This window comes from Notechis scutatus, chromosome 1 (genome assembly GCF_049901735.1).
Source record: "Notechis scutatus isolate UNSWTSFEM ecotype Mainland chromosome 1, rNotScu1.2, whole genome shotgun sequence".
Classification (NCBI taxonomy): Eukaryota; Metazoa; Chordata; class Lepidosauria; order Squamata; family Elapidae; genus Notechis; species Notechis scutatus.
The window spans coordinates 29,002,855-30,042,576 of NC_142009.1; the positions used below are offsets into that span (position 1 = coordinate 29,002,855).

The window sequence follows — 1,039,722 nt, forward strand, 5'->3', positions numbered from 1 at the left end:
CTGGGTTGTAAATTGTTTATACTCTAACCCAGTATTTCTCAAGTGTGGCAATTTTTAAGATGTGTGGACTTCAACTCACAGAATTCCCCACCCAGCTGGTGCACACATATTGAAGCTTCCAAGCCTGAGAAATGTAGCAGTAATAGTCCAAGCATATATCAATGTTGCAAGGTTGTTGTAACCTAACACCCTAATCCCATCCCCAACTCTCATACTGCAGTATCCAAAATCAAGGCTGTGTTTTGCACAAATACTTTCAAAAACGTTTTTAGAAAAGGCTTCACACAAAATATTACTTGAGTTTGATACAAGCCCGAAATCTGTAATTATTGTCTACTTATTTTGAAGAGAGGGAGGAACATCTTAACTACGGTAAATTGGGGGGAGGGGAACGACGACGACGGACTTCTAGACCACGGGTCTCCAACCCTGGCAATTTTAGAAGGCTGAGGAATTCTGGGAGTTGAAGTCCACAAGTCGTAAAGTTGCCAAGATTGGAGAGCCCTGTTCTACAGCGACTTTCCTGATACCAACACCACCATTTTCTACCTAGGCAAATGAGCAAAGCCGCTCCTCCTCTCCCTTTCTCTCTCTCTCTCTCTCTCTGTGCTATTGGCTCTTCCTTGGTTAGACCCGCCCCGGAAGCTGGTATTTGAAAATGCAAGCAAGGTTTCCTGAGACCGGGAGGGGGGAGAGAGGAGGGTTTATATTGGATTTTACAAGCTCGAAGGTGGGAGAAAAGGGGTTGGACGGACCTAGTGAGTGTTGGGAGAGGGGTTTCCCCCCCCCAAGAGAAAACCCGAAAGAGGCTGAGAAGCAGATCGGATGGATAAGAAGACCAGCTGCCTCTCCTTGTCATCCCCCGTAGCCCCAGCTCGTAAGAAGGGACCAATTTTCCTTCCTCTGCGCGTCTGAAAGTGGAAAAGGGGACCTTTGCAATACCTGGTGACTGGTGGGTTTTGTCGTCTCTCTGAACCTGCCCTCCCTCTGGCTTCATTAAACACCCGTGGAGAGATAAATTTACAGGGAAAGCTTAGCTGAAAATCTGCAAGGAGTTTATCGGGATATCGATCACAAGCGGGTCGACCTCTTTTATCATGGTCTTATCAGAGGGATGCGGTTGGAAGACGAGAAAGGGTCGGAGGGGTGGGCTAGGGGCCACGCCAAGTGAAGCCTAAGTCCAGGCAGATGGCAGGGAACAAAATCTGCAGCTCAGGAAGTAAGTTTGTAATATAATTCTTAGCTGGGACCTTTTCCCCTTAAAGCTTAGAGTGATTCTGGGCTGGTGGCTTAGCTTTCACTACTACTAGTTTGATGGCTGCAATCTTTTGTAGATAAAATCGACCTAGTTTCCATGATGCATGAGGTTATGGCCAGGCTAAATTATTATAACCTATACCTTGAGATTGTTCAGACAGCAGTTGAAACAGGATGCAGGATGTGTGTGAGTGAATGTACGAGGAAGGGAGATGTGGAGAGAGAGAAATGAAGCATTTCAATCATGTTATGCATATTCTTTGCCAGTACCATTAATTGCATATTTATTTCCAGATTCCATTTAGTGTTGAACTTTAGTCATTAAAACCTCACATGGTTTAACTTGAAATAATTCCTTTCCTCATATTAAGTTTTGTGGATTCCGAGCTTGGCTTCAGAATCCCTGCTTTCCTACTCACCCCAAAAAACGTTGTTCCTGATGAACATTGGGCTTTGAGAGTTGAGACATTCAGCAGTTTGTTCTTTTTGTTTGTTTGTTTTTATTTAAAAACAAAAAACCCCCCATTGCTTTGTTTGCTTCTGCTGCAAGGAATTTATCATCATTCACTCATTTTTCAAACTACATCTCTATTTGTATTATCCTAATGTTCTTTATTTTTTTCCAGAAATTATACTACTACACCAATATTTGCAGGTGGGATTATTGTAGCATTAAATATTAGTAAATTTAAAAATGCAAGTAATTTTCGTTCTGCATTTAGTTATCATTGTGGCAGATGTTGCCACAATGATAATTAAATTTCTGATATCTAAATTTCTGATAGAGTCATAAATGTTAAATGTTACAATGTTTGAATTTACTTCAGTGCATTTTAGAGAATATGAGATATCTGTATATTTGCTCAATAATCTCTATCGAGGTCTTGCAAAGCAAGTAAAAATCCTTATTCCCTTATTGGAAAGAGCAGGGAAGGTATAATTAATAACAAACAATTATTTCAAAAATAGACATACACACTTTAATGTATACATAATTTGTATGTAATTAGATCAAAATGGACTGTAAAGAAAATTACTGTGGAAAGAAGTGAGATGTTGTTTACGTGCTGTTAACAATTGGGGTCTTAATTTTTTGTATAACTATAGTTCTGTTTTGCACAAAACATATAAGGGATAGTATTGTTTGCCCTTCCACTTATACTCAGACATTGAGGATGGACATCTCTAGTTACAGCTCTATACACAAATACTTTTTTTGCACAGATCAGGACTCTATTTTTGGAGCACTTCAGTTCTCACAGTTTACCATGCTTTTTGTACTGATGAAAGGGATAAGGAAGCATGCGATAATTGTATGCAGTAATTAGAGGCTTCTGTTTCTTAAAGTCATCTGGACACTAGTCCTAGATCTAACCTGTTTGGGAATACATCCCCTTTAATTAAATATTTGGCAGGTGCATTTGTACAACATAATAAGCTTGGGTAGAATTAATCTCTTAGATATTTTTTTGTAGTTTACCATAGCAAGCAAACCCTGCTGTTAAGATATACAGGTAGTCCTTGACTTATAACCAGTTAGTAACTGTTTAAAGTTACAATGGCACTGAAAAAAGGGACTTATGACCACTTCTCATACTCATAACTGTTGCACTATTCCAGGGCTATTTGATCACCATTGGAACCTTCCCAGCCATCTTTTGACAAGCAAGTCAATGGGGGAAACTGGATTTGTTTAATAGCTGTGGCAGAAAAGGTCAGTGATTAGTTTTTCTAGAGCAGGGGTCCCCAAACTTGGCAACTTTAAGACTTGTAGCTGGCTGGAGAATTCTGGGAATTGAAGTCCACAAGTCTTAAAGTTGCCAAGTTTGGGGACCCCTGCTCTAGAAGAAGCTGGAAAAATTCAAACAAATTTCAATACAGTAACATTACTTTTATGTATAAATTCATTGTATATTATTTATCTGTTTTATCATAAAAAGCAACATACAAAACATTGTAAAAGAAACAGGAAAGAATAAGGATTGTAAAATTACTTAACTAAGATAAATACGTATAGCTGGGAATTTTGGCAACTTCTGTTAATCCATCACATTACATGTGGCATAATTTGTTGATTATCTTTCAGAAGAGAAAACCATATTTTGTGTGTTACTTGTTGTAGTTTTGATTTATCATGGTAAGATCTGTCATAGGAGATTTTACTCAATTTTATTTTACAAAAGAGCCACTCCAACAATGGAAGAATGTGGACATAAGTAATTATATGGATAATAGTAGGAGAGAGAGAAGACAGAGCCTGAAACCATCAAGGATTGTAAACTCACCTTTATTTCAAGTGATAATCTATGACAATTGTTTTGCTGTTAGATCATTTGTATTGAAATTCTATAAGAATTCCTGCTCTACTTTATTCCCACCTTACAAACAAAAAGACTGAATTTTAATGAATTTGTGGTTTTTTTCTTACATTTGAAAAACTTAGGTGATAATGTTTATTATAGAGAGGTGGAAAGAGATGTTTGGGCCACTAAGTCCAACAACTTTGAAAATCAGGGTTTTGATAACCAAACCTGACATCAAAAGGAAGCATGAAAGAGCTTTCTGTTGCACAAATTTGTGGAATTGGATATCACTTTTGTAGGGTGAGTCTAGCCATAAGAGGACATTTTCATTGACTAAAGTAAGGAAAGTTCCTTATCTGTCTTCTTGAGTCAACTGCATGCAAGGTTGCCATGAACAATGTGTAACTAGTTTCCAACAAAAAGCCTCAATAAATTTAATATATACATTCAAGTAATTCAGTCCTGATGTTCCTCTAGCATGTGCTAATGGGGCTACTAAACAGAATTGGATCTTTAAAAAAATTTAGGCACTTTCAGCTTTTTTTGCTTTATCTTGAAAGGATTCATTCCTACTACTGGAAAAGAAAACTTCTAACAAGACGAAGCTCCAACTAACATGGAAAGGAGACTTCTGTGTGCTATAACCAAGGAGGTGGATAAAACAGTGGATGTCTGCTTCTTGGGTAATGAGGAATGCCCTTTTCTGTATCTTAAGTTTCATTGTGCTCAGCTAGGGCTTCTTCCTTCAGAGAGCAGAGAGATTGATGTATGCTTACAGCATCCACACTCTTTGATCGCTAAATGGAAATGGGTAGACAAAATAATTTTCCCAAGTTTTAATGAGTGCGTCAACTCTGAAAGGAGTCTGGCTAAAGCCATCTTGGAGGCTCTGGGGTTGCCACACACTGGTGGGAGGGAGAAAATAGATGGGCTTTTGTAGCCAAAACAATCAAGTTTTCCTGTGGGAACCAATGACATTCACACAGGGGGCTGGCCAGAGGAGGAGACAGTAACCAAGCAACTGCCTGCACTTGGATTGGACAACATGATCAGTGACTGGGGGGGAGAAAGGAAAGCTTTTACTTTTAATTAGGCGCAAGCCACAGGGAAAACTCAAAGTCGGCTTTCACCAGTTTGTGCCAATATAAATCATTCTTTGAGGAACTTTGCCTGCCTTAGAGTTTTCCTTTCTATGGGTGCATTACTGGAACATTACTTGACATTGTATTATTTGGTCTTTTAAAAGCAGACTACCAAGGCCACCCACATGATCTAAATTTACAACATACATTTAAATTCTTTTCGAACTTATTTTATTTAGGTCTTTGGGATATGAAAAAAAGGAAGGAAAAGTGAAAGGCCTGATTGCAGTGAAAGGAAGGAGACGAAAAAACCCAGATATCCAACATAGCTTTACTGAACACAATTATTTTTGAAACATATTTGGGCTCAATAAATATATTTTCTTATGTATCTGGGGATTCTTTTACCTCCTTCACAATTGCTTAAATCTTTATCCTAGAATGCTTGATAACATTGGGGGGGTGGGCTTTTAAGCAGTCATGGTTTTTCATAATGACTAGAGGCAACAGTGTTGGAAAGCATATCATTGTTGTTTTTCCCTTTTATCTTATATACTATACTCGGGTAAATTTCAGGCTATGGAAGAGAGAGGAAAAGTATGCTCAAAATTTTGGATTCCTAATCTGATGTATGCATGAGACAGTTAAATGCCTTCTGAAATGTGCTTTTTTCCCCCCACTTAATTTCATCCACACATACATATAGAAAATAATTTTGAAGTTGCATATTTTCTATTTGGGGGAACAAATTGGGTGTTTTTTTCATTACTCCAACAGGCCAGGAGGATTTAATCAGAATCAGCAAGGAAAGACATATACCAGAAGATTCAAAACCAATGGAATTATATGGCAAGTCAGCCTGTAAAGGAAAAGATTGTGGCTTCCAGAACTGGGAGTGGTCAAAGACCTTAGCAAGCCAAGAAAGAACAAAAAATGCCCCAGGAGAGAAACCAAATAAAGCCATTCCCTGCAGAGAAGGGAGCCCAGTTCCTTGTGGAACTGGTGTCCAGTTGAGAATTGACACTGGTAAGGACTATGGGTATATTTTATGAGCTTTGGTCATTTTTTATCATCTTAACACTAAGCCACATCTTATTTTCATTATGGTTTGTTGAATAAGTTACTGTGTACTTACGTACTTACGCAATTTCTGGGCTGCTTCAGTTGCAACTGGCTTCACAAAGCATAGTTCCATTTCAGTAAACTGATGATAAAATACAGTAATCAAATATAACCATAGTAATTCCAATTATATCATGCTTAGAAACAGCATTCCTAGAAAACAGATCAAGAATTATTATTGAGGGAGGAGGGGAATCTCATTTCTCAAGTCAGTCTTATGCAATTTCTTGGCTGGCCTAGTCTTAATAACTTTGTTAAATTGCAAGAGGGTTGGTGCTGGGCTCATCATAGCAGGAATGTTCATCCATAGCAGTGGGGCAGCAGGAGAAAAGGCTTGGCTTTGTGCTTGATGGTTGCTCTCTTTGGAGTAGGGATTCCAAGAGAATCTTCCCATCTAGGTTTGACTGGTACTGCTGGGAGAAGCCTGTCCCAAAGGTATTCAGGCTCCAGGCCATATACAACTTCCAAGGTGCCCATTGGTACTATTACATTCAATTATCTGGATTTACTTTCAGACAAAATGGGGAAAAAAGTATAGCACAACATAAAAAACCAACAACATGGACGTAAAAGCTACTGCCTACACTTGCTAAAATAATACAAATCAAAACACTGAAATTCAATGAGATCCCTAGTTTGTGACATTTTGGTGAAGTTACCAGACGTGGGATGCAATACTTCAGACCACCACAAATGATACCAAAGTTAGAAGTCTGTTTGCTACCATCTACAGTCATCTGGATTCTTGAAGCACCAAATTGTTAGCCTTAATTTTTGATGCTTTTAGGAGAGCTAATGGAGCACGATACCTCACATGATTGATAATTTGCAAGCCCACGCTCGAGATCCGAATGCTGCTGTGTGATGGGGTGAGCTCCCGTGATTTGCTCCAGTTCTTGCTGACCCAGCAGTTCAAAAGTATGCAAATACAAGTAGATAAATAGGTACTATTTTGGTGGGCTCATTAATGGGACCAGGCAACAGTGATGTCACTGGCTATTCCTTTTAACCCAGAAGCACCTCAGCGCTTCCGATACAACAATGACAATGAGGAGAGCTGCTCGAGCCCAACAAAATTTAACTTGGCCAGTGGAAAGGACGATTAGATATGTTGTAACACAATAGAGGTCAATTGATCCAGTTAGCTAATGCTCAATAAAATTCATCCTCAAACCAGTTATGCATAGAATTAAAGCTAACTTGACACAGTGAGTTGTGGGCATGCCTAAATCTAGACATTCTGTTTTGATTACTAGAGAAAATCCCCTCTGAGATTCTTTCACTATACCTCCTCCTTTAGACACAAATTTGATCACACTATTATACTATTTGGGTCTGCATTCTTCTTTTCCCAAGCTAATTCCCATTACAGCTATAGTGGTGAAGCTTCTACTGCTGCTTTCTTTTCAAAAGGGGTGGAATTAGTGATACAATAAAGCTTACCAGTATTTGACTGACCCATAAGACTTATAAGATATCAGGTATTTCATGAAAAAAGTGGGGTAGAGAGTAAGTTTTCCTAAAATAGCAGTTGACCCAATTAAAGCAGCAGTGTGCTGTCAAAATAATTGCTAATGAGATGTAGAGTACTGAGATTCTAGCTGATTATTAAGCATGTTGCAGAAAAGAGCCATTAAGATTATATTTGTCGCTGTAAGTCAAAATCCTAATGGAAAGAGATATAAACCCTGTAACAGATTACTTAGGAAGGACCTAGAGGAATAATTAACTGTTGGGGGGAAAAGTTGACCCCAAGAAACTAACTAGGTATATAACCTAATGTCTGGTGGTCCTACTTAGAAATGTTGTTGTATTTCTGTTTTTATTCCCGTAGATAATGGATGGAAGAGTGAAAATGATGGGAAACAATTGGAAAGAGTCAAATCTGAGGAACTGAAAGAAAATTTTTGGAATCAAAGTAGACCAACGGGAGAAGAAGGAAGTTTTGTGGAGAAAAGAGGTGATAAATCTATTACTTCTCAAGTTAGAAGTTTCAGTGAAACCCCAGTTCAGCCTAGCAGCCAAACAGATAAGAGATGTAACAATTGTCTGAATATTCACCAGTTAATCCACGCAGAGGGGAAGTCAAATAAAAACTTCAAATTTGGGAAGAGCGTGAATTGGAACCAAAACCTGGCTGATGGCCAAGCATTTCTGGAAGACAAGAAGTTCTATAAATGTTCGGAGTGTGGGAAGGGCTTCAGTTGCAGCTCAAGCCTCCCTGCGCATCAGAGAATTCACAGAGGGGAGAAGCCGTACAAATGCTTAGAGTGTGGGAAGAGCTTCAATTCAAGCACAAGCCTTTCTTCCCATCAAAGGACACACACCGGGGAGAGACCCTTCAGCTGCTTGGATTGTGGCCTGAGCTTCCGGGACCATTCAGGCCTTATCAAACATAAGCGAATTCACACTGGGGAAAAACCCTACCATTGCTCAGACTGTGGCTTGAGCGTTAGCACTCAGTCAAGCTTGGTTAGACATCAGAGAGTCCATACAGGAGAGAAACCGTATCGGTGCACGGAATGCGGGAAATACTTCGGTCAGAGCACGGACCTTACTTCGCATAGAAGAACCCACACTGGGGAGAAACCCTATAAATGCTTAGAGTGTGGGAAAAGCTTCAGCCGAAGCACAAGCCTGACTTTGCATCAGAGAATCCACACTGGGGAGAGGCCATACAGCTGCTTAGACTGCAACAAGAGCTTCTCTGATCAGTCAAGCTTTATTAAGCACGAGAGAAGCCACACAGGAGAGAAGCCATACAAATGCCTGGAGTGTGGGAAGAACTTCAGTCGGAGCACAAGCCTTTCTTCCCATCAAAGGACACACACCGGAGAGAGACCTTTCAGCTGCTTGGATTGTGGCCTGAGCTTCCGGGACCATTCAAGCCTTGTGAAACATAAGCGAATTCACACTGGGGAAAAGACGTACAGCTGCTCAGACTGTGGCCTGAGTTTTACCACTCAGTCCAGCTTGGTTAGGCATCACAGAATCCATACAGGAGAGAAACCATATCCTTGCTTGGAGTGCGGGAAGTACTTTGGACAGAGCACAGATCTTGTTTCGCATAGAAGGATTCACACAGGGGAGAAGCCCTATAAATGCTTAGAGTGTGGGAAGAGCTTCAGTCGAAACACAAGCCTAACTTTACATCAGAGAATACACACCCGGGAGAGACAATAGAGATTGCAGTAGGAAAAGCTTTTGTTTTGTCAAGCAGAAAACCTATGTAGAGAAGAAGTCATATTTATATGTGCAGAAAGATCTTCAGAGAACAAGCATTACTTCAAAGTATTAACTTGGACTTTTCACCAACCTATGTAGTCTTCATTTACTTAATTGTATTTTTGAAGGTAGCCATCTGAAAGTTATTTTGTTGATACTGGTCATTCAAATATAGATTAGAAATAGATTGGTGATTCTAAGGCATTGTTTAAATTGAAAAGTATGAGTAATCAAATTTTACATTGCTTGCAAAGAACGTTCTTTTTGAACAAAAAGTAGACAGAGTATATACCTGTAAGAAATTTTTGAACATTTCCAGAGCAGCCATCTAAATTTAATAAAATAATTGTGTAGCATAAAACAAACAATGCTGTTTCCCTGGCAGTGCCAGTCATAGTTTTTACAAGAAGAGAATGGAATTAGTCTGATAACCTACAGAAAGGAGAGCAGCATCCAAATGCAATTGCAAGGGAGGGGAAAGCTTTAATATATTAAAGCTTTAAAGGTCTGTAATTGATTACTGGGAATTTTTAATACATTCCTGGAGATAAGCTACGGTACATAATGGGACTTAACCTCTGAGTAGGTTTGCATAGAATTGTGCTGTAAGCCAATAAAAGGTCAAAGTGGAAATGCAGATGATTGAAATTGGACTGAATATGTTTGACAAGGTCTGTTCTAAGTTGGGGCAAGGGCAGAAGGGAAAAAGAAACACCAGCAATTAACCAAAGGATAAGCAAGTAAAATGCAAAAGGGAGCTTCTGAGATAAAGGAGATCTTGAGGAAAAAAGTTGGTACTTTAAATTGCCTACTGCATACTTATTTAGGTCAGTAAATATAGATAGTCCTTAATCAGCAATCACAGTTGAGACCAGCAACTCAGTCACTAAATAAAGTGGTCACTAAATGAGATGACTGCTAATGATCTTACATCAGCTTTCCTTTGCTTTACAGACCTGTGAAGATCATAAACTTGAGGACTGGTCTCAAAATTACTTTTTCATCACTGTCATAACTGAACAGTTACTAAATGAGAACTGCCTCCGATGTCAAAATATGCAATAGCTGTAAAGGGAAAGTCATAAATTCCATAAAAGATGTAAAGTACAGGCATTAGCAGAGTGAAAGGTTAGATTCCTTGTTGAATAATATTGCTGAAATTGTGTGACTTCTTAAGATGAAACAGAGCAGTTAGGAAACTGAGCATGTTTCTTATGAGATTGTTTCATTCTGGATTATTTATTTAATGTAACTTAAATCATTGATTTAAAAAATTGAATCACCAAGAGATTAAAATCCTACTGTTACACTTTACATCTCTTTCTTAATTAACTCTTTTTGTATATTTTTTAAGTTGGGTTTCAAAACTGATCACTAAAACAAATTAATTTGACCACTCTTTTACTGTTTCTAAATAATATACTTTATGTAATGTTTTAAGGTATCTTGATGTGTATTGATTTAGGAAAATAGTGCAGCTAGGAACTATATATTAGGAACATCCACTCGGTCACCTATTTTCTTCTGTTTTGCTTGATCCAGCTTGACTACCATAGAAGCATAAAGGTAGCAAACTGACTTTGGTCTAAGAAACTAATACTCAATCTAGAACTTTCAAGATGTAATGAGGTTGCACAAAACCATGTTCTTGGAATAAAAAAATGGGGGGGGGGGAATCATGGGGGGACAAATTTGCCTGAATTGTTAAAAGTACTCTGGTTGGTTAACATGAACAGGTGGGCAGCTTATTCCTGTCTTGCTTAGGTCTTTAACTATGATTAGCTTATTTATACTCCAGATAGGTGACTAACTCTAGCAATGAATCTCTTTCCCACAATTCTGTCCAATGTTTGGGCAGCCCAAGCAGTCAGCTATCCAACTGCCAGCCCAGAGGTGTTTCATCTCCTGCCATCTCCATGTCTTTGGAGCCATTATTTCATTGCAGTTAAAAATGGGGTAGAAAAATCTATTCATGCCACACCTAACTATACTGCACCCAACTACTTCAGTTCATTAAAAAAGACACACACACACCCTATGTGTGCCAAGTGCTTGAGGTGTTCTATTAAACAATATTTTTTAACTCATTGTATGCTGGCATTCTTGAAGTTTGGGGCAGAAAGATTTAAGATCACTCAACTTAGTGGTTTAACTAGAGTAATAAAAAGGAACATCCTGTCGTAGAAATTTTAGATGGACCAAAACTACTTAACTATTGTTGAAAGAGAAAATGATGTTTTCTAGTTTTCAAGCTTCCCCATTAACAATATCTCCCTGCTATGGAGCTGCTTGGCACAAATAACCTTAGAGGCTGTTCTTTGCACTTTCAGGTTGTCTAAATTTTCCACTGCTGTTAACACTTATTGTACCCTTCATTTAATTGCAACTGAATTAGAGATGCTATATGTTAAACTATGTTTGTAGCAAATAGTTATATAGCCAGTTATACTTACTAGCCTGCCCAACACTTGAGAACTGGCTATATTTATCTGATGATCCACCAGTTTCTGCTCTAATACACTACTAATCTTGATAGCTATTGAGAAGGTCCCTTGGGTTGAAATACACTGCTCAAAAAAATAAAGGGAACACAAAAATAAGACATCCTAGATCTGAATGAATGAAATATTCTTATTAAATACTTTGTTCATTACATAGTTGAATGTGCTGACAACAAAATCACACAAAAATTATCAATGGAAATGAAATTTAGCAACCCGAGGTCTGGATTTGGAGTTACCCTCAAAATTAAAGTGGAAAAAAACACTACAGGCTGATCCAAATTTGATGTAATGTCCTTAAAACAAGTCAAAATGAGACTCAGTAATGTGTGATTTCCCTACAATGCCTGGGCATGCTCCTGATGAGGTGGCAGGTGGTCTCCTGAGGGATCTCCTCCCACACCTGGACTAAAGCATCCCCCAATTCCTGGACAGTCTGTGGTGCAATGTGGCGTTGGTGGATGGAGCGAGACATGGTGTCCCAGATGTGCTCAATTAGATTCAGGTCTGGGGAACGGGCGGGCCAGTCTATTCGTCTTGCAGGAACTGCTGACACACTCCAGCCATATGAGGTCTAGCATTGTCTTGCATTAGGAGGAACCCAGGGCCAACCGCACTAACATATGGCCTCACAAGGGGCCTGAGGATCTCATCTCGGCATCTAATGGCAGTCAGGCTACATCTGGCGAGCACATGGAGGGCTGTGTGGCCCCCTAAAGAAATGCCACTCCACATCATTACTGACCCACTGCCAAACCGATCATGCTGGAGGATGTTGCAGGCAGCAGAACATTCTCCACAGCGTCTCCAGACCCTGTCATGTCTGTCACATGTGCTCAGTGTGAACCTGGTTTCATCTGTGAAGAGCACAGGGCGCCAGTGGTGAATTTGCCAATATTGGTGTTCTCTGGCAAATGCCAAATGTTTTGCAGTGTTGGGCTGTAAGCACAACCCCCACCTGTGGACTTCGGGCCCTCACACCACCCTCATGGAGTCTGTTTCTGATTGTTTGAGCAGCCACATACACATTTGTGGCCCGCTGGAGGTCATTTTGCAGGGCTTTGGCAGTGCTCCTCCCGTCCCTCCTTGCACAAAGGCGGAGGTAGCAGTCCTGATGCTGGGTTGTTGCCCTCCTACGGCCTCCACGTCTCCTGATGTACTGGCCTGTCTCCTGGTAGCGCCTCCATGCTCTGGACACTACGCTGACAGACACAGCAAAGCTTCTTGCAACAGCTCGCATTGATGTGCCATCCTGGAAGAGCTGCCCTACCTGAGCCACTTGTGTGGGTTGTAGACTCCATCTCATGCTACCACTAGAGTGAAAGCACCGCCAGCATTCAAAAGTGACCAAACCATCAGCCAGAAAGCATAGGAACTGAGAAGTGGTCTGTGGTCACCACCTGCAGAACCACTCCTTTATTGGGGATGTCTTGCTAACTGCCTATGCTTTCCACCTGTTGTCTATTCCATTTGCACAACAGCATGTGAAATTGATTGTCAATCAGTGTTGCTACCTAAGTGGACAGTTCAATTTCACAGAAGTGTGATTGACTTGGAGTTACACTGTGTAAAGTGTTCCCTTTATTTTTTTGAGCAGTGTATATGCAGATCTATCTGCTTTAAGAGGAATGATATGAAGCTTTGGGGCACCAATTCCTTATTCGAATGACCTTTGTTCCTACACTAGAACAAATGCATTTTGAGACACTCTTATCTTCTGCCCTTATTCAAGTGTACTTGTGTACTAATCATGAAATTTCTAGCTTGAAAAATGCCAGGAGGAGGAAAGTGTCACTCATTAGGAGTTATCTCAGTTGCAGAGACAGATATTATCCCTCAGCTTTTGAGCAGTGTTAAATTATAATGAAGTAGAATTTAGTTGGATTATCAGTAAGAACTTTGTAACAGGAAAAGCTGTTCAGCAGTTGATTTTCTTAAATAGTAGACTCTCAAGAAGTACCTCTGGCCAGACAACTCAGCTCTACATGATTAGTCCAGTCTGGTGTCTGGCTATTGGAGTAATAGTTGTACCAGTAGCCTGGTTTAATTTAAAAGTCCACTTTCTATGCCCGCTACACATACTGACTAGTTGGGACTATGAGTCAATCAATAGTCTTCTGGAAAAGTAAGTGAAGGAATCATCTTTATGCAGGCCTATGCACCCTCCCTCCCTCCCGAGAAGGAGCAAAAAATACAGAAACCGACATCTACCAGGCCATATCCTTTTATTATAAAATATATTTCATATTGCTGTTGTAAAAATTACATTTCACATTTTTTGTTTACAATAAAAAATAATACTTGGAAGACAATCAAAAGAAAAGCTCCAATTAGATAGCAATTCACGATACAACAGATTCCCCCTCCCTTTAGGCTTGATAGCATATCACCATCGAAAGAGCAGCGGTTTGCAGATTACAAGAACTATCCAGCCATTTCTACCTTCATTCCTTTTTTTTTTTTTTTCCAAAAATCTCTCATGCTTAAGAAATTCAAAAAGCCAGGCTCACCAATCTCAAGCTCAGAAAACCAACTGAGTAATGGCTTTAAGGTGTTCTTAACAACTGAGGTTTTAACAGGCTTATTTTTGATCTTCTAAGAAGGCTAGTTCTGGGGCTTCCTCTTCACTTTGTGTTGCTCTATGTAACAGCAGAGTGATAAGACCCAAACAGTTTTCCTTGTTCTCTACCCTGCACTGGAGTTAATGTGTGCATTCAGTTTTAGGGGAGAATTCTATCTGTGCCTAGAATTGCATGTTGATCCCAGAGGATGAGCTGGCAAACTGTCTCTACATGCCTAACAAGGCATGGCACTCACGCACATCTGCACTCAATTCACACACACACACACACACACACACACACAGTTGTGCAATCATATAGCCCTTTTATTTGGAAATCAATTCCACTTCTATTTGAAAGCAAAGACTTTTTTAAAAAAATTTGGACACATGAAATTAATTGGAATTTGGAGTTCTACATCTAAACCTCACTGAGGTGTTTTGGTTTCCATCATCCCCACTCTTCATGCTGGTTAGTAATTATGGGAGCTGGAGTCTGACCCAGCAGGTGGACACTGGGTTGGTGGTATTTCCAGTATGCTGATTTTGTTGCGTAGCATTGGTGGCTTTTATTTGAAATAACCAAATCAAGGGTTCACAGTGCATAGCATGAATAGAAAATAGGCCCTGGTTAGCGCTAATAAAATGGTTATATATGCGTGCACAAGTCACAATTTCCCCCCTTCCCCTCAAAAAAAAAAATATTATGCAGCCCACAATGGTATTTGCAGATCTTAGATTTTAGAGTTAATTTTTGAAAAATGGGTATAAGATTTAGAAATCAATCCTGTAATCCAGCGTTTTTCAACCTCAGCATCTTTAAGCTGTGGAGACCTCAACTCCCAGCATGCATAAAGTCCTCATAGCTTAAATTTGCTGAAGTTGAGAAACACTGTTGTAATCCAAAGTAACTAAAATCAAAATGGAAGAATTAAAGCTGTACCACTTGTTAATTCAGACAAGAGGACCACAGAATGATTACTTTCTTAAAGCTAAAATCCTCTGGCATCAGAAATACACTAATGTTCTTAATTCAGTAATAAAAACAAACCTTAGTGGCCTCATTTTAGGAAGCCGCACTCAGTAGGATCCTGATGCGCCCTATTGACCCAGGTAGTGAGTTATGCTCCTAAGAGGACAGGGAGTGTGTCCACTCACTACCCATAGGTTTCGTGCAAATCCAATGGAAAAACTAGCCTTGTTTCAAGTAATCAGAAAGACTGGACTTGACAAGAATGGGGAAAAGGAGCCAGCTTAAATAATCAGAAACTTTTTTTTCCTTTTGCTATTTTCAAAGCCAGGAGAAAAGCCTCAGTTGCATTTGTGAAATGGCAAGCATTTTTTTAAATTTTTCAGAAAAGAATAAAAAGTAGTGGCTTGGATACAGGTAGGGATTCTCTTTCATTCTCTCTTTGGCTTACTGCAAGAAAGCAAAGGTTGGGAAACAGACAATCCTATGAGCAGAAGAGGCAGAAATGAACTTAAGACAGAGCACCTCAGTTTCTTAGATACACAAAGTAGACTAGTGACATATACAGGCTGCCCTTGCAAAATGGCTGCCACCAAGAAACAAAGTTCTTCGCATCTTGTTCCTTATTTCCTCAAAGCCTCCCCCACCTACCAATACAATCCTATGAAGGGAAAACAGGATGGTCTCCACTGCAAATACAACATTTACAACACTATTATTTAGGAAGCAGTATTTCCTAAAATTGCTTCCTTCCAACTTTCCCTTCCTGTGGGGAGGTTATATTTGGGGTGAAGGAGGGAAGAGAATTATATTCCAAAGTTTCTTGGTTTAAAAAAAACAAAAACAGAAATACAGAAAAAAAATATCAAATCATTGACATACATTGTCCAGTCCAATTGTACCGCATAGCTCACAAAATAAAAAGAAGGGGAAAAAACATATCCTATTTAAACAATACTGGTTAACAAATATATTCCCATGGAAGGCTAGCTTTTCTTTTCACTCTCCAAAATTAAGTGCTATAATTTTATTTTATTTTTTGGGGGGTGGGGGAATGAGACATTTGATAAAGGCTGGCTTTTTGTTCAAAAAAAAGGACAGCACTGACTGCATGCTTTGGTGATGGTTATGCTCCTAACCTCACCAGCAAATGGCACATATTCCTTTGACACCATAGTAAAAGGAGTAATACTTTGATTCCAAGAATCTGTCATAGCATAACAGGGATATCCTATATTCCAGAACAGCGTTTCTCAACCTTGACCATTTTCAAGATTTCAACTTCCAAAATTCCCCAGCCACCAATGCTGGCCAAGGAATTCTGAGAGTTGGAAGTTCACACATCTGAAAGTAGCCAAGGATGAGAAACATTGTTCCAGAGGCTTCAGTGTTTCATTTATTCTTTTATAGGGCCTTTTCTCCCCACAACTTTTTAATCACATTCTAACAACAGCTATCCCCCCAAACTGCTTTTTGTAAGCATAAGACCCAGACTTTTGCCACCAAAGAAACTGATCTTTAAATCGCAATCTGAAGATACTCATTGGTTACTCTCTTCTGATTCAACAAGAAATTGAGAGGTGCCCTTCCTAAATCAGAAAAGAAGCAATTTTACTCTGATACAAGGATCCATCCATACCAGGATGGCTGAAGCAGAAGGAGCAGTTAAAAATGTTGGGATTTTCAAACTTTAATGTTACTTTGGGAGACTGGACAAGGCCAGTTCTCAAAATTTGATTTTCAATTATTAAATTGGAGCCTTACTTGTCTTGGAATTTGAGAAGAAATGGCTTTGAAATTCACAGGTTCCCACTGAGATTTGGAGATCATCAACCTGCAACCTGGCTTTGCATCTTATCACTTTGGTCTACAAGACATGCCACCTGGAGAGTTACTAAGACTAGCTTGAAGGAAGGCAGCTGCAGAAAAGCAGCCAAAATCCCTTTTAAAAAACATTTTGAGCCTCTGATAGCCATAGAGCAGCAGTGTCAAACCCGTGGGCCAGATGCATCACACGCTGGTCATGCCCACATCCGGTTTAGCGAAGAGGACAAAAAGTCACGATACGTCACGTGACAACACCATTAAGACGATGCAAGTTTGACACCAATTCTCTTTGCCATAGAGAATCAGAGCAATGCAGTGCTGTCATTAAAGTGAGCAATTTCAAAGTCCTTGGACATTTATGTATTTTTAATATATATTTTTTATTAAGAGGGTTTATCGGAATCAACTCCATCAGACCTCCCAAATGTTTTATGTTTTATAGTTTAGTCAGTAAAGAAAAAGCAATTGCTCTGCCCCAAACCTCCAAACATGAATGGCTCTAGCTTGGAAGTTGCAGATGATGTACTTTCACGGGAGAAATCCAGAGATTCTGGATTTGGGGACAGAAAGAAGCGGCGAAAAGTTTTTTTTTTTAAAAAAAATCTGGCTGATTTGTGAGAAAGTTCTGAGCCAATGGCATCAATAATCTAATTTGAGCAACATCAGTCACAGATCAAAAGAAGTATCCATCTTCTTGGATGGTTAAATCAGACCATTCATCCACTTGCTAAATCATGACTCCTGGCTGCTTTGCTTAGCAGAGACCATTGCTCAAACAACTGAACCAAGATGGCTGGTCCACAGCAACAGTTCTGTTGACTTAGCTGTAATTGGAAACAGTCTGGTAAGATCAAGGCTCTCCCATTCTGTGACAGGTGGAAGCCTAAGGTTTTGCCACTAATCCCAGTAAAATCATTTTGGTAATGGGTATCTTGGTAATGGGTCGTCCTTGATGAGGTCAAGTTGTAGTTTTTAAAGGGCCAGGTTTGTCTATGAGGACCAAGGACTTCTGTTTAGCAACCTCTGCTTTTATTGAAGGGAGGGTATCAACCCCTTTCAATGTTTCCCAATAACTCATTGAACCAGAGCTGCAGAACTGAGAGAAATGTATCTCAAATGGGGAGGGAAAGACTTGAGGTTTCTCCCAAAGCTAAAATTATTTTATCGAGGATTTTTTCCCAAATTTCCATTAGTATTTTGGCATGAAGCATGATTTTCAAAGCCAAGCTCGTTTTCTAAGTTCCAAGACATTTTCACTGAAATCAGACTATTGTGACCCAAGCAATGCATTTTAAGTAAAAATCCTACATTTTATTATAAACCTGAAGCTTCAATAGTAATACCTCTTATCTGAACTTCAATATTCCCAAATTCCCTATTCAGAATTTGCACTATAAAAATCTGAGTTCAATTTTAATTTTCAAAATATTAATTTGCAATTTGAACCAATTAATTTGTAACTAATTACAAAATCAGTTAAGCATCTATCAGATGTCCAGGCTAGAAAAATAAAATCTGACAGACTGTGAATTATACAAGATTACAAAAAAAAAAGAGCAATCAACAAGCACCAAAAATATACATAATTCCTTTTCAAACTCTTCCACCCATCCCTTAAAGTACCCTCAAAGAAAGATAAAAGGGCTCACATTTTTATATAAGGAAATTATAATTCTCCAGGACATATAGTTCGGTTACTATTTTACAGAAAGAGGTTTATCTCTTTAGTTTATGGCTCATGATTATCAAAACGCTTTGGGGAAGGGGAGAAAAGAGGCAGAGAAACAACTTCAAAACAATGTAAATACCTACGAATATACCTCATTTTCCATTTCCATTATCATTACTATTGGTGTTGCCATTTTACATCTGCAAAATGTAAACAAACCAAGCCACATGCCTTCTGAAATGGAAGAACACATTTCCCCATCAGCAAAACTGATGGCTCTTTGATAGCATGACAATGACTTCCATGGTGAAGCTAGCCATCCAATTTAATTAGGCTTGCCACTGAAGCAGCATTGCACCACCTATGATCATGCATTTTTGAGTTTGCCAACTTTGAATGTAAACTTCCACACATTTCCACCACATCATCTGCAGCCCTGAGAACCCCCACCCTCCTGCATGGCAGGGCTGAAAAATTCAGATCCGTTTTAATTGATTTGGGAAATTTAAGAAGAGAAATGTATAGCTTAGGCCAACAGATGCCAAGGCACCCGTAACTCTCCTTTAAAAAACGCCACTGCCTCAAAAGTTCAGCCTTGCCTCTTATGTTGATGGCACATGGCTAACCACCATCCATTGCAACATCCGTCTAACACTTGGTTTATTGGACTGTATTCCCCCATCCCACTGAGATCCACCTGGCCTACCTTCATGCCACCAGATACCACAGAGAGAGAGAGAGAGAGAGAGAGAGGGAGGGAGGGAGGGAGGAAGAGAAGGAGTGAGACAGACAATATTTGCAAGGGAGTCTGTCATATGAATCTTAACATATACATGTTAATCACAGAAAATTGAAAGGAATAATTGTACAGCTTGGCTAACATACTTTGTGTATACACAGTTCCTTGTGTAAATGATACAACCAACACTAAGTGTGAAGGCAAAACAAGTATATTGGGAGAGCAGTCAACCATTTCCAATTCCACTGTCTCTCACTGTAGTTTAAACCAAACTCGGTTATAACAAGAATAGTTAGATAGAAATCTGGTGGGGGGATAGATTATTACAATTTTTCAGGTTTTTGAGGCCAATGGATCATGAAGAAAATAAAAGTTTATAATGATGGAATTATTGGTTATTATTTCAATCCACACACACACCCCAAAAAATGGAAAATGCTCATTCCCCCCCCCCCAGATGACTCAAGTATCTTTGAAAATTGTATTCATTAAATCCCAATCAATTCTAAGACAATGTTGGCTTGTCTTCAAGTGCTATTTCCAGCATATCTCTGTGTCCCTCCCAATTTCCAATTTCTTTCTTTTCTAACTACATCCTGAGAGACTGGGACTATAGATTGTGGATCTAGGATCACTCAGTGGCCAGAAAGATGGGATGGAAATGATGAATGGGGCGGCAGGGCAAAATAAATGGGCATTCCCCAAAAACTGAACATGGACCAGCATGCCCTACAAAACAGCTCGGGCTTTCTCATATGCAAATCTTGGAATGCTGCTTCACTTGGTGTTCAAAGGTTTAGACTGCTGGCACAAGGTGGGATGAACCTGAAGAGGAAGGAAGAACATAATCATGGGTTTTTATGCGCTTTGCTCATTACCTGTAGGCTCCTACGATAATTAGAAGAGAAATGAAACTGTCCAAACACATTACCATTCATTGGAAACTCAACTAATAATTAAACATCTAATTCTTCTCTGGAAGATAGGCCTGATTTGGGGAGCCAATTAATAAAGACAGAAGAATGCACAGTTGTTAAGGGGGGGGGGGGGAGATCCCAGCTGTATCACTAAAAATGTGATATGCACAAGACAAATTCATATTCCAGAAAACATTCCCACTGTTGGGAAAACCAACACTGATCCAGATTCTTACTTAAAAATACAGTGTAAAGAACTTTAATTTACTGCCACATAGTATATAGAGTGACAGTGGGGAGGTTGTGAAGTTCCTATGGTATCCAAGTAATAAAAGTTGCATTATGGATGCTCAAAATACATCTTAAACCGCCAGTTACGTCAGTGAAGAGTTCTAAGACTCTTACAGAATGCATTTGTTTTGGGGTTTACAATTGCTAAAAAAATCCAGATTATTTTTACGTTCCTTCCACTTCAGGGTGATTTGGAATTTGCGGGTTATTATTTCCCAACAGCAACTAAAGAAAACAAAATAAAAAGCAGTGCTCATTAAGGATGCAAATGGCTAATTCCTGTGCAGGCATCCGAGGATTAACAGGGAAATAACAGTGTCCATTAGTAGAGCAACTGTCCTCATCTGCTAATAGTAGTTCCCTTCCTGTCCTCCTTTTGCACTCTCTAAATGGTTACGTGACTTCAGGGGAGGTGAAACAGTTGCTTCTCTCCTCCATATTGCAGTCATTGATCCAACCACAACAGCCAACCTCACCCTATACTGAGGAACAGATCAAAGTTCTTTGGTCCCTGGACCCACCTAGAAACAAGTCTGTAAGATAGATCAAGCAATCAGCTTTTTTTTTTCCCTTTGTCCTCCTTATTTACAGAATAGAAAGGGAGGCTGTGTTATTTGTCATTTTAAAAAAAAGAAAAAAATGTGTAGAAAAAGCTTTCCCACAAAACACTGAACATTAGAAAACCTGGCAGACGTAGACTATACAGAGCTTGGGATAAACACGTGGCTCGCGAGATTTCTGCCAAAGCACCAGGAATTGCTTCCAAGACAACAGAGCCCTGGATGTGGCCAAAATACAGAGATCTGGCTATTTGCTCTTGGGTAGCTGCAAGAGAGAAAGCCCTCTGAGACTTCCCACCAGAAAGGGGTGTGAATGCAGATACATCCTTCTCAGTCCAAAAATCTCTGGCATGCTTTTTTCCACCGGCAGGCTGTGCACCACTGGTCTCGGTGCTCAATGCCATAAACTTTGCGGCACTTCTTGGCTTCGCCACGGACTTTCCTAAAGAAAACAAAAGAAAGAAAACCATTGAATATACTTACAATAGCTACTGAGCAATTAAGACTCTCTCATCTGATACAAACCCTGGGGCTGAACCTAGGGCCTTCCAGTCTTGAGGGCTAGTTATTGTGGTTTGCTGGCAGCTTGTGCAGACGGCAGTGGAATCAGACACTGGCGAAGAACGGGGACCAGTCCAGGAGTCTGGAGAGGACTTGGACAAGAGTCTTGTGTCCGATGCAGAGATGGGGCCAGGACCATCTGAGAGTGGGGTACTGACTCTGGAGCCTCCGGAGTCCGGCAGCAAATAGGCCGAGGAACAAGGGGAGCCTGTTCCCAGTGCACATGTGTGCAGAGCTGCTAGAAGGCGAGAGCAGCTGAAACAAAAGGGGCGACTTGGGAGTAAGGCTGGGAGGTGATTGCCCCTCCCATAAGGTATAAAGGACAGGCCAAGATGACAAAACCTTTGCAGGAAGCAAAGTCATTCATTCGGTTCAGATTCATTCTTGAAGCTCTTTTGTACTTTGGTTAGTTTCCTTTCTAATTCAGTTGACACTTCTGTTCTTGGCAGCACTTCACAGGAAAGACAGGTGGGTGCTTATCTCGAGGGACTATTTGAGATTCATTACCAGCTGGGAAGGAAAATAATTCCCAGTGTTGCAATAACACAAAACTTGTTTTTAAAATAAGTGTGTGCGTAATTACGGTCTCGAAAGCCTTGGTCAGAACACTAGTGTTCTGTTCCACCCACAAAAAGGCTCTTGTTAATTAGCCAAGAACTTGCAATTGCAGCCTATTCTTGTGTACGGCAAATTCATATACAGGCAGTCCTTGCTTACCAACCATTCGTTTGGTGACTGTTCATAATTAAAACGCTGCTGAAAAAGGAGATTTATGACTAGTCTTCAAAGCTATCACCATCATGTCATGTGAGCATGATTCGGGAGCATTTACAATGGTCACAGCATTCTACAATCACAAGATTGGTATCTGCAACCTTCACAGTCAGCTTCCAAAAAGCAAAGTCAATGGAGAAGCTGGCAGAAAGTTGTTAAATCATACACAAGATGTTGCACTTAACAATCCCAGGTGATTCGCTTTCACAACTGCAGTTGGAACTGACGTTGTAAGTTAGCATAATCCCAGAGTCCCACTTTACAGCTACAACTGCTTAATTACAAAGGTGCCAGTCCCAATTGCAGTCAGTGAGTGAAAATTACTTATACTAAGCTAAGGCTCACACAATCCTGGCTCAGACTCAACTGCCCCGAGCGCACATTATCCACTCGTTCTTCCTAAAATTAGTAAAAACAAACAAACAATAGATTGTGCTGTACAAATCAAACTTATTTGCCATCAATTTCAGCAGCACAATCGAAATGTTGTTTGAAGGCTGGAAAACAGAGGTTGCCTCTACTGTAACTAGGGCTGATGAAACACAGTGTTGGATTGGATTCAAAAATTTCATTGTTGTTTATGGTTTAGTGCCATGTATGAATCTAGACATTTTGCCTAAAAATGACCAAACATACAAATCTGCCTTATGCTCAATCAGGCCACTGATCTTAAAAAAAAACCCTGCAGCCCATGCTTGTCTACTTCTTCCGGCAGAAGATGGCCAAATTTTCAGGCAGAATGCTCTTTCCTCTGAGCCCAAACCAGCAGCACATGTTCAAAATTCTAAAGGACAATTTCTTTCTGAGCGCATCTGACACCCGCTATTTCCCTGCCCTGCTTGAAAGTAGCTCCGTCCGTGTCTTCTCCGGGTCTTACCTGGTGCCACTGGGTGCTCTTGGGGGGGATGCAACAATCAACTGGGATTTCAGCACTGGAGGCGGGGGTGGCTGTTCACTGAAACTCAAAGACCGGCTTCGAACCTGCAAGAAAAACGCCTTTTGATTTATTTGGGTTTTATTATTCTGCCTTAAATGATTATGGGTGGGTGCTTTAAAAGACTTTGAAAGGATTTTCTACTCAGGTGAAAATTGTAAACTTGCTTAGATACTAGGAGGGCATTTTCTTCTTTTAAAATATCAAAATAAAAATATCAATTTCCAGATAACTGGTGCCCTGCCAGATTACAGAAACTTTATCTAGTTCAATGTTTCTTTTTTTCAAGGTAATACTTCTGGGAAGAACACAAGCTGCTATTATTTTTGAGGTATGCTGCTTCTCAATACAGATATTCTCTTTAATTCTCATTTTCTCTTCTCCTGGCCACAATCTCTAAAATGCCTTCTCCAATAAAGCCAACCACAAATGTGACGTTTCTATATCTATATAAGAAGAAAGCAATCAGTCTGGAGAGTGAAAAAGGGATATTTTTACATTGATTTTCATCTGAAATGTGTCTTTACTACACAGGGGCTAGGAGTGGGGCAGATGTGTAGAGAAGAAATAAGAAGTGGTATTTTATTGGAAAGATCCCTTCTCCCATTTTTTCCTTTCCCAATTCAGCACCCTTCAGAATTGTAGGATTCAGAGAATTTGAAAACTGAACTTCTGGCTAACACTTTCCAAACTTCACGAGGCTGCTATAACTTGACAAAAATTTGATTAGATCTCCTTTTTCATCTTCCGAACATTTGCAGCTGAACCCCCTAATTACAATTTTATGAATGCTGCATCATACTTTTAACTGATAGATTCTCCCTGTCTTGTTGACTTTTTTATTTCTCAGTTCAACTCAAATCAAAGTTCAAAGTTTTGGAAACTAAAAACCCCTGTCTAGCAACTTGGTGTCGGGATTCTGGCAGTTACCCCAATTAAATCATGAGTTGTCACTTGGATTGGATGTTCTGGAAACATTTGTTTACAAATGCCTTATTTTGGGAGAGAGGGGACTATTTTTTTTCAGGCTGACAGGCAATTGAACTTTTCTGTTTGCTCATACAGAAAAAAGAAAATCTATTTTTAATTTGTGGTAGCAAATTTCGTAAGATAGTCATGCATAAAGGGATCTTTAAAAACCACAGCTTTCTCAGAACATGCCACCCACCAAGTACGTGTAATATATTTTTGAAACGATCTTCCGAACTAATCCAGATTCTCTCCTTCAGTATAACCAGGCAACTTTCTAGATTCTAGAGCCTGGGTGTCAAACTCGATCACGTCACATGACATATCATCACTTTTTTTGCCTTTGCGGAGCTGAGGTGGGCATTGCCTGTATGTGACACATCTGACCCACGGGCTGCCAGTTTGACAGGCCTGTTGTGGAGTCATTTGACATGAGATAGGGGCAAATAAATTTAATAATAAATAAGTAGGCAAGTAAATAAACCTTGTGTCCTGTTGGGTTGTCATTTCAAACATGTTTCCTTATCAGAACATGATGGTGAAGGGCAGTCAAAAAAACAATGGGAGAAGTAGTATCACCTGACCTCTTGTTGAATTCCCCATTGAGATTCCTTGTGGGAATCTGATAGGGAGAACTGTAAATCTTCCTTCTTTCCTTGTCTTCCCCTGGTCTCTTTTTCCAGGAGGCAAGTTTGCTGCTGGGTGGGGGAGGGAGCAAGGGATTGCAAGACTGGCTGGGAAACTGTTACAGAATGTTGAAAATTGATGATCATGTGACTGCAATAGCCCAGCAGCCAGTAGAACTGATGCAGCCCTAAAACTATCTCAAATGTCAGTCCATCAGAAGTTATGGGTCCCAGATTTTGAATGCATATTTTTAAGCTAATCCATTTGAGGTTCCTTGGTTCAAAAATTATTGCCCTGCAACATATATCACTTTACCCAGTTAAAGTTCATTATGAGAGTTTTAGTGTATAAAGTTGTCAGACTCACCGGTGAGAGAGTAGGGATGGTTGAGGTTGCAGCAGCCCAGCTAATGCTGGTGAATATGTGCGGGGATACAGGAATCTGAATAGATGGCAGAGCCTAAGTAGAGAAAAACGTCTGTCTTAAGAAATGAAAAGCATTTTCACGTTCACTTTCTGTGAATTTTCTCAACACTTGAAAACATAGTGTTGGAAAAAGGACATAGGAAGTCTTTTAGACAACCCCCTACTCAAGTGCAGGAATCCTCAACCATCTCAACAAAACGCTGTCCAATGTTTAACAGAATAACAGAGTTGGAAGGGACTTTTAAGGTCTTCTAGCCCAACCCTCTGTTTAGGCAGGAAACCCTATACCATATTTCAGACAAATGATTGTCCAATCTTTTCTTAAAAACCTCCAGTGTTGGAGCACCCACAAGTTCTGGAGGCAAGTTGTTCCACTGGTTAATAGTTCTAAGAATCAGGAAGAGTCTCCTTAGTTCTAGGTTGCTTCTCTCCTTGATTAGTTTCCATCCATTGCTTCTTGTCCTACCTACAGGTTCTTTGGGTTTATTTTTATTTATTTAAAAATAAATTTTAAATTTATTTTTGGATTTATTTAAAAACTTTCAAAGATAGTGCAATCACGACCCTACGATTCATGCTTAATAGTCTCATGGATAGGAAACTACTCAATATTTCGAAGCTGAATCTCTCTTTCTCTATAGAGCTTCCACTGGTTCTTGCCTTGCCCTCAGGCACTTTGGAAAATATATCCATATCCTCTTCCCATGATAGGCCTTCACTTATGAAAAATCTGCTAGTATGTCTCCCCCCCTTAGCCTCCTTTTTTTTAGACTCACCATACCCAATCCCTTTACTATTCTTTACAGGATGAACACATTAACTGTGACAGAAGAGTGAAAGATGCATTATTCTTTCACTCTCTAACACATTGCCCCAAAGTATAAGTGAACAGAGAAAGAATATGAATGCTTAGAAAGGTAATTGCATTTACCTTATTCTTTATTTGAAACTCGAATCATCCACCTTGCTACCACTACTCTCAGAACTGCAACCCTGTCATTTAACTACCCAAACATAACTGAGGGGCTGTTTATTTATTAGGGTGAACAATTCCACCGAAGAATTCCAAACACCTTCAGGAGGAATACAGAGTCTTAACACTGGGGCGCAGGTGGGCACTGACTTACCTGGTATGCATGGTCAGCCTGGATGTGCCAGAAAGAACTGGGGGCCGACTGGCTGAGGGCACTGCTGGCCAGATGAGGCTCCAAGGGGGTTGCCTGATCCAGAATGAGAGCCTCTGGCTGAGAGGCAGCCTGTTGGATGACAATAGGAGAGGAACCTGCAGTGGGATTGGGAGCAACAACTGAAGATTCCGGAAGTGCCTCCTCCTTCACTTGCATCTCAGTGTAGTAGAAATCCTCTTCCCGTTTTCTCTGGTCAGAGTTGGCACCATCTCTGCAGGCATTGAAGGAGATATGGAATAAATAAGGTAACTCCCAAGTAAAGTTTTCCAGTGTTTTGTTACAAAAGCTGAAACAATCTAGAGCAGGGATGTTAAATTCACAAACCATGGGCCGGATGTGTCACGCACTGGCCACACCCACCCCTGGTTTAGCTAAAAGGGGGGGTGGGGTGGAGAAATTACAATAGGTCACGTGATGTCAACATGACACCTGCGAGATTGACACTCCTGATCTAGGGGTTTTGTCCCTGAATATGAAAGTAGAGGTATATGTTATCTGGAGAATTTTCTTATCCACAACCCCAACATAGACAAGTTAATACCATCTCTAGCATCTCTCTCATCAGCTCTGCTAATTCTCCTTTACCCACTGAGATGGACACACATTTTCTGGCAAATTCTGAAATTCTTCTACATTTGTCAGCAGAACCAAGAACCGTTTTATGGAATCCCAGTAGATCCTTTCTTTCAGGGTAACATTCTGCTCATAGACTAGCAAAGGGAAGAACCCAGAACTAAGTCTATCTGCTGTAACAGGCACAACAAGATGGGAGTAATTTTTCAGGTACACTTGATCCCTTTCTGGTGCAAAGACTTTTGGAGCAGAACAATTTTCTGGTGAGTGAAAACCTTCCCTGTGGACTGCAACATTTTCATCTAACTCCATTAAGAATTTAACATCCGAGCTGCTTTGGTATTATGCACTATTAAAATAATTCAGCTGCTAGAAGAACAAAGTCAACGAGGAAAAAGTTAGCCGAGGAAGGAAAACTCAACAGAACTAAAGCAAAAGAAGATATTTAAAAAGATGGAAAAAGTATAACCAATTCTCCCCACAAGAGGGCCACACAACCACACAGCAAATATCAAACAAGGTTCAGTCATTTCTAGCCAGGTAACCAGGACTGCATTCAAGCCAGAGAAAATAGTTGGCAATGCTCAAAACCAGACTAAATTATATTCTCTAACTCACAAAAAAAAAAAAAAGACCAGGCCAACTTGAAATAAATGACTGCCTACCAAAATAAGAGCTCTCTTCCAGAAATTTCCAATAAATACAACCCCATCATGTCAGAGAAGATGATTCAAAAACTGAGATAGATTATCGAGAGAACTTGAGCTAAGTTCAATGTTCAATATCATTTTAGCTTTAATTCACTTTTTTCACTTCAGTTTTAACTCAACTGAAAAGTTGGCATTTTAAAATCTCACTGACGATCATAAGGAGTGGATGAACACATCATATTTTGTTTAGAATTGTGTCCAACAGCCCCACACAAAAAGAAAGAACTGAGCATACTAACACCCATTCTGGGGAACTACAGGAGATACTATGAAGATCCTGCAACCATTAGCCGTGTGGTAAATGAGTGCTTTGTGACTAACTGTGCACACCAGAGCAAACATTTTGTAAGTATCTCTACCTTCTTTCAAATGTGCCCAACCTCAAATCAGTAACTATCTCTGATCTGGGCCTTTTCAAATAAAGTGAACTTTATATCCGGAGCCTGAACTTGACTCAGTAAGTTACTCATCGTATCATCTTTGCAGCCTCATAAAGGAAAAGTGCATTATAACGGGATGACTGGAAAACACCAATAAACTCATGGGGTAGCTACCACTGGAATAAAAATGGGGACCCCAGCCACCTTTTACATGGTCAGCTGGGACAAGGATCATCGTCTGCAGTCCACCAAAATTCATGGAAGAAGCCCATCAAAAGTTCAGATTTAGCATCAAACTGTCCCCACTCCAGTTACTGTTTTGAAATATAATTATATCAACTGGTGATCCTTTCCAATATAACTGTGCAAATGTGACTTAACTGCAATTTAAGGCCTTACCCCAGATGCTGCGTCTTCACGTGCCTCTTAATTCCAACAATGGAGCGAAGGACTTTGCCACAGTTGGGCCACAAGCATTTGTACATCACTTTCACTGAATTCTAGAACAAAAACAACTCTAAGTTAATTCATGGCCATATATAAGTTGTGCAAAACTTAACCTCTCAGGATTCTTAACTACTGGTGACAGCACCATTTCCCTTGATTCTGTTGAAGTTAACAATTATCAGAAAGTCTAAAAGGTGGCTGAGTTTTGTATCAACTTTCTAAAATAAGAAATCAAAGCGACATGAAAAGTAAGTCCTATTCACATCAAAATCAATTCTACAAAATCAAAATCAATTCCACAAAATCAAAAATTCCACTGTTAGCCAGAGTTGTCCCAGGTTCAGGTCCACCTCAGGCATGGAAATTACTTGTCTCTCAGGCCCACCTAATCATAGGATATTGTTTAGGTGAAAAACTGATAGGGAGAGGGATAAACATAAGATCTTGAGGGAAAGCCAGCATATAAAGTCCTAACAAATAATTAAACAGGAATTAATGGAGTGAATAGAAACAGTAATGATGTAGCTCTGATAGTAAAAATACGAATTCCGGAAGCTTGTATAGGTATTTTTCTTTCTTGATCGGATAGGGAGAAATCTATATTTAGACCTGCAGCTTCTATGGAACAATTCCTTCCCTGTCTTATGGTCATATTATGTACCTTCCTTTTCCTTGGAGCAGGCTCTTCAAAGACAAAGGGATCCGAGTCTGTTTCAAAGCCATCATCAGCCCGAGGAGAACTGAAGGCCTCGTTTGAGTACTTGGGGCTGGCCTCTGAGTGTGGGGGAGAAGGGGTGGAGATGCCACTCCAGTGCCCGCTTGTGGTACTGCTCCCACCATCTGACATGTCACCGCTCTCTTTCCAGGCATCACAGGTTGCTTGGGATGCTGAAGACAGGACGAGAGGATAAACAGGTGAATCACGGTTTTACTGAGCTCTTGAGCAGTTAAGTTTAGCACTTTCATCTCTTTTACATAGAGAAGGGTGGGAAACCACGACCCTTTTATGACTTCTGAACTCCTAGAATTTCTGAGCCAAGGGCCATGGTTCCCCATCCCTGACAAAGGCACAGATGGAGGAAAGTGGTACCGAACAGAACAGAATAGAATATATGGAATGGAATGGAATAGAACGGAACAGAATAGAACAGAATAACAGAGTTGGAAGGGACCTTGGAGGTCTTCTAGTCCAACTCCCTGCCTAGGCAGGAAACCCTATACCACTGCAGAGAAATGGTTATCCAACATCTTCTTAAAAACTTTCAGTATTGGAGCATTCACAACTTCTGGAGGCAAGTTGTTCCACTGATTAATTGTTCTAACTGTCAGGAAATTTCTCCTTAGTTCTAAGTTGCTTCTCTTTTGATTAGCTTAGCAATGGATACTGCTTCTTGTCCTGCCCTCAGGTGCTTTGGAGAATAGCTTGACTCCCTCTTCTTTGTGGCAGCCCCTGAGATATTGGAACACTGCTATCATGTCTTCCCTAGTCCTCCTTTTCATTAAAGTAGACATACCCAATTCCTGCAACCATTCTAGAAGAGGCAGGCCAGTTTAGATTACATTATTCTTAAAGTAGGCAGGAAATCAGCATAATTAATAATAATTCCTTGCCTCCCAAGAGCTTGCCAATCGAAGCACAATGCGGCAAGAAAATTTGTGTTTCCATACAGTACTCTGCTTTTTACTGTTAGCATTTGAAGTTTTAAAACAAACACAAAAATATTCATATTGCAAATTTTGCTAAGAACAGGAAATGTGAGAAACTGAAAAAAGTCACCTAAACTTGCTTCCCTGTAATTTACTAACAGGGAACAGGGGAGCCGAAAGAACCTAACAGATTATTAATAGCTTTGTCTTAGTGTTTCGTTTATAGCGGCCCTATTCTATAAAATAGAATGCGAATGGGATTTTGTACAAAATATATATAATTCTGAATAATCTACCTTTTTTAATGTTAGGAAAAACTTGGTTAAAAAAGCAGTAAAACTGATTATCAAGGGAGGTGATAATCTCCGTTTCTTTAGAGGCAATCATCCAGAAACTGGACAAATGACTGCCAAGGATGCTTTAGATTTTTGCGCTGAGCAGAGAGAGGGTTGGATTAAGTTGCTGAAATGATCCCTTCCAGGTGGGTTTAAACCAGGGGTCTCCAACCTTGGCAACTTTAAGACTTATGGACTTCAACTCCCAGAATTCCTCAGCCAGCTTTGCGTAATAACTTGCTAGACTAGGCTAAAGCAGGGCTGCTTAGTTTGTTGTTCAAAGTGTTAAAACCTAGCCATTAATTTAAATGTTGTGTGAAACTAGAATGTTACATTTTGCCACAATACTGTGACACATTATATTATCCTTAGATTCTTTAAAAATTGGTCCATCTTCCCCTTTATATCAAATGTAATGGTGCCTTTTCTGGTGTTCTTTCAAAAAAATATCATTCTATTGATGCTGAATATCTTGTTACAACTCTTTTTCTGAGGCATTTTATGAACTGATTAAATCTCAGCTGAGATTTACTGATCACATTTTCACAATGCAGCCAGGAAAATTAGCCAGAAAGGAATACAAACTCACAATGGATCCATACCAGAAGTAACACTATGTTAAGTGTAAATCATACAGAGATAATGAACCAAGAATTAGAGACTTTAAACTTCAGGGCGGAGGAAAGAAATTACATAGTAGAATTGCTCTTTACAGAACAAAAACTGAGGAGTTCTAGACAAATAGATTCCATCTTAGAAGCAGACATCCAGCTCCAAAGCCTAACTTGGTTCTTATACGCACATTTAAGAATCCAAAAACAGCCTGGCACAAATTTTGATTAGTGCAACTTGAATGGAATACCTGTACTGAACTTATCTCTTTATCCAAAAATGCAATATAATTGTGTCTAAGAAGTAAAAAAGCTTGACTCCAAATTACTTTATGGGCATGGCCCTACAGTTTCCATGGCCACAAAACAAAAGTGGACTGCCACTTTCAGGATGTTGTGTGGATTTTCCAACCTAGCCTACATCCCTGGCGTTCCCTGACAGCCTCCCTTTAAAGTACTAACCAGGCCCAACCCTGCTTAGTTTCCAACTCAGAGTAAGTTTACAAAATTCTGCCACCTACTGAGACTACAAATCCTATAAACATTTTCTGAGACAAAATCCTGCTGAATTCAATAAAGATGAATTCATATTTTCATATATAACATTTCTCTGTAAAATTGGAATTGGGAAGGGAATGACAGGAAAAGCCACAGGATATTCCACCTCTTCTCAGTTTCAGAAGCCTTTTCACACCTTCACTGCCAGTCCAGCATCCAGACATACAGGCCTGGCTGCCCTAGTTTTGACTGTGAAGCACCTGCATTTCCCACACTGGAATGCTCCTATTTTTAAACAGACACACAGAGGGTCCAAAGAGGCTTACGGGAAGTGCCTCCATATAAAGACACCGGCTCCTCTTGGTGCCTATTACTCCCGTAATAGGTCTGAGCATCCAACTGGAAACGGCAGCCAGGGGTTGGATTACACAACTCACTCCCTCCACTGGGACTGCAGACACCCATTCCTAATCCAGACAGCTGTTTTTCTAGCAATTCTCCAGTGGCTGGGTGTGCTGGAGGGATTATAGGTAAGGTTTTACTGCTTGCCACAAACAGCCAGTCTCAAGGGATTCTACTTACAACAGGCTTCTCACAGACTGTTTTGCAAAAAAAATAAAATAAAGATCTTCATGATCTTCTTCCTAGTTTGTAATTATAGCTTGAGTAAATATGAGATGGCAAAAACACTGAATTTGGCTCAAACTTAGTAGGCAAAAGGATATTTAAAGAGATTTGGTGGTCTGAAAGAGAGGTGGGCAGTACCCTTTTCCCACCTACCAGTTTATCCTCACAATCCCATTCCTATGTTTGGGGACCCCCTGCCAAGATAGGTGGTAGCGTTCAAAAACCTAAGTATTTAAACTTATTAGTATTTTGGTAGAGAAGGATCAGGAAGTATTATGACAGTATTATAGGCTGGGTATTCAAACAAATCAAACTAGAAGGCATATTCAGCAACTCACAATTCAAATCAGCCACAAAATTAACTCATCTCCCTGAATACCACCACAATTTATCTAAGAATATCAGCCAATCAGTACTGATTTCTTCCCTCTGACATGCAACACGCTGAGCTTACAGCCCCCTCTTCTGGATTCTAGTCCCATAAATTCAGAAATTGATAAAAATTAAAAGAGAAAGAGGGACAAAAGTTTAAAGAATTTGGGGGGGAGGGCGGGATTCAAGAATCTATATACACATCCAACAGAGGCTATGAACTGGCCTCTCTACCTGTGGGCGTTCTTCTGGTGATTTGTGAAGCTACACAACTAGGTGCAAACAGCAGCCTACCTATGGGAACTACACAGTGGTATTTTTTTTATTACTGGTTCTGTGGGCGTGGCTCGGTGGGCATGGCAGGGGAAAGATACTGTAAAATCTCCAGTCAGAAGTGGTATTTGCCAGTTCTTTGAACTACTCAAAATTTCCGCTACTGATTCTCCAGAACTGGTCAGAACCTGCTAAATACCACCTCTGGAACTACATCTTCCTCATTTCATAATGGCATATCAATACTCTGGTATATTTTCTCTACATATCCCACAAGTGTTGTGCTGGTTTTCATACATCATAGCACAATTAAATCCTTATCTTTAGGCTTTGAAACATGAACCAAGAGGTAAGGGATATGGCAAATGGAAACAGCCATTCAAGAAAATAGAAGAATCATAGAGTTGAAAGAGACCACACGGACCATCTTTTCAAACTAAGCAACTTTAAGGTATGTGGGTGGGCTTCAACTCCCAGAATTGCCCAGCCGGAAGGTCTGAAGAATCCTAACCTTCAATGTGCACAAAAATCAATTAAACTGGGAGGCAGCTATCCAACATCTTAAAATTCTCTAGAGATGGAGAAACGACCACCTCCACCTTTTGAGCTATTTTCCTGTTGTATAGATTTTACCATCAAGTGTTTCCTTATATTTAACTGAAATCTGAATAGCTACAACTAATATACATTATTTCCCAGGTTTCTTCTGCAGCCATGGAGAAACATTCATGGCCATCTCCCTTTTAAGTATCTGAACTTGATTATTATGCCTCCCCTAAGTCTTCTTTTCTTCAGATTGAACATCTCAAGTTTGTTCAGTCTGTTCTCACAGAACATGTTCTCAAATCAGCATTCTCCTATAGTGGAAGGAAGAGAAAGATAATAAATAATAATAATAATAATGATCCCTTTCTTATTTTCTTAGGAGCCAAGGAAGAAGAGCATTTCAATATGTTTTGCAGCAGAGAATGGTGAGCATCAAGGAGATGTCAGAAGCAAGGTATTCTCCTTATGTGCTAGAACTCAGGAACATGGGACAGTCTCTGGGGAAACTTGCTCATGCATACTTCATCAAAAGGAACAAGAACTGCAAAAGTGCCCTATAGACCATCTTTCCTTATCCCTACTCTGCAACTTTTAAACAGTTCACCAGACAATATTAACAAATTCACTTCATGTCAGGATATTTTGGGGCAGATCTTCAAGAGTTCGGAAACGTGTGAAATGCTAAGTACATAAGAGAGCCAGAATGTCAGGCAAAAAGGGTTTAGTAAAATCATGGTAAAGAGAGAAGAGCTGGGAAGGAAAATCTGGTAGAACCTTAGAAGGTATCAAAAGGGGACTTGGTTAACTATGATGAGCACTTCATTCTTAAACCTCACAGCTGGAATAAATATTTGGATCTGAACTGGGTACGGCCTACTTTTGAGAAAAGCTTAACTGGGTATGGCCTACTTTTGAGAAAAGCTTGTCCAGGACATAAGAAAGAGATATGTGAGCCGTTTAACACGAAGAAAGCTAGAAAGAAATGAGTGCTTTAGAAACACTGATTTGAGGCAGATAGCCAAGAATCCCAAAAGACTAAAGAAGTAGAACAGAAAAGTTGGATCTCCCTGAAAGCTGAATTGAACAGTCTGCGTGTTGGCCAAGGCACTTATTTATGCCATTTTCTGTTTTTCACAACTTCCAAAATTGAGTTACAAAGTGGCCAAACAATTAAAAATCAACAAGTATGAATAACACTTACCCCAAAAAAGGCTCTTCAACAGAATTAAAATACTTCCAATTAAAATACAGAAGCTTTCTTAACAACTTTTTTTAAAAAAACAAAGGAACTCAATTCTCTGACATTAGCATCATCACAGACAGAATTCTCCCCTGCAATCATTGTTACAGGGTGGAAATTTCATATCTATAATTAATGGACATTTTCTTAATCAGACTCATTTGCATTATTTTTTTAAAATAAGCTGAAAACTGCTCTGTGCACATTAGCCTAATATTCCAGCTCCAGATTGCCCACATTATTGCCTCAAAAAAAGAAAAGCTAAGATATTTTTGTGGATAACCTAAATTCTCAGGTGTATTCAGGAAAAAGCAAATACTGAAACATCAGTGTTCCAAATAATAACTCCCAGCTTGGCATTCTCCAAATGTGCTGGGACTGTCATATCCAGAATCACCAGCCAGCATGGCAGAATCCTGGAATTTGCATTCCAACAACAACAGGAAAACATCCATTTGGACTGATACAATTAAGCCACTGTGGCCCCAGAGTGTTTGCACTGCATGCGCTATGCACTAAAACAGGTGTTGTTGGTTTTTTGGCACAGAATGCCAAATGGCCATAAAAAGAGGCCCTTTGCCATCAAACTTACCTGAGATGCTGGCATCATTGTTAGGAGGACTCTGTACCACAGGGCTACAGGATAAGCTGGTTAACACCATTGCTGCCATCATCTCATCCATCTCTACTGCAGCATCTGGTTTCCTGCAATGAGAGAAGGAGGGGGAAGGATAAGATGGTTCCTCCAAAAAGAATCAACAGACCAACTATCCTAGCAAAGACATTGCTCACCGGACAATTCCATCTCAAGTGCTTCATGCCTTTTGCATTTGTTTTCTTGCAAGACTTCCTTCCTCCGGCACAAGTTAATTGTTAAAAAGCAACCAGTAAAGCATTTTGATCAAAGTCTCAACTTTTAACAAGCCATTAACAACCACAAATTCAAATGAATCCAGGTGTTTTCTTCTGGATCAGCACAAGATTTGTACTCAGGAAAGCGCTCCTGTCTCTTCCAGCTCCAGGATGAAGATTTCTAAAGGGAGTTTTTAACAAGAACAACTCCACCCCTTCCCTGCTGGTCATAGTTAGTAGGAAGTTAGTAGGAAAAGCTTCCACTGTCAATTTTAAAAACAAGCAGACCAGTAAAGTATTGGGGATTTCTTATTTATTAGGAGCCTGTTATAATTTTGGAGGGGCTGGGCCTCAAGGAAAGTGTGCAGGTAGAAGAGTTCTCTACCCACTGGGGTGAAAAATAAATTGTAGTAGTTTCCTAAAACACCAGAAAGCTGAAACATATCAAAGCAGCCTTTTACCTTCAGTACTAGATACATTAATGGGCAGCATCTACCAGGGAAGCAACATTTTCTCTTCTCTTACCACTTTTCTTAACAACTAAATGTAATATGATTGTTTCGATTGAACAGTAGCAGGTTAAGCTTTTAGATCAATTCTGTTGGCATTATTGCCTCATTTTTTTTGTTCTTAATTCATTTTGCAGCATTTAGGATTTATTTGTTTACTTAATTACAGTTTTTATAGGCTGCCCCAGCCTCTACGGATACAGGGCAGCAGCAAATGACGTTCTAAAATACAATCATTACAAACAAATTATAACAACAACAATAGTACCACTTATAATGGCTGCTCAGACATAACATAATGGCCAAAAGCCCTGTGCAAAACATAATACAACTTAAACTTGCTTTTATAAAGCAAAGAGGAATGAAGCTCTCTATCCTTCCAGGAGTAGCTCGTTTCATAAAGAGGGGCCACTACCAAGAAGGTCTATCATATAGCCCACACCTTAGGTACCCTGCATGGAAAAAGGACTCAATTTAGATCAGGGTCTCCAACCTTGGTAACTTTAAGACTTGTGGACTTCAACTCCCAGAGTTCCTCAGCCAGCTCTGAGCAGAGCTGGCTGAGGAACTCTGGGAGTTGAAGTCCACAAGTCTTAAAGTTACCAAGGTTGGAGACCCCTGATTTAGATGACCCTACCAAAGAGGCAAATTCTAGGTTGGCAAGACACTGCTGGTTATAGCTCAATATTGACAAGTAGAGGGCTTTAAAAGTAATGGCCAGCACTTTGAATTGGGCCCTAAAGCTTACTAATAACCAGTATAACAACTTCAAAATAGGAAAGATCCTTACCCTGGTGGAATGATCTTGACAACAATCATGCTGTTGTAATTTGCACCCCAGTCCAGCTACTGGGTTATCTCCAAACATGCTTCATGGAGCATGTTTACATTAGCCTAATGGGTGGATCATGGTATGAACTACTATCACCAAGGCATCTTTGTCAAGATATGTTATTTTAGTTTGTGGCTGCAAATTATTTACTCGTTTGTTTAAATTATTATAAATACTTCCATCTACCACCCTTCAGCTGAAACGGTTCATAGAGTAGCTTATGTAAGGATCAAGTGCAAACAAAGCTGTATTTGCCTTTGTGTTTTCAACCTAATAAAATGAAAGGGAAAGAGAACAGCAGGGGGGAAAACTGCTTTCCGCATTTTGTTTCAGCCACGGGAAAAAATTTCTAAGTTATTACGGAACTGTTGTGCAATATTGCATAACTACAGCCAAATGGGCATTCCAAACCACCCACCTTTTTGGTACATCAATATTCCTAGAGACCGATCTCAAACCAGATGTCACAGCAATGTCTGCTGCAGAGGTGCAATGCTCCATTACCACAGGAACTGGACTATAGTCCATTGTTGTAGGGGTTCCATGGTCCATCTCCAGTTTGGGGAGAGGTGACATCCCAACTTCAGCCAGTCTCACTTCCTCAGCTTTCCTGGTGACATAAAACCCTTTTTCCGGGAGCAACACCTTTACTTCATGACTGACCGGGTCATGGTACTCCACCAGCCCAGCACTCTCTTGCCCGTTGTAAAAGACATATACCTGTAGGGAGAAAAAGCCACTATTAGTCATAATGGTCATTCTGGTCTCCAAATGAGTTAACCTGTTTTCCATTTTTCCTAACATAAACAAACCAAACCAAAACCAAACCTACCAATAACTATAAGCCAAGTATTCAAATGGCACTCTATGTTCAGAGGCACTCTATGTTGTGGCCGGTTGGCCAGCAGCCCCTCCAGCAGCCGAATCAGAGGAGGCGCCCGCGTGGGAGTCAGAGTCAGCATCAGAGCAACCTGGGTGGTGAGGAAGAGGGAATGGAGCTGGCAAAGAGAGAGACAGAGGTGGAGCCTAGGCCATCCGTCAGCCCTCAGATGGAGAGTAAACAGTCCCCAGGTCTGGAGGTGGCTGATGAGGAACAGGAGGAACAGCTGGGTCCAGTGCCTAACGCGCAGGTGCACAGAAGGCAGAGGAGAGGAGAGCAGTGGAAATCCATGGGCCGACCTTTGGGATGGAAGAGCCACCTCTGCTAGCGAGGCTCCATCCTAGCTCTGGGGATAAAAGGCAGGGGACAGAGATGAATAGATGTAGCAGACAACTATTCATCTTCCGGTTGGACTGACTTGTTAGCCTGCATTGAGAGAGAAACTTTTTGCCGGGGCTGCTGGCGCTCCTAATAAAGGAATCTTTTGAGTTAACTTGTGTTTGGAGTGCTGGATCAGAACAGCAATGAACAGGGGTAGCTATGGTGCTCAAGCTTGTAAAGCAGGGATCCCCAACCCCCTGTCCATGGATTGGTACTGGGCATGCCAGAAACTGGGCCACGTAAACAAGTGAAGCCCCATCTGCTGGATGTAGGCAGCACACAAACCACGCCTCCTCCGGTCCGTGGAAAAACCTCTCTCTTACAGAACTGATCCCTGATGCCCAAAAGGTTGGAGGCCGCTGTTATAAGGCAACTGGATGACCATCATTAAAGAGAAGATACTAACCAAATGTCATTTTGAAACAAATTCAGAGTGTCAATGCCTTATAATGGAAGGGCTTCAAAAATGCATTTCCAGAGCCCCAAATAACAGGAAAGGCGCAGCTTTCTTTCACTGAGATATGTGCTCTGCAGCCAAAGTCATATCTACATGACCAGCATGTGATGTATTTTGCACTCTGGTTCAACTTCTAAGCGAAAAGGACACACTGTGATTATCAGCTGACTTTCCATCAGGCTTTGTCAAATCTCTCAAAAGAGTGTCAGAACGGGTGAATAAGCAAAAACTCATGAAAACCCTCCAACCATTCCTTTGCTCATACAAAAGCACATGCAATCTAGTAAGATAGCGCAGGTCATCTGGTTAGGAAAGGAGAGCCAGAAAGGGAATGACTAGCCCATGCTTGGGTAGTCCATGGAAAGATGGTCTCCGCAAAGGTCTTTCCCCTTTGCTGCTTAACTTCCTAAAGTCTATTTTTGTATGTAATTTTATCCAGGCTAAGAGGGGCACTCTTTGAGTTATTCCTGGGGGTGTTATTTATAGAGGGATCCTAATTGGGGAAGCTGTAGTGACCCCGCTGTTCTGAAAAAGTGGAGTGACAGGATCTCTTAATGCTTCATGAAAGATATATGCATTAAGTCACAGGTGTGTGGTTGCCTCATGCAGCTCAGTACAGGGTCCAGTAGGACTCTTGACATCTCCCTAGAATCACTACTATGCCTCTGCTTCTTTTTGCTTGGGTGTCTGTGTGTGCAGGAAGGGAGGGAGTTTGCCCAGATACTTCCTACTTTGGGGTGAGCAACTATGGCAACTTTATAAACTGTGTACTTCAACTCCTAGAATTTCGGAGCCAGCCTAGGAATTTTGGGGAATTGAAGTCCACAGATTGTAAAGTTGCCATAGTTGCCCAACCCTGTCCTAATTCCTTTTAGAGTTAGGCATCCATTGAGATGAGAGGATGGAGACCACTGTATGTATGCAGGTTAAAACGCTGAAGTTAGATCTAATGCAATGAAAATGTATTCATGATTAGGTTAATGTTCATCCTCCATCCACTTTCAAAATCTATTATAGGGCTCCTTGTGGTGCAATGGTTAAGTGCAATACTTCATTTTTTTTATTTATTTGGTTTGTCAATTGCTTACAAGATAATAAGTGTAAGTAAAAACATAGTTACGAATACATGGATACATATAAGAAAAATAAAAAAATAAAAAAAATAAAAGCAAACTCTGCCCACAGCCTAGAGTTCGATCCTGACATCCATGACTCAGCATTCCATCCTTGAGGTCAGTAAAATGAGGACCCGGATTGTTGTGAGCAATATGCAAATAATGCCGACATTGTAAACCACCCAGACAGTGTTGTAATACACTATGGGGCAGTATAGCAATAGCAATAGCACTTAGAATACCACTCCACAGTTTTCTCTGAACAGTTTACAAAGTCAGCATATTGTCCCTAACCATCTGGGTCCTCATTTTATCTACCTGGGAAGGATGGAAGTCTGAGTCAACTTTGAGCCGGTCAAGATCTAACTCCAGGTTATGCCTGCAATATTGCATTCTAACCAATGCGCCACCAGGATTCCTGATATAGAAGTCTAAATGATATTGCTATTGCTAAAAGGTAAAGCAGGACAATCCATCACAATAGATCCTTGAGGTGGGTAAGGGGAGAGACTAAGGCGGTGCGATGAACAAAATCCCACCAAACTGAAAAACTTGGGACAGGAATTCTGACAGATGGGAAGATCTGAATTCACACAATATATCAAGCCATAGTTTGAATGCACACTAAATGGGATTAGATAAATGCACTACCCCAAAATCAAACACACCATATTATGGCTTAGTGTGATGGGTGAGCCAAGGTGAGAGCACAAAGGACTGGCTTTCAGATCAAGACTTCCTGAATTTAAATCCCAACTCTTCCAACTGGGCCAGTCTAGAGTTATTAAGTCTCCCTCATGGGAGAAACACAGTGGAGGTCAAGGTAAAGTGGAAGAAAAACCATGATTCCAAGCCTCTGAAGGGGAAGGGAACCTCTGAGCCACAGTGGCGCAGTGGTTAGAGTGCAGTACTGCAGGCTACTTCTGCTGACTGCCAGTTGCCAGAAGTTGAGCAGATAGAGACTCACGGGCTCAAGGTTGACTCAGCCTTCCATCCTTCCGAGATGGGTAAAATGAGGACCCAGATTGTTGGGGGCAATCTGTAAACGGCTTAGAGATGGCTGTAAATCACTGTGAAGCGGTATGTAAGTCTAAGTGCTATCTATGCAGGTAGCTCTTAACTAACCCGTTCATTTAGCATTCAAAGTTACAATGGCACTGAAAAAAAAGTTGATTTATGACCAATCCTTACACTTACTGTACAACCGTCGCAGAATCCCCGCAGTATAACGTGATCAAAATTTGGGGCTCTTGGCAAACTGGCATCTATTAACAATGGTTGCAGCATCCCAAAGTCATGTGATCACCATTTGCAACCTTCCCAGTTGGCTTCAAGTTACAGGTATTCCTTCACTTACGACCACAATTGAGCCCCAAGTTTCCATTGCTAAACGAGACATTTGTTAAGTGAATTTTGCCCCCTTTTATGACCTTTCTTGCCACATTGGTTAAGTGAATCACTGCAGTTCTTAAAAGTTAGTAACATGGTTGTTTAGCAAATCTGGCTTCCGCCTTGGCTTTGCTTGTCAGGTTATAAAAGGGGATCACGTGACCCCCAGGACATGGCAACCGTCATAAATACATGCTAGTGGCCAAGTGGCCAAATTTTGATTATGGGACCATGGGGATAGTGCTGCAATGGTTGTGTGAAAACCGGCCATATGTCACTTTTTTCAGCACTGCTGTTAACTTTGAACAGTCAGAAATGAAATGTTGTTAAGTCGAGGATTACCTGTATGTCAATGGTGGAAGCTGGAGTCGCTTAATGATGGCATGATAACCTTAACAGCAATGAAATACTTCGTTATTAAGTAACTCGTTTAACGATCGTGGCAAAAAAAGGGTTGTAAAATTGGGCCCAACTCACTTAACAAGAGCCTTGCTTAGCAATGGAAATTCTGGTTCCATTCTTGTGGTCGTAAGTTAAGAACTAGTTATAATGTGATCAACAGATAAGGGAGAACACCAGGTACCCGTTGTAAGCAACCTCCATCTACAAGGCTGCTATAGAACATCACCCACCTGCAGAAGGAGTGGGAACAACTCCAGTGGTAGAACTCCCAAAGGGAGGTCTGTTCATATTTCAGCCAAAGTTTGCTGGTTGGTTGAACTGTTTGCTTTGCTTAGCCTTGGGTGACATGCAGCTGGGACCTTGCAGAATCTACCCACGCAATCCTGAAAGCTGTTGTGGCACCTTCTGAATCAGGCCATATATATCCCAAAGCCTTAGAACCCCACCCACCCACCCAGAGCCCCTCCAAATTGTCTCCAACTTTATTTTTAATATGACAGAGTAACCAATAATGTATTTAGTTTAATTTGATTTAATTGATGATATACTCAGCTAAATTAGTGTAAGTAATACATTCAAAATATGTAATAAATATACTGTACATTAATTTATGCATCTTATACCTGCCTCCTTCTGGAAGGCAGTTCCTAGCAAGCCAACTATTAAATACAATCCCCAAAACGGTGTGCCCCTGCTCCAAATAGCAACCCACCTAAGCAAAACAATGCTTGCATTTACAAGCTGAGGGGAAGGCCTATTTTCATTTGGTCAGCTTTTGAGGATATAGTTTTGTTTCATAAAGCTCCCAAATACTTTTAGGCACTGACCATGCTGAGTCTGTGGATGAGTGATTTTGAATGCATTCTTTTTATAGTCCACTAACTCCAGCAAAAGACTTGGAACCAGAATTATTTTTATAGAAATTCACAATAGGATTACTTCACATTTCCTCTTATTCCGCAATGCCACCCAACGTTTCTCTCTGTATCGTCATCCCCTAATGCCACTTTCACACTTTTTTAACCCAACCTTCCCCAAGCTGGATCTTCCAGAAAGGCTGGGCTTGGTGCCCATCACTGCCAGTCGGTATTTTCCATTTGGAAAGCAACCTGTCCTTGATATTTAACAAAGAAAACAGGAAATTAGCCCCAAGGAAAAGAAAGAACATGCCACATTTTAAGTAATCCCTCCTTTTCCCCCCCAAATATCACGAGCATCACTTTGCATAATAGCAAAGGAGAGAATACAAAATAACTGGTATGAAATCAAGCTCTTAAATCTATGGAAGTTTGTTGGAAATTCTACCATATGCAGCTAAATCTGCAACTTTAGAGTACATTAAATCCCCAAGTGACACATGACACTAAAACTTATCCTTTATCTTTTGGGATTTCGAATGAATAAAGCATTGGAACAATAGCCTGTTCCACTTGATTCATTTACAAAACTGTAAAATCGCTGTCCATTATTTCTACAAGTATCATATCAGATCTATAAATGGGTATCAATCGGGAAGAGGGTCTCTCATCTGTTGTTGCACCCATTCTTTGAAATAAAGAACACATTGTTAGTCACTAGCCAAAAATATCACCTCCAATTCACCTCCATGCTTGAGCATTCGTAATAGTGCAAATGGGAACTATACGTTGCCATTGTTACATTATTTTATATGGTTTAGGGAGGTATTTTATTTTTTAAATATAATTATAATATAATAAATATTATAATATAATAATATAATATAATATAATAAATATAATATAATAATATAATATAATATAATATAATATAATATAATATAATATAATATAATATAATATAATATAATATAATATAATATAATAATATAATATAATATAATATAATATAATATAATATAATATAATATAATATAATATAATATAATATAATATAATAAATATAATAATATAATATAAAATATAAATATAAATATAAATATAATATACAACACAACACAATATGGGGGGGGGAGGGAGAGGGAGAAGGAGGGAGGGAGCGGTCACTCCACTGCCTTTGCATTTAAGGCAGGATTAGAACTCACAGTCTTCCAGATTCTAGTCTGATGCTTTTAACTACCTATAATACACTGGCTGTGAGCAGGTAACATAGGAAGACTAGAAATAAAGACTAACTCAACTTTGGACATCATTGGCTTAGGACAGATGTGATTTACTTCCTTCCAATAGCTCTACCTGTAATTCACATTACCTCAGCCAGTATGGTCAAAGTGATGTGATGGGGGTGAGCCATTTACACAGCACCGAGACAGGACAGGCATCTTATAGCAGTTCAAATAAACTGTAAAGCCTGACATGAAAAGTTTGTTGGTATAGAAATAAAATAGTTTCCTTCCTCTCAAAAATCCTGTTGTTTTTTTTAATATTTGCAGATACGTCTGTAAATATTAGCTCAACAAAAGTCTATAACAACCACCGATTTGTTGTATGGTTATTGCCCTTGAAACCAGTTCATTAACTTCAGCTCCTGAAGAATTTGGCTACTAGAATTTCAGTTGTAAAACTCTGAGATGATTTCTCCAACCTAGCGAATTATGGGAGTTGTAGTCTAAACATATCTAGAGGATACCAAGGTAGGAAAAACTGATATACCACAAGGTTTAAGCCAGGAATTAAATTGCTTTCCTATTTAATTTCTAGGTCCAAGTTAATGTATAGAAACCAAAATATGTCAAACAGCAAGCCTTTCATTATTCGATCCATTGGTTAAGACTTTCTCCAAGTACCATCAGCCTAAGGAACACTTTACACATTATAAATGACACAGAATTATCCACGATGGCACCCTAACTCTGAAATGTGTCTCAAGGGTGACGCAATTGGTGTCTGTCTGTCTGTCTATATCTTGCTGACTAACTATATGCTTGTTATGCAATGTATTGCTTGTTATTACAGCATTATGTTTCTTTTTAATACCAGCATTTTTGAGATGAAAGGTGGTTTATAGTCATCACCACCAAATTCAGTACCTTTTGGCCAGGTTGCAGCAATAGCCAATGTTGGTTCTGACTGCCAGAAGCTTCAACGTGTTCCTTGAAGCGGCCCTCTTCATATGAAAGGGTGTTCTGATGTGAAGATGCTCTGGTGTGTTCCAGCTGCAGGGGATGAACCTGAGTTGTCATCAGCATCCCATCCCCCAGTAAAGGGGGTGCAGAAATGCGGGCGCCCAAAAGGGACCGCTTCCCCAGCCTCCTGGATAGCACACTCGCCATCACGGACACACTGCAATCAGTAAAGAAGGAAAGGACATTAATTATAATTATCACTGGAAGGATGGGCAATCGATAGCATGAATTATAGTGCAGCCTACAAATTGAGTCTCAAACATCTCTATCCCAGCGCTGGCCAAGGGTCACACTTTATTTAAAGTAGGGGAAGTACAGAGGTCACAGCCTGGCAGGGCAATATTGCAAAATGGGAAGGATCATATATATTTGGTGAGGCCAGGATGTTTGGATTTTTCTTTAGATTTGGGGGTATTGGGGGCATTCATGGAAAGCCTCGTTAGTATGTAAACTCTTTTTTTTTTTTTTTTGCATTTCCGTCACCGGAATGGCTAAAACCACATCTCTTGATGTTCAACAACAGCAGCCACAGCAGGTGCGTGGAGCTACACAGTAAAGGGCTTGGAGACCACAGTTTGCCAGTTTGGCTTCACACTTCTCAAGCACAACACTGAAGGCATCCTAAGGAAGCAGAGCCTTTATAAGGAAATCCAGACTCACAAGTACTCCACACATATACATTTTTATTTTATGGTTCCTAGAGGCCAACTTCAGGCAGCAGAAGCTCTGAGAAAATGCAGGCAAAGCCTGAAGTACCTGAGGGGCCCAGAAAAAGTGGCCACAACATTCCTGCAAAATGTAGCTTTGTACTTCAAATGAATATACCAGCCAACATTCGCCTAAGATAGTCCAAATGAATGTGGGGCTATACATCCTTCACAGCACTGAGGCCAGGCGTTTTCAGTAGGTCTGCAGTTTGCTTTGGAAAAGTCTGCAGCCCTATCACTATATAACCAAACAGGAGTCCTCAGCCATGTCAGACTGAGGAAACTATTTGGCCTGGAATCAAGCAAGGAATAGATATTACCCCGAGAAAGTTCTGCTCTCTAATTGCATCCACACATGGGTTCAAGCCAGGAATGTATTTTCAGTTAAAACAGGTTTTGTTTGCAGTTAAAGTAGTGAGGAGGAAGAGAAGAAAGTTCCCTTGTGTAGACCATGCAGCACTGAGCTTTTGCAATGAAAGAATCGAGAAAGAAAGAGATTTCTGTGTTTTGCATCAATTAGGGAGTGCTTTGTGTCAAAAGACAGTTTAGGAACAGAGTAGACAAGCAAAACCAATACCCACGCATGTCCCATGGGACAGTACTGACAGGAAGCTCTAGCCCCAAAGCTCAGGAATGGCTTTTTCAGAACTCAGCAAGCCACTGCTGTGTAAACAGAAAGTTGCACTCAGAATTCAGCCTGTTGAAAAAGAAAAGTTTATGTACAACCCACCATTAGTCACAGATAATCTATAGCAGAAGAGCAAATGTGAGGTTCCTGGGCTGTGCGTGGCCCCTAAAAACTCTGGGAAAGGATTCCAGAGATCTGCTTTAATCTAATTAAGATGACAGAAGATGGAAATTATTAAGTACCTAGCAGGAGTCATCCTATTAACCAGGTTTAATTGTAAGGAGATGTAAAGGAACTCAAATTCAGTTTTATTCTCCCTCTTCCCATTTCTTTTTGAACTGATCTTCCTCAAAAGGGAAAACATGGGACCTTAGCCTGGAAAAAAGCTTTGGGGGTCCCGATTATAAGACGTCTGGAATTCATCTGAATCCAGAACTCACTCTTGGAAATTACAACAAGGCAATGACTTCAGGACAGGTGTGAAATGCCTGGCTCACACACATCACAATGATTCCCTAAAAATCTGAGCTTAAAGGAGTGATAACATTGTAGTTTGTTCTTAATGTGCATGTGCAATTTCCAAGCTGGCCTGAACCACAGCATTTAATCAAGCCGAGAAAGAAGAGACAAAGAGCAATATGCAGACAGCAAGGCAGGTAGATTTTCAGCTAGATAGTCTGTCTTCTTTTAAATTCTTCCCCACTCTGACAGCACTTTGGCAAACTGAAATTCCAAGAATTATTTCTGTCAAACTAGCATGTTACATTATATTTTAGATATTAATAACCTGAGAAAATCCAAGTTGTAACCACCAGATCATTGCCCCAAGGCAGCCTACAAATTAAACAAAAATGGTACAGTACAAAAATCATGCAAGCAAGGATCAATGACAGAGACCTTCCCCCCGCCCCCCACAAGTTTCCTATTCTGGCCCATTAACATTATACTTTGGCATGCTCTAAGAGAGAGAGATTAGAGAGAGAGGGAGAGAGAGGAGAGGGGGGGGGGGGGAGGAGGGAGGGAGGGAGGGAGGAGAGGTTGCTTGTGATTCTGGGGTCATCAGGTTCTGTACCCAGTAAGCCAGCTGCTCCCTCCTGAGTTTAACTGAAATCTGAGCTCTATGTTTTAATTGGTATATACAGGCTTCATTCAGACCATCTCACTTAACTCTCTTTCGTATTTGGACTAGAACTGCCTTTTCCCGAATTGGACCCTCAGATATTCTGAGATTAAAACTCCAGGAATTTGTAGTCAGCTGGTTGGAACACATCTGAAAGGGCTAACTGAGGGAATTCAGCATAGGGTTTTAATGACAATCTGGATATGACGTACAGGTAGCCTTTGATTTATCACTGTCCATTACAGTCATAAGTCATAATGGGCAGAAAAGCGGGTAACCTATGTTGAACAACCTAATTTTATGGCCTTTTTTGCAGTGGTCATTAAGTGAGTCACCATGGTTGTTAAATGAATCCATGCTTGTTAAGCAAACCATTTGCTCACTATGGGATGTTTTTGAAAAGAAAGAAAAAAAGTGCTTGGTTTTAGCAAAAATGTCATAAATTACAGTCATATGAATAGGGGGCAGCTACCGGACCTTCAGAAATGAGTTGTAATACTTTTTGAAGAGTTATTATAGCTATGAACAGTCACTAAGCAACCAGTCGTAAATCGAGAATTACCTGTACTAGTTTTTCTAATTGAGAGAGCAAGCTGCCCTACAAAAGGCAGGTTGGTTAACGCAACAAAAAGGAACATTGCAAATTATTCAGCTGAAAGTATCTATTAGATATATATATAGAATACTTTATTGGCCAAGTGTGATTGGACACACAAGGAATTTGTCTTTTGTGCATATGTTCTCAGTGTACATAAAGGAAAAAATACATTCATCAAGAATCATAAGATACAACACTTAGTGATAGTCATAGGTTACTAATAAACAATCAAATCATACTAGGAAACAAACAAAACAATATAAATTGTAAAGATACAAGCAATACAAGCAACACAGTTATAGTCATAAGTGAGGAGAGATAGGTACTAGGAAGTGTTATTATAATGTAGTAGTAGAGGAATAATTGTAATACAGTCTTAGTAAATAAGTTGACAGTGTTGTGGGAATTAGTTGTTTAGCAGAGTGATGGCATTCGGGAGGAAAACTGTCCTTGTGACTAGTTGTTCTGGTGTGCAGTGCCCTATAGCGTCATTTTGAGGGTAGAAGTTGAAACAATTTATGCCCAGGATGTGAGGGGTCTGTAGATATTTTCATAGCCCTCTTTTTGACTAGTGCAGTTTACAGGTCCTCAACGGAAGGCAGGTTGGTAGCAATTGTTTTTTCTGCAGTTCTAATTATCCATTGAATTCTGTATCTGTCTTATTTGGTTACAGAGCCAAACCAGACCATTATCGAGGTGCAGATGATAGGCTCAATAATTCCTCTGTAGAATTGAATCAGCAGCTCTTTGGGCAGTTTCAGCTTTCTGAGTTGGAGCAGAAACAACATTCTTTGTTGTGCTTTTTTTGATGACATTTTTTATATTAGATGTCCATTTTAAGTCTTGAGATATGATAGAACCTAGAAACTTGAAGGTCTCTACTGTTGATACTGTGTTGTCTAGTATTGTAAGAGGTGGTTGTATAGGAGGGTTTCTCCTAAAATCTACGGCCATTTCTACAGTTTTGAGTGTATTTAGTTCAAGATTGTTCCGGTTGCACCACAAGGCTAGTTGTTCAACCTCCCGTCTGTATGCAGATTCACTGTTGTCTCGAATGAGACCAATCACTGTTGTATCATCTGCAAACTTGCAATCTGCAAACTAGCTCTGAGTAAGTTCTATTTATTGATTTCATCTGTGCAATGAGGTTGCTTCAATTCTGCCTGGTAGATGTACTGCCTTCATTATAGTATTGCTCTGACAAGTTAAGAACCGGGTGAAATCACAGGCTTGAATGCTTTAGAAGTAGTTACAACAACTATACCTTTAAAGGCTGCTTATCATAATACAATAGTTGTTAGCCTCTGACTGAGATTCATATCCTTGTGATTTAGCAAGATGGTTTGGAATAATAGTTATATTTTTATCTTCTTCAGAACTAGAAAAACAAGTTAGAATTTCTCTCCTGGATATACTACCTATTTACATGTGGGGAAGGGAGTAAAAAAATTTCTTTAAAAAGCCTCTTTAAGGATTTGACATTTGAGGAGTTGTAGTCATGTTCATCTCCTTGTTTTGATGCTTGAGTAGGCTCTCCTGAACAGTAAATGGAAAAAAATGGGAAGCAGGTTAAGAAAAAAGGGGGCTTGGCCAAGCTTTCTTCTTGGTTCCTGTTCCATTCCTCACTTCCAGATTCAACCCTCTCAGCACACAACGTATTTTTTTTCTGGCAAACCTACCTGCAAGATATGGATCACTGGATGGGGAAATGGATAAGATTAGCTATTCCATACCAGGAAGGCCTCAACCCACTCTGTTCCATACATAGTTACAGCAAGGCTGATCCCACAAGATAGGATGGTTGCCATCTAATTCTTCTGAAACCAAGTTCGGCGAACTTCAACATCCCAAATTAATGATACCAATTTACACTCCTCTACAAAATTATATTAGCTAGCAATGCAGGCTGAGATCTAAAACATCTGGAGAGCATCCTTTAACAGTACAGATTACCTAAAACTATGAATCTTATTTTTAAGTAAATTTTCAAAATTGGGTCACATTTTTAATCTATTTTTCCCCTTTAACTACACTGTAATCCTTTGCATTGGGGTGGAGTCAGGGTGACTAAATGGAGCTGAGAGCTTATTGGCTGGATGCCCTTCCTGACACCTACATGAAGTTCGCAGCAGCAATTACTCACTGCGCCCAGAAAGAGAAATATCTGCCACTACCTAGGATCGAACTCACAGCCTCCTAATTGTGAAGTGAGAGTTCCACTTCTACACCACCATGTCACCCACAATTTTTAATCTAATAGTTCCTTCCAAATTAAAATCCCAAACTGCAAAATCTACATCATTCTTCTAGAAATGTAAAATCAAAAAACTGACATTTAAGAGCTTTCCAGAAGTTGTAAATAAATGCTTTCTTTTCTTTTTAAATCATCTTATCCAATGGATACATTTCTGGGTAACTGCCTAAAGAAACAGGGGTAGTTTTGAAAACCAAATATCTGTATTTAAGTATTTAAAAGGTTTATATCAATGTATATTATTTTACCCCCATTTCGTGTTTTGGCAATGGGGGTCATCTAAGTTGTGTACAACATCAGAATCGCTCACTTGCAGCTGAGAAATTTTTCTATTATCTGCTAAATTTGAGGAAACATCAAGGTGTTGGCATAAATGTAAAGTGAGCTTTATGGTCAGTTTCAAAAAACAGTGAAAAATAAAGAAAAAATATAAAAAGTACTAGCCCATCCATGTGTACCACCTCTCCACCCACTTTGCATACCTTCAAACCACCAAAACTAACCCCTCAGTCAACCAAAACCTGACCTATCTCCGGATCACAGCAGTTTTAAGGATGAAAAACTTTGAAGGAAGCTATATTCGACTTCAATATAAAATATTACTATAGTATGCATCAGTCGTAATAAACAAAAATCTTGAAGAACGATATGCAACTTTTTTAGGCCAAGGGCCATATTTCATCTTTGAGAAACATGATAGAAACAGCACTCCAAAACTAAGATAGGGCTAGGACAAACATTTAACTTTGATTTAATTTGATTTGCCTTTCAAATGAACCACATTTAAAGTGATTACTCCCCTTATATTTCACAATTTTCCTTTTGGTTACATTACACAAAGTTCTCAGGGTTATCTGAAGTTTCAGGTCAAGAACAGGTAGACTGCAACTTATGACCACAATTGAGCCCAACATTTCTGATGTTAAGTGAGACATTTGGTTAAGTGAATTTTGCCCCATTTTCTGACCTTTCTTGCCTCAGTCATTAAGTGAAGATGGTAAATTAGTAACCCAGTTAAGTGAATTTGGCTTCCCTCTTCCCTCACTTGTCAGAAGGCTGCAAAAGGTGATCACATGACCTTGGAATACAGCAATGGTCATAAAAATGAATCAACTGTCAAGCACCTGAATTTTGGTCACATGATTATAGGGATGCTGCAAAGATCATAACTGTCAAAAACAGTCCTAAATCACTTTTCTCAGTGCTACTTTAACTTGAACAGTCACTAAATGAACTGTTGTAGGTCGAGGACTACCTGTATCCTTATGTGGTCTTTTAAGAGAATGGATTTCACTTTAATATAAAGCAGCTAAATCTGGTATAGCACATCAATAAGAGGAACAATTGAATAATGTAAAGGTAGATCATATAGATAGATAGATAGATAGATAGATAGATAGATAGATAGATAGATAGATAGATAGATAGATAGATAGATCGATCTTTGGTTATTCGGGTTTTCTCCCGCGTAAGATTGGAAGTATCTAGGCAACGTTTCAATGAAGTCTCATTCATCATCTTCAGGCTTGTGTCTTCAGCTCTGTGCTTCTCAGAGTGATGTGAGCTTGCAGCTGCTTCTTCCTTTTAACTGCTACTGGGGGTGTGACTTGATTGGGTGGGGGCTTGGCTGTGTTCTGATTGGGTGGGGGTGTGTTCTCATTGGTTGGGGGTTTGGCTGTGTTCTGATTGGTTGGGGGGTTGGCCGTGTTCTGATTGGCTGGAGGTGTGTTCTGTTCAGGTGGGGGCTTGGTTGTGCTCAGGTTAGTCTTAGTTGCTGGGGGATTTGAGCTGGTGAGCTGTGATCTTGCTGTTTGGCTTCGAGTTCGTGGTCATGCTGCATCTTCATGGTGGATTTTGGTTGGGGTTTCTTTTTGGATTAGGTGGGTATCTAAAGAAGATTACCCACCTAATCCAAAAAGAAACCCCAACCAAAATCCAAGACAGAGAACAAGAGAACAGCAAAGCCCTCCTCCCATATATAAAAGGCACTACAGACAAAATCAGCAAGATCCTCCAAAAACACAACATTAAAACAGCATTCTGCACAAACAGAAAAATATCCACCATCCTAAGAAACCCTAAAGACAAAATTGTGTTAGAAAACCAAGGAGTATACGAAATCCCTTGCACCGCCTGCCCCACCACATACATTGGACAAACTAACAGAAGAATAAGTGCACACATTGAAGAACATAAGAACTCAATCAAAAAAGAAGAACCGACCTCTTCCCTGGTCCAACACCTCAAAGCCACAGGACATGAGATTGACTTTAAAAATACTAGAACTATCGCCAAAACCGAACACTTCAACAACAGAATAATCAGAGAAGCCATAGAGATAGAAAAACGCCCACACAGCATGAACAAAAGAGATGACACCTCCCGCCTACCAGCCATTTGGAAACCCGCCCTCATGAGCAGACGAGTACCTAACATGAAGAATGACACCAGACCCACACCCACGAGGGCCACACAAGATGCCACCACCACACTTCCACGTAAACACAGACCAAGACTCCCAACCAATCAGGATGAAGAAAAAACCATTCTGGCACAGCAGTAGGCTAGCCCCAAATTTAAAACTGAAACGGCTGTGAAAGTCTGACTCACAGACGAACATAATACAGAAGCCTGATGATGGCAGATGAGATTCTATCCAAATTTATCTGGATATAAGCCCTAGTATATATATAAATAATTCTATTTCTAAACCTCCCAGCTTTCCCAGAAATGGGCTCTGTAACGCAGGTCCTAATCATGGAACCCAGATGGTAGAAATGGAGAGAGGGGAAATGAGGCTGAAAGCAACCACCCAATAAATCATTCGCTGAGATTGGTTGATGTATTTTTGCAGCTGAACAGCAATGCGGCAGCCTCTAAAGCAGGGGTGTCAAACTCAAGGCCCGTGGGCCAAATCGGGCCTGTGGGGTGTTTAGATCTGGCCCGCGGAGCCACCCTGGAAACAGTGAGGGACTGGCCCGCAGTGCCTCAGCCAGCGAAAATGGAGCTTGGGAAGGCCACTCCATTTTCGCTGGCTGATGGTTACAGGAGGCCGTCACAACCAGAAATAGAGCTTGGGAGCCCGTTTTTGCGGCAAAGCACTCGGGCCACCACAGGCGCTCCCAAACATGAGTGACATCAAGCTGGCCACGCCTCCCCCACCCACCCCCCAAAGTCAAACACAACCCTGATGCAGCCCTCAATGAAATTGAGTTTGACACCCCTGCTAGAAAGCAAACTTGTGCAGCGAAGTTGCAAGACCATCCTATCCAAATTTATCTGGATATAAGCCCTGGTATATATTCCTTAGGACTTTCTGCCACCTCAGCCTCTTAGTTATATTTGTACAGATTACAAGCACAGTTCAACACACAATTACGATAAGGATTGATAGAAGCTTAACCCTCCCAACAAACGAAGTCATTCTCTCTGGCTTTTAAAGGGCAACAGTTCCCACTGCCTCAGCTTTGTGTTGGGGAGAAGCAGGCAGCACCCAAGGGTTAAAAGTGAGATTCTCCAAGAAGGAAAAAGCAGGTATTAAGAGCCGTTTTTAGAAGGAAAGTCTAAAACCTGCAAATTTAAATCAGATACCCTCAGGATATTCCCGCAAGGAGAAGTCTGTTAAGGAGGAGTGGCAGTCTTGCCTGGAACAGGTGTGAATGAGTCTATAATGGAGAGCTGGAGAAGGCACAATCAGAAGAGAAAGAGGAAAGTATACATACCCTCTCCTTGTGAAGGCTCTGGTGGCATTATTCTTCACACTTATAATATCTCCCCAGCAACAATTTATCTGTCATTGTTCAGGCACATTTATACAATGGTTTGGCAGGAGCCCCTTATACAAGGGACCTTTTATTTCCCACGTTCAAGTGACAAAATTGATGACATGGTAGGAGGGCTTTGTTCCCACCTCCCCTTGCTGAGTGAACCAGATTTCAAAACTATTCCAAGAGAAGAAAACTTTACAATGTCACACTGAACCCAACACAACCTGCTTCAACCGCAAGAGGGTAAAACCTGCAGGAACTGGGTGCTAGAGCTGATCCTTTTCACACAAAAGCAATAGATCAGCATCTCCAGTTCAGGCTGGCAAAGAGCAGCCACAAACCATAAAGCCTCACTGCATAATACAGACAAAGCTAAAATAGATTCACCAGCCTTTTGCTTTTCCCATCACATCCAGGTGCAGAGATAACTTTGAACAAAACATTGAGGCTGAGTTCACTAGGGTTACTGCATCTGGGCTGCAGAAACCCAGAAAACCAGTAGAGGGCAGCAAAGAATGGCATTTTTCTTCATCTTTTTGCTATCATCTTGCAGTTGCCCAGATTTTCAAAGTCCAGACTTGATAGCTATGGAGTTCACACAATATGGTATATCCAAATTAAGAAAAAAACAGATTACTATATTTTAAAAAAATACTATTTAGCTGTGCTAATAATGAGATTACATAGCTCATACAATATGATTAAAATAACAACTGGCTTTCTGCAATATAGTGACCCACAACCTGCAGTATCATGGAATGGATAAACCAGTTAGCAAGTTCTATCAGCAAGTCTACTGCTCAAATTCTGCAGCTCGCTCGATCTCAAACGAATGCAGATCACACACACATACCAACATGCATGCACACCTGGTAGTTCATTAATGCAAAGGACAAATTTCATCCCCAAAATCAAGACAGGTAGTCTGGGGGTGGGCAGGAAAGAGTTAGAAATTTTTTTCTGTGTAGACTCTGCTAGTCCTCTTAAAAAAAGGAACTGCCAAAATCTTCTAGGACAGCCCGGGGAGTACCAATTGGCAGAAAGGGGGTGCTGTTTCCAATCAGATTCACAAATGTTATGGGCAGCATCTGGCTAGTCCGAGGATGAGCAGCGTGTTGCACTGGGACCACATGGAAATTTCATAATTCATTGCAAGCATACAGGTCAGACCTCTGGAAAGAGCAACCCATCCAATGTTATTGCCTGACAAACAAAAAGGCAAAAGAGAAAGGAGAGGAGGCGAGACACTGATGCCAAAGAGAGAGGGAAAAATGGGGGTGTCGAAAACCTACTTCTGGGTCTGGCCCTGCCCATTGCTTGCTTAAGTCCCAATCCACATTGCTGCATAATTTCTTGTAGATCACTGCCAAAGGAATTCACTCTTAACAATAACAACAGTAACAATAATGGCTGCCAAACTACACCCTTGTCTCTCAGATTTAATGCCAGATATCAAAATCAAAATACCATTAGGAGGGGCACAGTGGCTACATATGCAAGAGATGTATGCACAACAGAAACTGTTCTTGCAACTTTCTCTGAGCTGCATCATATTTTAATTCCCTCTTATAGAAATGATCTCGCTGTGTACTGACAACTAACAGATCAAAGAGAAAGCTTGCCTTTTTTCTGACAGACTGAACATCACACCAGCAGGAGTTATTCCTGGAAGCAAACTACCGTATACCAATCTTTTCCCCCCAGAATGCCTTATAAATGCTGGGAAATGGCCTTGAGGGATTTTTCTTGAAAAGATCGCCATAAGGTTGGAAGTGGACAGACTGAAAAGACGAGAAGATTCTCCAACTGGGAAAATGTCCCTGGTTGAATTTGAAAGTGTTTTCTGCTTCAACACACATGGCGGTACCAAGCTAACATTAGCTGCCCACAAAAAGTGCTAAGTAGAATCAAACCTTCTTGATACTGGGATAGGAGGCCACCAGGAAATCCCAAGGCTATGGCTAGACAGAGAAGTGGAAAAAACATCAGAAAAGTAGGCAGTAGCAAAGCACTACCATAAGATTGCCAAGAAAATGGCAAGGAGCTCCCAGAAGTTAAAGTCAATTCAAAAATGGCTTTACATTTGCTTCAACCTACTCATCTCAAGAGGTTCCTCCAGCCTTTGGTATATAGCTTTGCAAGGTATACCTATAAGTGAGGGTTTTGGCCTTCAAAAATGTTCTTCCATTAGCACTTTACATCACCCAATGTTCAAAGTGGGAAGCCAGTTTAAGCTAGTGGTCATCAGGCTAGAAAACGGGGGGGTTGTGAGTTCCAGTCCTGCCTTAGGCCGTAAACCAGATGAGCAACTTTGACCAGTCACTCATTTTCAGTCCTAGGAAGCAGGAAAGGGCAAACAAACCCTTTTTGAAATCTTGCCAAGAAAACTGCAGGGATTTGTCCAGGCAGTGGCCAAGATTGACTTGAAGGTACACACACACACACAGAAAATGTTCAAAGTTGGTTCCCCCCCCCCCACCTGAGAATCTGGGACCCTGCCATTTGAAATGCACAAAAAGACTTTTCCTGTCTGTAAAGTTTCTGGTCCATAAATAATTTGCTAACTCCATTATATAGCTTGCTTAGGGCAATCTTGGTGACTCCGAAGAAATAAGAAGCCATTTTGGGGGGAGGGGGAAGGAACTTCTGTGTGGCCTCCCAAAAAAGATCTCTGATCACTGGCTAATCACAAACTTAGTCACCAACACGTATACCAAGAGATATCAGGAGAAAATGGCAGGAGACCAGAAATCACCACACCACTGCATAGTGAAAAGTAATCAAGTACATGCTACCAGCCACCAAACAGGTGTTAGTTAACTCACAGGGCAAACCTTCTACAATATGTTGAAGAAGTTCAGGATTACATCTCCCAGATTGCACAGCCAAGGATTCTGGCATATTGTGAGGTAAATGGTGTGACTTGGAGAAGGCCATAAGCTTCTAAGCAGAAGATCTGAGATATGCTCCAAGTTGCAAGCATAAAGAAGGGGTGTGGCACAATTTGGGGGTGGGGAAAACACAATAAGTACCAGTTAGGTCCACAAGGGGAGTGAAAACCTGCACGGTAACAAAGTGGGATAGGAGAAAGGCCAATGGCATGCAGCTGCCTTCACTTGGGGCAATCTCTCCTTCCCATCTCATCCCACCCTGTTCTTTTTCAAGGCCAGAGCAGGGCCCAGACAAGCTCGCTCATGCCGAAGATTCCCCATTAAGAGATGCCGCTTCATCTTTCTCTTCCACCCCACATATAAAAGAGATTCAAAGAAAGCAGCATCTGCTGAAATGCAGCACACTGGCTATGTTCACAAAACATCCTTACCTGGGTTGCTGTATTAAACATTTCTTGCATGGTGACCTGAGCTGTAAATTAATCAAGCTGGCTGGATTCACACAACACGCAAATCCAACAAGTTCACCCCATATATTGTGCAAAGGCAAACACTTCCACTTGGCCTTCCGTTGACCAAGTGCGAGTTATGACACAGCTAGCAGAGTTCCAAGATGATTGTTAGGCAGGAAATCTTTAGAATATGATCTTTTGGTTCTACTATTTGTCCAAACTAAGGTTCAATCTCCTAAAAAGTCCTCCTAAAATGTCCTCATGCAAATATCTAAATCTTTCCTAAAACCAAGACACAGGAATTCAGGTCTGGGGAACCAGAAAGCTGGCAAGCAAAGAGCTATTTATTTAATTGCTTACCGGAGCATTTTAAGTGCACATTACAACTCCACACCATTAGAAAGAAGAGAGAGCCCTGAGCTGCAATCTCAATGAGATTTACTTCTGAGCGAACACATTCAAACCTTGCACAGCATTGTGGAAGAGAGGGTGCATGACAAATGGGACCCAAGCTGTGGAAGGCACTGCCCAGAAGCCGAAGCCTTGCCTAGCTATGCAAAAGCTAACAGCTGCACAAGTATATTTATGTTGGGAGTCTGTGAGAAAGAAAAACGACAGTGAAGGGAGACAGCTGCAGAGACCTACAGGAAAAAAAAAAGTAGTTGCTTTGCGCTGGACTGCTCTGGTTTTCTCAACTGTTGTAGTATCTTCTCCCTTTAGCGGTTCTGGACAGAGAGAGTCAAGGGGTTACCAGCCACTCAATCCACAAGGGGAAAGGCTAAGCAGCGCCCCAAGTCTCGCCTTCCAGGACGTCCCGCTAGTGCAAAGTCGGAAAGCGCCCTGAAGTTTGACCGGCAAAACTCAACACCACTTTTCCGCGAGACGGGCAGCCATATCAAAATTGATTTTTTTTTTAAAGAGACTTAAAATGTAGAATCTGGGGCTGGACTGCGAGGCGTGGTCTTAATGCAAACGTGACATGGCCGCAAGAAGAGGGGGAGTGGCACTTTTCCTCCCGGGGCAGAGCCCCTCTGCGCCTAGAGTGGGCGTGCCACGGGCAACCCAGGAGCGGGGCGGGCGCAGCGGCTAAGAAGGCAGAAGGGGGGCGGTTTGGCTGGCTGTGGGGAAAGGGGCTAAAGCAGGACTCAGGATCCAGGAAGGAGGGCGGGACGACGAGGACCCTGCAGAGGAAGGGAGAAGCGGGTGTTGCCTTGGTCTGCCCCCCCCCCCAATCCTGACAAGACCGAAGGAAAAGCGCCCACTAAAGGGAGGCGTGGCAAACACGCGTTGATCAAAACACAGGGCAGCTCGCACAAGGAAGAGCTGGCTACCGGGACGAAGTAAATCGCGGAAAATTAGGAACAGGAGTAAATGGACTGCGGGTTTTTAATAAAGGCGCGTTGGAGAGGAGGTTAAGGAGAAAAAGCTAACCAAAGTCGACCTCCCTGTCCTCTCGCCTTGTCCAAAGGGGAGGAAATGCGAGGAGACTTCAGCAACCACGTCGGGGGGGTGGGGTGGGGGGAACCGCACAGCGAAAACCACTTGCCACGGTGCAAAAAGCAGGCATAAAACAGTCCGGTTCTGCAAAAGACAAGAGTAAATCTAAAGGGCAGGTAAAAGTGTTAAGAGCGGTTGTCCGCGACATTGGGTCAGGAAGCTGCGCGCAAGAGCTCACCCTTTTCCTGCTAGGAAGCAATTCCTAAACCGGGGTGGAGAAGAGGAATCAAGCGAGACCCACCAAGTTTGCTTCGAGTTTGCAGAGGAAGCGGGTAGAAGACGAACCGCCCGCAAACCGTGCGGCACCCGAGAATTGCACGGCCCGTGGCAGGTTGCGCGCGCACACACCCACTCCGCTTGCACTGGCAAGTCCCCGCTGCCTGGGCTTTTCGGGCCTCTTTCCAAGCGGCTGCAGCGCCCCCCCGATTCCCTCGCGCGCGCAAGGGGTGGGAGTGGGTGGGGGTGTGCGTGTGCGCCCTCCCCGCCGCCACCCGCGGCGCTTCTCCGCTTACCTCCAGACGCCGCTTGCCAGCTCCGCTCCCTCCTTCCTTTCCGAAGCTTGTTTTGAAATTCACCTTCCCCTTCCAGCTCCCTCCCTCCCTTTCTCTCCTCCCCTCCAGTCCCCTCCCCTCCTCTGTCCCCGGCACAAGCTGCCTCACGTACGCGGCTGCAAGCAGCCCCCGGCCTGGAGTCCCGGCTCGGAAGGGAGGTACTCGCTTTGCGGTGGCGGCGGCGGCGGCATAGCACCACGTCGAGGAAACGCGCAAAACCAGAACGCAACCAACGCGAGCCGCACTGAGGAGCAGGCTTTTTGGGGGGGGGCGGGCGGGGAGGGGGAGGAGGAGAAGCGCTTTGGCAATTCTACACACATCCGCCAACCCGCGTGGCCACAAAATAGCAGGCGCCAGCTGACTGGGCAGACAGCATCCACGGGGCAAGTGCCACCAGTCGGGTATGGAAACCTCGAGGCGTGTGGCGAACCGCCGCTGTAGACAAAATGCTAGCTCAGGTGAATTTCTGGTTCCTCGCACGCTCGAGGAAGGTTTTGTTACTACTGTAGCTTCGAGGATCGGGTGATACTGTACTGGGCACACGCTAAAAAGGACACTGGCGTCGGGCTTTTGCTTAACAACACTTTGGCAACTAGGAAGGCCAGAAGTCCCCTACGTATGTCAGATTTCAAGCCCCATCATTCCCAGCTGGTGGGGGTTTAGCTTAAAAAAATGCATTCGTTCAGAAAGACTTGATGGATATTTGACAGTTATGCTGCCTCCTATGCAAACGCCTTGCAAAGTAGCTTATAAAATATAAAATAATAGGTACAAATACAAACTATATTCATTTCAAAGGTGAGATCAAAGTAAAACAAAAGCAAAGGAGACCATTTCATGAACTATTGGTGCAGGATGAAAAGATACATTTCAACACCTAAAAATTAATATACCCAAATTCTGAAGATATAGGCATACAGAACAGAAATTAAAAAAACATGGAAGTGAACACAAAGTGTGTAGAGGGGGAGCAAAGCAGGTTGCAGAGACTAGCACTATCATACAAAGGGGACACACAGAAAGCTGTGTCACTTGTCCAATTAATTGACCAAAGTGTTGATAAATTAAATTACTAGCATATATAGAATTACTTCATTAAGCAAATAAAACCCACTTCTTAGCATTGATTTGGAGCCATGTTCACTGCAGAGGAAATCAGTTTTATTTTTAAAAAAAGTTTGCCATTTTTCACCACTGAATTTGCCACTACTGCAGTTATCCTTCTTAACACACATATTAACAAGTTGTTTGCCCCAGGGGTTTGCAATCATTTGTTTGAAGAGACACACCTACACTGCAAATAGAAGATGGAGTGTAGCTCAAGACTCAAGGAAGCAATGAAAGAGCCTAGAAAACTTTGAAGAAGAAAAAAGGTGCTGCCAAGCTAAAACGTGATACCTTTGACACCTTATATTTATCAGTTTAATGTTGGAGAGCTCCTTCCTTGGTCTTCTAAGAAACATCCCGTATTCTTAACTGCAGGGCAAAAACGGAGCCATTTTTCATTTGCATTTAAAAATAAGCTTATTTGAATTTTTTTAAAAAGACTGAACCGGATCAGGCAACCAGATAACCTTTTCAAGGGCTGTTTTGTATATCATAGTTGTGTTTATCAATTCAGTTTTACCAAGATAGACTTAAACTTAGGTTCCTTGAAATGGACATTTTAAAAAAAAGTTGGAACACTAACTTGGATTAACTAGTACAATTATTTGGGGGAAAGTAAGCACCAATATTGAAGACATGTTTTGCAGATACTAGCTTCCAGTTAAAGCAGCCTTGAAATCTTCCTTGAGATCCAAAAAAGTTGGAGAATTCTCACAATTCCACTCTTTCGGGCAGGTATAACATGGCTCACTGAAGTTAGAACTAATGCTCCTTTCCTGTGTCGTATGGTTTACTGAAAGTCCAGTTCTGTTGATTTTACCCTCCCAGTGCAGAAGAGCAACCAAATTTGAGTTGCCAAAGTGCAGCCATTTTGCCACTGAATTTCAAACAAAGTCTCAAAACACGGGTAAAACATACGGTAAATGGGCTATATATGAGCTGGTCTGTAGCATTTTACACTTATAAAATAGTTCTCACCATTAAGAAGTCTTAGTTTTTCCTAGATTGATGTAGCTGCTTTATGCCATCTGACAAACTATTACTATCAGCTTGGACCCTCAACTATTTTCCAGAGAAAAATCTTCTATAAATGTTACTGTCTGATTTTTCTTTCCACTGGAGATATTAAGATTTGAATGTGGTTCTAAATGCCAAAAAGGGTCTATGTCTAAACTAGGGGCCCTCCCATTTTTTTAAAGCATGTGCCAATTGTAAGTGAAAGTCTCTGACAGCTATATATTCTACCTAATGTTACGTGATACATTATTCAGACATTATCCAGCATGATCCACAAGAAGCAAGATATTTCACAAATACAAAAATGAGAACTGGGTGTATCTATTCAATTAAATTGAGGAGTGAAGGATAAACTATTGGAAAGCTGCAGTGAGCAGATCATAAAGTGAGTAGAGGCTTATCTGCAACTTTGGTGGAGCAGAAATTCTCTTTTTTTCCCAGCTGAGGAGGAAAGAATGGTTTGTCTTCCAAAGCATGCCAGGCCTATTTTAGAATTTTAGATTAACTGTCCTGTGGTGTTTTTTCCCCCACCACAAATGGTGTTGCTGGGTTTGGGGGACATTGTGCTGTTGAAATCCACAGATACAGACAGACACAGCTTTGACACCTGCAAAAAATGTGGTTTGGGGATTGAATGTGTTCTCGTTTGACTTGAAGTAACCCCTTTCCACCATCCATTTGCTATCTAAAGCAGTCTTTCCCAACCTGGAACCCTCCACATGTATTGGAATTGCAATTCCTAAATTTTTAGAAACTGGAAGCTCTTGGAATTCCAGTCCAACCTATCTGGAGGATTCGGAAAGGCTGCTATGAGGCTTTCTGTCTACACAGTTGAGGCTGTCAATAAATATAAATCAGTACAAATGCATATAAAGGAATTTCCCCCCAGATTTTATGGAAAAACTTCTGTAATTGCACACTATGATTCCTTTGAGGAGATGAGCTACAAAAGTGTTTTTAGTGAGTTAAAAGTCTCAAAGACCAAACATACCTGTTTGCAAAATAAAGGGAAAAAAGACATTTTCATTAGCCAATCTTGGTGAAACAAGGAGTTCACTTTCTACTTAAGACCACAGTAGAAGCAAAATATATGCAAGCATTAATGTACAAACATCCAGAAAAGTAATACACAAATGATTATGTAGCTGTAGTTTGCTTCCTCTGGGAAACAGCTAAAACTGCCTCTTGCCTACTGAATGTTAGGCTACACAACCATCTTCCTCTGCCAGCATGGCCAATACACACGCTGTCTGCAGAGGTTGGTGGTCGAATGCACCTGCAGCTGCGCCCTTAGAAAAGGCGGAGATTCTGCTTTTCTTCATGGGGAAAGAGCTTAATTTAGGCAAACAGTAATTGGAAGGGAAGGAGGACGGAGGAAAAGTGGTTGAATATGTCAGCCAGCTATAAAAATGCGCAAAAATATGAAGTAAACCCGGGAAGCTTTTTCTTAAAACATTAGAAGTCGAGAATGTGTATTGAGGCAGATCACGGAGATTGTCAAAACCAAAACTGCACTTTTTTACTTGAAGCCTAAGCAGTTTGGGGGGCTTCTCCGTCGTCAGACGAAGCAATGGCCGCTGGCTCCTAAGAGGAATCCAAAAGGACTGGATCATTTCCAGGCAGATGAAGTAACTACTGTAAATTTAATAATGGATCCTGCATGTGCAGAAGCAATATATCTGCCAATAGTCGCTTTGGCCGATTAAGCACAAAACCAGCGACAATAAGTCGCCGCCTTCCAGCCGCTTAAAAGCTCCCTCCGAGAGCCACTTTTGCACGCGTTGTTTGGAACTATATTGGACCTTTGCTCCGAGCCAGCCCCCATTTCGGTTGTCCTTTCGCAAGATCTACCACCTTTTTGCAGCGAACACCCAACGAGCTTGCCTGAATTTATTTACCAGTCCCGCCAGTGCACGGTGGACTTTGGCAGGGCCTGCGCAGCTCCGTCGCTGCACCCATCACCTCACCTTGCAGACGGCTCCTCCCGGGGCGGGCGGCAGGGGGAGCGGACGGGGAGGCCTGGCCGCCTCTCCCCCGCGCGCGCGACTCCACGTGCTCCCGACGCCAGGCTTTGCTTTTCGCCTCCTTCTTCCTCCTTGCCGGCCGGGTTAGAACAGCTCGGAAAGATCTGTTGTAAACAAGCTGCCCTCACGGTCCAACCCCTCGGCGCGCATTGGCTGCGCGGCTCTATTTAAATACACGCCCCCAGTCGGAGCCCTGCAAGAAATAAACAGCGAAGCCAAGCCGCTTCAGCTCTCCTGCTAGCGCCTCGCCGTCCTCCCCCGCTTTCACCCACTCCTTTTCGTCCAGCTCTGCTTTTTAAGCTCTTTTTCAACTCCTTGCTGCGATTGCGAAGCTCGGTAGAAGATAGCAGGGTTTTGTAAATTTTACCTTTCCAGCCCATAAGGGGATTCTTCTTGTCCTTGAGTGAGACAGATTATTATTAACGTTATTCGTCGCCTTCATGTAAAACCCAAAAAGTCCTCTTTGGAGGAAATGCTATTGTCGTGAAATAACCGTTCACAAAACTGACCTGTAGCAGCATTAGCGCATTATGGCTGTGGTGTAGCTCAACGACAAGGAAAGGATACAACAGCGAGCCTACCATTACTAAATGCATCCGTGGGCACCTGCTTTTGGCCTATCTTCCAGCAACCTTTCTTTCAGGACTGTAAAGATGGCTGAGATTCAAATAAAGATGCCCCATGGTAGCCTTTCCAACTTCGTAGATCATTCATCCCATCATCCTTAGGTACTACGAATGATCTACAAAGTTAAATGATTATGTAATACTAAGTACTGTTGTAGCCTCGGGCTTTACCAGCTAGAGTTTAGTACATAAGTTAACTACTAATCCTCATGTAAAACATAAACCCATAATATCTTTCTGATATTAATACAAGAAACTGACTGTAAGCTCAGCCAGAATCTAGTGTTGCTGTAAGCTGATTAATACACTGGCCTTAACCTTTGGTTCTGTCTTGGGATTGTGGTATAAATTCTTCAGGAATAATAAAGCAGAGTGATGGATTCTTTTAATACTGATCAATATTAGCACCAAATGCTATATAATATGTATGTTACATATTAAGGGTAGCAATGAGGCATGTTGCTGGCACATGAGTGCATTAGGCCCAGAGAACTGGTGGTATTAATTTACTCTGTATTTTTCAAAGACAGATCTCAAAGGCAGTCATATAAACAATAGAAATGACTCGTTCAAGTATTTGCTGGAGAGGTTCAATTAATATTACTAATTATTTATTGTGTTGGTAGCTACTTTTACCTCTGTGCCATTTCTCCTTAGGCTGATTTCAAATCTTGGAGGTTAAATATAGGAAGAAAAAAACTTAATAGGGGAGAGACAGAAGAGAATGGGTCAATCCAGAAAAGAGTTATAAGTCTGCTTCCATTCGTGGATACCTATTGGTGCTAACAAGCATTTCTTCCCAGGTCAGAAATTGGCTTCAATGAAGGGAATGCTCACTGCAGTGGAGCATGGAAGGAAAGGGTTAATTTACCCACTCACGCCAATGAGGGTGCTCCTTCCTAGAGAATGCTATTTATTAAAATTAGGAATACATGCTTAATTGGATGTGTAATATAGCGTTGATATGCGATCCCTATTCTGCTGAATTCAAACTCTAGTTAGTTCATTAGTGCTGAATGCATTCACAAGGCCAGGAATAGGACTATACTATACAAATACTGGATTGATGGACTCTTTCTCCAATTCCTCATGTGGCAATGGCAACAGCCTAGATTTTGGAATATGATCTCCTGGATTGGCTGAAGAAGCTCCAGATTAGCTTGATTTACACATGTGCATGCATGCATGCACACGTATGCGCATGCGCATGCACACACGGACAGATCCCTGCTATTTTCCCCACCCAGTGGCTTCTCTGTCAGCTTGGACCGTGTCCAAGTCTTCTGTGCACAGTGCCAGTGCAAGCACACACACAACATCTTTCGCTTTCCTTCGGCCTGCCTGCTCACAAGTGCCATGCAGTTTTATACATGCAGGAGGAAAAAGTACTGCGTTTCTCCCATTGCCTCTGGCTGCGCAGGAGGAGGAGTGGACACACAACAGAATGGTGAGAGAGGCAGAAGCACACGCCAGCTTGCCCCTGTATGGTACTTCTCTGAAATGCTTCCTGAATTGCAGAGAACGTCTTTTCTTTGCATTAACTCAGGGCATGTACCTGATGCCAGGGCACAATATACCTGATTGTGCCACACTTTAATGAACATAAAAATAATCACATGCCTTCAGGCTTGCCTTTATGGAAGTTTACAAGTTAAAAACAAACCAGATACAATTAAGTGTATCAAAACGATGTCTCTGAAAATTCTAGGAATCTGCACACCAAATTTCTTGTTGCAATCTAAAACTGACATATTGTACAACATGAGACAAGGCAAAAGTACATTACATGTTCTTGGTGGTTGGAGCTAATCTTCCCTCTAACCATAAAGTTTTTGGGTTGGCCCCAGTTGTATAGTTCCCAATAAATTAACAGCATCCAAAGTTTCCAGAAAACTGACTATAAAACAACTGTGCTATAGTTGTTTTAGTAGGATTTCGCTCTAAAAAAATCCAGTTATATTTAATTTCTGTTATGAACTGGGCTGTTGGGTTGGTTGCTTTGTATATTAATATTATTTTAAGTCTACAACTATGCAAAATTAAAATACATTTTCTGCTATAAATTTGGAATTCTAACACATTCTCCTTTATGTCCTCCTGCAGAAAGCCTTTAATATTCTCTCTCTTTCTCACACACACACCTATTTCAATTGCCTCTCAGATTGTTTTGTATAGTGGGTGTTAATATTTTCAGAATTGTGTTCCTATTGCTTTATTTACTCAAATCTACATTTTTTTAAACATCAGTTGTAGCCAGCATACATTTTTGGCTGAATTTCTGTTCATTGTACTCATTTCATGTTCAGAAGGAAGTTTCTTTCTAATAGCCTGACTCTGCATATTAACTTGATGTTATCTTTTTCAATGTGCAATTCTGAGCTTCTCTTGTTGATTTGATTAACTGCCAAGTGTTGGTTGCGATGATTAAACTTGCCTATTGGAAAGTTAGTATAAAACATGCTTATTTTCCTAAGATTCTGGACGGATTCACACAACACATAACATTTGCTAGTCCAGCCTCATCTCCAGAGATCTTAAATCCTGGGTCCACCTCAATTAGCAATAAGTCCTTTTATTCACAGGAAGACAGTTAAGCCCACATGAGTATACATAAAATGAGAAAATCCCTGAAAAGGGTACTAACAATATATAATAAATTGCAGTTATTAAAGACTGTTGTCTAACAGGTATGTCTGCTGATTAAATGATTCACAGGTACAATATCCATATACCCTAGTGACTATTCTACGCAAGACAATTCTGCTGGTGACTGTGGGAAGGGGCAAAGTTTGTGAGAATCCCAATGCATAATGCATGAAAACATGACACATAATGCAACACCTTTCTCACCGCAACTCACACAGAGCTAAAATGTGGTTTCTTTCCATAGGAAACACTGAGGAACATGCTGGAGAGAAAGGAAGAGGAACAAATGGGGATGGGCAACACAAGGCAAAGATTTTGACCTTGAATATTCCTGTGTTCAAGGCAAAATTCATGTAAGGAAAAGAAGTACAATTGCACAGTCTTTCCATTTATATCCCAAAACTCCAGTTAACTATGTTCCTTTGATCTCCCCCACTGAATATTTAAGAAAAAACTCAAGTGGCAAGTGCACCAATGTCAATGTATCTTGTCTGAAGAAATGCATTATTTTCAAAAATTATTTTGTCCAGCATAATTCATGAGGAATTCCTGTATGAAAAATAAATGCTAGTGGGAAACCCTCCCTTAACTATTGATCTAAAGCAGGATGTGTGTTGGTTCAAAAATCTAGGATATGGATATGGCTCTAAAAATAGCTACCAATGAGTTATCTTAATTGTGATTAATTTCAAATAAATTCTGCAGAAAATTCTCTTTGATACTATTGTAAGGGCATATGTGACACCATGGGCCTATATCAATGCAGGATATTGGGGCAACTGGGCAAGATGTTTTCTACTGCTCGTCCATGATTTTTCTTCCACTTCCCAGTCTCTAACCATAGGGTATCCTGGTGGCCTTTCATAGACGTATGTTTATCTGTCACGCTAGCATCCAACTCAACAGAGTTTAGCTTCCAAGGGCAAGCAAAGTTGGACAGGCGCTGCCACATGGAGGACATTTAAATTAAATTTTATTTCCTTTTCATTCTGGTCCTGCCCACTTCTTTCTCCCAAATGTAATTACTTTTTAGCACACATCAGTCAAAGGCCAAATATAACCCTCAGTAAAGGAAGCTGCACACTGCTGACATAAGCAAAATACTTTTGCTGGGAGAAGAGCAATAAACTTGCTCCACTGCTGCATAATGGGGTGTGGAGTGTGTGTGGAGAGGGTTGGCTTCTCCTGAATGTGCTATCCTGTGCTTTGGAAAGACTTTCAGGCTTTTGTAGATGCAATGGGGAGAGTGTGACGTAAACATCCCACTGTGCAGAGCTTAATTCATGCAACGCTGGAGGCTGCTCATTAGTGCTTGTTTTATCAACAGCAACATACAGGCACTTTTGTAATTTCAAATCCCAGCAATTTTTTTTAATGGTACCTGAGCTGGTGATATCATGATCAGCAATGTGCTACTGCTTTGTACTACTGGAATCCCAATATATGTATATTGAAATACCTTTTGAAAAGTAATATTTTTTCCAAAACAGTCTTTTTAGAATTCTGGGAATCATAGGAATATTTTAAAAAAGGACTGGCTTATGTGAGCTTCTTCACTTATTTAACAGTAGATGTACCTTTAAGGCCATGTGTATCATTCTTCATGCACTCAAATCTCTTGGCTAGTACTATATGAATCATCCAGAGAATATGTGGTTGGTTGAACATCTGTACACCAGTGTAGATCCTGGAAAATCTTTAGCCACTCAAAGAAATTCTGCTGTATGGCTACTTGATGATGCATGACAGTCAAGAAACCCAGTTTTGGGTCACTTCCACCATTTCTGTCCCCCAGTTCCCTCATGTTTCATGAAGCTTGATGTGCTTCATCTTTACCGCTGCAGCCTTTAGAACACCAAAGTGAAGCTCTTCTTCCATCTGACCTGTAAAGATAGCAACTTTCTCAATTTGAAGCTTGACACATCTATGTAGCTTTCATGCCAACAATGCAAAAGTGGTGTGCTGCTGCCTTCTCCCTGGATGTTGGGAATTCCTGGTGGTTTCCCATCTAGATTCAACATTTTATAAATAAGTCAGTGTGAATATATCTAATATACCTTCTTCCTCCAATCTTCTCCACATTTTTAAAATTTAAGCAACACAACATTGCTTAGATTTTCAAGATCAACTGAGGTTGACCAGATATTACCATTGGTATAAAAATAACTGACCAATAGGAGAGGGTATCACCTCTTCCCCCCCCCCCAATCAATTGGATTTACTTACTTACCTACCTACCTACCTATCAAATGTAGAAACTGCCCATCTCCCTCAGGACGAAACTCATCCCATCCTTTGTTGATTCTGGAGCAACAAACATTTTTTCACTTCCTACACAAAATAAATGGCTGGCTACTACCCAAAAACATACTGGCTACATGTATTTGGCCATTTGCAAAATAAACCCCAAAGCAGAAGAATAGCTATAAAAAGAGAGGTGCAAAGTCACCCATCTACCCTTCCTCTTCCACTTAAAAGTCCATTGCTAATTGTGACAATGATAGAACAAAGGCCATAACTTTATGGCATTTAAAATAATTCCTACTTTCCAACATTAGCAAGCAGTACTTTCCAACAGATAACATGAATAGGACGCTAAAGGTGGTTGACGGAGCTGTGAGGGAGAGCCCTGGCATAGCAAAAGCCCTTCACACACAAAAAGGGGGGGTTGCAAGTGTGTGTATGTGCATTCATGCAGCACAAGACAGTTTAAAAAAACCCAACACTTCAACCAGAGCCTAGGGATACTTTGTGGGAGGAACACAAGTTTCCTCTGCTCTCTTCAATCAGCTGACTGCTGTTCTGACAAAATACCAAAAGGATCTACTAACAGAAAAACTCAAGTAAAACACTGTTTTAAAGTACAATGGAATGAGCAGGATTGGGTATATTTACTTCCCTCTACTTGTATATAAAAAAGCAAAACTGAAGAGGGATGAAGCCATCAAACCCCCTCCCTTCTTTCGCGGATCTGATGAACACACAAGGAGTGTTCATCAGATCCTTGAAAGCACTTGCTGAGAGACAACTTCGGTCCATGGTGAAACAGACCACATACACTCTCTAATTAGAGGTTCTCCAATGAAAATGGAAAGATATTTCAAAGATTATAGTTATGCTAAAAAAGTTGAGCACAGGCGATAGATTAAGAATATTTAGGACTGGTATAGAAATCCTGTATGAAGTTGCCAACTTTGTAGCTCCAACCAGTAGTACACTCTGGCTTTATTATGTGCTACAATATTTATCCCATAGATCTCAATGTCTCAGAAGTTACCGAGAAAGAGCAAGCTCTACAGGTTGCTATGATTGGGAGTGACCATATAAGTATCCTTGTGTTTTGTTGCTCAGGGCAATTTTCTTAACCTCAACCATTGTAGAAATCCTCAGCTGGATTTGGGACACTGATATGAGAATCTCCCCAGAGTATTCAGGAATCTTTCAGAATCTGCAAATGTCAAGGAGCAACTCCCACTCCACAATAAGTTTGATTATGTGGGATAAAATTTCACTATATATTGGCCTGGCCATGACAATGAGCAAACATCACTTTCACTTCCATGGTAACCAGACTATCCCTTTCATGTCCCAAGACAAAGACTAAAACAAAACTATGATTTACTCTAAATGTTGGATAATGTTAAATTAAATATTAATGTTAAATATTATTATTAGCTTGCCCACCCATAACAGCTTCAACATGAATATTAAAATTTTTGAAGAGCAATCATCCTGACATTCTCCAATGCCACCCTAGAAATCACCTTAGGTGACAAAGTTGCAAAGCAGGAAGGTGGCCATGCAGCAATCTCCAAAACTTATTTATTGGCACAAACCCTGGTAAAGGCCCTCAAAGCTTGCATCATTCTGGAGTTTCATCTAAGTAGGATAATAAAAGCAAACAAACTGGGCCCTTGGAAAAAAACTGACCTTCCATTTTGTGATGAATCATCAATAGGGGGATGAGGGTCAAAATGTTGCTGACCAGCCAAATGAGGATAAAGGAGAAATAGACTACAAGAAAATAGAACATGATAAAAAGACAAACAGACATAGGAGAAAATTAAATCCAGAGATATCAAAGAGCTTATGTTTCTTTGTTAAATACAAACCTTTGTGCCAAAATGGAGGAGCTGAAAAGTAAAAAAAATACAGAATAACAAATATCTTGTGAAACAGAACCAAGATAATCATGTAAATGCAAATTTATTAAATAGAACAGGGGAAGGAATACATAAGCAGGTTATGTGTGCAATGTTATAGAAAGTAAAATTTCAATGAAGCCAGAAACCTCAAAGAGTTCTTCCCCATAATGGCTGTGGATGAAAATGCAAGGATGTAAAATTGATTTTGCCCTGGGGCGTGCTATTTTTCTCTGCAAGAGGAGATGCAAAATACAATCAGGAAAACAGAGAAAATATTAAAGTAAGGATACATTATTAACTGAACCAACTAGAGATGACCTCAAACTAATCCTAAAAATGCAAGGTTTCTCTGAACTAATTGGAAACTGTAAACACAATGGCTTCAGATTTATATGTAACCAGAAAATTGCCAAGGCAAATCAATTGGGCACTAAAAGAAAGGAAACTTCTAAATAACAGATTGGTAAAATGGAAGTTGAAACAGAAACCTGAGGGGTCAATTCTCTATTGTTCAGGGTTATTCAAAGCTAGAAATAGAACAGGGGAAGGAATACATAAGCAGGTTATGTGTGATTGTTATAAAAAGCATAATTTCAACGAAGTCAGAAACCTCAAAAAGTTTATACACACACACACACTGCAAGAAACATCCCATCAAACCCAAGAGGTCACCAGCAGTTAAGAAAATGTGAAATGAACTGTTAGATCAGAGGTCTCCAACCTTGGCAACTTTAAGACTTGTGGGCTTCAATTCCCAGAATTCTCCAGCCTCTGGGAGTTGAAGTCCATTAGTCTTAAAGTTGCCAAGGTTGGAGACCTCTGTGTTAGATAAGTAAGGTTTCTTTCAGAAAGTTTCCAAATAAGGAAAAAATGTAAACTTGCACAAATATGCCAAACTTCAAAATGAAAATCTAATTGGAAGGCAATCCAAAGCTACCTTGAAGAGCTCTCATCAAACACAACTAAATTCACTTCCGAGTACACATATAGACAATTATTACTGTCTGCTGTCAAGCCTCGACTGGTCTTCCCTGAGTGCGGCCTAAGTTTTCCTAGGCTCGGGTCGCATTACCGGCTGGAAAATCAGAGGCTAGATTACTTAGCATATTCGGGGGGGGGAAAAAGATCAGGTTCTGGGAGATAAACCGCAACAGCATTTATTATGACAGCTTTTATGTTTTAATCAACTAATGGGAGGAAGAGGAAGCACGTGCATCAGCCACAAGGTTAAGGCTTGTTTGTTTTGCATGCATTCAAGAGGCAGCTGACAGCAACCGCGGGACGGGCGGGAGAGCATCTGCGCCTGAAGTTTCCCCTCCCGCTTGAAAAAAAAAAAGCATCGCTGCGGCCACGCAACAAAAGCGCTTCCAATTGAGAAATCGGAGGGATCGCTCCATTCCGCTTCCCCTCGCCGCCCCACGTGACTCGGGCAAAAGCGCTTAACCTCCTCCTCCTCCTCCTCCGCTTCGGCTTACAGGCAGGGCGGAAAGTGACTACGTGCCACTCCCCACGTGGAAACAGCCCCCCTCCTCCCCCCCGCGACAGAACAGCCAGAGCTGCAGGTTGGGGCTTATGTCAAGGGCGGTGGCCCAACGAGGGAAGAGCGACGTCCAATCAGAGATCCCAGCGACCGGGGCGCCTATCCAATCGCAACGCTTGAAGGGGGGAGTTGGGATGCAAGCTTGACCAATCCGAAACCAAACCGGGAAGAGTTGGCGGTGGAGGCCAAGAGACGAGGATGGGAAGGAGGAGATCCAAGGGAGGGCGGGGGGAGAGAGAGAGCCAATCGCGAAAGAAGAGCCGCTGGCAAAGAAGCTGAGAGGAGCCCAACCTTATCACTAAGGGCGGGAGCACGTTCAGTGGCTAAAATAGCATCCAGCTGCAAAAGCGCGCGCTCGGGCTGCTAAGGCAATAGGAAAGGCACCTCCCTCGCCCTCCCGCTGTGAAGAGGCGGGGCTTGCTATTTTCGCCGATGGGCGGGGGAGCGTCCCTTTCCCCCCCCCTCCCCCGCTCGAGAGAGGCGGTCGGTCGGGATTCCACCTCTCCTCCTTCCCCCCACCTCGCTCGCGCACGCCCAGTCATAAAAAAAACCCCAGCCGTGAGGAGCTTCTACTGCCGTTGGGTACACATTTATCATGTTTGACAGCCGAGTTTGTAGGCTTGTTTACTTCGAAGCGATCTGGAGGCCTAATCTTCCATTTCCAGCCGTGCGCACGTGTAAAGCTTTGTCCCAGAGAAAAAGCCAGACTAGAAACCTTCAGACGAACCCTTCAGTATTTGGGACATGTTGTGGGGTCATGTAGTGTCGTCGTCCGCGGGACAGAGAAGAAAATACAAGTCTAAACAAAACAAAACCAATGGCAGACCTTTTAAGATGGTGCGTGGTTAAAAGAGTAGCTGGTTGTGCCCGAAAGAGCCCCAAATCCCACATCTTTTCGAGGAAACAGGACGCTTTTCGGTGCCGAGCAATGCATTTCTGAGGGCAGTTGTAGCCCTTACTGAATGGCCACCCCGAAGCACCCTTATCCCTGCTGTCCGGAATACTGGAAATTCTTCGACATCCGAAGGGGGCCGACTGTACCCCGGTATCATTTGGCAGGCTCTGCATGCTGATGGTGGGGCCCAGGCAAAAGACCCAGGTTGGGAAGGAACTGAAGCCATTGGTGAGTGGGGTCACCTCCGCAAACACTTAACTTGCCTTTCCCATTTCCCACTCTCTCTTCAGTGGCTTGCTTTTCTACCATGTGAAGTCCCAGAACTTCGGGTTTCGCTCTCCTAGGTAAGGAATGAACAGAAGACCATAATAGGATCCACAAGGCTCCTATTTTTTTTTGCTGCCACAAAGTCTGTGACTGGAAGTCGCTATTACAAGCCAGCTTCCCCCCACCACCACCACTGGGGAGATTGCTGTTTATAACAACGCATCCATCTTTTTTTTTTTGTTTGCTTGTTTGTTTGGTGTTGCCAGGGATGCTGGAAATAACTGGTCTTCCCCCTTCCTCATGGTTCGTCTACCTTTGACTGTGTGCATGTGCCCTTGCAACGTTTTTTTAAGCCGGCTCCCCAAACTGCCTTCATCTCATTCCCAGCCTATGAATACTGTAAGACAAGCTTAAGCCGTTATTAGCTGTAGTGGTGTTAGTTTTTTTTTTCCTCTTGCAGAATGTGCAAGGGCAGCCTCAAAAATATGTAACGCTTTTAGGCTCCCACCCCTCCCTTTTACTAATAAAGTCAGATGACTGGGAGCAGCATTGAAAGAGGCATAGCAATAGGGATAGAAAATGTTATGTTAGTATTCTAATGCTTTTTGCCAACTTAGTTTGAAGGAGAAATGGGTAGCACTTTTAAGTCAACAATGGGTAAATAGGACCTCCAGGCTATGATTTGCACAGCCCCTTTCCACTGTATTTGCATTTCCAACCATTAGCCAATTAAATACAGTGCATCACTACACCAAGACAATTGTCTATCCCCACACTAAAGGCAGAGTGAGTTCCACCAAGGATTGCTAATAAGAAATAGCTCAATGACTGGTAGAGGGCAATTAATCCAGATACTAAAATATTTGGTATATTGTAGAGTTGAACCTGGAGGTCATCTAATCCAATTATAATTATTATAATAATATGACTTCAGCAACAGAGTGGTCAATGTCTGGAATACTCTACCTGTCTCTCTGTTTTTTCCCCCAAACCCCAAAAACTTTAACTTTAGACTGTCTACTATTGACCTCACCCCTTTCCTAAGAGGTCTGTAGGGGGCGTGCATAAGCGCACCAACGTGCCTACTGTCCCTGTCCTATTGTTTCTCTTATTTTTCTTATATGTACCCATTTCATGTATTCATAACTACTTATACCTATTATCTTGTAAGCGATTGACAAATCAAATCAAATAAATAAATAAAAAATTCCCTGCCCAGTACAGGAATCCTCATCATCCCAGAAAAATGATTGTCCACACCTTTCAACATTCTGGAGTGAAGAATTGAACTAAAGCCTGTGATGATGAACTGATGTTTAAAAAAGAAACACAGAGAACAGAGAGATGATTGAAAAAGTTTATATTCCAGAAACCTCACAAGGGGCAATTGATCTAATATCTTCTATTGGAACTATTTTTGTTGCTTTTTGCCATGTAATGTCTACCTTTTTTTTCTTAGTAGTGTTTTCCCACAGGTGCAGAGTTCAAGTGTTGATCCATTGGTTGCAACAGAAATTGACCAATTGGCTTGTTGAGGCAGAGATTGATTGGCTCAAAGTTACACAGCTGGCTTTCATACCTAAGGCAGGACCAGAACTCTATAGTTTCTAACCTGGTGCCTTAATCACTAGACCAAACTTGCTCTACTGTAATGTGTACTTGTATACTTCAAAAATCCCCAACATATATGTTAATCAAGTGGAGGTCTCACCCTGCCATCCTAACCAAGATGTTTACCACTGAAAATCCCAGAAACGAAACCTGACATTGTCTGCATATAATGGGTGTGCACTGTTAAAAGCTATGGACCCTCCCAACTCATTTTGTAACTTCCAAAGCAAAAGCAGTTTGTGGCTACCTTTGGGCTAAGGATCAGCACATTCTGTAGGTCAGTGGCCAATTTTCCTTCGCGCTTTTCACCAAGGGGGAAAAAAAAGGATCTTTTGCCAAAATTCTGTGCTTTTCTAACAAAATGAGCACATGCAACACAGCTGAGACTTGTATTTAACCAGTTATAAAATATTGAATTCTGCCACTAAGCAAAGTATTACTAAAATCAGATTTTTGATATCTATAAATCACCTAGCAAATAAAGATTTTAATAATTACAGTTTCAATTACTGGAAATCCCTCTCCATTAGTTTTTAAGCTGCTTTACTGTTATTTCATTGGGGCTCCTTTATTATTAAGAAATTTATGTTTGACCTGAGAATTGTTTACCAAAATAAAGAAAAATCAACAAAACACAAATATTAACACATGTAAATTGCTCAGAAAGGAAATAAAAAACATATAAAATGGATTTAAAAAAACAGCAGAAACAATAGCTCTTATTGGTCTATTGTTTCTTCTATTTTTTTAAAATCTAGTGTAAAGATTTTTTACTTACGATACTTGGCATACTGCATAGTCTTAACTAATATGGAAGGCCGTTATCTCTCATTATTGGGATTCTTATTTAACAAGCATATACTGAATAGATGGAATGAATTATTTGGTTGTAGTTTAATACTTTACATTAAAATACTTAATTCGTGTTAACTGGTCTTGTGCATGTTATCACATTTGTCTAATCTGCATTCTTCTATATAAAGTGTAAAAGGTTTAGAGAGGATGTGGCCACTGCTAGTTACATAACCACAGTTAACAATGCTCTGCAAAACACCCTGAGGCATCCTATTCTACAGCAAGATGGAAAGCCCTCTGTATTTCATTCAAAAAAGCCAACATGCAACTTCATACAGGATAAGTGTCTATTGGACAAATGAAATTTTCTGGTATTTGATTTTTAACTATTTGACCACTGTTTTGCACTCTGCAAAGCAGATGTCTATATGTTGTGAATGCTAGTAGCTATTCTCTTAATTTCCTGCTATAAGAAGTGAATGGGTATGAAATTCGGAATGTTCCATTCAAAATTGTTTTTATTATTTTAAAAACTTAACTTCCATGTAAGTGTAGTTCCATTAAAGTCTATACATTGTAGATTAATTCAAACAGTTTTGTAGCATTTTAAAATTTATTGAAAAGATTTAACATGGCTCTCCCATGGGAAACTAACCCTCTGAAATACAGAGTTAGTTCAAAACATACTCTGAATACTATAGTAGTGGCTAATCATGATAAGGCTGTACCAACCAAGATACTTTTCATTGTAAGATCATCTTAGGGCTACCAAATCTGTGCTGTAAAAATCCATATGACTACTTGATGGCCAAAATTAATATTTTCTGTTATTTGATCCTGTCAGTATTTTGCAGCCTGGTAGCCTTAGAGTTCTTGTAGTATACTAAACTGATATTAAGAATATGCAATTGGTGTGTTCATATGCTGTCCCCATATATTATGACCTAATGTGATAGACCAGTTCATACAACAGTCTAAAATAAGGGCTGGATTCCCCCAATGTATCTCCACCTACCCAATTCTAATAAGGCATCAACAAATGTGTTGCACAAATCTATTAAGCAAGTTCTATTGCAAGTCAGTTGATAAATTACATAGTTCTCTACATATCTATTAACTGAGAAGGGTTTAAGTCCAAGGTGCTTTTGTAAAGCAAGTTAGACTGCAGAAAAATCAGAATACAGCACAGATCTAGTAACCCTATGTATATCAGTAACAGGAAATGGAGGAGACCTATTAGAAGTTCAGATAAAATAACACTGTTTTATTGAGTACTTTAGAAGTAGGCATGTTAAAAAACCTGGGAATATGTTGGAGGTGCTTTTTGAAAAGGCTTCCATCTGAAGCATGGATATTGACAAAACAAAAACTGCATTTACCAAAAAGCAAACTGCTAAGATTGCTCTCATCACCATATTCTTATCACCCTAACTTAGTTATGTTGTTTTTCAAGGCAACTGGGCACTCTGCCAAAGCAATGGCAATATTTGCCTGATACACTGAATCCTAAACTAGCTAACTTGGGTAATTTGTCCATAGTTATCTATTATGCAACCCAGACTACTTGGGCTGAATAAATCATATTCAGATTAGCAAAGTATAAGCATATTAGTCTAACCATATAACAGCATCAAGACAATTTTCACTGATCTGGAAAACTAAGCAGAAACACTCCTGGTTAGTATTTGGATGGAGACTGTCTAGGATGTTCAGAATAGTATAGGATAGATTGGGAAGTCTAAAACATTCCAGAAAATGATCATAGCATTTGATGTTGCAGAAAAAAAAACAAGAACATAGCCATGTAAGTCATCAAGCTCAACTTAAAAGGTAAAGTTTATAAGGCATGTAAGAAAAGCCATTCAGTTACAACCATGCACTATTTTCTCATTCTAAGATTGCCTATGAGGCCAGTATTTGGACTTTGCAACTTATCAGCCTCCCCTCAAAATGTCAATCTAATTCTTTTAAAACCTGGATAAGTTAGGAAGTTTATCAGAAGCCAATCAGATGGTCATAGGTACATTACCTACTCCATTATTAGAGTAGATGGTTGCGGTCCTTGGAATTATGTCCACCAAATATCAAGGCTTGATAAATGCTTGCCAAACACAAGCACCTCTCTCAGGTTGTATGCCTTCGGACACCTAAGTGTAATAACAGGCTCGGTACATTCTGGTTTATGCTTTATAGTCTAAGTACATCCTGGTTTGTGCTATATAGCCTTGAGCAAGGCACTGTTCTGGATTTTGCCTGAAGCAGAAACTACCTGTGTTTACTCCATGTGGTATTTCTTTTGTGCTTTTTGCTATTTTGCTCTTGATGTGCATCTTTACACTTATGCAAGTTCTCAGAGACTTTCTAGTATATTAACTACATTTGCATGAGATTTCATTACATGTGATTCATCTAGTGGAACAAATTTCAAAGAAATTAGACCAAAGTATAGGATACACATCAGCCTTTAGAAAAGAGTAAAATATAAATGCTTACATGAATATCCCACTAAGTCACTAGCTCACTGAATAATTTTCTAAGGAGAGTTTGGATTGCCTTTTTTATTCACTGAAAGCCATTACTTTTCTTTAAAAAGTTTTATCATAGTCCTGAGAACTTTCACCACCACCACCACATTGGTTAAAGAAAGGAACAGAAATTAAACCCACACATGCTTTTTTTCCCCTGCAGCTGCCAAATATTTTCTGAGCCAGAGAGATCCAGTCTCAGCAGGCTGGATATATAAACGTGATGAGGGAGGGGATCTGTGTTGTTTGGCTTGGCGCTCTCTGCTGTAAAGACACCCACATGCAAGCCAAAAGGGGGCTGAACTTTTTCTTTCCTTAAAGAGACAACATCAGGAAAGCTGGAAAAGGGTTCCCTAAACATCGCTGGTTTTTTAGATGATGTCAGTTAGTGGAAGATTTACATTTCATTGCATCTCAAACTTCTTCCCAGCTTTGCTTCCAAATATTGGCTCTGTTGTGATTGTCAGCTAGATAATTTTAATTTCTTGAAAGCATCAGTACTGTATTTTAACAATTTAAAGGCTTCATTTAATCCCACAATTTAGTGGCACGTTAGTTGGCCTTGTCAAATTCAAGATATCTGATATGCAAGATACGTTTTCTTTACAGGCCAATATTTACCAGTAACATTAGGTTCTATGAGAAAGCAGGAAAAAGCTTAGTGAGATAAGCACTCCAGTGTTTCCATATCCTTTGACATTTGGCTAGAGAAAATAGGAGTCCAGCACTTAATATCAAATTCTGAGTTTTTCATATCACATTGAATCAAACAAGACCTAAATATTTTTTAGAACTCTGGCAATACTTTAAAAATCCCAGCAAATCCCAGTGTGTGTTTTAAATAGATATCCCTGAGAAACTAATTCTGAGATTACCGTATATGGTTTATGAATTACATTTTATGTATTAATCAAGATACGTTTTATTTTTATTCTACACCTAGATAGTTCAAGACAGTTTGTAATAATGAACTTTATAAAAAAAATACCTTGTGAAGTGGGCTACAGTTAGAGATAGCAACTGACCTGAAGTTTCAAGGGAACTTCAGGACTAAATCAGAATTTGACTACCAGTAACTTCAGATCAATAAACTATTGCTTTGAAATAGGTTTCAGAAACCATAACTAAACAATCATAGTATCTCCATAAATAGATTCACATTAGATTATGTTCATATGACACATTTAAACTGATTACTGAATAAAACACATTTCTTGAATTGTGCAGTACATTGAACTATAATCAAATAAGCTAGGTATGCACAACACACTTAGCTAAAAACAAAAAAAACCTTATCAAGGTAAACACTAAGCAAGTTTAGTATATGGTGCGTGAAAGCATATACTAAATCTTTAACTGTGCAAGTTAGCCATTAGAGCTTCTGAATTTCTCTGGAGCGGAAATGATATGTTTAAGATTGGCACTTTGGCAGTGCTTTATTTTATTATTGTTGTTATTATAATTCATCGCACAATCAGCCAGATGTTCACACTGGATTTGGCATTTTTAATCCATCTATCGAGTTCTTTCCAAAGACCTGGGATAGGCAGATGTGGATGCTTGATGGTGTTTAAAGATAATGTCATGGGGTGTAAGCTGTTCTCAGAAAAGCTGTCTTTTGCAATTGACTGATGGGGATTTGGTCAATGCCAATGGTGCTCAGGTAGTACTTCATTTGTTTTGGGATTGCACCTAAGTCATCTATACTATTGGTGCTACTTTGCATTCTTTTGTCACAGTCCTTCTATTTCTATTTGCAGGTCTTGTGTTTTGTTATGTTCTCCAATCCTTTCTCTTCTATTCTGCTATCTCCAGGTATTGCCATATCCACTATCCAGATTTTTTTTAATCTTTCTTACTGACAATTGTTAAGTCTGGTATGTTATGTGGCAGGTGCCTGTTTAAATGCTTATTCATTTTCTATTACTTTCTCTACTCTATAGTCCTATCAGCTCATCTTCTTGTGCTTATTGTTATTTTTAGCTGAGGCTACCAGATCTGGGTGAGAAACTGCAAGTGCTAGCTCTGAACAAACAGGCAACCTTAATTTGTTCCAGCCATCTGGTGGCTCTCTGGATGTTTACAACATAGATCTGTTGGGCTATGCATAAGCCACAACTAGTCACATTTCTTTCTCTCTCTTTCTCTTTCACATATTACACAATTTTTGAATATGGAAAAAAATCTAAAGTGTTAATTTTATTAACAATAATGGTACATCTAAGTAAACCGTAAAACTACTAAAATGCAGCATAGAGCACAATAATCTAAAAAAAAGCAAGTGCACAGTCATATTCTAATGAAAATCTGTATCAATATGTAAGTGTATTTCAGTATTCACAGCAACCCTTTTCAAACCTTTTTATAACCAATGATGCTTTAATTAAAATATTCAAACATATCTAAAATTTGAGCATTGCAGCTTAATATTCAATATAAGCTATCTTTTTGTAGATATTATTGCATATATAATGCATAGATTTTGATGAGATCCCCATCTTGGATATATAGAACAAAAATTTGAACAAAAGTTCAGTCTAGTACCCAGTGTCTTTATTCACACTGCTAAACATCCCTAGAACATTTATGCAATGTTTTAAACTTCCTGAGTTGGGAACTACTTTCAATTAAATTTTCCAGTAGTTCTGTTATTGCATATATTTATGTTCAAAGACATCAACAATATATTTAAATTTTTGACCTACCTTTAATTTCAATCTATTCCATTCTGACTTAGCATCTGTTCCAGTGAGGATGCAGAATGTACTCTATCTCAGGGGTCCCCAACCCCTGGTCCGTGGACTAGCACTGAGCTGTGGCATGCCAGAAACCAGGTCGTGCAAAAAAGAGAAGCCCCATCTGTTGAGACTCTAAAAAAATGCAGAGAAGAGCAACCAGGATGATTAGGGGACTGGAGACTAAAACTTATGAAGAACGGTTACAGGGACTGGGCATGGCTAGTCTAGTGAAGAGAAGGACCAGGGGAGACACAACAGCATTGTTCCAATATTTGAGGGGCTGCCACGGAGAGGAAGGAGTCAAGCTATTTTCCAAAGCACCTGAAGGCTAGACAAGGAATAATGAATGGAAACTGATCAAAGAGAGATTCAACCTAGAAATAAGGAGAAATTTTCTGATAGTGAGAACAACCAAATGGAACAGCTTGCCTTCAGAAATTGTGGGAGCTTCATCAATGGAGGCTTTCAAGAAGAGATTGGACTGCCATTTATCAGAAATGGTGTAGGTTTCCTGCTTGGGCGGAGGGTTGGACTAGATGATCTACAAGATCCCTTCCAACTCTGTAAGTCTGCGGGATGCAGGCAACATGCGAACCACACCCCTTCTGGTCCTTGGAAAATCCTTTCCCCACGGAACCATCCCTGGTGCCCAAAAGGTTGGGGGCTGCTGCTCTATCTGCTTCCTTTATCATCCACAACCTTAAGATACCTGCTGAAGTACTCCACACTAAAACAACTATATTTTTAAACTTTAAAACCCAGGATCTAAGGGCACACAATGCAACCACCTTGCATAAGCAAAGCTGGTTTAGTCTGGATGGGAATTAAGATTTTTATCCCACCTTTATTACTTTTATAAGTAACTCAAAGTGGCAAATATACATAATGTCCTCTTCATGTTTTCTCCACTACAATAAAACTTTGAGGCAGGTTGGGCTAAAAAGTGACTGGCCCAAAGTCATACCACTTTTAGCCCCAGAATGGAAAAAAAACAGATATTGGATAGCTGCTTTTATTTATAAATTCTTCATTAGCATTTCTCTGGAAACTTTTAAAGAATTTAGCAATTTAGAAAAAGGCAGAAATCAATAAAAAAAAAACATCTCAATGTCTCCAATACTGATATGTTTTAAGAAGAGCCAAGGATTGCAGCGCCAATCATCTAATAATCAAACAATATACTGTAGTTATCTGGGAAAGCTTGTAGGACAGAATCAACCATGTCCTTTTAAAAATATTACACCAGTGGTTACAGTCTCTGGGACCTACATTCCCCAGCATGGTTACTGTATTATTTCCTAGGTATTTTAGTTTTCTAAAAATTGTTCTGGTTTTAAAAGCGCCTTGTTTGGTGCTTTAAAGCAAAAACAGGCGACATAAAACAGGACTTGCAAAGCTTGTCTCTCTATATGATCCATTTTTAAAATGTCTTTCCTTCAAGTGGTCTCTTGGCCTTGATTTTCTTCAGTTTGTGAATGCCAGAGAAAGTAAATGTAGTATACAGATTTCTTGTGTTATATGGAGACTGTAGTAGAGCACTTTAGTCTTCCTTCTCCCTACATCTTCAGGCCAAGCAACATTGGCTGATTGGTGCAGATCGAATGCTAAAATCTGTTCCAGTTTTAGATCAGGGCTGGCAAGGCAAGGGTGGACTTGTTAACTCCTCCTGCCCGCCCCGCCCCCACTCCCTTCATTTTCCTCTGTAGCTCTCCCAGCTTGAGCAATCTTGGTCAGATCTCCCCTCCCTTCCAGTTTCCTGGCTCCCTCCCAAATCTTCTCTTGCGGTTCTTGCTCGGGGACATTTGTTTGCCACATGCTAAATTGATCTCTCTCCAGAGGCAAAATTAACCCACAGCCACTGACACAATTTTGCAAATGCGTGCGCGTATACACACACAGGCAATATGTCTTCGATTTCAGAAACACAACAATCTCGGGTGTTGGATGAAGTCCTTTCCCAACAACCCAGGAACCTCATGCATTCCTTTCTTTCCAACGCTAGCAACAGAGAGAAAAAAGGAACTGCTTCTCAATTCCTCATTGGTTCAGAAGGAAAAGCAATTGGTGAAGCCCTCCCGGAGGCTCTGGAAGCAGAGCATTCCCTCTGGCTCTTTTTCCTGGAATGCTACACTACCAGTCAAGCTATCTCTTTCTGCTTCTAGCCCGCCCTGGAACAGTCTCTGCACAACAGTTGTGAAAGGAAAGAAGCTCAATGGCTGCAAGGGAAGGCTTTTAACAATACTTAAAAGTTTACACTACAGAATACCACAACTTAAAGACCTAGCTTAAGATAGATGGGGTACTCTGGTGCAGATATCCAAGGGAAAGGCGTTGCATTTATGAATTGTGCATGATGTGTGTGTGTGCCTTTAAAATTGCAGTTTACAGAGGAACCAATTGTGTGGGGGGAATGTGCCCCACCCCAAACTTTGGCTGCTGAGCATGAAATTGTTCAGTACTACATTGCCACATGAGGATTCCTTTGCAGACGGCTACAGGGTTCTGGATATTTTTTATTAACTTTAAAAATTTTTAGGCAAAGGCTCTTATTTTTTTCTCTAAGGGCTGCAGTAGATGTGATCATACTGAGGAATAAACCCCAGAATATTGGGCCAAAATGTTGACATTCTACTATGTTGAAAGTTCAAAGTAATAAAGAAATCACATCACCGACAGTTGACAGCTTTGGATATGAATATTGCAAAATGGGAGAGGAAGGAGACAGGAATTCCTCTTTCCCAACTTAAAATACTCTATGTACACCAATTCACAAGTGCAAAAATATGTATTTTGGGTTGTTTTTACAGCACTGTAAGCTGATCTAGAATTTTGCACAAGTAAAAACCTATTTTAGGAACTGATGACTTAAACATGCAAGATTATTAAAAAATGCACGTGCCAAATTACAGTATTCAGAATTCTCTCTCTAGTCAGGAACTTGAAGCTACCAGAAGATACCTCACATAATTGATTGTTATAATTATTAAAATGCTTAAGATTTAAATGGAACTTGTGGCCCCCACCAATGTCACCAATGTAATCCTGCAGGATGTCCTTCCTGTTTTGAAGCACAGACAATATCTCTCCGTCTCAGAAAGGCTGATGTTAAGGAAGAAGAAGAGGAGAGAGTACAGTACAGTATCTTGCAGCCAGTTGCCGTGTTCAAATGTTTCAGACTCTGTGTCTAGGCATCTGACTCAGAGCCGATTTCAGGACTTATCCTGTAATGTGTATGGAAGGGCAGAAGTCTCGTATTACATCACTGTCAACGACCTTCCTTTGCCACTTATCGCATAAGCTCCTACATAAACAGGTCAATTAAACCAACTGAAAAGTGTCATGAAGCTGGCTGTGGCAATGGCATCCAAAGCATTTTATGCTGATTCAGAGTAACAACATCCCCTTGTGACTAAGAGGAAGAAACACAACGGATTATAAATTTGTACGTGTGTGTAAGCGAGTAAGTGCCAAGCAGAGAATGCAAGATAGGGAGAATTGCTGTAACTGTTGCAGATGTTGGGACATCCCATCAGGGTTAGCAGGGGCAACAGAACTGAATCATAGCAGGATAAAGGGTAAATCTGGGAAATGTATTGCTGGCTTGCTGACTGTCTTATTATGTCACTTTTACAAGTCAGGGACGTGCATTTTGACTGATCAGCACTCAGGATTAGGCCACCATTCAGCAGATTCATTGAATATGGGGAAATGGAATGGGGATTATCTCTTTGTTATAGTAGAGGTGGAATTTTTACATAAAAGAATGGTAGGAGTTGCAGTCAAACATGATAATAATAAAAAGAAGGTTGCCTTTGTTGTTCAAAAAGTAGCTTTTTGGCCAATTGTTTTGCATAAATGTCTGGAGCATTTTCACTTAAATACCATTTATAATCTGCCTTCCAAGTAAATTATATCTTTTTAAAACCCTTAAAATGCAAAAGCAGATCTCCCAATAAAAACAGAAGAATCACAAACAAAATAAGATAGGTTAAAAAGTGATACTTATTAAAATATATTGAAGTATATATGCATTTGAATATCACTAACATTAGCTAAGGTATAGAAAATTGTAAATGTTAGTAATTGCTATAATGATATACTTTGTTTCTTTTTTGTGTCATGTTTTTACTTCATTAAATACTTTTTATTTAATTAGTTTTATTAGTTTTGGTAAGTTATTATTTATTATTAGTTTTGGTAAGTATTTGTATTACAATAATCTATGAGTTTTGGTTTGTTTGCTTTTTCCAGTTATTTTTTTAAAAAGCAATAAAAAATAGAAGTTTCTGATTGTTCATGCTTTCTAAGACAAGCAACCATTTTGACAGAGTATCCACACATTCCAAATATCCTCACTGGCTGAAAGGGAAACTATATCTAGCTTGAAGGGTGTCCCTTTGAGTTATTGAATAAGAGATAAGGTAAAGGTAGAGGTTTCCTTATCCAGTTGTCTCTAGGACATGGTGCTCATCTCTGTTTTTTGGCCAAGGGAGCCAGTGTTATCCAAAGAGATTTTCCATGGTCATGTGGTCAGCATGGGTGTACGCCAAAGGTGCAAGAAACGCTATTACCTTCCCACCAAAGTGGTACCTATTAGTCTACTTGCATTTGCATGCTTTCGAACTGCTAAGTGGGCAGAAGCTGGGGCAAAAGCGGGATCTGATCCCATTTCATGGCTCTCAGGTCACAAACCTGGGCTGTCAGCTTTCCAGCCGAGCCATTGCGTTTCCTATGAATAAGAAATAAGACATATTTTAAAAACATGAAACATCATTGGTATGAGAAGCCAATTTGATCCTTGAAAAATAATAGAGTAATTACATGCCAATTATGGGGTGGTGGAAGTGATCTAAAACTGACTCTTGATTTGTAATTTTGCTTTTTTGTAACTGCTAACTCTAGATTTCGAATGAATTATTCGCTACTCTCTTGATATGACAGATTTTCTTTTGGAAGTGGAGAAATGGATCCTATAAGAGAAAAAAAGCAGGATATCCAGTAATAGCGTAATGAAGGGAAGTTGGTCCATCCCATACATCACATTTCCAATTTTAATTTTGACATAAGTATCTTATGCAGTCTTTCTAGAAACAGGAATAAGTCAAAGGGGGTAGCTCCTATTTTATCTATTCATTTTGTAAAAACAAGTCCTACACCTGTTTTTAAGTGCTGTTACCTAAACCAATGGCCATAGCAATAACTGAAATATATGCTGTCTGAAGTTCATGGTACATTTTTCATTCAAAGGAAAATTAAGTTTGTGTGTGTGTGTGTGTGTGTGTGTGTGTTTGCTTAATGGGGAAAAATTGCTGTCCAATGAAAAAAGCAGGTAATTAGGATCGTGGTAAACTGCTTTGGCAGCAGTGTGCTTATCCCAAAAACAAAAGGAAAACATGAAGGCAGGAATTTGTTATCTCATTTAATGATTTTGTTTAAATTGTTGTTGTTTTTCAGAGTTTTCAATTTTTTAAAGAAAAAAAAAATCCTGGCAATATAAGAAGTTCGTAAATATTATGTGTATGCATAGTTGCCCGGAATTCAGAATCAGAAACCGGATCAAGTGTAGCCCTATATTTGTTTCAGTGTGGCACTATATGGATAGCTTTTTGTTTTGCTCCCAGCCATGCATAAATGGTTTTGTTGTCCTAGTCGTACAATTGTTTTTTCTTCCATGTAATCATGTCTGATTCTTAGAAACTGCCTGGATAAGTCCCTGCAATTTTCTTGGCAAGGTTTTTCAGAAGTGGTTTGCCATTGCCTTCTTCATAGGGCTGAGAGACAATGACCTGCCCAAGGCCATCCAGCTGGCTTTATGCCTAAGGCAGGAGTAGAACTTGTGGCCTCCTAGTTTCCAGCCTGAAACCTTTAACCACCACACCAATCTGGCGCTCAGTCTTACAATAGATTCAATCAAACTTAGATACTCAAAGAACTATTTCTTTATCATTATTTAATTATATTTACAGAACATACACCAAAGGAAAATAGCTGTTGTGGCCTGTTGGCCACCGGTCCCTCCAGCAGCCGAATCAGAGGAGGATGAGGAAGAGGCGTGGGAGTCAAGGTCAGCATTAGGGCAATCTGGGAGCTGGGGAAGAGGGAATGGTGCTGGGAGAGAGAGAGAGAGACAGAGAGACAGAGGTGGAGCCTGGGCCATCCGTCAGCCCCCAGATGGAGAGTCAACAGCCCCCAGGTCTGAAGCAGGGGTGGGATTCTACCAGTTTGCACCTATTCTCTAGAACTGGTTGTTAACATTCTAAGCAGTTTGGAGAACCAGGTGTTAGAAGAAATTACTGGACTAATCCTGTAAGGAAGGCAGGAAGGAAACATTCTGGTGTTGCTTACAGAAACTGCCTCTCCATTAACCCTTATTACATTCTTGGCAGGACTAGATTTCCTGTCTCTGGAACTTCTCTGGAGTTTTTTCCACTCCTTTGCTGGTACTTTCCTTGTGTGGAGTGACCATTCAAAGTTACAATGGGACTGAAAAAAGTGACTTATGACCATTTTTCACACTTATGACTGTTGCAGCATCCCCACAGTCATGAGAGGCCAGGGGAGGAGATGCGTGCCTCGATGTGAGTGATGTTGAGTTGACCACACCCAGCCAGTCACGTGACCACCAAGCCACTCCCACCAACTAAGCCACACCCACAGAACCGGTTGTTTGAATCCCACCTCTGGTCTGAAGGTGGTTGATGAAGAAGAGGAGGAACATCTGGGTCCTGTGCCTGACGTTGTGGTTAGCCGGCATCAGATGAGGGGCCAGGACCATTAGGGAGTGCACTGCTGCCTTCAGAGATTGTGGGGGCTGACAGCAGTGATGAGGAGGTTCCCGAGGAGCCTGTGCTAAGTGCGCATGCGCAGAGGATTGCTTGGAGGAAAGAGCAGTTTCAACAGCACAGGCTACTCGGGAGTAAGGCTGAAAGGTAATAGCCCTTCCTTCAAGAAGATAAAAGCCAGCTGTGAAACTAACCTTCTTTGCAGAAGGCAAAGACGTTTTGAACTCAGCCTCGTGGACATTACAGTTGGTATTTGAAGACTCTTGTAAACTATTATCTGTTGTTTTTTGGCAGACTTGAAAAAAAACTTGCCGGAACTTCCGGTTTGTCGGCCGCGGCGGCAGGGATTTGCGGCTGCGCGATCCCTGCCGCGCTAGCTGTTTATTGGGGCTCCGACCCAGACGGGTGGGAGCTAGGCTGCCCTGCAGGGGCAGCTGAAGGTAGGGGATCCGGAGAAGGGTTTGGGGGTGTTGCAGACTCCCTCCTGGCCGGCAGAACTCCCTTTTCCCAGGACGGTGCAGCGGCGGTCTGTAATGGCCGCCACAAAGAAGCTGGCAGCCGGGTAAGAATGCGCAGGAGGAAGTGGAGAAAGTGATTGAGAGGAGAAAGTTTTCTTGGCTCCTAGGACTCTAAGACATATTTAATAAAATTCCTGAAAAGTATGACTTTCTGAATAATACCTGCCAGAAGAGGAAAAAGCGGCTGTTTGAAGGTGCTGAAAGGATAGCTTCCCTCTTTTCCTACGGAATAAATAACTGGATATTAAGAAACCTATTTCTTTTAGGTGAAAATTGGTTTTAAGCGATGAGTGGGAAGAGAGAGGATTAAAAAGAAAATATTTGTATGCTAAGACTTTGTTGGAGCAGATGCCTTAAGGATTTGAAGACAAGAATATATTGCAATAAGATTTTAAACAGATTTGGACTTTCTTTCTCTTGGATTGATATTACCCCAGAAGGAGAAAGTGAGAACTCTGCCTTGGTTTGGACTGACTGATAACTTTGGGACTGTTTTATTTTTTTTATTTTCTTTTGAATATTCTGGTTGTTGTAAGAAGAAAGAAGGGGAAAAGAAAAGAAAAGATTTATAATGGCTCTTTCTGTTGAGGAACTAAGAAAAGAATATGAACAAGCAAAAAAAAATGGTAAAGATGGTGTGGAAGAAGCTTTCCTTTTCTTAGAAATGGCGCTTACTAATTATCAACAAACATTACAACAGATGAAGACAGCAGAGGAACAAGAAAGAAAGGAAGGAGCCATTTTAATGAATCTCAGAATTTGATCCAGAAAGAAGGAAGAGAAAGAAAAGAAAAGAAGAGAAAGAAGAAAACTAAAGGACTTAAGGACTTAAGATCTAAAAAACATTTAAGAAAGGGAAAAATAAGGTGCAAAACCAATATGATGATAGTAAACAAAAAGGGAAAAGGAATCGACAGAGAGGGAAGCTGGTAAGGCAGAGGCTAGAAGAAGGGGGGTAGAAAGGTTTGTTGGGAGAAGAAAGAAAGGGAAAAGGTGGAGAAAAGCTACAATGTTTTGAAATTAAATGAAAAAAAGAAATTTTTATGGATAATGGATAAAGTATAATTTTTTTAAAAAAAAAAGATTTTGCAAGGTACATAAGATGAGATGGTAGTATTGTAATGATTTAAGAGTTGATAAGAGATTAAAATGTTAAAATGTTTAAAAATGATTGGCTTTAAAACTTAATAATAGGGGAGGTTTAGAATATTGTTTTAATTAAAGAGTTTAATAAGACTATGGTATTGATGTTATTATAAAATTTTTATTATAGTATCTTTTTTTAATATTTGGATTTATTGTCTAATTATGTACTTAATTATGTTGGATGTATTAGTTAGATAGAATGTACCAAGCAAAATCGGATTGGGTATTAGATATTATTTTAAAGATTAATTTGATTAACTTAGGGGGGAGATAGAAAGGCATCATACTCTGATTAATGATTTCAGGAGAAACTTATTTTCTTTTTTTTTATAAGGAATGAGACAAAGGGATGATAAAAATGGACAAAAGATATAAATATAATGATTCAAACTAAGATGATTAATTAAGATAGAAGTAAGAAGTGTGAAATATGTGGGAAGTTAATATAGAAGGCTTAGAATGGTAAATAAAATAAGTAATGATATGTAAGATGAGCATGAATATAATTGAAGTCCATGAAGAGAGAGACACCTGGGTCCAAGTTACTTTCCAAAAGATTTTTTTTATGTTTTGTGTGTTGTGTGTATATGTCTTTTTGGGGGAGAATTAGTTAAAACTTGTAGAAATATAGAATGAGAATAATGGTAAATAAGTCAGAAAGAAACAGATGAAATAATAATAATGATATTGAATAAGAGTAAAGAGAAGTAAAGAGAAATTGAATAAGAGGTTTTGGTATGTTGTATGGAAATGGTTTAAAATAGAATTATAATTTATCTGACTTGTTAAATTGACAATGAAAAAAGGTTTAAACATGTAATGAATAATGATAATTTGTGTGTTTTAAAAATTAATAAAACTTGTTTTAAAAAAAAAAGAAAAAAAACTTGCCAAGGCTCTTTCTTGTCGGAGCTAATTAGTTGGAAGCAGCCTTTTATCTGTGAAGAAACAGTATTCTTAGCTTAAACATAAAAACGGTTATGCTGCTGCCTTTGTCTTGTGTTTGTTCTCTTGGAACCAGGTTTGGGTCAGAACAGACGTGCGGCTGTGCAGAAGGCAGAGAAGAGGAGAGCAGTGGAAAGTGGTGGGCCAATCCTTGGCCACCGCTGCTAGCAAGGCCCCACCCTCGCTCTGGAGATAAAAGGCAGGGGGCGGAGATGAATAGGTGTGGCAGACGACTATTCATCTTCTGGCCGGATGGACTGCAAGAGAAACTTTTTGCCGAGGCTGCTGGCATTCCTAATAAAGAAATCTTTTGAGTTCACGTCAGAGGGTTTGTCATGTTTGGGGAGCTGGGTCAGAACAATAGCCTTTTACAGCCCAAGTTCAGAAAAGGATTTGAAATCTTTGCCTTCGTTCACAAGCTTGAAACGTTGATGGGATCAAGTTAAAGTGAATAGACCCCCACCTCCTCTCTGTGTACAAATTAGGATAATATCCAACATGGCTTAACAAACTTGTAAATAGGAATCTTTTCTTTTTTAAAAAAATCTTGCCCATAATATGAAATTGTATGCTAGCATCAAGTAGGGTTGCACAAATTTGCATCCAAGAGCTGTATGTAGCAAGCTGTTCGGACAAACTTCTTCCCCACCATTTCCAAAGAAATACAAATTACATGCTGGTTAATGGTATAGAGATGTGGTGGTGGAGGGGGGGGCAATTGCTTCATGAGATGTTTTTCTGATGATTAACTTTCTTTGCAGCGCAGAGATAGGTAGCTAGAGGTTTTTAGCTTGAGCTACAGCACAAAAGATTAAATATTCAAAGTTTATTACAGAAAAAAGGAAAATAAACAATGCCCCCTGCTTTTAATTTTAAATATCCATTCAGTTCTAGGAGAATCAGTTGGAAAAAAATTATAAAAGAAGCTGCCATTTGTCCTCTACAAAGAGGATTTCTCTAACCCAAGTAAAGAGAGATGAGTTTTATTATCATCAGCATCCCCACTTCCACCGCTACCATCTTTATTTATTTATTTATTTAAGAAAATTTATATGGCCACCCAACTCGGTCTCAGTGACTCTTCAAAGATAACCACAAATTAATTTTAAAGAGGGAAAATATAGATTTCCAGGAATCTGCCATAGTACTCCGCCTTGGTTAGACACAACTTGAAATATCAGGCCAACAGTTCAAAATGATCTGGGAGAAATTGAATCAAATTCAGGAGAACAGCTACTGAGCTATCCAGGTGCCCAAGGAAGGGCACATACTTGCTCCATGAACTGCATCGGACAGTGGGTACCAGTTTGCTTCCTGGTTCAATTCAAGGTGTTGGTCAAAGCCCAACATGTCATAGAGCCAGGTTACCTACAGAAACAGATTCACCCCCATCTCATCAGCTTATCTCACTTTATCAGGCTGGTGAGGTCTAGGAAGAGAGCCTTCTCTACTACTGTCTGTACCTTCCTACTGGTAGAGATGAGGAAAGCCCCCAGTCTCTGGATCTTCTGCACAGTGGTCAAATCTTGGCTTTGTGGCCTTGCGTGGGGGATGCAGTGGACCATGAATCAGAGGGACTGGCCAATCCTATGAGAGCCCCCTTGCCTTGTAATAACCAACGTTAAATGGCTATCTTAGGATTTGAAACCTTTCAATGCTTAATTGTCATGAATCTATCATTTTAAAGTTGCTAATCCTAATTTAATTTTAATTTTAATGTTATTTTTATATGTTGTTTATTTATTGATTATATTACATTGTACACCACCCTGGGCCCCTCTTTGAGGGAGATAGGCAGTTGAGAAATATAAAACATGGATGATGAATGAAAGTGAATAATCAGGATGCCAAACCGAATTAGGACTCATTAAAGGATCTGTGTATGTTTAACTACAAAAATGACAGGAAAAATATGATAATCTTTAACTATCTGAAGGACTATCACAGAGGGGAAGGAATAGCAGCTTATATAAACAGGAAAACAAGCACTTTAAAAAAGGATTTGAAACTGGCTTAAAAACTTTAAAGTCTAAGCCTAAATTCTAGACTTAGAAAGATTAAAGTAAATCTTATTGATTGGAATTAAATTGTAGTTCTTCCTTAGCATCATAGGTACCCATTCTTAGCCATAGAAGCATCAAGATTATGATGTTACATGCAAGTATTTAAGAGGTGGAGTGCACATCACCAAGTCACCTTTCGGCATATGACTTCCTTGGCCACCTGTGGCCACCTATATGTAGCATAGTTAGACTTCACTCATCTGTGCTGGCTGAGGAATTCTGGGAGTTGAAATCCACAAGTTTTAAAGTTGCCAAGGTTGGACACTTCTGGACTAGAGGATGAAGGAACTATTGAATGCCAATAGAAATCCAAACTTATGTTTAAAATCTAGTTCTCATCTCGTTTTAAATAAAACTGGTACAGACAAAAAAAAAGATATCTCAACCCTTCAAATTTGTGAACTTATATGGATTCTGCAGGGTTTCGGATGAGTCTATTCAGTTTTATCTTATGATGCTGGGGGAAATGAACTAAGGAACTTTATAAGCAGAGCAGAAGTTAAAATATGGTGTATTGTAGATAACATACTTATGCACAAACTAGTTTGCAAGCCAGCGTTGCTGGAAAGCTCTCTCGAGTTGAAGCCCAGCATCAAAATTATATATTTTTACATTGTTGATCACATCACCCTATCGGCTTCTCTGCTTTCGTTTTCCACCCTCTTCCTTCTTTGTTTATCTCAAAAAACAGTAACAAGATGACCTCTTGTTCTAAAATTGCCCATGAAAGCTGCTCTTTCAAAACAAAGAATCTTGTCTTGGAGAGAAAAACCACATGTACTCATGTGCACACACATACAGAGTCCTGCATTCTGAGAAGGGCGGGGAAAGCCCCACTTATTCTTGGATTTTTCTGGGAACTGTAGACCCAACATATCTCTAAGGCAGCAGATTAAGGCATCCTTGTGTCTGTATGGCAGGGCTACAGCATTTTCAGTCCTTGCAATAACACAACTCGGGTTGCCCAACTTATGGTTTTATTCAATACCTTTATCAGGTATTTCTTCATTTACAACTCAATGGTTGATAAAAGTTTGGAATTTAAACCCCATTCAGGGTTTCCATTGCCAAAACCTTTGGCATGCAGCTGGCAAGAAGTACAAAATACAGATTCTGCTCAGAGTAAGTACAGGTCTGTTTGTGCCAGATTAAATTTTTCAAAAGGCCACATATAGTTTTGTACAAAACTATGCATTTTAACATGAATTATGATGGATTATAATTCATGTCCAAAGAATATTGTAGGTACCTCCCTGCCTTCCAGGTTTGATATACAAGCATCACAAAATTGGAAGGGGGCATTGAGGTTGTCAAGCCCAGCTTTCTGCTGGAATACAAATTTAAGCTTTTCCCATAAACAGTTTTTTTTTTAACCTGATGCTTCGTTTATTAACATTTTTCTTGGTCACTTGTTCTACTATCAAACTATTGTATTATTTATATTTGGAAGTTCTTCTAACATTATATTGGAAGCCACCTACTGGCAATCATGAATCCATTATTCTTGGATGATCAAGAATCAGTCTCAGCCTTTTTCTGCGTGACAGCCCTTCAGATGCCTGCAGAGGTTTTTTGTTTGCAAACAACAGTGCATTGGGTAGCCTGTAATATTTCAAGTGAAATAAATAGACATCCTATTCCACTTCTCTTTCCTTCCAATGTCTTCCTAGAAGACTTAATTTCTAACATCTTTATTACCTTCTTTATCTTTTCTCTGCGTTGTGTTAGTTGATCTGAATCATTCTTAAAGTATAATGTCTAGAAATGTACATAATTGTTTTTTGAGCAAACAGAGTGATTACTTCCCAGTATGGAAATGATACTGTGATGATACAACTTAAGATTCCATATGACGTTTTATGCGAATTCATCAACTCGTATTCATCAACTCCAAATCCAAGATATTTCACATATGTACTTGGCCAAGCCAAAAACCCCTCACTTTGTATTATTACATTATTTTCTCTATTACACTTAATGCTATTACTTTCAGCCATTTCTAAATCATTAATTATCATTATTTTTCTGGTCACCTAGATGTACAATTGTTACGTCATTCAACACATACTTAATTAGCATGCTGAACAGAGAAACATACTTCGTCAAATCTTTGGCTAAAATTGAGATTTAGTATGTCCACATCATTACTATAATTTACTAAGGAAGATGCAAGATGAATCTGACAAGGTTTATTCCTAAGAAATTAATGCTGATTTCTGCTAGTCATCATATTGCACTTCTTTCAAGGTCTCTGATTACTTTATAATGTGGACTGGGGAGTCAATATCTTTGTGAAAATAGGGATATTTGATTCCTTCCATTTAACTGTCACTTCACCAGTTCTCTAGATTTCCTAACAATAACACTCGGAGGTTTTTAGTAGACCATCAGCAAGTGGCTTCAGCTACTCCAGGATGTTGTTTTAAACTTACAGTATTTCCCAATTATATTTCTCTTAACCTCAAGCCACAATCCTGCCTCCTCGGTCAACTGCCTGAATTGGAGAGAAGACTCAGCCAAAGGAGGATATGAATATTTGTGTTTTTTTGTGTGTGCACCTCATGAGCATTTTGCTGGGTTTTTCTTTTCATTTATTTTGAACATACCTGGATAAGCCGTTTTGTTAGAGTTAGAAATATAAATAATAAACCTTAAAGTTATAAATGTCATAAATGTGGAACTGGTCATAACTCATTTTTTCCTGTGCTGTTGTAACTTTGAATAGTCATTAAATGAATGGTTGTAAGTCAAAGACTACCTGTAAGAGTGCATATGATTGCAGCTTGTCAACAGTCTCTTGTCACATTCTGCCCATTTTCATGCTTGAGTTGAGGAGACTGTAAATGGGGAGCCCACATATACTTCGACGCTCTTGTATGTGTTTTGCTGTCTCAGTTCCCCACATAACTGCTCATGTTATCATATCTGCATAATGTTTTCATGGGCAAAGCTCTTAAACAAACTTGACTGTGTTTTCTCAACCTGTGCCAAGTCTGTATGGAGCAAAAAAGCTAAAGCAGATAATGAGAGCAAATGGTTGGCCAAGGACTATAGCAATGCTAGGAAAGACAGATATTCCCGATACAGCATGTCTCATCCAAGCAAGGGGGAAAGGTCTTGTTGGGAAGACAAACTTGGAGGTATAGCAATGATCCTAAACCACCTTTCTCATGTTTATGACTTCAGTCCTATCTATAACTGCAATTCAGCATACCCAGGAGGAACATATTGAGAAAGACATTGTAAGAGGGGGGAAATTGCCAAGGAGTTTAATATTTTAAATTAAATCTCCCTTTCTGTATTCCTGAACATGCTGACAGGGGAATTCTGGGAATTGGAGTCCACATGTCTTAAAGTGGCCAAGTTTAAGAAACATTAGTTTATTATTGCCTCACTTCAAATTTCATTGGTTTTCCCATCCCCTTTCCTGAGGTGCTGTTTATATATTTAAAAAGTTATCCATCAGACAATGAGCCTGCACTTGCCATCAAAGATGGAAGCACAGCAAATATTGTTTTACAAAGCATACATATGTATACAAAACTACCACCAATATCTAATATGAGTAATTGAATGTGATCCATCTCCTTAGATCCAGCAAATTAAATACAGAGGGCTTGAAGGTAAAAGCCATAGGCAGTGACAAGAAATGCAGAGGCCCTCTGTAGGAACCGGCCATTGCTGAATATCATCTCCTTTTCCTATTTCATTATTCAGCAACTTGCTGGCCAATCTTAATTGCAGGGTAGTAGGATTCTTCCAAAGTTTGTATTATGTTGCAAATGTATGAATGAAAGAGGACTCAAATTAATGTCAAGTTATTTTTATATGTATTTGTAATTCCCACCCTAGAAATAAAAATGCCTAGCTGACAGGGTAAAATGTAATAATAAAATGATTAACAGAAGCAAGTCTAAACCTGCTGCAAAAGATTGCTCATATATGACATGCTTCTGTTGAGAAGGTGTGACTACCAGTCAATTAGTCCCGCTCTTCTCCAGACTCTTCTTCACTTGCATTTTCTTTTGTTCTTTTTTTCTCTCCAGATTTCTCTGCCAAGGGAGCATGCTCAGTGCTCATTGTCTTCAGGTGATCAGGAGACAAGTTACAATTCACGGAGAGTAGCCCTGCAAAGTTGGGAATTCCTCTCAGCAGCTTTTAATGGATCCTTCTTTATCTCTGAAGCATACAACCCACTTAGCACTCAGTAGCTGAATCCATTACTAAAGAAGCATTGACAATAATATTGGCAATTGGCAGCAAATAAAAAGCAGCCAAACAACCTGTGGGGGGCGGGGGGTTAAGAATTCTTAAATTGATTGGTGTAATGGTGCTTCCTATAACAATATTTGATTGTTATAGCTTAGTAGCAAAGAGAGCAATACATTATGGCTAGCAGAGTATGTGGGTGGTCCCCACCCAGAAAAATGTCTCCAGTCAACAGCTACAGCATGCTTACCCAACTCACCTGTAGTGCAGAAAGGTGGCCAATGATGACTGATATGCATAAAGTTCAGTTTTTGATATGTGCTGCTCAAAAGCTGGCAAGCCAGAAAAAACATAACAGGAAATCTCTCTAGAAGTCAGGTCTATCATGCCTCATTCACTTTCCAGTGTCTGTTTAAAAAACAAGAAATACAATCCTTGCAGAATTATCTGTCTCCTGCAAATGTTGATCTTAGAAAGATGAGATTACATCTGTATATTGCGTATACATTTCAAAGAATGAAATATTAAATAATTATCACAAGGACTGGATGACAGGTGAAGTAACATTTGAGGAGACAATTAGAGACAATTAGAGATATCAGTCAATCTTGATAACTGAGACGATTGATACCCTATATCAAAGGTGTCAAACTCAAGTCCCGGGAGCCAGATCTGGCTGGCCAGGTGCTCAAATCTGGCACATGAAGCTACCCTGAAAACAGTGAGGTACTGGCCCATGGTGCCTCTGCCAGCAAAAATGGAGCCCTCCCATGTCCATTTTTGCTGGCAGAAGGTTTCAGGAGGCCATTGCAGCCAAAAATGGAGCTCTGAAGCACATTTGAGTGCTCGGGCTGCCACAGGTGCCCCCAACACAAGTGATGTTGAGCTGGCCACACACACCCTGCCCCCCCCCCCAGGTCAAACACAACCCTGGTGCGGCCATCAATGAAATCGAGTTTGATACCCCTGCCTTATATCATAAAATGGATTGATCTGTAAGCACTCAGAAACAATTCAATGATAAGTTTGTCAAGAACAAGACTGTCAAACTAATTTTATTTCATTTTTTAAAAATAAATTTTATTAATTATACAATTAAAACAAACCAACTACACACACACAAATGAAAGAAAAGAAAAGAAGGCAAAGAAAATAGAAAGAAAAAATAGAAAACAATTAAAAACATTCTCATCTTCAACAGTTTGTAAGATCTCTCTTTTTTTTTAATAACCCTTAATTTATATATATATACACACCTAATCTTTACATATATCTGTATATCGCTGCTATGGGTTTATCCTATCCTCTTTTGCCTTATAATGTGAAATCTATCTTTGGTCAATCCATTTGTACCAGCAGTTCCAGCTATTGTAGTATATTGAGGTGTCTTTATTTTTTAGTGCCAGAGTTAGTTTGTCCATTTCTGCACAACTTGAGATTTTTTGAATGATCATTTCCTCTGATGGAACCTGAGGCTGCTTCCAACATTGGGCAAAGGCTAATCTGGCCGCTGTCAGAATGTGTATTATTATATATTTCAATTTTTTTGATATTTGTTTGTCAAAGATCCCTAACAAAAAGGACTCTGGTTTGTATTCAATCTGCTCTTTTGTCATTTCTTCCAGCCAAATTTTAATTTTCTTCCAGTATTTTTGAGCTTCTGTACAGGACCACCACATATGGAAAAAAGTTCCTTCTTTTTTTTTGCATTTCCAGCAATTCGGACTCATATTGGGGTGCATCTTCGCTAACCTCGAAGGGGGAATGTGCCATCTATAAAACATTTTATAGGCATTTTCTTTATATGCTACCGATTTTGTAATCTTATTGTTTCTACTCCAGACCTTTTCCCATTCTGTTAAGGTGATGCTACGTCCTACATTCCTACTCCAGGCAATCATGTTCCCTTTTACAATTTCTTCTTCTAGTTCGAAATGTTATTTCATTTTTAAGTAAGTTCTTTAATAGTGGAAATTCTGTGGATATAATATATCTTGACTAACAAAGCATTTAATAAAATAAAAAGTTTAACACATTCTGATTTGCAACCTATTTAATTATAAGGAAGATAGTAATGTCTATTAAATGGAACCATAACTAGCAGGAAAAAACATTTAAAGAATACTTATTGTGTTATTCATCAAACTGGAGTAAGGTAAAGTATGATGCCATAGGATTGTGATCTGGGACTGGTACTCTTCAACATTTCTTCATGGACATTACAATATATAATTACAACAGTGTTACAAAAGTGGGCTGAAAATAGAGATAAATACAAAGTTCTTCATTTAAAAAAGAAATCAAGGTATAGGAAACCTGGCTCGATGAGAGTATCTGTATAAAGGTGATTAGATTTGTAGTGATTCACAGACTGAATGGCAGCTGGCAAATGAATGGGTTGCCAAAGAACCAAACACAATTTCAGGCTGATTGATGGAAACAGAGTTTATTCTACTATCTTTAGTGCTATTCCCAGTGCTGAAGCTGTGGCCCAATGATCTTTTCTGCAACCTTTCTTATTGGAATAGAAAGAAGTGGTGAGCTTTACTGGATCTGACTTATACTTTTTTCTTGTAAGCAATTGTCAAATAAATAAATAAATAAAATAATAAATCTGTTTAAGCAGTGGTTGGAACACTAATTTACAAGGGTGTTTAATCTGGAGTAAACTGAGAAGGATATTGGGTTTCATGACTTCAATGGATCTGTTCAGATAGAAGTAATATAAGAGACATAACATCATTTTTCTGCTCCATGGACTGTGGGGGTAGGATGGGTGGGTGGGATTGGATTTGCAATTTGCAGGACTTTTGTGGCTTATTGAGGGGTCTCTAATACTTCCCAAATAGTGAAGCACTGAGAAGATGTTCTACTGCATCTTTGAATACTTCCCAATCTCTTTCTTACCCAAAGTACCAAATTCTCCTGCATGTGCACATCAAAGGAAAATGGACTAATTACTTGATCTGGGGTGTGTGTGCTGGTTTTTTCCCCTCAGCTTTGAATCTAAGCAGAGCCAGGTCTGGTTAGCACACAGAAGTGAGACTATCAGGGGATACTAAGCAGGGGTGGGATTCAAATTTCTTAACAACCAGTTCTATGGGCGTGGCCTAATTTGTCAGTGTGGCTTGGTGGTCACGCGACTGATTGGGCGTGGCTTGTATGTAAATATTGTAAGTATTTACGTAAATATTTATCTTATTAAAAAAGAGCAACTTTTACCCAAAAGCAGGCAAAGCAGGCAGGCAGATGGAGTTGCTCACAGAATCACAGATTCACTTAAAGATCTACCTTTCTGCAATTTGCTACCTGAGTCTGCACTGAAAAATAGAAGTGTCAGTCCTAAGGAAGGTTCAGCTCTACTTTTAGATTAGCTAGAAAGCAAGAAATCCAATGATTTCCTTCTTTCTAGCTAATCTAAATCTCCTGGCACAGCAGAACAACTGATGGTCGGGATAAAGAAAAAAAGCAACTTAGCAAGCAAGTTTGATGGTGCGCATGTCAGGTAAGGAGTGAGGGGGAGGGGCCAGCCAGGGGCATAATTTGCTGGTTCTCCGAACTGGGCAGAATCATAACAACCAGATCTATAGGACCAGTCCGAATCCCACCTCTGATGTTAAGGCTTTAGGCTAAAATGGGAAGTTGAAAAACAGCCTGAAAAAGGGCAATTAAAAACAAACTACTTTCCATATTGTTTCCAAGAAAACTGCATGGACAAGCCCATGAAAACAACAGTTATTGAACACAACTGGAAGGAGTCATTTCCTTGTTCAGTCAAGACAGAATTGTGACTCAGAAGCCTAAAATGCAAACAGTTGGCAAAGATCTTACAGGTCTACGTGAGTAAACTCATCCAATCTTACCTTACTGTCAAATCAGCAGACTTCAAGAGTGCCATGTGAAATAAATATATGATTCTACCCATTAGAAGCATTAGAGATTAAGCCCAAAGTTTTGCAGAGTGACAAAGATTGCCTGGATAGGAGTATTTGTCCCATGGTCATTGCCGGCACATGGGGAGGGGATAGGATTTTCTGCACCCTTCCCTAAACCTGAAAAGCCTGTTTTAACCAGAGAAAAACAGTGTGTATGTGTGTGTGTGGGAGGGGGGGAATCCCAACCTTTAGGGGGGAGGTGATGAGGCTGCCCTCCCGTCTCATTTTCAGTTCTTCTTCCACACCAGGCTTTCCGTTCTCAATGCCAGCCAGCCCCCAACCAGCCAGCAACATCGGGGTTATCCCAGAGCCCTAATTCTAAACGCTCTCCCTTTGTTCTAGCCCAGGGCTGGCCAGTACATTAACATAGTGTTCTTTTGTTGCTTTAGATTAAGACAGATAGCAGCCAGTATTCAGAAGTGTTGGGAGGGAGAGGGGAATTAGGGCAGAAGACAATATCCTCTTTGATCTCAGAGTGATGGGACAAGGGTAACAGCACAAATTGAAAGCAGTTAGTTTTTCTACACACAGCGCATCTAGCAACTGAAAGGGTAACGGAGAATCTTTTTTACTCTTTTTTTCAAAGTAATTTTTTCCCCGAATTCTAAGTACCCAAATATTATAGACTTAGATAATAATGACATAATAATGGCCTTTTTTTTTTCACTCTCCTATAAAACGGGGGAGAGGTATGGGTAATGTAAAACAGTGTTGCCCAACCTGATCAACTTTGAGATGTATGGACTTAAATCCCCAGAACTTTATCATTGTTACTGGCCAACTACAACCATCGTAGCATTTGTTAAAATTATAGGAACCCCTCTTGTGTCTTGAGGATTTCTAGCATGAGAGGATTCCTTATGATTTCCTGCAGATCTCTAGCCTAACGGTGCATAAAGAAGTAAGCCTCTCTCTACAATTCTTAAGAATGGCCATGCTGGCTGAGGAATTCTGGGAGTTGAAGTCCACACATTTTGAAGCTGCCCAAGTTGATAAACAGTGATTTAACATCTCTGGATTCCTTCTTCCAAACAAGCTCAGGAAAAGATCCTCTTCACCTTCCTAGTTTGGCAAGTTGGAGACAGCTTAAACCTTGTACTCCAGCTTTGGCCCTTCAGCACAGCTCTAGGAAATAGAAAGGATGGTGATTTCAATCTTCCTACCCCATGCTTAGAAATACTGAACTTAAAAATCATGAAACACAAAAGATAACTGTATGATCACATGGTCTTGCACAAGTGAAAAAGACATTCCCTTCTAAAATCAAGAAAGCGAAAGACAGATTTCATTAACAATAGGGAAAATAATCACACAGCATTAGCTAAACTAATTACTGATTACCTCTTTGATTAAGCTCTTGGATTTTAGCACATGTACATTCCTGAGGAGACATCAGGGCATCCTGCTTGTATATCTCTAGATAGACCCAGATAACAGATAATCAGAGTTGGAAGGGACCTTGTAGGTCATATAGTCCAACCCCCTGCCCAAACAGGAGACCCTACACCATTGGATAGGAGTCCAATCTCTTCTTGAAAGTCTCAAGTGATGGCGCTCCCACAACTTCCGAGGGCAAGCTGTTCCATTGGTTGATTGTTCTCACTGTCAGAAAGTTTCTCCTTATTTCCAGGTTAAATCTCTCCTTGTTCAGTTTCCATCCATTATTCCTTGTCTGGCCTTCAGGTGCTTTAGAAAATAGCTTGATCCCTTCCCCTCTGTGGCAGACCCCCAAATATTAGAAGACTGCTATCATGTCTCCCCTGGTTCTTCTCTTCACTAGACTAGCCATACCCAGTTCCTGTAACCGTTCTTCATATGTTTTAGTCTCCAGCCCCCTAATCATCCTGGTTGCTCTTCTCTGTACTTTTTCTAGAGTCTCAACATCTTTTTATAGTGTGGTGACCAAAACTGGATGCAGTACTCCAGGTCTTACTAAGGCTTTATAGAGTGGTATTACTACCTCACTTGATCTTGATTGTATCCCTCTGTTAATGCAACAGGATTGCATTAGCTTTTTTGGCTGCTGGTGCACATTGCTGGCTCATATTTAGCTGGTCCTCCACTAAGACTCCAAGATCCCTCACACAGTTACTGCTATTAAGCCTGGTTTCATCCAGTCTATATGTGTACTTTTGGTTTTTCTTGTCTAAGTGTAGGACTTTACTTTTCTCTACATTGAATTTCATTTTGTTAGATATGGCCCAGTGTTCTAGTCTGTCAAGATCCATCTGGATCTTGAGCCTATCTTCTTGAATGTTAGCTATTCCTGCCAGCTTAGTATCATCTGCAAATTTGGTAAGTTCCCCTTCTATTCCCTCATCTATGTCATTAATAAACCCTCCCTGTTCCTTCTTCCTTCTGAATATTTATCCACAGTTACATAAAACCATAGTATTATATAAAGAGGAGGATGTAAGGCAACCCTTTTGGGGAGAGTAATTGTTGCATTGCCTTATCAAAGTCAATGCACTTGTCTGTCTTGCCCTGGGTCTAGCCAACAAAATAGACATTATTTTGGGACTAACCACCTTTCTTATGACCTTTGGAGGAATTACAAATACACAATCTAGTTTTCATCAGTTCTGCTTTTCTATAAATGGAATTACATGTGATGCATTGTTTCAGGAAAACTAAGCAAGTAGCCAATTTGTCATGCTTTAGGAGACATAGTAATTGTGCCACAGCAATACAAAGAGCAAAATTCTTCGCTTTTATAGCCATGAGATGCTGAGTTATCTTCAGTGATCTCTTTTCTACTGAAAGTATTTATTTTAACCACGCATGAATCTAACCAACCATCTTCTAGTTAGCTATCAACAAAATGAAATTCAATGGTGAAAAAAATAAGGTTCTACATTTAGGCAAGAAAAACAAAATGCACAGGTACAGTGTATGTGGTACTTTGCTCAATAGTAGTAACTGTGAGAGAGATCTTGGAGTCCTAGTGGACAACCATTTAAATATGAGCCAGCAGTGTGCTGCAGCTGCCAAAAAGCCAACACAGTTCGAGGCTGCATAAACAGAGGGATAGAATCAAGATCACGTGAAGTTTTAATACCACTTTATAATGCCTTGGGAAGGCCATACTGCATCCAGTTTTGGTCGCCATGATATAAAAAAGATGTTGAGACTCTAGAAAGAGTGCAGAGAAGAGCAACGAAGATGATTAAGGGGCTGGGGGCTAAAACATATAAAGAACGGTTGCTGGAATTGGATATGTCTAGTTTGATGAAGAGAAGGACTAGGGGAGACATGATAGTAGTTTCCAATACTTCAGGGGCTAAAACATTATACAAAAGTACCAGTATGGATTTCAACAATGGAGGCAATGATTCACCCAAACAATTTGGAGCTTACCAAAATGATTAAATACAAAGACTTATTAGACCCACAAGGAAATTTGAAACCGAGGCTGGATCTTCAAGAGCAAGGACATAAAATTGATCAATGGGTTTACCTTCAGATTCAAAGCAGATATAAACAAGACAAAAAAGAATTCGGAATTAATAACAAACTGCAACAGTTAGATAAAATTTTATTAGGATCAAATAAAAAAAACATAACAAAATTTTATAACTACTTATTAGAAACAGAACTAGAAGAAGAAATCGTAAAAGGAAATATGATTGCTTGGAGTAAGAACGTAGGGCGCAGCATCACATTAGCGGAATGGGAGAAAGTTTGGGGCAGAAACAATAAGATTACCAAATCGGCAGCATACAAGGAAAATCTTTATAAAATGTTTTATAGATGGCATCTCCCCCTTCGAGGTTAGCGAAGATGCACCCCAACACTGAGTCCGCATTGCTGGAAGTGTAGGAAAAAAGAAGGAACCTTTTTCCATATGTGGTGGTCTTGTGCAGAAACCCAAAAGTATTGGAAGAAAATCAAAACTTGGTTGGAAGAAATCACCAAAGAGCAGATCGAATACAAACCAGAGTCCTTCCTACTAGGGATTTTTGATAAGCAAATTTCCCAAAAAACCAAATACATAACAATACACATTTTAACAGCGGCCAGATTAGCCTTCGCTCAACACTGGAAACAACATCAAATTCCATCAGAAGAAATGATTATTGAAAAAATCTCAAAATGCGCAGAAATGGATAAATTGACTTTGGCGCTAAAAAAAAAGACACTTCACTATACTATGATAGCTGGAATTGTTGGTATAATTGGATTGACCAAAGATAAATAATATATTATAAGGCATAAAAGAAAAGTATCAATACATAATAACGAGGTAACGATATAAGTTAAAAACAGGTGTGGTTATATGACACAAGTTAAGGTGATGAAAACAAAAGAAGATCTTGCAAACTGTTAAAATAAGAATACTTTTAATCCTGTAACCTCTTTCTTTCTTTCTTTTCTCAAAATTCTTTCCCTCTCTTCCTCTTCTTTCTTCTTTCTTTTTTTCTTTCTTTCTTTTGCTTATTTGTGTATGTATTGTGACTGGTTTTAATTGTAAAAATTAATAAACTATATTTAAAAAACAAAAACAAAGTATCTGAGGGCAGGACAAGAAGCAATGGGTGGAAACTAATCAAGGAGAGAAACAACCTAGAACTAAGGAAAAATTTCCTGACAGTTAGAACAATTAATCAGTGGAACAACTTGCCTCTAGAAATTGTAATGCTCCAACACTGGATGTTTTTAAAAAGATGTTGGATAATCATTTGTCTGAAGTGGTGTAGGGTTTCCTGCCTAAGCAGGGGGTTGGACTAGAAGACCTCCAAGGTCCCTTCCAACTCTGTTATTCTATCCTATTCTGTTCTGTTCTAGTTCTATTCAGCTGAAAGAAAGATTAAATTCTTCATTGGAAACAGCTCATAATTCTCTTCCCTTTTAATTTCCCAATTCTCATTGAAATCATTTTTTCTCTGCAGCGTACCACTACAGATTTCAGGTACTAGTCCCAAAGATTAATTTCAACTGAGAAACATTCAAGTAAAGTGCAGTGTTTTATTTATTTGTAAGATTTATGTAGCTCATCAGTATGATTGGCTCAAAATGGCAAACGGTGTTTCTGAGCAACAGTAACGGTTTACCAGCACAAATATCAATAAAAGAGTACGTAAAATGTCAGTGTTCCTATAAAAATGACCCACATTCATTGCCAGTGCCAATGTATTCCCAAAAGCATTCCGAGGTAGCCTTTTCTCTCAAATAATAGAAGACTAGCATGTTGAATGAGAAGGGTTTTCCCTGAGAAGTTTTATTCGAAAGGAATAAAGCCACGATGACAAAAATTTCATGGTTCAATTAATTACATAAGCCCCCACCTATAATCTGAAGTGGTACAGTTCAGAGTCAGGTCACCAGGACATCAATGAGAATTAGGCCTGGAGCAGCTGATCGCTGACACCTGTTGTGAGAGTACACCAGTACACAAAGCTCAGGAGATTAGTCATATTAAAAACATTAATTCCCAAATACATAGACGACAAAGATGAATATTTGGCTGGCTGCTATTTAATTTCCACATTATGAATTAGTCATGATATTCAAAGAATTACAATATATGTCTAAGTACTGAGGGAAAAGGAGAAGGGGAAGGGGGGGGAGATAAAAAGGCATCTAGTCTCTTGAAGATGTCGAAATCAGGCTGCTCTCGTTTTCCAGATACATTTGTGCAACTTGCTCTGGAGACTACAATAGGTTCCACCCCTCTGCTAGGTGGAATCACATTGTCAATTTAGTGTGAGAAGATCAGAGAACGAGGCATAGCTTGCTGTGGTTGAGAAAGCATGGTGTTTGTTCTCTTCCACTCCCCAAAATATCAAAGTCTTCAATAAAAGCTACAGGGTGGTATGACTTTCCAAATGGACCTTTAACATTTGTGGAAACTGCATCTTCTAGAGACGTTAATATCTAGGCATTTCATAATATGGGTTGCCATTAAAGTTTCCTGTTTCGACTCCAGAATCTCTTTGGATATCCAGCTCTGGAAGAAGAAGAGGAAGCAGGGAAAGAACAAATTTGGAAAGACTTTCATTTTACTTCAATATAGTGGTTTCACTTTTAGAACTGGCAGCACTTCTTTGCAAGACTATTTCTACTATTAATTGAAATCTGAAAATTGAATTTCAGTGCATTGAAGTATTTTCCTGCATTTGGGACACTCTTCAGTAACTTCATGGTTTGATTGCAGCAATTCAGTAATCATGGGGCTGCCCCTGAGGACCACTTGGAAGCTTCATCTGGTCTAGAAAGAGGTAGTGCAGGCAGTGTTGGGTTTGTTTTGGTATGCTCATGTGACATCCCTGCTTTGTGAGCTGCTCTGGTAGCCCATATGCCTTTGAGTCCAAGGCAATCCAAGGTGGTAGTCATGACCTATAAACCCCTACATGGCACAATGCTTGGTTACTTGAGGGACTGGCTGTCTCACCAGGCATTGGCCTGGCTGGTTTGATTCAATAAGATTGATACGCTTTGGGTTCATTTGATCAATTAAATTAATGCCATCTATCAGGACATTGGAAGCATGCTTTCCTGATATAAACACCTGCACTCTAGAATGAGACTCCCCAGGAAATCAATGCGGCTCCATTATGTTGGAATTCCAGAAAGCTTTAAAGACTTAGTTCTTCTGCCATGCCTTGAGCTGAGGTAGTTGAGGGGGTGACCTTTGGAGATGTTTCTTTGTGTAGGCCCTGGTGTTTTTGCCATCCTGTTTTTTCTTTTCTTTTTTTTTAAACTGTATTTCTGTGTCTTTATTGTAAGCAAGTCAAAGTTAGCCACCCAGAAGTTAGGCAATGCCTGAATTGAACTGAACTTTATTAAAGCTCAAGGCACAATCTAGATTTTTACAAATATTGAGATTTAAATTACTTTTAAGAGTACTTGCCGTAGTTCTATCCTATTGTTCTAATTCATAGGACTACTTAAAATATAACTCAGCCTGTCTTCACTACAAATGCTTTACAGAATAAATCTGTTCAACCAGATCATCTCGACTTTGAACAAAACTGGCAGTAAGATCAGCCTCATAGACAGTCTTACCTGAAGAGCAGCTGACCATTCCCCAACTTTCCTTGCAGTTCTCAAACTATAGGATCTGGGTCACCTTCTTTAGTTAAAGAGGCCTAGCCAATATCCTGCTCTAATCAAAAGCACCACCACCAGGAACATGCTGGAGTGCTGTGGTATGCAGAGAAACCAGTGAAGAACCAGTTCTTTAGAACCATAGTGCTTGAACCCTTGTGCACATATAGCTTCCTTTCTTTTGTAACTATCAATATGGATGTCTATGGAGATTCTCAGTCATCCAGGACATGGTTGTCCCAAAGGTGCTTTTTCAAGAGGCAACTGGACTTTTTTTTTTCTTTGAAGATGTTTTGCTTCTCATCCAAGCTTGGGAAGAAGCACCTTTGGGACTATCAGTATGGATAGAAAGACTAAGGAGATGGGTTGGAAACCAGCATGTAATGCCAGGGACCATGTTTGGGTTTGCACTGGACTGAAGCCACTTTGTGGAGGTGAGCAGGGAGCATGCTGGAGAGCTATTGAAAGAGTGGCCTGAGGTCTAAAGCTGATCATGGCTTGGTTTCCCTGCCAGCTGAATATGTGGTGAGCTACAGTTGGGAAGATCAGGCAAGGTTCAGTCATCAACTGGCAATATGTGGCTGGTTACTCCAGGATTACCAGCTTTGTGAAGTGCGTGTCTATCTGAGACTTAAGAGGGCTTTCTATTGTCTCATTGGTCAGGACATTTGACCAGGGTAGTTGATTTAACTCTTTGGATGCTTTTGTCCAGTGTGGAGGACAGCGAAGAGGTCCCTGAAAAGGAGCTGGAGACTTCCGGTGACATGGCAGTATTGCCAGGCTGCATGGAGACATCTGTGGGCCTATTTTATCCATCTTGAAACCATACTGGTGCTGGAAAGTTGCTCTCTGTGCTTCGGTTTGACACTTGCCTGTTGGTTTTGCCCTTGGGACTCAGGTACTGGAATCTTTGCAACACTGCCATTTTTTTAAAAGAAAATTGTTTAATTGTGGGGGCTGCTTTTCACCCATAAAGCTTTTCATGGCATAGGCCTGATTGTTTAAGCAACCAATTATCTCCAGTTGTTTCTGATCATCCAACGAGACTGGGCAAAGTGGATGTTTTTCAGGTCCATTAAAGTAATTAAGCAGTGTGCCTTCCCTGTGCGGGAGGTATATTTTGTCTTTGGAACACTTATGAATTCCTTGGTCTGGTGATATCCCCGCCCCCCAATAATAATTGGGAATTGTGTGGCCTTTAAACTGTATGAATAAACAAACAACGATCAAGCTACTGATGCTGGTATTCAAGTCCATTTTAATTTTATTAGCTGCCTTGAATCCTTTGTCAATGCAAAAAGTGAAGATAAGTTATTTAAAAAAATAGATTAAATACATATTTAAAACACATGCAATAGATTTTGTAGAACTTGAATATCACAATTTGACAGAATGCAAAACGTCCCCTATTATTTGTATAATGCAGTTTCTCATTTGAGTGAGCAACATAATTACCCAAAGGTGTACTGTAGTTAATTGAATGTATGTTCCAAGACTCAGAAATGATTTTTTCCCTCTTCCCTCTTTAGAGTTGTGGGAATTGAATTGTGGCAGAGTGTAGGACAATTCTGAACATACATATTCAAACAGGAGAGCTACAACTGAGAAGTGATGTAAAATCCCACATTAAAAACCCTGGTTTACAGTTACTTAAAACTACTTTTCCCAATCCTAGTCTTTTTGGGTGTTCTGTATGCCAGTGCCATCATCTGGGTTATGTTTACAGATTATGGAAGGTTTGGGATTATAAAACCTGTAATTCCCAGTGTATTCTCCAAGAAAGGACCCAGATTTTGGGAAGTGCAGTATCATAAGAGTCTTGGGAACCTCGACATCCTTCACAGCATCCTCCCTTGTGGAAATGATAGAGGGTTGTAGTCACAGAAAGTACCAAGCTGCTAAAAAACCTGAAATTGACTGCTTCCCATCTTGGATGTATAGATCACTCTTGCTTTCTATGAAGCTGTAAGTTCCACCCGCTACTGATAACAATCCTGCTACTGTTTCTTTAATTGCAAGATGAAAGACAGGTGAGTCAAGAACATAGTCAGTTATGCACGTAATTGTTCAGTCCTTGTCAGCTTTCTTCTAAAACACACTTTCCACATCCATCAAATTAGGGGTTGAAATGAGTTCAGGGGTATTATCATATGATGAACATCATCTACGCACCACAAAAATAAACTGGTTTTAGCCCCTTTTCCCAGGGAAATCAGAATTTTGTTTTAGATTTATAGCCAGTTTTATTATACAGAATTTAAGTTTATTAATTTTACTTCTCATTGTTTTGTTCTGGCATGCCTCCAATGATGTCACTACTTCCCACAAGTTGTTCGATATTGTTGCCATTGTAGTTATGCACAACAGTTTTGGCCAACATAGCATAGTACTCAATTTCTGACTTTCTCAAAGCAGGACAGTAATTGATTAGGATAACTAACTTGGCTTTGCCCTGCCAAATCATTTTCAGAGTTTGTTTATATCCAAGTACATATTTACCACTTTTTGTAACCAGCTGAAATCTTTGAGTTTTTCAAATCTAAAGACCTCTATCTTTTTGGTGACCACCATCTTGCTGGCTCACATTGGCCCTCCCATTGCCAGAAGAGAACTTCCAAGTTGGCCAGGCAATGAAAAAAGGCCCAGGGAAGTCAAAATTGATGTCAGAAGGGGAAAAATATGTTTGCTACAGAAGTGGAAGAAAAGGGTAGAACTTTCCAGTACCAGGATTTTTGGGAAGATAGAAAATCGTAACAGTTTGAACTATTTTTTTTAAAGCTTAACATTTCAGCCAACTCTTCAGTAGCACCTATATACCTCAGAGATTTATGAACACCATATAAATGTACATAATTGACTTTTCTGCATTATGAATAGTTGCCCATTTAGATTAGAACATACAGTACACTTTCCAGTTTAGAAAGAGTTGCACCTACAAGCCCCCATCCTGCATCTCACCATCGATGTTCAGGCTTTCATAGATGTGCTCAAAACATTTTTCTGGAATGGGTGGCGGTTCTTCCTCTTCTTGTTCCTTAGACTCATCACAATTTTCAGGTTGCACTGGCTGTGATGCCTTGGGTCGCTTACACACTCGAGCATACATGGCACTTAGTCTCCTTGAATCAGACTCAAGCTGAGCCTGAGGGGCCTCTTTCTCAGGTGCCATTTCCTGCAACTGGCCATGTGACTCCTGGCATGGTTGAGCTGGGGACAACTGCACAGGCATGTTGTTGGATCCTTCAACTTCAGAATCTTTCCCAACAAGTACCACAGGCTCTGCTCCAACTCCATGGGTTGTGGAACAGATCGAATTATCACTGGACACCATCTGACAGCCTGTCCTTTCTTCCAGCCAATCCTTGCTATATAGTTCCTGTTCTTTAATACCAATGCGTTCGTAAATTAGGTTGTCTAGGTTCTGAGTTGATGGTAACATTTTAGATAGGTAGGCCTCTTTGGGAGTCACTGGGAGTTTCCTGAACTGCAGTGGGCTTGGGGATGGTACGCTGGAACCTGGCGCTTGTGGACTCAAGTTTCTGTGTTGTTTCATGTTCAGTTTCTCCATCGTTTGTTGGCTTGAGTTAACTTCCTGTGTATATTTTGGAGAGTCTGCATTTGCTTGCTGAAGCTCTGAAGAAAATCCATTTGATTGCTCCTGTGTTTGGTGACTAGGCAAAGTGTTACCTGTACAGAAAAATATTACTTTAATTATACATTGCTTGAGATGCTTTTACAAAAGATGGGTTAAGCAATTTAATACACGTTAGAAGTGCACTGTCCTCTGTCCCAGAGGATTGATCTCTCCTGCAACAAACCCAGTCAGCAGACATGGCTCTGATAAACACATTCAAGAGACCAGATCAAATTAATAAAATCTTGTTAGGCCATCCAGTAGGATAAGTTCCAGAAGACCTGCTGCCATGAACGAGAAAAGCTTCAGGATATGGCACAGGCAAAGTAAAAAGAAGGAGCAGTAAAGTGAATGAGAACCGACTTCTTACTACAAAGTGTCAGCAAGCTGTAATTTCTAAGAGAATCTGTCAAAAGATTGACTAATCCCCGAGTATAAGACTTAGATTTTTTAGGCTTAAAGTCAGTTGGGATGGATTTATATGGATTCTGCTAAAGAACCAGATAGAGAAGAGGAATGAGGATAGATATAGATTATGTTGATAGGCTGATAATACATGAGAAAAGGATGGAATGCTTAGGAAGAAGGAAGTTATAAGGAAAAGTTTGAGGTTGGCACAAAGAGCTTGAAATTGACCAGGATGGAAATTATATTATTACAACCTTGCCTATCAATGTCACCAGAGGAGTAAGACAGGAGAAGAGGCAACACGATCAATGGTGAGAGACAGATATAGAAATAGCCACCAACTCTGGTTTTATTTTTATTTTAAATCTTGTTTACATTCTTATCATACTGTTTTATGTAATTATTTTTGGATTATTTAAATGTATTTTACATGTTTATTTTAAGATAGAAATTACCAGCAATTTATGGAGATTACAACATCAAAACAAATAAATAAACAATCTTCAAATCGATACCAGTCTTCCTCTTTCTATGTCATTTAGATATTTAGCTACTATCAGGATCAGATATAGACATTTTGACTTTCTGTTTAGGCACCTATAAATACCTAGCAATGCATAGGGAGCAGAGGTGATATTCAGCAGGTTCTGACCAGTTCTGGAGAACCGGTAGCGGAAATTTTGAGTAGTTCGGAGAACCGGCAAATGCCATCTCTGACTGGAGATTTTGCAGTATCCTTCCCTGCCACGCCCACCGAGCCAAGCCCACAGAACCGGTAGTAAAAAAAAAAATTTTTTAATCCCACCACTGATAGGGAGTATGTACTATGGCCCTTAGGGGAAAAAGCATTGAAGCAGGAGAGCTGTTGTGATGAGCATCATCCAGGAAACTGAGGCACAGAACAAACCTGTAGAAAGGAACCTCAGATCAAGAGAGGAACAATTAATGTATTAATGTAAAGTATCATATACCTTTTCTCCCATTGAGAAGAGCAACGGTATGATGAGGAGCCAAACTCTGTTTTAAGGGGCTTTTGATGGGGGAATTAAAATCCAGTGAGGCAAGCCACATGACTTGAGAGGGGCCTTGTCTACATTTTGCTTCTGTGCCAGTTAACACAGGCTTCAGGAGGCATGCAAAAGAATTAGCACAGGGCAGAATCTGGGCACCTTTTGTAGGTTGTCAATTCTCCCTGCACCACAGCGGCCAAGCACATTGGGCTGAATGCCAACACTTGTAATGAGTTTGTTCCTTTTTGTAAAGTACTTAAGTGAAAGAGCAGGTTTCAACACTGTCTGCAGAAGCTGTCAAGAGACTTGCTGAGCAGGTTTCCTCTCCTAAAGATAAAATAACTAAGAGCATTTGTATCTAGCAGGCTGGCCTTGAACCAGTAAGACTTTAAAGGCTTCTTCCTGTATTCCTCCCTTCCCCCCACCCCCAAGCTTACAGCAGCTGGCCTGGGGTGGAGGGTGCGGGGTGGAGTAGGGAAATAGTGAAAGGGGAAAGCTTTACCCTCTGATCCAGTCCAGCAGCTCCGATAAAAATCAGAATTTGACATTTCCTTAAGTCAACACAACATTTGAGAAGATTCTACCATGCTTCACTTTTGCTGGAACAGTATCTTGATGTTTTCTATCTTTGATAGTAATATTGTCCTCTGTTTTTTTACATGTGAAACAGTGAAAACTTAAAAGCATAGCAAAACTCTTCTACTGTCATTCTGTCTCTAGCTACTTAACACTTAGATTTCACTCGCACACACCCAGTACATCAAAGGCGGCAAGCATTTCTCTATATTTTGCTCCACAAACGTCAAATATGTCCTTCTTCCCAAAGTGGTACAACTATTATGGGAGGCGAAACAGGATAACTCAGTAGCTAGTTGCATTTCACATAAAAAATCTTAAACAGTAAGATACAAAAAAAAAAAAAATTCATATGCTTATTTGTATTAGAAATCACAGGTGGCTTTAAAAAATGGTTAAAGAATTTTGTAGCACCTGGGTTTCTAATGAAAAGTGTCCTAAAAAAACAGATACTGTGGCAAAAGGTCATGTCAGAAATCATGTCTTCATACAGCATCTGAGACTTTACAAAATGCTGTTTTATTTTTTAATAATAACACAAATATATTAAACGTATACGTTGCTCAGTGTTATCATTTTATTAAAGTTTTATGAAAGAACATTAAAAACTAATAATACAAACTAATATAAAGAAAGAAAAAAGAGAAAATCAAAGAGAAAATTAAAAGTGCAAGAAAGAAAAAAATAAAAGCAAAATAGAAAAAAAAAAAAGACACTGTGGCTTCTGATCTTCCCTAAAGCAATTAATTATAAGTAAAATTATAAATTTACTTCCTTCTATAAAGTTACATGTCTCTCTTCTTTCTATAATCTATCCTATCTAATCATAAAAACCATACATCACAAGTTATTTTTTTTTGTTTTACTGTAAGAGGTTTCCAGTCAGCAATAAATGTGGATATTGTCTTTTTTTCTAATTAAATAAATCAATTTGGCCATCTCGGTGAATTCCATCTTCACCAACCATTCCTCCATTATAGGTATTTGTAAATCTTTCCCCCTTTGTGCACACAATAATCTTGCAGCTGTTATCAGATATGAAAACAAAATTCCATGGCTTTTTCCAATCGTTTGCCCATCAATCCCAATTGTATCAATTATATGTTAATCTGTAAAATCATCTGAATGTATGCATTTGAATCCAGAATTTTTTAGGGTTTTTTTTTTACACATCCACCAACCATGGTATAATGTCCCTTCTTCTTGTTTGCATTTCCAACATGTATTTGAAATGCCTTTATATGAACTTGGAATTTCTAGAGTGTATATAGGCCAACTCTCAATGACTCTGGGAGGCAATATCAAAGAAATTATAATAAAACCATTAAAGCATTAAAAAAATAAGGATAAAAGATGGCAAACGTGATGAAGGATGGGATCTCATTTTCTTACACTGAATGCCTCAGTGAAGAGCCAGTCTTGTAAACAAATAGCCAGGTGGGGGCCATCTTGAGAGGGGGCTCAATCCAGAAAGATTGGGGTGGGGGTGTTTAACACTTCCATGTTCCAGATTCACATCACACCTCCAGTCCACACAGCACAAATGTAATATTAGTAATGTCCAACAATTTCCTCATAACAGGTCTGTCTTTTATTCATTTTCAGCGCCAGGAGGCTTCTAGATGTCTATGTGACACTTTGGATGGATTTGGTAAACAGACTAAGAAAATATTTAACATTGGTATTTATAGGTTTATTAATCAGGATACCTCACCCTCCTATACAAACACCTTGTCTTAAAATAAGACTTGAAAAGTCCATTCAAACTTTATAATTGAATGTCTTTTGTTGTTAGCTCTAGTTGGTAGACCAGACCAGGTAATCAACTCTACCCTTAAAGCTAAGCTACTTTTCTTGAGATTGGCTATAACAAAATTTTGCGGGTCTGGCTGGCTTTACTTCCTTCTCCTTCTTATACTCCAGTGAATCAAGGAGGCATGTAACTTGTTGCTCTGGGCTTTTAAAAAAAAACATTTCAATCCCTTTTGCCTAGGTAATGGTTCTTGCACATTTCTATCAAGATCATCTTTCTTACTTTCTACTTTTTTTTTTCTTCATTTTGTTTTCTTTGTATATATGGATTCTTCTCTCTCCTCCAAATCCGATTTCTTACTTGGCTGGAAAAGATTTGTATTCTCTGGGCTTCTTTCCACGGACAAATATAGGACACCATGCAAACAAACCAAAGCCAAAAGTCTTTTTCCCACTTGTGTTTTGTGTTTATTTCTAAAATATATAATGGTATTAGCTGAACAAACTAGGCAGGCATTTCAATATGGAGTTTCTGATAGTTTCTTAACTGTCTCTCACCTTTCTTGATTCACGTGGGTCTGTCTAACACTACTTTGATATGCTTATTTCATTTGGCAGCTTCAATACCTTCGCTTCTCAAGCCTGCTTTTTAGCCTACAGAGGAGGAAGAAAAAAATAACTCTTTCCTGGGCTCCTTGTAATTCCTGCCCCTTAGTCGAGCTTTCCTCATTTCACTCCCATTTTCCTACTCCAAGTATTGCAGTCTCTCTAATCAGCCAGCTCCTTCTGTAGATCTTCCCTTTTGAACCTTCAATCAATCAGAATAGAGCTGGAAGGGATCTTGGAAATATTCTAGTTTGTCTTGCTTTCTGATGCTTTGGAAAATAAGTAGACCCCCTCTTCTTTGTGGCAGCCCCTCAAATTTTGAAATACTGCTGTCATGTCACCCCAGTGCTTCTTTTCTCTAGACCAGGGGTCCTCAACCACCGGGCTGCTGGACCGGTCCCGTCCGTGGAGCACTCTGTACCGGGCCGCAAAGAAAAAAAAATGGCGGCTTTCTTCGCCTTCGGTGAATGCTGCTGGGATCGGGATCAAGGACACAAATGAAAGAAGGGGAGGGAGGAAGCAACTCGAAGCCTGTCCTGCTCTCTGGCTCAGCAGCTTCGGGTTTCATCCCGCCTCGTTCCTCTCTCAGTCGCTCTCTCGCTGCTCCACCAGCCCAGGAAGAAACTGCTTCAAAGAAGCCGGGGGTGGCTTTTCCTGTCGCCGCAGCTCCTCCGAGCGCCCGTTTACCCCCACCCCGCCCGCCCCCGCACGCTTCAATTCAGTGCTCCGTTCTGCCTGCCTGCCTGTCTGGTTGTTTGGGAGAAACTTCGGCTGAGAATAATAACTATTCGCCTCTTTTATCAGCCGAAGGTGCTCCAACGAAGGCAGGCAGGCAGGCAGAACGGAGGGAGACACCTGAGGGATGGGGCTGAGGGAGGCAGGGCCGAGGCACTCCTGAACTTGGTGGTTTGCTGGCAGACGCTTTTATTACCCGACTAGGTAACAACATCAGATGTTACCTAGTCAGGTAATGAAACGTCTGCAAGCAAAACCACCAAACTCGGATTCCCCCGGTCCTTGAAAAAGTGTTTGTGCTTGAAACTGGTCCCTGGTACAAAAAGGTTGGGGACCACTGCTTTAATCTGTTTTTTCGGCATCATAACTAGCCAGGATTTGTATGGTTTAGACCAGGGGTCCCCAACCACCGGGCCGCGGACCGTACCGGGCCGTGGAGCACTCTCTACCGGGCCGCAAAGAATTTTTTAAAAAATTCTGATTGGAAGAGTGAATGCTGCTGGGATCGGGGATGCTGCTGGGATCGGGATCAAGGACACAAATGAAAGAAGGGGAGGGAGGAAGCAACCGAAGCCTGTCCTTCTCTCTGGGTCAGCTCTCTCAAGTCGCTCTCGCTCCTCCACCAGCCCAGGAAGAAACTGCTTCAAAGAAGGGGGGGGGCTTTTCCTGTCACCGCAGCGCCTCCGGCGCCCGTTTCCCCCACCCCACCCTGTCCGCCCGCCCGCAAGCGCTGCGTGCGGGTTCAACCAGTGCCCGTTCTGCCTGCCTGCCTGCCTGCCTCGTTAATGGTTGAATCGGAACAGCTTCGGCTGAGTAAAAGAGGCGAATAGTTATTATTCTCAGCCGAAGCTGCTCCCAAACAACCAGAAACAAAGGCAGGCAGGCAGGCAGGCAGAACGGGACACTGTGGATTGAAGCGCGCGCGGGGTGGGAGTGGGGGTGAAACGGGCGCTTCGGAATAGCTGCGGCGACAGGAAACCCCGCTTCTTTGAAGCAGTTTCTTCCTGGGCTGGTGGAGCAGCGAGAGAGCGAAGCCTCCTTCTCTTCTCTCCCCCACCCGGTCCTTGCAAAATTTTCTGCTTGAAACCGGTCCCTGGTACAAAAAGGTTGGGGACCACTGGTTTAGACAACAGACAAATGCTAGAATTCTCTTCCAATCAGAGCATCTTATTCTATCACAATGTCATACTGTATAATGCTGGTTTGTTTTTGCACTTTTTAAAACTTGTATACCACTTAGAATTGGCTATTTGAATAGTTTTTTTAAAAAAGTTAATTGCCAAGACAAAAACAAGTTTATGTATATACATAAACTTTCCTAATTTAGCAGGGGGCCAAATCCCATCTCTTAACTTTCACCACTGAAATGAATAACAGCTACACAAATTCTATTGGTAATGATGGTCTGTCCCTCACCTTTCACCTTTAGGACTTGTGCCTCATCATTTACTTAATAATATACTCTGTGCACAAATGATAAAATTTGGGAGAGCAAGGCTGTTAAAATCTAGAACTACTTGCTGCGCAGCAGAATGAGAATTCACTAGCCCTAGAATTCACAAACCATCTTAATAAGTTTAAAGAGAGGAACACAAAAGAAATAGATTCCCACCATCTGATTGACCCAGCCTATTATTAAGAATATAAACAGGAGACGGATTTCCATGACGGAAGGAAGGCAGAGAGGCCAAGAGCCTCAGAGGCTTCCTTGAAGGCCAAGAAGTAGTTGTGCCAACTGGCCAACATCTTCTTCTTCTCCCCTCTTGACTGCTCACTAAATCTCCCTTTCTCCTGACTGTGAAACATTTCTGAAGGAAAATCTCTGCTGCAAATCTGCTTGAATGCTGCAAGAACCGAAACCTATACATTGTATTGCTTAGGTTCAATACTGAGGTTCACTTGGTCCTTTGGCTAAGCACTCTGATAATGTACACACTCTAGCAGTGGCCCCCAACCTTTGTGGGACAGTTCTGTGGAGAGAGGTTTTTTTTACAGACCGGAGGGGGCATTATTTAGTGTGCTGCCTGCATTCCACAGATGGGGTTTCGCATGGCCTGGTTTCTGGCATGCCGCAGCGTGGTGCTGGTGCACATACTGGGGGTTGGAGTATACTGGTCTGCACTATAGTATTGGTAGATACAGGTGCAAATCCCACCTTTCTTCTGAGTGAGTTTGAACTAATCCCTCTCTTCCAGCAAGCTTCAAAATAAAGAGACCCACTCCTCTTCTAGATCTTAAAAGAAGATGGAAGTAAACAAAATGTAATCATTCAAAATGATGTTTATGTCCATGTATACAGGATTAAGCATGACCTGATTTTTATAAATGAATTATGCAAACAGCTACAAGACATGGGAAATGCTCACATATTGCTGTAGGCTACAGTGTGTTTTAACCATAGTTTTTCACCACGTTACAATTTGTTGAGTTTCTCTTTTTTTAGTACTTTCAGATTAATCTTGATTCCTGGAAACTGCCTGGCCAAGTCCCTGCAGTTTTCTTGGCAGAGGTTTTTGGAAGTGGCTTGCAGATGCCTCCTTCCTGGGGCTGAGAGCTATCAACTCACAAAGGTCAACCCAGCTGGCTTCAAGCCTAAGGTGAGACTAGAACACATGGCCTTCCGCTTTCTATCCTGGCGCTTTAACCCCTACACCAAACCGGCTCTCATATATACTGCTAAACCATAAAACCACTTGATAATCCACAGTGGCTGGATTCACAAAATCTGTAAAACCAAAATCAACAATAGAAGCCACCCAGAGTTGCCCAAACAATAAGATGGGGGGAGGGGGGAATTCAGGGGTGTGATTCAACCCATGTAACAACCGGTTCGGTGAGTGCGCGCATCACACACGTGCATGCGCAGAGCCTTTGCTACTGACCTTCCCCAGCAATCCCTGTGTGTTAAACAGCTGATGCACGGCAATCTGCTGTGCCCCGCAAATTCAGCTGAGCTTGAAAAACAGGATATAAAACACAGCCTAGAGCCCAAGCAGGCAGATGGGCCCAATAGCTGATTGTCGGAGCAAACTGAACTGGTTCGCTCCCAGCTGATCCTCGGAGCTACCAGTTCACCTGAACCAGGTCGAACCAGTAGAATCCCACCCCTGGGGGATTTAAATTTAATAAATAAACAATAAACAATACACACTGGCCTAATGCCCTTTGTGCTCTTTCTCCGTTGCATCTCTGTCACCTCAATCCCTTGTTCTATGAAAGTTGAAGCACACTGTCCAGTCTTCTCCTTTACTGCCCATGCCTAATAAAGTTATCTTTGAACATTTTTCCCATGCTGTTTGTTATTTTATCAATCTTTCTTCCCCATCATCGTCTTTCCTCCAAAGGTTTAATCTGCCAAAATAAAGCACAAATCTGTGTATGTCAGGAACTGTTAGGATTCAAACCGGAAACTTCTGAATCTGTAACTTCCCTATGCCGCGAAGGGTTAGAGCTTAAGGGAAGGGTAATGCACTATTAAATCTCGTCAGCTCCCAGCCAGCCCTCAACTCTTCTCCAGTTTGGCCTGTGGATTTTCTGGACAGGCCAGACTCCCTAAAGGGCTTCCAGCATGAATTAGCTTTTGCTGAGCAACAAAATCTTTCCAAGCGGGTTTGTTTCTGGGTGTCCTTTCTTCTTGGTTTGACCTCAGCTCTGACCCCTGCCTTGCTCTTGGGTGCCAGTTTTTGAATCTCCCTCAGTTCCCTTCCTCGATCTGTTCCTTGACTTTGACTTCCTGCCTTCTTTCTGGAACAGTCCCCACAATGCAGCTCCATCTAGCCCTTCCATATGAATCCGGCCTCTCCCGTTTTTAGGATCACAAGTATCAGCCTGTCTTCTTTCCTCTCTTTCTGCCTATTTGCGCTCCAACTGGTATCCTTTATATTTCTTTATGGCAATTTCTTTTTTTCTTTTTTTCATTTTCCTGCGGCAAGTGGGATGTTTGGTTTTCCTTGCACTCCCTCCTCTTCAGTTAAAAGGGGTGAGCTGCGCATTGTGCCAAGTCTTCATTCCTGCTCTGCAGCCAGGGCGGGGAAGTCATGTCAATACACAACACCTGGTCCAAGCCAGGACCATTTGCCCTAAATTTGTTGCCATTTTAACTCTCCCAATAACTTGGTGTCTTCTCAACCAAGTTGCAAAGAAAACCGCAATGACTCATCAGACTTGGCAGAGCTTTGTGCCTTGGGTGTCCAAATCCACACAAGCGTGTGCGCACACAGACACGCACGCACACACCGACTGGTAGAGTCCACCCCACATCTGAAATCCCACAAATGACACACTACAGTTTCAGGCTTTGGAGCCACCCTGTCTCCGACTTCTCTCCCATTGCCTGCTCTGCTCACAGGCAGAACAAGGAATTGGGGACTTCAGCCCTGCTGCAAAGTAGCTGTCCATGCTTGCAGTTTAAGGCTGGGAATTGAGCTGGCTGCAAATCATGTCTCACAGGCCTTGTGCTGTTTAGCCAACAGCAATTTGGTGTTAAGTTACGCTGGACATGTAGAAGTCTCTGGGGAAACAGTAGCAAAGAAAGAAACATGCATAGCCCTGGAGTAGAACATTAACTCTTTCTATCCAGAAACAAAAGAAAAGAAGGAAAAGAAAGAGAAGGGAGGGAGGGAGGGAGGGAGGGAGGGAGGGAGGAAGGAAGGAAGGAAGGAAGGAAGGAAGGAAGGAAGGAAGGAAGGGACTTTGTATATTCCACAATATTTGAACTGGAAGATTAATCTAATTTCAAAACGAGTGATGGATTTTGATTCTTTACTGCACCTAAGATGGCAAACTAATATTAGAGTTCATAAGAGATTGTGGGGCAAACAGTTCTGACTTCCAGCATAGGGAAGCAGCTGGAGAAATGGGTTGGGTTAGGCTGCTTTTGAAAGGCACAGTTTTAAACTCTACAGGATGAGGAAATAACATATTTTACATTGTAAAACTTTGCTTTTTAAAATTGCTTTCAGTTCCCCTGTGGGACAACAATCTTTCCTGGAAAAGGAAAATCATCCGCAATTCTCTGGCTGATAATTGAGTTTAGTTAGTTAGACTCCCTTAACCTATTCTACTCATAGAGATAACGTTGTGGGAGATATCCAAGCATTCTGCCTTGAACTTTTAGAGAAGGTGAATGGAAATGAAATAAATAAAATAATAGATAAGCAGAGCAAGGCAGATGCATAGACAGAATAATTAGGATTTATTTATTTTATTTATTTAATTTATTTATTTGATTTGCCAATTGTTTACAAGATAATAAGTATAAGTGTATACATAGTTGTGAATACATGAAATGGGTACATATAAGAAAAATAAAAGAATAAGAGAAACAATAGGACAGGGACGGTAGGCACGATGGTGCGCTTATGCACGCCCTACAGACCTCTTAGGAAAGGGGTGAGGTCAATAGTAGACAGTCTAAGGTTAAAGTTTTTGGGGTTTGGGAAGAGACTACAGAGTCGGGTAGAGTATTCCAGACATTGACCACTCTATTGCTGAAGTCGTATTTCCTGCAATCAAGTTTGGTGCGGTTTACTTTGAGTTTGTATCTATTGTGTGCTCTTGTGTTGTTATGGTTGAAGCTGAAGTATTCATTGACAGGTAGGACATTGCAATGTATGATTTTATATACCATGCTTAAGTCAGACCGAAGACGGCGTAATTCAAGGTTTTCTAGTTTTAGAATTTCAAGTCTGGTGGCATAAGGTATTCTACAACGAGTAGAAGAGTGGAGAACTCTTCTTGTGAAATATTTCTGGACTTTCTCAATTGTGCTAATATCAGATACGTAATGAGGGTTCCAGACTGATGAATTGTATTCGAGTATTGGTCTAGCAAATGTTTTGTATGCTCTGGTTAGTAGTGTGATATTACCAGAGAAAAACTACGTAGGATTAGGTTAACAACTCTTAATGCCTTTTTTGGCTATGTAGTTGCAGTGGGCTCTAGCACTTAGATCATTAGAGGTGAGTATTCCAAGGTCCTTTACAGAGCTTGGGTCATCAACAAGATCTTGACTATTCAGCTTGTATTTTATTTTCTGATTTTTTTGCCAATATGTAAGACAGAGCATTTATTTGTTGAGATTTGAAGTTGCCATTTGTTTGACCATTCAGATACATAGTCAAGATCTTTTTGTAGGGTAGCAGTATTGTCTGTGGTATTGAACAGCTTTACATCATCAGCGAAGAGAACGCAATTGCTCTTAATATGATCACAGAGGTCGTTTATGTAGAGTATGAAGAGAGTTGGTCCTAGAACACTGCCCTGGGGGACACCACTATTGACAGGTACTGGATTTGATAGGACGCTCCCGATTTTGACCATTTGTTGTCTGTTTGACAGGAATGCTTCTATCCAGTTATTCAGTTGTCCAGAGATACCATAGGATTTTATTTTTAGGAGTAGTTTGTCTTGTACCACTGAATCAAAGGCTTTACAGAAGTCTATGTAGATTGCGTCTATTGCTTTGCCCTGGTCGAGTTGTGTCGTCCATATGTTTTTGCAGTGTAAGAGTTGCAGATTACAGGATAGTTTTTTTTCTGAAACCAAATTGTTTATTGGAGAGTAGGTTGTTTGTCTCTAAGTGGAGGATGATGGATTGGTTAATAATTGATTCCATGACTTTACAGGTGACGCAGCATAAGGAGATTGGCCTGTAATTTTCAACTAGGCTTGGGTCTCCCTTTTTGAAGATGGGGATGACTGGCTTGTGACCATAGGTTAGGCAAGGAGCTGGTCCTGAAAGATTTTTCAAAGATTATGCTTAGAGGTTTGGCTATGGCAGTGGATAGCTTTCTTAAGAAGTAGGCACATATTCCATCCGGTCCAATAGATAGAGATGGTTTTAGATTGCGTAGTGATTTTTCGACATTGTCTTCTGTGAAATCGATATGTATTAGATCATTGTTGTTATCTGTGGTACGGCTAGGAAATACTGGGCATGATCCATTGCTGTTTACAAATACTGAGCCGAAGAATGTGTTAAAGATGTTGGCTTTAATGGTGTCGTCGTTGCAGTCTTTACCATCAAGTCCTATCAAGGGAGGGATGGACCTTGAGTCTTTTAGTTTGTTGTTTACAAAATTGTAAAAGCACGGGTGGAATTGGTGCTTAGAAGGTTTTCCTCTTGTTTAATGTGATAATTGGTGCATTCAGTCTTTATCTGGTGGCATAAATTTTTGTATTGGTTTTTGAAATTGGCAACGTGACCAGATTTGTTTTTCCGCCAGAGTGATCTCTTTTTGGATTGAAGTTTCCTTATTGATATGGGTAATCTGCTTTTTTGTTTTGTTTTGGGAGTTGTTGTTGGAACATATAGTTTGATGACTCTTTTGACTTCAAGTAAAAATATGTTGTAATGGTCTTCAACGGTATTGCATCCAGTGAATAGAGATTGCCAATCAAGGGATGAGAGATCGTTGGATGTTATTAAACTGCAGTAAATGAACATTCAACTGCCAGTTTCACGCATATGTGTTAAAGGAGGTTTACCTCAGGATAAGCAGGAGTTTCTCCCAAGTGATGCATAGGGTTAGGTTGTATTTTTCTCCTTTACCTGAGAAAGGGGCACTACTTAATTTCTCTACTTCTGGCCCACACAACGTTCAAATACAGAACTTCAGGATACTGAGCCAGAGTTATAACCACACAGCTCAGATCTAATCAGAGGGTTAGAGACATAAATCAGTTCCCAAATTCCAACTGATTAGAAAGGCTCACCAAAAGAGTAAACCTTCTCCTTCCTCCTTGATGCAGAGTCGTCGCAGCCGAAAATGGAGCTCAGGAGGGCTCCGCACAGTCGTCCCCCCCCCCCCGAGCTCTGTTTTCACTGGCAGAGGCACCGCAGGCTGCTCCTTTGCTGTTTCCAGGGAGGTCTCGTGGGCCAAATCTAAGCACCCCGCAGGCCAGATCTGGCCCCGGGCCTTGAGTTTGACACCCCTGTGTGAGAGTGTCAGGTTTTTTTTTTTCTATAAAGGACTGCAGCTCTCGGGATCCGTTCTGCCAAGAGTCAGGAAACAAAGCTGGCTAATGGTGGCAGTAGGGATTTAAGAGGTGGCCTCTCCTTTAGTGCACTGCTGAAATACCAAACAGGGGAAGTGGGGGGAGAGGGAGGATAGTGCCATGCCATGTGGTCAAGGCCCCAAGGTGTTAAGAAGAATGCTTGGCAGACAATCACATTTAAGTTCACATCCAGATCATCCCTATGCCCAGTATAAGGACACAGTTTTAAAAAAAAATTACCTTATTTATTCATTTAAATAACTCACCCGTCTCACAGCAGCTCTGGGAAGCTTATAATCAAAAGTTAAAAAGTGCTTTAAAACCCCATTGAAATGAGGATAAAAAGATTAAAAGTTAAATTCTGTGGCTGGTGGGATCTAAAATAAACCCTTTCTGCTAGAATGAGGTTAGTTCCGTAGGGGTAAGGAGGTTCCTCGGGCACTCTGGACCCATGCCATAAAGGGCTTTAAAGATGATGAGCATAAGTCCTTGACTTATGGTCACAATTCAGCCCAAAATTTCTGTTGCTAAACAAGACAGTTGTTAAGTTGGTTTCCCCATTGACTTTGCTTATCAGAAGGTTGCAAAAGGCGACCAGGAGACCCCCAGGACACTGCGATCATTACAAACACATGCTAGTTGCAAAAGGGTCCAAATTTTGATCTCGTGATGGTGGGGGTCCTGTAACATAGTCATAAAGTGAAAAATAGTCATAAGTCACTTTTTTCCGTGCGGCTGTAACTTCGGACAGTTGCTAAACAAATGGTTGTAAGCAGGGGTGGGCTTCAAAAATTTTTGCAACTGGTTCTTTGCCAGTTGCTGGGTGGACATGGCCATGGTGGGTGTGACCTAGTCTGCCTCCTGCACCACAGCGGGGGGTTTCCCTCCTCCCCAGGCTCCGGAGGCTTTCCTCGAGTCTCTGGGAGGGCGAAAATGGCCTCCCCAGGCTCCGGAGGCTGGAAACAGGTCAGTTTCCAGACTTCTGGAGCTTCCAGGCGGCCTGTTTTTACCCTCCCCGACATGGGCCCTGCAAAATGGGCTGTGTGGGGACTCCTGGGAGGGGCGGGGCGGGGTGGGCGGGGCCAGCTGGGATCAGATTTGCCAGTTCACCAAACTGGCCATAAAATTAACAACCAGTTCACCTGAACTGGGGAGAACTGGTAGCAGCCCACCCCTGGTTGTAAGTTGTGGACTATCTGTATCATGAATGGGACCCAGAAGCAAACTTGACAACAGTGAAGTTCATGTAACAGTGGTGTCACATGTGCCACCCAAGGGCCTCTAGAACTGTCCGTCTTCCTTCCTTTGTACAAGTTGTAGCTTCCAAATACTTTTCAAGGGTAGTCCCATGTAGAGCGCACTGCAGAAATCCAACCAGGGCATGAGTGACTGTGCACAGACCTCACAATCCAGAAAAGTATGCAACTGGTTCACAACATGAAGTTGTGCAAAGGCTCCTCTAGTCACAACTGCCACCTGCTTTTCAATAACAAGATTAAAATAACCTGTTGGGTACTTTTATTTTTTGCTATTGTTTTTATTGACTGCTTTTACTGTTCTTCCATTGCATTTTGTCTTGTAATCCTTTACGTTTCTCCACTATACTGAAAAAGAATGCTATACAATATTGTTTGCGGATAGGACAGAAACAAAAGCAGGAATGTTGCATCGAAGTATCTCTAAGCTGTGAATTATTTATTCTTATTGAAAAACCCGTCCAATCAAAGCAGACCACTGTTCAAGTTAGCAGTATAATTTATATGCCGTATTCATTCAGTGGGTACTGCAGAATTTATTTCCAGAGGTTCAGAAGGCTGCAGTCTTGGTCAATGCTATAAACATAGCATTGTAAAACCTGAGCTGTAAAGTTAAGCGTTTCATATAGCAGCAAGGATACAGAAAAGTTAATCTAAAATAGTTCAGATCTATTTACTTACATAGGTCACCTATTTCGTGGCTCCGGTTTAGCTTTCTTTCTTTTGAATTAATTTGATTTTTTTCCCCCTTGCAAGCTTTAACAGGAGATGCCTTCATTTTTAGATCATACCAATGACTAGCCTGGAGATGTGAGTGTGCTTTCAAATGTGTTTGCCTTTAATTTCCATTAAAAATATGAACACACACACACAAACACACACACACACACCTTGTTTATGTAGGAGTTTTGCTTCAAGCAACAATGGTGGAAGAAAGCTCCTAAAGATCATACTTTCTTATTTTCCCAAAGTTGGCAAGCATACAAACTGAACACCCAGTTCAGATCTGGAAGGGAAGGATATATATCTCTGTGGAGCATTGCCTTAAAGGCATAAGGCTATTCGCGGATGAAAAGCTATTGTTTCAGCAGGAAAGTGAATTTCCCCTTTCACTGCTGGCCTGCACTGCTGGCTAAAGGCAAGGAGGGAAAACAATTCTTTCTCACGCTCCTGTGGAAAGTGAAATGTCATACAAGTCCAATGCAACCAACATTTATTTTAGAAGCCAGTAAAAAAAATCACTTTGGGGAAGCATCACCCAAACCCTCTGGGTCACCAATTATTCTTGGTGGTCTTTCAGAAACCTTTTCTCCACAGATCTCTTAAATTGCTCTCTGCTCATCCTTGAGCTAAAAGAAACTAGAGCAGCCTAAAATCTACTCTCTCCGCTGCCTATCTTTATCTTCCTCTAAAGTTCTGACTTATTGCCAGATAACAGTGTCTTGGGTGTGCCAGAGCATGTTGAGTGCAGCTGTTGGTTAAAATGTGGTTTTGCTTCCCTCCCCTTTTCCTAATATCACTATCACCAGCCAGAAGGAAACATCACAACAGTGCTGTGATTAGTGGATGGTTTGGCAAATGGGTAGATCCCTCGGTTTTGCCAGCTATCATACTCTAATAGAGCTACATGCATTGGATAGTTGACATATGTAGTGTCAGGGCTGTTTGTAAAGCAAGAATGGTTTTGATGTTTAATATACAGCTTCTTCAGCCTATCGGCTGCTGGGTGGGTTTGTTTTAACATGGATTCAGTGGATTTTCAAAAGACCACTAAACCAATACTCCTTCCTCACTAGTTGACCTCCTTTACCACACAAATCCAGTACTAACTAGGTTTGTAGGTCATTGGGTATATTGCATGATAAAACAGGAGAAACTGCTTTTCCTTGTTATAGCTGACCAATCAGCTGTTTTGCTCCCAAAGGAAGCCATCCAAAAGCCTGTGTATGTGTGGGAAGATGCTATCTGGTAAAGCAGTCTTGTCAATGCAACCCTTCCACGCTATATATTAGCTGCCCAGCTCTTCTGAGGAGCTTTAAGTAGGAAGCACCTGGTAGCTCTCCCCTGTTCTATCTCCCTCCAGAAGAAAAAGGATCTAAAGCAGAGGTCTCCAACCTTGTCAACTTTAAGACTTGTGGACTTCAACTCCCAGAATTCTCCAGCCAGCATAGCTGGCTGGAGAATTCTGGGAGTTGAAGTCCACAAGTCTTAAAGTTGACGAGGTTGGAGACCTCTGAAAAGGACAGCAGCCTAGGCTCGAGGGGAGGAAGCATATGAAATACCAGCCTCAATGACAAATAGGTGATGGGCCATCCTGCCTTCTCTGGGCCATCCCTAGAAGACAAACAGGAAGCATAACACATTGCCCTCACCCTTAAACTGCCACTGGTTGCTGCTGACTTCAACTTCAACCACAACAATACAAGAGCACACAACAGTTACAAACTCAATGTAAATTGCAGAAAGTACGACTTCAGCAACAGAATGGTCAATGCCTGGAATGCACAACCTGACTCTGTTGTTACATCCTCGAACCCCCACTCCTTTAACCTCAAACTATCCACTATTGACCTCACCCCATTCCTAAGAGGTCTGTAAGGGGCTTGCATAAGCACACAATCGTGCCAACTGTCTCTGTCCTATTGTCCCCATTTATTTGTACCTATTTCCTATATTCTTACTCGTGTTTATACTTATACTTATTATCTTGTAAGCGATTGACAAATCAAATATAAAAATCAAATAGAAAATAAAAACAATATGTTAGTTCCAGTACAGCTAACTACAAAGAGGCTATCTCAAGCTTGAGCTAAGGCATTGTGGCAGAAAAAAGATGTTGCCAGAAGATGTTTGTATGATGCTAAGAAACAAAGAGAGAAAGGCCCTTAGGGAGATTAAATGGAGGAGTCTGAAACTCTGCCAAAGCACTAGGCAGTTCCTTATACAGAGATAATTCAGACTGCTAATCTTCAAGTGTTTTAGTTTTCAACTCCTTAGCCTTTGCATGACCGAGTCCACAGCAGTACATACTTATCCTGATCTTGCTTCCTATTACTATATAGAATAATTGCATCCCAATGGCTTTGGGTTGGTTGGGGGGAGGGGAGAAGGGAAGAGAGCAAAGAGATTCCGAGAAGAGGCCATTTGGATTTAAATTCTAGCAGATCTCCCTCCAAAAACCAGTCACACAGTGCAGCAGGATTCAAGATGTGTGAGCCAACTCAGTAAAAGTCATAGTTAGAAACCAAAGGGGTCAGTAGACTTTTATTCAGGTGGCCAAAAAACTGCCTCTTGTTGAGAAGTCTACAGTCTCTTCCTGCCCACTCTGGACCCTCTACTTCCAGAGCTCATGGGGAAGAAGCCCTAATTGCAACAGCACAACAAAACCCAACACAAACTTTAATCCATCTTACTGTTTTGTAGTTTATAAACATTATAAAGAGATTATACATGATCACCAATAGAAAGGGCAAATGCTTGCTAAACGACAGGAAGACATAATCAATCTTGATCCTCTGTCAAGGCTCAGGCACATTCCAATTGTCAGCTGTCTTGCAGTTGCAAATAAAGGGTTTGCCTATTCCTGAGTCCTGGGGCATACAGTGAAGCCAAAGCCATCTCAGTAGCAGAAATACTGTATGCTAAACAGGAGAAAAGTCTTCTGAAAGGGTACGGTTGTGGGGCACATGGAAACTGCACAGAAGCTACCCAACCAATTAAGAGAAGATTCATGTGAACCCCCATTATAGGAGATGTCCATCAAAGTTCAGATGGCCCAATTTTTTTCAGAAAATTACTCTCCTGGCTATTCTGAAGAATCACACGTTCTCTACTAAAATGAATGTTGATCTGTACAACTAGTTTAATGTTACATTCTTTGCATTGCCATGGACCAAAATATTCTACAGGGGCTCCCAGCTTCTTTCGTAGTCAAGTATGCCTATAACTCAGTAAGGAGCATAGTACAGATGGTCCTCATTTAACAACTACTCATTCAGCAACCATTTCAAACTTGTGGCTGTGTTGAATGAGTGGTAGTTACATTGGGTCTTCAAAGTTCTGACTCTGGCAGCACTCCACAATCGCATGATTGTGATGCAAGCACTCTGCAGCCAGCTCAGAATTCTGATTGTTGCAGCTCCAGTCATAATTTGCCTTTCACAAGCAAAGTCAGTGGGGAAGCCAGCAGAAAGCTGCAATCATATGAGGACCTCATGTAACAACCCCGCCCCATCCTTGCTCAATGTTGGTAACTGGGAAATGCAGAAACAGCTGTTGCTAAGTAACATGGGTTTGCTTAGTGACAATGTTCCCAGTCTTAATTGCCATCAGAACCCAAGTACTACCTGTATGCAACAACTTCATAGAGATTTCTAAAATTATTACCAAAATGCCCTCCATCACAATAAAGGTGAGGTTTATGTACAGCTAGATAGCAGAGCCAAGCATTTTTTTCTTGCTCTAGTCATTGCAAAATATTCCCACCTGTAGCTCAATCCTATGCATGCTGTTGCAATCTTTGATTTGTTATTGTAATCCACACTTCCTTAAGACAAGCCCACGTTCATTTAGTTCCTGCCTTTTTCATTTGCATTAACAACTTCATGGATTCAGGCTGAAAAGGAGTAACTGTTTCCAAACACACAGGAATTTTAATTTAATACTCCTTAGTCTAGCCTAGAGAAGGAAGACACTCATTTTTATCAGAAATAAATCTTGGAAATTTGCAACATTGTGCTTTCCTTATATGAGTGAATGACGTCTACTCATATAAGGGGAAAAGTTCACTCAGGGGAAGTTCAAGTTACTGTCTGTTTACAGATACAGATAATCAGAGTTGGAAGGGACCTTGTGGGTCATCTAGTCCAACCCCCCGCCCAAGCGGGAGACCCTACACCATTTCTGACAAATGGCAGTCCAATCTCTTCTTGAAAGTCTCAACTGAGACTTTCCAGTGACCAACTCCAATGAAGCTCACATTCCTGGCACTGTATTTTGAAGAAGGCTTAATATAGAGAAAAATAAAACTCCTGAGAAAATTGAGATACTTATTTACCCGTTGGGAAGAGAAAGGAAGCAGGAAAAAATGTGGATAGCTCTGATGTTTGAATCATAACAACAATTTGGGAGAGAAGTTGAAAGTCAATGAGATTCCTTGTGCAATGTGTTTTGCAAAAAGAGTACTTATTTACACACACAGCCTATTTTAAGTATCCAAAGCACTTCATGTCCAGCCACCTTACCTTTGTGTAAACTTTGATCTGAAAGAGACTCCCTCTCTGGAGACAACCCATCTTCCAATTTTGTCTGCATAAGAAACCAAACAGATTAATGAGTCAAGGTATAGATTCCCAAATAAGAGGACATTGACAAGTAACAGCTGGCTAAACAAGAGGCTTAACAAGGCCATATATGCAAAACATTTCTTTTTTTAAAAAGAAATAAATAAATCCCAAGAGGTTTGTTGAGTAGCTCTGCAAGAAACAGTCAAAACAGCCTTCTTGTGATTACTTTTGGACTGCTACACGAGCGAAACATTCTTAAGTTCTAATCACAGTTCACCCTTTTTTGACAGCAGTATCAAGAGAACTTGGAAACCAACTCCTTTGCTGCTAACACTTGCAAGAATGTAAAAGGAGATAAAAATGATAATATTTAGAAGTTTAGACAATGAGGAAGTGGTCAACTGCTGGTTAAGAGAACACCATTCTAGAACAATTATTCAGTAAAAAATAGTAGGGACAGAATTCTAATTTGGAAGCATTTTTGAGCCCGGGATAGACCAGCTTAGAATTCTTCTGGGCAACATCGTTCAGGACAAGCCAATGAACCAAACAACAATTCCCATTAATGCTGCATATTCACACATCTATTTTTTTACCACTGTGCTGCCTATATTTGGTGATGTTTAAGTGGCAATGTAATATCAGAAGATTAAAATGGGGAATTTCATTGTCCTTATAAAACTGAAATGAATATTTTGCTGTTTTATTCCAGAGTCACATGCTGATAAGCTAGTTGGCTAGTGGCGCATATCCTATGATATCTTTTAAAAAGTCCTTCTTCCTGTGCTCTGATGTAGGAGGATGGTTATATTGTTGAGTTTCTGTTGCCATCTAGAGGCTACTAATAGTTCCAACATGCTTTTCTGAAGACGAGAGTGATTTTTAGAAGAGTCTCCATTGGTTATTACTTGGCCAATGAGAGGGCCAGCCTGGAAGCACAGCCATGTTACCTTAGAGAGCTTACTAGTCTTAGCAACACCCTCTGAGATCTTCTTGGCTCATGTATTTCACTGGATATACCGAAACACGTAGAGAAAGAAATATTTCTCTTCGTTTAACATGTTGCAAATACAGGACTGCACAGATTGCAGGTTTGTAGTAAAGAATAACAGGGAATGCTCTCCATAAAGCCTGAATTTACTATTAAGAATACAGAATAATAGAGTTGGAAGGGACCTTGAGGGTCTTAAAGTCCAAACCCTGTGCCATTTCAGAGAAGGGGCTGTCCAATTTCTTCTTAAAAGCCTCAAATGATGGAGCACTCGCAACTTCTGAAGGCAAGAAGTATCAGGACTTTGATCAAAGGAACAACTGAACAGTTTCACTATATATGGCCATATGCTACAAAGGGAAGATCAGCTTACAAAATTAAGGAAAGAATCTATGTATACCGTAACACTCAAATATCTACAGGTATATATGTGATTGGTCTTGAGAGACCTGGAAATAAAATTTCCATCAAAAAATCTCTCCAGATGTTTTTATCTTTTGGATTTACAAAAATGGTCACTTAAAAAAAGAGCCTTTTTGATGGTCTATCCTTTCCCCAAAGATATTTTCTACCTATACATATATATATTAGCTGCTGAATATATATATATTATTCAGCAGAACTAAATATATATGTATCTAAAATACTGTATATATCTGCAGAACTGGTTCATCCAACTCTTGTTTTTGAGATTTTATTCTGCAAAGAATTTTTGTTATGATTCTATTCATTCCACTTATAGATATATAAGAAATGCATTGGGAAATGTATTCTGTAACTTTGAGGCTGCAACCAGCAAGACCCTGTTTCTTTGTACAACTGATACAACTTTATTGCAACACACAGGAAACAGCTCCCAATCTGTAAAATAAATATAACAATTAAAGGCTTTGATCAAAAAGCAAGAACAACTGTCATCATTTTACAAGTGTAAATACTCCATCTCACACTGGTTAGAAGTAATTGGTTGATTTGTTCAATCAAGTTTTAATACCAGTGTTAGAAACACTCACCAGTTCGATTAGTTCAGACATACTTAAGTCCTTCTTCCTGGTTCTGATAGACAAGCGATGCTTTTTCCTGAATAAAAACACAAAAGTTTCATTATGAAGGGATTGCATTCATTAATAACAGAGAAAATATATTTCATACCTTAGCATAAGAAGCTGTAATATACAAGTCAGAGCATTGTTCCAATTTATTTCTTGAGCAAACAGTGAATCTTTGATTTACTTAACTTTAAACTTACAATTTGAGGCAGGAATATTTTACAGTTCAACAAATGTTTAAGGATAAATCGGCGAAATATTGGAAATGTCATCAGATACCTGGATCATATTACCATATGTCTTGGACATGTGCAGAAGCTAAAAAATATTGGACTAAAATACACACATGGTTGGAAAAAATGGTAAAACAGCATATAGACTTAAAACCAGAGATATTTTTATTGGTGATTTTATCTGAAGATTATAGTAAAGAAATAACATATCTGATTATTAATGTTTTAACTGCAGCTAGAATTGTATTTGCTCAAAATTGGAAAAATGAGAAAATTCCAATGGAGGAGGAGGTGATTAAGAAAATAATGGAATGTGCAGAAATGAGTAGACTAACATTAGCAATTAGAGAACAAGAAGAAAAGGAGTATTATAAGATTTGGGATTCATTATATAAATGGCTAGATAGAAGAGTAAGAAATTGAAATAGATTATAATAGTAATGATATATTATAATTATTTTTGAATAAGTTATGAGTATATTATGAATATAATTTAGTAAAAATTGAGATTTGCTTTTAAAGATAGCCTGGAAATAAAATTTAATTTTTCATGGACTGTACGATAATGAGATAATATGAGATGAAATGTTGATTAGAATCTAATACGAATGTAAAGTTAAGAGGAAAGGATTACAGATATTGTGCACATGATATATATACCAAACCAACACACTGTATAACTGAAAGATGGTTTTATTTGTTGTTTTATATGTTATAAAAATTTTAAAAAAATTCAACCCCCCCCCCCCAAATGATTCGGGAACTGAAGTACAAACTTTCTCCATGCAAAGAGTCTCCCCTACTGCTGCATTTTTGTCTTACTAAGAATATCCAGCAACTGAGTAAGGGGCTACTTACTGTACAAGCTTAGTCAATTGCATGATGCCCACAAAAAGAGTTCTGGAAAGTATGCCAACAATGCTTAGCAAAATCAAGTGGCAGATACTTCATCTCTGTGGCAATTCACTAAGGCAGGGATGTCAAACTCATGTCATCACGGCGGGGTCACGTGATGTATCGAGACCTTCCCCCCCTTCAGTTAACTGGGCATGAGCGTGGCCAGCACGTGACACATCCGGTCCGTGGGCCAGGAGTTTCACAGCCCTGGACTAAATTATCTTCACTGTATGCACATGAATGTTCAGGTTACTCTTGAGGCGGTCATGTTAAGACTTATAAAAGTTACATTGTCTGGAGCAGAACTTACAATCTAGTGGTTTCTACATGTGCAGATTCCACAGTTGCTACTCAGCCTGGCCCATTAACCCAACACATCCAAAGGGAACAAAAGACTGTACTAAGATCTATTTTATCATAGATAAAATCTATAGACAACATCTTTTAACAATATTTTATACCACCATCCATTTTGTCTTTAAGGTCACACGCTATTACCAATGTAGAATGTGGCCCAAAGAAGTGTGCTTCTTATTGGGCTAAACCCAGGGGTGGGATTCAACCGGTGTAGCTACCAGTTTGGTGAGAGTGCAATTTGCACGCGCATGTACAGCTTTTCAAAAAAACCTATCAGCTGTGCTGCCCAGACAGCTGACAAGCGCTGTGCATGGATGTGCAGCGTTTGAAAATCCTGTTCTTTCCTGCTTTTTCAACCTCAGCTGTGCTGCGCAAAGCAGCTGAGGTTGAAAAAGCAGGAAATAGAGGACAGCCAAGAGCCCAGGCGGGCGGGCAGGCGGCCCAAACAGGCAAGCAAAAGGTCGTAACAGCGAACCGGTTTGCTGTTCTTCAGAACTGGGCTGAACCAGTAGCATGCCAACCCTGGCTAAACCCCACTTTTTTATGGGATACACATAAGAATGCCCAAACTCTGTATAATAATTTTATTGGGGAAGGTGATACAGTTCCTATCTCCACATCACCTGATTGAACAAGAAGATTCTAATTACAGGACTATCAGAAAACATGGTCCAAAATGCAGTGTCTTGAGGATAGAGCCATCCAGCAGTGGTTCCATATTTGTTTTAGCTAATAATTAAGGACATTTTTTTTAATTCAGACCATTATTGAAATAATAATGCAACAAAATATTTTTAATGCAACATTTGTCACATTATAGTATAATTGCCAATTGACATGTGTTTTTGCTTTTTGCTTTTTCTGGATGTTTCAATTGATTTGCTATTACACAAATCTTATTGCTTGGAATTCAATTCCCGGGTTCTTTTTAGAGAAATGGTACAATATTATTAATAAGATATACAAATAATTGTTACAAGACAGTGTCCTCTACTTTATAATTTGGGGTAAGCAGAAGATACGGAACTAATTATCTGACTGAGTCAAAATTCATTTCACTCATGATATGAATATCTGAATGGGACAAATGAGTGATTATGGATGTCTGGTAGAAACTTTTTAAAAAAGCAAGTTAAGAAGCAAATAATCTACCCATTATCTCAGTAATGTACATCCTGCCTCCCAACTTCAGCAACAGAGTGCTCAGTGTCTGGAATACTCTACCTGACTCTGTGGTTTCTTCCCCAAACCCCAAAAACTTTAACCTTAGACTGTCTACTATTGACCTCTTTCCTAAGAGGTCTGCAGGGGGCGTGCATAAGTGCACCAATGTGCCTACCGTCCCTGTCCTATTGTGTTTTTTTATTTTTTTATTTTTCTTATATGTATCCATGTATTCATAACTATGTTTTTACTTACACCTATTATCTTGTAAGCAATTGACAAAAATAAAAATAAATAAATAAATAAATAAATAAATAGTCTCTTTCTCCCTCCTCCACCCATGACATCCCAATATAGATCAGGCAGACAGACAGTTGCATACTTTTTAAAGGGAAAACAGAGAAGCAGCAGAAGGATCATGAGTACGATGGGAGCAACAGATCCTAAACTTCCAATGAGTTGGGAAGATGGGAGTTTGAAGAATGGTGTGAGCTCCATGTTCTCTGTCAGATGAGCATCCATAAATCCACAGAGGGAAGGGAAACTGAAAGAAAGAAATAAAACAATAAAATATGCAAAAGGATTTGTATGGGAGTATACAATAACAAATGAAATGCATAGAAATCCACTAGAAGGACCTGTATACTGCAGGAGTCAAAAGAGGGCTGTGAAAATATTTACAGACCCCCACATCCTGGACATAAACTGTTTCAACTCCTTCCTCAAAATGACACTATAGAGCACTGCACACCAGAACAACTAGACACAAGGACAGTTTTTCCTATTCCATTCCATTCCATTCTAGTCCAGTCCATTCCAGTCCAGTCTAGTCTAGTCTAGCCTAGTCTTATTTCTATTTCTACTCTATTCTATTCTATTGCAGAACTTATTCTCAAAGTAAGGATCACGCAGCTGAGAGAGGAACGAGAGCGGGAGGAACTGACCGCTGCTGAGCCAGAGAGCAGGACAGACTTGGCTTGCTTCCTCCCTCCCCTTCTTTCATTTGTGTCCTTGATCCCGATCCCAGCAGCATTCACCGAAGGCGAAGAAAGCCATTTTTTTATTTTTTTTTTCTTTGCGGCCCGGTACAGAGTGCTCCACGGACCGGTGCACCGGTCCGCGGCCCGGTGGTTGAGGACCCCTGCTATAGAGCACTGCACACCAGAACAACTAGACACAAGGATTCCATTCCATTCCAGTCCAGTCCAGTCCAGTCCAGTCCAGTCCAGTCTAGTCTAGTCTAGTCTAGTCTTATTTCTATTTCTACTCTATTCTATTCTATTGCAGAATTTATTCTCAAAGTAAGGATCACAAATTAAGACCTTCCCCATTGCAGTTTTCAGGGGGCCCATGTCTCCATGGTAGAAGTCATCTATTCTCTCAACACTGTTCAACTATTTACAAAGTCTGCACTATTATTACTATTAACCTTCTCATCACTCTTTATAGCCCATCCCTTCCCACTTGTGACTGTATGACTGTAACTTTGTTGCTTGTATCCTTACGATCTATACTGACTGTTTCCTAGTATGATTTGATTGCTTATTGTACCCTATGACTATTACTAAGTGTTGCACCTTATGATTCTTGACTCTTGACGAATATATCTTTTCTGTTATGTACACTGAAAGCATTTGCACCAAGATAAATTCCTTGTGTGTCCAATCACACTTGGCCAATAAAAAGAATTCTATTATATTTGCACACAGAAAGTTATGATTCAGCTCCTGGCACCTGCACGAAAAAGGACCTGATAACAGCCACTGCTACAGACAAGCCCAAGAGATTTCTGCCGATCAGGGTAGACACTCCTGGGCTCAACAGAGGGAAAAAAATTGAGATAGATGTACAGGTAGACCAGGGATGGGATTCAACCGGCATTACTATTGGTTCAGTAATTACGTTTTGTGCTAGCTGCGCGCGTGTGTAATATACAATAAGCTTTGCTGCCCAGACAGCTGATAAGCACTGTGCACAGATGCTCAGCATTTCAAAAACCACTTTTTTAGTGCTTTTTCAACCTCAGCTGTGCCACGCAAAGCAGCTGAGGTTGAAAAAGCAGGAAATAAAGGTCAGGTAACAGCCCAGGCGGGCAGGTGGGCCAAACAGCAGCAAACACAGAACTGGTTCTGTGTCTGCTGCTCTTCAGAGCTACCGGTTCTATAGAGCCGGGCAGAACCAGTAGCATCCCATCCCTGAGGTAGACCTTGACTTACGACCACAATGGAGCCCAACGTTTCTGTTGCTAAGTGAGACATTTATTAAGCAAATCTTGCCCCATTTTACAAGCTTTCTTGCCACAGTTGTTAAGGGAATAAATGCAGCTGTTAAGCGAGTAGCACGGATGTTAAGTAAATCTGGCTTCCCCACTGACTTGGCTTGTCAGAAGGTTGCAAAAGATGATCACATGGCCTCGGGACACTGCAACAGTCATGAATCATTTGCCAAGCATTTGAATTTTGATCATGTGACCCTGAGGATGTTGCAGCATTTGTAAGTGTGAAGAACAGTCATAGCTCATTTTTACAGTGTTGCTGTAGCTTTGAATGGTCACTAAATGAACTGTTGTAAGTCGAGGACTACTTGTAAAGCATCTTTCTCCAATTCAGTTCTAATATAAAAAGTTCTGATGGGCTCCATTCGTCCTTTTACCCATTGATAATTTATTTTCTCTGTATCCCCTATTCATTTATTTTCTACCCTAGGTTTAAAAGCAGTATTTACTCTTTTCTATGATATTGGGCCACGGTGGCATAGTGGTTAGAGTGCAGTACTGCAGGCTACTTCTGCTGACTGCCGGCTGCCTGCAATTTGGCAGATCAAATCTCACCAGGCTCAAGGTTGACTCAGCTTTTCATCTTCCGAGATGGGTAAAATGAGGACCAGTGGTGGTATTCAGGGGGTTTGCCCCAATTCGGGCGAACCAGTAGCAATGATTTGGCATGGGTCACTGAACCAGTAATGACTTCTGGCTGGCCACGCCCAGTCGCCACTCGCTCGCTTGCCCCACTCACTCGATGCTCGCTCACTCCACCCGCTCGATGCTCGCCCCGCCCAGGCATTCCTCACCTCCTATGCAGCACACTGGGTCCTCGTGGCTTGCCCTTCTAACCTGCCTTGTGTCTTCCCACATGGTGCCTACGCCCCAATTGAGCAGCCCTGATCTGCCTGCTTACAGGCAAGCCTGCGAGTTGCACTAGCTCCCCCTACTGTCCCCGGAACTTGCTGGGGACTCCCACCATCCCTGGAGCTTGCTACCCTCCCCCACTGACCCTGGAGCTTGCCAAGGCCCCCCCCCCCACTGTCCCCGGGCTCGACTGGCTGGCTTCCCTGCTGGTGTGGCTCCATCCCGGGTGGTGGCACTGGCTGCGGCCTAACTAGCTCCCCCCGTACCATCCCCAGGCTGACCTGGCTGGCTAAGACACCACACAGCACGCTCCCAGATCTCCCTACCACATGGCGGCCACGGTGCAGCTCTTGGGGAGGGCAGGTGGACGTTCTGGGGCTGCTTCCCGGAGCAGTGCTGCCACCGCTGCTGCTCGCTTTCTTCCGTTCGTCCCCAAGGAGAAGGAAGGAAGCACCACATGTGCAGCCCTGGGACAACTGCCCTCCCCGCCCTCCCACCACTGCTCGCTTTCTTCCTTTCGTCCCCTGGGAGAAGGAAGAAAGCAAGCTGCGGCGGAGGTGCTCCAACTGGGAGGGCTGGCGGATGTCCCGGGGTTGCCTCTTGAAGCAGCGCTACTGCTGCCACCGCCACTCACTTTCTTCCTTTCATCCCCTGGGAGAAGGAAGAAAGTGAGCAGTGGCAGAGGTGCTCCGATCAGAGGTGCTCTTGGAGCAGTGCCACCGTTGCCACCGCTCACTTTCTTCCTTCTCCTGCCACCCGCTGCTCTGGAGCTTGTCCCAGACCAGGTGTGTGTGTGTGTGTGTGTGTGTGTGTGTGTGTTTGTGTGTGTGTGTGTGTGTGAGAGAGAGAGAGAGAGAGAGAGAGAGAGAGAGAGAAGAAAAAAGAAAGAAAGAAAGAAAGAAAGAAAGAAAGAAAGAAAGAAAGAAAGAGGAAGGGAGAGAAAAAAGAAAGCATGAAAGGAAGAGGAAGGGAGAGAAAGAAAGAAAGCATGAAAGGAAGAGGAAGGGAGAGAAAGAAAGACAAAGAAAAAGAAATAGGAAGGGAGAGAGAGTGTGTGTGTGTGTGAGGGAGAGAGACAAGAAAGAAAGAAAGAAAGAAAGAAAGAAAGAAAGAAAGAAAGAAAGAAAGAAAGAAAGAAAGAAAGAAAGAAAGAAAGAAAGAAAGAAAAAAAGGGAGAGAGAGAGAAAAAAACCCTCTGTGCTATTATTTTTAATTGTTCCATTATTTATCATATATTAATATTTTACACTTTCCTTGCACCTAGAATGACAGTCTTTCTTTTGCACAGGTCTACCACATATTTTTCAGGGATTTACATGCATTCAGTGTCTATAGTCCACAGCATAAATAAATGTGTGTTTAACAAAGTTGAAAGGGACCTTGCAGGTCTTCTAGTCCAACCCCCAGCTCAGGCAAGGAAACTGAGGATGCCAAACTCTGAGTAGAGGTCCTGGGAAAGGTGTCAGAATAACAGAATAACACTGAGAAGGGACCTTGGGGGGAACCATATGCCATTTCAGAGAAATGGCTGTCCAGTCTTTTCTTTAAAAACTTCCAGTGATTGAGCACCCAGAACTTCTGGAGACAGGCAGTTCCACTGGTTAATTGTTCTCACTGTCAGGAAGTTTCTCCTTAGTTTTAGGTTGCTTCTCTCTTTGTTCAGTTTCCCTGCATTGCTTGTTTGCCTTCTGGTGCTGTGAAAAATACATTGCCCCCCTTCTTTTCTGGCAGCCCCTCAAAAGCCTGTTGCCATTTCCTCCTTTCAGTGGTCCATGAAAGTACATAGTACATAGTATGGAGGTAATAAAGTCAAAAAAAGGTGAACAACATTTTTATAGAACTATAGATATGTTGAAGCCGGGTGTGACAAGGAGTATCTGGGAGGGGAGAATAACATTGACATGAATAACATTGAGTTGGCTACACCCACCCAGTCACATGACCATCAAGCCATGTCCACAGAACCGGTAGTAAAAAAAATTTGAATCCCACCACTGATGAGGACCCAAATTTATTTTTCTATGTTGACTCTGTAAACTGCTTAGAGAGGGCTGTAAAGCACTGTAAAGCAGTATATAAGTCTAAATGCTATTACTATTATTCTAGCTGTGATTTGAATGAATGCTGGTAGCTACTGTTATTTAACATAGTCAGGAATTAGTGATGGGATCCTACAGTTCCACACCTGAGATCAGGATGAAAAAGGCCCAGGAGACAATGCTAGGAGATGATCTTTGAGTCCCATCACTGGTCTGTTAAAAATAATGGCATAGTCTCCCAAGAAAAGATTAAACACTCCATTAGCTAGCTGTCTGTTCATTTTAATTTTAAAATGACAATTAAGAAAATTAGCACTGGAGGTATAATAGAAACAAGGTGGCACAGATGTAACATATTAGGGTAAGCAGCATTCCTGGGGGACTGGCATTGCTTTAAAAAGCTCTTTAAAAAAAGGGAGGGGGGAAGGCACAGTTTGTCCAAATTTTCCATGGCAGAATGCAGTACAATACTGAGACCACCAAGAAGAAGCTGCTGGAGTCACCCTAATGGCATGTGTTGTAAATGACAAACAGGATAATCCAGTTTGGGTGAGCCAGAGGGAGCAATGCAGGAATCCCAGCAGGACAGACTTGATTTAACTGTCCCTCCCAGTTATGGCTTGAGCAAGCTGAGAAGAAAGGAAAGTGCAAGGAAGAGAAGGAACTTTTTATTGGCATCCGGTGTAAATTAATCAGTCAATTAGATTTATAGATGGCTATAGCTCAGTGGAAAAACAAATACTTTACAAGAGAATGGCTCATATTCTACCCTGTTTATCTCTAAGTAAAGTTAGAAAGCTGCTAATAATCAGTGTTGAAAATCTGGAATCAAATGATCCAGTAGAATGACTTGATCCAATGCAGCTTTCTATGCCATAGCACCTTTTAGAAAAGTAGGTATCCTCTGTGTAATTAATAGAAGAGTTAACACTAAAAAAAAGATCCCTTCTGTTGCAGAAAACAATTTTGTTTTATTCCCTGACATACTTGCATCCAAGAGTGACAGCAGTTGTTGGCTAATCTCTTTCTCTGCAATATGGGATGGGGGAAAAATCATATTTCCATTCAGAAAGATGACAAGGTGGATCAAAAGAACAGCAAAATGTAATGCAAATAAGATGGAATTGAAAATCCCAGGAGTGAACCTGGGTACTGAGATGTCAAATCTGCAGCACCCTGCATGCTCTCAAAATCTCTTTCCTATTTCACAAACAAACACAAGGTCAGTAAGAGGAAGCGGAATCAGGTATATGAAGCTAAAGGCTGCTAGAAGTGAGGATTGCAAGGATGGAAGGGGCTTTAGAAGTCATCTAGTCCAACCCCTGCTTGTGCAAGATTCCACTGGTGTATTTCTCATAGATTATCATCTGGTCTTTGAATACTTTTAGTGAGTGAGAATTCATACTTCACGTGACAGCGTATTCCCCTGATTTACCGTTCATGCACTCAATTCCTCCAGATATTTTGCCTGAGCCCCCTTCCTTATAATTTTAACAGAATGGCTTTACTGCCTTATGGAGCAATAAAGAATACAAGTAGTCCTTGTTTTGTGACCGCCTTGTTATTTAGCAACCATTCACGGTTATGACAGAGTTAAAAACTAACTTTGTGATCAATACTTGCATTTAAGACTTTAGCAGGTCTATAAAGCAAAGGAAAGCTGAAAAGAGATTATAACCACAGTTTTGGTTTACTTAGTGAGTGCTTTCCTTAATGACTGAATTGTTGATCTCAGTTGTGGTTGCTAAAGGAAATTCAATAACTATCAACCAATCTTTGACCTTCCCTTTTTGGTGAAGATTGTTGAGAAGGCAGTTGGCCTGCAACTGATTATTTAGATTAGTTTCAGACTAGGATTTAATACTGGGACAGCTTTGGTCATGCTTGCCAATGACCTGTGGCAGAGCCAGGATGATGGTGGAGCATCTATTCTTGTCCTTCTTGATCTCTGAGCAGCTTTCTATACTGCCATCTACAGTATCCTTCTCATCTAGCTCCATGGGTTGGGAATTGGGAACAACCACCCAAAGACCTGGGATAAGCAGGTCTTGTTGTTTTGACAGTGGCCAGGAATCGTCAGACTATATCCAACATTTGTTTAAAAACCTTCAGTGAGGGAGTGCACCTGTGAATCCAGGAGACCAGCTGTTCCATTGCTTAATAATTCTCATAGTCAGGAAGTTCTTTATTTTGAATTTGGATCAGTCTCTGTAAAGTTTCTACTCATTAGTTCTTGTCCTACTTTTGGGCACTATGGAGGATAAATCTACACCCTCTTGCCTATGTTGGTCCTTCAAGTATTGGCAGTCTCCTGTGATGTCTTCACTTAATCTTCTCTATTTTAACTTTTGCTCATAGGATTTAGCCTTCAGACCCCTCATTATCTTCTCTGCAATCTTTCCAGTTTCTCAGCATCCTTGTATTATGGCTATTGATGCAGCCCAAGATTACACTGCTCTTTTGGCAGCTGCAACATGTCCGCTCATACTTAATCTAGAGTCTGCCAGGACACCCTGGATCTTTCTCAGAAATATTACTGTTGATCAGGTACTATCATCCACCATTTTATTTATTTATTTATTCCATTTTATCAAAAAGGAGAATGTAGTCAAGTTTATCAAATGCCCTACTGAAATCTAGGTGCGGTATGTTCACAATATTCCCTTGATCTACTGAATGTAAAGGTTCCTTGAAAGGGCTGTTACTTAGTTAAGAAAAAAAGATAGCACAACCTATTTTTAATACACGCTGGTTCACCTTTTACCCTTTAAGGGGCTGCAAACCTGTTGCATGTTGATCTTTACTAAGATCTTCCCATGCATTGTTATTGAGGTGATTTCTCAGTCCCCGTTTTCTTCTTCTAAAAGATTGGCGAGACCTTTATCTTCTAACTACTTCTATAGTAAGGTTTGGCACTTTCACATGGCACAGAGAGATGGCATCTTCCCTAAATAGGTTTAGATCAGGGGTGTCAAACTCAAGGCCCATGGCCCACATCTGGCCCACAATGTGGTCGAATCCAGCCCATGGGGCCATCCTGGAAAATGTAAGGTGCTAGACCACATTCCTTCGGCCTGGTCTACCCAATGCGAAGAAGAAACATGCCAGCAGTTTGGGGAGTGGTGTCAAAGCTGGCCACGCCCGGCCAGCCAGCCATGCCCCATGAGCAGTGTCAAGCTGGTCACACCCATCCACCTGCCCCCCCCACCCCCAACCACAGCCCTGACGTGGCCCTCAGTGAAATTGAGTTTGACACCTTTAGTTTAGAGGGAAAGACCAATTATTTATGCAAGATAAATCTGGCAGTTTTATTTTATTTAGTAATTAAATTTGAATGCTGCCCAATTCCCCATGACTCTGGATGGCTCATAACTGAAAGAAATAGGAGATGGTGAGACTGACAACCAACTGGAGAAGAACGAAGCAAACAGTCTTTACTCTCCTTTGCCAAAAGCCCCTGTGAAGAACTAAGACTTTAAGGCACATTAAACAACAGCAGAGAAGGATGATTCAGATCTTGAAGGAAACCTCGTTCTAGAGCAGGGGTGTCCAACCTTGGCAACTTTAAGACTTGTGGACTTCAACTCCCAGAATTCCTCAGCCAGCTTTGCTCTAGAGGGCAGGGGCTGCTATAGGAAAAGGTGTTGACAGATGTATGAAAAAAAAATACAATGGAAGACAGGAAGTCCTTCAAGAAACAAGTCCTTTTATCTTCTATATATTTATACTTGCCCAATTTTTTTACTGACCAGAGGGCATATGCATTCAGTTTCAATAGCCTCTCATTTCCTGGTTTTGTCAATGTTGAACCAATCTAAGACTTAGCCCTTAAACCAAACATACCTATGCTCACTGAACTGTTGTTTCTGGAAAACAAATTTAGTCATACACAATTGGCAGGTTTACTCTTTGATGAATTTGCTTTCTTGAAAATCAACTTACACGATGAATCTTAATAGTATAGTTTTTTAATAGTAATCATAAAATTATTTTAAGATGCACAGTAAATGTTTTAGAGGTACACTTTAAATGGATAAGAAATGCAGTCAAATATGTATTCTAATTAGAATTTAAAAAATAATAAATGGCTATTGGGTTTAAGATGGATAACCAAAAGACACAAACTAGCAAGTCAATCATTTAAAATATTCAGAAGATTTCTTTTGAGTTATAATTTTAAAAAGTGGAATTTAATCAGTTTCCTTCCTAGAACCTCAGTTTATGCTGAAAGGTACAGTTTACAAATGTAGAGTGCCATATTATTTTGACTTGCTAGACAGAAAAATCCATTGATAGAGCTGTGGTGCCATAGTGGTTAGAATGCAGTATTGCAGGTTATTTCTGCTGACTGCCAGGAGTTCAATACTGACCGGCACAAGGTTGACTCAGCCTTCCATCCTTCCAAGGTCAGTAAAATGAAGACCCTGATTGTTGGGTCTGTAAAACCGTTTAAAAAGTGCTGTAACGCACTGTGAAGTGGTATATAAGTCTAAGTGCGATTGCTATTACTAGATCAAATACAACTTATTCTATTGTAAGAAAACAGAAAGTAAGAATTACCTATGAACAAGCCCATCCTTGGCACCAGGCTTTATTTCTAAGAAAAGTGCACTGAATTGAACCTTATTGCAACTATTGAGTTGTATATCCCTATTCTTGCTTTCAGAAGAACAACATTTAAATACTTTATTCCCCTTTCTGAGTAATGTTCAGATTATAACATCAATCCCCTTTCCCCGTTTTTCCTGCCAGTAATTCATCCAACAGTCTACAAATGTCATTTGCTAACTTTATCACTATGTAAGCATCCTCTGGCTCTCTCACATAAAATATCTTTATCATATAAATGTAAATGAAAAAAATGTGATAGTATGCCTCATCACATAATTAGGCAGACGTTCAACAAGAAGTCTATCCCTCTAAGCAATTGAACTTGCTACTGGTATTATCCAGATAGGAACTCTGCTAAAAAGTCCCTGAAACGTGGACACGGTCTTACTAGAAACCCAATTAAGTTAGAACTCCAACATTGGGGGGGAGAGGAATCCCCATCATTCATACATTCATCTTTCCTTCTACCTCCCAACTGAACACCAAAATGGAACCATGAATACAGAAAGGGAGGGACCTTAAGACGCTTATGAAATTCCCCAGCTTTGCAGAAAGATAAACCAACTAACCAGTGAAATCTACTTTACAGAAGCTCATGGAGGGATGCTAGAAGAGACAGAAGAAGCAGGAAACAATGATGACCAGCTTGGCTTATGCTTTCAAGGCCTCTTTATTGAGGAAGCTGTCTAGGGTCTGCTTTTGATATTTTCCCATGAAAGAACTTGATATAATTTTACATCACCCTAAAACTCAAACGAAGGCTGAGCCAAAGTGCTAGCTTTTTAGGTTCTGGGTTAAATATTTTAACATTAAATTTTCTAGATTCTTAACTTACATGAGTCTACAAGGCAATGTAAAATTGGCTCTTTTTAAAAATTGGCTCTATTCTAATATACTTCAATAGCAATGTTATATTAATATTTTCAAGGAAAATATCCCTCCCTTCCTACATATCGAAAACATGTAAGGCAGACATGAAAGCACATGAGCAAGGCCATCTATTCTAGGATATACAGTGACCCTTAGATGAATTGGTGAATTTTAAAAGAATTGCAGAATGGATATTCAGAAAAATACTCCAATAGTTTAGATAACTCTTAAAACAGAAATGGAGAAGTTATTGTCTCAGTATTCCACCCCTTAGGTGGGAATGATACAATCCTCTTAATTTCTGGAAGAACAGATGAGCCAACAGTTGAACAATAGTGTAAGAAATGTCAGCCTTTCCTAACTCATCCCCAAGATGGGACTAAGTTTTTTCCATTGACATTCCTTTTCCAGAATTGCATGGGACTTCTCTCGTTTCCCACATCACTGTCAATCTTGAAGGAGTTCAATAATCTTGTGGCTAAAACATTAGTTTAGCAGAATGCCAGTCACGGACGGGCTTCCAAAATTTTAGCAAACAGTTCTCTATCTGGTTGCTAGGTGGGCGTGGCCTAGTCCCCGTCCTGCACCATGGTGGGGGATGTTTTCGCCCTCCCCGGGCTCTGGAGGCTTTCCTCCAGCCTCCGGGAGGCCCATTTTCACCCTCTCCGAGCCTCCATGTGGGCGCTGCACTTACCTGGGATCCAAAATGGGCCCCATGGAGACTCCTGGGAGGGACGGGGTGGGGAGGGCCAGCCAGCCATTGCAACTACCGGTTCACCGAACCAGATGTAAAATTAACATCCAATTCACCTGAACTGGTGTGAATCAGTAGTAGCCAGTGCTGCTATATGTATTGCTCGCAACTTCCTCAAATGGTTTGATGACCTGAGCCAGGGGTGAAAATGGAGCCAAGAAAGCCACTCACTACACTCATTGCTGTGTTCCATGCTAACCTAGTTTGGACAATAGCAGAACCTAGTCCTATTCCTAAATCACAGTAAATACAGGCTATGGGGCCTGTATATCAACACCTCTTACTCCCAACCTAACAATTGGAGGAAAGCACATGAAGTAGCTGTTTGAAAGAACTCTTCAAAGATTCCCTAGGCAGCATGGGAATTCTGGGAATATCTGGCCCCTATGTATTTGGGATAAGAAAAGTTGAGTTACAGAATAGTTAATATAGATTAAACCTGCAGGAAAGTAAGAAACCCAGGCTGTTATCCATTGCTCTACACCAGCAAGTAATTTTGGGATTTGTAAATCAGTGCACTACATTTACACTTCTTTATTAGCTCAACCCATGGAGCTTTCATCAGTTGTGACAGTTTTCTAAGATCCAGACACATTCTCCACAAGTTTTTGGCTAAGAAAATCATGGGACAAAGAAACCCATCTGTAAAGTGAAGAGGAAAGTATATTTTATGACCCTTCCATATTGTGATTTTTCTAAGGCATGAAAAATCACTCCTCCTCCAAAACATATTAGCTAGATTTTTAAAAAATAAAAGTTTAACTTACTACAACTTGGTATCATACGCTGGCAGATTGGAAAATTGGTGGAAAAACACTACCAGTTGACTAATAGCAATTGGCCAAGATAGTTAATGTTTTGTTCTCAAGAAATTATTAATGCATAAAAAATTAAACCATGATTACTCCAAGTATGCACAATCTGAAATGTAAACCAACCACACAGGCCAGGTTCATACAAACACTAGCTAAAATCTGATTAGTTGGCTGGGTTGTGAACAGCGTATCTCATGAACCTATTATGCCATATTTTTACACCCTTGCAGCACATTTTCTAATATCTATTAAGTATATCTGTGGAAGGCTATCACCTACCTCTACCCACAATTGATACCTGCAAGAAACAGAATGTTGGACTTTGTGGACTCCTCATCTGATCCGACAATAGAATAAAAGATAAAATATACACTGCTCAAAAAAAATAAAGGGAACACTTTACACAATGTAACTCCAAGTCAATCACACTTCTGTGAAATCAAATTGTCCACTTAGGTAGCAACACTGATTGACAATCAATTTCACATGCTGTTGTGCAAATGGAATAGACAACAGGTGGAAAGCATAGGCAGTTAGCAAGACATCCTCAATAAAGGAGTGGTTCTGCAGGTGGTGACCACAGACCACTTCTCAGTTCCTATGCTTTCTGGCTGATGGTTTGGTTACTTTTGAATGCTGGCGGTGCTTTCATTCTAGTGGTAGCATGAGACAGAGTCTACAACCCACACAAGTGGTTCAGGTAGGGCAGCTCATCCAGGATGGCACATCAATACGAGCTGTGGCAAGAAGGTTTGCTGTGTCTGTCAGCGTAGTGTACAGAGCATGGAGGCGCTACCAGGACACAGGCCAGTACATCAGGAGGCATGGAGGAGGCCGTAGGAGGGCAACAACCCAGCATCAGGACCACTACCTCCGCCTTTGTGCAAGGAGGGACAGGAGGAGCACTGCCAGAGCCCTGCAAAATGACCTCCAGCGGGCCACAAATGTGCATGTGGCTGCTCAAATGGTCAGAAACAGATTCTATGAGGGCCTGACGTCCACAGGTGGGGGTTGTGCTTAGAGCCCAACACCGTGCAGGATGTTTGGCATTTGCCAGAGAAGACCAAGATTGGCAAATTTGCCACTGGCGCACTGTGCTCTTCACAGATGAAAGCAGGTTCACACTGAGCACATGTGACAGACGTGACAGGGTCTGGAGACACCGTGGAGAATGTTCTGCTGCCTGCAACATCCTCCAGCATGACCGGTTTGGCAGTGGGTCAGTAATGGTGTGGGGTGGCATTTCTTTAGGGGGCCACACAGCCCTCCATGTGCTCGCCAGATGTAGCCTGACTGCCATTAGGTCCCGAGATGAGATCCTCAGACCCCTTGTGAGACCATATGCTGGTGCGGTTGGCCCTGGGTTCCTCCTAATGGAAGACAATGCTAGACCTCATGTGGCTGGAGTGTGTCAGCAATTCCTGCAAGACTAAGGCATTGATGCTATGGACTGGCCCGCCCGTTCCCCAGACCTGAATCCAATTGAGCACATCTGGGACATCATGTCTCGCTCCATCCACCAATGCCACATTGTACCACAGACTGTCCAGGAGTTGGAGGATGCTTTAGTCCAGGTGTGGGAGGAGATCCCTCAGGAGACCATCCGCCACCTCATCAGGAGCATGCCCAGGCATTGTAGGGAGGTCATACAGGCATGTGGAGGCCACATATACCACTGAGCCTCATTTTGACTTGATTTAAGGACATTACATCAAAGTTGGATCAACCTGTAGTGTTTTTTTCCACTTTAATTTTGAATGTAACTCCAAATCCAGACCTCCACGGGTTGCTAAATTTGATTTCCATTGATAATTTTTGTGTGATTTTGCTGTCAGCACATTCAACTATGTAATGAACAATGTGTTTAATAAGAATATCTCATTCATTCAGATCTAGGATGTCTTATTTTCGTGTTCCCTTTATTTTTTTGAGCAGTGTATTTATTGCCAAATATCAAGAATGCCTCTGACTTATAATTCACCAGAAACTGGGCAACTCAGGGATGGGAGTGGAGGTATGTTATAGTTGCTAACATACCTATTGTAAATGAAATAACAAACAGGAGAACGGAGGGCAAAGCAGGTTAGTTTAAACAAATACTTATTTCCTGCTTGTCCCACATCTTCATCTCCTCCTTAAACTATGATTGAGATAGGCTTAAGTCATTCTTTGCTGTAGTGTTTTTCTCTTTATTCCAAGTAATGCTTAAGGGTCATCTCAAAGTACACTAAGTTGGTTGAGTTTTACCACTGATTCCCTTGGAGAGAAATCAAGTCACAGGTAGAAAAAGAGGTAGGGCAGATGTCAACAAGGATAACAAAATTTGTTCTACTTTGGTTTTCTGTAGACTCAAAATAAGTGAATTTAAACAGAGTAGTTTTAAAAGCCCCACGGTTATTTCAGCAATTACTGCTTCTTCGAGGGCAGAACTGGAATATTTTTCAAGCTAAAATATTTTTCAAACTACCTCCTTAACTTTTGTTTCCAGTGAGGACTCTTAACATTTTGCCAGTGTTGAAAATTGCTTAAATGGTCAAATCCACAAGTGGAAGCGAGAAACTGTGTTCGCTTCAGGCAACAATGCCTCCTGAGCTCACTGGAGATCATCCTCGTCCAGGCAGATCTTGTAGGATGGATGGTCTTCCCCAAGCTAACACTTTTTGATTCCCTACAACTCTCAGCTTGGACAGCTGCTAGACCATGACGGAGCTTTCTCCAACGCAGCAGTTCCCCAAGTTAGTAACCTTACAACCTTCAGCGGGTTCGGAAGCTTACCGAGATACCTAGAGGGCACCCCGTTAGGGAAAGCTGACTTCGGAGAGGCCAGGGCTGTTAATGCTGATTCATTCATCTCCCCGAAAGCTGCAGGTGGCGGAGGAAATGGCAACACTCACCACGAGGGAGGAGGCGATGGATCCTCCGGGCTCCCCGAGCGTCTCGTTTTGCTAGCGAGGAAAAAGTTCTTCCTTCCGAGGACCGGGTCTGAAATTTGCTTCCTACAGCAATCAGGGAGATGGCTATGGTAGGCGGCGGGCAACAGGCTCACTCTTCTCAGGCAGGGTGGCAGTTACTTCCTGGTTACTTAGTCTTCTACCTCAGAAAAATTCCGAGGATCCACCTGTCCGTCTTCAGACAGGTATGAAAGAGCAACGGTTAAAAGTTTCCGGCCCGGCACTGTAGGCCGCTCTCGTGGGAAGAGCGCGGGGAGAGGGAGAGGCTCCTTAAGCGCTCCTGAGACCTTAAAGTCCCAGCTATTCGGGCCAGCAGCCGAGTTAAAGGCATTGGGGCCGCCGGCGAATCTCGCGCCTTTGACGGAGTCACCGGTGGCGCCGGCGAGCCCTCGCCTTGGCCTTTAACAGCCCTCCGAGCGGGCAGATTTGGGGCTGAGGTGCTGCGCTTTGCATTGCCATTTAACTTTTCCGCCCTGATTTTTCACGAGGTTCAGCCCTGTTGATTGTGAAGGCGTGAGAACGGCAATCTTAGTTTCATTTCCAGCCTGTGACTCAGCTAAAGTTCAAACAATGTTTTCTCTCCTGCCGTCGAATCACCCCTGGAATTCAGCCACAGAGGGGGGTGGGAAGCAAGTTATTTGCCTAGGGAGTTTCCTGTTAATTACATTAATTAATTACATTAATTTTAATTTATTGAAATGCCCAGCTGACGTTTGTTCATCAGGTGAAGTCAGATGAATAGAATAGAATAGAATAGAATAGAATAGAATAGAATAGAATAGAATACTTTATTGGCCAAGTGTGATTGGACACACAAGGAATTTGTCTTGGTGTAAATACTCAATATACATAAAGAAAAGGTACATTCGTTAAGAATCAAGAATCATAAGGTACAACACCTAATAATCATAGGGTACAATCAACAATCAAATCATACTAGGAAACAGTCAATATAAATCGTAAGGATACAAGCAATAGTTACAATCCTACAATCACAAGTGGGAGGAGATGGATGATAAGGAGTGATGAGAAGATTAATAGTAATAGTAGTGTACACTTTGTAAATAGTTGAACAGTGTTGAGGGAAGGGGAGAACTACATTTAAAGCAATAAATATTATTGGGCTGTGTTTAAATCTGTCCAGTAGTAGTGTATATGTATTTTCTCTCCCACAGTCACTTTTCCCCCCCCTTTTGGACAAGGCTTCTATATTAACGTTAGTTTTTGGGTTTGCCAAAAATCAATCTTGGAAAACTCACCATTATTTTGTGTCAAAAGACAGGAGAAATATCAGGCAGAAATGTAATATCTGTCTGTAAATAGAAAAGTTGGCACCCATCATTATTTCACAAATAACAAAAAGAAAAGAAAATAGTGATTTTGATGCTTTTACACTACACACACACACACACACACACACACACGTAAAAAACAATCAAAGGAAGAGGCAGGGATAGCAGATAGAAGAAAATGGAACATAGAGTAAAAAAGTGTTCCTTCTTTTGTAATTAATGTCTATAAAATACAGTGCTTTAGTTCTTATTGAAAATGATTTAAATAATTCAGGAAAATTGGAATTTTTACAGCACTTATTTTTTCCCCACCAATAAGACTTAAGTGTATTGGAGCAAATAAAGTTGGTAATGTTGTGAAATAAAAATGAACAATTTTTTGGGGAAAAAAAACCCAGCAGATCTCTAAACTGATGCTGTATCTGTTTCCAATTATGTATGTTACCCATATTTCTTGAAGAAAGGGAAGAATACAAAATTTTATTTATATTTTTATTTATTATTATGTTTGTAGCAGTCCTAATATAGAAAGTACATGTGGTTCATGGGATACATAGAAGTTATTAAAATATTTGTGATTAGTTTGAAATTATAAACATATGACATATAATAAATATCCCTAAGCAGTTCCTCTGGCTTCCACTCGCCTCACATCCTCAAAATAGGAGCTTTCCCAGGAAAATCAATGTGGTTGGGCAGATTCTACTGGGAAACTGAAGTCCTGAAGGTAATTTTTGGCAAGGCCTGAAGAATTTGATTTGTTAAGACCAGCACTACTTAGCAGCTTACTCATAACAACAGCCAAAGTTTATTGTATTTCTATACTACTACAATTATACAAAGATTTGTGGAGTAATATAATTAAGTAAAATGGTAATAACGCCATAACACCATTTTAAGTGAAATGGTAACAACACCATTTTTAATACCGTTCATATTCAAACTTTTTTTGTGCATGCTTTTGAATCAGTGTTGACTCCTGGCAACAGCATGTCCCTGCAGTTTATTAGCAAGATTTCTGAAATGATTTGCCATTGTCTGTTTCCTAGGGCTAAGAAAGAATGACTGGCTTGAGATCATCAAGCTGGCTTCATGCCTAAGGTTGGACTAGAAATCACAGTCTAACCTGGTGCCTTAACCACTGTACCAAACTGGCTCTCTATTCAAACTTTATATATTTATAGTTTTATAGATTCAGCAGTTCAATGAATCAGTGGAAATCAAATGGTTATATGATTTAAGTATAATACAAAATTTCATATTAATGAGTTATAAAATTAATAGATAAGAAACATCATACAAGCATGGGGAAACTATGGTCCTGTAGATAAGGAGTTTCCAACCTTGACAACTTTAAGCCTGGCAGACTTCAACTCCTAGAATTCCCCAGCCAGCAAAGCAAATCCTGGGAGTTGAAGTCCTCCAGGCTTAAAGTTGCCCAGGTTGAAGACCCCTGCTTTAGATAATGCTGAACTATCCCTTTCAGCATTCATCAATGGCAGGCTGCAGAGAACTTTGATTCAAGAACATCTGGAGAGTCATAGATTCCCCACCCCTATTGTTGGATAAACATGTATCAAGCACATTTCGTTTGTTTTTTGCATTACGTAATATTTACAGTTGCCAATGCAAATTATAACTAAACAAACAGTAAATAGTTTCATGTACTTTGTAAAAAGGCAAAAGGGATAAGAACTATCATTCGTTTAACTTTATTTATTAGATTAATGTGTAGTCACCACACCCATGATACTATGAGCCAAGGAATAAGGAATAAGAAATACCTAGGTGCATCCTGGAATAACTGAATGCTTGGCAAGAGAGAAGAGCAGAGTTTCTTTCCTTTTGAGACTTTTCTACCAAAAGTTGGCCCTTCTGACCAACCGCTATCAATCTTCCTTGCAACAAAACATCATTCTGACATGTGGCAATACTGTGAATAATTTCCTGAGGTGTTGCTGGTCCTCATCAGCAGCAGCCCACAGTAAAGCTTAAACAAAGGGGTTTAAATCAAAATTAAGTGAAGGTCTGAAATCATAACAACTAGCTAGGTACCTTGGGCAACTTATGGTTACAGATACCACAAAAGTTTTACACATGTGCAGTTTGATACCTTATCTTTGACATTTAACATTTAAGAGCTTGCCAGATACGGCTTTTGCTAGGATGGGAAAGGAAGTCCAACGTTCCATATATCTCCCATATCTGAGTCACAAAATACTGGGATGACCACAGAAAGCGGCAAAGAGATATGGAACTAATAGTTACTTGGATTTCTGTAACCCTGATATGGTAACCCAGACCCACCAGTAGGAAGAATAAAATTAGGTGGAATAAAGATCTTTTAAAGTCACTAATTTTCTGTTCCTTTATGGCCTTACCCCAGGGATGTCAAACTCAAGGCCCGGGGGCCAGATCCAGAGCTTAGATCTGGCCCGGGGGGCCACCCTGAAAACAGCAAAGGACCATCCCACGATGCCTCTGCTAGCGAAAACAGAACTCAGGATGGCCATGTGCATCCCTCCCCAGGCCCCGTTTTCGGCCACAACGGCTTTCTGCAGCCCTTTGCCAAACAGAGCTGTGTTTTAGCTGCCAGAGGGCTGCAAGAGGCCATCGCAGCCAAAAACAGGGCCTGTGGGGGCCCATGCAGCCCATCCAAGCTCCATTTTTGCTGGCAGAGAGCTGCAGGAGCCCATTGCAACTGAGCCTGTTTTCATTGGCAGAGTGCTCGGCCCACCACAGGCACACTCAACACAGTTGATGTCAAGCTGGTCACCCCCATCCCCCCAAGGTCAAACACAACCCTGATATGGCCCTCAATGAAATCAAGTTTGACACCCCTGGAGCACTAGTATATATCAAGCATCGTCCTGCCAAAACTGAATCTATCCATCCAGCCCAGTCATTTAGAGGTCTATTGAGATTCACCCCAGTTGAAGATACAGGTTTTTTTTTTAGGGAGCCATGGAAATTACAGTATCTTGGAGAACCCATCTGAAAGACACCAAGGCAACAAAACAGGTGCAAAAGAGAGGAGAGAAAATATTAAAAAGAGACTTAGATTGGTTCCTCCCAATTTCCTGGGATAAAAGAGGAAAAAGGGAGAGACTGGCAGATTTTCAAGATTTTGTATTGAGCTTGCTTCAATAACATATTCTCCTCCTCCTGTGGAACTTGTTACCTGATCTAATCTATTTCATGCAGCTGACAGGTGTAATAAACAGGACTTTCCTGTTGGGGTGGCTCCAGTTTATCAAATATTATCCCACTGGAAGACTATACTTCCCACAAGGTGGCCCCTACTTGATTTGTAAGCAAGTGGAAACTGATTGCAGGCACCATTACAACCTACAACTGGATATTTTAAGAATAGACAATTTAGTGGTGTTGATTATTTTCTAAAAATACATATTGATAAAGGAGAATATTTGTAGCTCAGGGTTGAAATGAGGGGTCCTTGGAGCTCTCTAAACCAGGGGTCCCCAACCACCGGTCCGCGGACCGGTACCAGTCCAGCGGAACAAGTCCTACCGGGCCGCTGGCTTGCTGGGCGCCGCCATCTTTTTGATGAAAAAGTGCTTCCGGTGAGCTTTTCCGGGTAGAAAGCTCACCGAAGCACGTTTCATCAAAAAGATGGCGGCGCAGCGCTCGTGAGCTTTTCCGGGTAGAAAGCCATTTCTACCTGGAAAAGCTCACCGAGCTAGCGCCGCCATCTTTTTGATGAAAAGTGCTTCCGGTGAGGTCACGGAAGCACTTTTTCATCAAAAAGATGGCGGCACCCAGCTGATGCCGGTGCCGGGCCAGCGCCCAGCTGATGCCGGTACTGGGCCGCGGCGTAAAAGGTTGGGGATCACTGCTCTAAACCAAGCTGTGAGAGCACAGGGGCCCCTCTGATTTCTGTTCATTGTTTAAAGTCCCTTAGGATTGACACAGAACAATTTTGTTAAATAAGAGGTATGTGAAACAGTTTTTCATAAATAAAAGCTTGTGTGGGTGAGAAAGACTGATACAAATACACACAGAATGCAAACTTCAGGCTAATTCATCTAGTTCTCTAGCTGTATGGTCAGAAATTCATAGTTGAATCAAAATGAAAGTGTACCTTTCCAACCCTCATTTTGAGATGCCCCTCAGTATACACTAGAAAAACATAAGATGCCATGTTATCCCATTGCACAAGTAGAAAACAATGCTTTCACTCTTTAATCATACATTATCCTGTAGCTTTGCTACTATTTTCCCAAATCAGTTATGTAGCCAAAACTTCAAGATCCATAGTAATAGAAAGGAATAATTATTTTAAATATTACATAAATTAAACCTCAATGTGTTGAAAAACAAAAACAGTTCCTTTGGTTGAGATAACTCTGTCAGGAGGGGAAAAGGGGAGTTTATTAAATTGGGCTTCTATTCCTTATTTTCACAAAATTACTGAAAATGCAACCTTCTGTTTCATATTAATAACATTATAGGATAGGATGAAATAATTTTTATGTCAGCTGGTCACACAGTGGTGATTAAATCATTACTGTTTAGAAGTGGTTGTTAGGGTTTTGGAATTAACCCCTAGCAGAGTATTGCAGCAGTAGTCAAACCAGGAAGCCAAAGGAGAGCGGAAGGGCCCCAGAGTATACACACACTGAACACAAACACTGTTTATAGTTTAAATAGTTTTTAATCCAGTAAGAGTTTAAGCATTGTCATTCAGTCCATTAAGTCATTCACAGTATTTCCATCCAGTAAGACTCACTAGTATAGTCCAAGTTAAGAGTCCTTGCAATATCTTTATCAGCCGATAAAGATATCTTCTCCTCCTCGGTTTCACTTTCCAGAGAAACAAACGCTGGATATTCAGCAAACAGTAGCAAACAATAACAGTTCAGTCACAGGCACTCACAGTCAGTAATCACAGTTAGTCGCAGTATCACACAGTAACAGTAGCACACAGTTACAGCCAGCCAGACAGTAAGCTTTCCAGCTTCTAATGCTTCCTTATATTGTAACTTCTAACCGCACCCTTAATCAGCTAATTGCCTGCTGCATTGTGCTTAAAGTGATAAGCACTTAAACCATGATATCTAAGTTTTATATATTTATTCACCCAAACCATATTTGGTATCAATGTTATACCTAACATACTCCCCTTTTGGGTGAAATAAATATATAATTCCTTTACAATCTTATCCCATATTTTTCACAACTCTCCTGGTGCTTACTGGCACCTTGGGCTTTAGTAAAATTATCAGCTAAATTGTCCTCCGACATACAGTACTCTAGCTGAATCATCTTACTTCTTACAGATTGTCTCACGTTTAGGTATCTTAGATCTGTATGCTTGCTCCTTGTTTTTACTCCAATATTTGTGGCCATTTGAATTGCTGCCTGATTATCTTCATGTATAATTATAGGATAATCTACAGTTATACCTATATCAATTAACATTTGTTTATACATTATTAATTCTGTACATAACAATGATAAACAGGAGAATTCTGCCTCCATAGTAGACAAACTTATATGCTGTTGTCTTATTGACTTCCAGCCTATTAATGTATTACCCAGCATTATGGCTGTTCCTGAAGTCGACTTTCTAGTGTCTCTTTCTGATGCAAAGCTAGCATCTGCATAAGCACTCAAAATTAAATCATCCTTTGGTTCTAAATACAATGAATAATTCATTGTCTTTTTAAGATATCTTAATATCCTCTTAGCTGCATTCCAGTGTCTTTCACATGGTGCAGAATTGAATCTAGCCAACTGATTCACGCAGTACGATATATCTGGTCTAGACCAATTACTAATATAACTCAAACTACCAATTAAAGATTGATAAATCACCTTATCAAACTCAGGGCTTTGTACATCAGTGTTGCTAAACTCCTGACTCATTGGAGTCTTAGCTGGCTTACAAAGCTCCATCTTGTAATCTTTTAGCAATTTGCTTATCTTATCTTCCTGAGATATCTTAAAACCTTTCCTTGTTTTCTTTATATTCAAACCGAGATACTTCTTTATCTCCCTAATTGCTTGATCTTTATTCTCTTTCCTAATGATGCTATTATTTTATTTGCTTCATCATTAGTTTCAGTTATCAATGCAATGTCATCTGTAAATAGTAATAATAATGATACTTTCCCATTTGTCTCCCTCTTAAACAGACATGGATCGGCTAAACCAGCTTTAAATCCTATATTGTCTAGTTCCTTTACAATATACTGGTTCCATTCATAGCCTGATTGTTTAAGACCATAGAGACTTTTCTTTAACAACCAACAATCATTATTATCCTTATTTTCACTTTTAATACCAACAGGTTTTTTCATATAAATAATATGTTTTAATGGGGCGTGCAAGTAAGCAGTTTCCACATCTAAATGGTTAACTATATAGTTTTTACTAGCTGCCCACACTAAAGCTGCTCTCAAGGTTGCTGCCTTAAGACTAGGTGCAAACACCTCATCGTAGTCATTAGCATTCTGCCTAAAACCTTGGGCTACTAACCTTGCCTTATGGATTAAATTACCATCTTTATCTATTTTTACCTTAAATATCCATTTGCAGCCAATGGATTTCTTTCCTGCAGGTAATTTGGCATTTTCATACACCTTCATATCTCTTAATGAATTCAGTTCCTTATTCATTGCTGCATACCATCTTTCTTTTTCCTTATTAGGATACTTTTTAATTTCTTCAACAGAATTAGGAACTTGATTAATCTGGCACACTGTGTTAGCCTGGTACCTATCAGGCGGTCTAGATACACGTGTAGTTCTTCTGGGAATTACAGGGCTTACAGGAGGACTTTGTTGAACTACTACCTGTTCATCTTCCTCATCCTGTTCAGCTATTGAATCTGTTTCTTCCTTTATGGGCACTATTTCATCCTGTATTTGTCTCTTTACTTTATTTTTAAAGTTACAGGGATAACTAATGGGATTTCTATAGGATTCAATAATTACATCTTTATTGGCATCCTGTTCTAATTTCTCCCATCCTTCATGTTCTAGAAATTGGGCACTAGCACTACATAACACTTTAGATGTGCCTTTCTCCCAAAATCTATATGCCCTATGGTTTGCCTGATAACCAACGAAGAAAAATCTTTTAGCTCTATGTTCCCTTTTTTCTGAGTTGTGCAGGAATATGCACCCATGCTGGTGCACCAAATGTGTGCAGGTAACTTAGATCAGGTTTCCTGCCATGCCATCTGGTGAATGGAATTTCACCTGTTGTTGTATTAACAACGTTGTTCAATATGTTATTAGCACACATTGTAGCCTCCCCCACAAAGAATCAGGTAACCCAGAATCATTTAACATTGTTCTAACCATTGCCTGTAGTGTTTGGCCTCTTCTTTCAATAAAAGCATTATGTTCTGGCCTGTATGGAGCAGACTTCTTATGCTCTATTCCAGCTATCTTAAGTCTGTTCTGGAATTTGTTATTAATAAATTCCGTGCCATTATCTGTCACCAGGGTTATCAGTTGTCGTTTAGACTTTCTTTCAGCAAACCTAAGCCAATTGAAAAAATGTTGATATGTTTCAGTTTTGCTTTTCATTAAATAGCAAAACCCATATCTAGAATAATGGTCCATAATGCTCAGTATATATCTAGCACCCCCATACTGGGTTTCTTTGGACCTATTATGTCTGCAAATACTACTTCTAAAGGTTCTTTTGTTTTGAAACCATTTAGCCTATTTGCAGGCAATACTTTGCTCTTATCTTCACAGCAAACATTACAACGCAAATATTTATCACAATGTTTTAACCTTATTCCTTCAGATAACTCAACTGTACGTTTTAGCATTTTAAAATTTACATGCCCCAAACGCCTATGCAATAAATGGATACATTCATCATGAGGCTTTATATTATTAAATACAGTTTGAGCCTCCCCTTTCTTACTATTATCTAATACATATAATGTTCCATTTAAAGCTGCAGTTACCCTTTTGTTATCTTTTTCAATTATGCAATTATTATCTTTAAAAGTAATTACATAACCTAATTTATCTAATACCCTTACTGAAAGCAAATTAAACTTTAGTTGCGGTACATACAACATTTTTATATCCTGGTTTATGTACGGACAACGTGCAAAACCTTGACCTTTCGCTTTCAGGTTCCAGCCGTTGGCAAGAGATATATGTTGAGAACTTGTAGACATTTTTATAAATTTTGTCTTATCTCTTGTGATGCAGTGGGATGCGCCACTGTCAACCACCCATAAATTATTCTTCACATCAGAGTTGCTAAACGTGGCTAGTTCAAATGCTTTCTTTGGCTTTTTACATTCTGGCTTTTTCTCTTTTTGCAGAATCTTGCCAAATGTCCTCTGCCTCCACAATTAAAACACTTTTTAATTGTGTATGCTGTTGAAGATAAATTCTCTTCTTCCAGGTGCTTTACTTTGCTTTGCTGGTTTCTTTCAAGCTTTGAAGATAATTTCTCTTCTTTCTTATCTTCTCTCAGCTCGTCACGCTCACGCCTTCTTCTGGCTTCTTCTAGTAGCCTGCCTGTAATCTCGGCTAATGAGAGGCTTTCTTTTGGCAATACTTCCAACGAAGTCACATAGTCATCATAGCTTTGATCTAATGAAGATAATATTATATAGACTTGTTGCAGTTCATTAAATATAAGCTCTTTTTCTTGTAAATCTTGAAAAATGCTCTTCATACAGTTTAAATGAACTAACATATCTCCATTCCTCTGAAGATGCGTTCGAAAAAGCTTACGTGTAAGATTTATATGTGCTCCTACACTGTCCCGAACATAAATCTTCCTGAGGTTCTCCCAGCAGTTTGCAGCATTTTCTTCTCCACGAATATGGACAAGCTGCTGATCACAGAGAGTCAGTCCTATGATGCATAAAGCCTGCTCATTCTTCAGTTTAAAGTCTTGTAACTTTTCGTTATCATCATCATTAGCAGGATCCCAGCTACTCACATCTGGTGGGTTAGCTATAATGTCCCACAATCCTTCTCTGCGTAGAAGTAAACTACATTTCATTGACCATGAAACATAGTTTGTTCCATCCAGCCTGGATATCATGGACAGTTGTGACAAATTTACTTGTGCCATTGCTCTTCAGATATTTTGACTATTTTAAACTAATTAAAACAGTTTGTTTTTACAGTAATGTGCAACTCACACCAACTCTCTCTGCTTTATCCTGGTTAGTTAGACTATGCTCCTGGGCCCATAACCAATGTTAGGGTTTTGGAATTAACCCCTAGCAGAGTATTGCAGCAGTAGTCAAACCAGGAAGCCAAAGGAGAGCGGAAGGGCCCCAGAGTATACACACACTGAACACAAACACTGTTTATAGTTTAAATAGTTTTTAATCCAGTAAGAGTTTAAGCATTGTCATTCAGTCCATTAAGTCATTCACAGTATTTCCATCCAGTAAGACTCACTAGTATAGTCCAAGTTAAGAGTCCTTGCAATATCTTTATCAGCCGATAAAGATATCTTCTCCTCCTCCGGTTTCACTTTCCAGAGAAACAAACGCTGGATATTCAGCAAACAGTAGCAAACAATAACAGTTCAGTCACAGGCACTCACAGTCAGTAATCACAGTTAGTCGCAGTATCACACAGTAACAGTAGCACACAGTTACAGCCAGCCAGACAGTAAGCTTTCCAGCTTCTAATGCTTCCTTATATTGTAACTTCTAACCGCACCCTTAATCAGCTAATTGCCTGCTGCATTGTGCTTAAAGTGATAAGCACTTAAACCATGATATCTAAGTTTTATATATTTATTCACCCAAACCATATTTGGTATCAATGTTATACCTAACAGTGGTGTAGAATTCCAGAGACGCATCCTACATCCATTAAAAATGTGTAGAAAATTCCTCTGTAGGCCTGTCACTTGTTTTCAAAATGACACATCTAGAAGCTTCATTATCCAGTTATCAATGCCACCTAAAAACTAGGATTTGTAAGTGTATAATATTAGTAACTTAGCAACAATGTCAGTTTATTAAATCATACTGCACACATCCTATTCAGGGCCCCAGAATTCCTTTTGGGAATGATCGGATGATGCCAAAAGTAGATACAAGTTAGCCAATATCATGCAAAGTAGCAGCAACTTATTTCTATGCCTTATTTCTGCAATTTAAGAGGCCCCCAAAGTAGGCGTAACTATTCTTTTCTCTTTTCTAGTCCAGATTGGATTAGAAAAGACTGCATATAGAATTCTCCATCAAGAAATGTACAACCATGTTCACATTTCATATGCTGAATGGCCTGATGACAATGACTTACCAAGAGAATTATAATGACTTACTAAGGTTTGAATTTTGCTTGTTAGCCAAATGAAATCATGAACCTCATGTATGCTAGGTGAAAAAGGTAAAGAATTCTTAGAAAACAGACGAGAAATAAAGCTACCAACTGGATCTATTCAAGCCTATAATGCAGACTTTTGACCAGGTTCATCTTTTGTGCCAATTACCCTAATTTCTGAAACTGGTAGCTCATGCATTATCACTTTTGGCAAGATGGGCAAGCATCTAAGTTTAATTAAATAAATAGAAAAATTGCTGCAATTAATCATTTCAAAATATTTGGAAGTTTCAGTTGGTCCAGAATAAGGTGACATGGGCAGTTCTGGGCTTTTCACACTGTGCTAATATAATACCACTGCTTTGCAGGCTCCATCAGTGAGCTTCCTAGTACAATTCAAGATTCTACCAGTAGTTATCACCTGTAAAGCCTTCCCAGCAGAATCGGAAGATATTTGCTGGACCATCTCTCTTCATTTGTTTCTGCCTATATCAGCAGAATCAACAAGCTGGGTATGTTCCTGGTTTCTTCCATTAAGCAATATTATTTGGGTGGAAATCAGGAGTTGTGTCTTCTCTGTTGTGCTGCTTGCTCCAAGGCAGAGGTCTCCAAACTTGGCAACTTTAAGACTTGTGGACTTCAACTCCCAAAATTCATCAGCCAGCATAGCATAGTATAACTGGCTGAGGAATTTTGGGACTTGAAGTCCACAAGTCTTAAAGTTGCCAAATTTGGAGACCCCTGCTCCAAGGGATAGCATCAACTGGAAATCCAGATAGCCCCGCTCCTGTTGGTCTTTCATGAAGCACCAAAGACCCGATTCTTCCTTTAGGCATTTGGGCTAAGGTATGAAATGAAGCATACAAATAAAACAGTGACAGGCAAAAAGCAGGGTGCCTTGATATGAGCAATGTGATACAGATTTACAGGGAGAATTATTATTTCTATTGCCCTGCCTAAACAAGTTTAAGGTGGTTTATATTACAAGATAACCATGTTAACTTTTAAAATAGACTAAACAGATTAAAACTCATAGTGATGAAAAGCCATTAAAATTATTAAAAATACAGGCAGAAAGGATGAGTCCTTTAAAAAATTTTTAAGAAATCCTAAAATCTGCAAGGAATACACATTTCACTGAGAAGGCCCAGCCCAATGGTGGTGACACCGAAATATGATTTCTCCTTCCAGGTTAATAAACAATTGGAATCATGCAAAGAAAGGCTTTGTCTTAAATAACCAATGCTTAAAATATTTAGGATTTTAAGAGGGATAATCAGTAGCACTTCATTTTTTATCCAGAAATCTATAGGCAGCTAGAACAGTTATTTAAGAATCTGGCACATTTTGAAATAACTGAAATGTCCAAACTATATATTACATCAGTTTTATATAGAGCAGATTGCAATACTTCTCCATTCTCAAAATTACTAGCTGATGTACCCTTGTTTTAGGACATTGTTCAGAAAATGAATAGAGCTCTCAGGTTAATTGCAGCTCAGCTCCTGGGCATCCTCCAGATAACCATACCCTGCCCCATGATAAGCATCTCTTTCTATCTTAATTTATTATCCTGATCCAACCCATTATTGCCCATAGATAGGCATTTTGAGACAGATTGGAGTAATCTGAGAACAATGATGTGGAAAAACAAATTTGGGAACTGGTAGCATTTTGATAGTCACCAATACCAAATCTCTTGATGACCGCAAGCAGAGATGACATAGAGATGCTAAAAAGCATTGATGACTTAATGGAAGGTCTGACTGGTTCCATATAGAAGCTTGCTGCATATTCAAGTTCATCAGGAGGCCATGTGAAAAGATAAACTCCTGAACACAAACAGCAATTTAAAAAGCTAAGTAATTAAGTAACAAGAGCTGAAATGGTTAAAACATCAGTCTAGAAACCCAAAGACTGTGAGTTCTAGTCCTGCCTTGAGTACCAAGCCAACTAGGTGGCTTTCAGCCGTACGAATGAGGCAATACTACTGATGAAAAACCATGCCAACAAAACTGCAGAGATTTGTCCAGGCAGCCTCCAAGAATTGGACATGATTGAATGAAATTTAAAAAAAAACATGTTTGATTGAATGGTTAAGGTATAAAACTAGGAATGGGGAAACTTGAGTTGTAGATCTACCTTAGGAACAGAAGCCATATAGCTTGTCTTCAAGCCAGTCTGGAGGAAAAGCCATCCAGTGGTCAACATGACTTCTATTCCTTTGCTAGAAAAGAGGTATTGGACCACACCCTGTTTCCAATGATAAAAGGAAGATGCTGAGTGAGTATGAGATACAAGTGGGTTCTTGTGTAGAAAATCAGGGAGGAAGAATTTATTGTGGAGGGATAAAGTGTGGCTTAGCAGGTGATTGATGGTGAAGGAGGAGTGGGTGTGGATTCCAGGAAATCAACAGCAGAAGAACTGGAAGTAGCAGCAAAGCCTAGTACCCTCTCCACTCCAGCAGGGATGCTAACATCCCACAGCTATTCCAGGCATCTTCATTCTGCCTTCCCCCAACACAACCTGAAAGACTGCGTAAAGCCAACATTTTGCAGCAGTTCAGAATAGCAACTGACAGCACAGAAGCCAACTAATTTCAGGGTGGCTAAAGTCTTTGTTATAGCTTAAATAACTATATAACTATACCAGTCAAGAATACATTAAAACTTTACAGTCAGATCAGAGGTGGTATTCAGGAGGTTCTGACCAATTCTGGAGAACCGGTAGCAGACATTTTGAGTAGTTCGGAGAACCAGCAAATACCACCTCTGGCTGGCCCTGCCCCCATCTATTCTCTGCCTCCCGAGACCCAGTTGATTGGTTGGCTCTTCTTTTGTTGCCTTGCACAGGAGCTGGAAAGCAGGCTAGTGGGGGTGGGGAGGGAATGGGATTTTTCACTATCCTTCCCCTGCCACGTCTACCAAGCCATGCCCACAGAACTGGTAGTAAAAAATTTTGAATCCCACCACTGAATCAGATACAGTTTCCAGGACTAAGATTAACATGGAAGTAATTCAAAGATCTAACTACCCAGGAAAACTTTGCTAGATATTAGTTTACCAATGAAATATAAGCAAGTAAAATAACCCAATGGGCTCTGTACTGAATTTGTATGGTAGTGTACAGAATTTGTACTGAATTTTACTGAACTTGACATAACTCAACTTAAGTTCCCACAGTTCTTTCATATCACCTGGGACTATTTTGAAGCAAACTGAAGTTAATTGACTAGAAACAATCATGTCTATTACCTTGCAGCAGACAATTGAACTCCAAGGGTGAAAGGCTGGAGGTATGAAACCTCCTTGTTCAGAAGCCCTGTGGAAATTCACATCTTGCCCGATCCCTCCTACTTTGGGGATAGTCCTTGGTCATTTCTGCTGCTAACATCTATCTCCCAGGGGAATTTCAACTAGCATCCTCCCCTTCACCCTGGTATGTGATAGGACTGCTTTTCCAGCAATAAAGTAGTAAACATGGAAAATTTCTATAGTGCTCTTGGTTACATTACATAGAAATCTGAATCTAAAGAATTTCAGTCCTCATTGGGAGATAAATTGATCTCACAAGAAATAAAAGCATACTTTATTTTTTAAAAAGATGAAAAATTGGAACACAAAACAACTTAAAAGAGCATCCAATGTTCTGTGCAGAAAAAAACATAGTACTGTTTTGCTACAAATGAGTGCTTTGCAGTAAAATATTTGCAGAGTTTCTTCAGAACTTCAAAATTATTATGGATCACAATATTTTAGAGAAAAAAAACCCTATCTTTTCAGATATACCTGCAATACCATATCTGAAAGAATGAATTTACATGCAATTGCTTTATACTGTGCAAAAATAATATTAAACTTAGAACAACACACGAAACATAAATCAACCTGATAATAGCACAAATTCCTGGGTAGAATGTTTCTATTTCTTCAGAAAGAATAGACTCTTGAAACAGGTCTTACATACACTTCAATTATTTGGGTGTTTCTTCCTTCAGTACATTAATTTGGATGCTACTGGAAAAATGGACAAACCCTATTCGTTACTAACCTCTTCCCATGATTTCCCCTGAAGTCTACTTTTTTAGTTTTAAGAGTAACAAACTTTTTTGACTTTCAGCAGAGGGAAGAACTGGGTTAATTTGACCATAAGCAAGAGTATCTCTCCCTTCTGGGAATGCCTAAGCCTGTCTGGCCTAAATAGGCCTAAATGAACCTGTTTTTAAGAGACATCCAACAAGATAGATAGATAGAAGAAAAGATGAAGGAGATATGCCTATTACAGGTAGTCCTTATTATCACAATTGAGATAGAATTTCTGTGGCTAAGCAAGGTAGCTGTTAAGTGAATTGTGCCCAATTTTTTTTTCCCTACTGTTGTTAAGCAGATCACTGAAATGATGTGAATCACATGGTTGTTAAATGAACTGGCTTTCCTCGTTGACTTTGTCAGAAGCTTGCTGGGAAGGCCACAAATGAGGATCACATGACCTTGTAAATACGTGCCAGTTGGCAAGTGTCCAAATTTTGATCATGAGGCTCAGGGAATGCTACAACAGTCATGTGTGTGTGTTGACCGTCACAAATCACCTTTTTTGCAGTGCCATTGTAATTTCAAACAGTTGCTAAACAAATGGTTGTAAGTCAAGGACTACCTGAAACAGGTCTGCACTGTTGAACCCTACAATCTGCTGAAGCATCCTTACCCCTAACAACAAAAAAGGACCAGATTTAGCTGTGTTATCATACCTTATGCAGCTATGTCTTAACCCAAACCTCAAAGGCTGTTTACACACATGGATCCATTCCTTCAGCTGCTTTTTCCTTTGCTTTCTTCCTCCCAACTTTTTTCATCTCCACAAGGGAAGAAACTAAAGAAGGGCTGGGAGGGGGGAAACTGCTTGTTTTAATCTGTAGACTGCAAGATTCAATGATTGCATTATGTAATATCAGTATGTACACTGCTCCAAAAAATAAAGGGAACACTTAAACAACACAATGTAACTCCAAGTCAATCACACTTCTGTGAAATCAAACTGTCCACTTAGGTAGCAACACTGATTGACAATCAATTTCACATGCTGTTGTGCAAATGGAATAGACAACAGGTGGAAAGCAGAGGCAGTTAGCAAGACATCCCCAATAAAGGAGTGGTTCTGCAGGTGGTGACCACAGACCACTTCTCAGTTCCTATGCTTTCTGGCTGATGGTTTGGTCACTTTTGAATGCTGGTGGTGCTTTCACTCTAGTGGTAGCATGAGACGGAGTCTACAACCCACACAAGTGGCTCAGGTAGTGCAGCTCATCCAGGATGGCACATCAATGCGAGCTGTAGCAAGAAGCTTTGCTGTGTCTGTCAGTGTAGTGTCCAGAGCATGGAGGCACTACCAGGAGACAGGCCAGTACATCAGGAGACGTGGAGGAGGCCATAGGAGGGCAACAACCCAGCATCAGGACCGCTACCTCCGCCTTTGTGCAAGGAGGGACAGGAGAAGCACTGCCAGAGCCCTGCAAAATGACCTCCAGCGGGCCACAAATGTGCATGTGGCTGCTCAAACGGTCAGAAACAGACTCCATGAGGGTGGTATGAGGGCCCGATGTCCACAGGTGGGGGTTGTGCTTACAGCCCAACACTGTGCAGGACGTTTGGCATTTGCCAGAGAAGACCAAGATTGGCAAATTTGCCACTGGCGCACTGTGCTCTTCACAGATGAAAGCAGGTTCACACTGAGCACATGTGACAGACATGTAAGGGTCTGGAGACACTGTGGAGAACGTTCTGCTGCCTGCAACATCCTCCAGCATGACCGGTTTGGCAGTGGGTCAGTAATGGTGTGGGGTGGCATTTCTTTAGGGGGCCGCACAGCCCTCCATGTGCTCCCCAGATGTAGCCTGACTGCCATTAGGTCCCAAGATGAGATCCTCAGACCCCTTGTGAGACCATATGCTGGTGCGGTTGGCCCTGAGTTCCTCCTAATGCAAGACAAAGCTAGACCTCATGTGGCTGGAGTGTGTCAGCAGTTCCTGCAAGACGAAGGCATTGATGCTATGGACTGGCCCGCCCGTTCCCCAGACCTGAATCCAATTGAGCATATCTGGGACATCATGTCTCGCTCCATCTACCAACGCCACATTGCACCACAGACTGTCCAGGAGTTGGGGGATGCTTTAGTCCAGGTGTGGGAGGAGATCCCTCAGGAGACCATCCGCCACCTCATCAGGAACATGCCCAGGCATTGTAGGGAGGTCATACAGGCACGTGGAGGCCACATACACCACTGAGCCTCATTTTGACTTGTTTTAAGGACATTACATCAAAGTTGGATCAGCCTGTAGTGTTTTTTTCCACTTTAATTTTGAGTGTACCTCCAAATCCAGACCTCCACAGGTTGCTAAATTTGATTTCCATTGATAATTTTTGTGTGATTTTGTTGTCAGCACATTCACCTGTGTAATGAACAAAGTATTTAATAAGAATATTTCATTCATTCAGATCTAGGATGTCTTATTTTTGTGTTCCCTTTATTTTATTTTTGAGCAGTGTATTTACATGCTGCCTCCTATGCCTCCAAGCAATTTTTGTGGAGTCAAAATAAGAATGAAGGATCAAATGCAAAAAAAAAGCAGCAGCACAGAAGTTTGATTTGCGAAAGCATCAGGCACAGGTTAGAGTAAAACCAACTCAGTTAACATTGCAGCCTCTCTAAGGAGGAAGAAGAGACTTGTAGTTTCTCTTTATGGAATAGACCTTAGGAGAAGCCTTCCATTTTTCAGCCCAGTGACAGAAGTTCATTTTCATAGAGGCCAGTTTGGGGATTTCTCATGAAAGGAAGGGAGGGAAGGGGCTGGAGTGAAATGCTGACTGTTGTCTCCAAAGTGCATCTGCAACAGATTTGCTCAATTCCATTCAGAGTTGAAGGGGGAGGAAATAGTTCCAGATGTTCTGATGAGCTGCAGAGCCAAGAGCAGCAGGAGGAAAGAGTCAGCCTCCCTACCTACTCTTCCTTGTCATTTGCCAAGTAAAGCACCTACTCTAACTTTCCCCAACCTAATGCCCTCCAGATGTGTTCAGCTTGCACACATATGTATTACATGCATCATGCTGGTGGGTAGATTTTGAGAATTATAATCCCAGAACATCTGGAGACATCAGCTTGGGGAAGACAGATGTACTTTATTCTATGCACTGTGCATAAGAATTCATGATTGATAAGTAGTTCAACCTGCTTAAATTTGTGTTGCTTCAAAGGAGCATCCAAGATCTTCAGGGTATTTAGCAGATCATCATCAATTGAGTCAACAATGTAATGTAAAGGGCAAATGCAATTTCAGTTTGTATCAACTGTTTCCAAATCACAGAACACAAAGGTTTTATTTTATTTTGTATTAGTCAGATGCCCCTTCTCTATTATGCTCACTTCCGGATACCAGATTTTGAGACGAAGTCAAATAAACTGGAACCAATTCAAAGAAAAGGAAGAAGATTGGTTAGGAGATTGGAAATTAAGCCCCATAGAGGCACAGAAGGAACTAAGAGCATTTTAGCCTTGAGGGAATGGGAAGAATGTAATGTCACTCTTCAAACACCTGAAAATATGCCACACAGAACACGATGTCTGTTCTTTATTATCCTAGAAAGCAGGGTCTGGAATCATGGATTTAGGTTAAAAGAATAGAAACTTTGGTTGAATACTGTTATGCAATAAGAGTAGTTTGACATAAGAACAGGTGTGGAGGTCCTGTCTCCAAATACGTTTGAGCAGAGGTTAGAAAACTATCCATGGAGTGTGCTTTAATCTTGTTTCCTGTGCTTAGCATGGCACAGGGTTGACTTCAATGGCCCAAACTGCTTCTCTCTAATCTGTTTCCATCACTGTTCATGATTTGAATAATTGAGGTGGGGGAGGAATTTACCACTATGATGCCAAATTTTATCCAGGGCTTTCAGCCCTTGAAAGCACATGGCTGAAAGCTACTGAATAATAAAATGTAAAATCTGTCATTTGTTGGCTAGCCTTTATAGCAAGCTTTGTTGGAGAGAAGCTGAAAATGAAATTGAATAAATGCAAGAAAGTCTCATTGTGAATATGTATTCACATATTTCAGTTTGCTTAACCAACATTTATTGAATAAAAAAATCTAAACCACTCAATGGCTGAGTCTGCAAAATCAAACAGATCTCACAAAGTTGTAGGGCCATATGATTCATAGCTACTGTGTTCAGTGGGACCTACTTTCATACAATTCTTTATCTAAAGTGTCAATTAACCAAAGCCAGTTTTCTGACATTTTTCACCACTCTCTCAAATGTTTTCTTTAAATATTTTGTCTTGAAAATTTTATTCATCCATCCATTATATACTGATTATCAATTAAGTGGATCCCAAAGAAACATATGAGGTAAGACTCTTAACTAATGTTATTAGTTTTAATATTTTCTCTACACTAATCTAATTTTAATTAATGTTGTGATTTAAAATTGTTTAATCTAGCCAGTTATCTTTTGATATTCTACATTTTTATTACCGTACTTTTATTACCTTAACTTTCAGATCTGTCTTTTATGGCATTGTATTTATATATTATTCGTATTTATTTTATGAATAATAAATACATTTACTTTGGTTTTACAGTGATTTGTTTAGTCATGTTTTACAGATAAGATTGTGCTTATTGGATTGGTTGCATATTTTGTTACTTGCAGTTTTTTTTCTTAGTCTATGACAATCACTGAATGATTTATGTGGGTAAAATTATATATCAATTCATCCCAATTACAATTTAAATCAAATCATTCAATTATAAAATATATAACCTAAGTGTACAATATTACTGCAGGTTAAAGTCATTTTCAATACAGATCAGTGAACATTTTGAAAAGGAAATTTTATAGCTCTATGAAAACTGTGACTGAGAAATGTAGGCAGGTGTTTGTTTTATAGAGAAATGCATGGCAACATTAGACTGTTTATTGACTCAGATGTGAATGAGCCACATATTCACAAATACCATCCCATTCCTGCTCCATTTTAAAAGTATTCAATTCTATCTAATTTGAAGAATTAAAATTACCACCTTTAGTATAAGCCTCCATCTTTAGCAGAAAGTGATTCTTCACCAAGCACAACTTTCACAGAGTTCTTTTTAGCAAAATTTATTGAGATAAACACGTTATAGTTGGAACAATGGTAGCAGCTAAACCAAGAGTCTTCAAACTTGGCAAGTTTAAGACTTTATGGACTTCAACTCCCAGAATTCCCGAGCTAACATGACTGGAGGAGGAATTCTGTGAGTTGAAGTCCACAAGTCTTAAAACTGTCAAGTTTGAAGACCCCTGAGCTAAACTGTTTTCAATTTAGGACCAAAATCTGAATGCACAATAGAGCAGAAATGTTCTAACATCCTTCTAGGGTGATATAATGGAATGTCTGAGTAACCTTGGGGAATGAAGGGAAGAGATTCTGCCTAGGAAATGATCAGTCAGAATAGGCAGGAGCCCCAGCACCTTAACCAGCAAAACCTGCCCTGATAAATCGAGTTGTTACAAGGGGGCAGGAGGAAGTTTGTACTCTCAGATTTTCAAGATTCAATCAATATAGTCTTGCAATAAAGTAGAATTAGTTCATCCAGTCGTGTATCCTGTCTGGAAACACCTTCTAAGGCTGACAATCAGCATGGAGGTGGGTCCCTTCAGTGATAACAGGGAAGTTTGCAGGTGGTAACAGTAGAAGTGTTTTCTTTTATAATCTTTCCAATTATGTGGTTCTATGGCTACCTGATGTTTTGATATATGTAGCCAAATATACACTCATGAAGAAAGATTGCAAACTGGAATATTTATGTGAAAAAGTAAAGAGTTAAATTCTGAAGTTTACCTCAGAACACTGCCAACTATCTACCACAAGCCACAGCAGTGCCAAAAGATTACACAGGCATGGTAATGTCATCCCACTGTTATTATATACTTGTATCCTGTGATCTGATGCAAGTTGCCATATTTTTGTGATGATATTATTATCCATATTTTACCACTTGCCTCCTCCCCTTTCTTCTCTGTCCAAACACCCAGCACTGGAGTTTAATATCTCTGAAATTTAAAAATGGGGGAACAGGGAGCATGAATCATCACCTGCTACGCAGTAGGGAAAATACAAGATTCAGACTAGTGCCCAATTAAACAATTTCTGAGCTGCCTCAGACAAAATGTATTGACTGGATTCATACATTGCACTAATTTTTAAATTATACTTTATTGAGTAATTGAGGTTCTATTACCCTTAAGTAATAAATAATCATTTACAAACTATAAAGATAAGGTTTCTCAACACACTAAGCCAAAATCAAACTTCTGCCTTGTACTTCATGTGAACTTTGTCACTGGACAGTTTCAAATGGCCCTATTCAAATGGCCCACCTTGAGTCACTGTCCCACCAAAGGATTGCCACCCTGGAGCAATATAAAATCATTCAGTATGTTATACACAGTTGAAATCCTACACAAATTACAGCTACACTTCCCCTCAATCCACATTTTCAAAAATTGTGAGAATCTTTAGTCATATGCACCATTGTAATACAACAACTGTCATTGGCCTCTGAGGGTTCTTGGGAAGTAATCAGAAATTTAGCACTAAAACCCTGTGAATTTTTTTAAAAATTTTAATATATGCAAAACAATATCCATTATCTGTGTTGCTAGTTTTGCAGCTGCCCTCCCTTCATAGGTTTAAGTAAGGGTATTAATTACACTTGGCTGGAAATCTCTCAGAGTTGTCAGGACTTGACTTCTTTATTTCTTCAGCCTTCCATTGGGCCAACTGAGCAAAGAAATCATTCCTCTCAGCCCTCTTTCCTTTTATGTTTTGCAGATTACTAAGTGGTCTTTTCCTGCACTGCTCTGGATACGTCAGCAGTTTTCAAAAGCTTGCTAGTCCAATATGGCTCATCTTCTACCTCCACTCCAAATCATAACTCACTTTTCTCTTCCTGTCAACAAATAAGCCCCTTTTTATTTCCCCTTCCCAGTGAGAAAGCCTGTGCTTTCTCAGTCTGTGCTTATTAAAAGTATGTCTGAGTTGTCTTGTGATAGGATAGAGAACAATATTCAGCTACTGCATTTTATAATAATGATAATGATAATTGCAATAGTGAGGATTGTGTAATAGAGTTAGGCTGCCTAAATAACTAGTTGTTAATTCCTCCTATACTAAAAACCTTGATGATGCTGCAAAAATGATAGGACACCATAACATTAGTTTTGTACCCAGCTTTTTCCAGTGCTTTTACCAACATTTTGCTGCAGCAATAAATTAGGAGATGGTAAGAGAGGAAGAACACATCCTCAACAAAATGTAGGCTGCAGGATTATAACTTACTGATGACATATTTCCATTCCCTGGAATAACCAAAATCCCCTCACTCCATATAAAAGGGGAACAAGTAATAACCCAGCCACACACAAATACTGGCACTTTTCCTTCCCAGTCCTCCCTTCTACAGAGAAGGGGGAAATTAACATAATTAATTTCACCCTGATAAGTCACAAATCATCATTCCCTTAAACTATCTGCTAAGTCAACTGAAGTTCAAGAGCTCAGGGAAAAGCTAGAGTTCCTCCACAGATGGGAAAAGTATTGCAAGATTTCACTGTTTTTTTTTTAATTGCTCTATGTATGTATAAGGGGGAAAGTTGTTACACTGCAGTAGAGCAAGAAATAATTTGACTCAGCTGCTGAACTTATCCAGTTTTTGTGACCAAGGAGGCCCAGAGCTATTTCTGAATCAGTTGTCTAGCTCATTTTTTTAAACAAACTTTATTAATTTTACAATTAAAATAAACAAACAACACATACACAAATGGAGAAAAGAAGAAGCAAAACAGAGTTGAGAAATAAAAGAGAGAAGAGAGAAAAAGAAAAAGAAGTAGAAGTAAAGATAAATCAAAAAGGGTCATTATTTCTATCCTTATTTTATGCCATATTTACAAGTAATCCTTAATGCGAATATATAATTACCACTACAATTATAGCTTATCCTCTTTTACAATGTTATGTAGCCCATCTTTGATCTAACCATTCATACCAGCAGTTCCAGCTCTCATAATACATTGATGTTTCTTTATCTTTTAATGCTAGGGTTAATTTATCCATTTTTGCACAATTTAGTATTTTTTGAATAATCATTTCCTCTGATGGAGTATGAGGTTGTTTCCAACATTGTGCAAAGGCCAATCTAGCTTCCGTCAATATATGTAATATTATATACTTCACTTTTTTTGGAAATTGTTTATTAAGGATCCCTAATAGGAAGAACTCTGGTTTGAATTCAATCTGTTCTGTCATCGTTTCCTCCAGCCATGTTTTAATTCTCTGCCAATATCTTTGTGCTTCTGTATAGGACCACCACATGTGGAAGTATGTTCCTTCCTTTTTTTTTGCATTTCCAGCAGTTCGGACTCATAGTGGGGTACATCTTTGATAATCTCGAGGGGGGGAGGTGCCACCTATAAAACATTTTATAAGCATTTTCTTTGTACAATGCCGATTTTGTGATTTTATTATTTCTATTCCAGACCCTCTCCCATTCTATTAAAGTAATACTATGTTCTATGTTCCTACTCCAGGCTCTCATATTTCCTTTAACTATTTCTTCCTCTAATTCTGTCTCTAATAGATAATTATAAAATTATCTGGGCCTAAAATAATTTTGTCCAATTGCTGAGGTTTATTATAAATTCCGAATTCTTTCTTATCCTGGCGATATCTGTTTTGAACTTGAAGATATGCCCAACGGTTAATTTGTAGTCCCTGAACTTGGAGGTCCTGCCATGATTTCAAATTTCCTTGCAGATCCAATAAATCCTTATATTTAATCATCTTGGTAATATCCAAATTATTAGGTTGTATCATCGCCTCCATAGTTGAGATCCAGATCGGGATCTTTGAATAATATTTTTTCCTTACTTTTTTCCAATTGGTCAGGAGGGCATCTCTAATTAGGTGTCCATGAAAGTATTTCTGACTGGTTTTCCCTATATCTTATAAAAAAGGCATGCCATCCCCTCTGTAAGTCATGACCTCCTAGGACTAATATTCTCTTATTAGTTAAGTTCACCCATTCTTTCAACCATACTAAGGAGGCTGCACTGTGGTACAGTTCCCAGTTTGGAAGTGCCATCCCTCCCCTGCTCTTCATATCCTGCATTGCCTTTAAATTTATTCTAGTTTTTTTCCCTTGCCAGATAAATTTGGAAATTATCCTTTTGAGTTCCACAAAGTATTTTTTATGAATTTTGATCGGTATTGTCTGAAATATATTGGATTTTGGAAGAATAGTCATTTTAATGGCAGCAATCCTACCCTATAAGAAAGTTGTAGCTTACCCCATATTTCTAAATCTTTCTTTACCTGTTGCATTAGTTTATCATAATTGTTTTCCTTTAACATCTTACAATGTGCTGTCAACCATATTCCTAAATATTTAATTTACTTTATCACTTGAATTCCCATCTCCTTTTCTAATTCTAATTTCTGTTGTCTAGCTCATTTTTATGGGACATTACTGACTGGTGTGAAAGTATTGGCTATAATTAGATATTCCCAACAGGGACTTGAAAGATACAATATGATTGTGGTTTACATAATTTCTAGTATTGGTGCATGTAGGTAGGGAATTCTGGGAATTGCAGTCTTGATGCATTTTTGTGGTCCTACTTGAGTAGGCTAGTTTATGGCATTGGTAGATCAGACTTTAAAGTAACACATACTGTATACAAAGAAGGGATACATCTGGACATCCTTGACTTCCCCCAACTAAGTTATTTTTTTTCCATCTGGATATCCAGCCTCAGAAAAAGCAAATTTCCATGCATTTTTCACATTTAGAATTCTCTAAAGAGCATCTATAATAGCAGACTGAAATAAGTTAATAACAAATTTAATAAAGAATGATCCATTATGCAAATGCTGGCTGCAGGCAGCATTAATGACACCCAGGCATAGCCAAAGTAGAGAAACTCAGAGGAGCCAGAACAAATTCAATGCTCCTCCTCAAAATTCTTGATTATTTCCATATCTCAAGCTCTGAGTAACGCATACAATCAGCACATTTTTAAACAACCAAAGCTTAGAAGGATGATGAAGTTGGCTATGTATATACTTGCAGTGAGGCAATACTATATTTTACTGTATATAGTAAGGAATATGTAGGACATGCAGTAGTCTAACTCTCATAAAGACTTGATATCAACTTTCCCCAGTCTAAGACTTTCATTCTTAATGGGCATATTTGGAGGATGAAGCATGTATGAATAAAAATCTAAAACTGAAGCCAAATGTATTCTGCCTAGCAACATTTCTGCTTAATTAGACTAGCACTAAACAACAATGTAAGCAAAAGTGACCAAAGGACAACAGCTTGAATGCAAGCAGGTTAAAAAAATACAGTGGGTTCAAGATCTGTCAATCTTGTGGTACAATAATACATGACAAAAGATTGGGACAACTGTAAACTCACACCCATCCCTAAACAGGAAAAGTACCGATTTTGTTTCTTTTAGATAATATCATATCAAATCACATGGAACTCGAAGTGCTACATTTTAATATAGTTATTGTTTATTTTATGTATCAAAATAAAATATTATTTTTTCCTGATATTGCCTAAAAGAAAAACAAACAAACAGATAGTGCATGTCCGTTCTATAATTATCAAAATAATATGATAGCTGATCTTTGTTTACAAAAAGATTCTTTAGAATATAATTTTGACTGTGCCTTGTTCGAGTAGGGAATTAATCTTTATAATATTGAGAGACCAACATTTTCTGTTTACAAGAAGTAGCTTCATATACAGAAGGCCTCTAACTCAGGATCAAGCAAATATTTCACGTGAGTGAGTATGTATGTATGTATGTATGTATGTATGTATGTATGTATGTATGTCTCTGACTCCCATGCCTGGAAACACCATCATGTCTTTAGGGATTTGCAAAAGATCAACAGAATTGAGGCTAATCAGATCTCCAGATAGTTTCAGTACAGTCATTTTACTACAGATTATGAAAAGTTTCATTATATTTTATAGGATGTAATTCTAAATCAGGTGGTACAATTTCTACTTTGAATTCCAACATAATAATGAGGAGTCTGTTATGAACTAACTAAAACCATTTAATAAAACTTATTAACATTATGTTAAGCAGGCTTGAAATCCTGCACTTTGGATTGGCCCTTGGATAGCGAACTGGGATTGGTCCTCATGGAGCAACCTGATTGGCTATTAGTTTAACATCTTTCATTGGGCAAAAGTTAAGCATGTGGACACAGGTCATTGGTTAACAGGTCAGTAGCTAGCTCTATAAAAGGGCTACTGCTGCCCAAGGGTTTTGCTCTCTATTTCTGATCCTTAATAAAGAGTTGAAGTTCACTAAGTCACTGACTCGTCTCAATTACTTGCACCCATGCACAGAACTTAACACTGGCGACGAGGATGGGATGCAAGAGACGATAGAGCTGACTGAACACTAAAGAGCGCCAAACAGAGCACGTGGCTGAGCACGCACCAACGACGGCAACATGGCCAGCGGTGCTATACCACCCGCTCCATTTGACCCGGCAAACGAAGACTGGGACTCATATATGGATCGGTTCCAGATGTTTCTGGAGACCAATAACTTAAAGGACGCGACAACTGGCAAGAAACGAGCAATATTCCTGACCCATTGCGGGCCAGCCGTATTTAAAATGGCGAAATCACTTGCAAAACCGGCTGAAGTGAAATCAATGGACTGGGACGCCGTCGCTCCTCTCCTAAAGGCCCACTATGCACCCGCAGTGCCCACACTTGTCCGAAGACATGAATTTTACCAGAGGGACCAACGGAAAAGCGAAAGTCTCGCAGACTACATCGCTGACCTCCGGAATTTGGGAGGCCTCTGTGGGTTTTCCAACCTCGAAGAAGCTTTGCGAGACCGCATAGTTCTGGGATTAGATGACCAGACGGTGCAAAGCAAGATCATGGCCAAAGGGGACATCGATCTTGCCGATGCCATCGCAGACGCTACTGCAGCAGAAGCAACCAGGAAGTCGGCCGCTCGAATGCGCCGCACCAACGCACCGCTCCGTCAACTCGCGAATGACACCTCACCTCGCCCCGAGAGGCACTCAACAATGGCGCATCATGAAGACCTGGAATCCCCATCAGAAAGTGATGAAGAGGTCAACCGACTCCGGTCCGAACGAGACCAACAAAACCAACGATTCCCGCGACAATGCGCGGGTTGTGGGGCAAATCACCCACGATCCGATTGCAAATTCCTCGACGCACTCTGCCGTTCCTGTGGAAAAAGAGGCCACATTGCAAAGGTCTGCAGAAGCAAGCGAGGGTCCAGTCCCAAGCGCAGGGAGAATAACTGCAGCCAGTCTTCGGGATTCGCACCCACGAATCGGAACCACCCGAACCACCAATGGAACAACCACTCCTACAGAAATAAAGCACCTGCCTCTTCAACGAGACGGGAAGAGGCACACCAAACCATTACCATCGGCCACGCTATATCCTTAGACGCAAGGAAGATCCGAGTGAAGGTCGCCATCGAGAACCAACCTTGCGTGATGGAAGTCGACTCGGGGTCGTCCCTCTCAATGGTTTCCTGGAAAACCTTCAAGCAACTAATCCCGGCCATCCGTCGACAGGACCTCAGCCCCCAAAGGATCATCCTCAAGGATTACCAGGGCAACAGAATCCCGGTCGTCGGTTCCAGCCAAGTCCAAGTCTCCTTCAAGAACCGTATCGCATCACTACCACTGACTGTCGTCGATCGGGATCGGCCTAGCTTATTAGGCCTTCAATGGTTCGCCTCGCTCGGGATCGTGGTAGCCGGCGTCCACCGAGCTGAGAGCAACGACTGGGAGGAGTCTCTCGTCCAAGAATTCCAGGACGTTTTTTCAGACGGACTAGGCAAGTACAAGGGGACCCCAATATTGTTTAACCTCAACCCTGAAGTAGCTCCCATCCGCCTTAAGCCTCGTCGGGTGCCTTTTGCACTAAAACCAAAGATCGACGAGCAACTCGATAAATTAATAGCCCAGGGCGTTTTAGAACCAACCGACCACGCCCGTTGGGAAACCCCAATTGTAACACCCATTAAACCAGATGGATCGTTAAGAATTTGTGGGGATTATCGGGCCACTTTGAACCACGCACTTCAGCAAAGTGCTTACCCAGTACCGGTGGTTCAACACCTTCTCCACTCCCTGGGTGGTGGGAAGATATTCGCTAAATTGGATTTGGCACAAGCGTACCAACAGTTGCCCGTTGATGCGGAAACTGCGGAAGCACAAACTATCGTTACGCATAGAGGCGCTTTTAAATGCAATAGACTCCAATTCGGAGTGAGCGTAGCTCCGGGAATTTTTCAAAGTTTAATGGAGAGACTCTTACGAGGCATAAAAGGGGTCGTACCATATTTTGATGATGTGTTAATCGCCGCCCCTAATAGAGACATCTTAGAAAAGCGTCTCAGAATGGTTCTAAAGAAATTTCAAGACGCCGGCCTGAAGGTTAAAAAAAATAAATGTCAACTGTGTACCGAGAGGGTGGAGTTCCTGGAATACCTTCTCGATAGTCAAGGAATCCACCCCACTGATAACAAGCTAAAAGCGATTAAAAACGCCCCAACGCCCAAGAATAGAACAGACCTCCAAGCCTTTCTGGGGCTTATTAACTTCTACAACATTTTCTTGCCCCAGAAGGTGACTGTAGCGGAGCCCTTACACAGACTTCTTGATAAAAGAGCTACCTGGGTCTGGGGACGTCGAGAGGAACGCGCCTTCCAACAAGTGAAAGACTTGCTAACCTCCGATGCTGTTTTGATGCAGTACAACGAGACTTTACCTTTAACTATTACTTGCGACGCTTCACCGTTTGGAGTGGGAGCAATCTTAAGCCATGTACTTCCAAACGGAAACAAAGCACCTATTGCATTTTTCTCACGAACATTATCAAAGGCCGAAAGGAACTATAGCCAACTCGATAAGGAGGCCCTTGCTGTTGTGTCTGCTGTGAAATGCTTTCACGAGTACGTGTATGGACGAGCATTTACGATAGTTACAGATCACAAACCATTGCTTGGTATTATAGCGGGAGACAAGCCAACCCCCTATATATTATCGCCAAGAATGACTAGATGGTCTGAGTTCCTAGCTGCCTACAATTACGTGTTGCAACATTGCCCAGGGAAAGCCATTCCCCACGCTGATGCGTTGAGTAGTTCTCCACTTCCGGAAGCCGTCGACAACCCAGCTCCAACCCTCACGACGCTCCAAATCGAAACGCTGCACTCGCCGCCGCTAACAGCGAGAGACATCGCGATTGAGACAAAACGGGATCCTGTCCTGGCATGAGTCCTCAGCTGGGTCGAACGAGGATGGCCAGCCGACCAAATCCACGTCGATTTGGCACCATTCAAGAATCGGCAGACAGAGCTTTTCTCCCAGAGAGGTTGCATTCTCTGGGGGGATAGAGTAGTCGTCCCAGAGAGGCTACAACAGACTGTTTTAAAAGTATTACACGAGGGACATCCGGGCATCGTGCGCATGAAGGCGCTCGCACGAAGCTACGCATGGTGGCTGGGCATTGATAAACAGATTGCAGCCTGGGTAACCACGTGCCAGAAGTGCCAAGACGTTAGCAACGCCCCACCTAAAGCGACGCCAACCGAGTGGGAAACCCCTCGAGGTCCGTGGTCCCGTATCCACGTTGATTTTGCGGGACCCACCAAAGGACACACGTTTTTATTAACAGTTGACGCCTATTCAAACTGGCTAGAAATCCAAAAGATGAAGACAACCACAACAGAGTCAGTCATTAATAAACTGAATAAATTATTCGCAACACATGGGTTACCAGACGTTTTAGTTTCTGATAACGGGCCCCAGTTCACGGCCCTAGCTTTTGAACAGTATCTAGCGGACCGGGGCATCCACCACGCGCTCACCTCGCCAGCGCACCCTGCGGCTAACGGAAGGGCGGAGCGAATGGTACTGTTCGTCAAGAAAACCCTACATAAAATGGACTATGGGGACATCGACGACAAGCTCAACCGAATACTCCTGCTCCAACACATCACCCCACACAGCATCACGAATAAGACGCCTGCCGAACTGCTAATGGGGCGGAGACTTCACTCTCACCTCAACCGCCTCCATCCCTCTTATTCACCAGAAAAACCCTGTGGATCCAGCGGGAAGTGCCGCGAATTCAAGGTAGGCGACTTGGTGTTTGCTAAAAACTTTTCAGGCGACCCATTATGGGTCCCTGCAACTATTACCCAACCCACCGGCCCCAGATCCTACCACCTACAGACTAATGACGGGAGACTTTGGAAACGCCACATAGATCAACTTCGATCTAGAATGGCACCCACCTCCCGTGACTTCCATAATTCACAAACTAAGGGGGGAGGAGATATCGAGGAGGCCGAAAACGGGCTAGATGATGACATAATCACGGGGACCCAGCAACCTAACCGAAGAAACGCGCAACCTGACGAAGAATCAGGAAGCAGGGTGATATCTTCGCCCAGAAATAACACGAGGGAGGCAAGCCCACGGGACCCGGAAGCAAGCCTAGGAGACTGGGATAACAACAACGAGAGCCGCGCCGAGTCCTCCCGCGCAGAAACGGAACTAGCCGCACCAGAAACCCTTGATAGCGTTCCACCGGAATCGGACTGCAGACAAAAACCGGTGGAACTGCGAAAATCAAACAGGCAGGTGAAACGACCTGCATATCTACGCGAAGATGTTACCGCACCCCTCAAACGGAACCTAGGGGGGAGGGGTGTTATGAACTAACCAAAACCATTTAATAAAACTTATTAACATTATGTTAAGCAGGCTTGAAATCCTGCACTTTGGATTGGCCCTTGGATAGCGAACTGGGATTGGTCCTCACGGAGCAACCTGATTGGCTATTAGTTTAACATCTTTCATTGGGCAAAAGTTAAGCATGTGGACACAGGTCATTGGTTAACAGGTCAGTAGCTAGCTCTATAAAAGGGCTACTGCTGCTCAAGGGTTTTGCTCTCTATTTCTGATCCTTAATAAAGAGTTGAAGTTCACTAAGTCACTGACTCGTCTCAATTACTTGCACCCATGCACAGAACTTAACAGTCTATTTAGAAGTAGGAAAAGATGTCAAGCATAGAGAGTAAGGAAGATAGCCTTGATGGAAATATGCGGGAACCATAAACTAGCCAAAATATTTTTTTAAAATAGGATATTCAGAAATGGTTCAGAGCAGAGGTGGTATTCAGCAGGTTCTGACCAGTTCTGGAGAACCAGTAGTGGAAATTTTGATTAGTTCGGAGAACTGGCAAATAACATCTCTGACTGGAGATTTTACAGAATTCTTCCCCTGCCACGCCCACCAAGCCATGCCCACAGAACCGGTAGTAAAAAAATTTGAATCCCACCACTGGTTCAAAGGCCTCCCTAATTCACAAAACAAAGAGGAGGTGCACCACAATGGTACTTACAAGGTTCTGTTATTATAGCAATCTCAATAAAAGCAATTTCAGCCTTGTTGTCTGGTCTGGCCTACCTAGAGAGGCTGATATCAAGTGTAGTAGCAGAGACAGCCACTGCTCATTATACTGTGTTGTGAAATTAAGGAGTTTTCATCATGTCTTCTGATTGCTAGTTGGTGTTAATGGATGCATTCTGCTAGTCCTCTGCCATGCACTGAATGTTGTAGATCAGGGGTCCCCAACCACCGGGCCGCGGACCGGTCCCGGTCCATGGAGCACTCTGTACCGGGCCGCAAAGGAAAAAAAAATAAAAAAATGGCGGCTTTCTTCGCCTTCGGTGAATGCTGCTGGGATCGGGGATCAAGGACACAAATGAGAGAAGGGGAGGGAGGAAGCAACTGAAGCCTGTCCTGGTCTCTGGCTCAGTGGCTTCGGCTTCCTCCCGCCTCATTCCTCTCTCAGTCGCTCTCTCGCTCCTCCACCAGCCCAGGAAGAAACTGCTTCAAAGAAGCCGGGGGGGTGGGCTTTTCCTGTCGGTGCAGCTCCTCCGAAGCGCCCGTTTCACCCCCACCCCGCCGCCAATCAATCCAGGTTCAATCCAGTGCTCCGTTCTGCCTGCCTGCCTGCCTTCGTTTCTGCTAGTTTCGGAGCAGCTTCGGCTGAGAATAATAACTATTCGCCTCTTTTTCTCAGCGAAGCTGCTCCGAAACTACCAGAAACCAAGGCAGGCAGGCAGGCAGGCAGGCAGAACGGGCACTGGATTGAACCACGGGCGGCGGAGCGGGGCGGGCGGGGTGAACGGGCGCTTCGGAGGATCCGAAACCACCAGAAACGAAGGCAGGCAGGCAGAACGGAGCACTGGATTGAACCGCGGGCGGCAGGGCGGGGCGGGGCGGGGTGAACGGGCGCTCGGAGAACTGCGCTCGAAACCACCAGAACGAAGGCAGGCAGGCAGAACGGAGGATTGAACCGTGGGCGGCGGGGTGGGGGTGAACGGGCGCTTTGGGGAAGCTGCGCCAACAGGAAAAGCCACCCTGCCGGCTTCTTTGAAGCAGTTTCTTCCTGAGCTGGTGGAGGAGTGAGAGAGCGACTGAGAGAGGAACGAGGCAGACACCTGAGGGATGAGGCTGAGGGAGGGAGGGAGACACCTGAGGGATGGGGCTGATGAAGGCAGGGCCGAGAGGCGAGGCTTCTCAGCCGTCCTGCAGGGACTATCTGTTGCTCAGGGTTGCAATGAGGAGGCATTGGCGTTCCCTGAACTTGGTGGTTTGCTGGCAGACGTTTTATTACCCGACTAGGTAACAACATCAGATGTTACCTAGTCAGATAATGAACGTCTGCAAGCAAACCACCAAACTCGACTCCCCAAACTCCCCCGGTCCTTGAAAAAGTGTTTCTGAGTGAAACTGGTCCCTGGCACAAAAAGGTTGGGGACCACTGTTGTAGATGACTCCCAATTTTTCTTCTGAGGCTGCTGGGTCTTTTGGGTAACTTAAAATGTTTTGGAGGGCTTTAGTTGATTGTGTGCTATGATGATGCCATGGGGTAATAATAGTCTGTTGGTGGTTTCTGAGATGTTTTTGATGTATGGCACTGTTATCCTTTTCACAGATTATGTTGTTGTGTTATATTGAGTTGAGTGGCCAGGCACTTTTTTATTAAGTTATGTGAATATCCATTTTGTTGGAAAACGTTGTATAGATCTGTTTCCTTTTTCTGATGTTCAAGTTGCTGCAGTATGTTTGTGTTCATCTAAATAATATTCTTAAACAGCTTCTCCTGTGGGACCTGGGGTTGTTATTTAGGTAGTAGAGTATTTGGTTGGTTTATGAGAGTCTTGCGTTTCTAATTTGCTATCGCTGCCTCTGCTGATAAGGATACCCAGGAAGAGGGTTTTTTTTCCCTTTCCTAGTGAGTTTTATTCCTCTGAAGATGTTGTTGATGGTTTCTCTAGTTGGTCCTTTTTATTATGAAAAATGTGTCATCTACATACCGGATCTATACTTTGGATTATATGCATGGGAGTGCTATGATAATCCATCTAGCAGACAGATTGCTGCAATAGTCATGAGATAGTCAAGAAATGAACCATCTGTTTTGATATCTTGGCACTGAGGATTTGTTCTTACAAACTTTAATTAAATGAAATTTACAAATTCTGGTTTATAGATGAAGGACTTTAAAGAAAGTTTTATCAATGTAACTACTGAGGAGACTCCCAGCTAGCAGGTCTGAGAGCAGAAGTTAAATACAGCAAACCCTATCTTGTTTGTGTTCAGTTTGAGATGGTGGGGGGAAATAAAATTATGAACAAGAAAGAAACAACATTGGCCGAACTAAAACCAGGCAAAGATATTTAAGCCCAGCTATTTTTGAAAATTTAAGTTTTAAGAGAGGAAAGAATTTAAATGTTCCCTGTAGTATAATTTGTAGGGCTGACGGTCCAAAATCCAATACTTTTGTGGAATTGCTGAGCCAGTCCTATCAAAAGTAGGCAATCCAAGAGTCATGTAAAGTTATGGTTGTAGAGATGCATCAATCCAGAAGTTAATGAGGTTATATATGATCCAATAAATTTGCTAGCTGGTCTCCTTTGCCTACTGATCAGCAACCCTGATACCTGATAATACTTCTTTAAACATTCTCTTTAACATTTCTTTCAAATGAATTTTCTTTCATTAATGCATCAAATGTTTTTGCTACTTTCATTTGTATTTTTAATCTCGAAAAGTACTAAAATAATATGGAAGAAAAAAAAGGAGCCTAAGAAGTTTACCCTTCTTCCCATTTCTAACAATGTGCATTGCTAATTGGATTTGAAGGTTCATTTTACACAGCCAAATGTCTTCAGGAGACAACAAAATGTTTCAATGAGGTAGAGAAGCTTCTTCAAGATGCTTACTTGCCAGAGAATCCTTTTCATGAGCCCCCAGGAGAGTGAGATGGATAGGGAAGTATGTGATGTGAGTTGCTTTATCCTCTGGAAGGAGATGTTCTTGTTTAATGCAGCACAGCAGGGGGGGGAAAGAAGACATCAGAACCCAAGATCTTCCTCTCAAAGAACAATTCAGACCATATCCCTTCCCCCAAACTGATCTATTTTCCTTCCTTGTATCTCCAAAAAATAAAATTAGTAAAAGCTCCCAGAATAATTTACAAACTGAAAAACTTTCTCAATTTTGTTTTACATTGTGTCATTTTTAAAATAGCACACACATACACACAAGTATTTGATTTGCAGGTGCTAATTGTGTGATCTAGCAAATATGTGGCATCTTCACTCTGCCAGACTTATAATTCCCTGTAGAAGTATCACTCCATCTGGACAATTAAAAACAGCAAAAGAAATAATCCTGCATATTATACCAGTGGGTCTAACCAATCCGACTTTCTGGCAATTAGAGACAAATAAGAAACCCACAAGCAGGATAAATGGGCAATTTTAAAATTCAGTAGACATTAATATACTACTTTACATTGCATTTGGCTTAATTATGGAAACCCAAAATACACTCATGCACCAATTTGGCTTATATTAAAAAGGGTTTTTAAAAAAGGAAGTGTCATATTGAAGAATATGAAAAGATTTGGACTTTCCCAGAAGTATCTTTTCCACTGTGTGGGGAAAAATACTGTATAGAACAGGTAGGCCTTTACAAAAAAAAGCAACCAAGATCTTCTTCCCATGTTCTCATGGCTACTATCTTCAGGTGAATTGAAAGCTCCCAAACCAGCAATGCACCCTAGAGGGCACCCTTGCCTTATAGAATCTTGTCCTGCCCATCTGAAGGTTTAGTGCAGAGGTCTCCAAACTTGGCAACTTTAAGACTTGTGGACTTCAATTCCCAGAAGAATTCTGGAAGTTGAAGACCAAAAATCTTAAAGTTGCCACGTTTGGAGACCCCTGATTTAGTGTTCTGATAGTGCAGGCTACCAATTAGAGGCTCTTATTATTACTTTTCTCACTGCTGAATTATATAGAGTTTCTCACATAGCCTTGAGTTAGCAGAAAACTATCAGCATGAAATTTGTATTTGCATTGGCCATTTCCTATCCTGCTTTTTTAGCCGCGTTCTGATTCATTGCCAAATGATGCTGTCCTGATTTTGCATGTTTGGCATGTGACAGGCAAAGCATGTAGTTTATTTCTCTGGCTTTGCTGTTCTCTTTCTCTGGCCCATCACTGGATGGCAAGAAAGACATCCACTAAACATGATGCTTCCTCTGGAATGGAATGGATCTGGCTAGAGGATTAGGTCTATCCTGTCTCTAGGCACCTTCCTGTGCAACTTGTCTTCTTCCATCCCATTCTGTGGATATCTGAGATGATTTCTTTGCCCATGGTGTCAGGATTCCGGCAGTTGCCCTAATTAAATCACGCCACCAGATGGTCGGGCCCCACTTGTCCAGCCAGGAAACATTTCTATGTTTTCTAGATTTGCCAGATGGTTTGTTTGGAAAGCAATGAGGGGATTGCTTCCTCATTTCATTGTTACACTACTTTAGCCTTTTAGATTATAGGCTAAAGACATCATTTCACTGCCCACACCACTTCACTGGATACACAATTTCAAGCTCCAACAAGTTGTTGTTGTTAGTTGCGAAGTCGTGTCCGACCCATTGCGACCCCATGGACAATGTTCCTCCAGGCCTTCCTGTCCTCTGCCATCCCTCAGAGTCCATTTAAGCTCATGCCAATTGCTTCAGTGACTCCATCCGGCCACCTCATTCTCTGTCGTCCCCTTCTTCTTTTGCCCTCAATCTTTCCCAGCATTAGGCTCTTCTCCCGTGAGTCCTTCCTTCTCTTTAGGTGGCCAAAGTATTCGAGTTTCATCTTCAGGACCTGGCCTTCTAAAGAGCAGTCAGGGTTGATCTCCTCCAAGACTGACCGGTTTGATTGCCTTGCAGTCCAAGGGACTCACAGCAGTCTTCTCCAGTACCATAGTTCAAAGACCTCAATTGTTTGGCACTCAACCTTTCTTATGGTCCAACTTTCACAGCCATACATTGCAACTGGGAAAACCATATCCTTGACTCTATGCACTTTCATTGGCAGGGTGATGTCTCTGCTTTTTAGTATGCTGTGTAGATTTGCCTAGCTTTCCTCCCCATGAGCGTCTTTTAATTTCTTGGCTGCAGTCCCCATCTGCAGTGCTCTTGGAGCTCCAACAAGTAGTTTTCCGTATATTTTACATGCCACTCTTCAGGGAGACAACCATAAAATGACAGTAAATGAGGCTTAACAGGGACTGGAGTAAAGGAGAGAACATGCCCACATTAGCGTAAGCTGCCCCCTGATCTCATCCATTATATGTCACCTGACTTCACATCTGATGAATAGCAAAGTGGGATCATTTAACCTATTTTATACCTGTCCTTGGATTCTATTAGTTCAGGGGTGTCAAACTCACGTCACGTTGGCGTCACGTGACGTATCAGGACTTTTTTCTCCTTTGCTTAACCAGGCATGGGCGTGGCCAGTGCATGACACATACAGCCCACGGGCTGGAAATTTGACAGCCCTGTATTAGTTGAAGAAAAAAGAATAGTAAAAGTATTTACTATAGTAGTATTTTACTATAATAGTAAAAGTTCTTTAACCCAAGTTTGGTTACTTAGGTCATTTCATTCATGAGCTGAGGACACAATTTTTAGAGTTGTGGTGGGGTAAATAGTTGCCACATCATATTTGTACTGAAGTTAAAGAAAGCAGGAAAAGACATCTTACATACCGATCTGCTGAACATTTAGACTTGGATCTGTTTTGCCTTTTTGTAAAGGAGGCACAAGGCTAGTTTTATTCTTTTATTGTTACTTTCCTTGAAAGCCCATTGGACAAAAATTAGAATAATAAAAAACAAGCATTAAAAATTGATCTCAAGAACTGTTTTCTATTTCAGTGTAAGCCAGTCTACAGCTTAATCTCTTGCTTGCTTTTTTCATTATGTCTTCTTCAGTTAGGCCAGGGGTCTTCAAACTTGACAACTTTAAGACTTGTGGACATCAACTCCCAGAATTCCTCCTCCAGTCATGTTAGCTCAGGAATTCTGGGAGTTGAAGTCCACAAGTCTTAAACTTGCCAAGTTTGAAGACCCTTGGGTTAGGCTATTATCATCATTTACCTTCTCTATTTTCTTCATTTAAAACAAGATGATTCCTGAAAAGTTCTGGATTCCAACGCTCAGCTTCAACTGTCAGATTCTGCTGGTCACCAAGAATACATACATATCTTAGACTAATATATTGACTAGAATAATGTACCTAGAAATGAGTACAGATACCATGGCGTTGTTTTAATCATAACTCATTTAGATACATATATTTATTGTCAAATGTAGTTCTGCCTCCCTTGGCAGGCCAACTCATTGCAATTTTCAGAGCAACAATAAATAGCATTAGATAGCACCAGTTAAAGGAATACAAGCATAAATAATATCAGGGAAAGTATACATAAAATCCAAACCAGCCATCATACATTATGAGGGCTCATATAAAAACTAGGTTTCATTTAAGACTAGAAAGTGCAAGTGAGGTCTGCATCCTTGACCTCAACAGGAGGCCGCTTGCAAAGAGTTTTCTTAAACTACAATTAGTGATGCATTTTTCATATTTTTATGGGGCTAATACAAGACAATATATGACTCCTGTATTACAAAAGCTTCATGTTTTTATTGCAGAGATTGAGTTCAAATATCCTACATTACCTTGTACCAGAGTATCTGAAATATACATATTTTTTCATATGGTCTTGCATATGTTTGGGGGAGGCCATTCTTGCTATCCTACTAATACAGGCCATTTGTTTGACAAGAACTTGAGAGAAACCTTCTGGGTTTCCAAAAGGAAAGCTTTTCAGTTCTTCTTCTGATGACTTTTTGACCACATTTTGTTGAATAAGCTACAATTGACTAAGGTCATACATTGTATTAACCATAAACAGGCAGTAAAAATTAAATAAACTATGTCTCAGAGCACTGTGTGAACTTAGTTAAAATGATACTAAGAACATCTCTCTGGTTTGATCTTGTGATAGGAAAGACCCTTTTTCAAAATATTCAGATCTGAACTTAAATTTCAGCTTGGATTGGCTTCATTGATTATATTAGATAAGATCTGCATTTTGTACTTCTAACCACATCCACAGATGGGGCATTTAAGACAAAGTAACCAGAAGCAGGCAGGGAATAGGGAGAAGGGCTGTTAGCAAAATAGAGTGGAGGGGGGGAGAATGTGCTGTGTTATTGAAAGTACCTCCAAAACTTAAACCGCCTGCCCTTCAGGTACGCAACTTTCACAGGATCTATGGGGAAGGAGGTGTTTTTAATTTCTCTGAAAGTGTTATCTTGGATACCTTCCAGGGCCTAATCAATCACCAATGTCTTAGAGTTGGGAGAGTCCAAGTAGTTAGAACAGGTTTTTCAAATGAAGGTTTTTTTCAAAGACAAATAACCTATTTTGGAAGGAGACGAAAGGAACATGCAGAATTTACTGCCTGGGGATGATTGTGGAGAGAGAAAAAGGACGGGGGTGAAAAAATGGTAAAATTCCAGGAATGGCTTCTAGTCAAAATTTTGCTTTCTTATTATTTATTTTTTCTACTCAAATCTAATATTCCCCTGAAATGAAATATTGGCAACATTTCACACATAATGTCTTCCATTGTGTAACTCTGTTCCAGCATTCAGTGATGTGATTCACACATTGTAGGAAGCCATAGTTGCTTAACAATGGTTTATTAAATAAGACACAAGTGGCTGGGATCACACATTAAACTATAAATCATTGTTTAGAACAGTGGTTCGCATAACCCTTTCTTCACCAGGGACCCCCTTTAACTACCTTTTGTTGCCACAGATCACCAAAACTTAACTCAAGATTTAAATCATAACATTTCTTTAAGCCTTTGCAGACCCCCTGTGATGACATAATGCCTCCCTGGGGTCCCCACAGATTGAGAACCAATGGCTTAGAAATAATGTTTAGGCACATATAACATTGAGATGTAGTTTGTTCAATGAACCCAATTAGTGTTTAGTTTGGAATTCCAAGAGAGAGAGGAGGGAGGGAGAGGGAGGGAAAGAGAGAGGGTGGAAGGGGGAGAGGGAGGGAGGGAGGGAGGGAGAGACAGGCATGCACACACTTATACACACATACTTACACACACAAAATCTTGTGGTCAAATGGCTGTTTTCCTTATTTTAAAGTGGTGAGTGGAAACACAGATGTGCCAAAATGAAGAACCATAGTCATAAATCAAAATGGCTCAAAACATAATGATCTTATAGCCAGAAAGTTTTATGTTAAAGTTTAGTGTTCCTAAAAGGTCATTTTAATATTTTCACAACAGCATTAATGCTAGCTGTTGGAAAATACCGTGTTTCTCATATAATAAGGCTGGGTCTTATTTTTTTTTGAGCCCCGAAAAAATGGCTAGGCCGTCTTTTCGGGGGTGACTTAATTCCCCCCCCCTTGCATCTTCGGGCGGGCGGCGATGGCTTGGATGTTAACCTCCGGGGTTGGTGGGGCACTTTGTATCGGGGTCAACGCAGGCAGCACCATATCCGAGTGTGCAACAAAAGTACTTCCTAACAGCAAGCCCCCCCCACACCATTCCCCCCCATTTCGCATGTTTTAATATAGGCCTTAATTTGGGGGGAGGGGCTTAATTTTATTTCATGCCTATAAAACATGCTGGGACTTCCTATTGAGGGAGGCCATATTGTTGGAGAAACAGGGTAGTTCTTTCTTTAGTCTTACGTAGACAGAAGCTTCAATCCAAAAAGAAGTCACTTCGGCGGAAAAACAAATCTGGTCACGTTGCCAACTTCAAAAGCCGATACAAAAATTTATGCCACTATAAAAACTGAATGCACCAATTATCACATTAAACAAGAATAAAACCTACGCACAAAATTCCACCTGTGCTTTCTACAATTTTGTAAACAACAAACTAAAAGACTCAAGGTCCATTCCACCCCTGAATGGACCTAATGGTAAAGACTGCAATGACGACACTATTAAAGCCAACCTCGTTAACACATTCTTTGGCTCAGTATTTGTAAACAGCAATGGATCATGCCCAGTATTTCCTAGTCAAACCACAGACAGCTACAATGATCTAATACACATCGATTTTACAGAACACAATGTTGAAAAAGCACTACGCAATCCAAAACCATCTCTATCTATTGGACTGGATGGAATATGTGCCTACTTCTTTAAAAAGCTATCCACTGCCATAGCCGAACCTCTAAGCATAATCATTGAAAAATCTTTCAGGACCAGCTCCTTGCCAAAACTATGGTCACAAGCCACGGTCATCCCCATCTTCAAAAAGGGAGACTCCAGCCTAGTTGAAAATTACAGACCAATCTCTTTATGCTGCGTCACTTGTCATGGAATCAATTATTAACCAATCCATTATCCTCCACTTGGAGACAAACAACCTACTCTCTAATAAACAATTTGGTTTCAGGAAAAAACTATCATGTAATCTGCAACTCTTACACTGCAAAAACATATGGACTACACAACTCGATCAGGGCAAAGCAATAGACGCAATCTACATAGACTTCTGTAAAGCCTTTGATTCAGTGGTACACGACAAACTACTACTAAAACTAAAATCTTATGATATCTCTGGACATCTACATAACTGGATAGAAGCATTCCTGTCAAACAGACAACAAATGGTCAAAATTGGGAGCGTCCTATCAAATTCTGTACCTGTCAACAGTGGTGTCCCCCAAGGCAGTGTTTTAGGACCAATTCTCTTCATACTCTACATAAATGACCTCTGTGATCATATCAAGAGCAACTGCGTTCTCTTCGCTGGTGATGTAAAGCTATTCAACACCACAGACAATACTGCTACCCTTCAAAAAGACCTCAACTATGTATCAGAATGGTCAAACAAATGGCAACTTCAAATCTCAACAAATAAATGCTCTGTCCTACATATTGGCAAAAAAAATCAGAAAATAAAATACAGGCTGAATAGTCAAGACCTTGTTGATGATCCAAACTCTGTCAAGGATCTTGGAGTACTCATCTCTAATGATCTAAGTGCTAGAGCCCACTGTAACTTCATCGCCAAAAAGATGTTAAGAGTTGTTAACCTAATCCTACGTAGCTTTTTTTCTGGTAATATTACACTAATAACTAGAGCATACAAAACATTTGCTAGACCAATACTCGAATACAGCTCATCAGTCTGGAACCCACATTACATATCTGATATTAACACAGTTGAGAAAGTCCAGAAATATTTCACAAGAAGAGTTCTCCACTCCTCTACTCGTTGCAGAATGCCTTATGCCACCAGACTTGAAATTCTAGACCCAGAAAACCTAGAACTACACTGCCTTCAGTACGATCTAAGTATAGTATATAAAATCATACATTGCAATGTCCTACCTGTCAATGAATACTTCAGCTTCAGTCATAACAATACAAGAGCACACAATAGATACAAACTCAAGGTTAATCGCACCAAACTTGTTTGCAGGAAATACAACTTTAGCAACAGAGTGGTCAATGTCTGGAATACTCTACCTGATTCTGTGGTTTCTTCCCCAAAGCCCAAAAACTTTAACCTTAGACTGTCTACTATTGACCTCACCTCTTTCCTAAGAGGTCTGTAGGGGGCATGCATAAGTGCACCAAAGTGCCTACCATCCCTGTCCTATTGTTTCTTTTATTTTTATTTTTCTTATATGTATCCATGTATTCATAACTATATTTTTACTTATACCTATTATCTTGTAAGCAATTGACAAAAATAAACAAAAATAAAAAATAAAAATAAACAATGACCACAGCAAAGATTGAAAGTAATTAACTGCCATGAAGAAGAAATGTCACATTTCCTGATAGCAGCTTGATGCTTTTGATTTATGCAACTCATTTATCTTTACCAAAAATAATGTCAAACTCTTGCTGCAAAAGTTTGAGGCCTCCTGTGAATTGCGAAAAAATATAATGTACGGAAAATTTGCTTTCAGATCACACCTACAAAAAGAGACTGGATAACTGAATTTGTTACAGATCTGAAATTAAAGAAGAGTCTTGTGGCTTTGGTATGTTGACCAAAACTTTGATGTTTCAAACGTAAGAAAGAAGAAACTGCAGGAGCAGTTAGAGATTATCCCCCCAACCTTTTGGAAGTACTACTGATCTATACGGAGCAGCATAATTCTCTCACAACTGAAAGTTATGAGACATAGCAGGAATAATACTTTGGATTTGGCCATCAGCTATGATATAAAAAATTATGGGAAGGAAGGAGACTAGCAGTATCACCAGCTGCATGGCTTTGGCCTTAAAAACAGAAGTAGGAGCAAACAAAAAACCCTGGAAGCAGCGCATGGTGAATGGAAACAATGAATGTCTCTAGAAAGAATGCAGAGAAGAGCAACCAGGATGATTAGGGGACTGGAGACTAAAACATATGAAGAACAGTTACAGGAACTGGGCATGACTAGTCTAGTGAAGAGAAAGACCAGGGGAGTCATGATAGCAGTGTTCCAATATTTGAGGGGCTGCCGCAGAGAGGAAAGGATCAAGCTATTTTCCAAGGCACCTGAAGGCCAGACAAGGAATAATGGATGGAATCTGAACAAGGAGAGATTTAACCTGGAAATAAGGAGAAATTTTCTGACAGCGAGGACAATCAACCAATGGAACAGCTTGCCTCCAGAGATTCATCACTGGATGCTTTCAAGAATAGACTGGACTGCCATCTGTCAGAAATGGTGTAGGGTCTCCTGCTTGGGTGGTGGGGGGTTGGACTAGATGACCTACAAGGTCCCTCCCAACTCTGTTATTCAATCCTATTCTAAATAGTAAGACAATATGTTAAGAGTATCAATAGTATTAACTCTGGGCCTAAAACATCTGAAGAGTTACTAATAGGGTTGATTTAATTAAGTCAACAGAAAATTATCACAAAAATACACAAAGCCTGCCACTGTTAAGCAAATACAAAGATATCTTTTCACAGAATTAGGTGTATCCCAGCTCATATCACTATTAGTAAAGGTACACGGACAATAATACTTGCCAATAGAATTATATCAGTAGCACTGAATACAAAACTGAAAGCAAACCTGGTCAGAGGATCAATATGTGAGATGGGTGGCCACATAAAACTGTGAAAAAGAAAGAAGAGGGGGAAAAAAGAAATGAAGTGAAGGAAGTTTCAGAATTTGCCTATATTCTAAACCAGGGGTCTCCAACCTTGGCAACTTTAAGACTTGTGGACTTCAACTCCAAAGCTGGCTGAGGAACTCTGGGAGTTGAAGTCCACAAGTCTTAAAGTTGCCAAGGTTGAGACCCTGTTCTAAACAATTTCAAAAATGCATTCAAAGAGAACCTTAACAATTCCTGACATGAGTGGAACTCTATGGAGAACCAACAGGCATGAAGATATTTGTGGGATCCTTGGTGCTCTCTGAGCTTGGTTGTTTTCTTGAAGATGTTTCATTACCAAATGATGATGTTACCTAGTTTGGTAATGAAACATCTGAGAGAAAACAACCAAGGACCTCACAGTTCAACCCTGAGCTACAAATATTCTCTTCTATCAGTACAAAGATATTACTTAAATGTTTCAGCTTGGTATGAACACTAGAACTAGATGAAGACGGATTACATTTGAAACACTAACTGGTCAATATAGTTTTAAACACATGGATTGTGTTCTGCACCTTTTTATTTCACCATGCAACATCTGATGAAGATATTTCAGGAACCATGGAGCACTACAGAAGAAGAATGTGATCATATGGTAATTGCAGATAGACCAACACTGATATCCCCAAAAGGGAATTGTGGGAAAGTTCATTCCCAACTTGGCTGTCTACTCTACAACACAAATCTGAGGACAAGGATGTCATCCGACAGTAGAACACTAACCGATATGACACGGATGTAAATTACATAAGAATTCTCTAAGTACAACACTTGTTTTGAAATGTTATGATACTTCGAAAAGCATCCACTAAAGCTTTCAAGGACAACCTGGTGTTCTCTTTTGTTCCAGGAATATGATGGGTCATGGCTGCCTGTTGCATATGTATCATATTCACTGACCCTTACAAATGTACGCTGAAGTGAGAACTAATTAACACTCCCCCTAAGATATAATAATTGTTCCATTTCAATAATATGGCTTTTACTTCAATTTTAATCAGACAAAGCATACCTCACAAACCAAATGGTGAATATCAACGAGTATTGAGATTCAGAAATTCATATGAACAGCATAGAACAAAGACATCCAGTGAGCCATCAAGTGTGGCAACAAATTGCAAAGACCACTAAAGAAGATGAAATTCTTAGGACGGTTTGTGAGGTAATCCTAGGACATGCAAAGGATTATATAATGTATGTGCTCTTGATACCTCTTTTCTGGGCTTTCAAAATATAAAGATGTGCTTCTCCAAGGATACAGCATCATGAAACCTTCATTATGACAAGTCACAATTTTAGCCTGCATGAAGGTCACACAGGAATTAAGAAGTCCAAAAGGCAAACCAGAATCAATCTGCACTGACTTACCATAAACTCCAACACTGAAATGTGGATTGTTCACTGTTCTCAGATATACTGTAATATAAATCAGATTTTCTCAGATATACTGTAATCAGCCCAAGCATTGACCTGTTCACTCTACATAATAAATACTGTGATAATGGATTACTTTTCAAGTTATCCAGAAATTACTTAACTAGAAAACTTATTATTGCAAAAGAATATTAAGTACATTGAAACTATGATTATTGGACATAGCATACCACAAACGGTGACACATATAATGGTTCACAATTTGTTGGCATTACATTTAAAAGTTTAGCCACAGCACATAGGTTTGAACATGTAACTTCAATTTCCAAATGTGATAGATTTGCAGAATGTTGTATAAGGATTGTCAGAACTTTCTTGAAAAAAGCTGGAGATGCTAAAAAAAGATCTTTGTATTCTAGGAACTATAGGGCATTTCCTTTGTAATGTTCTTAACTAAGCTTTTGTTTAGGAGAAATAATGATATATACACTACTCAAAAAAATAAAGAGAACACAAAAATAAGACATCCTAGATCTAAATGAATGAAATATTCTTATTAAATATTTTGTTCATTACATAATTGAATGTGCTGAAAACAAAGTCACACAAAAATTATCAATGGAAATCAAATTTAGCAACCCATGGAGGTCTGGATTTGGAGTTACACTCAAAATTAAAGTGGAAAAAAACACTACAGGCTGATCCAACTTTGATGTAATGTCCTTAAAACAAGTCAAAATGAGGCTCAGTAGTGTGTGTGGCCTCCACGTGCCTGTATGACCTCCTTACAACGCCTGGGCATGCTCCTGATGAGGTGGCGGATGGTCTCCTGAGGGATTTCCTCCCACATCTGGACTAAAGCATCCCCCAACTCCTGGACAGTCTGTGGTTCAACGTGGCGTTGGTGAATGGAGCGAGACATGATGTCCCAGATGTGCTCAATTGGATTCAGGTCTGGGGAACGGGCAGGCCAGTCCATAGCATCAATGCCTTCGTCTTGCAGGAACTGCTGACACACTCCAGCCACATGAGGTCTAGCATTGTCTTGCATTAGGAGGAACTCAGGGCCAACCGCACCAGCATATGGTCTCACAAGGGGTCTGAGGATCTCATCTCGGGACCTAATGGCAGACAGGCTACCTCTGGTGAGCACATGGAGGGCTGTGCGGCCCCCTAAAGAAATGCCACCCCACACCATTACTGACCCACTGCCAAACCGGTCATGCTGGAGGATGTTGCAGGCAGCAGAACATTCTCCACGGCGTCTCCAGATCCTGTCATGTCTGTCACATGTGCTCAGTGTGAACCTGCTTTCATCTGTGAAGAGCACAGGGCGCCAATGGCGAATTTGCCAATCTTGGTCTTCTCTGGCAAATACCAAACGTCCTGCACGGTGTTGGGCTGTAAGCACAACCCCCACCTGTGGACGTCGGGCCCTCATACCACCCTCGTGGAGTCTGTTTCTGACCGTTTGAGCAGCCACATGCACATTTGTGGCCCGCTGGAGGTCATTTTGCAGGGCTCTGGCAGTGCTCCTCTGGTCCCTTTTTGCACAAAGGCAGATGTAGTGATCCTGATGCTGGGTTGTTGCCCTCCTACAGCTTCCTCCATGTCTCCTGATGTACTGGCCTGTCTCCTGGTAGCGCCTCCATGCTCTGAACACTATGCTGACAGACACAGCAAAGCTTCTTGCCACAGCTCGCATTGATGTGCCATCCTGGATGAGCTGCACTACCTGAGCCACTTGTGTGGCTTGTAGACTCCGTCTCATGCTACCACTAGCGTGAAAGCACCGCCAGCATTCAAAAGTGACCAAACCATCAGCCAGAAAGCATAGGAACTGAGAAGTGGTCTGTGGTCACCACCTGCAGAACCACTCCTTTATTGAGGATGTCTTGCTAACTGCCTATGCTTTCCACCTGTTGTCTATTCCATTTGCACAACAGCATGTGAAATTGATTGTCAATCAGTGTTGCTACCTAAGTGGACAGTTTGATTTCACAGAAGTGTGATTGACTTGGAGTTACATTGTGTTGTTTAAGTGTTCCCTTTATTTTTTTGAGCAATGTATTTCCATGGTAGATCCATGAAAATCCTATGAGAATATTGTGGTATTGAGAGAAAGATTCAATCCTTGCCACAATGATAAATTGGTATCTTTTTGTTCATTCTTTCATCTGGTCCGATGAACTATGGACTAAGCCAAAGTGATACCACAAAGCTTGCCACAATCCTACTGAAACGAAACAGAATCAGAAGTTTCTTTAATGACACTGAATCTACTTTTTTTATAGAGAGATACAAAACAGTTTAAAGTATTACCAATAGAAAACTTAGAACAATCAATACTAACTGAGAGTGCCAAAGGATATCTGAATGCTACAATATGCAGATATCACATGCAGATATGCAAGGTGCCAAAATGATAGGGTTATATTTAGCAAGATAGGTGTGTGATGAAATTGGTATTTACCCAAGTTACAGGGAGTAATATGTTCCTTGCAATATGTTAATTTCTTTTTCGTTCCAAGTCAGAATTGAGTGCAAACAAATTTTAAGAAGTACACTTGATGTAATGGAATGCGTGGATGACTTGTCCTTGGGGAACGAGGAGCAGAGATGCTGTATATTTAAGAAACAATCAGACAAAAGAGGCAGGAGCCCCCAGTAGCTTAGCTGTCAGAGAAATAAACTTTGGAAGGATCCACCATAATTGATCAGCCAGTTGAAAGTGATGGCGGGAAGTTTATACTTTCAGACTTGCAAGATTCTGTTAATGTACCCCTATAATAAAGTAAAATTAATCAATCTAGTCATATGTCCAGTCAGTGATCTGGCAGGACAATTGGTTCATCTCTGTTATCACTACCTCTTACTGAGTTTCCAGATATTTACAGCCCAAACCAGTCTTTGATTATACTAGTATATAAATATGATAAATAAATCTGGGAACTCTGTCCAAACTATTCTAATCTTGGTTATTGTCTCTTGTGGAAAAGACAGTTCACTCTGTGGGATAAATAATTATAGAAGCTGAATTTGCACAATCCAATTAACCAGTTTACTGAATTAACACATTGTGAGTAGTTGTACAAAACCCTTGAACCATAAGCCTACAAACAGTTTGGATTTGCACAAGACAATTAACGATGAAAAAGTGTAACTAAGGTTAAATTTAATCAAACATTGTATGTTGTGCAGGTACAGCCAACACATTTATAACTGATCCAGTTACATGTGCCATGTGAACCCAATCTTTGACTGGACTCACACATTGTGAGATGTCATTGTTATTTATTGCATAAAACATAATTAACTAAATTCACAGAATACAATAATCCAAAATCAAGTCACATTACTGCTTAACAGTGGGAAACATCTAAGATACAACCATTATGTAGAATAAAAGCTATCAGGGTGCATTCTGAAGTTAAGCAACATTCAGATTGTGACACTGAAAGTTTTCCTGTATATTAATAAGTGTTTCAACATATACTATCAACATACACTGAACAATACTATTCCTATGCAATGCAGTGATTGTTGTGCTAGAACTGAAGACACTCAAGTTCATTTCCGCTCTCATGTTTGGGAATTCACTGGGATGACTTTGGGCTATTTTCTCTCAGTCCTACTTATTTCACAAATTTGTTTGGGGGATAAAGATTCCTTCAGCTCTATGGAGCAACAACATAAAGCAAAACAGGATATAAATCTAACTACACATAGTCCTTGTTTAGCAACTACAATTGGGGCTTGGTCACTAAGTTGCTAAAAGAAACACCACATCCAGTGGAGGTATGCTATTGGTTCGGCCAAAACCAGTAGTAAAAAATAGCTTCCCACGATCAGCAGAGAGGAGGGAAAAAAGAAAACCCGCCCGTGATCCGCCCCTGCCCTTTTCTCTTCTTTACCCTCTCAGCTGATTAACACTGCAGGCCTCAGCTGGTGTGAGGAAAGCTGTTAGGTGTGCAGGCATTATTATGTGTGTGTCCCTGCATGCACGGTCATTGAACCGGTAGTGGAACAGGTAGGATCCCACTGCTGATCACATCAATTTTATCTTCTCTATTAAACTTTCTTTGTTGCAGGTGAGTTGCAAAGCATGCAAATGATGATCCTGTGACCAAGAGGCACTTTGTTTATCACAAATGTGCCCTGGTTGTAAAACACCCAAATGACAATTATGTGACCATGGCAGGGGTGGGATTCAATTTTTTAAATAACTGGTTCTGTGGGCGTGGCTTAGGTGGTAGGCGTGGCTTGGTGGTAATGTGACTGGCTGGGCGTGGCCAACTCAGCGTCACTCACATATAAGCACGCATCTCCTCGCCTGGCCTCTCGTGACTGTGGAGATGCTGCAACAGTTGTAAGTGTGAAAAATGTTTATAAGTCACTTTTTTTCAGTGCCATTGTAACTTTGAATGGTCACTCCACACAAGCAAAGTACCAGCAAAGGAGGGGGAAAAACTCCAGAGAAGTTCTTGAGACAGGAAGTCTAGTCCTGCCAAGAATGTAATAAGAGTTAATGGAGAGGCAGTTTCTGTAAGCAACACCAGAATGTTTTCTTCCTGCCTTCCTTACAGGATTAGGCCAGTAATTTCTTCTAACAACGGGTCTCCGAACTGCTTAGAATGTTAACAACCTGTTCACTAGAACGGGTAGAACAGGTAGAATCCCACCCATGGACCATGGTAATAAATGCGAGGATTGGTCACAAAGATTTTCTTCTACTCCATCATAACTTTGAACAGTTGCTTAACAAGTGAATAAGCAGGGACTACTTATAATTCACACCAGCTCAGTAGTTATGCCATGAATATGACACCTTACAGTATTATGAGCAGGATCTTAGGATCTCCGCCCAAGGGGCTTTTATCTGAAACCTGGCAGTTGGAAGAGAATAGGAGAAGGGGAGAGGTTTGAAGAGGATCAAAGAAGCCCAACACAGCTGTCCTTAGGACACTGTAGCAGTTTTGGACTGGATCTCTAAAAGGTATCTTGGAGCCTGCAGCACCACAAGGACTTTTATGGGAAGAGAATATAAAAGGAAAAACCTCAAAGGGTGGCAATGACTCTGCAATCCAAACCCTACCCTTTTACATGTGGGCAGTTTCATTTGCACAAGCATAGCTCCTGCACAAGCATAGCACCAATTACCACACTTTAAAGCAACAGCATATGATTGCAGGGGGAAATGTAGCAGCCCTGCCTCCTAATTAACTATATTTAGCTTTCACTTCAGCTTTGAAAGTAAAAGCCGAGTTTGGTTCACATGTCATGCTAAGCCACAATTTGGTTAACCATGGCTTGTTGACAAGCCACAATTGGCTGGGTTCTCCTAGTACATTGTGGACTAAAATACCATTTACAAACCTTAATGGCAGCATTCATAGCTTGTTTTATACCATAAACAAACCACATTATAGCTTATGGCAATCTCTGAACTTTGCAAAAGGCTGCACTTGCACGATGCTCTATGGATAAAGGATAAAGAAGTCTTTACTTCTCCATCTGCAGCCAGCTTGTTAACCACCAATGGAAATTCGTCATGTTATTTCAAACCCCCAACAGCCATCACTGTGGCTTTGCAGAAGAGGAATATGAAAACCAGGCTTGCTATGGGTTTCAAAGGCTGGTTTCCACAAATTGGCAAAAGACCACTAGCGTGATTTTGGACATCATGAATCTTAGGCAAGGCCCTAGTTCTGATTATCTAAACTCCATGTAACTCATATTACTCAACATGCTTGCAGGCGGGAGTAAGGGTGAGATGCAGGGTAAAAGGCAATGTCTTTGTTGGAAAAGAATGATTTTGAGGAGTAATATCAGAATTGGGACAAGAGTTTTAGGGCAGAATTTCAAATCTAAACTGAAGCTGAAATGCAAACTGAAAGAAGTGGGGAAATTATATATATATATTTGTCTGTCATGGAATTTACATGGGCACACAAATCTCTTTTTTCCATCAAGAGAAAAATATTCAGAAAGGCAGGCTTGGATCCCTGTTTCCATTACTTTAACCTGCTGTGAACAGGAACGCTCTACCTAAAACATTTTGCTGCACTTCCAGGTAGTTCTTGTTACTGTTTTATTTGTGTGTTTTCAAAGGCAGTTTGGTATTCAGCATTTTGCACATAGCAGGATGTTTGCTAGCAACTGAGTATCATACTCTAAGAACAGAAACCAAAACACCACTCAAGAAATGGTCAGTGATTTTAACTGTGCATCTGAGGAATATTTTCCTCTGTATTAACTGGGTATGCAATGCTGTTTATAGAATCAGAATTTAATTTATGATATAGGTAGTGAAAATCAGATTCAGGGATTGCACCATTATTCAAATATTTGTCAAAGAAATGTGCCTCCCAAAATTTCAAGTTTTTTTGTGGAAAAAAAAATGCAATGGAATTATTTGAATAATGCATTGGAATTCACTAGAAATACTCCGAGTCCAGGCAAAACTTTGCTTTACATTTGCCCTAGGATCCCATGTTATTTTCCCAGAGACCGGAAGTGATAAGCTAAGAATTAGCATAGATTTCAGTGCTATACTAAATGACACCTGTGCTGTTTAAATAAGCCTGGTTATAGATCAATATTAATTACTAGTATCTATCATAGCATGGCTTATTGCCGTGACTGAATTCAGGTACAATAATCATCATTATATAGTTTAATGTTAACTTACTATGTTTTGTGAATCCACCTATTGTGATTTGTAGCCATGGCTTAAGCCTTAATACAATGTGAACACAACCAACAGTAGTCAACAAGCTATGGCTAAAACAGCATAATGTAAAAATCTAGCCAATGTATGAATGAATCCCACTTTACTTGGTCATATTATTCCTTCTCTCCTAGAATGTGCCGTCAGTTAATATCATAAACCACAAGGGCTTAAGATACCAACCTCTGAAACAGGAGAACAAGAACAGCTGGACACTTTCCTCCCTGCAAATTAATTAAATGAGCCGGGCACAAAAGAAGTCTGGATCATGCCCTTTAATAATTCCATTGGAGAGAAAATTTCAGCAGATGCTGCTTGTCATAGCAAGCTTCACCTGCTGAAATTCCCTCTTCTACCCCATTATTAAAGGTGGAAGAACCCAACCCTCTTTTGCATCTGGCCATTATAGCTGAATTGCTTCCATCTGAAATTCAAGAAATGCAGAAAAATGTCTATGATTGGATATTTTACACTCATCCAACAGTTTTGCCTTTGTTGGACCTGGAGTAGAAATGGTTATGTTAGCAAGAAAAATGACCCACTGTCTTGGCCTCTTCCATTGCTTCCAAAGATGTTTGTTCTCCCAGAGGAGGGTAGACATGGTTGGAGAAAAATGTTCTTCAGCTACAGAAAAGATTCTTCTTTGATGTGGTTAGATTCACATCATTTGCGCATAGCTGATGAACTGAATGGCTGATATTGTTAACTTTCTGAAGCAAAAGATTGTGTATGACACAGATGGATTTGAAGAGCAAATCTGAATGCTTGGATTAGAGATATGTTTGGCTCAAAATTTAAGCTTAGGAAAGTTGGTCCAGCAATAAATGAGTTTATAGTCTGTATACAAGCAGACTTAGTAAATGATAGCATATATCATGCTGATCCGTGACTTGAGTAAGTACCAAGTCTTCATAGTAAACTAAAGTTTATAAATTGCAAATAAACTACATTATGGTTTAGCATAACATATAATTCATGTGTACATATTACATGAGGCAAAGGCACACTTAACAATGGTTTAGTGAATAAAGTTTGCTGTCATTATACAACATGTTAAATCAAAAACAGTAGTTTAGTAACGCAATAGCTGATGCATCTGACCCAACAGTGCTTTTACTTAACTGATTCTGAAATGCAGAAAACATACAAAAATACCCTAAGCCAAGAAACAGAATCATCTTGATTGCAAAAATCATCATCTACTCAATGTCTTCTGTTGGTGAAGAAAAATCTCTTTGCTCTGCATTCTTTATACCAAAGAAATAAATGCTAATCTTCCCACTCTATCCATACTTTTTGGTAAATATATTTCTGCTCATTTATCCAATGGTTTGTAATCAGTTTTGAGAGAGTGCTGTGATAAGTTATGAGAGGGAAAATCAATCACAAAGCACAGTAATCTTTAAAGACTTTTCACTGTTGCATTTAAGGTTCCTGTGGATTATTAAGATAAAACTCTAGAATGTCACCACATTTGCAGCTACCCCAATAAATGTGGCTGGTGGGGTGTTAGACTTGGCTCATACTGGCTTGTGAAACCCAATCATTAAGTTTTCTGAAATTTTGACTAAGAGCAATTCTGAGCTACTGCAGAATGGCTACCTTCATTTGAGGTATCCATAGCACTGAGGCTTTCCTGGCTTCATATATTGCACTAAGCTTTAAAATAAGAGAGAGTAACCTCTGAGTCAAATGCAGCACCCTCCTCGCCAATCTATTTTTGCATTCCAAAATTTTCCAGGTTGCATTAAATTTGGCAGCAAAATTTCATGTGGGAGAGGCATCAGATAAAAATGAATGTGAACTCCCTGAAAGTTGCCAACTTCCTCTTTGATCCACAAAGAGGAAATCAAACAATGCATTATGAGTTAGTGCAATGTTTCACTTGTAGAATATTCTTTATACAGGGCAAGCGAGTAACTGAATGTAGAATTGCAGTAGGTCTCTCAACTTGTTTCCCCAAAGCAAAGTGAGAAGAGAGCCAATTTGGTGCAATGATGAAGGCATCAAGCTAGAAATTAGGAGACTATAAGTTAGGCATGAAGCCAGCTGGGTGACTAGTCACTGTGGCTCAGCACTAGGAAGCAGACAATGGCAAGCCACTTTCAAAATCTTGCCAAGAAAACTGCAGGGACTTTTTCAGGCAGGAGTCACCAGAAGTGAACACTGACTCAAAGGCACCAAAACAACAGAGTAGTAGAATCAGGTTTAAGAGAGTGAAGCTACAAAACATGACTGCCTACTTTAGTCTGTCCTCACTCCTCCACCGAACACTTACTTTGGACCAATGGGACATTTGGGCAGGTAGATTCCAGCTTTGTATTTGTCAATGGGTACATCAGGCCAATGAGGTTTCTTACTGGTAGTTGTGCAGTCAAGTCATTGGATGCTTCTGCTTTATCTTATCCTATAGATAGATCAAGTGGTTTTAGGGTATGCAGATCTACCTATGAGCTCCATGATGACCCAAAGAGCCATCCTTCTAAGTAGCATTTTACTGGTGGAGTTTCTTTCGCCCAGTATTTCTTCTAAATATGTATTTAACTTTTAGTTCAACTTCTGTGGATTTCCATTTTGAAAACATCATTTAATAGCATGTTGTGCAGAAATCCCCCTGTGGTGTTAATCTAAGAATGTGTGTAAGCCTCCACTCCAATTCTGATATGGTATTCCCCCTCCCCTTGAGAAAAAAAATCTTTAAACTATCCTTGAGATGACACCGAAAGAAAGTTCTGCATTGGTTTTACACAACCGCTACTGTCAAAGTCAAAAAGACCCTCAGTGGGCATGGAGTCAACTTTGAGCAAGTTTGGGTTTCTTTTTGCTTTCAAGACAGATGCCTGCTAAGCATGTTACATTCTCACATGAGCTGATTGTCTTTAAAAAGTGGGAGAAGGGATGGGGGAGAAAGAAATTTCTTCTGTATTTTAAACTTGGCCTGCAGCATCATGCCTTTAATTGAGACAAAAATAATTAAGAAGACAAATGCCATACTGCCATTCTGTACAAGTTCTATCATTTTCAATTCAGTCTGTTGCCAAAATAAAAGACAAGATCTGAATCGACATCTGTGTGGTTCATCTGTTGCTCAAATTTCTCTATTCTTGTGAGAGTAAAGGCTGTGTATCGGGGGAGGGGAAGCATGGATTAGGAAGACTGAGCTTGTTTTAATGTAGCCATTTATTTGTAATTATGTCATTATTACCTTCGTATAGGCAAATGCAAATGTTGTGACTTAATAGAAAGGGGCTCAGTTTGGACCTTCATCTTTTCTGCAAAGCTCATAGAGAGCCCGAACCACAACACTCCTCCTGCATTGATGTCATCAGTCCTTGGCCGTTGGATTCTTGTGATGTTGCATTAAAACCTGGGCAACACCCACACAACACAATTAGCAAAAATAAATCATCCCACTAAATCTCAACATTTCAGTAATATCTAAAAGCTGCAACAATTAACCCATTTTCCCAGTTTACACTGAAAATGCACTGATCAATAAACTAAGCAAACTGGGTTTGCACATGTACAGTAAACCACATATGCACAAAAATCATTAATATGAATACATTTAGAATATTATATGAGCAATGCTTTTTTATATCTTTACCTGATGGCTAAGCGGATTGCCTTCCCTCTACAAATTTGCATAGATTTAGAAAAACAATACAGAACTCAGGCAATCAATTTTTACTTCGCTAATTGATATTCTTCATAAAAAGCCAACTTAGCTAGTATGCTACTTTGATTTTTCCCTCCCATAAAGTGAGGGGGAGAGCATACTTAACTGTAAACTGTTTCAATTAATACAGTATTTTCCACTATTTTTTTGTTTGATCCCTTCTCCATAATTTTTGCAACCTTAGATTATAGATTAACAAACTAAGGATGATATCACACAGATTTAGAGTGCTCAAAACTGCCTGCATCCTTTTCATTTGTAATTGAAGTAAGGAAATTTCTCTTAAGTGATGAAAAGTCATTGCATATGCAAACACAGCAGAGTTCATATTCAAGAGTTTGTCCTATGGTTTCCTTTGAATTAGGTTACAGGGGGAAAAGGGGGAGGCAGCTCAGAATAATATTTCACTGCTGATCCCAGATAATGATGAGGTTACGTAACTCATGAGAACAGACTTTACATTCAAACAGCTGCCTGTTGCTTCTGAAAGCACAAGGGGACGCTGCCTAGATTTTTTTTTTTAAAAGGTCTTTCCTTCCTGTTGCCAAACCGCTAAGGTTGCTTAATTCAGGGGTCTCCAACCTTGAGCAACTTTAAGACTTGTGGAGAAGAAGAAGAATAGCAAGAATGTTCAAGAACAAATCGGAAAAATGTTGGAAATGTCATCAGACACCTGACTCATATTACCATATGTGGTGGACTTGTGCAGATGCTAAAAAATATTGGACTAAAATCCACACGTGGTTGGAAAAAATGACAAAAAAGCATATAGATTTAAAACCAGAGATATTTTTATTGGGAATTTTACCTGAAATATATAGTAAAGAATTGAAATATCTGATTGTAAATGTATTAACAGCGGCTAGGATTGTATTTGCTAAAAATTGGAAAAATGAGAAAATACCATCACAGGAGGAAATCATTAGGAAGATATTGGAATGTGCTGAAATGAATAGATTGACATTTGAAATCAGAGAACAAGATGATAAACAATTTTATAAAATCTGGGATCTATTCTATCAATGGTTAGAAAATAAAACATGGCAATGAAATATGTAGATTCTTAGAAAATAATAAATATATAAAGATGTATTCTTTTCTTATTACATCTACAAAATGATTGTAGGATAAATTTGAGATGATAATATAAACTGTCACAAAACAATTTAAGTAAATTATGATTATTTCGTAAAACATGAATGAATAAAAGTCTAGTCAAATGATTGATTAACAGTGATATTAAGGTATTTAATACTTGATTGAAAATATAAGAATATATACAATGTAATTGTAATTGAAGACTATGAAATGGAAGCACAAAACAATTTGTAAACCAACCGGCACACTGTATGTATATATATGGAAGATAGCCATCTGATTGTAAATTGATGTTTTTATGTTTTGTTTGTCTATGTTCGTCTTAAAAACCAATTAAAAAAAAAAGACTTGTGGACTTCAACTCCCAGAGTTCCTCAGCCAGCTGGCTGAGGAACTCTGGGAGTTGAAGTCCACAAGTCTTAAAGTTGCTCAAGGTTGGAGACCCCTGGCTTAATTCACATACTTTCTGAACTGGGGAGCAACTCAGCAACTATATTAGTCAAGAATTTGTTTAAAGCAAACAGGTCCCTTTTTGGAAATCATGCAATTCTTTCAAGTCTGCACCGCCCAAATACACGAATGATAAAAGTAGTAGTCAGCTTAAAGCCATTAATTGGCTTTAATAGAATCATTAATTAATGTTGGCTGATATAAACATGAAATGTAAAATTAGTGCCTCAGTTTTGGGGGTTTTTTTCCCTTTTGAAAAATGTCACAACTCTGCATGCTTTCCATCCCATGATCCTATGACTTGCATCCACCCTTCCAGCTCCTAATATGCTAGGCTAAAAATTCAAAATGGCTAACCCCCAAATGGATGGCTTATGTTTCAGTGAGTCACATGATCTCAGAAAATTAATGAATTGGCTAGACCAGGGATGTCAAACTCGGTTTCATTGAGGGCAGCATCAGGGTTGTGTTTGACCTCAGGGGGCTGGGGTGGGCATGGCCATCTGTGACGGCCTCCTGCAGCCCTCTGCCAACAAAAACAGAGCTGCATGGGGCTCCGTGCGACCCCCTGAGTTCCATTTTTGCTGGCAGAGAGCTGCAGGAAGCCATTGTGACCAAAAATGGGGCCTGGGAGGGCTCCGTGCGACCCTCCCGAGGTCCATTTTTGCTGGAAGAGGCACCAAGGGCCGGTCTGTCACTATTTCCAGGATGGCCCTGTGGGCCAGATTTAAGTACCCTGTGGGCTGGATCTGGTCCGCGGGCCTTGAGTTTGACAGTCTTGGGCTAGACAATTGTTACATTTGAGGACAAGCCTTTCATCCAGCCTGAAATAGAGAAGAGGACTCTCCTCCTCCTGCTAGATCATATTACTATGATGTCATGGTCAAAACAAGCAAAAACAAACAAACAAACAAGTAGGAGGTTGTGGATATTGCTGCTTTAAAAAAAGCAGCAAGGCAATGGGGAAATGCTTGGTTTAATTTTTGATTTGCACCAGTGAGTGAAATTGTTATGTGTCTGCTTTTGCATTGAATCAGCTTTTACACTTCTTCTTTGCAATAATCTGCTCAGAAGGGGCATTCTGCCCAGCAGCCCAAGACAAAATGGCCATTGAAGGCAAAGAGCGGTGATTGGGGGGTCACAGCCAATTGAAACAGAGGTATTTGCCAAGGATGAAATGAAGTACAGCTGGCAAATTGCACTGCCTGGCTTGTGCTGGTGGAGGAAAAACAGTACTTTCGGTGCACAGCAAGAAAATGCAGGTAACTGTTGGCTTCCTGGCAGGCTAGAAGAGAGATGAGAATGACATCATTCATTCCTGATCTCCCAAAACAGTAGCTGGTTCATTCTCACACTAATGTAAGAATGTATGGCTCAATACAACTCCTTGAAAATTCTCTGTACAGCACCTGACTTAATGGGGGAAATACTATTTAAAATCAAGGATGACTGATACCTTGTGAGCTGAGGAGATAATGAAGGCAATACGACATTGGCAATAAAGAATAAAGAACTACCAGAGCATATTTGTACCATAAATAAATGAGGTCCAAATATATTGGGCCTCTATTACTATAATTCTCAACCAACCGGGAGAAGGAGAAAGTTCAGATATATTTTTGTTAGGGGAAATTCCTGATCATAATGGAAATATGATTAATATAGCTATTAGAAGTTGTAGTAAAAGAATGCTGAAAAAGCTCTTCTTTCCTAGAGTTTGCCAAGGAAAATGAAATATTGTATACTGTGTCTCTGAACCACCAGCAGAATCCCTTAGGTGTTCCAGGAACATAACTACTAATTGATCTTGCAGCTTGTAGCTGATGCTGTCCAAATGTGACCTTCAAAATTATAAAAGCTATATCTAATTCCGGTAACGGTTTCAAGATTTAACACAAATATTTATAGCAACCCATATATGTTATGAGTATTGCAGACAAAGTTAAGTGTCTTTAAATCCTGCTGATTTTGATTGGAAAGATGTAAATACTTGATTCTTCCACTGAATTCAGTAGCACTTAAATCAGTCACATCAAAAAGAAGTATCACGCCCAATTTTCATACACTGCCTCTAATTGGTACTGTAGACTTCATGGCAATATTTGCTATAAGTGGTTTGCCATTCCACTCTTTTTCTGGGGCTGAAAGAGAGTGACTAGCCCAAGTTCACCCAGCTGGCTTTGTGCCTAAAGTGGGACTAGAACTTAACAGTCTCCCAGTTTCTAGCCTGATGTCTTAACCACTGTAGAAAATTAGCGCCCACCCCTCTCCTAGAAGAATGAAATATTTTAGGAAATATTAAAAAGACAGAATATTATATTTCCATAGAGACATATGCTCTTGGAGACAGAAAACAATCTCCCCACCTTCCTTTAATAGCCTACTACAGATGCCAGCACTTAAGAGATAAAAGAGATAGATAGCTCTATTCATAGACAAATACTCTCACTCAAGATCCAACAAAGGTAAGATTAGCCCTCAGCCACAATAGGAATTGCCCAGTGCCCCTTCATTGCACCACCGTCCAAACTTCAACCAAACTTAGCTCAGACAAACTCCTAGTATTTGCACATGGTCCCATGGGAGTCCCGCAACAGCAAATAGAATACATGTTCTTGCGCAGGAACAGGAAGTTCAAGTACAAAGCCCAAGAGAAAGTATAAATACCCCCCCACTCTCAACTCCATGTGGTCAGCTGCACCAGAACCATGCTTGGTGGTTCTGCTTCCTCATTAAACGATCTTTCCAATCAGCCTCCATGTTTCCAGTATCTTTCTCACAGCTTGGAATTGAACCCGATGGATATTTCTTCCAACACCACTATATCAAACTGGCTCAGTCTGAACATAAGCACAAACATGCACATAATCTGTTCATTATCTGGTTCACAGTGAGCCCAAGGCCCTAACTTTGCTGTTATAACGGAACTGTTTTGTCTCTTTGTATTATTGATATAAAAGAAAAAGATATAGCCACAGGCTGACTGTGGAGCAGATAATGAACGGATTATGTGCACGTTCCAAATAAAGCTAAATTGGAAGTAGAAAGCCAACCACTTTCCATGATATGATCACCATTTTTCAAGGAGAACATCAGGAATTGCTTTGAGATCTTGGACCTTATTCATTAGGGAGCCAGAGGGATTGTGAAAGAAATTAAAGAAGCTGCTAAGGATGAATGTCAAATAGAGGCTGCCAAAGATCAAGAAACAGAAGAAAGCAAACTGGATGTCGGAACAAATGGTAGAAATTGCCAAGAATAGGAGACAAGCTAATGCCAAGAAAGTCAAAGATCTCAGGAAGGAACTTAACAAAGAATTTCAGAGAGCTGTTAGAAAACACTAGAAACAACTTTACAACATCTGTAAAGACATTGGATGGAAACAGATACAGGAAACAAAGAAAGTATTTGAAAAGATCTCTGAACTCAGAAGGAGGTTTCAACCTCAAATTGGTATGCTGAAGGACATCAGATGCAAAGAAGATCAAATAGTGGGAAGAAGTACAGGTGAAACTCGAAAAATTAGAATATCATGCAAAAGTTCATTTATTTCAGTAATGCAACTTAAAAGGTGAAACTAATATATGAGATAGACTCATTACATGCAAAGCAAGATAGTTCAAGCCGTGATTTGTCATAATTGAGATGATTATGGCTTACAGTTCATGAAAACCCCAAATCCACAATCTCAGAAAATTAGAATATTACATGCAATCAATAAAACAAGGATTGTACATAGAACAATATCGGACCTCTGAAAAGTATAAGCATGCATATGTACTCAGTACCTGGTTTGGGCCCCTTTTGCAGCAATGCGGCATGGCATGGAAGCTATCAGCCTGTGGCACTGCTGAGGTGTTATGGAAGACCAGGATGCTTCAATAGCGGCCTTCAGCTCTTCTGCATTGCTCGGTCCCATGTCTCTCATCTTTCTCTGGGCAATGCCCCATAGATTCTCTATGGAGTTCAGGTCAGGCGAGTGTGTTGGCCGATCAAGCACAGTAATCCCACGGTCATTGAACCAGGTTTTGGTGCTTTTGGCAGTGTGGGCAAGTGCCAAGTCCTGCTGGAAACTGAAGTCAGCATCCCCATAAAGCTCATCTGTGGAAGGAAGCATAAAGTGCTCCAAAATCTCCTGGTAGATGGCTGCGTTGACTCTGGACTTAATGAAGCACAGCGGACCAACACCAGCAGATGACATGGCTCCCCAAATCAACACAGACAGTGGAAACTTCACACTGGACTTCAAGCATCTTGCAGTGTGTGCCTCTCCATTCTTCCTCCAGACTCTGGGTCCTTGGTTTCCAAATGAGATGCAAAAGTTGTTCTCATCAGAAAAGAGAACTTTGGACCACTGAGCAACAGACCAGCTGTTTTTCTTTAGCCCAGGTAAGACGCTTCTGATGTTGTTTGTTGTTCAGGAGCGGCTTGACAAGAGGAATATGACATTTGAAGCCCATGTCCAGGATCCGTCTGTGTGTGGTGGACCTTGATGCAATGACTCCAGCCTCAGTCCACTCCTTGTGAAAGTCCTCAACACTTTTGAATGGCCTTTTCCTGACAATCCTCTCCAGGCTGTGTTCATCCCTGCTGCTTGTGCACCTTTTTCTTCCACACTTTCCCCTTCCACATAACTTTCTATTAATGTGCTTTGATACAGCACTTTGGGAACATCCAACTTCTTTTGAGGCTTTCCCTCCTTATGGAGGATGTCAATGATGGTTTTCTGCACAACTGTCAGGTCAGCAGTCTTTCCCATGATTGTGATTCCTACTGAACCAAACTGAGAGACCATTTAAAGGCTCGGGAACCCTTTGCAGGTGTTATGGCTTAATTAGCTGATTAGAGTGGGATATTTTGAGCCTAGAATATTGAACCTTTTCACAATGTTCTAATTTTCTGAGATTGTGGATTTGGGGTTTTCATGAGCTATAAGCCTTAATCATCTCAATTATGACACATCACGGCTTGAACTCTTGCTTTGCATGTAATGAGTCTATCTCATATATTAGGTTCACCTTTTAAGTTGCGTTACTGAAATAAATGAACTTTTGCATGATATTCTAATTTTTTGAGTTTCACCTGTATATTGAAATTCTGTACAGTGGAGATGTCAATATGCAAGATAGCTTAGAAAATTTTCCCTACTACAAGTACTCTAATACTCAGAGATGAAGTTAGGTCAGCACTTCAGTCATCACCATGTCAGAAAACCTACTGGGATTCACAGAAAATAGATAAATAAATAAATAACAGAAGAAGAACCATTAAAGGTTCAAACCAAACTATGCCATCACATGTAAAAAAAGAAACAAATTGGATTAAATCAGTGTCCATTTCAATACCAAAGAATGAAGACTTTCAAATTATGTGCAAATTATGGTATAGCACCCATAATTTCATATGCTAAAAATAATGCAAATGATAATGCAACAGACTACAAATGTATGTTAAAAAAAAGCAATGCCGATATTCAAACTGACTTTGGAAAAAGCAAGCAAAATACACTATTTCTCATTAATGCAATAATAATAGGGAAAGTCAAGGAATATCCCAAAGAAGTCAGTGTATGCTTTATTGATTATAGAAAGATTTCTTATTGTATTGACCATATTAACCTGTTGTGACTGAAAGGATTGATCCTGCTGTGAGTTTTGACTATGATGACTCTGAGGATGAAAGGCTGGAGCCTGCTGAGAATTTGGAGTCTGAATTATTAGAAGACACAGATGTGAGCCAGGGGGATGAGAGGTTATCACACAGACACTTTTCGCCTGAACCCTCGACCTCATTCATGCCAGCAATGGATCCACAAAATGAGTCAGAAGAGTTGAGCGAGGAAGCTGAAAGATCGTGGCTTGATGCCAGAACCAGAAGGAGGCTGAAACGTCAAGCTGTGAGGAGGCATCAAGCCAGACGTTGATTTAGGGAGATTGACACGCCCATCTAGGTGGTTTACGGCAGTGATCCCCAACCTTTCTTATGCCGCCCGGTATCCCCAACCTTTTTATGGCGTGGCCCGGTACGGCATTAGCTGGCGCCGCCATCTTTTTGATGAAAAAGTGCTTCCGGTGAGCTTTCTACCGGAAAAGCTCACCGGAAGCACTTTTCATCAAAAAGATGGCGGCGCCCAGCAAACCAGCGGCCCGGTAGGACTTGTTCCATGGACCGGTACCGGTCCGCGGACCGGTGGTTGGGGACCCCTGGTTTACGGAGGCAAACTCAGTTAGAAGGAGGAGGGCGAGTCAGTAATTAGCACGTTGCCTCAAGGAGCATAAAAGGACACAGCTGTGTGGGGAAGATTGTCAGGAACAAAGTGTCGGATTGCGTGAAGAGGTTTTCAGCAGAGGCTCTGAGGTTCGAGAATTTATGCCAGGACTGTTTTGCTGAACAGAGCGTGTATTATTGCTGTGGAATATAAATTATGACAGCCGTTATCTTGTAAGACTCCTTTCTGTTGGATTTAAGTTTTGGAATGGCTGCTTTTGGTTTTGTGTTGTTTGAACTCTGAAGGGGGAGCCATAACATTAACCTATGGAAAATGTTTAAGAAAATGAGAATTCCAGAATACCTCTTTGTTCTTCTGCAAAATCTATACAGATGTCAGGAAGCCACACTCTGGAGAGAACAAAAGAAACTGGCTCCAGGTAAAAAAAAGAAGTGAGACAAAATTGTACACATTCCCCTTATTTTTTCCGCCTAACTTCTAATGCATGTTGAAAGAGGCTGCATTAAAAGAAGATGAATATGGGGACTTCCGGTTTGAGCTTCTTCGGTGACAGACCGAAACCTCGTCTTTGCGAGGCTTCGATTCGTGCTCGCCACTGGAGCGCCCTGAGCCGGCTGGTTTTGGGGCCAAGCCACCCCGTAGAGGTGGTGAAGAGTGGGGAGACTGCCTGCAGGGTTCAGGAGGGCCACATCTCTCCTCCCCAGCTGGCCATTACTCCCTTTCCCGAAGGCGGTTGTAGTGGTGGTCAGAAATGGCCACCACAAAGAAGAACTCGACCGGAAAAGAATGTGCAGGAGGAAGATAAGAAGAGAAAGTTTTGGTTGACCGGGTCAAACAGCAAAAGCAACAAATAAGGTACCCTGGAATTGAAACTATTAAAAAAAAACCAATAACATTGTTCCCTAAGATTTTTAAGCTGCGAAGGAGAGAGTAAAGGGAAAAGATTTGGGTTTTTTTTCTCCTTTTCCTATACTGACAGCTAAGAGACTTAAGCAAGAAATTGGAAAAAAATCCACTTTGACATTAATAGGCATTTAATGCTGAAAATAAAAAGTCAAAGGGATAATAAAGATTTCTGGATAATCAAAAGTTTTTGAAAACAGGAGAGAAAAAGAATAAAAGGGCAGGATCTGGAAGGGAAGAGACTGCCTGGAATTAAAAAGAACTTACAGCAAAATCTCAACGAAACTTCCAAAAGATACATTCTAACTGAAATATCGCAACAAAAACCCCAGGAAGAGAAAGTGGAAAAAGAAATAAGAAGATATAACTCGGGACTATTTGGATTACTTGATGATTTCTGGATTTTTGGTTATTGTATTTGAATGACTAAAATCAATCAGGTGGTTGTTTAAAACTGTTTAAAATGGCTCCACTTTTAGAAGAACTGAAAATGGAACTTAAAAAGTACAAAGAAGATGCACAAGAAGGGAGAGGTTCTTTTGGCTTCGTATTTCAGTTTTTAGAAATGGAGATTTGGAATTGTGAGAAACAACAAGAAATGCCTGCAGAACAAGAAGATTGCAACAAAGAAGAAGCCATCTTTAATGAACAAGTAATCTTAGGTGGGGGGGCGGGAAGGAAAGGGGGGAAAGAGAATGGAAAGTTTAAGATTGGGAAAAACAACTCCCAAAAAAATAGAGTGAAAAATAAGTATAAAATCAGAAAGCAACAGAAGAGGGAAATGCAGAAGAGAGAATTAGAAGTAGAGAGACAAGGGGGTTAAAAGGGGAGGGAGAAGATGAGAGGGAAGAAAGAAAGGAAAAGAAGTTATAAAGGACAGAAACAAAATATAGAGAAACAGGGCCTATTTAGAGATAATGGGTGAAAATTTAATGGAAAAAGGGGATTCTGCAAAGGTACATAAGATAGTATTGTTATATTAGAAACAGAAATAATTTTAGAAAATATGAAACAATGTATGATTAAAATGTTTGATAAAATAGCTATCATAATTCAGTGGAATGCTTGTCAATAAATAAATGTAACAAAATGAATATTTAATGATTTACAAAACATAAGTGAAGAGAAATAAGGGAAAAATTAATTATGGAGATTATATGTGTCTTTAAGGAAGTATGATATTTAATTGAAAAGAAGTGTTAAAGATGTTCAGATTTTAATGATTATTAATGATAGAACTGAATTGGAATGGAATGAGGGTTTATAATTACATATATTTATAATCCTTTAAAAAAAAAAGAATATAGTGTGTATTATAAGAATGTACCAAGCAGAATTCGATTGGAAGTTATGTATTAACCTTAAGGTATATATTGAAGTTTAAATAAGAGTTGAATGGATGTAATTAAAAGATATAAAGGTGTCATACTCCAATTAGAAACTACAGGAGAAATTGAAATTGAAACAGAACAGACAAAAGTATAAATATAATGATTTGAATTGAGATGAGATAATCAAAATAAAATTGAGAAAATTAAAAGAGGGGAAAAACTATATAGAAAATGTAGGATAATATATGGAATAGAACACAAAAAGGAGCATGAAATTGAGTTTTGTGTCTGTATATAGAAGTTCAACCCGGGACCATGCTATTTTCAAAAAAGATGTTTTACTTGTATTTTGTGTGTGAAAACCCAAATAAAACTTTATTTAAAAAAAGAAGAAGAAGATGAATATGGTTTTAAAACTGGAGGGAGAAATATCAATGACTACAGACCAGTTGCTCTTACATCTGTAGTTATGAAAATCTTTGAAAGGCTTGTGCTGTCCCACCTGAAAACAATCATGGATCCGCTGTTAGATCCCATGCAGTTTGCATACTGAGCAAATAGATTGACAGATGATGCTGTTAATATGGTTCTGCATTACATCCTTCAAAACCTTGAATCCCCAAATACCTACGCAAGGGTTCTTTTGGTAGACTTCAGTTCAGCATTCAATACCATCATTCCAGACATTCTTTTAACTAAATTAAACCAACTAGCAGTACCTGAACACACTTGTAAGTGGAATCATAAGCTTCCTAACAGACAGGAAGCAGCAGTTGAAGCTAGGCAGAATCACATCAATCACAGAATCACTGTACAATTAGCACAGGCCCCTCCCAAGGCTGTGTACTTTCTCCAATGACTGCATCTCAAACGATCCATCTGTTAAAATACTGAAGTTTGCTGATGATACAACAGTGATTGGTCTCATTCGAGACAACGACGAATCCGCATACAGACAGGAGGTTGTACAACTTACCTCATGGTGTAACTGGAACAATCTGGAACTGAACACACTCAAAACCGTAGAAATGGTGGTAGTCTTTAAAAGAAACTCTCCCATTCTACCACCTCTTACAATACTAGGCAACACAGTATCAACAGTAGAGACCTTCAAATTTCTAGGTTCTATTATATCACATGACCTAAAATGGACTACCTAACATAAAAAATGTCATCAAAAAAGCACAACAAAGAATGTTCTTTCTGCGCCAACTCAGAAAGCTCAAACTGCCCAAGGAGCTGCTGATCCAGTTCTACAAAGGAATTATTGATTCTATCATCTGCACCTCTATAACTATCTGGTTTGGTTCTGCAACCCAACAGGACAGACACAGATTTCAGAGAATAATTAGGACTGCAGAAAAAACAATTACTATCAACCTCCCTTCCATTGAGGAGCTGTATACTGCATGAGTCAAAAAGAGGGCTGTGAAAATATTTACAGACCCCTCACATCCCACACATAAACTGTTTCAACTCCTTCCTTCAAAATGATGCTTTTGAGCACTGCACACTAGAACAACTAGACACAAGAACAGTTTTCCCCCGAAAGCCATCACTCTGCTAAACAAAGAATTCCCTCAATACTGTCCAAGTATTTACAAAGTCTGCATTACTATTACTATTAATCTTCTCATCACTCCTTATCACCCATCCCCTCCCACTTGTGACTGTATGACTGTAACTTTGTTGCTTGTATCCTTACAATCTATATTGACTGTTTCCTAGTATGATTTGATTGCTTATTGTACCCTATGACTATTAAGTGTTGTACCTTATGATTCTTGACTCTTGACGAATGTATCTTTTCTTTTATGTATACTGAGAACATTTGCACCAAGTCAAATTCCTTGTGTGTCCAATCACACTTGGCCAATAAAGAATTCTATTCTATCAAGAACTTGTATTATGCATTATGCTGATGACATTGAAATTTCTATCAATGGAAGTCAAAGACGCCAGTATAAAATGGAAATAGTATTTAATTAAAATAAACCAAATTAATGAAACTGGTACAACAATCAGCCTTAGAACTAACAATAAAGATACTGAAATAGTAGATAGCTTCAGTCTTTTAGGATCGACTATCAAGCATAAAGAAATTGGTAGTTTAGAAATATGCCACAAACTAATACTTGGTAGAATAGCAATTAAAGCCTTGGAAAAATATTCAGATACCATGTTCAAAGATCAGAACTATGCAGGCAATACCATAGTTCTTCCTGCATGGAAGCAAAAGTTAGATTCTGACGAAACAGGACAGAAAGAATATTAATGACTTTGAACTTTGGTACTGACGCATTCTGAGAATGCCCTAGGTAGCCAAGAAAACACAGAAATGAAACACATAACAAATCTGTCCAGATACAAATGATCAGGCTCAAATTACACATTATGCAAACTTCTCTCACAAGAAGTTCATAATGCTGGAAAAACTGAACAAAAACAGAAAAAGATGATAACTACCAGCAAAATGAATGGATTTTTCAATATCCTTAAGCAGGATTGGAAAATTGCTTGGTGACCACAGCCCATATATTATTTATTTATTTAAGCTCCTGGAGGGCCTGGTGTTATATGTAACTTTTGTAATATATTGATTTGCCTTCTTTTTATTGAATTGTTTTTAACCTAATTTTATGAGGTTGGGATATATGCCACTCAGTCATTTGGAAGTGAAGCAGGCTATAAGACATCATTTTGGGGGGTGGGCCAGGGAATGACCCTATATGTTTCTTTGTTTTATTGTTCTTTACTTTTTACACTGAAAGCTGCCCAGAGTTTTTTGGAATTTTCTGGTCCCTAAATTTAATTAATTAAATAAATAAACCATTGGACAGAGTGGGTTGAAATTTTCAATCCATTTTGAAGTGTTCTGGACTGATATAACGGAAAATAAATTAGTAAAGCCTACCAGAAAGACAAATGGGTGTAGTCATTCAGATACCATGTTAAAAACGGGATTGTGAGTTCTAGTGCTGCCTTGGGCACAAAGCCAGCTAGGTGATCTTAAGCTAGTCACATATTCTCAGCCCTACGAATGGGAAACCACTTCAGTGAGTTCTAGTCCCACCTTAGGCATGAAACTCTCTCTCTAAGCCCATGAGGTCAACCTCAGGCAATAAGCTGGTTGACCAATACTTGTAGCAATCAATGGATCAATATTCGATTGATGCAAAAATTCATTTGTGGGGAAATGCTGGGAAGGAAAAGAAACGTGTGGGTTTAATTCAATTGTGATCTGCTCTATCCTGGGTTGCTATGATATGGAAATCTAACCATTAGCCTTTCTCAGCCAAAGGACCAGATGGGGTCTTTGAATGGTATACTGAGTACTACGTTCAAAATAGTGAGCCTGATTTAAAAACAAAGTTATTTTAACTTTATATATTTTTAAAATTAATTAAAAGTGATTATTCTCTACTTCTGCATTTCATCATTTTTTTTCCTTCTATCACATTAAAACATTTGGAAATTTTGGATGCTGTACTCAGAATCTGGAGGCTCCAATTTATTTAATTCTTCACTAAGCCATAATGCAACTTGTCAAGAAGTTAAGATGGCAGTTGTAGCTGCGTGATCAAAGCCATATACAATACAGAACAACAGAGTTGTTATTCATAACCACTTTTTCCATGTGTTGCAACATATGGAAAAAAAGGGGTAGGCTTTGATCATGCAGGCACATTTGCCACCTTGCTTTTTTTTTTAACCTCCTCCTGCAGACCCTCGTGTAGCTTAATTAACTTTAGCATGATGTGTGAGTACCAGAGGTGGTATTCAGCACGTTCTGACCAGTTCTGGAGAACCAGTAGTGGAAATTTTGATTAGTTTGGAGAACTGGCAAATACCACCTCTGACTGGCCCTGCCCCCATCTATTCTCTACCTCCTGAGTCCCAGCTAATTGGCTGAGTCATCTTTTGTTGCCCTGCACAGGAGAACAGAGCTGGAAAGCAGGTTAGCGGGGTGGGGAGGGAATGGGATTTTGCAGTAACCTTCCCCCAGGAGTGGGAGGGAATGGAGATTTTACAGTATCCTTCCCCTGCCATGCCCACCAAGCCACACCACACCCACCAAGCCACACCACGCCCATAGAACCAGTAGTAAAAAAAATGTGAATCCCACCACTGGTGAGCACCACTAATTGGGTATTATTCAATAAACCATGATTAAGGCACACCTAAATGTGAAGTAAAAAAATCCAGGCACAGTATAAAAACTGCTCAGAATATTATAAGAGGCGTTTCGTACACAAGTATTTAGGATTTAGAAATGTTCAGTTTTAAAACATGTAAATGAATTGGATTTTATAGAATATGGTGGCATTAAAAAGTAAGTATAATAAGGAGTTTTATGCTATTTCAAAGCTTCAGAGAAACTTGGAGAAAATGAGAATTTGCAGAGGAGCTGGAAACTGTGTTAGCCTGTTGCACCAGAAAGAGTGCACACTCCACAAATCACATTAAACCATAATGTGGTTTGGGTTCTATGAACCCAACTATTGTGGTTTGGAAACCAGGATTTAGAGTTGAGCTTTTGCATGACCTTAATTAAAATATGTTCGTCTGTATAATGCTGGAAGATTATTTGCTGCTTTTGAGGGTGAGGGTGGGCTACCAAATGCCATTACTTCCATTTTAATGTCTTTGCTTGTTTTAAAGTCTGCCTTTCCTAATATTTTGCCAAGCTCCATCGAGGAAGAAGTGAGTGGGAGAAGTGAGTGTTGCCAAGAGATAAGGAAGAGTTCCCAAAACTCCAGCTGTGTATGGAAATAGTTTGGATTATGATTTTTTTCCTTTTTCCTTTTCTTTTACAGAGGCCACCTGTGTGTATTTAACCCTGCTAGCTAGCAAGTAAAGATCTTCTATCCTGGCACAAGGACAGTTAAAGGAGAAAGCTTGCCTGTTTTATTTTGGTACATCCGATTGCTAGTAATGGGTTGGGAGTAGTTCCTGGAAAAACATATAGTGCTTATATATAGTGCTTATAAACATATAACATATGTTATATATGTTATATGTTATAACATATAGTGTTTACATATAGTGCTTATAAAAAACATATATTGCTTAAAAGAAAATATATCTTTTCTGCTTGGAGTTTTGTTGCTTTAGTTCAGGGGTGGGGAACCATGGCCCTTTTATGACTTGTGGACTTCAACTCCCAGGATCCCTGAGCCAGCCATGCCAGAGGTGGTATTCAGCGGGTTCTGACCAGTTCTGGAGAACCAGTAGCGGAAATTTTGAGTAGTTTGGAGAATTGGCTAGCCCCACCCCCATCTATTGGCTGCCTCCCGAGTCCCAGCTGATTGAGTTCCAGCTGATTGGTTGGGTCTTCTTTTGTTGCCCTGCACAGGAGAACGGTGCTGGAAAGCAGGTTAGTGGGGTGGGGAGGGAATGGAGATTTTGCAGTATCCTTCCCCCGCCACACCCACCAATCCACGCCCACAGGACCTGTAGTAAAAAAATTTGAATCCCACCTCTGAGCCATGCCAATTCTGGGAGTTGAAGCCCACAAGTCACAAAAGTGCCACGGTTTCCCATCCCTGCTTTAGTTCCTGGGCAGAGAAGTTCCTTCATCCCAAGTCATGGAAAGTTCCCCCTTTTGACATTGCTCTGGCTTGTAGCAATTTTCAGAATGCTGGACATAATTCTTTCCTTCATCTAGTATTACTCTAATTTTCTTTAAAACTGCAGATGTCTGGATTTGGCCCCCGGATTTGCTCTAGATCAGTGTTTCTGAACCTTGGGAACTTTAAGACGTGAGAACTTTAATCTCCAGAGTTCCCCAGCCAGCATAATTCTGGGAATTGTAATCCACAGTTGCTAAGGGTGAAAAATCCTGCTCTGGGTGAAGCAGGTGCTTTAAGAACCACCCATCCAATTTCTATTTCTGTAGTTGAATGTTCAGAACAGCTTTACCGATTACATTTCTGCCTCTCTTGCGACTGTTAAAGAGGCAAGAATCAGGGGAGTGCGTGCTGTCCTAAAGTGATGTGGAAATACAGCTGATGCCATGGATACATAATGTACCTTTGACAGCATCTTTCTCTGTTTCTAAAGCAGATGCTAACTGGCAATTTCAGGCTTTGTCTACCAGCAGGTGAACAGCCTGAGCAGCCAACACTAGCCTTTTAATAAATAATTCCTAATGCTCTTCTTCCTGGGGGAATGTTTCATCTTATTTATTGTTTAACAGTACCTGTAACCCACCCTGGCCCCAAAGGACTGTGGTACACAGAATGCTTTATTGCAATGGTCAATAATTCCAGTAGCAAAGTACGTTGCTCTTGCAGAGAACTCTCACCCCAAATATAGGTAGTCCTTGACCTGCAACCATTCATTTAGTGATTATTTAAAGCGAGTGATTATTACAATAGCACTGATAAAAGTGACCAATGACTGGTTCTTGTATTAATGAGGGTATCCTTACAATCATATAATCAAAATTCAGGTGCTTGGCAACTTAGCAATAGCACTTAGACTTATATATCACGTCGCAGTGCTTTACAGGCCTCTCCAAGCGGTTTACAGAGTCAGCACATTGCCCCCAACAATCTGGGTCCTCATTTTAGTGACCTCAGAAGGATTGAAGGCTGAGTCAACCAATCTATCCCAAGATCCTGTGATTCCCAGCCAGCTTCCAAGAAGCAAAGTCAATGGGGAAAACTGATTCACTTAATGACCACACAATTCACTTAAAAACTGCAGTGATTCATTTAACAACCTTTACAAAGGTTGTTAAAGCATAAAGCCCACAGCATTGTTAAGGACCCCTTCCATCCAGTCCACAATCTGTTTACTCTTCTTCCATCTGGGAGGAGGTTCAGGTGCCTGCAGTCTAATACCAGCAGGCTAGGGAACACCTTTTACCACACAGCAGTTTCCTTGCTGAACTCCTCAGTTCGTTTGTCCCCACACATATGCTGATGCTTTCCTTGATAATATATGATGTATTTTGTATAATTCTCTGTGCATTTGTACTTATATTCAATGTGTCCATAAACATTTTGTAGTTGTATATGTTCATATATGTGCAGTCACACTTATCCTTGTGTGCTCGTGTACATACATTTTGTTGTCTTTTCCATTGACATATTCATAGATGCCTTGCATATTTGCATACATATATTTATATTTTACTGTTGTTTTGCACTTCTGGTTGGATGCTAACTGCATTTCGTTGCCTGTATCCATGGCAATGACAATAAAGTTGAATCTAATCTAATCTAATCTTTAAAAAAAAGTTGTAATTTAGGTGCCTCTCAACAACTCCCTTACTTAGCAATGGAAATTCTGATCCAAATTGTCGATATAAGCTGAAGACGATCTGTTTCTTGGGCCTTTCTGCCAATCATCTAGATTTCATTGTAGCAGTCCTTTGTGGCAGTAGTATCGTCTTGTATACTGGGCAAATCTTTTTTCTGTGATCAATATCTCCTCTCTCCAAGATTTGATTGTTCCCAAGTGACCGTGCAGAGTCCCTAAAATGGTTAGCTTGAGTCCATGCCAGTTTTCATTTTGTTTCCTAAGAACCAACATTCAAATGGTGCTTCAGGACTACTTCTTTCTTCCTTAAGATTCATCCTTGAAATATAGAAATCGGGAAGATTATTTTCTGGAAAGCACAGTTTGTTTTTCATCAGCCTCTGTTTTTTTTAGTTGTGGGATTTGATAACTCTGATCAGAAGGAACAATTTTTGGTATGGTTTTTGCTCAAATTAGATCAATATTAAATGAATGTCTGCATGTAAAGTGCAGGGAGTGTTTTATTCTAAAAAATGCAAGTAGAATTTATGATAAGGAAAGCTACTTAGAGGTACTACAAATAGAAATATCATAGAAGAGGAAATTTAAGTGTTGTTTTTCTTGTTGTATGTCTGAGAAAAATGGTTCATCTGAATCTGTTGTTTCCTTTGGAAGCAAACAACCCATTAATGACAATGGGGGATCCCTCACAAACCAAATACCAGCTCTAGAAGGAGATGGTAATGCCTCTGGTGTTAAAAAGCACTTGTATATCTATCAACTCTGTTAGACCTCATCAGAGCCATATAGAGCAGCTAGCCAAACTAAGAAAGCTATCTTGCTCCTTCTGCCTTTCCTATTTATTTTAAATATCTTATTATTATTATGACTGTTTAGCATTCTATTTAAAAAAAAAAGATTGGATCTCCAGGTAAAGTTGCTGTCATACAGAAATAACTTATCATTTAGTTTGTTAGCCTGACTATAGAGAAATTGAATGGAACCCATGTAAGAAGCTTATGAACATTTTGAGTGATAAATTTCCCAATGACAGCTATAAAATTTTTATTAATTGAATAAGTTAATTATAATTCACTTTTATATAATAAATCAATTGTAATGTAATTTAATCAATTCAATATTTTTTCTTTCTCCAGCTTTGGTTGTGAATATGCAAACACTAAGGTGCAGGAATACTATGCAATTTGTATATGCATGCATTTTAATTAGCTCTATAAACATAACTCCAATTGTATATAGTTCATAACGTTCTCCAATCAGGTTCCCACTGGGACAAGGTGATCTCAAGAGCATATCTGTCATTAAGGGATGCCACTATTTTTGTTCCTCTTAATATTAAATTTTCATCCACTTTGTGGCCTGAACTTTGCTTTGGCTTTTGGATAAGGTGGTTCTTTTATCATCCTATGAAATATAGGAAGTTGACTTATGCTGGATCAACCATTGATCCATCCTCTTTTTTTAAAAAATAAAGTTTTATTTGGGTTTTCACACATACAAAATACAAGTAAAACATCTTTTTTTGAAAATAGCATGGTCCCGGGTTGAACTTCTTTATACAGAAGTTATACCATCGTACCATTGATCCATCCTCTTTGATTGACTACTAGTAGATTTCTGGATCTTGGGCGGAGATATTTTTAGTATCTCTGTGTAAAACTTCTTAAATTAGAAATGCCAAGGACTGAATCTCTGACTTTCAACATTCTAAGTATGCACTGAAATATGAGTTTTCTCATGTTATGACAGTGTCCTCAACACCATGCCAATTAGCAATAGGTGAATCTTCAAGAAGGAAAAATAAGCCTAGACTGCTCTTTAACCATTAACAAAAAGGTGGAAGATGGCAGGCTGTATTTTTCACAACATGGTGGGAAGTTCTATAACCTGCTAGTGCTTACAGCTAAAGCTACCATTAGGAATCCAGGAACAGAGCTAGCCCAGTGTTTCTTAACGCTGGCAACTTTAAGATGGATGAACGACAACTCTCTGAATTCCTCAGCCAGGTGAGGAATTCTGGGAGTTGAAGTCCATCCCTCATAAACTTGGCAGGCAACTGGGCTAGAGAAAAATTTGGCAACTTTATTTACAAGGCAAATTACTCTGAGTCTTGGGGTAGTTATTTTGGGTAAATTGAAGAAGATATTATTACTAAACATAAGATATATCTGTAGATACTAATTCATTCTGTTAAGATACACTCACCTTACATGTGAGAAGACCATAAGAAGCTGGGTCATTATTCTGAAGATTTCCAAGAGGAATCTATAAAAGGATATATTTGATATCCCTGTTGATCTCAAAATTAATTGGTTTCATGAACATAGTCTCTAACTGGGGAGATACAGTATTATTATTTATTCATTATATATTACCTACAATATATTTTTGTCACAGAGGGCAGTCAAGGGCAGTCACACAACAAGCTAAACCAAAACTAAACCAAATTAATAGCTAGATTCATGCACTGTTAAATTCTAATGTAGGTTATTTGATTCTTAAGTAGCATATTGTATGGACTTAGCAAATCATATATTTGATTAAATAAATCTCTGGCTAAGCAAATACACTACAGATTAGATTTTAAGTAGGATAGCAATGAAGATCTTGGGTGGGTATTCAGATGCTGTGATTATACCCAAAAGATCAGAATCATGCATGCAACTGATACTCTATAGAAGCAAATGTTGGATTTTGAAGAAGCAGACAACAAGTATTGATGATTTTGAACTCTGGTGTTGGAAAAGATTCCTGACAATATGCTGGATAGCCAAGAAATCAAACAAATGCATCATAGAAAAAAATCAGAGTTCTCTTTCAAGGCACAAGTGATGTCGCAAATAATATTTTGAACACTTGAACACATGTGAAGACCTAAATTCCTTGCAATGTATATAATGCTAGGAAAGGCGGAAAACAAAGGGTATGGTAATTATAAAGGTGATGGATGAACTGTTGGAAGATCCGAAGGGTCAGGATGGGGCATCTTGTAGAAGGTCTATTTATGTGGTTACTAAGAGTTGACACTGACTTAATGGTACATCAAATTATTAAACAAGCTATCACCTATGGCACTTCCATATGAAGGTTCTTCATCCGACTGAAAGAAACTACATGTTCCTATAATAACAGTAGGGTTGAAAAGCTAAGGTATAATGTTTCTAGTTTGGCTGCCATGTAATTAAAATGGCAGCAAAGCTAATTTGATGTCTATGTGTGTGTGTGACTCTGAGGCTCCTTTTTTCCTTTTAAAAGAAACTCTTGCCTTATCCTTCGGGTCCTGTAATCTTGAAGGGCTTTGTAGTTCTACTTCCTTAGCCCCAACAAAAAGGAGCAAGTGTGAAATCGACAAGTTTTCCAGAGTTTTCTCCTCCTTTTTTGGCATTGGACTGACTGAGAGTAAAACAGTGTCATGATTTCCCTCCATTTTAAATATTAAATAGAAATCATTGGGAGATTTGTTTCTCACCATGGAACTCTAGAAGAGGAATAGATGGTACAGCTACTCACCATGGATTAGACCCTGCAGGAATGATAGACAAACATTGCCTATACTTGTTGGAAATAAAAAGGATGGAATATGAAGAGGAATAGTGGAGCTAGATTATTTAATTATCCACTCATGATTTTAACAAAACACAGACAAAACCCCACAAATCTTCTGAATTAAATAAGTAAGCCAGCAGCCAATGGCCACTATATATATTTCGTTGAAAATGGGGGACGCTCACAGTAATAAATACTGTTTTAAGTCTATTCCTTCCCTCCTGGCACCATTTTTTAAATGAAAACAATTTCCCCAGGAGGTTAATCAGAGTTTGAAGAAATTGTGGAGGAGCAAAAATAATTTATTTCCTTTATTTTAAGTGCTGCAACTTAATAATTAAATAAGTATGAGAATTCCAAATATATGCAAATACCTTGCTTTAAATCACGCTGTTTCTGAACTCAATTATCTTGCATAAATCTGTTTGCAGAATCAAAACCTTGCAAACATATTTATTTGTTCATTTAATTTAGATACCATCATAATATTTTATGTTCTGTGTGAATTGCTGTCCTTGCTGATCCCCAAACTGTCACTTTTATTTACTGGATTTTTTCCCTATGAATGTAATATTTATATTATGTTGTTTGGGGATATGGATAATTTTTTGTGGATGTTTTATTATGTTGTATCTTTGCTGTAAGCTTGCATGAGCCTGGAAATATTTGGCAGCATAAAAATTCAATAAATCATCATTATTCTAATTACACTAAGATAGAGAGTAAGACCTTGGACTCAATGGGATTTGCATACCAAGGACAGGCTTCCATGTAGTATTCTTAAAATCTGTATTTTGTTCTTCAAGAATGGATGTTCTTGACTCTTTCCCAGCAAAGGTTTGTCTGGAATAATAAGAGGAAGAGAGTTGGTGGATTAAAAAAAGTTTTTTTAAAAAAAATCTGCTAAATTGAATTCTTGGCTTTTCACAAGTCTTCTAGACTTTCATTAATAAACCTTTTTTATATGATAATTAATGGTAAAAGCATTTTTACTTTCTTTGCATAAGCACAAATGACAGGTGAGTAGTAGGATAGCTAGTCAGTTTCAGGTCATCAGCTTAATAGATTCATTAAGCTGATCCCTCTTCAGACAATCATATATGCTACTTTAGTTGTGAACTGTCTATGTATCATTACTCTTATCATCATCACTACTATTCAATTGTGGAATGGCGTACCTTGATTTCAGAAAAAAACATTAATTTCCCAAGAGACTCTATTTTAAAAATGACAAAATATAAATGATTTTAGATATATCTGTATGACCTAGTAGGAAAAAAAATGACAAAATTTGTCACTGGACTATGCTACTTTTAGAAGGATGAAGACAGGTTGTATAGAACAAATGGCTCTTCAACATACTAGAGCAGGGGTGTCAAACTCAATTTCTTTGAGGGCCACATCAGGGTTGTGTTTGACCTTGGGGGCTGGGTGGGCGTGGCCAGGATGGGCATGGCCAGCTCAACATCACTCATGTTGGGAGCACCTGAGGTGGCCCAAGCACTCTGTCAGTGAAAACAGAGATCGGGAGGCTGCAATGACCTCCTGCAATCCTCTGCCAGTGAAAACAGAGTTCAGAAGGGCCTCCATTTTCTCTGGTGGAGGGTTTCAGGAGGCCATTGCAGCCTCCCGAACTCTGTTTTTGCTGGCAGAGGCACCGCAGGCCAGTTCTTTGCTGTTTCCAGGGCAGCCCCACAAGCCTCCGTGGGCTGGATCTGGACCATGGGCCTTGAGTTTGACACCCCTGTGCTAGAGGAAATCTCTTAGGGTCTGTTTTGGTCCTGCATTGTTCACCATAAATGACTTGGATGAGAGGTTAGAAAATATGATTATAAAGTTATAGACAACACAAAGTTAGAGGAATAATAGCAGCTTAGAAAACAATTCAGGAGGATCTTGACAGGTTGAATAGGCAGAAACCACCAAGATGAACTTCAGCAGGAACATATGCCAAACCCTGCATGCGGATTTGAAACAACCAATGACATGAACATAGGGGGACTGTATGGGCAGGAGAAAATCTGTGTCTCACCAAATTACAAAGTGATCATAAGTCAATAGTATGCTGCTGCAGAAATCCCAGATATAATTCTTGCGTGCAGCAAAAAAATACAGGATAGAATAGAATAGAATTCTTTATTGGACAAGTGTGATTGGATACACAAGGAATTTGTCTTGGTGCAAATGCTCTCAGTGTACATAAAAGAAAAGATACATTCATCAAGAATAATAAGGTACAACACTTAATAGTAGTCATAGGGTACAATAAGCAATCAAATCATACTAGGAAACAGTCAATATAAATCATAAGGATACAAGAGATAAAGTTACAGTCATACAGTCACAAGTGGGAGGAGATGGATGATAAGGAATGATGAGAAGATTAATAGTAATAGTAGTACAGATTAAAAGAAATCAAGTGATCTCCAAAGTCTAAAGACTGCAACAATGAAGCCGTTAAGGCCAATCTCTTCAATACATTCTTCAGTTCAGTCTTTGTAAACAGCAATGGTTCATGCCCCACGTTTCCTACCCTGTTTCTCCAACAATACGGCCTCCCCCAATAGAAAGTCCCAGCATGTTTTATAGGCATGAAATGAAATTAAGCCCCTCCCCCCAAATTAAGGCCTATGGGGGGGGTGCCTGCCGGCCGCGTCGGCCCCCAGGGGAACAAGGGGGGGGGGGGGGGGGCCCCCCGGGGGGGGGGGGGGGGGGGGGGGGGGGGGGAGGCCTATAGTAGGCAAAAAACCCGGCCTTACTTTTTAGAAACGGGTACAACTAATGTAATGACCTACTACATATTGACTTTACAGAAGATGACGTAGAAAAGGCACTACGTAACCTAAAACCATCCCTATCTATTGGCCTTGATAGATTATGTGCATACTTCTTAAAAAAGCTCTCCTCTGCCATAGCAGAACCCCTAGGCATTATATATGAGATATCATTCAGAACCAGCTCCTTATCAAATCTATGGTCCTTAGCTACAGTCATCCCTATCTTCAAAAAAGGTGACCCCAGCCTGGTTGAAAACTACAGACCAATCTCACTGTGTTGTGTCATGTGCAAAGTCATGAAATCAATCATTAACCAATTCATCACCCTCCACTTAGAGTCAAACAACCTACTCTCCAAAAATCAATTTGGTTTCAGGAAAAAATTGTCCTGCAACCTTCAACTCCAACACTGCAAAAACATATGGACTACTCTACTTGACCAGGGTAAAGCTTATAGACACAATTTACATAGACTTCTGCAAAGCCTTTGATTCAGTGGTACATGACAAACTACTGTTAAAACTAAACTCTTTTGGCATTTCCAGATCCCTTCATAAATGGATTACTGTGTTCCTGTCAAACAGGCAACAAATAGTAAAAAGTGAGGAGAAGTTATATAGAAAATTGAAAATGTTAATAAGATATGAAATGGTATGTAAAATGAATACGAATTTGAATTTGTGTCTGTACCAAGAGTTATAACCTGGGACTAAGCAACTTTCAGAAAAGAGATTTTTTATGCTTTTATGTTTTGTGTTTTTGTGTATCTATGTTTTGTATGTCTTTAAAAATTAATAAAATTTGGTTTAAAAAACAAACAAAACTAAACTCTTTTGGCATTTCCAGATCCCTTCATAAATGGATTACTGTGTTCCTGTCAAACAGGCAACAAATAGTAAAAATAGGGAGCGCTGTATCAAAACCTGCTCCAGTTAACAGCAGTGTCCCCCAAGGCAGCGTTCTAGGACCCACACTCTTTATACTCTATATAAATGATCTTTGAGATCACCTTATAAGCAACTGCGTCCTCTTTGAGGATGACATAAAACTATTCAACACCACCAACAATGCTACTGTCCTTCAAAGCGACCTTGATTATGTGTCTGAATGGTCAAACAATTGGCAACTTCAAATCTTGACCAACAAATGCTCTGTCCTACACATTGGTAAAAAAAATCAGTACACCAAATACAAACTACGCGGATATGACTTTGTTGATGATCCTCACTCTGTCAAGGACCTTGAGGTTCTCATATCAAATGACCTAAGCGCCAGAGCTCACTTTAACAGCATTGTCAAAAAAGCATTAAGAGTTGTAAATCTAATTTTATGAAGCTTCTCCTCCGGAAATATTGAATTGCTAACTAGAGTATACAAAACTTTTGCTAGACCAATACTCGAATACAACTCTTCAGTCTGGAATTCGCACTGTATATTGGACATTAATACAATCGAGCGAGTTCAGAAGTATTTCACTAGAAGAGTACTACACTCCTCTGCTAGCAACAGAACACCCTATATCACCAGGCTTGAGATTTTGGGCTTGGACAACCTTGAACTACGCCACCTACAGTTAGACTTAAGCGTAGCACACAAAATTATCTGTTACAATGTCCTACCAGTCAGTGACTACTTCAGCTTCAACCACAACAATACAAGAGCACACAACAGATACAAACTCAATGTAAACCGCTTCAAACTCGATTGCAGAAAGTACAACTTCAACAACAGAATGGTCAATGCCTGGAATGCACTACCTGACTCTGTTGTTACATCCTCAAACCCCCACTCCTTTAACCTCAAACTATCCACTATTGACCTTACCCCATTCCTAAGAGGTTTTGTAAGGAGCGTGCATAAGTGCACCATCGTGCCTACTGTCCCTGTCCTATTGTTCCCATTTATTCATACCTATTTCCTGTACTCTTACTCATGTTTATACTTATACCTATTATCTTGTAAGTGATTGACGAATTAAATAAATAAATAAAATAAATATTTGTTCTAGAAATATTTAAAACAGAAATAATATACTGAAAAATCTATAAATATTTACATGCACATCTGATTTTCTGGATGTTTGTCAGTCTTGATAAGAGGCAAAGCAAATAATTATGAAATGAATAGTTACAAATGTCTAGGACAGCAGTGTTGTTGATATTAGATTCCATAGTATGGACTAAGTGCCTTGCATTTAATGTTACTTTCACAAGTTTCAGTGAAGCCTTTGCGTCTGTTTTTTGCTCTCATTTGAGTTTGTATTTCTACCATCTTTGTTCTATTTTATGTTGTTTCCCTGTTTTAAATGTTAACAATCTGTAAACTATCCAGTCGCTGGGAGTTGGGCAACGTATACATTTAAAAAATAAGAATACACTTGATATATATGCAATATTTCCCCTTTGATTAATATTGCTTTGATTCAGAAAGGGTATGTCTTGTTATAATAGCTACTTGGAATTCTTGGCCTTTAAAAATCACTTATTGAATTTATATACTTCTGTTTATATTAGTCCTCAAGGTATTTTATGTATTTATATGCATATGAGGCACACAAGTTAACCATCTTGAACTTCTAGTATGTTATATACATGTATGATCATCTTATGGTGGACTATGTTTGGTGCAATTTTAGGTTTTCAGTGACTGATACTGTGACTTTGAACATCCATTGTGGACAAGTAAGTCACCTCTAGGGTGATTTACTTTTTTGCCAACTGATGGCTTAAGTGGCAAATGCCATGTAAGAGAAATATCATCAATTGGGACTGAACTAGAGTTTCAGACTTCTAAAAAAATTAATCCAAGTTGGACACAAAATCTTTTTGCAATTCTCTTGCAAATTTGTGGCAAGATAAATTATATGGATAATTTGATTGGATTTCTTCAAAAAATTCTCAAGATCACAACTTTCCTTTAGCAATACTAACTTTATAAACAATGCTCCTTTGCAAAGTTTTCTTTTGAAATTTTATGCAGACTAAGGAGTGAGGAATTAAAGGCAGGATTCACCCTTTGGCAGCTTTCAACTAAATAGGTGCAAGAAGACCACATTTATCCATAAGAGTTTCTCCTAAGTTCTCTTCTGCTTTGAAAATATTTCTGAAGAATTTATTTTGTTTAATTTAATGACAATGGAGAGAACAAATGGAGAATTTTCTATGGCCTCTATTAGAAATATCATTCAACAAAATGGTTGACTTATCAAGATTTCAAAGGGAGGGGAATAAATTTAATATTTTCCTTTCCTCATATGGTCTGCAGATGATTAGGTGTCACACATGCCAATCAAAGGATGGCAACACTGGACATCTCTTTCCAGGTTATATTCAAACAATAGGAACGAACTGATAGAAAAACCTTGAGAGATGTAGGTGGAAAGACAGGTCTGAGGGAGGCTTGGGCATGAAGTATTGAGGTACTCTCTGTCTTGAAAATAGGGTTAGGAATTATTTTAATTTCAGGCTGTGCTAATATTAATAAGCTACAGGTACTTTGTAGCAATAAGTACCTGCTTAAAACCTATTTTTAATTGTCATATAGCAAAACTCAGTGTGTTCCTTAGTTTCTAGGAAGAAAATAGACTTTCTGCTTGCCATTCACTATCATGGGCCACCTAGTTCAGAAAGTAATCACTTACTTCAGCCTGTCAAAAATGTTCTCATTTGTGTTTTCCTTTTTTCCATCCTAAGCCCTTCTAAATGGATGATCCACAGTGCTTTATTTCAATTTAGTGACAACCCAACTCCAATTGGCTAGACAATCTGATATGCCCCCTTCCTCCTTATTGGCTGGTTGTTGTCCTGAATGGCCATTTCAACTTGGGCTACCTTGTTATTATGGTTTCTGGTCTTTGGTGGCTGCATTTTTAATAAACTTGTGGTTGATTCAACAATGTTAATTAAGCCAATGAGCTTTCTTTGCCTTATGCTTTTGATTGTCTTTAGAAACTTATTCCTGCCCACAGTACTCTGAGTCTCCTTTCTCTTTCTTCCCTTCAATCTTGCTACATAGACTTGGAATGAAGTTATAAAATTTAACTAAATGATACTTTGCTTCTATGAAGCTGAACCTTCAGTTTTTCCCTTGCTATAACATTCATATGAACCTGTAGTGGAATCTAGAAACAAAGGAACAAAATGTTCCTGTCCTTTGATTTCAGTAGCATCAGAGGAGGAGGAGGAGGAGGAGGAGGAGGAGGAGAAGGAAAAGAAGAAGAAGAAGAAGAAGAAGAAGAAGAAGAAGAAGAAGAAGAAGAAGAAGAAGAAGAAGGAGGAGGAGGAGGAGGAGGAGGAGGAGGAGGAGGAGGAGGAGGAGGAGGAGGAGGAGGAGGAGGAGGAGGAGAAGGAGAAGAAGAAAAAGAAGAAGAAGAAGAAGAAGAAGAAGAAGAAGAAGAAGAAGAAGAAGAAGAAGAAGAAGAAGAAGAAGAAGAAGAAGAAGAAGAAGAAGAAGAGAGAAAAGAGGGGGACTTTGCAATAAAGGAGTACCAGACGAATAACCAATCTGGTGCTGGGGTGACTATAGTGCCAATCAACACAAATTCAACCTTGTTGCCAAAGTGGGCACCATTTACTCAGCTTTAGGCTCAGGAGACAAGCAGCTTAGGATGTAGAGCTGAACTGTACCGAATTAATCAAATTTCTGTGCTGTCTCGTATCTCCCCATATTCCTGCCATTTCAGTTACTTTAGTGACTATTTAAATCAAAAAAGTGATCTGTGGTGACAGCAGAACAAAAAGATAAGAAAAAAGTTCCCACAACACAGGATATATCAGTGGCCCTGAAGATGTAATTTTCTCTAAGCAGAAATTCTGAAATCATTTGTTATCAGAGGAGGATTGTGTCCAATTTAAATAGTGCCTTCAAGAGAATGATATTCCTCATTGGGAAGGTAAGGATTAAACTCCAGGCTTCCTCTAATGAGTCCAGGTCAAAGGACAAAAACATTGGGGTTGCATTCCAAAAACTATTGGGTATATACAGAATTGGCACAAATTTGATCTAACTGCATGTTCATTTAAATTTAATATGACTCACCAATTAGGGAGATACTTTAAAATATTAATTGCATTTTTGTCACATTCAACAGTTTGATAAATTTTGGTTAGTCTCCAAGGTTGAATTCAAGCTTTATATCCTGTTTAAAAACGTGTATTTACCTACTAAGCTTCTATGTGGCTTAGTAAAGTGGAACATATAATCTGTATTCTACTGATACAGTATACAGTCACCTTGTAAGAAAATAAAGGAACTACTCAGATCCAAAAGGTTTGCTGAACGAGCCGAAACTTGATGGCTTTACAAAAAGCCCAATAGGCTGAGGCATTTCATCGGCCGCTGTTGCTAACTGGAGCCAGATAATAGATATAAGGCCATTCCCAGATAAACCCGTGGTAGCATTAAGCTGCTGTTTCACTAAGCACATTGGCGAGTAATGCTGGGCTACGTTACAGCCAGACTGCTCCTCTGCTTCATGTATAAATGGTACAAACCTTTGCACATTTCGTAAAAAATTAACTTCAGCGAGGCGTTATTCTTTCAAAGACTCCTGGTAACATACAACATGCATTTAACGTATGGGACTTACTTCTAAATAAACACGTGCACAATTATTCGTCTTGGTTTTACTTGCACGGTCTGCTATTTTTCACTTTTTGAAGAACGGCACTGTCAATGCATTCCTTGTCTTAAGGCTGCCAGGTCTCCCGCGGACCCCAACCGCAGCTATTTCAAGAGCAGCAACAGCTTTTCGTGAAGAAATTAGACAGGTGAAGGAATACCCCCGCCCCCGTCAGTTTTGGCGAAACATTTCATCTGTTCAATCTTACTGGAGAGGCCATTTTATTTTGCAATTTAAACATGGAAAGTGCTTAAGAACACGCAAAAGCACTCGCTAAAAAGGCTGTAGCCAGCTTTGCTCCTCGGGGACGGGTTTTTTTTTGGGGGGGATGCGTGGGGGAGACAAATCGGTAGCCCAACAGATCACAACTTGGAGGGGACCGGGTTGGGGCAGACTGGCAGATGGATGAAGGCTGGAGCGCGGTCTGGAAGGCGCACACATGCCCCGTGTACGCCTATGCTGCAAGTGCGGTGCGGCGGCTCAACGCCCGCAGCAGGGCCACCTAGGGAGGCGAGCGCTCCGCTGAGGGGGAGTGGAAGAGGTTAGGGGGCGGCAGCGCCGCTCTTTCGGCCTCCCCTCCGGCTCTAGCTCTGCTTTCCCTCCGGCCACCGCTCACAGCTCTCCCCAGCTGCCACCATCCCCAAGATGGCGGCGGCGCGCGGCTAAGACGAGGAAGGGGCAAAAATCGTGGCGGCCTCCATTTCTCCCACTCCCCTTTTCTCTCTCCGCACCCCCGCCGCGGCGGCGCTTACTCGGCCGCTGGGTCCCGCCTCCCGCTCCTCCCCGTCCCCACCCGAGCCAGCCAGCCAGAGCCGAGGAGGAGCAGCCGGAGGAGCCACCGGAGAGGGACAGTTGCAGCCAGGGGGCCCCGGGTGCCCAGGAGCCCACAGCGGGAGCCGGGGCCCCAGCAGCAGCGTCAGTGCCACCAGCCCTGCAGGAGCTGGGCTTCGAACGCCTCGGCCAGCCGCTTCTCCTCCTCCTTTTTCACGCCGCCCCCAGCGGCCTTGGCCCGGCCTGAGGGAGACGGCGAAGAAGCAGGCAGGCAGGCAGGCAGGCCGGCCGGCGGTGGTCCGGGGCAAAGGCGGCTGTCAACGCGTCCGCCCGCTCCACGGAGCCGACAGCAGGAGAGCCGCCGGGGCAGCTGTCAGGGAGAAAGAAGGTGGGGTTCCAAGCTGGGGTTGCTCTCTTATTTGGGGGAGGGGGCTGTCGAGGAAGGGCGGGGCGCAGAGGCATGCAGAGCGTCTGCAAAACGGGGCGAAGGCGAAGAAGTGCGATTTGGGCGGGAGGAAGAGCGAGGGGGGAACGGGGGATGCAAAGAAGGGGGCGCGGTGCAGGTGATCTCGGGAAAAGGTGGGGTGTAAAAGCGCTGTTCGGGCTGCGAAGAGCTGCAGACCCCCCCAAGTGTGACTCGGGGAGGGGAGGGGTTTGGGGTTTGGGGAGGGGGCAAGGAAGGGGGCGTGGCGCCGAAGTGGCTAGGGGCTGGTGGCAAAGAGAATTATATAATTGTGCGTATGAAGGGCGAGGGGGCAGCAACGAGAGCCGAGAGGAGACGAGGGTGGAAGGGAAGGGGGAGGAGGCAAGCAGGAGGAGGGGGTCCGGGAAGTAATGTGGATTTAAGGAATAGAAGTGGGATCTTAGCGTGGTAAGTTAAGTGGTGCTTGGAGTCCAGTCTGTGACAAGGAGCCACTGTTGTACCTGCCGAAAAAGCGATCTGGCTGAAGATCTGAGGGCAAAGAGCAATTTGGATAGTAGCAAAGGGTTGCTTGGTAAGCAAAGAAGGGTTCCTTTTATTTATGGTTGGATACTGTTGGGATAATTTACTGGTTTAAAAAATTCCACTCTACCAACGAACCCTTCTTCCAAGATACTGCCTGTATAATGAAAATGTGAAATATACATCTTCTACCCCTCTGTTTCCCCGCCTACCACAGAAAAGGTTAGGAAGCTTTCACATTTTCCATGCTTGTTGGTCCCTAAGATTATCACTGTAGGGTGCACTTGCTGGAAAGATCCCCTAAGGGCTAGAAACCTCAGTGCAGGTTGGAAGCAAAATACCTTGAATATATGGAGAAGGCAATGGATACTTTCCTATGTAGGATACTTGTGCGGGAGGAAGTCACTTTGGCAAATGAGGTGTGAAGTTCAGAAAGAGTCTGGGGTGAGCATCAAACTCTTTTGAGATTTGGTGTATAACAAGCTTTCTTTTTGTATGGTGGGTTAAAGAAGAATAGGAAGCAGTGCTGAAAGTAACTTATCCCCACTATAAATTAGCAGTGGCGGTGGGACCATCTGGCCTTGAAACAGGAAGGTTTTACTTTCCTACTGGCAAATTATGGAGAGGAACGTCAATTGTAGTGAGTAGAGTTTTTCATTGCCTTTCCTTTTGGGTGACCCTGACACTCCTTGATAGCAGAGGTGGTTGCTTGGAGAAGTCATTTGCCTGTCTGTCCAGTAAATGTTACAGGCAGGTAGAGCCACAGATTTATAAGAATTATATGCTGAACTAGTGGATTCAATCAATTTAACTATAAATCTGTATGCGGAGTGATGCTGCTTTCAATTTGTATCCTTTCAAATTCCATTCCACTGCTTTTTTGAATAAGCGATAGAGACTGATTTTCCTGACAACGGCTTTCATTCCCCCCCCCCCACTGCAGTACATGTCAGGCTGTTTAGCAGTCAACCTATTTGTGCATTTCTTGTTTTAATAAAATGCAAATGCTAGCAGTTGCTATCAAGTTTAATAGAATAATAATAAAGTTGCATCCTTGTTGTTCTTTGTCTGATTTGATACTCCATTATGACTGTCCTGCTTTGATTGGAGTGGGGGGTTGGCATACTTCACAAAGAAAATTGGAATGATGATCATTATATAGTCACAGGGAAATTTAGTCCAAAGCAGTGTGTCTCAACCTAAACAATTTTAATGTGTATGAAGTTTGTTGTCTGGGGAATTCTGGGAGTTGAAGTCCACATATCTTAAAAGTTGCTGAGTTGAGAAACACTGCTTTAGATTAAAGTTCTCGGTCATTTTTAGACTATCATTGTGGGGAACAAAAGTGCTTGTTTCTTTTAAGAGGAAAAATTGATGTTGCCCATTGTTATCTTCTAAAATTATGTTTGTTAATTATTGGGGCTTAATGATTGGTTTACATGTTCCCATTCCAGAGGGCTTTGGGGAAAGCAAGTAATAAAATTCAACTATTTTGCTTGATAGAAATTAAAATGGTAAAGAGGTATCAAATAGCTTTGTAGTAATTTGGGTTTGAGATTTTTGAGGGCAAGGGAATTTATGCATAAAGATTTTTGGATGATGGGAGACATCTGATAGTTTTAATGTGACTATCTGGAGATCATGCTCTACTTCTGATGACTAACTGGTTTGGTTTCATGTAAAAAAAAAATTTCCCCCAAATGTTCGACCTTTTCCAACTTTTGGGCTATCAAACGAACTTATTGAATATATTTATAGTTCATTGTGTTATACCTGAAGCACGATATTACTAGCTCGTGTTACACTTATATTCCTGAGTTACTTGTTTGTATATATAATCTAGTTTCCCAGTGTATGACCATAATCTTTTATCTGGGTTACCTGACAGTTTTTAAGCTCATATCTTAAAAAGAGTAAAAATCAAAGGAAATTGAACTATTCAAACATTCCGTTTAACATAGAAATTGTGATTGAAAGGTGACTTCCTTCCACTGTAGGTTGGAGGAAATGAATCTTGCTGTGTGAAATTCTTATAACAGAACTTTCTCATCATTCTCCCCATTACTGGATATTTAGATGATTTTACTAAATTCATGCTGTAAAACAGGAAAGTGTTCTCTGAAGTAAAGTGTGATGAGTTAACAAAATATACTAATACTTGATTTCAGCCATGGAATAGGACATGCCAATTTTTAGAGCCTTTATATGGGCCATGCTCTGCTATTCTATTGCTTACTGTATTTTCTTTAGAAGAGGGGGCTATAAAATATATATGTAGGAAAAAGAAGATTATATTGGATTGGATATTGAATTGGAATATCTAGGCCAGTGTTTCTCAACCTAGGCAACTTTTAAGATGTGTGGACAATTCCCAGAATTCCCCAGCCAGCATGATCTAAATTTATACTATCTTAAATTCCTTTGGTTCTGCAACCTATTTTTCAGTTCAAATTACTGTCTTCTAGCCTAACATGGTCAACATTACAACTCTGTTTACAATTTTTTAAATTAATTAAAATTCATAGATCCTAACAGCTGAAGTAAGAAATACAGAAAAGACAAATGGAGATAGGCTTAGCATGAACACAACTAATTTGATTTCAGTGAACTGAGACTAGCTGAGACTAGTAGTTTGTTCGTTTTTAAAATAGCATGTATCAAACCATCTATTGTGGATTAATGTGTATAAACAATGCCTCTAATGTGTATAAACAGTGCCTCTATGGCATAAATCATATTAGCATGATTTATGAACCTAGTCTGTAGGTGAGTTCAAACAAAAAGATAGGGAAAGGAAAATGAGAGTTGTGTGTAGATTCCTATTGAGATGTATATATCATTTTAAATGACTCAATCTTAAAACTTACATTTAAAGATTTGATCTTCAAATACCTCAAAAGTGATTGAAGTAGCTTGGTTTGAATGTAGAACAGTTTTGAACATAATAAATGTTGTACACTATGACCTGCAAACTTTATAACTGGCTCCTGGATTCATAACTGGATTCATAGATCTTGCTAAATCACACTACAGTTTGGTTAGTCTAAGCTCAGGTTTATTGACTGTGATTTAAATCAATCCAGCTTAGTCAACTGTTTGTCTTTGAAAAATAGATGGCTTAGCATGAATTGTCCCCATATATCATCAGCTGATAATATCAGAAGCTATTCAATTTGACTCTGAAAATGGATCTGGAATATGCACGTTCTGGGGTTGGAGATAGCATGGGAAAGGCAAATACTTCAGTCAGATATAGACTAAAAGAAAATAAAGCACTGGCAAGATTGAGCAGAGGGTAAGTGGGCTGGATGATATACTGTGGTTGAATTAATAAATGGTGATGGCAGCCACGGCAAAGGAAGATTGGGAAAAATAAAGTGGAATGGACCCTTTATGATAGTGGCTGGTAAATAAAAGGAAGATGGAGAGAGGGTTGGATGGATGGGCCCTGGCTAAGGAAAGGAAGTTGGAAAACAGGGCAGTGTGGACTGATGGCAGCCAAGTGGAAAGTTCAGAGAGAGGTTGATGGATAGACTGGAAGACTTTGCACACTGGAAACCAAAGTAGGTCAAAGCAGATGCAAGGGGAAGGAGAATGCTGAATGCAGATGGGCTGGCCAAGAGAAGGAAGAGAGGGTATCATAGGGCATGCCAGCCTTGCCTTACTTGCCAGTAAGAAGATTTTTTTCTCTCTCTCATAAAACCCAGGACAACCAAAGTGATCCAGGTTTTGATTTGGTTGGATTTTGTCCCATCGAGATGTCTATTAATATTTCACAAATTTTTGTTCCATGCACAGAGCAAACTTATGTTTTCCATTTCATGAGTGCTTTTAATACCAACTGTATTTTGGGCACGTTAAACTTTTTGCATGCTTGAAAAAATATTATTAAAAGTGACATCCATAACAAAAATAACTTGAGACTACAAATGGAGTTTACAAATTGTTATTTAAACTAGTTGTTAACTGAGTTCTGTAGAAATTTGATCAGATGCAACATCTTCCTTGCCTACAATTCAAAGCAATTTGGATATAAAATTTGGGATATAATTTTATTAATTATTTTATTTTTAGATAATTAAGTACCTCTGTAGTAATTAAGAAATAGAAATGTCCAAATGTATTTTCTGGATTTTTTTTTAACATAGTTGCATGATTATTTATAAATACATTGTAGCAATTGGTTTGCCTAATTTTTGAGATAATGGAAATTGTGTCTCTTTTTTATAACCCTTCTCATGCTTGAGTAAGTTTCATCAACCAGTTTCAAGAATGATGTCAGTAAGTTTCAGTAATATTTTGGTGGAGATGTGTAGGATTATTATATATTTTTTTCTCTTCATCATATCTCTTTGTTTTGTTGCACCTCAAGAGCTATAAAACCCTGCTTACTTGTTTCCAGAACTGTAATCTGAATAAAGTTTCAATAGGGCTTTTATGTTAAAAGAATTCTGGGTAAGAATGCAGTTTTGAGGTGAAACTAGTTAACATTTCCATTAACCAAGAGTGACCTGTGCATTATCAGGCTGCCAGTCTTTTTAGCTCTGCTTCAGTGCAAAACAAAAATAAATGTTCTTGCTTTGTTAGATTTAGAACTAAATGCTGTTTTTACCATTTCAGAAAGTTGCAGTAGAGATGTCTTGAATTGCAGGCCAAACTATTTTGTAAGATTGGCTTTACAGTACTTCAGGAGTGACATCTTTGTAAAGCTTGGTAATTTGAAGATCATGCTTGTATGAATGTGTTTGAAGTGAAGTGGATTGTTTTTGATAAAACGTGAAAGAATGCATTAAAGTGCTCTCATTTTGATATAGGAGCCACATCAAACATTGATGCAACTTCCTGTTCAGAAAACACTTGCATGTAAAGAAAAGAAAGTGGTGTATGGTTTGCATGACGGTATAGATAGTGTTACTTTCGTAGAGTGGTTAGAATGGAAATTTATCTTTGCACTTAGTGAAAGTACAGCTTTCTTCTATTTCCAGAAAAAAAAATGGCTTTAAAACTTGTCAGGAAATTGTCCAGATGTCTCTTATTATATGAAATAATAATAATGAAATTGAAGCTTCTTCTTCTTTATACATAAGAAAAGCAAGATTGGAAGGGGGGGAATCCCATAAAAATGACAAAACTCAATCATTACATTTCAGAATACATACTTTGTATACTTTACTATATGTAAGGATATTTTTTTTCCTTCTTTGAGGCTGGATTGGACAAGAATACCAGCTGGAGTTCTCTTCACAGTTCTACTGAGTCACAATTCTTTTCTCATAATAATCCCTTTCCATTTTCCTTCAAAAGTTTTCCACAGAGGGTAGATGGTGATCAAAGCCCCGCCCCTTTGTATATGCATGCAATTCAAATGCATATACAAAAAAGTTGGCGCTTATATTGCATGCCATGAAAACTGTTACATCTGTTTTGAGCCCTTTCCTTCTCAATAAATACCACTGTATCCTTCCCAATTGTAAATTAGCATTTCATGACACTGAGTCCTTAGAAGTCTGTTTTGGGTTCCTCAGTAATTTTCTAAATCTTTTAAAAGCAACAAAAAAATGGATAATTGGTCTTGGATACATAAAGTCTGCCATTTGTTTTAGAATTTAACAAGGAATGCTTACATCTACATAATTTTAGCCCTTATTACAATGGAGGAATATTTTGATTTAAACTAATTTGCCTTGGCTCAATGTTTGATTGGGTTTTATGACTTATTTATGAACTTAAACCAAATCTTGTGTTTTGTCCTACCATAGGATATTAGGGCCAGTTTGGGGTAGTGGTTAAGGCATTAGCGTGGAAGCCAGGAATCTGAGTTCTAGTTCTGTTTAGGCATGAAGCTTGCTGGTTATCTTGGGCTAGTCACTGTCTCTCAGCCCTAGGAAAGACGAATGGCAAACCACTTCTGAAAAACCTTGCCAAGAAAACTGCAGGACTTATACAGACAATCTTCGAGAATTAGGCAGAAAAAAAATCCTAGTAATATAAACAGTTTGATTTCTGTACATGCTGCCTTGTAATACCCACGTATATAGGCACCATTCTAGTAGTTGGAAGGTTGTGTTAGCAATGCAGAAATCATGGATCACTCTCTCAAGTCCTATATGCAACAGGAATTCTCTAGCTAATAGCTAAATAAGTAAATTTAAAACACAATGCAAAATAGTAATGATTAAAAAAGACAAATTTGAAATTATAACCATTGTGTTCTAATACTTAGGGGAAGGGAATCCCTGTTTAATGTAATTTTATAGTTTAATTTAGGGTTGGTAGTCCAGTGATTACTAATCCTTTGAATTATCATTACAGAGAATCCAAATATCACTTGTACATAGCAGAGAATGCTGAGAAAAATGGTCAAGCTCTTCTTTCTAATCTAATAAATTGAGAATGTATCAAACAATATAGCTCACACTTTTTCTTATCTCCTTATCATGAAGTTCCTTTGAAAAATATAAATGATTTTGCAATACTCATTGATGTTTATTGTTTATAATAGTTAATTGAAGCAGCTTATTTAAGGATACCAGTGAGCCATGTGCATGATGCTCATACATTTCTTGAATCCTGAATCATCATAATGTGCTGCTTTTAGTGATGAATTTTTGTCCCTCTGTCCAGCTGTAAAGGAAGCTTAATCCATGGCTGCCTGGAAGCTAGAATAGGTTCTTAGCTTCTTTGGATCTGGATTGATTTAAATTAGCCTTGGGACTTGAAGTGAGATTTTTTTTGCAGAGAATTCTGGACAAGATACAATTTTTTCATCTTCTCCCCTCCATTATTACATTAAATGCACTCTTATGACTACTTGGAAATAAATCCTACCTAGTACAGTTGGGCCTATTATGATATATAGATGTATTTAAACTCAATAAAATTGACCAGACTCTATGAGATTTTTAAAATTCATATTTGTTATTTATTTATTTTTCCCTATTTTACTTTCTGTTTATTGTATACTTTAGGCAGGTGATGGAATACAACAGCTCTTGGGATTATAGATTTTTGTTCCAAGTATCAGAATCAATTATCTCCAAAAGTTAGATATTAATTTAAAAGGCCTTTTTCTGATTTTTTAAGAAATCTGTTTGTCAGTCAGTAGCAGTCTTATGAGAGAACTGCCTCTCTCTGGATGCTTTCCAGGAATGCAGAATGACAGCTATTACCCTGCTAATCGTAAAATCTGAGGGGGAACACAAACAGATTATCTTCTTACTACTGAGGAAAGTGGTGTAGTACTGTTGTAAGGGAGTGACATACTTTCACAAATGAAGAAAAACTCAGATCTTTGCTCTTTCAAACCTGGGACTGTTATGCTTCTGAATTTCAGATTAGGTCTTTCTGAGCTAACTTCAGAATCTGATGAACATTTGATTCATGTAACGTAAGTGTTAGCAAACTGGAGGTATAATATCTGGAGATATTAAGAACATTTTCCAGTCAGGATGATACTTCAAAGATAGCTGACTACTACTACTTCATATTGTAGAAAGAATAAAGAATCATTATTTTGATTTGTTTATTCTTTATACAACATGAAGGAGTCAGCCATGTTTGAAGATACATATTAGCAGAAAACACGTAGACATGCTGAGTATGTTTTACTTCATTGGTATCAGTTTGGTCTAGGAAAGCATAAACAGAAGTAGACTCCTTTACTTATAGAAGTGTTCTTTCATCCAAAATATACATAGGATCTCTTGAGTTCAACGAGCTATTGTTTTAATGTGTTGTACTTCCCCAATAGAATACAAGGTTTACTACAAATACATATACATTCATTTTCAGAATTATGATTCAGAATCATAATGTAATTATAAGAATTAGTGTGAGTGTACAGTAGTAGTCTTAAATAACATAGAACTGGTAGCATATAAATGTTATAACCTGTCCCAAACTCTCATATCTGCCATTTAATTCAGCTTTTAATGTCAAAGACATTGAAGTGTGGATATGAACACTACTCTGTAGAGAAATCTTCCTTTAATAATAATGAGATTTTGATTATATCCTGAAATTGAACAAACACCAAAAAATAGATGTTTTGGAAGAGACACACAACCATGGAACAGAAGAAGCTCTTAGTTTTTTGCACCTATGTAAACTTGTTAATACTTGTTGAACAGGCTCAACAACTACAAAGGTCAGATGCCAATGCTCAATGCATGTTTTTTATATTCATATTCTATATTCCATTCCCTTGCTTTCTGTCACAGATTGAAATGATGCCTTTAAAACTTTTCAGATTTGGAATTCATTTTTAATCCTAAACTAAATGATATTCCCATTTTTAATTTATCTCAACATATTTAAACATGGTCTCGCTTTTTGAAGTTTCCTTTTTCTTTATCAACAATCTGAGTGTTGTGTTGCCTGGCATGAATTAAAAACCAATAGCTTGGGTGTGATGCTTAGACAAAGTGAGTTTCTTTGCCTTTCTAATGAAAACATTACCAAGGCTGCATATTTTATAAAACCTTTTCAACCTTTCACTTTAGTGCTAAATAAACTTCTTGTGTTCATAGGCAGAATGATAAGGACAAGGTAGCTTTATTTAATTTTCCATACTTAGATCATTTGCCAAAGATTAATTTTATAGAAGTTCTACATATCCAGGTAGTAGGTAAGACGTGATTGATTTTCTGAAGAATGTGCAAAAATGTTTAAATGTATCAATTAAGATTCTTCTTTCTGATTGTGCATTAAAAAGACAAATATTGTTTTTGTATGGAGAGCTGGACATAGGAACCTCATCTAGAATATATGGAGGCCGTGTATTTTAGGATCGGTGAAAAAAGTCTGGTCAAGGCAGAAACTAGGCATTTTGAGAATAACATCCCCTTTTTTTCTTACCAATTTTATTAGTTGATTCATTCCCCCATGTTTTCATTTCATTCTTGTTCTTCTAAAAGTATCATTTAAATTGGGTACAAAGCTGTAGACCAGCTAATAATTGGGTACAAAGCTGTAGACCAGTGTTTCTTAGAATTGTCAATTGAAGATATGTGGACTTCAATTCCTAGAATTTTCCAGCCAGTATATGGGCATTGAAGTCAATACATTTTCAAGTTGCCAAGATTGAGAATCAGTGTTGTAGATGTACAAAATGCTTTTGTGCGGGTGGGGTGGGGTGGTAGGGAGCATAGATTGATGCCCTGCAGAAGATTCTCTTAGTTTCAACAGGAACCAAATTCACATTCATCTGGTTTAACAGTCTCTTAGAGCTAATTAATTTCTTTATTTGATCTCCTTTCTTGCCTGCCCTAATTTTCTCAGCAGCAAGTACTTGCCATTATTAAACTGAGGTTATGCTTTACCTATGATACTCTATAGTGTCAGATTGTTCTTCAAAATTTATGTGAAGTCTCCAAGGGACAAACTTTAGCCTAATCTTTTCTTACATTCATTTTATATGCATCTAGGTTGATGCATTTTGCTGGGTTTTCTCTTGAAGTAATGTATTAAATGAAATTATTTAGTTTTTATGGTAATAGTATATTAACTTATCTAATAGATGTTGGCTGACTGCCAAATATATATTGGTATCCATTTGATAACATTTAGTAAATTCTGTTTTATACCTTGAAATGTATCTCCTGAACTGAACTAATTTTTGTACTTAATCTAATAAATTTACATGGTTAAAATCTGTATAACATGATCTTAGGTTCTTCCACAACTGATTATTTTTTAACTTTGCTATTGCCATGGTTAGATCGGTAGTGGTAAGCTGAGATCTTTTGTTCTCAATGAGTGATATTTATAATTCTCAATGAGTGATATTTATAATTCTGCTTTTTTTATATTTCTTTCATATATATATATATATACATAATATTATGTACATTTTGTTTGCATGCTTGTTCTTTCTGGACAGAATGCAATATTAAATATATTGTGTACAATTTAAATATAGAATAAAATCTCTGTGTATAAATATAAATATATGTTATATATCAAGTTCACAGTTCAAAAGTCTCTATAATTTCAGATACTTTCATTGTATGATAATCCTTTATTTATTATTTATTATTCATTCAGTACACATATTCCAGTTTTCAATTTTTCTACTCTGTGGTATGTTAATTTTCATTTCAAGAGCTAATTTAACAGATAAAATTATCAGAAAAATCATGGACATTGATATTTTTGAGCATCTTACAGATTGTTAAAAATGACATACTCTATTCTAAAATATATTTAATGTTCTTGTGAAAAAATATACTTTTTTGTTCCTGATAAACTCACCAACACTTTCAAAACTTTCATTCACTATGTTTATGAAATTTCTAAAATTTGACAATCTGTTTTAAGAAATCATTATGATGGAGCACAAAATCCCAAGCCAGGTTTTCTTTTAAAGTATATTGTATTTTTAATATGACAGAAGGAAAATTATTAAATACATGGGAAATAATCATAGTGTGTTAAGTTTATGTAATGTTAATTCATTTGTTATCCATTTTTTTAAAGTGTAGCCTCTTGTGCACCCTGATTTATTAGTAGTAACACAACCACTTACCATTGCAATTATATGCTTTCAATTTAAAGAGTCTTTGGAGAAAATAAGAATGAGCCATGAAACGAATCAAACAGAAAAAAAGCCACTATTCCTAAAGTGTGTTGTAAAATAAATGATTTAGAATTTTAGTTCAGCGAAAGCAAATTTAACAGTAGAGAATGGATCTGTAGCATGAGAAGAATGTTTGAATTTGTTCATAGAAGAGAGTATTTTCAAACAGTAGCTATTTGTAAGGTGACCAACAATCCTTCTTTAGGGACGACAGTCTTCCTTTTGTAAGTTCTGTCCTCTCTCGAAAAGTGTCCTCCTACACGTCCTCCTTTTTGATATTTGAAGACTAATCTGTAAATCTCCGTATTTGATCGATTCCGATCCGTTGTGTGTGATGTGATGTATTTGTATTTGACATGACGATTCGTCAAGGCTCGGTACAGTGTGGCGAGACGCAATTATGAGACGCATGCGCCCCACACAGGAGAATTGTTTTGAGAGAGAGTGCCACGCGCAAGAGTGTGCCATGCACAAGAGTGCACCATGCACAAGTGACTTTGTTTTTTTTCTTCAATTTATTTGTGTCCTCCTTTTCATTGTAAAAAAGTTGGTCACCTTACTATTTGTGTACTGTAGTTGTATGGAAAATTCTGTATCATACGCTATAACTGAATTGTATTATAAATCTTGAGATAAAATTAATATCTAAACCTTGAAAACATAATGAAATGATTATTAACTAGGAGAATGCTGGGATTTCTGGTAATCTAGGAAAAGAACAAGATGTCCACTTCAGATTTTGACTGAACAGACTTCAAGTCTGTCTAACTTCAGCATGAATATGTCCTGCTAACTATTATTCTGTGTCATGTCCACATGATAATTCCTTGTATCTCATCTCCAGGTCTTAGTTGAGCCAGTTTAAAGCATCACTTATGACTTCCCTTTCTAAAGTAATATTTTCCCTTTTCTGAAATGCCTTTTGTCATAATTATGATTTGATATAATTAACTGATGATATGATTAAGGGTATAAATCAGGTTTGGGATCAAACTAGTTCCTATTTGCGACTTTTGGCTCTTTTCCTTCAGTTGCTGGACCCTACCATTTTGACTTTGGTAGAAAAATAGAAGATGCTTTTGAAAGAGGCCTTAGTTTGAAGAACAGAGCTAAGATTTTCTTAAGAGAGCGCCGGACCTATACTACACAAAAGGTTGATTTAAAACCTGGGGAAAAGCACAATGTTCTGCTAGCTACTTCTGCTAACAAGAAGTTTAGTTGCCTGTATTTTTACCAGATTTTTTTTGTTTTTTTGTATATGTTTTATTTACAGTTTTTCTTTAACAACCAACATTTTTTTGTGGACAGTGCAATGACTGGGTTGACATATTTTTCACATAGTACAGTAATAATACAATTACATATACAGAATTGGTCCCCAACCATTAGAACTTCAAATCCATGTCATAAGTCCCCTTTTTCAGGTCCAGCATAACTTCAAACTATCACTAAATGGATGGTCATAAGTTGAGGAGTGCCTATATTAAGTACTCACTCCTACTTCATCTTGCATTGTACTCTTCATCAGCAACCAGCGATATTTTTGGACATGGGGGGGGTGGGTCCTTGGTGTTCTCTGAGTTTCCTTTTTTTTGCAGATGTTTGATTACCCTAACTAGGTAACAACATCTGTGCGAGTAAGGAGTGCTGTTTGCTGTCAGTTTATATTCTGGTATGTCTTTCCTGTCTGTGTGGGAGTGGGATGGTCTTAGAGGTTCTTTGGTTGGGCTGTTTACTGATGGCTCTTTGGTAGTTTCTTGATTGTTGGTCTGAGGTTAACCTTGGAGTTAATCTATGCTGATCTGAGTGCTGATTACTGGTGAGAGGTTCTGGAGTCTTTTCCTCTTTTGGGCTGGTTGATTGCCTCTTTTCCTGTCAATGTCTATGTGTCTGTTGATGGCTGATTTGTCAGAGTACCAAAGAATCTTTAAGACTGCCCCCACCCACACAAATAGGCAAGACACCAGAATATAAACTGACAGCATCCTTACTAGCAGTGATGATGTTACCTAGTTAGGGGTAATCAAACATCTGCAAAAAAAAAAAAAGCAAACTCAGAGAGCACCAAGGACCCCTCATTTTATCCCTGAGCTATAAATATTCTCTTTTTTGGACATGAGTTTAGTGTTCTTTCAGAACCATTTCAACCCATACTTGAGCTGCTATTGGATTTCTTGTTAGTTGGATAACTTGACAGGTCGTGAAATATACCATTCAAAGCATCCTCTCTTATTTTCCCAATCCTGCTCCACCTCACAGTAGGGGAATTGATCACTGGTTGTTTTCTTGGGGCATTCATCAACCACTTTGTCCCACATTAAAGAATAAGGAAAACCAGCCTTATTACTGTGGCAAAATTGAATGCAGGAAAAGGTAGATTACCTTTCATTATTCTGTTTTCTCAAGGATTGATACATTTAAAATGGCCATGTTTATTTTATGTATTTATTAAACTTCTATGCCACCCATCTCGCTGAGGTGACTCATGTTGTTGTGTCCAAGATCTCTTTTTCTGCATTTTAATCATATCGCTTTAAAAATAGAATCTTGAATTGATGGATGCACTATTTATTATATTTGCTTGGGTTTTTTTAAGGTTGACTTATTAATGGGGTTAAGTATTATTAGGAATTTTATTTTTTAGCACTAACTGCTCACTGGTTGTTGATCTTTTTATGTAATTTTTCAGAGGTTGTTGTATTGACAAATAAAGAAATGTTTTCTAGAAACAATGATATGGTCTGGCAAAATAACATTTAACTGGAAATTTATTTTGGAAATTGTAGTGACAAGTTATGCATGAAAATATTTTACTTTGATTAGCATTTTAATGTGCCTTTTACAGTTTTTTTATCGGAGTTCATAAAAGTTCTGTTAATTTGATCTTTGATTTTAAGCTTGCAAAATAGTGAGTTTACTCATTCATCTGATAACAATGCTTCCCATCAAATTTTAAAAGCTATTTTTTACTAATATATTCTCCCCCAAGCCATTTGTACTTTATCCTCACTTATAGTCTTTCCAAGAGTATCTGGTAAATTAGCAAATTGCTTAATTCCAGTTCTTTATCTCATGGTTTAGTTTATGCATGCTTTAAATCAGTGGTGGGGAACTATGGCCCCTTTATGACTTGTAGACTTCAACTCCCAGAATTCCTGAGCCAATTCTGGGAGTTGAAGTCTACAAATCATAAAAGGGCCACTCCTGCTTTAAATAGTCAAAGATGAAGAAATTAACTAAGACTATTCGGATCCCCAATTGGTTGGAAGGTAGGTAGTAGGAAGAAAGGTAATATTGCAGTATTAAATGAATGTTTCCTGGTAAAATCACGCATGATTAATTTTTTACGCTGAAGATGAAATCTCAAGTAAGCATTATTGTTTAAATTGCATGTCTTGTTAAATTTCTACTATTGTAATTGGATTCCAGTGATATATGATGAACATTGATCAATTTGTCTCATTTTTCTGCATGATGATTAGCAATTGTTGTAATGTTAAAGGAGGAAATGAACCTTGGGACAGGAATATAGTCAAGATATTTTATCAATTTCCAATGTGATCTCACATTAGGTACAAATGGAGGAAAGGCAGGCTGAAAAACTTTCACTAGTCTGTTGACATCACATTAAACAGCCACTTAATATTTGGCCTTAGTTAGTTATATAACAGTTTATAAATGTTTATTCAGTAGTCATACATATTAATTTCTGGGACATATTAACATAACATACTGCTCTTTAATTCTGATTTTGTTTAATTTCTCCTTTGAATAATGAATATTAAAAGCATGCTAGATTAAATTTATGTATTTGTTATTTTTAAAAAGATTGCAAGAAAGAACAGTTAAGAGATTTCCAGTAACTGAATGACCTTGCTTTCTTAAGTCTGCTGTCATTCTGTGGTGGGGAGCTTGGTTGTTCAATTATGTTTTAGTGGTGGTGGTTTCAAATCCAGCTACTCTAAATATTTTCTCAAATATGAATTTTAATAGAAGGTAAAAATCTATCAATGGGAAGAATCTGAGGATATGCTAAAGCATTTATAGTCATATGACTGTTTCAATTTCTGCTTCAAATTCTTGGGCAGCCAGTTTCATGATGTGGTTAAGACACCAGATGAGAAACTGGGAGACTGTGAGTTCTAGCCCCATCTTAAGCACAAAGCAGTTAGGTGACTTGGGCCTGTATTCTCAGCCTTAGGATTGACAAAACGATTCCTGTAATTGTGGCCATGAAAACTGCACAAAATAGTCCAGGCAATTGCCAGGAGTCAACACTGACTTGAAGGTGTGCACACACATGCATACATACACACATAATCTATATATGGAGCTGATTAAAACTAAGATGAAATTGGGTGCAGCTAAGAGGAAAAGACATGCAGTGGGGTAAAGAACATTCCACTCCATATAGCTATGTCTTTTCCTATTAGCTGCACCCAATTTCATCTTAACTTTAAGAGATTCTAATAACTCTATAGTCCAGTGTTTCTCAACCCAAGCAATTTTAAGATGGGTGGATTTCTGGATGGGGACTTCTGGATGTTGAAGTCCACGTCATTGTAGTTGTTCTTTTAAAGTTGTAGCAACGTTTCAGCAGAATCTCATCTGCCATCATCAGGCTTCTGTATAGTGTTCATCTGTGAGTCAGACTTTTACAGTGGTTTCAGATTTAAATTTGGGGAAGCCTATTGCTGTGCCAGAATGGTTTTTTCTTCATCCTGATTGGTTGGGAGTCTTGGTCTGTGTTTATTGGTCTTGGAGTTTGCTGTGTTCTGATTGATTGGTGTTTCTAATATCTTCTATTATAATATAATATAATATAATTAATAATATAATAATATAATATAATATAATATAATATAATATAATATAATATAATATAATAATAATATAATAATAATATAATATAATAATAATAATATAATATAATTAATATAATAATATAATAATATAATAATAAATAATATAATATAATATAATATAATATAATATAATATAATATAATATAATATATATAATATAATATAATATAATATAATAATAATATAATATAATATAATATAATAATATAATATAATATAATATAATATAATATAATATAATATAATAATATAATAATATAATATAATATAATATAATATAATATAATATAATATAATATAATATAATAATATAATATAATATAATATAATAATATAATATAATATAATATAATATAATATATATAATATAATAATATAAATATAATATAATAATATAATAATAATATAATATAATATAATAATAATATAATATAATATAATAATATAATATAATATAATATAATATAATATAATATAATATAATATAATATAATATAATATAATATAATATAATATAATATAATATAATATAATATAATATAATATAATATATATATATAGATATTAGAAACACCAACCAAGATAGAACAGCAGAACACAGCAAACTCCAAGACCAATAAACACAGACCAAGACTCCCAACCAATCAGGATGAAGAAAAACCATTCTGGCACAGCAATAGGCTGCCCCAAATTTAAATCTGAAACCACTGTAAAAGTCTGACTCACAGATGAACACTATACAGAAGCCTGATGATGGCAGATGAGATTCTGCTGAAACGTTGCTACAACTTTAAAAGAACAACTACAATGACGTGGGAAAATACCCGAACAAAGCTGAATGCCATATATATAAAATTTTATATATATATATATAAAATATAAATTATATAATAATATAAACCTGAATTATTCTTACTAATTATTTACAAGTGTTTATCAGGGAAAAGGACTACATTTACCCTCATTTGATAAAATGTGTAGTGTTCCCTTCATAGGCTCAAGGCAAAAAAAGGTAGACGGAAAATCTATTGGATAACTTATTTAGTGATCTGTAATAAAGAGTGTTTCCAACATAGAGTGGTTTAACCATAGCCACAACAAAAAGGCTAATTTTTCTAAATTAGGAATAGGAATGAAGAAGAGTTAAATTGGGGTAGTGAATACAAAGCTAATATGGATTGCAGCATATGGATTGAGCAGAGGTAGATCATCTTCTAATTTTGTTTGAATCGGTGTCTTTTTTTTTTACACCTAATCCCAGGCAGTGGACCTTGGGGATTCTAAATAGATTGCACAATCTTCAATTTAGCACATGGTTTTTATAGACTTAAACTCTATTATAAGCTTTATAAGCTTCCTACATTGCTGGATAATTCAGAGCTTGAGATTCAAGTGAAGAATCTAATACACTAGCATTATATCCACTGCAAGTGAGAGATTGAAGCCTAAACCTAATCAATCAAAATATAGGAAATACCCTTATCTTGGGGAACATCCTTCTAAGGAATTAAATAGCCTCTGTTAAGATCGTCATTACTAGTGGGTTAAGAGGAAAGCATAGCCCTAATAGAAACTAGCTTAATATTTATCTCACTCTGTTTGAATTTAAAGAAAATTAAACAACAAGAACTGCTTTGTTGCATTTTTGCTAGTTCTGGAGATCAGCTGATCAGCTGGGACTCGGGAGGCAGAGAATAGATGGGGCAGGGCCAGTCAGAGATGGTATTCCAAACTACTTAAAACTTCTGCTACCGGTTCTCCAGAACTGGTCAGAACCTGCTGAATACCACCTCTGATTAAAAGGTGTTAACATGTAATAAATTCACATTGCTTTTGAACTCTCTCCTGGTTCTTGGCTTCTTGTGCCTGACATTGGAGGACATTGAACCAGTCAGTCATTCTCAGCCCTAGGAAGGAGGCAGTGACAATCCATTTCTGGAAAAACGTTGCCAAGAAAATTGCAGGTGCTTGCCGAAGTAGACTCCAAGAATGGGACACAATTGAATGGAAAGGGGAAGAAAGATCTAAGGGAAGATTGCAGTTATTGGTGAGAACTTTGAGAGAATTGTATGGCTTAGTCATTCAAATGGTAGGCAAAACTACCCAATATTTCCACACATCCCTAAATCTATGCTTTTATTATCAAAATTATGTTCTGTCCATCTTGTGGTTCAAGGCAACTCTGAGCAGCTCACATAGTAAGATTAAATACCAAACATCCAAACAATTATAAATATGAAAACAGATTAAAGCTAAACAACGTTCACTAATTCGGCAAGTGTAAGGGGTTTTTGCTCCAATATTCAGAAGAAGCAAAACTAATCACAGTAACAGCAAACAAATTTTGTATTGTTTTCTAAGAGATTAAAAAAATCAAGGGGAAATACTACTTAATCTCCAAAAGAAAAGGTGTGAAAAGCCTGGAGAAATTGAATCCCAGGTACTGTACTGCTGAGTCATGATAACAAATGGAATGCAGTGTTGAAATGACACCCTGAGCATTTCTCACCTTGTATCTTAAAGGTTGAGGGAGTTTTAGCAAGCTATCTAGAATGATTACCTGCAGTTTTGTATTTAAAAAGCAGCTAGTTTGTTTTGATAGGGGCTGGAATAAGTAGCTATTTTGCAAGAAATTAGGCATAAAGAAAACATTTGAATCTCGTTGATGCAAGTAAATGATGCAGAAGTGGTGATAGGGCATATATGGGTCAAATTAAAAATGTTTAATAAGGAACGAAACTTGTACATGGTAGCACATATTTCAAATTATATACAGAGGTGCATTTTCATCAAATACATTCTCATATGCAGTGCATAATTAGTTGCTACTCTTGTCTTTCTGGTGTCTTTACTATTTCCCGTCCTTGGAGACTTATTATATAAAGCTGGGGTATTTGTAAAAGAAAGCAAATAAAGACCTTAAATGGATTTGAGAGGAGTGTGGTAGCTAATAACTGCTGATAAGGCCATTTTCTATCATAATGTAAATACTGTGCAGAGTGTGTAATTAGTTTATATTACAGTAATTCTTTGTAGACTCACAGATATATTTACAAGCTATAAGTAGAATTTCACATGCCACTCACACAGTGCTCACTAATAATTGTTTTATACTTGGTCTCTGAAAATGGAGCCTACAGGAAACAGTTAAACCAACATCTAGCTAGAAGGCAGGTCTTAATATTTTTTCCTGTTTAATGGAGGAATCCCCTTTGTTTTGTTCTTATCTCTGCTTCGAACCAGAATCTTTCCCCTCATATCAAATTTTAGGGTTCAGAATAGGAAAAGCAATCAGAGATACCAACAGCAAAGCAGCATATGATTGAATATAACCTCAGCAACTGTACACTAGCTAAATGGTGGGCCACTCTTGAGGCTGAGGTGATATCGTGGCAGAACCAGAGGTGGTATTCAGCAGGTTCTGACCAGTTCTGGAGAACCAGTAATGGAAATTTTGAGTAGTTCGGAGAACCGGCAAATACCACCTCTGACTGGCCCCGCCCCCATCTATTCTCTGCCTCCTGAGTCCCAGCTGATCAGCTGGGTCTTCTTTTGTTGCCCTGCACAGGAGAACGGAGCTGGAAAGCAGGTTAGTGGGGTGGGGAGGGAATGGGGATTTTACAGTATCCTTCACCTGAAGTGGGGTGGGAATGGAGATTTTACAATATCCTTTCCCTGCCACCCCCACCATGCCCACCAAGCCAAGCCACGCCCACAGAACCGGTAGTAAAAAAAATTGAATCTACCAGTGGGCAGAACGCTAGAGAGTCAGAGAAGCAGCCATCAAGCTGGAGCCAGGAATGGCTGAGCAGTCCACGGGTTCCACAGCCGATAGGGAGGCTGCTTGGAATCCATATCGCTATGCTCCATTTGCAACTGAAACAACCTTCTGTGGTTGACCTTGGGGGGCTGGCTAGGTGTGGACAACTGGGTGGGTGTGGCCAGCTTTTTGCCACTCACTGGGCATGGCTGACTGGGTAGGTGTAACTGACTAGATGGGCATGGCCAGCTTGAGGTCACTCCCCAAACTGCATTTTTCCTCTTAGTACTGGGTAGATTGGGCCGATGCCATGCTGCTCTGATGTTTCCTCTTCTCATTGGGTAGACTGGTCCGAAGTGATGCAGGTTGGTCCCTTACATTTTCCACAATGGCCCCACGGGTCGGATGTGGCCCATGGGCCTTGTGTTTGACACCCCTGGTCTAGAACAACTATGGCAGATGGTAATCCGGAGACTTCTTGAAATAGTTACCACCTACTGCAAATTGCAAGGCCTCTGGGGAAAGAATTTGGATGGTACCAACTGTGGTGTCCCTGTAGCAGTCAAGCTAATCTTGACTTGGCCATCAGCAGGAACTGCAAAAAAACAATATAATTTTGATACTGGAAAAAGTGTTGCAGTAGTACCCAGTAATCTTGGCTACTCTAAATCAGTTCCCCTTCTATTCCATTAGCAAAACAGCAGCAGGGGAACTGAAGAACATCAGATCTAGCAGTATGTTGGAGAAGAGGAGATGGATTCTGAGAGAAACAGGAGAGATACGCACTAGCCTATTTGGACCTAATATAGTACCTCAAGGACTAGAGGAGGAGCATGCCTCCCTCAGGTCTTCTCTGCTCGTGTGAAACATGGGAATCCCAGCAAGCCTTCTTTCCACAGTCTTGTGAGCAGTGAAGCTTCAAACCCAAAATATCTATAATCTTGAACCAATCCCTAGAGCACAAAAGCTCTTTCATGTCTGATAGGAATAGAAGGAATCAGTTGCCCTAACTTCCAGAAGCCCATCAAGTAAATGGTAGTCTTCTCCATCATTTGACTATCCAAACTATTGTTTGTACACTAAAAAAGACTTGGAGAAGAGGGAGAGACACGAGAGGTAGTGAAAAGGCTCGGGAAGAAGGGGGACATCCATCTTGGTAGCATCAGAGGCAGAGGGGCTGAAAGAATGAGAGAAAGGCCACTATCTCATTCTCAGATTCTTCACTTACTAAGTGTGAAGCTGAACCCCAGGCATGCTCTAGCCCAATGTATTGCGAGGTTTTGCTTAAGTAGAGGTAGTCTTTGACTTAAAACAGTTCAATTAATGACTGTTCAAAGTTACAACAGCATTGAAAAAAGGGGCTTATGACCATTTTTCACACTTCCGACCATTGCAGCATCCCCATGGTCATGTGATCAAAGTTCAGACACCTGGCAACTGACTCATAGTTATGACTGTTGCAATGTCCCAGGATCATGTGATCACCTTTTGCGACTTTCTGACAAGCAAAGTCAATGGGGAAGCCAGATTCATTTAACAACCATGTTGCTAACTTAACAACTGCAATGATTCACTTAACTGTGGCAAAGGTCATAAAATGGGGCAAATTCACATAGCAACAGAAATGGGCTAAGTTGTGGTTTTAAGTTGAGGACTACCTGTAATCGCTTCAGGTTGCAGCATAGATTTTAGCATGCCCTTTTCAAATTTCTTCACAGAGATAAGGAGCTGGTGGAGCTAGCCAAACCCACAGAACCCTCTTACGTTAGTGAACAGGATGTTATCTCTTATTCAAGAAGAACAGGAAGTGGCTGCATATGCCTAATATTGATAAAAGTAGCAGCTCTGATTTATAAATCAGTAAGGCCAAGAGAGAAAGGAGAGCTGGAGAGGCAGTTGTAAATCTAATAAACATAGAACGGACATTATCTTCCAAGTAAGATGGTGAAGCAGCTACTCTGGGAATCAGGGATATAGCTTGCTTCTACGTTATCTTCATACAGTATTCACATGGGATCTTTTACAGAAACCCCCCCTCCCCAAAGAAATCAAATGCCTAAGATAAAGTATCACTGAACTAGTTGTAGCAGCAGAGTTCATAGCAGTTATATTTATGGAGTGCTTAACATTTTCGAATCAAATCCACGGCAGGCACAGGGTACTACTACTTGGGCAGTGGGAGATAGCAATAGCACTTAGCACTTAAACTTTTATATACTACTTTACAGTTCTCTCTAAGTGGTTTACAGACTCAGCATATTTCCCCCAACAATCTGGGTCCTCATTTTACCGACCTTGAAAGGATGGAAAGCTGAATCAACCTTGAGCCTGGTGAGATTCGAACTGCCAAACTTCAGATAGCTGGCAGTCAGCAGAAATAGCCTGCAGTACTGCATTCTAACCACTGCGCTACCGCAGTTGATAGGCCACTAATCAAGAATGATCTCACAGCAAAGTAATTCTTGGGGAAGAACCTATTTGGGAAATCAACTCAGTCTTAGTAGGACGCAAGGATGAAAAAAGTATATCCTCGTCCTGACCCCTGAAGAAGGAATGTAAAAACCTATCTTGGTTCTTTTGTTCTGGAGTCTGCATCCTAACTTTTTTTTGGCCTCTCAAATTGATGTCACTACCACAAGGATAGAATGATATTTGCAAAACTTTTGCTCCACATGAAACACACACATGAAGAAAGATGGGTGTTGGAGATGGTTTGGTGGAAATTTGCTCTAGAATTCGTAGGGACACTTCACTAAAACATCCAGGGGAAGCTACTCACAGTTTTCTTCATAAAGCCATTGATAAGCAGTTTGTCTGTATAAGCATAAATATGAACTACTTTCCTGAACAGTGGTGGGATTCAATTTTTTTTACTACCGGTTCTGTGAGCATGGCTTGGTGGGCGTGGCTTGGCTTGGCTTGATGGGCATGGCTTGGTGGGGGTGGCAGGGGAAGGATACTGTAAAATCTCCATTCCCTCCTCACTCCTGGGGGAAAGTTACTGCAAATCCCCATTCCCTCCCCACCCAGTAACCTGCTTTCCAGCTCCGTTCTCCTGTGCAGGGCAACAAAAGAAGACCCAGCCGATCAGCTGGGACTCGGGAGGCAGAGAATAGATGGGGGCGGGGCCAGTCAGAGGTGGTATTTGTCAGTTCTCTGAACTACTCAAAATTTCCGCTACTGGTTCTCCAGAACTGGTCAGAACCTGCTGAATGTCACCTCTGGTCCTGAACTGTCCCACAAAGGCTGTCATTACTTTGTAAGCACTTTGCGTCCTCAGACTGTCTGCAAAGGGGTGCCTTGCCTCTCACTTTCTTGGAAATTACCCTTTAAAAATATACTTCTGTTGTTTTAATAGGTCTGTACATCAACAAAACTGTTTTGAAGGAAGAAATTGTAGTTGAGCATGTCTTTCCCATTCTACTAATATTGTTGTACCTAGATAAGAATGAAAGTATTTGGTAATCTGTTGGAATCTACATAATTCCTATTCCATCAGAAAGTGAATAATAGGCAAGTCAATTATATAGGCATGCAATGTGGTGATATGCCATTTAAATAGAAGCAACAGGGATTTTCCAAAATAATACTTATTTGTCTTCCATAGAACTTAGGTAGAGCCCTTTACTTAGCAACACTCAACAATGTCCTAGTCCCAAAGGATGTAATTCTGCTCTTCTGCTACTTAATCATTAGATATCCTTTTGTACATAACATACTCACCTTAAAGGTGATATTGGCTTTGGGGGGGAAAACTCAACAAAAAGCATTTGAGTCTAGCTGAGTCTTATATTATGAAAACTTAATTTTTTTTAAAAAAGAGCAAAATTGGTTAATAGTTACTAGGACATCAGAAAAGTACAGTATTCATACAAAAATGGCGCCTTTTCAGTTTTGACTACTGTGGAGTTCCCTCATGGGAAGTACAGATAGTTCTTGATCTCGAATTCCCTTTTGTGACCATCTGACCAGCGAAGTCATTGGGAAGCCAGATTCACTGAAGAACTGTGTTACTGATTTAAAAGTGCAGTGATTCACCATGACAGGAAAGGTCATAAAATGGGGGCAGAACTCACTTAAAAGCTGTCTTTCTCAACTGCCTTGCTTAGCAACACAAATTTTGGCCTCCATGGTGGTCATAAGGACTACCTGCATATGGTTAATAAATGATATTTGTTTTTTGGTTTAGTGTATTGCGTTTGTAGCTTTATTTTATTTTATACATTAATGATTTATAAGCTGCCCAATGCAAGGAGAGGTGCGGTTAAAATAAATAGGCCAGCTTCTTAAGAAAATCTCAGTCGGAGGTTGCTCCCCAATCTCACTGGGCAAGCAAATGAGAAATGATAATTTTTTTGGCTTTGGTCCTACTTTGAGAATCATTAATCTGGTTTGAACTTCCAATGCAGCTTTTCACTGCAGAGAAATCCCTCCAGGCACTCTTGGTTTGAGCAGATTGCTTTTTCTGCCAGAAAGTCAGGTGATCCGCTGTTGGTGGTGTCATTTATAGATGCATATTGAGGTTAAATTTCAATCTTTATTGCTGTGGTAGACAAATGTGCTATGTAACCTGAGTCAATAGTCCCTTCAAAGCAAAGCTGAACCAGTTGGGGCTCTTTGCAAGAAACTGCACAAAGGTGTGTGCAGTTCCATGCCTTTGGAATGTAGAAATTACACTTTCCTTTGCCATGGCCATTTAGGTATAAGAGTATTACTTGCCTGGGTACAGATTCTTTATTAGTATGCTTAAAATCAGGAAAGGCACATATTTAAGGGTGAGTGAGGGATTGAAAATGGATCCCATAACTTTCTTGAAAGAACCCGTTGGATTCAGGAATGTGCTGATCAATCTTCATTTGGTTATTGAAAGTTATGATCGTGTTTTACAGGATAATGTAAGCTTGTTGCATGCAGTGCGGTATGTACAGTTGGACACCAGCACAAATGCCCTGGAGTAGAGGGCATGTCCACTGAGTAGTGCCCCTTTCTTCTGTGTAAGTAAAGGATAGGCATGTGCTATCATTGGCAGAGGGCAGAATGCTGCCATTCACAGTCCGTCTTTCACAGTCCTGGCTTAACCGTTTAATTTTATTTTATTTTTTGTCTTTCTTTATAGTTATCTCTTCTACATCTGTTTTTTTTTTCCTGGCTTCTTCAGGTTTTATCTGGTCCTCTTCTCCGTTACTGTTCTTCCCCATTAGGCAGAGAGCCACCAATCAACACCGGTGTTCTAGCTTTTACATGCTGCCATTGCTGTCCTGTAAATGCAAAGGAGAACTGAGTGAGTCAGCAGGTGGCAAAGAAGGAGAACACTTATGGACTTAGTGGAGACTGTTAATGATAACCTCTTGTTGGCATATCAGGTGCTTGACTATGTCAGTCACTGATAATGGCCTTGCCTGGCATAAGGGCTGATATTTTGCAAACTAATAAAGAGGTAGCATGCTTTTCCTATTGATACTTAGGCATTTTTCAAGAGACAAGCAGAAAAATGCACTACTGAATGATAAACAGCAGGGAACTAAACCTGTTGCACTATCCTCATGAGATTGTTTGCCTGAAGTCAGGAATGACCATTTTGTAGAAGCAGATGGGGAATCTACTCACACTACTGAAACAACTTACTTCAAGACAGAAACTATTGTTTGCTAGGTAGAAGCACCGTGCTCTCTGTTCTTCTCCCCCTCCGCGCTGTTATTTTTATTTTGAAATTTGATAGCGTGTCATTCTGTTGCAATAGAACTTTTGAAAGAGATGGATAGAATTTAATATGCTAATTACTGTTAATGTATTGGGAATCTCTCCTTTCCTTTGTGCCTCTCAAATCAGCTCAGGAAGATTTTGAGATGCACAAGAGGTTAAACCCAAGTTTTGTCTGTGGAAATGGTTTCTTCGGATGGAAACATTCCATTCTGTCTCCCATTAGTAATATGATTCTTCATTTTTAAGGTCACATGTTGCAAAAATAATCACATTTGTTCTCAAGTGGAGGATGATAATGATGACCATTGAGAGTTTGGGGTGGGGGAACTCTTCCAACCCATTTTGATATATGCTTTAAGCTATTTATATGTTTTAAGCCAGATAATGTCACCAAGACACTATTCTCAATAGCAATAGCACTCAATAGCATTTAGACTTATTTATCACTTCACAGTGCTTTACACTCCTCTCTAAGTGGTTTACAGGGTCAGCATAATGCCCCCAACAATCTGGGTCCTCATTTTACTGACCTTGGAAGAATGGAAGGCTTGAAACTTGAGCCTGGTGAGACTCGAACTGCTGGCAGCTAGCAGTCAGCAGAATTAGTTTGCAATAATGCATTCTAACCACTGTGCCACCACATACCTCTTGATTCAGTTAGATGTCAGTTGAATTGCTGGCATAAAAGCAAACAAGGAAAAACCAAAAGAGAATGGATAAAATTATGCAGAGAGTGATGTGCATTTTAACTTTTGCCATAAATAAATATACGTAGAGTACCAAAAGCAGTTTTTTTTCTTACATTCATAATATTAGATTTATGATAAATAAAGGAGTATATTGTATGCAGTGGTGGGATTCAAATTTTTTTACTACCGGTTCTGTGGACGTGGCTTGGTGGGCGTGGCAGGGGAAGGATACTGTAAAATCTCCAGTCAGAGGTGGAATTGGCCAATTCTCCGAACTATTCAAAATTTCCACTACCAGTTCTCTAGAACTGGTCAAAACCTGCTGAATACCACCTCTGATTGTACGGCTTATGGTTAACTTACGGCAAGATAAGATGAAGACGGCATAGCATACTTAGTTTGAAGACTTGTGTTTTAAAGCTGATTTATTCCTAGCTGCTGTGAAATGCAGGATTTTTTTTCTCCTTCATGTGCTCTGTGTTAGCTTCTTGAGACATTTGATTGGTCATTGTGGGCTAAAACGGGTCCTTAATCTATTGGTAGGATAGGTGGCTACTATTAGAGTAGCTGACTTAGAAGCCTAACTATGTTACAAGTACAGGGTCATAATGACTTTGACTTTTTTCCTAAACCAATATGATAGATGAACTCTTTGTATATATTGAGGCAATCCAGAGACTCCATGCCAATGGCTGCAAATGGGAATATCTACTTAGATCAATATAGCTGGTCGAAGTGACCTGTTTATTATAACATTCTGTCCTTGTAGTCATATCAGATCTTGAAATCCTTAGGAGAAAGAGAACTACAGCCTTTTCCTGCAGACACAGGTATTTAGGAAATTAAATATTCTGACCTTTCTTCTTAAAGCGGTTCTTGTGTCCATTTTGATTTTTTTTCTGGAATAAAACAGACATGTTGTACTCTTATCAGGCTATGGATCAATACCATTTGCTGTAGAGAATTGGAGTCATAGACAAAAATTGTTTGTGCATTTGGGTTAGCTATGTAATTGTTTGTCACGGCAGTGCGGTATTTAATAAAGTGAAGAGAGAGACTGTCCACTTTAACTAGTTAAAAGGTTAACCATAAGAAGCAGCTGTGATTTAATATTCCTTATTGAGAATATTACTAAGTTTCTGTTCACTGTATGGTCTTTTAAAATCCTGTGAAAATAACACATGCTTTAGGTTTTTCTTCCCCAAGAGAAAAAAAATCTTTGGGTGGGCATCTTTTTTCATGCTGGTATGCGCATCTGTTTATATCTTTCTTGCCTCTGGCTCCCGTCTCATGATTCTACTCTTTTCTCATATCTCCTTTATCTCTGACCTCCCCCACAATAGGAAAAATAATGCATCTGCACTAAAAAAAATTGCCTAAGGAATTCATTTATCTTCTCTTGCAGTGCTCTGGAAGTAAAGGACAACAGCAGTAGAGTCTTAGTGCCTTAAAACTATTACTTTACTTTGATTCTTGAGGTCATTTCCAGTGCTGAGATAAACTGAAATGCTAAAGGAAGTTGTATGACTACTTTATAAATAAAATTAATTAATTTATGAGGGTTAAGTTTGGTGAGAAATGAATGTAGATTAAAATTAAAGTATTACATAGTGGCACATTTCAAGTAAAACTGATAGAAACTTGCAAGATAGAACTTTACAACATGATCATTTGAATTGGAAAAACAGTAAAACAAAAAAAAAATATTACTTGAATGGAAAGGATGGATTTGCTTGGTTTGCCTCCTTTATAAAATCTGGCTCTTACTTTTGAGATTGCCATATTGATTTTTTTTTTTTGTTCCAGATTTTTTGGATCAATTTTTACTTTTATTGTAATGTGTTTATAATAGCAAAAAATGACTTTGCTCCCAATCTGTCCAGGCAGAATGGTAACAACTTCTAATAACAATTTTACTGTACATGCAAAATTTGATTCTGAACCCACATTCAGGAATCTGAATAGGGTAGACCTGATACCCACCATTTAGAAGGATGCAAATCTAGTACTTAGTTCTGAAACTAAGGGATGATACTAAAAGTACATTGAACTGCCTAATAAACTTACTAATGGCCTTTTGTTTTTGTTGGTTTAGAATTCATTAACTTTTAAGAATTTAAGAATGATGTCAGCCAGGATACAGCTTGATTTATCTGTCATCAGCAGGGTAGATTACATTGTGCTGGGGAAAATTTCTACATTTATAGAGATCCCTGCTGACTTTCATTTATGAGTTACTGGAAAAATGAAGTTTAGAAATGCCCAGAAAGCATTTGATTACATTTGTGGTATAGAAAAATGTACTTTTGTGGGAATTATTTTTGCCTTGGTTTATACCATTTTGTGTTCTTAGGTAGACTTGGCAAAGTTGAATTGTTTCGATACTTAGAAAGCAATGATGGCTTCGGGTTAGACCTAGAGAGTTAAACATAGCCATTCCCTATGAAATCTCTTTCATTGTCCTGGAACCAATCACAGATTAAACCCAATCTATCTTGCAGAGTTGTTTGGGGGGAAATAAAGGAGTACTATGTACAGCTAAGAAATAAGTAAAAATATATTTAGAATTTTGATATTATTCACATTTTATTTATATTAAACTAGTAATGTGTTCGAGCTACAGTACTATTTCATTTTTAATTAATTAAAATGTATGTTGCTACAAATTAGGCTAGGAGAGATATTGTTGGTAAGTGTCAAATACATATAATAAAGACCTGCCAAGCAAACAGCAACAAGTTGGCGGACAATCATAGCTACATAGCTATACAATCTTTTAGGATACACATTTAGAATTTCGAGAAAGAGTCATGATCACAATCATACAAAGGCTATTTATAACAGAGTTCCTCCTTGTAGTCAACCCCAGGTTTCTACATATCTTGTTTCAAGCTTTCCCAAAAGCCAGAGAGCAATAATGTGAATAGTTTTGGACTGTTTTGTGCTTTTGGATCGATAAAATATCCCTTTCTTATTTTCCTTTGTTTTCCTGATGTAGTGAGGAATGCTAGATTCCACCATCCATTGTTACCATATTGCTCATTTTGGAGCCTCAGCATTTCATTCTGAAGTGTTCATAGCCACTTGACAGTAATGTTAATTTTTAAAAAGATGAATCCATCAAGTATTGTTGCAGAAGGAAATATGCATTCACAAAAGTGCTGAGAGGAATCATATTACTCATCATGAATATAGGTGGGCAATTAGGAAGTAATTTAATTCACCTCATTCAGGATTTATATTTTATTTTTTGTTATGTGGATGTCCAAGACATCATTTGATTGCACAGATACCCCATTGTGAACTGAAGCAGCTTTACACTCAAAGCTTTCTCCTTGAGCTCATTTATTTATATCAATGAGCTAATCAGTTAGGATCTAGAGTAGTTTTACAAAGTTTTTGATTTTTTTAGCTCACATATCCCTTCATTTTTATGTGAACATTCCATTAGAAGGCCTGCTTCTGTTTTTGAATTCACTTTGAGCTACAATACAGTACTGGGAGTACATTGTAGGTTTGTCAGGCTCATTAAGGGAAAATGGTGTTCGAGTCTATGCTGTTATTATAATTGGGATGGCTTCTAATGATGCCAGAAAAGGAAAGTAATTATGGTATTAAAGCCTATTTATAATAACTGAAGCCAACCAACCACTCCATCCATCAAAAAGTATTTTCCCAGGTTTTTTTGGATCTATATAACACTGGCCTGAATGTTTTTGAGGTGAATATTGCTGAGACATTAAAATGCACATGGAACTACAGCATGATGCGTGCCAGATGGTTCTCTGGAAATCGACATCTGGGAGAACTGGCACTACAGGTAGAGATCAAAGCGAGAAGCAGTTTTTAAGTGGGGAAAGAAACATTTGAGCATGTGGCACAGTTGAGGCAAAAAACTAGAGGCAAGAAGCACTGGATATCAATTAATCCTTGCTTGCCTGAACAGAAATGTTTAAGATAGATACAGGCAAACCTTTTTGCATGCTTTGTTTTTGGAGAACAAAGCATAAATTGGATAGAGTGATGGCACATAGTGGACAGAGCCAGCATGTTATGGATTTTGCTCTCAGTTGGGGATGGTTTTCCTTTTAAAATAATCTTGAGAAGCCTATTTTGAAGCTTATATTACTGTTTTCATTTGCTTCAAAACAACAGGAAACCAGACCAGTGATTTTTGGTAATTGTAATTGGAAGATAGTCTGGGAACTTAAGAAAAGAGTGCTGGAGGCTTTAGCACTGAGGTTTCAGGTTTGGGCAAACAACGCTTATCTCTGACATGACTTGAAGTGGTTTAATGTTGGCCAGCCATAACCAGGAAGAGTTGTAATTTTGAGAACAGGTCATAATCACTTTTTCCAAGGCTGTTGTAACTTTGAACTGTCAATAAATAAATGGTGGTAACTTAAGCAGTGGTGGGTTGCTACAACTGGTTCGGTGATCACGCACTTTGTGCACGTTTACATCAAAGGCACTTGCGTGCAGTGCTGAAAATGGACCATTTAGAAGCTCAGCTGCTTACTTTCCAAGTCAGCAATGATAAGTAGAACAGTGGTGGTGGGGAATCAGCTGTGCTACGCAATTGAGATGAGCTACAAAGCAGGAAATAAAGGACGGGTGGGTGGGTGGGGCCAATTGATCGTCAGAACTACAGATTCGCCTGAACCAGTCCGAACCAGCAGCATCCCACCACTGATCTTAAGGACTACTTGTATGTTTGTATCATGTTGTATTATTATTGATGTTGTTCTAATTATTGATTGGGAACTGCCCAGAGTTTGACATAAGATGAGTGGCTATATTATTTATTTATTTATTTTCTTTGGTTTGTCAATTGCTTACAAGATAATAGGTATAAGTAAAAACATAATTATGAATACATGGATACATATAAGAAAATTAAAAGAAACAATAGCACAGGTTCGGTAGGCACGTTGGTGCGCTTATGCATGCCCCCTACAGACCTCTTAGGAAAGGGGTGAGTAGACAGTAGACAGTAGACAATAGTAGACAGTCTAAAGTTAAAGTTTTTGGGGTTTGGTGAAGCAACCACAGAGTCAGGTAGAGTATTCCAGACATTGACTACTCTGTTGCTGAAGTTGTATTTCCTGCAATCAAGTTTGGTGCGATTAACCTTGAGTTTGTATCTGTTGTTTGCTCTTGTGTTGTTATGGTTGAAGCTGAAGTATTAATTGATAGGTAGGACATTGCAATGTATGATTTTTATATACTATACTTAGATCGGACCAAAGGCGGCATAGTTCTAGGTGTTCTAGGTCTAGAATTTCAAGTCTGGTGGCATAAGGTATTCTGCAATGAGTAGAGGAGTGGAGAACTCTTCTTGTGAAATATTTCTGGACTTTCTCAACTGTGTTAATATCAGATATGTAATGTGGGTTCCAGACTGATGAGCTGTATTCGAGTATAGGTCTAGCAAATGTTTTGTATGCTCTGGTTAGTAGTGTAATATTATCAGAGAAAAAGCTACGTAATATTAGGTTAACAACTCTTAATGCCTTTTTGGCTATGTAGTTACAGTGGGCTCTAGCACTTAGATCATTAGCGATGAGTACTCCAAGATCCTTGACAGAGTTTGGATCATCAACAAGGTCTTGACTATTCAGCCTGTATTTTATTTTCTGATTTTTTTTGCCAATATGTAAGACAGAGCATTTATTTCTTGAGATTTGAAGTTGCCATTTGTTTGACCATTCTGATACATAGTTGAGGTCTTTTTGAAGGGTAGCTGTATTGTCTGTGGTGTTGAATAATTTTACATCATTAGCGAAGAGAACGCAGTTGCTCTTAATATGATCACAGAGGTCATTTATGTAGAGTATGAAGAGAGTTGGTCCTAAAACACTGCCTTGGGGGTCGAAACTGTTGACAGGTACAAAATTTGATAGGACGTTCCCAATTTTGACCATTTGTTGTCTGTTTGACAGGAATGCTTCTATCCAGTTATGCAGGTGTCCAGAGATACCGTAAGATTTTAGTTTTAGGAGTAGTTTGTCGTGTACCACTGAATCAAAGGCTTTACAAAAGTCTATGTAGATTGCATCTATTGCTTTGCCCTGATCGAGTTGTGTAGTCCATATGTTTTTGCAGTGTAAGAGTTGCAGATTACATGATAGTTTTTTCCTGAAACCAAATTGTTTATTAGAGAGTAGGCTGTTTGTTTCTAAGTGGAGGATGATGGATTGGTTAATAATTGATTCCATGACTTTACAGGTGACGCAGCATAAAAAGATTGGTCTGTAATTTTCAACTAGGCTGGGGTTTCCCTTTTTGAAGATGGGGATGATGGTGGCTTGTGACCATAGTTTTGGCAAGGAGCTGGTCCTGAAAGATTTTTCAAAGATTATGTTTAGAGGTTCGGCTATGGCAGTGGATAGCTTTTTTAAGAAGTAGGCACATATTCCGTTCAGTCCAATAGATAGAGATGGTTTTAGATTGTGCAATGCTTTTTCAACAATGTGTTCTGTAAAATTGATATGTATTAGATCATTGTAGTTGTCTGTGGTTCGACTAGGAAATACTGGGCATGATCCATTGCTGTTTACAAATACTGAGCCAAATAATGTGTTAAAGAGGTTGGCTTTATTAGTGTTGTCATTGCAGTCTTTACCATTAGGTCCTTTCAGGGGTGGGATGGACCTTGAATCTTTTAGTTTGTTATTTACAAAATTGTAGAAAGCGCGGGTGGAATTGGTGTGTAGAAAGTTTTCCTCTTGTTTAATGTGATAATTGATGCATTCAGTCTTTATCTGGTGGCATAAATTTTTGTATCGGCTTTTGAGGTTGGCAACGTGACCAGATTTGTTTTTCCGCCAAAGTGATCTCTTTTTGGATTGAAGCTTCCTTATTGTTATGGGTAATCTGTTTTTTCTGGTTTTTGGAGTTTTTATTGGTACATATAGTTTGATGACTCTTTTGACTTCAAGTAAAAATATGTTGTAATGGTCTTCCAGTGAATAGAAATTGCCAATCAAGGGATGAGAGATCGTTGTCTATAAGATCACAGTTGCCTTTTTTGAAATTATAATTGGGGATCACATCATTGTGTTGATTTTTGTGTGGACGTATGTTGAGACAAAAGTCAATCATGCTGTGGTCACTGTTGGAAAAGGGTTCTTTAATTTGTATTCCATAAATTGAATTCAAACTATTGCAGAAGATGAGATCGAGGCAGTTGTTAAGTCTAGTATTGTTGGTTACTAGTTGTTCCAGTCCCTAGTTTGTTACAGCATTGTAGAAGGTTGCATGCATGGGTTCATTTTTACATTCGTTTAGGGTCCAGTTAATGTGAGGTATATTGAAGTCACCAAGAAAGATAAAAGTGTGTGGGCAGGATGTTGCCCATGTTAGTAGTGAATTTAGCTTGTTTACATGTTCGATGTCATAATCAGGGGCTCTGTAACATAGTAAGAATCGAAATTTGATATTTAAGGACAGTTCACAGACGATGGTCTCAGGAAGAGCAAGCTCTTGGGTAACTTGGATGTTTTTTAGATGTAAGGACTTTTTATAGAAGATAGCAACACCACCTCCTCTATGGATTTCACGATCTGATCGGTAAACATGATAGTCTCTTACTGTGGTAATAGAGTCAGGGAGAGATGCATTGAGCCATGTTTCACAGACAAATATGATGTCGAATTTAGCCATATTTAGTAAGAGGAGAAATTCAGGTATTTTATTCACAAGGCTTCTTGCATTGAGTAGCTTGCATTTAAGGCCAGTTGTAGTTGGAATTGAGGTAGTTAGGGGCGTGCGTGCCTAGTTTTGAGTGATGGTGGGTTGGATGAGGTAGGGTTGGATATGGAGTTGTGGGTTGTGTGACTTACTTTTGATACAATCAGTGCGATAGTCAATGTAGAGATCCTTCTCTCCATTGTCTAGATGTCTTTTAAGTTCCTTGCGGAGTTCACGGGAGTGGATTCTTTGCAGTATGGATAAGTCTGGTCTTGAGCGAAGTTTTTTGTGGTTGGGATTGGTTTTTGCAGTGGCATTTATTGTATGAATGAATATGCGTTTGCTGGACTCATTTTTGCAAACGACTCTACAAAATTTTGGGGCCACCGAGCCATCATTGTATTTGGACTCAGGGCCATCTCTGGTTATTTCATTGATATCTTCAGGAGAGATGTTTGTTGTATTTGAGTTGCTTATGATATTACGAACTTTGGTGATGTCATCTGATTCATTGGTGTCTTCAAGACCAAATAAGATGGCATTTGGACATTTCTGATCACGTTCAATGGTGTGTCTGATGAGTAAGGAGATATAATTTGTGGAATTATTTGATGGGATAGTAATTATTTGTGGTTGTGGTTTGGTGGTTATTTTTGGTTGTAGTTGTGATTATAATTGAGGTAATAGTTGTGGTAGTGGTTGTTGGGTTGGGATTTGATTTTGAGCTGATAGGTAGTCGCTTATCAGTGCTGTATATTGTTTTTCAAGAGAAATTAAGGTTTCTTGTATAATTGTTTCAAAACGTGTTGCTAAGCGTTTTTCTATTGAGTGCATGAGTGATTCTATGCTATCAACTCTGTCAGGCAGGGTACTTGGTTTGTTTAGCTTAGGAAAAGATGATGGACATAGACAAGGGAAAGTATCTGATGCTTTTAGGAGATCATTTGAATTGTTTTAAATAAACATTATATAAATAAACTTCTATAAAAATCTGATGTATTTTCTATGCTTATTAATTGATTGTACCCCAGCGTCCTTATAATACTTTACGACTGTAATAAATATTTGATTTGAAATCTTCTTGCTTTTGAAAATAGGTGGCTTAAATAACTTTTCTATATACCTAAGATTAGAGAGAAGTGAGTGCAGGAAGATTTTTCAGAGTTTAGTCTTTGTTAAGAATATGGTTCTAGCAAGATGTATGTGGTATGTGGTCCTCAGCTGAAGTAGGGGATTGGATTAAAAGACCCTCCAAGCCTGTTATTCTGTGCTCTAAATCTCTCTTAATCCACGTTATACAATAGTTTAAAATGCATTTTGCAGGCTCGCCTGTCTGATTTGAGCTGTAATATAGTTTAAAGTTCTTTGCCATAGAGCACTGTATAAAGCTCTAACTAATGGTGTCACAACGTTTGCTTCTCTGTACTATAATCTCTGTTTACAGATCACATGAAATGCTCTTTGCAAGGTAGGTTCAGCATACAGTGTTAAGGAAACATGGACATGAAATAGCCTAGCAAGTAGAGCAGTGTTCTTTAAACTTTTAAAAGAAGCTGACTGCTTGTTGAGAAATGGCCCAGTTTTAAGCTATTTCTTAGCTTGTTTTAGAACCACACACTGTTAAATGAAGGAATTTGTCGAGAGCTGCATTTTGCTGGAGTTTTTTTTAAGTTGGCTTTCTCAATTTAGCTTCACTATTGAAAAGGTGGGGGTTGGGAGGAAATAAGTAGTTTAAAATAGTAACTTTCTCATGTGTTTGATATCACTAATTTGTTAGCATATTTTTAAAAGTGTATTAAGAGGCTGAAACAATAAGCATTTTGTTTTGGTTTTATTTTAGCTGTTCTTGTTTCTCTCCTATGATCTACTTTCTGTACTTTATTTGACTGCTTGTGCTGACTCCTGCATGCTAGAGCTTTCTTTGAGGTGACAGCATTTCAAATATGAATTCTACATTTTCCATAAAAGTAAATGTTCAATGGTTCCTAATGTTTGGTCTCTCTGCCTTTTTTTTACAGGGCCGCAAATCTGCATAGCAGTAATTTACTGCACGAAATTAAATCAAGGCTAACTGCAGTGATTGGTCTTCAGAAATTTAAAACTTTAATAGCTGATTCAATTAGAATGCCATCAGGTAAGTACATCAAGCCTTTGGTACTTACACAAAAAGAATTGCACATGTTCGTTCCATGCTTCTGAATTTAAAAGCATTTACTGTCCAAATGTGGTACGTCATTCTGCTGTGCATAATAGCATTTATGAAATAGCTATTGCCTTTTATATTGGAAGCTGAATATGAATGTGGCTTTGTGTTACCTGCTCAGTACTTTGAATTTGCCAGTGACCTTGAGCCTAGACAAAGCACATGGTTTTTGAACAAGTTTTAAAAACTGATTTTCTTCTAAAATAGCACAGGGCAATAGCACTTAGACTTATAGTGCTTTACAGCCATCTCTTTATAGTGCTTTACCCTCTCTAAGCAGTTTACAGAGTCAGCATATTGCTCCCAACAATTTGGGTCCTCATTTGAGGATGGAAGGCTGAGTCAACTTTGAGCCTGGTGGGATTTGAACTGCCAAATTGTAGGCAGCAGCAGAAGTAGCTTGCAGTACTGCACTCTAACCACTGCACCATAGAGGCTCCTGTTATCCTGATGTTTCCTATGCTTTGCTTACCTTCATACTTCATTAGAAAAAAAAACAACTATTGGACTTTTTCCATTAAGAGATCAATATTTGACTATTAAGATACATGCATATTTTACAGCCTATCTCTGTGTTTGCAATATAATTTTTTCAGCAATGTATAGTGCTGCTAAGAAAATGGAGTGAAGATGGATACCACTTTTGAACTTCGTGCTTGAAGGGGAAAAGAATAAAACTTTGATTTTAAGTTTTACCAATTAGAACTGATAGATCTTTATAGAAATGGCTTGTTCATATTATTATGAAAAAGCAAAAAGTTGTGATTTGATGCTAATGCCTTATTTTACTGCAACAGAGAGAGTTTGAAGTCAATGCTTCTTTTTCTTTTCTTATCCTTCCTCTCTTCTCTTCCTCCTCTTCCTCCCCACTGCTTTTCTATTTACTTTTGTATTTTGTATTTTTATAACTCAATTTAAAAAACTGTTTTAAAAAAAAGAAAATGCAGTGAAGATGGAATGTTTTATATTGTAACAATGGGAGTGCATGACTCTAAATACATCCTATACATCAGGGGTCCCCAACCACCGGGCCGCGGACCGGTACCGGGCCGTGGAGCACTCTTTACCGGGCCGCAAAGAAATTTTTTTTTAAAAAAATGGCGGCTTTCTTCGCCTGGTGAATGCTGCTGGGATCGGGGATCAAGGACACAAATGAAAGAAGGGGAGGGAGGAAGCAACCGAAGCCTGTCCTGCTCTCTGGCTCAGCTCTCTCAGTCGCTTTCTCGCTCCTCCACCAGCCCAGGAAGAAACTGCTTCAAAGAAGCCGGGGTGGGGTGGTGGCTTTTCCTGTCGCCGCAGCTTCCCGAGCGCCCGTTTCACCCCACCCCGCCCGCCCGCCCGCTCGCGGTTCAATCCACAGTGCTCCGTTCTGCCTGCCTGCCTGCCTGGTTGTTTGGGAGCAGCTTCGGCTGAGAATAATAACTATTCGCCTCTTTTTATCAGCCGAAGCTGCTCCGAAACGAAGAAGGCAGGCAGGCAGGCAGGTAGAACGGAGCACTGTGGATTGAACCGCGAGCGGGCGGGCGGCGGGGGGGGGTGAAACGGGTGCTTCGGGAAGCTGTGGCGACAGGAAAAGCCACCCACCCCACCCCGGCTTCTTTGAAGCAGTTTCTTCCTGGGCTGCTGTAGGAGCGATAGAGTGACTGAGAGAGGAACGAGGCAGACACCTGAGGGAGGGAGGGAGGCAGACACCTGAGGGATGGGGCTGAGGGAGGCAGGGCCGAGGCGCTCCCTGAACTTGGTGGTTTGCTGGCAGACGTTTTATTACCCGACTAGGTAACAACATCAGATGTTACCTAGTCAGGTAATGAAACGTCTGCAAGCAAACTACCAAACTCGGATTCTCTCCCCGGTCCTTGAAAAATGTTTCTGCTTGAAACCGGTACCTGGTACAAAAAAGGTTGGGGACCACTGCTATACATAATATAAATTACATAATGCAAGCATCAGGATGAAGAAAAAACCATTCTGGCACAGCAGTAGGCTAGCCCCAAATTTAAAACTGAAACAACTGTAAAAGTCTGACTCACAGACGAACACAATACAGAAGCCTGATGATGGCAGATGAGATTCTGTCAAAACGTTGCTACAATTTTAAAAGCACAACTATAATGACGTGGGAAAATACCCGAACAAAGCTGAATACCATACATGTAAGTACCCGCGAAAACCTAAGAAAACATATCTATCTATCTATCTATCTATCTATCTATCTACACAGTATATTGCTGACATGCAAAGAACTGGACTTTTGTTTTACACAGAGGCCTTATATTATATTTGTAGAGGAGACCTTGAGTGCTGGGCAAATATTGATCTAAGTTCTATAATGAAAAGAGACGGGGCAACGGTGGATAACTAAATACTTTTTGGACCATCTATTGTTTCCAAGTATTAATGTAGGACCTGCATCTTCTCAAAATTTTAACATTCAATTGTATCTTTTAAATAGTTTTATAGCTGTTGAGAATCTGAATAGTGTATGTGCATATATCATTGTAGTAAAAATTTCAACAGAATTAGCTAACCATAGAAAGGCTCATTTGTGTGGGTTGGCTTGCTATCACCATGCTTTCACAATGCACAACTTCCACTAGCTCCTTTTTTTCTTTGCAGGTGGGTTTATGCATACATTGTTGGCTGGACTTGCTGTGTATCATTTATAAAGCTAATAGAATCAGAATTACTCTAAGACTGCTGACAATAATGGTGAAGTGATCATTTAAACAAGTTACCAACGCCTGTTATGCCTTTGCCAACTCTTTGAAATAGTGCAGTTTCATATGCGAGGAATAAAGATTTCTCTCTCTCTGGGCCCACTGAGAATATATCTGCTGAACAAAACTCCACATTGGTAACAGGAAGGGCATCTGGCCATTAAAACACTCTGCTAGCGCCATTCAGTTTCCCAGACTCTATTCTGCAAGGGATTATGGGGTTGTGAAATGAATATGATGATATGTGAGGAATAAAGATAAAAACCAAGAACAGTACATTGCACAGATCAAATGGTCAGAGTGACCTTATCCAGCTCGTGATTAGATGGATTTGTGTTCCATCTTAAGGAACAGAATCACACTCTGATAATGCTCCTACATTCTCTATTTTGGTGAGTAATTTAAATAATCGCTATGGCTAGGAGTACTACTACTATGGTCATTTTTAGAAGTGGTTAGTTCGGTCACTGTGATTCATATTTTGGTTTATGATTCAGGGTTCTCTATTAGTCTGTTCATGGGACTGGTCTAGAAGCTGAATGGGGGGGGGGACGAGAGAGGGTACTTATGGGCTCTAGTCACTTCTGTTTTGGAAGCCCTCTTTAGTGTATTTTTCATGGATAGAATTTTTTTTTCAGATTGCAACATGAAATGTATAATACTAAACGTCACTTGGCTAGTGGGCAGCCATAAAAATTGAATAAATAAGATACATTGGTCAAAGATCACTATGACCAATTACTAATATGCACAATTTTCTTTATAATAAATAATTCATATTGCATCAGATGAATATATTTAGATACTGTATTATCAGCCCACAGATTAAAGAAAGTTTTAATCCAAGAACATACATGGTCCTACTTTATGCAAATAAAAACATAGATGTGACTTTGCTATTTTCTATATGCACCTAATTCACTATTGGGTTACCCCCAAAAGAGCACTTTGAAATATATTTGCCTCCCAGAAACTTGAAGTCCTCAGTGGACTCTGCTGAAGCTTGTTGAATAGAGATGGTTATTTATGATGGTGTCTGTCCTATAGAATATCTACTATGTCATATGTGAGGCTTCAATTTTGATGTGCTTTAGGTGTTTTTTTTAAACTTTTCATTTACCCATATATGTGTTTTTGTGTGATATCAATAAATATATGTATGGATTTCTTTTATTCTGTCTTTATTCTGTTTTCATCTAATGCTTTTCTTAATTACTGTAACTACTGCAGATTCCTCCCCCCCCCCCAAAAAAAAAAAGAAATAGTATGTAAGTATTCTTAATAAGTTAGAAGGAAAAAAAGTAATTGGATCAAAAAGATCTGAATATAGTCCAAAGACTAATATCCTTTTCTGGACACCACTGTCCTTTGCCAGAGGAAAGTAACAAGGGGATATAACCTGTTGATTCATCCAGAATTCTCAACAGTTTTTGATAGCAATATCCTTTTGAAGAGATTGTGTGAGTGTGGGGTACGGTAGTACTGTGTTGCGCTGATTCTGCTGCTATCTCAGATTATCTCCAGGAAGTACTGAGAATTTTTGCCCAACCTCGTGACATTTGTGTTATGGGATCCTTTGGTGTTTATTTCTTGTCCCCATGCTCTTTAATATTTGTATGAAATTATTGACTGGCACTTACCATTTTGATCAGAATCATGTAAAGCATGGAAATTCTCAGCTATTATTTCACATAAACTCAGGATTTTTTAAAAACTTACATCTTGAAGGCATTTTTTACTCATGGCAACTGCCTGGACAAGTTCATACAGTTTTTCATGGAAAGATTTTTGGAAGTAACTTGCCATGGTCTTTTTCCAGGGGCTGAGAGAGTGACTAGCCCCTAAGTCCTCCAGTTGTTTTCATGCCTAAGGAAAAAGTAGAACTAGTCTTTTGGTTTCTAGCCTGCTGCCTTAAACCATTAATTAAAACTGGCTCTCTTTAGTCAATAATATAATTGCTACTGTAGTGAGTGGAACTGGGCATTATGATTCATGTGATAACAGCTGCTCACTTTCATTGGCTCCCATTTCCCTTGAACATCTATTTTGTATAGGAGATTTTAATCTATTAAGCAACTTATAGTAAAGTAATGCCTATTGTATGTTTACATTTGGGTCTTAAAATCACCTTTTGAAGTGGTGCTCTGAATGTGTTCTTGCATGTGATAATATGTTCTATTAATACTTATGTACAGTTGGGTTTTCTAAGTAGTAGTTTCCTACCTTGGAATGATTAACTCCAAGACACCTGACTGACATCAGCTTTTTTATCCTTTTAACACAGGACAAAGCCTCCCTCTCTCTCATATAGATCTATTCACTTTATTTGGCGTTTTAATTTTCTGTATTTCTCTTTTTCTCTCTCTGCCATTTTAGTCGCTGCTGTTTTAATATCCTGGTTAAATTAACTGTATATATTTTTAGTTCAAGTAACTTTTGCATGGCACTGAGACTAATAAATAAAATTAAAAGTTCTAAAAACAGTGAAGGCATTTCCTAAATTGTTTGGAAAATATTTTTTTTTTTTAAAATGCAATTATTTATTTATTTGTTTATCAGATTTAGGTATCACCCACCTCAGTCTCAGAATGACTCTGTTGGCTATGAGTGGGAATGTTTTATTTTTCAAACAAGTTGTAAGAGCTGGATTTTAGAACAGATTAATAATGCTTTCCTAGCTGTTGGAAACTTGAGATCACAAACTTTCATAAGGCCTCTGTTGTAGGATTGGAGAACTGGGCTCAAAGTGAGCAGTCTTAGTTTTGTATGTAGCAATGAGGAATGTGTTCGTGAATGAGTTGCATTGCTCAACACTATATTATCCAATGCAACTCTGTGGTTGTTTGTTATACATGTACACCTTTGTCCCATAACAGTCACAAGAGCAATAGGTGTTATTATGGTTTTCATGCTTGGGAAATGTGAGTCTGTATTACACTGTATTAAACATGCATCTCATTTTGAAGCTTAAAGTAATATACATTTGTTGAGTTAATAGTACTAAATGCCATATTTAATTAATTGATTTTCAACTTGGAGAAGACTGAGGGATACTGCAATATTTTCATACACACACACACTTCATCAAAAGAATTAAATAGAACATAAAAACCCACAAACTAATAAGAAGAAAAAAGAAGAAAAGCCAAAAGTGCAGAAGAAAAAAAACACAAAGAAATAGAAGCTTCCAATTTCTTTTGTAGTGAATTCATATATAATTGCAAAGTTATCTCTTATGATATGATTACAATAAAAAGCTCACTTTTTTATTAGTCATTTTTTCTTATTATCAACACCACAAATTGGAGTTTCCAACGGAGAATGTGAGTTTCTGATGGGGAATTAGGAACGTCTGTGGAGAATTTTGGTGGAATAATGGTATCTGAAAAGTAGCTGAGAACAGGAATGGGGGGCAAATTCTGGCTGTTGCAATATCCCAAAATCAAAGGGAAATTATGAGATTAATTATGTCTATTTCAGATGGTGGTTCATTCTGGTTTGGCTGCAGAAACCACAAAGTTTTTGTAGTTGGCTCAGGAGTCAAACTTCCAGGAGTTTGAAGGGAGATTTCATCTGTGGCAAAGATAAAATGCCTTGTGATGAGTTAAATCATCTTCTAGATTACAAAGAAAACTCCAAGAAAAATATTTTGTCTTAGAATTTCAAGAACAATTTGAAAAAAAAGTTTAAAATGCAAGAAAGTTTAAAATAGACAAAGAAACAGTCTTTTTTCTTTTTACTTTTATCCCTTTAAAAAGGGTTTAATTTCAATTTTGCTTGGATTTAATTTTTCACTAAGCTAGTTGAAGAGGCCAGTCCAGCATGGGAAAGTTTGTTGGAATCTGCATAACAAAAGAGATGACAAAGAACCAGACTGAGATTGTGAAATGTAGTTCCTATGGAGATGTGATGCTTGCTGTGATTGACATTATTAGGATCTATTAAAATGTAACTGTCAGAAACAAAAATACAGTAAGAGAGGTGGGTTGTCTTTTTATTTTATCTGCTTGTGACATTTCTACTTTTGGATTAAAAATTAGAAAAATGGTAAGAGGGGGCAGGAGAGCAACTAGTGGAAAAAATGTTACACAAGATAGACTTCAGAATTTTTTGGACCAGATGGGAAACAAATTTGATCAGATGGAAAATAAAATGGAAACTTTTGAAAAAAAGGACGGTTGAAAGATTGGAAATAAGAAGATGTCAAAAAGATTGCAAGTTCTGTGAAGCAAATTTCTGGAGAGATGAAACAAAATTATGGTAGAATGGAAATTTTAGAGGATAACAATAAAGGTTCAAGGCAGAAAGTTGGAAAGAGAATTGGATAATCTGGCTTTAATGGAATTAAGGGAGAAAGAACTCTGAAATGAAGAATTGTTCTAGAGGTTGCAGATGAAAATAATCGAGAGTGCCTATTAAAGTTTTGGCAAATGTTTTGGATATAGAGGAAAATATGGAAGCTGAAATTGATAAGCTTTCTAGAATAAATTCCAGATTTGCCAGAATGAGGAGTGCCTCTAGGGATATTTTGATGCATTTTATTAGAAAGCAGATGACATTAAGTTGTACAGCAAAATTTTAATACCCCAAGATTGAAAATGGAAAATTCAGATATAATTGTTCTGAAAGAGATTCCTATTGGAATTCTCTGTAAATGAAAAGAATATCTCTTCCTGGCTGAAAAAAAAATTCCCAGTCTGATAGGATAAATTGGAAGGGGTGATTTTTAGTTTTAAACAGCAAAAATTAAGCTGAATTTAAACTGAATTCAGGAACTTGAAAAAAGTTTTCATAGGATGGACATACGCAAGTGTTTTATATTTTTACTATTATTTCTACATGGAACTTAATTCTTGTTAAAACTTTATGGGCACAGTTTAAAAGTTATTGAAGTGTTAGCCACCCAAAGTTGTTTGCTGCAATGGGCAGTTATAGAAATCAATCAATCAATCAATCAATCAAATAAATAAATAAATAAATAAAATTATTATCTTGGCAGGTAAATAGCTTTGGTTTTACAGAAGAACAATCTTTCATAAATTAATATTTTTAATTATTTAAATTTTAAATTGTGTAATTTAATTGTATAAAGTATAATTGTTGTTATCAAGGAATTCTAATATTTTGGGGAGGGTGTTTCTTGCTAAATCAATCTGGGATGACCTCTTTAGCAGGTTTTTATTCGGAATTTATGGACTAAAAATGGAACTTCTTTATAGCAGTTACAAACAAACTTATAATCCCTCCTCCCTCTTAGATTATGTTACATGGTTCCTTCTTTGCATGTTCAACCCCTTTTAATTAGCAAATTCATAAATCACCAATTCACCTTTTTCCATTTTCAGCAAAAAGTCTGAAAATTTATTATGATTGTGAAAGTTGCTCAAGTCTTTGCTTATTGTTAGTGCAGCACTTGGGCAAAGAAATTATCTCTCAAAACTAACATTTTCCACACTTTTCTCTGGACTCTGTTAATCAATGTGCTTAACTGCAAGTGAGTTTGAATCATATGAAACTGAAATTGTATATATGTATTACGTTTAATTAAATTTCTATCCCATCACCATTAAAAGCAATTCCGTAAACATGTTTGACCATGTGTATGTATGACAGAGAGACAGAGACATCTAAATCCATTAAACCTTTTGTTTAAAGTTTTGTGCTCCATATATTAGATATTACCTGAGTTTTCAGGAAAAGTCCAGGAGAAAGAGAAACTTGTGCTTGAATATGGGGAAGAGGGTGAGAACAAAGTACTACTTCTACTTAGTACGCATAATTATGAATAGAACTTTGATCTTGAAAAATGTCACAACTAATTTCCACTTTCTCATAAACAATATTGCTTGCAGATCTCTATCATGAATAATGTTGTTTGTTTCTCCAATTTCATTTGAATGCTGTCTACAGTATTCAGCTCTTTAATATGTTTTCTTTACATTTCTTGTTCAGTCACAAACAGTTTTTTTTTTAAGTGCATTTAATAGTCTTGAGATCAATTAAATGTTCAGGATATACAGTTTTCTCTAAAACACAACAATTTTCTCTATACTAAACTATTTAAAATGTTGTGTGCTAGGATGAAAAGGGATAATGAATGACTTTTCCACACTAGAGAACTGTAAAAGACATGTTTTGGTTTACTTATTTTTCAATAATGTGTTATTAAATTAATTTTATAAAATGAATGCATGATAAAAAAAAATATTAGCACAAAGATCAGCTCTTCCCCACTTCTGCAATCTTTACTGCACTTTTGTGACTAATAGTTTGGGATTGGAGGAAGAGATAGGGAAAACATTTTTAAAGGACCACCAAAGAAGCAAGCAAAATTAAATATGTCTCAGATTTTTGCAAAGAATTCCAAGACATACATATAAACATTTAAGGCATCATTTATTATTTTGCAATATTTTCTATAGGACCAATCTTGTGCAATTTAGACACTTAAATTTTGGCTCTGTTTTCTGTCTTTTACTTGGGAAAGTACCTGGCTGGTGAACAGCTGCAAGAAACAACAGGTGTGCCATATAGTCTAAATTAGGGAAATGAAGTACAGCTGTTAAATCATTTTAATGTAAGTAACCTGTACTGGCTGTATTTTCACACAAATTGAGAATGAACAGTTTGCTGGTACTTAATAACTGTCTGTTGTGTTATCTGTCTGGCCCAAAGATTTGATTGTCTAACATATAGTTTTTAGTCCATGGACTATTTTATCATCATATGTGATTCAGGAACTCTGCTATGTTCTTCCTTTAACAAAAGAGAGTCAGAAGCCATGATTCTTGGCTTTGAACTATAGCTATAGCTAATTCAGAATAAAACAAGTCAGAAGTTTCTGATTTTCATGTAACAAAAAGTGAACTGCAAATGGAGTCATCCAAGTGTGATAGCTGCAGATTCTGATAGAAGCAGTGAGGTATGAATAATATCTGGTATCTTATTCTTCTTGTATAAAGCAGCAAGCTGAAGAATTTATTATTGCATGTAAATTCTACTTTGTTTAATCATGTTTAATAGGCATGCTTTTTTACAACTTGCATAAATTGGTGTCTATTTCATAAAGAATTGAGAAATATGATCTGTTCTTTTGTCCATGCTCTGAAACATACCCAACATGCATTTTCATTGCAATAATCTGTTTTCATTACAAACTGGTGCTTTTATTTTGATACCCCCGTTAGCCCTAAACATCATAGCTGATGGCAAGGGATTATAGAAGTTGTTTTCTGAAGAATAAAGTTGCCCTCTGTAGTTTAATTTATTCCCAAGTTCCCAATTACCTATACATTCTTGAAAGAATAATGTTATTTTAGTGTATTTTAGAACTCTGAATTTGCAAAGATAGAGAAGTATGGTATGTATATTCCAATCTAGGTTTGTCAGCTCCCATATCACTGAGAATAAATGAATGAATGAATGAATGAATGAATGAATGAATGAATGAATAAATGTATGTATGTATGTATGTATGTATGTATGTATGTATGTATGTATGTATGTATGTCTCAGGTAAACCAGGAGAGCATAGGAACTTCTTCAGGTTTGTGAGATAATCTTCACCAGTTGGGCTTTCTATTAAAAGCATGTTATTGGCCATAACAAAGCAGCTATTTTGAAAATAGTTAATTCTCTATGTTAGCCATTTTGTAAAAATATCCAGAAGATCATTTCAAAATTCCAAATGTGCTACTCCACATTTTTGGAAATACTGGCCATATTATTAAGATACCTGTATTCTGAAATTCCTCATAATAGTACTGAATTGAAATTAGCTACAGAACTTCTTTATTTAGAAGAAATACTGTATTGCTTTTGGTGGAATGAGAAAGGGCAAAAATGTGGTAATCTTGGTTTTAAGATTTGTTGAATTTCACCACAGGGACTGTTACCTGAAGTAGAAAGTTTGTTGTTCCCTTTTCAGTATGGTACAGTTCACAACCTGAATGCCTCATCTTTTACTACACATTACAAGTTACAGAATGTGGTCCAAGAAAACCATTATGTACTGAATTCATTACATTTGTGGATAGAGAAAAGGAAATGTAAACTCGAGAAATAAAAGCAGAGTAGTACTACTGGAATACAAAGGTAGTTTTGAGCATAAGCTTGCTCCAGTGAGGCATGGCAAACTATAACAAAGGCAGTCTTCTTAAATATCAATAGCTTATACTTTTCTTTGTCTATGAAAAGTTTCTAGTTAGCTATATGAAATGATATTTGCCTCTTATAGTTAAGAGACATTTAGTTAAGATATGTTTGGGACCTTGTTCAAAGCTTAGTTCTGCCCCAGATTGTACCAGGGCACAGTGCTAAAGCTTGTTTTAGGAATTGTGGTGGACATTTGTATGTATGTTCATTTATGACTCTCTAGAATAAAGATCTGGGAGTAAATTTGTGTTGGGATTACTAGGACTACCGTAAATAAGTCACTCATTATTCTTCAAATGTTTCTGGGCCTCCCCGGGACTGGGAGGTGAGGACTTGTATAAACCTTTTCCGCATTAACATTTAAGTCTTAGTTGTTTAATCAAAGGACCTATGCAGATTCATTTTTTTAATTAATACTCAAACATAAAAGAGTAGAGGTGATGTGGGTAACAACACATTGGGTTCAATTAAAAAGTATAAGTGCTTTTGGCTGTTTCCCATAAAAGAGTCAGTATTTTTGTGCTGCCTTTGCTGTCATGTAAACAGACCTCCCAGCTGAAGCTGGAAATGGGACACACAGCAGCATAGCTGTCAGGATGCCACATCTATGCAGAAAGAAGAGCACAGAATTAGGGCGCTGCAGCAGCCTGTTCTTATCATCACAAAGGAAATTCTTTTTCTTCCTTAGAGAGGAAGAATTTGAGCACATGCAAATAGAGGGAAGAGGGCTGTTTAGAAAAGAAGAAATGTTGGAATGACTTCTCGATTTTTCAGAGTACATTTACAGATATAACCATTCATTTAGTGACTGTTAGAAGTTACAAGTTAGCTACAACTGATCCTTGCACTTACAACAATTGTAGCATCCCCATAGTAGCATGATTAAAAATTCAGGTACTTGGCAACTGGTATGTATTTATGACAATTGCAGGATCCCATGATCATGTGATTACCATTTGCAATCTTTCTAGCTGGCTTCTGACAAGTAAACCAATACAGGTAGCTGGATTCACTTAACAATTGCATGACTCACTTAACTAGAGATGGCTGCAACACCTGAAATTTCTTGTTGAAGGAAATGCAGAGTTAATCCATAGTCCCCAAGCGAGATCCTGTGAGAAATTCAGTTCAATTCAATTCATTACAGTCAAAGATCAGTACAAATCAGTACCGATAATAAATAAAATTTATGACAGAGTTAAAGTATATTTGTAAAGTAATCTAACTAGCATCTAATATGCATCTAATATATGAAATCCAGGATGTAGCCTATATTGAATTATAAACACTAAAATATATTAAATATGGTATCTAAAACTACAATAAAGTAAAACTATTAATGTCACTGAAGTGGTAATATCTAAAATTTTAATTAATTATAGATACAAGAAACGCATGTGGGAACCTTGTGAGAAGTAATCAGAAAACCAAGCAAGATATTTTATTCAACAGCACTGAAAAGGGAGTGACTTTTGTGGCATTGTGTTTTATGTTTTTAGAACAATTTGGAATTTTTTGTTTTGCTTGTTGGGTGATTTTAATTTTTTCTCACTGAGCTGCCACCTTCTCCTGTGGCACACAATATTTTTGGGAAGGTTCTTTTGCTTTGAAACAAGAGAATAGCTATTTGGTTGCTAATAGTTACATAGATCTATGAGTAGGTGCCAGTCACAGAAAGCTGTCATCTTAAAGCAAGTTATAGAAAGAGAGCTTTAGTGGGTAACTTTATCATAAAAAGCTGTAAAGAAAGCCAAGCTTTCTTTAAGAGAGAACCTAGTAAATGAAATTTCAGGTGGTAAGATAGGTGACTTAAGCAACAGCTAAGATGGCCAGTTTTGCTCCTGTTTCTAAAAGTAAATAATCTAATAATCTACATAAGCAATTGCAATAAACAACCAGTGGTAGAAAGCTAGTAGCTATATAAGTGCTCTCTGCTATATTGCAATGAATCTCTGCTGGACAGAAATCACTGGTTCTTATTAGAAAAACTGAGGTAGTTGGTGGTGGGTGAGAACTTTAGGAACATGGCAGAAGAGCCTGATCCAAGGGTAACAATTCTTCTAGTCTCAAGGAAAAAAGAATTATGTATTCTGAGGAAAGAGGACTATTTTCCTCTAAAAGAATAAATGTCTTTGTGAAATTAACAGATCCTTTTCCAGCAATGTACCTGAAAATCAGGAATGTTCAGGCATGAGAGGTTTAGGTTGTTAGGTTTATGGCAGGTATATGAATTTCCTGCAAATTGCTTGTTGTGTTGCCTGTTGTGAGCATGAACGAGTGTCTAGATCAGTGGCCCCCAACCTTTTGGGCACCAAGGACTGGTACATAGAGAAAGATTTTTCTGCTGACCAGAGGGGGTGTAGTTTTGCATGCTGCCTGCATCCCACAGATGGGGCTTTGCTTGTTTGCACGGCCCAGTTGCTGGCATGCCATGGACCGGTACCGAACTACAGACCAGGGATTGGGGATTATCCTGGTGTAGATAAGTGCAGTTAATACTTGTGCATATGGATATAAGGGGCTTTGGGAGATAAACTTGTTGGCTCTGCATATCAGATTGAGGAAGTTGTAAGGCAGTTTCTCCAGAGTAATTTTTTCTTAAAATACCTGCTTTAGAAAGCAAAAATGCAAGCATTAGTTCTGCCCCCAGCTACTGAAAGTATAGTGTGACTTGATGAGTACAGTAAAAATGGAAATACAATTGTCATTTTAGATCAGATTATATTATTCAGCATCCTGTCTCCAGTAGTGGCAATGAGATGTTTCTGGGAAGTTTCCTAGCTAAACATTATGAAAGATAGAGCTGTATTGTCTTTGAGTGTGAAACTTCTGTTTTTAGCTCTATGAAACGATAGAAGCTACTCTTACTACTCTTATTGTCACTAATTTGGATACTTAAGTCCGTGAAGTTGAGTTTATTCTTGCTTATGTTTATATGTTTCCTCCTCTTTTTAATCAGATCTGAAAACACTTCCATGCAGTCTTACATTCTGAGAAGCTCCTTTGGGTGAAGGGACTGTTTCAGAACAGATAAAGAGAAGCAGCTCTTCAGAATGTCTTTAAAATGTGCCATGTTGTCCACCCTTTTTTTCTCTTCTCTCAAGACAAGAGTGAGCTCAGTTGGCACAAGCTTTTGCTTGTTATGAATAAGAGGCAATTATGATGAAGCAAGTTTGCTTTAGACTTCAAACACCAGGGAGTTAATTTGCTGTAGCCTGATTGAAAACACAAATAAAACATTTGTAAATGCTTGCCCTGGGATAGAGAAAATCCAGCCGGCATGCAGGATGCTTTTTAAATATGCAGATGTTCAGGCACAGTTCCCTTCTGCTTCAGGTATTTGATTATGCTAAATCAATGTGTCAGCTGTCTTTAGAACTACCGTTTAATAGTTCACACACTCGACTGGTAGTCATCAGTGCTGGTGGACACCCACCTCGATAGGGCTGCCATATGCTGAGATCTTGCATCTATTTTGTTCCATAAATTGTTCCAGAGGGTTGAGATGGACAATAGAAATGACCAAAACAGATAATGGGCCTAGAAAGATATGTACATGCAACCTCCCCCCAACAAGTAATGTGAAATAGTTACAGGCATAGAAACCTATGTTGAAACCTATTTCTCCTTCCATTTTCTAGAGGATTGTGCACATTAGATTTACACAGCTCCTGTTTCCCTGGCTAGATACTGAGACAGCTAGAAGGATAATACAGAACCCTAACCACTAGCCAAGGAGGGATGAAATATCAAAATCCAGGGCAATGCTGGTGGCCAAGCTGAAGATAACTGAAATCATTGGATTTTCCTCCAAGGAAAACTAAAAGTCCATGAAGAAATCACTGCACACCATTTTGCTTGCCTTCTCCAGCTGAAACCATGGAGACTACCTTCAAATGTTATGTCACATTTTTTCTGAAGGACTTTAATATGAATAAGTTAAGAGAAGAGGTTATCTTTAAAAACATTTTCTCCATGTTCTTATATTCTCCTGCCTGATGTAGCCCTGCCATTCTGATATTTGCACTGTAACACAGATGGCTGAATCCCACGATCTCATGCATAAAAAATGGGTTTGACACCTTTAGGCTTTCTACGCAACTTGTTTAAAAAACAAACCAGTAAGTTGACGCTAGTTGTTGGAGAATCCTCTTTGTGGCGTTTTCTTGAGACATTTCCTTGTGAAAGTCTGGCAGGAGCTCAGAACTGTTGACCTAGTAAGCCTGCAGAGAGCTTTGCAGGGATGGTAGCATGCTTCACAAAGTCACAGCAGGGCTGCAAGTAAATGAAATTCATTTTCCTACAGTTCCTTAATCTGCTGGGAGGGAGGCTTAAAACAACAAGTTACTTGTTATACAGGGTCAATAGGCATGGTAGACTCTTCCTCAAATGTAAAAAAAACCACTAGATGGAACATCAACCTTTCCCCTTCATTTTAGAACAATTCAACCTAACTTTTTTTTTATGGGACGATGCAGGTAATGGTTGAATACTTTTCTTATAGCCTTTTAATTTGGTTCAAAAAGTTTGCTGCCTTATACAATTAACATTGACATATTTTACAAAAGCAATTTCAATTAAAGAAGCTAGCTTGGTAAGATGCTGAAAAATCTTAATGCTGCTCATGCTTGGTTTGCTTTATTGTTTGGTCAGAGGAACACTTCAGCTTAATGGTATTAAAATATCCAAGATGGAAGTGTTTTAATAGTCTTATAAAGTGGGTCGTAGAAGGAATTGTATTTATTCTGCCTTGTCAAGGAAGGCTGAAAGTGATACAAATGTTTGCCAGCAGATAGTCCTAAAAGCTTTTAACAGCTTTAAAGTAATTGAATGTATAAAAGTCTTTATCATGTGAGAAGCTCACCAAATTTTAACCTCCCCCCCCCCAATGCCTTTCTGTATTCCTTATTTGAAAACCAGCAATTTAAACAGGATGTCTACTCCCATCTCTTTCCATTGTATTTGGGGACAGTATGATCACACATTGATAATTCACATTTTCATTTAATGAAGAAAGCAGTTTGTGCAGAAATAAATTCTAAGATGTTACAATAGTACCTCGATACTCAACCTTAATTGGTTCTGGGAGGCGCAATGAGTACCAAAAATGATAAGTACTCAGTAAATTTTCCCCATAAGGAATAGTATGGTGAGCCACAAGGCAGCTGACACCAACCAATTCTAGCTTGTGGGCTGAGTACCAAACAAACTATGAGTACCAGGACAAAATGTTAATGTCAAAATGCATTTGAGTACCAAATCTGACGAGTTTCAAAGTGGTTGAGCACCAAGGTACCAGTGTATTTGAACAATTCTTCCAATGTACAGCAGTACTTACTTCACTTGTTACCGCACAATTGTTTAATGTCACATTACTGCTAGTTTGATGTCACATTACATACAATATTTTTATAGTCCATATGAATTCACAGTGATCTGCAGAGGCACACTCTTTCTGCTGGCTTGATGTATATTTTTTCATGTGGGTTTTTGTTGAAAAGAGCCTTAAATACTGGCAATAACAGGCAGTCCTCAATTAACATCTGTAACGGAGCCTAGAATTTCTGTCCTATGTTATTACAATTGTAAATTGAGGGACCCACCTAACTGATCCAATTTTATGACTTTTTTTGCCATGGTCATTAGGTGAACACAGCAGTTGTTAAGGAAACCTGTTGTCTGCAATGAGTGTTTTTTGCTAGAAGCCAGAAGTAAAAGTTAGTTTCCAGCAAAAGAAAAACTGTCGTAAATTTCTGTCCCATGACCTCGAGGAACTGCAAATGGCTGTAAATGCATACTGGTTGCCTCTCACTCAAAATGTGATTATATGACTGTGGGGAGGGATGGCCACCCAAACTATACATACCATTTTGGGTGTCTGTCAGAACTTCAAACCGTTGCTAACCAACCAGTTATAAGTTGAGCATAATCTGTTCTTAGATACTTCCTAAGTATCTAAGAAAATTTCCTTGCTGGTATGATCTATCTACTGCATAGCAAAGGATGGCAACATCTGAGGAACTGTTGTTGTCTTTAAAAGTTTTTAGACTCTTCTAAGATTGTATAGCTATTTGTTCAATATAGAGTATGCATGGGGAGCACTCCATATGTGCACTCCATATGTGCACTTCAAACGTTGCTAACCTACATCTCTCTGCATCTCTTCCTTTGCTACTGTGAAGCACCAAATTTGCAGGAACTCAAACCTCTGGTGATGGGAGTTATCGTAGACTCTGCAGGGAGTGGCTGAGGGTCAAGGGTTCCCCCCTTCCCAAATTGTAATATTAGAACTCTTAAACTGATAAAATAAATTATGCAATTCCATCCATCCCCTTTTAATATGGCCTGTGATTTCGTTGTGGTTAGGGACATGCAAAAACTAAATATACTAGTTCTTTTTTGTAATTCAACATTAAACTATATATATTACAGGGATTTTCACATGTAGCTTGCACAGGCAGAGCAAGAAAGCAAAGACAGGAACACGTTTTGACAGCATTTCCACTTTGCCTGAACAAGCCCAATCAGGTTAAAAAATCTTTGTCTCCCCCCCCCCCCCAACTGCTCATAGCTCCGTAGGGGCTCATAATCCACAGTTTGAGAACCCCTCGGATCAGGTAAGTCCTGTAGCTCAAAGATAAATGAGTAACTTGTTTGCTATCCTGTGATTAAGCAGGATGATGGAACGATGCCCTATAAAGGACTGCTAGTGCAATACTTGTGGCTGGAGATTAAAGATGTGGATATGTTTATGTTGAAAATTTCATTCTACATTTGCAAGAATTTGGTTGGTGTGGTTCAATCTCCACCATTTTAGCTTTCTTTGGAAGCAGCAAGGGCAGCTTGACTGGCCCAGTTTATGGATATGTTGAAAGATTATTTACTGCTTGAAAACTCATCTAGGGATTATTATGGTATTGTTCCATGGGAATGTTGAATTTCCACAAGCTGTTGTGGAATATGAGAAGGAAGTCACTTTATAGGTTTTCTGTGGGCATCTGAATGACCAATATGGGATTTGGGTTAGATTCTTATGTTAGTGATACTGAGTGAGTGAGATTTCATTTAGCAATCTATGCTGTCATTTGGATGTGCTTTTTGGAGTAGGGGGTGGAGTGGGCTTCAGACTTTGATTTTGTGTTGATTTCCTTAACTGTCAGCAAAACGTTTGAAGATAATATTTGTATGTAGGGAAAATCTCTTGAACATAGTTGGCTAGAGAAAGGACACCTCCAGGCAAAGTTTTAAGATGAACACGAACACTGGGACATGCTATGAGATATAATTAACCTGATATATTGCATCTGTTTAAATCTATTTAAAAAAAATCCCTTTGGATTGCTTCATGTTTTGTTTTTAACTCTTTAAGGTATGCTTTATATAGACACTCTTCTTCAGCTAATTTCAACTAAGCTGAAATTTATTTTTGAATATGGCACAGCCATTTAAAATTCTTTATTGCATGCTAATCTGAAATGTATAATCAAGTATAATCAATTGATTGTCTTGTAAAAATGAAGATGCTGCCTCTTCTTCTACCTTTTGAAGAAAGGTATAATTCTCAAACATAGGAAATAGTATGGACTGAAACAATTGAATTGTCTTATTACTGGTGAAATAAAATTTCCAAAATCAGTGAAGAGATCTCTTAATTTCTGCTTCATTTAAAATCCTTTTTTTTTTTTAAATTTGGAGATGTTATGAATAAAAGGATAGGCAGGGACTAGGGTACCATATTGATGAGTTATGCAAATAATTCGCTATATTATACAGTAGAAACTTCAATGGTGTTGGCCTAGGCCAGAAAAGCTAGTTTTAAGTTATGGCTTGCCATGAGTGGAACCTGTTGAAGTTTCTCAGATTTTGAAATATCAGGATGGATCATATGATAAGAATATCAGTTAATCAGAAAAAAAAAAAAGAATAAGCATACAAAACTGGCTTTTGTTGGGCTTCTTCAATAACCATCAACTTGCCATTTTAAAACACTTTTCTTCTATAAGATCTCCCTATGAAAACTCCCTCTTGCTATTTCATGGGTAGAGCTAATAGAACAATAATGAACAACGGAGAAAAGTCTTGCTTTATAATATGTATTAGAAGTTCTAGAAAACCTATTGGAATATCTTAAATTGTAGCAAATGTTGAAAGGTACATGGTCCAAATAATGGAGAAAATTAGCAGCAGCTATATCAGCTGATCTTGATTTCATAATTTATTTAATGTATAGAGTCCTATTAGGAACCTCAAAACTTTTTCTCCCTTGATCTCTATTCCAGATGCTGTCTGGTTTTTCTCCAGCCTATACACCCATATTAATTGCTTTTGGAACACAAGAGTATTAAATTTTAAGAAATAAAATGATGATTTAATGCATGATGCATTAATTTGTTGGCAAAGATTCTACTCATAGCTTAAGTTCCATTGTAAGCATTTTATATTTTTCCCCAATTTCCCTTTGGAGTAAGTTTTGGTGGTGGTGGTTTTTCTTGCCTCTCCAGCTACACATTTAATTATACGGTATACTTGAATGTAGAGTTTCTGTGCTTATGCTTTGGTTAATGTAGGTTCAGGGAATTATGTAATAATATAATTGATCTGGTATATTTAATGATTAACATAGTATTCTATATAATATTATACTCAATAAGCCTAGCTTGTATTCTTGGCTTATCTAATTTGATCTATTTCAAATATGTTCTATGTTAAGATGCTTAATTGAACAGAATAAAACTTCGTACAAATCTTTTTTCATTTCTTAGCTCTAATTATTTCTCATGTGAATACAATGCCAGCTATATACCCTTTAAAAATTCACCAAAGTAGAATAGACCTTTTGTAAAAAAAAAGAAAAGAAAGAAAAGCTAATTGCTGTCATTTCTTTTCCTTATTTGTTTCACCAAAGTTTTGTAGCTCTCCCTCTTTAAAATTTCCTTTCTCCTAATATTATGTCAACAATCTGAGATTCACTGAGTGCATAAAATTGTTACCCTACTTTGTAGTTAATCTGAATAAAGTCCAATAAGATTAAAAATGATGTTTCTTGAATAGGTATAATCTTCAGGACCCTTTAAAGTAGTTGACAAAATATTTGGCACACCCAAGTAATTTTGAGGGTTTTTTCATTGAATGCAGATGAAATACTATATGTGTTCAGAAATTCTACACTCAGAAAGAAGCTTAATTTACTTCGTTGATAGCAGTTGGTAACCAACATTAAAATAAGAATTCTGCTTTTTCACCCCATCCCTATTTAATTCTGAAGACTTTTAATTTAATTTATTTTCTAGTTTTTCCTCTTCCAATTCTACTTTCAGTTGTGAGCTTTTCCTGGAAGGGCTGTAGATTAATGCTATAACATGTACTTGCCTACAGAAAATTTTGGGTTCAATCCCTGACACCTACAGGGGTCCTGGAGATTTATGGCCAGTGAATATAAGCAGGACTGAACAAGATGAACCAATTCTGTGACACAATATAAAACAATTTCCTTTAAAAATGTTGGCTTTCATTCAAAGCCCCCTGGGAATTTCAGCTATTTTTACTTGGAATCTGATCTACTTGTTTATCTGAACCCATGGGTAATCTTAATCTCCTTCTGAACATTCAGATAAATGAAATTAATTTATAATAGACAGTAAATTCTTGATTACAGTAATTATGTCAGCTAACATGAAAGATTACTAATAGGAGATTATACCAAACTATGGAGGCAACTGTCATTTATTTAATGTATTTGGATACCACCAACCATAGGGCAGGGCTTGTATGATTACTGTTGCCTCAGTAATCTGCAGTTGTCTGCAGTTATCTTCTTATCACTCAATACTTCCTGCTCTCAAGTAACAAAAAGTAGGAAGAATACAAAAAATTGGAACTAGGATAAATTTATTCAAGATGCATGGTTATAGATAAAGACAATAATTCCAATAAAATATGCTATCAATCCCAGCTACTGATTGTAGATTTCAAATTCCTGATTCTTTTTCTAACCTTATAGAAATACGGAGTTACTAATTCGAGGCTGTGAACCATGATTTGCATAAACAATCAACCTGAAAAAGACCATATACAAGCCCACCATGCAAAAAAGAAAGAAATTTAACATAGATTTCAAGTTTGTAATGAAAAAGAAAAATATTTTAACTCTTGATGTACAGATTATTAAAATGAATTCTGGGATGAGTGAGGAGATGGAGGAATGAACAAAATAATTGCAAGCCAATAATGTGAGTTTCAGTTTAAATTCAAATGCCATTATTAAGAAGGGAAGATACTGCATCTTCTAAGTGACATAAAATGATGATAAATTAATGTTTAGATGAACTGGATAATTGTCAAAATACACAACAAAGATGGGTTTATAAAGTGATACTTCCATGTGTAAAGTTCTGTGATATTAAGCTGGTAATAAAGAGGCTTCTTTCTTCAGGATTTTAGCAAATTATCATGTTTGATGTTATTGTTGGCTGCAGAGTTTTTTTAATGTTTGTTTTTTATCAGAAGTTACAGATTTTGACAGAGAGCGACAGTGACATCTGCTCTATGCTGTAGGGATTTGTGATATAAAATATCTAATCGTAACAGAGGCAGGAAAAGAACATGCTTCTGAACAATGGTTTATCATATTTGTAGGACAAAATGCAGCTGCTCAAAACCTTACAGACTGAATTTCAACACTGTACATGCCTGTTCCGCCCCCCCCCCCCAACCTCTCTCACACATACACTTTTTCTCTCTTTCTTTTTGCCTTTCACTTAACACAGCCATAGTTTGGTTAGTTTGTCTTTGTAGCCCGTAGATGTTAAAATGTTGCTGTTCACCTATGGGACTTTGAGATCCTTTGTATAATTCCTTGGTGCAATACAATTGTAGATATCAACATGAATTATATTGCTCAGATGTTCTATTATTATTATTATTTTCAAAAACACCCTGTACTAATAACATATGTTGTGGAAAACTGAATTTGTTTCAGGAAATCTGGTCTTAGGTTTCACATCTGCCAAAGACTTGTTGCATAGCCTTGAAATAGCCATGGATTTAGAGTTCACCAGATGGCTTTGAAAAAAAGAAGAAATAATTGTGGCTCGTTGCATTTATCTGTGGTGAGGTCAAATTCTACAAGATTTTACAGTGCTATAAAGATGGTTATTGTATTAAAATATGTATTTTATTGTAATGTTATTAGAAAATTTCTAATAACTTACAGTAAGTTCACTTTGCTTGAATTTTACCATTTTTAGCGCACAAAACAGCATTAATATGCCTCTTAAAATCCTCCCACAAGTTTTCATCTCTGCTGAATCACTTAAACCTGTGTCTAGAAGCAGCGGCTTGTAATGACCTTAAGGAAACAAAGACCTTGGCACCATTGATAACACCTAGCAGTGTTATCAATTAGAAAAGGCAGATAATGGAAACATCTTAAGGCAAATGCATAGGCTTTGGGAAGCAAAACAGGTGGATGGCCTGTAGGATGCATTACTAGAGGTTAATTATCTTTTGAATGACAGTTACTGTTATAATCAGATGTGGCTGGGCCTTTAGTGGAAATTTTCCAGTTAACCTTGCCAATTATTATTTTTTAAACAAAATTGATCTCTACCGAATAAGAAAGAAGGCCCTCCTTTTTCTAGAGAGTCTAAATGCTATGTCCCAATCCAAGATTTCTTCTTGCCTCGGCAGCACATATCTCCTGACTAGTCATGTTTCCCACAGGCAGTTTGAGAACTTTCTGTTAGATGTGTGTCCAAATGAGCCAGGAGGCCTTTGGCAATAAATCCGGATTGGGGGAGAGCAGCCCGTATGTAAAGTTAATATTATGAAGGAAGCATTTCTTCTGTCAATGTAGAACAGATTATGCAGATCAAGGTTTGCCATTGGAGTGCTACCAGCTAAAGATGCTTTTAGTGTGGCAGGGGGCCTTAGTGCCTCTTTTTGAAACATTGAACTGTGGTGGAGCCTGGGGCTGAATTGCAAGAGGAAGGGGCTCTCTTTCCCAAGAAGTTGAGAGACAAAATCAGCATAGAGTCCTTAGTCTGCAGGGAGAGACCAGAAGAAGTCCTCTGTAAGCCTTCAGAGGATTTATCAGATAGTTACTCAGAGAGTGCTTTAGTTTGGCAATATTCCTGTCCATGGGCAAACAGGAGTAAATAAACTACTCTAATTATTGTGTTGTAATTCATTGTGTTGTTCTTCATTCCTTGAGCCCAACATGAACCTTTTGACTATTGTTTGGAACCCCTCTATACCAGTGTGACGTGAAGTTGCTACCCCTTGATATGGGATTCATCATGTGTTGTGTCTCATTATTAATGGAGATGTCACTAACTCTACAGAACAACCCCCAAAACATAGACAAAAGGGAGTTTGTCATCTTGGCCAAAGTTACATTTGAATCGAACTGAAGATAAATTAAAGCATTGGGAATTTGATCCATTGTATAACTAATATGGTCTGCAGCTATGTCCAATTTTATATTGATGCACTTAATAAAATTAGCATATCAAATCTCACAAATGTTGTGGATGGCTGGATGCCAGTTTGACATATTTTATTTACTCTACTGTCCAAAGCAAAATATTTCAAATACTGCATAAATGGATAGACATAATAAGTAATCTGAATACAAAGAATAAGGGTTTTAAAATATTTTTATGCTTTTAAAAATTACTGTTACATCCCAAGTTGGATGTTAACTTTGAATTCTGTATAAGTAGAAATATAAAAGGGAGAAGATTAATAGGTTATGTATAATTCTCATGAGTTAAATCATTTCAAAAGCAAATCTCATCAAATATGGAATGTGTATGTTATTATAAAGACAGATAAAATGCATTTCTTCTAGAAGCTGCTTTGTGAAAAATATGAACCACCGTTATACCAGCCTTACAACTAGCTAGAATTGAAGTATGAATAGCCATGGAATTAATTCTGACTTCCTGCTTTTTGCTTGCACTTATGTTCATGTTAGTGTTTATAACCTTAGTGTTTATTCTAAAAAGAGACAAAAATATTTATCTCCAACTCTTTTATCTAGGGGGGAAAAACTTCTAAATATTACCCAGTCCATTGCTTTGAATCCTTGGAGAGTCATTCCCTTTCAACAGTCAGTTCCTTATATATGCATAGGAGGTCTTTATATAAGTATACAGATGGATTAGATTAAAAATCATTTAATTTACATTTCTGATTTTTACAGGACTACAGGAAAACCACAAGTTTGACCTAGCTCTACAGTCTGTCTCTTAAAGCAGATTTTTATAAAGTCAGAACAAGAATGATGGAATTCTATAGCAGGAGATTCATGTCCTTACCAACACTTGCTGAATTATTGTCTTTGAAGACTACTTGGAAATAGGAATTGGATCCAAGATATAGGTGCCTGCATGCTGGCAGCTCCACAACCCATGGCACAACACACTAATTTTATAGGCCCTATACTAGTTGCTACCTATATTTTCAGACATAATTCAAATTGCTGATTTGAATATATAAAGCTATTTATAGCTTGATAAGTAAGTACCAGTCAAGCTCTGAGGAAATCAGGAGATTCGGGTAGTTTAAATGAGTATAAAGATTTATTACAAGCTTAAGCTCTCTATAAGAATCTGACCAACTAATGGTCAAGAGAAATGAGTGGGAGATAAAAATGGTATTCAAGGTGTGCTGGATTTAGACCTCTTGCAGGCACACAGTGACCTGTGATTTATGATGCATTTGACTCCTCCCTCAGGCTCAGCCTAGTCATTTCCTACAGCAGGGGTCCCCAGCGGTCCGCGGACCGCACCGTCCGCGGAACAAGTCTTACCGGGCGCTGGTTGCTGGGCGCCGCCATCTTTTTGGTAAAAAGTGCTTCCGGTGAGCTTTTCGGGTAGAAAGCTCACGGAAGCACTTTTCATCAAAAAGATGGCGGCGCCAGCGCCCGGTGAGCTTTTCCGGGTAGAAAGCCATTTCGTCAAAAAAGATGGCGGCGCCCAGTTGATGCCGGTGCCGGGCCGCGGCGCCAGCTGATGCCGGTGCCGGGCGCGGCGTCAAAAGGTTGGGGATCACTGTCCTACAGTACCTTCAGGACCATCATCTCTAACAAGATTTTACATATCCAAAGTATTTCTCTTGGGCCAATCTACAATCATTCCTCATTTTAGATAAGAGGGGGGACTAAACTCTGGAGATGTTTCTCTATGTTTGCTCTTGCTCTGTGAAATGCCCTCTACCTATATATGTTTTTGGCTCCATTGGTAATAGTTTGAGTCTTCCAGAGAGTAGTTAAAATTAACCAGATTCTATGGTATAGAGCCATGTTGGCACGGTGATCAGAATGAAGTATTGCAGGCTAATTCTGCTGACTGCCAGCAGTTTGATTGCCACCGGCTCAAGGTTGACTCAGCCTTCCATCCTTCTGAGGTTCATAAAATGACCCAGATTGTTGGGGGCAATATGCTGACTCTGTAAACCTCTTAGAGAGGACTGTAAAGCACTGTGAAGTGTTATATGTCTAAGTGCTATTGCTATTGCTAATCCTGAATTTTGGAATGTTAATGTGAAGTGTTAGCTAATTTTAATTACCTGATTAATTTCTTATTTTTTGTACCCAAACAATATACTTACATCTTATAATAATACCGTAAAAAGAATGACCCTTTGAGAGCTGTATGCAAGAATAATAAAGTTGACAATAAAGTTATTCAAAGTCTAATATTTAAAAACAAAACAAAAACTTATGTAGAAATAAAAAGAACAGCGGGCCATAAAGGAATTCAAGATATGGTGTCAAAAACTTACAGTGGTCAGGTTTTACTTTAGTGGATCACATTGGTTGAAGCCAGAGATGGTATTCAGCAGGTTCTGACCAGTTCTGGGGAACCGGTAGTGGAAATTTTGAGTAGTTCGGAGAACCAGCAAATACCACCTCTGACTGGCCTCATCCCCCTCTATTCTCTGCCTCTCGAGTTCCAGCTGATCAGCTAGGTCTTCTTTTGTTGCCCTGCACAGGAGAATGGAGCTGGAAAGCAGGTTAGTGGGGTGGGGAGGAAATGGGATTTTGCAGTAACCTTCCCCTGCCACACCCACCAAGACACACCCACCAAGCCTCGCCATGCCCACCAAGCCATGCCCACAGAACCGGTAGTAAAAAAAATTTGAATCCCACTACTGGTTGAAGCTACCTTGAAATTACACACTTACTTAAAAACCTTGATTGTACACTAGATTGAAGCCAATGCAAACAGTTGATTACTGTCTGACAAAATAAGCATTCAGAGTCGTCTTGACTTACAACATTCATTTAGTATCCATTCAAAGTTATAGCAGGATTGAAAAAAGCGACTTACGACCATTTTTCACACTTATGACCACTGTAACATCGCTGGGGTCATATGATCAAAATCTAGATGCTTGACTACTGGCCTGTATTTATGACAGTTACAGTATTCTGGGGTCTTGTGATCACCTTTTGAGAATTTCTAACAAGTAGAGTCAAATGGGGAAGCCAGATTCACTAAACAGCCATGTTACTAACTTAACAACGGCAGTTATTCACTTAACAACTGTCATAAAATTGGGCAAAACTCACTAAACAACTGTCTTAACAATGGAAATTTTGGGCACATTTACGGTTGTAGGTCAAGGATCACCAGTTTAAATCCAGTCCCACTTTGTCCTGTCTTTTCCATGGATTAAACAACAACAGCTTTGTGTTCCTCACTCTCCATATGAGGCAAAAGTTGGTTACTTAAATATTCAATAATACTTGCCCTTGGAAAATCTAATTCCAATGTGCATTTCACAAAAGCTCAAAATAAGCTGACATTAGTGAAAGACACTAAGAAAAATAAAAATGTCTTCTTTGGATGTATTGAAAATACACGAAAAGAAAAGAATCGGTATACCAACTGCTCAGTGAAGACACTGATGGATGTGAAGAACAAGAGAAAATTTCTTCAGCTATCTTCAAAATAGAAGTATGATGAATGAAACAGCACACCAGCTGCTTAATGCATATGGCAAAATGCTAGTAAGAAAAGGATAGAACTATTATTTGGCATCCTATCTTTCATATCAAATAGGCATTCCGAAGAACTAGGCTATTGAAAGATTTAGTTCAGTATTTCTCAATCCTGGCAGCTGCCACATCTGTGGATATCAACTCCAGAATACTCATTACTGGCTAGGGAATTCTGAAAATCGAAATCTACATACAAGGGGGGGTGGGGTACCCAGGAAAGTCTGGCTAAACCTTTTTGGTTTTGGGTTTGATTTTTTTAGAGATCCTGGAAATGGGCAAAGTATCCACTGATGGGATAATTGCCTAATATATTAGAAGATGTTCATGTTGCTATTTGTCTCAGTTCTCTTTGCCAAATGTATTTACTGCTTTTCTATCTTTTGCCAGAAATGGGGACAAGCCTACCATTTTTAAAGGGAGTCTTCTTGATCTGAATGACATATCTAACCCTGCTTGTTAAGAATTTGGGTGGGTGTCCGCCTGCTCTTTGCGATGCCTTTCTGATTTGCAGTATACAATGTAAAATGCTATTATTGTACTTTTCAGTAATCTCCTGAGTGCTTGCCCTTCTTAATTTACCATTCCAATTTTCTTTTCATCTGTTCCCTAATCTTCTGAAGTTTGCTCATCTAAAGTCAAATGTGTCTATTTTGCTTTCTCAGCAAGTGTCCATTTAAATGCACATTGATCATTGAGGGGGTCCTTGGTGCTCTCTGAGCTTGGTTGTTTTCTTGCAGTTGTTTCATTACCTAATCTAGGTAACATCATTGGTGCTAATAAGGAACACTAATAAGGAACACATTCCCAAATGATGCTTCATTTCAACCCTGAGCTATAAACATTCTCCTTTATCAATACTGAGCATTGTTTTTAATCAATTCAATAATTTTTAGCAAAATCAAAAATAAAGGTACATTTTAGGATTGTGTTCAGAATTCTACTCCCCTCAGTTCCTTGAGTAGCTGTTACATGGCACAATCAAGCTTTAAAAAGTTGTGGGTTGTTTTTTTTCCATCAAGTACAGAGTGTGCATTTTCCCAATTATTTGAGAATAAGTGAAACTGCATGTTACTATTTCTATCTCGTTTTCAGATGCTTCTGGAAAACAGTAATTTGCCATCTGTAGTTTGGGGATTGAGTATAATAGCATTGTCCCTAGTTCTAACTTGCTTGTGGGATTGTTATAGATGCCCACAGTGATTTGCTCAGTGTGTTAGTTCTGTGATTAAATTGGCATGTCGTCCTAATCAAACTGGAGAATGGTCTTGTCAATTGGAATGTAACAAGATTCAGCCTTCGGCTTTGTACTCATCAATATTTTTATTAATGGCTTGGGTGAGGAAGTGGAGGAAATACTGATCTGTAGTTGGTGCAAAATTGGATGAGAATACTAGTAGTGATAAATAAAATTCAGAAACAGCCTGGTAGGTTAGAAGGAATGGACTGAAAACAACTGAATGTAGTTGAATTAAATAAATAGATTTAACAGAGACAAAGTTATCCAGTTAGAAAGCACAAATCAAGTGCACTGATATATGTTGAAGTACCGTATTTGCCGGCGTATAAGACGACTGGGCGTATAAGACGACCCCCAACATTTCCACTCAAAATATAGAGTTTGTTATATACTTGCCGTATAAGACGACCCCCCACTTGGAGGCGGTGCCAGCGGAGTCCGGCCTCTTAGGAAGTACTTTTGTTGCATGCCCAGATATGGTGCTGCCTGCGTTGGTGGGGCACTTCATATCGGGAGACCTTCCACCGTTGCTTTCCCTTCTCCCTTGCTGCCGCCCGTCTTCCCTTTGCTTTCAAAGGTAAAGCGAATTATTTTATTTATTTCCCCTGCCCGAGAGGGCAGCCCAACCCAACGTGGGGAAGCTAATTTCCCGGGGCCTCTTCCGGGGTCCTCCTTTCGTGCGGAGGGCTGCGGGGAAGGCGCTCGCCCGAGAGGATCTCTCCCTCTCTCTCCCGCAAGGTCAACATCTGCGCTGCAGAGGAGAGGGCTGCAGCCGGTTCCTCCTGCTTGCTGAGTGGTGGGAAGCCGCGGCCCGCCCGTGCGAGATTTGGCAACGAGGGGCAGGAGGAGGCACGCACACACCCGCGGCTCACTTTCCCAGCTCTGCCCAACCCTTATGGCTCTGGCGCGGCCCTGGCGGGCAGCGAGCACCTCCCGCTGGACCCTCCGCTCATCCTGCCAGGGCCGCGCCAGAGCCATAAGGGTTGGGCAGAGCTGGGAAAGTGAGCCGCGGTGTGTGCGTGCCTCCTCCTGCCCCTCGCAAATCTGCACGGGAGGGCTGCGCGCTTCCCCACCACTCAGCAAGCAGGAGGAACCGCTGCAGCCCTCTCTCTGCAGCGTAGATGTTGACCTTGCGGGAGAGAGAGGGAGAGATCCTCAAGTCGTCTTATACGCCGGCAAATACGGTATTCCTGGCATGGAAACAATACTTGGGGAAAAAACATTGGAATTACAACTGATTACAAACTGAATGTGTGCACCACATAACGTGGCTGTAAAAAAAAAGGCAGAAGCAGTTTCAATTTCATCAACAGAAATATGGTTTTCAAATCATGGGAAGTAATCGCTCTGAATGTGTTGGATTGATCAGATCACAGGTCAAATCTTTTGTCAGTTCTGGGTACTGCATTTTAAGATGTATCCATACAAACTGGAATAGGTAGAGAAGTTTAAATACATGTCAGAAGTAGACTGAGGTGTTGTTATGTTTATCACAGAGAGAAAGAGCCTGAGATATGTTAGAATGGTTGAAATACCCAAAGGATGGTTGATAGAAGAATGCCAGGATCTTTATCCTCTCAGAAAAAAGGACACATAGTAGATAAGCAAACTCCTTTCCAATACAGTTCCTCAACCACTGATACAGTGGTGGGATTCAATTTTTTTTACTACTGGGCGTGGCTTGGTGGCATGGCTTGGTGGGAGTGGCAGAGGAAGGATACTGCAAAATCTCCATTCCCACCACACTCCAGGGGAAGGATACTGTAAAATTTTCATTCCCTCCCTACTCGTAGGGGAAGGTTATTGCCGGTTCTCTGAACTACTCAAAATTTTTGCTATCGGTTTTCCAGAACTGGTTAGAACCTGCTGAATACCACCTCTACACTGATAGTGAGATGTACTTCCTTATCTTAAAGATGGTATAGGAAACTCATAGCCTTTAGGAGTCATTCTGTGTAACACATATATGAACTCTGTGTCTGTGCAGAGGGTTTCTTTAGAATGTTCCAGAGCTGAGACACCAGGAGGAATCCTCACCCCTCTCATCCCCTACTTTGTCTGTCTTTAGACAGATTCTCTTGCTATTTTCTTTCTAACATCACCATCACATCTTCTTGGGGAACATTATTTTATTTGCTGAGAAATATTTGTATTTGTTGTTTTCTTTAGCAGTTGGTATTGTTGGATTAATTGTAGCATCAACAAATACATTTTCTTTAAACCCCTTTCTGGAAGCATTTTGTTCTGCTGGGATGAGGGTTAAAAACTCTTTTTTGCAGGGAGTGGATTTAACAGGGTCTAGAGTTCATCTTCAGAACATTACCAAACAAAACTAGAATAATTAATTCTGTCTCAGGATATGTTGTATAATAGGCCCTTTGTAGATCTTTCACTACAATCTCTCTCTTTTAGGGGACCTGCTTGCAGGACTCAATATTATTGTCAGACTAAAGTTAGAAGTCTTGCAGATAGAGATTCAAAGTCACAAATACAAAAACTGTTGGATATCTTTAGGCAGCATTTTCAGTTCTCCACCTGCAAGTGGGCCTCCTTCAAATACTGTCTTTCCATTGCTATTAAAGTAAACTTTAGATTGTTGATTCTCGTCATTTATGCAATAGATTTTTTTTTCCCTTTGCCCTCTTACTTTCTTGTCTAGAATCCATATTCCTCAATACTCTGGCAAGTGGTTGTATTTTTTCTCACCAAATGGGCCAAATCCTCTTCTTGTTGAGGTGCATGTAGGATTCTACTCTTTGTTCTTTCTAATACTAAAAAATGAGATGTACTTCAGATTTTGTCTGAATTTTTGAAAGTTTACTACATTCTATGTTAATTCTGCAGGGTTATTTATCCTACACCTCCTTACAAATTTATAATGCTTGATCTCCTTGTCACATATATCCATGTCAGTATTTAATAGAATCATACTGATTTTATTTTATTTTTTTAATAAAATGCTTGTTTTTAGCTTCACACCATCAAGGCTCTTCATAAACATGTGACCATTGTAGCATTTTTATATTTCAGAGTGTGATGATTTTCTCTGTTCAGATAGATGGGTTTTGATGATCCCCACTAGATGTTGAATACTTCCACATTAGACATATGCTCCATTTTTTATCGGAGGGTTTATCAGCAACTCCAGAAGGAAGTCCTATGCTTCCCCTTTCCAAATTTTCCTTTATTGCAATAACTCTGTTGCTTTTACCAAGAGAAATATGTTATACTCACCTGATTACTATGCTCCATAAACAAGATATAATATAAAGATTATTGAATATTTTATCTGTAGCCAATTGGTCATGCCCTATGACAGATTTCACTTATGAGTTCTATCGCGCTGTTTTATTAAGATATTCTGTTCCTCATAGTTTTATTGGAATCATATCTTTCCACTTATTTCTTCTAAAAAGATTAAGTGGTGAAGATCTGTAAAATTTCAATAAGATTCCAGTGGCCGCAATAAATTTCTTAATTCTTTTTAATTCTGAAATCTGGTATTCTCACAATTTCAGACATTGCTTCCATCAAAGCTATAAAATTGTTAAGGGGGTTTCAAAGATTGGCTTAAATACTTTTTTACATACTAAACAGTAAGCAGTGTTCTCCCAGATATTCATGGCTGAGACTTTTGAGTCTTGATCACTTTTTGCTGAGGCTTATTTTTAAATGACAGCAAAAAAGGTTGTCTTTTGGTACCCCTGTGTGTGGGGTATTCTTCTTTAATATAAATCAGCAGTTTTGCTTGATATCCTTCAAATGTAAGCCCTTGAATGAAATGACTAATGCACTTCTGCGTGGCCTGTGAAATAACATATGCTATATTTTAAAGGAATACCAACACCTGTTTTTAAACAGGCATTTTCAATAATAAAGGAAATGGCAGAGCCTGTTCCAGGGAAAGACATTGGATAACTTCCTTCTTGATTTTACCTTTCTGGAATTTCAAGATTCTTGAATAATTACAGGATAGTACAATAAAGAAACACGAGGAGGGAAGACATAGTGAGGAGAAGAGAGTGAGGAAAAGAAATCCAAGAATGAAAACAGTATATGTCAAATTACAATTATCAAGAGATTGGACAATTAAAAACAGTGAACATTATATACAATATAGAATAATGCAAGGATAAAATATTTAAACAAAGAAACAGATCAATGTTTGCTAAAATGTTTTGTAATACATAGATATTTCAATGATATACAACAATTTGCAATACAATAAGCACAGATCAAAATATTTAGAAATTATTTAATGCCAAAAAAGTTAAATGTGACTTTAATGCACACTAATGAATCCTTTGGGTAGTTTGTTATATTAGTTTTTTGGCAGTCAAAAACTGGTAAATCTCCAGCTCTTCATTAAAATATCTATGATTCATATATATGGATTCTTTCTCTTCAAGATCTTGGTTGTAATCTTATACCCTCAGGATAAATCCATGAATTTGGAAGACTTCCAAATCTGAGGCCCAGAAAGAGAAATAAAAGGATAATCACACTTGACACTTGATTTTAGCTAGAGTAGCCCTTAGGAAAAATACTTGAATGTCATACTATAAACCTTATTTTTAAATTATATTCACCCTTTGGATTGCCAACTATTGGGTTTTCTTTACTAAATATCTGCATTTTCTTGATAGGAAAATATATCCATCACCTTTTCTTTATCTCATATGTGATAAAAGGAAAATTATTAAAATAGTTTCTGCTGGGGGTATCAGAAGTCACTTTACAAAGGAGATGAGAAGCAATAATAATAATAATAAATTATCGAACAGCAGATTAATTCTACAACACATTCTGTGACTATAACTCTTCAGTTTGTGATGGCTTCGTTGTCCTTTAGTGTTGTGTATCAGCTGGTTTAATTCCTGAATTTTAGATCAACTTTGAGCAATTCCAAGGATTTAAGTTAATGCTTTGGATCAGATACTGAAGCTCTGCTCCACTATTACACACATAGGCTTGCCTCAATCCCAGCAATTTTTGTCTGGTACAGTACAGTACAATAAAATTTATCTTCCTCATGGGGAGCAGATGGATCTCTTGTGTTAGAACAGTGTGATCTTTCAAGACCTCTAGAATGGTAGCTGACTACTTTTCCATATTTGAATCATATAAATCAAATAATCTTATTATTTACTACAATTGTGCTTCTTCAAGGGCTATTCAGTAACTTCAGAGCACCCACTAATTGTGTTACACGCAGCCCTTAGAACTAGGGAAAATGGTGGGAACTGTCTGCTATGAAGGAAGACATGGTTCTTCCCCAAAACATAGATTTTTCAAAGGTGCAGAGTCACAGTTAGGTAAGTACAAGTAGTCCTTGTTTAGTAACTGCTCCATTTAGTGACTGTTCACTGTTATGATAGAGATAAAAAAGTAGCTTCATGACCAATCCTCACGTTGACAACTTTCTCAGGTCTGTATAGCAGGGGTGTCAAACTCGCGGCATCATGTTGTCGTCACGTGACGTATTGCAACTTTTCCCTCTTCGCTAAACCATGGATGAGTGTGGCCAGAGTGTGATGGATCCAGCCCATGGGCCATGACTGTGACACCCCTCCTGTAAAGTAAAGTAAAGCTAAAGAAAGATCATAAGCATAGTTGGAGTTTCACGTAGCGTAGTGACTGAATTGTTGTCTCAATTGTGACTTTGTTGTGGCTAAAAAAAGACTACCTATAACCAATTCTTAACTGCTATCTTTTCCATCTTGGAGTACTTATGTATAGTAATGTATTTGGGTGCAAGAATCTCTCTCACATACATACATTTTTGGTGTTTATAAATATATTTGTGTATCTAATGAAGATTTAGATCTGCATAATATAGGTAGTCCTTGACCTACAACAGTTCCTTTAGTGAGTGTTCAAAGTTACAACAACACTGAAAAAAGTGACTTATGAACGTTTTTCACACTTATGACCATTGCAGCATCCCCATGGTCACATGATCAAAATTCAGGCACTTGGCAATTGATTCCTATTTATGACAGCTGCAGTGTCCTGAGAACATGGGATCCCCTTTCGTGAAGTTCTGACAAGCAAAAGTCGATGGCGAAGCCCAATTCACATAATCAGGTTGCTAACTGAACAGCTGCAATGATTCACTTAACTGTGACAAGAAATATAATAAAATGGGACAAAATTCACTTAACAAATGTCTCACTTAGCAACATAAATTTGAGCTCCGTTGTGGTCGCACGTTGAGGACTACCTGTATATTAATCTTGCCAATTTTTAGAATACTACACCATTCTGGAAGGCATTTACGTTATTTTATTCAGTTTTGTCGCTGAGGCTCTCTTAGATTTGCAGTCTTCTGGAGACTCACAAAAAGCAAACTTAAATTGGGGATGGGGTGGTGGAGAAGCATTAAAACTTTTGGATGAAGTAATACTGGCAGCTTTTAAAGGGCATGGCTAAATTCACAGGCAATGCTTCATGTATTGGCTTTGAAAATTCCAACACTTTTTAGTCTTTATGGCATTTTAAGATAGATCTCAATAACACACATAAATGCTCCTGAATTGGAACAAAATGTTATCTCTTGCAATAGCTAGCACTTGGATTGGAGCTAGGTCTCTTAGTTTTGTAAAAAAAAAAAAAAAGACAGCAATTGGCATGCATACAGAACAGTGCAGAGCAGCTTTCTAGCAGAAGCTTCCAGAGTTAACTAAGAGATTATGCATACATGTGATTGGCTGTTCTTCCTGGTTGCTAAGGAACGCTCTGCACTTTACTGTTTAACACTTAACTTGCAGTCTTTGTGTGATCTCCTAGCATTGCTGTTTTCCCAACATGATGTTCATACCTGGAGGCAGAAGGTATGTCTTCCCAGTGGTTCTTGGTGCTGCTCTTCTGCTTTGCAGCCACATAGCATCATATGTTCTTCACATGTGCTTACCAGATTTTATGGTATTCTGGATGATTCACATAAAAATATACAAAATACTGCTTTGTGAGTCTGGCTAAAATTTTAATGAGATCATCTTAATCCATGGAAGTGCTTTGTTCCTTAGCTTATCACTTATATTTCAGCAATAGCACATATATAAAACGATGCATTGGTTCATGTACCAAATTTATTTTCAGAGAACTGAGGCTTGCAAATTTAGGGGAAAGATATTGACAAAAATGCCAAGAGTAAATGCAACAGGCATAGGTAACATTTTAACCACTATCAACTGTGTGATAACCAAAAAAACCCTACTCCATTTGAAGTCTATAAGGATACATCTTCATTTAACTTCCTTATTGTTTATTTCATTAGAATTAATGAAATGAATAGTAAGGATGTTGGATAAACAGGTCACTTTATATTGGTTGAAATCCCTATATTTCATTATTCAAAAGATAAAATTTGTGTTCCAGTTTTTAATGTGCAAAAACAAATATTTATTTCCTGAGTGAGAAATAAAAGGGTTTTTACATTCAGCATCAGAACTGTACAGTTACATTTGTTTATTTTCTATTCTCCAATATCCTTTCATCGCATATCTGAGGTTCATGGGAAGTAACAATATTAGTATAAAACAGAGAAACATAAAATACTTATTTTTCATGAAATTTACTGAAAGGACAGCGTGAACGCATGCAGCTTGAAGCTGGATTGTGGGGTGATAACATAACAGACAACCCCTCCAATGTCAGTAAATGCATCAGTTCCAAAACATTTTGTCAATATGTATTTGGAGCAGTCACTATTATCTAACCACAAACCACAAGTAAAGTTTGTATTTGCTGACTGAGAAAATCTTCTAGATTGCTCTTCTGCTTCCAACTGTCGATGAAGCGAAACATCAAAGCTAGAGAGGCAGAGACATCCTGCTTTTGGGGACCCAAAACAGGGACAAAGTGGGGTACTTTATCATGTTCATTGGGCACTGGCTATTACCGGGTGAAAGTATGTATTCCCATAATGAATGAATTGGGAACATATGTGCTTATTTTACTTAGTGCTATATGGATATGCTGTAGATGCAGTTTTTATTTATGGTATAACAATGAAACTCATGTTTGAGTTTTAGGGTGTTGGACTAATTGGGAAACTTGCTTTCTTTTCTTCTTCCAGAATTTACTTGATGCTGTTCTCACCCAGAAGAGGACAGTTTACTGACAACTGCCCATTGAAGATCAGTGCACGCGTGTATTGAAATTCTAAGATTGCTTTGTACAGTTTATATGCTTTACTGAAGAATCTCATTTTTTGTTTCTCCATGAATTATCGGTCACCTCTGGAACAGTAGGAGGTAAGTTGCTTTCTTCCAGTTATTTCTTTTCTTGCTTTTTCTCCTCTCCACATCTTAGTTTTTAAATAAGAATAGATTAATGCTGTAATAGATGGCTCTTGCATGAATTCTGTCTGTGTCATTTTGCTTAAAGCAGGAATTCCTCTTCTTTTCTTTAGTTTATTTTCAGAATTGCATTATCCTGAAGTTGTTATTACCAAATCGGTCTTTCCAATGCATTGCAACAAAGATTCTGCTAGATATGGTGGATGTAGTAAAGAGTTAAGGGGACTTGCTTGCTAAGTAAACTGTACATGACCGAACAGGAAAAGAAGCTGATGAAATTAAGGTTAAAAATGAGAAGACAACCCAATTTTTAAACATAATCTATTCTACTGGACTGATTTAACGTTATTTGAATTCTGGAATTCACAGCTTCCACAATGCATGTGTAATCTGGGAACAGATTTAGGCAGGTAGTTGAAAAACTGATATCTTTCTTTTGTCCACTCCTGAAACTTGAGCTAGATCTTTGAAGGTGGTGGTACATAACTACACTTTACTAATTTCAGAAGAGCTAAGCAGAGTGCAAATTAATTGGGAAATTAAAGAAAAAGATCCTGGAAGAAGGCAATGGCAATCCACTGCCATATTTTTGCCAAGAAATAACACGGACCTGTCTGTATAATCAGAGATGTCAAACTTGCAGTAAAGGAAGATTTTACCTTTTTTCAAGTACTGTAAGACCAATCTGCATGACCTGATTGTCCCAACATGATTGCAGGTCACTAATATTTCTTGAGGTTAAAGATATACTACATCAGGGGTCTCCAACCTTGGAAACTTTAAGCTTGGCAGACTTCAACTCCCAGAATTCTGGAAGTTGAAGTCCGCCAGGCTTAAAGTTACCAAGGTTGAAGATCCCTTCACTACATAATCCTTTACTAGCCACCAAGAAGGCAAACTCTCCAGACTTTTTCTGTTACACATCCAAAGTAATGTTTTCCAGTTTGTGCCAGCAAAAGCGATACTGTCTGGTTTATCTGCTGTACTGCATTTTATTGAAGGCAGATGCATCAATTCCAGGTGGCTATTATGTGCTCTGGCGGAGATGCCCCCCTTCCCGATGGACAAGAGGTGTTACCCTCCATGTCCATTTTGTTCTTGACTGCTGAGTTTCTGAAGCAAGAATAATGTTACCCATTCAGTTATGTCTGATTCTTGGTGATTCAGCAGGCCAGGTCTTTCCACATCTTCCTATCTTGCACTACTTCTTTGAGTTTCTCTGTGCTCTGACTGATGTCAACTTTGATGGTGTCCAATCACTGGGTTTTTTGACAGGCTTGTTTCCTTTTACTGCCAACTGTCCCAAACATAATTGCTTTCTCCAGTGAATTCCCTCATGACACGGCCAAAGTAACTGAGTCCAGGGCTATATAATACCCTATATTAGAGATATGGAAAGAATAAATAGGGAAAATGTCTATGAAGATTCTCAGTCATCCAGGTCATAGTTGCAAAAAATAAATAAATCCAAGAGTAGTAGGGAGATTACTTATTAATTAATAGGGAGATTGTATTCTTTGGCAGAAATTACCCTTGTAATGCATAATGTAATATAATTTTGCTAAAATTTGCTACTAAATTATCAGTATGCCCTATCAGCCTTTCATAGAGTGATGAAGACTGATTTTAGCCAGGCTTTAGCAGAAAGAATTGTTATGCCCAGATTTGCTTATGCATATATCTATGATTGTGGTAGATTATTTAGATTTCATATTAGGTTTAGTTTGATTTTGTCTATTTTTGGTTTTTATTTATTTGTGCTGCATTGAGTAATAAATTGTGAGTTGGGCAGTCTTATACATTTCTTCGACAAATAAATAAACTGTATAAGAAGGGAGATGCTGTTTTTTAAAATGTGCATGCCATAAATAGAAAAGCCACTCTGAGACTGAAAGCTTATGTGTTTGGTTTTGGAAAAGAAAAAGGTGGTACAAACTTTAATTCTGTTTTATTTTTTAGCTGAACTCCGAAAACAATTTTTTAAAAAATTGTATTTAGTTCAGACAAGCTAAGTTCAAAGTATGGTTTATTAATTAGCTATAGGTATACTTCATACCAATTTCAGAATTTGCATATGACGGGAAGTTGATATTTTCAGTTTTTCCCCCTCATGTACATAATGACTGGTTTTCTTACTGCTGAAGAACATGTTGCTATAGTATGCGGATATGAGTGAGTAAAATTCTTTGTTTCTTAAGATCAATTGTTATCAGTTATCTCTCATCAGGATATAAAATGCGTCAAAAGTAGCAGTGCCCTTGTATGTTGCCATCAGTAGTCCTGGGTTAGACAGTAATATGAGGTGGGGGAAAAGTGATGACATCTCACCCTTTCTTGGTAATCTCAATCTTTCCTCTACCTCTCCTTCTTTATTTTTATTTTTTTATTGTTTTCCAGTATTTATTTATTTTTCTTACCCTAATGCTCTCTTGATGTTTTCTTTCCTTTTTCTTTCCTTTTCCTTTGCTTTCTCCTGCCTTTTCCTTTTAGTTTTATTTGAACAGATATTTAAACATCTCACCAAGAAAAAGGAGGGACAAAAAAATGAATTAAAAAGAAGTTTTTAGGTCAGTAAAATTGAACAAAGTAATCTTAGATCAGTACTGCATAAAAATGTTATCTTATATCAATTTAACTATTATAAAAATAATCATAAAAATAATCAACAAAGACAACCAATGTCATAATCAGTAAAAAAAAAAAAAAAGGATTGCCATCCAGAAATGATACCGCTAAATGATTATCTTTGAAGAAGGGTAACATAAATGGGAAATTCTTGGTGACCAAACATTGCTGCTTTCTGTTGACATCTCCACAAAACATTAGGAACAGATACAACAAATCTAAAGTTTAGCCACATCATGTTTGAGTAAAAGATAAAAAGTTTAACTTGTTATGGTTTTCAAATATTTTGGTCTCATTTTAAAATATTATTGAGGATCCCAAAGAGCTTTGGTTTATGTGGGCTATGTCTACATTATTTATTGTGTTAGAAATCAAATCTGAGATTTTAAAAAATATGTATTTATTTGACTTTGCAGACATCCTGAAAAGGTCTTGGGGATCTCCAGACCACACTTTGAGAAACAGTGGTATAGATAACTGTAATCAAAGTGGTATTCATTGCAAAATGTTAACAGATTTACAATGAAAAGTATATAAGCACAGGAAATTGTGGTAACTTGCTGCACAATTTATTCAAGAAGCATATAACTTAATAAACAATGGAATCCTCAGAGCTTCCTATGTCCAAAATCCAATATTTTCAGATTTTCTAGAAGACCACAATGGTTGGTCAAAAGTTGTGTGAATAAATTACATGTTTAAAACTTTCTTCTGAAGCAGAAATATTTCTGACTCAAAATATTCTGATGCTGAGATCTAGAAGAGTACATGGAAACTAGTTGTAGCCATGAAATAGTAATACTGCACTGTTTCTGTAATAGCCATTAGCAAACATGCAAATTTTATGATGAAAGAGAAAACGGTCAAACAGGGAAAAGTGAGCTAAAACAGGTAGTCCTCAACTTGCAACAGTTCATTTAGTGACTGTTTAAAGTAACAACAGCAAAAAACTGACTTAGGACTGTTTTTCGCACTTATGATTGTTGCAGCATCCCCATTGTCACCTGAGCAAAATTCAGATGCTTGGCAACTGACCCATATTTATGATTATTACAATGTCCCAGGGTCAGGTGATCCCCTTTTGTGACCTGACAAGCAAAGCCAATGGTGAAGCCAGATTCACTTAACAACCATGTTACTAACTTAGCAACTACAGTGATTTACTTAACAACTGTGGCAAGAAAAATTCTAAAATGAGGCAAAACTCATGTAAAAAATGTTTCACATAACAACAGAAATGTTGGACTCAACTGTGGTCATAAGTCAAGGACTAACTGTGCTGACCATACTATAATGGGATTCAGGGAAAGAGTCTCAGGAGAAAGCAGGTGTTGATGAGAGAAACACAATATGAACATCAGGTTGAATATCAGGTAAATATCAGTTGAAGCTAAAGAGTCATTGGTTAAACTCATGGCCCGTGGGCTGACTAGTTTAGCAAAGGGAAAAAAGTTGTGACATGTCATGTGACCTTGCTGTGAGGACACGAATTTGACACCCCTGGGTTAAAGGGTTTATATTAAGGTGACCAACTTTTTTACAATGAAAAGGAGGACACAGATAAATTGAAGAAAAAAAACCAAAGCCACTTGCGTGAGGCGCACTCTTGCATGTGGCGCACTCTTGCACACAGCGCACACTTGCACTCTTGCGTGCAGCACGCTCTCTCAAAACAATTCTCCTGTGTGGAGCGCATGCGTCTCATAATCACGTCTCGCCAACGAGTCATGTCAAATACAAATACGTTACATCACCCACAACGGATCGGATCGGTATCAATAAAATACGGAGATTTACAGATTGGTCTTCAAATATCAGAAAGGAGGACATGTAGGAGGGCACTTTTCAAGAGAGGACAGAACTTACAAAAGGAGGATTGTCCTATCTAAAGGAGGACAGTTGGTCACCTTATTTATATAATTATTCTATAGGCATAATTGGGAAGCAGTACTTGAAATAAAGTGTTCTAAAGAAGACAATGCTTTAGATATTTTTACTCTTCAATCTATTTGTGCTTAATATCATTGCTATGTTATTAAGTTGTTTTGGACTTTAGAGGCCTTTCCTCAGTCAGATGCCAGTGTGTGCGACAGACCAATCCTATAACATAATGGTCATGCAATCTGCAGTGCTCACCCCAGCATTTTTGTTTCATTTTTATTGTTTTACAGTATATTCATTTTGTTTTGTTAAATATCTTAACAGATGTTTGAAAGCATAACCAAGAAAAGAAAGAAAGAAAATAGAAAGAGAAAAAAATGAGAAACAAGGGAATGAAAAAGAAATAGAAAAGATATGTATAATTTGTATAAAACTGAATGAGAATTTTCAAAGTAACAGTGGATTAGACTGAATAATTTATGTCAATTTAGCACTTTAAAGTTATTATTGAAATCAAACTATTATTCAGTCATTAACACTGGCAACCAGTATGATAGGAGCAACAAATTAGAGTTTCAGTGTATTCTGGAAAACCTTAACCTTATCCTAAATCAGACAAGAAATAAAATTATAAATCCATATGTTAAGAAAAAAAGCCAAATTTAAACATGATGCAAGTCCATGTGCAGAGTTACACTCCATAAATGGTCTCCAAGTTAAATTATATTCAAGTTAAAAGTATATTATTTGTGCTGGGTTGTTTTATATACATACTGTGAACTGCCCTGTAATAATACATGTTATGAAAAGCAGGCTGAAAATCTAAACAGTGATTTAAAATACCAAGTTAAATTGAAAGCAAATCTGGCTTCAGTGAGGATTTTGTGAGGATTTTGTGTGAGGATTTTCCCACATGTTTCACAGAAGAACAGATATAGTACATTTTAAATTATAATGTCTAAAAAGCACTCAAATGTTCCTAAGATGTTGTCCAAGATCTGATCAAACACAGCATTCAGAAATATAAGGGCATAGGGGCAGAATATATGGGAGGAAACATTGAAATTTTCTCAGATGTACTTTGATCTGTCTGGATGTGTACAGAATTTTTAAATCGGGGTGAAGAAATATGGCCCCTTTAATGAGCTGTGGACTTCAACTCCTGAGCCAGCTGGTTCCCCATCCCTATTCTAAAGGAAGGATAGCATGCATTCTCTTCAGTCATAACTTGGCAGCTTAAATGTATAGAAAAGTTGTAGGTAAAAGGCATGTTATAATACCGTGATGGCAAATCTATGGCACGTGTGCCACAAATGGCACGCAGAGCCATTTGTACTGGCACATGAGCTGCAGGTAAACTAACCTCACTGTGCATGCCTGCACCTCACAGCTGATTCTTTTTCGGTTGGTTTGAGGCCTTTTTCGGCCTCCCAGAGGCTTGGAAAAAGCCTCTGCAAAGCTTTTCAGGACAAATTATAGGCCCATTTCATCACTTCCTGTAATACCAGAAGTGACGAAACGGGCCTATAATTCGGCTTGAAGAGCCTTGCAGAGGCTTTTTCCAAGCCTCTGGGAGGCCGAAAAAGGCATCAAACCCGCCAAAAAATCAGCTGTGAGGCACAATGCAGGTAAGGGGGTGGCCGGGAGGGGGGGATGGCGTGCGCGTGTGCAGGGGAGTGGGGGTGCACATTGCATTCTGGGTGCTGGCGTGCAAGTGTGTGCGCACGCTAGCGCGTGCAATTTTTAGCACAGGAGCTCAAAAAGGTTATCCACCACTATTATAATATATGGTATGATATTGTTTAAAAATATTAGGAGGCATAATTAAAAATGTACAGATAATCCTTGACTTGCAACAGTTCATTTAGTGACTATTTGAAGTTACAATGGCACTCAAAAAAGTGGCTTATAATCATTTTTCACACTTATCACCATGACAGCATCCCCACGGTCATGTGATCAAAATTTAGATGCTTGGCAACTGACTCATATTTATGACAGTTGCAGTGTCCTAGTATCGTGTGATCACCTTTTGCAACCTTCTGACATCAAAGTCAATGGGGAAGCCAGATTCACTTAACAACTGTGTTACTAACTTAACAACTGCAGCAATATGTGGCAAGAAAGGATATAAAATGGGAGAAAACTCACTTAACAAATGTTTCACTTAGCAACAGAAATTTTGGGCTCAATTGTGGTTGTAAGTTGAGGATTACCTGTACATCATTTTTGAAACCAACTGGAGCTCACTCACAATATAATTTCATATTAGATTTTCCATCCCTTGTGTGTTTATGTAACATTTATAAGGATGGAGATGATTGCTTGGCTTAGATCATGGTATATATGGAAAGGTCTACAAAATCAGGTGGAAAGATAATAGGTTTAGATTATCTGATATAGTGACATAGTATATTACCAGGATCATAATTCAGCAAAAGAGAGTGCGCTTATAAACCAGTGAATTGTGTTGTTAGATGGATAAATTACATAGATTTTTGTTGAGAGATTTTACCTTTTGACATTTGGAAGGATTACAATGACCCTACAGTGAATTTTATCTAGATGCAAAACTCAATTCTAATTATCCTAATATTGTGAAAGAGGATTTTGTTTTGCAATGTCATCTATGAGAGAATATAAAGAAAAATATTTAATGGTAACTCTTGCTTTAAAATATTTAACTGCAGATGTTTTTTTCTGTGTTCTAGAAGCATTGAACAAAAAATTGAAAAGCACCCAATAATATTTTATCTAGCAATCTTTTTAACTGAGTAATTTATCTTAAATGTTCTGGACATACATCCAAGTTTTTGGCACAGACTTTAAAAAGATCATTGGTAAACAAACCATTTCATCAGAAATGATGGGGCATTCAGTGAATCTAGTGTTTTGTATTTTAGAGTCATAAATTAATCTTACAAGAGAAGCAAAAAAAGAAGCTTTGTGCATTAATGTTAAATGAAGAGATAGTTTAATTTATGGTTTTAAGTGTATGAATTTTAGAAAGAACAATTATTCTTAAGTTGTTGGTCTGAACTTGCTCTGCATGAATTGTGAGTATGTTTAAAGGAACCAGGTATAGTGATACATTTGTATCACAACTGAACTTTTTTCAAAGTTCAGGGGTATTTTTTGTAGTTGAGAAGTTGTCAAAATTACGTCAAGTTTTGTACAGAATCCATGGGTTATGATTTGTCCAGCAATCACACAAGCAATAAGATTGCAAAGATTGGACCCATTTTTATATGAAAGTGTCTAATGGTTAAAAGGGATTTCAAAATATTATGATTTCTCAGTGGGGAGAAGTTTGTTGGGACTATTTATATGTGCCATCCTACTTAGACAGTTCAGGACAAGTAACCACATGTTTTCAAAAATACACGGCTGGATCTTAGTCTTTTGGGGGCTGAGCCATTTCAAACTTTACTATTCAAATTTGAACGAGGAGCAGTGTTTGGAACAACATGGAAGAGTATTCAAAATCCATGAGCAAATGTCATAATTTATATTCTAATCATCTTGCACCATGATTGAAAACTGATCCAGCTTGTTAGTCTCCTCTTTAAAAAAAGGATATGACAAATGAGTGTCATCCGTTGCATTCCCCTCACCCATAGAAATGTTTAATGATTTGTTTCCCTTCCCCTTAAACCTAGGAAAGTTTGATTGCCACCAGACTGTTATAGCACACAGCTTAGAGAAGTTCTTGTCCAGCTGTTTCTTAGTAGCCTTAATGTTTAGGACATGGTTTTAATTCACTGAATGGTTTGTGGGACTTTTACACAGATTTTCCCAAGGATTGCTTCCTATGGATTAGGAGCAAAGTATGGGAAACTGAATAAGAGAAGAATGTTTTCCCCCCCAAGTCTCTTGTACTAAAACTGCAATATTTTAACATTTTGAAACAACACTTCTACAGGAGAATCCTTCACCAGTTTGAAAGTAGCTGCAGATGTCTCCAGACATGGTTTATAATAGGCAGATTATCAGAAATCTGGTTTAGCTGCTAGGAGATATTAGAATTTGCTGGAGGAAGGAATAATCTGTTTTTCCATTTCTGGGATTGCTTAAATTTGGAGCTGATGGATATCAGGACAATCTTATTAACTAAGTTGAGCTATTCAGTTTTCACAATCCTGGTAAAAGCCCCTTTTAATTTTCCCCAATGATAAAAGAAAACTTCATTAACACACATGATATTAAAACACTAGCTAGTATAACATATACTGTAACACCTTCCTCCTCCCATTCTTGACTTTCCCTGCTTTAATAAGCATCGTGCACTGAACTTTTTTGCCTGGCTGCAGCTGGCTGCTAAGTTTCACTTCATGCCACCATTATTTCTTTCAGAGGGAATTTAAATGCAGGAGGAATGACATCTCCATAGCCAGTCAGCTTTCCACCCATTCCAATAATTTAGCTTTTTCAATAGAAAAAAAAAGCCAAACATATTCAGCATCTGTTGAAAACATGAGAAGAGGGATGAAAGCATTCCCTCCCACTCCATCTTTCTGTTTTGAGCAGATTAGTGTTTGTTTTTTTGAGGAAAAAAAAAACCCATGAACTGGCTTGGCTCATTTAGACAGGGCACCAACTGAATGACAATTTCTGCTTTTTGTGTTGGTTGACTGAGGGAAATCTCTGATTGGCTCATGATATTGTGTGCTCTCAGCTTTCAACATTGGCAGGATGGAAGGCAATTTGCAAAGCTAAATTCAAATAATTTTGGAGCCACTGAAAAGTGGAAGGCGTCCTTATAAAAGCACTGTTAGTTGTATTGAAAAGAATACTTCAGTTGTATTGAAAAGCATACTATCCATATTTTGTTTTGATCACAGAGACATAACAGTTGAAATGTCTAATTTGTGACATATTCAAGACTCCACATTAATAATAATATATTTTAATTGGTTTCCCCAACCTTGCTTGGACGTACTCCATAAAGAGGAGATACTATATCTCTTGATAACTGGTTCCAACTGCTGAATTACTCTGGTAAAACACTTTATTTTATATGCTGCCAAAATGCCTTCCAAAACTTAAAACTGTATCTTTCACCTTGTCCTTTGGAATGATAAAAGCAGGTCTTGAGCATTGTTGCTGCATACACAGAAAGCAGGTGGAGCTTCAATCTACCCATTGTAGCTGCCATTTTGACTTCCTTTGCCCCACCCCGGTCCATATGTGTTGGAAACTTACACAGTTTACTGAAGCAGCAAGATTGTTGGCACTGGGGAAAAATATTCTTAGCAACCCACTTGAAATAGATGTGTTCATAGTCTTGTTTGCCAAAATTTTGTGCAATTAATGAAAGCTGATACCTTTGACTGGAGTGCAGGAATTTGAGTTGTGAGCTACTTTTCATGAATGGGTGAATAAAGTGTTTTTTTCTTTCAGATTGAAATTCAGCCAGTCTGAATTGAGCAAGGCTGCCACAAAATATTATATGCATAATGTATCCTTTCACCTGCAATTCCTTCCTCCCAGGATTTCTGATTTGCTATTCAAACACATGGCATTTCCTTCAAAAATACTTACTTTTGCAGGAATGAAACTGATATAATAACAGAAAAACAAGGAAGATATTTTTAAATTGACTGTTTCACACTTTAAAATATTTAGCAATAATATGAATTAAAATGTAATATCAGTAGATCAGAATCTTAGAATCCCTTTGCAATAAGAAAAATGAAATTAAAATTCTTGAATTGATGGTTTTTCTTTTATTCCCTTTTGTTTTGTCATCTTATGTTAAAGAGATACTTTACAGCATTAAAAGAAAATATAAGTTTGTATCATGGTTTTAGTTTTACCACATACCTGTGTCAATGTGTTTTTTAGATGTTATAAATACATTTTAATATCAAAGGAACTATTCCTTCAAAGGGAATTGTTGCCTTTTATAATTCACATCAGAACCTCAACAAAGGGTGGAAACATTCTTGTTAAAAAAAATGGCTTGCTCAGGGCAATTTGGCTTACTTTTGAGGAAACTGAGAGGGTTTTGAGGCTGAGTAAGCAAATAATGAAATATATGAACATGCCACTAGCTAATTAGTGAATTTTAATAGATTAATATCATGCAGATAGTTTACTGGTATGTCTTTGCAGTACAGCTATTAATGAATTCCAAAGACAAGCCACGTATCTTCAAATCTTAAAACAATATTGTGCCTTTACTTTCTTTGAATATGGCAGAAATATATTTAGAAGGGTTTTTCAAATATATTTAGAAGGGTTTTTCTTTTTTATATAAAAAAGGAAAAGTTTTTCACATAAATATGCCACGTGAGCTCCCCTACCCTCCATAAAACATTGTTTCATAATTGCATTGAACAACAAAATAAAATGTACGGAGCAAACACTGCCTTTTCTGCCACAGGCAATGTCTAAGGAATGTCTAAATATGTCAGGGTCTCAATATTACCTAAAAATTGAGAAACAAGCTGGTGATCAGTGCCTTTTGCCCCTAGGTTTATACGTTGAGAAAGATCTCTTCCCTGTTTCCACAACATTGTTCTCTCAGGCTGGTAGGCAGGAAGAAACCTGGTAATGTTTCTGTTCATTTGCATGCAGACTCATAAAGTCCTTGATCATTAGCACCTTTGTATATTTGAGTCCTTTTGTAGCAAGGTAAAATAATATAAAAAGGGAGTGGAAGGTCCTCAACTTAACAACAGTTTGTTTAGTGACCATTCAATGTTATAGTGGCACTAAAAAGTGACTTATGACTGTTTTTCACACATACGACTTTTGCAGCATCTCCATGATCATGTGATCAAAACTGGTAACTTGGCAACTGACTCATATTATAGTGTCCAGGGGCCATGTGATCACATTTTGTGACATTCTGACAAGCAAAGTCAATGGGGAAGCCAGATTCACTTTATAACCATGCTACTGACTTTACAACTGCAATGATTCATTCAATAACTTGGGCAAGAAAGGTCATAAAACAGTTAACAACTGTCTCGCTTAGCAACAGAAATTTTGGGCTCAATTGTTATAAATCACAGACTATCTGTAGTTTTAATTAAATGTATTCGTTGCAGAAAGAGAAACCCTGTTGCCCTGAAAATAAGACCTATCCCAAAAATAAGGCCTAACATTTTTATGCATGTGCCTAATATAAGCCCTATCCCCAAAATAAGCCCTACTTAAGTGCCTGTGCAGCCAGCTGGCCGCCCATTCCGGCTGGTTGCTCGCAGTGCTGCTGACACAAGGTGAGGCAGGTGGGTGAGCTGCCGCACATGCCCTGCACCGGCTTAAGTGAGGGACCCTGCAACCAGGCCATCCATGTCCGGAAAACTGCCTCATGGCTGTAGCACCGGCATGTCACTCAGCCTCCTCTGTTGCAGTCATGAGCAGGCATCCATGCGGGGTTCTGCTGGACAGGTGTCGGGGCATGGGTGGCCTTGCTGCAGGGACTCTGAGGTAAGCTGATACAGGGCAGATGGGGCAGCTCCACCACCCTGCCTTGTGGCAGCAGCAGCACTAACAAGTCATGTAGCCTTCTGCCCCACCACGAACAAGCAGAAGAATTGGGCCTCCATACATGGGAAAAAAATAAGACACCCCCTGAAAAGTAAGTCCTAATGCTTATTTCAGAGCCCAGAAGAAAAAAAAGACTGGCCTTATTTTCAGGGAATAATGTTAGGGTGTTATAAAAAGCATTTTTTTCTGCTCAAGTATGAAGTATAGAGGCTTTGTTGAAGTAACCAGAACATAATCCTGTTTGAAAATGATTTCTAAAGTATTGTTTATCAAACGTTTTTCTGTTAGTTCAGATAGATGAGAAATTTTGTTGTGATCTTGCTTTGGATGTATATTTTTGTTTCCTGTCATGCTCTGTGGTAAAATCTATGAGTTATTATTTTGATGTCCTGTGTACAATATATGCATTGAAATTATAATGTATGAATTGCAAAATGTATGATACGGTGTTGGTACCACATGCCATTTATAAACAGTGCCCACTTGACCTGCTTTCTTCCTAATGTGCTTGTTCAAGCAGATACTACACAGCTGTAGATTAGGGATTAAATTGCACCTGGGCCATAATAGAATCCAGTTCCTTTTTATCAGGTTACTTCAGAGGCAGAATGATGATATGATTTCTTGCAAGAAACTGGAGCATATCATAAGTGACAAACTTTTACTGAACCAAGATAAACACTTTTGTAAATGTGACTGCTTCTCCAAAGGAAATATAGAGCTAAATTAATAGAATTGAGTATTAATTACTTTACTAAGTGGTTCACTGGACAAATACTTCTAATCTGAATTCATATAGGCTGAATTTTGGAAACAATTGAGCCTTGGATTGCCCTTTTGGGTGCTTAATTAAATATTAGTTTTACCTGGTGTAGGGCAGTTTGATCTTTCCACACAGACAATCATGAGTTTAGAGTGTCACATTTTCTTTTATTTACAAGTAGAATATTTAGTAACTCTTGGTTTATTTGAATAGCATGCATGATAATAACTGAAAGTTTTAAAAAATATAGTTCATCCTATATAAGAACTCGAAGTATATACCAGCACCATTCTGCAATGCTTCTGAAGACTTTATATATGAGGTCATTTTAGATGCCACTTTAGATAATATTGGAGCCAATATAGATTTGTTATACTGAAATTAATTTCTCTTGGTATCGTCATTACCAATCATTGCTGGTAATTATCTTGTTATATTAGCATACATATTTATCCCATATCTAATTTATAACAGAGATTGTATGAACGCATTTGAAATGACTTTTATCGTTCTTATAAAATCATGTATTCCAGCTTGGTCTTTCTGAATAAATTTAACTTCTGTTGAACAATATTTTGCCTCAACCTGAATTATTTTGTATCTTAGCATTCATCTTGTTTTGCTAAATCCTTTAATCACATTGTGCTTAAGAAACCAGAAGTAGAGATGGCGGAGAGGTGGAATTTTACCTAGATTAACATGTATAAAGACTGTCTGCTAAATGCTTCACAATATCTGACTGCTATTCAGGGAGAAGTTCTAGAATGAAAGCAATCCTAAATTGAGATTGAAATTCAGATGAAAAATAGGAACTAAAGAAAATGAATAATAATAAAAACAAGCATTTTGAATCATTCACATAATCTCTGGATTACAATAAATCTGATAAAAAGAAGTATGTATGGAAACAGAATATATTATTTAGCATACAGATCTGTATTTTGTTTGGAACTCTAGAGGTTCCCCCCCCCCCTCTGTTTGTTTATTTAATTGAAGGGTGGGAAACTGCATGAGGTAATTGCTGGTTCTAGCATTACTTGAATTTGAGAACCTTGTCTAATTTTGCATGTTGTATACTCCATCTATTGGCACATTCTTGTGTTTAATCCTCTGAACTATTTTAATTTTTTGTTTCTGCCAGTTCTCTCCCCTCTTTTATTTACCTTTTTAAAAGCAAACGTGACATAATTTTTAATTTTATATATGTGTGCATATCAAGTGTTTGCTTTCTGGATTTCTGTTTTGCTGTTAATTAACTTACATAAAATAGCTCTGTGACAGTCACATATATACATAAGTCTTAGACCATTGATTTTTAGCTGAAGTTAGAACATCCAAGAGAGATGTACCTAGTCTTAAGACTAGTGGCAGTAGCATGTTAGAGAATTTTTTTTAATCCTCTGTTAATATTGTTAATTCCCCTTAAAGTCATTCAATTTACCACTAGTTTGTGCTAGTGAATTCTATAGGTCAGTTCTATATCATGTAGAACATATTTTCATTGTCTTACCTAAATCTCTTCATATTCAAATGTACTGGATGACTTTTTGGTTCTAATGTTATAAAAAGGGGATTTTCCCGATGTCTCCCTTGACAGTACCAATGTAAAACTCTGCCCAGGATCCGCTTTTCTGAACCCTTTGAAGATACAGTGGCCAACATTGTGTATTCCGAATATACACTGAGATGAAATGTTTAAGGTATTCAACTGGGTCCAGACCCAGATTCAAGTCCACACTCAGACTTGATGCTCACTGAATACCTTTACTTATTAGTCATTAAACCCAGTCTATCTCACAATGCTGTTGTGGGATAATATGTAATGAACCATCAACGTACAGTGCATTGAGTTCCAAAGTTCCAATAAAAATTGCAGTCTTTTCCTAAGTTTCTCAACATGGAATTTACCGTTTTCACAGCAGCCATAGGCTGACTTTTAATTGAGCTATTTATCATAACTTCAAAATTCCTTTCCTATCAGTTCAGGCTCTCTTGAGTCCTTATCATGAGCTATGATTTTGTTGCATAGGTAGGTGTCCTCTTGTAAATGAGGATTGAAAATAGGTCTGATTTTAAAATCTTAAGGCCATTTTAAAATAACTGTAAGACTAGAATTTTGTATTGATCTTTGGAGACATTATATTACTGCACCAGGTCCCAAGGTTCATTTTTTATGTGGGAAATCTCATGGAAACCAAATTGTGTTTTTTAAATTCTCTGAATCATAAAGGCTTGTTGTTAATTATATTTCTGCATTTTTTCTTAAATTTGTTTTGTCTCAGATTGCCTTGCAAATATGATATGTGGTGTTATTACATATATGGATATCCAAATCATACTCAAAATCTGAACATTTATGAATCAAATAATTTAAATTATCATAATCATCATATTCTATTGGTGATTTGTATTTTACTTCTGATGTTTTAGATTTGTATTGTGGAGTCTTGTAAGATGATTTGACTGGTACTGAACAGGCGAAAAGGATGTAAAAAAAATAAAGAGAAATGAAAATACAAGACAACAAAATAAAATATAGCTAATGCAGTATTAAGATTTGTAACGGATCTGGTTAACTATGTTGTATGAATACAACCACTACTTAGCTAAAGGGGCAGTATTATTTATTTGTTTAGCAGCAAAAATGTATAATCCATTATGGAAAATTTTCTGGAGGGGAGGAAAGACCCTGACTGATAGATTCTTCCAGCTTACCTAAAATGGGTTTTTAATCCTGAGCTCCAGTTCACCTAGAACTTTTCTATGAACGTATTCTTACATGTTGTTGCAGGTCCCACTAAGGCTCTTACTAATTTTAAACACTGTTCAGTATTATCTGCCATTCCAAAAGTGGTATTCAGCAGGTTCTGACCAGTTCTGGAGAACCGGTAGAGGAAATGTTGAGTAGTTCAGAGAACTGGCAAATACTACTTCTGACTGGAGATTTTACAGTATCCTTCCCCTGCCACGCCCACCAAGCCACGGCCACAGAACCGGTAGTAAAAAAAATTGAATCCCACCACTGTGCCATTCTGTCTAAATTTATTATGCAGTACATCTCATAACATCGAGTTTTAGGCTACATATCTTTAAATAAAACATTTTATGTGATAGTGTGTAATCTTGTTAAGATAAAATTGCAGAATTGGTTTTAATTTGGTGTTCCCTTTGGTTCAGTAGAATGTAATCCAGAGGATTTTTTTTTCACTTGATTGGACCAAAAGAAGGCAGCCACAGCTTCTTAAGTTTGAAAGATTGGAGCAATGGAGGGCTCTGAAATCAATTAGCTATTTGGAATGATATAAATATTGTTATGCTGCCATTTAGAGAAACTGGAAACAGACTAAGAATTAGTTTGCATCTCAAGTTTATAGATCAGTAAATCTGAGGATGCTCTAGAGACCGGACCATAATGAAAGCTGCAATGATTTGGGGTTCAAGATGGGCTTCTTGTGCTATATGTTTTGTTTTATTTCTCTGTTAGATTTAAATTTAGTTAGCCTATTTCTGCTAATACCTCTGGATCTACTTGGTTGAATTATTTGGTTCTGTATAACATGTTACTTTTGTGGCTTCTTCTGTTATTGTTCTATTGGAGAAAGGGGCTGGGAAAGAGAGGACATAACAAAGCAGTGTTATCTCTCCTCAACACATAAATCATGTCATTCGTTTCTATTCTTTTCTCTAGGTCTAGGACATTCTTCAGTTACTAACATGAAAAACCAGCCCCCTCCCTCTTCGAAAGCCTTTTTATTTCAAAATTCAGGTTACAGTTCCAGAAAACCTTTGTGGTGCAATTCGAAGAGCTCACTTGCAGAAAAATGTAGGTAGCTTTATCTAATAGCAAAAGACATAAATTTGTTCCTGAACAGAGGAATGCGGACTCCTCTCAGGATTCTGCAGGGACTGCCTGCTTAACAAATATGGTGCCAATTTATCTTTCCCTACTTATTTTCATTAAGAAACATAATAAAGCGTTCTCTTATTGAGAGACAAATTACTTTTAAGATCCAGCTGTAGGAATTAAGATTGAATGGCAGAGAATCATGCTATGAGATTTTGATAATGTTTTGTTTCCATAGTTATTAGCATTATCTACTTAATATAGTTATTTAGTTAAGAGCCTGCAACTTTGCTCTTAGTGGTTGGAGTGGTGTTTTGAAAGTGTCCCTGGCAGGTAGAAAGGATGAAGAAATACTAGTTTCTGTCAGTATTTTTCCCAGTCTGAAACCTTTTCTGTTCTGCTTTTTCACTTATTTGCATAAAAAAAGGGTGGATTTCACATAACATGCATTTTCCCCTAATACAATGCATTTTAAGTATGATTTTCAATTTCAGCATTTTTGTTGCATACTTTTCACATTTGTGTACACATCTTATAGTTGGCAAACTGCCTTATAATATTTGGTGAATTGTGATTACTGAAGAATAGCTACCTTTTGTTTTGGAATTTGATTTATATATGAGCAGTGGGGGCACAGTGGTTAGAGTGCGGTACTGCAGGCTACTTCTGCTGACTGCTGGCTGCCTGCGATTTGGCAGTTCGAATCTCACCAAGCTCAAGGTTGACTCATCCTTCCATCCTTCCAAAGTGGGTAAGATGAGGACCCAGATTGTTGGGGGAAATATGCTGACTCTGTAAACTGCTTAGAGAGGGCTGTAAAGCACTGTAAAGCAGTATATAAGTCTAAGTGCTATTGCTAAGTCTAAGTGCTAGTTCTATTGTTATTTAATATGATTAGATATTTGTGATACCTTGTATACTAAATAACCATGTCTACCTTCCTGATAATTCCTGTACTTAAGGCAATAATCTTATTTTTGGTAGTGCTTTTAAATCAGGATAAGAAACTTAATTTTTCACTGATACTGTATTAGTGATACTCTGTTATTTGTCTTGTCTCCAAGTATTAGTACAGTGTTGTTCTGTTCAAGTGCATCAAGCATTATAGGAAGTTTGGTGAGTGATCTCTGTTACGTTAGGTTGAGCGGGCAAGTGGAAAAGGAAGACATGGTTTGAATATCTTTTAACTTATGAAGATTCAGAGATCAAGTATTATTTTTCTCCTGTTCTGTGAACTTACCAAATTAATTCCAGACTATGGAAGATTTTGTCCCTCTTCTGAGAATCAAAAGAGAGTAAGCAGATCTTTGATTTGGGTCCATGTGCACATGGGTCCATGTGTACCTTGACTCTTAATTAAAGACACTGGTTATGAATACACACATAGCAGTTTTGCTATGGATTTTGATACATTACTTTGACTGGCTTGACCCTGGTTAGAGCTAGCAGCACATATGGTACACAGGCCACAAATCTTCAGGTTTGGAAATCTTTGAAACTAAACCTGTAGGATGATGAAAAATCTATTTGCTTTACTGCATTAGTAAATGTTTTTCTTGTTCTTATGAACTACTAAAGATGTAAACTAGTTGTGAGCTATGAACCTCTTACTTCAAGCTGGATGCTTCAACATGTGTGGCTTCTCTCGCAATACAATGTTACCCCTTAGTGCACTTCCTTTGTGGTTGTCTACTTAAATCTCACTTAGTTTTTTGTAACTTCTTGTTATAATATATCTTTGAATTAAAATAAGATGTTTTTTTTTTAAAAAAGAATAGTACTGGGTTTGAATGGGTGGGTGGAGAAAAAGTAGTTGCAGTGGTCTTAAATCATGTTTTGGAATAGAGTTCGGCCATCATCCACATCTTAACATTGAGCTCTATTGTGTTTGGATAGGCTATTCAGGTCATTTCTTCAATGTTTAAATATATTGGAAGTCAGAGATGTGGATGATGAAATGGATTGTATCCTCCCTCTTTTGTTCAGTTACTATCATGCATTAGATCAATGAACTGTGAGCTAATTATGCTTGAGTTGATTCCACATTCTTGCTGCAATATTTTCAAACCTTTTTAAACAGATCACTGCTTAGGGGGAACCTAAGGCAAAGGACCATTCCAACTGGAGAGGTCTTTAAAAGCATGGAATGATTTGATGGCCATGTCCAGACATCACACTTTCTGTTGCTTACATGGTTATGACTTCATCCAGCTGTATATGCTGGCTTTTTCCTACATTCCTTCCACTAATAGCTAGTTTTAAGTTTATTTCATGAATCAGATTTCTTCTTCAAAGAGCTAAGAAGACAAACAACCTAAAGAACTTATAAAAAAAAATTCTTTAAGTTAGCAGGAATTGTTGCTGTGCATTTGTGTTTGGATGAATCTACAACTTAATATAATCTAAAGTCTGTTGGTTATCTGAAAGAACACAATATTTCTTTGCTGCTTACATCTCATGAATACATTCCGTAGGAGAGACAATCTGTGTGTTTCTCTTCTTGTAAACATCATCGTAGTACTGTATAAAGTCTGCTTCATTCAGATAACAGATAGATAAAAATGTAGATAAGATGTAGATTAAAAACCTACATTTGTTTTCTGAAATTAAGGCATACTGAAAGATGCAAAACAAATAGTGAAAGTTACATTTTTAAAGTTATGTAAGGAAATTTGCTTCACAGGAACCTGAAATGGAAAGAGAGACTTGTGGATAATTGTTAACTTTGTTCTCAGGTATTAACAGCTAGATAAACTAGGAGAGGATACATATATACAACTTTATGTTGGGATAGTTGGTGAATGTAAATCATTAAAACGTAATAACCCCCACCCCACTCCAGCCACAAAATACTATACCAGAATACTGTTTTACTAATATAACTAGTAATATGGCATGGAATTATTGACCATACATCTCTTGTAATGGCTAAAGAGCATTTTCACTGATTATTTGAAGAACATGGCTGCATCTAAGGAAACCTATTTATGCGAATGGTACAATAGAAGCCATAAAAGACTGTGGCCTGAGAAACTGCAAGTTCTTGATTGTATAGATGAGTTATGTCAGAATAGCAATCACTGCATAGTAACCTCTAAATATTAAGTATATAAGTTTTACTTATCCTACATTTCACTGAAGAGTTACTTGCTTTCTAAAGACCTATCTGAATGTATCTATTATTATTTACTGGCTTGTTTTTCTTTTTCTCTTGTAATGAGATTAGCAAAATCATTTTTATAAATCACCTTGTTATCTCTGGAAAAATTATGTGCATATTTATGAATGAAGTACTGTGTTAAAGTAACTTAATACTGCAGATTTTGAGCATGCCTGGAAATCTAAATGAATGTAACATTGTATAAACTCTCCTTTGTCAAGATCATATCTCAACTATCATAAGGAAGTTGTCTTTATAAGGAAGCTTTGGCACCAATTATTGGGGTTGTCTTTGTACAGTTTTCCTAAATTAGATTTTGAAACAGAAGTCACATTCCATGATTCTTGCATGAATCAATGTCCCAGATAGTCAAAAATATATATTTCCAAACTTTGTCTTTGCTAGCAATATTTGAAATGAAAAAGAATGTTTGGAATGGAAGAGGGATAATTTGAACTGATTTTTAAGAGCTAACAATACCATGATATCCTTTAACAAAATGGATAAGAATGTATTCTAATTTGGGCCAGAACATTACTCTAAAAAACTATGAAATTCAACACAAAACATTTCTGCTCCTTTTTCTTACTCAATAAATATTAATTTGCCAAACTTCAGTTGCATTACCTCCAGTAATAGGATAATTTAAACTAGTGTAAGCAACATGATAGTCTCCAGATGTTTTAGAGTATTTGTGTTTGTTAATCCTAGCCAGCATAACCAATGGTAAACAATTACTGTATAGGAACAGCAATGCTAGGCATCCAGGAAAACATAAACTAAAAATAACCTTTAATAAAGTTTATACCAATATTTTTCCAAAATGGCAAAGAGAGATGGTTTCCATGACTTCTCTGGCCAGTTCATGGTCATGGTTTCAATAAGCTCCATTGGTCAGTGGATCTCTCATAAATAAATGAATAGTTTATACACTAAAATATTTATTCAGATCTTTACCATATAACTTCAATGTGTTCCTCTACATCAGGGGTCTTCAAACTTGACAGCTTTAAGATTTGTGGACTTCAACTCTCAGAATTCCTCCTCCAGTCATGTTAGCTCAGAAATTCTGGGAATTGAAGTCCACAAGTCTTAAACTTGCCAAGTTTGAAGACCTTTGCTTCATGTGACAGCTAACTAAATATGGGTATTATATTTACCTCTTCTCCAGGCTAAGCATGTTTATCTTCTACTAGATCCAGCTTGGTGTTGTCTATTTTGAAAGTGACTTTCCACAGCTTTCATGTTCTCTACTGAGGAGACTCAGTTTCACTGATCACAAGATAGAAAAATGTAGGTTAACATAGAAAACTGTGGATTAGACAGCTTCACCACCAGATGGATTCTGGTTAACTGATCAATCAATTAACTGGTTGACCATCTGTACTCAATGTGTAGTCCTTAATGAAATTGCATTACACAGAGGCGTCATGGATCTGCTCCTGAACCCCTCCCCAGATGCAAGTTCAGAGGAGGAGGGTGAATTTGAGTCTGCAGAGGAAATTATGGAGCTGAGTATTGGTCAGAATCGGGGCTTGGAGATTGCTAGCCTGATGGAGCACCCTCAGCTGGGTCAACTGGATGAGCAACAGGCCGAGACTGAGAGAGGTGAGCCACAGCTGCAGCAACTTGTTCAGGAGTTTCCAGGTGAGAACTGGGAGCAGATGCCACCTATTAGCAATGAGGAGTAGGTGGAGTCCATACCTCCTCCTGATCCAAGGACACATAGGGCAGGGAGGAGACAGGCAGAATGCTGGTCAGCTAGACTACTCATGAGGAGACAACTTTACCTCTCATGAAGGGCTGTACAGCATTGCCTATTTAACTCCACCCTGAGGACCTGAGTATTGCTAGAGCAGCATTCCCAGTTCTGTGTCTTGTGTATCCTGGACTGTTTGACTCCTGGACTGCTTTTTGTGTGCCCATTGGACTCAGTTATCCTGTGACTCTTGCTGAATCTGAGTTTGGAATCCAGACCTGGGCAACAGCAGTGCTTTCTGAGAACCTGTTTGGGGGTTGGGGTTGAATAAACATCCATAGAAATCTTGCCATACATGGATGTGGGGAGGAACGGGACAGCACAGGAGGGAATTATGCTGTGAGGTACCTCAAGGCTCCGTCTTTTTGGCCCAATACTCTTCAATATCTTCATCAATTATTTAGATAAGGGGACAAGGGGAACTTGCCTAATTTATAGATGACACCAAGCTGGCAGGAATAGTCAATGCTCCAGAAGATAGGCTCAAGATAAAAGAAAGGTCTTGACAGACTTGAACATTGGACCCTATCTAACAAAATGAAATTTAATAGTGTGAAAAGATTCTACATTTAGGCAAGAAAAACCAAACACACAGGTATAGAATTGGTGGTACCTGACACAATAATAGTAATTGTGAGCAGGATCTTGGAGTTCTAGTGCAGGGGTCTCCAACCTTGGCCACTTTAAGCCTGGCAGACTTCAATTCGCAGAAGCCAGCTGTTCAAGTCTTCCAGGCTTAAAGTGGCCAAGGTTAGAAACCCTTGTTGTAGAGGACAATCACCTAAATATGAGCAGCAGTGTACTGCAATGCCATAAAGCCAACACAGAGGGATAGAATCAAGATCATGTGAAGTGTTAATACCACTTTATAATGCATGGATAAGACCACAATTGGAAAATTGCATCCAGTTTTGGGTCACTATGATATAGAAAAGTGCAGAGAAGAACAAAGGTGATTAGAGGATTGGAGGCTAAAACATAGGAAGAACAGGTGCAGGAAATGTGTATGTCTAGTTTAATGAAAAGAAGGACTAAGGGTGACATATAGCAATGTTCTGATATCTCAGGGGCTGCCACAAAGAAAAGGGAGTCAACCTATTCTCCAAAGCATCTGAAGGCAGGACAATAAGCAATGGGTGTGGAAACTTAATCAAGGAGAGAAGCAACCTACAACTAAGGAGAAATTTCCTGACAGAACAATTAATCAATGGAACCATTTGCCTCCAGAAGTTATGGGAGCTCTGTCACTGGAAGTTTTAAAGAAGAAATTGGACAACTATTAGAATGAAATGAACAGGAGGTTGGACTATATGACTTCCAAAATCCCTTCTGGTATTCTGGGATTATTATTCTGGTATTCTGATTAAGTGGGAGATGCCTGAGACACTACATGAGACAATTTATGCTTTGCTGCCTGCAATTACATCTCACTTGGCTTTTTCGGGTCCTAGGTATGGGAAGATAATTTGTGCAAATTTTTTAATCAGCAAAATGTTATGTTTTAAAATATCTAGTGCTGTCCATTTTTTTCCTGACTGTTCGTCTTATAAAGGATACTGGACAGCATCTTGCCAAACTGATGTAGTTGCGGGCACAACTATATTCTGCCAAACTGATCAGGTAAAACATTCCCAAGCATTATTTCCAGCAGCAACAGTAGTGCCAAACCAGAAATGAAGTGTCTCTAAGAGGAGAGACTAATTAATGTGCAGCTTGCACTTTGAAATGAAAATGGTCCCAGCTTTTATTCATTTAAAAAATGCATAAGTAATTTTTAAATTTATTTCCTTCAAAGGTCAATAATAAGGGGGAGAACAATGTATATTGTGTAAAAAAAAATATCCTGTTATTCTTGAGGCAATGCAATTGACAATTAATGTGCATAGAGTCTCCATTTTTTAGCATATTATATACAGTTTCTTAAAATCTGTAATACTCAGCACTTGGAAATACTACCTTGTCAAAGAAACAGTTTTCTAGTGCACAGTAGTGCATGGGTATTCCATATAAATGCTTTATTTTTTGTTAACCTACCAGAAGCCTAATGCTTTTACCTCTAGGGAAAGTTTCTAAAAATTCCTCTTAGGGAAACACGTGTCCTGTGCGTTTTAAAAGAGGTTTCTCTGAGCTAAAAGCTTTCAGTTCCCTTTTTCTTTTTCTTTTCACTGTCTCCTCCTGCTTCTTTGGAGACAAGCAGCTTGCCTAGAGGGTGTGGCAGAGAAAGAACTCTCTCTGGGATTTGCTGAAATCATGTGGTATCTTCTCTTCTCCAAGACATTGCTGCAGAATGTTGCTTGATAAGATAGAGACTTTATGTGCTTCAGAAATCTCTACTGTTTGCTCTTTATATTTATATCTTTATTTTCTTCATGTGGATCAGAGAGACAAGTTGCAAAGGCAGGAGTAACCAGAGTAAGGTAGGCCTGGGCAAAAGGACATTTAAATGGGTAGCAAACATTGAGTGGCTGTCTTGAATGAGTCCAGAATGCAGAGAGGCTGCATCTCAAATGCTGAGTCTTGCTTCCTGTTTGTTGAGTCCATTGTTGGTCTCTTACCTTGTTTTAATCATTAACATAAACTGTTGTATCCAGAACATTTTGGTAGCACTAAATAGTTATAAAGTATTGAACAGAAAGCAAAATATTTAAATACCATATCATGTTTCTCAAAAAAAAAGAAAAGGTAATAAGGAATCAGTTTAAAGGAATACACATGTTTCACAAATAAGCTAAAATGCATGCAGACTCATTATATTGATGCCATATATGCTGGAGTTTTGAATGACAAGTGTGAATTAAAATAACAACAAAAGGGAAAAAATTCTATATTTTCTAAATGGTGCTGTGCCTATCTTTTTTATATGGCAATGTAGTAGGACTTGGAAAAATTCTCAGCTGTCTCTGTGAGTTGTTATTGCTGCCTAGTTACCACTTATCTTAGGAACCTATTCTTTATTAGAGCTAAAACTTTTTGCTTTCAAGACGGTTTTTTAATCATAACTTATTTTAGCTCCACTAAATGAGGTGTCTTAGGATATGACAAAGATACTTTGGAAATCAGAAACTGTGGGATAATATAAATCACATATTCTTTATGTGATGCCACTCAAATTGCGTAATAGGAAAGATACAAAGTTTTCCTTCTTTGAGACAATGTCTCTTGGAAAAAATAAACAATTCCAGGATGTTTCAAGCATGATCTTTACTGAATCTTTATCTTGGAGATTCACTGATTGCTCCATGTCTCCACTGAAGTGTGAATACCACTCACCAGAGACTGCGTGATTTCTTTTGATAACATGCTCCGCTATTAAGAATAAGACTTCAGGCTTATCTATGTGAACTAAGATATGATTACCTTGGCTAATCTTATTTTCTGGGTTTTCATGGTGGAGTGAAATATAATCCAATCATGTGTTCTAGCCTAAAGTGTGGTTGACTCATTTATGTTTCAGATTGTAGTTTGAACATAACCATTTTTTTAGACTCTCTAATTGCTCCTTTACTTCTAGTAGTAATTTATTACATAGCTATAACACAACTGAAGTATTCTGAGTGCTTTGCATACGATTATGGGATAAATCTGGATGAGCTCAGAAGAGCTAAAATGCTGTTGAAGAATTAACCTGTAGCTTTTGTGTTAATTCTTCCAAAAATAGAATACTCTCTTCCATATAAATGCTATAGTCTGAGCAATAATTACTCGAAAGCAGTTGGGTATTTAAGAGAACAATCCTGTTTTAATTTCATATTATAATTTAAGGACTATTCTTAATTATTAAGTAGTGGTCTCTAATCTGATAAAATAGTGGTAAATAATAGGAAGTTTTTCTGTTATAACTTGTGGAATAGAAAGATTTATCTACAGTATAGAAATTCCATAGAGGACTTTTTCAACCATGATTTAGTACCTTCGTGTTCCTCACTAATCAGAGGGTGAAGCAGAGGAAATATTTTGGAATGGTTTTACAGATTTAGATATTTTCTCCCCCCCCCCCCCCCAAAAAAAAAGAGTTTCTTATCTCTAGCGTTAACATTTATAAGGCTCATTTATGAAATAGTCTTTGCAGTTTTTGTTTCATGCATAAAGTCTAGTCAGGTTTTTTGGTAGCCGTAAAATAATCACATGCTCATAATTGTCAGAAATATTTTCTTCATAAAGGACAGATGGGAGAAAATGCAAAGATAGGCTGCACCGGTTTCCTGCTTAGTCACCATTTTTCTGTATTTTGTTCTGTTTTAAAAGATTCACATTGTGGAAGTGTTATATGACTGTGACCTACAACCAGCTATCTTTGACAGGAGACCAGGCCTTGACTCTACATATATTTAATATGAGGAAGGGTTGTTGTTGTGGGGAAAATAGGAGGAGGAAAGAGTATCATATATGTTTGCCATCTTGAGTTACTTATAAAAATAACAAGGCAGAGTAAAATCCCAATAAATAAATACTGAGAACAGGGTTTCTGAAGAATAGTGGAAATTGGCAGGAGAGTTGTGGAGGAATTTGTGTTCATGGACAATCTAGATCAGATAGACTTTGCTCAGGAAATTCTTGGCGGAATAAGTTCTTTTTTTGATGAAGATATGGAACAGATGCATGGCTCCTCTTATTTAATCAGGTGATCACTGTGAAAAAAATGGAGGAAAGTGTCATGGACTGTGTTGGTGTACAGGCTTCACTCAGAGGTGGTGAGTTAGTGAGGTAGAGTTTGGTTATAGACAGGAAGAAGAAGAGAGGAGAGAAACTAGGCTGGCTTTGAGATTCTCCAAGCAATGATGGGAGACCCAAGGTGGATGGCTGCCTCTGTGAAAGGAATTTTTTTGAGCAGTGTTATCTTTACCCGCGGGACTCCTGAATGGTGATAGGCATTCATGGGAGTCTCTTTTGTTGTTCCTGCGTGGTTTATTCACTCACGGGAATCGAACCGCCGAGCTGCCAAACTCAGTTGTGCGCAAGCCCAGCGTCTTACCAGGTGAATCCACCAGACTGTCAATTATTTGGAAGCCTGCAGTCACAAACAAAAAAATCTCCACACCACAAGCCAGGCAAACACCTGGGCACAAACAGATCCCCCCTATACCTCCAGTTCAAACACACCCCAACCAGGCACCCAGATGAAACCTAGCTTCCTAACAAATGATAGCCATCCATTTACTCGGAGCCAAGCTGCACTAAAAGCCTCCAATACAGGAACACAATGTTGCCAGCCAACCAAGACAAAAAAAGCCACAAAACAGACAGAAGATATTAGAAACACCAATCAAGCAGAACACAGCAAACTCCAAGACCAATAAACACAGACCAAGACTCCCAACCAGTCAGGATGAAGAAAAAACCATTCTGGCACAGCAGTAGACTAGCCCCAAATTTAAAACTGAAACAACTGTAAAAGTCTGTCTCACAGACGAACACAATACAGAAGCCTGATGATGGCAGATGAGATTCTGCCGAAACGTTGCTACAACTTTAAAAGCACAACTATAATGACGTGGGAAAATACCCGAACAAAGCTGAATAACATACATACATACATACATACATACATACATACATACATACATGTAGATTTTCACAGGTACAGGTCTTGGCTTGTTCGGGTCTTTTCCCATGTAAGATTGAGAGCATCTTGGCAACGTTTCGACGAGATCCCACTCGCCATCTTCAGGCTGGTGCTTTAGGCTTCCTGCTTGTGCGAGCAAAGCGTGATCGGAGCTGCCAACCCCAAAGACAAGATCCAGCTAGAAAACCAAGGAGTTTATGAAATACCATGCAACAATTGCCCAGCCACATACATTGGACAAACCAACAGGAGAATAAATGCACACATCACAGAACACAAGAACGCAGTCAGAAAAGAAGAAAATACTTCCTCCCTTTTCCAGCACCTTAAAGCCACAGGACATGAAATTAATTTTGAGGGAACCAAATTAATCTCCAATACAGAATATTTCAACAAGAGAATAATCAGGGAAGCCATCGAAATAGAGAAACACCCCCATAACATGAATAAAACGGACGATACCACCAGCCTACTAGACATCTGGAAACTAGCCCTTATCAACAAATGAGTCCCAGCCACGAAAACCAACACCGGACCCAAAACAACATATGACGCCACCACCAATCTTCCTCACCAGACTCAAACCCAAACCCACCCGATAGACGAAAGGCAACCCCCGTCCAGAAACCAGACCACAGCTGCATCACCAGCTGCCACACACCCCGACCCCCAAACCAAGCAAACTGACACATGCCATGAACACATAGCCAGGCCTCAAACTCAGAGCCAAACCAAAACCCAGAACGTCACATCACAGCCACCCGCTCAGGATATCACATCATGGAACCCAGGAGGTTACACCACAAAGCCTCAGGATGTTACAACACAGCCAACAACCCAGGAAATTACAGCACAAGACCCAGGATGTCACAACAATAGAACTCAGAAGGTCATCACACAGCCCATGACCCAGGTCATTACAACCCAGGAGATTACAGCACAAGACCCAGGATGTCAAAACAATAGAACTCAGAAGAACACAGCCCATTACCCAGGTTGTTACAACACAGGAGGCTGATAGACATACAGCCAATATCTCAGCCACACACGTTCTTACAAAAAAGCCAGCCAATCTGCAAACCTCAACTCCATCAACCAATCAAGAAATGACAACACAGCCAACCTTCCCACCAGTATTTATAGAGAGATGGCAGCTCTGATCACACTTTGCTCACACAAGCATGAAGCCAAAAGCACCAGCCTGAAGATGGCAAGTGGGACCTCGTCGAAACATTGCCAAGATACTCTCAATCTTACTTGGGAAAAGACCCGAACACACCAAGACCTGCATCTATCTCTATCTCTATCTCTATCTATCTCTATCTCTATATATCTATATATCTATATATCTATATATCTATATATCTATATCTATCTATCCATACATACACACACACACACATCTACATATATATATATACACACATATATAAATGCTTATTTAATTATAACAAAATCATAAATGCTTAATCATAACTGTGGGACAGAGTGAAGGGAAAGGAGGGGCCTCTCTCATCCTTTGGTGGGGGGAAAGAGGGAGGATTTAAGAAGCCACATGGTGCCTGGAGGCTGGGAAGATCTGGATGGGGAGGAACCAGCTCCCCCTCAAACGGAAGAAAAGCAGAGCCATCTCATATCTCCCCCAAGTCAGAGGAAACCTCTCTCTCCTTTGCCAGGTGTGGCTGCCTGGAGTTACTTGGGGGAGGGAAGGAGGGCTGGGCTGGAATCGCCGATGGGCTCCTAATAACCAGGCAACACCCACCCTTCAGCCTCCACATGAGAAAAGGAGTCCCCGAGGCTAAGCTCTAGGTTTCTCCTTTCACTTCCAAGCAGAGAAGGATCCCTCCCTGTGTGGAGGCTGAAGGGGGGGTGTCGAGTCCAGAAAAGCTGGAGCTCTCGCCTTCACAAACAGGCTGGTTATTAGGAGCCGGTCTTCCTCAGCGCTCTTTTGGTCTGGGCATTTGGTCTCTCCCGCCCACCCCATGCCAAAGGAAAGCCAGCCGGGCTTCTCCTTCCCTCTACCCTTCCCCCCACTCAATCTTACTTCGGGACAGAGGAGAGTGTATTGGAAACGTGTGTTGGCTTTTCCAACACGCCTTTCTCCAGCGCTCACTTGCAATTCTTCACGTTCCTCCAGGCTTGGGTTGCTGAGGGGGAAGAGCAGCCCTGACATCTCTGCTGCCTCCCCCCCCCCCAGGAAAAGAAAGCAAGCAGAAACAGCTCTCACTGGGGCGAAAGAGCGGAGATCGGAAGGCACAGGCAACAGAAAGCAGTGCTTTTCAAAGGCAGCAGTTTCCATCTTCTCTGTGCCTTCCTCGATCTTAGCTTTCGCCCCATCAAGAGCTATGTTTCTGTTTGCTTTTCCTGTGCTTTCCCTGGGCAGTGATGGCTTGGGCTGTGGGGGGGGCAGCAGAGCAGAGCACCAAGAGGGACAAGAAAACTGACCCCAACGCCCCATTCTGGACCTCTGAACTGGATGGTGAGTGCAGACTTGCCCAGTCCACCCCCTCCCACCACCACCAGCCAGTACTTTTCTTGCCCTGGGCCGTCCCTACAGCCTGTGGCCACCGAGGAAGAGCCCAGGCCAGGAAAGGCAAACTGGAAGGTGCGGGAGTGCCGTGCAATTACAAGTAGTGCGGTGTTCCTGCACCTTCCGGCCATCTCCATTGCCTCTTCAGCCCGCCTGTGCCACCAGCCCCCTCTTGCTGCAATAGCACCATTACTTCATCCTGCCCAGTGAGGGCTGTGCTGCTTTTTGCAGGTTTGCGCTTGGCCAAAGGGTGGGAGCCAGCAGGTGGGCAGTCTTTGGGGGGACATTTCTCTTCAGCCCACCAAAATTTTCTCATGGCCCACCAGTGGGCCGTGGCCCACCAATTGGCGACCACTGTGTTAGAACATCCTACTTTTCTGCTTCCATGGATATTAAACTGCACCTTCATAAAAGCTAACTGCAAGCATCCCATCTTGAAGACCACCATGTTAGAAAAATTGGCACTGAATTTATTAGATGTTGTGGCACTTAAAATGCCAGAATTTGGGGAGGCCACAGAGAGGTTGGGTAGGGGAAACAAAAGGCTGTAAAATTTCCTGCCTGTTACTTTTTTTCTCCATGCCTCAACTCCTCCAATCACCAAATTAACACACAATGTTGGAACAGTTCTTTCAAATTCTGTGCTGTTCCTTGTCCCTCTAATTCATCTGTACTTCATCACTAAGTCTTTCCAGAAACAGGTCAGTCAGAACAAGATCATCCACCTCACATCTCTGGCATGCAACTGGAAACCATCTATGTATCCACAAGCCCTGTGAATTCCTTGCACATCTTAAGAATCTCTTAGTTTGCTGTTCCTCCCCTGGCCAGTTGTAGTTCTCAAACAGTGTAAATCTTTGTGTGAATTTCTAGTAACCACTCTAAAATGAATAATTTCCCTCAATGGAGGGCACATGCTACTTGACTGTTCCTTTTATTAGCAAATGGAACAAAAGCTATCTTGAATATTGATTGGGAAGCAAGTTGTGGAGCTACTCATTGAAACAAGCTTTTCACTAGTTGCTATATTAGCTGCATCATTGCATTGTGCAGACTTGTTATTTATGTTCATTTCTTGTTGATTTTGTAACAAAGCCATACAACTTGTTCAGCAGATATCAGGACACCCCAAATATTTATCACCAGCATCAAAACAAAGTTTGATACCTCTCTGATGAGAGCATAGTTGTTGAGGTAATTCCCTGTTAGGAGAATGAGTGCACACAGGGAGATGTAGTGAGAGTGGTGAAGAATAACACACAAACAGCACACAGATACACTGTACAGTAAATGTAGGTTTTTACTTCCCATAAACGTTTAAGCACAGTCCAAGATAAGCAGTCCAAGTCATTCACAGGTAAAGCAGTCAGTTTTCAGTTCAGGGATAATCCAAATATCAAAGTCCAGTATCAAAAAACAGTTCAGTAACAGACTTACATCAACGATCAGTAACAGTCATTAGAAGGAACGGCAAAACTCTCCAACAGAAAGAATAGAGACTCAAACACACACTGAGACGACTTCTGAGACTAAACAACCCAGGTTTCTGGCTCCATCTTATGGCCATTTGAGGAACCACACAGTTACAGTTTTTAGGATTCTCTTAAAGATAACAGTATTAAAATGTCTATCCTAGTTTATATATTTCCAACCCAAATAACTGTTAGGGTGACTTACATTCCTAACAATAGTGAGGCTTTTAAAATTGATGTAAGCGCTTTGAGATAGGCGATGTCATGAGGGTAGATCCCATAGGATTTCCGGGAATGTTACTTTATTGTATAGAATATATGAGTGGAATCTTGAAAATATGTCCAAGTTTCTTGTCGTTTCACCTTACGTTAAACAAAATTAATTTTGGGTTTTTCTTAGTTTCTTTCTCTTACTACCTATTTCTGGATTGTGTAATCTCTTGTCTAAGTTCCCTGTTTAATACTCATTCCTCCCTTTCCCTTCAAATATTCTCTCATACCTCCAAAAGGTCATGTCCAATTTTCTTTCACCTTCTGAGTCATCTGGAAGAGTCAGGTGTAGGTGGCTTTATAGTACAGTGGTACTATGTATACCTGAAGGAACAGCTATGGTTGGGACTGGTAGGAGGGGAGAGAACTAATCCTAAATCCCTTACTTGGGGTCATCATCAAGATTGATGCTGTTTCTCATCCTATTCAACTTCTACACAAAACCTTTGGGCAAGATCATCATTTGGCCTGCAATGAAGTTTCATTCGTATGCTGATGATGCCAAACTGTACATCCCTACCTCTGGCCAAATAAGCCATGCTGTCAAAGTGCTGTCCAGATATCTGGATGGGGAGAAACTGGTTTGAACTCAATCCTAACAAAACAAAGTGGTTTGGGGTTTAAATGTCTGCCAGTGAGATGATGCTATTAAATCTGAATGAAGTTGCACTTTTTTGGGTAAAGCTGGTTCACAGTTTGGGGGGCCTCTTGATTTACAGGTCCTGTTCAGAGAACAGGTGATAGCTAGAGCTTAGCAGAACATAGCATCATTTTGTGTGCTAATTGCAATCTTTCCTGGAATGACAGACCTTATGTGCTGCTACCTATTCATCTCTCAATTGCGTTATACACTTGAAGAACATGCAGAAGCTACAGATGGCTCAGAATACAGCACTTGGGGTAACACCACAAGCCATCCATATAACAACACTATTCCAAGAGTTGTACAGACTGTTCAGTGGGCTTCTGGATACAATTAAAGGTTTCCATTATTACCTTTAAAGCCTCTCATGGCTTAAGATCTGGGTATTTGTGGGACCATTTTCTTGTAGTAATAGCTGCTCCCCACAAGGTCCAACTGTGTAAGCTGATTATGTGTCCTGTCAGAGATGCTTATTGACTGCAATGAAAGTGAGATCGTAAGTCTGCCATAGTTATGTGATGTCTCAGTGATTTAATGATGGATGGATGGATGGAAACAGACAGACAGATAACATGGTAGAAATAATTATGAAAACCCTTTAAAATAAAACTAATAATGCTCTAACTTATTTGTGTCCAGATTTGGAAGAACATGTCCTGGTTGCAACATTTTAAGGATGCTGTAGAACTAGAAAAAAAAAGCAACTGAAGGCAAATAAGGTGCTAGAATATTTTCAGTATCAGTATATGTTAAAGCATCTGGACACAGGTTTGAAGTTTAGCATATGCGTGATTAAGTGAAGAATTGGTACAGAGGATGATAAAGTGGTACATGATGAAAAGAAAGTTGATTGCGAAGAATTCTTCATCATCCCTCCTAATCTTGAAACTTAGATCAAGCATTATAAATTCATAACTTCAGGAAATATGAAGGGTCCACTTCCTTGGACAATATCTAATTTATCAAATTCTTGACACAAAATGTGGTATTGTCAATAAGTCAATAAGTTTAGGTAGCTTTAAAAGAGAGATAAATCTGTTGAACTGTTAGTTATGATGACTTTTAGGAAAGCTCCACATTCATAGGAAAAACACTTAGAATATTAGTTTTATGGCAGGATGCAACATTACAAAAAGACTATTTGCACCATTATTGTTCTCATGAGGTGTCTGCTGGCATATACTGGCCACTGTGAGAAACAGGGTCTTAATAAGGAAGCATTTTTCAGGAAGTTGCTGAATTAATAAGGATCAAAGTTCTGTGGTTGCTAGGAATCAAAATGACTCAATGGCATGTAATCAAAGTTCATTCCAATAATCTGAATCTTAATTTCTTTATAATTGTTATTACTGTTTCAGTCTGCCAAATACTGTACAGTATTTTAATTTCAGAATATGTTTGAGCAAAGATACATGTCTGCATATTTACATTGTGCTTTGCTTTCTGAATTATTTATATATCTAAGTCACTTGTAAAACAAGTTCCTTTGGACATTGTGGGAGGAAAGCTATGTCAGTTTATGGCAACAAAAGCTCAGAAAGAGTCTGATAGCATCTTTTCAAACAAATATATTTTATTAAAAGGCATAGCCTTTTTAAAAAGTTTTTATTGTTTACAACAAACATACAAACGAAACATAAAAAACATAAAACCATCTTTCAATTATATACATACAGTGTGTCACTTGGTTACAATCTTTTGTGCTATCCTTTTTTTTTTTATCATTATTCACAAGTTGTATAAATTCTCACCTTATCAATCTAACATGTGCTTATGTAATATCAATTAATCATTCATTTGAGTAAACTATTTTTCCATCATTCTATACAAGATATTCTAAATTTCATTATGATTTAATCTTATACATTCATCCAATGGTTATATACAGTATTTTATATTGTATTCTAATCAATCTATTAACTTTTTGTTGTAGAGCTTCCTAATCTATTTCTTTACCATGTCTTTTTATCTAACCATTGATAAAATAAATCCCATATCATATAAAATTGTTTGTCTTCTTGTTCTCTGATTTCAAATGTCAATTTACTCATTTCGGCACAGTCCATTATTTTCTTAATAATTTCCTCCTGCATAGGTATTTTTTCATTTTTCCAATTCTTAGCAAATACAATTCTAGCCACTGTTAAAACATTTACAATCAAATATTTCAATTCTTTATTGTATATTTCCGGTATAATTCCCAAAAAATATATCCCAGGTTTAAAGTCTTTGTGTTGTTTTATCATTTTTTCCAACCACGTGTGGATTATAGTCCAGTATCTTTTTGCATCCGAGCATGCCCACCACATATGGTAATATGAACCAGGTGTCTGATGACATTTCCAACATTTATCCGATTTATTCTTGAACATTCTCACAATTCTCGTCGAGGGTAAGTGCCACCTGTAAAACATCTTATACAAATTTTCTTCATATGCAGTTGACATTGTCATTTTATAATTTTGAGACCACAATTTTTGCCATTTATCTAAGTCAATCCCATATCCAAAAATTTTTCCCCAAGCAATCATCGTTTCTCTAACTTGTTCTTCCTCTAATTTAAACTCCAGCAAATGTCCATAGAGTTTTTTAATTATTTTTTCATCAGTACCTATCAAAATTTTATCTAAGTCAGTCAACTTATCATAGATACCTTCTGTTTTAATGTCTTTATCAAATCTAGATTGTATTTGCAAATATGAAAACCAATTCATTTTTACACTTTGTTCTTCCAACGCTTGCATAGATTTAAGTTCACCCTTTTCATTCAATAACTCACCATATCTAACTGTTTGTTCCTTTTTATATATAATTGGATAAGAAAAAGCTTCCATAGTAGATAACCATAGTGGAATTTTTAGATAATATTGCTTTTTTATCTTCTCCCAGTTTAAAAACAATGCTTCTTTAATATGTCTTCTAAAATACCCCTGTGTTTTAGTTCCCTTATACCAGAGGAAGGCATGCCACCCTAACAGTAAGTCATGTCCTTCTAAATTCAAAAGTCTAGTACTCCTTAGTATTATCCACTCCTTTACCCACATCAAACTCGTTGCCTGGTAGTATAATTCCCAATTGAGCAAAGCGAATCCTCCTCTTATTCTTGCATCTTGTAACAGTTTAAGTTTTATTCTCGTTTTCTTCCCCTGCCAAATGTATTTTAGCACTATTTCATTTAGATCTTCAAAAAATTCTTTTCCTAATCTAATTGGAATTGTCTGGAATAAATATAAGATTCTAGGCAATACATTCATCTTAATTGTAGATATTCTCCCTATCAATGATAATTGTAAATTTTCCCATTTTATCAAATCTGTCACAATCTGTTGTTTGAGTTTAAGATAATTGTCCTCCTTGAGTGTGCTACATCTTGCTGTTATGTGTATCCCTAAATACTTAACCTTATTTGTGACCTGGATCCCCCAAACTTCCTCCAATTCTTTCTTTCGTCTTGCTAGTATGTTCTTTGTTAAGATGCTTTCATGAGCTTCAGCTCAGTTGATCAGGTGCATCTGATAAATGAGCCAGTTTCCAAAAGCTTGAGGTATCAGACTCCTGATTTTCAGAAATTTTAGCTATTAAAATAGAAACAATGCCGTAATAACATACAAAGTTTAGAGGCACTTCAGTTGTACTTCAAAACAACCTGAATCAAACAATGTCCACTTGGTATTGCTTGGCCCTGCATTTCCTCATTAAAGTGTTGAGAGAATTTCTTGGATGAACACCTGCCAAGTTTCATTATTCTAAAACTACAATCCAATGTTTTTCAGATGGATATTGGTAGATTTCAAAGATGCTTTTATGGAATGATTTGTTTATAGCAAGTTAGAATAGCACTTCTGGTATGTGTACAAATATAGATGCAAAGAGAGAATGAATAAATGGATTTAATTCATTGTTTCCAATAATTGTGACTTTTCACCTATTGTGTATGTTTAGTCAGTGTTCTCCTGGTTTAGCTTCCTTAACTAAAACAGCAACCAAAGGCCAGGACATTGGTCTCTTGAGCCAACTGTCTTCTTTAGTTGCATAGACATAAGTCTGCTAAAGGTTAGTAGGCAGGATATTCTTTCTTTTCAAGAACAGTATGGATTCTCTGTCATCTGCAGTTAAAGAAAAGTAAAACATATCTTCTTGTCACTTTGGCTTCCAGGTACTTCTTGAGCAGTGTACTTCTGGCTGACCTCATGCATGTTGGCTTTGAATAGCTGGAGTGAACTTGCAAGTCCAATATCAATTACTACAGTTAGTTCTCCATAATGGGGCCTTATATGAACTTTCCCTCAAACCCCCAAAATTGTGAATTGGTACATATTATAATGTAGCTAAAGAACAAATATAAATATTCTGGTTTTGATTATAGCTTTTATTCCTAGTGTATTAGTTGTCAAAATGTGTAAGGAAACTTTCTTTTTTTTTCATTGGGCTATGAAAAAAATTCAACTTCTAGAAATTCTAGTGGTTGCTAGGAATTGAGAGTGACTTGATGGCATATTATCATCATCATCATCATGTACCATCATCAATCAGTCTAAAATATGAACCGAAAAGTTCATATTCCATGTTTTTTCTGAATGTTGATAACTCACTTCAGACTCTTGATTTCTATTCTGTAGGTATAATGTCTTGCAGGAAATGATGGTAAAATCAGTTTGGTGAACTTTTGGTTTCATTTGTGGTCTCTCTAATATATAGAACATACAGGTAGTCCTTGACTTACAACCACAATTGAGCCCAACATTTCTGTTGCTAAGTGAAACATTTGTTAAGTGAGTTTTGCCCAGTGGTGCGATTCAACCAGTGTAACAACCGGTTCGGTGACCGTGCGTGCTCTACATTTAAAAAAGCCCATTTTCAACTCAATCACTTACCTTCGCCTGCATCCCCGGTGAATAAAACAGCTGATGTGCGGCAAATTGCTCTGCAGCACAAAATCAGCTGTGCTAAAAAACCAGGAAATAAAGCATAGGAAAGAGCAGGGGCAGGTGGGCAAGGCCAAATTCTCACTGGAACTACTGGTTTGCCCAAACCAGTCTGAACTGGTAGAATCCCGTCCTTGGTTTTGCTTCATTTTATGACCTTTCTTGCCACATTTGGTAAGAAAGAATCACTTTTGCTACAGAATCACTGCAGTTATTAAATTAGGAACACTGTTAAGCAAATCCACATTAACTTCCACATTGACTTTGCTTGTCATATGGTAGCAAAAGGGGATCACATGACCATTGCAACTGTTGTAGGTATGAATCAGTTGCCAAGTGTCTGAGTTTTTGATCATGTGACCATGGGGGTGCTGCAATGTCCTAAGTGTGAAAAATGGTGATAAGTCACTTTTTTCAGTGCCATTGTAACTTTGAATGGTCACTAAATTATACCAAATACAAACTAGACAATCATATTTTAATACAAATGAATTCCATTCGGCTGGAATAGGGCTTGAGTCAGGAGGCTGCTTGGTCTGGCGCCTGATGAAAAGGTTTTTTTTTTCATTCTTGTTTTTACTGGTTGCTGTGAGCTGCCTAAGATCATTAAATGAGATAGGCAACCATATAAGTTATTTAAATAAATTGCTTTACTATGTTAAGAGAATCTGGAAAATTGTCTTAATTTATAAATCATGGCTAAGTTGGCATTTTGTACAAATGTAACCTTTCTCTCTTTCTTCAAATAATCCCCCCCTTCAGATTTTCTCACACAGCATGAAAGGTTGTTGACCATTGTGTAGGTGTTCTTATGCTATATTTGTTAGGAAGTAGATACAGTCTCTGTGGAAAGATACTGAAAAGATGAAAGGAACAGTACCTGGCAATTCATTTAATCTCAAACAGAATTACATTAAAAGTCAGCTGTAATGACCATTATTTTGTGTGTTCTATTTTTCCCTTTGGTGTTTCTTTATTCCTTTATTTTAGATCCCCAAGTAGCTTAAGCTTTTGAAACCTAGGGCTCATCACACTGATAGCAGTATATTAGCTATGGGTAATGGTCCACCAAAACCTTGATCGTGTTCTGTTTGACTGCTGGAATGGGCCAAGTTGTCACAGCCAACTCACCACGGCCAACTCACCACAGGACAACTCACTATGAGACAATTTAACAATTCTATTTAATTATTTAAAACAAAAAATATTTTAATTTTTGCCATTCACATTTCATTCTGCCCCCCGTTTGCATATTTTCTTTAATGATTCTATTCTGTCATTTCTTTGATATTAGTGTAACTCTTGTCCTGCAGCGAGTTAGCCACAGCTAATTGTCATAGACCCTTGACTGCCACCCATGGACTTCAGAAAGTGAAAGACTCCTGGCAGCACCAATATATGTCTGGCAAACTATATTTAGCAAAACAGATCACAAGTAGAGACAATGGCGATCTTTAGCAATATAACTAAAAAGTGATCTGTTCTGAAAATGTTATTTCCTGCCCTATCATTTTATTTCTTATGTGAAATTTCTGAAACACACACTTATTCTCAATGATTTTTTTAGAGGCAGAAATAGAAATGGGTACAATTCTGTTTCTAGCTTTCATTTAATTATTACAGCTTTTTTAAAAAATGCAATAAATTTCATATTTGTTTTTAATAAGAACTGGCTTTATTTTGTCCTTTTTTCTTGTTTTTTTTTCAATTGGGATAGCAACATGATAGCTCTTGATGGTTGATGCTCCCAGAATCTTGTCTAGCTGAAGCATTGTCAATTTTATAAACAGAAGCATTTGAAATGAAAATGCCAGCAAAGGTTTATTCTGATGTGTATCCTTTTTCTTTTATCTTAATAGCTAACAATCTATTTTCCCCTTTATTTTCAATTACTTGTAATGTTGGGTCTTAAATCTGTAGAAGAGAAGCAAAAGCTACAAGCATGTATGCCCATTGAATGAGTGTTTGACAGATGTTAGTGAAGCAAAATGACTTTTTAGTTGTGACTTTTGCAGTTCTAATTGCAGTAGTGGAATGGACAGTTTATCATAGAGTTTGAACTTGAATATAAATAAACATCCCATGCAGTCAAGAGCTGATAGAGGAAGGCTTCCGGTGGTGTCTTCCTCGCTGACGGACAGGAAACCGTGATTGTGCATGGCTTCGATCCATGCTTTCCTGTCGGAGGGCCCCGATCATCTGCTTTTGGGGACAGAACCACCCTGTAGGGGTGGTGAAGAAGGGAGAGACTGCCAGCTGGGTCAAGAGGAGCCGCATCTCTCCTCCTTCGCTAGGCATACTCCCCTCCGAAGATGTCTGTAGAGGTGGTCAAATATGGCCACCCTGAAGAGGAAGAGCTAACCGGGACAAAGATTGTGCAGGAGCAGTGAAGAAGAGGACAGCATGAAAATCAGGCTAATCAGGTGCAACATTTAAACATAAAGGTACCCTGGAATTAAAATTTTAAGAAATTTTTAAGACAGATAATGACAGCGGTGACCAGAGAAAGTGAGAATTTATTTTTTTTGACAGCTGAAAGTGGCTTTGAACTTTGAAAGAAGGAAGCCAGAAGTAGATACCTGTTTAAACTGGATAAATATATGTTTTTGGCACTAAATAGACACAACTAAAGCTGAACTTGAACGTGCCAACCCCCCCCCCCCGTAATTGATATTTGGACTTATTGAATTTTTTAATTTTAAAAGCCCTAAATAGAGAAGAAAAAGTGGGGGGGGGGAAGGGTGGAATTTGGATATAACAGAGAGTGCCACCTAGTGGTAAAAGAAAATTTTTGTGACTCTTTAAAAAACAGCCTGGCTCTTTTAAAAGTTGAATTTGATACTAAGTAAGTGAAACTTTGTTACAACAAAATAAAAACCCTGGAAAAGTGGAAAGTGGAACTACAGAACATTAAAACAAAAGAAAGAAACAGGAAGAAATGACTTTGGGATTGTTTGGTGATCTTGGCATAAACCTAAATTTATAGATATTGGACTATCTGATGAATCTGGGAAAAACCTAAAGAGGAAGTAATAAAAGCTGATTGTTGGAAATAAATTTTAAGACATTGGTTGAATTAAATTACTGGACAACTGTGGACTTAGTGTGTGTGTGTGTGTGTGTGTGTATACAATACAGAAGCCTGATGATGGCAGATGAGATTCTGCCGAAACATCGCTACAACTTTAAAATCACAACTATAATGACGTGGGAAAATACCTGAACAAAGCTGAATACCATACACATACACACACACACGCACGCACGCACACACATATATATTATTTAGGTTTCTTCGGGTATTTTCCCACATCTTAATATTTGTGCTTTTATTATAGCGACTTTTTGGCAGAATCTCATCTGCCATCCTCAGGCTTCTGTATTGGGTTCTTTTTAATCTTGTGTGTCAGGCTTGGCAGCCATTTTTTGTTTGAATTTGCTGCTGGCTTTCTGCTTTATTTGAATGGTTTTTTCCTCATCTTGATTGGCTGGGAGTCTAGGTCTGTTTTTATTGATCTTCGAGTTGCTGTGTTCTTGATTGGTTGGCAACATTGTGTTTTGTGCATTGAGGTTTCTTAGTGCAGCTTAGTTGTGAATGGCCAATAATTATTAGGAAGCTAGGTTTTATTTGGGTAGCTGGCTGGGGTGTGTTTGGGCTGGAGGTATTAGTGGGGGCTTGTTTGTGTCCAGGTGCTTGCCTGGATTGTGATATAGAGATTTTTTTGTTTGTGAGTGCAGGCTTCCAGATTATAGTCTGGTGGAGTCATCTCTTCTATTTATACTATTAGGTCTTTTATCAATTTCTGTGGCTTCTCTGATGATTCTGTGGCCGGGGTTTTCTATAATGTTACATGAAAGAGGTGAGTCGTGCTGCTCTGCCTTACAATGCTTAGAAATGGCCATTTTAGAGTACGAACAAAGAACAGGAGTGCCAGAAGAGGAAGAGCTGATTAAAGAAGAAGCCATCTTTAAAGAACAATTGGAGCAACAAATATTAAAGCAAAGGGGGAAAAGAATGGGAATTAACACCTGGAGATTTGAGGAGGCAATTAAAAAGGGCAATGTTTTGAAAGCCAAACAAAGTAAAAGGAAACAGCAGAAAAGGGAATTACAGAAGGAAGCTTTAAAGAGGGAGGGGGATAAAAACTGGAGTAAGAAAAGGAGGGAAAAATGAAGGAAAAAAGAAGTAATAAGAAAAAGAACCAGGAAATAAAGAAACATGGAAATTGAACAAAAATGAAAAGAAATTGTCTATTTAAAAGACACAGAGATAATGGTTAGATAAGAGTTAAGAAAGGGGATTCTGCAAGGTGATGTGTAGTATAAATGAATTTGAAGTAATAGAAAATTAGAAAGTAGGAAAATATAGATTTCTAAAATGAAAAGATTGGAACTGATACTTTCTTGTTATTAGAATATTTGTTCTTTGTTAAACTATAGAGATAAATGGAATAAATGTGAAAAAGAGAAACTGATAAATTTATTAACTATGTTTAATGAATTCAAGAATATAGTTGAAATGAGTTATGAGGATTGCTGTAATGAGATTAATATGTTTTTATGATTAATTGAATAGATTATTATTTTTTTGAAATTATAAATGATTTGATGTAATTGAAGGGGAACGTGCCATGCGGAATCTGACTTAAAAGGTATATGTGGTATGTAGTTGCTAGGAGATTATTGTTATTAATCTTTAAGGTGATAATTAAAAAAATAATTGGGAATTAAAGAGGAGTTAATCAAATGCTATATAAGGTATAGGGGTGATACACTCTAATTGATAATTGTGGGGGAAACTTTTTCTTTTTGAAATTGTGATGGAGTTTTTGAAATGATGAAATAAGAATATGCGATGAAATTACAAACCTGACAGATAAAAATATAAAGCACAATGAATATGAAGATATGAGAATTATTTAAAGTTAAAAGAAATAGTTTAAGAAATGAATAGAAAATACAGTATATCAAATAAGTTTGAGAAAAGTACTTGAGAAAATTAATAGAAAATATGTATGTAATATGTATGTAATGTAAGTAATGATAGGATATGAAACTAAATGTGAAAGATGAATATGTAATTAAGGTCATGTTTGTATGGAAATGTGACAACCTGGAATCATGCTGTTCACTAAAAAAAAGATGTTTTTGAAATGTGAAAAAATAAAAAACTTTTTACAAAAGAAAAGATCTGATAGAAGTGGTGGTTGCCCTATATCAGGGGTTTCAAACTCAAGGCCTGGGGCCCAGGTCTGGACCACAGGGTGCTTAGATTTGGCCCATTGGGCTGCCCTGGAAATTGTGAAGGACCAGCCCATGGTGCCTCTGCCATTGAAAATGGAGCTCACGAGGGCTGCATGAGGCCCTCCCGAGCTCTGTTTTCGTTGGCAGAGGGCTGCACGTGGCCTCTCTGAGCTCCGTTTTGGCTGTTGCAGCTGAAAACGGAGTTCAGGAGCCCATTTTTGCTGGCAGAGTGCTCAGGCTACCACAGGCGCCCAACACAAGTGATGTCATGCTGACCACGCCCACCCTGGCCACACCCACCCTAACCCCCTGAGGTAAAAGACAACCCTGATGTGGCCCTCAATGAAATTGTGTTTGACACCCCTGCCCTATATCATATGGACATAGCATGATTTATGACCGGTACTTATACTTACAACTGTCACACAGTCACCCATGGACACATGATCACAATTTAATCACTTGGCATATATTTACAATGGAGTCATGTGATTGCCATTTGCAATCTTCCCAGCCAGCTTCTGACATGCGAAATCAATGGGAGAAACTGGATTTGCTTAACAACTTATGATTCACTTAAGAAGTGTGGCAGAACAGATCATAACGACTGATTTAACTGCCTTGCTTAGCAATAGAAATTCTAGTCCCAATTGTGGTTGTAAATTAAGAACTACTTGTAACCAAAATGAAGCAGACTTAGCTGCCATAGAGGTGGAGAATGGGAAGGAGTAGATCAGTGTGTTAAAAAACGTTGATACTAGGATTGGCACATTCTCCTTCCCCCCCTTAAATTTTCCGCATCTTTTTACCACCCACTGTGTTTGATACAGCCCATTGCCTCCTTGCCAGACTCTTAATCAGTGAGAGGTAATAACCACATAGATAAGCATGTGCTATTTTCCAGTGCCAATTATTAGATCAGCAGATGTTGGGGGGAGTATTTATTAGAGCATGTCATGTTAGTAATCCCAAGGTGTAATTAGACTTGCAGATTTCTCCTGCTTCCACACTGCTGATAACATGGTCCAGATGCTTAGACAGAATATGTGTTTATGATGGTAGTTGGCATATTAGACATTTTGCACAGTCATCCTTATCTGCATTGATCAGAAGAAGATAATCAAAAGGTTTGGACTTTATATTATTTGCATAGGAATAAATATTGGCATATATAAAATTGATATTCTACAATTTACTGTTTAAAAATTCTTTTTAATAATCAGTTGGCACTGACCTTTCATCCCTTATTTGTTTTCTCTTAAAAGTGCTACTTTAATTGCCGTTTACTTAAATGTAATTAAGTTAGTTGGAAATTGCATCCTGCAGTCACTTTTGCATTTCAATACTTGTATTAAAGCAAGCATTTGCATGTTAGATTATATTGCTATTGAAAAGGTTATGATTATTTAATCTCTGGCATTTTTCTGAGTATACTATAATCTTTAATTTTATTGTTGTGGTCTTGTATAGTTGGGTAATTAATAAATACTTAACGGATTTCTATAACTTATCCATCACTCTTGCTCCAGCGAGTTAAGTGAGATTATGTATTTTCTGTGGGGTGGATTTGTTTACTTCTAGGAGAATTGTCATATATGCTCAATCCATTCCCCCACTTCCTGTTTTCTCAATTGTTTGAGAAACCCTTGAGAAAATACTATTCCACGAGTGATTAGAGGAGCAAATATTTATATGAAATATAATTAAATTAGATTACACAAAGAATCAATATCCAGAATAGGATTCCTGGGCTTTTGGAATCCTCTGGCACCTACTTCTCTTCCAAGTGAGGATTCTGTTAAGGCCTGTTAAGAAAGGAAGCATTGCTGAACACCTGAAACTGTTGTGTGTAATCTTACAAGACTGTTTTAGGAGAAGTTAAGAGAGAACTTCTCCTCTCCCTCATGTGAATACTCAAAGCAACATTATTGCAAAATATCTATCTTTTTCCCCTTAATTTTGCATAGACTCTCAAAATAGACAATAATTGTAGTTCCTGGCATGCCATTTTCACCCCTCCCCCAATTATCATTAATGACTATGGACAAGATACTAATGCTATTTTGGGGTGTGTGTGGAGACTTGTATTTAAGGAGCAAGGATTATTGTGTTTTTTAAAATTGTGTATAAAATTGAGGGGGAAAATTATTTAGGAGTAGTGAACCAAATCTGATGAACTTCATGAATATTTAGATTTGGAGCTTTCTTCCAATTCAAAGATTGCGCTCTACTAATTGAGGCTCGTAGACATGGTATCCAATTGGCACTAAGAGAATTTTATACTTTTCTTCTCTAATCTGTGGTCAGATAAGATTTCATCACAGCATAAAAGAAAATAACTATGTACTTCAAAGGCCATTTATAGAATCAGAAGTTTCAAGTTTCTATGATGGGAATAGTAAGGTGCATTCAGAAAAGTGAGGTTGTAGGCCTTTATTTTACTTTTTTCTGCCTTTTTATTAAAAAGCAATCCTGTAGTCTCAACTGATTGGACTGACACAACAGTATTATCATACTGTAAGCCAGCTCCTAGTCACTTCAGGACCATGTATTTAGAATAGGGATGTCAAACTCGCAGCATGGATGCATTACACGCTGGCCATGTCCATGCCCAGTTTAGCAAAGGGGAAAAAAAGTCCTGATAGGTCACGCGACGCTGTGATGCCCTGAGTTTGACACCCCTGATTTAGAGAGATGACCTTTTGTTAGAATTTGCTGTCCGTATTGACATTGCATATTTATTTGTTTGAAATATTGACCACAACTATTTCATAGTAGGACTATTAATGGCATAAAGTCAAGAACTTCTACAGTTGTATTACATACTGATAGCAATAACATTGCAAAATTTGGTGGTGCTGGAAAATGTGCCAGCTCAAGCAGGTAGGATCAGGTGGTAGATGTTAATATACAGATTTTAGGTTCCTAGGGTGAATTAGTATATTTTGTTAAATATTTATAAGCAAAAGCAATTAGGAACTTTGTTTCAAATTAGTCAAGAATATTTTGGGTCAAGTTTACTGGCAAACAAGTGAAGTGTTGAAAGTACGACTTGAATAGCATCACTTAAGATAGAAGAGTTGGAGACGGAGGAGGAATTAAGAGTTTAAAGTCAGTATTTTGTAATAATGTCTTTCATTAAAGAGTGGGAACATTGACAAGTCAACATATTGAAGCTCCTGTGTTTTTTTCTTGAAAGAGAAAAGATGCCATATGCAGCCTGTTATACCTCTAATTATCAGGCAAGATGATTGCCAATTAGCAGCTGAAATAAAATACTTTTAAAGTATACTTTTAAAACAGTTTTTCCAAAATTGTTGTTCCTTAACCATTTAGAAGGAACATTTAACATGTAATCATTTCACAGTTTCTAATCTCATTAAATTTTGCATCTACTTTATGAAACTGGTTGTGGCAAGTCTCACTTTACAGATGGAGAATTGAGGTTAAGTGATAATGATTTGCTTAAGGCCACTTAGTTAGTATAGATTTTAATTGTGGATAGCTCATCCATGGCCAGTATTCTCTTCGTTGCATTCCACTGGCCCCCATTTTCTCAACTTCTACTAAGAAATTTTGCATAGCAATACATTTTGACTGTCAACAGCTCTTCAAGATGTTGAGCAAGGATGTTTCCCAGATCAACAAGTTTAGATCTTTTTAATTAGAAATCTTGGGGATTGAATTAGGCATTTTTCTTTTTGATGAATGTGTATGCCTTTGCTACTGAAGTAGGAGCTTTTTTTTTTTTCATTTCTGGCTCCAATCAAATTTAGATTGGTGAAGGTGAATGTGCTCCTGATTTTTGAATGTAGAAAACACCAAGAATCTCCACATTTCAGGAATACCACGTCCATAGACATCTTTCTTGTCTCCTGATTACCAGCCTGGAAAACCAGTTCGTTGCAAAGCTAGTATTTGATATTTTCATTTCCAAAAATGGTTCTGTGTAGGTATTCTCAGAAAATAAAAATACTGATCATTTGTAGCCTAATTATTTATTTTTGAAATATGGTCACTTGTCCAGAAGAAAGGCAGATATAAGCTGGCTAATGGATAGCATTCTAATTGGTTAAAAGGGGTCTCTGGGATACACCACTGGCTTTGCCTATTGGCAAATGGACCCTTTATGGCTGGCCATATATATGTGGCAGTCATTTTGTGACTGTTCATTTTCGCTACCCAAAGTAATTGACCTTCATATTGAAAATTGAATAAACAATTGTTTGTGGAGGAACTATAAATATCCTGTTTTTTGAGGTTTTGTTCCATACAATCTCCGTAGTTAGATTTTTCCTCATTCTTTATTGTAAGCAATTACATATTTGCACTCTCTTTGAAATTATGAAAAAAGTGATCCAGCCTTCCCCAGTCTCATTCTACCCTCTACCCCCAATTTATTAGATTACAAAAACATTGCATAGCTGAAGGACATCATTTGGGGAAAAAACTGGGAAAAACATTCCATACAATCTCCATAGTTAGATAGACCTTATTGCCTTGAAAGTGAATTACTGTGGCTTCCAGAAGAACTTTTCAAGCTATAGTATTGAATGATGTTAGGGACCTTCTGCTTGCAAAAATGTCTGCAGAGTAACTTAAGGGACAACTCTCTTGCAGCTCTTGAGGCTGAACTATTGTCTATTCAATCTGATAAGGTATATGATATATTTTAGCTTTCCAGTTAGAATAATGGGGCGGCTCAGGTACTTGAGGAAAAAAATCTCAATCTGGTAAAATCCTCCAGGGGTCATCAGATGGTGCAACTGTTGCATTACCAGTTGGTTAGGCTGCAATTTGTGTTTTGATAATTAGTCTCTAGGAGGGCAGTTCTTAACTTTTTCATGTGAAGGTGAGTGGAAAGAAAGTAAGGAATTAAAGTGTTTTAGCTATGGAGGAAAAACAGTTGCATTTTGATGGGAAAGCTTCAAAACCCAGAACTGTGCAGCAACACATTTTTCCCCCGAAAGCTTTGCCAACAGTTCCAGTTTAGAAGATGCAAACTGCTAATCTGTGTAATTTAGTACATGATAATATAAGTACTGCAAATGTAAAATAATACAATTTGCATTTAAGAAGGGAGCATATTCAACACCTTTTAGTGAGAATTTAACAAACTTTTAACAAGAAGCAGCTTTCCAATTTTCATAAGCCTGGGACTGACTCAGGAATGTAAGAGTCTTGAAATAAAGCACACAATTTTAATAGAAGGAACACTACTAGATAAGGAAGTGATTCTGGCACAATTCACACTGCACTTGAAACTCCTGTGCAAGAGAGCTAGCTCATTCACAGGTCCATTTCGCTCTCATACTACTGTTACTGGTGTCAGTAATACATTGCATAAGGCAGCTGTAAATTCTATCTTTGTCACTGACTAGCAGAAAATCAGGTAAATGTTCTGTAGACTCATGTGAACACTGCCTTTGAAAAATGATAATCAAATGATAATTGTTGAATACTGCTGCTGCCACCAACAACAAAGATCTTTGTAATAGCCTGGCAAAAGAGTTTGATGTCTTGGTCACCATGATAGATTGCCAAATATGTTTCTAGTTTACTAGCAATAACAGTCCCCAGTTAGGGAGATGAGCGATATATACATTTAATTAATAAATCTTGTTGGAGTAGACTGAAGTTTATTTAGATTGGGAATGCATAACACTAAATCAGCTAAATATCTAACAGCTGGACTTGAGCAACTAAGTACCTGAAATGTGCTTAGTTCTAACCTTGGATAGGATGTGTTTTTTTCTGCCTTTGTGTGCCCTGTGATTCCAACCCACTTGGTTAGTTTAAAGTTCAGACTGTTGTGTAAATCCAGAGTATGAGTAAATTCAATAACCAAGTTAGGTGTATTATATAAATGCAAGTGTGGCATTCTCTTTGTAACATGAGCCAGAAGCAATCTTTTTAGTTCTTAGAGTACATGAGTGATGATGTAAATGTGAATTGCAACTATATAATAGCTTAAATATAAATCTTTTATTAATATTGGGGGCAACTAATTGGAGAGCTATCTGTAGTATTAGAAAAGCATCCCATTCCATTTTCTCTACTTTTAAAATTAAAATGAAGAGAGGAAGTCTAATGAAGAATAAAGAAGTACAATTAGCTTCTCTGTATGTGCTAAGAAAACATATTTTGAAGTATTTATCAGTGGAAATGATAAAAGTGCCTTCAGAGCAGTGGTGGGATTCTACCAGTTCGCACCTATTCTCTAGAACCGGTTGTTAACATTCTAAGCAGTTCGGAGACCCAGTTGTTAGAAGAAATTAATGGTCTAATCCTGTAAGGAAGGCAGGAAGAAAACATTCTGGTGTTGCTTACAGAAACTGCCTCTCCATTAACTCTTATTACATTCTTGGCAGGACTAGACTTCCTGTCTCAAGAACTTCTCTGGAGTTTTTCCCCCTCCTTTGCTAGTACTTTGCTTGTGTGGAGTGACAATTCAATGTTAAAATGGCACTAAAAAAAGTGACTTATGACCCTTTTTCACACTTACGACTGTTGCAGCATCCCCACAGTCATGAGAGGCCAGGCGAGGAGATGTATGCCTCGATGTGAGTGATATTGAGTTGGCCACATCCAGCCAATAACAAGACCACCAAGCCATGTCCACCCAGTCACATGACCACCAAGCCACGCCCACCACCTAAGCCACGCCCACAGAACCGGTTGTTAAAAAATTTGACTCCCACCCCCTCTTCAGAGCCTGGGAAGGGTCTTTTTTATTTAGTCATAGTTGCTGTATACAGCAAGTCAAATACCAACATGCATGTTTTCCTTCAGTGAATGACCTGTTGCAATCACAAATTCATCCTGAGATGGGAGGTTGTAAGAATTGCAGCAGGAAGCAGTGGTTTTAAGAAGTAACAAGGGAGGAGGAACGTTGAGAAGTTTAGGTGCTCAAAGTTGGTGTCTCAATCTCTTCTTGGGCAATGCAACAGACTGGGAACTGGTTTTTTCTGCAGCAGAATGAAAGATGCTAAGTTGAAGCAGCTAGTCAGTGGAGAGGAGCAGGCAGCAGTGATCTGCAGCTATACTATAGCAGTATATACCTTTTAAAATGGCTGTCATACCCAGGATAATAGTTTTGATATTTCACTTCTAAGTGTTGAAAGAATTTTAAAAAGGCTTCAGAGAGCTAAAACTTCCCATTTATGCATGCATCTCTTGTTCTGTTGTTGCCTCTGGTTAAACAGGTATTGCAGTTTTTGAAGCTGTCCAAAAACTAGTAGAACCTGTTTATCAGCAGTCATTTTTAAACAGAGGTCCTTTATTCAGAAAGTCTTTGAATGCACTTATAACTCATTCAAAAGGCACATTAGGAAGAAAAAAAAAAAAGAATAAGGATGGCCAACCTATCATCCTCACACTGTTTCTGCTACCCCATCTCCTTTTTTCTAACTTGGTGATCCCCAAATCATGCTGCTGAAATTTAGTGGCCAAATGTTGAAATTCACAAACATGAGTTTTCTTTTTTCTATCCAGAATAAGAAATAAATTAGATAAGTCAAGTTTGATACATCAATTTTACTTTATACACTCAAGCACAAAAAACAACAACATAAAAGTCAACCCCACATCCTCCATTGGGTCATTTTGTATTAAGAGCATATCCCTGCAAACCTCAGAAGCAGTCTATGAATCTATCCTCCCATATCCCCAGACTCAAAAGACTTTATCTATTCCTGATATAAAGCGGGGGAATCACTTCAATTTATATGCCATTTCCTAGTGCACCAGAAAAGTAGTGAGACAGGCTTGGAAATGGAGATGGAAGAGTTGTAGTGGGAGAATAAAACCAGGGTCGGAGTAGCTTTGCTATAAAAATCTGAACAACCACTAGATGGCAGAAAAAGGAATACCCTCAAATTTATGTGTGTGTGTCCTCTAGTGCAGGGGTCCCCAACCACCGGTCTGCGGACCGGTACCGGTCCGTGGAACAAGTCCTACCGAGCCGCTGGTTTGCTGGGCGCCGCCATCTTTTTGATGAAAAAGTGCTTCCGGTGAGCTTTTCCGGGTAGAAAGCTCACCAGAAGCACTTTTCATCAAAAAGATGGCGGCTGCAGCGCTTCGTGAGCTTTTCCGGGTAGAAAGCCATTTCTACCGGAAAGTTCACCGAGCTTACTGGCGCCGCCATCTTTTTGATGAAAAGTGCTTCCGTGAGGTCACCGGAAGCACTTTTTCATCAAAAAAAGATGGTGGCGCCCAGCTAATGCCGTACCGGGCGCGCCATAAAAAGGTTGGGGATACCGGGCCGTGGCATAAGAAAGGTTGGGGATCACTGCTCTAGTGGCCATATGGATTTATATAAACTGGATAAGGCTAAATAAAGTTGGCTTCTCAGTGCATGGTAAGCCTAAATAATACACCGGAAATCTGACATAGGAACACAGGTGATCAGATTATAGTAGATTGGTGATAAAATGGTTTTATGCACTAATACCAACCTGCCTTCAATCGAGGACCTGTATACTACACGAGTCAAAAAGAGGGCTGTGAAAATATTTACAGACCCTTCACATCCCGGACATAAACTGTTTCAACTCCTACCCTCAAAATGGCGCTTTAGAGCACTGTACACCAGAACAACTAGACATAAGAATAGTTTTTTCTCGAATGCCATCACTCTACTAAACAAATAATTCCCTCAACACTGTCCAACTATTTACAAAGTCTGCATTACTATTACTATTAATCTTCTCATCCCTCCTTATCACCATCCCCTCCCACTTGTGACTGTATGACTGTAACTTTGTTGCTTGTATCCTTACGATTTATATTAACTGTTTCCTAGTAGGATTTGATTGCTTATTGTACCCTATGACTATTATTAAGTGTTGTATCTTATGATTCTTGACGGATGTATATTTTCTTTTATGTATACTGAGAGCATTTGCACCAAGACAAATTCCTTGTGTGTCCAATCACACTTGGCCAATAAAAGAATTCTAATTCTAATATTATTTTGGTAATTAATACATTTTGAAGTAAAAAGATCAAAATAAATTCTGAAGTCACATTTCTTCTCAGATCTAAATATTTTCTTATATTAAAAAATGGGGTGCAGGAATTTTTCACCAACTAGTATGGAATGGCCAAGTTGTTAACACCAACTTTTGAACAACAGTCCAGGATATATGCATGTATTTAATATTACATGTCTCTACATAAGATTCCATATGATAGTGCTGAATCAGGCTTAATAATGAGATTAATAGTAATTTTTTGTTAACTTGAAGATATTTCATTTAAATCCATATTATGTGGTTTTCCTGTATTTGCAAAATTAAATCTTCTGTGATTTCAGAAAAGCTACACATAACTGACATCAGCCATCTTGATATGTGAAAAATCCAGAAGTTGTTGCTCCTACTTCATATCTTTGTTTGCTAGGCACATTCTTTTTGCTGTTACATACTATAGTCAGGTCAGGATAAAGAATTAGTAACAACATTTGGTAGCTCCATGTGTTTGCATTAGTAAAGCCAATCCCCTGAGTATATTAATGTTGATGGATGATGCAATTTGATCTAAATCTGTATAGCTAGGTAGAAGACTAGAAAAAGTCTTGTTTATCAGAAATGATGATGTAACTTTTTTTTTCTGTGCAATTCAATATTAGTGATGCAACAATATCATCTCTGCACTGATAGGCAATGGGAGAATCATAACTACCAGTCATCTTCTACTCTAAAATTTATTACGAAAGGTAATATTTACTTGATTTATATTGTGTCTCTCCATCAAAAAAATCAATTCAGGTTGATAACAACATAATGTTAAAAATACATAAATATAATAGCCCAGTTGGAACATGATTTATAGTAACCAAATACTAAAACAATTCTTTAAAAATAATGTTTGCGAAAGTTGGTTCAAAAGAAAATGTGTATCAGAGAATTTGGGTTCTTAAGAGTGCATACTAAGAAAAAGATATGCTTAAAGCTGTTTAACTGAAAAAATAAATATAGAGTTCCATGTCTTGTAAAAAAAATGTGACACTGAAAGTAGATTCCACCCACCCCCCCCAAAAAAAAAGTTCAAAAGAATCTTGGTAGGCTTCAACAGTGGACCCTATCCAACAAAATGCTGTTCACTGGGGAGGTAGGAAAAACCAGATGCTTGGGTACATGCTTGGTAGCTGGTTTGGCAGTCTTACCTGTGAGAAAGATCTGGGTGTCCTGGTAAATCATTTGTCAAGCATGAACCAATAGTATGCCATCAATGCCAAAAGTTCATCAATGAAGGTTTTTAAAGAAGACATTGGACAACCATTTGTCTGAAATGGTATAGGGTTTCCTGCCTGAGCAAGGGATTGGATTCCAAGATCCCTTCCAATTCTGTTATTCTTCAATCTTGGATGACATCAACAGCTGTATAATGTCAAGATTATGGGAAGTGATAGTTTTAGTCTGTGCTCTGCTGGCCAGATCACCCTAGAATACCATCTCCTGTTTTGGTCACCATAATACAAGAAGAATGCTGGGAAGTTTATCAAAGATGATGAACTGAGAGACTAAACCCTTTGAAGAATAGTTATGGATATGGGACATGTTTCGTCTAAAGAAGAGAGAGCTAAAGGAAGACATAAAATCATAGGGCTGGAAGAGACTTGTAGCTGTCTTCCAAGGGTCTTCTTGAAGGGAAGGAGAAGAATTATTGGATGGAAGCTTTACCTTGAGAAATCTAAACTGAAAATAAGGAGGAATGTTCTGACCATGAAAATAATTGAGTGATGGAATAGCTTGCTTCTTGGGAATTGTGGGTGTTCTATCACTGGAGGCTTTTTAAGGTTAGATACTTCTTTGTATAATTATATGTAAATTGGAGGTTGGAATAATATATATGAGGTTGCTGTGTCCACATCCAAACTAAGGACTATTTTACAAAAAAATGTTTTTTTTAATAGTGCAGCTTTTAGCCAAGTTCCATTTCTCAGCTAGTCACTGTATGACTTACAGCAGTGTGCACATTTGTGCTATTTAATTAGTTCATAGATTTCTGATATGTACAAAACAGAACTATAATTGATTCTGTGTTTAACCCTAGACTTGCCTCCCCAAAGTTATTGCATAAGAATGCATAACTACATTCAAATAATTCTTTGGCATGGTCAAAGCCAGCTGCTCAGCCTGTCACTCTGGCACAAAGAAAGTAACAATTTATCAATTACTGAATGTTGCTGAAAATAGTTTAGCCCTGCTCTAGGCTGCCTGTTGCAAATATCAATGGTATCTTAAGAAAATCCCACACAAAAAGAAAAAAATTACTTAAAGATGAGAGTGAGCATAAAGGGCATTTTTATAGAGAAATGAGAAGCTGCTTTTTCTTGTGGCAGATCATTTGACCATTTGGTTTGTTTATTCTGTGTTGCAGCAACTTTTCAAAGTCTCCGAATAAGAGAGGACACTTTAAAAAAAAATGATGGTTCTTACTTTTTAGCTTTGAGATACTAAGGAACTATTTCTGGCAAAGCAGTTGCTCTTTCTGCTAGTGTGTAGCACAAAAAGTGAGATGAGGAATTCTTCATCTGATCACTGATAGAAAGAAAACAATCCAATCTACCATTCCTTAGGATGCAGTCTGCTTTTATAGCAGGAATGAACAAATTGATGCTCTTGGATGTCCTGAATTACCAATTTTATTCATTCAAACCAGCATAATAAGTATTGGAGTATAAGAGCATTAGTCCAAATCTCCTAGATGGTTCTGGATTATTTAAGGTAGCTAGCTTTTTAAGTTTTGCTTTTGAATGCCACTTTGTCATGGTAATGCAACTTTCCTGTAGAAACTTGAAACTCTTTTCTTCATCAATGCACAATAATTTACATCAATGCCATGTATCACTTTAATCTACATCAATGCCATATATCACTTTATTAAGAAATTTGACAAATAAAAATAAAATAAAAGCAAAGTATTTGCTTGCAGCTATGCTGTGAGCTGGAATTGGATAAACTAAATATTTGTATAGTCATCACCACTTCTTCATTTGTCAATGTGTGGGTTTTAAATTTTAACATTTTGTGGATTACTCAGTTTTAAACAGTATCTCATTGTTGTTATATTGTTGAAAGAAGCAACTACTTATTTTGATCTCCACATTTGTATTAAAAGATCCAGATATAAGCTTTTAATTATACCATTGCCTGACCACCATAAACCAGACATCAGATCAAAATCATGCCACCTGAATGTTTAGAGTATAAACTGTGGTATATTGCCAAGTATCAGTATCTTAGTAAACTGCCAGTCACATGCCAAGTTAAGCATAAAAAGTCTCTTCCGTGTTCCAAAAACAAAATACCAAGTTAATAGGTGGAATGTTAACACTGCCATTTTCTATGATATTTTTCTGGCTTCTAACCACAGCCTGATTTTTTTTCAGATGTTATGAACCGAAAACTGATTGGCATTAAGACTTTAATTAGACTAAACAATTATAGACTTCCAGACCTTTAGCACAGACAAAGATAGGGCCTTTCTCATAGTAAGTACCAAAATTATAGAATTTCTTCTTAGGAAATGTGTGCTTTTAAGTGTTCCTTAAATTTTATTGTAATTTTTAACTTAGGAAAGCCGATGAACTGCATTATATTCATTAGGATTGTGGAAATTATTTGTACATTATGGTGGTCTCTCATGAATGAAGACACTGAGGCAGTCGTCTTGAAGCCAGATCGGGATGAGAGCCCAGGGCAAGCTCTGACACCCTCTTTTATTAGAAGCAATCTTTGTTAACGTTCGCAATTTTTTGTTAGTGTGTTGTTACAAACTCATTACATCACACAAAATACCATATGAGAATACAAAGCTGTAAAGTTTAAGTTTGCTACAATTCTGGGTAAGAAGTGGCAACATTTCGACCTTGTCCTCGCCTCGTGTTACAAACAACTACCAGAAGGCCCGTTGTCCTTGCACGCGCGAGGAAACAGATAGCAATTCCCACATCTCCTCTGTTTTTCTTTTTTTTAAAAGACAGGGAGTGTTTTAGTTCCAACAGCACCCTTTGTTAGGCACATAGGAAAGAGTGCTGTGTATGCTGATGTTATCCATGGCGTTCGTGACTTCTTCGACCATCACAAACATCTTGTCCTCGTCTGGGTCATCACAGGTTGGCTCTCCCATTTCTTCTTCGGATGGCAGTGGTTAGTTATTTGTTGATTCTAGAGAGCCATTACCTGTGCAGTGGCTTTTTTCTCAGCCAAAAGGGATAAACTGTTAGAAATAGTGCGTACAAAGATAGGTAATACACAAGGCAATATAATACATCCTGCAGCAATCATACCAATAAGCGCTACAATAGCTTGCAAACCAGGTAATTTTGGGAACCAGGATCCAAACATGTCTCTAAAATCAAGACCATTCCATGTTTGTACAGGTACATGTGCAATCTTGATCATTCTATCAGTGATTTGTTGAATAACTTTTCCACTATCATCTATTTCAATACAACAATTACTAAGGTTAAATTTTCCACACACTCCTCCTTCTTTGGCAAGGAGATAATCTAACGCCAAACGATTTTGCATGATATATGTTCTAGACAATGCACTTTCTTTAGCTAATGTTTTCAAAGCAAGAGCAGTTTCATTGGTTATAATTTCTAATACAGTTTGCAACCTTATAATTCTATTGAGCATATATATGTGGGGGTATGGTACCCTCTTGTTTCAGGTAAATGAGTGTACAAGCAAATAGGATTACATTTGTCAGTGGTACATGAAGTAGAGCTTGATTTAACAGTGATATTAATATTTTGAGGGCCTCTTACTTGAGCAGAGTCAATAGGTGGGGTGTATCAGTAGTTGTAAACAGTGGTGGCCCCCACATTAGTCCCGGACACCTTTTGGAAGAGATATTTCTTTTCCTGTAGATAAGATCTTTGCCAGCTGTGTGAGCCGCAGGTGACTCCTGCAGTGTCGTTAGGACCTTGGCCTTTGTTGATGGCAAAACAAGCATCAAAACACACAGAAGTGTTGGTAACCCCCCGAGTGACATTATGGGTAATATACCCATTTTTTGCTTGACTGGTAGAGAACATTGAGGCAAGGTCAGAGCTGGATCCTCCTTTGTAGGCATAGACATACAGTGAGGCGGTGATGGGCCCCACAGCCTTTGGTTCGTAGCATTGGATACCTTGTTTGGTGTAGCATCGTGCGTATTGAGTGTTGTTATGCAGACAAGGGGAGATTGTCGTGGAGTTGCACTCAGGCTTCAAAGTATGATAGATCAGGGTGGACTGGGTCTTTGTTCCGCTGCGAGTAGTTTTGATGCAGGCATCGCAGGAGGATGGGATGGCTGTTGTATTGGCAGGAACGATGTGGAAACCCAGGAAGCAAATGATGAATGCAGTGGGCAGCTTCATGATGCTGATGTAGGCAAGGCTGGTTTGGGTAGAAAAGGCCTTACGTGTCGTCCAGGGACCCAGATGGTGTTGTTGTTGTCAGCGTACCCTCGTCCCCAGGTTATAAGTTCAGCAGGACCTTTCCACTGAGGATCTGGCATGATGCTGATGAAAATATACCGTTGGTCTGGGTTCAAGATGAGGCGAGGAAGCGAAATGACGTGATGCTGCTGTGCATGGGGGGGATCCGGACTCATTGAGGAAGTTAAGAGTAAACAAGCAAACATTCAATGCATTCTGGAGTCCTGGCAACCCTGTGATATTTTTAAATTTGAATTTAAACTGTCTGGCCAAGGCTTTTTTATTTTGATGAAAATAACTATGACTGTCCCAGGGTGTTTGTTGTGAAAGAATCATGCAAGAGATGGCGCTGTCTGCGGTTGCAGCTGCAGCTGCCGCATCAGCCATATCATTGCCTTCCTGGAGAATTCCTGGGAAGGGTTGGTGGCTGCAAATGTGTGCTACAAAGAGCGGGTGCTGGTGCTGTGCAACAAGGTGTTGCAATGTAACAAAAAGAGAGAGAAGATTTTTAGAGACAGAGACTGAAGTGAAGGATAGGCAGTAGTTGAAAGCATTTTGTGTGTATGGAGTTAGTACTTCGATGAAATCAATCTGTGTTCTCTGGAAAGGCCAGCCCATCAGGGGTCGCCCTCCCATTTCTTTTTTCCTTGCTACTTTCTTGTTTACTTTCAAACATACTTTGCATTCACAGAAACCACCTTCACCCCTTCTCAGTTTCCCAACTCATCTTTCTCTTTTTCCTCAGGTTTCCAATCCTAACAACTCACATTTCTGCGCAGACCATGAAGGAAGGAGGGAGCCCTTTTATGACCTCCCCTGCTCCTATCATGACTGCAAATCCTGATTTCCTCTTTCCTTCTTCAACCCTGCTTGACCCATCCACCTACTTGCAACAAACAATCATGGTCCTCAGTTCCCACGATTCTGCAAGCCTTTAGATAGTCCGAGAGGGAAGCCCCCCCTCGGGCAGATAGAGGCTGCAGAATCCTCTTGCAATCCTCATTTGCATTTTCAACAACCAGTTTTAACAGACTAAGAGATTTTTTAGGAGTGTTGAGGAAGATGTATCCATTCTAAGATAAGGAGGTTGCTAGTGTGCTGAGACTTTTGGGTTAATACAGCAGTAGGTAAGGAGGGGTGTATTGAGCAAGATTAAGGAAATAGGAGCATTGTTGTGACATCGGTTGACCCACCTTTTCTGCATAATGTGCTATATGTCCTGGGTGATTTTTAATTGATGATCTGTAATGGTAATTTTATCCCCTGGAGTGGTTCCTCCCTTTAATGCATCAAACAGGGGGTTGAGCATGTGTGTAGTAATCCCAAAATAGGGACGGGTCCAATTAATAGCCCCTAAATATTGTTGTAATTGTACGAGGGATGTCTACACAATGGCATCACGTGTGGATGGACTGAAACTTGTATATCAAAATTTAAAAAAAGAAAAGCAAGAAGGGAAAGGTGTCCTAGGCACTCTTTTCCAATATTTTACAAGGAGAAGCAAGGGAGAAAGGAAGAGATGAGAGGCCTTAAGCAAAAGTTCTCCAGAGACAATAGACAAATTCCACTGAAAAAGGGATTTCAGAAAGGCACACAAGACCGCACTTCTACACCTGCATCCAGAAATAACCATAGAAAACTGGAAACAACATGCAATTCAAAATGTGACAAAACACTCAGTATAATCTAGTGAAACCTTTGCCAAGAAAAGGAGAGTACTGTAATGAAACAATGATTTAAGACATGGGATGTGGGGGGGGGGGGGACAATCCCGGAAAGCATAAGTGTTTCCACAAAGGCATGATATCTAACCGAAAGGGGTAAAATGTTTAAGACATAAATGATTGTCAACATCAATGATTAGACTATGTTATCCCAGCGAAACCTTTTGTGAAATGAAAGATCTGAAGTAGGAGAAGGGGGAACACTGCAATGAAATAATGATCAATAATATGTGATGTGGTTTAACTGAAAAGCAATGTACCAAATGTTCAAGACACAAATGAACATCAACACTAATGAATAACAATACTGCACAATTTCAGAATGCACCAGATAGAATCCCAGTGCAAATTATGTGTTCTATATTAAGTATTACAAATATAGGGGAAAGAGTTAAAGGCATCACACTCCATTCAATGCACAGGAGAAGTTTTTCTTCAAAGAAGAAAGATAAATGGATAGCTGGAAATAGAACAAAGAATAACAAACTATGATTCGAATTGAGAGGAGATAAACAAAATAAAACCGAGAAAATTCAAAAGAGAGGAGAAGCTATGTAGAAAATTGAAAATGCCAATAAGATGCCAATGGTATGCAAAATGCCAATGGTATGAAAAATGCCAATGGTATGCAAAATGAACACGAATCTGAATCTGTGTCTGTACCAAGAGTTTTGACCTGGGACTAAGCAACTTTCAGAAAAGAGATTTTTATGCTTTTATGTTTTGTGTTTCTGTGTATCCATGTTCTGCATGTCTTTAAAAATTAACAAAGTTTGTTAAAAAAAGAGAGAGGCTGAGAGTTTTGAGGAAGGATAGAGCAGATCGGGAACCACAGAGATTCCTTTGAGAAGGGCATGAGGGTGAGATTGTAAGAGCAGTTTTATCGGAGAAGAAGGAGGCAGAAGGAGGAAGCTGTGTGCTGACAGAGATGGGGAAAGGATATGAACACATCTTCTGCCATTGATAATTCATACACAGTGGATGGTATATGGGCAGCCTTGGGAGAGGGGCTAGCTGCCGGCCCTCTACTGTCGAGCATCTCTGCTGGCGGAGGGCTTTGCTGCCCCCCCGCCGGGGCTCGACATTGTGATTTAAAATGACCAGGCTTCCCACAATTGTAACAATTACCAGATGGTTTATTACCTCTGGTGATAGCTGCAGCCATCATTTCGGAAGTGTCTAAAGAGGCTTTACTGAGGGTTTTTCAAGAGAGCCCCTCTTTTAAAAGGAAAAAATTTCGTTTGGTTGATTCTCTTAGTTCCTCAATGTGCAATTTCTGGTCCTGAGAGAATCCTCCACCCATACTCACGAGGGATCCACGGCGATCGCCTGCGATCGAATCAGGGATGAGGTATACCAAGGCTATGCCAGCCGATGAGTATGGATGGTCCAAAGACGTACCACCTCGCAGATGATCACGTCGGGGTCACCAGTTATGGTGGTCTCTCATGAATGAAGACACTGAGGCAGTCGTCTTGAAGCCAGATCGGGATGAGAGCCCAGGGCAAGCTCTGACACCCTCTTTTATTAGAAGCAATCTTTGTTAACGTTTGCAATTTTTTGTTAGTGTGTTGTTACAAACTCATTACATCACACAAAATACCATATGAGAATACAAAGCTGTAAAGTTTAAGTTTGCTACAATTCTGGGTAAGAAGTGGCAACATTTCGACCTTGTCCCTCGCCTCGTGTTACAAACAACTACCAGAAGGCCCGTTGTCCTTGCACGCGCGCGAGGAAACAGATAGCAATTCCCACAGTACATCATTGTGAGATACATTTTTTTTCCTAAAAGGGCTGCTTTATCTGTATAATGAAAGACTTAACATATTTACAGTAGATAAACCAGGAAAAAAATCTACCCCAATCACCAGAACTGGGCTTTTGAGATATGCTCAGAGTTGTGAGTATATACTTTTTACTTCTGCAAGTTTTCAGGGCACAAAACTACAGATTGAATCTTTAGTACTTTTTATCATGTGAGTAGTTTTTGTAGCTGTAAGAAATACCATTGTGAATAGATATAACAGAGAAGCTAATAATAATTTGGTGGCAGTTAAGGAGCAACATCCATTCTTTGTGCACACTCTAAATGTCTTCTGAGAATGCTTAATAAATAAATAACACGATTTGAACCACTTTTCTTGCTATATTGTGTTACATTTTTTATCTCCTGCCTCCCTTTCTGCTTCCTTTTCCACTTGTGGTCTTGAAGTTGAGTTGTTCCAGTTCACAATTTTCTGTGCAAGGAGTGTTGTTAGTATTATTTTCGAGGTCAGAGCATTTTGTAGCACAATCCTTTACAAGAGTGATCCTAAAGCACAGAGGTCTCCAAACTTGGCAACTTTAAGATATGTGGACTTCAACTCCCAGAATTCCTCAGCCAGCATAGCATGTCATAAAGTTGCCAAGTTTGGGGATCCCTGCTAAAGCAGTTCCCTTTCTCTATGTAATGGTTTATGCTTAACATATAATGTCTCAGTCCTAGTAAAAAAAAAAAAAATCCCTGAGCTCAAAGAAATGTTTATGTGTCATTTTATGTCTTGGGTCCTTCTCTCTTCAAACTCTGTTTTGTACAATTTTCAATTTGTTTAACCCTTGATGTTTATCTGCTCCCTGTGACTTCTGGCTCCCCTGGGCTTAAAGCTAGCTATTTCTTACTTTGAGGAGGCAGGAGCTACCTCTGGAGGAGAGAGGAGAGGAATAAGCTATTATCAGAATTGAAACCTCTCAAATCAGAGGGAAGCATACAAGTGTTTCATTACTGTGTGAGCAAGTTTCCTTTGGGAATAAACACAAAGCTTCCCTTCGTGTTATCATGGTCAAGCCCTTGCAGAAGTACATCCTCCCCCATTGCCTCTTAGAATGCAAAGGTTTAACTATTAATAACCATGAATTAGTTTCACTGTTAGCAGCTGTGTCCCTGGTGGTTTCCCTGTCTCTGCTCGCACTCCTACTGCAGAACGAACGCATTCCCTTTGCATTTCTGAAAATGTTAAGACTATCATCATTGGGATCACAACACCTGACACACAGATCTAACAGCCTCTCAATTATCTGGTGAAGTCAGCTTGCTTAGGTCTCAGCTTTCAATAGCCGCAAAATATACTTTAACAATCTGAAGTGTGTTGTGCATGCCAGTTCTCCTTGGTTTTTTTTCCCACTTTGCTTTTCTGCTAAGTGGTTTTGTCAAGTAGGGTGTTAATGGCTGAGCTGTATCATCCTTAGACACCTGGAAGCATCTGGTTTATTCTACTCTTAGTTTTTTCCCCCCCCCAGTCTGTTTAGAGCAGTGTTTTTCAAACTTAGAAACTTTTAAGATATGTGGATTTCAACTCCCAGAATTCTCTCAAGAAACTGAGTTACAGAATCTTCTACCCATATTGAAACAGTGCTTTACCATTATGTTGTCATGCTGGGCTACTTCTAACCTCTTCTCAAGAGGAAACCTCACAATGTGTTCCATTGCTGGCTTATTACTACAAGTAGAATATTTATCCTAAGCTTATGTCCCATTGGATGTGTTGGTGTTTAAAGTTCAACCAATCTCTTTGTTAGCTTTGTTGCAACAGATAGATATGGCTATTCCTCTGAAAGGTTTTTAATCCTAATGTTTGAGGGCAAATTCCATGCTTTTGGGTAAAACTTCTGATTAGCCCTATGATTTAAAGCTCCTAAGCTACACATGCTGATAGTGGTAACTTTACAAGCTAAGAATCTGAATCCAAATTCTTTTCTTGTTCTGGGCAGCCACCTAGAAGATGTGCTGAGTCAGCTTCAGTAGTTTTCCTTGTGGAAGTAGAAATAAATACATCTTAGGAGATAGAAAACATATTCTTTTATTACTATTGAAATCCCAGAAGCTAAAGTATCTTTTCTAAACAGTGGGAAGGATTATACCAACAGTTCTCATCCTCCCATCTATCATTGAGAGACAATCAGGTTGCGGGGAGGAAGAGCCCCATAATGTTGTACTTCAAAGCACTTGAATTCCTTGTTTGAATAAATAACTATTAAACTCCTGAGTGATAAGGTACTACTCCTAATGGGAACATTAGGGTACTAAAGCCACTCTGACTACCTTAGTGTGGATTCTATAAGCTCCTTTCCCTTTTATTGATTTATTACATAATTTATAATCCATCTGCATTCACAGGACCCAGGGTGGAAAACGGTATATCCCTGTGTCTTTGTTCCTGGTTAAACTAAAAGCTGGTCACATGACCTCTACAATGTATGACATAGATGTTGGCAACTGTCATAGAAGGTTAAATAATATGAAACAATTTAGGTGAATGTGGATATATGGTGTTTGTGAAAGAGTAAGTAGGCTTGTATATTGCAGTTTTTAAAAATGCAAAGATAACCCTATCAAAATTGTGATATAGTTGATTTTATTGTAAAAGTCTTTCCAAGTGTACTGATTTACCTTTTCTTATTTAATTTAATGAAAATAACATGATGGATTTTCGTTGGCATAGCAACTGGTGACTTCTACAGTCAAGAAGAGTTGTTACTCCATTCTAGTTTATCTTTCTTAATGACACTCCAATCTGATGGCATAATGGCAATTGACAGCCTTCATTTATAGAAATGTTCATTTTAATATTCTGATTCACAGCTCCAGCAACTTTTATATTACAACTATATAGCTATGTATATATATATGAGAATGAGTTATGATGGTCTCTGACCAAATTAAAATGTTTTTTTTAATAAAGATACCCCTTTGTTGGGAAAGGATAAATGTCTTATTAAATTATGTTCTATAAACATACAATATATATCCATTATTGTCTGTATTGCTAAATTACCAAATTACTATGTGTCTGGACCTCCTCAGAGCCTTCATAGGTGGCAGGTCATAGTGGAGGTTTGCTAGGGGTTATCAAAGCTAGATTTGTGGAGGAGACCATTCTTCCAGGGCCAAATTTATAGTTATTTGCCATCCAACATCTCTTCTTTGAGATAGGCAGCCATATAAATTGAATGAACCAAATGAATGGATGAATGAATGAATTCCACCACAAATAAGCCAAAGATTTTTTTTTTTTAATGTTCTGTCTGCCAGCAAGGAATAGCAGCCAGTTAGAGCCAGTTAAAGCAGGGGTTGAAGTTGAAGTCCACAAGCCTTAAAGTTGCCAAGTTTGAATTAAAGGCAGGGAAATATGTCAGACCATTGGTAGCAGAGGATATTGGACCACAAGATCTCGTTTTCCCCATTATTAAAGTGATGATTTGAAAAATGATTGCTGTGGGTTATATTTGAGCACTAAGTTGCCAAATGTCTATTTTTGTTGCTATTCCAAACATTGATATAAAGAATTCTAAACATTAATATGGTGGTCATGAGCTGGGACTGTATGCACCACTAATATAAATTAGTTCTTTTCTTCCCCTCATTTAAACCAAGTAGTTATGAAAACATAGAGCCTGTAATAATGGCTCAATGAACCATTAACTGTTTTTAGAAATGTACATGTCTCCTATTTTTCTGAACATAGGACTGTTTCAAGGGTTTTAAAATGTGATTGATGCATGAGTTGGCAATAGTACACTTCTGTTATATGTGTGGCTGAAGGGTATACTAAAACCGAATTCAGAAAAATAAATTTGAGGAAATGAGATATCTTTTATTCTATGTACAGGTTTGAAAGAGACTCACTTGCTCTTGCTAATTTACTAGAAAACCAAGATTCACTTGAGATGATAAAGCACAGATAAAAGTTAGTGTTACAGTTGTTATTGTTACTTTGCCTAAATTTTTCTTCTCCTGAACATGGAAAAAGGCAATCAGCTGGCAGAACATTGCTGTGCCATTGCCCAATCACTGCATTTCCTGCCAATAAGAGTTAGATTCATACTGTCATGTAATTACTGTCTTTGAACAAGAAGAACTAGGAACCTGGTGTATTCTTCCATGAATGGATTAGTTAAGATGGTCCACTCCAAATGTTTTATTTATTAATATCATACTGTATAGAACAGACTTATTTTTTAAGATTGAATCCAGGAGGAATGGGCAAAGTCAAATCCTGAATGTTTTCACTTGGACAATTGATTGTAAGAAATACTTCCTATTTTGTTCCACTCCTATGTTAACCACTGTTTGAAGCTGCTTTGACCAACTGTTTCTGCTCTTTTCTGCCTAAGTGTGACTTGCTCAAAAATAGCTGTTCTGCTTTAATTACTTTTGAGTTTATTTCAGCTGTCATATCTGTTCCCTTCCTCTGATGTCTCAGAAACTACATTTCTTCTGATCCTCAAACTCTTCTTGTGTCACTGGACTATTGCTTACATACAGACAATATTTTCTTAAAAAGGGTGGGATCTAGTATCTGGCCTTGTTCTGGAGCACAGGTGTCAAACTGAAGGCCCGGGGGATGGATGCAGCCTGCGGGGTGCGTAGATTTGGCCCGTAAGATTGCCCTGGAAACAGTGAAGGACCGGCCCACAGGGCCTCTGCCAGGGAAAACAGGTTCCCAAGCTCCATTTTTGGCTGCGACGGCTTCCTGCAATCCTCTGCCACTGAAAACAGAGCTTGGGAACCCGTTTTCACTGGCATAATGCTCGGGCCCCCACAGGCACCCCCAACATGAGTGATGTCATGCCCATCCCAGCCACGCCCACCCCGGTCCACGAGGTAGAACACAACCCTGATGTGGCCCTCAATGAAATCAAGTTCGACATCCCTGTTCTAGAGGTAGGGATTCAAAGATTGAAGTTTAGTCATTAGCATTTAGTAGGAGAAATAAACTGATTTCCCCTGCTGATTAATAGTCTCATTTTTTTTCACTACTATGAGCATCCTGAAATGCTAAATGAAAAATATTTCCCTTTTAGTAAATACCTGGTATAGTGAATTGTGTGAGTTATGTGCAATTATAGTTAACAATAAGTTTTAGGCTTAAGTATCTTGGCTTAAAATGCATGCTTGAACATGTGGCCTTGAAAATATAGTCTCTCATCCTAATAAAAACATTGGCTTTCATCATATAAGAACAATAAGGCATTCTGGCCTTTTCAGATTAGCAATATTGCAAACATGTGTGCCGATGTACTCTGCTTATGTGATAAGGTTTTAGGGCTAGCAGTACTTAATGAACCTAGAATTCAGGAGATCACTAAAGATTAATAATACTTTTGTGGTACAAGGCTTCTCTCTCTCTCTCTCTCTCTCTCTCTCTCTCTCTCTCTCTCACACACACACACACACACAGACACACAGACAGACAGACACACACACAAGCCTGCTGAGCATAGCTTATAGTGTTATCCCTCCAGTAGATTCCTGTATCCCATCATGTTGCTAGGAAACCAACACTGCTCTAAAATTGCTTGCAAAGAGCAAAGTCAGTTGTTTGCCACCTTCTTCTGTTTCAGCATAGACCGACCCAGACCAACTGGCTGCCTTTGACCCAATGAGGCTTTTATTTTTTCTATATAGATAACTCTGGATAACATCTGGTCAAATCCTACCTTTTATATGGTGACTAAAAAGAGTTAAGTGTTTGTATTAAACCTTAAGAAAATTGCCTTTGAGCCAATTAACTACTTTCACAGAAATATTTGCTGTTAAATATGAAAACTGTCATCGTTTCTCATATCCATAGTAAAGATTCTGTGGAGAATATAAGTGCTGCTTCCCATTTTCTGTATAAGCAGTTCTTCTACAGATTGGACAAGCACATAGATTAGAATAATGTGCAAGCAAACACTCTGAAATACCATGGATATTACACACACACACACACACACACACAAAATTTGCTATTTAGGATTGAAAGTCTGTTTACTTCCAAAGGAGAAATGATATGGAATTGGTCTTCCCTGTTATTCAGAACCAGTTGAGATCAGTTAAGATTTATATGCTACTCCAAAAATAAGAGGAACTTTCTGGCTGGGAAATAAGAATTTTAAAATCCTTTTAGACACATCTTTGGAAGCTCTTTTCACAAAACTTTCCTTGATTATTTGCTTTTTGCTAAAAAAAAACAAACACAGAAATTTTGGACAAAGCAGGAGGATGAAAGAGGATGAAAATTAAATGTTTCTCCCTGTACCATTTTTGAGTTTGACCATTTTCAAAGCTGCTACATGCTATTTGACCTTGTAAGAAAACTATAATTAAAGATGGGACAATATCATGGGGTTAATCACTGTATCTCTAACACAATCATGTTTACTTTCCTGTGCAGTTGCTCTAATCCAGTTTGTAGCCATTTTGAATGAAACCAAAAGGTTCAGTTACAAATCTCTCACATCATATTCTGTTCAATCTTATAGCTGAAATCTTTTGGGATTTGATAGGCCACTAAGAGAAATTGTCACTATTATTACTATCATCTTTGAAAGAAAAGGAAGCTACAGTTGCTATGGAGTTAAATTAACCTGCATCTAGCGTTAGATATTAAAAAGTGTGCCTATGGTGACTTACGTATTTGAATTTTAAGCACCTTGGAAGTTTGAGGTGGTTTGATCCCTGCTTTAAATCTGATCTCTGCTTTAAATCTGAATGCCTATGAAAACAATGTAAGCTCCACTCTTCCTTTCAGTAGACCAGCTAGATATCAGCACCTACATGACTTAAGCAGGTTCAGATCTGCTCAGCAGTTACATAGGGGACCATGAGGAGATACCAGGACTCTTGCTAGACTGGGAAGTTAAAAAATAAAACAATTCAGAAGAAGGCAGTGGCAAACAATTTCTATATTGTTGACAAGAAAATTGTCTGGTTATGTTTTTAAAGTCATTAGAGGTTGACTCAACCCAAAGGAATTTTTATATTTCTTTATTATTGAAGAAACATGATATAATGATTAAACGATAAGTCTAAGACATCCTGATTCAAAAGTCTAATCTCAATTATAAGGGTGCAGAGGGCAACTTTGGACCAGTCATTGCCATTATTGTTCAGTCTAATGAATTCCTCAGAATAATTGTGGGGAAAAGTTGAAGAAAAGGAGTGCCATGCACAATCCTTTCAGGGCCTGGAAGAGAAGCTGGATATGAATGTAACAAATAAACAAAAATAATGCACCACAGACAATGGAACTTCTAAAATTATGTTCGTAAAAAATAGTACAGTTTTAAAGCTGCTTATTCAGCAATAAATTATACTGAGTTTACTAAAATTTACTCAGCTAAGTTTATTTTGGATTGAAATCTTAATCCTTATATATCATTTGATTATTAAGTAGCCACTTCAGAAGATTCTGAAGATAATCCTGGATTTAAGAGGATTTTGGATGATGAATTTACTTCAAAGGCATGTTTCTTTGAAAAAAAAGGAGTTATATTAGTTTGATGGTCCACGTTTCCTGTTTGCATAGACATAACTAGTTTCAGCTCATTTAAGAGGAATCTGGATTAAATGCAAAATTCATACTATAAATGATTTCAGATACATAACATAACATGTAATGCTTCCAATCAAAATACATTGTACAGTTACATCTTTTTGCCCCCAATAATTTTTGAAGGAATAATGGAAGACATGACAGGATTCCGGTAAAAATTCACAAACAAAGGTTTTTGCATTATAAAGGCCTATATGCCTGATGTCTTAGAAAATTTGTGCCTTTGGAAAGACAATATTTTCCATCCTGAGAGAAGCATCTATGAACTTTAGCCCTTTAACTTAATTCCCTTTTCTAGATTCTGAACTGAATGGTAAGACAGACAACAGTTTCCATCTATTTCTATCATCAAAACTGTACTATTATTTTTAATATTTTTATTTCAGATCTTAACAGAATAACACAGTTGGAATGGATCTTGGAGGTCTTCTAGTCCAACCTTCTGCTCAAGCAGACAACCCTATACTATTTTAGACAAATGGCTATCCAATCTCTTCTTAAAACTTCCAGTGTTGGATCACCCACAATTTTTTGGAGGAAAATTGTTCTGCAGGTTTATTGTTCTCACTGTCAGTAAATTTTTCCTTAATTCTGGTTTGCTCCGCTCCTTGTGCCTTCAGGTGCTTTCGAAAATAGGTTGACCCTCCCCTTGTGGCAGCCCCTTAAATATTGGAACACTGCTATCATATCATCCTTAGTCCTTCTTTTCAAAAATATCTCAATGCAGTTTACATAAAATATAATTTGAAAATTCTATGTATACAAACATAGTGACACACTGGGTACAGTAAAAAGAAATAGACTGTCCCTTTGGAGATCAACAATTTCAAACTGAGTTGTATCACCATTAAGGAGCATTTTGAGTAGAAGAGTGGTAATATATCAACTATAACTTTAGACACTATGCCTTTGTAGCCAGAAAGATTTTTCTCATAAATGGGATAATCTTTTGGACCGCAATGAATCCCCCTAGCCCGGATTGATGTTATGCTGAAAAACAAACCAGGTTAACTTCATCCCACTTGACTTAATCACTCAGTTTTCAATAATAAATGCGAGGTTCTAATCTATTTTTTCCACTATTCTAACAATTTATATTAGTGAATGCCTCGTGCATGATTCCCTTTACACATTGCTGTGGGGAAAAGAGCCTGATGAGGTGAGAGAGACAAGCTATTTGATAGACAAAAAATAGAAATTGAAGATGAGGTGTAAATGAGAATGAAGATAAGCAAAAATTTAAAAAAAGTATTGGGACAGGGGTGCTATATACTGGTGAAACTCGAAAAATTAGAATATCGTGCAAAAGTTCATTTATTTCAGTAATGCAACTTAAAAGGTGAAACTAATATATGAGATAGAATCATTACATGCAAAGCAAGATAGTTCAAGCCGTGATGTGTCATAATTGATATGATTATGGCTTACAGCTCATGAAAACCCCAAATACACAATCTCAGAAAATTAGAATATTGTGAAAAGGTTCAATATTCTAGGCTCAAAGTATCCCACTCTAATCAGCTAATTAAGCCATAACACCTTGGGCCTTTAAATGGTCTCTCAGTCTGGTTCAGTAGGAAGCACAATCATGGGAAAGACTGCTGAACTGACAGTTGTACAGAAAACCATCACTGACACACACCATAAGGAGGGAAAGCCTCAAAAGGTAATTGCAAAGGAAGTTGGATGTTCCCAAAGTGCTGTATCAAAGCACATTAATAGAAAGTAATGTGGAAGGGAAAAGTATGGAAGAAAAAGGTGCACAAGCAGCAGGGATGACTGCAGCCTGGAGAGGATTGTCAGAAAAAGGCCATTCAAAAGTGTTCACAAGGAGTGGACTGAGTCTGGAGTCAGTGCATCAAGAGCCACCACACACAGATGGATCGTGGACATGGCCTTCAAATGTCATATTCCTCTTGTCAAGCCGCTCCTGAACAACAAACAACGTCAGAAGCATCTTACCTGGGCTAAAGAAAAACAGAGCTGGTCTGTTGCTCAGTGGTCCAAAGTCCTCTTTTCTGATGAGAGCAACTTTTGCATCTCATTTGGAAACCAAGGACCCAGAGTCTGGAGGAAGAATGGAGAGGCACACACTGCAAGATGCTTGAAGATCCAGTGTGACGTTTCCACAGTCTGTGTTGATTTGGGGAGCCATGTCATCTGCTGGTGTTGGTCCACTATGCTTCATTAAGTCCAGGGTCAGTGCAGCCGTTGACCAGGAGATTTTGGAGCACTTCATGCTTCCTTCCGCAGACGAGCTTTATGGGGATGCTGACTTCATTTTCCAGCAGGACTTGGCACCTGCCCACACTGTCAAAAGCACCAAAACCTGGTTCAATGACCGTGGGATTACTGTGCTTGATTGGGCAGCAAACTCGCCTGATCTGAACCCCATAGAGAATCTATGGGGCATTGCCAAGAGAAGGATGAGAGACATGAGCCCGAACAATGCAGAAGAGCTGAAGGCCACTATTGAAGCATCCTGATACCTCCCGCCTACCAGCCATTTGGAAACCCATTGGAAACTATTGAAGCAACCTGGTCTTCCATAACACCTCAGCAGTGCCACAGGCTGATAGCTTCCATGCCACGCCACATTGAGGCAGTAATTGCTGCAAAAGGGGCCCAAACCAGGTACTGAGTACATATGCATGCTTATACTTTTCAGAGGTCCGATATTGTTCTATGTACAATCCTTGTTTTATTGATTGCACGTAATATTCTAATTTTCTGTGATTGTGGATTTGGGTTTTTCATGAACTGTAAGCCATCATCATCACAATTATGACACATCACGGCTTGAATTATCTTGCTTTGCACGTAATGAGTCTATCTCATATATAAGTTTCACCTTTTAAGTTGCATTACTGAAATAAATGAACTTTTGCACGATATTCTAATTTTTTGAGTTTCACCTGTAGATATGGAAGGGATTATTGGTGAAAGAGTAGCTAGTTCTATAGAATGGAGATGGTAAAGCAAAGGAATATTATAAAGAAAAGAAAGCACATTTTGAAATGAAAACTTTTCAACAGAAACATGTAAATTTTGTATTTATTTAGTTATTTATTTTAACATATATTGCCTCCCATCTTATACTAAAATTCCAGGCAATTCCCAATCAAGCTTAATGGGGAAAATGGCCCTTGTGATATATTCATTCTGAAAGTACAAAAATGGCCCACAAAGTATTGTGACTTCTAAACAACCCAGTAGCTATTTTGAAGCTCTGCCTGTTTCTGAGTTGTGCATTCTATTCTCAGGATTACTAGTTAATATGCTATTGGTAAAATATTTTATGCTTGTTCCAATGCTCAGTGGTTTTACAACAAAGTTCAGATCTAAAACTTATTTTACTTACAAAGCAAAAAAATAGTTTTGTTATCTGAATGCTGAGAGTGTCATTGTTTTTGTAAGCATGACATAGATTGTGGGTTTATCCATAACCCTTTTAACAAAAATTATATTTCTATTAATTTATTTGCCTAGGAATAAATTAACATAGATTCTGTGGTGATTTCTAAATTCCAGTCCACTTTTAATATTTCTGTGGTACTTCTTATCTGACCTTGCTGTAGGATTAACTATTCATACACTGTCCTTTTCCACTGTATTGTATAAATATAAAGATTGATGACCGTTATGTTATTATGAAAAGATGGCTCTATTTAAGGGTGTCATAAGTAGATTTAACATAATAGTATCCCCACAGTAGGATGTTCCTCAGAGCCTCAGTGATGTGCTTTCTTCCCTCCTTGATGTGGGAAGAAAGCACATTACTGCTTCAGACACTGCTGCACCCACAGCATTGCTGATCACACACAAGAGTTGCAGTTTTTAAGGGCTGTTGTGAACAAGAAAAACTTTTGCTGGAAAATGGAAAAATTTAGGAAAACTGAAAATGCTTGGTGGGAGATAGCATTGATAGTTACTGGTAGGACTAGTAATCTTTTTGATTACTTGGAAAAGTAAGATTTCTTCCTTGAGATTGTTGAGAAAACAGTATTGTAGCAGGTATATAATCTTTTCCAGACTCATGAACATCAACAACTCTTTTGGTGAGATTTGCAGAGATCTCTTTTGACCAAGGGGTGGTTCACTTCCAAAAATTTGTGTTGTGAAGAACATGCTTTAATGGTGGAAAACAATGTGTATGTATTTTAAAGGAAGGCCCCCTCAAATTCATACCTGATTGTCCTCTCATTGATTAAAACATCTGACTCAACTTAAAGCTTTAAGAAAGCTGATTATCCAAGAGCTATAGTTTTTTTCCAACCAAAACTGTGAATGTTAGTTGATTATGTTCAATAAAGACATAGCAGTACAGTGTAATATGGTTATTTCTTTAACTTCAATCTCTTTGAAGGACTTCAAAGAGGTTCAGATCATAAGATAAGTCACAATAATGCAAAAGTATGGATAGTTCTAAAGGATCATAAACTTTTTCTCATCACTATATTATGCTATTTCTACACAGTTAATGGGCATCAGTACATCTTGTGGCATAAATAGTGAATTATTAAGGATTGGAAAACTCCCACTTCAGATGAAAGGTACTGTTGAAATGGTACCAAAGATATAATTCTTATTTCTTATTTCTTTCTACAACATAATATATTTCTGTTTCAGTTGCGAAAAGCAATCTTTATCTGGATTTTTGTAAGTGCAAGAATAAAATCTGGTTTTCATTAGACATGTAGACATGTAACTAGGGAATAATTGAATTCTTGAAAACAAAGCCAGTCTTACATGGTATTCTGGCCTTCCAAAGATCGTGAAAGTTTAAGAGATCATGTTCTATATATGAATATATTTAAGTTAAATTTAAGTAACTGACTACATTTCCTCCTAAAAGTTTCTTGTGAAAACATGCCTCTTGTTCCCTTCTGCCAATGAGGTCTTTTTTCTTCTATGACACAATTAGCAATCGTACGTCCTAACTGATTTTCTCCTCATTTAAAGGTAAAGGTTTCCCTGTCCAGTCGTATCCTATTCTAGGGCCTGGTGCTCACCTCCATTTCTGAAGATATTTTCTGTGGTCATGTGGCCAGCATGGCTATATACTAAAGGTGCATGGAATGCTGTTACCTTTCCACTAAAGTAATAACATTTTCATGCTTCTGAACTGCTAGGTTGGCAGGAGCTGAAGCAGAAACAGTGCTTGGGGTCTTGAACTTGAGCTGTCAGCTTTCTAGCTGAAAGCCATCACTTTCTCCCCCTCCCCTCCCCCCATTTAAATATAACTGGTACTAATTTGCCAACAAGAAATATCATCTTACATATATAATACAGGGCCGGTATTTGAGACCAAAGAAGATAGCAGATGCAAAAAGATGTCCTGGGAAACGCCCACAATTCACCAGCTCCTCTGTTGCAGGTCCCAGAGTAGCTGGGGCCAAACATGTTTGCATGTGTGAGGGTAGGAGTAAAGTCTGTATTTAAGCTTAAGACATCAATTTAAACTTTAAAGCTCCCTAATGTCTCCCCCCCTACAAATATTTGGCCTTGGAACTACCCATTTTTGCAATCTTCAGTATGCCACACAAAGCTTGGTGCAGTCCTTGAGTCGACAAGAGTTGTGCACCCTTTTTCTTAGACTGCCTGACAAAAGAGAAACATTTCACAAAACTAAGATGATTGTTTGGTTATCTATTATTTTGGCCAGTTGAGGAAGAATAACTGCCAGGTTATCTCATCAACCTTTCAACAGCAGTTATGGGCCTGTATCTGCTGTTTTTAAAATTGGAGGTCCATTTCCTGCCATGTTTCAAGCTGTCAGCATATCACAGAATTCAAGAATGTTTTGTGGGAATTCACCTTGTACATTGTCACCCAGTTCAGGCCAAGATAGGAAAAGTTGGGAATCCTTTCTATTATCCTAAATAACAGTAAGCTACAAGTCATATCATTTGTTCTTTAACCTCTTAAAACTTTGGTGTTCACTTTTTGTTTTTTTGTTCATAGTATCCTTATTTTGTTATTCCCTTCTTTCAAATCTTAAAAAAATATATGGAACTAACAGATTCTTTGGAAGAGTATCTTAACTTAAATTATCTCTTAGCTGGCATGATTAAGGAAATGCAAGAGTTCTCATTCAGGGGCAGTATTTCATTTTGAAAAAAATAAACAAGGAGAAACACAAGAGTATATAAAATTATGCATAATTTAGAGGACATCAACAGGAAGTGTCTTTCTTCCTCATTGGAACTCAGATTTTTTCAGGGAAGCTGAACGATAAAAGATTCAGATAGATAAACAGACATTTTGACATGTATGTAACTAAATGATGGGATGTTCTTTCAGAAAATATACCGATTATCTCTGACCTGAAGTAGCTTTAATAGGTGTTAATTTATGGCAGATAAAGTTATTAAACAGTATACCTCTAAATATTATTCATCATTGAAGGATTTTGTTGCTGTGGATGCTTTGCTTGTGGTTTTCTACTTGGACACCATGGGAGCAGCATGCTGGCCCTTGGTCTGATCTAGAAATCCCCTTCCGTGTGTGTGTATGTGTGTGTTTGTGTGATCTTGTTGATGTCAAGGCAGTTTTGCCATCTGGGTGACAATTAAGTATAGTTACCTAAGCTGTTACATTTAGATAGGAATAACAAGTGAGATGAGTTGTGAAGAGGGAGCTCAAATCCAAGGTACCATCTTCATTGTTTTCTCTTGTCACTTAATTGAACCCTAAGGTCTTCTTTGCTCTGTGGGAAGGAAGATACTTTCATCACTAGCTTATAATTATTTCTGTTGTGAAACCCCACATGAGGCATTAAAATTAAAATAATAAGGGCAGTGAGATATTGATCCCTCAGCAGGGAAGTGGTTGGCAGAAGGCAGGCTGCTGGAGGGCTTTGTTTGTGAAGTACTGTCTGTAGAGGCACCAGGGCTCTCCATGCTAATGAGAATAATCATCCTTATTGCTGTGTAGCTGCAGAATTATGCTTAGCAAAGGTTGAAAAAGCATGTAATTGAGTCAAGCAACAAATGTAGTTGAGTGAAGGAAGGAAAGCAACATCTGCAAAACTAGAATAACTCCCTTAAGGATTTTGCCAATTCCATAAGATTGGAAATGCACCAGCAATAGTTGTTCCTCGTTAGTAAAAAAAATAATGGCTAATACCTTTTGGCAGAATAAAAATGGTAACTGAAATTCTAAGAATGTTCCTTAAAAACGTTATTCTGGATTGAACCAAAGGCTGTCTACTCCAGTGTGGTGTTTCACATTGTGGCCAGTTGGACGTTTTTAAGATAGTGAGAGGCAGTCACCTTCTTGTTAGTATTATGGGTATGCTTCTCTTCTCTCTCTCAATTCCTGTAACTATGATAAATTCTAATATTCCCTTTTGTACAGATAAAGAACTGTTATTTTGGCCTGTATTATTGATATCTTATTCAAATAAGAAGGGCACATAGAACAAGCTTCTTGGTACTGATTATGGAAGACATTGTACAGGTAGTCCTCGACTTGCAATCACAGTTGAGCCCAACATTTCTGTTGCTAAGTGAGACAATTGTTAAGTGAGTTTTGCCCCATTTTTACGACCTTTCTTGCCGCAGTTGTTAAATGAATCACTGTTGGCATGAACTTTTTCAAAACCAAGGGAAGGTATAATACCAAGGAGCAGAAAAAAGAGTTAGAGCAATATTAATGTGAAATAATCTATACGTGGTTCATTTTAGAATTAGAATTAATTACCATAGAATTAGAATTCTTTATTGGCCAAGTCTGATTAGACACACAAGGAATTTGTCTCGGGTGCATAAGCTCTCAGTGTACATAACAACAATAGTGATAGATCATTATCATAGTCATTGTAAAAATACATTCATCATAAAACGTTAGATACAACACTTAGTGGTAGTCATGGATACTAAAATAAACAATCAACATAAATCATATTCTGATACTAAGTAAACAATATAAATCATAAGATACAAGCAACAAAGTTATAGTCATAAGAAAATAAGGAGATAGGTAATAGGGAAGATGAGAATAATGATGGTAATACTGCCTTTCTAGATAATTTTAATAGATTTTTAATTTGCTTCTGCGAGTTTAGAAGTTATGTAAAGCTTGTCCCTTCAGTACATCTTTCACCATTTAAGCAAGCATACGGATTGTTTTATTGTTTGATTTTTTTTTATACTTTGGGAAAATAAGAACTTTTGGTGCATCATTAAGATTCTTCAAAGAATGACGAATGTGGGCAACAGAAACTCTTCATTCCCAATTAAAAAGATTGATTAATCAGGGCGATTATTTCTAAAGGAATCAAGGATGATGCAATAAAGCTCAATCTTGCTTTCCCACCAGGCAAGCCCTTGTTAACTTAGACCTTCAATTGCTGAGTGTTTTGGCATATAATGTTAAATTGGTATAATATACAGCTGTATTTTAATATCTGTAGTTCTAAGATCATATTTGCAGTATATAGAATGAATCTCTTAGATAGAATGTATGTAATCCACACACATAGTATGAACGTATTTTAAAGGTATTTCATATATAGAAAAAATATTTTGGATAGCTGCTTTCCATATACTATTTGTTAGACAAAGATAAAGAAGAGCTGGCAGCTGTTCGTTTGTGCATTTGCCAATATAGATCAAAGTGGTTAAGTTTAAGACTTCAGGATATAAAAGCAGCCTTACTGGATTAAATCTGTTGTCCGTTAAAGGAAGTCTCTTCACAGAGTATGAAGGCAATAACCTTCATAGCAATAGATATTCAGAGTCCTTTGGTTTTTTTAAAAAATAATATTTATTATTGAAGTTTTAAAATATAAAAATAAAAAACTAGTACAAATTAAGAAAAAAATATACAAAACTAAAAATGAAAAGAGATGAAAAAAGTGGAGAAAGGGAGAAAAATATTAAACACACACACACACACACACATATGACTCCCCTTCATCAAGATAAGTCAAACAATTTCAGTAATGTATCATTTCTAACATTTCATCCAAAAACCTCTTCATAACTTCATAACTAAGTAAATCCATTTTATTTCCTTTACATGGTAACTTACCATTTTCTCTAAAAATACAAAAAAAATACAAAACTTCCATCTTATCTTTATAGCCTAATCATTCAAACTAATAAAAAATGCCATTAAGAAATAATAATAATTAAATTTTTAATCTTTAATCCCTTCAAATAATGTCCCTGAGCTGAAGAAGCTTCTTGGATGAAAAGCGAAACATCTTCAAAGAAAAAACCAGAAAGTCCATTTGTCTCTTGAAAAAAAGCACCTTTGGGATAAACTAAATATGCTTTCCATCTCCACAGCTGATTCCTAGCTGAAATAAAAACCAGATGCTATGATCAATTTTTCATTTTTCAGAGGCCTGCAAGGGAGATGGATGTAAAAATGAAAGTGATGATTGATTTACCTTGATTCTCTTTGGGGAGAGACATATTATAGCCTGACCACTAGAGTTTGAGTTGTCCTTGTGGAGTTTATGTATAAGGTACATTCATTGATGCAATGTCCTTCCCTTTTGAATAGCCAGTTGTAGCTTTAGTAAACATCCCAGCAGCGCAAGTAGTATGCAAAGAATATTTTATTGACTGGTGGGGTAAGAGGACAATATGTAATTTTGTGCAGTGTTTTGACAACTGCTCTTAAAAAGCAGTCAATACTACATTAAAAATAATGCAAAGTGCAGAAGAGGGGGGAAATGGTTAAAGAAAACTCAAAAATATGTGTTCATATCTGTAGAATGTTTGGGTAAAATTATGAGGTATATCAGTGAGAAAGATTATTCCATAATAAATTGGTATGATACAGTGTGAAATGGGAATTTTAAATTGATTCTCCAAATAACCATTGGTGGGTGCTGGTCTGCCTTTTTTAGGTTTATGAAAGACACCTTGTGAATCTTTTGGCATGCAATGAAGGAAAAAGTTCTTAAAAGAAATAAAAATGTGTCTGATCTAATACTATGAATAGCCATGATTATACCATTACTAAATACTATAGTTATATTCTTATCATGTGGGCATGGTTTGTTGATGCAGGGAATTAAAGTTCCTTTTTCCTGCTGCAATTTTATTTTATAACCGACATATCAAGAAAGAAAAATATGATTGTGCTGTTTAATAAGATATATTTCATTTATTCAGAATGTATGAAATTGAAGAGAATTATCCAGTAAATAGAGTCCTGTAGCAGATTATATATTAAATGAAAGGAAGAGAAAGAAGCTCAGAAGTAATGGAGAAGTGAGATTTCATTGCATTCTTCAAATGGAATTCAGCTTTTAAGCCATTCCTCTTGCTTTACTTGTTAAAGAGATGGCTAAGATTGTTACAATATCTGTTTATTGCTTTTTCAATAGATAAGAGATAGGAATGTTCTGAGATGGAATGAGATTATTGCCATATATCTCATGTTATATATGAATTTGTCTATCCACATTTATAATTATCTTCAGAATATCCCCTTATATCTCTGGAGAGAAGCATCTGGTGGGTCTTGTTCCCAGATCTGCTTCATCAAAAGTTATGTATGCAAACAGTTTCATTTATAGTTTGAAAGATAACACATATCCAGCAAATGTTTAGGTCAGACTTCAGAATGAGTTTTGCTCAACATGCTAAGATAATTTTGAACAGTAGCCTTTGGCCATTAATTGCTATTTAGATACAAGGTTTTGAAAAGTAGATTTACTGTTTTGGTAAGTCAGTTCTTCCTTCATGTTATTTATTTGTTTGAAATGAAAGGACTAAAATGTTTGATGCTCCAGAAGCATTGAAGTACATTAGTAAACTACAGTTGATCAAGTTTGTATTTTTTCTAAGGATAGATAGGCATTTGAGAGAAAGTAACAGTTTGAATATTATATTTTTCTATAATTTGCATAACTTGAAACACACTATTGGCTACTTCTTTATACCTGATTAAATGCTGAGCAACATTGCTAACTATAATAGTTAGCAATAATAGTTTCAAACTGTTTATATATTACATATTACAGGAGACATAGGTGAGAGGAAAGATTGTTGTTCCTTTTGGGACTCTCATCTGACTGTTTTTTCATCCCAGGTTGATCAAATGTAAACAGCAGTGTTGTTAACTCTGGTGACTGTTGTTCTCAGCCCAACGAAAAATATAGCAACTTTGTGAATAACCCAAGCTCTTAAGGGACTATGGTCCCCCATGGATGGAAATGCAGGTTTTTTTCTAAGCAAATGCTTTCTCTTCACCACTAATCTTTAATTGCTTAAGATTGCATTTCCTGTAGTTGCTCTTTGATTTGAATAAAAATAGAAGAACTTGTATAGAAGCCTACAGAATAAGTTATATAGCCCAAAAGGAAAACAAAAGAATGCAAAGAAAAATAATACTTCAAAAAAAGAGGCCAGACAAAGCCCAGAGAAGTTGCAATGCAAACTTGATAGATACATACTTAAATTGGCCTTTGACTTACGGGACCAACTATCGTAATCATGTTTTTCCCCCTTCCTTCCTTTTCCTGACTTTTCATAACTTTGTGGTTGTAAACTGACATTGCTATGGGAGCCTTTTACTTGAGAAGTAGAACAAAATTGCTTTCGTATTAGAAGTCTCACGTTGAAGGTAGCATGACAACTTTGGGGGGGGAAAGGGTCTCGTATTTATTTATTTATTTGAATCTATTAGCTGCCTGACTCCAATTGACTCTGGTCAGTGAGCAAAAATAGGAGGAAAAAAAATCATATAAACCATCAAATTAGATGGATGGCACAGCACAGCACAGCCTAAAATCTTATACAAAGCAAAATCAAACAAAACAAAATAGAGGAGCAAAACTGTTGCTACTCAAAGCAGCATAATTAGCCCATGTTTAGGGACTAAGTTTTCCCTTTTGCAATGGAGCAGTGGTGTTTAGAACAGTTTTGTCGTATTCCTACAACTCACTTCATTTCATATTTTATGTCCATAGCTCTGCTGTTTTTGTCTGTGATACTGGACTCTCTTGAATGCTTTCTGAAACTGAAGCTCAAATACTTTAGCCCAGAGGTGGTATTCAGCAGGTTTAGACCAGTTCTGGAGAACAAGTAGTGGAAATTTTGAGTAGTTCGGAGAACCTGCAAATACACCTCTGACTGGCCCCGCCCCCATCTATTCTCTGCCTCCCGAGTCCCAGCTGATCGGCTGGGTTTTCTTTGGTTGCCCTGCACAGGAGAACGGAGCTGGAAAGCAGGTTAGTGTGATGAGGAGGGAATGGAGATTTTGCAGTAACATTCCCCCAGGAGTGGGGAGGGAATGGGGATTTTGCAGTATCCTTCTACTGCCACACCCACCAAGCCACGCCCACAGAACCAGTAGTAAACATTTTTGAATCCCACCATTGCTTTAGCCACCTAATTAGAAGAGAGGACTCATTGCAGAAACCCTGATGTTGGGAAAGATTGAAGGCAAATGGAGGAGGAGACAGCAGAGATGGTTAGATAGTGTCGTTGACACAATGAACATAAATTTGGGCAAACTCTGAGAGACAACAGAGGAAAGAGAAGCCTGATATGCTACAGTCTATGGGGTCACAAAGAGTTAGACTTAGCAACAACTTGAATGTTTTAGAGGAAAAAAATTGAGGAAGTGCTATGTTGTTGTTGCAAAGTTGTGTCCAACCCATTGCGACCCCATGGACAATGTTCCTCCAGGCCTTTCTGTCCTCTACCATCTTCTGAAGTCCATTTAAGCTTATGCCTACTGCTTCAGTGACTCCATCCAGCCACCTCATACGTACGTACATACGTACGTATATATGTATGTATGTGCTAGTGTATTACAAAGTCTGAAAAGATAGAATTAGTAGATTGTTTGGGGAGGTGGGGGCTGCAGTTCAGGAATAGAAAGAACATCAGATTTGCAGGTGCAAGGTACTAGCAAATTTAGTAAATAATGGGTTAGAGCTAAAGAGACCACATGGACAATGGTTGGTATTCAGGCAGGAAGAAACTGGAACAGATCAGTGGAATGATAGCATAAATATGTAAGACTCTCTAACCAGTGGTGGGATTCAAATTTTTTTACTACCGGTTCTGTGGGTGTGGCTTGGTGGGCATGGCAGGGGAAGGATACTGTAAAATCTCCATTCCCTCCCCACCCCACTAACCTGCTTTCCAGCTCTGTTCTCCTGTGCAGAGCAACCAAAGAAGTCTCAGCCGATCAGCTGGAATTTGGGAGGCAGAGAATAGATGAGGGCAGAGCCAATCAGAGGTGGTATTTGCCGGTTCTCCAAACTACTCAAAATTTCCGCTACCGGTTCTCCAGAACTGGTCAGAACCTGCTGACTGCCACCTCTGTCTTGAACCATCTACAAATGAAATTAATAGATGTGGGAAGATTACTGCATTAATTGTCCCCCTGACCATAATGAAAAGTTAGCTATCCAACCTCCTTGATTGGTAGTGTCTGAGACTGAAGATCTCGATAGCAGTCTAGGTCAATCCAGAGCTCTGCCTACTGAAATCTACCATAGTAAATGGCTGAGCGCCACAGAATAAGAAAGAAAAAGTTCATCTTTTAATATGATCTCACCTACTTTCCACTTCCCAAACCACATTATAGATCAAATTCCAGTTATTGCGTGATATTTAAAATTCTCTCTGAATGCTGGAATACAATTCTTCTACCAAAGACATTTCTGCAGAAACATGCAAATGAGATAAAAGACAAGTACAATTTCTTTGATAGGTTAGGGAAGTGGGCTGAAAATAGCAGTGAAACCTAATAAAGACAGTGCTAAGTTCTTCATATAGAAAATAAAACAAATGCATAGATACAGTGATTTATAGGTATGTGACTTGTAAATAGTACTTGTTCCAAAGAGCTTAGAATAGTAGTTGATTACCAATTAAGTACAAATCAATAATGCGAATTGCCCACAAAAGACTTTATTGGCTAAAGTATAATTTCCAACTTAAGACTTTTATTTTCATCCAGCTAACTGCATCAAGAAGATGCTTCATTGTTTTTTTGTATCAAGTCGCCATGATGCTGCTGTTATTTCATCTCCAGCTCATTACAAGGACACTGTAAATTCAAATTTAGCTGTTCCAGTTTAGAATTGAAGTTTGTCCTCTTCTCATACAACACGTTTTGCTGTAGAAAGGATATAAAATGCATCCAGAATTATACTAGTGATGATGTGGTCAGAAACTGGACTCTGCCCTGCTCCTATTGGCTATCTGAGGCTGCTGCAGGCATCAGTCGGATTGATGTCAGCTCTCCTAAAGGTGCTTTTTTCAGGAGGCAATTGGACTTTCTTGTTTTTCTTTGAAGACGTTTCCCATCTCATGCAAGAAGCTTCTTCAGCTCTGACTGGGTGGTGGGGAATGGACGGATTTATTTTCCTTTCAGACAGCTGGTCATTTGCATTCCTTTAGAGTAGGTGTCTCCAACCTTGGCCACTTTAAGCCTGGAGGACTTCAACTCCCAGAATTCCCCAGCCAGCAAAGGGGAATTCTGGGAGTTGAAGTCCTCCAAGCTTAAAGTGGCCAAGGTGGGAGACACCTGCTTTAGAGAGTTGTTGAGGCTACTTGGAGATTTGTCTGTGTCCTCAAGGTCACCCGAGTAATACAAATGGGTGTGGAGACTTTTTGGAATCGCTGAAAGGGTTCCTGTAGTCTGCAGTTTTTCTGGAAATCCATTCATATTCCTGCACCATTCGAGGGTTTTCATCCCAAAGTGCATAGGTAAATGTCTATGGAGATTCTCAGTCATCCAGGGCATGGTTGTCCCAAAGGTGCTTAGAAGACGTTTCACTTCTCATCCGAGAATATTCTTCAACTCTGAAGACAGTAAGCTCTCATATGTAAACCAGATAGGAAACATGACCAAATGATCTAATGTTACTTGGGCAGGGGGTTGGACTAGATGACCTACAAGACCCCTTCCAACTCTGTTAATCTAATCTAATCTATTTCACTGTAAAGCTACATTAATAGAATCTTTCGAGTCAAAAGGTATACATGTTCCATAGGCATTTCTAACTACCTGATAAATTAGGGCGGGTCCTTCCTAAATTTCTTCCTTTGATTATTAAATCCCTGGGGGCTTCCCCCTTTTTTTTGTCTGATTGTTTCCTAGACAGCATTCCTTCTACTTGTCTCTCAAGGTCATTCTCACATACCATTACACTGTTGAGGAGATGTGGTGATTCACAACACTGTACAGCTAACATGCAAATACAGGCAGATTCAAGAATTCATGGCTTGGGACCAGGTTATTTGAAGAACCACTTTTCTCTGATTATATCTGCCTACCCCATCAAATTTAGCAGAAGAAATGTGCTATGGGTGCTATCAGCCAGGGCACTACTCTTGGTAAGTCCCAAGAAGTGTGTCAAATCAGTTCTGTTATATTAGACTGATGGCTTATAAACTAACTCTGTACAACATTATTTAATTATAGCTGACCTTAATATACCGCAGAAACCCCTACTGCTACAAAATGTTGCAATGAAGTCCTACTTGGGATTTGCTATATGGAGGACGTAACATAAATGTTATTTAATCCAATGTAATTGAAGTGGTGTCTCGGTTGTGTCCTCCATATGCTGAACCCCACGTAGGATATCCATTTCAATATTTTGCAACAATGGAAGTTTCTCAGGTATATTAAAGTTTCTCAGGTATATTAAAGTTTCTCAGGTATATTAAAGTTTCTCAGGTATATTAAAGTCAGCAATGCTAACAGTTATCATATATAAAATTCACCTTGTCTAAAAAGCACAACTGCATTGATGTTTTATTTGAGAACTTCCTAGAATAATTTCACTGGTCACTATTTAGTGGACTTAGTGGACTTTTTCCCCCTCATTCAACGGGGTTTCTTTTACGTTTTAGAAATCAATCTGGCCTTGCATGTTGGTTTCAGCTATGAGCACCCATAGCTAAAGTTTACAAAGAAGACATAATACTAGTCTAGTGCAGTGGTGGTATGCTACTGGTTCGGCTGAGCAGGTAATAAAAATCACTACCATAAAAAAAGCCTCGGATCAGCTGAGAGGACAAAAGACTGAAAAGCGCATGGGAGGGTGGGAGGGTCACTCCTAGCTTTTCATTTCTTCATCCTCTCAGCTGATTGGCTTGTTAGGTGCATGTGCATTAAGGGGTTATGCGCATATGCGCATGCGCAATCACCAAACCTGTAGTGACTAAGGTAGGATCCCACTACTGGTCTAGTGCAATCCTCTAGTAGTTGGCATTAATACCGCTTCTGAACCTGAAGGTTTCCAGTTAGCTGTCATTGTTAAATTATCACATCAGGTTAGTTATTATTATTAAAATTTAGAACTGAACATGTAAGGACAAATTGTAATCCATGGTGGCAAAAAAATAAATAAATCAGGAATACAGTAGCACTTTTTCTGATTAACAAGTTTTATTTTTATTTTATTTTATTTAAAAAGCTTTCATGTGCTGCTGCTCACTTTACGAGATGCATGGAGTAGCTAGACTGATTAAAATTGGGGTGAAGTGGAGAGGAAAAAGTTAGTTATGCCAACCCAGAGTGAACATGAGACAGATAACCTTATCAATTAACAATTATAAGGTGTTAAAAATCCACTGACAGTATTTATGAGTTTTTTCCTACTGCTCTGCTCCAGTTAGACTAATATCTATTACCTCATTTAAGCCCCTAAGTAAGTTACACTTTATGTAAAATGCTATGTTTGTAGAATTTATGTAGACCTATATTGTAAAGTTATTTGGATGCTAAAAATAGAGTGGAGTCACTGTATTGAAGTGGAATGTGAGTGACCAGCAGTGTCCTTTGTCTCTATCAGTGTTTCTCAACTTTAAGATGTGGATTTCAACTCCCAGGAATTCCCTAGCTAGAGTTAATGATAGAATTCTGGCTAGATAATTCTCAGTTGAAGCCCACACATCTTAAAGCCCAGCTCCCAAGAAACACTGGCCTATAGGAACTCTACTGTTAATCCAATTCCAAGAATCATTTACTGTGATATTTATGGTTCTATTTGCACTTCTCATCTCTGCCCTGCTCAAACAAATTTCTTAAAAACTATTTGCAACATGTAAAAAAAAAAACTCAATAGAACTGTGAGATTTAAAGTAAAGCAGCAAGTCAAGCAACTTGGTATGGGTGGCAGCCTTTCATGCAAATTCTCAGTAATTTGCATAAGCCATGCACAGGTGCCATGGTTTTGTTTTGTTGGTTGGTTGGTTGGTTGGTAACCCACCTTTACTATTTTTACAAATAATTCAAGGAGGAGAGTATACCCAATGCACACCCCTCCTCCTATTTTCTCACAACAACAACTCTCTGTGAGGTGAATTGGGCTGAGAGAGTGTGACTGGCCAAAAGTCATCCAGCTGACTTTCATGGCTAAGGCGGGACTTGAACTCATGGTCTCCTATTTCTAGCCTGATGCCTTAACCACTAGAACAAACTAGCTCCCTCTGGTACTTGTAAATAGACCATGCAGTGTGGAAACTGCTAAGTGGTTGTGTAATGAACTCATACAAAAATGTGGATGGCTCCTGTAAGTAATTCTGGATCCATCTTTCATCAGAGTATTTTGGATTTTCTTTTGGGTGCTCGGAAACACTGTGTAAGCACTAAATGGATTTGCTTTGCTCATCTCTCTAGTTCTCCTGTGTTTATACATCTACTTTCAGGCACGGAAGTGCATTCGCTATCTGCTTACTGCTAGTGCTTGGCTTCTGAGTATTGTTTTCCAGGAGGTGTATCTGCTGCATTCCCTTGTGCTTGGCTAGAGTCTGCCAGGTGGCACCAGGGATCCCAGGAGCGCTGCTGAATTTGAATGGCTCTGGCGGCGTGTGTTTAGTTTAATTACCCAGTCAGCTGGTGTGGGAATCGAAAAGCAGCTCGGCTCTGGTGCTGAATCTTTTGCCTGTCGCAACAGCGTGCAGCACAGAGTACACACACCCCAATGTATTCCAAACAGCCCAGAGCACATGGAGCTGGGGGTGGGGGAGAGAGGCTTGCAAAGGAAGCATGTTAGTCATCAGGTTGTTGCTGCATAATTCAGGAACACATTTGTCTTGAACTGGAGATTAGCCAGGTAAGGCTGTTTTTTTTTGCACAGAGAGGCATTGAAGCTGTATATAGTATGTTGTTGCTTATGCTTTCTCCTGCATATTGCAGCTTTGAGTGTTGGTCTTTCGGCAGCCAGTCATGTCCTATTTCTAGGAGCCTTTCATTAAGTGGAAAAGAAAAAGGGTCCTTTGCTGCCCGTTATCTCTGTCGATGCAATTATGTAAATCAAAGCTAATGTTTTGTTTGACTTTTACATAGATTAAATTTATGCAGGGCAGGAGGCTCAACTACCTTCAGCACTTGAACTTAAATTCAGTATAGCTTGAACTTTGCTAACTACTTGTTCCTTCAGTGTTTTGTCATGCCTGTCCCCTTCTCGTTTACCCCTCCTCTTGCAGATACTGGATATTTTGTATACAGTAATGCTGGATAGGATTTGGATAATGTTGTTAAGTAGGGACTTGTGTATTTCAGCAGTGACCTTGAAAACGGGTGTGCGTAGGCTTGTTCATACTTGGCAGTGGTCATCTCAGTGGGTAGCAGAATAGGTGTACTTTTTTGATGAAAGGCGGAGAATCTCTCTGAAGGGAAAGGGAAGACGAGCTGTTGCAGGAAAAATACGCTCATTGCTTAATAGTCACTAATCATTGACAAGCAGCAAAAGCAGCAAAAGGCAAAAGTTTAATTATTTCAGCTTTCCTCCTAGCAAGCAATCATATATACAAAAGGAAAGGAAAAATCTTTCCTCTGGGGGAAATTGATTTGCTGCTGATTTATCATCAAGATTTCAATGTTTCTTGTGTAAAAATCGGGAGACTTCCTGATCTGATTTAACTCTTCAGAAATTCCATGGGCAAATTTTGAAAGCCCAGAAAAAAGAACGGGGAAAGAAGAGAAAAAGAAGACAACAGGAATGAGAATAATTATTTCAGTGGATTTCAACAGCTCCCAGCATATGTTATCAATAATGTTATATATGGCTCAAGATGGCATCGTATGGCTTACAAACATTGTGAACAAGTCTGTTATAGCTGATGTTACACTATTTGCATTATGCTACTCTGACAGAGGGCCACATATCGGAAAAACAGAATAAACGCAAGTATCTGTAGATAAGTTGCTATGCAGCATGTAAAGAGAGTGGATGCCTGGATATAGCTGCCTTATCTTAATAATCTCTTTCAAATTTTGAACCATGAGATTACCTGCAGTCTGATATCATGCATTAATATGGGTGTTAAATGTAGCATTTAGCTTGTGTGGAAAGGAATTTATTTTTGTATTAAATTTGTGTTGTTATGATGTAGAATGTAGTTCTTGGTGGGTATGTCCAGTTGAATAGATATTACATGATTTGTTAATTGTGAAATGTGCAGTAAGTTAATGTAATCAGTACGTTGTTTGATTATCTTAACATTTATAATCGTATTTAGTCCTCTGCTTTTTTTGTATGTGGTATAGCTATCTGGTACAATCACCTTGTTGCTGATCCCACATAAGTGATGGAATTGGGGGTGGGAGACATATTTTCTTTTTGAAGAAGTTACATCATTGTGCGTATTCCAGAATGGGCAATGTCTTTCTTATTTGAGCAGATGTTTTGGGGGTAAATACAGCAATATCTGGACTTACACTCTTTGCAGCTTTTGCATATACCGGTAGCTTAAACTTTTAAGTTGTGTATGGGTTGTTGAATAAAATTGAATATATCCACTCTTGGTGTAAGCGGTGGGGAGGACCCCAAAGGCACACAGCAATTCTGGGTGGAAGAACAAATGTGTGTTTAAGTGGAAAGCACAGATGTTAGCACTAAGATTTGCTGGGGAAGGAGAGATAATTTAATGACTCTTAAAGGTATTGAATTTCCTGGTATGTCTCTTTCTAACCCAGAACAGTCTATTCTTAGCATCACCTCTCCCAAGAGGAATTATTTTTAACTAAAGAAAACAGATTTTAAAGAAAGTTCTTCTTTTTTTCCAAATCTATGCAAATCGTCACCCTATTAAATTACTATGTTCGTAGATAAATGGAAAATGGACATGAAGTTAAAAAGAAAGAAGGAGTGAATCTATGCCTGCAATCTGTCAAGTTCTGAAATGAAGTTCTGCTCCATTTCCCCCCTTACCTTCAGAGATTGAAACTCTCAAAGCTGCAAAATAGGGCTTTTTAGCTCTGGCACTTGTTAACATTATAAAGACATTTTGTTCGGTTATTTCATTTTCCTCTCTTATGAAACTTCTTTCTCCACAAAAAGTGCTTGACTTAGTTCCCTAGCCATCTGAAACTGTTTTGTTTTTTTGCTTATTTTTTTAAAGCCTTTCAAAATAACAATAAGTTTGATTGTTTCGAGAAAGATGGGGTTGATTATAGTTAGGTAGCTCTTTTTTATTACTCTGATTTGAAACCCACATATTTTGCAAATAAATGAAAAATAACCTAAAATAAAACTTGCAAAGAAAATAGAGAACTTTCGATAAAATAGAAATGTACCCAGAGATGCCCCAGTCTCTTCCAATTCAGGTCTGTATTTCAAATGGAATCAATTGGATGTCTGGTTATCCCAGGGAATTGGTTTGTTTAAATTAAATTTTCTCTACAATCCCAGGCAGTGTGCTTATTTCTGTGACTAGCATCCAGTTGCTGAAGTAGATGCAATAGTATTTGGAGTTATGACAAAGAGGGAAATTGAGAATAATAAGTATACAAGTCTATAAGTAAATAAAATATATGCAGTGCAGCTTCCTTTTCAAACATGTTTTCTATACATTGCAAATTTGACTGATTGATTTTTTTTTCTCATGATGCCACCCTAAATGTGTTGCTAAATAAGACCATATCTTTTAGGTCTGTGATTTGCTAAAGCATATGCTTTCTGATGAGGTTGTTCAATTATTTTTTAATGTTGTCAAATAGATCCTAAATTTCATCCCTTGGAAATCTCCTAAAAATGAGGCATTCTGATATCAAATGGAAACTTACATGAACATACTACTTGTATGATTTGAGTGTATTTGTAAGTGGGATTTTTGTTATTAACCTAGCAGATGTATTTGAACAAGATTGATTCCTTTCATTTTGTTGTGGCATGGTTGGGTGGTTAAATTTGTTTATGATTTAGTATGAAAACTCTAGAGACACAATATCAAAGTTAAATGCTTTGTGTGAACCTGTTCTGATGCCTTGGGATTCAAGAGTGGTTTGTTTGAAACAAGTCTGAATTTCATAACAGCAGACTCTTAACATATGGAAGATTAGGAGTGTGTTTGCCTGTAATGATCAACCATTATGTCCATTTGCTCTCCCTAAGTGTTTGAGAACTGTCAGCATCACTTGGTTCTAGAGGTTTTCTCCTCCTGGAACAGGAATGTGCAAAATATATCCCTTTATTTCAGTAGATTTTCTGCTTTGCTTTCATCCCCTTCATCTCAGATATCTGTGGCTAGTCAGCATATTGTCCCGTATATCCTCTTTTCTGTATGACTTTTCAGTTTATAGGCGCCTCTTCTCATCTCACCTCCTGTCCACCTATCCCAGCGAAACCCTTCTTCAGCTAATCCTACTTTATAGCGGCGTTGGGAGGAAAATGTTCCCCGGCAACCCAGTTTTGTATTTGTGTTGGAGCATATGGCAAATGCCTGTGCAGTTTTGCACCTTTTGATGCCTTGTTTTTGATGCATAAACCCAAAGGGTTCTTGCAAAGGAAAGAGTAGCAAATTTAGATTAGCAAGAATATGTCTATACGTCATTTTGGAAAGCATCAAGCAAAACTGATTCTTTTGTCTCTTGTCTTACCCTGTACATTCCTGTGTGGAGTTTTGGTTACCCTTTGCAGTTGCGTATAACTAATTGAGAAATAGAAATACAAGCACTTTTGAGGGTCATGCAATTCTAAGACAACTGTACTCAAATATCCATTTGAGAATTCGACCTCCCCCTTCCCATGTATAGGAACTTGAGTATTCAGCTGAGGATTAATACTTCCCCCCTGATGGAAATTAAAATAGAATCAAATATAAGAAGGGTTCCAATAAATACCTTTACCTGCACAATTTGCAAATCCATACTGGAGACTGTTGGATTGCTATAAAATTACGCATCTGCACAACTGTTCCAGACTTCTAGATAGCAAGAAAACGTTAATCTTTTCCTTTCTATATAATGTTGGATGAATGAAAAAGTTGCATAGCTATCAAACGTATCAGCTGAGATACTGATTGGAAAATCTTACCAATCTAGAATTTGCTTTCCCACCCCATAAAACTAGAATTATTAACATAACATCCATTATTAATAGATGTTTTATTAAATACATTAAAATAAGTAATTTAAGATTATACCATTAATATAAAAACATTGTTATGAGAAAGCTGCAAAACATGAAATCATTTGATTGCAATCTTGTCTTTGGTTTGAATTGTTCTGCGTCCTTCAACAAATTGCTGTTGTCTCAAATTCATGTCCAACCAGGATTAATTATACTAGCCTGATTGGTCTTTGTATGGATTATTGGGTATATGGGAAATGAACAATTTAAAGTGCTCCTGTAAATGTAGGTATTACTATTTAATTTACTGAAGCCCATTTTTATATGTGCTGCTGCTATAATGCATAGGGAATGTATTATGACTACTTTTGTAGAATCTAGAAATGGTAGCAGATGTCACCTTGAGACATGAGTTTATAATTTGGAAACAGAACACAGTGTACTGTAGGCTAACATGTAGCATTTGGGTGGGAAACACTTGGTAATATATCGTGGTTCTTGAGACTTTCGCTTTCAGTCGAACAGGAAAGCACTATTATTTAACAGAAAGAAGTAAAAAGCTTGAATTTGTCATTTTAGTGTAAGCACCGAAATACAAACTCAGCCCGTCATTAATAGGCATGTCCAATAGCTTTTTAAAAATCTTTAGAATTAATATCAGTAATATCACCACAAGTTAAAAGAGCAGGTGTAGTTGGTAGAGATAGATAGATAGATAGATAGATAGATAGATAGATAGATAGATACCGTGTTTCTCCAACAATACGGCCTCCACCAATAGGAAGCTCCACCATGTTTTATTGGCAGCAGGTGAAATTAAGCCCCGCCCCCTAAATTAAGGCCTATTAAAAGCATGTGTTTCCCCGCCATTTCTCACATTGTTCATTAGAACTACACGAGGTGAAGAGAAATGGGGGGAAAGGGCAGGGGTGGGGGGGCAGAAAACTTGCCTTTAGGAGTGCCCTGCAGGTAGCCTAGGCTAGAATACCCTGATAGCTGATAGAAGCTCCCTTGAAGGCGAGGGGACAGGGGCAGCCACGCCTCGCCCGAAGCAGCTGGGGACTGTGTCCTTTAGGGAGCTTTCGATGGGCAGATAGAAGCGGCCTGGCGGCGAGGGGAGTGTGTGTGCGCGCTCGCCCCAAGCCTCTTCTACCGGCCGATCGAAGTGGCTGTTGAATGCGCTTGGGAAGCTTCCCTCGCGGAAAAGTCTGCCTTAAAGGCGAGGGGACAGGGGCAGCCGCGCCTCGCCCGAAGCAGCTGGGGACTGTGTCCTTTAGGGAGCTTTCGATGGGCAGATAGAAGCGGCCTGGCGGCGAGGGGAGTGTGTGTGCGCGCTCGCCCCAAGCCTCTTCTACCGGCCGATCGAAGTGGCTGTTGAATGCGCTTGGGAAGCTTCCCTCGCGGAAAAGAGTCTGCTTTAAAGGCGAGTAGACAGGGGCAGCCGCGCCTCGCCCGAAGCAGCTGGGGACTGTGTCCTTTAGGGAGCTTTCGATGGGCAGATAGAAGCGGCCTCACGGAGAGATACGCGCACATGGGCCGCTCTAGGTGGGGGAGGAAATTAAGTCACCCCCAAAAAGACGTCCTAGCCGTTTTTTTAGGGGTCAAAAAAAAAAAAGGCCCGGCCTTATTATGTGAGAAACATGGTAGATAGATAGATAGATAGATAGATAGATAGATAGATAGATAGATAGATAGATAGATAGATAGATAGATAATCTTGATTAATTATCATCTTAATTATTCAGTTAGAAATAAAAATAGTGCTTTTTGTTCTAAATCAAAGTGTTCTACCATAAAAATAATGAGTAGAACTAGAAAAATCCCTTGTTGCCTAGAAACTTTCTAAAGTCTCCCATATCTTTTCCAGTCCTGCTGCTGAGGTCTTTCTGATTAGAGGTTTAACCTGGCATGATCTTCGTGCAAAACAGCGACTCAGTCTAGAACTCTTGGGTTCAACAGTGTGCTATAGATATGTAATATAAATGATCTCCTGGTGTTGAAGAAAGTGCTACCTGGTGTTAGTGGCTATAGGCCTTTGGAATTTAATATAACATTTAATATAAAAAAAGAACAACAGTAAAGAAGACTTATGACATGTGTCTTTATGCAGCCCACCAGCTCAAAAAAAAAAAAAAAAACCATTAGCAGATGTACATGCAGAATGAGTTGCTAACATTGAATGGATGCACAGGTCTTCTTTCTCTTTTTTCTACTAGTTTTAATGAACCACTTCACATATGGATAAAGTCTGTTAATTTAGTACCATCTTTCATATATATATATATATATGTTGACTGAATATACCAGTATGAAAAGTGTATGTTTTTGATCTGTAATATATAGATTGTAGAGCATTCCTGAGTAGCATTCCTGAGTAGCATTGAGAAGAAATTGAAAGACAGCTTGGTGTAGAGGTTAAGGTGAGGGTGTGGAAACTGGGAATACTGTAAATTCTAGGCCTATCCTGGCATGAATGCCGACTGGGTGACTTTGGCCAGTCACCGTGTCTTTGCCCAACCTATCTCACAGCCCAACCTATTTCCACCAGTTGTGGTGGAAATAGGAGGGAGGAGTCTTATCTGAGCTGCTTTTAGTTGCTGGAAGGCATACCTGAAAATTCTCAAATTTGAATAACAACCAAATGATCCACCCTTTAATCCAGTCTTCCAGATTTGTTGAATTGCAATCCCACAGCCAGCATAGATAGTGATGAAATATGTAATCTAATACATGTGTAGGATCCCAAGTTGGGAAAGAGTGTCTTAGAATATTATAGTTTTGAGAAATACATACACACATAGATAATTACATAGTCATCATTCTTTTTATTTTTGAAGTAAATAAGATCATATAAAGCAATGGTCGCCAACCGGTGGGCTGCGGCCCACTGGTGGTCTGCAAGAAAATTTTGGTGGTAAGCAGAGAAATGTCACCCCCAGAGCACCCCCCAAAAGCAATTAAGTCAGGCTGCGCCGCCCACATGGCCCGCGGAAACCCTCCCCACCCACTCACTCCTTACCTGGCAAACTTGCCTGCTAAGTTGCTATTTTTCCTTTTTTTCCCCCTACCATCAGCTGTTCTGCTGTGCCGGGAGATTTAGATTAGCTAGAAATCAGGAAACCATTGGATTTCTTGCTTTCTAGCTAATCTTTAGATCTCAGAGCCGAACCTTCCTTAGGACTGAAGCTTCTATTATTTAGTGCAGACTCAGGTGGCCGATGGCAGAAAGATAGATCTGTGATTGAATCTGTGATTCTGTGAGCAACTCAATCTGCCTGCCTGCTTTGCCTGATTTTGGATAAAAGTTGCTCTTTTTTAAATAAAAAATTCAATATTTACATAAATATTTATAATATTTACATACAAGCCATACCCAGCCAGTCATATGACCACCAAGCTAAACCCACACATTAGGGGTTTAATTTGGACACAGAACTGGTTGGTAAGAAATTTGAATCCCACACCTGCCTCTGTGTGTTTGTGTGTGTGTGTGTGTGAGAGAGAGAGAGAGAGAGAGGGAAAGGGAGGGAGAGAGAGAGGTTAGATCAGATCTCTTTCTCTCTCTCTCACTAACATCAGCAAGACACCATCAGTCAAAATTCTTATTAGTGGTCCCCAGGATTTGGTGGTCACTGAGGCCAAAAGGTTGGCGACCCCTGATATAAAGCAACGAAAAGCAGTATGAAAGAATAAAGTAATGAAATATAAAACATGAGGATGGATGGATGGATGGATGGATGGATGGATGGATGGATGGATGGATGGAAGGAAGGAAGGAAGGAAGGAAGGAAGGAAGGAAGGAAGGAAGGAAGGAAGGAAGGAAGGAAGGAAGGAAGGAAGGAAAGACTCAAACATATTTTTCAAAATCTCTATCATCAGAAGATAAAGCTTTTGTACCACATTTATTTTACACAGAAAAAGCATCTGTTTTAGAGAACTAAACAGAGACTGGTTTTATGAATGTATATTGTTTAGTCATCCTCCCACTAACATTGAAACTCTGGTTTCCTACTGATCAGTAAGTGAATGATGGGAATGTTGCTTTCTTGAGATTTTTGGGCCTATCTATTGGCCAAATTCAATTCGAAATTTTAAAAATTCATGTAAGGAAGCTAAGATATGTTTTCTCCATATTTCTCCCTAATGCCTTTAGCATTGATGCCCCAGAGACCCTCTAGATAGCTGGGTATACAATGTGGGATGCACCTGTCTATTTACTTACTTTTTAGTAGATATTTTTGTATTTTCTATATTTTGGAGTTATGTTAATTTGGTTACTTGATAATGTTTATTAAAAAGAAAAGAAAAATCTAATACCAATATAGGTATTTTACTATATACAAATCTTGGAAATCTGTTTAGGCAAAAAAAAATGGCTTGCTGGAATCTGCCTCATTGCAAATGTATACTTATGGAATAATGTTTGAAGGAGTTCTGCCAAACATACATGATACGGAATATGATTTCCAGGCCAGGAATGATAGACAGAGCAAACTCTCTGTTTAAAAACTGGTCTTTCCAAAAACGGTTGTTCCACTCTGGATCTATGAGGTGGTATCAGTAAATAAGACCTGGATCTATGAGGTGGTATCAGTAAATAACAATCCTGAACAAATGGTACATGAAACTTAGCTTAATTTGTATTCCACTCACCCAAGTTCTTAGTTTCCAAAGTATCTCCATTTGCCACTAATCTGTGGGTTTCACAGAGACTATTTGCACTTTACCAATTTCTTTTAAAGCTAGGTACATATGAAATTGGGATAATTGCCGCAAGTTAAGAACAATCAATTCCACTGCTGAGCTTTCTTGGGTTCTGTAACTACAGGAGCTCAAGCAAACTCTCATTCAATTCAGCTAAGTACAGATAATTCTCTTTCCTCCACCCATCCAAGCTGCCACAGTGTGTGAGTGATAGACTATCACAACATTGCTTAGGCTTGAAATAATAGATCCCAAGTTCTTTAAAAGGGCTTTCAGCAGAGCCTCCTAGGCAGTGCTTGAAATCATGAAAACTACATATACTCTAAGGAATTGCTAAATGGTGTCAACGAAAGAAATGGATTTTTCTGCTCATTACAGGATACATACAGAAAGTTTTGAAGCAGCAAGCAAGTCTTACCAGTTTTCTCCCAGAAGAGGAGATCCCATGACTGACATGGAAGTGAAATGACAGCTGCCCCTCATGAACTTGCACTTTGGTACTCTTATTTGCTTCAAGACTTATCCTAAAGCAGATGTATAATTTATTTACAGTTCTGAATTAGCAAATAGCCACAAAAGTGTGAGTGGAAATCATAGTGAACTGACTTGTACTTCCTGAGCATGTAATCTATTTAATTTTCTGTTACTCAGATTCTTTTTGTAGTCCTTCAGTTCCCATCTGCCGTGTTCTAAGAACCTAACAAAATAAAACACCTGAAGCTTGGTGATTATACAATCTATTTATACGTTCTGGTAAATAGCAATCTTCCCTATCTCAAAACATTGCAGAGTTAAGGAGAGGCAACTGCTAGACCACCTCTGGATTATGTGCAACCCTGTAGCAACCCTGAAGCCTCCAAGATGGCCCCAGCCAGGTTTACTTCAGGGTTGACACCTAGTTGCTATTGGCTGCATATGATTTTTGTACCTTTATACTGTGAGTCACTCATAGCTTTGTGTTCACCCCACTCCACACACCTGCCTCTTTCCTTTTGAGAGCTAACATCTAACTTTTGATGCATTGATATATTCTATTAATGCAGTGGACACCATGGGTGCATTTTTTTCTAGATATTTCATTTACATGATTAAGGAAAAGGGAAGGGAGAGAGCAGCACTAGTTATCCCTACATTTCTTATTAAAATTTAATAACTACTCTGATGATGCAATGTAATATCCAAAAAGTAATCCAAGGGAAAACGGCAGTGCTTGCCAGTAGTTGCCATGGTTACATTCAGTTCTTACCAGAAGAGAAACAAGTGTGAATTCTTCTTTCAGATAGTGTGCTGCATCACTTATCCAAATAACTTGGAGCACATTAAAAACATATTTGGATAATCAAAAGTTGATATCATTAAGGGCTTGGGTCAATTTACATTGGAATGAAAATGTCATGATGATAATAGTAATGATGTAATGAACTGGCATAGAGTTATAGTTTTAAATAGCCAGAGGGTTGTGTCAAAGAAGGGCATATTGCATGGGGCTGACACATACAATCATATGATCAAACATGATGACATCATGTATGATGGCACAAATACCAAGACCAAGATTCTTGCATCACATGTTGATGTGCAAATAAGTCATGGCATTTTTGTGTTGCTGTTAACCAAGGTTTGTTATTGACACTACTGTAACCAAAGTTTAATTAGACAATTTTCTTTCTCTTGAGAACATTTGGAAATCAGAGTCCAAGGAATGCTGCAGTTTGCTTCCCAAGCAGCTGCTATGAAGTAGGTGGTAGATACTGGGACTTCTTTCTCACATGCTGTATTGTTTATGGTTGTATCTTCTGGCCCCATGTTTCTGTTCCAACTAGCCATTGGAATATGTAGCAGGTATAATCAGATCTCCCATGGCAGATTCTAGATTTTTTTTTAAAGAAACAAAGTGATGGATTAGACAGGCTGTTATTAGCAATTGAATTCTACCATCCTTGGCTTTGATTTCCAAGCCTAAAATCAAGAACTGATAAATTTTTAGAGGAACAAAAACCTTGAAATATCTCTCAAAAAGCAAGACAGACTGAAATAAGTTGTTATTTCTAAAGTATTGGTAGCAGTTGCACTTTGGCCTTTTATGCCACAGCATGTAGTCATAAAATACGTAAAATACCTGGCAGAGAATTTAAAAGAAGCAGCAACAAGTTCTTTTGAAGACTGTCAGAATATATGTTCTCCATTGCGTGCTTTGAAATAGAATAATGTTCTCCCTGCTTGATATTATCCAATAAGGCAAATGCAGAGAGCTATGGAAAAGAAGCAGAAATCGGTGAAATTGTGCATGTGTCTTTTATAATGCATTTAGAATAGAGAAAAAGCAGAGAAATAGAAAGAAAGCATGGGATAGTCTATTAAAGACAAGAGGAGAAACGAAAAGTTTTACCAGATTAATATGGGGAAACTATTTTGAACCCAGGGGGTCAAGTTGGCTTGAAACAAGAATACCTTATGCAGGCCATCAGCAGCTGGGGTTACCCACTGTGGGCATGTAGCTCCTGACATGCTTTCCTAATGCCACACAAGCTGTTCATTCATTCAGGTGCTCTCTCTTTCACACAGATAAATATATGCTTCCTTGCTGAAAATGCCTGCGGAACTATATAATGCCTCTTTTATGGCTAGTAGAGACATTTTTTTTAAGCTTAATCTGCTAATGCTGATCATATTTGCATCTGATTTTTCAAGGATTCAATAGAATTCAGTAAATAAGCGGTTAACCTTTCCCCTCCTGTGCAGCTAGGCATCTGGAAGTAAATGTTCCCTGTGCTGAAACCACAAGTATTCCTAATACAGACAACTTTGGACCTGTATATGTCCTGTGGAACAGAGGTTTCCTTTAACATAAATGGTGTACGATGAGGCCTTCTGCAAATCCTATCAGTTTCTTTAGGGATTGACAGTAGCAAAATCAGCCTCCTTGCTGCTGAGGATCAAACTATTTCTTCCATAGGTTCATCTCTACAAGGCTGACCATTGTATCTGTATTTGCATGTTGGTCTTAGAAAAGGAGTTTATTTGGCATTGCTAATTTTTTTTTATGTTGATTCCTGATAAAAGGATTAAAATCAGTTAAGTGGTACACTATTTAAATATTACAAACCTAACCTTGACTTGCCTCTTTGAAAGGGACTCTTCCTTACCTACCAATCCGTTCTGCAACAGTGTTATTGTATCTTTTCACCTTGTTATTAGATTATCATCTTCCCAGCATTTTTATAGGCATGTGATCAAAGGAACATAAGGGTAAAGTTGCTCTGACTGCTTGTGTAAAACAATAAGTGGAACAATTCAAGGAGAGCAGCAGAGGCTTACAACTGAATACACAAATGAGAATTGAGTATACCATGGGGTCTGATTCACTTGGAGAAAGGCACTTTGATATGATCTGAAATTACAGCTGGAAAACATAAACAGCAATGCTAAACATCTGCAAAGCATTGTCAAAGCAGTTTTTCATGGGTTTCTACACTGGTCAAGCCCCAAGAGTGTGTAATGCCATTGTGTTTGTAATTCTAACATGAGTCACATAGCCATCAAGGACCCGGCTCTCTCAAAACTGAGTTTGCAGTATAATTTGCCTTATTGCTTTGATGATGCTGAGCTGGAGTAATGAATAGAATTGAGTAGTAAATTTTGGGCCACAAAGAGACATTTATCAGAGGCAAATTTTGCAATATATCTATAAATCTTGGTGTTCTGTTTTGAGAGTACACTGCTTTGGTTTATGACGTGTGCATTGAATTCCATTTTATCTCTCTCTGGCAAAAGCTTCCTAGTCTACTTTGGTCATATCATTTAAAAATGCTATTTATTTAATTTCAGAAAATTCAATTAGCTTCATCAGATATAAGCATCTTTTCCCAAGAGTATAGAAATGACATGCAAGGATAAGTTACCTTGGAAGCAACTATATAGCTGTACAGGCATTTCCAGAAGGGGGAGTTTCATCATTGCTGCTCTGCTGGCTTTGGAGGTTGGAATAGACTCTGCTACACCATTGGCCCTCTCTTGCCTTCCCTAACTTCTTGTTGGTCTATGTTGAGTTCACATTCATTATTAAATCTTAAGGGGAAGAAAGTGTGCATAGAACGTGAGGGCGGGGAAAAGAATTGAAGCTAAGGTGACCTGGTTCCTCAGATAAAGTACTGAATTTTTTTCATCAACTCATAAAAATTTAAGGCCATTAAAAATGAATTAAATAACTTGGGATATCCACCTACTTTTATAAAGGCTTTATTATAGATTTAATTATATTAAGTAAAGTATATTAAAAACATTGTAAAGTGTTTTATATATACAGTAGAGCTATTTTTTAACCAGGATATTTATCTGATTTTATCTCTATGCATTATAGTTAATACCATCTTGCAAATCACTTGTGCAACTTTTCGATATATGTATTTCCTCTTTCTACACAATTGTATATCAGTACAACTTTTGTAATACAAGGGGTAGTAGAGATGTGCAAAACATTTTGAATTGGAACCATTTCAAATTTTAAACAACCAATTTCTAGATTAAAATGCCCCTTTTGTATGCAAAACATTCTGGCAGTGCTTTATGCTTAGCAACACCTCAACTGAAACAGTACCAAAAATAGTCAAAAGTAGCCCATTTCAAGCTTGAAACAGGGTTTTTCAGATTCAAAGCAGTGTGTTTTGAACTTGAGAAAGTTTAAATCTGAAACATCTTGCACACATAAGATAGTATATGTAATTGTGAAACATTCTCTGTATACTTATATAGAGAATACTTATCACTTTTGCAGATGTCAGAAAAATCGGGTAAGGTAATTAATATTCTAAAGACTGAAAGAACCTTAAAAGGAAACATCAGCCAGGCTAAAGTAGCTAGACAAAATAATTTCTTTACTTAGGAAAAAGAAATAAAATGCATATGTGTAAAACAAAGGGAAATGTTCTTAGAACGGTAATTGAACATAAACTGAATATTGACTTATCAGTATTTTATGACTGCCACAAAAAACAAGTGCAGTTGTAGGTTATACCAAATGAAGCGCAATTGCCTAACCATCTGAATAGTTTCACTTTATCCTGGCTTGATTAGGACCTCCCCCCAACCCAAGTACTATGTCCTGCTCTATGCTACCACATGTTAAACAGAGTTTATTAAAAATGAAATGGACAGAAGGATTGGAAGCTAAGTCATATGAAAACAGTTTGAAGGAGGCAGGTGAACTCTTGAACTCTAACTATATGAAATGAAATCAGTCAGAAGATGCCGAAGACTTGCTCTCCAGATGAGCTGTTCAGAGCATCCATTGTTTGGGGGGGATGATGCTTCTGTCACTCGTTTGATAGGCTGGGCTTTAATTGAGAGGACGCTCCTCCTCCTCCACGGGACTCCTCCCTAGCGTCCCCAGTTTTTGCTCAGCCTTCGTGGATATAGGCAGCTTAATTTCCTTTCCCTTGGCCAGAATAGCAAAGGCTTCAAAAGGAGTCAACAAAAAGGTTTGCTTTTAAACTCTAAACAACTCCTTTAAGGCTTTTAGTTTCAATGAGTCAAGCAGCTCCCTACGATATATAACTCGAGCCAAGGGAGCTCACCATAGCTTCAGATAATGATCTCTCGCCCCCAGGACGATAGGAGGTGATAACACCTCAGCTGCATGGCTAACAACTCACGATCTTTTCAAGCTGAGCCACTATGACCGCCGCCGCCGCTATGATCGCTGCCGCCCGCGCCTGATGGGAGAGGCTCTATTTTAAAAGGGTCCGAGGCTTTTTTCTCTCCCCTGGGAACACCGTCTGGGGTGGGGGCATCAGCGCCCATCTGCCCCACCGCGCCTTTTTATTCAAGGGGAAAGTCTGCAGTATCGACTCCCCACAAGGTGTGAAAGTGCTGCTGAGCTGATTTAACTCATTACGCGCCTAAAGAGATAACGGCTGGTGCCATTGCAGACTCACTAACCATGCGGTAGTGATCTGCATTTTATTTCTGGAACTGTGAGAGGCTTTTCTTTCCCCAAGAAGGGGTCTCCTTCCTGGAACCCGAGAGAAATCATCCTAATACATATGTGTGTGTATGTATGTATGTATGTATGTATGTATGTATAGATAGATAGATAGATAGATAGATAGATAGATAGATAGATAGATAGATAGATAGATAGATATTCAGATATAATTATTCTATTTTGGACCCTTATTCATTAAGGAGGAAACTGTTGGCTTATGCCCTCACAGAATTAAACAGCAGCACCACAGCGAGCACCAAGGCCTGTGTCCACCTGTGCAGGAAGCTGTCGCAGGCCTACATCTTATTTCAACAATTCCTCCTTTCTAGGCCTATGAGGTGTTCCTAATTTGGCTAATTTGGAAATAATAATATTAATAACAAAATAATAATAACGATAATAATAATAGAAACAAGAATAAGAATTCAGTATTCTTACATAAGATTATACAAAACTGGGGAACATTGTTTTAGGGTTCCCTGACCATTGCTGGTTCAGGCCCCTGGGCGTGCCAACCGCCCAACATTTCAGCCTCATTAACAGTAAAATTTAATAAGCGGTCACAATGGCAAGCGGCAGTAGCTCAAGAGCCATGTCAAATTCTCAAAACAAATTGGAGCATTCTAAGTGTATCTCCTAAGCAGCAGAAAAAGATGCTAACAAGCGCCATAAGGTACTAGAAAAACACATGAAGAAGTTCATGTGGGAGGATGAAGAAAATTCTCAAACCTCATCTCCTCCAGGCCTACTTTGGCTCCAATCCCCCTCTGCAACCACCCCTGAATCTGTCTGTGTAATCCAGATGCAGCACAGCTGCACAAGATCAGGTAGCCCATCTAGATCAGTACAAGTGACTCGAAGTGACTCTGTGACACATTGCTCCAACAGCGGCCAGATATTGTCAAGATGATGACTTACCGGAAAATATCCCCACAAAGATGTGACTGTGAATGGAATTAGCAATACGCCAATTTATCTCTGCGGAGGTGCAGCATACTGCTCTGAACAACAGAGCGCTCCTTCTGACTGGAATTCCCTATAACTCCGGTCACTAAGCAGGACAGAGCATCCTTACCCTCAGGTATCTCTCCACAGGAGATTCTGTAGTTTCAGATATACTCCCGCAAGGTATTTAGAAGAAGCAAGAGCTATTGATCGGGTGGAGGCAGAGGACTCTGAGTTCTCCTGCTCAAATTCTCAAATTCTAGTTAGATTCGCATCGGCTCACATTAAAAGGTGATGGTTGATGCTACATCTTGACGACTAAAACAATGCCAACATCATTTTGTTTATAAGAATTCCATGGCATTATCTGTTGAGAAGCCACTTCCCCTCACAAGGATCTCCGTGAGGGTCCAGGGGACATTTATGCCGATTACGGACCTCTTTCTGAGGTTGACTATTGGGCTTCCTTTTTCAGTTGGCAGCCCTCACAGAATTCTAGCAGCGCAGTAACAGCGAGCACCAAGGCCTGTGTCCGTCTGGGCAGGAAGCTGTTGAGCGCCAGTGATTGCAGGATCACCCAATTGCAATACAGGTCCTGAAAGGTGTTCTCTATTTGGCCTCACAATTTGATTCCATATTCAGTCATCTAATTATGAGTTTGGTAACAGCACAACAATTTATGTTAGTAGCTGTGCACAGATATAACAAAAATATCAATAATAACAATATTAATGATATCAATATTATTATGAATAATAACATAATAACAAATTGAATTTACCAAAAAACGGGAAGGGGGAGCAAATATCAAGAGGATTCCCTGCCTCTGTTTATATCAGTCCTCTGAACCAGTCAACAGTCCATTAATATCTCATACACATATAGATACATAGATATAGATATCTCACCTTGTGGGCTTTAGGTCAGAATCTTCAAGGGCAACCAAAAATACCCCCAGAGGACAATAAACCAACTCAAAGTAGATAAAAACGTCCTAGAGAGACCTCTAAGGCAACAAAGGATGCCAAGAGACACCAAAATGTGTTAGATGAGCATATCTTAAATTTAAAAAAAAAAATGCATGAGGGAGGTTGAACAGAAGTCTCAGTCCTCTTCCCCAGCCAGGCTGGTCCCAGTTCCAGAGTGCTCGCTTCAGCAGCACATATACCAAAATTGGAATGATACAGAGAAGATTAGCATGGCCCCTGCGCAAGGATGACACGCAATTTGTGAAGTGTTCCATATTTCACCTTGCCTCCATCCCTGGATCTCTCAACGCCATCCAGGAGAGCCTCAGAGAGACCGGTTCAACCCAGGCCTTCAGCAGCGCTACTTGCCTGACAGACAGTTGTGGGACCACACCAGAATTCCTCCTCCCAGAGGATATCCCTGACAAATTGAAGGCCTGGAGGGACATGGCAACTTGAAGAGGCATCGCAGCCGGGGCACAGTAGAAGTTGATGGCTAGGCAGCCTCCACAATCTGACCTCGATTCTCACTCGATTAAGTTACTATGCAGAATAGACCTTCATTACCAGCAGGTACCTCCTTCAGGGGAGTATTATATAATCCAGTTACACATTCACAGGATGCACAGGATGAGGGAGAACTAGAGACCAGATGGAACAGGTTGAGGAAGGGTCTACTCACAACAGTGACCAAATTCTGTCAGAGGCGGATCCCCTAAAAAGGGGGGGCATGTCAAACATTGAAGGCATTAAGCCAGATCACCGACCTTCAGGTCTGTTTCGCCCTCAGACTTTTTTCAAGTCTCTGTTGTTTCAAAAAAAAAAAAAAAATCCTACTTCCTGCCTTGATATTCCATTTCCCCTCGGCCCAACAATCGTTACTATAAGGGGGGGGTGTCAGATGATTTAATCTTCTCCCAACCAATAATGTAAGAGGAAGTCATAACTGTCCCATAGAGGTTCTTGGACCTCGTCCAGAAACAAGGGGTCTCTTCAGTGGCGTATACCCCTCTTACAGGATATGATAGCAAATTTTTAATTTGGTTTTCTCATTCTGCTAAATTTCTCATCACCACAATAGTAGATAAAACAATAATGGCAATTATCATCCTCCTCTGCAATTCCAACGGAAGCAGAAGAGGCTCTCAAGTCAAAGGATATACAGGGTGGAGTTGTCCCCATGTAGGGCATGTTGATCTGATGTGAGGGCCATAAGAGCGGAGACGGCCTCATCCCCCTTTTTTTTACTAGATCGTCTCTCAGGTTGCTCCGCCATCTGAGGGAGATTATCTCAAATTCCAATATCAGGGCACACAAGGATGCCGCAAAACTCTATTAAATTATCTGCTCAAGCCAGGGCATTTCAGGTTACTCCTCGCCTACTGCTATGGCTCAGACATTGGCAAGCAGATATCACACAACTAATGGAAGCTTGCTTCCTCCCCAATATAGGGAGATAATTTGGTTGGTGGTGCCCCAACCTATCTCTGATAGAGACTACAAGCAGAAAATAAGTTCCTCTCTTTTCATAGACCCCAAAATAGTCCTTCCCAGCTTTTTGGAGGGTTCCTTTGTTCCCTCTACCAGGGACTTTTTCTCTCCAGACTCCAGGGACCATCTGGACGCATGAATCACCAACAGTCAGATAGTTTCCGATCTGGAGATAGATACTGAAGGGGAGGGCAGAGCAAAAGAATCTCTTGAGGAACATGAAATAGAGGTCCCCGAGGCACAACATAGGCCTCACGACTGTGCCCCTATTGGTGGAAGGCTCAAGCCTTTCACGGACAGATGGGATGCCTCTACCTCTGTTTCCTGGGTTAGAGGTATCAGAAGATTAGGCCTGGCTATAGAATTTCCATCCTCTCCCCGGAACCTTTGCATTACTTGCCTTCTCTCTGGGGATCCCGTTAAAGGGAGCATGATGGAAACAGCTATTGTTCATTTATTGGAGATCCAGGCAACCAACCTGTGGCACCAGATCAGCAGGGGCAATTTTAGTTTTAAAATGACTTAATTGATCCATAGTTCATAGGAGGCTTAAGATGAGTATACTGAACTCCATACTTCTGAGCTTCAGAAGGGTCGATTTTCTACCCTCCATTGACTTAATGGAGGCCCATCTCCACATTCCAATTAGATCCTCATATAGCAAAACTCTTAGTTTTTGTTATAATACTCAATGTTTTGAATACATTGCGCTGTCCTTTGGGTTGTCATCTGCCCAAGGTTCTTACGAAGGTTCTGATGGCTCTGGCTGTTCATCTCAGGGGAACACCTGTTAGATGGCAGTGTTATTTATATGACATTTCATTATTATCTTGTTCATATAAACAGGCAAAGGGGAGGCCTTAGCATCGGTCATCACTAGGAGAGACTTGCAGTCCATCTCTCATCACCCACGCATATGCCATTTTCTTGCACAGGGCTACAATCTTACAGCCTCCTGTAGTGCATTGATATCACATGTGGGACCTCAACAAGGTCCTTACCGCACTCAAGAAAACTCCCTTTGAGCCCGTGTAGACCATGCGTCTCCATTCCTAACGTACAAGGTGGTTCTCTTGGTTGCCATTACATCAGCCAGTTACATCTTGGATCTAGTAGTCTTGTCAGTTAGACAGGAGCTCTGTATTTTTCACACAGACAAAGTGGTCCTTAGTCCAGATCCATCTTTCACCCATAGATAATTTTGGGTTTCCACAGACCATAGGAACTGATACTCCCGTACATTTGTCTGAAACCGACATAAAATCTGGCATGACAATGCCACAATCTAGATGTAAGGCGAGCTTTCTGCATATATTTCAACTGCACGATGTGTGTTAGGAAACCAAGGTTCTCTTCATTTCTTTTCAACCACCCACCATTGGGTGCAAGACCCCTTCCTCAATGACCAGTTAGTGGCTGAGAGCACAATTCCCAAGTCCTATGAGACGCAATCTCTTCCTGTACCCAGGGGCATCACTGCTCATTCGACCTGGAGCGCTGTGATGTTGACAACATGGGCCACAAGTGCCAATAGAGAAAATTTACAAGGTGACAACATGGGCCTCACCATCGCCTTTTATTTAGAAACTATTAGAATGATGCCTTCGCCTCTACAGAGGCTGCCTTTGACAGGAAAGTGTTACAAAGGGTCCATAGGGACCAAGAAAAGGGGAATCCGAACCAGACGGAAGCCCTCCCGTAGGACACGCCAAGCTTTGGTATGTCCCAAACAATGGATGCTCTGAACAGCTCATCTGGAGAAGGGGCGTTGGTACTTACCTGACAGGCCCTTTTTCTGTGAGCTGTGAAGAGCATCCATCCCCACCCTTATTTGTCTGGTGGGATGCTATTCTGGCCAAGTATTAGAAAGGGTGAAGAAGAAATATTTCATCACTTCGACTTCGCCAAAACTGGGGACGCTAGGGAGGAGTCCCATGGAGGAGGAGGAGCGTCCTCTCAATTAAAGCCCAGCCTATCAAACGAGCGACAGAAGCATCATCCCCCCCAAACAATGGATGCTTTTCACAGCTCACAGAGAAAGGGCGTGTCAGGTAAGTACCAACGCCCCTTCTCAGTCTACCAAGAGATAATGAAATACTCTTCACTCAAACAAGTGGGAATCTCTCTCTCTCTCTCTTTCTCTGTCTCTCTCTCATTATCTATTTCTATTCATCTGTCCATCTATCTTATATAATGATTTTGGCAGCATACATAATAAAATAAAATAAAATACATAAACATGAAATACATAAACACCATTAAAACCACAATTTAAAAAGAAAAATAAAGTAAACTAAATGGCAGCTAGCATGCAGAAAATGTACCAAAAATAATAATCAACCTATAGGCTCCTTTCTACTATGGGGTCACCCAGATCATTGACAAAATCATGTTTTGATGGCCTTCTGGAAGGCCAACAGCTGCCAGCCTTACCCTACGAGGGGGTGGGATGGGTAGGAAGGGGCAGAGATGTTCCACAGTGCTAGGACTACACTAGAAAAAGTTTTTCTCCTAGGAAATAAAATAAAAGAAATAAAAAAATAAAATTTGGGAGGTGATAGGATCCACAACTTGGCTATTCTCTCAGACGTGGTATGATGGGGAGATGTTACTGGGAAGAGGCAGCCCCTCAAATGACTTAATCTCATGCCGCGCATGGCTTTAAAGATCAAAACCAGGGTATTTAATTGAACCCAGAAGCAAAGTATCAACCAGTGCAACTCACAAAGCAAAAGTATAACACATGGAGTTCTTGAAGCATACATAATTGTCCACATTGTCACATTTTATAGGAGCTGAATCTTCTGGATGCTCTTCAAGGGCAGCTGTGTGTAGATCCTGTTACAGTAGTCTGTCCATGAAGTGACTGTGAATAGAAGCTCCCAGTCAAAAAAAATAGGTGCAATTGGCAGACAACATGAAGCTGTGCAAAGGCCCTTCTCACCATGACTTCTATCTGCTCTTTGATCAGGAGTTGTCCAAAAGAAGTTCCAAAGTGCACACTGGGTCTGCTTGGAGTAGTGCAATTACATCCAAGACCAGACATGGTAAATCCCCGTATAGAGAAGGCCCCCAAAGTCTTACTAAGGAATATTTGAAGCCTGTTGTTCCCCATCCAGACTCCCATAATCTCCAGGTACTTAGAAAGGATATCAGCAACATCACTTAACTCACCAGGGGCAGAGTTACACAACTGGAAATCATTAGCATACTGATGGTATCTCACCCTACAGTAACAGATGATCTCACCCAGCAGCTTCATGTAGATATTAAACATGAGTGGAGAAAGCTATCCACTGATGGTGCCTTCACTTAGATTACTGTAATGAGGATCTAAATGGTCTTTTCCAACTCTTGAATTTTGTTATTCTGTTACATTTTAATGGGGGCCATGCTACTCCTTAATGTGCAAAGGAAAGATGTTTTGAGTAAGTTCTGGCAACAGAATATATCATGGGTTTGTTGATTACAACCGAGGTATCAATTAACCAAGCTTGTATGAGCCAATATTTCTGCATCCAAGTTATAGCAAGCCCAAATTGTACTTACAATACTCCGACAAGCCTGAAAGCACAATGTTAATTTTACCCTTGCCTTCCTTGTCAAAACATTATAGATCAATTGGGGGGGGTGGGGGGGTTGTCTATTCTTTCTATTGAACTCATTAGTCTAAAATATGATTGGGTTCTGTTAAATAATTGGGATTATATTTAATCCATTAATGCTTTTTCTTTGAATGAAAAATGTAAAAACATCTGATTATTTCAAATTGTGAGCTCTGTGGGTTCTCTTCCACATCAGGGTCTGCGCAATTGCTCTTATTGTTGTTCTCCCCATGTCTGGCTTGCAGGTCCGAGATGTTTGCAGGAATAATGATTGCCTTAACTTTGGGAAGTAATATTACTGTGCTTATACGAAAGCCATAGATTAGATGAAATGGGTTTGAATCAATTTCATACAAATCAATTTCAGATTCAAGTTGCTTCCACTGGTGAGAAGAGAAGCTGCAGCTATTAAACCGTGAAGGAGACTACCATTTGCAAAATCAGTTGGGGGGGGGAAGCGAGGAATTTCTCTAGTGACAACAAATGTGGGTTTTTCATACTCTTCCTGTTTCTAAATAGTGTCACTTTTGTAGGCACAATTATAGCAAGGAAATAATTTTGTATGATGCAGAAGGGAAAGGAACATATTTGAATGTGATGATTTCATAACAACTATTACAAAAGACCTCTTAATAGATAAAGAGGCTCATATTAGTGGGTAACATTGGGCACTTCGAAAGTAAATCTGAAGTACTGCTGAGGTATGTTTTTTTTTGCAAGCTCTAGGATTAAAGTAGAAGTTCTTGCTAGAATACATTTACTGTGTTGTGCAGGAATTACAGTATTCCCCCTGTTTACTCATTACTAAACCTTGTCCAACAAAGAATTTTTCCAAGAAAAAATACATAACTACGAAGTTGCTGTTACTGATTTATTTCCATGAAGATGTCTGTGCAGCCCTTTCTCATGTAACTATGTAACATCATCCTCACAACAAAAAAGCCGGAAAACCAATTCAGTGATTAATTGCAGTTTTCTTAACTGCAATCAATAGAAAGCAATAAGAAATGATAACTTCTGAAGAGACCCCTTGTCATTAGGCAGAATGATCTGGAATTATGTTGGCCCATCCCTCCATGGAATGAATTATGTCTAAAATTCTACAAAGTCCTGTTCATTACAGAAATTCTAATTAAAGTGCTGTTCAGTATTATGTATGTTCACCACATTGAGTTACTTTTAAAGTAATAAAGACAGAATAAACATATAATGAGTAAAATTAATGAATGAATGTTTATCCCAAGATGTTTTGCTTCTTGAGGTACCACAACATCACATGTCGTCTCCCTCATTCCACACTTCTTCAGTCAGCATGCATAGGGCAGCCAACTTGTTTGAGCATTTGAGATAAAAAAAACTTACAAATGTAAGTCTTCTTTCCTAACAGTAAAAAATGCAATAAAGTAAATACTAAACAAATGGCTAGTTTCTATCACAGAAATCCGCTTTTCAGAAACAGAGGAATGTATTTTTTTTGTTGAAAACAGATCTATTGGTAATGTAAGATGGTGTTAAATGAGAGTCTCTTATAATGCTTCAGGAGGTCATAACTGCAAAGTGCTTTTATTCAGTATTAATTGCAGGGATTGCTAGTGGGCGTATGGTTTTTTTCTTCTCTCTTTTTCATGCTCCATAAATGTTACAATGACAGTTTGTGTTTGTTTATTGGACATGGCTTCTATTTGCAATCCAGAATAGCCTAAATGTGCAAATATGTTAATCTGATTTTAAGGGTAGCGTCCTCAGGATACGTATTGCTAGATTCTACTTTTTACACAGAAAGTCTTTTTGGCTTTGGTCCCTTTATTGACATGTCCTTTATTGTCTACAGTTTTCTAGAAACAATTACCTTTTCTTGTAAAAAGCCAAACCAGAATCCAGTGGGATTTAAAGTGTTTCTTTCCTGATGATTCTTAACTCCATTTTATTGATGTTAATTATATGGGGGACCATTAAGTGTTTACACCTCATCATGTTCTCTTTCTGGAGATTCTATGAGCACTGTGTTATCAAACTTCCCAGAAGACTGCCTTTAACAGTGTGCAACAGCCGTAGCAGAGGCAAGGCTGGCAATTGAGTGACAAAATTATACCTGTTGCATGTATATATTATACAATCTGGAAAATATCTCAGTTTAGCCATCTGCTTACAATTAGATAAGATAGTGAATGGTCAGTGTAAGACAAAAGCTTTATTGGAAAACATAAACATAAATTATGTGTAAATAGTTTCACTCAACACTGTGTCCACCATTATCAATTAATTGCTACTTCTTTTATTGGTCCTTAGCAGTGGTGGGATTCAAAGATTTTTACCATTGGTTCGGTGTGCGTAGCTTGGTGGGTGCGCTTTGCATGTATGCACACACTTTGCATGCGCATGCATGCCAAACATGCACTTTGCGCAGGCACAGAGGCATTCCAACTCACCTCCTGCAAGCCTGCACTCTCCCAGTCACTTCAGCAGCTGCTGCGCGGCAATTGCTGTGCCACGCAAAGCAGCTGCACTTCAAAGGCAGGGAATAAAGGTGAGTATGAGAGCCCGGGAGGGCGGTTGGGCCCAACAGCAGAGCGGCAGAGAGAACCGGTTCGGTCTCTGCTGCTCATCAGCACTACCGGCTTGGCAGAACCAGACCGAACCAGTAGAATACCACCACTGGCCCTTAGATTCTGAGCAATATTGGCTTGAGAGGGAAAATTGGCAAAGAAAAGCAGAAAGAAAACGGCTGCCACCTCAGCATGGGACTCAGACTCAAAATCTAAAGTTCATGAAACTGTACCTCGGATTAAAACAAAAATGGGAAGCCTGGTGACTATAGGAAAACATCTGTGTGGTTTTCTTGGATACAGTATAGATTGGCCATTGTTTTCTTCTGCTTTTCAATTCCTCAGTCCAGCATACAACTCTGATTATTTCCTGGTACTTTCTTATCCAAGTAATAACAAGGCACAACTCTACCTCAATTTTTTAGACCAGACAAGATTGACTACATACTGCAATCTCTTCAGGAGCGTTTTAGAGCATAATCTTAATAATAGATATGTAATGGCACAGGAAATCGGAAGACCCTTGCAAAAATGGAGACGTGTCAATGGCTGGAGAAACTTTGACCAAAATAATCTACCATGCCTCTTTATCCTTGTTTGCTCATATTTTCGTTTGTCTCTTTCTGCTTTCTCAATTGCTGTTATGGATTGTAAACATCTTGGGGGCAAGGGCTTTTCTTTTACTCACCTTTCTTAAAGGCTTCTGTTCCTCCTGTACACATCCTCCAGCTTTTGGTCCTGAGAGCGTAGAAACCAAAGCCAGCCAGACATCATGAGCTTGGCAGTGTTTTCTGGTGTCTTGAACATACAGCTGAGGCATCACTCGAATGCTGTGAAAGGCAGGGTTGTCATCTGCATGTGCTGGCTTCAACTGATGACTTACTGACTTGCTGCAGGCCTGCCATCTCTTGCCTACCTCTTTTCTGTGAGTTAAAAAGTTGATTTTAAAAAACAAAACGCTCTAGCGTAAAGAAAATGTGCAGTCGGAGCGTTATAACTGTTAATGCTGAAGTTCTGAGCTGGAGTTAGGACATTTGTTCTCTGAACTCAATTCCTTCTCACACTACAATATTTTAGTTGTCATCTCTCTTTAGTTGTTTTTCAGATGTGCAGATACTTTTAATAACATTATGTAAAACAGTCATAGTTTTAAAGTAATGAATCTTTGTTATGGGACTTGCTGGGCAGACAGACATCTTCTATCTAGGGGAATATATGGGACTCAGTGTTTTAGCATGAAATTTCTGAATTGACAGTATATTACTTATGGGCATTATGCAGAAATGACTTGTAGTTCCTTTATATTCTTGGTGCATTCCCTTCTTTTAGATTTTTTTCAGTGGCCTAGTGTTTGTAAGTGTGGATTTAGGAGAGTGCATATACATAACCTTCATGTCTGAGAACCAGTTCCATGTTTTGTGCCATCAGAAGTGAAACAAATTGGTAAAGGACTACAATAATTTCAGTATGATGCTTTAGTTATGGATATCCATCTGAAGAAGCCTTAGGTAGCTCAAAATTGTTTGGAAAGCAGTAAAAAAAATCTGATAATCTAAAATGGTTTGGAATGAATAGGTATAGTGCTTGCGTTGGATGTGTATTGTAATCATACAGAACTCAAAACCTTCCACTTAGTTGGTCACATATAAGTTATTTTTCTTGTGTTTTGATAGTTGATTATTTAAGGACACAAGATATATTGAATTATATTCCAGCATCCTGGTTTCAACACTGGCTAATCACTTGCCTTACAAGTAAAATATGAAGATGCTAACCTAGACTTTGTTCTTCACTGATTTTCTGGATTATGTTTTTTTATGAACAATCCATCTAATTATTATAGTTAGTAGTTGATAATCCCACTTTGTATTTTACAATCTTAAGAATAAACTGGATCTTGTTCCTACAAATGCAATGTGTCAGTTGTAATTATTTGATTGTGAATTCTTTTCACTTAAATACGTAAATAAATTCCATTCCACTCGTATCTAAGGATTATTCTAGAATGAAAATTATGATCTCCTCTTGTTTTAAAATTAATTTTTGAATCAGGTGCTCATGTTCATCCAGAAACACCAGACCCAACAATGCAAAATATGTAGCTCAGGGTATTTTTTTTTCTGGAGAGATTAGTAGCAAATTATATTTGTTAGTAAAGTAGATTATATACCACTTGGGCATGAAAGATAAAGAGTGTTTTCCTGGAGAACAAATTATTATACAAAATAGATGATCACCATTCATCGGTAATTGAAATATGTAAAACCTGAGTGCATCCTGCCAAACTGCTTAAACAGGGTTTGTCTGTCAGCAGCAGCAGCTTGGCAGCTAGTAATATTCATAGTTCTCACTCCCTATAGCAACCTCCCCCAAGTGGATCTTAAGTGCTTGGTAACTGCCAGTCAATTAAGCCTCCAGGGCTTCAGCGAGATAAGACTCCTCTGGAAAGAAAGAGGGTGAGGGAAGGTTTAAGGTTCTTATCTGGGGTGCCTTTTGGCGGGTTTCTCTAGTTGACAGCTGTCAAACACAATCTGCTCTTCAGAAAATCTTGCAAACCATTTGAGGTTGTTTTACCCCATGGCAGTAAGACGCCAAATTCTTTGGTTAAACTAATTAATTGTTTGTTTGTTGTTATTTAAATCTTTTAGAAATTCAATTTGTTGTCTGTAATGATGAAATTAAAGATTTCTTATTGCTATTAGAAATTCTACCATGGAATATGCTATTCCAAATTTGTAACGTAGTAAGAAATGTTTAGATTCCTTTCTATGCAAACCATAAAAAATGTCCAAAAAATGGTTTAAGGAAAGAAGGTAATAAATCCTCATTTGCTTTAGGAGGCAGATAATAAATCCAATATGTTTTGGTGCTAATACAATAGTGGACAATTCAAATGAGATTCCTTTGCCCCACTGCTGATTAAATACTACAGGTAAGTCCTCATTGAGGAACCACAGCTGGGACCAGCAACTTGGTTATTAAGTGAAGTGGTTGCTAGGGGAAACAACAACTGTGCTGATCTTATTTCAGATTTCCTTTGCTTTACAGGTTTGTGAAGGTTGTAAATGCAAGGTATGGTCACAAAATTACTTTTGCATCACCATCATAACTGTGATCATAAAATGAGGCAATCACTTAAAGAGGTCTACCTGTATTTCAATCAATTGATCTTATTCTAATACTATTATATTACCTTATTCTAATACTATTAGAATAAGACCTCAGTGGATTTCATAGTAAGACCAGCCATAACACAGCAACCAATAGCTCTTTCAAGGAAGAAAAAGGAGTTTTATGTAGAGTATACAGAGGTTTTAACAGATTGGGGCTTTGTACTACAAATACAGAGATGTTCATAACTGACATTTCATTAGATGAAACATAATTCATATTGCCTTTTGGAGCAAAAAAGGCAATATGAATTATCCAGCTACACAATTATAATTGGCCTCTTCCATATTTATTCAAATTTTTTGAACTCCATTTGGATGACTGATTTGGCAGATTGCCATCAATATATATATATATATATATATATATATATATATATATATATATATATATATATATATATATATATATATATATATATATAGCCTTCAGCTTTGTTCGGGTATTTTCCCACGTCATAGTAGTGGTGCTTTTAAAGTTGTAGCAACGTTTCAGCAGAATCTCATCTGCCATCATCAGGCTTCTGTATTGTGTCAGTCTGTGAGTCAGACTTTTACAGTGGTTTCAGATTTAAATTTGGGGCAGCCTATTGCTGTGCCAGAATGGTTTTTTCTTCATCCTGATTGGTTGGGAGTCTTGGTCTGTGTTTATTGGTCTCGGAGTTTGCTGTGTTCTGCTTGATTGGTGTCTCTAATATCTTCTGTCTGTTTTTTGGCTCTTTTTGTATCTTCTGAGATAGCACAGAGCTGAAGACACCAGCCTAAAGATGATGAATGAGACTTCATCGAAACGTTGCCTAGATACTTCCAATCTTACGCGGGAGAAAACCTGAATAACCAAACCATACAAATACCCGCGAGAACCTCAGAAAATATATATATGTATATGTATATGTATATGTATATGTATATGTATATGTATATTAAGTTTTCGTGGGTACTTATATGAATGGTATTCAGCTTTGTTCGGGTATTTTCCCACGTCATTATAGTTATGCTTTTAAAGTTGTAGCAACGTTTCGGCAGAATCTCATCTGCCATCATCAGGCTTCTGTATTGTGTGTGTGTGTGTGTGTGTGTGTGTGTGTGTGTAATTGTGTAACTATACGGCCTCCCAAAAATACACAAAGAAGGCATACCTCTCAGACCCATAGTCAGCTCCAGAGGAGCACCACTACAAAACCTAGCTAAACACCTAGCAAAAGAGCTACAGCCCCATGCTGAAACAGCAGCTTCTCATGTACAAAACTCATACCACTTCTTGGAAATGATCAAAGATCTACACGTGGAGCAAGAAGATCTGCTTGTAAGTTTTGACGTGGTTTCACTATTCACTCAAGTCCCGATAAAAGAGACCCTTGAAATCATCAAAAATAAATACCAACCAGCTAAACACCTCATGGAACTAACAGAACACTGCTTAACCAACACATATTTCATATACAAAGGACAAAGATACAAACAAATAGAAGGAGCCCCCATGGGATCACCACTGTCACCTGTCATTGCAAACCTGTTCATGGAAGAATTCGAATCCAGAGCCCTGGCCAATGCCATCCTCAAACCCAAACTATGGTTAAGATACATCGATGACACATTCGTGATTTGGCCCCATGGACAAGAAAACCTAAACAATTTCCTAACACACCTAAACAGCGCACACCCCAAAATCAAGTTCACCATGGAAACAGAAACAAACAAACAACTACCATTCCTAGATGTACTAATCTACAAAAAAACAGATGGCACACTAGGACACACCATATACCAGAAGAAAACACACACCAACCGCTACCTCAATGCCCAATCCCACCACCACCCAGCACAGATAAACTCCGTGGCTAAAACACTAATTACTAGAACCAAACGCCTGGCAGACAAGACACACATTAAGACTGAACTATGCACCCTGACTAAAATATTGACAGCCAACGGCTTCCACAAAAGCAAAATCACCAACTTGATCCACAAAAACACACTGAGACATAATAGAGACCCAGAAGATGAACAGACCCATGGAACAGCTGTCCTGCCTTACATAAGAGGCACTACAGACAAAATTAGTAAGATACTATACAGACACCACATCAAGACTGCCTTCAAAACAGACAGAAAAATAGCAGCCATCCTCAGAAACCCCAAAGACAAAATTGACCTGGAAAACCAAGGCATATACGAAGTCCCCTGTGCATCATGCCCGGCCACATACATTGGACAGACCAATAGAAGAATAAGCACCCGCCTGGATGAACACAAAAAATGCAGTCAAAAAGCTGGAACACACTTCCTCACTAGTCCAACACATGGAAGCCACAGGTCATAGAATCAACTTCAATGGCACCAAAACCCTAGCCACTATAGAAAATCCCAGCCACAGAATCATCAGAGAAGCCATAGAGATTGAAAAAAGACCAGAAAGCATGAACAGAAGAGATGATTCCACCAGGCTGTCAATCATTTGGAAGCCTGCACTCACAAACAAAAAAATCTCCACACCACAAGCCAGGCAAACACCTGGGCACAAACAGATCCCCCCTGATACCTCCAGCTCAAACACACCCCAACCAGGCACCCAGATGAAACCCAGCTTCCTAACTAATGATAGCCGTCCATTTACCCGAAGCCAAGCTGCACTAAAGGCCTCCAATAAAGTAACACAATGTTGCCAGCCAATCAAGATACAAAAAGAGCCAAAAAAACAGACAGAAGTTATTAGAAGCAGAACACAGCAAACTCCAAGACCAATAAACACAGACCAAGACTCTCAACCAATCAGGATGAAGAAAAAAAAAAAAACCATTCTGGCACAGCAATAGGCTGCCCCAAATTTAAATCTGAAACCACTGTAAAAGTCTAACTCACAGACGAACACAATACAAAAGCCTGATGATGGCAGATGAGATTCTGCTGAAACGTTGCTACAACTTTAAAAGCACCACTACTATGACGTGGGAAAATACCCGAACAAAGCTGAAGGCCATACATACACACACACACACACACACACACACACACACAGGTCCTTGGGAAAAACTTGATAGATGGACAAAAATGCCAAATCTAGTCTAAACACTGGTCAAACAACCATAATAAAATATTATCTTTATGGCTGTAATTAATTATGGGAAGGCTTGAATATAATTGCTCTGTAAAAGTATGAGAACTCTAGCCATGTTCTTCAGTAAGTACAACTTAAATACATGTTGGGGGCAGTTTATACAACATGCATGTTTATAGACTCTTTTCCCTAGATACTGTGCTATATAATAATAAAGCTAGTAGTTCTGTTTGTCATATCCATAATTCTCTGCCCGCAGAACTATAAACTCAGAGCTCCCTAAAGAATTGTAGAAACTTGTTTTTATGATAATCAGGAGCTAACAGGCCAGAACAAGGAAATTATTTGAGAAGTGCCAGTCAAGAGTCAGTATCAGGTTTTGTGGAAGACAAGACTATGTTATGCTGTTAGAATAAATTGCTGGAGATGAACAGGTGAGATGAAAACACCAGCAGACTTTGGTACGGAGGCATGCATTTTTGGCCATGCATTTTTGGCCGGTGCAATGACAGAGATGGATCTCTGGATTCTTGCTGTTTCCACAGTGGGCCCCCAGGCAAAGTTGTGCTTATTTTCTTTGGCTGTTAATGGGTGGGTGGAGCTGGCTTGACATGGACTGTTGACATTTTCCTTCAAATGAGAAGTCAAAGATAGAAAATTTCACTTACAAAATCAAATCACAGTCATGCAATTTCTGGCTCATCCTTTACTTCATGATTCATTATTTCCTCTCTGCATCAACAGGTGGTTTCACTATTTTGTAATCTGCAAAAGTTAAAAAAAAAATAGAGAAGTCCCAAGTTTGCAGGATAGCAAGGAGAGAAATGCTTCAAATGTCAATGTGCTCTTGACCACTTCTTATTGGGATTTTGCCTGCATTTGCTCAGATGGGAAGCATTTGGATGACAGCTGTCAGAACAATAAATAACAACTGTTGAGAAAAGAACTTAAGCATCTGTTGTTTTCGTAGCAGCTCCTTAATTTGACTTCTCACTTCCTATAGATTCTACCCGTGGTTTTTTGTTTTGTTTTTTTCTGATTTCTTGCTGATCGTTTCTGTGCAACTGGTTGTAGTTTCAAGGTTCTCAGAGAGAAACACTTGAGAAAAGATTGTTGGCTGTCAATTCTATCATTTCAACAATTAAAGCAGATTTGTGATAGTAGTGAATATCTGTAGCTGGGGTGTAGGATGAGGGTGGAGGTTTATTCTCTTGTGGATTGGTTTCTGAATATTTCTTTATCAGGCTAGGTAACATCTTCAGCGGAATTTAGATATCAGTATTGGTGTTCTAAAGGAGATTTCCCTGACTGAAGCACTTATGTATAATTCATTTCTTCAAAACTGCCTTCAAACAATTATGGCTGCCCCACAGATAGGAATAAGAAGGAGCAGACAAACCCTCAAAAAAGGATTATTCCCTTTCCATTCATTTGACTGTGTTAGAGGAAAGCAACCTGGAGTACATGGAGAAAGAAAGCCTTAGTCATATCACTTTAATTGGTTTACTTATGGCTCCTGAACAGGATTGTAAAAACACGTGATTTTAATGAGGTATGCTGAGCCTACAATCATACCTTTGTCCCATTTTAGGGTTCATTATTCAAAATATCCCACCATTCTTCTATTGCCTTTCACAATTCCATAACTTCTCTTGGATCTGCCTGTCCAGAGGCAGCCCTGTAAAGTGGCTTAGAGTTGAGTAGATCCCAGGTTTTCCGTATTCATATGCCAATTCTTCTACTGGGTATTCTGGATCTCCTTTGCCAGAAAAAATATTATCTCAGCCAATAGGGCAAAAAAAGCATTTCAGGATTCTTTGTTGTTCATTTCTTTCCCGTCCCCCAAGCATAAATAATTAGCTGGTTGTTCTCTCCCATTTTATTCATGTTTCCAGTTGGCAAGGCAAAATCCTAGATCATAGAAATGGAGTGTGGAACAAGGACAGTGCAGTTTGTTAGTATGCAAAATTGCAAATATCCACTTACCTGACCTCTACCATTCATGCAGTAAGACTCACCTTTAGAGTCAGGCAATTCATTTAGAGCCCTTGGGGTCAATTCATTTTTCCAGCTGAGCCATCAGAGTTATTTTTAGGATACTTTAAATTATTTTTGGTTGTCAGCTTTGGCAAAGGCTGTTGCAAAAATAAACTGGGTTTATATTATATTTTTTTTAAAAACAAATACCTGACTGTATTTAATGAATGGGCTAAATAAAACCAGAGATTTCAGCTAAACCTGCAATTTTATCCATAGCCCCGTTTATTTTATTAGACATTTTGTCAAGGTCACTACCTTCGTGTCCTCTCTTTGAATGGGACTCAAAGAAGACATATTTATTTTTTCCATGCCTCAGCTTGAAAAAAACTTTTTGAAAAATACCCACTTTTTTAATGATGTTTCAAGATTTTTGTGAATTATTGTTCAATCCTGCTTTAAAGTCAAAGGGTTTCACATTGGCATAATGATTGCTGTTGCAAATTGAAGTTTGTTTTGTTTTGTTGAAGCAGAATCAGGACTGCATATAAAGTAGCAGTTTAAGCAATTGGAGGCCTTTGAAGCAAGTGGATGGAAAATCAGGGCAGGTTTATAATATAAAGCATATAGTTCTTGTACCTAGAGCTGATGAGTTTTGCAGTTTGGGGTTTTTGAAAGAGCCAACACTTTCCCCAATGGCTGATTATGTTTCTTCTGGCATCATATGAATCTTCAGATATGCCAGGAAGGAGGAATAAAATTAGATCTGTAATCATTAGTTCCAGACCAGTAGTTCTTGATTGTCAGCCTCATAAATTTGGACAGCTGACTATTGTTTCCATTGCAATTGGCAGAAGGGTGTGGTTTCTATTGATTTGTGATGCTAATATTGCTAAAACAATCTCTGGCTCTCAACAAATGCTTCCATCTTAATAACAGAGATTCAGATCTTAGCAAAAGGCTTGAAGAATCATTTTGAATTAGTTAAGTGATTTAAATATTGTGTATTTAATTATTCTACTTACTCATTTTGATAGTATCAATCTGTCCTGGGAATCCAATGGACTTTTTAAAAAAAATCCAAGCTGCAAATAAGTATACAGTTGATTACTGACTTAGACCAGTTTAATATAAAATTGATTTTACTTCAATGTCTTCAAAATATTGATGTAAACATTCTGATTAGATTGAATATTTTTAGCATCACATTTGTTTATTTATTAGTAGTCCTGAAGGAGAAATCAGAAGAAACATTCATTTAAAATGCTTAGATGAAATATTGATCTTATAGTAAATATGTAAAGGAATAAAATGCACTAGAATCGTTTTGGTTTTTTTTAACACACATTGTGGGGTCCTTGGTGCTCTTTGAGCTTGATGGTTTTCTTGCCGATGTTTCATTACCAAACTAGGTAACATCACCAGTTTAACCCTGAGTTACAAATATTCTTTATCATCAATATCAAAACACATTGCATATATAAAATCACCTCTATAACATTGCATGTTGAGAACATTAAGTCTTTTGTAAAGATGAAGTACTTTTGACATACCATAGTTTCTCCAATATGGCAAATTTTATTTGCAAACAATGACTAATAATTTAAAAAATTCCTTCCCAGATAGCATCTCACTGCAAATCTTTCTTATCAGGATTGCTTTATAGGTAATCCTCAACTTATAACCACAATTGGAAGCAGAATTCCTGTTGCTAAGCAATATGGTTGTAACATGAGATGTCACGTGACCACAGCAATGTAATGACTACAAACCCAGCACTCCTGGTTGATGTTGTAATTCCAGATATGTGGGTCAAATAAGTGGAGGCAGTCCCAGGCAAGGAGCGCAGGGTGAAGGATGCTCTGTGAGGCCCAACACAGGCCTGCATGCAAGTTCGAAGGAGGGAGTGCAGTGCGTCTGGTCATAGGGGTATTGTGGAAAGAATATGCTGTGGCTCAGGAGCTTCTTTACACAGCACAGCTCTGGGGCTGCAAGAAGCTCCTAAGCCGCAGTGCCGTGTGAAGCCATAGCTGTCTCAGTTGTTTCAGCCTGGCCCAGTAGCTTGGCATAAAACCACTTCATCGTGGAAGGGGCCAAATGGCCTGCACTGTGCCACCCAAGGTGATCTTTATCATTTTTCTCCCACGCTACTGTATGTGAGGCAGCTGCTGGTCATGTCAGGCTTATTCCCACTTGCATCATTCATGCCCCAAATTGTGCGCCCTGTTCTCACAATGCTTTGGAAAAGTCTTTTGAAGCATCACAAGAACGTGTCTGCCATTCTCCAAGTAGCATCACAAGAACAGGGTATCTGCCATTCTCCAGATAGCACGCCTGTTCTTGCAAGATCTGGGGAAGACCTCAGAAGCTTTCCAAGGGCTTTTTCAGAGCAACACATGGAAGAAAAGGGACGCGTTTCTTAGGGAATGAATGGTGCACACAATTTAGAGAAAGTAGCAAGCAGCCTCAGCAAGATGGTCTGGTGTGGCCAGCAGCTGCCTCATATACTGTAGTGTTAGTCTGGGTATGCCTCATCAACTGTGACAGGAAAACAGGAAAGGTCAGTTGTGCATGTTAGGGCTTGTGGAGCATAGGGCATCAGGGGCAACTAGGGCTTTGCCCAGTGGTGCTGGAGCGGCTGGCTGTGGTGTTGGATTTGAGCTGGCATTTTTCATGGGCAGGAGCAGCACTGGGGGCTTGGGGTGGGGGTAGGGGCAGCTGGCTGAGACTTCTGAAGGGACCTCTACTTCAGCTTCAGCCCCAGTTCTGTCACCACCCAGTGCCACTATGCAAACCAGTCAAAAGGGCATAGATATAGGAGTTGAAGCATTCCTGTGGTCATCAGTGCAAGTAGTTCCAAATTTTGGTCATGTGACCCCAGAAACGTTACACCAGCTATATGTTTAGGTATGGGCCATGTCTCTTCATTCAGCATTATCATAACTAATAAGTCAAAGACTAGCTGTAGAGATAAGAAGAACAAATTGGCATTTCATTAGATTCTTTGGTATGTAACATCTATTTAAATTCTCAAATACTAAATAAAACCTGAAATCCATTAAATGGTGAAAAAGCTGGTGTGTAATCCCATGCAAAGTTTCTTGGGAGTAAGATTAAGAATAGCATTGACTTCTAGGTAGGTAGTACATAAAGTTGTGCTATGAAGTACTATTACTAATAAGTCGTACTGTTTCCTAGCCCTGTTAGGACTGAAGCTATTTTGTATGCCCAGATGAAACGAATAGTGCTGATAGCTAGCAAAGTAAAACAAAGCAAACACTATCCTGTGGAATTGATTTAAAATTGATTGAATGTTTGGATATGTTTTTATGAAAGAAAAGGGAAGCTGCTAGGTAATCTTCCCCCTCTTTTAATAGGTCACCTGAGCCTTGCTTCTTGAGGTAAACCATTCCCTGTTTCCCATCACTTTCCACCTGTTTCATTTCTTGATGATGTTCTTTGTTTCTTTCTCAGGTGAGAACTGACTCAATATGAGTGGCCTTGGGAACAATTCTACAGACCCAGGAAACCTGGATTCTCAAAAGAGGAAGGGGTCACCATGTGACACTCTGATCCAGAGGTAAGTACAATTTTAGGGAATTTTCTTCTAGGATGGAGGAGGGCTTTCTTGTTTTTTGTTTTGCTTTCTGGCACTGTTTTTCTGCACAAGCAGATGGGAACAGATTTCATCCCCTCAGATAAGTTCACACATCCCACCGGTGTTTGGCTGTTTGTTTGTGAGTATCTACTGTGGAAGATGGAACACAACTCTCCATCTGTTCCTCTTCTCTCTTGGGGAGCAACTGGTGATTTGTGACTGAAGCTGTTTTTACTTATTGATTGACTTGGGTTTGTAGCACACTTCACACTTTATGGTCATTAATATTTCTCTTGTTTCAAAATCTAAAATCCAAGAAAATTTAAAATGAAACTAGATTGCATCTTCAAATTATATGAATATCTAAAAGCATCTAAAAGGGCATTGGCCATCTTCCTAAATATTGTAATTTTTTAAAAAAGAACTAGAAAATGATAATTTATCTTTTTCTCATAAATTGATAAAACCTGGCTTCTCGGATTTTAGCTAGAACGCTAATAATTTATCAGTTCATTTGTTGGAAAAGTCAGTTTAAAATCCCCTTGTTAACTGAATACCAAGTTTTCTTTTAAAATGTAATTTTTGAGTATTTTAAAAACTAACAGGAAATTACGATCAGATCAGATATACTGGACTTTTTGAAACTCTTCCCCATTTGAATTTCTTAACATGGTATACAGTTCCAATAATTCTCTGTTTGCAGATTAATGTGCCTGATAATTCAGCTTTGTTCTGCCTGGTGTTTTTTTTTAATAAAGTTTTATTTGGGTTTTCACACATACAAAATACAAGTAAAACATCTTTTTTGAAAATAGCATGGTCCCAGGTTGAACTTCTTTATACAGACACAAAACTCAATTTCATGCTCCTTTTTGTGTTCTATTCCATATCTTATACTATTCTACATTTTCTATATAGTTTTTCCCCTCTTTTAATTTTCTCAATTTTATTTTGATTATCTCATCTCAATTCAAATCATTATATTTATACTTTTGTCTGTTCTGTTTCAATTTCATATTATCTTTTTTCATTAAGCAAGTTTTCTCCTATAGTTACTAATTGGAGTATGACACCTTTATATCTTTTAATTACATCCATTCAACTCTTATTTAAACTTCAATATATACCTTAAGTTTATGACCTTCAATATAATACATAATACATAACTTCCAATCAAATTCTGCTTGGCATATTCTTATAATACACACTATATTATTTAAAAAAAAGAAAGAAAGATTGTAAATAGATGTAATTATAAACCCTCATTCCATTCCAATTCAGTTCTATCATTAATAATCATTAAAATCTTAACATCTTTAACATTTCTTTTCAATTAAATATCATACTTCCTTAAAGACACGTATAATCTCCATAATTAATTTTCCCTTATTTCTCTTCACATATGTTTTGTAAATCATTAAATATTCATTTTGTTAAATTTATTTATTGACAAGCATTCCAGTGAATTACAATAGCTGTTTTATCAAACATTTTAATCATACATTGTTGCATATTTTCTAAAATTATTTCTATTTCTGATATAACAATACTATCTTATGTACCTTTGCAGAATCCCTTTTTCCATTAAATTTTCACTCATTATCTCTAAATAGGCCCTGTTTCTCTATATTTTGCTTCTGTCCTTTATAACTTCTTTTCCTTTCTTTCTTCCCTCTCATCTTCTCCCTCCCCTTTTTACCCCCTTGTCTCTCTAGTTTTAATTCTCTCTTCTGCATTTCCCTCTTCTGTTGCTTTCTGATTTTATGCTTATTTTTCACTCTATTTTTTTTTTTGGGGGGGGGGGTTTGTTTTTCCCAATCTTAAACTTTCCATTCTCTTTCCCCCCTTTCCTTTTTTCCCCCCACCTAAGATTACTTGTTCATTAAAGATGGCTTCTTCTTTGTTGCAATTTTCTTGTTCTGCAGGCATTTCTTGTTGTTTCTCATAGTTCCAAATCTCCATTTCTAGGAACTGAAATATGAAGCCAAAAGAACCTCTCCCTTCTTGTGCATCTTCTTTGTACTTTTTAAGTTCCATTTTCAGTTCTTCTAAAAGTAGAGCCATTTTAAACAGTTTTAAACAACCACCCGATTGATTTTAGTCATTCAAATACAATAACCAAAAATCCAGAGATCATCAAGTAATCCAGATAGTCCCGAGTTATATCTTCTTATTTCTTTTTCGACTTTCTCTTCCTGGGGTTTTTGTTGCGATGTTTCAGTTAAAATGTATCTTTTGGAAGTCTTGTTGAGATTTTGCTGTAAATTCCTTTTAATTCCAAGCAGTCTCCTCCCTTCCAGATCCTGCCCTTTTATTCTTTTTCTCTCCTTTCCTGTTTTCAAACGCTTTTGATTATCCAGAAATCTTTATTATCCCTTTGACTTTTTATTTTCAGCATTAAATGCCTATTAATGTCAAAGTGGATTTTTTTCCAATTTCTTGCTTAAGTCTTTTAGCTGTCAGTATAGGAAAAGGAGAAAAAAAAACCAAATCTTTTCCCTTTTCTCTCTCCTTCGCAGCTTAAATCTGCCTGGTTTTTTTTCAGTATTTTACTCAGAAATGGTACAAGATACTGTATTTTTCTTCCATGCCAGCCCCATTTTGCACCAACTGTATTTCCAGAATATTTCATTTTTCATTATAGTTCTCTCATGAAAAAGTTGTTCTTCTTGTTGAAGAATTGTGGAGAAAGTAGTTTTGGAAACAATTGTGATAGCTGGCAACTGTAAATACAAACAAGTTTAAATATGTTGTGGCAAAGTCCTATTTATGCCAAAAAAATATTCCATGGAATATCACATTTATTTCTTTATTGCATTTATATCCTGATTTTTCTTTAGGAACACAAGTCAGTGTACATTAATATCTCCCTTTTGTCTGCATAACAACAGCCCTTGTGAGATAGATTGGATTGGTAGGGCGAATGGTTCAAAGTCACTCAATGAGTTTCCCTGGCTGCTGGTGGAATATGTTACACCATACTAGACCAAAAATCCTTAAAGAAAAAAAAAAACAAGTTACACGTGCTAACATCAAATTTTCTCCTTCCATGTAGATATTCAGATCGTGGCTTTTGAGAGGGCTATCCTTGCCAGTTTGTTCCATTCTCATGTCAGGTTCCATTTCTTTTTACATGACTAGAGGTTTGGTTGGATTTGATTTGATTTTGAGCTGTGTAAAGGCTAAGGAAAAATAATTCCATATATCTGTATTCACATACCTCCTATCTCTTCTGTTTGGTTGTTCATCTCTTTCCATAGTTCAGAAACTCCTTCCAATAGGAGCCCAGTTCTGAGGTCAAGCAAGTCATAGGTCCATTTGCTTAGTTAATTTATGTTCCATCCTCCAACATAAATTTTACATTGCAAAATAGCTAAGCTGGAGGAAAGAGTTATTATTAATATGCTAAACAAATACCCACTGCAGTATTCCACTTAGATTAATAATAAAATCAATACTGCTGTCAGATGTAGATGCTAATACTGGTTGTATTTAAAAGTCTGGCAGAACAAAAACAATTTTTATCCCTTGCCAAAATTGTAGGAATGAAGGTTGCAATTGGACCTTCTTTTAATATTGAACATTTCTGTAGCATTCTCAGGAGTGTCTATTCTGCTGAAAGTATGGATAATGGATAGCAAAGTGCATGTGAATTATACCAGCAAGCTATTACAATTCAGGACAGGTTATGAGGAAAATATCTTCTCCAGTTTGTCAACAAGCAAGATGGGGGAACTGTTTGCTGTTGTACCACAATTAGGGAACTATGCAACTATCCAAGTTTACAGACATCGATGTAAAAGGACCAAAAGCATGGAAGAAGAAAACTAGCTTATTAACAATTCCTACATATGGTAATTGTCACAGTGAGTCAGTATAGTGGCTTCTAATGGAGAGACAACCAGAGCCAAGTTGATCCCAGCCAAGCCAGTGCAAAACATATCTTTTTTTACTTTACTGCCTCATCCCTTTTTCATTTGGAACTCAGTGGAAGTTAGTTTATCATTTCTTCAAAACATTTTTCATCTTAATGCTGAAATAGTTTCCACAATGCTTTCTAGGAGAACAGTGAGAAACAAATCTATATGTGCCCATAGGAATAATGTGTAAATAATATACAAGGAGAATGCAGTGTAGAATGCAGTCTGGATGCATTTGGTAAATTTTTAATGAGGAACAAAAAGAAGGAAGAAGGAAAAAAACTTTACATTTATTACTTAAAAACAAAGTATTGCAGCATTTGAGAGACTAATATATTTATTACAGCACAATTCTGTCAATTAGTAGGCAGAATTTATATATATATCAAATATTATATAAAGCATCTGTTGCTTTTTTGATAATTGTAAGCATATGGGCTTTTTGTAGTTCTTCATATTATCATGCAATGATATACTTTTCATTATATTGTAAAATGCTGTGAGACATTCCAAATTCAATGGTACAGTATAAATGAAATTATGCAGAAATAATTGAATACATACATAAAATTGGTGCAGTGCATGATGTAGCATGTGTGACAATTCTGTGAAACAAAATAACAATTAACAGGCATACCAATTAAGTGGCAGTCCAGCCACACTAACCCTGACAAGTTAATTAATAACTATAGTGAATAGAAAACAGTTATTTGTAATCAAATTTAAATGGATACTGTCAGATTCTTGATTGATCATTCTAGTTCAACAGTTTCTTATCTCAACTATAGTCTTTCTTTGCAATTTTTCCAGGAGTGAATGCAGGATTCCTTTTGAAGTCCAAGGTTTCTTCCACTTGGTTCTAGATTTTGCTCTTTGTGCTATTAGATTTGTGCCTGCTGATTCTGTTGTACAAAAACTACTCTATAATGGAATTATTAGCAGAGTATGTATTAGGTTTGGAAGATGAGCAAATGACTCCGTCTCCTTCACTGGAAAAGAATTAAGAGTTTTAGAAATGCCTGGTGTAAATCCTTAAGTTGTGACTCCCAGCGGCTGTAGAAACTGCAGGCAATGGATTATACAGTATGTCCTGAGTGGATATTAGACATTAAACAGATTCAGCAACTTAAATTATATCCTCTGATATTCTCCAAGCAATAAAGTAATAATGCAGATCTCTAGTGTCCAATTAGTGAATTTTAACTGACCTTCCTTACTGATGCTAATACCAGTCTTTTATCTAGGTCTCTTTTTCCCTTCATCTCAACCCAAGACCCCAGACAGGCAGATAGATAGACAGAACCTCAGAATTATTTTTTTAAGCAGTATATCCCAGTCCCAATCATATTTTGATTTTGTGTTTGAAGACAATGTTGGGACAAACTACTTTAAGCCCAATTTTGCTCAGCCACTTTCCAAGTAAGAGTCTTAACTGGTTGAGCCCTGACTTCATTTAAATTAGCATCCCCAATACTACGTCGTAGAATGGGCAAAAGTTAATCCTTAGTTAACAAATATATTTTCCTATTTTGCTTTCTTCTCAGCACACCTTCTAAGATGGCTCCTGCTGTTCTGTTTGCATTATCATATAAAGGAGAGTGCTCTCTTCAATAAACTTTTTTTACTCACTTGCATATTCATGCCAGTTCAGTTCATTAAAGCCCTTAATTAATTTGTATGATTAATTGGCAGAGGTTTTTAACAGTTTGTCAGAACTAATTTCAGCTTGCTGCCATACCATTTTCTTCTGTGCTGGAGTCTATAACTTTAATTGTTACTGATGGTGGTAGCTGACTGAAACTATTCCTATAGGCATTTTTGTAAAAGCAATTCCTTTATTTTCCCATCAGTTGCAGCTTATATTACCATAGCAACAATGGCAATGAGTTGTTAATTAAATATTTTAATGAATTCACATATATTGGTTTACTGGTTTCCTACCCACCCCACTTTCCTTAATTTCACCTGAAAAAAAATGTCCAGAAGGCCCAAAGTAATATTTCTCATTTCTTCCACAACCTATGCACCTTTACCTTTTCCAGATTTATTTATTTACACACACACATACATACACTTTAAAGCTTATATGTGCTAGTATTTAGCAGAATTTTTCAGCAGAGTATGGGAAAGAAAGATATTCTTGTAAGTGCACTATTTAAAAATATGCTTTCAACTGCTTATCTGGGTCATCCATGGTCTTCAAAGAACAGCATGAAAAAAAGAAAGAAAAGATTATTGAACTAGTAGAAAAGCAGGAGTCAAAGAGTGGAGAGAATGCTCTTAGTATTGTTTGGTTTCTGTTTCTGGGAATAAATGAGGTTTTAATTCTGGAAAAATGCACCTTAGAAAGAATAATTACATTTATCAATATCAGTGGCTATGGCATGGACTAGTAGGATCAAGCACAACATTCTAGGAACCACATAGCTCTAACAAATAATGGAGACACTAATTGAAAGGAATGGGAGATAGGCTCTGTTTTCCTAGCTGTGAAGGTATTACAATTGGAACATTGCAAAAATGGGAATCTGGCCAATAACATAAATTTTGGGAAAGGACTTGTTAAGCAGCTTACAATTGTTCATTATTAAAAAAAAATAAGTAGGAGAAAAAAAACATTGCAAACTGTAGAATTGGCTTTTTGCAACTAGATAAGAGTTAGTTGTTCTTCCTTTGCATGATTTCATGATATGTTGGCCACATCTTATGAAGTGATTGCTATTGCAAGGAGATTATCTTCCTCAATTTATTTTTGTCTTTTAGTTTATTAACTCTGTTTGTTGGCATGCTGCCCTCACATTTTATCCCCAGTAGGAACTTACCAACTGTTTTTGCCCTCATTGGACTCCTTTTAATTCAATAAGTTGGTTTTTTTCCTGCCTTAAGGACAGAATGGACACCTCAGATACGTTATGTGTAAAAAGGAAAGAATTAGGAAAAATACATATACTATTCCAGGGTAAGGAAAGTATAGAAAGAGAGTAAGAACTTGCAAGCAAAATAAATTAAAGGAAAAGTGTGACTTACAGTAAAAGGAAAGAAAAGGAAATATGTCTCAACCTAGTTTTAAATCAAGAGTAGCTACTGTACCTGTCCTTATCTTTCTTCCCTTCTTTAGTTCTACCATATTCATGCTGCATAGATTTCATTTTCTGTTTCTCTTTAAGTTTCTCTTTTTGAGGTTCTATCAACTCCATCCTACCATGACCTTTTCTGTTTTTCCCTTCCTATGTCAGCAGTTAATAAAATAGTGTTCCTTCATGTATTTCTTTGTATGAGAAATCTTTGATATTTCTGAGAAAGCAATTTCAAGAGCTGACCTAAGAAATACCACTGATAGTTAATCACAAAAATACCATATGTCATAAAAGTTAATGCATTACAAATATTTGGTAAAATAATACAAATGATGAGAAATTGAAAATATATAGGTAGTCCTCAAATAATGATGGACCAGAATTGCTATTATTAAGAGATATGGTCATAAATTGTGTTTGTCACATGTTCACATCACATAATAACTGTAATTCTGCAGTTCCATCATTAACTTTGGACCCCTGGATCATTAAGTGAGGATGTCACATGATTACGACCTGATGACTTCCCCATTGATTTTGCTTGATGGCACACACGAATAACAACATGAACATTACAAAAAATAAAAGAGAACTTCTAAAAAACAACTTGTGGTGCCTTAAAACAACATTTGTCAATATATTAACAATTATCTTTGCTGGGCTCTGTTCTCACACTAATCGAGGGCTTGGTGGAAAAGCCACCTGTTAGAAGCCTTCTGGACCTGGCACAGTTGGCAAATATTTTTAGGGAGAAGTGACCCCACAAATAGCCTGACTCTGCCATTCAGGTCTTAAAAGGTGATAACTATCATGTAGAATCACATCTGGAAGCCAGTGTTCTGGTGCAGAAGTGGTGACATAAGGAAAAATGGGACACTTGAAACTGTGCACACTGCTGCATTCTGGACCAGTTGTAATTTCTGAATGCTCTTCAAGGGGAGCCCCTCGCACAGCATGTTGTTGTCATCCAAATAGGAAGTGACTATGATGAGTGACAGTCATCAAAACCTCCTAATCCAGCAATAGGTGCAGTTGGCACATGAGATGCTTCTGGGCAAAGCCCACCCCCAACCAAATAGGGGTCATAAGTTCAGGACAACTCTTGAATTGCACACCAGCTCTCTTTGGAAAGTGCTACTCCCTCAAAAATTAAAGATGATGCCTCTCCATATTGTGGGGCGGGAAACTAAAAACGCAAAGCTATTCTGTCTTTCTAGGGTTGAGTCAAAGCTGGATTCCCCCTCAACCAGATCCCCACATCTTCCGGGCCAGAGGTAAAAATGAACTATAGCAATAAGGATCCTGTCTACTTTCTCAGGAATAACCTATTTAGACTTTCTCTAGATAACTGAGTTCAGACAAGTCTTAGGCACTTCTATAGGATTTGCACATCTGGAGTCCAAGTTCAAGCCAAGACAAGTGGATCTATCAAATGAGGCCACCAGCTGGTTTTCTGCAGATGCATTAAGAATGAAGAAATGAGCTCACTTCACCACTCTTATCACTACAAGATAAGCCCTAATAAATGCTCTTACCTCTGCATAGACAGCTTCACTTTTCATCTTGTGTCATCTGTCTCCTCGATGGTCCCTTCTTTCACATCCATACTTGTTTTAATGTTGAAAGAGACTTATATTTCAGTGAGTTTATGGGTGCTTAGGATGGCTCCCAAATATTCAAGGAACTCAAATATTTGGTTTGATTTATTATTGGTCCGGCTTTTGATTTCTTTTTTGAATAAACCATACCTGGTTTTGATTGTGTAGAATTTAGTAACTATGAATTGATTTTCTCTAACAGCAATGAGAAACGACGCAGGGAGCAAGAGAACAAATACTTAGAAGAGCTGGCAGAGCTGCTTTCAGCCAATATTGGAGAGATTGACAGCCTGAGTGTTAAACCAGACAAATGCAAGATTCTAAAAAAAACGGTTGATCAGATTCAGCAGATGAAAAGACTCGAACAAGGTAGATCTGCAAAATATGTTTTCTTTTTTGTTGTTCATTCCTTGTGTTCTTGAATTTATAATACAATGATATATAAACTATGTACCAGGATCTTCTTGAGGAAGTGCAGGAGAACTTGAAGAATGTTCACAAAAGTAGAATAGAATCCTATCAGTCATCCACTGCTTAAAGCCCAATTGATCAAATATCAAGTTTTTTCTTCTTCTTGGTTTACACTGGATGAAATGGGAAAACAAGATCTTCACTGTTCCACAGTGACAACCTGATTTTTAATAAGGGATTTCAGGTAAACTCCCGCTGTGTTCTGATAATAACATTCACTGTATGCACATGGTAACGAAGGAGCAAAAGTTGTTTTTTAAAGCTACTGCAGGGTTAATAACCCATCCCAAAGATAATAACACACAATTGCAAAGAGTAACAGCATCCCTAACCCTTACAGATGGTAGAGCAAATTTTGGATGTACACTAAGGGTGGTAGAAAGCAAAACAAATTCAATACATTTGAGGGGCCTTGAGCCATAGAACCAAAAGACAAGTTGCATATTATGTGCAACTCCATCTAGTGAAGGATGTACTGTGCATTTTTAGCAAACAGCTTTGGGAAGGATTGAAATGTAGCAGAAGACCTGGCTGGATAGAGATGGATACTTAATGTCTTCATTGTTCCTTTTCCCTCATGATTTTCTCTTTATAACATCGTAATTCTGGATCTTAATGTGGAATCATTTAGGATATATGGATTTGGAACAAGAAATTGACAAGCAGAGAAACATTATGCACCTTCATTATATTTCCTCCTGTTCTGATATTCGTAATACTTTCTCAAAGCTATTTACAAAACCAATCCCCAGTGCATTTATGAAGCAGATTTCCCCATATCACTCACTTGATATTTATTTCTCGCCTGGGATGCCAGTGCATATGAACAGTTTTCCTCATTGAACTAAAACGTACCATTTCAAAGAAAAGTCAGTATTATCCCCCCACCCCCCAAATGTATCTTATAAAGCCCGTGTGTATGTGATTGCTGGGGACATTTCCGGGGAGAATTAATACATTGGAGTCAACGCTCGACAATTTCTCCAGTGCTGGTCCTCTACCTTCCCAGCTGTTTGAGAGGTAGAGACCATTTGTAACAGGAGCCTGTGTGCACAGCAAGAGTACCGTTCAATTTTGCTGTCTTGTCACTTCCTACTCATACTTCCTCTATCCTTGCAGTCACTTTATTTTTGTTTGCCAAGCTAAAAAACATAGTTGTAGTTCTATTAAGAATATAAGAGCAGCTGATTAACAGGCATTACAAGCTTCAGACTGAAAAATCCTTGGTCATAACCATTAAATTTTGCTTCATCAGATCTGTTTATCACAAAAAGAGGCACAATAATTTCATATGCAAATACATTCTTAAGAATCACTAGCTAAGGAATTCCAGTAATGTTACAGGACCAGTTCTTATGCCATTGGCATAAGATTCATTTGAGTACTCAGGATAAAGAATGCAGATTTCTGTTTATATTGCAAACAGACTTCTGAAAAGAAGGTTTTGAGATACCTATTTTAATGTGATGTGCTGTCTGAGAAACTACAAAAACATTTTGTTTGGTAGAGACTTCAATTTTAGTTTTAGGATTGAAATTACAAAATTATACATGTTTCTATAATGCTTGCAATTGGATGACAGAATAATCTTTTAGGGGAAGGAAATTGGGGTAGGAGGCAGATATGGCTATTTGAGGATATGTTATGGCTTCAGAGAGCTGCTAACCATGTCAGGCAACATTATACAATACAAGTATACTTGATGTCTTCAGTTGATGGTTGGATATGTCTAATATAATATAATGGAGGTTTCTTGTATAGGAAAGAATATGCCTGAATTACATTTAATTCAAGTCTGGATGATGAAAATTACTGTGTGAGCTTCCAACTATAACATTTCTACAGTGCTATAATTAATTTTTTTCATTGAATTTTAAAATGAACAATTCCCTTATTTAATTTTACTTCAATTTCATTCAAAGTAACTTAAAAAAAAAAAAAGAATCGTGAGAATTACTTAAAGCTATCTCTTTAGGGCAGGAGGTAGGATAGCAACACATACCTGACAATGTATCACTTGCCTCATATCTGATATCTGGACACAAGTGCATAATGATATCATGTGTATATCATAATTCTGGCCTTGCTGCAAGACCCCTGGTGGCGCAGTGGTGAGAATGCAATATTGCAGGCTAATTCTGCCCACAGTCAGGAGTTTGATCCTGACGGGCTGAAGGTTGACTCAGTCTTCCATCCTTCCGAGGTCAGCAAAATGAGGACCCAGATTTGGTGAGTGGGGCAATATGCTAATGTTGTAAACGGCCCAGAGAGTGCTCTAAAGCACTATGGAGCAATATAAAAATCTAAGTGTTGTTGCTATTATTATTGCTATTGTATGGTGGGTACTTGGCCCAAAGTATCCCTTTATGCAGTCTTTTTGCTTTTATTCATTTTAAAACTATCTGCTTAAATATGTATGTGCATGCATGCATGCATGCATGTATGTATGTGTATACAAGTATGTGACTTCAGTGGATTTCCATTTGACCTATCACTTACTTGAAAGAAAGAGTGACAATTAATGGCACAGTCAGAAATGCTAGATGTAAATAAATACTCACTACTTTCTGGAAGTCTAATCATTTGTGGGAGAAACAACATCTCTCCATTATCTGAAAATTCAGTATTGTAACTTTTCTGGAAAAAAATGCTGAGATAATCAGACAAGTAATTAGAACCATATACTACAGTATACAGTAGAACCCAAATCTTATACTACAAAATCCATCCACTGAGTCATTCCAAAGTAAAATATCGTTGGGCATAATTATGCATTGCTACAATGCTACTTTAGGAGAACAGAAGCCAATAATAGATTGGGGGGGGGAGGGTAGAAATATCTAGATTTTCAGTTTGAATTTCTGTGCTCATACAATTCAAGAGAGAGATTCTCTCACTTCTCCCACTGTAGCTAAATTGCTAGCAGCTGGGAGCATGAGAAATAGGGGCCCTGCCAAGGTCTATTCTGGAATCCCTTCATGCTTAGATGAGAGAAAGAGGCACTCCATGTTTCTCTCTTAAATTGAATGCTTGCTTTGTAGCATTGGTAGCTAATTTGAAAGACAAAACATAGGGCGCATAGTCTGTCAACTTGCCAAGGAGAAAAGACTCTGCTTTTCATCCCAGGGAAGTTTTCTTTACATCCAGAATGTAAAGGGGGAATGAAAGGGAGGTTCTAACATTCTTGCCAAGGATACTTGAGATCTCTGCAGTCCATGTAGCCCATAATAAGCATGTTCACATGTTAATGTTTTCTCATGTTTACACCTTTCATTTAAGCCTCTTAGGAGACAGTTTACACAGTGTGTTTATTTTGTGGCAAACAATAATGCATGCCTCTCAGTAGGAACAGAAAATGAAATGGCTGCTCTCCCTGTTAGCGATCATATTATTCTTGCTACAAGTTAAATATAAATACAGAAAGCTGTTCTTGATGATACTTGTGAAAGTGTATTGAGATTGCAATCAGCTGGATTTATCACCTTCTGTTTCAGAAAGTTAGCTTTTTCAAAAAATATGTATGAAAAATATAACATTTTCCACTTGATATCTAATTTTGGAAGGGCATTATTTCAATGTTAACATTTTAAAATTAAATTGTTGTTAGGTGCCAAGGGAAAGTAAAATATGAGATCTTGGATATCTAATTCCATTTGGAGTAGACAATTTTGAATGTGATAAGGCAATTGTCTGATTCTAAATAGGCAGCCTTATATCTCTGGGAAAAATATATATAATTCCAAATCACAAGAGATTTCAAATCTGTTGCTATAAGGAAATTATTTATTCCAAGCTTCAGAAACTTCAGTGTATGCAATCCTTTAAAAATATTATCTCAAAATATCTCAAAGTTTCTTATGGTTTAGCAAAGTGATTTTGTCTTTGTCCCTGTAATTCTCAGCTGTGCTCATGCAGGTTGATAGTAAGGCTAAGTTAATGGAACATTCTGGACAGGACTGAAGGAAGGACTTTTACAGCTGCTTGAATTTTTCAAAACTATTCAGACAGACCACCCCGCATGGCAGAGGATAGCTTTAAAAAGGCACAGGAATTCCTGTGAATCCAGTCCAAATTCTTCTCCTCAAATTCATGATTCTGGTTTTTAAAAGTAAATGATAATTCCACATGTATTTAATTGTAAATTGATACTTTTGCCTGTGCCTTTTGGTGAGTGTTAGAAAAAAAAGATTTCTGGAGAAATGTAAGTAAGGTTAGACTATACAGTATGACGAGAAGTTAGTGCCATTGTCCTCTGTGGTTTTATGACACTTTTAGGAAAGTTATTGCAGAACCCAGATGCTATATACTTTACCAGTGTTTCTCAACCTTAGCAACCTGAGGATGTATGGAGTTCAACTCCCAGAATTCTCCAACCAGCCGGCTAGGTGGGGAATTCTGGGAGTTAAAGTCCACACATGTTCAAGTTGCCAAGGTTGAGAAGCACTGCTATACACTGTTGAAGAGAAAGGGATTTTTTGGAAACATGCATTCAGTGATGTTCATGCATACTACAGTTGGAAATTGAAGGGATTTTTCAAGGAGGTAAGTGCTTAAGAATTTCTGGCTTATGGGCACTTTCAGCAGTCATTGGTCTCCTTGGCATAGCATAGCGTGGCTGAACATTAACTAGGCCAATTGCTACTTCAGTGTGTGTTTCCTTGAGCTTTGCACTCTTTTGGCAGCTTATCTGCTTCTGCTGACTGTGTTGTTTGGGGAAAGGAGGGAGGAACCTCATCACATTTACACTACATTTATTTCTAACCTTTTGGGTATGAGATGATGGCTGAAAAATGGCTAAGACCATCTGTATCCATCAAAAAAAGTGCTATCTAAACTTTCAACATTTGGGATTGAGTGTTAATCATGTTGGTGTCTTTGCTCCAAAACATTTTCTATTATCCCCAACAAAGAATCTATGAATGCTGGTTTGTCCATTTGATTTCTGTTCCTGATTGTTAGTGATCTCTACCCCTGTTCACTCTACAAATACAATGTGTGACTATATTTTGAACTAGAATGCATAAAATTAAGTACTTTTAGATAGTAGATTCCATTGTTAATCCCACAACTGACTTGTGTGCCCTTTCCTAAGAATGAACAAAGTCTTTCTCTTAAAGTTCTAGAGTGAGGAAGGTTAAATGATACTGTCGGTTAATGGAGCGGAAGGTTGCTAAACAGGATGGGAACTGAACTCTCTGTTTAAGAGTATCCACCTTTCAGCACCAAGTTTTGAGGTCAAGTAAATGGAGAGACTGCTTTAAAGTCTTCTGATGGAAACAGGATGCTAGACTAGATAGATTTTTGGCTTAAATGCCACAAGGCTGTTATTCTCACTGAACCCTGATTCTGCTGCAGATGTAGGAGAAATCTGAGCTCAGCACTCTATAGCTGCTGTCTTCTGCTAGAAGAATTGTTTATTCAATAGGGAGCATAAGGGCACAATGATAAAAGGTAAGCAGTTGTGGGTGGGGAGTGGCTGAGAAGCAGAAAACAGGATCCACAACTAAAGTAATTATAGGAGACCCTGCTTAAGACCTACCCTTTCTTTTTCTATGTTGGTTTCCACATTAGGAAAAACTAGAATCTTGTAACGTTAAAAAAAAGCCTTAGAAACAAGCAGCTGTGATATTGCCATGGATATACAAATGCGACATTACATTCAGGTATAATAGTGAATGTCAGAGCATGTTGAAAAGTGGTTGGTGTTGCTAGGGAAAGTTTTCTGAAAAAGCCTAATGAATTATAATGTCCTCTACTCATTTGTAAAACTGTTAGATACCAATTACCTTGCTTCATAGCTTGGGATTGAGGTATTTTAGTGCCCCTTCTACATTGATGATAGTGCAAAGGAAATTCGTTTGCTGGTACTGGGCATCTTGGCCCCCAAAACAAACTACTGATAATACATAAGAGATTCTAAAGCTGAACTGGTGCTATTAAATCAATCTGTAGTTGATCCTCACTTTCTCCCTTACTTCTTTTTCTCCTTTCTATGTATATTTTATTGAAAATTGGTAGAATGATTTCCTGACATTTTGAGAGAAGTAACATAAAAGACCGGAAATTGATTTAATATAATTTAAGAAATTGACCAACCCCAACTCTGTCCCAAAACAAAGGAAATCACCCAAAAAAGCCTAACCCAATTCACTTTGCATTATCACCCAACTGCAGCTCCCAAGTAACTCCTCAAAATATTAAGTACAGCCCTAAGATATCAATATGCTGTCCATCTCTGTCCCAGATGCTGTGACAAAGTGAAGAGAGGAAGTTTTAAATCTCAGAACATCAGATAAATACCCTTTAAATTCCATAATCAGGATTCTTGGTGGCCGAGAGTACACTAATTGGCACTGTCTAAAGGAAAGCTAAGGTATGAAACAGCAGGTGGAAGCTACAGTGAATGGAAACAATCAACAGTTAAGCCTCTTTTTGCCAAGTGTTTCGTCAGGGGCAGTTCCTCCCGAGGAAGCCATGCTTATAGAGCAGTCCAGGCCTGCTCCTCTGCCTCTGCTTTGCATGCTAGGGTGCTGTTATTTAAAAGTATCAAGCAAATTCTTTTAGAATGGTTTCCCAGGACTGGAGCCCTTCCAAGGCCAGTAATGTACAGTTGGCAGGACATGGAGTTTGCGGCTGTGGCAGCAGTCTGAAGTTCATTTGCCAAGACAGCTATAAACATGGCAAAGGAAGGAGTAAGACAGTTAATTTTTCAGCACTCCACCTTCCCACAAAAGTTTCATGATGGTTTTTAGACCAGCGCTGCCCTGTGAATGGTGCTTTTCAAGACCTTGGTGCCTAGAGACTACAAAAAGAAAAAGAAAAAAAAGAAAGAAAGAAAAGCTTTCTTGATAAAGTCACAAGTTTGTTGTTTTGCAAATGAATGAAATAGATGGATGAAATGCCTGTATATAATTGAAATTTTATTTATTTTGATTTATATAATGGCCCATCTTAAATGCATTACTTTGGGCAGCCTAACAACAATTATAAAACAATATAAAAGCAGAATGCAATATCAAAACATATTAAAACGTATTTTAAAAACTACAACACAATCTGCAAGTATTAAAAACAGTGAATAACAATCCACAACTGGCTTTACTAAGATAATAACAAATTTCTTCTAATTAATTTGTATGGAACTTTTCAATATGTAGTATTTTTGTGGAGTGGTTTGCCAAGATGTTCAAAGCAATGAACACACTTTTTCAAAGTAATAGCAAATGTATGGATTTGAAATTGGAAGTATGTAAAAATAAAAAAGAATTGTCCATATTTAATCCATAAACATTTTAGCTTATGATGAGAACATGACAGAAAGGAAGTAAAGATATACATACAGTCCACACAATTATAAATAAAACTTCTGTGAGGTATGGTAGTGGCCTCATAATCCGATGTCCAGTTCAGCTATCCAGGCGATTGCCTCTGGCGTTGCTTCATGCAGATCTCTAGGGAACCAGAGAAGGCAAATCCAGGGCAATCTAATCTTAACCTAAACCTACAAACATATAGCAAGTCTTTGTTGTCAGTCCATACCTCTGAGACTCTAGTATACCAATTTACTACATGGAGGTTCTTTTAGTCACTGTAGATAGTCATTGATGAACCTTGTGTGAATGGCTGAGACTAAAATCCATTCACTAGCCATCCCAACAAATTGTGTTGACCTTTTGTTTGCTATTTCCATTTTACAGATGAAGAATTAAAGACATGATAACCATTTGATCATGGGGTCATTCCCAACTCAGATTTGAACCTGTCCTTATAGACAGCAACTAATTTAAACTTGAAGTGCTCCTCCAGGGCATGCCATGTGTACTTGCTCAGTCTACCAAAGTTGTCGTCTGAGCTACATAAAACAGCTCTAGACAGGTGCAAGGCCATATAATTTGTGGGAGGTTTTCCAGTGAGAATTACAACACAGGTGCCTTTTCAAATCACAATCCCTCTGTGGGAGCCTCTCTTTTTTGTGGCATCATCCCATTAAGCAGCTGGAACATTTTTAAAAGCCCACATTGACAAACGTACACACTCCTTCTCAGCAGAGGCATTGGTTTCACAGAACAAATCTACTAATCAGACTTTATGAAACATGGAACTATACCTTGTAGTGGAGAAAGGCTTGTACATTCCAGTAATGCCATGAACTATATATGCGTACAATTGGGGGTCTACATTTCCAGAAAGGTCACCCGTGAAGTCAGGTCATAGACAAGGGATCAGACTAAATACACTAGAAACATGCTATAGTATTCTGCTAAAAACCCAAAATGATTACAGTATTCACAATCAAGACAGTGTCAACATGATCCTGGAATATGAGTCTTCCCAGAGCAAAAGGTATCCAAGAAGCTACTGAAGAAGATTGTAGGGAAGTATGAGTAGCACTAGTGTTTATAATGTAGGTGGATCAAGCCCGAAGGATATACAACTGGTGATATGGCCAGAGGCAAAAGGAACGTTTGGTAATGCAAAGAATATATACACCATTGGAATGTTGAATGTCAAACCATGAATCAAAACCAATTTGATGTTGTGAAAACAGAAATGTCAAGGCTGAATATTGACATTCTGAGAAAAAGAAATGAATTGGAACTGGTTACTTCTCATCGGAGTAGAAGCAGACAAGAAACCATCACTATTAACAAAATATTGTCAAAGACAGTGCTCAGATTCAACCCCCCACCCCAATGATAACCGTTTAAATTCAATGCAAGCCAATCACTATTATAGTGATATATCTCTATGTCCTAACCAAAGATACAGAGGAAGTAGAAGTTGATTTAAAATAATTTAAAGCATCCTGTTGATGCAGCATAAAAAAAATCATACTAAATATAGAAGAACTAAAGTGCTAAAGTTGGAACCAAAATGTCGTTTGGAATAAAGGCAAAATTTGGTCTCTGCGCATAACGCACAGATCAAAGCAGGAGACAGACTATCAGAGTTCAGCCAAGAAAATTCAATAATTATACAACCACTTTTCCCCAACTACCTAAAAGCTGAACAACATTGAAATCAAGTTGATTATATATTTTCAAGCAAAGATGAAAAACTTTGCTCCATGAAGAGAAACAAGACCTGATTCCTATTGTGGGCACAGATCATGGGCTCCTTCTTGCAAAATTACAACTTAAACGAAAGAAAACAAAATAAGCAGAAGAACAAGATATAACCTCACCAGTATTCCATAAGTTCATCCAGTGGTTCATGAAACATTAGCAGCAGTTTAAAATCTTCCTATTGGGTGGGTGGGGAGGGGGTATTGTTGGAGAAACATGGTATGTGTGTCAAAACAAACAGTTGATGAATTAATCATATAATTCTGTTGTAGACCTTGAGGAAGAATGATCTGTAGGAGATATAAACCAATTTTGTATTAAAGATGGCATTAATTCACTGACCCATTTATTCTATGGGAGATTTTTTGCATTATCTCCTAAAATGCATAAAACCACATATTATCGCTTACAATTTATTCTCTCTTCTGTTCATGGAATCGTGAGCTGGAAGGACCTAATGATATAGATTAATTTACATCCTTCTAATTAAAGTAAGCCACAGTGTTTAAAATTACATTTCTGGGATTATTGACAAAGTTTAAGTCAATCAGATTTAAACAGTAAACACATCCCAAGGGTAAATTTTCAGGAAAGTTTGTGAAATGTTCAAATATCTGAACCCCACTGAGCTACCTGCCATAAAAGATGGGAAGACACAAACTGCCTAAATGTTTGCACACTTAATAGCTAAATATATTTATTTTCTAGTTTTCAAAGCCTAACATGGCTCTGAAAATATTCATAAGATGCTTCTTATTTGATTCCAATTATAATCCAGATCAAAGTTTTTAGATGAAGATTGTTCTCAATTTCAAAATTATGGTAATTCTCCCTCGAGCCGCTCGGAGCATCCAGAGACTGGGATGTGCTTCTGAGTCCTCTTCTTGCAGGCTGAGCTTTAGATGAGGAAACGCTCCGCCCCTCACGTGGTATCGCGCAGCGTCTCCCCAGTCTTTTGCTCAGCCTCGAAGAGTCAGGCTGTGTTTTCAGAGAGCTCCTTGGCTGATCGTACATTTCTTGCCTATTTCTTGCCTATTCCAACTTCGTCTTCATAAGGTTTGCCTTTCCTTCCTCCTCCTGCGCAAAGGGTCTGGACTTAAGGGAAAAATTTCCCGTCCCTGGGGCGAGCTGTGGGCTCGCAGCGCGATAGCGCGACCCCCCACCCTTATCAGATCGCGTCGCTGCCTCCGCGTTGCCTCGTGGCACGCATTTCTTTTATTGCTGGATTCCCCCCACCCTAAACGCCGATCGGGAGGGTCATCGCCCCTAGGGCCCTAGGAGCTGAGCTGACCAGCAAGCCCTCCTTTTCCGTCCCGGGCGTCCCGAAGGTTCAGCTTGCGGCCGCCATTTTGGCTCCGCATCGTGGTCGGGCGCCATTTTTAAATACTTTAGCTGCGGTGAATTGGAGCTCCAGGCCTTGGGTTAAAGCCTAGCTGCCCATCTCTTCCACCTGGCCCGCTCCTTTATTACTTGTTGGCCTCCCGCAGCCCGTTTCGGGGCGGTTGCAGCCCCCTCCGGTTTTATTTTTCTTGTCTGGAGGCCTGCTGCCAGAGGCCCTCTCTTCAACTCTAGGCCTCAGGCGTTTATTTGACTGATTGGCCTGTACTGAGATACAGTTCTCCCTGTTACGGTTACTGTTTCTATAGATTTCAAAAAAAAAAACAAAAAAAACACCAAGAGTTCAATTCCTGACAGAGGGTTTTAATCCCATTGAAAAATCTGTGGCTACAATGCATATTATCCTTGATTTGCAGCAGCTTGTTTAGTGACTGTTCAAAGTTACAATGACATTAAAAAAATAATAATAATAATAATAATAATAATAATAATAATAATAATAATAATAATAATAATAATAATAATAATAATAATAATATATATGATATTTTTAAAACCAGGGGCTGTTTAGCTCCTGAAGCTAATGTATTGCATATTGTCACCTAATGTGAAATACAAATACAAAAAAAAAAAAAAAAAAATTCTTTTTGTACACCAATATTTCTCATAGATATATAGAGGTATACGTAGAACCTGTATATTCACCTGGTATAAAACATAAAAATAAATAAAGGGAGAAGAAAAATTACAAATTAGAGTATATATATTTCTGTTATCTCCGTACATAACAAATTCCAAAAGGGGAGCGGGCCAGCTTCATCGTCACCCGGCCTCATCCAGGCCTGATCTGGGCGAGCCAACCGCCCTTGCTAGTATTTATTATCTAACATGGCAGGCGACAATCCCTCTAAACGTCCTTCCTTGAAGGCTAAGGCAAAGTCCCACTACTTGCGCAGGCAGGACAAGGAACCTAAGGGCTCTAGACAGGACAAGGAACCTTCCAAGGCCTCCCAACGTGACGCCTCAAGGCGCCACAAAGCGTTGGAAAAAGAGTCTGACAGGCGTTCAGGGAGTCCCGCCCGGAGCCGTCATTACTTCCTCCTCCAACCACTTTTACACCCACTGCTGCTGGTCTGCGCCAGGGCGAACCCTCTACCTCCGAGGTTCCGCCTCACATCAGGGCTTGGATGGAATCAGCCATCCGCCAGAGCATTGCAGAGGGACTACAACACATGACCAGATCAGTCTTCTCTCCATGAGCCTCCGAGCACGACTCTTTATCCATCAGATCCCTTCCACAACCGGTCCCCCGGTTGATCAGGTACTCTCTCAGAGGGACAGCCCTCCTCCGGTTGGGGCCCAGGTGGAGGAGGAAGGGGACTTTGGGGATTTCAGGGAAGAGGAAGAGGACTCCCAGATGGGATCCTCCCGCTACAGTGAAACCCTCTTAGAGGCTGACATCATGAAGGGGAGATGTCGGAGGGCGAGGGCACTTCCCCGACCAACCCTCTTTTGGGGGCTGTTCAAGCCGCACATGTTCAAGTCCCTCCTCCTTAAGGCCAAGTATGTCTCTGGCCTTCTTCCCCAGTCCCCTGCAAACCTTCCCCCCGTCCCAGAGGGCCCGGAGGACTCCATTTCACCCAACCAGTGGTGGAAGCTGAGGTCATCCCTTCCCTTCCATCTTCGTGGATCCGGTGGCGAAGCAACTCACCTCCACAGGGACCCCTCCTACACCCTCTAGCCAAGACAAGAGATTCCTTAATCTCGATTCGGCACTATCTAGCCTTCTGAACATTCCGGAACTTGATGACCCCATTGTGGGTCTGGTTTTCTCCTCTACCCCTTGTGAGGCCCTAGAGGCCTTGAAACCTGATGACATGCGGGCGGAGTTGGTGCTGCGCAGGGCCCACCTATATGACGCCTGGGCCATTAAATCAGCTATGGCCGCTCCTTTTTCACAAGGTCCTCTATCCGCTGGCTACGTCAGCTCAAGGAACACGTCCCGCTTCCAATCTCAGAGCACACCAGGACATAGCGAAGTTAGTGGCTGCAGCCGAGTTCTCGGCTGGCGCCACTTCCCAGTCGGTAAAATTCTCTTCCAGGGCCATCACATCGCACATCACGGCTCGCCGCATGCTGGCTCAAACACTGGCAGACGGACGTAAAGAATAAGGTCAAGCTGGCCACTGCTCCCACTAAGGGAGATAAACTGTTTGGCCCAGCTTGGAACCACTGTTGGTCGAGGACCGCAGTAAGAGAAAGTATCTACCCCCTTCCCGCCCAGATACCCTAGACCCCCTTCCTTCCGATCCCAGGACCGCTCGGTCCCGGGCGACAGGACCAGACGCGGTGGCAGCTACAAGAGACCCTTTCGGGGATCGGGAGGAAGGCCCTACCGCAGAAGGTGGAGCTTCTTCCTCCCTCCCCATTGGCGGCCGCCTCAGCCACTTCGCTGCCCAATGGGACATATCCACATCCGATGCATGGGTTAGGGACACAATCAGGTTTGGTCTCGCCCTGGGTTCAGGTCCGCCCCCTGATTACTTCATCCCATCCCCCTCCTCAAGGGATCCCTCCAAACGTGCACCAATGGATGCAGCCATCCATCATCTTCTTGACATCCAGGCCATGCAACCTGTCCCTCCGAATCAGAGAGAAAAGGGCTTTTACTCCCATCTCTTTGGGGTGCCCAAGCACTCTGGGGGTTGGAGAGTCATCCTGGACTTGAAACGGCTCAACCGTCACCTTATCCAGCGTAGGTTCGATATGCACTCCTTGCAATCTATTCTTTTAGGCTCCAGGCGGGGAGACTGGTTATCTTCCATAGATCTTTCGGAGGCATTCCTCCATATTCCAATCAGGGCCCTCCCATTCAAATTCCCCAGGTTCTGTCATAATAGCCTTCACTATCAATACGTGGCCCTACCCTTTGGACTGGCATTGGCCCCCCGGACCTTCACCAAGGTCCCGGCGGCCCTGGCGGCTCATCTCAGGAGCGTTCCCGTCCGCCTCCACTGCTACTTGGGCGTTATCCTTATTCTCTCCCGTCCAAATCCCAGGCAGTCAGGGATACCAGGGTCACCCTCTCGCCTTATGGGCACACGGGTTTCTAGTCAATTGGCAAAGAGCCAACTTACCCCTTCCACCCGAATCAACCTCTTGGGTGCCATAATTTATTCCGTTTCTCAAAGAGTTTTCCTCTCTCCGGAGAGGTTCCTTAGCATTCAAGCCCTGGTCAAACAGAGCAGCCGTTCAAGGAGGGTGGCCTTGCTGGACTTCTCTGAATTGTTGGGCAAAATGGTGTCACCCATCTCTATTATTCCCTGGGCCCGTCTACACAGTAGATCCCTCCAGTGGCTCCTGCTCCCGTTCCAATGATCCGGAAGAAGCAACTCGAAGGCCAGAATCAGGGTCCCTCCAGGGGTCCTCTCGTTTCTTCTCTGGTGGACCAATCCCGCCATCAACAGAGGCCACCTCTTCGCGGAACCTCAATGACTCTCCGTCACTACGGACGCAAGCCTGTCCGGTTGAGGCGCTCATCTCGACTCGCTCTCGGCACAGGGCAAATGGTCGCCGACCGAGCAGAGGTGCAGTATCAATTGGCTAGAGCTTCTCGCTGTCCATCTGGCCCTGTGCAGTTTTTCCTCAGATCCGCAAACATCACGTTCGTTCTCACGGACAACGTCACGGCCAAGGCCCATATCAACAGGCAAGGGGGCACCCAGTCCATCCAGCTAATGAGGAAGCCGGCGCCTTTGCCGCTGGACAGAATCCAACCTCCTATCTCTAAAAGCCGAACACATCTCCGGAGTAGACAATACTCAGGCGGACTGGCTGAGCAGGGCCACGGTGGTCCAGGCAGAATGGCGTCTCCATCCATCCCTATTCGAGGAAGCGTCCAGAATATTCGGCCTTCCGGTGGTGGACCCTTCGCCTCTCCGTCCAACACTCAGCTTCCACGGTTCTTCTCCCGGTATCCGTCTCACCGGTCGGAGAATCACAATGCCATGCTTGCCCATGGCCCCTAGGGCTCCTATATGCCTCCCCTCCGCTCCCGTTAGTTCCCAGAGTAATACAGAAACTCATTCAGGAGAGGGCAGACCTTTCTCCTGGTGGCTCCCTATTGGCACAGGCGTCCGTGGTTTGCGGACCTCCGCTTTTATCGTAACGCCCCATGGAGGATCCCCCGGATTGGGTCTCCCTCTCTCAGGGGCCCTTCTGCATCCGGAGCCTCATGGCTCCAGTTAGCCGTCTGGAGGTTGAGCGGATCCGCCTGACTAGTGAGAAGCCCTCAGTCAAGTCATCGACACTATTTTGGCCAGGCGACCTTCCACTACACGATTTATGATGCCACTTGGAAGGGGTTCTGCAAGTGGTGTAGCGGGTCTCAGATTGATCCCCTCTCTCTGTGGCTCAGATCCTAGAATTCTTCAGGAAGGCCTTCGCAAGGGCTCGCACCTAACACCCTGAGACTACAATTTTCTGCCCTCTCGACCGTGGTCTCCTGTGATAACTACGGTTCCCTTTCTCATCACCCCGAATTAGATCTTTCCTTAGGGCGCCACCAACCTGTGCCCTCCCACTGTTCACAGGTTCCCCACATGGGACCTCATCAAGGTCCTCGTTTATCTTACTCGTTCCCCGTTCGAGTCTTTGAGGGATTCATCCCTTCAGTTTCTCACCTTTATGGTAGTTTTTTCTAGTAGCTATTACTTCTGCTCGTCGAGTTTCGGAATTAGCAGCTCTGTCAGTCAGGAGCGATCTATGCGTGTTCCATGCAGACCGAGTGGTCCTTCGTCCCGGCCCCACCTTCCTACCAAAAGTCAACTCTCCCTTCCATAGGTCACAGGATCTGGTTCTACCAAACTTTTGCCCTAGGCCCTCCAGGGCAGGGGGTCCTCTGGCACTCCTAGATGTTAGAAGGGCCTTGCGTATATATATTAAGCGCACTCAATCCATGAGAAAGTCGGAATCCCTCTTCCTATCCTTTCAACCCAGGTCACTGGGGCTTAGGGTTTCTCCTTCAACCATCAGTCGCTGCATCAGGGCCACCATTGCGAGGTACTACCTTTCCCATTCCCTGCCCGCTCCGGGTGGAATAACCGCCCATTCCACCAGAAGTGCAGCCACCTCGGCGGCCTGGGCCACGCAAGCCCCCATCGCTGACATTTGTCGGGCAGCCACCTGGACCTCTCCGTCCCCGTTTATCAGACATTATAAAATAGATACGTACGCCTCAGCGGAGGCCTCTTTTGGCCGACGGGTCTTACAGAGGATCATCAGTGATCCGGAGGGGCCTTCGGGCCAGACGGAGTCCCACCCGTAGGACAGCCCAGCTTTGGTATGTCCCAGTCTCTGGATGCTCCGAGCGGCTCGAGGAGAATGGGCGTTGGTTCTTACCTGATACGCCCCTTCTCGGCGAGCCGCGAGGAGCATCCAGCCCCACCCTAATTTCTCCGTCTGGTGGGGACTCTTGCTTCAGCCAAGGAGCCAATAGTAGATTAGAAAGAATTAATAACCTCTCTTCTCGTTATCGCAAAAAACTGGGGAGACGCTGCGCGATACCACGTGAGGGGCGGAGCGTTTCCTCATCTAAAGCTCAGCCTGCAAGAAGAGGACTCAGAAGCACATCCCAGTCTCTGGATGCTCCTCGCGGCTCGCCGAGAAGGGGCGTATCAGGTAAGAACCAACGCCCATTTCCTTCTTTGCTTTTCTCCAATTCTTCTTTCCTCCTCTGTCTGCCAGTGTCTGCTGGAGATTGAAGTACTAGAGTCATATTGCTTGCAGGAACCTTACTTTGCATTTGTGAGGTTGCTTTACTTAGTTTTCCCCAATTTACCCTTTGTTTTTAAAAAGAGAATGTCTACAAAAACTATAATGTACATACACTTAAACATTCTGCTTGGTTAAAATTTCTTTCAGCTGAGAACCATTAGGGTAATGGTTAAAGTGCTGGCCTAGAAACCAGGAGTCTGAGTTCTTAGCTCAACCTGCCTTACAGGATAATCATTGTGGGGAAAATAGGAGGCAGGAGGATTAGGTATGTTTGTTACCTTGAGGTATATACAAAAAAAGGGCAAGGTAAAATATAATAATAGTAATAAAACAATTGAATGAAGAGTTTCAAGTTATTGCTATCTGTTTCTGTATTGTATTCTAGTTCAGATTGTGCGAAGTTCCAACAAACTATTGTATTTAACAAATTGCAGAATTTCAAATCCTGCAGGAAAACAGGGGAAACAGAAGAAGTTGTGGGGGTGGGATGCCCATAGTCCCCCTGCATATCCCTGCACACTTGCTTACAGTATAATATTGTATTGGCTAGATTTTCTACAGGAAGATATCATTTATTTATTTATTTATTATTTTTTTATTTGTGAATTGCTTTCAAGATAATAGATATAAGTAAAAACATAGTTATGAATACATGGATACATATAAGAAAAATAAAATATATATAAAAGAAACAATAGGACAGGGACGGTAGGCACGTTGGTGCACTTATGCACGCCCCCTACAGACCTCTTAGGAAAGGGGTGAGGTCAATAGTAGATAGTCTAAGATTAAAGTTTTTGGGTTTGGGGGAAAAAACCACAGAGTCAGGTAGAGTATTCCAGACATTGACCATTCTGTCGCTGAAGTCGTATTTCCTGCAATCAAGTTTGGTGCGATTAACCTTGAGTTTGTATCTATTGTTTGCTCTGGTGTTGTTATGGTTGAAGCTGAAGTATTCATTGACAGATAGGACATTGCAATGTATGATTTTATATACTATACTTAGATCGGACCGAAGGCGGTGTAGTTCTAGGTTTTCTAGGTCTAGAATTTTGAGTCTGGTGGCATAAGGTATTCTGCAACGAGTAGAGGAATGGAGAACTCTTCTTGTGAAATATTTCTAGACTTTCTCAACTGTGCTAATATCAGATACGTAATGTGGGTTCCAGACTGATGAGCTGTATTCGAGTATTGGTCTAGCAAATGTTTTGTATGCTCCAGTTAGTCGTGTGATATTACCAGAGAAAAAGCTACGTAAGATTAGGTTAACAACTCTTAATGCCTTTTTAGCTATGTAGTTACAGTGGGTTTCTAGCATTTATATCATTAGAGATGAGTATTCCAAGGTCCTTGACAGAGTTTGGATCATCAACAAGGTCTTGACTATTCAGCCTGTATTTTATTTTCTGTTTTTTGTTTTTTTTGCCAATATGTAGTACAGAGCATTTATTTGTTGAGATTTGAAGTTGCCATTTGTTTGACCATTCTGATACATAGTCAAGGTCTTTTTGAAGGGTAGTAGTATTGTCTGTGGTGTTGAATAGCTTTACATCATCAGCGAAGAGAATGCAGTTGCTCTTGATATGATCACAGAGGTCATTTATGTAGAGTATGAAAAGAGTTGGTCCTAGAACACTGCCTTGGGGGACACCACTATTGACAGGTACAGAATTTGATAGGACGCTCCCAATTTTGACCATTTGTTGTCTGTTTGACAGGAATGCTTCTATCCAGTAATGCAGGTGTCCAGAGATACCATAAGATTTTAGTTTTAGTAGTAGTTTGTCATGTACCACTGAATCAAAGGCTTTACAGAAGTCTACGTAGATTGTGTCTATTGCTTTGCCCTGGTTGAGTTGTGTAGTCCATATGTTTTTGCAGCATAAGAGTTGCAGATTACATGATAGTTTTTTCCTAAAACCACATTGTTTATTGGAGAGTAGGTTGTTTGTCTCTAAGTGAAGGATGATGGATTAGTTAATAATTGATTCCATGACTTTATAGGTGACGCAGCATAAGGAGATTGGTCTGTAATTTTCAACTAGGCTGGGGTCTCCCTTTTTGAAGATGGGGATGACCGTGGCTTTTGACCATAGTTTTGGCAAGGAGCTGGTCCTGAAAGATTTTTCAAAGATTATGCTTAGAGGTTCAGCTATGGCAGTGGGTAGCTTTTTTAAGAAGTAGGCACATATTCCGTCCGGTCCAATAGATAGAGATGGTTTTAGATTGTGCAATGCTTTTTCAACAATGTCTTCTGTAAAATCGATATGTATTAGATCATTGTAGTTGTCTGTGGTTCGACTAGGAAATACTGGGCATGATCCATTGCTATTTACAAATACTGAGCCAAAGAATGTGTTAAAGAGGTTGGCTTTAATAGTGTTGTCATTGCAGTCTTTACCATTAGGTCCTTTCAGGGGTGGGATGGACCTTGAGTCTTTTAGTTTGTTGTTTATAAAATCGTAGAAAGTGCGGGTGGAATTGGTGCGTAGGAGGTTTTCTTCTTGTTTAATGTGATAATTGGTGCATTCAGTTTTTATCTGGTGGCATAAATTTTTGTATTGGCTTTTGAAGTTGGCAACATGACCAGATTTGTTTTTCCACCAAAGTGATTTCTTTTTGGGATTGAAGCTTCCTTATTGTTTTGGGTAATTTGTTTTTTCTGGTTTTGGGAGTTGTTAATGGTACATAAAGTTTGATGACTCTTTTGATTTCAAGTAAAAATATGTTGTAATGGTCTTCTACAGTATTGCATCCAGAGAATAGAAATTGCCAATCAAGGGATGACAGATTGTTGTTCATAAGATCAGAGTTGCCTTTTTTGAAGTTATAATTGGGGATTCCCTTGTTGTGATGATTTTTGTGTGGACGTATGTTGAGACAAAAGTCAATCATGTTGTGGTCAATGTTGTGGTCTTAAAAATAAGTCCTAAAATGAAATTGCCAAGGAGAATGTGTATTTCTAAGGCAAAAAGTGGTGACTGTGGAAAGCATTAAGAACCATTTGGCCATCATCCTTGTACAAATGGCTGTCTCTGCATTTGAGATGGATTTGGGAACCATAGCATGTAAACCTATTCCATTTCTGACACTGAAAACAAAAGAGACATGTTTTAGCAGAAACCAACTTATTATTAAATTGTGAAGAAAACTACATTCCAAAGTTGGATGCATCTGTAATCTGATTAAAATGCTATATGCAATACTGGTAAATTCCTCTCAGATGAGGACATTGTTGAGAACTGGGCCATGATAATACAGTATCTTAACTGTAAGAAAAGACAGCAATATTGTGGTTCTTTTGTACAATTGAATAAAAAATAGGACCTGGTGGATGGAAGTAATCATGGTTCATTAAATGTATGAGTATAGCAATTGGGATTTCTTCTCATTCTTGTTTCATATAGCTCTTATTTCCCTATTGATTCATGATACATGGTAGAATTGCTAAAAAAGAGTTTGGTGAGACAATACTTATATAATTTCCATAGTCACTTGGCTTAAAAGAAAGATTAGACATAGGCCTCTTTTATCACGAGAGGTTCACGTTTGCAAAGTTGCTTTACTTGCAACATCATCATGTTTTGTATAAGAATAGGAATAAAAATAAGAATAAGAACATCCAACTGGCTAGTTTTAGAAATGAAATACTAACACAACTTTCCCCACCTGATTCTCTCCAAATGTGTTGGTTTACAATTCTAATTATAACAGTATTTGTAATCCAACACATCTAGAATGTACTAGGTTTTCAAAGGTCATTTGTCAATTATAACTTGTGGCTCTTTCTCCAGCATGCTAGTTCATAAGTTTTTCAATAATAACAATGCAATTTATCTCATTATTTAATACCTAGAATTATATTTGTGTTAAAATTTAAGGCTCTTATCACCAGTGTTCTTTATCATTCAAACTGCGCAAACATTTTCCTGACCATCTCTTAAAGAAAATCATAATCATTGTGCATAAATTTGATTGTTAGACTTCTGACCTCAAGTTGGAAGAAACTTCAAAAATAATTTATTACAGCCCCCAGCCAGAAATTCTCTATTACTGCTATCTTAATAGAACACTGTCCCAGTTTCTGCTTACAAATGAAGACCTACTGCTTTCAAGACAGCCTATTTCACTGTTGAGCAGCTCATTCGGTCAATTTTTCCTAATTTTAAATGAAATAAATGATTTGAAATAAATGTTCATTCTAACATTTAGTAGCACAAAAGACTATGTCATACCTAAAATTAGATGGTGATCTCACCAAAGCTTGATTGTCAGCCTAAAGCTGATCTCATCAGTTTAGCCATATTGAATTTTAAAGGAGTTCCACTCTATCCTTTTAGTCTAAGGGAGATCAAAAATTGTACAAATCAATGCACTCTTTAAAAAGTACTCAGCAGTTTCATGTTCTGGATAAAACCAATAAGGGAAATCTCATCATATTGTTTTTCACCCCTCTTTAAAAGTGTCCAGAAATTGGCAAGATTTCAAGCACTGGAGGTAACAGGAAGGGGAATATTTAAAGAAGTTACCAGTATAGACTTACAACTCGAAGAATGGTTTGGAAATGAATAGATACTCAAACTGGATGCTTTATCATGTTATTAGTTTTAGATCATCCAGTTAAATGGATGGCTAGTGAATTTTAGCAGTTGTGTTCTAGAGACAATGAAATGTATCTTGAAGGGACCAGATTTGGAATTTAAGAATGCTTCGAGAAACTTTCCTTGTTGATTGCAGTGAGATGAATTCATAGGAGCCACAGGCAGCCACAGAAATTGAGCAAATAAAATAAAATAAAACAGAATTAAGAAATGTGGGATTTGGAGGAGAAAACATTCTCCCTGACATCTCCCAACGTGCAATCAGATGCTCAGTGTTGAAATTTAGGGATAAACCTGTGTGGCAAAGCATGAGCTAAGAGATATAAGCTTGTTGGAATTATTATGGAATCCAGAGAGACCATGTGGGATTATAGAACATCTTGATGGACTAGTTTGCATTCTTTTAAAAAGGTGTTTTGTGTATGGCAATTGTTGTATGAGTACATTTTAGGCCAGTGACACAATTTCATATGTGTCACTGGCGTAAAAAGGCTATCTATCCTTTCAATATGTACTGAGAAATCAAGTAGTGCAATGACATGAAGCAGGCATCACCAAGTAGAGGCTACTCTCAAGAACAAGTTCGACTGATCCTTCAGAACCCTGGACAGGTCCCATGGGAAAGTGGGGTTACTCTGGGCTGAGGATTGATTGGGCCCCTTTTGGGCTTCAGTTTCAGGTCTGTCAGATTCAGAAGATCATTTAGTACAGGGGTGTCAAACTCACATCACCACGTGACATATCACGACTTTTCTCCCTTCGCTAAACCGGGCATGGGTGTGGCCAGTGCATGATGCATCCGGCCTGTTGCCCACAAGTTTGACAGCCCTGGTTTAGTGGTTGAAGTTCTGTGTAATAGGATCCAGAACCAACGCCTCTCTGGGTTTCAGTTTTTTCTTCTGAGTCCCCTTATCTCTTCTTTATTTCTCTCTTTGGATTTATGCTTGGTCATTACAGGAAACCAGATCATGGCAGTAGCAGGAATATTTCTTACTGGCTTTAACTGCTTTTCTCTTTCAGTCACCCACATTGATGAAGAAAAGGTATTGTCTACATGAATTACTTTCGTTTGGTCACATAGGTTCTTTGCCCCCACACTGGTGCTTGCTAAGATGTTGCTGAATGTCCTAACTTATGAACTCACTGGCCACCCACCTGGAGCCCACTGATTATATCAGAGGCTTTTCCAACATGCTTCTGCACTGTAAGTCCCCTTTTAAATGAGCTGTAAAAAATTTTCTCTGGGTCATGAATTCCAGTGAGCTGACAAATTCTTCCACCTCTTTATTTCAATACAGTAGAGCCGGCTTGCTGCTCTCATCTATAAAACTAGTCTCCCTGTCTCCACCTTTGAATTTGGGTTCTATCATGAATTGGTTTCAGATACAGACTCCATTCATTGCCATAAAATGCTTCTTTGCAACAACACTGGCACTTTTCTCTGCATGTGTTTATTTTATATAGCTCTTCCTCGTATAAAGCAAGTCAATACAATTTTAATACCTCTGCTGACAGTTTCAGTCTAGTTGACAGTTAAATATAGAACAAGCCAAAGGGGAGACTATAAATGAACAACGTAAATACCTCTCTCTTTTTCCCCTTCCAGGCTGGTGCAGTTTTTGCAGATTTATGATTAGATTATGCTAGTATATAATCCACTTGTGAGCACAAAATATGGCATTCCAGAGCTATTCTTATTCAGACAAAGTTTCTGATCTTTATAAGTTTATTGAAAAGAATCAAAGCAGCTGAGCAATGCTTTTGTGTAATTCATTTCAATGCAGCGCTTCCCTATAAGATAAACTGATAGAATATTATTCTATTAAATAGGGGGCCTTGACGTATTAGTGACTTTATTGCTAAATTATATTTAAACCAGGATTTTTTCAACTTTCAGTCATTCCTACCCTGGATTATCATATGCCAGATCTTTCAAGAAAGCCTTTAGCAACCATCTGGGCTGGTTCCTGCTTGGGAAATGGTTCAGTATTATCTCCAGGAGATATGTAGAAATTCTCTTAATGCATTATTTGACTGAGAAGTTCTCACGTGGAGAAGAAGAATGGGACCATGCTGTTAGGTTTGCCCCTAGTTAGTTCTGTTATTTGCTCTTGATTTTGGACATAAGAAGAAGCACTCTGTTTTCTTCTTCCACCTTTGATCTCTGTTACCATGTTTTCTTGTTCATAGTTATATATGAATTTGCATATGAATATGTATCACAATGAACAGGTTAGAGTGGTATTTTTGTGACAGGCACACTTCAACAAATCTTCAACTGAGTAAATTACAAAAATAAGAAATAGAAGTGGATTTATAAGATAAGAAATAGACTAAATACTGTAGTATTTATTCTATTTCTTATCTTATAAATCCACTTCTCTTTCTCATTTTTGTAATTTACTCAGTTGGTAAAGAACATAGTAGCAAGAATCCTATTGGCTCAGGCTGAAAGCTCATTTAATCCTACAATCAACCTCTCAGAATGTCCCTACAGGTATATTTAAAAGGCTTGTGTACTTGAAGTGGTAGCCCTCTTCCACTGTTGTTCTGTAACAAATGGTAATTAAGACCTGTCTTTGAATGTGGAAGTCGAGGGATGGATACAGCCATCAATATTAGGAGGCTTTCAGAGATTAATCAGAGGAGAGCTCTGCTACAAATAATATCTTATGGTTACAAATAGAATGAATAAATAAGTGGAATACTGAAGTCAATAGAAGTTAATAAGAGTTCTATACTTTGTTTGCTATAAACCGTATGCCCAGGTTTGTTGGGAATCTTACACTTTCACAATTGGAGAAACTAAATATTGCTTAGTGATTATTTGAAATTTTGAAATTAAAACCATTGGCTTATAAAAATATAATTTTAAAGTGAAGAATCTTCTTAGATTCTTAACTACTGTAAGGAAAATTTATACATACACACATACACACATACTCAAACATATTAATTGTTTTAATTCTTCTATATCAGATTATACAGAGAAAGATCATAGGTATTATGGCCAATAGAGTGAAAATACAGTAATCAGAAATGTCATTGATTTAACTTTGGAAACCCGTTGAATTGCATGTTTATATGACTTGAGTGTTCTCTTATCAGAGCCAGAAACCATAATGAAAGAACAGATAGCATTTGAAGCGATTGAGCTTTGAAATAAAACCAGCTACTCTTTGGCTAACACCCACTATGTTAATTTGAATGCAGTAGACTGGCTGGATCAAAATTTGATCTTTCAAGTTCATGTCTTTTAGAGGCCTTAAGTTGAAGGGATAAAGCGATCATTATAAAGGGAAAAGCCTAATTTACTCGAGCCATGTTATGACACTCTAATCATATCTGACCAGTCAATGGAAGAAGGATCAAAGGACATGAACATGAAAGCATTTGTTTTTGACTCTGACATTTCAAACTAATGCTGCCTCTCAGTTAGCCTTCTGCATAATATCTTGTGATTTATTGTTATGCCTCTCAAGATTAGGGCAATTGTATATGCCGTTGTATGCAATTGTATATGCCTTTTTCAGGACTGGGTTTTGATGAAGTGGAGAACTATCCAACTAGAGAAAAATGACATCAAAAAAGTGGGAATTCAGTTAGAACCACATTTCTTTAGAAGTAATATATCAGTAGGCAATCAGTGCACTCCAGATTACATTTGGTCAATGCGACATAACTTTTTCTGTAACCGTTCATATAACCAGCCCTTTTAGCTTCATAAGAGTCTAGTACAGTATGAACAGTTGTCTGATTTCTAAATATAATAATAACATAATATATAAAAGCAACTGTATCTAGCTATTCTCTTACAAAATATTTTGCTAAGGATTCCACTTAAGCTCTACAAGTGCTGTTCTGAGATACACAAAACACTGGACTCTGGGCTTCCAGTTTAATGAGGAAAGTATAAGGTGGGGGAATGTGAATCCTTGGATCTATCATAGAATCATTAATCTTTGGTTTTGTCAGTAAAACAACGTTAGACCCTAAGTGTGGTATAGATTCTTGTTGTTATCTCTCCAATTTGAGGAATGTGTTGCATAAGATACGGTTCTTTCCATCTCATACAGTGTAAATAATCCTACAGATTCGATTGAGGGTATATTTTGTGCCTCTTATAGCTTAAGAATATCTGCTCGGGATAGGCTTTGCTTCTGTAGCTGCACCTAACCTATGGAATATCTTGCTTCAGGGAATTAATTTGATCTTGAGCCTTTGTAAATAGTTTCCTTCCACTAGAAGTTGTTCCTACTCCTCATACATTGGTTTAGAACAGGGGTAGTCAATATTTTTATACCTACTGCCCACTTTTGTATCTCTGTTAGTAGTAAAATTTTCTAACCACCCACCGGTTCCACAGTAATGGTGATTTATCAAGTAGGGGACAAAACCCTGCCGCCCACCATGAAAGCTGGAACACCCACTAGTGGCTGATAGGGACCAGGTTGACTACCACTGGTCTAGAAGGTCTCCTAACTCTCAGGAATACAAAGGGGCCCCAGAAAGGATAAAAATATGCAAAAATGTGACTACCTCCTTATCCCTGTGAGAAATCAAATCTTTAAGCATAATATGTTTTCAGTATTTTATAGCCAATGTCAAGCAATTAATGCAATCAATTCAAGCAATGTCTTCATAGAGAAGAGCCAGAGCCTCTGTGACAGAGTACAGTCTTTACATCTAAGGATCAGCTTTCTTAGCCCCTCTTGTTGACAAGGACTAGAAGTAACATGGAGAAAATGCTTCATGCCTCTGCTACTCGGGAACATGCCATAGCCCTGACTAATGACTGTTCCTCAAAACAGCTCTAACATTGTATAAAAATCATACAAATAAATACAACCAGAATATATTTGGCTGAAGAAAACACAGCTAGTTGAATGAGAACAAAAAGTATTAGTGAAGAGAAGGACCAGGGGAGACATGATAGCAGTGTTCCAATATTTGAGGGGCTGCCACGGGGTGGGTGGGGGGGTGTCAAGCTATTTTCTAAAGCACCTGTAGGCCAGATAAGGAATAATGGATGGAAACTGAACAAGGAGAGATTCAACCTGGAAATAAGGAGAAACTTTCTCACAGTGAGAACAATCAACCAATGGAACAGCTTGCCTTCAGAAGTGGGAGCTTTATCACTGGAAGCTTTCAAGAAAAGACTGGACTGCCATCTGTCAAAAATGGTGTAAGGTCTCCTGCTTGGGCGAGGGTTGGACTAGATGACCTACAAGGTCCCTTCAACTCTGTTCATCTGTATCTACTCAGAAATTAAAGATCATAAAATCATTTATTCAAAAATGCCATGGTAGATGGCTGGGTTTTATAAGATTGTTGTTCATAAGATCAGAGTTGCCTTTTTGAAGTTATAATTGGGGATTCCTTGTTGTGATGATTTTTGTGTGACGTATGTTGAGACAAAGTCAATCATGTTGTGGTCAATGTTGTGGTCTTAAAAATAAGTCCTAAAATGAAATTGCCAAGGAGAATGTGTATTTCTAAGGCAAAAAGTGGTGACTGTGGAAAGCATTAAGAACCATTTGGCCATCATCCTTGTACAAATGGCTGTCTCTGCATTTGAGATGGATTTGGGAACCATAGCATGTAAACCTATTCCATTTCTGACACTGAAAACAAAAGAGACATGTTTTAGCAGAAACCAACTTATTATTAAATTGTGAAGAAAACTACATTCCAAAGTTGGATGCATCTGTAATCTGATTAAAATGCTATATGCAATACTGGTAAATTCCTCTCAGATGAGGACATTGTTGAGAACTGGGCCATGATAATACAGTATCTTAACTGTAAGAAAAGACAGCAATATTGTGGTTCTTTGTACAATTGAATAAAAAATAGGACCTGGTGGATGGAAGTAATCATGGTTCATTAAATGTATGAGTATAGCAATTGGGATTTCTTCTCATTCTTGTTTCATATAGCTCTTATTTCCCTATTGATTCATGATACATGGTAGAATTGCTAAAAAGAGTTTGGTGAGACAATACTTATATAATTTCCATAGTCACTTGGCTTAAAAGAAAGATTAGACATAGGCCTCTTTTATCACGAGAGGTTCACGTTTGCAAAGTTGCTTTACTTGCAACATCATCATGTTTTGTATAAGAATAGGAATAAAAATAAGAATAAGAACATCCAACTGGCTAGTTTTAGAAATGAAATACTAACACAACTTTCCCCACCTGATTCTCTCCAAATGTGTTGGTTTACAATTCTAATTATAACAGTATTTGTAATCCAACACATCTAGAATGTACTAGGTTTTCAAAGGTCATTTGTCAATTATAACTTGTGGCTCTTTCTCCAGCATGCTAGTTCATAAGTTTTTCAATAATAACAATGCAATTTATCTCATTATTTAATACCTAGAATTATATTTGTGTTAAAATTTAAGGCTCTTATCACCAGTGTTCTTTATCATTCAAACTGCGCAAACATTTTCCTGACCATCTCTTAAAGAAAATCATAATCATTGTGCATAAATTTGATTGTTAGACTTCTGACCTCAAGTTGGAAGAAACTTCAAAAATAATTTATTACAGCCCCCAGCCAGAAATTCTCTATTACTGCTATCTTAATAGAACACTGTCCCAGTTTCTGCTTACAAATGAAGACCTACTGCTTTCAAGACAGCCTATTTCACTGTTGAGCAGCTCATTCGGTCAATTTTTCCTAATTTTAAATGAAATAAATGATTTGAAATAAATGTTCATTCTAACATTTAGTAGCACAAAAGACTATGTCATACCTAAAATTAGATGGTGATCTCACCAAAGCTTGATTGTCAGCCTAAAGCTGATCTCATCAGTTTAGCCATATTGAATTTTAAAGGAGTTCCACTCTATCCTTTTAGTCTAAGGGAGATCAAAAATTGTACAAATCAATGCACTCTTTAAAAAGTACTCAGCAGTTTCATGTTCTGGATAAAACCAATAAGGGAAATCTCATCATATTGTTTTTCACCCCTCTTTAAAAGTGTCCAGAAATTGGCAAGATTTCAAGCACTGGAGGTAACAGGAAGGGGAATATTTAAAGAAGTTACCAGTATAGACTTACAACTCGAAGAATGGTTTGGAAATGAATAGATACTCAAACTGGATGCTTTATCATGTTATTAGTTTTAGATCATCCAGTTAAATGGATGGCTAGTGAATTTTAGCAGTTGTGTTCTAGAGACAATGAAATGTATCTTGAAGGGACCAGATTTGGAATTTAAGAATGCTTCGAGAAACTTTCCTTGTTGATTGCAGTGAGATGAATTCATAGGAGCCACAGGCAGCCACAGAAATTGAGCAAATAAAATAAAATAAAACAGAATTAAGAAATGTGGGATTTGGAGGAGAAAACATTCTCCCTGACATCTCCCAACGTGCAATCAGATGCTCAGTGTTGAAATTTAGGGATAAACCTGTGTGGCAAAGCATGAGCTAAGAGATATAAGCTTGTTGGAATTATTATGGAATCCAGAGAGACCATGTGGGATTATAGAACATCTTGATGGACTAGTTTGCATTCTTTTAAAAGGTGTTTTGTGTATGGCAATTGTTGTATGAGCACATTTTAGGCCAGTGACACAATTTCATATGTGTCACTGGCGTAAAAAGGCTATCTATCCTTTCAATATGTACTGAGAAATCAAGTAGTGCAATGACATGAAGCAGGCATCACCAAGTAGAGGCTACTCTCAAGAACAAGTTCGACTGATCCTTCAGAACCCTGGACAGGTCCCATGGGAAAGTGGGGTTACTCTGGGCTGAGGATTGATTGGGCCCTTTTGGGCTTCAGTTTCAGGTCTGTCAGATTCAGAAGATCATTTAGTACAGGGGTGTCAAACTCACATCACCACGTGACATATCACGACTTTTCTCCCTTCGCTAAACCGGGCATGGGTGTGGCCAGTGCATGATGCATCCGGCCTGTTGCCCACAAGTTTGACAGCCCTGGTTTAGTGGTTGAAGTTCTGTGTAATAGGATCCAGAACCAACGCCTCTCTGGGTTTCAGTTTTTTCTTCTGAGTCCCCTTATCTCTTCTTTATTTCTCTCTTTGGATTTATGCTTGGTCATTACAGGAAACCAGATCATGGCAGTAGCAGGAATATTTCTTACTGGCTTTAACTGCTTTTCTCTTTCAGTCACCCACATTGATGAAGAAAAGGTATTGTCTACATGAATTACTTTCGTTTGGTCACATAGGTTCTTTGCCCCCACACTGGTGCTTGCTAAGATGTTGCTGAATGTCCTAACTTATGAACTCACTGGCCACCCACCTGGAGCCCACTGATTATATCAGAGGCTTTTCCAACATGCTTCTGCACTGTAAGTCCCCTTTTAAATGAGCTGTAAAAAATTTTCTCTGGGTCATGAATTCCAGTGAGCTGACAAATTCTTCCACCTCTTTATTTCAATACAGTAGAGCCGGCTTGCTGCTCTCATCTATAAAACTAGTCTCCCTGTCTCCACCTTTGAATTTGGGTTCTATCATGAATTGGTTTCAGATACAGACTCCATTCATTGCCATAAAATGCTTCTTTGCAACAACACTGGCACTTTTCTCTGCATGTGTTTATTTTTATATAGCTCTTCCTCGTATAAAGCAAGTCAATACAATTTTAATACCTCTGCTGACAGTTTCAGTCTAGTTGACAGTTAAATATAGAACAAGCCAAAGGGGAGACTATAAATGAACAACGTAAATACCTCTCTCTTTTTCCCCTTCCAGGCTGGTGCAGTTTTTGCAGATTTATGATTAGATTATGCTAGTATATAATCCACTTGTGAGCACAAAATATGGCATTCCAGAGCTATTCTTATTCAGACAAAGTTTCTGATCTTTATAAGTTTATTGAAAAGAATCAAAGCAGCTGAGCAATGCTTTTGTGTAATTCATTTCAATGCAGCGCTTCCCTATAAGATAAACTGATAGAATATTATTCTATTAAATAGGGGGCCTTGACGTATTAGTGACTTTATTGCTAAATTATATTTAAACCAGGATTTTTTCAACTTTCAGTCATTCCTACCCTGGATTATCATATGCCAGATCTTTCAAGAAAGCCTTTAGCAACCATCTGGGCTGGTTCCTGCTTGGGAAATGGTTCAGTATTATCTCCAGGAGATATGTAGAAATTCTCTTAATGCATTATTTGACTGAGAAGTTCTCACGTGGAGAAGAAGAATGGGACCATGCTGTTAGGTTTGCCCTAGTTAGTTCTGTTATTTGCTCTTGATTTTGGACATAAGAAGAAGCACTCTGTTTTCTTCTTCCACCTTTGATCTCTGTTACCATGTTTTCTTGTTCATAGTTATATATGAATTTGCATATGAATATGTATCACAATGAACAGGTTAGAGTGGTATTTTGTGACAGGCACACTTCAACAAATCTTCAACTGAGTAAATTACAAAAATAAGAAATAGAAGTGGATTTATAAGATAAGAAATAGACTAAATACTGTAGTATTTATTCTATTTCTTATCTTATAAATCCACTTCTCTTCTCATTTTTGTAATTTACTCAGTTGGTAAAGAACATAGTAGCAAGAATCCTATTGGCTCAGGCTGAAAGCTCATTTAATCCTACAATCAACCTCTCAGAATGTCCCTACAGGTATATTTAAAAGGCTTGTGTACTTGAAGTGGTAGCCCTCTTCCACTGTTGTTCTGTAACAAATGGTAATTAAGACCTGTCTTTGAATGTGGAAGTCGAGGGATGGATACAGCCATCAATATTAGGAGGCTTTCAGAGATTAATCAGAGGAGAGCTCTGCTACAAATAATATCTTATGGTTACAAATAGAATGAATAAATAAGTGGAATACTGAAGTCAATAGAAGTTAATAAGAGTTCTATACTTTGTTTGCTATAAACCGTATGCCCAGGTTTGTTGGGAATCTTACACTTTCACAATTGGAGAAACTAAATATTGCTTAGTGATTATTTGAAATTTTGAAATTAAAACCATTGGCTTATAAAAATATAATTTTAAAGTGAAGAATCTTCTTAGATTCTTAACTACTGTAAGGAAAATTTATACATACACACATACACACATACTCAAACATATTAATTGTTTTAATTCTTCTATATCAGATTATACAGAGAAAGATCATAGGTATTATGGCCAATAGAGTGAAAATACAGTAATCAGAAATGTCATTGATTTAACTTTGGAAACCCGTTGAATTGCATGTTTATATGACTTGAGTGTTCTCTTATCAGAGCCAGAAACCATAATGAAAGAACAGATAGCATTTGAAGCGATTGAGCTTTGAAATAAAACCAGCTACTCTTTGGCTAACACCCACTATGTTAATTTGAATGCAGTAGACTGGCTGGATCAAAATTTGATCTTTCAAGTTCATGTCTTTTAGAGGCCTTAAGTTGAAGGGATAAAGCGATCATTATAAAGGGAAAAGCCTAATTTACTCGAGCCATGTTATGACACTCTAATCATATCTGACCAGTCAATGGAAGAAGGATCAAAGGACATGAACATGAAAGCATTTGTTTTTGACTCTGACATTTCAAACTAATGCTGCCTCTCAGTTAGCCTTCTGCATAATATCTTGTGATTTATTGTTATGCCTCTCAAGATTAGGGCAATTGTATATGCCGTTGTATGCAATTGTATATGCCTTTTTCAGGACTGGGTTTTGATGAAGTGGAGAACTATCCAACTAGAGAAAAATGACATCAAAAAAGTGGGAATTCAGTTAGAACCACATTTCTTTAGAAGTAATATATCAGTAGGCAATCAGTGCACTCCAGATTACATTTGGTCAATGCGACATAACTTTTTCTGTAACCGTTCATATAACCAGCCCTTTTAGCTTCATAAGAGTCTAGTACAGTATGAACAGTTGTCTGATTTCTAAATATAATAATAACATAATATATAAAAGCAACTGTATCTAGCTATTCTCTTACAAAATATTTTGCTAAGGATTCCACTTAAGCTCTACAAGTGCTGTTCTGAGATACACAAAACACTGGACTCTGGGCTTCCAGTTTAATGAGGAAAGTATAAGGTGGGGGGAATGTGAATCCTTGGATCTATCATAGAATCATTAATCTTTGGTTTTGTCAGTAAAACAACGTTAGACCCTAAGTGTGGTATAGATTCTTGTTGTTATCTCTCCAATTTGAGGAATGTGTTGCATAAGATACGGTTCTTTCCATCTCATACAGTGTAAATAATCCTACAGATTCGATTGAGGGTATATTTTGTGCCTCTTATAGCTTAAGAATATCTGCTCGGGATAGGCTTTGCTTCTGTAGCTGCACCTAACCTATGGAATATCTTGCTTCAGGGAATTAATTTGATCTTGAGCCTTTGTAAATAGTTTCCTTCCACTAGAAGTTGTTCCTACTCCTCATACATTGGTTTAGAACAGGGGTAGTCAATATTTTTATACCTACTGCCCACTTTTGTATCTCTGTTAGTAGTAAAATTTTCTAACCACCCACCGGTTCCACAGTAATGGTGATTTATCAAGTAGGGGACAAAACCCCTGCCGCCCACCATGAAAGCTGGAACACCCACTAGTGGCTGATAGGGACCAGGTTGACTACCACTGGTCTAGAAGGTCTCCTAACTCTCAGGAATACAAAGGGGCCCCAGAAAGGATAAAAATATGCAAAAATGTGACTACCTCCTTATCCCTGTGAGAAATCAAATCTTTAAGCATAATATGTTTTCAGTATTTTATAGCCAATGTCAAGCAATTAATGCAATCAATTCAAGCAATGTCTTCATAGAGAAGAGCCAGAGCCTCTGTGACAGAGTACAGTCTTTACATCTAAGGATCAGCTTTCTTAGCCCCTCTTGTTGACAAGGACTAGAAGTAACATGGAGAAAATGCTTCATGCCTCTGCTACTCGGGGAACATGCCATAGCCCTGACTAATGACTGTTCCTCAAAACAGCTCTAACATTGTATAAAAATCATACAAATAAATACAACCAGAATATATTTGGCTGAAGAAAACACAGCTAGTTGAATGAGAACAAAAAGTATTAGTGAAGAGAAGGACCAGGGGAGACATGATAGCAGTGTTCCAATATTTGAGGGGCTGCCACGGGGGTGGGTGGGGGGGGTGTCAAGCTATTTTCTAAAGCACCTGTAGGCCAGATAAGGAATAATGGATGGAAACTGAACAAGGAGAGATTCAACCTGGAAATAAGGAGAAACTTTCTCACAGTGAGAACAATCAACCAATGGAACAGCTTGCCTTCAGAAGTGGGAGCTTTATCACTGGAAGCTTTCAAGAAAAGACTGGACTGCCATCTGTCAAAAATGGTGTAAGGTCTCCTGCTTGGGCGAGGGGTTGGACTAGATGACCTACAAGGTCCCTTCAACTCTGTTCATCTGTATCTACTCAGAAATTAAAGATCATAAAATCATTTATTCAAAAATGCCATGGTAGATGGCTGGGTTTTATAAGGAATTAACTGAATTGGATAAAATCCTAACAGGCACTGAAGAGAAGTTGATCAAAAAATTATATGGTTATTTATTAGGAGTGAAATTAGAGGAAGAACAAGTAAAAAAATCAATGATTGTGTGGGGGAAAATTTTTGGATATGGAATAGACTTGGATAAATGGCAGATATTATGGTCTAGAAACTATAAATTAACTATGTCAATGGCCTATAAAGAGAATTTGTATAAGTTGTTTTACAGGTGGCATGTACCCCCAACGAGAATTGCTAAGATGTTTAAAGATAAGTCGGCAAAGTGCTGGAAATGTCAGAAGTCACCAGGATCATACTACCATATGTGGTGGACATGCACAGAAGCTAAAAAGTATTTGACTAGAATACACATGTGGCTGGAGAAAATTATAAAACAGCGTATAGATTTAAAACCAGAGACATTTTTATTGAGAATTTTGCCTGAGGGTTACAATAAAGAGTTAATGTATTCGATTATCAATATATTAACAGCAGCTAGGATTGTATTTGCACAAAATTGGAAAAATGAGAAAATTCTGATGGATGAGGAAATAATTAAGAAAATAATGGAATGTGCAGAAATGAGTAGATTGACAATGGCAATTAGAGAACAAGAAGAAAAAGATTATTATAAAATTTGGAATTTATTTTATGAATGGGTGGATAGAAGAGTAAGAAATTAAAATATGTAAGTACAGTATAATATATCATTACCGATAAACAAATGAGTTAGATAAAGAAAATGAATGTGAAATATATCACTGAAAGTCAATAATTACGATGTTAGGGATAACAAGTGATACATGTGATATAAAATACTGATTAGAATGATTATAAACATATAAGTAAAATATGTATGAGAATGTTACTATGTGCACAAAGATATATGTACCCAACTGACACACTGTTGAACAGAAAGGTTTTATATTTGTTTGTTTTTGTTGTTATAAAAATAAAAAAACGTTTATAAAAAAAAATGCCATGGTGCTATTTGCTAATAAATGAAGAATAAAGAAGATTCTTCAGTACAAATAGAGATGGAGGCAGTTCTGTTTTTACCTTTTGACCAAATGAATCATCACATCGATTTTATCTCATTTCCTATGGAAGTCCAAGAGTTGCAGGGCATCTCAGAGGCAGATTTGTGGAAGCTCTGATATGTCAAATGGTGACAATGCGATAAAAAGTACAGAATTTCTGCTAAGAGGCCTTGGGCATTTTTTTTCTTCTAGAAGAAAAAAAAATTGCCCTGAGGCCTTAGCTGTATGTCATTTGCTGGTACATCAAGCCCACTTGTGCATTTCAGTCCATGAGCCCTGGCCGTAGAATTGAGTACAATCTCTTAGGATCATAACTGAAAATCAAGTCTTCTTCAATATATTCTCCTCTTTTCCTAGGATTTGTGAGTAGAATAGAAAAGTTACATCTATTAAAAGTCAGAATATTTTGGTGGGACTTGATTTGAAAAGAAGAGAAGCAGCTGTATGATAGCAAGAGAAAGAAAATAGAGGGACCAGAACAGGGTGGGATTCAAATTTCTTGACAACCGGTTCTGTGGGCATGGCCTAATTTGTGGGTGTGGCTTGGTGGTCATGTGACTGGCTGGGAGTGGCTTGTATGTAAATATTGTGAATATTTATGTAAATATTGAATTTTTTATAAAAAAAAGAGAGCAACTTTTACCCAAAATCAGGCAAAGAAGATTGAGTTGCTTGCAGAATCACAGAGTCACTCACTGATCTACCTTTCTGCAATCTGCTGCCTGAGTCTGCACTGAAAAATAGAAGCTTCAGTCCTAAGGAAGCTTCAGCTCTGCTCTCTCTGGTCACTTCTTCCTCACCCTCCAACTCCCTGAATACCATTCCTGACTGGGCCTCAGGGAAGCCTTTTGGGTGAAGGCAAAGCAGTACAACAGTGATTTAGATTAACTAGAAAGCAAGAAATCCGACAGGAGGGAAGGAGAGGGGGCCAGCCAGTGGCATGATTTGCCGGTTCTCCGAACTGCACAGAATCATAACAGCTGGTCTGAACTGGTAGAATCCCACCCCTGGACCAGAATACATACCATCCAATATGATGAATTCTTATTCTATTGCCCAGTTCTTTTATACAGCAGATGGAGTAATCTACCTGCCTTGAGATTGTGTAACTGGGGGTGGGGGGTGGACTCACCTGTTTCCTCTTAGTAGAAAATGCTGATACAGAGACATTAATATGATACTGATATGTTTATTGCATTATTTGGATTATTTATATCCTTTGTTCAAGTTACAGTAGATTCAAGTGACTTACAAATAAAATAGACACTTTAATAATAATAAAAAGTCTAGCAAACACTATGAAAACATAGCTCATTGGGATTTTTCCTGCAGGCCGCTTGATAGTACAATAATTTCCACATGGCAACTGATATCTTCTACCCTACCTCAGCCCACTAGCAAAGTGTACACTAAATATACCTGTAACATCCTCCCTGTAGTTATCTAAATCTCAAAGCAGGTGGCTACTTCACCTAAGGTTTGTGAGAACTGTGTTATGGAATAAAAACATATCTCAATTTATTCCTTTGGCCACTGAGGGTAGTTGTCTTTCTGGCAATTGTTCTTTCCTAGGTGTTATGCTACACTGATTCTTTATTAGCTACTAATGACTATAACTGTAGCATCAAGGTCTTGATCAACTAAACACATCACAGACTGTTACATTATATTTTAGGTAACTAAAATTAAAGCTTTGCATTGATGGAGAGGCATTCAGTTGTGTTTTGTTGCCTTCGTAGCTGCTTAGTAAGAGTCTGTACTGGACTAGGGCCATCCTCTGAATGAAGAGATGGGCAGGGTGCTATGGTGGAGGTATGTTGCTGTTAGAACAAATGGAATATCATGCCTGCAGGGTCTGTTTCAAGTGGTCAGCTGCATTTTATTGTTTTACATGTCTTAACATTTTCTCTTATCTCTTTATCTGTTGATTTAAAACATGCACTTGAAAATTCTATCCATGTTTGGCTGCTTCCCAAGATTGCCCATAGCATGAGGAGCTTCCAGCTATTGCTTGTTCTGCATGTTTAGTTCTTAAGTTTTTTCTCCTGTTGTTGCTTTGCCCTCCCAGAACAGCAGAAAAGCTAATAAACATGCATCTGGACTGTACCACTTCAAGCAAGATTTAAGGGAGTTGATAGACTATTCCATTCATGAAAAGAATTAACCTTTGGAAGAGAACAATTACAGGCTGGTTTTCTCTGTGATGAGTAGCTGAGTATGAATATCTATGAAGATTCTTTTGGGCTAGATTCTATGAACAGCTTTATAGAATCTGCTGATTGTAAAAAAAGATTTGACAAAATGGTCTGCCCTACTTTAAGCCCACTTGACATGAAACTATGTTTTTTCCCTTGTGCCAGAAGTCCAAACTACTGGGCTCAGCAGATGGAGGTGGATCACTCAGTCTTCTCTGCCATACTGCTGTGTATCTGGTGCCAATGCCTGCAGTGAGCTCAATTCAGAAGCTGTCTAGGTATATCCTGAGTATCTAGGACACAGCTGTGCCTAATATCTGCATATGCTACATTACATGTATAGATGTATAGCAGCTTTGCAAGAAAAGGAACTGGCTCTTAGTCTCAAGGCATTTTCTAAGCAACAGGTTGTCAATAGAATTTTCTGAGCTCAGTACAGCTGTTATTAGATACAACAGTATTAGCACGCAGCATATTTTAACCTGCAAGTGGAGGCTATAATGTTAGTCTACTTTGAATCACCTTGAATGATTGAAGTATTCTATATATGTGCTAAGATTACTCATGCATGTAACACCTAACACCTTATACAGTTTTTGCACTTGAAGTAAAAAATTATTCTCCCAAAGTAATTAATAATGAGATTTGATACTATGGAGTCTTAATTTCATATAGACTCTGCAGCAAAGTACCTAATAATATTTCTCTCCTTTCCTAAGACTGACATTAGTTGTCAACTTCTGTGCTTGTATTCACATGTAAGTATAATTTTTCCATAACTTGGAATTGGCAGAAAGTATTTGCCAATTTGTTTTCTGGCATGTCAGCCCTGCCTAATTAAGCTGTATTTTTTTTTCTATGAGCAGAACAGGGCTTTAAGTATGAACATATGTACAATAGGGTTATCCTAATCAGTGTTTAAGCTTCTTTTATGAAGCAACTTTAAAAAGAGAAGAGAAACAATGCAAGGACATGTATTCTCAAGAATGGACAAAGATGCCAAAGGAAGGTTTTCCCCCCATAATCTTAATTCATACAGGAGAGTGTTTGGATTGTTACAGCAGAGAGGGAGGGCTAAAACAATTCCCTTTCCCTTAGAAAGTTCCTTGAATATCCTCCCTCTTGCATACAATTAAATTTATTTATTTATTTGATTTGCCAATTGTTTACAAGATAAGTATAAATGTATACATAGTTCTGAATACATGAAATGGGTACATATAAGAAAAATAAAAGAAGAATAAGAGAAACAATAGGACAGGGACGGTAGGCACGTTGGTGCGCTTATGCACGCCCCCTACAGACCTCTTAGGAAAGGGGTGAGGTCAATAGTAGACAGTCTAAGGTTAAAGTTTTTGGGGTTTGGGGAAGAAACTACAGAGTCGGGTAGAGTATTCCAGACATTAACAGAAATTAACAGAAAAACTTTCAGTGGGCCCATGAAAGCATTTTAAAAAATATAATTGCCACATATACTTTTGGGAAAATCTCCCTGGAAATTCTTTTATTCATATATAAAACTATCACCTATTGATATCAATAAAATTTTTTTTTCTGTTTGTTTGTTTTTGGGGGAGGGGGTTGATGGTAGCATGTAAAAACTGGATGGTGAAACACAGCTTTATGAGATTTTTTTTACAGAAAATCATATTCACAGCATGGAACATAACATGGGGGTGTGGGCAGGGAAATAATTGGACATTAATTCAAGCACAAGGAACTATGACTCCTCAGCCAACAGTAGCCATGCTTGGAGAATGGCATTTCTTTTGCTCCTTTATAAAGAAAACTTGGGGTTCCTTGTAATAGTTTACTGGTGTTAATTGAATTGAAGTTGATGGCTACTCAGCAAACTCTGAATAAGAAACAGTGCTTGTTAGAAATGTAAACTAAGTAATAAAGAGTTTTCTAGGCTGGGTGGGGATGTATTTCTAGCTGGTTTGTTTAAAAGCTCCATTTGCTATGGATTAGTGCAGAAGCAGCATCTTTGCATGACTGCTTGTTCTTTTTCCACTTGTCTGACACTTAACTTTGTGGACTGCTTTCCTGACTTCCAACCTTTTACTAGTACTATACTTTTGTTTTACTCAATGAACTGCTTTTCTGGGTTTTGCCGTCCTGTTAATCCCGACTTTGTCATGAGCAATCACTTGAATGTCTGCTGCCTGTCTTCAACTGTGTAGTTTGCTATTTACAACTTTTGTGTGTCTCTCCTGTCTACTCCCCCAATTATGAGAGATTGCAGAGGTGCTAAATATGCAAATATTTTTGAGACAAGGGAGTTAGGTGCAGTTTATGGAAAGAGAAAAGGGATAATTGGACACTGAAGTATTTATTTGAATGATTATTGTCAGATTCAAAGAGTAATCAGATAACTTACAAATTTTTAGGGATTTCAGATTTTTAGAGGCACAATCCTAGTTTTTCATGACAAGACATAATAATATTACACAGTGTTGGTTCACTACTTTTTTTGCATATAACACACTTATTTTCCTGAAAGTTTACTGTTTTGCAAATCTTAGTATTGCTTCATTCATTCAACCTGAAAAGTTGAATAAAATGAGGTAGAATAGTTGGTTGCTCTATATGAAATGAAAGTTGGGAAATGTTTGCACCTTAATCAGGAGTTCCCCTGAGTTATTTGCATTATGGAAAATCTGCCATTTGTGAAGTAGAGACTTGGTTAAATTTTTGATCCCAAGATTACTAAAAGGAACTACTAAGGACAGAATGGAGAGTTCTGTAGTTTAAAACAATTACTACCAAATAATACCAAAAAAACAATTACTACCAACCTGCCTTCAATCGAGGACCTGTATACTGCATGAGTCAAAAAGAGGGCTGTGAAAATATTTACAGACTCCTCACATCCCAGACATAAACTGTTTCAACTCCTTCCCTTAAAATGACGCTATAGAGCACTGCACACCAGAACAACTAGACACAAGAACAGTTTTTCCCCTGAAAGCCATCACTCTGCTAAACAAATAATTCCCTCAACAATGTTCAACTATTACAAAGTCGCACTACTATTATTTTTAAACTTCTTATCAATCCTTATCACCCATCCCCTCCCATTTGTGACTATATGACTGTAACTTTGTCGCTTGTATCCTTACGATTTATATTGACTGTTTCCTAGTATGATTTGATTGCTTATTGTACCCTATGACTATCATTAAGTGTTGTACCTTATGATTCTTGACTCTTGACAAATGTATTTTTTCTTTTATGTATACAGAGAGTATTTGCACCAAGACAAATTCCTTGTGTGTCCAATCACACTTGGCCAATAAAGTATTCTATTCTATTCTATTTATTGCAAAACTCATCTTTTTGTTGCTCAGTCACTAAGTCAGGTATGAATTTTCACAATCTCTTGGACCATAGCACACCAAGCCTCTGTATTCTCCACTGTCTCCTGAGTTTGCCCAAATTCATGTTCATTGCATCGGTGACATTATCTAACCATCTCATCCTCTGCCATCCCCTTCTCTTTTTTTGCCTCCAGTCTTTCCCAACATCTGGGTCTTTTTCAGCGAGTCCTCTCTACTCACTAGATGGCCAAAATATTTGAGCTTCATCTTCAGTATCTGTCTTTCCAAAGAACAGTCAGGGTTGATTTCCTTTAGGATTTGACTGATTTCATCTCCTTGCAGTCCAAGGGACTCTCAAGGGTCTTCTCCAGCACCCCACGTTGAAAGCATCAATCAATTCTTTGGCACTCAGCCTTCCTTATGGTTCCACTTTCACAGTCATACCTTACCACTGAGAAACAAAATGATAAGCAGGCAGACCACTCTTCTATCTTTTTTATTTGATACATTTGCCTCAAAATATAGCTATAAAACTTATTTAGTTTGCATAAATCACTTTTTAAAAATTCAAAATGTCCAGGAGAGTGGGAGGGAAAAACTCCAGGCAGTTTCCTGGAATTCTCCCACTTGATGCTGGCCTAATTCCATTCACCTCCAGGTTTCTGCTTGTGCCATCAGTTTCTGCTCTTCTCATTTTATAGCTGACTCCTGGATTTTGCATCTTGCCCTTCTTAAGCAAAGCAGCAGATACACAGTTAGCACCATTGACACACTTATTCCTTCATTTGCAGCACCCCCTTGGAAGGTTGGATCTGTTGAAAATCACTGTCAAGGTTAAGCAATGTTTTGCTGCTCTTTCTTTAAAATTATTTTCTCTCCCCCTTTCTGATTTTGTGGAAGTACATAGGATTTGTTTTTAAAAAATAAAATAAAACAACATTGTTACCATAAGCCTATTGGAGCCTAAATGCATTTATTTCATGTTTCACCATCACCATCTTCATCATTTTTCCAAAAAGCATTGATGGCTTACAGTCTCGGAAAACAAGTTCCAGTGGGAAGGAGGTCTTCCCTGTGGAAATAACACCATCATTTTCATTATAGTTGAAAGGGACCTTAGAGGTTTTCTAATAGTCCAACCCTCTGCGCAAGCAGGAGACCCTATACCATTCCAGACAAGTGGCTGTCCAGTCTCTTCTTAAAGTCCTCCAGTGATGGAGCACCCACAACCCCTGAAGGCAAGCCGTTCTACTTGTTGGTTGCTGTCACTGTTTGGAAATTTCTAGGTTGCTTCTCTGTTGATTAGTTTCCATCCATTGTTTCTTGTTTTGCCTTCAGGTGCTTTGGAAAATAGGTTGACCCCCCCCCCTTCTTTGTGGCATCCCCTCAAATATTGAAACTCTGCTATCATGTCACCTCTAGTCCTTCTTTTCAGTAGACTAAATATACCTAGATGTACATACATACATACATGTACATAAACTAGACATACAAATGAGAATATCCTTCCTGGGACTCCCAGATCTCCAGACTAGAATTCCAAGAGGTACTTCATATTGTGGAATTTCCTGAATTTCTTGTTAAATTGTCAATTCCCAAAATCTGATGTGAGAAACTATATATTAAATAAAGATTTAGTTTGGGGGATGGAGATACATGTTTTTTGGCTGTTTTAATAATTTCACTTCATAAAATATACTTTGAATGCCCACACTACATTCTTGAAAATGTGGGTTGGGAATATGTTTTAGACACAGTGGAGAAGACAGTAGTATTTCATTCTACCAGCTGATTGTTTTGAATAAGAGAAGTGAAAGTGCAGTGTGAAACTATTTTGCTGAATTTGAAGAAGGATTCCACATCCCAATTAAAGATTCACAATGGAAAATCACAGCAACAATTCTAAACAGTAATTCAGTGAAATTGGCATGACAACAGAGATGTTCACTGTGTGCAACATTATTTTAGACTGTTTTCCTGACTCATGGACAGGTTTTAAGCAGGATCCCAACTGCATTTCCCATGTCTATTCCACAGCTTTTACGGCATTCCCTAAAATGAAGCAAAAGTTAAGATAGTTATGTTTTTATGATCTCAGAATCACAGAATTGGAAGAACATTGAAAACCATCCCCAATCCAGATGGCTTTCTATGTCATAATTACAGATAAAGCTATGTATTCTTTTCACTTTGCATAATTTCCCCAGATTAGTCTGAAAGTTAGTTGATCATATGCCACTAGAAGAAAGAAGCTACAGCATGTGATTTGCCTGCAGAGGGTTCTCGCTTTTGAGCTAAATTACATACTGCAGAAGAAAGCTATCTTTAGAAGAACGTTATCCAACCAGAGACCCCCTCCAGATGGGTTGGATTATAATTCCCAAAAGCCATGCCACATGGCTATTGAATAATGGGAATGTTAATTCAGCACAGCTCAAAAGGCTGGGAATGCTGTAGAGGAGATTAGTTTCCATTCCTACTAAATGGTCAATCAGATCCTCAGCATGAGCAAAAATCATTGGAATGAAATAATGCTGGATTCACTTTCATGCAGCTCAACAGTTGGCTCTTTGTGAGAACATCCTCAATCCAACTGTTGTTCCAAGATCTTCTTGGCTCCTGCTTTTCCCTATTTGTGGACCAATTTTTATGAGTTTCCTAATTAGTGACCCTGCTTCAGTAATTCAAAGAAAAGGGATCTTCCGTTTCTCTTTTTAAACAAGGACTGTCTCTGACTTCAAATGAATGCCCTTGTTTTTCCCTCCTTCCTAGACAGTGCCCCTCTGGTTTCTTTTCCTCTTTTTTTCTTGGCATATTTCTAGTCTCTGACCTTATTGGCAAACATGATTTAAACATTTGTTATGCTTTCTCTACAGACTTTTCCTGGAACGGCTAAGTTGTACTCAAAAATGAAAGTAAATTCTCTTTGTCTCAAAAGTGTATTTTTCTACATTGTAGAAAAAACAGCTGATGATGATGTTCAGAAGTCTGATATCTCATCCAGCAGCCAAGGAGTGATTGAAAAGGAATCCCTTGGGCCTCTTCTTCTTGAGGTATGTGCTTAAGAAAACAGCTGCTCCACGTATTTCTAATGCAACTTTTTTTTAATAGAGTTTTCCTTTAAATTTTGCTGTAAAATAGAAAGTAGGTATTTGCATAAGAAATTGTAGAACTTTCATATTGGGACTAATTACTAATTAGACTAAAGGAAAGATGTTAGGGAGATGGATTATAGGTAGTCCTAGGCATTCGTTTAGTGGCTGTTTGAAGTTATAACAGCACTGTAAAAGTGACATATGACAGTTTTCACACTTATGACCATTGCAGCATTCACTTAACCCAGTGGTCACAAACAGATTTTTGACCCACATTCATTCTATGCCTATTATCACCTGGAAGTATTTATTTTGCATTGATTATTCACTTATCTATTTCATGTAGCACTGCATGGCTGGCTGTAGCACCCAGTTCCCATTGCAACCAATTATGTTTCTTCTGATTAGTAATATTAGTAAAGCTGCCATGCTATCCATGACTCCTTGTAGGAAACTATGTAGCAACTTCTCCAGTTCTGGAACCAATCATCAGACTCCATCTGCTGCCCAACCCATTCCAGCTGGTCAGCCAGTCCTTCCTGGGGGGGATTCCTTTCTGCCTGTCTCCAAAGCTACCACTACTAACATTTCTGTGCCACCCTGAGAGAAAAAGCCACAAAGACTCTTATAAGACTCTTACTTTCTTTTCTTGCAGTTCTTGTTTTGTTTTTGTACTGTCCCACGTTTAGCACCTCTCTCAATCTTGTGGCTTTCACTCATTCTCCCAAACACTTTTCATAAGCAATAAAATTCATCACGGCTTTTTAAATCTCATTTACATATAAGGAAAATATTTGGCTTCAAAACAAAGAGAGCTCTTTCAAAGCAGGTTGTCTCCTGTCATCATTCTCAATCTCTAAATGTCCTAATATTTTTTTTTCTATATCTCTGGTCTCATTTAGAATCACAGAGTTGGAAGGGACTTTAGAGGTCATCTAGTCCAACCCCCTGCTTGTGCAGAAAAGTCTATTCCAGATATTAGCCTCTACCTAGGATCGAGCTCATAGCCTTTTGATTGTGAGGCAAGAGCTCCACCTCTAGGCCACTGCTTCAGGTCCTTATTTACCTCATCCATTCATGTCACTTGGTTGAATAATCCTTTTCCTATGTTGTGCTCATTCAGAACATTGCACAGTTTCCCCCACAAAAAATATGTCTCTGCTTCTTTCATTTTCCCCATTTCCTGGGGCATAATATGTAACTATCGTTAACCTAGGAATTCCTGCTTTCATATACCCTGACAGCAGTGGTGGGATTCATTTTTTTTTTATTACCGGTTCTGTGGGCGTAGCTTGGTGGGTGTGGCAGGGGAAGGATACTGTAAAATCTCCAGTCAGAAGTGGTATTTGCCGGGTCTGCGAACTACTCAAAATTTCTGCTACCGGTTCTCTAGAACTGGTCAGAACCTGCTGAATACCACCTCTGCCTGACAGTACCCTAGATGATACTAGTGCATATCTTCTGATATGCTTTTCATACCTTTCATTCAAAAATAAAGCTACCTTCTATGCATGTATTCATTAACCCTGCTTCACAAAATCAAGCCACATTCACTCTGAACAGATATACTGTATTTCTTCCACTGTTTCCTAATTTTTCAGACACACAATGTATCTATTTTTCTTTATTTACTTTCATTCTGTCATACCCTTTGCAATTTATTACTTTTATAAATCAGGTTTCAAAATTCTATATGCCATATTGTTTGAATTGGGTGATATTAATTATTAGATAAATAATAGGTCATTACTAGAATGGCTAATTGACCTCTGCTGCCCATCATAGCTTTGTTCATTTTTCACTTTTTAACAATATGGAGGATGTGTAGGCTAAATTAGCAGTTATCGGTATTTTTGGTAAAAGTAAGGCCACATTCTGTCCACTTGGCACCTTCTAGGAGGTGTATGCAATGTATCAACAAACTCCCAGGCTAACAAGTTTGAGGAAAAAAATTCATATTAAAGAAGGGGAACCATCTCTTGGAAGAACTCAGAGATTATTTTGATATTTCTTGTGATCCACGTTCCATACTCACCAATTGCTCGTACCATGCATGTTTGAATTTTTACATTTAACAGCAAAATTAGTTCCATTCCTAATATCTGGAAGTAGATTATTTATGATCAGTCTCAGGTTAGATAAGCGTCAGATGGACCACGTTAACTAAGATTGATTTACATTCATTCAGCACTGTTTTCAACTGTTTATTCACTTTTTTTTTTCTTTACCTGTTGTCCTGTATGATTTATTCATGTACATTTTATAGTATTTCCCAAATTCAAAAAAAATCATAGCACATTTGTTATGATGAGACTGGTAGTGTCCTAAAACAGCTGAAAATTAAAGGGGGAGGAATTATAATTTAGACAGGAACCTAGGAGCTGCACTTTCCACTCAGAAGCATGTAATGCAGAAACCTCTTGTTGCTTAGCAACAGACAACTGTGACTCAGTGAAACTGCAAGCCATGGGCTAATTTTGTTGGGGTGGAGGGGAAGGTTGTGGAGAGTGGATTGGCTTGGTTTGAAATTACTTCCTGTTTCCAGCAGCTAATATAGAAGGAACCACTCTACTAGTACAAAATAAAGAGCGCAGAGCCAGATAAATTATGTCTCCCTAGCAAAAGCAATACTAAAAAGAGAAACAAATGCTGATAGAAATGTCCAAGTGTGTGGTTGGGTCTGGGCATATATTGTTTTGAATGATGAAGGGGCAGTCCAAACCATCTTCAACCCTGTATGACTCAGGCAGCACTTAGGCATCCTCAACTATACCAAAGGAAAGTCACTCCATCCTGTTTAGAAAATATACAGCAATCAGAATTCTGCCATACCTTGTGTTAGTTAGATTCTACTTTACTTTGTCCTACTTCTGCAGCGATTCCAATGTTTCTTTCATTCTTAGGAATTCAAAGGTGCCCCATCCTAATTAGCAAGGAATGTGCCCTTTAAGCATTTCATCTTTGCATAAGAATATTTTAGGCCAGGCGTCCTCAACCCCTGAGGTCACAGCCCATTACCGGGCCTTGAGCCATTCGGAACCAGGCCGTGGAAGTGGCAGGTCTGCCGCTCACACAAGTGGAGCTATGTATGTGCACTTCCCTACCACACATGCGGAACCATTTCCTCTCTCCTCACTCCCACCCCCTGTAGGAAGTTAGCACCCACCCCTCTCCTAGAAAAATGAAATATCCTAGGAAATATTAAAAAGGCAGAATATTTCCCTTAGAAAGAGAAGTAGAAACTCAGAAGCAGAAACTCAGAGAGGCAGAAGCTCACCCCCACACACACACCTTTGTTAATGTGCGGGCCATTAAGGCCTAGGCTAGAATATTCTACATAATAAAGGCCTCTGCCCATCTCACCACCTGGCCTGGGAAGATTGCATCAGCCAGCACTCAGGTGAAGCCATGTGGTCCAGACAAAGCCTACAAAGTTAGCTAAGACCCTCGCCCTTGGGAGTCTGACAGCCAGTTTCTTGCACAGGAACAGGAAACTCTGAGGTGGGGCCCAACAGAGATTATAAGGGACTCTCAGCATCTCAGCCCTTTTTCCTTATTTCTTCACCCAAGGCATGTGATCCTGTCCACCATTAAACCATCTTTCCAAGCAGTCATCATGTTTCCAGTGTCTTTCTTCCCCACGTAGAACTGAACCCAGAAGGATAATTCTTCTAACACCCCCATTGGGCCACAAAGCCAGAAAGGTTGGGGAACTCTGTTTTAGGCCAGCTGCATTGAGATCCTTCTGATTTTAAATGTCTGAAGAACAGATTTTCTCTCTCAAGTTGGCTTTCTGCAAAAAGAAAGAAAGAAAAAGGCTTGGCTTGCAACCTAAAACATGCATAATCATTACCGAAAGGAATGATAACAGGAAGACAAATGTTAGTTCAATTATGGGATAAATTATCACCCACCGTGGGAGTTGTCACCTGTGCAATCCGGTGGCTAATCCTGGAGCATCAATGCCAACAATTATTTCCTTTCTTTATATCAGCATTGTAAGAAAACACGCTAGTTAGGCAAGATATTCTGGCAGAGTCACCTTGGGCAGCAGAGAGCAGGACAAAGAAAGTGGTAGAGGGAGAGCCAGTTATGAAGTTTGGCAGATTTGATGGTAGTATAATCTTAAAATCTAGACTTCTTCTGAAAACACTTGTTAGCATGGTCTGTAGAAAGTGGATGTGGATTTACATAAAGTGGATGTGTCATTGTTCATGCAGTATTCGACTAAAGTAATATGCATTTGCCCACATAGGAGTGGACACCAGTATTTTTTATAAGTTGATTGTATGTATTAAGCATGACTGCTGGGCCTATTTATCATTGTTACTTGTATATTTCTGATACTTTACCCATGATGGTGCCCTGATCATCCATAACCCCAATTGTCAGCTCTTCGTTGTTTTAAAGTCATGTAAAGATAGAAACACCTTTCTTAATGCCCTTTGTCGTTGTTTTGGACCCTGCAGGCACTGGATGGCTTTTTCTTTGTTGTGAATCGTGAAGGACGGATTGTGTTTGTGTCTGAGAATGTCACCAGCTACTTAGGCTATAACCAAGAGGAGCTTATGAACACCAGTGTCTACAGTATCTTGCATGTGGGAGATCATGCTGAATTTGTCAAGAATTTGCTGCCTAAGTCACTAGGTGAGCAGTGTGACTTTCTTGGCCTTGTCTCATTTTCTTTGCAAAGCTGCTGCTGAATCAACGAAACATATTCGTATAATTTCAATATAAATTCATGTCAGGATACTAGGACAACTTTTCTAGATAGTTCATGAAGTAAGTGTGCAGGGAAAACTAAGGCTCTGTAAGACCACAATAGTTAACCTAAAAACATTTTTTACCAGAATATAAGGAATATATTAAAAATCATGATGTAAAAGGGTAACTGATGAAAATTCCAGGTATCCTAAATCTGCTTCATTATCTAGAGTTCTAATTGATATTCTTTTGTAATATTTGTGAAGAAAAACAAGAAGTTGAGGTTTTTAATTTAAAGAAGTGATAATAGATGGCCTAGAACAAAATGATCATGTTATTCTTTTCTTTACACATCAGACACATAAAACCACTTCATATAATACATTTTTAAGTGTTTGATTTCTTCAAGGCTTCAGTTTAATCTGTTGAATGTGCAGTTGAGTTGAGTAGATGCAAGCTGCACTCAGGAGCACTAGCAGGTGGTTAGGAGATTAGGAAGCAGCTCTGTTTTGCAAACAAGATCCAATTTAATTTTGTCGGTGACATGTCATTCCAAATGCATATCATTCATTCTGCATTTAAGCTGATTTTTGAATAATATGCTAACTCACAAGCATCATTATGTAATTCTCAGTAAGAACTTCAGTTGACTACTCAACCAGAAACCAATTTTTTGCCAGTCTCAAAGGTAGAGAGATAAAAACGTGAAATGCTTACTGAGTGTCAGCTTAGCCAGCAGACTAAACCAGTGACTGGAGGCACAAAGATGCTCTTTGGTCATCTCGTTATTAATGTGGCACATTAAGTACATAGCCTGATTCAGTCAGAGAGGTTACTGGCTGCTTACAAATCAATGTTTTGTTCAGAGAAGGTCAACTGCTTGCTGCTGTTTAATCAACTTGATGATAAAACCCCTCTTGCTTAGCAAGCTTCTGTTTATCAAAGTTATGGCCTATTAGCTAAAGCTTTATTAGTTGACAAGTCACTAATTCAGTAAACTCTCATAGTTCTTACAACTGCCTTATTGGGTCAATGCAAGAGTTTGCTGAAGCTGCAAAGGTACATGTTATAGAGGGAAAGAGAAACCATCAGTAACACACTGAGCACTTTATGGAAAACAAGTGAAGGTCAGCAAAGATTTTATATGAATACAGAAAGCCAGAGAGATAGAAACTATGTATTATCCACTCTGCAGGTCATCTTTGAAGGTTCAAAATATACCGTATTTGCCGGCGTATAAGACGACTGGGCGTATAAGACGACCCCCAACATTTCCACTCAAAATATAGAGTTTGTTATATACTCGCCGTATAAGACTACCCCTCTTCCACACACCTTCCACTTTTGCACTTTTTTTTTTTTTTTGACGCACTTTTCTGCTTTGGACAATTTTGAAATGAGCTAATCCAATTTTGAACCAAGAATATGCAAATAGCTATGGAGTTTAGAAATGAGTTTTAAAAATATTTTTCATTGCTTACCATTAAGCGTAAATATGTTGTAAATAAAATGAGAACACAGGAAACGTTCTCTTCTCAATACAGCTGATCTCTCTCTCTCTCTCTCTCTCTCTCTCTCTCTCACACACACACACACACACACACACACACACACACACCAAAAACCCGGACACTGAAAAGGCTGCCAAGGAACAGTATATTCAATGCCTTCTCTTTAATCAAGAAACAAGGAATTCCTTAGAATCTTTTTTTTTCCCAAGTGGCCCTCTTTAAAAATAATAATGGAGGTAACACTTTCATTCAAAAAGTCTTCCAGTATCTGGAGTCGCTCAGACATATTGAAGTGAGGCAGGAGAGTAAGTGAAATTTGAAATGATCCAGCTACCGTTTTCTTCCCTCCCGCCCGAAGGCCATTATCTCCACGTCAAAACGAACGAGGGGAGGCAAAGAAGCCAAACACGCTAAAAAGGATCTCTTTATTTTCCTACACAAGGTCACACCTACTTTTCCGCATTCAAAGGACAACCTCTCCTCACCACCACCACACACACACACCCCCCAATACCCGCAAACAATGTTCTGGGCATTAATCACCATTGCTACATTAACCTGGTAAATTTATACCCTGCTCTCCCCAGTGTTGCTTTGACGGCAGGATTTCACACAGCGGGCGCTCGCCGCTCTCTTCTCTGCTCTCCCACCGTTCGCACATGTTGGAAGCACCGTAAAACCTGATGACCCACCCGGGGCTCCCCCATCCTTAACTCTACAGCCGCCCGCATGCAAAACCTGCGTGCAAAAAGAAAAAAAAGAAAAAGAAAAGTACGCCGCACGTGAGGATCTTGAATCCTCTCCTCCCCACACCGCTAAGGAAGGAAGAGGGGAAAGGTTGCGCAGCGCGTGGCGAGTGACACCCGCCACACACACACACACACACACACACACACACCCCTCCCCAGCCTCCCTCCCGCTGCAACTCAAGCTCGAAGTGGGAGTCGGAGTCCTCCCGGCGTATAAGACGACCCCCCACTTGGAGGCATGTTTTTCAGGGCAAAAAGTCGTCTTATACGCCGGCAAATACGGTAGGTAGAATATATAGGTAGTAAAGTAGCAATACAGATTTCTTGTCTTATAATCTGGAACCCTTCACTTGCTATAGTCCTACTTGATCATGCATATATACTTGCATTTGTGCATCTATGAAGCATATACATGTATATGTGTATGGTCACTGACACAAATTTAATAGACCTCCCTGTGCAACCTTAATGATAGTTGAAACAAATGCCAAATTCAATAAATTCAAAATCTATAAGGGTTCCCTGTCTAGAAAAGTGTTGTCCAAAACTCAGCAGGGTTGTCCAAGAGTGAAAATTTGTATGATACTCTTCTTTGAGTCTTTTGGAAGACAAAATAGTCCTTGAAGAAGAATCCTTTTGAAATTGTAAATGTATTTTAGTGTTCTGCTCTCTCTCTCTTTTTTTTTCTATAGCTACCTTTCTTTTTTGGTTGAATTTCACAGTGAGAGGAAGACTGCAATCTCAGATCCTTGCATGTCCATGCAGTTGGATAAGATCTTAGTCAGAGATGGACATTATATGTCATACCTGCATATGCACAATCATATGTACCAAGTACATTTTATTGGGGAAGAGGATGCCCAAGATGGATCTTATTGTACCATTTTTCCATTACAGTGCATAGCTCTGCAGGATTTAAAGATTATTTACCTTCATCTATTAACTTTAAACATTATTAGCTTTATTTCCTATCCTTATCCAGGAATCCAAGGTGGTTTACTTGAGGTTTCACTTTCTTTTATTTCACAACAAAAACCCAGTGAGGTAGATAAGAAGTGAGAGAATCAGTCACCCAGGCAAATTCTATTGCTGAGGTGGGACTTGAATCTGGGTCTATCAATGTTTCAATGCTACACCACACTGGCTAGTTAAATGTCCAACTGCTGGAGTTTAGATTTAGATTTTAAGTAAACAATGCTGCAATTTTCACATATGCTGCAATTTTCAAAATCAGTTTTGTTAAACTAGTGCTAGCATAGACCTTTTTAATATTGATTTCAGTGTGGCTGGTATCAAATTTGCTTCAGTCAATATAAAATAGACAAGCTAATTTAATATAAGGTAGGTTTAAATCAATATTTCACTTAATCAGGTCTTAATTGATTTTAGCTTACTACAGTGTACACTTATGCATGGATAGAGTTCAGTGTTTTGTGAAATGTTACTGTTGCATTAAACACATATTCTCACTCTCATACAGTTCACCCAGTTTTCTATAGACAAATTAAAAAGTTTTGTTTTTCTAGTACTTTCTGAGAAAATTATGCAAGGTGTTCCTTATTCACACTGAACATGGATTTTTTTAAAAAAAATATGAATATGGTTGCCAAGGAAACTGCTGAATGCAAATATGAGAGGTAACCATAGCAGAACATTTCAGAAGTACTATCATTCTGTGAGTCTAATATATCCTTTGCATGTATATGTTTTCAATCACTAAAAAGATTTAGTGATGTGTACCTTGACCAAGAATAATATTTGTGGCTGGAGACATATTTCTCCACAAACCCCCACCTGCCCAAGAGTGTCAATCTGTGATCTTCCTGGTGAAACTGATTTTTTTTAGTTTCAATTTTTGGAGAGAGATTATTTATGCAAAATAGATCTGTTAAGCTTGTTTTGGCTTAGCACATTTATTTTTGAACTGTACTTCTGAAAGACCCATTCCCAGCTATGCATTAATGTTTGTTAGTCAGTCATGGGGGTTTTTTTGAATCAAGAAAGAAGATGTAGAGTTACCACTGCACTTTTCATCTCCTATAAAAAAAAATTCCCCTGGATTCTTCCTCTTTGGAGGATAACAAGGATCACAGAAAGAAGGAGAAATAAATCATGAGGTGGATGGTTCCTGATTTCTGCCATAAATGTTCTTCAAGATGGTGGAAGGAGTAAAGAGAATATGGGGACGATCTTGTCTTCTTTGAGAAGGAAAGGGGGAAAGTAGTGTGTGGGTCTTCTTGGCATCTACTGCATTTCTTCTGGAGTAATAAAGATGCTGCACTAGTAGTCATAGGAAGGAGAAAAACACAATAAATATTTGCATAGAGACCAAAGAGTGTTTGCTGTGGTCAGAGGCTTTTGCACACTTATTTCCTGATCTTTGCCAATTGAGTGCATGTCAGAGTATCTAGAATAGGTAATAGTGGTATAAATAATGGTATAGGGTTTATGTCATAAATAAACAATAGAAAGATTGTGGCTTTGGCTCATAATAATTTCTTATTGATGTTTGGGCAAAGTTATAATCTCGGTTTCCAAATTCTGGTTTCTGCACATTCATTTTTTCAAAACCCTTCAAGAAGTGTTCAAACTGCCCAAGGAGCTGCTGATACAGTTCTACAGAGGAATTATTGAGTCTGTCATCTGCACCTCTATAACTGTCTGGTTTGGTTCTGCAACCCAACAAGACAGACACAGACTTCAGAGAGTAATTAGGACTGCAGAAAAAACAATTACTACCAACCTGCCTTCAATTGAGTACCTGTATACTGCACAGTCAAAAAGAGGGCTGTGAAAATATTTACAGACCCTTCACATCCCGGACATAAACTCTTTCAACTCCTTCCCTCAAAACGACTCTATAGAGCACTGCACACCAGAACAACTAGGCACAAGGACAGTTTTTTCCTGAACGCCATCACTCTGCTAAACAAATAATTCCCTCAATACTGTCCAACTATTTACAAAGTCTACACTACTATTACTGTTAATCTTCTCATCACTTGTTATCGCCCATCCCCTCCCACTTGTGACTGTATGACTGTAATTTTGTTGCTTGTATCCTTACGATTTATATTGAATGTTTCCTAGTATGATTTGATTGCTTATTGTACCCTATGACTATCATTAAGTGTTGTACCTTATGATTCTTGATGAATGTATCTTTTCTTTTATGTACACTGAGAGCATTTTCACCAAGACAAATTCCTTGTGTGTCCAATCACACTTGGCCAATAAAGAATTATATTCTATATGTCTTTATTCTATCCCATGTGCCTCTGCAGTTAATGGAGTCCCTTGGCCCCAAGAATCCACCCGACGCAACAGCCACACCTTCAACTGCAGGATGCTGATCCGTCCCCCAGATGAGCCAGGTGCAGAGAACCAAGAGGCCCGCCAGCGTTACGAGGTTATGCAGTGCTTCACGGTGTCTCAGCCAAAACTGATCAAAGAAGAAGGTGAAGGTAAAAACAAAGACCGCTAAATCTGGAGGTGGGAAAAAGGCCTAGTAGTTCATAGTGCATCAGAAAGGCGGGGGGGGGGGAGCCACAGATTATTTCCTTCCGTCCTTCCACAACACTTTTATTGCAAGGGGATTGCAACTCTGTAAAAGCCCATACTATCTGCAATGTTTCCTGCTGACTTAAGAGGAGGAGATGTGATATCTGTAACTCAACATGTAAAACCCACAGATTTTAACTATACTACATACCAGTGGTGGGATTCAATTTTTTTTACTACCGGTTCTGTGGGTGTGGCTTAGTGGGCGTGGTGTGGCTTGGTGGGCATGGCTTGGTGGACATGGCAGGGGAAGGATACTGTAAAATCTCCATTCCCTCCTCACCCCACTAACCTGCTTTCCAGCTCCGTTCTCCTGTGCTGGGCAACAAATGAAGACCCAGCCGATCAGCTGGGATTCAGGAGGCAGAGAATAGACGGAGGCGGGGCCAGTCAGAGGTGGTATTTGCCGGCTCTCCGAACTACTCAAAATTTCCACTACCAGTTCTCCAGAACTGGTCAGAATCTGCTGAATACCCACCTCTGCTACACATCCTCCAAATTTCACACTGAACTGATGAGCAAATTTAGTCCTCATGGGAAAGAAAAGGTTCCAAAAGGCCCATCGCAGCCCTGTTCCTTTTTGCTACTTACATTCACACCAGCTTGTTGCATTTGCATCACTCTTTGGGATGGGGAAGATTAGAAGTGGTATCTCCATATGTCCAGTCCTGGCAGAGGATGTAATCAATTGCATAAGAATAAAAATTCAGGACTCTTTGAACCACCTTGCTAAAGATGCTAAAACATAGTCCTTCAGAGCTTAGTACAAAAGAAACTAATTTCCATCATTAAAGCTATTTAGAGGTTTGGTCTAAGACTATGAAAACTTTGACATTGTTCAGGCATGATTCTTTTTGGTTTCTGTAGTACTGCAGCACTGTAATCATGCTATTGGATTATGTTAAGTATCTTATTACGAAGAAATCGGCCAAAGTCAGAATGAATAGGTAGATATATAGTACTTATGGCGTATTTAGATGTCCTGCCTCTTCGGTGGGTTCTGACATTGTACGGATTTTTGATATTCCCAAGTCTGTAATGTTAATGCAGTAATAAACTAGTATTCTGAAATTTTAACAACAGCACTCTGACGATGAAGTCACTGTCCCCAAAATGAATTGAGTAAAATGATATCTCAGTTGAAAATTAAAACAGATGAAAGGGAGGTAGGTTAAGGATACCCTTATTTATCTAATCAGTGAAGCTGGAGTGTTCTGATTATTTTCCAGTAGCAAGCTTGTCTCCTCTGATTATCTCTGAGCGGTCTGTAGTTGTTTCCAGGAATACATATGTATAACACAATATTGTGGTTACTGAAATCCCCTACCATTGCACTGGGTGGGTATCTGCCTGGACTCAAAATGCATAATTTAGCAGACATGGATTCCAAATTGGGATCTTGATCTTGATCTGTACTGTTCCTCAGAAGCATCATGCCAACAAGACTTTCCAGCAGAACACTTCAGGCTTATTCCTCCGTAACGGCCATTTCGTTCCAGTGCATTAGCTGAATTAATCCATTGTAGCTTTCACAGGAGATCATGACTGGAAGAAATAAATCACAGAGGGGTTTATGAGCACATAACTTTGCCCAGAGCTGATAATTGTTGGCTTCCGCAAGTGCCTTTTATTTTGCAGTGTTGCCAGAACCAAATGGCCTTAAAATTAATTCTCCCAAACAGTGTGGAACGAACACACGCATACACATGGGAGTTTGCCAGTCTCTTTTCTCTTGCAAGCACATTTTTAACCTTACCCCAAGCTGGCATCCTCAAGATATATTGGGATATCATTCCCACTTCCCCAGTGAAGGCTGCCAATATCTGTACAGGATGGTGGGAATTCCAGCCCAATACATCTGGAGGGCTTCACTTTAGAGGGGTGTTGGTTAATAGGATCTTGTTACTGTGAAGGACAATGCTGCTGCTCATGCAAAATGAAAAAAATAAGGCTTAGTTTAGCCATGGCTCCAATGGTGATACCTAAACGGTGGTTGGAGGGGAACTATTTTGATTCTTCACCAAATGGAAACAGATAAGCAATTCAGTTGGGTTGTTGCAGTCTTATCTTATCCTTGAAATGAGAAAAGCCCATCCCATCAGTTTCCCTTTTGTGAGGTCTTTCTTTTTCTTATCTTCTATTCTATTCTCTTCTATTCTCTTATCCCTTATTTAATCCTATACGACCACCACCCACCGCCCCAAAGTCCTCTTCCCGAATGCTGCAATTTCCCCAGTTTATTTGTTATGGGCTTGCTTTTGTTGCAAAGCCCAGATTGAACCACTGCCTCAGTATTCCATTTTGTGTGAGCTACAGAAACAGAAAAGGTGCATTCCTCATTATAAAGTAATTCTAAGGAGAACCTGTAATATCTTTAATAAAGACCGTCCTGTTTTACATGGCATCTTTGCACATACAATGTATAGAAGATGGTGCAAGATATGGGAAGGGAGGAGTAAGACAGTGTGGAAGAATTAAATGAAAAATGAAAAGAGGTGGCATAGGAATTTAACTCAATAACCTTCAATCTTTTTTTGGTTGTTGTTCTATTCACAACAGATTTGCAGTCCTGCCTAATATGCATTGCGCGAAGATTACCTCGATCTACAGCTCCCACCACATCAGAATCTTTCATGACCAAGCAAGATACTACAGGTATCTTTCAGAAAAAATAAGTAGATAATTGCTTGTACAAGGCTTTGGAAATCATAGGGTATTTTGTCAGACTGCAGTTTTGGTATAACTGAAAGATCTACTTGCTTGGCCATGTTGGTCTTCAAAATAGAGAAGATTCTATGGAAATCTCTTAGTCATTCCTTTTAGTGCCTGGAGCTCCTCTCAACATTTATTGAGGAAGACAAGTGCTATATAGGGATGAGCAACAATGAAAATAGCAAGCTTTTTCACCGCTTTGAGTTTGGGATTCTCTTGTTCTTTTAAACTATGTGGAGTCAGTTCTGCAGCTTACACCATTATTTTTAGGTGTTAGCACCTCAAAATTATGCAGAAAATGTGTCTAATGCAGGTAGCCTTGCCAGCTTGTAATGCATACAATTGTGAGTTATGAAGGTAGGAGAGGCAAGAGTGTCAGTCACTTAGATAGTGAAATGGGCAGTGTATAAATCTGATGAATAAATAAGTAAGAACATTTTTTGTGACCTACCTACTGCTTCAACTCTAAGTGATAATTGTTAAATATAAGCCTGTTTAGTTCTACATGTGTAGATTTTTCCATTTGAACTCCTCACTTGCAGGAATTAAAGGAGTTATGGTTGGTGATTTCATATATGTAAGAGAGACAAATAGCATTTCAAAGGTTTTGCAGAACTAATTTAGAAATAATGAAAGGCAATAGACATCTCTTTAAGAGAGCAGGAAATATCTGGATTAGTTCACATGGTGGTTTTATTAGAAGAAAGCCTATTCACATAAGTGGCAGTCATAAACAAGGTTATAAATGGCAGTTTCGTTTATCTGTCTTGTTTATTTAGGTTTGTGTACTTTTTACACCTCTAAAAACAGCATTCAAGCAGCTTAAACAATTTTTAAATCGTGAAAAATTAACAGTTGAAACGTAAGTAAAAGGCTGAGGAACTAAGTGCAGTTTATAGCTAATGGCCAGGTGTAGAAGGTGTAATATATATTGAATATATCCTTGTACTGCTGTGCTTTAGATTCCTAAATCTAATGTCTTTGTTTTCATTCCATTCTACACAGGTAAAATCATCTCCATTGACACCAGTTCCCTGAGAGCAGCAGGCCGGACTGGCTGGGAGGATTTAGTGAGAAAATGCATCTATGCTTTCTTCCAGCCTCAGGGCAGGGAGCCATCTTATGCCAAGCAGCTATTTCAGGAAGGTAAGAAGGCTTTTGAACACACCTTCATGTTTGTTGGATGAGGACTTTTCAGAGTTAAAATACAGTTGTTAAAAAATGAAGATGGTGCATAATGCTGCCAAAGGAAATGGCTGAGTAGTGACAGGAAAGATTGTTGGTAGTTCAGAGGAAAGTAGAATTCCTCTGAACTACTAGCTACCTTTCTCTGAACTACTAGCTACTGAACTACTAGCTATCTTTACATTCGTATAGCAATCTGTTCTACAAGACCACTGGACCCAAGCGTAGGGGTGGTGTGCTAACCTAAAGGCTTTTTTGTCAGGAAGTGACAACTAAAGCAAACAGCAAAATTATCCAAAGCTTGGCTGCTTCACTGGTCCCAAAGGGGACAGAAATATTCTGAAATCTCTGAAACTTGCATCTTTTTATGTAGAATTAGAGTGCTAGTTTTGAATCTTGGATTAGATCAGGGAAGATAAGTTCTGACTCCCAATCAGCCAGTAAAGCTCCTTTGGGGAAAGCCTGCCTAACAATTCTCAAACATTAGCTTGACAGAAGAGAAAGGGGCAGGCAGAGTTTCCCAGAAAATTTGAGATAAAATGTCAGTAGGTGATGAGCATTCTTGGCTTTTATATTAGTAATTTTCCTAAGTGCTAATGTAAAGTATAAAGATGTTTATCATTTTACAATACCCTTGAAGCATGGATCAGTAAAATTGTATCTCCTTATAAGATGGGGCTGAAAGAATTATTTCTCTGTTAAAAGGATTAAATTGTTTATGAAAATCCCAGGAGGTTTTTGACATGTTAATTTCCATAGGACTTTCAGGAGGAGATAGTTGATGATTTCTCACTGAAACAGGGCTGTGCAACTTTGAGAGGAGGGGGTTGGTACTACAGTAATTTTGGTGGGATGGAGGTGAGCACAGCTACATAAAATGAGTGAAGATTGTTTAAAGATTCATCCACCCAGAAATTTTGGAGGGAGAAAAATTAAATCCTTTCTTTAACTCTGGAGATTCTTGTGAATAGAATAGAATAGAACACAACACAACACAACACAATAATTTATTGGCCAAATGTGATTGGACACACAAGGAATTTTTCTCCGGTCATAAGCTCTCCGTATACACAAGTGTCCAATCACACTTGGCCAATAAAGAATTCTATGGCATTTTGTTCAAATTCCTGTTCAACTTGAAAGTTTATTGCTTTAGTTTAGTTTCCTCCATGTATAAAATGGGAGTGAAAGTCAGCAAGCTCAGAGGATATAGCTCAGCAAGCTATAAGGACACACAAAATAGCAAACTGTAGTTAAGCTTTATGTAGCAAAAAAGAAAAGCCTACAATTCATAGCAGCGAAATGCACTTTTTCTTCTTTTTTTAGGCCTCTGAGGGCTGGTGGTGCAGCAAGATCATTGGATGGGCAGGGTTGAACTTTTCAGCCTGTTGCTTTCAGATTTTTCAGGGCTTGGCATTTTTTTGCATGCATATAGGTACATCCTACTGTTTTCTTTTGTGGTAACCAGTGTTAAGCAGAGCACATAAAAGAAGTGAGAAATAGTATACCAAATAAGTATGAGATAAGGACAGGAAAACAAATATAACTGTATCTTGTTTATACCCAAACTAGTTACTGTTCTTCTTATCCCTTAATAAGAAATCTTGTAGATACCACAGGGTGGAAAAGGTGGTGGGTCTTGTGCTATGTAATCTGTAACCTTTCTACCAGTGGTGGGATTCAAATTTTTTTACTACCTGTTCTGTGGACGTGGCTTGCAGGGCATGTCAGGGGAAGGATACTGTAAAATCTCCAGTCAGAGGTGTTATTTGCCGGTTCTCTGAACTACTCAAAATTTCCACTACCGGTTCTCCAGAACTGGTCAGAACCTGCTGAATACCATCTCTGTTTTCTACCTTGGCACGCCATCCTTCATTCAAATATTGCTTTAAAAATGCCCTTGTTCTTTATACCTTTTTTAAAGTATCTCCTAAACTCTTTCAAACCATGGCTTTTGTAGTTTTCTCCTTCCCCTCAATTCATTCATTCTTCATGTATTTATTACATTCGTGTATTTACTACTAATTCCTCATTACTTTTCTTTATAAGACCAAACAATCTTAATTTATTCTCTTTTGTATTCTGATCACGTTCATTGAGCACTCATTCACCTTTGATCCTATTTCGTGTTTTACCACACATACTCTTACATACTTTCAAGTATCATATTCCTACTGAATTCAACATTTATGTTTTTTCTGATACATCTCTTACTTCTGTATTATACACAGTAGGAAGCATGCTCTTATACATAATCATTTTCATTTATCTCTCCAAACATTTACTCCTCTTATAGACATCTTATGATCCTTTTTATTAGCATTGGCATATCTTAAATTTCTCTGTATCTCATGCAGCAGTCCCTGCTAATAGCAAGGACAGTACTGGTCAGTCTGGGCACATTTTGGCTTAGTATCCCAAAATGTGACTAAAGACCATCTTTATTCCAGCATGCTCACACTATTCTATGCAAGATAGGATCTCTAAAAGAGAACCCTGTAGGCCAGCACACCATTACTTGCCCCCTGCAATCTAAAAGGTACATGCAATGTTTAAGATGCTTGGCTAGAAAAAATAAGTATAGTGACTTTATTGAAAGCTAAAACCATGATTCTTTTTTTGAAAACCTAAATGATATTGCAAATGGGAATTTGCTGTTGAATTTTTGAGACATAGTTTTTCTGTGTTCCAGGGGTTGCATCAGAAGGGCATGTGGTAGGTACATTGCTTGTGGATTGCCTACCCCTGCTACTTCACAAATATTACTAGCAACACAAGGAGGCAAATCATCCTAATCCTTAAGATACCTTTTGTTTCCTCCCCTTTCCCTTTCTGTTTCTGCTCAGTGATGACACGGGGCACGGCCTTCAGCCCATCTTACCGATTCACACTTAGTGATGGGACTGTGCTAAGTGCTCATACCAAGTGCAAACTTTGCTGCCCTCAAAGTCCCGAAATGCACCCCTTCATCATGGGCATCCATATAATTGAAAGGTAAGTCCTGAAAATTCCCAGGGTTCACTGGGTGCCATTGCCTCTATTTTTCTGTCCACCCCATCTCTCATAGACAGCAAGCTTCGTTGGGAAGGATTCGGTCTCTTCCTGTATAAGTGTATATACAGAATGCGTTTTTAAAAGCATCACACTGATTATGCTAATTTATATGTCTCTTTGCATGTCATAGTTCTCTCATGTATCCCTTAATAAGAAATAATGTATTTACCACAGGGTGGATAAGGTAGTGGAAGCAAAGGTTTCTTGTGCTATGTAATCTGTACACTGAGCTGCCTTCTCTGAATGTTACAAGGATGTTAGAAGTACAAATAAAGGAAAAAAGCCAAGCTTTTTTGGGGCGGGGGGGGGCGGGGGGGGGGGGGGGGGGCGGGGGGTTCTGCCTTTTCAAGCTGGTTAGAGCCTGGCCCTTGAGAGGATCCATGAACTAGCACCTTCACTGGACAGGGCAAAGATATCTGAATCAGGATTATCTAATCTCAACAGAGCCATGTCTTCCAAGAGTAATGGAAAGAAACAGATTCTCTCTCTTCCTTTTCCTTCTCACAGGCTTAAGTAATACTTTCTTTGTTTACTTCTCTTTCCCATTGGAGGTGGGGGAAGGGGGAGATACTTTGGCTACATAGCAAGAGAATGCATTGAGGAATACCTCATGAAATAGCCTGTTCAAACAAGCTGTTGCTTCTTTTGTAACACCTTCAAACTAGCAGCATGTAAGGCAGACAGAAACAAACTGCAAAGTTGTCCAAAATGAAGAAGAGCTGCCAGCAGAACTTCCAGCATGTTTATTCTACATAGCTTCATTTTTGATCAGCAGTCTTGGGTATATATACATGTATGTTTTTAGTTTTTATTGATATGAGTGTTTTTGCATGGAAGGCTTGCAAACATCAACAGTGAAAAGATATTGTGTGTCTGTTCTGTCCTTTCCTCTATAACATCTATGTGAATGCAAAACCAAGCCAGACAAAGGAAGATGTGGAAAAGCATGAGAAAGATGATTATGTATCTATAAAATTTGATTACAAAGAACAACCTTTGTCTAGAACACACTGAGCCTAAAAAAATAGGTGGTCGCACCTATGGAAGCCACATCTGTGAACCCTTTTCAATTCTCCTCTGTCTGAGAAGTTGCAGTGTATGAACAAGCTTTTTTATAAGTTTTGAGAGTGACTTTGCATCCCTTTATGTAGAAGATAAACTATAAGTATACTGCCACAAGATTGTACAGAATTAAGGTTTGATGTGAATGATTGCATTCATTTGATTTTGACTTGTAATGACAGGCATTTCGACACCAGGTGGCGGCCCGTCTGTCAAATTTTAAAAGTCAATGAGGCCCCCCGAGCCAAAAAAGTTTGCCCACCCTGATGTAGAAGATAAACTATAAGTATACTGAACATAGGAGTATTTGTGTAAATTCGTCAATAGCTGGTCCTCTTCCTATCTCATCACCCCTACGTTGAAAAAAAGAAACTCGGTGACCTGAATGGAGGCGGTGATACTAGCAGCAGAGATTTCTGAGCTTTCTGTGGCAAGAGAGAGCTGTGATCTGAGGATATGACCTGTGGCAATGATAGTGGCAGCTGGAGATGGAGTGTTGTGAGAGGAAGAGTGGGACCAATGCTTCTCCCTGCTGCAGAAGATGCTGGTCTAAGACAACTCACCATGGTCAACTCGCTGTGAGACAAAAGTTACACTAATATCGAAGAAATTGTGGAATAGAATCCTTAAATGATGCAAAAAGGGAGGGAAAAATGAAATGTGAATGACAAAAATTAAAATATATTTTTTAATTATTTTAAATAATTGAATTGTTGAATTGTCCTATGGCAAGTTGTCATGCAGTGAGTTGGCCATGATGAGTTGGCTGCAGAGAGTTGGCCATGGGAAGTTGGCTGTGGTAAGTTGTCCCATTCCAGAAGAGATTGTGACAGGTCTCAAAATTGCAGCTGCTGGAGGAGAATTGCAGGAGAAAGAACGCAAAGACGAACGCAGTGTTTGCTGCCAAGGCAGCAACCACAACAGCATTAGAGACTGCAGGCCAACAGGTTGTGCTGAGAACCACCATTTCTTTAACACTTGACTTGGCCAAGTGTTAGCAGGACAGTAAATCTTTGTGGGCATCCTATCTCACTGGATGGATTTTTTTGGGGGGAGAATTAACATCTGGTTTGTGTGATCTGGAACAGACTGGCTAGACTGTACTTCTGGTTAAATGTCTGAGAAAGCTGGCTTGAAGAATATCTTACTGCACTTTCTGCTTTCAGTTTTCTCAGAAAAATCACAAGGGAAAGATCAGGCACTGGGCTTCCTGATAATCACTGATAGGAACAGCCAATTGAATTTGTGAAATTTCAAGTGATTTATGCTTGCTTGTTGCTTGCTAGTCAGCCATGGAGGTTTTTTTCAGGTTCATTGCCTGCCTTAAGGGAGTTCCTACACCAGCCTTCCCCCATACCTAAATGATTGCATAAGGAGGTCCAAATCATGAAATATTTGCTGCTGTTCATTCTTAGTGCTTTACTTTCAAGTTCTGATATGGAAAAGTTATTACCTTGTAGAAGAAACCTTGTAGAAGTACAAACAATTACAAAAATAACACAAACCTTCCGGATCTAGGATTAAGATCTGCCAGGCCATTTTTCTGCCCAGTTCATTTATTAGTTCAATCTTTTTCAACTTGCTACATATTTTCATTTATTTTGTTGAGATGAATTTGCACATTGACACATTTTTAATTGCCTTCACATGCTGCTAATTTGATATACTAATTTCTTTTTATGCAATTATTTGACCTAGCTAGTTTACATCCTTGAAAAATAACTACTCCCAGAGCTATTTGAAAGAGTGCAGGACCCAGATGCATATTATTTAATGGAGAGGGAGCTACAGTTTGTGGGTGGAAGGTTGCAACTCAAAGAATGGCCATTATTTTATGGCTGTCAGTCAAAACTGACATGAACAGTTTTGGCAGAGTGAGAGGACTTGGATGTCTATGAAACATACCAAGAACAGTTCTGGCTTTGATACCATCCTGAATAGAAGTCCAGACCTGAATGTTTGAAGGCTTTCCTTCACTTTTTGAGGAACAGGACAATGAATGAGTTGGAGGTTTATGTCTGGGCTTTTGATTCCTGAATTGGAGTCCTTTTGGAATATTTCTCATGATAGCCAGACCCATGCATAAAAGAAAACACATATATAATAGTAGCCATTTTTTATTTCATCTCTCAAAAGAAGCCAGCAAAGCTGTACTAGAGAGAGAGGGGGGGGGGAGAGAGGGAGGGAGAGAGAGGGGGGGAGAGGGGGAGCATATATGTATGTATATATGTATATAAATAAAATCTTTATCAGGTATACAACATTTTTGCACTCCCTCCTTTGAAACATGCGTGCGGGGTTGTATTTCCTTTTCCCACCAACTGCATTTTTTCTTCTTCTGTTGATCCAGAGAACACAGTGCCCTGTCGCCTCAAGAGAACACTAATTCTACAATGCCTCATCCCCGTGTCAGTCCCTCACTGAACCCCAGCATTTCTCCAGGACAGGGTGTATCCCTGCCAACGCCTCTCCCTCCCTCCAATGGTAGCATGTTAACAGTCAACGCAAACCACCCATCAGGATCCAGCCTGCACGGCAATAGCAATGCTGCTACCACCCAAACCAGTTACGGATGTTCACCTGGAAGCCAGATGGGAGCTAATGTTGCCTTAAGCCAGGGACAAGTTGGTCCTCCGAACAGTACCCATGCTATAAACATTAGTAGCTCTCCAATGAACAGTCCTGGGGTTACCCCACCACAGTTTATGTCTCCAAGACATCGAGTAACCCCTGGACTTGTGCATCGGCCCAGAATGCCAAGCAACCCATTCTCTCCTACTATGCCCCATACACACTCCCCGGTGGGCATGGTGGGCAGTTGCAGTGGCAGCAGTGCTGTCAGCAACAGGCCATATCCAGGCACCCCATTAAACTCCATGCAGGGATTGACTGATGGGCCTAGCCCTCCAGTGGGCTACTCCACACCCCCTCCTGTCCTGCGTCAGTTGAGCAATCAGAACTCCCCCAGCAGAATGAGCATGCCATCCGTGAAAACAGAGCCAAAAGACAGCAAGGAGATGGCATCCATTCTTTGCAGCATGACCCACTCTGACAACAGCTCCAATGACAGCAAGCCCTTGGATTCTAGCTTGCTGCATGGCAGTGACAGACTCTCAGAGGGTGACAGCAAGTGTTTGCAGGCTACCAGCCACAAACTAGTCCAGCTCTTGGCTTCCACAGCCCAAGAGCAGTTACGGCACGTGGATGCAGATACCAGTTGCAAAGAGCCCTTGTCTTGTACGGGTGCATCAGGGACCCCGGCTTCTGGGAGCCCTGTGGGCAGTGCATGCCCTTCCTCCCACAGTTCCCTCACAGAGAGACATAAGATCTTACATCGGCTCCTCCAGGAGGGCAGTCCTTCTGATATTGCCACCCTGTCCATGGAGCATGATAAGAAAGATGGAATGCCTGGTGGTACAGCTACTGCTGTTACACCACAGAGCCAGGCTCCAGGAACCCCTGACATCAGGCTGGAGGCAGATGCTATGAAGAAGAAGGACTCAAAGGACCATCAGCTCCTTCGCTATCTGCTTGACCAGGATGATAAAGAACTAGCATCTAACCCTTCCTTGAGCCTGGAGGATGTGAAGGTGAAAGAAAACACAGAGCAATTGGATCCTTGTAATGCACCTGTGGCTCCACCACCCAAGCCCTCCCCTCAAGAGGAGGTGAAGCTACAGCCACAGGGACAGGTGAGTTTTTAGTTCAAACTACGTTTATGTTAACAATGCATTTTCCATTTTTAATGATATTTATTTTCTTCTTCTGCTGCTAATTTATGATTCTCCTTGGCTAAAATACAGGAATTTACTGAACTCTAAAGAAAAACTTGATATATTCCGTAGTAGCCAGTTTGGCAAGGAATCACAGATTATGTCAGACCTAAACAATATCTATAAAATGAGGAAGAATATAGTACTGTATATGTACTTCAGAACTCTGGCAGAACACACAAAAATATAGAGTCTGTAGCACCCATATTGTGAACATAAGTTCTCTCCAGATTTAGTCTGGAAAATGAAACCATGTTCTTACTTTCCTAGCTCCAACATAGTTTAGGAAGCATCTGTTTTCAAAACTAGAGTTTAAATGGCTATAATAAACAATAGTAATAGCAATAGCTCTTAGACTTATATATTGCTTTACAGTGCTTTACAGCCCTCGGTAAGCAGTTTACAGACTCAACATATTGCCCCCAACAATCTGGGTCCTCATCTTACCAACCTTGGAAGAATGGAAGGCTGAGTCAAACTTTAGCCGGTCAGGATTGAACCCTTGACAGTCAGCAGAATTAGCTTGCAATACTGCATTCTAATCACTGCACCACCAAGGCTCCTAACCAATTCTTTCTCTTAAATAAATCTCCATATTTTTATTCCTTTCCTTAAGGCTTCTCCCATCATAATACAGTATTTTAGTTTATTTGTTTCTTAATCAGTCATTTTAGGTGCTAGTAGGCCTGGATAATTTGTGGAAACTGCACAAGATGAGAATACAGAAGGACTGACTAATCTTCCTTATTCTTAAAAGATTTACCTGCTATTGAAATGAAGTAGTTGTTGAGTAGGAACAATATATTCTTCAGTAGGAAGCTGAAAGTTTGTATGGGAAAGCCTCTTAGCTTATGCAGGTGGAAAGAAAGAAATTGAGGAATACCAGAGAAAACTGTGTGGTCAACCTTTCTGTTCCTGAAAGAAAAGTGCAGTAATCAGTCTCTCCCATCAAAATCTGTTCTGGGTATTTTTTTAATAGCTTAATTTAACTCCTATAATATGATTTCTATCTCTGAGCATGCTTGCCAGTCAGTATCAAATGTTCTTCTTTTTGGTTTATGGGTTGGCTGCACACAACACCTGTTTCAATCATATTTACTGGTACAATCCCAGGATTTTGTTCAGTTGAGTGAAGTTCATGTACTCTGCCTATCCATACAAGACAAGATGAGGGATGGACTGGGGGCATCCATATCAGCACAAGCGCATATCCTTTTCTTACACTTCAGTTAGTATGCGTTAGAGGTCCCAAGAATTATTGCAGCTCAAAATGTGAAGGTTCGAGTTTGTGAAGTGTAGAACATAATCAGCATATTGGTAACAAGACAGAACCTTGGCCATCAGTGTGTAAGATTGTAAAGGGGAAATAAATTAATAGAAAAATGTTTTTCTAAATGGCTACAAGTCATAATAGCTTGACTTATTGACTTATTATTTACCTGCTGTATCAGAGACAGGTGTGTTTCAAAATGCCAGGGTTGGGGACTGTGAGCAGTTGGGAGTTCTTCTCCCCATGCCCACCTTTGGGTCTTTAGCTCGTGTTGTGTTTCAGATGAAAAGACCAGAATTGTGGACTGCACACAAATTATAATTTGCCAATAATCAGTAATCTTGATGCTGCCTTGGGCCTGGCTAAAATGACTGTCACACCTTTGATTGACGAGGATGGCTTATGTCAAATAAACTCTCAGTTTCAAGATCAAAATTAAAACAATACATGTTGTGGTTCAATGGAGATAACTCAATACACTACAGACAGAAATGACTTCTAGATGAAACTTGTGAACGGTAATCATGTATTTTAGATGTAGTTTCTGTAATGAGTTGAATAAGCAAACAGGATATTCTTTATGTAGTTTCCCTATTGTTCCTGAATACATTTATAGAGAAAGATTGAATTTTTATGTTTAGAAAGATACGAATCTTTGCAAAGAATGGAAAGGGGAGTATCTTGAATTTAAGTGAATGAGACAACGCTCCCCTATTTCAAGGTCCCTTTTTAGTCGTGTGCAGACCCCAAAAGAAAGCTTCCACTGCAATCTTAGATGGACAGGATGAGTAACTACAGATTTTTACATTGCCAGTATATTTTGGGGCAACACTCAAGCTCCCTGGTAACTGAGAGTTACTCAAGGTTCAGAGATTTTTGGCACATGGTTCTCAGCTGCTTGGAGCATGTAAAATTGCTTCATTTGGCTCTGTTTCACATGAGGACATGGTGTCCAGATTTTTATAATATTTCATAAATATGAATAGTTATTGAAGATTGCAGTTCCTGTAATAGAATAGGATAGTATTCCTCATTTCTCTCAGATAAGCCCCATCTGAAAATCAAGTAAATCACTTGCTTTAGTTTTAATTTGTAAGCTGATTTTTTTTTATCCATAATGGAAGAGTGGATGGTGAAAATGATGGATATTGCCGAGATGGTCAAACTGACAGCTTTAATTAGAGATTAGACATTGTTTAAGTTTAATGCTGATTGGAAATCCCACATTGACTTTTTTGCATGAAACAGAAAAAAAAAGAACTTATGATATATAATTTTGATAATTAGAAAATTATGGTCAAATGTAAGCAATACTATAAAGCCAGAGTAAGAAGTTTGCTTATAACTGCTTTAAAAGAAAATTGGAAGTCATTTCTTTACATTTATTTATTTCTGCACTTTTGACTTTATTCTTATTTCCTTCTTTTTTCTTCTCTCTTCTTCTAAATGGTAGTTTTTGTCTTTCATTTTACAAATGTAATAAAGTTATGTAACTATTATAAGCTGACTTAATTAAGCATATTACATTTTAGGATTAGAATTAGAAGAACTTTATTGTCATTGTACAAGTACAACGAAACTGTGGATGCACCCCAGCAACTGTTTGCAATACAATAAAACCAAAGCACTTAAAAATGAAGATAAGAAAAATAGAGTACCCACGTCTCCATTTGCAATTTGAGAGTACAATATCTATGAATATACACAAAATATACATCCAACACTGACTGTAACACTTTGCCAAGTATAATACTCAGACTGTTTTTCATTTTCAGATTGGGTGCTAATAATTAAATAATTTGAACCTGAAATTCTTAATTTACAGCTGCTAATGACCAATAGAATAACTAATGTGTATTTGTAGCTGATATGGGTCCATGGATATCAATATTGAATAAACTTATAGGACATTATTTCTTTAATCACAAAAGTTTTATCTGAGTTTTAAGGGACCAGCAGGCTCTAAGCTAATGATCAAAGTAGTTTAAATTTCTCTCTAGGCTGGAGATAATGAAAAGGTCTTGGGTAGAAGGGTACAACTAGGAAAGTGCCAAAGTGTGGAAGAATAAAATGGAATAAAATAAAGTATAAATAAAATAATAAATAACCCATGTTATTCCCAAGCCTGCAGGCAGCCGTCAACTCCAGGAATTCTACCTGGAATTTTCAGGGTATCAATATGAGGTCTTCTTATTGTAAAGGGTCATGCCTACAAAACCCTGTCTTTAGATCTGAGAATCACATCAATTCTCATATCCAAACTGCCTCTCCTGAATAGCTTTTTTCTTTAAAAACTAAAATTATTAGGGTTTAATTACATTCTTTGTGAATTTGTTTATCAGAACTATCACTAAGCACACATTTTATTTATAAGGCATACATGTCAAAATAAGTTGAGGTATTATGAAACAGTTAAACACTATCACAGCAAAACTAAGCAGAATAGTGTAGCACTCAATATTCCTGGACAAGTAACTACATCTTTATGTGATTTTTGAAAGTCTAGCAACATCAGCATATAGTGTTGGGTTTCGGTGGGAATGGAGTTTAGAGACAGATGAAGGCTTCTCTAATGGCTCCAGTGGTGGGATTCAAATTTTTTTTACTACTGGTTCTGTGGGCGTGGCTTGGTGGGAGTGGCAGGGCAAGGATACTGTAAAATATCCAGTTAGAGGTGGTATTTGCCAGTTCTCCGAACTACTCAAATTTTCCGCAACCGGTTGTCCAGAATAGGCCAGTACCTGCTGAATACCACCTCTGACTGGCTCAAATTGACTTGGCCCCGATCCTGCTAAAGAAATATGCACCAATTTTAATTTGAAACCCACCCCTCCACTTTGTTACCTCTGAAGAAATGGTTCTATCTGCAGGCTTGAGGACCCCAGACTGACATGGAGCCAATCAAATGGTTGTTATGATTGCATTTGTTGCTGCTACCTGGGATGGGGACAGATTGTATGTGTTTAATATTTTGGGTTGTTTAATGTTGTAATCCTCCCAGAGTCACCATGTGTGAATTTGGTGGGCATATGCATTTGTTTAATCAATAAATACATTTCAAAATATATATGCATGCATTTCTGAGCAGAGTGGCACATAGCTATATTTATTCAACTGGCTCCTAATTCTTAAGTTTCTGTGAGATAGGTGAAGCTGTCAGCTTTTCAGGCATCTTCCGATCAACTTTTTCAAAGTCCATAAAGTACCTTTATTTCATATTGCCAGTAATTTCATCCTTGAGGTATTTCTGAATGCCTCCCCCCCAGATCAAGGTCCAGATTGCGAATCAAGAGCCACCCAATAAAACAACATTTTGAGCTATTTTAAGCACAGTCCCTTGGCCCACCACCACAAAATACCCCAGAGGATTTTTTTAAAAAATTAAAAGATGTGGATGTGTGTATTTGTGTGTATATTTCTCTGCTTTGATACTTTCCCATCTTAATATAGCAGAGGAAGATGGGAACAGGCAAGGCTGACCCTAATGTAGATGGTGCTTAGTTTAAACAATAGCATTTTCTCTTTTCCTGTGCTAATAATGAAATACATCTTTCTATCATATTTATCACTTTTTTGCCTGGGTTCTCTCAGTTCTTCAGTGATGTAGTTGCAAATAAGATTCCACTTTGGTTAAGTGTCTGCTAGCAGTGAGGTATAGCAATGTGAAACAAAAAACCATTGCAGCACCAAACCCAAGCAAAAGGACTAGCATTTTTTTTTTTAAAAAAAAACCACTTCTAATTGTGATTGTCTCTCAAAGGCCCAGTAGCTGACTTATCATCTTGCTTTCTCTCTTCAGTTTGCATCTGATCTTGAGCAGATGCTGCCTCCACTGGAAAAGTCAGCCCAGCTGCCACCAGGCTTGTGTGGGTCAGAGACAACTGAAAGTGGTGGCATTACTATCAAGTCAGAGATCCTGAGCCCCTCCCTTCAGCCCAGTACTGCTGCAAGAACTCCTACTGGGATGAGCTGTATGTACCTCCAAGACTTTTAAATAATTCTTAATAGTGTTTCCTGTGGTTGATAAACTGTAATCCAGCATTGCATGTGCTTAAGATGTTTGGGTGTTGATTAAAAGTCAAGCTTCCTTCTAAATCCAATAATCATTTCTATTCCTTTATTAAAATCAAATTTGTTTTGATAATGTTTAAACTGAACCATTTGTTTTTCCATGGGATTTCGGAGTTGCATTTTCAAGACAATAAGGTTGATTCTTGAGGTATGGTGTGTTTGGGAAGTATCAGGTACTGACTAAAACTCATATTAAGATGCTGAAACAGCAGTAGTTCATTTAAAGTTGTATTTATAATAATGGAGAAGCAAACATTTATTTGGTCACATATATAATGTGGATAGTTTGATTAGAAAGATCAATGCACCTATGTAATCTTTGTTGTTCTTTTATGGGAACTGTTTTGCTGGAAGCGACATATTCCATCAATCAGTAATTCTTCATTCTCAACCCTGTTATAGAATTATCAGGAGAAAATGAATTGCTTGTTATGAATTGCTTGTATTCCACAGAAAAATCAGTTCATGCAACCAAACTGAGATGATATTTTAATTCAGGTCAATGTGTACTAAGCTGGCACAAGTCAAAGTGCTTATAGTTTTGCCAGCTGCTAAGTAGTCCATTAACTTCTCAGTGCCATGACACTGCTTAGCCCATATTTGACATTTTTAAGCTACCTCCTAAATTTTCAGCCAAAATTCTCTCAAAACTTTCTAAATAGTTTCTCTTCTTCAAGACCCCAGATGTGGAATATTAAATGTGAGTTCAATCTTTTAAGTCCTAAGGTTCAGAAATAAATATTTCCATTATGCATAATTGGTTTACAGAATTTCCAGTATGGGTTTCCTTCGTTTTATATGTACAGATTTTTGTATGGTTCTTATTTCTGTCAGACTCAAGGTAATTAGCAGCCAAATCATAAATATATAAATACTCAGAAAACTGCCAATTAATAAGATTTAAAAACCTTAACTAAATAATGGTGACCCTCATATCATTAACATCCAATTGCTCTGGGGAGAAGTAGATGATTAAATTAATGATCAGTTTTCAGAACTCTGACAATTTATTTGCGTTGTTAGGTCATCATGGCAGTTTGGAACTTCAGTGTTCAGAGACAGCTTATTAATATCATTAGCTGTGCAAGTAGTATTCCCGTATCTTCTTCATCACTGAAGTCTACAAGGTTCCTTTTTTATTTTTTAGACAGCTAGCATAGCAATCTATGGGTCTGCCCAGGACACTTCATCCTAGTGTTGAACTTAGCCTATGTTGGCTTTAGGATAAAAACCGGTGGCCTTCCAGTTATAAGGCAGATAAATTATTTAAAACCCATTTAATATAGCGGTAAAAGGAATTGGACTGGAAGCTGGGAGACTGTATTATAATCCTGTTGTAGGCATGGAAGCCAGCTGAGTGACTTTAGACCAATTATTCCATCTCAGCCATAGGAAGAAGGCAGTGGTAAACCACTTCTGAAAGTGTTGCCAAGAAAACTGCATTGACTTATCCATGTAGTCACCATAACTCATATCTGACCCAAAGGACTCAAATAAAATAAAATGACTTAATAAGTTTATGAAGCTCTTGGGCATGCGGTACATTACTAGGCTGTTTTGCTAGTTGGCCAGCTAGCTTTTAATAATTATCTGTGCTCTTTAAAACGAGGCACGAGGACAGCAAAAAAATAAATTTGGTAATGCTAAATTGCTTGATGACCTAGAAGTGATCCTTACTTTGCCATTAGCAACCAGGGAAATGTTGAAAGCCTGTATTGAGCAAAATCTTGGCTGGGTGATTTCTTTGTGTCCAATTTTACAGTGCCTTATAACTAAACCAGGAAAATATATAAAAAGCCTGTCACAAGAAGTAATTGTTTGCTGGATTTCATACTTATTGAGATACACTTATCGAAATAAGCACTGGGCTTATTGCTAGCTGTAGAAAGAAAAGGCAGGATGCTGCATTATGAGAAATAAGTTTTATGAACCATAGTGCTCAGGCACAAGGCATGTGTATGTCAAAGAGCAGTTTTTGCTTTCCCCTAAATGCAGAAACTACAAGGTGGTTTGAAAAAAGCTGTTCACCTCTTGGTTGTCTTAACTAATCGTTTCTGCTGTCATTTCTTTGAGTTTCATGATGCAAATATAATAATATGCAGCTCACTCAAGCCTGTTAACCTGTGCACTGAAGGCTTTACTCCATGGGAAGCTTTAGCAAACCCAACTTTTAAAAACTAATAAAAAAATCTACAATGGTTTTTATAATGGGATTCATTCCTTTTGAGAGATAAGTTGTTGTTTTTTTTGAAAGATAATTAAGATCAAGGGTGTCAAACTCGCGTCATCACAGCAGCAACACGTGACTTGTGGCTTTTTTCCCCTTCGCTAAACTGGACCTGGGCATGGCCAGCGTGTGACGCATCCGGCCCGCACACCGCGAGTTTGACAGCCCTGATTAAGACGATATCAGTCCCAGATAATTAATATTATAAGGTAGAATGCAATAAGTATTGTTGTTGTTATTAACTTTATTCTTGTTATTTGTAGGAAGCATGCAAACCTTTAGGTTAACAGTTATTTTTTACCTGACAGAATTACCCTATATCATTTATAAGTTTGCAAATGCTTTGTAAATAGAGAATTATCTGTTTAGTTTTTTGAATCCCAAGAACATAATTGCGAACATCGTTGTAGGATTGAAGGTTGAAACATTTTTCTGCAGTTAGAGAGCTAGATAAGAGAATCACTGAATTCAATTAAACCTCTGATAATTTTGCAACTTTTTTAAAATTAAATTTGGATTTACGTATTTTATACACTTTTTATAGAATGCAGTTGAAAGCTTTCTTAGCAATTGAGGGTAGATAACTTTTACTATTCAGGTTTTAACATGAACATTATCCAGTACTAATTTTTCACAATCTTTTTTCTGAAACAGCTAAGCAATATTTGAGAATGTAAAAAAGAATAGAAGCTGAGGGAAGAAATTCACATTTTTGCTGCTAGAATTTTCCTTCCAAGTAGGTTCAGCTTGTGGTTTAAATCTATCCCTGGGTTATAATGTTTGTCACATCGAACATTGAAAATATGGGGCTTGATTCCTTTGATTAAAGCAAAGGAATTTTTATTAATTGTTGAGTGGGAAAGAGAGCCCTCTGATGGTTTGTATAGGAATTCCAGACAGTAAGTACAGTACCAGAAGAGAGGTACAGATACAGATAATCAGAGTTGGAAGGGACTTTGTAGGTCATCTAGTCCAACCCCCCACCCAAGCGGGAGACCCTAGACCATTTCTGACAAATGGCAGTCCAATCTCTTCTTGAAAGTCTCAACTGATGGCGCTCCCACAACTTCCAAGGGCAAGCTGTTCGATTGGTTGATCGTTCTCACTGTCAGAAAGTTTCTCCTTGTTTCCAGGTTAAATCTCTCCTTGTTCAGTTTCCATCCATTATTCCTTGTCTGGCCTACAGGAGCTTTAGAAAATAGCTTGACCCCTTCCTCCCTGTGGCAGCCCCTCCAATATTGGAAGACCGCTATCATGTCTTCCTTGGTCATTTTCAGAAACTACGTGATTTTGCACTGTGGGTTTTAAAGCTTTTTTAATTAACATTTTTCTTTATGTGAAAAAAGATTCTAGGAAAGGTCAAGAGAAGGACAACGTTTGAGTCACATCATGTGTGGCTCTAATGCCAATTTATACAACCTTGACCTTCTCTATCTAATATCACTGCTGGTAGCATCTTTGGTTGACTGAAACAGGGAAGTTCTGTGCTGCTCTCTGAACTGAACTTTTCTGTTCTAGCTGTTAATGGTGGGCAGGGAATGCAAACCGGACGGTCCCCATTTGAATTCTGTGATCCAATGGAGCCAGTACAGCTACGGACAGCACCTTTCCCTGCCACAAATGGCAGCAGCCCTCATCATGGCTTGCCATCGGAACAGGGCAGGGGGGCAGTACCTGGCCCGAGTCCCTTTCAAGCAGATACTGGTATGTGCTTCTACTATGATGAATGTAAACCTCTATTTCTAAGGTCTATCCATATAAAAAAGAATTCCTTTTCCCAATAGCTCTTTCAGGGAGATCGACCTATAAAATAATGACTTAGACTGTCGTACAGTAAAACATGTGACCACGTGAGGCTTTTAACCCCTACATCATCATTATTATTATTATTATTATTATTATTATTATTATTATTATTATTAAATATTTGCTAAGCATGTATCCTAACTTTCCTCCAGGAGAAAAAGAGCATCCATAGCACTTTTTCCTTCCCTGGTGTAATTTGAGCTGAGAGATCGTTATTTGCCCAAAATTGCTCAACTTTCATGGCTGAGAATAGATTTGAACCAAGATTTCCCCAGTCTTTGTTCAGTACCTTAAACATTAGACCAGGGGTGTCAAACTTGATTTCATTCAGGGCCATATCAGAGTTGTGTTTGACCTCTGTGGGGGGCAGGGTGTGTATGGCCAGAGTGGGTATAGCCTGCTTGATGTCACTCATGTTGGGGGCACCTGTGGCAGCCCAAGTACTCTGTCATCGAAAATGGCCTCCTGAGCTCTGTTTCCTGATGCGGAGGCCATTTCAGCCAGAAACAGAGCTCAGGAGGCCGTTTTTGCTGTCATAGGCGTGCTGGTCCCTCACTTTTTCCAGGGTGGCTCCAAGGGCCAGATCTAAGCACCCCACAGGCCGAATCTGGCCTGCAGGCCTTGAGTTTGACACCCCTGCATTAGACCATATTTGTCCCTCTGTGTCCAAACGTAGGGCCTGGTGATGCTTTCTTGGGCTGATTATCTGAATGGCTAGGAGAAGGAATTTGTTTTGCATATTGAAGTTCAAATGTAATTATCACATGCTTAGCCGACTCAGAACCATTAGTTCTGCTCAGTAGTTCTTTCACCCAAAGTAAAAACACAAGAATGAAGAATAGCTATCTTAATAGTAGAAAAAAATGTCTTCACTACAGAATCTAAAAATGTCTTATCCTATCATCATCCAACTTCAACACCAAAAGATCTATATTGCAGCACTATAGAATATTTAGAAGGAAATTTTGAACATTCATCTTAAAGCTCCTCTTTTTGCTTATTGTATGTGAGATACTGTTATACCCTAGAGTCTGTCACACATTCCAGTTTCCCATTTTCAATTTATGCAGTTAAGGTCCTTCTATTGAGCTCCTGTAGGTTAAATACAATATTCATGGATCTGCCTCATGAGGAAAATTTATTAAGCATTTCAAGATGTACAGAAACATACAATTTCTGGCAAATCCCCTAAGAAATCCAAGATACTCACAAAAAAGCTTCCCAATGTTTCCACAGTCTTCAAATTCCCCAAATCCTATGAAACATTTGCAGTCTTAAGATCTTGTGCAAGAAATCAAGCTGACAAATGCTAAGCTATTTTTAATATGAATTTTAATTTGGAGGACTGAGGTCTAAGAAGAGGGATATTCTGGTGATTGTGGAATTATGTTATTGATCGGCTATACTGACCTCATGGCTTGATTTTATCCATAGTTTTGATATTATATTTCATATGTGTGCCTTTTTTCTAATGAGCAAATAAGATAACCCCTATTACACAGAATATTAGAGCAATATTTCATAGCTGAATGCCATGAAATATATGCAAATTTCAGTCTCCTGAAATAAAAAAGGGAGAGTGTATCTTGTTTATAGGCAGAGATCTCATTGGCAGAGTGAACATGGCCATCAGTGGTACAATTTGATTGTATTGGAATGAATGTTCTGGAAGTACTGTGATTTGATCGGTTGCCCTCTTGGGTTTGTTACTAGCTGTATTTCTAGTATGGATGGTCAGCCCCCTTGGCTTCCCCATCTGGAGCAATCCATTCCTCATCCATAATCTGCCATGCTATGATTGTTGCCAGCAATTTCTTTATTTTCCAGTTGCCAAGCAACCCTTAAGAATATTGCACTGCTGCTGCACAGCTAGTTCAAGAATGAAATAAACTCTTTCAAGTTGACTTTACTCTCTGTTTTGTGACTCTGTTCAGTCACAAAGCTTGCACTACAGACCATGCTGATCTGGTGCCCTTTTAATGTGCTGTACAATTTCTATCATCCAGGACAGGGTGGCAATTTAACTTCAGTGTATCTGGAGCATACTAGCCTGGGAAAAATGGAGATGTTATTTGAGCTTAAGGACTATGCTTCTTTATTGTCAAGCTACAGAAAATAGCCCTTAATGCTGCCATGGCCATGTTAGTCTGGAGTTTCACTGGTCTAGACAGCCATTGGAACTCTCAGGACCAACCAAAGGAACACACCTGGACTTCTCTCTGCTCCATATTTTCAATTTCTTACAGTGAGCATAGCTAAAAACACATGGGAATAAAAGTGTTTAATTAAATAATGTTCTGAATAGCCTCATTGTCCTCATCTTTAGACATGCATATTTTAAATATGCATATCTTTAGATATGCATATTTTAGATATGCATATCTTTAGATGCATATTTTGAAAGCCTTCAATTTAAAGTTTTGTTTTTTTAAAAAGTTGCTGCTTCCTACCTCATGTCCTAAAGCTGTTATTTTACTTCTTCAGCACCCATTTTCCTACTTGAAGATCCAGGAGATGTTTGGCAGAATTGCAAAAGTATTTATTTTCACAATTATAACATTAGATAGCCTTTCAAACTGTCATGGAAATATGATTTGGATTTTGGAAGCCCAGTGAAGCAGGGTGAACTGATTGAGGGTGCTATGGGTACATTATTAATCATCATGCACCTCTGGCTTTTGAGTTAAATTTATATTTTACTGACAAAGAAATAAAGGGAGACTAGTATAGATCTATTTCTAGCTATTTAGCTCTTGTCCGCTAGCCACTTCTGGGATTCAAACCAGGCTACTTACATATTAGGTAGACGTATTAACCTCTAAGCCACGGGCTCTCCTTGCTTTGTCAGCTATACCAGGAGAGAGATTAAGTGGTTTTTTTTTTTAATCAGGGCAACCTGGTCTACCCAAATATGGGATGGAGCATACTCTAGCTTTTGAGTACTACATCTGACAGCTTTTACCACTGTGAAAATGGATCCAATCTTCAGTTCAGTCCTTTCCTTATATTTTAGGGGAGGGATCCTTCTGATCCCAACTTTTGCTATCATTGTAACCTCTTAATGTGCCACCATTATCTCTACCAAGTATTTTCAGGTACAGTATCATATTATAACAAAGATACTTCAGAGCACCTTTGAATTTCATAAAGGGTGACTACCTTTGAGGATACCCATAGAGCACTATGGAGGGCCCCAATGGAGGATACCTCGAGAACTGATTGCCACCATGTTGCAAGGAATCCCAGGGAGCATCTTCTTTGCTGTGAGCCAGACCAAAGAGGGCCAAGAGTGTCTCATGGTTGTCATGCATTCTCCAACCCGTAGAACTACCATCTTCCCATTACAGAAACTATGAACTGCTACTGGGTAGTACTACTACTCAGGCAGATAATTGTTTGAATGTTGCTGAGAATAGTGGACTGCCTCCTTACTGGCCTGCTTCAAATAGTCTTATACAACAGAACGTTTGCACATCTTAATCCAGTTTTCCTTATCAACAAGCTCCAGCCTAGGTGCACTCACATCCCCTCCTTTTGTCCCATTTTATGACCTGATCAAACTAGTGTGCTCTTCTTGTGCCTCAAGTGACATATATTTTTTCTCTCTCAGGATTGCCTGAACTGGAATTGGGAGTCAGTGAACATCAATTTGGGCAGCCAGCCATGGGGGAGCAGATCCCATGGGCAGATAATCCCATGGCTTCCATCAACAGAGGACCTATGACTAAACCAGATGAGTAAGTATAGGGATGTTTTTCCTTGACCATTGGATATCCCAGACAATAATATGATAAATTTAAAAAGTCATCTAAAGGGGTGTCTCCCCCCATTTGCAGTATTGATATGGAGTTTCTCATCTGGAGAGCAACCCCAAATGCCTATGTTTGTGTTTGTACACACACAGAGAGAAACACACACAAACCTAGTGTATGGTGTTTGTTGTTGTTTTGGTCAAGAAACAGCAGGAACCATAAAGCTGCATTTATTTTTCACTTCTGTTCAGTGAAAAAGAAATGAAAGAGTATGGATTAAATATTGTGTTGTCACTAGGGAACACTCAGGCCTTATAGGGAAGGTGAGGCCCTATTTCACAGAAATGTGAAGTCTTGACATTCATCTCACTGTCCCTCAGGTTGAATACAACCAGAGACTCCCTCATCTTCCATTTAAAAAGATCATCTTGTGTAAATCAGCAACTTCTTTTAAGATCTTGTCTTTCATTCTTCATCAGGCATTCTTTTCTGGTCAAAGTCCAGCCAGGGAAAAGATTGTGCCTTAGACAATACGGTTCCTTTGTCAAGTCTGAAAAGATGATGTCTCAGGGTGCCCCCTCCTTTAGATATTTCTGATTGTTCCATCTACGGAAGTTAAGAATCTCAGAATTAAATTTCAAGTTCAGAAAATCTCAGCACCTTACTTTACTTGAATTTTGCATAGCTCCCTAACTGAAGCAAAAATATAATCACTGTTTTTTATTCCATGTCCTCATGAGATTGCCTTTGTCTTATCTTCAGCCTATAGTTGAGGCAGCTTAAAACTTGACTTGAGCTATTGAAGTTTTTAAAATTGTGTTTTCCTTCTTTTTGTGGCAATTTTTTTTGGCCATGATCTAGCATGTTTCATTGACCATGTGGTTGATACTGCAATCAAGGATTAGTTTCTCCCAACTTCTACAGATCACTTTAGGCCTGCAGGCATGCCCTCTCTCCTCAGTCCTTCAGGAACACCCTTTAGTAATTCATTTGGCAGCAGAAGAGACTAAACACCTGACCTCCGCAGGCACATCTGCCTTCTTAATAGCTGAAGACCATTTTCTGAAATAGTTGTCAGGTTTTATTAGATCTTATATGGACTCCTTACATAAAGAGGTTCAACGCTTATTTGAAGAAGTATTAAACCTATTTTTAAGCATCCTTTGGAAGGGAAGTACTCTTTGGGAAGAGAAATGAAGTGGCATGAATTCACTAATCACTTTTCTTACCTTGTCCCACACTGAAACACTAAGGCCAGCACCCTCACCAGCCTTATGAAACACTAAGGCCAGCACCCTCACCAGCCTTATTTTTGAGACAGCATCATAGTTTGTAGTGAGGTAATTTTTCTCTGAGCTCATGGTCTAAAGAGTACCTCTTTAATATAGTTGTAAGACTTCTCAATCAAAATGTAGCTGTTCAACTCTTTAATACTACGCCATCTAGTGACATAAAATTACCCACAGAATCCCTAAAAGACTGCTTCCATAAAATAATAATTAATTTGGGATGTGGCACTGGATAATGATGTTGTGCATTTTTGTCTAATTGCTACTGTCCATGCTCCACCCTCTTTCTTATTATCCCCTCTCTTCCAATAACCTTGAGTGAAGTCCTTGTATAAAATAAAACCCTGCAGAAACCACTCAACCATTTTTATAAGTCTAATGGGAAATTCTGTGGAAGCAAACATAACTCTTGGCAGAATGTTAGTTTAGGCAATAATCCTAGGGGAAGACAGACATCTCTCTTGCCACAACTCTTTGCCTCCAGCTGTCCTGTCTCATTTCCCTAAATACAAGCAACATGCTATTTTGGAATGGGTGAGGAGTTGCCGCCTGCCAGGAAGAACCCAAATGCATGAGCTCTGAGTGAGCGAGGATTCAGTTACAAGTTCTTGGCTTCATGCCCCGGTTTTCTATTGGACAAGTTGTCTTATAGCCAAAGTGGAACTTGAAGCATGAAGCTTTCCTCATCCTATTTGTCATTAATGAAATCTTCCTTCCTTCCTTCCTTTATTGCTCCTTATCACAAAAGAGATGATGAACAGGATCAGGGCAGTTTTCTGTCTTCTATAAAGATCTCCTGCAAGGTATCGTTCAGAGGATTTTAGGAATCTAACTGAAGAAGTGGAATTCTTTCTCTCTCTTTTTTTTTAGTGGTGGAGAGAGGAGGGGAGGTTGTATAACTGGGGGAGGGTGGGGAAAATTTGTTCCTCTTGTAACAAATCCAGTGTTTGATTTCTTTACCATTTATTTTCATTAGCCTTCTTCTGCTCTCCTTAATTTCTTACGTTAATTAGGTTTTGAGCCCTTTAGAATACGAATGGAAGATTGAAATGCCTGTTTTGTTTTGTTCTGAGCCAATAAGAAAGAGTGCTCTATAAAATATAAATGAATAGTTAGCTTGAATAGCTCAGTAGCCCCAGGATAAGGGAAACTTCATTATACAGTTGGACATTCTCCACTATGTGTGTCTTGGCTTTGTTGTTCCAATAGTCTGCAATTGTTTGCTCTTTGAGACTGTTTCTGGCAATGACATATTGAAGTCTTTGTTGTGTGAGTTCTCCTGCAAAGACTGTGGAATAGACTGCTGAACTAAAATCTCTTCCACCTACCCAACACTTTTGGATACAGCACACACTTTTTAAATTTTTTTAAATACTGCATATATAAGTTTCACATACAACTAAGATTCTGGAACTGCTGGTTGACATAATCTAATTTTTGATAAACCTGCAGTTTTATTTTTGCGATGAGTCTTTTCTGATCTTCTAGGACCTAGGTCAATAGGAATATTCAGACGGATGCAATGCTGTGAAGATGACTGAATGGAAATTTTGTGTCTTCTTGTATTAAAACTCTAAATAAATATCCATTAACATGAAAATACAGCTTTCCTGAATTACAGCAAAGTTCCACTTAATCCAGTATTGAAAGTTCAGCCAGAGGCTTACAGGAATCCCACAAGCAAGACACTAACTTCTAACACTAACACTAATTCATTGTTTGCTTCTCCCACAACTTGTATTTGAAAATTTAAAAACCATTGTTAATAGATATTCCAGTGGAATTAGTTGTTGCATGAATAGTCTACCTCTCCTGAGGGAGTTCAAATACATAGAAGCATCCTTGTTTTATCCTCACAAGAACTCTGTAAAGAAAATAAGGCTTAGAGATAGTGATTGGCCCAAATCACCCAAGTGATTTGGCAATCACATGGGGATTTGGCAATCACATGGGAATTTGAATCCAGGTCTCCCCAATTCCAATCCATCTCTCTATCCAGTGGCTGTGTCATTAAAACTTTCACCCACAAATGTGAGATCCCTTTTTAAACGCTGTTTTAACAAAAATCCAAATCAATTTGTCAATTGCTTAGTTTAGAGAGTGCTATAAAGCCACTTTCTGGTTTAATGCACGCCCCAACAAGGCTCCCAGTTTCATCAAAAGATGTCTTTTAGGTGCCAACCCTCCTTATCCGCTGATTGACAGCATTTGCTTCAGCTCTCATGTCTAACTTACAGGATACTAGCACTCCATTCACAACCACAATGGCCTGTCAAGGACTTTGCTTATTTCTCTGTTGTAACTGATATCCTGAATATAATGTTTCCACAAAATGTACACCTGTTTTGCCCATTAGTAGAAATTAGCTTTGTTACACAGATTCTAACAAAATGATTTGTCTGAACATTTATAATATACAATTCAAAATGCTGGTTCATTTCTTAGAGCAGGAACATTTCTGCAATGCTTACGTAAGATTTTGCGATCCATAATTCTTGCTGACTGAATCAAAGTGATTTCTGCAACTGAGAAAGTTGTTCATAAGTTGATTGGTGCTCTTCAGAGTTGACTTGCAAGGCATACATTTTGTTCTGGGGCACTTAGGATTTATATTGGAGATATGGAAGCTTTGCCAGCTCTAGCATATTCATCATTTTGTCTAGAGTCAAACTACACTCACTCAGCAGTCTCTCTTTAATTCAGCTGAACACACACCACATACAACCTCGTTCTTTTATGAGCAATTCGTAAGGTCTCCAAAGTTACACGTTTGGGATAATATCATCACACCTAATCTGCTGCTCCTGAATCTTAGTAAAAATACATATATCTCTCAAACGTAGCATTCTTTGTAGGAACAAAATAGTCAGCATACTTACCTTTTTGCTAAATCAAAATGTATTTCATTAAATTATGTCTGTCTATCTCTTGAGCCTCTATGTAACAAAATGCAAAACAAAGTGCACTGTAACCTCTCTTCTTTTCGCCCATGTCTAAGGTACAAATGAAATGTCTGAAGCCATTTTCCCCAATTTTCTGCAGCATGCCCAGTCATCACAAGGAAGTTGGAGTTTGGAAGAGAACCATGATACCATGTAATATTTGCTGGAGAAGGCACAGTTGCTATTCTCATTCATGGTATAAAGATGAGATGATGCTAGTTTCAACAAATCCATTTATTCTCAGGAACAGCTAGATAGACATTGCAGCCAAGTCACACAAATTATCTACAAGCAAAGTAAAACTTACCAGACAAAGCAATATTGATCAATTGATAATGTGCCATCAAGTCACTTTCAATTCCTTGCGACTAGATAGATAGACATTCTCCATGACAATCTATCCCTAGTGTGTTTTTTCCAGTCTCCCAACAGTCCATTCATTGCCACTTGCTGATGGTCATCTTCTTTCCTTCCATCTTTCCCAGTATTAAAGCCTTTTGCAAAGAGTTGGGTCTTTGCATAATATGCCCAAAGTAGGATAATTTAAACCTGGCCATTTGGGCCTTGAATGAGAACTCTAGGTTGCTTTGTTTGATGATCCATTTGATGGTTTTCTTGGCTATCCATTATAGTCATATGAGACTTTCCAAGACCAATGTTCAAAATCATTAATACTCTTTCTGTTCTGCTTCTTCAACCAACTTTCATTTCCATAGAATGTCAGAGAGAATTCTATGGCTTGCATGATTCTGATCTTTGCACATATAGAAACAGTGTAATATTTAAATATCTTTTCCAGCGTCTTCATGGCCATATTTCTTAACTGCTTGTTCCTTTACTGCTTAATGGTTGATTGTAAAAAGCAGAAGTTATCCACCACTTAAATATCTTCATTGCCAATTCTAAGGTTGATTGTTCTACCTGTTGTGATTAGTTTAGAATTCTTTATATTAATTTTAGTCCCATTTTTCATGTGCCCTTTGACTTTTAAGTACTAGGACTTGCAGATCCTTTGCGTTTTCATTTGTCAGGGTAATATTATCACACAGTGCAGGTAATGGATACTTTTTCTTTCATTTTTAAAACCAGGCTCATCACCACCCAAACAAGGCTGCAATACTAACTACAAGTAAAATACAATTATCCAACTGTATCATAAGCCTTTATTGAATCAGCCCTACGTACAGAAGAGGAATATCAGAAGGGTCACATTTACAACAATGAATACAGTCTGACTAATAAAATGTGTTTTAGAATGGGATATTCCAGTGCAGAAAACCATGCCAACATTGCAACATCTCTGTATATGTGTTTATGGGATAGGAGGGGGCACTCTAAAGGCACCCTTATATTTCGTGTGGGAACCTGCTAAATTTGGTCATTGGTGGCAACAGAATGCCTGATTAAGTAATGATCACTTTTATGTTTTTTGGAAGTCATGCACTAAGTTTATATCATGCAGTACTAATAGACTAAAGAGGCAAATGGGTTTTGGCAATGTGCAGTGCTTCTCATGTCATAAGTCAAATATCCAAAGGAATTTGAGAGCTTTCATCGTTGTTCATATTGACATTCCTACAGCCAGTGCATCACTTCTCAGCTGGATGAGCTCTTATGCCCTCCCACCACCCCAGAAGGAAGAAATGATGAAAAAGCCCTTTTGGAACAACTGGTGTCCTTCCTGAGTGGCAAAGATGAAAATGAGTTGGCAGAACTGGATCGAGCTCTTGGCATTGACAAACTGGTCCAGGTAATGAGCAGCTCAATCTACCTATATATTTTAAAGCCTCATCTTATATGTCAAATAAGAGGGTTTTCTAAAATTGGGAGTTTTTGAAGGGCAGGAATGGAGAATTGTTCTAGAAAAAGTGCAATGATAAATGTGAGCACACACTAAAAAAATGAATACCTCTGCAATATATCTTATGTTGAAAAACATTTCCTACCAAAAGCCCCTTTAAGATTTTTTTTTTTTACCTATCCTTTCTTATTATTTATTTTAAATACTTACTTTTAACCGCATTAAAAAAAAAAACTAATGTTATCCACAGTACAAAAAAATTCCGGAAACAAATTTCTTGTTTGTCTAATCACACTTGGCCAATAAACTATTTCTATTTCTATTATTTCTATTCTATTCTACATGACATTTTTTCTTCTTGAATTATGCCCTTCCGGGAAGAATAAGGCATGAAAGTTTATTTCTTTACATCCCAACTTCCAACTGATTTGGCTTTTAAAAAATCTATGACAATAGAAACTATAACCTCTGTCAGACATGATCCCAAACCCTGTATAATTGGCAGTGATTATGAATAAATATGTGTTGGGGAGGTTGAGTTCACAGTCAACAAAATAAATTAATACAAGATTGAATAAAGACATGCGAAAGCCAAGCTCACAGCTTCCTAACTCACCTATTGGTTATTCTACTGCTTTGTTCTTGTTGGTATTTAGTCACTAAATCACGTCCAACTCTTTGTGAGCCCATGGACCTTAGAACAACAGGCTCCTCTGTTTTCCACTGTCTCCTGTAGTTTGCCTAAACTCATGTTCAGTGTGTTGATCTAACCATCTCATCCTCTGCCATCTCCTTCTTCATTTGCCTTCAATCTTTTCCAACATCAGAGTTTTTTCCAATGAATTCTATACTGGATAAAATGTAAGAAATTGTATTTTAAAAAATATGTAACTTCAGTGTCCTCTAAACATGGAGCAACCTGTAGGGTGTTTTGGCTCTGCTTAAAGGGATTTGCCTTCTTTCCCTGTTTTGTTTGTGGTAGAGAAGAAGGGTTATAAACTATTTCACATATCTAAAATGTTTGGTTGGCTATTAGGGTGATTTTTTTAAAATCCATGCAGTTATGGGTTTTTTTTCCTTTTTGGATTATTTTCTCTTCCCTTTTTAACTATGTAAGCTACCCAGAGTAATTTTGGAGTTGGAGAGCCTTCTACATTAAATACTTACAAACATACATATAAAGCTTACCATGTTGTATTCTTGAATTTGCTTTTATACAAAGCTAATGTCCAAGCAATGTATTTGGAATTCTGCTGAAACTCAAAAATTTCACCTCATTTCTTAAACAGGGAGGTGGCCTAGAAGCACTGACAGAGAGGTTCCAGCCACAACAAATAACACCACCACCAACTCTTGTGATGGATCAGAAACCCAGCATGTACCCTCAGCCTTATCCTTCGGCTTCCCCCACTGCCAACCTTCCTGGGCCTTTCTCTGGCATCGTGAGGCAGAAACAGTCCTTTGGACCTATGTCAGTCCAGGTCCCATCACCTCGTGGGGCTTTCCCTGCTGTAGGGATGCAGCCACGACAGGCGCTCAATAGGCCTCCAACAGCTCCAAATCAGTTGCGGCTGCAGTTACAACAACGTCTACAAGGGCAACAGCAGGTGAGTCCAGTCTCAGCTTGTCTGGTCATTGCCCATTGTGCGCTGGCCAAGCAGAAGTAATTGCCTATCTCTTGATAGCCCTTCCTCTCCTTTTCCATTGGTCAAACAATACATTCATTTACTAATAATCTTATGGCTGTTCAGGAAATGTTTGAGCAGCTATTCGGGCAAGTTTCTTACATCCAGCAACCTCTTATTTGTCCTGGCATAGACCTGTTCCTAATTATTTTTAGGAACAATTTTCCTTTCAGTCTTTGCCTTTCTTTTAGCATGTAAGCAACTAACTAACTCTTCTAGCATTTGTTCCTATATCTGGCATCTTTAAATCTGATCTCTCCATTTTTTTTAAAAAAATGTAATTTTTTCATTGGATAAATTTTTAACAAAACAAAACAGTACCAATATTAGAAAAGAAATAAAATATGGAAGAATAGTGAATAAGCATGAAAGAAAACAGAAAAATAAACAATTATAAAGAAGCGGCTTCCAATCTTTTTGACAGCAGTTTAAAATGCATTTATATTTTACCCTCCCCCTCTAAGGTGACATTTTTTTCTTTCTTTCCATAAATTACCCTTTCTAAAGACCTGGTATCTTTAGATACAATGCCTACCAGAAGGGATTCCTCTTTCTTCTTCTCTTGGCAATCCTTCTTCTCACCACTGTAGCTGCTCCGAAAATCAGAAAATAAACTCTGTGGCTGTTAAACGTTGCTGCCCTACAACTCCCAAATATCTAAGTTAGTGTGGGCAATAGAATGAGATGCTGGGTGCTTTGGATCAATAACAGCCAAAAAGCTGTAGGTCTCTCAGTCTCGACCTATGCAAACAGTCAGCTGACCTTGATTTATGTTGCAAGTTTTGTTGACTAAAGCAATGGGTGAAGTATACAGTGCTGTTTGCAGAGAGACCGAATCCCCTTTGTTTCTTTGTCTCTAGATGATACACCAAAATCGTCAGGCTATTCTAAACCAGTTTGCAGGGAATCCTCCAGGTGGTATCGGCATAAGGGCAGGCATGCAGCAGCAGATGACACCTCAGGTAAATGCTAGGACCCTTTTATCCAGGTTGTGTCTCTCATAAAACCACGATATGTATTTTCTATGAATTTACCTAATACTGCCATCCACAATAAAAATGTTTACGTTAATCTATGGAAGAAAGTGATACTGTTCTATCTATGCACTCTGTAAGGAAGCATTTCATTTTGCCTCTTGTGAATCTCCAGTTATATTGAATGACCTAGAATTATAACAGAGGCGGCGGGTGGGGGGGGGACTTCTACCTTCAACATCATTATTATATCATTTAAGTCAGTGATCCCCAACTTTTTTGGTGCCAGGGACTGGTTTTGTAAAAGACAATTTTTCCACAGACTAGAGGAGGGAGGAGCATGCATTCACACTTTTGCTTGCCCGCTGCTCACCTCCAACTGTGTGGCCCAGTTCCTAACAGGCCATGGACCAGTGCCTGTCTGCCTCCAGGGGTTGGGGACCCCTAATTTAAGATACTTCTTTTACTAGTTAAGGGCCCCAATACCTCATAAGGAAGTTTTCTAGATTCTTGATTATTTGGCTTATTTTCTTCCACCTCTGATATTCTTTTTTAAAATATGGTGACCAGAATAATACATGTTAGTCCAAATGTGGTTGTATTGTTTATTTTTTAAAAAAAGTGGGGAGGGGGCTGTCACCATCATTCTAATTTCAGAGGGACATCTGTGTGGCTGCTCCTGAAAAGCGCAATCCTAGCCCAGTGTCCTGGTTAGCAAAGTTTAGGACAAAGTTCTGCAACCTGATAGTCCCCTCCTATCCCCTTGTGTTGGGTTATCCCCTTGTCCCAGTTAGTATAGCTGTTGTGGACATAGATAAGAGAGCACCAGGATAGATCAGAAACTTGGAGAGATTTTCAGAGCAGGTTGTTTGGAGGAGAGACCAGCTTGAGAGCAATAAACTATTGGATTATAAAAGAATAAGGAAGAAGTGAGCATAGCGACAGAAACCAACAGCAGGCATTCTTCTAGACAAGCAGAAGTAGGAACAGCTGATGCTTCTCCACTCCCTCTTTTTTTCAAGCTAACAACTGCACTAAAAATCAGAAAGCTGGAATATTTGCTTGCAATTCTTTAGATTATAGCTGGAAAAAGAGAGGCCCCTCCTGGGGTCAGGGGTGTCAAATGATAAACCAACATTGTTCATATTCTTTCGTCTTTACCGGAGGAGCTAAGTTCCTTCTCCTTCAGTAATGAGAGAAGTTGATTAATGACTTGGGTCTCCCATTCTTGCTATATTTCCAGATATTATTGGTTTTTTTATATTCCAATCTCCATGAAGAGTTTATGAGATCTATAATATATTAAAACTCCGTGGATACATAGTTAAATGATAAAATTCTAGGTTTAGAAAGAGCCTAATGGTATAATGAAGTAGCTTTTCATAAGTGTCCATGGAGCAGAACATAATAGCAATTGCAGTTCCCATACTCCCTGTCCTGCACACAGGTACTGTACATTATCTCCATACTTTGAACCGCCACTTAAACCATGGAGTTTAAGGACCATTGCTATTCTGTTGTGGCAAAATCCAAGTAATTAAGTGATTTTAAACAGTGCACAAATGAATATGTGATAATGAATAACAAAAATAGCCATGGAGGAATATGTATACTTCCATTGTTTGACTCACTTGGTTGAGCTGTTTCAATTATTCTGTACAAGCATCCACCCCTAAAGCAAGGATTAATGTTTTTATCAGTAATGTAGCTTTTGTTTTTGCTTGTACGTACAAGGTAATGTGCATTATATCACTGCAGTTGGTTCCCCTTTCTCTACACTTTTGCATAAAGAGGTGTGAGAAATGGTGGAAAACGGGGTACTGAGGAGTGTGAATAGTGAGAGTTTTGTGAAAGTTCCTTAACAAAAACATTTGATAATGTCCAACCTTTTGAGGAGGTTGTCTGGCTTTTCATTTGAATACCACCATCACTGTTGTGTTTTCTTCCTCCTCCTCCTTCTCTTCCTCCTCAGCCCCCTCTGAATGCACAGATGTTGGCTCAGCGTCACCGTGAACTTTACAGCCAGCAGCATCGACAGAGGCAACTTATGCAGCAGAGAGCCATGCTGATGAGACAACAGCAAAGCTTTGGGAACAATCTTCCTCCCTCCGCTGGGGTTCCGGTGCAGCTGGCAGCTGGGCGCCTTCCCCAGGGTCCCCCACAGCAATTCCCTTTCCCCCCCAACTATGGTACGAATCCTGGAAACCCCCCTACCTCCACCAGCCCTTTCTCGCAGCTGGCACCAAACCCCGAAGTGGCATTAGCTAATCGTAACAACCTGGTGAACAGAGGGATGATGGGAAGCGTCGGAGGACAGTTTGGCTCCAATATGAACCCACAGATGCAACAGAACATATTCCAGTATTCCGGATCAGGTGTGTCTCATTCTTTTAAGGGAATTTTGCTCCATTGGGACTTGCTGAATGGGGGAGAAGGTGATACTTCAGTCAGCAGACACAATTACAGAATGTGAGAACTCTTGACATGTTTCTGGCTACACATAAAAGAGTCTGTCTGGAAAGTTAAAAATGACTTAGAAAGAAAGGCACCTGAAGCTACATGTAGCAATAGTACTTAGACTTATATACCACTTCACAGTGCTTTACTGTCCTCTCTAAGTGGTTTACAGAGTCAGCATATTGCCCCCAACAATCCAGGCCCTTGTTTTACTGACCTTGGAAGGATGGAAGGCTGAGTCAACCTTGAGCCAGTCAGGATCAAGCTCCTGGCTGTGGGCAGAATTAACCTGCAATACTGCATTCTAGCCACTGCAACATCAGGGCTCCTATAGATTCTATAATTCTTGTGTGTGGTTCCCTTTCCCACTCCAAAAACTGCAACAAATTCCAAAAAAATAATAATAATGCAGCATATTATCATCTTAAATGGGACATGAGGAAGAAATGTAAAATTTTGTGAATTCTATTTAATTTGGCTTGCATGAAAGTATATTTAATTAACTGCATTTAATTAAAACTGACAGATCTCTGAAAAGCCAAAATAGAGCTCTTTGTCTGAAAAGTTGCATACTTGTGATTTAAATGAATATCTTCACCATCTCCACACTCACCGACTCCAGAATGCTTGCATCTCTGTCAACGTCTTGTTAATGGGTAGCTACTTGCGTATCAAGCTCCAATTTTAATCCAGTGCTGATTTAAATAAATCAAGTTTACAGCATAAAAGATTGTGGTTGCCATCGTCCTGTGAATTTATCCAGTTATCTTTTGTTGTTGTTTTCATTTCAGGAATGGGTCAGCAAGGTGAAGCTGCTTTTGCCCCATCACTCAGTCCTAGTAGTCCTTTGATGTCCCCTCAGATCCCTCCATCTCAGAGTCCCATGCTGCAGTCTGCCCCACCCACACCTGGGTATCAGTCACCTGATATGAAGACCTGGCAGCAAGGAACTATGGGGAACAACAAGTAAGCCTGATTCTCAAATACAGATGCTCCATAGTTTAACTTTTGAATACCAACTCTTAGCAAAGCTTTCTTTATATTTTTGACCAGACACCCCTTCCTAGTCAATAGTTAGACAACTTAGAGTTTGCAGTGAGGATGATGAAAGTGATGAACTACCTTGATGCCCCATTCCTCAGAGCACACGATTGTCATTCCTTGAAACCTGTAATCAACTATACTTTGATTCACTTTATTATTGGTTTCCTGGTATTCCTCCAAATATTTTTAGTCTGGACTGGTCAGATTACTGTTATTAACATTTATAAGTGGCATCACATAATTCACAAATGATTTTCCTGTCTCCTTTTTTTCCTTTCTACTTTTTAAAATATTATTATTAATTCAAGGTAGGAAAACACTTTAAATCATAATTTCAGATAAATCATAGCAAGTCTGTTTTGGCTGGACCAACTAGTTTTGCTTTTCTGAACTGATACAAAAAGAATGAGAATAATATGGGAATGTAATTTGTCTGCAGTACAACTTAACATCCTTCTGAAATTGAACTGGTTTCAAATGAAGCCCATCCCAGTATGTAATTCCTGTGCCTCATTCTTTCAAATGCAGTGTATATGGCCAGGCTGGGCAGACTCAGCCCCCTTCAGCTCAGCAGGGAATGTACAACAACATGAGCATCACAGTCTCCATGGCCGGTGGAAATGCCAGTGCCCAGAATATGAACCCAATGGCTGGGCAAATGCCAATGAACTCATTGCAGATGCCTGCCATGAACCAGCTATGCTCTGAGCAGGTCAGTGTATCTAGATGTGTCTCCCTTCCTCTTTTGTGGACTTAGCAAAAATATTAACCCTTCATAAGACCACACTTGGAATATTGCATCCAGTTTTCATCACCATATTATATAAAGATGTAGAAACTCTGGAAAGAGTGCAGAAAAGAGCAACAAAGATGATTAGGGGGCTGGAGGCCAAAACATATGAACAACGGTTGCAGGAATTGGGTTTGTCTAGTCTAGTGAAAAGAAAGACTAGGGATGACATGATAGCAGAGTTCCAATATTTGAGAGCTGCCAAATGCACCAGAAGGCAAGACAAAAAGCAATGGATGGAAACTAATCAAGAGAGAAATGACTTAGAACTAAGGAGAAATATCCTAAAAGTGAGAACAATGAACTAGTGGAATGGCTTGCCTTCAGAAATTGTGGTTACTCCATCACTGGATGCTTTTGTTTTAAGAAAAGTCTGGACAGCCACTTGTCTGGAATGGTATAAGGTCTCTTGTTTGAGCAGAACACCTGGACTAGAACACCTCCAAGGTCCCTTCAACTCTGTTATTCTGTTATTGACATTTATATATATAAATATGAGTATCACACTAAAGTGCTCACATCTGGTCTGCCTCAAGGTCAGAACTCCGTTTTCAGTGAGGAACCGTCCCACACCCAGCAAATGTCTGGGATAAACTGACAAATAGCTGCAAAGTGACAAGGAGAGGGCACAGGGCAAAAATGAAGAGCCATTTTTCCTCTTCCACCAACAGGAAGAAAACTTCTGGGAGAATGGAGAGAAGTAGAAAGCCAGAAGAAATGCTAAACAATCTACTCTGTTGGGGTGACAAGATGTCCCAATTGGGGAGGAGCAGGGGTGGGATTCTACCAGTTCGCACCTATTTGCTAGAACTGGTTGTTAACATTCTAAGCAGTTCAGAGAACCGGTTGTTAGAAGAAATTATTGGCCTAATCCTGTAAGAAAGGCAGGAAGGAAACATTCAGGTGTTGCTTACAGAAACTGCCTCTCCATTAACCCTTATTACATTCTTGGCAGGACTAGACTTCCTGTCTCAGGAACTTCTCTGGAGTTTTTTTCCCCTCCTTTGCTGGTACTTTGCTTGTGTGGAGTGACCATTCAAAGTTACAATGGCACTGAAAAAAGTGACTAATGACCATTTTTCACACTTACGACTGTTGCAACATCCCCACAGTCATGAGAGGCCAGGCGAGGAGATGCGTGCCTCGATGTGAATGATATTGAGTTGGCCACACCCAGCCAATAACATGACCACCAAGCCATGTCCACCCAGTCACATGACCACCAAGCCACACCCACCACCTAAGCCACGCCCACAGAACTGGTTATTAAAAAATTTGAATCCCACCCCTGGGGAGGAGACATCTTAGATGGTGGGCATACCTCCTAAAATCAGAAAACTGTGCTGATCTCCAGAAACCCATCCTGTTGGCCAACACAAGCAGCAACAGGCTTGAGTTGTGGGAATAGCAACATCTTTGTTATGTGCAGAATGTCCACATTTACTGCTTATTGCACCTACATATCTCAGGTGCAAAAATTCAGGTAACTTCTTCGATGGCAGCAGAGGTTGAATTTTATCTCTTTATCTCTCATCTCTCATTCAGTGGTCATCTGGAAGTGAAAGCCAGATTAAGTAAAGTAATCCTAACTGCAGTTACATAGGTACTTGAGATTATGGATTAAGTTTAATACATAAATAGGTCTAAATTAGCACATTCTGGTTTTTAGCCTTGGAAATCTGACCCTTGATATCTTCTGTTCCTTACTGTAAAGTTTTTAGATGTTCAAGATAACAGATCCAGTTCTGCTGAAGTATTTAGTAGATTTAAGATACGACATGAATGTTACATGTTCTAAGGTTTTACAGCTTTTGCCACATAGCATATCTTAAATCTAAGCTGAGGGTAAAAAAACCTCTTTAGTTATACATTAGGAATTCAGCATTCACTTTTGAAGATTTAAGGTGCTCTTGGTCTTTGTCAGGCTTGTAAAGCAAATGTAGAATCTGCCCAGAAGATTTACTCAGTGTGTGCTTCTCTTCCACATTCAGCACAGGCCTATAAACAGCAAGGAGGAATGCTTAATGTTTAACTCCCACTGAGTGGTTTAACTGCCCAGAATCACTTCAAGAGTGACATGGACGGCATATAAATTTAATTTAAATAAATAAATAAATGAGCCAAAATACTTTTGAAGACAAAGAATTCCTGCCTTGGTCAGGGAGTTGGACTAGAAGACATTTAAGGTCCTCCCAGTCCTCTGCTTCTTTTATTCTAAAGACATCCATCCTCTCCACTGTTTTGCTGTATTTTGACCATTTTTGTAAGTTGTCTAGAGTTGGCCAGTTTAATGGGGCATAAAATCACCATAATAAATACATGAGTAAGTTCAGTCCTAAGATGTTGATTGTATTTAAAATAGGAACCGTTCAGAACAAACCTGATCAACGAATATTGTTTTTGTTATCAAGCACTGCCCTAACTTGCATTTTCTGTCCAGATACCATATGCAAAGCTTTTCCTCAAGCCAGGGAAGACAGGTGTTTGTAGTGAATTGGTCATCTGAGATGATGCCTTTGATTTTTCATTGATATCCCTTTTCCTGTGACAAGGCTATTAAACAATTTCTAATTTTTCAACTTGTACTGATGACTTGTTGTCTTGTTGATATTGTTTTCAGGTAAACGACCCAGCTCTCAGACCCACCGGCCTTTATTGCAACCAACTTTCATCTGATCTTTTGAAAACAGAAGCAGATGGAGCACAGGTCAGTAAGACATTCCTAAGGCAGAACTCTGTTGGGAAAATTTAAAATGGTTGCCTTGCACTGCCTTTGAGAATATTCTCAGAGAGACGGTAGGATCCTGCCCAGAAACAACAGAGCCAATTCAGTTCCAAAAAAAACTTCACAAAGGCTGTCTGGCTTGGAATTTCATTGATTGAAAGCGGACATCCTTTACCCATCCTGGGTTTTGCATTGGGACATAGTTTGTTTATTTTTGTTTAATGTTGAGTGAAAATTTCCTTGAAAGATGATTTTGTAAAGCAAAAGCCTACCCATAAGATTCTTCTGATTTTTTTAGACAGTTATTCCTGTGCTAGCACCTTGTCCTGCTATATGGCTTTGGAGCTGCTCTATGTACAAATAGGGGCATACTGGTTTTATTTATAATATTTTTAATGAGCCGTAATGGTGCAGTGGTTAGAATACAGTATTGCAGGCTACCTTTGCATTCCACTGCCAGGAGTTCAATCCTGACCTGTTCAAGGTTGACTCAGCCTTCCATCCTTCTGAGGTCGGTAAAATGAGGGCCCAGATTGTGGAGAGAAATATGCTGACTCTGTAAACCACTTAGAGGTGGCTGTAAAGCACTATAAAGCAGTATATAAGTCCAAATGCTAAGGCTATTGTTTGTAATCAGTGAATTTCTCTTTCCTGTTTTGTGAAATCAGACATACCCTTTCTAAATCTCAAGGAAACATAAACCTCCATTTCTTGGCTATAAATTTGGTTTATGATGCATCAGGACACAAGAATTGTTCCCAGTAGAATACGTGATACGGGAAAATTTACAAGTGGCAAAAGCTAAAACTGAATCTGTACTCTTGAGTCAGGCAGTCCATCAGTTCCTATAAGGTCACTAGAATCAATAATTCTTATCAGTAATAGCAAATGCAATAAATGATGAAAACTGAATAGCTAGAAGAGCAATGCCACCTGAAATTCTCCTTTATAACACTCTAAAATTTGAGTTTTTAAACTTTCATCCTGAACCCAAAATACAATTAATAGTTAAGTCAACCTATCCAAGCAGAGCATTCCGGAGATAAGGGACTGTAAAACAGAAGGTAATATTCTTAAGCAACTGCAGAAGCCTGAGGAACAGTCTCTGAAGACAATCGTAACATCTAAGCAGGGGGACTTGGTCACAAGGAAAACTTTAAAGATCAGAGACTTGGAAGTCAATACTGCTTGCTATTGAAGACTGGAATTAGCTCCATATGCCCAATCTGCCATTTAGCACTAAGTGGAATTTCCTACTGTTGTCAGGGGAATCATAACAAATAACATTATGCAATAATCCAAATAATAGATTAAAAAATCTATGAGAAATCTACTGAAAAATCACCGCAAGCATAATAAAAACAACAGGTAGCATCTTCAGGTTGTAAACTGTTCCATAATGCAGGAGGGAAACACATCCCAATTTACAAGGTAGATGCTCTGTTGACCAACAGTAAGTTCAATTTTGCCAAGATTTGAGTTTCTGTTTATTAGCCTTCATCCTAGTCTATTATGAATCCCAAATTACAATTTCAGCACTTCCATGACATCGGCTACATTTGATGAAAAGGAAAACAAGAACTTCATTTTATGTCTCTAAACAATCGTTCTTCCTTGGCTTTCTTCTAGCATAAATTACCTCTTAGAACAGAAAAAGGTGTTTGTTTTAGAACAACCCCCAAACAGATAATGAACCTAAAAATTCTAGCTGCTGCTTCATTTTTAAAAAGGGCCAAAATTTTGATATAAAATGGAATGAACATTACCAGAGCTTTGAATGCTAATTTATTAGAAGTCATATTCTAATTTAAATTGACTATGTTAAATCCAATTCTTGCCGTCATATTTTAAATGAATTAATAATCCAAATATTTTAAACTTATTTTTTCATGGAATTGATTTGATCAACTGCCATTGCTTATGAGTGGGATTTTTTTCATGGAAGAGTTTTTCAGGGTTCTTTTGTGGCTTTAAAACAATGTAAGACAGCCTTTCTCAGCTTGATAGCTCCCTATTGGTTGGGAATTCTAATTAGAAGATATGGCACCAGGTTGGAAAAAGCTGGTGTAAGCAATGGTTATCAGATACCTTTATTACCTAGCGAGATTCAACACAATCTGCTGAGTTAATTAGCCCTTCATCATGACTGACTGAAGCCTCCATTAAGATACTAGTTTTATTATATGCAATTTGAAGTCCTTTCAAGAATTCAATATTTAAAGATGTGTTTCTTCATTTTACCTGGAATAGCAGAGACGTGCACAGATTGCACAACAAATGATAGAGTCTCATTTCCCCAATGCATACAAGCATGCTATTTTATCATCAATGTTTGGGTTCCCATACCAATTGTAACATGATAAAGATGCATTTGATTTTGGTATTGTATGAATCTAGCCATTACCTTAGTATATCCCTGTTCCAAAAATATGGAGATTCTTCACTAAAGCTTAAGGAAAGCAAAGACCCACTTTCAAATTAGAAAAACTACTACTGAGTCCCTGAAACTGTTCTCTATTTCAATAGTGGATGAAAAATGAATCTTGATGTTTATTATACTACCTGCTTATTCTTTATGCAAAAGATCAGTGCTGTCTAAACCCATCTGTAGCAAATGGGTATTCAAAGTAATGTCATGTGATAACTGCAACTACTATAATACCTCCTTCATTTATCTGTTTGATACTTCCATGGATGATCCCAAAGGTTTTTTGTTTGTTCTATTAGCTTTGCCAGACAACTCTTTGCCAGAGTTTCAACCTATGAGGAATAATACTTGCATAGACATATGGGGACTGTGAGATTTATGACCAGGATTGAGATCAGAGAAGTCACACTAGCAATACTTCAAATTATGCAGGCTTCATATTCAGGTGCACCCATAAACCAAGAAGTACTTCGAATCATAGAATCTAGGGCTTGGAGGTCTTCTAATCTGACTCCCTGCTCAAGACAGGAGATCTTATACAATCCCAGATAAATGGTTGTCCAATCTTCTTGAAAACCTCCAGCAATGGAGTACCCACAATTCTAAGAGCAAATTGTTCCATTGATTCATCATTCTCACTGTTAACCTGGAAATAAGGAGAAACTTTCTGACAGTGAGAACAATCAACCAATGGAACAGCTTGCCCTCAGAAGTTGTGGGAGCAACTTTTGATATTTTAGTTCTATAATCAATAAAGTTTTTTTTAAAAAAGAAAAGAAGTTGTGGGAGCATCATCACTTGAGACTTTCAAGAAGAGATTGGACTAGATGACCTACAAGGTCCCTTCCAACTCTGATTATCTGTTATCTGCTGTCAGGAAATTCCTTCCAGGTTGGATCTCCCTCAATAAGTTTCCATCCATTGCTGCTTGCTAATTTTATCAGTACTATATAAAATATAATCATTCCTAACTTGGTGCTCTGTCAAATTGGCATGCTGTTAACAAAGATGAGAATTATAATTCGGTATATATAGAAAGCACCAGTGAGGGAGATTTTTTATTAAATGCTGAGAGGCTTTCAAGACTCTTGAGATGAAGAGGATACTGTACTGTGTAAACAGTCAACAAACACAATAATCCCACAAATCATAACATCATAAAATCCAAAATGGATTTTAGGCCATTCTTAATGGATTTGCAAGCCCATTCCATAATGGAGTGGAAGCAGCCAAGAAAACCTGGCTTATCACTAACATCTTGGCAGGTTCATTGTAGGGTACCCTCTTGGCTAGTTGCAACTTGATGTGTAGGTTGTATTACAAGCAGATGCTCTGTGCTTAGCTCCAGCTGGAAATGATAACTTTTAAAATAGGTGTCAGTTTTTAGCCTTTAATATTTTTTTGCAGTGAAAACAGAATTTCAACAATGTGGATGTTCACACTGACTTTGGGACAGAAATGACATGCATACAGTGAGGCAATGTATTCACTGATTTTCCCGAAATGTATGTAAACTGCTTCCTATTTAACTTCTTGAAGTGGTTTGCAATCAATAGAAAGCATATCTATTTAAAAAATAAATTTACTTTGGAGACAGTCAATATTTGTAGGCTTTTTCACAGAGAAGTTGATAAATAGACAGTCTGCTAAAACAAATTTGCATAAGTTTGTGTATATAAGCAAGCTTAGTGATAAATATTTTTCTTGTAATCTGAACTAAGTTCCAGATATAGGCCTATTAGGTAGATTAGTCTGAATGTAAACATGTTGGCTTACTTTTCAGGTCTGTTATAAAATTTATTAAGGTACTTTAATTGAAACATTTTATACTCTGTGCTAAATGCATGCTAAGACTATGTTTATACCCATGTATACAATTTCCAGGACTTGCATAATTTATACATCTGGAGTAAGAATTTACTTAACAGATTTAAATAACGATGAAATTTTATTTTTAAATGTTACAACATTCTGAGTCCATTACTTTTAATGTCATACACTCTCCTATATTACCAGCTATATTTCTTAGCACTATTTCTCCATACTATTCAGGATTCCCAATATTGATTGCCAGTTCCTGGGTTCTGCATGCGTGCATTCATAATCATTCTGCAGCTTTGACTATTTTTAGATGTTTTATCCTGCCTTCAAGTGGCGAACATATCTAATACTCCTTCCTCTTCCTATATTCCCCACAAGCAGCATGTGAGGCAAATTGGAGTAAGAGAAAGTGTCTGGCCCAAAGCCACTCAGCTGGCTTTCATGCCCAAGGAAGGACTAGAATTCAGTCTCCTGATTTCTAGTCTGATGTCTTAACCACTAGAGCAAACTTGGTCTTGAAGAAAAGACTACCCCATGTTGTCCTCCTCTTTCCCCTCGCCCTCCCAACAAACTTGGAACCTCCAGGGTAACCCATCTTGTCTTGAATGCAAGAAGATGTGAACTTTTACCTAGCTCTGATCCGAATGAGTGCAGCGGTTTTCTTTTTGTAGGGCAAGAAGACAGAAGAGCCCTTCTCTGTGGTGACTACAGACTAGAGGAATTCTCTAGTGAGTTTCCACTTCATCGTAGTACCCAGCCCATCTGCCCGGGGGCCTCTTCCCATGCTTGGCTAACAGTCTCTTCTGTGTCCTGGCAGGTGCAGCAGGTCCAGGTGTTTGCTGATGTGCAATGTACAGTCAACTTGGTGGGTGGAGACCCTTACCTGAACCAGCCTGGCTCCGTGGATCCACAGAAAGGCAGCACAGCCTCTCAGAACCCACAAGCCCAGCAGAAAAGTCTTCTTCAGCAGCTACTGACTGAATAACCCGCTTTTCAAAGGAATGTGAAATTTAAATAATGACATACAGATATATAAATATATATATATATATAAATATATATGTATATTATATATTTTTCTGAGATTTTTGGTATCTCAAAACCTTGCAGCCATTCTTCAGCTCTTGTAGTATATGGAGCAGGGGGGGGGGAATCCCTCCTTCCCTTTTGGTTTTTTAAACAAAGATGGATTTCAGCAAAGTGACAAGACAGAAACATTGAGCCAAATTTTACAGATTATCCTTATTTTTATAATCAGTTGCTGGCTTCTTTTCCCAGAAAGACATTACTAGTTGGGTTGAGGGTGGGGGTGGGAGAGCAAAACGGAAGGCACGTGGCTGTCAGGTGGAGGAGAAAAAGGGGTTGAAGTCTCAGTTTCAGCTGGATCTGTCACTGATTTGCATCTTCAGTAAAGCAAGAATGGGCAAATAATTGTGCACGCTCATCTCTTCTTTGGGAAGGGATGTTCCTTAGCTGTTCTTAAACATGTACGCCCTTGCTCACTGCTTGCCCCCCAATTCGTTTGTGCAGTCAGCTTTTCTTAGCAATTGTGAGTTTGTCAGTTTTAAAGAAAAATGATATTAATAATATTAATATTAATAATAATAAATATTTTGCCCCACTGTTTTTTTTTTCATGTTTTATGCTGGTAAATAGACAGCCTCGTTAGTGACAAAGAGGTCTTTGTAATCAAGTGGGAGTTCCTATGAAAACTAATATAATTGTTGAAAATAAAACATGTAAATCCATTTGGGGGATAATTGCAATTATTTTTAGAGGGAGAGGAGGAAGTGGCTCCGAAAGCAATGCACCAAGTACATCCCACCCATTTCCATGGGATTTGTAAGAGAGACACTGGGCCATAGACAATTCTTGTCAAAAATGAAATGGAGGAAATGCAGCAGAAGTTCAAGTTGTAGTTCTGGCCACTATTGTAGATTTTTTTAAAAAAAAAATTCAAATTGAGCAGTCAGCACTTGTTTTAATTCTGTTTAACAGCCAAGGTAGCTTATTTAAAATAATATGGATTATGATTATAATAAAAAAGGCGCTTCTCTGTGGAATGGGAGACAAGTTAATACTTTTTCCCTCTCAGGCCTTTTAATGTAAATAGCTCAGACTTCTTGTATAAATTTATTTCTTTCTCTTTTTAGTTGGGGATTGCTCTTAAATAGCATTGCTTTTGGAAGGGGTGTGGGATTTCTTTCTTTTCTCTCTTTCTGAAATTTTGTTGATGTGTGAAAATAAAATTGTGTAGCTTTTGTTAAATGAATTTGCAAGAGTTTAAAACACAAAGAGACAAAACCTAATGGCTGATGTTGCATTATTGCTTAGAAAAGGGGGGGTGAACTTACATTTTTGACAGCCTGGAAGAGACACAGATCATGAGAAGACGGGGCTAATAATAAAGAGAGCTTGCTCAGCAAGTGACTAACAACAGTTCAAGGTATCTCTAAGATGTGGAGATCTGCCCTTGATCGTAGCATTCTAAAGTTCAGATTTTCTCTTCATTTTACCCATATGGATTTAAAAAATAATAAAAACTAGAAGAGAGAATGTTCACTGCTCAGACCTGAACTAAATATCAAAATCCAGCATGCTCTTTTGTCACTCTAATCATGCAAGGGTTTGGTTTTACAGAACTCAACCAGCATCAAGATGAAATATCAAGAAAGAAATCATTTATTCTACTGAACATGCCTCAATAATGTAGCACTGTACACTGCACTTAGCCAAATCTTGACTGATCTTTAAAACGCCAAGCAAGATTGGATCTCTAGTTAGTACTTGAACAGAATATCAAGAAATTGAAAGACTGGGGCGGGTGGGGGGGGTCCTCAAAAAATAGCAACAATCTTTGGTTGTATAAACAGAAGCATAGAATCAAAATCACATGAAGTATTAGTGCCGCTTTATAAAACCTTAGTAAGGCCACACACCTGGAATACTGCATCCTGTTTTTGGTCATTACATTACAAAAAAGATGTTGAGACTTTGGAAATAGTGCAGAGAAGAGCAGCTAAGATGATTAAAAGACTGGAGACTAAAACATACGAAGAACGGTTGCAGGCTAGTCTCAATAGGACTAGGGTGACGTAATAGCAGTATTCCAGTATTTGAGGGGCTGCCACAAAGAAGAGAGGGTTAACTTATTTTCCTAAGCACCAGAAAGCAAGACAAGAAACAATGGATCGAAACTAATCAAGGATAGAAGCAACCTGGAATTAAGGAGAAATTTTCTAATGGAGAAAAATTAACCAGTGGAACAGCTTGCCTTTAGAAGTTCTGGGTGCTTCATCACTGAAGGTTTTTAAGAGATGGACAGCTACTTGTTTGAAATGATATGAGGGTCTCCTGTTTGAGCAGAGGGTGGAACCAGAATACCTCCAAAGGTCCCTTTCAACTATATTCTGATTGATTAAACATACGTGGGTACTTGTAACTGGGAGGACGCAAGCGATTTTATTTATATTATTATTTTATTTGTATGCCAACCATGTTGCAGTTACGCAAATTGAAAAAGGCTTAACATTTTTCAGTAAACTTCCATGTATGCCAACTGAAAGAGGCTAATAACTAACTGGGCCTTGGTGATCTATTGTTCAGAATTATGTTTCCAACCAGGCCAACGTAACAGAATAACAGAAGTTGGAAGGAACCTTGGAAGTCTTCTCATCCAATCCTCCACTCAAGCAGGCCATATAACATTTCAGACAAATGGCTGTCCAGTGTCTTTTTAAAAGCCTCCAACGATGGAGCACAAACAACTTCTGAAGGCAAGCTGTTCCACTGGTTAATTGTTGTCACTACATCAGTGCTTTTCCAGTTCTCCAGGATCTTTGAAATATATAGTTCAATTATTCCATAATCATGTCTACCAGCTCTTTAAGAACTCTGGAACGCAATCCATAAAAGCCAAGTGATTTGAACTCATCTAAATGGACAAGTGTTCTTTTACCATTTTCTTGCCTAGAGATATTTTAATTTGATATTCCTAGTCTGCCTTTTAAGGTACTATTTTTGGTAGGTTTGGCTATTTTTTCCTGCAGACAGATGCAAAGAAAGAATTAAGCAGCTCTCTTTTATCCTTGCTGCCTGTCACTTCCTTGCCATTTTTTCCCATAAGTGGACGGATTGTGTTTATTTTTTATATGTTGAAAATTCATTTTTATATAGATACATGTTGCAAGTCTTAATTCATTCTGAGCCTTAGCTTTCCTGACTTCATCTCTGCAGATTCAGGCTATATGCTGGTATTTTACCTTTGTTATGTGTTCCTCTTTTCATTATTTATTTTTGTCTTTCAGTGTATCAAAGAGTTCTTTGTGCAACTGTGTTGGTTTCTTCTTGAATTTGTTTTTTTTTATTTTTCAGTGGTAGTGTGCTGGATTGGACTTTTATCATATTTTTCTGTTTCCCAAGCTTTGAGTTATTTCCCCCTTTAACATTTTCATCCATGGAATCTTTCCCAACTCTTAAGACACTGGTTTGCTTGTGTCTGCATTATGTTGAATTCTAATATGACATGATCACTCTCCCCCAATGTTCCTGCAATTTAATCCATTCTGTCATTTATGTTAGTAAGAATTAGGTACAGTATGGTGGTTCTTCTAGTTCTCTCCTGTATCTTTGAGATGACAAAGTTGTCAGCTAGGTTGGTCAGGAACCTGTTTGATCTCCCATCTGATGCAGTTTGTCTCCCAGTTGATGTCAGGATAGTTAAACTCACCCTGATGAGTTTCCTACACACATTTATTAACTGTAGCAAAAAGTTCTTCAATTTTTTTCCTTCTGAGTTGGGTGGCCTGTGACATCATTCTTTTTTATTTTTATATTGACCCACGTGTATTCCAGGAGGCTTTCATCCTTGGTTTTACGCATTCTGGAGAGGTGTACATATAATGTAATTCCATCTCCTCTTTTGGAGATATGTATTGCCTCTTCTATTATTCACATTATCACAGAATTGGAAACTAACCGTTATCACTTCAGTTAGTGATAATTAACTAATTCAATTCCAATTACACCTATATCTAATTAACTGTTTTTCAGCCATTGGTTAGCCAATCCTGGTACTGCTGAGTGGCTGTGAAAGAAGCCCCAAACCACAGCCATAATAAAGCCATACTTTTTTTCACCAGGAGGCTAATAAGATACTTCAACACAAACTGTGATTTCAATATGGAATCTTTAAAGTGCATTATTCAATACATTCACTTGGGATATACAGTATAAAGTCAAAATAACTTTAACATGGATTACATGCCTTTAAAGTCTTTGCAGAAATATTTTTCTGCTTTAGAGAACAAAGGATAGATACCTAAGAGCCATGGTGGCGCAGTGGTTAGAATGCAATACTGCAGGCTACTTCTGCTGACTACCTGCAATTTGGCAGTTCAAATCTCACCAGGCTCAAGTTGACTTAGCCTTCTATCCTTCCGAGGTGAGGTCCAAAATGAGATCCCAGATTGTTGGGGGCAATATGCTGACTTTGTAAACTGCTTAGAGAGGGCTGTAAAAGCACTGTGAAGTGGTATAGAAGTCTGACTGATATTGCTATTGCTACCTCCTTCTGCTTCCCATACATTAGGCTAAAATGTAATTCACTAGTTTATAATTCATTGAGTTGTAAAAATCCAGCCTAATTTAAACAGACTTATCTGATCTAGAAGAGCAATATTAGAGTGCAAGTTTACCAATCCACGAGCATTCTTCCCATAATAACCAATCAAAATGAAGACTAAAAGGCTTAGAGCAGTGATGGCTAACCTATGACATGCGTGTCACTCGTGACACGCCGAGGCACTTTGACTGACACGCCTGTTGGTGTGGGGAAAACCTGCACATTTAGAGGCTGCCTGTGCTCTGCTCCAATCCCTGCTCCCTGCTTGTTGCGTGGAGGCGTGGTGTCACCGCTGCCGCGAGATCTTTGCAGCAGAGAACCAGTTTTAACCGCCATAAACTGAGGTTTGTCATTACCTCAGGAACGCTACAGGAGGAAAGGAGATCCATGAGGTTCACAGCCCTGTAAGGTGGCCTTCCGATCCTCACATCCTGCACCTGCAGCCCTGAGATCAGGGAGACGAGTTTCACAGCCCTGTGTGATCACCCCAGCCCGTCATAAACATCGCAGGAGGACTGCACCACAACAACCAGACACAGTGCTCACGATATTACCAAATTATTGATATTTCTTGAAGTGACACACGACCCGAGGAAGGCTACACTTTTTCCCGATTTTCGACACACCAAGCTGAAAAGGTTAGCCATCACTGGCTTAGAGGATAACAGATCTTTTTTCCTATTGCTTCCCAGCAATGGTATTTACAAATTATGTCACTACTGATACTGGCAACAGCAAAAAACTTTATGGACAGAGGCCACTGACTGCATTTATATAATGGATTGAATAATGAATGGTCCCAATGACATTTTAGCCTAGTGTACTGAATGAACAGATCTGGTTTTATAGGCCAATGCAAATATACCAAATTGATTCAATTGATTCAGTTATGATTAAATTACAAGCAAATATATCATGCAAACATAGTAAGAGTCTCCATGAGTTTGTCTAATTCCTTTTCAAAATTAGATTGAAGTTGAAGACAAAAATTCCATGCTTTTACTATATTTCAGGCAAAGGAATTCTTTCTTCTGCTTATTCTGGATATCCCATTGCTCACCTGTAGTGCATAGCACACTTCTACAGTATCATACCTTACTAAATTGAATCATACTTAACATTCTGTTCACATTCACCTATGAGATGTCTCTTTGGAGCGCTTTGAAATTCATTTCTATCATCCTGATGATGCTCCCTAACTATATTTGTAAATAAATTTAAAAATGCAGATCTCAAAATTATTGAAGCTATTTTTTAACACATGTAACAGAGTGTTCATAAGAGGACCCATCTTCTTTATTCATGAATTTGATGTTTTAGTGAGATTTTGTCAAAAGGTTTCTAAAAGCTCAGAAGGGTTCTTTCTGCATCTATGAACTACCACTATATTATTAGTGCAGATAAAAGAAACTAGAATATTTTGCTACCCCAAATATTATTTCCTAATATAAATATATCTGAATAAGCAATGAAATCCGAGGAACAATTATTTATTAAATTTATATGCCAACCATCTCACCAATAAAGCAACTCTGGGTGGTTTAATACCCTGAATCCCCTCCTAATAATATTAAGGCATCCAAACTTTCACCTTAAATTGAGAAAGTTATCTTATGCCATACCATGGGATGCCTTGCCTCCTAATATGAATCCATTATTTTTAGTACATTTATGAAATACTCTGAAGTAAATTCTTGCATCTCACGATGGTCCTAGTATATTGCAAAGAGAACCTGTGAAAAAAAAACCAACTATGTTCAAGGCTGCAGAGGAAAAAGATCATTTCAACAGTTTGAAATTCTTTAGATGATGATGTACGTGCTCCTTCTGGTAGGGACGGAGGGCAATGCAAGTAGCTATGTTTTCTGGTTGTTCTATCCAGACTTTATGATCAATGCCATTCTGTTGCAGTCTTTCTGCTAATGTACTCAAGGCACACTCATCTGGAGCCTAAGAAGAAAAAGAAAACAATCTCAGTGCAATATAGAATCAAGTATTGCTATAGCATTCATTTGTAGCCTCTGTCTTGCTAAAGCTACAATGACCAGCAACCCACAAAATTATCTGGTTAACTGAAAACTGCAAAAAACACCAACTGTACTTTTTTATAGTAAACTCCAAGAAACTGCTGTTTTGAAGATAATTATCAAAGATGGCAATAACCGCAAATCTAAATGTACTTGCAACAAAGATCCAGTCCATACAAATTTATTGAATTATATATTGTGCTGTGATGCATGGGCTGTAATTGGGAAGAAATTACAGGTGTCACTGCATCTTAATGGATTAGCAACTGGTGACAAGTGTTTTATACACACACAGACACACACATATCTCTCAGGAGTTCTTGAAGCAGAATATGCATTAAAGGTAGCACCACACAGATTTTATCTGTCCATTCCTTTCCTCCATCACTTGGATATAATCAATGCTACAATGCAAAGGCTTGGATCCAAATGCCCAATTTCCTGAATGCTAATTAGAACCCCCTAATTCACAAAGATTTGGGGTTTTTTCCCCAGAAAATGGGGGGTGGGGGATGATTATGTTGAATTTCAAACTGATCTATTAGATTACAAGAACATCATGGCCAGAAATCTATGTATTTATTCAATAATCAGATTGCATTTCCATTTATGCTCTTGCTACTCCCATTTATGGTTAAAGCCCATTCTAGAAAAAAAAAATCAGTAGTCTGGTCAAAAACCCTTTTCCAGTACAGTAATTGTTCTCCAAAGAAGCACCTGTTTAGGCTTGCGAAAACAGAAACAACTGCAAATCTAAATGCACTTACAACGAAGACCCAATCCATACTTTGACTTCTATGTCTTAATATTGTGCTGTGATGCACGCTGTAATTGGGAAGAAATTGCAGATGTCTCTGCATCTTCATGGCACTTTCAAGACTAACGTTTCAACCCAACCGGTTGAAAATGAGGAAATAAACAATAACAAATATAGGGACCATCGGTTTGGCGAAAAGTTCGTTCGCAGAAACCAGGATCACGCACGTGAAACCTTTTAAACAGCAGGTTTCTTATTCGCAGTTTAATGCAGTAGCATCCATACCACCAGTTTTGCAAGGCTGGTCTGTGGATTTGAAGGTTCTGTCTGCGCTCTTAATGAAGCGCCTATCCAAAGACCCCAGTTCTCTGTGCCTGTCAATCAGCAAAGCCCACCCAAAGGGAGTCGTCCTGTCAGCTAGTTTGGTGTTCCTTCAAGCTTGACAAGTTGAAGATGGGGGGATTCCAATTCCCAGAATTCCCCAGCCAGCTTTGCTGGCTGGGGAATTCTGGGAGTTGAAGTCCCCACCCACCCGAATCTTCAATTTGCCACGGTCGAGAAGCACTGTTAGTTAATGCTCACCTCCAGCACCACGGTCCTCATGCTGCCATCCTGGGCTAGATAATCCGCGGTGTCTGGATGCTCGTAGTACGCGTGGACCACGGCCAAGGCCGCGTGGCAGGCCTGAGCCACCGAGGCCCCCAACGGCCACGAGAAAGGCTCGCGTAACAAGTCGCCCCTCAGCACCACGTATTGCACCAAAGAGCGCCGCACCGCCGCCGCCATCCTCAAGCCGGAAATTGGGTCGTTCCTTAGAGGAGCTCTGGGGAAAGATAAACAAAGCGAGCCGCCCCGTTTCCGTACAAGAAAACCATCTAAGATGTGGGGTTCGCCATCTTGTTGTACGGCATGGGCAGGAGGGCTCACTCGCGAGTCATTTCCGGAAGAAGAAAAAGTCTCGCTCCGGAGTCCGGATGACGTACTTCCGAGTGCGGTGTGTCGTTGCTAGGCGGCGGGAGTTTTGAATCCATTTGAGGCGACCATAGTGAGTTTTTAATTAGGCCCGCCAGGCAGGTAGGCAGGTAGGCCTCATGAATTTCTCCCCCGTGAGGGACAGATAGAGCCCGGGCTGGCCAGTCCGATCGTCTCAGCAGCTTTAAAAGGAGACACAGAAACCAAAGCGAAGTGGTGGTGGGAACAGCTTACGTTCATTCGCCACACAATTCCCGAAAATAATTTCCAGGCTCCCTGGTTTCGCTCTATTTTCACAATTCTTAAAGAGTGTCGCCAGGTTCCTTGCTGCCTTTTCCTTAAATGAGGTGCTTAAACTAGGAATTTAAATAAGTATAAAATATAATGAGAAACCTCCAGGCTTCCGAACGTGTTGATTTCTGAATTGAACTGTAATGCCGGTTATTTTCAACAATTAATTCTTCTGGCTAAGGGTGGTGGGGATTATAATGCAGTGCATTAGGGTGGCAATGGGGAAATGGACCGATATGGTTATACTGGTGTTGATGTTTAAAAAAAGACTAGGCACCGACTGAGTTAGGTAGTAAATCATGTAAAGCAACCTAGCTGTTTAAATCATGGGTTTGTTTTTTTCTGAAAATGATTAATTTTCTTCCAGAATTTAACGTTTCATCATTGAAATTCATTAAGCCATTCTTTCTGTTAAAATTCTGCAGGAACCTGGGGAAGTTGTCCCCCTTCTAGAACCAGAGAAGAAAATCTTGTGGGATTATTATTTTGGCTTTTTTAAAAAGGAATTGAAAGTAAAAAATGGACAAAATTGCCATTTCCTTTTCAAATGGTAAGTTAACAGGCAAGTACTCTGTTCTAGTTAAAAATGTTTAAAGGAAGTGAGATAGACACCCTTACAGTATTCACTGGCTTTTCTATAAAGTGCTGCTTATCAGAATGGAAGATCGAACTAATGCTGTAGTCTGGTAATTTATACTGAACAATTAAAAAGCCAATGTAGCTGATTCTTTACTCTGATTAGCTGAAGAAATTCTGAAGATTTGGGCAATTGTCTAATTATAATTATGTCTTAAATTAATACACTGCCTGTCTAACATCTAGAATTATAACTTGCTTTAAATCCCAAACAGACATAAAAAGCATGTTTACATACAAACATCAATACAAGAAACAAATAAGTTCAATATTTTTAATGTACTTTATAAAAGATATTTTCATTTATAAAATATTCATCCACTTACTGCTTTGACTTGTGCACTACTTTAGAAGTTTTCAGAAAATTTAAATATATTTAAATTATATATAATTATAAATATATACGTAATTACATGTAATATACTTGATACAGTGAATCAATTCCATAAAGGCAGTTAAATAAATTTTATAAAATCTTCATGAGAAGAAGATAATTTTGCCTGTCACCTGAGAGATCACAAGAAGACTACCATGTTAATATTTTTAGCAAGAAATCACATGTGAGCATCATTACAGAAAAAGCCCTTTATGGAGTGAAGTACCATTGAAGATTGTCATAATACTTTCTATTCCTAATATTGGATGGCCTAGAACCTAAATTAAATTGTTAAGGAAACTCATGAAAGTTATATATCCTATTTTCCTCTTACAGTGACTGGAAAGCTTATTCAGCAGGGTCACTCCTCTTATATAATGGAATTAAGCTGAAGGCATAATAGTGTATATTGTATAGGATGGTGGTATAAAGAAAAGTAGTTCTGTAGTTAGCTTACGAATCAAGTTTTGATTTGCCATGGTTCTCTCCTTCAGAAGCATGTTCTGTTCCCCAAGCTTTCTAGAGAACATTTGAATATTTGTCTGGAATGATATAGGGCTTCTGTCCGAGCAGGGGGTTGGACTAGAAGATCTCCAAGGTCCCTTCAAACTTTGCTGTTACATTATTCTGAAGCCAATAGCAGGAAGATGAAAAGATAGGAAACTTTTCTTCTGTGAACCATTCTTAGGCTTATTGTAGGCTTGAAGCCAAAGTATGGAATGGTGCCTTTAATCTTACTAAAAGTCCCTCCTGGGGAGATGTCTTGGAGCCTCTGTTTATAATCAGCAAATAAGAATATATATATGGAAGATTTCTCCTAAATTTAGGTATTTGACCCAAGGTTTTCCTCTTGCAAGTGTATTCATTATTGCACACTAGATTGAGTGTTGTGAAGAGTAAAGTGGTTATTGTAAGAATATGTCTTGGAACAGATTTTGCATTTCAGATCACTATATTGACAATGTTCAAAACTCTCTCCATTGTATTCTTTATGGTTTGGCTGATTATCTTGTAGTTCTCAGATAATTAGCAACTCCTGCACACAAATAACACACACTTGAATCTAGAAAATTTTCAAGAAGTAATTTCTTGAATTAATTGAAAATAGTAGATTTCTGACTACAAGTGTATGTGTTTATTTGTTCAGTTTCTATAGCATCCATTTCAATTAATGACTCTAGGCCACTTTATTTCTGTTTGTGAAGATGATTGGGTATGATTCTTATATTAAAGTTTTGTTTGTTTTCTTTGCCTGCACATATTCTTTGCAGGTACATTATCTCATTTGGAAAGGTTGGAGGCTTCTGCCCACAATGTAGCACTGAAACAAGAGAAAATAAGGGAACATGAGGAGAAGATATTGAAGATGAAAATGAAGATCCAGGAGCTGAGAAACCAAAGAGATGAGTTGAAAACCAAACTAAATGTTTGTCAATCACAGGTGAGTGTGAGTATATGTTGACATAAAGACAGCATAGGCTGGATTCTTGTTTAAGGGCTGGCAGAATATAAATCATGAAGCTGAATTACTAAGCAAAGTTTTGCCTAAAAGGATAAAATTATATAACTTGAACTTTAACAGAAGTCAAAACAGCTTTTAAATGATATAAAGCTCCAAGGAAAATGAGCACATATTAAACAATTTTCTAAACATTTCTAGTCTGATAATTCAGTTCCAATAAAGGAGAATATTTGATAATTCAGTTATATTAATCCAATTCTGTAAAAGAGGTGGGTGTAGGTATTGTTTCTATAAATGCCTTATTTCTTGAGGCATTGTGATTTCTGTTTCTGACTTGAAATTCTTATATTGTGTTAATGTGGTATCCTTATTTATCAGTAATTGTATTTTGCTTAATTAACTATATTTCTCATTTTTCATAGTACATTGAACTACAGTATAAATAAGCCATGTGGTCTGGGTTGTGTGGCACACTAGGGGGAAATTGGGGTAGCTAGTAACTGAATCAGTGTGTAATAATGTGTAGGCTTTGTGCTATATTCTCTAAATTCATTGCCCATTAATGCATAATACATTTGTTGCCATTGGTGGATATCTCCTTGTAATTATAATTAAAAATGTACCTTATGATAAATCCTGGGAAATCAGATAATTGGACAAAAAGTTGTCCATTGGTTACATTAATCAAATAAAATGGAAATTACACTGCAACTCTCTTTTTTTAGACAAGGAAAACATGTGTTATCCTTTTGAGCAATGAATTACAATTAATTTACTTGTATAATTGTCATGTAGTGTATGAATTTGTACTTGGCTTAGGAAAAGTTGTACAGAACATTTTTTTACTGTCACACAGCCTGTCAAATATTGGAAGGAACATGGTTCTGAACACATTTTCCTTAAAACTTCCTTTTAGTAGAAGTAATGGGTGTTTCTGGGCAATATAGATTTAACAAGCTGTAATCATTGAGCTGTAACTCTCCTGTTCTTTTGTAGTCCACTCCAGGCAAAGATGCTATGAAAAACAGTTTGCCAGTTTCTAAGGCTACAGCGAAAAGCCAACAGGCCATCTTACAGCGGAAGATAGAGAATGCCAAGGGTCTGCTAGAACTTTTTCGTCTGACAGGTACTTTTGTCACATGTTGATAAGATTCTGTTCTTAGGCTAGTCAGTGGCCTGACTAGACTGGGAAGTTGAAAATCATTCTGAAGAACAAAGTGGCAAGCCACTTGTACAACATTGTTAAGAAAACTGTTTATGTAGACACCAGGAGTCATGCTGAACTTGAGTGGGGATTTACATTTTATTTAGCAGTAGACAATATTAGCTTATCAACCCAGCTTTGAAATTCTGATCATTCTTTCTAGGCCTAAGTGGAAAATTGACAGAGCAAGGAGTCTCCTTTTGCATCAGCACTGCCTTTGAAGGAACTTACCTAGATTCCTATTATTTAGACATCCTTATACAGCAGCCACTCCGGATTCAACACCATTCAATCCCAGTTTTCATACCACTGGAGCAAATAGCTCATGAGCATTTGCAGAAAGATATCAAGTGCTTCCTGTCCGTACTTTCAGATCATCTGAATGCTTATGCTAGAAGGAAATTCCAGGTAGATCAGTTACAGGTAAGGGGGGAAATGGTGTCCTTCTGAACATGTGTGATGCAAGAAACATTTTTGCTAATAGCACTGATTTATCTTTTCTCAAAGGAAGTTTCATGGAGGGTGCTGGACTGTGTGTAGCTAATACAGTCTTGGAGTTATTCTGCCATGTGGTTACGGCTGCCTCACTTTTAGTCAGCAAGTAGTAATGACCATATTTTAAACTGGACAAGGGCAGAAGACCCAAGCAAATAATTTGGATTAATTTGAACCAGTGATTTTCTAAATATAAAGGGGTCAATTGAAATAACTGAAATAAGGATTCTTATCTAATCATATATTGATGAATTATGAAGTTAGAATCTTGAACAATTATAAATTTGCTCTCATTTAAAACTAACAAATTAGTAGCATAAATATTCTATTAAAAGGTCTGCATAAAAAAGATATACAACAATAACTTGTTTCATAGCATTAGAAAAAGTAGTAATCTATCTGATCAATATTAGAAGTGGCATCACATGAATACTGTTTGGCATTTTGGGAACTGTCTTAGTGAATTTTGCAAAATTCAGTTTTAATCTCCTGTTATTTAGCATTCTCTAAAGACCTAAAGAAAATAATGTATGAAGTTAAAGTTACCACTATGTCAAAATAACCCTGCTTTGTCCTGAGAACCTCTGTTACAAAAGGCTGGTTGTAGTAGAACACCTAAAACTGTTTCTGGACAGAGCTGTGACTCAGCTAATAAACAAGCTGCATCCATTCCAGAAAGAAATGACTTTATTTCAGTGATGTTAGTTCTGGTAATCTCAATATTGAATTGCTGCAGAATTCTTTTGGGGGGTAATTGAAGAGGGTCTGGAAGCTGCAAATAACCCAAAATGTGATAATACTATGGGTCAACAATAGTGTTTTCTGGAGGTTTCATATCCTATCATATTGAAGCAGTTGATTGTTGGTTGCTCTTGAGAGTCAATTGCAAGTTCTACGTGACATTTGCATAGCTTTGGTCCAGATTACTTATAGGGGCGCCTATAACTATAGTTTGTCTTGCCATCTTAGTTCTTCAATAATAAAAATAACAGTGCATCTGTTTGAATATGGGAATGAGATGACATCTGGAATTGTCACTACAAATATGCAACTGCATACTCAATGGATCATCTTCAAGCACTGTTTATTTAAGAGCGTTTTGAAAAAATCCAGGCTACCATATGCATCATTAATGCAAGAGAGAGAGAGAGTAAGATATATTTTAAGTTCCCTTAGTTGCATTTTTATCTCAGCCCTTTAAATAGGAAGCTGGTAGGTCAAGATTTTTAGTGAGAAATTGTTTAACTATCATAAATTTATAGCCCCATTTGGAAGGAGATAGAATCATTTTCTTTTGGATTGATTCAATGGACATTACTATAGCTAATAATTTAAAATAAAATTTAAAATGGAAAAAATAATTTTAAAATTAATAAAATAATTTAAACTGTAAAAGCTACTATTATGGCCTATCTAAACGGCCGCATCAAGTGTAACACAGGTGTCAAACTCACCACGTCACATTGCCGTCACGTGACGTTTCTCAATGTTTTCCCATTTGCAGAGCTGGGGTTGGCATGGCCTGTGCGTGATGCATCTGGCCCGCAGGCCGCCTGTTTGACACCCCTGAATTATAGCATAGATAAAAGACTTTTAGTTACTTCTTCTGGTGTCAGATTTATTTTTCTCTTTGTATATCTTAGTTTTCAGTTATATACAGGAAAAGACAAATCTGTTTAATCTTATTTTTATACCTACAGTTTATTTTGTTCCAGTTCTACATCAATTTGCACTTTTACAAAATTGTCTAAACCTATCTGCCTTTTTCTTTGCAACAGCATATAGGTAGTCCTTGACTTATGACCACAATTGAGCCCAAAATTTCCATTGCTAAGCAAGATAGTTGTTAACAATCTTTCTTGCCACAGCTGTTAAGTGAATCACTGCCTTTGTTAAGTTCTTAACATGGCTGTTAAGTGGATCCGGCTTCCTCATTGACTTGGCTTCTCAGGTCGCAAAAAGGGACCACATGATCCCAGGACACTGCAACCATCATGCCAAGTATCCAAATTTTGATCACATGACCACGAGGATGCTGCAATGGCCATAAGTGTGAAAACTGTTCATGTCAATTTTTTCAATGCCATTGTAATTTTGAATGGTCACTAAACAAATGATTGCAAGTCGAGGACTACCAGTATTTTGAAGCAGATGCCTTTTTGCAAGTATAGAATTCTTTTTCATCAATATATAGTTCTGTATATACTTCTATATATCCATTTTGCATCCGTTTTGACCAGATAACTGGCTTTTCTATTTGTTATTGATGTAAACATTGAGCAATAACTAACATGGGAAGCTAAGGATTCATTCATTTTTTAAAGCAACTAGACTTTGATGATGATGAGAGGCTTACACAGGGTTAAAACATCAAAATACAAACTAACATATCAATAAAAACATTGCACTGGGGACAGTTAACCCCAAGCATATACTTGGGACAGATTCATGCAACAGTCTGGTCCAGTACCTTATAAACAAAAACAGTCTTTGGGGCATTATGAAAGACTTGACAGCATCCTGGTTCTAACTGCTTCCCATAAGAAACAGCTTTGCCCTTGACATGGCCAACTACAACTGCCGCTGAATCTGGTCACCAATATTTAAAATGTAGTGCACTAGCTTTGTACAAACCTTATGAAAATCATATTGTCCAGCCTCCCAGAGTTGTGGGTGCTCCGTTGCTGGAGATTTTCAAGAAAAGGCAGGGGGAAATCATTTGTCTGGGATGGTATAAGTTCTCTTGCCTTCAGCAAGAGATTGGACTAGAAGACATTCAAGGTCCTTTCCAGCCCTGTGAGTCTCTGCTTTATGTAAATTTTTGAGCAGCAGTTATGTAAACTGGCCACTGGGTGGACTTCAGCATAGCAGTATCTTTGTCTAGACACTAAAATACACTGCTCAAAAAAATAAAGGGAACACAAAAATAAGACATCCTAGATCTGAATGAATGAAATATTCTTATTAAATACTTTGTTCATTACATAGTTGAATGTGCTGACAACAAAATCACACTAAAATTATCAATGGAAATCAAATTTAGCAACCCATGGAGATCTGGATTTGGAGTTACACTCAAAATTAAGTGGAAAAAAACACTACAGACTGATCCAACTTTGATGTAATGTCTTTAAAAGAAGTCAAAATGAGGCTCAGTAATGTGTGTGGCCTCCACGTGCCTGTATGGCCTCCCTATGCCTGGGCATGCTCCTGATGAGGTGGTGGATGGTCTCCTGAGGGATCTCCCACACCTGGACTAATGCATCCCCCAACTCCTGGGCAGTCTGTGGTTCAACGTGGCGGTGGTGGATGGAGCGAGACATGATGTCCCAGATGTGCTCAATTGAATTCAGGTCTGGGGAACGGGTGGGCCAGTCCACAGCATCAATGCCTTCATCTTGCAGGAACTGCTGACACATTCCAGCCACATGAGGTCTAGCATTGTCTTGCATTAGGAGGAACTCAGGGCCAACCGCACCAGCATATGGTCTCACAAGGGGTCTGAGGATCTCATCTCGGCACCTAATGGCAGTCAGGCTACCTCTGGTGAGCACATGGAGGGCTGTGCGGCCCCCTAAAGAAATGCCACCCCACACCATTACTGACCCACTGCCAAACCAGTCATGCTGGAGGATGTTGCAGGCAGCAGAACGTTCTCCACGGCGTCTCCAGACCCTGTCATATCTGTCACATGTGCTCAGTGTGAACCTGCTTTCATCTGTGAAGAGCACAGGGCGCCAGTGGCAAATTTGCCAATCTTGTTCTCTGGCAAATGTCAAACGTCCTGCACAGTGTCGGGCTGTAAGCACCACCCCCACCTGTGGACGTCGGGCCCTCATACCACCCTCATGGAGTTTGTTTCTGACCATTTGAGCAGCCACATGCACATTTGTGGCCTGCTGGAGGTCATTTTGCAGGGCTCTGGCAGTGCTCCTCCTGTCCCTCCTTGCACAAAGGCGGAGGTAGCGGTCCTGATGCTGGGTTGTTGCCCTCCTATGGCCTCCTCCACGTCTCCTGATGTATTGGCCTGTCTCCTGGTAGCGCCTCCATGCTCTGGACACTACACTGACAGACACAGCAAAGCTTCTTGCCATAGCTCGCATTGATGTGCCATCCTGGATGAGCTGCCCTACCTGAGCCACTTGTGTGGTTGTAGACTCCGTCTCATGCTACCACTAGAGTGAAAGCACCGCCAGCATTCAAAAGTGACCAAACCATCAGCCAGAAAGCATAGGAACTGAGAAGTGGTCTGTGGTTACCACCTGCAGAACCACTCCTTTATTGGGGATGTCTTGCTAACTGCCTCTGCTTTCCACCTGTTGTCTATTCCATTTGCACAACAGCATGTGAAATTGATTGTCAATCAGTGTTGCTACCTAAGTGGACAGTTCAATTTCACAGAAGTGTGATTGACTTGGAGTTACATTGTGTTGTTTAAGTGTTCCCTTTATTTTTTTGAGCAGTGTAGTAGTTATAATTTAATCCTTGCAACAACAAAAAGGATGAATAGTATACTAGATTAGATTCACATGGTTTTTAGTATGGGTGTTTCTTTTTTTTTTTAAAGTGCCTTCTGCCACAATTAGGCCAAAAGATGAGAGAACATTATTCTTCTGACATTTGATGTGTTTCTATTTGTATTTCAAATTGCACGTTAAAGTGAAGATGATAGTCAAGGGAAAGCAAATCTTACATGAAATACAATAAACATAAAAATGCAGTAATGTAGCAAGATGCAGTGAAAATGGTGCTTGTATTTTAAGATATTTTGGCTGAAAAACTATATCCTTAGCATATCTATTAGATGTGCATTTCTAACTATTCTAGCAAAATGAGGTGGCTATAGAAATGAGAATACCAAAGGGACAGGTTGAGCAGCTTTTGAGAAGGAATGGAAAGATGAAAATCTAGGAATGACACAAAAACCGAAATGGGAAACCCCTTCCAAAGCAAAAAAATTCAGGAGATCTGCAGTGCAAACTTCAAGAAGGTTTGCAAATGTTGCTTATTGATGAAAACCTAAGAAAGTGAGTGAGAGAGAGAGTTGGGGGGGGGAGAGAGAGAGAAGTAATAGGAGTACAAATGTATATACTTATCCTGGTCTTCTGGCTTGTAAACTTCTCTCGAAAGATGATAGAGAGAAAGAGGAAAAGAGGTTTTTGTTCAAATGACCAGCATCGTGAGAACTTCTGGGAGAACTTCTACTGATAAAAGAGAATATTTGTAGGGTTAAACTGTGAGTTCCTTGGTGCTCTCTAAGCTTGATGGGGTTTTTTGCAGATGTTTCATTACCAAACTAGCTAACATCAGTCAACACCAAACTCAACAGAGCACCAAGGACCCCACAGAATTTGTTCTGATCGTGCCAAATCTTAAGAGATTTTAATCTTTTTTCTAGTAAAATCACTGCATTAAAAAAAAAATTTAAATCCTTTGTAGTGTGACTTAATGCTTTTTCTTCTTCAAAGCCTGAGAAGATGAGGAAAATAAAGTTGATTCTTGTGATCAGAAACAGGTTGTCCAAGTGATTATCCTAAACGAAAGGCTAAAAAAGTTTTGATTTGGCAACATCAGAATGTGATAGATTTTAATCTTGGAATTACAGGGTTATAAGACACAAAATTTATTCTGTTTCTTTCAAGTTCAACATCAGAAAAAAATTAAAAATACACGTAAAGAAGTTATGCCTATGTAATTTATATATGTACAGTAAGTACATAAGTAAAGTACAGTAAGTAAACCCCAAAGGTTTTCATATTTTTTCGCTGCGAAACTTTTTTTTAATCCACTTGCTAAAAAAAAGGTGGGGCTTCTGAATGAGGGGTTGTAAGTCTCATCCTTTTCACTGAACCTTAGTAATCAAGGGGGAATAGTAATACAAGTGTCATATGGAAACTTTTTGGAAGTTTGGAAACTTTTTCTTTTCCCTCTCCCCACCCCACCTTCTGGGTCTCTTTCCATTAATTCCTTGCTGCCTTCCCCACTTCCCATACATACAGAATAACAGAGTTGAAAGGAAACTTGGAGGTCCTCCTGCTTAGGCAGGAAACCCTACACCACTTCAGACAAATGGTTATCTAATCTCTTCTTTAAAACTTCCGGTGTTGGAGCATTTACAACTTCTGGAGGCACTTTACATCATTTCCACAATGATATTCAATGCAGACAAAACCATTTCCCTCATTCCCACATCACCCATGTTGGTAACCACTATAGCTTGCGCCAATGCATAATGTCTGTAGTCTTACAAAAAGTAGTGTTTAGATACAGATATGCTGTAGAACCAACTGAAAGTGATTGCAGAAGTTTATATCCATCCTTTAGTTTGAAAAATTCCTTGGCTAGGTTTCAGTAATGAAGAAGCATCCCTGCCTTTGTCAAATTGGAACAGAGGCTCTCCTTTTAATCCTAATTTTAACAAACTATGTGAGAGCTTCCTAACTACTATAACAGCAAAAGAACAAATCAAAATCAAATAATAAAGGGCTGAAGAAGCACAAATCTTAAAAATAACCAGCGTCTTAAATTGTAGTAAATTTCTTTAAAAACTTCAAACCTTTCAAACCTTTTGGGAAGCCTGGAATAGTAAAAAAAATCTGTAGTCAGTTTGGATTTAAAATAATACAAAGGTTTCAGAAAAATCTTCAGATAAATTTCAGAAGGTGTTCACACACAAGCCCCCCCCCCTTTTTTTTCCTGGTAACTATAAACTATATCTGGGAGAGCACCTGGAAAACAACCTCCAAAAATGATGTTTGGTATGAAGTGCATTATTGTCTTCCTTGCAGGAACGTTTTGCTGTTTTTCTTGAAGGATGCGTGAAAGTAAATTCTTTGTATAATCAGTTGGGATTTAACTACCGTGTCACAGAAGATGGAAGTTTTCCATTTATAGCAAAGATCATATATGGAAATCCCATGAATGCCCTCCCAACCAAGGTCACTGTTGTATGTAAAGGTGAGCAGTAATGGGTTGTATTTGATAAAGGAAGTGATTATTAAAGTGAAGAATCATTTGAGTTCACCTCAGTTCTTGGTGACAAGCATCAACCTTGTGAACTCTCAAGTTACTTCTTTCCGCTACATATTCAAAATGGACAATGATTGTGTGTGTGTGTGTGTATATATATGGGCAAGTATATATGGGCTTGTGGCAGTAAAAATAGCAAAGAATATATCCACAGATAGCCAGCTAATGCCCCCATTTCAGGAGACCAGGTCTGCTGTGAGAATTATTCTAGGTATTGGTTGGATAAAGTTGCTGGGTTTCACTCTCAGTTGGACCTCTGGCTTGGGAGATCTTATGGAGGTGCTTGAGACACATGTTAGCCCAATTACTTGGGAAGAGGTTGAACCAATCAGCAAAAGTTGACACCCTTGCCTTATCCCTTGCTGTATTTCACAGGGTTTAGTCAATACCTCATTAACTATAATTTGTACCCTTTGTGAAGCATATATTTTCAGCCATGTAATGAAATTTCCCCCCAATATCCGTAACTTCTAGAATTTTGAACAGAAATATTTGGTTCAGGTTATCAAAAGGTTTCTAAGTATATTCTTTTAGAGTTCCCATTTATAAATAAATGTCTCTATATGTCTATCAGTTCAAAACTGCCAAGAAAAATTCTTGTCCCAAATTCTTAAAAATCAGCCTGTGTGTTTTCAACAAATTTCACCCCTCAATTTTATCCTTTATATCACAAATAGAATTTCTTCTAAATTTGCAACATGTGATCTAGTCCTTTACAGTGGATATGTACTTAATTCAAAAATTACAGAGGTATTAGAGGTACTTCTTTATGGGGGTACCCAATTAGAGGTACATGTCTTGTTTCAGCATATAACTTCTTCTCTACTGAGAGGGTTCGATGACTTCAATTGAAAAAAAAATCAGCTACCACACAAAAGAATAGAACTAGAGAGAAATAAATGCAAGATTTCCATACTGCAACTTCTTGTCCTCTTTTTTTCTTCAAAAGATGCACCAGTGTCTGTGGACGAGATGGCAGCAGCTCATCTGGCTTTGTTCTATGAGAAGCCTCTTCAAGATGTCTTTATTTCTATCACAGTCTCAGCTGAAAATCTGAATCAACCTATTGCAGCCGGAACATCTTCCTAGTCTATATCTGGTGGCAAAAATGTTCTCTCTGAGTTGCTGCATTGTAAATTCCACTAAGGTAGGAAGACAAAGAGGGATCTCGCAGTAACAGAGATTGTTCTACCCAGAAAATTGATGAAGGGTTATTTAGTTTAGTTTAAAAATAAAGTACTTTAGAATGCTGAAATGCTATTAGCAACCTGAAGGATGATAGAGCATGTTCCAGTAAAAACCTGGCAGATAATATCCTTTAGCTGAGTCTTTTTTCAAGTAAATACAAGATAGATTGGTCATATTTTCATTTTTAGTTTACATATTCTAGTCTCTGAAGTATTTACTACTTTCCTATGGAAATGTAGCCCATTTCCTTTTCCCATGAAAGGGACCAGAAATTTGTCCTTGTGGCAGCATTTACGTTATAACTATCTGCTTTGCTTAGTTTTGATGTTGAAATTCTGATTCTGTAGATTTCAGTGGTAAGAAAGCAGTTTCTTGTATGTTTCATTGAATAATAGCAATAGCACTTAGACTTATATACCACTTCACAGTGCTTTACAGGCCTCTCTAAGCAGTTTACAGAGTCAGCATATGGCCCCCAATAATCTGGGTCCTCATTTTACCGACCTCAGAAGGATTGACAGCTGAGTCAACCTTGAACCAATCAGTCAGCAGAATTAGCATGCAATACTGCGTTCTAACCACTGCACCATCACAGCTCTAATTTGCTTAGAATGATTGAATGTCACCTGTGGAATAGCTGTCTAATGCAAAAGCAATTAGGCCTTTATAGGAAATATTTAATACAGGTAGTCCTCGATTTACAACAGTTCATTTAGTGACTGTCTGAAGTTACTACCTCACTGAAAAAAAGTGGCTTATGACTGTTTTTCATATTTACGACCATTATAGCATCCCCATGGCCATGTGATCAAAATTTGGATGCTTGGCAACCGCTTCATATTTATGAAAGTTGCAGTGTCCCTGGATCATGTGATCACCTTTTAGGACCTTCCGACAAGTAAAGTCCATGAGGAAAGCCAGATTCACATAAAAATCATATTACTAAGTTAATCACTGCAGTGATTCCCTTAACAACTGTGGCAAGAAAGATCTTTAAATGGGGCAAAATTCACTTACAATTGTTTCACTTAGCAACCAAAATTTTGAACTCAGGTATAGTAAGTCAAGGACTACCTGTGTAAGCTTTGTGTTTATTAAATGAATTTATTAGAATATATGTGTATATTCAAAGACAAATTACATACAGGCAGTCCTCAACTTACAACCTTTCATTCAGTGACCATTTGAAGTTACAATGGCACTCAAAAAACTGATTTATGACCATTTTTCACATTTATGACCATTGAAGCATCCCCATAATCACATGATCAAAATTCAAGCACATAGCAACTGGCATGTATTTATGACAGTTGCACTATCCCAGAATCATTTGATCACCATTTGTAACCTTCTCAGCCAGAAGGTTCTGACAAAGTCAATGGAGGAAGCCAGATTCACTTAACAACTGCAGTGATTGGCTTACAACTGGCCAAAAGGTTGTAAAAGGGGGCAAAACTCATTTAACAACTGCATTGGTTAGCAATGAAAATTTAAGGCTCTGTTGTGGTTGTATGTCCAGGACTACCTACGCATGTACAGCAAGAATTATGAAAGCAAAGTTAATTTAAATGATCATAGGGAAATAGACGGACCAGAGACTTTGAAATAAGGCCAAGGACTGCAAGATAGCCCGTTGGCTTTGCATCTTTTCCTGCCAAAGGTCCTTATTAGCATGAATAAATGATTTAATTCTGCCCACCTCATCTCACCTTATGATGACTTTTGTTCTCTAGCATGAATATCATCTATTTTAAAAAACATTGCCTTATTTAAAACTAAATATAATAGTACTCTCTGACTCTCATTCTTTAGGCTTGTCCTGCTTCAATCACAGCTCTCCTTGATTCTCTGCAAAGGAGGATAAGACAATACATTTAACTTACCTGTGTGAAATGTGAAAATATATGGAATTTTATAAATATCTGATTTAGTGGGATTATCTCTGTGGATTAAGATTTTGTATATCTGAAGACGCTGCAAGATGAACTTGGCCCTCTGGCACAGTTGTATCAGTTTTTCATTCAAAGTTCCCAAAACAGATTGCACATTAGAAAAGTGAGGAAAGCTGTTCAGTCTTGTCTTTGATATCACATTTTCACAAATTAAATACAGATTAAATTGGGAAATGATATAACATTTCCTTTATATATTCTATATTTGTACATGTTTTATTTATTATACAATACAACTTTTAAAAAAGAAGTCCTAATCTGTAATAAATGTGAAAAGCCAACAAATAATCAGGGTTTGTAGTTCTTAACGGGGCAGCCCTCCTTACCATGTAGCCCCTCCCCAGCAGAGCCTTTGCTAATTTGAGATTCATCATTAAGACACAAGTCCACAGTGTTTAACAATACAAAATTTGCTCTTTGGTTTATGTTTAAATCAGACAAAAATGGTGCATCAACAGACTAGTTATCCTCTTTTGACTTATAGTTAAATATTCCAATAGCATAATGGCACTTTTAGACATCACTCTGAAATCAGAAATCATAAGGTTATTTAGCATTCAACCCAAGCATGCAAAATTCCCCTTAGAGTAAATGACACAACTCCTTTTTCTCCCCAAAAGAAAACAAGAGACAGCAATTTTAAAATCAAACTGAATCTATTTGAGAAACTAAACAAATTACATATTTTTTATTTCAACATAATCAGATGAAGGCTTTTAATAAAACAGCCTTGGTTCAGGCTGTATAAATCTCTTCCTTTTAAAGCATCAGCAAAGATGAGGGCAGAAAAGGAAGCAAGAGCCTGAAAGAGGCACCTTACTTTCACAATTGATGCATTAAAAATATAAAGATATATGTTATCATATATATTATCATATATATAACCTTTCATATACTTGAATGATCTCTCCCTTTCCCTCTTCAAAATAGAGCATCTTGTCACAGTGAAAAAATTCCACGTGTGTTCTTTTTTCCTTTCTGTTATATGCCTCCTTTTAGGCAATTATTAACTCCATTTGAACCAAGTGAGCCAGGTATGAACTTTATGCAGTGTTCCCAGTTCATCTGCCCATTTGTAGTACCTATTCTGAACTTGCATTTACTTTTATAAAAGAAGTCTATGCAGAGCTTGGCTCAATGGAAAATCAAAACCACTGCACATTTGAACTAAAAAGATAATGCAGTCAAAGTGATCTAGCCAAGCAAGGCTGCAGTGAGAATTCTATTACCTCTGAATGTGCAAGAAGCCACGTATTTGTGCAAAAGGCAGGATTCTTCCTATTGAAACCTTTTCTACTGCCCTTTCTATACCAAGAGACAAATGCAAACTGATGGCAAGGGAGCCCCTTTACAAATAATAAATGTTCAAGAAGAAAGGAACAAGCAAAGGGGTGATTTCCTGTAAATCTATCAGTGATGTATATATCAGTCTCCCATCCAGAGCAGCAGGTGCTGAAAGCGGTTTGTCTTTGGGCATTGCAGAGGTACCTGCTTTTTTCTGCTATCTGCATGTAGAGTGTGAGAACTTCAAGAACTGTCAACCACCTGATGAGGCAAAGTCACACATGAACCATTGATAAAAGAATCTTGCTTTTCACGTCCTTTCATAAAATAGGTCAGCAAGTCACCTTTGCCTTTGACAAAAATGTGCCCTCGACGCACAAAGCGGAAGCCATACTCTTTCAAGATAAAGTGGGTTTCCTCCACCACCTAAAAAGGGTGAGAGAATACACAGATATAATCAAACCAGCTTATCAACCAAATGTTTCTTTTTAGACTGTTTTGGGTTTTAGGTCAATATTTTACACATTTTTAACTGACCCAAAAGAAATGGACCACAAAGGCTGTGCTATATTGTGGAATGAGGATATGTCGAGCCACATCAAAATGAAAATAAATGAAGAAGTAAAATTCTACAGATATCCATAAATACTACTTTATTGCCACATAAAACCAGGAAAATGTACTCTAAGAATATATGGTTCTATTAAATTATGTTTCATCACTTTAGTTACTTACCTGAAATCACTTCCTGATTTTCAGGAGGGAAGAGTATATCTTTTTTTTACTTGGGACTTTGTTAAAATGCTGCACAACTGACAGTAACACTGCCATTTTTAACAGAGGAGCTTCCTTCCTTTTTGATAGTCTTCAACTTATCTTCTGGAGAATCTTGGAGTTCCTTATCTGTTTATAGCAGTTTCTGAGGGTCAATGATGGCAGACAAGGATTTCTGGGAAGTCAGTTCCCTCACCATCATGACAATTCTTCCTTATCCCTGGGTTCCCCAACTAAGGAACTTTGCCAATATATTCTGATCACCTTCAATCAAAATGACCAGTACACTGACTGCGAATTATAATGGTTGTGTAGTCCATTATATCTGAGTGAACCCAACTGATTGTCTGCTGCTGTGTCTTAAGATCAGATTGTAGTTAAGCCACCAAGTCTGCTGGCATTCAGTGTGACTGGAATATAATTCTTTTTAAATGCCCCCAAGTCCATGATCTGATTTACATAGACTTCTGTTAATCTGCATTGAGATTAATCTGCATTGAGGTGAACTCAGAAACCATTTTAAATAAGTTTCTAGTACCTTTTCAGAACAACCTAATATATAAGAAATAATGAGATTCCATACAATGCTGCTATGCATATTGACCCTACCGTATCCATCTATGGCCACAGTTTCTAACCCTTTCTGCCCTTACTATACAGTAGTAATTAAATCTGGCTTTAATGTGGTTAGAGTCAGAAGTGTCTATAATTACAGTTAACTACCACCATTTTGAGAAACCTTCCTGTTGTTCCCATCAGAGCAGAAGAGTATCCCCACCTGTATATTTCCCATGACACCTGTGGACTCCATCCGGCTTGCCACATTCACAGTGTTCCCCCAAATATCATAGTGAGGTTTACGGGCACCAATCACCCCTGCTAGCACTGCTCCTTTATTCATTCCTGTCAGTACATTATAACAAAAAGAGAAAAGTGAGAAACAAATGCATCAAGTATTCAAAAGTACTTTTCAGTCTTCCTCAGACACAGAATAAGACCACAAGTAGGGAAAGCTAAAATCCCTGATGGATTTGAACAATGATTCAAAGAAATCAGGACACTATTTTTCGCAGTACCCAGTCAAATATCTAGACTCGGGAGCCCAAAAGTATGAGTACAGTAGCATTCTTCCTATTTCTTTGTTGTTCCTCAGATATTAGTATTTAGAAAGGGAACATCTTGGAACATTTGGCTGCTAGATTTTTCCTCTTCTTTTTCCTTTAGGACGTCCTTTAAAGCCATCTAAACTAACAACTATTATCTGGTAATAAGCCTTGTGTAAGCATTCCCTTTGCCCTGAATCGGATATTAATCTATTACAATGTTTCAGTGTAATGCGATTAGTCCCATCTTGCTCATATTCATCACATAGGATACCCCACTTACCTATTCGCAGCATGAAGTTATTGAAGGACTGATAGTTAATGTTCATCAAGGTCTCTTTCATGGCTAAGGCAAAGTCTGCAAGATCTGCCAAATGTTGCCAGCGCTCCTTTTCTGAACGATCTTCCTTCTAGGGAAGGCAAAACACCAAAAGTAAAAATAAAACAAAAAATCAGAAGAGAAACTACTTCTCAAGGTTTTTGAGCCTGGGCTGTCTTATTTTGTTCATATTTTTAATTGTTTTAATGTGTATTAGATTTTTTTGGTAAGCTGCCGAGAATCTGTTGGAATGAGCAGCCATAACAAATTCAAACAAGTCATACCTGATTATTAGGATGTGGCACCTATAACCCTTTAATTAGTTCTGAATATCAGTTCCAATTTTGGATTATTTTGGTTAGATCTGCAATGAGTTATTATTCAGCAGTTATCTAGAGCAGGATCCCAACCTTTGACGCCGCGCCGGTTCCGGCGTCGCTGGGCCGCTTTATTCTTCCGGTGACGTCATCGGTGTTCGATAGCTTGGGGGCTTCACCCGGAAAGCCTCACCAGCGCTGGCCATCTTTTACGAAATGCTTTTTACCAAAAGATGGGGCCCAGCAACCAGCGGGTAAGTCTTGTTCCTCGGCCCGGTACCGGTCCGCGGACCGGCGGTTGGGGACCCCTGATCTAGAGGATCACAGTTTCTCTACCCTTAGACTAGAGAGGCAATTAATTCCATATTAATCAAGGCACTGCAGAAAAAATTGTGCACAGGTAGTTAATTCATCCTTCAATGAGCGGATGGTTCTATTTGTATGGAAGGATGTGATAGTCTGCTCCTTCTCAAGGAGTCACTGCTGAACTCAACAGTTCTGTATAACTTTGATCCTGTCATCCATTCCATTTTGGAGAGAAAGTGGTTGGACTGCAGCTTCAGGTGGCCTTTGAAGCAGCCACCCTGTTCTGTGAGACTAGTACTGAGGTAGCATTGATTGCAGTTAATAATGATGCCTGAGATCGGGACCAGGGCAGGGAAAATGCATCCATCCTGGCCATTCTTGACTTCTTAATAGCTTTAAATACTTTAGTAATTAATCATGGCATTTGACAAGAGCAACGTATGGAGATAGAGTACAAGGTATATTTTGTATAAGTTTTGTTCCTTCATGTCCTGTTCCAGTCAGTGTTGGGACAGAGGAAAAAAACTTTTTTTTTTAACCTTAGGCCCTTATTTTGGAGTATGTCCAAGAAAGTTCAACATATTCTGTTTATCATCTACATAAAGCCTGAAGGAAGTCATCCAATAATAAAGGATTAGGAATCATCAAAACAGTGATATTCATCTATACAGCTCAGTCCCTGGTTGCACAATGATGTCTCGATTTTATGACCATTTTTATGATGAGTTACTATGGTAATTAAGCAAATTCATTTTCTCAAATGTCCAGTTTGGCTGGAAAGCAGCAAAAAAAAGTAAAAAATTGGGGGACACTGCAATCAATCATACATATGACCCAGTTGTCAAGTGCCTTAAATGTGATTATGTGACCATGGGGGGTGTAGATGGATACTTCCACAGTCGTAATTCTTCTGTCTTCACTGCTTACCTTAACAGTGTTGTAACCATTGCTGTTGACATTGGGTGTCACACCAGAAGCTGCCATGTATGTACTGCCAATGGTTTTAATTTTAGTGATGTATCGGAACTGGGGATCATCCAGGAGCTGTGAGAGTCAGAAATACCAATAATTATTGCAAGGATCAATAAATCAGTCAGGAAGGTAGATTTGGGGTGCTATGGAGCTGATCAGAAACGCCAAGGGCCAATTCTTGATCTTACAATGCAATCTTATACATGTAAACCCTATTAATGCAATGTATACCCAGGCACATTTATACAGGACTGCTGTTTTCTCTACCATGTGTGCCTCGTAAAAAATAGCATACAGATGCTCCACACCTCACAAAGCACATAATATAAGCAATAACTTGAAAGATGTATGCTGTCTGTGTATATGCTAGATTTGCATGCTTAAATATTTTAAATTAAGATGCCTAGAGCAAACTGACAAAAATTTATCAATGCAGTAAATGAAGATATGGCGCATTGATATTTACTCCCAAGGCTCAGAAGCACAGATTTTGAATTCACATGATCTTATCTCCTTTTTTTGAAAGGGGGTGGGGGAATTGAGGGGTAAACATTTATGATATAAAGTGCTATTTTCCTAACGTGAAGCATAACTCAAGGATAACTCTTAGAATAAGTAATTGATTTTCTTTGGGCCAACTCATCAAGAGGTTACTTTAGCTATTGATTAAAGATGACTTACCGCATCAAAATCTGAGATTATTTCATTGAGGAAGCGAAGGCACTCAATCCCACCATTGTTTACACTTTCCTCTGTATAGAAGTCAGCAAAGTTGGGGATAGAGGCAAACATAACACCAATTTCATCGTAAGACTGACTATACAACTCCTACACAAGAGGGCAAGAAAGGAGAGGAAATTAAAATAGATAAATGGTGCTACTGTATTCAGACATAATTGCCTCCATGTAATCAATTGTGCAATGCAATATACCCAATCTCATCTCATAATTTTTACATTGTCTTCTGGTTTATAGTACTGCATTCCCTTGAAGGTGGAAACAGCTAGCAGTGCCTTTATCACCTTTGGTTAATAAATCAATTGTATGCCTTCCTGGAAGAAAATTATTTTAATGGTGTTGATTAACACATTGGTTATCTCTAGTCTTGGTAACTATATGATATATACTCTGGAATATACGGAGTTGCCAACATAGGCTTGATTTAATTCTCATTTCTGAATATCAGCCCCTTAACAAAAAAAAATCCTACTTGCATACTGTTTTGTCCATGAACTTCTTGTTTACCAATATGTACCTCATCTCGTTTCTTGGAGCCAAGAAAATGGCGTGCCACATGCTCTGGCAGCATGTTGGTGACAAGAGCCTCATTCCAGCGCCGCATCTCATACACACGCTCCTTCTGGCTATGAACATCAATCTTCCATAAGAATAAAGTCCTAGCCAACTTTTCTACCTGCAATGGGGGAGGAAGAGGGAAGAAATGTCACATTAATAATGTAGTCCAAAATCCCACATTAAAATTTGATATTGTCTTTTATTCCTCGATGATACTAAAAAGCTATGTCATTACCAAGTTGAATCATTCATATACTGAATGAATCTTTTTTTTTTGAATTTTTTTATTGATTTTTAAAAACAAACATAAACAAACAAAACATAAAACATAAAAACATAAAACATCTTTTTTGAAAGCAGCTTGATCCCAGGTTACATCTCTTCGTACAGACACAAATTCAAGTTCATGCTCATTTTTATATACCATTCCATATCTTATTATCATTCTACATTTTCTATATAGCTTCTCCCCTCTTTTAACTTTCTTAATTTTTTTTAAATTTATTTCATCTCAATTCAGATCATTATACTTATATTCTTTGTCCTGTTTCAGCTGTTTATTATCTTTTCTCATTAAACAAAATTTCTCCTGTAATCACTGATTGGAGTATGACGCCTTTATATCTTTCCCCTAAAATTATAACACTTAATATAATACCTAACTTCCATTCGAATTCTGCTTAATACATTCTAAAGCTACACACTATATTTTAAAAAAGAAAAAATTATGAATATATAATTAAAACAACAATCCATACCAATTCAATTCTATCGTTAATATTAATATTCATTTAAATCTTAAACATTTTACACATTACTTTTCAAATAGGTATCATGCTTCTATGGGAACACTTATAAACTTTCCATAGTTACTTCCCCCCCCCCCCACTTCACTTATATTTTAAAACATTGTGTAATTAAAATATTCCCATTCCTTCCTAATTCAATTCTCTCATTTATTTCATTTCATTTATTTTGTTCACAAAAGTTTCACTGAATCACACTGACTATTTTATCCCACTTTTTAATAATATGTTGTTTCCAATTTTCTAACATTATTTCTAAAACAAATATAACAATACAATCTTATGTACCTTTGCAGAATCGCTTTTTCAGTTAAATTTTTACCCATTATCTCTGAATAAGTCCTGTTTCTTTACATCTTTCTCCAAACTTTTGTAGCTTCTCTTCCCTTCCTTACTCCCTTGCTTCTTCTCTCTGCCCTTTTTACCCCCTTGTCTCTCCACCTCCATTTCCTTCTTCTGTGTTCCCCTTTTCTGTTGCTTTCTTACATTATATCCACTTTTCACCTTGTTTTTCCCTTTTTTGGTTGTTTTTTTAGGTCTTAAATTCTCCATTCTCTTTCCCCACTTTCCCCTTTCTTCCCCAGATAAAGTTACTTGTTCATTAAATATGGCTTCTTCTTTGTCCCAATCTTCTTGTTGCACAGTCTTTTCTTGTAGTTTCTCGTAGGTACAGATCGCCATTTCTAAGAATTGAAAAAACTGAGCCAAAAGAGCCCTTCCCTTCTTGTTCCTCTTCTTTATATTTTTTAAATTCCATTTTCAGTTCATCCACAAGTGATGCCATTGTAAAGTTTTTTTAAACAACACCCAATTGTTTTTAATCATTCAAATATAGTTTCTAGAAGTCCCAAAGTCACCAAGCAATCCAAATACACACAAGCTGTTTCTTTTAACACTTTCTTCTTTTTTTGGGAGTGATGTATCTTTTATAAAATTTAAATTCCAGGATACCTTAGTTGTTGCTTCTTATCCCGGTCAGCCAAAACTTTCACTTCTTAACTTCCTCCTGCCCTTTCTTTTCCGGATGACTGCTTCTTTGAGGCGGCCATTTCTGACTGCCACTCTTACCGCCTTTGGGAAAGGGAGTTTAGCCAGCTGAGGAGGAAATATGCGGCTTTCCTCGACCCTTCTGGGATCTCCCCCCTCTTCACCACCTCTATGGGGTGGCTTAGCCCCAAAGCCAGCTGGCTCGGGGCGCTCCAGAGGCGAGCCCAGGCAGAAACCGCGCACAATCGCGGATTCCTGCCTGCCACCGAAGCCCTGCAAACCGGAAGTTCATTCTGAATGAATCTTATTATCTGATGACAAAAAAGTACATATGTACAGAAATATGTTCTATATTTATATATTTAATATATGTTCTAACCAAGAACAGGAACACTTTTTATGTGGGTTTTTTTTTTCTGAAGCAGTGGAATCCAGAACTGTTAGTTTTCAAAAAAAAAAAAAAAGTTGACACAGTTTATAGGAACAGAGACATCTGCCATTTGAGCTGTCCTCCGATTTGACTGGAAAGATTGCAGATTTATTAATGTAAAGGCAAGCTATGATAGATAAGGCACCCTAAAATGCTAAAATTCTGAAAAATACAGAAATACGATTACCTTAAGAGAATTTGATGGCAAACTGAGCTTCCAAGGTACCAACTGCCTAAAATAAGAAATTTAGTAAACTACTCACATGACGTGAGAAATAGTAGAAACTGAGCATCATCACCAAGATCATCACTGTCATGGAATATTTTGATGGAACTAATGAGATCCTGCAAGCAAATGAACAAGATTCACAGTTAGAAAATTTGAAAGGGTGAACTACATGTTCAGCCAAGTCATGAGATCAAGATCTTCCTGAAATCTTCACTTCAGTCTGTAAGTGGAAAGATCTATATAGAAAACAAGCACACAAGGAAAAGCAGGTCTGTCAGCTTGAGCTCTACACATAGACATACTTGAAAGAACATGCATATAGAATTGGACTGCCACATTTATAATGAGAGCACAGGTAATCTTCAATTTTAAATTGTAATGGAGCCTGGAATTTCCGATACGTCATGACAGTTGTAAGTCAAAGCACTTATGTGACAGATTCAATTTTACAACTATTTTGTAGCGATTGTAAAGCAAATGCCACATTTTTAAGTAACTCCAATGTCCACCAGTTTCCTGCAAAAAGTGTCATAAATCATAGTCACATGACTGCAGGACACTGCAAAAGATCATAAATATGAACCAGTTGCCAAGAGCCCAAATTGTGATCACACGGGATGGAAAGTTTGGAATTTCAAATGTGGGTTATAACTACCTTTTGGGAGGGGGAGGGTTGTTAGGAATATGAGTCACCTAACAGCTATTTGGGTTGGACAATATATAAACCAGGATAGACATTTTTATACTGTCTCTTTAAGAGAATCATAAAAGTGTAATTGGGTGTGGTTTCTAAAATGGCAATAAGATGGAGCCAGAAACCTGGGTTGTTTAGTCTTAGTCTCAGAAGAGAGTGTGTCTCAGTGAGTCTCTGTTTCCTTCTGTTGGAGAGTTTTGCCGTTCCTGTATTGACTGTTATTCTTGGATTTGATGTAAGTCTGATACTGAACTGTTTTTGACACTGGACTTTGTTATTGGATTATCCCTGGACTAAAAACTGACTGATCTTACCTGTGAATGATTTTGGACTGTGTTTGAGATTTGCTTAAAGTTTCTGGAATTAAAAATCTACATTTACTGTACAGTGTATCTGTGTGCTGTGTACGTATTATTCAAACACTTCTCTCAAATACGTCTCCCTGCATGCGCTCATTCTCCTAACAGGGAATTACCTCAACAAGGGTCCTTAATTTTGAATGGTCACTAAGCAACCAGTTATAAGTTAAGAATTAGCTGTAGTCTTAGAAAGAATATCTGACATGTTAATACAGCTGAATATAGTGTGCAACTCAGTTCTAACTTCATTCAACAAGCAAAGAAAGGTTGTGGAAACTTAGGAGTATTTTATGTATAGTTTCATTGCAAGTGCTGTCCAAAGGAAAAAAATGCATTGGAGGGAGCAGAAGACAAAACAAGTTTTTAGGATTCTCTGCATCCAAAGCTAATCTTCCTGAATTCATAGAACAAAACTTTGCTACCTTACTCTCCCTCTTTCTTCCATATTCTTTATTTAAAAATCCCAGGCTTTGGAACCACAGGTTCTTCATGTTGGAACCCACCTCTACATATAGACTGGGTGAAACCAGGCTCAATAGCAGTAACTGTGAGAGGGATCTTGGAGTCTTAGTGGAGAACCAGCTAAATATGAGCCAGCAGTGTGCAGCCGCCGCCAAAAAAGCTAATGCAATCCTAAATTGCATTAACAGAGGGATACAATCAAGATCAAGTGAGATACTAATACCACTCTATAAAGCCTTAGTAAAACCACACCTAGAGTCCTGCATCCAGTTTTGCTCACCACATTATAAAAAAGATGTTGAGACTCTATAAAAAGTACAGAGAAGATCAACCAGGATGATTAGGGGACTGGAGACTAAAACATATGAAGAATGGTTACAGGAACTGGGCATGGCTAATCTAGTAAAGAGAAAGACCAGGGGAGACATGATAGAGGTCTTCCAATATTTGAGGGGCTGCCACAGAGAGGAAGGGGTCAAGCTATTTTCTAAAGCGCCTGTAGGCCAAATAAGGAATAATGGATAGAAACTGAACAAGGAGAGAATTAACCTGGAAATAAGGAGAAACTTTCTGACAGTGAGAACAATCAACCAATGGAACAGTTTGCCCTCGGAAGTTGTTGGAGCGCCATCACTTGAGACTTTCAAGAAGAGATTGGATTGCCATTTGTCAGAAATGGTGTAGGGTCTCCCACTTGGGTGGGGGTTGGACTAGATGACCTACAAGGTCCCTTCCAACTCTGATTATCTGTTAGCTGTTATATATGTAATTGAATTGAATGCACTTTCTTTTACTATCTACCTGTTGTATTTTTATCCTCTCTTTTGGCAACTCAAGATGGAACATAGACAACTTCCTCTAAGACAACAATCCTGTAAAGAAGTTTGGACTTAGTGAGCAGCTAACCCAAAGTGACTCTGAAATTCCATGGTTCCTAGTTCATAACCTTTAACCACCTCACCAACAAACTAGTATCTTCACTTCTTGTAAGCTTCTTCAATGAAATTTATTATATAAATCACTTAATCTATGGAGTCTCTTCATGTTACTCTGTAAGTTCGACATCTATTGGTAATGTGACATACATTAAAATTAGTTAAATAATTTAAGAGAGCAATGAATACCAAAAGTAACAAAAAAGTGAATGAATTATTATTAACCTCTTCACTTCAGATATGGCCTAAGCCCAATATTACCCTGAACACCTTCCTATGACATTTTTGACCTCAAAAAAGCTTCTTACGTGTTCTCCTGGAATCGCTCCTGATCGTATTTGTCGAAGATCTGTTGCCAGGCCATAATGTTGACCACTCCCACTGCCCCTGTGATCATCACCATCAGAGTGAGCTTGACCATGTGGCTGACTTGCACCAGCATTATAGTTGCAATCAGTGCCAACACTGCTATGTAGCTGTAGTATTTGGGATTCTCAACACAACCACCCGGAAGCACTGCTGAAACTGTATCATTGACAGTGGTGTAATACTGCTGGCAGCTGAGCTGTTGAAACAAAAGAAGAGCGGTTAGGCTGTCCTCTGTTTTCAACACCCTTATTTTCCAGTGAAGAAAAAAAAATCCTTCTAACTAAAAGTGTAATAACTGGAGAACTATAAGATACTAGCACATGGATACAGAAAACATTAAATCTCTTGTGATCATCTAGATTTTTCCAATAGACAAATGCTATGCCTACATACCCCACCCTATGGCAAATCTTTGGTCACTCCTTAGGTGCTATATATAATACACATAAGCACTAATCATGTCATTTAGTTTCACTAATTGTCACATCCTGTTGTAGGGGCAATTATCCCTATTTCTGTTTGTAAAATACATCACTGAACAGTCTACATTTCTAGCCCACAGCTTGGTTAATGAACTCTACCCTGGTTTATTCACTTGTGATTCAGCAAAACTCTGAAAACATGTTTTGTGTTTGCTCTAATTTCTTGCAGTGTGTGTCCCTGTACTCAGACAACTAAATCTAGTGTAGAACACATATGTTTAATATTTTAAGTTACAGCCTCTCTTTCCCCTTCAACCCTTTATTTTTAGACTACATTTATTGCTGGGGGGGTGGAGGTTTCTGAAATCATGTAACTTCATACCCTAACAAGTTGAACTGGATTCATAATACCCACTGTAAAACAATCAGCAACAATAACTAATGCATCATATGCAATGCAGTATTTAGTAGTAGAGTGGTAGACAGAACAACAGAAAAAAGATTTAGGTGTGCTCACAGCAGGTGACTGCAAAATGAGTATAAACACTAGTTAGGCATCTATGAAGGCAAATAAAATTCCGGGGTGGATCACTAGAGGATTACCAGCGGGAAAAAGGATGTCCTAATCCAGGGTTGTCAAACTCATGTCATCACGTGACGTATTGCAACTTCCCGCCCCCCATGCTAAAACGGGAGTCATCGTGGCCAGAGCATAGCACATCCGGGCCGCAAATCTGACACCCCTGTCCTAGTCCCATTGTATAGGGCTTTAGTCGGGGCCCCATTTGGAAAACTATCCAGTTCTGGAGACCTCACTTTAAAAAGATATTGATAAGATTGAGTGAGTTCAGAGATGGGCAACAAAAATGGGGCAAGGTCTTAGGAGCAAAGCATTTGATAATCACATGACTACCGTTCAACAAAAATTATTTTTTTTAAAAAAAAAGATAATTAAAAAAAATAAATGTAAACAAAAGCAAAAACAACAAAAAAACCTCTCAAATACAGAGTTGATGGACCACTAAGTCTTTCTGCTGTCAGTTTTCTGTTTTTTTCTATGCATCCAACTCCTTCCCATTTGATCTATCAAAACAGTCTGTGCAAGCTCAATATGCATTACATGAAAAAAACCACCATATCACCCAAAAGGGCCTTTTAAACCATCAAAGGATAAAAATAAAATCACCACATGGCAATCTGAAGATTTGTCTAATTGATTTTTAAACCTTGGATGTTTTCTGATGGATTAACAAAACCTGGAGTGATCCTCCTTAGCAAGACTCCATTATCAACACTCCATTCCAAACATGGCCAGCAATGGATAAGAGAAGGAAAAGGCACTGCAGTAAATAATCCTTGTGCCATTTATTTTTTCAGAGAGACAGAAAGAAAAAGAAAAAAACAGCCTTCGTTCTTTTCCTCCACCCCTTTTGGAAACCTCATCCAAGTTTGCCAGCCTGGAAATAGCAGTATTTCCATATCAGTTTTAGCACAGAAGAGCTCAAGGTCTGGCCAATTATTAACAGGTACTAAAAATAATCAACTGCAGCTGGCTTTTTACTAATTTCCCTTAATGATTTCCACTGTACAACTCTTTATACACTTATCAACTCAGCCAGAAAAGAAGTTCACAGCAGGTGTCAATCACACGTCATGCTAAATGGTTTAGAGAGCTAGCTTCACTATTTCCTCCTACTTGGACCACTGGAAAGTAGAACTGGAGAAAGGACCATGGTTTTGATGTTTCAAGGTTGTTGTTTTTAATTTGCTTGGAATCTTAGAGAATTAATGAGGAGGGAGCAAAATATAAACATTAATCCTTTCTATTATCTATTAATTAAAATCTATTTTAATACTTTCTTAATTTTTTCTCACCTCCAGCTAGAAAGCTAGCAGGATGTAATGACATTAAGAAAGAAAAAATATTTTTTTTCAATCTTTGCTTACCATATCTACAATGTCAGCCATGGTTAGGATGAAAATGGCAGACATGGCCCAGGTGTTCCTGGCCCAACGAGTTCTGTCAATCCATGTGGAAAAAGACACGAGCTTTTTAGGGAAAACCTGTATTAATAAAAATGCATTATTTTGTTATTTAAATTTATTATAGCACTAATGTAACCCAGCACTAGGACAATAAGGAACACGTTAATTTCCTATGGGGAACAGGAATGGAATAAAGACAGTAACAACACCATTTTTGTATACAAAAAAAAATTGGCCTCAGTCCATAGCATCTTTAGCCATCTCCCTCTTAACAATTAATTGCATTTTCTAGAGTCATTCATTCATTGTTGTCCCAAATTCTGCCCAAAATAAGAGTCACAAGGAAAGACTTCATAGCATTTCAGTAATGGCTGGGTGGTGCTATGAAGACACTATAAATTATTAGCAGAAAAATATCCTCAGTGCCTTTTTACCACCCCGGAACTCCTGCCAGTTATAACAATTGATGATACTGTTTTCTAGATTTTGAGAAGAGAAACATAAAAAAGGAAAACTGCAATCCTTCCAAAATAAGACTATCAAACACACTGATCCTATCCATATAAACCACTGTAACTTTTTTAAAAAACTTAAGCAGTGGGCTATTTTTTCTATGGGGGGGGCTTAAGGGGTAAAATGGATGCCTTAAGCTGCTGCAAGGGAAATTTTCATTTTTGTCTCTTAAGTCCCCTCAGTTAAAACAAGCACAAAAGCTGCCCAGCAAATATGGCTGTGTCTACTCAAACTGACTTCACAATGGCACCATCCACAATCAAGATGGAAAGTCATAGAGTTGAAAATATATAAACACTTCCATACACACAATAAGAAATATAGGAGTTCTACTATTATAGCTTAAATGGAACTTGAAATAAGAAATATTTTCATAGAAACACAAATATTTCTGGTAGTATGGTGATAAAACTTTTATTTGGCATTGAAGAATGACAAAGGGTGAGATTCCTACAACAGTTAACAATTGTATGTTTTGGAGATCTTACCCTGGGAAAGATGGCAGCAAGTGAACAAAGAGTCAAGATGAGTAGAAGGATTTCGCCAACAACAAATGTCACATAATTTGCCAGCAGCCTGCAGCAGAATAGGAAATTAAAAAAAGAAACCACCAGATATAAAGAAGATCAAAGATCAGTATTTTGTTCTGATTGAAGAGGCAGTCAAATTCTCTGTTATAAAAGAATATTTTTGCACATAATTTTTGGCATTATTTTATATAATTGTTTCATTCTTCTTGCTTGCCACTTATTCCTGAAGGTTCTGGGCAGATAAGACTGACATAAAAATTACTGATTCTTCCCCCCCCCAACATACAACCCTAAATATATATTAAAACACCAACAATATAAAAATGAAAAAAATGTATGTAAATATATGTCTGCAATCACCACCTTCATGTGCCCACACACCCTCTTTCTGGACAGGACTAAACAAGTCTTCATAATTGTCTTAAAGCCCAAGAGACAAGAAGCTGACCAAATTTTTGCCAAAAGGGTTTCAAAAGAGTAGGGGCAGGTACTAAAAACACCAATTTCCAAGTAACAATCCCATAGGATCTGGAGAAAGTTGCTCCTATTTAATCTAGCTTAATGGACAGACACAAGAACAGTGGGAATATTCATTCACAAGCCAATGACCAGACAAATGTGGCTTAAGCCCATTTCAAGGAACAAACTAATAAAATGTCCCCTAATTCACATGACGGGATGGAGAAGGGAAGCATATTCAGACTTGCAAGATTCAATTAACTATTCTAATAAAAGTAGCTTTACGCCTATATGATGTTGGTTGTTTCTTCATCTGGTTTACCCTAGAGGGGTGACAGCTGCATTCTGCACTAGCTATAGCTTGCATGTAGAGAATTTTATAGGAATCCCAGTGGGAGGTGACTGACCAGGTCTTTTTGAGCCAACATTGCTTGTAATGAATAAAAAATGAACAAAAATCCTCCTAGTCCCAGTTATTATCTGCTCTTCAAACAGAAGCTGTGAGTCTTGGAATTTCCTAAATTTCAGGCCTCTGAGCTAAAAAGAATGTTCCTCAGTCATACGATCATGATCTGGGCACTTGGCAACCGGCTCACATTTACAATGGTTGCAGCATCCTAGGATTACATGATCACCATATACAACCTTCCCAACCAATTTCCCACAACCCAAATGGATAAGATGTTGTTTTTTTTTTTTTTGCTTAACTGCAGCAAAAAGATTGTAAAATTGGGTGTAGTCACATGATGCCTCATTTAATAATGAATTTTTCAGTCCCAATTGTGATCGTAAGTCAAGGACAACCTGTATTCTAACAACCCTGTTTGAAAAACGCACAGCTTCACAGATCTAGCTGTACTAACCGTGGATCAATGAAGATTTCCACCATAGCAGTAAAGAACAGGACCACACATGAACAGCTGAAAGCAGCCCCGCTCTGCTTCTCCTTTTCCACAGAGTAACGTGTCTCCATCTCAGGATCAATGAAACGCATGGATAGGCGATAGGTGGACCTGCCTTTTAGCCTGTCAGATATTTAGAACATGTTAGATATTTAGGATCCTCATCTAGGATGTATGGGATTTTTAGAATAGTAGTAAAATAATAAGCTCTCAGTCTAGTTTCACTGAGACTTCAAGAAAAATCATTATGTCTTTAACTGCCTACCATTTGGGGGGAAATATTCTGCTTGTGGACTTCCAAGGGCATCTTATTTAGCCTTAGGAGAACGTTGACTAGAAGGGCCTTTATTCTGATCCTGCATGGGTTTTTTGAACTCGTATCTTAGCAAATAGAAAGCTGCCTCATTCCAGATGAGAATGGCCAACTATCTCAGTTCTGGCATTATCTTTTTGAGGCCTCAGGAACAAAGCAGCTGTTCTGATCACTGTTACTTGTGAGGCTGCACTTGGTATGCCCCTAAGAAATTCTTTAAAATCCGCCTAGATGCTATTTAAGTCCTCATTTTATTTTGAAAAAATCCCTTATCAGCTTAAATCATGATTGAAAAGTCAGCTGGCTATGCTGTGGATGGCTTGTTCTTCAGTTTTATATAAGCATATGAGAATTAAAAGGATGTTACATTCTTTAAATGCTGTGTGAAGCTATAAATAAATAAATGAATAAATAAACATACAAACAAATAAATAAATAAATAAATGTTTATATTACAGAGACAACTAGATGATGGAAATAATTTCTGAACTAAGTAAATCAACCCAGTGATTTTCTGGATAGGGGTCTAACAGAATAAATTCACAAACATAACAAAGATAAATTGCAGCTTGAATTGTAGGATAGAGAAAAAATAGAAAGTAAATACAATAATAAAAACAACTAAAATTATTTTATTAACAATACAAAATAGCAACCAAAGCAGGACAAGGACATAAACAAGGACCTAAATTATGGTGAAAGTCTGAAATCACAGCAGTGGTGGACATTGTTGAGAATAAGTGTTATAGTCAAACTGGTAGAGGAAGAGAGAAACATTGGAATGGAGCAAAAAGCACACAATTAGCTCTAAGATGAAAGAAAAGACACATACGCCTGGATAGATTCCCTCTCCAGCAAGGCCTCATTAAGCAATTCATTGAGTTCCTGCTCATTTTCTGAAGCATCCACCACTCTCTCTGCTAAGTCACGTAAGCGAAGACGCCTTCGAGGGTTGGGAAAGGAAGGATTCACTACCTGGATAGAAAAGAAGGCAAATAAAAAGTTGTATTTCACTTTCTGCTGAAATTTAATTAAACAAGAATTTGTTTTTAAAAAAGCACAATTTTATTTATTTGTCTGTTAAATTTATTTGTTGCCTATCTTGCAGTGCAGGGTGACTCTGAGCGCTTCTTTATACCAAGTAGACTGATGGGTTTGTTCTTTGCTACCTCGTCTATTTCCCCATTCCCACCCCATCCATCCAGATTTCAGATTCAGATTAACAGAGTTGGAAGTGACCTTGTAGGTCATCTAGTCAACCCCTCTGCCCAAGCAGGAGATCTTACACCATTTCTGACAAATGGCAGTCAAATCTCTTCTTGAAAGCCTCCAGTGATGGTGCTCCCACAATTTCTGAGGGCAAGCTGTTCCATTGGTTGATTGTTCTCACTGTCTTAAAATTTCTCATTTCTAGTTTGAATCTCTCCTTGATCAGTTTCCATTCATTATTCCTTGTCTGGCCTTCAGGTGCCTTGGAAAAATAGCTTGATCCCTTCCTCTCTATGGCAGCCCCTCAGATATTGGTACACTGCTATCATGCCTCCCCTGATCCTTCTCTTCACTAAACTAGCCATGCCCAGTTCCTGTGGTTCTCTTCCTTCCCAGCCTAACTTCATCTCTATTTTTGAGCATGTGGATAGTTTTACAAAAAAAAAAAAGTTACTTACCATCCAATAAAAACATGCAATTTTCCATTTATTTTTTAAATTAAAATAACTCTTTAAAAACAAGGAACAAGGAAGGGAATGATAGTCATGTTGCCACACATGGATGACACACCAGGGACATAAGCAAAAGATATACAAAAAAGAATTGTATGATGTGTTCTGTTGAAATAGTCAGCTGAAATTAACTATTGGAAATATTGTGTGCATTTCTCAACTTTCTACTTAGATTTGGACACTTGGATGCCATTCACTTACCGACACTGCTATTTTTACTTGAATTACTACTATTTTTATTGCAGTTGTAGCTGGAGCATATACTTCTGAATGCTTAATTTGACATATTCTCCCTTGTGTGTGTCACTTTTGTCACTGTGTTGCAATTTTATACATACACACCACACACACTTTTTTTTCTGTGCAATGTCCAAAGAAAATATCTTTGCAATATTTTCTGATCTTGGAAGAGATGCCACTCAAGTTTTTTAATGTATTATACAAACTAATAAATACAAAATTTAGAAAACATTAAATACCAACTCCATTCAAAGGTGTTGTTGAAAAGGCAACTGGTATACCAAGAAAGTCCAGTTGTCTTTTCAACAGCATCTTTGGGACAATCATGAGCAGGATGACTGAGACTCTCCATAGATATCAACTCTACTACAAATACAAAGAGTACAGCAATAAAGAAAATGGAAAGAGACTAGAAATCACATTAGCATATCATGTCAAAGTCATCTTCTTTGTCCCAAAGACTAATTAAAATGTTAGCAAACAATACATATCAGCAATATTGCAGCAAATCAAGCATACAATTCTACTTCCAGTTATATATAATAACCCCTTTAGCCAATCTTTGCCTTCAAATCCACCATTCTATTGCTTGATAGATTTCAATCCTGGGAATATACTGAAGAACATCATATATATCCTTAGCAGTTGACCTAGAGTCACTTTAACATCTTGTTAATATTACCCAAAATGCCACAAAACTAGGACAAGTTCAAACCAAGTAGACTAAAGGATCAACTGTGTAATAGCTGAAATAGCAGGGTATGCAACCTATATTAAGGCTTCAATTATACATTAAGTGAATTTAGTGCTTAGTGTATACTTGCTTGATCACTTAGCAAGTATACACTGGAGTACTTAGCAATTTTACATTGGATTACTCTTATTTTAAAAACACAGGGAACTAATTCCATGGTGTTTAAGACAAACCGTCATTGATATAACTCAGCTGTAAAAGCACGCCGGGGGGGGGGGGGGGGGGGGGGGGGGGGGGGGGGGGGGGGGGGGGGGGGGGGGGGGGGGGGGGGGGGGGGGGGGGGGGGGGGGTCTCTGCATGCAAATAGTTTCTTACTATTCCCTAGGCCTAGGAGAAGTGTAACAGATGGCACAAGTCAACAAACTTGACTGAACTTTATACCAATCCTCATCAGAGGCCTAAAGACAGGCAAGTACTTATTAGAGGGCTTCTTGACACAACTCTCTCATGTTTGGAACTTTATTACAAAATTAATCTGATATTCAATGTCTTTTGTTTATTCTCCCTCCCGCACAACCTGCACCCATGAAAATGTTTTTGTTTTAATGCTGGATTTACTGCTCTTAAGCTTCCTGTTAGTTTTTATTACCTGGTTAAGGTCAACTGGTTATTGATTCCATTTTCATTTTTTAAAGATTTTATTTTTCAAAAGCATTTTAAAATGTTCATTACCCTAGAAGGATTTTAGTAATGATCACTTTTCTATCCACAAACCCCTTCCCCAATCTATGCACGTGCAAATATACATAATTTTTATGTCTATGGAGATTCTCAGTCATCCAGGTCATGGTTGTCCCAAAGGTGCTTTTTTAAGAGGCAACTGGACTTTCTGGTTTTTTTCTGAAGACGTTTCTGTTCTCAACCAAGAAACTTCATCAGCTCTTCTTCACCTCAGAACTAAAAAAGTTTCTTGGATGAGAAGTGAAACATCTTCAAAGAAAAACCAGAAAAACCAGTTGCCTCTTGAAAAAGTACCTTTGGGACATAATTTTTATGTATTACACATAAGCAGCTTTTCTTGGAACACATTTCAAGGAAGAGTTTATTTATCTTTCTCTATCCGATCTGCCCCTTTACCCTAGTATCTGATTCTTCTGCCTCATCTGGGGTTGTGCAGGTTGTATTAATGCTCCCATTGCATTCTTTGGTGTTGATCAACTGAGGTGAGTTCCCATGGGAGGATGAGACAGATAACTTCTGTAATATGAAACAAAAAGAAACAGAACAATAAAAGAAACAGAACAATGCATATAAGGCTAGGTTATCTAAATTAAGTATCCAAAAGGAGAGTTAGGCCTCTTGTCACAATGTTCTTCTTTAAATGCAGAGAAGTCCCAGTCAAAAGAACTTTTGTGTTAGAAAGAACATCCAAGTGCTTAGAATAGCCAATAGCAGCAGAAGTATCAAGATAATCAATCTGAATTAAAATCAAGCATCCATCTGACATAGTATCATGATGAAGCTAAAAGGACAAAGATAGATGAGAGCATGTTCTTCTCTTTCCTCTGATCCTAACGAAGCTGATATATAATGCCATTCTTTTCAAAGAACCCAGTGAAAGGAATACTCACCACCCCATTGATCCCATTCTTGAGTGCCTGCTTCGGTACTATTATGAGGTAGGTGGTAATCCCCTTTTCCAATAGGTATTCACATCGTGACCCACCATCTCCTGGTTCCACCTCAAATTCTCCTTTTAAGCAGTTCAAGGTGCTCTGAGAAATGTGTACACGCCTAAAAGGACCACAGAAAATGCAGTCAGCCTTAATAAAGGTGAAAAATGTGACAGCTGTTGAAGAAAAGATTGGAGAGAAGTCCAGAATTTCAAGGGCTTTCAGAATTAACACAGAATATACTACTGTCCTGAAATAAATAGAAAGTATTTTTCAGTATAACATCCCTGATAAATTTTTATTAAGAATTTTTATTCTAATAGTAAAATCTATACTAGCTAAACTGAAAGAAAGAAAGAAAGAAAGAAAGAAAGAAAGAAAGAAAGAAAGAAAGAAAGAAAGAAAGAAAGAAAGAAAGAAAGAAAGAAAGAAAGAAAGAAAGGAAAAAGTGCAAGGAAAAAGAAAAAGGAGAAATAATAAAGAGACAAGAAATATACAAAGAAATTCCTTCCAAATTTCACCACCAGTAACACATTTAGAGAGACTTCATCACTTCCAGAGTTACAATTATCTCTTCATCTATCATTCAGTCCATATCTATAGAGAAATCCATAAAACAGTATTTTCAATTTTGGTGTCAGCAGGAAAAGGCTGCCAGTAAAAGGCTGCCAGTAGTATGTAACAACGTATCTTCTTTTAATTTTACTACCAGTTCTGTGGGTGTGGCTTGGTGGGCATGGCAGGAGAAGGATACTGCAAAAAAACCTGCTGAATACCACCTCTGCTTTAACCTTTTTAGACTTTTTAGATGTTTTTTGTGTCATATATGTGTGTGTATCTGGGTATATCTATAATGGTGATGTTTTGAGAACTGAATGCAATGAAATTTAATTTTAATGTATTAGTGTACATTTAAAGCAACAATAAAGTTTCTATTCTATTCTTTTCTATTTTAACCTTGATCAAATACACAATTTTATATTTCTTCCTTTTACTTCTAATAGTCTCAGTATTAGTTCATTCAAAGATTTTCATAGGATTTGATTTCTCTTCATTTCTTCTTTATCTGTCAGTCCTCCTAGGTAAACCAGGCAGGAAAACATGACAAGATGAACTAATTCTACTTTGCTATAAGGCTATATTAACAGAATCCTCCAAGTCTGAAAGTACAAACTTTCCACTGTCACTTTTAACTGCTTCATCCATTAAGGTGGGTCGTTCTTTTCTGACTATGAAGTTCTAATTGTCTAATTGTTTCCTAGCCAGTATCTCTTCCACTCACATAGTGGAATGTATAAATGACACCCACAAATCTCACTCATTTTCCCATCACAAAGAATTTTTCAGGTCTTTAATAAACCTCTTTTATAAATCCCATAAGAAAAAAAAATATCCAGGTGACTTTCTTGGTTTTTCATTTATATTTCCATTTTGACTTTTAAAACATTAGCAGGGTTTTGTTTTTGTTTTTATATATTCAGTGAGACATCCATTTCCGTCATTTTTTAGCCTGCCATTTGTAAATCCCCTTTCAGTACCATTTCTATTTTGTCAGATAAAGTTGTTCCATTTCTATCATTTCTTCAGTAATATCTTTTTGACGTCTATTCATAGAGTCAAACATCATGACTGACACTGTTGATATTATAGCCGCTAATTTCTGGTTACATTCTTCAAAAGTCTCCTTTAATATTTTCAATGTTACACAACATTTTGCATTATTTTGTAGGTCCAGTTAACTAACACAGAATGGGAGCTTTATTTTTATCCCTCAGCTGAGAGTCTTGTCCTTTCTAGTGTCCAATTTTTTAAAAATTACTTATCTTTGTTATATCTTGCAATCTTACTTGTTTATTTAAATTATTTAAATTCTTAAGCTTATGATTAATTATTTTTTTCATTCAGGGGTGAAAAAGAAATCACCTAGTACTTTCAAACTTAACAAGAAGTTAATAAGTAAATAAGCAATTTGTGAAAGTGATTAGAAAGTAAAATTAGCAAACTTAGTATTCTTTAAAAGGTGCTGACCATGGTTGTAAGCAAGATGGCTATTCCCATCGTCTCCTAACATTCACACTGATGGGAGACTGCTATCCTGTACTGGTACAGAGCAGCCACCTAGAGCAAAAATGGGCAATCTTCCATCCTCTCCTTTTCCAGAGAGGTTCCAAGGAACCTGTCTACTCACCAGTTCCTTGGTTTTTGTTACAGTCATCAGTTCTGCTTTCGCAGAGACATCTTCAGTCCATCATTCCTTCCCCTGAAGCCCACAATAGTATATTATCACGCACTATCTTTCCCAAGTTTTATGACACCATTTTCAAAATAAGCAACAACTGGATACTGCCTCAGCGCACACAAATATCACAGCTTCACAAACTACAAACTCCTCACTGTCTGCACTACCAGAAATCAACGCTAGGAAGTGTTGCTTTTCATTTGTACTACCGGTGCTTTGGAATAGTTTCCTAACCAAGGACAGACCAACCACTTCCTCAATGGCTTAATTTTCTTAATTTCATTTTTGTAGTTTTATCTGGTTTTCATTTTTATGTTTGTTTTACATTTTGTTTGTGTTGTTATTTTAGAGCTGGGCTTTGGTTGTGCTTGTGGCTTATTGGCACATATGTTACCAAACTGAACAGTAGAATATTTATTGTTAGTAGGGAATGTGCATGCAATATGAATATAATTAAGGTTAGTTTATAACTCGCTTTCTCTCCATTTTGAAAAGCATAAATGAATGCACATATGGATTTTAATCCCTGCAATATTAATGCAAAAAAACAATAAAGAACCTTGCTGAAAGGGCATAGGCAATCTAAATCCAATCAGACTGAATAGGGTCAACTCCTTCCAGGTATTATATGTACAAGATTGTAATCAAAAAGGTTTTCTGGAAGCAGGGATTTTCAATCATTGCCTCCTCCACACTTTGGAATTCTCTTCCCACAGAGATCCCATCTCTTTCTCTCCTAGTTTTCAGAAGGGATATCTTAGGATAAAATCTTAGGATAAAAGGAAGACATATTGTAAGTGAAGGCTGGAATCAGGTGGGAACATGAGCGTCTACATTTTCTGTTTATTTTTATTGATTTTGTCAATTTTACTTTTGGTAAGGGCTTCATATTTACTATTTTTCAGAAGGTTGTTTTTACCAGGTTGTTCGCCATCCAGAGCCTGCAAGAATGGATAGCATACAAGTGCAATGTAATGTGATGCATAATATGTGTTTATACATTTCTAAGTGATCCTGAAGCATATCCTAAGAACAGGTGCCTTGTTTTTACTGCAAAACAGTGAGTCTAGCTGCTAGTTAAAAATCAATACTATCCCTAAACCTGGATGGTGTTTTCAACAGAAGATCTGGTTTTGGATTTTTAAAGTTTGCAGTATTAACGTACCTTCTAAACCAGGGGTGTCCAACCTTGGCAACTTTAAGACTTGTGGACTTCAACTCCCAGAATTCCTCAGCCAGCTTTGCTGGCTGAGGAATTCTGGGAGTTGAAGTCCACAAGTCTTAAAGTTGCCAAGGTTGGACACCCCTGTTCTAAACAGAAGTTAAAACCGTAGGATTCTTTGTAACACATTTATAACAATAGTCCTGAGAAAACCAGTCCTAAAGAGGCACTTACCCAGGGATGCCACCTGCTTCCATCTTGTTAGCTACCGTTACATCTGTAGACCATACATCATACTGCCAACGTTTCTGCCCTAGGACTCCACCAAGGACAGTGCCGCTGTGCACCCCCACACGCATGTCCACATCTGTTTTGGTCTTCTCTCTTACATAGCTTTAGAGGAATAAATTAATAATAAGCAATATTTATCTCAAAAGACTGGTTATTTCCTGTTTCTGTACTTGAAAAGGCTTTGCTATGGCTGCTTTTATTGTGCATAGGGCTTCATTGCTGCTAAGTGCATTAGGAAGGAAAAGAAAATAAACAAGAAATATGAGGTTGCTATAATTGTTTCGGTTCCATTAAGGGAACACAAACCTCCTCAATATAATAGTCTCCGGATGTGGGTAGACTACAAGGGCCCTTCATCTCAAGCATCATGGACAAACTCAGGTTCTGAAGAGGATTTGAATACAGGAATAGGCACACTAATAAAAATTAACTCTAAATGCAAGATATGGCTTTTTAGATAGCACGCGGGTGGGGGGAAGCTATAGCTTGGTAACACAACTATTTCTTTAAAGCACAAGGGTCCCCTGTAAAACCCTTGGAAAAACTAGGGCTGGAAAAACTACGGCCAAAAAACATGATGAGTTCTATCACTGTCAACAATCTTGATTTGGAGCACTAAGGAAACAGTTTTGTTTATTCTTATGAAATCTGAACTTGCGCCAGATTCCAAAGATTGCCTAATAATCCAGCTCTCCTTTTCTCCTCTCTTTTATTTCTCTAGCTTGTTTCTATAATTGAGCTGTAAAACTAATTTCAATGTTGCTATTCCTGTAATTTTACATAAATATTTTCAAGGCCAACATTTTCCATTCCTAAGACTTTTCTAAGCATGGAATTTTGTTTTATAGAGAGACCAAATTAGCTGGAAAGAGATTGTTTAGTTATCATGGTGAATGGAAAAAAGACCAAGAAACTTTTTTTTCTGAATCTCCAGCTAGAAAAGATAAACTAAGATGAAAATTTACAGTTCAGAAGCAACCACACAGGGGAAGATTTCTACACAATTAACCTTTAGGTGAAAAATATGAAAGAATATATCAGGAAATAATGATATAATAAATATTACTGTCTTTAATTACAGTAGGGCAACAGAGAAGGGGGAAAGAGTTCTGTAATCAAATGGAGAATCTTGCAGCGAGGCTTATTTATGCATTTATTAAATTTATTTGCTACCTATCTCACTCCTGCAACTCTATGACTTTAATAAATTACCTAAAGCAAATGAACTAAGCAAATATGGCTCTCACATCTGTAATTCAATAAAGTTCTTATAAAACAATATATTTCACAAAAAAATATTCCTTGGCAACTTCATATAACAAGACTTGTTCATGTGGGAAAAAGAAAAAAAAAACATGAGTGAAAAAAAAAAGACAACAACCCAGGCCAGAAAAACCAAAAACAGCATTCAAATTTGCAAAGTGTGAATGCTTACGAAATAGCTTCCACCATAGCAAGACCCATCATGATTGAGCAAGCAGCATGGTCCTCACGGTAGTCTGGCAATCCACAGATACAGTAGTAGCAGTCACCCAGAATCTTGATACGCAGTTGATGGTATTTCTGTAACAATGCCATTTTTTTAAAAAAAGTAAATATTTAGGATTTTCAGATTTCAGAAACCTGCATTTTACTTTTAAACCTATTATTGAATCATGGAAAAGGCTGCCGTGGGTTCCCTGCCTCATTCATCTTCTGACCCAAAATAACAATAGCACTTAGCAATTTACAATGCTTTACAGTCCTCTCTAAGCGGTTTACAGCCTATTGCCCCCAACAATCTGGGTCCTCATTTTACCCACCTTGGAAGGATGGAAGGCTGAGTCAACCTTGAGCCTGGTGAAATTTGAACTGCCAAATTGCAGGCAGCCTGCAGGCAGCAGGATTAGCCTGCAATACTGCGTTCTAACCACTGTTCCACCTTCCAATTACAGTGTAGCACACTAAGATCCCTAGTTGATCGTATACAGTATGACTCCAATTACACATGATTCCTTTTTGGAACCATAATACAAAAGGGGAATAAAGGGAAGCAATATTTCAGGCTGCCTCAAGAAGTATGCTGTACTTTTGAAGTTATCACAACTAAAAATCGATTCTATGAGATATTCTCTCATTCTCTGAGTATGGTAGCACAAGAAATATTCAGATACACTAGAGAATGTTCAGAGAAGAATATAACATGAATGATCAGGGAATTGCAAACTAAACCATATGGCAAGATTGAAAAACTAAGGGAACTGCATATATTTAGCTTGAGAAGTTGGGGGGAAGGGAATAGATGTAATCATGTTTCTAATACATGAATGGATGTCACATGAAATTAGATCAACACCATATGGTTTTTCTATATCACTACAATTGTCCAATGGTTCTTCATGCAACTCTTGATTCAGATCATGCAACTCTTAAAGCAGCTACAATTTTTAGGCTCATGTGGTAGTCTGAAACTGCCTTAATGAACAGCAGAGTTCATTAAAGTTTTCAAACAAAGTTTGAAGCCCTTCTAAACCATTTTTAAAGCATGCACAACCCTAATATTTATTCAAAGTTATAATCAGTAATCAACTCAAATTTTTATTTATAAAAAAGTTATAATCAGTAATCAACTCAAATTTTTTTAATTTTCTACCTTAATTAATTTAGACAAACATCATTCTATATATCAATTCTTCAACTCCCAAATTTAAACTTATATTCAACTTTAATACTAAAGATAAATTTAGAAATCATGAACATTAAAACCACAAAAAGATTTGCATATTATTGCTAAGTTACTCAAAACCCTGAAATATTGAAAATCAGTTAACCATCATAACTGAGCATTTATTTATTTACTTATTGTTTGTATACAGTGTTGCACAGGTGACCCTCAACGTACAACTATTCATTTAGTGACCATTTAAAGTTATGACAGCACTGAAAAAAGTAACTTATGACCTATGGTCACGTGCCATGTTTTGGGTGCTTTGCAATCAGCAGGTGTTTACCAGCAGGGTCACCTGTTCGCCATTTGCAACCTTCCTAGCTAGCTACCAACAAGGAAAGTCAATGGGGAAGCTGGCAGGAGGTCACAAGTCTGGTCACATGATGTCTTGCTTAATGACTGTGGCATAAAAGTTCGTAAAACTGGGTACAGTCTTGTGATGTGTCACTTAATGACCATCCCACTTAACAATGAATCCCAGTTGGATTTAAAGGAGAAAAACTGTTTTAGAACACAGGAGGTGCTCAGATAATTATTTCCGACAATTCCTTATAGCATTTGTGTGTTTTTCTGGAGTCACATAGTTGTTCCCTCTTGTGGCAGCATGATCGCAAGAAAACATCTCGTTTAAGAAGTTGCCAACAGGAGTTACATGAACACCACTGTGTATTCCAAAGCAGCTTTTACCTTCTGGCAAAAGTAAATTCTACTTTCATAGTTCACAAAATAGTGCCCAAACCTTCATATCCTATATTTACTTCTTAAACATTTTTTAACATTGTACAAAAAGAAACAGTGGGAAAATACAAGGGAATTACATGTGTAACATGCCGTCATCTGAAACATTTCATGAAGAAGATAGATTGATTTGATTATAATCGGAATCACCCTTTGTAATTCTTTAACCTACATTAATTTACAGATTGCTGAAATGTTCACTTTTAGTAAATAGTAGAATAATTTGGCTCCACTTTTGTAATAAAAGAATTTGGAGGCTTTATTTCTTATATTTTCTGAAATGAAATCTCATAATTAATTAATTATTACTATATAATTAAATAATATTGTAATAAATGCTAAAGTAGAGTTTTCAGTTTGTTTACTCTTTAGCTTATTTAATCTAAATAATTTGTCAAGGTAATAAAATAATTATAGTTCATAGCAAGAATACCTTGCAAAATTAATTAATTAATTAATTTGACAAGCAAACAACTCCAAAAGAGATATGGCTGCTAATACAAAATAATTATCATGAGCTGAAGAAAAAAACTAATGTGCTGTAAATCTAAAGTAATTTCTGAAATAATTCTTATTCCAATGCTCATTATAGTAACATCCATAAACACATGTACAGGTAGTCCTCAACTTACAACAGTTCATTTAGTGACTATTCGAACTTATAATAGCACTGAAAAAAGTGACTTATGACTATTTTTCACACTTATTACCGTTGCAACATCCCCATGGTCATGTAATTTACATTTAGATGCTTGGCAACTGGTTCTTATTTATGATGGTTACAGTGTCCCAGGGTCACGTCATAATCTTTTGCGACCTTCTGACAAGCAAAGTCAACGGGGAAGTCAGATTTATTTAACAACCATGTTACTAACTTAATAACTACAGTGATTCACTTAACAAATGTGGCAAGAAAAGTTGTAAAACAGGGCAACACTCACTTAACAAATTTCTCAACATAAATTCTGGGCTTAATTGTGGTCCTAAGTCAAGGACTGCTTCTATTTTAAATAGCTGGCATAATCATGTACTGTAGCAGCTTCATTCTCCTGTATTTGTCTTTAGTCCTATTTATGAGATTTAATCCATGTGCAAACATTGCCCTCCAGATGCATTTCACTACAGCCTCCATAGTCCTAGCCAGATGGCTAAGAAAACAAATGGATAGTCAAATCAAATCTCTCAAGCAATGCTATAGAAACTTTATAATTAAAAGTACTAAATCTATCTGATATTTGAATACATTTAAGAATGACATCAGCAGGGCACAGAATCTTGTTTGGAGGTTGAATATATTACAGTAAAATATATTTATTTATCCAGAACTCTCAGTATAATCTCAAAAAATGTTTTATATTTGAATGTGGTTCTGCTGGTATTATTTATTTCTAAATATGTAATTTCAGCCAGATTTTTTTAAAAAATATAGAATGGCTCTTTGGCAAGAACTCTTTAAAAATGGGAAATAAAAGCAGAAGGGCAGGAAAGCTTAACCTCATCTCTGATAAATCTCCTCCCCTTTTATTGGCACTTGTATTTCAGAATTGTGTTTGTCTGCTTCTTCTTCATTTTTAATTTGCTTCAAACTGCATAAAGTAATAGTTACATATAACTATGTAACTATGTATGTATAGTTACATATAACTATAACATATAACTAGTTACATATAACTAACATATTACATATAAGAAGGGTAGTTTGAATTACACACAATTTGCTCCAAAGATCTAAAGGATTTCCAGAATTATATGTAAGTAAATAATCAAGACTGATCCAGAAACTCACAGCTGCTAGTTTATCAAATCGAGCAAAGAGTTCGTTCAAAAGTTTCACCAATTCTTGGGCACTGCATGCAGATGACAGCTGTGTGAAACCTACGATGTCAGCAAAAACGATGCTGTAGAATGAAAGACATGAGAGCCAAAACAGGTGAGATGTCATCAATTAACAGCTGCAACAAAAACAATTTATGATGGCTGTTGTACCATTTGGTTTATTAGTCTCTCTCATCTGAAATTTAGTCTCACTGTCATCAGTTCTTTGATATTTCCTCTTTTCTGCTTTAATTCTATTCCACATTAATGTTTACTAGCTTCTTCTATTTCAGAAGTGTACAGTGTTTAAGGCATCAGGGGCTGCAAGTGACTCCCAACTGTGTGGAGGGCCCCAAGAGGCTATCTGCTACTTTAATAATACAGTGAAATGACCTACCTATTTTTGCTCAGTTTTTAGGAAGCATGTAAGGGTAGGATTGGGAACAGGAGGCCTCCTAGTGTCACACCATTCCATTCCCATTCTTAAAACCAGGGGGGATTTTACCAGTTCTGACCGGTTCTATAGAACCCCTTGTTAACTTTATAAGCAGTTCCGAGAACCGATAGTTAGAAGAAATCTCCTTTTGTTTTTTTCCACCCTTATTACATTCTTGGCAGTATGCCTAGACTTACTGTCTCTGAAGGAGGGTTTTTTTTTCTTGATACTTTCTTAAAGGGGAAGGGTTGTTTTAAGCTTTTTACACTGCTGTTGGGAGGAAATACTCCCCTGGAAATACTTCTTCTTGGCTAGCTAGAAAGATTGACATTTAAACGTGAGTTTACATACCCTTTCTGGGTTTTGGTCTAAAACTGGTTTTTGGTGAAGTTTAATTCTGTGCTTGGTGACGTTTAATCCTGTGTTTATTGTTGGGATAATTTTCCCTATTCAGCTTTGTTTGGAAGGAAAAAGATTAATCTCTGTTCCTGAAAAGAAACTGGGTTGAGAAATCTGGCTAGTTCCTGTTTCTATTTGTTCTGGTAATTGGTTTAACAAGCAACAGCTACTGTTGTGATTTAATTATTTGTATCATGTTTGAATTTTTTCCTGCCTCATGGTTTCTTTTTCTATCTGGGGAGGGGGTCTTCCTTCACTGCTTTAGTGGTATCTGGCACTGTCCTTTTGAGGGTGTACTTCCAAGAGACAGGATGAAAGCTTGGCACTGATTTTTTACTGCCTTTCTGGGGGGCATATGACCTTTCCTTAAATATGGATGATTCCCTTAGGATATCTTGTGAGATGTGAGACCAGCTAATATCTTTAAGTAGTGCAAATGGATCTAAGGATTGCTTTTCCCGAGTGTGCTTTTTCTGGAGAGCTTAAATGACCTCTCTGCTAAAGAGTTTCACTTTATGAGCAAGAGTTGGCTGCTTGATAGTTATCATTGCATTTTAACTATTTTAATTCCTCAAGGTGCTCTGGCACCCTGCCTGATTTGTAACTCGGGCTTGCAGGTATTTTTAATCTAATGATTGGTATTTAGGACAGCTTTTTGCAAGCAAAAAAAGCTTTTTGTATTTTTGTACAGGTAATCTTTGACCTACAACAGTTCATTTAGTGACCATTCAAAGTTACAATGGCACTGAAAAAAGTGACTTATGATCATTTTTCACACTTATGACTGTTGCAGCATCCCCACAGTCATGAGAGGCCAGGCGAGGAGAAGCGCCCCTTGACGTGAGTGACATGGAGTTGGCCATGACCACCCAGTCACATGGCCACCAAGCCACACCCATCAATTAAGCCACATCCACAGATCCGGTTGTTAAAAAATTTGAATCCCACCCCTGTTTAAAACTCCTATCACCACCACAAAGTCCCATATTTGGCTGTTAGGATTTCAGTGGTACAGGTTCAGGGTGCTTGCTGGAGAAACCAGTTTGCATAGAGTGTCATGAAGAAAAGAATTGCCTACTTTTGCTCTGTTGTTTTATTCCAACACTAAAGTGTCACTGCAAGTGCAATGCGGGTGCTAGCGTTGCTATGAGCGTAACGTGGGCACTAGTGTCGCTGCAAGCATCGTGCGTGCTTGTGGCCCTGTTTGCACAAGGGGGCGTTCGTGTGTATGTGTGTAGGGGCAGGCAGGTAAAGGCTCCTGCCCCTCCCCCCCTCCAGGCCACCAACCCTGAAAGATTGGGGGAACTCTGATCTACAGAATATCCTCCTTAGAAGAGCCACATTCGTTACCTGACATTTTCATGGCGGTACATATACATGGTGTTGAACTGTTGCAATTCTTTTTGACTTGCATCTTTCTTCATATCCTTCAGCATTTCATCCGCTACATGTCTGGGCAAAATAGAAAGCATCAAACCTTCCTAAAATGGAAAAATAAATAGACATATTGAAAAGATGGGAGAATTATTAAAAGAACAATTAATACTGTAGCAGATTACACCAGAAGCACGTAGAAGATATTTCAAGTACTATGGGGATGTTTCCTTATTGTGAGAAAGTGAGAAAGAATGAAAGCTCAAAATCATGTCTTTCATTCAGAAATGTTCTTCCAGATATGAACAATTCGGCAGTATCCGCTCCAGACTCTGATGACTTATATAATGCCTGGAAGAACCTGTCAGCAGCATCTATCGCAGTAGTCTTCTGGGCCAATTGCCACAAACTTTTGTATTAATTCTTGTTTTATCACCAACTGATCTGGCGTGGATTATCACATTCTGAAATCACGAGAGTAGCTTCTGGCAGCTGATAGTTAGGAATCATGAAGGAAAAGCAGCACTCAAATTGAGGTATTGCAAAAGGCAGTTAAAGGAGTGTCATTGTTCTGCATCATGGCTTCTGACCAAGCCCTACAGATAAAACTGAACTGCATAGAAAATGGTTGACCATCATATACACACAATATGACTACCATATGAAATCTCTTCTTTGCATTATTCAAAATCTGTATGACGATAGAGCTGCTACTCCAACTCAGATATGACAAGAAATAACGGGAAAACTTAATCAGGACTATTTAGGCAGTACTAAATGTAGGGAATGCACTAGATCAGGGGTGTCAAACTCATGTCATCTTATGACATATCGTGACTTCCCCCCCCTTCCTAAACCAGGTGTGGACGTGGCCAGCACATGACGCATCCAGTCCGTGGGCTGCGAGTTTGACACCCCTGCACTAGACTTTGTTTTGCAGATACAATTCAGTTTTAAAAATGTGTAGCAGATTGTGAACTTTGCCAAAAAAAACCTGTAAAAAGAGCACCCGATACTGTAGTTTTATCACTGCAGAGAGATATTAGAAAAGAAGTGAAACTATTATTTTCAGCTAAGAACTTAGGTAATAAAAATGTAACTGCCGTCAATATTTATTTGATTACCAACATGGAATTCACAATCTGCCAGAATTACATCCAGGACCCAATGTGCAAATTAAACTGGAGGACCAACAGAAATAGTTACAACTGAAGAGAGCCAAGAAGGTACCGTGTTTTTCCAACAACATGGCCTCCACCAATAGGAAGGCCCAGCATGATTTCTAGGCATGAGGTGAAATTAAGCCCTGCCCCCAAAATTTAGGTCTATTTAAACCATGCGTTTCCCCGCCATTTCTCACATCGTTCATTAAAACTACATGAGGTGAAGAGAAATGGGGGGGGGAAGGGCAGGAGGGATGGGGAGAAAACTTGCCTTTAGGAGTGGCCTGCAGGTGGCCTAGGCTAGAATACCCTGATAGCCGATAGAAGCTCCCTTGATGGCAGAGTCCCCAGCCGCTTCGGGGTGAGGCATGGCTACCCGTGTCCCCTCGCCTTTAGGGCAGTCTCTTTCGGGCGATGGAAGGTCCCCAAATGCAGTCACCAACCACTTCGATCTGCCGATAGAAGCGGCCTCGCAGCGAGGGGAGTGTGTGTGTGCGCTCGCCCCGAGGCCGCTTCTACCGGCCGATCGAAGTGGCTGGTGACTGCACTTGGGGAGCTTCCATCTCCCGAAAGAGACTGCCTAAAAGCAAGGGGACATGGGCAGCCATGTCTCACCCTGAAGCGGCTGGGGACTCTGCCTTTGGGGAGCTTTCGTCAGCCGATAGAAACGGCCTCGTGGAGAGGTATGTGCATATGGGCCGCTCTAGGTGGGGGAGGAAATTAAGTCACCCCCAAAAAGACAGCCTAGCCGTTTTTTCAGGGGTCAAAAAAAAATAAGGCCCGGCCTTATTTTGTGAGAAACACGGTAATAATGAAGTAAATATTTTGCAACTGTTATATAAGCGAAAAGGACACACGTATTCCTTAAATCTTGAGGACTGAGTTAGTATTAAGAAAAACTCAAGTTAACCCCCCTCTAACTTACAGTATACAGTAAAAGGTGGGCAAAAAGTGAGGAAAATCTCAACCAGGCTAACAAGATTGGCCATCTAAGCAAACAACCCAGCTTCATCTTCAATTTCCTTCATATATCTCAACTGCTCATTAAAACCGAAGCATCAAATTATCCCCACTGTATCTCTTCTGAGAATTCCCCCAGGAGCATTTGAATGGCAACAGCAGTAGCAACAGAAAACATCACCCATTCAAATTCTCTTGGCACTCGTTCAGACCCATCCCATAAACTGCCAACAGTATTAGCATTTGCCTTACAAGCTCCTCACCATTAAATGGCCACACAACATAGTATCTTCCAAGGCTCCACCAGGCACACATTCCAAAGTCAAACAAAAAAAAGGGGGGGGGGGTGAGGAAACTTAGTTGAACCTGACTATACTGCATGTATAAATAGTGTATAAATTGGTGCCAGTTCCACTATCTTGAACATGCTAAGCCCACAACCTCAAAAAAAAAAATACCTTTGTGATTGTATTAGATGCTGTATTCATTTTCTTCATTTTGGTGGTTTAGCATTTGTTTAATAGCTTTTTATGCTGCACTGGATAAAAGTATTGTATTTTCCCTGTTGTTTTACATTCTGTTGTACACAGGTGATTTTATGAAGCTTGTAGAAAATAAAGGAAACAAGCAGGAAAACTAATTCAATTAGGTTACTGGATTCCGTAGAGTGTAAAATATAGTTAACTAAATTGGTTTGTTGCAAAAGGAAGCCAAAAAGGAGAACAGGCTCTGTAAAGAAACCAAAGGGGAGTGCAAGATAAGTGTCTTTCTGCTGTGATGTCTCTAGGATCTTTTTTGTGTCATTCAGTTCAAGGTTGGTTTTTTCTTCTTCTATTCAATTGTTTCCAGTTTTCATGTGTTTATGACAGAACATAGGAGAACAAATCCATCAGGAAAAAGATTCAGCAGTCTACCTGCATTTAAAAGATAAAAGCCACTCTTCTGAAGACTGCAAAGTCCACATTTTGGACCTCTGGTTTGAAAGAGGGATCAAAGACGCCATCTGTGTCAAAATTAAACAGCCTTCTCTTAACAGAGGGGGAGACGGATACAACATCATCTATCTCCAGTCTACAACACAGTCCTTTCAGCAGTTCCAAGAAGGCCCTACACCCATTTGCATTACTTGGTGACCCTGAGGACACAGATAAATCTCCAGGTGGCCTTAACAGCTCATTAAAAGAATGCAAATGTCTAGCTGTCTGCAAGGAATATAAACCCTTCCTTTCCTCACCATACAGTCAGAGCTGAAGAAGCTTCTCGGGTGAGAAGTGAAACTTCTTCAAAGAAAAACAAGAAAGTCCAGCTGCCTCTTAAAAAAAACACCTTTGGGACAGTTCTCAGATGCTGCCTAGACAAATCCCTGCATTTTTTCTCTCCTTCCTATGGCTGAGACTGGCCCAAAGTCATCCAGCTGGCTTTGTGCCTAAGACAGGACTAGAACCCATGGTCTCCCAGTTCCTCACCTTAACCACTACACCAAATTGGCTCTGTCAGTTCAGTAATGAAAAACAATTTGTTCTCCGGAAGATTAATATTTTCAGTGAAGGATTACAAGCTAAGAAGTAGTTCTACACATTTGAATGGCTGGAATTGCGTCCAAATGCTTAGAAACTCTATCTGATAGGAATCAGCATCAAGACCAGCAGTACCTCTGGGCCACTCCTGCAGAAGCGGCTTTACAAAATAAGCTGAGACAACAAAGCATGAAGGGCAACATTATACAAAGTAAATTGTTCTCTATGATGAATACATCACAAAAATTCTACCATGCAAAAGTATTTTCATTTAAATAATACCCAGTCTGGGATTTCCACTTTTGAAATTCCACTGGGTTAGATGTTGCCAATCATCTAACTCTAAAAACCACAGCAATTTAATCTGCCATAAAGGAAAAGAAAATCTGAGACTGCAAAGATAGACTTGGAACATGAAATATAAGAACCATGAAACATAGGAAAGGTCAATACAATGAAAGATGAAATGAGACAACTACAAAGTAGCATCTTAAGCATCAACAAATTGTGATGGGATCAGACACTTTCAATCAGGAGATCATATTGTTTATTACTCAGAAAATGAAAAACAAAGAAAAGAAGAAACGACACTGCTTTTATACTCAGCAAGAACAGAACTTGGCTACAATGCAATCAGTGACCAAATGATATCAATTAAACTTTTGACAGTACTATAATTTTATTTCTTGTGCCTTCTACCCACAGTAAAACAGCTTAAATTGCTATAACAGCTTTTACCCTGTTGACTTTTTACAAGCTTTCTTTATGGGTTTTTATCTATTCTGTCTTTTTATTTAGGTTAGTAAAATTACAAAAGTTATAGATCTATTCTCTGATGCTGCCATGAACTGTTTAAAATTAAATGTGCAACTCAGACTCTAAATCTGCAGTTCCAGGAACGAACATGCACTTCTAAAGGACTGTTAGTGCAGCTGAAAATATAATTAATGCTACCTAATTTAAAGTGACTAGTCAATGATGACCAAGTATGGGTGTTTGTTTTGAACTGTAGCCAGCTCTTGGCACTGAACTCTAGCAAAATTTGACTTCTTTTAAAGCTAAGAATAATAAATGATATAAAGTGAGGGTGCTCTTAATTCAGTATCAGCCACAATACTATGAACAGAAATTATTTTGGATCTACTGGGTTGTATAACTTTTTCTAAGATATAATGAAATATGAGAGTTGCTGAGAGTTATAGAGGAAAAGCAGTACCAATGATATAGAAAAGAAAACCTTCACAATGCTTAGAAACTTTATTTCAGAACTGAGAATTCATTTTCTGAAGTACCAAAAACACCCACCCTGATAACTAGGAAAAACAAACCAATCCAACCCAGTACAAAAATATACAGATAGTCCTCAACTTACAACCCCTCATTTAATGACCATTCAAAGTTATGACAGCCTTGGAAAGGGTGTTTTATGGCCCACAAAGCATTGCTGACTGTCATAAAATATCACACCGCCTCACCCCTGAAGGCATGTGACTGCATTTAGGGGGTTTGACAACCAGCTTGCATTTATCACCAATTGCCAAATGACCTGCGATCCTGTGGTCGTCATTTGCAATCTTCTCTGCTGGCTTCCCCAGAAAGTCATCTGGGAAGCTAGCAAGGAAAAGTTGCAAGCAGGTGAAAAAAAAAAGAACTGAAATCCTTTGGCCTGCAGGAACAGAGCTGAAATCTTCATGTGCATGGAGGGGAGGGGAAATCCTTCAACAGGCTGCAGAAATGGAGCTGAAATCCTGAAGATTGTGAAAGCCTCACAAAGATTTCCCTCCATGCATGGAAGACAACTGACAATCTTTGGTGGGCTGCAGGAACATTTAAAACCAAAAAGGATGGCTGCTGGGAGGATCATGCAGAGTTGAAATCCTTGGGCAGGCAGCTCTTTTGTACCATCTGCTTAACAATCTGGGAAATTGCTTAATGACTGCCACAAGGAGTGCAGGTATTGCAGTACTACGCAAAAAATCACATTGCATTTTGCTTAATGAACATTTTTCTCAACAATCAAGATTCCAATTTCAATTGTGCTCATAAATCAAGGACTACCTTTATGAGTGTTGGAAGGGAGGGAGTAAAATGTCAGGGAGATGTTCTCCAGGGAAGAAAAAATGAAAATTAAAAAAAAATTTAAAATACATGTGGGAAGTATAAAGAGAAGTAGAATTACAGAAAAAGTAAAACAAATTTGTAGACCCAGTGTCAGCAAAGCTACTATACATACAGCCTTAGATTACTGAACAAAACATTTCTTTAAAAAAAACCACAATTTTGAATTATTAGGAGTGATGGGCTCCCATGCATTAAATAAGTTCAGCAAAGGCTAGAATCCCTCTGTTGAGGATACTTTTGCCTGAATACCAGCTGGAATAATCAGTCGGATTCATGTCCTAAATCAGAGGTTGCCAACCTTTTGGACCTCGGGGACCACCAAACTCATAATTTTAGATCCCAGGGACCACTAACTGGTTCTGTGGGTGTGGCCTAATTTGTGGGTGTGGCTTGATGGTTATGTGACTGGCATGGCTTGTATGTAAATATTATAAATATTTATATAAATATTGGATTTTTTATTAAAAAAAGAGCAACTTTTACCCAAAATCAGGCAAAGCAGGCAGGCAGATTGAGTTGCTCACAGAATCATTCAGTGATCTATCTATCTGCCATTGGCTAGCTCAGTCTCTCAAATTTGCTTGCCGTGAGTCTGCATTGAATTTGCTTTCAAGCAAATTTTCAGTCCTAAGGGAAGTTCGGCTGTACTTAAAAGCAGAGCCAACGATCTAAAGACTAGCTAGAAAGCAAGAAATCCAACCATTTCCTGCTTCCTAGCTAATCTAAATTTCCCCGCACAGCAGAACAGATGATGGTCGGAAAAAGTAAAAATAGCAATTTAGCAGGCAAGTTTACCGGGTAAGGAGTGAGTGGGCCATGTGGGCGGCGCAGCCTTGTGTTTCTGCACAGCCTGGATTAATTGCTTTGGGGGGATGCTCTGGGGGTGAGATTTCTCTGCAGCCCACCAAAATTTTCTCGCGGCCCACCCACCGGTTGGCGACCGCTGGCCTAAATGACCATTGCAACTTCTATGTCTCTATGAAAACAGAGTGAAGAAGGGAGGCCAGAATGCAGCAGTCTAACGGAAGTCAAGATTGACAAACTGCATCTCAGAAAGATGCCTGCTACAAGTCCCATATAGTTTATATATTATTATATATTATATAAAGTCTAAACAACCAAATCAACCGGTCTAATCAAACTATATATCAGAGACATGTCTGCCTTTATTCTCTTTGCTTGCCTATCTTAAAATCAAACCCAGAAGCTTTTATAATTTTCAGTGAAAATTCAGGAGAGATACCGGTAGGATAAATTTGTTGAACAGAGAAAACTCATCTTTATGCCTGGGCAACAAAGAAACCTTTCCTTGTTGCTCTCTGTATTGTTTTCTGATACCAACAGTTTGACTAATCTGGAAATATTTGCCTTTTGCTGTCTTGGAAATGGGTTGCCATAGTGACTCCATCTTACATCAAGGTTCAATTACAAGAAATGGACAGATCTGATTGGAACTGTGGGATGGAAGGAAAACAGAAACACTTTATTTTGTTAAAAGAGACGGAAGGAATTTCTTCTAATAGTCTTCTTTTCTCCTAATCTCTATCAGCACAAGTAAAGCATATATGTTAAACTGCTTGCAGTTTGAAATGAAAATGTTGTTTTGAATCTTTCAGTATGCATTCTCTTCATCCAGCAACGTGCTTGGCATGTTGTTTACAAGCCTCCAGGCAAAATATTATGCACTAAAAATGTTGCATTTTGAAACCAAACCGAGACGTATAATTCCTTCTCCATCTGCTCAAGGGTAGACTAGAATGTGTCTTGATCTTTAGGCATTTGGAGTAAGTTCTATTTTACCTCTGAAGTGAAACTAGATCTTAGTTAACAGCATCCTTGAATACAAAACACAATTATAGTTCCCATTCCCCAATACTGATCAGGATTTTCAACACAGGTGAGAGAAGTTTAAACATTTTCCCCCCATACTGCTGCCTTGCTGAAAAATCAGACTCTTACTCATTGAACTGCTATTTATCACCAAAACAGTTACTTACTTAGGCAAAATCAGAAGAGAATGTATAAAAGTCTTATAAAAGACCTCAAACGTATTGAAAAGATCTGCATAGTATAATGTAGAAAATTTTGGAATATAAATTTGAAATGAAACCACAACTATTAGGTATAGTCTGCAAAAAAATAACAAGAAATACCATAATTTAATGAAATCTAAATCTAAATTTAATTTATCTAAGGATAAATTTTGCTCAACACTGGGGAAAAAACTGTCAGAACAAACCCCAAAAACATGGAAGACTTGCAGAGATATTTTAAGCAGTTTCCCTTATTACAGTATTTCTCACCTATAAAGAGAAATCTTGCAAAACTAAGCTTTCATTGTTAAAGATATACTCTAAGAATTCCTATGAATGAGCTATCTTGACTCTCTTTTTCCCAAACAATCTAAATTTCACTATCTCTTGGTCCTCCCTCCTGAAAATCCATCCCAACAGAAAAATACAGTCCTGAAAATTGTCCAGTTGGGAACTTAAAACTGAAGAATGCACAGCAAGGGGAAAACTAACAGTATAACTGACACAATGGAAGTTTAAATAAATTTAAGCAGAAATGTTTCCCTTGCATACAATATATCAAGAAACATGATAATTATAACCACTTATATTCTGGTTTTTAAGAGAGCCAAACAAACATTGCAAATTAATAAATGTATAAAAAATCAATAATTTTTTAAAATTCCCTTTTTCTTTTTTACCCTACCTTTTAGTATTTTAACTTTTATTAAATTTGTTTCATCTAGCTTTTATTTCTTTTTATCAACATATATACACACCTACACATATAAGTAACAATACAATTATTTAAACTTTAAGTTCAACACTGAAACTACTATCATAAAATTAATACTTTAATGAATATAATGTTTTATATTCAACTTTGGATGAAAAATTAAATACTCTTACCCTTTGACATCATGGCAATTAATACTGACAGAACTTTTACATTTTTAGTTTAATACTTTGTGTTATTTAAATAATAGAATGTTATTTTTTAATCATATTATATAAACATCACTGCATTATAATCTGCAATGAAATAATATAATATATCCTGATTTATGACGTTACAATAAAAAGGAGGGAGGACAAGAAAAAAGTTGGAAGGCTTTAGTAGAAAAATAAAAGTGGAAGACTAATTTTGTCCCTATACTGTAGACCTAAACCAATTGATAAAGGTATCTTGTAGGTTTGTTTGTTTGTTTGCATTGAGGCAACACAAGCCTATCATCTGTCATGTCTATGAAAAAATATTGTGCTGTACGTTGGGAAGCAACATTTTAAACTGGTATCACTTTGCAGTATTTCTTAATGTGGTTAAATATATTGCATTAGTTTTTAGGACATAATTCTGCTGTGTTTTTACACCAGACCAACAAAAGACCTACTGACCTCTTTTGCAAAAGAACTTTCAGCTTTCAGATCTCACCCACGCTAAATTTTACCATTATTACTCATAATCACAGGAAAAAATGTTGTTGCCAACATTAATGCAGGACAAGGAACTTTATATGCCTCACCTGAACAATTTTAAATATTTTTTCTCTCCTGTCTCCAATATTCTGTTTGAGATTAACACACTCTCTCTCTCCCCCCCCTCCGTCCTTCCTTCCCCCCTCCCCATATAAATTGCTGATATACAGAAGTTTAACTGCAACATGTTTTTCTGAAAATCTAATATATTCATGTCAGAAAAAAATATTTTTAATTATAATCAGAGGTTCAAAACCCACTTTTTGAGCTATGAATGAATTATTTCTCTAGTTTTAAACTGCAAAAAATTCAACACATGAAAGATAATTCAGACTATATCAGAAAGAAAGATCTTGGTGTATCTTTATTTTAGCTCTCTATGTACCAGTTTATGGTGTTTGAAGATGAAGCCTATCAAACTAATTACATCTCATGTCTTTCTTAATTAGCCAGATTACTGGTGAGTTGAAAATGCTGAGAACAGCCAAGATACAACTCAGTTTTTTTATATAACTTGGAGCTTCCTTTTGAATAATTATTTGGAAACTATTGTTGGCTCAAAATGTATCAGTTCACTTACTGGTTGGCAAGGGTTTCTTTAACAGGATTCCATCCATATTATGAGTACTGCACTGGTTACCAATAGATTCAATACAATACAATTTCAATACAATTCAAAATATAAGTTTTAATTTTTATAGCTCTGCATGGCTTGTCTTCCAGCTACATTAGAAACCTTCAATCTAAATCCAACCTTCCTCTGTGCTCCATCTGAAAGGCATTGTTGGATTCAGCTCATCCTATCTATTCTATTTAATTCAATGGCGAGACCACAACTGGAGTCTAATTTAGCATCGGCTCACAAGAGAAGACAAGCTGAATGCAGAAGGAATATTCTGTCAAATTGAGGATTAATTTTATTCAGTTAGCCATCTTCATGAAGTTTCTGCTTCAAAAGCAGATTCTAATTTAGTTTTGGGAATTGCTCCGAATGAAAATAATTTGATTATTAAGTGCATTTTTACTGAGGGCCTGGAGAGGGTTATTCTTTGATAGCAGATACAGAGAAATGGGTTGCTATGGGAACAGCAGTGTCACCATAGCCTCTTTCTTGATTTCACTGAAAACAGCTAATCTATAATAGTATAAACAAGGAAGAATCCTCCCAATGAGATGAAAGCTTAAATGAGAAGTTCTGAACTCCAGGAAAGAGGCAAAATCCTCTGAATAGAAACTAACATGGCTCTCACAAGTGAGCTAGAATTGGGCCAGTAACTTTCTCAGAGATGGGCCCAGTAAATTTGATGCAAAAATAGTTCTGCCATGCACATTCATATGTACCTACATACAAATCTAGAAATCAAAAACTAAGAAAATGGGTTTTCTTAGATATTAAACTCAAGTTTTGAATTGCCCATGTGGATATGATCCAGAAACAAAATAGAAGCTGCAGATGGAACTCTTAGATTCTTACCTGCTGCTGACTTTGTTCCTCAAGGTTGAGCTTGACCTCCAGAGATTGCCGAGCTTCTAGGAAGGCTTTGCGGTGCTTGCGGTCTGCCATGTAGTAAGACATGATACCCACACAGATGGTGCACAGATAGATGGCAACATTGGATAACATCTTGAATGAAAAGGGGATAAATTATAGTTATCAGTCATCACAAGAGAAGTATTGTTGTTGTTTTTTCCTACAAATGGAGTAGGTTACAGGTGGCCTTCCAAACTCTGATGAATGGCAACTCCCATTAATCCTCTGCATTAGCCATATTGAAATACACTGGAAGTTTATATATTGCCCATTCCTTCTCCAAAATATACAGGTATGGAAGATGAGGCAAATGAGCCCCCTTTCTTATCCATATGAGAGCCTGCTATTGATTGTAGCATCCCCTATTACAATATTGCAGTGAAAGCAATCTTAGCATACTTTAGACTATAACTCCCATAACATTAAGCCAGCGTAAGGATCACAACTTCAATAAGTCTGGCCCTTATTGTTCAAAAAGCCTGAAGAGTTTCAGGTTGTTTACCCCTAGTGGACTATACAGATAGAAAACACAAACATCATTCTGAATAGAAGGGTTTCAATTCACATTCAGGAGTGGAAAGAATTAAACTGAATTTTAAAAAAGCATGACATTAGTTTATAAAATTGTTTTACGCTGAATAAATCAGATTCAGTTTTTCTCACAAGAGCAAACAGAATGCTCATCTCTTTCTCTCCTCTGAAAAAGGTTCTTTTCACTTAACTACCTCCCCATCTAAACCTCTCTATATTACATCATACTAGACTTAGGATATTCTGCCTACAAAATACAATCTCTACCACCAATTAATGTCCAGACTCTCCATCCAGTGAAATGGAATCAGTATTCTAAATATGGCCTTACCAGCGTGGTATAAACAATACTACTACTTCCTGCAGTCTTGATACTATCCATCTGTTGATTGCTAATCATTTTTTAAACAAACGGAAATATTGCAAGAGCAATTTGGATTGTCTAAAATTGCAAAATGGCAGTACATTGTGTACAGTACATGTTAAAATTGTAAAATGTCTCTTCATTTTACACTTTAGTGTAGATAGATTAACAACATCTAACATTCCCAAATTAGTATCAGTAGTGAAATATGTTTTGGATTATTCTAAATCTAGAGTTATAATAAGAAAGACCCTTTCAGGGTCAAACCAACTGTTCTTTCTGAAGATGTTTAGCTTCTGAGGTAACCTGCACCTACAGCTAAAAGAGCACATTAGGTCTCTACTGCCACCACTCCTTTGTTATAAACCATTTTCTCCCTTCCACACCAGCCTTCCTCTGGAGAACCAGGAGAGGGTTGAAAGGGAAATCCTCGCCCAATTTTAATCTAGATACAGAAGGGGAAATGTAAACTTGGGAATTAGTACCTCAGCCAAGCTGAAGCAGGTCAAAGAAAGCAACCAGTCAGGACTGGAACAAAAAGTCAACTTTAGTGAACATGCCAAAAAAATCTTCTAAATACATACAATCAGTGTTTAAAATTAAATGCAAAACATCCTAATGCAATTTTAACTATAGCCAAAACAGCTCGATCTCCCACCTTGACTGAGGTAAGCCCTTTTCCAGGATTCCAACCAAGTCTCTCCAAAAACTCCCCAAACCCTTCCTGTCCCAAACCTGACAGAACCTTCTTCTTTTCCTTTATTGGACCAACAGGGTGAAGTGACTCCTTTTGGGCACATCAGACTAGCTTTGATTTAAAGGGTCAGCTGCTCACCATTACAACAGTATTTTTAAAATAAATAACAGTTAAAGCAATGGAACAAAAATAAAAGGGAAAAAATTTAAAATGCACAATTTCCCAGATAGGAAAGTATAAAATGACATTTGGTTCCTTTATCTGGAGGGAAATCAATTCTGTCCTTTCTTGATTATCTAAATTATTATAGATTTTATGTGAAAGTTGTGTGTGAAAGTATTAGATGCATCAATAGAATCGCAGAATGTCAAAATGCTACATTCTAAAATTAGGTCTGCACTTCATGTGAACTAAATGAATATTTTCCCCACATATGTAAACACGTGGACAGTCATCTATCAGAGATGCTTTAATCTGAATTCCTGAACCTGCAACAGATTTGAGCTAATGATCTAAAATTCTAAATGGCCCCTTCCAACTCTGTGATTGTATGTGTTTTTAAAACCAATTTCTGAAGAGGGCATATCGGTTGCCAAGCTTTTAGGACAACATTTACAATTGTTACTAGGGTCAATTCCAACACACATTACTAATTTACCTCAGTTAATATCATAAATCATTTTATTCTGCCTTAGTAATATCCCAGCTCAAGTATCGTGTTCAGTTCTGGGCATCACACTTAAAGAGAAAGTGGAACAAATTCACAGAAAGACAACAAAGACAACTGAGGAACTAGAGACTATGCCCTAAGAAAAGAGGTTAGAGGTAATAGGTATGTTTAATCTTAAAGAAAAATGAAAGAGAGGCTCTTCACAGCATTCTACAAATAATTGAAAAAATGTCCTACAGAATCCTATATTAGGACTTATTTTCTACTATTCCAGAGTACAGAATATCAAATAATAGATCTCAGTTACAGGAAGGCATTGTTGGACTGAATGTTAGAAACAAAATCCTACTAGTAAGAGCAGTTCAACTGAAGACTGGTGACAGGTACTTTTTCATTGGTTCTGTACAAGCAGAGACTAGAAAGCCTATCCAAGATGCAGCAAATCCAACAAATAATTCAGATTCCTGCACACAACAAGAGATAAAATTAAATGGTCTTACTGACACCTTTCAACTTCATAATTCTATATTCCATTACAACAGTTCCTCTACCAACAATAATCCTTTCATTGTATAAAAGTAACATTATGACAGAGAAATCAGGAAATGGCGATGAATACTAGGCCTCTAATTATTATTATTATTATTATTATTATTATTATTATTATTATTATTATTATTATTATTATTATTATTTTGCAATTTTTCTGGCCTTAAAGTACTGAAAGTCACATTTCAAAAAGTCAAGGGTAAAGCTGCCTCAACACAAACTCTGATTTAATGTATTTTGCATATAATTAAAATTAAATACAAGTAAAATGTTTATTATCCAGTCATGTAATGAATACACTTCCTCTTCTGTCCCGCTGAAAGTTATAATTTGGTAACAATATCTGGAGTTTTTTGTGGACTGTAGCTAAGACATAAACGACTAAGGACTACAGCTAAGAGCTAAAAAACTCCCTGGGATTTCGTAGTACAGTACATCTCTGGTTTAAAGTTAAACCTTCAATAAAAATGAACAGTATAAATTCCACTTTGTAGTTGGGTAAGCAAAAGAAACAATGAGACCAAAACAGAAAATAGTAACACAAGAAGAAGAAGAAACTAACACCCAGATATCTCATCAGCAACATTTGAGATGCCATTGCTCTTAGGTCTTCATTAATGTGTTTTGGAAAAGAAAAAAGCATTGTCATTTCTCTAGCTACTTGAATATCAAGGGGCAAGAAGATGTCTGGGGAGAGCAACTTTTTACACACAGCTAGCATCCCATAACCACAGAGCAAACAGATTCCTATCTTAGGTCCAAAACCAAACCGTGTGTGGCTTGCATGACTGCTCCCGAAAGTTGCCTACTTTTAAACCTTTTATTTACATATACAGTCTTTAATGGACCGTGTACTTCTGAATGTTCCAACTATCCCGTTTTACCTCAACTGGTAATGAAATTATTCCTAGCCCACTTTCCCAATTGATGCCTTTTTGGTGTGTTGGACTGCAGCTCAGCCAATACACTTATCAAATCCAAAATCAGATCATTTCCCCATAACTATTCTAGAATGATTCATTAACATCAAAATGAAATATATCCTCCTAGATAAATATATCACTTATTAAAAATCAAAGAAATGTAAAACTACAAAAAAATGCAGCTTCATACACATATGCAATAGGGTCACAAGGTGGGTGGGAACATAAATCCTTAAACTTAAGTGTGGCCTCTGTCACCAGATGATTGTTCAGCACAGCACTGAGGATTACTGAACCAATTGTTAATAATTGTTTAAAATTATACAAATTAAAAAAGGAAAAATCTCCATGTAGTGAGGTTCTGCCTGACACTTTTTGAAAACAGAAGGATAAAATCCATCAAAACAATATTTCAGAATTCCTAAACTAAAAGACTGTGACTTATTTTAAAATAAGATGACTCTCTCATTCAAGTGCCTCTGAAAAACCATTTCTAAGAATAATCTGAGGGAAACCCATTCCATCTCCCACCCCCACTTTCAACACAATAATTCTCATGCATGTTCACCACTGACTTGCCATTTTTAACACTCTGGAGTTGTCATGACAACCACCTATGTTCTGAAGTACTGAAAATGTGCTGGCTTCAAGATAAATGTTAAAGGCAAGTCATTATATCATAACTTAGACCACAACAAACTTGTATTCATCTCTCTCTAGACATTCTTAATTATTATCAGAGAAGTGATGAAATTTTCACCTGGACTGCATATCCATAGCAAAAAAAATCTGTATGATGTTAGGGGAAAAAAGCATAATAGCTGTTTTTTTCAATTTGAAACGTATTCTTTCCATTTTATGTGTGTGTTTGTGTGTGTGTGTGTGTGTATAGAAAATATGACTTCAGCAATAGAGTGGTCAATGCCTGGAATGCACTACTTGACTCTGTTGTTACATCCTCAAACCCCTACTCCTTTAACCTCAAACTATCCACTATTGACCTCACCCCTTTCCTAAGAGGTGTATAAGGGGCGTGCATAAGAGCACCATCATGCCTCCCGTCCCTGTCCTATTGTCCCCATTTATTTGTACCTATTTCCTGTATTCTTACTCATGTTTATACTTATACCTGTTATCTTGTAAGCAATTGACAAATCAAATAAATAAATAAATAAATAAAGGTTCCTTGAAATGTTTGACCTGCAGGAATTAGTTGACGAACTTTTATCTATCCAGATGCAAAGCAATACAGGTAGTCTTTGACTTACAACATTTCGCTTTAGTGTTCAAAGTTACAACGGGTCTGAAAAAAATGACATGATCATTTTTCACACTTATGACCGTTGCAGCATCCCCATGGTCACGTGATTTACATCTGGATGCTTGACAACTGACACACATTTATGACAGTGTCTCGGGGTTGTGTGAACACCTTTTGCAACCTTCTGACAAGCAAAGTCAGTAGGGAAACCAAATGCACTTAAGAACCATTTTACTAATTTAACAATTGTAAGGAGATTCACTTAACAAATGTGGCAAGAAAAGTTGTAAAATGGGGCAAAATTCACTTAACAAATTTCTCAGTTAGCAACATAAATTTTGGGCTTCATTGAGGACTATCTGTAATTGCTGTTACTGAAGGAGTGGACTGCTTTCACAGATGATAGGTAGCCCTTCATTGAAGGCTTTCAAGCAAAGCTCTGACAGGCCTCTATCAGGGAAGTTTACAATCCAGCTAGCAATCAAACTAGAGTATATTCAAAGTTTCCTTCCAACTATATTTATTATTTATATTCTCATAGAATTAATGAAGCAGACACCATTCTTTACCCTACCCAGGGGTGGGTTTCTACTAGTTCGCACCTATTCGCTAGAACCGGTTGTTAACATTCTAAGCAGTTCAGAGAACCTGTTGTTAGAAGAAATTATTGGCCTAATCCTGTAAGGCAGGCAGGAAGGAAACATTCTGGTGTTGCTTAAAGAAACTTCCTCTCTGTTAACCCTTATTACATTCTTGGCAGGACTAGACTTCCTGTCTCAGGAACTTCTCTGGAGGTTTTTTTCCCTCCCTTGCTGGTACTTTGCTTGTGTGGAGTGACCACTCAAAATTACAATGGCATTGAAAAAAGTGACTTATGACCATTTTTCACACTTACAACTGTTGCAATATCCCCAGAGTCATGAGAGGCCAGGCAAAGAGATGCATGCCTCGATGTGAGTGATATTGAGTTGGCCAATAATATGACCACCAAGCCACGTCCACCCAGTCACACGACCACCAAGCCACGCCCACCAATTAAGCCACACCCACAGAACCAGTTGTTTAAAAATTTGAATCCCACCCCTGACCCTACCCATGTATTAATTTTCCAGAAATCCTGAGAGATAGATTAGAAAAACAGGAAGTTGCCATACTGCTATCAGTCCAGTCAAGTATTAACTACAGTGATAACCCTTTAGGGTTTCAAACAGGAATTTTTCTATTTGTCTTCTATATACTACTTAAACTCTCATGCCTGTAACCTTTAACTGGGTGAAAACAGTGCATCGTAGGGCAACATTTTTTGAACCAAGTACCTCAACTGGGCTAACTTACAGAATGTGTCCAGTATCTGGATCCGTAACTCCTGTCAAATTAAAAATTGGCAAACTTTATAAAACATTTTATGACATAAAAATGATCATACAAAATATCATAAAACATTCTGTCTATGCAGTACAGTTCGATATGGGCCATTTTCAAGATAGTTACATCTCTGAATCTCTCCCTGAATTTTTGAGAGCTTTTCAAGTACATTAGAAGCTCTGCCATTATTGAAGGCATTAAGTTAGGTTCAGAAAGACTAGTTAGCTCAAAAGTCACCCATCACTAAATTCAAATAAATCATGTTAAACCATCTTTTTTTTGTTTAACAATAGTTTTAAGATTAAGCCATAATTATCTGGGTTCATATATAAGCTGTAAATCATGGTTTAGGAATCTCAGTGATTGAGTGCATACATGATTCAATGACACTATGACAAATGAACATATCAAAGAGTTCCATGGCTGAGAAGATTTTAACCTAGCTTCTAACTGTCCAAATCCATCAGTGGCCTCTATTATATCTCATGTCTTATTGCTACAGCTCAAACTACTAAAGGTTATATAAGGAACCATAGATATACTATAATGCATTGTCATTTTGTTTAATCTAGTTAAACTTTGGCCTTCTGAAAGTTTATGATTGAATGCCTGACACCAGTCTAGTTGCATAACATTTTAGTTTTATTCTAGAAGAAAACATTTGCAAATCTTATTGTGAGGATGACCACTAATATGAATGGTTTTATAAGGAGATGAAACAAATATATATGAGGATATGCAAAGTAAGAGTGAATATTCCTAGGATACCAGGTTTCATTCATCTTCCTGACTTTACCTTCCAGCCTTTCCACCTTGATTCTGCTAATTTTCCTGAAATAAGTATTCTGGGACAGAAAACAGTTGGAGGTATTCCAGAATATTCTAGTAATTCTTAGAAGGGGCAATTTTATACATTATATAATGAAGAAAAATGTATCAATGGCCTTTGCTCATGATATCTCAGTGGACACTATATGCTCATTTATCTCTACGTGAATGTCAGATGCTAAAAACAATGGTAAAAAATAACTATTATTCTGATGCTGTGATAAGCCACTCCAAGAAGCAAGATGCTGGACTTCAATGTATTTTCATCTATGTAATAATTAAGGCCAGCCTTCCGACTGTAATCTTGACTTGCTATGAAAAACAAATTAGAACACAAAAGAAAGTGACCTTGAGATGGCAATCAGAAAGAGCCAAGGGCTTTAACTACCAACTTCTAAAAAAAAGATAAAAGATAAAAGTAAAATAAAAAATGAACAGACTGCCTTAATGAACACAACATCCATTTTTTGAAATATCTATACAATGTGAATCAGAGTACTATATATGTCTGAATGTAGGTTTTTTGTTTATTTATTTTTCATTTATGTTCTTTTGGGAACAAAAATACCCTTCACTAAGGTCTCCCCTCATCCTCACTGAAATAACCAGAAAAAGAGGTTGGGCATACAGACAGCATTTTGGTCAAGTGACACCTGAATTCAAGCCACCTTAGTCCAGCACATTAATCTGGGGATAAGCAGTGTGGAATAGACCTGCATGTTCTACTACAGTGATGGTGAACCTTTTTGTTGTGTTGTGCCAAAATCACCCTGTCGTCCCGTCCCCCGTCCCCCCCCGCGCATGTGTGTGCAACAATCCCCCTTACCTGCACTGTGCATGCGCGTGCCTCCCAACTGATTTTCGGCCTGTTTGAGGCCTTCTTTGTCCTTCTGAAAGCTCGAGGGAAGCCTCTGCAGCCTCCAGAGGCCGAAAAACAGGCCTTCCGGAAATGCCCGTTTTCAACCTCCAGATGGCCTCTGGAGCCCTGGGGAGGCCGTTTCACCCTCCCGGTGGCTCGAGGGAAGCCTCTGCAGCCTTTGGAGGCTGAAAAACAGGCCCGTTTCAGCACTTCTGAAAATACCGGCTTCCCACGAGCCCCCGGGAGGACGAAAAGGGCCTCCCCCAGGCTCCGTAGGCTGAAAACAGGCACTTCTGGTATTTCCAGATGCCCATTTTTCAGCCTCCCGAGGATGCAGGTAAGTTTGGCTGGGGCTTGCGTGCCCGCACAAATGGCTCTGCGTGCAACCAGTCAGTGATGAGGAAGAGAAACTGCCTTCTGCATTGATCCAACAAAACATAGGGCACATAAAAGGCAGGAACAGAGAAGGTCAGCCAGATTACTCATGAGGAGAAAGCCTCGCCCTTCTTGGTGGGCTGCATCGGAAGCTGGCTATTTAGCCCAGCCAACAGATGGAGCCGATACTGAGAACAATGTGCTCATATTTCCTTGCTGTGTGTTCTTGCCTTGAACTTTGGATTGTGTCACTTCAACTGTTTCCTCTGCCCGTGGATTTGCCTTTGTCTTTGCCTTGGGAACTTGCTTTTGCCTAGTGGACTGGACTTATCTTGCCTTGAGGACTTGTGTTGGCTTCATAAGCCGGTGGAACTCATAGAGGTTGAGCTGGTGCCGGCACAGGGAATTGCTAAGGAATACAATTCAGGTTTGGGAGCCTTAATAAAGACTCCTTATACCTGTGGTGTGTGTGTGTGGATGATTGGGCCAGCACAATTATAGGAAATTTATGCAAAAATCACATAATGGTACCCCCTGCTTGAAAAGTTAGTTATTCCACTATAATCACTTTACTGCATTAACTTTCAACAACCCCCACACTGAATTTACTGGGATCATAGAAAGTGACATCCCAATCTTCATTCAAGGACTTGTCACTCTTCAAACTAATATATCTCCATGTATATGAAGGAGATATCGAATGGGGAAGGATGGGATGTTCATTTCCAATTCTTTTTTACTGCTACCGGTATCAGAGAGCTTTCAGCCTTATGTGGTAAATGTACTATATAAAAATAACCAACATATTCTTGGCATGCCCACCTTTATGTAATCCAAATAGTACTATCAGGTTACAAGAGGATATTCCTAAGATTGTTAAAATAATAATAAAAAGTAATGAGAAACCTCTACGCATATTGATATTCAGTGAACACAACATGCTGAACATCTGTGTATGTGTGCACAACGTCTGTGAACATCTGTGCATGTGAGAACAAGGAAGCTGCTGAATGGAATAAAGTATCCTGGGAGCAGAGCACAGGCATCTAGAATCCCAAATACAAATTCTTCATGTTGCAACCTAAAGCTGCAAAATCAGTTTATACTCTGTAAAGCGTATATGCAAATATAGCATGAAAATAACAGCATTAAGATTCCTGTGGTGAACTGTCTTCCACTGTGATTTGGAAAGACTGTGAAAACACCAGCTGCCAAGCACCAGCTCCTCTCCTCTCAAATAAATAACTGTCAGACCCACATAACATGGGATGAAATCAAAAGGTCTTGTTCCTATGGAAGATTGGAAGCACAGCAGTCCTAAAATCATCCATTGGCTTTGCATGTTATTATTGTGTACACTTTTGACTCAGGAGGCAGACAGTTCCCTGCGGATACAGTTCAGGGCTTCAGTTGCCTGTGTTAAACACAAGCAATTAGCTTTAAAGAGGGCAGGGAGACAACGTGTCTGCAAACAAACAAACCCCGACAGCAGAGAAGCAGCACAAAGGGAAAGAAAGACCAGCAGGGCTGATGATTCCAAACATATCCTGTAACATTCATGTAACCTAAATATAGGTAGCTTTTGACTTATGACCACAAAGGAGCCCAACATTTATGTTGCTAAGTGAGACATTTGTTAAGTGAGCTTTACCCCATTTTACGACTTTTCTTGCCATAGAGGTGAAGTGAATCACTGCAGTTGTTAGGTTACTAACCTGGCTGTTAAGGGAATCTGGCTTCCCTATTTGACTTTGCACATCAGAAGGTCACCAAAGGTGATAACATGACCCTGGAATATTTCAACCATCATAAATATGAACCAGTTGCCAAGCATCTGAATGTTTATCATGTGACCATGGGGATTATCATCTAACCAACATCTTAAGTGTGAAAAAAGGTCATACGTCACTTTTTTCAGGGCCACTGTAACTTTGAACAATCATAAATAAACTGTTGTAAGTCAAGGACTACCTGCAGAGACATAAATTCCTCTGAATAACGTTGCACTGAACAGGCCAGGAAGCTCCTCACAGAAAAGGTTATAAAATCTATGAAGCAAAAGTGGCAGAATTTTAAGCTACACAACAATGAATGTTTTTCTGGCAAATCAATGTGATGCAGGACTGAATTAACTGTTTATCATTAATGAGCTACCTGGAACAGTTTCAGTGTGGCTTAAAACCAAAGTGCCTCTGAGCATGTAAAACAATTCATTCAATTATATCATACTCTACCATGAGCCTATAAGCAATGTTTTTTAAAAAATCCAATTTGTTCATTGATTTCAGAACATATCAAATCTCAGAGCTATCCTACGGAACAGACTGAAAGACTTTAATGAAGATCCCTCTCTGCCTCTCAGAGAATTACAGTTCTAGTTTTCCTTAGCACAGAGCTTATATAGACTTTAAAGTAGTGTGTGCCAACAGGGTAAATATATACAAGGCTACCCTGGTATCAAACTGGGAATTCCTCTGAGATTTTCCACAGTTTATTAAGTATACCTTCCAACAGCGATCAGCGCGGTTTTCTCCTGATGAACATCACTATGTGCTCTTGTTTGATGGCAATGGGTTTAATGGCTAAAATTCATTAATCCAGAATGTTGGTGATATGAGTGACCTCATGAAATCATTATGCAAAGAGTTTTTATTGTGAAGTTTCTTGAAGGACACCAGGTTTGCAGGCATCATCTACACTGAGTATCACTTGCTTAGCCTTGGGAGGAGCAGGGTGCTTTATTCACTTTTATTATGGAATTTACAGGTTTCAAATCCTTAGAACATCTGTAGCTTGCAGCTAATCTGGGGGGAGGAATGGAAGGAGGAAGCAGTGCAATTAACTTTGGGATAAGAGAATCAAACAGACTGTCCAGATCTGATCCTTATCTCCTTTGCTCACTCCTCAACTGCCATTTTTGCTTATACACCCAGGCTATTAATATTACCTCCCTAGAGGGAACTTTCCAAAGGTTTGTATAACAATTATAATAATAATAAAGTGGTTCAGCAAACAATGTTTATTTCTGAACATTATGTTCCTCTTTTTCCATCTGGGGCATGCTGCGTTGCCAAGGTTTTCCTGGCTAGGTACTTCCTGTACCATCAAAATGATCAACACAGAGAAAACCAAAAAGCAACTTGCAAGACAGTCACTGTAAGAGCTGGGTCACCCAGATGCATTTCAAATTGGGAGTGGAGTGCCTCTTTGCTTCAGTTGTAAACTCTCACTTGTTGGTTAATGTAAATGTAGAAAAACTTCATTTTTATATAATCTATTTACTCAATTTCAGTAAATCTAGCCACTGTATAAAAATGTATATTTTACACATTCATAGATCACTTAAAAACAGCATTACATAGCCAATATTAACATCCACCAATATTAGAGAAACATATATGCCATGTGAGATCACATATTAGTCTTTAAGAATATTCTTTGGGTAACACAAGTGGAGATACATCAAACAGAAGGGCCAGATTTGGTTGCTATTAAAAAGTATGTTCTTGGACTCTTAGCTTTTTCATTCAAATTCTATGTAATCTGCCTTGAAATATGGATTTATATTCATTTTTCAAGATTAAAGGCAGAGTACAATCTACATATTACTCAGAAATAAATCCAATGAGTGACTTCAATGGTCTTCTCTAGTAAATAAATATTTACTAGTATTCTATTTTTGTTACAGGAGATTTGCAGATGACGAGACTTAATAATAGTAAAGAAGTTTTAAAAGAAAGCATGAAAATTATTTTTTGCAAAATAGAATTGGAAAATGAGAAAAACAACCATGCTTAGCAAATTGACAATTGATGGTAAAAAGGTGGTGATTATATATCATTTCATTTTAATGAATTCAACAAAAGATAGAACGGACTGTGTGCTGGAGAAAGAAGGAAGAAGATTAAATCCTAGGGAAGAAGGCAGTAACAAATTTATACAAGATGATGAAAAATAAGGACCTCCAGATCAGCACAAATTCCTGAAACTTCAACCCAAACCATGGCATCACATACTGTTCATTAACATATCCTGAGACAACTCTGTAGACGCCTTTTACACCTCCAACCATCAATACTATCCTTCCTTAAAACACATTGTTTTTCCTGCTACCATTCATAAAACAAAATCCTGATTTCTATTGTTTCTTTCACTAGAAAATCTCTTTAGTCTCAAGACTGGACTAAAACATTTTTCCTATTGAAGCAGTGGAGCTCAAATCAAATCAAATCTTTATTATGGCCATAAATCAGCTTACAACCAGTAGAGTAATTATCCCCCTGCCAGCACCAAAGTGAATTGTACTTAAGTCTGGGGAAATGATTTGAACTTGTGCTGTAGAAAACTTAATAAATGCCTTCCCCATGTAGAAGCACTGTAACAACCATAACATATTATGAAGTAATGATTTTCTACTCTTTCATGACTCCCAAAATCAGCCTTAGCAGGTGTCTCATTTTGATTAATAACAGAGACAATTCCCCCACTTTTATTGCCATTAAACCTAAACACTTGTAATTTCAACAGAATGCATGTTTCACTACTTCTGATTGCAGGAAGCTGGTCTCATACACTACTTGGAAATTCTTCTAGTGTGTGTTTTACTAACAATATTGGGTCTTGTTATTAAATACATTAGCATCTACTAGTTTCTTTCCAGAGACAGTTCAGGATGTTAGAACTACCTATAAAGGACTTGCTTCCACATGCATGAATCTGCTGAAGAACTGTTTATCTGGTGATCTCACTGTTAACAGTATGGGAGAGAGCTTCATTTATGGCAGCATTACTTTTCTCCTCTTTGATTAATTTTAATTATGTTTTAAATGCTTTTAGTCCCATTTGGCTATTGAATGATTTTAAATATATTAGCACTGCTATCTGTTCACAAATAATTTATCTCATTCATTATTTCATTGCTTTTGTTATTTTTGTTATTTTAAAAATTATAAATTATTCTCAAGTTTTAAACTAAGTTACTTACACACACACACACACACACTCATCATTTCTTCTATTGAGGGAAGGTGGTTGTTTAACTAGTTAGAGTTGAGTCACCTTTTCTTAGTATTTCTAATATAAAGCCAACAGAATATGGCTGCCAACACAGCATCAAAAAGGAAACTCTAAACTATAGGCACTAACCACTATGTTGCCCAAAATTATTAAATTGGTGAATTTAATACATTAAAAAGCCAAATGATTGGGGGGGGGGGTCACTAACTTGTCTCTTTATTGGCAGGAACAAAACAATCAGCAAAATTAACCAGGAATATGGAAATGGTAGACTTGTCTCTATTGATAGATCTCTGATGATTTGCAATAGATCTTCATTAACCTCTGACGAGTAAGCAACAGCAGAAATAAAAGAAAAGAAAAAGAAGATGCAAAACTCCTTTCTGGTTGGATATGTGCTAAGTCACCTACCAGACTAAGCTTTTCTCATATATAAAACAGAAATATTTATTGGTTCCTCTGGCCAAATCATTCTAGAATTAGTCTGATTCATGAGAATTCAAGAAATAATATAATTTTATGGACAGTTCATGCATATGAATGATACATACCGTGTTTGTCACAAAATAAGGCTGGGCCTTTTTTTTTTTTGACCCCTGAAAAAACGGCTAAGCCGTCTTTCCGGGGGTGACTTAATTTCCTCCCCCACCTAGAGCGGCCCATACGCACGTATCTCTCCACGAGGCCGTTTCTATCGGCCGACGAAAGCTCCCCAAAGGCAGAGTCCCCAGCCGCTTCAGGGAGAGACATGGCTGCCCATGTCCCCTTGACTTTAGGCAGTCTCTTTTGGGCAATGGAAGCTCCCCAAATGCAGTCACCAGCCACTTCGATCGGCCGATAGAAGCGGCCTCGGGGTGAGCGCACACACACACTCCCTTGCCGCGAGGCTGCTTCTATCAGCAGACGAAAGCTCACTTGAAGGCAGAGTTCCCAGCCGCTTCGGGTGAGGCATGGCTACCTGTGTCCCCTTGCCTTTAAGCAGTCTCTTTCCGGCGATGGAAGCTCCCAAATGCAGTCACCAGCCACTTCGATCGGCCGATAGAAGCGGCCTCGGGCGAGTGCACACACGCACACTCCCTTGCCGCGAGGCTGCTTCTATCAGCAGACGAAAGCTCACTTGAAGGCAGAGTTCCCAGCCGCCGGGGTGAGGCATGGCTACCTGTGTCCCCTTGCCTTTAGGGCAGTCTCTTTCGGGCGATGGAAGCTCCCCAAATGCAGTCACCAGCCACTTCGATCGGCCGGTAGAAGTGGCCTCGGGCGAGCAGACACACACACACACTCCCCTCGCCGCGAGGCCGCTTCTACCAGCCGATCAAAGTGGCTGGTGACTGCATTTGGGGAGCTTCCATCGCCCGAAAGAGACTGCCTAAAGGCGAGGGGACATGGGCAGTTACGCCACGCCCTGAAGCGGCTGGGGATTCTGCCTTCAAGGGAGCTTTCGTCTGCCGATAGAAGCGGCTTCGCGGTGAGGGGAGTGTGTGTGTGCGCTCGCCCCGAGGCCGCTTCTACCGGCCGAAGTGGCTGGTGACTGCATTTGGGGAGCTTCCATTGCCCGAAAGAGACTGCCTAAAGGCAAGGGGACATGGGCAGCCACGCCTCGCCCTGAAGCGGCTGGTGACTCTGCCTTCAAGGGAGCTTCTATCGGCTATCAGGGTATTCTAGCCTAGGCTACCTGCAGGCCACTCCTAAAGGCAAGTTTTCTCCCCATCCTCCCCGCCCTTCCCACCCATTTCTCTTCACCTCGTGTAGTTCTAACAAACGATGTGAGAAATGGCGGGGAAACGCATGGTTTAAATAGGCCTAAATTTTGGGGGCGGGGCTTAATTTCACCTCATGCCTAGAAATCATGCTGGGCCTTCCTATTGGTGGAGGCCGTATTGTTGGAGAAACACGGTAGATGCAATTGGTGACTAGTCCCACTCTTGAATCATTTCCACCATGCTCCATCTTGCTCTCACCACAAATATTTTCATTTTAGTTTATGGTCAAGCAACCTACCACAATTGTATCAGAAACTTTTGGGTTCTGATAAAAATCCTAAATCTGCCTGTCCCTTAACTAGAAGCATGAAGTCAGATTTAAGTTTCCATTTTTTCTGAAATGTATTTCTTCTGACACATTTCCCATTTCCCCCACTTCTGCTCTGTGAGTTTGGTTCTAGTTTTCTTTGGGACCCTTCCTGCTTACAATCTTCCATTTTTCTACCGTTCTGTACCTCCTGCCTTCTTAGAAACCTTCCTTTTTTTCTCCCAGCCTTTCTACATGTGCTGCCTCTGGTAACTGGAGCAGAGCTGCTCAATCAGTGGCAAAGATGCTTCTGCCTGCCCCTGCTCTCTGGGAATTTAGCCAAACTAATCCCTGCTGTCACTGCAACTCTACAACTATTTATTGTACTGCAACACAACAGAGTTAGCATGCAGGGTTTAGCTTCTTCTTGATGTAGGTTGCAGATTTTAGTTTTTTCCATGATGTAAAATTTGGGTAGCATCTCAGTTTATTTGTTTAAAAAGAGCAAAGTATACAGCCATTGCTCTAAAGCATATGTCAGCCTTTTTACAAGTAAATTACATTACCTTTTGTGAATTGTCACAGACAAAATACATAAATCCCAAGATAATCTGTCAAGTGTAAAAAAAAATACTTTAAAGAAAACAGAAGGACATTTCACGGGTTGAAATTTATATGTATATATTCATTTTGAAGTATTATCGTTTCTGAGATGCAGCTAGATTGTCATTTTTAAACTATTACAGAAACGGTAGAATGCAGAACTCAGATGCATAGAAAGCAATGTCATTTTTCATCTGACCACCTGCTTGCCTTCAATTTAATGAAATTAAACTGACCATGGTTTCCCATCTGAGACCATGATTTCCCATCTGTTGTACAGTTTCAAAATGCAGGTTTTACAGAAATTCTTTATGGGCAAAAACATAGAGGTGTGAGCTCCAAAGAGGGGAAACTGGCAGGTGCACCAGCTGTACAAAGCTCTATGACTCCAGAAATAGCAATAAGCATACTATACCTGGCTGGTGACATACTCATATCTTTAATGTTAACATCTACAACTGCTATGAACAACCTAACTGGGGGTGAGGGGGAGATTCTTAAACTGCAAACTATTGTCTCACACACAGGAATGATGACTTCTCCTGAGAGCTGTTCCGAGCATCCAGGTATGGGAAGTGCTCAGCCTGTCATTCGACAGGCTGAGCTGATTTTTGAGGACACTCCTCCTCCTCCTCCTCCTTGGAGCTCCTCCCAAGTGTCCCCAGTTTTTGCTCAGCCTGTCGTTTAGGCTAGATGTGCATTCCTCACCAGGATCATTAGAAAGCCAAAAACAGGTTTCAAGAGACTTCAAAATTATTTTTCTGATTTTTCTAAAGGATTTTCCCTTTTAAAACAGTGATCCCCAACCTTTTTATGCCGTGGCCGCCGGCATCAGCTGGATGCCGCCCGGTACGCATCAGCTGGGCGCTGCCATCTTTTTGATGAAAAAGTGCTTCCGGTGAGGTCACCGGAAGCACTTTTTCATCAAAAAGATGGCGGCGCTAGCGCTCGGTGAGCTTTTCTGGGTAGAAATGGCTTTCTACCCGGAAAAGCTCACGAGCGCTGCGCCGCCATCTTTTGATGAAAAAGTGCTTCCGTGAGCTTTCTACCCGGAAAAGCTCATCGGAAGCACTTTTTCATCAAAAAGATGGCGGCGCCAGCAACCAGCGGCCCGGTAGGACTTGTTCCGCGGACCGACCGGTCCGCGGACCAGTGGTTGGGGACCCCTGTTTTAAAACACTGCTTGCCGACTAGAAGTTTTACCATTATATTTGAATGTACAGCAAGGATGAATCACATGTCATGACCTAGAATGAGTTTTAGGCAAAATCACAGGTCTTTTAAGCTTGCCACTTTTAATCTGTGGAACCATTTTAACCCATTACATTGGCCCGTCCCATCCGGTTAGGCAGGGAGGGTATTTTGCAGACCCCATCAGCTGAAGAATTTGAACTGGTGCGGTCCAGAGACTCTTTCTGCCATTCCCCCTCCCCCAGGGGTGGGATTCAAATTTCTTAACAACCGGTTCTGTGGGTGTGGCCTAATTTGTGGGTGTATCTTGGTGGTCATGTGACTGGGTAGATGTGGTTTGCTGACTGGGTGTGGTTTGGTCATCATGTGACTGGGTGGGCATGGCTTGTATGTAAATATTATAAATATTTATGTAAATATTGATTTTTTTATAAAAAAGAACAACTTTTACCCAAAAGCAGGCAGGCAGATTGAGTTGTTCACAGAATCACAGATTCACTTAGAGATCTATCTATCTGCAATCGGCTATCTGAGTCTGTCACATAAAATTTGCTTGCAAGCAAACTCACAAAATTAACTCACAACACACCATGTATGTAAATATTGGAATTTTTTTTATAAAAAAGAGCAACTTTTACCCAAAAGCAGGCAAACCAGGCAGGCAGATTGAATTGCTCACAGAATCACAGATTCACTTAGAGATCTATCTATCCTGATATCCTGAGTCTGCACTGTAAAGCTTCAGTCCTAAGGAAGGTTCGGCTCTGCTTTTAGATTACCTAGAAAGCTAGAAGTCCAAGGATTTCTCGCTTTCTAGCTAATCTAAATCTCCTGCCAGAGCAGAACAGCTGGTGGTCGGGGGGGGAAAAAAGGAAAAATAGCAACTTACCAAACCAGGCAAGTTGGATGGCTCACATACCAGGTAAGGAGTGAGTGGGCGAGGAGGGGCAGGGCCAGCCAGTGGAACGATTTGCCGGTTCTCCGAACTGGGGACAATTGTGTGTACAGCGTTTGCAAGAAATCATCAGCTGTGCTGCCTAGACAGTTGACAAGCACTGCGCTGGGGTGCGTAGCATTTGAAAATCCTCGTTTCCTGCTTTTTCAACCTCAGCTGTGCTGGGCAAAGTCGCTGAGGAGGGAAAAGCAGGGAATAAAGGACAGCCTAGAGCCCGGTTCGGTGTCAGCTGCTCTTCGCAGCTACAGGTTCTATAGAACCGGGGCGAACTGGTAGCATCCCCCCCTGCCCTCCCCATGTTTTGAAACATTCTCCTCTATTCTAAAACCATAAACAATAAGAAATATAAAACAATTTTGGAAAAGAATGATGATAGCCATTCAAAACAACATTCCCAGATTGTGTAAAAAAAATAATCTGTTTGGGGGAAAATTGTCTAGAGTGATCTGTTTGTAATAATGCACGATATCCTGAACATGACTAGCAACAGAATATTCTAGATATTTAGTATTCTGGGAAGGCCTAAAATAAATAATACTGTGGTTTTTTTCAGGATGCTAGCTGCCCAAGTAAGGATATACTACTGGACAAAACAAGTTAGGACTAAGAAAAAATGTGTAAATCCAATTCAGTTTTCTCCCTAGAGAATTCATTGTTTTTTTTAAGAGTACTAAGTTTATAATCATAATTATACCATCACCGTTCTCATCTTACTTTTCAATATGTTATTTTACATCCATATTCTACAGTAAGCTGACCTATTTTCATAGCCAGTTGACAGCAGATTTGTTTCTTTTTCTTCTGTAATAGACTTCTGTTCTAGTTAAAAAGAAAAAAAAAACCCCATTTCAGCTCGGAATTATATTTACTGTGATTTTTGTGCATTTAAGGCACCAAGCAACAATGTGCTTTAGGGAATTTGGTAACTTATTTCAGAAAATCTAATCCATATCCTTACTTATCTCGTAGCATGGTTAACACCAAGTCATAATGAGAGATAGCCCTAAATAAACATCAACAATATGGAAACATGGAAATCACTGGTTCAACAGATGCTTCTGCATTTCTCAAAAGATGTTTCATGAGTGGAAAAATATTTTGCTGGGCTATTTGCCCTTGAGTGATATGATTAAGATGTCACAACCTTGGTGCCATTTTGCTCTATGAAAGACAGAATTCCATTCATGCCAAATGAAGGCCACTTCTTACACATAACACATTTATCTCTGTTTGAGCGTAAGAGACTCCAGGACTATATATAGTGCTCACTGAAGCTGCAGAATATCTCTGACAATTTACATAATTCATTCACCACTAATACAACAACTGTGCTAAAGAATGGCCCAGAGAAACCCAGGTGGTTTTGCTTCAAGGGAGTTCTTCATTAATAAAGGAATAATTATTGAGGAATATTTGGTACCTGCAAACAACCATAACAGATCAATTTTTCTGCCTATGCCTGACTTTTACAAAGAACCCTTAACTGCCTTCATCTTGACAATATCAAAACTTTGTTGCACATATCCTCTTGCAAAATTCAAATATGAGGCTTTTCAAGGATTATCACATTGCATCAGAGCTACCTGAACATTAGTTACTTGGACTTTTATATTGAAAAAAAGAGTTTCAAATTCTCCCATTGCCCATGGCACTTTTTCTTGTATATGGCATTTTCATTTCTGCCTTGTTTGAAATGTATGTAACAACAATGGCAGCTGTAGCTATTGACAAAGTGTGGATTGTGGGCAAATTGCTTCAAGGAGACATTTCCTCTCAGTGAGACACACTCCACTCCACTGATGTAGCAAAACACCCCACAAGTGCAAATGGTTCCACCTTGATGAAGAGCTAAGTTCACCCAATCTACCTCAACTAGCCAATGTGCCTGGTAAACAGCAGTGAAAGGAAGTAAAGCAGCTGCTCCAATCCATGAATGAAAAGCACGGCATAATTTCATAGATGACAAAACTAGCTGCCTTGGTTCCATGCAGCTTCTGAGTAAAATTCAAAGTGCTGGTAATATCTATAAAGCCCTGTATGACATATAGGGCCTTGCCCCAATTGTCTCCTATCGTTTCTGCCTGCTCAGTATGTTTTGGCAGAGTAGGTGTGCTATGGAGAAATTTCTTGACAGTGAAAACAATCAAATAGTGCAGGGGTGTTAAACTCGCGCCCGCAGGCTGGATGTGTCATGTGCTGGCCCCGGCCCCGCCCAGTTTAGCGAAGGAGAAAAAAGTCCCAATATATCACTTGACACCGCGAGTTTGACACCCCTGAACTAGTGGAACAACTTGCCATCAAAAGTTGTGGGTGCTCCATCACTGGAGGTTTTTAAAGAAGAGATTGGATAGGCATTTATCTGTATAGGCTCTCCTGCTTGAGTAGGGGGTTGGACTAGAAGACCTCCAAGGTCCCTTCCAACTCTGGTGATGTTCTTTTCTGTCCCGTTCCATTTGTCATCTGGTGGGGTTGAAGTAGCATGTCCTCTCCTTGGCAACAGCATCCCACCAGAGAAGAACGGCATCCTCTCTTCTAGGATTCTGGAAAGCTCTGGAAACCTGGAGCTGATGTATTATTGTTTGCGTAGAGCCTAGAACCAATTTTTGTTGTCTGTAAGATTATTTTAGTCTGGGCTATCAATTTGGCTTAATATTTTGCTCTATTTTTAATGATTGTTCTAGTTTAGTACACTGCCCAGAGTCTATTGGAGTTCATTGGTTACTAAATTCAAACAAAATATAAACAAAGTATAATCCCCTTTTACAGTCACTTTGGGACTAACATATAAACTTCCTGTAGCAGACCCAGAATTTCAGCAAACCTGGAACATGGATCCTTTTAGTATGTCCAATGACAGAGTTTTGTAAATATGTGCGTATGTACATTTTGTTCATCTGGGGCACCACAGAATGCAAAATATTGTTCGAGGAATTAAATATGCACAAGCCTGTCTTTTACAGGTATCATCAAAAGGGTCCATTTACTTTCTAAGATTTCATTTTTTTATTATGTCAATTTTATAAGATTGTTCTTTCGCAATATAGCTCCATCACAACCTCCCAAGACAGGTGCTCCTGTCTAGCTGAGCTTTTAACACAGGGGTGCTAAACTTGCATCGTAATGTCATCACGTGATATATCGCAACTTCCCCACCCCCGTTCGCTAAACCAGGGGTGGCCATGACCAGTGCGTGACGCATCTGGCCTGTGGGCCACAAGTTTGACACCCTAACAGAACCCTGAACCCTACCACAAATCTACTAATCGGTCATTCACGCTTGCTAGCTGATTTACTAACAACTCATAATCAGCCTTTCTCAACTTCAAATGTGTTGGATCACATGCCTTAATTTCCACCAGGACCTACTGGCCGGAGGTTTGGGGAATTGTGGCTCATTGCAATTGAGAGGACTTCAAATTGATTATCACTCTTGATGCAGCAATACTATATAGCAAGTTCTATTTTCATGGCCACTTGCATGCCTTCATATTCCGTTTCCAACTTCTGGATGTGAAATCTTTACATGAGCATGTAATTTTCAGATTGCAAGTCCCAGAAACTTAAGTCATTTAGACATGCCACTTAACATGAGGAGAACTGTAATCAGAAAGCTCAGATTTCAAATTAGGAAATTTCAGATTCAGATTAGGAGATTTCAGATTCCTAGGGTCTGATTTGGAGCACATACAGCAAGGCTCTCACCGACTTTCAAAATATCAGCATGCCAAGCAACTGCAGTTGAGCCAGACCTAACAAAAGCAAGCGAACCAAATAAGGATTGATCTCATGTACCATGCTAAAACATGGTTGATTTGGTCAATAAGTCAGTAGCATGCCATGCTATGCCATAAACCATGATTTAGAAATCACAGTGAATGTATTCATATGGGCACTTAAGTCAACTGCACTGTGTGAGACCAATGTAGAAACACCAGAGAAAACGGGATATGGGAGGAAAATTTCTCTACCAAGAATTCATTCCATCCCAAGATAAGTCATAGAAAAATCAGCTGACCATACACCTAAATCCAACATTTGCTTTTACTTATATAAGATGATTCACAGCTCATTTAACTGGATTACAAGCAAGGCCAACTCTATTTCAGAAAGCCTTTGTATATGTTGGATCTCTTCTCTCTTCCTTCCCCCATCCCCCTTTCTCTTCCTAGCTACTGCCTCTATCTGCTTCTCTTACTTAAGATCTTAGCTACCAACTGGTTCCCCACCCACTACCTCAGTAAAAAAAAACTCTGCAGGAAGAAAGTACTTACAGTAAAGAGTCTAATCAGTGTTTGGTTTCACTCTACTTCTTCTTAACATTATCTTAGATTACAGCATTATGGCCAATATCAAAACTGAGTATTGTATTTAGAGTACGTTAAGACACTGATAAACTGGAGTGGAGTGGAAATAAGATCAGTTCAGCTTCACTGAAAATTGTGGCTGCCCACAGAGTCACATAATTTATCTAAGCATGACAATCTCTGATGACAAACGTGACTGGTAGCACTCTCTTTAGGAAGATTACTCTTACAAGAGAAGGTTTCTGCTTTTCCTCAAATGAAATCAACTTTAAATTATCTGTAGCATTCTCTATGGAGATTCTCAATCATTCAGGCCATGGTTGTCCCAAAGGTGCTTTTCCATAAAGGTAACTGGACTTTCTTGAGTTTTTTTCCGGAAATGTTTCGCTTCTCATCCAAGAAGCTTTTTCAGTTCAACTGGAGTATTTGTCGCATTACACAATAATACCATTTACAGGCTTGTTCTGTTTTGGCACCCTGCCCCACCAAATAAAATTCAAACTCAAATGCTTTTTGGATTTCAATGTTTGAAACATTTCAAATGCATATTCTCTTTAAAAAAAATTAAATTATTAAAGATAGATCTGTATGACAAGCTTCATTTTGGACTTGATAACTGGATTTTCTCTCTCTGCCACAAACTCTACGGTATTTTTTAGCAACAGTGTGGCAAGAAGAAACTAAGTATTATTATATCTGGTGGAATAGGAAGAAGGGGCCAGTTAGTCATGTAGAGCAGGGATCCCCACCCCCGGTCCGTGGATTGGCACCAGTCCACCAGCATGCCAGCAACCAGTCCGTGCAAACAAGAAAAGCCCCATCCGCGGGATGCAGACAGCATGCAAAACCACGCCCCCTCCAGTCCGTGAAAAACCTTTCTCCATAGAACCGGTCCCTGGTGCAGCATAGCAACAGCCTACACAGCAGTGCCAATGAACAGTGTTCAAAGTCATGAGATCTTGAAACCCATGGTACCATTTGCTTGTTTTCTGAAATGATGGCTGAGATTCTAGAAATTCAAATGATATAAAGCACGTTAGGCTTGGAATTCCACATATGTGAACTAGTTCTATGGAGTCATTTTACCTGCAACACTAATCTGCCCCCACAAACTCACTAATCCTTCATCCAAAATCAAAAGATCCCATTTTCTCCTTCCTTTCCATTAACTTCCTTTCCATTAGGCCACAAAAGTTTTGGAAGTGGTTCCCCAAAGAATTCCAAAAATTATTACCATCTTGCAATTTTTAGCATGACTGCAATTGTATTTCAGTTATAATAAATATATAACCGGAAAGTAACCAATTGAAATTGTCATGAAATGTCAGCATCAAACTAAATTAATGGCTCCCATCAATCTGCTCAATAGCCAAGGGAAGCTTTCAGCCTAGAAGAAAACATGCACCTTTGTACTCATTCACAGGCTTCCTTTTTTTTTTTTTTTTTACCAACACATCATTTTTACCTGCCACAGCAAGGCGATTCCATAGATGGACTCCAGCTGCTGCTGATTCTGCTGTGCAATGGTGACTCCTAACACAAGTGTGTGGATGCCACAAGAAATGGCTGAGATAAGAACAATGGGCATGAGATGCAAGGGCAGGGTGATGAAGAAGGAGAAGATAAAAAAGGCCTGCCATCCAACTGTGTCACTGGCCTCATGGTAGCAGGCAAAATTCAAACCCAAGTAGCAGAATATCTGAGCAGCTATCAGTATCCACAGAATGTATGGCATGAATTTCCGGGTGACACGATCAGGCAGGAGTTGATACTTGCATAGGATAAAGAGGAGAATCTGGGCAGCCAGGCCCACTGATGCTGCCACAGTAGGTGCCAGCTTCTCTGAAGTGTACACCACTGTGCACATGATGATAACGTAGCAATCAAAGAGGGCTGCAAAGACCACCAGGACCAGCAAAGTCTCATGGCGCTGCCTCCGGAAGTAGGTCTGGTAGAGGTTCTCCAGGGACTCAGGGGCAAACGTGAGTCGCATAAAACGGGGCAGACATAGGCAAGAACCCGAGTTCCTCACCGTCACCTCATGGGTCCGGCCGACCCCATGCTCAGGGTCAGAAGGCAAGCTGACTGAATAGTCTGCAGAATACTCTGCCGAGTATTCAGGCTCAGAGAATGCCCTGTTCCGAGCCATCCTGCTGGTTTCCACCACCCAATTCTTAGATACTTTGTGAAGAGAATCTGCCTAGAAGCCAAAAGTTACCTCAGCGACAGTTCAGCTCCCAATAACCTGGAAGGCATGGAAGCTTTAGGAGCAGGTATTCAGTGCCTTCTTCCAGTGTCAACTTTCAGGATGTCATCTTCCCAACACATGACAGCTCCTGACTGAGAGAGAAATATATTAGTAGTGGGAGGAAAAGACAGAGTCCCTTCCCTTCAAATCTGGCCTACTATAACATGAGTTGAATTTCTATCAATATCCAAGCTCTAAAAACCAACACCATCAGCTGTCACTACCATTTCCCTTTGACACCCAAATGAATTTTGTACTAAGAATACATTAAAAATTAACATTTTGCAAACACAAGTGACTATAATATATGACTAAGTTTCAGAAGCATTTTATTAAAAAGCTTAGTCAGTCTAGTTTTTATAATTTCAGACATCAAAGCAACTGGCTTCTAAAAATGTAAGGAAGATAAAGCAAAGTTACTTTTCCAATCAATCATTATATATTTGCTTCTTTTACTTTTTCTAGCTTCTGTTTCATGCCCATGCCCCTAATAGTCACGTTCACAGTCTTTCATCTGGATTAAAAAAACTCAATGGCTATATTCACATTATTCTACAGGCAGTGCTCAAACAAACTATATTATCATGCCCTGATTTTGCAGCATACTGAACCAGTGACCCAATCTGATTTAAACCTTGTCTAGGTAAATTCACTCAATAAATATAGAAACAGGAAATTTTGGGGCAAATATTGGATTCATTCCCTCCTGCTAATTTACAGCAATCATCCAAATCTGGTCAGAAAAGGGTCCTGAATCCATAAGGTAGAAAGAATGGAAGTAAGTTGGCCACTCTGCCTGCGCCCTCCCACAATCTTCCTCAGTTCTTCCATCAGGTCCAGTATCTCCCTGCTCAGTTTCATATTCACAGAAAATTGCTCTCCCTTCTTACCAGTTTCCTCAGTAGTGTCTGCGAAAGTAGGTTGGTTAAAATCTTTGGATCAGGCCCCATTGAAACATCTAAGCTTGTGTGTATATTCAGCTTCCTCCCACACAGAGAAGGAGTGACAAAGGTGGGAATCAAGTCTGCCAAAGGACTCTTCTTACGGCCTCTTCCTGGCTACCACTTTGAGATGGAGAGCTTGATAAAGGGGAAAATGAAGCCTCTTCAGCAGCAACCCAGCCCAAATAAAGCCACCATCTTTTCAGAAGAAAACCCACTTTCTTTCCACCAGAGAAGTCCAGTTCAGCTATGCCCCTTCCTCAGTCTTCTCTATTCATCCATGTCACATCGAGCCTCTGGATTCATCTGTACCTCAGGTTTGGGACCTGAGATCTAGAATCAGCTTTCTCTTTCTTGCTCCCCCCCCCCAAGGTGTGCGGTTGGTTATTTCTGTCACTCTGGACGACCCACGTGCTTGCTGCTGTGCCTGCGAGGGTGTGCGTGTGTCCCTGCACAAAAGGGAGAGATTTATTTATTTTTTTTAAAAAAGGTCTCCTCCCTGAGCTGCAGGCAAAGAAAAAGGAGGAGCAAAGCAAGGCCTCTTCGCGAACGATGAAGGAGACCGAGGGTGGCGGTGGTGGGAAGAACTCAAAAAAGTGCCAAACAAACACCCACACGTGTCAAAACGCCGAGCTACTGAGGGCTGGGAGTTGGCTTCCCTCTCGCCTTCCGAAAAACGTCACACGGCACAAGGCAAGACAGAGAATCTTCCAAGGACTGATGATGGATGGTCGGGAATGGCCGGACTTCTGCCCCCAAGAAGCTCCGGAGTGGGAGAAAATTCAAGCCAAGAGGCATCTCTCACGGAATCTCTGCTAACCAGGAACCTGGTGAAAGAGGAAGATGCCTTTTGCTTTCCCGGCGCTCGCAGCCCAAGTGGGGCTGCTGCTCTGGGAACGGCGCCTCTGCCCAAGTTGGCGGTCGCTTCGAGGCTCGCTCTGAGGGCGCCAAAGCGAGGCGGATTGCGCGAGCTCGCCGTCAGACCTCGGCCGGTTCGGTAGCCCTTGGCCAGGCTTCGACGTCGAATCTCCCCGGCCCGCGAAGAAGGATCGCTCCGGGAACCGTGCCGCCTCTCTTCTCCTGCGGCAGCGGCGGCGGCGGCGGCTCACTTCGCAGGCGCAAGCGCCTAGCGCCAAAGAGCAGGCTGCTGAGGCGACAGCCGAGGCAACCCCACCCCTGCCGGCCCGTTTCCTCGGCCTCTCCCACGCTCTGCTCCGGTACTGGAGAGCCTGGGAAAGGAAAACCGGCACAGCTGCCCAAATCCCACCCTTTTTCTCTCGGCCCCTTGGAGAACTAACCCTTTGTGCTCTGGGCCGACAACATCCTGGCAGGAAGGATCCACAGCTCACCTGGGGCCACTCCTGCTTTTTCCCGCCACGCGGTTATTAAGATGCCCAAAGCTCCGCCGTCCTGGTTTCCACTAAACTTTCTAGAATGATACCCTGGACACTTTCGGCAAAGTGCCTTGCCATCGTTTTTTCATGCACTCTCGGTTTGAACCTGAGGGTTTAAAACAGGCCTGGAAAGTTCTAAGAAACGGAAAGACTAGATTCACAGGTTGCTTAACTATAACATCACTTGTCCAGTTTTGATTTTCATCTGTACTGTATTATGAGCCTTGCAGTATATTCAGCCGAAATAGAATACAACAGAATAATAAGAGTTGGAAAGCACCTTGGAGGTCTTTTAGTTCAACCCTCTGCTTCAAGACCCTGCAGACAAATGGTTCTCCTGGAAGCTTTTGAAAGCCTCCAGTGATGGAGCACCCACAACTTCGGAAGGCAAACTATTCCATTGGTTGATTGCTCTCACCCTTAGGAAATTTCTCCTTGGTTGCTTCTCTCCTTGGTTAGTTTCCATTCATTGTTTCTTGTCTTGCCTTTTGGTTCTTTGGAAAATAGTTTAGAACCCCCTCATCTTTATAGGAGCCCCTCAAATATTGGAACAGTGCTGTCATGTCTAAAGATGGGCTCTTAATCAACACAGGGGTTCATTTATGTAACACTACTCACCATGAATTGATTAGAGATGCTTTGTTGTCTAGCAGGAGTCACATGCTATGTTAAGGTAAAACCAAATAAACCATTACACCATGCATGACCTCAATCAATGTGTCTTCACTATGGTTTGTTCAGCCTATAAAATGGGAGCATGAATGACTCATCTGTGAGCAATAAGTATTTTCATAGCCAACTTTTATTATGTTCCTGCAATACAAAGCTAGGAAAAACAGTTTATAGAGCTACTAGAGCCTCTTTGGTCTAGTGGTTAAAGTACCAAGCAAGAAAGTACCTGGGCCATGAGTTCTGGTTCCACCTTAGCCATGAAAGCCGGCTGGGTGGCTTTGGACCAGTCCCTTTTTTTGTCATACCCAGGGGTTTTTTATGGGGAAAAGAGGAGGAAGAAGGAGTATTAAGTATGTTCACCACCTTATTTGTAAAAATAATAAAGGCGGGATATAAATAGAGAGGATGGATGGATGGACAGACGGACGGACGGACAGACAGATGCATAGCTAGATGCATAGATACATAGATACACAGATAGATGCTTTTGAATGTTTATCTCATCAGTCTGATGAGCTTACCAAATAATTTTAAATAAAAGATTCTTCACCATGGCTTAAAGTGAGAAAATTACACTGCAGTACAGTATTAAAATAATCCTTTTATAAATATTCATCTAAATTAATTACCAGAGCTAATATGTGTTTTAACTACATTAGTGGGTGGTTGGATCCATTAAATTAGATACTGCGTGGAAAGTATTTTTGAACTTAAATGCTATTATGCCACTCTCCTCCAACTCAGAAATGGCCATGCAGGCTGAGAATTTGGGAGGTTGGAATCACCAGCATTATGAAGATCCATATATGAAGCAGCCAGCACTTATGTATGTGTTGCTAGTGTTGTGCTTTGGATCACACTGCCTTTATACCAGGAAACCAAGTTATGATTAGTCAAAGGGGGGGGACGGGACTGCACAGTATCACGTGAATCCATTTTGAATTAGGAAATAAAACTTCTGCCCTTGATGAGAAGTTTGTAGTCCTTCCCCCAATAGTTTCATCATAGGCAGATTTAAATTAAGATGTATGGCAGCTGTCCACAAACTAGGGAAGAATGATTATGAAGGTGGAGGATTTGGAAAGTCGAGTAAACAATGCCAGAGTTATGACTTATCTCAATTTGCATCCCTTACCCCACCCCCTGGCCTTGAGAATTAGTCTCCTTCCCCTTTTCTTCCCCTGTCCATCTCTTTATGTACCTTGCCTATTTTAGGCTGTAGCCTAAGGGCAAGGTCTGTGTCTCTTCTAATTGATGTGAGTCATTTGGGGAGTGATCATCTGTCTGAAAAAGCAAATAAAAAATGCAATGAAAACATTAAGGGTTAAATAAATATGAAGGGGAGACACAATTGCTTTCCTTTGATACACGAAAGTTTGCTATCAGAGAATGAAATAGACTTGCTGTCTGTTGCTTTGGAGGGCAACAGGGGACTATTAACGGAGGAAAATAACCGGGAAGCTGATCAGGGATAAAATGAAGGATAAACTCCTTCCCAGTGTTAAGAGGTGTTCAAAAGCAGAACTGCCTCAGGAAATCACCCATTCCTGGATGTTTTTAAGATGTGGGTGTTACAATTATTTAACTCCTTCAAATGAATTGTTTTTTAAATTCATTTCTTAGCTGTATTATATCAAAATAATATAAATCAATGACATTATTAAAGCATGGATTTTAGATGAAATGGGTTTCAACTAATGCTAACTGCTTTTCCCCATAAGAATGGCATCCAAGTCCACCTTGGACTGGTCCATAACTAAAGTACATATATCCAAAACCTAACCCCAATACTTGCAGAATCCAGAAGAGCCATTTAAGCTAAAGCCTGCTCCCCTGGTAGCCATTGCTCAATTGCCCCTTACCACCCACACTATCACATTCTGACCATCTTAATTTCCAAGTGATCTTCAAGGCCATTCCATATAGTGTATGTTGCAATAAACCAATTACAAGTGGCCAAAGTGTGAGTGACCATGAACAGGGCCTCCTGATCCTGAATTTGTGCAAAGGTCTTCCTAGCCATGACTTCCCCCTACTCTTCCGGTAGGAACCAAGTGTTTAGGCAGTTATTCTGGTGAAGAGTGCTATTCCAACCAGAACCAATGATGGAAATCCTCTGATTGGGTGGTTGCAAAATCCAGAGTCACTTGGTCTTGTTAGGGTTGAGCTAAACTCATTCCTCCCCATCCAACCTCCAGACATTGAAAAGCAAGACTGAGGGCATCATTTGGTCAACCGAGGGTAGTGATATATATAGCTAAAGCCTCAGTTGAATTGTGCACTAAAACCACCACCCCGGTACAATCGTGTGTTTCTTTAACCAACCTACTGGTGTCCATCAGGTACCACAGTCAGTCCAAACAAATGGATCCTATTTCCCTACAATGGGGAAGCTGCTGTGGAGATTTTCAGTGAGTTGACTATCCCGCCCATCCAGATCACATCACTATAATATTGCCCTATAAGCACCACAAGATCAAACCAAGGAACAGATACCACATAGGCCTAAAACTTTTTATTAGAACGGCCATATTAAAATTCCAGTGTATCTCCCCCATTCGTGTTTTATCTTCTTGAGCAAAGGTCCCAAACTTGGCAACTTTAAGACTTGTGGACTTCAATTCCCAGAATTCTCCAGCCTGCTATGCTGGCTGGAGAATTCTGGGAGTTGAAGTCCACAAGCCTTAAAGTTGCCAAGTTTGGGGACCCCTGTTCTTGAGCATTAGGGAAATCCCTGCCTGAGAAGTTTTCATGTTTCTCTTCATACAGGCTAAATCCACATTGAACTGTTTGTAGCTTTGGCAATGGATCATCTCACTATGTCAAGGTTGTCCTTTATATTTCCAATATGCCCTTAGATAAAGACCAAATTTAGTATGCGACCATACTGTGTATGTGTTATGTATATTTTTATGTATGTGCATACTTGGTTTACAGCCTTCATATCCTTGAAGGGAGTGGAATTAATTCTTCTATATAGTTTTCCAATAAATATTTGGAAGTTCTTTTCAAGATACTTAATAGTACAAGTAGTCCTTGACTTAAGATCATAATTGAGCCCAAAATTTCTGTTGTTCAGTGCGACATTTGTTGAGTTTTGCTGCATTTTATGACTTGTCTCATTTGTTCAGTGAATCACTGCAATAGATAAATTTAGTAAACTGGTTGTTAAGTGAATCTGGCTTCCCTATTGACTTTGCTTGTCGCAAAAGGTGATCACATGACCTTGGGACACTGCAACAGTCGGTTGCCAAGCATCTGAATTTTGATCACATGATCATGGGGATACTGCAAAGGTTGTAAAATGGTCATAAGTCACTGCTTTCAGTGCCGTTGCAACTTTGAATATCTTTATTGTCATTGCATTCCACGAATACAATGAAATTTGAATGCTACTCCAGCAGTGCCCCAAACACCATGTCACAATCATACTACAGAGTATATAATAATAATAATAATAATAATAATAATAATAATAATAATAATACAACAGAAGAAGAAGAAGAAGAAGAAGAAGAAGAAGAAGAAGAAGAGGAAGAGGAAGAGGAAGAGGAAGAGGAAGAAGAAGAAGAAGAAGAAGAAGAAGAAGAAGAAGAAGAAGAAGAAGAAGAAGAAGAAGAAGAAGAAGAAGAAGAAGAAGAAGACAACTACTGAATCACAAATGCACTGTTCCATTCAAGACAATTACTGCCTTGGAAAAAAAGCTGTTTCTCAATCTATGAGTCCTCATTTTAAGACACCTATAACGCCTCCCTGATGGTAACAGTTCGAAATATGAACGTCCAAGATGAGAATGGTCTGTGGAGATTTTTAGTGTTTTCGAGAGGAGTCTGGTCTTCACAATCTCTTCCAAAGAAGAAAGAGAGCAACCAATGATTTTTTGTGCTGTGTTTATCATCCTTTAGGTATGACTAGGTATCAGATTCCTATGTACCTTAATTCTACTTTCTATATTTAAGGGTGAAAGAACAACTCTGTAATGAAAGTCATACTGGCAGCAACTAGATAAGAAATACTAACACATTGGAAAAGCTGCTTGGGTCATTCAACAGATAAGTGGTTTGGGAGATTATGGAAATAGCTTTGGCTGAGAATATTAATGCAAATGGACTTTCCTAAGGAAATACCTTGCTTTGGCCTCACTGATACATGCTTCCTTTTCATCATACATGTTAATTCGAATAATCAAATCAGTTTTTTGAATAACTACCGCTAATTGCCCTTGGGCATCATTCTAGCAAAGGACCACACAACTGATATAATAAATTTCACCCAATGAGCGGTTGGTATGAACATATTAGATATTAATGTTTAGCGTTAATAAATTACTTTTTTAAAAAGTTGCATTTCACTACTGTGGGTATGTAGAAATTTGAAGTCAAATAAAGGATTAAAAACAAAGTGTTGTACATTTTGTATTCTATAACTATTTCATATCATTTTGTCCTTATAGTTTATTCCAGTTAACATGCACAGTAAAAATACAGATATTCCTCAACTTATGACCACAATTGAACCCAAACTTTCTGTTAAGTGAGACATTTGTTAAGTGAGGTTTGCTCCATTTTACAACCTTCCTTGCCACAGTTGTTAAGTGAATCACTGCAGTTGAAAAGTTAGTAACAGTTGTTAAGTGAATCTGGCTTCCGTTGACTTTGCTTGTCAGAAGGTTGGAAAAGGTGATCACATGACCCTGAGACACAGCAACGGTCATAAGTATGAACCAATTGCTAAGCACCTGAATTTTGATCACCTGATGATGATGCTGTAACGTTCGTAACTGTGAAAAAATGGTCACAAGCCACTTTCTTCAGTGCCATTGTAACTTTGAGTGGTCATTAAATGAACTGTTGTAAGTCAAGGACTATCAAATCATGTAAGGAGTTAACTCCGTGTAACTCCTTACATGATGTGTGCAACGCTCTAATAGTTCTCTTTTGAAAACCCACATGTATTATTTGCTTTCATTTTTCTCTCAATATAACCAGTGTTGGATTATTGTCTGCATTACAAATCAATTTATGAGATACAGGCTGTGGGATATAGCTGAGCAGAAAGGCTATATTATTATGTCATCCATTTTGAAAAATTGAATCACTTTAAATACCTGTAGTGACATGGCAGAGCTTGAATGCTCTGAGGCTATACACTTAGCTCCATTTCCTACCTTGACATAGTTGCTTGATAATTACAGCTGTCATATCCGGTCTTTATTTTTATTTATTTTAAACATTTATATAGCCGCCCGCCTTGTAAGTATCACTGGGCAGCTCCCAATCAAAAATTAAAACATAAAAACCATTATTAAAACTATAAAAAAAAAACAAATGCATTAAAAACAAGTCAAAGTGCCATGTCGAGGTTACAATTTGTTTGTTTGTTTATAAAATTTATTGGCTGTCCATTTCACCATGGGGAAACTCTGGCAGCTTGTGCACTCACCTTATCTTATTCCAGGGCTTGGCAAAAAGCCAGGTCTTCAGTACTTTACAGAAAACTAAAACTGTGGAGGCCTGCTAAACTCGAGGGGGAAGAGTGTTCCACAGGGTAGGGACTGCCACTGAAAAGGAAATGTTTCCTAGCTCCTGTAAAATGACTATGTTTAAGGACAGATCTCTAGGAAAACGTGGTCCCATAGATTTTTTAGAGGGGAATTCATTTGGGCGGAGGTGGGAAGGGGCAGGGCAGGGAGGCAGGCAGGCAGGAAGAAAAGAAGGAAGGAAATTGCCAGAATACTTCCCAAATTTATAGTTCTGAGTGTATGGCAATTGTATAGATTTGAAAGTGGTTTTTACAATTTCTGCTTGAAGTAGTTTTCTATAGCCATGTCAAACTGAGGTCTAAGGAAACAAAATCACAAATAAATTACATTAGCCATTTCCACTTCCACTCTTACAGCTTGAGTTACCACTTGGTAAGATGGGACAGCCAATAAATTTTACAAACAAATAAATATGAATCATGAAATTGCTGTGCAGTTTTTGTGGTATGGTAACCTAAGCCTTATTATTCTACTTGTTTCAAGTGAAACAATAAAAAATGATGTGTGCCAGAAGTTTAATCATAGATGGCAAAATGAAATGACATGCATCGTATTATATTGTTTCACTTGAAACAAGTGGAGTAATGAGTTGAAATATGGTAAATCTTAAAGCTGTCAACAAATATAGCACAAAATGAAAGCTATTTTGAAAATGTCTGTTTTCGCAAGAAGAGTAATGCTTTGCTGAGAATGCTGTTTCTAGAAATAGGTATCTATGCTTCCGACTATAGCAGCACCCAGTGGTCACTGCAGTATATTTGATATAGCTTTTTCCACTTAGAAAATGCTTTCTTTAGTGGTTGCACTTCATAAAGCATTTCAGCACGAAGACAAATTTCCCCCCTTTATTGGATAAACTGATTACTGGATGTCCTTCATTAATACAGGTGTGTGTGTTGCTCTCAGATTTCTTGGCTTTCGGGGAGTGGGGGAGGAATGATCCTGACATTTGGTGTAAAAACAAAAAAATCCAGATCTGGAAAATGAATAGCCATGGTAGACTGAATTGCACAGCTACCATGCTGTTGACTTTTCAGCCAAGCGTGGATTTAATTACAAAATGCAGATGCAAGTCAGGTTTTCCTTTAAGGAAACCCCAAGCTCAAAAATAATGTTCATAAAATAACTGTAAAGGCGGGTAGATAGTTTTAAGTTAGCACTCATCCAAACTAATGCATTTGCCACAGTTCTACTGGGCAGAAAGGCATACAAGGGTCTCAGTCCCAGTTAAATATTTTAAAAATGAACAACTGACACTGTAGATTTGATACAGAGATTTTGAACACATAAGGCCTTTGATATAACAGCAACCAGGAGTGGACATTTCAGCATTTTCTGTTAAGAATCATCTATGCCTACAGGCATTTTATTTAAGTGATAACCTGCCAAATAATGCAGCGCATTCAAATTCACGTACTCCTGCAGAAAGTCTAGGAGTCTGAACAGCAGAAAATATATTGGGAAAAAAATCCTTGCTATTACATAACTGAAGCTTAACTACCTTCTGTTACATTAGTTCCGTTTTTTCAGAAGCAAAGGCTGCACTAGAAGGCAATGTTTGGCAGAGTCTGTGTGTTTTAAATAAATACTGCAATTAAAGGAGGCATGCCCAAGGGACAACAACTTTGGCAAAATGTTGTCTTCCATGTGCCTTGCTGATTGTGTCCCCACCATTACAAATTACAACAGGCTATTGTCCAGACAAATATTCAGGACAGGACAGGATCTGAGCAATCTGTTACCTTTCCAATATTTGATCTTCTGATCTATAAGTATTGCTCTCTGCTTTAGTTAAGATGGCATTTTGCTACCTTAGAGATTTTGCTACTTTTGTAATAGAGATTACCAAGAACTCTGTTACAAATAACTTCCAATGGTATTTGTCTTGAAAGTGAGTTTTCTTCAAAGGCTTTGAGCTATTCACACACAAACACATCCACCAAATTATGTAATCTGAAAATTAATGTAAAGGATGGGGCCTATTTTAAAACAGAGTTAATGCAATATAATTACATTAGCAGCAATTTTACAAATGGCTAATTGTACAATAATGTACTATTTTAACCCTTTTGGGGTACTCCCTTTCCATTTGGCATAAGAGCACAAGTACATGAGGAACGGAGATTAATCTCCTTATGCTGCGTCACCTGTAAAATCATGGAATCAATTATTAACCAATCCATTATCCTCCACTTAGAGACAAACAACCTACTCTCTAATAAACAATTTGGTTTCAGAAAAAAACTATCCTGCAATCTGCAACTCTTACACTGCAAAAACATATGGACTACACAACTCGATGAGGGCAAAGCAATAGACGCAATCTACATAGACTTCTGTAAAGCCTTTGATTCAGTGGTACATGACAAACTACTCCTAAAACTAAAATCTTATGGTATCTCTGGACACCTGCATAACTGGATAGAAGCATTCCTGTCAAACAGACAACAAATGGTCAAAATCGGGAGTGTCCTATCAAATTCTGTACCTGTCAACAGTGGTGTCCCCCAAGGCAGTGTTCTAGGACCAACTCTTTTCATACTCTACTACATAAATGACCTCTGTGATCATATCAAGAGCAACTGCATTCTCTTCGCTGATGATGTAAAGCTATTCAACACCACAGACAATACTGCTACCCTTCAAAAAGACCATGACTATGTATCAGAATGGTCAATCAAATGGCAACTTCAAATCTCAACAAATAAATGCTGTCTTACATATTGGCAGAAAAAAAATAAGAAAAAATACAAGCTGAATAGCTAAGAACTTGTTGATGATCCAAACTCTGTCAAGGACCTTGGAGTACTAATCTCTAATGATCCAAGTGGTAGAGCCCACTGTAACTACATAGCCAAAAAGGCATTAAGAGTTGTTAACCTAATCCTATGTAGCTTTTTCTCTGGTAATATCACACTACTAACTAGAGCAGCGGTCGCCAACCGGTGGGCCATGGCCCACTGGTAAGCCGTGAGAAATCTCACCCCCAGAGCACCCCCACAAAGCAATTAATCCAGGCTGTGCAGAAACACAAGGCTGTGCCGCCCACATGGCCCACGGGAACCCTCCCCGCCCACTCACTCCTTACCTGGTAAACTTGCCTGCTAAATTGCTATTTTTCCTTTTCCAACCATCATCTGTTCTGCTGTGCCAGGAGATTTATATTAGCTAGGAAGCAGAAAATGGTTGGATTTCTAGCTTTCTAGCTAGTCTTTAGATCTTCGGCTCAGCACAGCCGAACTTCCCTTAGGACTGAAGGTTTGCTTACAAGCAAAATCAGTGCAGACTCATGGCAAGCAAATTTGAGAGACTGAGCTAGCTGATGGCAGATAGATAGATCACTGAATGATTCTGTGAGCAACTCAATCTGCCTGCTTTGCCTGATTTTGGGTAAAAGTTGCTCTTTTTAAAAATAAAAAATTCAATATTTACATGCATGGTGTGTTGTGAGTTAATTTTGTGAGTTTGCTTGCTAGCAAGAGTTTGCTTGCAAGCAAATTTTGGTTATTTAGTTGTTTTGGGGTTTGGGGAAGACAAATATGTGACAGACTGAGCTAGCCAATGGCAGACAGATAGATCCCTGAATGAATCTATTATTCTGTGAGCAACTCAATTTGCCTGCTTTGCCTGATTTTGGGTAAAAGTTGCTCTTTTTTAAATAAAAAAAAATTCAATATTTATATAAATATTTATAATATTTACATACAAGCCATGCCCAGCCAGTTACATGACTACCAAGCCACACCCACAAATTAGGCCATGTCCACAGAACCGGTTAGTGGTCCCTAGGATCTAAAATTATGAGTTTGGTGGTCCCTGTGGTCCAAAAGGTTGGCGACCCCTGAACTAGAGCATACAAAACGTTTGCTCGACCAATACTTGAATACAGCTCATCAGTCTGGAACCCGCATTACGTATTTGATATTAATACAGTTGAGAAAGTCCAGGAATATTTCACAAGAAGTGTTCTCCACTCCTCTCCTTTTGCAGAATACCTTATGCCACCAGACTTGAAATTCTAGACCTAGAAAACCTTGAATTACGCCATCTTCGGTCTGATCTAAGTATGGTATATAAAATCATACATTGCAATGACTTACCTGTCAATGAATACTTCAGCTTCAACCATAACAATACAAGAGCACACAATAGATACAAACTCAAGGTAAACCGCACCAAACTTGATTGCAGGAAATATGACTTCAGCAACAGAGTGGTCAATGTCTGGAATACTCTACCTGACTCTGTGTTTTCTTCCCCAAAACCCCCAAAACGTTAACCTTAGACTGTCTACTATTGACCTCACCCCTTTCCTAAGAGGTCTGCATAAGCGCACCAGCATGCCTACCATCCCTGTCCTATTGTTTCTTTTTATTTTTCTTATATGTATCCATTTCATGTATTCATAACTATGTTTATATTTATACATATTATCTTATAATCGCTTGACAAATAAATAAATAAAATAAATTAAATTAAATTGTCTTGTAAAGAGAAGTGGTCAGTTTCTTAAATCTCATTCCCAAGGATACCTGTTCTTTGAAGTAACCCTGTATTTACAAACAGGAGAAAGAGGGGTCCAGGCTTTTCAAGAAAAGCCTGCAGCCTCTATATATCCAAACTGTTACATTTGATAAACTATAAGTACAGTAGGGTGGAGAACTAGTCATGGAATTTCAAGAATGAAGAGCTTATCAAGAGTTGCTTCTTAAGACACAGTTGGACATTAATGATGTAAAACATTATAGACAAAACCAGATCGCAAAAAAGTGCAATTTATGAATTTACAGCATATCCAGTAGCTTAAAGGAATTTGACATTACAGAACACTCACAGCAACCAGGAGACTAAATATCACTTCTAGAAGACAGGAAACAAAGGAACATTATTGGAGAAATGCACAGAAACCAATCAGCTCACACAACCAAGGCTTAAAGTGCACATAAACACACACAAAGAGCAATGCATATTTTATATTCATACATGCCAGGGTATGCTTTATTTTGGCTGTGAAGAGTCTTACTTCTGTATTTTGATCAAAAGGCTCGACAGCTTTCATACAAGTGATACTTTTCTTATAAGGCAGCCTTGCAGGACTTCTCCATGTCCATCCTGAGAATGCGGTCTCTTTCCTTGGCTCAAAGAACTCATAGAAGGCATGCGGAGGAAAATTCTCAAAACAGGAACCTTTTGGTGATCTGATGCTGATTTTCTCAATTAATATGTACTTGCAGTCCAACTGCTGCCCTCTTAACACAGTCCCAAAGAAGTGTCCCTCCCATATCTTCCAATATACAATGCAATACAGTTGCCAATCCTATGGTCCTCCACAGGGAACTGGATAAACAGAATCACAGAGTGATCAAGGCACACCGCCATCTTAACTTCTTGTATTATTTTGAGATGTTCTAAGGAGCAGTAGCTGCTAGGTGGAGGATAATATATGACTGCACGTCACAACTGCGATGTTACATCTGACCATTGGAAAAATCAGTTAAATGACTAAGACGTAATTGCACTCATATTTTTCAATGCACTACATATAAAAGAATTGTTTTCCAAAAGTTCACTAAATTTTAGTTTAATGAAGTCTAAGGTCTTCAGTATTTGGGACTACTATATACTCTTCCTACTGAAGAAGGGGGGGTTGGCAACTCACCCATTTGTTCATAAGGCATTCTTTCTCTTTTGCCAGGTAATATGTTGTGATCCTTAGAAAGGTAAATAATTTCGATAATTTGTATCCTAAATTAGATCAGTTTTGGAGAAATTCCATGACAGAGGCTGTATTCTAGGTAGCTGAAAAACCATTTCTATGGCCTACAGGCCAGCACCAATTCCAGAAAAGAGTTAAAAGTATTGCTTAATAGTTATCCTTTTTCCTGAATATTCTTTCAACAAATATTCCAAGAAGCACTTATCAATACAGCTGAGTTTTCTTCATTTCTTTCTTTGGAATAGCATCACACCTCACCCCACCCCACCCCTAACTTAATGCCCATTTAATTTTAGAAAAAAAAAACTATGAATATGCTATGAATATTGTTCCTTTTTGTAATTGGGGTAATGGTGTTATTTCTATGGAATTATTGTATCATCCCTAGGTAGGAAATTATTTGTTTGTATGCTTTTAGGTCTATTTCTAGGACAAGTATGTAAGCTGTTCAGAAAATAGCTTAATAGAAACTTAAGATCTTTTCTCTGAAAACAAGTGAACTCATTTCACAAATAGCAATAGCAGTTAGACTTATATACCGCTTCAGTGTTTTACAGCCCTCTCCAAGCGGTTTACCGAGTCAGCATATTGCCCCTAACAATCTGGGTCCTCATTTTACCCACCTCGGAAGGATGGAAGGCTGAGTCAACGTGAAGCCGGTGAGATTTGAACTGCCAAATTGCAGTCAGCTGATAGTCAGCACAGTGGCCTGCAGTCAGCAGAAGTAGGCTGCAGTACTGCATTCTAACCACTGCGTCCCCACGGCTCATCACAACAATGACATATAAATCTGATAAATAAATAAATATGTTAGTACCAGTTATGAAATCGACAAGCTGCACTGAGTTGTTTCACCTAGACTCTTTAAATTCAGGGCCCTTTTAATTATACTTGAGTACACAGTTAGCTTTTCCTTTTTCCCTTCCCTTCTTCCCTCATTTAATTTACAATTAGGGAGGAAGGGAGAGCAAATTAAGATAAATTAAGCTTCTGTGTGATTGAATCCTTCATCTTATTATATTCCTTGCTGGGTCTAGGAAGGCTCAAAGTATACACTCCTATAAACAATATGATTCAAATAACGAGCAAATCAACTTACCACCTAACTCATTTTGTAGGAAGTACTGCCTGTCCCATCAACAACTCATAGTGCTACTAGTACTTTGAGCCCGACTATTATGCTATTATTTTTCCCATTTTTATTTGAAAAAGCAGGAATACTTTAACCACTTAGTAATGAAGTGGTTTAAAGAATATGAATGGATAAAGTATTTCCACTGTGGGACAAAGAGGAACAACAAAGTGCTTAATTAGAGGCTGGATATCAGCATTGATTTTGAGGAAAATAATGTGCAATATTGAAATAAGTGGTTTAAATAGAAGTAACATATTTTAGAGTCATCTCAGTCCATGGCCAACTTTTCTGCAGGGGAAAAGAAAGGATATTACCGTTGTTACTCTTCCTGAGGTATTCAGATGGGTTTGGAAGTCCACCTCAGAGAAGTCTCCTATTTTGACCTATTCGTAGTAGAACAGAAAACTGCTTTGAGAGTAAATGATGAAGGAAAATTGCCTTTAGGGATTTTCTGTGACTTGCTTCCTTTGTCTTTTGCAGGAGGCAATTCTTGATGCCTCTCTCAGAATAGGCATATCACTTGCTACTGGTGAAAGCCACATCTTCTTGTGTTTTACTTGATATTTTTTAACAAGGCAGTCCGTGCATTGACCACAGCCTTGAAGGCGTCCTCACTGCCTGGAGCCATACACTTATCTGGGTGGAGGAGCACTGCCAACTTTCGATAGGCCTTGTTTACTTCATCCCTGCAGAGCAAGAGAGAGAGAGATAATAGAAGAGTGCAATGTAATGGAGTCTATTTATAGAACGATAAATCTTAAAATGAAAGTCTTTCAACTACTGAAGTTTACCTAAGTACTAAAGCTATTTAAATGACATCAACAGAAGAATTACAATTGTTATTAATTTCAGTTCACCAAGTAAATAGAATTCTAATCAAATAGAAAAATAAAACTGAATTTATAGTTAAATTAAGAACTTGAAGGACCATTATAGCTTCATCTCCTGCACTGCTCTAGGCTTTTAACTCCAGACACAGAATAACCATAGTTTCAGAAAGCATTTCTTGACATAGACAGTACTCCCTCCATTCTCAGTTCACAAGAGCTGGATCATGAACAATGCCTAACTGACGTGCTCAATGGACACTGGAGCTGTTTATATCCATTAGGAGTCAGACAGGAAAAAATGAGGCCTAGAGTAAATAGCTGGTTGTTGTGAAGATGCATTCTGGCCTAAAAGTCTCCTACTGTATGCTATACATAAACACTTGCCTTAAATTAGTAGATATTTTACCTTATATTTTCTAAATTCAGAGCTTCATCATCCCATTCCCTCCAGTCCAACTCTTATCTTGCTCATTTCTATATCAGCACAGATGATTTATTCTGTAATAGTTGGGTCCTTCATTACCTTGAAGCTCCTGGTTTGACACCCAACATATCCCAGCTATCCTTGCTGTTGCGAATCCTCCGGATGGTGTCCACTTGCTCCTTGGTGAAACTGTTGCTTGTGCCAGTTGTGGGGCGCTTTCCACCATTATCACATAAGTCAACAATAGCCGAGTAGAAAGTCTGCAAGCACAGACAAGACAAAGTTATATGTGCCCATTGCTCAGTAATCTTTATTTCATTAAGCAGATCAAAATCCAAATCATTTTATTTGCCTTTAAAAGCTCATTCTATTCTCTCAAATTCAGAAATCTTGAGAAAGAAAATGACCTATAGGGACAGTATGATTTTTAATCTTAGAACCAGAAAATCTTCAAATAGTGCAAAAGCTTACAATTACAGCGTGCCTACTCCACTTTAGTGCTTCCTTGATTTATTTTCAATTGGAATACTGTGCCATGTGCCTTCAGATCATCCATTAGATTAATTCTTGTATACTGAAACAATCTCTTGCACTACTTGTTCTTGCTTTTTTTAAAACTGTGCTCTATTTCAAAGACTAAAGGGAGATAGATAATTAATTTAAAATTCCTTGGAAAACGAGGGAGAACATTGCATATGCAGAGAGAATAAATGAGAATTTGCCAGTGAAAGATGAGGACATTTCCTCTCCAAGTCAAGAAAAGGTATCCCTGGTTTCAGAAAGGAACAAGGAAATATAAAACATTTTACCAATAATGTCTTAAGAATGAACACTGAAAAATGACAGAAAAGCATCTGCATTTACGACTGGAAATATTTCTGGCATATTTTATTCATGCCCCAAACAATGTTTCACTTGACTTGCAGCAAGTCAAACTAACCACGTTTAAAGTGGAAAAAATCAACAGCATTTCATTTTGTGTAAGAAGATGAAGATTTGCAAAAGAAAACAAAATACCGTATTTGCCGGCGTATAAGACGACTTTTTGCCCTGAAAACATGCCTCCAAGTGGGGGGTCGCCTTATACGGCGAGTATATAACAAAGGTCGCCTTATACGCCAGCAAATACGTTGTCACTCGGTGCAAGAGCGACGGGGCGGAGCTCCGCAACTTGCGAAGCCCCTTCAAGCCCAGCCGGAGTCTCTCTTCCTCCTCCTCCCCACCCACCCACCCACCCACCCGCCGTGCGAGCGGACAGGCAGGCTCCAGGCTTTGCCCCCATCCTCACCTCCTTCCATCCCCTCCACCCCCCAGTGGCAGAAACTTCGCCGCACGTGGGGATGAGTGGAGTGGGTGGGAGAGCAGCGACGCAGCTCAAAGCTGAGAAAGCGCCATCCTTGCTTTTGTGCTTCGGGAAGAGTTCGTGTTTTTGTTTTTTGTTTTTCTCCCAGGAATGGGATGCTGCTCGTGCGATTTTCTTTGGGAAGTTTTCTCTTCCCGGTTTCAGCCTTTGCTCCGATCTTCCTCCCCCGATTCACTTCTGGAAAGGATGCTTGTGTAACTCTTTTCCTAAGCGTTGCTGGGGTGGAGGGGGGCAGTGTGCAGCGTGAGCGAGAGGCTCTTTTCCTTTCTCCCTGAGTGCAAAACCGTCTGCCTTCTTCTCTCTTGGACGGACCGAGCAAGGCTAATAAGATAATAATAAGATAATAAGATAAGATCCTAAGCGCGTTGTGGAAACAGATCTGGATCTCATTGGAGAAAGGTAGCAAATGAATGAACTGGACTTTTGGCAAGTCTCGGGTAGGAACTCGACGCTTTCTGGAAAGTTAGTGAGCAGGAAAATAGACATCCTTTCCGCTTTCTCCCAGCGTGGGTATTTCATTATCCCTCCCTGTAAGAAGTAACAACCACAAAGCCAAGGGAAAAACGATGCGCAGGAAAAAGCCACAGTAGGAAGCAAAGATTTCTTCCCCCCCATCCTCTCTCTCTCTGAAATAATTAATGTCGCAATCAGTGTGGTGCACCCTTGGAGACAAATTGGTTGGGGAGGTGGAAAGATATTAAGAAACAACTCGACTGTTTTTCGTCCAGTTTTATTTTTATTTATTTATTTTCCCCTGAAAAAGCAGATCGCTCAACGGTGTCACAAAGAAAGGGAGAGGAATTGAGTGCCAGCCTGAGAAAGGCGAAGCTGCCTCTCTAAAGCATTTTGGTGGCTTTGTAAGTTTGGGGAAAGGGGCGGGGGTGTCAATCAAGAATTATATCCAGAATACCCCAAGTGTTACAACTTAACCGTATTTGCCGGCGTATGACTTTTTGCCCTGAAAACATGCCTCCAAGTGGGGGGTCGTCTTATACGGCGAGTATATAACAAACTCTATATTTTGAGTGGAAATGTTGGGGGCTCGCTTATACGCCCAGTCGTCTTATACGCCGGCAAATACGGTAGTTGCTTTCAAAAACGTATTAGAGAGGAAGCAAATTCCCATAAGGAAGAATTCAGTCAAGGATGTCTAGATTACAAAGCACAAATCATCACACTTCAAGGGGGAAAAAAAGATGCAGGAAGACTGCCCTATTTTGCACTGTAGATTTTACCTGGAACATTTCATTAATTCCTTCTCCAGTCTGTGCAGAAGTTTCAAAATAAAGAAAGCCTCTGCTTTCTGCCCACAGTCGCCCTTCACTTTCATCTACACAGCGCAACTTGCCACAATCAATCTGAAACAAAAATGAGAGAATAGCGCAATGCTGACTAATTATTTACATGCCCCTTTATCTACCCTAAACCCTTTAAGCATTTAACAAACATGAGCTTTCTATGCCAGCCTTTACCTTATTGGCACAAATCACGAAAACAATGTTTTCCATGTTTCCATGTGGTCCAAGTTCTTGTTTCATCTCAGCAAGCCATAAGTCAAGGGCATCAAATGATTCCTTTTGCCCAACATCATACACTAGGATTACACCCTGAGTGTCTTTGTAAAATTCATTGCGAACCTAATTTAAGGCAGAAATAATGCAGGTGAATTTAACACACCAAGAGACAGCTCTAGAAAAGTGACTCAAACTATAAATAAGCAGCGCATCAGCTTAAATTGGGCAAATTTCTGACCATTTATGTGCAACTGCAGAAAATAATATATTATGTGCATTACATCTGAACAAGCCAAAGTTTGCAATATATAAATATACCTATTTGGATAATGTGCAAGGATACAAACATTTTCCATTTAGCATGCATTAGTTGACAAAAGCCAGTTAATTATTACATCACTATAACTGACACAGTGGTGATAAAGAGTTCAGTAAAAAAAAAATCTTAGATACAATTTTGGTGTAATGTACAGATTATGTGGCTGTAGTTCAGTGATTATTTTAACAAATAAAGTATACTTGCATGCTATGACCACCACCAACTACAGTTTAATCATTCATTCTTCTTTTCTGCTAGTAGACAGACTCAGTGCAATTACTATAAAAGGGGGGCAAAAAATCCAGAGAAGGGATTCATAAATAAACTTTACTTCAAGTCATGGACTGGGTAAAATCAGAAATAGTCACCAGGCCAAGTTTGTATAATATGATTACCAAACCTAAATTACAAATCATGATTTAATATCCCACAGTCTAATGTGTGATTCCACAGTTCACACATTAGACTAAGACCAAAGGGTCCTGATGATTTAGTGTACTGTCTGAACTCTAGTGCACAGTATTTTAGCATCTTTTTGCATAATTTGTTGGGTCCTCATTGCTGAAAAGCGATCACCTTTCTTACCTCGTAAAAGAAGGAGTGTCCAGCCATGTCAAAGATATTCACTTTGATTTCTCGGTCTCTAATTTGCACTCTAAAAGGAAAAGAGTCCTAAGATGGAAGTATGGGCACTCTAAAGAATCTGCTTGCTGTTATTAAGCTAACATTAATAAGCATCGCAATACAACAGTTGTGCCACTAATAGAGTTAAGCATTGGTATAGTCATTAAAAACAGAGGAAAAAGATCCAGGATTAATTTAAGACAAGATGTAATTATTAAATAATCGACAAGAGGAGGTACAAGAAGAATCAAATAGCACACAGTAGCATCACAGTAAAGACTTGATCAGATTTTTAATAATTTCCCCATGCCATACACGAAAATACTTGCAGGGAAACATTCACTGGCCTCATATTATATTCAACGGGATGTGCATTGAATCATCATCAACTTCAAAACTGCTATTTCTACCAATAGCAGAGCGAAAAACTACAAATGATTGTGATGGATAAACAATCAAGAGCATTTTCCATCTCTTGCATGTACACCTTTTTAGCTTGGCTCACATATTTTCAAGAGCTGTTCTCTGTAGCTACTGCTGGATATAAAAGAAGGGTACTCACTTGGTAACACCATAATCAATGCCAATTGTTGCAAGATATTTGGGTACAAATCTCTTCTCACAGTATCGCTTGATAACACAGCTCTAAAAAGTTAAAAAGAAAAGCTTATTATCAAAGGGGTGAGCTGCTTATTCACCCAATCTGTGCTCTGCTTTTCATAACTAATTCTAATCAAAATATTTTAAAAACTGGTTTTATGTATATCTAGCAGTTAAGTAAATATAGTAGTAGTACAATTCAAATATAGTAGCAATAAACATAAAATTAAAAAGATGAAGCAAGTTTAAGTTGAACTTAAGTAATTAAGTATTAATAATTTTTTATTACCATCAGCTACCAGTCAACGCAAAACAGACTACATACATACGTAAAACTAATAATTAACTATGAAATAAATAAATATGCATTACATGACAAAATGCGGCCCCATTTAAAGAAACAGAGCCCATCTGAATCTGAAATAAAAATTTGTAAATAATATTGATCAAGCAGGGAATTTGGTTTAATATGGGGTTATGAGCTCAAGGTGGGGATCAGCATAAAACCGTACAATAAAAACTGCTAAATGTCTATTTTAATAGCTCCTAAGTAAATATGTTTATTTCCCACTGAAAATATTTTATATTTCAGTTTTTATCATTCATATTATAGGCAGTGCCATCAGCTTACCATATAGCAAGAACAGAATGGAACTTGTTTTTTTTACAAAGAGACATAGATATTTTCACAGGATATATAATGCATCCTGATATCCATACAGAAAAGAAAGACTAGAATTGCACTTAAAAAGGCCTAGGGAATAGATAAGATATCATTTTCATGTGGAATTTGGAATACTGTATCAACAGACATAGTACAGGTAGTCCTCAACTTACAACAGTTCATTTAGTGACTGTTCACAATTACAACAACAATTAAAAATGTGACATGATCGTTTTCACTCTAACAACCACTGCATCACCCTCACAATCACGCGAGCAAAATTCAGATGCATGGCAATGGACTCACATTTATGACTATTGCAGTGTCCTGGAGACATGTGTTCACCTGTTGTGACCTTCTTACAAAGAAAGTCAATAGGGAAGCTGAATTCATTTAACAACTATGTTACTAATTTAACAACTGCGGTGATTCACTTAACAACTATGGCAAGAAAAGTCGTAAAATGGGACAAAATTAACTTAACAAATGTTTTACTTAGCAACAAAAATTTTGGGCTCAATTGTAGTCATAAGTCAAGGACTACCTGTACATTCAAAAGACAAATACAGCCAATCAGTCAGCTTCCCAAATCCAGCCAACCTGCTTGATTCATTAACTACCCTGAGCCATTCATCATTTTTACTCTGCTCACATCTAAAAATGAGACTATGGCAAAGCAACCGAAGGAAAACAGAGATCTTCTCTCATTCAACCCTTATCTGGCAGAAGCCATTCTACAGGAATGGGGTGGAGTGGGGGAGAGGAAAGCAGGACTGTTCTTCCAGCAAGCCTGAGATAAGCAACTATTTCTATTCCAACTTGTCACTATATAAATAATGAATGTTTGGGTTTGTTTTTTCACTGCTTGCTCTTCTTTCTATAACGTCTTCCAGACAATAAAAAGGGGCAGGGGGACGGTTATATTATTGGTCTTTGTAATCTACATCTAGTTCTCAATCTACAATTGAGTCAAAAATTTCTGTTTCTAAGCGAGACGTTTGTAAAGGAGTTTTGTCCCATTTTATGACCTTTCTTGTCACGGTTGTTAAGTGAGTAACACGGTTGTGAAGTGAATCTGTCTCCCTCATTGATTTTGATTGTCGGAAAGTCACAAAAATGATTGCTTGACCCTGGGACACTGTAACTATCATAAATATGCCAAGCATCTGGATTTTGATCACATGACCATGGAGATACTGCAATGGTTGTGAGTGTTAAAAACAGTTGTAAATCATTTTTCTCAGTGCCGTTGTAACTTTGAATGGTTGCTAAATGAATTGTTGTAAACCGAGGACATTGTATATTGGAATATTCTTTAGCTGAAGAGTGAAGTAAAATACTTAATTATTAAATAACGTTTAATGACTATGTCTTAAACTAGTCTTTGCTAAACTGCCACCATTAACTTGAGATTCTAAATCATTCAGGTCATAGTTGTCCCAAAGGTGTTTTTCCAGAGGCCACTGGACTTTCTGGTTTTTCTTTGAAGACATTTCACTTCTCATCCAAGAAGCTTCTTCAGATCCTGCCTCTGGAAAAAGCACCTTTGGGACTGCCATCATTACCAATCACTGGCCCTGCCAGTTGTGTTCATGAGAGTTCTAATCCAAAACTTCTGGAAGGCATAAGATTCTGAAAGGCTAAAACAATGAAGGATAAAGATGAATACAATACGCCTGGTCAGTGACCCGGATCTGAAGGGATTCCAGTCACGCATGTAGACTGCATCTGTTGGCACCTCTTTAAATCAAATGTGCCTTCCTAGGATCACATAGCTCTGAATCACCTTTCCTCTACAAATCCAGATCTCTGCACAGTCCTAACATAAAAGACAACAACTCCCACATGAACTCACATAATTAAAATAAATGGGATTAAAAGGACAAACAAGTGAAATTGTAATAACTATTTTATTTGCTGGCTGCCCTGCTCTTAAAAGACTAGGCTGAGTATTTGTTTAATAGAGTGATCCCCATTAATGTTTATTATTGAACCACAATTACAAAAATTTTGTGAAGCACTAAAATGTATGTGCATGAATACTAAGAAACTGTGCAGTGCAGAGTCTGCCATCTCACATCTTTCTGCTGAATTACATTGTTATTAACGTTTATATTATCTCCTGTCTATTCAAATTACTCGTTTACAATAAAAATCTAAAAATGTGTGTGTATGTTTTGTTCCCAGCTGTTGTTTCCCTTTGTTGTAAATTCTGGTTATTTCTTTGCATTCACTTCAGTTCACATAATGGAGCTATCAGTGTATGATGAAACATGGAAGGTTGGTAACTGGCCCACGATCACCCACCTGCCTTCTTTGCCTGAGAGAAACCTTGAACCTGGGGCTCCTAATTTAATTTTAAATTGCTAGAAAACATAGGAAATAAACATAAAATAAAGTACGTGCAATAGAGACTGCAGCATTGCAAGCTAATGCTTGTAGTCAGGGTACATTTGAGACAGGGAAGTCCAATCATTAATTTTTTATTTATGTATTTCACTTATGTAATTTTTTTATGACTGTTCATCTACTAAACACTCCAGTCGGCAAACAGATAAAAACAGAACAAAACAAGAATCCACTATATAAAAATTATGAAGTCAAGTTTCCTAAAAAAAATCCTAGCAGAAACTTAACAAATATGCCTGCATCCACATCAGAGTTACATTAGTAGTACCCTGGATTACATTTTCACAGCCTTCTGGAAAGGTAGAAATCATCTGAAGAGCATTGGACTGAGAAAGATAATTCTACCAATAATCTAAGAAGTACAACTAGGTCCATCTCTCTATACTTTTAGGTAGTAAGTAAGGTACATATCTGCATATAGGACCCATTTTTCAATTCTAACAGTATCCAGTGTTGTATCTTCTGCACACACATCAGATTTAAGATCATTCACTTATATCAGATAAATTTAGAATAACTACTCTTACAAATTATGGACAATAAAGATCTAATATCTTGAATAGGAGCAGAATAAAATTAAAAATAACAATCTTGAGAGTCCAGCCAAATCACCCCCGTTATGAGTCCCAGATTATATGGTTTCAGCTTTTAAGAGGAGCTTATGTCAGATTTGACACAATTTATTATTATTTATTGATTTGATGGATTTATAACTGTTACTTGTTGTATTGCATCACATAAATTTTACTTTTATGCCATTAACCTTCAGGCTAAATAATTAACCACTGAAACAATGAATAAAACCATTTTCTCGGCCAAGTCTCTTAAATGAGAAGCTGTTTACCATTTTTTATTTTTATATTAAGCCACAGTGTTTTTATCTGAGGACTATTTCCTGCTTCAAGATTTCTAGTATGTTGAATCTTTTTTTCAATCTTCACCACTGGCTATCTGGGCTGCAAGAATCCCAGTCTGCATGACTAGTCGATGGCAGCCAAGAATTTTGTTTTGTGTTTCTTTGCTGCTTCCTGGTGATTGTGTTGGATATTTGCAGCCAAAATATGTTAAAAGATTTAGATAGAAAACACGTGAAAGAAAGTTGCCACTGCCTTCACCTAACATATCTTGCAGACTTTACACGTGGATAAATGTAGTGGAATAATCCATATCATTTAAAGATCCTAGAGCAGGTTGTATCCATTTAATGTTAAGTGTTTTTATTTATTTATTTTTAATGTTTTGTTGGTTTTATGATGCTCCCGAGTATTTTGATATGGGCGGCCATATAAATTTGATAAATAAAATAAAAATTAATAATACACAGCAAAACATTTTGGAAACTCCAGCTTAATCTAACTCCTCCACCTCTCCGGACCAAATAAACCACAACACTCTATTCCACAAACGGTCTTTAGAGTCACAACGACCTAATAAAGCAAAGAGACCTCATTGGTTAGCCAGCTCGTCGTTCACCTGCCTCGGACCAATAAGACGCCTCTGCTTCTATTCCTACCCTTTTTACCTTGCCAACCTCGGCGTTACCCATGGAGATTACTTTGATCCTCAAAGACTTGCGCGTTTCTTTCCGTTTCGCCTCCATCCTAAGCGGGTAAAGACTGGGGGAGATGACTGTAGGTCACTTTCTTCACAGGGTCTGACTAAAACTCATCGCAAATCACCATCACAGTGCCCCGGCTCCAGTCCTTACTTCCGTTATCCCCCCTGTCCATAGTGAATTCAACAAGGCTAAATCAAACCCCAACAAACGCTTCGCGAGTCTTCACAAATATCGCGAGAATTATGGAAGGACTGCCTCCGGGCGCTCAATGCAAAAGCCAGGAAATCTCGCGAGACCCAATCGGAGGGGTTCTTTCGGTTGTCGGGGAAAAGAGAGGAATTGGTCGCGTTTCTGTTTAATCAGAGACAAGTTTGACTTCAGTGCGGTTGTTTCTAGATAAGCTGCTATAGAATCGCGGCGTTCAGTCAGTGCTGTAATTACTTGCGTTTCATTTTGTCTACAGTTGTGCTGTAAATTAATGGAACTCCCTGTCCATTTTTGAAAAGTCTGATTTCCTACTTATTTTTCTGAGACAGCAGAAGCCGGGAAAGTGCTGGATTAAGCACAGGGAGCTTGGTTCTCATCAGATACCGAATAGTGAATAAAGACAACAGTCAGGAAATCTCTTGAGAGTTTTTGCATGTATTGTATGGCTGCGGAAGCAATTTCTTTTAACACAGCACTGATGCACGAGACGAAAAGCTGGATCTCTCTATAGTCTAGTACAGGGGTGTCAACCCAAAGCTTGGGAATTCTGGAGTTTAAGGCGCAGGCTTAATTTTGGACCCCCTGGTCTAGAACCTTTGGCTCTTCGGGAAACCATGCAGCATTCTGCCTTGTTAAAAAGAAATCTGTAGCTTTATTGCAGAAATACTCATGCTGGCTTTGATTATGAACTGGTGAGGAAATGGACGCTGCAGATATACAAAGACGTCTTTTAAATATATATTTTTCAATCAGCTGACATGTTATCCGCCTTTCTTTATCAGAAGTATGGACTCTAAATGGAAATGGACGATAGATAGATGGAAGGATGGATGGATCCATAGATGGATGGTTAGATAGATGCATAGATGGATGGATGCATAGATAGATGTATAGAAATAGAACAGAACAATAAGAGTTGGAAGGGATCTAGTCCAACTCTCTAATCAAGCAGTAGGCTTAATACCATTTAGACAAATGACTGTCCAGTGGCTTTATCTTGGTAATGAGGATCAGCTTCTCAAAGCAATAGAACAAGAGGACCTAATTTAAATGAATTTTGATTTATGAAGTTAAGATTTTTTTTTTTGCAACGAAATAGCACCATCTAGTGAAAAAAAAATTAAATTATGCTTAAACAAGATCTATGTATGTGCTGAGCAGGACCTTAGGCTAGAAAAACCGCAATTAAGTGAATTTTGATTAATCAATCAGAACTATAGAAAGCTATATAGTATAAAGATTTCAGTACATACAGCTAATTATTTGTGGAGAGACTAATCAAATTTTAGATTATATTCCCAGCAGAAGAGAAGTTATGTAGCTGAAGTTTTTTAAATTAGGAAGCCAAAAGTGTGTGTGTATTCTTTTTGGCTTCCATCCATATATATATATATATGGTATTCAGCTTTGTTCGGGTATTTTTCCATGTCATTATAGTTGTGCTTTTAAAGTTGTAGCAACGTTTCGGCAGAATCTCATCTGCCATCATCAGGCTTCTGCATTGTGTTCGTCTGTGAGTCAGACTTTCACAGCCGTTTCAGTTTTAAATTTGGGGCTAGCCTACTGCTGTGCCAGAATGGTTTTTTCTTCATCCTGATTGGTTGGGAGTCTTGGTCTGTGTTTATTGGTCTTGGAGTTTGCTGTGTTCTGCTTGATTGGTGTTTCTAATATCTTCTGTCTGTTTAGTGGCTTTTTTTGTCTTGATTGGCTGGCAACATTGTGTTCCTGTATTGGAGGCTTTTAGTGCAGCTTGGCTCTGAGTAAATGGTTGGCTATCATTTATTAGGAAGCTAGGTTTCATCTGGGTGCCTGGTTGGGGTGTGTTTGAGCTGGAGGTATCAGGGGGGATCTGTTTGTGCCCAGGTGTTTGCCCGGCTAGTGGTGTGGAGATTTTTTTTGTTTGTGAGTGCAGACTTCTAAATAATTGACAGTCTGGTGGAATCATCTCTTCTATTCATGCTTTCAGGTCTTTTTTCAATTCTATGGCTTCTCTGATAATTCTGTGGCTGGAGTTTTCTATAGTGGCTAGGGTTTTGGTGCCATTGAAGTTGATGCTATGACCTGTTGCTTTCATGTGTTGGACTAGTGAGGAAGTGTGATTCAGCTTTTTTACTGCATATATATAATGTGTATATATTTAAAATACATTTATATGATTATATTTTTTAATCTACTGTATTCTGTATAAATGAGTCCCATATTTTATTATATACAAAGTCTATCTCTCTATGTAAACTTCTCATAAATGGCAAGTGGTGCCTTTGAAGAAATGGACACATACATTTATCTTCCCAGTTCTGCAATATCAGTGTTTTAGCCATAGGAAGGGCATGAAAATCTATTTACAATGTCTGCTTGTCAAATCCCATGTATTAGGAAAGTTGTTCAAAAGACTTCTGAAAATGTTAGCTTTTGTGACACAATCCTACAGTATCTATATAATCCACTGCTTTTTCCCGAAACTTGGTAAGAATAGGACATTTTGAAACATATATTTTAAAGAAGCATGTACTTATTATACCTCCAACAAAAATGCTATTTTTTACAGCCCTTTGCTACACAAATGTAACAGAGTCCAATAACGTAACAGTTTATTTTACTCTCTGCATTCAGCAGTGTTCTCACTTGTTGTTATTGGACCAAGTCAGTTTTGCAATTTTCACCCATTGGCTGGCTTCCACATTTGATCTGGTTTCAAACTGGTCTTCTCTCATTGAAGGCTACATTCCTTAGATGGGTTTGATTATTTGCTGCTTTTCTCAGGCTGTCATCTACCAAATTGAAATGGAGTCCATAAATTTTACAGCACTAGCATCTCTCATCCTTGCATGCCAGCTACGACTACTGGGAATTGTAGCTTAGCAACGATTGGCAGTGTGTGCATGCTGCCTTCACAAGGGATGGACTGGAATAATAGGTCTGCCATACTTTTTTGTTACACAATTTTTTTGTTCTTTAAAACTCGGAAGTGCTCTTTAAAGTGCATTTTCTTTACTCTAAACCAGTGGTCGCCAACCGGTGGGCCACAGCCCACTGGTGGGCCGTGATAAAATTTTGGTGGGCCGCAGAGAAATCTCACCCCCAGAGCACCCCCCCAAAAGCAATTAATCCAGGCTGCGCAGAAACACAAGGCTGCTCAGCCCACATGGCCCGCGGGAACCCTCCCCGCCCACTCACTCCTTACCCGGCAAACTTGTCTGCTAAGTTGCTATTTTTCCTTTTTCTGACCATCATCTGTTCTGCTGTGCCGGAGACTTAGATTAGCTAGGAAGCAGGAAATGGTTGGATTTCTTGCTTTCTAGCTAAGCACAGCGGAACCTCCCTTAGGACTGAAGGTTTGCTTACAAGCAAATTCAGTGCAGACTCACAGCAAGCAAATTTGAGAGACTGAGCTAGCGATGGCAGCTAGATAGATCACTGAATGATTCTGTGAGCAATTCAATCTGCCTGCTTTGCCTGATTTTGGATAAAAGTTGCTTTTTTAATAAAAAATTCAATATTTACATGCATGGTGTGTTGTAAGTTAATTTTATGAGTTTGTTTGGAAGCAAATTTTATGTGACAGACTGAGCTAGCCAATGGCAGCTAGATAGATTTCTGAATGAATCTGTGTTCCTGTGAGCAACTCAATCTGCCTGCCTGCTTTGCCTGATTTTGGGTAAAAGTTGCTCTTTTTTAAATAAAAAAATCAATATTTATATAAATATTTATAATATTTACATACAAGCCGTGCCCAGCCAGTCACATGACCACCAAGCCCCTCCCACAAATTAGGCCACGCCCACAGAACCAATTAGTGGTCTCTGGGATCTAAAATTATGAGTTTGGTGGTCCCTGAGGTCCAAAAGGTTGGCGACCCCTGCTCTAAACAGTGTATGTGTATACACACACATACACATGTTTAACAATATAAGACCTTTCCTTTGCACTTTATACTTTTAACAGGAAGGCAGTTTTTTAAAAAGGGGGGAATGTGCTTTGACCATAGGAAAAAGATTAAATCAACATTAGACCAAAAATCAAGAAGCAAACAATACCCCCATCAAGGAACTACCAACTCAGACAAACAAGCCAACAGTAAACAACAGCCCAATTGAGGAACCATCAAGACCACTTCCACCAACAGGCAAGCCAGTAGTAGTATATAAAATGAGAACAAATCCCACCCACACCTAGCACCTACTAGCACTGATCATGTTACCTCGTTTGGTAATAAAACATCTGCAAAAATTGACTAAGAGACCCTGAAGGATGCCACTTAGGAAAAGAACTTCCTTGGCAAGAAAATTACCTATTTACATCTATTTATTATCTATTACATTTTATTCCCATTAAATATAATGAGGAGAGTTAACCTAACTATAATCCCTTCCCCCTTGAAATTTACTCTCCTACATTGAAGTTTAAATTAAGGAGGACATAATCTATGAAAACATGTTCTAAATGTAATTGCTGAGCCAGAGTAATGTTTAGCATTCACAAGCTAAAGGAATATGAGGGTTAATGGCAATTAAGTTTAGGATTTTTTAAATTTCTGAATTTAATTGATAAATGGATTTTCTGTATGTCCCAATCATGGGGAAAGTATGCCTAATATTTTTCTTCTCAGCTGAGAATTTCTTATCCATGGCACTTTAATTGAAAGGAATTGTGATGACCCAAGGTGGGATACAAAGCAAACTCAGTCACAGAAAACAGGTGAAGACCCTTTTATTCCTTCACTTTGCTTCCAAGCTTCCAATATTCTTGATGGAAGGCAAAAAAACTCCCACACAAACAGTTACAAGAAGAAGGAAAAAAGCAACACAAACCAAACAAGATAAGGGCTGGAGGATGTCCACAGATAACCCACACTGGGAAGGATGCCAAACTCAGAGAGAAACTATACACTAGAGATATTTCCACGCTTTGTTTCCAGCATTCGCCCGTACACATGTCTGTACTCTTATTCAGTTGTTACAGCTGCAGCCCATGAAGAGGATCAAGGCCCTCTCCTCCCGAGTAGACCACATCTCTCCCTTATCCTCTCCTCCCTGCGTGCCCTAGGATGGATAGGGGATGGGCCTGGGTTCTCCTCTGACTGCTCAGCCAGCCTCTGCCCTTCCCCAGCCTCCTCCACAATCCCCGGAACCACACTTCCATTCCCTGTTGGCTGTTCCTCCTCTTCCTCAGAGTCAGTCTTCACCAGGGGCACGACAGGAATGAGTTGGAGGTAAGGTATCCAACACTAGGAAATAGATTTAAATTAAAAAATCAGGAATACTTAATACTTATGCATCTTTCCTGGCAGCATTATTTTCTGATATGTGGTAAACAGCATTGCACCATACTATTCCAAGTTGTTTTGACATTTGCTTTATTTATAGCAGAGTTTAGCAACACACAGCCAGATGTTGCTACCAAACCCTTTGTGCTGGCCTCTAAGCCTCTGCCACCAAAATTCAGCAATAGGCTATTAAAAACTGGCAGCATTGTTTCTCGCCATATTTGAGGAAAAATGAAAGTGGGAACATCAGTTTTCTAAAACAATTATTGCATTAATGAATAATAAACAATAATTGAAAATATTAAAATATATATAAAAAAAAAGAATTGAAGCTGAAAGTTCTGCCCCCATTCTTCTCATAGTGTTCTTGCTCTCCCGTTGCAGTTTTCATCAAGCAACACATTTTTTATTGCAATTCATATCTACAAAATACCTGCATCTCTTTCAAGTAAGCCTGGTGGTATTTGCATTTTGTAAATGTATTCCTTTTAAGATGATCTTCAATATGGAACTTCCGTTTTTCCTTACATGCTGAGCTGATGTTTTAGTCAAGTTCCTTTTCCTAGCCAGACACCAGCATCTTGTGTCTGGCTGGTATCACCTTTAGCAATAGCACTTAGACTTATATACCATTTCACAGTGCTTTACAGCCCTCTCTAAGCAGGTTACAGTCAGCATATTGCCCCCAACAATCTGGGTCCTCATTTTACTGATCTCGAAAGGATGGAAGGCTGAGTCAACCTTGAGCTAGTGAGAATCGAACTGCCAAACTGTAGACAGCCGGCAGTCAGCAGAAGTATCCTGCAGTACTGCATTCTAACCATTGTGCCACCACTTGCTCTTAGAGCAAGTAATACCATTTTACACATGCATAAAATCCTGTTCATCATTTTATGCACACATTTTGTATGTGTAAATGACAAATAGCATTTTACATGTGTAATGTGGAGTTATATATGAATCAACTCCTTATTTTCAGCTTTAATGTCCATTAACCCCCCTCTTAAACCATTAAATTGAGGTTTTCTGATTTTTCCTTCTTCCTTGTTAGAATTGTGCGCATTTTGCCACAAGCTGTGTTTCCAGTATAATTTGGAAAGACTCAAAAGTTTGCAATTCATTTGTGAGACATTCTTTTACACGGTCCCAATAGATTAGCTTGCATGAAGCAATAGATTAGTAAATTTGTGCATAATTGCACCTTTTTGAGGAATATTTTTCACCATATCAATAGTTGTTTATTGGGATAATTCAAGTATTTGGGATAGTTTAGGAAACCATTGTTTGATTTCCATGGGCTTACATTAGCAAATTGGACTGTATGATCTCCTGGTTCAGAAGTTGAGCCAGGATTAAAGGTCTAGAGCAGTGGTTCCCAAAGTGGGTGGTACCACCCCCTGGGGGGCGGTGGGATGCCTTAGGGAGGCGCTAAGAGGCAATGAGGCCGGCAGGGGGGCGCTAAGAGATGAACTGCAGGGCACAATTCAGGGGTGGGAAAAAATCCCCCCGCCGCCGCGTTCGAGGCAAGGCCCCGCAGGATCATCCCATTGACTTGCATGCTCTGGTGCAAGGAGCTCTGCCCCCGAATGCAGCGTTGGGAAAGAAGAGCAAAGCCAGAGTGGCTTTGCTCTCCTTTTCAAACATCCCACCGCCGTGTTCAGGGCGGCGGGGCAGCGGTCTGAACGCAATGTTGGGAAAGAAAAGAAAAGCCAGAGTGGCTTTGCTCTCCTTTTCAAACATCCCCCCCGGCCGCTGTGTTCCACCCCATTGAGCCCCTAGCACCGGAGGCACCTGCCCAAGTACGTCCAAATGGAGCGGTGCACGAAGTCAATGGGGTGAGCCTGAGAGAGGGAAAGAGAGAGGAAAGAGAGGGGGGTGGAGAGAGAAGGAAGAAGAGAAAGAGAAAAGGGAAAGAAAGAAAAAGGGACAAAGAAAGAAGGGGGATGGAAGGAAGGGACAGAAAGAAGAAATAAAGAAGGATGGAGGGAGGGAGGAGAAAGATAATGAGATATCTATTCTAGTCCAATCACCTGCTCCAGCAGGGTTAGAAGGGAGTGTGTGTGTGTGTGTGTGTGTGTGTGTGTGTGTGTGTGTGTTCTCCTTGTAATTTACCAGTACATTTTGGTTTTGCTTTCTTCAGAATTGGCACATTGGGGAAAAATAATTTTTTTAGGGTGGAGATTTGGTCCAATGATCCTCTCACAAAATGTGAGAGCTTCCTGATAGTCTTGGCCATGTTTCGTCCACAAAACCTTTAATTAATAGAAGCCAAAGATGTTTCAATGTGCTGGCAAAGATGCTTCAATGTGGAAAAGGGCCTCTAAACTAGGCCTCATTTCAATCTGATGCATCAGCTCTCGCTCTCTCTCTTCCCCCCCTCTCTCCCCCTCTCTCCTTCTCCCCCCTCCATGCCCCCCTCTTTGTCCCTTTTTCTTTCTTTCCTTTTTCTCTTTCTTTTCTTCCTTCTCTCTTTTCTCTCTCTCTCTTTCCCTCTCCCAGGCTCACCCCATTGATTTGGTGCACCGCTCCGCTCGGACTTGCTTGGGCAGGTCCCTCCAGTGCAGCAGGCTCAATGGGGTGGACCTGCAGGGCCGGCACCTAGAACGTGGCAGTGCCAGCACGTTTAAAAAGTAGAGCAAAGCCAGAGGTTGGTAATGTTTGCTGCAAAGAATCACAAAAGCTTCTGGGTTGTGCACAAGAAGGGACACACATGTCAATGCAATTCAGCAACATAAAATAAATAAATAAAAATAAAACAAATCAACAAGAATCAGCAAAGCATCTCTGATTAGATTTTATTCACTACTAGAATCTAATCAGAGATGCTTTGCCGATTCTAGTCCAATGACCAGCTCCAGCAGGGTTGGAAGGGAGTATGTGTATATGTGTGTGCATGGCTGTCAAAACTCCAAAAACAGGTCAAGTAGTTCTGGGGAGACCAGTCATAAATTAGAACACTTGCTAAGCAACGGCCATTAAGTGAGGACCACTTGTATTTGGTTTGCCAGTCACCAAACCACACTCACCCAGTCATGCGACCAGCAAGCCACACCCACCCAGTCATGTGACCAGCAAATCACACCCACAAATTAGGCCATGCCCACAGAAATTTGAATCCTGCCTCTGGGTGGGGGACATTGAGGATGAGTTTGTAGCACCAAGGGGATGGTGGACTGAAAAAGTTTGGGAGCCTAGAGGTTCCTTCAGAATTATTTTATCAAAACAATGAAAGTGTGATATTATTGCAGCACAAGATCTGCTCTTTATATGCTTATATTGTGTAGATCACATACAAATGGGATAGAACTTACGTTACAATATTGCTTTTGTCATTTGCTTCCTCATATATGTGTGTGTGTGTGTGTGTATGTATGTATGTATGTATGTATGTATGTATGTATGAATGAATGAATGAATGATTGATTGAGAAAGGATTTTTTTTCCTGGTTCCCATGAGCCAGTTGTTGATTCTTGGCAACTGCAGTTTCCTAGTCCCTGCAGTTTTCTTGGCAGGGACTTTCAGAAGTGGTTTGCCATTACCGTGCTTCCTTCCCATCTGATTTCATGTCTAATCAGGACTAGAACTCATTGTCTCCTGGTATCCGCCTGAAGCCCAGAGATGAAACTGTGAGATCCAATTGATTCCAGTCCTTTATTCACTTACACCTAATAGATATAATCTTGCCAAACTAAAACTATATCTCTCTAAGCTATAATATGAGGTACTCCAGGGTGTGGTTACTCTGAACCTCTTTCCCTTTCCCTCTTCCAGCTTGGGATTCTGCAGTCTCTTGGGACTGATCTGTCTCTTGGGAAAGTTCTCAGTGGGCAAAATCCTTCCCTTCTGCTGTTGCAGGTGCACTTTCCATCTCATCTGGTTTCTAGCTTGATGTCTTAATCACTACACTAAACTGGCTCTCTGAGGAAGGATTAGAGGAAGAAAACAGTTATTTGTCAGCAGGTTTACAACTCTTGCATTACATTAAAAAATATCTAGCGTTTAGATAGAGAAAGCAATTTGCTGGATCATATTGCTTTGGGAAATATATTTGTCAGTGGGAAGGTTTAAGGTGAAACAGGAACCTACAGACTAGTAGAGAGAGGGCATGCCTGAAATCAATTAGTGAAAGAGTCTGCATGTCAGTTAAGAGATTTTCTTACTTTGTTCTTGCAGAGAGGTGGAATGAGAGATTTCAGAGTAGGTCTCACCACAGCAACAAAGCTTATATATGCTCAAGCCCTGTGATTAATTAACAATTTTAAGCCTGCCTTTAAGGATCACCTGGTTTTGTCTCAAGAAATTCAGATAGATTTATAATAAATATATTTGGTTGCAAATATAAAAGAGCAACATTTCTTTATTTTAAAAATGGCCCTTCTGAGCCCAGACCAAAGATCTTGTCTGATCCAGCCATCTGCCTCCCACCAACTACCTCTGGGAAACATTCATTCAAATAAACATACCCTGAAAATAGCAACTGCAGGCTCTAACAAACCATGAAGTTGTGAGCGAGGCAAACTTTGAATGAGAAGCCATATGCATGCAATTTATACTGTTTATATTGTAACTATAAAGATAATGCACTGGAAGTAGAAGCCATATGCATGCAATATGCCATCCACATTATAACTAGAACTATAATATTGTCAGTAGAGAGATATAAATTGTCCACAACTCAGTGGCTGAGCAAGCCTGAAACATGACCTTGCAAGTAACCTTCACCTTTTGAAACTAGTGCAAAAGGCTTTGTTTGATGTCCCCTTCCTATATTAAATATTTTGCACTAGGACATGGAGAGCGGTTTTTCATGCTAGCTTCATTCTTATAGGATTCCTTACAAGGTGGTATTCAGCAGGTTCTGACCAGTTCTGGAGAACTGGTAGCTGAAATTTTGAGTAGTTCGGAGAACCTGCAGATACCACTTCTGACTGCCCCCACCCCCTATCTATTCTCTGCTTCCTGAGTCCCAGGTGATTGTCTGGGTCTTCTTTTGTTACCCTGCACAGGAGAATGGAGCTGGAAAGCAGGTTAGTGGGGTGGGGTGGGGAGGGAATGGAGATTCTACAGTATCCTTCCCCTGCTACGCCCACCAAGCCACACCACGCCACACCTACAGAACCGGCCGTAAAAAAATTTGAATCCCACCACTGATTCCTTACCAAGAAAAATTAAGGCCATGTTTGATCCCTCAGGTCTGGTATAAATGAATAAGGGATTGGTTGGATAATCTGGGTTCAAACAGTTTGGAGAGTGAAAAGAAAAGAGAAAAGAAAAGAAAGAATAGGCAAAGGGAAGAGGCAACTTCTTACGAGGCCAGAAATGTAGGCAGGAAATAGATACTGGCAATTGTTGATAAGAAGGAAGGAAAACTGTACAACCTGCAAAATGTGGGAGGGAAGAGAGAATAGAATCATGAACGCTTGTTGGCTCCTGACTGAATCCTTTGGGGTGTGTCAGGCCCACAAGAATAGAAGGGAAAAAGTGCCAGTTTTATAGACACTTCTTATTTGCACATTGATGTGTGTCACATTAGTCCTTGAAACTTTGATGTAAATAACCTTTCTAATAAATGTAGCCTGATTCAACTTGCTTATAAGTATCCAGGATATAATTGGAAAGGGAAGGTAGAATATCAACTAGATGGTATCTACAGATCTTCCTCAAGTGTTTATTCCAGATTTTTAATGGCAGTCATTCTCCTGATGCTTCAGAAGGAGCAAGATACAGTACAAGAAGCACTTGTGGCTTCTCTATCTTCTGCCTTTGACTCTCTCTAAAGAGAGAACATTGATCATGGACAGCCATGTTTCTAAATTTATTTATTTGTAGCCATTTATTTCAGTTCCCTGTGGCATGGTTAAAAAAAAATGATTCCAATCATTTATGAGTTTTCTTACACTGTAACAGTCCATCACCCCATACTGAAAGGGTGTAGCTATGGCAACAGCAGAGGCAAAGATAGATAGATGACTACTTGGTGTTAATTACATCACAGGATAACTGACTACATCAATAGAGCTAATCATCTCATCCAAACTGGGCTTGCTGGATGTGCCAGGGAAAAAGGGAATGGGGCAGATATCCTTAGCATTATTGCCACTTGCTTTATCTATGACCTTCTATTCCCCTTTGCGTACTTTCCTCTTGCATAATTCTCTGACATGGCCTATCAATTTTTAACCTTTCTATCTAGAAATAGACAAGTGGATAAATAGAAATGTGGGTTTTAAATAGCAACCCAAAGGTTGAATGTAGTCAGAGATGGTATTCAGCAGGTTTTGACCAGTTCTGGAGAACCGGTAGTGGAAATTTTGAGTAGTTCGGAGAACCAGCAAATGCCACCTCTGATTGGAGATTTTACAGTATCCTTCCCCTGCCATGCCCACCAAGCCACGTCCACAGAACCGGTAGTAAAAAAAAATGAATCCCACCACTGAATGTAGCATCTATTGCAGGGGTATCAAACTCAAGACCTGGGGACCAGATCTGGCCCATGGGGTGCTTAGATCCGGCCTGCAGGGCCACCCTGGAAACAATAAAGTACTGGCCCATGGTGCTTCTGCTATAAAATGGAGCTCAGGGCAGCAGGTCCATTTTCGCTGGCAGAGGGCTAGCAAAACAAAGTAAAAACAAAACAATAGGATAAATGTTTTCCTTTTTGCATCTGAATATCCAAGGGACAGGAAAGGAGAAAGGGAAAGAGGAAAGAAAAAGAAGGAAGGAGGAGGAGGAAGAAGAAAGGAGAATGAAGAGGGAAGGAAAAGGAAGGGAGTGAGGGAGGAAGGAAGGAGATTATAATGAGAGGGAGGGAGGGTCTGAGGGAAGTCCTGCCTTAGTACTTGGCCACCAAATGTGCCCCCAACACAAGTGATGTTGAGCTGGCCACGCCCACCCCGGCCACGCCCACCCCAGCCCCCTGAGGTCAAACACCACTCTGATGCAACCCTCAATGAAATCAAGTATGACACCCCTGATCTATTGTAACATGTGCCATCTTTTATCTTCTTGTTCAGATTCTTTTTTTTCGTCACAGTGCAAAGTAACAGCATAGATACATATAAGTGCTAGAGAATCTTACTCAGCAGGTTACCCACTCCTACATACCTGGAAAAAAACATACTTGAGGGGGGAACCCCAGATCTTTAAAAGCAGGCAGGCTAACTGGCTCTTGGGATGGGGAATGCTTCTGCAAAAGGCAGGAACATTTGATATCCCCTACCTGTAGCCTTTACTACCTTTAATTTTTCCCTTGAATTACTACCTACCAGTCTCAAAAGGTGCTTTTTCAAAAGGCAACTGGACTATTTTTTCCTTGAGGAAGAAGAACAAAATGTTTTGCTTCTCATCCAAGAAGCTTCATCAATTATGATGATGGGGTGGAGGGATGGAAATATAGGTACTGACAGTTGAAACTGGATGGTGGGGAGATGGAAGGATAAGTTCTGACCAGATGATGGGGGTAGGTGAGTGGAAATATTGTATTTCTTTGTAGTCATCTGGTCATTGGTACTTTCCCGAGAGCTCTTGAGGCCACTTGGGAGTTTATCTTTGCCTTCAGGGTTGTCTGAATCAGAGTGCAATTGTTTGTGGAATGTTCTTGGAACTGTTGCAGTGGCTGCGTTGTAAACTGGAATTGTCCCTCCCGCTCTGTTGAGAAGGGGCTGCTCAATGTTAATGTAAATGGCCTCTTTTACCCCTCTTCCAAATCAATGATCCTCTCTATCCAAAATGTGGTTTGAGTAGGTGCCCACTGTCCAAAAAAGTAGGATGTTGGACTTTGATTTTGAGATGCAGCCTAGATGCAGAAAATTAAAGAAATTAAAGGTCAATGTGTGTAGTGATACATGACATTTAGGGTACTTTGTGGATATTGCCATTGTTTTCGGCTTTCCCAAGGTCAGATCTGGGATCTGTTAAGTCCTCTGTTAAGTCATTTTAAGCACTTTTGCCTACTGATCACTCATCAGTTATTATCTTTGGCCAGAGACCCCAGCTTCAGGGTTACTATAACATGAGGACCATATAGATTTGGTAGCTATACTTCATAAGGCACACAGACACAGATAAACAGTACAAATCACAATATTTGAGGCAGGCTGCACTGATTCATTTTAAAAAATATGGGAAGAATTTGTATGGTCTCTTCAGGTACCGATGATATCCAGGCTATAACGCCAATCAGAATTCTCAGATTAGGAGAAAACAAACTCCATCTGTGATGTTTAGCTATCTGATCAGGGCAGCAAAAAATTGAGCAGACTGCAAACTCTTTGTTGCCATCAATTGGTTATCCAGACTCTTCCAGTCTAGATCTGGTATCCCTAAAAATGTGACTCTGTATTTTATTCTCTTGAATAATATACTGTCCTTACTCTAGAACTTTGTAAAAACTAAAAATATTTTTCAGTTGCTAGCAGAAATCAGAACAAAATAAAATACATCCCCCACTGCCACCAAAAATCTCAAAAATATTCAGAGAGAGGACATCTTAAAACAGCAGATGTCAGCTGCGATGATTCACTGGTCAAGTATAAAAAAGGAAACGTTTTTAAAAACAGTGCAAGCAGTTATAATTTGCAGCAAAAATATGTATGTATGATGCAAAGAGATAAGTACTGACACAGAAAAGGGACAAGGCAAGGTGACATGAAAATATTAATCAGTAGCTTACATGCTTAAATTCAAATGAAAAGTTATGAACCCAAGTGAGAAACATCCTGTGATGACCCGGGGCGTGGCACAAAGGCAACACAGTCAGATAATAAGAGTCCCTTTATTATCTCCAACTTTGACCCTAATGTCCAGGTTACCTTCTGGCTGGAGAAAAAGGCTGTTCCCTTAATTTTCAGAAAATTAAGTCCAAAACATGGTCGACACAAACTGTAACTTAAAGTCCAAACAAGCCAAACTGAAGTAATTAGTTTAGCAGGGCAGGAGCAAGAATTTCAGACTTGAAGGCAAGGCAAAACTCACATGGTTGGGAAGATACCAGGAACACAGATAAGCCACCACAACACAGGATAAAGTCATGTTTGCTCCCAGCCACCTGCTGCATGCAGCCTGCCTTTCTTGTCAACTGTCTTCCCAGCTGTAGCTAATGAAGGAAATCAGAGCTCTTTCCTCCCCCATAAGCCATGCAACCCATGTTGGTCTCTTCTCCATTCCTCCCTGCATGCCCTAGAATGAAGAGGGGGTGGGCCTGGTTCTTCCTCTGAACTTTCTCTCCCTTGTTCTATCTCTCCCTACTCTGCCCAGCCGGACTTTGCCCTTCCCCAGTCTTTTCCATAGCCACACTCCTATTCCTTGTCAGCTGTCCGGCTTCCTTCTTGGATTCAGACTCTGACAGGGGCATGACATGTCCAGGATATTACTGCATGTACTCAAATCATATTCTATCTTGTTTGAACACAGTCTACAAAGGTCTTCTAAGCGAATTGAAAGAGCATTGGTCTTGTGGATGACTCATGGTAGGATTGAGGGAGTGTGGCCATTCTGCTCCTGATAGATCTCTCTATAGTAATCAATACCAATGATCATATTAAAAAATAAAATTTTAAAATTAAAAAAAAATACCAATGGTCATGGTAGCCTTCTGGACCTCCTGCAACAACTGAGGAATGGCAACATGGCTGCTTCCTCCTGAGTGAACAAGTCCATTTGGTAGAAGAGAGAGAAGTTGAATCCTTGTTAGCCATTTCAAAGAATTTCTCTTTTTCCTTCTTCTTGTTTATATCTTCATGAAATCATGCAGTAGATCATCTGTCAGTTTTCGTTGAGATTTCACCAATATGCTGATGATCCAGTCATACTGCTGTACTTCCTGCCAAGCAGGAGATGCTGTAGAGTAGCTGACCCAATATTCTCTTATGATCTGGATAGAACAAAACAAACTTAGATTTAATCCCAGGGAAATAGATTAGTTGTTTATTCCAAAAGCACCTGGAACCAACCATTCACCTTTATTCTCAAGGATAGTGATAGCAATGTCATGCTTTCCCAGAGGAACTGGTCCAGAATCTGAAGATACATTTGAATTCATGGCTCTTGCTGGAAAGAGTTGCACCCTGTGCTGTGACAACTGTCACTCATTATTTCACACTGGGTTACTGTCATTACTTGTGTCTGCTGCTTAGAAAAGTGCAACTACCTGAATGCTGATGGAGCTGGTCTTGCTTTAGCAGTTATTATTACAGACATTATCTGAAAACTGCATTGGCTACCAATAAGTTTTCAGGTAGCATTCCAAGTGCTATTTATCATTTATAATGCTCTTCTTGACTCTGATCTGCAGTTTTTATGATCGGATCTCAATAGAATCTTTCCTTCCTGCAATATGTGATGAGGCAAGGTTTGTCGCTGATTCTCTTTTTCCAGATTTTTTTTTGGGGGGGAGGTACAAGACAAAACAAAGGCATTCTTTCTCCATAACTTCCCCAAGGCTTCCACTTGATGTTGATGTAAGAAAAGTTCCCTTCTTGCTACCTGCAGAAGAGCCTTTTACCAAGTACTTGATGGTTGAAAAGAATACTGCCTATTTTGTCCCAGGTGTGTGTGGTGTAACAGCTTCATGCCACTAGGTCTTAAGTGAGTATTTTATACTGATTTTATAGTTAGGAAATTTCAATGTTTTATTATATGAATGAGTGTTAGGGGGATAAATAAATAAATAGAATAAGTACTATTTTCAAGGGGTACAATTAAAATAAATGTAGATATATTTATATTCTAGGAAATCCTTCCGGGCAGACAGAAACTGTACAATTTATCCCAAAAGAGATGACTATGCTGTATAAACAAGTTCATTAAAAAATCTCATTAAGCATCTCAATACTTTTTTTAAACAAGAAATTAACAAACAGACTGCTCAGACTGCTCTTGTAGTTTAGTTGTCTTCCCACAACCCAACCTTGATTCTTTTTTCTGCTACAGACTCAAGAATATTCTTTAAAAGCCATACAATTGGCCATTTCTTCATTTTTCTCAGTCAATTATGTGCATTCCAGAGTTAATCATTACTTTTGCCACTAAATTTCTCTTTGAGTTTTATGTGCAGATTCTGTTAAAAAATAATCATGATTTTGCTTGGTCTGGACTAAGCTGCAAAAATATAATTTGTTTGATTTTTTATAAGTTATGAATCTATCCATTGCGTATTTGATAAAATAAAATGTGAACAGATTAAAATATCTGCCTAGTTTAAAAGTCTTGTCTCTGAAAATTCAAACAATGGGGAAAATATTTCTTCCCTCTTTTTCTTTTCTTTCTTTTTCTCTTTCCCAATGCTAAGAAATGCAGCTATTTCTTAGTCAGCCTATTGCCCCCAACAATCTGGATCCTCATTTTACCCACCTCGGAAGGATGGAAGGCTGAGTCAATCTTGAGCTGGTGAGATTCAAACTACCAAAATTGCAGTCAGCTGGCAGTCAGCAGAAGTAGCCTGCAGTACTGCATTTTAACCACTGTGCCACCATGGCTCTGATACTTTTATTTATTTATCACATTTATATAACTACCCATTTTTCCAAGTCTCTGGGTGACCACAACAATTTTAAAAAAAGGTTTGTTTTAGAAAAGGACACATTAAAAAAAAACAGTGCTAAAGGCATATTAAGCTGAAAAGAAACCAGTCTATAACACCCCCCCCCCCAAAAAAAAGTGGTTTATGGCCTTGAAATAACAATGCCATTTACAGTACTCCATACTTGAAGAAGGCGAAAGAGTCATAAGAGGCAGTAGCAGTGAGGAAGACAATTTGCAATAACTTGCAATAATTACCTAAGGAGATTTAGCCTCCTCCCACTCTCTTCAGTGGATGTCCTTGTGACACCAGTACTTCTCAACAGCCTAGGATAATAGGAAACATTTTACCACATAAAAGCCCTGCTTCTTCTAGAAAATTCCTTGATCAAGGACATTGTACTGTAATTACCATCAAAACCTTTTGTTTAAATGAGAAGTTCCTAATTGTTTCATAAACGGATTGTCAACTCGTAAAGTATTCCTGGTCTGCTCTTGAGTTGCCATAGTTCTGAAGATCATTGAACTTCTACACAATAAAATATTTTTATTGGCAGTATTCTGCCCATTTTTGAAAGGAGATTTCGAATCGCAGCTTTCTCTTGTTAAGTTTCCTAGTTTGGTTGCCTTTTTCCATACTATGCCAAAAGGCAACCAGACACTGCTGACTTAATAGCACTTCTTCAGTAAATAGGCAAACTTGGAAAGATCAGTAGTGATTGTTGGAAGGTAAAAACATACAGCATCCTCCTACCTAGTGGCTAGTTAGTCTGATACCCTTAGGTCAGTGGTGGATGTTATTCTTGGCAAAAGTCCTTTGATATCTACATACCTGATCCATATTTTGGATTGTATGCGTGGGATTGCATTGATTTTAGATGTTGCTATCAGCCTTCAAGATTTTCTTCCTTTGCTTTGCATTTTTCGGCTGTCATAAGTAACGGGGGGAGAAGGGGGGACATGATTATGGGAAGTGAGCTGGAGGTGTTACAAAACAGAACTGTATAAGTTGGGGAGGGGAAGATTCTTGCTTAGGCTTCTATCCTATGCTATGCGCAGCCTCAACACTTTATCAAAATATGTCAAGGTTAACGGACAGAGGCCTCATCACCACCTGGAGATGCTCACAGGATGCTATACACAACTTTTAATTGGATGAGCCAATTGAACTATTGGGGGTGGGAATGTTGCCATCACTTTGTATATGTGATTTACGCGCTCATTTTCTCAGATTCAGAATTCTTTTATTGCTACCACTTGACTTTCAGTAAAAGATATTTTTTCTCTAATTAATGGAGTCTAAGTATTTCTTTCTTGGATTTTGAATGGAGCACCATCTGACAGTTGCATTATAACCTCCACTATGAGCCTTGAAAGTGGGGATCCCATGGGTGTACCTTTGTTTTGTTGATAAGTTTGTTTGTCACATTGAAAGTATGTGGTTAGGTAGAGGTTGATATGATCCATAATTGTGTTTCATTCTTGGTGTGTTTGGCTAGTACTCCCATGTATACAACCCAAAATATGGATCAGGTATGTAGATGACACCTTCACCATAATAATAAAAAAAATCAACCAGAGAAAACACACAACACCATCAACACCATCTTCAATGGAATTTAATTCATAAGGGAAGAATAAAATAACAATTTGCTACCATTCCTGGACATCCTCATCAGCAGAGATAGCGATGGCAAACTAGAAACACAGGTGTATTGAAAAATCACCCACACCAACCAAGTACTCCACTACTAAAGCAACCCAACTTCCCACCAAAGAAGCTGTATAAGAACACTATTCAGATGAGCACAAACACATTGCATTAACCCAGAATAACAGAAAAAGGAAACAGATCTTCTATTCAAAATTTTTCAACAAAATAGATAACCATGCAATGTCATCAAAAAGTGCCTGATCACTCAACCCAATTAGCACAACCAACACAGACCATAAAAAAAAGATAACACTGTCCTACATCAAAAACATCTCAGAAACCACCAAGAAACCCAAAGACCTGATTTTGCCAGTGGGCCTGGGGAACCCAGAGTGAGATGGAGCTCATCAAGTGGCTTATTTGATCAACTGATGTTGCTTGAGGGAGTTATTGCTTTTTTGTTTTATATCAGATGTTTATAAGTTGTTCTGAGTCAATAAGAATGAGTTTATTGGCCATATAAATTTTCATAAATACATTGTCCAGGAGTCTTTGAAGAAAAAACAGGAACCACCTCCAGCATACAATTTAAGGACTGCAACAGCCACTACACAGACAAACAGGCAAAAGACTAGCAGAACACCTCCATGAACACCAAGTAGCTGTCAGAAGATATGATGAAAACTCTTTAATTTCACAACACATGGACAGGCTTAACCATAGTTTCAACTGGGAAACTGTGACTATCCTAGACCAAACCAAGTCCTAAAATACTAGAGAATTCCTGGAAGACTGGAACTCTGACAAATTGGCCATCAATAGGCACATATTGGACATAAATATATATCTATATATTCAAAGAAGCCCAAGTGTCCAAACAGGAAAGTGTGAAAAGTTACACAGGTGAAAGGAAAAAGCACTGCCTGGTAGTATTTCTAACAATTATTTCAACATTCTTCCATGTAAATATTACACCTACAATCTTAAAAATATAACATGATTATAATATAATAGGAGAATATTATATTTTATTTAATGTTATCAGTATTTTGATGCAATACCATAGCCTCCTACAGCCCAGCTAAGAAGTTATTCGAGGCGAAATACAGCATTATTACTGTGAGGTTGGGAGACCAACCATAAAAACTGGACTAAACTGAGAAGTTAGAAATAGTATCCCAGAAGAAAGAAAGGAAGGAATAAACCAAACATGTCTCGGTCCATGTAGTTATTAGGACTGAAAGTCAACTTGAGAGTTTCCCTTCTATTGTGTCTTCCAAAGTTCTAATGTGACATCTCTTAATAAAATTATGTTACTTGTTGCTAGACTTAAACAAGGATACAGTGAAAAAATACATGTGCTTAGGGATTTAAATTCCCTTTTTGTTCTCCATTTGTAGGTACAAGAGAAAATTAAAAACTGGCAGGATGAAGTGAGAAAATTAAAACTTTTTATACTACAATCCCATTGTTCCTTCCCTAAGAGTGACAAATGGAAGGCAATGTTATCTACATCCTTCCCTAAACATATTGTATGAGATGAGGAAAAGCAATTGCATCTTTAAAAATCCCATTCAGAGACCCCCTGGGACTGGGTCTCAGAAAAGTTATCTAACCTGAAAAGTTATCTAATTTAACATCATATGTTTACTTTTAGTCTTTCTTAAACTGATGTCACCAGACATCTTGGTCCCTTTTCAGTATCTGGTGATTTGATGGAAAACCCATTTTGCCCTTTAAAATATAGGAAATTTAAGGAAAGCAAGCCAATCGATTGGTGTATATGTATCTGTGTGATTTTAGAGGATGAAATGTATTTATTGTTTTTATTTATTATACAAATTTACTTATTTATTTGTTTGTTTGTCAAACATGTACAAAATAACAAGTATAATGTATAGTTATGAACATAAACATGAAGTATAGGTATGAACATAAACATGAACAAAGAAAGTAAGTACAGATAAATGGGGACATTGAGACAGGGACGGTAGGCATGCTGGTGCGCTCATGCACGCCCACTTTAAGGACCTCTTAGGAATGGGGTGAGGTCCAAGGTAGACAGTTTGAGATTGAAACTGTGAGGGTTTGAGGCTGTAACAACGTAGTCGGGCAGAGCATTCCAAGCATTGACCACTCTGTTGCTGAAGTCGTATTTTCTGCAATTGAGTTTGGAACGGTTTACCTTGAGTTTGTATGGATTGTTTGCCCGTGTATTATTGTGATTGAAGCTGAAGAAGTCATTTACAGGCAAGACGTTGTAGCAGACAATTTTGTGTACTGTGCTTAGATCGGACCACAAGCGGTGCAGTTCCAGATTGTCCAAGCCCAAAATTTCAATCCTGGAGGCATAGGGAATTCTATTGTGAGTAGAGGAGTGGAGTACTCTTCTTGAGAAATACCTCTGAACTCGCTCAATCATGTTAATGTCTGATATACAGTGTGGGTGTATATGGAAGGCTAACTCACATAGGCTGACTCCAGGCAACAAGATGCCTTCAGCACCCACAAAGGTTAATGCATCCCCAAATGCCTCCAAATACTGGCCCTGTCCACGTGGGAGCTACAAGAGGAAACTGCTGAAAAGCTGTCTTATTCTGAAGACTATTTCCTGTTGACAAATTTGCTCCTGTTGATTAAACTATGTTTTTGCCCTGTGGTAGATTGAATTTCTTCTTGTTATTATGCCGCTTAATTTTATTATTTGCATTTTAGTTTCTAATATGGTTCTTTAGAGAAACTTTGGCTTGAAAAATAGCCTATACATTTTAATACACCAGTAAATAAATCATTTACTTTGAAAACATGCAGGGAAGGAGCTGTAATCCATTATTAGGGATCAACAAAAGAAAGGATTCCTTTCAAAAATTATTATTCTTAATAATAGCAACAACAGATGCCCTAGCCTTCATCTTTTGCACCATCAATCACCCCGTGGGTGTTACAAAACATCACTCTTCTGTATTTCAAAAAGTTTGGAAATTTAACAATCAACAAACCCTCACAGGGAAGGAAATAGTAACTAATTGCTTTGTCACCCTGACAAATGATTAAATGGCAACTTCTTCAAAACAACTTCTCATAAACCCAATTCAGGCACTGGCCTAGGAGCAAGAAGAATAAAATTAACAAAAAATTCAATTTCACTATTTCCAGTCTAGAAATGCCAGTGTTTCACTGCTTCATAGCTTCTTGTCATTTGTAGATCTCACGTTGTGTTTGAGCAATATCTATATGTTTCAACCAAAATGACATAGAATCTGGCAGCACCTGGAGTAAATGATTGATTGCACCAGAAGCATAACAGATCCAAAGGTAATCGTTAGATGTATATATTATTTCCAACAATTGGTGGATCCATGTGGTTAGAGAGAGATGTGTGCAAGTAGGTGGAATGAGTTTAGTCTCCTTTAATTAAAAATGAATGTTTCACAAATGTACTACACCTGTATATGGAGCTTCAATATAAAGTATCATGGCTAATGGCCTTGACAGCTCTCATGGCCAGAAGCAGACCAGAGGTAAACAGACTGGTCTCCCCTGTCCCCTCCCCTCCCTTTTTCAGAAATCCATGAGATTTTGATTATGAAATACACATTTAACAATTTTCATTCCTCTCAGTTGCCATTCCATATTTGACATCTGGGTCTAAATTCCTAATATCTTTTAAAAAACAGTTTGCTAGCCATGATTAAAAAGAGAAAACATTCTATGCAAATACATTCTTAAGCTCACTTAAACCATAAGTACATCTTGACTGCAGGAAAGAAATATGAGTTTGCTTTTTGAGCAGTTGATCATTCTATGACTGCAAAATGTATGCATTATTAAAACTCCTGTTCCCATAACCTTTAACTGGGCAAAACGGTCTATCATAGGGCAACAATTTTTGAATCAATGCAACTCAAATAACTTACAGGTTGTGTTCAAAATCTGGGAGCCATGAATCCCATGGAATTGAAATTTGACAAATTTTATAAAACATTTTATGACATAAAATTATCATAATTTTGAGCTACGGTGGTGCAGTGGTTAGAGTGCAGTACTGCAGGCTATTTCTGCTGCCTCTGCCTGCCTGCAGTTTGGCAGTTCAAATCTCACCAGGCTCAAGGTTAACTCAGCCTTCCATCCTGGGTGGATAAAATGAGGACCCAGATTGTTGGGGGCAATATACTGACTCTGTAAACCACTTACAGAGGGCTGTAAAGCATTGTGAAGCGGTATATAAGTCTAAATGCTATTGCTATAAAAGAGCTTATAACACAAAATGTAATAAAAAATATTTTCTGTAGTCAACTTCAGTTATTTGACTGTGGTATACAGTTCAACATACGTTACTTTCAGAGCAGTACATTTTTAAGAACTTTTCAAGTACATTAGAAGTTTTGCCAGAGTGTTGTGGACTTCCATATTCTCCTCCCAGCCTGGATAGTGATGCTGGGCCAGCTTCATGGCTTCAGCATTTGATGCTTTCTGAAGACCTGATCCAGAAGATCATATTTGGCTGCAGCTCTTGCCATGCATGACTTGCATCAAAGTACTTGAAGCAGCTTATGGCCTCAATGGAGGATGCTCTCCGATTACCAGTGCAGAAAGAAAAGCAGCAGACAGACTGTGCCTGGAATATAGAGAGGTCTATCTTTTCTTTGCAAAACATTTTGTTGCTTATTGGCAGCTGGATCTCAGTGGCATTGAGCTGGTTACAGATTAACAGAGTTGAAGAGACCAGTATCATAAACAAAGTTCAGTAAACAGAGTTTGCGAACAGTTGCAAGACTCACAGCAATTCAAGCAGAATGATGTTCAGGCAAAAGGGAAGCAAAGGAAATGCAAAAAGAACAAACCAGGTTTCTGGCTCCATCTCATGGCCATTGGAGGAACCTCAGCCAATCACAATTACAACATTCTCTTAAGATACAACAGTATTAAATGACTATCCTGGTTTATATATTGCCAACCCAACTGTTAGGTGACTATCATTCCTAACATTCTCCCCTTTGGGTAGGACAATATATAAAATCTTACAGTTTAAGTTCATATCCCTCACAGCAAGCCTTATGTTTTACATTGCTCGGGCTTTCATAAAATGATCTGCAATGTTATTATCTGACATGCAGTACTACAGTTTAATCATTTTACTTTGAACACATTGTCTCACATTCAGATATTGTAGATCAGTGTGTTTTGATCTTGTCTTTACAGTGAGATTGGAAGCCATCTGAATTGCTGATTGGTTGTCTCCATACACAACAATAGGTTCCTTTACATTACTTCCCATGTCTATCATTAGTTGTTTATAACATACTAAGTCCGTACATAATAGAGACAAATGTGAGAATTCAGCCTCCATTGTTGATAAGCTTAGATGTTTTTGGCGAATAGACCACCATCTAATTAACAACTTTCCTAATAACACTACAGTACCTGATGTTGATTTACGTGTAGGTACATCTGTAGCTAAACTTGCATCGGCATATGCAGTTAAACTTAGTTCATCCTTAGGCTCTAAATATAATGCATAATGCATCATTTGTTTAAGATATCTCAACACACGCTTTGCAGCTTGCCAGTGCCTTTCAGTAGGCTCAGCGTTAAAACTGGCTAATTGGTTGACACTATATGCTATGTCTGGCCTAGACCAATTACTAAAATAGGATAAGCTACCAATTAATGATTGATAAATGTCTTTATCAAAAACAGGACTTTGCACATCACTGCGGCTAAACTCCTGGCTCATTGGTGTCTTAGCCAGTTTACAAAGTTCCATTTTAAAGTTCTTCAGTAACTGGCTAATTTTATCTGCCTGTGAGATTTTGCAGCCTCCCTTAGTTTTATCTATTTTCAAACCAAGATACTGTTTAATCTCACCTAAATGTTTGATTTTAAATTTCTTCTCTAACAGTGAAATAATCCCAGTAGCTTCTTGCTCAGTTTTGATTAATGCTATGTCATCAGTGAACAATAGCAACAATGAAATTACACCATCTCTTTCCTTTTTGAATAAACATGGATCAGCCATGTCAGCTACAAAACCTATCTTTGTTAATTCCTTTACTATGCACTGGTTCCATTCATAGCTGATTGATTCAAGCCATAAAGACTCTTTTTTAATCTCTAGCAATCGGTTTTGTTATCAGTTTTTATCCCCAAAGGCTTTTTTTAAATATATAGTATGTTGCAACGGTGCATGTAGATATGCTGTCTCAACATCTAAATGGTTTATTTCTTCTTAGCTACCCACACTAATGCTGCTCATAATGTGGTAGCCTTCAGACTAGGTGCAAACACCTCATCGTAGTCGTTGGCTGACTGATTGAACCCTTGTGCTACTAACCTGGCTTTATGGGTAACAGTCCCATCCATACCTGTCTTAATTTTATAAATCCACTTACACCCTATGGCATGCTTACCTGGTGGTAACCTGACATTTTCATATACCTCCAACCTTTGTAAGGATTTCAGTTCCTTATCCATTGCTTCCTGCCAAGCAGCCTGATCCTTAGCAGGATACAGTTTCAGTTCATTATAGTTAGTAGGAACTATATTTACTTGGCATGCTATACTAGCCTGATATCTATCTGGTGGTCGTGTTACATGGGTTGAACGTCTAGGCAACTCAGGGCTTACTGGTGGACTCTCCTGTTCCACCTGCTCCTGTTCTTCTACCTCCTCCTGTGCCTGTTCTTCCTTTTTAATGGCTATTGATGGTTTAACTATCTCATTGTTAGGGACTACTTGGGTGTTGATAACAACATCATTGTTGGATTCCTGTTCTAGTTTATGCCACCCAACATGCTCAAGAAATTTAGCACTAGCACTACAGTAAACATTAGCTGTGCCTGGAGCCCAGAATCTAAACAATCTATGATTGGCCTCGTAACCTACGAAAAATAATATCCTAGCTCTATGTTGCCCTTTCAGTCTTACTTGTGAGGGAATATGCACCCATGCTGGAGCTCCAGATGTGTGTAGATAACTTAAATTTGGTTTTCTGCCATGCCAATGAGTGAATGTCAATTCACCAGTTGTTGTGTTCACCACATTGTTTAACACATGGTTGGCACACATTATGGCTTCACCCCACAGTGCTTCAGGCAAATCTGAATTGGATAACATAGTGCCATAGTGCCATGGCTTGTAACGTTTGCCCCCTTCATTCTATAAATGAGTTATGTTGTGGCCTGTAAGGGACAGAACACTTATGCTTGACACCAGCCAATTTCAACATCGTTTGGAATCTAGTGTTAATAAACTCAGTCCCGTTATCTGTAACTAGGGTAATTACCCTATGTCTCATTTTCCTTTCAGCAAATCTTAGCCAGTTAAAGAAATGTTGGAACGTTTCTGTTTTGTTTTTCATTAGATAGCAGAAACCGTACCGTGAGTAATGGTCCATTATACTCAAAACATAGCAGGCACCTCCCAAACTGGGTTTCTTAGGACCAATTATGTCAGCAAAAACAACCTCTAAAGGTTCTTTGGTCTTAAACCCATTCAGTCTGTTTGCAGGAGTAACCTTGCTTTTCTCCTGATTACAGGCATGACAGTTTCAAGTACTTGCTACAGGGTTTTGTTTTTACTCCCTCTGACAATTTAACAGTTTCAGCATTTTGAAACTAATGTGCCCCAGATGTCTATGCAGTAAATGTATACATTCGTCATGTGGCTTAACATTGTTATAAACCGAGTTAGCCATCTGCAACTGGTCATCATGTATCACATATAAATCATTCTCTAAAGTAGCAGTAACACTTTTATCCTCTTTCAGTTATCTCCCCTAAAGGTTACTACATAACCAATATTAACTAAAGCTCTTACTGATACCAAATTAAATTTCAGTTTAGGTACGTACAACATAGGTAAATGCTCATTTATACATGAACAATATGCAGTACCTTCACCAGATGCTTTCATCTTCCATCCATTTCCCAATGATACATGTTGCTTACTCATGGACATCTTTATAAACCTCTCTCTATTTCTAGTAATGCACTGCGATGCTCCACTATCAACTACCCACAAATCATGGTTTACAGTTGAATTGCTAGACATAGCTAAACTAACATTCTTCTTAGCCTTCTGGTGATTACCAATATTCTGTCATTTGCCCTTCTTACAGAATCTATCTATATGTCCCCTAGCCCCACAAGAAAAACATCTCCTAACAGTATAGGCAGTTGAAAACAAATCCTCTTCTTGTGGTTGTTTCTCTCTCAGTTAGTCTCTATCCTGCCTTCTTGCCTCTTCTAACAATTGTCCGGTTATGTCAGTCAATGTCAGTTCATTTCAGGTCAGGACTTCCAGTGAAGATACGTAATCATCATAACTTTCATCCAGTGAGGGAAGAATGATGTAAACCTGATGCAGCTCTGAAAATATCACTTCCTTTTCATGTAGCTCTTGAAAAGTTCTTTTCACGAAGTTTAAATGAGCTAACATATCTCCACCTTTCAGATGTGCTCTAAACAGTTTACGTGTAAGATGTATATGTGCACCTACACTGTCACAAACATAAATCCTCTTCAAATTCTCCCAACACCTAGCAGCAGACTCTTCTCCACGAATATGGACTAGCTGCTGGTCACTCAGTGTTAGTCCAATTGTACAAAGAGCTCGTTCATTGTTCCGTTTAAAGTCAGCTAACTTTTTGGCATCATCCTCATCATTTGGATCCCAAGCATTTACATCTGGTGGATCCTGAACTGCAGCCCATAACCCTTCCCTACGTAGAAGTAGACTGCACTTCATAGACCAGGAAACATAGTTTGTTCCATCCAACCGGATTATCAGTGATAGACTTGTTGACGTGTCTTGTGCCAGCTTTACCAGGACAGTAACCCACAATTAAACAGTAGACAGCTGTTTGTATATGGTACTGTGTATTCACACTAACTCTCAGTTATCTGAGGCTGGGCCCAAAATCAGTGTTGAGGTATTCCCCATTAAGAGAATGAGTGCACTCAGGGAATCAGAGTGGTGATGACTAACACACAACCAGCACACAGATACACTGAATAGTAAAATGTAAGTTTTACTTCCAGTAAATGGGTAAATAAAGTCCAACAAACAGTCCAAATCATAGACGGTTAAAGCAGTTAGTATTCAAAACAATCAATCCAGGGATAATCCAAAAATGAAGTCCTTTTCTTTACCAGTATCATAAACAAAGTTCAGTAAACAGAGTTTGCGAACAGTTGTAAGACTCACAGCAATTCAAGCAGAATGATGTTCAGGCAAAAGGGAAGCGAAGGAAATGCAAAAAGAACAAACCAGGTTTCTGGCTCCATCTTATGGCCGTTGGAGGAGTCTCAGCCAATCACAATTACAACATTCCCTTAAAGATACAACAGTATTAAATGACTATCCTGGTTTATATATTGCCAACCCAACTGTTAGGTGACTACCATTCCTCACAAGTAGAATTAAAAACACAGTCCTATAATCTTAGGAAATCTAGTGATTCTGGTGCTGGACCAAAAGACCCATGTTCCATTCCATAGTTGGCTACTGAGCTCACTGAATAACTGTAGGCCAATGGCTCTGTTTCTCAACCTACTCTGTTTCACAGGTTTATTTTTGCAACAACAACATTGAAAATTTACAATGTTATAAATAATGAATGCTACCTTGAGTTTCTAGAAGGATAGGGTATAAATGCAGTCTTGAAGTCAAGTTCTATTCCATACCGATAGTTGTTTTCCTGGATATATCATGACTATGGTTTTTCACAGCGTTTGTTTGAGATGTGTTTCAGTTTCAAAATTTAACATTCAGAGGTGGGATTTCCTGGTTGTTTCTAACATCCTTCCTGTCCCAGTATTAATCAGACCAGTTCTTGATATTAATAATAATCATAATTGCTGACTATCTCTTACCATTAACTTCTGTAACAGATTTATTTTAGCATTCCAAATACCTAATGGGAGTTGATTCAGATTAGAAGGAATATGATTTAGGGAAACAAATCATTATTCCCATAAATGGAAGTGATCTTCTCTGGAGCTTCAATTAGCCATACTGTAACAATTTGCAAAATGTTCTGTTGAATTCTTCTTTCCATCCATTTTTCTGTCCCTCTTACAATTTAATTAGTATTCCATTGTACTAATTCCTTTGTTTCTCCCCATAGTGAGAAATGATGATTTATAAATATATCATTGAGTTTGGAGGGGAGGTGTTCTAAAAATATAAGTTTTTTCTTAGCTTACTAATATCTCCTATTTAAGAATGGACTAGATTGGATATTGTCACATAATTAACAACGGTTTGAGTAGAAATCATGACATCCCTGTACAAATCAAATCTGAATCATCAGTGATTATATTTTTAGGGAGAAGTGCCAAACACTGAATCTGGGATCATCCGCAAGCAGGGCCTGCGCTCAGCCCCTAAATTGTCCTGTCTCATTTGTCTTATAATTCCTCCCCTGGGGACTGTCCTTGATTTCTCCCATTTGATGTCATACAGGAATGATTCTGCTTTATGTCCTGGAGAATTTCTGCTTAGTTAGAGTAAAAACATCTAGCTGAAATAGATCAGACCAGCGATTTGACTTGCCATAAAAACACTTTTTATATTTCAGATATTTTAGTAACTAAGGCATGTATTATGATGTATTAGATAAGCTATTGTGAGTACTGTTAACAGTCCTCCAAAATTATCTGATGATAAATGTATTTGTCCTAAAAGATGAGTACAAGCTGCCTTTCTGCTTCGTTTCCTGGGCCAGGAAAACGGGCACCTAAAAAGCTCAGGAATTTTCCAAGTGGAAACGTCCTTCGCCCATCACCTATGATACTTGCGCTACCTTTGCCCCGCATCCCCGTCTGGATTCCCACTAGGGGGCGCATCTTTCCATTTTTCTCCCGTTTCAAAGCTCGGCTTCCCACAATGCACTGAGCATCGGTTATTATACAGTAGTCCTTGTTTGCACTCTGGAAGTGGGAACAATGCTGCAGGCGCGGCTGCAGGCTGCAGGCGGCGACTCGGTGCGTCCGGCCAACCTTTTCTGCCTCCCTCCCTCCCTCCCTCCCTCTCTCTCTGTCGGGGAGCGCTGCGTAAAAGTTGCTTCTCTTCCCCCACATTCCTTGTAAATGCTTAGGTAAGAGCGGAGGAGATTTGCTTCGGTTGTTTTGCTGGCTTTTTTTGGGGGGGGGGGCGGAGCGGAGCGGGCAGTGGGGCACAGGCGGAGACCGCTAGACATGGCTTCTGCTGCTCGTGCTGGCTGGGCAGATTCGGAGGGAGGCTTTTCGGATCCGAATCCGTTGCAAGCGGATTCGGATTTTGAGCTTCTCTCCCCTCCGTCATGCAAGGGGAATTTGCTGAGCATGCTTTCCGAGACTAGGAAGGAAGAAGCTGCGGTGTCAGGCGTCGCGAAGGGTGCTTGAGGTGTGTGTGTGTGTGTGTGTGTGTGTGTGACTGGTAGTTCTCGCTAGAGTTGAGCGCCTTCTTTTCCAGAGTCTTCCGACTTCGGCGAAGTGTCGAGGGGAGAGGCAGAGCAAGGGGGAGGCATCGGGCGTCGGCTGGAAGCGGCAGTGGTAGATGGAAGGATGTGGCCGGATGCTTGCCTCCTTTATACAGTGCATGTTCCGTCTGTGTGGTTTTCCCTGGGAGCGTCTCTCGTACAAACTGTACTCTTCAATTTTGGGGGGGTCTTAATGCAAAAACACATAAAATGCTGTCTGAAAGGATCTTGTGTGGCATAAGCACCGAACTTCCCCTATTCCCCCCACCCCACCCCTCCTCCCTTTACCGTTTCACCCCTCGCAAGAAAGACCTTTGTGCGGGAGACTTAAGATTCTCTTGTCTCGTCAGGGGCTGCTTCGCGGATCTAGTTCGCGGATTCAGGCGACCCGAAGCGCCCGTCTCTTTTCTCCTTGCCGAATGTGAATCCAGGGTCTTCCTGATTTTCTGTTCAGGATTGGAATAGCTTTTAAAGTTTTCTCCAAGCGCAGGCAAAGGAAAGCTGCGTTCGTTGAGCATCCAGGAGATCATGACTATTGAATCAACCTCTACTCCTGCGGAATCCATGAATATGTGTGTGTAGTTTAATTAGACTCACTGTTGTGTTATTTCTTTACTCGGGAGTCAGGTTATTTATTAAATTTATATTGATTTATACAAATTTAAAATGTATATTATTATTTGTCCTTTGGGTTCAACTTGGAGCAGTAGTGATTCTTTTTCACTTATTTTTTTTCCCCTCCAACCAAGTGGAATTTCTGGAAAAATTCAAAGTGAGAGAAATCAAACCTGGCACTTTCTGTATTTAAAGCTGCTGCTGCTGCTGCTATTATTATTATTGGTATTATTGGTATTATTATTATTACTATTATTATTATTACTATTGATTTAATCTTCAATCTGATTCACAGTCTGGGACTGGTAAAAATTTAACAGTTCAAGTCTTAACCAAAGACGTAAGAGCTATTAAGTTAGCATCTGAGTATGTAGGCAGTTCTGAGTAGGTTGTTGTTGTTGTTGTTGTTGTTATTATTATTATTATTATTATTATTATTATTATTATTATTATTATTATTATTATTATTGCATGCCAGCTACCAAGAAGGGCAAGAAATCATTTCAGAATTACAGAAAACTAACTCTGAGAAGTATCATCCTAAATGATTATGTGATATATTTTATAGTCAAAGAAATATAAAGAAAGTGCTATTTATCTTTAAAATCTCCGGATTTATTTCTGCATTGTCCTTCTGCTGTAGGAGATGTGGGAAAGGGGTTCTGTTGTCTAACATTGTGATAATATTCATAATCATGTTGGAGTCTTATGTATGCTTTTGAAAGTATAGCAGAAAATAATGTAAATATATAAAGTTTGTTTCGTATTATTTTTCTGAGGACTTTAAATCATGACATTATCTCATTTGCTTCCTCAAACTACTCAGTGAGGCTGGGTTTGTAGAACACCCTTGAATCAATCCATTCATGGTTGTTTTTTAAAAAAAACCTTGCATTACAAATCAATCAAATGGAATGCATTCATATGGCATGTTAAAGCTGTGGTGAAAAACTCACATTTGGAGAGGATTCAACAATTGTTGTATTTTTCTACTGCGAGTGATTAATCTTATGCATCCAGATATCAGCAAAGCCCCAAGATGACATACTGTAGATATTGATCAAAAATAGATTAAGCATGTATAAACACCAGTAGAAGACCCCGTGCTCAGAAAGAATGATTTTCCATAGGATAAGGGTACAAGATAAGAGAAAGGAAATCACAAGAATCATTCAAAGTGTAAAGACCCTACAGGCACTGTTTTGAAATAGGGGAAGTGCCAAGGCTTTAATTGTTATACCTTCAAGCTGAGCCTCTCTGTCACTGTGGCAAAGATAAAGAAGTAACATTACACATCTATGCCTGGACAGCCTTTGCAAAAGGCAAACATTCCATGGGTATGCATACAACCGAAGGCATATAAGCAATAATATCTGTATACAAAAACAACTGTAGAGAAGTATGATTTTAAACAATTACAAGCAAATTTCTTTTGTTCTTTGCAAGATAACCCCCTCCTCCAAATCTACCCCAACCAGGCTGCCTCCTGGAGTCATGACTGGAGGTTTTAAACTCAAATGTTGGGCAGCTGTTTCTCTGAGATGATCCAAAGATCCCTACCCTGGAAGACCATAGTTTGGGCCACCCCTAAATCAGTTTCCATGGTCTTTTTTATATAATCAAATTGTTTTCTTTACTGTATATGCTTAGCATTGGCAAAAATGGTTTGGCGAGTCATACTGGGCCACAGTTCAGCATCATTAGCTATTGTGGATATTTAGCAAACCATGATTAAGCCAATAATGCCTTGTGCAATGCATTAACTCAACTACACCTTTATGCATTTTTGTACTAAGAAAGGCTTATTCTGCCAGGGAGGTTCCTAGATTATCTAGAGGTCTGCACACAAGATACTTCATTGCTTCTGTAACTAAGTAAGATTTGCAACATTTCTTTTGTAAAAAAACCAGAACAGATAGACTGGAAGAGGAGATTGAGACAGGAAGCAGGCCAAAGTTAAAACAAACACACTCTTGCTTCATATTTTCTTATGATGTGCCAAAGCTCCTGGTGTCTTGTACAAACAGCAAACATTCCAAACAGTTCCTGAATTCCAAGATGTATTTACTTTTTTCCTCAGACACAATTTTGGCCGGTTGTGCTTTACTTTTACTATTTGACTATATTTGCACTCCCCGCTGCTGCCATTTTCTTTTTTTCATCTTCTGGGTAGTCACTTCTGGGTTCTTTATTCCCTGGGTAGATTCCACCGGTTCTGCTCTGTTTCTGCTTTTATCCATGCATCACTGAAACAATTAGATTTGTTATATTTTCCACAGCATACATCAGAAGTGGGCTTTCTGTCCTCTTTACTTTTTAAAATCTTGCCTCTCTCTCATCTCATCTACATCTTGGAAAGATATTTAAATACTTTTGGAATTTGCTTTTTCTCTAGCAGAAAAGGTCAGGACCTGCCTAGGTCAGGTCAGTATGCTTCCCCCCCTCCACAGCCACATTCTCCATCTAAAGCCCTCCAGGTATGTGAAGTTACATCATCTGGTATTCACAAAAAGCCTTGATAAAGCCTTGATTATTGATAAAGATGGCTGAGTGATTGAAATTATCATCCAGTAAAGGAGAAATTGATTTGTTGGGATTGGCAGTGGTTTCAAAACACAATTTCTTTTTGGAGATGACAGAGGCTGGATTTGACTTTCTGTATGCAAAGCCTCCCCTATACTAATTGACAGTCTTACAATCTTTTCCACTGATCTCTTGATTTTGCTTCCATAACACAACATAGAGCAATATGCATGGGTTTCCAGACAGTCTCTTTCCAAATACTGACCTAGACTACTACTTGGTCCTTTGAAGAACATCTTTTCACTATGTTTTGAGACTCATGTTTCTCCTTGGGCACTATCTTTCTGTATAGATGATGATGATGATGATGATGATGATGATGATGATGATGATGATGATGATATAATCTTCCATGCTCTTCCTGTCTGATGGCCTGTTCTACCAGGTTATTAGTTGGGCTATTTCATTTTGGATCAGTTGAATCTTGTGGATGATCTTCAAAGGTAGAGTGAGTTGCACTAATCCAAATGTAAGATGACAAGCTCACGTGTTGCAACTGGTGCCCTGATCTGGCACGGAAGCCTTCCTAGCTGATCAGCAGAGTTATGAAATTTGTCAAGAGTTGTGTTTTTAGAAAATAACTGCTGTTCTAAGCTTGGAAATGGAACCCTTTCAAGTTGCTTCTTTTGTTTTAAAATGTTAAAGCTCTAATTCTTCAAGGAATTTTGTTTCTTAAGTGTTTTGGTAAAATAAATAAGTTGTTAAGCCCTGTATATATTTTTAAAGTATCTTAAAATTCTCATGAATGAACTGAAATGTTGTTATGGGCTAATCAGAACTGATATCTCTTACCTGGATCAACATAATTATAAATAGAGCTGGTGAATAATATTTCAGAGGTAAGTCCTTAAGTCTCATTGAGAAAGTCAGTCTGTGTTTGGGCATTCAGTCATGTAAGACTCTAGATGCAATCTGAAGTGATACAACTTCAAAGAAAACTGGGTTGGTATGTACTGACTAGGCTATAGTGCTGACACAAAACTCATTGGTGTGATTGAGATGTGGCAGGTTATTGAATTCAATTGCTCTTGTGGATTGGCTTATATTTAGAGCACAGATAAGTTGGAGCTTTTATTTATTATTTATAGTACATTTACGCTGCTTTTCATCTAAAAAGGCTCTCTGGACCACTTTCATAGGATCAATGAAAGAGGTTAGTCCCTATCCACAAACCAGCAGTCTAAAAACTGTAATCTAAGGGAAAATGAATGAAAGGGAAGAAAACTTTTGGCACAAATTCACAATTTTAACTAATTTAACTTTTAGTCTGTTTATATCGCAAATGGGTGAAATGGAGAAATATCAAGTCTGTCTCATAAACATTCAGTGGCTGTCACTTTTTGCCTGTTTATGTGTGTGTGTGTGTGTGATTTCAAAAACAACCCCAGTTAAAAGTTCTGAATTTGATCTGATTGTTAAGAACATCCACCCAAACAATCATTGAGGAATTAATGAATTGAATTAAAAATCTAGCAACTTACTTTCAGCCTAAATAAGAGGAAAGAGTTTGTGAAACTAGAAAGTGGAAGCATTTTATGGAATTAACAAACATGTTTTCCCAGTCCTATAGATACAAATGCCCATTGGTGCTGTATGTGTAGGGTGACCTTTACTAGAACCATATTAAAAAGCATTCTCCATATCTATGAGTATTTGGTTATAAATGGGAAGAATGCCCCTAAACCAACAATATTATCTGATGTGCTGTTTGACTAACTGGGTTCCAAAGACCATCAAAATTTATGGTAAAATAGGTAAAACATTACAATCAATCTGGATTTATTTATTTAGTACATTTATATAGCCATCTTGTCTCATGCGCATGATTCGGGCTGGCATACAAAGTTAAATATTCAAGGACAGATAATCCTCTCTCCAAAAAAACAAATCAAACAAACAAAAAGATAATAATTAAAAGCAGTAAAATCATAAAACATAACTTGCAAGAGAACAATTTAGTTTCCCTAATAATATAACCTTTATAGGCTCCATACCTGTTGGAGAGAGATTGACTGAACCAGAGGGAGGAGTCAAGCAGGGAGTTAATCTGAAATCCTTACTTGGGCACAAAAGGCCAAGGTCTGACACCCCCACCTTCACACCTTTGCTGTGAAACCTTATCTAGTCTGGCCTAAATGTAAACTGTCGGTCTGGGAAGATTCTTGTGAGAGTCAAGGTATTGTTCTTCTTTGGTAGACATTAAGCCTTTCCCAACTTGATACTTTATTCTGGAAGTCACTTGAGCATCTGACACATCTGGAGGTCATGAGTGTATTGTGGTTTCCAAATTATATCTGAGACTTTAAGCAGTTATATTTCATTTAATAAAGTTGTTTAAACATACCATGGCTAAGCAGAATACAAAGCAGTTAGAACATTAATTAGACTCCACTGCTACAAGAACATTTAAAATGGGAGTATATCTCATTGAACTTGATGGAGCTTACATCTGAATATTTACACTTAGAGATACTTTATTGTAATTGCAATGAGTGAATGATTGCTATTGAGCCACATACAATAATTGTAATTTTATACCTATAATTTCAAGGTTGTCTAATAGAACAAACTACATTTAGTGGTTCTTGAACATTTTCCATGTTAAGTTTTCAAATACCATCTCTAGTTTATCATAAGGAAGTAAGACTTGTCTAGCACTGAACCACTCTCAGAGTCTTTGGTAGATAGTAAAGAGGCATGGAAGAATTAGCAGAGGAAAGCACATTTCTGTTTCGCAGACAAATATTTGATGTTTAAAGTTTCCTTTCATCAAAGTCTGCATAAACTCCAAGATTTGAGTTTGTGTTCCCTGATGTGTTGTTAGTGCAATTTCAAAATCCTTGATTGAGAGGTCTATCATATCTAACATATCTCAAGGTTTCCAGGGTGGAGAAGAGGCTTATGCACAGGGTTTCTTAACCTTGGCAATTTTAAGACATGTGAACGTTAAGTCCCAGAGTGAGCTAGGGAATTTTGGGAATTGAAGTACACACATCTTAAAGTTGCCAAGGTTGAGAAACATAGCTCTATGAGTTCATTTGGAAAGCAATAGTCTATACTTTGCTATCAGCAGAAAAGCTTCTGAAGAACTCAGTCCTGTGTTGTAAAATGTACTGTATCGCCCACATTTCAGAATGTGTCTGGTGTGAGAATATAAATATAGTGAACTGTTAATAATCCACATGTAAAAATGTGTATGTAACTTGGGGAGAATCTTGCTAATTTGTCTCTTATCTGGTTTGCTAATCTTTGGAACTTCTTGGGAAAGTGAAGAGAAGAACATTCTGTCAAGTAATTCTGTCATTGCCTGTATAAATTCAGATGAGAACATATTTGTAAAAACAGGGCCTTACTCATTTTGATACCATTTTAGAAAATAGACCGTGGAAAAGAAATATGAACAGAATTTACATTTCAGAAAGAATGGTAATATGTATGTTTTAAGTCAATATATTGACAATAATTGTTGGTTTGTAAGCACACATTTATAATGTAAAAAAAAACTAATGTCGGAATGGTATTCTGAAGGGAAGACACTCTGGACCTACTTTCCCTTTTCAATAGCTGCAGAAACATTTGGTGCACAAATCTGCCATTTTTCATAGACAATTGGCAGGCGACTGCATTGCTGTTAGATGCTGTTCTGGTGGGAAGATCTTGGGAGCCATAAAAAGAGACAGGGAAAGCTGTAGCTCCATTCCTGCTCCAAATTAAAATGCAACCATCTTTTTCAGATGTTTTCTAGATAATTAAAATGTTAAAGAAAGCTTTTAATGTGTTTAGGCAGGTATCTTAGAGGGAAGAGGATTTCATTAAAGCCTACCTCAAAGAAATTGTGCTACATTATTTTCTTCAATCTGACCTAAGAGAGGAGAAGCATATAGAAAGTTACAGTATATGCTAGTTTCCAATCATTTCCATATGTCTGGATGTACAGAAGTTTCTTCAAATGCCTGTGTCTGAATCCTGATATGGGCTGATACAACAGTCTGTAACCAAAGAGAAAATAATGAGCTGGGATCCAAAGACTATAAAACAATTTCCAATTGTGGGGTTGAGGGATGGCACACATTCTTTTCTTCTGAAGTTTCCAAATGTGGATCTGGAAAATTCTGTTCAAAGGATCTTGAAGAGCAGAGCCAAAAGTTGGCTCATAGCTGAAAAGTTGGGGAGAAGACAGTTCAAGAGTCTCCCAAGAGCAGCCAACTTCTGTGTAATCAAACCAGCCTCTTGCATGTGTTTGGTTAGACCTCCCATCATGATAATTGTTGATTGAAGTTTATGAAAATTAGTTCCATACTGAAAAAAGAGCTCCTACCTAGGGAAGTCTCAATTTCTTCATTTTTGAAACAGAAGACAGGCTCTGAAAGAAGAAAGCATAGATTTTGAGTTAGTTGAGTGACTGAGCCAGTTACTTTCTCTTGACCTACTTCATGGGCCTGTGGCAGGCCTAAAACTAGGGCAGAAATCTTAAGTACGCCAACTTGAGTTTTCAGAAAAAATGTGGGAAATCATTCCTTCTGAGCCCAAGTCATGAATTGCAGGAAGCTATGCATGGCATAGGTTCAAGCTACCTCAAGGTCTGCTTTAATGGTGCACCTTCTTGGATTTTGCTACAAATGCATCTCAAGAAATAGTTCATCCTGTTTTTCCACAGAGGGCCTGTGCTATGGAACAGATTGCCAGTTGGACATAATAGTTCCTTTTTACAATTTAGGAGATGGCAGAACATTATTAGTCTATTCATGTTTTGTGTTTTGACACTATCTGTATAGTTTTACATTTTAGTGGTTTATTGTTCTTGCATTTTTAAACCACTTAAATGTCATGAAAAGAGTACGAGTATGTACATGTTCTCAATAAAAATAAACATTCTAGCAATACAAGTAAACATTTGGATATTTCTGAAGTGATTCTGAGGATCCTGGCCAAAATATGCTGTTGTGGGAAGGAATGAGTTGCTAATGATAACAAGAAGGTTAGCAAATAATACCAGTGATAATCAGTGATGGGCATATCAGAGAAGTAGCGCCTTTGTATCATATTTTTTGAATGTATGCCCATTAGATTTCTCTTTATCTCCTTTAAAAAAAACTATTTGAATCTTCTCCCCCCTTCTTCCTTGACAGGGCACCCACTGGATTGTTGTTATTTTGTTCTTTCCCATCCACAGCTGATGAACAGTTGAGGGGAAGAGAAGAAAAGAAAGCAGCAATTCATACTTTGCTTTGTGACTACAGTTAATAAGCAAGATGAAAACCATGTGATGGTCTTGCCCTTGATGTTCACCATTCAGTTTCTGGCTTGCCTTGCTTTGCTTATATAGGCTTAGCAAGTACAAGGAACTTTTTATACCAGGGGTGTCAAACTAGATTTCATTGAGGGCTGCATCAGGGTTGTGTTTAACCTCTGGGAGCTGGGATGGGCATCACTCGTGTCGGAGGTACCTGTGGTGGCCCAAGCGCTCTGCCAGCAAAAACGGGCTCCTGGGCCCCATTTTCGGCTGTAATGGCCTCCTGCAGCCCTCTGCCAGCGAAAATGGAGCCTGGAACGACTATTCATGGCCCTCTCAAGCTGGCAGAGGCGCTGTAGGCCTTCACTGTTTCCAGGACGGCCCCGTGGGCCAGATCTAAGCACCCCACAGGCCAGAATTTGATACCCCTGTTTTATACTTTTCTGAGTGAGTCATATAATGAGGTATTTCCAGATGGGAGGCTCTTGGCTTAATTTGCCCCTCCCCCCATTTCCTCAACCATTTCACCGTTTCCTTTTTACCATTTTTTTGCAGAGAAAGTAAAAAGACGGAATAAGTATTTATTTCCACAATTTCTGTACCACCCCAATTTCAATTTTCGGTGGGGCATAGGAATCTCAAACACCAATCTCAAAATATAACCTATACATAATCAAAATCAACAATAATAAACAATAGCTTTTCTTTTCTTTTAGATTTGTTAATCTTGCATTTTTATTTGTTTGTTTATTTCCTGCCTTTATTATTTTTGCAAGTAACCCAAGGCAGCAAACATATCCAACGTATCTTCCTCCCCCTATTTTCCCCACAACAACAGCCTTGTGAGGTGAGTTGGACTGAGAGAGAGAAAATGACTGACTCAAATTCACCCAGCTGGCTTTCGTGGCTAATATGGGACTAGAATTCATGTTTTTCTAGTGTGGTGCATTAGACCAAATTTTATAAATAACTTGAGGCAAACAACTTATAATATTCCTTCCTCAACCATTCCCTCCTATTTTAAGAAGTCTTAAAAGAAGACAACAATGGCTAAATATATCTCTAGGACAAGACTGATGTATAAAGTTTGGCCTATCCACTGAAAGGCCTGACTTCTACTCCATGCATCCTTCATGTGGAGATGTAGGTATAGCCCTCTTGATAATTTTATAGGATGAGCAGAGTGGTCCCTAGGGTTGAAGATATCCACTCCTATGTGACAACATTTTAGAGATCATATGGCTCAATCATATTTTCTATAGGGTAAACATACCTAGGTTTTTAATTGTTCTTCATAGTGATTGGTTTCCAGATTTTCAATCATTTGTTTTCTAGTACCCGCAGAATATTTCTTGTTCACGTTTAATATGGGCACTATCAGTGCTTTCTCTAAATAGCATTATGTTTTCTTTATTTGACCTTTCCAGCTTCACAAAAGGTAAATAATTTATTTGCCAAAAATTAACCTTAAACATGTTTTATATTCAAAAACATTAGGCTTAACAGCCTGTTTTTCATTATATTCTTTCTATCATTTATTTTGTAAATATTTAACTGATTTATATGATCACACAACTCATAAAATATATCTCATGAGCATACCAAGTAGACATTGATTTTATATTTTGGCTCTTTGATAGTAAACATTTTCAGCTGTCTGGGTTTTAAATAATCCAGCTGGAATTTATTTTAAGAGTATAATAAAACAGATAAGTGAGTCCTCCATCATTCCAGATTATGAGGCTGCTGTTTGAACAGAAACTTAAGAAAACTAGATTTAAAATTTAGAAATATAAATATATAATATATAAAACAAGTTGATAGAGAGTTGGAATTCATACTTGGCATTGACTAACTTCAATTGACTAACTCCTGGTTACCAACAACACTGAGAATATAAATTTATTGGTAAGGAAGATGATACAGGGTAGCAGAATATAGTTTATGTGAATTAAGATCCCACCCAGCCTTAGATCCTGTCATCTTCAGATAAGGTTTAAGGAGGGCTTAAGGCTTGCTTTTGAACAAATAAGTGTAGGGCTCTGCTTAAAAGGTTTTAAGCTACTATAATGAAAACTATCTTGGGACCTTCAGAGATGATTTAAGTAATAGAGTTAGATGGAATAATGCTTCATTTGACTCAGGTCTCTTAAAACAGACTGGTTGTGAATTGTGATGTTTCCTCGGTCCAGAATTTTCCCTTCTTTGATTTTGGATGGGTAGAAATGCACCAAACAATTTAAGGGTCCTCCTAGATTTACATCGCTTGGTCAAGAAGCAGGTGGCAACCATGGCTTGGAGGACCTTCTGCACCAACTGTACTACCCATGTTCCCCTGAAAATAAGACCAGGTCTTATATTAATTTTTGCTCCAAAAACACATTAGGGTTTATTTTCAGGTTAGGCCTATTTTGGGGGAAATATGGTACTAAATGTGTCTGTCTGGTTCATGATCTTAACTGGGGCTTAACTTATGAGCATCCTGCAAAATTATGCTAGGGTTTATTTTCCAGTTGAGTCTTATTTTCAGGGAAACAGTGTTCATCTATCAGCAGGCAATGCTCATGGTCACTTGTTCACTTTTGTCATTTCATGATTGAATTAATGCAATGTGCTCTACATGGAATTGCTCTTGGTGATTATTCATCTGGTCCAGAATTCAGTGAAGTCTTTAATTATGGTCATACCTCAGGATGCCAAGGTAATACCTCTGCTCTGCAACCTATATTGGTTACTATTTTATTTCCAGGTGGAATTCAAAATGTTAATTCTTATCTATAAAACCATTCAAGGCACAGGGCAAGGCCACCTATGGACTATTTGTCTCTAATTATTTCTGTCTGTTCAATAAGAACTGACAACGTTGGGGTGCTCCAGGTCACACCACTTAGTTAAAACTATCTAGTAGCACTCAGGAGACATGTCTTCTTTGTTGCTGTTCCCATCCTTTGGAACATCATCTTACCAAAAACCTGGCTAGCCCCACATGCCTGCCTTTTGGAAGGTTTTAAAGGCCTAATTCTTCTCTTAGGCATTAGGTCTGGAAGTGGTATGACTCATTTGTTGTATTTATTTTTCCCAGTACTTTATGTGTTCGTATATTTCCATTTTGGTTTATCTTTTTATGCCTTTCTCTTATGTGGTTTTATGGACTGCACACTGTTCTTATTTTATGGCATGCATAGTTTGCTGAGTGGTCAGCTATATAAATTAACAAAATGAATAAAAATTTGAGTGCAAGATCTTCATTTCTAAGAGAACTTTGTATTGTATTGTACTTTGTATTCTAGGCCAAGAGATGGCACTGTTTTCAGGCAGATGGCACTGTTACCTGCCAGTTTTAAAAGGGTTTTATTTAATTTTGGGATTCCATGGACACCATTTAGGGATTGTGCAAACTGTTTCCCATCAAATTCGTTCACTCCAGTTTGCTGCTATAGAAATAATTTGAAACAACAGTACATTTGAATGGGAAGCTACTTGTTTAAAGAACATAAAGTACTAGCCCAAAATGCCCTTTGGAAAAGCAGAGTTTTGGGTATACTGTCTCTGTTACTCCATTTGTTTATTTTATTTTTTATTGCATTTGTTTTAAATGTCATAAATTGTATGTTTGACTTAGTACTGTCACATCATCACTTTCCATTCTAGAATATTTTAGGAGCGACCTTTGATTGTGATATCCTTTTGGATCAACAGTGTGAGTTGTGAATATGGATGATGTGTTGCGCTGGTTTACTTCCTTCCTCCAGGGTTAGGGTTAGGGTCAGTTCCTATGGGTGTTGATGGGGGAGGGGGACAGTCCTGCCCATAGCATTTGCTTTGCGAAGTCCCCCCCCACATCTTTTTTTGCTGCTGTTTAACATCAACATGAAACTGCTAGGTGAGGTCAACCAACGGCATGGGGTTGAGACACGGGGTGAGATCTTATCACTGTGTCTTATCACTATGTCTTACGTTAAAAATAATATTTGTACTCATGTTTTAGTTTTTTGCCTGGACTATCTGGAAGGGATGAAACTTGTCTTTAAGATCTTGTGGAAAGGCTGACAGGCTCTGACTCTGTCAGCTTTACACAAGACCTTAAAGACAAGTTTCTGTCCCCATGCCTGGGGATCAAGGTTTATGTCTGAACCCATGACTGCATTGGGTTGTGTTCCCCTCCCCCTTGGCCACGGTTTATATCTACCCTGTTGTTGTTTTTTCTTTTTTATGCTATTTTAATTACTGTACAGTTAATCTTCCAGAGTTACGTATTTCAGTAATAAATATTTTTAATAATTTTTATGAATAAATGAAAAAAAATATATGAATTGGATAGCTGAATTAGACATTTTATAAAATTCACCTTCAACAATGCCTGGGATGGTTGTCCCTAAATCTAGACTTTGGAACATAATTGCCCACTAGATGCAGCTCCTTGGGAAACTGGTTGTGATGACCCAGGGTGGGATACAAAATGGGCGTTGGTTCTTACCTGATACGCCTCTTCTCGTGGAACTGCGTAGAGCATCCAGAGAGTGGGAGGTGCTTCAGTCCTTCCTTCTCACAGGCTGAGTTATAATTGAAGAACGCTCCTCCTTCCTCCACGTGGCTCCTCCATGCGTTCTCCCAGTTTCGCAAGAGAGGACAACCACAATCCTCTAACTCAGGGGTGGGCAAACTACGGCCCGCGGACACATCCGGCCCGTTGGTCATTTTAATACGGCCCGCCTCTGAAAAAAAAATTCCTCTCTGAAAAAAAATTGGGGCCGGCCAAAGAGACCCGCGCCACGCGCCAAAAATTGCACACACAACACGGAGCTGGGCAGCCGCTTCCTGGTAGCGGGCCAAGGCCACCGCCCGGGAACGCCCACTGCTTTCCCTCGCCAGGGCTGGGCGGTGGCGTGTTGCCCTGCGCTGCGTGGCCCCGCCTGGCAGCGTGCTTCTCAGCTGGTCTCCTCCTCCTCGGCCATACAGAACAAACAGGCAGAGAAGGAGGAGACCAGCCGGCTGGTTGGGGGAAGCTTTCTGCGCCGAAAGAGGCAGCTACTAATCTCCGGCTTTGCTCCGCTTCTCAATGGTCCGGCACCACCCTGTTCTTCTTGTGCTGCGAAAGAGGCGGCAATGATCTCCGGCTCCGCTCTGCTTCTCCAACATCCGGCGCCGCCCTGTTCTGTGTCAGGCCCAGCAAGTCCGAGCAGCCGGCGCACAGAACAGGGCAGCGCCGGATGTTGGAGAAGCAGAGTGGAGCCGGAGAAGAAGCCTCCCCAATTGGCAGCACAAGAAGCCTCCCCAACTGGCCAGGTGCTCTCCTCCTTCTCTGCCTCCTTCTCTGCCTCTCCCCTCTTGCTCCTCACAGTTGCCCTGAGCTGGTGCGGTTCTTTACTTGGGCAGCCAGACGCCCGCAGCAGCGCCCGCAGCAGCAACAGGCAGTTCTGCCCGGGCTCTGCTCAGGTGTCCAGCTGGGGCTGTCAGGAGTTGCTACCACGGCGCAGCTCAGCGCGGCTCCAGTCCCACGTTGCCTTGGGAAGGGAAAGGCAAAACCAGGAGCCGCTGAGCCTGAACCTCCGGTGCCGCTGCTGCCGTTGCAAAGCACCGCCGCGGCTCTTCCTTTTGCCTTTCCCTTCCCGAGGCAACGTGGGACTGGAGCGCGTGGAGCCGTGCCGGCAGTAGCAACTCCTGACTCAGGGGCCTCCGAGGGAGAGGAAGGAGGAGAAGAAGAAGGGGGAAGGGGGCGATTCCCAAAATCTTGTGCTGACCCGGCCCGTCTGTCAAATTTTAAAAGTGAATGCGGCCCCCGAGCCAAAAAGTTTGCCCACCCCTGCTCTAACTGAACTAGTAAACAACTCAATTATATACAATAACGATCATTGGCCGAAAAACAGAATTCCCTACCAGACGGACCAAGAAGGGTGGGGCTGGATGCTCTGCAGTTCCACGAGAAGAGGCGTATCAGGTAAGAACCAACGCCCATTCTCCGTAGAACTGCTTCGAGCATCCAGAGAGTGGGACATACCAAAGCATGTTTGTCCTACGGGCGGGACTCCGTCTGGATCGGAATCTCCTTAGGATCCCCAACCACTTGCTGTAGGACTCGCCTGCCAAAGGGCGCTTCAGCCGAAGCGAAAGTGTCAATCTTATAGTGGCGTATGAAAGGTGACGGAGAGGCCCAAGTGGCCGCCCGGCAAATGTCAAGAAGCGAGGCTTGAGTAGCCCAAGCTATTGATGTAGCTGCGCTCCTGGTGGAATGAGCCGTTATCCCACTGGGGATTGGAAGAGCTTGAACTGAATAGGCCTTGGAAATGGTTGCCCTAATCCACCGGCCTACCGTGGATGGTGGTACCTTTGACCCAGCGTTTAGGCTGAAACGACAAAAACAGGGACTCCGATCTCCTGATGGATTGCGTGCGACATATGTAAATATGCAACGCCCTTCGAACATCGAGGTGTGCCATTGCCTCTCCCTATCATGCAGAGGCTTTGGACAAAAATTAGGTAGGACCAACTCCTGCGCCCTGTGAAAGGCAGAATTGATTTTTGGTAAAAGGAGGGGTCTGGTCTTAAGACAACTCGATCAGAATGAAAAATGCATAAGTCCTTCCTCACGGATAGAGCTGCAATTTCAGATATCCTTCTAGCTGAGGTGATCGCTACCAGAAAGACCACCTTAAAAGTGAGAAACTGGAGTGGTACCTCCCTGAGAGGTTCAAAGGAGGCCTAGTCAAGGCCAGGAGGACTTTGTTAAGGTCCCATGTTGGATATCTATGCACTACGGCGGGCGCAAATTAGAAGCCCCTTTTAGAAAGGCCTTAATGCAAGGGTGGTGGGAAAGAGAGCTGAAGGAGCACGCCAGCCACCACCGTTGAGAGGGCAGCGACCTGTCTTCTCAACGTGTTGGGAGAGAGACCTTCATTTAGGCCATCCTGTAAAAAGGCTAGAATTTGTGCTATAGAAGGAGAGTGTGGATTGACAGAGGATTTTCGGCACCACTTACAGAAACTGTTCCAAGTTGAATCATAAATTCGAGTAGTGGAAGGCCGCCTGGCAGCCAGAATGGTATCTATGACCTGGGTAGACAAGCCTTCTTCAATCATCGTTTCCCGCTCAACCTCCAGACGGCTAGCTGCAGCCACTGTGGTTCTGGATGAAGCAGAGGTCCCTGTGACAGGGAGATCTGGTCCAGCGGGATCCTCCACGGCGGAACCACCGATAGACCGTGAAGATCCGCAAACCACGGCCTCCTGGGCCAATATGGGGCCACTAGAAGGATCTCCGCCCTCTCGAACAGCAACTTCCGAATTACCCTGGGGATCAGCGGAAGCGGAGGGAAGGCGTACAGGAGGCCGGGAGGCCACGGGCAACGCAGGGCGTCGTGGTTCTCTGCCCCGTGGGAAGGGAACCGAGAGAAGAACCTTGGTGTCTGCGTGTTGAGCGGTGAGGCAAAGAGGTCTACCAGAGGAGACCCAAACCTGTCTGCTGCTTCCCTGAACAGCCGCGGATGCAGGCGCCACTCTGCTGGGTCCAACGTGGCCCTGCTCAGCCAGTCTGCCTGGACGTTGGAGACCCTGGAAATGTGCTCTGCCCTGATGGAGGAAAGATGCGTCTCTGCCCACCGACATAGTTGTTCGGCTTCTCTCATGAGGATGATGGAGTGGGTGCCTCCCTGACGATTGATATGGGCTTTGGTGGTGGTGTTGTCCGTAAGGACCAGAATGTGGTGCCTTCTCACCTGAGGAGCTGAAAGCTCGCAGGGCTAGGTATACCGCATGAAGCTCCAACCAGTTGATGTTGTGTCGTCGTTCGAAGGAGACCAAACTCCTGGGCTGACAGAGACTGCAGATGGGCCCCCATCCGGAAAGGCTTGCGTCTGTCGTAAGAGTGACCCTTTGGGGCTCCTTGAATAGATGACCTCTGTTGGTAGAAGGTCGAGTCCACCAAAGAAGGGATGAGAGAACCCTTGGAGGTATCCTTACCACTCGACTTGATGTGCTCCTTCCCGGCGCTGGTACGGCAGAAGGAACCACTGCAAGGATCTGGAATGCAAACGAGCCCATGGGATAATAGAAATGCAGGAAACAAGTTTCCCCAGAAGCTTGGATAAACTGAGTAAAGACGCTTTACCAGTTCGCCTGATAGTCCGGATAGCAGTATGAATACTATGAAGCCTCTCCTGGGAGAGGAAGACCTTACCCTTAACAGAGTCAATTACAGCCCCTAGGTGAGCTATGCGGGTGGAAGGGCTAAGTTGGCTCTTCTCCCAATTCACTGAAAGGGTAACACTAGTATCCCTCTCGGCCTGCTGTCGGGAAGGGGATACGATAAGGATATCGTCGAGGTAACAATGGATGCGGATGGGAACCTGTCTAAGATGGGCCGCCAGAGCTGCCAGCACCTTCGTGAAAGACCTCGGGGCTGAAACAAGGCCGAAAGGGAGGGCCACATACTGGAAATGTTGGTTATTATAACAGAATCTCAAATACTTTGAGTATGAGGGATGAATGGGAATATGGAGGTATGCCTCCGACAGGTCAACTTACGTGAGCCAGTCCCCTTCCCTGATACCCTGTAAAATAGACTGTAGAGTCTGCATCTTGAACTTCTGGCGCCTGACAAAGCGATTAAGTCGCTTGAGATCTAAAATAGGTCTCCAACCCCTGAATGTTTAGGCACCAAGAACAAGAGGGAATAAAAACCTCTTCCTCGTTGAGAGGATGGGACAGGTTGGATGGCCCTAATGTCAGCCAGATGTTTAATGGCGGAATCCATAAGAGCCCGCTTTGTAGGATCCCTAGAGACAGGTGAAATCCTGAAGTGTTCAGGGGGAGAGGAATTGTAGAACGAGTCCAAAACGCACGGAACTCCTCACCCAGGCATCCGAAGTGGACCTCTCCCAGAGGTCTGCAAAATGCCTGAGGCGACCGCCTATGGGAGAAGGTCTGAGGCCCTATCTGGGCCGGCGGGAGGCCCTGTGACTGGAGCCTCTAAAGGGTCTCCTAAAGCTGCCCCCTCTTCGGCTCCTGTCTCCTGTATCACTTCGGTCGTGGTAGGATGACCGAAACGACGGGGAACCCTGGAACCTAGGGAGAATGACGACTGGTATGGGGGCGAAAGGAGCCCCTCCGAAAGGGCTGGGACCCTCTAGACTCCTGCCTCAGCGAAGGAAGAAACTTCTTCTTACTTCGAGTTTCCAAAAGCAAGGGTTCAAGGGCAGGCCCGAACAGCTTCCCTTCTGCCAAGGGGCTGAAGCCAACTTGGATTTATTTTTAACATCGGCCTGCCAATGCCGAAGCCAAAGTAATCTCCTAGCTGTAACATGGGAGGAGATGGCCCGGAAGCGAACTTAACCGAATGAAAGGTAGCATCAGCCGCGAACTCTGCCGCTGCTGTGATCTTTGCAATATCCTGATGGGCCCTGGTATTAGTCGGGGATATGCTGCTTGAGCTGCCTGAGCCACTTGATGGAGGAACGGGTGAAAAGGAGGCGGCCGTGGCCGACCTGATGGCCCAGGCATCGGACTGGTGAGCTCGCCCGAAGAGCCATCTCCGCCCGCTTGTCCTCTGGCTTCAGCGCCTCCAACGCATCCGTAGGGTTGGAAGAGGAGGTCAGCCTCACAATTGGATCGTCTACTTCCGGGTGTCTAACATAGAAGAGAATGCTGGGTCCAGATTAAACATCCTCTTATCCTGACTAGAGGGGGCGGGTGTAGGACCCACCGAGGCCAACTGCCTCGCAACCAAGTCTGAGAAGATTGGGGGCCGGAATAACTTCTGCTTCTACAATCGGTTGCCTGAACATGAGGTCATCTGGATCCTCCGAAGTCGATGGCGGTGGATCAGAAGGAGATTGAGAGGCCAGGCCTGAGCTATTCTTAGCCTTAAATAATAAGGACTTAAATAACTGGGGTTTAAAGAGGCCCACAACCGTCGGTTGTTCGGGAGAAATGCCTCGTCCTCTGACATTTCCCCCTCCATAGGGTCCCCGAGAAGGAAATCAGAATACTGCGAGGACCCCCTCTCAGAGCCTTCCTCCTCCCCGAAGGGCTCAAAGCCCATTTCCTCCTGTTCCTGAGAGACCTCCTGAGGCTCCTCCCTCCTGGGGATGGGGCATCCGTATGAGAAGGTACCTGACCCTGCTGGGACGCCTGCCCGGAGAGAGATCGACCAGATAAAGATTCAACATCGGGAGTCCTCCTCGAGAACCAGGTCTGGATAGCTGCTGCATTCCATCAGCTATACCCTGACGGATAGCAATTGCATCCATTCCCTGATACTATCAGGGATGATGGTTGACGGCGGCTCCTCAGGGCGAAGACCTGCAGCGGTTGGCGTGAAGGTCGCCTCTGGAGTACGGGATGGCTGGCGGCTCCGAGTGGATGTACTGCACCTGGAGGGGGAAGAACGACTCGGGAGGGAGGGGATGGGCAGAGGTAGAAGGTGGGGTAGGAATTATAGTGTGCAGTTCTTTAGATCGCTTGCTGAACTCCTTTTCCAGAGCTTTGTGACGCCTTAAGGCGTCCTTTTGAGAAGCACTGGAGGAGTCCTTGTCCCTCTTACGAAGATAGTGCGTCTTCGACTTGGCCTTCAGGGAAGAGCCAGTTGGATTGTTCTCTGCCATGGTATCAAGGAAAAAACCTTACAACAAATATGGCGGTTGGCACGCCTAGGAGTTCGGCTTACAAACGCAAACCGGTTTTCCCAAAATCAGATCACGTCCCCCTTTGAATAAATTTTTTTTATATTTATTTATTTATTTATTTATTTATTTATTTATTTATTTATTTATTTTTATTGATTGATTGATTGATTGATTGAATTTGTTTTTTAAAACACCACTAAAAACACAAGGAGAAAACTATCCAAAAATATTTACACAAAGGCTTGCTGGAATATATTATAAAATAACTAATAATAATAATTTTTTTTTTAAGGCGGGGCCCAAGGACAGGGCCAAAAGGCACAAGGAGAAAATAATAATAAAAATTATTAAATACAAATCCAAATGAGCCGAATGAACGCAGAGGCCAAAAATAAGGGAAGCAAAATAAGTAGAATAGGTAGGCCTCTTTAGGCAGCCTCCCAACACAATGGGAAGTACGTGCCCGCGCCTCTGAACAAGCTGATTGATACAGACAGAAAAAGCCAACAAGAAAAAACCTCTAAAGGAAAGACAGCAGGGCCGGAACCACAGCGTCCTCCAATAAAAACGGGCTCCACGCTGCCTGACGGTCCCGCTTAGGGCCTCAATCCACACAGCTTAAATCCAAAAACAAAAATTACACACAGCCAGGAAAAATATTTTTAAAATAAAACAAATTGGCGCCGGCCATGAGGCGGTTCCAAAATGGCCGCCCGGCACGACGCAAGGCAATCAGAGGCGCACCAGCCCTATTCGCTTATCAGGCAATCAGGAACAACGAAAAGCCAGGGCTGGGAGAGGAAGCGTTGCTTCCTCTAATGAGTTCTAGGGGGAATGATGATAGCGCAATAAATCAAGGCGTGGAGCCAAGCGGCTGGATAAAGGCACGCTCGGAAATGCAGAGAAAGGGAGGAGGGGTGGGGGGCGAAGGAAAGCTCCGAGCCCTTAAACCCCTTTCTACAGGCAAAAATGCCTCACCAAATTAAATTTAAGAGCACACTATCAACGCAGGGACAAGGAGGAAAGGAATAAAGGCAAACCTGAAAACTTAGAAGAAAAAAACTCTGAAAAACGGCCAAGGAACAAGAGATCGCTGCCTGCTTTCTCGAAAGGCTGAGTGAAACTGGGGAACGCATGGAGGAGCCACGTGGAGGAAGGAGGAGCGTTCTTCAATTATAACTCAGCCTGTGAGAAGGAAGGACTGAAGCACCTCCCACTCTCTGGATGCTCGAAGCAGTTCTACGGAGAACAAACACAGTCACAGAAAATAGGTGAAGCCCCTTTTATTCCTTAAGTTTGCTTCCAAACTCCGAATATCTTTGACGAAGACAAAAACACTCCCACACAAACAGTTACATGAAGAAGGAAAAAAGCAACACAAACCAGGCAAGATAAGGGCTGGAGGATGTCCACAGATAACACACATTGGGAAGGATGGCAAACTCAGAGAGGAACTATATAAGCTATAGATATTTCCACACTTTGTTTCCAGCGTTCGCCAGTACGCAAGTCCATACTCTTATTCAGTTGTCATAGATGCAACCCATGAAGAGGATCAAGGCCCTCTCCTCCCGAGTAGACCACATATCTCCCTTATCCTCTCCTCCCTGTGTACCCTAGGATGGATAGGGGATGGGCCTGGGTTCTCCTCTGACTGCTCAGCTGGCCTCTGCATGACACTGTTCTAGATACAGAGGGAAGTTTTGTATGAGCTAAGAGGTTAAAAGGATGTTAGGGAGAGAGGGTGGGAGGAAGGGAGGAAGGGAGGGAGGGAGTAATAATGAAGGAGGCCTACTGCCAAGTAATGGAGAACAAAAGGAACATAGGCTTGAAAGAGAAGTTAAACGCAATAAAGGTGTATATCAGTAGATGCACCTCGCTTGAAAACAAAATGGTAAAGAGCTCTAACTCGTATATTATTTAAATCTTCTTCCCAAAAATTCAAATGGATCTAAGCAGAACAACCCAGAAAAGTGGGGAGTAGAGTACTCTAGTAACCCAACATGAGAAATAGATAATATTTGGATACAGTGAGTCATTTGAGATATCTAGGACCAAACAATTTATCCAAGTCTTGAAGGAGTTTGCAAATGTCAAGCCGTCTTTTAATCTTCATGAAGGCGAAAACAGAAAACTACAAATGAGTCAGAATGGCACTGATACTGGGTAAAATTCTCAACAGGTTATTAAGCTGGTGTATGACAGTTTAGAAAGGAATGCAATACTTGGCAGGAAAAAGCGTGGATTTATCAAGAAGAGTATATCATTCCAGAACAACTCAATCTCCTTTTTTTGATTGAGTGGTAATTTAGTTGACTCTAAGAATGCAGTGAAATAATCTATCTTGACTTTAGTAAGGTATTCAACAAAATATATTGATTCTAGCAGAGAGAATGATAACATTTAGACTGAACGATACAACTGTATAACACAAATACAGAACTACTATAGTTAAATAACCATATCCAAAAAGTATACTGTATGTCAGTGGTTCTATATCAAGCTGGATGGAAGTTTTGACTGGTATACAGGTAGTCCTCGATGTACAACAGTTCATTTAGTGACTGTTCAAAGTTACAGTGGCACTGAAAAAAGCAATTTATGACCATTTTTCACACTTACAACCATTGTTGCATCCCCATGGTTACATGATCAAGATTCAGATGATTGGCAACTGGTTCATATTTATGATGGTTGCTGTATCCCATGGCCGTGTGATCACCTTTTGTGATCTTCTGACAAAGTCAATGGGGAAGCCAGATTCACTTCACAACCTCGTTGCTAATTCAACAACTGTGGTGATTCACTAACAGTTAATAAGGAAGGTCATTAAATGGGGCCAAACTCCCTTAATGTATGTCTGATTTAACAATGAAATTTGGGGCTCAATTGTGGTCATAAGTCAAAGACTATCTGTCTGCAGGATTCCATTCCATTTATTACATATTTATAACTTGAATGAGAGGTTATAAAATACGATTATCAAATTTGCAGATGATGTAGAAGGGAATAGCCAAAACCTTAGAGGAGATAACAATGGAAAAAATCAGCAGTGGCAAATGCAAAGTCCTACATTTAGGTAGGGAAAAATCAAAGAAGTGGGTATAAGATGAGGGTCCATTCTGAACAGCAGTACATACAAAATGTTGTGGGTATCATAATGGAACACAAACTGAACATAAGTCAGATGTACGATTCAGCTGCAAATGAGGGCAATGTAATTTTAAGCTACATCAACAGAAATATGGTGTCAAAATCAAGAGACAGTCTTGTTCCTTTCTATTTTGCATTAGTCAGATTGCTATAGAATATTGTAGTTCTGGACATCATATTTTAGGCACGCATTGATAATTTGGAATACATCCAGAAGACAGCAGCCACAGGAATTTGAAGGAAAAAATGATGAAACATAGTTGGAGGCCCTGTGGGTATATTTAGTTTGGAGAAAAAAAAGTTGGGCACGAGGAGAGACATGATGATATCTTTATTGCATCTGAGGGGCTGTAATATTAAAAAAGGAGGCAATTTTTTGCAATAGTGAATTATAGTACTAGGAAGGGAATTAGACTACTTGATGATCTCCAAAATTCCTTCTAACCGTTCCGTGCTATGATTCTATCAATATGGAGAGGTGTATTTCAGAAAATCAACGGGAGACAAATGAATTGCTGTGCATTTTACAGCAATCTGCTCTCTTCTGAATTTATCAGTGGACTTATTTAAAAAAATGCACAAGCATACGTTCACTATTGTCTAGATTTTTTAAAATCACAAACTGTTGTGGAAAGGAATTGAAAAAAAACTTACTGGTGAAAAAATAAGAAATTGAACCAATCGTATTATTGACAGGTTTGCCTGTCTCTGCTTTATATAAACTTTACATTAACAAGGAACAAGAGGTTAGCAGATAGCAGATAATAGATAATCAGAGTTGAAAGGGACCTTGTAGGTCATCTAATCCAGTGATCCCCAACCTTTTTATGCTGCAGCCCGGTACCGGCATCAGCTGGGTGCGCCCGCCGCATCAGCTGGGCGCCGCCATTTTTGATGAAAAAGTGCTTCCGTGACCTCACCGGAGCACTTTTCATCAAAAGGGCGCGCTCGGTGAGCTTTTCCAGGTAGAAATGGCTTTCTACCGGAAAAGCTCACCGGAGCAGCTCTTTTTGATGAAAAGTGCTTCCGGTGAGCTTTCTACCGGAAAAGCTCACGGAAGCACTTTTCATCAAAAGATGGCGGCGCCAGCAAGCCAGCGGCCCGGTAGGACTTGTTCCGCGGACCGGTGCCGGTCCGTGGACCGGTGGTTGGGGACCCCTGATCTAATCCAACCCCCCACCCAAGCAGGAGACCCTACACCATTTCTGACAAATGGCAGTCCAATCTGTTCTTGAGAGTCTCAAGTGATGGCACTCCCACAACTTCCAAAGGCAAGCTGTTCCATTGGTTGATTGTTCTCACTGTCAGAAAGTTTCTCCTTATTTCTAGGTTAAATCTCTCCTTGTTCAGTTTCCATCCATTATTCTTTGTCTGGCCTACAGGCACTTTAGAAAATAGCTTGACACCACCCCCCACCCCCGTGGCAGTCCCTCAAATATTGGAACACTGCTATCATGTCTCCCCTGGTCTTTCTCTTTACTAGACTAGCCATGCCCAGTTCCTGTAACCATTCTTCATGTTTTAGTCTCCAGTCCCCTAATCATCCTGGTTGCTCTTCTCTGTACTTTTTCTAGAGTCTCAACATCTTTTTTATAATGTGGTGACCAAAACTGGATGCAGTACTCTAGGTGTGATCTTACTAAGGCTTTATAGACTGGTATTAGTACCTCCATTGATCTTGATTATAGCCCTCTGTTAATACAACTTACGATTGCATTAGCTTTTTTAGCTGCTGCTGCACATGCTGGCTCATATTTAGCTGGTTCTCCACTAAGACTCCAAGATCCCTCTCACAGTTACTGCTATTGAGCCTCGTTTCACAGTCTATATGTGTACTTTTGGTTTTTCTTGCTTAAGTGTAGGACTTTACTTTTCTCTACATTGAATTTCATTTTGTTAGATACGGCCCAGTGTTCTAGTCTGTCAAGATCCATCTGGATTTTGAGCCTATCTTCTTGGGTGTTAGCTATTCCTGCCAGCTTAGTATCATCTGTAAGTTCCCCTTCTATTCCCTCATCCAAGTCGTTAATGAAGATATTGAAGAGTACTGGGCCTAAGTCGGAACCTTGTGGCACCCCACTGCTTACTTCCCTCCATGTAGACTTAGACCCATTAAGGACTACACGTTGAGTACGGTTTGTCAGCCAGTTGCGAGTCCATCTAGTGGTGGTGCTATCTATTCCACTTTTTTCTAACTTACTAAGAAGTAGGTTGTGGTCTACTTTGTTGAAGGCTTTGCTGAAATCTAAATATATTATATCCCCAGTATTTTGCTGGTTTACTAATTTAGTCACTGTGTTGAAGAATGAAAGAAGATTGGCTTGGCATGATCTGTTCTTAACAAACCCGTGCTGGCTGCTAGTTATTACTTTACTTGTTTCTACATGTTGGCAGATCTGTTTTTTTTTATTATCTTTTCCAGTATCTTCCTGGGTATTGATGTTAGGCTGATTGGTCTATAGTTTCCTGGGTCTGGTTTTTTTTTTCCTTCCTTTTTCGAAGATGGGAAGCAACAGTAGTACATATCATGATGGGCAGTGCCTTAATTGGTTTTCAAGAAGGAGATCTGATTTAGGTATAAGCATGCAATATGCTATGACTAAACAAACCAATTTATGGCTTAATAATGTGATAACATGATTCACACACATACACATAGAAGACAGTGATTGGTTCCTACAGCATGTTGAGCCTAAGTTCAAAGATCCAAGATCTGAGCCTAAGATTTAAGATCTAAGCAGATGTGTGTTTCTCCAAAGGATACCAAGTCTCATGTTAGCTTAACTTAATATATTATGCATCCTAGCACTTATGTCTTAATCAGCCCTCAAATACACGAGCCATGTGTGCAATACACAAATATTTTAAGTGGTTTCCTTGGGATCTATTGTATTACATAATTCCAACCAGGAGTTTCACAGTGGGAATTTTAATAAGTATAGAAGAGGACAGCAATTTGACCGAAGGCTGGGGATTGATATGAACAAGAATGAGATAACATTATAAATGTGTCATTTAGACAACTCATGTTTGTATGCATGTTACTGGATCAGCACATGTGATTAAATATTGCAAGTACAAAAGACAGGTGGAGATTTTCACATTGATGATGATGTTTCTAAAGCAACATAATCTCATACCTGCATTTACCAGTTGGACTTATACATTCTGGTAAGTCATAATGTGGTTTGATTTCATCTTGACATAATATGTGAACCTGACCAGTGTATTCCCTGAAATTGTCTCTCAAGTAGCTGTATAAGATGACAATTTATTATTAGACTACTTGTTGCTTTTAAGGAGCTCAAAGCTGAGCTGCTTCAGGATTTGCCCCTTGGATTTTAAGCAGTTGTGTGCTTCTCCAAAGGATAAGTAAACATGGTAGGGTAATAAAAGACAATATCTGTGGATCAAGGTTGAGCTATGGAGTTGTGGTGCTTTCTGAGGTTTTTTGTTTGCTTGTATAGTAGACATTTTATTACCCAACTAGGTAGCATAATATTACTTACTTGGTAATGAAATGTTTGCAAACAACCTCAGAAAGCACCCACAATTCCTTTGGCTTAAAAAGTTTACTTTCTGCTCCTTCCTTTATAATACATTATCGGATAGGAAGGCTGATTTCACTATCAACCCTTGCTTCTTTGAAGCAACCAACCAGACATACTTATCAGAATAACAGAGTTGGAAGGGTCATTGGAAGTCTTCTCCAATCCCTTGCTCTCAAGCAAGAACCCCTAACCATTTCAGATAAACGGTTGTTCAATCTCTTCTTGAAAACCTCCAGTGTTGGAGCATCCACAACTTCTGAAGGCAATTCCATTGATTAATTGTTCTAACCGTCAGGTAATTTCTCCTTACTTATAGATTGCTTCTAAGTTGTCCAGAGTGTATGGAGAAAAGAATGATTGCTATTTGCAAATGAATGTGCATCAAATCTTATGTAAAAGAAAAAAATAATTCAAAGAATTGCCATACATCGCCATTTATTTGGTTTTTCTCCGTAAAGTATTTGTGATATAAAGGTGCCAAACCCCCACGGAATTGATATTTGGGGCGGGAAAGTTAAATTTCGTCTAAAAGGGAAAAATTGGGGGTGAAGGTTCGGATTCCGAAGAGTCGGCTGTTCTTGTTATCCACCGGATCCACCGTCTTCCTGTCTCTTTTTCCTGTCTATGGATTTCCCTCTTGTTTTCTCTTTCCGTTCGATAATTTCCGTTTACAGTCGTCTTTTCCCGTGCTCTTTTTCGTCCCCTCTCGACCACTTTTCGACTATTTCCGCTGTCGGCTTTCGGAAATGACCGAAGACGCTTTGAAGGAACCGGCGCCGGGTGAGGGAAAGTAGGGAAAGCAAGAGGGGAGCGTAGAAGACTTTGTGGGTTGGATTGCTAACTCCGGACCGAACCATCTGGCTGCTACCTTGGAGGTGAAGATTGGGGAAAATGTATTGGCTAAGGCGATCGAAGAGGAAAACAGCATCCTCGTTCTCCCTTTCAAAAAAGCGATCGCTTCTGGATCGTGGGAGCCATTGACTATATTGCGGCGGTGTCAGCTAAGCTCAAAAGGCAAGTGCGGGGGGTGAGAGGGATCATACTATAACTGATGAAGAGGTTGTGTGCGTGTGTAACGATGCTAGGTTTCGGAGACTGGAGAAAGGTTTTAGTGGAGAAGAAAGTGTTCCTCCCCCTCTTGCAAGGTGGTACAGTCGAAAAGCAATGTTGCTCCCCTTTTAGGTGGCTGAGGAGTGCTACATGGAGTGGTGTTGCAGGGACCCCCTAAAATTTAGGACTGATGGAGGCATGGGGGACGACGTTAGGAGTCCAAGGGCCCTAATTGTGAAGAATCTGCCGCAGGAGAAAGAGTTGGCTTTCTGACAAGTCTAGAGCCAGCATTGCAATTCAAAGAGCTCTCTTGGTTGTTTAATTTAATGAACGAATTGATATTCCTTACCTTACACAAATGAAATGCTCTCAGGGCATCTCACAGCTCAGAATATATGTATATGTGTGTACATACACACACCACCCTGTTCCTTTTCAGGGTAATCAGTATTATGCAAAGCACAACAAAGGAATAACAAACAGTAAACGGAAGAAGTTAAAGGTGTGAGATAAAGACTCAGAATAGAGCTGGAAGGCACCTTGGAGGTCTTCTAGTCCAGCGCAAGCAGGAGATTCTATACCATTTCAGACGAGTGACTATCCAATTTCTTCTTAAAAACCTCCAGTGATGAAGCACCCACAATTCTTGCTTTGATCATATTTATTCATGCATTTCATTTTGTTTTTTACATTTCTCATCTTTTTCAGGAATTCATTGAGAGCCTTTCTTAGTCCCCCCCCCTTCCATTCATTCACTCTTCTTTGCTATATTTGTTTTGCAGTTTTCATTCATGTGTGTATTTGCTTTTTGTTCCTCATTCACTTGCTTTACATGACTTCACCTCAACTTATTATGTTTTTGTACTGCTGGTCTTCAGTCAGTTTTTTATATTTTGGTTGACATCTCTCACTTTCATGTAACAAAACATCTAGTTCACATCCATTGCATGTATTGCATACCTTCTTCAAATCAACAAGTAATATTTTCTTTCACTTCAATTTGTTTCACTTTCATTTTTAATGTCCATTTTTCTAGTAATTTCTTTTTGACAGCACCAAATCATGTTCTGGTCACATTCAGAACCCCTCATCACCTTTATATGCATTGTAATTCTATGTCTTTTATTGTAAACAATCACATCAATCTACTTTTATATTTATATTTATTGTTTCACCAGATAACATATAAATAAACTTGGGCCTTAAATCATGTATTTGAAACAGGTATTTTTCTGAGCAGATTTTTACTAGTCAACATTCTTGTTTATTGTGGATCTATGAATGGCCCAATTGCTTTTTCTGTTCTCTATCATTTTGTTCCTATGTATCCATTCATGTCATACAACACAATGTTTTCATGGATCTCATTCATTCAGAACATTGCATTACATTACCCCAGACTTCCTATCTACTTTTATTATCACCATTAACAGCTCTGAAGACAAAGACAATAACAGACTAAAAAGATTCCATAACTATATAGCATCACAGTAAAAAGAATAAAGTATGCCTTCTAGTTCTTGTTTGCATTCAAAAAGGCTTTAGCAAATGTAATTAAATATTGATACAATTTAAAAATGCAGAATCTGTCTAGTAAAAATTCTTGTGCACATTTCAAGACTAATTTATTGTGATTTGAAATTTTGTAGACAAGAGATGGATTAGCAGATGACTGAGATTACTGTGCATGCCTTTAATGATGTTGATTATATTCTCTGAAAGTACTACTTTGTTAGTTTTAGCATTGCTGTAACATTTGTTTTTATCTTTTCCCCCTACCAACTAAAGCTGCAATTAGTGATGTAAGTATTAGACCAGGACTGGGGAAACCCAGATTCAAGGCTGTCCTAACTGGGTGAGTTTCTTAATATTAGTCACACTCTCTCAGTCCAGCCTACTCATAAAATTATGAGAATAACATGAAGGAAGTTTTTCATTTAAACCTCTTGAAGTGCATAGAAAGGCAAATAAAGGTAACTAAATAAATACACAGTGAAGGGACTTTGAATTATAGTATAAGTATAGTTGGCAGCACTGTATATAGACATACTTGAGATAGAGAAAATATCAAATGCCCTTTTCTTTCCAAAATCTAAATAAAAGCTTTTTTTGTAACAAAGAATAGAAGCAGCAAGAAAATACTCTTAGATAGTTCATCAGACAATGCCTTTGCCCATTTCATCTGTCCATCTATTTTCTGTGAGGTTAATATACAAAAATGCCTTGGATCATGTATTCTTGGCAAACATATATTTATAGATGAAGAATTCTTAACAACTGTATTTGTTGGGAGAAGGATACATAGTTTTCTTAATCTAGTTGTATGGTTAGGGTTAGAGTTAAGTTTATTTTAATGATGTTTTATTGAATAAGCTCTTGAACAGGGATTTAGTAATATACCAGAGAAAAGGGCAAAATATACTTTCATGAAGAGCTCAGATACTGGCAGGCCTAGGCCATGGATAATCAGCCTCTCCTGGCAGAAGAAGCCAAGATGATTAGTGATAATGGTGTCAGTGACTGAACCAAAAGGGTTAGGAAGACTAACCATAGTATTGCCAACACCAGCAGCAGCCATCCAGAATTCTGCCAGGTAAATGGCAACCTGTGAGGAAAAGCATATGGGCAGCCAGAAGGAACTTTGTGCTAGCAAATAACAAATTGCCAGAATAGGGCTCTAACTTCAGAGTTTTTACAGACTGACTTGTTTGCGGAGATTTTAGGATGATGCAGACTTGAATCTTCATTGGGTTCTCACATTGTGACAAACTATGATTTGTTTGAAATGCTGTGTTGGTAAACCATGACTTTCTGAGTTCAAATGACATGTTAAACCAAAATAAGATAAATCACATCATAACTTACTATTAGATATTGTGAATATGTTGTGAGATATGCTGGCATCAAAAAGATATTTCATGGAATATGAAAACATTTTGTTGTATTACTTTGTATTATATTAATTTTTAAAATATGTAATCTGTAGACTTTAGCTGAAAATTTTTAAATTGTACTGAAGACACTTGTTAGAGAATAATATTCATTAAAGTCAGTAAGATTTTTTCTGGAAAAAAAAAGGTGCATAGCCTTAAGTTGTTAAATTGACTGGCCTAGACTTTACCTAGATTCTGATTAGATGAATCTAGTCTCCACTTTACGTTATGTTATTATGCTTCTCTGAGTCTGAAACTTTGCTTTGTATTTTTTTCTTAGGACTTATCCAATATTTTATTATCATAGACTTTCACTGCTGGATTAAATCAATATTAAATGAACAGATTCAGCGATTGTGATGACAGCCAAAGGCCCCAGAGTGGGCAATGCTGTGTTCAGCCAGAAGCCTTGTGTAGGCATAATTATTAATTTATCTTGTATTTACTGTAATTTTGTGTGTATATGTGTGCGCATGCATGTTTGTGTGCATATGTTTTGATGCCTCTTCAGCAGCTTCATCTTTAAGCACACTCTGAAAGATTCTGCATTCTGTGAAGTCTTGCTGAATTTTTTTTTGTTCTAGCAGTTACTCTTATCTTCCTTAGAATTCAGCTCTGTACAGCCAAATTGACTTAGTGAAAATATGGTGCCAAAGTCCATGCAATATTGAACATTCCACTACAAAACAGATGTCAGACAACTTTTTTTGAAAGGAGAGCAAGTACAGTGGGAAGAAATAATGGAAATGTTGTACTGTGTTGCCTAGATATAGGCATATATTAGAGATAGAGAGCAGATAGAGCAAAAATCTGAATATATGCAGAATAATCATGAAGTGTACTTAATTTGAGAACTTTCATTTTTGGATGGTTCTACTTAGCCCACATTTACAATTTCTAATTTATCAGTCAGAAATAAGTTCTTTTCTCTTATGCAGTATTCTAATTGGAAACTCTTTAAGCGCAATTACTTCTGCATTATATATCTTCAATTTTGCATTAAAATGTTGCACAATTTGTCACTTACCTTCTTTCTGATCAGGATAGTCCCTTGGAACAGTTTTAATTTTGGAAATCTTGTTTTTATTTTATAAACTTTGTCAATTTATGCCTCAGTACCTCTTTATTCCATTAAAAAAATTGATAAGACTTTGATAACCTTATCTCTAATATTTTTACCAAAATCCTTTGGAATTGCTCTGAATCTCAACCAACATTCTTTCTCAATTCTAGGAATTAAGAAAAAAATTAAAATTATACAAGTTACATTAGCGTTTTTTTAAAAAAATTGATGGACAATTTTGAGCTTGGTGTATGAAGCAATTCAAGATAATACACTTATTTTTCTGAAAGACACATATCTTTTCCAAGAATAGACATGTTTTGATTTTGAAGAATTTGACTAATAAGGTGCATAAAGTACAGACATTACCAAAGATCTTTTCAGATCTAGTGAGTTTGGTTTATAAATGAAAACCTAGTTTCTTTAGCTAGATGTTAAATGAAGTGCTATTACAGAAAGAAGTAATAGTGGAGAATGGTAAAAAGAAAAGTTTTTTGAAAATAATGTTAAAGGTGTAAGATGTAAGAATGGTTTGGGACTCAACCAAAGCTTTCATAAGAGGTTGCTTTATACAACATAATAGTAAACTCCAAAAAGAAGAGGCAAGAGAACATAAGCTATTTTGGATGAGATAAAAAGAAAAAACAAATTAAAGTTGTTTCCAGAGATGATTGGTATTTCTCAACAAATTAAGTTTCTAAGGCAACAATTATCTATGTTAATAGTAATCAATGGAAATAAAAATGAATTATGCAAAACGAAAAACTGCTTTGAAATAAAGCAGAGAAGTGGTCGGCATACAAATTACAAAAAGAAAAAAAATGACATTGACATTACAAGAGGATGCGAGGATGTGTGTAAAAGGCATAGTGTGGGTTGGGGAGGGTGTGATGCAGGTAGCGAAGGATGTGCAAAAAGTACAGCCAGGACACAGGCAGGTATGTTCAAGAAGCTGGCATGGCGCAAGTGCATAGGGGCTGGGGGAAGGATGTACAGGTAGCAGAGACCTATCCCAGCAACCTGTGACCATTCTTGCTGGCTTTCCCACTGACTTTCTGGGGAAACTGGCAGAAAAGGTTGCAAATGGTGATCATGTGATTGTGGGGCACTGCAACTGGTCATAAATGTGATCGGATGACTGCACGGGTACCAGAATTTTGAGGACTGGTTAGATCACTATTTGTTCAGCACCATAGTAACTTTGAAGAGGCTAAAAGTACCTTACGATAGAAAGGAAAGAAGAGGATTGGGTTTACCTGATCTGAAATGGTAGTTTGCAGATTGTTGTTGGCATGGATTAAAGAATAGGTGGTGCTAAGAAATAGAAGCATCTTAGAGTTAGAAAAACAGGAGCCAAGGTTTGAGTGGCACGGATTGTCAGCTCTGGGATTCCATAGCTGCCAAAGGAATGTTGTGTGAAGAATGAAGGGGGTGAGGGGGTTGAACAGTTCAAGGTTATTTAGTATGTTGCATTAGAAATTTCAACTGCAAGTAATTGGTCCTCATGATTAATGAAGTGTAGTAAGTGAGAGGAGATAGGGTGGAATTTGTGAGATGCTCTGGGAATGAATTTCAGTTTTGGAAATTCATAGACGTAACCAGTGTTGTTCCTAGTAAATCAATTGGAGATTATGCCTGTCTTGGAGTTATTGATTACAACGGACAATTACTGGATGCCTAACACGGATATTTGTGGTATGAGAAAATTAAGGTTAATATAAATTTTACAAATAATTATGTTAGACATGTCATCTTTGAGAATATGGACTGCAGGTAATCCTTGCTTAACAATTTGTCAGTTAGCAACAATCTGAAGTTACAGTGGACCTACCCAAAAGGTACTTAATGGCCTGGTTCCTGAGTTTCAAAGGTATGATGCCCCTGTGACTGTTTATTGGACAGTAGTGTTAATAACTGTGGTGTTCATTTAACAACTGAGGCATTTGCTTAACAACCACTACAAAAAGTCATAAAATCAGGTTGGTTGCATAGTGCCTTAATTTACAATTTAAATTCCAGGCTTTATTATGGCAGTAAGTTGAGGACTATCTATAGATATAAATCTAGTCTGTGTCTGAAAACACCTTTGTGGTTTTCAGCACAAGAAACATTCGATAGACGAGAAATAATCTGCAAACTCAAATGGTTAAAAAATTGTCAGATATTAGAATTCTGTTAAAGGGAATAGAGTTTGTTTTTATGTTTTTTATCAAGATTTTATTTGCAATATCTGCACAGAGATTTTCACCCACATATTGCTATTTCATGTTCTACTTTGTCCTTTCTTTGGATTCTATGGATACATCTTTGCCAACTCTTCAGATTCGGAGACAAATGATTGGTTTTTTTTTTTAAATAAAGTTTTTTATTTTTAAACACAAACATACACATACAAAAAGATAAAAACATAAAAACATAAAATCCTCTTCCATTTTATATACATACAGTGTGTCAGTTGGTTATGTATCTTTTGTGCTGTACTTTTATAGTCATTTACTCACAATTTATATCAATCTTCACATTGTCAAACTAACATATGTTTATATATTTATCAGTTATTAATCATTCATGACTAAACTATTCCATCGTTTTATATGAGATGTTCCATATTTTATCTTAAAATTTATGTTATACTTTCAACCAGTGGTTATATATATCTGTATTATATTTTATATCAATCTATTAGATTTCTATCACAAAATTATCTGGTCTATTACCATGCCTTTTTATCCAACCATTGATAAAACAAATCCCATATCATATAAAATTTCTTATCTTCTTCTTCTCTAATTTCAAATGTCAGTTTACTCATTTCAGCACAGTCCATAATTTTTTGATAACTTCATCCTGCATAGGTATTTTGTCATTTTTCCAGTTCTTCGCAAATACAATTCTAGCTGCTGTTAAGACATTTACAATCAAATATTTCAGTTCTTTATTATATATGTCTGGTATGACTCCCAATAAAAAGATCTCTGGTTTAAAGTCTATATGCTGTTTTATCATTTTTTCCAACCATGTGTGGATTTTATTCCAATATTTCTTTGCGTCTGAACATGTCCACCACATATGGTAATATGAACCAGGTATCTGATGACATTTCCAGCATTTATCTGATTTATTCTTAACCATTCTCGCAAGTCTTGTAGGGGGTAGGTGCCACCTGTAAAACATCTTATACAAATTTTCTTTATATGCAGTTGACATTGTCATTTTGTAATTTTGAGACCACAATTTTTGCCATTTTTCCAAATCAATCCCATATCCAAAATTTCCCCCCCAAGCAATCATCATTTCTTTAACTTGCTCCTCCTCCAATTTAAATTCTAATAGATATCCATAAAGTTATTTAATTACCTTTTCATCAGTACCCATCAACATTTTATCTAAGTCAGTCAACTTATCATAAATACCTTCTGCCTTGGAGTCTTTATCAAACCTAGATTGTATTTGCAAATAAGAAAACCAATTCATTTTACACCTTGTTCTTGCAACGTTTGCATAGATTTAAGTTTACCCTTTTAATTCAATAACTCCCCATATCTAACTCTTTGTTCCTTTTTATATATTATTGGATAAGAAAAAGCTTCAATAGTTGATCTCCATGTTGGAATTTTTCAGTAATATTGTCTTTTAATCTTCTCCCAACTCAAAAACAATGCCTCATAAATATAATGTCTTCTAAAATACCCCTGTGTTTTAGTTCCCTTATACTAGAAAAAGGCATGCCATCCCAGCAGCAAGTCGTGGCCTTCTAAAGTCAATAATCTACTGTTCCTTAGTGTTATCCATTTCTTTACCCACATCAAATTTGTCGCCTGGTAATACAGCTCCCAATTGGGCAACGCAAACCCTCCTCTTATTCTTGCATCTTGTAACAATTTTAATTTTATTCTTGCATTTGAGACACAACTGACTGCCATTAGCTATGAAATGATGCCATTGGCTTGTATGCAATTTGTTGAGTGATAAAAGCAACCCTCACTCAAGTTCTAGCACTTGATCAGGAAACCTTGGAGAGGAAGAGCAAAGCAATGTGGCCTGGAGTAGTGGGATGCCTTTCCAAATTATAATTATCATACAGTGGTAGTCACACTGAATTGTGTCAACCCTGTTTCTTGATTATGTTTTTTTGGAGGGTGGGGCTTGTTCTCTAGACAGATTGATCTGCCTGGCAGTCCCTTGGTGCTCCTGTCCTTGTTAGGCTTCAGGAAATCATTAAAAACAGCAATGTTAAGAGAGGCACTGATTGATAGGTGCCATTAGTTGTAACGAATGTTGCTAGTTATTTTTATTGCCTTTTGAATGATTGTTTTATAATTTTATCTGTGTTTCAGTTTTTAAAGACATTTTTGCTTCCTGCTACGTAATCATACTTATACCATGGATGTTTTCTTCTGCTGCTGAGAATCTCTGTTGTGGCAAGCTAAATAAATGAATACACATGCACATATACATATACACACACATACATATACTTATACATATACATCAGTGGTGGGATTCAAATTTTTTTTTACTACCGGTTCTGTGGGCATGGCTTGGTGGGCGTGGCAGGGGAAGGATACTGCAAAATCCCATTCCCTCCCCATCTGCTAACCTGCTTTCCAGCTCCGTTCTCCTGTGCAGGGCAACAAAAGAAGACCCAGTCGATCAGCTGGGACTCAGGAGGCAAAGGATAGATGGGAGTGGGGCCAGTCAGAGGTGGTATTTGCTGGTTCTCTGAACTACTCAAAATTTCCGCCACTGGTTCTCCAGAACTGGTTAGAACTTGCTGAATACCATCTCTGATATACATACATACTGGTGGAGACAGTGCTGATGGAGCACATTTAACAGTCTCATCTGCATTTGTATAGATGAGTGGTGTGGTGGCCTAGAGGTGGATCTTTCACCTCACAACCAGGAGGGTGAGAGTTTGATCCTAGGTAGAGGCAGATATTGCTCTCTCTGGGCATGTTGAGAATATATTTGCTGAACAAAACTCCGCATTGGTGACAGGAAGGGCATCCAGCCAGTAAACACTCAGCTCTGTTCAGTTGCCCAGACACCATCCCGCAAGGGATTATGGGGTTGTTAAAAGGAAATGATGATCTGTATTTGTATAGATAATGAATGAATTAGAACATTTGGTTGCTGTCTAGCTGGGTAAACTGATTAAAAAAGGAAAAAAGAGGAGAGCTGATTTTCAACTGCACATCTTTGTTTTCAGAAATAATTCCTAATAAAAATCTCCCAAAGAGAGTGGTTACTATAGTAGCCTGGCTAATTGATGTTGCATTGTGAAACTTGAAAATATTTAGAGGAAATGAACAGTTTGCAGGCAATATATGAAACAGCTGTTTAATTCTGAGGAGAATTTTGTCTGTGCTCTTTAAAGATAGTTTGAGTTTTCCCATTATTTCAATGTTCATGGATAATGTGGGTGGATAATATTGCCTTGATTACTCAATTAATAATGCAAACTGTAACATGTTCCAATATGTATAATATGGTTCTTTTTAGCATTGTACTACTTGTTAAATAGCTATCAGTATGTGTTGATAGCTACACAGATGTTTATACTTATATTGGCAATTACATTTTTCTCCTTTCTGGCTTTAACTATCATTCCGATTGATATGGACTATCACATCAAGAAAATAATTATAATCAAGCATTCAGAATTGATTATGGTAAGGTAATTGGTACCCTCCTAAGCATAAAGTGTATAAATAAATTGAAACATTTAGGTTGAATTCCTGTCTTTCCCTCCTTTTTATGAGTCCCATTGAGTACAGTGGGAAGAAACTACAGAGGGTGGGTAATAGTTTTAGAGGGATATTTCATATTTGCTTAAATAACAGTATATATTTTCAAAGTTTTATTTTGCAGTAGGTTTTATACTCTAATATCTGCTTCGTAACCTCTGCTACACAGACAAGGAGATAGTATTGCTTGTCTGTATGATTTCATAAAAGGAGGTTTATGGTTAGTTCATTGGATACAGTTACATTTATAAGCAGTCCCATCCTCTAGGAATGCACTGTGGCATTTATCTATTAAGTGTTCATTAAATTCCATGTTTTTATACAAAAATGATCTGTAGCAATGATAGGCTGTTGTGCTTAAGATATAGTACAGGCTAAAGTAGATAATGTGTGACGAACAAAGGACAACAGGACTGTATCATGACACAGCATGACAGCTCATCATTCATTCATTTTTCAATTATATCCTCTCTTTTTACCCAGAGGAAACTCGAGATGGCTATAGTTATTATTATTAATATAAATTCTTACCCAATTAAATTGGTGGTAGATATTTGGTAGAAAACTGGAAAGGTGAAATTTGGCAAATGTAATATGTAATTGTAGAGCACCATGAAGACTAGTTGCATGAACATAAACTCTAGAACCATGCAATGTAAAGAATGCTACATGCATGATAATTTAGACATTCAGTTCACAATCTCATGTGGTCTTTTGCAAAACTTCTATTTTGCATGTCACTCTGAAGAGAGGCATCATTTCAGCAAGATGCATCATCACTCTTACAGTTCATTTCAAGAAAACAACAGCTGTGTTTTCTCTTAAAATTCCAATTTAGGCAATAATCTGAACTCTAAGTAGGATCCTGAAATTATAATAAAAGTGCTATGGGAACATCTTTGGTATGATTCAGTAACCTAAAAGAGATCTGCTTACAAACTTTAAATAGGGATAGTTAGGAAAGGTTTTGAAACCTGTTGGGAGTTTTAGTTCCTAACAGTTCTTAAGCAAATTCTGAAAAGACCATGTTCATTATTTTAAAAACTCAGAGCATGTTAGGTACAATGCCCATAGGTACCATGTAGGAAATCTCCAGAAATAGAGTCTGTGGAAAATGTAAAAAGGGTTGAGTAAATTCTTTTCTTTTGGTTACCAGTAAGGCTGTGAGTTAAATGGTTTAAGAGAAAAATATGATTGGGGGAAATTACCTGTTTTTCATATATGATATAATTACTATGGGCTACAAGTTATGAAAGTGGTCAAAATAAGATGAGTGTGATCACAGAACTATAACAGTTACCGTAAATGAAAGCTTTTGCCTTCATGTCAAATTTGGATTTCTTTTTCAAATTTTGGAATGATTTTGGCTAAAATAAACAATCGTTTTCTTATTAATGCATCAATAAACTTTAAATTCTCTTATTAATGCATCAGTATGGCAATAAGAATGGCAGAGTGAAAGAAAGGGGGGGGAATTAAGGAGTCATTAAATCCAGATTGAATATACACCTCTAGTAGTTTAAACCAGGGGTCCCCAACCGCCGGTCCGCGGACCGGTGCCGGGCCGCATGGAACAAGCCTTACCGGGCCGCTGGTTGCTGGGCGCCGCCATCTTTTTTGGTAAAAAAGCAATTTTTCGTCAAAAAAGATGGCGGCGCCAGCGCTTCAGGTGAGCTTTTCCGGGTAGAAAGCCATTTCTACCGAAAAGCTCACCAGAAGCGCTGGCGCCGCCATTTTTGACGAAAATCACTTCGGTGACGTCACCGGAAGTGATTTTCGTCAAAAAAGATGGCGGCGCCCAGCTGACGCCGGAACCGGGCCGCGGCGCCCAGCTGACGCCGGAACCGGGCAGCGGCGTCGAAAAGGTTGGGGATCCCTGGTTTAAACTTTCTCTTTTGGCATGGCACAAAAGCTTTTATAAGAAGGGATCTTACGACAGATTATCAGGCAGTGATTTAAAAAAAAATAGAGAAAAAGAGAGATGAGCCTGATTTGAGAAACAGAATTCGCAGTCCCTGACAGAATCAGCTCAGAGGGTGTTGAGCAGTGGTGGGATTCAATTTTTTTTTACTTCCGGTTCTGTGGGCGTAGCTTGGTGGGCATGGCAGGGGAAGGATACTGTAAAATCTTTCAGTCAGAAGTGGTATTTGCTGGTTCTCTGAACTACCCAAAATTTCTGCTACCGGTTCTCCAGAACTGGTCAGAACCTGCTGAATACCACCTCTGGTGTTGAGGCACACTAAAGGGCCCTGAGGGGGCCCTAAATAAATAAAAAAAGGGCCTTCCAGATATCCTCTTCCTAAACTGAATGAAGCTTTAACAATCATGACTCTCCCTTTTAGTTGGGCCAGGAAAACTTATAGAGGGCAATGCCTTCTTGGTTGTTGCATTCTCAATAGATTGTTCAGCGGCCAGCTGGAAGAGTATTTCTGCTTCTCTTCCTAGAAGAGGAACAGCAAACATTTCTGAATGCAACTGACACTCCTTAGATTGTACCAAAGCATGTCAAGGGATCAATTTTTTCCAGTCCTATGTGTTGCTGTGGCTTTTGATTGTTGACTTGCATTAAATTTCAGTCTCTTAAAATTCTCTAGGGACACCATACATGTATACCTGGGTGGGGCAGCATTTCTAAGAGGGTTGCATGAAAAAGAACTGTGCAATTTTGTGTTCCAAAGGCTTAAAGAAAGCCTTTAAGGTTTCTGTACTCCACGGGCTGAATTCTTTTCTATTACTAAAAGTCTGTCTCCAGGTCCTTCTGATTGTCAAGTTAGTGAGTTGGCTTCATAGAGTTGGCTTCTCAATTGTTCCCCCTAATATTTGGAATATTTCCTCTTTCCATGAAGGTTGCCTCTATTAAATCTTAAATTTAAATTTCTCAGCCAGCCAGAGAATTTTTATAAGTAGTTTTCAAATTGTTTTTATAGCTCTACTAGATGTTATTGATTTAAAGATTACTGCTGCAGTTTGATACTAAGTTTTATTGTCTGTGTTTTAAAATTGCATGCTTGAGGGATTTGCATTGATGGGAGGATGTTTAACAAAATTGATTTAAATATATTAAGCCAGAGTTGGGAATGGATACTTTAAGAAACCAGCACTTCTGTCTTATTTTCTTTTTTATGTATTGTTAATAATATGATGTGACAAATATCTGCTTCCATCGGTTTTGTTGCAGAAAGCTACAGTAGTGGTGTTAATGCATGTCCAGCAAAGAGTTCACGGTGAATGAGAAAAAATGCCTGTCTTTTCATATTCACCCTTTGCTTTAGCTTATTTGTACCTTTCAGTGGAACATGGTCATGTCACTCTAATTTCAAGTTTCTGTAATTATTTTTTATGAATCTTGAAGCTTTTCTTTTTCAATGGACAGTGATGTTCTCATTTTAGAAGACACCCCTGTGATATTTACACTTTCCTTTCTCCGTTTCCAAGTAGAAGCAGCACTAAACAACGTTGTAACACAAGGAAGTGGCCCTCTAATAATTCCCTCCTTTTTCTCATGGTACAAGTGTACTTATATTGTGTTCAGGTGGGGCCATTATCATTTCTACAAGAAAGATGGGAAAGAGGTATAAATAATAATAGGCAGTGCTGGGCTAAGTGAGGAGGCAGATAAAGTTCATAATGTTATCTTCAAGGTTGGTGTTTGGACTGTTTTTGTTAAACCTATATGTAATTCTTCTCCCCCTTGTAACTCAGAGCATTAAAATAAGCACTTGTGGATTAAATAGATGAATAAATACTTTAGCACAGTGGTGGCTAACCTTTTTGGGCTCCCGTGCCAAAAATTGTGCGCACACACACATGTGCATGCACATCACCCAGAAGGCAACGTGTGATGGGGCGGTATGCACGCATGCGCACTGGGGCTCTTCCAGGCAACCTCTTGCATGCTACTTCTGGCATGCGTGCCATAGGTTCACCATCGTGGCTTTAGCATATTCAGTGGTGCTGTATTGTAATATTGTAAAGGATAAGAACAATGAGAGTTCTACATTAATGTGGAGTTCACTCAGTAATCAGTAAATCAGATTTCACACAGTAATAATAATAGCCTTGTAATGAACTGCTACTGGGCCCTAAGCCTCTTGATGCTAGTCGTACTTGAATTAAAGATCAAGTAGCCTGTTCTTAGGCATGTTTATTTGTCACAATGAGATGATGTATACTGTGTGGCTTGCATTTTTAGTGGAGTAAGCAATCATGATTACTATTACATTTAATAATAATAATGCTGAAGAAACAGTGGATCACCTGGTTAGCTGCTATAAGATCTCACAGACTGATTACAAACAACAGCATGACAAAGTAGCAACAATGCTGCATTGGAAGATCTGTAAGAAATAACATTTGCCTGTAACCGAGAACTGATGGGACCACAAAATAGAGAAAGTCATAGAAAATGAAGAAGCTGGGACTTTAATTTTCAAATTGACAGGCATCTGCCACATAACACTCCAGACTTAACAGTCGTCAACAAAAAAGACTGGATAGTGGACATGGCAGTACTTGGAGACAGCAGAATAGAAGAGACAGAACTGGAGAAGATAACAAAATGCAAAGAGAAACCTGCATATAGAAGTAGAATGACTGTGGCAAAAGAAAGCAAAAGTCGTGCTACTAATAATAGGTGCCTTGGGTGCAATATCAAAACAACTGAATCACCATTTGAATACCACTGGCATTGACAAAATCACCACCAGTCTATTGCAAAAGTCAACTTTACTTGGAACAGCTTTGCATCCTGCGATGATACCTTTAACACCAATAAACATCCACATCTGCTTATCCCAGGACCTTAGGAAGGATAAAAGGATGAAAATGCCAAGCCCAGTCTGAACATCTGGCTAACTGTGTCACAAACCATAATAAAAACAACAATGTAAAATCAACTTTAATTTGTGTCTTCTAAAATTAGTGGTTTAAAGCAAGAGCTAAAGCTTACTTGAACAAAAACATGAAGGCTTTGTTGTGGTACACTGAAGGTGATGTGGTGCGTCTTGTTGGCAGTAGATTCAAAAGAGTTCATCTAAAACTTTCGCATCATGAAGTGTTAGCATAATGAAAACTGCATTTGTGTTTTTCTCTTTCCTGCTGCGAATCCGATATTGTTTCTGGAGAATCTGAGCCATTAGCTACAGGCTGTTGCTCCAAAGTAGAAAACTGCAGGTCCACTTTAGAACCTTGTTTTCTTTTGCCTGATCAAAATGATTACCATTTTTCTCAGGTGTATTTTTTTTTAAATCTCTGGACAAAGTTTCCTCAACATAAAATCACTCACATCTTAGCAACTTCTGTTTCCCCTTCGATGTATGAGAGAGTGAATGCATTGTTTCTTCTCTTTCCCAAATTCACACTGAGCAGTGATCCATGGATTTTTTAACCCACTGAGCTTTTACCCACTTTCCTGGTGAGTCTTCTGCTCTAGATAGGAGAGTTTTGATCATTTGTGCAAGTTGTTCGCTTTATACATTTTTGAGGTCAGACATTGGCATGTTTGGGATGATTTCTCATACCAAGAAAGAAGCAAAAATATAGAATTGTATCTGTGCTCAACAGAAGAACGTGCATAGATTTGTTTTCATAACAAAAGAGATTTTTGTGCTGACTTAGACAGGAGAAAGCATGGCTGTATTGCCAGTCTTTTTTTGTTGGATATATTTATTACTTCAACCTGTAAGGAATTCCAATTTGTAATTCTTTCATTGCCTAAATAATCCCATATCTTAAAAAGAAATCAGGAAACCTTTCTGTTCTGGTTTGGGGAAAACAGGCATGTGATCCAGCCCCTGATAACAGCAAGCACTGATAATTTTGTTTGGAGCTTCTAAAACTGAAATCTGGAGCTGAAAAGGAGTGGAAATATGGCAGTGATTAATTACTACTTGCGCCAATCTATCTAAGTTAACTGCTTCTCTGTTATGTAACCTTACCTAGTTAAACTTGTGGCTGTTTAGATATACAGTTTTTCCTATGCTCCCCTTCCTATTTGGAGATGAATAAAGGGCTCATAGAACTCATTCTTTTATAAACAATGAAAAATGAACGTTGAGATTCACAGGATCCAAACCCAGAGACTGCACGAACTCATGGAATTCATGCAGCTGTGCATTTCCATTTTTGGTCTTGCAACCCCAGGTTATACTTTCCAAAAAGGAATGCTGTCATTCCATTTCTTTAAAAGAAAAATCACCCTTTTTTCTTCAACTCTCATAAATTCACTTCTGGCTATATTTTCTTATTGATCACAGTTCCAACTTTGACTGCAACTTTCCTCTTGTTCTTTCAGTTGTCTATGGAACATCTGTTGCTTGTAAGCATGCTTCAGGAACACCAATAAACCCAGAATTTCTTCTGAAGAAATGTTTGCTGGCTGCTGTAGTGGCACTCTTAGCTCAGTTGCAGCTGTTGGGCTTCTGGATCAGACTGTACTGTACTTTTACTCTTGATTACACTCTATTCAGAATTTGAGCCTGTAACAAATATTTTGCTTGTGAGATTTAGAAATTGTTAGGGATTTAGAAAATGATTCTGCTACAATTTTTAGGATTATGAATGTTATTCTGAGCCTTTGCCAAAACAGCTGTTCCCCCACCCCACCCCTGGGAAAGCAGCAGTTTTGCTTAGGGCTTTTAATTCAAATTTTATGAATGCAAAGGGCATATTTGCCCTTGTGCTTGATGCACTTTAAAGAGAAGAAGCTGAGCACATCATTTGCAATCCAGAGGGCCTCTGAAAATATATGCTAAGGTCTGATCAATTGAACTAACCTAGGAGGCAAAACAGCACTTACAGACCCGACAAAATATTGTCCTGATTGATTGCAGTGATGCATTTTGACATCATGTTCCTACCACTATGGAATAACTTCACATTTTGTCAGATTTAGGGAATCTTCTCTATATCAGCTTGAACGTTAGTGAATGTCATGTATATGCCACAGAACTTCTATTTGTGGTCTCTGGCATTGGCACAGTAGGCTTCTAAATTGACCCTGAAGGCCTTTTGATTTTCACCATATGTCTACGTGGAGCTTAAAACACACTTTCTATATTTGTATTTTAATTTTTCATTCATCTTTTTCTCTTGCTATAATTCAAAGATTCTAACAGACACTTTCCTCAAAAAACAAGAACTGTAAACCACATATGTCTATGGAGATTCCATAAACCATATAATGAAATAAACAGGGACATACAGGTAACTCTTCTGGTTTTTCTTTTAAGTGTTTCAGTTACAAAGAAGCAAAGACTGCATTTAGTAGAAAGCAGAAGTTAGTTTCTTGAGTAGGGTATTGATTTTTGTTTGATAATTTGTCTGGTAGGATAGACAAGCAGAAAACTATGAGAGTACATGCATAAACACATGGATAAAGAGAATAAACATGCTGAATAGGAAATAAAAAGACCAGAACACATCATTTCCAATAACCAATTCCAGATAAGCAGAGATTAACACTAGACAAACAATCGACCAGAAATCAATATTCTAATCAAGGAACTACCAAGGAGAAAATCATAGCCCCCGCCATAACTGACAGGGCAAGTTATCAGTTACAATGGGCTGAATGTATTTCTGCCAGTATTTCAGGTGACAAATCCTCATGTGGGTTTCCATAGAAGTACTACCCAATTCCCATTAAGAATGCATTTTGGCACAGGAAGCATAACGTAGTCATATTTTTGATTGTATTACTCCTAAGGCTATTGTATCTTTGTAAGTTCAAAGTCTTCTTCAAGCCAAGCTGGATGTGTTTTAGTGAGCACCTATGGATGTTTTAATGAGCACCTATGTGTAATTTCACAAGATCTCTTCATTTTTTCACTTCTATTCAAAAAGAAAAATATTAATTTCTCTACGAAACTCTTTCAGCTGTATAATAATGTAAGTAACATTGGCTTCAGTTCCCTCATCCCCCTTTCTATTCTCTGCTTTCCAAATAGTATGGAATATGGTAAATTATTTTACAACCAAATTGCTGTATCATTCTGTGATTAACTATCTTCCAGACTGGAAGAATAGTGCATCTTTTAATATAATTGTGTGCTCATTTAAAAATGTAGTTGCTGCTAAATTATCCATAGAGTTAACTAAGGGTTTCCAGTAATTCTTAGCTGGCAATCTTTTGTGGCTAGTGAGTTTCCCTGTGTCTTCAGATCCTCTTCTCTCTCTGGATGTCTGTATTGTGTAGAGAAATCCCAACCCATGATATCTTTCTGGTTGTTGTTCTTTTTCAACTCTTGGGCACTGCCTAATTTCATTGGTTGCTAACCATTTTTCTTCTCTTCCTCTGAGTTCAGCTTCAACCAACTACTTCCTACCAGCTTTTTCATCCACTTCAGCTTTTCCTGCCCATGAAACTCTGTGTATGAAAAACATGATCTGATTTCCTTCCACCTTCTCAGGTTATCACCACAAAGATGGTGTTTACCTTCTCCATTCTGTCCTACTGCTTTGTGTGTCATCTTCTTCCTCTTCCTCTTCTTAGTATATTTCCACAGGTGCAGGGTCCACATACATAAATACAGGGAAGGTTAGCCAACTGCAACCAACTTTAGGGAAAATCAAAAGGTAGAGGTGCACAAATTGACTATCTCTTCCTCTCTATTTTGGTCAATCCAAACCTAAATTTAGAATAACAGCAGGAATTATCTTGTGTGCCCTTTTTCTGAACTTGGAATTATGGAGGAAGCTGAGAGCTAAACCATATAGTTTCATTGTTCATGTTGTGCTGTAACTGATCCCTTTCAACTATAATTTCTCTCCCTGCTTGAACATGTACATTGGAGCAAAGACTCAGTTTGCCTGTGATACATGAGGTGGGTTTTTTTTTAATAATCCTCTACTAAAATGGGAAGGGCTATAGAAAAAAAATCAATAAATGTCAGTCCAAGCTACAATCTAGAGAAAATTGATACAAAGTGTTTTACAGATTGCATATAAGTCCATATATGATTGCTAAGAAAAATAAACTGTATAACAATGAATGTTGTAAATGCCATTGTTAACGCTTACTTTTTTTGTTAATACTTACTTCCTGTGATTGATATAGAGGAACATATAGCAAAACAAGTTGTGTTGTTTGCAACTGCCTCAAGAAAGATACAAATTCAGATATTGACTGATAGTGCTGTTAATTTTAAGGGGGAATGAATGGAACTGGCACAAAGTGTTACAATTTTATATGAACTTTGCTAATAGCAATAGCACTGCTTCATAGTGCTTTACAGCCCTCTTTAAGCAATTTACAGAGTCAGCATATTGCCCCCAACACTCAGTATTCACATTTGCAGAAATCTCTAGTGGGAGTCTTAGTAATATGGCAGTTTAGGGTAATATAGGGGAAGCTAGGTAATATTTTGTGTGTTGATCAGCATCACATTTGCAGATCAGTCTAGAAAGCAAATCAACTGCCTTTCTGCAAATGTATGAGGGTAATCATGATATAGCTGTATTTTTAGTCCATATTATAATTAGTATAATAAGTAATTCAATCTTTTTTAAAATCTATGTAGGATTAGACTTCCAAGTACTTCCTCTGCTGTTTGGTCTACAATTTTAAAAAATTTATTTGCTATCCATCTAGAATATTGTAGCTTTTCCTTCTCAGAATTTGCATTTAGATTGGCTACCTGGAGTGAGAGCAACATGGATGGTAAAAGAAGGTGCCAACCAGTTTCCTTTTTCTTGTAATCGCCTTGCAATCAGGCTGCTATTTGCATAAAAGCATCTCTGTTGGTTATTGATCAACACGAAAGGCATCCTTTTTGGTCTATTTTTTCATGGAGAAACCCTTCATTTACAAGTCCACAAACGCTATATCATGATTACCTTGGTCTCGTACATTGGAGCAAAGGCAGCTTGATGTGCTTTCTGATCTGCAAATGCAATGTTGATCAACACACAGAATATTACCTACCTTCCTCTATATTACAAAGAAGAAGAAAACAAAAAGGATTTTCTCCCTTTTCTTTTGCACTTTTATACAGTAATTATTCTGTATTGGTTAGGCACAGTTGCAACTCTTGCTAAGGGTCTGTGTTCTATAGGTGTAGCAAAACCTCAACAAGAGTACTTAGCCTTGCAGAATGTGGGCAGGGAAATATTTAATACTATGCTTTATGAACAGAGTTGCCTTTGGCATGTCAAGATTTATGATCTACAGGTAAAGCAAGTGATTCTCTTTATCCTCAGTCCTGATGGAATTTGGTTAAAAGTCAAGGGAAGAAAGAATGTTCTTGACTTCCTTTTCTTTCAGGGTCGTATTAAAAAACTGGATAATTCCATAGACAATTAACTTCTGGACTTAGTAGTCAGGGAAAAAAAGCCTCAAATTGCTTTTGTTTGCTTAATTTATATTTCATCCATGTTTCAGGCTTGCAGTAAAAATGATTACCAAGGAACAGAGAATTTTGCTGGTGTGGGAGTTTTACAACCTGTCGTATCTGAGATGCTATGAAATAAAGTAACTAACATCTATGAATCAAGAAATCCTTAAACTTTGTATAGACGGCTAACTGGAACAAGGCACTCATCCTTAGCTGGGCGCATCTTGAGTGCCGTGGGGGGGGGGGGACCGGGAGGGCTCTGGCGCGAGGGCTTTTTTGTGGGGGGGGGGGGGGGGGGGGGGGGGGGGAGCTCTAATACAGAAATATTAAGACTGATTTATAGAATGCCTTGAAGTGCTTTGAAGACTTTAGAACACAGTGTAAATATTAAGCAATGATCTTTAATTCCTATGCTGAAGTAAAGGGGTTGGTTATTTTAGAAGTTAAATAAGAAAGATAAGGGATCTTTGGAGCAGGCTTCACTAGCCAGACAAACTTCAGATATCCTGAGCTATGATAGTCAGTTATCAATCCAATACTCTACTATCTTCTGCAACCAGAGGTATTCCCAGGATACTATTACTGTAGTTCGAGGATAGGGCTTCTTATAGTAGGTTGCTGTTTGGGTAGAGCAAAAGCTCCTGCATAGCATTCCAGAGTTTAATGAAAAACAATTTTACATATATCTTACTGCAAGGGTAAGTCATTGGAGACCTATGACGAAAAGCACGCTGAAAAGTGAAACCCAAGGACAGTTAAAAGTTTATTAATGAGAAATACTTCTATGGACCATGTCTGTTCACGTGGATTAGGAGTTCAGATAATAATGGAAGTTTTGTTACTGTTTTTTCCAGTTGCCTGCCCAGCTGTATTGTATTATATCTTGCACCCTTCCCCAGAGAGCCTAGCGGGAAGTCATAATCTGTTCTGTTGGGAATAAAATGGTGGCTGGATCTGTGCCAGCATAGTACATTTATTGTCCACCAGTGACAACATTGTGCTGCAGTTGGTTAATTACCCAGAGGGTCTTGAAAGAAATTTGAAAAGCCAGCAAGCCCCAAAAGTGGATGTTGGTGGGAAAATGGATGAAATGTTACTATGGGAAAATTGCACGCTAATTCCTTTGCATTTCATTTTGATGACAGACTGATGGGCTTTTAACACAATGCAGTGACATTAGAGCTTTATTTCAGTCTCAAATAGATTCACGGAGGATAAGCCTGCTGGCGACAAGCCACAGAGGCTAAATAGGCTAGATAGCTTCCCTGTCCAGAGGTGGTATGCCTCTCAGTACGAGATGCTGGAGATAAAGAAGGGAGAGCAGATGCCTTCTGCCCCATTTAGGGACTTCTTAGATAAATCTGGCCAGCCAGGCCGTTGTTAAAAATGGGAAACTGGGATTCTTATGTTTAGTCAAAGGAACCATTTACCATTTTGGATTTTCGTTCAGGAGCAGGCCAAGGGAAAATTACCTGTTGGATTCTAAATATTTACTTTCTTTTAACCTGTAAAGGGGATATAGCAGGGGTGGGATTCTACCAGTTCGCACCTATTCTCTAGAACCTGTTGTTAACATTCTAAGCAGTTTGGAGAACCAGTTGTTAGAAGAAATTACTGGCCTAATCCTGTAAGGAAGGCAGGAAGGAAACATTCTGGTGTTGCTTACAGAAACTGCCTCTCTGTTAACCCTTATTACATTCTTGGCAGGACTAGACTTCCTGTCTCAGGAACTTCTCTGGAGTTTTTTCCCCCTCCTTTGCTGGTACTTTGCTTGTGTGGAGTGACCATTCAAAGTTACAATGGCACTGAAAAAAGTGACTTATGACCATTTTTCACACTTACGACTGTTGCAGCATCCCCACAGTCATGAGAGGCCAGGAGAGGAGATGGTGCCTCAATGTGAGTGATATTGAGTTGGCCACGCCCAGCCAATAACATGACCACCAAGCCATGTCCACCTAGTCACATGACTACCAAGCCACACCCATAACTAAGCCACGCCCACAGAACCGGTTGTTTAAAAAATTGAATCCCACTCCTGGGATATAGTCTGAGTTGGTATGGATTCTGACAGATTGAAAGCAAGAAGTGTCTTGGGGGGAAGAGGGATCAAACACTGGAAGATGGCACAGCATTGTGTTGCAGATATAAAAGGCATTAAGCTTAGATTATGACACCATACTCTTCCTCCTGCACATTGTAACTCTTTACCTTCAACTGCTGATGCTCCTGACTGAAGATCACAAAGGCGCTTTTTTCAAGAGTCAACTGGACTTTTTGTTTTTTCTTTGAAGTCATTTCACTTCTCATGCAAGAAGCTTCTTCAGCTCTGATTGGATGGTGGGGAATGGAAGGATTTATACTCCTTGCAGACAGCTGGTCATTTATATCATTTTTGCAGTGCGTTAGCTCACCTGGAGGTTTATCTGTGTCATCAGGATCACCTGAGTGGTGCAGATTGGTGCTAAAAGAATGTAAATGTCCAGCTGTCTCCAAGGAGTATAAATCTTTCAGTTCCCCACCATCCAGTCAGAGCTGAAGAAGCTTCTTGGATGAGAAGCGAAATGTCTTCAAAGAAAATCCAGAAAATCCAGTTGCCTCTTGAAAAAAAAAAGCACCTTTGGGACAACCATGACCTGGATGACTGAAAACCTCCATAGACACTTTCCTGATTGAAGAGTTTGAAGACTGATAGGACAATTGCTTTTAGTTGTAGAACTTTTCTTTCATTTCCTCAGCCTGCTTCTTTATTAAGGATCTAGATAAAACAAGATCATTTTAAAAAAGTATTGGAAACCATTTCATCTCTAATTTATTGACCCAGTGACCTGCAAGTACAGAATTGAAGCAGTTTGTCTAACCGACAGAAGTGTTTCTTGTAGAAACTAAATTTCATTGCTTTGTGAAACAATGGGCAAGCTGTGAGCTGCAGGCAGCCCCCAAGGCTCCAATTGAGAGTGCATAGTTTGTGAACAGCGTTTGATGGGAACCTAATAATTGTCTTCACAGCCTGTGTTGTTAAAATATAGTTTATTTGTTTTTGTATAGTACGTTACATGAATTCAGTATTTGTTTTGTTAACCTAGGTTTAGAATTTAGCATGCTATATAATCCCAGTCCCTGTGTGGTCCAGGGAACCAAGGAATTTTTACTCATTTTCTTCCTCTTATCAGGCTCAATTATGCAATGGGGAGCAGCAAATTTCTTTACTGGTATTAATATTAACATCCCTTGCTGTTCGTATCTATTAAAACTAGTATTAAGGTTCATGATGATACTAGCTGCTTTTTAACCCAGTTTTGGATGCCTATGGGATTAGTGTAAAACCTTTCTCCAATTATTTTCAAAAGGGTGGTAGGGTAACACTAGTCTACTGTTTGAAAGTATATTTTAGTATTAGGCTAATACAATATTTGAAGAAGGCGAACAGTTAGTGGCCATAGGACTTTCTTATATATGAAGCACTAGATCTGTATTTTAAATTTAAGATTGGAAAACACTGTTCCTAACTAGCTGCCATAAAACAGGCTACTTGAGTGAAACAAACATTCAATTCCTCCTCTGAACCAAGCCCAAATATTTTCTCGGCCTGATTATGAAACTAGTTCACCATTATATTCAGGGATGTTCTAAGATCTTTCCAGGGTAACATTAGTTTTCTATGGAGGAATCTTATCCAAGTTTTAACTGGGCTCAACCCTATTTAGCATTCCTCCTGTGACAGTTGGCCAGCTATTGCCCATAAATAGTTTATGTCTTGCTCTATGATTGGTGTCAGCCATAGAATTCCTGCCTTTTTTTTTTTTGCAAAAAGAGGGGGAGGGTATGTTTATCTTTAAAGTGTGATAAGACTACTGATTTTTGGTATTGTTGTAGCAGACTAAGTAATTTTATTATGACATCAAGCTTTTTTTGATTAGCATTCATGCTGTGAGATGTGTCTGAAGAACTGGATTTTGCTCCAGTTAATATGGTAATAAATTAATCAGCACAATTTCTTCCTAAAAAAAAAGCCTTTTAATATTTTTGAAGGAAAAAGTATAAGAATGGCAAAAATTTAATTAAAAAATGTATATTGGAAACATCAGTGTATTCACCAAAATCTACTCTCCTTTACCATAAAAGTGTAAAAAGAACATTTTGGTCACTCCCCCTAAATGAAAATGGAAAGAACATGGAGCCTATTGCATATTTGAGTTCAAAGACAAGTGGAAGAGATTCTGAGCAAAATATATCAAGAATGTAAGTCAGGGGTGTCCAACCTTGGCAACTTTAAGACTTGTGGACTTCAACTCCCAGCATTCCTCAGCCAGCTTTGCTGGGAGTTGAAGTCCACAAGTCTTAAAGTTGCCAAGGTTGGACACCCCTGATGTAAGTGGTTTCATTCTTGCAAACTGCAATCAACATTCCTGCCTGTTAATTAAAAGACATCAAGACAAATTAAATTGTCCCCCCTGCATAATCAACAGTTATATTTATTTTACAATAGGTATTCTTTTGGAGAAACTCAAAATACTATGGAAACTTTTTCCAATTTCCTGCAATCTCTTTAGAGATTTTTATAAGGCATTTCCTATATCAGCTCAGATTTATCTTCTTGACTTTAAGCAATAAAGTAGCTGTATAAAAACAAACCAACAAACCATTTTCATGACATTGAGTTCCAGTCTTTACTACTTTTTTCTAAACTTGCACATTGATTACAGAATTGCCCAAAAGAATCCAGCAAAAAACTTATCTCCAGATTTACTTGGATCTGTTACTTCTTTAGCATCTTTTTTTTTTCTAAAATCACCTCAGTGCCATGACATTTCCATATCTCAACTATGATTTTGAAAATGGGCCAGAAATTGGCTGCCAGCTATTGAACAGCTGGCTTTGCTTATTATTTGCTTATTAATTGGGAGGTTGATGAATTTGTCTCAGACACACCACTGAATGCTTCCGTCATCTTTAGAAATGTCTTAAAAGAATGCAGAGCTTGAGTGGAATGGTTTTTGTTTTAACCAAAGAAAACGGGAAACCAACAGCAGCAGGTCTATTCTCAGATTCCAGATCGTTTCCCTGAGACAGGCTGTGAGCATTGGAAAATCTACCAATGTATCAATTTTGCTTTTGGTTTTTTTTCTTACTAGGCACCTGCAGTCTTTAAAAATTGGCTTGAAATACTAATCCTATTTGTCATAGGATAAGTTAACATAAAAAGAATCTGATATCGTGTCACTGTTACTGTACAACATCCTAAACCTATGGAATCTTTTGTCTCAAATAAAAATCTTTTTTTTTTTAATGAATGAGAGCCAAGTCTATTTGTATTAGGTCAGTGTTCCTCAAACTTGGTAACTCTAAGACATGTGAACTTCAACTGTTAGGTATAACATTGATACCAAATATGGTTTGGGTGAATAAATATATAAAACTTAGATATCATGGTTTAAGTGCTTATCACTTTAAGCACAATGCAGCAGGCAATTAGCCGATTAAGGGTGCGGTTAGAAGTTACAATATAAGGAAGCATTAGAAGCTGGAAAGCTTACTGTCTGTAACTGTTACTGTGTGCTGCTGCGACTTACTGTGTGTTGCTGCGACTAACTGTGATTACTGACTGTGAGTGCCTGTGACTGAACTGTTTTTGTTTGCTACTGTTTGCTGAATATCCAGCGTTTGTTTCTCTGGAGAGTGAAACCGGAGGAGGAGAAGATATCTTTATCGGCTGATAAAGATATTGCAAGGACTCTTAACTTGGACTATACTAGTGAGTCTTACTGGATGGAAATACTGTGAATGACTTAATGGACTGAATGACAATGCTTAAACTCTAACTGGATTAAAAACTATTTAAACTACAAACAGTGTTTGTGTTCAGTGTGTGTATACTCTGGGGCCCTTCCGCTCTCGTTTGGCTTCCTGGCTTGACTACTGCTGCAATACTCTTCTAGGGGTTAATCCCCGAAAACCCTAACATTGGTTATGGGCCCAGCAGCATAGTCTAACTAACCAGGATATAGCAGAGAGAGTTGGTGTGAGTTGCACATTACTGTAAAAACAAACTGTTTTAATTAGTTTAAAATAGTCAAAATATCTGAAGAGTAATGGCACAAATAAATTTGTCACAACTGTCCATGATATCCAGGCTGGATGGAAATACTGTGAATGACTTAATGGACTGAATGACAATGCTTAAACTCTAACTGGATTAAAAACTATTTAAACTACAAACAGTGTTTGTGTTCAGTGTGTGTATACTCTGGGGCCCTTCCGCTCTCGTTTGGCTTCCTGGCTTGACTACTGCTGCAATACTCTTCTAGGGGTTAATTCCCAAACCCCTCCCAGAATTCCTGAGCTGGATTAGATCATGGATGAGTCTCAGATCTACCAACAAGGCCTGTAGATAGAATATATGCTTCATAAATAGAAAGCCCCAGGTTTAGTTCTTCACATCTCTAGTTAAAACGATCAAATAGGAAGTATTGAGAAAGGTGATCTGTGCTTGGGAATCCTGCAGAGCTGCTACTTTCAGAGCTGAATATACTAGAATAGGTGGGTACGTAATCTGATTTGGTGTTCTTGGTTTGCTGGGTTTTGCTGGAATACTTATTGGACAAGGAGCTTTGAGACACATAGCTGATCATTTAACTTGAGCTTTGTGGTGATAAACCTCCTTCAAAGATCTCCAAGTTCTCTTTTGTTTTATTTTCTTGATATGCTTTTACCAAATGTCTGCATGTAGCAGGGAGTAATTACAAGACAAGTGGAAATAGAGACTTTGGATTCTGAAACAAGAATCGTGCCAAAAATGAGAACAAGACCTGTAATCTGTTTCTTGGAATTCATTTTTTCTCTCTTGCTCATCTTCTAACATTCTCCAGTTTACTGTGTTAGATATGCATTGCTGTAAATATCTGGATATTTTGAAGTGCTGCTGCCACAGCTGTTTTTTTTTTTTTTTAAGGCAAATCAAAAGCAATCCCAGGACCCATTCCAAAAATGGAATGACACTGCTTCCCACTTGTTAAATCTATTCCTAGCCCACTAGCCTACCGGCTCTTTCCAGATGAAATTCTATTGAGCAAATGTTATACCAGGAAAAGGAGATTGTAATATTTTAATGAAAAATCTCTGAGAATCTTTGCACGTTCCCTAAGTACCCACAATGTGTCAAATGGGGCTTCGAAGTTTAGGGATCCTTGGTAAACAGCTTCTTTTGAGATCAGTATAGTAAAGATTGCAGCATATAATTGTAATACTGAATGCATAAGCACAGCAAGGAAGAAGCCCCACTGAGTAATATGCAGAAGACCACAGTTATAACCTTTCAGGTTTGGTAAACAAAATCAGTACATTAGTTTTTCATTATTGTTGCTTAATGGCAGGTTTTGAGTTTTATAAATATATAAAAAGACACTTTGGAGATTGCTGTGGATCAGCATACTGCTAACAGATTTTAGAGAACGTTTTACATTTTTAAACAACTACATGGCTTAAAGCCCCATTTCTGGGTATTAATGAAAAATATTGATTTTAAGCGTTTTAAAATCCCTGATGGACCAGGTTCAGCATTCCTAAAGGATTATATTCTCCCACACAAACCTGTCTGGTTGTTGCAATCTGCTTTAATTCCTCTATAATCGGCTATGGAGGGCTCCAGTTGAAGATGCTGCCTTTTTAAAGACCCCATTTTATGATTGTGTGTTGGTTTACCATTTTTTTCTAGTATTCTTATATTTCTGTGTGAACGTGAAATGACTTCAGGTTTTCTAACAGAGCAAATAGGAGTACTTGTTGATTTGTATAGCTTTTTTTTTACAACTACTTTGCATATTAGAGCAGTCATTTCAATAGAAAGGAATTAAATTTCTTGAGAATCAATATATAAATACGGCAGGACTTCAGTAGATGTGAACTTTTTGGTTTAAACACATATCTGAATACTCGCTTGCTATTCCCCCTGGAACATTTACTCTCAAAAGCTAGTTATAATGTTTTTCTTATGCACAAATTTATTTCATTGAGCTAAAAAAATTAAGAGACTGTCAACAGAAAACATTTGATACCTCTGCTTGCCAAATAATCTAAATACATTAGCTGAATTTTTAATCAAGAGTATATCATCTCCTTAAAATTGTCTGCCTAGTGATTATACCTTTCATTACCTACTCTATACATCTAATATTTTAGCTCTCTTTTCTTGGTACATAATAGCTGTCACTTTTCTATTCTTGAATTGCTTGCTTACTACTAATTTTTCTACTCAGAAAGAGTAGAGTCCTTAGAATCCTTTCCCCCCCTCCAACTCACTGCTTAATATCAATTTTCTAGGGTTTCTTGTTTGCTTGATTATTCCCCCCACAAAAAAACAGTTAACTATAGGTAATCCTTGAGTTTTGACCATAACCGGGACTGAAATGTAGGTCATTAAGTGATGCAGTAGTTAAACAGTTCATCACATGACCCGACAGATTTTATGTCCATTTTTACTGCAGCTGTTAAGCAAATCCAATTAAAATGAGCAAATAGGTAGGAAGTGTTGGCAAAGATAACCGTTTCCTGAGAATCCTGCAGGGCTGCTATTGTCCGAGCAGAATGTTCTTGCTTAGATGGATACCATAATCTGACTTGGCATAAAGCAGATCTTGATGTTGCTGTGTTCTCCTGGAATACTGTATTGTAGGTTGGCAGTTTGCCTGCTGGCATGGAAAAACTGGAGCCCCCAGACAGCCCTTCCCTACTAGATTTGATAAACTAAGAATAGCAAGGATTAAGCTTGTAAATGGTAGACCAAACATGTCTGAGTATCTTTCCCACCTTCACAGGCTTCGATGTCTGATACTCATTGAGAGGGCTGTAAGCATTTCTATTTTTGGTATTGCATTAATTTGAAGATTTAAGTTTCAGTTTGTCTAAATGTTTCATAAAGTATAGTGCATCTCTCATAATTGATTTTTCTTCCCCTTCTGCTTAAAGACTAGAGTGGTCAAGTTTTTGATTAAATAAATCTGATCTGTAAGATTTATTTGGTAATGACTGCTGTTCTTTTATTTTTTTTAATGGAAACATTCTTTTTTTATATACTGGATGTATGTGCCGGTATATAGAAATGGAATGAGTCTTTGGAATAATCCTGTTGTCATCATAAAAGGTCTTCAGCAGTTCAGAAAGATAAGAAATCATCATCAAATCATTATCATCATCATCATCATCATCAAGAACATCTTATAAATACAATTTTTATTTGTTTATATCCCATCTTTATTATTTTTTACAAACAATAACTCAAGAAGGTGAACATATTCTCCACCTATTTTTTGCACACTAAGCCTGTGAGGTGAGTTGGGTTGAGAGAGAATGACTGGCCCAAAGTCAACCTAGCTGACTTTAATGGCTAAGAAGGGATTTGAACTCACAGTTCAAATCTTCTGCTTTCTAGCCTGGTGTCTTAACAACTAGACCAATTAAAAAGCCCCCTTTGTGCGAAATGTTATGTGAAACATTCTCCTCTGTTTTTAGTGTAAAATATGTGAAGTATGAAAAGGTGGAGATTTGGGGGAGGGGGGGGAAATGTTGTATATATAGTTGGATGACTTCTTAAATCCTGCACTTTCTAGATATACATGATCTCTCAATAGTTTTATAATAATCATTTTAATTCATTGGGAGAATAGAACCAAATATTCCTTGGGTAAATGATTTTACACAATTCATTTAATTTGCACCAAAAGGAGGAAATAAAATATCAGTTTTAATTGCCTCCATCCCATCATTGGGCATCAAGCAAACTTATTTTGCTCAGGGTTTATTTAGCATTTTCCTATACCCACAAGGACTATTGTTCACTTAAAATGCTTAGTTTGCAAATAATACAATAATAAAAGAAGCTGTCATGCTTCAAAGATAATGCTGAAAATTGCAGAGTGGGTTGGGAGAGGAAAAAGAGAAAGGCTGATTAGAAGAGGTGATAGCCAACAATTTATTTGCTTGGTTTAGCTCAAAATCAAAGATTTTAAAGTTTATAAGCAACTCAGTGGATCCCAAGAGCATTTCAGGTTCCGTTTTGGTTCCTGTGTGATCCATTTGCATGTCCGTTTCTTTTGGGAATTACAGAAGATATAATTTCCAAAAGTTGGAGGATTCAGCATTCTGATTACAGCTGCTAGGCTGACTGTCATTAAATACTGGGAATTCAGGATTTATTTAACCAGTGGACGAATCATTGAACAAATAATTATGCATGGAAGGCTTTTAATAATGGCAAAAAGATATGAGGAAGAACATTATTTTCCTAATAATACTTCTGTCCCTGCTGGAATTAAATATGCAATAGGCATCACTGCTAATTTAATGATTCTGAGTTTTTTAGAATGTTTATTTACATAAATTTGATTTATGCTAACAGAATGTGGTTGGGTTTATGTTTGAAGCGTATAATTCGGATTATTATCATTATCAAAAAATGCATTTGGAGGGAAATTTATACTCAGAAAATCCATTAGTAGTGACCCTTCCCGAGAAACTACCCCATACTTTGATTATGGTTCAAGCAATCAAAGCTCACAAATAATTTGTATATTTGTCTGCATGTCACTTGTGTATATTTGCTTATTTATAAATGCCTTCATTTGACTGATATTTCTCATTTATTTTGCTGTTCTGCAGCTGTTCTGCTCATCCATCTGTTTATGTCTTGTGGTGCCAAAAGAGTCAAAAGGGATTCAGATGAATCTTTCAGATTAATGGATTGGAGGCTAGTTTGGGGTCTTGGGCTGCAAAATTTGAAGGTAAGATGGTATTCTGTCATTCCTGGCAAATTTCTTTACTTTTTCTTTTGCAAAAACATCCAAACCATTGACTCTTCAATGAGGAAAATATGAAGACTTATTAGAAATGCATCTTTGCAAAAAATGTCTTTCTTTTGGGCTCTCAGCATTTCTACCCTATTTTCTCTGCTTGTAATGTTTATGGCTGCTTACAGTCTGTATAAGAAAATTGCTCAGACTGCATTTGTATAATTTATTTCTGCTGGTCTCTCCTGTGCCATATAATTGCTGCTACGTTGTTTGGTTAGAAATTTTTTTTGGAAACTAATGATGTAATTTTTAAAAATCATTTTTATGTAAGTCTTTATAAACAGCTGATTTGACAGATATAAAGTAAACCTTCAATTGAATGGACCATTTGTAAGTAGAGACTGGCTATATATTAAGCCCAAATGCCCATTAAATCTGAGTTTATGTGAGTTGCAACAATTTGTTCATTTGAATAATGACATGTGGCAGATTAACGCAGATACATAAATTATGTCATTTACATCAATGTATGTCATTTGTAAAATTATGTAATGAGGGCAATAATATAAATTACATTATTAATGTGTACCATTGTATCATTATAAAGACAATATAAATTTATAAAAATGATGGAACTTGTCTGGATTACTGTAGAACAAAGAACTTTATATGTTAAATGCTGAAACATAAAAATGTGTTCAGTGTTTCCAAAATTTACTAAACAAAGGTCCATTAAACCAAGATTTACTGTATATGGAAATATATTTGTGTATTGAAATGAACAGTGTTTTTTATAAAAGCTAATAGATATTAGGATTTATAGACTAGAATATATTTCAGGTGATCCATGCACCTAGGAAAGAATTAAATAAATATAAATGAATATAATTGGTAAATAATTAATTATATGAAATAATTAATTTTAAAGGGATAAAATCTGGATATAATTGAACTAATCATTACAAATTTGAATCTCAGGGTACATTGTTGACTAAATTTTATGGTTTAAGATTCTTTTTAAAAATCAAGAACTCTAGCAATACAATTATTTTGCCTTCCAAATCACCTATTCCTGCTTTATCTGTTCAGTCTTCCTTGTTGATTAACATTCCATGGGAGATAGCTGTTCCCCCTTTAGCTTCCTCACTCCTTTGAAGAGGAAAGTTATTTTTAGGGGAAATTAGGAATTTACTAGGAAGATCATCCTTTGTAGAATTAGTGTCCTGACAGATGTCAAGGTAATTAAAATATGTGATTTATTGTGATGGGCATCATCTATATCTTCTCATTTTACTTGGTTGATAGTATATTAGAGCAATCAGAGAAGCGTGATAAGTATAGTTTCTGCTCCTTCTACTTATTTTAATTCAGATCCTCTCAGTAATTCTACCAGGTTTAGTCCCTTGGATATTTGTGTAGCAATAGCTATTTATAGGCTTTACTGTCTGTCACCTTTACTGCACTTAGAAAGATGTAAATTGTAGTCTTCAAACATGAGAATGTCCTTAGCAGATGTCATATAGTCATGAAATCATATGTGCCTTATCTTATTTAGTTCTTATTTAGTATCATACTCCTAATTCAGTGGTGTTAAACTCAAGGCCTGGGGGCCAGACCTAGCCCGCAGGGTGCTTAGATCTGGCCCGGGGGCCCGCCCTGGAAACAGCGAAGGACCCGTGGTGCCTCTGCCAGTGAAAAGGGAGCTGAGGAGGACTGCATGCAGCCCTCCTGAGCTCCGTTTTGGGCTGCGACGGCCTCCTGCAACCCTCTGCCAGTGAAAACAGAGCTCGGGGAGCTCCCTTTTCACTGGCAAAGGGCTGCAGGAGGCCATTGCAGCCCAATATGGAGCCTCGATGAGTAACATTGAGCTGGCCACGTTCATCCTGGCCACGCTCCCCCGGCCCCTTGAGGTCAAACACAACCCTGATGTGGCCCTCAATGAACTCAAGTTTCACACCCCTGTCCTAATTTCATTCCAATTTCCTCTCCACTTGATTTCTACTGTTCCCCTGCTTCCCAGTGGTCAGTTGATCTTTGTAACAAATCATGTAACATGAAACATCTCTAGCTATGTCCCCCATTAACTTCCATGTGCAGTTTAATGACTGAGAATATTAGCAGAAAATATTTATTAACACTTAGTTCATTTTTATAGATTTATGTGTCACTGTCCATACAAAAAACATTAGGATGGCGGCAGTTCCTATATCCTGAATTCTTATTTGTTTGCTTTGTTTGTACTAAATTATATTTTGAGACAGATGCAGTATTCTAGTGCTAGCTTTATTGCTTCTGAGCTGACAGAAGGACAGTGCCATTAAGTAAATGTCAACTGTGCTTGTTTGGCTTTGTGTTCCTTGTTAATAATTACAGACAGGAAGCTACCTATTTCCTTCTCTCTGCCTGCCTTCCTCACAGTGGAAGTGTGTGGAAGCCAGATGTTCTACCTAGGGCAGAAGACAAGGATGGCCTTGAACTGCCAACTTAAAAAATTACAATCGTATATGTTCCTTTTGAGGCACCCAAGTCATCTGAAGTGTATGGTTCAAAACAGAAGGATGAACTTAACTAGAATTACTCTCGTTTTCCAATTTGTTACAACAGTGAAAGACCTATTGTGTTTGTAACTGTTGTAACAATATATATTTTAGAAATAATATAATACAAATAAAAATATAAAAACAATATAAATTTTAGAAAAGAGTAAATGGGGGGGGGGACCCCTGTACACATATATATGCACATGCTAGACAGACCACATATTCCATCCTTCATTCTGTCAATCATCCTGTCTTCCTAACCGAACTGGATGTTTGGATTAATAATAGTATTGTTTGTCTTTTTAAAAGTCTAGATCATAGGTTTCTAGTTCTCATGGCAGCAGGAATGCGTCTGCCTGGGAAAGTCTCTGAATCCAGTGCAAGTGGGACTTCTAATAATGAGATGAGTAAGATTTGTTTGCTCAGCATGGTTTCTCATCTCTTCACACAACTAGGGCCAATTGCAGCAACTGCACAGAATGTTTCTGCATATCACATTGCAGCTCTGTTATTTTGATCATATTTTTTCCAAAGAAATAACGGTTCATTTATATTCACTGGAGTTAAAATTACTGTGTTAAATAGCTGTTACTGCAGTCATTATGAACTGGCCTGGCTGCATCCTGGGGTCTAAATGAAGCTAGTATTCTTGTAAAACCTTTCATTCCTTTTATAGTACCTGCTTACTTCAGAAATCCTTTCAGCTCAAAAGAAATGCCGGTCCTACCTATTGGCTAAATAAAGAGGCTGCAGGCACAGAATAAAATGCAACAGGGCAAGGACTCTGGACAAAAATCTTGACTTCCCTTCAAAAAAAATTATTTGAAGAAATCTTTGATTGAACAGAAGGAATAACAGAATAAAATAAAGCAGTTTTTAAGACTTACATTTTGGTCATGGTCCCTGTTATGCAGGATATTTCTGGGGATTAGAGAAGGCACGAACAGAATATAGGGAAATGGCTTTAAGGAGTAGAGAGCATCATAAAGATAATTTAATTATCAGGCCACCTTATATATGTAAACATATTCAACTCGAAACTTGACTTTTGGTCTATCTGTCTCCAGCCAGTTAGTCACTAGCGGGGTCATTTTTCACAGGTCATATTTCAAGGTTTGTAAAATAGATGGCTCTCTGTCAGGGATTGGAATGACTTTTCAGATGTCCCACTGATTATTATTTGTCAGTCCCCAAATAAAGAAATGTGCATTTGGGATTTAATCAGGTATTCATGTACTGTGGTGTACAGAAAGTAGTGTAGGTACATTATGACAGTTTAAAGAGAGTAAAGGGAATGTTACAAATCTGCTGTCCTTTGAGCAGCCTGTGAGTTTTGTGGAATAGAGTAATTTACTTGGGATGAAACACTACTGTACTAAACCTTGCCATTAGGACAGCATGAGAGATAGGCCTAAAAGGGGTAAAAGATAAAAATGCAGATGAAATAAAATGTATTCTTGAACAGGATGAATTGGAGGAAAGGAAAGCATCGTTGTTTCTTTTTGTAATTCTCTCCAGAGTCTTATACAGTTTATTTGTTTATTTCCCCAAGATATCCTGTACTTTATCTCATAGGATTAATTTTTGATGACTTCAGAATAATGAGATTCATTTCAGATGGCTCAGGTTTTTGGAGGCCTTCCCACGCTCTTAAATCAACACTGGAATAGTGTTCTCGGTATATAGCACAGCCTATTCGTCAAAATGTTTGAATACTTTATCCCCAGTTGAGAGTAGTTCTTTTATCATCTCTAGGCAGCGAAAGGAATATGTAATATTGTATAACTGGAACATTGATTTCAAAGGTAAGCTTTGAATCCCTTGGGGTCCATTTTACTTAGTGATTTTTAAGATTTGCCTATTGTAATATGAACTGCATGTATCTACCTTTGACTAGTATTCAGAATCTTCTAACTAGTCAAAAATGCTGCTGCAAAAGTTTTGCTAGAAGTTGAAGGCTTCTCTTATGCTTGCACCATCAATGCTAGCTATCACCAGGAGCTGTGGTGGCACAGTGGTTGGAATGCAGTATTGCGCGCTAACTCTGACCATTGCCAGGAGTTCGATTCTGACCAGCTCAGTCTTCCATCCTTCCAAGATCGGTAAAAATCAGGATCTAGATTGTTGAGGGCAATATGTTAATTCTGTAAACCACTTAGAGAAAGCTGTAAAACACTATGAAGCCGTATATAAGTCTATTGCTGTTAGTATATCAAGACAGGACTATCCCAGTTACCTGAGATGTGGGAACTCCAAAATATCTGAGGATTAATGCAAGCTGATTTCAGTTTCCTAAAACATATATTAGGATAGTAATATAATAAGAATGGATACTCAAAAGATTCTATGAATTGTTTTCTTGGCCAATTAGTGAGAATCTTTCTTCCCTAATTTATACATTGAACAGAATGCTAGTTTTGTTCCTACTTTTAATATCAAGGAATTTGGGTCTTGTGAGCCTATAATCCCAGTCGCAAGTGGCAAAAATCCCACTAGCACACTTTGTTGTACCACTTCTGAAGCCTATTTAACAAATTTTGAAGATCTTAAACTACCAATTTATACAACTGAATTTTTGTATGAAGTTAAGAGAAAAAGTTGGCAGACATTTGGAATTGAGCAGCAGAAGACAGAATTTGAAGTATGTGCAAATGATGAGCATGTAAATTTAACAATACACATTAGCAAAATGTATAAATTTTTATTGAAATTTGAAACTGAAGAACAACAAGTAAAAAGATATAAAAAATGGGCTAAGAATTGTGGACAAAAACTGATGGAATAGTGGGAAAATATGTGTTTAAAACAATTGAAACTTACATGAAAGGATTGAAACTTACATCAGTGTATAAGAACTTTTTGTATAAAATTAGATATTCAGCAGAGTCATGGCACGGGGGAAAACACTGTTCCTGTGTCTAATTGTTTTGGCATGCAATACCCTATAGGGGTATGCTGAGGAGAGGAATTGAAACAGTTTATGTCCAGGATGTGAGGGTCTATAAATATTTTCTGAGCCCTCCTTTTTTAAAAAAATTTATTCTTTAAAAACAAAAAATACAAAAATCTCATTTCCATTAACAGTTATTGTGTCATTGTATATACATGTTTCTTGTTTTGTGACTATAAATTATTTTTATCATTATCTTTCACCCATTTGTACCACCTCTCCCATGTTGCATAGTATTCTTGATCCACTTTGCCTTTCAGTTCCATAGTGAATTTATCTAGTTCAGCACAGTCCATTATTTTTTGAATCATAACTTCATCTGGTGGTATTTTATCACTCTTCCAATTTTGTGCTAACGTGATTCTTGCTGCAGTTAAGATGTGTACAATAAGGTATCTTTTATCTTTACTCAAATTCCCTTTGATCATACCTAATAAAAACGTTTCTGGTTCCAGATTCAATTTATATTTTGTAATCTTAAAAAGCCATCTCTGTATTTTCTTCCAGTATTTTTTGACCTCTATACATTGCCACCACATATGGAAAAACGTTCATTTCTTTTGTTTGCACTTCCAGCATTCTGGTTTCAAGGTTGGATACATTTCGCCAGTTGTGCCGGTGCTAAGTGCCATCTACAAAACATTTTATATTGATTTTCTTTGAATGCCATCGACAAAGTCAGCTTCCAGTTCTCAGTCCAAGTCTTTTCCCACTCATCCAAATTTATATTATGACCCACATTTCTCGCTCAGGCCATCATTGATCCCTTAACAATTTCCTCCTCTAATTCTACCTCCAGTAAATAATTATATGTTCGTGTTATAAATTTTATATCCTTATCTTAAAGTTTTCAGTAATCTCCCCATTTATATATATATAAAGTTTTCAGTAATCTCCCCAATTACCCTAGCTTTTTGGTTCGAATAAATTGTGCCAATCATTTTCTTGAATTTAGATCCAAATCCCATATTTTCGACCTGTTGGATCAAGAACTGCCAGCTGAGATTGTCGAAGGCCTTCTGAGCATCCAAGAAAATCAATGCTGCCTGCTTTCCCGGGTGGGCCTCATAGTATTCTAATACATTTAATACTATCCTTATATTGTTCCTTATCTGTCTAGAAGGTAGAAAACTGTTCTGGTCAATATGAATAAGTTCATTTAATATAATTTTTAGTCTTTCCAACATTATTGTTGCGAATATTTTATAGTCTGCGTTCAGGAGTGAGATTGGTCTATCATTTTTAATCTCTTTGTGATCTAATTCTTCTTTAGGAATTAGTGAGATATTCACTTCTCTCCATGAATCGGGTAATTTGGCAAAGTCTAATACCTCATTGTACACATCTAACATCACGGGTTCAAGACATTCATAAATACATTTATACAGTTCCACCGGAAGACCATCCAGCCCTGGCGTCTTATCTTTCTGCCTTTCAACCACCCTTTTCAGTTGCATCACTGTTATTTCTTTATTTAAAATCTCTTTCTGTTCCTCTCTAATTTCTGGGAGACCTTTCCTTTTCAAATATTGTTTTATATTCGCAGGGTTTATTCCATCCTCCTATATAGTTGTTCAAAATATTTTTGTACTATTTTCTTTTTCTCAGTCATTCAATATTCTAATTTTCCATCATCATCCTCCAATTCTTGTATCAACCTTCTTTCTCGTCTAATCTTAATTTATGGGCTAACCACCTCCTTGGTTTATTTGCATGTTTGAAAAAATTCTGTTTTGCCCTTTTCACTTCTTTAACTCTCTCTTCCCGATTTATAATGTTCAATTTATGCCTAATAAGAATCATCTCTCTCCTCAATTTTTCATCTTGTGATTTTTTTTTGTAATCTACTTTTTAGGTCTTTAATCTCCTCCTGTAATTTATTCTGATTTTGCCATCTTTCCTTATTCCTTTTCGCTGTATATGCTATTACCAGCCCCCTCAAGACTGCCTTTGCTGTATCCCATAAATTCTGTAATGATGTTTGCTCCATTGTATTTTCCTTAAAAAAAAGTTCCATTTCTTTCTTAATTTTCTCAACAAAATCTTTCTCCTTTAAAATTTGGGGATTAAGTATCCACCTTCTATTCTTCCTTTTCCTTCCTTTCCAAGTTATTTTTAATAGGTTATGATCAGCCCATACATTTGTCATAATCTCTATCAAATCTAGTTGGTTTCCTAGTTCTGCGTTCATCCACACCATGTCTAATCTAGACCACAATTTGTGTGGGTTAGAGTAGAACGTGAATTCTTTTCCCCCCAAATTTATTCTCCTCCATTGATCTGCCACATTTATTTCCTGTGTCATATTGAAAAAGGATCTGGGCAAAATTTTCCTTTTCTTTTTGTTCTTTGCATTACTAAAATAATCCTTCTAACCTGCACCATATGCAGGTCTTCTATAGAAGGCAGACTGGTTGAAATTGTTCTTTCTGTAGTCCTTACTATTCGGAGTCTGTACCTGTCCTGTTTAGTTGCTGTACCAAACCAGATAGTTATAGAAGTACAAATGACAGTTGCAATATCAATGGGTCTGAAATGCTCACAATGAAGGAATAGTTAGTGAAGATAACAGAACTAGCAAATGGAAAAACTAACTTGACTGATTAGAGAAAGATCAACATATAAATTTATCAGTGACTGAACACCCATGAGAAAAATGAACTTGACATATATGGGTTTGAGGATTAGAAAGGGTAGCAGATTCTTCACATCAGTAAAAAAGAAAATTATGATATAACTTTAGAGAGAGAGGGCAAAATTTAAATGTAATTATAACCACTGTCAAAAAGTTTGGTAGCGCTTCTTTATAATCCTTTTTTTCCATTTTTAAGTTTTCTTTCTATTTTCACTATTTAATATTTTTGTTTATTTTCCTTATTTTCTATAGTTTATATTCTTCAAAATTTCTTTAATAAAATTATATAATTTTAATAGTTTATCCATCTATTTAAATTAGCTGGATTAAAACAAATAATTCAAAATCAGTATATAATTATTATAGTGATATCAGTCTTGAACAGTATTCATTTTATCTAAATTTATCTTTCCTGATAAGTTCAATGAAATTTTAACCATCTATTTACAATAGTATTTATTGCGATTAAAAATGAACGCTTAAAACCATGAACAGAATTTTGTTGATAGTATTTTGGACTTTATATTATGTCTCTAACTGGGCATGTTAGCTACCAAAGCCCTAAATGATTTGACAGGGGGCTTAATTATGAAAAATAAACAAATATTTTCCAAATATTTAAAGGAATTCAGACCACAATTAAACCACCAGTTTTTACAGATTTCTATATTAAAATCCAAGGAAAGCAAATAGGATTGCCTCATTGACATTTTTGAATAATTGCTGAATAATTATGTAAAATATACATAAAACATTTGTATGCATGCATATGTAATCGATAAAACATAGTATATCATCACCAGCTTACGGTCATTTCCAACTACGGTCATTTCCAACTAAAGTTATAATTTAAAATAGGTCAGTGATTAAGTTAAAAATAGAAAATGAGGGATACTCAGATATCATTATTTTAACAGGGGATATCTTAAAGGAAAATTCCATTTGTAATAAATGTAGCACAAGGAATAGAATACCATTTTATTTCAGTTGATAAAAGTAGGAGGAAGTCCGTATTTAGGGAAATGTGGAAATTCATTATAGCAAGAAAATGGTATTGTTTTTCTTTCCTTGAGTTTTTTCTCCTAGACAGTTTCTGCATTTATTATTGAATACTGAGATTTCTAGTTCTTATTAACTTTACATCAAAAATGCTGTTTTGGAGCTGTGGAGCTCAGTGTTGCTGTTCCAGATGGTGACTGCCCCAAGATCTAAAGGCTTTTGAAATCAGATATTGATGCTCAGAGCACACTGACTTTTCAAAATTAAAGAGACAGCATTTTTTAAAAACCACCTGTTTTATTCAAATGTTAATATTCTAAATACTTACATCACAGTAATATTAAAATCCTCAAAGGTGAGGATAGTAATAGTGCAATATGAGAATAGTAATAGTACAAGGCAATTTTGGCTCATTTTATTTTAAGATTTTCCTTTTGTATATGTGTGTGTATGTGCTGGTGCTACTTTCCTAAATTGCTGTATAATTTTGCTTTTATTTTATTTTTTGTAAGTATGGAATGTAAAAGAGAACAGTTTGCTAAAAATTACATTAAGAATGTTATTCGACAGATGTCAACATATAAATTTAATTAATAAATAAAAATATTTGCTTTTGCACTGTGCAATGGTTTGAATCCATTTGCAAAGGGGTGTCCTGTTGCTTGAATGTAGCATTTTTTTAAAATAGCCTCATCTTTTCCCAGGTTGCAGAAATTTCTCCCTAGCAGTCACATGTTCCTGGATATAGAGGCTTCTGCTTTAATGAGCCGCAGAGGTGCTGTGTTTCTGTTTTCATGTATTATGGAATGCCTCTTTTTAATGAACTCTGAACTCTGAACAGCACAATCTTATGTATGGTTATAAGTCTGCTTCCAATAATTCTCATGCTGCATCAACCTTTTAAGCTACCTAGATGGCCAGTTTAGATTTTTGGGGGGCTTTTATTGTCGACATAATGAACAATAACATTTTTCATAATTTAAAAAAAATGTCTCTGTGCATACACCCTTCATTTCAAATTTGCAGACTCATCATCCTCTGTTCACTTGGAAACCTGCCACATGGTTGAATTTGCCAAGAGATAAAAGATGCAGGATCAAGTTAGAGAAAGTGTATGTTACTTGAACAAAAACTTTAAGGAACAATAAAGACAGCTCTTTAAAAAAATAAAGCAATGACTAAGAGCAAGGCTTTCTTTTCCCAGTATCGAATGATCTATATCTGCATTTATTTCACTGCTAAACATACCAATGTAGAACCCAATACTATAGGATGCTAACACTGTAGTTGTGTTAACCTAGTAAGAGAAGCAAGGATGAAGGACATATTAACAGCTTGAAAAGTAATACTTTGTGGAACAGAGCTGGGTAGGATAATTTACATAAATACAAATATGAGTTTGGTTTCATTTTTTCCCTAGGTTAATTTTTTATTACAATCTCTAAGTAGAAAGTAGGAAGGCCTTCTGGACAATTAAAGAGATTCCTTTTGTTTTTCCAGTGGGATACAGAGGAGGGTGACCCAGAAAAGGCACTTGTTAGCCTTCAATAACTGGCAAAGAATTTCCCCTTTTCTGGGAACTTAGAAAAACAATGCTAGGCATAAAAAGTGATATATCTGATGAGTGGTGATTTAAAAAGGTGAGATTAATAGAGAAGGAACAAGGAAGGACCAGCAAGTGAGGAAACTTTTGGGATAATAGCGGTTGAGTCCCATGGCATCCTGTCACGATTAATGCAGTTGTGGGAGTAGGACAATGTCAGGGGGAAGAAATAAACTTATTACAACATGGTTTAAGTTCTGTAGTAACAGTGAAAGAACAGAAAAGGACAAAGCCCTCAGGAATGGATGTTGAGAAAGCCATTGCAAGTGTTATATGTGAATAACTGCTAAAGAAATTGGCCTGGAAATCTGGAAGTCATCTTTTTGTTGCTTGCATACTAAGATAAGATAACCTTTTTTGTCACTTTTTCTGTGTATACACTGGCATACATTAAAAATGAAATTCTGATGCCCTCTGTCAGAAGAAAAAAGTATGTACACTGTATACACACACACACACATGTATAAGCGGAAAAAAGGGTCTTGAGAGAGTACTATTACTACTATTTGAAAGAGAGTTGAATTGAACAACATTTTTTTGCTATTATGAATATTGTCGCAGTGAGGTGTATTCAGAAACTCTTTCAGATTAGTTCTCTTCCCAAAGAGGCAATAGATTTGATTTCTTATGTACTTGGATAGGTTCAATTATAGAAACTAGCAAGGAAAAATAGCAGTGCTCATATTAGGGATGAGTTGGCTACAACAGTCTCCTCTCTGGCAACCTCCTGGTTAGAGTATTGCACTGCAGTTTATCTTGGTCTGCTTTTTAAAGATGACTTAGTGTCTGCAGCTGTGCAGAATGCAGTAGCCAGCCTGCTGTCTGAGACATATTTTATTGACCATGTCATACGGATCCTATAGGCTGCCAGTCTGACTTCAGCATTAATACATGTGTTGTGCCTACATGCCATTCAAGCCAATACTGAGTTGCTTAACAACTCAATTTGCACAGGTAAGGCACAGTGATGTTTAATGTATGTGATGATGCCATCGGGCAACCTATTTGCTTTATAGATTTGCATACCCAGCATGGGATGCAAATACATAAGTAGTTGCATTTACATCACTTGCTTGTCCACGTGCCCCTCTCATGGATGTCCCACCTTTTCTGGCATGGTGTTTCACCTTTGGAAAGAGAAATTTACAGGCTCTTTCATGCAGTGGATTGAAGACCTGATTGCACTTGTCACCTATGAGCAGATTGCTGGTATATGTAGATCTTGTACGGACAAGTAGAATGAAATATGGGACTCATTTGTACAAAATACAGTATGTTAAAAAAAGTGAAAAAAGCTAAGTTGATTCATACTTGAATTATATTTTCATTTTTTAAAAAGCATTTTCTATGTGATTTTTTTCCCCTTTTATTTGACAGTATATGTATTTTCTCATAAGTATCTTTCATGGGTTTTTTATTTTTATTTTTTGTTATTATTTAAAAAAACAATTACATGTTTTTTGGAATGCCTTTTCCTGGGGCCAAGCATCTTACTTTTTGGTGCTTAGGAGAAGGGTTAATTTGCATTTCAATTGAGAGTTAAAATTTTTGTCCCGCTATTCTTTCCAATAATGTGGGCCTATCTAGTATCAAATCATAGTTGTTAACTATTTTAGAATTTTGGAGTAGTGTGCGTTTACCTCTTATTTTACAGTGTATCATGAGGTGCTATTTAATTTCATAAGAATTTTAAAATCTCAAGCTTTATGTGCCTTGCTTGTTAAAAGCAGGGTGTGGCATTGGTGTTTTTTCATTCTTTTATATACCCTGCAGCAAACCAGGGGAAATGGTGTGTAATATAAAATGTACAGCTTGGATTAGCCTGACGGATTTAAAGTGTTTGGTGAGTTTAACTTTGTTGCACTCAGGAGGATGGGGATAAATAGGGGAATGTCTCAAGGCCCTTGCATTTAAAACGGTTGATAAGGATGAAGGAGATTTTGATCTGAAGCTGCAAAGCTCTGCATTGCCTTCTTGCTAATTCAGGAGGCTTCCCTTTGGAGGAAGATATTTGGGCAACCCAGGTGAAGGTCCCTGCTGATCTCTTGAAGTTTGCCTCCCTAATTTGGTAATGTGTTGCAATGATTTCTTTTTCTTCAGGCTTTTTGCTCAGTGATGTCTATTCTTTCTGGTAGCAGAAGTCCATTCTTTCTTTCTGGTTCCCCCCTCTTAGGCAGGCCTTAAAATGGGAATTAATGTTAAAAATAGGTGTCCTCTACATTAAAAATAAGGACAGCAGCTCTCAAACTGTGAATCTTCCTAAGATACTGGAGAATCAAGAATGTGAAAAATAGGTTGGAATAAACTCTGTAATGGAAGCATAGAGTTGTAGGAGGGTTGCCTACTATTGTCAGATAGGCAAAAGATACTACATTAATTCAGTACTGGTTAGCTATACATTTCTGGACCAAATTGAAATCTTGCTTTGGCCTTTAAATCTGATTTGGGGCCAGATTATTTGAAGAAATCCTAATGCTTCCATTGTATCTGCATTTTTATTTATTTAACCAGATTTATAAATCTGCCCATCCCACCCATGTGACAATGGGCAGGGTACAATAAATAACCAGTTAAAATATTAAAAACAACAGTTAAAATCATTAAAGACAAATATAGTAACATAAAAGCAAAACCATGGGAGAACAAATCACAGTGTAACCATCTTATGTGCTCCCCATTTGGGTCCCCCACCCCAAGATTTCCTAGATGCCAGTAAAGTCAGGTCTAGACAATAGATTTCACTTCAGCACTGATAATAAAATCTGCCTTTAGAAGACCAGAGGAGTTAAAAGATAAATATATTCTTGTTTGAATGCTGTCTATTGTCTCAGATATGCTACCTGCCAATTAAATATGTCTCTGAAAACAATGCTAAGATTAACACAGTATCTGTTATCTTCTTGACTTTGAGATTAGTGAGATTGGCAGAAACAAGGAACAGAATTTCAATATTGGCTATCTTGTCTTGTGGAATTGGTAATTGGCTTCCTCAGTTGCAATAGTCAAAAGTACAACTTTTTAAAATTCTTCTTAAGCTGCTTCCTGTCAAATTCTGACAGTTAAAAGCTATAAAACCACTTATCAGGTTATACATATTGTTTTTATATTAAAGGTTTGTTCATATTATATATCACTGTTTTCAGTGGTTATGATGCAATTAGCTGTCTAGGGGTCCCAAATTGCAACATTTAAATATTTATAAGAGAGGCCCTGTGATCTACCAGTCCAGATGTTGGATTCAACATTGTCCTCAGCCTTGAACTCACGGGGTGACTTTTGGGCAATAATTCTTTTAACCCAATCTATCTCATACAATTTTGCTATGGGGGGGTGGGGGGGGGGGTGGAGCCCTGTGTATGGTGCCTTTTGCTCCTGGTGAAATCTGGGATGTAAATTTTAAAAATCTATATATTTAAAAACCACAGTACTGATGCTGCTCATATGTTAAGACATTATTATTGGCACAAATTTTATATTCTTATCTGGGGGTTCTTTTTTCTAGAAAGTGATCTAACATCTCAGTGCTATCTAGTTTAATATGCTGCTTTTGAAATGGTCTTTGCTTTTTATAAGGACTTTCTAGGACCCCAGTTAAGGCTCTCATACCTATACATTTCCCAAATGCACTATTTCAATAGTGGTAAAGTGATATAAGAACTGGGAATAGTGGATTCATCAGATATTTCTGTCATGTATCTGTGGGGAATGTGAAAGGAGGTGGGAGGAGGATGGCATATCTACAATTCAGTTAAGTGACATGAGGTGTTACATTTTTATGGTCTTGCTGAACCAATGCATGAAAAGTAATAAAAATGGGGAAGCAGCTGACATGCTTTGAATGCTGAAGGTTCCAGATTCAGTTCTTGGCACTTTTAATTGGAATTATATTTGTTTGCTTAAACTTACATTCTGCCCCTCTTGCCTGGAAGTTACTCTAGGCAGCTTACAAACACAAAAACAAGACAAAACATTAAACCTTAAATCAATAAGTATTAACACTGAAAGAAATTTAAAATTGAGAAGATATGAAGGAAGAGAGCAAGATGGACACGGGGAAGAAGTGGGGACTTATCTTAGTCCATTAATGTTTATGGAGATTCTTAATCATCCAGGTCATCCATTGTCCCAAAGGTACCTTTCAAAAGGCAACTGGATGAAATAAATATGCTTTTATGAAAATCCTACTTTTAATAAATAAAAATAAGAGCATTGTTTAACTTTTTGCAAATATCTTCAATATTTGTGAAACATTTTTTTATTTTCGCAGACCCCTGGTGGAGGGTCTTGGATCTCCTTGGATCATACTTTAAGAAACACTACTTTTAGGACATGAATATCATAAACTTCCTCCTTCCTGTATCCCCTAGCCACTAGTCATCAGGAACATGCAAGATAACATATAGACACGATTATTTTATCAGTCGGTTCTTTCTAATGAATAAGTATTCTGTGCTAGTTTTCTGTGTACAATTTTATATTGCAAGAGGATACATTTGGACATACCAATTCACACACTGGCCATTTAAATTGGGTCAGAACATGCAGCTATGCTTTTCGATAATCGCAAAACTCCAAATATGGTTTGGAGAGATTTTTTTTTTTTCGGTGATGGATTCTGTCTGTGAGGTTTAGCCAATCTCTGTGCACTGAAATAAATTCAGTTCGGTAAAAATGACTGTGTCTCAATCTGCTCAGTCTTTCCTCTAACATCTTTCCTTGACAGAATGAATGTCAGGCTTGATTTCAACCAGCATGCTGAGACACAATCTTTCTCCAGTCGATATCTAAATAAGTATCACTTTGCTTGCCATTTCCTGCTGTGAATACACATCACCGATGAAGATGAAAAGATGCTAGGGGATATACTGAGGTTTTGAGGTTCATGTACTCTATTCCAGGGGTCCCCAACTCCCACTCCATGGACCAGTACTGGTCCGGGGCATGCTAGAAACCGGGCCGTGTAAACAATCAAAGTCCTGTCTGTGGGATGCAGGCAACACATGAAACCAGGTCCCCACTGGTCCACAAAAAAACCCCTCTCTCTGTGGAACTGGTCCCTGGTACCCAAAAGGTTGAGGGCCACTGCTCTATACAGCAATGGCCAATATTTCTGAGCACAGAGGTAGAGATTAATATGGGAGTACAAATTATGCTGCATAGTGTTGCAAAGGATCCTGTGATCTATTGGACAGATAGGTAATGGATCAGTGGTGATTGTTCAGACAGCTTCTGCTTTGAAAGGCTCTCATCCACAGGTAGGGACTTGAATAGGATAATACTTGTTTTATCCTGTGAAGCAAACATAGCAGCATAGCAAAGTTTCTGTTTGCATTGCCATTTTCAGGTTGCTTAACAGAATGATTCATCAGATCTTGGAGCTATATTTTTTGCAAGCTAGAGGAAAATAAACTTTTGGACGGATTCACGCAACTATGTTCCTTTCCTCGAAGCTCCTGGTGCCTTCTCTATTCAAAAGATTTTGTAGCTTTGAGCCAGGTTGTAATAGGCTCCAAAAGAACATAGTAAACTACTAGAACAAGTAAAAAAATAAAAAAGAGAAACATATCTTGGTTAGGGAGATGACCTTGCTCAAAATTCTGGGTCTGCTGCTGCACTCACTAGGTTTTATATTTAAATACTTGTTGTGTTTCTCTGGGAGGTGTAACATGGAGATAAACAAAGGCTGATTCTCGTCTTTGAGCCTGTTTCTGGCAGCTGATGTGTCCTGAAGTAAAAGTTTTATAACTTGTTTACATTGGGAAGAACAGGCATGCCATGGAAGAAGCATAGAGCAAAAATCAAGGCATCAGGATTTCTGCTGGGTTTGCAACTTTGGGCCAGTCCTTTTCTGTGCCTTTAAAATTTATCCTAACTATTCATAATGTGTACTTGCTGGAGAGTGGGAACTTTCTGATGCTCTCTAAATCAGGAGTCGCCAATCTTTTGGATCTCAGGGACCACCAGACTCATAATTTTAAATCCCGCAGACCACGAATATGAATTTTGACTGACAGTGGCTTGCTGATGCTAGTGGGAATGTCGGTCCCATATTCCAGAGCTGCAGTAGTCACAGGACTGGCCCTTTGGTCATCCCGGAGCAGCAGCTCCTTCACCTGGGTGCACTGGCCTGCCATGGACTGGAGGTGCTGCTGCTCCGGGATGACCAAAGGGCCAGTCCTGTGACTACCGCAGCTCAGGAATATGGGACCGACTTTCCCACCAACGTCAGCAAGCCACCCCGGGGCGGATTTCCCTCCCCCCAAAATCTTACCTTCCAGTTCCAGCTCGCGTGGCTCTACTCAAGGTAAGGTTTGCACTCGGTCGAAGGGCGGGGGCCAGCGGGTGGGCAGGCCACTTGGGGGGTACAGCCTTGTGTTCCCGCACAGCCTGGATTAATTGCTTTGGGGGGGAGTGCTTTGGGGGGACATTTCTCTGCGGGCTACCAACATTTTCTCACAGACCACCAGTGGTCCCCGGCCCACTGGTTGGCGACCACTGCTCTAAATAGTACTGAATCTGAACTACCTGCAGTTTTCACTCCTCACTATGCTTGCTGAGCTGTTAGGAGTTTTTCACCATATTCCTTGTGAATTGCCCAGAAAAACCAAAGAATGACAAAATCTCTATATTGCCTAGAATTATCTTAAACCTGGAATATTTTTCACATGCTTCTTATAGTCAACATATATACTTCACATATATATTTCATTAGATCCTAGACATGTGTATATAGTATGGAGCCTGGATTGACTGCATTTTCTCCATGATAAGCTTGACTAAGGCTTTAAGTCTGGGGTCTTCAAACTTGGCAAGTTTAAGACTCTATTCAACTCCCAGAATTCCTCCTCCAGTCATGTTAGCTCAGGAATTCTGGGAGTTGAAGTCCACAAGTCTTAAACTTGTTTTAAGTTGATTTAAGTAAACACATAAGTTCAGTTATTGTATTAAGCAGCTTGGATGGTCAGCTGTTGGATGGGCATCCCTGACTAGAAATTATAGGAATCATGAATTCATTGAGGCAGAAGGGAAAGCAAGTCAAAGTCCACTTTAGAGGTGAGACAGGATGGAAGGGAGAACACGAAATGGAACATTTCTGTTTTAGGGCTTGAGGCAGTAGTAGAAATATTTTCCAAAGTCAGAAGCCTGACTTTGAAGGAATTTGTTTGCTGCCACATGTTGATTATTAAAATAAGTACAGATACCTAGTGATGTCAGTGGCCACTGGAATTTTTATATTTCTACTGTGTGCCTTGCAGTACAGAGTCCATACACTGTCTTACAATAAGCTTTATTCATTTGGATTGAAGATGCCTAATAATGAGTCAGGGTGATGCTGAATTGTCTGCTTTGTAGCTTTCAAGAGTTTCAGGCAGATTCTCCTCTCCCACCCTGCTTTCCCTTTAGTTTCATTCTGGTTAGAGAAAATCAAACCCAGGTCCTTTATGTGTGTATGTATATGTGTTTTATGTTTATCCTTGCTGTACAAGTACAGGTACCCATGTAATTAAATGAGAGAAATGGAAAAAATGGAAAAAATGTTTTAAATGTACGGTCACTACAAATCCTTATGAAACCCTATACCCGGGGTATCAAACTCGCCACGTCACGTTGCTGTCATGTGAGGTATCGTGACGGTTTTCCCCTTTGCAGAGTTTGGGTGGGCATGGCTTATGTGTGCTTCATCTGGCCCACGGGCCGCCAGTTTGACACCCCTGCCCTAGACTGTTAACTGCTGGGATTCTCATACCATGAAGGAAATCTATCTCATAGGTGGTGTATGTGAATTGGTCTCAAGTTCGGTCCTCAACATTTTCACGTCTCAATGCCAGCATAAAAATTGTGGAGAACAATAGATGGATCAGTCATTTTAATATAAGGCAGGTTTATATACTTTGTGCAGTATGGTATATATTTGGAGGATAATTCACTCTAAGCAGCTCCATCTCACTCTGATAAATAGGACTGCAGGAAAGCTATGGTAAAATACCAAGGCCTTCAACAGTGATAGCTCAAAACAAGAAGAAAGATTTCCAAAAATTTCTTTAAATCCAATCAATTCATAGGCTTAATTATTAACTGTCATATTTAGAGATACTCTTACAGGGAGCCAGAGCCAGGCCTGTATAGGTAAATAATAAAAAAAGAGGCAATCATGAATTACAACCGTGGGCTTCTCTCACCATTCACTTAAACTGCTGCTTCTCATTTCAATCCTCATTTCTAAGACCCTCCAAGTTTTGTAACTAGAGATTTAAGAAAGAAATTATTCAGAGAAAATTGGTGGTGAAAAGAGTTGGACCATATCCATGACCAGGTTTCTCTACAAGGACATAGAAGTCAAGTGCCTGCCAAGAAATGCTCTATTCCCTGCATCTGCTTAGAATGCGCTATATGATGAGGCCTTTCAAAAACCCACTTTGAGTTCAAGGATAAAAAACCTTTCCAACGGCACTTGGCAGTAGCTTCAATACATAATTTAATCCCTGCTCTCATGCAGTAGCACATTTGATAGCTCCCAAAGGGGCAAGAAACCTAGGAGTGCTGGTTACTTTCTTTCTGCTGCCTTTATATGTTAGTTTAGCACTCTTTGGGGAAACTATTCTTATGGAACAGGTAGAGTAGGCTGTCTCTGAAGCTTCCAAGTAGTTTATCTTAAAGAAGTGAGATTTAATGGCTTGGATGAGCTGTGAAATGGCTAGTTAGTTTGGGAGTAGGGCAACATAATAGCTCTGTAGAATCATTGCAGAGCCCATTTCAGTGTCCTGTTTGGTTTCTCATAGTAGCCACAAAATTCTTATACTCTAGGGTGTTTACAAGCAGGATATGTTTCCTCTGTTGCCTGCTGATCACATTGAGTCCTTGATATGCCTATTATCCAAGAACCTCTCCAATTTCCTTTTAAAGCCATAAAAAGGTTAGTGACTATCACCCCATTTTGGGATCACTGCATGTCTATTGTCACAGGAAAAATAGCAAAGAGTTGAAAATCAAAATTCATTCTTTTCAGCATCAAAGAATGATGACAGAGACTGCCTGACAAATTGAAAATTGGTGTTTTTTTGATGTCCCATAGCATTCAGCACCAGTCATAGAGATTTCATTGAGCTGGTAGTTACTGATGGATCTTTTCCTCCTGGCTGTGATTAATTTCTTTTAAAAGATAAGGAAAGCGAAAATATTCACCTTAGTTTTTAATTTGGGGGGTGAATTCTTTTTAATAGGATCTGGTTTTACATAATTACCTTCATTCTTTGAGGCTACAAGTAGATCCAAACAATGGAGCACTTTAACATAATTAGCTGGCAATAAAGCAAATGCTCTATATCCGGAAAGTGTTAGGTTTAAACTTTGGTATATCTAGTTTTTTTGAAAGCGACATAGGAGAGCTGTAATCAGCCAAATTTGATATTTCTGGGCTATATGAATATGAATATATATATATATATATATATATATATATATATATATATATATATATATATATATATATATATATATATTTCTCATTTGGAGTAGGCTTCAGATATCCTTTCCCCCCTTCTGCTATAGAAGTACTTTAGTGGTTTCTATTTTTCTTCTGCCTTTGAGCAACAGCTGTGGATTACATTTCACCAATTTTTTTTTATTAATTCTCCTCATTCTCCCCCCACTCTCACTTTCACCTTTCTCCCAAACCCCCTCCTATTTGTATCTTCCATAAAACACAAACAGCTGAAAGACAGAAGTATATTTTATTCCAAAGCTAAACTAAGCAATATTAGAGCAGTGAAACAGATTTTTCAAGTAATTTTGTTCTCCTGCCATATGCCAAGAATGAGGCTGAATATGTGCCTTGTAAATTTTGGACACAAGCATTTGATGCTGAAAATAAAAAGGGCAATGCAGCTGTTTTGAACCATTGTCAGCAGCTCAAAAGCTTAGCCAGAGTTTTTAATAATGATTTTTATTGTCCAGATCTGTACTCAATAGAAGCTCTTCCCCACTTCTGTGCTTTTTGGGGGAAGGAAGAGTTTTAAGCAAGAATAATAGTACAACATTGTTTTGGGAATAAAAAAGGTAAGAGAAAGAAACAAGGAAAGTACTGGGAATGATAGTGAAATGGAGGAGAAATAAGTTTTGTTAATTATATTTGGCTTAAAAAGCTTGAAATGAAAAGCTTTATGAAGGAGAGTGAATTATTTTTGTCCTTGAGAATCAATGTGACTTAAAACAAGGTGGATATTGCTCTTTATTTTTCTATTTGGATTGGGAGTAATTTTGGCCTTCACCTTGAAGCTATCTTGCAGCCAAACTGAAGAACGCATGCTGGAAGAAAAGCCAAGTACTTAGTGGTTGAAATGTACACTTAGGAATCTGTGTGTAAAAAGCTGGTGCCAAACCCACCAATTTTCACCTTCGCTAGGTATAAACTGTCACTAGAGCAAACAGCAAAGACTCCTTGAAATAAACATGTTGTGTAATGGAGCAATATACAAATTTTGTTCTATTTTTTTTCCTGTTTGGATCTCTTCCTGTTTTGTGTACATTGTGGTTATTTCTCTGATAATTGCCTCTCCTGCTCTTTTAGAATAGCCTCTCTCTTTCAGTAATCCATCTCCCTATATTTTCCTTTTTAAGTCATTCAAAATGATATCAGCTTCCAGTGGCCTTTTCTTTATCTTCCACAATCTTTTGTCACCTTTGATCTCCTTTTGTGGTTCCATTGCTTATCTGCAAGAATGCACTTATTTTTAGTCTAAATACAGTCTGCTACTTTCTCTAGATCTCTTTCGTTAACTCTTATTCCACATACTATCCAGTATATTGCAGGAGATCCATAGTTCAAAAAGACTGTGCCATTGGCCAATTCACCTATCTTGGATTGAGTACACTGCAGTTGGCAAAGCCATGAATTACAAGGCATTTTTATGCTGGGGTTCCATCAAGCTAATATTGAGGGTCTGTAGCAAGACAAACCATTTTCTTGTTATCGGGCAGCAAAATATCTTAAAAATAAACCACATTTTTCACTTTGTCTCTGTTTAGGCCATGGAAGACTAACATCTGTTTTGGCTTACTAGAAGACTTTTTTGTCATTTAATTGTATCACAGGGAATTCTTCAACTGTGAAAGTCTTTTCATAATGTAAAGTCTTAAAACATTTGCAGCTCAGGGTTAAATTGTGGGGGTTTTAGTGCTGTCTAAGCTTTGTGGTTTTTCCTGCAAATGTTTCATTACCAAACTAGGTAACATCAATATTAGAAGGAAGTGAGGTCTGATCTTTATTTGTATATACTCGCGGCTTGCCCTGTCAAGTCTTGGTGAAAGTGTATCACAAGGAGTATCTGGCAATCAAGAAGCTTTTGTATCGATTGTGAGGTTAGTGTCCATGTTTCACTACCATATGTTAGAGAAAGTAGCACATCACTGATTGAATCTCTTTAGGCATATAAGGGGAGGTTGCTCTTGGCCTGCCAACCACATTTAACATGCCATTCAATTTCATTTATTGTATCCCCTTCCATTGAGATCCGTTGGTCTACTATGTTTAGTTCTTCTCCAGATATATTTTTTTTCTTTCTTTGGTGAATTTATTAAACATAAACCTGGTTCTTTTTCAGGTTTATTTTTATCCGAATGTTCCTCCCGCTTTGTGCAGCTCTTGTATGTGTGTTGGTACCTCTTCTGGGTCTTGAGAGAACAACATCATCTGCAAATCTTAAGTGTATATATTTAAATAAATAGTCCCACCTCTGGCATGAAAACTGGCTGGGTGATTTTGTGGCCTGTTACTTTCGCTCAGCCCAATCCACCTCACAGGGTTGTTGTGAGGAAAAGAGGAGGAGGAGGAAGTATTGGGTATGTTTGCTGCCTTGAATTATTCATCAAAATAATGAAGGTGAATAAAAAATTTAAAAAGAAGCATCAATAAGAAAGCTTCCTTGACAGTGTTTCTCGGGTCATCAAGGTTCACTTCATTGTGAGGTCAGCATTGTCTGTTGAAGCCATACTTAACTCATCATGGTTGGGCACAACTGCAGAGGTCACAGCAAGCTTTGTTAATACAATATTTCACCTTCAGGGAAAGATTTTGCAAAATACGTGACGATATTAGCAAAGTGAGGTGGTTTTAAACTCTACTTTTACTGGCCTTCATAATTGGAGTCTATTGATTTTGTTTTTCCCCCCATCTGTGTTTCCCAGTATGCTGCAATTGTTCAGGTGACTGCTCATTTGGAACAACTAAATTGCCTGTTGCAAGAACATTATGTGATTTAGATTGTTGTCCTGCGCAGCTTGTATAAAGTTGTTAACCCACGTTACTTCTCAGACACTGGAATATTGTAGTTATGTGAGCATCACTGCCCTCTGCTGGGTGTAAGTTGCTTTGTGATTGATCATACCTATGAGAGTTCTCTTTTGCCAAGGGCTTGGATATAGCTACCATCTTTGTAAATGCATTGTGCTAAAGCAGAATTCAGCAAGCTTTTAGCATTCAGATTTACATAAATAAAGGTCAATGTTACTAGTAATCATCTGTCACTACCGAAAATTATATCAAGTAATCCTTCTATTTCCCTGGTGTGATTCTATTTCCTTTCTTAGCATATGATAGTACCTGGAATTAATAATGGGTGAAGAATAACTGATTAAAACTCAGGCTACACAGAAAAGAGATGGCTGTTGTTGAATGATTTATCAGTCAACTGAAGTGGCATTTAATATTTTCTAGAGGCAGGGCAGACAGAAAGTAATATGTCCCTGGGTTCCCATTCCAGGAGGACCCACTGCTGACTACAAAAGAAGAGAAGGTGTCATTGCTTTTGGATGCCACACAAGCTCATCCTTTGGAGAACCAAGCCTGTGCCTGATGGATTTTACATTTTACTTAGCAGTCCATTGCAGCCTGTGACAGTGAAAGCAACTTTTCTCATTCATCTAGACCAGCCTCTGATAGGGCCATTTAACAATCTAATCATTGCTGTTTCAGATTATTGCCAATAATCCAGTCAGGTAGCAAGTATAGCTCAACGCTCATTATTGCTGTTTTGCCTGCGTGGACAGACGTGGTTTGGTGATTGGTAGAACATCTGCTGCTGCTCCTTGCTCTGCTGTGCAGGCACTGGTTAATAGTTTCCTTCACGAACTACAGATTGAAAGTGGAGTGGTTGCTGCTGCTTTGTATTATCCAGCCAATGAGACAAGAAAGAAGCTAGGAACAGTGACTGTTTACGAAACCAAGAGGAGCAACAATAGAAGGGATTCTCTTTTCACTCTTCAAGGCTTGCCAATCATTCAACTGCACAATGGGCAATCTAGCAAGCAATCTGACAGATTAACGAAAAGCAATAGCTGCTTGGGAAACTAAGAGAAGTAAGAGTGAACTGTTAGATAGATAAAAAGGAGTGGGAGGAACAGCTTCAGCCTATAAAAAGGAAACCAAGCAGTTAGAAGTCACTTGCTTATGTAACCAAGGCCATATATACCACAGGTGTCAAACTTGCAGCATCACATTGCTGTCACGTGATGTGTCGCAATGTTTTTTCCCTTCACGGAGCTGGGGTGGGTGTGGCCTGCGTGTGATGTATTTGGCACATGGCTGCAAGTTTGACACCCCTGATATATACAGTAGAACTTGCAATGAATGAGGATAAGCTGCAACAATTATGCCGTTCCATTCACTCTTAGATAAGGCAAAGTGGTGTGGAGACAACATTTGGTTGTGATGGTCCTTTAAGATGTTTGTTTAGGTTCATTCCAAAATCTAGATCTGGTCCAGACATTTAGCAAAGCCAGATATTTCCCCATCCCATGCGCATTCGATTTTTGTTTAATAAATTAAGAAGTTTTCATTGGTCTTTTGGCACTTTTAGTCTATTTCACCATTCTGTCAAGAACAGTTTGGATTTTCATTTCTGATCTTTTGAAATACTAGCTGTCTTACTGTGTGAAAATTTGATGAGCATTCTATCAACTCTTCATTCACATTATTAATGAACATATTGAAGACTTGAGGGCTGAAGTGTGTTGTTTTTCTCTACAGTTTGATAAGGATTCATTGATGAGCACTCAATGAATGCAATTATTGTCAACTATATATCAATGTTTTTGTCACATCATTTAGTTCTTTATAAACTAGTTTCCTAATCAATTTCTCATGGGTACTTTGCTAAATGCTTTGTTGATGCTACTGTGTATTATTATTTGTACAACATTCCCATGGTATGTTAAGGAAGTTACTCTTTAAAAAAAAGAGGAAGGATGACTGAAAGATCTGCTTCTGACTAATTTATTCTGTCTCTTGATAATTACCACAAATTTGAATAATAAGCAAAAGAAACTAAATGTATTAAATAAATGGAGATATACCTAAATCTGAATTATAATAACAGCATTCATTGTAATTTTCTATCATTGCAAACCATCACAGCTTCCTAAGATCTAATCAGCTCCTCAAATCCCAATAGCTATACTGCCCTGGTCACAACAAAGTGTTCAGATTTTTATTCAACCCTCCTCAAACAGGTTCAGTTGCAAATCAAACAGCGAGTTCAGCACAAACTTGACAAGACTTAGTCTAACATGTAGTTCTAAGGCCAGTCCAAGGTCCAAACATGGGGTCACAGGGCAAGATGCAAGAAACAGCAAAAGAGTTAAGAAATGGGACACATCGTTCCAGCAATGTCCATTCCAATTAACCCTCTGATTAATTATACTCAAAAACTTACTGGAGGCCAATGCAGTACATGGTTATAATGGGCCACTGCAATTTGTATCAACTGCAGTTCATTGCAGCACCTTATAAAGCATACCACAGTATTTATCCTGAAGGTGTTAGTGGCATGATTTACTGTTGCCAAAATATTATAGAAGGCAAAGAGAGTATTCTGCTCACAAAGGCTAAAATATTTAGGGATAGAACATACCTCTTGTTAGAAGGGGATCTCTCCTATTGGATTGAGGGCTAAAATTGAAGTATGGTTTCTATTTGCTTCTAAAGTTCAGGCTAGCTAAGCCATTGGTATGTTAACCATTTAAATTTGTGTTGTCAATCTACTTCTAATTAGCCCTGAGAAAGAATTCATCCCCAAACCTTCCAACCAAGACAGTTAGACATACTCAATTCATATCTTTTGTGCCTGGGCTTTGACACATAAGTGAAAAGCATTCCCCCTATCCCTTACTCTTCAAGAGGTGGGATATTTGTTCTTTTTGGGGAGATTGGAGGGAGATATCTGGAGGAAGAGAAATTAACAACAATTGGGATTGTATGAAGAGAAGCAAAAACTGAGACCATTCTCCTTCCGATTCAGTTTAAAGGCTGGAACTTCCAGAGAAGTTTTTTTTTAAAAGTCTGACTAAAGGGAAATCAGAAACTGTGTGTTTGTGTGAGGGATTGCATTTGTGTGTGCACTTTCTTATTAATAAAGTTAACTTTTATCTATATGTCAGGGTTCCGACAGATGCCCTAATTAAATCGGGAGTCTCAAGCCAAGCTTCAAAAGAAATCCAGTTATTTATTAGGAGCTTCATACTGGCACGGATCAAGTGGGACCAACTCTGACCTCAGTTAATTCTAACTTTGCCTCTGACCCCCTAACCCAGGATGAAAAAGTTCTATTTCTGTATTTAGAGAAGATGCCATGTAAGGCACTCTCTAGAACGGGTCGCCAACCTTTTGGACCTCAAGGACCACTAACCGGTTCTGTGGGTGTGGCCTAATTTGTGGATGTGGTTTGGTGGTCATGTGACTGGCTGGGCATGGCTTGTATGTAAATATTATAAATATTTATAAAAATATTGAATTTTTTGTAAAAAAGAGAGCAACTTTTACCCAAAATCAGGCAAAGCAGGCAGGCAGATTGAGTTGCTCACAGAATCACAGATTCATTCAGAAATCTATCTATCTGCCATTGGCTAGCTCAGTCTGTCACATAAAATTTGCTTGCAAGCAAACTCACAAAATTAACTCACAACACATCATGTATGTAAATATTGAATTTTTTTTATAAAAAAAGCAATTATTACCCCAAATCAGGCAAAGCAGGCAGATTGAGTTGCTCACAGAATCGTTCAGTGATCTATCTATCTGCCATCGGCTAGCTCAGTCTCTCAAATTTGCTTGCCATGAGTCTGCACTGAATTTGCTTGCAAGCAAACCTTCAGTCCTAAGGGAAGCAGAGCTGAAGATCTAAAGATTAGCTGGAAAACAAGAAATCCAACCATTTCCTGCTTCCTGGCTAATCTAAATCTCCTGACACAGCAAAACAGATGATGGTCGGAAAAAGGAAAAAATAGCAATTTTAGCAGGCAAGTTTGCCGGGTAAGGAGTGAGTGGACAGGGAGGGTTCCCGCGGGCCATGTGGGCTGAGCAGCCTTGTGTTTCTGCATAGCCTGGATTAATTGCTTTGGGAGGGTGCTCTGGGGGTGAGAATTCTCTGCGGCCCACCAAATTTTTCTCAAGGCCCACCAGTGGGCCATGGCCCACTGGTTGGCGACCACTGCTCTAGAACAGGGGTGTCAAACTCACGTCATCATGGCGTCGTCACGTGAGATATCGGGAATTTTTCCTTCTTTGCTAAACCGGGCGTGGGCTTGGCCAGCACATGATGCATCTGACTCTCAGGCTGGGAATTTGACAGCCCTGCTCTAGAAGATAGGAGATGGTGGTAAGAACTACCAAGACTTTTACTAGAGCTGCATGTTGCCGATCCCCGCTCTAAGGGATAGTATGAAGAACTAGATAACCTTTAGCAGAGGTAGTTAGCAACTGCTTACTCTTACTCTAGGAGCTCCACCAAGCTACTAACACAGCAGTTAACTTACTAGTATCGGTTCTTGTATAGATCTTATACATTCTTAAAACGTTATAGATGAACGCTTACTGTAATCTCCAATTCTGTCCAGTTTTAGCTTGCATGTATTGTGTGTATCTAAAACAAATTAGTGATTATAATTGGCACAGATTTTCTAACAAGGAAAGACTCTAATTTGCTCAATGGTTTTCGAGACCCCAGAGTTGTTCTCCTGTGCTGTTGGGATGGTGCAGCCAAAATCTGTTCCCAAACCTTTAGATTCTAGAGTACAGAAGAAAAGCAATTCTCAGTCTAGTAGGATCAGAAGCAGGGTTCAACTTTACTTCTTTCGTACTTTAAATATTTATAGATTGTCCTAGAGTTAAGTATTCTGGGTGATCTACAAGTAAGGAACAATTACATTCAATCCAATATTTTATTTTCAAAAAGGGCAACTCAGAATTTTCATTCTGACCCAAATAACCATGGGAGGTGGTGATGGGGAATGCCAGGTGCCTTTTGAAATGTCAGAATAGTTGCGGGCCACCATGTTCCACAGTGTGGAGCTACTACCAAAAAGTTTTGAAATAAGTAACTATTTGACAGAATTAGAAAATATGGTCTAATCAGAAAAGTGGCAGATTGGAGTAACTGGTGAAGAAGGTGAGTTTTCTAAACTAATGAAAAGTAGATGGTCTGGGAGATTTGTTTAGATGAAATCTCTTTCTAAAATGTTGCAAAGTTTTCATTGAACTTCCTGCAATTCCCCATTCAAGAGCTACAGATTAATGATCTCTTTTTATATCATAAAAATGGCCGTTCTTCTCTCTCAGATTCATGGATAGGTCTAGAATTTCAGAGCCTGAACAGAACTCAGTGGTGTATATCTATCTGTATGCTTGAGTTATCTGACACATATCTTCTCCCCACACCCACTGTTGCTGTAAATGGAAAATACGTTGGTCTTAATTTTTAAAGGCAAGAACATCTTTCTTAGCATTCTTTTGTGACTAGTTCTGAAGGCCATTATATAAAATTAGCTTGCTATTTAGAGGCAGCAAAGAGGGCTGATATGGAATTAGTGTTCTATTACAAGGGCTTTGTGTAAAGCTCTTTAATTATTTGCTGATGGGCTTTTGCTGAAAAACATCTGAGGAGCCAGGCAGAAAATGAAAGGGTAAAGGGCTGAGATCGCTTCTAGATAGAAATGGCAGAGTTCACCACTCCTTTAGCAACTTTTGAGTGACATATAATATTCTGACTTTCAAAGGAGAGTTTAAAAATGTCTCCTGATATTTATTCTATAGTATTGCAGTTTATGTACACCCCCCACTACCTTCCGATATATATAGTCTTTATGAAGATGTGTAGATTTTATGATCTATTCTTAAATGCTTATTTTGTAACTGCAGGTGTACAAAATAGATATATTAAACCACAAGTACAAACTTAGAAGAATTAAAAACAATATTAAAAACATAAAATAAATCCACTGTAAAATCATGAACTATCTGCAGATGATTTCATCTAATTTTTCTAAAGTCAAAAATTAATTTGCTGTAGACAAACCCATCCATAGGGCACAGTTATAACAGTGGTACATTATTATCAGTGCTAAAATCTGTATTTTCTCGATGCTGGCTGCTATAATTCATAACTGGGGGGGGGGGGGGGGATATTCTATTTTGTTAAAAAACTAGAAGTGGAACTTTCATATCTAGGAAATGTTGCCATTCTTGTATTTTGCAGATACTTAACCATCAGTTCAGTTTGTTCTGTGCGATGTATTACAGATGGAGCCAGTTTGGTGTAGTAGTTAAGCTGCTGGCCTAGAAACCAGAAGACATTGAGTTCTTGGTCTGCCCTAGACATGGTAACCAGCTGGGTGACTTCAGACTAGTCACTCTCTCTCAGCCTAACCTACCTTCCAGGTTAATTGTTCTATGGAAAAGAGGAAGCAGTAGTACTATGTTCTTCACCTTGAGTTGACATAATATATTTAGAAAGTGAAATAAAAGTATAATGATAATATAATTTGATATACCTGTAACTGACTATGCCATTTTAAATACATTTGTTTGAATGGCAGAACAATCTCAAAACTTACCACCATTGTTAGCTTAGCCTGAGTTTGAGATGTGTGGATACTCTCATGTTTTAGTTCCTCTCCATAGGAGCACCTTTGGAAGATCCCTCAATCTGCGACTTGAAAGGCATGGAAATTTCCTTCTCTGCCTGAAATCTTAGGGAATCACTGTGGTTTTCATTAAACATTGCTATGCTGGATATGGTAACTGATAGTAGTTTCCCATGTTACTCAAAATTACAGTACATCTTTTTTTGAAATAGATTATTTTGGTAAATCAGTTTACCAAACCAGTTTCTCAGGTTAAAAAGTAAAACCTGATGTTGACAGAAGAACATCATTTGGTCAGTTGAAGAATTTCCAGGTCTAAGATCCAGTAAATTAATAGAGAATTTTCATGGCCTGGTCACTTCCTGGTTGGATTATTGCAACATACACTACATGGAGTTGCCTTTTAGAAATTATAACTGGTCCAGAATACAATGACACACATAGTTTTGGATATACCATCTTTTAGAAAAAGTACAGAGAAGACCAACCAGGATGATTAGGGGACTGGAGACTAAAACATATGAAGAACGGTTACAGGAACTGGGCATGGCTAGTCTAGTGAAGATAAGGACCAGGGGAGACATGATAGCAGTCTTCCAATATTTGAGGGGCTGCCACCAAGAGGAAGGGGTCAAGCTATTTTCTAAAGCACCTGTAGGCCAAACAAGGAATAATGGATAGAAACTGAACAAGGAGAGAATTAACCTGGAAATAAGGAGAAACTTTCTGACAGTGAGAACAATCAATCAATGGAACAGCTTGCCCTTGGAAGTTGTGGGAGCGTCATCACTTGAGACTTTCAAGAAGAGATTGGACTGCCATTTGTCAGAAATGGGGTAGGGTCTACCGCTTGGGCGGGGGGTTGGACTAGATGACCTACAAGGTCCCTTCCAATTCTGATTATCTGTTATTTATTAAATAAATACATAAATTCAGGCAAAGATATCAAGGTGGAATTGTTCACAAAACCTTTGGATGATGAATTGATTGTGAGCAAATATATGACAGTTTTATGTTACATAAAAGAATTTATCAGAATTTCAAACCATTATATATTTTAGATGGAAAGATAATAGTGTGGACTCTATTTTTGGATGAAGCCTTAGTTCAATTTATTATTATTTGAATGCTAAGACAAGATAGCAGGGTGAGAAGCCCCCATACAAATGACAGCTGAACATTTTCAGCTGTAGTAATGCCTATTTCTTTAAAATTTGTAGTGTATTTAACAGATACATGCTAGATAAAAATACATAATTAAAATGTATTTTTGCTGACGCTCAGCATTTATATACTGTACGTTGCTTTTTAAAGATGATATTAGAAGTAGAAACATAAGCCTTTTCTCTTTCTTGATCTTCATTATCCTTTTGTGGCTTCAAGAAAGCTTTTACTAGCTAAGAATGAACCTCTTGAAAAGCAACCAGTCACTTTTTTGGACTGTTACTTTCAAGACAGGCTGCGTTACAGTTTCTTGGCTCGTCTTTGTAACCCAAAACATGTGTCAGCATTATGAAATCTGGCATCTCACAATTGGAAAATTCTCCAAGGGTTCCTTTTAAATTTTTACTTTGTGATTTTCTGCTCAACATTAGTCACATAAAGCATTTTAAAATCGCAAAGCTGTTTTTGCCCACAGTAATGCAAGCAAAAAAAAATAAAAATCTTCTTTTATCTCATTCTGAGATGTGGAAACAGTACAAAAATAGAGATTTGAGCAAAATATTCTAGCAGAAGTAGGGAAATATTAGAGCCCTTATTTCAAATATTTTGTCTCACCTTTCAAGATATAGGATTCCCAGGTTGATTAATTATTTTAAATTACAGTAGTACCTTGAAACTGCTTTGAAAACTCATTGCATTTGGGACTGAAAGCATTTTGTCCCTGTACTCATTGTTTCTTTGGTACTCAACACACAAGCTAGAATTTAATCAGTGTTGGCTACTTCGTGACTCACTATATTATTCCGTAAGGGAAAAATTTGTTTGGTACTCCTCGTTTCTGGTACCCATTGAACCTCCCAGAACCAATTCACAATGAGTACTGAGGTACCAACATATTATAGTTTTAAATTAGATTTCGGAATCTTCGAAGGCCAAATATCCTGGAGCCACTAAAAATAAATCATAAATCCTTGAAATCAAGACTGACTTGGAGGGGCCCCCCTCTCTCCCCCAATATCTGCATGCATCCATTACTATAACCTACAATGTTAAAAATCCAGAGTTATTTCTTTTTGTTTTTGCAGGACTGTATCTCACTTTTTCCTTGTGAAATGTGTGTGGATGCCCTTTACTGGCGGCATTGTGAATGAATGGGGGCAGTGTGTTTGCAAATGACTTCACTGGTATTTAATCCAATTCAGCTGAGTGTATTTTTATCTTGTTTTCACATTCTTGCATTATCCAAAGCAACGAGGCTTTTTTTTTTTTTTTGGAGTAAGAAGAATTGTAACTTTGCCACATGATAATTTTTGTGATTTAAAAACCAATCCCAAATAAAGATGCTATTATAATACTTCTGGCGGGTGTTCAGGCCTGAATGTTAGTGAACTACTAAGTCGACCGTGCTTGCATTTATTTAACTACAGGTAGTCATTGACTTTCAACCACAATAGAACCCAACATTACTGTTCTTTTTATGTTAATTAATATGTTTTATTAATACATTTTCCTTTTATATCACATAAAAAATTCCATATCATTCTGGACAGCATGTTGTCTGGACATAATTCATTTTAAGTAGAAATACAATGTTAATCAAGATAATGTCAAGCATCCAGAAAGTATCCATGATATCAATCACTCCGAGACATTATCTCTCTAATTGATTTATTAGGAACAGATCTGGCATGTCAAAAGCAATTTCCCAAGTGAAAGTTTTTTCGCGTGTTACACAGAACCCACCTTCTCTCCTCCCTTCTCTCCTCCCACTTCTACACTTCATAAATCACGAGAACCAATTAACTGCAACTGGAAATTCTTAATACGACACACAGAATAACCTTGAACTTTTCAACTCCTCTAATTCTCTAAAAAATATGTGGCAGCAGAATTTCAAAGCTGACACATAAATCATAATAGTAAGCATAATAAACATATCAGTAATAATCACAAAACAGTAACACAATCAGTTTATCTATCTTACAAAATTTTCAGTACAAAGGTTATTATCTTTTAGATCTTATTGAATTCTAATATTCTAATCTAATCTCTGATTCTATTAGTTAACCATTGATAAAACAAGTCCCATGTCAAGAAATCTTCTGTTTCTTCCTTTTCTTTTAAGTGTTAATCTATCCATCTCAGCACATTCTAATATTTTTTAAATAACATTTTCACCTGTAGGGATCTCTTCATTTTTCCATTGCTGTGCGAACACAATTCTTGCTGCCATTAGTACATGTAAAATTAAATATGTTTTCCCTTTGTCATACTGATCTGGTAATACATCCAACAAAAATTGGTTTCAAATCTATATGTTGTTTTATCATTTTTTCTAACCAAGTATGTATTTTAGTCCAATATTTTTTGCCTTTGAGCATGTCCACCACATATGATAATATGAACCTGGTATCTGATTACACTTCCAACATTTAGCTGATAAATTTTCATACATCTTTGCTAATCTCACTGGTAGTAGATGCCACCTATAAAGCATTTTATATAAGTTCTCCTTATAGGCCTTTGACATTGTTAATTTATAATTTCTATCCCACAGTTTCTGCCATTTCCCTAATTCTATTGAATAGCCAAATTTTTTAGCCCATCTTATCATTGTTTCTTTCACTTGTTCTTCCTCCAATTTAATACTCATTACTATTGTTAAGTGACCATTTGTTAAGTGAGTTTTGCCTCACTTTATGACTTTCCTTGCCACAGTTGTTAAGTGAACTACACTTAACTACAGTTGATAATTTAGCAACTCAATTGTTAAGTGAAACTGGCTTCCCCATTGATTTGGCTTGTCAGCAGGTCGCAAAAGGAGATCACATGACCATGGGACACAACAATATTCATAAATACGAACCTGTTTCCAAGCATCTGAATGTTGAAAGCAAGATCATGGAGATGCCAGAATAGCAGTAGCAATAGCACTAAGACTTATATACCACTTTATAGTGCTTTACATCCCTCTCTAAGCGGTTTTTACAGAGTCAGCATATTGCCCCCAACAATCTGCATCCTCATTTTACCCACCTTGGAAGGATGGAAGGCTGAGTCAACCTTGAGCCTGGTAGGATTTGAACTGCCAAGTTGCGGGCAGACAGTAATCAGCAGAAGTGGCCTGCAGAACAGCACTCTAACCACTGCGCCACCAAGGCTCAGAAAGGTCATAACTGTGAAAAACAATCATCACTTTTTCAGTGCCATTGTAACTTTGAATGGTCACTAAATGAACTATTGTAAGTCGAGGACTATCTGTACACTTTATAATTGGCAATACGTGCTGGAAATCCTAGAAGTTGTAGTCTGATATATTTGGAATGCTCTAAGGTGGGAGATTTCTAGCACTGAAGGGGGACCATCAAGAATAGATCATTTAGATATTCTTTCTGTTTAAATGTGAGACTATGTCATCAAACAGACATTTCATCATCTATTAGTCAATTCCTTTAAAAAAAAAATGTTGTTTTCATTGTGTCTTGCAGTAAATTCTGCAAGCCAATTATGATATGTGAGGAAAATTCTCTTAAATCTACTCTTTTTATTAGCTCAGTTGGTTTTTTTTCTCAAGTATGATTAATTCAATTCCTTTCCTTATCTAGTTCCCTTTATGTCAGTGATGGAAACCTGCATCAGAAAAAAATTGCCTTGAAAAGTATAAGAACAAAGAAAAAAGCTTTTTTAAAAATTTGGTTCTTAAATTTTACTTCAGAAACTCAGAAACTTGTTCTTGCTCAATCATTGTCATAAAGTTTCTAATATTTTGCCAAAGATAACTAAAGTTGACTAGATATCAAGGCCCACCTTGGCTTTATATTCCAAAGAGTATAAAAAGCACATCTTTTTAAATAGATCTAAGAATGGGCATAGATGCAATATTTATATGTTTGTAAGTTTTAGATTAGAATGACAATCTCTTTTTTGCATCAAAGACACTAACATCAGATATGCTTTTCAATTATGGTCAGCATAATTTTGTAAAGATAGTAGGTAGAGCAGTATGCTATTATTTCTGCTTTGTTCAAATACATGTTCCTAATAAAAAGGTTATTCCATCTTTGAGGATGCTATTAAGTAAATTATGTTTTCTATCTCATTTTGATAAGCAGGCAATATACTTGCTAAACTTTTAACCAATCAGAAATTCTAGACAATATGTGTAAGAGGAAGATGGTTTTGGCAGGAAGCTCTGTATCATATATATTGTATCAATTGTATTTTAAACAATTAGCCTGTTTTCAAAGGCTAATGAAATCTCCACTGTTTATATGATCTGATATATCATTGTTGTTTTTTAGGCTAGTGGACTACCGGCAGCATGAGGACGGCGAGGGATACTGATAGCATGGAATTCTTCATGGTTGCCTTGCTTACTGGATGCTAATTCAGAATGCAGACCACAAGAGTAAACGTTGAAGTGTTCCTTTTGTGTGTATCTGGCCTAGAGAAGACTTTGATTGCCATGTCAATCCTCTCCTCTCTTGCCTTGCAACACCCAGTTAATTGAAGCTTGAGAGAAGTGTTACTGATTGTTGGTTCCCGTCAAATCAAAAGTTGTATCCTTCATCGCAAGAAAATGAAATTTCCATTTTATTGGCTTTTTGTCAAACAGACACAATAATATTTCCTTCTGGAAATCCTGGGATACAAACTGTTTTGGGTATGGCTACTGATCCCACGTGATAGAGGTGTGTGGCACCAACCTTGGGACTCATGACTGGGTATACAATGTTGCGGAATGGGGGAGTAGGGAATGGAGGCCAACCTTGGATGCTACGATGGTCTAGTCGGATTCGACTCACTTGGCTTAGCTTCACATTATTCATTATCCTGGTCTTCTTTCCGCTCATTGCCCATTACTACTTAACCACCATAGATGATGTCGATGATGCTGGCAAGCGCATCTTTGGTCCCCGCATAGGTAACGAACTTTGTGAGGTGAAGCATGTTGAGGATTTATGCCGAATTCGAGAGTCAGTGAGTGAAGAGCTGCTCCAATTGGAAGCTAAGCGGCAGGAGTTAAACAGTGAGATTGCCAAGCTGAATCTCAAGATTGAGGCCTGCAAGAAAAGCATTGAGAATGCGAAGCAGGATCTTCTGCAACTAAAGAATGTTATCAGTCAAACAGAGCATTCATACAAAGAGTTGATGGCTCAGAACCAGCCCAAGCTTTCTCTGCCGATTCGGCTGCTACCAGACAAAGATGACTCTAGTTTTCCCATGCCAAAATCCAATAGAAACTGCCGGCTGCATAATTGCTTTGACTATTCACGTTGTCCACTAACCTCTGGTTTTCCAGTATATGTCTACAACAGTGACCAGTTTAACTTTGGGAGCTCATTGGATCCTTTAATTAAGCAAGCCTTTGAATCCACTGTCAGAACTAACATATACGTTACTGAAAATGCAAACATTGCCTGTCTCTACATTGTCCTAGTAGGGGAAATGCAGGAACCTGTAATGTCTAAACCTACTGAATTAGAACAACAGTTGCACGCTCTGCCATATTGGAGGACAGATGGACATAACCATCTCATTATTAATTTATCCAGGAAGTCAGAAACTCAAAATTTCCTTTATAATGTCAGTACTGGGAGGGCCATGATTGCCCAGTCCACCTTTTATGATGTACAGTATCGTCCAGGTTTTGACATTGTAGTATCTCCTCTTGTCCATGCCATGTCTGAACCCAACTTCCTAGAGATCCCACCCCAGGTGCCAGTAAAGAGAAAATACTTATTCAGTTTCCAAGGGGAGAAGGTTGAATCTCTCCGATCCAGCTTGCAAGAAGTACGATCATTTGAGGAAGAAATAGAAGGAAATGCACCAGCAGATTATGATGATAGGATCATTACCACATTAAAGGCTGTTCAAGACAGCAAATTGGACTTTGTCTTGGTGGAATTTACATGTAAGAATCAGCCAAAGGCAAGTTTGCCCACTGAGTGGGCTCTTTGTGGAGAAAGGGAAGACAGACTACAGCTACTGAAATTATCTACTTTTGCACTGATAATCACTCCAGGTGATACACATCTTATGATCTCTGCTGGCTGTGCAATGAGACTGTTTGAGGCTCTAGAAGTTGGTGCTATTCCAGTCATCCTTGGAGAGCAAATCCAACTGCCTTATCATGATGTAATTTGGTGGAATGAGGCGGCCTTAATCATACCAAAGCCACGTATTACAGAAGTGCACTTCCTTCTGAGGAGCATTTCTGATAATGACCTCTTGGCCATGAGGAGACAGGGCCGCTTCTTATGGGAAACTTACTTTTCCACTTCAGACACTGTTTTTAGCACAGTCTTGGCTGTCATAAGGACTCGAATCCAAATTCCAGCTGTTCCCATTCGAGAGGAAATGGCGGTGGAGATCCCTCACCGTTCTGGCAAAGCTGCTGGCACAGATCCCAACGTGGCAGACAATGGAGATTTAGATTTGGGGCCAGTAGAAACTGAACCACCTTACTCATCTCCTAAATATTTACGCAATTTTACTCTCACAGCAATGGATATTTACAGAAATTGGAACTCAGCTCCTGGTCCCTTCCACCTTTTTCCTCACACACCCTTTGATCCTGTACTACCCTCAGAAGCCAAGTTTTTAGGGTCAGGCACTGGATTTCGACCTATTGGTGGTGGAGCTGGTGGCTCTGGGAAGGAGTTCCAAGCTTCATTGGGTGGCAATGTTCCCAGGGAGCAGTTTACAGTGGTCATGCTAACCTACGAGCGAGAGGAAGTCTTAATGAACTCCTTAGAGAGACTCAATGGTCTCCCTTACTTAAATAAAGTTGTAGTGGTCTGGAATTCCCCAAAACTACCATCAGAAGATCTCCTTTGGCCAGACATTGGTGTTCCAATTGTGGTAAGTCAAATTCAGATATTTCCTTTTTTATTCCCATGAGAAAACTCAAGTTACTATTTATATAAAATGTTGGTCTTCAGTTGTGCCACAAGATGTTCTCAGTTTGCTTGTATTTTTACAGATTTTAGAGCAAAGCAAAGCATGAGATCCCGAAATTGTCTAGGACACGCAATAAAAATATGAGTTTTCGGTTATGGTGAAAGCTGGATATAATGTGGCCCTAATTTTTTTTAAAAAAATATATTTATTATTTTATATGCTAAAGTACAAAAAAGAAAAGAAAAAAATATAAAGGAAAACTCCAAAACAACCCAAAATAAAAGCATCCTAACGTTTGCATAAAACACATTTCATTATGAAGTGATACACCTTTTGAATAACCAAATGGTCATATAGATCTTTTGAGTTTCCCATTACATCTTTATTGGGCCTTATGATTAAAATTATAATACTCACATCTGACATTTTAAAGAATAATGTATTTAAAGTTTGGTGAAATATTTCAACAGATTGCAAGTTTGTGTGCAATATCACTGAGGTATTCATGATGTAGGCATGTTTTATGGACTTTTTGGTTCAAGAAATTGAGACTGTAGATGAATCCAAAGTACAAGGAATGGGAAAGAGCAATAGCTGGTTTGCAGGAAAACATGAAGTCATGACCATATGCCCACTGGTTTCTCTTAAGGTTTTGATTGGTCCTGAGCAGAGATTATTTGCTCTGTTCCTTTTAGCATGAGTTCACTCATTGGTTAACTTTTTACCTTCCCCAAGTTCAGGATTGTTTCTCTTTCATTGTTCAGGAGGTCAGTTGTCAACAATGTAAGCTTTTAGGCACAGTAATTCTGTTCCTCTTATCCACTATAAAAAATTAAGATTGCAATAATATTAGAAACAATTTTCCCCAGTACATTGCTCACAGTAAGGCAGTGCAAAGACAAATGATTTTGTTTTTTTTCAATTACCAAACAGAAATATATGTTTGGATCTGCCAATAAAAGAGAATATATGTAGCTAGGGTTGAAAGGAGGGGTCCTTGGTGCTCTCTGAGTTCCCCAAGCTCAGAGACTACAAGGAACCCCTCATATATAAGTATGTTTAATGTTCCCAAAGGTGCAAAAGATGTAGAATCTAAACCAGGGGTCCTCAAACTACAGCCTGCAGGCCGGATACGCCCCACAGAAGCCATTAATCTGGCCCACATGGGGCCATGAGGCTGCTCTGTCCACATCGCATTACCTACACCCTGGCCCACACTCACGTTCTGGAGGCCGGGGAGGGAAAAATGGGCCCGTTTTTGGCCTCCCGAGGCCTCCACACGTCCCGTTTTTGGTCTCCCCAGCCTCCAGTACCACTCTGCCTGCCAAAAATGGCCTCACATGACCACCTAGCCATGACCACCCAGTCACATGATCACCTAGCCACGCCCACCCAGCCTGTCTGGTCCCCCAACAGTCTGAGGGACTGTGAATTGGCCCTCTGTTTAAAAAGTTTGAGTGCCCTGATCTAAACAAATAGTTGAAAAGATTTGTAAAGTAAAAGTTGCAAACTTAATGGTAGATGGCCAATTTGAATTTTAGAGTTTCCATTAAAGCAGTGCTATTTTTAAAGGCCTAGAATATTATTTTAAAATACAATTTCATGAGTGCTAGTGGAGAGTGCTATTAGGTATTGCAAAAATAAGATATTCTGATTGTTTTTCCACCCATTGAAGCAGGATGGCCCCTTTAAACTTCTCTGATATTGTTCTGAGGGCTGCAAATGTACTTGGCTTCATAATCTGAGCTTCCCTGTAGATGATGGGGTCTTGTATTACAGGGGTCCCCAACCACCGGTCCGTGGACCATTACCGGTCCGCGGAACAAGTCCTACCGGGCCGCTGGTTGCTGGGCGCCGCCATCTTTTTTTGATGAAAAAGTGCTTCCGGTGAGCTTTTCCGGGTAGAAAGCTCACCGGAAGCACTTTTTCATCAAAAAGATGCGCGCCAGCTTCGGTGAGCTTTTCCGGTAGAAAGCCATTTCTACCGGAAAAGCTCACGAGCGCTAGCGCCGCCATCTTTTTGATGAAAAAGTGCTTCCGTGAGGTCACCGGAAGCACTTTTCATCAAAAGATGGCGCCCAGCCGATGCCGGTACCGGGCCGCGGCGCCCAGCCGATGCCGGTACCGGGCCGCGGCATAAAAAAGGTTGGGGATCACTGTTGTATTATGCTTGCTATTTCCTAACTAGCATCTTTGTAGCATTGGATCTACTTGAATTGTGATAGATGAAGTCATCAATTTTGGGTGGGAGGAGGAATGAATAAACTTTGTGGAAGAGGCTCAGTAGAAGAAAGTTAATAATATTCTGTCTTGAATTCAAACATGGGAGAGAGAGAGAGAGGGAGAGAGGGTAAAAACCCAATGATAGAATAACAATTTATTATATATTGTCATCTAGGACCTTGACATTGGGTTAAATGAAATTAATATTTCATCTTGCAGTTTCTAGCTAATGAATCACGCTGTTCAAATCCGACAGCAGTGAATGAAACACGTTTTTTCTGAGAGCAATAATATAAAATACTTATCTTACTGCAAATCGGCATTTATATTAGGATTGCCAAATATTTTGTATTCAGCAACACTAATATACAGTAAATGGCAATCATTAATTGGCTACTTAGGCAGAAGTGCACAATCTGTTGCCTGCATGCGTTGCCGTTCCCCTCTCCCAAACCAAGCCTCCAGTATTTGATGACAAACTTATAATAATAATGTCTTGCTTTTTATGTGCTGCAAATGGCAGTGTGTTAATGTATTAACAGACCTATTTGGCAATTAACCCCAATAAAACCAAAAGGGTTAAGAAAAGGGCTGGAAAGCTTTTCAGTGAACTCAACACATCATCAAAACTGCCTCCTAGTGGATTGTGGGTACAAAAGGAATGGCAAAAAAAAAAAGAAGTTGTCTGAAGAGCTGTTTTTCACTGATAGCAGCACTGGTTAATCTAATAACTAGATGAGGCAGATATAAACACTATTTTGTATCTTGGACATTTATAGAATACATAAAGCCTTTTCCTTGCTCAGTCTATGGCTAAATTCACCTTAAGATTAGAAGAAACTTTTCAACGTTCTGTTTGTTGACCTGGAATCACGTACTTTGCATTTAGGGCTGTGTGTGCATTGCAATCTAATGCTTCTTTAGAATATAGTATTGACGTGGTAGCTCAGTGGCTAAGATGCTGAGCTTGTTGATCAGAAAGGTTGGTAGTTCAACAGTTCAAATCCCTAGAACTGCGTATTAGAGTGAGCTCCCATTGTTTGTCCCAGCTTCTGCCAACCTAGCAATTTGAAAGCATGTAAAAATGCAAGTAGAAAAATAGGGACCACTTTGGTGGGAAGGTAACAGTGTTCCGTGTGCCTTTGGCGTTTAGTCATGCTGGCCACATGACCATGGAGACGTCTTCGGATAGTGCTGGCTCTTCAACTTTTTAATGGAGCACCGCCCCCTAGAGCAGGAAACAACTAGCACTTATGTGCGAGGAGAACCTTTACCTTTATAGACTTTAGCTTTCAGAAGATACCAGATACTCGGCTTTTTACAGAGCCTTTTCTAGTGTATATCCTGGAAGTACACATAGATGTGCGATAGAAATTAGTGAGATCTTGACAATCAAACTTGCTTAATTGGGTTTCCAGGAGTTTTGATGATAAAGTGCTTCATAACCCAAGTTCTCCTCATAGTTCAGAGCTCCTGTATTTTTGATCTACCTTATAAAAGTATTTCTAAAATATTTCCCAACAATACAGTGTCCTTTATTTGCATGACAAAATGAGAGAAAAATTAGCAAACCACGTTAATTTAGTAGGTAGTCCGAACTCAGCCAGCATGGTTATTACATGGTTTATTGTATTTGAAAATTAGGTTGAAGAAATCATGCAACAGTATGTTCTGCAAATACAGACCTGAAGTTGATCAGACATTTTATTTCAAATGTAGCAAAATGAAACTGCATTCTTTAATATTCATCTCTCACAGTTTTCTTAATTTCCTGGACCTTTTCCCAGCCAAATACCTTCCAATAATACCCCGTGTTGCCTCTCTGATGCATCCATACTGCCCTTCAGCCAGGCAGGGGAATTCAAACAGGAAGTCTCTAGAAAGCTTTTGTATTTTATTTTCTGAGGAGGGACTGTACTGGTAAATCTTAAATGGTTAGGGGTTTTTTTGGTGGGGGGGAGTTGGTGTCCAAGAAGTTAGCCCTAATTAGCAATTCAGTGGTCAAGATAACTATTCATTGGAATGCTCTTCATAGAGCCAATGTGACATGGTAGTTAAAGCATTGCGTTAGGATTAAGGAGAACCAGTTTCATATCTTCCTTAACCATGGAAGCTCTCTGGGTGATTTTATTCCCATCCCTCTGTATATTTAGTATTTATTTGATTTGTCAATCGCTTACAAGATACAGGTATAAGAATAAACATAGTTTTGAATACATGAGATAAGATACCTATAAGAAAAATAAAAAGAAACAATAGGGCAGGGACGGTAGGCACGATTGGTGCGCTTATGCACACCCCCTACAACCCAAATTACTTTGTTCTTGTGAGGGAATACAATTTGAAAGGAATGAAAGATAGGATACACTTCTAACAAAGAGCTAAACCAGGCGTGTCACACTCATGGCTTGTGGGCTGGATGCATCACGTGGTGGCCCCGGCCCCGCCCGGTTTAGCAAAGGGGAAAAAAGTCCCGATACATCATGTAACGCTGCCATGATGTCGTGAGTTTGACCTCCCCTGACCTAAACCAATCAATCAAACCAATCACATAACATAATAACATAAATAAAAGATGATACATGCGAATATACATGAAAACAAACAAAATGCACTTTAAATAGAGTAACTAAATTATCTCGATAGATCTGCCTCTCCTCACTGGGAAGCGGTGCCTTTTCTTTTATAAACCCTTTAGAAAAGAACTGATCGGCTGTACTTTTTTCTTCCATCAATTTCCCACCCACTCCAAACTTTAAACAAATTCTATTGATTCCCCCAAATTAATGGCATCTTTCTAAGGTGGGGAAAATAATTGTACCATATTATGAGTGAGTTTGTTGGGTGGATAGTGGTGAACTCTGAAGACCATCTATTGATTTCATTTAAAAGCTGAAATTTTGAGAATATGCCGATTTACAACTCCAGCCTTTCTTACAAATTCTACATGCTACAAGTGTATATAGATCACAGATTTGGCACAGATTTTCATTTTCAGTTGTTTGAAATAGTTTATTTGTATTTGCAACCCTGTTTATACTTCCATTCATTGACTCTGAATGCTTTAGTAGGAAAGCATTCCATGGGTCTGAATCCCATAGGGTTTAAAACCAAGGAATGGAACATTCCCCTTTCTCTAATAGGGGTTGTGATATACTTTTGTTTCTTTACTTGGCATTATTTTGTTGCAAGCTATTTAGCAAAAGGTGTGAGAGTTAAGAAAGCAAAATTAAAAATGGAAGGGGTGGGGTGAACTGGCATAATTTAAAATTGTTTTCCTATTAACACTAAAACCATTTCAAGCAACATGAGACTGCCAGGTGCAGAACAGTGATAATGCCACCATGACAAAGTGATTACCGATAAAGCACCTAAAGCAAGCGGCTAATGAACTCCGAACAAATTACAGTGTAGTGATATGGAATGCCTTCTGCATTTTGAAGTAGTAGCAACTGCTAAAGTCATAGCAACCAGTACACTGAAGCTACCAATTGGAGGAGAGTCAGTGTAATGGAATGAATTGAATGCTAAGTTTGAATGCAGGAAATTCAGGAAGGATTGAAATCCTTCCTATAATGACTGAAGGGACAGGGGTGGAAAGTCTGGTTAATCAACATAGCAAGTAGAATTTTTCTCTCTTTTTAACTGCTTCCAGTTGAAGAAAACCAATTTTCTCCCTTGTTAGAGGTAGACTGGATTAGTTAAGGATAATATTAATTGGGGAGAAAAGGATTTTAGGAGCTGGGTAGGACAAAATGAAGAGTACCATGATGAAAAATGATTGAAGATTGGGAAAGGAGAAGATGATAAGAGAAGTTAAGGCTATAGTTGAGATCAGGGATGGGATTCAAATTTTTTAACAAACAGTTCTGTGGGCATGGCTTGGTGGTCATGTGACTGGCTGGGCGTGGCCAACTCACATTGAGGCACGCATCTCCTCGCCTGGCCTCTCATGACTGTGGGAATGCTGCAACAGTTATAAGCGTGAAAAATGGCCATAAGTCACTTTTTCAGTGCCACTGTAACTTTAAATGGTTACTCCACACAAGCGAAGTACCAGCAAAGGAAGAAAAAAAAACTCCAGAGAAGTTCCAGAGACAGAAAGTCTAGTCCTGCCAAGAATGTAACAAGAGTTAATGGAGAGGCAGTTTCTGTAACCAACACCAGATTGTTTCCTTCCTGCCTTCCTTACAGGATTAGGCCAGTAATTTCTTCTAACAACCGGTTCGCCGAATTGCTTAGAATGTTAACAACTGGTTCTAGCGAGTAGGTAAGAACCTGTAGAATCCCACCCCGGGTTGAGATGGAATCTGATTACAGCAGGCAAAAGAGTAGATGAATGGTTATGGAAGAAGGACTTGGTGGCAGTTGTCATTCTACATATTAATCCTTTGATGAATGTAGCATAATTCATCATGTAGCATTATTCATCATGTAGTAACATTCATCATGATTATAGGCAAAATGAGAGAGCATGACTGAGTTCAACATATCAATTTTGTTACACGATGCATAAAGAAGCTCATCCTTAGACAATCCTGCCTTGTACCCTACACAGTTTGAGTATATAAAAGGGCATATTCCCTCTTTTATTAGCATTCCCTCGTGACCATGATACTGCTTTTTCTTTGCTCCAGTTTGATTCCAGTTATGAAAACTTGGGAGAAATTTGTATATTGGACTTATTAGATGAGAAGAGTATATTTTCTGAAAAAGATATTCTTTTAAAAAGGGGGGGAAAAAATAAAGAGCCACTTTTGCCCATTCTTGAAGTACATCTCCATGCAGCAAAACACACAGTACTTATTTTGGAAATAGCAGTGATGATGCAGCTTTTAGGCAGATGATGAGAAATAGCTGCACAATCATCACATTAGCAGTTAAATAGTTCTTCTGCTTTTGAGAAATCAGGGCTTCAGATATGATAAAATCTCCTTTGACAAGGAGCTTTCCCTTGTTACAAGAATAAGAGGACATTGGATGAGGAGAATACCTTCTTTCTACTAGCAGTTCAGTCAACTGAAATTTAACAAAGAGTTCCCAAATTTTATTTGATTGCAATCACTGTAAGTGGCTTTTAGTCTACTTTGTTTCATTAACCTGTGAATGTATTTGCTACCGGGCATTAGAATAATTACTCTCTTTCAAAAAAATAATAATTGTATTGTTTAATTTTGTTCTTTATTTCTCTTGGCTAGCCTGTACCCTGGGAATTCATTTCTGATTTCCCTTCCAAAAACTAAACAGTTCTGACCATACATTTTTTTAAAGATCCAGCAAGGTGAGCTAGCTACTGCTACCTTATCTATCTATCTATCTATCTATCTATCTATCTATCTATCTATCTATCTATCTATCTATCTAAACTATCTCTCTAGCTTTCGATGGCACATATATCAAAGTGTTCTGCCCAATTTTACCCTCACTAAAAAGCATTCTCAATATATGAGTCAGGAATTGAATATATGTGTCCCTGGTTCAAGCTGATATTTTATCCACTGTGTGATACTGGTTTTCATATTAAATGCATTTTCCATCATTCCCAACTGGGACAGAGAAATAACACAGATTGAGGCTTTACATAATCCAGTACTCATGTATTCTCTTTTCTCCCTGCTTTTTATTCTATATGTCTGGTTATATGCATTGGTATCTGTGTATTCAGAGGTTGTATTCAGCAGGTTCTGACCAGTTCTGGAGAACCGGTAGCGGAAATTTTGAGTAGTTCAGAGAGAACTGGCAAGTACCACCTCTGACTGGCCTCGCCCCCCTCTATTCTCTGCCTCCCAAGTCCCAGCTGATCAGCTGGGTCTCCTTTTGTTGCCCTGCACAGAAGAAGGGAGCTGGAAAGCAGGTTAGTGGGGTGGGGAGGGAATGGGGATTTTGCAGTAACCTTCCCCCAGGAGTGGGGAAGGAATGGAGATTTTACAGTATCCTTCCCCTGCCATGCCCACCAAGCCACGCCCACCAACTCCCGCCATGCCCATCAAGCCACACCCACAGAACTGGTAGTAAAAAAATTTGAATCTCACTACTGTGTGGATTGAATGGTGTCCGCAATATGAAAAGCTGGTGAATAGTATGCAGTGATAACAGCTTCACTGATAAGAATAAGCTGATAGGAATAAACTAATAAGAAAGCAAGTTTTAAAGAAGGTTGAGCACTACTTATATCTTGATATTCTGAGTAAGAATTTTAAATGTATGGAAGTAGCAGAGGAGTATGGGCTGTCATTTAAAGCAACGATTTAAACGGATGTTACAAATTGCCTTTTCTTTTCAAAACATCCTTGTGCTTCTGCCAGTTAATGGGGTTTTCTTTCATTTAGTCTGTTTAACTGAGCAGTAATGCAAAAAAAAAAAATGTAAAAAGAAGTAATGTTAAAATGTTTTAAAAGTAAATGGTTGTTTTAATCTTGTTAAAAGTGTTAAAAGTAAAAGTGTTAAAATTATGTGTGTGTGTGTGTGTGTGTGTATATATTGCTATATATAAATTATAAAGTAAATTTCAGTTTTACTTTTCATTGTAGGTGTACTTATTTATAAACATAGTTATGAATACATGAAATGGATACATATAAGAAAAATAAAAAGAAACAATAGGACAGGGACAGTAGGCACGTTGGTGCACTTATCTCTTCTTCTTGCTCATTTTGTTTGTTTTACTTTCAGATTATTTTAGGAAAAAGGATTTAGCCTCTATTGGAACCAATTAGTTGCCAGCTTTTAGGATCCATTGGTGATATATGCTTTTAATGTCCAAATCTCTGTCATATACAGCAATTTCACTACTCAGGTGGATGAATGTGTATCAGTAAGGAAAATTATGTAGTTCCTAAAAGAAAGCATGCATACCCCAAAAATTGGTGCAATCCTTAATGCTTTGAGGTTTTTTTAAAAAAACCAACAACATGGTGTTTATTTGTGATGAATATGATTAAATCTAATAAGTGTAACATCCTTCGCTAAAAGATGGCCACCTTCAAATCAGTGACAAAATACTGGGAATTGAAGTATTTCCTTACTAATGGGGAGATATTGCATTATTTGAGACAGTCTATTTCTTTTTTTTTTTTAATATGGACAAGGCAGTCCATATTGTGTAGCAAGATATTGAGATGTGAAATCTCAATACCCCATTCAGATGAAAAATAACATATTACAGTACAGTCCGTCTCTTGTGTATTATACTTGGCAAAGCGTTACAGTCAGTGTTGGATGTATATTTTGTGTATATTCGTAGATATTGTACTCTCAAATTGCAAATGGAGACGTGGGTACTCTATTTTTCTTATCTTCATTTTTAAGTGCTTTGGTTTTATTGTATTGCAAACAGTTGCTGGGGTGCATCCACAGTTTCGTTGTACTTGTACAATGACAATAAAGTTTTTCGAATTCTTCTAATTCTAATTCTAATTATTTATAGTATCAATCACAGTGGAAGAGGAATAGGGTCAGTTAGTCCTGCTTCATAATTCCTCTTTAGAATATTGCTTTGCACTCCAACATAAAGTATTGCCCCGTAATATCCATGTGCTGTACCTGTAGGGAGCTCAAACAAGTACATGGTTCTGATAATTTCCATATTGCTCTCAGTTGTGTAAGTTAAGGGTGATGAGGAATCAGAGCTATCTTTGCTACCAAGAAATAGGATTTTGTATTTAAGAAAGATTAGGACAAATCATTTAGTAGTCACCTTTTCATTTGTTTTATTACATCATTCCTTCAAGTACTATATAGTTGTTGAACAATCTTGACCAATTCTTTGAAGAGCTTAGCCAAGTCAAGTGCACCTTCTTTAGAACAGCTGAATGGATCTTCTAGTAAAGCATATGGTTAAAAGTCTTTCCCCCTTGCTCTCATTAATAATATTTTGTGTGGGAAGCTAATAAAATAATTAGCCCTTCACATTTTTGTGTAAAACCCAGCAAATGTTTGCAGTGAATTTATACATAATCCCCACAGAAGAAGGACTTGTATTTTTCAAAGACATACTTTTAGGGGTAGATGTTACCCTTCCTAAAGATTGACTCAGACCTTCCATCCTTCCAAGGTCAGTAAAATAGGGACTCAGATTGTTGGGGGCAATATGCTGACTCTGCAAATCATTTAGAGAATCTGTAAAGCATTGTGAAGTGGTATGTATATAAGTCTAACTGCTATTGCAATTACCACTAGAGTTTTATACCAAGTGCTACTTTTATGTTGTAATTAATGGAGATTTAATTTCTGCAGGAGAAATGTTATACTACTAGGATGGAGCTAACATTGTCCCTGGGGGCACTAGGTAGAAGCAGATTTTGTACTCTTGCAAACTAAAACATCTTATTTACATAAACTGAGCTATGAGGGCATCTCAGCCAGCAGTATCTAAGCTTGGATGCTAAGCAGCATCAGATAGTATGTCTCTGTAGATTTTTAGTCATCCAGATCATGGTGGTCCTAAAGGTGCTTTTTTTCAAGAGGCAACTGGACTTTCTTGTTTTTCTTTGAAGACATTTCGCTTCTCATCCAAGAAGCTTCTTCAGCTCTGACTGGATGGTGGGGGATGGAAGGATTTATATTCCTTGCAGACCGCTGGTCATTCTTTTAGAGAGTTATTGAGACCACTTGAAGGTTTATCTGTGTCCTCAGGGTCACCTGAGTGGTGCAAATGGAACTGCTGAAAGGACTGTGTTGTAGACTGAAGATGGAAGATGTCATATCCCTCCCCCTCTGAACAGCCGTCTCTCAACAGAGGGGAAGGGATACGACACCATCTAACTCCAGTCTATAACCCAGTCTTTTCAGCAGTTCCAAGAAGGCTCCATAGAGCTACTCTTCAAATAAAAACAAGAAAGTCCAATTGCCTTAGGTAGTATTATCAATGGGATACCATCAAAGAATGCAAGGGCTGCAAATAATTGAATATATGCCATCAAATAATTTTCAATTCCTAGTGACCATACAGATTTCTCCATGATGATATGTCTTTAACCTGGTCTTTCAACATTTCCAATCATGCACCCATCAACATTGTAATCGAGTCCATCCACTTTACTGCTGTGCTCACCCACCGCTTACATGGCCCAGTTCCAAATGGGTTGTGGCCCAGTCGACCGGGCCATGGCCGGAGGGTTGGGGACCCCTGAACTATAGTGCTCCCATCTCTCAACATTTTGGCTTTACCCTATAGAACTGGATATTAAAAATAGAGTCACCTCCTGTATGCAAAGCAGACGTGCAGTTTACCGGTAGATATTTTGTTGATATTACAGTACAATAAATTTGGGGGTTTTATGCAAAAGTTGAATATATACAGATGAATATGTAGAATAATAAGTGTTCCTCTTGAATTGTTGTAGGTGAAATTCAGATTAATTTTTCCTTCTATAGAGACCTGCAGCTTGAACTCAAATAAAAAGGTTGTCCCTATAGAACAGGGGTGGGCAAACTTTTTGGCTCGGGGGCCGCATTGACTTTTAAAATTTGACAGACGGGCCGGGTCAGCACAAGATTTTTTGGGAATCGCCCCTCCCCCCACCCTTCCCCCCTCTTCTCCTCCTTCCCCTCCCCTCGGAGGCCCCCTGAGTCAGGAGTTGCTACCACCGGCATGGCTCCGGTCCAGCGTTGCCTCGGGAAGGGAAAGGCAAAAAGGAAGAGCCGTGGTGGTGCTTTGCAACGGCAGCAGCGGCACTGGAGGCTCAGGCTCAGCGGCTCCTGGTTTTGCCTTTTCCTTCCCAAGGCAACGCGGACTGACCCACGCGAGCTGCGCCGGCGGTAGCAACTCCTGACAGCCCCAGCCGGACACCTGAGCGGAGCCCGGGCGGAACTGCCTGTTGCTGCTGCCGGAGCACCGCCGGTCGCCTCCTCCAAGCAGCCCGCCTGCCCGCCGGGCTTCCCTCCGCCAGCGCGGCTCGGGAGCCAGGCGCGGCGCCCGCGAGTTAAAAGGAAGCCGAAAGTTGCTGGGAAGTTGCTCGGGTGCTGGGAGCAGGCTTTTCAAGTGCCGCCCGAGCAGGACCGCTGAGCCAGGAAATGGGGCACCAAGGCAGGGCAAGGCTCCACCAGCAGCGGCCTAGCTTTAGGTGGCTCCAAGCTCCTCGGCCGGAAGACGCTCCTGCCTGCAAACTTTGCCTTTGCAAAGTTTAAGCCTGGAAGCCCCGGAAAAAAAGGGGATCGGCGGGGACTCACCTTCGGAGAGGTCGCACTCGAAGGTGATTTGAACTCCCAGCCGAGGCCTTTGCAAAGTTCTTCTTTCTTTCCTACCCCGAGCACTCCGCACTGTTTTGCAGCTTTGGGGGCCACGCGGCGCAGGGCAATACGCCACGCCCAGCGATTTTTTTTCAGGGGCGGGCCGGATTGGACAGACCAACGGGCCGGATGTGGCCCGCGGGCCGTAGTTTGCCCACCCCTGCTATAGAAGAAAATCAGTCTACCAGTTCTTATTAATCCCTGTGGCCATGAATACTCAAGTTTCTTGCTGTGAGTCATGCATTTAAAACATTCTACAGTTTTGGATAGTCTGGTGCAACTGCTCCAGGGCACTGTGGAGCACAGCATTTCTTTCATTGTTGTGCTATAAATTCAGACACCCCTCCCACACTGAGAGAGAATTAGGGACAGAATATTTTTCTAAGATTTGGCACTCTTTTCTTTTTTACTCTAAAATTATTCTCTTTGTAGCAACAGACTGTCATATAATAGCTGGTTTATAGCAACAAACTGTCATATAATACCGTGTTTCTCACATAATAAGGCAGGGCCTTATTTTTTGACCCCGAAAAACCGGCTGGGGACGTCTTTTCGGGGTGACTCAATTTCCCCTTTGCATCCTCGGGTGGGCGGGCGGCGACAGCTTGGATGTTCGAGAGACCTTCCGCCACCGTTAATTTCCCTTCCCCTTGCTGCCGTGGCGTTACAGCAACGCCCGCGGCGTTTAAGGCGCAGCCACGTGCAGCCAGTCAGGGCTCCTCCCTGCAACCGGAGCCCTGAGGAGACACTTGGCTTCAGGCGCTCCTGTGGCCGCCTTCCCTTTGCCTTCGATGGTAAAGTGAATTATTTTAAAAACCTCCGCTCATCCTATCAGGGCCGTGCGAGCTGAGCAGAGCCGGAAAGCAAGCGCCGGGTGTTTCCTGGTTCTGCCCAGCCCGTGCACGGCTCTGCCGCGACCCTGGCGGGATGAGCGGAGGTTTTAAAATAATTCACTTTACCTTCTAAAGGCAAAGGGAAGGCGCCACAGGAGCCTGCTCTAATATACCTAACAACAAAGGCAAATCCTCAAGGTGGGCTGGAGGGAGGTGGCTCGTGCCCCGGGCTGCTTCAATGCAAGGTCTGACTTGCAGCATCCTGCCGTTGCCGCCGCGTCCTCCCTCTCCGACTGCAAAACTCGTGTGCTTAGCCAAGCGCTCCGAGCGAGGCGAGCTCTTTCATACATAGAGAGAGGGAAAGACGCCGGCGTGCTCCGAGGCTGGCTCTTTTCTCTAGCCGAGGCTGACAGGAAGTGCCTCCAGGGCCGTGGCAGGCAAGCCGCGGGTGTTTCCTGGTTCTCCCCAGCGCGCACGGCTCTGCCACGGCCCTGGCGGGATGAGCGGAGGGCCCGGCGGGGAGGCACTCGTTGCCATGGGCGAAGAGGCGGCGGAGGCACCCGAAATGTCACCAAGGCAACGAGTGCCTCCCCGCCGGGCCCTCCGCTCATCCCGCCAGGGCCGTGGCAGAGCCGTGCGCGCTGGGGAGAACCAGAAACACCCGCGGCTTGCCTGCCACGGCCCTGGAGGCACTTCCTGTCAGCCTCGGCTAGAGAAAGAGCCAGCCTCTCGGAGCACGCCGGCGTCTTTCCTCTCTCTCTATGTATGAAAGAGCTCGCCTCGCTCGGGAGCGTTGGCGAAGCACACGAGTTTTGCAGTCGGAGAGGGAGGACGCGGCGACAACGGCAGGATGCTGCAAGTCAGGACCTTGCATTGAAGCAGCCCGGGGCACGTAGCCACCTCCCTCCAGCCCACCTTGAGGATTTGCCTTTGTTGTTGGTATACTTAGGCTTCAGGCGCTCCTGTGGCCGCCTTCCTTTTGCCTTAGAAGGTAAAGTGAATTATTTTAAAAACCTCCGCTCATCCCGCCAGGGCTGGCAGAGCCGTACGGGCTGGGCAGAACCAGGAAACACCCGCGGCTTGCTTTCCCGGCTCTGCTCAGCTCGCACGGCCCTGATAGGATGAGCGGAGGTTTTTAAAATAATTCACTTTACCATCGAAGGCAAAGGGAAGGCGGCCACAGGAGCGCCTGAAGCAAGTGTCTCCTCAGGGCTCCGGTTGCAGGGAGGAGCCCTGACTGGCTGCACGTGGCTGCGCCAAACGCCGCGGCGTTGCTGTAACGTTACGGCAGCAAGGGGGAAGGGAAATTAACGGTGGCGGAAGGTCTCCCGATATGAAGTGCTCCACCAACGCAGGCAGCACCATATCCGGGCATGCAACAAAGTACTTCCAAACAGCAAGCTCCCCCCGCCCCATTTTGCATGTTTAATATGGGCCTTAATTTGGGGGGAGCGGCTTAATTTGATTTTATGCCAATAAATCATGCTGGGGCTTCCTATTGGTGGAGGCCGTATTGTTGGAGAAACACGGTAGCTGATTTCATCCCTCTTGTCTTCTTTAGCAAGAGTTGGACCTCAGTGGCATGTCTGCCGTAGCCAATAAATGAAAGTTCTTTACTCCCAAGGTTTGGGATGGCTGCTGAACTTTCAGGCCACCAGATTGATTGTGACAGTTAGCAAATTTGTTTACTAAACTAATAGAGTCATCAGCTAGGTGCCTAGTCAAAGCTGAAAGAACCAAGGAGGTATCAAAGACACAGTAATTCCTCTCTTGCAAATTATTCTAAAATTTATGATAGTGGAAATGAAGGAGATCCTCAGAAATTAGGGCACTTCAAAGATGTTTAGATGCATATTTAATCCCTAGTAGTGGGGAAAGATCCATGCAGAGCTGGAGGTCAAATAGGACTGCCCTGGAGAGATATCCTGAAGAACAGACGTGTCCTAGGAGTATAAAAGCAATGAAATGTAAAACCATCTGTTACAGAATCATTACTTAAAATGATGATCATAATTAGTTGAGAAACCATGGTGGTTAAGTGGTTGAAGGCAAAAAGCATGGAGTGGGAAGGTAGTATGTGAATATTATAATATCATGGGCCATCTCAGGAATTGCATTGTCAACTAGCGGTGAACTTCATGCTCCAGTTCCTAACAGTCAATTCCCACTGTTTTGAATGCTGGTGGTGGAAGGGCTCCTGCCAAGAACTCTGTAAATGCTACAAGATTTCAAATGAGATCTACACAGGTGCATAACTTGTACCTGTAAATTATAGAGACCACAAATGAAGAAAGTGCAGTTGCACCTGTTCTGTATTTTTACTAGAACACTATGCAAAAGCATAATTTTCCTTCTCTGCAAATGGAAATACTATGAAAAATTCTGAAGACTGAAGAAGGAAAAATGTGAGTTTCTTTCAGGTAGGCTATGCTATTTGTCTAAGAAATTCCAGCAACAGCATTAATAATTCAGGTTTGCTGAATTCCCAGATTGATACTTATACTAAATGCAACAAATAATTTAAAAACTTTCAAACAACAGGAGAAACCAGCTTGCTCAAAGAGAAAAGCTATTTCAGAATCTGTTCATATTTAAAACGCTACAAAATTCACATCCATAAAAGAAATTTATTTGAAACGGGCCTGCAGAAAATAAAAGATGAAGAGAGCTTCTGTCAGCACTCCAATCTTCCCAAAGAAAGTTAGGGAGTTAGTTAGGTTGCAGAGTAAAAATTTCAAATGATGCAAAAGCAGTAGTATTTACCAAGATACTTTAAATCAGTGTTTAATATGTGTTTTTGGGAGGCATAAAAGAAAAAGAAAGTAAGTGTAGGAAGCTATTTCCTTTTGCCTCAAATATCATAGGTGGATGAGAGATGAAGCTAAGCTGAACATCTTCTTCAAGGAAACAAGGCAGACAATTTCTCCAGTCATCCATTTTCACCCCTTAACAAATACCCTATGTAAATAAGGTATCTTGCCAACATTATGGAGTGTTTTTAAAACAGAGAAAAACATGTAAATAATTTTATTTTCCTCTCTGTCTTGAGCATCCTGTCTGATCAAGAGGAATACATCAAATGTGTACTGTTCCCATCCACGTATCACAAAAATTGCATCCAACAACTGAGATTATATACTCAAAATAATTTTTGTTTTCTCAAAGCTAAAGTGATCAATAATGAAACAAGCAGGCAACCTTTCAGCAACTGGGAACAATTTCCTCCTCACACTATACACGCAGTTTACTAAGACATAATTTTCAAGCTTTTCCCCAGTTTTTAGATTTGTGGAGAGAGTATTTAAGCACTGCCTTGATAATTTGAATCCAGTCTTAGGCCTAATCATTGTACATTAATGTTGTACAGCAGCAAAAAATTAAGCCACTGATTTTCAGTGTTTAGAATAGAACAGAACAGAACAGAACAGAATAGAATAGAATAGAATAGAATAGAATAGAACAGAACAGAACAGAACAGAACAGAACAGAACAGAATAGAACAGAATAACAGAGTTGGAAAGGACCTTGGAGATCTTCTAGTCCAACCCCCTGCTTGGGCTGCCTGGGCACGACTTCTAGCAGACATGAAGAGAGAGTTTTTGCAAGGCACCTTGGGCACAGTAGGAATGGTAAATAATAGACATTATCTGGCAAACAGGGAGAAGGATAAGTTTCAAAGCAGCGCCAAGAAATCAGACAGCTTTTATTTATTGTGTAACTCATTTTAAATGGTTGCCCACTCAGTAATCAACTCCGAGCAGTGAATAACAAATTAAAATAGCAATAAATGTAAAACAAAACACTTCATGCCAGTTTATGGTTACTAAAACTTCATATGGCAATGAATTCCACCAACACAAGAAATGATGGTGTAACTTCATCAATCCACTGCTCCTGTGATAAATAACTGGTAATGTTTTCAGTGTTGTTTCTTAGCAACTCAAAAATATTTCTACTCACCTGCAAGGTTGAACACAAATAAATTCTAGATCTCACTACTTAATATCCACAAGGCATCTCACAACCTTCAGAGTGTTTGCATAATAGGATGCAGATTTGCATACAGGCATTCACACCACACAAACAAGTATGCCCCTGAGATCTACAAGAAAAGCAATAATATACTCCAGCGGTAGATGACAAAAGTATTCTCACACGGAGCAACATTCTCGGGGTGGTGGTGATGGTCAGGAGGTTGGACAGTAAGTGACAGTATATAATCTGATTTGGCTTGTTTTTTTAAAAAAAATCTTATAATTGCAACTTTCTCTTTTTACTCATGGCTGTGAAAATGTACACATGAATGCACATTAGTGGTGGGATTCAATTTTTTTTTTTACTAGTGGTTCTGTGGGTGTGTATTGGTGGGTGTGGCTTGGTGGGCATGGCAAGGGAAGGATACTGTAAAATCTCCATCCCACCCCACTCCAGAGAAAGGATACTGAAAAATCCCATTCCCTCCCTATCTCACTAACTTGCTTTCCAGCTCCGTTCTCCTGTGCAGAGCAACAAAAGAAGACCCAGCCGATCAGCTGGGACCCGGGAGGCAGAAAATAGATGGAGGTGGGGCCAGTCAGAGGTGGTATTTGCCAGTTCTCCGAACTACTCAAAATTACCAGTTCTCTGATGTACACGTGTATGTGTATGTGTATACATATACAAGCCTTTTTTTTTTTACCACTTAGTTTTAATCTTAAATCCTTAGCATTTAATCAGTATTGCCCTTGTATAGTATATACCTTAATGGTCTTGTTTTATTTTGGTGAGCACCTCTCTGAATTAGATTACGTAACTTAGAACTACAGGTATTTAATTTTTAAAGTACACATTTCTACCCAGATACCTGTTTTGGGCACGAAAGCTTAATATTCTAGTCCAAAGCTATGTGACATTTTGTTATTGGGAAGTAAAAAAATCTGGGGTTCCCAATTTTGCTTTCTTAGTGCAAGTTTGAATTTTCTTTCTTTTGGCACTGTTGGGCTTACTGCACTAGATATATTTAAGTCTGCTGGAAGTGGTACCTGTTAATGTCCAGCTATAGTTTAACATGATATACACATGCCAAAAGTTTTCTGTGGGAATTGTGTTTCATTAGTTATCCAGCAGAAATCCTGTTTGAAGTCGAATATCAAAAGATTGTAGATGAATCATATATTCAAATGTCCCTACCTACCTATCATACCTATCATACCTAGCTATCATACTTTTGGGATTGGCAGACATGATGATGATGATTTATTGATTAGTCATGAATCCATATCAGCATACAAAACAGGTAGGTAAAATTGGGCAAAGCATATTAAAAGAAAAAAAATTAGTAAACCAATGCAATTCAAAAAGCAAGTGATAAAAAGAGGAAGAAATATAGCTAAAATCGGTTTCACCATAAATAGTGACTTTTGCAGTCCATTATGTCTTGAGCTAATTGAGACTCACATGATACAGGTTAATAGGACAGAGAAAGTATAGACTAACCTTAATTACATCTATGCCACATGCACATTTCCTACTAATAATATTTTACTGGTCACTTTAGGCATATTTGGGCAAATAAGTCACAAGTATAACTAAAGCCCAGATTAACCCAAGCATATTCATGCTATTCTATGCAAAGTGAGATCTGTAATCTAGAGATTGTCCTGTAAATTACTCTTGCCTGCTTCCTACCAATTAGGAGGTATGTTCATTGTAGCATCTTCTGCATCTTAGAACAGCTGAGTTGCAACTTTGAACATTAATGTGTTTTGGAATATAAGGATCAAACTGTTATTTTCATGAAAAAAATCACAGCATAGTTTTCTTTCAAGAACTATTCCATTATTATTACAGGTCAATTTTATTTCTAATGGATGTTTTTAAATTAGGGGTTTTATTTTTAATATATAATGCTTCTCATGTGTTGTTCATGGAGCTACAATTTGAGAGTTGCTGGCATTGGCATTGGCCAGAGTCTGCTCATTGAAGAAACTTGGCAGTGAGCAACAACAGATGGAGTTGCTGTACTGAAAATCCTCTGTATAATTGATAAAATGCAAGCAGACTAAATCATCCTGAATTCTTTAAGTCATTTAATGAGAGAATTTTATTTTTTAAATGGGGCTTCAATAAAAAGGTGAAGACGTGACAAGACCCTTGAGCACAGATACCAGTTTTGACCTTACCCTGTTTTAAAGGTCTGCAAATGGTTATAGATATATAGCCACATATTTTCTGCCTTCTTACATCAGGAGGATTGAGGAAAGTGTGCTAAGAATGAGCTATGTTCAATGATGATAGATACATATATTCAGAAGATTGGTTTCATTAAATGGAAGTGATGCATATTGGGGTATGAGGTTTAGAATATGACAGGTTTTCAAAATTGAAACCTCTTGACCTTGGAAGAACTATTTGATCTTTCCAAGTGACCAGAAGTGGTCTGACCTTTAAAAGGGCCATTTTGAGGATGAACTGTTTTGATCTTGAAGCATTTTGCATACTTTTATGAGAATTAAATTGGTAAATAAGTTGTTGAAAGTGAAAAGAATCAACCCATTTGACCTAAGGATAAAAAATATATATGACAAAATAAAGGAGGTGAAATAACTTTTACATGGAGTTATCTAGTTTATCTTCAGTTGTGATATATGATAATCATGGATGGCCAACTAAGGCTGTTAAGTTACAGCCTGGCATGAAGAAGACATAAAATGGTAGGCTCTTATATAGGAAGACTCATTTTGTGTAAGGGAGGAGTTATAGGTGGTTATCACAGTAAATGATTGCATACTGAAGAAAACATGAGGAAAGACAATGAGAAATAGCCATTGTTCTTTCTTCTCTGTTTTTCCATTTTGTTCATGCCAGAAGGGTTGTTGGTTATCTTGGCCTTGTTGCTTCCCTAAGCCATCATCTCTTCCATTTTTCCTCTTCCTCCTGTCCTCAGGAAAGTGTTCTAACCATCACAACCTTAGGGAGAATCCTATAGTACATCTTTGTGTCCCTGTGCCCACTTTTCAGTTTCCTTTTAGTTGTCCATCTGCCTTCAACAAGAACGTTGTCTTCTTCCCTTCCCCAGGATCTGCTCCACATAAGAGCCTCCAGAATCAATACTGTATGCAGAGCTAGATGATAAGAAAAGTATGGAGTTATACTTGTCATTGACCTTTCTCCCATGAGCTGTTCAGAGCATCCAGAAGTGGGTGCTTCAGTCTCTTCTGGAAAGGCTGGGCTTAAAACTCTGCTAAGCACCTCCCACTTCTGGATGCTCTTCACAGCTCACAGAGAACGGGCGTATCAGGTAAGTACCAACACCCTTTCTGGACTCTAAACTCTTGTTAATGCAGGCAACCTCCACCTTGTCACCCCATGTCTGTATCTGAGAGTAAGGGGTGGGGCAGGGGGAATCTCCAGAGCCTCTTCAGTAAAGCTGTTAAGTGATGAGCTGTAATGAGTGATTGTATGATTAACCTTGCTTTAAGCGTGTCAAAACACTGTCCCAATATACTTTTTTCTATCACGGCTGTAAACGCCCATAGAGGTCCTCTGGTGTTAACAAAAAACTTTCCTAGTTTGGCAGAGCCTTTTACGCAAAGTTACTATGTTTGAATCTCTTGGAAACTGCTTTTCTTGAAAAATATTTACAAGCTCTGCCAAGAGAAGCTTTCTTTGGCACCGTTACCATACGCACCTTGAACTTCGAATTTAAGAAGTGCTTCTCAACCTTTTGCAGAGACAGCTTTCCTTTAAAATAAAAATAAAAAGAAGCTCGTGGAATGAGTGGTAGCCACTTGTTATCATGATCTTAATGAACATTTAACACCAGTTTCTCTCACTCAGTACCCTCAAGCTTCAGGGGGGCTTTTTTGCTGTTGGCAACAGCATCTCACTCACCTGGCATCTTGTCCTTGCCAGTTGGTTGGTTCAACTTAGGAGAAGAAAGAGTGATGTGACTCCTACCATGCCACTTTTTACTTCTCTGAAGCATGATCTAGAGATGTTTCCTGCTTCAAAGAGGCATATCCTGTGGATCTTGTCTTTGTATGGGAACTAATGTTTCTCTTCACTCTTTTGCTATTTTCTTGAAAGCAATTCTGGTATTGCAATAGCTACTGTGGAATTATCGCAGAGTGATCCAAGCCAACAGTTTGTTCTGATACAAAGAGGGGAGAATGAAACTAAGGAGAATCGCAGCCTGCTCTGATTTGTTAACAAGGACATTTTTCAGGTGCCTGTGATTTTCTGTGGAAAGAGGGAGAGGCCTCCATATCCCTTCCCATTTTTTTGGCAGGAGTGAGATGCTGAGTCACCGTGTCAGAACTCCTCCAAGGGAGCGGACATGTTCCTTGTTCTGGCAGGAAATTATATTTGACATTTAATTTGAAACATAAGCACAAAAACCTCCCTGTGATAATATGATAATGGGACCAAGTGAAGCAGAGTTTTGAATTGGCAGGATTAAGTGCTGTTTTAATGCTACCTTTGAATTTTCTTCTCATGCTCACTGCTGGGCTAGCCACAATCTGGTACTGATTAATAGCAATAGCAACAGCATTTAGGCTTATGTACCGCCCCATGGTGTTTATAGCACACTCGGGGCAGTTTAAAATGTCAGCATTATTTACATCTTGCCTCCAACAATCTGGGTCATCATTTGACCAACCTTGCAAGGATGAACCGCTAAGTCAAACTTGAGCTCTGCCAAGATCAAATTCCAGGCTTGAGCAGAGTTTACTGTATCTGTAATACAGCACTTTAACCATTGTGCCACCAGAGCTCTTAATATATAAGACTGGTTTGCTTAGTTTCTTAATTGAATAAAAATGAGAAAAAAAAGTGCATTGATCAGCCATGTAACCACACTGAATATTATTTTAACTGGTAATATTAGTTTGTTAGAATTAGAATTCCTTTTTGGCAAGTGTGATTAGACACACAAGGAATTTGTCTCAATACATAAGTTCTCAGAGTACATACAAACAACAATAGTGATAGATCATTATCATAGTCATTCTAAAAATACATTAGAAAGTGATATTATTATAACTGTGTCTAATTCATGCCTTCAAATTATTTTTAGGGCCATAGTAATTGATTAACCATTCTGTTTTTACTGTGTTTTTCTTTCTAATTAATTATGTTTCAGTTTTGGATTAATATTTTCTAAAATACTGCTTGCTTTCTCCCTTCTGTTAGCTGTTGACAGGGAGAAAGGCTAACACTGACTTATTGCAGGATCTTAATCATATCAACTGTCACCCAGTTCTTTTTAATAAATATATAAGACTGGTTTGCTTAGTTTCTTAATTGAATAAAAATGAGAAAAAAAAGTGCATTGATCAGCCATGTAACCACACTGAATATTATTTTAACTGGTAATATTAGTTTGTTAGAATTAGAATTCCTTTTTGGCAAGTGTGATTAGACACACAAGGAATTTGTCTCAATACATAAGTTCTCAGAGTACATACAAACAACAATAGTGATAGATCATTATCATAGTCATTCTAAAAATACATTAGAAAGTGATATTATTATAACTGTGTCTAATTCATGCCTTCAAATTATTTTTGGGTTAGAAACTTGCTTTTCAAAAAAGAAGGTACTTGTCTACATTTTTCTATCCTTGCTGTTTCTTTTAACTGTTGGCAGCCATTGTTTCCACAGTGTGCAACAGTTTTGGGTCCCATTATTCATCAAGCAGCCACATTGGAAATGTAATTATGTCCCAGAACCAAACAAATATATTTCCATAATGGCACAATATTGATAGCAATACTACCTTTGCTTAGAGAGGAATTTAGATTTAAATGAGGGAATAGAAGCACAAATTCATCAAATTTGCAGATGACACTAAACTGGCAGGAACAGCCAACATTCCAGAAGATGAGCACAAACTTGAACCCTGGGCCCTATCTAAGAAAATGAAATTTAAAGAATAAAAGGGTAGGATCTGGAAGGGAGGAGACTGCCTGGAATTAAAAAAGAACTTGCAGCAAAATCTCAACAAGACTTCCAAAAGATACATTCTAACTGAAATATCACAACAAAAACCCCAGGAAGTGAAAGTCGAAAAAGAAATAAGAAGACATAACTCGGGACTATCTGGATTACTTGATGATTTCTGGATTCTTGGTTATTGTTTTGAATGACTAAAATCAATCGGGTGGTTGTTTAAAACTGTTTAAAATGGCTCCACTTTTAGAAGAACTGAAAATGGAACTTAAAAAGTACAAAGAAGATGCACAAGAAGGGAGAGGTTCTTTTGGCTTCGTATTTCAGTTTTTAGAAATGGAGATTTGGAATTATGAGAAACAACAAGAAATGCCTGCAGAACAAGAAGATTGCAACAAAGAAGAAGCCATCTTTAATGAACAAGTAATCAAAGTTGGGGGGGGGAGGAAAGGGGGGGAAGAATGGAAAGTTTAAGATTGGGAAAAACACCTCCCCCCCCCAAAAAAAAATAGAGTGAAAAATAAGTATAAAATCAGAAAGCAACAGAAGAGGGAAATGCAGAAGAGAGAATTAGAACTAGAGAGACAAGGGGGTAAAAAGGGGAGGGAGAAGATGAGAGGGAAGAAAGAAAGGAAAAGAAGTTATAAAGGACAGAAGCAAAATATAGAGAAACAGGGCCTATTTAGAGATAATGAGTGAAAATTTAATGGAAAAAGGGATTCTGCAAAGGTACATAAGATAGTATGGTTATATTAGAAGCAGAAATAATTTTAGAAAATATGAAACAATGTATGATTAAAATGTCTGATAAAATAGCTATCGTAATTCAGTGGAATGCTTGTCAATAAATAAATGTAACAAAAGGTATATTTAATGATTTATAAAACATATGTGAAGAGAAATAAGGGAAAAATTAATTATGGAGATTATATGTGTTTTTAAGGAAGTATGATATTTAATTGAAAAGAAGTGTTAAAGATGTTAAGATTTTAATGATTATTAATGATAGAACTGAACTGGAATGGAATGAGGGTTTATAATTACATAGATTTATAATCTTTTTTTAAAAAAAAGAATATAATGTGTATTATAAGAATGTACCAAGCAGAATTCGACTGGAAGTTATGTATTATGTATTATATTGAAGGTCATAACCTTAAGGTATATATTGAAGTTTAAATAAGTGTTGAATGGATGTAATTAAAATATATAAAGGTGTCATACTCCAATTAGTAACTACAGGAGAAAATTTGTTTAATGAGAAAAGATAATATGAAATTGAAACAGAACAGACAAAAGTATAAATATAATGATTTGAATTGAGATGAGATAATCAAAATAAAATTGAGAAAATTAAGAGAGGGGAAAAACTATATAGAAAATGTAAAATAGTATAAGATCTGGAATAGAATACAAAAAGGAGCATGAAATTGAGTTTTGTGTCTGTATAAAGAAGTTCAATCCGGGACCATGCTATTTTCAAAAAAGATGTTTTACTTGTATTTTGTATGTGTGAAAACCCAAATAAAACTTTATTAAAAAAAGAAAAGAAAAGAAAATGAAATTCAATGTAGTCTAGCTGACTTCCAGCAGTGTAGACAACTTCCACAATCTATGACAATGGTCATATTGTCTGCAGAATTTGGGGAGCTGTTTGGGAGCTTGTTTAACACCAAACCTGGATACTCACAAACATTTTTTTTTTTTACAAATTTGCTTATGAAATCATGATTTCTGTAGACTGGATCTGATAAGTTCCAATCATACACAACTTGATTTGGGTATATTCTTACTTATAAAACAGAAGCACACATCCTTATCTGTGTTTCTTTGAGCTCTTTTATACATAGCTGTGACTGTAATTTTTAAAGTCACAGTGAGAGAAAAGTATTAAATGCAGTACCAAATAAATAAAATATTTAGTGTCATATCTGAATTAAATGAATTTAAGGTTAGGTGTGGTTTGATTCTATCTACTTTTTGGAGTTGGTCTATAATACTCTACTCAAATGTTATATATGACCCTTCATTGCTAATGTATTTCACTGATTCTTCTAATTAGCCTATATTATAGGTAATTGTTTTACTAGTGAAGAGAAGAAAGATTCTTATGCCACCTAGATATCAAGAGAAAAGGTTTTCAGCTAGCGAAATCCTCAGGTTTGGTTTATGTTGTTTGTTTTAATAATCTCTTACAGTATATTCACTGTATAGTGTATAGCAATAGCAATAGCACTTAGACTTATATACTGCTTTACAGTGCTTTACAGCCCTCTCTAAGCGGTTTACAGAGTTAGCATATTGCTCCCAACAATTTAGGTCCTCATTTTGCCCACCTAAGGATAGAAGGTTGAGTCAAGTTTGGATAGAAGGATAGAAGGTTGAGCCTGGTGAGATTCGAACTGCCAAATTGCAGTCAGCCGGCAGTCAGCAGAAGTAGGCTGCAGTACTGCACTCTAACCACTGTGCCACTGCAGCTCAATATTATATGCAGTTTATATGGTATATTATTATGGCAGATTATTATTGCAAAAAGTATCCAAATGAATATCTTAGATTTAAATCAACCCTTACTTTTAGTGAATGTATTTTGGATTAGATCTCAATCTGTTTTCTAGTATCAAGCTGTTTATTTCAGATAGTCTAAGGGGAAAAAAATCACTTTTCCTCAGCAGTGTTTTCTGTATATGGTGGTCTTCACAAGAAAATGGAGAATTGATATAACTGGTTGAGACACTTCCTTAGAACATATTGATTCACAGGCTTTTTGCACCTTAAATATCTCCAAGTAAATATTCTTTCCTTCTGTAAAAATCAATATAGCTGTACAGGTTCATAATTGTTAGTGCAATAATGATTATTGATTGTTACTCAAACTGCTTGGAACAAAAATGTAATATATTTCTGAATGCATTCCGTGGTGTATTCTGATCTATTTTATATTTAAGATCCAGGAAATATAAGGACTAATTTTGCTTTTTAATTATTTGTTTTCTCTTAGCCACCATAATTGTTGAGAAAAGAGCAGCTGGTTATTTTTATGTTTGTATGATATTACTAATTTCCTTATTAAAAAAAACCTATGATACGTTCCATCAGTGCATATATATATGCAATGCATATCTTTTGCACATAACCTAAAGCTTCACAATCTTCATAAGAGATAAGGCTGTAATGGATGCACATAGAGCTTTTAATAAATAGCAGGTCTTCTATTATTTCATCCGTAGCTTCCAGCGTTTGGAATTATTTCACTCTTATATTCTTCTTACAGAGGATAGTTCATGCTGTAACAGCAGAAGCTTTTGGGAATTCACTATAACATGTCTTTAAAAAAAAAGTCCAGAGGTCAGGAGAACCCTGAGTGGGAAGTTCTGTGCATTGGGCCATAGTAATTGATTAACCATTCTGTTTTTACTGTGTTTTTCTTTCTAATTAATTATGTTTCAGTTTTGGATTAATATTTTCTAAAATACTGCTTGCTTTCTCCCTTCTGTTAGCTGTTGACAGGGAGAAAGGCTAACACTGACTTATTGCAGGATCTTAATCATATCAACTGTCACCCAGTTCTTTTTAATAAATATTTTCCACTGTTAACAGTTTCAGGGTAGGATTTCTTTTTATGACAGGATCCAAGGGTACTCTTATTATGACCTGTTATTGCCACGGTGCTCTTTCTTCATAGGCATTGCTTGCTTTTAAAAAATATCACTCTGGAAATTGTGGGAAAGAGTTATTTATGTTTGTAGCAGTGGGAACTTGATATTTTAGAATAGCAGTTTATACTCTGATTTCCCAAGGAGGCAAACAGTTGTTCTACAATGAACGTATACCCATACATGATGAACTCACAAAGAAAACACTGAATAGAGATCAGAGATTTGGCTTCCAGCCAAATCCTGGCTTCCCGTTCAGCCCTACTTGCTTCTTTGTTTGTTTGTTTGTTTGTTTGTTTGCTTGTTGAATTATTTTTCCATTTTCTGAACTGCCCATCTCCCTCAGAGAGGGACTCTTATTCCCAAAGAGACAGAAACAGGCAACAAAATCTTTGGCAAATGAGTGCCAAAATATCTTACTCTTTCAATAAGATATACCAATTCAAACAGTGCACTCTGTGTTTGATATTTTCCCCATGAAAAAGGTTTGTGCAAATAAACACCCCACCCCCACATACAAACCCCTAAACACAGACCCCACCACCTACCTAGAAAAAACCACCAGATCCAAAATAAAAGCCTCCCCCATCAGCAAAGAAATCCAGCAAAGAATCATACCCAGAGAGAAATCATCCACATGCCCTAAGCTTTATGGTCTCCCCAAGATACACAAAGAAGGAACCCCACTTAGACCAATAGTCAGCTCCATAGGCTCACCTCTACAAAACCTAGCCAAATTTCTCACCAAACAACTACAGCCCTATGCAGAATCCATCAACTCACACGTAAGAAACTCATTCCAGTTCATCGAGATCATAAAGAAACAAAACTTACAACCCAGCGACCTACTAGTGAGCTTCGATGTCATATCCCTCTTCACCCAAGTGCCTATAAAAGAAGCCTTGACAGCCATCCAAAACAAATACAACCCCCCCCAAGCACATCCTAGATCTGATCAACCACTACCTATTCAATACATACTTCACCTACAACGGATAAAAATACAAACAAATAGAAGGAGCACCCATGGGATCACCCCTCTCACCTATCATCGCAAACCTCTACATGGAACAATTTGAAACACAAGCTCTAGAAAAATATGATCACAAACCCAAACTCTGGCTCAGATACGAAGATGACACCTTCATAATCTGGCCAAACGGGAAAGAAAAACTGAACAACTTCCTCACACACCTCAACAGCCTACACCCCAAAATACAATTCACCATGGAAACAGAAGCTAACAATCAACTTCCCTTCCTAGATGTCTTAGTATACAAAAAATCCAATGGCTCCCTAGGACACACCATCTACCAGAAGAAAACACATACAAACCGTTACCTACACGCACTCTCACACCACCACCCACCACAGATCAATTCCGTAGCTGAGACACTCATCTCCAGAACAAAATGCGTAGCCGACGAACAACACCTAAAAACCGAACTACACACTCTCACTAACGTACTAACAGCCAATGGATTCCAAAGAAAGAAGATTACCCACCTAATCCAAAAAGAAACCCCAACCAAAATCCAAGACAGAGAACAAGAGAACGGCAAAGCCCTCCTCCCATATATAAAAGGTACTACAGACAAAATCAGCAAGATCCTCCAAAAACACAACATTAAAACAGCATTCTGCACAAACAGAAAAATATCCACCATCCTAAGAAACCCTAAAGACAAAATCGAGTTAGAAAACCAAGGAGTATACGACATCCCTTGCACCGCCTGCCCCACCACATACATCGGACAAACTAACAGAAGAATAAGTGCACGCATTGAAGAACACAAGAACTCAATTAAAAAAGAAGAACCAACCTCTTCCCTGGTCCAACACCTCAAAGCCACAGGATTGACTTTAAAGATTGACTTTAAAAATACCAGAACTATCACCAAAACCGAACACTTCAACAACAGAATAATCAGAGAAGCCATAGAGATAGAAAAATGCCCACACAGCATGAATAAACGAGATGATACCTCCCGCCTACCAGCCATTTGGAAACCCGCCCTCATTAACAAACGAGTACCTAACATGAAGAATGACACCAGACCCACACCCACGAGGGCCACACAAGATGCTACCACCACACTTCCACGTAGAAAGCAGACTCACACCCACACAGAAGATGAGACACGACCATGGACCAGAAGCCGTACCGCAGCTGCATCACTACCCGCTTCAAACCCCTCCGACCCATACATGAAGCAAACTGACGCCCACGATGAAGATGTGGCATGACCACGAACGCGAAGCCAAACAACAGGATCACAGCTCACCAGCTCAAATCCCCCAGCAACTAAGACTAACCTGAGCACAACCAAGCCCCCACTTGAACAGAACACACCCCCAGCCAATCAGAACACAGCCAACCCCCCAACCAATCAGAACACAGCCAAACCCCCAACCAATGAGAACACACCCCCACCCAATCAGAACACAGCCAAGCCCCCACCCAACCAAGTCACACCCCCACTAGCAGTTAAAAGGAAGAAGCAGCTGCAAGCTCACATTACTCCGAGAAGCACAAAGCCGAAGACACAAGCCTGAAGATGATGAATGAGACATATATATATATGTGTATTATGTCTCACCTGTACAAACGAGGTGAGAAGTCCAAATTTCCAACTAAATACAAACAAGCAAGCAAGTCCAGTAATTATGGAGTTAACTCCTTTGAGCCGATAAAGTTCTTGGCAGTCTCACACACACTGTCTGCCAAGTCCGACCAGATAAGAGGAATACAAATCATACAAGCTGTCACCACACACAGGATACTCCGAAGCTTCTCTCCATAAGTAACACGTTGTCCCGAACAAGTTCCCAGAGCGAACACACCCACTTTTATTCCCTGTGGGGCGTGTCAGTCCCTCATCTCAGTCTCTGATTCGTCCCTTCTTTCTGCGTTGCAGCTCGCACTTTTGCCTACGCCGCTGCCTCGCATCAAGCCAGCATTCCTCTGCTGGATTCTCAGTCAGAGACTCTGATACGCCCTCCTCCTTTTCCTGATTAGCCTCAGGTCTTCCCTCCCGGTTATCTGCCGACACCTGAGGCACAATCAGGGAGGAAGGCATTGCCGAAGAGGAAGGTCCTGGGGAGGAAGGCATTTCCAAAACCTCCTCTTCCCCACTGTCTGAGACTTCGTCCTCTAATAAAGCAGGCTCAAACCTCAGAGCCACAACATACATACATACATACATACATACATACATACATACATACATACATATATATATGTTTTCTTAAGTTTTTGCGGGTACTTACATGTATGGTATTCAGCTTTGTTCGGGTATTTTCCCACGTCATTATCGTTGTGCTTTTAAAGTTGTAGCAATGTTTCGGCAGAATCTCATCTGCCATCATCAGGCTTCTGTATAGTGTTCGTCTGTGAGTCAGACTTTCACAGCCATTTCAGTTTTAAATTTGGGGCTAGCCTACTGCTGTGCCAGAATGTTTTTTTCTTCATCCTGATTGGTTGGGAGTCTTGGTCTGTGTTTATTGGTCTTGGAATTTGCTGTGTTCTGCTTGATTGGTGTTTCTAATATCTTCTGTCTGTTTTGTGGCTTTTTTTGTCTTGATTGGCCGGCAACATTGTGTTCCTGTATTGGAGGCTTTTAGTGCAGCTTGGCCCCGAGTAAATGGTCGGCTATCATTTATTAGGAAGCTAGGTTTCATCTGGGTGCCTGGTTAGGGTGTGTTTGAGCTGGAGGTATCAGGGGGGATCTGTTTGTGCCCAGGTGTTTGCCTGGCTTGTGGTATGGATATTTTTTTGTTTGTGAATGCAGGCTTCCAAATAATTGACAGTCTGGTGGAATCATCTCTTCTATTCATTCTTTCAGGTCTTTTTTCAATCTCTATGGCTTCTCTGATAATTCTGTGGCTGGGGTTTTCTATAGTGGCTAGGGTTTTGGTGCCATTGAAGTCAATGCTATGACCTGACTCACAAACGAACACAATACAGAAGCCTGATGATGGCACATGAGATTCTGCCGAAACGTTGCTACAACTTCAAAAGCACAACTATAATGACGTGGGAAAATACCCGAACAAAGCTGAATACTATATGTGTGTGTGTGTGTGTTGTGTGTGTGTGTTTAACCTGTCACAATAATCAGTAGACATCATGGGGGAAAGGCAGCATCCAAATGGGAATCTTTTCTCATGGTCTGTCACAGAAAGTCCAAAAAGAGCACTCAGATAGATTACTGAGTGTTCTTAAGCACTAAAGTTTAGGGAGGGGACAGGGACAGCAGGCAGGAGAAGACTGCGCTAAGTTAAGGACAAAACTGAAGTCAAGAACCTTCATAACTTCCCACCATTTTTCCAAAACTCTACCTTCTCCCCCAAGAGAAATGTCGTTTACTATTCTTCTATTATGCCTACATACCGTGTTTCCTCAATAATAAGGCCCACCCCAAAAATAAGCCCTAGCCTGATATTTTTTGGGTGGGCCTAATATAAGCCCTACCCCAAAAATAAGCCTGGGGGATGGGCATGGCCAGCACATGAGGCAGCGAGCTCTGATATATCTGATTTGTACTTTCAGTCATATATCTGCTTAAACGAATTCTGGTGTGATTATATCCATTATTGCGATTATTAGATGCTACATCCTAAAGAAAAAACAAAAACTAAGTCTAAAAATGTATATATATTTTAGGTTGTACGGACTGAGAAGAATAGTTTGAATAATCGGTTTCTGCCCTGGGATGAGATTGAAACAGAAGCCATTTTGTCCATTGATGATGATGCCCACCTTCGCCATGATGAGATCATGTTTGGATTTCGGTGAGTAAAATCTGACTTTTAATCATCAGCCATTAGTATCAGGTCTGAACTAATTGTCCGTTTCCATCAAGGTTTGCAGAGATGGAGGATTACAATTCCTGTTATCCTTATTTGTTTTGGCCATTTCTGTGCTGACTGGGAATGATAGAATTTTGAAGCCAAAGTATAACTTTCTTTCATGTTTGCCATTATAACATTGTTTTTCATGCACCGAGCCATGGTGGCGCAGTGGTTAGAGTGCAGTACTACAGGCTCCTTCTGCTAACTACTGGCTGCCTGCAATTTGGCAGTTCAAATCTCACCAGGCTCAAGGTTGACTCAACCTTACATCCTTCTGAGGTGGGTAAAATGAGGACCCAGATTTTGGGGGGGCAATATGGGCAATATGCTGACTCTGTAATCTGCTTAGAGAGGGCTGTAAAGCACTGTGAAGCAGTATATAAGTCTAAGTGCTATTGCTATTGCTATTGTTTCCTCTTCACAATAATGAGGGGTGTGCACGTGTTCTATTTATAATATTTTTAAAGCAGAAGAATGAAAACAATTACGTTACAGCCTTGACTATCTTCTCTTCCCTCCCTTCCCTCCTAAGAAGTGAAAATAATCTTTCCCAACCTGATAGGATATTTTCTGAAAGAGCAGCTATGTGGTTGCATTTCTCTCTGTTCTTAATTTCCACCATATGGAGACACTCATTTTTAGCATACTTCATTTTTAATAACAAATTGCTATTTATACCACTATTAAAAGAGCCTGTTGTTTGCTGGCATGACATAAACAGCCATGGGAATATCATAGACAGGGACATAAGCCAATATTGGAAGGTAGAGTAGCAAGAAGAAGGCAGGATTTTCGGATAAAATTTCCTGTGCAAGAAAAGCAGCTCTTTTCAAATTGTTAAAAGCAACTAAATTGATTCCAAAGCTTTGACAACTGCTTCAGAAAGATACAGAAATTTCTTTGAAAATGATGTGGCTGCTTTAACGACTTGAAAAGAGGTACTTTATATTCGTTTCTGCCATTGTAAAGCTCCTTTTTCAAAGACTTTATGCTGTCCTCGTGTCGGAATGTCTGAGTATAGCCTTAATAGGAGATGGTCTCAGATTTCATTGCCAAAATAATTAGAATTTTGATTGTTATCTGTGCTGAAGATCAAGCAATGAAAAAGAGAGTCAAAGTGTTATATCACTTCATCAGTTTCTCTCACAAAAAAGGTTGAGAGCATTATTGTACTAATATTTAATGCATCAGAAGTGGAGGCCCATTCATCCCAATTCTAGAAAGTGGGAGTAGAGGAACCCTTTAAACTAAAGTTTAAAATCTAAATGTGTAATGTAGACAACTCAATAATAGCAATCATTGTGATCTGGGGGATTTCTCTCTGTTTCTTGTATCTCGAGCATGTTCCACCTCTTCTCTGCCTGCTTACGTTATTTTGTTTGTATTTGTAGGGTCTGGAGAGAAGCTCGCGACCGCATTGTAGGATTCCCTGGGAGGTACCATGCATGGGACATCCCTCACCAGTCCTGGCTCTACAATTCCAATTACTCATGTGAACTGTCCATGGTGCTGACGGGTGCTGCTTTTTTTCACAAAGTAAGGGGCAAATCCTTAGAGAGAACTGTATTTCTTATGATGACTTAGGCCAAATACTTGTTCTAATGAGGAAAACTGCAAGATTACTAATTGTGGAGAATTTAAGTTTTTCCTCAGTTTTCTAAAGCAAGTGTAGCATGGAAATTGAAATTCTCCTGGTCACAGATTGATATCACTATCATACAGATTGATATCACTATCAATCTGTGGCCAGGAGCACTTCTATGTGTTCTGTGAGCAGTTCTATGTGCTATGTGTTGCTGTGCAAGTATGTTTGGCTTTGTTGTACTATGTGTTGGAAGTAAAGGAGAACAGCTACTAATAATCCCTGTGTTGCTGTTCCCTATCAAGGCCCTGGTTTATTGTATGGTCAAAATCCTGGGTTTGGACTGAATAGGGTTGTTTGCTCATTGGGATTACTGAATTCGAGTCACAAATTGCCTATTGAATCTCTGAAGCAACTTCTCTTGGGAGCATTACATTCTTTTTCTTCTTAATCTTTCCCTCCCTCTCAGTTTGTAATTTTTATTTATCACCTTTAAAGCCCTACAGGGCCTGGGATGTGAATATTTGCATAATCGTCTGTCCCTAAGAATAGAGGAGATAGAGAGACCAAACTCCAGGTCCTCTTTCTGAAATCTTGCTAACTAGTGGGACCTTAGAAGTGGGACTTTCGTGTGGCTGCCCCTACCTTGTGCAACACCCTGTTGGGTGGAAGGCATGGAAGGAGGACAGCTGTGCCTGCTCTGGGGCATTCCAAGGGGGATGATTACAGCACAGAGTTTTTATTTATTGTTTTATGATTGTTTTATTGATTGATTGTAAACCAGACAGAGTTGCTTAAGGTGGGTGGACATACAAATGTTTTAAATTAATCAATAAATAAAGTACAGCCCTTCCTTTTCTGCTGTTCACGTGTTCCAGAGCTGAGAAATATAAATAAAAGTCAACCCTATACAATTTCACAAAGTTTCCGTTTTAGCCTTGGTGTTCTCATCCTCCAAAAGTAGAATTACAGTTATCTTACATCAGGGTAATAGGTTATTAGGTGTGCCTATGAGGGATACGTGCTTCTTCTACCCAGTTACAATTGGCTGATGATGGAAAATCAAACAGGAGTCTCTCCTTTATTTCTGGATTGCTTTTTCCAACCTGTCTCTTGATGGAGTGGCATATAGTTTGAAATAATTAAGCATGCCCAGGCATAAGCAGCTTTCACAAGTCCCATGAGACTCAAAAATGATGTAGTCGCTTTAATAATATTCAGCTAAGTGGTTTATATCTATTATTCTGTGTTCTGAATCACCTCTTTTCAATGGATTTGACAGAGAGAAAGAGAGTGAGATTTTCACAGACCATGACCACATAGAAAATATCAAGTATGGACTTGAAAAAACTCAAACTTTCCTTTTCCTTGATGTTTAGTTGGAGACCCTGTAGCTTACTTTTCTGAAGAGTAGAGTTCAGTTCCCAAATTTGCAGGAACTGAGTTAAGGCATTGCCCCACCCCCCACCCACCTTTAAAAAAAAAAACAAAATTAGGACTCTGATAAAAGATTTTGTATTTTATCTAGACAATGGTGGATTGTTTAGAATGGTATCAACTTTCTTTGTCAAAAATCATTAATTTGAACTGTATTCTCTAATAGCCTACAGTGCAGGTGGGACTAGAATTAATTCTGTTTTTCCCGTCTTTGCTTGGAAATAACTTAAAGGAGGGATAAGGAAGCAGTTGCCTTTCTGGTTATTTTGAACTGCATTGTTCATGATCCCTTGATATTAACCATGTTGCCTGGAGCTCGTAAGCATGGAACTGCAGAACATCTCTGGAGGACACAAGTTGCCGATTCCTGCCTTATATTCAGACTCATTCTAGTTCTGTTGTTCTGGTGAGAAGATGTAGCTAGAGATAAAAAGTTCATATTTCCACTTGTGGTGATGTCACTTTGACTCTTAGAGAGCACATATGTTAGCTGTCGTGAAAATTTTTATTATACGAGTGTATCTTGGTTAAAGGGTAAAGTTAGTATGCTTATCTAACATCATCTGCAGTGCTGGGATTCATTTATTTTTACTACCAGTTCTGTGGGCGTAGCAGAGGAAGGATGCTGTAAAATCTCCAGTCAGAGATGGTATTTGCCGATTCTTCGAACTACTCAAAATTTCCGCTACTGGTTCTCCAGAACTGGTCAGAACCTGCTGAATACCATCTCTGGTCATCTGATAAAAGATTTTGCTTCTGCTTCTTCAGTAACATTTTTGTACTTTTGGCCCTTTTTAAAATTGTGTGCTCATTTTATCTTCTTCTTGTAGTACTACGCCTACTTGTATTCTTATGTGATGCCACAGGCCATCCGTGATATGGTAGATGAATATATAAACTGTGAGGATATTGCCATGAACTTCCTGGTTTCTCATATTACTAGGAAACCACCAATCAAGGTCAGTGCTTGCCGAAATACTGAGAAAGGCAATTTTTCCCAGGAACACAAGTATAATTATGATCATGTTTCCTTCTCTCTTGTGCCCAGGTGACTTCCCGGTGGACTTTCCGTTGCCCTGGCTGTCCTCAGGCACTCTCTCATGACGACTCCCATTTTCACGAGCGGCACAAATGCATCAACTTCTTCGTCAAAGTCTATGGCTACATGCCCTTGCTGTATACGCAGTTCCGTGTTGACTCAGTCCTCTTCAAGACCCGGTTACCACATGACAAGACTAAATGTTTCAAATTCATCTAAACATAAGACACAGCTGTGGATGTCTGGAACTGGCCTATGGACAAGGCAGAAAGGTCAATGAATTGGGAGACAGTTGCCCCTTTCTGTTTATACTGGGATGCAAGCCCTGCCAGAACTGTGTGGCACAGGACTCCGTTGAACGAGACAGCTTTGACTCATTTATTCAGAAAAAAATAAAAGACTTTCTTTAGATCCCCAGTAAGTTGTTTCACCAAGGGTATAACTGGGGTTTTAAAAATATTAATTATTATTTAAAATGAAAGTGTTTTAGATATGCTTTTAAAGACCTTTTGGGAGGAGGGAGGAAGGAGGGGTATTGTTTGATTTCTTTTTTTTCTTCCCAGCACTAATGATGCTTGGAGGGAAGGAGAGACCTAAGAAATTCCTGTATTCCTCAGTGAGCAAGTTATGCAGTTGGGAAAGTTGGATTTGGTCACCAGAGGCTCATAACTGCTTGCTCTTTGGTCTAATGTGCTTCAAATCTGCTCAGGATTTCACAGAGGAAATTACACATTCCCTCCACACGGAATCCCAGATCTCATCCGTTTCCCTTAGTAGTTCCAAGGAGCTAATTGCTATGTTCAAGCTTTTTCCTTCTTTTCTCTCTCACTGACCTCATTGTAAAGCAAGGTCCTCCCAGAACGCTGCCTGTCCTGTTTGCCTGCTGATGGATTATCTCACAACACCACGGTAGCTTCCTGTCTGTGCTCCCTGTGCTCCCAATGGTTCACCGCTGCTGCTGTTGCCTCAGGGGAAAGAGAGCTGAAACCTCCTTCCTACTTTTCCTTCCCAGATCCTAGATGCTGCTTTTTCTGCCATTAACAAAGCTCTGCCTTGGAAGCTTTGGTTGAACTCAGAGGTCTTGATTGACAGATTATTTATTGATTCTGTTTTCATGCCAAGTTTCCTTATGGTTAACTGGACCATGGTTTTATTCAATTGACCCAATTTTCTGGGTTTGCATGACATACTGAAACGCAGACTAACTGCTCAGGCTGAGTTTGGGCAGCATGGGAAGCTAACCTGGTGGATTGCTAAATTTGTATTTCAATGAGTCATGTGAATACAGCTATAAAATATGGGCAGCTATGTTACTTATGAGCATAGTGTCAACAGAACAGCATGTTTAAAGAAGCAGATGTGTCTGCAGGGAGGCTGATCGGGAGTGTAGAAAAGAATGAGATCTTTGTTAAACCATTTGGATGAGGACTTGTAGCGAATCTGCCATAATTCTACATCTCTTGCATGTGCAGATATTTTCTGTCCCCTGCCTTCCTTCTATATGGTTGATGGCCTGCTGCGTTCAAGACAAAAAGCTGGTTCTGGCTTGCTAATGGAATCTGTATCGATTCTGATCTCCAGGATCAATTCTGCAGACACAGGCATGAACTCAATAGGTTTCTCTGGCCTAGTTTCGTAGCCCTTTTCCTCTTGGTATCCCTTTTTCACTTTTAACTACATTCATAGCTGTTGTTAAAACATTCTGGAAATCTCTTATTGGCAATGCGTGTGTAGGTATGTGAGTGAGCCTCAACTTATGTATAAGCTCCATTTTTTTCTAAATTTGTTTTTTGTGCCTAGTCCTTTCATACCCAAAATTGCTAATTTTCAAAGAGGTCCATTCCAGTATGACTCTTTCCTAAAGTAGGCCACCAGTAAACAGTTTTGGAGCAACTGAAAAATGAGTGTAATAACTGCTGTCATTTCTAAACCCCTAACCTTAATTGAGTCTCCACTTCAGCTTTTTATTTTTATTTGTGGAAAGATAATAATAAATTACCCATATTCCTATAGCATCTATAAAAAGTTGGCACTCCTGTAACAAATGTTTCTGAGGGAATATAATTTCTATGTGCCTCTCCCCCATGGACCATTTGGTAATGCCAAAACTTCCGTAGAGTTGCATTGCTTATTTGTAGCTTAGCTGTATTGAATGTTACCCATATTTGGGCAGCATTAACTACCCATTTCCTTATTTCCCCTTTTAACATTTACTCTAAATTACAAATGCTCACAGTTATCAGTCCTATCATAGTCTTAAGGAATGGCCAATCCTACATAAATATATAGTCTCATTTGCATGAGAACAACACAGATCTGTCCTTGATAAAGTAGCAGAACACCGTGCCTGTATAGGTCTTCCCAGCCACCTGTGGACACACTGTGGACAGCCTAGAACTCCTTTAGATGTCAAGATCCTCTTCGAACATGATGGACAAACATCGGGCAGAACAGCTCTTCATGGTGCTGATCATTTCTCACTGAAGTGGGTCCTTGTCCCACATTTATGCTGCAGTTATATAGTGATGCTGCAGAACTCCTAGGTGGCTGAATGTCCTCCAAAGAAAAGGCAAAAGGAAGGGCAAGTTGGAAGTATGTCATCAATCACGTTTGGTTTAAGTTGAGTTTAACCGGCCTGTAGTGACCTCTCTTTTGCACATTTAGGTTTGCATGCTCATACAGACTTTTCAGGGCATTGTTCATTATATTCAATTTAAACGAAGCCTTTTGGAGATGAAGGTGGAAGGTATTTTGTCTTATTCTGACTCTTGCTACTTGCAAGAGAAAATTACTTCCTGGCAAATATGTGACTCACCCCTTTTTCCAGGCTGAGCAATGCATTTGCTTATCCAGTTCTTTCAGGCATCAATTTTGAGTTGAGCTTGTATTTTTTTCTTAAGCTTGGAGTGTTTACGCTGCAACAGGAGTCCTTCCATCTTTGTGTTGTAGCTTGCAATTAATCCAAGTTGTTCCCCTCAATAGGTAGGGCTGCTCTGATTGTCCATAGTAAGCTGTGATGCTTCCAGACCTCTATATGTATGAGGAAACCCGGATTACAATGCTAATATGCTTCAAAGACATAACAAGTGGCCTTCGTTCATTTATAAAGTTTATAACACACTTACCCTCTCTTGGATTTTAAGTATCTACTGGTGATCACTTTAAATATAATCCCAAATATGAATTTGGAAAGGCATAGAATGTGAAGAAGCTTAGATTGAATCTTACTCTACTGGATTCTCTATTTCATGCTTGATCTGCTGGGGGGAATGAAAATTGTTGCTTTCAATCTATCATTCTTCCAGTGAAATGAGAAGAAAATAAGCAATCATATGAATTGTCCTTTTATCAGGCCTTCAAATTAATCAGCAGATCTCACCATACCTTGAGCACGCATGATAAAAATTTCCAATTGACACTCTGTTGTATGCTTTTCTGTCAAAATGGTGGATCTCCTTTCCTTTGAGAAGATGAGCCAACAGGAAGGTAAAATAGAGGGGAAACTTCCTGTTTTGTGGCATTCTGGAATGCCAACCACTGTAAATGGTCCTTCCTTTCTCCCTACTCTGCTACAGGGGATTTTTTTAAAAGCTCAGCATCACATTTTAAATAATGGGTTAAGAAAAAAAACCTGAGTCTAAAGCCTTGGGGCTCTAAAACCTTGAGCACAATACTCCTATGCTGAATTTTGTAAAAGAATAAAATAAACACTGAGTTTACCTTGAATGTGTCTAATTGTCAGCCATTCAAAATGAAAGAAAATGGATGATGGCAACATGTGAGCCATGCAGATTGAAAAGCAATGGCCTTTAAGTGTCCCATTGTCAACAGCTGACCTTTCTGGCACAGAACTGAATTCATGGTGCTGAATTGAAAATTAATTAAAAACATCCCTGAGCCATTGAACGTCTTAATTATATTTGCTTTGGTTTGTGCAACTCTTTTATTATTACTATTACAGTGGTTATGTTGGCTGTGGTGTTAGTGATAATGCTATTTGTGGAAATGCACAGATGTGAAAAATAAAATGTTAATTTTATATTTTAGGAAGAAGGATGAGAACTTGTATTGGGTTTGGACTATTAAGGATTTGATCCTTAACTCACAGTTATACTTATGCTGGCAGTCATAAATCAACATGTAAAAAGCCTTTTTGACTTTCAAGTGGGAGGAGGGGCAAACAGGGTTCAACATCTCATTTGATCTTCACTTGCTTCCTACAAGTTCCCACTGTTCACAAAAGTGGCAGCAGTATTCCTAAGAGGATAGGGCCTTCTGTTTTACCCATAACTCAGCTGTTGGTTATTGTCAGGAACAGAGCTAGTAGAATTTGTAAAAAAATAAAATAATAATAATAATACTGTGCAGATAATAAAAGTTTAGCGCTTTTGGAAAAACATCTATATTGAATAGATCAGATGCATATGAAACCGTAAAGGCACATGTTCTATAAAAAGAATTCAGAAAAAAATGTTTTGATTCAGGTTTTAAAGAAATACCCAAAGGAGAAACTAAAAAGATAGGCTTTTGCCAATGGCTTTAATGATTTAGATACAACACGATTACTGTATTCCATCTGGAGCAGCCATCTTCAGACCTAGAGCTTACTGCAAGCTGTAATTTTATCCTGGGAACTGTAATGAAGCTGAGGGGACAGAGGAACAAATAGTCCCTTAGGAGAGATCATTTCAGGCTTTCTGCCTTGGTATCAAGAGGCTCTCCATCTGATGGCTATGTCTAAAGAGAGTGCAAAGCTTTAACCCTGGCTAGGAAAAAGCAGTGCACACTCAAGATAAAAATAAATCTATCACGACTACCAATTTGTGATTAAAAAAAAAATATTTCAGCATTAACACGAAGCTGAACTGTGGAAGATGGTTGGGTCCTGAAAAACTAATTTTAGAAGCCTTCATATTAAACTTTATAGCTTTCTTTACTACATATTATCCTTGGTTTTGGACAAAACTTGTATCCTAAAATAGCTCACATCAGTATTTTTTTAAAAAAACCCATACATCTTGCCCTCTGGCTTAGAATCTAAAAAGGTAATACAGACAAGGGAGTAGAACTGGAAGGAAATGAGAAAGTTCCTCCAGGCTAGAAACAGGTGTTAAAAGATATACAAGAGTATTCATGTTGTTCTGCTAGCTTGAGCTTCCCTTCCAGCTCACTTGAATAGTGACAGTTTCAGATACGAACAATGCCCCTTCCTTCCTTCCTTCTTTGTTATGGCTGAAGCTTGTGTTATAACAGGGCTCTCCAACTTCTTTGAATCTGGAGCCCACTTGGAATGTTAAAAGCATCTTCTTCTCTTTTAAACTGGCTGGTGTGAAAGGAGGATGTGTCCATTCACAAAAACAATTGCAATAGGTCAAACTAGTCACAAAGCATTAATGAACAATAATGTTCACAATCATTTTTTTCTCCTGCTGGGAAAGTTAATTAACTTCTAAACAAAGCACTGGATTGCTGTCACTTGCCCACTCTATTTTTTTTAAATAAAACATTTGGATTCTGTCTGTACGCTGGCTAGATGCATTCCTAGATTTTTTAAAATATAGTCTTGAATTATCTTGGACTTTGGTGATTCCAGCTTCTACTTTTTACAATGCTTATTTATATATAAATATTAACATATTCAGTGAATCTTCTCAGTCCCTCCCTCCTCCAGATGACCAGACCTGTAGGTGGGTAGGTGAAATAATTTAAACATACCTTCATATCTGGAGCAGGGAGATAGCAATTCTAGACTGTAACATGGCTAGTCTGGATTTCCATATAGATAACAGGATCTTGTGACCTTAATCAGAGCTTATTCTGATACTGGAACTAGCTTTTGGTCTGAATCATTGTGTTGACTGCATCTGTTAACTATAAAGGCATTTGCTAATCAAATTTGACTCCTGTTGATTAGTTTTGTAGCAATTATTTTCCACTGGTGCTTTTGGGAATTTCTTAAAAACTTCCTGGCCTACCCTAGTTTTCCAAGTATTAACTAGCTCTGGTTGGTCTTGTTTGGCTTTTTATTTCTTTTTCTTTCTGAATATTTATTTATTTCATTCAGAGAGTTAAGGTAAAATGCAAACTCCCCCCAAAAAAGATTTTTTTAAAACAAATATATTATCCTCCCTCAGTTGAATACTAAATGTATTGCAACAATATTGGTTTCCCACTCCCTTGCAAAGCAGGCCTAAAATCTATAAACTTCTATATCTACTTGCTATCAGTTTGACCTGCCATCCATCTCCTATATAAATACAAAGCTGTTAACAGGTGAACCAACAACAAAGTTAAACTTCAAACCCTCTGTTAACAATCTTTTATTGTATTGAACTTGAAGAAAGACTATAGTGGCTTCTTATCTACCTTAAATCCCCACAGTAATGATCTCTGATCAGTCCAGGATTAAATATTGTTTAATTCTTAATAGAATAATTTTTCCTTAAGATTTTGGTTGAGAATTTTCCTAACAATTGTATCTTATACCCCAGAATCATAAATCTCTGTTGTCAATCCATATTCCCCAAAAAGTCCAGTCCAAATTGTTCACTAGTTATAAGAAGACCATTTCCCAGTCACCATTACCTTTAAGTTGGTGCATTGTAGACATAAACAGTTCCTTTCAAAGTCAGGGGAGTAGCCACAGAAAATATTTCTCACAATAAAGAAGAGTAAAGAAAAAAGGAAAATTTCCATCAATTTTTTTAAAAAAATTAATATGTGTATATGTGTTAGGTTTTTAATGAACTTTTAAAAATGCCTTTGTTTTGTGCTTTTTTCTTTCTTTCTTTCTTTCTTTTTAAATTGGATTTTACTTTTTTTGTACAAAACAAAAATAGATTTTAAAAAATTAAGACCAGAGCTTTTTAAAAGATAAGAAAATGAGAAATCCCTGCAGTGAAAACCCAATGTGAATGTAAATCCAAACAAGTCACTTTCACTACCCAGAAAATCTCCATCACCTTCCATACAGAGAAAACGAAAGTAATTCAGAATAGCAGACTAAAATAGTGAAAAATCTTTTAAAATTCTATGTTAAAAATGGCAAAGGATTGGAGTAAATCATCATTCAGCCAGTCAATTAATTTTTAAAAGAAAGATTGAGATAAAAATTCAAAATGTGCAGGCATGCTTAAAAAAACAAACAGCTGAAAGGAAAGATGGGACATCTGATTTTCCAATGGCTCCTTCTGGGAATTGCGATCCTCAAGATTCCTCTTCCTGGGTTGAGTCCACAGTCATCCATGTGTTGGGAAGTTCCTAACTGTTCCCATTCAGATGTAGGGAGCAGGCTACCAAAGAACCCATATTGACAGCAAATTCAGCTGTTTGTTGGCAAGAGGAACAGATCTCCCTACTGCTCAGCAAGCCAACTTGGGGGAAGTTTTATTTGGCTTTTTCAAAACATACCAGGATGTCTTAATTATTGCTACTTGGTATATTACTCAAATTAACTGTACACTATTAAATCAGTTTTAAGGTCTCTTGCATTCAGAAGCATTGGGTAAATCCAGAAAATGATTTAATTCAGTAACCAGATTAATTGCATTGGTTCATTAATAAAGAATAAATGTAATTCAAGGCTAAGCAGATGAGTTCTTGATTTTCTCTGAGCTTGATTATTTGCAAATTTATATACCGGGTTGTTGTCCTGCAGTAACATCAACAACCTAATCAAGGCTGTAATCAATACAATACATACATGCATACATACATACATACATACATACATTGACAGTCTTGGTTGGGGTGGCCTTGATTAGGTTGTTGATGTTACTGCAGGACAACCACCTGGTAAAAGAACACCAAGATCCCAATAATTGCATTGTCTCAACACAGCCAAATAATGGCATTATGGAAGATCCAGGCGCTCAGGTGTAGTCTTAAGATCCTGTCTCTTAGGGCAGTGATCCCCAACCTTTGACGCCGCGCCCGGTACCGGCATCAGCTGGGCGCCGCGCCCGGTACCGCATCAGCTGGGCGCCGCCATCTTTTGATGAAAGTGCTTCGGTGACCTCACCGGAAGCACGCGTTTTCATCAAAAAATGATAGCGGCGCTACGCTCGTGAGCTTTCCGGTAGAAATGGCTTTCTACCGAAAAGCTCACCGAAGCGCGCCATCTTTTTGATGGCGTGCTTCCGTGAGCTTTCTACCGGAAAAGCTCACCGGAAGCACTTTTTCATCAAAAAGATGGCGGCGCCCAGCAAGCCAGCGGCCCGGTAGGAGTTGTTCCGCGGACCGGTACCGGTCCGCGGACCGGTGGTTGGGGACCCCTGTCTTAGGGGACATGCAGAAAGCAACTGGCCACATTTTGTTCCGTTCAAAGCAGGTTTAATCTTCTCTACCAAGTATGTAGGTGTAGTGTTTTACATTCCCATTCAGAATTAAATGTCATCGTTACTGGCTTGATGTGTACCAGTAAGAGGTATACTCTGTCAAGGAAAACAAAGGAGCCTTAAAAGCCACAAAAACTCAGCCCAACCTACTTCATAGGCCAATTAAGAGAGAACACTGAATGCTGTCTTTAACATCTGCACAAAAGGGTGGGATATAAATCTAATACCAAATAAATTCCTTTTCTCGCTCAGGCACTTAATATTTGCCTAGTTCTGCCACATCATTGCTAAAAGGCCACCCTGGAGGCTTCATGATGTACTTCTACCAGGTTTTCCTACCAGAATGCTTTGAAGTCCACGCTTCTGTCGTATCTTGGTGGTCTCCCAAATCCAGCTTCCAAATCCAGCAAAAATCAACTTCAATGCTGTTGACTGCTGTGACATTTATGTATAAGGATAATAGATTAAATGGCAAGAACAAGATAATGAAGAGGCTTCACAGCTAATGATTCAGAAACAGTCATGCTACGTGAGGGATGCACTCTCTGGCATTTTCAGATGTTCAAAGCACTTTATTGACTGCTAGGCAGGTATTAGAGCATCTAATGATCTCTAGTCAAATCTCTCACTCATTGCAGAGATCTGTTTTGAAGACACACAGCCTTAAAATCCTGTAATGGAAAGCTGCATTCTACTGTATAAATATTTATCAGCAAGGTTTCCCAATTTTGAATTGAATCCTGTATCTTACACTTTAAAATAGGTTTGTTTGTTGTTACTTTTTGAAGCTGGATATCCAACCTGGTGTCTTGCTGTGACAGAAATCTATGTTCTATAATCCAGTGATCCCCAACCTTTTGACGCCATGCGCCCGGTACCGGCATCAGCTGGGCGCCGCGGCCCGGCACGGCATCAGCTGGGCGCCGCCATCTTTTTTGATGAAACGTGCTTCGGTGAGCTTTCTACCCGGAAAAGCTCACGAGCGCTGGCGCCATCTTTTTTGATGAAACGCGCTTCCGTGAGCTTTCTACCGGAAAAGCTCACCGGAAGCACTTTTTCATGAAAAAGATGGCGGCGCCAGCAAGCCGCGGACGGTAGGAGTTGTTCCGCTGACGGTACCGTCCGCGGACCGTGGTTGGGGACCCCTGCTATAATCTATATTATGCCATATGAGTAAGTAATTTTTTTTAAAAAATATATAGTTCTCTCGTTCTCTCTCTCTCCCTTTCTCCCTCTCTCTCTTTTTGGAGATGACAGAGGCTGGGTTTGACTTTCTGTATGCAAAGCCTCCTCTATACTAATTGACATTCTTACAATCTTTTCCACTGATCTCTTGATTTTGCGTCCATTAAAAAATAGAGCAATATGCATGGCTTTCCAGACAGTCTCTTTCCAAATACTGACCTAGACTACTATTTGGTCCTTTGAAGAACATCTTTTCACTATGTTTTGAGACTCATGTTTCTCCTTGGGCACCATCTTTCTGTATGGATGATGATGGTGATGATATAGTCTTCCATGCTCTTCCTGTCTGATGGCCTGTTCTACCGGGTTATAAAATTATTCTCAATATGGTAATAGAAATCAAAAGCATATAGTCTTCCACTGAAAAAAAAAATCAGATCACTCTTCTTACTAACCCATGATGTCATCTTTTTTGAGATAATATTCCTTCTTGCATTGCCTGCTAGCTTCCCTAAGCAGAAAAGTTTTCATGACAGACACATAGATACATATATTTTTCCTAGTGCTTTATTAGAAACAGGACCAGAGCAGCTAATTCCACGTCCAAACATTAGGTGTCTTTTTCAGTAACCCTAGTCCCATCTGTATTCACATAAGGGCTAGGTAGTTTTGTTTTGTACAGAAAGCAATGATTATTTGCCATATAGATGTTGCATATTTTCTGTCCTTTTCTAGCCATTGAGCAAAATCCTGGGATCCCCATACTGCTGCCCATTGAATTCTCCTTTCATCTTTTCTTTATTAACATAACTAAAAGCTAAAACAAGGTCTGCTTTCCCAAGTTGAGAAAACAATTACAGTTTAATGGAACTGGAGGGGAAAAAAGACTTCACCCCAATTTGGGGTTGACATCCACCTGCCAAACTTGAAGGAATTGCCTATTGATGGAACATTAGTTTGTAAAGAGGGAACACAATTGGGGAGGAAAATTGCAAAACCCAGCTAGATACAGTAAGAGGGCAGGCGGGGTGGGCAAGGGGGCTTGTGGTGAAGCCTTTTCATTTTGTGCCTCTGTATATTCATGCTCCACTGTGTTTACTAAGTAATTGTAGACTTGCTGTGGTCCCCAGTGGGAAATACGTTTCTGATTTCAGACATCGACTTTTGTGCATTGCTTCTTAGTAGGGGAGGTCTCTGGCCCCTTGCTGTTCCAATTTGTTTGCATCTGTGTTATTTCAAGTTAACATAAATGTGATGGGCATGTAACCTGCGTCACCAACTGTTGGAAGCAATAATAGCTTTTCTTCTCATGCTTTGTAAAGCTGTTGTCATGTCTCAGCCACAGGCAGTCAAACCTCTCTCTGTGGGCTTTGCAGTACTTTGACATAAAGTGTGCCGAGGCTGTATTATAGCCTGGGGAGGAGGGGGATAATGAAGGGGAAAATCCCTCAAGCCTCTTTCATTTGGGGTCAATAATAAAACTGGTGCCTGTTTTAGTAGTATTCACAGATAAGCCAACATTTGCCCTTTCAAGAACCAAGCAAGGAAAGGAAAAAAAGTTTATTATGCAGGGTCTGTTCAGGAATGGAACAGAAGATTAGCAGGTCTTAAATAGCTATCCTGGGGCCAAATTATGACAATGGGACCTCGACTAGCAGCAACTGCCCTACCCTTTGATCATTTAACTAAGCTTTTCATTGTAGCTGACTAGATATTCATTTTCTGCATGATTGGGCCAGGAATTGAGGAAGCAGTGCAATTCACAACTCCTTCCCCAAATGAATGTTAGAGGATTTCTTTTTTTTTTCTCCAAAAAAAGAAAGAAAAAAAAGCAATAGGAGAAAGTTGTTACATTACGACGACTAGTCTTGTATAATAGTAATATTTCTACCTGACCAGAAAAAGAAAGTATACACATGCTATTGTAAGCAGGGCACTACTTAAGAGTTAAGACTTACAATTACCATGTAAGTTCCAATGTACTTTTAAATAAAAATCATGTTTATGTTCATGATTCATGAGTCAGGAGAGCTTGACATGAGATTATTTTCAGGGCTGTGGTGGCGCAGTGGTTAGAATGCAGTATTGCAGGCTAATTCTGCCGACTGCCAGCAGTTTGATTCTCACCGGCTCAAGGTTGACTCAGCCTTCCATCCTTCTGAGATCGGTAAAATGAGGACCCAGATTGTTGGGGGCAATATGCTTAGAGAGAGAGCTGTTAAACCCCATGAAGCTGTCTCAGTGCTATTGCTTGATCTCTGAGTCTAAAGAAGACAAAAGTGTTTCATAATCTGAACTGGTCAAATAAGCTTCATGAGATTATGGAAGCAATTACACGAGCGACATCAGGTTTGTAGAATATAAGGTAGAATATTTTTTCCACAACTCTAATCACATGAACTCATACAAAGTTCCATCACTCCCAGATCTGATAAGATGATTATCTTCTCTTATTTTAGTTCTTACAAACAGTAGACAAATTAAGAGTATGCTTTCAAATTTGAGGTGAGGTCAGGGGGGAATTGGATATTTGTTCTATCGTTGATGCTACTTCCATACATGCCGCTTCTAAATAACCTTCAGCTAAGAAGTAATTTCTTAGCATTATGTTTATCATGTATTTAAAATGAGCCATCAGTTAAAACAAAGCAGGTCTGTATTTTATTAGGGTCTGTATCAGGTCTGTATCAAGAAGTTCAGTATTACAAACTTTAAAAAAATAAAATTAAACTTGAAACTAAATACATCTTTAACATTTATTTCTCCCTCAATTGACAGGAAAGGCTGTTCATCAACAGTTCTGAATTCTGCTGCAGTTGTAATATCAGCTAAATCCCATCTTTTATGCTGCAGTTAATAAACAGAAGGGTATTTTTATAGCAAGGTATCTAGATAGAATAAACCAGGTCTCCTTAACTTTGCCTCATATAAACAGTGGTTCTTATCATCTTCCTTACAGGAGAGAGAATAGCACACCTACCTGTTGAGTCTCTCACAAATCAAAGGTGTGCAACTGCAGGCCTGATTTTCAAGCCTGCTCCCCTACCTTGTAACCCCAAATCCTTGGTTTAGGCTTCTCCCCTCTTCAGTAAGCTAAGGGGAGCAGGGCGTGTGACTTTGGCAGGATAAAGTCTAGAATTTCTGCAGGAATTTGAGGACGAGGTCCTGCAGCTTCACCCGAAGTGACTCATCATTCTCACACATGATGTGCGTCGAATCTTCTTCAATGCGGATTAGAGTTTCCACATCCTGGAATAGCACCAGATGTCCTTTCGGGGTATCTTCCACTTTGATGTCGCTGAAGCCATGCTGTAGCCACCATGGGCAAAAAAAAAAAAATAATCCGCCCCAAATAGGAGCTATTTAAAACCTCTATCTGATAAGCATCTGGTTAATATTTGTACCATATGTTCTTCAGGAATATAAGTTATACCTTTATATATGTATTAGACAAATCATGTTTCTTTTTCTTTGTCCTACTTGCTGAGTCCAAGATTTCAGTATTCTCTATCGCAGCCTTATCAATTTTGCATCCTTCAAGTGTGCTAGCAAAGAACTCAACTATTTTGTTGCTTTTCCTGGTTGGCACATGGCTGGCTAGAAGATTTGGCACTTGCAGTCCAATATATCTGGAAGATGGGGTGGCACCAGACTGGGAAAAGCTGCTTTTATTATTTTTTTAAAGGAGCAGAACCCTGGGTAATGCTATGCAAACTGATGTTGCTTGATACTCAATGGCTCCTGCTCAATTATGTGAGACAAGGTAAGCAACGAATAAGTTAAAATTGCCTCTTTCTTTTAGAAATGAGGCTCAGAAAGGATAAGGTTAATAAACCATGACCTTCATGGCACTGATGGAATTCTTAGGAGAGTGGTGAAATAAACGCTTTAAAAATAAACGCTGATCATAGGACCGGCTGCTTAGCATTAGATGCTTAGCCAATCTACCAATCTTTATTAGTATTCCCTTTTACCTTTTCCAGAGTCTGTACCAGTTGGTCTACTGGGATAGAACCACTTAGGAGAGGTTTGGTAGGCTTGAGTTCCGGCACATCATCTGTTACTCTCTTCCTCTTTTTGCCAGGCTGAGGCTGGGGGAGTTTTGGTGGGAGCTACCAATAAAAGATTGCAGATGAAAAAGATAAAGAGTGTGTACGTAGCTAAAGCTCTACATTGGGGGTGTCAAACTCGCGCCGTCATGGCGGTATCACATGATGTATCAGGACTTTTTTCCCCTTTGCTAAACCGGGCGGGGGTGGGGGTGGGGCCAGCGTGTGACACATCTGGCCCGCAGGCCACGAGTTTGACACCCCTGCTCAACATGAAAGCCTCAATATTCTGCATGTCTCAAGTGGCCAGGGAATGGATACCTTCAACTCTTCAGTCAATGCAGCCAACCAAGTACAGGGGAGTCAACCTCTTATGGGTGGTCAAGTCATTTAATCAAGATGGCAAGGTCCATCAAGTATAATCTATAGAGGTCTTAAGGCATAAGTATTTATGGGCCATATAAAAACAAGCAGTGGGCAAGGTTTGGCTCATAGGCCATAGTTTGCCAACCCCTAGTCTAGGATATAAAATCTGTCTAGATGTACATCACCAAAACTTCTGAATATTTGCAGAAGGGGGATAGTGTTTTTCTTCTCTCCTTCTTCTTTCATACATATTGTTTCCTTCTCCTTGTCTTCCTTTTGTTTTTCCTTCTTCCCGCTGCCTATTCTTTCTCTTAATCCTCCCTACACCATTCTGTCCAATCTCTGTTATCTTTCTTTCAAAGAAGCATCCAGTTAATTATTGACTTGTTTTAATTGAATATGAGCAATCCACTGCTTCATTATACACTACCATTGTTTTTAAGTACTGTTTTATCTATCAATTTTGCCCAGACTTCCCCCCACCCTATTTTTTGCACAATAACAGTATAAGGCGGATATACATATCTAAAAACAAATACGTTTATCATATAAGTTGGAGACAGAGTTCCACAGCAATATAGGAGCTAAAGAAATCATTTGGATGATCTAAAATAAAAAAGGAAGACGGGTCAGACCAGGGAGAGTTCCAAAAAGAATCCCAGGTGTTGGCTAGACTGGGAAATCAACACATTTTCATGTGAAAAAACTCCCCACTTTTCTAGAAAAGTGAGATGAACATCAATCAAAAAGCTAAAAAAAATAAAAGCTAAAGCTTTCCCTGTCTGGTCATGTCCGATTCTAAGGCCCATCATCTCTGTTTCTTGACCAAGGGAGCTAGCATTGTCCAAAGACAATTTCCATGGTCATGTGGCCAGCATGGCTATACACCAAAGGCACACAGAACACGGTTTCCTTCCCACCAAAGTGTTACCTATTAATCTACTTCCATCTGCATGCTTTTGGACTGCTAGGTGGGCAGGAACTAGGGCAGGAATGGGAGCTCACCCTGCTGTGCAGAGCTTGGGTTTCAAACCTGCGCCGTCAGCTCTCCATATGACAAGCACGGTATCTTTAACCATTGGGCCATCACACTCCTATGAACAAGGCAAATCTTTGGAATCCCCCACTTCCCCCCAGCTTTCATGCATGTTCCCCTCAGCATTAGTCATATCATACCTGGAGTACATGCTTGTTGTCTTTAGTGTGCAAAACAGCACTAACAGTTGCCAAGGAAATACCTGGTTTCATCTCGGTGGGTACCAGTGAATCTGCAAGCTGAAGCAAAAGATGAGTTAAAAATAAGCAGGAACTTTTTCCTTAATAGAGGAAAAAAAAATTAGCACAGCTAGCCTGGTAATTTAGAAAGAAAAATACTGAACATGAATACAATACAACAGTCTTTCTCAACACAATATCCTTCAAATGTTTGGAGATATAATTCTCAATGTTCCCCAGTTAGCATGGCCAATTGCATCAGGTTTCTAAAATCATGTGTGACATGGTGAAAGGGGTCAGAAGGAAATATTTTCTTCCTCATAGCTTAGGACTTGTGCAATGGGTCAATAGAACTAATTAGCAGTTCTGTATAATCAATATAAGCAGCTAAAGAGAAATAGATTCTCATATCTTCGAAACTAGTTAAAAGTACAGTGATGACCACTGGTTCAGTTGGCCTTAAAGTATAGACTTTAATAGAATATAGGGCTTCCTAATTGGAAATTCTAGGCATCTTTGATCTAATAGAAGGTCTTCAAACTTACAATAGATGGATATTACAGAATACATTAATTATATTTACTATAATAAATTTAATTAATATATTAAACCTTCATGGTCAGAGACAATATGTCTGAAAATATTCCAGTGGGGTACCTGTCTTCAAGTCAGTGCTCTTCAACACTTTTGTAAGAGACTTAGAGGAACTAAATGAGGTGCTAAGTAAATGTACAAATTACACAAAACTGTGGGTGTTGGGATTATTTATACTTTCAAAGAGATACACAAGATTGAAAAGGATCTTGATGGACTTGAATGTTGGGCCCTATTCAACAAATTGCTCCAATGTAAGAAATGTTAGGTTCTGCATTTTGGTAAGATTCACAACTACAAAATAAGTGATTGTTGGCTTGGCAATAGTACTTGTGAAAAGGAACTGGGTGTCCTGGCAGATCATAGATGAAGCACGATCCAGTGGTGTGCAGCTAAAGAGCCAAAGAAATCCTGGATTGCATCAAAAGAGTTCTAATATAGAGATGTAATCTATGATGTGTTGGTCAGGCTGTCACTAGAATATTGTGTCTAGTTTTTGTTTGCAAAATACAAGAAGGATGTCGAGGGTCTGGAAAGATTCAGAGAAGATCAGCGAAGGCAGTGAGACGCTTCAAAGCTAAATCCTATGAACTGGGTTAAAAATGAACTGGGCATGTTTAGCATGAAGAAGAGCAGGCTAAAGGGAGACTTGATAGCAGTCTTCTTGGATCTGAAGGACTGCCTTAGGGGAGATGTGAATTTATTTTTGGTAGTGTCCAAGGGTAGAACAAGAACCAATGGCAGAAACCTTGTAGGAAGAGATTCAAGTGTATAATAAAGAAGAAAGTCTTAACTATCAGAGCTATGAAACAGTGAAATAGTCTTTGCCTTGAATTGTGGGTACTTCATTACTAGAGTCCCAAAGGTGCTTTTTCAAGAGGCAATGGGACTTTCTAGTTTTTCTTTGAAGACGTTTCTCATCCAGTTTCCTCTTGAAAAAGCACTTTTGGGACAACCATGACATTGATGATTAAGAGTCTCCGTGTTCATTACTAGAGGCTTTGAAACAAAGTCTGGATAATATTTGGGATCATTTGAGGATTCCTGCTCCAGGAAGGGAGTTAGACTGGAAGATCTTCAAATCTTTCCAATCCATGATTCTATGAAATAACCTTTGCTAGGGAGATGCTGCTTTCCTGCTCCATTTGTGGATTTCCTGAGATAAGATGGTTGGCCAAACTGGGCGCAAAGGGACTGTTGAATTGAAACATCCCCTTTCTGACTAAATTACTGCAACAAGTACTTTGTTGGAACACCTGAATGACTGGGTTGAGGAATGAGCTTTCTGTAGAAAATGTATGTGGTCATTAAGAGCCAGTTTCAATTTGATAGTACATCTATCAAGCAATCTTTTTAATTCAGCTTACCTTGCTAACCTTTTTGTTGAATCTATCTGAGTCTCCGCTATTTACAGATTCCTGCAGCTATGCTATGCATTACAAATCACATTAGTATTCGAACTATGTATAAGAAGAAAAAAAAAACACCTTCCTGATAGTATCATAAAAATGTGATGGTCCTAAACAGCAGCTGTGATGACTGTCTTCAATAAAAATATGATGTGCCTCAGGGCCTCCAACACACTTACACCCCAATAAATAAATCTATTAACAGCCAGGAAAAATCCTCCCTAAAGCAAGGAGAGTAAAAGACAGTTGGCTTCTTGCTATATTTTATTTATATGGGCTGAGTTTTATTTATATATTAGATCAACAGATAGAAGACAAATTTACCTTAGTTGCATGACTTTCTACTAATCTTCACTTTTGCCATTCCTATTGCCTATCCAACATGATAAAGGGAGAAAGAGAACATGGGCCACTAAAATATGGAGCTTGACAATATTGGCCATGTGGATTAGAACAGGGTGTCCAACCTTGGCAACTTTAAGACTTGTGGACTTCAACTCCCAGAGTTCCTCAGCCAGCAAAGCTGGCTGAGGAACTCTGGGAGTTGAAGTCCACAAGTCTTAAAGTTGCCAAGGTTGGACACCCCTGGATTAGAAGCTCCAAGGCACTGACTGCTGCCTTCTATATGCCACTATGGAATATGGTTAAGGAGCTGGACTACAGCAAGGCCTAGTAGTTTTTCCTTGGCAACTGAAACTCACTGTGTTATTTGGGCCAATAACTCTCTCCTGGTCCAGCTTATCTCTGGAGAAAACTGGGAAGAGGAAGAATTATATAGGTTGCCTTGAGTTCCTTGACAAAAGATTGGATATCTATCCAATCATAAATACAAAACAAATAAGTAAACAACCAACCGTATAAAGGAGAATATATGTAGCTCAGGGTTGAAATGAGGGGTCCTTGGTACTCTCTGAGCTTGGTTGTTTTCTTGCAGATGTTTCATTTCCCATTCTTCAGTTGTTACCTAGTTTGGGTAATGAAACATCTGCAAGAAAACAATCAAACTCAGAGACCATCAAAGTCTCAATAACCAACTTTCTTCTCCGCTAGCATTAGAAAGAAGTTTCCTGTTTCCTGTTTTTAAGAATGAAAATAAAAAACCCAAGTTGATTAGAGTTCTCGCCAATCATCTACTAGGCCACTTAAGGCAGAAAACATCTGGGGCTACAAAATAACCTTTCCCCCACTACCAAGAAAATTGTCTTGAGATGACCCATTCTGCGCCTTGGAAAAGCTTAGTGCACATGCCTCATACCATGTTCCAGAGACTGAAAGTGAACTCTGGGTCTCCTGAGAGCTACAACTTCTTTTCCCGGGAGAGGACATGCTGCGTTGGTAGTGAATGTTAAAGAGAAATTGAGGGAGAGAGGAGGAGTGAAGAGATCTTTCATTAAGGCAAATTTGTACCATTTAGTTCAGTGGATTCAGTCAGAAGCGGCTGAATCCAGTCTCAGGAAGCTTAGCAGGCACAATTACCTCTTTGCTTTTATTATTGAAGCAGGAAGTGTGGTGGGGAGGTTTTTCATTTAACAGCTTTTCATCCTGGATGTCATTGAAGCCATTTTGGTGCTAGAGGGGCTGTAACGAGCCTCAGGGGGTTTCTTAAAAAACATTTAAGAAACGAAGTTGGGAGCTGTCTTCGCCTATTTGCAGAATTATCCTAAACTCATAGAAGTTAATTTCCCAAGGACACATTTTAAAGGACCGATGTCAAAGAAGGCAGATCCAGAACCGCAGACCACGTTAGAACAGGGGTCCCCAACCACCGGTCCCCAGACTGGTCCCGGTCCCGGTCCATGGATCATTTTTTACCGGTCCGCAAAGCTTGGGCACCGCCATCTTGTTTCGATGGCGCTTCCGGGTTTTCGGTTGCTTTCGGGTTTTCAGTTGGAAAGCGGCGTTTGGGTGCTCGCGCCTTAGTTTCATTGAAGGGGGGGGCGGCTTCAAACGAAGAGCCGTCCCGATGGCGGTGGAGTCTCGCGTTACTCAGGTACCGGTCCATGGAAGAATAAATAATCGTGAAACTGGTCCCCGGTTCAAAAAAGGTTGGGGGCCACTGCGTTAGAAGGCAAAGAGATTACCGCCTTTAAATTATGGTGCACTCACCAGAGCTCTTCCTGTCTTACTTCAGGGGCTCAATGCCGCTGCACTTCCATGTGTGGCAAATCCAGCATTACAGCCTTAGCCAGAAGCCTTTATATTTCTTGTGAGCCATACTGCTTTTAATGCAAGGTTAGGGGACATTATATCCTCCGGAAGTGGAAGTTATATTCCCTGGCCAGCTCTATTTAAAGACTGCACTAGGTCAACGAGAGCTAAGAGACAAATAAAGAACTCAAGTGTCCTCCAGCCAGCACAGCCCATGGCTGGGACTGCAAAATGTGGTGATAACTCTAGAGAAGCAAGGCTGGCATTCCCAGCTGCTGATTTCTTTGACATTCGGTTTTTGTTTTTGTTTTAAAAAAGACTTACCATAGAGCAGGGGTGGGCAACTATGGCCCTTTATGAATTATGGACTTCAACTCCCAGAATTCCTGAGCAAGCCATGCTAGCTCAGGAATTTTGGGAGTTGAAGTCCACAAGTCATAAAGGGGCCATAGTTGCCCACCTCTCCATAGAGGTATTAACAAATCATGTACATTCAGCTTTTTTGGCAAAAAAAAAAAAAGGATGAAAGAAACAGGTCTGTGAAGTCATACTGCTAAATATTTTGTCATCAGCACATATTTGGCTAGGCGGGAGGTGGGGAGCTTCAGGGATGACAGAAATCACAAAGAACCTAGTATTGCAGGAGAGATTTTAAGTAAACTTGAGTGGGAAAGGGAGAGTATTTGCTGTACTTAAGATCTAAACCAGGGGCGTTAAACTCGCGGCCCATGGGCCGGATGCATCGCGCGCTGGCCATGCCCACGCCCAGTTTACCGAAGGGGGAAAAAGTCACGATAACGTCACGTGACAATGCGAGTTTGACTCCCCCGATCCAAACAAATGAGAAAATCGTCCTTGCATTTAACGCCAGAGACATTAGAATCTTTCAAGCAAATTGAAATCAAAAGATTTGAGAATTAAGTGCGTGAACACGAATCATGATCCAGAGAAACCTGACAGAATCCTTATCCGTGGGGCAACTTTATTCGACACGCTGCCGCCGCCGCCAATCACGATGATGTTGTAGCTTAGCAGAATCTGATAAATATTCCCACTTTAAGAGCACATGGAGAAGCTGCAACTGGAGCAATCCTTTCCCCACTTAAAAGACACTCCTGGACTCCAGCTGCTGCTCAGGCTAATGGCTTCTTGGCATGCAAATCAGAGCTCCCTCTTCAATTGAACGGGGGTGTCTGGAGGGGGCGGCAGGAGGGATGGGGGAAAATCAGTATTTGTTCAGGAAGCAGCTTAATTGTACACACCAGGGTGGCTTGTGGCTTTGTGCTGAGTTTTACATTCTGTACTAAATGGCGATGCTTTGAGCTGCACTAAAGAGGGAGGTTCTTACCACCTTAGGTGGTTCTTTCTAAAATGCTCGGCTGGCAATAAAGGTTTTCCGTGTTTCAGAAGAAAACGCATCCTTTTCTTTCAGGAGCACCTGTTGTATTTGAGGCTTTCAACAAGGCTGGATGCATGACTTGACCCCCCTTATCACCAATGCACACCCCATTGTATTAATGTGCCCCGCTGCTGTGAATAACAAATTACATAGAGGAAGGGCTCCCTCTTCAGGCTTTGATGCGCTCAACTGATGGGAAGAAATGGATGCGAATTGGCAGGTGGTGATGCCAGGCACCTGGGATGCAAGGATGGGGACCAAAACAGGCTGTGACTGGCAGAAATGGGTACCAGAGGAACCGAAACTAACACTTTGGGCTTTGGATCACAGAGAAGCTAACTATTTTATAACACATTTTATATTCTGCCCTTGAAAAACACAGACACACACACACAACCCAATAAGTGGTAATCAAGTCTCTGCAATCCAGAACAACGTATCAATTCTACAGCACACTAGCCTTGAAAATTTTCCTGCATACTCTCCCATTATTCCTGCTCAACCACTAGTTGAAGAAAAGACCACACACTCAGGGTTTCAGTCCTATTTTAAACAGAAATGTACGTGGAAAATCCGATGGCCTGGATACAAAATCCAGGAAGGGCTTTGTTGAATCAGAAAAAAGCCTCCTGAGTCCAGTAGCACTTTCTTTCCAGCAGCATGGATAGAGATTGGTTAGGAGGATAACAGCTCTCCTTTGTTTTGTCTCCCCAGTGTCCAATATCCTGAAAATGTAAGTTCCTAGGAGACCGACCGATTTAACCATGATGGAAAATGGAAGCATTTCTGAGAAATAATGCTAGCCCCAAAGACATAAGAGTAGAAACCTTAGATTTTCAATACTTGAATATCCAGGAGTTCGATCCTGACTGGCTCAAGGTTGACTCGGCCTTCCATCCTTCCAAGGTTGGTAAAATAAGGACCCAAATTGTTGGGAGGCAATATGCTGACTTTGTAAACTGCTTAGAGAGGGCTCTAAAAATACTGTGAAGCGGTGTATAAGTCTAAGTGCTATTGCTATATATCCCACAAATATTAGAAAACATGGTCCTTTTTAAAAACACACACACACACACACAGACACACACATTGTACCAAATAAAAAATCTATGTATCACAGACAGGGTAGTCAGATGCCCATACAGAATGAAATATAGAAGCCAGCCCCCTTGTCTGTCTCTATCCTGCTTGTTATTTCTTAAGTGTAGAATATGCCCTTCACAGTGTTTTCAACTTTTCCAAAATACACATGTCCTCCATTTATATTGAAGTATCAGTTCTCATCTATAAACTCCCATCAAATTCAAGTGTTACTGGATGCATCTTTTAAACAGAAGCCCAGAATATTGTATCTTATACTGCAGGGTCCCCAACCACGGTCCACGGACCGGTCCCGTCCGTGGAACAAGTCCTACTGGGCTGCTGGTTTGCTGGCGCCGCCATCTTTTTGATGAAAAAGTGCTTCCGGTGAGCTTTTCGGATAGAAAGCTCACCGGAAGCACTTTTCATCAAAATAAGCGGCATCTTGCTTCGATGAGCTTTTCGGGTAGAAAGCCATTTCTACCGGAAAAGCTCACGAGCAAAAGCGCCGCCATCTTTTTGATGAAAAGTGCTTCCGGTGAGGTCACCGAAGCACTTTTTCATCAAAAAGATGGCGGCGCCAGCTGATGCCGGTACCGGGCGCGGCGCCCAGCTGATGCCGGTACCGGGCGCGGCATAAAAAGGTTGGGGATCACTGTTATACTGTACCTTAGCAGTGAAGCAAATGCAATCTAAATGTGTATCTTAAACAAGCATAATTTGTCTCATTCGTATGAGAGGCAACAATCAACGTGGAACACCACGAAGGACAACTATATTATAGGAAAAACAGCAGTTGTGAATCCCACCACTACTCCCAAAACACAGAGTCCTAAGGCATGCAAAAGGACACAGAACTCTGATCCCTGGAAGCGGGTGTAACTGGAAGAATGGAATAGCACACCTCTAAACAAGACTTCAATCCTGGCAATCAACTAAGAACACAAGCAGGTTTCAAAAGAACTTCAAACCAATACCTAGGAAAGGGAATAACTTATTTATCTACAATTTGTTGTGCAAAATAGAGTTCAATAGCAAAGCTAATAGGAACCCTAATCAGAAAAGCTGGAAGAAATTAAACAAAATATTGATATTTTCTTTCACCTCAATTAAAACTGGACAATATGTTCAATATTTCTGTATATATCCTGTAAGAGAGAGGTCCTTTATTTTATTTTAATTTTTGGCTGATCGCTATGCTTGGAATGTTGACATTGTGCCTAGGATGTTATAGCTGCCATACCAAATGAGCTAGGCCATTGACGGAATGACTAGCCATGATCATGTAGCTAGTCTTCAAACAAACCATCCAGGTGGGACTGGTCATTGCAAGGGCAGCAAGAAAATTAGCCAAAGGAACATTGGTACATGTAGCCAACACACTGGTAATCTTAAGGTGGAATCTATCACAAAACTAAATCAGAGCACTGATACAAGTAACCCAGTTTTGCTTACTAGAATGGAAAGGTTCTAGAAAGTTTGCTAGAAGAGAAAGACTACAACATACACCAGTTAGTATGTCAATAAACAACAACTAGGTGCTGTATTCATGCACTTCACCTATTACGTCAGAGGTCTCCATAGCTGGCTGGAGAATTCTGGGAGTTGAAGTCCACAAGTCTTAAAGTTGCCAAGTTTGGGGACCCCTGCATTACGTCAAGGTCTTTCAATCCCCCTCCCCAAACAATCCTGAAGAGATCTCTTATCAGTCCCCCACTTCCTTCAAGAGCCCACCTTTCATTCCTCACCTCAGGGGTGATTTCAATCTTCTCATAGCGGCGTTTGAATGGAAGAGTTAGCACCTCTGCTCTACGGTAGGACATGGGTGGAGGTAAGCAGTCAACCATTAAATCTGTGCGATGGGATTGAGTTGGAGGAGGCTGAGTATATTGCTCAGGACAAACCACATGGAGAGGCTGTTAAGAAAAAAAAAGGAAAGCACTCTTGAGATTTTCAGTAAGTTATACAGTGGTTTCAAAGTTTTTTTCACACAGGTTTTCCAATATAAATTAATTAAAAGTATGTGCTATCCAACTGCCAATGACTCCACATACAGTTTGTAACACTGCATGTAAAAGGAGGGGCTATTTCCAAGGCTTTGCATAATAAAACTTACCAGAAACTAAAAAAAAAAAAAAAAATAGCATGTCAGGGAGAAAATGTCCAGCTCAGCCTGCTTTCTACTTGGTAATGAATAAAATAAAATAATAAATATAATAACACATTTGCCTCCTGCCCCCATCCCCAGAGAGTGCCAGCCTACAAATTTAAGATACATTCAACCATTACAGGACCATAAGACCAGGCCTTAGTCTTCTGACAGAAAAGCTATTCTGGGAAGATTTGCAGATGGGTGAATTTCAAATCCCAGAGTTTTTCAGCTTACGGGATTATTACTGGGAATTCTTGGAGGAAATGTCCATGAATCTGGAGAACGCCTTGTTTGGGGAAAACTAGAAAAAGTTGATTATACTGAAAAACTGAAAGCAATGGTAGCTTGTCTCAAGCCTTCAGATCAGTTCGTGTAAGCTTCATATTACAGTTATATTACAGTCATTGGGCAATGCAAATGTAGATATGTTGTAAATTATATCACTTATAGCATGATACCATTACACAAATGACACCAAAATTACATCATTTAGATAATGATGTCATTATACAAATAACATAAATGGACACCAATCATGCCATTATGCAACTTCCAACTGAATTTTCTCCATTGTATGCAGCTCCCTTTCAGTTGAGATGTGGAGAACTGAGGTTTTATTGTACTACTACAACTCTGGTAAGATGCTAAGCTGCAAGGAATATATTTAAAATGTGCAGCTCTCTCACAGTGACTGCCTAAATTCTGGGGGGCCTTGAGGGCTATACTAACACGATGATGAGAACAAGTGAACAAGAGAACAAGTCACATAGACTTTTCTTTATGGTTGGTTTTTTTTTCTCTCAACTCCTGTTAAAATTATTTTAGAACTTATCATGTTGCATGTGTTCCTCATCTCAAAATGGCAATCAGCCACATGGTAGATTTTGGACAATTGCACTGACAAACATAAATCATAAGGAGCCCTAGAGGGCTGGAAAAATGGGGTCAGGGCAACCTAGGTTGGAGGTTGGAGTGTTTTCTGCTTTTGTAATACAAGTCTGTATTACACGAGGACAAATGTCAGTTGCACGCTCAACAAAACTTCACATAATGCAGTCTGGCAAAAATCCAGTTTCTAAAAAGATATTAGCCTCTTTGGAAGACTTCAAATATAGTCAGTGATGATGTTTTGGATTTTCTTCACTGAGAAATAAATTGGCATAAATAATATTTCTAGGCACATCTGCAACAGCAGAGGTTTTCATTAAAATGATGAAAGCAACACTGGACCATTGCAACACAAACTCTACCACAAGAACACATTTACAAAGGGATGGAATTTGTGTCCTGGTGGTGTGGCACTGCTTCCATCATTTCTCCATGCTTAATTCTCCCCATCACCACCTCCACTCCCCCTTCACCGCCCCGCCCCCCGGGATGCCTCAGTTCTATCATATATAGCAGAATAAATTTTGGAGGCAGCCATACTTGGGTAAAGTATAATCTGGACTTGCAGTAAGCAAATTAAGACAAGTAAATTTGATTACCTGTACTTCTTTGAGTAGTTTGGACACCTGGATAAAATTCAGCCTGGTATCTATAGGACAATAGATGCACTTCATGGCCAGTGGCTGGTAGGGGGCCAATGCATCCAGATAAGAGAAATCAGGCTCTGTAAACAGGAGAGGAAAGAGGAACAAAGAAAGAAAGAAGTCTAGTGTTTAATATTATGCCGAAACTTTGTCAAACTACACACCCCTCTATAGGACTAGGGACTTTGATTTAAACCAGAAAGCAGGGACTACGTGGCTTGGGGACATCTTAATGATCAAGATTTCAAGTCCTGAGACAAAGAGGATGCATAGAATAAACAAAGGCAAGACAATTAAAGAGGAGTATAAGAATCAATTTTGTGCAGTAGCTAAAGGCACTGAGCTAGATGGCAGGAGACAGAGAGTTCTAATTCCACTTTATGCATTAAGCTAGTTGGGTGATTTAGGGCCAGTCAGTCTCATTCAGCATGGGAAGAAGATAAGGGCAACCCACTTCTGAAAATGTTGTTAAGAAAATTCAGTGAGGGTCACCAGGAATCAGGAAGTTTGACTGAAAGGCATCACAAAGAAAGAAGGCCGGTGACAGGGAAAAGGAGAAAGAGCTGGCTTATTACCCAAAGCCTTTGTTGATCTAAACACTCCACATTCTGATATATTAATACAGACACAAGAGGGAAGAAACCACACTGGTACCGACTGGATGGATGTGTCTGCTAGTATCAATTTTCTTTCCCATAATGCTATGGCAGGATCTTTGGAGAAATTTACATTTAGAGATTCCTGCATATTTGCTCAAGGATTTTACTAGCCACTTCTTTATTATTGAATCTATTGACTCTCCAACACATTATTTTAAGTAACTTAATTTTTCCCTTCTTGCCCTTAGGCTCCTGATTTGAATTAAATCACTTTGACAGAAGGATTCAACAGGGGCAAGTTTTAGCCAATACATCTACCTCCCAATATTTTCAAAACAGTCCACTAACAGTCCACAACTCTTCCCATTAAGAATTGAAGTTTCATGTCATCTGGCTTTATAAATCCAGCTTTATAATTGAAGTTGCCATCTGATCCATCATTCTTCTCCAACATGGTGCCTTCCAGATACTTTGGGTTACATTTCTCATCATCCATATGAGAAGAGACAAGGTGGGGAAATGTATTGGATACACTGATTCTCAGGCAATTCCTACCAAATTTTATGGGACCTGAGGCTGAGTAACCAAATAGGATTGTCCCATAATAGTTGGGCCTGAATATTGGATTACCATCAGATTTATATACAGTATAAGATCTTCTTTCACCATAGCGCTTGTCTAAAAAGTAAGGAGCTGTATAACACTATAAAAATAGGGCTTCTACTGTATCTTCAAATTTAACATAAATAAAGATGTGTTCTTATTCAAGGACTTCAAGGGAAGAGATACCTAGTTCGGCTCATCCCTCCCTTATCTGTTGACATCCCTCAACATGACATAATGAATCACAATTTCCATTACCAACACATCATAAGAAAGATACCACGGTGGGGAAGGCTAATCTAGTTATTTTCAGATAATCAATAGAAAATTATATCAATTAGTCTCGTGTAGAACAGCAGTGGCAATTCATCTAGAAGAACGATCACTTCTTTCCTACTGGAAATTTAATCAAGAGGCAAAGGCAAGAGGTTGGGGGGTGGGGGGATAAGGAAACTATATCTTGCATTTAATTACATTTTCTATTAAACCAGAGTCAGATTTGAAATAGTTCATTCTGCAATAAGGAAACTGAATGTAAAGGGAAGTACTCCCCAAAGTACTTCCCCATCTTTGAAAGAAAATGAGGATATGGTGGACAGCAATATTTCTTCATAGCTTTCCAACATATAAATAGAAAGTTGTGGGCTTTAGCCCAAAATATTTTTCCAAAGTTACTTGAGCAGCCCTGTTTCAACTTCAGTATTAAGTTACGTGAACTGAAGTAGCACATCTTTTCTCTGAGTCATAGCAAAAAACTAAAGTCCTGTGGGAAAATCCAAAATGGCCAGGCTGTCTGGGACAGTTCCCACATATCTAGACATAACTACAGACAAGATGTTTTAAGTAAAGCAGAAAAAACAATTTCTGAGAACCCACATTGGGCTTTTAACTGGCTAATGTACTGGACAGATTTATTTTTGGTCTCATCCAGCAAACCTACTTTTTCTTGAACACGCTGTCACAAAACAATGATTTGTGGGTCTGCCCTTGGAGATGGTTCTAAAGTGTCCCTTTTAACCAGAAGGATGCCTACATTTTAATTAATTATTCAAACTTAATCAAATTCAGAAGAATTTTATTAACTGCTCATTTCCCTTTCAGGCCCAGTTAAAACTGTTGCTCTCTATTTTTAAGGCCCCATTTACTTTCCATAATGATAAAATGTCTGTGGAAAACCATATTGGCTTTTATTGGAAGTGAAGTCTCTGTGGGCTTGGTTAAAAGATGATGCATTCAAGTCTGTGAATTACTTACCCAGGTCCATACGTTAGAAATACAGCTCTGTTTTGCTACTAATTATGCTAGAAATCATACCTGTAAATATAACCGTGTTGAGACTGGATTTCCCCCACAGTTCCATGAAATGCACCACATCGCCAAACCGAAGCGAGGGATGACCAGTGAATACCACACAAGGCTGCTTGAAGTCATTACTAAAATCTCCATGGATGCTGGGGTAATGCTTCAGCTTGTTTGACTGGATGAGCTGGTATTCAGAAGGAAGAAGGTGGTTATTGGCCTTTTTCTTTAATAATTATTTTGAAGACACATTTCAGTGACAGTTAAACCTGCCATTCTACCCTCCAGCCTCTGTCCCCAGAGCAGAGGTGGTATTCAGCAGGTTCTGACTAGCTCTGGAGAACCAGTAGCAGAAATTTTGAGTAGTTCAGAGAACCGGCAAATACCACCTCTGACTGGCCCCGCCCCCATCTAGTCTCTGCCTCCCGAGTCCCAGCTGATTGGCTGGCTCTTCTTTTGCTGCCCTGCACAGGAGAACGGAGCTGGAAATCAGGTTAGTGGGGAGGGGAATGGATATTTACACCAGTACCCTTCCCCTGCCATGCCCACCAAGCCAAGCCACACCACACCCACCAAGCCACACCCACAGAACCGGTAATAAAAGATTTTGAATCCCAGGGGATAAAAATGGAATTTGGTCCTTGCTTCTTAGTTTTCTGGCTAAGATCATGTGGTTGTAATGTCTGTTCTTACAAGATTTAGTTTATAAATAAAGTAATGTAGCAATATTGTGGGCTATACATTCCCTGGCTCCCAGAGAGAGAGAGAGAGAGGGAGAAAGTACAGCTCCCAAGTCAAACATGGTTCTCCTCTTCAGAGCATTCCTTCCAGCAATGGAACCTGGAGGGTCAGCAGGCAATTGTGGGACATGAATTCCTTTGGAGGAATTTCATCTCCAGGGAGCAGAGATAGAGGCCTCTGTAAGCAAGTCTTGTCCCAGCCCCAAAAGTGAAGAGTTTTGCCTTGGTGTTGCTAATGGACATTTTCCTTGACAAGACAAGAACGACTGATAACAATGCATTAAATAAATGCTTGCAGACTTCTAAAAACATATTCAGTTTCTTCTTTTTTTCCCATTGATGGGAGGAAAAGCAGCGGCTTCAAGGATGCCTTTTACACTGTATTGACCAAAATCTCCAGGGGCTGGAGATGGAAAAACAAAAACCCCAAACAAAAACCAAATACATTTTCTAAGCTTAAATTGCAGCATTAAAAACAAGGGCATTCTCCAACAGCTTGCTTTTTCTTTCATATAAAGTGGATGCAGTTTGGAAGGTCAATAAGCCCAGGTGTAAACTGCAGAAATCTATGAGGCTACTCTTTTTAAAACAACAAGAAGGAAACATATATAGTAAGCCATTTTGCCTTTATTTGAGTTGGCAGTTCCAAGCCAGTCTTCTCCCACTTTCACAACTGGTAAGGAAGGAGCTGTAGTGGACCTCCTCTATCTCCCAAGCTTGCCTCACATAGCTTACAGCCTAAAAGGCCTTCCATTATAGCCTATAACTGTTACAATAAATTATGAAGCCCTGGTATTTATGGGTTTGGGCACAAGAGACAGGGCACAAGAGACATCTATATAAAAAGACAACTGCATTGGTTTGGTGGCTGCAGTGCCTCAGACAGAAAGTCCATACAGAGAGTGGTAAGGACAACCGAGAAGATTATAGGAAGAAGCTCGCTTCCTGTCATTCAGGATACTGCTTATAAGTGCTATGTGCTTAGAGCTCAAAGCATTGTTAGAGACCCCACACACCCACATCATGGTCTGTTTCTGTGGTTCCCCTCTGGGAAGTATTTCTAGCAGGGCTACCAGATGAAATTTAATTTAAATTAAATTAAAACTAAACAAGCTTATATATGCACTGTCATTCTAATTAATAATTTTGCAGTTGGAAGGGCGGGTCACAGCCTAGGAATAGGATCCAATAGTCCTATTCATCCAAAGAAGGTATCTCCATCCTTTCTCATTTTAAATTAATGAAATGGAAGCTCTGCACATTTAGGGAAACCAACTTACCTCTGCATGAGGAAAGGGAGGTTCTGGTAGGTATACTTTTGTCTGCTTGTTGTGACATAACCTAAAGTTGAAAGGAGAGAGCAAAACAATCCAGAATTATAAGCCTGTCTGGTCACACACAGCAAGTAACTGCTGCCACCTACTGCCCAGCCCTTCAGGCCAAGCTTGGTGGCAGCAACAGCCAAATAGTTAAATAAATCTGGAACCTTCTCTAGGATCCCGCTGGAATAGAGGAACAAGAAGACATCTGGGAGTGCTTTGAAAACTAACAATGTAATCACAGTATATCCTTTCAAGGGCATCAGTCTTGAACATTTATGTCATAATAAATCTGTATGTCTTGAAGGGATTAAAATGACTCTTTGACTGATTTCCCGAAACAGACTCAGATGCTTCCTCTTAACAGATTATTTATAGAGGAACTGCCTCTATAGAAGAAAGAGACATCAAGCCACTATGGTTTGGGGAAAGAATTTCTGGGAGCTATCTGGTGGACTACCAGTTCACTACCTGGCTTTCTTTCAGGAATCTTCATGGATCAAAAATCAAGAGGATGATTGTTGAGGATAGAACTGACATTGTCTGAATCCACCGCGTGGATTATATGTGAATAATAAATAAGACACACGGCATTTTTCTACAACCGCTGGCTCAGAAAAAAATATGAAATACTTCTGAATATACAGAACAAGGGGAGACAACCTACTGCCTGAGTTGCTCCCTTTTATAAGTTCCTAAAGACACTGGAAATAGGTGGGCTCAAACTTTTGGATGGAGGATGTTTAAAGACAAAACCTAAAGCAGGGGTGTCCAACCTTGGCAACTTTAAGACTTGTGGACTTCAACTCCCAGAATTCCTCAGCCAGCTTTGCTGGCTGAGGAATTCTGGGAGTTGAAGTCCACAAGTCTTAAAGTTGCCAAGGTTGGACACCCCTGCCCTAAAGGCTTAAAAACTCCATTTCACCCCTCCCCAAAGAACCCTGAATGCCCCCTCCCCAAGCCCCATTCCTCAGAAACATATTAAAAAAAAAACAACGAAGTGACCAGCCAAAGTCTTCAACCTCTTTGCTGATAAACAGAAGCTGCCGCTACCTACCATTCGGCAAAGATCTGGGAAAACTCAAGAGAGCTGTTTGCCACAGGTGAAATGAAGTAGAAGAGGATGTTGGAAAGTCCAGCAGAATCAATGTACTGATAGAGACACTCCAAAAGGTCATAGATCACTCCAGAGGGATAGCAAGGGACCAGCACGTTTCCTCCATTTCGAACTGTAAGAGCTTAACAAAGACACAAGGCAATAATAAAAAAAAAGATATACAGTTCAATAGTGTCCAATTAAGAAAAGTCACAAACATGGCCTAACGGAGGCAGTTGTCCCTGTGGTTTCTCCTCAACATGAAGATATTGAAGTATATTGTCTCTGAACACAAGAGGTTTCATTAATTGGCAATGAAGCAAACAAGCATCGGCAAACTCCTCTGAACTTAGAAAAGACTGTTATGTCCACAATTATTAAGTCAAAACCATTTTTCATACATTTTCCAGGCATTGTGGAAAGTGCCCTCTTTTCTGGGAACAAAACCAGTGCTTCATGCTGGCCCATTTCATTAACAATACTAGAGTTCTGTATTTATTCATTTTTTCACTTTATATATTAGTAATCCTGAAAACTGTCCTTTTACCAATAGCTGTTCAGATGTTTTCAGAAGCCTTCATGCCTACACCACACTTCTATATTCTATGCATGGCTACTCCCAAGATTTCAAGCCTGCATAAACTAAGGTTATCTCTTTGTTTATTAGTTAATTAAAGCATCCAATTCAGTAATGGGATTCTACCTTAGTCTCTACCAGTTCGTTGGGTGATTGCGCATGCGCGCCTCCCTAACACGCCCCTCCCAACAAGCCAATCAGCTGAGGGGATAACAGATCATCAGAGTAGGAAGGGATCTGATAGGACACCTAGTCCAACCCCCACCCAAGCGGGAGACCCTACTCCATTTCTGACAAATGGCAGTCCAATCTCTTCTTGAAAGTCTCAAGTGATGACGCTCCCACAACTTCCAAGGGCAAGCTGTTCCATTGATTGATTGTTCTCACTGTCAGAAAGTTTCTCCTTATTTCCAGGTTGAATCTCTCCTTGTTCAGTTTCCATCCATTATTCCTTTAGAAGCACTTTAGAAAATAGCTTGACCCCTTCCTCCCCGTGGCAGTCCCTCAAATATTGGAAGACCGCTATCATGTCTCCCCTGGTCCTTCTCTTTACTAGACTAGCCATGCCCAGTTCCTGTAACCATTCTTCATATGCCTTAGTCTCCAGTCCCCTAATCATCCTGGTTGCTCTTCTCTGTACTTTTTCTAGAGTCTCAACATCTTTTTTATAATGTGGTGACCAAAACTGGATGCAGTACTCTAGGTGTGGTCTTACTAAGACTTTATAGAGTGGTATTAGTATCTCACTTGATCTCGATTGTATCCCTCTGTTAATGCAACTTAGGATTGCATTAGCCTTTTTGGCTGATACTGTACACTGCTGGCTCATATTTATCTGGTTGTCATATTTAGCTGGATGAAGAAACAAAAAGCTAGAAGCGACCCTCCTACCCTCCCATGTGCTTTTCAGTGTTTTATTCTCTCAGCTGATGTCCAGGCTTTTTTCCCCTTCTCTCAGCTGATCAGAGGTGCTTTTTTTAAACTACCTGTTTAGCTGAACTGGTCTGAACCGGTAGCATACCGCCACTGATCCAATTTTTCTCCTCAAAACAAGGGTTCTCTTAAAGAAGTCACAATAAAAACAGAATCTTACAATAAAAGTAACAAACAACCTCCCTCCCCCCATTTTTCCTGTAAAAGGTGCAGAAAACAGTATAACTAAAACATCTGGTTAATAAAAACAAAGTTATAAATCAGGGGTTGTTGACTTTTGAGGCCACTGGGAACATAAAATAATTTTGAGAGTATGTTATAGACCTATTATGGCTGTCATGGGAGGCAGGATCAGACATAAAATACCGCATGGCGGGTATATTTCCAGAGAAAGCAATAGGCAATTATTTTCGTTTCTCAGGATGGCTCCAATATAAATAAAGATGGTGCTTGAGTTTGAGGGTCTTGCTTTGTAGCTTGCTAGTTTTTCATTTACTTTTTTGTAACTAAAAAGATTTTTAAAAATAGAATCAAGTGCCCAACACATGCCTATGGAGAGGCCTTTGATTATGGCAGCTCTTGTAGGCACTATACAGGTGTACTCGAGATTGTAAGTCAAAATACATAAAAGGTCTGGGAAAATTAGTTTTTAACATGGGGCTATCTCTTTGCATAGTAAAATTCTGAGTTATAGGTGGCAGCCTTCTCAGTGAAGTATCTTTTGGCTTTAGAGAAAGTGAACCTGTCCAAGATTCTCCAGGACAGGATGGATATATAAGGGGTCTTCCTATTCCAGTTTAGAGTTGCTGCAGTAATAATCCCTTTCTAAGTGTTAGTGCATTTTTGTTTTCACAGTTATTCTTTGGCTTCCATTTCTGGCTTCATCCTTGTCTCTGTCTCTGGTTTATTTCTTAGATAAGACTTACTGTTTTGTCCTTTCTAGTTCCAGCCTCCAGACTGACTGCAGGTTATTGCCATGTCCCAGCCTGACATTGTTCACTATGAGGCACGTTTGCATCCAACTTGATTTTTTTGGCAAAAAATGACATAAATCACGGTGATATAACCGTAGGATGCTACAAATGGTGGTCAATGTGGGCTGGTTACTAAGCACTTGAAATATGGTTATATGACTGGGATGGGGCTGTTGGAACTTTGGAATGTGTTCTTTTAGGGAGAGTGTCCATCGTAACTTGAAGCAGTTGCTAAGCAACTGGTTGTAAGTTAAGGATTACTTATACATAACATTATGTGTGACCATTCATATAGCAATTCACGTAAGAGTTTTAGGAATGACATGTCTGGGCTGCAAAAATCTAAATGACCACAAGGTGGCAAATTAATCTTCTGGATGTTTGCAGTCTAATTGTAAGTAAAGCAATTGTTATGTGTCTCTATGTACCAGCAAAGCCATCACATAACTTAATGCAGGGATCTCAAATTTTTGGTTGGTGCACTGCACAGAGGCCTCTAAATCTGTTTCTATGGCTTCAAAAACACTTTGTAGGAATTAAGGAAATGCCCAGCAATAGCAGGTACAAAGCACTACATAGACACAGAGGTTAAGTCATGAGAAGCACTCCAGGAGCTAGAAAGAAATGTAATGGTGGCTCAACTCAGTCCAAACCCAGAGGCCTCCTGTGATCTGACTGAGGCTTCATGAGACCGTAATTAAGCACACACTTTGTCCAAACAACTCTTGTTTTATTTCAATGCTGGGAATTATGTTCATTCCCAGCCTGTAATGAGTCCCAAACAATCTCTCGAGATAAGCACCCACTTTTATCTCCTTTGATTTGCTGCCGACAACTAAAGTGCCAAATTAACTGTAAAAAGCCAAACGAAATACAAAGTCTACACAGAGCTTCAAGGTTTAATCTGAACAGAGCGAACGACTTTGGTTCCTGCAAAGGTTTCTCCACCTTTGCACTTCCTTTATACTTTATGGGAGGGGCACTCACCTCCAAGCCTTACTCCCGAGTTGCCCCTTTTGTCTTAGCAGCTCTTGCCATCTGACAGCTCTGTGCAAAAGTGCACTGGGAATAGGCTCCCCTTGTTCCTCTGCCTTGTTGCTGCCAGATTCTGGAGGCTCCGGAGTCAGCACATAACTCCCAGATGGTCCTGGCCCCATCTCCGTACTGGACACAGGACCCTCCTCCAAGTCCTCCGCAGATTCCCAGAATGGTCCTTCTTCTTCCCCACTGTCCGATTCTGCTGCCATCTACACAGGCTGCCGGCGAACCACAACATCCTGGTTCACTGGGCCATAGTCAGGGTCTGAAACCTTTCGCATTTCAAAAATCCTTGCCTGATCTTGTCCTCCATGGCACAGCTTTACAGGTGGCCCTGGGCTCTCTGGCCAATGGGAGGGAGAAACATAGAATAATAGGATTGGAAGAGACCTTGGAACTCTTGCAGTCCAACCGCCTGTTCAAGCAAGAGACCGTATAACGTTCCAGACAAATGGTTGCCCAGTCTGTTCTCCAAAGCCTTCAATGATGGAGCACCAACATCTTTTGGAGGTGAGCCATTCCCCTAATTAACTGTTTTCACTATCAGGAAAGTTCTCCTTAGTTCTAGGTTGGATCTCTCTTTAACGATCTTTTACCTTTGCTTTTTGTCCTGCTCTCAGGCACTTTGGAGAATAGGTTGAGCTGTCTTCTCTGTGACAGCCCCTCAAATCCCGAAAGACTGCTATCATATCACGCTTAGTCCTTCTTTTCAATAGGCTAGACCTACCTAAGGCTTGGGCAGGGAAAATGGGATGAGATCCTGGGACTGCTTGAGAGACACACAGGAAATAACTTAAAGAGCTGCTCCCTGCTGGGAAAGACAGCAAGCAAGCAAAATAATATCTCTGCCGATCCAAGGGAGCGAGGGAAGGAATCAGCCAGGGAGAAAAGAGGAGGACGCAAAGAAGAACAAGACTGAAGCAAAGGAAGTTCTCTGCTCAACAAAGAGAGAGAAGCCAAAGAAAAGCAGGGTTAGGACTGATCTTGCTGAGATATTTTTCCCTTGATTCTATCATCCTACACATAGTTTTTCAAGTTCATTGCATATTTGGTGATTTTAAAAAATGCCAGTAAAGTGGCCAAAGTGAAATGATTCCTTTGCACCCCTGCTTAAAAGTCTAGCTTTAAAAAAATAAAGTACTAAGTGTTTAATGGCATTCTATTTATTTTCTTCACTTCTGACTCACCTGGTATGAAAAGACTTTAGCGTTACATCCCTTTTAGGCTAATAAACTCATCCTTATGCAGCGCTTGCAACAAGACCCTCTGCCTTAAAGCCCATAATAAAATATCTTGCCAGGAGAGGGCAGCAGAGTTCCAGAAAGCTATTTTGACTAAAAGAAACACAAGCCAGGAAACAGGTCCTGGTACTGGAACAGTACAAGTAGAGGCACACGTATATATACACACATGTACATAGATATCCTTCAAAGGACAAAAACTGTAGGATGGATTAAACTGTGCAAGTGTCATCACGCTGGCTTTCCAGCAACTGCAGCCCAAACATGTAAAATAATTAGTAACTCATACAAAGGGAAGAAGGGTTGTGAGGTTCCTGGAATGAAATAATTCTCATAGCTAGCAGGAAGGTAGAGCCAAGGGCTCCTTTAGACTGTCATCATCATTGCCCATGAGCTCGACTGAGAACGTTGTTGGGTTTGATAGGGCTACGTTGGGACAAGAGGCTCCGAAAAATGTAACTGCAAATGAGTTGATAGACGGTGTCAAAATTCTATAGAAGACAACATAATCCTGATTACAACCATGGACCAATCAAAAAGCAAGGAACATCTTGGATGAGAAGCAGACAAATGAGGAAAGTAATCCAATGCACACCTATGCATTATAGGGTAAAGGATACCTGAAATACACGACTCTCTATAAGGAATCCAATCACAGGAATGCATCTGAGAACATCCCAAAGGTGCTTTTTTTGCAAGAGGAAACTGGACTTTCTTGTTGTTCTTTGAAGACGTTTCACTTCTCATCCAAGAAGCTTCTTCAGCTCTGACTGGATGGTGGGGAATGGAAGGATTTCCATTCCTCCAAATGGCCTCAACGACTCTCTAGAAGAATGCAAATGTCCAGCTGTCTGTAAGGAATATAAATCCGTCCATTCCCCACCATCCAGTCAGAACTAAAGAAGCTTCTTGGATGAGAAGCGAAACCCAGTCCAGTTGCCTCTTGAAAAAAGCACCTTTGGGACAACCATGACCTGGATGACTGGGAATCTCCACAGACATCTCAGAACATGCATAGAGGACCAGGATAGTGCAGAGCTTATTCAGTCCTTTCAGAGCGGAGCTGAACTGGGAACTGGAGCTACAACAGTTTGGTGTAGTGGTAAAGGTGCTGGACTAGAAACCGGGAGACTGTGAATTCTAGTTCCGATTTAAGTAGAGCTGGCTGAGTGAGTTGGGACCAGGGGTGAAATTCAAATACCTCGCATCACCTTGGGAGAGGGGGTAGGGACGATGTGAATCGGTTGGCCCTGCCCACACCCACCCGCCTTCTTCCTTTTAGAGACTGAGTCCCACCAAGCCACGCCCACCAAGCCACGCCCACAGAGCCGGTAGGGAAAAATTTTTGAATTTCACCCCTCAGCCCAATTCACCTCCCAGTGGTAGGGCAGAAAATAGGAGGGAGAAGTATCATGTAGATATCACCTGGAGTTGTATAAGGTGGCATAATAACAACAATTACAATTAAAAGTCAACAGACAAAGCTTAGCCAGCTGAAAGTGAACAGAATCACACTAGATCTAAGTAGGATTGGCATCCTAAACAAAAAAAATATATATTTCATAACGCTTCCCACTTAGAAGATCTAATTATATTTGTTATTATTTCAGTAACTTTATTTTCTTGCAAGTTGCTGTGACACCGTTTGATAAAACAGGCCAGAAAACTGGGCAAATAAAATGCTTCTCCCCTCCCAACCACATGGACTATTTCAGGCAAGCTGGGAAATTATACTGTTTGCACCCGTGACATTGTACAGCTCAACAATTATCAGTTTTGTCGACAGTGAAAATTAATTTGCTAGCGAATTCTAAATTTGTAATCACAGCTGCGGTGATACCTATCTATAAACCAAGAGAGAGAGAGAGAGAGAAAAAAGAAAGAAAGAAAAGAAATGAAGTCCATACCAATTTTATAAATGGAAATTATAGGGAATTGTTGATAAGTTTGGTTGTCCTTGCCAAGGGTTGTTAACAATCAACAGAGAATACAATTTCTTTATGTAAATGGAGACAAGGGTCCATAATAAAAACAATTACTCAAAAGCCATTGCTTAAATAAAGAAAAGCCAGCCTGGACTATGTATGTTGTGCATAATAATTAATACCATTATGAGAAATATGGTATCAATTAATTAAATTGTAATTAAAAAGACATACCTTCATATGCATAAACATATATCAGCCCCTTAAATAAAAATCCAAGGACAAACTCTAAAATAGACTTAAGAATGTTTTAATAGAATTGAAATGATGAGATTCACATATTTTCAATTACAGCTCCCTTCCCCCACTAGGGAAGAACAGATCACTTTGCTTCACCAAACATTTTATCCCGGACAGTCTCCTTTAGTGTATCCTGCTGCTTCCACCCAAATTTTACAGCTACCTATACCTATTTTTATCTCCTAAATCATAATGGGAGAGGGTGAGAATAACAGCAGAAATAAAAACCAAACCCTAACAATGAGAAACCAACCCAAATTCTAGTAGGGAAATATGCTCTTGAAAAAGCTTCCTCCCTAAGGCTACCAAAGTCCCTCCGTTGTTGCGTGCTGGGAGTTCATACAGAAATGAACCACTGCAACTACCAGATCTCTACCCACTAACAACCTTTCCGCTCTCCTCCCTTCCTTTCCCTTCCCCTCTCCTCCCTTCCCCTCATCTCCCTTCCCTCCCTTTTCCCTTCCCTTCTCCTTCCTCTTCCCTGTATGTATCAAACATAACCAGCTCTTCTGGAAAGTTGCTAGCAAGTGAAATTCCATCTCCTTCCCCAAACCTTGAACTTTTCAGAAAAAAGTAAGGATGGGAAATGGAAGGATTCTGAAGTGCTATCATCCTCAGCATATTCTTGGGAGTAATATGTATCAAGGGCAGATTTGAAGCAACTGCCCCTTCTCATGGTCACTCATGCCTTGTCACCTTGCATGCAGATTACCGCAATGTCCTCTACCTGGGGTTGCCCTTGAAGACCATTCAGAACTCCGGCTAACCCAGAAGAGCACCAGTGTGGGCATTAGAGTTGTGCCTTGGTATTGAACCTCTTTGAGTTTCTGGCTACAACTTTGGTTGTCACGCCAAAAATGTTTCATGGCACAAGGCCTGGATAGCTGAGAACCAGCCTTTCTGTCATTGTTATTGACTGTCCCCTAAGATCTGATAAAGTGGATTCATACTGTGTTTCCCTCAATCTAACAATGCCCATCTGATGGAGCCTAAGAAGCAGGCCTTTTGTCATGATACCTGCCCACTGGAATAGCATCCTCCTAGAACAGTGTTTTTCCATCTTGGCAACTGTTAAGAACTTCTGGGACTTCAACTCCCAGAATTCCTTAGCCAGCATGCTAGCAAAAAGATGGCAGGAGACTTGCGCTTTTGAATCAAAGACAGCAAAATAGAGGGTGATACTGTGTTATCCTGCTTATCAGTTTCCCAGAGACATCTGTCTGGTTACTGCAGAAATATGAACTGCTAGGATTTTGCAGCGAGGTTTTATTTTTTTTAAAAAGTACAAAGTAATCAAAAACCACTAAACCTTTCTCCATCTTTTCCTATAGCAGAGAGACAAAAGACTGTGTAGCAATTAAACCAGAAGACAAATCCACATGCAGACTTACAAATCGGGATGCTGAATTTTTATAAAGCCAAATCCCTGATCCATCTAGCTTAGCACTTTCTACGTTGGCAGTTTTCCCAATACCATTTTAGATCGTTGCCCTCAGTCTTAACTGAATCTGGGACATTTTCCATGCAAACTGTGAAGTCCACTATTAAATTACAGCCTCCCACATTTCTTGCTTTTAAGGCTGAAGTTCTGGGGAAGAGAACAGAAATTGGTCCCATATCATGCAGAGATGCTGCATGAAGACCAGCCTCTAGAACTGTGGACACATGGCCAATGTTAATCAAAGGCAGCCTGTCTTTCTGGATTTAGGGTCATGTCCCCTTTTGCTCCTGCAGAGTGTTCAGTGATCAAGTGTAGGAAAGGGGATAAATGGCAAAGGGAAATCATGTTTCCAAAGAATGCAAATGGGTTCTAAGTTAGCCAAACAGAAGATAGAGTAAGATTGGGAGATTCTCCTCAGAGCTGCATTCAAAACAGAACTCATTTGGCAGCAATGTTGCTACTATTTAGCAGGGAATGAACAGGAGCAAATAACTTAATCTCATTATGCCAGATCTGTTCCAAAATAGTTCCCCCCTCCAAACAAAGTACAATTTGCATTTCTCGCTAAATATATTTGTGCGAGAGAGAAAGACAACCTGGAAAAATACTATCTGAACTGCTGATGTTATGACACAGAAGGAGGAGGAGAAGCAGTCACTTGGATTGATTAAATGAGCCTTAGAGCTATTTCCCATATCCTGCATAGATTTCCCAAGTCAGATTACAAAGCAGGCAAAACCACTGCCCAGCCACTTACCAAGGTTACTGCAAAATTCGCCCACCATTCCATCCGGATTAGCTGTGGGAATCTGGGTGAGTCCAGTCAGGATAAGAACATCACTGTTCTTAAGAGAAGCCTGGTCCATGGGCTGAAAGGCGAATTTGAGAAAAATCATTTGTTTAATAAATGGACAGTGCCGTCCACCTTAAGCAGAAGGTAAAGAAAAAACCATAGAAACACAATAAACAAATAGAATTCATTAAAGAAAACCTAGCAAGGGCCCTTGAAAATTGCTCTAATAACATATACTTGCTATATACATACATCATCCTATATAAGCATCAAGGCCCCAATGATTGAGGCCATAGTCTTCCAGAAGGCTAATGGGGTCAGGATCATCCAAATCTTGGAGTGGGGGGGGGGAGGTTTCATCAGGTTGTTTCACCAAAGTGACCCAAAAGCACTTTGCCACTGTCAGGGTTCCAAGTAATACGCCCATAGCAAAAAAAACAACCTCTGAGGCAGGTGGGTTCCTCAAATAATAGTTTTATTGGACACATTGTATTGGCACAGGCTGGTGAAAACTGGCTCTAAATGTTCCTGGAAAATGTTTTCACCTTAATTAAAAGTTTTTCCCCTTTCCCAAACAATCAGACACACGGTCCAATCAAGGCATCATCCGGTTGCCTGGTAACATCACTCCACCTGTGGGAATGTCCTTGGTTCCCAAGAGAAAGTAGTTTGGTTTGGCTACAAAACCCCAGTTATTTTTATTCTCCCTATCCCTCAGCTCCAATGTGGGAACACTGAAGCCTCAAAATGGCTTTGGTCAGGCCAGCTTCAGGGTTGACAGCCACATCTGTAGAACAAACAAAAACTATTGGGGATAGGCCACCCTACAAATATTTCATGAGAAGAAATAGTTAGGCAAGTACATTTAAAAGATGTGCCTTATTTGTGGTGGCTTCAGGGAGTTTACAAAAGATCACCCTTTAGTAGAGAGTTCCACAACTTCACTAAGCAGATTTGCATGCAGCCTCAGAGTTCATCCAAAAGCTACTGCTGAATTATATATTGATTGAATTATAGAAAAGAGAAATTATTAAAGGCAGCAAAGCAACCATACTCACTTTTCATTACATTTACATTTACTAATTGCCTGGCTCTATCCCCATTTTAAAGGGCAGTTCTGTACATGCTACTCAAATGCCGATACACCTTATAGTTATCCTAAAGACATTGTAGACTCTGGATTTGCTAGTTTTGAAGTTGACAATGAACTTCTGTCTTGCATATATATTGAGCTAGTTGACTATACACATACCAAAAATGTATTTTCAACTCCAAATAACAAAGCACATGATAAGGAACCAGAGTCCAAGAAATATGTGTCATATAGATGTGATGTTTAGTTACAACTCTTCTTGTTGAGTGTATCTTAGGAACTAATATTTTTTTTAATCTTCTCAGATATACCTCTACCTTGTCTTGGCTTTGAGGAACAAACTGGATGTAAGATACCAGCTATTTATTGCAGCTGCCAGCAACAACTAGCCTCCTGCCTATGTATACCTTGCCAGTATATGTGGTTCTTAAATGCTGACAAATGTCTCCTGGACAATTCTGTCTATGCTGTTTCAAAAGGTATCTCTGTCCCAATGATGGAAGGTTGGGCAAAAGCCAACAATAAACAAACAGTGTGACATAGTGGATGGACAAAAAGTACTTAAGAGCCACTTTCTAAAAACTAACACACAACAAAATGCAGTAGCCATGGGATGCTTGTCAAATGAAAATGCCAATAAACCAGTAAAAGTATCATTGAATTGGCTGTGGGAAATACACATAATGGTCATGCAGGATTCAATAGTCATAATTTCATCTTCTATTGACCCAAGGTGCTACTATTGATTCCCGGAGTCAACCTTCAAAATAATATACTTTAAAAGACTTTTGACAAATCTTCTCGGCTGCCCTAACTCCTTCCCCTGCCATTATCAGCTCCAATTTTGCTTTCTAAGTCAAGAGTCAATTTTCATAAGTTATTGTTGCTGGGAGTTGTATTGAGGCAAAGTGTCCTTGTAGAAACTGCTCGTTTCAAATTTCAACCAGAAAACATCTTACGAGTTTCAGTCATTCTGAAGCAAGATAAAACTTTCTGATAGGAAGGGCTAAAAATTGATCAGCCTATCAAACAGTGCGCATCTTGATGCTCCCAGAAAGCTGAAGTCAACAGTCTTCTCAGGAATATGATTCTACAGTATACTTTCTTTGAAAAGGGAAGGTCTATTTAGCTATAATTCTTGTGAAGTTCAAGCTGCAAGTGCCATTGCTTAGGGTAGACCAAAAAGACTTCTTCTCCTTTCAACACCATGCACAAGACATATGAGAACATTTCCAGGAACTCCAGAGTCCCAGGACTGAGAGGGGTCACTTTACAAATTTAAATAGTCTTGCCTTCAGAAGTTGTGGATACTCCATCACTAGAGGCTTTTAAGAAGTGATTGGACAGCCATTTGTCTGAAATGGTATAGGGCAGTGGTCACCAACTGGTGGGCCGGGGACCACTGGTGGTCCGCAAGAAAATTTTGGTGGTCCACAGAGAAATGTTATCGTCCCCAAGTATTCCCCCCAAAGCAATTAATCCAGGCTGCGCTGAAACTCAAGGCTGTGCTGCCCACATGGCCCACCCACTCACTGGCTCCCACCCTTCAGCCAAGCGCAAATCTTACCTTGAGTAGAGCCACGCAAGTCGGAACTGGAAGGTAAGACTAACGGCGGGGGACAAAAATCCACCCCGGGGTGGCTTGCTGACATTAGTGGGAAAGTCGGTCCCATATTCCAGAGCTGCAGTAGTCACAAGAATGGCCCTTTGATCATCCAGGAGCAGCTCCTCCAGTCCCTGGCAGGCTGGTGCACCTGGGTGGAGAAGCAGCTGCTCCGGGATGACCAAAGGGCCAGTCCTGTGACTACTTCTGGAATATGGGACTGACTTTCCCACCAACAAGCCACCGTCAGTCAAAATTCATATTAGTGGTCCGTATGATTTAAAATTATGAGTTTGGTGGTCTCTGAGGTCCAAAAGGTTGGCGACCCCTGGTATAGGGGTTCCTGCTTGAGCAGGGGGTTGGACTGGAAGACCTCCAAGGTCCCCTCCAACTCTCCTATTCTGTTAAATTCCATATTGGGAAGATGCAACAAGTTTCAGAAGAAAATCCTAGAAGAATTCTGAACAGTCCAATGAGATCCCAGGGTACTGATATAGAATGCTTGGGGTGGGGGAGGAAGGACCCCAATGGGGAGGAGTATTCAAATACTTTGCACTTTGTACTCTGCCACAATTTGACAGAGTTTGTCATAGGCTTGTTTTTTCAAAGGCAGTATATGGTTAGAGTCTTCTAACGTTGCTTTATTTCTCTTGAAAGTCATATAAGGCAATGTCAAGTTTGGCTATCATCCTTTCAAAAAAGGATATTTCCAACAGTGATATCAATGAAGCCTGGCATCAGTCTTGTTGGAAAATATGCTGCATTCAATCCCTTTTTTTAAAAATACGTGAGGACATATGTGAGGATCTTTAACATTTAAACAGAGAAGCTAACAATAAGTAGGAGGCTTACAGTGAACCATGTTAGATTGTTACTGTATGACTCATTTATAGTGCCTAGCAATAAGCGTAAATACACATTAAAAACGTTAGCTTGTAGCAAGCATGGACAATCTGATGTCTGTAGGCATTTGAGTCTACAACTCCATGTCAACCCTCGTCACCACAGCTAGTGATTTAAGAATATGGCAACTGTAATCCAAAACATCTAAAAGAGAAGATTTCCAATTTTTGCTTTACTTCTTAGTCATTTGTGTTGCTCTTTTCTGCATCTTTTCCAGCTCTAAATATCCTTTCTCAAATGCAGTGATTAGAACTGTGAAAACTATTCTAACTATGATCAAATAGAGGAAAGTTGGCAGTAGCAGCCTTAGTTTTGATTCTATTCCTAATCATTTCCAACATGGATGATTCCCCCCCCCCCCCTCCAACAGGAGACACACACGAAGTCCATTTGGCCACCGCAACCTTAGCAATCCTTCAGTACAGTCGCTACCAGCTCATAAAATCTCCACAGCATAAGTAAAGTTGAGATATTTTCTTGTTCCAGCCTCAGCATGCATCATGTTTATTTTAATACAGGTAGTCCTCGACTTACAACAGTTCATTTAGTGACCGTTCAACATTACAACATCACTGAAACATGTAACATCCCCATGGTCATGTGATTTGCGTTTGGATGCTTGACAACTGATGCACATTTATGACAGTTGCAATGTCCCGGAATCATGTGGTCCCCTTTTGCGACCTTCTGACGAGCAAAGTCAATGGGGAAAACCAGATTCACTTAACAACCATATTATTAATTTAACAATTGCAGTGATTCGCTTAACAAATGTGGCAAGAAAAATCATAAAATGGGGCAAAACTCACTTAACAAATTTCTCACTTAACAACATAAATTTTGGGCGCATAGTCCTTCGATGTTCCTTTTACAGAGAGATTTGGAAAAAAAAACATATCCTTCCAATAATTGCTATGTATCCTGACTGTTCCGACACTGCTTGTCTCCAGTGGCTGCAGTTTCTGGATAGTGAAGTGTGTTGCGATTATGTGTTAGCAGTGAAGTGTTTTAGTTATGGCTGGACCTCATGCACCTCAGCTCCAGCTGTTGTTGGTATGGGAACTGGTTAATTGTGGAGATATTAGTTGCAAAAGCTTTTATGTAGATGCTAAATATGACACCATAGGAACAGAGTCTTCCTGTGGCTTGGGAGAGGTGGAGACTGTGGGTCACATAGTCCTTCAATGTTACCTTTACACAGAGATTAGGAAAAAACATATTCTGCCAACAATTGCTACATATCCTGATTGTTTTCGACACTGTTTATCTCCAGTGGCTGCTTAAGGATGAACAGTCCATAACTACAGCGCAGGTGGCTAGATTCTGCGCAGCAGCACTGGAGATTCGCCGGAAACATATGTGTAATCCACCATAGTTATTTTATACAACAAATGTGGCAAAGCCTTTGCGCTGCTTATTCCTTTCCCTTTTAGTATTAAACTGACAACAGGCCACCCAGTTTATGGATTGCCATTTTAGTAGAATTAGACCATGTATTATTGTCAAGACTGGATTTTATCACAGATTTTAGTTGTTATTTATTTTATACTAGAATTTTTAATTGTACATTTACTGAGTGTTTTTATTTGTTCTGGTCTCTGGTCTATGACCATAATAAACTGAATTGAAATTGAATTTTGGGTTCAATTGTGGTCGTAAGTTGAGGATTACCTGTACATGCATTTGTTTCAATTCATGTCCTTGAATTATTGTCATTTTACAAGTTGCCTTGAAGGCTCATAGGGAGCAGCAAGGTCAGATATAACAAAACTACTTACACTACCAGCATTTCCCAATTGTAAGGTAAAGAGCAACCAATTGTCTGCTCAACGCAGGACACCAGAATGGAATTCCTAAAAGACCACCCCTTACCCTGTATATCCTTGCCTCCAAATGAAAGAAATCCTCTGCATATATTTTTCAAATGGTCTCTTCCGCTGCCAGACATATTTTTAGAGTTTTTTTCTAAAACATTGAGTCAAAATTTGCCTGCCTGCAATTTATTCAGAACTGATAAGCTAACTTGTAATTGCTTTGAATTCCCGAGACTTTAAAAAGGGTTTTAAACCAATTATTTCCCAGTTTTCTTATTCAGACGCTAACACCAGGAAAATGTCATGTGTTCTTGTTTTAAAACATCAGCCACTGTATATTTGAGTTCTTGGATGGATACTATTTAGTTTGGTATTGATTTCAGTCTGTGAATATGGCCTAGACCAGTGTTTTCAAACAAGGCAACTTTTAAGATGTGTGGATTTCAACTCCCAGAATTCTCCAACCAGCCTACTGGGGAATTCTGGGAGTTGAAGTCTACATATCCTAAAGATGCCAAGTTCAAAAAACACTGATTTAGAATTTTATACCTTGCTCCTAAATATTTGCTTTGCTTCCTCAGACACGCCTCCTAAAAACATTAGTTAAGACAGGTATATTTACCTTATATTTTTCTTCTACAATGAAGACAAAAGCAAATAATTAATTCAGTTTCCTTGCTAGGCTGTTTTTCTTTTTGGTACTATACCTTGCCAGTTGCTTATTTGTGATATTCTAAAATAAATGTTTACCAGTTGGTCCTAACATTATTAATATCACACTTCTCAACACCAAGCGCCTGCCTCATTGTCTCACAGCATGTTTACATTCCTTTTTGTACTTCTTGTCTGGGAATAACTTTGTTTTCTGAAGGACACCATTTCCCCCCAAAAAAACTTTCCTGAAATTTCTTGGTAACTATACTTAATGTCTTTTCTGGCCTGTAGAATATTTTTAAATGAATTTTTATTGTCACAGTTTTAAGCAACTGTTAAGTAATCTAGGAAGCCTTTGCTTCCTTTTTCTATCCCCTTTTTAGCAATCCATCTTAGCAGAAATTCCTCTTTTGAAATCAAACTAAGCTATGTTGGACATACAGGTTTTCTTTTCCATAACTTTAAATAAGGAGCATTCCCCCTTAGAATCTGAAAGGAGCTTATAATTGAATTTTCTTGATGTAAGAGCATAAGGAGCAAATACATCTTATTGCTGATTCCTTAGTGCAATTTAGTGTATAGGTCATCCTTTGGCATATCCTGGCAAGGCATTCATTCTCCTTTGCCACAACTCTTGTTAAGCCTACTAGAGGGTTATGTCTACAACAACCTGATTTTAACTTTTGATTCATCTGAATTTTGAATGAGACGTTTATGTACAGAAAGTGAGGGGCGTCTCTCAATTTATGGGAAAAGCAAAGGCTTTATGTATTGTATATATATCAAAGCAGATCTACTGTACAGCAGTGATCCCCAACCTTTCTTATGCCGCGGCCCGGTATCCCCAACCTTTTTTATGGCGCGGCCCGGTACCGGCATTAGCTGGGCACCGCCATCTTTTTGATGAAAAGCTTCCGTGACCTCACCGGAAGCACTTTTCATCAAAAAGATGGGCGCGCGCTTCGGTGAGCTTTTCTGGGTAGAAATGGCTTTCTACCCGGAAAAGCTCACCGAAGCTGCGCCATCTTTGATGAAAAGTGCTTCCGGTGAGCTTTCTACCCGAAAAGCTCACTGGAAGCACTTTTTCATCAAAAAAAGATGGCGGCGCCCAGCAAACCAGCGGCCCGGTAGGACTTGTTCCACGGACCGGTACCGGTCCGCGGACCCCTGCTGTACAGTATATAAAAACTTTCACTCCTTATTCAGGCCATATGCCCCTTTCATAATCAATGAATTCCCAACCTGGGGTGCTCGCACACCCTGAGGGTGTGGGACCATATTCCAGGGAGTGCAAAAACGTGGGTTTAAAAGTTTCAAAATTATAGTGTACATGTATAATTATATGCATATAATTATTTATTTTTATAAGGGGCGTGAGAATATATCAGAAGTGTTCCAGGAGTGCAGGGTCTAGAAAAGGTTGGGAACCCCTGGATTAGAAGGATACTTAAAATGATAGCAAGGAGTTGCTCCTTTCATTCCCTCTTCAACCAAAGACTTTCCATTGCTCTTCCATTGAAGAGATACATAACCTCACTGTATCTATCCAGGTTTGGATTCTAATTGGAGTTCCCTTTGTAGAGTAGGACTTCCTTGTCTCCCATTTTTCTTCCTACTGCAGATCTCTGCACTCCATCAGAAACTCATGCAGGTGATTGGGGATTCTTGGTCATTATGTGTTCAGTATGCTGATGGCTTCAGTTCAAGAAAGCAGCAGCATAAATTCTGCATAAATCCATGCAGAAATCAAAATGGCCATCTCCCTCTCCATAAACTCAACCTGATTTAGGATATTGAAAAGGTATTGTGTGTGATAACCCTTATATAACAATCAAATAAGATAGCAGGGTGATAGGAGCCAACAGGATTGGAGGGATCCAGGGACTGGATCCAGGGTCCTCAAATCTAACTCTTGCACCCATTTTTATAGGCTCTTAACCTGATTGAACAAAGCAAGGGACTACAGTCAGGGTAAAAGTGAAATTGATGGAATCCAGGGCTGCACCTATGAAAATAGATAATCAATGACGAAGAACGCAAAGAATGGGGCTAGAATCCTTCCAGCAATGTCAACCCCAAGCAAGCTGAGCTTCTCCAATTCATGCAGAATATTGCCCCACAGGTAGGAAAATAGGGGAATTGCCATATGCCTACTATTTAAATCCAATCAACACAAACCACTGAAAAAGAGGAATGTCACCACCACACTCTTCAAAGATGTGGTACCTGTGGATGAGTTGTCAGGAGTGAGGATCCTGAGACATAGGAAACCTTCTCATAATGTGACTGGATGATCCAATTGGAGCTGCCCAGTGCATATCCAGAACTGAGAGGAGAGACTTGTACTGCACCAAAAAGCTCCTGTAGGAGGAAGGGAGAAGGAAACAATTGAATTCTGAATGAAACTATCCCAGAAGATAAATTTCCACATGTGCTGTTCTTATAGTGAGATTATTAGCTCACTGAGTTGATCTCCATGTTCGAAGGCAATAATACATCCATGGTAAACAAAATGGTGAATAACCAAGAACTGGAGAATGCTTAGGAACTATTATCTGCTTCTGATTTTCCTAGAAACTTTGGTTGGATTGCTGTGAGAACAGGATTTTGGACTTATATCTTCTTATATCTATATTTAAAGCTGTTTTCTCTTTCTTTCTACAATTAATTCAATGCTTATATTTAAGGCAGTGATATGAAAATTATTTTTTAGAAGGGATGCAGAAAAACACACACAAACGTGAAAAGCATCAGCAAAAAATTGAAGTTCTTTTAAAAGACTATACAAATAGAACATCTATGGCTGGCATCCACATGGATACATGAGAATGGATACACAGGCATAACTGAGAAGGTTTGTGTGGAATTGCTTCCCAGATAAACCTGGAAGCTTTGAGCAGGAAGAAGGAATCTATGGATGTGACAGGTTTTTATTTCATTCAGATTTTAATACAGATAACAGATAACTATCCTATGATAAAATAGATACAGGAGGAAAGAAGACAGGTACAGATTTCTTCTCCAAATCCTTTTATTAGAGAAACTCACAATTTTCTGGGAATATCCCACCAGCTGGATCTTACTGAGTGCAGAGTTAACTTCCTGCATATTGTAGCATCTTCTCCATGTTGCAACTTCAACAGCATCTTTCAGGGGTGCAGGAAGCATCCTGGAATAGAGGCACATTTAGAGAATTAGGTCTTGCTTTGCCAGTGTAATAAAATTCTGGACTCATCTGCTAAAATTCCAGATATCAAAAGGAGAGAAAAGAATGGGTTGAAGAAGAGCACTTTAGCAAGCACCTTGATTCTCAACTTGTGCCAACTTACATCTAATGAAATGAGGTGAGAGCCTAGTCTTTGTTATTTCTCTAGCATGTTCTATTTTTGAGAAATTCAAAGATTAGCCATCACTTTCACCCCTCTGCTGTCGTCTCAATGCCCTGTAAGATGGAATAGCTTCATCTCAAACAGCAAGATTAGGGTTGATCCAAGGTCCATAAAGGGACGTGGTGGCTCAGTGGCTAAGATGCTGAGCTTGTGATCTGAAAGGTCGGAAGTTCGGCGGTTTGAATCCCTAGCACCATGTAACGGAGTGAGCTCCCGTTACTTGCTCCAGCTTCTGCCAACCTAGCAATTTGAAAGCATGTAAAAATGCAAGTAGAAAAACAGGGACCACTTTGGTGGGAAGGTAACAGTGTTCCGTGCATTTAGTCAGGCTGGCTACATAACCACGGAGACATCTTCGGACAGCGCTGGCTCTTCGGTGAGATGAGCACCGGCCCCTAGAGCTGGAAACAACTAGCATGTATGTGCGAAGGGAACCTTTACCTTTAAGGTACATAGCTGAAGTGGACTGGCACTACCAAACCCCATCTTCTGATACTATAAACCTATAGTGATCTCATTGAAACCAATCTAATTACTGTATCCTTCATATCATAGACAACCTTCAATCTTGATTAGCCTACAGGTAATTTTTGAAATAAAATGGTTTGCTGATGAGTTATGTTCCTGGCTATATTTTTATTCTTTAAGCTTCCTGCTTGGCCTTTTGCAAATGGGTGTTTATGATTGGCCAGGTGAATAGATAGATCTGCTCTCTTTGACAGCTGCTCCACTCTCCAAAATCTTGATGGGCCTACCAGGAAGATTGGTGATTTCTGCACTAACTAGCAGAAAAAAACATCAGTTACACTAAGCAGGCATTTTACACAAAGAAACATGCCCGTTGGAGGTCTCAGTGCTTTCAACTGAGAACTCTTTCAGCTATTTACAGTAATTTTCTAGGCAGCCTGACTGGAATAGGATTTGGTGTGCTGCTTCCAGCCTTTCTTAGACCACACCAGAAAATAGTGCTGGAGGGGCTACAGTCCAAGGCTTTGATCACCAGCTTGTTCTAATCTGTGCACTTTGCGCTGCCACATCTACCTGCCAGATGGTTCCTTTGGAGCAGCAGTCGCCAACCGGTGGACCGTGGCCCACTGGGGGGCCACAAGAAAATTTTGGTGGGCCACAGAGAAATCTCACCCCCAGAGCACCCCCCTAAAGCAATTAATCCAGGCTGCACAGAAACACAAGGCTGCACTGCCCACATGGCCCACAGGAACCCTCTGCACCCACTCACTCCTTACCCCGCAAACTTGCCTGCTAAATTGCTATTTTTCCAACCATCAGCTATTCTGCTGTGCCGGGAGATTTAGATTAGCTAGGAAGCAGGAAATGGTTGGATTTCTTGGTTTCTAGCTGGTCTTTAGGACTGAAGGTTCTATTATTCAGTGCAGACTCACGGCAAGCAAATTTTATGTGACAAACTGAGCTAGCCAATGGCAGATAGATCTCTGAATGAATCTTCTGTGAGCAACTCAATCTGCCTGCCTGCTTTGCCTGATTTTGGGTAAAAGTTGCTCTTTTTATAAAAAAATTCAATAGTTATATAAATATTTATAATATTTACATACAAGCCATGCCCAGCCAGTCACATGATCACCAAGCCTCACCCACAAATTAGGCCACGCCCATAAAACCGGTTAGTGGTCCCTAGGATTTAAAATGATGAGTTTGGTGGTCCCTGAGGTCCAAAAGGTTGGCAACCGCTGCTTTAGAGAAATGGAAAAGAGAGAAGAGAGTAGCGGCATGCCTTTCTGCAACTGGGAGCCCTCCAACCTATCTGAGCCTGTAAACCCTCCAATTCCTGCCACCAGGAATTGTGGTCAAACTTATCTAGAAGGTAATGACACCCATAAGACACCTGGAGGGGAACAACAATTCTGTGAATTCTGTTATTATGATGACTATTTCGCTCCCTGGAAAAGCCAATGATTAAAAATACTGGGAAAGTGAGAGGAAAACATACAAGAAACAGCAAATGACAGCATTTGTAGCACATAAAAAGAATGGTTATCTCCTGGGACATAAATCTCTTGCCATACTAGGAAACCAGGCAGGAATGCAGTGAAAGCTGCCAAAGAGTGAAAGAAGGATAGGGTCCTTATTTTGTATATTAAACAGATACTAAATCAAAAGCCCATTCCAGCTCATTTCCAATGATTTATGGAAATTGGTCAAGTTTTGACAATTTGCTTATTTAAAAGAACTTAATTTATTGGGGAAGCTGTTGGGTCAATGACCTTCTTCCTATAATTTAAGACACCACAGGAAGCATTAATGATGGCTTCTGCCAAGATTGCCTGTGCACACAGTATGCAAACTGCCATTCCAATATATCCCAACAGAAAGCAAGGAACATTTTGTCCTCTTCTGATTAATAACAGAAACCTAAGGAATAGAATGACTTTTTCAAACGCACACAAAAAACATTATATCTAGCATTTTAAGCATAGCATTACAGATGTTTAGTGAAACACAGTAGCCCCTAAATTCATTTGCTATTTACAGAAAAATCTGGATTATTTGTCATCTGGAAATTCGAATGAAGCTCTTCTCTGGCGGTGAGGTTACATAATTATAAATGCTATGCTGATATCAACAGACTTAGCCGCGTAATTATTTCTTTCCTAATTCCAAAGGATTTATGAACAAGTTAAAAATGGAAATCATTGGGGGATTCCAATGTTTATTTCCATCCACTGTGAAAATTGCTTCATGGACCTTATACTCCACTTTATGACTTTTGAGAACTGCTTTTGAAGTGACTTGTTAAGTTACTTCCTTGCTGGAGCACTGAGGGGACTTTAGTTTTAGACATCAAATCATCTCAAGAAATAAGTAACATTGGATAATTGCGTATTATTAAGTATTTTCATTGTACTCATTTTTAATTCTAATTTCAGTCACGTTTTAGGCAAGGATTTAATATAGCGACAGCTTTGGTCATGCTTTTAGTTTTAGAGCTGTGACAGAGTTGGGATGGGGGTAGGTATCCATTGGGCTCCAGGAACTCTTGGCAGCTTTCAATACATTATTGTTTTGAGCTGATTCTGTGGTTTGGGGACATCATTTTACAGTGGTGCTTTTCCTTTCTCTGGGGCTGATTCTAGTTGGTGTCGTTTGGAGAAAGATATTTATTCTTTTCTTTGCCAGAAATACAGGATTTGAGAGCCCCAACTCTCTACCCGCTAGAGCAGGGGTCCCCAACCACCGGTCCGCGGACCAGTACCGGTCCGTGGAACAAGTCCTACCGGGCGCTGGCTTGCTGGCGCCGCCATCTTTTTGATGAAAAAGTGCTTCCGGTGAGCTTTTCCGGGTAGAAAGCTCACCGGAAGCACTTTTCATCAAAAAATGGCGGCGCTATGCGCTCGGTGAGCTTTTCCAGGTAGAAAGCCATTTCTACCGGAAAAGCTCACGAACTGTCGCCCGCCATCTTTTTGATGAAAAAGTGCTTCGGTGAGGTCACCGGAAGCACTTTTTCATCAAAAAGATGGCGGCGCCAGCCATGCCGGTACCGGGCCGCGCCATAAAAAAGGTTGGGGATACCGGGCCGCGGCGTAAAAAAGGTTGGGGATCACTGCGCTAGAGTAAGGTGGGAGAACTCCAAATGAGATGTTCCATTCAAGATAGGTGATGGCAATGAAATTTCTGCACACCACGTACATAGGCAGATATTTGTTGTATAGACCAGGGGATTAAGCAAGCTCCAACATGACTCAATAAAAGATGCAGGGTAATCTGTGTCAAGATTCATGGCATATACATTCAACAGCTTTGAAACTGAGAAGTATCTACTCAATTTTGATATAGAAGTTCATTCTTGGCTGGGAATTGCTGATTCTTGCCTCACCAAGTACTCTGCTCTAATTTCATCACCTCAACAGTATTCTGCCTTGTCTAAAATCTCACGGGAACTAGACTCCTGTCACATATTTGGTGTGTTCTTATTTGGTAAAATTAAGTCATATCTGGTTAAGTGAAGCTTACAAATCAAGACTTTGGACACCACATTGAAGGCAGCAGTATCTTTTCATGAAGAGAGTTGGTGTTTCACCAAAGGATTATAACATCACATAATAATATAATAAGGGTTAATTATGCTACTGACTCTGGTATTCAAATTTCTCAATTCCTGTTGGATATTGATTAGAGTCTCCATGATAATTTTTCAATTTTAGGACTATCTGAGGATAGAAATACGACAGTACCATTTAACATTGATGGGAGACCAACATCTTCAGAAGGGACAGAAGATTATCCTAAGAATTCTGACTGAGTTACGGAAAGTCGTTACTTGTTGTCATTCAGCTTTCTTTCTGTTGCTTTAGTTCAGATCCCAAGAAAATATCTTCCGGTTCTATCATCCAATGTCCACTTCCTATTTTTCCCTTTACTTGCCTTTCAAACGGTCTAGACTTTCTTTGCAGGGAAAAAACAACAGCAATGGCACTTAGACCTATATACCACTCCATACAGCACTGTCTAAACCAGGGGTGTCCAACCTTGACGGCTTTAAGACTTGTGGACTTCAACTCCCAGAATTCCTCAGTCAGCAAAGCTGGCTGAGGAATTCTGGGAGTTGAAGTCCACAAGTCTTAAAGTTGCCAAGGTTGGACACCCCTGGTCTAAACGGTTTACAAAGTCAGCATACTGACCCCAACAATATCATTTTATGACCTCGGAAGGATAGAAGACTCAGTCAACCTTGAACTGACAGGATCAAACTCCAGACAATGGGCAGAATTAGCCTGCAATACTGCATTCTAACCACCGTGCCACCAGGGCTCGTCTTCCTGATGAACTTTTTCCACTGATATAATTCCTTGTGTGTGGCTAGTCAAGTGGCCAATCCTGCACCTAAGTAACATCCCAATGTGTCCCCTTTGGCTTTCCAACAAATCTCTCCAACATTGATAGAGAATGTGCCATTATTGACGAAGGGGAGTGAAAAGCATTACCTTTATTATAATCCATTATGACACCATTTGATTTACAAAGCCTCTATGGGGTTTGATGCTGTCAGCAGTTGGCTCACGTTGCACAGAGTAATGGGGTGGAAACATAAACTATTCCGGTGCACTTAGTATATTTTCTGAAAAGCATTTTTCCCAAGAACTCCAAAGCTTATAGCTTTACCAATAAAGATAGCAACTCAATTGTATGCAGCCTATTTAGGACTGAAGCAGCTAAGCTGCACCTCATCTTGCAATAAACACTCTTGACAGTTACGAGAGTCAGAGAGTATGGCAGCCTAGCACAGTCACCACAACTAACTGAAAACAAAAAGAACATCATGTTAAGGTTGTATTTTATAGACATCATTGCCCTCAGGAAAGAGGTTCTAGTATGGTCACAGACAGTAACACACAATAAGACTAAGCCTACTCATGGTTGCTATTGACGAAAACAATTCTGAGAACAAGACTGCAGGGAAATTCCTGCTGATTTATGGGCACTGACACTGTTTAGTTTCCGAAGTCACTGGTGACATGTACAAGGTGCCACGTTCTCAGCAAACTGTTGAAGTCAATGTACGTTTAGTTTCACATGGTACCATTAAGCAACACAGAACCAGCACAAGGCGTGCAACAAAAGCTGAATGTCAGCATTATGCTAATTAATCCTAATTCAAAGAATAACAATCCGATCCTGAGACATTACACCAGCAGAGTAAATAAAGGAATTTAGCTACCGTGTTTCTCACAAAATAAGGCCGGGCCTTATTTTGTTTTTGAGCCCTGAAAAAACGGCTAGGACGTCTTTTCGGGGGGTGAATTAATTTCTCCCACCCCCCGCGCACCAGCACCGTCTCCAACAACAGCATCTGAGTTGCTCCTGCTTTCCCCCGTCCCGTATCAACAGGAAAAAAAGATTTTGAGGTATCCTGGGAGTGCCACACGCTGCGTTTTGGTTTAATCCCAAGCGGCTGGGTGGGCCTGAGAAGAGCCAAGCAGCATCTCTGCTGCTGCTACCCTTGGTACTCCAGCCTCAGGCTCTGCAAGTTTGCAAAAGTCCCAGTGTGCAGCCCGTTCCTGCATTCCAAGCACCCAGGCCGAGCTGCAGCTGTCCCTCTCTTGCCAGCGCCGTCTCCAATAACAGCAGCAGCAGCGGCGGGAACCGTGGAAGTTACGGAGGCGGCTCCCCCACCCAAGAAGCGGCTGAAATGCTTCCACGGTTCCTGCCGCTGCTGCCGCTATTATTGGAGATGGTGCTGGTGAGAGAGGAACAGCTGCAGCTCGGCCTTGGCGCTTGGAATGCAGGAACGGGCTGCGCACCGGGACTTTTGCAAACCTGCAGAGCCCGAGGCTGGAGCAACAAGGGTAGGAGCAGCAGAGACGTTCGCTCGGCTCTTCTCACGCCCACCCAGCCGCTCAGGATTAAACCAAAACGCAGTGTGCGGCACTCCCAGGTACCTCAAAATGTGGTTTTTTCCCTGTTGTTACAGGAACGGGGGAAAAGCAGGAGCGACTCAGACACTGTTGTTGGAGATGGAGATGGCGAGAGAGGTGCCAGCACCGGTGAGAACTGTGGAAGCTATGGAGGCATGAGAAGCGGCTGAAACACTGCTAGACATCCACACCAACGCCGCCCGCCTGCTGACCCGGGTAAGGGAGGGGTAAGGGAGCCCTCCATGCTCCATCATCGTGTTAGGAGCGGCTGATGATGAGGCGTGGCTGCCCGCAGGGCACTCCTAATGGCAAGTTCCCCCCTGCCTCCCCCCCAATTTTGCATGTTTTAAACTAGGCCTAAATTTGGGGGGAGGGGCTTAATTTCATTTTATGCCTAGAAAACATGCTGGGTCTTCCTATTGTGGGGGGCGCATTGTTGGAGAAACACGGTAGCAATGCCTTCAGTTGATCTACCTGGCTGAAGTTGTGGAAAGGGCTGCTGTACAGTATACAATGGGGTGAGGGGCTTCTGGTTTTAAGCCCTCCATTTTTCTAGGAGAGGGGAGGAGAGGCGTTTTAAAGACAGAATGCTGCTAATTCATATAGAATTCTTTATTGGCCAAGTGTGAATGGCCAAAGGAAATTTGTCTTCGGTGCATAAGCTCTCATTGTCAGGGCTGCCTTAACAGCATTATGGGCCCTGGGCAAAGCAGTGTACTGGGGCCCCTACAACAACTACTCACATGAATAAAAATGTAAATGGTTGATAAAATTAAACATATATTTATTTTATTGGCACTTCCAACGAATAAATATGTAATAAATACGTTGCTGTATTTATATGATACAAGGTGCATTGAAGGGTTAACATACACAGATTAGTATGGGGCCCCTATGTTTGTGGGGCCCACAGGCAAGTGCCCATCAGGCCCATGAGTTAAGACAGCCCTGCTCATTGTATATAAAAGCTATAAGTGATAAATCATGATCATAGTCATCATAAAAATACATTCATCCTAAATCATAAGATACAACACTTAGTTAAAGAATCAACATAAATCGTACTAGGAAACTAAATAAAACAATATAAACTGTAAAGATACAAGCAACAAAGTTATAGTCAGAAGTAAAAGAGAAGATAGATAATAGGAAAGATGAGAAGAATAATAGTAATACAGTCTTACTAAATAGTTCAACAATGTTGTGGGAATTAGTTTTTTTAGCAGTGATGGCATGTGGGGGGGACTGTCCTTTTGTCTAGCTGTTCTGGTATGCAGTGCACTATAGCGTTGTTTTGAGGGTAGAATATGTAAGCTGCCATATAAACCAATCTTTGCCAAGCTTATACTTATACTGTGAGTGGTTTAAGTACATTTTTTTGATGGAAATAATTTTTTTTATTCAGAAAACAACTTTTCTGAATAAATGCTTGAGGAGGCTTCTAAAGGAAAGATATATTTCAGCAGCCCAATCCACAGCTGCACAGAGCTTTAGTTTTTTTTTATTTTATTTATTTGATTTGCCAATTGTTTACAAGATAATAAGTATAAGTGTATACATAGTTGTGAACATATAAGTATAAGTGTATACATAGTTAACATTAGCTTTTTGAACAGTGCTGAACTGGAAACTCATTAGGCATCAGTATAACTGTTTTAACAAGAGACCTTCATGCTACTTATAATAAACCCTAATTAACATAGTTTGTAACATCCTTGACCGGGTTAAAGTTTCTGAAGATAACCATACACAGTAATCCAAACATGAAGAAACTAAGTAACCAAGGCATGACAAAAATGTCATTACTAAATGCAGGTAGTCCTCAACTGATGGCCACAGTTGAGCCCAAAATTTCTGTTGCTAGGTGTGAAGTGAGTTTTGCCCCATTTTTACAACTTTTCCTGCCACAAGTGAATCGCTGCAGTTGTTAAATGAGTAACACCATAGTTAAGTGAATCTGTTTTCCCCATTGGCTTGTCCGAAGATCGCAAAAGGTGATCACATGACCCCAGGACACTGCAATTATTATAAACATGAGTCAGTCGCCAAGCATCCGAACGCAAGTCACGTGACTATGGGGATGCTGCAACGGTCACGTAAGTCTGAAAAATGATCATCGGTCCCTTTTTTCAATGATGTTGTAACTTCAAACATTCACTAAGCGAACTGTTGTAAGTCGAGGACTACCTGTATAGGAATAGCTGGTGTGATAATGGATATCCCACGTGTGAGAGAATGAGACTATGGATGTTGAGAATGAGAATATGGACACTGAGGAGAAGATCATATTGTACGCCAGTTGTGCCCTTTCTAAACTGTGAGACCCTGAGCTCAATCCCTGATCATCACACACTTGGACTACTGCAATGTATTCTACATGGGGCTACCCTTGAAGAGTATTCTGAAGCTACAGTTGGCAAGACATGCAGCAGCACAGTCTTAGGGACCCCTAGAGTCGTGGTGGTGAACCAATGGCACACATGCCGGAAGTGGCACGCAGAGCCATAACTGCCAGGATGCGAGCACTCGCCCAGAAAAGGTCTACTGTGCATGCGCATGGGCCGCCCGCCTGACAGCTGATTGTTGGGTATCTGGCGTGCATGCGTGGGGACATGGAGACACTTGAGCATGGGCAGAAGCATGCAGCATGCGTGGGGGGGGGTCATGCATGTACAGCGCGGGTCGCACAGATTGCATGCACATGTGCAGGAGGCATGAGGGGCTGCGCGCATTGCCTTCTGGGTGATGGCACGTGAGGATGAGTAGGCAACCACGTGCGCAATTATCGGCATGGGAGCCCAAAAAGGTTAGCCACCACTGCCCTAGAGTGACCCATGTAAAACCACTGCTACATGAACTGCACAGGTTGCCGCTTTCTTCCAGGTTCAATTCAAGGTGTTGCTAATTATCTTTAAAGCCTTTATGACATGGGTCCATTGGCCAGCCCCGTTCTCTCCGGCAGAAGGGGCATGCTCCAGATCCCAAATAGCCAAGAAATTGCAACTGGTGGGTTCCAGGAGAAGAGCCTGTTCTGCATGGCTCTGTATTGCAATATCATGTCCCCTGAGGTGAGGCCTACCCGCCCCCCCCCCAACTTCTTGGCTTTCTGAAAGGCCCAAAAATCTGGCTCTGCCAAGTGGCTTAGGGCCTCGATGGGATCATTTGATTTTGGAGGTGGCTAGTAGATTAGGAGAAGATCCCACCTCACAGTAGTCTATTCACTGGTTCTTTTTATTCACTTCGTTGTCAATAAAGGAGAATATTTGCAACTCAGAGTTGGAACATCTGCAAGAAAACAAGCAAGCTCAGAGACCACCAAGGACCCCTCTGTTGTCAATTTTAATGTTTTAACTTCCAGTGCCCCATGTTTTAGTCTTTTAAACTTTGTAATCGTTTTATACTGTTATTTATGGCATTGTGAGCCACTTTGAATAGCTCGATAGTGAAAAGGGCAGCATATAAATTTAACAAATAAAGATGCTGCAGGAGGAAGGAGATTTGCCTTCAGCACAAAACCCAAATGAATCCCTTTCTGCAGAACCAGGGGCTCAAGCGGACTATTGCCTTCTGAAGGTTCTGATGGTTGCACTACTCTCTTTGGACCCAAAAATTCCATCCTGAAAGGAACTCTGGACAGATGATGGCCCTGAACAGTGGTGGGAATCAAAACTTTTTGCTACCGGTTCTGTGGGCGTGGCTTGGTGGGCGTGGCGTGCTTGGTGGGCGTGGCAGGGGAAGGACACGGCAAAGTCTCCATTCCCTCTCCACTCCTGGGGGAAGGTTACTGCTAAATCCCATTCCCTCCCCACCCCACTAACCTGCTTTCCAGCTCCATTCTCCTGTGCAGGGCAACGAAAGAAGACCCAGCCGATCAGCTGGGACTCGGGAGGCAGAGAAGAGATGGGGGCGAGGCCAGTCGGAGGTGGCATTTGCCAGTTCTCCAAACTACTCAAAATTTCTGCTCCCGGTTCTCCAGAACTGATCAGAACCTGCCGAATACCACCTCTGGCCCTGAAGCTGACTGATAGCATAGGAGGCATATAAGGGTCTTCTAACTAACCACAATAATGACCTGAAGCCCTTTTTTTGGTCCCAGCACATATTGGTTTTTTTTTGCTGAAGCAACATTTGAGCTACCTTTTTTTAACCTTTGCCTTTTTTAACCTTTAACCTGACCCTTCAGGCAACAGAGCAATGCCTTGTTTTATTCTAGATCTGCAGAATAGCTGCCGATGTTACCTACACTGGTAGAATCCGACCCCTTGCCTCAGTCACCTCAAATTGAAACACCCTCCTATATAGCCTGGCATTAGTTTTCTTTGCTGTCTTGGGAAATCCTCTTCCAGATAAGCTTGCCTGATGATGGCCAAACACAGGAGGGCCAAGGATAGAATAAGGAAATGAACTATAAAAGAATTAGTGAGCTCTCAGAGACACTTTTCAAAAGGATGAGGATGAGGAAGATGGGGAAGTGGCCGAGTGAACTTACCGCTGCACCTCCTTATTCTTCCACAAGGAGGCAGACTGAGCCTTCGGCACTCGCTCTATAAAGTTGACCAATTCCTCCATAAGAAGCCTGAAAACAGAAAAAGGCAGCTGAAGAAAATGAAAACATAGCAGGTAGAATTGACGCACTAGGATAAGTTTCTGAGGATTTTCCAAACAGCTAAATCACGCATGGTTTGATTTCTCAAACTGGACCAATTCTTTAGGTTTGATTGCTTCTCCGAATGAAGCATTCTTAACACAGCTGATGAATATTTGCTCTAATTGATCAGTGAACACAATAGAGGCAAATATGATTTTAGGCTGAAATGTGACATTTAGAATAATTACAAATTATCTCTCTGAGTAAACTTTGTCAGGTATTTAATTTCAGGTTGTTTTTTTTTTAAATAAATGTTTTTATTGTACAATTTTCCTTTCTATAACAGTTCCAATTATACAACATCGTTGTGTACTGGTTATATCAAATCCTGCTTTTCCTCCCCCGTCATATTATACATCCTAGTTACAACTACCATACAGTATAATCTCTTTTGACTACATCGTGTTATCCGGATTATAACTATTATTTGCTTAGTTTTACCATAATGCACTATTACAATTCTTATTTTGTGCATTTCATACTATATTCACATACAATTCAATAATAATATTTCTTACATTGTTTATTCTTACATATTTCCCTATCATTTCAGGTTTTCATAGCAGCTACACTGTGGCTTGTTTCATTAAGCTTTACTGCCATCACTCTAGCACATTGGTTACAGAATTCATCTGTTCTAGAAAAGGGAGCAGAGGCTGCCAGGAATAAGAGATCTCAGATGACCACTGAAGGGTCAGAATCTAATTCTTTTACCTGTTTCCTCCATTGATTAAATTAAGTGGAATTACTCCCATGGAACCACTGATGGATGCCAATGTTGATCTGACTGTCAAATCACTACCCAACCATCAACATTGTGACAGTACCAGTAAATTGCCCAATGCAAAGCCCAGATGTGAAAAATGATCCGATCCTGAAACACTCTTTTAGAAGAGATAAACTGGTCAGAGTACCGTCAGAGTACCTAGCCATCAGCATTACTTATTATTGTTTAATGTCAATGGTTTTTTTACGTTGTAGCATGGTTGTTGCACTATCCATTCAACTTTAATTCTTTCAAGTTATTTCTTTATTTTGCCACATTCCAAATTCAAGTCTAGAATCAATACATTGTTGGTCTCCTTTTCTGAAGTGACTAGAAGTGACACAGAACACAGGGAGCACCTGTTATTTTCTTCTCTTGAATCAACTAATTGCTGCATTTGCTCAAAGATCACATGCACATCTGACTTACACATATTCATCTTGTTAGATGCAAAATTCTCTTAACAGTAACAATAGTAAAAGTTTGTAATTTACTATTGAAAGCAAATATCTCAGCTACAGTTCTTTGAGCTAAGAGAAGCAGTTACCCACTGAATCATGTGCCAGAAAATAGGGTGGGACAAAAACAAATTTTAATTTCTATGTAAATATACTTGAAATTGTGGTACTTAAAAAGTTCTATTCCCCATATTTTAATTTATTCCCACATAAAATTTGGCAGCAAATTTTGAAGAAGCTCAGGGTCACCCACAATCATGAGTGCTACATGTGCACTTCTTATAATGGATACTAACTCAATTAGAACCCAAAGGAAACAAGAAAGCATTTAGTAACAGCTCTAAAGCCCTTAAAGATGGATCCCTTCTTGCAAAATCACAAGGCATAACATTTCTACATCATTCTGCTTATGTCTGACTTCATTTAGTGTCCTTTCTCTAGTTCTAGATGTAGAGTTAAAAGGTGGGTGGTTTCAAAAGATGCCAACAGTGGCGAACCACGTGGAAAATAAATCCTACGAGGAAAGACATGAGAATACTTAATATGCAGAAGCAAAATATCAGATTGGAAATATTATACAGATCAAATATCTAGAAGGCAGATTTCACAGGCAAGGACTAGCTTGAACAGCTAGATGAGAAGATATCAAAAGATAGATTCTGGTTAAACATTAAGTTAAATAACCAGATAACAAATAAAATTACCAAAGAAAACAATAAATAAAAAGGAACCAGATAAATATTCCCCCATTCTACTACAGTTCTTTAATCATGGGGAGACTAAGCCTATGGATTTCCTATAAAGAATGGGATTCTAAGGCTTACAAGCCCCTCTCTAGCTGCAAGATTTTATGGCTCAAGCTCAGTGAGTGCTGGCAGCCCTCCCTTTTGGACTCACTAATAATCTTTAGCAACTTGGAAATTTGGGGACTGTTGATTCTTTTCGATTCCTTTTTCTTCACAGGGGTAGGGCCATAATCTTCAAGGCCTACCTTTCTTCAGTATTGCAACACTCAAATAACTTTGCCAAACGCTCAAGTCTGATGTTTGATTTTCAACATTTGGGAAACAAGGAGTTCAACATGTGCACATGCTTTGAGTTTCAAATACTTCTTTGGCTTATTTTCAACCTTGTTAAAAGTTCCTTAAGTTCATGAGAAGCAATGTTTCTCTGCTGTCCGTTACCCCCTTTTCTTGCCCTTTGCCACTTCTTTCAGCATTGGAAGAAAATGGGATTATTAGATAACATTGCCTTAAGTGGATTTTTCTTACCTGCCGATCTGCACTGTTGGCTCAGTGGCATACACAGTTCCAGTGAACCCAGTGTGTTCTGTGATGTAGGGCAAGGCCATCATGCAGTGGTAATTGGAGATCAGGATCACATCCACTGTAGACAGGTCAATCAGTTCCATCTGAAAATATAACCCAGAAATCATTTGGAATGATTTCTCCATGCTCCTTTCATATATATGCCACACCCCCAGCAATAGTTGGATTAAAGAAATTTTGCCCACCACTCATCTGAGAGTTCTAAAATGGACAGAATATGCCTTAAGATTATTGTTAGTTCCTATTTACGTAACACACTGGTCTATATAAACAAGGAAGAAGAATTATCTGGTTCTTCACCTTAATTTTATTTCTATATAGCTCAGATCTCCAATATGGTATTTGAGGAACCAGGAGCCTTCATAAACCTCCCTTGCTGTCCAATGGGTTCCTGGTCCCACTTGACATTTTCATTAAAAAATAAAAACAGGAAGTTGGCATTTTACAAAGCAAACTATCCCCTTTTATTTCTATGAATGCCTCATAGCCACCAAAGAAAACAAAAGAAAAAAGTGGTTTTTCTTACAACTGAATAGCCACAAATGAAACATTACATTACTAAAGTCGGGTAGAAAATTTAGTTCCATGGAACTAAAGAGCCCACGTGTACAAATGTAGTGCCATTTGGAAGATAAAGAAGGCATCAAATTAGTGTCTCTTTAATGTACATTTTCTAACATAGGTAGCATGGGGACAGTGTTGAAAATGACTTTTTTCCAGGTTGGTCATTAATTCTTACAGAGATGGTATTCAGCCAGTTCTGACAGGTTCTGGAGAACTGGTAGTGGAAATTTTGAATAGTTCAGTGAACCGGCAAATACCACCTCTGACTGGCCCTAACCCCATCTATTCTCTGCCTCCCAAGTCCCAGCTGATCAGCTGGATCTTCTTTTGTTGCCAAAGCAAAAAGTAATTGTAATTTTAAAATTAGGTGGTAATTTACTTAAATATGGCACGTTTACTTAAATAACTACAGCAAATACGATAACGTCATATACTTAGTAATTTCTAAATTTGTATGTGTATATATGTGTGTAAACATACAACACACACACACACACAGAGTCACACACTTTTCTGAAAAATGCTTGTAATTTGGAGTCCATTCAGGTTTTATCTCAAAGTCTTAGAATTACCCAACTTTAGAAATTGCATTCACATTAGAACTGGCCAGTGCTTTGGATTCAAGGGAAGAAGGTATTCTATAGGTATGGGATGGGTGGGAATGTAAGACCTCTCAGAAGCTGCTTAAATCAAAACACCCCTAAGGTGAGTTTATTCAAGGAGTTCCTAACAGGTAGAATAAGAATCCCTAAGCCATGTGGTCGAAAGAACCTTTTTGCCTAGAAATCTGAAATATTGTACCATCTTGGTATGCAGTAGACTTCCCCAAGCAGTGCCCTTCTACTTTGCTAGATTATAATTATAAAAAATAATTCCACACTGAAGAAAAAGTAGGTCTACAGAAAATCCTCAGAAAATGAAGATGCAGCTGAAAGACTGAACTTTCAGACTCTAGTTATATTCTCTTGTCTACCGCATCTGAAATTAATTCCTGTCCTCTTGTTGCTAGCTCTAAAACCTGTCCAATTTCAGGGCTGGAAATGAGTTTAATCATTTTCAGACTATTCTGCGAGTACAGGAATAGAATCAGATAAAATGGATTTACAAGGCTGAAGAAAAAGATTTTGCTTCCTGTAACAAGAAATATTTACAGGTATGGCTGGGACACTGGTGGACTCAATCTGGAGAATTTACCAGAAACTTAACCTCTAACTCAGTTATTATGGAGCAACTAACGACATTCAATAGTCGTCAAGCAGAAAAATTACCCAAATCTAAACTTATTGATTTGAAGTTAATGGTGGAGAAATCAATCAAATTGGCTGTTTAAAAACTAAATGTCTCCTAATAACTAATTACTGACCTGGGGGGTTCCTTTTTATGTTGAGATTAAAATTGAACCCATGGAAGATGTTAAAATTAATACAGTGCAGAATCATGACTAGAATTGGAAAGATATACTAAAACAGGTATTAGAAAAGTTTCTCATAGGGAACAGTTGTTTGGTTCCCTTTAACTTAATTAGCTTGTGAAATCTACCACTATAATAAAATAATGGGCCTTGGGGGGGAAATATTTAAATGCCATGATATGTCAATACTTAAAAAGATTAGAACTGTGCAAGCCATAATATTCCCTGTGACATTCTATGCAAGCAAAAGTTTGACATCAAAGAAGCAGGATAGGAAAATGCTTTTAAACTTTGGTGTTGGAGAAGATTTTTGAGAACACCATGGACAGCCAAGAAAACAAATTAATGGACCATCAGGAAAAAAAAATTGGTTTCTCACTTGAAGTGAGGTTCAGGTTCAAACTGTTCTGTTTCAGATACTTTATGCAAAGACTCAACTTTCTAATGCTTGGAAAAGTGGAAGAAAAGAGAAGAACGGAAGAGAAGATGGATGGACTCACTTACACTGGCAGTGAGTGCACAATTGGGAACTTGAAATAAAGGTTAGGGATAGATCGTCACAGAGAAAATCAATCTATGTGGTCACTAGGAATTGAAGATGATGGCAAATAATCAATCAATCAATCAATCCAAAGGAAGGTCAAACAAGTTCATGAGTGAACAGGCTTATTTCAATGGTTGTAATCTATTAATTCAAAGGAATCTTCATATGCAGATTAGAAATGGGACAAATAGTAACAACAACAACAACAACAATAATTTATTAAATCTGTATACCTCCTACTGACTTTGGGCTGCTTACAGTTCTTAAGTACCCATCTCTTTTCCTGCTTATGAATTTATATAAAACATCCAGTAAGTTGATAGGTGAAGATAAGCAGACCTTAGCCTGATCCATTAAAGGATGGACCAATACTATTAATCAATGGGGTGCACAGCTTTCTCCAGCCTGGAGGCAAAATACATGCCAGGTGTCACACTCCAAAAAGTAACAGGTGAGGCTGGGACAATAATTAACTTTGTTTTTTATTCCATTTACATGTTGATTTAATTAAAATAAATCTTTATTACTAAATAAAGTTAATAAAAATAAACCAGATTACTCGCCGGATATCTTCAAATAACTTAAAATTGTTAAAAACTTCGGTTTTGGTAATAGATTCCAGAGGTTTCTGAAGGCTATAATCAAATATTTCAACAGCTTCAATTTGCCACTGAGCTTTCTGATTGCATAATTCTGCCTTAAAAGGTAGAAGATTGACAAATAGAACAGATTGAAACAAATTTATGTTTTTGGGGGGTGAGAATTGAAAAAGTTCATAAGAACAAAATCAACTTTATTTTTCATTTCAAAACTTTCATCTGACATAGAGAGATTTCTTCCATTTGGTAATCTCACCCAAAACAACACGAATATCCTAAATCAGAGTCCCATTGAGTGGGGCTTTGATTAAGATGCTCACTCTCCCCTGTCCTGGGTACCCTGGGTATCCTTGATGGCCAGAAGAAGACATTAGCCAGAAATAAACAGAGGTCCATGAATTGCCCTATATCACTCAAGGGAAGAAGCACTGTGCATATTGTAACTCATCATACTTTGAAAGAAAATAATGGGGGAGAACAATCAAAAAGCAATTTCTATGGCTACATACAGATATTTCTATATACATATACAGACCCAGTATATTACTGCTTTGGGAGGCAAGCAACATTATACAAAGTGTGATAAAAGAAATGTCAATTAAGGGAGAGATATTAACAATACAATTAGGCACAACTACTAGGAGTAAGTATTACTAATTTCAGTGGGACTCACGCATAATTAATGAGGATATAATTACAGCCTAAACATATGAATTTACCTTCTACTATAGGAACCAGTGGGGTGTTAAATAATGGCAGTTCTCTAGTATCTTAGGCTAGAAAAAATATTTCCCTTAAAAAAAAACCTGATAAAAAAGTGGACTTTTTTTATTAGGTGATACCAGAAATTGAACCAGAAAACTTTTGCAGACAAAAGCAGACATTTCTTTCTTTGAATTCTAACTCTTGGCTACTAGTTGAGTAGAGAAAAACAACCGTTTGAACCTGAATGCCACAACTGAACTTTATAATATAGATTTGATCAGTTCTAATAAGAGTAATGAACTGGTCTATCTCATAGGGCTGCTGAAAGACTTTCCAGTATGGAATCTGTGAGCTCTTTTGAAAATTAGAATATAAACATGTTGGGCCTTATTATTTTATTATATTAGAAAATGTATGGGCAGAGCCATAAGCTGGCTTTAGGAGGGAAAGAAGCAGAGTTAAGGATTACAATTCTGTTTTCCTTAAATTTGACAAAAAGCCCCAAATCAGGATTTTCCAACCTTGGCAACTTTAAGACACATGGATTTCCCAGAATTCCCCAGCCAACCATGCTGGCTGGGGAATTCTGGGAGTTGAGGTCCACATGTTTTGAAAGTTGCCAAACTTGAGAAATCCTGCCCTAAATGTTTGAGAAAAAAGGTAGCTTTTCAGCAAGAGCTTATGATTTATTCTTCTAGAAATATTTTCTCTCTTGCAAGGTGGATGTTCTGGACCGCCCCTAACTCACAAATGCCATTTTAACATTAATACAGAACTAGTAAGCGATCAGATTTCTCTGGGGCTATACTGCAGTTCTGGCTAGAACTTCCACTACTAACTACCAAAGCACTAAGAGAAATATTTTGAATTGTGTCCAATAAGGAGACCCACCTCTGGCAAACAAAACTCAGGAACAGAGTCCACAAAGACACGGCCAGAACAGTCTTTCAGCTCCTAGGGATGGGGTAGAAAGAAAATAGGCATTTAACTATAACCAAACAGACCACAATGACATTCGACTCTGTGTTAATGGATAGTACTATAACATTTTAAAGAAAATTAAAAAATAATTCACTGGTTAGTCAGATGAGGTAAATAAATCCTAGGAGATGCAGTTCCACTGGGTGAGTATCAATCCAATTTTTCTTCCTTGACCTGGCACTAGAGCTGAACAACACTGGACTTAGCAAAGGCTTAAAAGTTAACAAATCCTCCATTTTTAACCGAGGACTGTGTCTGGGCACAGTTGAAAATCACCCCTCTCTCCTTTTTGGTTTGTTTTATTTTTATTCCTTGGCTCTTAGATTCTTTGCTTTCTCTACTGACTAAAGCCCCACTTTTCATTCCCTTGATTTTCAGGATTGAAGTTGTGCTTTTAATTCCTTAGCAAAGTATGACCACATAAATATTCTAGATTCTTTGCTTTCAGGTCAATTCAAGCCCCTTTCCTTAACATCTGGACCACTAACTGAAGCCCATGTAATGAGGTCTGAGATGAAATAATGGCCCACAAATGGAAAACTGTAGTAATTTTATCTCTGTGTAATTCTAAAGAGAAGATTATTTTTTGAAGGAGGGATTCTCCATCTATGAAATCACAGCTTTCCTATACATAACATACTATCCTGCTCTTTTAAGTATCTAGCATTGGGATTTGGATTCAGTTCTTAAGAAACTCTCAACAACTTTGCCAAGTTATACACACCAACCATTATATCTGACAGAAAGCCCTTAAACTTATCAAGAGAACTTAGAAGGTGAATGGGTAAGCAAGGGGAATTTCAATGCCCCAGTGAACATTGGATTTAAAAGAATTGCATCCAAATGCAGCAAAGACCAACATTCTCCTTACAAAATAAAGTGTTCACCTTTAACCCCAACCTTTAACTCCCAATTCTGAGCAGAACTAGGGAAGTAATTTGTCATTCTAAGCAAATTAGATCCCTTGAACGGACTCTATTGGGGCTAAATCAAAATACTCTGAAAGTCCTAATATTAAACTTGTTACTATGTGCCCCTTTGAATTCTCTCAAGGATCAGAGTCACTGGAGAGACAGACAGGTGTTGTGGTTAATGTGATGGACTAGTGCTGGGAAGACCCAAGTTCAAGGTGATCTTCAGCCATGATAATTAAGGGGCTGACATGGGTGATCTGACTTCCAGATCTTTAAGGAGCATATCTGTCAAGCCCATAGCGGTTACTATACATTAAAAAAGCTACAGTAGGAAAAACAGGTGTTTGTGTTACGGAAATCTTGCCTACTGGTTATGTTTCCTTTAACAACCCTTTCATCTCTTAAGTTAATTAAGGCAAAGATTCCTTGACCCTTTTGTCACTTCTTGATGCAACAGGAAAGTGATTACCCATTATCCTGATAAAGTCAGGAATATACAGAAGTCCCAAAGTTAAAATATTCTGCAAAGCAACATCTTTCCCAAACTCTTGAGGGGTTCATTGCATCACAAAGGAATCTTAAAAAGTGCCTTCAAGAGTTTTCAAGGACCATAGGGAATCTGCTGAGCAAAGTAGCTTGAAACAAATCTTCCAATACATGAGATCTGTCCATACAGGGAATCTTGAGATGACTTCACTAGATGTATAATCAAGCTTGAGCACTCCCCCTTAAGACAAGTACAATTTAAGCAATACTTTGAAAATAGAAAAAGAATTGTAATTGTTCCAATGCATTTTTCATTTGTTATAAGACACAAGACCAGGAAATATTAATCAAACAAGGTACAATTACAAAGAGAGGTAGCTGAAAAAAGTAAATGGAGGGACGATATTTTATAATATATTTGATTTCCCAGCTCAAAATTGGACTTGAAAATGTTGCTCATTTTGATGACAGTTTTGTTTTCTTCACTGGGTAAATGGATTTTGCTTAGACATGGTTTCATTGCCCAATTAGTTAAATTCACTGAGAATCCTAATCCCATTGGTACATTACCTTGTCCAAGAAAATGCTTCCATCTTTTAAGATCCATCCTGGGAGCTTGGATAGCCTTGGACTGTAAGGAAGTAAAAACATTGTTTTAATCAGCACCCATTTTCCAAGATCTGCATATAAAACATTGATAATGTACATGCTTCAAAATAATATTAAGTAAGCATTTAAGAAAATTTTGCTGTAACAGCAGCTTGACTAAAAGCTAAAGATTTCATTCAATGTTTTTCAAACTTGGCAAGTTTAAGATATGTGGACTTCAACTTCTAGTATTCTGATTTAAGAGGACAAAACTTCAGAAGAAAGTAAGGCCATAAGTTAACTTAGAACTCTAGATTTTGGTCATGAAGTGTTACAAGCCTATTAACAATATTCGCCCATTGTGGATACAGGTGATAAATAAAATGACCCCATCATTATCCTGGCATTTCACTGCATGCTAAAATATGGGGAGAAAAGTGAAGCAGAAACATACAAGTTCACGACAAAGGTGATTATCTATTTATTATTAAACAACCCATGATCCATTGGGTCATCCATACTGAAAGAGAGAAACAGAATGACCATGCGTGGATTACTATCTGATTTTTCTCATCATTTCATTGAAGGGAACTTAAATGGAGTTCTTTGAGAACAGCTTTGCCAAATTGTTGGGGGGATGAAATTGATACATTCTTCCATAGTTCTTGCTGGCAAAACCATACGTTCAGGTAATTCTATTTTATCATTTTGATTTTTTTCTGATTTTTATCTACCGTATTTGCCGGCGTATAAGACGACTTTTTTGCCCTGAAAAAGATGCCTCCAATTGGGGGGGTCGTCTTATATGCCGGGTCGTCTTATACGCCGGCAAATAGTAATTGGGAAGCACTGCGGCTGCCAGCGGCTGAGGCACTTTGTCACCGTGGAAGCGAATCCGTGAAGCCGAAGGAGCAGCCAGCCTTCTCCCAGCTCCCAAGGAAACGAGGCTCGCACGCCCGAGCTCCGCTGAGGTATCCGGCTGGGGCTGTCAGGAGTTGTTACCGCTGGCGCGGCTCGCGCGGCTCCAGTCCGCGTTGCCTCGGGAAGGAAAGGCAAAACCAGGAGCCGCTGCTGCCATTGCAAAGCGCCGCCGCGCTCTTCCTTTTTCCTTTCCCTTCCCGAGGCAACGCGGACTGGAGCCGCCCAGCGGTAACAACTCCTGACAGCCCCAGCCGGATACCTCAGCGGAGCCCGGGCGGTGCGAGCCTCGCTTCCTTGGGAGCTGGGAGAAGGCTGGCTGCTCCTTTCGGCTTCACGGGATTCGCTTCCACGGTAGACAAAAGTGCCTCAAAAAAAAAAAAGTGCAAAAGTGGAAGGCGTGCGGAAGAGGGGCGAGTATATAACAAACTATATTTTGAGTGGGAATGTTGGGGGTCGTCTTATACGCCGGGTCGTCTTATACGCCGGCATATACGGTACTCCAAATTTAATAAAAACTCAGAAAATCTTCCTTCTCCCTCATCAATTGCATGATTTTTCTTCAATTGAAACTTGTCAAAGATTCTCTATAAATAGAATTTGTTGATGCATAACTTATCCACATCAGAATCATTTCCTCTTTTTACAACTGGTACAAGTTAATACCACCACAGCAAATGGTTAAAATACCCCCTCCCCCATGACTTCAAAGTTCTGCTTCCTAATCATGGGCTTCTCATCCCAGACAATAAGCTTCACTTGTCAAAGCAAATGTGCAGCATTGGAGGCTTTTTTAATGTTACAAAGAGTATTTTGAGGGCTATCTTGAACCTTGAATGTACTGTCCGACCACCAGGCATCATTGTTGCTGCGCTACTGAGGTAGTATAGCAATAGTAACATCTCCATCTCTCTTAAATTTAGTGAGAATCAAGTTAGTAACAAATGTCTTTCCTGTTCCTCCTAGTGCATCAATGAAAATCATTGAAGATTGCTTTGCAAGCACTTGCACACTGTCTTATACTGCTCTTTGCTCATTATTCAATAGAGGCTTGTCGTGTAGTATAAATTCCTGCTGTTTGTTTCTGTTTTATTGCAACTCATGCAATAAAACAATAATAATTCCTGATTGACACCATTCTGATTAACTGTACTATTTGTCAGTTTGGCCAAGTTACATTCTTCAAGTTATAGTTGGAAATACAGAAGAACTTGTTCATGATGCCTCTTATTGATCATGATGGTAGGATCATTAATATTTCTCCTCTCAATTTGGAGGAAATCTTCAGACGTTGCACTCCTGAACTGATTCCACATTGTTGTGAATTGTTGATTTTACTGTTTGATAGCAAGATGACAAACAAATCTCTCAAGAGCTCTGGGGATTCTTGTTATTTCAACATGTCGCACAGTTTGTTGCCAATGATAATCAACTAGCAACAATCCCGTCTCTCTCTGCAGACATCTCTGAATAATGGAAGAACATGTCCATTAAGAGTCTTTGATGATTTGAGAAACAGTAGCCCCCTTATGTGATGATGAAGCAACCTCAAGCAGTGGTCACCAATTTGTGTACAAACAGTGTACACTCGACCAAGAACATTGGTTACAAAAATTCCAGAGAACTCCTCCAGTCTTTCCCCCACTTTTCTTCTTTCCCATCTCTTATTACTCCAAGTGTAGAACCTTGGAATATCCATATAGTTCAGCATTTTTGCAAATGAATCATGTTTGCAAAGATCCATGAATTTTGTTAATGTGTTTTTTGCCATATCACCATTAAGTACACAGCAATATTATCTCGAAAGAATAGTCAATGCTTTTGTGGAAGGTGCACTTGAAGCCAAACAACAGTCAGTTCCTGTGCATGAATCTGAAATCCAAGTATTGATGCAACAGCTTCAGAGGACCTAATGTATCTGCCTGTCAAATGCTGTGTGATTTTTGTCTTCTCTATTCAATGCAAAAGCTGCCTGATTACTCCTCTTCCTGGTATACTTGATGTTGGATTTGACAGATGAGCACATGAGTATACCATTGAGATGTCAGTTGAACACACTTAATAGTTGTGTATTCTGGAGTACCACCCATTGAGTTTTAGGTCAAGTCTGTCGTCCTGCTTGATGTACTTCAAATCCTCCTATAGATAGGATATGAATCATCACTTGTATGCTGATTAAATGGCTTTTGGTACTGCTTACTGAATGTATCATTCCAAACATCCTGAGTAACTGCTGCAAAATGGACTATGGGTCATGTGCTTTAATAGCAATTTATGCAGCTCTGGATGTTCATTTAGGTCTGGTATTTTGGCTTGCACAAAAGTATCACGGTTGTCTTGGCTTGGATGCTTAATGAAGCTACAGCAAAGAGTGCAGATGAGAGAAACCCTGCTTTTGGTATCCATACTTAGCACATAACCCAACTAAGAGACCATGTGTTCCAGTGCGGTACTTCAGGAACAACTTTGTCTTTAAGCTGAATACTCACAATTAAATTGGGATGAGCATTTGGCTGCTGCTTTTTTAAAAATGCTGTGTAATTCAGGTGAGTTTGAATTGTATGTCACTGTAATGAAAAATGAGGTATTGCATACTTCCGTATATACATCATGGCATCTTGACATCATTTCATCATATATCTTGGTCCTCCAACAAATGTTGGAGAGTCAATGATGCGCCTTCTGATGTTTCTAAAATCATCATCATCATTCAATCAGTCAGACTACTGTATGTTGTTGTTCTCAAGATTGCTTGATTCATTTGGATGTAAGTCAGCCTCATCCTTTCAATCTTAGCAGTCATGTCAACCACGTATTGTTGTAATAGTCATCCTCCTCTTAGAAGGTTATTAAACTCATTCTCATGGTTCATTATTCAATATGCATAGTAATGCATCACCGTTAAGTTTCTTGTTGTTTATCATTTGAAGCTGATGATGCCAGCCATCATCTCAAGAGGAAACAAAAATAGGTATTGAAAGCTGTCAAGGGAGAGATGGGACTCTGGAATTATTTACAAGCCACCTTCTTGTTTTTTCAACATAAATGTACCGGGCAGGATATGTCTCTTCAGAGGGCTATGGAAGGACTGTTCTACCTGATCTCCAGGAGCTAATGGCAGGACTGGTCTCTTTGTGGAGGGCTAGAGTAACACCACTCTCCTGAAGCTCTAGGCAGCAGCTTGGCAGTGCTGGAGTACTGAAGCAGCTACAAACCTGCCAAATTTCAATCCCATGGAAATCATAATGCTAATGCTTTCTGACATAATGTCATTATTTTATTCATCTTAACTTTGTTGTACTCCTATAACATTTTTGTACTACAGGCATAATTCCATAGGGTAGGCAAAAATGTCATGGAAAATGTAATAGAAATAGCAGCAAAGTTCTCTCTCTCTCTCTCTCTTTTTTTTTTGAAAAGAGAGCTATACATGTGGGAAGAAAATGTGTCCTTCACATCACTAGTAAATGGATTACCCTGAGTTTAATGGTAATAAGAAGCAATTGAAAAATGCAAGAAGATGGATAAGAACTAAAGTGGCTGATGTCAACTTCAAACTGAACCTGGCAGAAACCATTTTGTTGGTTCTCAGTTGCCACACAGTATGGGAGTGGGCAAGGAAGCTGGAATGCACTGCCAGACACAACACTGCTCTATCTTGTGGGAACCAAGGTCACCTCCACAGGTGTCGGATGGAAAGGGAGCCCGCCAATGAACCTAATTGGACAATGTGACCTGTGACACTTGTGGTGGATCATTTACTGTTTTAACTATGCTGAAACCGTGGGAAATATTCAGAGTCGGTTTTACATTTAATCATGCCAATATGATGTGCTCAATAAAGAAGTTCTTTGAGAGAGATCTGAGTCTCGGAGTTCTGATTTGCTTGGGCTTGTTAGTCGGAACCTTGACACTTGACTGACACCAGAAAGACCCACTTTCTACTTTCTACTCCATCTGCAGCCACAGCAGCTCACTTGGTGATTTTTCAGCTCAACCTACCTCACAGGGTAGTTGTGAAGAAATATAACAAAATCCAGCATGATGTATGTGTCTTGAGTTGCTCAACAAAGATAGGATATGGATACCTGACCATGTTCATGTGCCAGGAAAGGGGCATATAAATGTGGCAATAAACATACCCAACCCTTTCTTTCTTGTTGCTTCTTTAAGAGCCACATGAACAGCCAATTCCTTGCTGCTGGGTGTGGTAGGGAACAAGGGATTACAAGAGGGCAGGGAAACTGTCACAGGAGATTCCAAATGAGCACTGTGCTGTCCAGACAGTATATAAATAACTGGGAATTGAGATAGTTAAGTTAGAATTGGGAGCTGTCCCCTTAAGGGAATGCCTCATGGTAAATGTAGTTAATGCATCATGGGAAATGTAGTTCATGTCATGTGGTAATCCTGATTGGTCACTGAACTGACCCTTGGTTGGGTTGGGGGAGTTTCCTTCACTCCTGCTTGTACCCCAGCAGCGTGCTGGTGTCTCACCCTTTGCTCCATCGTTATGGGATGAAAGAGCACTGTATTTTTACACTATGAAGTCAGCTATGTAAAGAATTGGATATTAGATGAAGCTCGACATAACTGTGAGTTATATTTGAGGATGCCTTGTGACCCAATAAAGAAACTTTGTATGGAAGCCTTTGTAGAGTCTGCCTGTCTGTCTTTATACTCACCCAGTAATTAAAAGCAGAACAAGCACTATGTGACTGCAGCAGCAGCCTGACCACAGCAGCAGCCTGAAACAACGACAACTTTCCCCAATTTCATTCCCTTGGGGGTCATGGCTCCTAGATTTGGATTCATTCTGTACAGTAGCGTATTTGAGGTCACTTGATCCAAAAAGTGGTTGTCCTGTGATTCACCATTCCTCTTACTTAAATGTTATGAGAGCCAGGATTTTAGTGGTACAGTAGTTTCGACTTATGACCACAACGGGGCCCAAAATTTCCATTTGCTAAGCATGGAAGTTAAGTGAGTTTTGCCCCATTCTACAACATTTTTGCCACAGTTGTATTAAATGAATCAACACAATTTTAAGTGAATTGTGCTGTCATTAAGCAAATCTGGCTCCCTCCATTGACTCTGGAAGCCAGCTGGAAAGGTTACAAATGGTGATCTCATGACCCTGGGATGCTACAACCATTGTTAATACATGCCAGTTACCAACGCCCCGATTTTGATCATGTAAACATGGGGATGCTGCAATGTGTGAAAAACAGTCACAAGTAACCTTTTTCAGTGCCGATGTAACTTTGAACAGGCACAAATGTGTAAATTGAGTACTACCTATATAGAGACTCTTACAGACTACTGCACTTTAGCAAATTCCTTGCACTTTACAAGTTTCTGATTAAAAGGTAAGATATACAATGATAAGCATAATTTCCCTGTGTCTATTCTCCAACCAGTCATCAGATTAAGAGCTGTTCGAAAAAGTGCCTACCTAAATAGGCAGGAGGATGTCATATAAATTTACTGAAGGGGGCTATTCTAAAAGGATCAAGCCAGAACAAGTCCCACTACCACAACAAATGGTGCATTGTTTCCTGACCCCTCCCCAATCTTACATGGGAAGGAGACCCTCAACATTCCTATTCAGGACAGGTAGCCTGGATGGATAAGTTTTACCTGCAGGAGACAGTTCTAGATTTACAGCATTTGAATGCCGAGCCATGTAGGTTTTATAAGTTAAAACTGCACTTTTAAATGATACTCAGAAGCCTATCCTACTAGCCAGTGCAGAGCTATCAATCATGGAACGTAACACTAATATAATAAGATAATGGTAGCTCTCATCCACCAATATGCGGGCTGCTATGTTTTGTACCAACTGCAGTTGTTGGGTAGTCTGCAGAAGGCACAGTAAATAAAAAGCAATTTGCAGTACTGTATTGTGTTCTAGAGGTGATAAGGAGAGGATTCACTGCCATTAGGGCTTCTCCTTCCAGGAAGGGCCATAGCTAGCACATCAATCAAAGCTGGGCAAGACTCCACTAGCCATGCCCTCCACTCACCTCATAGTTTCTATGAGTCTGGGAGAAAACCAATGTGCAGACCTGCTCTTTCAAGGGAGCACAACTCTTAGCACAGCATAAAGTGAGCCAGATGATTTCTGGAAAAAAATGGCAAGCCTTCCTTAACAGGGTTCAACTTCACCCAATTTTTTTCCATCCATCTCCTCACAGCTTCCAAGAACCAGGTCAAGACTCCAAATGTATATTCAGCTTAGACCAGGTTAGATCTGAATATGACCTGTGTAACAAGATACCTCAGCCCCTAATGACAGATGACCTCTCCCCATAGCTTCAGATATATGTTAAAGAAGAGAGGAGAGAGAATTGAACTCCATTATGCAGCACAAATAAGCAATAGATTCATTTCTCTTCTGCTACGATAAACTAGTGTCCCCCCACAAGCAATGTAGAATGATATCATGATTGATGGTATTAAAAAGGTCTAAAAGAAGCTGGAAGGATTGCATCTATAAGGTTAATGCAATAAAACAGGGCTGTCAAAATTGTGGGCTGCTGGCCGGATGCATCACGCATTGGCCACGCCCATGCCTGGTTTAGGGAAGGGGAAAAAAGTCACGATATGTCACGTGATGACACCATGACGATGCAAATTTGACACCCCTGCACTAAAAGATCTGAACTGAGCCTCTCCGTTGCTTGTTCATGTTCCTACTACAAAAAAGGCCTAGCCATAAAGGATAAATTATCCAGCAAAAATTTCCTGAGAGAAAGAAAAAATTTGGTTGTGCTGTTGATCTTGAGTTAATTACTCTTCTAAAACTGGTCCATGTTGCATGGCTGATGTGAGAAGACTGAAGGGCTAATTCCAGGTTTGCTGACCTGGGACAAAGAATGGGATACACCTGCATTTGATATCCATTATATATACTGTATATTGCATGCATTACCTAGGATAAAATATAAAATTATACATTATATTATATAGATGCTATACCGTATTTTTACAAAGAGGTTTTTTTTAAAAGACAGAAGTATGTTTAAGGGCTTGCTTCAAGAATTTTATGTTCCATATTTATAAGTACAAGGTGTTCCCAACTGATTAGAGTATGTAAATGAGCAGTGGAAAAGAGCCACATTTCCTATGATATTGAGGCTCTTTACTAGAAGCTATCGAAATAAAACAATTCTCACTGATGGACTGCTGACATTATAACGAAATGATTAATTCCAAATAGTTCAACCTACCTCATAAATAAAACAAGCAGCTGTGTGATTGATTGACTGATTATGTGCCATCAAGTCAATGTTGACTCTTAGTTAGTAACATAGATAAATTTTCTCCATGATGTTCTGTCTCCAACCTGGTGCTTCAGGTCTTCCAAATTGCTATGCAGCTTCTCTCAATCAAGAAAGGTTAACAAACTCCCTGAAAAACTGGGCTTCAACTTATTTGTATTTCAAGTAAGCTTGTGGGCCTAATTCAAAGTGGTTATTATCTTTAAAGTTCTTTAAATTGCAGTATTGAGATACATTAGGCAATAATTTGACAGAATGAAATCTGCCCATCTGGACCAGCTGTTTAGGGAAGGTCTGTTGAAAATCCTACCCCTCATTAGAACCAAGGGAAGAAGGTAGACCAAATACCAGGTCTTCTCCAAGATAGCCTTTGGAATATTCTCCCCACAAAGATATGGGGAGCTCCTACCATTCTTGCATTTAATAAAAACTACATTCAGCCCTAGGTGATTTGATTGAAAATACCTATTTTAAATATTTTGATCATCAACGTGACTTTTTTTTGCTTTGCTTTTGTAATTACTATAATCTCTGATTTTAATGGTGCTGTGTGCCATCAAGAGTCCTTCATGAGTAAGATGGGGTACAAATATTGTTTCATTGACAAATAAATACAGTACTGATTTATATACATAAGAAAAATAAATCAAATATGCAAGTCTAGGATGGGGATAACTGGCATGATAATACCACTTGTGAAAGATAATAGAAGAAACACAAACTTCATGAGTTACCAGTGTATTTTGGCTGCAGAAACATAATGCTGTTTCAGAAAGCAAAGATAAGATTATAGTTTCCAAATCATGGGAAGTAATTTTCCACTATATTCTACATATGTCAAACCCAGCCTCGAGTATTGTGTCCAGCCTTGGGCACCACATTTTAAAGAACATATAGAAAACTGGAACTGATGCAGATAAGGGCAATGACGATGATGAGAGAACTGCAACTGTAATAATAAATAGATAATCACCTTTGTCGTGAACTTGTATGTTTCTGCTTCACTTTTCTCCCCATTTTTTAGCATGGAGTGATTAATGACTAAGGAAAGATATGAGAACCAGTGTGAGACAAGGGTTAAGGGGTTGGACCAGATCTGAAGAAACCCAAGCTCATGTCCATCCTCAGCCAAGGAAACTTGTTAGATGATTTTGTGGGGATCAAATTGGAGTAGGGAGTGCTGTCATCTTGGGATCTTGGTGAAAAGTCAGAATTTAAATCCAACAGTAATAAAAATAAAAATAAAAACATGACAGCCCTTTTTAAATCCCTGAAAGAGTGTTACATAGAAGGTCGAGATGAAAGCTTGTACCACAAGGCAGAACACGGGTGTTCTCAATATAAAGCGTATAACTGCTAACTGTAAATTTTAATGTCTCGAGAATAAAAGCTATTTGACAGTGGAACCAATAATGTACGAGGAACAGATGAGAAAAAGGGTGACAAGAGGAGCAGTTTCAGATGCTTTAAGTTTTAGACTTCAGGAAAAATTTGGGGACAAACATGTTACATTTATAACAAAAAATATGGTAATTTTTTGATCAAGCTTCGTAAGTCTTTCAGCATAGTGCTGCATTCTTTCTTTCTTTCTTTCTTTCGATAGGTAGCCAAGGAATGTGGTAATAGAGGCTATGATTCAAGAAGGTCAAATGGAGGCTGGTGCATCCATTGGCTTGAGCTGGTAAGTATATTTGGAATTATGGGTCACAAGCATTTTCCCAATAAGGCTGCCATGAAAGGATTTTACTCTTACAACTCTTTTATGAGCAGGCATGCAAGCGTTTTGCCTGCATTGTTTCCTCCCACCCTCTCTCCAAGCCATGATCCATTAGTCTTGGCAGATAGGTGCATTTCCAAGCAAGGCACTGAACTGCAGTCACTTACCATATTTATTTTTTTAGAATATTAGGTGAGCCCCGGAGGCATCTTTTAAAGAGCATCGGAGAAATCTGTGCTGCATCCTTTAATATAAAGAGGATGCTAGAAGTTTGCAGTAGTAAAATAATATTTTCTTTAAAAAGTCAGATGGGGAAGGAAGGCTAACTGAAGGCTGAAAGTATTTGGGTGTCGATGGGTAGTATAGCACGTTGCTTATTTATCAAATGTTATCTTTTGTTTCTTCTCCATTAGAGGCCACTAGAGATTGGACAGCCATTTGCCCAGAATGTTAGGGTCTCCTATTTGACCAAGGGGTCAGATTAGAAGACTTCTAAGTTCCCTTCCAACTCTGTTATTCTGTAAGACAAAAACCCATTTAGATCAGGGGTCTCCAACCTTGGCCACTTTAAGACTTGTGGACTTCAACTCACAGAATTCCTCAGGAAAGTGGTCAAGGTTGGAAACCCTTGATTTAGATGATGTCTCCCTACCGAAAAAGTCTTCTAAGGCTGTGCAAAACTTTAAATTTAAAAGGAACACAAGGGGGCGCAAATATAACACCTGTCTGCAACTCCTGAAGCAGCTGCTTCTCTTCTGGGGATCACGCCTTGCATAGATGCTGAGCTACTCCATCAAAAGATGTGTTGGTAGATAGTTGTTGTATGTGCCTGCACCCACTCTTAAGCATCTTTTTGTCTTTAAATCTGTAATTCTGCATAGATCTAGTGCCTTCTAACTGTCCTCTAGCACCAGAGTGACATGCATTTTTCTTGCTTTTTGTAATAAATAGTAGTAAAAGATCCGCAGACTCAGAATTGTTGAGAAATTTCCTTCTCCCACAATGAACAACCTGCAACACAGGTGGTTAACTGGGGAGAAATATACGTCTGGCATGCTTACACTTTATGTTTACCTCTCTCATTTGTCTCCTCTTGCATGAAGAAGCCAGAGAGAGGACAGTTCTGTGACCTCACTTGTGCTGAGCTGCTGCTGCAATATTTTAGCGAAGCTTAGAATAAATTATCTGGAAACCAAATCGATAAATCCATAAAATGCTTTCCATCTACTGAGCCAAAGGATGTTATTTTGATAAAGAGAATTTTTAAGTGGACAAACTCTTTATGCTATCAGATGATGCTGCATGTTCATTTCAAACTCCTTTCCCAGGCCCTCGCCAACAATGCTTCACTCCTGTATTAAATTAATCCCTTCTCCCCCTAAAAGTCTATCAAGTACAGAGTAAAACTGGAGTGGGGAGAACACAGAGACACACACAAGAGTGCAATGTACCTCTGGGCCAAAGGCAGTGGGAGAAAGTTGAGAGCTGAGGTCATATCGAGCCCACAGTCCAACATGATGGTGGTAGATTTGAACTTGAGTACGTTGCATGGTAAAGTCGGATGCCCAGACAAGCAGTACTAAAAAAAATATCAGATGAAATATCCAGCATTAGGAAAAGATAATAGTACACTCAGAAGACAGGAAGGAGACTTGAAACTATCCTAGCATCCTTATCATGTTTAAATACCATTTTAATATTTAAAGATTATTAGATGATAATTCTTAACCCATTCCTTTGGATACATACAAAAATAATGTTTACTATTGTGCAGTATTTCTCAGCATCTACTGACTTTGGTTCACTCCTGTTTGAGAGGAGAGAAGCAACCTAGAACTAAGAAGAAATTTCCTGACAGAACAATTAATCAGTGGAACAACTTGACTCCAGAAGTTGTGAATGCGCCAACACGGGAAGTTTTTAAGAAGAGATTGGATAACCATTTGTCTGAAGTGGTGTAGGGTTTCCTGCTTAGGCAGGGGGTTGGACTAGAAGACTTTGAATGTCTCTTCCAACTCTGTTATTCCTGTTCTGTTATTTGTCTGGTTTATGGCTATTTATGCCTACCAGAGTGTAATTAACATTTCCTAAATTAATATTCATCAAGCTGTGCTGTACTTCACTGAACAGCAACAGAGGCAACTGAAATGCAGATTGCACTCCGAGTACAATTGTATTTATGGCAGGAAAATAATGTGATGGTTTGCAATGAACATTTCACCATCCAGTTTCTGAATAGGAAGGGAACTCAGTCAGGGATCAGATGTTCAAGTAAAGAATGATCATTTGAAAAGATCCAGGATATATAGAAGCAGATTCGCCATCTGCTATTAGCAGAAGCAGTGAAATTTGAGATCTGTCGCCCCCAAAGTTGAGCAACTTCTATTGCTTAAACTTTCAGCTGGAGAAAAAGGTCAGGAAATAAGATCAAGAATCTTGATCTTTCATTGAATGTTTCTAATATCTGTGCACTCTTGTACTTGGAGACATGGACAAGAAAAAGGAAAGGGCACAGAGCCATTAAGAGCTATTGATAGATTTAGACATGGTACATTGACATTAAGGAGAAAACATTATCCTTCTTCTGAGATGAGGAGGAAGAATGCTCAAGTCTTTCAGACTTCCAGAAGCTCTCAGAGATTCCCATATCAACAACATATTCAATGGGCAGCACATGTGTGTATGCAGGTATGTGTGTATGTGTACATGTGAGAAAAAAAAACCCCCAATTATAAAGCTGAACGAAGTTAAGGTGGAAATGTACATGTTAGGAACCAAGCCAGTTTATAGGTTAAATGTTTCAGATGGAAGGTAGTACCCGAACAATAAACAATGAAAAAAAAAAACCTTTTATCCTTTTCTGATCTATTATGGCTTATGGAATTTTTGAACAATAAAAAACATTATCATCCCCATATTAAACAGATACACTAGGTATCATTTGGTTTCTGGACATGACTGATGGTGTAAAATATGATGTGTCTAGACTCATATGGCTTAAAGTCAATTACCATCTTCTTTTACAGTATTATGGTATAAGTTACAGATACAATTAACATCTATACTGTAGCTAACTCTGCTTTTTCTATAGAAAAAAACCCAACCCCTTTTGGTGTTTAGACTGCTGCACTTAGAGGTCGGCTTCTAACATCTTTCTACCAAGGTCTTTTAGTTTAGATATTGTTATGCTGGCAATATTTCAATGGTTTTAATCACTATATTGAATTTTAAATTGGATTTTAGATATTCATAAGCCACTAAGAACCACAAAATGGGAGCAGTCATATATTACATTTCAAATAAGTAATACACGGAAAGGCATAATATGTTTAAACTGCAGCCAGTAAAAGTGATGCAACATTTAGGCTGCAATCCTGGGCGTATTCAGGATTGGGAGCAAGTCCTATTTAAAGCAATGAAAAGTAAACTAGAATGAACAACCAGTATACATTTCTTGAATCAGTGCCTCCTTCATTTTTTCCCGTCCTCCTTTCTCTATCCTTTTCTTGGTGTCTATACTGTTGCCAAGAAGCTTTTCAACATAAGAATTACAATAAATAAATACTATAAGTGAACAGCCTATTCTTGAGCAAAAGTGTAATATGCTAATCTCTTTAAAATGCAATGAATGTTAGGTGTTGGTCTCAATTTCCCTAAAACACAGGTGTCAAACTTGCAGTGGCACGTTGCCGTCATGTGATGTTTCACAACTTTTCCCCCCTTTCCAGAGCTGTGGTGGGCGTGGCCTGAACATAACACATCTGGCCTGTGGGCTGCCAGTTTGATACACCTGCTCTAAAAGAAGTTTTAATTCACTAAAAAGTAATAAAAATGATGCAATCAGGAAATATTTTGTTAAAAATGTTTTAAAGTACGACATTTTCCAAATAAATAAACCTCAAATGTTAACTTCTTTATTATCTGATCCGACACTTCAAAATTTCTATTAAATGAAAATAAAATAAATGATAAAATAAAATAAACAAAACAAATACAGCATGAGATGAAAGTAACCACCTAAAATTTTCTTCTCTTACCCCAGAAACCTTATATAAGAGATTTTCCTCACACTGATATCTTCAGATATCAGGCATCACCACTTGTCATGCCTGTTGGAATCTGATTGGGAGGGGGAGGCCGAGCAGCTGAGAGGGAGTGAGAGTGTGGCTCTGTTGGCTGTGGAAGAAACTGGGGAAGGGCAAAGGCTGGGCACAGCAGGAGAGGTAGAGCAAGGGAGAGGGAATTTGTAGGAAGACCCAGGCGCACCCCCTCTTCATCCTAGGGCATATGCAGGAAGGGAGGGAGAAGGGAGCAACATGAGTTGTGTGGTTTACGGGTGAGGAAAAGGACCTGATTCCCTTCATTAACTGCAGCTGGAAACGCAGTGTTTAAAAAGGGAAGCTGCTCATAGCAAAGTTGTTGGGAGTGAATTATCTGGTATCATTGAGGCTTATCTGGGTTCCTGGTGTCTTCCTCTGAATTCCCTCTCTCTTGCTCTACATCTCCCCTGCTCTGCCCAGCCGGCCTTCGCCCTTCCCCAGTTTCTTCCCCAGTCAACAAGCCACTTCCTGTCAGCTGCTCGCCCTCCCCTCCAAATCAGATTCCGACTGGGGCATGACACCACTGCATCCTTGAGACAACACATATTGGCTGGGGATATTAAGAATTCTAATCCAAGACATTTGCAGGGTACAAATTAGAGAAGGCTGTTTGTATTTCAAGGATGTGCTTTGTCTAGCTTTGAACATTATTTTACTATTACTAAAATGATAACTGTTTGATGCTTTTTAATATCAAATGAAAAATGAAGGGCATGTTATGCTAGGATAGTTTTCCCATAAGGCTTTCAGGGATTTGTAGTCTTATTTGCATGTTAGGCCTTTGCATTATTTATACAATGCAGGCAACAAAGGAGATGTCCACAATGACCTCAGCATCAGGTTTTGTTTAAAGTAAGAAAGTATACTTGATTTCAAAAATTTTCTAATATGCAATTAATAAAAAAAGCTTGTGAGATCAAAACCAGAAAGTCAGAGCCTTTGCAATCTTGCAGGCAAAGAAGCCAGTACAGTATAGAAGCTAAGTATAGACTTGAACCAGGGGCACCAAGTTTCAAATCTCCACTCAGCCATAGATCTCACTAGCTGACTTTGGACTGTCACTCTCTCTTAATTCAACCCATATCACTTGAGTTGTTTATGTAGTGTTCTCTCTTGCATGAGAATCTTAGGCACTTGGGAGTTTTCAAGAAAAAAAGTTATATAAAGTCAATAATAGTGACATTGGATATCCAACAGGTGAGAGCCAATGTAGCCGTATTAAATAGTGCACTTTTATATTGTATGGCAGTTTAAATTTGTGAACTGCAACTCTTACTGGGGAGATAGAAAGAGGCAGACACTCATGCAACTGTTGAATGCTGCATAACTTCTATAGAGCTTAGCATTTAATTCAATATGTCATAACATGAGGAATAATCAAAGAAAGATTTTTGCCTATCAGACATTTACCATTTATTTTTATTTCTATATCATTCTTTCTCCCAGAAATATCCAAAAAGTTTACATAGGTGGGTGGGGTGGGTGAGTTGCAAATAAAACTAACGAAGCTAACAATAAAGACAATACATTATAGTTGGCTGGAAAAAAAAAACTCCAACAACTGAGACTCATCAAATTAAAGTTGCCCTAACAAAATGGATCATGAGAAACTGCAAACCCTCCTTTCAGAGTTCCACTACAAAAGAGGAAAATTAGGTAGCCCTTCGTGTCCGTCCTCAAATCTCCTTCATCAAAACCCACCAATAGCGCACCCAACTCACCAGCTTCATTCTTTACCCGGCTCTATATACGGCGGACCATGCTTCTCTTTCCTGGTCTAAACCTCTTCCATTGCATCCTGGGCAATGTAGTCCATTACTGGAGCCCGCCCTCTTATTCACTCCGCCCACCGCAAAATGATGCCTCGAGCAGCCATATCTTCGCCGACCTGGAGAGCACGATGGGAATCGTAGTTTTTTCTCGCCCTGATCATCACTCTCCCGTTTATTGGTGTGGCAGTTCTAGCGCAGGTCTCTGGGAGTCGTAGTCCTAGACGGCCCACTTTATCTTCTTCCCCTTGGGAAGAAGGAACTACAAGTCCCAGGGTCTCACAGCGGCAGCAGGTGGGAGCTTGGATGTTGATATCAACATGGCGCTTGTCAGACAGACAAAGGCAGTCAGTCTGGTCTGATTGAGCCCAAAAGGGAGCAGGAAGAGAAGTGGGAGGGGTTTTTTTCTTTCCTTGGGGGGTTGAAGGGAAGCAGAGCTTGGGAGTCTGAAGTGATCCCCCACTCTGGAGCTCCTCTCCATTTTATTTTGCAGTATCCCCTAAAAAATAAATCTCTTTGCTTTTCCTATTTGGGAGCCACCCCCAACTTCTGCTTCTAAATGGTCAAGTGGAGAAAAAAGTAGCCAGAACCAAAACGTGAGTATCCTTTTGACGGCGAAGGGCACGATCAGGGCTGTTCGGGAGCGAAGGGCGATCGTGCAAAGGAAGCGGAGGAGGAGAAGAGGGTCTTCCTGTCTTTTTCCTTTTGTTTTGATCCGGGCTAGTGGTCTTTCTTTTTCTTTTTGTCCGTTTGGGACTGGAGGGATGAATAACAGTATTTCTTTTCGGGAACGCATCCCGAGTGACTTTGTGAGATCTTGAGAATTTTAAGAGTGGAGAGAGGACGAGGAAAAAAATATGTCCCCCCTCCCCATCTTCTTTTCTTTTTGCAGCTGAAGGAGGAGAGCCTGTTAAACGAGCTCTATTTTTATGTAGACGATCAGAAGTTTTGAGGGTACAGCGGCCAATTCTTTCCCCCTCTTTGATCAGTAGCGTTATCATCGATTATGTTGCCCCAGTTTAGGCTACTCTTTATGAACAGGCAGAGAGATAGGATGGACGCATTTGCAACCTTTTTTAAGTAATGGTGGTTTTGATCTGTGATGGGTTGTTTTTTTTTGTGTGTGTGTGTGGGAGACCTTTACAAACAGTGATAATGGTTCTGGATTAGTTTTTATTGTGGGGGGGGGGAGTAGGAAATTATAGTATCTCTGTGTGGTTTTATTTTGCTCCTTTTGGATTTTCCCAAGCTTATGGAAATCTTGAGCTACTGTTACAGCACCCGAGGTAACCTTGCAATGCACTTATCTGGGCAGGGTTACTCTCATCGGATACAATATTTTCCCCAACAAATCTCTTTTTGCATAGGTCAGGGTGATGATTTTCCAAGGCATGTAAAGAGGTCAAAGAGGGATACACTAGATTTGTAAGTCTCCACATTCCACGCAAGTGACATGGACAAGAAAGCCTGGATTGTATGATATGTGGGATGATGATGGGGTTCGCTTCCTACTTTACTGTTTAGATTTGCCTGGCTGTAAGAAATTATTGTCTGAGGTATTAAAGGAGGAAGGACAATGATTTGTAAAATGATCTTGGAGAGGAGGTTTTTTTTTGGGGGGGGGGGTTAATTGGAATAGATACTAAAAAAAGTGAAATAATTCTGAGCTAAATGAGAGATATTTGGCTTCCTTGTTAAGTTTTTGTGGAGAGCTGATTTCTAGTACTGAACGATGCACTTGATGTTCAGATTATTTAGGCATCTTTAGCCATAGCTTCATTAAGATTAAGTGCTTGCTTTTAAACTTTAATAATGTTGACTCCAGGACACTGAAATTAGTTGAAGGTTTCAGGTATAATTATGTGTGTAAAACACTAATTTTTATATACCTTGTTTAGTCAAAGAAGCATTTGTTCATGGGGTTCTTGACAGGGTTTTAAATGAGAAAATATTGACAATTTTAGTATGCAAAATATGTACAGGTTGGAAAAGGAGACCTCTGACTTCACAAAGTGAGAGGCTAGTGTAGAAGGAGTAGTCGCTGGAGACACTGGGGTGTGCCAGCTATTGCAGGATGAGGAAGGGATAATCTTCTTGCAAACAGAAAAGCATGACAAGTCAAATGTTGTCAGCTGTTGCTGCATTCAGCTCTTTGCAAGTGTGGAATATGATGTGGGAATATTGATTCAAGTTGGAGAGTTTAATATTTAAGTTACTTGAGTTTCCCCATTAAATTAATGTGTGCTGATTCAAATCGGTTATGAGCATCATCAAAGGCTGTGTTATATACTTTCTCATTCTGTGTTTGGAGGCAGTTTTAATAGCTTAAGTTTCCTCTCCCTCCCAAAAAAAGTTTATGCAATTGTTTGAGCCTTTTGGAAACCATTTTTCCATCCAACACCAAATCTTAGAAAATTAATAGTTATGAGCTATATTTTGAAGCTTCTTTAAAGCATTATTGAAGAATTCTCTGCTTAAAGTACCATGTTTGGACTTCAGATGTTTGATTTTAAACCTCAGATGCTGTGGATTCATTGTGCAAGTTAATGTGAGCTGATGCAGCATGGTGCTTAAGAAATTATGCTGTGAAATGGGAAGTCCTCTAGTTCCCATTCTATCTTAGCTGTGGAATCATTAACAACACAGTCCTATTCAGCTGTATTCAAGTAATTCATATAGGATTACAGCATAAGTGGCTTCATGCAAACTACCTTTTCTCAGTCTCAGCATTTTGCATATGAAATATAGTGATAAATTGATATTGCTCTTTTTCAAGGTTATTCATAAAGCTTTATGCATGTGGAATGCTATAAATATTCAGAAGCTCTGTATGAGTACTAATTTATCATTGTTTTTTAGACTTTATGCGCAAGATGAAATTGAGAGCAGAGTCTTGCTACTGGTTCTCATCTCTATTGATAATCTAAATAAATAATATTTGTGAATCCTCTTATCTGCCTGAAGAGATTGAAAAGTATAGAGGAATGCAAGGCTATCTCAGAACTTTCCTCCCTCCCTCCCTTATAATAAAAGGAACATTTTGCAAAAGTGAAATAGAGCTCTATGTAAGAAAACCAAAGATTAATTAAGAGGAATGTACAATAATTGACTTGACACAATAGCTTAAGTAATATTGTGATCATGTTATATTGACTTAATGTGCATTTATCCTAATGGTTGTGACTTATTCCGTAAACCACAATAAAGTAAAACATGACTTAGTACAATTTACAAGTTTAGCCAGAGAATGTTATGAGCAAAGATTGTGCTTTAAATTGTCACAGAAGCAGTAAGAAACTAGACGGGTAGCATTTTTGGTGGTGCATGTGTGAAACTGATTTGACATAATTTTGCTATATCAATATGCAGACTGGCTGATAGTTAGCCTTAGCGCCTGCTGATTAACAGATCAAGAATTTTGTTGATTGATTGCTGTCTGAGGTCTTTTAACTAGTGATTTGAGATATTGAACAGGTTACATCTGCAGGCAGACCCTTTACTCAGTCATAGGGATATTATGTTGTCTTCATTGATCATTCATCCTTTCATGGAAAATAATGTTAATATCTGAAGTTATTTTCTTGAGCATGGAGTGGTACTTAAAACACAGGTCTTCTGAACTTATCTGAAATGTTTGACTAATGCTTTTGGAGAAAACATGGAATATATTTGAAATGAATATCTAACCTCCAATGACTAAAGTTGATATTTGCAAATTGTCATAGTACAAATCTCTTTGCATCTTCTGTTTTCTCCTGGAATAAAAATCTAGTTTCTTTGAAAGTTGTACATTTTGTCATAGTGAAGTGTGCTTCACTTTTCACAAAGCCAAATCAGCCAATAATCTTTAGACCAAAGTAAAATCTACAAATCAGACATATCGTAGTTAAGTAGTGGGGAATGCTTCCATTCCTTTGACCCGTTCGCGATTTTGAACATATAGTTACTACTCACAGTGAATTAACTTTGCGTTCTATAAGATGAAGTAGTAGTATACTTTGCAATCTCCTATATTTTGGATTGTCACTTCACATTTCTTTCTTTGCCATTTTCTTGGAAGATCTTTTTTTTAATACTCTCCTGTCTGATCTTGACCCCTTTGTGAAATGATGGGACAAAATACAGTATTTAATCCTGTATTATCTTTCCCTTTTCTGTCTTATTTTTTTCTTGCATTCTATTGCTATGTGATCATTTCAGGCCAAAAGTCCCATCATTCTTGTTTCTTCAAAATTCCATGTATTTATAACCTATGTATGAATAAATATGCACTAGTTAGAATACGGTGACTTGGTTGAAAAATGTACAAAGAATGCTGCTGGATCTGATGAAAGATCCAGCTAATGCAGCACCTTTTTTATTTCCAGTTTATCAAGTTATCTTCCAAAGTAATTAACTAGAGAAACAAGAAGTATAAATGGTTCTTCTGAAAGGCAACATAAATGCAAGGCTCACTAGTGCAGTGTGCCCTTTGCTGTAGAGCACCAAACATCCTTTTCCCTCAACATACCAATAGATATTAAAAAAATGGAGTAAGGAAGGATTAAAAGGAGCTGTTTAGGAAGAATATGGAACATGCAATATGGTGGGTTTTCAAGAAATCACGAGCGACAGTGCATTGATCAGGCATGTATTAGATATGAATATCTTGTGCATATGTACAGATGTCTACTTGAAGTCATTCTGTGTGGATTAATATATTATGTGGAAAATCAATCTCCTAATATTCTTATGTATAATTGAATTGAACAAATAAAAATGAATACATTGACTCTGTGTGTGCTTTATTTTGCTACAAGGTCCACTACAGAGAATGGTACTTGCTCCATAGTAAATATGTCTAGGATTGTGACCATACAATAACATGACCTTTCGCAAGCTATAAAAAAAAGCTGCAGATTAATTACTCTTTTAGCACCTTTTAAACCTTGTTTGTTTTGCACTTTCCAGCAGAAAGGTGGACTACCCCATCTACTACCTTTGATGCTTGCTTGTGGGAGATTTTAATCCATGTTATATGATGGTGTGTATTGAACTAGATGATATCACTTCAGGTTAATTAGCAGAGAATGTAAGGTTATGCTTTTTGTGGATGCAGCATTGGATCATGTGTTTCTGGACATTTTTTTAAATAGCTGCATTGCAAAAGAGGCTATTTAAAAAGTGGTGCATCCTGCACAAATTGGAGGAAGGAAGGAAGAACATTTATTTTATTTTGTAAATGTCCCACTTCTCTTTGGAAAGAAATCTGTAAGAAAGGTTCCGGAGGATCTTTTACTGTGCATGGAAGATGTGGCATAAAATTCAAGTTGCTTTTAAAAAACAGCACTTGTGAAAAAAGAGGGAGAGAAAGTGCTGGCTCATAGGCTCATATCCCTGCGAAGGGCTTGGCTCAGTGTTCTGAATGCTGTTTGCCTCCTATGATGGTGAAACCATCAGATGCTTTTTTCCTTCTCATAAAAGCTGAGAGTGAGCAGTTTTATCTTGGGGGTGTTATAGTCAAGGATTTTGATTCCATCTCATTTAGCCATAGAATTTATTCATTGTTCACATACTAATATTAAACAGTGGTGAATGGAAGAGGCAGAATGCTGTGCTACAGATGGGGCTGGCTGATATGCATACAGGGGTGACATCTGAAGTGAAGGGCCATTCAGGAGGTGAAACTTGTTATATACCCCACCTATTAACAATAGCACTTAGACTTATATACCACTCCATAGTGTTTTACAGCCTTCTCTAAGCAGTTTACAGAGTCAGTATATTTCCCCCAACAATCTGGCTTCTCTTTTTACCAATCTTGGAAGGATGGAAGGCTGAGTTAACCTTGAGTCGGTCAGGATTGAACTCCTGGCTGTGGGCAAAGTTAGTTTGCAATACAGCATTCTAACCACTGTGCCATCATGGCTCCTCATTACTTATTCAACCTTTTTTATTTAAAAAAAATCTTATTGATCAATTTCATAGCTTTCATAACTTGCAAGAAGCCAAGCCTTATCCTCATAACAGAAAATGAGCTGAACCTAACTCCCCCCGCCCCCTCATCTTCCTCTATACCATTTGAAAGCGTCTTATGGAATAGGGAGAGGGACGGACAATATGTATTGTAGGTGCTTGTTTACATCCCACTTTGCAAGTTCAAGGCAGTTACCAGCATTCCCCATGTTGATGGAATTCAACTCCACCTGGTTGCTAATCATTGGCTTCTCTTAACACAGAACTTCTGCATAAGGATAACAGGAATGTAGTTCCACGCATTTGGAAGATGTGATTTCAATAGTTGCCTGCCTTAAATATTTTTATATTTAATAGGGTAGCTTGTTTTGTTGAATTAACAAACTTGTTAGCTGCTTAGTGAAATCCTAGTCTTTGAAACACAGGTGTACTTATAATAAAGATCAATCCTTCATCATCATGCGTGCAGCGATAGCTGAATATAAAGTATTAAATGATCAATTAAAACAAAATAAACAATAATATGGTAAGACTTAATTATGGCTGATGTTTGGGGGCGTAAAGTAGCCTTTGACCGGTGCAAAAACCCATGAATATTTCCTAGGGTGTTACATTCTATAGATGGGCTTCATAATAAAAAGTGAGAAACTTTTATTTTCCTTAGGGACACTTAGATATGGCATCTGATAGGGCTAGGACATAATTTTAAAGTATGTGGTCCTCAAAATAGTTGTCTCAAGGCAGCTACCAGCACTCTAAAATTACGATTTAATTTTCTTTATCAAAACTATTATTAAAATATCCAGTGTATAACAATGAAAACATAAGCAGCACACAAAAATTGGCCAAAAGGCCCAGTATTTTAAGAATTAAAATACCAGAAATACAACAAGTTATTTTTATTTGAGTCAGGAAAGATAAGAAAATAGGTATACTTGGAGGAAGGCATTCTAGACTAAATTTGAGAGACTTAGTTAGCCAATGGCAGATAGATAGATCACTGAATGGATTCTGTGAGCAACTCAATCTGCCTGCTTTGCCTGATTTTGGGTAAAAATTGCTTTTTTTAATAAAAAATTCAATATTTACATACTTGGTGTGTTGTGAGTTAATTTTGTGAGTTTGCTTGCTAGTAAATTTTGTGAGTTTGCTTGCGAGCAAATTTTATGTGACAGACTGACCTAGCCAACGGCAGATAGATAGATCTCTGAATGAATCTGTGATTCTGTGAGCAACTCAATCTGCCTGCCTGCTTTGCCTGATTTTGGGTAAAAGTTTCTCTTTTTTAATAAAAAATTCAATATTTATATAAATATGTATAATATTTACATACAAGCCATGCCCAGCAAGTCACATGACCACCAAGCCACACCCACAAATTATGCCACGCCCATAAAACCGGTTAGTGGTCCCTGGGATCTAAAATCATGAGTTTGGTGGTCCCTGAGGTCCAAAAGGTTGGCGACCCCTGTTCTAGAGTTTAGGAGACTATTAGTACTGAGAAGGTTGTTTCCTGGAAGCTACTTACCACACTTCAGTATGGGAGGATGCCTGGAGCAATGCTTCTAAGAATGACCTTAATACAGGTAAGGAAATGTGGGAAGAGACAATCCTTCAAATGCTGTGATTGGACACACCTATAAAGCCCATTAAAAAGCATTAGTACTTTGCATCGTGCTCAGACATGGGTTGGCAGTTGGTGAAGTTATTACTGAACAGGCATGAGTTATTCATAAAGTTGCTTAAAAACATACTTCTGCTAGCAGAATTTTCCAAAAAGTCTTCCAAAGCAGCTGAACCTCATATACATTAAGTAATACAGTCTACGGATTATCTGAGATTAATTTGGAGAAATTGTCAGGAATATATATGAAGCTGGCTGTATCTGTATGAGATATTGTCCTGTTCAGCAAAATGCTATTGGTCTGATTAGCAGAGCTCTCCAGAATGTCATGTGAAGGTCGTTTCCATACCTGATAACTGAGATCTCTTTTAACTTGAGTGCCAGAGAGTCTTTTGTATGCAAAGTATATGCTATACTGCCAAGCTGTTGTCTTAAAATACAGCCGTGGTGAGATTCCTATTGGAGGATTATTCATATGAGAGACAATTACAAACAACAGAATGCCTTTCTAGGGCCTGAAGAGAAGAATTCTGCAACTTACTGCAACCTATGTGAATATATAAATTTACCTGTATGGTGCTGTTCTATGGTGTCTCCTGCTCCTGGGGCCACGCTGAAAGCTATTTGATACTCAAGCCAGACCATTATAACTTCTCAACCACCTTCTTTCTCTAAGAATTCATTAATATCATATCCATCTTTGTAGCTTTTGCAATCCAGAAATGTAGCTTTCTTAAAATAAAAGCTGAAATTCTCAAATAGTTGGAACTTACTTCGGCATTCATTGAAGAGAAGAGCAGCATAAAAATACTGTAAACAAATAAAACAATCCGGATTCAATATCTGCCCAATTTAATCCCATTATACTGATGGCTGTTGTTTTATAATTAGTCATTCTGGTTTTTCAGTTCTCTCCTGGAAATTTTAAATGCTAAGACATGTTTAAGGACTGAATATATGTTGACTTTAAACTGACACTCTTGGGCAAAGACCCTCCCCCCCCAAAGAAGCTCCCTGTAGTTTTTATTAAAAGATAATATTTTGCATTGTACATAGGGATTTACCTTTGCAAACTGAAATGTAAAAATACAGGACACGCATCAGTTCCATGGGAAGGGTATCTATGAATAGAAAAAAATATGTATACTAGATAGAAATCTTCTCTGTTATGATGGTTTTAATGTGTTAGAGACAAAAGTGACCCCAGAAAGACCTTTGTTATTCCAAGAGTCTGTTGATTGACTGACCAAAGTCCTTTGGTTCAAAATATAAGTTAATGGGTTAGCATGTATCTTTGATACATGTAGTACTGGTGTTAGTACTGGTAATATTCTTTAAGTTAGCTGGCATCAAATAGTTCTCCTGGGAGTCAGGTAATACCACGGAGTACACTGAAGAACTATAAATTGTGTTTATCTCAGATCAGAAGTTCTCAAACTTTGTAATATCACAGCCTGCTCAAATGATAGATGAATTTATTGGACCCCACCCCATGAATAAAGTAATAATTTAATTAGAGCTGGGAAGAAATAAATAACAGCATTTATACGTATTTTAACTTATCTTTCACAGAAGTTCTCACACTTTGAAGTGCAATACTACCCACTGTGAGTTTGGACAGCAAATAAGGAACAAAGCCCAGAGTGAATTATGGCAGTTGTCCTATTTAATCTGTGCAAGTCTGATCAGGTTTTTTTTTAAATTGTAATGTCCTAATCTACAATATGAACAACTCCATCTTCCGCAGTTATAGCAATTCTACTTGTGGATATCTATCAGTTTTGGGGTTTAAGGCAGTGTAAACCTTACCATGTTCTTTAAAATGCTGGGCTAGCATTATCATTGTCTGTCACCAGAAATTATTTCCTGTCTTAAGGCACTGTATTAAATCAAGCACGCCGAATAAAACAGCAACCTTTGCCATGGGGAAGTTTGATTCACTTTACTATACTGTAGAATGCCCACTAGAACCTTGCTACCACTGCCAGCTAATGTATAAGATACACCCACTAGTAAAATGATTGCTAGACTTGGAGTTCCCAGCAAATATCAATAGGGATATAACACTGTGTGATAAGGTTCCTCCTAAGTTACCCTGCTCTCTTTATTCATTTATAAAGCTTATCTGCCTGCAGTTCAATGAGTCCAAATTTGAAATTTTTTTGCCTATTAGACTTTTCTTCTGAAGCTCTGGAAAAATTGTAGATTGCAAATACTCAAGTAGATTCTCACTGCAGTAGGTAAATTCTGGCAGTTTTAGAATGATCATTTTCTAAGAAGTGTTTGAACATTTGGATAGCTATTTCTGAATGATGTGTTCTGACCCAGTTCAGTAACTGTAGGTAGCTAGAAGAGAAAAGCTAAGTGAGCCAGTGGAAGGGGAGTAAGTTGCAGGTATCCTTTTGCACCGCAGGTAAACGAAGGAGATGTGCATACTGTATGTATATGAGAATCAGGCTCAGGAGAATCGGGAAATATTGCCATTGTTATTAGATGTTTGTACATTTACCAATTAATTCATCTATTGGAGTTTTATGCCCTTTTGTCTGAAAGAAAAGACAAAAAAAGACAGTGTAGAAGGGTATCGTGAATCATCATACGGAACTTTGAAAATTAAGATGTCTGAGTCAGAAGAAGATTTGCAACCCAATCTTAGATGATATGGTGAAAAGCACCCTCATATGTTAAGGCTGTTTCTTAAAGGGGAAACAGTATGCAATTTTGTGGCATGGGGTTCAGCACATTTCCCAGACTTTTGGCTCAGGATAATAGGACTAACATGACACATAAGGAAATGAGGAAGGAAGAAAGAGGAAGACAAATTTCCCAAAAGAATTGACCTTTGGATTTGTTTTTTACTTTATCCTCAAAAGTATTTGTAATTTGTTACCTATTCTGTTATGACAGAGCAGCAGAATAAGCTGATGTTTCTTTATGTTTTATGTTACCGAATTGATCTTTTTTTTTAAAATTATACCCCGTCTTTTCTCCAGGTCCTCAAGGAAATTTCACTGATGAGTTTTCTTGGAATTGCTAACAGTTTCTGTTCCTTCCATTGTTGATATTTCATGCTGGGACAAAGTTTTGCAACAGCATGTAGAAAGCCAATTGGTGACTCTCTTTGGCTTGCTAAAATATCTGAGTGTTGAAGTAGGGCAAGGATATACTCAAGCAAGATTAATATAAAGTATATTTTATACAGTGGGTCGATCAATTTCTGAATATTAAGAAGATTTAGAAAATTGGAATAATCTTCAACTATCATTAATAGGCAGAATTTTGGCAATTAAAATGAACATACTACCCAAAATTTTGTTTCTATTCCAAAATATACCAATTAAATTAGAGAAAATTTTCTTTAAAGATCTGAATAAAATAAAGTTAAATTTTGTGTGGCAGGGTAAAAGACCAAGAATCAAATTAAAACATTTACAAGATGCAAAAGAAAGAGGGGGATTAGGTTTTTTGGATTGGGAACTGTATTATCAAGCGGCCGCCTTAACATGGATTAAGGATTGGATAAACTTGGAAAATAAAACACTTTTACTTTTAGAAGGGCACAGTCTACAACAGGGTTGGCATGCATATCTGTGGTCCAGTAGACATGACACACCAGTATTTTTTGAGACATAAAATCCGATAAACCCTAATCTCAATTTGGAATAAAATAAGATTGCAAAACTATATGGAAACGCCAAGCTGACTTTCCCCCTTAGAAGCTATATCATATCCGAATCTCTACAACCAGAAAAAGGCAATCACATATAAAGATATGCTAACAGATGAAGGAAGATTAAAACAAAGACTGGAACTTAACTAGCAGGGCTTAACGTTGGAATGGTGGGCATATCTCCAAGTACAATCCAGATATGAAAGGGATAAAAAGGAATTGGAAATAAATTGTCAAGATACAATATTAGATAAAATTTTATTAGGATCAGAGAAGAAACAAATAAAGAAATTGTATAACTATTTACTAGATTATAAGATGTATGAGGAGCAGGTGAAAGAAACGATGTTAACTTGGGTTAGAAATTTCAGCCATAACATAAATTTGGATCAATGCAGAGGTGGTATTCAACTGGTTCTCACCTACTCGGGCAAACCGGTAGCGGTTATTTGGCGTGGGTCGCTGAACTGGTAGCGACCCCTGGCTGGCCACACCCCCAGCCCAGTCGCTTACTTGCGATCGCTCTCCTAGCTTTCCATTCCCCACGTTCTCTTTCTCCCTGGGGGAAAGGAAGAAAGGCATGGACACTGCAAGTATCGCTTTCACCATGTGAGTTAAAGTGTCTGGAGTGAGAAAGAGTGCGGTCTGACAGAGGGGGTGGGGGTGAATTGAGCCTTGGAGCACTTTTGCAACATAAAAGAAATGCATTTTGGAAGCAGGCCCTTTAAAAACTTCTCCAAGGATTCCCCATGGACGCTGCAAGTATTGCTTTCCCCATGTGAGTTAAAGTGTCTGGAGAGAAGGAGTGCGGTCTGACAGAGGGGGTGGGGGAATCCACTCCAGCCTTGGAGAAATTTAAAGGAACTGCTTCCAAAATGCTTGTCTGTTAAGTGCTCTGTGTGTGTGTGTGTGTGTGTGTGTGTGTGTGAGAGAGAGAGAGAGAGAGAGAGAGAGAGAGAGAGAGAGAGAAAGAAAGAAAGAAAGAAAGAAAGAAAGAAAGAAAGAAAGAAAGAAAGAAAGAAAGAAAGAAAGAAAGAAAGAAAGAGGAAGGGAGAGAAAGAAAGAAAAAGAATAGGAAGAGAGAAAGAGAGAAATAAAACTCTGTGCTATTATTTTTAATTGTTCCATTATTTATCATGTGTTAATATTTTACACTGTCCTTACACCTAGAGTGATTTTTCTGCTTTTCTTTTGCCCAGGGCTACCACATATTTTTCAGGGTTTACATGCATTCAATGTCAATAGTCCAGAGCATAAAATACACGTGTTTAACAAGAGTTGGAAGGGACCTTGGAGGTCTTCTAGTCCAACCCCCAGCTCAGGCAAGGAAACTGAGGATGCCAAACTCTGAGTAGAGGTCCTGGGAAAGGTGTCAGAATAACAGAATAACACTTAGAAGGGACCTTGAGGGGAACCATAATGCCATTTCAGAGAAATGGCTGTCCAGTCTTTTCTGAAAAACTTCCAGTGATTGAGCACCCAGAACTTCTGGAGACAGGCAGTCCCACTGGTTAATTGTTCTCACTGTTAGGAAGTTTCTCCTTAGTTTTAGGTTGCTTCTCTCTGTTCAGTTTCCATCCATTGCTTCTTGTTTGCATTCTGCTTCTTTGGAAAATACATTGTCCCCCTTTCTTTGTGGCAGCCCCTTAAAAGCCTGTTGCCTATCACCCTCTTGAGTAAAGCATGTGAGCCATTTCCTCCTTTCAGTGGTCCATGAAAGTATATCTATAGTATGCAGATAATAAAGTCAAAAAAGGTGAACATTTTTACAGAACTATAGATAAGTTGAGGCTGGGTGACAAGGAATGGCTGGGAGGAGAGGGGCCAGGTGAGGCACTCCTTGATGTGAGTGACATTGAGTTGGCCATGCCCACCCAGTCACATGACCACCAAGCCATGCCCACCCAGTCACATGACCACCAAGCATGCCCACCCAGTCACATGACCACTAAGCCACACCCACCCAGTCACATGACCACCAAGCCATGCCCACCAAATAAGCCATGCCCACAGAACCGGTAGTAAAAAAATTTGAATTCTACCACTGGATCAATGGCAGCAAATTTGGGATAGGAATAAAAACATTACATTAGAAACATCCTACAAAGAAAACCTGTTTAAGATGTTTTACAGATGGCATCTCCCACCTACCTGGTTAGCCAAAATGTATAGCTCTCAATCACCTATATACTGGAAATGTTTGAAAAAAGGGGGCATCTATTATCATATGTGGTGGGAGTGCAAGAAAATACAATAATTTTGGCACAAAATATGGCAATGGTTAGAAGAAATGTTGGACCTAAAAATAAATTATACACCAGAAATGTTTTTATTGGGAATAATAAATGAGAATTTCAAAAAAGCAGATATATACCTAATCACTCATGTTATTACAGCTGCAAAATTATCAATTGCCCAAACATGGAAGCTAACAGGAATATCGAACAATGAAGCAATAATAGAAAAAATAATTCAGTGGGCTGAGTTAGATAGTATGACATTAGAACTGAAAGAGTGGGACACTTCAGAATTCTATGCAATATGGGAAATTTTTTATAAATGGAGGGATATGAAAGGAAGTCTAAAAAATGTGAAATAGAATTTAAGAAGAGATTATATTACAACATAATGTCTAAGATAGAAATTGATACAAAGATTACAATGTAAATATATATATATAGCCTGATGATGGCAGATGAGATTCTGCCAAAATGTTGCTACAACTTTAAAAGCACAACTACAATGACGTGGGAAAATACCCGAACAAAGCTGAATACTGTGTGTGTGTGTGTGTGTGTGTGTGTGTGTGTGTGTGTATTTACTGTTTGATGATATTTTGCTCATATAGCAGTGTAAAGACTGAGATATATGTCAAAAAAATCACTACGTTCAATGTTTTTAAAAGCTAATTTTCAATAAAAAATTATTTTAAAAAGTTTGTTTTTAACTTCTGGAGTACTTATTTGAGACTGAATAAGGATTCAATTGGAAGCAGAATGAAGGGTGCATAGAGTAGCATAAAGAAATGTAATGATGGGAGGTAGCAGGAAAATGTATCCATTTTATCCTTGTGGCCTCCAAATATTAAACTATTGCTACTATAGAACTATTTAATATATACTTTTTATTTGATTACATTATTAACTCTGATCTCAGCAAAGTTGATAACCATTAACAAGCTTTTCGTTTTGCCAAATTGTTGTAGAACTGATATGATGAATTCAATGAATACAGTACCGAGTGGTAAACATCAAATCTTGATGCGAACTAGCTTTGATTTTTTTTTATCCCTTTATAATGGGTGGCTTGGCAGAGAAACCAGTAAGAACTGTACGAGAAAGGCATTGCTACAAATACATTATGACTAGCAGTTATTGATAATCTAATCATCCATTAATTTCTCTAAGCTGTCTTAACAGTAACTAAATGGCAGCTAGTGCCATGGAAACAAACAACTGTGGTTCAAAAGTGCAGTTCTATGGATCTAGTATGAAGTTATTGATGGAAAAACTTTTTAAGTGATTCAGTATCTTGTTGCCTTTCTGGAAGCTCTAACCTGTGGGAACTGAAGGAGACAATACCGTTTTCATCATGAGATAAGAAGTGTTGTAGATGAAAAGTCCTAGTTTAGCAACGTTGCTAGCAATAACCAGGCAGATGCTCATGAAAAATAGACAGTGAGGACAGGAAAGTGACAGCTATTTTTTATTACATCTATTGACTGAAGCGTTGAACTCTGAAGGTTTCCCAGAAAAATGAGAGGGACCATAGTTCAATCAACAACCATGTTCTTCAAAATTCTCAAGTGCAATTTCAGGCAGTTCCAGTATAAAAGAGCTCTGAGAATGCTTCAAGAATGGTTTGAAAGAAATGTTATGAAATGCATTAGAGCGAAAGCATAAGCATCTCTTTAAAGCAGCTGTCTCTTTTTTTTCCAGAATAATGACTGGAAGCCTAACAAAAGAAACAACTACTAGAAATAGATGCTATGCTTGCACTCTCATGTATTTGAAAACATTGGGATCATTTAGAAAGATGCACAGTCCTAATTTAGAAAAGCCTATTCTGTACCTGAAATCCTAGATAAAACCTGGACATGGTACAGAGGCAGCTGCATATATTTCATAACAAAAGTCTATTGTCAGTACATTTATCTAACCATTAAAACGAAAGAGAAATTTAAGTTAGATATAACAATTGCCTGCCATATTTTGTGATGTGTTCCTTCCCTGCTCAGTGATATGAGTCCTTGATTGTGTGCTGTTTTTTCCCCCTATTGCTTTCTCAGTTTTCTCGTATTCTAGTGGATCGAGAGATGCTCTTCACTGAAGCTTATTTGCATTATTGGAAGCCTACTGTGATGTGGAATGGGCCCATGTGGAATGGACTTCATCATTGGTTCAAATACTATTCCATGATGTGACTTAATTGGATTTGTCTTAGCATTTTTTGTGAATATAATCATTGTGATTTATAAATTGTACTTTCTGGCTTAACATTCAGGGTGTGAAGCCAGCCACTTTGGCTTATTCACAAAAATGTGATTAATGTAAAATTCAGCTTTGTGCAATATGTACAAATCTAGCTGCTATATACAGTATGGTGTGAAGCTGTTTCCCTCTTCTTTCGCCTTTGACAATATTGTTGGTAGCATAGAGCTTATGGTAAGGTTGTCATATACGAGCTGCAAAAATCCTGACAACCTCTAGATGGCTGCAAAGAGATGTAGAATATTCTAATATTTTGCAGTCCTCTTCTGGTCATTTAGATCTTTGCAGCCCAAATATGAAGGGTCCAGCTTGTAGAAAAGCTTGAATATTGTTTGGTGTTCTAATATGTTGACATTTTTGTAATCATGCAGTTTGGGTGAGCTATCATTTGGCATTGTTTCGGTACCTATGAAGCTAGGTGAACAGGAAAGGATGTGTACTTAAATATTTGAAACAATCTTTTGTGGATTTTAGTCCATGTAGCATGGCGCTGTTTTTTCTCTCAGATCTCAACTGAAAATGGCAGATTGACGTGTCAGTGAGAAATGGCTTTACTAGTTAGCACTGCAGGTAGGTGAGACATTTTAATGGAAAAAAAATTGCCTTACATGAACTCATTGTAATTAGAAAATAAGCATAGCAAAGAGGGAGGACATATACAGTTACTTCCTGGTGTACTGCCTCTTTAGTTTTAAAAATGCTTCATTCCAAAGCAGTGCTTTAAAAATAACAATAGAATACCTGAAACTTTAGGAGCAGTTCTCTCCTCCCATTTTCAAACTGGACCACCTTATTCTGTTTGATGGCAAGTTTAGGCCTTCCTGCACTACAAAGTAAAATAACAGCACTCCGGATCGCATATGGAAACATAACATTATTTTAATTGTAACTGATCACCAAGATAAAGACCAGCAAAGTTTAAGCATATCCATATATCTGATACACAAAACTTTTTAATTGTGATGTAGTGAGGAAGAAGAATCAGTTTCTATCTGATGTAGCTTACACCACTTTCTTTGGACACTACCACTTTCTTACCACCTCCTTTCAGCCACAGGCTAATTAAATTTATGGCTGGTACAACTCAGAAGTAGCCTTGCAAAAGAAGCTGACCATTTTCCCTCCTGGTGATATCTGAGCTTGTTTTCATATCATCTTTTGTTTGGAGCATGACTTCCTAAATTAATGCATCCTGAAATAGTTTTCTTGTGAGCAAGATGTTGTTTTTTTCTTTCTTTCTTTAGTAGTGTGAGAAGTTCTTTTGATTAAACACTGAAGGGAAGATTCAAGCGTGTTCGCAAATAGATGCAATTTAAGTATAAGATTAGCACATACAAACATCAAATTGCTTTCTCACTGTAAAACAGCCTTCCAGCTTCAAGAGTGGGAAATCATTCTTCAAATAGTGGGTTGGCTGAAATTCTCACAGTGTAACTGTGAAATGCACACTTTATTTTTATCTTCTGTCTGCCTTTTTTAAATGCTAATGTGAAGTTCTGGTATTTATATAAAATCTGTTTTCTGTCAGAACAGTTCTGTACTACCTAGTCCCTTCAAAACACAAGCTGCAGAAGAATTTGGCATCCTGAAAACCTTTGAAAATAAAAACAGCAACAAAATAAAGGAAGTTGCCAATTTTTATGGTGCGGAGAACAGCTTGGATGCATGTGGGCAGACAATGGGTGAATACAAGGAATTGACTGTGTGATCAACTATGGGCAGGTGGGAAATAATACTGGTATTTGGAAGGCATCTGGATCATCTAGCTTTTTACTGAGATGAGTACAGGGTCTAAAAAGATGCATGTAAATCTAAAGAAATCATAGCACCTGCTGTTGTTTTTTTGGAATATTAGGTGAAAGCTTAATACTTAAGTTAAATGACATTCAGCAGAAAAACAAAACACATGTATTAATTCATCTATTAATAACAATATTTTAAGAATTAACATTTTTAAGGAAACAGGCCAAGTTCATATCATTAAAAACAAAAAAATAGTCAACCGTTTTGTTGCCTATATAATTTTTTCAGAGCCTTGGAATCAGGGAAATATTTCTGCCCTTATTTCCCAAAGAGACAGCTAAGGCAAGAGAGTAAAGTTAACAGGTAAATCAGTCAACCAATAAGCCAATTTGGGGTGGAAGTGATGGCTTCATTCTCACAGTTAGATGGTGCCGTGACCCAAGCTTTCCAAGATCCTAATTTTGGGATGATCTGATTTCAAGCTAATCCTTTGTGTGGTTTGTTTAGATTTCTCTTAATGTAACGTCTGAATCTAGGCTTTGTGGTTTATAAACCATGCTACATAGTCCAAACCTAGCCACTTGTACAGTACTTCATTCCATGAATCATTGCTAAATAAACCATAGCATAGCACAATGTGTGAATCTACTCTCACTTTAAAATAATCTGATGTAAAGCAGTTGATAAATGCAGAATTTTGCTTTTGAGGGGGGGGGGGGCAGTGGGAGAGTAGATGTTTGTTCTGAACTTCTGCTTCCTCCCTGTCTTGTGATTACAGACCAGTTTCCCTATCTTGGTGCTCTCTAGATGTACTGGGTTACAACTGAAAGGATTTCCCAAAGGCATGGAAAGAATAAAAACCTGGTAAATGTCCAGTGCAGAACAATTTCAGAGGCTTGTTATTTAAAAATTAGCATTAAAAACGTAACATAAATGAAATGAGACATTCGCAACTCTGAAGGGGTTATTTAATAGTTATTTTTGATTGAGCAAGGACTAAAAAGCTAATGAAAAGCTTAATTATCTATCTGCAAGCTGAAAAAATATTCCAGAGGTAGTCAAATTCTTCTGGAATCCTACTTTAACTGAATTGTTTTGCTAATTACATTTTTATTTAGAACATATGCCTCTGATTATCAGATTTACAAGCTTTGTGGAACTTCTAGCTGCTGGGTGCCATCTAGTTCCAGAACTAATAGGCTCTTTGAACTCATCCAATACACCAACTATTATGCTCGAGTAACTAAAAAGATGCCTGTGTCCACCAAAGCTTTGTCTATAACCCAGAGGGAAGCTATGGCCCTTTGTCCAAGAATCTCAAATTGACAGAGCTGTTCAGAGATAATTTAGTAACATCTGGAAGGCCATAAATCCCATGCCTCTGTAGAGAGAAAGGTAAAATGAGGAGTTGCGCTATTTGAAACCAGACATTATGAACCTATTTATTTATTTATTTGTTTATTTATTTATCTATTTATTTATTTATTGGCTATATACCATGCATTTCTGCCAACGAATGGCACTCAGTGTTTCTAAGAATAAGAATAAAAACAATATTGAATAATTCAAGCACCATTAAGAACACAATAATAAACAACTGTACCACCAACTCAACACAGCAGCCAAAACCCACTTACACACCAAAGCACTACATAAGTAAAAACTTCTTGTGTGCCAGCAGAAAGGTGATTGAAAGGCAAACAGTCTGATCTTTTCAGCAGAGAGTTTCAATCCTGGGAGCAGCCACCAAGAGTCCTCTCTTGTGTTTTCATCAGACATCCCCAAAAACTCTTCCTTTGCATGTATGTACAGACACAAGTGTAGTTGTTTTGGGAAAGGGCAGAATCTTTCTCTGGCTTGGAATTTTGGAAGGAATTCAAGTTTCTGAAAGGTACAAATCCTTCCCAAGAAGTAAGATTTTGCAATTGTTCCAATAGAAACAAAAATCTCTATATGTACTTGGCCTACTTATCAAAGGGTAGCTGATAAATGACACTCAGAGAAAAGCGGAATGACTCCAGGAAGCCCAAATTGTTGATGGCTGGTACCTGAGTGGCTGATGCTATTGGAAAATAGAGTGTATGGAAGAAGGAGGCGGCAAATTTGATCCTAGAAGACATCAATTTGTCTGAAGAAGACCGAAAAGAAAAGTCCAGGAAGAGAATGATGTGGGACAGCCAAGGAAAAAGCTGAATCATTGTAGGGCTAATAGGAAAAAAAAATCAGTCAGCTGAGATCTGTGCGCAAACAAAGGAGAAACAGTCTACCTACTGACATGAGTGTTGCAGTTGACTTTTTCATCTAGAATCTCCAGGAGAGAGAGAGAGAGCCGCAGATCTAAAATATGAGTGAATAGGCTAAGAGAATACTGCATAAAGATAAAATGAATGCAGTTTAGAGAGAAGGAAAAGAAACAGCCCTTGAGGAATATAAACGGTAATATTTGAACGCAGGTCTTTAAAAGGCAACACAGAGAGTCCTATAGAAACATTAAAGGGTTTGTATTAAAATATAGGGTGAAAATAAATCAGGCATAGGTAATGACTTGCGTTAGAAAAATCTAAGTGCCGTCTGTGTATTCCTGAAGCAGTAGAATTATGTAAGGGTGAGGCTTTTCCTACTTGCCTGAATCATTCAAAATGGACCCAGGACAGTGGGATTATGAAAAGGTTGTTCTGCAAGATCAAAAGACTGATCTTTAAGCCGGAAGAGTGTCCCCAAAAAAGTCCAAAAATGTAATAAAATTCTTTCCCTCTTCAATCTCATGTCGCCGTCTTCCCATGTAAACGAAGCCTTCTCCAAACCAAACATTATTCCTGTTGTCACAGCTATACATCTTGGTTAGGTGAAATATTCTGTTCACAGCAAATGGGTCGTCAGGTCCTTCAGGAAACCCACAAGGGAGCATGGAAAGAGTGGTCCCTTTGCAGTTGGTATGCTGGGGATCAGCATAGTTGGGATAGTATTTTTGTTTTATGGTGGATAACAGAGTTTACCTCTTCATAGAAATGCAAAGGATGAAGCTGCAACGTAGTGACCATCACCACATCTTGCAATATTTAATCCTGTTAATAATTTCTATGTTTTATGAATAAATTTTTCTCTGGCCTCTGCCTCACAGAATCATTTCATCCCGATCCATCCATTCCTCGTTGCCACAAATAGAGGGGAAAAAAGGGAGCATTTTCTTTTTAAACTGGTCGACTTCTAAAGAGTTGGAAGCAAGACTTTACTTACTTCCCCCCACTCTTGCTTTTTAGAAAGTGAAACACTTCAGTGAACTCTTTATCAGTGATTACATTAGTTGTTGCTCTTGAAGTGCAGTGAGAAAATCCCAACTTCATGCCTCTGTACTTAGGTGTTTAAGTTCTGCAGGCTTGAAAAGTTTCAAGAAGAATTCTAGGAAGTAGCCAGGATGTTCCAAGGATCCTGAACAGAAATAATGTTGTGCCATGGTGCTGCTAACCATGGTTTGTTTCCTTAAAGGCATGAACTTGCAAATGACCTATATATGAGAGAACACTTGTAAAAAAGCAAAAGTGAGCCGTGAAATTTTGTATAAGGTAGACAAGAGGAGGATGAAAGCATCCCTTTCCCAATGTTTTAAAATGACTAGAATATATTATTCTACCTTTATTTATACATAACACAAAGCCATAATATGGCTTGTTTGTTTTTGGTTTATGGCAATGCTGGGCAGCTTTTGCATGATCTGTGGCTTCTTTTAAATTTGGAGGTAGTTTACAGCTTTAACAAGCTACTTAAACCTACAAGATGAGTAAATGTATATCATGAATGTGTGAATAACTAAGTTCCCCTGCCCTCCGCCCCCAATTTTTCAAGGGGATTTTTAAGAATCTGTTAAGCCTATTTTGGAGCTCATAGAATTGTTTGTGTGTTTTCTACATCAAGCTAGTGAGAAAGTGTGCTGTGAAATAGGCCTGGAGTACACCCCCCCCAAAAGGGGGGGTTAGACCAACATGTAGTCTTGGAGCCACAAGTTTGTCAGTATCTCATTTAATGTGACAAGTAACTTATATTTTGAATTACCTTTATATTTGAACACATGGTTCAAACGCATTGTATCAGTACAATGATTAATATAAATTCTGATTCAGACTGAGTTCTTATAGCAGCTGTCTATTACAGGGGGTCCCCAGCCCCTGGTTTGCAGCCTGGTACTGGGTTGCAGGCCATTGGGAACTGGGCCACGCAAGGAGAAGTTCTGTTCGTGCAAGTGGCGAGGACGCACCCAAAACATCCCCTCTCTCCCCTGCCGCCACCAGTGGGACTGCTGATTCATTAGATGTAGCCCCCATCTTACTCCAAAACAACTTTCAGCTGCTCATGATATCACACAACAAAATAAAACCACACCACTATGTCATATAAACAAATGGAATGGAATCAGACCACTTAATATGTAATATGTACAAAGACTCATTCAAAAAGGGGGTCACCTCCATCTTAACTTTAGCTAAGCCAAAATCTGGCTTCCTATTTATAATATGATACTATCCTAGCCAGTATAAGTTATAAGCCATTGTTTTGGGTTAGGTATGTTGCATGAGGCAAATCACTGGTAACTTTTCAGCAAACCATAATTAAGCAAACCAACTTTAGTTTTTGTGTAAATTCAGCCTCTGTTTGAGGGATTGCTCAAATTAGGGTGTCTGAAGAAGTTGTCTTTGAATGTTGTAGGTTTTTAGCTTCCAAAATTCCTTACCAGCAGGAATCATTAGGATCATCTGAAATGTAATCAAAGCTCTCTCCGGGACCTATTTCCTTAGTACAATCAGTATTCAGCTCACAAATAGATTGGCACATCTGGCAGCTAATACATATACAAAATTCTGTGTGTGTAGGATATTTTTGGTAATATGAGAGAATTATAATGACTCCAAGCATCGGCTTGGTATTGACTCTGTCTGAGAAGAGTCTAACAGGAGACACTGTAATGGTGGCACAGAAAAATCTTTACAGATAGCTGCTGAGTTTGCTCATGAATTTCCCTTCCTGGGTTCATTTCCTGGAGATAATTCTGACAAATTTCAGTGTCACTCTGGTCACACTTGACTATACTCAGTTTTATCCATAGCCATCCACCTTCTTAATTTCATCACACAATGAAGCTCCTGAAGGTTACTTGTTGTTGGTGGTTGTCATGCAGCACTGATGTGAAACAAAAGGGGGGGAAACCCTTTCTTGCCTGGTTTATGTATTCTTCCCTTACATGGAATAAATTGTTCTTTTGTTACGCGTGGCCAGATATTGGGTATACGTAAAATCAAGTGGAGCATTGATTGAATATTCTGTGCAATGTAACACTTCGATGGGCTAAGTTTTGTTTACTGTTGATGACACTGCTGCTTTTTATGCATTTAGGAAAACTATCTTCTGACAAAGGATGGTACTCACACAGCACACTTTTCACTCCAGTTTTACCCTGTCCCCATATCACACAAAATATTTGGAGCTGACCTTCAGTTGTCTTCCCTTCAGTTCAAAATGTAAAAAGATAGATGGCATTTTTCACGATTGCATTAACTATGTTGGTAGGTAGATCTCAAGATATCTGTGTGGAAAGAATAAGTTGGTTCCTTAAGCTTGAGGCTGGGATATAGGGCGTGATGAGGATGTATGCTGCTTAAATAATCAAAGAAAAATCAAACTTTTTTTATAAGACTTGTGAAATAGACTGAAAGGTATAAGCTCAGTTCTTTACAAAGTTGCTTATTGTTTTCCTCAACATAGGTAGGTTGCAGCAGATGTTGGGCAAGGATTTGCTTAGTATCAGACCTTTAATGCAGGGTAAAGCTTGTACAAAAACAAATTCTGTCCAAATTAAGCAATGCCAACAATAGAAAAGAAATCCTACTTTGCTTCAAATTGAGCAGAAAAGCTCTAACAGATTCTCCCTCGAGCCGCTCGGAGCATCCAGAGACTGGGATGTGCTTCTGAGTCCTCTTCTTGCAGGCTGAGCTTTAGATGAGGAAACGCTCCACCCCCTCACGTGGTATCGCGCAGCGTCTCCCCAGTCTTTTGCTCAGCCTCGAAGAGTCAGGCTGTGTTTTCAGAGAGCTCCTTGGCTGATCGCACATTTCTTTCCTATTACAACCCTCTCGCCTTGATAAGGTTTGCCTTTCCTTCCTCCTCCTGCGCAAAGGGTCTGGACTTAAGGGAAAATTTTCCCCGTCCTTGGGGCAAAGCTGCGGGCTCGCAGCGCAATAGCGCACCCCCCCTTATCAGATCGCTTCGCTGCCTCCGCGTTGCCTCGTGGCACGCGTTTTCTTTACTGCTGGATTCCCCCCACCTTAAACACCGATCGGGAGGGTCATCGCCCCTAGGGCCCTAGGCGCTGAGCTGACCAGCAAAGCCCTCCCTTCCGTCCCGAAGGCGTCCCGACGGTTCAGCTTGCGGCCGCCATTTTGGCTCCGCATCGTGGTCGAGCGCCATTTTGAATTTCTTTAGCTGCGGTGAATTGGAGCCCCAGGCCTTGGGTCAAAGCTTAGCTGCCCATTTCTTCCACCTGGCTGGCCCTTTTATTACTTGTTGGCCTCCCGCAGCCCGTTTTTCGGGGCGAAGTTGCAGCCCCCTGTATATACATTTGGTACAAAAGCATAATAAAGATAAAAATCAATCAAAAGGAAAAGGAAGAATTACAATTAGAGTATCTATTTTTCTGTACATACTATATTTCTTAGATACCTTACTGTTATCTCTGTACACAACAAATTCCAAAAGGGGAGAGGGCCAGCTTCACCTTCACCCGGCCTCATCCAGGCCTGATCTGGGCGAGCCAACCGCCTTTGCTAGTATTTGTATCTAACATGGCAGACGACAATCCCTCTAAACGTCCTTCTTTGAAGGCTAAGGCAAAGTCCCACTACTTGCGCAGGCAGGACAAGGAACCTAAGGGCTCTAGACAGGACAAGGAACCTTCCAAGGCCGCCAACGTGGCGCCTTAAGGCGCCACAAAGCGTTGGAAAAGAGTTTGACCGGCGTTCAAGGGAGTCCCGCTCGGAGCCGTCAATACCTCCTCCTCCAAACCCTTCTACCTCTGCTCAATCTCTCCCCTCAGACCCCTCTTCCCTACCTAGGCGCAGTTCGCTTCAGGGTCTTCCGACCCCGGACCTCCGACCAGACGGACCCCGAAGCCACCTTTACACCCACAGCCGCTGGTCTGCGCCACGATGAACCCTCTACCTCCGAGGTTCCACCTCACATCAGGGCTTGGATGGAATCAGCCATCCGCCAGGGCATAGCAGAGGGACTACAACACATGACAAGATCAGGCTTCTCTCCGTGGCCTCCGAGCACGACTCGATATCAATCAGATCCCTTCCACAACCGGTCCCCCAGTTGATCAGGTACTCTCTCAGAGGGACAGCCCTCCTCCGATTGGGGCCCAGGTGGAGGAGGAAGGGGACTTTGGGGATTTCAGGGAAGAGGAAGAGGATTCCCGGATGGGATCCTCCGCTACAGTGAACCCCTCTTAGAGGCTGACATCATGGAGGGGAGATGTCGGAGGACGAGGACCCTTCCCCGACCAACCCTCCTTTGGGGGCTGTTCAAACCGCATATGTTCAAGTCCCTCCTCCTTAAGGCCAAGAATGTCTCTGGCCTTCTTTCCCAGTCCACTGCAGAAACCCCCTGTCCCAGAGGGCCCGGAAGACTCCATTTTCACCCAACCAGTGGTGGAAGCTGAGGTCATCCCATCCTCCCATCTTCGTAGATCTGGTAGCGAAGCAACTTACCTCCTCAGGGACCCCTCCCACTCCCTCTAGCCAAGACAAGAGATTCTTTAATCTCGATTCGGCTCTGTCTAACCTCCTGAATATCCCGGAGGTTGATGACCCCATTGTGGGTCTAGCCTCCTCCTCTACCCCTAGTGAGGCCTAGAGGCCTTGAAACCTGAGGACAGGCGGGCGGAGCAGGCGCTACGCAGGGCTCACCTATCTGACGCCTGGGCCATTAAATCAGCTACGGCCGCCTCATTTTTCACGAGGTCCTCTATCCGCTGGCTACGCCAGCTCAAGGACCACATCCCTGCTTCCAATCTCAGAGCTCACCAGGATATAGCGGTTAGTGGCTGCAGCCGAGTTCTCGGCTGACGCCACTTACCAGTCGGTAAAATTTTCTTCCAGGGCCATCACGTGCATGTCACGGCTAGACGCATGCTATGGCTCAAACACTGGCAGGCGGACGTAAGAATAAGGTCAAGCTGGCCACTGCTCCCATTACGGAGATAAACTGTTTGGCCCAGCTTTGGAACCACTGCTGGTCGAGGGCCGCAGTAAGAGAAAGTATCTGCCCTCCCTTTTTCGAAGATCGGAGGCCAGGGGCTCTCAGCCCTTTCGGAGGAGCTTTCACGCCCCTTCTACCAACCCCCTTCCCGCCCAGATACCCTAGACCCCCTTCCTTCCGATCCCAGGACCGCACGGACCCGGGCGACAGATCCAGACGCGGTGGCGGCTACAAGAGACCCTTTCGGGATCGGGAGGAAGGCCCCACCGCAGAAGGTAGAGCCTCTTCCTCCCCATTGGCGGCCGCCTCAGCCTTCGCCGCCCAATGGGACATATCCACATCCGATGCATGGGTTAGGGACACAATCAGGTTTGGCCTCGCCCTGGAGTTCAGATCCGCTCCCCTGATTGTTTCTTCCCATCCCCTCCTCAAGGGATCCTCCAACGTGCACTAATGGATGCAGCCATCCATCACCTTCTTGACATCCAGGCCATTCAACCTGTCCCTCCGGATCAGAGAGGAAAGGGTTTTACTCCCATCTCTTTGTGGTGCCCAAACACTCTGGGGTTGGAGAGCCATCCTGGACTTGAAACGGCTCAACCGTCACCTTATCCAGCGTAGATTCAAAATGCACACTTTGCAATCAATTCTTTTAGGCACCAGGCGGGGAGACTGGTTATCTTCCATAGATCTTTCGGAGGCATACCTCCATATTCCAATCAGGCCTTCCCATTTCAAATTCCTCAGGTTCTGTCATAATAGCCTTCATTATCAATACGTGGCCCTTCCCTTTGGACTGGCCTCGGCCCCCGGACCTTCACCAAGGTCCTGGCGGCTCTGGCGGCTCATCTCAGGAGCGTTCCCGTCCGCCTCCACTGCTACTTGACGATATCCTTATTCTATCCCCGTCCAAATCCCAGGCAGTCAGGGATACCAGGGTCACCCTCTCCACCTTACAGGCACACGGGTTTCTAGTCAATTGGCAAAAGAGCCAACTTACCCCTTCCACCCGAATCAACCACTTGGGTGCCACAATTGATTCGGTTTCTCAAAGAGTTTTCCTCTCCCAGGAGAGGTTCCTTAGCATTCAAGCCCTGGTCAAACAGATCAGGCGTTCAAGGAGGGTGGCCTTACTGGACCTCTCTAAATTGTTGGGCAAAATGGTGTCATGCATCTCTATTATTCCCTGGGCCCGTCTACACAGCAGATCCCTCCAGTGGTTCCTGCTCCCATTCCAACGATCCGGAAGAAGCAACTCGAAGGCCAGAGTCAGGGTCCTCCAAGGGTCCTCACGTCTCTTCTATGGTGGACCAATCCCGCCATCAACAGAGGCCACCTCTTCGCGGAACCTCAACGACTCACCGTCACTACGGACGCAAGCCTGTCCGGTTGGGGCGCTCATCTCGACTCGCTCTCGGCACAGGGCAGATGGTCGCCGTCCGAGCAAAGGTGCAGCATCAATTGGCTAGAGCTTCACGCTGTCCATCTGGCCCTGCGCAGTTTTCCTCAGATCCGCAAACATCACGTCCTCGTTCTCACGGACAACGCCACGCCAAGGCCCATATCAACAGGCAAGGCGGCACCCAGTCCATCCAGCTAATGAGGGAAGCCGAGCGCTTTGCCGCTGGGCAGAATCCAACCTCCTATCACTAAAAGCCGAACACATCTCCGGAGTAGACAATACTCAGGCGGACTGGCTGAGCAGGGCCACGGTGGACCAGGCAGAATGGCGTCTCCATCCATCCCTATTCGAGGAAGCGTCCAGAATATTCGGCCTTCGGTGGTGGATCTCTTCGCCTCCCCGTCCAACACTCAGCTTCCACGGTTCTTCTCCCGGTATCCATCTCACCGGTCGGAGAATCACAATGCTCTGCGCTGCCCATGGCCCCCAGGGCTCCTATATGCCTTCCTCCGCTCCCGTTAGTTCCCAGAGTAATACAGAAACTTCTTCAGGAGAGGGCAGACCTTCTCCTGGTGGCTCCCCTATTGGCCCAGGCGACCGTGGTTTGCGGATCTCCGCAATTTATCGGTAGCGCCCCCATGGAGGATCCCCGGACAGGGTCTCCCTCTCTCAGGGGCCCTTCTGCATCCGGAGCCTCAATGGCTCCAGTTAGCCGTCTGGAGGTTGAGCGGATCCGCCTGACTAGTGAGAATCTCTCGAGTCAAGTCATCGACACTATTTTGGCCGCTAGGCGCACCTTCCACTACACGAATTTATGATGCCACTTGGAAGGGGTTCTGCAAGTGGTGTAGCGGGTCTCAGGTTGATCCCTCTCTCCCTCTGTGGCTCAGATCCTAGATTTTCTTCAGGAAGGCCTTCGTAAGGGGCTCGCACCTAACACCCTGAGACGACAAGTTTCTGCCCTCTCAACCGTGGTCTCCTGTGATAACTACGGTTCTCTTTCTCATCACCCCCGAATTAGATCTTTCCTTAGGGGTGCCACCAACCTGTGCCCTCCCACTGTTCACAGGTTCCCCACATGGGACCTCAACAAGGTCCTCGTTTCTCTCACACGTTCCTCGTTCGAACCTTTGAGGATCCATCCCTTCAGTTTCTCACCTTTAAGGTAGTTTTTCTAGTAGCTATTACTTCTGCTCGTCGAGTTTCGGAAATAGCAGCTTTGTCAGTTAGGAGCGATCTATGTGTATTCCACGCTGATCGGGTGGTCCTTCGTCCTGACCCCACATTCCTACCCAAAGTTAACTCTCCCTTCCATAGGTCACAGGAACTGGTTCTACCAAATTTTTGCCCTAGGCCCTCCAGGGGCAGGGAGGTCCTCTGGCACACCCTAGATGTTAGAAGGGCCTTGCGTGATATATATTAAGCGCACTCAATCCATGCGAAGGTCAGAATCCCTCTTCCTATCCTTTCAACCCAGGTCACTGGGGCTTAAGGTTTCTCCTTCCACCATCAGTCGCTGGATCAGGGCTACTATTGCGAGGTGCTACCTTTCCCATTCTCTGCCCGCTCCGGGTGGAATAACCGCCCATTCCACCAGAAGTGCAGCCACCTCGCGGCCTGGGCCACGCAAGCCCCCATCGCTGACATTTGTCGGGCAGCCACCTGGACCTCTCCGTCCCGCTTTATCAGACATTATAAAATGATACGTGCACGCCTCAGCGGAGGCCTCTTTTGGCCGACGGGTCTTACAGAGGGTCATCAGTGATCCGGAGGGGCCTTCGGCCAGACGGAGTCCCACCCGTAGGACAGCCCAGCTTTGGTATGTCCCAGTCTCTGGATGCTCCGAGCGGCTCGAGGAGAATGGGCGTTGGTTCTTACCTGATACGCCCTTCTCGGCGAGCCGCGAGGAGCATCCAGCCCCACCCTAATTTCTCCGTCTGGTGGGGAATCTTGCTTCAGCCAAGGAGCCAATAGTAGATTAGATAGAATTAATAACCTCTCTTCTCGTTATCGCAAAAAACTGGGGAGACGCTGCGCGATACCACGTGAGGGGGTGGAGCGTTTCCTCATCTAAAAGCTCAGCCTGCAAGAAGAGGACTCAGAAGCACATCCCAGTCTCTGGATGCTCCTCGCGGCTCGCCGAGAAGGGGCGTATCAGGTAAGAACCAACGCCCATTCCCTCAATTGAACCAACTTAATGAAATGGGTGGATCCGGAGATGATGTGAGAGTGTTTATACAGTAAAGGGGCACAAAGAATTTTTTAAAAAGTGACAGGATGGATCCATCACCTAGTGCAGAGCACTTACTTTGCATGATAATGCTCCTGGTGCAACCCCAATCATATCCAAACGACTATGGGGAAGTCACAGCTCTCATTATGCCCTGCTAATTCTAAAACGATTGTAAATTTATTTAAGATGCTAGTCTTCAAAGAGAGGTATCAGCCCATCTTACATTTCAATATATAGTTGTTATGGGGATGAAATCACAAGGTATCCTTCTGTACATTTGAGCTTTTATTGAAAAGGGTAGAATATTAGTATTAGAAAATACATACATACATGTCTGAAATTCTCAAGGGCCAATTCCAGTCAGTGTGGATGTTACTGAGATAGCTGAGCCAGTGATTTGATTTAGAATAGAGCACTGTAACTTCCTCTGTTTCTATACTTTTTGGTTTTGCTGACACCTGATAACCATGCATTATGTGGTTGCATTTTTCTCTGTTGCTGAACTTATTGCGCTGTGACCTTGGGATTCTGCTACTGCAGTGTAATGCCACAACTCACATCTTTACTCTGATGCAATGACCCTCTCAACCAGTCCTATTCACTGCTCATGTTACATTGTTACCAATGGGTTGTGAATAATAAATGTAATTGATTATCTATTTTCCTAAATAATGTAAGAGTCCTTCTAGCACATCCAGTGGTTGCCAGCCAGCTATCACTGGGAAGGTCAATAGAGGATAAAGACAGTATCCTTCCATAGCATCTGGTATGTGGAGCTGTGATGTCTTTAAACATGGAGGTTCTATTTAGCTATTGCAAATCCTTTTTTTTCCATAGGGCAATTGACTTTCCTGTAACATTTGCAAAACTAGCATACATCCAAGAGTGTGCAGTAGTGATTTCTGTATCTTACTGGTATATTGTACAAAAATATGCCTTATTTCAGTCTCTATATTGAGTAATTCATAACTCGGCCCTTTTGCCAGTCTGTCTTTTGATTAATCCTTAATCCTTATTTGTTTAAGTCAAGTTAATAAAATTCAGTCTCTCACCTCACTTTGCTGATTTGCTGTCATTGCCTCTTAGGGTTGTGAGCTTCTGTGACAGTTTCAACCCAAGCTACCAAAATATCTTCTGAGCAACTCTGAAAGGAGTTTGCCCAATTACTCTATACCTGTTGGTTTGATACAGTTTAGCTTCCTGATTCTATCTCTCCTTTTTGGACAAGACAATGGTATGTTTGTAGTTATCACATCTCCCTACTTCAGGTTAGCTGCATGTGTTTCTGTCAGCCTTTATTTCTTCATATCCCTTCTTTCCAGCTCACTTTGTCAAATTTCTTTAAATGTTCTTGTCTCTCTCTTTCACCTCCTCATTTATGATCATATTTATCTGTTATAGATTATGTGCTGTGTGTCTTTCCTCTTGATTAGTCCATCACAATTATGTTGCCTGCTTTCCAAATTCTTTAATTTAAGCTTCATTCTCTCTTTATTTGCTTTTTCCCATTTCCTTAAGTCACCTCAGTCTTCAATCTGCGGCTGCCTAGTCATAAGGTCTTGTTGGAAGAAATATCCTTCTGGGTTCAGTTCCAAGTGGGGAAAAAGACACTGGAAACATGGAGGCTGTTTGGAAAGATTGTTTAATGGTGGACAGGACCACATGGTTGGGTGAAGAAAAAAGGCAATCACGTGGTTCAAGATATTGTATGAAGAAGAAAGGAAAAAAGGGTTGAGATGCTGAGAGTGCCTGAGTTTATGCCCTCTGTTTGGGCCCCACCTTAGTGTTTCCTGTTCCTGCATAAGAAATGTATCCCATTGGGTGTCAGATTCCCAGGGGGCGGGGCTCTTAGCTAACCATGTAAGACTTTGTGGGATTTGCTGGCTAATGTAATCTTCTAGGCCCATGTGATGAGATGGCTACCTTTGTTATGTAAAATACTCTGGCCCAGGTCTTAATGGCTCCATTGGCAAGGGTAGGGGTGCTAACTTCCTACAGTCTAACCCCGGCAAAATGAACAATTCTCTTGCCCATAGATACTGGGTCTGAAACATTCCAACATCAGTTTGATTCCTGGGGACAATGGATACATCAATGCAGTTTTCTTGGTAATTGCAGAAGTGGTTTGCTATTGCCTTTTTGCAAGTTATGTTTTTATTTCCCAGGCTAGCTGCTTCTCTAAAAATCAGTAGCACTGATTGTGTCTGCTTTCCTCGTGTGATTGCAACTGTGGATATTGTATGTGAATTGGATTTTCCATTATTTCAAACACTGGCAATACTCCACATGACTGTTATAGATATAAAAGATCTTAGGAAAAGGGTGATTTGCTAGGTAGAAAAGTTAACTCTGACCTCTTCTCATAATATGGATTGTTAACTGCAGTCTGCTTGAACTAGTTAATCTCTGAAGTTCATGTTCAGATCTTTTGTCAAAGTAATAACTTCTATACACAATACTGAACTGCTTTCCTGGTAGCAGTTTAAACTTTTTTTTTTTTTTTTTTTGCAAATGTTCCCAGATACTTGCAACTTAACGTATAACTACAACTACTTAGGTTGTAAAAGCTGACCTGTGAGATTTTGCTTTCTACACATACTTTTGATTGGAGTCTGTTGTATTGCTGCAGTCGTGCTCTCTAATATGTCACCTTCGATTTAATACTTTAGCCTGATATCTTTCAGATATGGCAGATTACAACTTCCAAAATTCCATACCAGCATGGTTAGAGAACTTGCATGTTTGTTTTGTGATAGGATTCACTTCCAGGATGGTAAAGAAGCAAGACATAAATTGTTTTAATTATAATTTGTAGGAAGATGTAACACTTTGGATTTAGTTTGGAGACAAACAGAGGATCTGGATTTGATTCATCGAAGCAGGCATGTCTTGATTTTAGGATTTTTCTTGTGCATTCAAAACTCCAAGTCAAAACTGAAGCATTGCTCAGCCTTAATAATCTACATGAGAACTCAGCATAATCAATGATCATGCAGACATCAAGGCCTGTACCTCTACAGGATGTGATCCTTGGGCTATAATTTTTCTTAAGGATCAGGTTTGAAGTATTTTGAGGAGTTAGGAAGGAAGGGGATTTGATACAAAAGCTATGATTTTACTTCCACTTATCTGAAGGCAACCTTCATTAAATTCAGCAGGATTTCCAGATAGAAATGGGTGGGATTATACTGTCTGCATCAAGATTACACACTTTAGTTGTTTTCTAATTCCTTTTATGGGGGAATTAACAAAAAGACCAAATTTAGAACTGGATGCAGAATATTGGATTCGGCTCTAAATAACTACAATGGATTATTCTTATTCTTTCTTTCTTTCAGTCTCCAAAGACCTATTGCCAGTCAAAAAAGCCAGTGATGGGCCTACATGAATCTGGTGTAAGCTGGCCTTCTCTTTTCCTGACAATAGGCCCCATGTCCCAGTGGAAGTGGTTCTTGGAAATGATTACCAATAGAGCTGGTAGTGACAGCTGATTAAGCATGGAAATGTTTAACCTTTGTTGGTAACAATTCAGATATCACAGACCCGTTCATTTTCAGCCTCTGTTTGCAGTGTCCTGGCCTTTGCTACAGAATGTTGTTTTCCTCCCATAGGTTTTCTTTCTGACTACCAGTAAATCAGTTTCCATGTAATTGCAATGTCCATCTGATTAACTAAGAGGGTACTCTTTTTCCTGTATTATTTCTCCAAAAAGGAAAAAAAAATGGTGCTCCTTGAACCATATCTGGAACCCTTCACAAAATGTCCTGTATATTTAGAAAATACTTTTAATGATTGACAATACATAATACCTTTATTAGGTCTTTGGGCAATGGTAAATAATATTTATTTATTAAAATTATTTTTATGCTGCTGTAATCTAATTGACCCTTGGTGAATCACATAGCAAGAATACAATATAAACCAAACACCTATTTTTAAGGGGAAAAAACAATCAGAATAGAGCTGGAAGGTCTAAAAACATCACCATTATAACAGTACAAAAAAATATATAAGAAGATGGCAGGGGAAGACTCTGAAGCAGGAAGGTCTTCAAGAGCTTTAGAAAAATCAGCAGAGAGTCTTTTAAATATCAGCTCACCATTTTAAGAATTTGAATGTTTTCCTGTGTATGTGAAGAATATTTTTCTCAGCGTGAAAGCACAGATCTATAATATCAAGAATGCATTTTCCATCTTTTCTGATAGGTTGCATTTTCCTAGACAAGTATATACGTTTGAAAATAACCAAGATGGGGAAAGATGCAGAAGAAATAACTAAATTCACTGGGAGCTCAAATATCTTTCCTCTGACAAAAAGTTAGACCAGGACAAATCCAAAAATACCAGGAATTTCTAGAAGCCTGGCACTCTGACAGATCAGCCATCAATAGACACATAGACATTAACAACATCTATAGGCAATGCGAAAGAGACAAACAACCAGCCCAAAAGAGAACAAAGAGACTCCAGTACTTCTCCACCAGTAATCAGCAACCAGATCAGCATAGATTAACTCCAAAGTTAACTTCAGACCTACAATTAAGTAAACAATACCCCAATCAAGAAACTGCCAAAGAGCAATCAGTAAACAGCCCAATGAAAGATTCTCTAATCCCATCTACACAGACAAGCAAGTCACCAAAATATAAACTGACAGCAAACAGCACTCCTTACTAACACTGATGATGTTACCTAGTTAGAATAATGAAACGTCTGCAAGAAAACAAGCAAGCTCAAGAGGCACCAAGGACCCTTCATTTCAATCCTAAACTACAAATATCCTCCTTAAAGGTAGGATGTGTGGCCTGGATTAAATCATGTGTGGCCTGGATTAGATGGGCAATGAGAAGGGTTTTTTCTCTCTCAGACAAACAGCAGGACCAGGATTCATCTAATTAAGTTGATTGGAAGGAGGTTTAGAAGTCAGAAGAAAGTATTTTTGCATATAGTACATAAATAACCTGCAGAATACGTTACACAAGATAGTGATGGTGATTAAACCATCAACTTGGATGCTCTGAAAAGGAATTGGAGCACATGTCTGTGGAAGGCTATTAGTGTTGAAGACTTATTGTTTTCCCTAAATCCGGGGGTGTCAAACTCACATCGTCATGGCAGCATCACGTGATGTATTGGGCATGACCGTGGGCGTGGCCAGATGTGTCACATGCTTGGGCTGGAAGTTTGACAGCCATTCCCTAGATTGAGGGCTTCTTCCAAATATCAGTTGCAGAAAAAACTGATGGGAGATGATATGCCTCTTGCTTGAGAGTACTTTGGAAGCATCTGGTGGTTGACCAGTGGGAAAAACAATTTCTGGATTAAGAGAGACCTTGACTCAATTTATCAACACTAGTCTAATGTTCTTATATTCTTAAAAGAACATGAATGGATTGATATCTTCTCTTTATGTATCCTGCCATGCCCACTACATACATTCTATCAATAGTATGAATGAACATTTCTCTGTCACACCTGCCATCTAGAACAGTATATCACCTGAGATTAAAAGGGCCCCACTTCCTTTTGGCTTTCCATAAGGCCTGGAAAACTTGGCTTGTCTCTGGATATTGGCCAGGGTGCTGGATGAGTCGGCTGCAATAGTTGGGAACTTATTATGGACTCACTTCGGTTACTTTACATTTTTATTTTATTTTTTTCATTTTATCAATTTATGTTTTTAATATTAACCCTTGTGAGCCTTGCATTTTGGGCAACCATGCAAATTAATTGAACAAATGAATAAGGCATGGATTAGACTAGCTGTTCAGCACTCACATATATGTAAACGTATACAGATCATTTATTTCCACTTCAGAAATATTTGTTTTCCTCTGAAATTCCAGCTTATAATGATATATTCTTATGCAGAAGCAGATCATAAGGTTCATAATATGATGTATATATTGTGTTTAAAATGTCAGGAATTGGTGTAAGATTTGTGTATGTATAATGATTATATTATCTGAGGTTATTCTTTGGATTTCACAGGATGAAGAATTTATTGTTTCATCATGCATGATTGCTTATCTGTTACTTGAATTGCCTTTATTATTTATATTGGCTCTAAAATTGTTTTCCTGGCATAGGCAGAGGCTATACTATTGCAATTATCCTTACTTATTGCTTCTCAGAAATTTTAGAAATGTTCCTGATGTCAACCCTAAAGCTGACCTGACCAAAGCCATTTTGAAGCTTCAGTGTTGCCACACTGGAGCTGAGGGATAGGAAGGGAGGGTTAGAGATATCTGGGATTTTGTAGCCAAAATAAAATACTTTCTCTTGGGAACCAAGGACATTCTCACACCTTGTCAGAGGAAGGAGAAGTGATGTCACCAGGCAACCAGACAGTGCCTTGATTGGACCATGTGACTGATTGTTTGGGGAGGTGGGGGAAACTTCCACTTTTAATTAGTTGAAAACTGTGGGAACCTTCAGAGCCTGTTTTCATCAGATCTGTGCCAATATGATATATCCAATAAAGCTATTCTTTGAGGAATCCACCTGCCTTGGAGTTTTACTTGGTATGAGTCTATTACTTGGAACCCTGACACCTGACTTGAAAAGCTTAACATCAAAAGATAGTTTATGAAGTTACCAATAAGTCAATTTGTCATTAATAAATTTGTATCAGATTCAAATTGAAGAAGTCCCAAGTACTAGCATGTTTAATTTCCATTCCCTTTGTTCATTGTTTATTGATTATAATCTGTAATCTGCTCCCAAAACTGAAATTATTGTTTAAAAAAATAAATATACAACCCAGTGGTGGGATTAAAAAAGTTTTACCACCGGTTCGGTGGGCATAGCTTGGTGGGAGTGCTTTGCGCGTGTGCACATACTTTGCATACGCTTGCATGCCAAGCACGCACTTTACGCAGGCAACTCGCCTCCTGCAAGCCTGCACTCTCCTGGTCGCTTCAGCAGCTGCTGCGCAGCACTCTGCTGTGCCGCGCAAAGCAGCTGCGCTTCAAAAGCAGAGGATAAAGGTGAGTATGGGAGCCCAGGTGGGCAGGTGGATCTAACAGCAGAGTGGTGGAGAACTGGTTCAGTCTCCACTGCTCATCAGATTAATATTTTTTCCCTGGTTCTGCTTGCTTCCTTTTGCTTAGTTTTTGGTTCATGAACCTCTGATTTCTAAATGTATTCATTGGCCGTAAACATTTAGATATTCCTAAATTTAGTTTGGTCTAATGGTCAAGACGCCAGACTAGAAAGCAGGAGAATGTGAATTTTAGTTGGGCCTTAGCCATAAAATGTTGTAATGACGAGGCAGTTGAGTTGTTTGATCATGAACAACTGAATCATGATGATCTTTATTGGAGTCTAGTCTTGCATTTATACACATTTTTAGTTATCCTCCATCACTGGTTAACTTCGGTTACTGCTTAACTTTCGTTACTGTTTAGCACAGTAATCCATACAATTAATTATCTCTAGTTAAAGTCTAACATATGTTTACTTCCTCTCTCTAATCCTCCTTTAGATTAGTGACTTTGTTTACCTGAGTTGTATTTGCTTGGAAACATTCTTTATCTGAGGTTTGCCATCCGAGATTGGAACATTCCTGCAATTACAGCTCTACAATAAAAGCCTTGCTCTCTGCTCAACCCACCTCACAGAATTGTTGTTGTGGGCAAAAGAGGAAGAAGAAGGTGTGTTGGATGTGCTCTCTGCCTTGAGTTATTTTATAAAAATAATAAAGGGAGAACATATATATGTACGTACGTACGTACTAAATGGCATGCTTCTAGAATAAATTCCTATTTAGGAATGTTTAGGTACTTCTTGCAATTCTTAGTTGCACAGTTTTGTGCAAAAGAGAGTATATTTTTGCTAAAAGGGGGCAGAGCTATTTGTGAAACCCTGCAGGTGTGCACAATAAGGGGAAGGATTTCGCCCTGCATGTAGGTACAGTACCCCAATTCAGTCCTTAGCATCTTCAAGGGGAAAAAATGATCACAATACTAGTGAGAGTGAGGGAGAATTTGACTATCATATTCCCAAACGACAGTTAAAATGGAGCAAAAGTTCTTCACACAACAATTTATACTGGTTGACCTTTGAAGGTTCCAGCAGAGATCTTTACAGTGTCCTTGTGGAAGAATGAAAAAGCTACATATCTCTGTGTTTTTGTCTTTACAGCTCCTAGAACTTTGACCAACTGGGCAGGTATTCAAGTTACTCATCTGTTAAATTGTTCTAATAACTGAGACTCTCTTGAGGCTGAAAGGCTAAATCTTGCAGACAGTCCTTCACTTCTGGCTTCAGATTGAAAGCCACAATCTGGATGGGGAAGAGGGAGTCAGAGTGTCACCTGCATTTCAGTAGCATATATCTCCCTGAAATGTTTCTGTGTCCAGCTAACTGCCCACAATGTTTGCCTTTGGTGAGTGCCTTTTGCCAGTTCTGTTGAGAATTGCAGCACAAATGCTACACTATTTCCCCAGGCTGGGAAAAGTGCTGAAAAGTTTGCCTTTTTGAGCAAAAACAGGAAGGGGAGATGACCGAGAATAAGCTTGTTAACTCAATGTTCCTAGTGTTGTCAGAAAGCCTTCTTCTGAGTTGGCTCTGTCATATATCATTGTGTTACACAGCCAAGAGTAGCCAGTATGCTGTTTTCATATCCCTCAGTTAGTCGGATTTTCTAAATAGGCAGACCATAATTGAATTCTTTTTTAGTGATAATAAAACTGCAACCAACTTGGGGAAAAATATTAATAGGAAAAAAGGTGGAAAAATAGGCAAGCATAAAAAGGTTTAAAATAACTTAACTTTTTCTCAAACTTTCTCTGCCAGCTTCAAACAGCTACAAGTCCACCATAACAATTAGACTGAACTCAAACTTGCTTCAGAATTGTATTAAACTACAAAACTTTCTTGATAACTTAGATTGAAATGAGGTATATAGCACGCAAGGCAATCTGTATACTTAGAAGAAGAAAAAGAAGACGTAATAAAGATTTTGAAAGAAAATATTTTTTTTTTTTAAAAAAGACTACATGCTTTTTTAGGGCAGTAACAATAGGCTGCAGCCTTACCAGCGAATCTCAATTGCCAGATGTATAAATGGATTATTCTTTTGGGTCCTTGTGCTACATCTTGTCATGCCCCATGATTACTAGAGGTTGAATGAATCATGTTAAATGAGTCAATATGCCTCAATTTTGCTTGCTTTGCATGATTTCCACACAGGGTGCTGAATTCAGCTTTACTTGGGAAACAATTCAAGTGACCTTGATGTACCAAGGATGTATTTATTTTATTTTTGAGAAGAGAATGCTCAGCTTTGCTGCCTCATCATAACCTTCTGCCGGATTAATACGTTGGGTCTTTTAAAATGCTTGCTTCTCTCTGTAATCTGCTCCTCTGTGGCAGCAAAGGAAGAGTCTTCCGTTTGCAGTGCACTGTGTGTTCTCTTCGATACCAAGGAGCCCATTTTTGCAAAGTCCATATTGACATTGGCAGTTTTCCCAGGGTACTTAAGATGTTTTTGGAAACCGGGCAGCATGAAGCAGGTCTTAGGTTGCTTCTCAATTCTGTGTTTACCGCTTTTCAGAGCATCTTGCTTTTCACTATCTCCTTAGAGAAATAGCAACTACTACTTATGCTGGACTTCCTGGGTCTTATCTCAAAATATTCTTCAGGTTCCTGGAAAGGGTCGTGTTAGCTTCTGAGGTTTGCTCACTTCTGCTTGAGAGTGTAGAGAAGGGAAACAGGAAGTGTTTGCTTGTTTCCCCTTAAATATGGTTCTGATATTCTTGTTGCCAGTGTTTATGCTGGCAAGGAGCATAAAGGAAAAAAGGCAAGAGATATGGTAGCTGCTTTATTATGTACCCACAGAATAACAAAACTGACTGCTGAGTACAGTATACGCTATGAAGACATATATCCAACAGTATTTGGTTGGCTAGTTTAAATACAGAACAGTACGTGAAACTTCAACCCGGTTCAGATTTCCTAATAAATTGCAGCAGGGCAGATTTTGGTTTAACTTTAGGAGAAATAATTCGATGGTAAAAACAGTTAATCAGTAGAGCCAATTACTATGTTTGAGACGAGCTTTCCCTTGTTGAAGGTTTTGAGTTGGAAACTGGGGACCACTCTGGGTTGCATTATCTCTGGATTTCCTGCATCATTCAAAGGATTGGACACTTCTATGTTAGTGCTCTGATTTCATGTTTTTACCCCACCCCCAATACAAAATATGGTTATTAAGCCTCCTTGAGAATTCATGTACTTACTTTCCTGTTTCCCTCTTGATATTTGACTCATCATTTTCTAGCCCACTTCTGTCTCTAGGCCCTATTTAAAGTTTTTTTTCTTAGTCCTGTTCGTCAGAATTCTACTGTGTATGTGTACTGTGTACTTTTTTCTGCTCAGTAGGTAATACTTCCGTAAATATTTCTTTCCTCCCCGTTCTTTCTTTTCTAGTGGGAGGAAAATAAATTATGTAAAATAAAGTGGATCCTGTACCTATAGATAATTTATGCGGGCCAGAGAATATGATTGTGCATTCTGACAAATGCTTGTTAATGGAAATACTTTTTTTTTTTAGTATGTTCAGCCTGTGGTATTTGGAGAGCCCAGCTGCCTAAGGTGCAAACTATTAAAGTGGGTTCAGTTTTTATATACCATTTCTAATGAGACAGATTGTAAAACAGGCACAAAGAATGGACGATCGAAAAAAAGAAACACCTTAAAGATGAATCATAATTAACTGATGAATTATGCTGCTCCTGGCCCTTGTCCTGGCCACCAAGTTTGCCTTAAAAGCTAAAAGTGAGGCCAGCTCTGTTGCCTATTTGCAAACGGCTAGCATGGTGAGCACATCCAGTCATAATCTCTTTTGCCAGAAGGTAGAATTGGTGAGATTGTCCCTGCTCTATATGCCTTTTAAATATCCACACCACAATGAGATAGTAGGTATATTTCCAAGCAAAGCACTGAACTGTAGCCATCTACCATTTTTATAGGATCCATGACTGTTCTTCCAAATAAAGATAGTGTTAGAGCAGGAGTCTTCAAACTTGACAGCTTTAAGACTTGTGGACTTCAACTCCCAGAATTCCTCCTCCAGTCATGTTAGCTCAGGAATTCTGGGAGTTGAGGTGCACAAGTCTTAAACTTGCCCAGTTTGGGGACCCCTGTGTTAAAGGCTAACATTATACTTCCCAGCTTTTAATCATTAAACCAGTCAGTTGGTGCAAAGGGCCAAGGAAAAGATCTTGAGTGCCTACCTCTGCTGTGCTATATTTAGTATTATTACTGTTGTGAAAAAATATTTCAAGCCACAATTTATACATTCAAATACTAGAATGATATACGAGTATGACAAAAAGTAATCATGCTAGAAGAAAATATGTAATAGGAAACGATACAGCAGATAATTTTAGCTGATTCCTTGGTAGGGAGGATTGGTTCATTTCCCCCCCTTCTTCTTTTTCTTTTGAGTTAATGCTGATTGTGCTTTTGATTTGATATATTATTAAATGTGATTGTATTATTTTATTGCAACACTGAAGTCAACTTTATCCTGTTGTCCATGTTTTGTCACGAATCATATGTTATTAAATTACAATGTTCTGCAAGGTTTATGACATTGTTACTATGAGCTACTTGGAGGAATGTAGAAAAATAGCATATAATCAAACTAAAAGGAATTTGATTTGTGGAAGAGAGGCTTATGAAGGGTTTATGAGCATAATATCAGGTACATACTTTTTATATCAAGGGAGTCTACCTGTAAATAAAATAGAGAAAAGGGTGGGCTGTTGGCTTCAGGGTCTCCTTGTAGACTTACAGCCAGTTGACTAGTTATGAAAAATTATTTTTTAAATGGCTTATTGAATTGGGTGAATTCAGCTTCACTAGAAATAAGAATTACACTTAAAGATTTGTGCACATATTTACTGTGCAGAAGAACACAGGATATATTTGTTTCAAACAGGTGCAGATGTCTAGGACCAGCTACTGGCAGCTTTTCATCTGTTTTTTTTTTGTACCATTATGTAGCTGAGTTGGGATACACTGGAGCAAATTGGGCCTGGTAATCAGGGCAAATAAAAATTGATTGAGTTTTTAATTTCAAATTGGGCCTTGATTTTTAATACCCAGCAGTTCCCCAAATTAAGGGTTAAATATAGCTGTTAAATCACCATTTTAAATGTAAAAATATACTGACTCAATTAGGAATCATCAGGCTTTAATGAGAGAGAAAGTCAGTTGGCTGCAACCTTTTAACATTTTATTTTAAATTAAACAGTAGCATGTGGAAGGAAAGAAATGCATATTTGGTCATTCTGCCTCACATCTCAGCCCTGAATCCATCTTGAGCTATCCTTCTGAAATGAAACCAAAACAGCTACTCTTTTATAGAGCAGATGTTCTGGGTTTTTTTTTTCCACAGAAGCTCTAAAGTATTCTATTCTATTCTATTCTATTCTATTCTATTCTATTCTATTCTATTCTATTCTATTCTATTCTATTCTATTCTATTCTATTCTATTAAGCCTGGGAGGGTAGCCTCTAAATTCACTCGTAATATTGCAATGTTTGTTGGGACCATGTGTCTTTAATTACAGGCAAGAACAGGTGGACATAGAATAAAGAAGGTTGATTTCTGAGAATGCTTAAACAATATTTCTTTTAATTGTGGATTAAATTGTATTCATCTTATTAACAGCTGTATCAATGTTTAAATGAAAACAAACAGCAGCCCTTTATGTTCAGGGTATTTGAGGGGATCTAAGGAGCTGTTTCACCTCAAAAGGACCAGCCTGCCTCACTGGTTTTAGAGGAAAGAGCCTACTTCACATTCCATTGGCCAAAGAATTTTGGCTGGTGGGGTCCAGGAAAAGAACCTTTTCTGCTGTGCCCCCCACCCCCACCCTCTGGAATATTCTCCCACCAAAAATAAGGTCATCCCCTACACTCCTTCCAGAAGAGTCTAAAAACTTGATTCTGCCACTTGGCCTTGGGGCTTGATAGTGGCCTGCTACTTTGAGGGTGGCTAGAGAAGCCACTGTCAATGTATCCCCATGCCACCCATCCTCTTGCTTTTTAGCTTTCAATTCCATTTTTTAAATTTAACTAGTTTTCTAGTATTTTTTTATCTTTTATTTTATTGTAAGCTGCCCAGAGTCGCTGTATCAGCGAAATGGGTGGCATGGAAATTTAATAAATATTTTTTTTTTTAAAAAAAAATCTAACCACGTCCTTAACTAATATTTGACAAATAGGTGTTTAGTGTGACTCCTTTGCCATGAATTGTGAATAACAAAATTTGTCAACAGAGTTTTCAGCTCCTATGGGGTATTGCCATTAAGGTACTAGATTGAGGCCAAAGACATCAATTCACTTCCCACTTAACCATAAAGCTCAGTGATTTGGAGGGAGTTTGTGTACCTCATAGGCATGTTGTAAGGGGGAAAAAAACTTTCTATGTGTGTTCTCTTGAACTTAGTGGAAATGTAAAGTACATGAGGGACAGGGAAAAGAAATCAATGGGAACCATCCCAATGGTTTATAAATTCACGTAAGTAATACAACGTGAAAATTGGGGTATTGTAAACACAATTTTTTGGTGTGATTTACAGTTCGAGCATAGCTTCTCAGATGTTAAAATATTAGAGTTTTGAATGTTGGTTTTTGTTTGTAAAGTTTAATGAGTGGCTATGAATTCTATTTTTCTTGAAGATTTGTTGTTAAGAAAAAATGAAAGAGAGGGTGAAAACAGACTACTTATAGCTTTGGGATAATCAGTTGCTTCTCAGGTACTACTTGAAATTACTACTGTACTAGGCAAATTAAACACAGATCATCCATATGTAAGCCAGGGTACTGTACTGTAGTGGTTAAGTGGTTAGAGTTTTGTATGCAGACTGGGAGATCTAGATTCAAGTCTCAATAAAGAAGAATAGTTGTAGCTCAGGGTTGAAATGAAGGGTCCTTGGTGTTTCTGAACTTGCTTGTTTTCTTGCAGATTTTCTTTTTTTTTAAAAAGTTTTTATTTTTTAAGACAAACATATACAAACAATACATAAAAACATAAAACCATCTTCCATTTTATATACATACAGTGTGTCAGTTGGTTACGAATCTTTTGTGCAATCCTTTCATAGTCGTTACTCACAGTTTCTATAAATTCACATTGTCAAACTAACATATACTTATATATTTATCAATTATTAATCATCCATGACTAAACTATTTATTCCATCATTTTATACGAGATATCCCAAATTTTATTTTAAAATTTAGATTGTGCTTTCATGCAATGGTTATATATGTCTACATTATACACTGCTCAAAAAATAAAGGGAACACAAAAATAAGATATCCTAGATCTGAATGAATGAAATATTCTTATGAAATACTTTGTTCATTACATAGTTGAATGTGCTGAAAACCAAATCACACAAAAATTATCAGTGGAAATCAAATTTAGCAACCCATGGAGGTCTGGATTTGGAGTTACACTCAAAATTAAAGTGGAAAAAAACACTACAGGCTGATCCAACTTTGATGTAATGTCCTTAAAACAAGTCAAAATGAGGCTCAGTAGTGTGTGTGGCCTCCACGTGCCTGAGGTCTCCCTACAACGCCTGGGCATGCTCCTGATGAGGTGGTGGATGATCTCCTGAGGGATCTCCTCCCACACCTAGACTAATGCATCCCCCAACTCCTGGACAATTTGTGGTGCAACGTGGCATTGGTGGATGGAGCGAGACATGATGTCCCAGATATGCTCAGTTGGATTCAGGTCTGGGGAACGGGCGGGCCAGTCCATAGCATCAATGCCTTCATCTTGCAGGAACTGCTGATACACTCCAGCCACATGAGGTCTAGCACTGTTTTGCATTAAGAGGAACCCAGGGCCAACCGCACCAGCATATGGTCTCACAAGGGGTCTGAGGATCTCATCTCGGTACCTAATGGCAGTCAGGCTACCTCTGGCGAGCACATGGAGGGCTGTGCGCCCCCCTAAAGAAATGCCACACCACACCATTACTGACCTACTGCCAAACCAGTCATGCTGGAGGATGTTGCAGGCAGCAGAACATTCTTCACAGTGTTTCCAGACCCTGTCACGTCTGTCACATGTGCTCAGTGTGAACCTGCTTTCATCTGTGAAGAGCACAGGGCGCCAGTGACGAATTTGCCAATCTTGGTGTTCTCTGGCAAATGCTAAACGTCTTGCATGGTGTTGGGCTGTCAGCACAACCCCCACCTGTGGACGTCGGGCCCTCATACCACCCTCATGGAGTCTGTTTCTGACCATTTGAGCAGCCACATGCACATTTGTGGCCCGCTGGAGGTCATTTTGCAGGGCTCTGGCAGTGCTCCTCCTGTCCCTCCTTGAACAAAGGCAGAGGTAGCGGTCTTGATGCTGGGTTGTTGCCCTCCTACAGCCTCCTCCACATCTCCTGATGTACTGGCCTGTCTCCTGGTAGCGCCTCCATGCTCTGGACACTACGTTGACAGACACAGCAAACCTTCTTGCCACAGCTCTCATTGATGTGCCATCCTGGATGAGCTGCCCTACCTGAGCCACTTGTGTGGGTTGTAGACTCCGTCTCATGCTACCACTAGAGTGAAAGCACCACCAGCATTCAAAAGTGACCCAACCATCAGCCAGAAAGCATAGGAACTGAGAAGTGGCGTGTGGTCACCACCTGCAGAACCACTCCTTTATTGGGGATGTCTTGCTAGCTGCCTATGCTTTTCACCTGTTGTCTATTCCATTTGCACAACAGAATGTCAATTGATTGTCAATCTGTGTTGCTACCTAAGTGGACAGTTTGATTTCACAGAAGTGTGATTGACTTGGAGTTACATTGTGTTGTTTAAGTGTTCCCTTTATTTTTTTGAGCAGTGTATTTTATATCAATCTATTAAACTTCTATAACAAAACTATCTATTCTGTTACATTACCATGTCTTTTTATCCAACCATTGATGAAACAAATCCCATATCATATAAAATTGTTTATCTTCTTGTTCTCTGATTTCAAATGTCAATTTACTCATTTTAGCACAGTCCATAATTTTCTTAATAACTTCCTCCTGCATAGGTATTTTATCATTTTTCCAATTCTTAGCAAATACAATTCTAGCCGCTGTTAAAACATTTACAATCAAATATTTCAGCTCTTTGTTGTATATTTCCGGTATGATTCCCAATAAAAAAGATCTCTGGTTTAAAGTCTATATGTTGTTTTATCATTTTTTTTCAACCATGTGTGGATTTTAGTCCAATATTTTTTTTGCATCTGAGCATGTCCACCACATATGAACCAGGTATCTGATGACATTTCCAACATTTATCCGATTTATTATTAAACATTCTCGCAAGTCTCGTCGGGGGTAGATGCCACCTGTAAAACATCTTATACAGATTTTCTTTATATGGAGTTGACATTGTCATTTTATAGTTTTGAGACCACAATTTTTGCCATTTTTCTAAGTCAATCCCATATCCAAAATTTTTCCCCCAAGCAATCATTGTTTCTTTAACTTGTTCCTCCTCCAGTTTAAATTCTAATAAATGTCCATAAAGTTTTTAAATTACCTTTTTATCAGTACCCATCAAAAATTTGTCTAAATCAGTCAACTTATCATAAATACCTTCTGTTTTCTTTATCAAATTGTATTTGCAAATATGAAAACCAGTTCATTTTTACACCTTGTTCTTCCAACGCTTGCATAGATTTAAGTTCACCCTTTTCATTCAATATCTCACCATATCTAACTGTTTGTTCCTTTTTATATATTATTGGATAAGAAAAAGCTTCAATGGTAGATATCCATAGTGGAATTTTTAAGTAGTATTGTCTTTTTATCTTCTCCCAATTCATAAACAGTGCCTCTCAAATATAATGTCTTCTTAAATACCCCTGTGTTTTAGTTCCCTTATACCAGAGGAAAGCATGCCATCCCAACAACAAGTCATGCCCTTCTAAGGTCAATAGTCTACTGTTCCTTAATGTTATCTATTCCTTTACCCACATCAAACTTGTCGCCTGGTAATATAACTCCCAATTGGGCAAGGCAAACCCTCCTCTTATTCTTGCATCTTGTAACAGTTTTAGTTTTATTCTTGCTTTTTTACCCTGCCAAACTTTTTCAACACAATTCTATTTAAGTCTTCAAAAAACTCTTTCCCTAATTAGATTGGAGTTGTCTGGAATAAATATAAAATTCTAGGCAATACATTCATCTTAATTGTACGAGGGCTATTCACAAAATAGATTACGTTTTCGTCTGTAGCAAGAAGGGGCGGAGCTAGCGCGGCCATCTTTGGTCTGTGCGTCCGCCGCTCAGTCTGCATCTAGTCGTGCTAGTGGGAGGTTCATATTGTTGCCCGTTATTTCACAGCAAATGTTTGAAATGTGTGCTGCAATTGAAAATCCCTCGAGTTGTGAGGTGCGATCAGTGATAAAGTTTTTGTTGGCAAAAAACCATAAACCAATTGAAATTTTTCGGCAACTGTGTGAAGTGTACGGGGACAACATCACCACTGAAGGTGGAGTGCGCCAATGGTGCATTAAGTGTAAAAATGGCCGAACTACGGCACTCAAGAAGTCCTGAATGCTTTCAAGTGGGAGATTTTTCCTCATCCGCCCTACAGCCCCGATCTTGCACCAAGCGACTACCACTTGTTTCCAAGGATGAAGACCTGGCTTGGAACACAGCGCTTTGACGATGACGCGGAACTGCGGGCGGGCATGACTGACTGGCTCAAATCTCAGGCATCAAAGCGCTGTGTTCCAAGCCAGGTCTTCATCCTCGGAAACAAGTGGTAGTCGCTTGGTGCAAGATCGGGGCTGTAGGGCGGATGAGGAAATCTATGCTCATCTGGGTGCTGATTGCTGGTGGATCTTTTTGTTTCCTTTTTGGCTTGTTGATTGTCTCTTTTGCTTAGTATGGAGATAATGTTTATGTCTATGGGTCTATTGATGGAAAATTCCTAGCTTTTTTGGACTTGGCTTGGTCTTGGATGGTCCTAGTTGAAACCAGGACCGTCCTAGTTAAGTCTGTCCATACGTTGTGATATTAAAGAGTTTTCATCATGTTTCTGACTGCTAGTTGGTATTTATGAATGCTTTCTGCCAGTCTTCTGCCTGTTAGTACTGCTATGAAAATATTCTGATGAGTTTATTAACATCGTTATTGAAGTCCATTATATAAATGCATTTGATTACACATAGTTTGTTCCCCTTAAAATAAAAACTCCATGTTACAATGTTTATGGAGATTCTCAGTCATCCAGATCATGGTTGTCCCAAAAGTGCTTTTTCAAAAGGCAACTGGACTTCGTTTTTCCTTGAGGTCGTTTTGCTTCTTTTTCAAGAAGCTCTTGGATGAAGGAACTTCTTGGATGAGAAGTGAAACATCCTCAAGAAAAAACAAAGTCCTGTTGCCTTTTGAAAAAGCACTTTGGGGACGTCCATGTTACAATATTACCTTCCATAACTGTTTTTTCTACTTCCACTTTTCTAACTAAGTCTTTCCAGTTGGTTAAACTCATGTGCTTTCCTCCAACTTCTGAAGGAGAGAACTCTGAGCAACACAGATCAGGAATTTCCTGGAGGGATCCAGCATGGGAGAGTTTTATCCCCCAAAAGTAAATAATACACCTTTATTACTTCTTCAGCTACAACTTTGTGGTTCCTTGCTAGTCCAGATACAAAATGTGTGCATGAAGAAGATGAATGAATATTGAAGATGAATATTGTGAAATACTGTGTATATCTGATTAACTTTTAATTGAAAAATTCAGATGAGATTGAATTATATTGCTTAGTGAAAGGCTAATTTTCCTTCTTTGCACCAGTATAAAGGGATATCCTTGTTTAGGCTATTTATTTATTAGATTTTTTTTTTATCCTGCCTTCATTACATTATAAATAATTCAAGGTGGTGAACATACCTAATGCTCTTTCCTCCTCCAATTTTCCCTAGAACAATCCTGTGATGTGGGTTAGGCTAAGAGAGAGCGAATGGCCCAGGGTCACACAACTGGCTTTCATGCCTAAAGCAAAACTAGAACTCCCAGTCGCTAAGGTGCTCTTGGCCAGTACCTTAACCATTACAATGAATAGATCATAGCATCTTTTGGAAAACCTGTCTTTAAAAAAAATTAAATGCATACCTTTAAAAGGTTTTTGCTTGGATTAAGGAGTGTGAAGGTATGTCAACATATGTTAGTTGCATGTCATTAAAGTAGTAACTGTAAGCTAAGTTGATGTTGGACAAAAAAAGTTATCATATCTATACGAAAATAATACATAGTAGGTTAGGTAAAAACATCAGAATACAGGTTTTTAGAAATAGTCTGTTGACATTTACCATAATTTAGACAGATGTAGTTGGAAACCTGACTCAGTTAAAAACATAATAAAGCTTTGCTCAGGAGCAGAAGATAATCAGAAAAGAAATTAGATGGGTTTTCCTGATTCCTCTGTTTGAAAAAACTTCTGACAGTAACTGGCAGAAAGAAAATCTTCCCAAAGTATTTTAAAGTTGAGGTGGGAAATTTTTTTGTTTCCCAGTACTCTCTGCTATATTAAATAATGAGCATTACATACACAGACATCTGGCATTTACATACAATCTCTTTGACCCCTCTGAGCTGTCTTGCCTAGAACAAAATTGTACCTGTTATATACCTATACTCTTCTAGCTTTCACCAAGAACACCCCACCAAATCTTTCATCTGTAGCAAAGCTCAGTGCTATCTCTATTTTTCCAGATCATTGACAGTGATATTCAATTGATGGAATTAAGCCAGGCATTCATGAAACTGAATTACCCACCCAACAAGCTGAATAGATAAATCAATAGAGCCTAATTGATTCCCCAAAAGGATCTATTAAAATAAAAACCATCACCCCAAAAAACCCAATGAATTGTCATCTGCAGCTCAAGCCACTTCAGGTTCTCTGAAACACCTTATTAATAAGCTACAAACCATAGTGGACAATGATACTTTACTTTCTCAAGCACTGAGTGCAGACCCATTCTTGAGTACAGCCAGCCATGCAATCTAAAACAGATTCTCATAAGCAACAAGAAACAACAGTACAATGCTGCTAACATAGGAATCTGAGCTTGCAAGAAATCCAGCCGTATACTTTTCACCCACATGTATACCAACAGCATCAACATAGGCCCTTAAAATTTCATACACAAATTAGAGAGACCTTCAGATTTTCTTCCTCTAATGTAATATATCTGCCAAGTGTCCCTTTGGATTCTACATTAGACATACAGGCCAGACTTCAAAATAATACAAAATACAAAAACTACAAAATAATTGCTGGACAAAAGTTTAACCTTAGACCCCAAAACAAAGACAAAATGAACATTTGAACATCCCAGTTTATTTGATTGTAGATCTCAAGCTAACTTTTTTGGAACAATGAAATCTCACCAGTATTATTAGAGCAAAAGACTGTGAAACTCATATCAAAAAGGTTCATGCAATCTCAGAAGGTCTTAATAAATTCAATAAGCTTTTAACACATTACAACTGTTAATTGATGAGGTACTTCTAATCTGTTATACATGTAACCTACATCTGCATAACTATCCTGTCTTCCACTGTCCCTTCCCCTGCCTCATCCCAGTTATATCAGTTTTAACTATTTTTTGGAACTTATGAAATGAGATACAATTCACAGAAGCTTATACTTTTTAATAAAGTGTGTTAGCCTTAAAAGATACTATAAATCTTCACCTGATTTTGGCTCCCATTGACTAACATGGCTTTTCTGCTGCAGTAGGTATAATAGTGGTAAGTGAAAAACAGTGGGTGGGTGGGGGGAGGTCTGTTCTTCCAACCCTGCAATTAGAACAGAAGATTTTCCTAGCTATAATTTACTAAACTTTATTATGTAAGCTTATCAGGAAACTTAATCATTCATTAACCTTGCGGGAGGGGGGGGGTGTGTGTTTCCTGAAACTTCACAGTAGGATCTGGCCTTTAGTCTCCACTAGTCTTAACAAAGACTAGTGGAGGTTTTGTTCAGCTTCATTCACTCAGATTACTAGCTTGGTGGGCATCATGACAGAAAATATTCTCTTCCTGGGTCCCACCAGATGACACTCCTTAGTAGATTGAGCACTGATGGCATTAGTGTTCTAGCATGGTTTCTCAACATTAATGTGATGTTTTCTAGATTTAAGTATGACTTCTACCATCACTCATATTTCCACTTTTATTCTCATGCAGTATTAGTATGTATAACAAAGCATTAGAAGTTAGGTGCATGCCCTGGGGAGATTACAATCTAAATATCAAGTGATATATATCTTAAAGATATTTTGGATGACAGTTTTCACATTCAACCTGGCCTGCTCATAGCCCTAAACAAGCGCGGGGGAATGATTGAAGGAATGATTAGAGCCTCTTTGGTGATCTGTCCTTCAATTTAATCCATTAATCCAAAACTTCCTTTGGCCATTGCAATGAATAACAGCTAGTTATCAGTCCATCTCCCTGAGGCCATGCCCACCAGGGAGTTGGAGAGGAAGGATATGCCCAGGGTGAGCAGAATGGCAAGGGAAATTCTACCCAAACATAAGAGCTCTGGATCCTAATGGAGTACTTAGTGCTAATTTATTACTATATCAGTAGCATTGACTGGAAATTGTGTTTATTTTTTTGCAGTAGAAAGCAACTCTTAGAGCTGTCTCCTATTTATTTTCATTGCTAATCATAAATGCTATTTTTTTCTTTTGAACATGATGGTAAAATCTTATCCCTTTTCTTTAAAAAAATCAGGAAATGCCCCTTTTCCAACTTGCATACATTAGTCAAAATGGCTTCCTTGTGTCTCTTATCACAGTGCAAGCTATGTATTTTGTAGATCAAGGAGAACAAAAGTGATTCTTCTCTTAGTCTTGTTGGAAGAAATATCCATCTGATTCAGTTCCAAGTGGGAAGAAAGACACTGGAAACATGGAGGCTGATTGGAAAAATGGTTTAATAGTGAAGCAGAACCACCAAGCACATATGATTCTGGGTAGCTGACCACATGGTGTGAAGAGTGAGGGTTATTTATACCCTCTCCTGGGCCTTGCCTTTGAGCTTCCTGTTCCTGTGGCAAGAGCGTGTATTCTATTGGCTGTAGTCAGACTGTCATGGGGCCATGTGGAGTCATGTTTGTCTGAATCAAATTTGGTTGAACCTTGGGCTGATGCAATATCCCTGAAATGATTTTGTAATGCAGTAAGCCCTGCTGCTAGATAATCCTACTATGTCCTGGAGGGTCATGTCTTAATCCCATCACCCTAGAGCAGAAGGTCCTTTGTTTTGTAGATAGGCTGGTCCAGTCCTTCTCAATGGGCACCAAATATCTGCTGGGGACAGAGAGCTGAGGCTCTGAGTTTCTCTTTTAGGGGAAATATAATAGTCTGCCTTTCCAACACTTCCCAAAACATTTCATTCTTCTAGGAGAGGGGTGGGTGCTAACTATCTACAGTCTCATCAGATTGTAAGCAGGATAATTGAGTGTTTTCTCCAGATCATGTCTCAAGAGATACCAATAATTAGAGTTCTCTGAAATTGTTCATGGGACTATCTGGTGCTCCTCCACTTTTTCTCCTTTGGCAGGGTGTCTCCATCCCATTAAGGAGAAGGATCAACCCTTTAAAAAAATACATGTAATAATATTAAGGTCTTTCTTGAAATGAGATAATGGACATTATTAAGAACAAGGGTTTTTAAAAAACTGTTTGATTTTGTGGTGCTGAGATAGCATTTCAGGGTATTGTGGATACCATGTTATTGACTCTGGTATTACTACACATAACTTTTTATTTATTTATTCAGTTTATAGATTATGGGCAGCTCACAGGTTACAATAACAAAAAATAAAACTCATATAAATAAAATGATTTAAAAACAAGTGAAAACAATTTACCAAAACAGGAGAGTGCTAATGCAGGAGAGTGCTAACTAACAACTTAGAAACAATAAACATATTGTAGTCTTCATACCTCCATAGGATTCCCAGGCCTGAATGGCAAAAATATGTTTACAGGGACTTCCAAATCTAGCCATAGGAGGGATGATGTTCCAAAGGCAGATGCCATGGCAAAAAAGGCCCTCCTGAATCCCATCAGATGAAACTTCTGCTGCAACTGATGGAATAGGTAGATATAACACGGGAAAGGTGAGCCCTCAAATAACCCAAACCTTGTGTCACATAGAGCTTTATAGGTCATAACCAGCATCTCAAATTGAATTCAGAAGAAAACTGGCAAGCAGCGCTGCTTGCAGAGCAGAGGTGTAATGTGCTCTGATCTTGGAGTTCACATAACTGCACACACTGCTGCTTTTTGTACCAGCTGTAGCTGGTGCAGGAATTATGAGTCCAAAAGCGCCTCCAGATTGCTTCACCCCAATGGTAAATTCCTGGATCTTGAAGGCCCCCAAACTCAAAGCCACTCAGTCTTGCCAGGATTGAGTAAAACGCCTGTGGTGGTCCATTCAAATGCCCACAGCCTCCAATCACTGAGACAGATAGGACATCAACAGCATTGTGTAATTTGCCAGGGGCAGAGATATGCAGCTGGGTATCATCAACATACTGATGGTACCTCACCACATAACGACAGATGACTTCACCCAATGGCTTGCATAGTTGAGAAAAATTACACAACATGATTTAAATGCATGGAAAAACAGATTGCTGCATTTTCAGACAGGCATCAGAGCTGGATATTTTTACCTCCTCTCCCCTCATTAGTTCTTAAGGTATTCCTTTTGAATACTCATATTAATATATTAGTTGCTTACATAATTTGCATTTCCTTGTTAGAATGCATGTTAGTCCTACTTCTTTTAATTGAGAAATGACTCATGTGGAATAGGTAAATATTGGGTCTCTCCAAAATACTGCCAGTGCCTTTGTCTTTTCAGTTTGAATACATTCCCATTGGAATAATGGGAAAAAAATGTCTTTTTCCAAAGCATATCAGCAATAATGTTGATTACTTGTTAAGAATACATAGAATTTTTATGGAAAATAGATTTTACTAAATTGCTTGTAGTAAACTAGTTGACAAACAATTCCTTTTTTCCTCCTCACAATCCTTTTAATTATAAATTTACTCCTTACTGCAGAACTAAACCTACAAAATGATGCAGGTAGGCAGATAAATTTAATATGCATTTAATCATCTTCAAAGTTTTATTTTAATATAGCTCACAAATTTCAATAAATAAAACTATTTTAATATTCCCTAGCTAAGTATGTAAATAGCTTTCTATTCACAGTCATTTCTCAAAAGATCCATCAAATTCTTCAGAGGAGTAAAGTTGTTGCTAATTACTTCTGATCAAGGGCACAGCAATATTAATATATCAATCTGTTGAAAGTCATCTGGGTAACATTAATTACTTTCTCTCTCTCTCAGCTCAACTCACCCCACAGGGTTGTTGTTGTTGTGGGGAAAATAGAAGGAGCAAGGAGGTTTAGATGTGTTCACTGCCTTGAATTATTTGTAAAAATAATAAAGGTGGAATGTAAATAAATAATAAGAGCTGTGGAGGCGCAGTGCTTAGAATGCAGTGTTACAGGCTAATTCTGCTGGCTGCCAACTGCCGGCAGTTCAGCAGTTTGAGTCTCACCAGCTCAAGGTTGAATCAGCCTTCCATCCTTCCAAGGTGAGTAATATGCTGATTCTGTAAACCACTTAGAGAGGGCTGTAACACAATGTGAAGCAGTATATAAGTCTAAATGCTGTTGCTAATACTTCTATTTTTTTATGGCATTGCCACAATTGTAGGCAAAGGGCCTATTCCCATGCAAACATTTGCTGCTTCTGTTATGGATAAGTTTTTAAGGCATTCTGATTAGGTATTTAGGTGTTAAACTATGTCTGTATTGTAGCTGTGTACACATTTATTCAAATATATTCAACAATATGCAGTGGAGCTAACTTGTTATGAATTTTTTTTCTCAGATCTCAGTTGAACAAATTGGTAGACCAGGAGGAAGCACTGATGTTGTTACCTATTTTGGTAAACAGCCAAGTTCAGAGAGAGCCAAGGAGCCCACAGATTTGTGAGGATAATAAATGTGAGGATTGGTCACAAAGTTTTATTTAGTTTAATTTATGACACTGGATGGCTTACATATATTAAAAACCAGCAAACATTAAAAGAAAAATAATAATAAGTTACTGTCATCAGCGTCATACCTGCCAAATGGTCAATGTACAAGCACTCATTAAACGAGGACTGCCTGTAGCTCCTATCATTTTTGCCTTTCACACTCAGGTAGGCCAATTATTTTAGATGTTACATCTCTTTCTGAGTAAATATCTGCCTTCTGTGTGTAGTCTTTTTTATTCTTTCCCATTTCCCATTTATTTTTTTCTTACAGCGAAGCAAGAAGACAAACTGTGTCTATCATGGGGAAGGTTAATGAAAAAAGCCAACTAAAATTAAAAGTTAGCAGCCTTTAAAATTAACGTGAGCTAAATTGAATATTAAATATTACCTCTTGCAACTAGTGAAAAAAAGAAGACAATCATCTTAACTTTATGCTTTGAAGCAATGCATGAAACACAGTGAAGAAATTATCTAATAATCCTTTTTCCATATTCTTCAAACTCCCTATTCCTCAAATGGCAACAAAGAGGCACGATATATGCATATACATATACATATACATATATGTATGTATATGTTTTCTTAAGTTTTTGCGGGTACTTACATGTATGGTATTCAGCTTTGTTCAGGTTTTTTCCCACGTCATTATAGTTGTGCTTTTAAAGTTGTAGCAATGTTTCGGCACAATCTCATCTGCCATCATCAGGCTTCTGTATTGTTTGTGAGTCAGACTTTCACACCCATTTCAGTTTTAAATTTGGGGCTAGCCTACTGCTGTGCCAGAATGGTTTTTTCTTCATCCTGATTGGTTGGGAGTCTTGGTTTGCTGTGTTCTGCTTGATTGGCGTTTCTAATATCTTCTGTCTGTTTTGTGGCTTTTTTTGTCTTGATTGGCTGGCAACATTGTGTTCCTGTATTGGAGGCTTTTAGTGCGGCTTGGCTCCAAGTAAATGGACGGCTATCATTTATTAGGAAGCTAGGTTTCATCTGGGTGCCTGGTTGGGGTGTGTTTGAGCTGGAGGTATCAGGGGGGATCTGTTTGTGCCCAGGTGTTTGGCTGGCTTGTGGTGTGGAGATTTTTTTTGTTTGTGAGTGCAGGCTTCCAAATAATTGACAGTCTGGTAGAATCATCTCTTCTATTCATGCTTTCAGGTCTTTTTTCAATCTCTATGGCTTCTCTGATAATTCTGTGGCTGTGGTTTTCTATAGTGGCTAGGGTTTTGGTGCCATTGAAGTCGATGCTATGACCTGTTGCTTTCATGTGTTGGACTAGTGAGGAAGTGTGTTCCAGCTTTTTTACTGCATTTTGTGTTCACGGAGAAGCACAAAGCCGAAGACACAAGCCAGAAGATGATGAATGAGACTTCAACGAAACGTCGCCTAGATACTTCCAATTTTACGCAGGAGAAAACCCGAATAACCAAAGATCCACATACAAATACCCGCAAAAACCTCAGAAAACATCTATCTATCTATCTATCTATCTATCTATCTATCTATCTATCTATCTATCTATCTATCTATCTATCTATCTATCTACACATATACACATACATACATACATACATACATACATACATACATACATACGAATTTAGAATAATTAAAGTGCTTTGAAAATCAGTGAATTGCAGGGCTTTGCAGGATGGCAGTGAGCTATATGGCAGTTTGGAGTGGGATCTTTGTTGATTGGACTGCATAGAGAAGATGCATGATATTTGTAAAAAATGTACATATATTTGTGTCTAGGAGGACAGGAAGATTAACTCAGCTATGCACTTTTATCATAGGCAAAGAAAATGATTTTTAAGATACATTTCTTCAAACTGCATTTGTTTCAACAAAATGGCGTGACATGTGTGATGTAATGTGAAATGATTATTGTTATTTCAGGAGACTTAGTGCTGCTTTCAACAAGTCCAGAATTTTGAAGTTATTTTTAGCACAAATTCCTACTAGCATAAATTTATGGTAGGCTTATTAACATGCAAATTAAGAATAGCTCATTTACTGCTACATCTTTGGGGGCCTATACATTTAGCAACAGAAATGGCTTCTGTTTGTCCTGGGATTAGTCTTTTCTCTTACTTGCTGGCTTTTTCTCCTGTACCAATGGGATGCCTTGTTGATTCCTGCAAGTGCACAAAAGAGGCTGACATGAACTAAAAATACCCTTTTTAAATGGAAATGTAATATACTAAAACATGCATCGCAAAACAGTCTGCTTGATACCAATGTGAAGAAAACAAACAATGTAGAAAAGTTGTTATATCATTTTGTAATTCAATATACTATATCTTTAATGCACGATATATTAGAAATATTAGGTATGTTTGCCACCTTGAGTTATTTATAAAAGTAATAACAAAGATGGAATATGACTAAATTAATAAAATAGTCTAATTACATTATTTAAAGTAAAGAACTTTTTAAATAACCTTATTTCACATGAAGGCAAACTACTGATAGTCCTCGACTTACAACAGTTCATTTAGTAATTGTTCAAAGTTCAACGGCACTGAAAAAAATGACTCAGGACTGTTTTTCACAGTTACAACTTTTCCAGCATCCCCATGGTCATGCGATCAAAATTCAGATGCTTGGCAACTAATTCATACTTATGACCATTGCTGTGTCCCAAGGTCATGTGATCCCCATTTGTGACCTTCTGGCAACAAAGTCAATGGAGAAGCCAGATTCACTTAACAACCGGGTTACTAACATATCAACTGCGGTGGTTCCCTTAACAACTGAGGCAGGAAAGGTTGTAAAAGAGGACAAAACTCACTTAACAACATAAATTTGGGGCTCAATTGTGGTCATGAGTCAAAGACTACCTGTACAAGTTCGTTTTGATAAAAAACATGTTACCCTCTGTAGAATTCTAAAGTGGCTTTGTAAAAAAAAAAAAATGCTCTTGAGAAAGCTTTCCAGTTTGCTAATCTGGTTATACTGTAAAGAGTTTTAAAATACTGATTTTTAAGGTGAAAGTTAGCTATTTCATTAACTAGTTAACTATTTTCCAAGATTGAACTCTAGTGATCTTCTCTGAATGTACTTTTCACCGCTTGTTTTAAAATGCTTTACCATGTTTATGCTTTGATTCGCTCATGAGAATGGATGTCAACTTTTATTGTGTGGAAGATATATCTTTTCCTTCTGCAGTCACCTCTACTGGCACTTGGCAAAACCTCTGTTTGCTAGGCCCAAGTGTATGCATTCAATAACAATGTTCATACTACCCCTATTAGCATTGATTTTTCTAATCTTGTATCTGCTTAGTGTATTGGATTTCAGGTCTCATAATCCATTATGGACATGTTCTTTGAAGTTAACATCTGGAGGGCTTCTGGTAGTGAAGACTGTCCATATGGAAGTCCATCTCCACTAATATTTTAGAAAGGGGCAAAGGATATAAAGCATATATTTTTGAGTATGTTCTACATACAAATATTTGAAACCGATCCAAGGAAGTGTTTTAAAACGAAAAGCTACTGTAGACATTTTTCCAAAGTTTTCCCCACTTTTTATATTATGACCACCTATTTTGAAAAGGACTTGGACAAACTGGGACAAGCCCAAAGAGTATCAGTGAAATGTTGTAAGAAAAAATGAATATAGTAAAACATTTCAACAGTGGAATCAATTATTAAGAGAGGTTCCATGTCTTAGTGTATTGCCAGTTTATAAGGAACTCCATCCCACTGATTCATATAAAATTGTTTATAGGGCAGTAAAATTTGTCCGCTGTTGGTTCACAAGTTGTACCCACTGACTTTGTTGCCACCATCTATAAAATTGCCATGTCAGAGGTTGCTTAAAGAAAGGTAGCTGCATTATTTTATTCTTTAAATAGGACTGTGACTTTTTATTCTGGCTAGTAGCAATTAAGCTATTAATATTAACCAGGCAGTTAAGAGCATATGCATTTAGTACAATTGATTATTCTTGATCCTTTTATGCTGAATACAGTGGTGAAGATTACTTGATACGAACATTCTAATTATAATGACCCTGTTTTTTGTCCTCTCAACAATTCTGTAAATCTGTAAATATTTCCTGACCTATGAAAAAGGAAGTGATGAAGACAGACTTTTTCACATTTTTTTTCATTGACTTTATTGGCTGTATTGGCATTTAACAATAAGCCAGAGTTTTGGCACCGTCTGAGTTACTGTGAAAAAGTGCTGTCTGCAAGCAGTCTTTTAATACCATATATTATTATATATATTAATAGAGATTACTGCAAGAGTTTGGCCTGCTGCTCTGAAATAAAACTAAATAAAATATAGGTATTGGCAACCCAAAGTAATTATCAGAAAACCATAACCTGTTTTAGTATACCAAGGCTGCACGTGCAATATTCATAATTTGAAAAGAGTCATTCAAGAGTGATTCAGCTGTTTGTTATTTAATCTGAAAAAAATGAAGCTTAGCTTTGAGAATAAAATTTGTGAACGTTACTGGATGGGAAATAATGTAGTGTTCTTACGTCAGGCTACATTTATCGTGTGTGCGTGCGTGTGTGTGTGTGTGTGTGTGTGTGTGTGTGTGTAGAGTGCGTTAAGGTTCATGTCGGAGGATTTCAACCAGTGTCTTCAAAATCGTTGGCTTCACCATTGAGCATCTTCTTGATCAGGCACTGAGAACCATCAACCTGTGGACATTTTGTGGTTCTCAGGTCCTCAGGCTTTTCTAGGTCCCATTCCTTCTTTTTAGGCCAGGCATGGAGGCAACTCTTTTTTTCCCTCTCCAGTCAGCAACTGATCAGTAATAAGCTCTGCCGCTCTTTGCTTTAAAAGATAAATGGGACTCACTTTAAAGCCTAATCGTAAATTTTCTGGGTGGGTGGGTGGGTGGAGGAAACTTCTAGGAAGAGAAGGAACCAACTGGTCCTTGAAGAAGCATTGCTATGTCTTCAGCCACAAAGCCAGCTTTCCAGTCTGTCTCTTCCAGTCAAGTCACCTGCTGTTGATGCGTAACTTTCCAGCCGGTTGTGGACATGGTAGTTAACCCATCTAGGTTTATCCAATTATATTCACTACACAGAGTATTTTTTAATTCTACATTTAGGCCCTTCCTGGTTTACAGGAAACCAACATTGTTTCTAAGTTTACAACCGTCTTTCCTTTACAGTTTCCTTCCTGTACCTGATATGAAGTCCCAAGCCCTTGCTGCCTTTGTACAGCCAACAGCCAATAGATATTTTTATTCTCTTTGGAGTCCTTTATAATGTAACAAGGTAAACAAAATGGCAAGCTGACCTTTTTCCTCCTCCCTTCACATTCCAAACTGTTTCCGCTCCCTGACGTCACCTCCTTCCCCCTTGGCTAGTGTCATTTAATCCATTTATTCCTACCCACCCCCCCAACTCCATGATGGTTTTTTTATGACTTTGTAAATCAACCTAAGGTTCCAAAACAAATGCTTTCTTTCCAACGACCCCAATAATGTATGTCTGCCATTTCATTCTCATCTAATCTAACTACTTGATCATATAATAAAACCAGATTTCAAGCAGATTTGTCAGCCATGACCTTCACTTTTTATGAATCCAGGCAGGCTGTCCTCTTGTTAAATTATGCATTTCGAAGTACTGCCATATTTGTGCTTTTATTAGCCTGCCCCTGTTGAAATGCATTCTGCAGCTCCCTTCCAAAATAATCCAGTGTTAAATTTTAGTTAGGATAAAGGACCAAGTTATGTAAGGTTAGGGAGGAATTGTCTGTACTTTAACTGTTTTTTTTTTTTTTTTGCATCAGTTCTTTTCAAAAAAGGTCTGTGTGCTGTTTTTAGGAGACAGAGATATATGTTGGGTGACCCTTACATAGCCTGCATTAGGAGTTGTTAAATGATAGCTCATAGACCAGAGCTGATTCCCAAAGCAATTTTCTATTTCTGCTGCTGGACTTGCCACATTTTAATTAAATTGCAACTAAAAGATTTGCTTGTAAACACATAAGATGGGTTAACCTTTGTACTGTACTTTGCCTGTTTGTAAATATGAGTACAGATAGTCTTCGTTTAGGAATCAGCAACTCAGTTGTTAAGCTAAGATAAAATTATATGGCTGTGACTATGCTTACATTTTTCCTTTGCTTCTTGGCTTTGGTTCTTTCTCTTTGAGGACATCTTGATGTAGGCTAAATAAACAAAGAAAATAAGAAGGAGATGCTGCAAAGGTAATAAATTCAATTACTGGTCCGCTGTTAGTTTTTTTTTTTTTTTTTTAAATGCTGTTACTTCAAACAGTTATCTTTAAGCAATTGCTCAGTGAGGATTACCTGTACACTTATTTTCTTCCCTGGTCTCAGCAACTAAGAGCTTGCTACTTTACAAACAGTGCAACATCTAGTATCTTATGCAGCTGTCAGGCATCCCAGCAAAACCCACAATTTCTGCTGTTCCTCCTTTTTGGTCTGCCCACTTGATTTGGATTTATGGTGCCTGCCCTATTGATTTTCCCACCAAGCTCCAAAGGACTTGATTTAATATGGCTATGAAGCACTGCAGGAGAATTAAAGTGGTAGGTGATTTTCAAGAATCAGCTCTGGTAAGCCCTGCGTTGGACAGCAAATGGGTAACAATAACAGTATTGTTATTCGAAGGCCCCATTGAAAATGCTTTCTAAGCTGGATCATGATTAACTTGCTCTGCCTAAAAGTGAACCAGGGTTGAAGCCTGGGCTCTAAGTTATTAGATCTTGCTACCTTCAACCATAATCTCTGTCCTGATTGTGTTAATCAAGTATTTAAAAACAAAAGAAAGAATTCCATTTGAGTTTGGTAATAATTGCCTTAATTCTTGTTGTAATGACGAGGCAGTCGAGTTGTTTGATCATGAACAACTGAATCATGATGATCTTTATTGGAGTCTAGTCTTGCATTTATACACATTTTTAGTTATCCTCCATCACTGGTTAACTTTGGTTACTGCTTAACTTTCGTTACTGTTTAGCACAGTAATCCATACAATTAATTATCTCTAGTTAAAGTCTAACATATGTTTACTTCCTCTCTCTAATCCTCCTTTAGATTAGTGACTTTGTTTACCTGAGTTGTATTTGCTTGGAAACATTCTTTATCTGAGGTTTGCCATCCGAGATTGGAACATTCCTGCAATTACAACTCTACAAATTCTCAGCTGGCTTTGCCCATATCCATTTTATCTAGGAACTGTGATCAATATATCTGGAATATACCTGATTGGAAAAATAAGAATGGCTGTAGGCATTTTAATTTTAATTTTTTGGTCTACAATACCCATCTTTCCAATAACCTCATATGCCAGGAATTGGCAATATTTCCAGGAGGTAAGCACCCACGATATATTTTAAAAAAATTAAACATTGTTCAACTCTTGCATGAGTTACATGGGATTCTGTCATGCTTGAAATCTCATGTAATCTTTCATGAAAACACTGAGACCGTACAAAGCTTCAGACATGTTTTTTATATTTTTAAATAATTTTATTTTTTGACTAACAAACATAGGACATGATCATAGAAGGGAGCTCAGAGGTTTTGTAGTCCAACGCCCTGCTCAAGGCAGGGCACCTTATACCCTTAATGGCAAACCTATGGCACGCGTGCCACAAGTGGCATGCAGAGCCATTTGTGCTGGCACGTGAGCCGCAGGCAAACTTACCTCACTGCGCATGTGCGTGCCTTACAGCTGATTTTTCTGCTGGTTTCAGGCCTTTTTCAGTCTCCCACAGGCTTGGAAAAAGCCTCTGCAGGGCTTTTCAGGATGAATAGGCCCATTTTGTCACTTCCTGTAATATTGGAAGTGATGAAATGGACGTATTATTCATCCTGAAAAACCTTGCAGAGGCTTTTTCCAAGCCTCTGGGAGGCTGAAAAAGGCCTCAAACCAGCTGAAAAATCAGCTGTGAGGCACAGTGCAGGTGAGGGAGTGGTGTGGGGGGATTGCGCATGCATGTGCAGGGGGCATGGGGGGGTGTATTGCATTCTGGGTGCTGGCATGCGAGTGCGTGCGTGGTAACATGCGCGCAATTTTTGGCACAGGAGCACCAAAACATTAGCCATCACTGCCTTATACCATTCTAGACAAATGATTGTCCAATCTATTTTTGAAAACCTTCCAGTAAAGGAACACTCATAACTCGAGGAGGCAAGTTGTTCCATTGATTAATTGTTAATAAATGTTGATTGATGTCATTATAAAGGCAGCTGCCCTAGAAAAGGAGAGAAAGAGAAACTGGCCAATAATTTCTTAAAGAACTCATAACAGAGTCGAGATTTAAACAGTTCATTTCTTTCATTTCAGCATACCACAGAACTTCAGTGATGATTGATGAATGTTAATTGCCTGATGGGCCTTATTCCTTAACAATAATTGGGCTTTGAGGTGATACCAGTAAACATTTGGCTCAAATGGGGGGGGGGGGGGAGAGAAACAGTTTTGAACAGAGTAGTAGTAATCAACAAGTAAAAGAACTGGAAACTCATGCTGCAATGAAGCTTTCAATATTTTGTTACCTCACTTGAAAATGTGCCAGTGCGGTATCTAAATAGAGGAGGGAAAAGTCATGCATATGTCTTCTAAGCCAAAGTCCAAAACTGAGCAGAGAACCTGAAGGAGGAAGCCAACCTTCCAGCACTTAGTATAGCCATTTAGAGGCCTTATTAGTATCTTAGATTTCCTGCTGCCTTGCAGAGCAAGCATCAATAGCCACTTAAGGGATTGTTTTTCCTTGGCTGAGAAGCTTTTGCTCTACTGCTTTGGAAGGTAGTTCTTGCCCTGGGAGGGACCACACTTCAATGCCAGAGCACATGCTTTGTCTGGTGAAGCTCTTAAGTACATTCCCAGCATCTTTAGTTATAAAAGACTATGGGAAGCTAAGTGGAGAAAGTAATGGTACTTCAACTCTATGATCTAGTCAGGGCCATCTTAACAGCATTATGGGCCCCGGGCAAAGCAGTGTACTGTGGTCCCTACGACAACTACTCACAGGAATGAAAATGTAAATGGTCGATAAAATTAAACATATATTTGCATTTTAGTATTAATAATAAAATAAAAATGCAGTAAAATATAATAAATATGTTGCTGTATTTATATGATACAAGGTGCATTGAAGGGTTAACATACACAGATTAATATGGGGCCACTATGCTTGTGGGGCCCACAGGCAAGTCCCCATCAGGCCCATGCGTTAAGACAGCCCTGGATCCAGTAGTCTAAGGTGGCAAAAGGCATCATTTGTCATCCTGTATCTACCAAGGTTGTAGTCTTTTCATGGTGCAACCAGTATTGTCATCTGGATAGAAAAGCTGATGCAGGAAATGTGGGAAATTAAAAGTATAGAATCCCTGAGTGTTTATCTCAGTTGATTAAGTTCTGATTTTGCTAACCACCATTGAGTGGCTGCTGCAGTCACAAAGACAAGCAAGAAAGTAGTAGTTGGAGATGGACTCCTCTGTGTCAAAATATGAATTTGATATATTTCATAGAAGGAAAACAACAGTGTGCAGTTAAATATTCCACTAATTTTTAAAAACCCAAGCCAACATAAACTCAAGAAGCCCACTTAGCTCAGCTCCTAAAACACACACAAACAGCAAAAAGTAACATCTGCCAAGAACCCTGGCAATATTCTCCCCAAATCGTAAAATATCAATTTTGTCTTTTTCCAGCTTCTGTTTTATGTTGTTACTATTATTATAGTAATAACAGTGGCATTCACTGGGTGTGGTCAAAAAGTCAAGTTGGCAACCCAATGGTGCCATTGAAGCTCCACCCATTTTTAATGTGCATATCATGGACAGAACTTTGATCCCTCCGTTCACTCTCTTGACTTTTCAACTGAGCCCCCTGATTAATAAATAATAACAATGTCGTTTCCTGAAGGCAATGGATAGCAGTTCCAACTGCCCTGCCTGCCACTTTGTTTTGCTTTCCTAGGTATATCATTTGGTCCAAAAGCTTTCTAGAAAGAAATGAGGCTGGTAGTTGGAAACTGGAGCTTTCCTTCAAAGTTTTAAAAATTGAAAAGAGAAATCAAAGAAAGGGGTTTGCATGTAGAACTAGCATGCTTATATTTGGATTTCATCTTTGTTTTTAGACTCTTTGGTAGTTATGAGATAAAAGTATATGCCTATAAAGATATACATTTAAAATTATGACTGTTACTGAAACAGTAGATGAAATATAAACAATTTGCTTTTCTTTTTTAAAACATAATTCTGCATCAGGTGCTCTGGATCCTGTTGATTCCTTCCTTCTGCTCTGGAAATGCTGTTTGGTCTCTCTCAGTCATTTCCAACTTCTTCTGTGTATATTAAGGACTAGAAACTTGTATTTTTTTATTTAAAAAAACCCTTCATACTGTGTTCTTAATAAATGTGGGCATTTGTGGTATCTGTCTTTGAACTAATTCACACACTCATGAAAGTGGCACTAAAATATAGCAAAAAAGTAGGATGACTGCTATGTGAAATCTTTGGTGGGAGGATGTTCTGACTATATGTTGTATTGTTACACAATAACAGTTGGAGTACGTAATGCTATTGCAAAATTTTGGAGGACAGATCCCCATTCTCCAAAAGCTCATCATTTGAAATTTGGGATCCTGAGCTGGAGGATATGTATTAATATCTAATAAGTGATTTCAGAGCCACAGTCTTGCTATGACAAAAGATGGGAGTACTGTAACTTCTTTAGAATAAGAAATGCTTTTTAGTGTCTATGTCGTGAAACTGTCTTTTGAATCTTAATGAATATAAGCTGATACTTCCATACGTACTACATTCCTCCATTATAGTTTAAGGTGAATTAATGTTTCTGGCTGGTGAATCTTAGTGGGAAGACTGCATTTGGTTGGTCTTCTAATTGCTCAGAAACTGGTTAAAGCCCCCCCAAAAGAAAAAATAAAGCATTCTGAGAGAAAGTGTAGAAGGTGGAAGCAAAGGTGGAAACACGGTACTCCAATATCTTAATTGCAGTCAAAGAGAAACGAACAAAACTGAAGTGGCTCCCAAGGAGATATTAGAAAATGCAAGTTGAAAATGAGAATGATTTAATGTCAAATGAGACAAATGCCGAGTTGATACTCCAGTGCCTCACGCTTCCACTTGTCCTTGGCATTGAGAAAATGAGATTTTTAATATCGGAAAAACAGATTGCTATGAAGGCTCATCCATTGTAAATTTGAGCTGCCTTTTAGAGCAGCTTTTAAGCTGAGGATTGGATTGTTCATTCCATCCTACAATTGCTGCCACGATTTTCATACTAATACGGAATTCCTCCCTCTTTTCTCCTCCACTCTTTTGCATACTATCTTTGCATCAGAGAGGGAAGGAAGGCTGACTTCCTCTTTCAGTCTCTGCTTCTCCCTTTCTTCCGCAGCCCCCACACTTTAACAAGTTAATTTCATTAATGAATAATGCAGACAGGACAAAGGTTTGTCAGGTTTAACCTCTGCATTAGTCATACAGATTAATGATACTTGCTGTTCTGCCTGGTTAATGCTAGGAAGACAAACTTAGATTCTGTTTGTGAGACTGAAGGGTTGAGGCCTTATGGTTTTGAAATGCCATGATAGGGAGGGATATCCAAAAAACATACTGCCTGTATTCAGCTACTGGATTCTTTTGAAATCAAATAATATAGTGAAAATTGATTCTTCAATTCACCATTAAGTTTGGAAGTCACTACGAATGTTTGGACTCTGTTTTTAGTCTTTGGGCTGCTGGCAGGAAAGAGGACCCTGTCTACATTCTTAGGTCTTATGTTTTCCCCAACTGAGATTTGATTTTCACATTTTAAAGGTGCTGTACTGTTTTTAAACCTGAGTTTGCAACTTCTTCTTCACTTATTAGAATGTTTGCAATCACTGCATGACATGCAGCAAGGCTCAGCTACTGCATAAGGGAATTTACATGGTTAATATGGCAGATAATGTAAGAAACAACCCTTACAAATGTGGCTGTTGAATATAATGGATGCACATCTTCCAGTTTTATAAATGGACAGATTACCAAGAATGTGTGTTATTAGTACCAACAACTTTTCTTTCTATAGAAATGCATGCCCTTCTAATCTGGGTTTTTGAACTTTTCATAAGTATCTCGAGAGCCACTAGTTGGCACAGAATACTGAACTAGATGATCAACAAGCAAGTACTAGGGCGCATAACACCAGACATATCACTGGAAGGCAAAATCACCAAACTGCACCTCAAGTTATTTTGGCCATGTCATGTGGGGGAATTCACTGGAGAAAGCACTTATGTTGGGGAGACTTAGCAGTAACAGGAAACCAGGCAACCAAATAACACAGTGGTATCAAAGGTGATGCCAGCCAGAACATAGAAAAACTCAAAGAAGCAATGCAAGATCGGAACATATGGAAAGACCTGCCCCATAGAATTGCTAAGAGTTGGACACGACTGAATGGATAACAACGTCAACACTGAACTAGATGGCCTTGGCCTAATTTATCAGAGATGTTTGTGAATTCTATGGCTTGATCAAGCTGAGAGACTTTTTCTGATGTTTGTGAATTATTTTTTAAAGCAAAACAAACAATGTGAGATCCATAAAGTTGCTCTAGAAATAAAAAAAAACTCCAGCCATGAGCTACTTCTTGAAAAAAATATTCAAGTCTAGTCAAAGTCAGGGTAGAAAGCTGTTGTGTCTGTTTAATGTCCCTTTAAATTTAGATACCTTTGCAGAATGTTTATTACAAATTTTATTCATGTTTCTTATTAAGTTAAGTGATTTGAAAAAAAGTCTCCCTCTTTTTTGCCATTTTTCTTGCAAATATTGGAGAATATTTTCCCTCTGGATTTGATATGCCCAATATTCCCTTTCTTTGCTTGTGATATGTTATTTCTGCCTTATTTTAATCACTCTTGTAGATTTCTCTGGATTTTTCAGTGATCAGTACCTGTGGGTTCCTAAAATAGCACATAGTCAAATAAAGCATTAACAGTTTTGAAGTGTGATATGTCTGGTTTCTCTAAGTGATGCAAAACAAATTTAAAATGATATAGTTTCATGCACCTCAAGTCATGTTGTCAGCTTATGTTCATTTGTCATTTTAAAGCTATACATCTTTCTGAGAAACTGGTATTTTAGTTCTGTTTTTTATTCAATAATTGTAGCTTTGCAACCCATCAAGTCCAGATGCATTTGCGCTGTGAGACACTAAAATATTTCAAAAAGACCCTCCTACCCATCAGAGTCCTGTCTATTTTAAGACAGATTCTGACTTTATGGGAGTTTGGTAGAAAATGAAATAATCATTGTTTGTTTGTGAGGTGTCTGTTCAGCTGTGTGCAATAATATGAAAAATAACTTCTAAGAAATTATGTAAAAACTAAGTGTCCTTCTTATTTGTTTCAGAATGATAGCAAATACTGAAGACCTCCAAGAGGCTTTCTGACCTTCCTCTCCCCATGTAAATTATGCTGAGAACCTTTCCAGTGGTGTAAGTACAACATCAACTATTTTTTCTTTGTCTGTGGCCAAAAGTTTGAGGGTCAGTAATTCTGTTACGTTTGCAGACTACTGCTGAATTAAGGATTTCCTGTTGGCTGGTGATAATCAAAGTTCTAGTCTAATACATCAAAGGGCATCAGTTAGGGAAGGCTGACCTAGGAAGCCACAAGAGGAATATAGGTTTTATTTTTCATGCTCTTTCATGCTGATGGTGTGGTTTGTATTTTGCTTCATGAAAGTTCCTCCCAAGCTTACAGAAATGTGGTCGTATGACAGTGATTTTTTGTTAGCTTTATAAAGAGTATTCCAACAGCATGGATGTATCCCAGCCACTGGGCCAGTAATTAAAGGTTATAGGAAGTGTTTTCCAGACAGCCTAGAGCAGGGGTGTCAAACTCACACCATCATGGCAGTGTCACATGACGTATCGGGACTTTTTTCTCCTTTGCTAAATTGGGCATGAGCATGGCCAGAACATGATGCAGCTGGCCTGCGGGCCGGGAGTTTGACAGCCCCGGCCTAGAGAGTAGTTGTTCACTCATATTTGTTGTTACATTTATACTATTTTTTCAATATGAAATTTTGGGATAAGCTTGTTTTGTGAATGTCCTATATTTGTTTGTCATAAATATTTCCATTTTACAGATGGCTTAAAATGGTTCAGAAAGGATTTGAACTTCAACTTGAGCATTTCTACACATGCAGCATGCAATATTTATATTTGTGATTGGCAGACATACAAACATAAAGTATTTTGATTGGATGGCTCTAAGTAATAAACATTTCATTTGTTTACTGTGCAAGGAAATTAAAAAGAAAGGGTTTTAGTTGGATCTACAGTGCTGTATTTTCCAATTTCGGCTAGGGTATAAAAACTGAGATTTTAGCCATTGATCAGTCTCGGCTCTTAAAAGTTCAGTTCTTTCTTAGCCAAACTAAGTTACACATTGAAGCATGCCCTAGAAATATAGTATAGTCTAGAATGTGAATTTGTTAATCATTTTTTCCCTTGCTGTGATCAGGGGAATCTAGGAAGATTTATAATGTTTGTTGCAGAACAAAAGCTGAGGTTACCACTAAATTGAATAGTAAGGATAGAGCATTTTGCTTTAACTGTTCAGACTTTGCCCAAGCTAAAGGTTTCATGGTGCCTGCCAGTTACAAGAAAGAGTGCAACATGCTGCAGGTTTCTTCTATGCTGGAAGGAGGCTCTGACGTTTTCAAATCTAGACGATTAATTCCAGCCGTAGAATTCTAACCTGTTTGCTTGAAAATGCAATACACACCTGTGCAAACAAGAAAAATTGTTTTCTTATGCTGATTATTTCTCCTGGCAGATCATTAAGAAATGAATAAAGCAATCAGAGATGGGAATTATTAACTTTGCCTGATTTTTTTCCTTCCTCTTTATTCTTAGAAAGTTACTCCAGGTCAGATCATTTGTTCAACTTGCCTAAACTGTCTGCCTTCCCCTGCTTATTGCCCTATACTTACTGTATTTGACAATGATTTCCCACATCCCCAGTTATTATTTATGATAGGATATTAGAATGGTAAAGGTAGTATATTTTTGGCAGCAACTATTAGCCAGAGAGTGAGTTTCTCCCCTGATCTACTCTCTGCTCTTTTTAAAAGGAGGTGCCAGAGGTTAAATCCGGCAATTTCATTATGTAACTCTAATTTTATCTGTGGCGATGGTGAAACTTGATTGTTGCTCCATGTGAATCCAGAATACCTTGGGATATATTGAAGATTCTTCTTCAGTGGAGTTTTGTGGCACAGGAGATCCTCATTTAGTCAAACTAAGAAAAAAGGGTTCCTGGGGTATAAAATGTCTGCAAATTGCTATTTATAATCTGTCCCATTTATGCACCATTTACTGCTTTGAAAGGCATTGTGTGTGCTGTTTTAGATTTAAGACAGTTTTATCTTAGGTTTCAATAAGTTCTCATGATTCATGGGAAGAAGAAGGAATGGATAAGAGAACTCTAAAAATATACTCCATGAAACCATTAATAATCTGCTTACCTATATTGATGCACTTTCCCTATGTCTTTCTACTCTTTCATGGATATGCATACCATTCAAATCTGTGAGCATTTCAAGACTCTACTATGAACAACATGAATGCATGAAGTTGAAAACTATGAGCAGGACTTAGTCTTTTGGTTGAAGCATCCCCTTCCTCAATAGATCTAAATTGTTGTGGGATTGACCAAAGAAATGAAGCCCTCATTCATGAGAATTAACTGGCATGTCACAACTTGGCAGAGATTTCAAAGTTCATTTTGTCATGAAATGAGACTTTGGGAGATGGTTCTTGAAAAGCACAGGGAGATGGTTATATATGTATAAAAGCAGTATTTATGAAGCATTGGGGGCAATTTTGTTTATTTTCAGATGATGTAAGCATTTTGTTTTTAAAAACCTCAGCATGAAGATATTTTTTGTATGTTAAGGGGAAAAATCCTATTTTGCCATTGTCAGCTTTTATAGATATTTATGATCAATGAGTGGAGGAAATACATTTTAACCAGAGGTTTGATTTTATTTAAACAGTTAAGTATTGATGTATTTTAAAAAAAATAACGCAGCAGTGTCCTTCCCTGAGATGTTTTGCTCAGTTCCACTCTTTTCCTGTAGCAACTCTAAGCATCTTATACTCATGTCATACTTGATGTGGATTTACATAATTGAAGAATGTCTGCACTGGATACATTCAGTGCCTGTGCATTGCTTAAATTGAGGTATCCCATTGCATTGTAGTTAAGGCCATGATTTAGCATGATGTCTGAAGGGATGATCAAGACCCAAGACCCAAGACTATGAAGTTGCTTCCTGCAGCTTTGTGACTTAATCAACTATAGTTATAGTCAGAGTTTCACTTCCAGAGGAGACATGCCATATTATAACATCGCAAGTATTTCACAAAAGTGCTTTTCAAACGGAACTAGATTTTCTTGGGGATTTTTCCTTCAAAACATTTCACCTCTGATCCAAGAAGCTTCTTCAGTTCATTGACGAACTGAAGAAGTTTCTTGGATGAAAAGTGAAACATTTTCAAGGAAAAAAAACCAAGAAAGTCCAATTGCCTTTTGAAAAAAGCACCTTTGAGACAACTGTGACCTCGATGATTGACTATCTCCGTAGATATTGCTAGTATGGAAAACCAATGTAGACAAACATACTAAATCAAAATTTGTTTATTGAGTTAAGAATAAAAGCCTCTTCCACATACTGGCACAATCTAAACTCAGTGCTAATACCCCAATTCTCCATTATTTCTTGGATCTTAACTAGCTATTCAGCTCCTGCTCTAAAAACAAAACTATGAAGGCAATGAGAGAGATAATTTTTATTACAGTCAAAGATTAGAATTATAGATAAAAGCACATTAAAATAAAATTAAGTAAACAAAACAGGATAAAAGTGGTGGTTTCATCAATGAGCAATCAAAATCTGAATATATAAAATTTGGCTATGTTCAAGGAGACTGAATTATATTGATCTGACAATATCTATACATACGAAGGATCAGAATGTCCTGGATATTTTATCAGGTAAGGAGTTATTAGGTTCCTAGGTTCCTTATAGCATGTACAATATAACAGGACAGGAGCGATAGTTTCAATGGTCCTTTGAACACAGCATATATAAGGGACATTTTTGCATCTGCCTTCCAAAATTGCTGACTATGAAGTCAGTTTTGCAACATTTCCTTGAACTGCAAGTCTTCTGAGATTTCTCTCCCCCTTCTATAGGCAACCTTTACAACACCTTCCCCTCCCCAATAACATATTTTCTCTGAGGAGTGGATTTTCCCACTCCCACCCTGCACAATCTCTGACTGGGTTCTTTTTATTACCTCCCCCCCCCCCAAAAAAAAAGCAAATGTGTCAAAATTTCTGACTTTTTTTTGTGCCCTCCCATTGGCAAGCTTGGGTAGGTGCTGGTCAGCTCAGTGAGAAAGATGGAGATGAGCAGTAAGAAAAGTAGTGGCAATTCAACCTATTGCAGAAGATGTAAGAGGGTAGAAGTGCCATGAAGGATACAAACAACTCTTAAGTAATGTGTGCCAATGATAAATTTTGAAAAAACCCCAAAAGTGAATTTTAAATCGTTATTAGTGCAGGACAGAGTTTGATGTGAAATCTGAAATCAACTTCTGCCTGGCAAAATAGTATTATGCAATAAAAGCCCCAATTCTGCTCATAGCTGAAGGACTTCAAGACAAAAGAATGCCTCTTCCATTCTGTTGTTCTATTGCTATTTAATTTTTGCCTTGAGTTGTACAAGTCGTGTTGGCGAGCATTTGATTACACTGGATTTATTTTCACATGTCTCAGGCTGTTCTTATTAACAGCTTTGATCGAAAGTGCACAACAGATTTCTGCATTTGTAGCATCCTGCTTTGCATGCCTAAACAGCACACTTTGGAGAGGCAGCTGGGCAGGGCCAGTCTGCTTTACACTTTTAGCTTGAATGTCACTAGGTCTCAGCAGTTGCGAGAAAAGATTGATGTCTAAACAGCTGAAGAGAGAAAAGTTAACAGGAGAGGATGTAAATATTTCCTTTTAAAAAAAACCTCTCCCATGGCTATTTGACGTTTACCTATTCTCTGGATTTCTCTGATAGAAGCTGTTGCAATGAGCCTCTGACATATGAATCTTCTTGGAAGGGTTAATCATCTTTGAATGAATCAAGATTAAGAATAAACTCAACCACTTTGTTGAATGTAAAACAGCTTCTCATAGTGGCTAAGCTGACGTCTCCAGGAAGCCAACACACAGGACAAACGAGCAATGGCAGCCTCTGGCTATGGTTCTGCTATTCTTTGTCTACAACAACATATACTATACTGACTCAAATTGGTATTGAATCTTAGTGACCACATAGATAGATTTTCTCCATGACAATTTGTCCCTAATCTCACCCTTCATGTCTTCCAAAGTTGCATCAGTCACCTCTGTAACTGAGTCTGTCTACCCTTTTCTTCCTTTCTTTCCATTTTTTCCAACATTAGAGTCTTTTCCTGAGAGTGAGATCTTGTGTCCAAAATGGGATAATTTGAGCCTGGGTGAGGATTATGCCTTGAGTGAGGATTCCGAACTGATTTGTTCGATGACCTATTTGTTTGTTTTCTTGGCTGTCGATGCTATTCTTAAGGAGTCTTCTCCAACACCAAAGTTTAAAAAGTGTTAATACTCTTCCTATCATGCTTACATAGACTGGGTTACTTGAAATTGTCTTGGGATTTCTTTTTAACAATGAAGAGTAGGCTAGATGCTTCCACCACCACCACCACCATCATCAAAGATCAGTAAACATCATTAAATCAGTGAGATTTAATACAGTAATCCTTGAGTCTAAGATCATGTTACCACAATACAGTAAAAAACATCCAATGCAGCAAAAGCAAAAAAAAAAAAAAAAAAAATCAGAGAAGAGGAAAACATCTCGATATATTATTCTCATAATATTCCTTTGCCACTGTTTATTTTATTCTATTATTTTACTTCTGTTCTGTTTGTACTCCTTTCTGTTTGTTCATTTTTATTATTGTAAGCTGCCGAGAATAGCCCCACAGTGAAGGTGAGATAAGTAGCAAACAAATTTAACAAATAAATAAATAATGTAGCCAGATATGGAACATCGTAAAAGTTTTAGTACTTTTAATGATAAGTCACTGACCTGAACGAGAACTAGCTCAGCTAGAGGGGGAACCAGTTAGAGATACATTTTCAGCACATTTAATGGGTGGTTCCCACTTCTTCTGCAGCAAGTAGATAGAGCAGAACTATAATAATTGCAATTTAAGAAACAAGTCCACAAAAATTTCTTGATAGATGAATTTTTGAAAATGTCCAATCTCCGTCACTCCTTTTAAAAATACATATTTGCTCTGATTTAAGACAGACAAAAAACTTTAATGTAGAAAAATGAGAAGAAATTAAGAATCCTGGTTGATTTCTATTGTGAGAAGAAAAATTCAGAAATGGTTATATTTGACATGTTCCTGCTCTTGTAGTTTCATAAGCAGAATGACATTTTGCAGATTTGAACTGTTCTGCTTTTCATTTATTAAATCAAAAAACAAAGCACCAGATCCTGCTTTTTCTTTTTTTAATGGGCTAATTCCTGCAAAGAAAAAAACAGTTCACCCTTCTCCCATAAGAAACAAATTAAAGTAATACAATTAAAGTAGTTGTTGCGAATTAGAAGGGCTTCAAACATTATGTAGTGATAAACTGCTAATGGGGATGCATGTCCCTTAATTAACAAGGAGCATCACATTATTCTTAAATGTCTGGTTGCAGAATTGCCTCGTAAATTGGCTTGTTAAACACAGGACACCTTTACATTAGGGATTTGCATACAGTTCACAAGTAGAATTGTTGTAATGATGAGGCAGTCGAGTTGTTTGATCATGAACAACTGAATTATGATGATGATCTTTATTGGAGTATAGTCTTGCATTTATATACATTTTTAGTTATCCTCCATCATTGGTTAACTTTGGTTACTGCTTAACTTTCATTACTGTTTAGTACAGTAATCCATACAATTAATTATCTCTAGTTAAAGTCTAACATATGTCTACTTCCCCTCTCTAATCCTCCTTTATCCATAGATTAGTGACTTTGTTTGCCTGAGTTGTATTTGCTTGGAAACATTCTTTATCTGAGGTTTGCCATCCGAGATTGGAACATTCCTGCAATTACAACTCTACATATCTTCGTTTTTTATTTTAAATGGAGAATTCAAAGATTTATAAATGTATCGCAATTGAAGAGGGTTAAGAGAGGGGGAAGCGGGACGAAACAATGTGAATAAATTTGCAATACATTGAATAAAACAACAGGTTGCAATTAGTACAATAATAATAATTATAGCATAAAAGAAAAACTGTCTGAGCCAAGACCAATCAGGGAGCCAATTGGTTAGCCACTCAAAAGGTGAGTAATGAGCAAGGATATTATTTTGAATGTATGATTGTAAATTGGCAAGCTCATCCTCAATAGTTTTATTCAAAGAATGAAAATGCACAGCACATCCACGGAGTCCAACTAACGTACAGAACCCTCCCTGACAGGCTAAAAGCCTAGAGTAAGGACTCCTGTAATGGCCCCTGCCAATGCACAGCCAAATGTAGAACCAGAAGACAATTGTGTGTCAATAATGACTTCATCATTACATGTAGGCCCCAGAGAGGAACGCTGCTGTCTAGTTGATGGGAGCATACCTATTTGAACAGGTAGAGTAAAATAACCTATAGTTGCACATTGATAATTCTGAGGATGAACATTAGTAGCATATTTATCAAAAAAGAACCACATATTAGGAACCTTAAGCTGACAACCAGTGCATATCGATCCTGTATTAGATTGATAAGAGGCATTAAAAATAGGAAAATTGTCAGGATACATATCAGGAGCTATATTAATTCCATGCAAAGAAGAATTAAAGGTACCTGACAACCAATAGTAGTCAGAACAATAACCCTAGCTTTTTTAATATGTGCTGAGCAGCATCATAATCAGACCAATTATGAAGCCAAGTGTGTTTAGCGTGACAACAAAAACACAGACCCCTTGTAAATTGACTAACTTTCAAGTAACGCCAGCGGACAGAATTCAATTGCATAGGGGTTGTAGAAAATAGCCAGGAGTGTGAAATAGATTGTAGTTGTGAGACAATAAATGTAAAAGACATGATCAAGTTAGGGGTAAAAGAAATTTGACCAAATGCCATTGGGGGTTCATAGTATAAAGTAATATTTGTGCCATGGGTCATAAACATGTATTGGGCATGACGAACCCACAAATTAGGGTTAAGACGAACCACAGAAGTGTCATTTTGAGCAGAAACACCATTAACCATAAACAAGAAAATACAAAGTAAAATGGTAACAGAGTTAGCAGTAATAATAGCAAAAACAGCAGCAACAAGATTTTCAGGCGTCTGAGGTAATGAGGCCTGTTGCAGTTGTTGTTGAGCTTGATATGTAGTAGATTTAACCTGGCCCCAAGTGATGGGTTGCGGGCACGTCGACCTTGGAAGACGGACTTCCGTGTTCAGATGAAGATTGAAATCCAGAATCGGGTTGTGAAGGCCCTGATGCCATGCCATGATACGGACGAACACAGTGTGCTGGAACCCACACTGCTTGTCGAGTAGAAGGATCTTCCATGGCGGCGTAATCACGGCCCCAGGTGATCAGCGGTGTAGGGCCTTTCCAGGTTGGATCTGGAGCTTGGCGATACTTTACCAAAGGCCTTGCTAAAGATTCAGTAGTTCGAAAATGCAAATTAACAGGTGAGTCTGCAAGAGAATCTAAAAAGTTTAAATAATTCCAAGTATATAATGCTACAGCAATGAGATTTTGAATCTTTCACAGATGGTAAGGGCCAGACTCAGTTTGTAATTGTTTCTGAAGCAATGCCTTAAAAATATGATGAGCTCGCTCAACTATAGCTTGACCCTGAGAGTTGTAAGGAATTCCATGCACTAAAGTAATATTCCATTTCTGACAAAAGGTTTGAAGTTCCTTACTAATATAAGCGGGGCAATTGTCAGTTTTCAACTGAGAAGGCCGACCCATTACAGCAAAAGAGGATAGGCAATGAGAAATAACATCTGAAGTACGTTCATGTTTTGAAGCAGTAACCCAAAGAAAGTGTGAATGAGTGTCAATAGACGTATGAAGATAACAGTATGGCTTAAAGGTTGAAAATTGAGTTACATCCATTTGCCAAATTTGATTAGCTTGGGTTCCTCGTGGGTTGACACCCACTGGAAAGGGAACTGCCAGTTGCTGACAAGCTGGACAAGCACGGACAATATCCCCGGGTTGAGATAAATTTGAAATTGCTTTGCAAGCGATTTGGCATTTTGATGAAAATAAGAATGACTAGCAACAGGATCAGCAAACAAAGACGCAACATCCTTTAAGGATTCGTCTGCCTTCCGATTTCCTTCAGTCAAGGCATTAGTAAAGGAAGTATGACTTTGAATGTGTTCTACATACAAAGAATACAAGTGAGTTTCCAAACTATTCTTTAAAGATAAAAACAAGGATAACAAATTCTTATCCAAAGAGAGAACACAATAAGAAAAGGGAAGAGATTGCATAGCATATTGAGTATCAACGATCAAGTTAATAGGTTGGTCATTGAACAATCGTAAAACCAAAATCACAGCAGCCAGCTCAGCACGTTGAGCTGAAGTCTGCGTGGCAGTAAATTTAGAATACCATTGTTGTTGAATCTGCCAGACAACCACACCCCTTGTAGGTGATCCATCAGTAAAGACTGTAAGAGCTTTAGAAATAGGATTTCGCACAAAAATGGAAGAAAAGGCCGGATTTAAAGTAGTAGTAACCACTATTCTAGGATCCTTGGGTAAAGAATACAACAAGTTTCCCACATATTGAGAAAAGGCTATCTGATATGATTCTGAAATCATCATCAAATGCTCATGTTCAACTTTTGTACGAGTGAAAGCTATGCTAATGAGATCCTGTCCTGTAAGATGTAAGGCTCGTTTACGACCTTTAATAATCAAATCCTCTAATGCTGATTGATAAGGATAAATGTTTCTAGGCGGAGTAGCTGACAAATTAATCCATTCATGAATGTTGACCGCTTGTGGGGACGCATTAGAATAAAGACATCCCGTGGGTAAGGGTGTAGTGGGAAGAAAGCTAAGCAAAGTCCTATTGTTAAGGATGTTATCCTGTCCACATATTGATGCTTAAACTTATTCAATATTTCTTGAAGGCATGTTCTTTGAGGATCAGTTAATACAGCTAGATCTCCTGGTGATTGTGCTCCCTTCAAAGACTGAAATAAGGGCAACATATCACCAGTTGTAATGTAGAAGAATGGGCGTGCCCAATTAATAATGCCAAGTAAATTTTTGCCATTGTACTAATGTATATGATTTCTGTACTTGTAATTCAGGAAGAATTGGAATGGAGGAATTGTGCAACATTCTATGTCCTAAGTAGGTATAAGGTTCTACCTTTTGAATTTTGTCTGAGGCTATATACAATCCCTGTTGTGCCACAATATCCGTTAACTCTTTTAACAACTTAGATTCATCAAAATCCGGGCTGCTATCAATATATCATCCATATAATGATAGACTAAATAGGAAAGAAATTTATTCCGAAAGGGTTGAAGGGCATTATCCACGAAATATTGACAAAGTGTAGGGGAATTAAGCATTCCCTGAGGCAACACTCGCCAATGATATCGTTTTGTGGGCATGCTATTATTAAAAACTGGGACAGTAAATGCAAATTTTTCTTTGTCTTGAGGCTGCAAAGGTATAGTAAAAAAGCAGTCTTTAAGATCAACTACCAATAATTTACAAAAATAAGGAATTAAGTTAGGATTTGGTAGACCACATTGTAAAGGACCCATGGGTTGGATACATTTATTCATTTCTCTTAAATCATGAAGAAAATGGCATTTCCCATTTTTCTTTTTTATAACAAAAACAGGAGTATTCCAAGGACTAGTAGAAGGTTCTATATGACCAGCAGCCAATTGTTCCTGAACCAATTGTTGTAAAGCAGTGAGTTTTTCCCTTGATAATGGCCATTGTTCTACCCAAACTGGTGTAAAACAGAGCCATTTAAGAGGAAGAGCCATCATCAAGAATCAAATGGGCATTAAGAAGAGAAAGGATATCACAGCCCCAAATATTAGTATGAATATCTAGAATGTATGGTTGTAGGAAAAAGGACTTACCAGCAGATGTTGTAACATTAATTTCTTGAACACTCTGCCAAGCAGCTGTAGAACCTCCTATTTCCCACAATGAAGAAACTTGTTTTTGGCCACTGTACTGGCCACTGTAAAGAGGAGGTGACAGTAACATCGGCTCCAGTATCCAATAACCCTTGAAATGGTTGTTTATTAAGGAAAGCGTTAACAAAGGACGAGAGGAGTTCAGCTGATGAAGTAAGCCTACAGATAAAGAAGTTGATCCAAATCCTGCATCCCCACGATTACCTATACCAGGAAATGGAATTTCATATGAAAGAAGAAGTAATTGAGCAACAGAAGAATTACAAGGAAGAACTTGAGGAAGATTCACCTAAATCTGAATCATGAGGATACCAGTGTAATCTGAATCTATTACCCCAGGCACAACAAAATAGCCCTTTTTGTGTGCAGAAGAATGAGGCAAAATTAAGCCAACTAATCCCAAAGGAAAAGGACCTTTAAATTGAGATGGAACTATTTTAACTTCCATGGGAAATTTAAACTCAATTTCCTCTTGAGTGATTAAATCGATCCCAGCGCTACCGGCTGTGGCTGGGGAGGAGTGAGAGAGACTGCTGGAGGAGTCAGAGTGATGGGAAAGGCACGCTTTGGATTCTGGGTGGGTGCCACACCCATTGGCAAGTTTCCCGATCGAAACCGACATTGATTGGCCCAATGAAATCCCTTTTTGCAAATAGGGCTCTTCTTAGAAGGACGATTCTGAGGCATAGAAGGTGTAGAACAACAGTCCTTCTGAAAGTGGCCAGGCTTCTTACACTTAAAACAGTTACCAATTGGTCGCTGTCCTTTCTGAATAGCAGCTGCTAACATATGCATTTTATAAGTTTGTGATCCAATATCCTGGCAGACTCGCAGCATATCTGCCAGAGTGTAATGAGCAGTAGCCTTTAACGGCTGTAAAGCTCTTTTACAATCTGCATTAGCATTTTCAATAGCTAACTGGCGAAGAAGTTCACCAGCAGCTTCTTGATGATCAAACTGCTGTCTAATTGCTTTGGACAGACGCTCAACAAAGTCAGCATAAGGCTCATTGGCATTCTGTCGAATGTTTGAAAAAATTGCTCTAGGTTCTCCAGCTTGGGGTACCTTAAGAAAAGCACGAAAGGCACATTCAGAAACAATAGTTAACGTAGCTGGAGGAAAAACAACTTGAGTAGGAATTGTACCAAACGGTCCAGAACCAAATAGCTGCTCAACTGTATATGATCCTCCTCCTCCTAAAGCAACAGCTTGAGCATGTCTCATATATTCACTCTCCCAAACCACATATTGCATGGATGTTAAAATCATGCGAAATATTTGCTTCCAATCTTCAGGGATCATTGTATAACCATTTTTTATTCCTTCTACAAGTCCTCTTGTAAAATTACCACTAATCCCATAGTCTGTAACTGCCTTTTTAAACTCTCTTAAGATCTGATAAGGCAGACCCTCCCATTCTGCTACTTGCAGTCCAAGCTGTGGCCCCTGACCAGGACGATATTGTACTCGACAAACAGACAGTAATTCTGCAAGTTCTGTTCCTGAGACAGAGGCATCCCTTTTACAAGTCTCTACCATTTTCTGAAAAGAAGACTGAACAATAGAGTCAGGAGGCTTTTGCCCTGTATCTGCAGCAGCTGAGGGAATTGAAGACATATATTCAGGTGAAGAAGAGGGACAAATGACAGCATTAGTATAACGTGAAGGTGGAGGTGTTAAAAGAGAAAGTGCATTGTAACCAAATGTTTCAATTGCATGCCTACATAAATGCCACACATGCAAAACTTCTATTTTTGCTCAAGGTTCAGTATGCAATGTTTTCCCAATACGTTCCCAATCACTTAATTTTAAAGAGCCCTTTTCTGGGCACCATAGGCACTGAGCTGCAATCTCCTGGACCAGCCTTAAGAGATTTCTCTGTGGTACCTCGGTATTATTTTTCTTCAACAAATAGCCTAATTCATCTACATGCTTCCCTTGTTTCTCAGAAAGCTAAGACCCCATACTTACAGAAACCAAAAGGTTGAAGAAACCACAAAGGGTTGAAGGTGCACCAAATCCTTGCCGGATGAAGTAAGAGGGTCCCTGTTCGGGTGCCACTTGTTGTAATGATGAGGCAGTCGAGTTGTTTGATCATGAACAACTGAATTATGATGATGATCTTTATTGGAGTATAGTCTTGCATTTATATACATTTTTAGTTATCCTCCATCACTGGTTAACTTTGGTTACTGCTTAACTTTCATTACTGTTTAGTACAGTAATCCATACAATTAATTATCTCTAGTTAAAGTCTAACATATGTCTACTTCCCCTCTCTAATCCTCCTTAATCCATAGATTAGTGACTTTGTTTGCCTGAGTTGTATTTGCTTGGAAACATTCTTTATCTGAGGTTTGCCATCCGAGATTGGAACATTCCTGCAATTACAACTCTACATAGAATTGCTGTGAGTTTAACTCTACCATTAAAAAGGTAAGACATTGCTGGGAAGAATATGGTGTGTGTTCTCTTCTATCTCCACCTTGCAATTTTCTTCTTGAATTTCTGAGTGCTTCAAAAGAGTAGGGCATCATTAAAAACTGGGATTCCTCAGTGGCTTGAAAAAATGCTATTGTGTGTGACAGCTTTCTTAAAAACAGTTGTACAGAATGCAGAATAAGTTCATGTCAGCACAGGTGAAAGAAGAAGCTAATTCTGAATCTGTAACACAGATACATAATATTTACACACATTGCCCAAAATTGTGTCTTTGGGAAATGGTAATGGATTTCTCTCCTCCTAAAATAGTCATTTAGGAGTCAGCGATGTATATGTGTGCAAAATGATAATTTAGAATTTAGATGACATTTTCTGTTGAATCTTTAACATTCTAAGAGGAAACATGTCAAGCCACTCTTAAAATTCCCAGTTAATCCAGCATTTTCATGTAGTCCTATGCATGCTTTTCAAAAGAAATAAGTTATTTTGGGAGAGTAAGTGTATTAAGGACTGCAGTATATTATATCTTCATTTCTTTGGTTTTCTACAATGGAACATTTTCGGGCTACGCAAGCACATTGGCTTCAAAGACTGAAAAGTGCTTCAGGAATGTCTGCTATTTCTTAAAGGAGTTGTGTATTTTTGGGAAATGTGTACTTGTTCCTTATAGAAGCAGCAGCAACATAATCTCAGAATAGGATAGATTTTGTTGAAGTTATTGCAAACAAATGCCATTTTTTCTTTTTCTTTTGAATCTGAAGTGTGACATAGCCCTAGGACATTTTGTTCCTAGTAGATATTGAGTCTGCTTATCCAAAATTTGTGGCTGAGCTTTAGTGCTAGTCATTGTCAAAACTCACAAAGTCCCTGATGCCCATTCACTCTTTTATTTTTACAAATTACAAAAGTAAAAAATAGCAGTATATTTAAAAAACCTGTTTTGTTTATCCAAATGTAATTATTGTAATACTTAATTGAAAATATCACTTTTGTAAACATGATTTATAATTCTCTGTTTTTCCTGCTTCTGCAATAAAAGCAATATAACCTGCTTTTTAATTTAACTAGTATTATACCAGTTTACTAGTTTTGATTCTGTCAAGCTTCAAATTTCCATTTCAGTTACTTGCACTTAATGGCAATTGTCATTAAAGCATCAATCCATTCCATACTTTTACTTTTAATGTTCCATTTTCAAAATGAATAAGTTAAGCCCACAACTTCAGCATGGTGCCTGGGAAGAGCAAAGTGCCTGCCTGCCAATTCATTTATTTGATTGCTGACAAAGTTCCTATTTGTAAAGATTGTATCTGGTGGGATTTAAAAAAAAATCTGTCCACAATGATAAAATTTTACTTCTATAAGATATATTTTGAACCATGTATAAAATAAACACAAAATGTGTAACATCAGAATTCTGGCATTTTCATACTTTCTTCTGCCCTTTGCTAATGTTTATGTTATTTTAATTAAGGTTGAGGTCTTCCATTACCCATTATTGCTTTTTGTTATTTGGATATTGGTACTTTGGAATAAATCACATTATACAGAATCCAGTTGATATGATATGACTCAAATTGGTGTTGACAAAAATTCTGGGGTTTTGTATCAGAATTAGGAAAAGAAATAGGAGGTCATTTTTATGGATTTACATAGTGGGAAATTTTGGAAGGGCTATCGTGTTTTCTTAGAATGGCCTTTTGATTTGCAAGAAAGGAGATGATACCTCTTGGTTGATTAATAAACTTTGTGTAAATATCAGATTTTTGAAGGATTGAGAAATGGATTATTTAAAAAATGTTTCATCTTTTCCTATATGTTGTTACAATTTAAAAGTCTTCTAGAATATATGACAATGTATATTTTTATTCATCATTTTTATTCAACCTTGGAAAGGATGAAACAGTTGGGAATTATTTCCACTTATGAGTACTGTAATGTGTTTGTGTGTTGTAATGACGAGGCAGTCGAGTTGTTTGATCATGAACAACTGAATCATGATGATCTTTATTGGAGTCTAGTCTTGCATTTATACACATTTTTAGTTATCCTCCATCACTGGTTAACTTTGGTTACTGCTTAACTTTGGTTACTGTTTAGCACAGTAATCCATACAATTAATTATCTCTAGTTAAAGTCTAACGTATGTTTACTTCCTCTCTCTAATCCTCCTTTAGATTAGTGACTTTGTTTGCCTGAGTTGTATTTGCTTGGAAACATTCTTTATCTGAGGTTTGCCATCCGAGATTGGAACATTCCTGCAATTACAACTCTACATTTGTGAGGGAGTTGTGACACTGTAGTAGATTACTTGCCGTGTAGTCTTAGACCAGGGGTGGGCAACTATGCTTGCTCAGGAATTCTGGGAGTTGAAGTCCATAATTCATAAAAGGGCCATAGTTGCCCACCCCTGTCTTAGACTCAGCCTCAAAAGGAAGACTCCTTTTTAAGCTATACTGGCCATTAGTTATGTCCAGAAAAATGGTGTAAGATAACAATGATCTTTATATGAAATCAGCTGAGATGGTACTTTCCATCCTTGTTGTAATTCTTCAAATTCTTTTCTAAATACCAATTCAATTTTAGTTGATGACAGGACAAGATGACAAGATGAACAGACAAAACTTTCCACCTCAGACGATAAAAGTTTGCTACTGTTATAGTCATTAGAATAGATATAGATTGGCCTTGTAGAACAGGGTTGTCAAACTCATGGCCCGCAGGCCAGATGCATGACATGCTGGCCTCCCCCCTGCCCAGTTTAGTGAAGGGGAAAAAAAGTCCTAATGTCATGTGACGACATCGTGAGTTTGACACCCCTGTTTTAGAACAACAGACATGTTTGGAATTTTGAGAACAGTTGAATGGCTGCCTAATTACCAAACACCCATTTACCAAAATTGTGAAGTCTTGATTCTTCCTCTTCCTCCTGTTGCTAATTCAGTGAAAATCTCTTTGCCACCCCAATTTTTACTTTTTTATCTGGATAGGAAAAACATACTATCTTCAGCAATATAAGGTTGTAATCCAGCGTTTTCATTTTTTTTAGGAATAACTAGGAGGGTTGGTAGGACCTAGAGAAATATTTTAAAATAAAAGAACAGCTTACTGTTTATTTTATATTGTATTTTTAAGTCAGGAGGAGCTGGAAGATACCAGCTGTCTATTTCTGCATTAAAAAGGCTTCTCCAATCTCTGCTTAGAATAAAATCACTTTCCAGCTATATCTGGAGATGGATGTAGAATTTCCAGAAACATTGAAGCCATGGGAATATTCACCCACCAACACTTTTTCCCCTTTGGTAGGGAAAATGAAATATGTGGAAAAATGAAATTGTATACAATAATTAATCTTGACTTATCTTAGAGATTTAGCTAATTTATAGATGTTTTATGTGTGATTTGATTGCCTTATGAAAGTATATTCAGCATATAACATTTTGTTATATACAAGAGGGGGGACAAGCAATATAATAATACACAAAAAAGGCCTTGAGATTTAAAAATAGGAAAACTGTTTTCTGGTGGTGATTTCTCCCCTGTTTTTTAGGGAAGGGAGTTAGAATTCTATGTCATAGCTTTTGCAAGATATGCTTCTTACAATTCTCTTTCTATTACTATCTCATCTTCTGTTCCATGTAATAAGTCAAAGTTTGGATGATTTTCCCCAGTATATTGTATTATTGCTTTACTTGTAATTTCATGATATTCTGCTGCTGCTGGGCACATTTCTTTCTCTTTAAAAATGTATATTTTATTGATTAATTCTAATATTTATTTCAAAGGCCTTTAGGTGGAAAATTGACTTAAAATGCTAATATAAATAAAACAACATTGCTTCTGAAATTGTGGGACATTGCAAAATCAGGTTACTGTATTGATGTGGGAACTTGCTTTCAAAAAAATGGGGGGGAGGGTTCAGACCTCTATTGATAATTATTGATTTCAAGAAGCTAAACTAAAATATAATATACAGTATGAAATATACAATTAACAATGACAAATGTCTGCCTGCAGGCTTATAATTCTAAATAAACGCACATGCAAAGAAAAAGAAGAATGGGAACAGGATAATACAGTCTGTCAGCAGCTCCCTAGGATTTCAGATGCAAGATTTTATGTATTTATTTTATTTATTTGTTCATTTTCTAGATTTCCTAAGCTTATGAGGGTGATTGAACAGATGAACATGATGCCTATATGCAAGAGAGTTCTACTACCATAGAGATATGGACTTTTTGGAGTGGGGAAAAATGGAATAGGAAAATATGATTGAAGAAGAGAAATGCTTACTTTTAAAACAATCAATTATTGAATAATAAATATGCCTGCCATGAGGCTCATTCTGAAGAGTGGGTAGAATATCTTTGTGCCTTATCAGAGTACAGTGGCTGATAGTATTATATGCTGAGGAGAGCAACTGCATCTACATTTAGTGGAACTGCTTAAATGAAATATGTTTTTCATCTTTTCTCCCGTAGTCTGCTGGAAACCATGTTTCACTACACTGATGAACCCAGATTCACCATAGAGCAAATAGATCTACTTCAACGCCTGCGGCGTACTGGTATGACAAGGCACGAAATCCTCCATGCTTTGGAAACCTTTGACCGTCTTGACCAGGAACACAGTGACAAGTTTGGGCGGCGGTCTGCCTATGGGAGTGGATCCTGTAGTAACAGCACCAACAATGTTCCAGCGTCTTCCTCTACAGCCACAGCTTCCACACAGACCCAGCACTCTGGGATGTCCCCATCTCCAAGCAACAGTTATGATACCTCCCCACAACCTTGCACTACCAATCAAAATGGGAGGGAGAGTAACGAGAGGTTGTCTGCCTTCAATGGGAAGATGTCACCTACACGTTACCCTCTGGCAAATAGCATGGCTCAGAGGTCATATAGCTTTGAAGCCTCTGAGGAGGACTTGGATGTAGATGATAAAGTAGAAGAACTGATGAGGTAGGCAAAGTTTTATATTATGGATCAAGAACTACCCATTCCCAGCTTCTTTCTCTTCCCATTCCCTGCAAAGATACCTCAGAGTGTTGGATAGTTCTGAATGCTTTGTTTATTTTCTTAGATCAAAGCTTAGTTGTCTTAGGCCAGTTAGATTGAAGGGACCTTAGATCTTTGTTCATCTGGTGCATTTTTCACAGCCTTAGTTTGGATATGGATGATTATCTAATGCAAAAACTGACATGATGAAACTACCAATGAGTGACACTTCTGACATGGCAACTGGTCGTTTGAACACTTGAATGCATTGCTTAGGTGCAAAAAAGTTCAAGCATAACAGTTTCCCCAACCTAGTGGTTTTCAATCATCCTCTATTACAGGGGTCTTCAAACTTGACAGCTTTGTGGACTTCAACTCCCAGAATTCCTCCTTCAGTCATGTTAGCTCAGGAATTCAGGGAGTTGAAGTCCACAAATCTTAAACTTGCAAAGTTTGAAGACCCTTGCTCTATTAGAATAGATCAAGAAAAGCTGTTTGTGGGGATCTTTTTTGGATTTAATGAAGAAAATTGATACTTGAAAATAAAATTCTGATTCCAAGCACTGGGCTTGGAAGACAGCCACTTAAGAATGGAAATTTAAAGAATTCTGATGTGCAGAGAGCTATGAATGTGACTTTTACTTTTTGGCCATGCAATATTGGAACAGCAGATTTATTATCTATTAGCTGCTTCACCATATCAGTTACTAAAATTGGGGTCTGTCATTTCTTCTGTTTATTACACAGCAAAGCATGTTTTCTACCCACTGTCCATTCTTACAAATCCATTCTAATTATTGTTTCATAGTGAATATTGCTTCTTTTCCTATCATTGAGAAAATGAAAAGTTACAGTGATAATTATGATAGATATAATAGTCTAATGCAGATAGATTTATGAGGGGTAATTATGAAATAGCCAATTCTGTCTTTCTGACCTGTTTGTGGAATTTCTTGCTCCATTTTGCTTCTCACTCCTACAGACACCCATTCATACAGATCAGCTTTATGTTCTGCTTTGTACTGATGTATGCAACGCATATTCTTAGTTCCCCTTAATGAATTTCAGAGTGACCGTTCACTGAGTGACCCATGTGTGTTGGTTGTAGGAAGATATTAATTGCAGTACCACAGATCTCCACATCAAAATAAAGCAGATGGGTAGAATCATTCTATATGTAATACCAGAAACATTCAAATTGCCCCTACTTCTAATAAATTTAATAAATAAATGAGCCATGGTGGCGCAGTGGTTAGAGTGCAGTATTTCAGGCTACTTCTGCTGACTGCCGTCTGACTGCAATTTGGCAATTCGAATCTCACCAGGCTCAAGGTTGACTCAGCTTTTCATCCTTCCGAGGTGCGTAAAATGAGGACCCAAATTTTTGGGGGCAATATGCTGACTGTAAACTGCTTAGAGAGGGGTATAAAGCACTGTAAAGCAGTATATAAGTCTCAGTGCCATTGCTATTGCTAAACAAAATAACCTCTGCTTTAATAATTGTGGCAATTTGCTGCAGGTACTCTAGTGCTTAAATCTAGGTGTCAATGTGGTTTGCTTTGATTTCTCTCCTTTTAGCAATATTTCCTTTGCAGGAGCCTCATTTAAGGATAGAAACTGTGACTGCTGCTGTTTCCCCTCTTCCCACCCCCAAGATGTTAGTTGCAAAGATTTATACATCCCCTGTAATGAAACTTTGTACATTCCATATGGCTTGCATGAATTTATACAGATCGTGAGTCATCCATTTTCCTTGTATGCTTTGATCCACCAATGACACTGATTAAAAGAAATGTCTGCTGGCAAGGGCAATATATCAACCCCCTCCCCACCATCCACCATAAATTGATCTTCAAATGCTACTTTGGTCCTCTCTCTTTTTATTTTTCTAACTCCACACATTTTGATAGGAGGGACAGCAGCGTGATAAAAGAGGAAATCAAAGCCTTCCTGGCCAACCGGAGGATTTCTCAAGCAGTTGTTGCACAGGTTACAGGTAAGAGCTTGAAAATGTCCCCTTTTCTACTCTGAAGTGTTGCTACATCATCTTGCTCATTTGCTGGCTAGTGCAGGTGTTGGCATATTGCGAGGCATTCTGCATTCCAGTGCGTATCTGTCAGGGTAGTTATAATATATGCCTTTGATTTAATATCCATTGTCATACATGTCATGAAACTTCCTCAGTGAATCAGTGCTTTTATTCCCCTTCTCTAATCCTGCCTGATTTTTCCTCAGCCGCCCTCCATTCAATGGCTCACACTAGCAGGGTTTTCCCCCTATAATATTGTAATGAGTTATCAAGTGCTTTTGAAATGGCTTTTTAAAAAATTCTAAAAGTCACATGTGGTGATCTTGTTTCAATGCAGAAAAGTGCATCCTTTGGACTAGCTGATTTAAGGAAGACATTAGCTCAGTTCACAGGACATTTACCTGGAAAAGTTTTTAATTATACTTGGTATATTACATCCATAATTTGACCTTTCTACTTAAGCTATGTGGGTAATACTACTTGCACATACGCTTGGTTTCTCACTGCTTACCTTTTACAGATAGTCCCTGGTTAAGAATGAGTTCTTTTCCCAAGGTCTGTCCTTAAGTTGAATTTGTATTTCAGACGGAATAATATTATTGTATAATGTTGTGTAAGTGAATATTCTGTAATGAACTTGAACTATTGTATATTTAACTTGAATCATTGTCTGTTTAACTTACATTTTGCTACAATAGGTTGAGTCTTTAAACCAATGTGTTCTAACCCAATGACTTGCTTGATTTGTAATATTCATATATAATAAAGATGCTGTACAAAGTGCAGACATATGTAGCAACTTTATATTTATATTCCACCTTTTATTCTAGGATTTTAAGCTAGCATACACAGTTCTCTCTTACATTCCATTTCCCCCCATAATTCCTATCTAAAGTAGGCTGATGTAGTGACTATCCAAAACAAACTCCGTAAGCTTCCTGACTTTGGAGGAATTTGGATATTCGCAGTCTTAAATACAACATTTTAACTATGTGAAACTTGATCCTCCAAGTGGAGACCCTTTACTCTTTAAATAAACTAGTGGACATGTGATCAAAATTCATATGCTTGGCATCTGGTTCATACTGTGTCCCAAGGTCATGTGATCATTTTTTGCAACCTTCTGACAAGCAGAGTCAATGGGAAAGCTAGATTCATTTAATAACAGGGTGAATAACTTATCAACAGCAGAGATTCACTTAACAACTGTGTTAAGAAAGTCGTAAAATGGGCCAAAACTTACTTAACAAATGTCTCATTTAACAACAGAAATGTTGGCCTCAGTTGTAGTTGTAAGAGGACTACCTGTGCAGTATATACAGAGAGGATAGGGAATCTATAATCCACCAGACCTTAAGTCAATTGCCTCTCCCAGTATCTTTCATAATAATCCTTGCTGTAGCTGTTATTCTCTATCAAATGGAGAAACATAGATCCCTCATCCCTGGCATGTAGGATTCAGCCTAAGATTCAGGAGAATGACCCATAATAGGCCTAATGGTATTTCTCTTCCTGGAAATAGATGTCAGCTAGCTGCAACTTATTTTCCTCACACAATGTAGCATTATATCTCCGGAGTTATTTCTGCAAAAAATGCAGAATACTCAGATGATCTTTGAAACTCTCACTTTGGAAGCCTTGCAGTTTATTTTGGTTATATGTTGCTCTTTGAATTTGTGATATAAATGTGTAAAATATTTTTAGCGTGTGTTCCTTGCCGTTCAGAAGAAGATAATGTTCAGTTAGGCCATAATTAGTGCCCTTGTTTCCTATGTGCCAATCATGTAAGTAAACAATAAGCAGACTGTTTTCAGAAATGAAGTTAATATTCAAATTATTAAACACTTGAAGGTAGACTTTTAGGCATTCCTGATCAAATTTAATATTTCAGTGAATACCCAAGTGAACAGAAGCTGACACATCCTGTACATGGGGCATAGTTAAACACAACATCTTTCTGAAGATTTAAATGCATATTTATTATTTATGTTCAGTTGCTGCAGATTCATAATAAGAAAGTTATGGGTATGGCTGTGCAGAAGCTTGGACATCCATTTAGTCAATGCTTTGTAATGCCTCTTTTGGCAAAACAAGTTTCCAAATACTGTTATTACCTTTGGTCATTAAGATACTTTCTATTCTTGCTTTTGGAATTTTTGCCCCTCTTCCTTGGAGAAAACTCTTTTAACTCAGAAATATTCCTAAATCTTTCCCCTTTTTCAATAACAATCAACTGCGGGGGACTGCAAAGACCATTTCAAAACCCTTATCTTTCTTTCCTTTAAGTAGTTCGTGGAAGTAGTTCATGGTTGGTTTGGAGGCATGGGGTTTTTTTTGCCTTGGCAAAATAACCACCCTCTTTTTGTCTTCAGTTCTCTTCCCTGACCTAAATGCTTCACTTCTTTTTCTCCAAGTGTATCTTGTAAGGTTGTGGTTGAACAGTTCAGTCTTTATTTTTATCAGTCCAAAGCACTTTGTTCCGAAATGTTTCCAACTTATCAGAGTTTCCTTTTGCATATTTTAAAATATTTCTGTGATGAGGTCAGAGTAAAGGTTTCCTTCTGTCAACTCTCTGATACAAATCTTTGTTCTGTAAGCAACTGTATACTGTGGACAGATAAACTCTTCAGCAAACTGTGATTCCTGGGATCTCTTGCAAATCTGTCAGGTTCTGGGTAGCTCCCACAATTTTTCTTGATCTTCCAGTTTTCTGCCTTGACTTCAGCAATTCCATGGAACTTCCATTTCTTGCCTAGTGGCTTCTCTGCCATGCTTTCCCCTCCTTCCCTACGTTACCAACCAATGGTTCTCCTGAATGTGAAGGAGTGATTGCTATGAATCAGAGCTGATAATGACAGGTTCTGAAGAAGATGATAAGCTGGAACTTTTTTAAAGGAACATTCCACGATTTTAAGCCTTGTCATGCCAATCATCCAATATTTTCCATTCTACTTTTCTGTACTCTTTTACAAATTGCCAAAATATGCTTATTTTTAGTTACCTTGGAGAGGCTTTAGAAATCTCTTTCCTGTCCACTGTATTACCTTGCAGAAAGCCAGCAAGGGTGAAGCCTGGATTCTCTTATTTGCTCAGCATCCAATCCTCCACATCCAAACCTGATTGAGTCTGGTCAATTTCACTGTTCTCCCCTCACCCCTGAAGAGTGAGGAAGAGAGGGTGAAATTGACCACAAAACCTATAGCACGTTCTGTTATATAGAAGAAGTCTCAGAAAATAAAAAGTCTGCTTTAGCTTCAGATTTATAGAGGGCAGAAAAGGTTCATTTATCCAATAGCCCTGCATTAATATGATTACCAGCAAGATGTCCTCAGACACTGCTGAGGCCATCCTGTCACTGCTCATGAATACCATGATGGAGGATAGTTCTGTCTTCCAGCTGAGACATAATATTGAGAAGAAGGACTGCACTGGGCTATCTGAACTCTTTCAGTAGAGGAAGGGGAAAGAACTTAGTTGTCCTCCATTGTCTCTCCTTGACTACAATGGTTTAATGCTACATATTGTCACTGCCTGCTAGTCAAAAGAAGCATAGGTTATAGGGAAGCTGTTAAGAAAATTTTGCTGTAATTCTTATTTTCTCCTTTGCAATGGAAATAGCAACCTCCACAAGGTTACTCTTTCCCCTAACCAAAACTCCCAAAAAGAAGTGTCCGGTCTGTCTGGCAGCCAATATACAAATGGCCACGAAGGTGAGAAATTCAGCAGCCACATCTAAGGAGTCAGTTCTGCAAAAGGCCATTTGGAGCTCAATATATTGCTGACCTACATATTATTGTTGGCACTGAAGCTCCTCTTCCATGGATCATGAATTGTCCAGAAGGAAGGACTGGAGCTAGCATAAAAGGGAAAGTACCTAAAACAGTCTTGGGCTGCTCTAACACCAGACTGATGACAATATGGAATTTCTGTGTGAGGGCACATCCTCAGTAAATAGTCTCTGCTGACATCTTCATTCTCTGCTTTCTTTTTCTACGTCTCTTCTGCTCTTCTTTGTACTCTTTCAATCTCTCTCCTCTGCCAGAATCTTTTCCCATTATTTGCTTTTCAAATAGTTTCCCTATCTCCATCCTGACTTCTAGCACTGGATCCCATCTTCTTTCTCCCTATTCCTGATCCTACTATCCCCAAGTTCAGCAAAATATAAGAGAATGGTTTCAAAGGAAGTTTGAGGAGTAACATCTGTCTTGGGAGGAGGGAAGACACTGAGGGTTGGTAGCTATCTAAGGATGCCAACTTGGGTGCCAAGCATGTCAGCGAACTAAACCATTCTGGGTGAATTTTACCTACTTGTTTATTAGGACTTTCATTCAAAATGTAAAGAGACATTCCTTTTCTTATTGATGACTTTCTTGGAAGGATTAAAAGTAGGAGAGGGATAGAGAAAAAAGCCCCCAAAGCCATAAAATAAAAATATATCTAAAATAAAAAGGGACAAAGTTGGCATTGTTTGTCACATTAAAAACAATTGTATGATTACTGTCTAAAGGGGTCCTATGTAGAAGAAATCCCGCATAGAACTGCTAATGTGGAAGCTTTGTTGGCCTGTTTGTTTTTCTTTTTAGAAACTATATTTTTGGGGGTTTTGTAATGAGATAAACAAGACAATGGCAGCCTGGGCATGGTGTTATTAATATACAGATAAGGCAAATGACAATATGAACAGCTAAGAATAGCTTGCACAGAACACTCAGTCATGGTTCAGCTCTTTCTTTAGTGCTTGCTCCCTCTAAAGATCAGATTGGAGAATAACATATGTTGGGAGCAGAAAGTGGGAGATAGAATTAGAAGCTCCTTTACAGGAATCCAGTATAATCAGTGCCAAAAAGAATAATGTGCGAAAGGGATGTTTTAGAGAACTATTTTAAAATTGATAGGAAAGTAAAATTTAAAATGAACATTGAAATATGCTTAAAGGAAAGCGTCTCCTCAAATGTGAATTTTATAAAACATTTAACCCCATTCATTATCAAAAGTGCTCTCCCAGTTCAGACTCAAGATGGAAGGGGTTGAATGGCTAAAGGAACATCCCCTCCAGATGTATGGTCTATTTATTATGGATATTGTAGTCCTGAAAGATGGTACATTGTGGTAGAGTTCTTTTAAATTGACTATACTATCTCTATTTGAAAATATGCTGAGATGTATCCACATGTGCCAAACCCTTATGTGTTTCTCCCTCTTTTCACCACTGCAAAATGTATATTCGGCATCTAGGAAAATATCCCCACCTTCTTTGTGTGTGAGGGAACGGGGCTGTTTAGCTGTTTCTCTCGTTTTGGACCAAGCCAGCGCTAAATAATGGCTGACTGCCCTTCACTCTCTGGTGTTCCATGTGCCTGCTTTGCTCATTCTTACCAGTGCAAAATGAACAGCTGAGTGAGTCATTCCATTTCCTGGTGGACGTGTTCATAATGTCCTCTAAGCTGATATCTCCCTCTTCCTCCTCCTCTCACTCCACTGTTCCCTATCTTTGCAAGCAGTCGGAGCAATTAATCACAATAATGTCATTTGAAAATTAGGTCTCTTCAACTTCAGAGCTCAAAGCCTTTTATATTAAAAAAAAAAAAAAAGGCTGGCGTTTTTGTAATGTACAGTGTCTGTGTTCTTCCCCATAGACAACAAAACTGTGAGATTACTGATTGAAGGGGGAGAGTGCAATCTAACCGCCATAACTGAAAAATGTAATCATTTCTATCTGCAGTTTCAGGTTGCTCTTTAAAAGCCCATTATGCACTAGAATAGGTTGAGAGATGTGCATAAGCATATCCATAGACTTCAGCGTGGAAGTGTTATAACCACAGGGAGATATAAGAGTTGCCTTATTCCAGATCAAGCAAATTCAATCTAGAATAGAATAGAATAGAATAGAATAGAATAGAATAGAATAGAATAGAATAGAATAGAATAGAATAGAATAGAATACTTTATTGGCCAAGTGTGATTAGACACACAAGGAATTTGTCTTGATGTAAATACTTTCAGTATACATAAAAGAAAAGATACATTTGTTAAGAATCAAGAATCATAATGTACAACACTTAATGATAGTCATAGGGTACAATAAGCAATCAGATCATACTAGGAAACAGTCAATATAAATTGTAAGGATACAAGCGACAAAGTTACAGTCCTACAATCACAAGTGGGAGGGGATTGGTGATAAGGAGTGATGAAAAGATTAACAGTAATAGTAGTGCAGACTTTGTAATAGTTGAACAGTGTTGAGGGAATTATTTGTTTAGCAGAATGATGGCGTTCGGGGGAAAAACTATCCTTGTGTCTAGTTGTTCTGGTGTGCAGTGCTCTATAGCGTCGTTTTGAGGGAAGGAGTTGAAACTTTTATTTACATTCCTTTAAACATTTTAATCCTGCTTTTCTAGTTAGAATTTTCTCAGCATTTTTTTAAAGTCAGGTAATGATAACAGGTAACAGTAAGCAGGACCTCTGACAAAGGTAGAGGCCATTTTTTGCTATATGAACTAGAGAATCAAAGGGATGCTCCTTTGCAAAGCTTAAATCTTTCTCTGCATTAAAGATTCTAAAGTACAGGAATTCCCGAGCTTAAGATGTATGGTCTCTGCAACATTAATAACACTAAACCAAGGACAGACAAGCTGGTTGTGATGTCCAAAATTTCTGTGACATCAGAGTGATCAGCTGGTGGCATTAAGAAAAAGAGGCAAAGGAAAATTTGAAACCATATGGAGACAGATTTGATAGCATTCTTTTGAGCAGTTCTTTCACAAGTATGGCAATAAAAAAGATTTAAGCTGCACTTTTAAATACGCTTTGCCAGGAATGCGTCTTGCTAAACTTAGTGGTAAAGTTGTGAGTAAGGCTATATAGAATTGGAATGCATGTTTCTAGTCTGTTGTGTTGCAACAAATGTATCTTCCATAAAAATTTGAGAAGATATATTGGACAAAAATTATAGCCATGCCCACTTGAAACCACCCTGTACAGGAAATGCTTTAAATAACTTATAAGAAATGCACAAGTGTGTGTTTTAACAAGCCCTTGAGAGAAGGGCTTCAAAGATGTGGCAACAGCTTCAGAAAATAAGGCCTTATTCCATTATTGTTTTTAACTCATGCTAGATAATGTTTTGTCAGCAAATCTTAAAAAGGACAATTGATACAAAAGAGTTGAGCTTTCAAGCAGAAGAATTTTAGGGAGATGGAATTGAAAAACATTAACATGAAAGATAAAGAAGTTCAATTGGTGGCATACTGCTGGTGACCTTCTACCGCTGCACCATAGAGAGTATCTTAACTTACTGCACTTGTGTATGGTTTGCACAGTGGGACAGCACTACAGAGGGTTAACATCATTGCCCAGAAGATCATCGGTTGCCCTCTCCCCTCTTTGGAAGAGCTTTATAGCTCCCGTTGCCTTAAAAAAGTTCAAAACATTCTCAAAGATCCATCTCATCCTGGGAGCCCTTTTTTTGAACTATTACCATCTGGCAGACGGTACAGAATAATAAAAACAAGGACAAATAGGCTGAAAAACAGCTTCTATCCCAGGGCAGTAACTCTACTGAATTCTACTGTATGGTGCAATATTAATGCAATATCACAGGTTTTCAATTCAATGAAGAATGTGAAGGATGTGTGTTTGTGTTTATTTTCATCGTCATAATGTATACTGAAGATGGTATTTAATTTTGCTGTATGAGGTGCAATGATAATAAAGTAAACTAAACCAAATTAAACTAAAACATATTATGATAAAGAACTTGTTTAGCTTGTTCTGTAAATTCCTAATGGATGGAGGGACAACTCTACTTTCTCAGTGGGGGCTAGCTGCTCTGAAGCCATATTTCTTGACCACTGTCCCTTCTACAGCATTCAAAGTTGTTCTCTATTTTCTGAGGCATCTTTTAGACTTTACTTTCTTCCCTTTTTATTTTGGAAACTTGAGGTTTTCTTTCATCAAATCAAGCAGGTATTTTCAGAAATTCATATGACAGTTAGATTCACTGAGTCTTGTTCAGATTCTTTGCAAGCAGCTTAAAGCCTCTGCATAGGTAGTGCTTTGCTGTTTAAAGAACAAAATTGGCTGTGGAGTGGAGGAGATATCTGATGGTTGTTTCTCCTGTGTTTCTCTTTGTCTCCCATGCAGGCATCAGTCAGAGTCGGATCTCCCACTGGCTGTTGCAACAGGGATCAGACCTGAGTGAACAAAAGAAAAGGGCCTTTTACCGATGGTACCAGCTTGAGAAATCAAATCCAGGTAAACAAAATCAAGTTAAGATACTCTGGCTGCTTCTTCTAAACCAAGGGTGTCAAACTCAAGGCCCGCAGGCCAGATCTGGTCTGTGGGGCCACCCTGGAAACAGTGAAGGACTGGCCCACGGTGCCTTTGCCCGTGAAAATGGGCTGCCAATCTCCATTTTCAGCTGGGACCCTCTCCAGCGAAAATGGAGCTCTGGAGCTCTGTTTTCACTGGCAGAGAGTTGCAGGAGGCCGTCCCAGCCAAAAATGGAGATTGGCAGCCTGTTTTCACTGGCAGAGCACTCAGGCCACCACAGGCACCCCTGACATGAGTGATGTCAAGCTGGCCATGACCCCCTGGCCACGCCCCCCCATCCCCCCCAAGGTCAAACACAACCCTGAGGCGGCCCTCAATGAAATCGAGTTTGACACACCTGTTCTAAACTATGCCTTTTGTCCCCTCAATGAAATCGAGTTTGACACACCTGTTCTAAACTATGCCTTTTGTCCCCTCAATGAAATCGAGTTTGACACACCTGTTCTAAACTATGCCTTTTGTCCCAGGGCTGTGAGTGTTGTTGGCACCATGCTTTAATCAGCAGAGAACACACACACTCTCCACACTCTTTCCCCAATCATAGCCTGTCAAAGATCATTTATTTGAAAGTGGCAGCCAAGGGGTTGGAGGACTTTGCAAATAGGCTTGACTATAATTGGGATTATTATTTTAATTAGACTAAAAAAAAATTCCCAACTTTGTGCTCTCTAGGTATCTTGGGCTCCAAGTCCCACAATGCCAAAACTAAAAGTCACATTGACTGGAAATTTATAGAATTAAATTGCCACACATGTAGAGGAAACCAGGTTACAGAAACTTAAGCAGTTGTGAATGTTCTCACCACTTTCTGTTTTAGCTCACATCCTTGATTAGTGGTAGCTGAGTGGCCTGCTGATTGGACTAGGTAGCCTCCTTTTGCAAGAACGCAGCTGTTTTTAAGGATGGAGGAAGAATAACCAGGAACATTTATTTATCCAAAACATTTGTATATCTGCCCATCGTAAAACCAATCTCTGGACAGTTTACAGTGCAACCGTTCAAACAAAATATAGCTAAAACAAAAACAATAAAACAAAAACTAGGAAAAACCTGGCACTACAACCACATATTCCTGATGCAACCCATCACGTCCTTCCATTATTGTTTCACCTTATCCGAGCGCCTAGGAGTAAGCCTTTCTTTTGAGTGCTCTCCAGAAGGTTAAAAGGGTGGCATCTTGTCAGATCTCCAGTGGGAGGGAGTTTATAGGGTAGGGCCAATGGAGGAGGGGGAAAAGTTACAATACGTCATGTGACGATGATGTGATGATGTGAGTTTGACACCCCTGGTTGGAGGTTAACCTTGGAGTTAATCTATGTTGATCTGGTTGCTGATTGCTGTTGGAGAGGTCCTGGAATACTTTTATTCTCTTTGGGGCTGGTTGATTTGTCTCTTGTGCATAGTCTATAGATGTTGTTAATGTCTATGTGTCTATGATTTTCTTCTCTCAGCTAGTGTTCTTGCATAGAAAAGTAGGATGCATTATATCTCCTCATAAGATAGGTGCAGGTGAAAGTAGAAATCTCTGTGTTGGTAATAGTTACATAGTGTATAGGAAATACTAGGATTTTCAGTGACTGTTATTTTTATGGTGCAACAAAGAATAGGAAATAAAATTACTATAACAAACACTAGTGTAGTTGCATTTGATAAAGAAAATTAAGTGAACAGTTGCAAAGTACATTTAAATGTTTAAAAACTAGAGCCAGTAGGTAAAGTTGTATTTCTTGGTAAAGTATTTATGAAAGATGGAAAATGAATGGAGGTTCTAATCTAAGGCATGACAATCCTGGCAGAAAAATTAGTGGATAGCATGTATTTCATTGAGTGAAATGAATGTTGAAAGAAGTGAAAAATTGCTGTGTATGAAAGTTTGCTTCTGCTCATTTTGTTACATGGAAGTAAGAGTTGGGTATATCAGAAGAAACATAAAAGTAACTCAGATGCAATGGGAATGGTTACTTAAAAACATGTGTGGTAAAACAAGAGGATAAGGTCAAGAACACATACAGTAAGTGCCGAATAAATATGGATTGAATATGAAAGTGAGTCATAAAAGTAAAAAGAAATAGATTGAATTATGAAATAAATCCAGATCAAATCACAAAACAAATACCTAACAGGAGAGTAAATAGGTTAAGAGGAATGGACAAACTGGGAAAGTCATGATGAGATGGAATTGATAATAGAAGTGAAAAGTTTCAAGACAAAAAGCAATGTTTGAAGCAGTTTCCTGATGTGGTGAAAATAAGAATGATTTTCAGGAAATACCTGAAAAACTGAAGAAGCTTCTTGGATGAGAAGCGAAACATCTTCAAGGAAAAACAAAGTCTCGTTGCCTTTTGAAAAAGCACATTTGGGACAATTTTCAAGAAACACAAATATAGTGAATGGCTTTGATATAAATTAGATTAATCTGTATTTTCTTATTTTATGTCTTTATTTCTTTGGCATACCATTCCTTACTTCTTTTCTGCACTTTGTATAATGCTACTTATACATGAGAATAGCAGGATAAGTATGAATATGGAGAATTTGCCAAATAATTGCTTTATTCTCAAAACTTGAAGAATTAAATTGCTCCAGTTTGGAGGTGTTGTTGTCATTGTTAATATTGCTTTGTTTGAAGCTTGTCTCTTAGTTCCTGACTGTATGCATATGAGGTTACCTTGCTAGATTAAATTTTGGTTAAATTGTTGGAAATTGTCTTTCTTTTCTCACATGGTAGGCATCTCATGAACATTATGGACTTTTCGTGTAGCATATCATTTTTGCGCAAAGATGCAGTGTAGAATCTCTGGACATTTGAGTTTTACTAATATATTTGATAAGTAACCACAGATGACAGCCATCTATCAAACAGGCATAATTAAGAAAGACCTAGCACTCATGTTTACAACTTAAAAAAAATATGCAAAAAGAAGAAGAATTGGTAGGAATGAGGGAGAAAGAAAAATCCCAAGACACAGCTATTAGCTTTTGGTTGCGAAATTACTTATACAGGTAATCCTCGACTTATGACCCCAATTGAGCCCAAAATTTATGATGTTAAGTGAGACATTTGTTAAGTGAATTTTGCCCCATTTTGCAACCTTTCTTGCCTCAGTTGTTAAGTGAATCACCGCAGTTGTTAATTTAGTAACCTGGTTGTTAAGTGAATCTGGCTTCCTCAATGACTTTGCTTGTCAGAAGATCGCAAAAGGTGACCACATGATCTTGGGGGACATAGCAGCTGTCATATATGTGAGCCAGTTTGCAAGAATCTGAATTTTGATCACATGATCATGAGGATGCTGGAAAGGTCGTAAGTGTGAAAAACGGTCATAAGTCACTTTTTTTGACGCTATTGTAACTTTGAACAGTCACTAAATGAACTGTTGTAAGTTGAGGACTTTCTGTATAAGGCACTTCTTTGACCAATGTATAGGACCAAGTTGATAATTCTTTTACCGTTACAGGCTTTAGGAGAGCAAAAGGAAACATAGTCTATAGACAGCTGAATAATAGTAAACTCCTTTACGTATCTTTCTGTTTGAAAAAAATGCATACATTTTCGGAGAAGTTTTGGATTCAGACTTGAGTACTGCTTCAAAGGTAGACTTTTAAGCCATTCTGACAGATATTGCAGTACCCTTGTTTTGACATCCAGAATGTTAATTCATTTGGTCTGGCTTGATTAGTCTTATTGGCAAATAGGTAGCCCGGCAGCCTCTATGAGTCAATGAGTGCATAACCTTGGCAGCGCTTTCCGTCTCTTTCTCCAGGTCGTCACCAATTTAAGCAGACATAGAGATGTGATGGCTTTGGCTTGCAGTCTAGGCACAGCTGTCTGCATTTTTAAAGCAAAAATGCTGGTGCTTTCTCCTTGGGCTTTATCCCATTTTCTCCTTGCTTGAACATGTTCTCTGCAAGGGGGGGGGGAGAAGACATTCCTCTTCCATAAGAAAGAAATCTGCCCATCTTGTTAATGCTTCAGCAAGGCTTGCGAGTGATTGACCCTGTCTGGCCTGCTATTTCTAAGGGCCAGGCTAACAATGAAAGTAGAAAGACTCCCTCCCACTCCCATTGTCCCATCAAACCCTTTGAACCAAATGTCTTAAAAGTTTCCCTTCCCTGTGATTTTCCTTTTCAAATTTTGTGGATCATTTTTTTCCTCTCCTTGGGGTTCAGGAATGGGTTCTAATAATTAGCTTCAACATTCCTTCTAGTCCCCATGGAAATGCAATAAGCTTCTAAAGGAGGAAAAAAGTGAAGTTAGGGAATAGGGTGTCAGGGGAAGGACAATGAGCCAACAAAGAGATTCCGTGTGTCTGTTTTAATTTATATTTGGTCTATCCTGGGAATACCACCAATCATCCTAACAGCTGGCCAGGTTCACTTTGCAGAGTGAAATGGGTAGCATATAAATTTAATAAATAAGTAAATAAATGGGGGACCTCAGTTTGAAATGCATATTTCCCTAAAATATCTCTACTTCTAAGTGTGTTGGACTACAATTTCCACAGTTCCTGTTCAATATTATCTTTATTACTTATTGTACCCTATGACTATCATTAGGTGTCGTACCTTATGATTCTCGACTCTTGACAAATGTATCTTTTCTTTTATGTATACTGTGAGTATTTACACCAAGACAAATTCCTTGTGTGTCCAATCACACTTGGCCAATAAAGTATTCATTCTATCTATCTATCTATCTATCTATCTATCTATCTATCTATCTATCTATCTATCTATCTTATGTGAAATATAGAAATATACATCTGGTGGATACAAAGACTTGGGTTTGATGTGGACCATCATTGTGGATGCATCTCTTTCTCTTCCTTTAGACTGCCAGATTTCTGTTGGACTGCCAAGGAACTTCCAGAAGTACCTATTATATATGTACATGGGCATTGGTTTTTAGAAGAATTTCATGATATGCCAGAGAAAATGTATACTTAAGATCCAAGGCATGCTGTAATAAAAGGTTCTAAACAGAACTTCTATTTTTCATTTTCCAACAATCAGTCAATATGGAGAAGCACCAAATAGCACTAATATTTTAGGGAGAAACAAGATACAATTCACAAATGGTAGAAAAGAATGCAGAAGGAAGGGAGGGAACAAAATATATACTTTGCAGAAGAATCTTCTTGGCACCATTACCATCTGAAGTCTGGCTTGAAAGAGTGAATGAGATAATATAATCAACAGCACTGTCTTTATAGAAATAGAAGGGAGCAAACCTATTATGAATAGAATAGTCACTAAAAAAATTAGTGAGCACATGAAGAACCCATAGAATTCTAAGAAAGCTTTGGGCTACCTCCATATCCGTTCACATTTATAACACAGGTATAGTTATAAATTCTTTTCTAAGAAATGGATTCATGATTGAAACACAGCTACAAGTCTTATAATTTCAGTTTTGACTTGACATTTTTGCCAGGGGCTTCACTTGTTCCCTTTTAATTCCAAACTTTGACACCACCACTGTTTCAAAGAAGCTTCAACTAAAAGTTTATAGTACTAGCAAATCCAAAGGAACATGACAATTGTAGCAATGCAAAAAATATATATGGGATCGGGTACTTCAGTAGACAGTATCATGAACATTGGATTTATTTAATATCCATGGGACCATAGCTAAATTTGTTGTGGTGGGGGGAAGAAAGAAATTGGGAAAGTGAGTTTGGAAAGTAGTGGATTCGCTGGAATCCACATTAGAACATTTTGTTGCAAATCCACCTTGTAATTTTTGTTCATTCCTCTAATGTCCAGAGTTTTGTCTGCTTTCTAAACTAAAATGCCACAATTCTAGTACATATTTGCTTGTTTGTTGCAAATATTTTTATCACACAAAAAATGAATCCTAACAGTTTCCACAAAATTCAAACTATCAAAACAAAGTATACAAATACCAATGAATGCTTATACAATCAGCAATCCAACTCAGCTCCTTAAAGTCATTCAAAAAGACAGATTCAACCAACTTCCAGTAGGCAAATAGGAAGGCACTAGGTACATATTTGGGAGCAGGTTGTTCCATAATAAGGTCTTAATAGAAAACATCACTTTCTAGTCATCATTCTCAATGAACTGTGGTGGCGCAGTGGTTAGAATGCAGAACTGCAGACTATTTCTGCTGACTGCCGGCTGACTGCAGTTCAGCAGTTCTATTCTCACCGGCTCAAGGTTGATTCCGCCTTTCAAGGTCGGTAAAATGAGGATCTAGATTGCTGGGGGCAATATGTTGATTCTTGTAAACTGCTTAGAGCGGGCTGTAAAGAACTATGAAGCAGTATATATGTCTAAGTGCTATTGCTATTTGTGAGATGAGTTCACTTGTTTTCAGGAAAACAAGTGAACTTAAGATCTTAAGTTTCTCCTCCTACATGGATACATATATCAGGCAGTTTTTATTTGGAGAAACTGAATGGTAGAACCCCTTTACAATGGTTTAGAGATTAAAAACAGAACGGGTTAGAAACCTGTTGGCAACCAAAGCAGCAACTAGAAAATAAATATAAATCTTATTGCAGCTCTCAGTTGCCAATAACTTGGCTACTGCATTTTTATCCACTTTATCTTTTGAATCATTTTCAACGGCAGCACCATGAAGAATGTTACAACAATCTCACCAAGAGGTCCAAACAGATATGAAACTGGACACCAACCTCAGATAAGCAAAGGTTCCCCTCACTTTTGTTATACTTCTTTTTCTAGCAAGGACTAAGAGTCCAAGAGTAGTTCCAAGTTGCAGGCCAGCTCTTTCATGGGAAGGGCTGGCCTGAAAATTGAAAATTGTTGATGAAAATTGTTGATGAAAAGTTGATGAAAAAACATGAAAATTGTTGGTGGAAGAAGCCAAGGAGAATAGAGAAAGAAGAAAACAGAAAAGTAGAACATTGTTGAATTAGACATTGGAAGAAAAAGGAAGTCGATGATGAACCCAGATATGACTGGGTCTTTGTTCCCAGAAAATGGTGGAGGCAAAAGGAAGTGAACTGTGAATGTGTGTCCCAGCAGAGCTGCAGCAACCAACTGTATACAAGCAGTGTGGTGACTGCCAAATATCCCTAACTCTTTTCTTGTAAAGTGGGTTTTCGTTCTACCAGGTAGGCGTGTTTTTCCTTTTCCAGGGAGTGGGATGACAGAACCATCACGTACTGAATTAAAAGTAGGCTTTGAAGCAGCAAAGCTTTCAGGGTTGTAGCCAAGTGATCTAATCTCTTGGCTGTGCTGCTCTTTTGCTTGGCCATTTCTAATACTTAAGAGGAGGAACTGCAGAGCAGGGAAAACGTGTTGTGTGTTCAGAAAGCAGGCCCGTCAATAATAAGTGATTTACATGGAAGCAGAAATATTGCCGAAGAAAATTTATAGATTTTTTTTTGTCTTCCTTTTTAACTAAGAAGCATCTTTGAAATGCTTGTCTCATAGGATTATTTGTGTCTGTTATCTAGAAGCTAAATGCTACAAACATTTGCTCTCTTTCCCCTTCTGCTCTGATGTTCACCAAAAAAGGATTTCCAGAGAGAAGTTTTGCTTTTCAGAGCCTCCTCTCAATGTTTTGCATTTGGCTACTGATACTTTATTTTAAAACAAATTTTGAAGCTACTGTTTGAAGATGAAACTGTAAATTTCACTTTTGGTCAATTTATTTTGAAAGGAATGAGCCCAAAATTCAGTTTTAGCTTGCAGATGTGTCCCTTTTTCCATCAAATTATACACTTTTATGTACATTCCTCGTATAATATTTATGAATATTAATTTATGAATAAATATCTAAATATTTATACGTATATACATTTCCTACATGAATTTATATGCCTCAAGATGGTCAGCATATAAATTTAATAAATAAATACTTTTGAATAGAAATAGTTTTCAACTATTCAAAACCTTTACTTCTGTTCTTATTTTGCCCTAATTTATGTAGTTGTAGGTTGTTTTAGAATTGCAGACTACATGACAACATTAAGAAAAATGTTGAATTTTGTGAATATCTGTATTCTAATTTGCAATGTTTTGGAAATGCAGGCTGAATAAATGCATATAAACATTGAGATTCTATTTCAGTACATATCATACAGAGTTATGTAGAGATTTCTTTTATGTCATTGGCACAGGTTTCCACAACATCTCTGAAATTTTATATAAAAAACATATTCTGTATCTTCTGGGTTTATTGTGCTGCTGTTAAACGTGAAGTATACAAAACAAGAAAAATAAGCAATCTGTAGTAAATATAGGTTCATTTGAAAGTCATTACTGATCTGATTTTTTCTGGCTTTTTTAATTAGCTTGAATATCTGGGCTTTCGTATACTTAAATATGCTGTTGTCTAAACTGCTAAGGTGTTATTGAATGTTAATGAACATTCCAGCTGTTCAGATACAAAACCCCAAATGCTCTGTACATTAGAGGGAGTACTTAATGAAGGGAGGTGCAGACAAGGAAGGAGGCAGTGCTGCCATAATGTTAGGTAATAATTAGTCTAGGTGTTTGGGTGTGCATAAGAGAAGAGGGAAAGCATGTAAGGACTTTATAGGAATAGTCTCTAAATGTGAGGGGGAAAAACCAAGTAATCTCTTATACTTACCAGGCTACTTACAACATGTTATAAGCCATCTCACTAAATTATAGTGGTACAGTGTGATCTGGTGTATTGGAAATCCTGTGTTGGTGAAGCATACTGGATAGAGAAACACCATGAAAAAAAATGCTACTTTTATGCCAAGATCAGTTGATTTTACACATGGGATCAAGTGTACTATCTGTCTTTCACTTATGTAGTTACAGCCCCAGAATGCTAAGAATTTTTTTCACACTACCCATCATATTTATAGGCAATCAGTCAAAGACTGCATGACTGTATATCTATGGGCCATTCACAATCTCTGTTTTGGAATTCTGCACTGTAATGTTAACTATTGCTTTGGTGTCAGGAGACTTGACATGACAACTTGCAGGCTGTTGCATGGTTTTTTGAATTAATTTGTTTATCATGAGCTCTTCTGTTACACACAGGGGCTCTGTTTCTCTTTATTGCTAGATATCTTAATTTTAATTTCGGTGAAACAAAGTCTCGTCCCACTGGGAGTTGCTCCCTGTCATTAGCCAGACTGGGAAGAGGAGTAGGTGTTATTTTTAGTTCCTTAGGAAACATTTTGCTTTCTGCTTTGCTGTTTCCAGGGGCTACATTAAGCATGAGACCAGCCCCCCTTCCAGTTGAAGAGCCAGAATGGAGACAGACGCCTCCGCCAGTCACAGCTACCTCTGGGACTTTCCGCTTGCGACGTGGCAGTCGGTTTACCTGGAGAAAGGAATGTTTGGCTGTCATGGAAAGGTAATATATGAGCGATGAACTACACACACAATATGTGGTATTAGACCATCTCACAGCCCAAGATAATTTTTTAAACTTTTTTTAAATGTGTTGTTATTCAATAAATGGTTACTCAGTGTAAAATATGCAAGCAATCAAACAAAAATATATGCAAGTGAATAAGCCATATTATATAATATTGTTGTGCCCTATAACAATGTTGCCCTGGTATCTGGAAGTATACAATAGTGAGTAATATCATTGGGGCAAGAATTGATTCCTAATAACTCATTAATGGAAACTAGCCACTTCAGGGGTCTTGATGGTTCTCAAATATGCAGCATAATTTTGTAGATTTGCAAGAATATTCTGGGAATGTTTTAGATTATTTGTAGATATTAGCAATTTGCTTGCTAGCCTTGTCCTGTGACAGATCACTCCCTCTGATATCACTTATTTTTCCAATGGATACCAAAGAAGGATTACATTCTTAAAACTCTGTAGCCATTTCAGACTCAGTTTTCCATCCTTTGATGTTTTTTGTAGGAGTACCACACAAAAAAATTCACCTGTTACCAATCATTTGTGTTTTGTGTGGTTTTCTTCAGTATATTCAGAGTTTGTTTTTCCTCTGTTCTGCACTTTAAAAATTTGTTCTGAGTATTTACAATCTGAAAGCAAAACAAAAACAAAAACGCAGCTCAGTAAATGTATACTTATTTTTAAACTTAAGGTCAGGTAACCACAACATATGAGTGACTTTTTCTCTGTTGAGAGCAGAGCTACAGTTGCTCCAGATAAATTCTTTTGATATAAATGGAAAGTCAGCTTGATTATATGATTTTTCATTCACATTTCTAGTCTACCTCAGAGACTTAGCATAAGTAAAATTTGTTATGAATAAACACAAACTTCTTAACATCAAATATTTCATACAGTGTTATCCACTCTTAGGACACTCTCTTAGAATGGCTTAAGGCACATACAACAACCTGTTGAAAAAAAGAAATCCATCACAATGGATTTTCTAATTTATGGGACAAAGTTGGCACCTTCATCCAACCTTTGAATTCCTCCATACTTAAATTGTACATAAAAATGGTCTGAAATATTTAGTCCCATCTATCTGAGTGGTGACCACACTCAGTGGCAGCCACGCTAACTCTTTGTGTGAGGCTAGATGAATCATGTCTGAGTACAAAGTTCAAAGCCTTTATTGTCATTGTACATCGAACCAGCAAGGCCATTAGAGTAACAACATGTAGATGTCTATCATCACAGTAAAACAACCAGCTCTTCATTTGTTGGGGCATGCAAGTGGACAAACAAGATACACTGTTTAATATAAATACATCATTTGAAGCTTAAGAGTTCTGCTTTAACCACACCTTTTTAATATCTGTAATAAAAGTAGAATTAGATTAACAAAGACGTTGTCCTTGAATCTCTGCCTACTAGCCCTCAGTTTGTTCCAAATCAGTTTTCTGTAATTTCAGAATAAACCTCCTCAATGTGAGAATCAGAAAACTTGGTAATATACAGAACATAGATTAGTAGAGTTGGAAGGAACCTTAAAGGTCTTCTAGTCCAACCCCCACTCAAGCAGGAAACCATATACCATTTCAGGCAAATGGTTGTCCAATCTCTTTTTGAAAGCCTCCAGTGATGGAGCACCCACAACTTCTGAAGGCAAGCTGTTCCATTGGTTGATTGCTTTAACCATTAAGAATTTTCTCTTTAGTTCTAGGTTACTTCTCTCCTTGGTTAGTTTCTGTCCATTGTTACCTTAGTACTACATGATACCTTGGTATTATAGTATGTGTATGTGTTGGAGACTAGATAGGGCTCTTAACTCCAGGATACAATTTCAGCTTTCTTGAGTAATGAGGTTGAATGCAAAGGATGACAATTCTCAGAGTTTATGTTTTACAAAGGTATAATCAAATAGCAAAAAGTAGCAATTCGTATTTACCAGTACCAAATACTGTAGAGCTAGAGTTTCCATATAAATGAGGATTGTAAATCATTTGGTTTGTAATCCTTTATCATCATTCATTAAATTAGATCAATAATATTGTCTCAATATTACAAATGCAAGAGAATGGATGAGAGAGTAGCTTACTTAAGGGCACCCGGAGACATCATAAAACAAGGAGTTTCCAATTCTCACTTTAGCTCAGTCTGTTAATCGCTGCATTTGCACATGAGCCTGGAAGCTTTTCTTGCCTTCAGGGAGTGTTGTGCACATACAATATCTGGATGTTATTTTGTTTAAAAATTTGAAAAGGTGTGAGATTTTTTACTACTTTATTTTATGGTAAGAAATTGTCTCTTGGACCCTTGGCAGGTATCATGCATGCTTGGTTTATATCATTAAGGCACCTTTCTCATTAGAAATTAGTTCTGTATTTCAATTGTTGCATAATAAGTTTATACATTTATTTGCAACCATATGTTTTAGCTAAATTCATATAAAATTACAATCCAGATCAATTCAATACATGCCCTCTAATGTTAACAGCACTATTTTTCAACATAGGCTTTCATATCTTCCTTGTGGCCATTGCAAACAATGAAACTTTTTTTGTTACTTGTTTATCTACATCAGTCAACATTTTTGATTTTTTTAGACTGTTTCAGTTGGATTAACAAAGGTATGATGAATCTAGCTGTAGATTCCTGGTATAACTTGCAATATAGTAAGTCATGGCTCAGATTTTACAATGGTGAATTATTACAAATGCATAAAAAGTGTGCATCCTTTATATCTTCCATCAAAATAGGCTATTGGCATTGTTTCAAAGTGAAGTTGTGGAAAAGCTTGCCTCGGGGAATGTAATGTAAGACATTTTAAATAATGTGACATTCCTTGTCCAGCTTTAAAAAATTGATACCGCTTTGCCTCTTTAAATCTTTAAAACAGAATAGTGTATGATAATTGCTATCATTCAGCAGTTCCTGATAATTATCAGTTCCTGATAATTGTGAAAATAGCTTTAGACACAAATTCATCCATTTATTATTGTTATGTTGTTCATGGAGATGCATAGCCGTTCTTAGTTGATGGAGCAATTTGTCTGCTTAATTCTAACAACAAACAAGTCTAGGGCATTTTTCAATTGTTTAAGTGACTATTGGCCATATGAGCAAGACTTATAACAATATCACTTAATGGGGTTAAGAATAAGATTTGGGGCTCCTTTCTCCTGGCCCTTTCTTGAGAGTGAAGAAGGATTAAAACAGTTATAAATATATTTAAACCTCCTGAAGATGTAATACCCCTATCTACTTTTGTGATTTTGTGACAATAGTATTAGGGGACTTGAGGAATCACAAGAAGGAAGGAAAGAAGAATGGATGGATCCTGGAAAAGTTTATGGCCTGCTTACTGAGCAAGATTCATCCCAGCTTCTGGAGCCAAGAATATAGAAATGGAGAAAGCAGTGGTGATGTAAAATGCTGATCAAATGTGGAGGATGGAAGGATTTATATTCCTTGCAGTCATCTGGTTGTTAGCACTCTTTCTGAGAGCTGTTGATCACCTGAATAGTGCAAATAGGTGTAGAACCTTCTTGGAACTGCAAAAAGGACTGTGTTGTAAACAGGAGATAGGTGCTCAAATCAGTCAGAACTGAAGAAGCTTTTGGATGAAAAGCAAAACATCTTCAAGGAAAAACAAAGTCCAGTTGCCTTTTGAAAAAGCACCTTTGGGACAGCCATGACTTGGATGACTGAGAATCTCCAAAGACATTTAGGGAAAGCAAAGTTTTATGTTGGAAATGTACAATTTTCTGCCAGAATTTTGTATATGAAGGATAGATGGTTAACACTTAACACAGCGTAGGATGCATTAACGCAGAACCGGAAATTATTTTGCCTAACCAATAATCAGAGTTGCATTTTCCCAGTGCTCTGCTTATACTGTCTCTGATGGTGCAGACTTCTACAAGTTGGCAGTATTTCTTCATCCCACATAAATCATAGAAATGAACTGCTTCAAGGATATTTCAATCTTTTTACCATTGCTTCACATTTTAGTCCAGCTCACATATTTTGGCCACTTTTCATTTTCATCCTTTACTGTCACCCTACACAAAAGAGATCATTTGATTCCCTCTGCAATCAGCCATTGCCATCCTGACGGGCGCCTTTTGTCTAGAAAGCACAATTGCATTTGTTGAAGGTTTATCCCCAGGCTTTTGTAATCATTCATTCTGCACATCTTTCTGCTTTCTTCCCCCACCTCATCTATTTACCCATACACTACCCACCCACCCCCCTTTTTTTTTGCTTCACTGCTTCAATGCATTCTGAACCTAGTATAGTCTAATAATTTTGGATAGACATTTGGGAGTGGGGACTAATTTAATATGGTGTCAACACTCACATATCTTTAGCCTTTATATCTCACAATCTCTCTTCTGGACATTCAGAAAATGGTTTTATTGTGTTGGGTTCCTGTTGATATTGGCACTATTCAAATGTTGATAAACCATATATTTTCTGTGAGTGGTATGAAAGGGCAGTTGGAGAAAATCTTCTGGTAGGAATGGTACTTTTAACAGAAGGAGAGGCAAACAGATTGTATCAATCACATTCCAGACGTGGGTATTTGCATGTCTTGATGTTCATTCATTCATTCATTCGTTCATTTGTTTGTTCATTTGTTCAATTCAATCCATTCATTATCTATAGTCACCCAGTTCAACCGAGAGATTCTGAGATCTGCATGAAAATTGTATTTAAACACATATTTCTAATTCATTTGCTTTAAAGACTAGCCCCTTGCAGTTTTCTTGGTGAGATTTTTCAGAATTGATCTGCCATTGCCTCCTTCCTAGGACTGAGAGAGAGGGACTGGCTCAAGATCACGCAGCTGGCTTCATACCTAAGGTGGGACTAGAACTCACAGTCTCCCACTTTCTAGCCTTGTACCTTAACCATTTCACCAAACAGGCTCTTCTTTTTTTATGTACGTGTGTAAAATTTTGAGCTAAATACTGTACTGCAACTTTAGGAAAATTGGGAAAGATTTTGTTGTGTATGACAGTGGTGGGATTCAAATTTTTTTACTATCGGTTCTGTGCGTGTGGCATGGTGGGTTTGGTGTGGCTTGGTGGGTGTGGCAGGGAAAGGATACTGCAAAATCTCCATTCCCACCCCACTCCAGGGGAAGGATACTGTAATTTCTCCATTCCCTCCCCACCTCACTGACCTGCTTTCCAGCTCCATTCTCCTGTGCAGCTGGGACTCGGGAGGCAGAGAATAGAGGGGGGCGAGGCCAGTCAGAGGTGCTATTTGCCAGTTCTCTTGAACTACTCAAAATTTCCGCTACCGGTTCTCCAGAACTGGTCAGAACCTGCTGAATGTCACCTCTGCTGTATGACAATCTGAAAGTATCTTTAGTATCACTGTATAAGAATAACTAGCCAGGAATGGAGAGGGAGGGATGTGAAACTATTAGGTGGCCAACGGAAGGGGATAAGCAGGCCCCCAAGAGAAGACTGGGGAACACAAAAGGAGAGTTCTCAAACGTCTATCCCATAAATCACAAAAGAAACATGGAGACAAGAGCCAATCTCAAAACTGGGCTATAGTGGTTTTATTTTCTTCTTTCCATCCTGTGTTCTTTGTTTTTTGAAATGATTCTCCATTCTCTCAGGTAATAATAATAGGAGAAAAAAAGATACTTTCCGTAGCCATTAATTAACTGACTTTCCTTAACAACCCATGTCTGTTATTTGTACTGGGAGCTGTAGGACTCCTGTGCATCTATGTTAATATTTGGCTTCTATTTTTAAGCACCCATAATGAAAAACATATGTTTTATGAACTAGAAGTTCTGGCTGCCTTCATCTGTTGTCTATTTCACTTCCCTTCATTCTACCCTGCTCTTCTCTACCCCCCCACCCCACCCACCCAAAAAAAATTTCCTGGGCTCAGTGGCATAAGCAGTAGCAAAGCCAGTCGAGGCATTAGCCAGACACCTAACTCTCTGGATCAGGGTAGCTGGAGGCAACTCTTTCTCCCTATAGCAGTTCTCCCAGTCTGAAAAATATGGCACTAGTTAATGAGGGTGACTAAAAAGACACCCAAGGGATCATCCAAAATAGCTGAGGAGGCTGGAGGGCATTGGGCCAAGAGGACGGAGAGGTTGAAAAAGCAACATGTAGATGGGACTGAATTTTTCTGGGACTTGTCCTTGCTGATCCAAACTTCTAGCCAGGTTTCTTGGATTAGATAATAAAATATGCACATTTTAAAAATATTAATAGCAATCTAATGCTTATTAGTTATGCCAGCAGTTTTGAATTTACTGGAAGGCACGTTTTTTAAATTTATAAACCGCCAAGTGTCACTTGGATTGTGAGATGGGTGGGGTCAAAATTTGATAAATAAATATTTCTCAGTGAGAAGTCGAATTAGAATTCTGCCTGTTTTTCTTTAAATCTTCAAGAAGATAAGAGGAGGGATCATTTTAAACAACAAAAAGAAAACTTTCCCTGCCAGGATAATTCAGACAAGCAATTATTCTTCCACTAGCAGGTCAAAAATGATTTTATTGGGACAAGTTTTTGATGGTTCATCTAGAAAGCCTCCTTAGTGGGCTTTAAATGGGTGGGCAAGGGTTTTATTGATATGTTTTTAATGGTGCATTATCAGTGTTTTGAAACTGGACTTTGTATTTTAAGTAAAAAGGTAGAATATAAATTCAACAAATATAATCCAGAAATGGGTTGAAATATCCCAGAAGGTAGAAAGCAGCCTATGTCCCTAACTTGGTCTTGAAGCTGGACAAATTGTGTTCTGATAATACAGTTTAGGAGTTTACTGGGCTCCATGCCCAAAAAATTAATACACCAGAACCTCTAAGTAATATTTAATAAATCTCACCAGCCTACCTGTTAAGTGGTCAGTTATATGTTAGCACATATTTTAGCTGCTGGAGACACATTTTTATCTTCTTCCTCACCTGGATATTTATGCATTTGTGAATGATGAATGTGATGGCTGTTATCACATTTTGCTAGTAACATTTTCAAGTAATGTTAATTCATAATGTGTAAATCTCTTTATAAGCCTGGATATAAATCATGCTTAATGGTGACAGTTTTCTTAATCCTGTTACATATCTATTATCAGGAGGAAAACCTTTTAAAGAACCTGAAGTGCTTCTGGTTGCCTACCTCTGACTTGAACTCTGACCATTGGCTCATAGGCACTCTGGTTGTGCAGCTCTTCTGATTCAAAAGAGAAAAAGCATTGGCAACTCTTTAAGACAAAGGTTTCTCTTCCTGGGATTACTCTGCAATGATTGCAGAAAAAGAGGCAGCTGCTTTAAGGAGTTGCTGACAGGTGTTAGATGGGCATTTTCCCCCTGCTTCAAATCCGAAGCACTGAAGAACATTATTCTTCACAGCCTACAAGTGTCTTTCATACATTCAACATTGGTGATGTTTTTCTTCTGTACAGGGTTTCTTAAAGATTTGTGTCTTGAGCTTGTTGTCTTTGCTTTGTGTGGGTACAAGAAATGGGATTTCTAAGATGAATACATTCTTTGTTTCTGTAGCTACTTCAATGAGAATCAATATCCTGATGAGGCCAAGAGAGAAGAAATTGCAAATGCCTGTAATGCAGTTATTCAAAAGCCAGGTACACAAGGAAGCCAAAAAGGGGATATGTGGCTCTCTCCTCTCATCTCCTCCCCTCTCCCCTCCTCTCCCTTCCCCTCCCCTCTCTTTTTAAAAAATAAGAGATTTGCTATCTGGGGGGGGGGAGAGACCATCAGGTTTTGAGGAGTGTTTCAAAACAGAAAAGCCTTTTTGAAAGAGAACTATGAAGCTCAAAGTATGTCAAGCCATTTTTTAATTAAAAAACAAAAAGTGCTCAATTAATAGTGTTAACTTTCTTGTTCTTATGCTATAGTGTTCATCTGTTTCTACCTTCAAAAGGGCAGGATATATTTTTTGGGCAGTTGCACTGAGTAATACCCAACAGTATAGTCAAAGGGTGCTTCAGAAGGACAAAAAGTAGGGTGGGATTTAAATGCTGCATGTGGTTGTGAAGATAAGGTAAGCTGAGCAATCTGCGGTCCGAAGTTCCTTTTTGGAGGATCTCGGAGATGCTGCTGTTTATTGGATTTGATGGGAAACACTAGTAGACTAATTTAAGCCCTAAAATCCCCGTCTTCCTCAGTCCTAGGTACTCTTCCATGTGTGATGTGGTTATACTCACTTTGTAGCCCTCATGTCTCAAAAAAACTATTAAAAGGGTTTTTAGGTTTGGGTTTTATTTTTTATTTTATTTTTATTTAGAAAATAACCTCTTCCAAGGTCCCTTCCAACTTTGATACTCTATTCTACTCTATTCTAAATCCTGTCCTGGAGCCTCTAAAAGCAAGTATAACCAACAGGGTTTCTTTTTTTTTTTATTTTGCACAGGAAAGAAGCTATCAGATCTGGAGCGAGTTACCTCCCTCAAAGTGTACAATTGGTTTGCCAATAGAAGGAAGGAAATCAAGAGGCGAGCCAATATTGGTAATGTATCAGACAGCCTTGAAGAATTGCTGAAGAAAGATGGAACATGATTGACTTTTCTTAACAGGAAAACAGCCTTGATAATATTTTTAAAGTAAAAGCTTGACAACATGGTCAAAACAAATTTTCTCTCTTCCTTTGTTGTTACTGAACAGTTCATCAATGTTAACATGTTGTCAAAAAGCATTGGTATATGTGTATGATAGCATCCTTAAGTCCCTTAGGTCAGGGAATTTCATCATGCATTTCAAGAAAGCCTAGAGATGACCAGTTTTGTTGGAAACTTCTCTGCACTTGCTCTGATGAAAAGATCAACGGATGAAATATATTTAGTCTATCACTGTGATTACCTGGGAATTTTAGGCCATACAGTAATGAATTTGTACTTAAATTGGCAATAAGGCCCAATAGAATAGTAAGTGCTATATATGAACCTTAAAACATACCTCAAAATGTTCTACAATGTACCACATTGCTTGGGACCAACAATTTGCTGTGAAAACCTTTCCTTGCAGTTGGATTATTTTTTTAAAATCTGCCTTATCTCTCCCAATATCCTCAAAGTGAAGCAGAGGCTGTTCAAGTTATTGAACAAGTTTGTATGACACATATATCTTTATAAAGCTTGTCTCAGCCTGCTGTCCAAATCTGTTCTAGCCCAGGAGTAACTAAAAAGTTCCACATAACTATGATCTGAAACTCTGGTTTATGTTTTCATGCCTTGGCTGTAGCTTCTTGTTCCATGCAAATGGAACAGAAGCAGGTGAGCAATGGATACTCCCCATTATATATCTCTACACATAGAGTTGGCTGACAGGAGTAGCAGCATTTTTGTTCCTCCCACCTTAACGGTTATTCCCTGCAGATATTTAGCGAATTGGTAAAATTGGACTGAGGAAGGATTAGTGATAACCCTGTGCCTGTGAAGCAGCCACGTGCCTATTTTGAGTTGCTGTTGCTGGTTAAAAAAAAAAAAGTTTAAACTAGGGAGCGATGACTGCAACAACAGCTGGGCAGGAAGAAAGCTTTGCATAATTGTTTGCTGAGGTCCCTGTGGGTATGTCTCTTACAGCTGATCACTCTCGGCCACAGACTAATGTGTCTTCTGATTAAGCCCTTCTGATGCCATAAACAGAGGCATGTTCCCATCTCTGTCCCCCAATTTAGTTTTCCTTCGCATCCTTCTCCCTCTTTATCATCTCACCACAGTCACAAATATAATACCATACAGCACCTAACATTTTGCTAGAGAAAATAAATATTTAAAGAAACGTCCTCACTTTAATTAGCATTTCTTGTATACTGATAAATAATACAGGTATCCAGTACTTTCCAGAGTTTGAAATGCTTTGGATATAGAATAGTAAATAACACATTACAGTTTTCTAACATATTACGAAGAAAAGGAGCTTTAAATTGTGCCTATCTATCATATAAAATATTTAACATATAAATGTGCAATTAATTACATAAATTAATTTCTTTTTGCTTTGAATTTTTAATTTGTGTATCCTTTCGGAGAAAAACCTCAAGTATAAATCTTCCCCCAGTTTTCTGAACTTTTTAAATAATTTAAGAGTTCAGGTTCTTCCATTGAAATTGACTGATAGCAGATTCAAGAGAAAACAAACAAGAAAAAGCAAACTTTTGACAGTTTTACACAATAAGGTGGTTACCCCACAATTAAATTATTTTTTATAGGGCATGAAACCAAACGATGGAGCAGAGGAGTTTTTAATTGGCTGTTTTCTGGGATGGTGATTTGGAACCTGCAGTTTTAGATGCAATGTATTTCAAAATGCCAGTTGCTAAAGATTACAACCACCAGAGAAAAGCTGTGCCTTTTAAGTCCTGCTTGTGGACTTCCTGGAGGCCATTGCTGGCCATTGTTGGAACTAGAATGCTGAACTAGATGGACCTTTGAGCTGATCCATGCAGGGAACTTCTTATGTTCTTATACTTCCTTAGGATGAGATAGCAAGATGGTGCCTGTGGGGGGGGAACCACACCAGAAGGAAGCTGGCAGATTTTGTCCCTTAGCATGAGAAAGCCAAACACCGATATGGATAGCAGACCAAAAAAGTTGCATGAATCTAAGATGCTTTGCAATCTCATAAAAAATAATGAAGCATCTTGCTATCTTCGTATAACTTGTGAGTTGCAACCTGGAATGTTTCTATTGCAAGGGACAAGAATTGCAAGCTCTGCAGTCAAGGGGTTGGTGCCAGCTAGAGATCCAGTTGGGGTTATAAAATATTTTCAAAGGCGGATGACCCTGGATAGAAACTGATTTTTTTTTTCTTTTAAATTGGCATTTATACTCCTCCAACCAAATTAAGTTTCCTTTTTTTTAACAGTGCAACAACATGCACAAAAGGGGCTTGCACCATATTGAAATGAAGATGAAAAGGGGACTTCACTTAGGGTGTGGGTTTATTGTAAGAACCATCAAGCCAGAATTTAAACTGTAGAAAAGGGATAGTCACAGTCATTACATAGAAGATAAGAGAGAGAGAAAGAGAGGTGTTGCTTTATTCCTTTGATTATGGTTTCATTAATCAAATGTGCATTTTGTCCCTTTCTTGAGAAGGGTCCTAAATGCAAGCCTATTTGGTAGGATGAGTTCCATGTGTGCAACCTGATTCTACAGGGGTGCAGGAAGATAACCCAAACCACGATGCCAGTTGCAGAATGCAGCTGTTGAGAATTGCTATTTTGATTTAGAGGGAAAGTTTCCAGTCCTTATGAATCCATAAATAGCATTTGCTTGAATACTCTAAATTTAAAGAGGCAGTCATGAAAGATATTTCAGTATCCTGTAAAAGACAGTTGCCTCTCCCCCAGTACTTGTAAGACCACAGGAAATTATGTAAAATTAGAAATTATCCAAGCCTGCATCAGAAATTCTGCAAATTGAGTAAACCTTTGGCAGAATTTGGCTTGCAGATTTTTTTTCTTCTCATAGCTGAATTGAAACTAAAAAACAACAACATAGTTCTGAGTATTTCTTTGAGGTTCTTACAAGAAACAAGATGCCCCACTTGTGAAGATTCTGGTTTTTCATCTTCATCCTTATTGGTAACCCTCCAGCAGATAATTCAGGGATCAATTTGCTTTTTTCGAAGAAGCAGCAATCCTGGAGAGTCATGGGATAGATGTACAAAGCCCCGGAGGCCACTCCAACAGTGACGACGTAGACGGAAATGACTATTCAGAGCAGGTAAGTATGTCAGCTAAGTCAGGGGGCTCCAATATGGAGAGTCCCCCTGTAGGCTGCTCTTCCTCCTCTGGGTTTGGGGGCGGAATGTGGAGCGGTGGGGTCTTCAGCCGCCTAAGATTATGTGGCCTTTTATCCTGCTGTGCAATGGGGGAAGGCAGAAAAACACAGCATTCCTCCCCCCTCCCCATGGACCAGCCTTCACCCACATGGATTTATTGTCATACAACAGGAGTCTTGGCAAGTACGCAATGGGGAGGAGGAGGGAAGATGTACAGAGGGAGGCAGAGAAGCAGAGAAGTTAGAAGAAGACAGGAGGATCTGCTCAAAACAAGCAAGTTGACGCTCTGTTCACACATATTTGCCAAATGCAGGGGCATGATGAATTCCCCCAATCTGCACCACCATGCATAGTAAACACCGTGTCTGTTTCTCTCCTGTGCCCCTGTAACCAGAGCTGTGTGCATCCCCAGAAATCCTTTTGGAATCCATCCTTTTTGTCCTCACCATTCTGGACTGAGGGCATATGCATAACTGCACATGGTCAATTTAGTGATGCTGTTCCCTGAACAGCCCATGAAGTATGAGGAACAGCCGGATGAAGCAAGCATCTCTCATCCAATTTGATGAATCCTCTTTCCTTTTCTAACAATTATTATATTCTGGCTTCTGATGTCATTGTTTATGTAACCTTGATGTCCATGTCATATCCACTGTGTACTCCTTGCAAAAAAAAAATTACAATTCAATTTTGGAAAGAAAATAGTTAATGATTCATGCCAAATAAAAGCATATCCACTTGCTTAAGTTCAAATGTACATTTTCTGAATCACACATTTGATGTGGAACACACAGCCCTGCTTATAACCATAAAAATCTACACGTTTTACTCTCTCCCCCCCTCCCCCCCCACACAGTGCAATGAATGCATAGCTGCATGCTCCTCTTCCCAAAATTGAATGCATTGATGTAAATTGATAATACGGCAGCTCAATTCCAACCAAGAATATTCCATCTAACCTCCTGGTGCCACCGTGTTTACCTTTTTAAGGCAGGGTAAAGCTTTCTTCATAATTTGTCCCTGCTCTTGAGAATACTATTTTTAAAAAAATGCTTTTATTCTTAGGAACATAGGAAGTGCCTTTCACCACTGGTCCATCTAGCACAGTGTTGTTGAAGTACTGGTTTACAATGATTTTTCTATATCTCACTTATTGGAGTTTCCCCGAACTATTTCAGGAAATGCTAAGGCATGAACTTGGCACCTTTGGCATGGAAAAGAGGTGTTCTGCCTCAGAGCTCTAGGGCCTGTGCATCTTGATAGGCCATAGCTATCATCTAGTCTTCATATTTTGTTATGTTTCTTTTCCCCCTCTTTCCCCCATACTTTCTGTTAGCTTATGCTCTTATTTTTAAAACTACTCTTAGGTACATTTTGGTAATATAAATATAAGAAATGAAATTAAGTACTTTTCTTTTTAATTTTGAAAGGAAACTGATTGCTAAAGAGGAAAATAAGAGGATATTAATAGAAAAAGAAGCTCTCTTACAGAAGAGACGCTTCAACTACATTTCATATTTGAGATAGACACATGTAGATCTTGGCTGATCATTAAGACAAATAGAACAATTGGACGATGGGGCCAATTATTCAGAGTTGTGATAATCCCATTGGTCTTCCTCCATTGTTGAGAATCTACTAGCTTTGTGGTTCCTGCATTAATTAGGTTGCATCAGATGGTATTATTGTGATCAGTTGTGTTTTTAATGGAAATAATATATTTTGTACATGAATCATACTTTTTTGAATGTTTTAGTGGGAATATGGAAAATAAAAACAGATAAAATATTAGCCTTTAACCTGAATATGTAATGAAGACAGATAGGAATAAATTAGTCAACTATTATAATCCAGCTTCTTTGTAATTTTTCTGTAGTCAAGCTCTCACTCAGCTAAACAGATTGACAGAACTTTAATCTTGTTAACTATGACAAATACTGAGCAGCCATTGGCTGAGAATGTTCTAGTTCTGGATTTATAGTTTGTAGCAGGATATAAGTTCAATTGGTTGGTAAGGCCATATCCAACTGTTTCTGTACCCTTTGTGTAAATCTAATTAAGACTACAAGCAGAAATCAATTGTTTCATTGAGCTTCCACATTTTTTTTATGGTTCCTTCAGGAGCTCATGTTACACTGTCTAGTAATTCATTCTGGTTCTAGTAACGTGATGACGACATTTCTGTTGTTAGTTAGTCTTGATCAAGATGAGGAAGCATTTTTCCCTCCTCATTTAACCAGACACATGCAGATTAAAATTACAAATCCTTCTGGTAAATAGATTGTTGGATAGAACATAGAACTGTCTTCAATGTTCTCTCATTGGATTGAACAAGAGAGGCAGAGCCCACATGAAGATGGGGAATATCAGTGGTTAAATTCTATCAAATATTTGCTTGTAGCAATTTAACAGAAAGAAAAATATGAGACAGGTGGGAGGATAGATGGATGAATTAGGGTCAGTTTTTTTCAACTAAAATCATGTTCTTTTCTTGAGGTTTTTGGAATGGTATAATGGGAGATAATATTCTATAAATCTGAGCAGAAGTAATGACTACTTCTTAACCTTTCGATTCTGTATTGGAGAGAGCACATATAAACCTTTTCAAACTATCACACCTACTTGTCATCCCACCCCGGTTTTTAAATCAACATAATTAAGCACTGGTCTGTTTAGATTTCTCAGATTTCAGCTTTCTTAGGTTCAAAATAGAGAAGACAACAATGATCACAGAATCTAATTATGCTCAGGTTTGAAGAGACCATTTAGAAATTTCAGCTGGTACAGCATATTATTTGAGGCAAAATGATCAAAACACGTAACATTTCTTCTATACCAGTTGAATTTCTGGCTCCAGTTCAAGGTATTTTAAAGCATAGGTGAGTCAACATTTCAGCCGTGGTATTAGCACACATATTCAGAATCAGAGTAGCAGTCTGTGGAGGAAAAGGTTTAAATGTATTTCCCTCCCAATACAAGTAAATCCAGGATTTCTGGTAAAAGTTGCAGGTATCTAATATACTTCTCTCCATCCATTACATCATTATTGCTGATAATAAGGTTCTTTTAACAGTTGGTTTGGCAGTAGCTATGAAAAAGCCCTATGATTTGTCATTTAGGCATGAGTTAACTCTGTGAGTCATCATATGTTGAGAAGCCAGGTGGATATATTTTAATACAATGAATATGACATTGGGAAAGAATGACAGTGGAGATGAAAGAGGGCCATGGCACTTTAAGACCTCTGAAAGATGCCTGCCCATAAGCTGCAGGTAGACCTTCCACACAGTGGACTTCTTCCTTCCTACACTAAGCCAAGCTGTTCAGAAGGAAAACACGCCTTAGAGCAGGGGTGTCCAACCTTGGCAACTTTAAGACTTGTGGACTTCAACTCCCAGAATTCCTCAGCCAGCTGAGGAATTCTGGGAGTTGAAGTCCACAAGTCTTAAAGTTGCCAAGGTTGGACACCCCTGCCTTAGAGGGTGCCATTTTAACCAACAAGCTATAGAAAGTCTTTCATGATGATGTGGAAAATTAATTTTACTCTCTTGCTGTGTTTTAAAGAGAATTAAGACATGGGAGCAGCTGCCTTATATGGTTTTTCTTAATTTATTTAAGATGACACCTGGGTTATAGATTACATTCATTTTTTTAATCAAAAATGCTCTTCAGTAATTTATTTTGAACAGTATTGTCGAATATGGTTTGAGAGTTTGTTTTATAATCATTTTAAAGTATTGTCTTCGTGGGCTCATTAGCCTTTAAGACTATATATGCATTCTTAAAATATATTAATTAAGTCAAGCCATTTGCTGTTGAACATGTGCTGTACTGTTCAGTTTTTCTGTCCAGATTTTATTCTCTTCTGGGAGCAAAAACGCCTCGCCCAGGAGGCTTCCCTGAGGCCCAGGAGGCAAAAAAACCCAGAGCGTGGGGGTGGGTGGGTGTGCTGCACCAAAAAAAGCCACGCCCACCCAGTCACATGGCCACACCCACCTAGCCATGCCCACAGAACCGGTAGTAAAAATATTTGCATCCCACCCCTGCAACACTTGCTTACAGCAGTTAATTATCAAGAGTTTCATACAGGGTTTTTTTTTTTAATGTTACATTTATTATGCCACTGGGCTCTTGTGCCTTCATATATACTTGTCTACTACAAATGTGAGGAAGGAATCATAGATTTTTTAAACTAGAAGATGCTTCCTTAAATATTTATTAAAATATTATTTATACATTAATTATAATTTTATAATAATAGAATCATGGTTGGAAAAGTGTCTAAAATTTACATTGTTTGAATTAGGACAGGCAACTTTGTGAGGGCGAAGAAGCACGTTTTACTTCTGTGGAAACTGTCTCTAAGAAAATGTGTGGAGCTGAGAGAAAACATAATTGTTTAAAATAAATTGTTTTACAACACACCCTTTAAAGATAATAAATATAAACTCCTAAGTTTGTACTAGTGTTAACATTTGCTACCCAGTTTTGCAGTAAAATCTACAATCAAATTTCAGTGGCAAACTATTCAATAGATTTAGAAATCATTTGCAAAATTAAAAAGCCTGCCTGCGGCTGGAGGATATACAGTATATTGCTCTCCTATTTTCAAAGAATCAGCACTCCAAGGAATTTCATTTCATATTGCATAGGGAGTTCCAAAAGATTTAAGTAGGAAATTGGAGGTGCAGGTGTTATTCCATGGGCATCTGGAGCCATGCTGATCAAGTGGCATAATTGATTTTAATGGATGAATACCACATGGGTCAGCTTAAAGAATATCCTTTTTTCCCTTCTTTCTACACCTTGTATTATCTAAGGAAACATTGCTGCCAAAATGAAGATGAGAGAAAACTGGTGTACTGTGTGTGTAGTGGAAAACAGATAGCTGCAAAGAATGTAATCAACGAGAGGAAGAAACAGTTTAGATTAAAAAGGCAGAGAAAATGTGATTTTGATGGAAGTAAAGAATTATGTTGGCAGAGAGAAAGAGAGCCACAAAAAGGTTTCCAGCAGAATGAATGGAATTAAAAAATAAAGTGATGAATTAGCATGAAACTGAACTGAGGGAACCCAAGGAAGAGTAATCAAAAGATTTGTGTGGAAATGGTTATAATACGATATATCAAAGAGTTTGGGGGCAAGGAAGGGCAAAGAACAATGGGCAGTTTGGTCTAGTAGTTAAGGCAGCAGGCTAGAAAGCTGGAGACTGTGAGTTCAAGTCCTGATTTAGCCATGAAAACCAGCCGGGTGACTTTAGGCCAGTCATTCTCTCTCCCACTATGAAGGAACAATCAGATAACAGGTACCTGAGTCTGGGTCAAGAAAGCAATTTGAGAAAACATCTCAGGCAAGCCTGTCATGCACACAGAGATAAAGAAAGGGAGGGGGAAGCACATTCAGACTTGCAAAATTCTGTTACAACAGCTATTATAGTGAAAGAAGTATTGATCTACGTGGCATTAGTTGCTCAGTCTGTCTACCTTGTAACCTCATTGCACTCAACACTGTGTGTGCCGCTACATCCTGAACTAGTTCAAGCTTCCAAATACTTTTCAAGGATAGAGCACAATGTCATAGTCCAACCAGGAAGTGTCTATATAGCTGCCAGTTTGACAGGCCTGTTCTAGACCCTTTTGTCTTATAGGACTCAGAAGTCGTGTCTTTTTCAGTTGTGGTGCCTGCTCTATGGCGCAGTTTACCACCAGCACACCATAGGGTGCCCAGAACTCTCTACATTGCCACATTCTGGACCAGTTACAGTTTCCAAATGGTCTTCAAAGGCAGCCCTATATAAAAACTATGTTGTAGTAATTCAACAAGGAAGTGACCAGGGCATAACTGACTATGCGCAAGGCTTCTTGGTCCCAGAATGGCCATCACTGGTACAAAAGATGGGTCTGTGCAAACGCCACCCCCCAACCATAAGTGCCATCTGCTTCTCAGCGTAATTCAAATCCCTCTGCTTCCAACAAAGTTGGGCTACCAGTCCCATAACTTTCCACTGCAGCATTCGTTCCTAGCTCATTTATCTGGATAGTGTCTGGTTTGGAAAAAGAGGTTATTTAAATCTGTAAGAAAATAACTTTTGTATCTTCTTTTTACTTAGGCTTATGTATTACAAAACAGGTCATCACTTGAGCCTATGCTTGGTAACAAAATTAGGATTTGACTTGTCAGTAATTTTTTTTAACAAAAAGAGAGATTCACTATAGCCTCCAAGGTATACAGGTATAACAAGGTACATAGCTTATTCCTATTGTCTTCTTGAGAAACAATAAAAGATAATTCCCCATATCTTCTTAATTTTATTTTGATTCGATTTGTAAATATCCTATGTTGGGTAGCATCCTAGAGTTAGGTAGCAACAATCTGGAATAAAATAAAAAAGAATATCTAGAAATTCTACTCAGAAAGAAAGAATTCTAATTATTTCTTCCTCTTTTCTCTTGTAATGTTTGTTGCAGGTTAACAAAAGGCAAGAGAAATGAGGAGTGGGGTGAAATAGAAGGGATTGCAAGTGGAAGTTGTTTTCTGGAGCTTTATAAAATCTAGTGAAAGAGTTTGGACTGTTAAGTAATAACAATTGTATAGGAGCAGCCAACAGTACATGTACTAGTTTGTTAGATCCTTTTGCCCTCCCTATTTTTTCCCTCTGCCTCATATACAAACACAAAAATAGATATATCTATGGAGATTCTTAGTCATCCAGGTCATGGTGGTCCCAAAGGTGCTTTTTTCAAGAGGCAACTGGACTTTCTGGTTTTTCTTTGAAGACATTTTGCTTCTCATCCAAAAAACTTTTTCAGCTCTGACTGGATGGTGGGGAATGGAAGGAGTTATACAGCTGTCTGCAAGGAGTATAAATCCTTCCATTCCTAACCATCCAGTCAGAAGCTTCTTGGATGAGAAGCAAAATATCTGCAAAGAAAAACCAAGAAAGCCCAGTTGCCTCTTGAAAAAGCACCTTTGGGACATAAACAGAAAACTTCTGCTGCTAGGTCTTTCTCTGATTGAAAAAGCCCCCATTAGTCAATGAATTTCTATAAATATATAGTCATATTTACTTGTCTAATAGACACTTCTCTAAAATGCATCTCTACATTTCAGTTGGTACAATAGGTTAGTGATGGAATAAGGTTGTGCTTCTACATTTATACAGATTTGGAGTTCTTGTAGAATCTGTTTCCAGGTGCCCACTTCAAATCATCTCACCTATTCCCTGACTCTTCTGTCACTTTTCAACTTTAACAGACACCCAAACAAAAATTGTTATTATGAGGTCAACTAACATTGATGGCCATCCCTATTATTTGAATTGTGGAAATGGCACAGTTAGTTTTCATATCATTGCCCCATTTTCAAGTATAGGTTTCTGTTTGCAAATATAGGACAAGGGCCAAATATAGGACAAGGGCCTATTTCCATAGGTTTTCTCCAGGTGGTTAGTAGGTTGGTTTATGCCTCCTAATAATAACTTGAGGCTTGGAAGCTGCTTTGGGCACCTTTCCTTTTTCATTTTCATCTGTCCACTATGAGGTTTTCTCCAAATTCCCTCTCTCCTCCTTCCCATTTTCCCTTCAGCCAATGCCTGTTCAGCATGTGATATGTTCTTTTGAAATAAATCCCTTTATCCCCATTTTTCCAGCCCGTTGAATGAAAACATTGGACTGTTTATAAGACATATTTTAAAACTGGATGAAATGATTGTTGAAGATGCTAATGAGACTTGTTCCTCTCCCTCCCTCCTCATTCCTTTCTCCTTCTCCGCTCATGTAGGATGACAACACTAGCCATAGCGACCACCAAGACCCTATCTCACTAGCCGTGGAGATGGCAGCGGTAAATCACACCATTCTGGCGTTGGCCCGGCAAGGAACCAGCGAGATCAAAACAGAGGCCCTGGATGATGACTGATGACGCGATGGAGGGGGAGGGCTCCCAGATGAGAAAGTAACTTAGTTTTAGACGTAGCACCTTAGCAGCCTTTTTCCTGGTCCCTAATATGTGTCCTTCTTTACAATATAACTTTGCAGTCTCTTGTACGTCAAGTTTGCCGTTTAGGGTCTTGTCCTGTGAAGATGGCATGGTGCCCTCTGACTCTGCGTATAAACTCTCAGTATTAACTCCCAGTCAGATAATTAACCAAGCCGACTGACCTCCCTCTCCCACTGCTCCCCCCTCAGCTAGATAAAAACCTTTGCTGCTCTGTCTTTAGCATTCCATGAACGTGCTTCCAGGTGTCGTAGGCAGCCCTCGATTCCAAGCCTTAGGCTAAATCTGTAGAAAAACAACAATACAAACTTGGATTATCCTTCAGACTTCCGGGTGTTAACATTTTTTTTTATTTCCTCTTGTTTTTGTTACAAAACCAAAAGGAGACAATGGAGATTCAGTGGTTTAAAGGAAAATGGGTTGAGAGTGTGGACAGAGAACGGGATTATGATGAAGCTCAGATCTGTTGTAAACGTCTTGTTACCAGGTGCCAATAAGCTGGGCCTCTCTTAGCAGGGCAGCAATATAATCCTTACTGCTTTTCCATAGGATTTGTACTGTTTTCCAAAGGTCCTGGCTGGTTGGGAAGGAGAAGGGGAAAGTCCACCAGCTTGTTTTGATTGATGTTTGCTGCTGACGTGATCAACATAACCTTCCTCTTTTCTTTGCAAGTTGTGTTATGGGAGGAACAAAGCATTTCCCCCCTCAATTCTTAAGTTTTCCCAGTTAGGCCAAAGTTTCCATCTATAGAAGAATCTCTCTTATATGTCTCTGAATGAGACCCACTGTGGTTGTGTTCCTTCCAATAAGTGGTCACTAAGGCTGATGGGGCCTAAGGAATGATGTAAGTGTGATTGGATCATTCACAATTCTTTTATCAGTTCAGTCACAAATGAGCCCCACCGAGTTCATTAACATTTAAACCCACATAAGATACAATTATACTCTCAGACACCCCCATGAAGAATACCTACTCTTGGAAAAGACATGATTTATATACAAAGATAAGGATGAGCATTGATGGAAGTGGATAAGTTATCGTTACACACGCACACATGCATGTGCGTGAACACACAGACACACATTCTGTGATGAAACATGTGAAGTAGCTTTCCAGTTCAGCCTGTAATCAGAACTTGAAGATAACTTGGATTGAACAGTTGGTAATTGTTTACTTCCTTTCAACCCCTTGTCTCCAAAGTATGGTGCACTCTAGGGAAGAATTAAGAAGTAACTCCTAGTATCCCTCCTCACTAGAGTTACAGAAAATATGCATACATGTAAATTTTCATTATTTGGATAGTAGAGAGTGCAGTGATCCCTATCTATTGTCTGTGGTGTTGGCTCTTCAAGATATCACATCATGATGGTATTTTTTACTTCTCTGAACTAGCCACACATTCTTTGTGTCTCTTCTGTTCTTCTTCAGCAGCTGGAAAGCTGTACCTGTTTGAGCAGGTTAACAAATTCTTGGAAGCCATATTACAGGAGGAACTAGATGTTGCCATGAGCCAAGGATTTAGTGGCTCTTGTGCTCCTGGGAAGCAGGTTTATTTTTTTACTTTCCTATTGTTAGTGCAATCTGAGATTGGGTTCAGATATTGGCTATCTAGGAAATTAGAATTAATGATTAAATACTGATGGAATGTGAGATGAATCTACTTCTATATAGCAAAAAAAATAATAATCAAATTTGAGGGGTTTTTTTGGTTCATTTATCTTGATCATATGTAGCACTTTGGTATTTTTTTTTATATATATATATATATATATATATATATATATATATATATATATATATATATATATATATATATATATATTTGAGCATTTTAAAAAATAAATAAATATCATTGGATAAATCAACAATAACACGCTATAACCTCATGTTACAGTCATCCAATAATAAATCTGGAACATAGTCCATGAGGAACATCTCTGATGAAATGGACCTGGCTGAATAGCACCAGGTGATTCTCCTGAGCAAGATGTTTTGAAATGAAGGAAGGTGGGGGAGGTGATTGAAAAGCATTCCTGTAACCGAAGATGTAATTTTTAGTGACCGTAAGCATGTGGTTTTCCTCTTGTGTGCTTTTTACCTTCACCTTATTGCAATGTTCACAGAAATTCTTCTCCATTCATTGTGCCCTTTGAGCTGCCTGTGCATCAGTGAACGACTAGTATACTTCAGAACGAAACTGACATGCTGACAGTCCCATGATATAGTCCCTGCTGGGGCCACAGGCCCAACATTTGGAAATGTGGTTTATCTGTGGCCTTGTTCCCATCTGTGCTTTGTCAAGGCAGATGATAGACATTTGTAGAAGAATGGCCAAAGCTTAAAATCTTCAGAATGTAGGAATGTGTCACGCTGTTCCTGAATTTGACAGACCCTTTGCTCATTTTGGTATGGGGAGTTGAGTAGACAGTTCTTCTATTCTCTGGTCTAGTACTTTATTTGTAGTCATGATTTCTCCTTTTTTTGCATATATCTTGAATGCTCAGAAATCATTAAAGAAGTCATAAAGAGGGAGTATCTGCCAAGATGCTTTTGCTTCGTGTAGTATGATACCTACTAGCTCCAGTAACTGCATACATAGGAGCTATATAATTAGGCAGAATTGATAGGTTGATATGAATACATTTTGAAAAAGTGATTGACCATAAGGAAAAATAAAATACCATCTTTTCAAGGGGCTGGAGCAGCTCTCTACTGTTTGACCTCTGCTTAAGAATAGTGAATGCTTCCTTATGCTGGCCAGACTAGCTAGGTAAGCTTAGTGTGACTTACTCATCGACTCTGAAGTAAAGAAATATCTTTCCCATCAACTGATCTTTCTGAGTATAATTACTAAGGGCTGAGCTGGAACCCTTTTACATATGTCCTCTATTTCCTTAATGGATCTAGGGCAGGGACTAGTTACTACCATGTTTCCTTGAAAATAAGACCGGGTTATATATTAATTTTTGCTCCAAAAGAGCCCAACCACAGTTGGGCTTATTTTCTAATTAAGTCTTATTTTCAGGGAAATGAGGTACTAAATGCGTCTGTATGGCTGACTATCTTACCTGGGACTTATTTTGGGGGTGGGGCTTATATTACAAGCATCCTGAAAAATCATGCTAGGGCTTATTTTCTGGGTCTTATTTTCAGGGAAACGCGGCATCTCCATCACACACTTTCTCCATCAGGATCCTTGATGATGGTTTCTCATCAGAGCCATTTGATTCCAATTAAAATGTTGGAGCTTTGCTGGTATTTTGCTGTTCCAGCTTGCATATTTCATTGGCTATATTATATGTAATTTTTTTTAAAAAATCAATTGTTGATCACTAAAGCAGAAGCAGATTGTTGTTGTCTGTCTTGTTTGTCTATTGAGAGCAGGTAAACTCCAGGAGGAGTTTTGACCTTAGACTCAGGGAAAAATGTAAGAGTTGTTTGGTAGCTGCAGAGAGAATTTCTTCTTGTGACATTTACAAGCAAATGTGTCTCTCTGTGGCAGGTAACAAAGAAGTGAAACAACTTTGTTTTGTGGGCTAAATGACCTGGTAAAATATAGCTACTGCAGCAGAATTTTATATTCTCATTGCTATAATGGTAATATCCTAAACTGAGAAGCATTGATGTAATGAAGTCATCATGGTTTTTGCCACTGAGCTTCCCATTACTGTTTTGGCACTGCTGTTCGCTGAGGTTTTATTCTTTCTTTGTATGTAGTTTTAGCAGGACACTAACAGCTAGTTTCAGTAAGAACAGAAGTAGCAGGATTCTTGAATAAGCCATCCATTGCAAATTATATCATTCATTTTTAGTCAGTCTCTCCTATTAACTTATAGCTGTTCCCTGCTTATCTAGTAGTACGGTATCCTGAAAGGGCTGTAAGTCTTCGTGGCTTGGCCTGAAGCACTTTTCAATTATGGTAAACAGTTATTGGATTCAGCCCTGTTTATATATTGCACATACAAATAAGGAACAGGAAGCAATAACAAGATTTCAGTATGCTGGCTGAACTTGTTAAAACATTAGGGCAATATAGGTAGCCTATAATTACCTTAATTCAAGAAGAACTGTGGATGTGTTAAGAGATCTTGAATCTTTAAAAAGAGGATCTCGGCAAGAAATGTATCATGAAACAGTAAACTATAGAAGACCAATTTAGATAAGATAAAAGCTTTGTTCAAAGGACAAAAACATTTGGATCCAAGTTTGTCAAGTTACAGATTCTTACCACATTTTAGTGCTCTTTCATTTTATCTGAATTCAGGGGTTAAGTTTCTTGTTACTAACAATTAAACTGTGACTGGGTTTTCTTATTCTTTGTTGGGATCCTCTGTTGCTTTGGATGTTCAGAACCCCTCAAACTGTGTTTTTTTTTTCTTTGACTTTCCAAAAAGCCTTTCCAAGATGAGGTCTCTGATAAAAGCTTTTATCTGTGCTTTGTATATAGCATTCTGATCTTTCAACACAATCCATTTGGTGTCTGACCTACATTATGTATAGTTGAGGAATTGGGGAATACCAATAGAATAGATTAGAATATCTCACTTGCTCCATGAGCAAGTATGGTTTGTGAATCATCTTAAGCAGTTTGATCTATAAGCATCCCTTAATTGTGTCTGAATTCTCAGCTTGCTGCCCGCTTACAATCTGAATTATATTTTCTCAATAACTGATGAGTGGTATAGCCTTGGGATATTTTCAATACTATGAAATTGCCAGGTTCTGTGAAATCACTATAATATTGCTGCAACTGAAAGACGAGTTCTCAATTCTTTAGTGTCCAAGATACCCAGTTCTACCTTCTATAGTCTTAGATGTAGAGGCAGAGTTTTGAGATTGGTTTCAGACTCCAATGATGTAATGTTTGAGATATGATTTTGATAGACTAGCCATCTACAATATGATGCTGCCCCCAAATATGAGGACCACAATCCCATGATTTCCAGTCAGAATCCTAACTGTGAACTTTGGACTTTGTGAGTCAAGACACATGAAGAGAGCTCTAATTGAACAACAATATTCTACATCACCTGCCCGCCCTCCCCATTTCATATTGTGCATCCTGCACCTGTCTATATTATAAATGTTACTTTGCTTTCTATTCATTCATTCTTCTTAGTCATAGACATGGTATTGGAGAAATCCAAACTTGTTGGAAAACTATTAGTACAAGTACAGGAGAGATTTCTTACTAGAAGCAAATGTTTTTAAAAAGGGCTTCCTAATTAAATAGTGTCACTGGTTTTTAACACTCTATACTATTTACTCTTCTTTTCAGTGTCCTGAACTGGAAAGATTTTAAGGCAATAAGTGGATTTCCTTGTGCTTGTAGTTGACATCAACCCTCCTGAAAAGACTCCCTTGATAAAATTTTAGTTGCAGCTTCTATGAGTAACATCAGCTTTCTTCCAATGGAACAGTTTCCTCCCACGCTTGTATTAACTGAAATTGCAAACAAACTAATTTTTCTGTTCCTACTATGTTGTGAGTCCCTTAGCAACTGGCATTCAGTAGTATATTGCCTCTGAACGTGGAGTATTCATAACGATTATGAGTTTCAGCCTTTGATCACTGAGCAAAATATATTGAACTGTGGAAGCAATTTAAGTCAGTCAGCCAGCTAGAGAAAACAGTGCAAAATGCTGGTAGCATCTGTTGTCCGGGAAAAATATTTCTTCTAGTGATTTGTTACTTGCTCTGTGTGAAACTAACAATAGCCATTTCTCTAGATACATAGGAAGCTTGTGATCAAAATGTGATTCAGTTGATAAGTTGATTTCTTGATAGGAAACGCTTGTTGGTATGAGAGTGTTCCAGTATAGGGAAGCCCAGTTCTTTTGTTGGTTGTCAATTCCATAACTTCTTGCAACTTTCGTTGTGGATAATCATACCCAATTGTCTTCCTAAGATCAACATGTTCTGTAATTTAGATAATTCTGAGAAGAACTCCAATGTTCTATGTGGGTCTCAAGAGGGTATTTAAGAAAATTCCTATTTTGATAAAAAAGCCAAGCCCCTTAACTTTATCATAATTCCAGTTGTGTTGGATGTCAATTTCTCTATTTTCCAGCTTAGCACAACAGAGCTCCATAAGAGTTGAAATGCAATTTAACTACAGAAGGGGTGTCAAACTCAAGGCCTGTGGGCCGAATCCGGCCCACAGAGTGCTTAGATTTGGCCCACAGGGTGCTTAGATCTGGCCCATGGGGCTGCCCTAGAAACAGAAGGACCGGCCCGCGGTGCTTCTGCCAGGGAAAACAGAGCTGCGCGCAGCCCTCCCAGACTCTGTTTTCAGCTGCAACAGGGCCTCAACAAGTGATGTTGAGCTGGCCATGCCCATTCCAGCCACGCCCCTCCCCCTGGCCCCCAAGGTCAAACACAATCCTGAGGCAGCCCTCAATGAAATCGAGCTTGATACCCCTGGTTTATCTGCCTTGCTTTGTGATGTTGTTGAAGGGGAGCAATAGCTTTATTCCCTAGAAGTTCATGTCTAAATGGGCAAGGCCATTTACCACCCTCCCATGTTCAAAACAAGGCTAGCTTTGGAAACAGACTTTCAGCAGTTGAGTTCTGTGGTCCATTTGCTGTGAATGAAAGAGCTAACTTCCATAGCAGGTGGCACTGAGCCGTTTCCCTGGTTTCTGAGGATTGCTCAGAATCGTTGTGTCAACATTGATTGTTTCCCCAAGTTTAATATCCAATTATAAAAGTGCCTAATGTGATAGCTGAACCTGGTTTTATGTGGGAGACAGTGGTCTTGCCTGTGTTTGCCCTTCTGATATGGGAGGACATGGCAGCCTAGAATGTGAATTACCTTCTGGAACAAACTGGACAGCAACCATAGTTGCTTTTCTTTCTTTCTCTCTCTCTCCCCCCCCATTTGACTCTGTGGGCTGGGAATCATTGGAATTGTAATCCAACACAACTGTTGACCACTTGCCTGACTGTTTTACAATCTTGGAGCGGCCATAATGAGAGAGCCTAACAAGAGAATTGCTGTAGGAAAGTGCTGCAGCAAGTCCATGTCCACCTCCTTCCTCTTCTTATTCTCCTCTGCAAAAAAAGTGCCACCTTGTTGGAAGGCTGCATTGTGTACTTCTCATCTGCATTTCCTGTTACGTGCAGAAGAGAAGTGATGAACTATTATTCCCAGCAATCTTTTACGAATGTGAAAAAGGTCTGAGCTTCCTTCCCTTTCCCCCAATTAGTACATTTCATCTCTACATTGGCTGGATTCCTGCATTGAAAGCAACCAGCAGTGTGGGAAGAAACCTGTTATCTTTCATTCCAGAACATTGTTTTGAGGTAATGGGGAGAGAAGGCATTAAAACATTATACTAGGGAATTGGGAATGGATATGCTTGGCATAAGAGGGTAAGGGGGGACAAGGTTTATTTCCTCCTTCCATTCTGAGCTTGTATATGAGCTGAAATACATCACAGTTTAATCAATTGCAGGTTGCTGTAGCTTGTGGGCAAGCCAAGTTTGTGCATTTTCTAACTTCCATTCCAGGACTGCCCGTCTCTTTTCTCCTCATGTTCCTTTCTGATCCACTACTGTGGCGGCACTCCGACACTTTGCCTGGTGTTGTTTTGGCCTGCCATAACTGAGTTCAGCCTACCTCAAGAGGTAATTCTGTGTCTCCCTGTCTTGCAGCCACAATCCCTTTTATTTCAGCGTCCTTTTTGACATATGCATAGATAACACACACAAACAACACTGGACTTGTCTATCTGTCTCCCTACTTCTCCAGCCCCCTTGCTGTTGCCACCAGTTCTTATTGCAGATTGGATGCTGCTTTAAATGTGAAAAAATAAAATAAAACAATTGTTTTAAAAAGCTATATAAAGAAGAAGAAAAAAATAAAAAATAAAAACCTGAATGAAAAGCTAAAGCTGAATTTATAAGCCTTGTTGCATATGAGCCAAAAGTGCAAAAAGCTCCATATAATAAATTAACCTGCCACTCATATAAATATAAATATATATAAATATATTAAAATCAGACTGTTCTACAAAATTGTGTATTTGTATTTTTGTGTACGTACAATTTTCTGCTAAGCAGAAGGAGGATGTAGTATAGGATGTGAGAGAATTTTTTTTAATCAAATTTCTTTTGCTACTTATTTTTCTTAACATTCATCTCTCTGTCTCTATCTTCTCTATGTATGACACAGTTTTTGAAAAAGCTGCAGTCTCTCTCTTCTTCCCCCTGTCCCGCTTAAACCCCCCCCCCAATGGTCCATTGCCAGAGTATACGCTGCCACTAGTTTTGCAGAGATATAGAAACTCTCAAAAGTTTGATAACTCACTGCATTTAGCAATGTCAACCTGTGCTTTGTTGGGACTTGGCATAGTTGCTTCCAAAGTTGTTGAACCTTGTCAGTGGATTTCTATTTCCCTGAAGCAACCTTTAGTACTTAGCTAAAGTTGGTCAAGACTTTTGGCGGTCTTTGGTTTGAGATCCCGAATATCTTTGTGAAGGCATTTCTGCAAGGAAAAAAAATCATTGTCAATCAGACAGACTTGAAATTCCTAAGCACGAGCCCAGGAATTGAGGGAAAAGGCGTTTAGCCAGGTTGAGGTTATTGCTCAATTGAAAACTGAAAGGCCATACTAGTGTAGCCATGATCTGAACAAAAGTAGGATGGTCTTAAGTGCCCAAAGTTATCTTGTGCATATTTTTTTGGCAATCCTATAACCATTCTATCATTTTTTAAAAAGCAAGTAATCTAAATAGGAAGATATTTTGTAAAAAAATATATATTGTAGAGTGACGAGAGAAAAAAATTAGAATTATCTCATATCTGATTAATGTTTCTCAGTTTTTATGTTACTTCCCTCTTTGGAAGGATATTAGTGGAACTGCCACTTGTTTATCAGTTAATTTAATCTGTCAAGGGACTTATTTCTTCTTTGAAAAGCGTAAGCCAAGTTCCCACAAACCTGCATCTGTCCTCTTTGCCTCTGAAGTATATTTGAATTTCAAAAAGGTTAATAACCTCACAGTCTTGTTGATATAAATACAACTTGGTCAGGCTAGAAACCAGGACTGATGTTCCTCTGAAATCTGCAAAACAGACTACGATGAAATACAAAATAGAAAATGCAAGAGGCTTTCTTACTCCTTAGAAAGACCATGTGGGAGTATTGAGAACTGTCCTGTTCTCAATACATATGCAGAATGTTAAATTCCAAAACATGCAGAATGTTAAATTCCAAAACATTTTTTCTAGTGTAACTTTTGTTGAGAATTTTTTCCCTCAGCTTCAAAAAGAAGTTACGTATAAACTCTTATTCAAAGATATGAGAGCCTTTTGTACATTGACATTTTCCTGACTGATTTCCCATTTAGTTTCCCATGGTTCTTCATTGCAGGTGGAAACCTTTTCTCTCCTTTTAAAGCTACATTGCCTCATACTGTTGACCCTTACCATTTCTTCCAGGGGTGAGAGAGACACTACATCTTTCTAAGTAGGGCTCATATTTATACCAGTGTGTACTGACTGTGGAAGAAGTCCTTGTTTCTGTATGTGAATGGGGAAAGAAACAAGTGCTCTATTGTATTGATTAAAAACTAGCTTAAAAACAAATGAGTCCTGTATCATTGTATCTCCTATTCTGGATTATTAGTGCCTTTTTGGACAGTAGACTGTTCTGTAATTAAATTGTAGTATAACTGCTTTTTTGTACAGTTTTGTTTTAATAAACTTTTTTTAATTTGTGTTTATTTTAGTATTGTACCTACTAGAAAATTAAAATGTATAACTGAAAAAAACACAACCTGCTTTGATGTCTTTTTTCCCCAAGATACTCTGCTTTTATACAAGGCAAAACACAAAGTCACACCAAGGAGATTTTCTTCTAGTTATAGCCTGGTTGGCCACCTCTTTGGCAGAAGACTCTCACTCTGTCAAGGACCTTGGAGTTCTCATCTCTGATGATCTAAGTCCACTGAAACAACATTGGCAAAAAGACATTAAGAGTTGTTAATCTAATCCTGCAGAGCTTTATCTCCGGTAATATTGTACTAACTAGAGCAAACAAAACATTTGTTAGACCAATTCTTGAATACAGCTCATCTGTCTGGAATCCGCACTGCATATCGGACATTAATAC

The 1,039,722-nt window shown here is 39.0% G+C and overlaps 11 protein-coding genes, 2 long non-coding RNA genes and 1 other non-coding gene across 54 annotated transcripts; 7 read left to right on the forward strand and 7 right to left on the reverse strand.

Annotated features, from left to right (window-relative positions):
* The first annotated feature begins 635 nt into the window (after positions 1 to 635).
* On the forward strand, positions 636 to 10,299 carry LOC113414577 (uncharacterized). Of its 8 annotated transcripts, XM_087960006.1 has the most exons (6): positions 666 to 952; positions 1,884 to 1,912; positions 2,878 to 2,971; positions 4,121 to 4,243; positions 5,420 to 5,668; positions 7,599 to 10,299. In XM_087960006.1, exons 4-6 carry the CDS (start codon positions 4,177 to 4,179, stop codon positions 8,945 to 8,947), a joined length of 1,665 nt encoding a protein of 554 aa, XP_087816132.1. In that variant the 5' UTR covers positions 666 to 952; positions 1,884 to 1,912; positions 2,878 to 2,971; positions 4,121 to 4,176; the 3' UTR covers positions 8,948 to 10,299. The 8 variants fall into 8 exon arrangements, with proteins under 8 accessions (XP_087816127.1, XP_087816173.1, XP_087816168.1 ...); XM_087960032.1 differs by lacking the exon at positions 2,878 to 2,971; XM_026671525.2 differs by lacking the exon at positions 1,884 to 1,912.
* A 7,146-nt stretch (positions 10,300 to 17,445) lies between these two features.
* ZNF395 (zinc finger protein 395) lies at positions 17,446 to 100,748 on the reverse strand. Of its 10 annotated transcripts, XM_087960061.1 has the most exons (12): positions 100,607 to 100,748; positions 97,003 to 97,151; positions 81,048 to 81,212; positions 44,584 to 44,836; positions 37,371 to 37,672; positions 35,352 to 35,464; positions 29,272 to 29,498; positions 28,563 to 28,663; positions 26,441 to 26,711; positions 25,255 to 25,347; positions 23,236 to 23,339; positions 17,446 to 21,465 (listed from the first exon to the last, which is right to left on the reverse strand). In XM_087960061.1, exons 4-12 carry the CDS (start codon positions 44,824 to 44,826, stop codon positions 21,354 to 21,356), a joined length of 1,566 nt encoding a protein of 521 aa, XP_087816187.1. In that variant the 5' UTR covers positions 44,827 to 44,836; positions 81,048 to 81,212; positions 97,003 to 97,151; positions 100,607 to 100,748; the 3' UTR covers positions 17,446 to 21,353. The 10 variants fall into 10 exon arrangements, with proteins under 10 accessions (XP_087816187.1, XP_087816199.1, XP_087816203.1 ...); XM_087960073.1 differs by lacking the exons at positions 81,048 to 81,212; positions 97,003 to 97,151; positions 100,607 to 100,748 and adding an exon at positions 63,236 to 63,377 and having other exon boundaries at positions 17,446 to 20,080; positions 21,322 to 21,465; XM_087960077.1 differs by lacking the exons at positions 81,048 to 81,212; positions 97,003 to 97,151; positions 100,607 to 100,748 and adding an exon at positions 63,167 to 63,244 and having other exon boundaries at positions 17,446 to 20,080; positions 21,322 to 21,465.
* On the forward strand, positions 100,066 to 107,188 carry LOC148132721 (uncharacterized). The gene is made up of 3 exons (XR_015748560.1): positions 100,066 to 100,248; positions 100,446 to 100,582; positions 106,605 to 107,188. It is a non-coding gene; the product is annotated as an uncharacterized LOC148132721 (long non-coding RNA).
* Positions 107,189 to 108,963: 1,775 nt separating this feature from the next.
* LOC113414575 (uncharacterized) lies at positions 108,964 to 151,379 on the reverse strand. 3 transcript variants are annotated; one of them, XM_026671524.2, is made up of 5 exons: positions 150,787 to 151,379; positions 136,059 to 136,220; positions 132,990 to 133,056; positions 130,944 to 131,007; positions 108,964 to 111,412 (listed from the first exon to the last, which is right to left on the reverse strand). In XM_026671524.2, the coding sequence occupies exons 2-5, from the start codon at positions 136,196 to 136,198 to the stop codon at positions 110,658 to 110,660; spliced, it is 1,026 nt and encodes a 341-aa protein (XP_026527309.2). In that variant the 5' UTR covers positions 136,199 to 136,220; positions 150,787 to 151,379; the 3' UTR covers positions 108,964 to 110,657. The 3 variants fall into 3 exon arrangements, with proteins under 3 accessions (XP_026527309.2, XP_087816226.1, XP_087816233.1); XM_087960100.1 differs by having other exon boundaries at positions 150,668 to 151,068; XM_087960107.1 differs by lacking the exon at positions 150,787 to 151,379 and adding an exon at positions 139,130 to 139,243.
* A 71,903-nt stretch (positions 151,380 to 223,282) lies between these two features.
* Positions 223,283 to 236,782, reverse strand: LOC148132722 (uncharacterized). Of its 2 annotated transcripts, none has more exons than XR_015748573.1 (5): positions 236,127 to 236,782; positions 228,517 to 228,605; positions 227,686 to 227,739; positions 226,422 to 226,550; positions 223,283 to 224,534 (listed from the first exon to the last, which is right to left on the reverse strand). It is a non-coding gene; the product is annotated as an uncharacterized LOC148132722 (long non-coding RNA). The 2 variants fall into 2 exon arrangements; XR_015748574.1 differs by having other exon boundaries at positions 227,727 to 227,770.
* Positions 236,774 to 541,440, forward strand: NCOA1 (nuclear receptor coactivator 1). 8 transcript variants are annotated; one of them, XM_087960167.1, is made up of 24 exons: positions 236,774 to 237,318; positions 273,177 to 273,292; positions 309,559 to 309,736; positions 431,690 to 431,795; positions 440,611 to 440,777; positions 483,643 to 483,737; positions 488,249 to 488,426; positions 494,028 to 494,207; positions 496,864 to 496,959; positions 498,022 to 498,162; positions 501,048 to 501,195; positions 504,668 to 506,009; positions 511,160 to 511,331; positions 515,177 to 515,362; positions 519,075 to 519,201; positions 525,029 to 525,197; positions 526,538 to 526,855; positions 527,794 to 527,895; positions 529,880 to 530,282; positions 531,156 to 531,330; positions 531,937 to 532,120; positions 534,819 to 534,905; positions 539,844 to 539,900; positions 539,990 to 541,440. In XM_087960167.1, the coding sequence occupies exons 4-23, from the start codon at positions 431,707 to 431,709 to the stop codon at positions 539,886 to 539,888; spliced, it is 4,404 nt and encodes a 1,467-aa protein (XP_087816293.1). In that variant the 5' UTR covers positions 236,774 to 237,318; positions 273,177 to 273,292; positions 309,559 to 309,736; positions 431,690 to 431,706; the 3' UTR covers positions 539,889 to 539,900; positions 539,990 to 541,440. The 8 variants fall into 8 exon arrangements, with proteins under 8 accessions (XP_087816293.1, XP_087816297.1, XP_026527307.2 ...); XM_087960171.1 differs by having other exon boundaries at positions 539,970 to 540,109; XM_087960130.1 differs by lacking the exon at positions 539,844 to 539,900 and adding an exon at positions 272,999 to 273,084 and having other exon boundaries at positions 237,206 to 237,318.
* LOC113414698 (U6 spliceosomal RNA) lies at positions 412,544 to 412,649 on the forward strand. Its single transcript, XR_003371212.1, has one exon. It is a non-coding gene; the product is annotated as a U6 spliceosomal RNA (small nuclear RNA).
* Positions 541,441 to 546,059: 4,619 nt separating the features above from the next.
* Positions 546,060 to 548,483, reverse strand: PTRHD1 (peptidyl-tRNA hydrolase domain containing 1). Its single transcript, XM_026671517.2, has 2 exons — positions 548,162 to 548,483; positions 546,060 to 546,745 (listed from the first exon to the last, which is right to left on the reverse strand). Exons 1-2 carry the CDS (start codon positions 548,363 to 548,365, stop codon positions 546,575 to 546,577), a joined length of 375 nt encoding a protein of 124 aa, XP_026527302.1. The 5' UTR covers positions 548,366 to 548,483; the 3' UTR covers positions 546,060 to 546,574.
* Positions 548,484 to 548,513: 30 nt separating this feature from the next.
* Positions 548,514 to 563,454, forward strand: CENPO (centromere protein O). Its single transcript, XM_026671475.2, has 7 exons — positions 548,514 to 548,624; positions 549,268 to 549,392; positions 551,126 to 551,295; positions 552,313 to 552,442; positions 552,684 to 552,943; positions 559,804 to 559,972; positions 560,994 to 563,454. Exons 2-7 carry the CDS (start codon positions 549,362 to 549,364, stop codon positions 561,131 to 561,133), a joined length of 900 nt encoding a protein of 299 aa, XP_026527260.2. The 5' UTR covers positions 548,514 to 548,624; positions 549,268 to 549,361; the 3' UTR covers positions 561,134 to 563,454.
* ADCY3 (adenylate cyclase 3) lies at positions 563,385 to 633,123 on the reverse strand. Of its 3 annotated transcripts, none has more exons than XM_087960187.1 (22): positions 632,523 to 633,123; positions 631,857 to 632,356; positions 630,937 to 631,058; positions 606,164 to 606,313; positions 595,417 to 595,547; positions 593,203 to 593,314; positions 589,407 to 589,534; positions 587,915 to 588,073; positions 584,238 to 584,400; positions 583,744 to 583,863; positions 580,784 to 580,926; positions 579,600 to 579,761; positions 578,236 to 578,323; positions 577,196 to 577,312; positions 574,766 to 575,022; positions 572,042 to 572,123; positions 569,515 to 569,673; positions 568,941 to 569,087; positions 568,215 to 568,331; positions 566,629 to 566,755; positions 566,021 to 566,145; positions 563,385 to 564,894 (listed from the first exon to the last, which is right to left on the reverse strand). In XM_087960187.1, exons 4-22 carry the CDS (start codon positions 606,311 to 606,313, stop codon positions 564,712 to 564,714), a joined length of 2,670 nt encoding a protein of 889 aa, XP_087816313.1. In that variant the 5' UTR covers positions 630,937 to 631,058; positions 631,857 to 632,356; positions 632,523 to 633,123; the 3' UTR covers positions 563,385 to 564,711. The 3 variants fall into 3 exon arrangements, with proteins under 3 accessions (XP_087816313.1, XP_026527300.1, XP_026527299.1); XM_026671515.2 differs by having other exon boundaries at positions 630,184 to 631,058; positions 632,523 to 633,088; XM_026671514.2 differs by having other exon boundaries at positions 630,184 to 631,058; positions 631,857 to 633,113.
* Positions 633,124 to 644,274: 11,151 nt separating this feature from the next.
* DNAJC27 (DnaJ heat shock protein family (Hsp40) member C27) lies at positions 644,275 to 656,909 on the reverse strand. Its single transcript, XM_026671513.2, has 7 exons — positions 656,636 to 656,909; positions 652,003 to 652,085; positions 651,402 to 651,471; positions 650,456 to 650,620; positions 650,219 to 650,341; positions 647,720 to 647,880; positions 644,275 to 647,052 (listed from the first exon to the last, which is right to left on the reverse strand). Exons 1-7 carry the CDS (start codon positions 656,711 to 656,713, stop codon positions 646,920 to 646,922), a joined length of 813 nt encoding a protein of 270 aa, XP_026527298.1. The 5' UTR covers positions 656,714 to 656,909; the 3' UTR covers positions 644,275 to 646,919.
* Positions 656,910 to 686,234: 29,325 nt separating this feature from the next.
* EXTL3 (exostosin like glycosyltransferase 3) lies at positions 686,235 to 823,832 on the forward strand. 5 transcript variants are annotated; one of them, XM_087960235.1, is made up of 8 exons: positions 686,280 to 686,417; positions 744,314 to 744,435; positions 748,740 to 748,789; positions 779,549 to 782,111; positions 813,692 to 813,819; positions 815,271 to 815,415; positions 817,729 to 817,857; positions 817,947 to 823,832. In XM_087960235.1, the coding sequence occupies exons 4-8, from the start codon at positions 779,964 to 779,966 to the stop codon at positions 818,154 to 818,156; spliced, it is 2,760 nt and encodes a 919-aa protein (XP_087816361.1). In that variant the 5' UTR covers positions 686,280 to 686,417; positions 744,314 to 744,435; positions 748,740 to 748,789; positions 779,549 to 779,963; the 3' UTR covers positions 818,157 to 823,832. The 5 variants fall into 5 exon arrangements, with proteins under 5 accessions (XP_087816350.1, XP_026527294.1, XP_087816361.1 ...); XM_087960224.1 differs by lacking the exon at positions 748,740 to 748,789 and having other exon boundaries at positions 686,235 to 686,304; XM_026671509.2 differs by lacking the exon at positions 748,740 to 748,789 and having other exon boundaries at positions 686,255 to 686,417.
* A 6,264-nt stretch (positions 823,833 to 830,096) lies between these two features.
* On the reverse strand, positions 830,097 to 904,056 carry INTS9 (integrator complex subunit 9). 2 transcript variants are annotated; one of them, XM_087960251.1, is made up of 17 exons: positions 903,857 to 904,056; positions 899,487 to 899,614; positions 888,100 to 888,160; positions 886,040 to 886,102; positions 881,269 to 881,408; positions 878,615 to 878,701; positions 867,396 to 867,516; positions 866,574 to 866,708; positions 858,245 to 858,356; positions 849,020 to 849,200; positions 847,924 to 847,984; positions 845,919 to 846,090; positions 843,358 to 843,482; positions 841,467 to 841,634; positions 833,050 to 833,148; positions 831,433 to 831,570; positions 830,097 to 830,767 (listed from the first exon to the last, which is right to left on the reverse strand). In XM_087960251.1, exons 1-17 carry the CDS (start codon positions 903,863 to 903,865, stop codon positions 830,591 to 830,593), a joined length of 1,977 nt encoding a protein of 658 aa, XP_087816377.1. In that variant the 5' UTR covers positions 903,866 to 904,056; the 3' UTR covers positions 830,097 to 830,590. The 2 variants fall into 2 exon arrangements, with proteins under 2 accessions (XP_087816377.1, XP_087816383.1); XM_087960257.1 differs by lacking the exons at positions 899,487 to 899,614; positions 903,857 to 904,056 and adding an exon at positions 899,110 to 899,157.
* A 106-nt stretch (positions 904,057 to 904,162) lies between these two features.
* HMBOX1 (homeobox containing 1) lies at positions 904,163 to 1,029,929 on the forward strand. Of its 8 annotated transcripts, none has more exons than XM_087960279.1 (11): positions 904,163 to 904,198; positions 971,766 to 971,850; positions 989,602 to 990,081; positions 992,028 to 992,113; positions 1,000,292 to 1,000,402; positions 1,009,661 to 1,009,814; positions 1,017,364 to 1,017,446; positions 1,018,235 to 1,018,330; positions 1,021,459 to 1,021,550; positions 1,021,780 to 1,021,881; positions 1,029,388 to 1,029,929. In XM_087960279.1, the coding sequence occupies exons 2-11, from the start codon at positions 971,828 to 971,830 to the stop codon at positions 1,029,523 to 1,029,525; spliced, it is 1,365 nt and encodes a 454-aa protein (XP_087816405.1). In that variant the 5' UTR covers positions 904,163 to 904,198; positions 971,766 to 971,827; the 3' UTR covers positions 1,029,526 to 1,029,929. The 8 variants fall into 8 exon arrangements, with proteins under 8 accessions (XP_087816405.1, XP_087816395.1, XP_026527285.1 ...); XM_087960269.1 differs by having other exon boundaries at positions 904,180 to 904,198; positions 1,021,456 to 1,021,550; positions 1,029,388 to 1,029,658; XM_026671500.2 differs by having other exon boundaries at positions 904,186 to 904,500; positions 1,021,456 to 1,021,550.
* Positions 1,029,930 to 1,039,722: the final 9,793 nt, after the last annotated feature.

What these genes read in the sequence shown, in the direction of transcription:
- LOC113414577 (XM_087960001.1), top strand. Translation starts at nt 4,177, where the DNA reads ATGGAAAGGAGACTTCTGTGTGCTATAACCAAGGAGGTGGATAAAACA. An exon ending in AGTGGATGTCTGCTTCTTGG is followed by an intron (nt 4,244 to 5,419) that starts GTAATGAGGAAT and finishes TTACTCCAACAG; the next exon opens with GCCAGGAGGATTTAATCAGA. An exon ending in CCAGTTGAGAATTGACACTG is followed by an intron (nt 5,669 to 7,598) that starts GTAAGGACTATG and finishes TTATTCCCGTAG; the next exon opens with ATAATGGATGGAAGAGTGAA.
- ZNF395 (XM_087960061.1), bottom strand. Translation starts at nt 44,826, where the DNA reads ATGGCGAGTGTGCTATCCAGGAGGCTGGGGAAGCGGTCCCTTTTGGGC. An exon ending in TGCTGCAACCTGGCCAAAAG is followed by an intron (nt 37,673 to 44,583) that starts GTACTGAATTTG and finishes TTCTCCCTACAG; the next exon opens with GTATATGTCTTTTACAACGG. An exon ending in CAATGATGCCAGCATCTCAG is followed by an intron (nt 29,499 to 35,351) that starts GTAAGTTTGATG and finishes TCCTGTCTTCAG; the next exon opens with CATCCCAAGCAACCTGTGAT.
- LOC113414575 (XM_087960107.1), bottom strand. An exon ending in CTCTGTTTTCCCTTTAAAAA is followed by an intron (nt 133,057 to 136,058) that starts GTATGCAACTGT and finishes GTTTTTATTCAG; the next exon opens with GAAAAAGCATCGCTTGTCTA. An exon ending in TGTCTGAACTAATCGAACTG is followed by an intron (nt 131,008 to 132,989) that starts GTGAGTGTTTCT and finishes TTTCTTATGCAG; the next exon opens with ACAAAATTGGAAGATGGGTT.
- NCOA1 (XM_026671522.2), top strand. Translation starts at nt 431,707, where the DNA reads ATGAGTGGCCTTGGGAACAATTCTACAGACCCAGGAAACCTGGATTCT. An exon ending in GATCAAAGAAGAAGGTGAAG is followed by an intron (nt 494,208 to 496,863) that starts GTAAAAACAAAG and finishes TATTCACAACAG; the next exon opens with ATTTGCAGTCCTGCCTAATA. An exon ending in GGCATCCATATAATTGAAAG is followed by an intron (nt 501,196 to 504,667) that starts GTAAGTCCTGAA and finishes CTGTTGATCCAG; the next exon opens with AGAACACAGTGCCCTGTCGC.
- PTRHD1 (XM_026671517.2), bottom strand. Translation starts at nt 548,365, where the DNA reads ATGGCGGCGGCGGTGCGGCGCTCTTTGGTGCAATACGTGGTGCTGAGG. An exon ending in TGAGGACCGTGGTGCTGGAG is followed by an intron (nt 546,746 to 548,161) that starts GTGAGCATTAAC and finishes TTTTCTTCTTAG; the next exon opens with GCTCCAGATGAGTGTGCCTT.
- CENPO (XM_026671475.2), top strand. Translation starts at nt 549,362, where the DNA reads ATGGACAAAATTGCCATTTCCTTTTCAAATG. An exon ending in AGAACTTTTTCGTCTGACAG is followed by an intron (nt 552,443 to 552,683) that starts GTACTTTTGTCA and finishes CATTCTTTCTAG; the next exon opens with GCCTAAGTGGAAAATTGACA. An exon ending in TCCAGGTAGATCAGTTACAG is followed by an intron (nt 552,944 to 559,803) that starts GTAAGGGGGGAA and finishes TCTTCCTTGCAG; the next exon opens with GAACGTTTTGCTGTTTTTCT.
- ADCY3 (XM_026671514.2), bottom strand. Translation starts at nt 630,867, where the DNA reads ATGGCTCGGAACAGGGCATTCTCTGAGCCTGAATACTCGGCAGAGTAT. An exon ending in GCTATGGTGGAAGCTATTTC is followed by an intron (nt 588,074 to 589,406) that starts GTAAGCATTCAC and finishes ATTCCTCTAAAG; the next exon opens with CTATGTAAGAGAGAAGACCA. An exon ending in AGAATGGGATCAATGGGGTG is followed by an intron (nt 583,864 to 584,237) that starts GTGAGTATTCCT and finishes TTCATATTACAG; the next exon opens with AAGTTATCTGTCTCATCCTC.
- DNAJC27 (XM_026671513.2), bottom strand. Translation starts at nt 656,713, where the DNA reads ATGGAGGCGAAACGGAAAGAAACGCGCAAGTCTTTGAGGATCAAAGTA. An exon ending in ATTGATTATGGTGTTACCAA is followed by an intron (nt 651,472 to 652,002) that starts GTGAGTACCCTT and finishes TTTTCCTTTTAG; the next exon opens with AGTGCAAATTAGAGACCGAG. An exon ending in TCGTGATTTGTGCCAATAAG is followed by an intron (nt 650,342 to 650,455) that starts GTAAAGGCTGGC and finishes TTTTTGTTTCAG; the next exon opens with ATTGATTGTGGCAAGTTGCG.
- EXTL3 (XM_087960224.1), top strand. Translation starts at nt 779,964, where the DNA reads ATGACTGGGTATACAATGTTGCGGAATGGGGGAGTAGGGAATGGAGGC. An exon ending in GAGATCATGTTTGGATTTCG is followed by an intron (nt 813,820 to 815,270) that starts GTGAGTAAAATC and finishes TTGTATTTGTAG; the next exon opens with GGTCTGGAGAGAAGCTCGCG. An exon ending in GTGCTGCTTTTTTTCACAAA is followed by an intron (nt 815,416 to 817,728) that starts GTAAGGGGCAAA and finishes TTCTTCTTGTAG; the next exon opens with TACTACGCCTACTTGTATTC.
- INTS9 (XM_087960251.1), bottom strand. An exon ending in TCCCAGATCTTTGCCGAATG is followed by an intron (nt 847,985 to 849,019) that starts GTAGGTAGCGGC and finishes TTTCAACTTTAG; the next exon opens with GTTATGTCACAACAAGCAGA. An exon ending in CAACACGGTTATATTTACAG is followed by an intron (nt 843,483 to 845,918) that starts GTATGATTTCTA and finishes TCCTGTTTACAG; the next exon opens with AGCCTGATTTCTCTTATCTG.
- HMBOX1 (XM_087960269.1), top strand. Translation starts at nt 971,828, where the DNA reads ATGCTGAGAACCTTTCCAGTGGT. An exon ending in CTGAGAACCTTTCCAGTGGT is followed by an intron (nt 971,851 to 989,601) that starts GTAAGTACAACA and finishes TTTCTCCCGTAG; the next exon opens with TCTGCTGGAAACCATGTTTC. An exon ending in GAAATGACTATTCAGAGCAG is followed by an intron (nt 1,021,551 to 1,021,779) that starts GTAAGTATGTCA and finishes GTCATACAACAG; the next exon opens with GAGTCTTGGCAAGTACGCAA.